The following is a 1,153,433-nucleotide window of genomic DNA, read 5'->3' on the forward strand; positions in this document are numbered from 1 at the left end:
CGTGATCATGATAAGTGGGTACATTTTTGTCATTGGATGTTGCAAAATGTTCATAATGAAATAATTGATCCATGCTTAATATTTTTCTCTGGCGAAGCATGGTTCCATTTAAACGGGTATGTTTCAATGCAGAATAACAGATATCGGAGGCTAGAAAACCCCCATCGCATATACGAAATTCCCCTACGTGATGAACAGATCGGAGTATGGTGCGCAGTGAATGGATACAGAATTATAGGAACTATCTTTTTTCAGGGCACAATTAATGCACAAAGATACAGGGATAATATACTCAAACCAATTTTTGATGAATTGATTGACGAAATGGATATTTTCAGCAAGACTCTGCCACCGCGTTATTAGTATGGACTTCCCCAGATGTAACTGTTTGTGGCTTTTATTTATTGGGGGGGGGGGGGTTTAAAAAATTAAGTGTATGCAAGAAACCCTCACATGTTTGACAAGCTGAAAGAACATATCTGGAGAGAAATAACCTCAATTACAGAAGACGAACTTACGCGTGTGAATTGGAATTCCCTAAGACGATGCCAGAAATGAGTGGGTCCAGGAGGAGAACATTTCCAACATCTGCTGTGATAAGGTACGAGCTTATTTTCTTAATTATTAATTATTAATTTTTAAATTTTTATTTATTAATTTTAATTGTTATCTCATGTCTTGCACGGATAAAGTAAATTAAGTGCTGTCTTTGTTGCTATGTCACGGAGCGGGGAGGGATGAGTCAACGGGAGGCAGATAAGTTGGGCACACTGCCAGCCAACCGATGAGAGAAAATCACTGTAGCTACCAAGATAGACAATAATGATCATCACTTTCCTTTTATTCTCAGTTTCGAATTTTATCAAGACTATGAAAAAACAATGCATGTTTAAAAAAAAAACATTTTAATGTGGCAACACTAAACTTTTCCATCAATCATGTGTTTTATACCACATATTTCACTTTGAAAATTTTAAGATGCCTTTAATCCATGTAGCATGTAGCCAGTAGCCAGCTACCGCACGACAATCAAAGCGAAGAAACATACAGAATGCTTGAAGACAAAATCACAAAAGGAATGACCCGACAAATACAATCAATAATGGAAAATATCACACAAAATATCAAGAAGATCATAAGAGAGGAGATAAGATGTACAAATCAACAGAATTTGACACCTCAGCTAGATAATTCGAAAACAAACCCTGAAATACTATACCGCCTGTAGGAAGAAATGAGGATTACAATTTAGAGGAAGATAAATTTCCAGCAATAAGACATGACTCACCACAAGGCCACAAACAGGCAAAACAGCCGAGGAGAAGTGGACAGATGTAATCAGCAAAAGGAAGAGACAATCAATCCGAACACAAGCTTCCATAACTGGAACAGGATCAGAAGACAAAAACCTATAAGCAGTAGAAAAGATGGCCTGGATATTCATAGGAAGACTACAACAGCAAACAACAGCAGAGGACTGGATGACACACTTTACCAATGTACTCAACAAGGAAGGAATAACAAACATCCCAGAAAATAATCAAAGTACCAATACACTAGCGCCAACAGAATGGACTCCCCTGACAACAAATGAAGTCCAAAATATCATCTCAAGCACAAAGAAAAACAAAGCTGCAGGACCAGAAGGAAATTAAAGAAAATGTAATCTGCAAAGAATTATCAACAAGTATAACATGAAATGTTTCAAAGTGGGAATCCCATTTATATACCTTGAAAGAGAAAATAAATCAGACTTCTGGCCAACAAACATCACCGTCTGTCCTTTTAAGTTATTTCAGAAGAACACAGGGATGCAACTCGAATAAAACACAGAATGGACTTTGGAGTAATACAAAATACAGAGGAAATGAGAATAGAGGAAACATACAAATAATGTTATGGAACATTGAAGGCTTAAAAAAACGCATTAAGCATGTTGCCAACGGACTGCCTAAAAGGATATGACATAATAATATTAACAGAAACATTCCTCACAGATCATTGGCAACATGCAGAATATTATTGCATACATCTACAAGCAAAACAAGGAGAAAGAGGAAGACCCATAGGAGGAGTAACCATTCTCTTAAAGCCTTGGCTGACCCCAATAAAAATGATAATGCATCTGGATCACTCTCTACTAACAGAAACAAAACACATCACTATTATAGCCGCTTATTTTCAACCACATGCAACGGGCTTGGAAATAATAGATGAATTAGGACAACTAATTACTCAGAGCAAACAAGAAAAAATGCCTAATCATAGCAGGAGACTTAAACTGTAGCTTACGAAGCAAAACTAATAATGGAAAAATTACAAGAACATGGCTTTCTCCTATTAAATAACAGCAATATACCAACCTATATATCTCACAATGGAACAAGTGTGATAGGTGTTGCACTTGTAAAAGGACAAATAAAAAGAGAAATAACCCCTATCTGGTCAGAAAATCACACACCAATAAGAAAACATATACCCATGAAAATAAAAATTCATGGAGATTGGCGAGCACTCAAAAAACCAAACAAAATGCCTATTATCAAGAAAATTGAAGTCAGAAAAATAGAAGGATGAGTCAACCACATAAGGAAAATAGAAACGCTAACTGAAGATTCAAGACTAGAAGAAGTGAGACAAACACTTGAGGAATTGCTAATACAAGCCGCAACCCCAAGACAGGACTGCAAGGCGAAGCAAAGGTTCAACCAGGGATGCTACCTGCTAAGAAAAGAATTACTGAAGGCCCTGCATGAACTAAAAACAAACAAGAAGAATCTTACACTCTGTCAGGTATACAACAGAAAAAGAAGTTTCTATAAAATGCTCATGCGGGAAAAGAAAAGGATATACTGGAAGGAATAAGGTAAACAAATCGTAGAAAAGGCAAAGAAAGACCCATATATCGCTCTACATCCCAGGAAGCAAGTGCGGATACATTATTTATACATGGAAGAATGGATGACACACTTTACCAATATACTCAACAAGGAAGGAATAACAAACATCCCAGAAAACAATCAAAGTACCAATACACTAGCACCAACAGAATGGACTCCCCAGACAAATGAAGTTCAAAACATCATCTCAAGCACAAAGACAAACAAAGCTGCAGGAACAGACAACATATACAGTGAGTACATAAAACACACTGCTCATCTCCTACTGCCTACATGGACAAACTTATACAATAAATGCATTGAGACGGCCTCAATACTGGAGGGATGGAGACATTCAACTATTAAAAAAAAAAAAAAAAAATGGCGTATGGCTTTTAGTGCTGGGAGTGTTTGAGGACAAGTTTGGCTCGCCAGATGCAGGTCTTTCGATTTGACATCTGTAGGCGACCTGCGCGTCGTGATGAGGATGAAATGATGATGAAGACGACACATACACCCAGTCCCCGTGTCAGCAAAATTGACCAATTATGGTTAAAATTCCCGACCTCGCTGGGAATCGAACCCGGGACTCCTGTGGCCAAAGGCCAGCACGCTAACCATTTAGCCATGGAGCCGGACTCATTCTACTATGAAAGGCAATGGCGACCCATATGACACAAATACATATAGAGACATCGCTCTGGAGAACATACCGCTCAAGATATTCACAAAAAGAATTGTGGCGAGAGTCAAAGAAGATATAGATGAGTATCTACCAGAAAATCAATTTGGTTTCAGGAAAGGAAGATCAGCTATTAACGCCCTTGAAAGAAGAGAAAAGTTTTACATAGTAAAAAAATGAAATGGCGTATGGCTTTTAGTGCCGAGAGATCCCAGGACGGGTTCGACTTGCCAGGTGCAGGTCTTTTTATTTGACGCCTGTAGGCGACCTGCGCGTTGTGATGGGGATGAAATGATGATTAAGACAACACATACACCCAGCCCCTGTGCCAGGGAAATAAACCAATGATGGTTAAAACTCCTGACCCTGCCGGGAATCGAACTCGGGACCCCTGTGACTAAAGACCAGCGCGCTAACCATTTAGCCATGGAGCCGGACGTTTTGCGTAATGTTTATAGAGTTCACAAAAGCATTCGAGCTCATAAATTGTGAACTTTTGACTCAGAAGCTGGAAGAAACCCTAAACAAAAACAATGTGTGGACCGAAACCATAAAAATGATACTACAATGGAACAAAATAAGAATCTCTGATAATATATCACTCTCAGAACCAATACTTCAAATGAACAGAGTATTACAGGGTGGCCCGTTACTTTTCATCCTGGCAGCAGAAGAAATAGTGAGAGTAACCCATAAGGAAGATGTAGTATCGTACGCCTACGCCGATGATATAGTGATCGGATCAAAGGAAATCACAAAACTACAAAACGTGATAAAAGATATGGAGGAATGGTGCTACAAACACAAGTTTGAAATTAATACATCAAAAACAAAAATGATGGTATTTAGGCAAGGAGCAAAGATCCCAGCAATGGCAGAAATCTTCATAAAGAGGCAGAAAGTAGCCATAGTAAACGAATTCAAGTACGTTGGCATTACTCTGCCGACAAGTGCCAAATGCTTTACAAAGCATGTAATAGAGAAAGCAATACAGGCAGTATGGGCGATGCATGAAATCAACTACATCAGAACACTCAGCCTTGAAACGGCATTGGCACTATTTAGATCAAAGATCATACCTATACTAACATATGGGATAGAAATCATATGGCCAGACCTCACAGAAAATAACCTATCCTCACTAGAAAGAGTAAAAGCTCTATACATAAAAAGAGCGATCGGAATATCCAAGACAACAAGATCAAGACTCGTCTACCTTCTAGCGCGAGAATCCTTCCTCATTGAAGACTTCAGAACACACCTGACCCTACCCATCACCAGGGCATCAGAAAATCTCCTAGCAACACTCAACAAAAAAAGAGAAGACATACCTTCAGAATTCTTTGGAACTGGGGCCATGATAGACCGTACATGGACAACATCCAGCTTCGAGATGAAGCACATGTTCACAAGACTGGCAGTACATGGTTTCCACCATCTAATTTGTACCAACACCTCATACCATGAACAAAAGAACAATTAAAAAATATGCAAACCAAGGTACAAGCGCGCGATTTCTGTGTGTATAAATGTATTATTTCTTCTCTCTTTCTGTACGGCTATTTGGCTGCAATAAATATATTATTATAATTCCATGTATACTAATTGAAGAAAACCTATGAAGGGTTGAAACATATCCTAGCCTTACTAGTTCTTATGGCTGTACATTGCATTTAGTTTTAAGTGTCTTGTATCAGACTTGTATTGAACAGGTGGACCAATATAAATACATTGTTTTAAAGAATTTTACCAGGTGCATTCAATATATAATGTAACACATTTTATTTCTTGGCCAATCCTGGTTTAAAAAATGGAAATTTTGTCTGGGACATCTTTGAATATTCCCGCTTCGTCTCGTGGAGTTTATTAATTTCTGATATGTGGCAGCGCTATAACTAACCTTCATAAATGGTTTCTGTAATGGAGGTGCATACCAAACAGAGAGCAGTCATTGAGCTTCGTTAGGTGGAAAACCAGGGCATCACAGATATTCATAGGCACTTGCAGAATGTCTATGGAGATCTGGCAGTGGAGAAAAGCATAGTGAGTCATTGGGTGAAGTGTGTTTCATCATCACAACAAGGTTGAGCAAACCTGTCTGATCTCCCGTGTGCCGGCCAGCCACACACAGCAGTGACGCCTGCAGAGTTTGAACGTGCAGATACCTTTATTCGAGGTGATCGACGGATCACAGTCAAACACCTCGCTGTTGAACTTGACGTCTCTGTTGGTAGTGTTGACACATTTATCCACCAGTTGGAGTATTCAAATCTTTGTTCCCGCTGGGTTCCTCGACACCTAATGGAAGACCATAAAGAGCAAAGAAGAAACATCTCTGCGGAATTGCTTGCTTATTATGAGGCTGAAGGTGACAATTTTTTGTCAAACATTGTTACAGGTGATAAAACATGGATTCATCACTTCGAACTAGAAACAAAACGGCAATCCTTGGAGTGGCACCACACCATTTCCCCTGCAAAGAAACAGTTCAAAACCATACCATGGCTATGGTCTTCTGGGACTCTGAAGGGGTTATTCTGTTCGATGTCCTCCCTCGTGGTGAAACGATCAACTATGAAGTGTATTTCCTACTCTAAAGGAAATTGAAGAAATGACTTCAGCATGTTCATAGCTACAAAAATGCAAACAAACTTCTCATTCTCCACGAGAACGCAAGACCTCACACAAATCTGCGCACCCGATAGGAGCTCAACAAACTTCAGTGGGACTGTTCTTCCTCATCAACCCTACAGTCCGGATCTCACGCCTTCTGACTTCCATCTGTTTGGTCCAATGAAGGACACACTCCACGGGAAGCACTATGTGGATGATGGGGAAGTTATCTATGCAGCCCAACGTTGGCTCTGACATTGACCAGTTGAGTGATACCATGCAGGCATACAGGCCCTCACATTATGATGGTGTAAGGCTGTAGCATTGACCAGAAATTATATTGAAAAATAGAGTATTGTAGCAAAAGGATTGGGGAATAACATGGTGTATTTGAATCCTCAATAAAACCAACCTGCTTTTAGAAAAAAGATGTTGTATTATATATTGAACTCCCTTCATATTACAGTAAGAGAAATAATTGTTAAGTCAATATGGAATAAAGTATGAAATTCTTCATTTGTAATGAGGATGTCATTACACTGACTATGTAGCACTCCAATATCTGCAGTCCACCTGGCTAGGCAGCAGTTGTCTTGGCAGGTCATGGTCCTAATGGGCTATTGCATCATTATTTCTTGGTTTTGTTTTATCATCCCAATTTTCAGTTTCCATTATGGCTGTGATAGTATAAAAACTACTGAGGTATGAGCAGTGCTGAGTAATGACATTCAGAACATGACTAGTGCATCTAGATGATATGAAAGTGCTACTCAGAGGCCTGGTTAAGCTGTAATAGCACTTTCTGGCCCAGCAAGGAAAACAATGGAAACTACTTCACTCCTCATTGTGCCTTGTATGCCTCATTATGATGCCTATAATATCATAACACTTGGTGGTACTTCTAAAGATCCAATCTGCCTCTGCACTGAAGGCTTACATTAGTAGTTGTAGGGTATGGTACTTGTGATATCTTATCATACCTTGAACACAGAGTTCAACAATCGCTTTTAGGTGTACTTCTGTTTCTCTTATCTCTTTGTCCCACTACAATCTCTCAATATAGGAGTATGATGATGATGATGATGATGATGATGATGATGATGATGATGATGATGATGATGATGATGATGATGATGAAGAATATAGACCCCTTGATTCCAGCATTGTTTCCAGTTACTTGGGCCTGGATTCTCACTTTCACCATTCACACCTGACTTCCCTTGATCAACTCTAGTTCTCTTATGACCCTGATCGTATTACGTTTTTGAAGCTCAGCAACTATTTCAATTTCACGCCTTTGATGGCCCTTCCCTTTCTCTTGCTGGTGTATTCATTCTTTGAAGGGTTGGACCTCTTCCTTTTTTTTTTCCTTCTGATTAGTATTAAAAGAGGGTGATCTTGCTGTAATTCTCCTTGTAACAGTAATCACTACCACCATCAGAAATATGTGCTGTAGAATGTATAAAAGGAATAGGTTTTCACTGAAGTTTTGGACTTAATGATAGGAATATTTGGCATGATAAGTTGATTTGTTTTACTTAAAACAGGTTTAGCTCATCAATATCTCTTTGGTTGTTTTGATATTACATTTATAAATCCAATATCCAATTGACAACTTTTTTACAAATTTTATTTACAAAGCACCATGGGCATGTATTGCTTTTGGATCTTTTGTTACAATTTGAAGGTACTGTATGTTCCTTATGATAATTCAGTTGTAAATTTCTTCAAATAAAAATATTATTTAAAAAAATACAGGAAGGCCAAGTGCAGCAACAGTAGCGATTACTAATCTCACTTTTCCAAAAGATAGTTACTGTAAGCCCCATAATCCATGTACATTTTTGTTTATGCTACTGTATAACATAATCATTAGACAATTCATAAAACAAATTAGAAAGGTCATCTTTTTGTCTGAAACCTTGTTTATGTTTATTTCTTCTATTTATAGTTCATTACCAAGAAGCATGTATATATGTCTTTACTCTTTCATACTGGTATTTGGGGCAGAATTGACAATTATTAAGAATATGACTAATGAGAGCAAAAAACCACTTTAGAAGCTTCTCTTTTCTTGTGTGGCATAGTCTATCAATGTTGTTTCCAAATTCCTCTTTTAAATTTTCTTTTATTATCTGGTGTATACATACGTTAAAAAAAAAAAAAGAAAGAAATAGGTTGAAAAGTTTTTGCCTTCTTTTCTGGATCGATCCATCTCCAACATGTTTCTTATCTCCCCATGGATTTTCATCATGGAGAAAGGAGGAGGAGGAGGAGGAGGAGGAGGAGGAGGAGGAGGAGGAGGAGGAGGAGGAGGAGGAGGAGGAGCATCTGCAGCATATGTCATTGTCATGGGTTGATGTCTGTAAGGTCCTTAACTGAGTCTGGTATTCCTTCCACATACTTGTGCTAGACTCTTTCCTTTCATTTTTCCTATCTGTCCTCTATATGTCTTCCAGTCCCAGCATAGTTCATTTTCGTGCCCTTTGTGACTCTTCTTTTTTATTTTGCAGACACTTTGTTCCTCTCTATTCTGATTAGAGTTAAACCCCCTAGGGGCTCTCAACTAGGAAGTTAGGAGTGGCAGTGGTGCGGCCCTGTGGGGTAGGGGGAAATGAGTCCACCTCTCACCCGGTGGCCTTGGGTTCGAATCCTGGCTGGGTCAGGGGTTTTTAATTGTAAATGATTAATGTCCCTGGCCTGGGGACTGGGTGTTTGTGTTGTCCTTAAGGTTCCTTTCCTCACATTCAACACTCTACACTTCCGCAATTACAATTACACACAGGTTCATATCATATGGTCCAAGTAGTGGCAAAGGATCTACAGAGGTCGACGCCATGAACAAATATCGTTAAAAAAAAAAAAAAAAAGTGGCAGTGGGAGGTACTTGCCTATGACTGACTTTAGGCAGTCTCCTCACTTGTATCTTTCCTCCTTTGGTCAACCTCTTGTCCTTTTCTGAGCTTGATAATATTAGGTTTGCGAAGCCTAGAGAGTATTTCATTTTCACACCCTTCGTTGTCCTTGCCTATCTTTTGTTGATACCATTGTTCTTTGAAGGTTTGATGAACTTTTGTTTCTTCCTTCTGATTAGTGTTGCCGAAATTGTACTTCCTCTTAAAAACAACAATCACCACCACTACCACCACCATCATCATCACCTTGTAATTAGAGAAGGCTGTTAACTTGGAAGTGTGAGGTGCTGACTACAGGTCTCCTAATCAAGTCTAATAAGGTTACCGCTTACTTGTGTCAGAATTGTTGCTTTCACCTTTCTTGTCTGGCCTCCCTTGATCTTTCCTGACACTGTGAGGACTAGAGAGTCTTTGATTTTCTATGAAGTTTCTCTTTCTTTTATTGATGCCTTCATTCTTAGAAGAGTTGGACCTCTATTATTTTCTCCCCTGATTGGTGTTAATTATTATGAATTAAGAAGGGATGGTAATCTAGTTACACATCCCCTTAACTCTTAAATGCACAGCATTGCATATGTGCAAATAAGAATTTACTGTACTTTCTTGCTGTACAGTTGAGTATTGTTATATGAAAATTAAATCCAGAAAATTGTACGTAGGTCAAGTCATAAGTTATGACAACTATTTTTTTTCTCGCGAACAGGAGACAACATGGAAAATCTACAATATGCATTTGGAAACATACAGTATGTACTTGCGTATGATGCCACTAGATGGTGTATGTAAACAACAGTGTGGGTCTAAGCATGCCCCCAAGTTCAGTGTGTGAGTGAGAGAGTCACAAAATGGAAGTCAACAAGCAGGAGCAACGATCGTATATTAATATAGTAATTCTCCGCAGCAGAAATGCACGCCAATGCCATGAAAAGCTGTGGGAAGCATTAGGTGTGCATGCGATGCCCTATAGAACTGTGGCGAGGTGGAGACGTTCAAACGAGGTGGAGTATCAACTGCCGTGTCACACGTTAGCGATACACATGCAGCGAATGGTATTCAGCGCCTGCCCTACTGCTGGCAACGCACAGTGGAAACCTTTGAAGGTCTGTAACCAGTGGAGACCTGTCCTTTGTACATAGTCTTGTGTATTTGCTGTCTATACCATACTAAAACAATGTTTACCAATGGCCTGTGTTCTGTCACTTTCCTATGAGAATCTCCTGAAATCAGAATTTGTCTTCACGCACTATGCACAAGTACATGCCCTGTATTTCCAAATGCATATCTTAGATATTCGTATTGTCTCCTGTTCACAATTAAGTATTTATTTATCTTCCACCTAGTCGAAAATAAATAAATACTTAATTGTTAATCTATTGAAGTGCAATGCGGACCATGAAGCTGATTTGATGTAATTGTCTCCTGTTCGCGAGAAAAAGAATAGTTGCCATGACTTATGACCTGACCCTCGTATTTTTTATTATTTTACCATCTGGTTAATTTAGCAGTGATAAATTCTTGGATTTTGCAAAAAAACAGTAAATAACTCTAAATATGCAAAGACCTTTAATTAGAAAAAGAAAATCATGCTGATCATGCACAAATCCTGTGCCAGATTGGAAAATGGCAGCATTCCAAGTAAGTTTGGATGACACTTGAGAAAAGAAGAATTAAGTTTCAAGGTTCAGCAATCCCTTCAGCAAGGGACCACTGGGTACTGTGGAATGAAAACAAGACAGCGTGCAATTTGCCCTAATCACATGTGAGAAATATAAAGTGAACCTCTGTCTGAACAGAGAAAAAAAAGAAATGGTTTGAGGTTTATCGTGCTAATTATCTGGAGTGAAGCATACATTTTAAACAGTGAGGATGAAATCAACATTGAAGTATTGTTTATCTCAGAGCATTCATGAGCATATACATTTCCTAAGACTAAAGTATGGTAGTATCCTCTGAAGTCAAATGCACAGCTTGCACATTTGCAAGATATTCAAAAGTCGTTATATTTTGACTTTGGATTCACACGTATTTAAAAAGTGTGATGATTATGCATTACTTTGAAATGAAAAATATTATTTTGAAAGAAATAATAAATTGCTTGTTTAATGATTAAAACAGCAATCACCTCTTCCATCAAAAACAGGAAGGTTATTACCAGTTTCATACCAAATAATTATTTCCTTCAAACAAACTTGCACACTCTCAACTTTATCCTATGCTGTTGGCGGGTTATAAGGTAAATCACATGTGCTATCATCCACATCAGACATAAACTCCCTCTCGAAACACTACAATGAAGTATTGCTGTCCTGTGAGGCAGTTACTGGAAAATGAAGGTTTTGGGCTCTAATTCTTATTTAATTTATTAGGTTCATATAGCTTAATTTTTTCAGCAAGAATTTATGAATTCTATTTTGCTATCAATACAGGGTGTAAGGAAAAGTTATACTGAAAATGTGAGGGGTGTGTGGGAAATGTATTTGCTACGGTATGGTGCACCTGTCAACGTTATGTTATTGTCGAGAAGGACATAAGTAAATGTTTTATGTTACCCGTGTGGCGTGTGTTTTCAAAAATATATTTGCACTCTTTGCACATGGGTGACCATCAGACAAATAACCATGGCACTGATGGCTGTGTCTGATGCACAATTAGTGTTTTTAACATTAAGTTACACACTGTGGATATCGAACTTTGCACTGACAACATGGCACATGATGGTGGAAAATGTTGGGACACTTCTGAATGGACACCAAGGACGCCCAAGCTTCTAGAGGACTACAATGGGAGACAGTGATGAACAATAGACTGTGGGGAAAAAAGAGAAGATTGGAAGAGGCTCTGTGAATGACCTGCATGAGCAAAAACTTTTCAGAAAGGAGAAGAATAAGAAGAAGAAGGAGGATAATAATAATAATAATAATAATAATAATAATAATAATAATAATAATAATAATAATAATAATAATAATAATAAGGTACGTGGACAAAAGGGCCCAATTAGGCAATCATACCAGCCTGCACATCCTCTGCCAAATTGTATGTGTTTTAAGGACAGTCCAGGCATGGATAATATGAAAATTTAACCTCCTCATTCTTTGTGAAACAGGCTTTGTCTGTTGTAGGCTATTGGAAGAGGAACAGTGGCTGCTGTGCCATTTTTTATAGGAACCACATACAGAAGTTCTGCCCTTTGTGGAATATCCTTGTCATGCAGACACTGTACACTTTTGCATATGTCACAAGACACAATGCACTGTCCACTGGAACAACCAACATTGCATGCAACACTTCGTGTGTCATTAAATTCTGGTCAGAATGTCGGATTCTGCTGCTAACATTTGCTGCGATCTTTGGTTACTGCAGTCACAATAGGCTGGTTGAACACTACCCTTGTCATGTACTTGCTAGTATGCAGCAACAGATGACCTATTGGGTATGCAGAGAACAGGAAATTCTTCTCTGTACAATCAGATGGCAGCATCTGAATCATGATGTACTTCGCTGTTAATAAAAAGCAAACTTGTTTGTAGAAAACTCCATTCTTTCAGCAAGAACACACTGCAGTTTTACTGTACTTGTAGTCCACAGACTGACCACATCTGTTATCAGTCTAGCAATAACCAGTTTGTGTGCTTGTTGTGATTCATTCTATTGTACTACTCTGATCTTCATCCAAGTATGTTGCATTTGTCATGTTGGTCGCTTGACCTTGCGAACGGCATACAGAAACAAGCACTTGTTCATACCTATTGTATTCCCTTAAAAAAAGGTATTGTGTTTTACAAGTCATGCTTGTAACCATCACAGTACCTCCAGTATAAACGCAAAATTAAAAAAAAAATGGTTTTCCCATATGCCTTGCAAATATCATTCTCTGCTATCCCGTATTATCACGGCACAACATTCTCTTTCTCCCTGTAAATACAGTAGCAGTGATTAGGGGGACTGTGGGGGGGGGGGGGGAACTGCCCTCCCCCCATTTGTGGAGAAAAAAAATATTTTTACTCCATTTTAGTTGCCTGAAACCGGGAATTATTTTAAAAAACATTTTTTTATGAACCCCATTTTCTTTTCATTTAATTCTTTCCTTTCATTTATTCAATTATTAAGAAAAATACTTAGCAGAAACACGCACAAAATGCAATATGTCATTCGTCGTGGCTAACCGAATTCTACAGTGCCACAGCAAATAGCAGAGGTCCGTGGAGCAATGTGTAGCATGTTCTGGGATGAAGGGTAGCAGGGGTATATTTTTGTAAAGGTCGCATGCTTGCTGTGCGCATTTGTCAATCTGGCAATCTCATTCAATGTGTCTGTGTAGTTCTATCTAGTGTCTGTTACCTTCTTAGTGTGTAGTCGAATACTAAATTACCTTTTAATTGTATAATCACGCCGTACTTGTATTTAATTGTAATACATGCATAACTATTGTTCCTTTGGTGAAAGTTTTATTCTATAGTACGATTATTACCACACTTAAGTTGGTAGACTGTCAACCTTTACATCTGAACTGAATTGAAGAAGATTCTTCAAGTACTAGTATTTTAAGTGTTTCACCTGGTATTTTGTGAAGTGCATTCTTCAAATTGGAAGAAAACTTTGAGAACTTACACAAGACATGAGATCGTGATGAGTGTTTAACGTTCAACTCTTTACTTGTCTTGCACCGAGTATCAACAACACATGCTTGCTTCATAAATTTGATCTATCTATAATTCACATCTTGCCTTAACTTTAATGATTTTGACTGATGATGGTCTAAAGCAATTTCAAAACTAGTTTCATCAAATACCTAAATGTCACTTTTTTTAGGTTACAATAAATAGTATTAAATAGGTGGAAACCTTTTAGCTTTTGTTTTATATTTGCAAAATATTCTCGAGAACTATACCAAGATTTATGTAACAGCTATCATGTACAAAATCGTATCAAAAATATGCTACAACCTATAAGGGTTGTTTATATCCAAACAGAAGATTTTATGTATGTCCTTATGAGCTGAGAGTATAGGGTATAGGGTAGCTGCATTGTTGATTGTAAAGAATGAGCAGAGTCTTGAATGTAAAATAAGTAGTCATATTCTTTTAGGAACTCTTTTGTTACAAATAGGAAAAAGTTAGACTGCCATACATTACCAGTCCAGAAAGAACGACACAACCACAACAGTTTTAATTAAAACATTAATTTTATATTGCTTAAACATAGAGTTTATCCTGACTGAGGTGTATAATGGTTTATTCCACCTTCAGTTTCATTTTTGTCTGATTGTCTGTATATCTGTTTGTGGAAATATCATGCTAAATCTATATGAGCGATTGGCATCAAAGTTAGCTTTTGAGTAGAAGGCATACTGGAAAGAAAATTAGGTTACTCATTATTACAATATTCATAACTAAAGGGGATGGTAAATTTTTTTTGTGTGTGCATATTTCCACAGTGGTTAATTTTTCAAAGAAAAATGTGTAGGAAAAAAACATTTTTGAACAATTTTTGTGCATTTTCTGGTAGATCAAGCAATTACTGACATCTGCTGATAAAGATATCTATATTTTTCACATTGAAGAGCACAAGTTATAATTCTGTTTACTCTTAGCAAGTCAAAGAATTTCGGTTGGTTTCATAACTCTACTTGTATGTAGAGTAAGTGGCAGCCAGCTGTGAACTTCCCCATCCCACTCCTCCTGCATACTACTTCATCGTAAAATAAATTTGCCAAGCTAAGCAGCACTGGCCTGTGTCCAGGGACCTACTGCCGTGCGTGTAATGTTATCAGACAGGCACACATTCGGCGTGGTTCGCGCACTGCTCATCAGCCCTCTCCCACTGCTTCACTCCCAAGGCCAAGTGCACATGTAGCTGCTGATACAGTATCTGTATTTTCCTGGAAACATATAGGTATATTGCTTTCTATTCTTAAGGCTAAATTTTTTAAATACCAATAGTAATCTCAAACTGTCTAAATGCTCAAAATGCAGAATATATAGCTATGCTGCTATTCATTTTTACTCTTTGTCCCCTTGTGGTTGGGGATGGTAGAATACATTGACAGTATCCCCTAGCTGTTGTATGAGGTGACTAAGAGGGGAAACCCCACGGGCTGTCAACTTGGGAGTGTGAAGTGGTGACTACTTGTCCCCAGTTGAGTCTGGCACTGTTTCTATTTATTTGTATTAGCTTCTTTTTTATATTTTTTACCTAACCTCCCTTGGACAACTTTTGTTCTCTTCTGACCTGAATGGTACGAGGGGGTACCAAAAAATAACCAGAATAACATTGCCGTGGGGGGAGCTTATGTAGTACACATTTCTGCTGCTGGGCATGTATAGCGCAACTCATTGCCAGTTCAGTGCCACCTGTGATGTCAACCTGGCTTGTTCTGTTCATCTGCAATTATTTTTTTTGGTAGCACTGTTATCGTCTTGTTTCATTTTTTTATGATGGCAAGTTTTAATGAACAACGTGCAAACCATTTATTGGGACGTTTTAAGAAGATTGTGCAACAGTGTTAATCAAAAAAGACCCAATTTGTGGCAGACAGGAGACTGGTTCGTCCACCACGACAACGCATCTGCACACACAGCACAGTTTTTGGCTAAAAATGGCATGGTTCTGCTGCACCACGCCTGACCTGGCTCCGTGCGACTTTTTCTTATTTCCACACATGAAAAGGGGCATGAAAGGACACTGATTTGCAACATTGAAGAGGTCGAGAAAAAAACGAGGGAGGAGCTATCAGCCATTTCTAAAGATGACTACAATAATGTTTCCAGCAGTGGAAGCACCAGCGGGACAAACGTATTTATTTTAATGGAGAGTATTTTGAAGGGCATAAGGTTGTTTTGTAAAAAAATTGCAAATATGTAGTTTTTAAAAAAGAATTCTGCTTTTTTGGGTACCCCCACTTATTAGGTTTCCAGAGGCCAATTGTGGCCCTCACCTTTCTTTTGCTGATACATTCATACTTCAAGGGTTTGGAACTCATCCATTTTTCCACTAATTAGTGTTAAGAGAAAATGGTTGCTCAATTGTACTACCTTTTAAAATGATAATCACCACCACCACCACCACCACCACCACCACCACCACCACCACCACCACCACCACCACCACTTTACTATCTGTATAACTTGTCTCAATGAAAACACCTTGATAATGGCCTAGTTTCAATTCTCTTTGCCTTTGTTTTGTCTTTTATTACCCTCATGACAGTATCTGGTAGATTTCTGAGTGTGTGGCTAGATGAAGTTTTTCGTTCAGTGGCTCCTCATCTTGAAAGAAACCAAGAACTGCTACTTTATAGACATGATATTGCCGAAGAGTTGTTAACAATTTCAATACTACCTACTGCTAACATGTATCAGGGGAAGTTCCAATATACAACCCCAATATCATGATGTTGGAACGTATCTAACATTCAAGCATGAAGGGTTAATGATGTGGCTATACCGAGTGTGATTTTCTTCTGAGGTATTCCACACTTTTCAGGAAAATGTTGAGATAGATCACTTAGGTTTGGTTCTAGGGCACCTTAGCCCTGATAATTACATTTAACTGCAAACTTGCTTCTACAGCATCCACAATAACACTACACCTCAGGCACTTTTTGACAGCCTCAAAATAAATACATGGGGGTGATGTTCTACAATGTTCTAAGCCCCTAAAACTAATCAGTAAATAACATTATACTGACTGACCATTGTTTACTGACATGTAGTTCATCTTGTCCACTGTCACCCATCCCCACTAGATGGCAATACTGCTGCAACTATACAACAACTAATCTGTCAATGATTAGTATAACAGCTAGTGCTCAATAAACATAAAGACAAATCCTAGTAATTGAAAAGTAACATCTGTAAATATAGTACCATTTTAATCTTACAAAACTTTCTCTGTTCTTATTTGCTGAAAGACATAATATGAGACAATGGTTCCGAGAGACATCTGTAAAAATTATAATAAGCCATTCAAGATTTTTGTAAACTTATCGGAATTTTTCCATTTACTTTTCTGATTAGTACTAGTTGTACTTTCCCTCAAAACATTCACCTCCACCACCACTTTTCAAGTCCCGTCTTTGTAGTGTAACGGTTATCACTATTAGCTCTCATCCTCAGAGGCCTGGGTTTGATTCTTGGTACTACCAGATACAGTATTTAAGAATGGCAGGCGGGCTGGTATGTGGTTAAAATGGAACATACAGCTCATCTCCATTGGGGATGTGCCTGAAAAGTGCTTCATCACCTTGGGACGAGGACAAGAGTCTACTCTACCACTTTTTCAACATCCCCCTGTGGGTGAGAGTGGCATAATACATCCACAGTATCCTCTGCTTGTTGTAAAGGAAAAGTTAAAGGCCAGTGACCATGGGGCTCCTAGCTGAGCCTAACATTGCTACCATTTACTTGTGCTAGTCTCCTCAACTTCATCTTCCCTATTCAACCTTCTGACCCCGATGGTTTTAGGTTTACTAAACCTAGGGAGTCTTTCATTTTCATGCCCTTTGTGGTCCTTGCTTTTCTTTTGCTGATGCCTTCATTCTTTAAAGGATGGGATCTCGTTCTTTTTCTCTTCTGATGAGTGTTATGAGATAATGGTTGTTTAGTTGTATTCTGTCTTAAAAAAATAATCACCACCACCTCCACTAATTCCAAGAGTCATCTGTGAGAATTATAATAAGCCATTCTATATTTTTTTGGGAAGCTTATCAAATGTATAAACTACAGCATGCACATAATGTATTGAAATAAATCTAGTATTAAGTGTAAAATAATTATAATCTGAAATTCGCATTGGGCTGTGTAATTATTTCATGGGATTACCTTAAAGTTAGAAATAAGCGTGAACTCTTGAATTAGGTAGCTATACGAAGCCAGCTGACTTATGGTCAGCATTAAGTGTACCTGTATTATAATCTAGTCCAATATAAAGAAGAATGCTCTCTAAATATGATCATATTTCAGGGAGTATAATTTAAGACTTCTTAGCGGAGTACCGAGGAATAGCAGCATAGGGAAGTAGAGACAGTGAGCACAGTGCCTGTAATGGTGAGCGGACTTAATCGTCTCAAAGATGCGGCATGATTACATCTATAGAAAAAAAAAAAAACTGAACTCACCAGTTATACACAAAGGACAAATAAATCAATAAACAAATAAATAAAAATAAAGTTTGGATCCACAATACTGTTGTGAACACTATTCATTAATCAATTACAAAATCGTAATCTTGCAAATGAAATCTGTAGGCATTATGTTATCGACTGAATGCGACCAGTAAGATCATAAATGTAATAATTTTGTTGCATTATGTGTTGACGAATGTGAAATACCAGTTTCCTGAGCTACTCTTCAAAGCGAATTATGTAGACTGACTTGCAGTCTTGCCCTTGTATCTTCTAACCTCTCCTATGTGAGAGTTTTTCTCTTTCGCTGTTTTTTTCTTATTAGTTATGGGACCAGTACTACACCACGTATGAACGAGTTGTTTCCCATAATGTTTTGATAGTACTGTCAAGCCAGGAAACTGTCTATGGAAATTTTGAAGGCAACTTTTCACTGGTTTCTTTTTCCTTGTGCAAATAACACTCGACCAAAAATATTCTCTGTGCTGTAATGTACTTGATCATCATGATAATAACCTTATAACACACCTTAAAATTTCCAATAGTTACTAGCGAACTGAGCAAGAGAGCCAAGTATCTGCTGCGTCAGCTGTCAACACTTCTTCGTGACAAACCATACACCACATTGTCAGAGAGTGTGAAATGCGGGCATATACAAGCAGCAAAGTAGATTTTCTGATGGCAACTCCAGAAGCAATACAGTGGATCGATGATCTTGACATTCAATTGTAAGGAGTATTTTCTTGTCCATTGTTTTCCTGTTATGTAAATATGTATATAATATATTTCTGTATTCAGCTTGATTGTATGGGCCATACACTAAATAAACTTATCAGGCCAAGTTTGACACAAGCCAAATGGCACTGGCATAGGGATTCCCGCAGTCTGTAACCAGTAGTGCGAATTCTTAAATTATACTCCCTGTATTATAAAATTAGATGAAGTAGTCTGAATCCATCCTTACAAGTAATGTGTTTCAGGCATAATTTGGTTGAATGAAACTCCTTTCATAAATGTATATATTTACAAGAATGATTTTCTGTACATAGTTTATCATTAGAATTTATTAGGTAAAAATGATAATAATAACCTTCATACCATGCCATGATTTGTGGTAGTAGCACTTCTTTTAAAAAATACATTATCTAATGTGCCATAAATCTTGCATGGGATTATTTGATTTATTATTTGATTTATGGATGCTCTAATGGTAAAAATCTTCCCCGTTAATTTAGTTACAGGTAATTTTCCCAAACTACACCATTATAAAACAAAATAGTAGTCAAATTTTTGTGTTAATTGTTTCACACTGTTTTACCCAATTAATCAAACCTAGAGCAAAGGAATACACAGGCTAAAATAGGTATGAGTACTCCCACTTAAACAGGATATTCTTCAAGATAGAAGAAACATGAGTTAAATGCTGTGTTGGCCACAATGGTTTAGTTTTGGTAATAAAATAATAATAAATATCTGTTATTTGACCTTCAAGTATTTTGGAAAGGCTTAGACAGTTGAAACAAAATAATGTGTGTCATTATGTCTTATGTTCATAAAGTGAAATTGAAGAGAAAATACTATTAGCTTTATAATTAATTACTCCAAAAATAATTATGTACAGTGAAACTTCTTAATAATGGACAAGCCTGGGGGAAAAAATAAACATCAGTTATTAAGGAGTGTCCGCTAATTAGAAGAAAAAGTTTTCTTTTTCACTCTGATACAATGTTTTCGTCAACTGGACATGATTTGCTGCAGATGTTTTAAAAAGAGATGTTGTGCCTAATCCTGAACTTGTCAAGCTAGCCCACAGACATTTTGAATTCATGATACCATAATTATTTAGCAATTTTGAGTGCTCACAGACTTGTTGTTGCTACAACTATGACAAAACCATTCAAATGCTAAGTTGTTAATTTTCAAGCCTGGTGTTTTGGGTAATAAGTGTTTGTAATTGATGAATATCAAATAAACATATTCATTCATTTTCTGAAGAAGGTTTCACAGACTGGAACATGTACTAACATATGTATTTATATCTATAAATATTGAATAGTGGAAATATAAAACATTCTATTTAAAGGCATAATTATTTTAAATGAGTCTTTAGCAGAAAGATTTTTAATTTCCAATCCACAATTTAAGGATGTCACTTTTGTTTCTTAAAACGTCCCTGATCTGTGTTTTTCCAACAGCAAACAGCCAAGTCTCAAACACTTTCTTTTTCTTGTAGATATTGATAACTTCAACTTTTTCCTTTAAAGTTAGTTGTTTTGCATTTCTGTGACATCATTGCATACATGAAACATACCCCTCAAGATAACCAGAAAGAGTACTGTCTACTGTCTGCACTTTTAAAAAGAAAAACTTTCGGTAGTAACATGAAACGTATGCTAATTCAAAATGCTGCCTATTTTAGTTTTAAATTCCAGGAATTGCAATTTTTGTTTGTTTCAGGCTGTCCATTATTCAGAAGTACTATAGAGAGATAGTTTTCGGTGTCTGGATCCATTATTGAGAATTACGTTTTCTTACATACATCGATGATACGAGTAAAGAAGTGGAATCAGAGATGAGGCTTTTTGCAGATGATGTTATTCTGTACAGAGTAATAAATAAGTTACAAGATTGTGAGCAACTGCAAAATGACCTTGATAATGTCGTGAGATGGACAGTAGGCATTGGTATGATGATAAACGAGGTTAAAAGTCAGGTTGTGAGTTTCGCTAATAGGAAAAGTCCTCTCAGTTTTAATTACTGCATTGACGGGGTGAAAGTTCCTTTTGGGGATTATTGTAAGTACCGAAGTGTTAATATAAGGAAAGATCTTCATTGGGGTAATCACATAAATATGATTGTAAATAAAGGGTACAGATCTCTGCACATGGATATGAGGGTATTTAGGGGTTGTAGTAAGGATGTAAAGGAGAGGGCATATAAGTCTCTCATAAGACCGCAACTAGAGTATGGTTCCAGTGTATGGGACCCTCACCAGCATTACTTGATTCAGAAACTGGAAAAAAAATCCAAAGAACAGCTGAATTTTTTCCGGGTGATTTCCAACAAAAGAGTAGCGTTACAAAAATGTTGCAGAGTTTGGGCTGGGAAGACTTGGGAGAAAGGAGACGAGCTGCTCAACTAAGTGGTATGTTCTGAGCTGTCAGTGGATAGATGGCATGGAATGACATCAGTAGACGAATAAGTTTGAGTAGTGTCTTTAAAAGTAGGAAAGATCACAATATGAAGATAAAGTTGGAATTCAAGAGGACAAGTTGGGGAAAATATTCGTTTATAGAAATGGGAGTTAGGGATTGGAATAATTTTCCAAGGGAGATGTTCAATAAATTTCCACTTTCTTTTCAATCATTTAAGAAAATGTTAGGAAAACAACAGATAGGGAATCTGCCATCTGGCCAACTGCCCTAAATGCAGATCAGTAGTGATTGATTGATTGATTGATTGATTGATTGATTGAAGTAATATTGCCATTAAATCCCATGCATTTCTGCCGGGAAATTAAAAAATGCCTGTAATATAGAGGTGTCCACTATTCAGAGGTGTCCGTTAGTTTCAACTATAGTGGAAGTTTCATATAGTTCCACTACGGTATATGAAAAAGTTACCATGTACCACAAATATATTTCGAGTATGTGTATGTTGGTTTTTACATATATATTAAATGTATATCCTTTTCTTCTTCTGTGTTTGTCTTGTGCTCCCCTTTGTGTTTATCTTCTTCTTGTTTTACTCTTCCTATGCCAAGGATGAAGATCTCTCAGAATGAGCCCTCCTGGAGCATGGGTTAGAAGGATAAAGTAGAATTGATAAGGTGAGAGGCTCTTCTTTGAAGATGGCAGTAAGTGAAGATGGAAAAAATTGTCTTTGTCCTTTGTGTTACTCTGACATCTTGTTTCTCCTTTGTATGTGTTCCTATCATTTTCATAGCTTCCCATCATTGATTCTTTTTGAGAGTATTCAAGTTACTTTAGCTGCTAATAGTTTTGACAGACTACTGGTAACAGTTCTAGTTTTTTGTGTGGAGTTAACACCTAAAGGAACATTATATTGGAAGATCTATTTTCTTTGGGAAAGACATGGAAGATTCATACATCATATATTATCTCTTCTGTTGATTGACAATGCAATATTTCTTTCTTTGTGTTGTCCTACTCTGTTTTTATTTTATTTTATTTGCATTGCACTACTTTAATGCCTAGCCAGGGCAGTAAAGGTGAGCTTAGTTAACCTGGAAGGTCATGGGTTTGATTCCATGTCAGCAAATTGAAAAATTTAGGAACAAGTTTTCCACTTCTGTAATGTACTGATACTGAGCTAATTTGTGGGGGCAAAGGCAACCAGGCATAGATTTAATCACTCTATTTCAATTAGTAATTAGGTTACAGATAATGGAAGCCTTTATCTTCTACTCTTCCAAAGGCTTTTGTTCCCTGTATGGAGATGGCTTTCTTAGTCCTCTTTTATGATGTGCATGTCTTTTACATTCTTGACTACGAAAATCATAAATTATTCTTCCTTTATTTGTCCTTTTTTTTTTTAGCTTGACTAAGCTGTATAGTGAATGGTTTCATTTTATGAGTAGTTTCAAAATAAATTAAATAAAGAAATTTCCAGACTTCAAGGAATTTTTCATTTTCAAAGATTTGGCCAAGCCAAAGCAAGCCACAGCGACCAAAGTGGCATTTAGCAGTTTTATATCTGCTATGTTGAGAAATATCCAGTTTTTAAACTTTTACCTCTTCCATTCTCTGCAAGGTTACTAGGATTTAGAAACATCAATGTCATGATCTGATAAAGCAAGATTGAGTAGGGGTATGAATTGGGAAATAAAATAATGGCCCTAAAGGGGGTTATAGTATGAAGAAATCAACCTTTTCATCTCAGTTGCAAGTTTCTTTCACATGCAGCTTCATTCAGAAATGTTTATCTGGAACAAGGCTGTTTGGAATATGCCATGGGTTACACAAAATGTTGTGACTCTCTAACTTGAGGAGATATTAAAGGGTATTACAATAATCTATGTTATATTTTCAACTGTATAGGTCAAATGTCTACACAGGAAATTGTATGAACTTGTTCTCAATTAAAATTACGACATGTTTATAAATTCTGTCTGTCACTAAATTTCCAAACTACTTTTACTAAGCTTCTGAAAGAAGATAGACATTCCTAAAATTGTAAAGGTTGCAGGAGCATCCATTTAAAAACATTTAATAGTAATTTAAGATTAATAGTTTTTTTTTACACTGTATTGTTTTCTGTTCATTTATTTATAGTAACCTTGAAAATCAGTGACTGATGTCAGTACCCTGTTAAATATTATTACATTATTGATTTTAAATCAATACTATATGATTCTTTAAAGTAATTTTGTAACAATTTCAATCAAGTTATTTCCCCTGTATGTTCACTATATTCACATTCACTGTTAATACAAAAGATCAGTAATTCGTAATGCAAGCATTTACTAGTTCCTGAGTTGAAGATTCCTTATTATGGTGATTAACAACAATGAGATATGAAGGCCATATCATGCACACACATCCTCCTCCTCTTCATCACAACAATTTGCAGCAACCTGCAAAGTCACATTTGAAACAGCCAAGTTGGTGAGATAGATATATACTCATACATTAACCATAACTTTTGTTATTAAAATCATACTTATCATTTTTACAGATATAATTTTTAGGTAGAGTGAAGTGATGCTGGAGTAAACAAGATCTATCTCATGCACTGCAAGTCTTTTCTCTTTGGAAGACATACGAGTGTTACTGATCGATGTAAGGTTTGAAGACATTTCGTTGAAATGTGTTGTGTTTTGTAGGTCCAATGCATCTTTGCCTAACTATAAGAAGAATGTCTCTTTTTTTTATCATATACATATAAACAATAACAAAAGTGAAATAGATGTCATAATCTAGTTATTTCCTTACTGAAATGTTGAATTTTCTTTATTGAATCTATAGTACCAAAAATACTGGCAAGAATGTTTGAAATTTGACACATAATTCAAGTTAAAAATTCATTGGCCTTTTATCTTATTCAGTTTTAATTTATATTTTATTGAATCACAGTTGTATGTGTATGGCTTATAATTATTATGCTTTGTATAAGAATTTAATGTCTTTAATATGAACCAAGTTATTTATTTTTTCAGACTACGTAGAATTTTGAGTCAAAGCTGTGCTTTTCTCTTCAGGATTTCAGAATATATAATGAGTCTTTTTTATCTCAAAGACATACCAAGAGTAAATCATAGCCCATTTTTTGGCAAATTTAATCATTTATGTTCTTTACTTCAACATATGTAGAAGTGAAAGGGGAAAGTATCAAAAAGTTATTTTTCAATCAATGATGTATTGAGAAAAAATCACCGAAGAAAAATAGTCTTCGTGAAATTATTTTTATACATACACTTTGTGTATATGCTACAAAATTTTACAAGTCCATAGGATATTTTTCTGGATGTTCATTTGTTTTAAACTGAGCACGAGTCAGGTGTGTTTGCGTGTTCATTACATTATTATTCGAATTTTCCATCTAGCTTTGTACCTGTGAGTTACATTTCAAAGGTGTTTAATTTCGTTAGGAGATTTTTTGTTTGTTTGGCAAATACAAAGCAACTACAATGCCTATCACGGTGTTATCTATTACTTCTAGAACGTGCACTCACAATGATATGAAATAAAAATAAAATGGTTTTGCCTGGCCTTCTAAACACACTTGAACATTCATTTCTTTTAAGTAGTTACAGCTCGTAGAGAAGGTGCCATCTGTATTGTTAATACAGTATTCAGAGTCTTAAAAAGAAGGCATGTTTGTTTTTTTGTTTGTTTGTAGACTTCTTCAGTAAGTTACTTGGATTGTTCAAATGTACTTTTTATTTTACATAGTTTTATATTGAGCACTCATTTTTATTTTCAGTAAATACATTCCTGATCTGTCCTTTAACACATTTCTTCCAAAAGCTGCCACAAAACACTCTTCCATTTATGTGTTTTTGTTTGGTTTAAAAAAACTGATTTTTTAAAAACTAGGACCAAAACACCTCTTAGGCCTATTCTTGTGTCTATTCACAGTTAACATACTCTATTGCCACTAAGTAACAAAGAAAAAACAATGGGTTAGAGTTGTCAGTTTCATATCGTTGGTTTTATGTAATAATATATTATTATTTTCACGCTAACAATTAAATATGATCAGTGACTGTAATGGTTTGATTGTGATTGTTTTACTTGTTGCTTTTAAACATAGTTCACTATTAACAATTGGATATCACTCAATTGCTCACAGAGCATTGTAATTTCTATCTGATTTGTTCTTTATGGAGCAATATCGCTGTTCATGTGGAACATCTATAAAGATGTATGCTGCTCAGAAGTCTATCATAGTACTGCAGCAATAGAGCACTATACAGGCAAGAAGAACAAGCTGCAGAGCAGAAGTTACGGTGCCCTCACTTGCCACGGTATATTTCGATGATGCGATCTTGGTCAACATATTCAAATATGTGTGGCGCATCCATTAAGATACCAATGGTGCCTGCTGTTGTTACCAGAAAGAAGATGTACAGCTGCAGTCGATCGATGACCATGGCAACATACTTCCAGTCCTCCCGGATCTGAAAATAGAAGTACATTGAAAGAAATAATGATAATATGTATAATAATAGCTAGTAAAAAAAAAAAAAAAAAAGCATTTTCTAAGTCATAGACAGATACGTAAAAAGGTAAAGGTAGACAAGAAGTAGATTGACCGGATGTCTTAGTATTAAACTGATATACCTTGGGAAGAAAAATCTCAATGACAAAAAATATTTTGGTTTTATTAGTAAATTATTTGTGTACAAAGGTGCGTATTCAGTTTTATGGATTATATTAAGTGAAAGGCTTTAGCTCATCACCTTTGCCTATTTCCTTAAGTAGTATCTCCCTCATTCAGTATAAAGTAGTAACCTCAGAACCCATCATGGAGGCATCTATGCCATGCTTCTTTCCAGATGGTGGCATCTTCTTCATAGGATGCAATAGCTTGTTTTTGACTTATGAACTAGTAGCTTTCCTTTCAGAGTTGAAAAACAGTTATAAGGAACCATATCTGGATTGTACAGGTTGATAGTTAAACAGCTGTCCTTCTGATTCTTACAGAAATTCTGTTGTTTTCAGAGCTGTGTATGTAGTGATGTTGTCACGGTAAGATACTTTTTTTTAATTTTAACATTTGGCTTTATGTTGCACCAACACAGCTAGGTCTTATGATGAAGATGGGATAGGAAAGGGCTAGGAGTGGGAAGGAAGCCTCCATTAAGTGGCCTTATTTAAGGTACAACCCCAGCATTTGCCTGGTGTAAAAATGGGAAACCACAAAAAACCAGCTCACAGCTGTGCACATCTAACCATTAAAAAAAAGTAGTTAGTGGGACGTAAAGCCAATACATTAATTACTTATTAAAACTATAAATAATTATAGCTTAAAATTACTCTATAGCCATTTCCAAGTTAAAACAACCGTTAGTAATGGTATTACAACTAACAACAATGAAACCACATAAGGCCTACACTATGTAGCCAAAAGTCTCCAGACACCCCACTGTGTGATGTTGAGCTATGTATCAGAGGGTATATAAGTGCAGGCACAATGTGTTGATGTCATAGATGTGTTTTCTGTCAGAATGAGTCAATGTAGAGAATTCAATGAGCTCGAATGGGGCATGATTGTAGAGGTAGACAAGTTCGGACATTGCACTGCATTGATTTCACAGTAGTTCCATGTGCCCAGGTCCACTAGTAGTGATGTTATTGTGAAGTAGAAACGTCAGAGAGGCACTGAATGCCATCATCGCTCTGGTAGGCCTAAGAAGTTAACTAATAGGGGATGCCAAACTCTAAAGTGCACTGTATGAACCAATCAACAGACCTCATCAACTATTACAGACGACTTCCACTGAACGTCAAAGACAGAGGTCAGTGACAGAACAATTTGTTGAGAGGTGATAGGACTCAGATTTCAGGGTTGTGTAACTACCTGAAGGCCACTGATCACGTGAACACATGCACGACATTGCTTAGAGTGGTGTAAACAATGTTGTCATTGGTTTCTCGTCTGTGGAGAGGTGGAAGAAGGTTATATGGAGTGGGAAGACAATATCTACTGTGGCACTATGATAGGCATGTATGGACCTAGCAGATGCCTGGCAAACGGTATTTACCTGAGTGTGTTGTGGCGACAATGAAATTCAGTGGAGGTGGTGAGATGGCCTGGGACTGTTTTTCCTCATTTGAGCTCGGACCTTTAGTTCTGGTCAATGGCACAATGAATGCAGGTATTCATGAAGACATTTTAGACAATAGCATGCTTCCCACATTGTGGCAACAGTTTGGAAACACAAATTTTTCTATATCAGTATGCTAATGCTCCTGTCCACAAAGCAGGGACCATTGCATCGTGGTTTGAAAGAAAGCAAGTGAATGTGCTGTACTGAACTGATTGAAGCTCTGACTGAAAAATCCATCAAACATCTTTGGGATGAATTAGAGCATCAGATGCTTGTTAGATCAATTTGCCTGACAACCTGGCAACAATTATTCAGAGTGTTTTCGGAAGAATGGAAAGAAATTCCACCTTTAGTGTATCAGAACTTAGTGGAAAGCCTTCTGTAAAGAGTAAATGCAGTAATGGCAGCAAAAGGAGGTCGTATATGCTGTTAGTTACATGGCTGGTATCTTTGGAATGAACAACAAAGGGTATCCCAAGGCTTTTGGCCACATAGGATACCTTCCTCTATTCTAATTTTTACCAGTTAAAACCCACTCTTTATCTTGGCAGGAAAATGTTTGTATTCCTCATAACTTTTCCAGGAAATTTAAATAATCACACTCGGAACTTAAAATTGTAGTATTATCAATAAAAAATTTCCGTAAAACACAAGTGTCCAATATTTATATGTACATTTCTGATCAAAAATTTAATGTGGAGATGGTGATGATGATGACGATGATGATACAGTGAAATGCTATCATGACAAAAAAGTATTATAAATTTCTAATTAAGAAATGAAAGTGTAGATGATGCTGATACATACAAATGCCATCATAACAAACGTAGTTGTAAGTCAGATTTTAATGGATCTGATATTTATTCTTATCAAACACTTAGAGTTAATAAATCTATACTAATAAAAAGAAACCGATGTGTAGTAGTCTAAAAAGTTTGGTTTAAAAATGGAAATAGACATGAATCAATGACATGTCACTCTAGAACAGGGATGGCGAACCTATGCCACGCGTGTCATTAGGTGACACGCGAACACGATTTCGGTGGCACACCACATGGACATATTAACATTTTTATGTACGTTTTGTACTACAGACTATACATATCTAGTTCATCGTATAGTCATAGTGTTTTAGGTTTAAGAAATAAATACCGAAAATCTAAATTCTAGTTCCATTCGAACGTGCATTATGTCCGGAAGTCGCCGACGAGCCGTTCGCTCACCCACATCAGTGAATTGTGTGTGGTTGCCAGCATCGCGTAGTTATTCTTAGTGAGTAACTGTTTATTGTGAACTTTGTAAGACAAATAGTTGCCAAGAAATTATCCCAATTTTGAAATTTGGAGAAACTATCGCACTTTATTTCAAAACCTCATACTGCACAAATGAGGTTTTTTTTGAGTGGTTAGATATTGAAAGTTTAGAAATGGAGTTGACTGAATTTTAAGAAAGCATGTATGGGTGAAAAAGTTTGTACAACTTGATCAAGCATTAGTGAAAATCGAGTGTGCTGTTGATGGTGGATACTCTCTCCAGAAGCCAGAGAACAGTTGAACAGCCTCCCACAAAAGTTTCGGCCATGAAGAAACTTGCTACAGCGCTACTTACTTTGTTTGGGTCATCATACGCCTGCAAGCAACTTTTTTCTAGAATGAACGTTGTGAAGACGTTATGAACCTAACATAAATGACATAGCTACTAAGTATTTTTGCGGTATTGGCAAAATACCACCATGAAACATGCAATCACATGTATCTGGTATTTTACAATATAACATATTATGAAACATAGTTTGGAATTAGGGATGGAAGTCAGTGGTAGCGGTGGCGAGTGGGGGCGGGGGTTGTATCCATTACAAATGAAAATAACAAGTGGCACAGTAGACAGTTGGGAATAATAATCCAGATCTATAATGGCACATTAGTTGGAAAAGGTTCGCCATCCCTGCTCTAGAACAAGTAACTTAAAATTTGGTGCCAGGGAACCTCATACAATATTTGTAGAAGAATAGAAATTTCCCATAACTTCTTAATGGGGCCAAGCTGGAGAATTTTGAAATTTGGGCTCAGAAGGAAAACAGTATAGGTATACATATGTAAACATATTTCTTACCCATTTGGGAATCTTTTAAAGATATAAGTTACCTGTATTTGTCATGGGCTCCAGAGTTTCCTGGAAGTCCTAATTCATCTTTAATACTAACCCCCAAAAATGTGCTGAGGGAAAGTTTTGAGATATTAAGGAGTTAAAGAGACATAATCTACTGGTAAATATAAGTCAAAATATAGTAATATACATAATCTACTGGTAAATATAAGTCAAAATATAGTAATATACCATGTGATTCAGCTGCCCCTTCCAATGTAGTTTTATTCAACCCAACTAATTCTGAATCCTACCAACATGTATATAATCCGCTTGCAAAACAAGACGCCTTGAAATCATGTAGTGATGTCCTTTGACCATGTAACTATGTTAATGTGTCGTGCCACGCGACCAGATGTAGTGAAGAGGGGAATCAATGCTTGAAACTAGGTAACAGTGCAGTAATTAATGTCTTAAACACCAAACTGGATGGCGAATGTACTCTTCTCTCATTGTACTACCAGCATGCTCCCAGCAGGTATGCATAGCAGATGTGGTTAGGCGTTAGCCTACCAACCGACGGAATGTGCCATCGGCGGTTCGAATCGTGCATCGTTCAAATATTTTTGCATTGGTATGATGTTTGAATACATAAACATAGGCCCACGTTCGCCACCTTCAAACAGTACAAAGACACTGTTATTTTCTTGTGCCCTACGCTTACTCTGTTGTTTAGGACCTGAATGTAATCTTTGCTGTCATTCGGCATGATTTCCACAGAAGATTACATGGATATGCTCCTCACATATGGGGAAGCAAGAGAAAACACATGCGAGGCACTATGTCTGTACCAGGAATGATATCCTGACAGGCGACACCTGGCTGCTATGACATTCTGCAGTGTTGAAAGATGCCTAAGAACAACAGCTGTGATTTTCAAGCAGCCACCAGTCTGCGATAGGCCTGTTACATCGTGTGAAACAGTAGAGGCCATTCTGGAGGCAGCTCATAATAATCTACACATCAGTACAAGTATGATTGCACAACAGGTGAACGCCAGTCAGCCATCCGTCTGGCGAACACTGCATGAACATAAATTTCACCCATACCATCTTGAGCAACACCAAGAGCTCCACGAGCGGGATTTCGAAGCTCGAATGGAGTTCTGTCAGTGGCTATTTGGCAGGCTGGACAATGATGCAGCATTTGTATCGCACATCTTGTTCTCGGACAAATCACGCTTCCAAAATAATGGGAACTTCACTTGCCACAACATGCACTAGTGGAATCCGGACAATTCTCACTGAGTGCGACAGGTGGCCCATCAAGTATGATGGGGAGTGTATGTGTGGTGTGGAATCTTGGGGCATCGCCTGATTGGACCCTTATTTCTTTGAGGGCCATTAGACGGGCCCATGCTACCTGCACTTTCTGCGTCAGGAACTCCCACTGCTGCTGGAGGATGTGCCCTTGCACAGTCGTTTGATGATGTGGTTGCAACAGGATGGAGCTCCGCCACATTCGACTTTACCCATTTGTAACCATATGAACGAGGAACTGACAGGGAAATGAATAGGATGAGGAGGCCCTGTTTCTTGGCCCACCAGATCATTGGATTTAATGCTGTTAGACTTCTTGTGGGGGAATTCGAAGAACGTCGTTTACACCCAAGCATTGAAAAACCCTGACCAGCTCAGGCAACTCATTATGGATGTCTGCTGAGCAATTACACCTGTAATGCTTCAGTGTGCAAGATGATCTATTGGACCGAGCATTTGCTGCAATAAAATATTTTCAGGGCAGTTGTGTTACTATTATTTCTGGTCCATATGTGTCCAGTCTGCTAACTAATTGACCCTTCTTATGTCCACAAACACATTAATTCACATACAATTTGCATGAAAGTGGGTATCGAACTTACATTACATGTGGTATGTATTAAACAATTATTTCAAAAATAAGAAATCTTTGCCCCAGACTCAAACCTCTCACCTCACACGTAAGCCCTCTCCGCCGTGCCTTTACCAACTACGCTGTGGTTCTATACAGCACACTGTGCAGCTTATAGCATGTATTAGGTTTACTGCAGTCACAATATCATTTTAGTGTTTTACCGGCATGTCAGGTTCATATGATCTAGAAGGCACATGCATGCCTTCCAGTGCTTAATAAGAGTGTAATATTACAGTTCCTATCATGGTGAGGGGGGTAAATACCAAGATATTCAGTTGTGTCGTCCGAGCATACTGGCAGGGCAAATGTTTTCAGGATGGAATTAATATTGCGGGTTGCATTGGAAGGGGTGGCTGAATCACACGGTATAAAAGCAGGTAACAAATAAAATTAATGAAGCTTTTCCAGGTATCTTAGAATCATAAAAAATGGAGCCAGATCCCTAGAAATGTTAAAAATTCCCAAAAATCCCTAAAGGAGCTGAGCAGGGAGGTCTGAAATTGGGGCTCAGATGCAAAACAACATAAACACACAGGCATAAGCATTTCTTCACCTGGTGGTAAACCTTTCTTTAAAGGTTGAAATCACATGCTTAAGAACAAGACACATGGGTTGACACTGAAAGAAATACTGTACATTTGTTAAATAGATCTATAGGAAATACATACTGTGTATGCATATATTATTGATTATAATTTTGACCCTTTATATGGTTCATCTGTTCAGCAAGCATCATGACACTTGTGGAGCAAAACTGGTCTTGTGAAGTCCAGGGGACTGCACATGTTTAAGGCTGAATAAGGTTTTCAATTTCTGAAAAACGTCATTACAGCAACAATGCTGTGTTTAGTTATTATTAATTCTAATCATGTGTCCTAATTTTACAAAGAAATAACTCTAAAGGGCAGTTATTAATAGGTTTTTGAAATATGATGTAACTAATGTCTACTTGAATCAAGTATGTCAAAAATATTCAAATTAAATGATTAAAGACATACAAGAATTTCCTAACTGTGTAATTGCAATATCAATAAAGGTACCAATAACAAAATCATGAAATGGCTTATTCAAAAAACAAAGTTATATGGAAACCAGCAGATTTTACATTTTAGGTACTTCCAAAACGTATTTCACAGTCATTCATGCAAAAACTTGAAAAATTAAAATATATCCTACTCATAACATCAAGATGAAATGTGTACATATGTTCATTCCCCATTTGCCTCAATCAAAAGCTAAAATTACCTTTAATTTGAAGATTATTTGTAAGTCTGAACTTGAGCCAAGGTCACTTTGTGTGTAATCAGTATTATTATTGTCAGAATCCTCTATGCCAATGGTGCATTCAGCCAATATCATTAACACATCTTCAAAAGATGCACTGCAAATACAGAACCTTGGTGGTCCTGGTTTAGCCATAGTTATAACTTCAAAATGATTTTCGTACAACAATGAAGAAAGTCACACTATAACAGAAAACATACATAACCGACAATGTGAGGTCCAGCGAACCACTCGAATTATGTAGTTAGTACAACAGAACACATTTCGATGTTATCGCAACAGCTGCCTGAACTTAATTGAGTAGTTTGAAGGTACTGGGACTGCCAGGGTTATAGTGTGAAAGGAACGGCATAGAGCAAACAAACTAAAGTGCAGGAGGTCTTAGGGACCGCACATTGCTTGATGGGGGTTAATATTGTTATGTAACCCAGTCCATTTCATATGTAATATGCATTTATTTTTGAATGTCCTTCAAGTTTCATCTTGATTTATAGTGTAGCAAAACACATGGTTACCACTAGTTTAATAAAAATCCATTGTTTAAGAGTACTCAAATATAACGCAAAAGCTGCATTTAAGATTTTTTTTTGCTGGTTGCTTTACGTCGCACTGACACAGATAGGTCTTAAGGCAATGATGGGATAGGAAAAGGCTAGGAGTTGGAAGGAAGTGGCCATGGCCTTAAGTTAGGTACCATCCAACCATTTGCCTAGAGGAGAAGTGGGAAACCAAGGAAAACCACTTCAAGGATGGCTGAGGAGGGAATCGAATCGACTTCTATTGAGGTGACCTCCCGAGTCTGAGTGTTTAAACATTTGATCTATATGTTGGGGGGAAATATCACTATATTTCTGACAATAATAATAATAATAATAATAATAATAATAATAATAATAATAATAATAATAATAATAATAGGCCAAGTGTCCTTTAAGGTTTGGGAATTTATATAAAGACTTCAGTACCGAAAGTCGCGCGCAGCTGTGAGCTCGCATCCGGGAGATAGTGGGTTCGAACCCTCGAACCCCACTGTCGGCAGCCCTGAAGATGGTTTTCCGTGGTTTCCCATTTTCACACCAGGCAAATGCTGGTGTACCTTAATTAAAGCCACGGCCACTTCCTTCCAATTCCTAGACCTTTCCTGTCCCATCGTCGCCATAAGACATATCTGTGTCGGTGCGACGTAAAGCAAAAAAAAAAAAGCGACAGCAATTCCCTCTTCGGTCGCTTAAACGAGGTCTTGAAATGTACGTTGGGCAGGCATAGTTGCCAATTTTACATGTGTTTAATACCTTACTTACCTCACTTAAACCCATCATTGCCCTCTTCAAAATCCTATTTCTTTCCAACCCTAAAGGCTCCTCTTTAGATCTAGAGAGTACAGCAGCCTGGATGGAGAGTCATTGCCCCCTCAGTTACGGTAAAGGTTGAGTGTGCCGAGCTCCGGGAAACTGCCTGACTGTGGCACTGACACGGGAACCTCCCCTGAGTCCGCGGGGACTGGTCGAACCCCAAGGGTAAATACTGTATATTACACCTACCTGTTTAACATTCCTTCAATCGCTGTGGATTTTAAGGAGCAGAGTTGCGGAGCATTGCAGGTGAACATATAACCTGTTACGCTTATAGCCGATCAGTAGGAAATAATAATAATAATAATAATAATAATAATAATAATAATAATAATAATAATAATAATAATAATAATAAATATTTAACGGCGCTTGAATGGATGAATTTATCGTAATTTTCTTCCATAGGAACTCTTCAGTGTACTAGAAGACAAGGAAATGGAGGTGTCATATTTAGACACTTGCAAGTGCTACCGACCTCTGTCAGGATCGAACCCGCTAACGTAGGAAAAGGGCAACGATAAACCGACTGCATCATTGAGATCGTATGTAAGAAATTGTAAGTTATATTTGTTGAAAGGAGGCTCGAGAGACAAAAGCACGTGACACTCCCGATCACGATGAATGGATGTTGGAAGGAGTGGCAGGTGAGGATGCACATTCGCTTGAGAACACTGTACCACGCAGGCTGACCCGGCCGGGCCGGGAGGGTGCGGTCGGGCTTGGCGGATAGCGCACGAGTCTGCGCGCACACCAGGATCAATGAGATACTGCCCCGAGCCCATCCAAACACAAACTATTGCTGTGGTCCCCTCACTTATACTAAACCTTTCTCTAAGATCAGGATGCTCAAACAGCTCCACTATCCTTCCTTACACCATGTTGTTCTAAATTTAGAAAAATGTATCCTTAAAAATTGGTCAGAATACTCAATTTTACATTCTTTTTTTTTTTTCTAGTGGCTTTACGTCGCACCGACACAGATAGGTCTCGTGGCGACTATGGAATAGGAAAGGCCTAGGAGTTAGAAGGAAGCGACCATGGCCTTAATTAAGGTAAGCTACAGCCTGATGTGAAAATGAGAAACCACGGAAAACCATCTTCAGGGCTGCCGACAGTGGGATTCGAACCCACTATCTCTCGGATGCAAGCTCACAGCCGCGCGCCTCTAACCGCACGGCCAACTCGCCTGGTATTTCACATTCTAGAAAGCATCTTGTTCATAAGTGAAATAAGGATTCTTCAATAGCTCACTACTAGTGATTCCGTAAATAATAGCCACGAGCTAGGTATTGCTTTCAGATTATTACTCTCAGTATAATCTAGTTTACTCCCGATTCAAATGGCGGGCGTGATTAATCCTCAAAGAGAAAAGTCACGACCTAGGAAGAAAGTACTAGTAATCTTGATTTATTTTGCTTGTTTATCGCTGGTAATATTTACGATATTATTAATGCTATCTTATAAATAATATTAATAATAATAATAATAATAATAATAATAATAATAATAATAATAATAATAATAAAATGTCCGCCTCTATGGTGTAGTGGTTAGTGTGATTAGCTGCCATCCCCGGAGGCCCGGGTTCGATTCCTGGCTCTGCCACGAAATTTGAAAAGTGGTACGAAGGCTGGAACGGGGTCCACTCAGCCTCGGGAGGTCAACTGAGTAGAGGTGGGTTCGATTCCTACCTTAGCATCCTGGAAATGGTTTTCCGTGGTTTCCCACTTCTGTCCCAGGCAAATGCCGCGATGGTACCTAACTTAAGGCCACGGCCGCTTCCTTCTCTCTTCCTTGTCTGTCCCCTACAATCTTCCCATCCCCCACCAAGGCCCCTGTTCAGGCACTGGTCATCCTCCCCAGTTGTATCCCCGACCCAATGTGTGAAGCTCTAAGACACTGCCCTTACGGCGGTAGAGGTGGGATCCTCGCTGAGTCCGAGGGAAAAACCGACACTGGAGCGTAAACAGATTAAGAAATAATAATAATAATAATAATAATAATAATAATAATAATAATAATAATAATAATAATAATAATAATAATAATGCCCACCTGGTAGCCACGATCGTTAAGGCGTTGAAGTCTATATGGTCTGACACCGTGGTTAGCCGGTTCAAATCCCGTTGGTCGAAACAATATTCACCATGAGAATGTTGGCCGGCAGGGTAGGGAAGGTGGTGGTATACAATTTCTAATCACTAGATTGCGTGCCAAAAGCCTGGATTAAATTGCAAACCTCCCCGCAGTGCTCATATGGAGCAAGGACATATGACGCTGTTGATGCTGATTCGTCTGCCGTTCGGGGACGTACAGCTTTAAACAGACCCCTTGGTGTTATTCGACAGGAGTAGGCTACATTTCGGTTCGGCCCCGCGGTGTAGGGGGCCACGCGTCCGCCTGTCACCCGGTGGCCCCGGGTTCGATTCCCGGGCGGGTCAGGGGTCTTTAATTGTAAATGATTAATATTCCTGGCCTGGGGACTGGGTGTTTGTGTTGTCCTTAACGTTCCTTTCCTCACATTCAACACTCTACGCTTCCAATTATACGCAGGTTCATATCATGGTGCAAGTAGGGGCAAAAGATCTCTATAGGTCGACGCCCCGAACAAATAGCATTTTTTAAAAACTGAAAAAGAGAAGGCTACATGCCGAAACCGGATTTCATGCTCTCCCTACATCATCATTATCATCATCATCATCATCATCCCACATACAGACGCGCAGGTTGCCTATGGGATCTATGGAAAAGACCTGCACCAGGTGAGCCGAGCATGTCCTTGGACACCCGCGGCATGCAATGCAGATGATTTTCGGTGGTTTTCCATTTTCACTCCAGGTCAGTTCTTGGGATCTACCCTAATTAAGACCATGGTCACTTCCTTCTCAGTTCTAGCCCGTTCCCATTATAGCGTCGTCGAAAACCTTGGATATGTTTGGTGGGCTGCGTGGTTCAGGCAGTTAAGGCGCTTGGAGGTTCGATCCTGACTCAGTCCAGTGGTATTTGAAGGTGTTCGATTACCTCAGCCCCCTGTCGGTAGATTTACCGGCACGCAAAAGAACTCCTGCGGAAGAAAATTCCTCCAAAAACCGTTAAAGTAGTTAGTGGTACGTAAAACTAATAACAAACATTATTTGGAAGTGTTAGTGCGACATCAAAGCAAAAAAATAATAATAGTAATTCTTTAGGTTATCCGACTTATGTTTTTGGTCCCTGGAGCCTCCTTCCTTGGCTCATTTTGGTTTTCGTCGGAGGTTTGAGGCTTGATACCCTTCCTGACGTTACGTGATTTTTCAGGTGAGGATTCAAACCAATAATAATAATAATAATAATAATAATAATAATAATAATAATAATAATAATAATAATACAAATACCGGGCGAGTTGGCCATGCGGCTAGGGCCGCGCAGCTATGAGCTTGCATCCGGGATATAGTGGGTTCGAACCACACTGTCGGCAGTCGTGAAGATGGTTTTCCCTGGTTTCCCATTTTCACACCAGGCAAGGTCACGGCCGCTTCCTTCCCACTCCTAGGCCTTTCCTATCCCGTCGTCGCCATGAGACTTATCTGTGTCGGAGTGACGTAAAGCAAATTGTAAAATAATAATAATAATAATAATAATAATAATAATAATAATAATAATAATAATAATAATAATAATAATAATAATAATAATAATCCATAACAGTACAGCTCTGATGGGTCTTGGCCTACCAAGCGACCGCTGATCGCGTAGAAAGCCCCACTATCAGGTGACGCGTGGTCAACGTGACGAATACTCTCGGCCGTTATTCTTGGCTTTCTAGACCGGGTTTGCTATCTCATCGTCAGATAGCTCCTCAATTATAGTTCTCAAGTAGCCTAGGCTGAGTGGACCTCGAACTAGCCCTCAGATCCAGGTTAAAATACCTGACCTAGCCTAGAATTGAAGCCGCAGCTTCCGGGTAAGAGGCAGGCTCACTACAAATAATAATAATAATAATAATAATAATAATAATAATAATAATAATAATAATAATAATAATAATAATAATAATACTAATAATAATCTGAGCGAGTTGGTGCGGTTAAGGGCGCGCAGCTGTGAGCTTGTATTCGGGAGATAGCGGAGTCACACCCCACTGTCGGTAGCCCCGAGGATGGATTTTTGTGGTTTCCCATTTTTACACCAGGAAAATGCTGGGGATGTATCTTAATTAAGGCCATATCCGCTTTCTTCCCAGCCAGGCTGAGTGGTTCAGACTGTTGAGGTGCTGGCCTTCTGACCCTAACGTGGCAGATTCTATACTGGCTGATTCCGGTGGTACTTGAAGGTGCTCAAATACGTCAGTCTCGTGTCAGTAGATTTATTGGCACGTTAAGGAACTCCTGTGGGACTAAATTCCGGCATCTCGGTGACTCCGAAAACCGTAAAAGTAGTTAGTGGAACGTAAAGCCAATAGCATTATTATTTATTGTTTCCTTCCCACTCCTAGCCTATCGTCGCCAAGAGTGGAGTGGACCTCAAACCAGCCTTCAGATCTAATTAAAAATCCTGACCTGGCCGGGAATCGAACGCGGGGCCTCGAGGTAAAAGGCTCATTCAGCTAGATCGCATAATTTATTTTTAAGGCAGTACCTTGTATCAATAGATTTAAAGATACTGAATCGTTATTTATTTAGAACAGGATCTGTTAATTCTATCCATACAAGCTCGTTTTTAGGTGTTAAAGTAATTTCCGCATTCAGAATTAGATTTCGGAACCATCTTACATAACCTGTGGCTTCTAAAATTGGATTTTGCTTTTCGATTATCATGGGTTATTTTACCAGCATATTAAAATCGGGTTTCGAGTGTTATACAGGTCAGTATAGGTTATTTCATTTCTCGTACTATCACAGTAGTCACATTACAAATGATAATTTATAATTTACAGATTTCACTGTTTTTTGTTCTCTGATTAAACAAGGGACACCGTTGAAACATTCTCTAATGAGGCATGTATAATTCTTGTCATTAACTGTATCATGTGGAGATCGTGTATGTTTTAATTTCAATGCTGTCAGATCCAGGTGACGCATGTTCGTAAACTGAGTTTATTATTTTAGTTACTGGACATTTAGCATTAGATAAAATTACATGAATTGCTTTCGGGAGGCTATGACACGCTGTACTCATTTGACTTGATCCATTTAAATATTACACCGCTCTTTTGTTTTTATATTTCATTTTTTAACTGATATTCAGACGGGTTGATTTGTATCTGCTAGTGAGTTTTATTACGATGCCATTCAATAGCATAAGACAAAGTGAGGAATTTGAAAGGAAAGGTTATTTTTAAACACTGCTTTAAGGAAGAGAAATGATGACCTCGACCTGCCTCTACTTACAGTGGAACTTCTTATGGAGAACACTCCGGTATTTATTTGGACGACTGGTTGTGTTGACCAAGAGAAGCCTATATGAGATCAAATCAAATATATTCCACACACCACCCAGTGCAGCTCTCCATCTTCCCAAGATTTTGTGTAATCGGCTGAGCAAAATGTCTTAGCATGGACCCCATGTGGCTGGGAGACCCATATGAAGAATACACTCACAGTATCCCCTGCCCTTCGTAAGAGGCGTCTAAAAGGGGCCCCAGTGGTTCTACACTTGGAAGAGTGGGTTGGCGACCAAGGCGTCCTTAGATAAGTCCTGGCATTGTTTCCACTTACTTGTGCCAGGCTCCTCACTTTCATCTATCTTGTCTGACTTCCTTTGATCAACTCTTGTTCTTTTCCACCCCGACGGTGTTAGAGCATTCCAGGCCTAGGGGGTCTTTCATTTTCACGCCCTTCGTGGCCTTTGTCTTTCTTTGTCCGGTAGGCCCTACTTCATTTTTCGAAGTGTCGGATCCCTTCCTTTTTCTCTCCCTCCGACACCCTGTGGTTGGGGGACACAGATGAAAAATAGACCCACAGTATCCCCTGAATGTCGTAAGAGGCGACTAAAAGGGGCGACAAAGGAATAATTGAATTAGAACCATGAGACAACTTGTGATTAGTACCGTCACACGAGGAACACCATGGGTCGACTTTACTTGCGAGTAGTGCCTCTGTGTAAGGTACACAATAGGTTTGTGATTAGTAGCAGCAGAGAGGGGTTCACTGTGGGTTTCCAGTATCCGTGATTAGTACCACTATATGCGGAATACCACAGGCTTACGTTCCCTGTGATTAGTACCATTATACGAGGAACACCATGGGTCGACTTTACTTGCGAGTAGTATCACTGTGTGAGGTACACAATAGGTTTTTGATTAGTAGCAGCAGAGAGTGGTTCACTGTGGGTTTACAGTACCCGTGATTATTACAACTATATTCGGAACACTATGGACTTACGTTGCCTGTGATTAGTACCCAGTATGTGAGGAACACCACGGCATAGCACGGGTCTCTGCGATAGGTATCACTATGTGAGGAAAACCATGGGCTTGCGTTGCCTATGAGTGGCACCATTATGTTAGAAACACTATAGGTCTGTGTTACCTGTGAGTAGTACCACAATGTGTGGAACACCGTGAGTCTACATTACTTGTGATTAGTACCGCTACACGAGAAATACCGTGGTTCTACTTTACTAGCGATAAGTAGGCCTACCATTACGAGGAGTTCTTGACCTGGATTTTGGACCCCTTTAGACAATAAACATCATCGATTCAGGATTGTACTTTGGAAGCAGCCCCTTGGTCACTATATACTATTGGGAAGGTGGGATATTGCGGATCTGATCCATTGGTACTAATGGTACTAAATCATTGTTCATCGTCGTCTTTTTGAATTGTAGTCAGTGGATTGATTTTGGAATTACTTTTAACTTGCGGTATTGTGAGTTGGATTCGCGATTATTTTAAATTCATATTCATCCATTCATTCTTCATCATAATGTTTTGAATTCTGGTCAGTGGATTAATTTTGGAATTTTAAATTGTTATTATATTTCGTCTCATTTGGTACCATTAGGGGCCGATGACCTAGATGTTAGGCTCCTTTAAACAAAAATCATCATCATCATCATCATCATCATCACCTTAGCTGGGGTTTAAGGTGGTGGTGGTGGTGATTATTGTTTTAAGAAGAAGTACAACTAAGTCTTGCTGACAAGGGAGCATCAATCAATGTTAAGAAAATGCAGTATGCAGTATGTTGTTATTTTTTCATCTTCTTATTCTTTTCGTGTGACAAACTGCGTAATTTTTCGTGATGCTATGTGAAAATGCTGCTTGAAATTCCATACCCATGTTGCACTTGCTGACGGAGGTCAATCAAGTGATTTGGCTTCTTAATGGGACCATTTTTGTAAGTTCATATTGTGCACTATCAAGCTGTTTGCGCGAGCTTCCGTAAATTTCGTAAACACCAACTCATACGACTGCTTATATTTATCGGTGACTGTTAAACTAGGAGATGACTTGCCAATAAAATCCGATTCTGCAATATCCTCCTTAAAAAAGGTACAACTGTGTCTCGTGCTTCAATCGAGGATATATGTTTTTCATAGAGTTCCATGATAAGTGGGAAAATGTTTGCTTTGGCTTCCACTTCTTTGCACTCAACCATGTGCTTATAATCTTTATTTATTCTTCCAATGACCATTCTGCTGTATGTTTGTCCCGAGCTCTGTGGACCTTCTGATGTTGATTCCTGTTTTGATGAAGGTGAAGTAGTTTCTTCTGATGGCGATTCGTATTCGTCGGGCACTAACACTGTTTCAGATAATGATTTGTATTCATTAATATCTAAAGTCTGCGTATATATTATTTCTGTATCAGGCTCTATTATATATACTAAATACCGAAACAATGTCTCATCTTCTTTGGTTAAAAAAGAGCTGAAAATTATTTTTCTTTGTAGTGATTATTTAACGCATTCATTAAGTTAAAAGAGTTATTTTTATAAGTAGAACCTTACTTCTGTACGACCCGTACACAATTCCGATGCCTCACTGCACTCACAGTGCTCTCTCTCTCTCTCTCTCTCTCTCTCCCTCCCTCCCTCCCTCTCGCCCGCAGTTCAAAATAGCTTCACTCCGATTGGACACTGACGATCCTCACCCGCACATATTTACCGTCCTGAGCAACTTCTGGCTCGGCGAGGAATGCAACGGGAAACTACCTCACTCCTCATTTCCCTAGTACGCTTCGTCAGTGATGCCTAGGCCATCTATGACAGCTGGTGGCGGAGCTGTTGAGGATCCAACCAGCCTTCGGGCTGAGGACTAAACATACATACATACTGTATCGACCGGTACACCTCCACGCCGCTAGTTCAAATATTGCGCCAATTGAAACTCCTCTACAGGAGAAAGCCTGAACTTTAAAAAACTGTATTAACTCAACAGTTTCTCAGAAGATGGCTCTGTGTGAATTTTGATGTGTTTTTGTTTGTCATTGATCAAGAAGTGTGGACGTTCTCTACCAGATGTCTCTACAAAAAAACTATGATCATGCACTCTGGTGCAAAGGAATGAACCTTTTTCAAGAAATTTTGTATTCAAAAGTTGTTGCCTTTACTAAATTTGGTTCTTTTTTTTTGGGTTGGCAATATTAATCTTTCTTTCCGCCAGTTTTGAACTTAGTCAATCCCGAATTTCTTTAACTAATTCTCAGCCAATCATGTACGTCTTCTTCGATATGGATATGTAGCTCTAAGCTATCCAATAAAGTTAAGAGGGCGGGTCTTAATTACCCCTGAAAGGTCGCGAATTTTCCGCGAGGGTATAAAACTGCTGATTTTCTTGTCTCGGTGCCACTTCACCAACATCTTACTTAGAGCGCGGTTTAGCAGCAGGAGGCGGGAAGCGCCTCTTTCTTCAGGCAGCAGATCTTCAACAAGGTAATGGCCGTTTAACATCTTTCTTTTCCTTGCTAGCTCAGCAGTTTAACCCGCGGGGCAGGTTCGAAACCTGTAACCTGTAACCTGTAACCGATAACTTAAAAACATGTAAACCTTCCCTGTCCTTGTAAAACTTCATACAACTTTAACTTTAAATCGGGGATAGAGAGTGATTTACCCTCTCGAGCTCCCCTTCATTTTGAATTTGAGGTGACTACGTTTTAGTAACTGTTCTTCTATTCCGTCTTAATGTGTTAAATTCAAATTGTATACGAGTCACCTCCATAGTTTGGGATTAGCCCCTGTGTAATAGGCCTAGTACCCCTTAGGTTTTATAACGTTTCATGTATGAACGCAAGCAACGCCTCCATTCATATTGGTATTTTTTTTCCTTTAAGGCCCCGTAGGCTGGGTACGAGGTACCCCTGTTTAATTCTTGTAGATTGCGCCTCAATGGCAAGTAATTGTAAAGCATTGTGTTGCCTTTAATAGGCTTGAATGATTGAGAGCGGGTCAGCTCTTTCGGGTATTTGAATAGTGCCTCTGAGAGACTTGGGATTTAAAGGTGGGAGCAAGTGCTCCTTGTATGAAGGGGTTTTCCACCCCTGGGATGAAATGTGTGACTTGGCAAAGTTGAGCTTGTAGCTCGAGGAATGTAAAACGGGGCTCGAAGCCCAAATCTTGTAATTTGTAATTTCTTAATTTGTTGATCTGATACTTGGTACCTGTTATACTCTGTTATTTGTTGATTTTGAAAAGAAAATATAACCTTTGTTAAAGTTTTAAATTAACTTTAATTTTGCAGTTGAGACCTATTCCAGCCCGCACCTTCTTTCACCTCTGCCTACCACGGATATCTCCGTAACACACACAACTCGTAGATACATGCACGATAGGACGTAATATTCGAGGGTTGTATACATTTCAGTGTGCTCTTCCGGATGGTGTATAAATCTGTTTTAAGTTTTCTTAACATTGATTGATGGTTTCTTGTGAGTGCCAGGTCAGGGCTGTAGGGAGGATGGTCCCGTATCTTTCACCGGAAGCGCCTTAATAATTCACGCGATATGTTGGCGCGTGTGTCGTAACGTGACATTTACACCGTACAACTCAACAGGTTGCCGATGAATTTCTGCTGACGAAGTGCAATTCAGACGCAAAAGTCAGATTACACTACGCACTTCCACGTTTGACCATGTTTTTGTTTGCGCATCCATCTTTCAACTGACATTGGAGGGTCTAATGCAACATAGGCTGCATAATAAAGCTGTCATCTCCTGCTTCGGCCCTGCGGGTAAATTCGAACTCTAAGGGGAGTAAGTCAGCCGAGAGCGTTCTTGTTATAATTCTCTCAATTTTCTCGTAAACGACTGGCGACTCAAATGTTAAGCAGTGCCACCCCCTGAAAGTAACCAGATTTATGACTGTTTACACTCACCTCTGTTGTGACCAATAGCAGATGGCTCTTGACCAATAACATGCTTGCTTTGTCAGTGACATTCTACGTGGAGTACTTCGAAAGCGTGCCAGTCCTGAAGCCGGCTCGCTTGTCAGGTCTCCAATGTTGCACAGCTGCACGTAGTTCTGTCCAGTCTCGCTGCTCGCTCTCAGAGGTTAAGTAGTTAAAACGGAGAGATGATAATGCTTTGTCTTGAGTTGGAGAAATCCTGGCACCCCGCGGACAAGGAATGTAAACACAGCCGGCCAGTTAGGCTTCAAAAGCATGCCGGTTGTTAATGAGGAAATTGCAAGAACAATACCTTATATTTTGAAGCGCGTTTAGTATATACCTCCTTTGCTGTAATATCGTTCTTCCGTTGTCTTCAATAATTCATTCTGATGAAGATGACAGCCGAAGTACTTGTGGATTGGCCAAAGAGGTTAAATGAAAAAATAAAATATATTCCTGTTCAAAGATTTTTCTGTAGGTCTATATGTTATGAATACTTATATATTTGATTTATTTTGTATTTATGCATTATTATTATTATTATTATTATTATTATTATTATTATTATTATTATTATTATTATTATTATTATTTAATATTGTATTTTTTCGTTAAATAGTCACAATAAATACAACTCGAGCTCAAGATCGAGATTATCACCAAAATTATCGATGAAATCTGGAGCTCTCGTTATATTACTGTACCTATGATAATATTTACTCATAGCGAAATCTTCTAAATATTAAGTTCTAGGCATATGTACAGTTATTCACTAATACACAAACACATGTTACTAACAATGATGTTATTTGCTTTACGTCCCATGAACTACTTTTACGGTTTTCGGAGACGCCGAGGTGCCGGAATTTAGTCCCGCAAGAGTTCTTTTACGTGCCAGCAAATCTGCCGAAACGAGGATGACGTATTTGAGCACCTTCAAATACCACCGGACTGAGCCATGATCGAACCTGCTAAGTTGGGGTCAGAAGGTCAGCGCCTCAACGGTCTGAGCCACACAGCCCGGCATAAACAAATGTTAATGCTGGCTATGACTAGTATCATAAAACCCCCAACCCCATGGCACTACAGCCCTTGAAGGGCCTTGGCCTACCAAGCGACCGCTGCTCAGCCCGAAGGCCTGCAGATTACGAGGTGTCGTTTGGTCAGCACGACGAATCCTCTCGGCCGTTATATTTGGCTTTCCATACCGGGGCCGCTATCTCACCGTAAGATAGCTCCTCAATTCTAATCACGTAGGCTGAGTGGACCTCGAACCAGCCCTCAGGTCCAGGTAAAAATCCCTGACCTGGCCTGGAATTGAAGCAGGGGGCTCCGGGTGAGAGGTAGATACGCTATCACTACACCACGGGGCCGGCATGACTAGTATCATACTCAATCAATATAAAACAACTGAGCAATTGACTGCCTGGTTTGGGTCACGTAGTTGTCAGCTTGCATTCGGGAGATAATTGTTTCGAATCCCATTGTCGGCATCCCTGAAGATGGTTTTCCGTCGTTTCCCATTTTCACACTAGGAAAATACTGGGTCTGTACCTTAATTAAGACCACGGTCGCTTCCTTCCCACTCCTACTCCTTTCCTACCCCATCGTTGACATAAGACCTACTGAACCTGTGTCGGTGCGATGTAAAGCAAATTGAGAAAAAGGAAAGAAAATTTGCATTAGAAGTATTTGTACAGTTTTTACCTGATGGTATCTTATAAAAGACTTGTTCTGGGGTTATGAAGTTTTATTCGGTGGTAGAGCGAGGGAAATACTAATTGCCATATTAATCTAAAAATAATTAAAATAAGACTCATACACTTTTACCCGAATACCACAGAAGTATCTTCAACGATTCTTCTGTACTGAAAATAATAATTAAATAAACCAACTACGTGTACCGTTGACACAATTTGACATTAGTTCTTCTGCTCGCGAAATAGTTTCAAAAGAAAAGGATAAGGTCGCAATAAACGTAAAACATCTCTCGTGCACCAGCCCCTGTATATAGGCCAGCCACTTTACTCTCCCGTCCGATAAGTTGCTGAGAGTACTACGTCACGGGGAGCACGGTTAGTCTCTTGCAGCGGAGAGGAAAGAGGGAGAGACATAAAAAGTGACGCGAGCCAAGTTTTCTCGGAGACTAGCCCAGGTTTGACCACCTCATGTTTCTGATAATATCCAGGAAGTTTCTCATAATTACTTGACTCTGAAATAAATTATATGATTTGCAGCTTTTAAGAAGATACCCGTATTATTGGCAGCGGATGTAGGTACACCATTTAGGAAATATGAGGTGGTCTAAGTGCGGTTGAGCATTTATTATCTCTATCGTAATTGCTGCCGCTACAATCTTTCACGAGTTATTAAATATATTAAGAGAAAAACTCCTTCACTTAGTCTAATTGAACTTGCTCAATAAAAGTTCAGTCGGATTACGGGTAATTGCTTCAAGTTCTTTTCCTCATCAGCTATTATGATGAAGATACAAGATGATTTTCAGACAGCTGCTTGTATCTAACAGTTCGTAATTGCTCTCGTGTAATAATAATAATAATAATAATAATAATAATAATAATAATAATAATAATAATAATAATAATAATAATAATAATAATAATAATAATAATAATAATAAAATAATAATAATAATAATAATAATAATAATAATAATAATAATAATAATAATAATAATAATAATAATAATAATAACGGTTTATGGTGTGAGTCAATGTAGTCACGTCCTAGTTCGTGAAACAAGGGCAACGGCTGAATGGCTTAGTAAGTGGTCCCGAGAGTCGGGATACCAGTTGCTATGGGATAGTAGTGGGTATCGCGGACATATTGTTAGTCATGGCCACTCAGGTGGCTAGGACTGTACATTCCATCGGTTTTCCTTAACCCGTTGGAGGAGAGATCCTCACTGGGACTATGTGTAAGTAGGGTAGCATCCTGCTTCACAGAATTTATCGATCTCAGAAGATTTTAAGCAAGCCTCGGACCTATGGGGATAATGGAGTCCAACTTTCATTTGACAGGCGAGGGCCTCCTTGGAAACAACTTGGAAAAATAAATTGAATTCGATGGAGAGCTACCAATATTAACGGGGCCTATGGAAGAAACGAAATAGAACTAGCCGAGTCAGCGAAGATGATGGGTCTGGATGTGTTAGGAGTTAATGATATTCGGGTAAGGGGAGACAACGAGGAAGAGATGGGAGATTATAAAGTATTATTAACAGGCGATAAGAAAAGAAAGGGCAAATTGTGGGGTGGGACTGCTCATCAGGAATACCTTCCTTCTTACTTGCTTATCGTCGCGCTAACACATCGAATGTTTTCAGTGACGGAGGGATGGAAAGGTAGCGACCGTGACCTTGATTAACGTACAGTCCCAGCATTTTCACGGTGTAAACATGGGGAACCATGGAAAACAACCTTAAAGGCTGACAACGGTGGGATTCGAACCATCAGGAATATTATTACACACAACATAGTTTCTGTTAGGCACGCAAATAAGCGAATGATGTAGGCAGATTTAGTTAGTTGGATTAATTAGGACTAGAATTCTCTCAGTTTATTCACCATGTGAGATTTGAGATGACGATGAAGACGAGTCTTATGAAGCACTGAATGAAATCATAGTTGGGATAGGATAGTGCTAATATACGATTTCAATGCGAGAAATGGAAATGGAACTGAAGGATACAAAAAAGTGGTGGGTAAACGTGGGGAAGATATAGAAGCTAATAGGTATGGGAAGATTTTACTGGACTTTTGTGCTAGTACCGGATTAGCAGTTACCAATACGTTTTTCAAGCATAAGCGGATTTCCTTTATGATGCAGGCTGCTATCTAATCTGTAGTGAACTAAGTACCTCTAAGCCTACGATAGAGAAAATGAAATCTCTCTGCAGATGAATAAAGGTATAAAATCTTCAGAACGAGGACATTAGACAGAAGTAGATGGATGTCATTAGTAAAAAGTTCCAAATAATAGACAGTAAGTAGGTTGAGGATATAGCAAGAGGATAGGTGGTATACAGGGATGCTGAAATAGAAACAGACAGGGAATGCCTAGGAACAACTGTGTACAAAGATGAGAAACAAAGCTAACGTCTTGTTGTAATGTTGAAGTGAGGGCAGCTTGTAAACGTAAAAGGAAGGCGTTTCAGAACAAGGACTGATGCAGACAAAGTATTGTTCGTAGATAAAAAACAAAGCGAAACAAATGATTGTCGAATCCAAGAATAAATCGTGGGAATATTTCGGCAATAACTTAGAAAGCCTAGGTCAACTGGCAGGGAAACATTTGTGGACAGTAATAATAATGCATCTTAGAAAGGGAGGGGAAGAAGGAAATGGATGGTGTTTTGAGTAAATTAGATGAAATCATAATAGAGCCCAAGCTTGTGTGTAGCTCCATGGATAAATGGCCAGTATACTGGCCTTCGGTTCAGAGCACTCCGGGTTCGATTCATGGCCATACCGAGGATTTTAATAATTAATAATTGATTTATTCACTTATCCACAATACATTTGAAAACGTTCAGGAAGATATTATACATAATATTTACAGTTATTTAAACCTGCAAATCATTGATGTGCTTATCTTGCTGGTGAATATTATTGTACATTGTTGTAAAACTTCTTAATTGCAACGTTATTAATCTTTCTACAATTACATTAGCATAATATTTCGTATATGGTCTTTACTTCTTATGTTGTGGGATGTTGTCACTTTGATTTAATACGTTCCTCAAATGTATAATTCAATATAGAGAAATTTCTTTATGATAAATTTTCCATTTATGAGCAAATATACACCATGTATTCTTATTATCTATGATCCCAAGTTTCACTGTTTTTCTTAAATTGATATTTTGTTCTTAAGTGTTTCATTTCTGATACACTACCCCTTCAAGTGCCGAAGTTACGGATAGTGGAAGCATTAAATTTCACCCCTCTAAGGACTTACGTGGCCTGTACGGAGATGACGTTGCTCTTGTCGTTTCATTTCTGAGGGCAAATTGTTCAAAAATGTAGTACTACTACATTTACTTTAACACGTGTTGCTGGTACGGTAATAACCTCTATATCTCATTCCTGTTCCATGTGTAATGAAAATCCACAGCCTGTTTCCAGTCATTCGACCGGGTCAGGAATGGAATGAATGAAGACTCCATCTAGCGGCGAGGATAGAAATAGTGCAGGCTGCCGAAGCCTGTCGCACTCCTCTGGGGCAATGATTAATGAATGGCAGATGAAATGAAGTGATATTGGAGAGTGTTGCTGGTATTAATTATGACAGGGAAAACCGGAGTGTCCGGAGAAAAACCGCCTCAGCTGTGTCAAGCACAAATCGCACATTGGGTGACCGGGATTTGAACCACGGAACCCAGTGGTAAGAGGCCGGCGCGCTGCCGGCTGAGCCACGGAGGCTCTCCATGTGTAATAATATTCTTTATTTATGTTGTGCATAAAGCTGTACCTCCTGGTACACCTTCTACGGCTATTTAAACTGCGCGCCTTCTCTATGGCCATCTATGTCAGTGAATACGAACTTTTAAAAAGTTTCAAAATGTTTCTTCTTCGATGGTTAGATGGCTCTGCCATCTAGTTTCTAATGACATCTGGTGGACTAAAACAAACCAAAATCTAAGGAAATTTTGTTTTTGTTATTGGTACAATTTTCTTCTGAGGATTTGTTTTCATGTCCCGAAGTTATCAACACTTCAGTTGGTTCCTCCTCTACTGTAATCTACCTATCTTACGCTTGTAACTATGTTCTCTAGCCAATAAAACCCGGGTGTGTGTATGAAAATTCAGCCTATCAGCGTATGGCATTATAATTTAGTTTGGAACCTTCCACTACGGAACTATTTAAGGAAAGCACGTTGGGGCCGTCTTCTCTGTATTGCTCCAGTTCTTGAGAGTGTGACTTGATGGTGGCCGGAGAGGGCTAGGGGCCAGGGCGCGGCCGGCTTAATGAAGATTCAGCGCTACAAGGTAATGGCAGAATTTACCCAAACATGTGATCGTGCCTGTGGGTATTTCGAGGGGAAGGCTTCAGCTGTTTTCTTAATATCTTTCTGGCGGTTGAAATGTAGGACTTTCTGTGCAGTCTTCGGACTCTATTTCTATTCCCTACTAGAAAAATATTTAATGTAAGGGAGCACGAGTGGTGACCCTCAGTTGCTCCCTTTCAACTTTGAGTTTGGTGACTAAAATTTTCAATATCTAAATTATGGAAATCTTGTCTCGGCTTTTAAAAGTTCCTCGTTTAGTCACTCTTTTTAGTATGGGATCAGCCTCGATGTCAAGGATCCTTAAGCTCATATAGGTTCTAGTCTTTTCCCAGAATGTTCTTTAAGGAGTGCTGGTGTTTCGCCTCCATGGCTTTTGTTAATGGCCTGTTGTGTGTAACCTTTTCTTTTTTCTTAAGGCCTTGTAGTATGGGTAATTATGCACCTGCCAATTCTTTATAGTCTTAGGGTAACTGTGTCTACGTTTAAACTAATTGTGGAACCTTATAATAGATCTCAACCGTGTATGAACACTTTGAAGTGGGGTCACCCTAGGGGTTGCCGGCGTAACTAATTATGTCAAAAACCACTGATTGTCTGTTCGAGGCTAGCCTCTTATATCTTGAGAGCTGAGGCTACTATAAATTGTACCTGTCAGGAGCCTTTATGCTCTTTCGTATGTAAGTTGACTACTGGGAGTTTTTCGCAAGATATCTTGTATCTGGTTTAGGACTTCTAAGACCAATGCAGCGTTGGAGCTGACTATCTCGTCGTTAATATTTTTCAACTGTTCTTTGTTCTACCATCAAATTTCTATCTCTGAATTTTAAGAAAGGAAAGACATAAAATATCCAAATTTGTTAAAATAAAAGTTGCTCTAAGTAATCCTCTGTCCAGGCATTCAACCCAGGTGCTTCCTATTCTTCTGTGAGTCACGGAACCTCCGTAATAATAATAATAAAACACAACTTGCTTTACGTCGCACCGACACAGATAGGTCTTATGGTGACGATGGGATAGGAAAGGCCTAGGAGTAGGAAGGAATCGGCCGTGGCCTTAATTAAGGTACAGCCCCAGCATTTGCCTGGTGTGAAAATGGGAAACGACAGAAAACCATCTTTAGGGCTGCCGACAGTGGGGCTCGAACCCATTATCTTCCGGATGCAACCTCACAGGTGCGCGCCCCTAACCGCACGGCCAACTCGCCCAGTGTCTAATAATAATAATAATAATAATAATAATAATAATAATAATAATAATAATAATAATAATAATAATAATAAAATAATAATAATAAGAATCGTCTTCATCTATAAACTGTATTGCTGTAAGTATATAGTTTTGATCATAGTTACTACTAGTTCCTAAACCAGTCTACCATATAAATATTCATGACGTAGATATCTTGTACGTGAGACAGAAGTACAACGAGGGCTTCTGGTCTTTCTCTATCCGCATGTCCACAGACAGAGTGTCTGTGAGGCTTTGGATGAAAGAAATGGAGAAGAGCGGGGAAGATGAACGTTATATTGGAATGTGATTAAATTTTGATTGGAAAACTTTCTTGTAACTTTTTATCTTCCTTTCCACATCTTTTACGCAGGCTCATCATGTTTCGACATTTCATTTTCTCTGAAGGCGGGCGAAGAAAAGACCAGACAGGATAGAAAAATACGGATCGAGTAACATCTGAAGACTAAGTTTACCTCACACTTGATCGTCATTATATTACATTTCAAATAGAGTGACTACACGGAAGGAAGGATTTTATTAATGTGTAATACGCGTTACGTAACTACGTATTTTTATTCCCATATATGCACAGTTAACTCATTTCGTTATTCTTCGTACCTTTCTTGCCAATCCTTCTTTGCGTAGAGTAGAAATTTTATACATTTATCTTTTAATTTTTTTTTACAAACCACTTTTACGTCGCACCGACACAGACAACTCTTATGGCGCCGATGGGAGAGGAAAGTGCTAGGAATGGGAAGGAAAATGGGAAACCATGGAAAACCACCTTCGGGGATGCCGATAGCGGGGTTCCAACCCAGTATCTCCCGAAATCAAGTTGATAGCTACGTGCCTCAAAACCGAACAGCCACTTGCTCGGTATATATTTCTGTAATAATAATAATAATAATAATAATAATAATAATAATAATAATAATAATAATAATAATAATAATAATAATAATAATAATAATAATAACAACAACATTCTGTATGTCCAACCCTTGTCCCGTTTCTTTTAGGGCCCGGGTGTAAAGTGAGATGAATCTTTGTAGCGAGATTTTACAACGGGATAACCGGATGCCCTTCCTGATGTCAACCTCATCAGAGGAGCTATTAAGATGAAATGAATGACGTGATATATGATATTAGGAAGGGAGAGGGTTGAAACCCGGTGCCGGCACATAGCCTACTCCTGTCGAATGATACCAAGGGGTCTGCTCAAGGCCTTATGTTGCCATCCGACGGACAAATCATGATCAACAGCGTCAGATGCCCTCACTCCATATGAGAACTGTGACGTAACATTTTAGAATAAACGCATGCATAGCCTCTATTGAGAAAATTGTGAGAGTCGAGGTATTGTAAGTACACTCCATAATGAATTGTCAATCAATAGCAGCCGACCAAAAGCAAGAGGGTGCTGGAATCATATATGGCTCAGTAACCATCCACGTCCTGGAAATTCTGCGCTCCTCAAGGTAAAGGAAAATGATTTGAAAGTATGACTAGTCGCGTGAAAAATACCTTCGAACTACACTCAGAGATCACTTTCAGAGTCTCAGAATTAAATACATATTACGTTCAAAATTCCTGGAGGAACGACAGAAACAACAATGTTATAACTAGAGTCCGGACTTTCATGCATTAATAGGTTAGAATGCAAAGTTACTGAAGCGAGCACCAAGTATAGTCTACCTTTACAACGATCATGCTATGTGAATTGCATAAACATTAGGGATACGGCCCATCAGAACCCCTATAATTTATGTTACCCTTGCTACATTGTGAAAGAGCGGGTGGTCGACACTTTCTACTAATCAAATAAGTTTGCAATCTAACCTGTTACTGCATAAAAATCCGGGCTTTAGTTATAACCTACCCTGAAAAGATATTCTGCAATTAACAATTATAATCCAACGAATTGTTTTAAATATATTTACATAATTAATTACATTTTGCTAAATTAAATTGGAAGGGCATTTTAATGCAGAAAAATACCACAAGATTTTATACAAAAAACGAAATAAAAAGTGAATATATAAATAGGGATATCGGATGACATATGCTTGAATTCCAATTTAATGAATGTTAATTCGATTTAATCCACCATGCAGCGATTATTTACTGAGGGCTATTATACAGTTACAGATGTGATGAACATTGTGAACCGTGTATTTTAAATGCAGTAAGTTAACAAAATTAGTGTATTACTGTGTTACTCATGTTCATTGTTCTGAAAAGAATCCCAAGAACATCCCCTTTTGGATGTGTCATATTCAGCTTGAGTTCTCGGTGAAATCGTAATCTAATTGTCTAAAGTACTCAAGTAAAGCTTCTTCATATATATGAAAATAGTACCGCAGAAGTCACGATAACAGGTAAAATTTGACTTACGTCTCGTGTCAACAATGTTGAAAATTGCTCCTAGACGATGGTAAAAAAAAAAAAAAAAAGAAGTCGAAGCTAAGAAATAAACTTGAAGTTGAGTCAGACTTATTATTGAAATTATCAGACATTAAACTCAACATAGCAAGTTAATTATTGTTAATTAATAATGGCGTATGGCCTCATGAAAGGCCTAGTTTAGATCTTTCGAGTTGACACCCAACAGGCGACCTCTGTGTATTGGGTCCCTACCAAATATGAATTCTAATGTTGGATACGGCACGAACACCCAGCCTTCGAACCAGGGGAATCAGCCACTGAAATTTAAAATCCCGGCAGGCCCGTAATCGAACCCAAGACCCATTAAACTAAAGGTCAGGGTATTAACCACTTATCCATGGAGCCAGGCAAGCTACTTGTTCATTGTTAATATCAGACTGCGTGTTTTTACGAACCACTAACTACCTTTGGCGGTTTTCGGAGACGTCGAGGTGCCAGAATGTTGTCTTGCAGGAGTTCTTTTACATGCCAGTAAATCTACCAACACGAGGCTGGCGTATTTGAGCATTTTCAAATACCACCGTGGTTCACCACGATCGAACCTGCCAAGTTGGGGTCAGAAGGCCAGCGCCTCAATCGTCTGAGCCACACAGCCCGGCTAGACTGTGTTTACTGTCACTGATATTATAATTTAGCCTTTGATTTTAATACATTCTAAAACATTTGAAATAAAATACAAGAATTGGTAACGTATAGCAGTTGAAACTGTTTATTGCGACAGCGCTTATTACGACATATCGTATATAACGACACATTTTTATCGCATTTTCGGAGAAATGTATCTGCTATAACGCCCAATGTGTATATTTGTTCTTTACGTATTTGGGGGTTGCTGACAACAATGTAAAGCTTATTACTGTAGATTTAGGGTCAGTCTGTTGAATAATCAAGGTAAGCATCGCTGTGAAAATGTCGCAAAAGAGAAGGAAAGTGTTGAATATTGAAGAAAGTCACACATAGTATGGTGAATAGAAAATGGGGAAACAAACGTCAGTATTACACTGAACGATTTCTATAATTTGGAAGGGCAGAGAGAAAATACGGTTTGTTCTCGAAGAAAATTCTTTAAAACTCAAGCGGGCCAGATTATCTGAGTACAAAGATATTGAAGAATCTTTACATAGATGGTTTAAGCAGCAAAAAATCAAATACTTTGCCGGTCAGTGGACCTATTCTTCAAGCGAAAGCCAATGAAATTCCTTTCGGTCGCACTCCACAAATATTGTATTGTAAATACAGTAATTCTTCAGTTACCTTTTTTGAAGCTTTAACTTCTTTCTGTTAATTAATCATGAAAGTTTGAAGCCTACAGCTAACCAGATATTCCGGACGAGTTGGCCGTGCGGTTAGGGGCGCGCAGCTGTGAGCTTGCATCCGGGAGATAGTGGGTTCGAGCCTCACTGTCGGCAGCCATGAAGATGGTTTTCCGTAGTTTAACGTTTTTCACACCAGGGAAATGCTGGGGCTGTACCTTAATTCAGGCCACGGTCGCTTCCTTCCCACTCCTAGGCCTTTCCTTTCCCATCGTCGCCATAAGGCCTATCTGTGTCGGTGCGACATGAAACAAACTGTAAAAACGCCCTTAAAGGTATGAATTTTTAAAATAAAAAACAAACAAAAAACAACAAACAACAAACAAAATAAAAACCAGTTTGTGCGACTATCACTTATAACGACTCTTGATTGGCAGCCCCTTCTGTGTCGTCGGATTTCGATTGTATTTAATTTTGGATTTATTTCAAAACTCAGAGGGGGTCCGTGAAATTTTACATTTATTCAAGAGGTCAGCGGACTGGAAGATTGGGAACGTTTGGAGTAGAGAATTTCAGGTACGTCGGTGAGTTTGTCCAAATTAAAACTAGTGTAAATGAACCAGTCCGCCTCTGTGGTGTAGTGGTTAGCTGCCACATCCGGAGGCCCGGGTTCGATTCCCGGCTCCGTCACGAAATTTGAAAAATGGTACGAGGGCTGGAACGGGATCCACTCAGCCTCGGGAGGTCAAATGAGTACAGGTGGGTTCGATTCCCATCTCAGCCATCCTGTGAAGTGGTATTCCGTGGTTTCTCACTTCTCCTCCGGGAAATGCCGGGATGGTACCTAACTTAAGGCCACGGCCGGTTCCTTGTCTATCCCTTCCAATCTTCTCCTCCCCCACACGACTCCTGTTCAGCATAGCAGGTGAGGCCACCTGGGTGAGGTACTGGTCATTCTCCCCAGTTGTATCTCCTGACCCAATGCCTCATGCTCCAGGACACTGCCCTTGAGGCGGTAGAGGTGGGATCCCTCGCTGTGTCCGAGGGAAAAACCAACCCTGGACAGATTAAGAAGAAGAAAAAGAAGAAGAAGAAGAAGAAAGTGAACCAACATCAGTAGGAGAGAAATGATGCTCGCTGCTTTTCGTCGAACACACAGCTGCTCAAGAAGAAGGCAATTTCAAAGCAAGACAAGCTCAGACACTACAACGCAGTGTCTAAAACCGAATGTTTATATGCAGGTGAGTGCCACCATACAGTATGACCGGGAAAAGTGGACTAAGAGAAGCCGAGACGTTTGAAAGAAACATTTTTCGCAACATAAAGGGATGTAAGATCGTGGATGGACCGTATAGATAAAGAAGAAGCAGAATATAATAACAAACGAGCGACTGATGGAATCGATAAGAAATCGAAGATTTGAATTCTATTGTCATCTGTTCAAAATGGATGTAAAGCGGCACTCGTTTGCACTCGTACATTTTCACCGCTACACGGAGACATGTTTTACTTAGTGGCTTTACGTCGCACCGACACAGATATGGCGACGATGGGATAGGAAAGGGCTAGGAGTTGGAAGGAAGCGGCCGTGGCCTAATTAAAGCCCAGCATTTGCCTGGTGTGCAAATAGGAAACCACGGAAAACCATCTTCAGGGCTGCCGACAGTGGGATTCGAACCCACTATCTCCCGGATGCAAGCTCACAGCTGCGCGCCCCTAACTGCATGGCCAACTTGCCCGATGAGAGATGTTTTTGGGCCAAGAAGACAAGAGTAGAGGTTCTTTGGTTGTTCCCCCTTTCAGTAGCCTCTTACGACATGCAGGGGACACGACCTTTGACTTCACCCACATTTCCGATAAATTGCAAGAAAAATGAGTGTAACTACGAAATAACGGCAAGGCTCATGGATTGTGGAAAAATTAAATACCCTCTAGATCTCGTAAATATATAATAATAATAATAATAATAATAATAATAATAATAATAATAATAATAATAATAATAATAATAATAATAATAATAATTGTACCGGGCGGTACACCTCTACACCGTTTATTTAAAAGTTGCGCCAGTTGAAACTCCTCTTCTGGAGGAAGGTTGAACTTTATCTATTCTATTAATTCTCTACTTTCTCAGAAGATGTCACCACGTGGAAAATTTTGAGTTTTTGAACTGTGTCACTTTTGATGTGTTTTTGTTTCGCTTGAAGTAAGAAGTGTGAACTTTCTCTTCTAGAGGACACTACTGAAGATCAACAATAGTGCGACCTAGTGCGGAGTCAAAGAACTATTTTGTTGGAGAAATTTTTATTTCAAGAGTTTGTTCTTTGTTAAATTTCCTTCTGTCATTGTTTAAGTTGGCTGTATACCCCTCTTTTTCCCCTTAGTTTGGATCTAGCCAATCCCGAATTTCTTTAATTAATTTTCCACCAATAATGTGTTTCTTTTTCCTCTATGTAGGGGTTTCTTTTCCCGAACCAATAAAGATTTTGTGGGAGGGTGTTTTCTTTCCCCTAACGCCTAGAATCTTCCGCGAGAGGATATAAACTGCTGATTTTGGGGTCTCCGGGCCACTTCTGTTCCATCTTTCAGTGTATTAAGTACATAGCAGGAGGCGGGAAGCGCCTCTTTCTTCTTCTGCCGTTCAACACCAGGTAATGGCCTATTAATAACTTCTTTTCTTGCTAGGTCGGCAGTTTAACACTCGCGGCGGGTTCGAAGCATTTCCATCATGTAACCTTTTCCTAAAATGTAATTACTCTTTTCATCTTTTTCTTGTAAAGCTACATATTGGGATAGAGAGTGCTAACCCTCTCGAGCTCCCACTCACATTTGTTTTGAGGTGAACTTATTTTCTCAAACTATTCTTCGTTTATGTAATGTAAAGTGTTCTTCTCTAAGTCACCTCTGTAGTATGGGATTAGCCCTTGCGTTAGTGGCCCCAGAGCCAGATTAGGTTTTAAAAACAAAGTGTATTAGGAGTGCAAGTTCGCCTCCTCTCAAATTGTTATTTTAGAGGTCATGTAATCAACCTTCTTTTCATGTAATAGACCTCCGTAGTTTGGGTATTTTACCCCTGTAAATACGTCCTTAGAGGACAGCTTGAAGGTAGAGTTTGGTGTGGCCTTGTGATAGGCTTACAATTTTGAGAGCGGATCGCTCTTTGAAATTTGTTTCTGTATGCCTCGTGCAGGCTTTATGTGTAATGTTTGGAGCCAGTGCTCCTGGGCAGGAATGGGGTTTTCTGCCCCTTGGCTAAAATTTTCTTTGGGAGTAAGGCGGGGCTGATTGCCCAAGAGTTATGAAGTAAGGGCACTGAGCCCGAACCCAGTAATATTGTACCTACTTTTTTGCTACTCTGTACCTGTTATGATTGTTATCTCTTGTTTTTGAAAAGAAAATATAACCTAGTTAAATTTTAAATTAATTTTACCTTGCACGTTAATTTCGTAGCTTGAAACCCATTCACACCCGCACCTTCTTTCACCTCTACCTACCACGGATATATCTCCGTAACAAGTGGTAGCAGAGCGTGGTTGAATGGGTCTCAATTTAGCCCCTTTTGACGGCTAAACATTGCTTTGATTCGAACTCTAACAATTTTCTCAGTTGCTGGAATTTTTTGAGTTTTTCAAAATTGTTCTGTCATCATGCCCGGCCCTCGCGATGTTCTCCTCCTTAACTACTTGCGCAAAGAGGAGTTGATATATGAGTTAACTATCAGAAACGTTCAATCTGGAGGCACGGTTGCAATAGACACTAACAAGCTTAGAGAGTCCCTTGATTTGCCCATTTCCATCCCCAATTTGGGAGAGAAAGAAATTGATGACTCTCTTTCCACGATTGTCGAGAATATTACTGGGCTAGCATCGGTAGTCAGCTTTTTTGATGAAAACGATCCATCTCCTAATCAAATTAAGCGTGTGCAAGGCAGGCTGTATCACTTTGCAAATAGAGTTAATGATCTGTTGTCTCTAAAGGTGAATGACGTTCAGAGGAAGCAAGCTAATACGCTCCTTGAAACTATTTCTGAATTGTCTAATAAGGTCACTCAATTGCTAACCGACGAAGCTCCTCCCAAAACTGATCAACCCGCCACGGTGAATGTAGGTAACGAGGAAGAGCCTCCTCAGGGAGAAGTCAATAGGATAACCGTTGCTGCTCAAACTATCTCTGCCCCATCGAACAACGAATCTGAACGCCGTGCGTCATTGAGTAACATCCGCTCTGAATTAACTTCTTTGCCATTGAAACCTTTAACGACTATGTCACCTGGGTTCAGCAGCTTGCCTCATCCATTGGCAATGTTGCTTAGAGGTATCTCTAAGTTTTCCGTCAACACCACCAGTGACGTAATTTCATTTTTAAGATTTCTAGTGGAATTTCAGGATCATGCCCTTGTGTTTTCTCTTTCCCCATGTCAAATTTTGCAAATTATCTATCCTTATGCTATTGGTGTTCTATCTGACAAAATAGTTAGAGCCATCGCTGAGCAATCTTCTATTGAGGATTTCCATGCCCATTTGCTAGCTAACTTCATCCCGGCTAGGGCCAGGTCCTCCCTTATTCAGAAATACTATTATCGGGTACAGCGCTTGGATGAAAACCTGGCAGACTTCATCCAAGATATTAAGTTTTATACTAGGGTGTTTGCTCTTCACTTCCCTGAGGATCAAATTGTACAAGCTATTGTGGAAGGTATTTCACCATCCTATAGGTCATATTTGTGTTTCGCGGCGTGCCCGCAAACGTTCTCGGAACTTGAAGCATTGGCAGTCTCAGCGGAAGGAGTTAGATACGCCGATTCTTTGCGTGTCGCGAAAGAACCCCCGCCTTCCTTTAGTAACACTCGGCCTCCACCTCGCCGACCAGTCAATCCCCGTAAATGTTATGCTTGCGGGTCGCCTGACCATCTGCGGAATAAGTGTCCTCTGATCAAGTCAAGTGGGACAAGGAATGGAGCAGGGTCATCACAAGGCTGTTTTAAGTGTGGGGCCTTCTCACATATCGCCAAGAATTGCCCAAACTCAAATAGCACCCCCTCCTGCTCAACTTCTGGTGCAAATTCCAGCTATGCCAATAATAAAAAGTGACTAGTGGCGTCGGCTGAGCCGACTAATCCATCTTCCCGAGACTCAGCCCCTAGTAAACAGGTTGTAAATGCAGAGAACGACCAGCCTTCAAATTCATCTTTTGAATGCCCTAAAGAGTGTCTTAGGATTGCGGCGGATACCCCCGCACCTGTTCCTTTTCTTAAGATTGAGTTAAATAACGAGCCTATAACAGCTCTCTTAGATTCAGGCAGTGTTTGTTCCATTATTTCGGCTGATTGGTATTCTAAATTGAAATCTGTTTGTAAACTCCCTGACTATGTCTCTTCTCCTGTTCAATACGTTTCGGCTAATTCATCTCCATTAGAAATTCTAGGTTCCTTACTGGTCAAAATTCGTGTTTTTAAGTTTACATGGAAAGTTAAATTGTTTGTGGCCAAGCAATTGTCTTGCCCCATTATATTGGGAGCTGACTTTATTTCTCACACTGGTCTTGTGCTCGATCTCCGGTCTAGGTCGTGCACATTCAAATTTGCTTCTAGTTATAAAATCCCACTATTAAAGTGTAATTCTGTATCATGTTCATCTATTTCGCCTACCCAGGATGAGATGTTGTTAGACCTTAGACATCTACCTGAGGAGCAGGCTGATAGTATTCGCAAACTGTGTCAGTCGTTTCCCGAGGTGTTCTCTGATACTCTTGGTGTTACTGACCTTATTGAATACAAAATTGAGGTTACGGATTCGATTCCTGTCCGTTTTCCACCGTATAGGCTATCTCCACCTAAAATGAAGGCTCTGAAAGAAATCATCGATCAGATGTTGAAGGATGGTATTATTAGGCCCTCTAAGTCAGCGTATTCTTCGCCTATTTTTCTAGTCCCGAAACCCCAAGGATGCTTCAGGCCTGTCATTGATTACAGGGCTCTCAATCGGAAGGTGGTGTTGCAATCTGTGCCCCTTCCCGACCTTCATTCTTGCTTTTCATGGTTTCGAAAGGCCAAGTTCTTCACTATCTTGGACTTGAATCAGGCCTATAATCAAATTCCCCTTGCCGAGGAGTCTAAACATCTTACAGCGTTTGCCACGGACTGGAATTTATACGAATACAACCGCGTGCCTTTCGGGCTCCCCACGGGGGCAGCTGTGCTCACTAGACTACTAGATAGGGTCTTTTCCGACATCAAATTTGAGTACTTATATCACTACTTGGATGATGTCGTCGTATTTTCCGAGACTTTTGAAGAACATCTAGATCATCTGCGAGAAGTTCTCGATCGCCTTCGTAAGGCTGGGTTAACTGTTAAGTTGTCCAAGGTTGCCTTTGCTAAGCCCTCAATGTCATTCCTGGGGCATATTGTGTCACCCGATGGGGTAGCTGTCGATCATTCTAGAACACAGGCCATCCGTGATTTTAAACCTCCTAAGGACATCAAAGGTATCGCTAGATTCATTGGTATGGTGAATTTCTTCAGGAAGTTTATTCCTAACTTCGCTAATAGAGCGGCGCCCTTAAACCTTCTTCGTAGGAAAGGCATCAAATTCGAGTGGGGACCTTCTCAACAAGCCGCTTTCGAAGATCTTAAATTAGCTCTCTGTAATGCCCCTGTACTTGCTATGCCTGATTTCTCGAAGAAATTCATCGTCCAAACGGACGCGTCGTCGTCAGCTGTAGCTGCAGTCCTTCTTCAAGAGACTGAACTAGGGAGGCGTCCCATCGCCTATGCATCTAGGACTCTATCGGTTCAAGAAGCCAAGTATTCCATCTATGAGCTCGAAGTTTTGGCAGTCTTATTCGCCTTAGAAAAGTTCCGTCTCTATCTGGAACATGTCAAATTCGACCTGGAGACAGATAATCAAGCCTTAAGCTGGGTCTTAGGTAGGCCGCGTCGTACTGGTCGTATAGCCCGTTGGGCCATCCGTATTTCTGCCTTCCAATTTGATGTACGACATATCAGAGGTACCGAAAATGTTGTTGCTGATGGACTCAGCCGTATGTTTCATAACGACGTCGAAATCCACGAACCGGTCGACAGTTCATCACCTTCCGAGTCCATACTATCCGAGGTTAATGCCATCCTAACAGATGCTCCCATGCTTTTTAGGGATATTGAGAAATACCAACGTGAAGATCCGACGCTGGCTCCTATAATGGAAACCCTTTCTTCTGGGGAACATGCTGTCCCTTATGTTCTGAGGAATGGTGTTCTATGTTGCCCTTCGAGGCATGATAAGTTGATGAAAGTTGTTGTTCCAGCGGTTCTTGTACCTATGATCTTCAAGTATTATCATGAGACCCCATTAGGAGGGCATCTGGGTATCTTTAAAACTCGTGAAAAGATTCGTGAAATGTTCATCTGGAAAGGTATGGACGGTGAAATCCGTGAACTTGTAAAAGCTTGTAAATCTTGTTTGCTCAGTAAACCAACCATGTCAACCAAGGTAGGCCTCTTGTCTTCGCATCAAGCATCGCGCCCCATGGAACGCCTGTATATTGATTATGTAGGACCCTTCCCCCAGTCAAAGGGGAATGCCAACAAATTCATCTTTGTATGTGTAGATGGTTTTACAAGATTTTCGTGGTTATTCCCGACTAAGCTGGCTACCGCTCAGTCTACAATTACTTGCTTAAATTCTATTTTTGCTTCTTTTGGTCCGTGTCAATATATTGTATCTGATAATGCTAAGGCTTTTACATCTAATTTATTTCGTAAATTCTGTTTTGACTTGTCCATCTCTCATGTAACTACATCTGCTTATTATCCTCAACCATCTCTGGCTGAACGGGTTAACCGTAATCTCAGGTCCGCACTCATTGCCTATCATCATGAAGATCCTTCCAGGTGGGACACGTCCCTGCATTGGATAGCTTTTGCTTTGAATTCGGCGGTTCATGAATCTCACAAGTTTACTCCAGCTTCCTTGATGTTCAAGTTTGTTCCCAACTCGCCGCTCTCTAACCTCTGGTCTTTGAATGACATTCTACCCGAGACAATAGATCCGGATAACATTAAAGATCTTTGGAAGAAGGCTAAAGCCAATCTTAAAGTGTCTCATGAAAAGGTTAGGGAAAGGTATGATCGTGGACGGAGACCCACCACTTTGAAGGTAGGTGACCAGGTTATGGTCAAAAATTTTGTTCCCGCGGGCAAGCTTGCCCCCAGATTTCATGGACCTTGTATCATTCTCGATTTTCTTACGCCGGTTACCTTATTGCTAAGTAATCCAGCCACCGAGAGGATATTTAGAGTTCACCTGTCCCAGGTGAAACCGGTGTAATTTCTGTGTTAACTTGCTTCATGTTATTTTGAAAGGATATGAAGGTTATATTTTTTTTGAGTTTCACTTTTAAGGCATTCTGCCCCTTCTGTAATATTTTGGTTTTAGATGTAAGCCTTGTGTAAAACCTGCCCCGAAACGTTAAACTGCCATCCTGTTCTTGCCACGGCCATTACCACGCTCCCGTCTCCTGCTCCACCTTACACTGTGGCTTCATAATAGTAAATGCCATGGATATCTACACGCCGCTGGCCCCTCAACCTCTCCACAAGCCTGTACCCTCAAAGAAGATGATAGTCCAACACAATTCTGCCGCCTAGCTTTAATGTTTCAGCGCCCCCGCAGCCGCGCAGCACCGTGCAGCGACTGGGGAGGGGGATGGGCCCCCTCCTCTCCAGCGAGGACGACATGTGCACGGCGAGCCGGAGCTCTCCTCCCGGCCAAGGCTGATGTGCGGCGCACGACCTACTACATGCCCGCAGCCTGTATCTGTTCACCGCGGGCGCGGCGTACTTCAACACCTCTGCTCCCCTCATAGTGCGGGCGAGCGGTATCTCAGGGTACTTGAGGGGTCCGAGCGGCCTCCGTTGGACGCAAGCTGCAACGGCCGGTCTGGCCATCCGACTCAATCTACATCAACTACATGGACAGTCACCATAAGCAATAATTACACTTGGGAATTCAACAACAATATTTGGTGGACATTGCAAAACTTTTCTTCACTTTTAAGCATTAAAGGTTTATCTTCAGAAATTCAACTACTACAACAGAAAAACTTTACTGCACCGGCAACAACAAAATTTTGAAATTGCAACCAACCAAATTACTAAAATCTTATAAATGCTTCCGCAATTAATCTTAATATCAACATCAAAACTTGGACCTTATTTTGGAAACAAAGCTTATGTTCTTCTGTGTTACCCCTTGGAGGAACTTTTGGGGGGGGAGGTCTGTACCGGGCGGTACACCTCTACACCGTTTATTTAAAAGTTGCGCCAGTTGAAACTCCTCTTCTGGAGGAAGGTTGAACTTTATCTATTCTATTAATTCTCTACTTTCTCAGAAGATGTCACCACGTGGAAAATTTTGAGTTTTTGAACTGTGTCACTTTTGATGTGTTTTTGTTTCGCTTGAAGTAAGAAGTGTGAACTTTCTCTTCTAGAGGACACTACTGAAGATCAACAATAGTGCGACCTAGTGCGGAGTCAAAGAACTATTTTGTTGGAGAAATTTTTATTTCAAGAGTTTGTTCTTTGTTAAATTTCCTTCTGTCATTGTTTAAGTTGGCTGTATACCCCTCTTTTTCCCCTTAGTTTGGATCTAGCCAATCCCGAATTTCTTTAATTAATTTTCCACCAATAATGTGTTTCTTTTTCCTCTATGTAGGGGTTTCTTTTCCCGAACCAATAAAGATTTTGTGGGAGGGTGTTTTCTTTCCCCTAACGCCTAGAATCTTCCGCGAGAGGATATAAACTGCTGATTTTGGGGTCTCCGGGCCACTTCTGTTCCATCTTTCAGTGTATTAAGTACATAGCAGGAGGCGGGAAGCGCCTCTTTCTTCTTCTGCCGTTCAACACCAGGTAATGGCCTATTAATAACTTCTTTTCTTGCTAGGTCGGCAGTTTAACACTCGCGGCGGGTTCGAAGCATTTCCATCATGTAACCTTTTCCTAAAATGTAATTACTCTTTTCATCTTTTTCTTGTAAAGCTACATATTGGGATAGAGAGTGCTAACCCTCTCGAGCTCCCACTCACATTTGTTTTGAGGTGAACTTATTTTCTCAAACTATTCTTCGTTTATGTAATGTAAAGTGTTCTTCTCTAAGTCACCTCTGTAGTATGGGATTAGCCCTTGCGTTAGTGGCCCCAGAGCCAGATTAGGTTTTAAAAACAAAGTGTATTAGGAGTGCAAGTTCGCCTCCTCTCAAATTGTTATTTTAGAGGTCATGTAATCAACCTTCTTTTCATGTAATAGACCTCCGTAGTTTGGGTATTTTACCCCTGTAAATACGTCCTTAGAGGACAGCTTGAAGGTAGAGTTTGGTGTGGCCTTGTGATAGGCTTACAATTTTGAGAGCGGATCGCTCTTTGAAATTTGTTTCTGTATGCCTCGTGCAGGCTTTATGTGTAATGTTTGGAGCCAGTGCTCCTGGGCAGGAATGGGGTTTTCTGCCCCTTGGCTAAAATTTTCTTTGGGAGTAAGGCGGGGCTGATTGCCCAAGAGTTATGAAGTAAGGGCACTGAGCCCGAACCCAGTAATATTGTACCTACTTTTTTGCTACTCTGTACCTGTTATGATTGTTATCTCTTGTTTTTGAAAAGAAAATATAACCTAGTTAAATTTTAAATTAATTTTACCTTGCACGTTAATTTCGTAGCTTGAAACCCATTCACACCCGCACCTTCTTTCACCTCTACCTACCACGGATATATCTCCGTAACAATAATAATAATAATAATAATAATAATAATAATAATAATAATAATAATAATAAACACTAAACGCTAAGCCTTGTCGCTGCACCATTCTCCTCTCAATCCTGCTGTTCTCTTCACTTCCTTGTAGTCTTTACATCCCACAAAGATCCTCACATCATCGAAGTATGTTTTCCTCGGTCTTCCTCTTCCTTCCTTCCTTCCTTCCTTCCTTCTTTTCTTTCTTTCTTTCTTTCTTTCTTTCTTTCTTTCTTTCTTAGTATTTTTCCTTAAAAGATGTTTACTTGAAAGTCATTTTGTCTCAGCATATGACCTACAAGTTTTATCTTCCTTATTTCCATATCTCATCAGTCTCCTGTCCGTCTCCATGGCTAAATGGTTTACGTGTTGGCCTTCGGCTACAGGGGTCCCGGGTTCGATTCCCGGCAGGGTCTAAAATTTTAACCATCATTGGTTAATTTCGCTGGCACGGGGGATGGGTGTTTGTGTCGTCTTCATCATCATTTCATTCTCATCACGATGCGGAGGTCGCCTACGGGAGTCAAATCAAAGGACAAGCACCTGGCGAGCCGAACATGTTCTCGGACACTCCCGGCACTAAAAGCCACACGCCATTTCATTTTCATCAGTCTCCTCTGCTCATTGACTTCCTTTACAAGATCTCTACTCTTCTTTTCCTGAGTCGAGCATGTCCTCGTCATTTTCCTCCCAATCCACATTCCAGTTGCTTCCAATCAATCTCTTTCCTTTTTTCCAATAGTCCAGCTCTCACAACCATAAAGGCCTTTTTGGTTTCTAAACTTATATGGGTATTTCTTAAAAAGATTTCTTTTATTTTGAAAGGCCTGTTTAGCAGAACTATTCTTCTTTTAATTTCTTTGGTGTAGCTATTGTCTTGGACGTGAAGGACATTCGAATCATCAGCAATATTTATTGATGATGATGATGCTTGTTGTTTACAGGGGCTAACATCCAGGTCATCGGCCCCTAGTGGAACGAAATGAGACGAAATGTAATGACAATTTACATGTCCAAAATCATCCACTGACCATAATTCAAAACGTGATAATGAAGAATGCATGGATGAATACGAATGTAAGACAATCAGTGGATCTGACCCGCAACTATTTTAAAACAATAGTATTACTAGAGGCGGGAAACTGTTGATAGTGCTATCGATAGTTATCGATAGCGACCACTATCGTCTGCCATCGATAGTCAGTTGCCTACTATCGATAGTCAACGATGTTATTTTTTTCTCGTTATTGGCTTACTTTTAGCACTAACAGAAATTGTACAGATATTTCACTGTTTGGTAGTAACTTTAATATACTGGTTTAAAATTGTGAACTTCATATACAAATGCCCAAAAGGAAGGTACCTGAAGTTTGGAAGTGATTTAGGCGTAGTGAGTATGAAAAGTTAGCTAAGTGCATTGGGCGTGGAATACTGTAATAGAACCCCTACCCCAGAATATCCGTAAATGGAATGATATTAGATCGTTCAGTATTTACAATATTACATTTTTTTCCACACGAATGTATGTGCTAAATCACCATTGTTTCCGACAAAATATCTTCCTCACATTCATTAGAAATACCAGGTCATCATGAGAAAAATCATTATTACTACTATCAGAATTACTAATATCATTTAGAGATTCATCTTTGATGTAGGCGAGTCACTTATTTTGTCATCAGACAAACATTTCTTCCTTTTCGCGCTCGCCATTTCTGTTTACCTTGTCAGCTGGTGAGTCAAGAGATTGTATAACTTATAGGCGAGAGAAGATAAGGCAAATTTTAGGCCAAAGGCTTCACGAAAGCAACTGAAAACTCTCCTGCCATCCGTTCAGAATTCTGTAAAACATTTTTCCAAACATATTACTATACCCGAGAAAATGTCGGGCGATCTCAAAATGAACACTGCAGCTGAACGAGAATTTCTCGGGCGGTCAAGTTATGGGCAAGCGCGTGCAGCTCGAGAATGTCTCGAACGTGCCACTAAAGAGATTTATAAGTGATTCCGATTTGATTTTCTGAGATTACATAGCATGAAATAGTTGTAATTTCTACTGAATTTTTTTGTGGATTGTGTTCAGTGAATGTCCTGTTTTCATGCATAATTATATGATTCGTTCCACTTTTTGAAAACTATCGATTGCTATCGATAGTAGAGCTCATACTATCGGAAAATATCGATGGCGATTACTATCGATAGTTTGCCGCCTTTAAGTATTACTGACTAAGGGACTGCTTCTAAAGCACATTCTTGAAACGATAATGCTTGATGTCTGAAGGGGGCCAAAATCCAGGTCAACGGCCCTTCATAATGCTGCTTGACGCTAGCAAAGTAGAATCACGGTATTTGTCATGCTGCGGTACTAATCAAAAGTAGTGTAGACTCACGGTTTTGAACACATTAAGGTACTACTCACAAGTATTGGACGTCGTTCAGGTAACGCAGACCTATTGTGTTTCTCACATAATGGCGCCACTCATAGGTAAAGCAAACCCAGGTTGTTTCTCACATAGCGGGTACTAATCACGGGCAACGCAGACCCACGGTGTCGCTCATATAGTGGTACTAATCGCAGGTATTGTAAACCCACAGTGAAATCACTCTCTGCTGCTACTAATCTCAGACCTGTTGAGTACCTAACATGGTGGTACTACTCGCAAGTAAAGGCGACCCATGGTTTTCCCCGTGGGATGGTACTAATCACAAGTAGTTTCATGGTTCTAATACAATCATCCCTTGGTCGCCCCTTTTAAGTCGCCTCTTACGACAGGCAGGGGATACCGTGGGTGTATTCTTCGCAATATGTATTACAATCAGACTGCTGTCATAAAGTAAGGTAGGGAGTTCTCTAAATAGCTGGCAATAAAACGTAGAGTTACATAGGGTTGTGTCCTGTTTCCTATGATGTTTAACCAATACTCAGAGGAAATGATACAAACAGTTTTGGCGGGAGAAACAGCAAGAATTAAAGTTAATGGAAAAACGATCAACAACATCAAATTTGTAGATGGCACATTGCTGCTGGCTACAAGATTTACAGTGACTCACCAACCGAGTTATGGTGGCAAGTGACCAATGGGGCTTAACACATAATGTGAGACACGTTTTATAGTATTATCCCGAATACAAAACCAAGAGAGCTTAATAATAAGTTGAGAGACATTACAGCAAGTGACAAAATACAAGTATTTAGGAACAAATATGAACTACAATATTGACTGTACTGAGGAGATAAAGTCCAGGATCGGTCATGCTATAAATGCATTCAATAAAATGAGGAGAGTGTTCTGTAGCGGACTAAAGGATTAAAACAATTTATTTTGCTCTTACCAAAAATGAAGGTATATCATTGGTGTATTCGAATACTCCTTCCACTGGGAGACAGAGGGAAGGAGGAAATATACACACTTCTAAAATAATAAGGATGTTACGAGAGTTGGGGGCAAAAGTCATGGCAACTACAGTACTTTTTTCGTACGAATGCGGGATCTACCGAACAGATTAATAAATACAGATGGAAGTAGGCAGCGTGAGATGCTGTGGACTGTATGTATAATGCCGAGGAAATTTACCAGGTGTAGGATATAAAACGTCCGCCTCTGTGGTGTAGTGGTTAGTGTGATTAGCTGCCACCCCCGGAGGCCCGGGTTCGATTCCCGGCTCTGACACGAAATTTGAAAAGTGGTACGTGAGCTGGAACGGGGTCCACTCAGCCTCGGGAGGTCAACTGAGTAGAGGGGGTTCGATTCCCTCCTCAGCCTTTCTGTGGTTTCCCACTTCTCCTCCAGGCAAATGCCGGGATGGTACCTAACTTAAGACCACGGCCGCTTCCTTCCCTCTTCCTTGTCTATCCATTCCAATCTTCCCATCCCACACAAGGCCCCTGTTCAGCATAGCAGGTGAGGCCGCCTGGGCGAGACACTTGTCATCCTTCTCAGTTGTATCCACCGAGCTCGATAGCTGCAGTCGCTTAAGTGCGGCCAGTATCCAGTAATCGGGAGATCGTGGGTTCGAGCCCCACTGTCGGCAGCCCTGAAGATGGTTTTCCGTGGTTTCCCATTTTCACACCAGGCAAATGCCGGGGCTGTACCTTAATTAACGCCACGGCCGCTTCCTCCCACTTCCTAGGCCTTTCCCATCCCATCGTCGCCATAAGACATATCTGTGTCGGTGCGACGTAAAGCAAATGGCAAAAAAAAAAAAAAAAAGGCAGTTGTATCCCCCGACCCAGAGTCTGAAGCTCCAGGACACTGCCCTTGAGGCGGTAGAGGTGGGATCCCTCGCTGAGTCCGAGGAAAAAGCCAAACCTGGAGGGTAAGCAGATTAAGAAAGAAAGAAAGAAAGAAAGAAAGAAAGAAAGAAAGAAAGAAAGAAAGAAAGAAAGAAAGAAAGAAAGAAAGAAAGAGAAAATATATAAAGCGAGGAAATTGTCAGTCATGGAATCCCTCTGCTACATAATATTTATTCTCAGCGAGTAAAGTAACCTTTACGGTAAACTTTCAAGGCGGTCCCCTAGATTGTCCATAATACGTTGCCAACCATATGGGATATTAGTCGCCTCACAATGTGTGAACTTTTTAGTCTTATGTTTCACAGCGTGACAATTTCCTCTCGGGTCCTAAACCGTCTCCCACGAAATGGTTCCTTCACGTTGGTAATGAGGTCACAATCACACGGAGACAGGTCCGATGAGTATGGGGGGTGGTCCAGTACTTTCCTCGTCACACCCATTCTGCACGGAGCCTGACTCACCACTGCAGTTCCATCGCCCTGTACGTGCCACCTGTCAAACGATTCGCCATCCCATGTTGTGTCCTTGTACTAATGTACTGTGAATGTCATACTTTCCAGGACTTACGGCCGTTGTACTGCAGCACCGTGCAAGTGAGAAGAAAGAATATAATTGCCATTACTTACGTCAAAACCCTCGTAGATCCCAAAAGAGAAATTAACTATAGCTTAAGTCCAAAGAGTACAAGAGTTGATCAAAGCGAGACCAGAGAAGAATAATAAAATATTATATCTCAACGTGTAGCTGTGGAAGGAATGCAGTACTCAGCTCGTATAATAGGTCGTGAGCTGCTGAGGGAGGTGTAAGACTTAGAAGGAGAAGCAGTAGTGAAAGGTACATCCGGCGTCGGATACCTTTCGACCCACGAGCTTGAGAGAGATCAAGGGTTGGTCAAGTAAGAACTTTTCTTTACTAGCGGTTTAAGGTCACACCAATACATTGAAGGTTTTCGGCGACTCAAGGATGGGAGAGGGCTAGAATTAGGAAGGAACAGACCGTGGCCTGAATTAAGGTACAGCCCCAGCATTTTCCTGGTATGAATGTGAGAAGCCACGGAAAAACCGTCCATAGAGCTACCGACGGTGGGATTCGAATCCACCATATCCCGAATGCAAGCTCACAGCTAAACGATCCTAACCGCACGGCCAACTCGCTCGGTAGAAGGACATTTTAAGGAAGAGACTTGAAGAGATGAGGAGAAACTTTGCAGGCCTCAGACTGAGGTTGAAAGACGGCCACCTACCTTTTACCAGTTGTGGGCACATGAGCCAGAGGAGCGCCCGCCTTCATTCTCCTTCTCGCGTTTTAATCTTCGAACTACGTACAATAGATCCTCGATATCTCGATATATCGAAATTTCGAGATTGGGTAGAGAATATCGTTTTCGGGCATATATAGCACATAATCGAATCATATGTATATACGGGATTATACTGAATACATTATTTTTAACATTACCGGTACTTAAAAGTATACAAAAACTCTATTTTACGCATCACTTTAATTATAACCCTTATTATAGTAAATTTTTAGAAGACAGGATATAATACACGAAACAAGAAACATACCTAGGTTAACACCTTTGAGAAACAGAAATCGTTGGTCTCTTCTGTATGTTATGGTTAAACTTTCCTTCCGTTGCCATGTTGACACACCGGATCCCGTGAGATATCCGAAGTTAAGCAACATTGGGCGTAGTCAAGATCTGGATGGGTTGCCACGCGCTGTTGGTGGGGGGTAAGGGAATGGAGGAGCGGAAAGAAACTGGCCACCCTACCGTACGTAAACTCCGGCTCAGGCAAACCTGTGCGGAGGTTCGGACCTGCCTTTGGGCAGAATACACCCTTACCTTACCTTACCTTACATTGAAACTTCTCGTCAATACCACGCAGCCGAGACGCAGCTTGTCATCCGCGACTTCTGGGGTTGCTTTCTTACGTGACCGGTAATTCATTCACGCCCAGCGAGGCTTCGCCGATTTTCCGATCATTAGAAGTTTTGGTTTTATACGGTTCCCGTCATATTAGCTCCCAACATCGCTGTAAACCTCTCTTTACTTGTTAACTGTTCCACACAAACCACAAAAACCGTATTGCACAGTTAATGGTGCACAAAGTTCGAGTCATAGAGTATTTTCTGTTTCAAGGGAGGAAACGTTTGCTTCGAGAAATCGAGAAATTCGTGTAACCGAATTTCTAGTAATAAAAGCAAAGCAAAGTCATCTCTGTACAGGCCATGAAGATCGTTGGAGTGGTGGAAGGTAAAGGCTTACACTATTCGTAACCTCGGCACTTGATGGGGTAGAGTGGTTAGCTCTACGCCCAGCCGCCTTTTCCCTCAGGAATTAACCTGGTACTTATTTTTGGTGTAGGCTGAGTGAACCTCAGGGCCATGTGCACCTCCGGAAATGGGAAATCTCGTTTCTTAAATTTTACGACTTCCTGACGGGGATTCGAACCCACGTCCCACCGCCTCGTCCAGGCAGCCCCTAAATTTCTAGTAATAGAGAAATAAATACACGTGAACAATAGGAAAAACGACCGGACAATTGAGGTTACTTCGAGAAACTGTATATAAGATGGTAGTGGAGATAAGATGCAGGACCTGACATTGCAACTGCGCTGCGACTTTTGCCAGCATCACCTCATTAATATTTTTATCTGCTACTCGTCTTTGATGCCAGGTGTCTATCACATTACCGGAGAGTGTATATATTGATCGCTTAAGGGGAGGACGGTAAAGTGGCTTGTGTGAAACTTCAAAGACGAGACGACAGCGAATTTCTCCCCCAGTTGACGCACACACACACATTCTGTTATGACTGGAATGGGGTAATGAAGCTTTAACGTGTGATTAGTACCCACCACTGGTACACGCTTCCTAATTTCAGTTACATCACCTACACTACATCACAAAGTCGATCACTCACTTTCGTAGCCATTCAGCGCCTTGGGAGGATTGCGATCTCGCACAAGGGTGGTCTTCCCCGTTCCTACACTTACTTTAAGAAAATACTAGGACAGTAATGTAGTAAACCTTTGTCACCGTGCCATTGTTATTTAGGATAAATTAAATGATTCTTACATTTTATCCAGGGCCATAAATTTCCGCCCGAAGCAAGAATTAGTAAAAGCAGCTGTCACAAGCAACGTTCATCTCATATGTAAGAAAACAGTGCCGAAATTTTGATAACAGGCTCTTTTATACTGCGTCTAGTTGAAGGATAATAATAATAATAATAATAATAATAATAATAATAATAATAATAATAATAATAATAATAATAATAATAATAATAATAATAATAATAATATTATTCATAATAATAATAATTTTGAATCGAAATATATATAGAAAGAAAATTGACAATTGGGAAGTTACTCCAGAGAATGAAGTACCAAAAAGAGCAGGTACCCAGTGGACGGAAGAAAGGAAAAGGATCTTTAGTCAACAGATGAAAGCATCCTGGATCCTCCGCAAACGAAATCATAAATAAAGCTTCGTGTGTTCCGAAAGGGACCATTCACACATAATAATAATAATAATAATAATAATAATAATAATAATAATAATAATAATAATAATAATAATAATAATAATAATTGTACCGGGAGGTACACCTCAAACCCGTGCATTTAAATGAAGAACCTTGAAGAACGCCATCTAACACAAAGTTTGCAACAACTATTTCAAGAAATTTGGACTTTTCCCCATAGATGCCTCTATTAAAAAACTGATATCATGCACTCTGGTGTAAAGTGGAACTACTAAAAATTTAAAGAAATTTTGTATTTATAGGTTTTCTAAACTGAATAAATTATTCTTTGTTTTTGATATTTCAAAGTTTGCAACACTTGTAACTCATCCCGCCAGCTGTGGAGTCTGGCCAATCAAAAATGTTGTGTATTTAATTTTCAGCCAATCACATGCTTCTTCTAAGTTTTCGATTGTCCAATAACATGTGGAGGGTGTGCCTGGACTTAGTCCAGAGCCTTCTCGAACCTTCCTATCGGTATAAAAGCTGACACCTTTTCGAGCTAACCTGTCTTATTGATCGTCTGGTTACTGTGTGTATGTTAAGAGAGGAGGCAGAGGCCTCATCCATGGGCAAGCAGAACATCAACTAAGGTAATGGCCACCATTTTTTCTAATTCTGTAGGTATCTCTGCCGGCTAATTCAAGGGGAAGATATCCAATCTTTAATAATGTAACTGTAAAATTCCGAAACTGTAAATTTTTCTTTCTTCTCATATAAAAGTTCAACTAGTCTATAGCACTTAACTAAAAACCGGGGATAGAGAGTGCGTTACCCTCTGGAATTCCCCTTCAATTTAATCTTGAGGTGACTACGATTTTGTAACTGTTCTCACTATTGTAAATTGTAACCTATCTTGTCCATCAAGCCACCTCAGAAATGTGGGATTAGCCTCTGTGTCGACGGGCCACAAGCCCAAGTAGGGTTTTAAGTCTTTGATTTTAAGGAGCGCATATTCCGCCTCCATAAATTTTTTAAAGTTTTTGGCCAGTAATTGAACCTGTTTTCCACAAAGGCCCGGTAGAACGGGTACTCGATATCCGTATTAATTCTTCTATGTAAACTTAAAAAACAACTGATGCGGTCTTGTTAAATGTAGGTTGTGCCTAGAGAGGCCAGAAAGTGTAAATTTTATTGAGAAAAGACGCTCTAATCACAAATGAAAAAGTTAAAGGCTGTTAGGTTTTGGGAGCGCAGTCTCCTTGGTAGAGTTATAGAGCATAAGGCTCTTTCGTGTAATGTAAAAGATATTTATGTAAATATTGAATGGTGCCTTTGGAAGGCCGAAACTTGTAACCTTTGGCGCAAAATGTGCTCGTGAAAATTATGTGATTTAAATTGGGAGATTCGTCTCCTTGAGTATCAAGCTAAGCGCAAATGTAGTGACGTAGGCACTTTTGTAAATTGGGAATATGAAGCTCATATTTTGTAACTAACCTTACTAGGTTTTTCTGTTTTTTACTACTTTGTTCTAAACTAGCTCTGTATCTGAAATATTATTCTTTCCCCAAGCGAATAGTTTTGTTAAAATTTAATATATGAAAATAAATATAACCTTTATTTTTAAAGTTTTAAATTAATGTTTGGCTGTCGTAGATAGACCGTTTCAAGCCAACACCTTATTTCACCTTTCCGTTCCACGCAAACACGGTAATAATAATTGTACCGGGCGGTACACCTCCACGCCGCTAATTCAAACATTGCGCCAGTTGAAACTCCTCTACTGGAGGAAGCTTGAACTTTAACAACCATGTTAATTCAAAAGTTTCTCGGAAGATGTCTCTACTGTAAATTTTGAAGTGTTTTGAACTATGTCTATTTCGATTTGTATTTGTTTGCTCTGTAGCAAGTAGTGTGGACATTCTCTTCTAGATGGCACTACTTAAGAACGATAATTGTGCACCCTAGTGCGAAGTGAAGGAACTGTTTTTTGAAGAAATTAGGTATTCATAAGTTTGTTCTTTGTTAAATTTCTTTCATTCATTTTTTGGGTTGGAAGTATAACCCTTCTCTTTCCGCCAGTTTTGAATTTGACCAATGAGTAATTTCTGTAATTAATTTTCCACCAATCCTAGATGTCTTCTTCAGTTTTGACTTGTAATCTTTAGCCGACCAATAAAAATTTATGGGCGGGTTGTTATCATTCATGAAAGGTTTCGAATGTTCCACGAGGGTATATAAACTGCTGATTTTCTTGTCTCGGGGCCACTTCAGTAACATCTATCCTAGTGTGATTATGTATCAGGGGGCGGGAAGCGCCTCTTTCTTCGGGCAGCAGTTCATCCATCAGGTAATGGCCTTTTAATAACTTCTTTGCTCGCTAGCTCAGCAGTTTAACCCTCGGGGCAGGTTCGAAACTTTTATCATGTAACTTTCCTTTAAAATGTAAAAGACACTTGATATAAATTCTGTCTCTTTAACTACAAATTGGGATAGAGAGTGCCTAACCCTCTCGAGCTCCCACTCATATTGTTTTGAGTTGACTAAGTTTTCATAACAGTTTCCCTTCTCTTCGTAATGTAATAAAGTTTTCCTGTCGTGTCACCTCCGTAGTATGGGATTAGCCCTTGCATAAGCGGCCTAGTGCCAAATAGGTTTTAAAAAGGTGTATTAGGAGTGCAAGTTACGCCTCCACTCAAGTTCGTACGTTGGGGCCACGTAATTGTCCTGTTTCTTTACTGAATAGGCCTCAGTAGGTTGGGTATTTTACCCCTGTTCTTGTGTGCCTGGAAGGCTGCTTGAAGGTTGAGTTTGGTGTGGCCTTTGAATAGGCTTGAACTTTGTGAGCAGGTTGCTCTTTCTTAAATTTGGTTTCTGTGTGCCTCGAGCAGGCTTAACTGGGTAATTGGGAGCTAGTGCTCCTTGGCATGATTGGGGTTTTCTTCCCCTTTGTTGAACTTTGTTCATATGTAAAGTTGGGCTCATTGCTCAAGGATTGCGTGTCTGGGGGCTCGAAGCCCAAATCCATTAACAAATTGCAATTGTACATTCTTAATTTGTTGATATGCTACTGAGTACCTGTCATACTTGTTATTTCTTGATCTTGAAAAGAAAATATAACCTTTGTTAAATTTTAAATTAACTTTAATTTCGTAAGTTGAGACCTATTCATCCCAGCACCTTCTTTCACCTCTGCTGTTCCACAGATACCTCGGAACAACAACAACAACAATAATAATAATAATAATAATAATAATAATAATAATAATAATAATACCTGGGTGAGATCATCATGAAAAATGGACTGGACAAAGAAGCACTTCAGGAGCGAGTACGCAAACTGGAAATAGCCTACCAAACATCCCGCACAATCTACAACAAAAAATGCCTTTTCCAAAACACCAAGATACGTCACTATGAAACAGTTCTGAAGCCAGTAGTTCTATATGCAGCCGAAACCCTGTCTCTAAATGCCAACAAAGGACTCCTTGAAGAACTGGAGAAAAGAGAACGCAAAATTGTGAGAGGAATCTTGGGATCAAAGTACAGAAATGGAATCCATCAAAAGAGATCCAACAAGGAAGTCTACAGCAAAATAGAGAAAATTACCGACACAATCAGAAAAAGACGGGCACGATTTTACGGTCATCTGAAAAGAATGGACGGAAGAATGTTAACTAAAGAAATCTTTCACTTTCTTGATTCAAACCCCAAAACCACAATTCCCTGGTTTAGAAATACCAAAGAAGACCTGCAAATGCTACATATCTCAGCTGAAGACGCCCTTAACAGAGATCTCTTCCGCACGAAAATATTGACGAACGGGCTAAATCGAGACGAGCAACCGAAGAGAAGACACGGTGCCCCTTGGACAGAGGAGCGTAACAGGCCCACTCACAAAGAATGAGGGAAATTTGGGCTCTAAAGAAGGCCAAGTTCAGTGTCAAATGCAACAAGACTTAACCTGGTCCTTGATGGCCCCAGCGAATTATATATATATAATAATATCTCGGAGAATGGGTTACTTGGAATGCTGTGGAATGAAAAGCAATGGAATCCAGGAAAAATAAACTTGAACTGGCCTTCCACCTAACAAAAAGTACACACAAACAAGAAATTCCTTTCAGGGGGCTCCAAAATTAAACATCATAAAACAGCGATTAAACCAGAAACACTATACGCAGCAGAAACACTAAACATACATTTCAAAGGCCAGATGAAGAAACTAGAGCTAAAAGAAATGAAAATTTTAAGACAGATCATAGGACCAAAATTTTAGGATGATGCCTGCTGTCATTTCTTGATGGATACAGTACTTTTGCATCCATCTCTTGGCACAGGCCAGAGTAAAGTGTAGCTTCCACCGAAGTCCCAGTCAACATCCATGGCTGTGACAATATGGAAGTTGCTGGGGGTATGGGTAGTGCTGAGTAATGGCATTCGGAGCATGACTAGTGCATCTGAGTGTTATGAAAGGTCCTGCTCATAGGGTCAGTCGTGCTGCAATAGTACTTTCTGACCCAGTGAGGAAAGCAATGGCAAACTACCTCACTCCTCATCTTGCCTAGTACGCCTCATTTTTGTGCTGCCATTGGTTTTTGGGGTTTACTTATAACAGCATAACCTTTGGTGGTGCTATTTGAGGTTCCAACCAGCCTCTGGGCTGATGACCTAACAGACAGACAGACAGACAGACAGACAGACAGACAGACAGACAGACAGACAGACAGACAGACAGACAGACAGACAGACAGACAGACAGAATGAATCACACTACAAGAAAATTGAACAATTCTCAGATACTATGCGAAAAAGAATGATGAATGTTTATGGTCAAATGAACTTCAGTAGATTAAACAAATAAATCTTTGATTCCTTCCGTAAACGCAAAACAAAAGCCAACTGGTTTAAAGAAACTGAAAAAGACCAAATAGAATTCAACATTACAGAAAATTCACTGTTCGATCGAACAGCTAAAGCAATAACTAAAAATGAAAATATAAGGTTCCGAGACAAATCTACATTAAAATCCAAACCTATTATCACGGTAAACGAGAGGAAACTGAGATCAGAAAGAATGAAGAAATACTGGGCACTAAGAAAAGAACAACTCACAGGGAAATGATTGATTCAACGTACCCCAAAGACAGTGAAACGAAGGAAGAAGGAACCATATGCTGATGAAATGGCGTATGGCTTTTCTTTTGCTAGTTGTTTTACGTCGCACCGACACAGATAGGTCTTACGGCGACGATGGGACAGGAAAGGGCTAGGAGTGTGAAGGAAGCGGCCGTGGCCTTAAGTAAGGTACAGCCCCAGCATTTGCCTGGTGTGAAAATGGGAAACCACGGAAAACCATTTTCAGGGCTGCCGACAGTGGGGTTCGAACCTACTATCTCCCGAATACTGGATACTGGCCGCAGTTAAGCGACTGCAGCTATCGAGCTCGGTCGTATGGCTTTTAGTGCCGAGAGTGTCCGAGGACAAGTTCGGCTCGCCAGGTGCAGGTCTTTTGATTTGACACCCGTGGGCGACCTGCGCGTCGTGATGAGGATGAAATGATGATGAAGACGACACATACACCCATCCCCCGTGCCAGTGAAATTAACCAATTCTGGTTAAAATTCCTGACCCTGCCGGGAATCGAACCCGGGACCCCAGTGACCAAACGCTAACCATTTAGCCATGGAGCCGGACCACCATATGCTGATATTTTGTTTTGATACCATGTAAGTTGTCTGCCTGCAGATGTTGCTGTTCTCTTTTACTCTAATACATGGCAAAGAAACATCGAGGTCATCAGCCCTTACTGTATACGATATTATGTAGCGACTGTATGCTGTAAAGAAAGTTGTGGAATTTTAGTGGTTATTTGGCTTTGGATTAAGTCTTGAAAAGAAGGTACTAATGAAGCTATCAAGGCAAGTTTCAGGAATGAATATGGAAATACATTCATTTCGTCGCTGGCACTGCTAGGATTTGAACGGTGGATTATCGGACAGGGTAGATATCCTGTGCTATTTGGGAGAGGACTTCAATTTTTGGTTAAAAATTGCAAATGTGATGTTTTCTGTCATGTTAAGAGATGTTCAACTAAATTAGGTTTGAGGTTTGAGATTTTGATTAATTTTAATTCAGTCTCACATTCTTCTTCTTGTTCTTGTTCATTTTCTTCTTAATCTGTTTACCCTCCAGGGTTGGTTTTTCCTTCCGACTCAGTGACGGATCCCACCTCTACCGCCTCAAGGGCAGTGTCCTGGAGCTTCAGATTCTGGGTCGGGGGATACAACTGGGGAGGATGAGAAGTACCTCGCCCAGGCGGCTTCACTTGCTATGCTGAACAGGGGCCTTGTGGGGGAATGGGAAGATTAGAAGGGATAGACAAGGAAGAGGGAAGGAAGTGGCCGTGGCCTTATGCTAGGTACCATCCCGGCATTTGCCTGGAGGAGAAGTGGGAAACCACGGAAAACCACTTCGAGGGTGGCTGATGTGGGAATCGAAACTCCCTCTACTCATTTCACCTCCCGAGACTGAGTGGACCCCGTTCCAGCTCTCGTACCACTTTTCAAATTCCATGACTGACCCGGGAATCGAACCCGGGCCTCCGGGGGTGGCAGCTAATCACACTAACCACTACACCACAGAGGCGGACAAGTCTCACATTACGAAATTAAAACAATGCTCATTGTTCAACTTTGCAAATTAATTTTAACAGACGCGGGAATATTGCAACGTCTAGGAAGCCAACATCACGGAGATGTCACATTTAAACACGTTCGATTGACACCGACCTTACTTAGGATCAAATCTGCTATCTCAAAACGAGGAGGACAAAGAATAACTGACTGAACCACTGAGGGCGGACTCAAAACACTACCCGGTGTGCCAATTCACATGTGTAGAGAAGAAAACATTTAAAAATATATCAGCTGTAAAATGAAGAGAAAGTTGGAAATCAAGAGAACAAATTAAGACAAATATTCATTTACAGGAAGAGGAGTTAGGGATTGGATTACTAGTCTAGTAAAATCGTCCTGAATATAGGGGTTGTTGTTCAAAATGTCGGGTAGTTTTCATTTTTTGGTATGTTGTTGGTGTTGAGCCTGTAATATAAAATCCAGATTCTCGACCTTGGGGCGCTACCACGCGCCCTTGATATTGGATAAACAAATTGTTGACGTTTTCTGTGTGTTTTCGAAGTATTTCCTAAACGGGAATCGAACCCGAGGACGGCAGCTAACAGTGCTAATCGTTACTCTACGGAGGTGGACACTAATTCCAAATAAAAACATTACAATGAACACATGTATCATCAGGGAAGTATAAACCGGAATGATTACGATGAGGCTTCGAGATGACAATTACCTCTTCCGAATGGACGTGGTCGTCTTGTCGATGTGTCAGCCATATTGTTTAAAAGTATCTACTCTATTTCTGTTACGTTCCTATTGCGCTGTGTTTATTTTGTTTTTTTGCTTGTGGCTTTACGTCGCACCGACACAGACTGGTCTTATGGCGACGATGGGACAGGAAAGGGTTAGGAGTTGGAAGGAAGCGGCCGTGGACTTAATGAAAGCACAGCCCCAGCATTTTCTTGGTGAGAAAATGGGAAACCACGGAAAACGATTTTCAGGGCTGCTGACAGTGGGATTCGAACCCACTATCTCCCGGATGCAAGCTCACAGCTGCGCGTCCCTAACTGCACGGTCAGCTCACCTGGTGCTGTGTTTATTATTCTTCATAAACACCACCTTCTCGAGTTTGTACCCGGTCAGCAGATTACATAGGCTTAATTTAGGAGTTGACTCGGATAATTAAAAAAAAAGTCTTTCTAAGTCACAGGGATTCTTTCTCCTCTTGCAAGCTGTTTAACATCCATGCAACACAAGTTTCCGCCATCACCAAGGAAGGAAAAGTCTAGGATCTCCAGAGGCCTTAATCACGCTATAGCCCAGGTATTTTAAAGAAAACTAAACCCTGCACTATACAACTTACTGAGGGGCCCTTCTGTACGCCAGGACAGCTATTCTACAGCCAGATACGCTATGGAAATGTAATGAGGTTTGCGTGATGACTTCCTCAGTTGTATTTCTTGACTTTCTATATGATAAACAGTAGACTCGATTATGAAAGTTCTTCAGTGAACTCACGAGAGAGAACCTAATCCGTTCCAGCTCCCAGTCCCTGACTGAAATTTTTACACGAGTTGGGAATCGAACCCGATCTTTCTAGGTACGAAGCAGACCTGCTACTTTTCTCTACATCACGGGGATTACCATTCTCAGCTTTTATGGATACTTGATGCGAAAATGAGAAATCATAGATAAACATCTGAAGATTTGCTGACGTCTGCCATCTCACAAATTGAAGCTTTTTTTTTTTTTTTTTTTTTTTTTGCTAGCGGCTTTACGTCGCACCGACACAGATAGGTCTTATGGCGACGAGGATTGAATTGAAGCTTACAGCAGCACAACTCTTGCCTCTTAACCAATTCGCTTGGTTTGCAGTGATTGGCATTTGGGAAACAGCACTAGAGCATATCCCCATATTGCTTTATCATCATAAACCAGTAACAGCCATGATTGCTAGACTCCTAATGAAATGAAATAGCGTATGGCTTTTAGTGCCGGGAGTGTCCGAGGACATATTCGGCTCGCCAGGTGCAGGTCTTTTGACTTGACTCCCGTAGGCGACCTGCGCGTCGTGATGACGATGAAATGAAGATGAAGACGACACATACACCCAGCCCCCGTGACAGAGAAATTAACCAATGATGGTTAAAATTCCCGACCCTGCCGGGAATCGAACCCAGGACTCCTATGGCCAAAGACCAGCACGCTAACCATTTAGCCATGTAGCCGGACACTCCTAATGGTCTCTCTCAAATACGACTGCAATTCGAATCCCCCGACCGATGCCTATGGTTTGGATTCTACGCAAACCTGTAAACTTGCTTGAAGAAATAGAAATCATCCCTTGACTTCAAGAGTTTAATTTATAATATAGAACTACTCTGGAACACCAACTGTAATGCAATGATGGTAGCCGAACAGTCTTTGATGTATATTCTGTTCACACTACGTATACATCAGAAAGAAAGCTTGCAATAATTCCTCCTTCCCCAGGGCAGCCAATCGTTAAGATTGAACGCCTTTGCTTTCCTAAAGAATTTCAGGAAACGTGACCATAAACAGGGTGAAATGTTACCTTAGAAACAGAAGCTGTCTGTTCGTGTAAAATTTAACACACAACGATGCTGTCACATTCTCATTCATTCTTCCCAGGAAGCTAATTCTTAGGAAGCGATACTCCAGGTAAATTATTATTATGTTTATTATTATTATTATTATTATTATTACACATCAAGGATTACATTTCTTTCTCTTAAAATATTATTTCTATAAATTACAGTACTTATCACGATAATTATCTGCTAAATATTGTACGTAATTCAAGATAAATATTGCACGAAGTTTGAGGATAGATAGTATTACAGCTGTCTCTCGCTTAGCACTAAACATTAAAATAGTAGTTACCAGATTAAATTATAAGAGACTAAAGCAGATAATCCTCTCTATACAGACGGAGACATGGTTTTCTAAAGGAAAAATTGAAACAAATAATAGTAATAACACACTCATAAAACAGTTAGGCATATTTAGAGTTTACCCACCAATGAATAATATTTATGTTTGGATTTTTAGCCAGCTAGGAGGGGCATTAGACTCACGATTGGTTTGAGTTAAGCCTAATCCCAAAGCCTCAAGCATTTCCTTCCGAGATTTATTAGAATTATGATGAGTATAGCCTGGGAGGTAATTGAAAGTATTAACATGCATGTATGGTTAAAGCCACACATTTGTTTCACTCTAATTTTCGTGTTATTTATCATTTGAGTCATCGTGCACGTTTCCACATTCTACCCACACATGGCTTGTATTTTGGTTTCAATGATTTCAAAGCTTCGGATATCATGCTAATGAGGAATACTATGAAACTGTTAACGTACCGTAGGCTACATGCTTTGTTAAAATTACATTTTTTGAATCACACTCTCATTTTCGTATTATTTATCTTTCTAGTTATCGTACACGTTTCTACCTTCTACAGTACTGTACATTGCTTATAATTTGTTTTAAACGGACTCTTGTGCGTCGGAAGAGAATATTCCCCCGAAATGTTATTGGCGGAATATTTGCCATTGCTACGAGCAAAATACAACTTGATGTGCATGCAGACGGTACGGATATCAAATCTCAGTAGTTGAGGTTACCGGTATGTATGATGACAATCTTACGCAATCTTACATTGAAGGAGAACCGTCTTATTCTTACCAAATGAAGTACATACTACTTGGGCTGCGAATATACTCCTACTAAGTGCTCATACTCATGAGTATATACTTTGAGTAAGAACTCACGTTTTATTCATACCACCCAATGTTCGGCTGCCGTACACCACTGGTCCACATCCAAGGACACATGGCGGCCACGGTGTACGAACACAGCATTCTTCGACTTACAGTAAGTGGTTTTTCAGAGATTGTACGAGATAGGTTTACTCTATAGGACGATAACCCTCATCCACATTGTGCAGAAGCTGTTAATGAATACCTGGATAGACGTGGGATCTACAGAATGGATTGGCCGGCGTATTCCCCGGATATGAACTCCATAGAGTGTGCGTGGACCTTTCTTAAAAGAGAAATTCACAACTTTTACATCCACCATTGAAAAAATGAAATGTCGTATGGCTTTCAGTGCCGGGATATCCCAGGACGGGTTCGGCTCGCCAGGTGCAGGTCTTTTTATTTGACTCCCGTAGGCGACCTGCGCGTCGTGACGAGGATGAAATGATGATGATGACAACCCATACACCCAACCTTCGTGCCGTAGGAATTAACCAATTAAGTTTAAAATCCCCGACCCGGCCAGGAATCGAACCTGGGACCCTCTGAATCGAAGGCCAGTACGCTGACCGTTCAGCCAAACATCCACAATTACCGATTCAGGTCATAAAATGTGCTGCCATCAAGGAGAGGGACAGTTTACCTCAAGAAATGCTCTATGATTTGGTAATGAGCATGCCCCATCGTATTCAAAAGTGCCTCACGGCTCGTAGAGCACCAACACGTTATTGATTCGTGTGACTGCATCGAGAACTGTCTTTAATTTGTGATGTTCTGCAGGCTTTCGGGGGTGAGCAGCGGTCGCTTGGTAGGCCAAGGCCCTTCAAGGGCTGTAGTGCCATGGGGTTTGGTTTGGTTTTTTCTAACTGAAGAGGTGTTTTGTAAATTTTCGTTATGTTTACCATTCTAACTTTCACATTAAATAGTATGATATCGTTCTCACGCCAACACAGCAGAATCTGATATATGCTTAACTTTTCTTGATGAGTGTAATAATAATGGTAATAATAGGCTGATTATTTTTGTTTATTCAAGAGGTAATAGACACTAAATTTCTAATGTTTAACTCCAGTAATTTACTACTGAAATAGTAAAATTGGAAGGTAAATTTATCCAAGAAACTTTTCACAGACTAACTTCGAAGGAAAAATAAAATATGAAAAATAAGATTTTCTCAATAATCTTTGATGCACGCCACGTTGATGCGAAGAAGAACCAGTGCTACCGGGGTTGCACGTAGTTTCACACATTATCGTGCTTAGTGTACGGCAACCTTGGAGATGTTCTGCCATCAACATCCCACATTTTTTCTAGTTACATACCATTGTGATAAATATGTAAATCAACGTTAAAAGTTTCGTGGATTTTTTAATTTAAAATTTGCTTTACGTCGCACCGACACAGATAGGTCTTATGGCGACGATGGGATAGGAAAGGGCTAGGAGTGGGAAGGAATCATCCATGGACTTAATGAAGGTACAGCGCCGGCATTTGCCTGGTGTAAAAATGGGAAACCACGGAAAACCATCTTCAGTGCTGCCGACAGTGGGGTTCGAACCCACTATCTCCCGAATACTGGATACTGGCCGCACTTAAGCGACTGCAGCTATCGAGCTCGGTATACCGGTAATTCAAAAGAGGTTGGAGCCTCTCCCAGTTTGAATGGCATGCAATACTACGAACAAAGGAAACTGATTATCCTCCGAATTAGGATTTTTCTCTTACGTTAACTGCTGTATCTTAATTCCTTCCAGTGGTTTTGTGAGACTGTGATTTCAGGTTATTTTGTCTTGTTACTAAAGTACACTTACTGTAAGCTGAACCAAATCGAACGATCGAATTCATTTTTGAAACAACATATTATTGGCTCATTATAGGCACATTGATGTTAGGATGGCTGTGCTATCTTTTTTGAGATAGTCGATAATTTGCACAGCAGTCGCACCTGTATGATCTATACTTACTGTAGTTCCGTACATTGGATGGAGGGCGATACTGGAGATTGCAGAAATGTGATCATTCTTAATATTTCTCTGTCCATTAATTTCTTATCATAAACCATCAACTGCAGCAGAGCACGAAGGTTTACTCTATTAACCTTTAACATGTCCGCCTCTGTGGTGTAGTGGTTAGCGTGATTAGCTGCCACCCCCGGAGGCCCGGGTTCGATTCCCGGCTCTGCCACGAAATTTGAAAAGTGGTACGAGGGCTGGAACGGGGTCCACTCAAGCCTCGGGAGGTCAACTGAGTAGAGGTGGGCTCGATTCCCACCTCAGCCATCCTGGAAGTGGTTTTCCGTGGTTTCCCACTTCTCCTCCAGGCGAATGCCGGGATGGTACCTAACTTAAGGCCACGGCCGCTTCCTTCCCTCTTCCTTGCCTGTCCCATCCAATCTTCCCATCCCTCCACAAGGCCCCTGTTCAGCATAGCAGGTGAGGCCGCCTGGGCGAGGTACTGGTCATTCTCCCCAGTTGTATCCCCCGACCAAGAGTCTGAAGCTCCAGGACACTGCCCTTGAGGCGGTAGAGGTGGGATCCCTCGCTAAGTCCGAGGGAAAAACCGAACCTGGAGGGTAAACAGATGATGATGAACCTTTAACATACTGAGGACGAACAACATGATATATGCAAGCAATTCAATTTTCATTTACGTCTTAAGTAAAGAGGTTAAAAAAAGTAGGAGAAATAGGCTTTAAATTTAAGGATTACATTAACGGAATTAAGAAAACTTACCTGAATGTACTGATCTTCATTTCTAAGGTGCTCAGCTATGAACTCCACTGCTTCTGTTGCTTTTGAGGCTTCTGGGGTGAGAAGTAAAGAGTCTGAGCTTTCGCTTTCCCGTCTTCCTCCACCCCCACCTCCACCCCCTCCCCCTCCCCCACCTCCCCCACCACCAACACCACCTAACTCGGAACTGGACTTGCGGTTGATTTTGCAATTGGGATGATGGAGGTCCGTTAGCTCCATAATCTCCATTTTACTTCTATTTGGCGCTGTGGAAGGGATGTGTTTTGGCAGCTCCGCCGGTGAGCCGTAGGAAGGGTGAGGCGGTGCACTCATACCCGGCATTTCCATCATCCATCTGAGTCGCGTCTTCTTGGGTCGCCGCATTAGTAGCATGATGGGCAGGTAGTGCAGGAAGACTGCGCGGATCCACGGCGGCATACGATGCGTACGTGGACCTCGAAAATTCCAATTAATAATGATAACAGTCACCAGAATACTGACCGTGTTCATGATGAATGTGAAGAGTAAATATTTTGCGATTAGTGGTAACACAAGTGACGTTGGGGGAAGGATTTTGGACACGAGCAAGAGGAACACGACGAGTGACAGCAGAATGCTGATTCCCAGTGTCACCTTTTCGCCCGCTTCGGCTGGCAAATAGAACACAAGCACGCACAGAAACGAGATGAGTACGGTGGGAAGAATTAAGTTGACAGTGTAGAAGAGCGTCTTGCGTCGGATGATGATGTAGAAGGTGATATCCGTTTCGGTGGGCGGGGTGTCGTCGTAGATGTTGAGGTAGGCCGGCACCTCGATGATGTCCCACGTTCCCGACTTCCAGTAATCTGACAGATCCACAAAGTTTTTGTTATTGTAGAGTGCTAAGGACACTTGGTCTCCATTGAAAGTCCACGAACCAAACTTCATAATACACGTCTGCTGATCGAACGGGAAGTACGTAACGTCGATAGTGCACGAACTCTGGAAACAAGAGAACAAAAATTCCGCAAATCAGAGCCCATTTAACAGAAAAATTATTTTAAGACAATATACACTCCTTAGCAGCAAGACTATGAAGACATAAAAGTAAACACTGCAATTTACAATCTTATTTTGTAAGATTAGAGGATACTGAAAAACAATGCAGAAGAAAAAATGAAAGTACACTTCCTAAAAAACAAACAAAACTCCACCAAACTTTATATTGCTAAGGTTTTGCAACAAACATGTCAAAAACATTGACACATAATATGTCTTAAATGCCTATTGCTCACGGTAAAATGTTTCGTAAAATTTGTTGTACAATTAATTTTATAAAAATTTGGTGAAAACAAGTTGTGTTGCTCACGGTAAAATTTATTTATAAAATCCGTGGAAACATCAGGATCTCCATCTATGAACTTACTTCTGTTGAACTTACAATGTGTTTGAGAGTGTGGCTCCAACAAACAAAGCAAAACTTGCTGCTTTAGCTGCAATTATATGTTGTACAGTGGTAAAAAGGAAGAAAAGAAATGCCAGGAAATTCTGGACTCGGGATTGGATCAAAAGAAGAGAAGAAGGTAGAGGATTGCTGTCCTTGGTCGAAAATTAGTTGGTTAGAAGACCAGTATTCATATAGGAATTCGGCGATTGTGTTTTTTGCCTCTCTTCTTGCATTTCTGGTGTGGTAAAGTGGCGTTTTAACTTCGTACAAACAAGGATATTTCTGGTATTCGTCAGTAAAACACTAACAGCTTCCTTAGTCCACCCGGATTCTGCCATTTTAGAAAGAAGTGTTTGTTTACAATCAGCTTCGCAATCTTCTCACGACGTAGCGCCAGCATCATCGTGATGTCAGCTTCGCTGATTGGTTCGTTTCGTAAAATTAATTTTACCGAATAGAACGTGTCGTATTTTGTGAAAAGTTTTATCAAAGGTTTTATAAAACGTTAATTTGACCGTGAGCAACATAAATTTTATAACATTAAATTATTATACAATAAATTTGACAGAAAATTTTACCGTGAGCAACAGGTGTAACAGCTTCCTTAGTCCATCCGGATTCTGCAATTTCAGAAAGAAGTGTTTGTTTACAATCGAGCTTCGCAATCTTCTCACGACGTAGCGCCAGCATCATCGTGATGTCAGCTTCGCTGATTGGTTCGTTTCGTAAAATAAATTTTACGGAATAGAACATGTCCTATTTTGTGAAAAGTTTTATCAAAGGTTTTATAAAACTTGAATTTGACCGTGAGCAACAGAAATTTTATAAAATTAAATTAATGTAAAATGAATTTGACAGAAAATTTTACCGTGAGCAACAGGCATTAGAGGTGGGGCATCCGAAAATTTGTGATCGATGGCCAGACGATGTTACCTAGCAACCGATCAGGCTATGTCTTATGGCTGACGATAATCTGAGATAACCAACCCTTGACGGATGGCCATGACAGAGAGACATATTTCTGAAATTTGATTTTCCCATAGGAAAATTTGACAGTATTTTTTATTTGTCTTAATCTTTAATATACAATAAGCGGACCTGCCACAGTGCGCGGATACCGCTCTTTAATATGCAATGACCCAATAAGCACTTTGTGAATGATATTGCGAAGTTCAATTATGTTCCTGGCCCATCAGTCTAGGGGTGCGAGCCTGTCTCTTATCCGAAGGTCCATGAACCTACTACGCTGGCGTAGCAGGGGGAAAGGTGATACTCCCACGTGGCGCGTTCCAGGTGGCGAAAAGTGGGGTCCTAACCGGCTTGCCGGCGGACTTGAGGGAGATAAAATACCTCTCGCGGACCAAACACGCAACCCTCTGTGAGTGGGGGACGCGGACGAAGAATCCACCCACGGTATCCCCTGCCTGTCGTAAGAGGCGACTCAATGGGGCGACCTAGGGTTGATTGTATTAGAACCATGAAACTATTTGTGATTAGTACCACCACGCGGGGAATATCATGGGTCGCTTTTATTTGCGTAGTACCACTATGTTAGGTACGAAATAGGTTTGTGATTAGTAGCAACAGAGTGCGTTGCCGGCTTTTACAGTACCTGTGATTAGTACTACTTTAGGAGTGACCCTATGGTTCTAGCTTGCCTACGATTAGTACCCACTATATGAGGAACACCACGGGATAGTGCGAGTCCCTGTGGTTAGTACGCGTATGTGATGAACATCGCAGGTTTGCTTTGCCTGTAAATGGCGCCGCAATTTGCGAAACACCGTAGGTCTGAATTCCATGTGAGAATTTAATTACCTGTGAGTAGTACCATACTGTATGGAATACCGCGAGTCCACGCTACTTTTGATCAGTACCGCAACATGACAAATACCATGGTTCTACTTTCCTAGCGATAAATATCATTATGAGGGGCCGATGACTTGGATTTTGGACCCCTTTAAACTACAAGTATCATCGATTCAGTATTGTGCTATAGAAACAGTCCTTTGGTCAGTAATACTATTGTTTTACATCAGTTTATGTGAATGTGAGGCATTGCGGGTCAGATCCACTGATTGTTTTAAATTCATACCCATCCATTCATTTTTCGTCCTCACGTTTTGAATTCTGGTCAGTGGAGGATTTTGGACCATTAGGGGCCGATGAACTAGGTGTTAGGTCCATTTAAACAACAAGAATTATTATTATTATCATAATCATCATCATCATCATCATCATCAGCAGCAGCAGCAGCAGCAGCAACATCAGAAGGTCCCGGGTTCGATTCCCGACCAGGCTAGGGATTTTTTTACTTGGACCAGAAGTTTGGTTCGGGGTCCACTCAGCGTGTGTGAATACAATAATTCAGGGACTATCTGACGGTGAGATGGTGACCTCGGTCTAGAAAACCAAGAATAACGGCCGACAGGATTTTTCGCATTGACCTCGTGAACTGCAGACCTTCGGTCTGAGCATCGGTCACTTGGTAGGCCAAGGCCCATTAGGGCTGTATCGCCATGGCTCTTTTAGTTGTATTATGTCAGGAAAGTGACAGGCACTGTTTAGGGTACTTTGAAGCGAATGTTTTCATTTAAGCTCAATCGTTCTGAAAGCATATAAGATCAGCCTATTACAGGCAACGTGCCGATACATTTCCGCGTATTATCTAGTCTATATAAATAAAGTTGTAGGGGGTTCGCTGTTTGTAATTTCTTTTGTTTTGCCAATTTTTCTGATATTTATCCGTTTTAGGTCAACTCAAGACCGAATCGGTGGTTTTTACTTTTCGTGTCTGTTTGTTTGTCTGTTTGTCCGTTCCACCATCACGTCGAAACGGCTGGATAGATCTCAACCAAACTTCACATTTAGAGTATATTCATCCCGGGGAAGGTTTCGATATGCATATCATTTTAAAATCTTTGAATAGACGGGGGGTTTATAGGAAAACCAGAATGGTTTTACTCCTTTTTCTCTTATACTATTGATTTTCTGTAAACTCCGTGGACCGTACGTGAAACGTCTCTTCATTATAAACAACTTTCGTTATGTTCATAATTTACCTTACTCTTCACATGACGGAGAAATTTACAATTTTCTGCTGGTATCATGCTCTGCATTGAGTGACCGACAGACCGACAACGAACCTACAGGTTACCGTGGCAACGTCTCTGACTGCTTGCCAGCAGGGAAGTAACGTACTGCCATTTTCCTCATCATGGTTTTAAATTCGTGGTTGTTCCTTGAGTAGAAGACAAGAGAGGCGTCAATCGGCCTATCTGCGGGATATTGGCGGAATATCATTGGAGGTTATAACCGCCCTAGAATAGATTAAGTAATAACATCATTAGTCATCTTCTTATTTGTTTCCCTAAGAATCACTGCATCTAATTTTCTCCTCTGTTACCGCTTTATCATATACATAACTCACACCAGCATAATTTATTGAGGGGCATTTGATTTTCCAATACATTCACTTGGCATTTACATATTTGTCGTTATCCGGCTGTCCTCAGTTATAATCCAATTTTTATATTAATTTCAACTTTCTTAACTGTATTATTTTCTTCCCTAATTACGCCGTATGTACGCGAGGGCTAGAAACTACTGGATGTATTTCCACCAAGCTTCATATTTAGAATCCACCTGTCCTTGTTAGGTTTTAGGGCAAATATTGTTTCTAAATCCCTGAATTGACTGGGGGTTTATACGAAACCGAAACAGTGATTTTGCACTCCCACAAAATATACACAACCAAACTTAGTGGAAATCTACTACCTTGATGGAAATTAATTTCTTAACTTTTTTTCTCATGTGCATAATTTCGATACGAGGATTGATAAGAGAGATATCATTAACGGACCGTTTTGCGGTACAAGTCCCATCGGAGTTAACTCACGAGCGGGTGCGTGTAAAGCGTATTCCTTACAACTTGAAGACTACTGAAGATATTCGAACCAAAATTTATATTTAGCATCCGCCTGTCCAAAGGTAGGTTTTAAAGGTCAATAAAATTTCATGTTCCAGAATGGACTGGCGGTTTATAGGGAAACGAAATGGTGATTTTACTCTTCCACAGTATACACAGAACAAGACCAAGCTGACTGGAAATCGACCAAACGTGATGGAATTCCACCTCTAAAACTTTTTAAATGTGCATTTTTTCGTCAGGAGGATTAGTAAGGGAGATATCACGAATGGTCAGTTTTGCAGGTTAAGTCCAGCGGACATAGCCCAAAAGGTGTTGTACATGGAGCAGATTCCTTATCTATATAAATTAAATCGTAACGACTGTGTGTCTCTACATTGGCTATTTTGGCGAAATTTTCGTACAGCTTTCCGTTTAAGGGGTAATAATGACCATCTGCATAATTTTTGGTTTAGTTTCCTGAAAGTCCTAATTTTTACCCTCCTCGCCCAAAATCCAGATTGCGGCATAATCTGCCAGAAGAAAAAAAATTGAAATTTGACAAAAATTATACGTTTTAGCCTGCAACGGACGGAAAACTTCCAAGATCTTTAAATTTTTCACTTTTTATTCCCGAAGGATATCGAAATATGGAGGCAATTTTAATGATGGTGCAGACCTTCGGAAAGTCCTATCACATAACGAATTGCACAACCTCCGTTCAATTTGGAGTGATCTACAAGCTTGGTCTTATGACTTTTTGCCGTATCTGTATCCCTTTTACGTTTGATTTTTCTCTATTAATCGATGTTAAGTAAATTTGGACTTTTCACATACATAATTCATACTTTCAATTACTTATATGAAATACAGAATCATCAAACTCTTCACGAAAATTGGCCCACCCAGTAGCCATATGTGAGCCAAGTGCTATGTATGTAGCTGTCACATAATTATCCGAAAAGTAATGCAATGTGAGATAATCTTACAAACACTTTACCATGTTCAACGTTTCTAACTCAATCTGACCCAAGAATAGGTGAGATATCATAGGACCAGCCATTTAGGCCACTAAATCCGGCGTCTTATTGTATAATCCTTTGGCGATATGACGTACGTTTAGCAGCAGTTAATTTGTAAATGAAGGTCTGGAATATTGTAAACACGCATATACTTTCTTATGTCGATCTATACATATTCACTGATGTCGATTTGTAGCGATCGAGGAAGGGTGTGTCTGCCGACTTTGACTGGCAGTAGGAATGAGGTCCTTCTCCAACTCCTGTGTAACTGTCATTAGTAAGGAAGGCCTACCATTGTAATGATTAGTTCACTTCTCGATTTGAATGGCAGAAGGCAAGGGAGCATGCAGTTTTGTTTAAAACTCCTCTACCCGATTGTGTTTGGCAGTAGGCAAGAGTGCCCGCAATTATAAACAAATGTCCTCATCTAAAATGTGACTGGCATTAGGCATAGTGGCCTGCTATTTTGATGCAAACTCACCAACTTGGTGTGACTGGCAGTAAGCTAGCTGGCAGTAGGAAAATGGGCCTGACATTATAATGATAACTGCACAACTCAATTTCGACTGATAGTAGGGTAAGTGCCGGCCATTATAATAAAAACTCCTCAACTGTAATCTGTCTGGAAGTAGGAAATGGGGCTACCATTTTAACGAAAACTCCCCAAATCGATTGTGTCCGCGCAGTAGGCAATGGGGCCTGCAATTATAATGTAAACTTCCCAACTCGATTGTGAATGGCAGTAGGCAAGTGAGCCTGTCGTTATATCACAAATCCGTAACAAACACTTTACATTGGAAACAACGTATGGGGACCTTCCCATGCTCTTTCTCGGATAACGCTAAGAGACATGCAATTTTAAAACAATCTTATTTACTGCATGCACAGTATTTACTTCGATATTCGAATACAATGTAGAATACCGTAGCGAAGCACGGGTACATTTGCTAGTCAATAATATATATGATAATGTGCTCCTTCGTTTCGGTCAAGCTTCTACTCGGGGACTGTGGAAAAATCCCAGCCAATCACTTTTTTGTCAGGAATACATCAGAGGGGCTCAAACATCTTAAAATGATAATTAAAGATTCTAGTCTGAAGGATCCAAATATTGGTGTTATTAAAAACTACAATAATTAGATTTCCGTTTTGCATATAAATCACAATGTATATATAACAAACAAGATCTACAGTATAAATTGTACAAATATCTGTTTCTGCGGTTCTGAAAGTTCTATTCTTTTCAATATTTCAAAGAAGAAATCTTCATACTTTGTTGTATTGTTTTACGAAGTAACTTAATTGGAAAAATTCTAATGCTCATGTAAATATTAAAGAAAAGCCGGGCTAAGTGGCTCAGACGGTTGAGGCGCTGGCCTTCTGACCCCAACGTGGCAAGTTCGATCCTGGCTCACTCCGGTGGTATTTGGAGGTGTTCAAATACGTCAGCCTCGTGTTGGTAGATTTACTGGCTCTTAAAAGAACTCCTGCGGGACTAAATCCCGACACCTGGGCGTCTCTAGAAATCGTAAGAGTAAGTGATGGGATGGAAAACCAATAACAGTATTAATATTAAAGATAAGATGGGTTATGTCTTATTGTATTTAGTCTTCACAGGCTATGTGTATATTATAGAGAGACCACTTAACAAACTCGCCTGAAATAGAAAATGTGAAGAGAGAGAGAGAGAGAGAGAGAGAGAGAGAGAAGGAACAAAACACATATCTGACAACAGTGTGTTCAGTTTCCAAGAAAGGGAATTCATTAAAAAGGAAAGAAATGTATCAAATGAGTATGAACGTAACAGCAGCCTTGGTTTTGAATTACACTGTACTACAAGAAGGCCAAACCATTGCGAATACTTTTGGCGCTGCAATGAATCTACCTAAATTCCTGTAAAGTCAACACTGAAAGCAAATGGATCTTATAATCTGCTAAGAGCCTTGCAAAATAAATAAAAATGACGGGACAAGTAAAGAAGCCAGGCAGTGAAACGGTGGTGACAGTAATACTGTATTGTGATGGACAAAGATGGAACTTAGTAAAAACTGGCTCACAGTTCAAAGCAGGAGGCTTCATCACCTGAAGCTGGAAATAATGCTAAATTCTGAAACATTTAGAAAATATTGATTTTTTTAAATGATGAGACCAGTAAAATTATGCTACGAAGTATGGCGAAACTAATGATGGATTGTAAACTGAAGGAGCGATACGTTATTTCAAGATATTTTTTTTTCTATGTGCTTTACGTCGCACCGACACAGATAGGTCTGATGGCGACGATGGGATAGGAAAGGCCTAGGAGTTGAAGGAAGCGGCCGTGGCCTTAATTAAGGTACAGCCCCAGCATTTGCCTGGTGTGAAAATGGGAAACCACGGAAAACCATTTTAAGGGCTGCCGATAGTGGGATTCGAACCTACTATCTTCCGGATGCAAGCTCACAGCCACGCGCCTCTACGCGCACGGCCAACTCGCCCGGTATTTCAAGAGATTTAAAGAGATTTGTGTGGTTAAATCTATAAAGTATTTAGGTGATAGGTATAATTCGATTTAAATTAAATTCCTCATTTGTAAGACGTATGCCATTGACAACCAAGTAGATGTATTGAGCACACACAAATTAACCAATGAGGAAAGTTTCCTTTTGCTTTTGGTTTAACTCTCAGAAAAACACAAACGTTTGTTGGCGATGCAAAGCTGGGAAAGAGAAGGTAGCGATCGTGGACTTCATAAAGACACAGCTACAGCATTGTCCTGGTGTGGAAATGAGAAACTACGGAAAGACGTTTGTAGAGCTGCCAACGGTAGGGCTTGAACCCACGATCTCTCGAAACGCGTAACAGACTCGCTCAATACGAGGAAAATTCTGAAAGAAAAGGACACATGCGATTGTAAGAGTATAGAGGATATAAAGAAATTGACAAACTGACAAAACAGAAAATTATTGTGGCATAGGAATGGTATTTAAACCTGTGATATATGACGTGAAGTGTGGACTACTCAATTTCCATGAACCATCAAGTGGCAACCTCAACGCTGGCTCAGTTCTAAAGATGCACTTCGTGATGTACAAAAGAAGGAAGCCAAATTAAATTCGCATCATATTATTACATGTTTTGTTCAATAAAATTTGTTCCATATACAATATAAAGATCTGACATATCTAAAAATATTCAATAATGTTCTGTGGTATAGAATACCTAACAGAATGATTATTACGAGGGACATTCTAATAATTTAAACTTTAAGATCTGATAATAACAATTATATATCATACGTGACAGAGAATCAGTGCATCAGAAGTTAGTTATAGCCCAGTGAACAAGTACATTTTACCCGATAAAAGGTCACGTAGTTTTGGATTTTGGATACGTTGTTTGTACCTAGGCCCTAACTAAAGATACAGGTTTACTAATTTGGTGCACGTGTCGCGTCACGTTTTTCGGTTTACTAGTGCGTCCACTCTTATCATTCATTTGCTACAATTTACTCCCATAACAAGTTTTTCTAAATCTCATTGTTACCGAAATACAGAGCTTTAAAGCACAAAATGTTTCCAAACATGTCCGGCGTTTAAACGGTTTATTGGTTCAATTTAAAGGTAAAATGAATGAACATTTGTAGCGATATATTAGATATGTGAATAAAAATGTTACAAATAAGACCACAATACATGGAATTAGAAGACTTGGATTTTTAATAAGGGCTTAGGTATAAACAACATATCCAAAATCCAAATCTTCATGACCTTTCGTCAGGTAACCCCCACCCCCCGGCATATTCACGACCTGGCCACTGGCCTATTATATAATGCTGATGTTTAACATAGCTAGAAACCTGATATGGTTGCGTATTATGTATCAGTGAAGTTATTGTGGTGGTTCAAGAAATGGCTGAGAATGCTATTTGCTTTACGTCGCACCGACACAGATAGGTCTTATGGCGACGATGAGACAAGAAAGGCCTAGGAATGAGAAGGATGCGGCCGTGGCCTTAATTAAGGTACAGCCCCGGCATTTGCCTGGTGTGAAAATGGAAAACCACGGAAAACCATCTTCAGGGCTGCCGACAGTGGGGCTCGAACCCACTATCTCCCGATTACTGGATACTGGCCGCACTTAAGCGACTGCAGCTATCGAGCTCGGTGGCTGAGAATGCCCCAGAGTTGAGGGTATGAATTTCTTTTTCAGTTTCACATTCTTTCGAATTTCGATGCATATTTCTTCTTCTTCTCCCTTGCCTTTTCCAAACTACCTGGGTCGGCATTATGTGAGGATTTAGTCCAGCCGGATGCTCTTCCTGACGCCAATCCTTTGTAGAGGGATATATTCACCTTTGCGTGTTTCTGTGATGGTGTGTAGTGTGATGTGTTGTGTGTAAATAACGTTGTGTATTAAGACGAACACATACACGTAGCCCCCGAGCTAGAGGAATTAATCAAATACTATTAAAATCACCATCCAGGACGGGAATCGAACCCGGGGATGTCTGAACTGTAGACCAGTACGCTGACCATTAAGCCAAAGAGCCGGACGTAGTGCGTATTTCTTGATTAAAATTTAATCTCAAGCCTTGGAAGCTTTCTTTAAGACATAAAAAAAGGAAGATACTTCTTTTTTTACAAACATGCAGGTTGTACAGGCATTTACAGCTAAAATATATCGCGTATCTTTACCACAATATTAGATTAAATATTATAAAATTTAGTGTGGTAGAGAGCTTACCTTTTACCCAGAGGCCAGGTTTCGATTCCCGGCTACGTTACGGATTTTTATCTGGATCTGAGGGCTGCTTCAAAGTTCACTCAGCCTATGTGAAAACAATTTAGGAGTTATCGGTCCCGGTATAGAAAATCAAGAGCAACTGCGTCAAGAAGCAGCGGTCGCTTGATAGGCCAATGTCTATCAAGGCTATAGGATTTTTTTAGTTGTATGAATATAGCTTTGTTTGTAAATCGAGAGGTAATCTAGAGGCTATCTATACAATCAAAAGTTATTTATTTATTTATTTATTTATTTATTTATTTATTTATTTATTTATTTATTTATTTAGTTAGTTAGTTTGTTATACAGTTCTACACGCCTCCACTGATCAGTACCAAAATTTTCACCAAGTTTCATGAGGCACTCGTCCGACTTGTTATCTGAATGGTCAGCGTACTGGCCTTCGGTTCAGAGGGTCCCGGGTTCGATTGCCGGCCGGGTCGGGGGATTTAATTGCTTCTGATTAAACCTTCCGGCTCGGGGACTGGGTGTATGTGTTCCTCTCAACACTTTCCTCATCATATTCAGACAACGTACCGCACTACCTACCACCACAGAAACACGCAATAGTGATTACATCCCTCCATATAGGGTTGGCCTAAGGAAGGGCATCCGGCCGTAAAACAGGGCAAAATCCACATGTGCGACGCGGTTCGCACCCGCGACCGTACAGGTGTGGGGAAAAAGCGGTAGGAAAAGAAGTAGTTCGTGAGGCACTCGGACGGGTCGTCAAAGAATTAATTAAATAAAATTGGTCTTAGCATGTGATATACGGATAAAGACTTTATGTTTTGACGCCATTTATGATGCCAAAACTCTTAAGGAATGGGCTGGACACACGAAAAGTATGGAACTTATAATAGCAAGGAATAAGGTCAATTCACATACAGAGGTACAAAAATAAACTCTTCGGTGGCACTTCGCTGCATTTTGCTCTATGAAACAATCTGGCAATTTATTCTCTGGAAAATTAACCTCAATCCCATAAATGAGTCAGACGGGTCGTAGAGGTCAAAGATTTCATAAAACTGGTCATAATATATGATATGCATCGGGCGATTTGGCCGTGTGGTTAGGGGCGCGCGGCTGTGAGTTTGCATCCGGGAGATAGTGGGTTTGAATCCCACTTTCGGCAGCCCTGAAGATGGTTTTCCGTGGTTTCCCATTTTCACACCAGGCAAATGCTGGGGCTGTACCTTAATTCAGGCCACGGCCTATTTCTTCCAACTCCTAGGCCTTTCCTATCCCATCGTCGCCATAAGACCTATCTGAGTCGGTGCGACGTAAAGCCACTAGCAAAAAAATATGATATGCGGGTAGAATATTTTATATATTGACGCCATTTTTGATACCAAAACTCTTAACGGGTTGACTGGACCAAGACCAATTACGATAGTCAGACCACAACACAAAAAATGTACATGGCTTTCGTCCCGGGCCAAGTAACCTAACAATGATTGTGAGAATTTTGTAGAACGAAAATGTTTACCTTTGGTTATCAAACAAATTAATATTTGATAAGGAAAAGAGCAATGGTAATTTTACATGCACTTTAACTAGGACAGTAGGATGCATAGAGCGGATTTTAAAAGCAGTAAACCAATCATCAAATTCCCAATACCTAACAAACTTCACTAAAGGACTAATGAAAAAAATCCGATAACAGCAACAAAAATAAATACACAAACAAAATAATCAATTTTCCTGTTATTAACACTGTGACAGCATGCCCATTAGCCCATTATATACTGAAGTTGACCGAATCTAACACTGCCCACATCCAACAAACAATTTAAAATAAGTGTTGTCACCAGAAAATAAACATTAGAAAATGAAACAAGATAGTTAAGTTGTTACCTTGACAATGAGGTTACATGCTGCTGAGCTTCAACTCTTTCGTAATATGTTGTTTCTGCCCACGACTTTTTTCATCGGTCTTCCTCTTGATTCCCTGGTTTTAAATTTCTTGACAATTTCTTTGGAGGTTTTCTTTTGAGACATTCGTATAATTGTTGGTAAAAATATTACCCAGAATTTTTAAACACTTCTTTATAATTTTTGTCATAGGAACACCTCGCACACATCACTTGAATTATTAACGCTATTTCTTTTTAGAATTCCACAAAATGAAGAATACGTCAGTCAGTTCAACACTGTCCGGCTTCATGACTAAATGGTTAGCTTGCTGGCCTTTGGTCACAGGGGTCTCGTGTTCAATTCCCGGCAGGGTCGGGAATTTTAATTTTAATTGGTTAATTTCCCTGGCACGGGGGCTGGGTGTATATGTCGTCTTCATAACCATTTCATCCTCATCACGATGCGCAGGTCGCTTACGGGTGTCAAATCAAAAGACCTGCACCCGGCGAGCCGAACTTGTCCTCGGGCACTCCCGGCACTAAAAGCCATACGCCATTTCATTTCAGTACAATACTTCTACACTCTACTATTACTCCTCTCTTCATAACTACTAAGATAACTTACTACCGTTTCAGTTAACCTACAGGCATTTTAAGCTTCCACGTAAAAGCACCTAGCGACGCAAATACGGCTTTATCAGTATTGAAAATCACGAAGTACGACCAGAAGCTGACTCGAAATAATTGTTTCACAATTATTACTTTAAACTCGTAAACACGATCACATACAACCTGTGCTGGGCTGTGTTCACGGCCATATTGTCGCTAATTGAAACCTGCCTTAGAATCTTCAGTATTTTAGTTGGGCAAACGAATGACTTGGAAATAGCAAGGCATATCTATGACTCAATGTAGCGATTTTCTCCCTGGAAAATTGAGCACAATTCCATAAATGAGTATTAGATGATTACTCACAGGTGGTGGATTTTGCTCTGTGATACAGCACAGCAATTTATTGTCCGGAATGAGTATTGAGAGATTGCTTTCAGACGAATTTGTTGATCTGTTTATTCCAACCTATACATAATTCGTTTTAGTCATAGACTGGATTTCTGCATTTACTTGAAACGCATGTACCATACTTTTGCATTCCTCTACGTTTACTAACTTCAATTATGTACATGAGTATCAAATGATTGGTTTTAGGTGGCGGATTTTGCTCTATGTTATAACATAGTAATTTATTGTACGAAATGAGTATTGAGAGATTGCTTTCAGACGAATCTGTTGACTCTATTTAATCCAACCTATACAGACTTCGTATTAGTCTAGACTGGATTAATTTATTTGCTTGAATCAGATGACCTCGTGTGGGTGGGGGCGGTAGAGTAATATCCACAGTATTCCCTGCCTGTCGTAAGAGGCGACTGAAAGAGGCTCCAGTGGCTCTCAAGTTGGTTGCGGGGGTTGGCGACCACGGGACTGACAGCTGAGTTCTGGAATTGATTCCACTTTGCGAATTCTAGGGAGTCTTTCATTTTCACACCGTTCGTGGCCCTTGTCTTTCTTTGACCGGCCGATACCTTCATTTTTCGAAGTGTCTGGCCACTTCCATTATTTCCCCCCCTGATTAGTGTTAATAGAGGATTTTTGCCTAGTTGTTCTTCCTCTTAAAAGAAAAACAACAACCACCACCACTACCACCACTTTGAATCAGATATACCATAGTTTAACATTGTTCTACGTGATATAATGTTGCATTCTATTATCCGAAGAGTTCGTGTGTATTATTTCATTATCTCGAAACTTTGTAAGCACATCCGTGTGGATAAGGATTAACAACGCGGAGCCCGCAGGAAACTGATAGTTCTAAATATATGCTATGTACCTGGTATAGTAGTTAAAATATGAATGCTGAAGTAGAAGGCAGAAAATAAAGCATGTTCTGGGGATAATTACATCTGTTTCAGATGGCAGAGTATTGCGACGTAGTATTCTTATCCAAAAGTAAAACAGTAGAGATCTACACTTCACTATGGTATTAAAAAAAATATATAAGATATTAAAATATGAAGGACAGATTTCAATAATACTTAATTTCAATAAAATAAAATAATATAATAATTCATACATGTATGTCTTAAAATTCCACACTGTAGAATTTTGACAGATCATTTCTAAAGAAAATAACGACAAGATAAGTATATAAACGTGTTTAGGGTCAGTGTCACTGAACAATGGCGATGCTTAGAAATTCTGAATAGTCTAAATACCAAACCCATCAGCTGTAAGTTCTTCTGATCGTACTGCTGCAGAGGGCTACTTCTTTGACCGTCTTTGACAAAGGACAGAGGCTACCGTAGACGTATTCCGTATCCTCAATCCCTAGTACTAGCTTATAATACAGAAGGGTCAAAAAATTTGATAAGTGAATCGACCTAGGTTGAACGAGCACAAGAATTGACTAAGGAAGATCGAATAGAATAGATGAAGGAGGCAAGACAAGTACGGGCAAAGGAAAATATCGCTGGAATCTTGTTCATTAAGCAAGTTCCCTTAAAGCTACTCTTAGATAAATAAATAAATAAATAATTAAATAAATAAATAAATAAATAAATAAATAAATAAATAAATAAATAAATAAATAAATAAATAAATAAATAAATAAATAAATAAATAAATAAATAAATAAATAAATAAATAAATAAATAACTTGGCAGGTTCGATCCTGGCTCAGTCCGGTGGTATTTGAAGGTGCTCAAATACGACAGCTCAAATACGACAGCCCCGTGTCGGTAGATTTACTGGCACGTAAAAGAACTCCTGCGGGAGTAAATTCCGGCACCTCGGCGTCTCCGAAGACCTTAAAATGTAGTTAGTGGGACGTAAAGCAAATAACATTATTATTTAATAAATAAATAAATAAATAAATAAATAAATAAATAAATAAATAAATAAATAAATAAATAAATAAATAAATAAATTCAGTAATCCGGGTTACAACGTCATCACAGATTGACGCAATGTGTTATGTCTGGCTTGATTAAGTAAGAAGTTAAACATGTGTAACACATCACCTCTAGTAGATGCTAAGCGAACTCACTCAACTGTGCTGGTGTGGAGTCGCTTTGTTGCTCTGGTTAGTGAGGGTGCATGGGTGCGGTTAATTTGGGGTAGTGGTCGTTCGCGCCGTCGCTTACTGCCGTCATACTTCATTGCAGGACACAATCCTCGGCCTACGGTGGATTGTTAAAACACGCCCAGGCCCTGTTATATTCTACTTGTCACTCATGGATCACTGCATAGGGGATGGGGATTAAATAGGCGTGGGAATGAAAGTTTAGAATATAATTTTTCAGACGCAGGAGTACTTCCTAGAGTGGAATTGGGGCTTCGAACTTTCACGTTGATCATTCATAGGAAACGCAGACACCGTTGTGATCTAGGCGTTAGTGAATAGGAGTTTTCCGCCCTGTTATTATGTAATAGTAATTCGACGGACCATGTAAGCTTTCATCCTAAAATAATATCCCTCTGTGGGTGAGGGATGGAGAATAACACCCACATCCCGTGCCTGTCGTAAGAGGCGACTAAAAGAAGCCTGAGGGGCTCTTAACTTGGGAGCATGGGTTGTCGACATCAGGGCCCTCAGCTGAATCCTGGCATTGCTTACTTGTGCCAGACTCCTCACTTTCATCTATTCTATCCGACCTCCCTTGGTGAACTCTTGTTCTTTTCCGGGCCCGACGGAAATAGAGCACTCGAGGCCTAGGCAGTCTTCCGTTTTCATGCCCTTCGTGGCCCTTGTCTTCCTTTGGTCGATACCTTCATTTTTCGAAGTGTTGGACCCTTTCCATTTTTTCTCTCTGATTAGTGTTGTGCCCGTTCGCATCTCGAAGACCAATAACAAAATGGCGGCGTAGGAAGGTATGGCCCATGTGATCTACTAAGGCAATGAACTTCACATCAATGCAGCATATAGGAGGCTATGTACGTCACGGAAAGGATAAATTTCGAAGACACTGCAGAACAGTAGAGGTTCATTTTGAATTGTTTAAAAAAAAATATAGCAGCGGGAGGATTGTTTAACGAGATTCTCTAAAAAATTTACTTTCGGAAGCAAGACGCAAATACGAGCGGAGCTACAAGTTGAAGGATATTCTGAATAATTGAGAAGAATATTAATAACCATATATAACGGAGTCAACGTGAGAATAAGTTATTCACCGGCGTATGCTACTGAAGAGGCGAGAGAAATATATATAATAATTAATTTTTGGTGATATACGACGGACTTGGTTTATCCAACAGCAACTCAGCGACTGAAAGAATCGGAATTCACCATTTTATGATAATAAATAACTTCATACGTGAAGATAAGAACTACAGTAGCAGTAAACCGAATAATTATTTACGGGGAAATATTTTCACAGAAAGGAAAACTTCGACGATTGCCTAAGATAAAAAGAAATATGCATAATATCATGATTAATTACTGCGCATATGGAATTCTTTTCGTTGTCTTCAGATACAAGATGATGACTGTCTGCTAATTTAACAAGATGGACTGAACTGGGGATATGTACTGTCGAGCCAGATGACCAGCTGTGGAGGATTGGACCGGCCAACCAGTGGACGTGATGACGTGGATGAGCACCCGCCAGCCAATAGACCGGACGAGAAGGAGAGGTCCAACGAGCTATGTGACCAGCTGATGACCATGAGCGTCCAACCCAACCAGAGATCCAGATCCGATCTAAGGGTCTAGCCGCAGCCGAAGGATGGAACAACAACCAGATCAGGCGTAGCAACTGACGAGCTAAGTCCATACATTTCTTTAGTAGAGTAGTTTCTTATAATCTGCACCCTCAATCTATTTTGGCATGTGCTGAACATATGGTGATTTTATGAAGTAATTAAGAACGTGTGTGTAATATAAGTAAAGTGTGAAATACTTAAGGATTAAGATTAGATGGAAGTGTGGAATTAGAATGCTTATATGACATATACAGGTTACCGCACTAGCATATCAACAGTGAAACTAGTATCGGATAAGAGAAATGTGTGTTACTTGTGTAGACTTAGAAGCAATGAGTCTAATTTACTAGTAAGATTTCGATTAATCTCGCTTACCTGAATATAGATTACGTCACGAAATACCTGCGCGATACGATAATGATTGTCAAAATTAAGTATTCCTTTCATCCGTGAAAGAGGGCATTGAACTCGTACTACAGTTGTTAAGATGAAGGTTATTGACTATGTATTTTTACAAGGCAATTCTAGAATATTTAGCATATAGTTTTGGAGTTATGGCTACGTGCGTTCGGCTATATGAAAGCCGATATTATGTTGAAGTGTCTATGGAATAGTGTTGAGATGTGATTATTTAATGAAGCATATTGATGAATGATTATAGTAAAAGTGATTAGTTTATGTTCTACGGAAAGTGTAAGAATTGCTATACGACGTGTTAATGTTATATTGGTAATACGAGGTGAGTTTCTGTGCCAAGTTTGAGAATATATGACAAGGAGAGATTGTCGCGCAGATGACCATCTCAAGGTAAGATGAATATGTATTATGTAGAATTGTGTGTCGTGACAGTTATATTTATGTCTGACTTTGGTGAATAACAGGTACTGCGTATGAGAGAGTGTACTAATATACGATTCGTTAGACTCATGACTGAGTATACATTTAATATTTCATGATGCGGTGACGTAACACGATAAGGCGAAATAACTTCATTCTATGCTATCCATACAAGTCCGGTAGCACATATATATACGAAATATTGAGACAGTGCGGATTAAAAGAGTACATTGAGCCAATTATAGAGGAGTGTGCGGATTAGAAACTACTTGAAATATTAGTTAGATGTTTATTTTTATTCATGCAAATATGATTTTAACTCAAGTAATTTGAATATGAAGTATATTACAATGGTTAGTTAGGAGCCATATGTCCTAGGCACGAGGGTGGTATTGCTTTAGCTCGAAAGTGGTTACCTGTGCGTACTTGAAATATGTGACCAATGATTCAGAGTTCAAACTTATGAAAGACTAACTTATGAATGGAAACTTGGAGGACACTTTTACAATTTTATACTTACAAGAGAGTATATTTGGGAAATAATTATGTAAAGATAATAGCTGATTTGAGTTTATAATTTAACCTTTTTCCCATGTAATTTCATTACGTTTTCAAGTTAACAAATCATTCATTTTTTTGCTCGGTGATCTCGAATATTATGAGAAAAATGTAAGATTTTCGGAACATGGTTACGAACATTCAGTTATGTATTAATTACAATTCAAACATTGGTTATGAGAATATGTTAACAGTTATGAGCTTTAATTATTTTATTTTTGTTTGAGACAGCGCTGACTCAAGTCTTTTAATGATTAAATATCAGACAATTGAAACTACCCAGATTTCACTATATCCAACATCGACATTATTTTAATCAATAAATATTCTTACATTTATTTTCTTAGTAAGTGACTGTGTTTTAATCTTTACTCGAGTAAAGTCTAGTTGTAAGTTAGTTGATAAGTTTTCTTGATGCATGTGATTAATAAGTTTTCAAACGAAATGCGAGATTTCTTTGAAGTTATCGGTCATAGGTCTCTACTTTGGCGAATAGCTACTCCCATGAAGCGTATCCCAGCGACCAATTTCTCTTCGAATCCACGTAAAATAATTACATATAAAATCTCAGATTTTATGGGCGGAAAATGGACACCCTGAGAAGAAACCAAGAGCTACCGGGAAAACTTGGCACTGACCGCTGCATGAGCGGGTGCAATGTTATATAGAGGATGGTTGCCTATTGCACTTCCTCTTAAAACAATAATCATCACCACCACCACCACCACCCAAAATAATAATAATAATAATAATAATAATAATAATAATAATAATAATAATAATAATAATAATAATAATAATAATATGATGATGATGATGATGATGATGATGATGCTTGATGCTTGTTGTTTTAAGGGGCCTAACATCGAAGGTCATCGGCCCCATTAATAATATAGTCCGTCTCTTGGCTGAATGGCCAGTGTAGTGGCCTTCACAGATCAGAGGGCCCCGGGTTTAATCCCCGGCCGGGTCTGGGATTTAAAGGAGATTTTAAGGGAAATCCTTTACAGAAGAAGTACGATAGGAGAAAGGATGATGATGAGGTCATGGGCCCCTAATGGTACGAAATGAAATAACAAAAAGTTCAAATTCATCCACTGACCAAAATAAAATTAAAATGTTATGAAGAATGAATGGATGGACATGAACCACAAAAACAAAACAAAAAACAAACAAACAAAAAACAGTGGATCAGACTCAAAAAGAAGGTAGTTAAAAGCACAATGATGCTTGATGCCTGAAGGGGTGCTAAATCCACGTCTAAGACCCCACATAATGGTACATGTCGCGAGTAAAGTAGAACCATGGTATTTGTCATTTTGGGGCACTAATCAAAAGTAGCGAAGACTCACGGTGTTCCACACAAGATGGTACTACTCACAAGTATTGCACTTCGTACAGGGAACGCAGACCTATGGTGTTTCTCACACAATGGCGCCACTCATAGCCAACGCAAACCGGTAAGGTTCCTCACCTAGGTGTACTAGTCACGGGCGTCGGTATTCCCGTGGTGTTCCTCACATAGTGGGTACCAATCACAGGCAACGCTGACCCACGGTGTCGCTCATACAGCGGTACAACTCACAGGCTACGCCCAGACCCGCGGTGTTGCCCACATGGGTACAACGCACGGGTACTGGAATCCACCAGGCCAGGCTTTTTACTGCAACTTATCACAAACCTATTTCGTACCCAATGTAGTGGTACTACTCGCAAGTACATGCAACCCATGGTGTTTCCCGCATAATGGTACGAATCAAAAGTAGTTTCATTGTTCTAATTTAATCATCCCTTGGTCGCCCCTTTTAGTCGCCTCTTACGACAGGCAGGGGATACTGTGTGTGTATTCTACATGTGCGTCCCCCACCCGCAGGGGGTGTAGGAGAAAGGACGAACTCCAACCTTATCTTCATATTGTGATCTTCATTACTTTTTAAAACATCACTCAGCGTCCTTCGTCTACTAACGTAATTTCACGCTATCTCGCCTCTGACATCTCGAAACATATCGCTTAGTCGAGCAGCTCGTCCCCTTACTCCCAAGTATTCTCAGCCCAAAGTTTAAAACTTTTTTGTAACACTACTCACTTGTCGGAAATCACGCAAAACAAATCATGCCGCTTTTCTTTGCTTTTCTATTTCAGTTCTCGAAACAAGTGATCCTGGTGAGGGTCCTATACATTGGAACTATAGAATCATACTCTAATTTTGGTCTCACAGTGACCTACGTGTCCTCTCATTTACCCTCATATTCAAATGTAACCTTTATTTTCATTCCTCTTTATGTGACTACCCCAATGAAGATCTTTCTGGGCCGATGACCTGGATACTGGACCCATTCAAACAACAGTTATCATCAAATATTTCCTTATGTTAACACTTGGGACTTACAGAGATCCCAAGGAGGCACTTCCACTTCAGTATAGCGGTCATTAAAATCGAGAGGTCTTTTCCTCTTCTTTTTTTTTTAAAAGACAAACTATTTGCTTTACGTCACACCTACACAGATAGGTCTTATGGCGACGATGGGATAGGAAAGGGCTAGGAGCGGGAAGGAAGCGGCCATGGCGTTAATTAAGGTACGGCCCCAGCATTTTCCTGGTGTGAAAATAGGAAACCACGGAAACCATCTTCAGGGTTGCCGACAGTGGGGTTCGAATCCACTCTCTCCGAATGGTAGCTTAGAGCTGCGCGCCCCTAATCGCTCGGCCAATTCGATTGGCACTTTTACTCTTCGTGAAAATCATCTATACCCTCAACCGTATTGTTTGAGGTCAATTGAATTTCGTATCAGGCACTTCCTCAATTAAGGTCGCGAGGCTGAGTGATTAAAATTCTTGCACTTGGCGGGAATTGAAGTCGGTCCTTCCAGGTAAGAGGCAGACACGCTACCCCTAAACCGCACCAGAGGGCTGTTACTTTCTTCTTTTTCAGTACTATTTCCCCACACCCTGGTGGGGTTGTCGGTGGGATGTGTGTCACATACGAGGATTTGGTCTAGTTTTACGTCTGCATGCCCTCCTTGACGCTAACCCTATGGTGAGGGATGTTTCTGTGGTGGCTGGTAGTGTAGTGTGTAGGAATTAAGAGGTTTTTAGTACGATATACACAAATACCCAGCCGCCAGCTAGAACAGTATTAATCTGACGTGGCTCAAGTTCCCGACCCGGCCGGGAATCGAATGCGGAACTGAAGGCTGGCACTTTAAACAAATAACATTATCTATTACATTTTTTCTGTAATTTATCCTACAAGGGAAACAAAACCTAAGATAACTGGAAGGTGGGATTTAATCCAACAATGCCAATGCTCTATATTTCGGCAGTTCCGACCGCTTTGTATAGCCAGTGTCGAAAAACTTGACCTTTTTTATGATTGTCAGAGAAACCATTGATATACGATGGCGTTTTTCTGAATTACGTCCCTAGGATAAGATCTCGAGATATACTAGTTTTTTTTCCCCTAGTCTATCCGAGTTCTCATTTCGATGTACGTCAGTGATCAGGTTCGCGTTGTTCTTCCTGAAGACGAATGAACTTTGAAACTTAGATAGCCACCAAGAAGCAAAACATAACTTAGAACCGTAAATACATAATTTAAAATGCACCATTTATTAAGTCTTTATTGAGTTTCATTTTGAGAGACATTTCAATTTAAATTAATTTTCAGGCATTTACTGCATGTATTCTTATTTTAATCTATGCATCAAATACCTATATTAATTAAAAATCAGTGAAAATAATAATAGCATTGATTAAATTATACCGCTCAATGTCACCACAGAGGAGTTGCCCATTGCTGACCGTTCAGTTTTGGGCTTCTTCTATAAACTTCACTCCAAGGAATTGCAAGGTTTTCTTGGTCCAGCGGAATGTATACAATGCATATATTTGTTATTATTGGGGAACAGCGTGGTCTAGCGGCTTGGATGCTTGCCTGTCATCTCGCCGACAGTGGTTTGATTCCTGGTGTTGCTGGGGTGGGATGTGGTGTCAGGAAGGACAAGAGACCCCTTAAACCCGCGACCACAACTCTTTCATGTTTCGATGCGTGCAGGGCAGTAACGTAGCCAAGAACGGCCAATTGGTGGGGAGGGAGGTTATAGTGAGGAAATGCTGATAGAACATAATGAAGGTGCCTGTGTGGTGCGTGCATGCATGGCTTGTTATTATAAGGACACTGATAGAAGTGACTTACGTTAATATTCACATTGCAGTACGCTACAAAATAATATTACATTAAACTAGAAAACAAGAACAATACGATCAAGATAAACCGTTTTACAGCGAACTTTATGTTTAGTTTACAACCCTACCGGGTAAGTTGGCCGTGCGGTGGAGAGGCGCGCAGCTGTGAGCTTGCATCCGGGAGATAGTGGGTTCGAACCCCACTGTCAGCAGCCCTGAAGATGGTTTTCCGTGGTTTCCCATTTTCACACCAGGCAAATGCTGGGCGCTGTACCTTAATTATGGCCACGTCCGCTTTCTTCCCATTCCTAAGCCTTTCCTATCCCATCGTCGCCATAACACCTATCAGTGTCGGTGCGACGTAAATCAAATAGCAAAAAATAAAATAAAATAAAATAAAATAAAATAAAATAAAATAAAATAAAATAAAATAAAATAAAATAAAATAAAATAAAATAAAATCGAAGTTTACAATCTAAATCCAATTTTTGAGGATTCTTAGAAAATAGATTCAACAGATCTCTTGGTTTTACAATATTATGTCTCTGAATGTTTAGTTTATTGTTTATTGCCAATTTATGTTTATTTCCTGTTTGAAAATTTCCATGGGGAGGTTTCTAACTCTCAGTAACCCCCCTGGCTACGCCCCTGGTGCAGGGACCCTTAGCAAGTAGGATATGCTGCGGAAGATAATGATAGTGATAATGGCGATGATGATTATAGTTAAAATTATTTGGCATCTAGCAACAATCTTTGTTATTTCTAGTGTAATCACTAGAGCCCGGATTAATAGGTTAGAATGCAAAGTTTCTGAAGCGAGTGGCAAGTACAGGCTACCTTCACAAAGAGTTTGCTATGGGGTTTGCATAAACATTAGGGGTACGGCCCATCAGAACTCCTATACTTTATGTTACACTTGCTACATTATGGAAGAGCGGTTGGCCGACACTCCCTATTAACCAAAATTAGTTTGCAATCTAACCTGGTATGGCATGAAAATCCGGGCTTTAATAATCACAATATACTCGGACTTCGGGGGTACGAAGGCGAAACAACTGGATTTTGGGGGTGCGCCAACCAGAAAGGTTTGAATACCACTGCTCTAGATGACAAGTTGAATAGCGTAAATTACTCAGCTTCTGTGATTGTAGTATCATTGCACTTAGAAAAGTATCGATGTGCTTCAATCGTAACTCTGGTTGTTAATAGGGAGTCGGTCATTAGTAGGTTTCACTCTGCGCTGTGGATCTGATGTCGACATGTAACTCTATACACTTTACCCTTTTGAAGCTCAGTCCTGGGAGACTGCCCTCTGGAAAACAGCTTCAGCAATGGAGTTATAAAACGAGGGAAGTTACCAAGTTGGGGCTTACACATTTCAAAGGGTTGCTGCAAATTATAATCTATTTAAAAAAATACAGAATCACGCAGAAATCTTCAAAGGGTTCTGCATCCAATTTTCTCTGCCTACAGTCACCGCTCTTCTGAACGAACACACACACACACACACACACACACACACACACACACACACACACACACACACACACACACACACACACACACACACAGAGTCATCAGTCAGTCGTCAATGATCTGTATTTAAAGCCTTCAATTCCAATATTATCTTAATAGTATGATCTTTCCTACTTTTAAAACCTTCACTCAAGCTTATTCTTCTACTAATGTCATTCACAAATTCTCCATTGACAGCTCGAAACATACCGCATGGTCGAGCATCTCGTCTCCTTACTCCCAAGTCTTCCCAACCCAATGTTTGTAATATTTTCATGAACGACTTCTTTGTCAGAAATCACCCACAACAAATCGCGCTGCTTTCCCTTGAACTTTTTCCAGTTCTCATATCAAGTAGTTCTGGTGAGGGTCCTATACACCAGAGACTTACACGCCCTCTAATTTACATCCTTACTACAACCCCTAAGATTCATGATGTTTGCTCCCGTTTGTGGAGTGTCGGCAATTCAGTCCCAAGATTGCGAATTCAAATTCAGCAGACGTAGTCGGATTATTGAAGGGCGGAAAATTGCCTATTCGGCATTCCGTATGGTATGGTTAATAATGTTAGTAGCTTTTCGTCCCACTAACTACTTTTACGGTTTTCGGAGTCGCTGAGGTGCCGGAATTTAGTCCCGCAGGAGTACTTTCACGTACCAGTAAATCTATCAATACGAGGCTGACTTATTTCAGCACCGTCAAACACCACTGGACGGAGCCAGGATTGAACCTGCCAAGTTGGGGGTCAGAAGGCCAGCGCCTTAACCGTCTAAGCCACTCAGTTCGGCTGTATCGTATGATAGCGGCATGTAAAATAACTCTGGTAATAGATTCGGTGTCCTCCCGACGCGGTTAATTAAAACTCAGCAACTGGTATCCCCATTGAATTGCATTTTCTGCAAAATGGTACAAACAAACAAACAAACAAACAAACAAACAAACAAACAAACAAACAAACAAACAAACAAACAAACAAACAAACAAACAAACAAACAAACAAACAAACAAACAAACAAACAAACAAACAAACAAACAAACAAACAAACAAACAAACAAACAAACAAACAAACAAACAAACAAACAACCTGAACGTCAAAATTGACACGCAGGCAACTTAAATGGCATCAAACTAAAATACCTGCACACTGTAGCTGTGACTATATTATTATTATTATTATTATTATTATTATTATTATTATTATTATTATTATTATTATTATTGAGGTTTCGGGCATTATTTTTTTTTGCTGGTAGTTTTACGTCGCACTAAAATATCGGAGAGTTTCGGCAGCGCAAGGTCAAGAAAGGCTACGACCGGGAAGGTAGCGGCCGTGGCCTTAATTAAGAAATAGTCCCATCATTTGTCTGGTGTGAACATGGGAAACCATGGAAAACCGTGGAAAACCATTTCCAATGTTGCCGGCGGTCGGTTTCGAATCCACCACCTCTCAAATGGAAGTTCATAGCTACATGACCTTAACTGTGTGGTCAACTTATTCGGTTTTTTGTTAAAAATCGCACTAACATTTGAAAAGTGTTAGCGACCATGGAAAAGGAGACGGCGAATATCAGGAAGAAAGAGACCGAAGTTATAAATAAGATATGTCGCCGGTATTTGTCTGGTGTTTAATGAGGAAATCACGGTAAACTTTCTTCAGAGGTACCAATTGCTGGGTTCGAAACCAATTTCTGCCAAATTCAACCTTATTACACAACCTGTACCACGTAGTAAGTCAGTCAGCAGAGGGTGAGACAGAGAAATAATAATAATAATAATAATAATAATAATAATAATAATAATAATAATAATAATAATAATAATAATAATAATAATAATAATAATAATAATAATAATAATAATAAATTGCCTATCAACTGATCAAAGACGGCTACAAGAAAGTCCATATCCTTGAACGCGAAACTCAGACCTTATTGCACTGCCATAAGGTTTGAGCCTTTATATGCGGTTGAATGCTTTGCTGTGAACAAGAAAGCCCTGATAGAAAAAATGAAATTGAAGAAATATCTTAGGGGAATTCTTGGCTAAATTAAAGACAGAGATGAATATATACGTCAGCATAATCATAGGCTGTATACTCATGTCGAGAAGATCTCTGATGTCATGAGGAGGAGAATTGCTTTATATGGTCACTTACTAAAAATAAAATCAACACGATTATCGAACCAGACCTTTACCTATTTTAAAGACAAGAAGACCCAGTCAACTTGGTTCAACGATGTGGAAAGGAACCTACAGTAGATGGGAATCACTTATGAAGATATACAAGAACGCAACCCACTCAGCAGGAAACTAAAAGACCACCAGGGTTTTCAAGAAAGACCGAAGTTGAAGACGGGAAAGAGGGGGACGGAGGAAAGAAGAAAAGCAACACCGGTAATGAATGAAGGAGCACTGGGCAAAGATCAAAGCCCGGAGAAGACAGCGGAAATAACGTGGTCCATACTAGGCCGTTGAAAATGAAATGGCGTATGGCTTTTGGTGCCGGGAGTGTCCGAGGACATGTTCGGCTCGCCAGGTGCAGGTCTTTTGATTTGATACCCGTAGGCAACCTGCGCGTCGTGATGAAGACGAAATGATGATGAAGACGACACATACACCCAGCCCTTGTGCGAGCAAAATTAACCAATGATGATTAAAATTCCCGACCCTACCGGGAATCGAACCCGGAACCCCTGTCTCCAAAGGCCAGCACGCTGACCATTTAGCCGTAGAGACTACGCCGATACGAATAAATAATACACTGGCGGAAACATATATCCAAACACCGTGCAATAAGGAATATAGAATACGGAAATTTTGGCAATATATTTGTCGAGGTAACATATTTAATTGATTAAAGGTACAAGACTACAGTTTAATATCCGCGTGAGCAAATCCATCGGAAATGTGCCATGCTGGTTCATTAATAAATGGTGTAATCGCCTGACTGTTGAATACAGGCATGCAAACGTGCATGCATTGTGTCGTACAGGTGCCGGATGTCAGCTTGTGGGATGGAGTTTAATGCCTGTTGCACTTGGTCGGTCAGCACAGGGATGGTTAATGCTGGTTATGGATGACGCTGGAGTTATCGTCCAATGATGTCCCATACGTGCTCGATTGGGGACAGATCGGGGGATCGAGCAGGCCAAGGCAACATGTCGACACTCTGTAGAGCACGTTGGGTTATAACAGCGGCATGGAGGCGTGCATTATCCTGCAGGAAAACACCCTCTGGAATGCTGTACATGAATAGTAGCACAGCAGGTCGAATCACCAGACAGACGTACACATCTGCAGTCAGGGTGTGTGGGATAACCATGAGTGTGCTCCTGCTGTCATGGGAAATTGCTCCCCAGACCAGAACTCCCGGTGTAGGTCCAGTGTGTCGACGCCGCAGACAGATGTAATGCTGGCGCTCGTCTGGCTTCCTCGTAACCAACACACGGCCATCACTGGCACCAAGGCAGAACCAAATTTCATCGCAAAACACAACGGATCTCCGCTCAATCCTCCAATGAGCTCTCGCTCGACATCACTGAAGTTTGGAGTAAGTGGAATGAACGCTGCAGGGCTCTGGCTCGGAGCTGTCTTCAAGTAGCGGATTTCGAACAGTTCGTTGCAACAGTGTGGTGCCAACTGCTGCTCGAACTGCCGCTGCAGATGCAGTCCGCTAAGCCACCGTCATACGCCGAATACGGCGGTCCTCCCTCTCGGTGGTGCCACGGGGACGTCTGGAACCCGGTCTTCTTGCTTTCTTGTGACCGCTGCTGCCAGCACGCATGCACAGTGGAGACATTTCTGCCAAGTCGTTCTGCAATAGCGTGGAAGAAAAAAAACGACCTTCACGTAGCACTATTATACGGCCTCGTTCAACCGCAGTGAACTGCTGATAGTGACCTCTTCGTCGTCGTAAAGGTATTCTTGACTCACTCACAGTTACCGACACGAGGATGACTTAATTGATCACCTTCAAATACCACCGGACTGAGACAGAATAGAACGGCCAAGTTGGGTTCAGAAGGCCAGCGCCTCAACTCTCTGAACCACTTAGCCCGGAATAATAATAATAATAATAATAATAATAATAATAATAATAATAATAATAATAAAATCGACCGGGTCTCGTACTTTAAATACCTCGGAGAATTCATCGAACCGACAGGCCTTGAGAAGATCTCACAGCAAAACCGTCTCCAAAAAGTCAAGAAGGCATTAGGGTTAGTTCAAGACATCTACAACAAAAAATGCATGTCAAGACAGACAAAAATTCGGCATTACAACACAGTCATAAAACCAACAGTCCTTTACGCAAGTGAAACATTGTCACTTAACAGTAAACAAGAATTAGAAGAAATAAAAAAGCAAGAGAGGAAGATCATCAGGAAAATCCTAGGAGCAAGATATACCCAAGATGGTTACAGGCTACAATCAATCAAAACAACAGAAAAAGTTTCAAACATTGAAATTGACATTAAGAAAAGACGAATGAAATTCTTTGGACACCTCACAAGATTACCAGAAAATCGACTGTCAAAAAGAATATTAAATTATGTTAGCTCACTTAAGAATTCAACACCTTGGCTGGATGAACTTCGAAAGGACCTCAAAAATGCAAACATATGTGCAACAGACATTTTAGAAAGAGACACATTCAGACACAAAGTCAACAAGTGGGAAGTTACATCAGAGCAACCAAAGCAAAAACAGTGCAGACCGAAATGGTCGGAAGAACGTAAACAAGCCTTCTCAGAGAGAATGAAAGCCTATTGGAAGAACAAGAAGAACCCAAAGAAAGCTTGATTGAGTTGTTTGCTTAACGTCTTCCATTATTGGGAGAATACGCTAATAATAATAATAATAATAATAATAATAATAATAATAAATTATTTTACGTTTCATTAACTACTTTTGTGGTGTTCAGGGACGCCGAGGTGCACAAGTTTGTCTCGCTGAATTTTAGTCTACGTTCTGGTAAAGCCTCCGATACGAGGCATCTTGAATACCTCCGGGCTGAGCCTAGGATCGAACCCGCCACGTAAGACTCAGTTGACCAGCGTTCTACCGTCTGAACCATTCAGGCTGACTAAAATTTCTCTTGTTTACTGGGTGACAATGTAGGTGTGTATATTCTCGCCCTAGGGTCTTTTAACTTGGCAAACACGGGGTGAGTCCTGGCACTGCCTCCACTTATCTTGCGCCAGCTCCTCATTTTCATCTATCCTACCCCTTCCTTGGCCTACTGTTGTTCTTTTCCAACCCTTTCACTATTAGGTTGCGAGGGTAGGGACTCTTTAATTTTCACCCCCCTCGTGGTCCTTGGCTTCTTTTGGCCGATACCTCATTTTTCGAAGTGTCTTATTCCTTCCATTTTTCTCTCTCATTAGTGTTATACTAGGTATATAGCGGATGTTTTCCTAGTCGCAATTCCTCTTGAAACAATAATTAGCACCAATATTCTTCACCATTAGGCCTATGTTCATTCCGACACAGAGAAATTGAATTGCTTCTTAAAATCGAGATTTGTGGCGACATTGATGCTCTCTTCATGGAAGTTCTTGAGTTCCTCGAGCTGACGACAACTCTGCACCAATTGCCAAGACGTCTCTGCAGGGGAATCAATAAGAGGCTTTGGCATTTACATTCTGTAGAGGCAAGCCGCACCCGCTCGCTCTCTGGCACTGGCCATGCTGCTGTATCCGAACAGACCTTACACACCCTTGACTGTTGAGGAGCCAGCAGTACATTTACCATCTACTCCTTGGAGTGACTAGAAGTACTTAAGAGTACTGAGTGGTAAAAGACACGGCTCCAGCAAACCAATCCAAGAAATATTAGTGAGTTTCGTTTCCCTTTATCAATCGATAACCACTGATCTGATTTAGGGCTGCTGCCCTGGTGGTAGATAATTTTCCTCGTTTTTCCCCTTGAATTCCAACTTTATCTCCATATTATGATCTTTCCTACTTATAAAAAAACAGTTCAAGCTTATTCATCTACCAATGTCGTTCTACACTATCTTTCCACTGATAGCTCGGAACATACCGCTTAGTTGAGCAGCTCACCTCCTTACTCCCAAGTCTTCCCAGCCCAAAGTTTGCAACATTTTCGGAACACTACTCTTTTGTCGGCGGTCATCAAGAACAAATCGTGTTGCTTTCTTTTTTATCTTTTCCAGTCCACGTATTATGTACTTCTAGTGTGGATCCTATACACTGCGACCACACTCTAATTGGGATCTTACCAGAGATTCCTCTATGGGTGGGGGCGGTAGAATAACAACCACGGTATCCCCTGCCTGTCGTAAGAATCGACTAAAATGGCCCCAAGGGGCTCTTAACTCGGAAGCGTAGGTTGGGGACTACGGGGCCGCTAGCCGAGTACTGGCATTGCTTCCACTTACTTGTGCCATACGATACTACTTTCATCTTTCCTATCCAACCTCCCTTGGTCAACTCTTGTTCTATTCCGACTCCGACGGCATTACGTTTACGACGCCTAGGGAGTCTTTCATTTCCACGCCTTCGTAGCCCTTATCCTTCTTTGGATGGTACCTTCATTTTTAGAAGTGTCATACGCCTACCATTTTTTTTGCTTCTGATTAATGTTAAGAGACCGGGAGAGTTGGCCGTGTGGTTAGGGGCGCGCGGCTGTTAGCTTGCATTCGGAAGATATTGGGTTCGAATCCCACCGTCGGCAGCCCTGAAGATGGTTTTCCGTGGTTTCCCATTTTCACACCAGGCAAATGCTGGGGCTGTCTCTTAATTAAGGCCACGGCCACTTCCTTTCAATTCTTAGGTCTTTCCTATCCCATCGTCGCCATAAGACCTATCCGTGTCGGTGCGACGTAAAACCACTATCAAAAAAGACCTATCTGTGTCGGTGCGGCGTAAAGCCACGAGCAAAAAAAAAAAGTTAATAGAGGATAGTTGCCTAGTTGTACTTCTTCTTAAAACAGTAATCACCACAACTACCACCACCACCAACACTCTTACCAGAGATTTACACGTCCACACTTTTACATCCTTACTATAACCCCTAAAATACCGTCATAACCACATGAAGAGATCCCTAACCTTAATTTGCATCCCCGTTAATGTGATTAACCCAATGGAGATTTTTGCTTATATGAATAGCTCTCAGGGTCTCTTGACCTGGGAGCGTGGATTGGCAACCATTTGGCCCTTTACTGGACCCTCCCCCGCGCTGTGGGCGGAGGCGATAGAATAACACTCACGTGTCACCTGCCTATCGTAAGAGGTGACTGAAAAGGGCCTTAGGGGCTCTTAACTTGGGAGTGTGGAATGGCGACTATGGGGTCCTTAGTTAAGTCCTGGCATTGCTTTTACTTACTTGTGTCAGGCTCTTCACTTTCATCTATCCTATTCGACCTCCCTTGGTCAACTCTTGTTCTTTTCCAACCCCGACGACACTACTTACGGAAGGCTAGGGAGTCTTTCATTTTCACGCCCTTCATTGCCGTTGTTTTTTTCTGGCCGATACCTTCTTTTTCGAACTGTCGGATCCCTTCAATTTTCTGTCTCTGATTAGTGTTATACCAGGCGGCTCGCGAGCGCCGTACTTTATACTTACAGTTGTCTCGCATGCACTAATGTTGCATGGGATGCCTGATCACTTGTTTTCGAAGGAGTGCTACAACGTGCTGTATTGTTGATGTTGTGAAACAAATATCAGTCATTTTACTGCACACGTTCCATATCACGTAGAGTTGTTTGTATGATACATAAACTAATATTGTTCGGTGAAATACGCGTGTAGAAGACAGACGTATGTTTGGAACTTCGGCTGCATTCACACCAGATTCTCCACAGATTAAAATGATGTCTGTGTATTCGTCATTGCTGAACACACCAGCATTACCGATATGCAGACAGCAAATATAGTGCTGATGTACACTAGTACATACTCCAGCCTAGTACTACTATGCGGTCGTAAACGAGCTTTACTAATCCAAGGGGTTGCATTAGACGGGTAGTGCTGAGGAACATGCTGCGAGCGACCGTCCGGTTGTTATTTCTTCATATTCTGACGTAACCTGCTTCCTGTTAGTAGTGTCCCTGTGAAAACCAGTAAGTAGACATCCCATTCATCACTTGTGCATGCGGGACATTTATAAGTAGAAAGTACGGCGATCGCGAGCCGCCTGGCATAGAGGATGGTTGCCGAATCGTACTTCATCTTAGATCAATAATCACCAGCACTCACTGCCTGAAAGAATCGAGGTCGCTATGCACTGTTTTGTTATTCGACATTATATTCCAGCTCCAATGAGGTGTTACAACTGCCAGAAATTTGGCCACACCTCATTGCGTGGCCAAGGTTCGTCGACCTGTGGGCGGTGTGGAAAGCGTTAACATGATAGTGTTGAGTGTACACCACCATCACCTGTGTGCATTAACTGTCAAGTGTTTATGTTCCAATATCCAAGGGCTGTTCCACATTCAGGGAGGAGAAACGGATCCAGGAGATCAAAACCTGGATAAACTCTCCTATCTAGATGCCTGGAGAAAGTATAAATCTACGGTTGCGCGGAACTTCTCCGTCACCTTCGCTAAAAGTATCGTGAGTGTACGGATCTCATAACAAAGCTATATACCCGCAGCAAATACATAAATTTGAAACATCGATCAGTAGCCCCCTCAATGGTAGATCGCTATGAAGAGTTGTAACGGTCCGAAGAAGGTACTGAACCTTCTGGGAAACCATCTAGTTGGTCATTGCCGACGTCGTCTGGAAAGAACTCTTCTACTGCACGTTCGGCTGGGAAGTCTCCCCTATCAAGACGGAGGGGAAAGACTTCCACAAACAGGGCTGGAATTCCAATGCCAAAAATAAACAGGAGGAGAAGCGAATCCCCAGCGCTTCCGTAGACGTTTGGCGAAGAAGTCTTCTCCAAAACGATTAGGGACACGTGCATTCCCAAAGAAATCTGGCAAACCATCCGCCGGATCTCCTCGAAAGCGTACGGAAACGGTGACTAAGAACAAGAGGCCTCGATGCTCGAGCCCATTTCTGGGGAACCCAGTTTTTCCACAAGGAAGGACAATCGTTCTAAATCAGAGAGTTCACCATCTAGGGAGTGCTCACCGCCAAGTCACCCTATACTAGGGATAGAATTGAGACTGAAGCACTCATTATCGTAGATTGTGACAACGACAATGACATGCAAGAAAGGCTGATAGCTGGAAGGAGGAAGGACAAGCAATATTCCCAATTTCATCACGCTACTCATACACACAATGGCACTATTGTAGTGGAACTGCAATATTTATATTTGTCACCTGGCTGAGTTGTGTCAACTGATATCAGTTTTTGCGGCCAACAAAATAAATCTACAGGAATCTCGTTTAAAACATAGACTGTGAGAAGGTATCGTCTTTATTCTAAGGACAGAGTTGCTGTGGGTGGCGGAACGGTTGGGGCGTTCAGTTCACACTCATTTGCCAGAAATGACTACGTTATGCAACGTGTATATTCTATCATATTACGGTATTAAAATGTCCGAACTCCGAGTTCTGATCGCTCAATCGCTCCTCCTTTCCCCTTGCTGGGAACGTGAACGCCCGTAACACCCTCTGGAGATCTCTTTGTTTCTGTACTAATGGGAGGATTTTTGAGCGATTGATTGACCAGTTCGAAATTTTGTGCCGAACACAAGGGAACCTACTCACTTCAGTAATAATCAACACCACCAGCACCACCACTATCGCACACGGCGTATTATCCCACATGGATATCACATTGTGCGCCGTGAGCTCGTTCCCCTGTTATCGTGGCAAGTACACGATGATCTCTGTGATAGTGATCCTTTCCTGGTACTTCCCACACCCTTGAATCAAATTGAGTCTGATGTACCAAAGCGCTAGCTAATTTGACCAGCAAATTGGAAATTGGAGGTTTCAAACAGTGCACTCTTGGCCGATATAATTCTGAGTCTATTAACCAATATTGTTCGTTTACAACTAAAATTCTGGATGCTGCAGAAGAAACAATACCTTCCACATACGGCATCCCTCACCGAAAGCAGGTCACATGGTAAACCGACGAAATTGCAGCAACCATGCGTGATTGCAACGGGCTTTCAAGCATTATCGTCGGAATCCTACTTTGGCCAATCACATATTTAAGGGTCTGCGCGCTAAGGCCCATTTTGATTCGAGAGAGTAAGGACACTACTTCGGAAAATATGTGTTTTTCACGACAGTACATATTTTGCCATCACAACTGTGGACAAAACTCCGCCGTATTGTTGTAGTGCAGAAACATACCTTCTGCACCAGGAGCATTCATTAATGGAGATATAGTTTTGATTCATATGGTCATTATAGATCACATCGCGTCACTTTCTTGGCGGAAACAAATTGTACGGCAGTGCGGATAATTTTGCTGATAATTTCTAAATAATGACGTTTATTGATTTTCACTCAGGTATACTCTTGTTTTTGCTTGTGGTTAGGTGACCCTTGACATTGGTATGGGAGAATGGTGATATATAAAGTGCCTTGAGACCATAAATCCGTAAATCTGACCTAAGCTTAACTGGCTCCTGCCCACAATTAGTGGAAGGGCGGAACAAAGGTCAATATGTCGGTAGGCTACTTGTTGCAAGAGAAAATCCCTCAGAGACCGTTGACTGTAGGGGTTTTGGTGCCAGGTGTCAGGCCTATTGTATTATGTCAACAGATCTATCTGTTTCAATACCTTGTAGTTAAATATTTAAATTATCCGCGGATAACTATTTTGCGGATGCGGATACCCATTCATCGATGCGGGAGCGGATGCGGATATTATTTTGTATATCCGCGCAGGCCTCTACCTATAACGTGCCTTTCATGGAATGGGAATTGCGGGGAGCACTCGCGCTATGCACGGATATGTCTTCTTGGACGGACAAAATACATACTCAAATGCTCAAGTATTCGAGTGACTGATGTCTTATTGATATCCTTAACGTATTCATCATAATATGGTGCGAGAGAGAGTTTTCATCTCAGTGGTATGACCAAACCAAACCAAACCAAACCCCATGGCACTACAGCCCTTGAAGGGCCATGGCCTACCAAGCGACCGCTGCTCAGCCCGAAGGCCTGCAGATTACGAGGTGTCGTGGGGTCAGCACGACGAATCCTCTCGGCCGTTATTCTTGGTTTTCTAGACCGGGGCCGCTATCTCACCGTCAGATAGCTCCTCAATTCTAACCACGTAGGCTGAGTGGACCTCGAACCAGCCCTCAGGTCCAGGTAAAAATCCCTGACCTGGCCGGGAATCGAACCCGGGGCCTCCGGGTGAGAGGCAGGCACGCTACCCCTACACCACGGGGCCGGCTATTTAGTGGTATGAGGGGATTGTAATACCACTTCCAAACACAAGTAAATATCCAAAACAATTGGATAGCTGTAAGCCAATGTGCCTAATAAATGGCCTCTGTAGGCTGTTTGAGAGGATGGTAAACCGATAACTTGTGTGGGGGTTGGAATACCAGTGTGGTTTCCACTCTCATCGGTCTGCCACCGATCATCTGGCTAGACTGGAGAGCGCCATTTAGGGGATCTTTATTCGGAAGCAAGACCTAGTCGCCGTAGTCTTTGACCTGGAAATGATTTATGATGCTACCTGGCGGTATGAGATTGAATGGATCCTTCCAGGGGGATTTCGGGGAAATATGCCAACTTTTATTGGCAATTTCATGTCCGTCCGAATCTTTAGAGTCCGTTCAGGGGAGGCATATTCTCAGTTCAAGGAAATGAAACACCGGAGGGATGTGTACTGAGTATCACACTGTTCGTAATCCCCATTAACGGCATAGTTGCCGCTGCTGATCCCGCAGTCATTCCATTCCTTTATCTAAACTATTTTACTCTACATTACCGTTCCGAAAAGATGGCGGTTGCTGAGACACAGAAGCAAGCTATTAACCCAGTCAAGGGATGGGCCGAACAACATGGTTTTAGATTTTCAGCGGCGAAAACCTCGGTTGTACACTTCTGTCGACATCGGCTTGTACATCCTGAACCAGATCTGCGCTTGAGAAACAGTGTATAACAGTGATATGCACCTGGAGGTTTCAGGGTTTCCATATTGATGAGACTACCGTGGCAGCCCCACATCCGTCAGCTGAAGGTTGCCTGCATGAAGAGAATATGCGTAAGTTTCTCAGCGGCACTTCCTGGGGCCTGACCGTGCGGTGCTGCTACGTTTCTGTGCGGTAACAGTCCTCTCCCAAATAGAATATGGTAGTGCGGCTTATACTATGGCATCCAGATCTACCCTGAACCTTTTAGACAGTGTTAGGCAACGGGAGGTTTCCGTACCTACTCGCTGAAGCGGGAGTTCCGCCTTTACCAATAAGGAGGAAGCAGTTTCTCCTCACGTAAGTTGCCAAAATTCGTGAAATGCCGCTACTTCCAGCTATCAATGCATCTCTAGTACCCAATAACACCAGAGGTACCAAAACAGGCTGAAAGCAACATGGCTGATGGGGTTTCGAATTGATCGCTTGTGTCGTGAGTTAGATGTGGCTATCGATGGTTGTTTTGAGCGGATTTCGAGCGTGATAACTGCGTGGTTAGTTCCACGACCGAATATAGGCTAGATCTACAACGTGGACCTAAGGTGAACACGCATGCCTCTGTTAATCGGAGGTATTTCCAGGACTTCGTTCACCAGTATCCGGCCGCGAGACAGGTCTTCAAAGATGGTTCTAAGATCGGAGAATGTGCGGGTTGCTCTTTCGTCACCGATAATGTAAGCATGAAGATCTCGCTTCCTAGTGAATATAGCGTGTATACTGCGGAGCTTCACGCAATCTTAGAAGCCGTGCCGTGTACACTGGTTGGAGAAAACAACCACTTTCTCCTGTAGACAATCTCGTTAAGTTCTCCGCAGTCTATTGACAACTGTTTCTCGCAACACCCAATGGGGGAGCAGATTCGTAACCTTCTACGCAGATTGGGTGATGCTGGTAGCAGAATCACATATGGTGGCTTCCGAGCCACGTTGGGATTGTGGTAAGTGAGCTTGTGGATGAAGCTGCAAAAGAAGTGGTACTTTTACCCCCCTAGAACTGTGAATGTACGTGGTAGGGATATTTGTTCTCAGCTACGTTGAATCATTTTGGCGTCCTGAAAATCGGGTTGGCTAGCTATCCAAACTCCTAACAAAGTGAGAGTAGTTACGAAGACAACAACAATGTGGCGGTCCTCCTTCGGTCCTTCACGGAGTGAGGCTGTAGTTTTGTGTACGCCGAGGATAGGTCATGGAAGATCTACGTACTCTTACCTCCTAAAGAGGGAAGACCTCCATTATGTTCTTGTGGTACCGACTTCATCGCGACCCACATCCTCACAGAGTGCGCAGATCGCGCTCTCTGGCCTAAGACGTAACTCGAACTTCTACTAGCCGGTGACGCGGCTACTGCTGATCTCGTCATTCGCATTATGTGTGAGGGTGTATTAATCAAGGTTAAGCAAATTTCAAATGTTCTGTTATTCAGGGAACTTATGTTCAGTTTTGATTTGTATGTGACCTTTTCGGCTTAATGCAATATTTGTTGTTTTATATTAACATTAATTTTGAAATTCCTTCGTTGAATAAGTAATTTCAGTTTATTTTAAATTTATTTTCCACTTAATTTGTTCAGAGATGATGATTACCTAGTTGTACTTCCTCTTAAAATGTTTTTATGCGGCTACCGTTCTTTTCTGAATAGACAATAGTACTGTAATGCGGCTAATGGTTCAGCATCAAGATCTGCACTGAACCCTTTAGACAATGTACACCATTGTAGAGTTAGGTTGGAAATCGGAGCTTTCCATACTATCCCGATTCCCAGTCTACTCGCTGAATCTGGAGTTCCATGTTTCACTTAAGCTGCCAAAATTCGTGAAATGCCGCAGCAACAAAAGTTATCGGTGTCTTTTTAATTTCCTCGTTGAATAAATACTTTTATTTTATTTTCATTTTTGTCTGCACTTAATTTGTTCAGAGAGGATGGTGACCTAGTTGTATTTCCCCTTACAACAACAATCGCCACCACCACCTCCAATTGTACTTTGCAAATAAATAAATAAATAAATAAATAAATAAATAAATAAATAAATAAATAAATAAATAAATAAATAAATAAATAAATAAATAAATAGTCACTGGATCTTCAGGTTTATATGGTATCCATACAACATGGACGTCGCTTTTCATTAAAAAAAATCACGTACACTGATTGGGATTGGAACCACGGCAGTCTTGGTCAGAAGCCAGTGACTGTAGTAGTGATGATGACGATCCCTGTGCGTGGGGGCGGTTGAATAACATCCACGGCATCCCCTGCCTGTCGTAAGAGGCAACTAAAAGGGCCCGAAGGGCTCTTAATTTGGGAACGTGGGTTGGCGACCACGGAGGTCTTAGCTGGGTCCTGGCATTGCTTCCACTTACCTGTGTCAGGCTTTTCATTTTCATCTATGCCATCCGACCTCCCATGGTCACACTTGTTCTTTTCCGACCCCGACGACATTACATATGGAGGTCTAGGGAGTCTTTCATTGTCACACCCTTCGTGGTCATTGTCTTTCTTTGGCCGATATCTTCATTTTTCAAAGTGTCACACCTCTTCCATGCTTTTTCTCTGATTAGTGATAATAGAGGATGGGTGCCTAGTTGAATTTCCTCTTAAAACAGTAATCACCACCACCATTATTATTATTATTATTATTATTATTATTATTATTCATGTCAGGATATAACCAACGTGTTCCATGTTGCAAGGCTTTCCACAATGTATTCCGTCTTCTCCCTACATCGTTAGATGTTAGGTTCTTCTGAACATCCCCGATCACCTATGACATTCAGCTCGAAGATATCGAGGAGTAGGCTACAGTGCGGTACGTACTGAATTGCTGTCAGGTGTGACAAAGTCGTTTCCGAGTTTACGGTGCAGTGTGTATGGCGATGAGTGGTTGCGGCTCGCTGTGTATGACACAGGTGGCGTACTTTTAGCAAACATCTCCTCCGATGCTCATACTGTGTGGGAGTTTTATAGTGCAGTGTCGGCTGCAATGCGTGGGAGTTCTGTGGCAATAAACATACTCTTGCCTGGGTCAGAGGTCACAGCAGTCGTTTAGCTAAAACAAGGCTCTCTAAAGACAAGTAAGGTTCATTTAACAAGCCATAGGTTAGGTCGCGCAAAGCAATCGCAAATGTCCATTCTATCGTCGTCGTTTTGGCGTCATGGAAATAGCTCGGAGATCGTCGTCTTTACTGTATATACAGCAGGTACCCTACTGGGATCTGCTTGAGTAGGAGCGGTAAGCCACAGAAACTCACGTCACAACGATCGAAGCTTCGTATTTAAACCATGCGTTCAAGAACCTAAAAACAGACTAAAATTACTGGTAGAACCCAGGTTCGAGCTGATACATCCTTTTATTTTAACAGGCACTTTCACCATTATCAGCCAACGGCCGTAGTCGTGTTGAAACATCGGATCGCGTAAGATCTCCGAAGTTAAGCAACATTGGGTGTGGTCAAGATTTGGATGGGTTGCCATGGGCTGTTGGTGGGGGGTAAGGGGATGGAGGAGCGGAAAGGGACTGGCCACCTTATCGTATGTAAACTCCGGCTCAGGCACATCTCTGCGGAGTTTTGGACCTGCCTTTGGGCAGAATACACCCTTACCTTCACCATTATCAAATGGGTAGCTACAAATTTGATACTTACAAGGAGAGGCCAGACCCTGCGTCCAACCAATCTCAATGAGTTTCAATGTACCAGTTGAGGGGCACTCAACAGTAACTCGTGTGTAAGGGTATAGGTCAATACGCTTTCGTTTTCGAAAAAAAAAAATGAGGTCAAGTGTCACGACGCATGATGCGCTTCGGACCAAGTGGAGGCGACGGAACACTAAAAGGTGAACACATTTTACTTAAACCTGACAATTTTCGAAAAATTGATGAATCCCCGATACTTGGAGAGTTACACCACAGTGGACTGGAGCGGTGGCCGAGTGGTCAGACCACGTGAGAATAGGGCCACAACCAGTCAATTGCTCATTCTCTGAATGTTATGTACTGTAAGTCAGAACGCGTGGACTGTTGCATGGTGTTGTCGCATTCAACTTAGGAGTGCGTCAACATCTGAATGACTGATATGGTGAGAAATTTGTTAAAAGTTATGGCCCAGTACAATGGACGGCGAGTTCTCCATATTAAAATCCATTGGATTTCTTTCAGTGGGGCTATTTTAGAGGACTGAAATATCATGATCAACAGCTCCGTAAGCGGGTGTAAAGCATGTCTAATAACCTACAGTAGCAACAGAAAGTATTCTTACACCAACATTTTAACTTATAGCTCGTATATTAAGCAGCATGAACTAATATAAACACATCCAGCGAGACATATGTATAAAGAAAAGACACGTCGCTTTGCATTTGCTATCAGATGTACAACACTCAACATAATAAACAAATAAACCCGTCTTCAACGAAAAGTATTCGTACACTACTAGATAATTCAAACACTCGCCGAAGTCTTTGGTCAAACACAGTCTTAATACTTTGTATGCATGCGTTTAGCTTTGGTGACCTCTTCCAGACGTCTTGACATCGAGTTAACTAAATGTTTGGTGTACCCTTCAGATATGTTGGACCGTGCATCTGAGAGTATCTCTTTAAGATGTTCTTTATTAGTAGGATGGCGTTTTTGCACTTCTGTGCCTAAATGATCCCACAAGTTCTCTCTGGGATTGAGATCTGGACTCTGCGGTGGAGTGAGGAGTCTTCTTCGGGCATTGTACAACCACCATTCACGGCTTATCATTGCACGGTGCTTAGTATCATTGTCCTGTTGGAAGGGGAAGACTCCTTCCAGATGAAGCTTGTGAGCACTTCCGTGTAAATTATGATGCAACACATCTATGTACTTCCTGGCATCCATAATACTCGTACCATCAATAAATGCCAGATTTCTCACTCTATTCGCAACCATGCAGCCCCAAACCATCACATTCGCTCCTCCGTGTTTTACCGTGGGGATTACGTATTGAGGTGCAAGGTCGATGTTTGGCTTGCGCCATACCTTGCTGCTCCTACTAGTTCCAAACTGTGTAAACTTCACTTGATCAGAAGAAATAATGGTGTTCCAAAAGTCCATTGTCTTTCCACAATACTCTTTCGCGAACTGTAGGAGCTTCTGCTTATTTATTTCACTTATACGTGGCTTCTTTCGTGGACAACCACTACGCCTGTTTGCACTGTGAAATACGTTCCTTATAGTTTGCACACTCACCGTTTTGTTGGACCTTGAAGTGAGGTCTGTAGCGATGGATGCAGCACTTCGGAACGGTTCCTTTCGTGCCGATCGCACAATAATGCGTCGCTCCCATACTGTCAGCTCTTCTGGAGGACCAGATCTGGGTTTGTTTTCTGTTTGTCTGCTGTGCTTGTATTTATTAACTATTGAACTCACCGTAGTAAAGCTAATGCGAGCTGTTTTCTTATTTGACGACCACTTTTACCTTGTTTATACAGTAACATTATATTCTCTTTCGCCCCCATACCAAAATAACCTTGCGGCAACGACAGCACAGTGAAGACTGAAAAGAGAACAACCCCTCCTGCAGGCACAGCGGCGTAAACCTGTGGCAACAACTGATTTAAGCAATCACAAAGGCAGTACATCCGCACTGTACGAATACTTTCTTGGCGGTACGATGTGCAGTTTGTATACAGTATCGCGCCGATCATGGTACATTTTAAACGATCTGCATATTCAGCGTGTATATCTGATGCATTTCGTTATGCTGTTTATAAATCTAACTTCACCTCGTAAGTCGTAATGATGTTTCATCGCTTTCCATAGGTGTACGAATACTTTCTGTGGCCACTGTATATGGCAGTACTATCTGTATTGTTATGTGTAAATGCAGTTACATGCAAAGACAGCAGCCATAACCTGAAGCTGGAGAGAGAAACCATTATGCCATAACGCAATTCCCTTTTCACATATGTTTCCCCCGTGGATGGGGGCGGTACAATAACACTCACGATATTCCCTGCCTGTCGTAAAAACAACTAAAAGGGGCCCCAGGGACTATTAACTTGGGAGTGGTGACCACGAGCACTTAGCTGAGTCTTAACATTTCTTCCACTTACTTGCGTCAGGCTCTTCACTTTCATCTTTCATATCCGATCCCTTGGTCAACTCTTGTTCTTTTGACGGTATTAAGTTTGTAAATCGAAGGGTGTTTTCACTTTCATGCCTTTGTCTTTCTTCGGCAGATACGTTCATTTTTCGAAGTGTCGCAGATCCCCTTCCAATTTTTTCTCTCAGAATAAAGTTATATAGTCCCAATGTAGGTGGGGGCAGTAGATTAACTTCCACGGTATCTCTTGTCTGTCGTAAAAGGAGACTAAAAGGGGCCTCAGGGGCTCCTAATTAGGGAGCGTGGGTTGGCGACCAGAGGGAGCTGAGTCCTGGCGTTGCCTCCACTTACTTGTACCAGGATGCTTAGTTTTATCTATCTTATCCGACCTCCGTTGATCCACTCTTGTTCTTTTCCGACCCCGACGGTATTACATATGAAGGACTAGGGAGTCTTTCACTTTCACGCCCTTCGTGGCCCTTGTCTTTCTTTGACCGATACCTTCATTTTTTGAAATGGCGGATCTCTTCTATTTTTCCCCTCAGATTCGTGTTAATATAGGATGGTTGCACAGTTGTACTTCCTCTCAAAATAATAAGCACCACCACTAACTACTTTTACGGTTTTTCGGAGATGCAAATGGGCTGGAATTTTGTCCCGCCGGAGTTCTTTTTTGTGCCAATAAATCTACCGACACGACACTGACGTATTCGAACACCTTCAAATACCACCGAACTGAGCCACGATCGAACCTGCCACAGTGGGCTGAGAAGGCCAGCGCTCTACCGTTCGAGCTACTCAGCCTGGCAATCTAAAGCGTACCAGTTATTGAAGGAAGGAAGGAAGGAAGGAAGGAAGGAAGGAAGGAAGGAAGGAAGGAAGGAAGGAAGGAAAGATAAAGAAAAAGAAAAAGGCAGGAGGAAGAGTAGAGAAATGAACAGACGAAAGAAAGAAAGAAAAAGGAAGAAAGAGAAAGGAAGAAAGAGAAAGGAAGAAAGAAGGAAAAAGGAAGGTCGTTGAAGGAGAAATGATTCTTTTTTTGCTAGTGGCTTTACGTCGCACCGACACAGATAGGTCTTACGGCGACGATGGGCTAGGAAAGGCCTAGGAGTTGGAAGGAAGCTGCCGTGGCCTTAATCAAGGCACAGACCCAGCATTTGCCTGGTATGAAAATGGGAAACCACGGAAAAACAGGGCTGCGGACAGTGGGATTCGAACCCACTATCTCCCGGATGCAAGCTCACCGCTGCGCGCCCCTAACCGCACGGTCAACTCGCCCAGTAGGGAGAAATGAAAGAAGAACGGAAAGGACAGGTGAGGAAGGAAGGAAGGAAGGAAGGAAGGAAGGAAGGAAGGACGGAAGGGAAGATAAAGCAAAAGCAGGAGGAAGAATAGAGAAATCAACAGATGAAAGGAAGAAAGACAGAGAAAGGAAGGCGGGAGAAGAAGATATGAAAAATGAAAGAAAAGGACAGGTGAGGAAGGAAAATGGAAATTAATGAAGGAAGGAAGGAAGGAAGGAAGGAAGGAAGGAAGGAAGGAAAGAAGGGGGAGCTGAATGTATGAATAAATGCTTGAAGAAAGGGAGAGACAGGGCGAGGAACAGGGAAAGGAATGAATGAATGAATGAATGAATGAATGAATGAATGAATGAATGAATGAATGAATGAATGAATGGACTTGAGAAGTAGAGAAATGAACAGAGGAGGAGAGGAAGGATGGTAGGAATGGAGGGACGACGAAATGTCATATTTAACAATTCATAAAAGAAGTGGAGTCTGTGATGTGAAGGGATTGAGTAGAGATAAAAATAGATGGTACTAGAAGCAGCAAAGCGTTGTCTTCATGAAAGAAAAGGAGTTATGGGTATGAGAGAGCCTTAAAATGGGATGATATTCTCCTGCGAGACAGTTCTCCATGCATTATGGAGGGTAGATAGCACAGAGCGAGGCAACGGTCAATCGAAACAAAAGTCCATCCGACGAGTCTTCTTCGATTGATGGTGAAAGATGAGCTATAGCCGAACAGAAACAAATCCGCCGGATCAGTACGAGACCACGGAAGATATTTCTTAGTTTATCTTCTCCGGGAGTAGATGTTAAAATGAATTTATGAAGACAGAAATTTTCTAATATCGCAAAAGTATTTGTATAATCGACACTCGATAATGGTTCCAAAAAGAACGAAAATAGATAAAACACAATGGCAGAATCATTCATATTCTTGAGGACAAATAAGGCGGTCACTGTCGATATGTTGACTGGATGAGAGTTATGACTGAGTCCAGCTCCTTGGATGAATGGTCAACGTCGAGGCCTTCGGTTCAGAGGGTCCCGGGTTCGAGTGTCCTTGTGGGTGGGGGTGGTAGAATACACCAACGGTATCCCCTGCCTGTTACAAAAGGTGACTAGAAGGGGCTCCAGAGGCTCTTAACTTGCAGAGCGTGGGTTGGTGACCATGAGGCTCTTAGCTGAGTCCTGGAATTGCCTCTTCTTCCTGTGGGTGGGGCCAGTAGAATAACACTCACGGTATCCTATGCATGCCATAAAAGGCGACTAAGAGAGACCGCAGGGACTCTCACCTTGGGGGAGCATGGGTTAGCGACCACGGGGCCCTTAGCTGAGTCCTGGCATTGATTACACTAACTTTTGACAGGCTTTGCTTGTTCTTTTCCCTAGGGTGTCTTTCGTTTTCACGTCCTTCGAGGCCCTTGTCGTTCTTTGACCGGTACCTTCATTTTTCGAAGCGCGGGATCCCTTCCATTTTGTTTCTCTGAGGATGGTTCCTCAGTTGTAGTTGTAGTTTGTATTAGAGCAGTAACCACCACCACCACCACCACCACCACCACCACTACTCCCGATTTCGATTCCCAGCCGGATTAGAGTTAAATTTCCGACTCGGGGACTGGGTGTTTGTGTTTGTCCCTACACTTCTCTTCATATTCACACAAAACATCACATCACTAACCATCAAAGAAATACGCGATAGTGAATACATCTCTCCACATACAGTTGACGTCAGGACGGGCATCCCGCTGTCAAACCCACGAACCTGCTACGCAGGCGTAGCAGGGGGAGAGGTGATACTCCCAGGTGGCGGATAGGGGGGTCCTAACCGGCTTGCCGGCGGACTTGAGGGAAATAAAATACCTCTCGCGGACCAAACACACTACCCCCTGCGGGTGGGGGACGCACATGTAGAATACACCCTCGGTATCCCCTACCTGTCGTAAGAGGCGACTAAAAGGGGCGACCAAGGGCTGACTGAATTAGAACCATGAAACTAATTTTGAATCGTACCATCACGCGGGGAACACCATAGGTTGCATGTACTTGCGAGTAGTATCACTACATTGGTACGAAATAGGTTTGTGATTAGTTGCAGTAAAAGCCTGGCCTGGTGGATTCCAGTACCCGTGCGTCGTACCCATGTGTGCAACACCGCGGGTCTGGGCGTAGCCTGTGAGTTGTACCACTATATGAGCAGCACCGTGGGTCTGCGTTGCCTGTGATTAGTACCCACTATGTGAGGAACACCACGGGAATACCGGCGCCCGTGTTTAGTACACCTAGGTGGGGAACCTTCTCGGTTTGCTTTGACTCTGAGTTGGGCCATTGTGTGAGATACACCATAGGTCTGCGTTACTTGTACGTATTGCAATACTTGTGAGTAGTACCATCTTTTGTGGAACACCGTGAGTCTTCGCTACTTCTGATTAATACCCCAACATGACACATACCATGGTTCTATTTTACTCGCGACATGTACCATTCTGTGGGTCCTTAGACGTGGATTTTGCACCCCCTTTAGACACCAAGCATCATTGTGCTTTATAAGTGGTTCCTTGGTCGGTAATAATGTTATTTTCGATCTGTATTGAGTCCGATCCACTGGTTTTTGTTTGTTTGTTTTGTGTTTTGTTGAGTTCCTGTCCATCCATTCTTCATGCCATATTTTTATTTTGGTCAGTGGATGCCTTTGCAATTTTTGTTCTTTCATTTCGTACCATTAGGGGCCGATGACCTTTGATGTTAGGCCCCTTAAAACAACAAGCATCATCATCATCAGCACCGCTGTCAAACAGAGTCAGGTCCATATGCGTAACAAAATAATAATAATAATAATAATAATAATAATAATAATAATAATAATAATAATAATAATAATAATAATAATAATAATAATATAGTTGTGAGTGCCAATTTTCATTCTATATTATTATTATTATTATTATTATTATACACCAGTCATCTCCGACATGTCATGAAGGCCCTTGGAAGAATAGAATATATTTTCTATTTGCTTTACGTCGCACCGGCACAAATAGGTCTTATGGCGACGATGGATAGGAAAGGCCTAGGAATGGGAAGTAAGTTGCCGTAGCCTTCTTTAAGGTACAGCACCAGCATTTGTCTGGTGTGAAAATGGGAAACCACGGAAAACAATCTTGAGGGCTGCCGACAGTGGGATTCGAACCCACTATCTCCCGGATATCTGACAGCTGCGCGCTCCCAACCGCACGGCCAACTCGTCCGGTAGAATAGAAACGAAACTCTTATCAGTGACCTCGACATTATCAGGAATAGAGATGCTTGGCCCCCAAACCCCCTTGGGTATGGGTGGTATAATAACACCCACGGTATCATAGCCATCATAATGGGCAACTAAATGTGATCCCACTGGATCTTAACTTGGGAGCGCGTTATGGCGACTACAGGGTCCTTAGCCGAGTCCTGACATTACTTCCACTTACTTTTGCCAGGCTCCCCGTTTTCATCTCTCCTATCCGACCTCCCTTGGTCAGCACTTGTTCTTTTCGACCCCGCCGGTATTACGTAGATTGTGAATCCTTGGGAGTCTTTTATATTCACGCCCTTCGTGGCCCTTGTCTTCCTTTGGCCGATACCTTCATTTTTCGAATTGTTGGGCACCTTCAATTCTTTTCTCTCCTCTCTGATTAGTGTTAATAGAGGATGTTTGCCTAGTTTTACTTCCTCTTAAACAATGATCATCATCACCACCACAATTCTAGGGTGTCTTTTATTTCACGCCCTTCGTGGCCCTTGTCTTTCTTTTGCCGATGCCTTAATTCGTCGGACTCTCGTGCCTCTTCTATCTTCCTTCTGATCAGTGTTAAGAGAGGATGGTTGTCTAGTTGTTCTTCCACGTAAAATAATAACCAACTCCACCACACGCTATTTGCCACTGAAATTAATCTGGTGCTTCCCTCTAGTGCAGCGTATCCAGGACCTGCTGGCCAGGTGTTGGGATGCTGGCACCAGAATCACATTCATCTGGGTTACAAGTCAGATGGCTGTATAGGGAAACGAACTAGCTGATAGCGTTGCCAAGGAGGCGTTCACATTTGCTCCCGTTACCTTACAAGGTTCCAGCCAGTGATATTCGCTCTCAGCTGAGACATTTGGTTTTGTCCCATTGGGAGATGGAGTGGCAGGCCGCCCCTGTCCCAAATAAGCTGAGAGCGATAAAAGGAACCATGAAGGTATTGAAGGCTTCCTTTCGGGCTCCTCGGAGGAAAGTAGTGGTATTATGTCTTCTTCGGATCGGCCACGGCATAGCACCGCACTCCTACTTACTGAAGGGTGAACGCCCCCCGGTGTGTACTTACGGCGATTATCTTACCGTGGTACACATCCTTACGGAGTGCGTGGAATTGGCCGGTATGCACCGTAGTTTAGTACCATCTCTCTCATTCTACGAGATGACGGGCAGCCAGCAGACCTCGTCATGCGTCTTATGAGCGATAGCGGCCAGTTTTATCGTGCATAAAAGTGTATTCTATATTAATTTTTATTTTATTGTCATACATAAATACAGTACATTATCATTATAGACTGTTATGCCTTTCAGCGTTCAGTCTGCAAGCCTCTCTGAATTTACTAAACGTCGCCACAATCCTCGATTTGCAGCTAGTGTTGTGGCCTCATTTACTTCTATAACTCTTATCTTTAAATCGTTAGAAACCGAGTCTAACCATCGTCGTCTTATTCTACCTCTACTTCTCTTACCCTCCATAACAGAGTCCATTATTCCCCTAGGTAACCTATCCTCCTCCGTTCACCTCACTCGACCCCACCACCGAAGCCGGTTTATGCGTAAAGCTTCATCCATCGAGTTCAATCCTAAATTAGCCTTTATCTCCTCATTCCGAGTACCCTCCTGCCATTGTTCCCACCTGTTTTTACCAGCAATCATTCTTGCTACTTTCATGTCTGTTACTTCTAACTTATGAATAAGATATCCTGAGTCCACCCAGCTTTCGCTCCCGTAAAGCAAAGTTGGTCTGAAAACAGACCGATGTAAAGATAGTTTCGTCTGGGAGATGATTTCCTTCTTACAGAATACTGTTGATCGCAACTGCGAGTTTGCTGCATTAGCTTTACGACACCTTGATTCAATCTCACTTACTATATTACCATCCTGGGAGTACACACAACCCAAATACTTGAAATTATCGACCTGTTCTAGCTTTGCATTACCAATCTGACATTCAATTCTGTTGAATTTCTTACCTACTGACATCAATTTAGTCTTCGAGTGGCTAATTTTCATACCATACTCATTGCACCTCTTTTCAAGTTTCAAGATATTAGACTGCAGGCTTTCGGCAAAATCTGACATTAAGATTAAGTCGTCAGCATAGGCCAGACTGCTTACTATATTTCCACCTAAGCGAATCCCCCCCTGCCATTTTTTATCTTTCAGCAGATTTTAATTTATTGTCAACTACGTTTTATTCCATTGGCCACGAACCTGCTAGGGAGGCTTAGCAGGGGGAGAGGTGATACTCCCACGTGGCGCGTCCCAGGTGGCGGATAGGGGGGTCCTAACCTGCTTGCCGGCGGACTTGAGGGAAATAAAATACCTCTCGCGGACCAAACACGCACTCCCTGTGGGTGGGGGAGGCAGACGAATAATACACCACGGTATCCCCTGCCTGTCGTGAGAGTCGACTAAAAGGGGCGGCCAAGGGCTGATTGTATTAGAACTATGAAACTACTTTTGATTAGTACCAATACGCGCGGAACACCATGGGTCGGTTTTACTTGCGAGTAGTACCACTCTGTTAGGTACTGAATAGTTTTGTGATTCGTAGCACTCACGCGGGGTTCAGTGTGGGTTTCCAGTACCCGTGAGTCGTACCCATGTGAGCAACACTACGGGTCTGGCCTTTGCCTGTGTGTTGTACCACTATATGAGCGACACCGTGGGTCTGCGTTGCCAGTGATTAGTACCCACTATGTGAGGAACACCACGGGAATGCCGGCGCCCGTGATTAGTACACCTAGGTGAGGAACCTCATCGGTTTGCATTGGCTATGAGTGGCGCCACTGTGTGAGAAACACCATAGGTCTGCGTTACCTTTACGACGTACTATACTTGTGAGTAGTACCTTAATGTTTGGAGCACCGTGAGTTTACGCTACCTTTGATTAGTACCGCAGCTTGAGAAATATCATAGTTCTACTTTACTCGCGACATGTACTATCCTGAGGGGCCTTAGACCTGGTTTTTGGACCCCTTTAGACATCAAGCATACTCGATTCAGGATTGTGCTTTATGAGTCAGTAATAAAAATATTTATGACCGTTTTTGAGTCGGATCCAATGTTTTTTGGCTTCATGTCCATCCATTCATTTTTCATGACATTTTAATTTATTTTGGTCAGTGGATTTTTTGAACTTTTTGTTGTCATTTAATTTCGTACCATTAGGGGCCGATCACCTCGATGTTAGGCCCCTTTAAATAACAAGTATCAAAATCATCATCATCATCATCATCATCATCATCATCATATTCTTATTCCATTGGCTCTGTTTTAGTTTGTGATTGTGTATTTTAATGTGTTATTTTAACTTCCAACTTGAATTATAGATATAACTGTACTTCAGGGTGTAACGGACTCGTCACTTCACCGGCATCTACTGCAACGAAATTTCCCATGTACTTCTAATATGGACTCACCCTCATCTTGATAATACACAGTATTTTACTCTGCAACTGGGACTTCAATACTTCAGTGAATATTTATTTGGACATCACATACTTTGCACGGACTTCAGCTGTATCCATCTCTACTGACTACCTTCTTGCCTGCTGACGTCTTACGACACTGTTTGGTTTGTTGCGCATGCTCCCGTAACATCTGGAATCTTCCAGACGTATTTCTCCTCATTATTTCCCCTCTACTCTACCGTATATACCTGGCCTTTCTCCTGTGTGGAGGGTACAACACCAAACGTCGTCTCCGTCCTTAGGGACTTGTGCCCATGAGTGTCGTTTTTGCGGCTGTACTACGAATATCAAGATGAGGTATGACAAACTAATAATTTATTTTCTGTTAAATTTCTAGCTTCACCAGGAACTATTTTCTTTTAAAATTTTAATAGGGAGCATGGCATTTCCAGACCAAGATTCCACCCACTTTCAAACTATTTAATGTTTCCATTGAAGAACTTGGTTGCAACTCTCTTTCGAGCTGTGCGTGTGCGGTATCTGGAACTTGGCGAGTCCTATACGCGCTCATGCGTAAACAGTGCTTCGCCATTCATGTTTACAGTTGGTTAGCTTTGAATGTGACTGTCTTGCAAGAGCTTTATCGAATAGTATTGTGATTTCGGCCTGCATAATAAGTTGTGCGGTGACTGACTGGTAACTGATGGTAACTGATGCAGTTCTGATTTATATATTTGGAATTTACTTCGAAGATTTTTCGCTGTTGTATCCTGATCTTGTAATTGTGTATATCTTTTTCTTTATATTTCTTGTTACTCTTGATTTCTCAACAGATAGGCGTATTTTTCCTTCTTCCTGTTTGTTCCTTTCCGTTCCTGCTTTGTTCTTCCTCATTTGCTCTCTTTCCTTTTGGTAGATTTTATTTTGTATAAAAATCCGAATTTTAGTATTACTGGTTGGGAAAGTACCACACTTGTATATTCTTCTTCTTTTGTGAAAATTTGTAAGAGGTTTGGTTTGTTTGTTTCAATACATCTGTCTCCAAAGTTTATTATGCTTTCTTTTCTATTCTTCACCCGCCATGTTCCTCATTTCACTTGACATTTCCGGATTTTTCTAATGCTCTTACGCACGGTATCCACTGCGCTATTTGTTAGTTCGTCGTGAATACAATTATCTTGGTACTAGGAAATCACCATTATTACCACGCCCTCTATTTTTAATCTGGCATCACTGGATGGCGTGAATACCTTAACCTACCGATTCAGAAACTACTCGGTGTTGTCGATATATTGGGATCTTGCCTTAGCCTAATTATTATTATCATCATCATTTTTGTATTATGTATACCCTATTGGGTTACAAGGGCAATGACTTATTCCACTGTAATCTATATTTTCTATCATTTTATCAGAAAGTAGCCTCTGTGACTGAGACGGCAGCGCGTCGGTCTCTCACCGCTGGGTTCCGTGGTTCAAATCCCGGTCACTCTATGTGAGATTTGTGCTGGACAAAACGCAGGCGGGACCGGTTTTCCTCCGGGTACTCCGGTTTTCCGTGTCATCTTTCATTCCAGCAACACTCTCCACTATCATTTCATTTCATTTCATGTGTCAGTCATTAATCATTGCCTCAGAGGAGTGCGACAGGCTTCGGCAGCCGGCACAATTCCTATCCTCCCCGCAAGATAGGAGCTTCATTCATTCCATTCCCGATCCGGTCATGACCGGAAAACAGTTTGTAGGTTTTCATTTTTCATTTATCAGAAATTAAGGCATTGCGAATTAGATCCACTGATTATTTTAAATTCATAATCATGTTTCTTCATTTGTTTTAAATTCTAGTCAGTGAATACATTTTAAAATTTTAATTTTCATGTAATTTGTTCCATCTTGGGGTCGATGACCTAGATGTTAGGCCCCTTTAAAAACAAGCATTATCATCATCATGATAATCTGGTGCTTATTTGAGTTGCAGACCGAGTGAGCCCCATGGCTATACTATTCTTCAGAAGTGTCAGAATCGTTTCTTAAAAGTAATTAGTGGGACATAAAGGGCTGAAATACGTGAGAGCTCACTGAAATAATGCTGAAACTTACCATAACACTTCTCACAATATCTATTATAAAATGTAAGATAGAAATGCACCAATTTTACTATGTCAAGTCAAATCCCTTCTGTTTCTAATGGATTGCAATTTGTAGTATTTAGACTTCTAGTTTCTTGTAATCAATTTTTTGAATATGAAAAATTTTTCATTTTCTTATTGAAACATGTCATGTTGGTACACATTGCTCCTAAACTATTCTAACTAGAGATATGAAATTTTACACACTCATGTATGACTGTACTGCGATACTAAAACTCTAGAATTTTTAATGTTGCTTCTAAATGGTGTTTTTTATAAACCTTTCTTTGTTACTAAAAGTTACAATATTTTAAAATAAAATTGTAATTTATAACTGAAGACATAAATATTTATCAAATATTAAAATTCTAGAGTTTCAAGACTTTCATGCATCTATGAATCTCTTGTGATAATTTGGAAGCATGGTACCAGTACTTCAGTAGTAATGCGTACCAACATGACGACATGTTTCAATAAGACCTTGAAAAATTTCTTATATTCAAAAAATTCCTTACAAGAAACTACAGTCTAAATGCTATAAATTGCAATCCATTACAATCAGAAGGACTTTGACTTGACATGGTAAAATTGGTGCATTTCTATCTTTCATGTTATAATAGATATTGTGGGAAATGTTATGCTAAGTTTCAGCATTATTTCAGTGGGCGCTCACGTAATTCTGCCCTTAGCCAATAACATTATTATTATTAGTCATTTCTAAATTGTACGACTTTCTGAAGGGGAATGAAACTCATACTTCCGGGTAAACCAAACACGGCTTTATTACCCCCCCACTACGCAGTCTATGATAATAATAATAATAATAATAATAATAATAATAATAATAATAATAATAATAATAACCTGTCAGCTTTAAGTCGTCAATTAAGGCCACGTTCCCACTCCTAATATTTTCCCAACCCCTTCATCGCCATAAGATCTGTCTGCGTTGTTGTAACGTAAAACAAATTGTAAAAAAAAGAAACACAAATTAATAGCAGCTTTCCGAGTGTTACGATATGACGATTTATGTGCCGATATCCATCTTGTTTCCACTGCTTTTGGCAGCGAAAATAAAGCATCAACCTGACTGTAAGGGTGAATGCCGAAAATAACTACTCAGAATGGCCATCCAGGATGTCACCAAAGTTCTTACTTATACGGCCTCGAGTCTAGTAAATATTCTCTTTCTTACAAAGAACAAAGTTGCAGTCATGGAAATATAAGGTCAATTCTGTTACTTTTTACCCCTTTTGAGTGGGGGACGCAGACGAAGAATACACCCATGATACCACCTGCCTGTCGTAGGAGGCACTAAAAGGTACGACCAAGGGATGATGACATTAGAACTATGAGTTTGCCTGTGATTAGTACCATCACAGAAGAACACCATGAGTCGACGTTTCTTGCGATTAATGCCACTATATGAGGAATACAATGGGTCAGTGGGTGGGTCACTCTGACAGAGCCTCCCGTCATAGTGGCGGGTACTATAGGCGGGTACAGTAAAGTCTTTTTTATTTTTATTAATGGCACTACAGCCCTTGAAGGGCCTTGCCCTACCAAGCGACCGCTGCTCAGCCCGAAGGCCTGCAGATTACGAGGTGTCGTGTGGTCAGCACGACGGATCCTCTCGGCCGTTATTCTTGGCTTTCTAGACCGGGACCGCTATCTCACCGTCAGATAGCTCCGCAATTCTAATCACGTAGGCTGAGTGGACCTCGAACCAGCCCTCAGGTCCAGGTAAAAATCCCTGACTTGGCCGGGAATCGAACCCGGGGCCTCCGGGTGAGAGGCAAGCACGCTACCCCTACACCACGGGGCTGGCACAGTAAAGTATAGTGATCCAAAAAATGAATAAATGCTATTACTGTAACTGAGAACAAAACTGCAGTCATGGAAATGTAAGGTCAATTCTGTTACTTTGTACCATCGTAGTTGTTAAAATTAAGTGAATTGAAACCATTTATTTTGCTTCCCGATTGTCACTGAGTTGGCACACTCTTAAGGGAAGAGACAGACAGGAATAGTGCTTGGTTAAGTAGAACTATAATATAAATCTCTCCTTCTAAACCAAGAAGCCTGTCTCTCTCTAATTGCCGCTGTGATGTCAGAAATTCACAAACAGTTCGTTACGCCGAGAATGGGAACGAGCCTCCTGATTTAACAGAAGCCATTATGCACAGGCCGTGAAATTTTCCACTTCAACTCTTTCGGAAATTCATTAGCGTCTGCTGTAGAACGTGTACTTAGGAAACTTCTTCAACTTCCTTCTTCATCCAACAACCGATTTTCTAATACAACCCATGTTTGCGTAAAGAATAGCGATTAGGGTGAGACTACAGTAAGTTCAAAGCGTCTTGACCTCTGTGCATTTGTTTCAAATAGGAAAAATATACAGTCCGAATTGCAGAAATTATGTAGGTGAAATAGAAGGTTTCTTTGTCTGGAAGATATAACGTATTTCATTGTTCACTTCTCTTTACCTCCCAGGAATTGTGCAGGAGAAACTGGTGTGTAAACTTAAAACTGAACAGCTAATTTTATAACTGATCATCGGCGTACGTATTTGCATTACTTAATTACTGCCGGAAGATGATCTAGAGAACGAGACAAAATCCACCAAATCTGTCACAAAATTAACAAATAACGACATAAGAATACGAAGAAAAGTATTTATCGATTAAGAACGGTTTATTTATTTATTTATTTATTTACTTATTTATTTATTTATTTATTTATTCATTCATTCATTCGAGTCAGAAATATCATAAAATACTGTTTTTCAGCGTTCTTTTTCACCTGTCCGCTTTTTAAATAAAACTTTCGTAGATTTCTTTTATATAGTAATGCAAATATTTGTTGACATTTTAATACCCTTTTCAAAAATTTTGATTATTTCTGTAATTGGTTTTCGAGTATATTAGACTTGATGTCTTTTACCCCAAAGTAGCTAGGTCGCTTGCGTTGGGGATAGGGTTTTCCACCCCGGAATTTGTGCAGAAATAGTACGCATATAGGCTATCAAAACCTCAGTATCAAAAAAAAAATGGACATAATACCTTATACCTCCGGTGCTCAGATATATTTAAAGCAAATGATGTAGATTATAAATATGGTGAAATATCTCCTCCAGTGGGTGGGGGTGGTAGAATAACACCCACAGTTTTCCCTGCCTGCCGTAAGAGGCAACTAATCGATGTCCCAGGGTCTCTGAACATGGGAGCGTGGGTTGGCGACATCGTATCCCATAGCTGAGTCCTGGTATTGCTTCCAATTACTTGTGCCAGGCTCCTCACTTCCATCTCTCCTATCCGACCTCACTTGGTCAACTCTTGTTCTTTTCCGACCCCGACGGTATCAAGTTTACTAGGCCTATGTCTTCTTACATTTTCACGCCCTTCGTGGTCGTTGTCTTTCTTTAGATGAAACCTTCATTTCTTCCATTTTTCCCCTCTGATTAATATTAGTAGGGAATGGTTGGTTAGTTGTACTTCTTCTTAACAATTATCACCACCACCATCTGGTGAAATATTCTTTGCTCAGAAGCTGGGGCTGTACCTTAATTAAGGCCGCGGCTGCTTCCTTCCCACTTCTAGGCCTTTCCAATCCCATCGTCACCATAAGACCTATGTGTGTTGGTGCGATGTAAAGAAAATTCTAAAAACAAATAAAAATAAAATTATGTGATCTCCCGATCACTGACTGCGATGAGGGTCACGCTGCGTGGCGGTATTAAATCATTCTTTTGCCTGGTGCTCTACAGTTAAGTCAGAAGTAAGCGAAGCTGAAGAAATATGAATTAAATGCAAATTTTAGTAAGTGGATCATAGAAATTCGTGAGGATGTCTTCTCGACGGATGGAGAAGTGGTATTGTATACAGTATATGGCAATGGGATAAGCCATTTCGAGTCAGCTCTCGGCTCCTTTAAATAAGGAATTCACCTCTTCTGTAACTTAAAACAGTATTGCATTGTATGTAATTAATTATTTGGATACTAAATTCACATTTATATGAAAATATGAGTTTTATTCTTTCATTAAAATGATTGATTTGATGTGGTTAGAACTTCGATACATTTCTTACCTCTCTACTTAGCGTTTTGTGGTATGGAAAACGCCTTTGATTCTGTCCCGTGACCTGCTCTGTGGGCAGTGTTAAGACACATTTGTTGCCCTGAACGCTTAACTGGCATGGTTCGAGCAATCTATGATGATATGTCTGGTGTTTCAAGTGAAACCACAAGCTCTCAGCCTCTCAGTGTGTTTGCGGTGCAGTGTACAAAATACGACTTCGCTAGGTTGACCATAGTGCAGACACTCACTCGTCGATTTTACCGAGCTCGATTGCTGGAGTCGCTTAAGTGCGGCCAGTATCCAGTATTCGGGAGATAGTGGGTTCGGACCCCACTGTCGGCAGCCCTGACGATGGTTTTCCGTGGTTTCCCAATTTCACACCAGGCAAATGCTGGGGCTGTACCTTAATTAAGGCCACGGCTGGTTCCTTCCAACTCCTAGCCCTTTCCTGTCCCATAGTCGCCATAAGACCTATCTGTGTCGGTGCGACGTAAAGCAACTTGCAAAAAAAAAAAAAAAACTCGATTTTGAGCAATAGCGCTGTCTCCATCTTTTCCTACGCCTGCCCCACTCGCTTCGCCGATCTCCCTCTTCCTCACTTGCTCATCAGCGCTCCAGCATCCGAGCAGACGTGAGCCGAGCTTAGCCGAGTTGCCCCGTGACAAAACTCTGGTCCGAAACGAGCCGAGTTGGACCGATGCACAGAACCTCTGCACTTCGGTTTGCACGCGTGAGATTTTAGGAGTTTGAGAAGCCTTGCTTTATGGCAATGCCGGTCCACCAAAATCTACCAAAGCTTTTTGTCCTTGTACAACCTGTCCGTCATTTCCTCTCTGATTTTCTCGTTCTTTTCTGTAACTCTTTTTGTGAAACTCGTGGATTCATTGCTGTTGCTCAGAATGTCGACGACCGTCGTGTACAATATCTCACCACATCAGCCGATCAAATGCCACATTATCTAAGTTACAGACATCAATTTGGCGCTTCTTCAGAACTTTAGAACGTTCTTGCATAGTTTTTATTGATCTCCCTGATGGCGTTGTCCACGATTCAACTGAGAATACATCATTTGCTTCGGAATGCTTGTGTTAGGTATGTGAGTGACGTGAGTCTGTTCCCTATTTTTACAACAGGGTTTCTATACAGAGTGACACCGCTCCTTTACTTCCTTTGAATGTAGGTACAGTAACATCACTAACATTGACACTCATACAAAACATATACTCAAATACAATAAAATAAAGTTCACGACAAATACAAGAAAAGAAATACTGAAATAAAATAAATAAGAAGACATAGAACACACTGAAATAACACTAAATGAATGTTTACGGAGAGAAAAGAACGATAACTACTAATAATTACTGAAATAAAGAACAACAACCATAAAGATAGAGCGTCCTGTGTGTGGAAACACGTGTTATCACTGTTGATCCGCAGAGTAATAACTCATACTACCACTGTAAGAGGGGATGAGGGAAGCGCGGCGAATATGTGTTGGCTATTACCTTCATTGTGCTCCTCTCATTTGTCATTAATTATGAAATAGCCTCTGTAAAACAACTTGTTAGGCAACTCCAGTCAGGTAAATATTTCATTTCCTTTTCATCATAAGTATGAAGTAGATTATATTATCCCTCAAGAAAACGAAATGGGTTATACACGAGAAGGCGTGTGTTAAGTGTTTGTAGATCCATAAAGCCAATAATAGTTTTTTCTTTAACAGAAGAACGAATGCACAGAATAGTTTTATAAACTGTGAATTCATCTCAAATATCTTAAAACTCAGACCCGTTAAAGTTACCGATATTCTCTTTTCACATTATTAAATTGTATTAAGAGACTCATAAAATAACCTGTTCCCCTTTTCAGTAGGTTTATAGATATCAACTTTGGGTCTTTAAATAGAACTATACAGATTTCATCCACCAGCAAAGCAGTGTTAAATTAGACAAATTCAGCAGTGTACTTGTTTATCGTATTACATTTTATAATCAGTTGCTTCGTTTGGCTGTTTTTATTAATGTTACATTCTACTTTCAGAAGAATAAGTTTATTTATATTTATTTTTTTGAAGGAAGTGTGATTAATGTTAAAATGTATAAGTATAGTTAAGATTTCGATTCCTCTTCAGGTCAATATGTAATATACTTAATGTTCCTTTCTGGGTGTCCTTAAGTGGTGATTACTGTATTTAAGATAGCGCCACTCTAAACTATGCTCCTCCAAATGTGGCGCGTACTTGAGTTGTTACACAGAAGCAGTAGGTTGGGAGGGCGGGTATGAGTTACGATGTATTGGTAATCATGTAATTTTTTATCCACTTGGAGACGACTGTAGTCAGATTCATAATACCACTGGATTTAAACCATGTACAATACATTACACTATCATAACAAGTTCATTGTGACGGTGGCTAATTGGAAAAAGGAGAAAGTTATAAAATGTATGCAGTATTTGTATGCGCGGAACATTAATTCAAACAAGAACATTATTTGTTCTGTTGTGGTTCAATGACAGCATAGAGACATTTAGAGCTTTCGATAAGACCTGCATAGAAAGAGTATATAAACTATGTAACATAGTGAAGTTCAAGGTGTCCCCCGCTGTGGATGGTGGCGGTAGAATAACACCCATGGTATCCTCTGCCTGTCGTAAGAGGGGATTAAAAGTGGTCCCAGGGGCTCTGAACTTTGAGAGCATGGGTTAGAAACCACGGGGCCCTTAGCCGGGACCTGTCATTACTTGTGTCAGGCTCCCCACTTTCATCAATCCTACCCTACCTCCCTTGGTAAACGCTTGTTCTTTTCCGACTCCGACACTATTAGAGAATTTGAGGGCTATTGAGTCTTTCATTTTCACTCCCTTTGCGGTCCTTGTCTTTCTTTATCCGATATCTTCATTTCTCGAAGTGTTGGAAACCCCTCCCAACCTTTATCTCTGATTAGTGTTGTATATAGGATGGTTGCCTAGTTTTATTTCCTCTTAAAACAGAAATAACAATCACAACCACCACTACCACCTGTCACCTCTTCTTAGTAACATCCAACATATGTTTGAAGTAGCATAGTTTGGAATGCTGACTTACTTCGAAGGGAATAGTCATAGTTGAAAGGAATTAAACTGCTTAATATGTGTAATTAACAATGCTGCACTGGTAAATCAAACCTATTTAAAATGAGAAGAATTGATACCAATTTATACGTTATTAATAATCCCACAGAAATAGGAGTAAAGGTGTTTCCACGATCCCCTTAAATATAGTTTAGGAAAATTAAAACAGGGCGTCGATATCTTTAATAGATCTAGAGAAACTGAGGTGGATGTTCTTTTCGTCACACCCTGTATACTGTACAGAAAAAGGTAACAGTAACCACTATACACTGGAAGCTACAGGTATCAAATAAACCGGATAGTACTTCATGGCTGTTTAGTTAAAATTTGGATAGCCTTTGTGTCAGTTAATCATTGAGAGTGTGCTTCGTCATTATTGGTATAATTTTCTAGGACATTGTTAAGTCGATATGTTTTAAGAAGGTAGGCACTGTTTAAGGTGAGAAATATTTTTAAGGCAGACTGATTTTATTCATTATTAAGGTTTTACGCGAATGTAAGTGGGGAAATGGAAATTATATATTAGTTTGAAATATTTTTTTTTTATTTAGACAAAAAATATTACTTTACCTGGTAGATAGCGGGCGGTACCCACAACACCTCCCCGTTAGGGTAGATCAACACGTTGGACTTATATCTCACTTCGTAGTTGCCGTCCGCGCTGTAACAAAAATATTTTTATTATTATAATTTATTTTATTATAAATAAGAGATTATTTAAGGAAAACAAAATAATTCTTCTATATCATGAACTATTTATGTTATTTATTCACTCATAGAAGATGTATGGTAATAATTTTAATTTATTGCGAATAGTGTCGCGTGGATTAAATAGTCATATGGAAGGCTAATGAAATTACGCTTCATAATAGGTTTATTAATTGGTAGTTTCATGGTTATTACGTTACTGGTCATTATATTCATTTAAATATAACTCTAACCGTTTATTTAAGGCTTTTGATTATGACCATATAATATATAATCTGATAGTTTTGCTTAAAATTTGAATATTATAGCTGTTGGTCTTAAAATTATCCAGTTAAAACACCAGTGATTATGGATATGTATAGAGCAGTTATTTAAATAATATAGTAACAATAATAATTAAGTTTATGGACTACGAGGAACTTAGAGAAATCATTATATTATCTGTTATTGCATTATTAGATCAGACTTATTTTTATATACTAATTTTACAAATAATTATGTTCGAAAGTAAAATTCCTTAATCTTCGGATGAACCTGTCACTAAATAAAAATGTAATGATAGAATCATGTTGAGTTTTCTCTAACACAGCAAAAAACACGAGACCATCTTTCAGGAAGCAACAAAGTACTTTCACTTAGTAGCATCAGAAGAATGGTCAAGGACAGACAGTAAAAACAGTTAGAATCAGCAAGTTTAATTCAAGGAACTTTCTAAAATCGTCTCGACGGGAAAGGTATATATGACTGGAGATTTAAGGACAATATGTAATTGGAACATATTAACAGAGAAAGGGCACATATAAGGTTCTAGTGATTCCAGTGTCCTCATCTGTCTTCAGAGACTTAACAGTAACAGAATTTTGTAATAGTAATGAATAGTGAGCGTAACTACTCTTCCTGGGACAAGAACGTAGGTTACAATGTTAAGCAATTCATCTATATAATTAATGCGATATCAAACCGGTTAAAGTGAAAATGGCATAGTGGTTCCCCTCTCACAGTAACAGCAAGGAATCGTTGTTTAAAAAATGTTAACTCCTAAGAGGTGGTGATAAGGTGGACAAAATGGCCAGTGCTTCAAAGTGAAATATTACTGGCTGCTATTGTAGTTAATTGTTATGCCACTAGATTAGGAAACACCGGACACATCCTAATCGTGATTTCTTAAAACTTTTTCTTATATGCAAGTATTTCTGTTATTCAAATAATAATGAATAATGAGAAGAAACTGAAGTATTCAATAACTCCTTTTCCTGGAATAAGAGCGTAGGGTGAGAGAACGTTTTTCAAATATATCTTTAATGCGAATACCGATCACTCGCTCACTTACTCGCACACTAATCACGTTATGAATCATATTGGAATTATGAAATAACTCATTGCTTTAATTATAGGGTCATTTCGTTCTGTCACCGAAAAAACAGTAACATTATGAATTAGGCAAAAATTAAGGCATACATTTCTATCCCGGATGATTAAAGTACAAGTATGCAATGGAATTGGCAAGCTACAGTGCATATAATTCTGTGCTTAACTTTTTGTCTCTGCAACTAGTGTCAGTCATACTGAGCCGGATTTTGATTTATTTTGTCTTTTACAGGTATATTTTCAATATTAAGCAAAATTCACACAATTACAAATTAATTGTAAGACAACACGTTATTCTTTCAAACAAGAGGCGGACTTTTATGAACAGTATCAATATATTAGATTGCAATTTTCGCTGTAGCCACTACAACGAGTTTGGAGGAGAATGTGCATAATATTCAGGGGTTTTGAAGTGTTCTTCCCTTGTCCTTCCATGTATTTTATTATACTGATACGCTGTGCATGCCACGGAACCCCAAGAGCTCTTTAAGCAAGGTTACAATATCTAACATGCGTGAATAAAATAAGTTCCGTACACAACAAACATGGTAGAAATAGCTTACCCTCTTCATCGGATGCTCCTGAAGTAAGATTTACTTTCAGCTGTAAGACATACAGTAAGATAAAACGTGCTTGGAGAAAAGACATCCTTCTTGTAGACGCCAGCCCGGTTAGAAAATGCGACATATACAGATGAAAGGACGAGGTGGGAACTACACGTGTGAACATTGAAAAACACGCCAGCATTGTAGCTCACGTTTTCGTTACGGTGGTGTACAGGGCAATACTGGTTTTATGGTGCAAAATACTTTTGCCCCAAACCTCGTATGTTTCCTTCTACTTGTTTACCCAGCAGTCGATTTAAATAAAGTTTACTTTGTTAGATTATCCATAATTCCAATTGCATTGATGCTCCTGCTCTACTAAACTACATCCTTCTACCCTATTAACACTGGGAAAACCTAAAATTAAACGCAGGTGTCGTTCCACTGGATTGGCTAGGAGTTACGACGGCAACTTGTTCGTCCACCCCGTTAGGTGGGCATGCATACCTTACAGGCGTCCTACATGGCGCTACGAACGGACTTCTATCCCCACCACATAGAAGTTTAACAAATGGTCTATTATTAATTAAACTAATTTCTAGATGGTAGGTTGACTGTCATGTATTACATTACATTAAGAAAGTATATTTTAAAAATAAATACACTACTGAACAGTTCATTTAAAGATAATGAATTTAAAAGCCTGCCGAACAATGACGAAGGCTTACAATGGTTTATCGGCACTTAATTCATTAAAACACTTCCGTAAATGTTACTTGCTTCTCTTTGTTGTATTCTTAATCAAACTCGAGAAAGAGAATTCGAAGTATTTCTATAAAATCGAGTTAGGACATGCTGCTGTAAAAATTGCCCAGATGCACATGTGTGACAACCGTAACCGCATCCCCACTAAGGTAGAGGGAAGGTGGAAGAGAAGTAAAGATAATCAGGAATAAAGAACCAGAAAAAGGCCTAACAAGCGGGGCAGTAATTAACATTGCACTGAACGTCTGAGAGTAATGGTGGTAATTGAAGTGCTTATTGTTTTACGAGAAAGTACAAGTAGTACAACTACGCAACCAGCCACTCTTAACACTAATCAGAAGGGAAAATATAGAGCATTTATTCGTCGCAGAATGAATAAAGGAAAGAGAATGACCACGAAGTGCTTGAAAATGGAAGACTCCTTAGGTCACACATACGTGATACCATCGGTTCAAAAAAGAACAAGAGCTTAGCAAGTGTGGTCAGTCGAGGAACGAAACCCATCGCACATCCTCTTACCTGTTACCTACGACAATACAAACTATGTTAACTGATACATTTTATTATAGTATATTTATGCCCACAGTAGAATGGGTACCTTGGTGAAGGAACTTTGAATATCAACAGCTAGGTCATGTTCCATACGTAGCGCTAATCGAGCTGACAAATGAAGCAAGTTTTAATACACTTCACTTTTCTTGGGAATACTTGTTCGAATTTCAAAATAATCACAACGCTGTATTTGTAATGTCCGTAAATTTATGACTAGGTAAAAAATGGTGTAGTTCAGAAAGTGCAGAAATTCAAATATCTGGGAGAGTGGATAGACAATAACTTGTCAGAAATAGAGGCACTGTTATCGAGAATCAACAAGATGAACTTGGTATATATACTAAAAATAAACCTTGGTGTATACACTAACAATGAACACTTACAACAAGAATAATATCTGGATCAATGCAAAACTGAGACACTACCAGACACATGGAGCCTTTATATACAGCTGAACGTTTGAACCTTATGAAAAAAGAATTGGTCAAGAAGTTGGAACTGGTGGAGAGAAAGATTCTGACGAAGATACTGGGACCGAAAGGAACAGAGGATGGATAATACAAAAAGAAAGGAAACTATCCTCTAAATATTGGAAATATCTCAGATACCATCCGGAAGAGGAGAGCCAAGTTCTTCAAACATATCTTTGGAATGAATTCGGGAAGACTGACCAATAAGATAAGATTTTTAGAGATCAGGAAAACTACAGCGCGCTGGTATCAGGAGGTGAAGAAGGACCTGGAATAAGTGGGATTATAAGGAACGGAAGTCAGAAACAGGGATGCTTACAAGTCGAGGATTATGTCCATGAAGATTTTTCAAAAAACAGTCAAATCCCGTACCCAAGCGTCATTGTCAGAAGAAGAGAGGAGGTAGCAGATTGAAAGGATGAAGGAGTAGTGGACGAGGATAGAGCACAGTAATAGATGAGGCTGAATTCGAATTAACGTAGGCCAAAACTAAAGAAGAAATATCCACCGTTCTATCCCTTCAGACAAGTAACTCAATGTTGAAAACATCTTAGGAATATGAGCTGCGAATTTTAGGTAAATAAAATGTAATACAGTATAGGAATATATTGCCAACTTGGTAGGTTCGATCCTGGCTCAGTCTAATGGTATTTGAAGGTGCTCAAATACGACAGCCTCGTGTCGGTAGATTTACTGGCACGTAAAAGAACTCCCGAGGGACTAAATTCCGGCACCACGGAGTCTCCGAAAACCGTAAAAGTAGTTAGTGGGACATAAAGCTAATAACATTATTATTAAGAATATCTTCCTAAGTTATTCCTAAAAAAGTTCTTAATCATCATTATCCGGTCGATTAGATTAGCAGTTTGCCTTTTTCTACCACTACGAGCGCTAATGTGAGTCAATGCAGAGCTCTTATAACTACATCCGGTGTGTACATTTTTCAAAAAACAAAAATCTCCTGACTGTATTGAATCAGGGAACACATTACAGAAATAATTGTGTAAATAAGTTAATTTGGCTAAGATTGGAATAAAAAAGAATATGAGTGAAGAAACGAACTATTTTAGGCTGTTTTCCGGAACTGCATTTAGGCCGGAAGGGAATTTCGAAATTTATTATTTTTACTTTGATAGAGCTATCCACGATTTATAATTTGAAACATTTCCGGGTCCTTTGGCCCTTCAATTACTTAATTTTACGTTATTCGTAGTTTGAGATTCCTACGTTGCCTGCTAAGAAAATGGTTTCAACATAAAAAAAGCAAAGTTAGTACCGTTATCTCAGCAATTATTGACACCCAAGAAAAGTATTGCACGTCTGATTATGAGACCCTCGGTACCATGACGGAAAGCGAAAGTGAAATGTCGATATATTAAACGTTTCTTAAGTAATTTGAAATGGATGCCTGAGTGAAATAATTCTGCGTGTAGTATTTCAACCTCCCTCAGTATATGACTGACCTCCACCTCTTCACAGATTAGCCTTCATGACACTACAATGATCCATGGCGAAAAGGAAGATTATGACTGCCTCGATGGAATTCACTCGCACTACAGCTAAGGCTTCCCACGGACAACATAATTACGGTGTATGAAAACGAAGATGTTGGAAGGCTAATGGAATCTAACTCACCTGATGATTTAATTTCTAGAGAAACGAAGGCGAAATTCAGTTAATTATTTTGGAGCCAGTCTCTTTTTACAAAAGGAAGTTTCTTTATTCTGTTCTATTGTTTTCAGCAGGAGGTTTAATGGTAATGCGGATTTGTAATTACATTTTCTGAGAGCACTTCTGATTCACTTTCTCGAGTTTGATTAAGAGCACAACGAACAGAAGCAAGTAACATTTTCGGAAGTGTTTTAATAAATTACAAGTGTCGATACACCATTATACGCCTTCGTCATTGTTCGACAGGCTTTTCAATTCAATATTTTTAATTGAATCTTTAAACTTTTCAGTAGTGTATTTATCTTTAAAATATACTTTTTGAATGGAATATAATACACGACAGTCAACCTACCATCTAGAAATTAGTTTAATTAATAATAATAATAATAATAATAATAATAATAATAATAATAATAATCTATTTGTCAAATTTCTATGTGGTGGGGATAGAAGTCCGTTCGTAGCGCCAGTTAGGACGCCTGCAGGTTATGCATGCCCACCTAACGGGGTGGACGGGCAAGTTGCCAATCCAGTGGAACGAGACCTGTGTTTAATTTTAGGTTTCCCCAATGTTAATAGGGTAGAAGGATGTAGTTTAGTAGAGCAGGAGCATCAACGCAATGGGAAATATGGATAACCTAACAAAGTAAACTTTATTTACATCGACTGCTGGGGAAGCATGTAGAGGAAACATACAAGGATTGGGGCAAAAGTCATTACGACTTTTTTCCTTCTTGCAGATACCAGCCCGGTTAGAAAATGCGACATACAGTATACAGATGAAAGGACGAGGTGGGAACTACACGTGTGAACATTGAAAAACACGCCAACATTCTACCTCACGTATTTGTTACGGTGGTGTACAGGGCAATACTGATTTTATGGTGCAAAATAATTACAGCCAAGAATACGTCCTACATTACAGCACAGCGCACATACAGTTGACGTGAGAAAACAGAGTCTAAGGGTTATCAATGTAGTCCCATGCAACGATCACCACACGCTGCCAACGGCGTGGGAGGCACTGAATACCACCTGAGTCACCATTTGCCGCACCAACAACTGTGAATCGGGTCATCTCGTGTCGCAAACCGCCTACCACGTAGGCAGACATAGTGTGTATTCATAACAACGGATGGCTCTGTGATTGCTGGTCCTTTACCTTTCGTATGAGATGAAAGTCACAGGGCGAAAGATCAGGAGAGTACGGTGCGTGTTCTAATTCTTCTCATCCCCAGCGTCGCAGTTGCCGTCGTTCACCTTCTGCTTTATGTAGTTTTGCGTCGTCGTCAGTTGTATTGCACTGACCACAAGATCCTGTTCGCACACTGACAGATTGTCTTGAGCGTTGCTGATCACCGGTTGCTACAGGTCCTTGCTGAAACTTTCCTACCCACCACGCTACTGTACGGTATGGGAGGGAGTTATTCCAAGGGCTTCCACAATTCACTGTGACATTCTCTCGCATTTATCCCCCGAAAACGGCTATTTTTATGTATATGCACTGCTCAGCACAGGTTACTTCAATCTCGCATACAACTGATTTCACAGCGCTCTCTGTGCTATTACTAGCAATCACAGAGCCATCCGTTGTTATGAATACACACTATGTCTGCATAGCTTCAACGCGACAAATAACAGTTTGTGAACCGTTCACATATCTGTTAAAAAAATAGTTGCATTGACTTTTGATCCAACCCTCGTAAATATATTTATTCAAATATACATCAGCAGTACGCCCTTGCTGGCGAGTTGTAGTGTTTACAGTGCACTATGTCTCCTGGTATGGGCTATATCAAATTTGTTACTTTCATTGACCTGTCTCAGTCTCATCCTTGGCTTTGACAATATGAAAGTGACTGAGGTATGAGTGATGCTAGTAATACCATTCCATATGCAGCCAGTCCCTGTTATGAATGGTGTGAAAATATCGCTCATAGTGTTGGCTGGTTCATGCGTTTCAGTGGGACTGATATGTAATAGCAACGGCTGGCTCGGCGAGGAAAGCAACGGGAAACTACCTCACTCCTCATTTCCCTAGTATGCCTCTTCAGTGACGCCTAGGCTATTTATGACAGCTGTTGGCGAAGCTGCAGAGAATCAAACCAGCCTTCGGGCTGAATACCCAACATACAACATACATCAGCAGTAGATGCAAGCGAGGTCACCGACAGTCAGATACACACTAATAATAATTTCGTATGGCTATTACTAGCCGAGTGCAGTCCTTGTAAGGCAGACCCTCCGATGAGGGTGGGCGGCATCTGCCATGTGTAGGTAACTGCGTGTTATTGTGGTGGAGGATAGTTTTATGTGTGGTGAGTTGCAGGGATGTTGGGGACAGCACAAACATCCAGCCCCCAGGCCATTGGAATTAACCAATGAAGGTTAAAATCCCCGACCCGGCTGGGAATCGAACCCGGGACCCTCTGAACCGAAGACCAGTATGCTGACCATTCAGCCAACGAGTCGGACAGATACACACTGAACAGTTGATTCAATCTTCGTTGCCTACGTGAATGTGACGCGGCAACTACTCTATCGCTGCTGTAGAGCGGGTTGTAGACTCCCCAGGCTGATCAATCCTACTGTGTGTATTTCAATGTGAAAGGACTTATGTCACCATCATATATTTATATAAATCCAATCCAAACCAAACCCCATGGTGCAACAGCCCCGAAGGGCCATGGCTTACCAAGCGACCGCTGCTCAGCCCGAGGGCCTGCAGATTACGAGGTGTCATGTAGTCAGCACCACAAATCCTCTCGGCCGTTATTCTTGGCTTTCTAGACGGGGGCCGCCATCTCACGTCAGATAGCTCCTCAATTGTAATCACGTCGGCTGAGTGGACCTAGTACCAGCCCTCAGATCCAAGTAAAAATCCCTGGCCTGGCCGGGAATCGAACTCGGCCCCCCGGGTATGAGGCAGGCACACTAACCCTACACCGCGGGGCCGGCTTATATATTTATATAGTGATGTGAAATTTCTATCAATACATGTTAGAGCTAGGTTATGTGATACTGGCACAGAATTTCCTTGAAATGGCTTCCTATTCTCAAGGAATTAGCAGGGAACGGTAAGGGGACCTCGGACACATTTCTTTCGGTAATTGGATGAAATTGTCGAAATTTGAATTATGGTATAAATAAATTATATCAACCTTCCTCGACATAACAAAAGTAGTTTTGTGCCGCTGTGACTCTTTTTGAAGTAGTTACGGCCGTTTTTAAATGGCTCTGCATGGTCATTTAATTCTCCACCACACCTCCTTTCCTCTGTATGCTCAGCTATCCGCGTCCCTTCTGTTCCCTCTTTACAGTACCATTGAGATGACATTATTTTTGAATATTGCAACATATACTGCCATCTGTTGGCTATGTTATGAACTACTTGAACCTACAATTTAGTCAACATAAAACTTTATATTTTAGAACATGTTTATAATTATATCCATTCTAGTGGACATGTTTGACTTGAAAAAATTCTGTGTGTTTTTAGTAGTAGTATTATAATATGTTTGAGAGTTGTAATCAAATGCATATATTTAATAAGTTAGTGGACAGCCTGACATCGGCCTATGCACTTCCTTGTTTACTATTGGGTTTGTTTTGGTCAGTTTCGTGAATTACAAGCAAATTCGTGGGAAATTTTTAGTGAATATTATATCAAAATGGATAGAATTTACCGGAGTTGGAGGAAACCGAAACGAAGAATGAATAAGAATACAGTGAAGTGTGTTTCTATGAGTGAAAATCGATGGAGAAATAAATAGAAGCCATAAAATCTCAGCCCGGAACTTACAATGTATGTTCAACTAAGGAAGATATTCTAATTCCTCACAAATCTGGTGATGAAGATGTAATCAACAGAGTTTCTTCAGACCCAGTTTTCACACCTCAAGATACTTCTGAAGCAGAAATTATCACTGTGTTGCCCTCTAAAAGTGAAAGTAAGTTAACCCCTTTTAACTCTTAACCCCAGTTTTCAACAACTATGGTTGATAATAAAAATATATTGGTTCATTCAGCAGTGTTCGGAGAGTTGCTTTGCAGTGTCATTTGTGATGAGTGTGGAGAAAAACGTTTAGTCATTGGGATAGGCAGTAATCAAGGGCTGGCCCATAAATTATCTGTAGTTTGTAAGAACTGTAATGCTAATTTCAATGAAACTTTCTCAAGCCCTAAGTCAATACCACATATAGAGATCAGAGACGGCCATTTGATGTAAATAGGAGAGCTGTTGAGGCATTTTTAAGCATTGGGGGAGGTCAGACAACAATGGAGAAGTTTTGTATAGATATGACATTAGATTTCATGGACTCCAGAACTTTTACAAAGCATATGAACAATTTGGCAGCAGAAACAGCAAACGTTAAAGGGAAATTGTCTCTGCAGCAAGACAGGTTATGCGCAAAACTCATGAGGAAGTAGAACCATCCAATGTAGGTAAACAAGTGCTTGACATTGCTGTATCATTTGATGGAACATGGCACAAGCATGACCATACATCCCGCTATGGCATTGGCATAGTGATTGACATTCTGAGTGGATTAGTTATAGATTATCATGTGTTATCTAAATATTGTCACATGTGTGTTGTAACTGCTCATGAACTGGGTGATGATTCTACAGAATATATGGCTGGAAGGTCATAAAGCATGTGGGAAATGCTCTAGGAATTATGAGGGATCATCTGTAGGAATGGAAGTATTTCAGCTGATATTTTATGGAAAAGATCAGTGGAAGAATGTGTCATTCGCTACACACCTGTGCTTTCTGATGGGGATGCCAAAACATTTCTCCACCTTTCAAATGAAGCAGTGTATGGACCTGATGTACAATTGAAGAAAGAAGAATGCATTAACCATGTTGTAAAAAGGATGGGGATTGGTTTGAGGAATTTGGTGAAAGAGTGCAAAGTAAAAGGAACTACACAACTACACTTGGTGGAAGGGGACCTGGGAGTTTGAAAGAAGCAACTATTGTGAAGCTTACAAATTATTATAGGCAGGAAATATGTGCAACCAGTAGATAATATGAAATCAGTAATATATGCCGCACTATACCATTACTCCTCCACATATGAAGATCCTAAGCATAAGAAGTGCCCCCAAGGACCCGAATCATGGTACTTCTACAACAAGAGTATTGTAACTGGACAAAACCCACAAAAAATGTCAGTTCAGTTCACAACAGCAATGCTGCTGAAAATTGTGCCTGTATACCAAACGCTGGCATCAACAGAACTTCTGTCTAAATGTTGTAGAGGGGATACTCAAAATGCCAATGAAAGTCTTCATGCATGTATATGGAAAAGGTGCCCAAAAGAGACCTTTGTGTCCTCAAAAAGACTTGGAATAACTGTTTCTAATGCAGTTGCAGAATACAACATGGGATGTAATGCAACACAAGAAATGAAAATGGCTGTAAGGAATTATAAACTTTCACCAATACCCAACAAACTTGCCACACAAAGAGATGAAAGAAGAAAATTTGACTGTCAGTGGTCATTCACCCAACAAAAGGAAACAGCCAGGAAAAAACTGAAAATCCTCAAGGTACACAGGGAGGAAGCCAAGAAGAAGCTGGAGGGTAGGAGTTATAGTGCTGGTGAATTTTAAGAGATTTGGAAAGGCCATTACGAAACTTTTTAATGGTTTTAGAACTAAAATTCATTTAACTCAAAACAACATTTTTTTGTAACCTTCAGTGTTCCATGCGGGTCAAATTTAAACCTACAGTATATTTACCAATGTTGGTACGTAGCTTCTGTGTGATCTAACAAAGAAATTGTAGGATGGATTTTGCATTCTTCTTCAATATACACATTTTATGAGGCAGAATGAACCTCACATGGTCCTATCACCGAAGTCGTATGCACATATGTAAAACTTTGTCCAAGGTTATTATTTTAAAATTGATAATTACAAATTATTTCCTCTTATTCTTCGAATAACTTGATGCAAGTGACAATTCTTGCTACATTAATGTCCATCACCTGTAGCTTATGGTCAAGAAACCAGTATCTACACAACTACTAATCCCGTCCAACCGCCATTACAAGATAACCTATGTACTCATATCCAATGCATGAATACATAATGTAAGTACGTATTTCATTTCTGTTTATTCTGCATTGATTCAGTCTTCTTAGGACTATTCCTTATCAATTTCGCTATAGACTTTGACGTGCCGGATTTTATACTATACCCTCTGTCAATTTTTAAGATATTAGACTGTAAAATATTGATAGCCTGTTACTAGTACAACTGTTTAGTTTAAAATACAGCGAGTATCAAGTATCAACGATGAAATGTCATAACCTCTGCTTTAATGCAACTCCTACAACACAGCCGTATATGGAATTACTGTGGAACTCATTTCTATTAAATGCAGAGTATACCCCAGGGCCATTTTTCTCTCCTGAAGCGGAAGTCACGTTTCTAAGTTCTTGAATGGGAAAGGAACAGGAACCCACGTCCTTCCAAATGAACAGATTACTCCTCATTCGCCTCCACATGGTGGGCCTCTGATTAGCTGTAAGAGAGGGTCATTGTTATTGCAATACACCTACATGATCGAGATGTCTTTCAGCGTTCAAACCTCTGTGAATTACACGCCTCCACAATCCTTTGTTTGCAATTAGCTCGGTGGCATCGCTTATTTACACACCTATTATGTTGAAATCAATCTGCTTCTCTTACCCTCCAAGGTTGATCCGTTATTATGGTAGGCAACCTATCCCCTTCCATTTGCCTCACAACATACACCACCGAAGCCAGTTTTTATGCACGGGTTCTTCCTCGAGTTCATTTGAAACTTAATCTTCTTATTCTGAGTACCATCCTCCGATTGTTTCTTTATTCTTACCTGGTCGCACTGGCAAACATTCCCGCTACTTTCATATCTGTTTCTGTCACTTCCATCTTATGAATAAGTTATACTGAATAAACCCAATTCTCACTTCTGTTCCCCTATTGGTGGGGGCGGTAGAATAAAACCCACGATATCCCCCGCCTGTCGTAAGAGGCGACTAAAAGGGGCTCTCAACTTGGGAGCGTGGGTTGGTGAACACGGGGCCTTTAGCTGAGTCCCGGCATTTCTTCCACTTACTTGTGCCAGGCTCCTCACTTTCACCTATCAATCCGACATCCCTTAGTCAACTCTTGTTCTTTTCTGAACCCGACGGTATTAGAGCACTCGATGCCTAGGAAGTCTTTCATTTTCACGCCCTTCCTGGCCCTTGCCTGCCTCTGGCCGATATCTTCATTTTTTGAAGTGTCGGATCCCTTCCATTTTTCTCTCTGATTAGTTATATAGAGGATAGTTGCCTCGTTGTACGTCCTCTTAAAACAATAATCACCAACACCACCTCTCACTTCTGTACAGTAAAGTCGCTCTGGAACTAGACTGATGTAAATATAATTTCTTCCGAGACCTCACTTGTTTGTTACAGAATTCCGTTGATAACATCTTTGCTATTATTATTATTATTATTATTATTATTATTATTATTATTATTATTATTAGAGAGAAAATCAACTAGGAATAGCTGCCCTAAAACAAGGAATACCGTACGATAACTGCATCGAAGTGCATCCAATGTCATTCCAATTTTCGCACTATTATCTTAGGATAGAATGAGCCTACATATTTTTTAATTGTGAATTTGCCCTGTTGTACAGCTATCTCCGACGAGAAATACTTTTTCTTTACATATACCGCATAAATGATGATTTACTATGGGCAATGAATTACGTAAAACATCTAAGCAAATATCTTTTAAAAACGAAACAGGAATACAAAACCGAGGGAAGGTATTAACTGATTTTGATCTTGTACATCCTTGCGCATCGAAGAGCATCCCAATAACCTCCCAGCAACTGGCTTGAATGTGATAATTTTCTTCAAAGTACTTCGAACAACGTTCGTAGTCTCCCTTCTTTTCAGAATCTTTGGTCTGTGAACAGTTACTCTCAAACCTTATTGTTGGATCAGTAACCACGCCGTTGTTTCTCTTCCTGTCAATCTCAACGATATCTGCACGTTTACCGGATCTATCAGTAGAGATGTACAGTGCACTTCTTCAAAGACTTCTATTATTTCACTGGCAGAGCATGTAAGTGCTTTGAAGATGTACTTAAAGGTTACACATAATACGGTACTGAACGTTTGCAAGTGATTAAATTTTAAGTGTATAAGTTAGTTCAATAAAATCAAATTACACCAATATTATTATTTATATTTCTTTGTTTATTTTAAATAACATTTTTATAATGCTGACATGATTATTATTCCTCGTAAACATTCATCCCCATCTCTCTTCATGCATTTCTGCTTCTCTCTTGTCAGTTTCATTGCGTTGTTGTTCCTGTTGATCGCCCATACAGTGCGATTCATAAAGTGGTCATGAAAGCGTAATCAAGGAAGCTTTTAGCTTCCACAGCTGGCAGCGGTCGGACAATCTTGTTTGTAACAGAGTAGCAATTTCACAAATCCACAGCGGGAACATTATATGAGGTCCGCTGGTGCGGTTACCCTTCCTCAATTTAAAATCTCTACAGTTTAAATCAACTATCCGCCCGCACACTTCATTTCGTACGGATCGTAATATTAATTCACGAAACGTGTTTTACCATTCCAATGAATCGAAAACGATTTACTGCCGAATGTTTGACCTGACTTCGGAATTAGAAATGGACGGGAATTTGAAATTCAGTGCGATGAAAAGGCAGAAAAAAATATATGTTATCCTTGCTTAAGTATATTTGTTGAAAATCTCAACCACTTTTCAGACATTCTGGATTGCCACTATTACAAAGTTTAACGACATAAAAAATAACGAAATAAAATTTGAATAATTAATAACATAATATATAATCTATAGCATTAAACATTGAGAAACAGAAACAAAATAAATAACAAGACATGTAGGGCATTAAGGCGAACTAATGTGAATACATATGTAATTTTAAAATTGATAAAGATCCTCGTACAGTGGCGATTACCAAAATATTGATTCTGGACTTCTGTAAGAAGAATCTGTTGCAGAAATTCATTAAAAACCTGCTTATAATGCCACGTGACCTTACCATTAAACCCAGTACTTCCATCTCTTCTAAATAGTACAGTCCACTGTAAAATTCGATGGTAGGTACGTAGATGTTCCTCTTTTCAGCGTTAATCTCTTCAATGTTCATCATAAAATTTAAAGATTACGTTCTTCTCAAAAGATGTTTGGAATATTAAGGATGCAATGCAATAATAAAATTACAGAATGAGACACACAGCCTGTAAATGTAAACTTTGACAAATTCAAGTGGTTTTCTTCGAATATTTAGCGAAAATAAGCAGTAATGATGAAAAGGTTACAATTTGTACTTTTTAGTGAAGATTGTCCCTTCTTCACTCTGATTCAGTACCCTATGTGGTCGCCTCTGGCACTGTTCAGGTCTTTGAGACCCAGTGGCATGCCTGTGATCAGTACATTAGCGTCATCTTGAGGAAGGAGATCCCATTCTTTCTAGGTAACTCTAAAGGGGTCCGAGAGTGTCTGATGAGGTTGAGGACGATCAAAAAACAGCCGTTTTCAACCTGTCCCATGCAGTTCATGTCCGGTGAGTATTAGCTTGCCAATTGCTCACTGATGCACCTTGTTGAAGGCGATCGGTGTCGTCGAAGGAAATGAATTTGGCACCATATTCGTCCCGAAAGGGTTGTACAAATTGTCGAAGAATGTCACCCATATACTGCTGGGAAGTTAACGTGAGACGAATTGGTATCAAAGGTGTACGACGGGCCACGCACAATTGCAGCCCAAAACATTACGCTAGCACCTTCACACGCATGAACCTCTTGAACATGCTGATACTTTCCTTTACGTATTTACAACGTTTGTCGTCGTGTGTCTGGCCGAAGCGATATCCGTATTTCATCTGCAATGATGACAATACGACATTCATCCAGTCCTTAATGAAGATGTTGAATTGTTCACCTTATCCTCTCAATGCTATGGCGATTCTCTAGTAAAACACGTAAAATTGATCGAAATGGCCTTAAATGAGCATTACGCAGCCGAATGTGTATAGTTTATGCTGATACACGAACCCCACATACCCTCAAGATGTCATCTCGTAATTGTTGAGCAGTCGAAATTGGTCTTCCCCCTGCAGGTGGGGTGGGTTCAATAACACCCACGATATCACCTACCTGTCGGAAGAAGCGACTAAAAGGAGCCGCAGGATCTCTCAACTTGGGACCGTGAACTGGTGACCATGGGGCCCTTAATTGAGTCGTGGCGTTGCTTCCATTTTCTTGTGCCAGACTCCTCACTTTCATCTAACCTATCCAACCTCCCTTGGTCAACTCTTGTTATTTTTCGACCCCGACGCTATTAGAGCATTCGAAGCCTAGGGAGTCTTTCATTCTCACGTCCTTTAAGGTCCTTGTCTTTCCTTTGCCGATTTCTTCATTTTTGAAGTGTCGGATCCCTTCCAGTTTTTATCTCTGATTAGTGTTATATACAGTAGAGGATGGTTGCCTTGTTGTACTTCCTCTTAAAGCAATAATCACCACCACCACCACCACTCAAAGTTGGTCTCCTCAGCGCTGTTACGTGGATATACCGATCTTAGCGTGGCGTTGTCACCGTCGGTCTGTCAGTCTCATCCTTCGTCTCACGGTCCATTTTCCAAGTTTTTGACTCTGCACTTTTGGGTAACCTGTACGATGCGTGAATGCACTGGTGTATGTCGACTCTAAATCAGTGCCACCATTCTGGCTCGGTCAAACTAGAAAATACTCATTGAATATGAGACGTTAACACTAGCTGAAGCTCGTACTATACTGTATACACAACTACCAGTCTTCATCTGAAATAGCATTTCACCTCAGGCTCAACACAGACCATAGGCAGCGACATCTACTGTATTGTAAAAAATACAGTTGAATTACTTGTGTGTAGGTTCTTTACCTTGGCAGGCTGATTTTTCACTACGGACGATATATATTTTTTAAATTTGGGCGCGCCTTGACGATGATTACGTCAAAAAGCAGGGACAAACTGAATCACCACTACTCGGAAGAACAATAAGAGACAATGAAGGATGTTTGGAATAAGAAGCTCACACAGTAGTCACACAACTTCAGCATTTGAAATCTGATAAACAACACAACATATGCGAACTTTCAGATGATATTTATATGATAAGGATCATAACACAACGTGAATGTTTATTCGTGTTTGCATTTTTAATGTATTTTTAACTGGAGATTATTTGTGGACAGTTTTATGTTAGACTAGCTGTAGTACCCGGCGTTTCCCGGATAGTTTCTGAATATTTACCTTTAAGATTTGCATTACCAGTGGTTTAGGAGGAGATGTGTCATTTACACACACACTTCCATTTTTATATATAGTAAAATTTTTATACTCGTACTTCACCCCCTTTCCATCCCCGCCCAAAGGAGTCCTATGAGTGCCTTACACAACAGTATATTTTTTCCAGATATTAAGTCTTATTTGTACCAATTTTGGTTGGCAGCTATGCCCAACGTACATACATAATCTCACTGCTCTAGGATCCTGGAGCTGGCGTTGCCATGGTTACGGCAGTTCATTTCTTTATCCGATTCCTAGAGCAGGGGTAGTGTGGTGCCAATATCTCCGTAACGGTTTGTTTTAGGGCCTTGAAACATGGTTTTTCGGGCCCGTAGGGCTCACCGAGTTTTGTTCTTTGCGTCAAGAGGATTTAATTGAGCTTTGTCTCGTCCTTATACGACAAATTCGATATTTTGCCTATAATAGTATAACACCGTTGTGGTTTTCCTATAAAACCCCTGTCTTTTCAAAGATTTTAAAATGATATGCATATTGAAACCTTCCCAGGGGTGAGTATACTCTAAATATGAAGTTTGGTTGAGATCTATCCAGCCGTTTCGACGTGATGGTGGAGCAAACAAACAGACAAACAGACAAACAGACACGAACAACTTTATTTATAAGACTGTAAAATGTTTAACAGATGTAATGTACTTAAGTGATTTTAACCAGAAGCTGGAGAAGAGATATTCTTGAAACATGTACTTGTATATCTATATGTGTTAGATAATAAATCCCCCTGTGGGTGGGGGTATGCCTGCCTGTCGTAAGAGGCGACTAAAATGGGTCCCAGGGGATCTGAACTTTGGAGCGTGGGTTGGTGACTTTGGGGGCACTTAGCTAAGTCCTGGAATTGCTTCCTACCGCGCGAGTTGCTCGTGCTGTTAGGGGCGCGCTGCTGTGAGCTTACATTCGGGAGATAGTGGGTTCGAATCCCACTGTCGACAGCCCCGAAGATGGTTTTCCGTGCTTTCCCATTTTCACACAAGGCTAATGCTGGGGCTGAACCTTCGTTAAGGCCACGGCTGCTTCCTTCCCATTCCTAAGCCTTTTCTATCCCATCGTCGCCCTAAGACCTATCTGTGCCGGTGCGACGTAAAACAATTAGCAAAAAGAGGAATTGCTTCCACTTACTTGTGCCAGGCTCCTCACTTTCATCTATCCTATCCGAGCTTTCTTGGTCAACTTGGCCCAGAGAGTCTTTCATTTTCACGCCCTTCGTGGCCCTTGTATTTCTTTGGCCGATATCTTCATTTTTCGAAGTGTCGGATCCCTTCCATTCTTCCCCTCTGATTAGTGTTATATAGAGGATGATTGTCCTGATGTACTTCCTCTTAGAACAATAATCACTGCCACCACCACCACCACCACCACCACCACCACCCTTAGATAATAAGCTAGGTATTGTATTGACAAGGCGGATCGTTAAAACATAATATTGTTTTTTTTTTGCTAGGGGCTTTACGTCGCACCGACACAGATAGGTCTTATGGCGACGATGGGATAGGAAAGGCCTAGGAGCTGGAAGGAAGCGGCCGTGGCCTTAATTAAGGTACAGCCCCAGCATTTGCCTGGTGTGAAAATGGGAAACCACGGAAAACCATCTTCAGCGCTGCTGATAGTGGGATTCAAACCTACTATCTCCCGGATGCAAGCTCACAGCCGCGCGCCTCTACGCGCACGGGCAACTCGCCCGGTCATAATATTGTTACTTGTGTGTATACAGTTCTCTCTACCACTTACAACAGGGCTACACATGCCCTGCCATATACGGTGCCTAATCCCACAATATTCCAAACATTTCTGAGGTGTAATAAAGTAGTAAGATTTATTAAAAACAATCATTCATTCGCCAGTGAGGATGACCATAAAGGTCCCGAATGCATATCTTACAGTATGTAATTATAATAATGAAATAATACCTTTTCTGGAAAATTCATTGTAAGAAGATTACGATTTTAAGTATAAATGAAACTGTATAATTTCTTATGATTTGTAATAAGATTTTCCCTCTGTCGTAAAAAGGAATTTTTTATATTTTGAAGGACAGTAGCTGTGTTCTTCGGCAGCGTACCTCTGGATCCAAACAGGAGGCCTCTGACATCTCATTGACCAAGAGGAATATTATATTTAGCTGGTGGATAAGGAAGACAAGGTGTATAAATCGTCTTGATTTTCCAAATTAACATTATGAGCTTGTTGCAGGTCCTTCTCGAAGCAAATGGTAGGATCTAACACCATCGCTTTATTCTCTTTATTACTGATGGCTATGATGTCCACTCTTCTCGTTGAGTCGTCAGTAGAGACGCAGTGAACTTCTTCGTGCACCTCCCATCCACGTTGCCTCAGGCGTTTAGCAACTCATTGGTGACGGTTGTTACGCTCCTGCAGAATCCCAGCACATGTCCCAGCGTTTCGGTCTCGTTGTAACCGTTTCGGCGGCAACGGTCTTACAAGGCTCCATAATATACAATATACTTGTATTACAAAGATGTGAGAATATGGAAAATCCTCAAATTCGTTGTGTTGATTTTTTAAAAATAAAGAAATGGATGAAATTAAAGATCATAAGAATAAAATACGTGGTCTGTGTCGAAGCCACGGACCCTGGTATTTCGGATGCAGAATACATCCGTGGATATTGGATGGGTCTTAGAGAGTGGTGGGTTCGTAGAGTTAAGAGTCAGAGAGACTTGCGATTGTGGTAAAACAACACTATATCCACTCTTCATTGAATCGATTACATCATTCGGGTGTTTTCGTGTTTATCTATCTCCAGAGGCTAGATAAGAGCAGCAAGTTAAGACTTACTCGGTTACGGCTCGTTAACTCGGCCGTCACGGCTTTCTTACATTGTGCATGGGCTCTATCATGCCCAGGCGCGGATATTTTGAGCTTGTTCCATTATTTTAGATTCTTCTTCTTCTTTTTCGTGCGTTAGGGCCTACTAGGGACCACGTTCCAATTTCAGTTCTTCATCCTTTGTTGTTGTTCCTTCCTTTTCTTCCAATATTCCTTCATTGTTTCACTATGTTTCTTTTTCCTTTCTTCAGACCACTTTGTGCCGGTTTTCTTTCCTCCCTCCCTTGGAATCCTTCCATCTTTAGAACTTTCTTCCTGAACATTTCTCTTTCCATTACCTCTTCTTCTTCTTCTCTGATGTTGTTTCTTTCCAAGTCTTTTTTTTTATCTCTTGAATCCAAGTGGTTGTTCACTTTTTCTTCCATAGACACGTGAAGATCTTTTTGGTTAGTCTATTGTCGTCCATTCTGTAAATATGTCCAAATATAGCAGTCTCCTCTTCCGTACTCTTATAGATACGTTTCCTATGTTGTGATCAATTTCGTTATTACTTATTAATTTCCAAAATTCTGTAGTTTTTAGAGGGCCTAATATTTTTCTTATTTCTTCTAGTACTTCCAGTCTTTCAAGTTTATGATTGAATACTAAGCATTTACTGGCATATCTGGCATATAAACATTCTGGTTTCACAACATTGTTGTAGTGTTTTATTTTAACATTTTTAGATAAACATTTTTTGTCGTATGTATTTTTTCTTATACCATATGCTCTTTCCATTTTGTGTATCCTTGCCTCTATAGCAGATTTTTTCAAACTATTTTCCCCCAAATATTTGAATTGCTTTACCCTTTCGATTGAACCAACATCTGTTCCTAGAAATTTTGGAGCATATTTTATATTTGTCATGAATTTTGTTTTCTCTGCCGAAATTCTTAAGCCTGCCATGTTGGATGTCTTTTCTAGAACATTTACTTGTATTGCTGAATTAGTCAGGCTTTCAGAGAATATCTCAAAATCATCTGCAAATGCTAGGTAATTTATTGCAACACCTTTGTTCTTTCTCTCCAGCATACGGTAGCCTTTGATCTTCTTTAAAATAAGGTATTGTGGCATTTCAGAAATGTTAAAAGAAATCTCAATTATTTTCCACTCACCTAGTCAAGTTTTCTTTCACAAATATTATTATAGATATCTACAGTGAGATTCCCTCATTGGTCGGCAGGCGGGTGCGCGGTGCCTGCCTGCCGTTGACTCATCACGCCTCACTCCGTGGCATTGCAAGAAACACGGCACTTCCCCGACTTTATCCGTGCATGACATGACGTAACAATTAAAATTATGAAAACAAAGACGTATATTAATGACATGTGATGCTGGAAATGTTCTTCTCCTACATCCACACATTTTTGGCATCACGTTAGGAAATTCCGATTCACACGCATTTGTTCGCCTTTTGTTTATCTGCTTTACGCCGCACCGTCAGATAGGTCTTAATGGCGACATTGGTATACAGAAGGGCTAGGAGTGGGAAGGATGCTACCGAGGCCTCAACTAAGGTAAATCCCCAGCATTTGCCTTGTGTAAAAATTGTAAAAACGGGAAACCATCTTCAGGACTGCCGACAATGGTGTTCGAACCTACTATCCCCCGAATGCAAGGTGATAACCATGTGACCCAAACCGCATAGCCACTTGCTCGGTGCATTTGTTCGTCTTCTGTAATTTAGACTCTTTCTCTCGTGATATACTGTATATCGTAGTTTGCCGTGCTGATTTACAAAAAGAAGAAACTGAGAACATAAACCTATTTAATACAAAATCGTCATATGTTCAGTGAGTCGCAATCTATTATCTATGATGTTAAAGACTAAGAGGAGGTAGTATGATTTTACTTTTTCTGAAACAATTCCAAAATATTAGCTAAGTGTAATCAGTGTAATTCACTATTAATCATCGTTCGAAATACAGAGAACATTAACAGAAAATCCTGTTGATATGTCTTCTATGATGGATTTTGTATCTATATCTGTACTGCACTTTGACGGTTTCACTTATTACAGTCCAGCACGAAAACTGTATTACGAAGTTCATTTTATTCCGTCCTTATAATAAGATTGATCCCCTTTACTATTCTCTCTATACGATTCATTCCCCTGCTTCAAAAGTGGCACTTGACATAAAAAGAACCCTTCTTCAAAATATAATAACGTTGAAAAGGTTGTCAGAACTCTTCACTACAGCACACTAGGGATGTAATAATGGACATGTTTAGTTCTTCACTTCTAGTATAATCCACACATAACGAGGGAGCACTTTCCCCTCAGGCTTTCCACGCATTACAATGGCTAAGTCAGCCACGACCAAGACTTGACGTTTCATAATACTGGTATACTTAATAATAATAATAATAATAATAATAATAATAATAATAATAATAATAATAATAATAATAATAATACCGAGCTCGATAGCTTCAGTCGCTTAAGTGCGGTCAGTATCCAGTAATCGGGAGATAGTGGGTTCGAGCCCCACTGTCGGCAGCCCTAAGATGGTTTTCCGTGGTTTCCCATTTTCACACCAGGCAAATGCCGGGGCTGTACCTTAATTAAGGCCACGGCCGCTTCCTTCCAATTCCTAGGCCTTTCCTATCCCATCGTCGCCGTAAGACATATCTGTGTCGGTGCGACGTAAAGCAAATAGGAAATAATAATAATAATAATAATAATAATAATAATAATAATAATAATAATAATAATAATAATAATAATATTTGAATTCTGGGTTAGTGATCTACTGAAGTGGTGATATTTTGGCAGCTTGCATACCAGTTTCGACGTCGATATTCTATGCCTCTGAGGTTGGAGGCTGTATAATAACACCCACGGTATCCCCTGCCTGTCGTAAGAGGCGACTAGAAGGGGATCGAGGAGCTCTCAATTTGGGAGCGTGGGATGTGACCACGGGGATTCCTTAGTTGAGTCCTGGCACTGCCTACACTTACTTGTGAGAGGCTCCTCACTTTCATCTCACTTCGTGGCCCTTGTCTTTCTGTGACCGAAATCATTTTTCGAAGTGTCGGATCCCTTAAATTTTTTCTCTCTGATTAGTGTTATGTAGAGGACGGTTGCCTAGTTGTACTTCCTCTTAAAACAATAACCACCACCACCACCATCACTCGTTGATATTCTACTTTCATATAGGAGAGCAAGTGATATTCCTCTAGACAATTTATAGCCAAAGGCTTAACAGTTAATTTTTCCGCCTGGACGCCAAATGTGCCATCAGAGATGTTTTACGTCCTAACAATTATGACATAGCGTGCCAAGATTTCTGTCCTCCACCTACGTCGGCTAGCATCGTAGCCCGGATTCTCCGAGCTTGCTAATCAACTGGGGTGAATACGTTAACTTCGGCTTTGGAAAATTTAAGATACGGTAAATACAACCGGTATTATACACTGAGAGGCCAAAAGTAACGGGAAGGGGTGTCCGATTAGAAAATGTGCCGTGTATGACCTCTGAGCGTTTCGGCTAGCCACGGCGTAGCTGAGCAGTCTGCCACAGATACCAGTGTCGTCAATATGGCAACATGTCGCGAGTTAATAGAATTTGAACGTGAGATTATCATCGGCGCACGACGCATGGGCCATAGCATTGCGGAGTCGCGAATTCGAATTTCCGAGGTCAAGAGTGTCGACGGTAGATCTTCAATATCGCAGAGAGAATGTTACCATCCGCGTAAACCACCGCACGGGAAGACCACAGGTGTTTAACGAACGGACTCACGTCACCTCCGCAGAACCATACTGGGCGCTCGACAGGCTTCTGTGAGTCACATCACCACCCAGTTGAATGTTGGGAGTCAGGACCCCATTTCGACCAGAGCCGTTGCGTATATTTGAGTTTATGAGTGGTTTAAAACATATTTCAATATTATAAAAGAGTGCTAAGTCTAAGAAGCATGTGTACTGAGATATTAGTACTGATGTTATCCCATTTACATAATATTTAATTACCAATAAAATTTAATAACATTATCTATACAAATAAAATAAGAATTCTATCTGTACGACGGTATCGGAAAAATGCGTATTTAAAATTTCCATCCTGTCTGTGTTTCAATATGTATGCACGCGAATCTTGAGAAAGAATTGAACAGAATTGAATGACAATCATTATTTAAGGTCAGAGGAAATGGTACTACAATCTAGGCTGTAAATCATTTTATTTACATTAGGTGAATTAGTAGTTTACGCGAGGCATCAAAATTAATTCTCAAATATCAACATTCAGATTTTTTTTTGATAAAGTACAATTTCCGATGTTATGAGAAAAACTAATTGATCCTACGAGGAACAATTTCGGAAATATTTACAATAATTTTTTTATTATTTATTGCCTGCCTCCTAACTTTGTTAATGTTACTTACTTTTCGAAGATTTCTTTTTAACAACGAGAGAAGGAATACTAAATCCTAATCTTGCATGCTTCATATATTTTTACGTTAGTAGAAACGTTACTGCTTCCGATTTTTCAATGTATTGTCTGTTCTGAAGCGAGCCATGTGCGGATGTCTCCATAACGTGCGATTTAGGTGTTACCACCTTATCAAGTGGAACGTCTGTTTGAATATTAGTGGGGAGAAGCAGGGGAGTTGAATAACTTTATTTTGTCGTTTTCCCTTTCCTCTGTATGATACATGCTCTGATAACTACTGGAAGCTGACACGAATATACTTTATGGCATTCGCCATTGACAATCGCTCCCAGCTCAAAATGTGAGACAATCACTCCCAGTCCATTAAGTGTTTACACATGCGCGTGATTCACTCTCTGGTTTCCTCTCCTGAGGGAACTGGAACACTTGCACGGAGTGACAGTTGCACGGAGTGACACTAGCATGGAACCCTTCACTCTGTTTAACAGTACTTGGCGAGTCAGAAGTAGGATGGTGACAGTTGCACGGGGTGACACTTGCAATGAGCCTCGATATTCTTATACTCCTATATTAATAGACATGTACAGTACCTCTCATAGCCTCGATTGAAGAGCTGGCCTACCTCTTCGGTGTAAATTGTTGAAATCATACTCTGTTTTCCCCGCACATTTTTTTTGCTACACATTTTCTCACTTCATTCCCCGCTCCATCCGCATTATAAACATTACTTGCCTCGCCTAAAACTGTATTAATTTTTCTTGTTATTCTTACTTTACAGCCGGGCTAAGTGGCTAAGGCGGTTAAGGCGCTGGCTTTCTGAGCCCAAGTTGGTAGGTCCGATCCTGGCTCAGTCCGCTGGTATTTAAAGGTGCTCAAATACGTCAGCCCCATGTAGGTAGATTTACCGGCACTTAAAAAATCCTTCGGGACAAAATTTCGGAACCTCGGCGTTCCCGAAAACCGTAAAAGCAGTTGGTGGGACGTAAACCATTAATATTATTATTCTTTACATTTACTTTTCTTGAAATCTATGCGGTAATAAGTCAGTTCATATTTATTGGTATAGTTCACAATGCACCGATGTCTTTGTGTTCTCCATTATTGTAAAACCATTATCACCAATTATATATGCAACATTAGTTGTCACTAGGTACCAACCGTAGCAATGAAATCTAAAGGTGTCTATCTATCTATCTATCTATCTATCTATCTGTCTATCGCGTGACATTACCCTCCCCTGCTTCTGCTTTGCAACTCTCCTTGCGCCTCCGTACAAGTGTCACTGTTTGACATACACATGCTTAGGAATTTCCAGGAGTGTTTGGGATTCCGAGCAAATGTCAACACATTCCATCTCCGTGCATGTGTCACTGTTTGACATACACATGCTTAGGAATTTCCAGGAGTGTTTGGGATTGCGAGCAAATGTCAACACATTCCATCTCCGTGCAAGTGTCACTGTTTGACATACACATGCCTAGGGATTTCCAGGAATGTTTGGCATTCCGAGCAAATGTCAACACATTCTATCTCCGTGCATGTGTCACTGTTTGACATACAGATGCCTAGGAATTTCCAGGAATGTTTGGCATTCCGAGCAAATGTCAACACTTTCCATCTCCGTGCAAGTGTCACTGTTTGACATACACATGCCTAGGAATTTCCAGGAATGTTTGGCATTCCGAGCAAATGTCAACACATTCCATCTCCGTGCAAGTGTCACTGTTTGACATACACATGCCTAGGAATTTCCAGGAATGTTTGGCATTCCGAGCAAATGTCAACACATTCCATCTCCGTGCAAGTGTCACTGTTTGACATACACATGCCTAGGAATTTTCAGGAATGTTTGGCATTCCGAGCAAATGTCAACACATTCCATCTCCGTGCATGTGTCACTGTTTGACATACAGATGCCTAGGAATTTCCAGGAATGTTTGGCATTCCGAGCAAATGTCAACACATTCCATCTCCGTGCAAGTGTCACTGTTTGACATACACATGCCTAGGAATTTCCAGGAATGTTTGGCATTCCGAGCAAATGTCAACACATTCCATCTCCGTGCAAGTGTCACTATTTGACATACACATGCCTAGGAATTTCCAGGAATGTTTGGCATTCCGAGCAAATGTCAACACATTCCATCTCCGTGCAAGTGTCACTGTTTGACATACACATGCCTAGGGATTTCCAGGAATGTTTGGCATTCCGAGCAAATGTCAACACATTCCATCTCCGTGCATGTGTCACTATTTGACATACGCATGCCTAGGAATTTCCAGGAATGTTTGGCATTCCGAGCAAATGTCAACACATTCCATCTCCGTGCATGTGTCACTGTTTGACATACAGATGCCTAGGAATTTCCAGGAATGTTTGGCATTCCGAGCAAATGTCAACACATTCCATCTCCGTGCATGTGTCACTGTTTGACATACACAGGCTTAGGAATATCCAGGAATGTTTGGCATTCCGAGCAAATGTCAACACATTCCATCTCCGTGCAAGTGTCACTGTTTGACATACACGTGCTTAGGAATTTCCAGGAATGTTTGGCATTCCGAGCAAATGTCAACACATTCCATCTCCGTGCATGTGTCACTGTTTGACATACAGATGCCTAGGAATTTCCAGGAATGTTTGGCATTCCGAGCAAATGTCAACACATTCCATCTCCGTGCAAGTGTCACTATTTGACATACACATGCCTAGGAATTTCCAGGAATGCTTGGCATTCCGAGCAAATGTCAACACTTTCCATCTCCGTGCAAGTGTCACTGTTTGACATACACATGCCTAGGAATTTCCAGGAATGTTTGGCATTCCGAGCAAATGTCAACACATTCCATCTCCGTGCAAGTGTCACTGTTTGACATACACATGCCTAGGAATTTCCAGGAATGTTTGGCATTCCGAGCAAATGTCAACACATTCCATCTCCGTGCAAGTGTCAGTGTTTGACATACACAGGCTTAGGAATATCCAGGAATGTTTGGCATTCCGAGCAAATGTCAACACTTTCCATCTCCGTGCAAGTGTCACTGTTTGACATACACATGCCTAGGAATTTCCAGGAATGTTTGGCATTCCGAGCAAATGTCAACTCATTCCATCTCCGTGCAAGTGTCACTGTTTGACATACACATGCTTAGGAATTTCCAGGAATGCTTGGCATTCCGCGCAAATGTCAACACTTTCCATCTCCGTACAAGTGTCACTGTTTGACTTACACATGCTTAGGAAGGAATGTTTGGGATTCCGAGCAAATGTCAACACATTCTATCTCCGTGCAAGTGTCACTGTTTGACATACAGATGCCTAGGAATTTCCAGGAATGTTTGGCATTCCGAGCAAATGTCAACACATTCCATCTCCGTGCAATTGTCACTGTTTGACATACACATGCCTAGGAATTTCCAGGAATGCTTGGCATTCCGAGCAAATGTCAACACTTTCCATCTCCGTACAAGTGTCACTGTTTGACATACACATGCTTAGGAATTTCCAGGAATGTTTGGCATTCCGAGCAAATGTAAACGCTTTCCATCTCCGTGCAAGTGTCACAACTTCCCTCTGAGACAGTAACCGCTGGAATAACCACGGAACATTCCACAGAAGTATCTTCACTCCAAAAAATGCACTTGTCTACTAGCCCCACTTCCTTCCATTTTCACTCCGAGTGTCATAGTGTTTAGCCATAATTATTTAGTGCATTCTAGTTGTGCTTGGTATGAAAGTTTCAACGAACAGTCACGGGAAGTGCTAACGCAACCTAATCTGAACACATCTGATGGACTCGCAGAGTCAGTGTAACACTACTGGATTTACATAGTAAAGAGAGGTGGTGGGAAAACTCTCATCATACTCTTTAATGAGAATGGCCTCTTCTGGGGGCGACTGTCCATGGTGAACAGCTGGACTGGACTAATGGACTGGGAGCGACTGCCACACATTTTAAACTGGGAGCAATTGACACTATACTCCGGACCAGCTTTTTAACAGACTAAAACAGAAGTAACGTCACTGCTCGTCACACTTGCCTTGGTTGCCAAATTAACCGACTCGCGATTGAAAGTTGTACTCCAACAGTGCAACACAACACAGCTCACCGGTTGCATACCATCACTGCTGTGTTAAACGGACTATGGTAGTAACTGCACCCACGTGGTCAAGACATCTAGTGAATAAGTATGGCAGCTCTGCATTGGGTACACTATTGCCGTACCTCTTTGCTGACAGAAGGCTTGAAACGCGCGCCTCCTTGCCCCTCTCCTACCATGTGACAACACCGTACAGTAGGGGCAGACCATCTCACCCGCGTCTTCCCCTCTTCTATACTCTCTCTTGGCAGGACACCGTTGACACACCGGGCCATTAGAGTATTCGAGTTTTCCGATCCGTGCTGTGGAGCACCTGATAGGAATGGGGAGTTCTCACACGCAAGGGAGCACAGCATAGCAGTCTGTAACGAGGTCATTCCCGCACTGAAGCTTGGCAGTGAGTGGAACCCAAACCACTGTTTATACCGAGGCTGTCCTTTAGATAGCCATAGAACGAATATCTTAAAGTTACTCAGTAGCGCCTACAACGTAGTTCACGTCTTCTACGTTACTCTTAGGTTTAGCACAATAATTTACTGTCCGTTTACAGGCAGACAACCATACTCAAACTTCTGCTTCAGCCGGGAATCCGACCACTCACCTGAACCACCTATACGACCGACCTATCGATGACATGCACGACAGCTAGTTTTAAATATTTTCAATTTCTGAAAATAAAAATAACGATTACTGTGAAAATTGAGAACGTCAATTTCTCTGGCGCAGGGTGAGTAGTTCAGATGGTAGAGCGCTAGCCTTCTGAGTTTAAGTGGATGGGTTCGATCCTAGCTCAGTCCGGTGGTATTTAAGATGCTTAAACACGTCAGCCTTATATCGATAGATTTACTGGTACGCAAAAGAAATCCAGCGGGTCAGAATTTCAGTATCTCGGAATCTCGGGGCGTAAAACCACCTCTGGATCGGAGACTGAGTATTTGTTTTCGTCTCAATACACACTTTCTTCAAAACAGTACACACAAAACGCCACGCTGCCAAACCCCGCAGAAACATGTAACTGTGAACACATCCTTTAAAGAGGGTTGGCTTCAGAGACGCCATACTGTAGAAAACTGGACTTAATAGACATCTAGTGCTAAACGCGTGTAATTGGGTAAAGCATAGGAAGATGAAGTAGATACTGAGAAATTTAATACTGACATACACTCGACATACTTTAAACAAAACTACGGATGTAGCAAGGAAGCAGTTCTATCATGGTTTCGATATTCACGCCAGTTCAAAGCTTAGAAGTAATCAGTTTCAATTCTTAATGTTAGAGAATTTCTGGATAACATCAAGTATAAGATGACCTGAAACGTACAATACATATAGAATTCTTAAAAAAATACATTTTGAAGAAAAACTGTCATTCCAAAATATTATGATTAAAAAATTGAAGTGTGAGTTTGTACATACAATTCTTCATAAGTAGTTTAGAAACACATAGATACTACTGAAATAACATTAAAGTTAGCAGCATATTAACATCACTTCCCGAAACTATAATACAATAAATAATTTGGAATTAGGATTCATACCTGAAGAACTTACTTTTGTATTTGATTGATAGTTAGACTTGTGTGTATAAAGCCTTCCACTAACAGTTTACTGAAACAGTAGTTTTACATGTAGTACAAGGCTAGGCACTACGAATGGAGGGAGAATAATCAGAAGTAATGTGAGCAGGAACGTGAAGTTCATGGGGAATATACAAATAAAATAAAAAAGTGAGTGATTTGGGTAAGTGAGCGCATGTTTATAGGACATAGTATCAAGATACTGAAACATGCACTGTGCGAACAGTAGATATAAAGAGAATCAGCGCGAGAAGTTGAAAATTTATTCTCACAACTATTGGTTCTACTAAAGGAGTCTACAGCTGAGAAACAACATTCCATTAAAGGTTACAGCTAATGTAGACAGAGAAGCTAGAAGGCATATACAATGGAACATGGGAAGAAACTATAATCTCTCTAAATCTTTAAGTTTTTATACTGCTTGCTTGATGTTGCTTGTTGTTTTAAGGGGCCTAACATCGAGGTCATCGGCCCCTGATGGTACGAAATGAGAAGAAATGCAATGACAAAATAAAAATACAAAATCCTCCACTGACCAGAATTCAAAACGTGATGACGAAAAATGAACGGATGGATATGAAGTTAAAACAATCAGTCGAGACGACCCGCAATACCTCATTCTCAGAAACTGACGGAAAACAATAGTAATACTGACCAAGGGACTGCTTCTATAGCTCAATACTAAATCGATGATGCTTACAAGCTAAAGGGGTCCAAATTATAGGTCATCGCACTCTCATAATGGTACTTATCGCTTGGAAAGCAGAACCATGGTATTTGACATGGTGCGGTACTAATCAACAGTATCGTAGACTCGCGGTATTCCACACATTATGGTACTAGTCACAGGTAATGAAATTCGCACATGTAATACAGACCTATGGTGTTTCACCCATAGCGGCGCCATTTACAGGCAACGCAAACCTATGGTTTTCATCACGTAACTGTACTAACCACAGGGACTCGTACTATCCCGTGGTGTTCCTTACATAGTGGGTACTAATCATAGGCAAGCCAGAACCCTGGTGTCGCTCATATAGTGATACTAATCATGGGTACCGTAAAAGCCTGACCGCACGGTGCACCTGATTGCTACTAATCACAAACCTATTGGGTACCTAACACAGTGGTACTACGCGCAAGTAATAACGACCCAGGGTGTTCCCCGCGTGGTGGTACTAATCACAAGTAGTTTCATGGTTCGAATACAATCATCCCTTGGTCGCCCCTTTTAGTCGCCTCTCACGACAGGCAGGGGATACCGTGGGTGTATTATTCGTCTGCCTCCCCAACCCACAGGGGGGTGTGTTTGGTCCGCGAGAGGTACTTTATTTCCCTCAAGTCCGCCGGCAAGCCGGTTAGGACCCCCCTATCCGCCACCTGGGACGCGCCACGCGGGAGTATCATCTCTCCCCCTGCTACGTCTGCGTAGCAGGTTCGTGGTTTTTATACTGTAACCTATGCCAATCCCTTTATACCCGATAAAAGGCATTTTATCGTAGCCTCCTTGGCTCAGGTAGCAGCGCACCGACCTCTCACCGCCGGGTTCCGTGGTTCAAATCCCGCTCACTCCATGTGATATTTGGGCTGGACAAAGCGGAGGTGGATCAGGCTTTTTCTCCGGGTACTCCGGTTTTCCCTGTCATCTTTCGTTCCATTAACACTCTCAAATATCATTTCATCTGTCAGTCATTAATCATTGCTTCATAGGAGTCCGACATGCTTCGGCAGCCGCCACAATTTCTATCTTCGCCGCTAGTTTGGAGCTTCATTTATTCCGCGCCTGACCTGGCTGAAACTGTAAACAGGCTGTGGATTTTCAAAAGGCGTCTTAACATTGCCTCAATTAGACACCTCTGTACAAGGTTTCTGTTTCTTATTTCCAATGATCGTAGATTTCTACTTTTTACTCAAGCACGTACTTCATTTTGCTCGTAAATTCGCTTCGCTTCCCTTTTATTTATTTATTTATTTATTTATTTATTTATTTATTTATTTATTTATTTATTTATTTATTTATTTATTTATTTATTTGCCAAAGGGTATACGGTATTTATAAGTGGACTTTTTAAAAGACTAGTTTTATATAACGAGAATCCTCTAAATAAATGTGAAGCATAGAAATTTAAAATGTTTGCATTTCGCTTTATCTGGAATGGGATATCGTACCGATCCTTTTTCCGAATTGAAGAATAAATATGTCCAACTCTGTGGTGTAGTGGTTAATGTGATTAACTGCCACCCTCGGAGGCCTGAGTTCGATTCCCGGCTCTGCCACGAAATTAGAAAAAGTGGTACGAGGACTGGAACGGGGTCTACTCAGCCTCGGGAGGTCAACCGAATAAAGGGGGGTTCGATTCCCTCCTCAGTCATCCTCGAAGTGTTTTACCGTGGTTTTTCCTTTCTCCTCCAGGCAAATGCCGGGATGCTACCTGACTTAAGGCTACGGCCGCTTCCTTCCCTCTTCTTTGTTTATCCCTTCCGATAGGCCCCTATTCAGCATAGCAGGTGAGGCCACCTGGGCAAGGTACTGGCCATTCTCCCCAGTTGTATCCCCCGACCCAATGTCTCACGCTCCAGGACACTGCCCTTAAGGCGGCACAGGTGGAATCCCTCGCTGAGTGCGAGGGAAAAATCAACCCTGGAGGGTAAACAGGTTAAGAATAATAATAATGATAAATATACTTAATTTAATAATAAAATTAATTCTAAAATGTGTTTGGTGAAATTGATATTTACGTTATATTTAAAGTGATAGTTACCGGTAAATATGTCAGTTCGCGTTACGCCAATGACGGTCCAACGCACCGTATTGCACTCCTAGTTGGACTAGTAAGTAGAGAGGAAGCACTAAGGGAGTACTTCATTGATTTAAGTTCTAACATTTCAACATTTTTATGATCAGAAGGGTGCGCACAGAATATAATGCTTTGTACTTCTTAATAATATTCAGAAATTAATAATAATTGATGGTGCAGATATAAAAGGCTAACTCCGACTGGCTGTAATCAACGCCCAGCCAAAACTACGCGATATAAATACATGAAATTTTGGGCATGCTTTTATATTACAGTGTAAGTGCACATTAAGGGAGCATTTTGTATATTCCCTCGCTAAGGGAGTTAAAAAGGGGGTGAAATCTTTAAATGAATACATCTGTATCTCAAAAACTTAACAGTTTACAGACGTAAAAATTGGTATTTGGAATATACTTTGAAAATAAAGAAACACATTGAATACCTTTTATGAAAGTACTTATCTCAAAAACTGACGATGTTACAGACATGAAAATTGGTATTTGGAATCTCCTCTAAAAATAAAGAAACAAGAATGTCTTGTTTTCGGAAAATCCACTTATTGGGGGTGGGGGTGGACAGGAGTGAATCAAGAGTAGGGCCTATATCTAAAAAATATAACATTCTACAGGCATAAAAAATGGTATACGGAACCTCCTGTCAAAGTACAGAAACACGCATAATTTGTTTTCGCAAAATCCACTTAAGGGGAAGTGAAAAGTGGGGAAATTTTTAAAATGAGCATATCTACAGTGTACATCAAAACGTTAACATGTTACAGGCGTGAAAATGGGTACTATTACTCTCTTTTAAAAATAAAGAAACACGTTTTCGGAAAAAACAATTAAGGGGGGTAAAACTCTGAAAATGGGGTTAAATTATTTTCATTAGGATAGTGATGTATAAAAAACAGAAAATGTTACAGACGTGAAAATTGGTATTTGGAATCTTCATTAAAAATAAAGAAACATGTATTTTTTGTTTCCAGAAGATCCACTTAAGGGGGCTTGAAAAGAAGTGATGTAAGGGTTGAAGTATTTTTATTATGATACTTATCCACATAAATAAAATCGTACGACCGTGTGTGTACAATGACTATTTTGGCGAAATTATCGTACAGTTATACGTTTCAGGTGTAATAATGTCCATCGGCAAATTTTTTTGCTTTCGTTTCCTGAAAGGCCGCATTTTTCCCCTCTTCCCAAAATCAATATGGTGGCACAATCTGTTAGACGAGCTAGAAAATGGACATTTGGCAAAATGTAACCGACGGAAAAATTCCAAGATGTTCCAATTTTTCAATTTTACCCCCGGATAATATCGAAATATGAAGGCAATTTTAATGACAGTGCAGACCTTTGATTCGATGTACGATATTTCATGGATAAACGGTAAGTCGTATCACAAAACGGATCACACAATATCCAATTTGGAGTGATCTATAACTTTGGTCCCATGCTTTTTGTCGTATCCTTATCCCTTATGCGTTAGATTTGGCTGTGTTTCTCGATTGTACCTTAATTTTGCAGTTTTTACACGTATAATTCATAGTTTGACACACTTATAGGAAAAACAGGATCATCAAATTCGGCACTAACATTGGCCCTTACAGTAGCCATATATGAGGCAAATTCCTATCATATAAGTATCCGTTAAGTAATGCAGTGTGTGAAAACCTCACCCACAATTCTCTCCATTCAAAGTTCTAACTCAATCTAACCCATAAATAGAGGAGGCACGATTAGCCTAAATGTCATAGTATCAACCATTTCGAACGCGTCTTATGGTGCAATCCGTTTTTCGATATAACGTACCGTTTAGCATTAGCTAATCTGTAAATGAAGGTCTGCAGTATGTATACATGCATAAACAGTCGTATGTCGATCTATATATATATTCATTGGCGTCAATTGTAGCGACCTATCAGGGGTGTGTCCGCCATTTTAATGATTTACAAATCGATTGTGATTGTCATTGTAATCTGTGACATGAATATGGCAAAAAGTATTTACTTGGGCATATTTGCTTGCGTACTGGGATTTTATTTCCTCCCTAATTGTCCATTATTTGGAACTACTGTTGATTGGAGTGATCAACTATGTCTGTATATTTAAATCTTCAATCTGCTATTATTACGTTCCGCTGCGATTATTCTATTCGTTCGATAAGTGAATCAATACTAACGCGCATGCGCGTAGCTCATTTCTGAACTGTGAGCTTCCGGCTAGCCGCTGACATGTGCTCCATGATGGACGGCCCGTGGCGTGTTTGTTGGAAGACATATTGGAGTATCTGGGGACTGGAGTTATATACTCCAGGTTAAAGTGCTTCAAGACTAAGGCTATGCCTTAACCTTTTTTTTATTATGTTTCCAGTTATTATAATAATATTTATTTTATATTAAAACCATGTGAGCACTAAATTGCCGTGTGTGTGTGTGTGTGTGTGTGTGTGTGTGTGTGTGTGTGTGTGTGTGTGTACCTTTGAAGGAGATCAGTATACGTGAGTTTTGGATTACACTAATTTGGATATGGAACCACCAATATGTAAGTAAATATTATTTAAAATCCTTTTTTGGAAGCTCTGGATACCACAAATAGAGGAGACACGATTGATTAAATGTCATTGGATCAACCATTTAGAACGCTAAAAGTGGCGCCTTATGGTGCAATCCGTTTGTCGATATAACGTACCGTTTAGCAGTAGATAATCTGTAAATGAAGGTCTGCAATATGTGACTGCTATTGTAATCAGTACACCCCACATCGATTTTGAGTGGCAGTAGGAATGGGGTCCTTCTCCAACTCCTGTGTGAGTAGCATTAGTAAGGAGGGCCTACCATTGTAATGAATAATTCTCTTCTCGATTTGACTGGCAGGAGGCAAGGGAGCATGCAATTTTCTTCAAACCCGATAATGTCTAGATGTGAGAAACGGGGCTGCCATTGTAACGAAAACTCCATAAATCGATTGCGACCGCAGAGTGGACAAGGGGGCCTTCTATTATAATGAAACCTTCCCGACTCGATTGTGAATGGCAGTAGGTAAGTGAGCCTGCCGTTATCATCACAACTCCCTAACTCGCACTTTACATTGGAAACAACGTATGGGGCCTCCCCACGCTGTTTCTTGGATAACGCTAAGAGACATGCAATTAAAAAAAAGTCTTATTCAGTGCGTGTACAGTAATTTACTTCGATATCCGTATACAATGTAGAATACCGTAGGGAAGCAGGGATATATTTTCTGGTATATATTTAGAATTTACGCCGCACCGAAACAGATAGGTCTTACGATGAAGATGGGATAGGAAAGGGCTAGAAGTTGGAAGGAAGCGACCGCGACCTTAATTATGGTACAGCACGTACCTCACTTTGTTCGTAAATTCCCTTCCCTTCCCTTCCCTTCTCTATTATTTATTTATTTATTTATATATGTATTTATTTACTTGTCAATGGCTGTATTCCAAAACATAAAGTACTCCTCTTGTGCTTCCTCTCTTCTCACAAGTCAAGTTAGAAGAGCAAAGTGGTACACTGCACAGTCATTTACCTGGTGCACGGAAAACCATCTTTAGGGCTCCCGACATTTGGGTTCGAACCCACCATCTTTCGAAAGTCATGATGTTCTTTCAAAGACGTCATATGCCATTCTGCTTTCACAAATGCAACCTTTTTCAGACAAAATCTGTTATTAAATGTTTTAATTTACTGATATTCTTTGAATTTATTTTATACTGAATTGGTTTCATCGAACTAAATAACCGCATAGCTTTAGAGAAACTGAAAATATCTACTTTTCTTGGGTAATGACTTGTTCTAGCCTTATTTACATTCTACGAACACCTTGATAGTGAGTACCAAGTACTTGTGTGTTTGAAACCTGCTCACAGCTTGTTTATGTGATAAATGTAGTATCACAATGTATTATTGGAATGACTGTGGGAAAGTCCCTGGAAGAACATTCAGCGTAGACTCTGCATATCCTAGTCTTTCAGGATATATATTTCTAACATGTGTTCCCATGGTATGGTAATCTCAGGCAGTAGAATTGTATGTACCAAGTTGTCAGGCTTTTAATAGAAGTGAAGCACTTGGGTAGCTACCACGTTCGACGGTTGTGGACCCAAACGAGGAATTTGTGAAATAAGCTGCGAAAGTAAACTCGTGGTCAAGCTCGTGCTCCTGTAAGTTCTAGCCATCTCGAGAGTATGGTTAAATTGTTAACACATCGAGCTGTTGTACATAACTGTGCTTGAGGTTGAGAGGATGGTATGGGGGAAGTGTTCTATTATGTGTCGCTCTTGTGTTTACAATCCATTTAAGTTCTTTCGAACTAACGATTGATTGATAGATGTAGTTACCATCCAGAGTAAAGATTTCGAATCAATAGAGAATACCTTTATTAATACCCTTGAAGATCTCTCCAGATACTACAGTATCAACAAGCATAAACCAAACCAATTTTCATTTTAGAAACAGGGAGATCACTCGCGAGTTGAAGATAGTAAGGTAAGGGGTCGAAGTGGAACACTGCAACACACCAAAATATCTAGGAGTGACGCTTGACAGATCTCTTACTTTCAAGAAGGACTGTATGAACTGCAAGTCAGGTACAATACTCTCTAGAAATTGGTCGGATCACAGTGGAGAAGTCATCCTAATACCATCCGAATTTCTGCAATGGCGCTATGTCTTTCCGTAGCTGAGTATGTCTGTCCTGTTTGGTATAATTCCACGCATGCCAAAAAGGTGGATGTAGCTCTCAATGAAACTTGTAGAATTATAAGAGGCTGCTTGAAATCCACTCCTGATGAATGGCCTTACCACCTCGCAGGATTAGCACCACCTCCTATTCGAAGATAAATAGCTGCCAATAAGGAAAGGAAGAAAGTGGAGCCAGAAAGAGCCCATCTTTTGCATGGGTACGAACCACATCCGCAACGGTTGAAATCAAGGAAGAACTTCCTTAGAATCAAAGGAACTCAGAACCACCGCTGAGAAACCTAGGCTACAACTATGGAAGACTATGACCTACCCTCCCACTGGTTGGAGAAGAATTTCAGAAACTTTGCCTCCTGGCCATGACGAGGGAATGCTGACTTGGAAGTCCCTGAATAGATTGAGATCTGGAGTGGGGAGATCAAAGGTTAATAAGAATGATATTCATTGTGAATCTGAAGTCCAGACTGTACAATACTTTGGGAATCAAGCATTTTCTTACTTTTCTGGGGGGTGGGGGTTGTGGCTGAAACGAAAGAAGAGAAGAAGAAGAAAAAAGTAAAAATAATTTCAAATGCATATTTTAGTTGTACTTACTTGTTGAAGAGCACTATATCGGGTTTCCACACTTTATCAGGAGGTAGCCGCAACACGCTGATCCCACCGTAGTCCGCTTCGTCCCACTGCAGTTGGTAGTCGCTCCACACCTGCGAACAAACAACGCGGTTAATACAGCGCAGCAGCTGGCGATATATCAGCAACATCCGAGATATTACAGCAAGAAGTACTTCCTCGTGTTCATCCACTCTCGATTACAGTCAAGGTTTTGTTTAGAAATCTGGTTAGAGTTCCGAATGACTGCAGATTTTGATAAATCAATAATTCGGAAGATCTATTTCTAAGGGTGGGTTAAATAATCTAAATACCAGTTACCGGCATGAAGAACCATAAATAACAAAAAACACCAAATCACATAAATCAAACTCCGTTCTAAAGGTAGGGTCTATTTGGCCCTGAGCACAGAAATATCATATATCATGTCATGTCATGTCATATCATAATTGACGATTTCCCCTGACTTTCATAAGAGGCGGCTAATAGGGGCCCCAGGGTCTATGAACTAAGGAGCGTGGGTTGGCGACCATGACGCCCTTCGTTGAATACTGACATTGCTTCCACCTACTTGTGCCAGGCTCCTCACCTCCATCTATTCTATCCGACCTCTCCCAACTCTTGTTCTGTTGCGACCCTGACGGTATTACGCATCGAGACCTAGGGAGTCTTTCATTTCCACGCCCTTCGTGGCCCTTGCATTTCTTTGGCCGATATCTTCAGTTTTCGAAGTTTCGGATCTCTTTCATTTTTCTTCTGTGATTAGTGTTATATAGAGGATGGTTGCCTAGTTATACTTCCTCTTAAAACAATAATCACAATCACCACCACCATATGAGGGTGAGATCGCGGCCCTGACTTAGAAAGTCAAGAATAACGACCGAGAAGATATGTCGCACATGTCAGCTCATAATCTGCAGGCCTTTGGACTGATCAGTGATAGACGATACGCACTTCGAGACTTGTAGCACAAGATTTTTTTGAGACTTTGTGAAGTATTTGCTAGACTTATAAGTCATAGAGTCAAGAATATCTCCTCATACATAACCTCATTACTAGCTTTTCTTTCGATTTCTCTTTCTACATACATCTATTGCTTTTCTTTTGGTTTCTTCCGTTGTATGTTTAGAGCACAGAAGTAAATAAGGCGATCACTGACGTAGAGAGTGAATGAGAGAGAGAGAGAGAGAGACACAGACAGACAGACAGACAGACAGACAGACAGACAGACAGACAGACAGACAGACAGACAGACAGACAGACAGACAGACAGACAGACAGACAGACAGACAGACAGACAGACAGACAGACAGACAGACAGACAGACAGACAGACAGACAGACAGACAGACAGACAGACAGACAGACAGACAGACAGACAGACAGACAGACAGAGAGAGAGAGAGAGAGAGAAATGCAAGCAATGATAGATTCAGTCCCCTGTGGGTGGGGGCGCGGTAGAATAGCACCCATGGTATCCCCTGGTTGTCGTAGTAGATGATTAAACGTAACCCCAGGGGCTTAACTTGGGAGCGTGGGTTGACGACTATGGAGACCTTAGCTTAGCCCTAGCATTTCTTCTACTTACTTGTGCAAGGTTCCTCACTTTTATCTGTCGTCTCCAAACTGCCTTGGTCAATTCTTGTTCTCACGATGCCCACAGTTTTAGCTTGCGAATCCCAGGGAGTCTTTCATTTTTACACCCTTCGCTGCCCTTGTATTCCTTTGGCTGATATATTCATTTTTTCTTTTATTAGTGTTGTATAGAGGATGGTTGCCCAGTTGTACTTCCTCTTAAAACAATAATCACCACCACCACTGACAAATTCAGATTCCAAAGTCACGTTTGTGTTTGCTAGCCAGTTATCGTCATACTAACGCAGACTGGCTTTTGAGGAACAATGGGATAAAGAAGCGCTAGAACTGAGAAGGGAGTGACCGTCGCTTTAATGAAAGTCTGGTTTAGAAATAGAAAACCATCAAATATTGTTGCCACCGGTGATGAGCGAACCCATAGTCCCCGAGTGTTCATACGCTGTGAATACCTGGAAGGCGAAGAGAAGATTTCTTGCCAGGAATTCCAAAAAATTAGAAGCGGAAATTTTCTTCTAAAAAGCACATGGGCCTGGAGTTCACTCAGCCTACAACAAAATGAGTGCCAAATCAATTTCTGGGGATAATTGCTATCGGATAAAAAAGCTACCTCCCCTATTCTACTGAGATTCTAGATTAAGAATTGTGCAAGCTTTTACCTGCACTTCTCCAGAAATTCATACATGGTTGTATTGGTTTTATATGTTTACAAATTAAATGGTAATTTTCAGATTATCGTAGGAAGCCAGGGTCTTCCGATGAAAATCCTTACATGCCCAAATCAATAGGGGGTTGAACAAAGGAAAACATCAGAAAAGCAGAAAATATGACAGTCACCAAGGATCTCCACTACAATCTAATGAGAACGTATGGCGAGCCAGTCCAGGAATTAACCGATTTAAAATACTCCAAAGCAAGCTGGCCGTGCGGTTAGGATCATGGAGCTGTGAGCTTGTATTGTATTCGGGAGATAGTGGGTACGAACCCCACTTTTTTCACAAACCTAGAACACCGTATTCTAGCTTCACCCTGAAAGATACTAGAACATCACCGGGTATGTGAAATTAGGCTAGCCTCTGGTGGTTTTGTGCTGTTGTGGTGAGTGTAGATTAGTCAGTTACGAGTCGTGAGCTGAGAGTTCAGTGTGTGAAATGGTCACGTGAGTGCTAGCTATTGGCCTTGTACAAGCGTATAGCAGTCGTGCGTTGTGATAGCCAACGTACGTGTGTTCGAACCTGACTACATTGAACTCCTGTGTAAAGCGACTGTAGTGCGTGCGAAGAGAAGTTAATGTTGAAATCTGTTAATCAATGACCCGTTGTGAGGACAAGAGTTTTGAAAATAGCCAGTAATTAGTGAAGTGTTGTCATTCATTGTCAAGTATAATTATGTGTGTATGCTAATTTGGGTCATCCTCGATTAAATTAGATCAATAAAACGGTCAGAGTTCTATTCGTAAAAGGATGGTGTCAGAAGTGGGGTTAGATCCCATTTGTGACAAATCATTGTAATCAACGCTAATCAGCAGACCGGGCACTGCAGGTTTTGACCACTGTAGGGAGTATTCCAGAACATTTGTGTTATAAATCTTTAGGTTTCCTCTTCTGGTTATTTACTGCATATCAATTAAGATCAGAAGTCACACGAAAATGGAGGGTCGGTTAAATGCGCTCTTGGAGATGAAGAAGATGGAATAAGGCGAGAAGGCAATGGAGAAGAAGATGGAAGAAGGCCAGAAGAAGATGGAGGAAGATGATTGAAGAAGATCAGAAAAACGTAGAAGACTGGCAGGGAAGGATCGAAGAGGGTCACCATAAGATAAAGCATATTCTGCATAACGAAAATGAAAGATGATCTTGAAGAAAAAATTAGCTCGGTACAATGTAATATTGACGAGAAAAGTGATGAAAAAGGCACAGGGTTTACCGAATATTTACGCTATTTTTCAGGACCTGCAGAAGTCACACATTTGCGCGTTGACGTATGAGACGGGACCTATGAGGTAGGGCCAACGCCTACAGTACCCAGTTCGATCAAGGCGAAGCCACCACCGTTTGACGGCAAGATGCCATGGAGTACGTGTTTACGATAGTTCGAGGTGGCCTGTTCACGCCCTTCGTGGCCTCTTCTTTACGAAATACCTGCATTTTTCGAAAAGTCGAACCTCTTCTATACTTTCCGTCTGATTAGTTTATTAGTGGTTGGTTGTCCAGTTGTACTTCCTCTTAAAAGAGTAATTGCCACCACTAGTACTACCAACCTCAACGGAAACATGCAATAGGGAATACATCTCTCCATGAGGGCTAGCGTCAGGAAGGGCTTCAGGTCCTTAAACCGTACCACGTTCACATGTGCGACACATGGAGCAGCTGAAATCCGGGATGTGAGGATAATGATGGTAGAAATAAGTAACAACAATAATAATACATACTTCTGAGCATTAATGACACTAAATTATGCGATAGTTAAGTATTATCTTGTATTCAGTACATTTTAATGAAGAGAAATACCTCATGTCTTGTGCAGTTAAGTCAAGAAGGGAATTGAATTTCCTAACAACGTGCTTGTTGGCGGAGTTGAGAACGTAAAAGCGTGAATTTAATTTGTAACGTAGAGAAGATACTCGGTATAAAGTAACAGGCAAATTTGTAACAAAATGCGGTTGTATGTTTGTAATAGGGATTCGGATCATTCTTGTCAGCCTCCTCTACTTGGAAATGTTCTAGCAATACGGGGGAATTCTAAGAAACTGGCACAGGATAAACACTGCCAAATTCTAATTAAAACTATGAATTGCTAAGTGAGAGAGGGCCCCATTTGAAAGTTCTTGAGCGAATCTCATTTAAAAATAATACGAGGGCTATAAATAAAGTAGTGGCACGTGGTCCGGAAGCCAACTCACGGTCTGTAGCTATTGAAATGATTTTAGATCTAATACTATTATTATTATTATTATTATTATTATTATTATTATTATTATTATTATTATTATTATTATTATTATTATTATTATTATTATTATTATTATTATTATTACAACAAACAATCGATATCGTTCCAGACAAAAATCAGGCACTACACAACTGTAATTAAACAAGATGTATTATATGGACCAGAATATTTAACGTAAAACAAAAGAGATGAACAAGGGGAACTAGAAGAGAAAGACAGGAACATACAGTACTTAGGAACATTTTTGTAGAGTGTTATCGAAGGAACAAAGGCAGGCGATCAGCCAAGGTATGTCCGACTCGTTGGCTGAATAGTCAGCCTACTGGCCTTCGGTTCAGAGGGTCCCGGGTTCGATTCCCGGCCTGGTCGGTGATTTTAACCTTCATTGGTTAATTCCAATGGCCCGGGGCTGGGTGTTTGTGCTGTTCCCAACATCCCTGCAACTCACACACCACACATAACAATATTCTCCACCACAATAACACGCAGTTACCTACACATGGCAGATGCCGCCAACCCTCATCGGAGGGTCTGCCTTACAAGGGCTGCACTCAGCTACAAATAGCCACACGAAATTAAAAAAGCCTATGTATGAAATTCTTGGAAGAAAATCATAATACTGTACCATAGTTTTAAGCACCGAGCGGTCCGACTCGTTGGCTGAACGGTCAGCGTACTGGCCTTCGGTTCAGAGGGTCCCGGGTTCGATTACCGGCCGGGTGGGGGATTTTAACCTTAATTGGTTAAGTCCAATGGCACGGGGGCAGGGTGTTTGTGTTGTCTTCATCATCATTTCATCCTCATCACGACGTGCAGGTCACCTACAGGAGTCAAATAGAAAGACCTGCACCTGGCGAGCCGAACCCGTCCTGGGATATCCTGGCACTAAAAGCCATACGACATTTCATTTCAGCACCAAGCGGTCTATAATGGACTGAATTCTTTAATAAACAGTTATTATAATTAAAATCATAATTAATAATAATATCATAATCATCATTATTATCATCATAATTTGGCTTCCTTGTTGAATGGTCAGAACTGCACTTGGAATCTAAACTACACAGATGCGAATTCTAATTTTAAAAATTCCATGTGAATTGTTTGGGATTCAAACTGCAGTCGCCTGGATGTGAAGGCAGTAACAGAATCACTCGAGTATCACACCGGTGAGTGACTGTGGGATCTAATGAATTGCGAATAACACTTCTCATCGTCCTGCTTGAATAATAACAAGCAAACTTTCAGCTATACGCGACAGTTGATACAGTGATCAAAGCCACCGGACCTCGTTTCTTGTGTGGAATCCGATCAACAAGGATGAAACTTTCCAGCTGAAAATCGCACTGGCGTGCGTTGAGCGGGATTTGAAACACGGCTACAAAGGGGTTAATATAAGGAAGGATCTCCATTGGGATTATCACATTAACGAGGTTCTGAAGAAAGGTTACATATTTCTTTGCATGGCTATGGGGATATTCAGGGTTTTTTAGTAAGGATGTAAAGGAGAAAGCGTACAAGTCTTTGGTAAGACTGCAATTAGAGTATGGTTCCGGTGTATGGGCCTACACTAGGATTACTTGACACGAAAACTGGCAAAGATCCAAAGGAAAGCATTACGCTTTGTTCTTGGTGGTTTCCGACAAAAGAATAGTGTTAAAAATGCTGCAAACTTTGGGCTGGGGAAATTGGGAGTAAGGAGAGGAGATGCTGGCTAAGTGGTATGTTCCGAGCTGTCAGTGGAGAGATGACGTGGACTGACTTTAGTAGACGAATAAGCTTGAGTGAAGCTTTTAAATGTAGGAACAATCGTATTCTGAAGATAATGTTGAAATTTTTTTTTTTGCTAGGGGCTTTACGTCGCACCGACTCAGATAGGTCTTATGGCGACGATGGGATAGGAAAAGCCTAGGAGTTGGAAGGAAGCGGCCCTGGCCTTAATTAAGGTACAGCCCCAGCATTTGCCTGGTGTGAAAATGGGAAACCACGGAAAACCATCTTCAGGGCTTTCCCGTGGTTTCCCATTTTCACGTTGAAATTTAAGAGGACAAACTGGGGCAAATATTCCTTTATGGAGCGAGGAATTAGGGATGGGAATAATTTATCAGGAGAAAATTTTCGATGAATTTTCATGTTCCTTGAAGATATTTAAGAAAATGATGATGATGATGATGATGATGATGATGATGATGATGCTTGCTGTTTAATGATCTAGGTCATCGGCCCCTAATTAGACGAAATGCAATGACAACTTGAAGAATGAATGGATGGATGGATATGAATTTAAAACAACCAGTCGATCCGACCCGCAATGCCTCACATTCACTGAAACTGACGTAAAACAATAGTATTACTGACCAAGGGACTGCTTCTATAGCATGATACAGAATCGATGATACTTGTAGTCTAAAGAGGTCCAAAATACAAGTCATCGGCCCCTAATAATGGTACTAATCGCTAGGAAAGTAGAACCATGGTATTTATCTCGTTGCGGTACTAATCAAAAGTAGCGTAGACTCACGGTATTCCACACATTATGCAACTACTCACAGGTAATGAAATTCGCACATGTAATGTAGACCTATGGTGTTTTTCACATTGCGGCACCATTTACAGGCAACGCAAGCCTATGGTGTTCATTACATAAGTATACTAAACACAGCGACTCGTACTATTCCGTGGTGTTCCTCACATAATGGCTACTAATCATAGGCAGGCCAGAACCGTGGTGACGCTCATATAGTGGTTCTAATCACAGGTACTGTAAAATTCGGTAGCGCACTTTGTTGCTACTAATCGTAAACTTATTTTGTTCCTAATATAGTGGTACTACCCGCAAGTAAAAGCGACCCATAGTGTTTCCCCGCGTGGTGGTACTAAATAAACTAGTCACATGGTTCTAATTCGATCATCCCTTGGTCGCCCCTTTTAGTCGCCTCTTACGACAGGCAGGTGATACCGTAGGTGTATTCTTCGTCTAAGTCCCCCGCCCACAGGGGATATATTTAAGAAAAGGCTAGGTAAACAACTGATAGCGAATCTGCCACTCGGTTGACCGCCCTAAATGCAGATCAATGATCGATCGATTGATTGATTGATTGATAATTGATTGATTAATGAGAGGCCAGTGATGGTACCACGCAGCTATCACATCCCTTCCTGGACAGTAACGATGTTGTATCCTATATCAGGGGAAAATCAATATATAAAAACTAATGATGAGAATAATGGCATAGGATGAAATTCAGTGTTATTCGTTATCCTAAGAACGTAATATCTTACCTGTTCGCTATTGTTCGAGTCTATTCACAATAGTCTCTATTGAAAATGGTTAGTGGTATATTTCTCTTATCGCCCACGCAGCCGTCCAGTCTTATCAGGAAGTAATTCCCAACGTGACTGATCACTCAATCAAGGGAGAACAGTGGTACACGGGCTCGCCTACGCAACGCCCAAGTAACCATTGATGAGATCCCCCCTATCACAGCTGCATAGCCCACCTATCAAGCGGAGTGAGACACGTGGGCAATCTGGGAAGTGCTGTTGCTGTAATGAACGCGTGTGTTTGGGAGGATACTGCCAGAGGAAACATGACCGTAAAAATTACACGGTAAAAATAAGTTATTGATGTTTCATTGTAGGAGTTCGATACAAACCACTAATCAACTCGGAGTGTTGCTAAATTTGTTTGGAGAAACGTTTGTTGTGCTTCCTTTGGGACTGGTCAAAGAGTTAGGGACTTTTTTTTTGTTAGTTGCTTTACGTCGCAACGACACCTATATGTCTTATGGCGACGATGGGATGGGAAAGGCCTAGGAATGGGAAGGAAGCGGCCGTGGCCTTAATTAAGGTACAGCCCCAGGATTTGCCTGGTGTGAAAATGGGAAACCAAGGAAAACCATCTTCACGGCTGCCGACAGTGGGGTTCGAACCCACTATCTCCCGATTACAGGATACTGGCCGCACTTAAGCGACTGCAGCTATCGAGCTCGGTAGTTAGGAACTTTTGGTAGCGTGTTCATATACTAACTCTTATAGGGGATCAGTAATAATAATAATAATAATAATAATAATAATAATAATAATAATAATAATAATAATAATAATAATAATAATAATAATAATAATAATAAAATAAAAGCAGCAGAAACACTAAACATGACCAAAATTTCAGGATAATAATATACATTAAGAATGAAACAATCTAGAAGAAAATTGAAAAACTCTCGGATACTATGCGAGAAAGAGGGATAAATTTTTGCGGTCATCTTCTCAGAATGAACTCTAATATATTAACCAAACATATCTTTGCTTTCGTAACCGCAAAACGAAACCCATCGGGTTTAAAGAAACTGAAAAAGACCTAGTAGAATTAAAAATGACAGAAATTTCACTATCCGATCGAACAGCAAAGGTAGGCCTAATATCTAAAGACGAAAATATAAGGTTCGAGACAAATCTACATCAAAAGCCAAACCTATTATCTCGGAAGTCGAGAGGAAACGAAGATCAGAAAGAATGAAAAATACTGGGTACTAAGAAAAGAACAACTCACAGAGAAATGATTGATGCAATCTACCCCAAGGAGGTTGAAACGATAAAAGAAGAAGGAACTGAAGACGGATACAGACTGAAATCTCGTGAAGCAACAGAGAAATTAGAAAACGAATATAAAAATTTTATGGACACGTTAAAAGGCTCCCAACAACTAGGCTTACGCACAAAATCAGGACATACAGCAGAAAATTGAAGAGTCTACCATGGATCCAAAAAGTCAAAAAGGACCTGGAGAAAGCCAAGATAGATATATTAGACAGTAATATGTTCCGTAGAAAAGTAAACAGATGGGTAGTACAGCCCGAGAATGAAGTTTCGAGACCAGGAACCAAGTAGACTGAAGAAAGGAAGAGAACCCACTGAGAAAAAATGAAAGACATATGGTGGACAAGAAAGGCGAATCATAAAAGCACTGCGTGATCCAACAGGCTCCATACGCAAATAATAATAATAATAATAATAATAATAATAATAATAATAATAATAATAATAATAATAATAATAATAATAATAATAATAATAATAATAAATCAGCTACCGTGTACAGAACACCATTTAGGCTGCCTGCGCGTCAATTCCAACGTCCCACTTTACTATACCAGATGGTACAGAAACAGTTATCTGATGATGATGATGATGATGATGATGATGATGATGATGATGATGATGATGATGATGATGATGATTGCTATTTAAAGTGGCCTAAAAGCCAGGTCATCGGACCCTAATGGTACGAGGTGCAACGAAATGAAACGATAATTAAAAATTCAAAATGTATCCACTGACTAAAATATAAGACGAATGATGATGAAAAAAAAATGACCATGAATCCAAAACAATCAGCGCATCTAATTTACAACGCCTTCTTTTCTGAGATGATTCTTGTTATAAAAAAGGGGTCCAAAATCTAAGTCATTGGTCCCTCATAATCGTGCTAATCACGGGTAAAGCAGAACCATGTTGTTCCTCCTATAGTGGTACTAATCACAGGTTATGTACACCCATGATATGACACACATAATGGCAGCTCTCGCAGTCAACACAGACCCATGGTGTTCCTCTCATAAGGACACCACTCGCAAACAACGCAGACCCTTAGTGTTCCTCACATAGTGGGACTAATCACCAGCTCCGGTATTCTCATAGTGTTCCTCACTTAGTAGAACTAATCACAGGTCGCGTATGATCTAGGTGCCGCTAACCTAGTGGTATTGATCATAGATAATGTAAACCCATGGCGTATCACACATTATGGTACCACCCACATGCAACATAGACCCATGGTGTTCCTCACATAATGGTGTTACTATCATGCAACGCAGACCCAGGGTTTTCCTCACATAATGGTAACTGAAATGAAATGTCGTATGGCTTTTAGTGCCGGGATATGCCAGGACGGGTTCGGTTCGCCAGGTGCAGGTCTTTATATTTGACTCCCGTAGGCGACCTGCGCGTCGAGATGAGGATGAAATGATGATGAAGACAACACATACACCCAGCCCCCGTACCATTGGAATTAATCAATTAAGGTTAAAATCCCCGACGCGGCCGGGAATCGAACCCGGGACCCTCTGAACCGAAGGCCAGTACCCTGACCGTTCAGCCAACGAGTCGAACATAGTGGTAACTAATCACGGGCAACAGCCAAACCCGTGATATTCCTTACATAGTGGTTCTAATGAGAGGCAACGTAGACCCCTGATATTCCTCACATAGTGGTACTAATGAGAGGCAACGCAGACCCGTGATATTCCTCACATAGTGGTACTAATGAGAGGCAATGTAGACCCGTGATATTCCTCACATAGTGGTAACTAATCACGGGCAACAGCCAAACCCGTGATATTCCTCACATAGTGGTACTAATGAGAGGCAATGTAGACCCGTGATATTCCTCACATAGTGGTACTAATGAGAGGCAATGTAGACCCGTGATATTCCTCGCATAGTGGTACTAATGAGAGGCAATGTAGACCCGTGATATTCCTCACATAGTGGTACTAATGAGAGGCAATGTAGACCCGTGATATTCCTCGCATAGTGGTACTAATGAGAGGCAATGTAGACCCGTGATATTCCTCACATAGTGGTACTAATGAGAGGCAATATAGACCCGTGATATTCCTCACATAGTGGTACTAATGAGAGGCAATGTAGACCCGTGATATTCCTCACATAGTGGTACTAATGAGAGGCAATGTAGACCCGTGATATTCCTCGCATAGTGGTACTAATGAGAGGCAATGTAGACCCGTGATATTCCTCACATAGTGGTACTAATGAGAGGCAACGCAAACCTGTGATATTCCTCGCATAGTGGTACTAATGAGAGGCAATGTAGACCCGTGATATTCCTCACATAGTGGTACTAATGAGAGGCAATGTAGACCCGTGATATTCCTCACATAGTGGTACTAATGAGAGGCAATATAGACCCGTGATATTCCTCACATAGTGGTACTAATGAGAGGCAACGCAAACCTGTGATATTCCTCGCATAGTGGTACTAATGAGAGGCAATGTAGACCCGTGATATTCCTCACATAGTGGTACTAATGAGAGGCAATGTAGACCCGTGATATTCCTCACATAGTGGTACTAATGAGAGGCAATATAGACCCGTGATATTCCTCACATAGTGGTACTAATGAGAGGCAACGCAGACCCGTGATATTCCTCGCATAGTGGTACTAATGAGAGGCAATGTAGACCCGTGATATTCCTCACATAGTGGTACTAATGAGAGGCAACGCAAACCTGTGATATTCCTCGCATAGTGGTACTAATGAGAGGCAATGTAGACCCGTGATATTCCTCACATAGTGGTACTAATGAGAGGCAATGTAGACCCGTGATATTCCTCACATAGTGGTACTAATGAGAGGCAATATAGACCCGTGATATTCCTCACATAGTGGTACTAATGAGAGGCAATGTAGACCCGTGATATTCCTCACATAGTGGTACTAATGAGAGGCAATATAGACCCGTGATATTCCTCACATAGTGGTACTAATGAGAGGCAATGTAGACCCGTGATATTCCTCACATAGTGGTACTAATGAGAGGCAACGCAAACCCGTGATATTCCTCGCATAGTGGTACTAATGAGAGGCAATGTAGACCCGTGATATTCCTCACATAGTGGTACTAATGAGAGGCAATATAGACCCGTGATATTCCTCACATAGTGGTACTAATGAGAGGCAATGTAGACCCGTGATATTCCTCACATAGTGGTACTAATGAGAGGCAACGCAAACCCGTGATATTCCTCGCATAGTGGTACTAATGAGAGGCAATGTAGACCCGTGATATTCCTCACATAGTGGTACTAATGAGAGGCAATGTAGACCCGTGATATTCCTCACATAGTGGTACTAATGAGAGGCAACGCAAACCCGTGATATTCCTCGCATAGTGGTACTAATGAGAGGCAACGTAGACCCGTGATATTCCTCACATAGTGGTACTAATGAGAGGCAATATAGACCCGTGATATTCCTCACATAGTGGTACTAATGAGAGGCAACGCAGACCCGTGGTGTTCTTCATGTAATGATACTGCTCATAGGTAACGCAGACCCATACTGGACACAGTGGAACCGACAAATTCCAGCGCAGCGTACGGCACCTTTTCCCGCATGGAAATTAGTCTGAGCAGCCGAGTGTCCGCCTCCCCCGCCTCGGTGGGATACACACGACGGTACTAACCACAGGTAACGTCCAGACCCATTGTGTTCCTCACGTAATGGTACTAATCACAAGCAGTCTCATGGTTCTAATTTCATCATCACTTGGTCGCTCCTTTCAGTCGCCTCTTACGACAGGCTGGGCATGCCGTGGGTGTATTCTTCGTCTGTATCTCCCACCCACAGGAGATCTCTTAAACGATTTCAAAGAAGTGGGAAATATATCAAACATCTCCCTTGATAAATTGTTGCAATCTCTAATTCCTCTTCCTATAAAGGAATGCGTTGATCCCGATGCGGCGGCGGGTTCATGCTAACGGAAGACTTTTGGACATTTACTGTAAGATTTTCATGTGATATGCAGGTACGTTCTGTTCATGAGTGTTTCCCATGATTCATTTTCTGTCTAGAGTTGTAGAAAATGAGTTCTAACATGAAAGCAAAGGGTTTTCCTACCCATGTCCATATAACGTATTTTCTTCTTCTTCATGTGAGGAATACTTCCTGAAAGTTCGGCCTACCTTACTGTATAACTATGTACAGGGTGTCACAAATAAACACCGACAAGGCTTAGTATGTTATGCGGGATGGCAGACTGATCGGTTTTCAAGCAGGAGGCCCTGTCCGGAAATGAATGATTTGAGCGCTGGGGAGGTCGAAGTCTGAGAACGGTTGTGACAATTAGTTCCGATTTGGTGTCTTAGTACGGAAGGTATGCAAATTTTAACCATCTGTGTACTGCGGATGGACGATTTCAGCCTAATAACATTCCTGCGTATACGCTACATTCCTCCACACAGTTCTTGATGCGCATCCTACTGCGTTACTTGTGTACTGTAGTCTGCCATTGCAGTAACGTTGTTAACAGCAGTGCAACATTTACCAGTACACAGCTGCCGAAATGACCGACATGGTGCTTGCATACGGCAAAGTGGATTGCAATGTTAGAACTGCTGCAAAATTGTATGCGGAACGTTTACCAAACAGACATACCCCATTTCATTCCACGTTCGCGGCCATCGAGAGACAACTAAGAGAAGCCGGATGGTTCCACGTGGGTAGTATGAAGAGTATGGTGTATGGCACTCGTGTAAAGTCAGAGGAGGACCTTATTGCTCGAGTCCACGGAGCGATTGAAGTTCTTCCAAGACAACTGCACGTATTGGGTCATGTGCGTGAGGCTCAGTACAGCCGACGTAGGCTCTGCAATGACGTAGGAGGTACACAGTTCGAACCTCATTTGTAATGACCCCGATGTGCTACTCATGTTGGGTTTATTGACGACATGCGGAACCCACACCCATCTCACAATTCGATGCGCTACAGCGTCCGAGCCATGCGTTTCTGGATATGGGTTCCTTCTTGAAAACGTATCAGTCTGCCTTCCCGCACAACATACTAAGCGTTGTCGGTGTTTTTTGGGACATCCTGTATAACTTGTCTGTAGATTTACCCCAGCATGAGGAGAAAACCTTTTCGGCTTATTGCGTCCTCTAAGCATATTGTGCTCTGATGGTAAATCTTGTAAATTGTGCAGTGGATCCTTTTGGTGACAGCATGATGAAATTTTAGTACTCATCCTGTTTACTGTGTTAGAAAGAGAGATTTATTTAAGGCGAACACTTCTACAGTACCTGATACTACTTTCAAGCAATATTATTTACATTATTATTGGCCATGAATTCACGGTCTACGCATATGTATATTAGAACAGTGTGATTTTTAGCATTAAGATGTGTAAACAAGATGACTTCTTATAGTAACGCTATACATTTCATAGGACATTTAACACATAATCATCACTTCATGTATCATCATTTTTAGAGCTTTTCGTTGCATTTAAGAACGTCTTAGTGAAAAAGAAAAATCACTAGCTACTTGAAGATGGTATAAAGAATACTGAAACATGTAGTGGTGACAAATAATGTTTTCATTATTGTAATTCTTCTTCTTAATCTACTTGCACTCTAGGGTTGGTTTTTCCCTCCGACTCAGCGAGGGATCCTACCTCTACCGCCTCAAGGGCAGTGTCCTGGAGCGTGAGACTTTGGGTCGGGGGATACAGCTGGAGAGGACGACCAGTACCTCGCCCAGGCGCCTCACCTGCTATGCTGAACAGGGGCCTTGTGGTGGTGGGGATGGGAAGAATGGAAGGGATAGACACGGAAGAGGGAAGTAAATGGCCGTGGCCTTAAGTTAGTCACCATTCCGGCAGTTGCCTGGAGGAGAAGTAGGAAACCACGGAAAACCACTTCGAAGGTGGCTGAGGTAGGAATCGCACCCACCTCTACTCAGTTGACCTCCCGAGGCTGAGTGGACAAAGTTAAAATATCGTGGCAGATCCGGGAATCGAACCCGGGCCTCCGGGGGTGGCAGTTAATTACACTAACCACTACACTACAGAGGCAGCCATTATTGTTAGTATAGTGTAAATGTTTCAACATTGCATTGTATTGTATTGAAAGGTGGATACAATATAATAATTTTCTCGTAAGATTCACTTTTTTAAATAGATTTGTACGATATGACCATTTGGATTACACTTATATTCATAACATTAGGCCTACATTTTCCTTTTTTTTCAGACATACTACCAATTAAAATATCGTATTTTTTATCCACCTTATACAATACGCAATGTTTTTAACTCTTAAAATTAACACATATATAGTTTAAAGCATGGACATGTTTCGATCCTTTGGATCATCATCAGTACGCAAAAATGTTATAAAACAATTACTATATAAAGACAATTTGTGTGAAAAATTTCTTTTAAGTGTTATGTTCTCTTATTGCGATCTTCTTTTGTGGAAAAGATCTTGCGTGTTCTCGTCATTATATGTAAACATTGCTATAAAGCTCTTAGTTTTTTGTAGATAAATAATAGAATTTCGTTGAATCTTATGTGCCTGTTGGTTTTAGTACAGCTAAATTGGACCAAGTTTGATGTTGTGGATGTTAATCTTCTATGAGGTATAAAATCGTGGTTGCGTGGAATCGAACCTTATGATCCGCGGAGTGATGTGTTGTGACGCGGCTGGTAGGAAGAGGTTTAACACATGCAATGACATACTGTCATCCATCATCTAAATTTGAAATAAATATCTTGTATAAACATAATCATTTGAGTTGTATTTTATTCTTTATAACTACTTTTCAACAATTTTGTATTTTCCTTCCGTGTACGATATTAAGCATACTTCCCTTCCGCTGGCCAGGATCGATCACGTCACCTAGATGAGAAGTCAGTGTGTCCGTCACTTAGGTACGAGTCCTTCCTCACCTCTCCTCCTGTGTAGATCACTTCATCCCAATTGAGTCTGGCAAAGCTTTCAGTTATCTGTGCCAAGTTACTCTCCAACTTTCACCGATTCAACTCATGTTCCTTTAAAATCAGTCAATAAGAGGTTTGCCAGATTCATGAAATCATTTTCCTGCTTTCCGTAACTTTCCTCTCCATACCCATAACTTGATTCTTAGTAAATTCAGGACTATTTTGTTCATAGAACCCTTAATTAATTTTAAAAGTTCACACGGGATCTTCTTTTTTGTTTGTTTCACGTCTCATGGACACAGGCAGGCTTTATTGCGATGATGGGACAGGACAGGGATAGGAAGGAAGCGATTGTGGCCTTAGCTAAGATAAAGCCAGGTGTGAGAATGGGAAGCTACCTGAAACCATCTTCAGGGCTGTCGAAAGTTGGGTTTCAACGCACCACCTCGCGAACGCAAGCCCCTAACTGCGTGACACAACCTGTTTGGGGGTGACTGAAGATGTCACTGGCTTTAGAAGAGCACGAGGGAATATTTTGATAAGAGCAACAGCTTTCGAGAAAGAAGAAACGAAAATGTGGTAATGTAATATTACGAAAATGGTTGGCTCAACATTCTTTCATATTTTCCGTGTTGATACAGGGAAGAAACGGCAAATTGACGATCGTCTGTTAAAAAAAAGAAAATAATGGTGTCACGTTTGCCTTTGGGTCAGTCCAATGATCCTAAGTATGTCCTTCAATAAATGAAGCGCAGATTTATAGCGATTTATTTATTTGGATCTAGTGAATTGTTTCCGAGAGATATTTGTATAGCATTTGGAATCGACAAGTGTAGGATTCAGCGAAATGGTTTTCCGTGGTTTCCCACTTCTCTTCCAGGCAAATGCCGGGGTGGTACCTAACTTAAGGCCACGGCCGCTTCCTTCTCTCTTCCTTGTCTATCCCTTTCAATCTTCCCATCCCCCCCACCACAAGGCCCCTGTTCAGCATAGCAGGTGAGCCCACCTGGGCGAGGTACTTGTCCTCCTAATCACTTGTATCCCCCTGCGCAACGCCTGGCGCTCTAGGATAATGCCCTTGAGGCGGTACAGGTGGGATCCTTTGCTGAGTCCGAGGGAAAAATCGAACCTGGTAGGTAAACAAAGTAAGAAGAAGAAGAAGGCCAGCGCCTCAACCGTCTGAGCTACTCAGCCCGGCCAGAAGGAGAAGAAGAAGAAGCTTGACACAGATACATATTTTGCTAAAACATATCCTTAGACAAGTATGAGGAAAGGTACCTTATCCAAACCTGAACCTTGATGATCTAGTACACACTTTCGTAACGTTTTTCACCAAGACCTAAGTAAACTAGGTAATCAATTTGCGTGACCCATGGGTCTGTTCTGAACTTAAACAAGAAAAAGTAATAATGCCGTATAAATATATGTAATATATTAAAAAATAAATCAAAGTTATATTTCATTCGGCTTCCTTGAACTGGGGTCTAGGTAGTATATTTTTTATTTTTACAATTTACTTAATTTCGCACCGACAGGTCTTATGGGGTAAGAAAGGCCTATGAGTGGGAAGAAAGCGGCCGTGGCCATAATTAAGGTGCCTGGTGTAAAAATGGGAAACAACGGAACATCATCTTCAGGGTTGCCGACATTGGGGTTCGAATCCACTATCTCCCGGATGCAAGCTAACAGCTAACCGCACGGTCAACTTGCCCGGTAAAAAGATTCATAAATGTCTGTATAATCGAGATGGCGTGAGAGTAATATGTTCTAGTATAGAAAGGTCAGCTGTTCCACACGCCACTCATAATTTTTATACGAGGGTTGATTCAGAAATCATTGTAACGGGTTTTCCTCTCTCTCGAAAATTCTCGTCACAGGAAATGCTCTAAGTACATTTGAAAGTGTACGCCAAGGCCTTTCTAGATGTGACACCACTTAAGGTAGTGATGCAGGAATCTCTGGTTAGGTAAACGGAAGTCTTTTGGATGCGGTGTTTCATTACGGTTATAATGTTTACAGACGTATCATAATAAAGAAGGAAGCGCAGAAGTCAGAAGAATGTGAGACAATTGCAATGGATTTTGGAACAAACCTTCCTCTTCCTAATTGAAGTACCAATAATGTTTATTGCCGTTTTCAGTTTTCCTTTCATGCATTTTATTGATAAATAATATTTTTTTAGTACTCAGAGTACGTAATACCTTGAAGTGTCACTAATTTTGAAATACAAGTTGATGATGATGATGATGATGTTGTTTAAAGGGACCTAACATCGAGGTCATCGGCCCCTAATGGTACGAAATGAAATGACAAAAAGAAATTCAAAATCATCCACTGACCAAAAGAAAAAAATCGTCATGAAGAAGGAATGGATGGACATGAAGCAAAAGAAACAAAACAAAAAACGAGCAAACAAAAAAAAGTGGATTCAACTCAAAAAACAAGGATCATATATAATTTATTACTGACCAAGGGACCACTCATATAGCAGAGTCCTGAATCGAGGATGCTTGATTTCTAAAGGGGTGCAAAATCCTCGTCTAAGGCCCCACAGAATGGTACATGTAGCGAATAAAGTAGAACCATGGTATTTGTCATGTTGGGGTACTAATCAAACGTAGCGAAGACTCACGGTGGTCCACACATGATGGTACTACTCACAAGTATTGTACTTCGTACAGGTAACGCAGACCTATGGTGTTTCTCACACAATGGCGCCACTCATAGCCAACGCAAACCGATGAGTTTCCTCACTTAGGTGTACTAGGCACGGGTGCCGATCCCACGGGCCCCGTGGTGTTCCTCACACAGTGGGTACTAATCACCGGCAACGCAGACCCACGGTGTCGCTCATATAGTGGTACAACTGACAGGCAACGCCCAGACCAGTGGTGTTTCTCACAATGGTACTAATCACGGGTACTGGAAACCCACAGGGGAACCACTCTCTGCTGCTACTAATCACAAACCTATTGTGTACCAAATATAGTGGTACTACTCGTAAGTAAAGGCGACCCATGGTGTTCCCCGCGTGATGGTACTAATCAATAGTAGTTTCATGGTTCAGCATCCCTTGGTCGCCCCTTTTAGTCGCCTCTTACGACAGGCAGGGGATACGGCGGGTGTATTCTACATGTGCGTCCCCCACCTGCAAGGGGCAGTGTGTTTGGTCCGCGAGAGGTATTTTATTTCCCTCAAGTCCGCCGGCAAGCCGGTCAGGAACCCCCTATCCGCCACCTGGGGCTCGCCACATGGGAGTATCACCTCTCCCCCTGCTACGCCAGCGTAGTAGGTTCGTGGTGAAATACAAGAAAGAAACAAACTACTATTATAAGTGAAAAGTAAAAAAGACACTTAGGCTATAGTAATTAGTGCTCATTTTTATTGTTAACTAAGCATTTTTTCTTGATGTATGATGAAAACAATATGCCTGCATTACAAACTGTTGTATTTAGGTCCCGGAATAATAACAACAATACATTTTTGTGTTTAATTCTTCTTTCTTAACCCGTTTACCCTCCAGGGTTGGTTTCTCCCTCGAACTCAGAGAGGTATCCCACCTATACGGCCTCAAGTGCAGTGTCCTGGAGCATGAGACATTGGGTCGGGGGATACAACTGGGGAGGAGGACCAGTACCCTGTCCAGCTAGCCACATCTGCTATGCCAAACATGGGCCTTGTGGAAGAAGAGGATGGAGAGATTTTAAGGGAAAGACAAGGAAGAGGGAAGGAAGCGCAAGGAAGTGGCCCTGGCCTTAAGTTAGGTACCATCCCGCCATTTTCCTGGAGGAGAATTGGGAAACCATGGAAAACCACTTCGAGGGTTGCTGAGATGGGAATCGAACCCACCTCTATTCACCTCACGAGGCTGAGTGGAACCCGTTCCAACCCTCGTACCACTTTTCAAATTTCGTGGCAGAGCCGGAAATCGAACCCGGACCTCTGGGGTAGCAACTAATCACGCTAACCACTACACCACAGAGGCGGACATTTTATTTAATTTCAGGGAAAAACGATCAGGGTCCATTACGAGATGCAATTGCTAACTCATTTATGATCATAATTACTGCAAAAGTGCCCGGCTCCCTGGCTAAATGGTTAGCAGGAGTCCCGGGTTCGATTCCCGGCAGGGTCGGGAATTTTAACCGTCACTGGTTAATTTCGCTGGCACGGCGGATGGGTGTATGTGTCGTCCTCGTCATCATTTCATTCTCATCACGACGCGCAGGTCAAATCAAAAGACCTGCACCTGGCGAGCCGAACATGTCCTCGGATACTCCCGGCACTAAAATCCATACGCCATTTCATTTTTTCTGCAAAAGTGATAAAAGTGACATAACACATAGTTCTTTGATATTATCAAGACATGAAGTTTCTAGTTCTCAAACTTTGTTCGATGTGAGTCTTCAAAACTTTCAGTTTGCTCTCTTGAAAAATTTGGTTTATGTGACCCTGATATCCCCCCCTACCCCCCATACCTTTCAATTATACGCAAAAGGAACCCGTAGCAAGTTCCTTAAATGTTTGTGCATATAGAGATTTGTTGTTACCTTGTTTATAACTCTTTCTCCTCTGAATACCGACGAGTGGTACAGACTATACTGTTTGTCTGCACTCATTCGTATGGCAGATTACGCTTCACTTCACTAATCCCTCTCTTTTAACTTTGATTTCCGGTCATCGCTCTTAAAACTCCCCTTGCATGCTATGATTATTTAGTGCAAACACGGCTCATTCCATCTCAACAACTCTGCGCAAACCATCCCAACGATTCGACGCGACCGACAGACACTATGTGTTTACTATTTATAGAAATTACCTAAATATATCTCAGCGTGTGAAGGTCACTATGAAGCTAAAAATCTTTTTAAACATTTTTTGACGTAGAACGGACGGGTCTAATATGGATTGTCCTCAGTCGAGTCACTATCGATCACATCGTCATGCGCAGATTGCAAGGTCAGGACACTTCTGAGCTAACCAGTGATGCTGATATATCAATAATTTGTTGAGTGGGATGGGATGGGCTCATGTTCTGGTAGTCGTTTTATTTTTTAATGCCTGTCATCGGTTATATTCACGTAAGGTGTATGATACATCCTAGTAGTTAACTACAGTATACAAGCCTGTAAAATTGAGGTCATTAAAATTTGTTCCAATATTTATACGGAACATGGTGTGCTAATTTTAAATGAGACTACTATTTTCCTCTCTCACGTAGGGATTTTTTTTATAAAGATGACGTGAAAATATTGAAAATATATTCAAAAGTGGAGAAATGGACTTGCATAAATAGAGTCGCAATTCTCGAAATTCCTCATGACAAACAACGATTTCTTCAATTCGGATCAGCATATCAAAATATCTTCCATTAAGCTAATGGCTCCATATTAAAATCTTCAGAAATTACAGAAATACACGAGTGTTCAACAACAATAAAGGTGTTTTAATTTAATCCACCTATTCAATACTTTTATTTCCACTTATAGTGGTTACATAAATAGACTCATAGTTAAATGGGACATGTTTCGCCCTCAATTAAGGGCATCTTCAGCTTAAAAACAATCAAGAGTACAACTAATATTAAAAGTGGAAGCTAAAAGTTTAGCCAGTTATTAAAATTCGGGACGTAAAAATGTGAAAAATGATACAATATATAAAGATGCTAATGTAAACACTGTCAATGATTAAACTAAAATCTTGTCGGAGACTAAAACTTCTTCCGTTAAAAATCTCAATTAAGACAACATCTAGGTTATCGGCTTCTAATGGTACGAAATGTAGTGACAATTTAAAAGTCCAAAACTCATCCACTGACCTGAATTCAAAACGTAAAGGTGAAGAATGAAAGGATGAATATGAATTAAAAATAATCAGTGGATCCAACTCACAATATTAAAAGCCCGTGATGGTCCGCATATAGTGGTACTAATCACGGGTACTGTAAAACCCATACCGATTCATCCTCTGTTGCTACTAATCACAAACCTACGGTATTGTATGCCTTACATAGTGGTACTATTCGCAAGTAAAGGCGACCCATCCTCGCGTGATGGTACTAATTACAAGTAGTCCCATGGTTCTAAATCAATCATACCTTTGTAGCCCCTTTTAGTCACATCTTAGGAAAGGCAGGACATACCGTGGGTGTATTCTTCATCTGCGTCCCCCATCCACAAGGGGATGTGTGTTTGGTTCGCGCGAGCTATTTTATTTCGCTCAAGTCCGCCAAGTCCACTGGGACGCGCCACGTGGGAGTATCACGTCTTTCCCCACTACAAGAGCGTAGTAGTTTCGTGCCTACCAACTGTGGCTGCTGTATGGACACAAAAATGACGTCATCTTCTCGCTGAATTCGGGAATATTTGAGTCATCCGTCTTGAAAACTGACATGACTAATATGTAGGCATCTGATGCCGAGAGATCCGGGGTGTAGAAAGGATACGGGAATGGAGTTCCACGAGAAATGAGATGATCTACAAAGTTTCGTTGCAGAAGGGTAAGTGACCCCCCATCACCTGTGTCCACGAACCTGCTACGCAGGCGTAGCAGGGGGAGAGGTGATACTCCCACGTGGCGCGTCCCAGGTGGCGGATAGGGGAGTCCTAACCGGCTTGCCGGCGGGCTTGAGGGAAATAAAATACCTCTCGCGCACCAAACACACTACCCCCTGCGGGTGGGGGACGCACATGTAGAATACACCCGCGGTATCCCCGGCCTGTCGTAAGAGGCGACTACAAGGGGCGACCAAGGTATGATTGAATTAGAACCGTGAAACTACTCTTGATTCGTACCATCATGCGGGGAACACCTTGGGTTGCATGTACTTGCGAGTAGTATCACTACATTGGTACGAAATAGGTTTGTGATTAGTTGCAGTAAAAAGCCTGGCCTGGTGGATTCCAGTACCCGTGCGTTGTACCCATGTGGGCAACACCGCGGGTCTGGGCGTAGCCTGTGAGTTGTACCGCTATATGAGCGGCAGCGTGGGTCGGCGTTGCCTGTGATAGCTACCCACTATGTGAGGAACACCACGGGAATACCGGCGCCCGTGACTTGTACACCTAGGTGAGGAACCTTACCGGTTTGCGTTGGCTATGAGTGGCGCCACTGTGTGAGAAACACCATAGGTCTGCGTTACCTATACGAATTGCAATACTTGTGTGAGTAGTACCATCTTGTGTGGAACACCGTGAGTCTTCGCTACTTTTGATCATTACCCCAAAATGACAAATACCATGGTTCTACTATACTTGCGACATGTACCATTCTGTGGGGCCTTAGACGTGAATTTAGCACCCCTTCAGACATCAAGCATCATTGTGCTTTATAAATGGTCCCTTGGTCAGTAATACTCTAATTAACTACCTTCTTTTTGAGTCTGATCCACAGTTTTTTTTGTAGGGTTCATGTCCATCCATTCATTCTACATGACATTTTTTATTTTATTTTGGTCAGTGGATGAATTTGAATTTTTTGTTATTTCATTTTGTACCGTTAGGGGCCGATGACCTCGATGTTAGGCCCCTTTAAACAACAAGCATCATCATCATCATCATCATCATCACCTGAGTTGGAGGCAGTAGTTCTATCCTTCTGCATCTACTGCAGTTGGAGAGGCAAGTTTATGGCGCGACAAAAACGGCGCAAATCCTGTACGAATGGGATAATAATGAGGTCTATATAAGCTACCTGGTCCGCGGATTTCAGCAACTACATGAAAACTGCTCATTGTTTGGTTCTTGAATCTACACACTAGTCTAATGGGGCTCCTCATGTCACTTTGTGCTAAGTCTTTCATTTCTATGTACGAAATGTTCTCTATTATAAAGAAGGCAACATAGTTACATACAATTTTCTATTGGCATCCGATACAGAAAAGTCGGAGCTAATTTTCGAAATAATCACCACCAGAATTGAGACAATTGTCATATCGTGGAATCAACATTTGTATGGCGGTGTCGTAGAAGTTTGCCGCCTGGCAATGGAACCAGTGGGTGATATTCGTCTTCAGCTCTTCGTCGGTGTGAAAATGCTGACACCGGGCGAGTTGGCCATGCGGTTAAGGCCACGGCCGCTTCCTTCCCACTCCTAGGCCTTTCCTATCCCATATTCGCCACATGAAGCAAACTTCCCATGTAAATACGAACACTCTGATTATTCACAATTTCTTTATCTCCAAGTTCAATTGCGTCTGAGAAAAGTGTAGGCTACCTGCGAGGAATTTGTTCAGTATTATGCGCTCATTATTTTTTTTGCTATACGTATCCATGTTTAATGAGAGCAAATTAATTTTCTCAAGAAAGGCCTTCATTGCATTTACTAGTCTCCATTTTACGTCCTGCTTACTCCTGACATCGTTTTTAAAAAATGCTATTTATTCGGGGCGTCGACCTAAGAAGATCTTTTGCCGCTACTTTGTACCATATGTTATGAACCTGCGTGTATTTGGAAATTGCGGAAGTGCAAAGTGTTGAATGTGAGGAAAGGAACATTAAGGGAGACATAAACACCCAGTCCCCAGGCCAGGTATATTAATCATGTACAATTAAAAACCCCTGACCCGGCCGGGAATCGAACCCAGGGCCGCCGGGTGGTAGCGGACGCGTTGCCCCCTGCACCGCGGGGCCGGACCCTTCCATCGTTAATTATTTTATTACCGAAGTAATAATATAATATTAATTTACTTCTTTTAAGACTTCATTTTCAAATGTAATATTTTCTGTGTCAGCTTACTTTATCCGACTGCATTTCATTATTTCAGATATAAAATATTTTGATTGTGTCTAATTTGATTTATTTAATAATAATTATGGTATTATTATTTATGATTCTAATTTATAATCATTGCTTTAGTGCAAGAGAACGCCCAATAGCCTTAACTACGCCAATAAAGACAATTATATATCATCACTAGACCGCGGATTTTTAGGTGGAAAAAATGAAATGGCGTGTGGCTTTTAGTGCCGGGAGTGTCCGAGGACATGTTCGGCTCGCCAGATGCAGGTCTTTTATATTTATTATTATTATTATTGCATACTAATGTACATAGATGAATTAAAAGGACAATTCGCATCTATATAGTTACTCTTTGCTATAGTCCACGATCGATCTTTCTCGTTTAGGACACATGGTTATATGGTATCTGTCACAGTGGTTATTACACAATGCACATACACATTCATTGTTTGGTTCATGAAACTTTTTGTTTTTACAAATTTTATGGTGAAAACCATGCACTGCCAATCTTGTAATTACATTTCTAAGTTCTTGATTTTCTTTTACCCATCTCCTGTCGATCATTGCATCTGTGCTATAGAAGTCCAGAGGGATTTCTTCGCGCTTCTTCTCTCTTGTCTGCATCAGTTTTGTCGCTTGCTCAGTAGATGGCAGGGATAGTTTGTAACGTAAGTCCTCGATGTAGAATGTTTCTCTTGCCAATTCGTAAACAAGCCTGGAAGGTGTTGTTCTTGCCACTCCAAGTGCTCTTTTCAGATATCGGGCTTTTACTTTCTCCATTGAGTTTAGGTCTGAAAAAGATAGGTTTTCCTATATCAATTCTAATCCGTAGGTCAGCATTGGCGATATTTTAGCATTAAATAAGATCATAGCCGTCTGGAGGGATAGACTGGTTATGTTCTTTATGTCATATATTCCTCTTATAGCAGCTGTTATTCTTTCCTTTACGTGTATCCTGAATGAATTGCGTGTTGTTTGTAGGGTGATTCCTAGATATTTATAGTAGTTTACTGTCTGCAGTTCCTTCCCTCCTAAAGTCATTTTATCCTCTGTTGCTAATCTTCCACCTTTCCGGAACACCATGTATTTTGTTTTGTTACTATTTATACTGAAGTCATTTTCTTCTGCCCAGTTATGTAAGTCATTTAGTGCTTCTTGTAATTCAAGTCTGTTTGAGGAACCTATGACCATGTCGTCTGCATACATATATAAAGATAATGAATTCGATTTTTTTAAGATCTTCACGATATCTGCGGTGGCGATGTTGAATAGGGTGGGGCTGATGGGATCCCCCTGTAGAACCCCATTTGTCTGCAGGATCTCTCTTGAAGTTGTTATTCCGTCCTTTATTTGTATTCTGTTGTAGGTCAGTATATTTCTTATGGCTGTTGTAACTACATTTCCTCCGTTTGTCATGGATTCCATTTTTGCTACGAGTTTTGTCCTATTCAACAAATCAAAGGCTTTTGTGTAGTCGATAAAGACGGTTCTGAATTTGCCTTTTGGATGTCTCAGCGCTTGGTCAATGTCATTAAGAAGATTACATACGGCCTGTAAGGTGGACCTTCCTTCTCTAAAGCCAAATTGTTGGTCTGGAATCAATGGATCTATTGTCTCCGTGAGACGTTTGTTGAGTAACTTTGTATAGATTTTAAATATGTTATTTTCAAGTGCTATACCACGGTAAGAATTCGGATTATTTGTATCCCCTGATCCCTTGTATAGGACTTTGATTGTCGACTTTCTCCAGCTATCTGGAATTTCTCCTGAGCTGAGGCATTTATTGAATAACTCTGTCCATATTTCAATTAACACTCCTGTTGATTCCTTTAACATCTCATTATAAATACCGTCTGGTCCTGCTGCCTTTTTGTTTTTTGTGTTTTTGATTATTGTTTCAACCTCTTCTGTTGTAATTTGGGAGGTCTTTTCCTCCTCATTCGGTGTCCTACTATCATGTGATTTGTTTGTCTGTCTTTTATTTAAAATTCGAGAGAAGTGGCATTCCCAACTTTCCATTTGGATTTCATCTGATGTTCTGGTGACCTTTCTTCTAAGTGCTATGTAGGGGTCCTTGCGTGCTTCATCTGCTTCTCTTAGTGCTTCTTTTTCTATAAATTGTGATTTCTTGCTTTTCAAGAGCATCTTGTATTCCTTTCTCTTCCTAGCATATTCCTCTAGGTCATCTTTTACATTTTTGAGTCTTGCTTTGTGTAGGGCATCTAACGTTTTTCTTCGGTGTTGGTAGCACTCAGTGTCAAACCATGGTTTCGATTTCCTTATTTTGGCTGGTACCGTTGCTGCAATTATAGCATCTTGAATGGTAGTCATGGTGAGATTGATATCATTGTCTTTTAGGTGTCGCTTCGCGCTTTCTATAGCTTGTGTATTGTTTTGTAGTATTTCTAAGTTTATTTTCCTTGTTGTTTTATGTGAGTCAGGAAGTGTCTTTTCATCTATGTTTCTTACTAGTAGAAATCTGGTATGTATGGGGATATGTTTAGTGAGAGGTGTGTTTAAGGTATTCCATTTCCTTTTTTGGTTTTTAACTATGATCTTCTTTCCTCTATAAAAAACTAAGTCTAATGTGCTTGTTCCATTGTACGCTATATAGGTTATATCTTCGGCCTTATTGATGAGTTTAAAACCTTCCTCCTGTAGAATATTCAGTATAGTTGTTGTTTTGTTATTTGGTTTGTCAATTCTGCAGTTGAAATCTCCTGCAATAATTACGTTTTCTTCTGTTCTCACTTGTGATATAGCCCCTAATACCTGCTCCGCTGTATCTTCTATTGACGTGCCATATGTAATATACATCCCCACTACTGTAATGTACGTGGATTTTACGATTGTCATGTTTTCTTCCTTTACTATCTCTTTAATTTTTCCTATGGTGTGTTTGAACATAAGGGATACACCTCCCTCCGGTCTGCCTAAAGCTTTTGGTTTAGCATAAGAGTGTGCTGTGTAGTATCCTGTGATGCCAAAAGGCTCCGTCAAAAAAGTTTCTGTAGCTATTATTACATCTTGTCCTATCCAAATATAATCTGGTGCTGTATTTACAATACTCTTTAACCCTTCCACATTCCAAAGTAGTATATCCAATGTCTTGCCTGTCGTCTTCTGGAATTCTCTCGGAGTCTCGTCTTTATTGCTTACGAAATCGATAAGTGCGGTAGGTTACTCCATTTGGCCAGAATTCTGGGTCAAAGACTATTTCCCGTTCTTCCATAGGTATGCCTATTTTAAACGCTTTGTTTGATCCTCGTGTGGGTAATTGTTCGCATTCGATTACTTTAGAGATGCCGTTGTTTGAGAGATGTTCTTTCAGATCTTCTTCTGTGATGTCATCCTTCAGTCTTCCCACGTACACCCATGCTGTCCTGGGTGCTGCTCTTAGTTTTCCTTTTTCTTTGCCTCCTGTGCCTTGTTGGGGGAGTCTTCTTGGTGATTCATATTGTCTTGTATCTCTTCTAGGAGAGGATAACCTGTGTTGGGCTGTTGCTGTAGGTTTTCCGAACTCAATCATACTCCTAGCATTTTCCGTGTTGTTGTTGGTATTCTTATGTTTTGTCCATTCTTCCTCCTTGTTGGTAATAGATGTTCTTTGCTTTAATCCCTCTGGGTCCTGTACTGGTTTATTCGAGACTTTTCCTAGTCCTGAAGCTAATATTTCTGCTTGTTGAAGTTGTGTTTCCAAGATAAGTGTCATTTTTTTCATCAACTCTTCACTCACTACTTCTAGTTTCTTTTTGATGTCGTCACATGTTTGTTTGTTTTCGAGTGTGGCTTGCCTGGCTTCATTGTTCTCTTGTATAGCAGAACTGAGCCCGTAGTTTTTTAGACGATGCCTACACGACCCGCACATCCACATAAGGGATCCATTATTTGATGATAGGGCCTTGAATTCCGTTACATTGACTGACGTGCATTTTCTGTGAAACCAGAGATTACATACTCCGTCGCAGCCAATAACACTATCTTCATTTGAGAATGCTGTATCGCATTTTGCACATTTGTTTTCTCTTTGATTGTCTCCCATTGTCTGCTTGATCTTTACAAACTCAAGAGGGCTGTGTCTTTGAAGCCTAACCCAATATAAGGAGCGCACCCAGTTCTCGTCACAAAGTAAGATGGCTTCCCTTTCAAAACTGAACTGTGTGATGTTAATATTCAACTAATATTTACTATACCACACTTTTATTCTTGTGAATAACACTTCCTCGAATTAAAATTCACTCTAGGAATTGAACTGGACACTAATAACTTCACCAAAACACTACAGCACTGAGTTTATAAGGTTTCAACACGCACCAATTGACAACCACCGCCGTCTCGATCCTCTTATGTTACTCCCGTAGGCGACCTGCGTGTCGTGGTGACGATGAAATGATGATGGAGAGACACATACACCCAGCCCCCGTGCCAGCGAAATTAACCAATTAAGGTTAAAATTCCCAACCCTGCCGGGAATCGAACCCGGGACCCCTGTGACCAAAGGCCAGCACGCTAACCATTTAGCCATGGAGCCGGACTTTAGGTGGCAATAGGATAGAATGCAAAGTGATTTGGTTTGTAGGAAGTGTCATGCAACCAGTTGTACCATAGTGTAGCAAGAGTAACATAAATTCAAGGCGTTATATAAGTCGTCCCCCTAATATCCATGCAAATCTCATAGCACAACCACTGTATGGGGTAGTATATAGTTGTTTGCTTAAAGTAAATTTGCATTTTAACCTATCAGTACTAAAAAATCCGGACTCTGATCATTACGTTTGTTTTCGACTTCTTCCTTTCTTATTTCATTTCTTTCTTGTTCTCCTACCTTCTACATGACTGAGTCAACACCATTCAGCAATTACTCCACGTTTTCTCCACACTCACACTCAGATAAAAAAACACTATCTGAAAATCTGAGATTTTTTATTTTCTCTGTTTCATTTTCCAAATTCCCCTTTATTTTATCATCTGTTCTAAATGAACATTAACATTTGGGGGGAGGAGGGTAGGGAAGGGGAAAACTGCAGTCCTGTCATTTCTTTCTGCATAGTTGCTTCTTTATCATAGCTTTGGATAATTATCACTGCATCCATTCCAAAACGCTACACTGAATCTTCCTATCAAATTCTTGGAATATGTTGATCAACTAGTTAGAACTCTGGCTCCTAGGTGGTATGGTCAGCGTAATGGACTTTGGTTCATACGGCCCCGGGTTTGATTCCTAGCCGGATCGGATTTTTATCTTAAATGGTTAATTATGTTGGTTCCGGGACAGTGCTGTCCCCAGCACCCTCGTACACAACACACAGCACTATTCTCTACCACAACTGCAACTCACACACGATACATAAATTTTTTTTTTTTTTTTTGCTAGGGGCTTTACGTCGCACCGACACAGATAGGTCTTATGGCGACGATGGGATAGGAAAGGCCTAGGAATTGGAAGGAAGCGGCCGTGGCCTTCATTAAGGTACAGCCCCAGCATTTGCCTGTTGTGAAAATGGGAAACCACGGAAAACCATTTTCAGGGCTGCCGATAGTGGGATTCGAACCTACTATCTCCCGGATGCAAGCTCACAGCCGCGCGCCTCTACGCGCACGGCCAACTCGCCCGGTGATACATAAAATTATCCTCCACCACAATTGCACTCAGTTACCTACACACGGCAAACGCCGTCCACCCCCGTCGTAGTGTCTAACTAGGGCTTCACCAGGCTAGCAATAGCCAGGCGACATTTTATTATTATACTGTATTTCATTAGAAATACCGTTGAGAAATTTCTACGCCTTCCAAAATGACACACCTGATCCTAAGTTCACAGCAAGAAAATATGAAGACCTAGGTCTATTTCATTCAACATGGGAAGTATATTTTCACAATAATAATAATAATAATAATAATAATAATAATAATAATAATAATAATAATAATAATAATAATAATAATAATAATAATAACCAGATAGTACTCAAGACATGAAATCATCATGTAATTGCTACAAAATCTCTCAAAAACTACGTGTACTATTGCCTGCAAGTGATGGATGAACCCTAATATTTTAGAGTTCAAATATCTCGGCCGGCCCCGTGGTGTAGGGGTAGCGTGCCTGCCTCTTACCCGGAGGCCCCGGGTTCGATTCCCGGCCAGGTCAGGGATTTTTACCTGGACCTGAGGGCTGGTTCGAGGTCCACTCAGCCTACGTGATTAGAATTGAGGAGCTATCTGACGGTGAGATGGCGGCCCCGGTCTAGAAAGCCAAGAATAACGGCCGAGAGGATTCGCCGTGCTGACCACACGACACCTCGTAATCTGCAGGCCTTCGGGCTGAGCAGCGGTCGCTTGGTAGGCCAAGGCCCTTCAAGGGCTGTAGTGCCATGGGGTTTGTTTTTGTTTGTTCAAATATCTCGTGAAGAAGTGAGAAATTTTAAACACAAGAAAGAATGGAACTTCCCTAAGGAGGAAATTAAATTGTACTTTGTTAAGAACATACTCCTGACAATCGATAGCTATTTCACAACGGAAGCCTAACTACTTCTGTGTGAGAGATATGAGGATGCCAGCAAATGTTGTACCTGTACGAGTTCTCCCTGGTACAGTAGATCTCCGGATGCATCCCGTTTCAGACACTGCAACGAGTTCGATTTTGTAATGGTGGAAAACTTCTAAGAAACATTCGTAGTCATTCAGTTTGGAAGTTAATAGCAAATGTTCTGAAGGAATCTGGTTCCAAGGTTCATGAGGAAGTTCGTTATCTTAATGTTGGGGAACGAGTTCGTCGACTGGACATCATTGAAATTGATGGAAGAAAGGTGTATGAGGTAGTATTTGACCCAGCTATTAGTTATGAGGAGGATCCTGACCAACCACACAGAATAATCTGGAAAATAATATTTATGAACCAGCAGTTCCTTACCTCTAGTAAATTACAGTATCAGTGGGAATATTGAACTTACGGGGAGTATGATAGGCTCCAGGGGAATACTTGCAAAATTTTCGGTAGAAACTTTCGCAAAGTACAAAATTAACCTTAGATTAATATGTTATTCTGAAGAACGGAATTTGAATAAAAATGCCATCATTTCCTTCTACCAAGCTTCAATGTATGGAATAATGGAGTCTGCATTAAACTCGAAAAGAAGCAACTATCCACACACATGTGCAACTACCAACTTGTTTGTTTGAACTCAAAAGTACATTTTTGGAGGAAGAAAGGAAATAACGAGAGATGAAAAAGGTATGAAGGAAGGAAGAAAGGCAGGAATAAAGGAAGAGAACGAGGAGGGAAGGAAGGAAGAAAGGAAAGGAAAATAAGGTGGAAGGTGTGAAGAAAGAAAAGCAAAGGAAAGGAAAGGGAAGGGAAGGAAGGAAGGAAAGAAAAAGAAAGAAACGAAGGATGAAAGAAAAGGCGGAACGCAGGAAAGGAAGGAAAGAAACAAATGCGGAAGGAAGGAAGGAAGGAAGGAAGGAAGGAAGGAAGGAAGGAAGGAAGGAAGGAGGGAAGGAGAATTCACTAACGTGCTGAATATTACTACTCGTAGTTTCTTTTAAGAATATTCTTGCTATTTCTTTACAAGATACTGTAGCATTATTTGTGAAATTATCCCTTACGCGATTATCTTTAATAAATTACATTCTAGACTACGCGTCTGATCTTTATTCGGTAATTCAATCTTGATTTTAAGGCCGCTCTTCTTTGAATCTCATAAGTATGAATTCACTTTGATATACGATACTACCTGAAGTTATTTTCTCAAATTAAAATCTTTGCAGTAAGCATTATTTTATTTTAAATAAAAGAAATGCTTTTATCCTTGGCTGACACTGCAGGCTGATCTCTTACAAAGGCGTCATATAAGCGAGACAAGCCCATCTTATTTGTTCCAAGACTGCTGCACTCAAAAAGAGGAAGGGAGCAGTGTCTTGTCTACATTCCAGCGTGTGGTATAAGCAAGGCTGGAATTGCTCACATATTACATCCTTTGCAATTCCCTCTTACCCTCCCGTGTCTCGCCTACGACGAGAAAAACACCAATTCTGTTCCCTTTGCAAATATCGATTTCGTTCCGTCAATTCTGAAACTCAACAGCGTGGCTAATATGACTCACGAATGATCTCCTCATCTGTTACAGCGAAAAACAGACATGTTGGATTGAACTCTACAATAAGGAGGAACCTAGTAAAGCTTCTTTAAATATTAATACGCTTGTTTTCATGTTTTTCTTCCTAAAATAAAAACCTTGTTAACTGTGCTGATGTTTTTAAAAGGGAAATCCAGAAATACGACAACGTCATTATTTTGCTTTCCTCTTTGAAAACCAAGCCACTTTATTTGCAGCTGTCATTGAATAAACAGATGTATAAAATAAATATAATTATCTGGATGCAAGTCACTTATTTATTACCAAACAAAACCCTCAGAGGGTCATCGCGTCTATAAAAGATTTCTATGTTCGACTTGTGAGGGAAGCCACAGGAAATAGAGCTGCGTCCAAATAACTTCAACAGGGAAGACGGCTTCAAATTATCAAATACATGGAGACCTGTTCTCCATAAATGCATGCATAACACTACCATCGAACAGCGCAACGCAATCCAGGAACTGTCGACAGAGGGCGGTGAATCAGTAACTTAAAAAGCCCACGCACGCCTCAAGACGTTCATACTCATCCAGTAACATTAAGAGGCACTCAGTTACAAATCAACGACACAGTTAAAAACTTAGGGATAATAATAGACACAAACCTTAGTTGGAACGATCATGTAATAGGTATATGTCTGCGAGTGTTTTATTCCTTACATTTCTTTAAGAAACTCAGAGATTTACTCTCCTAAAATGTAACAAAATTCTTTATCCAAAGTATGGTAATGCCAATATTTGACTACTGTGACGCAGTATACAGTAACCTGAACGCCTAACTTTCCATCAAGCTCCAAAAGGCACATACCGCATGCGTTCGATTTATTTCAGATACACCAAGGTTTAACCATACTTCTCCCGCATTTGATAGACTTTCATGGCTTTGCTTAAGAGAGCGACGAAATTTACACACTGTTTTTCTGTTACATCGTATACTGAACCTCAGCACTCCTGAATGCCTTGCCACACAATACCATTACCTAGCATAACCTCTAGTATTCCTACCAGATCATCATCCACCTCAGTACTGAGCATTCCTATTCACCGCTCAACTAGCTACAGTAGATCATTTTTAACCGCCGCCAGCCGAATTTGGAATTCCATACCTGCTGAAATTAGGAGCGTATCAAACCACCTCCACTTTTAAGAAACTCTGTCAAACCTGGTTAATAAATAATAATTATTCATAACATACGTAGGATTAGATCATAGCCAAGTTATTAGGTTAATTAAAACATTTAAGTGATGCCTTAAGATATTAAATTGTAAATAACTTATTTAATGTATATTTAACTCTTCATGTAGGTGAATGTATGGTCTGACAGAATAGAAGACTTCATAGCAAGAGTCCCGCCATATAACACAAGACAATAAATAATAATAATAATAATAATAATAATAATAATAATAATAATAATAATAATAATAATAATAATAATAATAATAATAATAATAACCACAGCACAGCGCGATGATAGCTGAGTCCGGTTAGTGGGGAGGCCGTGGATAGTATGGCCGTGACTTCCACGTTCTTTCAAAAATTTCTATGATCACTGTCAGAAGCAGAACTTCAAATGCCCTAATGACGGCCATTGTATTTTGGCGGCAATCTCGGCCTTGTTTTAATAATAAATTGGCTTTGTTTTAGTAATAAATAAGTGGCTTTAATCCAGGTAATTGTATTTATTTATTTTAATATAATGAGCTACAAAAACTTGCGTTCATCAACAGATGTATACTTTGTTCCTGTAACTCGATCGTCAGAATTGCCAAATTTCTTGATTTCAGACCCCACATTAGTGGGTTCGATCCCCAACTAAGTCTGGTGGTATTTATTTATTTATTTATTTATTTATTTAGTGTATACAAATATACAAGCGTTAGCCCTATTACAATATTTACTCATAACTTCTAATCTTATAAAAAAATTAGAAAAATACAAGAAATAAAATAATCAAAAAATAGAGTATGAAATAGTTACCTAACTACAGTATAACAGCAGTGATAAAGAATACAATAAAAATAAGAATAAAAACAAAACAAAAACAGGAAATATGGCATCATTCATCTATCTAGTTATATGTAATAAATGCTTACAAGATTTCAAAAATTCGGATTTCTTATGTTGAAAAAAGTCTATATTCAAAGGATGTAATTTATTATACAGTGACATCATTCTGTATAGGGGTGAATTTACATGTTTGTTTGTGTTAACTCTTGACCGATCTGCTACGGTGGCTGTTAATAACGGATTGGCAACGTATTCCAGACACACGCACGAGATCAGGCATGCGAAAATAGGATATGGGAGCTGTCAGGTGGCTCTGTTGTTGAAGTGTAGTGTGAATTTGACGGGCATCCAATTGGGAGTGTTGTTGCTGGGTGGCGTTGAAGTGAAGAGTGTCAATTTCACCGCTCTAAAGCAGGTTTTCAAAAACTGATCAGTGGATTAAAGTCGAGGTTGCCAGTGGCAAAAGTGCATCAGAATGCTGTTGAGGATTACATTAAGCCTGTTGCGAGGATGCATTACCGTATTGGATGGTTGTACGATGGTGTAGGTTATAATAAGACTGCGGATTTGCACCGCACAGATCGACCGACCATTCCTTTAAGATCAGATTGCCATCGTTGAGTGGTAGATTGACGTTTCGAGAATTATCCGTAGAGGTTAGTTTTAGTCATCAACCGGTATGGCACATATTGACAAAATGTCTTAACATGAGAAAAATTGAGTTCCGTTCGGTTCCACACTGACGCACCGACGTACAACGCACGTTGGCATGTCGCAAACAATGTCAAGCTCGTATTGCAACGGTGGCATTGGCAAGTCTTTGAACACCCTCCGTACTTCCCAGGCATGAGTTCTTGTGACTTCGACCTGTTTCCGAAGCTGAAGGAACTCCTCCGAGGCCGCTGATTTCCTGACGTGGCATCTGTACTCCACATAGTAGGGCGCTCCGTCGCTGTCATAAACATAGAACACCTTGTCAACGGTCTCCAACGGATTGCCGACAATTTGGAAAACGGTAATAGACTTTGCAGGTGACTGTATTGAAGGAATGAAATATGCAATTGAACTTGTTAGTTCATTAAATATTGTGTTCTATCAATTTTGCCACTACTTTATTTACAGCCCTCGTAGAACATGTTAGAACATGTAGCCAGCTCTGTACGTTTCCTAATGGTAAGGTCAAGGGGCCCATTCACAGTCGAGCCGTTTGGCGAGCCGGTCCATGTATAAAATCCCCACCCCGAACCCGACTGGTTCGACCGTGATCATACACTGCCGAACCCGTTGGCGGACCAGTCCGCCAGTCTGTATCGCAGATAGTAAGTGCATTGCTTAGTTTTCGTTATGGCCCAACGAAAACCTTCCAAAGTGGCTGTAGCTGTTGCAGCATTATTGTGTGTTAACGAAGAAAGAAGGAGAAACGTGTGCGGATGAAGGAATGGTTGAGAGATAAACCACGATTTTCACACGTCAGCGTATTAAGAACTCTGTGCGTACAAGATCCTGCAGATTATAAGAACTTTCTGCGTATGGACAGCGACATTTTTTTGCGAATTGTTGGAGTTGATTCGGCCAAACGTAGAGAAACAGGAGACACACAGGAGAGATACCATCAGTGTTGAAGAAAGGTTAATTGTAACATTGCGATTTCTAGCGACAGGGAGAAGTTATGAAGTCCTGAAATTTAGCAGTGTAATATATCCTCAGCTACTTGGGAAAATCATTCCTGAGACGTTGCAGTCGGAATATTTGCACGTAAGTAGGCCTACACAATTTTGATTGTGATTAGTTTGAGAAATGTTATATCACTACTAATTATGAAATACAGAAAATTTCGCTACTGTAGTAATGTATGATACATACTTACAGTATTAACAACTTAAGTTCAGAGGCGCGAGAGACATATATGTCATAGCAGAATGATCTATAGGCTAATAATATTTGAAGGAGAGTATCGGGAGACCATGGATTCTTCTTCTTCATATTATTATTATTATTATTATTATTATTATTATTATTATTATTATTATTATTATTAGTGTTTTAATATCGCACTAGCACATGGAAGGTATTGCGTGACGCAAGGATGGGAAAAGCTTCAGGACTCGCCCGATACATTTCAATAAATTCTTCCCAGAACTGCTTGTTCTCCTCAAAAGTCAGTGTTATTCGAGGTAGGCCTAATTAACTCACACAGAAACAAAATTAACCTAGAGACGAAACCACAGCGAGCCGGTCAGGTAGTGGCCATACACACACTGACGGGTTGCCGAACGCTCAACCACCCCCCATACACCCTCGAGCCGGTCAGTGTGACCAAAGTCACGAAACCGGCTCGCCAACCGACTCGAATGTGAATGGGCCCCTTAAGGGTGTATTCTACGCGAAGGCAGGTCCGAACCTCCGCAGAGGTGTGCCTGAGCCGGAGTTTACGTACGGTAGGGTGGCCACTTCCTTTCCGCTCCTCCATTTCCTTACCCCTATCAACCTTGAGTGGCAACCCATCCACTTGTTGACCACGTCAAATTTTGCTTAACTTCGGAGATCTCACAGGATCCGGTGTGTCAACACGGCTACGGCCGTTGGTAATTTCCTAACTATATATTAATTGTGAAATGACAGGATTATATGAACTTAAACACATGAGACGAACGCAAACTCCAAGTCCCTGTGTCAGAGAAATTAATCATAAACTGTTAAAATGCGTGGCCCGGCTGGGAATCGAACCCGAGATCCTCTAAACCGATGATCGGTACGCATAGCCGGAGATGTGTGAATTTAGGATTGTGTTTTATTCCACAACAAATATCTCACTCTAGTACGATGTCGAGAAAGTGTTATCAAACTGTTCGCTGTTACATTCACAACTTATGAATGGCCATAGGAGGGATGACAAAATTGATTTTATTACTCGTGTGTGTATTTTCTGAGTCTAATTACACGTCTCCGTTGATTTTCTGTATTATGTATGAGCATTAGGGTGTTATAACATGCTCCCTCCTGTAATCGTGTCTAAATATATCGCTGTAGATGCTATTAAGGTACCAGGGGGTAGTTAATCTGATTTACGTTTAATTCATTTGTGAAGGGAAGGCGAGCAATGACCAAGCACGCGATAGGTTAGGGAGCCTGAGCAAATTTGGTGATCAGATTTGCTATTTGGTCTGGAGGCCTGTTGTTTGTACTTGTCATTTCCTGCCATTCTCAACGCTAGTTTACAGGGATAACGATAGTTCTCCTATTATCTCCAAATTTTGGCAATTAAGGCAAATTTCTTTCTTTCTTTGTTTCTTTCTTTCTTTCTTACCGAGCTCGATAGCTGCAGTCGCTTAAGTGGGGCCAGTATCCAGTAATCGGGAGATAGTGGGTTCGAGCCCCACTGTCGGCAGCCCTGAAGATGGTTTTCCGTGGTTTCTAATTTTCACACCAAGCAAATGCCGGGGCTGTACCTTGATTAAGGCCACGGCCGCTTCCTTCCAATTCCTAGGCCTTTCCTATCCCATCGTCGCCGAAAAACATATCTGTGTCGGTGCGACGTAAAGCAAATAGCAAAAAAGAAAAAAAAAGCTTTCTTTCTTAATCTGTTTACCCTCCAGGGTTGGTTTTCCCATGGACTCTGCGGGGGATCCAACTTCTACCGCCTCAAGGACAGTGTCCTGGAGCGTGAGACTTTGGTGATACAATCGGGAAGTAGGACCAGTAACTCACGAAGGCGTGATCACCTGCTATGATGAACAGGAGCCTTGTGGGAGGATGTGAAGACTGGAAGGGATAGCCAAGGAAGATGGAAGGAAGGGGCCGTGGCCTTAAGTTAGGTACCAGCGCGGCATTTGCCTGGGGGAGTAGTGGGAAAGCACGGAAAACCACTTCTAGGATGGCTGAGGAGGGAATCAAAACCTCCCGTCTATTCAGTTGACCAACCGAGGATGAGTGGACCCTGTTCCAGCCCTCGTACTATTTTCCAAATTCGTGGTAGAGCCGGAAATCGAACCCGGGCCTCCAGGGGTGGCAGCTAATCACACTAACCACTACACCACAGAGGCGGACAGGTTAGATAACACAAATAATATTTTCATTTTTCTGGACAATGCTAAATAGAAAAGTAGAGCCAAGCAATTAGCGGTGAAATAGTATAATATACGGTTCTCTCAGAAATCACCGAGTTTAAAGAGGTATTTTTTATTCATGTCCTTTCGGCCAACTAGGGACCACGTCATTTCAACTGTCTTCTTCCCCGGGCTTTAACATTTGCCCAGTACTCCCGCATTCGTTGCCGGTGTTGTTCCTTCCTTCCTTTCTTTCTTTCTTTCTTTCTTTCTTTCTTTCTTTCTTTCTTTCTTCAGTCCATGCCTTCCCTGGTTTCAGCTTTAGCTTTCCTTGGAAACTCCTGTGGTCTTGAAGTTTCTTCGTAAGTGGGTTGCGCTCCAGAATATCATCATGTGTGATGCCCACCTCTTATAGAACTTTCTCTACCTCAATGAACCAGCCCCCTTTGTCTTCTTACTTTGGAAGTAGGGAAAGATTCCCTACGTTGACCTTGCATGACTCATTCTTGTCACGTGACAACAGAAAGCAACCCTTCTCTTCCGCATCGTATCGGTTATCATTTCTACGTGGAAATAGAGCTTGTGGTTGTGCCGTTTTTCTATATTCATCTTTGTATTTGATGTGGGCCGAGATTTTCCTCAAAATCCTTCTGAATATGGTCTTTTTAGTTCATTGCAAGGCACTCCGCTGAATAGAGGTCCTCCGGACGAATGGCTGTGTGATACTGTCTTAACTTGGTGTTCAAGGATATTGATCTTTTGTTATAATAATAATAATAATAATAATAATAATAATAATAATAATAAGAAGAAGAAGAAGAAGAAGAAGAGGAAGAATAAGAAGGTAAGGGTTATTCTGCCCGAAGGCAGGTCCGAACCTCCGCAGAGGTGTTCCTGAGCCGGAGTTTACGTGCGGTAGGGTGGCGAGTTCCTTTCCGCTTCTCCTTCCCCTTATCCCCAACCAACAGCGCGTGGCAACCCATCCAACTCCTGACCACGCCCAATGTTGCTTAACTTCGGAGATCTCACGGGATCCGGTGTTTCAACACAGCTACGGCCGTTGGCATAATAATAATAATAATAATAATAATAATAATAATAATAATAATAATAATAATAATAATAATAATAATAATAATAATAATAATAATAATAATAATAATAATAATAAAAATGTAATTGTGACTTGTAACCTCTCTGTTCCCTTTAAATAAGTGCAGTCGGTATACGTGCTATATACTTTTTTATCCTGTTAGTTACTCAGTTTATCGTCCAGGTTTGTGTTCTCCCCCGGACTCAGTGAGGGATCCCACCTTTACCGACTCAGGGGCAGTGTCCTGGAGAGTGAGACATTTAGTCGTAGATAAAACTGGGTAGGGGGACCTGTACCTTACTCAAGTGACCTCACGTGTTATGCTGAACAGAGGCCTTGGGGGGGGGGGGGGGGGATGGAAAGTTTGGAAGGGATAGGCAAGGAAGAGGGAAGGAAGGAGCCATGGCCTTAAGTAACATCCCGTCATTTACCTGGAGAAGAAGTGAGAATCCACAGAAAGTCATTTCGAGGATGGGTGAGGTGGAGATCGAGCCCTCTCTACTCAGTTGACCTCCTGAGGCTAAGTGGACCCCGTTCCAGTCCTCATACCACTTTTCGTGACAGACTCGGGAACTGAACCCGGGCCTCCGGGGGTGGCAGCTAATCACACTAACCACTACACCACAGAGGCGGACCAGTGCTATATCGTGCAGACATAAATTAGACGTTATTGACATCTGAACAAGATAAACCGGACTTGCGATTAAATACTTCACTTCTGCGATGTTCTCAGTCAGCTATCGGTCGAGAAGCTATTACATCGTGGTAACTCACCTGCCCATAAGCTGGGTTAGCCACAGAAACCGGACATGATTTCGCGAAGTGATACTGGTCTAAACGGTCTTGCTGGATATCAACGTCGCGAGCAGAGGGTGACTACCGGAAAAAATGGAGCAGTTTTTTAAGTCCTCTACAGTTTCTCCCCGTTTTGGGAGATACTGTTTCTACTGTAAGTTTTACTATACAAACTTTATTCAACCTTTATATTTTTTAAAAATTATTAAACTTGCCATGCTATTTTCAATTCTTTATCCTTCTTCTGCTGCTTCTTCTTCTTTTCTAGTCTATTTCAATCCACTGCTGGATATAGGCCTCTTCCATATGCTTCCATCGTCTTCGGTCTTGAGCCGCTTGGAACCAGCGTGTTCCAGCCAACAGATTTATGTCGTCGAGCCATCTCTTCTGGGGTCTTCCAATGCCTCTCTTGTGTTCCCATGGTCGCCAGTGGCCATCTAGATTTCGAATGGGGTCACTGTACTAGAGTCAAACTATTACGCCTAAGTCAACTCACTCCGTCTTTTAGTGCCTATGTTTAATTTGGGATGTATTTATAGTGTGGATGTTCTAGTATAGTTCCCTAAATATCCAATTATTCAAAAAATTTAGTGACATTTTGTAAACATTTCGTAAGTTGTTTTTCTAAATTTATTTCTTTGGTCGCATTGCAGTATGTGACTGTCCGCTGTGTACATGGGCATTTAAACCCCAGTGATTTTTTATCTAGAACAGTTTCTCAACTCCCACCTCTACTTTAAATTTATTTTCTTGTTAAATTTTTAATTGAGGGTCTGCAATCCTCCAGGTAGGTTTTTCCCGGGACCTAGGCCTGTGAGATTCATCCCTGTTGCTATCCTGTTTGTTGTTATTGTTTGCAAGATATGTTTGTTCCTTTCCAGCAGGGACTCTCAAACGAACAAAATCTCACACGTGCAAACCGAGGTGCAGAGGTTCTGTGCACCGTGCATAGGTCCGACTTGGCTCTGTCGCAAACAAATGAAACTCCCACAGTCAATGGAGTGGGCGCCCCAAGCGACACTATTAGACCAACTGGAGTCGTTACCTCACCATTTGCCATTCAACTCATCCAGCGTGTGCACATGTTTGAGACCACAGTGAAGGCTGAGGCTTCTAGTGGTCAGTTTCTGTACAGGTACATGCTTTCTTTTACGACGAACGTTTGGTAAACATGTTTTCTCTGGTATACCAGGGATATCTTAAAAAAGCCAAAACATGTCTCGAGATCTCTGCAGTGATATCTTTCTCTGACACTTCTCTTTAAGTTTATCAATACTTTTTGTGTGCATTTGTCCGCAAGGTTGACTTTTATTGTGTATTCTTCACGAGAATGCGTCGTGAAGCACCACTACATTTTTGAAGGGTGGATGTCAACCACCGATGCTAGACGAAAAAAGGCGGAAATTCTGAAGGATATTTTTAGTGCTTAAAATCTTGAAAACTGCACAGAAGTTCACGTAACATTAGTGAATTACACAAGAACCTCCTTTATCCGGATTAAGTGGGACCGGAACTGATCCGGATCATCGAAAATCCGGATAGTCCGGAAAACTAAAAAGCAAATACAGCACTGGTTATATAATATATTAACATAAGTTGTACAGTAATATCTTTTTCCAATTGTACAAAAAATATAAGAACACTTTTCTTACATTTTCGACTCTGCTTTATGCACTAAAGTAATGAAATGAAATGCGTATGGCTTTTAGTGCCGGGAGTGTCCGAGGACATGTTCGGCTCGCCAGATGCAGGTCTTTTGACTTGACACCCGTAAGTGACCTGCACGTCGTGATGAGGATGAAATGATGATGAAGAAATGATGATGAAGACGACACATACACCCAGCCCCCGTGCCAACGAAATTAACCAATTAAGGTTAAAATTCCAGACCCTGACGGGAATCGAACCCGCGACCCCTGTGACCAAAGGCCAGCACGCTAACCATTTAGCCATGGAGCCGGACCACTAAAGTAATGTGTGAGCTTTTTGTGTTTTACATTTGTATAGCGTTTGCGCGCAACACGATCACGAAGAAGTTTTACTAACATCAGTTATGCCGGTGTGGTTTCAGTCTGGAATTTTAATAGGCCATCGGTTTGTCCAGCTGCATTGTTGCATCTGCATGAGTCATTGTTTCTTCTGCTGGAGCGCCGGTTTCACCATCACTCTGGTCATTACCTGCTGAGGAACCAGATGCAATAATTTATTCATCTGTCACTATGCCGTAGCCTGAATTACAGTCGTTTTTCAACCAGTCATTTGCGTGGTTCACATCTACGTCCGAGCATCCGGAAATGCGTGCAAATGTGTCAAGGAACTCAGAAGAGTCAACGGTTTCCCATTCTCAGTTCCAGGAGAATGCCGGGTAGTACCTTTGATAGACCACGGCCTACTTACTTCCAATTCCTGTCCTTAACTATCCTTGACGGAAAGACATTCAAGAAGATTCGACCCCGTAAAAGAAACACTGTGCAAGTAAAAATAAAGTTGTATTATTTTCGATCCGTATAAACCGGAGATGCCGCCTCTGTGGTGTAGTGGTTAGCGTGATTAGCTGCCACCCCCGGAGGTCCGGGTTCGATTCCCGGCTCTGCCACGAAATTTGAAAAGTGGTACGAGGGCTGGAACGGGGTCCACTCAGCCTCGGTAGGTCAACTGAGTAGAGGTGGGTTCGATTCCCACCTCAGCCATCCTCGAAGTGGTTTTCCGTGGTTTCCCACTTCACCTCCAGGCGAATGCCGGGATGGTACCTAACTTCAGGCCACGGCCGCTTCCTTCCCTCATCCTTGCCTATCCCTTCCAGTCTTCCCATCCTCCTACAAGGGCCCTGTTCTCCATAGCAGGTGAGGCCGCCTGGGCGAGGTACTGGTCATACTCCCCAGTTGTTTCCCCCGACCAAGAGTCTGCAACTCTAGGACACTGCCCATGAGGCGGTAGAGGTGGGATCCCTCGCTGAGTCCGAGGGAAAAGCCGAACCTGGAGGGTAAACAGATGATGATGATGATGATGATAAACCGGAGATCCGGATTATTGAGGGCCGGATAAGTGAGGTTCTTGTGTACTGCAAATAACATTGAGCAAAAAATTACGGATGTCTCACAGGATTTGGTCAGTGTTTCTAGCTAAACATGCAGAGTGGCTCGATCGTTCGTGTACACTCCCCGGAGTTTGTAACAACAATGATAACTGCTCACTGCCAGAGTAAAATTATGACCGATGGAGCTTTTTCTGCTTGCGGTAGGCCCTGCAAACAGTTCGAGAACTGTTCTCTAAAAACAATGAAAAAGCGTGTAGAACTTCTTTTAGCTACTAACTCTGCAGATAAGTTTTCCTTTAGTGCTCAACAGGCTGCAGAGAAAGAAAACACACCAAGAAATACGGAACAGTCTAAATGCCTATCCCTTATGCAAGCCTTATCCTTATTTGTAGATCTCAATATTTACGAAAAGCAATACCGGTACACCACTTTGAGGTCGGTCGTCAACAGCATTCATGCTGATTGTTTCCGTAGCCTATACAGTGTAAGGCAAGCAAAGAAAGAACGTTCGCCACAATGTCAGTGACCGAAACATCTGCATATGTATACCTACAAGAACTTTTGTATAAAACTGTTGAATGCATTTCCAAATCGTTGAACGCACACGAAGATGTAACAGCCAAATTGATCTGTAAATGGGGATTTGACAGCAGTGGAGGTCACAATATTTACAAACAGAAATTCAATGATTCGGATTTGGAATGTACGGATTGCCTTTGTCCCTATTCAATTGACTGATGTAATATCAGGAACAGTTCTGTGGTGCAGCGATCGTCCAGGATCAAAATCGTACTGTATACCTATTAGATTCATGTTCTCGAAAGAATCGCCGAAGTTGGTTTTACGAAAAGAATCTGACATGAAGACTCGCATAGAGAATCTTGTGAACTGTACTTTGGTCCTTGGTGATTGTACATTAGATACCACCTTTGATATGCGTTTAAGCATGATATATGTCAGCGTGCATAACATTCTAAGTGGAACCAACACAACTCAAATTGTTTCATTTGTGCTTCGAAACGAACGGAAATGAATTCTACTAAACCTTGTGATAAGCCTACAAACAAAGCCCTCTTTTCATTGTGTCTATCTCCCCTTCATCATGCCATGATCAGAACATTTGAATCTTTGTTACATATTGAGTATCGTCTACCCTTCAAATCCTGGCAGGTTCGAAAGAGAAAAGAGAATCCAAACTGCGTTTAAAGAGAAAATGGACTTCATTGTTGATAAATCCAAACAAGGCTTTCGGTCCTCCAACGATGGTAATACGGCCAGAAGGTTCTTTGCTGCTCCTAAGAAGGCTTCTGAAATAACTTATTAGGAACCTATCTGTGATTCTACGGTTAGTTGCAAGTGGCAGGGTCATTGATGTAGACAGGATTAAGAGACATATTTTAGATCCCAAAGATTTGTACCTAAGGTTATACAAGCGGTATTACATGCCAAGCAGATTGCACAGGTTGCTAGACCATGGAGTTGATATATTACCGTCTTCTGAGTTACCCGTAGGACAGCTTTCGGAGGAGCCTTTAGAAGCCCTAGATGTTTTCCGTCTCGATCCAATACGTGTTAAGACCTGATGACAGACATGCTTCTAGTATCGGACCCTACTGTGTCCTCACAGATAAAGAAGTACGCAAAGAAAAGGACGATAGATACAGATATGGGCATTTATTTTAGAAATTATACTGGCCAGCTCCATACCTCTATGGACAACTATGCTTTCCAGACTGTGGTGGTGATGACTGATAAGAGGAAAATCTAGACTCGGCTTATTTCGGCTCAACTCTGCTCGGGTGGTAGAGCGCTGCAGAGCAAGTGAGGAAGTGGGGGGGGGGGGGGGAGAGCAGAGACAGGTGGAGTGAGCGAGACAGACATAGGGAAAGAGAGGGACAGCGCTATTGCTCGAAATCGAGGAGTGGGGGTCTGTACTCTGGTCAACCTAGCGAGGTCGTCGTTTGCACCTTGCGCCGCGCATTGCACCGGTGCATGTACTCTGAGAGGCCCTGCTTTACAGCAGTATACTACCTCATTGCTTAATTTATATGCTGTTATTGTGACTTATATTATTTTTATTTTGTGTTCATTTTCTGAAGTGATCGTTATTTTGTTGAAAAGTGATCTCTCTTTTATTTATTAGCATTTGAATTGTCTACTTGACTTCACTTTATTTTTGTGGACTTTAATATCCTTTATCTTCGCTTGTTTATAATTTAATATATCTCACCTGACCTTGTTCCGGAGTATCTGTGGTACGCAGAGAGGTGAAAGAAGGTACGGGCTTGAATGGGCCTAACTACAATATCAAGAATTGAATTAAAACTTTAAGAGGTTATAATTCTTTTAGAATATCAAACTTAACAAATTTCTTCACTGAGTGAACATAACAACATGACAGGTACAATTAGCAATCTTGAAACAAGACTTAGAAAATCCCAGATTAGTGGATTTTTACTGCTTTGGGGCTTCAAGCCCTTTGTTTACAAATTCAGAGATACCGGATCCAGTTTACAAAACATACAAAACCTCAAAGGTTAGACAGGGATGGAAATATCCCGATTTAAGAGCACTTGCTCCAGAAGTTACAATATTTAGCCTTCCAGAGGCACCCCTCACTATTACAAAACTTTTGAAAAGAGCTTACATGCTCTCGATTTCTTACAGCCCACTCAAGGCAACATTACATCAAAATCTTACACTCTATGGCCTCAGAATGCACGATTTACAAATGGAAATAGTTTTACACAGGGGTATCTAGTACCCAACCTACTGGGCCTTTGCGGAAAAGAACAGGTTAAATAAATGGCCCGAACACAAACTCAATGGAGGCGTACACTTGCACTCCAAGATAATGAAATATTAAAAACCTAACTGGGCTCTCGGCCCGATGAAACAGGGGCTAGTCCCAAGCTACTGAGGTGACTCGCATGGAAATACATTTAATACATTACAGGAAAGAAAACACTTACGAAATCGTAGTCACCTCAAACCAAGATGAAGAGGAGCTCGAGAGGGTAACTCAATCTCTATCCCCGATTTACAGTTAAAGACTTTATGAAATTTTACATTAGCCGAAAGAAAATTTACATTTTAGAAAAGTTTTGTTACATAGTTAAAAATTCGGACCTTCCCCTCGGATAAGTCTGCGGAGGAACTACAGAAAAAGGAGAATTTACGTGGCCATTACCTGGCTGATGTACTGCCTACCGAAGAGTGAGGTGTTCTGCCTCGTGCCTTAACACACACACTCAGAAGGACGACGATCAAGTGAGACATGGAAACTTGAAAACACCGCAGTTTATATACCCTCAGGGAAGGTTAGAGAGGATTCTGGACTAATCCGGACACACCCTCTCACTGTTATTGGCTGAACCCAAAAGTTACACTCAAAACCGAACAAGAAGTCTGTGAAAGGCTGAAAATTAATTACAGAAAATTTTCATTGGCCAGATTCAAAACTGGCGGAATGAGACAGAAGTGTTGCATACCTAGAATTACATAAAAAAGAATGAAGGTTGAGTGAGAAAACCTATAAACACAAAATTTCATTCAATAACAACTTCCTGTACCTTTCACCAGAGTGCATGACTATAGTTTTTTGGTAGTGACATCTGTGAAAAAACGTCCAAACTTCTTGATGTACATAAAAAACAAAACCAAGAGAAATCCAATCAGTTTAGGAAACTTTACAATAACACAATTAATTAATATTTCAGTAGCGACATTTTCTGATTAAAGTCTAAACTTTATGTAGTAGCAATTTCACATTTTGGTCGATAGAGGAGTTCATTAAGGCGCTTATTTTGAAAGTGCGGAGTTGAGGTGTACCTCCCGGTATAATAATAATAATAATAATAATAATAATAATAATAATAATAATAATAATAATAATAATAATAATAATAATAATAATAATAATAATAATAATAATATAACAACTAGAAAATAAAAGAACGCAGGATATTAAGAAGGATACAAGGTAACAGACAAGTCGATGGGCAGGTACAACTGAGATCTAATCAAGATATGTACAGCAGGATAGTACCAATCATAGAATCGATAAAGAAGAAATGACTGCTATTGAACGGACATTTTCAGGACGTTAGATGACTGACTAACAAAAAAAAAATAAAATGGAATTTTATCAAACCAAAGTCAGTAAGGCCGAGGTGGTTCCAGGAATGTGAAAAGGTTCTGAAACAGATCGCTATCTCAGAAGGAAAATTTAATGATATGGTCACATTTGTACAGGTGGTAACGTGGTACCAGTACCAGGGCTGGAATCAAAACCCAAAAGACGGAAAGGGCTTCATTCCGAACAGCACAAGAAGGCTATGGCTGATGGGTTTAAGAAATACTGGGAGGATGTCAAAGCCGGAAGAAAAACAAGGTTGCAGTTTGCTTTACGTCGCACTGACACAGGCAGATCTTATGGCGACGATGGGATAGGAAAGGCTAGGAGTGGGAAGAAAGTGACCGTCGCCTTAATTAAGGCACATCAACTGCCACAGCATTGGCTTAGTGTGAAAATGAGAAACCACGGACGGAATACCCTCCTCAGAGCTGCCTACAGTGAGGTTCGAAACCACTGTCTCCTGAATGCAAGCTGACAGCTACGTGACCAAAACCGCTAGGCCACTTGCTCGGTGAAGAACAAGATCTGGACACCGAAATGCAATTGTTATCACGCAGTCGATCCACGCTATACTCGATAAAAATAAATAAATAGTAATACAAATAATTTTTCCGGATCTTTGGTTGGATAGCCATCATAGCGGTCTTCGGTTCAAAGGGCCGTGAGTTAGATTTCCGGCCGGGCTGGGGATTTTTGACACATCTGATTGATTACTTTGGTTCGGGGACTGAGTTTTTGTGTTCATATTAATACACATCTTTTCATCTACATACAACTCATCACACTAAAAATCACCAGAGAAACCAAAGAAAAGAAGAACTTGAAGAAATTCTTGGGTCTGGTAAAAAAAGATGGGCATAGAAAAAGACACGAGCTATATCCACATATGGTTGGTGTCAATAAAGGCATCCGGTCGTAAATCTGAAGTTAATCCACATGAAACGCCGACACCAAGGAATTGAGAAAAGTCGAAAGTAATAATAATAATAATAATAATAATAATAATAATAATAATAATAATAATAATAATAATTTCAACCGGTTTAACGTCACGATATATGTCAGATTTTCAGTGATGATGTTGTAGGGAAACGCTAAATGGTGTCATTTACAAATCGTAGTAAAGGTAAAATCCTAAAATTTGGCTGGTGTAAAAATAGGAAACCAAAGACAACCATCTTCAGGCCTGCTGGTGAAGTTTGCACACAGCAACACAGCCCGTACTGCGCAGCCAAATCGCTCGATAATAGTAATCATTGAATACCTAGGCGAGTGGATAGGGCATAACATGTCTGGAGAAGAAACATTTGTACCCAGGATCAACAAGATGGAAATGGCATACCAACTAACCAGGCATCTACAATAAACGATCAGTGTCTTTGAACGCCCAGACGCTACAGTACAGAAGTCATTCGACTAGACGCCCTATCGGCAGCAGAATGCCTCGCGATGAATAAGAAAGGTTTGGTAAAGAAGCTAGAAACCAAAGAAAAGAAGAACTTGAAGAAATTCTTGGGTCTGGTAAAAAAAGGTGGGTATAGAAAAAGACACGAGCTATATTCACATATTAGAAAATACGTAGTAGAATCATTAAATTCGTGGACTGGCCATCTATTGTCACTGTGGGGCATTACAGCGGAGAGTTTGCATCACAGGATGTTGTCGTGACAGTTCTTCGCTAGTCCCAGCAAGAGGCAGTTGCGCGCTTGCAGTATAAGCAGAACTACGGTCTCTGTTCTGAAAGGTAGTTGAATCTCAACGGCGGAACTTGAGAATGTCGTAGTTTGAGCAACGGGGATATTTCAAGTTCTTCCAAAAAATAGGCAAATCCACTAGCAGAATGTTTGAGATGATCAAGTCGAAATCGCCTGGATGATCACGACGGAAAGAAGATGAGAAAAGGGAGGTAAAAGACTATGTGATCCTGAACTGTCAGCGGCAGTCCACGAACATATTGACTGTAGTACGTACCAAGGTGTACATTGTGTTGCATAAATTGTAGGCGCCATGCTTACACTGTAACCGCCAGTACACCATCTTACTGACTGTAGAAGTGTAACGAACACCATTCAATAAAAGGAGGATCGCTTTCTGAAGTCACCTGGCACGAGTGAATTCAGACAGACTATGCAATCGGATCTTTGCTTCCTTTCTGGATATCGAAGACCAAAGGATCTTGGTTCGTTGAGGTGGAAAATGATCTGCAAGATGTAAGGATCGCACGCAATGATACCCAGAAATGTAATTCTCTTCGAAAGAAACTTGCGAGGCAAGAAGTGGACTGAAGAGAGAGAAAAAGCTCATCGAAAAGGAGTGCAGGAATACTGGACACACGTTAAAGACCATGGAAGAAAAAAGTTGAAATGACCTGGTCCCTAGATGGGCGAAACGAAATTTAAAATAAATTTAAAAGCTAATAAAAATATGCTAGGGGTTGAGTAACTAAATACACTTTTTTATACAGAACACCGTTGATCACGAATATCAGTTCACTGCATTAGCGTTGCTACATCTTGATTTGATTTAACCTACTCTACTACCGTCCTGGGAGACAACTCATCCTAAGTAAAGAAAATGATACGTTTGTTCCAGTTTTGTATTCCCTACCAGATGTTTAATCTTCTTACCAACAAACATAATTTTAGTCTTGCAAATCGCAAGTTTCGTATCATAACCGCTGTGTTCGTTTCCAAATTCCAAGAAAATAGATTGCAACTCTTGCATTAATATCCAGTCATCGGCATAGGCTAAAATGCTGTCTACATTCTCCATGCACCTCCCCAACCGAACCCCTGCCATTTTATGCCTTTCGGTATATGCACCATACAAACTATGAACAACTGGATGACCACTGTAACTACTTTGAATAAAGAACTCATTAACTCATCAATTTTCACTGCAACTTGATTGGCAACATGATGAATATGGCATTGGTAGCCTGTAATATCCTACACTTTATCTCATAATCCCTGAGTATGGCAAACGTCTGATCCCTTGACACATTTTCCACAGATCTATGAAAAATAGGCATAAATGTCTCTGTCGTAACATTTTACAATTACGTAACGCATACTGAGTACCTGATCTTGAAACCACTCTGGATTTTGTCCAACTTCCTTATTTTTCGGAATGAATCTGTACACCCTGAATGTTATGCTTATGAGAAAAACAGATCGATAATTGTTGCAATCCTTCCTGTTCTAGAACTGATCAGAGAGTTCCTTCCACAAATTCAATGTTAATCCAAATACTCTATGAAGTAATTTCATTCCTGCATTGCCCGACTCGTTGGCTGAACGGTCAGCGTACTGGCCTTCGGTCCAGAGGGTCCTGGGTTCGATTCCCGGCCGGGTCGGGGATTTTAACCTTAATTGGTTAATTCCAATGGCAAGGGCGCTGGGTGTATGTGTTGTCTTCATCATCATGTCATCCTCATCACGACGCGCAGCTCGCCTACGGCCGTCAAATCAAAAGATCTGCACCTGGCGAGCCGAATCCGTCCTGGGATTTCCCGGCACTAAAAGCCATACGACATTTCATTTCATTCCTGCATTCCCATTATATTTCAATATTTCAGATTTAATTTAATATATTAATCTGCTTTATGACACACTAGGTTGTTGGGCATCTCCTTCGCTTCTTCAAGAGTAATTTCATTGCCATCAGTCTTCTCTTACCTATGAAGCCGGTGGCTCGAGTGTTCAATAGAAAGATTTCCCTTTACACTGAGGAAATTTTCGAAATGATTCTTCAACAGCCAACTCTAGGATCTAAAGTAAACTGACCTGATTTGCCCAGAACGCCATCATTTCTTCCTTGCATCCCATTTTAACATTATTTCATTTCTGAATTCCTCCACCCCCCGACGGGGAGTGGAACCCAATCCACTGCGCATGAACTGAACACTTATTATTATTATTATTATTATTATTATTATTATTATTATTATTATTATTATTAATATTATTATTATTATTATTATTATTACTATTAATATTTTTTGCTATTTTGCTTTACGTCGCACCGACACAGATATGTCTTATGGCGACGATGGGATAGGAATGGCCTAGGAATTGGAAGGAAGCGGCCGTGGCCTTAATTAAGGTACAGCCCCGGCATTTGCCTGGTGTGCAAATGGGAAACCACGGAAAACCATTTTCAGGGCTGCCGACAGTGGGGCTCGAACCCACTATCTCCCGATTACTGGATACTGGCCGCACTTAAGCGACTGCAGCTATCGAGCTCATTATTATTATTATTATTATTATTATTATTATTATTATTATTACGATTGTTTCACTGGCTTACAGAGGAATAGAAAGCGCCTGGGTTGACTGGCTGGACAAGGGATACTTAGAGCAACTTCTAGTATAACAAATTTGGAAATTTTACTTCTTTCTTTTCTTAAAATTGAGAGATAGAAAATTTAACAGAATAACAAAGAACAATACAGGTTAACAAGTTGCTCGTTAGCTCTAACAATGCATCGGACTTAGAAGTCCTAAATCAGGCAGAAACTGACTTGGTATAAACACCCAGTCGTTAAATTACACATGAAAAGCATACTTGCTCCTGACAATTACAATATTGTGAAAGAGCAAGGTTTGCTCTTAGCAGATGCACTTCATAGGAGTCTCAGCTCCAAAATACAAGAGTATAGCCTCGAACAGGCAATCGGTTTATTTTGATACACTTAAATTACACTAGGCAACACATCGGGTGACCCCACTTAGAAGTGTTCATACACTGTTGCCCCATGGTAGGCTTATCAATTGCAATGCTCTACAGTAAGTTCAATTACTCTCCCGAAAGGGAACCAAAATAAAACACAGTCACCCTTAAGAATATATAAGGATATAATTACCCATACTACTGGGCCTTAAGAATGAAAAGACAAGGTTACACATAACAGGCCATCAACAAAATGAAAGGAGGCGAAATTTCTTTGAGGAACAAGAACCTAAGTGGCCTTAAGGTCCGATGACACAGAGGATAATCCCATACTAAAAAGAGTGACTAAAGGCGGAACGTTTAAAGCCAAGACAATATTTTCAAAATTTAGAGGTAGAAAACTTTAGTCACCCAATTCAAAAGTTGAACGGGAGACGACTGAGGGTCACCACTCGCGTTCCCTTGCATTACATATTTCCCAGTAGGGTATGGAACTAGAGTCCGAAGACTTCGCAGAAGGTCCTACATTAAAACCACCAAAATACAAAATTACTTTAAGAGACAGCTGAAACCTTCCTCTCAAACTACCCGCAGACACTATCACATGTTTAGGGAAATTCTGCCATTACCTTGTATCGCTGAATCTTCTAGCAGGCCGCGCCCCGGCCTCCCTAGTTCTTTACGGCCTTCGTCAAGTCGCACTCTCAAACTCTTGAGCAATTCAGACAAGACGGCCCTAAAGTGCCCTCCTTATATAGTTCCGGAGGGGATAGTTCCAGATTAAATTAAACTACAGTACGCTGATAGGCTAAATTTCCATACACATCCGCGGGGTTGATTGGCTAGAGAATATATTTACAAGCATATGATAGATAGATTACAATAAAGGAGAAACCAGCTGAAGTGTCGACAACTTCGGTAGGTATATTAAAAAAGCGATCCTGGAAAAAGATTTACCAATTCCCAAAATAAACATTTATCTGTTAAGTAGGTTGTGTCTAGTCATAAGGGTGCGCTAACAAATCGATGGTACAGCCATCTAACCGTCGAAGAAGAAAGCTGTTTGGGAGTGTAAAAGTTCATGTCCGTGGGCATAGATGTGACCGTAGAGAAGGTGCGCAGTTTAAATAGCTGGAGAAGGTATACTCCTGGTACAATTATTATTATTATTATTATTATTATTATTATTATTTGCTTTACGTCACACCGACAGAGGTCTTATGGTGACGATAGGACAGGAAAGGGCTAGGAGTGGAAAGGAAGCGACCTTGGCCTCCATTAAGGAACAGCGCCAGCAATTGCATGGTGTGAAAGTGGGAAACCACGAAAAACTATTTTCAGGGCTGCCGGCAGTGGGGTTCGAATCCAGTATCTCCCGAATGCAAGCTGACATCCACGTAACCCAAACCACACAGCCACTCGTTCGGTAGCACCTATTAAGCACTGGACGAATGTAATTAAAGTATTTTGATCGTGTCTTGACAACGCTAAGAGCTGATGCGTTTCCATATATTGGTCTAGTCTATCAACTAAGAGTTGGTTCTGTTTATCAGCACATAGAAAATTCTGCCCTCTTGGTGGGCTGTAAATCACTGTTATACAATGTCTTTATACTCACTATATATAGTTCGATTTGTTTAGGGAGGAAGAAGCTACGTAAAACTCGTTTTAAAAGATCCCATCTTATACTACAATGTCGTGGATATATAATGCTCCTCTTTCTTTCCCGCTCCCGGAGGATATTAACCACATCAGCTTCTTCGATTTTACTATGCTTTGCCGATAAATACGCACTCGTATGTGGCCCGGCTAACCTTCGAAAACGGCTCTGTAAAATGTACCGTGGGGTCCACTGATACAACTGTTTGTCTATTTCAACATTAAAGGAGTTTACTAAAACAGCTTTGGCAAATCCGTCCGTCCTTTCTACTAGACAGCTTCTCGAACCTTTCTGCGGTCATTGCCTCCGTATATTGCTTCAGTGAGTACCCGGTGCTATTGACCATAATTTCCCAAGACCCTTACTTAAACAACTACAATAAGAGTAAAAACAACATCCAATTCAATATTTTTAATAAATGCTCTCTAAATTATATGAAAATATTTTATTTAGCACGTACGGAAAGAACTTTATAGAGGAGTCACAGGCCGAGACCCTCGTTTTGAGGTGAAAAACAAATCCTCAAAGATAGTGACTATTTGTGGTAGGAGGAAGCCATACGGAGCAATCCAGGAAATTTTGATGACTTTTTCTGTTTTCTATCTTGCACATAAATAACAATTTTGATGACAATTTTTTTGTTTTCTATCTTGCACATAAATAACATTTTTGATGACAATTCTCTGTTTTCTATCTTGCACATAAATAACAATTTTGATGATTTTTTCTGTTTTCTATCTTGCACATAAATAAAAATTTTGATGACCATTTTCTGTTTTCTATCTTGCACATAAATAACAATTTTGATTACAATTTCTTGAACTAACATCTTAAATTTCGATCTTAAACGGCATAAGATGATTTTTACTCACCAAGACGTTGGTACTGATGTTGAAGTGACTAGTGGCCCTTCAAACTTAGTACCCCAGGTTTGAATCCAGGCTATTTCAAGCGCTCAAATTTCCAATTAAAACATGGCATGGTAGCTTGAAAGCCATCCAGCCTTATGTCGCCGGCCTGTTGTGCGACTAAGTTATGTTACATATAGAGAACATAATAAATATCACCACGTACTCATCGGCTGCGGACAAACGCGTTGTGTAAGTCATTCTGCTAGTTGCTTTACGTCGCACCGACACAGATAGGTCTTATGGCGACGATGGGACAGGAAAGGGCTAGGAGTGGGAAGGAAGCGGCCGTGGCCTTAATTAAGGTACAGCCCCAGCATTTGCCTGGTGTGAAAATGGGAAACCACGGAAAACCATTTTCAGGGCTGCCGACAGTGGGGTTCGAACCTACTATAAGTCATTCTGAACATTATACCAACTCATTCAACCAGGTAAGGACTTAACTGTGGTACAAACAGCAAACAAACCTGTCTACACATTCAAGTCGTAGTTCTCATACAGAGTAGAATAGAGTACTCCCATCCCAAAGTTCCGGAACACATGAAACTGGGGAGAGATTATTTATTTATTGCAATCAATTTATTAGATACGTGCATTAAATTCCCCTGTTACAACTATTGCAACATTAAGTAATATCTTCTTTCTTAATCTGTTTACCTTCCAAGTTTGGCTTTTCCCACGGACTCAGCGAGGGATCCCACTTCTAACGCCTCATGAGCAGTGTCCTGGAGTGTGAGACTCTGGGTCGGGGGATAAAACTGGGGAGGAGGACCAGTACCTCGCCCAGGCTGCCTCACCTGCTATGCTGAACAGGGGCCTTGCGCGGGAATGGGAAGATTGGAAGAAATACACAAGGACGAGGGAAGGAAGCGGCCGTGGCCTTAAGTTAGGTACCATCCCGGCATTTGCCTGGAGGAGAAGTGGAAAACCACGGAAAATCACTTCCAGGATGGCTGAGGAGGGAATCGAACTCCCTTCTACTGAGTTGACCTCACAAGGCTGCGTGAACCCCGTTCCTGCCCTCGAACCACTTTTCAAATTTCGTGGCAGAGCCGGGAATCGAACTCGGGCCTCTGGGGGTAATCACACTAACTACCACACCATAGAGGCGGACTAAATAACATCTACATATTAAAAGAGTTTACTAAAACAGCTTCTGCAAATCCGTCCGTCTGTTGTACTGGACCGATCTGCTTCTTCTTTTTTTTTTCTCTCCGGGAAGTATCTGACGGTGAATCATAAGACACTGATAGGTCACTAAGTTCAGCCAACTTGGAGTAATCATAAAATCAAATCATAAAAATGATCACTCCAATAACTGCAGGCGAAGGCTTACCCTAACCCGCAATACATTCCATACTTAGCAGGTTGCTAAGCGACTAACACTCTCATTAATAAATTCTAATATATTATGTGATTTTCATCCTTAGTAATGTAATTGCATGCATGGCGTAAGTATAATGGTGAACCGGATCGCTAACTCAATTGCGTTCCGTCTTGTTAAACTACACTCCAGTGAACAGTAAAATTTAAAACGAAATGCCATTCCGACTGAAAATCCGCTGATTTAGACAAGAAAATCAGCTGGCTAAATAATATAAATGCGTTAATAACGTCCATGAGAGTTGGCTGAACATTTGTTGAAACATGACAAGTAAGCTGTATTGCAGTAAAATATTCGTTAAATTATTTCTCATTAAAGCTGAAACATTGGAATAGGCCTACACGCATTTTCAGACTCTAAATTTATATAATTTTAGAACTGAATAGACAAATCAGATATTATTTATGAGTGGAGATTATGATTTTATCTCGTGTATGCTCTCTTCGTCCGCCTCTGTGGTGTAGTGGTTAGCGTGATTAGCTGCCACCCCCGGAGGTCCGGGTTCGATTCCCGGCTCTGCCACGAAATTTGAAAAGTGGTACGAGGGCTGGAACGGGGTCCACTCAGCCTCGGGAGGTCAACTGAGTAGAGGTGGGTTCGATTCCCACCTCAGCCATCCTGGAAGTGGTTTTCCGTGGTTTCCCACTTCTCCTCCAGGCAAATGCCGGGATGGTACCTCACTTAAGGCCACGGCCGCTTCCTTCCCTCTTCCTAGTCTATCCCTTCCAATCTTCCCATCCCTCCACAAGGCCCCTGTTCAGCATAGCAGGTGCGGCCGCCTGGGCGAGGTACTGGTCATTCTCCCCAGTTGTACCCGACCCAAAAGTCTGAAACTCCAGGACACTGCCCTTGAGGCGGTAGAGGTGGGATCCCTCGCCGAGTCCGAGGGAAAAGCCAACCCTGGAGGGTAAACAGATTAAGATAGATAGTATGCTCTCTTCACTTCACTGAAGACAGCTTTGAAATTCCACTACAACAGCAAAATATTTATTGTTAAACTACACTCCAGTGAACAGTAAAATTTAAAACGAAATGCCATTCCGACTGAAAATCCGCTGATTTAGACAAGAAAATCAGTTAGCTATATAATGTAAATGAGTTAATAACGTCCATGAGAGTTGGCCGACATAAAATCTTACTTCTATTTCAGAAAGGAATTCTACTAAGCAAAATGTCTCTGTTTAACCTGTTCAAATATTTAAAGTCAATATAATACAACTTATCGTCTAAATCAAGATATTTTAGTGAAACTTTTCTCATATATTAGAGGAATGGGAAGCTCCAAAGATCACCCCTCTCCTCTGGACATTAACTATAGATTGAGATGGTACAATTTGGGCAAGCACTCGGCTTCAGTTTTTACTGCATACAGGGGATATCGATTAAAAGTGTCCGATTAAACCAATGCTAGCCGGGCTGAGTGGCTCAGACGGTTGAGGCGCTGGCCTTCTGACCCCAACTTAGCAGGTTTGATCGTGGCTCAGTCCGGTGGTATTTGAAGGTGCTGAAATACGTCAGCCTCGTTCCGGTAGATTTGGTGGCACGTAAAGTAACTCCTGTAGGACTACATTCCGTAAAATGTAGTTAGTGGAACGTAAAGCCAATATTATTATTAAACGAATGAAAACAGAAACAGACGCCTTTTTTTACAAAGACTGCGTTAGTAAATGTTGCCCAACATATTCCTGATATCTTGGATGCTCCTAGCGAAGAAAAACTAGTTTCTAGTTTATTTATTGAACTAAATTACGAAACTGTGTAAATGGGCATGAATGGTTATGTGTTATATGTTGGATGAATTTGAACTTGCAGATTTTAAAGATGGAATGAACCACGATGGTTTAAAATACATTACAGGGTGTTTAGCACACAGATTCAAGGACAAATTAAAAAAATTGGAACAATATCTCAAAAAGTTGAACCCATTAATGATGGTCCATATTGGCTCCAGTTTATTTCCAATTCATTATATATTTATTACTGTAATGAACTTACGGAAGTTGCAACAAGAATGGACGCTTAATATTATAAATTTCATGGGAATTCGCTATCAAGTGATATGTTTATAATCAATGAATTAATCAGAAACCCAAAGGAAAAATTGCCTCGTATTATTAATATTGCATATGAGGTTATTAACTTTTTATCTCGAACCTGAACATATATCCAGTATACGGTTGCGTGAACACAAAAATTAGCTCAAGCAAATCACAGAGAAAAATGGGTCGCAAAATGTCAAAATTTTCCATTGTAGGAAAGTAATACTGTATATCTCGAATGATAATGAATTTTTTTTATCGTGAAACAAAAACAATCAGTGGATGAAATTCACACTGCCTTAATTACTGGGAATGATGCTTATTATCTAAAGGGGTCCAAAATGTAGGTCACCGGCACCTCACAATGGTACTAATCACTAGTAAAGCAGAACCATGGTGTTCCTCCTATAGTGGTACTAATCACAGGTAACTCATGGTGTTTCTCGCATAGTGGTACTCGGTGCTCAACACGTAATGGTGGTACTAGCCGCAAGTAACCTCTACCCATGGTGTTCCACACGTAATTGTACTAATCACAAGTAGTCTCACGGTTCTAATGGCATCACTTGACCGTCCCCTTTAGTCCCCTCTTACGAAAGGCAGGGGTTATCGTGGATGAATTCTTAAACTGCGACCCCCACTCACAGGATGGTGAATCTCTTTAACCCAACAGTCTCCCATTACTATTGTGTCTAGCACCATTTACACTTTCATTAGCCAGTAAAAATCATGTCATTTGTTCATCTGGTGTTGGTATGCTAAATTCAATATTACCACCTCGTTTCCCCTTCTTAACCATAACCGCTATTTTATTAGCTTTCTAATTAGCCAGTATCTGCTGTACACTTACATCTTCACATGCTAGCATTCTCTAAGATTTCATTCTTCCCCTGATGGGGGAGGCGGGCCACCTAGTAGGGAACACCTACTCTCTCGCCAAGAGAGTTGTGGGGGTTAACCTAACCCATCGTCGCTAAAAGACCTATCTGTGTCGGTGCGACGTAAAGCAAAATAAAGGAACAAAACATTCTTACTCCATTTTTGGCTGTACATTATGGTAAACCTATTATTATTATTTTGCGAAATTGATTACATATAGTTATTTACTATGTACTTAAATGCCCCATGCAATGCTTTGGATTTTACAAGAGCATTGAAAATATATTTTTGCAGCTTATATTCAACATTTGTTACCTTCCAATCCAAACATCTCGTGATAGAGTGACCATCCCTTTTACATTTGCTCGTCTTATCTGTTCATTCCACTTCCCATTAGATGCTAGTATAATTCCTATATATTCTAATTTATTGATTAGCCTACGTGTACTTATACACCTTCTAACCACCACATTTTCTTTATTTTGTTTTACGTAGAATTATTTTTGTTGTCTTAATGTTAATTTCCCAATCACATTTTCTGCAATATTCATGCTGCTTTGCGTACAGACTGTTGTTAGTGGATGTATGTCACCTGCGAAAACCAAGCCAGGAATTTTTTTCTTTGTTAATACATGGGGTTGTTCTATTCTCCTTCCCTTCATTATTCAAAATGTCATTAATAAAATTTATGAGCAATATTGGTGATAGTTCGTAACATTCTGCTAAAAGTCTACATGCTACTTCATTTACCTTTGTCGTCGAATTCTGCATCGCTGCCATACTACCAACACCTCGCACCGCTGCTTGTCATATTACTGAACGCCAGATGCTTCTGACTCTTCGCTCACCACGTCATCATTACGTCACGAATACGTCATCTTCTGCCGACTTTCTCGAATATTTTCCTACGTCTCCTGAACCTTCAACATGCTCTCTATATACTGAGACTTTCCTTCCTTTCCTCAGCCCAGTCTTGCTTGTAGTGTGTGTGTGGAGGGCTCAACATCTTGCCATGTCGCGTGTTGGTCACGCCTTATTATCATCCTGGGTGCAGTTAGCACCCCTTAGTGATGCGTTGCGACCGAAATCGCGAAGAGTCTGTTCCATATGCCTGGAGAATTGGGTATCCGATTCCGGAATCGATTCCGAGGAACTAGTAGCAACAGCCTTGATGCAGATGCGTAAATACCTGCAGCACCGACTGTTTTCTGTAATGTGAGCTTGTTTGGTTTATAACCAGGTCACGCTAAAAGCCATGCCTGCTCTCATTATGGAGTTATATACTCTAATACGACTGTAATTTGATCAGAATGTATGATTCTTTGTTTGAAAGTAATCAAATTGTATGGATTGACAATGAATCAAAACTTGTACGGGGATTATGACATTTCAACAAAATACAATCGTACTAAGGAACCAACCTTAGCTAGTGTTTAAGCAGTGACGAATCCAAAAATTATATGTCTAACAGTTTCTCATAATATTATTCAGGAGTAGTATGAAATGTTAACTGCAAATCAAATGTAACGGAACATATGTACGCTACCAAACAAGTTGTATAAACGTGACTCAATTACCCACAATTTATACGTTTATACTAGCGATATTTGAAAACCACGTTAAAAGCAGAATACATAATAATCATAAATAACAACGTCCATTGCTACACCCAGTGTCGAAAGGTGTAATATTATTTCCAGACTACCAGATTAAATCGTTATTTCATTATTATGTGGCATAATTCATTAATAACAACCAATAAGACATTTTATTTAAATGGATGTTATATCATACTATTCTGTATACAAAAGGAATAGTAAATATTGCACGTTCGAATTTGCCCCACTTATATACGGACGACTCACTCTAGTGAGTGCGCCCAGCACACTCTGGTGACGTCATCACGAAACCGATTCCTCGCATGCGGCATTGAGTGCAGCCTCGGAGTCGTAGGAACCGATTCTCGCGATCGCACATCACTAGCACCCCTGCTTTAGTCCAATATTTCAATGAATCTCTTCTACCGTTAACTCTTCTTTTATTTTAGTCGTGCATATCACCTCTGTATACAGCTGTTCCATTGCATTAATAATTTTATTTGATGGACCTATTCTAGCCAGCTTCACTGGTTCTCGTACTGACAACCCCTAAGTGTTGAAGTGATGAGTACGTGAATACGAGCAGCAAGACGCTCACACCCAGAACGATATCCCGAACGAAGACTACCAACTGCGGATCCCAGCATCATCTGTGAGGTTCATGGTCCAAGTATAACAGAAATAAAGAAAACTATATTGAGGGAACAATGCTTATCATTAAGTCAATTTATAAAGATCTTGCCCAGTTTGATTTGCCGAAAAAACGCTTCCATGGAAAACCTCTAAATTTTAATTAAATTTTCCGCAGTGTAATTTGGAACTATGTGCCTGAAATGTTATTGTGGGATATAAAACCCTGAAGCTGTGACCCTATAATTGTTTGGTAAAATTTAGTATGAGAAATGCAGGAAAAATTAGAGTACTTGTACATCTAGAGATCTAATCAGGGCGCAATCCAGTCAGTCATCGACGCATTTACATTGGAAGATAAGAAAAAGTGTTTACGGAGGCTAATGAAGAAAACAGAAGCAAAGCAGCCAAAATAACTCTAGAGGGCGAGGGAGGTGAGTAATATGCAACCGGAGGATTCTTAAGTTTTGGTCAAGCAAGGCAAGATATTTTTGGTCAGTTTTTTATGTTTTATATTTAGTTACGCTCAGTTAAACTGATATAAAGGATAGAAGGTTGAAATACTTACACGTAGTACTTATAAATATGCTGTATGTAAAGCTACCGTATGTTTTTCATTATATCAACAAATGCAATCGGGAAAAGTAAAACTTTTGCTTAGCCATAGGTTTTGACGAATAAAAACGAAGTTCATAAATGTTAATTTCAGAGAAAAATCAAATGCAATTTTTAAGTATCATGCTTATTCTTAAAATTAACAAATTTATGAGTGTATAGGTTTAAGTACTTTGAATCTGAGCATACCTAAAAATGAAGAAATTAACTTTGTCACGATAGACAGTATGTGAGGGCCTTAAGGGATATCTAACATGAGGACATAGTAGAGCGCATTGGATATGATAGGGGATCATAGTTACTATTGGTGGCCGGCTCCGCGGTGTAGGGGTAGCATGCATGCCTCGTACCAGGAGGACCTGGGCTCGATCCCGGCCAGGTCAGTGATTTTTACATGCATCTGAGATCTGGTTCGAGGTCCACTCAACCTACGTGATTGCAATTGAGGAGCTATCTGACTGTGAGGTGGCGGCCCCGGTCTAGAAAGCCAAGAAAAACGGCCGAAAGGATTTGTCGTGCTGGCTAAACGACACCTCATAATTTGCAGGCCTTCGGGTTACTTGGTAGGCCAAGGCCCTTCGGGGCTGTTAAGCTATAGGGGTTAATTACTATTGGTAATCATTTTATGGGAGCCTCTGTTGCTCACGTGGCAGCGCGCCGGCCTCTCACCGCTGCGTTCCGTGGTTCAAATCCCGGTCATTCCATGTGATACTTGTGCTGGACAAAGCGGAGAGTGACAGGTACTTCTCCGCATACTCCTATATTCCCCGTCGTCTTTCATTCCAGCAACACTCTCCAATATCATTTCACTTCATCTGTCAGTCATTAATCATTGCCCCAGAGGTGTGTGACAGGCTTCAGCAGCCGGCACAATTCCTATCCACGCCACTAGACGGGGCTTCATTCACTTAATTTCTGACCCAGTCACATGACAGGAAAAGGCTGTGGTTTATTATTATTATTATTATTATTATTATTATTATTATTATTATTATTATTCTAATATTATTACTTTTTATAATCTTTTATAGGTAATGATGGAGGGTAAAAGCTTTCAATTTGTTCATTCGTTTGAACTGATGAATGCTTCATTCTAGATTCTTTTTTTTCAAATTCTCGCCGATCAGATACACCTTTAATATCACTGATTATCATGAATCACTCAGCAGTAGCCTTCATTGTGTTACAGCCATAAATAAGAATGAGACTTGGTTTCCGCCAAGAGACAGATGAAACATCCATCAACAAAATGAAACACGATGCGTGTACAATATTGTTGAATGTACAGCCATAACGGGTGTTTTGCGGTGATTTAGGTGCGAAGGAGAGTAGAAAGTGTGCCGTGGCCTGTAAAAGTAACTGTCCAGGCATTCGTCTTAGTGAGGGAAAATCCACGGAAAATCATTTCCAGGACAGCCGACTATGAGACCAGTCCACCAACTGCCGAATGCAGAGTTGTAGAGCCGAATCTATGGTTAAACCGAAATCATTCTGCTTGGTGGAAGTATAATAAACAGGCAAGGTGGAAACAGAAGACCCTATGCACCGAAGATGAGGAAACTCAATCTCTTCAACCTCTTATAGAGGATTCCGTCTGGCCCAGGTGCTTTTTTTGTTCTTGAGCTTTCGAAACCAGGAAAATTGCAAACTGTTAGCAAACCATTTTCAGAAACCTTCAAACTGTGAATATTCTGAAGAACAACTCTCCTTTGAAAAAACCCACACCAAATCCATATTCAGAACCACCTACATTAGAAGAAATCAAACAAATTATCAGTGAACTGAAAAATAACAAGGCTCCAGGTGAGGGCGGTATAATTTGTCGAAATGTAGAAAATTTGTGGCGACAGTCTTGCCTCGAAACTTCATGCTATTCTGAACGATATCTGGATCACGGAAAATATTCCTGATGACTAGAAATGGCCACTAATTCACCCACTGCACAATAAGGTGATAAAACTGACATCAACAACTAATGAGGTACCTTCTTGGTATCAGTTACCTACAAAATTTTCTCCAAAGTTCTACTGAGAAGACTTGAAAGGCAAACAGATCACCTCATTGAAGATTACCAGGCAGGTTTCAGGAAGGGCAGATCATGTATTGAACAAATACTCAATCTCAAAACTATCGCACAAATGCGCAAAACTAGACAAACAGTGATCACCTTCGTAGACTTTAGAAAAGCATGACTTCATAAACCGACAGACACTTTTCAAAGTACTCGAATAATTTAAAGTAGACAGAGAATTGATCAAACAAACATTACTTCCAAAGTTAAATTGATAGGAGAAATGTCTGAGGCTTTTGATGTCAACACAAGGGTTCGACAAGGAGATGGATTGTCACCTCTCTTGTTTAATCTTGTTCTAGAATAAGTGGCCAGACCCTGCGAGAAAGAATTTAAAGGAATAACTTATGGCAGACAACTGAAAAACAGAATTCATGCGGTGTCTAGCTTTTGCAGACGACCTGGCAATTCTTTCTAATAATAGGCAAGTAGCAATCCACTCCCTCAAAAACCTACATAAAATTGCAGCCAAAACAGGACTTCAAATATCATATGAAAAAACCCAGTACATGGAAGTAGCCTCTCGGCATCTAGATGAGCGAGCTAAGATGACTAAATTTGGACAAATTTCCCAAGTAAATAAATTCAAATACCTTGGGGAAATCGTTCATCCTTCTTGATTAAAACGTGAAGCAAATAAGAAGAGAATTACTAAATTACAGAAAGCATATTGAATCACTTGGAACACATATAAAAAAATCATTATCTCGCAAAACAAAACTATGACATTGTAATACAGTAATAAAACCTGAAGCATTATAAGCATCGGAAACCTTAATCATTGGCGGTAGATCACTCATAAAAGATGTAGGAAAGCAAGGAAGAAAAATTTTACGGTAAATTTCGGCCCGGAATGCACAGAGGGTGTATGGATGAAAAGGAAATCTCATGAAATGTATTGCCATACTGAAAGATGTTGATGATGATGATTGTTGTTTGGAGGGGCCTAACATCTAGGTCATCAACCACTATGGTACTAAATGAGACAAAATGCGATTACAGTTTAAAAATAATAAAAATCCATCCACTGACCAGAATTCAAAACGTGATGATAAGGAATGAACTGATGAATATGAATTTAAAACAATCAGTGGATAAGACGCGCAATGCCTCACATTCCCAGAAACAATATTGCTGACCATGGGACTGCTTCCAAAGCCCAATCCTGAATCGATGATGCTTGTCTACATGGGCCAATATCTATGTCAACGATCCCGCATAATGGGACTTATTGGTAGTAAAGGAGAACCATGGTATTTCTCAAGTTGCGCTACTAATCAAAGGTAGCGTAAACTCACAGTGTTCAAAACATTATAGTGCTACTCAAAAGTATTGTACCTCGTACAGGTAACGCAGACCTATGGTGTTTCTCACACAATGGCGCCACTCATAGCCAACACAAACCGATAAGGTTCCTCACCTAGGTGTACTAATCATGGGCGCCGGTATTCCGGTGGTGTTCCTCACATACTGGGTACTAATCACAGGCAACGCAGACCCACGGTGTCGCTCATATAGTGGTACAACTCACAGGCTACGCCAAGACCCGCGGTGTTGCTCACATGGGTACGACTCACGGGTACTGGAAACCCACAGTCCACACCCACTGCTGCTACGAATCACAAACCTATATCGTACCTAATATAGTGGCACTACTCGCAAGTAAAGGCGACCCATGGTGTTCGCCGCGTGATGGTACTAATCAAAAGTAGTTTCATGGTTCTAAGACAATCATCCGTTGGTCGCCCCTATTAGTCGCCTATCACGACAGGCAGGGGATACCGTGGGTGTACTTTTCGCCTGCGTCCCCACCCACAGGGAGTAGAGAGAGAGAGAAAGAAGAAGAAAGGAGGGATCCGTCACTTTGAAAAATGAAGTAACGGACGAAGAAAGGCAAGGGCCACGAAGGGCGTGAAAATGAAAGACTCCCCGGGCCTCGAATGCTCTAATACCGTCGGGGTCGGAAAAGAACAAGAGTTGACCAAGGGAGGTCGGACAGGATAGAAGTGAGGAGTCGTGCAGAAGTAAGTGGAAGCAATGCCAAGACTCAGCTAAGGGCCCCTTTGAGTCGCCTCTTACGACAGGCAGGGGATACCGCGGGTGTATTCTACATGTGCGTCTCCCACCCACAGGGGGTCATACTGAAAGAATCTCAGATACTATCAGGAAAAGGAGGTGGAAATTCTATGGTCACATTCTCAGAATGAACAATGATAGACTGACCAAAATAATTCTAAATCTTTCCCTCACACTGAAAGTCAAGAACAACTGGGTAAATGAAATATAGTCAGATCTTCAGGAAATCAACATCAACCAGGAAACTGTGAAGAACCGATCTACTTTTAAGTACACTGATTAATAATCATTGTTTCACGGAGCCAAAAGCTAGAACTAATAAAACCTGGACAGAAGAACGTAAGAGGAATTTCAGTGAGAGGATGAAGAGATTTTGGGAAGAGAAGAAAGCAAAATCATCAACTAAATAAGATCAATAATAATAATAATTTCTTCAGCATTTCATTTTCTATTTTATCCTTCGTTGGTAGGGACCTGAAAAATTAGCTTCTATTCGTTTCAAAATTAGCATCTATTTCTCCAAAATTAGCATTTATTTACAAAGTTAAAATACTCGCATGGTATTATTAATTTTAACGATTCCAAGTTTATGAAATGCAGTTATTGTCCTTGGTTCACACACAATACAAATTCATTGTTCAAACGAAAGCATCGTCAGTACTTCGGCATTGCTTTTTTCAAATTGCACCGTCTGTCTCTAATCACTGTATTGTAATGAGACAACACACGCTCGCTATCTATATTGTTTGTAGGGGTACACAACAACTCAAGACAGTATTTAGCAAATATGCTGAATTCTGTCCGACCTGCAGTTAATGCAAGCATGACATCGCATTTTTCACTCTCTTTCATCTGGGTTTGAATTGCATGTTTCAGAGAACAGTAACCAGACCGGATATCGTTTCGTGAGAGATCTTTTACTCCAAACAATTTCTCAAGCTCATCGAATTTATCAGTGTTATTCTAAATTATATTTTTTTGGATACAAAGCTTGAGAAATTGACAAAAAATGCTTATGGTTGGGGTCTTTTGCTTTCAATATGGCTATCTTGCACTGTGAAGAATGAGCAGCTTTGGCATATGTGTCTCTACATGCAGCCTGCTGTAGAGGAGTGAACTTAATCAAAATATCATTCGTTGCCGCAGAAAAATTTCCCTCACAAATGAAGGAAAAAGTGCGTAAAGTTTGGGGTGAAGGAGATGAGAGGTAGGATATAGAGACCCTTCAAGTTCAGTAACGAGGTCAACCAATCCAGCTGAGATATGTGACAGAAACCATATGGGAGTGAAACCCATTCACTTCTCGGTCACTCAGATCAGTCAGGTACTAAACACCACAGTTGTTGATGTCTTTCATGTCGGACGTCTTGAAAAATGTAACAACATCAGTAAAGTAAGCACTCAAATAGAAGACAGCCTGAAACCAGCTATTCCATCGGGTTATGACAGGTGCAGGAAAAAACTTTGCTTCCTTTGAAGCACCTACTTTGTTGTTAAGAATTGTAAATCATTATACTTTCGCTCTCTTGTGTTCAAAAATGCAGACTTTACCATCGCAACCACATGATTTAAATCTGTCATTACTGCGACCCAACTATTGCCAACCAAGCTGATGTTATGTGCCCAGCACTGTACATGCATTAGATGATCCCCCATGATCACACTTCATGTTTCATGACACCGGGTCATATACGGGGCACTATCACTAACAAACACTTTAAATGCTTCATATGGTACACTGTAACTGCGCAGAGCTTCTAAAACTACACGAGAGCAGTTTGTAGCACTTCCTGCATCAAGATCACAGGAACAACGTACAGCTCTCTTTTCGATCCGCCTGGGACTATCTGTAGTTTCATCACAGAGATGTTGATGTTCTTCCCATCTAGAGCCTCTACTGCTCTTTTCTGGCGGTCAGATGCAACTTCTAGAAAGGAAGAAAGACTTCAAATTATAACAAAATAATTTAAAATTACTGGATCAGTTGGGTTCGTGTAAGATAGTTCGATATGGAAATCGCACTCAAATTTGGTATCCTTCAATTTTGCGCGCGGTTTTGATGTCTTAATACCTAAACCGTACCCGATCAATGAAATAGAAACTTACCCGATAAATATACTTCACGTAGAGTTCTCACACATGGCAGCGCTTCATTTGAAAACTCAGTAATCCAGACTCTTTGCTTTCCAGATTTTCCAGAGGTATATTTGCTTTGGCAAATAATTCAACTGTGCGTATCGAGAAGTTATCTCTGGAAATCTTTCGTCGTTTACAACTATCTAACTGTATAAGCACAGAAGATTGGTTTCTTTGAGACGTACTAGCAGCAGGGGTTGAACTTTCATTATCGCGAAGCTTACCCACGGTGTTTTCAGATTTGACATGTTTTACAATGCTATATATTTTTCCCACCCAACTCGACAATTAAAATACTTGCAAAATACTGTCGCTGAATCTGTAGCATATAAACCATCCTTTGCATATTGCTGAGCCCTTTCGTGGTCAGTTTTTGTCGTGCGCCCCATAACCTAAACGATCGCTCGACTTTCTACTCTTCACTAGTTTCAATTTTGAACAACAGGAAAACAACGCTGCGTCTATCTCGTTATTTCCGTGACACTTGAGTTACATTTTGATAATAATCGATACAGATCTTATTCCTTTTGCTATTCCCATTGTAAATATCGATTAAAGTCAGCAAGCAGCAATCGATCGGCTACTTTTCTTCATTGATCGGAACGGTTGAAAGATTTAGGCCCCATTCACAATGCAAACGTAACCGTAAACTTAACGACGTAACGTAACTGTAAAATTAACGTAAAATTTAATGGAGGAGAGTAAAGAGTACACAGTAGCCAATCAAAACACTGGCATGCAATTTAGCACGGAAGTCGGGTATCTCGCAGTTTTATATTTCAATACCTCGATGAAATCAAATAACGTGGTAGCGGAATTCATTGCTTTGCTCCTGGGAGCTGTGTACCTGAAAAGCCGATCTAAACAACGGTGCAGAAAATGGGTTCATCCCTTGAATCAAAGAACGTTATCTCAGGGCGATTTCGGTAATCTACTGTAAGAAATGACTGTCATCAGTTCGTTTTGTACATGCGGATGAAACCTGACATGTTTGCTTCCCCTATTCTAATAAAAAGAAATGTTAGGTCTCCTTTACCGACATCTATGCCTCTATCTATCACACCCCGATGAGATGTTTGGATCTATTTGTTTGGATGATGTCGTTTTCGTAAACTAGTAGTCCGTCATAATGTTAACAAATATACAGGGACACTGTTTTTTCTGGTTTTATTAATGACAGGGATTGTCACTCGCCCTGTCGCCAGTGCTTCGAACTCGTCTCCCGCCATTTAGCGTCAGATTTCATTGCTACAGCTTATTTATTTCCACATATTCTCTTTCGGTACAGCGTCTTTGTAATTCTTTTTCCTTTTGTCATACATGCGCACAAATATTATTTTGAAAGAGAATTACAAGTGTTTCGCCGAAAGAAGTCATTATATCGCACACAAAATACAGTGTTACATCTGCTCTGATTGGCTGGTTCTTAAACGTAACGTAAAATTAACCGCAAGAACTCGGAATTTGCAATGTCTTAATTTTACGGACTCGCAGTTAACTTTACATCGGCGCATTGTGAATGGTGATAACATGGTCGAAAAGTTCTAAGTTAACGGTAATTTTAAGTTTACGTTGCGTTATGTTTGCATTGTGAATGTGGCTTTATGCATCATATTTTGAGTACCGTATATCTGATGATTTTTCCGAAATACGTTGTTTTCGCCAGTAAAATAGCACATTTTCGCAGAATTCGCACCGAAATCGCATATTCATACTAATTTTGCATTTTGGGACACAACTCGCATTTTGTCGCACTTCTATTTATGTGTAAACATGATTTTACTCCACATTAGAATTACCGTAGGCTTGGATTCAGTACAAGATTCAAAAATTCGCATTTAGCGCAAATGCGATTTCTTCAGGTCCCTATTCATTGGTTATACCGAGCGAGTTGGCTGCACTGTTGGGTTACGCAGCTGTGAGCTTTCATTCGGGAGATAGTGGGTTCGAACTCCACTGTTGGCAGCACAGAAGATGTTTTTCCGTGGTCGCTTTCTTTCCACTACTAACCCTTTCCTATCCTATCGTCGCCGTAAGATCTCGCCGTAAAGCAGATTGAAAAAGAAACAGAAGAAGAACGACTCTGTCACTGATGTTGGCGAATAATCAGTTTCTTCAGCATTTCATTCTGCATCGACGTACTAGAGAAAAAAGAAAATTCCAATGAACCTAATTTAAACCTCAATATGTTGGAAATCGTTTAACATGCCCTGTTATATGTCAAAGTTGCATGTAAAAGCTTAGCGCTTGATTATCAGGTGTGCTATTTAAAAGTAAACATAATGTAATCCCCATATGTGAACTAATGAGCTTTTTAATTCATTAACATGATTACTTATCTCATTACAGACGATTTGCGTGCTTGTAGCCAGTCCCGTGCATGTTCCGTCACGTCTCTGAGTCAGCACGAATTGCGTGTAGCATTTTTTCGATGAATCTCAACTCCACTTAATGAATACCGCGTAACCTCATTACAGATCACATATTTTGTAGTGTTACTTTTTTGTCTTTTTCTTTTAACTGTTATATTATTCAGTCTGCTGAAACTAATTTTGATAAAATAAACTTATAAACTATCGGAAAAAGAAAACATACGGTAACAGAATTACAGTCAAAACCGCTTGCTTTTGTTTCGAGTCGATTTTCCTGAATCGTTTCACCAAGATACATAAATTGTGTTACTCGTTTAAGTATGCCATATTTTGTCTCCGTGAATTTTGTTGTTTGTTTGTTGCAGGTCGTGTATTCTGTCTTTTCAAAAGATATCTGCAGGCTGACATTTTCTGCAATTTCCTTCAGGAGTTCAATCTGATTCTGGAGTGCTGAAATGTCCTGAGTTAATACCACTACTACTAGGTCACCCGCAGATGCTAGGCAATTTATCGCTTATTATTTCTTTCTTTCTTGCGAACCGGCCAAACTTAGAACCACGCCAATACCACTTCACTTCCTTCTAATCATCCCTTCTTCCTTCCTCTTTCTCCACAGTGCCTTCATTCTTTCAGAATGTTGCGCTCTTCTCTCTTCAGTCCATCTTCCCCCTCTGCGCTCTTTCTTTTCTTCAGCCAGAACTTTTATGTTGGAAAGTCTTTTCCTGAATTTGTCTCTATCACAACATTCTTCATCTGCAATTCCTAACCTCTTGAGTTCTTCCTTCATCTGCTTGGCATATCCCCCCTGGCTCTTCAAGTAGTATATTTTATTAAAAATTTGTTTATTTAACCTTGTTGGATCCATTCTGACCATGTGTCCATAGAATCGCAGCCGTCTTTTCCTTATTGTTGTTTCCAGGTCTTCTGTTCTTTTGTATATCTCGTTATTTGAGCGTAATCTGTAGTTTCCCTCTACCACCCTTGGGCCGTAAATCATCCTCAATATTCTCCTTTCAATCTTTAGTAGTTTTTCCAGGTTCGTTAGTGTTGCTGTTTCCACCCCGTACAGAATCACTGGTTTTACCACAGCATCATAATGTCTTAGTTTTGCATTGATGGAAAGATTCTTTTTGTTTTTATTATTATTATTATTATTATTATTATTATTCCAACCGTTATACAAATAGAAGTTAAGGTCTCCAAGGATTCTTTTATGAATGGGAAATTGGAGCATCAGTGTCCCATAGCGTCTGAAACTCGCCCAAATAAGGTGAACGCAGGGAGGAAGAAATTGTGGTTTACTTGGTCTTAATTTTAACATCCTCTAAATCTGGAACCGTTATTTGGATGTGATCACGATCCATAACACACTCAGCCACGTTTACAGAGATAGCTAAATTCAGAAAGACCCAAAGCATGTGCTTAATGAGCAGCTTTATGCAGTGAGAGTGTGGTGTTGCTAAAAGTGTAATGACATTAGCCGGCACCGTGTTATCGCAATAATTGAGTCGGCCAAGAAGAGCGGAGAGCCCGTATTAGCAAGCGCCGCGGCGCTGCCTGTCCGCCTGCCTCCCTGCCATATTAATTGGGTCGCCATCACACCCTGCCTTGTTGAATATGCAACTGGAATCTCGATCCAGACTGCGCGGAGACTTACCACAGTCTTTGTACATCAATCCCTCTCTTTCCTTCTTTCACGAGAGGATTATACAGCCTCGCCATCCCACTACATCACGTGTCTTTACTGCTGTAACGCAAGAGTTCTGGATCTCATTTCAAATAATAATGATAATAACAAAGGTGTAGGGGTAGCGTGCCTGCCTTTTGCCCGGAGGCCCAGGGTTCGATTACCGGTCAGGTCAGGGATTTTTCTCTCGACCTGAGGGCTGGTTCGAGGTCCACTCAGCCTCCATGATTAGAATTGAGGAGCTATCTGACGGTGAGATGGCGGACCCGGTCTCGAAAGCCCAGATTAACGGCCGAGAGGATGCGTCGTGCTGACCACACGACCCTTCGTAATCTTCAGGCCTTCGGGCTGAGAAGCGGTCCCTGGGCAGGCCAAGGCCCTTTCAAGGGCGTTAAGTGCCGTAGGGGGGGAATGATAATAACAATTGTCATCATCATCTGTCCTCTCAGTAGGTTTCGAGTTTGAAATATATTAATGCATCTCAGAAAAAAATAAGAATAAGAATAAGAAGAAAGTCCGCCTGGTGACCATGATTGTTAAGGCGTTGAAGTTTAAATAGTCCAAAACCGTTGTTAGCCGGTTCGAGTCCCGTTGGTCGAAAAAATGTTCACCATCAGAATGTTGGCTGGCAGGGTAGGGGAAGTGGTGATATACTATTTCTAATCACTAGATTGCGTGCCAAAAGCCTTGATTAAATTCCAAACCTCTCCGCAGTGAGTGAGGGCATATGACGCTGTTTATTCCCCTGTGGGTGGGGGCAGTAGAATAACACCCACGGTATCCCCTGCCTGTCGTAAAAGAAGACTAAAAGGGGCCCCAGAAGCTCCTAACATGGGAGCATGGATTGGTGACCACGTGGGCCTGAGCTGAGTCCTGGCATTTCTTCCACATACTTGTGCCACGCTCCTCACTTTCACCTATCCTATCCGAGCTCCCTTGGTCAATTCCTGTTCTTTTCCGACTCCGACGGTATTAGAGCACTCGAGGCCTCGGGAGTCTTTCATTTTCACGTTCTTCGTGGCCCTTGTCCTTCTTTGTCCGATATCTTCATTTTTGGAAGTGTCGAAACCCTTCCATTTTTTCTCTCTGATTACCATTACACAGAGGATGGTTGCCTAGTTGTACTTCCTCTTATAAAACAATAATCACCACCAATCACCTGAAGCTGTTGATGGTAATTCCTCCGTCCGATGAAGACGTTAAGCCTTGAACAGACCCCTTGCTGCTATTCAACAGGAGTAGAACTACTTAGGTTATACTGAATCTGATGCAACAGCTATAATCCAAAGCAGAGATTTTAGGTGGTTCCGGAATAACCTACGCAATAAAATGTCACTTGATGAAGCTCTAATTGGACAACCCAGTGCAAAAGTAGTTCTGTGCGGACTCTTGACATCACTGGAGCGATATACGTGAGAATCTCCAGGGCGTCTATGAAGACGTTTATTGTAGGCGAAGATAAGCGACTCCTAGATTAAATATGGGTGTGGTTATAGGGGTAATATTGTAATATACTGTACCATGAAAACTGGATTTTCAAGAGCATGAGGTTTTTCTAAGGGGTGCTTAGTCCTTAGGAGAAGGTACAGAGAGGGAGGATCGCAAGGCGAAATAATAGATATTATATCTTTATTTCCTTTATTCAATCTCTGGAAAGTCACCCTATTATACCGCCGAATCATAGATATTTACTAGAAAATAAATCCCAATTTCAACAACAGAATATCGAAAAATCAAGTTGATCAATTAAAATTCAACTGAATAATGTCTTTCTCAATCCGTCATGTCGATCATAACTTTCATGGCATAAATTATGAATAAAGCATGCTGTAAGTAAATAAGAAATCCTAGTCTTTTCTATTGGCACATGGGATTTCAGATTACGCTTTCTACATAAATAAAGTAAAATCTGTAATTCCTTCTTGTAAACACGTAAAACTCAAATATAAAGCACTTGAAATTAAATCTGATCTTCTGGTATAAAGTTCTGAGTATTGTCCTATTTTTATTTTTTTATTTTTTGTAATTTATTATTCACTTGGCGTAAATATCGTAAATCAAGAGTTTATGATACACTTTCACTATGAATGAAACACTCAGTTGAAATCCTAAAGTTACAATAATTGAGAAAATACGACATTACGAGAGCACAGTGTTATTTGAAAGTCTGTCTTTACTTTTGAGTAGCATAAAGCGTTAATTTTTCAAGTTTATGAAATATTATATGTGAGCTTTCGATGTTCTTTGCCATTAATTACACTGTTTATATAATAGTTCTGTTCAAAGTTAGATTTATGTTTTGAGTGCAAAAAAGCAAAGCTATCATCTGACATATGCCTTCTTGTTGAGCTCGAACAGTTGAATACTGCTCGGCCGGCAGCAATCTGGAACTCAGCTAACAGCCAACACCACGATGTTCCGTAGTACCACGTTCCTAGCTGTCCCTCGTAGTACCAAGTCCACGTTGATCTGCATCAAATCTCCGTTGATCTACGTCGTTCTTCGTCGATCTCCGTCGTTCTCCGTCGATCACCGTCGTCTCGAGTCAGGATTTCTCATGTTAATAAAAGAGGGGCTTTAACACGAGAAAGTCCAACTGACCAGGTTGAAATGTGCACCATTTGATTTGCACTGTTAGAACTGATTATGGTTGTCTCATAAATAATCACCATTCACTGGATGAGAAATATGTCGAAGCACTGTCTATTATTATAAATTACGATGATTGAAAAATAAGAAAGCTCACTTCCACGCATAGTTTATCTTGACACTTACTGTACACTCTTCGTATTGTCAAGAACAACTTTCATTCGAAGCACAGTTTATCAAGGCTCACTTTCATAACAAAGGCATAAATAGGTCTCTCTCGTAATATCTCATAATGTTCCTTCTCACTATCACAGTTCTACAAGTATTCGTGCATGAATGTTATACTTCACAATATCACGGAATTACGAAGTTCATTATACAGTCTATCCACACGGGCTGTTTCAAATGGTACAGTCTGTTACGATGATACGCGAACAGTATTTCGGCGCAAATTAAAGTGTTTTAGGCTCTGATAATACACAAAATAGTCAATGTGTTGCGACCTATACTCGCGATAAACAGTTCAAGATCATTAAAATTTAAAGTAGCCGTGCTAACTTCAAGTTTGTTCAAGTCATTCACACAAAAATTTTGGCGAAATGTTACAAGTCTTATGACTTTGATGTTATACACACGTTAATTTCCTAAGTTTGAACGTCTGGCGAATTGCAAGTCCAACAATTTATAAGTTACTAACAGGTATTCACAGGAAATTGTATAAGTATGACGATGTTCCGGCCGGATGAATACTGAGTTCGCCTCGTCGCGTGCAGCATGACATGCGAGCCAGCTGTGAAGAATACGAACTGAATTGCTACGGTCTGGTCTGCTGCTTATATTCCGTACAACCTAAGGTTGCTTGCCATGTCACTGGGGGGAAGTGTGATTCCTTTCTCGCTTATATCTTTTGAATCCCGTGATGGAGTTTATTCAAATTAACATATGTTTACGTTCAGAATGAGCTACACGATTATGCATGTCTCATTTCTGTATCTTTATCGGCTGAAGAGTTAGAAAATTTCCTTCCAGTACATTCAAGAGAAAGGCGTGCAACGACGTCACCTGCAGATTCATTGCTCGCACAAGATGTCGGGCATACGAGCATATATTTCCGCCGTCCCTTTTCCATATATTCCGGCAATTTTAAAATAATGTACCGGGCTGGAACAGTTCCTGGTACAATACTAATAATAATAATAATTTTGTCATGGTCATTCTCTCGCTGGCGACTATAATGACTGCGTTCCGAGTCCAACATGTTTCCGATTATGTGTTTTTAAATGTATGAAGAGACCAATTCTAAAACTAAAAGCTCTGCCGCGGTGTTGGTGCATCATATCTTCCGAGGCTCTTCGTTTTGCAGGAATTGACGGTCGTTCCTTCTCCGTTGTTCTTGTTCATTTCAACGAACTATTGTATCAAACTCGTGTCATCACTAGAATTCCTCAAAAACCTATTAAAACAATTATGTGAACTTTAAGAAGTTGAAGTAGCCGTTTCTAGAGTTCCATCCGGACGTATGAATCAAAGCCTAGGAGACTGGTAATTTGATATCTCTTCTCTGAAAGTTCTGTAAAGTTTCGTGTGTTATTATTTTGTGAATTCCAGTTTAATTTTTGCCACTCTTCTGTGATGATATTTGCGTTTCTCACATCTGATGATTTTTGAAGTTTGTTTGAGGATTTTAATGAATTCCTGCCAAGTTTTTCCAGTTTTATGGGAATTCAAATCTCTCTAGGCTCTCGTTTGAAGTTCTATGGCCTTCATTCCGCCATCTGTGTTTGCGTTTCCTGGGAGGGATGTCTATAATTTTGGAAGCTTCTGCAAAGGCTTCTTTGAGTTCTAACCAATTGGATTGATTCTGGTTGGAGATATTTGCAATAAAGGATTGGGTCGATTCGCAGTTTCCTGTTTGCTTTTATTTTGGATCTGGAGGACCTGAAGAAAGACATTCGGGGACATAGTTTCTCATCGGACAACGATGTGTGTGGCTGGGTCCAGAAGCCAATTTGTCAGCTACCGGGCAGGTTTCCAAGAACGGGATTGACAGTCTCACAGTCTCATCATCCACGGGAGGGGGCGATAAATGTCTGTGAAATGGTGGTGATGTGAACAAAATAAACAAAATTTTGAATGCAGAAATTTTCCACTCTCACGTTAGTAACACTGACAAAGTTTTCTATACTTTACTTAAAACTGCTAACAGTCCGTTAATTCCAACGGCTACGTTTGGGCTGAAGACAGTTCCCTGGCTCCTGTGGAGGTTTTGCTATGTAGAGGGCGAGGGGAAGGTGGTGGCAAGGACTCTGATCAGCGGAGAGGGGAGGAGGAGTTCTACATTCTGTGTTATTTGTATTAGCGAGTAAATTCATGATAAGGAGTTTGAATTTTAAAAACGAAAACACACTTACCTGTGCGAAAATCAAATGATCTGTCGATTACCTTTGATGTACGAAATGTTCTACTATACTTTCTGGCAAGTGTACCGTTTTCATTGGACCATCCCTTATTCGCTAAATCTGTTTCCTTCTCTTTTTCCCTAATCCATGTATTCTTCACAGGGTGTGGTGGCAAGTTATGCTTGCAGAGTTTTCACCATGATCTGGTATCCTGCGCTAGATACGTCACTTGATGTAGAGACCTGGCAACCAACTCCTTCATCTGATCAATCCACCTTGCTGGAGCTCTTCCTCGGGTCATTGTTCTTTGCACTTTGCCCTCTACGATCAGCTTTTCCATACCTCCGGTCTTCCTTCTTACGTGGCCACAGTATATCAAATAGGCCTGGCTAATCATGCTGAGATCCCCTAGAGTCGCCAATGTGCACGAATGCTGATGTCTGCATTTTACTCGCTGTTTCTAATAATCCTACACATTTCCCATGGGAATAAGATGGGGGATTTAGTGGCTCAGTCGAGGTGTGACTCGGTGTCGGTGTGTTCGTCAAACAAGCCACGTATGCATGCAAACTTGTAAATGCGGCCGTGCTCATCATGAAGGTGCCTTGCATAACTTGAAAAAGGGCAAAATCATAACGACATTACACGCTGTAATCAGCTGCTGTCCACGTTTGATTTTGTTGTTTGGACCGTCGAAGTCGTTCACCTTTATGTGCCACTGTGAGAAATGGCCTCTTAGGAGGTACCTGTTTCCAAATAGTTATTACATCCAGTCTCCTTCGCAATGTTCCCTCAGAACATAGCTGGTATGAGCAACCATTCACTGACTGACAGCAGCAATCCTTGTCAGTTGTGAAACCGATCTTCATTGATAAGGCGTGATGCTAGTCTTCGATTCCTATCGGTTAGAATTGTTTACGATAATATTTCCGGTGAACACTTGGAAAAGTTCACGTTGATACACCAGAAAATCGAGCAAAATAATTCACCGTGTGGTTATGGGACCTTCCAAACACGATAGCCCCCTCTTGCCAGTCTGTCACGTCTTTTTGATGCGCTGTTTCGATGCAGCTAGCTGGCAGACACACATCACTTCACTGCCATCGTCATATGTCATCGGTGACTATTTGGTACCAATACAACACCATCTATATCGCTCCAAATTGACCAGGGTGCTCTTTTCAGTGGGTGACTTTTTTATCCGTTGTGCTTATCGCATCAATTTGATACAAACATTATAATATTTTGTTCCAAAACCCAACATATGATTGTTTCTACCGTTCGCGAACATATAATTTCCACGAATGTTCGTAATTATATAGAGTGAATTGAGCGAAACATATATCATGAAAACGTTTTGGTAGCTTAGGATTTGTCTTTTTGTTTTTGCTTTACGTCGCACCGACACAGATATGTCTTACGGCAACGATGGGATAGGAAAGGACTAGGAATTAGAAGGAAGCGGCCGTGACCTTTATTAAGGTACAGCCCCGGCAGTTGCCTGGTTTGAAAATGGGAAACCACGGGAAACCATCCTCAGGGCTGTCGACAGTTGGGCTCGAACCCACTATCTCCCGATTACTGGATACTGGCCGCACTTAAGCGACTGCAGGTATCGAGCTCGGTAGGATTTATCTTACCTCTTGTGTGATAAATGTTGTTTTTGATCTGAGTAGCGTCATATGATGACAATAGGTATGTCTGCTTGCACCAGCTCCCTATGTACAATGTTAATGGGATGCTCAAACGAATGATCGTAGGCTTTCCTATACACTCAGTTTATTTACTTTTACTAGTTCAACTTACTTTCACTGTCTTTCCCATGACTGTGTCATGTGGAAATCTCCATCGCGGCCTTTCCCTTTCCCTTTTTTTTTTACGAGTTGCTTTACGTCGTACAGATACAGATAGGTATGGCGACGATGGGATAGGAAAGGGTTAGCAGTGGGATGGAAGCAGCCATGGTATTAAGTAAGATACAACCCCAGCATTTGCCTGGTGTGAAAATGAGAAACAACACACTTTTTAAACAATGCATTTAACCCTACAGCAAGTCCACCTTTCGTTTCTATCTACTGAACAATTTTGGAATCTGAAATTGATGCCTGATGTTACGTAAAGGTGTTTACCATGTTCTCTAAGCGTTATACTTTGAATCGCCACAAGGTTAATTCTTTTGTTGATAGAACACGTTAACTCATTCGGAATGACTTCTATAGATTGTGTGGTGGCGTAACTCAAGCAAATCAACAATTTTACTGCGGGAGAGAGTTTATGTATCCTAATATAGATACACAAGTTCCTCACGAGGGAATTTTATACAACTTTTCTCCCTTACTATTCCTCAATGAAACCTAATTCGTTAGAAGCCGTAAGTTGTCAGCCCTGGCTTTCGAACCTCGGAACTCTCATCATTGCAACTTTAGTCTTAACAAGTAAATCAAATTGATTTTCTTAGCTACGATGATACTCGTAATTATCAGCTGTGAGGTTGAATAATTGTTGGTCCAACTCTTTAGCTGATTGGTCAGCGTTGAGATCTTCGGCTCAGAGGGTCCCGGGTTCGATTTCTGGCTGGGTCGGGGATTTTAATAACCTTTGATTAATTCTTCTGCCCCCCGGACTGGGTGTTTGTGTTTCTCCCAACACTTTTCTATTCATATTCAGAAACACAGTTCACTACCAAACACCACATAAATACGCAATAGTGATTACATTCCTCCATATAGGGTTGGAGTCAGGAAGGGCATCCGGACGTAAAACAGGGCCAAATACACATGTACGAAACAGTTCGCACCCGCGACCCCACGGGTGTGGGAAAAGCGGTAGAAAAAGAAGGAAAGAAAGAAAGTTTGAATAATTGTGTCTTCATCTGTTACTCTTTTCCAGATCTACATGAGTTGGTTTATAAGTTTTGGCAATCATGCTCTACCACAGACTTGAAAATGTACCGGGCTCTGTTGTTCTTTCCAAAGTTTGTTGGCCTGCGTCTCCTTTTATAGAGCACATGACCTAACCCTTCCCCTTCCACGTCCGTGTACAGTGGCTAGGTGAAGGTGAGCATTGTGAGCGAGCCCTCGCCAAAGACAGTCGCCATGTTTTCCAAGCATGAACAGAGAAGCTGGTTAAAAATCCAGTGTGCAAGAGGGCGCATGGCACAACAGAGTCACCAAGCACGGTGAACATGTGTCTCGATATGGTCACCCATCAGTAAGTGACGAACATGTACAGACTGTGTCCGCAGTAGTGGAGATGCTATCTTAACGCATACCGATCCTTCACGGCAGGCCGTTAATGCGACGTACTAATGTTTATTTTTGCAAAACAATCTGCAAGATTTCTGAGAAGAAAATGGCGACATTTCATGGATAACCCACCCATCGTTCTGCATGACAATGCTACGACACACAAAGCAGGAGTTGTGTCTGAATTCTTCAATCGCTCGGGGTGCTCTATCAATCCCCACACTTTCCAGATTTAAGTCCATGTCACTTCGATCTAATCCCTACGATGAAGGAGTCACTAAGCAAGAAGCGCTTCCGTACAATTTAAGATGTTTTGGAGGCCACCGGCCGTTCTCTTCGCACCATCGACAGACTGGGCAGTGCCAACGGGTCCAACTGCTTTCGTATCGCTGGAAACACGTTGTACGCAACGCTGCTGACTATATCGAAAGCCTGCGGAACTTAAAACCATGTATGTGTGCTATGTATCAATAAATAAAATAGTCGACAAAACCTGAAAACCACGAACCTACTACGCTGGCGTAATAGGGGGAGAGGTGATACTCCCACGGGGTGCGTCCAAGGTGGCGAATAGCGGGGTCCTGATCGGCTTGCCGGCGGACTTGAGCGAAATAAAATAGCTCTCGCGGACCAAACACACATACCCCTGTGGGTGGGGGACGCAGGCGAAGAATACACCCACGGTATCCACTGCCTGTCGTAAGAGGCGACTAAAAGGTGGGACCAAGGGATGATCGGATTAGAACCATGGGACTACTTGTAGTTAGAACCACCACGCGGGGAACACCATGGGTCGCCTTTACTTGCGCCTAGTACCACTATGTTAGGTACACAATAGGTTTGTGATTAGTAGCGACAGAGTGTGAATTGGGGTGGGATTTACAGTACCTGTGATTAGTATCACTATATGAGCGACACCATGGGTCTACCTTGCCTATGATTAGTACCCACTATGTGAGGAACACCACGGAATTGTACGAGTCCCCATGATTTGTACACCTAGGTGAGGAACACCGTAGGTTTGCGCTTGCCTGTAAATGGCGCTGCAGTATGAGAAACACAATAGGTCTGCATTACATGTGCGCAGTACACCACCTGTGAGTAGTACCATACTGTAATGTGTGGAATACCGCGTGTCTACGCTACATTTGATTAGTACCGCAACATGACAAATACCATGGTTCTACTTTCCTAGTGATAAGTACCATTATGAGGGGCCGATGACCTGGATTTTGGACTCCTTTACACTAAAAGCATCATCCATTCAGGATTGTGCTTTAGAAGCAGTCTCTTGGTCAGTAATACTATTGTTTAACGCTAGTTTCTAGGAATGTGGGGCATTGCGGATTCACTGATTGTTTTAAATTCATATCCATGCATTCATTATTCGTCATCACGTTTTAAATTCTGGTCAGTGGATGATTTTGGACTTTTAAATTGTCATTACATTTTGTCTCATTTCGTACCATTTGGGGCCGATGACCTAGATGTTAGTTCCCTTTAAACAACAACAAGCATCATAATCTTCATCAAACTTTAACCAACCCTTGTATCTTGATTATACTTCATAATACAGTCAATATTATGGTCATACATTCGATTCATAAATTAACTGAAATAAATAATTATGTACCAAATATTTAAGATTGATAAACATACTGTGAAAGTCCTCTAGTTTTGAACATTTGAGTAAATGATAATAGGATAAAAAAGAAAAATCAACTCGATGTTCATCTATGATGAAGCAAGCATTTAATATTTTAAAAAATATGAATACTACTGATTCCATTAACATTTGCAGTTTATAAACTTTCCAGGATATGAAACAAACGTTTAACATTAAATTAAGAAATCATAAATTTAAGGGTTAAAAGCATCTCTAACAATATCTGACTGATTGTATTTAGCGTTCAGAAGTTTTGACTTGCAGTAAACTTGTTACGATGAAAAGGCTAAATTAAGTCTTGGAGATTATTAAATAGTAAGTGAAAGGTTAACAAGCTCAAGTTACCTTCTTGATTAGTGCTTTCGCAGAAATAAAGATGGGAGGCAGGTTATGTACTTACCTACAACAAGGATCTCCATTATTTACCCAAAGGGTTGCGTTTCATCTTATAGATGTCTGCAGTTGATGATGCTCGATTTGATCTACTGGCTGTCTGGCCTGAGAATGTGGAAACCAAACAAATGTGCAAGCTCTGTATGAGGTGCTACTCGCGGGTGAAATGCAGAAAAGAAAATGCGATGAATCTTTGTGCTTGAATAAGAATAACAGTTGTTTTGAACGTTTCCCTGTAAAATGGTGATGTAACACGAGTAGCCGCTTAGACTGTTCTAGGTATCTAGCATGGAAGGTGGGCAATGGAGCAATGAACCTCCAGTTTATATCAAATTGTACTGAACTACGTAATTTTCATAACTCCCTTGTCAATCTTGAAGCTCTTGCTAAGTCTCTCTATCCATAATATACTCGTACTGGCTTTCAATTCATGTGAGCTGCGCAAGGTCCGTGGCTGGATACTCGTCTGGAATGAACCCCCTTGCAAGGCGATCTCTCCATCCGTACATTGGCGAAGTAAGTGGCGAAGTACGGGGGGGGGGGGCGTCGGCTAGAACTAAGGCAAGACCAGGATATCACAGAAACGGATATCTGTGCTTTACGCATGCGCAATGTGCCATTCTCTCTCAAGTCTCTCGCAAGTCGTGTTGTTGGGGTATGTGTCTGCCATCTGTTGCCCTTACGGGAATGTAACTAGGCAACAGAGAATAGTGCACGTAACTAGCGCTAGTGTTGAAAAGCATCATTACTACAAAAAGTCACATTAAACTGCCAAATTCCAATTGATATCTTGTCTCAAATATATTAATACTTACCAAACATCTATTCATTTGTCTTCTTTGGAATAATTACTTTTTGTGGAGAAACTTAAAATTCATTGAGGGCAAAGAATAGCGGCAAGATAATATCAATGAACACTTTTAAATATAGTTATTACTATTCCCATGTCGACATCAGAAGCAGAAATGTGCTTTTCTACCCTGAAGGGAATAAAGACTTTCTAGCGCAGCACAATGGCCGAGGATAGACTATGTTGTCAATTGAGAGGGACTTCGTTCGAGACTCTGCGGGCTTCCATGAAGCAGTTATAGATAGGTTTGCGTCCTCCGAGGAGCGCAGGATGGATTTTTTTGTATTAGCTGTCTGTATACGGTAAATTGATTGTGAAACATTTCTTATTTTCCATGTGGTAAATTTCGGCCTGTAGGCCTACCGTACTGTCTGCTTCTCTCGTATTTGATCAGATTTCTAAAACGTCTGTCATTTTATTTTAGGAGGTTACGACCCACGATGGAAGAGGTGCTGGGAGAGAGGGGGAGAAGAGTGGTTGTGGAGGAGAGGGGGAATTGTTTCTTATTTTGAACCCCCAGTGATGAAAGTCACGCGCCGCCACTGAAATTGAGGATGAATAGTTTGACCGAAATTTTATTGTGGTATTTTCCATGATATTTTTATGAATTTTGTGAAATTAATTTTGTTTTTCGGTAAGGAAAAGTAAGCTGTGAACCTATCTCTCAGAAGCTAAAAGAATAATATATTTTAATACTCAGAGACGCATGATTTGTATATGTCAACTAGTCATCTCATACCAATGATGCCATTTCGAACCTTCCAATATTTTAAATGGTCAAAAATAGAGACGATAATTTCGTTTCTTAGACACCCTACTTAGAAGGAAAACCGCTGTGATGATTTTTTTCCGTCCATGTTTTAATAATACGGGGTTGAAAAGATTAAGAAAGGCATCATCCGACCCGATTTAGTCCGACTCACTGGCTGAATGTTCAGTGTTGAGGACTTCTGTTCAGAAGGTCCCGGTTTCGATTCCCGGCAAGGTCGGGGATTTTAATCGCATCCGATTAATTCTTCTAGCTCGGGGACTGGATATTTGTGTGTGTCCCAAAACCTTCATTTCCGTATTCAGACAACACAGTACAGTACCAACCACGACGGAAACGCGCAATAGTGATTACATCCCTCCATGTAGAGTTGACGTCAATAAGGGCATCCGACCACAAAACAGGGCCAAATCCAAATGTGTGACAGAGTTAGCACACATGACTCCATAGACGTGCGAAAAGCGGTAGAAGTAGACCATCCAAACGGATTTAGCTAGGATCGAAGGGGAAAAATTTAAGGGAGTGAATTTGTTCTTAGGATATTTTTTGTCTGCGCCCAATAGTTTCGTACGTGTAGAAAAGGCTTGATATTTCTAACTTTGTTGTCATGAAAGCAAAGCAAGAGACTATCTCTGCGCACACCACAAAGCCAAAGGAGTGAAAGGTACGGGTTTTCACTATCCGTAACTTCACCACTATGCCTTATTTCGGGCAACCTTCACCTCTAGGATTTAAGCTCATATCGGACTAAGAGGCTCATATAGTAGAAAGCTGACTTTCGGAGTCAAAGATAGCGGGTTGAAGCCCTGTTCAAAATCATCTGAACTTCCGGCACCTGTTAGTCTCCGTAACCGCAATAATGGTTAATAGGACGAAAAACGCAGGACGTAAATAGGACGTAAATCCGTATTATTATCCTTTAACATTATTTATTTCTGGTGTAGGACGAATGAGCCCCAAAGTCGTGTGCCTATCCAAATGTGGATATATCGTCCAATTTCTCGGTGGGGAATCGAAGCCTTTTTTTGTGTGTGTGAACCAGCACGCCTTTGTCGTCTCTTATAGAATGCCTCCTAGGATCTATAGTAGGGTATATAGTTATTTGACCCCAATATTTATATAGGTCCTTGAATTAGATGTAAGGTTATCATCTCAGCATTTATTTAAATAGGCGCGTGTGACACCGCCAGTCGCTTATTTCGAAACTTCGCCCTCCAAATAGTGTAGCTTCCTGATACTCGCTATGACTTACTTGATTTATATTCTGTGTCCCCTTTCGGAGCAAAGGGCTGCACCAAACGTCCTCCATTGGTTTCGTCTCCTGGCAATCAGCTGTAAGCCTGCCCAGGATTTGCCGTCCTCCCTCATCTCTTCCTCCACACTTCTCCTCCAGGTCATCCTTGGTCTTCCTCTTATTCCAACATCCAATTTTCGTGACCTGTTTCATGCCAAAAATCATCTGTTTTACCATCCGGTTTCTCATTGTTGCAGTTTCAATATTAACGTTTTCTCGGAGATGTGGGTTATTGGCCCACAGTCCCCAAAACACAGTGGCGAGGGCTGCCCCCTTAGCGTCTGTGCCAGCCCTCTAATTACTTCACGATTTGGTGTTCGTCGCTACTCCCTGCTCATACTGTTGTCAATTTAGATATCTACAGGCTTTAACCAGAGTCCCTCCTCTTTCTCAACCGGGCTTGGGACTAGCTATGGCAGAGTTGGTTCTCTCTATGAATGCATATTAATGACTACGAACAAGGTCCTTGTTTGATCAATGACGATAGCTGATTTTCGAAGAAGGCGAACCTACTACATAATTCACTACACACCACGTGACAGCTACACTACATCTACAAATTATATTGTCTACAGAGCGGATTTCCATGCAGAATAGGTTAGATTTAAATGAGCCGAAGGCATCCCCTTCCCGGAGATAAGTTCAGAAGGAAAAGTTGCATAAACATTAGGAGTTTTCAGGTCCTTGCACCTAGTGTTTATGCAACTCTTTAAACGGAAGCGTTGTGTGGCCTATAATAAGTGTCGCACCGACACAGATAGGTCTTACGGCAACGGTGGGATAGGAAAAGGCTAGGAGCGGAAATAAAGCGACCGTGGCCTTAATTAAGGTACTGTACAATCCCAGCATTTACTTGGTATGAAAATGGGCAACTACGGAAAACCATCTTCAGGGCTGCCGACGGCCAGGTTCGAGCCCACTATCTCCCGAATTCAAGCTGACAGCTACGTGATCCAAACAATGCAGCAAATTATTATTATTATTATTATTATTATTATTATTATTATTCTTATTATTATTATTATTATTACCGGGCTGGGTGACTTAGACGATAGAGCACTGGCCTTCTAGGTTCAATATGGTGGATTCGATCCTAGTTCATTTCGGAGGTATTTGAAGGTACTCCTCGTTAGCCGACAAGTAAATAAATTAACGTAGGCAACTCGGTGTCTCCAAAGATCGCAAAAGTAGTTAGTGCTACGAGAAACAAATAACGCTATTATTATTTTATTGAAAAAACCTTCAATCTGTTTTCCAATCATTGACCGGGTCAGGGATGTAATGAATGAAGCAGATATAGGCTATTAGTACGATGGGGTCGCCACTCCCAAAGTGATTTATTAATGACTGAGAGATGCTATGAAATGAGAATGGAGAGTGTTGCTGGAATGAAGGATGACAGGGAAAACTGGAGTATCCGGAGAAAAACCTGTGCCGCCTCCGCTTTGTCCAGCACAAATCTCACATGGAGTGACCGGGATTTGAACCACGGTATCCAGCGGTTAGAGGCCGACGCGCTGCTGTCTGAGCCACGGAGGCTCCTATTATTTTATTATAAATGATAATTATAATTAATAATTAATTAATAACTAGCAAATGTACACGTGCTTCGCTACGGTATTTAACCTTGTATATGGAGTTCTATGTAAGTTACGGTACATGCTGTGAGTAAGATTATATTAAATTGCATGTCTCTTTGTGCTATGCGAGAAACAAAACGGGGAAGACCCCATACGTTGTTTCTGATGTAAGGTGCACCTTCTGGAAACTTTGATGGTAATGGCAGGTCACAATTCCTACAGCCATTCACAATCGAGTTCGGAAGTTTCTAAAATAAAGGCAGGCTCACTTGTCAAGTGCCATTCGCAGTAGAGATGGATAGTTTTTATAATAATGACAGGTGCCATTTCCTAATGCCAGTCACAGTCGAGCTGGAGAGATTTGATCGTAATCGAGAAATGCTGCGCTATCTAAAGTATAGAGAATCGAGATACGACAATAAGGCATAGGACCAAATTTGAAGATCTCTCCAAATTGAGCAGCGAATGTGTAATCGCCTTTGTGAAATGACTTACCGTTTATAAAGTAGTTACCACGAAACGAAGGATGGCAAATCATTGAAATCGCCTCCAAATATCGACATTTTTCGCGGCCTAACAGTAATACATTTGAACAGCCTGGAAATTTCCCTCAAACGAAAGAGTGTCCAATGACCAAGCGAAATTATGTACATAACAAAAGTCGTTTAATACGAAGCGACTTTTCACATCTAGTGCACGGATTTAACAGAAACTCAATAGTATAAGAGAAAATGGAAGAAACATGTTGTGGTTTCTCTATACATTCCCATTCTATTGAGTGATGATTAAATCATATGCATATCTAAATCTCCCCCTGGATGAGTATACCCTATATATGAAGTTTGGTAGAGATCTATCCAGCCGTTTCACCATGATGATGGAACAGACGGACAAACAGACAGACGGACAGACACAAAACCTAAAAACCGGTCTTGAGTTGACCTAAATCGGATAAATATTTGAAAAATTGGCAAAATAAACGAAATTACGTACAGCGGACTCCCTACAACTTTATAAGTATGGGCACGTTAATAAATGCAGACCTGCATTCTTATAAACAGTACGTCATATCAACAAACGGATTTCGCTATCAGACACTACTTTTAGTGTTCTACATGGTTTGGTCCTATGAAATTATCTCGTATCTCCTATATTTATGGGTTAGATTGTGTTAGAGACATTAAAAAGTGTGAAATTTGGGTACATCTTTCACACATTATTTTTCGGATACTTGTGTGGCAACTGGAATAATAAAATTTGGCTAACATATGACCACTGGTCGTGTTAATGTGCATACCGACTTTGATGATTCTCTATTTCCTATACGTGTGCCAAACTATAAGATATACGTGTACAAAATACAAAATTAACTTAAAATTGAGATGTGAAACTCTATCTAACGTGTAAGAGATCGAGATACGATAATATGTAATATAATCAAATATGTATATCACCTCAAATTGAAAGGCAATTGTGCTATCTGTTTTGTATACGACTTACCGCTTAGCCACCAATTGCCCCGAAACGAAGGTCTGTACCGTCATTAAAATTGCCTCCATATTTCGATACGTTCCGGGGCCAAATATTATATGTTTGAACAGCTTGGAAATTTTCTTCAAAGGAAAGAGTGTCCAGGTTTCTGGATTAGCACTCCCATACATACCACGTATTTAAGGAAGAAAGTATTACAGTAAAGAAAGTTAAAATTAATAGAAATTAGCATTATAACTGAGGACAGCCGAATAGGACAAATACAGTATATAACTACCAAGTGGATGTATTGTAAAATGAAATGTCTCTCACTAAATTGTGATGATATGAGTTTCGGATATAAGAAGGCAGTAACAGAGGAGAAATCTAGGCGTAGGTATTTTTAGGTGAACAGATAATAAGATGACTTGCGGTGTTGTTACTTAAGCCTAAAGAGGCAAGGCAGAGGCAAGAAATTGAAGCGGAAAACGGAAGTAGAAGAGAAATGCAGTAAAATGTATAGCAAATGCCAGAAAACACTTTACGGTGTGATATCTTGGGCTACACTCCGCTGAACCGTTCAAGTATTAACAGCCCCTTTAGAGCTATTCGATGGCGATTGTAACCTTCAAGGGTATTCCGCAAATTTCCCGCCTTCTACGCAATGAACAACCACGAGTTGACAGGAATGTTGACGAAAATGACATTATGTCACTTCCCCGCTGGCAGGCAGCCAAAGACGTTGCCATGGTAACCGGTAGGTTCGTTGTCGGTCTGTCGGCCACTCAATGCAGAGCATGAAACCCGCAGAAAGTAGTAATTTTCTCCGCCATTTGAAAAGTACGCGAATTTATGCTCAAACAAAAGTGAAGCGACGTTTCACATTTAGTCCACAGATTTTACAGAAGATCAATAGTATAAGAGAAAATGGAAGAAAACTGTTGTAGTCTCCCTATAAACCCCCATTCTATTCAGTGATTTTTAAATCATACGCCTAAACATTTCCCTTGAAGAGTATACCCTATATATGAAGTTTGTTTGAGATCTATCCAGTCGTTTCACAATGCTGATGGAACAGACGGACAAACAGACAAAATGAAAAGAAAGCTAAAAACCACTGATGCGGTCTTAAGTTGCCCTAAATCGGATAAATATCTGAAGAATTTGCAAAACTAACGAAATTACAGACAGCGGCACCCTACAACTTTATTTATATAGATGTGCAGTACTGTACGCCGGGTATTCAGACCGGAGGCTGGTTTAATCATTAAAAGATCCACCATCAGCTGTCACAGATTTCCTAGGCGTCACTAAAGAGGTGTAGTAGGGAAATAAGGAGTGAGGTAATTTCTCGTTGCTTTCTTCACCGAGACAGATGCTATTATATATCAGTCTGCCAAGATCACTGAAATCCACACACTAAATGACCGTACAAGTGACATTTGGATACCACTGTAATAGGGACTGCCTTCATTATGCACATAATCTCCCCCTTTACGTGACATACGATCCACAAGGACTTTATTTATCATTTTATAGGTTCTATAAATATTGCCAAGGTTTCGAAACATGACTGCATTGATAAGACTTTGGGAATGTGAATTCGGCTCTCTTCCATAAGAGAGAATTATGAGAAAACTTGTCGATCATCGATAACTGCGTTATGGCCAGTAATTAGGGCCACGTCTCAACTTCAGCAATATCATTAGGTCAGACGAACTCTCCTTTGAAGCCCATTTGTAAATTACAAACTATTAAATTGAGTGAGTTAGACTACAATTGTCCCTCTATTCGGTTGCTTGAAAGGGGGAGTCTTTCATGTAAAGGATCACTTTATATATAATTTTATTATATATCAGGAAAACGGGCGGGTTGGCCGTGCGGTTAGGAGCGTGCAGCTGTGAGCTTGCATCCAGGAGATAGTGGGTTCGAATCCCACCGTCGGCAGCCCTGAAGGTGGTTTTCTATGGTTTCCCCATTTTCTCACCAGGCAAATGCTGGGGTTGTACCTTAATTAAGGTCACGACCGCTTCCTTCCCATTGCTAGGCATTTCCTATCCCATCGTCGTCGTAAGACCTATCTGTGTCGGTGTGACGTAAAGCAAATAGCAAATATATATATATAACGGGAACTTATAATTTATATTCTGACGTTGAATGGTAGGGATAGTGATATTTCATCTTAAATTTCGAATCCTTACTTAAAACATTGTGTTATAAGGACGGATGGACATGAGTCTTTTAGTCGTAATGCTTGAATTTCTTGAAAGGGGACGCAGCTTCGCATATCAGAAAGTTGTTTAGTTGACATGAGGCCAAGTGGAAACCGTACCAATCGTCAGATCAAGAGTAAAAAAAATTCCAGGGCGCACCAACAATCGAAATCATGTCTCCGATTATGAAGGAGACACGCTACCCATAGCCTTATATACCGGGCTGGAAGGAATAGGCTATCTGTATATTATAAATAAATGAATAGTGGTAATGCAACCAGACATGTTATTATCTGTTGTTGACTTAGTAGCAACGGAACGACGACAAGGAAAAGAATGACAGTGCACAAGCAAAATAATAATCTCAGATAGAATGAAATACGGATTACAGATCAACAACTTTAAGGGCTTCCATGAAGAAGCGAAGCTGATCAGAGAATGAACGGAAGAAAGAAGATGGCTACCAATGAAAGAAAGCAGAAATTCTGGGCTGTAAAGAAAGATTTCCATCAATGTATACATTAGTTAAAGTGGACTTCAAATGCCCTAAATGAATAATAATAATAATAATAATAATAATAATAATAATAATAATAATAATAATAATAATAATGCCGCGCAGCTGTGAGCTTGCATTCCGGAGATAATGGGTTCGAAGCCCACTGTCGGCAGCACTGAAGACAGTTTCCCGTGGTTTCCCGTCTTCACACCAGGCAAATGCTGGGGCCGTACCTTAATTAAGGCCACGGCCACATCCTTCCCACTCCTGGGCCTTTCCTATCCTATCGTCGCCATAAGAACTATCTGTGTCTGACATAATTTCGGCACCTTGACCTGTCCGAAAACCGTAAACGTAGTTAGTGGTATGTAAAGGCATTATTATTATTATTATTATTATTATTATTATTATTATTATTATTATTATTATTATTATTCCTTTGCTGGAAGGATGTAGTGTTTACAGTGCACTATGTTTTCTGGTATGGGCTAGAATAAATTTGTTACTTTCATTGACCTGTCTCAGTCACATCCTTGGCTTTGAAACTATGAAAGTGACTGAGGTATGAGCGATGCTAGTAATACCATTCCTTATGCAGCCAGTCCCTGTTATGAATGGTGTGAAAATATCACTCATAGGTTCGATTGGTGCATGCATTTCAGCGGGCTTGGTAGACTGATATGCAATAGCAACTTCTGGCTCAGTGAGGAAAGCAACGGGAAACTACCTCACTGCTCACTTCCCTAGTATGCCTCTTCAGTGACACTTAGGCTATTTGTGACAGCTGTTGATGGAGGTGTAGAGGATCAAACCAGCCTTCGGGCTGAATACGCAACATACACATTATTATTATTATTATTATTATTATTATTATTATTATTATTATTATTATTATTATTATTATTATTATTATTCCTGTTTCGCTCGGAAAAATGAAACTATAAAATTCATCTTCAAGTATGGTGCAATTTCAAGCAATAGCAGGCTCCGCTGTCAGTCACAGAGTATCAGTTCACTTTAGGATAGCGATCGGTAGAAGATGATCCACTGACCGTGGTTCAACACGGCAACGTGGCTAATGGATGAATATTTGATTCACCATTCTCGGCTGAGCTGTGCTGAATGTTTAAACGCGGCGTACATGCGACAGGCAACGTCCCAAATTTTGTTAAGCGTACAATATTTAGCTCCTGTCCCATGCGGCAATGCATTAGCGAGGTGACGGTTAAAGCTTCGAAGAAGAGAGTCACTCCATTTACGACGAGGCTGAAGAGTAGCATTAGAGAGACAGTAATGTGGTGGAGAGAACTTGCCACTTCCTTCGTAGTGAGAGTAACGACCTCACCTGTCTTGAGGGAGAAAACGAAGAAGAGGAGGAGGAAAAGTCACTTCGTTAATTTCTCTAACTAATCCAAACTATAGCTGCCCTGCAGTATAGGGGTAGAAAGCCTGACTTTGTCCGGAAGCTCCAGGTTCGATTCCCAGACAGGCCAGTAAAATTACCTGGATATGAGTGCTGGTAATCCGCCTCTGTGGTGTCGTGGTTAATGTAATTAGATGCCACCCCTGGAGGCCCGGGTTCGATTCCTGGCTCTTCCACGAAATTTGAAAGTAGTTCGAGGACTGGAACGGGGTCCACTCAGCCTCGGGAGGTCAACTTAGAAAAGGGGTTTCGATTCCCGCCTCAGCCATCCTCGAAGTGGCTTTCCGTGGTTTCCTCACTTTTTCTCTCGGCAAATGCCGGGATGGTACCTAACTTAAAGCCACGGCTGCTTTCTTCCATTTTCCTTGTCTATCACTTCCAATCTTCCAGTCCCCTACAAGGTTCTTGTTCAGTATAACAGGTGAGGCCTCCTGGGCGAGGTACTGTTCCTCTACCCTAGTTTCATCCACGAACAAATGTCTCACGCTTCAGGACACTGCCCTTAAGGCAGTAGAGGTGGGATCCTTAGCCGAGGGAAAACCGAACCTGGATGGTAAACGGATTTAATAATAATAATAATAATAATAATAATAATAATAATAATAATAATAATAATAATAATAATAATAATCATCATCATCATCATCATCATCATTGAGGGCTAATTCGAGGTCCAATTAGCCTAATTTCTATGGTCTAGAAAGCCAAGAACAACGCCTGGTTTTAGTGAGTTGAGAAGCCGTTCAAATTTCTTGAACAAGTAACTAGGAGCAGGCAACTTGAACAATTTAAACAGGCAATCAGGTTAAAGGTCATGCCCTTGAACCAGCAGCCAATACAGTCAAATGAACTGAATGACACTGAACTTACTTGTCCCATTATGGTAGTTCCTAATGACATGCAGCCAGGACACCATACTTGACTCGTGTAAACACCTCCTCCGATTCAACATCTGAAATCGCGGCCTTCGATACACGGTTGAGGACTTCTGTAGCTATAACTTGTAGCCAAGAAGACACGTTACTTTCAAATTTACTTTCGCTAGCAGGCATATAGCGTCCCTCATAAAGGTTTATGGACGCTGTACAGTATATGGATAATCATGTCCATTAAAGCTTCGAAGAAGGGAGTCATTCCATTCACGACGAGGTTGAAGAGTAACAATAAGGAAGGACTTTCTTAGGAATTATAAAGACTTTTTGAAGTCTTTCGTCTTGAGCTGGCATTATATGGAATTGGACGATAACTAGCTCAGAAGGAAAGAAAATAGAAGCTTTTGAATACTGAAGGTGAGATGGGTAGATCAAATCACAAATAACAGTTGAAAATCCACAGCCTGTTTCCACTCATTCAACCGGGTCAAGAATGCGGCGAGGATAGGAATTGTGCCGTCTGCCGAAGACTGTCGCACTCCTCTGGGGCAATGTTTAATGACTGACAGATGAAATGAAATGATATTGGAGCGTGTTGCTGGAATGAAAGATGACATGGAAAATCGGAGTATTCGGAGAAAAATCTGTCCCGCCTTCGTTGTGTCCAGCACAAATCCCACATGGAGTGACCGGGATTTGAACCACGGATCTCAGCTGTGAGAGGCCAGCATGCTGTCGCCTTAGCAACGGAGGTTACTGAATAGAATTGGTGGGGGGAGAACAATTTGGTGAATTTTGGCGAGAAGAAGTGACAGAATGATAGTACACATCTTAAGACGCCCAGAGATTGTTCACTTAGTTTTTGGTGGAAGTGTAGACAGTAAAAACGGCAAGGGTGGGCCAAAGTATGAATAAGACAGATTAGATGCAGTATTAATTAATTAATTAATTAATTTGTTTATTCATTGAGTCTTTACAGAGTATTCCTCACTTTTTTACTCTAAGCTATAATGAATGTATGAATCAAAACCAGGTACGTATATGAAACGTAGGGCCATGAACTTGGTCCTAAACACAAATAAATAGAGGCTCTTAATTATGGCAATTGGCAAAGTTGGCAAATGAGACGTGACCTGTCATCTAGGTCACGTAACAAAAATAACTTAAACTAAGGCAATCGGCATTTGCAAGCGACACCTGGCATTGACCCACAACTTCACTGCATGAGTAGGCTAGTCTGGTATTACGACATACCACTACCAACCAAATCTGAGAACACAAAACTTTCCGCTGAGTGTACTGTCTTTTCTGCTGGCTCTAAACCGTCCTCATTACCCTTTAGACTCCTGTCCACTTGTGCGCTTACATTATTATTTCTTACCTCACCACCACATGCTAATCGCACTTTCCTTTCGCACAGTTTCTTCACAGCACTTAGGAATATATTCAAGTTACCCTTGATGTTCCATTCTTTCGAGATCCACGCAAAAACGTTTGGTTCATCACCGATTTCACACATTTCTTGCTGCTTGTCACTTGGGAACTTTTTTTTTTTTTGCTAATTGCTTTACGTCGCACCAACACAGATAGGTCTTATGGTGACGATGGGATAGGAAAGGCTTAGGAGGTGGAAAAAAGCGGCCGTGGCCTTAATTACGGTATAGCCCCGGCATTTGCCTAGTGTGAAAATGGGAAACCACGGAAAACCATCTTCAGGGCTGCCGACAGTGGGGCTCAAACCCACTATCTCCTGATTACTGGACACTGGCCGCATTTAAGCGACTGCAGCTACCGAGCTCGGTGGGGTACTTTTTCCTCAGCTTCCCTGTTTCCACACAATCCCCTACTAAATGTAAGTAATACGCCTTGATCCTACATAAAATGCATAGTGAATTATCTTTCCTCCTGATCCAACCCTTATTCTTGTGCAACCCCAAGAGCCACCAAATTAAACCCCCTCTCCACTTCCTTTCTCCTAACCTTATGTTAATTTTGGAGACTTGGAGAAGCTCTTCTCCTGCATTCTACTAACAGACTTTGCCTTTGTATATCCTTAATTCTGGTATCAGAGCTCTCTGGCTACTACTTTGCTTTCTATTTCCATGTCTCGAACCAGATATAACCCATTCCTACACTATAAACATAGTTTTTAATTTTTGACAACCAACTCTCTATATACATATCTTTTGCTTGCTGTTTGTAAGCCTCCTGTAACACTCGGCCAACTCCGCCGCCCCGTTTCAGTCGCATCCAGTAGTTCAAAACTCTTCTGATGCAGTCTACTTCTATATATTCTCCGCATAATAGTAGCGCCCCCACATTCGCTGTGCACTGAGGCAGTTCCAAAATATCCTTGCTAAATTTATAAATAATATGGTTGATTGTATCATGTAGGATACAGTAGTTACTTAGAATTAAAGAGGTTAGCACAGTATAGGGTGTCAAGGAGAGCTGCATCAAACCAGTCTATTGACTGATGTCCCAACACGCACATACAGCCATCATATCCAATAAAATGCCAGAATTGTCGGATGTCATCACAATCAAGCCTTACACTAGTTTCGATCCCTTAAAGCGAGCTCAGAAAGAAGTAAAGATGAAACTCCCTATGTTCCAACCATTCTTTAGTCCAAAGCACTGATTTTCTCCTCAACTCCTCTTCAGTTATTTTCTCCAACGCATTAAATATAATTCTTGCAACAGTTAGCACAGATATAAAAACAACTAAAAAAAGTGTAAATAACTTTCAATACTTGAACACTTGATTCCTCCTACTTGTTCAACGGCTACTCAACACATGAAAACCAAAGGCAACAGCTGAGAGTATTTACCGCGCTGACCACTCGTCACCTCGTAATATGAATGCTTTCGGGGTGAACAGCGTCTTTTATCAGGGCTGTAGTGCCATGAGGTTTAAGTCAAACTATACTACTGCATATATTTGGACACATTAATTCCGCTACTCCGCTAGGCAATAGAATATGGTCTCCATTTAATATGACTCCGTGGCTGAACGGGTGGTGTTTTCCTTTTCGGGCAGCTTCGATCCGTGTTCGAATTCTGAAACAATTGTGGGAATTTAATTCGCAGCAGACGTCCCCTACCCTCATCAAAATTTCTGACTCTCAAGGACCGCACAAGGCTGTTATTATTATTATTATTATTATTATTATTATTATTATTATTATTATTATTATTATTATTATTATTATTATTATTATTATTATTATAAACTCATGGGTGAAATAGCGTAATTAGGGCACTGTCCAGCCAAGACTACTGGAGCCTAGGCAGATGAACTTCAGATTCCAGAGTGCTACGTAGCCAGCTTAACGACGTCCTCAGTCATGCTGCTTGACTTCTGCGACCGAGTCCGCTACCTCTTATATCAAAGAGCTCTTCGGTTGCTCTCACGGGGTCTCAGAACTTTTAACCGCTTACGTAAACCAGAAGTGAAATCTTTGGATTGAGCAGAAATTTAACCCTTCTTCTTCTTCTCCTTCTTCTAATATATAATAATAATAATAATAATAATAATAATAATAATAATAATAATAATAATAATAATAATAATAATAATAATAATAATAATAATAATAATAATGGTTTACTATCACTAACTACGCATTGACGGTTGCCGAGGTGCCAGAATTTTGTCCCACGGGAGTTCTTTTACATGCCAGTAAATCTATTGACACGAGGCTACGTATCTGAGTACCTTCAAAAACCAGCGGACTAACCAGAATCGAACCTGCAAACTTGGGTTCAGAGGGCCAGCGCCTCAACCGTCTGAGCCAATCACTCTGGCATTACACTTTCTTTCTTTTTTTTTTTTTTACAATTTGTTTTACGTAGCACCGACACAGATAGGTCTTATGTCGACGATGGGATAGGAAAGGCCTAGGAGTGAGGGGGGAAGAAGCTGTGGCCTTACTTAAGTTACAGCCACAGCATTTGCGTGGTGCGAAAACGGGAAACCACGGAAAACCATCTTCAGGGCTGCCGACAGTGGGGTTCGAACCTACTATCTTCAGAATGCAAACTGATAGCTACGTGGTCCGAACCGCATACCCATTTTATCGGTAATCATTAAAGAGTACATGTCTATATTATAAATGAACGAATTCCTAAGCCTTAAAAAAATTCAATGCCATCCTTATGCAGCCAGTCCCTGCTGTGAATGGTGTGAAAATGAGGGTCAGTTGGTGCATGCATTTCAGTGGGCTTGGCCGAATGATATGTAATAGCAATTCTGGCTCGGTGAGAAAAGCAACGGGAAACTTTACGTCAACCCTCATTTCCCTAGTACGCCTCTTCAATGATGCCTAGGCCATCTATGACAGCTGCTGGTGGAGATGTTGAGGATCCAACCAGCCTTTGGGCTGAGGACTAAACACACACAAATACAAAGAAGTAGGTATATTATAAGCTATTTAAGTATTCGATTTCATATTAAGCACACGCAGAGAAGAAACACTCTTGTGCTTGTGTTTTAAGTTTACAGGCCAACGCGTAATGAGTGTAAAATGATTTATATACTATGGACTGACGGAATATGGGCCCAGCGATATCAAGAGCACTTTAAAGCAATACAATATAAACAGCATTCAGCATACGCCGAACACATTTACAACGATAACCAGAGCTTTCAAGATACTGAAAAGGATATGAAACTAATCTGTGAAGGTAATTACAGGTACAGCGAGAATATCGGAATATTTACAGCGCGGGGAAAGGAACCGGACAAAACCTTAAATGAAACAGCCGCACACAATATGTTATTCACAATCTTGAAATGTCGCAAGGGTCCCCTGTACTGCTCTCACTAGCACCACCCGAACAAGATCTGAAAAAATAGTCTATTCAATACTGTCACAACAAGGCATGTTGTAATTTTAACAGTATCTTTGGATTTAGACATTTTAACTTCTTTTATTATCTCTGCTTTTGGCAGCGTAATTGTCCTCGGAAGCATTTACATTTTTTTATGACGCACCAACGTGGATTTTAGCATTTTATAAACATTTTACATTCGTAATTAGATCCACTGAAATAGAAATGTATATTCCGAAAGCCGGGTCTGGACTAAATGAGTTAGAGATATTGTGCTGATATAGTTTGTATTTTAATTCAATAAATTTTATCATAGCCATCAGCACTATATAAGAAAATCGCGTTGATGTTTATGGTGTTGTACGTTCCCATTATACTTTCCACAAGAAATATCATAAATAAAAATGTAGATAATTAATTTTTCTGAAGTTCTAAAAACAATACAAATTTTAATGTTCATAAGAATGATGCCAAACTTACCTACAAACATAATCTAATAATTTCAAGTCGATTGCAAGAGTAATGTTTGAGATAATTTACCATATTGTTAATAAAATATAAGTGGTGGAAAAAGGCCATCGTAAAAGACAATCGACTACGCAGTCTGTAACACTAGGTGCAGCCGCTAGAGTTATTCACGCGAAACGTCTCCTGGTTATTTTAATGAGAAATAATAAACAACTGTACATTTTCACATAGTTCCATTTATTCGTTTAAATAGTCATTTTCACTATTTGTTTGCAATCATAATTTTATTATTGAAGTGGTGAATGATATGAGAAGTAATTTTATAATTTTCCTGCTTTCTGATAGACCTCATTAAGATGAATCAAATAAAATTTCACTAATCTTTGTACAATGCATACACGCCAAGCTACCCTACACGGCATAGGACTTTTTGACTGCCACAAAAAACCTTAAATGGCGGCCATCATGTGATGACGTCATGATAAAGGATTTACATCAAGTTTGCAACGCTCCCGCAGCCGACTTATTCGTTCTGTAGGTGTAGGTTTAGTCTTATTTGGTCCTTTACTGAGTCTAGTATACTCCTGCATATAATTTCTATACGCTTTTATCCGCTGTGTAAAAATTCGTCAATTTGCAGTCACAAATATTTGTAAAATTTACAGTCCATTTCAGTTTTTGTTGGTGTTTTCTGATATAGCTCATCAATATTAAACTGACTTAAATGGTCTCTGTACAACATACGCACGGCAAGCTACACCGTACGGTATGAGACTTTTGACTGCCACAGAATACCTTGATTGGCGGCCATCTTGTGATGACGTCACACGAATAACGTAAGCTACCACACGGACTCGTCTTCTGCATTCATACTTCTATTTTAAAATAATACTAGCATAACTCATTCCTTTTTGAGCTACCATCAAGTTTTGCATAACATGATAAGCGCCTCATCGATATTGAGCCGGGGACACCTGATCCCAATCTGACGGTCGTTTCACATGACCTTTTAACAACAATTTTGATAGATAAAGCGCGTTTCACGAAAATATTGTTATTAGTATGAATCCGTGACATACTGTGAACTGTGACATTTTTTCTCAAACTGAAGTTATCGATGCCTCAACGGGACGTGTTGAGAATCTTATACACTTTCCTCATTTTAATATTTGTTTTCTTATTTACCCCAGTCTGCCAACACTATCGGTGACATTTCAAGCAGCACTCGTCTTGAAAGCAACCGGCGCCGGCTCTCATCCGTCATTTCCATTACGCCCTCGTGAACGTGAGTCTGAATATTTTTTTCCTGCCTGGATAATATAAGTTTGTTTTGCCAGAACATAAACTGTTCGTGAGATTTTTTTTCCACGCGTTGGTGTGGGAGATTGCTAGCGATTCCAAGTAGTCTATTCCAACTCCATTTCCACACCAACACTCTACCCACACCCCACCACCCACATTATCGTCTGTTTAATGGATTCTGGTCGCAATATTGATCAGTCAATGATATATTTGAGGGATTTGTTGATGATGAAAATGATAATGTACGGTATACCTTGCCTGTCATATGGAGCCCGAAGGATCTCTCATCTTGGGAGCGCGCACATAACTGAGTCGGGTATTGCATCCACTTTACTTGTGGCTTTTTCTATCCGACCTCTCATAGTCAATTCTCTTCCGACCCCGATAATGTAAGTTTTGCGAGGTCTAGGGTAGTCTTTCAGTTTCGCGCCCTTGGTTGACCTTTACTTAGTTTTACCGATACCCTCAGTCTTCGAAGGCTCTGACCTCATCCACTTCTTCCTCCAATTCGTGGTAAAGAGAATCTCCCAGAAGATCAACTTCACATCCATGTCGGGAAACGTCATGAAGCAGGGATTGCTTGTAGGTTTGCAGTACAGTGGGGACCGCTATAGTAGCTGTAAGGACCTTACAGGAGCCACGAAAGATAATGGCTAACGGAGCTCTGTTGAAGATGCCGCTGCCTTGAAGTATAAGGAGTTGGCTCTCCAAAGACTAGGTGAAGAAAACTCTGATGAAAATATTACCTGTGACTCTAGGTTGGGGCTAGGCGCAGGGCCAAAAACTCTTAAACCAGAACCCGAAAACAAAACCCCATGGCAAAAGAGACACGAAGGGCCATGCCTACCAAGCGACCGCTGCTCAGCCCGTAGGCCTGCAGATTATGAGGTATCGTGTGGTCAGCACGAAGAATCTTCTCGGCAGTTATTTTTGGCTTTCTAGACCGGAGCCACCATCCCACCGTCAGATAGCTCCTCAATTGTAAACACGTAGGCTGAGTGATCCTTGAACTAGCCCTCAAATCCACGTACAAATCCCTCACCTGTCTGGCAAACAAACACGGGGACTCCGGGTAAGAGGCAGGCACAATACCACTACACCACGGGGCCGATGGGCCAATACTTCTACCCCGGAAAATAAATACTCGTTACGCAACAAAGAGACAATAAAATCTGTACGGGAGAAGTCTTGGCAGAAGTCGTCAAGGAGGCTAATTCTCTACAAGGGCTTGTAGTACCAAGAGTATATACATAAGTATTAAGAGAGGATGGTTACCTGATAATCTTTCGGCATGAAGGACAGAGGAATGAAAATCATATAACGCGTAGGCTATATATATATTACACTAAGAGCGCATTAAACCCCATATGTCATTGGGTGGTAAGGTTATAAAGCTGAGACTAGCTTACTTTGGCCACGTTATGCGATCAAATGCATTGGAAAAAGCAATCATGCGAGGAATGATCAGCGGTACAAGAAGATTAGTTCACCGGAGGACCCGTTGGTTAGACACCATTACAACGGACACAACCTTCACCTTTTTCTCCGGGTACTCCGGTTTTTCCTGTCATATGTCATTGCAGCAACACTCTCCAATATCATTTCATCTGTCAGTTATTAATCATTGCCCCAGAAGAGTGCGACAGTCTTCGGCTGCCGGCACTTTTCCTATCCTCGCCGCTAGATGGCGTTTTCATTCATTCCATTCCTGACCCGTTCGAATGACTGGAAACAGGCTGTGGATTTTGATTTTCACAACCCTCACCCTGGAACAACTAAAGGAGGCAGTGTGGAGCAGGACAACTTGGAGAGCGCTAATTCATAGATTCGTCATTGGTCGGATTCGACTGAACGGATGACATCATAATCAATGGGATATTAATAATTTAATTTCTTGGGGCTATTTCTAGCCGAGTGCAGCCCTTGTAAGGCAGACCCTCCGATGAGGATGGGCGGCATCTGCCATTTGTAGGTAACTGCGTGTTATTGTGGTGGAAGATAGTGTTATGTGTGGTGTGTGAGTTCAGGGATGTTGGGGACAGCACAAACACCCAGCCCCGGGCTACTGGAATTAACCAATTAAGGTTAAAATCCCCGACCCGGCCGAGAATCGAACCCGGGACCCTCTGAACCGAAGGCCAGTACGCTGAGCATTCAGCCAACGAGTCGGACAATGGGATATTAGAGTCACTTATCAAATCTTTCCTAGAAGAAAGCAAACTTACTCTTCCCCAAACCGTACCCCAACCCATTAAGAAGTTCGGCCTAACAAGAAAACTGCTTCCCATCACATATACAGCATATATTGGGGAGCCACGTGGTAGTGTGGTCAGCCGTATTGCTTAGCTTTTCATGACTGGGTTCGCTGTCTATCTCATATCAGAGAGTTCCTCATTTGGTCACACAATGCTGCCGAGGCTTAAAATCTTTGGACGAGCCTGGAATCGAACACAAAACGTTTGGGTAAGAGTCCGGGATTCTAGCCCTACACCACAAGGCTCGAAATTGGAATAATTAAGCCAGGTAAAGAAAACTCAGAAGATGTAAGCAAACGTGTAAGCTATTTATACCTGAATTAATTGCATTTTCAGTAATTCTGTAATTTTTTTGTTTAACAAAATGATATTTTTTCGTGGCGTTGTCCTCAACAGATCTTTTGCCACTACTTTCACCATTTGAGAGGAACCTGCGTGTAAGTGGAATTGCGGAAGTTTAAAGTGTTGAATGTGAGGAAAGGAACGTTTAGGGTGACACAAACACCTAGTCCCCAGGCCAGGGATATTCATCATTTGCAATTAAAAACCCCTGACCCGGCCGGGAATCGAACCCGGGGCCGAACCCGGGGCCGCCAGTTGACAGGCGGACGCGTTTCCCCTACACTGCGGGGCCAGACAATTCTGTAATTTTACATTAATTTCATTTCATGATATGAACTAAGAAACCAACACTGAATTTTATACAGAATGTGGAATGACGGATGTTTCGTATATATAGTCGGTATCATCTAGCATTGTCCACAAGGTAGAAACTTTAACCATTTCTTTCCCATTATTGTGGAAGCTAGTGATTTACCAGGACCAATCAAAAGGTTTCCGAACTATTTCTGTTGACGAAAAATTACTTTACGTATCTAAGTTTGAACATCGTCTCCTTCGAAATAGTCACCTTGAGCAGCAATGCGCTGGTTCCACCCTTTCTACCACGGCAGGAATGCATCTTGGACGTCATTTTGTGTCAGGGTGTCTAGAACTTCATGAAATTCGCGCTTCATCTTCGGGAAAAGGAAGAGTCAAATCTGGAGAGTAGGGTGGGTGCTGAAGCGACAGCATGTTGCGTTTAGAGGGAAATCCCCGAACAAGAGTGCTCGGTGACAGGGTTGTTTATTGTAGAGGAGAACTTCGTTCTTTGCGCACACAGATCCCATTTTCGCCGAATGTTTTTCCCCAAACGCTGCAGAACGTTGACATTCTAGCCCTGGAGGATGAATTCGTGATGAACAATGTCATGGATGTCGAGAAATACGATGGGCATCATCTTTGTTTAGCTGCGGCTCATTCTCGACTTCTTCATTTGTGATGATGAAGGGCTTTTCCATTGCAACGACCGCCACTTTGTCTCAAAGTCGTACCCATAGACACAAGACTCGTCACAGTCTCCAGAAGAGGATGGGTATTGCTACATATTTTCACAAAAGTACACTTGTATATAACTGCACTGTACAACAAGTGCCTAAAAACAGGAATATTTCCTAATAATTGGAAGAAAAGCCGAAATAATCCCAATAATTAAGCCAGGTAAAGAAAACTCAGAAGACGTAAGCAAATATCCACTAGTCGGCTTATTAAATATAATGGCGAAGGTGTTAGAGAAACTGTTTGTAAATAGATTAATGCATCACGTGTATTCCAATAATATGCTACACGATAGTCAGTTCGGCTTCATGCCTCAGTTCAGCACAATGGACGCAGTTATGGCCGACAGGGACTACTGCAAGGACAGTGTCGCTATGATCAGCTTGGACGCGGAAAGCGCCTTTGATAGTGCCTGGTGGCCTGGGATTCTTAACTCCTTAAAGCAATTTCGTTGTCCTAAAAACCTCTGCTGCTTGATCAGAAGTTGCTTAAGTGAGAGATGATGTACATTAACTATTAATAGCTTAGAGATAGAAAATATTGTAAGCAGAGGGTGCCCGCAAGGATCTTGCTGCAGACCTGGTCTATGGAATGTTCAGACCGACTCATTATTAAAACTAAACTACAAGAAGCACACTGAAGAGATTGATTTTTCAGATGATGTCTTGGTCCTGATTAAGGGCGAAAACGTACTGCAAATTGAAAACAAAACCAATATTGAAGTGTTGAAAATCTCTAATTGGGCCAAAAGAAGTAATCTTTCAACATAAATAAATCTCAAGTAATGCTAGTGTCTAGGAAAAATCCCACAGATTTTAAGCATGTATCTCAACAATGACAAGATAAATCAGACTAATTTAATGAAATATTTGTGGATATTAATCGACAGCAGGTTCAGTTTTAATAGTTATATCATATACAACATATAGCTGAAAAGTCTACGAAAATTATACACGTCTTGTCAAAATCAGGTAAAATTAATTGGGGATTGGGTTCGAAGTAATGAGTATCATTTACAAAGGAACAATATTTCCATTACTCTCGTCTGGAGTTCCGTTTGCGTAGATGGCTTAAATACATTCAGCACAAAAATTAGGGGAACAAATGTTTGACATGTTGTAAAAGTTATGTCGTGGATCATGAAATATGTACAGGTTGATACGAATTGCTACACACCACAATAACGCAGTCACGGTGATGTAATTGCGTAAAGGTTACTCTATTTAACATAAACATGCTTCCAGTCCCGCTGGGTCTCAATACAAAGTAATCCGCAGTACACGATGATGATGATGATGATGATGCTTGTTGTTTTAAGGGGCCTAACATCGAAGGTCATCGGCCCCTAATGGTACGGAATGAAAGAACAAAAATTGCAAAGGCATCCACTGACCAAAATAAAAATAAAATATGGCATGAAGAATGAATGGATGGACAGGAACTCAACAAAACATAAAACATACAAACAAACAAAAACCAGTGGATCGGACTCAATACAGATCGAAAATAACATTATTACCGACCAAGGAACCACATATAAAGCACAATGATGCTTGGTGTCTAAAGGGGGTGCAAAATCCACGTCTAAGGTCCCACAGAATGGTACATGTCGCGAGTAAAATAGAACCATGGTATGTGTCATGTTGGGGTATTAATCAGAAGTAGCGAAGACTCACGGTGTTCCACAAAAGATGGTACTACTCACAAGTATTGCAATACGTACAAGTAACGCAGACCTATGGTGTGTCTCACACAATGGCCCAACTCAGAGTCAACGCAAACCGAGAAGGTTCCCCACCTAGGTGTACTAAACACGGGCGCCGGTATTCCCGTGGTGTTCCTCACATAGTGGGTACTATTCACAGGCAACGCAGACCCACGGTGGTACAACTCATAGGCTACGCCCAGACCCGCGGTGTTGCCCACATGGGTACAACGCACGGGTCCTGGAATCCACCAGGCCAGGCTTTTTACTGCAACGAATCACAAACATATTTCGTACCATGTTAGTGATACTACTCGCAAGTACATGCAACCGATGGTGTTCCCCGCATGATGGTACGAATCAAGAGTAGGTGCATGGTTCTAATTCATTCATCCCTTGGTCGCCCCTTTTAGTCGCCTCTTACGACAGGCAGGGGATACCGTGGGTGTATTATTCGTCAGCCTCCCCCACCCACAGGGGGTAGTGTGTTTGGTCCGCGAGAGGTATTTTATTTCCCTCAAGTCCGCCGGCAAGCCGGATAGGACCCCACTATCCACCACCTGGGACGCGCCACGTGGGAGTATCACCTCTCCCCCTGCTACGCCAGCGTAGTAGGTTCGTGGCGCAGTACACGAACCACTCTCGCCTCATTATTGGTGACGTTAATACGCATTATTCGAGTAGGAGACAGTCAGAAGCGGACGTGTTCCGAGCTGTTGCTCTACGTCAAGAAAGGAGAACAATTCGGTATGCGGTGTTGTGCACAGGCTCTGGCATCGTTATGCGGTGTGTTAGATGCCGTGGACAATGTCATAAACGGAAAAGCACTGCTCAACAAGGCAGATTCCTACGGTTATCAGCACTACGCCGGCCCTCCAGCAGTGCCAGGGAAATGCGAAGTGACCTTACAAGAGCCTCTGGCGTTCAGCTGTGTGTTCAGACCGTACGCAATCGATTAGAGAGGATAGCATACGGTGTAGAAAACCTGTTAGTGTAACTTCCCTCACTAGGGAACACCGCAGAGTTCGTCTTGCATTTGCCAGAGAACATCGTCACTGGCAACTGAGACACTGGTGTCAAGGTAATGTTTACAGATGAGTCAAGGTTTACCTTAAATGGACCGGAAGTCCGTCAACGCGTGTGGAGACGAAGAGGACAGCGATTCGTTGAAGGTCTTATGCAGGAAGTGGACAGACATAGTGGTGGATCGGGCATGGTGTGGGGAGGGTTCATGATGGATAATCGTACGGATCTTGTGGTGGTACCTGGCCGTCTGAATGCTGCGGTGTATGTCAGGGACATCGTGAACGACCATACTGTTCCTGCTGCTCTTGGTGTAGGGCCTGATTTCTTGCTGATGCATGACAATGCGAGACACCAGAGATCATCTCTAGCGATTGCACATCTCAGTATTGGATTGGCCTGCAAGGATCTCCGACTTAAATCCACTGGAGCACTTATGGGATGTATTGCAGAGACGGATTTAGCAGCGCGAAAATGCTCCACAAGCAATACACGACCTCAGTGAAGCACTGGTCGAGGAGTGGAACGCCACTCCACAGGCAGTCATCCGACGTTACATACGCAGCATGCCACGCAGATAGTGCAGCTATAATTGAAGCTAGGGGAGGTGCAACGCGGTAAATGAAATGGCGTATGGCTTTTCGTGCCGGGAGTGTCCGAAGACATGTTCGGCCCGCCAGGTGCAGGTCTTTTCATTTTATGCCCGTAGGCGACATGTGCGTCGTGATGAGGATGAAATGATGATGAAGACAACACACACACACCCAGCCCCTATGTCAGCGAAATTCCTGTCGGGAATCGAACCCGGGACCCCTTTGACCAAAGCCCAGCACTCTAATCATTTAGCCAAGGAGGCGGACTGCAACACGGTATTCGACAACTATCGTTCGGGTATGCAGACTGTTCAGCAAGAACTTTTATATTGGGATTGTGGTAGTTCATCTGTTGTGTTGCGAATTGTGGTGAATGTTTAAATGCAATGGTGATGGTTTTGTTGTTGCTAGTTAAACAATGCATGCAGTTCCTTCACCAACATGTGTTTCTTTTCACAACTACATATGCCGAGATTCTACAGGGCATTAAAAACCTGTTCCCCTAATTTTTGTGCTGAGTGTATAATCTATAATGTCAACCAACCAAAACGAGGATAGGGGCCAGTAAATATTAACATTACGAAAGCCTTCAGAATGACGTCACATTAAGCATTATGCATACTAACTGGAATGCCTCCAATTAATATTAAACATTTCGAAATTGAAAATTATGACAATATAATTAACGGAAGAATTAAAGAGTAAAATTGACTCCACAAAGAATTACAAAAATTGTTGTATTATTTTTTCACCTGGGTGAGGCCATGACAAAAAGGAGGAAGTGCAGTACACAGTTCAGATGTACACTGAAGGCAGCAAAACCGAGTCGGATGTCGGGTCTGTGAAGTAAATCACCAACTTAGGTTCAGATTGTATAATAAATGCTCAAACAATCAGGCTGAGCAAGTCGCGGTATTGAAGGCCCTTGAGAAGTTGCAAAACATACATGGAAAATCTACTGTAATACACACTGACAGTAAAATAACCTTGGATCTTTCACTAAACAACCGCAAGCATAATACATTGATAGAAGAAATACAAAGTATATTTTAGGATATCTTCAGCAAGAAAACTGGATCGTACATGTTACATGGATCAAGGATCATGCTGGCAATGAAGGAAACTAACTTGCAGACCGTTTGGCCAAACAAGCTGAAAACAACCTGGACTTAGAAATGGTTTACAATAGAACACCTATCTGTGCAATCAAACAATATCTGAGGGAGGAAACCATTCGAATGTGGGAGAGCGAGTGGGAAAACACTACACGCGGAAGGATAACAAAATAATACTTTCCTAATGTACGAAGTACACTGAAAATGAAACTAAACCTAAGTTATAATATGACAGTTATGACAACAGGCCACGGAAAATTTGGTGAATACTTCTTTAGGATAAAAAACAAATGACCCGACACGTGTATGCGGTGAAACAAATCATCAGACACTTGACCATATTCTTTGGGAGTGTAAATTACTCAACTCCGAGCGAGATGAAATTTGTAGAAGTATTACGAAGTAAGTAGGCCACTGGCTGGTACAGAAATACGAACACGTGGACCAACACCTAAAGGATTTTCATAAATTTGTAAACAAAATACTTTCTGACATCTTACAACGAGATAGCAGTGAAGTGTAATATTGACAAAAGTCATATGTAAATAATAAAAAAGTATATGGTATTAATTGATGATGATGATGATGATGATGATGATGCTTGTTGTTTAAAGGGGCCTAACATCTAGCTCACCGGCCCCTAATGAGACGAAATGTAATGACAATTTAAAAGTTCACAATCATCCACTGACCAGAATAAACAATGTGATGAAGAATGAATGGATGGATATGAATTTAAAACAATCAGTGGTTCCGACCCAGAAACTATTATAAACAATAGTATTACTGACCAAGGGACTGTTTCTAAAGCACCATCCTGATTTGGGGATGCTTGTTATCTAAAGGGGTCCAAAATCAAGGTCAACGGCCCCTAATAATGGTACTTATCGCTAGTAGAGTAAACCCATGCTATTTGTCATTTTGCGGTACTAATCAATAGCGGAGACTCACAGTGTTCCACACATCATGGTACTACTCACAAGTACCGTACGTCGCACAGGTAACGCAGACCTATGGCGTTTCTGAGATAATGGCGCCAATCATAGGCAACGTAAACCCATGGATTTCTTCACCTAGGTGTACCAAAAATGGGCGCCGGTATTCCCGTGGTATTCCTCATTTAGTAGACACAAATCACAGGCAACGCAGACCCACGGTGTCGCTCATATTGTGGTACTAATCACATGAAACGACCATACCAGTAGTGTTTCTCACAATGGTACTAATCACGGGTACTGGAAACCCACAGTGAACCACTCCCTGCTGTTGTTATTCTGTTAGGTCATCAGCCCAGAGGCTGGTTGCATCATCACATAGCACCACCAAAGGTTATGCGGTTATAAGGAAACCGCAAAAACCTATGGCAGCACCAAAATGAGGTGTACTAGGCAAGACGATGAGTGAAGTAGTTTGCCATTGCTTTCCTCACTGGGTCAGAAAGTGCTATTGCAGCATGACTGACCCTATGAGCAACACCTTTCATACCACTCAGATGCACTAGTCGTGCTCAGAATGTCATAACTCTCCCTGCTGCTACTGATCATAAACCTATTGTGAACCCAACATAGTGGTAAAGGCAACCCATGGCGTTCCCCGTGTGATGGTACTAATCACAAGTAATTTCATGGTTCTAATACAATCATCCCTTAGTCAACCCTTTTAGTCGCCTCTTAAGACAGGCAGGAGATACCGTGGGTGTATTCTTCGTTTGCGTCCCCCACGCACAGAATGTAGGGTATTAATTAGTACTGTCATTATGTATTTACAAGCATGTAGTATTACTTTCTGTAATGGAGCATGCTGTTAATAAATGTTTTTTAAAAACTTAAATATCTTCTCCCTCCGTCTCGTTTCTCGCTAGCTCTTTGCTATCTATATAATCAACATTTCTGTACACTATTAATACGTAGTTAGAATTTTCTTCAAATAATTACTCACGGCAGCAATATTTTACAAAGAATTAAGGTACTAGTAAGTGTTTAGGAAGGGAACGCCTATTCTACAACTTGACTGTTTGAAGGAAATAACCTAAACCAGCAAGGAGGGAGCTACTGTAGGATTAATCTGATAACACAAGGAGTGTCTGGCAGACTGCGCTAAGCTTGATACAGCAGTAGACAATCTTCTTTCATAACTAATTACTTGTCGAGATAGCACTCATTGTCCGCAAGAACTGTTTTGATTTCTCCAAGAACAGGCTGCAATTAACGTCAAGGGAACTGTCATGTTTTCAGCTCTCTAATTAAACAGTACGTCGTTCCTAGCTCCTCTGCTGCCGCTTATGTCTCTGCCGCTGTCAAGTGAAGGTGAAGTAACTTCATCCTCGATTATTTCACCATCACTATTGAACTGATTTCTAACATTTAACGTCATAAGGTATTGCATTTTCTAGGTGTAATCAAACTGAAACACATTCGAGTGTTATTTTGAACAGAAGAAAACAGCAGCTCACGAACCTACTACGCTGCGTACCAGGGGAAGAGGTGATAATCCCACGTGGCGCGTCCCAGGTGGTGGATAGGGAGGTGCTAACCGGCTTGCCGGCGGACTTGAGCGAAATAAAATAGCTTTCGCCGACCAAACACACAACACCCTGTGAATGGGGGAAGCAACGAAAAATACACCCAGAGTATCCACTGTCTGTCGTAAGAGGCGACTAAAAGGGGGGACCAAGGGGTGATGAATTTTGAACCATGAGATTACCTGTGATCAGTACCGTCACGCGAAGAACACCGTAAGTAAACTTTTCTTGCGATTTGTAACACTACGTGAGGAATACCACGGGTATGTGGGATCACTGTGGGTTTACAGTACCCGTGTGTAGTATCCGCTACCATGACGGAGGCTCCCCTACGTCCAGGTTCGGTAACACCATCTGATTGTGGACATCTTGTATGTATGTATGTATGTATGTATGTATGTATGTATGTATGTATGTATGTTGGATATTCAACCCGAAGGCTGGTTTAATCCTCCACAGTTCCGCCAACAGCTGTCATAAATAGCCTAGGCGTCACTGAAGAGGCATACTAGGGAAATGAGGAGTGAGGGAGTTGCTCTCCGCACCGAGCCAGAAGTTGCTATCACATATCAGTCTGCCAAGCCCACTGAAATGTATGCACCAACCGACCCTATGAGTGATATTTTCACACCATTCATAACAGGGACTGGTTGCATAAGGAATGGTATTACTAGCATCACTCATACCTCGGTCACTTTCCTATTGTCAAAGCAAAGTATGAGAATGAGACAGGACAAGAAAGTAACAAATTTAATCTAGCCCATACCAGAATACATAGTGCACTGTAAACACTATATCTTGCCAGCAAATACATTAATCTTAGCAGTCATTTATAAGTCCTCTTCTTCACAACCTTACTAGAACCCATAAATACCCTCATGAACATATGAAGAGAACTGTAACCTTTATTCCTTCCCTTTGTTTTGGCGATACCTTCATTTTCAAAGTGTCAGACATCTTCCGTTTTCCCTTCCGATTAATCTTAATAGAGGATGGTTGCCTATTTGTACTTCCTCCTAAAACAGTAATTACCACCACCACCAGACTTCCTGACAGAAATTAAGTAGATCTAATATAAGATGTAACAACGTGCGCTCTACAGGTTTGGTAGAAGTGCTGGGCTGTACGTCCTCCACTTTCCTACGCTGCCGGTACTCTCTGGCAAGTTCTGCTGTAGACTTCTTGGGCGTATTCTATTCCACAGATGTCCCTTTAGTCTTCTGAACGCATTTAAGGTAGTTTCTGATCCATTTCGATACTTGGCACAATTGTCAACTTTTTATGAAGTTACGGAAGTTGTGGTGACCAATGGTAGCTAGTATAATGGATTTCTACGAGACACATACAACGATACCACCTGAAACTCTCTGACATCATTAACACCCAATAAAATTGAATCAGTCGGTGGAGAAAGAAGCCAAGTCACATTTTATCATTTTTCAGGAGAAGGAAGAAACTGTTTTCCCATCAAAGTACAATAATTGTGTCGTCCTAATTTTGTTTGCGGCAACTACCTTCTTGTTTTAATATAATAAACAGTTTTAAATAAATATATATTACAACACATTTGAAAAATAACGTTTTGAAGAAAATGGACTTAGTTCCTTTCTCCACTCGCGGCCAGTTTTCAAGCAAGAATTCAATTTGTTTGCTTTTAAATAATACAAAAATACGTAAGTTACCGTACTATTAGTTTCAACACGAGTCCTATTGACTAATCCCAGTATATAAGACACAAAATAGTCAGAACAATAACACTAAGAGCTCCGTTTGAGAGGTCGCTATTTTACGACTTGCCATTGAAAGTATCTTAGTAACTATTTTGGGCTAGAAATAAAAACAAAATAACATCTTGTTTCAGCATATTAACAACCCTACATTAATAAAACATAGATACTGAAAGATTAATGAAAATCCAACGTAACATTCAAGGTTTATTTCAGCAATGGTTATGCAAAGAGTCAAGAGTTTCTTGATCAACTACAGTTTACCAGTCATCCCTCCTGATACTCTTCGTAACTGGTCTCAGCACTGCAGCAGATAGTAGGCCACTTCATCATTTTATCATAAAATAATCTTGCTTCCTCATCTTGTATGTATTTTAAAAAGTTTCTTTATATCCTCCATTTTCTAGTTGTTAATGTGTACCTTTCCAGCAGGTTATGAGTTTTCGAGGTTCATGGAGAGGATTATGTGTTTTTTAGCTGAGGGAAATGTGTGGCTAACAAACTGCTAACGTACGGAGTGAAGCTCTCTCCAGTTTAACCCATAAGGAGCAGGTGAACACAGTTCCTTTCACCTCTGTAAGGTGAGTCTTGCCCAGAACAACACATTTCCGTAAAAAATAATAATAAACAAAAATGGTTACAGATCTCTTCTCCACCGACCGATTCAATTTTACTGCGTCGCGACAATCTCAACACAAACTAGTGGACACCCACACCACTTGTCATGACGTCACTAATTATTGCAACTAATTTAAGGAACATTTTCATCCTTCACCGTTTTGACCGAGTATTAACCATTTACTTGTCATTATATTTGCCATGTTATGACGCTCGAAATTCTACGCGGGGCATAGTACATAAATTAAGCGAAAGACGTATCTTATATCAACAAATGTCATGGCTGTGTAGTTCGGAAATCTTCGGCTATAACTAGTCACGTAAACCTTCCTTGCCCATCCTATTGATTGGTGTTGTGTACAAAAACAAACACGAACTTAATTTTTTGATTCACCAGTTTACAAGTATTCATTCATTTTAATTTTCACTGAAACTAAAAGTTGTTCTCGCTGCTCAACATGAAAATTAACTGTGTATGTACATTATTTACAAAATGATGCTTATTAGGGGGAATGACTGTTGTCAGTTCCTGTGTGCTCTTTAAGTCACAATAATATTCTCGTTGGCAGAACACAAATATTAAGCGAAGCCCGATCTTAAAGCACGTGCAATCAAAAGTAAATTCCATCTGCACAATAGAATATGTCACAAGTATGCTGGAGGCAAAGAAGACTACAGTGAGAGATAGAAAAGGAATGGCTGATTGCGTGTGCAGAGGTGAAACCTCACGACCTGTGTCAGTCCACGCCATTATCCAGCGCTGCACTCTGGCGTGTTGACTGCAGACATGAGCACACGGCGCACTGTTCAATAAGTGCACCATAACAATTGGGATGACGGGAATTTCGTTCATGAAAAGGGAGTTCGTTGGTTGCTCGTAAAAATCAGCTATAACGTGTACATCAGAGAGAAGGCATTGTTCCTTTTGGTCTTCTTAAGGATCTAATGATGTCCAGGTGTGTAAACACTAAAAGGATTATTGAGGTTGTAAATAAAGGTTACAGATCTGTTCATATGGTTATGAGAGCATTTAGAGGCTGTAGAAAGAATGTAAAAGAAAGGGCGTAGAAGTTTCTGGTAAGATTTCAGTTAGAGTATGGTTCCTGTGTAGGCACCACAGGAGGATTCTTTGATACGAGGACTGGAAAAGCGTGAAACGATATTAATAATAATAATAATAATAATAATAATAATAATAATAATGCTATTTGTTTTACGTCCCACTAACTACTCTTTTACGGTTTTCGGAGACGCCGAGGTACCGGAATTTAGTCCCGCAGGAGTTCTTTTACGTGCCAGTAAATCTACCGATACGAGGCTGACGTATTTGAGCACCTTCAAATACCACCGGACTGAGCCAGCATCGAACCTGCCAAGTTGGGGTCAGAAGGCCAGCGCCTTAACCGTCTGAGCCACTCAGCCCGGCGGAAACGATATTAGTAGATTATTAAGCTTGAGGGGAGCTTTGAAAGGTAGGAAATATCATAATATGAAGAGAAAGTTGGAATTCAAGAAGACAGATTCAGGCAAATAACTCATTTATAGGACGAGGAATTAGGAAATGGAAAATAATTTATAAAGGGAAACGTTCGATAAATTTCCATGTTCTTTGAAACCATTTAAGAAAAGACTAGGTAAACAACTGACGGGGAATCTGCCACCTGAGCGACAATCCAAAATGCATATCAAGGATGACTGACTGAATGAGGATTGTGCAACATACAGCCCGCAACCTTGATCTGCCATGTGTCATTTGCCTGCCGCACTGGGTCAAACAACCTACATCGACGATGTTATGTGAGCGTGGAAAATGTGACAGTTCGAGGTAGGTCACGTTCACTCGATGATGTCTCATGCTCTGAACGTCCCTAAGTGTGTCATTCCTCCTAAAGGGCTTCCAACAATGTGAGACGACCCTCCATAAGTAGATGTCCAAGATGACCTGCTAGGATACGCTGTCAGAGTATAGCAGCCAGTCTTTCATGGGAAAGGGTATAGCAACCACAAGGACTCATTCAAGTGTTCTTTGGGCAGACTCTTGTATGAAATGCGTCTACAAAATAACCGACGAGCCTTTAAAATGCGTGGTTTCTCAAGCATCAGGTAACTTCGCTCCGATTTCTAAAATTCGATGCGATTTTTCACACGAGTGAGATTCAGTTTTGCAAGTGCTACTGAAGAATCAGCGTGGATACATGTTGTACTCAGCATGGTTCTGTGTTAGATTATCCATAAGTTGAAATGATCCCTTTGAACACAACCGATCAGTGATCATAGAGGTATGGATCGTGTCTGATGTCACGTGGTGTATCATCAAATGGCGTAGGGGACAGAGTCCATAGGTTGCTGTTGAACTATACTGTCACAGTTCGTTTTTATTTTAGTTCTTCTGTATATGCACTAACCAATATTACATTTAATTGTTGGACATAGATTTAAATATCAATTTGCAATTTCGTGGAATCCACTGCTAGCCAAAGGTCGTTAGCCGTGGTGTATTGTGAGTCTGTCCGAGATGTCTCATAATCTGTCTTATACTGCCGTGCACCTGTTATTGTTCTGATCAAGGGTAGGTGGCTCGGACTTGAGCTAACATAGAAGTTTATTTAGCATATATATTTTTTGATATATTCTGAAAAAACATAATGACATTCAACACCATATTATAAACAAAAGTCTAGTTCTTGTATGTATCTTATGGAATTCGGGGTTGCCATTTGGATTTCCTCATACTCTGCTCCGTAAGCTGCATTTCTGCAGTCTTCCCTAATATGTTGAATGGTCTACCGTGGTACGCCGCATCTTCCATGCCCTGTTCTCAACGACTGAGTGTTGTCCATACCTTGCGAAGTAGATCAAACCCAGAGACCGTGTCAGAGATGCAAGGTAGCAGCCGTCATGTTTCTGGACCATTTTAAAGCCATTTTCTTCTCCAGGAATCAATTATGTTAAATATGGTGAGATTATTTTCAAGTGTGAGAGGCGGATGTCTTGAATGAAGTCTGTTGATTCTGAGGTCAGGAGTATCAGAATGCAGTGGTAGTCTAAGGTTTGCTAAGATATTATAGTGTTGCCTAATCTATGCTTATATCCGTACGTTTAACCTTAAAGTCCCCTACACTTGTTCCTCGGGTGGTAATAACAAAGCAATATAACTGGATGCCAGACAATCTTTTTGGATATCCTGACTATACAATACGTAAGCCTACATATCAAGTTTACAAGGAACGACTTAACACTATTCAAAAAGCCCCTTTCAGGGCCACATCTAGATAGCAGTGAAGTACATTATTCGAAACTAAATTTTGATGACCCTGACATACCTAGATAAGCAAAGGCTCCACTGACAAGACATCTTGAGCTGAATTTGACTTGCTGTGGGGTGATTAGTGCAGTTCCGAGCCTCCTCTATCTAACAGCATGTACTCGAAAATCGCACAGAATCTGACATTTCAACCTGGATACGCCCTTCATATCAACTTAGATACCTGCACTGTAATTTATAGCATCTTATTTGAATTGTGAAAGTGGAAAGACTACCTCATTGTGGTGGTAAGGGTGTACGTGACTCAGAAAAGATTAAAAAGGTTGGATTTCTCCGAGTAATTTACAAACAATACTTCAGCTTCTGGTGAGGCATGTATACCCAGATTCACTCAGCCTATAACAGAGGTACAGCTAGGAAAGTATCCCCTCGTAGCTCCAATCAGAAGAGAAGAAAGAAGAGGTACAGCAATTCGAAGGAGGAAGGCATCGGAGAAAGGGAAGGAAGGGAAAGGGCCTGAAGGACGTGAAGATGAAAAAGTTTCAAGAGTTCACAAGAAGGAGTAGGAGGAGGAGGAGGAGGAGGAGGTGGAGGAGAATAAGAGTTGACCAAGGGTGGTCAGATAGGAAATATCAAAGTGAGGAGTCTACCACAAGTGAGCAGAACCAATGACAGAGTCAGGCAGAAACACCATTGCCACCGAGCCGCACTCCCAAGTTGAGCCAGGGAGGAACACCGTTTATGCTCACGATAAAAAAGGACATAGTTTCATTTCGTGTTAGGAAATCTATAATTTGAATCTGCCATTTGTTCTTCTAGAGAGATACATGACTTTGAGATTTACTTTGCCTACAACAATTTATTCTTGAGGTCAAAAACGGCCAGACATCCTAAATAGTTTTGAGATTCTTCTTCACTTAGAATCACCCATCTTTGGGGTACGTCAGATCAATCACTTCTTAGATGCTTGTGCTATCTTTTTCTCCCAATAGTTCTTCATTCTGCCTGATCTCCTTATTTCCTCCTCTGATATCTGAATCGGTTTTCTGGTGTTAACCTGGAAACTCTTACTTTTGTCTTTGGTCACGGTCTTGGCTGTACCATTGTTTAACATGACCTCGGTAATCTTAAGATCTCTAATATCCTTTTCCACTTCCTTAAACCAATTGGGTTCAGCATCTTTTTGTAAAAGAAGTCACAGGTCTGTTTAGTTAATCTGCCAGGATTCATTCGGAATATGTGTTCACAGAAATCAATCCTCCTTTTCCTCGTGGTATCCGAGAGTCTCCGCCTTTACGTAGAGGGCTTTGTTTCTATAGAGAACTTGTTTGTAATTTTGGAATTTGGGACCTATGATCAACCTCAACATTTTCCTCTCCTTGATATCCAATTTCTCCATTTGCCCTTTCCTCCGCATGCGTAGTGTCTCTGCTGTATAGAGTGCTTCTGGCTTAATTAATACGTTATAATGCCTTATTTTGTGTTCCATGAGAGGGCTTTCTTGCTGTATGTGTTTTTGGTTTTCTGGAAAGCTAGGTCCATTTTGGTTCTTCTCGCTCCCATTGCTTTCCCTTCAAGGTTGTTCTATTCAATCCATTCCCCTAGGTACTTGAAACTCTTCACCACGTCTATTTTTTAAGCTCCTGCTTTAAATCTCTTAGGAGTGTCAAGTATATTCGTCATGATTAGAGCCCGGATTTTTATGCATGAATAGGTTAGAATGCAAACTTACTGAAGCGAGTAGCAAGTATAGTCTACCTTCACAACGACTATGCTATGGGGTTTGCATAAACATTAGGGGTACGGCCCATTAAACCCCTATTATTTATGTTTCTCTTACTACATTATGTAAGAGCGGGTGGCCGACCCTTCCTGCTAACCAAATTAGTTTGCAGTCTAACTTGTTACTGCATAAAAATCCGGGTTTTAGTCATGATCTTCATCTTTTCTAAAGAAATCTTAAGTCCTATCTTCCCCGTCTACTCTTGTAATTCGGATATTTGTTCTTTTGCTTCTTCCTACGTTTATACAGTGATCTTAAACTATATGAAATACAGCAAAGTAGTGTCGGAACTCAGAGGAATATCTTAAATACCGCTACCTTTCCACTTATTAAGCCATGTAAATGAATTTTCACCAAATTAATTAAATAGTACGAAATATAATAATCTCCTAGGTATATTTTAGATGCTCACTTTTATTCTTAATTCATTCTCGGCATTAAATTCTTAGGTTTCTCTTATGTCTTCTCTTCCTTGTTAGTATAGTCAATGTTTATGAAAGGGTAAACATATTATTGTAATCTCTTAGATGTTTAATTTTTAATCTTATTCTTATATCCTCAGTAGGAAAATGTATCTACAATTAACATTGTGGATATAAATTGGTAAATTTAAGTTAAAGTGGCAGTTAGTTACAGCCAAAGGGACCTCTGGTCCTAATTGTAATTAACTTTAAATATATTTCTATTTCTGCGAGCAATGCCAAGTCGTCAGCAAATACCAAACACTTAATCGTCATTCCTTTGTTTTTTGTTCCAAGTCTTATTCTCCCTCTAGTTCTTGCATTCCATTCCCTCACAACTTTTTCAAGTTGAAATTATAAATATAACATATCTTTCATTTCCAGTCTTCGTGGGGCCTAAATAGTCTGTAATGGAAATTGCTTTAGATTTTGTCGTTTGATGCTTCGAAACCTTTGATCTTTCCGTTACAAAGCAAGCATAGATTCAAAATGTAGTTTTGATCAACGTGTACGAGCCAAACACGAAAGACTTATGCTTTCAACTTTTCAATATATTCTTCTTAAGTGCTTCGTATCAAAGACGTCTCCTTTGAAAGGAGCTTACTCTAATGAATCAAGTTAATGCTATTGCTAAGCTAAACAACGCGTAGTCATAAAGGAGTTGAACATGAAATGGTGCTTTATAGGGCGGCAGCTGGAGAGTAAACATGCGGCCTCTGGCAACACGTATTATCTTATTGCACCATAATTCTTGTGCAGAGAGGCTAGCTGCGGCGAAATGGGATATATGAGTCCATACCGTGGGACGGATTATATGAGAGGAGTTCTCTGCAAAAACCCATTTCAAAAGTATTGGATGTATTACAACATTTTCTACTAATATATAAAAGCATGGTCAAGGAGTCAGTGGAACATTTACACTGATTTATCAATCTCTTATTGGGTCTAGAGGCTGATGTAGTATCTCCCTGAACGTTGGGCAAGGTTCATTTCCTAGGCTTTCCAGGATATTTGAGAGAATGCTAAGGGGTGCATTCTGGTTCAGGTAATATATCTGAGGAGAGAGAAAAGTAAAGTCATGTCTGTACATGCCATGAAGTGAACCTGAGTTGCGGAAGAAAAACGCTTCCACTATTTTTAACCTCCGCAGTTAGTGAGATAGAACAGCCTGCCTTCGCTGAGTGGACCTCAGGGCCACGTGTTTCCAGAACTAATTCCTTAATTTCTTAACTTCGTGGCAGGCGAATCGAACCGAAGTTATTCTCTGTTAAACGAGCATGCCTCTACAGCCTCAGCTATATAGCCCTGTAACTGAGTTGAGAAGTGAGTACAAATCCCAAACATTCATTGAACTTATTTTACGAGGGGGTATCAAATATAAACGGGAATTTACTCTTCGCTTAAATTTATTTATTGAAAAACACAAGGCAATTACAATGTATTTTTTCACATAGTTTCCTGCTTTGGACATCCATTTGTTCTTGCGTATGGGCAGCTTTTAGATGCCCTCATAGTAAAAAGAACAGGGTCGTGTCACCAGCCAGTTGCGCACGAAGTCTTCCACACCCTCGTCATCTTCAATTCGTTGCCCTCCTAGAGCTTCTTTAAGCAAATGGAAATCGCAGGGCGACAAGTCTGGGCTGCAAGGAGGATGATCAAGTGTAGTCCAGTGCATTTCCTATACCTTGGAGACGGTTAGAGCTGCAGTATGGGGCCGCGCATTGTCATGGAGGAGGATGAGATGTCGAAACGGTTGGTCTCGTCTTTTGCGGCGATATGCAACCCTCGCCTTGTTCAACAGCTTGCAGTAGTAAGCAGTATTGATTGTGCGTCGACGTCGATTGTGGTCAGTAATGTCTTTAACCGCACGAATGTTTTCGCGTGTAATGCTGGTCCGAAGACGGCGATCGTGTTGCTGATTTTCCACACGTTCTCGTCCTTCCTTGAACTCTTTATGCCAGGCAAACACACGCGTCCTTGACAATGCTTGATCACCGAACTGTGCAGTCAATCTCTGGCAAATTTCCGCCGCATGTAACTCCTTAACGAGCATGAAATTTTATAATTATGCGTTGTGCAGGGGGTGGGGGTTTATCTAACAGCACGTTCTCCCCACTCCTAACGGTCCCGCCTAAACACAGGAGAAGCGCGGTGCCAGTCCTACCAAATGTTGATGTTCAGGAACAAAAACCCGTTTATATTTGATCGACCTTCGTACGAAGTTTTATGATTTCATCTACAGTAGATTGTGGAGAAGTTATCTGAAATGTCCAGTAGAGAGGGGAAGTAGATATTTGGGAAACAAAATATCACTTTCATTAATGACTTCCAATGACTGCTTCCACTCTAAAGATAACCGCAGTTAATAGAACAACAAGAAGAGCAACAATTACTACTACTACTACTACTACGAATAAAAATATATGACCTTCGCCACCACGTGCAAGGACTTTGATGTGACAGCATTATTATAATTTTTTTTTTTTGCTATTTGCTTTACGTCGCACCGACACAGATATGTCTTATGGCGACGATGGGATAGGAAAGGCCTAGGAATGGGAAGGAAGCGGTCGTGGCCTTAATTAAGGTACAGCACTAGCATTTGCCTGGTGTGAAAATGGGAAACTACGGAAAACCATCTTCAGGGCTGCCGACAGTGGGGTTCGAACTCACTATCTCCCGATTACTTGGATACTGGCAGCACTTAAGCGACTTTAGCTATCGAGCTCGGTGACAGCATTTGGGTTGCCTGCGTGTCAATTTCGACGTTTCAAGGATAGGAATTGTGCCGGCTGCCGAGGCCTGTCGCAATCCTCTGGGGCGATGATTAATGACTGACAGATGAAATGAAATGATAGTGGAGAGTGTTACTGGAATGAAAGACGACAGGGAAAACCCGAGTACCCGGAGAAAAACCTGTCTCGCCTCCACTTTGTCCAGCACAAATCTCACACGGAGTGACCGGGATTTGAACCACAGTATCCAGCGGTGAGAGGCCGGGGCAATGCCGCCTGAGCCACGGAGGCTATTTATTTATTTATTTATTTATTTATTTATTTATTTATTTATTTATTTGATTTGGGAAACCAAAACAGCGAAATGCAGAATTACACAGTCTGAAATATTTACAATGGAGTAGCATAATGCAAACATATAAATGAAAGAGCAATGAGAGACAAAAAATCGACTAATAGGAAAAATAGCGGGCGAAAATGAAAAACTAACATGATAAACGTAGGGAAATATAAATTAAAATTAAAAAAATGGAAGGCCATAGCCGATAACTTCCCAAACCTAGCCCTTTTCCAACCTGGCGTCACCGAAAACCTTTGATATGTTAGAGCGTCGTTAAATCACTAGGAAAAAATAAAAGGCAAATGAGAATAATAAGGAAATTTAAAGATTGAACGTAAAACAAAGGGAAGAACTTACAGCTAGGTACAGTAAGATTGTTATCTGTTACCCGAACACTCTCTAGCTGCTGGCGATCTGCAAGTTCTTAAAGAGGCATAGGGACAGACGTATCTCTAAGGTGAACTTAACAAAAGTCGCTCTTTTCAACAAACACGGACTTCTGTGACTGCAGCGAGCCATAGGCAGCACAACATCTACATTGCTTTTCTTTGTTCCCATCCGCATGCTCAATGAAGAATTCGGTGTTAGCAGACGCAAATGTGACTAGATATTGGGCACTTCTGTATTCCAGTGTTATGACTTGTATTTTTAATTGCAATTTACTTTGGGCATGAACATATACACTGGCTGAGCATATGTCATAGGATAGCGAAGCACTGATGCGCACGTGTGTTGTCTGCGCACCACACGCCCCCTGTGCCAGCGGCAATTGTATAGGAGACCTTGTGAGCAGTGGCTGTGCATGTGACAGGTGTAATATGGAACGTCGTCGTGAGGTGACACCCTTCGAACGGGGTATGGTGGTCGGTGCCCGACGGATGGGAAGTGCGATTTCGGAAGTGGTGCGGGAATTTGGCTTCACACTACCAACCGTCTCCAGGGTGTATGTGAATGGTTGAATGCGGGTGTCACCGTCCACAACAGACGAACGACCGGCCGTCCAGCCACCCTCGATGACCGTGACCGGCGACATCTAAGACGGATTGTCAATAGTTGACAGACGGGTAACCGTGCAACAAATCACGGCTCAATTCAACACAGGCCGTGCTAGACACGCCTGCCAGTGGACAATCCGTAGGAACATGGGTTCTATGGGGTATGGGAGCCAGCGCAGCACACGGGTGCTACTGTTAACCCAACGTCATCGGGCACAACGACGTGCATTTATCGTCAGTCACCAGGGATGGATACTGGAACAATGGTGTAACGTGATATGGTCGGATGAATCACGATTTCAACTGCACCATGCCGATGGGAGGCACCGTGTATGGCGCAGACCACTTGAAGCGATGGATCCCACCTGCCTCGAAGGTGTGGTCCAGGGCGCTGGTGTCTCTGTTATGGTCTGGGGTGCATTTTCCTGGTATGGAAAGGACCCCCTAGTTGTTCTGAAAGAGACTTTGAATGGTACGCGGTATTTTGAGCTGCTTGGAGACCATCTCCATCCATTTTTGGCCTTCCAGCGCCCAGACAGTTCTGCGGTGTTCCAAGATGATAACACGCCGCCACATCACCCGGGAATGGTTCCAGGGACATGCAGCGGAGGTCCAACGACTGCCATGGCCACCCAGGAGCCCCAATATGAACCCTATCGTGCATATCTGGGATGTCCTGGAACGCAGGCTCCGTACCTGCACCCACGAACAGACCAGCATTGGCGGCCCTTCTGCAAACGATTTAGTGTCAACTGCGTGCAAAGGACTACCAGGGACATGTCGACTCACTTCCACGGCGTCTCACTGCAGTTCGCAGGGCAAGAGGAGGCCCCACACGCTATTAGGTGGCTATCCCATGACATTTGCTAAGTCAATGTATATGTATAATGTATTTTCGTATCAGCATATTACGAATCCTCAGCGGCACATAGGCTCCCAGTGTCAGCTGAATGTGAATCTGTTGAGGATCCAATCAACATACAATTAACGACTCAGCATGCACACATGTAAAAGCAATGCAAAGCAAAGCAATGCAAAGCAAAGCAATGCAAAGCAAAGTCATCTTCGTACAGGCCATGAAGGCCCTTGGAGGGCTGGAAGATAAAGGCTTCCACCATCCTTAACCTCGGCACATGATGGGGTAGAGTGGTTAGCTCTACGCCCGGCCGCCTTTTCCCCCAGGAATTAACCTGGTACTCATTTTTGGTGTAGGCTGAGTGAACCTCAGGACATATGCACCTTCGGGCGTGGAAATCTCGTTTCTTAGATTTTACGACTTCCTGATGGAGATTCGAACCTACGTCCTTCCGAGCGAACCGAGCACGCCTTTAACCCCTCGGCCAGGCAGCCCCCATGCACACATGTACTAAGTTAAATAGTCTCATGTCCATTCTCGGGATATCTGACCTTCAGTGAGGTCATCGACGAAGAGCTTAATGACGATCGAATCATTACCGCGCTTCTCCAAGCTGATGTTAATGAAGACACTACTCAGCGCAGAACAAGGAAACGGAAAGATTAGTTAATGTGTGGCCGACGAAGTTTTCGAAGTCGCGCTGAAATACTTTGAACAGGATCCACCGTCAAAACCTGTAGACGTGCTCTGGGTAAATACATTGAGAAATGCACCGAAAAATTAAGAATTTTTCTCAACTTACAATCGGGTGATATTTGGTTTGAACCCCACTGTCAACAGGCCCCTGAATACGGTTTTCCGTGGTTTCCCTTTTTCACACCAGGCAAATGTTCGATCTATAAATTAATCAAGGTCATAGTCGATTCATACCAACTCCTAGCCCTTGGCTGTCCCATCATAGTCGCTAAAGGCATATCTGTGTCGGCGCAACATAAAGCAAACTGTTAAAAAACAATTAAGAAAATCTTGAAGAGAATTTTTAATTTGAACAAAAGAATATTATAGATCTAATTTCTGTAAAATAATGCATATACCGCACTGTACGTTTCAACATGTTCTCGAATGTAGAATAATGACCAGTAGGCCTACAGAACTGTGCTCTTTATACATGCTTATTTCCTTAAATACACGATATAATTTCATAGTCTTCTTCTTCTTCTTTTCCTACCGCTTTTCCCACACGTGTGGGGTCGCGGTTGCGAACTGCGACGCACATGTGGATTTGGCTTTGTTTTACGGCCGACTGGCCTACCTGCCGCCAACCTTATATGGAGGGATGTATTCACTATTGCGTGTTTCTGTGGCGGTTGTTAGTGTGTTGTGTGAATATGAAGAGGAGAGTGTTGGGACGGGCACAGCCCTCAGTCTCCGGGCCAGGAGAATTAATGAGTAGCGATTAAAATCCCCGGACTGGCCGGGAATCGAACCCGGGACCCTCTGAACCGAAGGCCATTACGCTGACCATTCAGCCAACGAATCGAACGAAAGAATAATTTTATAGTATGCAACTCTATTATCACAGCCACAGCGTTATGGAAGTTGTGTTTAAAAAAATTGCAATTATGCTACACTCCTTTCTGTTACAATAACGATTTTTATTTGTCCCTCGGTTTAGTTGACCTTTATTTGTGTACCGACTGTGTTCCAATCCAGCAAGTGACGGATATGAGTGGTTCTGCTTTACTTCATATCTTCATACTAGCTGCTAGCCTGAGTGACTCAAATGGCAGAGTGGTGATTTTCACTGGCTAAGGTAGCACGTTCGAATCTGGCTCAGTCCGATGGTGTATGTGGATGAAGTATGCCAGCCTCATAGCGGTTAGTTTACTGGGAAAAATCCGGCACTTCGGATTCTCCGAAAACCGAATAAGTACGTATTCATAGTTAGACGTAAAATAATAATAATAATAATAATAATAATAATAATAATAATCAGTATACAGTATTCGGGAGATAGTGGGTTGGAACCCCACTGTCGGCAGCCCTGAATATGGTTTTCCGTGGTTTCCCATTTTCACACCAGGCAAATGTTGGGGCTATACCTAATTAAAGCCACGGCCGCTTCCTTCCCACTCCTAGCTCCTTCCTGTCCCATCGTCGCCATAAGGCCTGCCTGTGTCGGTGCGGCGTAAAGCAAGTTGAAATAATAATAATAATAATAATAATAATAATAATAATAATAATAATAATAATTTGCACCACGAGGGTACACCCGCCCCGCGCATTCCAATCAAGCGCCTTGTGAACTGACACCTTACTCTTAAAACTTGAAACAAGTAGGAATTTGTTATGTTAAGGTTTCCTAAACTGAGTTGATTTTTTTTGTGTAGTTGTCAACCCTTCGATCTTTTCCCGCCAACTTCAGAATTAATCAATCGGAAATTTTAGGTAATTAATTTTCAACCAATCAGGGTTTTCTCGTACATATGTAATTATCCAATAACATTTGGGGGTGTGTCGGGCATTAGTCCAGATCTCTCTCGAACCTTCCTCTCGGGTATAAAAGCTGGTAATTTTTCGAGCTACCTTGTCTTCTTGATCGTCCAGTGTACTGAGTGTGTGCTGATAGTGGAGGCGGGGGTGTTTCGCCTTTCATCGAGCAGTCCAGCGCAATAAGGTAATGGCAGCCATGTACTAACTAGGTGATAGCCTCTGAAAGCTAAGCCGAGGGGAAGGTTTCCTGTCTTTTTTTGCAAGTTACTTTACGTCGCACCGACACAGATAGGTCTTATGGCGTCGATGGGATAGGAAGGGGCTAGGAGTGGGAAGGAAGCGGCCGTGGCCTTAATTAAGGTACAGTCCCAGCATTTGCCTGGTGTGAAAATGGGAAACCACGGAAAACCATTTTCAGGGCTGCCGACAGTGGGGTTCGAACCTACTATCTCCCGAATACTGGATACTGACCGCACTTAAGCGACTGCAGCTATCGAACTCGGTGTTTCCTGTCTTTAATAATGAAGCCTTTAGTTTCTAACTTTCAATAATGTAAACTTCATCTTCAAATGTAATTCTCAAACTAGCCTAAAAAAGCCGAAATTCGGAATAGAGAGTGCAACACCCTCTCGATTTCCCTGTCAACTTGTATTTGAGGTGATATATTTTTGTAACCTTTTGCTCTCTGTAGCCTTGCAGCTTAAATTTTCTCCTTCTAGTTACCTCAGCAGAATAGGACTAGCCTCCGTAACTTTGAGCCAGAAGCCCAAATAGGGTTTTAATCGTGTGTGCACATTCTCAGGAGAGCAAATGTCTGCCTCGGCATCATTTTGATTTTTGGGCCACTAACTTTAACCTGTTTTTTAATTCCCATCAAGGCCCGGTAGAATGAGTATTCTATGCCCCGGTAAAACTTTTCTGCTAATTGGTTAAACAGTTGAGTGTTGAAGGCAGTGAAATCTGTTTGGACTATTAAATGTAAGTTGTACCTCGAGAGGCCTGGAAACTGTAAATTTTAGGCGAGCAAAAGATGCTCGGGTTGTAATCGTACTACGTTTGGAGTTCATTCTCCTCTACTATTCATAGAGCATAAATGCTCTTTCTCTTCTTGTAGATCCGTCTCCTTCACTTTTAGGTGTATGGAACAATAGTGCTCAAATAACACTTGTAAAATTGTAATAAACTACTGTACCTGAAATCTTGTACTGTCACTGAGCGACTGGTTTTGTTAATATCTTTCATTTAAAAAAAGAAACAAGATTTAAAAGAAATATAACCTTGATTTTTAAAGCTTTTAATTAATCTTACGATTGTAGTAGATAGACCCGTTCAAGCCTGCACCTTCTTTCACCTCTGTCCACTACAAAAACACCGTAAATAATAATAATGTTATTGGCTTTATGTCCTAATAATTACTTTTACGGTTTTAGGAGACGCCGAGATGCCGGAATTCAGCCCCGCAGGAGTTCTCTTACGTGCCAGTAAGTTTAGCGATAAGAGGCTAACGTACTTGAAAATCTTCAAATACCGCCGGATTGGGCCAGGATCGAACCTACCAAGTTGGGTTCAGAAAGCCAGCGCCTCGACCGTCTGAGTCACTCGGCTCGGCAAGGAGAAAATAAATTACACTGATAACAATTACAGTGTTTTGAGCCAATAAAGTAGTAGTGAGAAGGTAGCTAACCAGGTGAATCGCAAAGTTCGAGAGAAATTTAAGAATTATAAGAAATGAAAGGCAAAGGATAAGAGAAAGCGTCGGGAAGAGAGAGACGCTTTATATTTTGAATATATTCGGCTCCATTTATTCCTCATGCCAGCTATAGTTAATTACTCACGTAGGCACACATACACCAGGACAAAGACTACATCGATTCAGGTTATCTCACGAAAATACACACGCATCAGGCACAAAGGGCTAATGATCAAGATGACCAAGGGTCCTCACATAAAGTAACAGCAACAATATTGAAGAGAAGAGTATGCAAGAAAGCTAGCTCCACGAAACTGCTACGCAGGCGTAGCAGGGGGAGAGGTGATACTCCTACGTGGCTCGTCCCAGGTGGCGGATAGGGGGTCTTAACCGGCTTGCCGGCGGACTTGAGGGAAATAAAATACCTCTCGCGGACCAAGCACACTACCCCCTGCGAGTGGGGGACGCACATGTAGAATACACCCGCGGTATCCCCTGCCTGTCGTAAGAGGCGACTACGAGGGGCGACCAAGGGATGATTGAATTAGAACCATGAAACTACTCTTGATTCGTACCATCATGCGGGGTTGCATGTACTTGCGAGTAGTATCACTAAATTGGTACGAAATAGGTTTGCGATTAGTTGCAGTAAAAAGCCTGGCCTGGTGGATTCCAGTACCCGTGCGTTGTACCCATGTGGGCAACACCACGGGTCTGGGCGTAGCCTGGGAGTTATACCGCTATATGAGCGGCACCGTGGGTCAGCGTTGCCTGTGATTGGTACCCACTATGTGAGGAACACCACGGAAATACCGGCGCCCGTGACTAGTACACCTAGGTGAGGAACCTTACCGGTTTGCGTTGGCTATGAGTGGCGCCATTGTGTGAGAAACACCATAGGTCTGCGTTCCCTGTACGAATTGCAATACTTGTGAGTAGTACCATCTTGTGTGGACCACCGTGAGTCCTCGCTACTTTTGATCAGTACCCCAAAATGACAAATACCATGGTTCTAATTTACTCGCGACATGTACCATTCTGTGGGGCCTTAGACGTGAATTTAGCACCCCTTCAGACATCAAGCATCATTGTGCTTTATAAATGGTCCCTTGGTCAGTAATACTCTAATTAACTACCTTCTTTTTGAGTCTGATCCACTGTTTTTGTTTGTTTGTTTGATTGTTTGTTTGTGTTTTCTTGTAGGGTTCGTGTCCATACATTCATTTTTCATGACTTTTTTTTTTAAATTTTGGTCAGTGGATGAATTTGAATTTTTTGTTATTTCATTTCGTACCATTAGGGGCCGATGACCTCGATGTTAGGCCCCTTTCAACAACAGCAAAAAGAAAGCTAGCTTGTAGTTTTACGTCTGATGATCTTGTGATCATCGACCAAGAAAAATTACAGCAGAGTGCAAAAAGTTTTGAATAAATAAATGTTCACGATTAAGTAACTAATGTTTTGGTATACGTGCAATTAGTGAAAGAAAATATAGGCTTGAATGTCATGTGATATGAGAATAACATGCATCCTCACTGGCGTTCAGTAAGTATTACATTATACACTTCCCCTGCATGCTCGCTCAGCTGCTCTCGGTCTTCAACAGCGGGAAGCAAACTGTCTCCGAAGTTGTTTCGCTCTATCTTGATCCCTAGCTGTTCTAGATTACATCAGCGTGATATCCGAAATACCGTAATGTGCCATTTAATTTCAAAAATTATACGTACATCGGCCAGAATTCCATCCACGACCACCTTGGAAAGAAAACAGTGATAACGGCACTCGGCTATCACACCCTGAGAGAAGTTTCTCCTTCTAGAACAGTAGTTGCTCCAGGGAGCAGCCGCTACTTGCTCCGTTCGGGACGGCTGGCTGCCGCGTGAGGAGAGGGCAGCTGACACGCGGGTTGCATACCGTGGCGGTATTTGCAGTAACCGCACGGAGATCATGTTACCATTATGAACAACAACGACAATAATAGTTTGGATCATGGATCATGCGGAACAAACAGGACACAGATAATAGCGTATAACAAGGCAGTGTCTTGAATAAATGCCTTTTCACGATTAAGTAACTAAGGTTTAGGTATGCGAGCATTTAGTGAAAGAAAATATAGGCTTGAACGTTGTGTGGTGTGAGAATAACGTATATCCCCCACTTCACCTCCATGCTCTCTCAGCTGCTCTCGTTCCTCAAAAGCGGGGAGCAAACTGGATTCGAAGTTGGTTCATTCTGAGTTGACTCTAGCTTTTATAGACTACACCAGCGTCTTAAAGTGCAACCAGTATTACTGTATTCCATTGGACTCCAATGCCAGAATTTCATCGTCAGTTGCACGTTTCAGGTTTACGTAAATACTACCTTCCTTTTCTGATGAGACCTAGTACTGTTAGTGCATTATGTTTTCTGGTAAGGGCACAAAAATTGTTACGTTCATTGATCTGTCTCGGCTTCGCCCTTAGCTTTGATGGTATAAAAGAGACTGATGGAAAAGCTGTTAGTAATATCATTTCTAATGCAGCCAGTCGCTGTTATGAATGGTGTGAAAATATCACTCATAGGGTCAGTTAGTACTGCATTTCAGTGAGCTTAGTAGACTTCTGGATCGGTGAGAAAAGCAACGGCAAACTATATCACTCCTTATTTAACTCGAACACTTCTTCAGTGACTCTTAGGCCACATATCACTGCCGATGGTGGATCTGATGAGGCTCAAACCAACCTTCGAGCTGAGGAATATGAATACTAGGTCAATATGTAGCATATCTCACGATCATCAACCTCATACCCTCAGATAATTAAGAATCGAAACAGACATTTCGCTGAGAATGACCACCGCATAAGAAAAACATGTAAAACTGATGGTTTAATTGTGACTTAACTACGCAAACGTCTTTAAATAATAAAGGAACGACGTGACTACGGATTTCTTTGGGTACTAAGACATTATTATTATTATTATTATTAATATTATTATTATTGTGACTTTATTGTGGCGAAGTTAGGACTCCTCACTCTTTCTTGTACTTACTTATGTGTATAAATGAGTACTAATTTACAATATACTTTTTACAATTTCACAATGTAAGAATTTCAACAATTTACATTTTAACATATACCAACTATATAAAAGCTGAAATGACCTAATTTATACTTATTAAATATTTACAAACTAAAGTATAAACTAAGTAAAGTACCACTAAACTAAAGTATCACTAACTAAAGTAAGTCAAGTACAACTAAAGTATTAATTATAAACTATAACACGTTACAATAAACAACCACATTCACTCTCATTCATGCATGCAATTCACATTCAAGGAAGACTGGAAGTTTTTTTTTTTTGCTAGGGGCTTTACGTCGCTCCGACACAGATAGGTCTTATGGCGACGATGGGATAGGAAAGGCCTAGGAGTTGGAAGGAAGCGGCCGTGGCCTTAATTAAGGTACAGCCCCAGCATTTGCCTGGTGTGAAAATGGGAAACCACGGAAAACCATCTTCAGGGCTGCCGATAGTGGGATTCGAACCTACTATCTCCCGGATGCAAGCTCACAGCCGCGCGCCTCAACGCGCACGGCCAACTCGCCCGGTAAGACTGGAAGTACTTATAAAGATACGTTGTCAGAGGATTTTAAACTTTGTCCTAGATTTAGCTTGCTTGATGTAATTGGGGAGTTTATTCCACCATCTCGTGGTGGTGATCGTGGACGATCTATTGTACGTTGTGGTTCAATGTAGAGGAATTTCTGACGTTCAGCCTTCAAACTATCGCCCGAACCCTCTATTTATACAGCGGAATATGTGTTGCATTTCGTTGTTGTCAAAACAAGGGATTCCATTTCACTCTCATCATTACGGACTTCCAAAGTGTTATGAAGAAATTTCAAAATCTCCAGCGGAATCTCCAAACGCATGGTTATGTGTATGACATCGCGGAGCGTACTTTTAACATCTACTCTTTAGGTTCATTCGTAGCTTTTACTTGGGTCAGAGGACACAGTGGAATTTTTGGCAATGAAAAGGTTAACGTAAAAGCCAAACGTGGTGCATCGGAAGGTCTACTTACAGCGCTGAAACTCCATTCCTACTATTCGACAACAAATTCGACACAAATGGTCTGCGGAATGGGAAACATCTCAACTGCACAAACTGCACTACAAGTTCCATCTGTCGCGATGTCTAACGATTTCAGTAGTCCGAATGAGGCTAAATCATGGATTCACATCTACATCGTATAAGAGTTTTGGATTCACCGCGCTGTCGATGTCTGTATGCGGAGGATGGAGATCTCAACAACATTTTGTTTACGCCACTCTCTATCTGAACAATGTTATCTACAAGTTCCGTTCCCGACCATCGTTGCATTGATGTTGCAAGGTGAAAACAATTCTGTTCTCAATGCTGTGATGGACTTTCTGGGAACCGTGGATATAATAATTGGACTTTGTGCTCATCGCATTGTTGCCAGTGTTTTGTTTTTCTCCCCCTGTCCTCTCTGAAGAGGGATTCAGTGTGGTTTTATGTACTTGAAGAATGTGCACGATTTGATTTTTATTTCTTATATGTACTCTGCGCTCACAATTCATATTTTAGTAAGTGTGCTGTCAGTGTACATTGTACATGGAGAATGACCAAATGCTGTTAAAACAGAGGTCAATTAAGAAAAAGCGTACAGCCTGACCGGGTGTTGAATAGGTGTAGTGAACTAAGGTAGCGAAATCTGGTGGATAGGTAAGGAGGAGTGTTTTCAGAAAGCACTTGATACACCAAAATATTGCATGGAGCCTACGTCTGTCATTCAGTCGTAAACAAGATAATTACTTCATTAAAGTATGGGGATACTTGTGCATATGGAGCTATGACGAATGCATACCTGATGCATGCATTTTGGGCACGTTGCTGCCTCATGCCTTGCTCATTATCGATATCAGAAATCTACTGACATTGTTCATAGATTACGTTCTACATTGCGGATTACATTCTGCACTAAGCTTGCGGTTTCTTCTCACAGTTTGAGCAGCACATGCCACCCTCAGTTTTCACTAAATACCTTACCCTGTGTAATATGCTAACCTCACAGTCACTAAAGTTACATTTCTTCTCAGTTGTACTCAACAAAATGCCTCTCCCTTAGTTCTGGCCGCAGCTTAATACCTTGCAAGAGCAACACTTCTACTAATTGTAGCCTTGTTGCGAACGGTAAGGCTAGCTGTAATCCGGCGTGGTGGACCCTGTATTTATACCGCCCTGGGACACACGCCCTTTACGACAAGATTAGCAGAACCACAGCAGTACAACGTGATCCTTGTTCCTGAAAGATTTCGACTGAGTTACGACTTTGGTATAATTCATAAAGGATGCACAGATGTACTCCCTTGAATATATGGAAGAATTCTTTTTCTAGTAACTTAATCCGTGGATCGTTCAAATGACAAATACCAAAAAAGGCTTGCCGAAGTGACTGCTACCCAGCCAGATGGCATGCAGATATTCGTAGTCAGCTTGACGATGACTCCAGTCATGTTCTATCGATCTTTCTGCCTTTTCTCTCAATAAGATCATTGATTGTGTGGGGAGTGGGTGTATACCTATAAAATCCTCGGACAAGAATTCTGGTATATGTCGGAAATTGAATCTTGGACCTTCTGATAAAGAACATATGTGCCCATATCAGGTGGTTGTGATCATTTTCGTTTCAATGGACAAAGCCACTTTATTATCATTTCCATAAAACCTACGAGGGCGAATCAAAAAGTAAGTTACACTTCCAAGTTATGGCCATTTATGAAACCACGTACACATAGGCACCACAGCTATGACAACATACAACGAAAGTTCACTTTTCCACATAGTCCCCAAGAAACTGTAAACATTTCTCGGAACGGTCAACTAAATTTTCGATTCCGGATGCGTAGAAATCACCTTCAGCAAGATGTAACCACCTGGAGACAGCTGCTTTCACCTCCTCATCGTTTCGGAATCGTCGTCCACCAATATCCTTTTTCAGCTTACTGAACATATAATAATCGCATGGTGCTAAGTCAGGACTGTATGGAGGATGTTGCCACGCTTCCCACTTGAATCGCTGCAGCAGTTCGGGCGTTGGTGGGCCGCGCGATGTGTTGCGTTATCGTGCAACAAAATCACACTGGCGCTCAATTTTTCCCCACCGCTTTCCTTTAATTTCCTTTCGCAACCGGTTCAACGCTTGACAATACGAATTTTGGTATAAATTCCACGTGCACCACACCCTCCATGTCAAAGAACGCTGTGGCCATTACCTTTCCTGCTGAAGGTTGGACCTTCGGCCTTGGCCTTTTTTCGGGGTGGTGATGCAGTGTGCACCCATTCCATAAATGTTCTATTTGTTTCGTGGGGGAGGGGTGTGATGTGGTGGACCCATGTTTCATCCCCTGTGATTATTCGCCACAGAAACTCGTTGCCCTTCACAGAATACCGTTGCAAAAATGCCAGTGACGATTGGAAACGTTGTCCCTTCTGAACATCGGTGAACAGGCGTGGGATCCATCCTTGACACAGGTGCGGGTGAACACTGAGGACACACTTCCATTCGAAGTGTTCAGCATGTTGGCAATTTCCTGCATTGTTATGCGCCGATTCTCTCTAATTATCCCATCCACATGGTCGACATTTGCAACGGTACTGGACGATGCGGGCCTTCCTCCGCGATATTCGTCTGCGAGATTCGTGCGTCAGGCGTCAAATGTCTTATACCACTTTACAATACCTGGGCGGGAAAAAGCACGCTCACCATATACAGCAGTGGTTTCACGATGAATGTCCGTGCTATTGAGTCGCTTAGTCCAAGAAATCTGATCATTGCACGCACCTCCAATTTGAAGTGAACATCCAGTTGACGCGCCATAGAGTCTAGCCCGCTCTGCACACACAACGCGACGGGATACCACATCGACCTTCCTATCGGACGTGTCAGCAGTTACTGTAGCTTGCTTCGCATTGGCTACGGTCATGACGCACAGCGTGCTCTCACGGCGACCTAGTGTAACTTACTTTTTGATCGTATTTTCCTTCCACTGCTTCTTCCCACATCCTAGTGGGGTCATGGGTGTGAACTGTATAAAACACAGAAATCGTCTTGACCCTGTTTTACGGCCGGATGCCCTTCCTGACGCCAACCCTTTGTGAAGAGACGTATTCACTATTGCCTGTTTCACTAGTCGATGGTAGTGTAATAAGCTGTGTGTGTATGCAAAAGAGAGTTATGGGACAAACATAAACACCCAGTCCCCGAGACAGATGGATTAAACTTACAAATTGCAGAGGATGCTGAGAAGAAGGGTGATATGAAACAACTCTATAATATTACAAGGAAGTTATCAAGAAGAGGTTGTAGGAAGAGTAAACCAGTGAGAGGTAAGCAAGGAAATATGTTGTTATTATAAGAACAAGTGAGATATTTGGAAGAGTATTTTTCAGAAATTTAAAACAAGGATGATGGAAATGAGCAGGAAATGCAACAAGAAGTAAATGAAATCTTAGACAGTGAAGACTCAAGAATAAAGCTAGATCCCCCAATAAGGCATGACGTTAGGTTAGCATTGATGATGATGATGATGATGATGCTTGTTGTTTAGAGGGGCCTAAATCGAGGTCATCGGCCCCTAATGGTACGAAATGAGATAACAACAAAAAATAAAAAGCATCCACTGACCAAAATAAAAAAATGTCATGAAGAATGAATGGATGGACATGAATACAACAAAAACAAAAAACAAAAAAAACCCAGTGGATCAGACTCAAAAAAGATTGTAAATAATAGTATTAGTGACCAAGGGACCACTTATAAGGCACAATTATGCTAATGGCACTCATCGGTAGTAAAAGAGAACCATGCTATTTCTCAAGCTGCGGTACTAATTAAAGGTAGCGTAAACTCACGGTGTTCCAAACATTAAGGTACTACTCACAAGTATTGTACGTCGTAAAGGTAACGCAGACCTATGGTGTTTCTCACACAATGGCGCCACTCATAGCCAACGCAAACCGATGAGGTTCCTCACCTAGGTGTACTAATCACGGGCGCCGGTATTCCCGTGGTGTTCCTACAGAGTGAGTACTAATCACTGGCAACGCAGACCTACGGTGTCGCTCGTATAGTGGTACAACTCACAGGCTACGCCCAGACGCGTGGTGTCGCTCACACGGGTACAACTCACAGGCAACGCCCAGACCTGCGGTGTTGCACACATGGGCACGACTCACGGGTACTGGAAACCCACACTGAACCCCACTCGAGTGCAACGAATCACAAAACTATAGAGTACCTAACAGAGTGGTATTACTCGCAAGTAAAAGCGACCGATGGTGTTCCGCGCGTGATGGTACTAATCAAAAGTAGTTTCCTGGTTCTAATACAATCATTCCTTGGTCGCCCCTTTTAGTCGCCTCTCAGGACAGGCAGGGGATACCGTGTGTGTATTATTCGTCAGCCTCCCCCACCCACAGGGGGTGTGTGTTTGGTCCTCGAGAGGTATTTTATTTCCCTCAAGTCCGCCGGCAAGCCGGTTAGGACCCCCCTATCCGCCACCTGGGACGCGCCACTTGGGAGTATCATCTCTCCCCCTGCTACGCCTGCGTAGCAGTAGGTTAGCATTAATCCAATTAAGGAATGGTGAAGCAGCAGGTATAGATGATATAGATCCAGAAATACTAGATGTGGGTGAAGAGGCTACTATTAATTTTCTCCTACCATTATTAGGGAAAATATGGAAAGAAGAGAGAATTCCATCTGATTGGAAGGAGGGCTTGATTGTGAGCTTCCCAAAAAAGGTGACACCACAGTGTGTAATAATTGGAGAGGAATCATACTACTGAGCATATCAAGTAAAATTCCATCCAGAATAATTCTAAACAGAGTAAAGGACTCAATTGAGCAGCGTCTTAGGAAAGAACAAGCTGGTTTCCGTAGACAGCGCAGCTGTGTTGATCTCTTAAATAAACCAAGAATAAATCTAGAGCAAAGTAATGAATGGCAGGTCACATTATACTTGACATTTATAGACTTCGAAAGAGCATTTGATTCAGTAAATAGGACTGTAATGTGGAAGACCCTGGTGAAACATGGAGTACCGAATAATATCTTGAATCTCATGTGTGAAGGGTACAGATGCAAAGTAGTACATGAGGGGAAGCTCACACATTATATTAGTGTCACAAGTGAACTTCGCCTGGGATGCATTCTTTCATCTACAATCTTTTTAGTGGTGCTCTTTAATGTCATGAGAGAAAATTGAGAGAAGGAAACGAGGAATACAATGGGGAATGGGGAAAATATTGGAAGATTTAGAATTTGCAGATGCTAATTGTCTTTTGTCTTCAAGAATTACTGATATGAAACACAAGTTAGAAAGGTATTACGGAAGGAAGCAGAGGCTGCAGGACTCAATATAAATGTTGTTAAGAACAAAGAAATGAGAGTAAATACTAAAATTCGTGAAATATTATTTCTGGCAGGAGAAGAGATTGAAGACGTTAAAATATTTACCTACTTGTGAAGTGTAGTGACAAAAGGAGGGGTGGAAGAGAATGCGAGAGCCAGAACAAGGAAAGCAAATGGAGCCTTTGTGCAGCTGTGCGTAGTGTGGAAGAACAAGAACATTTCAAGGAAGAAGAAAATAAACATTTTCAATACAAATGTTAAATCAGTCCTTCTATATGCTTGTGGAACTTAGAAGGTTACACGACCTACCACTAATCTCTTGTAGACATTTATAAACACTTCGAAAAATGAACGTATCGGTCAAAGGAAGACAAGGGCCACGAAGGGCGTGAAAATGAAAGACTCCCTAGGATTCGCAAACTAATACCGTCGGGGTCGAAGAGGACAAGAGTTGACCAAGGCAGGTCGGATAAGATAGATCAAAGCGAGGAGCCTGACACAACTAAGTGGAAGCAATGCCAGGACTCAGCTAGGGGTTTCGTGGTCGCCAACCCACGCTCCGGCGTTCAGAGCCCCTGGGGCCAAAAAGACCTGGAGGAGGACTGTAGAGGAGGAGGCCCTTGATGTAAGGAAGACTTGGAAGGTAGTTAGAGCACTGGCAAGTCGGTTACCACAATGGAGACGTTTCACGGACGCCCTATGTTCCGGTGGGAACGAGAGGAATTAAGTCAAGTAAGGTTATAATACGCGACCAGGCCCGGATTGGAACCTGGGATCCTCTGAACTGAAGGTCTCGAGCAGTCCCCACAAGTACACGAAAGAAATTTATTTTTCATTCATAATTATTTATTCTTCACTTAAAACTTCAACACGTACATCTCCACAATGCTTACATTCAAAACAAATATTATTTATTATTTCCTTAGTTCCTGTAACTGCTTAATAAGTGTAGTCTCAACTTTGATGATAAGCAACTCAATTAGACATACTTGGCATTTACGCATTTTTTTCACGTCTCCCGACACAGATAAATTCTAGTCAGTATATACATTTTAAAATTGTAATTATCATATCATATCGTCCACCTTGTACTATTAGGGGCCGATAACTTATATGTGATGATGATGCTTGTTGTTTTAAGGGGCCTAACATCGAGGTCATCGGCCCCAACTTAGATGTTAGGCTCCTTTAAACGACAAGCATCATCATCATCATCATCATCATCATCATCATCATCATTGTGACGATGGTATAGGAAAGGAGTTGGAAGGACGAAGTCGTGGACTTATTTGAGGTACAGCCTCAGCATTTGCCTGGTGTGAAAATAGGAAACCACGGAAAACCATCTTCAGGGCTTCCGACAGTGGGATTCGAACCTACTATCTCCCGGATGCAAGCTCACAGCCGCGCGCCTCTACGCGCACGGCCAACCCGCCCGGTATTATTATTATTATTGTTATTATTATTATTATTATTATTATTATTATTATTATTATTATTATTATTATTATTATTATTATTATTATTATTATTGAGGAATATCAGGGCTCCCAGATACTTCGTGTTTAAATAAGAATGTAGGTCACTCAGCGAGTGCTAAAGATATAATTTTCGTTTAGTGAAAAATCACACTTGCTATACCTGTTGAGTACTGTATACATTTTAGAAACAGAATATCATTAATAACCATTGTTAACTACTTATCTATAAAAGATACAGATATATTGGTAATATTTCCAGAACTGGATGAAATATTTTGAGTTATTGGACGGTAGAGCACATGGTTTACCTCGTGCGCTCATTGCAGTGATCTTGGACATTTGCCATTTGATTATTAAGACCGTATAGTTTGAACGTCTTAGGGAACAAACAAATTTAGTTAGGTATTTAAAACATTGCTTTATAGCATATCAAAGCTTCGTACGTCCAAAGCTCTTACATGGCCGTGTGTTTAGTTTAGAATAATAATAATGTTGGATACGATCAGAATAGAAAGGGTTAGGTTCTTCGACCACACGGTGATGAGGATGGAAAACAGCACACTTAGAAAGCGAATTTTCAACCATCTCCACAAGAATAAGAATTGCAATCAGTGGATCGAAGGAGTACAGAATGATATAGAAAGTTAGGGGTAACGAAACATAAGATACTGGATGGAACTACCTGTAGAACACTGATACAACATTTCAGAATTTCTATGAGAAAGAAAAGAAGAAAAATGATAACACCTGGCTGGACTAAAGGAGGATAAAGCGAAGTAAAACAGCGAAGAGCTATAGAGAAGCAAGAAAGGAAGCGAGAAACAAGAAAACAAACATAATTGCAGATAATTATTTTAAGTGTTTCTTAGAGCGAAAATAATAATAATAATAATAATAATAATAATAATAATAATAATAATAATAATAATAATAATAATAATAATAATAATAATAATAATAATAATAATAATATCTTGAAGTTGTTATCCATACAAACTTGTAATTCAGTTAATTCTTTGAAGGAACCGTGTGCGAAAATGGCATTGATTTGCAACTCTAAAATTCGCGGGATCCATTGTCCGTGGTGAATCGAATTTTAAGTACGAAAGCTTGATATTCACGTAGATTTTAAATGAATATGCGGGAGCAATTTTTCAACTAAATTTGTATTTGTAATATATCGGTTCATTATACTGTAACCGCTTTGAATTCATCAGGAAAAATCATGCAATAACCTTGACTTTCTTAAATTTCTGAGGGCATGAAAAGACTGATTTTTACTGTTAAACAAGCAGAAAGCGTGTAGTTTTACGTTACTGTTGATCTTGTGATCATACCCACAATACCGCTTGTTTTACCTGCAATACAAACTACAGAGATGTGAATTTTCATTTCAGAAACCTTGCATCGATTGTCTGGTATTAGAACAGCAGTCACCTTGATGAGAAGTTAACGATGATATCACTACGCCTCTATTTTTCCTGTTATTTAAAATATTATCTGTCGATAAGAAGGGTCTACTTACCAGGTAAGGAGTGGTTCAGGTTACAAACAGAATGAAAACTACCTTTTACTTCTCTTCAAATTTGCATTGTGAGAGTCTGAATACGCAAGGCTGGTAATGAAACCTGAGATGATCTTCGGTGCTTGCAGCCTAATATGGTAATCGTACAATCTAGGAAGGTCTGCGATAGTTGTTAAAGTTGTAGTGAATGTGAAGGGCCAAGTGGAGATTGCCCGCCTGAATATATCACGGTCTATATGTGTGGATGGTTGCCTACACGGAAGGGGTGTGTAACTCAAGCCATTCATTGCTGTCTGCGATTTGGTTTTCAACTGGCCTCGCAAGGGTTGTCAACCACCTGAAATCGTATCGCTTATTCTATCAGTCTTAGAGATGAAGATTTAATATATCTCCGTTATTATTCATTGTGCGGTAAAAACGCACAGAACGTTTAAGATGGTAAATAATATATTGCATAACATTTATCATTGAAGATTTTTGATACAGTTAATACTAGCGGTGAAATTTGATATGTCATGGTTTCTTTCTTAATATTGATACGCCACTGTATGCTAATCTATATAAATAAAATCGTAACGACCACGTTTCTTAGCTTTGATCTGTCGGTTTGTCTGTTTGTCTGAATTCTTAAAACAGGAAAACTACTGATATATTTCTATAGAAATTCATATTTAGTTTCTACCTGTCGTTGGGTAGGTTTAAGAGCGAGTATTGTTTCTAAATGCTTGAATGACTCGGGGTTCATACTAAGATCGAAACAGGGATTAAACACTCCCACAAAATACGCATGGTCAACATTAATAGAAATCAATCAACCTTATTGGAAATCAACTTCTAAAACTTTTTTCTCATGTGCACCTTTTCGACAGGAGGATTAATAAGGGAGATATAATTAACGGACGGTTTGCTCTAAGTCCCATGGGACTTCGTATAGAAGCATGTGCGTGTAAAGCATATTTCTTATAACTGGAGAACTACTGGCAATATTTTTTACCAAACTTCATATTTAGCATCCACAAATCCAAAGCTAGTTTTTAAGGTCCATACTGTGACATTTTAGGTCTATTGTAATTGGCAGTGAATTTTATGTGACAGGGCTGTACGCCATGTGCTCCGCGCAGAGCGTTTGCGGCGGAACCCAAAGGGATGACTTTCTTTTTTTTCTTCCGTATAACCTGTTGAGAGGTGAAGAGCAGCCTAATCACCGCAAGAGAAGACGGGAATTTTTTTTAATACTGCTGAACTCTCCATCCACGAGAAATATTACATTCAAAACCTTTCGTAATATCAGAACTTCAGATTCGACTTCTTAATAAACATTCTCCAACAAGTGTGCAAAAAAGCTTTGATACTGCATTTTTAGGAAGGCATAAATAATAATATTAGGAAATTAAATTAATTGTGGAATTAATTAATTAATAAGAAATTCGGAGACATGTTAATTACAACGTAGAGGAATTCAGGACGTCAATCGAATCACGAGAACAGTGTAATTTCTTGGTAGTTTAACAGACCATCTACAGTCATAGCAGACGTCAATAGTGTCTAGGAAGAAAGTACGTATCATTACATATCAACTGTGAAACCACGAGTGGGGAATTTATACTAATATTTTCGTGAAAGTTTCAGTGCACATCAAACAGTACCAGTTCGATACCGGCCAAGGCAATGAAGACCTACAGTAGGAAATTCGTGTGCCCCGGAGACATCGCCCAGATCAAGATGCATCACTAAAAGGCAGGACTGTTTCCGACAGCGTCCTAATGCCACGAATCCAGCCTAGAAGGAGATCAGGGTCATCAAGACATCCGAGTTAATTCGACAATTCATTTTTACTGGGTATTATCTATTCTATGTAGCTGTAATTAGCTAACTTTCTTCTTGAAGGGATTATTGATTGAACAGTAGTTTGAGTAGATTTCTAGTATCTTTACCATGTCATTTTTTGTGTTAAACGACGTTGAATCTATATTTTCTCCTACTGTACGATTTTTAAGGTGCGTGATGACGGTATGTCAACATCACCGACCACGCGGGTTTCAATAAGTCATGTCATTGGACAAGTATCTGGTTTAAATATCAGCGATCGGCTAACCTTTAAGAAATATTACGTTTTCATTCAATTACTGTAATATTGAGGAATGTGTACGTGTAATATTTTTATTCTTCGGAATTTATTTCTCCTATATTTTACCAAAAGTGTTTGCTTCATTGCTCATCTGACATATTAATGCTACGCTAACGATACGGATAGCTTTCTTTTGAATCCGATTTCATACTTTTAAGGGAGGATATCGTCTGATTATTATATTTATGTGTGGTTCCATTCATTTATGAAAATTTTTTCGTGATATTTTGGACGGATGTTGCGAATTATTTTTGATATTTTACCTCTAACATCGTGCCATGTTGCATTGGATTATAGATTATGGTGATTTTATACGCTATTTCGGGGCGAATCTTCGCGTCTCTATGATCAAAAGCACATGTAATCTATTTTCTGCGATGTTGTGTGCAATGATGAATGGATATTTAGGAATAATTTATCATCATTTGATGTATCTTCGAGGAGTTGTTTTCATGAGAGAACCATAGGCGATAGCGTCTTCAAAAAATATTATTGAACCACGAGTTAAACCACATGTCTTCCTATAAAATAAAATTGAGAGTATGCGATTGTTAGAGCCTTTTGTCATACTGGATGAGCGTCATCGCAATAATATAAAAATCGTAACTGTATAATACTATTCAATTCCTCGATATTTGATAAATTTTGGTAACGTCCTGAGTTCGATGTAGATATTGATGATAATATCAGTCACCATTACCCAGACTATTTGTACCGGATTGATTACTGTGTGCAGGCCATCAATTATGGGAATCTTCCATCTGCATAGAATGGATGAATAACGTGTGGACATGTGTGTATATTTGTAAAATAGTATCCTTAGTTGTAGTTGTTTACAATTCTTTCCTTCGTGGATGATGGTAACGGGAAATTTATTACGTGCATTTTATTTTATTGATGATGATGCTTGTTGTTTTAAGGGGCCTAACATCGAAGGTCATCGGCTCCTAATGGTACGAAATGAAAGAACAAAAATTACAAAGGCATCCACTGACCAAAATAAAAATAAAAAATGTCATGAAGAATGAATGGATGGACAGGAACCCAACAAAACTCAAAACAAACAAACAAAACAAAAAACCAGTGGATCGGATTCAATAGAGAACGAAAATAACATTATTACCGACAAAGGAACCACTTATAAAGCACAATGATGCTTGGTGTCTAAAGGGGGTGCAAAATCCACGTCTAAGGCCCCACAGAATGGTACATGTCGCGAGTAAAATACAACCATGGTATGTGTGATGTTGGGGTATCAATCAGAAGTAGCGAAGACTCACGGTGTTCCACAAAAGATGGTACTACTCACAAGTATTGTACTTCGTACAGGTAACGCAGACCTATGGTGTTTCGCACACAATGGCGTCACTTACAGCCAACGAAAACCGATGAGTTTCCTCACCTAGGGTACTAGTAACGGGTGCCGGTCCCAAGGGCCCCGTGGTGTTCCGCACATAGTGAGTACTAATCACAGGCAACGCAGACCCACGGTGTCGCTCATATAGTGGTACAACTCACAGGCTACGCCCAGACCCGCGGTGTTGCCCACATGGGTACAACGCACGGGTACTGGAATCCACCCGGCCAGGCTTTTTACTGCAACGAATCACAAACCTATTTCGTACCATGTTAGTGATACTACTCGCAAGTACATGCAACCCATGGTGTTCCCCGCATGATGGTACGAATCAAGAGTAGTTTCATGGTTCTAATTCATTCATCCCTTGGTCGCCCCTTTTAGTCGCCTCGCACGACAGGCAGGGGATACCGTGGGTGTATTATTCGTCAGCCTCCCTCACCCACGGGGGGTGTGTGTTTGGTCCGCGAGAGGTATTTTATTTCCCTCAAGTCCGCCGGCAAGCCGGTTAGGACCCCCCTATCCGCCACCTGGGACGCGCCACGTGGGAGTATCACCTCTCCCCCTGCTACGCCTGCGTAGCAGGTTCGTGGTTTTATTTCCACAGGTTGAGTGATTTTATTTTTATTGTATTATTTTATTTTATTATTTTATGAAACATTTTGTCAGAATTAGTAGGAATTTATTAACATGTACCATCCCATTTGCTTTAAATTTTGGATGTACAGCAAGATTAAACGTAAAATTTGAAATTTTAGTGATTATCTCACACAATCATAATTTTCAGAAGGACGGAATTATTTTGTAATAAATCATCCACCATTAATTTGTATTTCGATGGTTCATTATGTAGGACTATTACATGATTAAAGATGTCTGCCATTACCTTGAGCTGGTGACCTTTCGGAGATAGACGAGGCAATCCCTCCCCTGCCTCCTCTACGAACACACTGGACTGCTGGACTGGAGTTATCTGTTCATTATTTACTGATATGTACATATCTCCTAGATCCACGCCATTTTTTATGGAACATGCCAATCCCTTACTGATCACCCCTGAGGGTGTCTTCTGTCTCTAATGGTTAGTCGTGGCTTAAACTGGCAGAGTACCATGTGGCACCATATTACAATTCTGGAACTGACTAGGGGTTTATAGGGAACATAAACAGTGATTTTACTCTCCCACCAAAACATAGAAAGCCAATCTGAATGAAAATCTACCAACCTTAACGAAAACCTATTTCTATACTTTTTATGATGTACACCTTTTCGATAGGATGATTAATAACGGGCGGTTTTACAGGCTATATACCAGCGGACAGAGTCCAAAGGTATTAAAAGTGTGGCATATTTGTTATGTGTAAAAATAAAATCGTAACGACCGTGTTGTCTGTACATTGAATATTTGGGCGAAATTTTAGTACAGTTATCCGTTTCAAGTGTAAAGATGGCCATCTGGACAAAATTTAGGGTTTCCGTTAACCTACTACGCTGGCATAGCAGGGGGAGAGGTGATATTCCCACGTGGCGCGTCCCAGGTGGCGGATAGGGGGGTTCAAACCGGCTTACCGGCGGACTTGTGGGAAATAAAATACCTCTCGCGGACCAAACATACTACCCCCTGCGGGGGGGACGCACTTGTAGAATACACCCGCGGTATCCCCTGCCTATCGTAAGAGGGGACTAAAAGAGGCGACCTAGGCGCGGACACGGATTGCGGTTTGGTATAATGTGTTGGATCTCCTGTGGATGGGAGGGGTTGAATACATACACAGGTAATCTCTGCCTGTCGTAGAAGGCGACTAAAAGGTCACGTGGCCATGGTCTCCTCTTTATTTTTTATTGTTTTTCCGAGGGTCAATTGTAGACAACTTCCAAATTTTGATGTGCGTGCTGCTCGGCGATGGAGCTCCTATGTGTGCGACTACGCTCGAAAGCCCGTGCCAGCAACCACCCAGGACGCGGCGGGTGGGAGTGTCATGTACCCGGGCAGTAATATCCGCCTGACAACACAGGTCCCCGCACAGCCGAATGCCAGAAGGACACATTCTTATTAACTATTTTTATTTATTTTTACTTATATTTAGTGCTCTGTACACGCTATGGGGTACATGCTATTGCGGGTGACTGGAGGAAGGGAGTCCTCGTGCTCATTGCCTCAGGCATAGTCCAACATCGGACCCCGGGTAATACCGGCTATGACCAAGTTGGCATTGCCTTGGCTGCTTGGTTCGGCAACAGAGACCCCTGATCGGAGTGGGTGGCATTCGGGGAGGATGATTTCGGGCATGGCGTTTAAACCACTTCCGCTTGCCGCCTCGGGTAGTTCGCTACCCAAGTCTTTAACATATGATTCCCTAAGGGGGGCAACTCCTTGGGAACAAGCGCAGCGTATTATTCTGGGTTCCCTATATCCCTATATTTCGGGTTGCTACCAGAACCGATGTGCACGATTTCAAGCTGGTGAAATCGGTTCTATTTAGTCGCCACATTGAAGGTGTCTACGATGAACTTGAGGACCTGAAGAACATACGCAATGGTGGTTTGCTTTTAAAGACGAGCACTGCGCTCCAAGCAGATCGGTTGCTTAAGTGCGACCACTTTGGCGACATCCCCGTCAAAGTGGAAGAGCACAAAACCTTGAATGTGGTTCGTGGAGTTATTTTCCACCGTGATCTCGTCCTGAACACTGACGATGAATTGATGGAAGACATGAAGCACCGTGGCGTGACCCACGTCCGGCGTATCACACGCAAAGTCAACAGTGAAGACGTTGCCACGGGTGCGTTCATAGTCTCCATCAAATTGTCAGTGTTGCCAGAGAGAGTCAAGGTAACAACCTATCGTTGCGATGTGAGGCCGTACATCCCGCCTCCTATGCGGTGCTATCAATGCCAGAGATTCGGACGCATGGTATCCCGTTGTTCGAATCAGTCTGTGTGTGGTACATGTGGGAAAGTAGCTCGCGGCGCGGAGGAGTGCACACCTCCGTACAAGTGCACTAACTGCTCTGGTCTTCATTCTCCTCGGAATCGGAACTGTCCGACCTATCTGAGTGAGAAGAAGATCCAGGAGGGCAAGACCCTGAGGGCCATACCGAAAAATAAGCATCAAACACTAACACACCGTGGGTTTCAGCCATTGTCACCGTAGTGGTGTTGCTAGGGGCCGAGCCTATTAGAAGTCAGGTCCTTGTTCAGGTCCTGCCCTGGAGAAGTTTATTTCTTCTATTGGCACTCTCAAGCGGTTCATAAGCCACTAGCAGATTTAGCACCAAACCCGCCAAATGAAAACCTTCCCTGGGACGCCGCCTGGCAAAGTCTATCTGAAGTCCCCCGCGAAGCGATCTGATTGGCTAACTACAACAGCTGATAAAATGAGAACGGCGAGAGATCCAATCATTTATCAGTATGACCACCCTTCTAACGCTCATATGTTTGGTTAACGTTGTTACCGATCACCCTGTGTTAACACAGGTGTTCCGACCGATGTAGGTCGGTTACATACATTTCATTTCGCTACACGTTAACGATGTATTTCATGTGTGATCGTTTTCATGGCCACGATGTTAAAAAAGAAACTTGTCGGTGGCTGCGAAATCCTGAGGGAACTCATGTTCATTGCCATTCTTTATAGTGCTTATAGAAACACATACGTGACTACGACGATGTCAGATTTCCACGTGGTTACATGAGAATGTCCTCTCTATTCCCATGGGAGGACCATGCGTCCCGTCCGTCCTTTACACGTCTTCTTACCCTAGCGAGAGCCGACACACTTAATATTTGATGCGCCTTGCGACTCAAGGGTTGCATGGCTCCCGCAACGCCCCGTTCTCTTCATTGCCGACTGTGCCTCCAGGGATATGTACGATCTCCAGCAGAATATATGGGTCCTTATCTAATTTTCGATTTTATCATGTCACTCACATTTCTCCGAACACCGTAAAGGAAGCAATACGTGCCCAAAGACATATTTTACTTCTACAGACATCTTGCAACGAACGGGTAAGCAAGTTCGAAAAATAGTTGCTTTACGCTAAAATCCTAATTTCTTACATATCAGCACAGATGAGAGGACAAGGTAGCCTTTTTCTGCCCTTCACTTGTACCTTTACTTTCCAGAAGAGATTTTATTGGTGCTTCGCAAAGCTATGGAACTTGCTTTCAGTGGATGCCTTTTCCAAAATTCCAATTCTACATAAATAACATTATTTACAGGAACTGTTGTATTTATCTGTGAGTGAGGGAATGATTGAATGAACTTGTAGCAGTGTAAATGGAAGTCTGAGAGTACAGGAATGAGTGGTGATGATGGTGATGATGCTTATCCTTTAAAGGGACCTAACATACAGGTCATCGGCCCCTAATGGTAGAAATGAGACGAAACGCAATGAACATTTAAAAATCCAAAATTCATCCACTGACTAGAATGTAAAACGTGATGGTGAAGAATGAAAGGATAAATATGAATTTAAAATAATCAGCGGAGCCAACTGACAATACTGAAAGTTACAAATAATTCCAAAATTGATCCACTGGCTAGAATTCAAAAAGATGACGATGGGCAATGATTATGAACTTAATCAGTGGATCTGACCCGCAATGCCTCATCTTCCCAGAAACTATATTGAATAATTAACTTAGTATTAATGACCATGGGACTGCTTAAAAAGCACAACTCTGAATCGTTTAGTGCAAATGACTCCAAAATCCAGGTCAACGGCTGCTCATAATGGTACTTACCGCTAGTATAGTAGAACCATGGTATTTCTCAATTTGTGGTACTAATCAAGAGTAGCGTAGACTCACGGTGTTCCAAACGTTATGGTACGTATTGTACGTCGCACAGGTAATAATAATAATTTCATGTGGCTATTTCTAGCCGAGTGCAGCCCTTGTAAGGCAGACCCTCCGATGAGGGTGGGCGGCATCTGCCATGTGTAGGTAACTGCGTGTTATTGTGGTGGAGGATAGTGTTATGTGTTGTGTGTGAGTTGCAGGGATGTTGGGGACAACACAAACACCCATCCCCCGGGCTATTGGAATTAACCAATTAAGGTTAAAATCCCCGACCTGGCCGGGAATCGAACCCGGGACCCTCTGAACCGAAGGCCAGAACGCTGACCATTCAGCCAACGAGTCGACGTCGCACAGGTAATGCAGACCTATGGTGTTGCTCACATAGGTGTATTAATCACAGGGACTCGTACTATCCCGTAGTATTCCTGACATAGTGGGTACTAATCACAGGCAACGCAGACCCTCAGTGTCGCTCATATGGTGCTACTAAACACAAGCAACGCAGACCCACAGTGTTGCTCATATGGTGCTACTAAACACAGGCAACGCAGACCCTCAGTGTCGCTCATATGGTGCTACTAAACACAGGCAACGCAGACCCACAGTGTCGCTCATATGGTGCTACTAAACACAGGCAACGCAGACCCGCAGTGTTGCTCATATGGTGCTACTAAACACAGGCAACGCAGACCCACAGTGTCGCTCATATGGTGCTACTAAACACTGGCAACGCAGACCCACAGTGTCGCTCATATGGTGCTAATCATAAGCAACGCAGACCCACAGTGTCGCTCATATGGTGCTACTAAACGCAGGCAACGCAGACCCACAGTGTCGCTCATATGGTGCTACTAAACACTGGCAACGCAGACCCACAGTGTCGCTCATATGGTGCTAATCATAAGCAACGCAGACCCACAGTGTCGCTCATATGGTGCTACTAAACACTGGCAACGCAGACCCACAGTGTCGCTCATATGGTGCTAATCATAAGCAACGCAGACCCACAGTGTCGTTCATATGGTGCTACTAAACACTGGCAACGCAGACCCACAGTGTCGCTCATATGGTGCTAATCATAAGCAACGCAGACCCACAGTGTCGCTCATATGGTGCTACTAAACACTGGCAACGCAGACCCACAGTGTCGCTCATATGGTGCTAATCATAAGCAACGCAGACCCACAGTGTCGCTCATATGGTGCTAATCATAAGCAACGCAGACCCACAGTGTCGCTCATATGGTGCTAATCATAAGCAACGCAGACCCACAGTGTCGCTCATATGGTGCTACTAAACACTGGCAACGCAGACCCACAGTGTCGCTCGTATGGTGCTAATCATAAGCAACGCAGACCCACAGTGTCGCTCATATGGTGCTACTAAACACTGGCAACGCAGACCCACAGTGTCGCTCATATGGTGCTACTAAACACTGGCAACGCAGACCCACAGTGTCGCTCATATGGTGCTACTAAACGCAGGCAACGCAGACCCACAGTGTCGCTCATATGATGCTACTAAACACAGGCAACGCACAGACTCGTCGCGTTTCTCATAATGGTACTAATCACAGGCAACGTTGGGTTCCACATTGTTCTTTCTGTCGATTTTCATACCGAAGTTCTTACAGATCTGCTAATTTTTTCCAGCATGATAGTCATCATTTCTCAGTTTCTACTATGACCATAGTGTAGTCAGCAAGTCTGATGTACTCAATTTTCTTCCCTCCCACATTAACACCTTGCTGACCTTAATAACAACTTCGAGTAATATTTTTTAAAACCATGGAAGAAGTGAATTGTTTAAATATGAAACAAAGGGCGTCCCGTATGCTGTTAAAACGGGACAGAACTTCAGACCTTGAAATAGAGGAATACGGGACACCTGGCCAAACACTACTAAGTAACGTACTGTACAGTGTGTGAGTTGTCACCATGCCCCTGCTTAGTGCAGGTTTATGGGTACGTTAAGTACATCTGTATATGCTCCATGGTGATGAAAACACAATCTAAGGCAACTTTATGTTCTGCGTGACATTTGTCGTAGCATTTGCGCGGTAATGGTGACGAAGGCCTCTTTCACGGCTTTACGTAACTCGTCACTGCTGTTGACACATGTTCCTAATTCTCGCGTCGTTAGTCACAGCGTACGGACGTGCTTTGACAGCTTTTCAGTGTGAGTCGTGTCAACAAGTGAGGCGCTTCATATCAGTGTATTCGTATAATCGGACCATTATTTAATAGTGAACTAAGTGTTTAATTTTAATTTTAATTAGTATTTATTTGAACCAATACAGGGCAACTTATCAACATCGCATTATAGACACGTTATCAACTTCCGGAACAATCTACTCCGCCAGGACTGAGCGCAGACTCACTAATGGAACTCCAGCAACATTCAATCACAACCCAACACCATCAACAAGTTAATACTCAACCTCAGTTACGTGACTCGTCTTCAGACATAGAACTAGACGAAAGGAGTACTAAACGTTTACGTAGCATAACCAATATCATGGACGTAGAACAGGAGCCTAAGGAAACCGATTCACCTCCCCTTTTAAACGTCATCACGTACCCCGGGGGCTCTGAACTTTGGAGCGTGGGTTGGCGATCACGGGGCCGTTATCTGAGTCCTGGCATGCCTTCCACTTACTTGTGCCAGGATCCTCACTTTCATCCATCCTATCCGACCTCTCTTGGTCAACTCTTTTTCTTTCCCGACCCCGAGAACTAGGGAGTCTTTCATTTTCACGCCCTTTGTGGCCCTTGTCTTTCTTTGGCAGATACCTTCATTTTTCGAAGTGTAGGATGCCTTCCATTGTTTCTCTCCGCTTAGTGTTATATAGAGGATGGTAGTCTAGTTGTACTTCCTCTTAAAACAGTAATAACCACCACCACCACTTTTAAACATCTTGAGCAACAGTAACAATGCCGCACATCAAAGTCAGCTGTCTGCCGAGTTGCAAAATCCAGTCAGTCAACCGGATGCTCCTACCAATCGTTTACTAGTACAGGATCGCAGTAAAAATAGCAGATATAGTCGCACAGATCAAGGACCATTTTACGTATTTGTTGAAAGCCTCAACAAGAACATAGGCGGACTCCACCCTATGGCAATAGGTAAAATGTTATATTCCACTAATCAGGCCTATAAACATGATACAGTTGACATAATACCTTCTGGACGTAATAGGATAAAAGTAGATACCACGACAGGTGGTGCAGCTAACAGTTATAACTCCAGTGTTTAAAAAGAATCACGAAATGCAGAAATCCCCTATGTCCATTCGAATGTTTTTTTTCAGGAAGAACGAAAAAATAATTATGTTGTATTATGCAGCAGGACACTAAACGTTTGCAGGTTGATAGTGTTTTCATACAAGAGTATTACTACAAAGTTTCAAGTTGATATTTTTAGCACGTATTGAGAAAAGTATTAAATAATGTCGTGGACATACGGGGTTTCTGCAATGCATGAAGCAACCTCAGTTATTAAGGACGATAAATGCCAAATATACTGTTTATTGTGCCAAACTATATTATACCAGGAATACAGTGAATATTATTTGACTATATACTAACTGCATTTACCTTCTGATGATGGGCTTAAGTACAAAACAACCAAATGATTAATATTCATTGTCAATCACATTCACGTTGATAGTTCTCTTCCCCGCTGTGGGTAGGCCATGTCATGATGTCATCTTAAAATTCTTGAATGTAGGAACTGTGAGGTAGATATGGAAGGAAACATTGCAGGTCAGTACGTTTGGTGTAAAGATAGGAAGCTGCCGGTGGTGGAGGAATGATGTTTGTGGACGCCAACCTGAATGTATGTTGCAGCAGTCCACCAATCAAGTCTCTAACCACTACTGATCCTATGTGCTCCCGGGAGCAGTGGAATTCCTTAAATTGCGAGAAAAATATGGCAGTCCTCTTCCAATTAACATATTGAGCATTCTTTACTCGTTTTTTCCCGTCACTATTTCTCTCTTATACAATTTGCCTTTAACTCATTTTATCTTCTTTTTAACTGTATCAAGATCCATTAAATTACCCTCGGATTCACACATGTTGCTTTGTCAGACATAAACTCAGATTAAATAACAGGAAACAATAATGAATGAATCAATCAGGTCATAGAAACAAGATGGCTGACAATGCGTGTTGTGTGCTCTGCAGAAAACCCCTATGTCCAGGACATAAGGGGTTTCTGCACTTCATTGTTCGATATTTCGGCTAAGGGAGTCTGGACATACGGCACTTCTGCACAGTTTGTGCGCCTTGGTATAACAAGCTCATAACGGCCACAAACTCATTTTGGCCAAAAAGTGGACACAGGGGTTTTCTGCATTTCGTGATTAATATTGGAGGCGTATATTCCCAATTTTCTGATACATTAGCAAGGGATAATAAGAGATGTCGACACAACATTAACTGAGGAGGAAATTAAAATCTACATACAGTGTGACGTTCCGATTGTCAAAGTGAAACGCTTCACGCGATCCAATACTGAACATCCTAATGAACGCACACCATTACCAGTACGTTCAATAACATTTCGATCTCAGTGACTTCCATCCCATGTGGCACTGTTTGGAACACGATGCCCTGTAGAACGATTAATTCCATGAGTTCTGGTATGTGGAAATTGTTTACGATTCGGACATCGTCACTTGCAATGTCGTAGTGCCACGCGCTGCAGCAAATGCGGAGGTCCTCACTGCATGACGTAATGCCCGAGCACAACTGAGTCACAACGTGTACACTGCATGGGTCTGAATCTCGCCAAGGACCGGACCTGCCCTGCTTACAAACAACAGGAAGCCAAACAAACATTCGCCAAGCACAACATGCGATATATGGCGAGCGGCTGGTACAATACCTAACTACTAATATCCAGTATCGTTCCCTCTCTTACAGACAGTGGTTTTACAACCAGCTGAACGGAATCCTACACTGACTAACAGTTATACCATGCCAACTGGTTATTAGCAAGTCAATTCAAGTAGAAACAAGTACTCGAAACACCTCTCAGCGAGGGTTAACATTATTACTTTAAGACCAAAAGTACCGAAAAGGAACCCAACAATACAAACACCTAACTACCACCTATTCAACAGATAATATATGTTCCTCATCATATCCCGAATACGCCGATTATTCATAACCGATATCCCCCTAACCCCACAACATCCAGTCTCCCCCACAATCGCCTTCTTCCCTAGTAGTTGAACAAATAATACAGCTTATAGTGCGTATAATATCTGAAGTCCGAACATCCCCTTCTAGTGACATTCAACTAGATCCCCTTCGTCGATTGTTACTTACTTTGGCAGAAACCAAATCATCGTTAAGCAATCAACTTAATAAAAATTAATGAAATGGGAAAAATTCTTCAATGGAATTTACACTCTCTCAATGCAAATCTAGCCTCACTTCTACACGAAATCGCTCAACGAAACATCTATACTGCTGTACTTTCTGAAACAAGGTTGAAACAAGATAGTGATATATCGATTTCCGGCCATTTAATATACCGTAACGACCGAAAAGATGGTTACGGTGGAGTAGCCATTACAATTAAAAGCAATTTACCCCATTCTGTAACCTATATCGACCTCAGTGACATAGAAAGTTTTCAAGGCATAGCACTCCAATTCGCCTTATGTCGCCAAGAAATTACCATAGTAACTATGTATTGTCCACCTAGGACTTCACGAAAATGGCATGCTCAGACAACGCATTTTCTTGTGCGAAGACTTAAACGCTCGCAATACCACCTGGGGTTGTGAATATAGGAAGCAAGCGGTAGAGCTCCCTTAATACACATAGAAGATTCGGAACTGTTCATATTAAATGACGGCTCCCCAACTTTAATTCCCGTTCCCCAACAACGTAAATCAGCTGTTGATCTTACGCTGTGCTCTTCATCTATTTCAACAGAATTGATCTGGACAGTTCGTCCTTACCCCATGGGATCCAATCATTATCACATTGAAATAAATCCCACTAGCAGAGTCACTGCTGACACTTATTATCCTACAACAAAATGGAACGTGAAGAAAGCGAACTGGGTAACTTACAGCCACACAGTGGAAAATCTGTTAGATAATATTCCACTCTTTCTTTCTGTCTTGGAAAAATACAATCAATTCACTGAACGCACAAATGTAGCCGTTTTGATAGCTACCCCGAAGAAAAGAAACATCTGAAAACCTCAGGGATATACGGTACCTTGGTGGAACCATGAATGTTCAAGAATGAAAACTAAGCGAAAATTCTGCTTTAGTACTTACGGGAGATCTTCTACTTGGGACAATTTCATAGCCTTCAAGGAACAAGATGCTGAAACAAAACGGTTTCTGAAAAAACGGAAGAAGAATAGCTGGAAAGAATTTTGTGAAACTCTCTCCTAGGAGACTCCCCTCTCGAAAGTTTGGACCGTGATAACTAAACTCAAAAATCAACCACCACCGCCTCGAACAGCCCACTCGTGCATGGAAGAATTTGCGAACATCATTGCTGCTCCTACTACTGCTCGTCAATATTATATAACACCATCTGCTTGCACCGGGAAAACACAAGATATTCTGATGGCGCCATTACTGTATGAACTCTAGACTGCTTTAAAAAGTCTTCAAATACAGTACCGGGCCATGACTACATACACTACAGCATGATCTCTTATCTCCCAATGAACGCAAAGAAGTTGCTCCTGAATCTCTTCAATGAAATTTGGGTTAATGGAACATTTCCAGAAGACTGGATCACACAAATTGTCCTTCCTATTATGAAGCCAGAAAAAGGACCCTAGCCGTCCATCGTCTTATCGGGCCATAGCACTGTCATCGTGCGTCGCTAAAACTTTCGAGCGTCTCGTAAAACTAGAACTAGAATGGTGGTTAGAGCATAACAAAATGATGCTAAAAACCCAATTTGTATTTAGAAAGTCCCGTAGCGTCATAACTACTGACATCGAGAGAACCTTTATGGAGAAAGGATACCTTACAGCAATTTTTCTTGACATTTCTGGAGCCTATGACAGCGTTCTTATCGACGTCCTCATTGACAAACTTCAGAACATAGGGGTTCCTGCTCGATACTATCTTGGCATTTGTTATCTACTCCGCCATCGAATCATTTATGTTCGAGAGCAAGACAATACTCTGTTTGGACCACGCTATGTAATAAGGGGCCTCCCTCAAGGGGCCATTTTGAGTCCGTTATTGTATTCTTTGTACACTTCAGACTTTGAAAACATTTTCCAATCAAATATTAAAGTACTCCAATACGTCGATGATATTTGCATCTACGCTAAATCTTCATGCTTCTGGGAAAGAAGACTTTGGCTAAATGATGCTGCGATAGCTCTTTCTTCGTGGTCCTCAGGCACCGTGGCCTGACACTTTCCCCATCAAAGTCCGCGGTCATTGTTTTCACCAGGAAATCGTGTACATATGAGGCAACAAATATTCGATTGGGTCCATATACCTCTCCTCTTGTCTCATCAGCAAAAATGCTTGGATTATATTTCGATAGTCGACTAACATGGAAACGACATATCGAAAATATAATAACGAAGATTTCCAAAACAGAGAATGCTGTAACACGTACGTGGTGGGGAGCCCATCCCGCGACATTATTAAATCTTTACAGGAGTCTGATTCGCCCAATATTTGGTTATGGTTGTTATTTCTTCGGAAACGCACCAAAGCACACTTTGCAGAAATTGGACGTAGCCCATCACCGATCCATCAGGCTATGTGTAGGTGCAATGATGTCAACTCCTACAAACGCTTTGCTGATTGAGGCCACAGAAATGCCTCTAGTTCTACGTCGTCAGGTTCTTACGGATGTCTTCATACTTCGTACGGCTTCCGTGTCATAACACCCATTACAGAACAAATTGCAGAGCCTGACACAGGCCATCGCTGACGGACGATTGTCCCAACCAAGCCGGCTTTCATTGCTGCTCATCAGCTACAGTGAAGACAAAATGAGGATACCTTTGATTTATAAAAGTCCCATCAACATTGCCTTCCAATATGACTATAACGTTACCCTTATGAAGCCTTTCACAATATATGCAGGAGTTTAAAAGCCTCAACAATGCAGTTTCACATTTTGTCAACAATACCTGGTCCAACTATGTCCAGATTTACACCGATGGCTCAAAACCGTCTGAAGGAATAGGGTGTGAATTTTATTGCTAACTCGCGGAAGAATATAGCCAGCTCAAACTTCCTACAGAAACATCTATTTATACCGCCGAAACACTAGCCATCACTGCTGACGTAAAATATGGTTTCTCTTACCATTTTCAGTACGTACTCATACTCACCGACGCGAGAAGTATCTTGAAAAAACTGCAACATCCATCTCAAAACAGTACTACAAATCCTTATATTTATGATCTACTTCAAGAGTTTCAAGAAGCTAAAACATCCGGTAGTCAAATACACTTTCTGTGAATAAAAGGACACAGTAGAATAAGATTCAGTGCTTCCATATACTGACTTTATTCCACTAGTCAAAAGAAGAGCCTATACTCAGTGGGAAGGTGAATGGGCAAGAACTGGCCACCACCGGGGAACAGATAACACAACACTGCAAGCAACAATACCGCAAAAACTTTGATTCTGGAAATACAATATTGCAAGGAGTCATCTAACAACCGTCATCAGGATGAGACTTGGACACGGATGCTACCCTCACCACCTCCACCGCATCGGAGTGATTACCTCGACAGTTTGCCCACATGACGATTACAATGATGCGGATCTGAATCATATACAGTAGTATTTTTTTGTTCCAGGTATGAGCAACAACAAACCAAGTTACTTGTACAGCTTCGGGCACTACATATCCCATTCCCCAAAAGTGTTAACATTCTTCTTCAAGACCACGATAGAAAAATCTACAGAGCACTGATACAGTTTCTACAAGACAACAGTCTAACTCTATAAACCCTAATGCAGAAGCCACCAACTTCAATAGTTAATAAAGATAATCTCTTAACTGTTACACCCCATTAACTACTCCCTTCGTGCCATGGCCTTCCCACCCTGTAGCAATGCCATGACTGTAGCACCATCATTATCCTTATCATTACCAGCTGGCCAAATGGTGTCTAACCAAAGGCCATTATTGAAAAATATAATGAAACCCTACAGCAGGGGTATCAAAAATTATTCAACCCCGAGGGCCGCATATCAAACTTTGGTAATGGAATGGAGTATGGCTTTTAGTGCTGGGAGATCCCAGGACGGGTTCGGCTCGCCAGGTGCAGGTTTTTGATTTGACTTCCGTAGGCGACCTGCGTGTCGTGATGAGGATGAAATGATGATGAAGACAACACATAAACCCAGCCCCCGTGCCAGGGAAATTAACCAATTATGGTTAAAATTCCCGACCCTGCCGGGAATTGAACCCGAGACCCCTGTGACCAAAGGGCAGCACGCTAACCATTTAGTCATGGGCCGGACATCAAACTTTGGTTATCAGAGGGGACCGGATCGGGACATTTTTTCTCTATATATAAAATTGGATGTTGGTATATTTGACGTTAATACTCTCAAAAACTACTGGATCGATTTCGCTGACATTTTCACAATTTGTTCTTATTTCATCTAAAAGGGATTATGAAGTGGTTTGAACGAAATCGGTAAAGTAGTTGTATTATCATGAGTAATTTTATGTAATTTTATTAAATTGCAAAGCCGCACCAAGATTGGACCGACTTGATGGACAGATTGTCGCTAGGCGACAGCAGCTTACGTTATACCATGATAGTCCGCTAAATGAAATGGCGTATGGTTTTTAGTGCTGGGAGTGCCCGAGGACATGTTCGGCTCGCCACGTTCAGGTCTTGTGACTTGACTCCCGTAGGCGACCTGCACGTCGTGATGAGGATAATATTTGCTGTATATAGGAGGATGAAAACACGCCGCATTGACTTACAAAGTACCTTCCTTGATAGGAGGTGCATTCTTATGCCTATTATTTTGAAATAGCAATCCAACATGCCGTGATCGAGATGTACTTTCATGTCATAGTACCAACATTGATAGGTCTGCCCATTTTGAAGAATGTAGCTGTGTATCAGACGTGTAAAATATTTAAGAAACTTTTAAAAATATAGAATATCAACAATAGAATGACAAGAGTTATCACCCCCCCCCCCGCCTCCTAACGAAGAGCAACTGGGGGTTCCCAACGAGCAAAGGCGAGTCTATGTAATCTATAGGTCTATAGGTGGGTATGTAGGTATGTATTGCATCTCCTCCTATACCATTCGAGCGATTTCAACCAAACTTGGTACACTTATGACTTAGTATCAGGAGAAACAACTCGTGGGGCAAAGACACCACAAGCACCCTTAAAGGGGGAGCCTTGGGGGACGAGTTAAAAAAATAATCGAAAATAGTGTTGAATTCATAGTTTTCGTGGTCGCTGAGATAAATAGTGACACTTCGTATTTTAAAGTCCAATTTCAGTCCCCTTCGGGGCGGTAGCGAGGAGGAGTGAGAAATAATAATAATAATAATAATAAGAAAATAGAAAATAGAGCCGAATTCATCATTTTTAGGATGGCTGAGATGAATAGTGATACTCCGGAATTTTTTCAGATATGTCGTTTAAATTGAAATTAGGGTTGAAGTATTGGTCAAGGTGAATACAACGATTTTCAGTAGTGTTTAGAAGGGGGCGTTTGTTAATGATTTTAAGTGTTTTTATGTCTTTTTCAATATTGGTGAAATTGTGTTTTGGAGTTTCGTATGTGTTGTCCTATAACAGAGAATCTGTTGTATTTAATGGCGTTGATATGTACGGAGTATCTGATATTAAAGTTGTGTCCAGTTTGACTGATGTACGAGGAGCTGCAGTTGTTACATTTGAATCTGTATACTCCAGATTTAGAATAAGCAATAGATTTATTTTGTGATTTAGATTTGTGTAATATATCAAAAGGCCCCCTGGTCGCCAACCCACGCTTCCAAGTTAAGAGCCCTGGGGCTTTCATGTTCTTGTATAAGCTTCACAGAAATTGTGAAAGTATGTGATGGAGAGTTAAAAAAGGTTAACTGTTATATTAATGTGAGATGTAGCTCGTAGGGGAAGATTTTATATAGCAATGTAAGGTAGTATTTATAATTTATGGGACATGCATGTGGACTCATGGGTGGATGAAAGGCTCGATACGGCCTGTATATCACGAAGGAAGTTCTCCGAATAACTGGAAATGTTATTACGGTTCAGATTTTGGAAGCTTGACATGTCGGATTTGTTTCTAAGGAAACGTATAATCTCATTATTGTCACAAAAACGTTAGTGGCAGCTTCTCATACATGCGACACATAGTAATCACTGATCATTGAGCGTGATGCACCATCTCCAGGACTGAGGTAGAAACATTACTACAGTATTTGATATCCTTAAAGGAAAAAGTGTCCAGAACGGAATGCGAGGGCAGAAATTTCACAGCCCAATTCAACAATCCTCCGGAAGGAAACAATATAATATACGAGAGAAACTGAGTTCTATTTTCTTACGACCTTATTCCTTAGTGTAATATACCTATAATTTTAAGTTCTGGTAGGAAATAATGGAATTGGGAGAAGCCTTTATTCTGCTCCATAATCGCAACACATTCGGTGCGCAGTCAACAATAAGACACAACAGAAACATACTATTGTTGAACAGGTCGCTTACTGTGCAGTCCGCATTCAGTTCATATAAGAAGGACAAGAAAAGTTGTCACTATTCCCCGTTCACCCAGCACGCGTCCGTAAGGATTCCGGGGGCGATCAAGCGTGCTGACTCTCTGGATGGTTGCCACGGGTGATGGCGGGGAGGGGCCATCACTACGGGGAAGCCTGCTGCGATCGCAGTTGGTACTACCCCACTGTACTTGTTAATATCGACGGGGTGACAGTCGAACTCGACACGAGGTACTGCTCCTCAGAACAGGGGTTTTCTCTGTTTGGGGATTCAGTCCCGAGTGTCGGAAACGACTGAGACTTCGGAGATATTAACAAATACGTGGGATGAGGTGCGCGTCCGAAAGGATTCCGGGGGCGACAAAGCGCATCGACTTACTGGATGGTCGCCACGGGTGATGGCGGGGAGGAGCCATCACCTCTACGAAAGCTTCCTGCGTTAGGTCAAGGAGGTATGGTGGAGAAGTTCTACCCACTATCTGACAAGAAAGAAGAAACGTGCGGTGAATCGACAAAATGACGCATGTTCAGTTGATGTGAAGAGTTTCAATTGTAAAATGTTGGTATCAATGGATGGTAATAAAATCTATGTATGGATAATTTTGTATATCCCTATGATATTCGCTAAATAAAATTCATCATCACTGTTCTTAACTGCAGTATTTTTTAATATTCAAGCAAATAAAGAAGGCTAAAAGTATTTACACTGATAGGTTATTGAAAAGCTCACGAGAGATTTAAGATCAGATAATACACACCTCCCATAATTTCGGAAATCATAGAGCCGGGAGATGGTATTGATTATTTTAATCTTAATTTTCGATACATGCAGTTTACAAAAATGATTGTAGTAAAATTAAAAAACGTGCACTAAAAGCACAAATAAAGAATAACCTGTCGGGAAATATGATGAATAAAAATTTAATACAAGTATGAACAGAAAAAAGAATGGCCTGAAAAGTGTGTTAGAAATATTATTGTAAGAAATGGAATTTCTCGGACATGCTATCGAGGAAACATGGCACCCGGCCCAAAGAGGTCAGCACAGTAGTTATCCTCGGCCCCTCCATATGTCCGAATCCTGAAATGAATATTAATATTGACTCTCGAAAGAAAAAAGAAAACGTGCAGACTAATAGAACTATTACGATAAAATTATTATATGCTATATCTATAATCTACGTACCTAACTGCTCTACTCTTCAACGGAGTTATATTTTCTAGTCAGATATAAAATATAATGTGTTATACAATGATTCCAGTGTACATTTTAAAATTCGAGTGCATTCTTAAGGAAGGCATGACTTGATTATTTTAAATCCAGATTTTTTTTGTTTTGATAGTGGCTTTACGTCGCACCGACACAGATAGGTCTTATGGCGCCGATTGGATAGGAAAGGCCTAGGAGTTGAAAGGAAGCGGCCATTGCCTTAATTAAGGTACAGCCCCAGCATTTGCCTGATGTAAAAATGGGAAACCACGGAAAACCATCTTCAGGGCTGCCGACAGTGGGATTAGAACCCACTATCTCCCGGATGCAAGCCCACAGCCGCACACCCCTAACCGCACGGTCAACTCGCCCGGTAAATCCAGAATTTTGTCAAACCGTGGCTCTAATTTAGTCTCTTGAATAAACAAAATATCTTTCAAATATTGACACCCAAGTTACCTATGTACTTTGATTTTATGAACTTTAAGACAGAAAGTCAGACAGTGTACCTCAGACGATAGATCTCAGTAGAGCGCTAGCCTTCTTAGCCCAACTTGGCAGGTTTGATCCTGGCTCAGTCCGGTAGAACAGTACGTGAATGCGCTCAAATACGTCAACCTCGTGTCGGTAGACTTACTGGCACTTAAAAGAACTCCAGCCGGACAAAATACTGGCACTTCGACGTCTCCGGAAACCGAAAAAGTAGTTAATGGGAGGTAAAGCAAATAACATTATTATTAAAGTTCTCTTCAGTGATGAGTGTGACAGGTTGAGTGGCTCAGACGGTTGAGGGCGCTGGCCTTCTGACCTTAACTTGGCAGGTTCGATCCTGAATTAGTCCGGTGCTCAGATACGTCAGACTCGTGTCGGTAGCATTACTGGCACGCAAGGGAACTCCTGTGGGACTCCTTTCTGGCACCTCGGCGTCTCCGAAAACCGTAAAAGTAGTTTTTGGGGCGTCAAGCCAATATTATTATTTGTAAGTGTGCCGTATACCGTAGTTTGCGTAACAAGAACGTGGCACAATTTACGACTGAGTTGGAGCATAAACTACTGTATTGAAAAATGCCCCAGAACTCTCAATGTCATATGAATTTATCGGGTGAATTTTCTCTCATGACACATTAGGTGTCTACTCGAGAACAAAACATGTAAAATTTTAATTTCTATAATCCCAAGTATACTGGCTGGGATTCGAACCATGGCCACTGTAGTGTTGAGGCAGCGATGATGACACTCGGCTATCACGCCCTCAGAATTGCTAAACAGCTCACATGATTGTATTGTGGTCATTTATATTGTGAGTACGTCCTTTGTTAACATTCTCTTTGAAGAATGAAAGCGCAGGACAGGTACGAAGCGAAATTGGCGAGTAATATGAAGCCATCCATCGAAGTGAGCACGTGTCTCCGAGACCATCTTCCCCATTACCTTCAGTACAGTCAAACAAATGCACGCTGCGATTCCACGTCCTCCTCACCTGCCAGCCCGCTGTGGGGGGCGAGGAGGGGAAGGAGTGATGGAGGGAGTTGAAAGAGAAAAGTATTAGCTCCATTCGTTTGCAAGTCTCAGTGGAAGTATGTGAACTATTTTAATTCTACTCGACTGAGAAAGTAAGAATTTGTCCAATACTATTCTATTTTTACGAGAAGGAGTAGGTACGGAATAATTGTTAAAGAATTAAAATAATGCAAAAGAATCATTGAAACTTTGTTGGTATGCGAGGAAATGAAACTCTGGTTAAATCTCCAGTTCGTTTTAATATTTCCATTTTTTAAGTAGGCTTCAGTGGCACACTTCGTAAGCTGTTCCCGAGATGAAGGATTCGATCTCAGTTGAGGTCAGTGACATTTGAGGGTGTTTTTGGTAGCCTAGCGAGGCTCGACCGATAGTGGGGGGAGGGGGGGTATAGTTACTATGATAGAAAATAATGAAGTTGCTTGTGCGTGTGTCGTGCACGCATGTATGAGTGTCATAAGGACAGTGATACAAGTAAATTATGTTTCAGATTACAGTACCTGTACATTAAAAAATCTTACATTAACATGCAGAACAAGAGCCAGTGGCGGAGATTGGGAATTAGAAGTGGAAGGGGGGGGGGGGAATATATATCAAAACTCAAAACAAAAGAAAGAAAAGCTACAAACTGGTAAGATCCTCTCTGAGCGAATTTCGACAAAGAGGTAAAGGTTGACAGTTTAGAAAGTTACGTGCGGTAATGATAGTTTTTGAGATTTTTATTCAATAGTAGACAGTGAAACCTCTCTAAAGAACCAGAGAAAATGCCATTTGGTCCTTGTTTCAATGACGGTGAAATCCTGACATTCACCTCCCCGCGTTAGAGAGGGGGCAACGACTGCATATAAAAATAATATTTTATATGCAGGCGGCTAACGAATGAAGGGACCGATTATCTCCCGGTATGAGGAGATCCCCTATACCAAGTGCCAACAGTCTCTTTGAGAGTGGATGAGCGGGTATGGGTAAGGGCACTCTACTGTCCTGGGGACAAGAAATTGTTCCCAAAGGCGGAGGAACCAGTTTGGTCAACGGCATTAGGATGCAGAAGGCAACGGGAAACCACTGCATTAAAGATCCTGAGAGATATTCTAATAAATCCACATGGCATGGCTGCAACGTCAAGATCGGAGCTGGCCGTGTGGATCGTCTACCTCCGTTTGGAGACGACGGCTTAAGAAGAAAAAGACAGTGAAACTCTCGCCAAATACAGCTGTATTATAACTAAATAGAAGTACGGCGTGGTTGTACAATATTAAAAATCATTTAGTATCTGAGTACACACTAAGAAACTAACAGATACTAGAACTGCTTATCCTCCAGAAACACAATATCTATCACATCAGTATTATTCAGAAAACATATGAACTCCAAAGACGCTGTTCCCGAACTTCGTCTGGGTCCCAGCCCATATGGGGATACCACATATTGCCTTAGCGGAGGAAATATCAGTGGGCAGGTGTCATGAATACTCCCAGCAACTTGATGGATTATACAGTAATTATATACAAAAGAGCCTATAGTCAGTGGACAAAGGAGTGGAAGGAAATGTCGTATGGCTTTTAGTGCCGGGATATCCCAGGACGGGTTCGGCTCGCCAGGTCCAGGTCTTTCAAGTTGACGCCAGTAGGCGACCTGCGCGTCGTGATGAGAATGAAATGATGATGAAGACAACACATACACCCAGCCCCCGTGCCGTAGGAATTAACCGATTAAGGTTAAAATCCCCGACCCGGCCGGGAATCGAACCCGGGACCCCTCTGAACCGAAGGCCAGTACGCTGACCGTTCAGCCAACGAGTCGGACTGGAGTAGGAGGAAACAAAGAGCAATAAAGGTAAATATTACTCAATGATCGATAGAATCCCCCGCGACGTCCTTAGTTCGCACAATAGAACACTCAACGACGATTCATCTCGACAATCACACGAATGGGATTCAATCACGGAAGTTTTAGAAGTCACCTTTATCGTATCAACGTAGTGGGCACACCATACTGTTCATGTGATGGCCAGTCGATTCAGGACCTAAACCATCCCTTTATTGTATTTGCTCATTACCACCAACAGCAAAATATACTGATTACATCTCTGCTTCACGTTAAGCGGCAGTTACCAACCTGTGTAAGTTAAGTGCACTACTGGCGGAAAAAAGTCGGTATACTATTATTAGGAACTACGGAACAAAACCTTGTCTACAAATTGTCCTATCCAGATTGCTATTTGGTCTGATACTGATCTAAAGCAGAAAAATAGCAGACACTAAAGAGATTGCCTGATTGACGAATGTTCGCGGCAAGCGGGTGAATCAAACTTCACCGAGCTCGATAGCTGCAGTCGCTTAAGTGCGGTCAGTATCCAGTATTCGGGAGATAGTAGGTTCGAACCCCACTGTCGGCAGCCCTGAAAATGGTTTTCCGTGGTTTCCCATTTTCAAAACAGGCAAATGCTGGGGCTGTACCTTAATTAAAGCCACGGCCGCTTCCTTCCCACTCCTAGCCCTTCCCTGTCCCATCGTCGCCACAAGACCTATCTGTGTCGGTGCGACGTAAAGCAACTAGCAATTCAATCAAACCTCAGCCTCCATGAACTTCGTAAAAAAAAAAAAAGTACCCCTGCTACCCTTCCTCACAGCACATGCCCAGTCTTCACTACGTGCTGCGGCGCTATACAAATCGGTTAGCCGCAAAGAAAGACATTTTGTGCGTATTTCCACGAATAATTTTGTTAGGAATTAGCTGATAAGTAGACAGCGGAAGTTTAGGCTCCAAAAGTCAGTGTTTTAGTCGCCTAAAATAGGCTCCTTAACTGCTATATTTAGGCACTAAAATGAATAATAGGCAGATATCAGTAAAACATTAAAACAGTGACGTAAACGTCCTTAACTTAATTTTAATGTGCAATATCGGTATTAAAATAAACCAAATACATTTCACAATCGGCACATATAGGCCTAACTCACAATTATAGCCTAAGGTTAAACATCACGTCCGTACTTGGCTTCATAGTAAATAATCACTTTCCCTAAATTTTCCACGGAAGAGTTATGGCGTTTGTCACTAAATATGAATTTGTACGCTGAGAAAAAGCGTTCAACGTCATCTGAAGACACAGGGCTATATTTTAAGCTTTTGACGTGCTGATAACTTTCACTTTAGATGATTTTATTTTCGGCATTACCTTTCCTTCAAGTGAACACGTTGAGCTCTGAAGACCAACATGTACCAGATGTGCAGCTGTTGTTCTAGTGAAATATAAAATTCCAAAATTTGACAAGGTTTTATTTACACTGACTGACAGAGCAAATGCAACACCAAGAAGGAGTGGTCAGAACTTTATGCCAATTGCAGGGTAGACTGACGTCACTGAGGTATGCTCATGATGTGAAATGTGCTGCTGTGCTGCGCACGTAGCGAACGATAAATGGGACACGGCGTTGGCGAATGGCCCACTTCGTACCGTGATTTCTCAGCCGACAGTCATTGTAGAACGTGTTGTCGTGTGCCACAGGACACGTGTATAGCTAAGAATGCCGGCCGCAGTCAACGGAGGCATTTCCAGCAGACAGACGACTTTACGAGGGGTATGGTGATCGGGCTGAGAAGGGCAGGTTGGTCGCTTCGTCAAATCGCAGCCGATACCTATAGGAATGTGTCCACGGTGCAGCGCCTGTGGCGAAGATGGTTGGCACAGGGACATGTGGCACGTGCGAGGGGTCCAGGCGCAGCCCGAGTGACGTCAGCACGCGAGGATCGGTGCATCCGCCGCCAAGCGGTGGCAGGCCCACACGCCACGTCAACCGCCATTCTTCAGCATGTGCAAGACACCCTGGCTGTTCCAATATCGACCATAACAATTTCCCGTCGATTGGTTGAAGGAGGCCTGCACTCGCGGCGTCCGCTCAGAAGACTACCATTGACTCCACAGCATAGACGTGCACGCCTGGCATGGTGCCGGGCTAGAGCGACTTGGATGAGGGAATGGCGGAACGTCGTGTTCTCCGATGAGTCACGCTTCTGTTCTGTCAGTGATAGTCACCGCAGACGAGTGTGGCGTCGGCGTGGAGAAAGGTCAAATCCGGCAGTAACTGTGGAGCGCCCTACCGCTAGACAACGCGGCATCATGGTTCGGGGCGCTATTGCGTATGATTCCACGTCACCTCTAGTGCGTATTCAAGGCACGTTAAATGCCCACCGCTACGTGCAGCATGTGCTGCGGCCGGTGGCACTCCCGTACCTTCAGGGGCTGCCCAATGCTCTGTTTCAGCAGGATAATGCCCGCCCACACACTGCTCGCATCTCCCAACAGGCTCTACGAGGTGTACAGATGCTTCCGTGGCCAGCGTACTCTCCGGATCTCTCACCAATCGAACACGTGTGGGATCTCATTGGACGCCGTTTGCAAACTCTGCCCCAGCCTCGTACGCACGACCAACTGTGGCAAATGGTTGACAGAGAATGGAGAACCATCCCTCAGGACACCATCCGCACTCTTATTGACTCTGTACCTCGACGTGTTTCTGCGTGCATCGCCGCTCGCGGTGGTCCTACATCCTACTGAGTCGATACCGTGCGCACTGTGTAACCTGCATATCGGTTTGAAATAAACATCAATTATTCGTCCATGCCGTCTCTGTTTTTCCCCAACTTTCATCCCTTTCGAACCACTCCTTCTTGGTGTTGCATTTGCTCTGTCAGTCAGTGTATAAAGGTAAAGAGACTGGGGACGTTCGTATTGTGTCACTAATTGTTGGGCTTACCAAAGCTGGGAAGGAGGAAGTGGGGTTGCTATCCGTCCTTGCAGTGTTTAACGATACAGACTCATAAGAATAGTTGACCTTTGAGTTACAGGCTTTTTAAAAATAATGGTACAGTAAGCCATTATTATGAATAGTGTAACATATCAAAATTAAAAACGAAATTCATATCTAACAAAGAAAAAACTAGTCAATCTGGAAAATTGGCACTAAAAATAGACTTAGAATGGAAAATAGGCGCTAGCGTCAAAATGGGCATTTTTAGGCACTACAAAGCTGCTTTATATAGACGTAAATGTTCATGAAACATGTATTTAAAAGGTGACGCATGTAGATGTTGCCAACAACCGCAGACGTGTTGAGACAGCGGTTCCTGTGAGATCTCCGTAGTTAAGCAACATTGGGCGTGGTCAAGATATGGTGGGGGGTGAGGGAATGGAGGAGCGGAAAGGAAATGGCCACTCTACCGTACGTAAACTACGACTCAGGCGCACCTCTGCGGAAGCTCGTACCTGCTTTCGGACAGAATACACCCTTGCCTTACCATGTAGATGTTAAGGGCAAAATAGGCTTTTGCCTAAAATCCGCTGTCTATTGGTAAGTCAACAGGGCGTGCGCAAATTGCTTTATTTGACAAGTAATTTCTATAATTCCTAGTTTCAGGAATACAAATGTAATGTTTTCTTTGCAATGTGTGTGGCGGGGGCGGAGGGGCACTGTCCCCCTCACTACCCCCTAATCGCTGCAACTGACAAGAACAATGTGATCAAATTGAACAGTTTTACGGCGAATGGAATGTTCAGATTACAACCTGAAACTAAGCTTTCGAGGCTTCTTAGAAAATAGATTCATGTAATCTGTTGGATTTACTATTATATCTCTGTGAATGTTCAAAAGAGCCAACACATTGGTCCTCTTTCACTTGTTTGTTGCCAGTTTCCATTTATTTTCTTTTGTAAAAATTCCATGAGGGAGGGGGGTTGGATTCTGATCATCTGTAACTCTCCGTTGGCAAGGGTGTTTATGTTGGCTTCCGGCAAGTTAAGGAACTCCTGCGGGACAAAATTTCGACACGTCGGCGTCTCTCAAAATTTATAGCAACTGAAAGGGTGCTTTTAAAAACAATTACGTCGCACCGACACAGATCGGTCTTGATAATGTTATTTGCTTTACGTACCACTAACTACTGTCTTACGGTTTTTGGAGACGCCGACGTGACGGAATTTAGTCCCGCAGGATTACTTTGACGTGCCAGTAAATCTACCGACACGAGTCTGACGTATTTGAGCACCTTCAAATACCACCGGACCGAGCCAGGATCTAACCTGCCAAGTTGGGAACGGAAAGCTAGCGCCTCGACCGTCTGAGCCACTCAGCCCTTCAGTACTTATGGAAACGATGGGACAGGAAAGGGCGAGGCGTGGGAAGGAAGTGACCGTGGCCCCAGCATGTATGTGGCCTGAAAACGGAATGTAGGTCAAAATGACAGGGGCGTACGCAGAGATGGATATTGGGGGGGGGGGATAAATACCCCTCCCCAAAATTTTGAAGTTTAGAACTAGTGATTAATTGTGACAACTATTGGCCCAAGGGTTCACTATGTCAATGAAGATTTTAGGTAGCTCATTGTTTTGCTGCTGGCTCCATGGCTAAATGGTTAGCGTGCTGGTCTTTGGTTGCAGGGTTCCCAGGTTCGATTTCCGGCCGGGTCGGAGATTTTAACCTTGAATGGTTAATTCCTTTGGCTTGGGAACTGAGTGATTGTACTGCCCTCAACATACTTGCAACCTGACACACCACACACAACACTATGCTACACCACAATAACACGCAGTTACCTACACATGGCAGATGCCGCCCTCCCTCATCGGAGGGTCTGCCTTACAAGGGCTGCACCCGGCTAGAAATAGCCGCACGAAATAATAATAATTGTTCTGCTTTTAATTTTAACTACATATTTGCCAACAATATGTTGATGCTTCCATTAATAAATATATATATAAGATTTTCTTCTGAAAGCAATCATCTTAAACCAATACACTTCATTTCCGCACTTGACACTTTGCGACAGTGGTATTTTTCCAACAATACATCGAGTACTAAAACTGTTTGTTGTCGTACTAGTAACCGGTGCCACACCAGAACGCTCATTTTCATCCCTGAAATAATTGAAAGCTTATTTGCAGATTATGACTGCACAGGAAAGATTGAATGTGTTAAATCTTTTGTATATACACAAAGAAAAACATGTGACCGTGGAAAATGTAATCCATGAGCTGGCTCAAAAGAAATCGCAGGAGATGTCTGCTATTGTAAAAAACATTAATTTAAACGTGTTTTAATTAAATAACTAGCTGATGTACCATGCTTCGCTACGGAATTCTACATTGTATACAGAATTCTAGGTTAGGTAATGTACACGTTGTGAGCAAGATTATATTAAATTGTATAGCTGTTGAGGTTACCCTAGAAACGCGACGGCGAAGTCACAAAACGTCTCTAAACTAATAATCACGTGATTCGGGTAGTGGATTGATGTCCATGTTTATGATTTTATTTCTTCTGAGCAAATGCCTCCCATTCTGTATCTATTTTACCGGAATATGCCTGTTTGAATCAATCAATCAATCAATCAATCAATCAATCAATCAATCAATCAATCAATCAATCAATCAATCAATCAATCAATCAATCAATCAATCAATCAATCAATCAATCAATCAATCAATCAATCAATCAATCAATCAATCAATCAATCAATCAATCAATCAATCAATCAATCAATCAATCAATCAATCCTGATCTGCATTTACGGTAGTCACCCAGGTGCTTTCCTAGCCTTTTCTTAAATGATTTCAAAGAAATTGGACATTTATTGAACATCTCCTTTGGTAAGTTATTCCAACATCTCCTTTGGTAAGTTATTCCAATCCCTAACTCCCCTTCCTATAAATGAATATGTGCCCCAATTTGTCCTCTTGAATTCCAACTTGATCTTCATATTGTGATCTTTCCTACTTTTAAAGACGCCACTTAAACTTATTCGTCTACTAATGTCATTCCCACCATCTCTCCGCTGACAGCTCGGAACATACCACTTAGTCGAGCAGCTCGTCTTCTTTCTCCCAATTCTTCCCAGACCAAACTTTGCAACATTTTTGTAACGCTACTCTTTTGTCGGAAATCACCTAGAACAAATTGAGCTGCTTTACTTTGGATTTTTTCCAGTTCTTGAATCAGGTAATCTTGGTGAGGGGTCCCATACACTGGAACCATACTCTAGTTGGGGTCTTACCAGAGACTTATATGCCCTCTCCTTTACATCCTTACTACAACCCCCTAAACTCCTTCACAACCATGTGCAGAATCTGCACCCTTTATTTACAATCCCAATTATGTGATTACCCCAATGAAGATCTTTCCTTATATTAACATCCAGCTACTTACAATGATCCGCAAAAGAAACTTTCACCCCATCAACGCAGTAATTAAAACTGAGAGGACTTTTCCTATTTGTGAAACACACAACCTGACTTTTAACCCCGTTTATCCACATACCATGGCCTGCTGCCCATCACACAACATTATCGAGGTCACGTTGCAGTCGCTCACAATCTTATAACTTATTTATTACTCTATACAGAATAACATCATCTGCAGAAAGCCTTACCTCTGATTCCACTTCTTTACTCATATCATTTATATATATATAAGAAAACATAAAGGTCCAACAATACTGCCCTGAGGAATTCCCCTCTTAATTATTACAGGGTCAGATAAAGCTTCGCCTACTCTAATCCTCTGAGAAATATTTTTTAGAAATATAGCTACCCATTCAGTCAGGCTTTTGTCTAGTCCAATTGCACTTATTTTTACCCGTAGTCTCCCATGATCCACCCTATCAAATGCTCTAGACAGGTCAATCGCAATACAGTACATTCGACCTCCAGAATCCAAGATATCTGCTATACCTTGCTGGAATCCTACAAGTTGACCTTCAGTAGAATAACCTTTCCTAAAACCGAACTGCCTTCTATCGAACCAGTTATTAATTTCACAAACATGTCTAATATAATCAGACAGAATGCATTCCCAAAGCTTACATGCAATGCATGTCAAACTTACTGGCCTGTAATTTTCAGCTTTATGTATATCACCCTTTCCTTTATACACAGGGGCTACTATAGCAACTCGCCGTTCATTTGGTATAGCTTCTTCAAGCAAACAATAATCAAATAAGTACTTCAGGCATCGTACTATATCCCAACCCATTGTCTTTAGTATATCCCCAGAAATCTATATCAATTCCAACCGCTTTTCTATTTTCAACTTTTGTATCTTATTGTAAATGCCATTTTTATTATATGTAAATGTTAATACTTCTTTAGCATTAGTCTCCTCCTCTATCTGAACATTACCCTTGTAACCAACAATCTTTACATACTGCTGACTGAATATTTCTGCCTTTTAGAGATCCTCACATACACACTCCCCTTGTTCATTAATGATTCCTGGAATGTCCTTCTTGGAACCTGTTTCTGCCTTAAAATACCTATACATACCCTTCGATTTATCACTAAAATTTGTATGACTGCCAATTATGCTTGCCATCATGTTCTTTGCTAGATTGAATTTCCTAGTAAGTTCCTTCAATTTCTCCTTACTTCCACAGCCATTTCTGACTCTATTTATTTCCAATCTGCACCTCCTTCTTAGTCTCTTTGTTTCTGTATTATAATAAGGTGGGTCTTTACCATCTCTTACCACTTTTGAAGGTACAAACCTGTTATCACATTCATCAACAATTACTTTAAACCCATCCCAGAGTCTGTTTACATTCTTATTTACCGTTTTCCACCGATCATATTTACTTTTTAGAAACTGCCTCATGCCTACTTTATCTGCCATATGGTACTGCCTAATAGTCCTACTATTAATACCTTCCTTTCTAACACATTTATTTTTAACTACGACAAAAACAGCTTCATGATCACTAATGCCATCTATTACTTCGGTTTCTCTATAGAGCTCATCTGGTTTTACCAGCACCACGTCCAGGATATATGCAATTGACTATGTCACTGAATAGTTTGTCTCCTCCTAACATATGTAAAAAATAATCTATTTCTCGTAAATTCTTTCCAAATTACGGACAGTTTCAACATCATCCATGTAATCATTCAGAGTAACGAAACGAAATGTTTGTGTTACATGAATTGCCGCGGCATCGCAATCAGGTCCGATTTCTCGATATCTATTTTCACATATATCACTGTTATCACTAAAATTATCTTAGTTTATATGTTATTCATTCACTATAAATTCACCTCCACCCCTACTGAACGATTCTGTGACACTTTCCTCGCCTATATTCATCTCAGTTTCAATACCCGAAGTATTCATCGCCATGTTTACGAACGAAACAGCTGACCCGCGCTGGCGCAAGTTCAAGGCCGTTGCCTAGGCAACGCCAAGAATATTATCTCTCTTCTTCCTTGTAGATTGTACTGCGTGTTCATAAATGCCTTATAAACACTTCACTGCCTAAAAAAAAGCACAAGACCATCGCATAGATCGCAGACGTGTGCAGATAATGCAGTCGGGCGCTAGGGGCGGGAAATTAAACCACGCCATAGGGCAGCTCGTGATAGGTGCGCAACAAGTCATACCCCATCACATCAGGGACACTGGAAGCGTACGCCGATTTCTGATGAGGTCTACATGAGCTTGAACTCATACAGCAGACGATCCGATGAGAGATGGCCATTCATCCTGGAGAACCATCAGCAGCAAAGGGGTTCCGTCATGGTAATAATGGCGTGTGGCCTCCGCAGAGGCCTAGTGCAGGTCTTTTGATTTGACTCCCGTAGGTGACCTAAGCGTCGTCATGAGGAGGATGATGATGAAGACGGCACATACACCCAGTCCCCGTGCCAGGGGAATTAACCAATTATGGTTAAAATTCCCGATCCTGCCGGGAATAGAACCGGGGACCCTTGTGACCAAAGGCCAGCACGCTAACCATTTAGCCATGGAGCCGGACTCCATCATAGTTTCGGGTGGGATCATGTTTGGTCGAAGCACGCTCCCAATTCCTGTCCAGCGTAACACAACTGGGCTGGCATACAGAGACAACAACCTCCAACCTGTAGTTACAATACATGCTGTCACTGAGAGTGAGGAGTTTAATCTGGTGGATGATAATGCTTGTGCTCCTCGAACCTGAGTGGCCAATCAGTTCTTTGAGACGCATGACATACAGCGAATGGTGTGACCGGCACGTTCTACAGACCTGAACTATGTTGGAACATGCATGGCGTGAACCAAAGTGAGCTATTTGCCGACCGTCCTAATCCTCCTGATAACATTGACTGAAGCTGCTATCCAAGTGTGAGATAATATGCACTAAAAGACGTTCGATTCTTTGATAGTGAGTGTGCCTCGTTCTTGTTAAAACTTGTCTGAAGGCCACGGTATTTGTCTGCCACACAATGATTGAAAATTTTGTGTTGAAAATCCCACATCACATACTTTTTGTTTTTGTCACGTTTCTGTTGCATTTTCATAGCTGCCTACATGTTGATTTTCTTTGTATATGCCCTTTGTAATGTATCATATGTACATGTACAAATAAAAGTAAACAAGTGCACTAAACCAGAATATGCAAAAGGTTATGAGCATTATATTAATAGTGCTTTCATATGGTTTTTTTTTTTCTGGGTTAAGTACTGTTCAAAGACATTTTCTGAAGAAAGAAATGTCCATTAGAGTTTCAGACTTGTGAACGTAGTAAGTTTTTAAAGTGTCATTCAAAATAATCTTTCTTGTTTTCTTAAACCATTTACCCTCCGGAGTTGGTTTTTTCCTCGGACTCTGCAAGGGATCCCACCTCTACCGCCTAAAGGGCAGTGCCTTGGAGCGTGTGACTGTGGGTCGGGGGATGAAAAATGCGGAGGAGGACCAGTACCTTGCCTAGGCGGCTTCACCTGCTGTGCTGAACAGGGGCCACTTCTCAAATTTTGTGGTAGAGCCGGGAATTGAACCTGGGCCTGCGGGGGATGGCAGCTAATAATACTAACCACTACACCACAGAGGTGGACTCATTCAAAATTGTCATTTTTAAAAATACAAACTGAATTATAGGTTGTTAACATTGTTCTCTTGAATTAGCAATAAACCAGTTTCTATTGTAGTGACCATATGAGAAGGCAATGTATAACGTTAATGTTTTATACTTCCTAAACGCGAAGATTCATTCTTGATATACAGTACTTTCTATCATTCAGTGATTCTCGAATATGTTGATGTCTAACACATGAAGTTGTTTGGAGGTCTTCAAATGTATAGATGTGTTTGACCTTCAATTCCACAGAGGTCCGAGAAGAGGAACTGAAATTCTCTCGGGACACTCGACGTTTCTCTACATCCTTTGTTCAGCAAAGAGAGGCTCACTTGAGTGCATTTGACATTCTGGAAAGTTATTTATCCACAGTTTCACTCAATGTTTTATGGATTGGGTTCGGGTTAGATGCAAGAAAATGTAAGGTAATTAATGTAATAGCATTAATTTTTTTTAGTCTTCTTATAGGCTGATATTGCTCACACGTAAAGAAATTAAAAAAAGCGAAGTATACGAGTTATTAGATGAAGGCTTCGGCGGCAACAGAGATTGCACAGCTTTTCTGAATTTTCACACTCATCCTTCTCCTACTCCTAAATATAATAAATTCATCAGAATGGTTTTGCCATTCCTTTTTCTAATTCGATGTGCACGAAACTTGCATAATCGAGGAGTAGGAAATACTAGACATTTTTGCCATTGTTCGAACGTCGCACCTCCACAAAAGATACACGGTTTCAGTAGTGGCGGGATGGTAAATAGAAAGCCAACGGGCTCCGGCATTTGTCTGGCATAAAATCCATGTTGATGGTGTTAATAATTATTTTTTTAAAGCAAGAAAACTGGGCAACCATCCTCCTTTAGCACTAATGAGAAGGAACTGAGATTATATAATTTGTATAATATTCCACTATAAAAAACCCCAACAGTATTAGTTTATCTTCTTTTTACAAGTTGCTTTACGTCGCGCAGACACAGATAGGTCTTATGGTGACGATGGGATAGGCCTAGGAGTGGGAAAAGGAAGCGGCTGTGGTCTTAATTAAGGTACAGACCCATCATTTGCCTGGTGTGAAAATGAGAAACAGCGGAAAACCATAGTCAGGGCTGCCGACAGTGGGGCTCGAACTCACTCTCTCCCGGATGCAAGCACACAGCTGCGCGCCTCTAACCGCACGGCCAAATCGCCTGGTAGTGATGGGTTTATAAGGCCTAATTAACCTTTCATTTTCTCATCGTTCGTGGCTCTTTCTTCTCCTTAATCGATGCCTTAATTCTTAGAGGGGTTGGAATTCTTCCATTTTTTCTCTCCGACTAGTGTTGAGAGGGGAGGAATGCCAGTTTCTCATAATACGAGGGTTGTAAATAAAGTACTGGCAATATTGATAGAACACAATATTTAATGTAGTAACAAGTACAATTGCAATGCATTCCTTCAATGTAGTGACTCGCAAAGTCTGTTACATTTTGCCAAATGTCGGGAAGCCGTGGGGACTGCTGGCAAGGCGTTCTCTGTTGATGACAGCGACGGACCGCTCTACTACGCGGAGTAAACGTGCCACTGTCGTGTACCAACCTCCCCAAGGGTCGAACCGGTGGACTGTCAGATAAACGGCAGCCGAGACTCGATCCCAGGGTATCAAAGAGGAATATTAGTAATACGGGACATCTTGTAATGGCATTGTAATTGTATGTTAATTATATTATATTTTAGTAGTTGGAATGAAGGATAAATATTTGAGTAAGTCAAGAATTAAGAAGGAGCCTTAGTCAAGACGGAGAGCTTGCCTCACGCGCCTGCAACAACATGTTTACGAGAGCGGATGTTTGTTATTGACAAACCAGTGGCTAATCAGTCCGAACAGATGTACTAGGTCTAACCGACAAAGGGATCAAAGCTTGCATCCCCGGTGCAGTTGTCCTCTAGCCTAAGACAGAGAGACAAAAGTGCAGAGAAGGAGATAGATATATTAGTATCCAGGGGGAAGCACTTACTAGGACAAATAGCTCATAATAGTAACCAGAGGGCAACACCTACTAGGGCGAATAGCTAGGTCACGCCCATAGTTCAGCCCCTAAGGTAGTAGGAAGGGACTGACCTTTATTTGACTGAGGGTAGATAAAACCCGAAACCAAGATGGCAGAAAAGCTCTCTCGATCAGTCACTCCTGCTCACTTGACAGTGAACTAGACGCAGTTGTACGTAAAGTGCGGGAAGGCAGAGTTCGATCTTAGCGCATAGCACTAGGCTAGTGAGCAAGCTCCCGTCAGACCAGCGAAGTGAGAACTTGTATATATCTTGTATATAGTAGTTGTCGTCGTCTTGATTAATAAAGGACAGTAACTCTTACTTGAACTTTTTATTTCAGGAGTTCCGGACCAAGTACGCACCTACTAATTACCTCCCTATAAGACCGCTCGGCAGGAAAAGTAGTACGCCAACATCAATGGCCGGTGACCAACCACTAGAACGTCTCGCAGGACAGGTAGGTCACGACACCACGTCAGGAAATCGGCGGCGTCGGAGGGGTTCTTTCAACTTCGGAAACAGGTCGAAGTCATAAGGACTCATGTCTGGTGACTACGAAGGGTGTTCCACAACCTACCATGCTACCGTTGCAACAAGGGCTACTGGGCGAGTTGGCCATCGGTTAGGGCCGCGCAGCTGTGAGCTTGCATCCAGGTGATAGTGGGTTCCAACCCCACTGTCAGCAGCCCTGAATATGGTTTTTTGTGGTTTACCATCTTCACACCAGGCAAATGCTGGGGCTGTACGTTACTAAAGGCCACGGTCTGTTTCTTCCTGCTCCTAGCCCTTTCCTGTCCCACTGACGCTGTGTCGCTTTGACGTAAAGCCAATTGTAAAAAAAAATAACAGCTTGATATTGTTTACGACATGACAATGTGCAACATGATGGGGTGATTGTCTCGCAATAAAATGGACGCTTGCGTCGCATAGCCGGACGTAGATGTCGGTCCAGAAATCGGCAATAGTAGTCACTGTTGATGGTTCTTCAGGCACAGCATGCGTAAAAATAACACCCTCCTAGTCGTATGCCACAATTAGCATAAGCTTCACTTGACTGGGTTCCTGTCGAAATTTCTATAGACGTGAAAAGCCTAAAATTCAGGCTCATAGTTTCGTGCTCACGTCTTATCAATGGCAGCAATACGCTGCAGGTATTCGTCTCATTCGTTGCGGTATATGTCCAGGTGGATGCCAGCCATTGGATACCGATGCCATTTCTGTACGTCGGTGAGTTGACGTGGAACCGAACGGATGCAATTTTCCTCATGATAAGACATTTCGTCGGTATGTGCCACACCGTCTGATGACTGAGACTATCCTCACAAATAATTCGCGGCCTGTCCATCGATGGTGTAAGGAAACGAGACCACTCACGATGTCAATATCTTTTTGAGAAATGGACGGCTGACCTGTGCAGTGCAAATCCGCAGTCTCATTCCGACGCGCATAAAACGCCTTGACCAATCCTGCAACCGTCCTCTATGGTAATGTACTCTCGCCACAGGCTTGTCGTAATCCTCGATAACATTGTGATGCATTTCTGCCCCGGACAACCTCGATTTTACTCAACGAACGATGATCACCTTTTGAAAACATGGTTTCGAGCGGTGAAATCGACACTCTTCACTTCAACGCCACACAGCAACAACAGCGCCATCTGACCGCTCCCATATTCTATTCACGTGTGCCCAATCTCCTGCGAGTGTCTGGACTACTAATATCAGTGGCACAGTCGGTTAGTTGTTGTCCATGTATTCGTAAGATAGCGAGTAAGATACCAACACTGCTAAAACTCGCTAGTTCGGCTCGATGGCTAAATGATCTGCATAGCTGCTTTCTGTTCAGAGGGCCCTACGTCCCATTCCCGGCCAGACCAGGGATTTTAACCACGTTTATTTAATTCCTCTGGCTCCGAGTCTTGGTGTTTGTGTTTGTATAATACACATCTTCATTTACATAGAACACACTACAGACCAGCACAGAAACGCACAATGCATCCCTCACACACAGTTGGCCTCAGGAAAGGCAAAACTAGGCTTAATCCACGTGTGATGCCGACCCCAATTACTTGAGAAAATGCCAGGAAGGAGAAGAATCACTAAAACTCGATGTCTTTCTCCGGCACATCAAAGTACACTTTCACGTCAAAATTGTGCAATTAAGGGGCATTGAACACATATAAATAATATTTGTACCGAGCTCGATAGCTGCAGTCGTTGAAGTGCGGCCAGTATCCAGTAATCGGGAGATAGTGGGTTCGAGCCCCACTGTCGGCAGCCCTGAAGATGGTTTTCCGTGGTTTCCCATTTTCACACCAGGCATATGCCGGAGCTGTACCTTAATTAAGGCCACGGCCGCTTTCTTCCAATTCCTAGGCCTTTCCTGTCCCATCGTCGCCATAAGACATATCTGCGTCGGTGCGACGTAAAGCAAAAAAAAAAAAAAAACGTTTTACGTCCGTTCGTGTTGTTAAAAGCCTAAGAAAACGTTGGTCTGTCGATATGACATGACTGGATGATCAAAAACATTTCGAAATACGGTACACGTAATAAAATTTAACATTATCTGGTCTGAAATAATGAAGCGCTACGGAAATTATAGGATATTTCATAATTTTAAACACAAGACTTGATTTTAGAATCGTATCCCTTCTCCTACATGTTATTTATCCTACAAGTTCTGTTTTTTCCTTCAAAAAATGATATTTGTTCTTGGCGTCGACCTCTGTAGGTCTTTTACCACTACTTTCACCATATGATAGGAAGTGTAGAGTGTTGAATGTGAGGAAAGGAATGTTAAGGACGACACAAACACCCATTCCCCTGTTCCCAGGCCGGGGATATTAATCATTTACAATTAAAATCCCCTAACCCGGCCGGGAAACGAACCCGAAGCTGCCGGGTGGCCGGGTGACAGACGGACGCAGTGCCCCCTACAGCGCGGGGGCGGACATAAGTTCTGTTTAGTTTTAATCGTTTCTCCTTCCCCAAAATGGGGTATCATTAGAAATTAATTATCGACCTTCCAAGTGCATCGTTATAAGGTGGCTGAAGCATATATATTTTGGAAATTTTGCCAGCAGCGGTTTGAGAAATAATAATTTGCACACAGAAATACTCTTACGATAGCGCAAATATCTGAAATATACAGACACAGTTATTGGATATTTCTTGGAAGTATTTGTAACTAGCAATATAATCGATGTCACTATTACTACTGTTTTTCAATTTTTCGTGGAGGTAAATAAACATTCTCTACCTAGGCTGTTGGAAAACCGGATCCCGTGAGATCTCCGAAGTTATCAATGTTGGGCGTGGTCAAATTTTGGATGGGTTGCCGCGCGCTGTTGGCGGGTGTAAGGGAATGGAGGAGCGGAAAGGTACTAGCCACCCTACCGTACGTAAACTCCGGCTCAGGCACACCTCTGTGGAGGTTCGGACCTGCCTCCGGACAATACATCCTTTTTAGCTTACCTAGGCTGATGGCTACGACTCTACGTAGTGATCCGCATGTGTATACATGGTGTCTCAGGATGAATGGCAGTATTCAGGGTTATGACAGGAATGATCATTTGAAGCATAAAACTTCGTATAGACATATGCCCTATGCCGAATGGTTTCGAAGATAGAATACATGTAACCTCTTTCACGTTTAAAAATGGGTACAAGTTTTCCGCATGCAATATTTGCCATACACGTGTTCGCGGGACATTGATATCACCGTATGCACGTTGTAGGACTGCGCTGAATAATTTCGACAATGTGTTGCTGTTCTTGCACAGGTTGTTCAGCAACACGTTCAGAAGAAAATTGGGACATTGGAAAAATACCTGTTTCACGAAATATACTGAAAACGAAGTTGTGACACTTGAAGGGAGAGACACTTGCACAGATATGGAATGTGTTGACATTTGCACGGAACGCCGAACATTCGTGGAAATTACTAACCATGGGTATGTCAAACAGTGACAATTGCACGGAGGCCCAAGGAGATTTGCAAAGCAGAAGCTGGGGAGGAGAATACCCACGTGTTAGGTAGGTAGATAGATAGACAGAAAACTTAAGATTTCATTGCTACAGTTGATACTGGTGATAACTAGTGCTCCGTGTTGAACTGGTGATGATTGTTCTACAGCTATGGACTTCAGTAAGACCACCAAGGAGAAGCCTTTGTTGATTTACAATGGGCACCAGCACAATGTGGATTATAATAATAATAATAATAATAATAATATTTTAAGTCCCAGTAATTACTTTTACGGTTTTCGAGGATACTGAGGTGTCGAAATTTAGTCCCGCAAGAGTTCTTTTACGTGCCGTTAATCTACCAACACGGGGCTGACGTAATTGAGTACCTTCAAATAACAAGAAGAAGTTATTTAGTTTTAGGCGAGGAAAGTTATGTTTACAATCCGGATGAAGCGGGGAATGAAGTGAGAGAAAGTGTAGCCAAAACAAAAGTGCGAGGAAAACAGATAATATGATTTCAGCAATTAACATCAAGAAGGTTGACCAGCTCTTCAGTTGAGGCTATGAGAAGTACTGAACATGTCTATTAATACCGGAGTTCTTGAAAATCGAGGCTACGTGCAAGTGTTACTCCGTGGAAATGTCACCATTTTACTTCTGACTCACCAAGTACTGTTGGATAGAGTGAAGGACCCCGTGTATATGTCACTCCGTGCAAATGTCACCATCCTACTTCTGACTCACCAAGTACTGTTGGATAGAGTGGAGGACCCCGTGCATATGTCACTCCGTGCAAATGTCACCATCCTACTTCTGACTCACCAAGTACTGTTGGATAGAGTGAAGGACTCCGTGCAAATGTCACTCCGTGCAAGTGTCACTCCGTGGAAATGTCACCATCCTACTTCTGACTCAGCAAGTACTATTGGATAGAGTGAAGAACTCCGTGCATGTGTTCCAACCCCCTGAAAACTCTGGTAAACACTCTACGATCAGGAATTCGACGTGTCGGAAAGCACCGACGTTATTCCCCGACAGCAGCAGGCGCATTATCATCGCAAAAGCGGTAAACATACACTATATCTGCATATTCTTCATTAGTGGAGATGTGTGGCATTTTAGCAGCGCATGTACAAACACAGTTAACAGATGATTCCCTCTGATACATTCTCAGTCCCTCGCCCTACTTCACACACAACACACCATGGATAACTGTACGCTCAACGGAATAGTTTAATGGCAGAAAGAAGACATGCCGAGTAAAGAGGTTGAATGCAACGAGTTAGTTTGAGCTAGAATAAAACGTCAAAGAGGTTGAGTGGGTAGGAAACGTACGTGCGGGCCACTAGCCTAAAAACAAGCGTGCCTACGTTAAATGTGTTCTATCTTGCAAACCATTCGGAATAGGCCATATGTCCATATGAAGTGTTTTGCTTCAAATAATAATTCCTGTCATATCCCTGAATATTATTCATTTCACCAGCTCTATTGGCTGCTGTCGATGCAGTACGATCCACCACAGCCATGCGACAAGAAAGGCGGTCTTCGCCCTCCGTAGTGGTCCGTGTGCGCCCGGACTCCGGTCTTGTTGCCAGCACTTAATTAATGTCGTGTGGCTATTTGTAGCCTAGTGCATCCCTTGTCAGACACACCCCCCTACGAGGGTGGTCGTTATCTGCCGTGTTTAGGATCCTGCGTGTTATTGTAGTGGAGGGTAGTATTTTATGTGGTGTGTGAGTTGCAGGGATGTTGGGGACTGTACAAACACCGAACCCCCGAGCCAGGTGAATTAAGAATTTAAGGTTGTAATCTCCGATCCTACCGCAAATCGAACCCGGAGCCCTCTGTACCGGAGAGCACTACACTGACCATTCAGACAAGGAGCCGAACGTTGCCAACACTGATGCACTGTGGATACATCCCTGCCAAGTCTTTCTACAATATCGGGGAAAGAACACCCACCTTCTCGTTGCCCTATTACACGGCCCCGGTCAAACTGAATAAGCTACTAATATTGCCCTCTTCGCCGCCTTAAAGGCATGTTTGACTCATACCTACCTAGCGCTTGAGTAGCGCTCTCATTTGAACAGGCATCATCTTTCAGATATGCCTTCTGAATTTCGTTTACCTAGCACAACTCCTTTTTAGTGTTGACATTTCATTTTCCACCATTGTATTTGTGTACGCTCCATTACATACAACAAGACTTCTAGTGGTAAGTGTGACAATGTGTTAGCTCTGTAAACACTTCAGGTACGAGCAGAATCCTCAGGTGATGTGCCTAATGTCATTGGTGACTCACGGCTAATGTGGGTGGGGCATTTTGATCCTGAGTGGATCATGCTTGGAAATTAATTCATCGATGATAACTCTTTCACATGAAACATCCCATACAAGTGGAGTTGTATTTGTACCAGCCTCCTACGCATTTTCCTTTTCTTCTGATCTCTACTTGTCAGCTGGTCATATCGTCCAATTCCGGATAAATTAAAGTAATATGAGTTGTAAATTCAGAGCAGAGTACCTTGAAAACAATAAGATCAATCTCATATTGGTGGAAGTGTGACTGTCCTAACTTCTTTACAGGTGCCGGAGTCACAAATCTGAACCTATTAAACAGCAGCGTCAGACGGTATCTGACCTGTTCTCTTGGAAATACAAGGTGAATAACTGAATAACTGAAAGATTGAACTAGTCGAATTCGTTTTTGTTACTGAAGTTTTCAGTTCATCGTCGTAATCAGATCACTATGATACTTTCAAAGTTCATTCGGCAGACAACTCGCTTAAGTTGGAATGTTGAATTGTCTCTTGGATCTGTGACCAAAATCCCGATCTTGTAAACAGTTACAGTGGAATGGTAGCTTTCTCCCGCAAACACCAACCTTGAATGAATGTGTATGTACCGATCAGTAAGTGTTTGCGACAACGGGAAGAAGAAAGTAGAGGGCGATTCGCTGTCAAGCCACAGCCAGTTAAAAGACTTTTCAAAGATCTGAGGTTCGTAGACTCTTCTGAAAACGATTTGTCGTCAAGTTGCGATGATCATCTCTCAGCCATTTACTTTAGACATTTGCATATGCTTCAATCAGTGTATGTTCCAAAGAAACTTGTTTTAAATTTGCCTGCAATCTGCGAACCCAATACAGTATCACCCCTTCCTTCATTTGCAAATCAGATGTGTGTAATGGCTAGAGAAAATGAGACGATGAGCAAAGAAAGTGATGGTTCACGAAAGAGAAATTCTAACATAAAATCTGAGTGAAGGACTGGGAAAATGAATCAGTAATACGAACATATATTATAGAATATATTATAATAGCTGATGTACTAGTGTTCCGCTACAGAATTCTACACTGTATAGAGAATTTTAGGTGGAGTAATGTACATGTTGTAAGATTTTATTAAATTGCATAGCTCTTTGTATTACTCGAGAAACACGATGGGGAGGACGCCATACCTCGTTTCTCATGTGAAGACCTGGTTAGGGAGTTTTCAAAGTAACGGCAGGTTCTCTTGCCTACTGCCAGTCACAATCGATGTGGGCACGTACTTATTTTCCAACTACCTTTTTATATCCTCAGAAATGCTGTTTCTTGTAGTTTTTCCAAAGTCTTAAACGATCTACCAATGGACGTAAAACCAACATGACAGCAATATTAACGCAATCAAGCGGTTTTTAAATAGTTACTTGCCTAAGTACAAATTCAAAGAAAAACATTAATTATTAACATTTTAATATTGATATATGTGGGATAATATACTTGCGTATAGATATCGTGTAAGAAGGTTCCCTAAATAACTGTATGTTTCCAAGATGTATCGCTAAAATTTGTCGTAACAATCTAGAGAATGTTAAGAATCAGGAAGACTGTGACTGAGTGAAAGGTAAAACGATCTCCGTTATATTTTATTAGTGCAGTGTCTTGCAATGAACCTCCATGTCATGATAGATAACTGAGTGTGTTTTAAGTTTTGTTTTGCCATTTGTTCAATCTATTCATGCTTCTTACCAATCAGAGGTATTTAGAATACGCTAGACTCATACGCGGAAATATTGCACGATCCTCAACTTGAAGCAATGTCAGTTGTGTGTGGTTTGTACTAGGTTACTGCGAAAAGTAAAGAAAAGATGGGAGCATGAGTGAGCGCCGTGAATCACAACCAAATGTGTGTAATTGTCCTCAAATTAAACGGAGCAGATTCCACCATTTTGTGGCTTATTTCATTCCTTTAGAGTAAGGACATCATATTCCAACCCCCCCAATATATACGGCTAAACATAGGAAAGCATTACTTTTTCGAAAATTATTTGAGTTACGAAGAAAATTCATATATATTTTTTCTGGAAAATGGCATTTTGAGTAAACCTGCTTCTGATATAGTGTTTGATCGAACTAACCATTCAGGCAGCTTATTCATTTGTAAGGATTCCAGACGTACGTTTTCCTTTGATATTTTATTTCACTACACCAACCGCGTAAAGGATAGCGTGATAATAAGTATCCTATGTCTTAAATAAAGGTATAATCTTTCTAAATTTTAGCTTAATAAATGAAATATTTTTTACGTGAAAAAACACAGACAGACAAACAAACATACACACTTTGAGGTTTAGTTTTGTTGTAATATTTTTTAAAGATTGTTCTCGCGTGAATCCTTATTCCAGAAGATACGCAGTCGATGTTACCCAGAATGATATTATCTTTTAAACGGTGAAAGAAACTCCACTATCGGTCCAGAAGTTCCTGTGATTACTCTTTACATACACACAAGCTCACAGTCTCTCATGATGTCGTTGTTGCGGCTGCGAAAACCGCAATATGAATTATTATTTCAGCTTATGACTTTGGCAGACAAGGTTCTGTCATCTAAGGCTCGGTATTGTGCGAGTATTTTGACGAATTCCCGTTCTCGACGTTGTGCTGCGGGTCAGTATTCCTCCCAACATATTACAGCGATTTTATCTCAATTATTTGTTTTATTCTGTTTTATTATTCTCTTTATCTTTCGATAGCGTGTGTTTTATCAAGATTTCTTAAATCTTTTAAAAGAATAGAGTTCAACTAGTACGATATTCTAAAATAATACACTCACCCTACAAACACACCGCCCCAACAATACCGCCGATGTAAAACTTTCCGCCTAAATTCTCAATCAATCACAGTGACTCCGACACTACCTACCCTGACTTTTTTGTTAATCGTTGATTAGTACACATCTCCACTTATATTGTTTTCAGTATTTTTCTCACCTAACACGTTCCTTGCATTTCGGGTCACCATCTGTCCCGAAACATGTCGGCGTGAACTTCCCAAATTGCTAACGAAATAACTACGCCCTAGTTACATATTTCTGATAACTAATGGCAACTCCTGTTCATATTGAAGTAAAGGATTGAAGCATGATGCTAGTTTCGATCGCCCCACCGGTGACTCGAAGGAATTTTTTTGCATATTGCTTCGGGTCATCCTGTGTTCAGATTGTTCTCTAACTTACCTTTTAGCGTGATTACGACGAATGAAGTCAACAATTTTTCTGCCTTCAGATGACAGAATATTGTTTAATTCAAAGAGTACCACCCTTTAAGTATTTCGTGTAACATATCCTTTTTTACATTGCTCTAGGTAAGCGAATGTAAGTTCCCAGATTTTTATTTTTGGGAGTAGTTATCCGCATATATATTGTCTTCCTTAGATCAAATTTGAAGGTGCTCAAATACGTCAGCCTCGTGTCGGTAGATTTACTGGAACGTAAAAGAACTTCTACGGGAGAAAATTCCAGCACCTCGGCATCTATAAAAACCGAGAAAAGTAGTTACTGGGACGTAAAACCAATAATATTATTATTAGATCAAATTTACAAGCAAGTTCACGTCCATTTTTTAGGCATCGAGCCTTCACATCAATGAAGACAGCATCGGACCGATACAATGTAAAATCAAGTCATCAAAATTCACTGCAGCAGGGAACGTGTTAAAAATATCAATTTTTGGATTCATGAAAGTGTGTCAATGTATGCAGCAATACATCACATGTCTGCACATAAGATATTGACATGCTATTTTTCTCAGCAGTTACGGTTTGGAGTTGTAAGATGGTTGAAGGTGAGGTGAAATGTAAAATAAATGAAGTCGCAACCACCGACGTAACTTTCTATTCTCTTCCCAACAATACACACCTGCTGACCAGAGCTGTAATCAGTCATGCAACTCAGAAAATCAAATTATCCCTCTGCGAAGGTAACCTGTGGTTCGGGAACAAAGGGAATACACATCTATAGTTTCTGAATCCTATATTAGAAGGAATACCCGGAGTCCCCGTTCTCTATTCCCGGCCAGGTCAGGAAATTTCACCTGGGTCTGAGGGCTGGTTCGAGGTCCACTCAGCCTACGTGATTAGAATTGAGGAGCTATCTGACGGTGAGATAGCGGGCTCGGTCTAGAAAGCCAAGAATAACGGCCGAGAGGATTCGTCGTGCTGACCACACGACATCTCGTAATCTGCAGGCCTTCGGGCTGAGCAGCGGTCGCTTGGTAGGCCAAGGCCCTTCGAGGGCTGTAGTGCCATGGGGTTTGGTTTTTTTTATTAGAAGGAAGTATGTTTCAGTCGGAGGATCTGGATTTGATCTATTACGAAATGTGTTAGTCTATTTTGCCATAAGGGAAATTAAAAATATTTTGAACTGTTAGAAGGATATTGTTGAAAACTGAATAATTAACCCATGCTACGTTGGTATCTGCACTTCAGGGAGGTTCTATATTAGCTTGTCGGTTAACTTATGGTATCTTCTGCGAATGAACTGCTCGGTATGACTCTCCCTCGTTTGCATGCCGGGCAACGAAAATACTTCTGGAAGACTGATAGTATATTGAAATGTCGCATCTGCAGAGAATATTATTGATAAGTAAACATTGTTACAGCTGCCAATTACGAAATTCTTGGGTACAGATAAGAAATCGCATCAGTAGAATCTTGTGGGTTATTAGGCGTGGGTGCGTGCAGTGTTTAGCCCACAGAACCCACAAAGACATCTTGTCTGTCTGTTAGGTCATCAGCCCAGAGGCTGGTTGGATCCTCAAATAGCACCACCAAAGGTTATGCGGTTATAAGGAAACTGCAAAAACCAATGGTAGCACCAAAATGAGGCCTACTAGGCAATACGAGGAGTGAGGTAGTTTGCCACTGCTTTCCTTACTGGGTCAGAAAATGCTATTGCAGCACGACTGACCCTATGAGCAACACCTTTCATAACACTCAGATGCACTAGTCGTGTTCTGAATGTCATTACTCAGCACTACCCATACCCCAGCAGCATCCATGTTGTCACAGCCATGGATGAGACTGGGACTTCGGTGGAAGCTACACTTTACTCTGGCCTGTGCCAAGAGATGGATACAAAAGTACTGTATCCATCAAGAAATGGCAGCAGGCAACAAAGACATCTTAATAACCCAAAAATTTATATTGATCTGATTTATTGTCAAAGCTATCCATACGTACTTCATTTGACATAAGATATATTGTACATTGTATAAGATATATTATATACGTATGTATGAATAATAATAATAGTAATAATAATAATAATAATAATAATAATAATAATAATAATAATAATAATAATAATAGTAGTAGTAGTGTGTCGTCCCTTCATCTACTACCGGTTTTGAAGTGTCATTAGAACGGTGAAATTTTGCACTGCTAAGGAGTTCTTTAAAGTGTCAATAAATCTACATTCGTGGCTTGTCTCACATTAATCACACATTAAATGACAAGTAACTTCACCGAAAATCAGTCCTGTAATATTGAACATATTGGGAAAGCACGTATGAACGGTTCAAAGGCATAGTTGGAAGGAATAACAATGAGTGAACTTCTCGAACACCTCAATGATTTCAAAATGAAATTGTCTTTCGATATGATCATTATAATCAGGCATTTATAAAAGTTGATGAAGTGCCCAGATCGGAAATTCATTTTGGTTTCTCAGGTGAGCAACTACGCAGATTTATTTATCTTATAGGAGTAGAGAAGAATTGGTCATGATCTTCCTGGACTTGGGAAAGCCTCCTTTCCTTTCTGATTATTAGCGCTTAGTAAGTGCTAAAAATTTACACAAAATTTAAAGTAAATCAATTTAGTCATTAGTAAATCTTCGGGCTTCTGATAGCCGAGAATTAGCGCTATTTTTAGCGTTTCTGTAAAACTAAGGCATTGGTCCCTCATGTATAAACATCCTTGAATGAATATTGACTGCACTGATACTTCATTTGATGCCAAAAATTACAGCTTAGCAGATAAAAGTTCAGCCAATGGCAAAAACAATCGCCATCACACACCCGAAATGTGTTTTCAGCGTTTATACAACGTAATTCCAAGGAAAGATGTATTTTACTAGGCTGATTTTAAATCTAGTGGATGACGTATTTTTGAAAAGCGCTTCAGCTTGTCTCTCCGCGCATGATAAAAAGGATGACAAACAATTTATTAGCCAGTGTATTTTACGCAGCAATCATTTGGATTATAATATTTTTCAAAGAAGTAGCAAGATCCTGTAGTTGTAGAAACAACTGGCGGGCAGTCTTCCTGAACTCCTGATCTTTATGCAAATCTCTCTAAGAAACGTAGTGGGGTATGGAAGACACTCAGAACTAGATAAATGAAGTTGCAAACTGAATTAAGAGTACGTGCAAATGTATAATAATAATAATAATAATAATAATAATAATAATAATAATAATAATAATAATAATAATAATAATAATAATAATAATAATAATAATAATAATAATAATAATAATAATAATAATAATAATAATAATAATCGGTTCTCTGCCTATCAGCAGGTTTTCGAATGCATTTTCCAAGCCGATCTGTCTTCTGCCATCTTTTTAGTCTTACAGTATCTTTCATTAATTTTCACACTGCCCATCATCCGGTACCTCTTTCTTCCTTTCAACCTTCTCCCTGCAGTTTTTCCTTCCATTGCCTGTGTTAATGAACATTAACTTCGTAAACAGTGACCTAACAAATTCTTCTTTCTCTTTTGAATGATTTCCAGTACTGTCGTCCTTTCTTCACCTACTCTTTCCAAAACTAATCCATACCTTAATTCGTCTTATCAGTTGATCTTCTCCATTTTTTCTCCATACCCACATTTCAAAAGATTTCAATCTTCTTTCTTCCTCTCGTCTCAAACTCCAAGTCTCAGACTCATAAAGAGCTATGCTGCATAGATAGCACTTCATTCACCTATTCAGTGGCTTTACATCCCACTAACTACTTTCATGGTTTTCGGAGGCTCTGAGGTGCCGGAATTTAGCCCTTAAAGAGTTCTTTTACGTGTCAGTAAATCTATCGACACGAGGCTGACTTATCTGAGCACCTGCCGAGCTGGCAGTGCCTCAACCGTCTGAGCCACTCAGCCAGGCAATTAAAAATATCCTTTATAGTGTATAATAGAAAGTTAATTTACTGCTGAAAGGTGTCATTCAATACTTGAACACTGCTGGGAGGGAATAAATGTTCCTTGCACTTTTCATCAGATAACGAACTTTCTTCACACGTTGTTTGCTTTTTATAAAGCTAAGGTAAACATTTATTAACGAAATTGACTCGATATATCACGCTGAATATCAAATTAATCGGGCCAAGTTAGGATACGACGTTATAGCTTTATCGGTAGGTTTATCTCTAATACTCTAAATGAAAATTGATGGTGGAGGCGTTATAAAGGTAGTGGGAACTGTTGGGGAAGATGTGCCTAATGACTGAAGTACACACGCACCCTGCGGCCCCAGGACCTCAATCTTGCTCGTGCACAGTCCGGAGACAGAACAATCAATCAACCGGTTTGTCCCTCCTCGCTGTCCCATCTATTGGCCGTCAGCTGACTTAGGCGGATCAATGCCCAGGAGCTAATTGCTTTAAAATAGGACAGCAAGCGCGATTGACAGCGGACCTTTCGAACAAAAGAATATTTATTAGAATTTAAATGACATTTGGAATTGCTTTTAAAGTGAATTTCGTAATCAAAAATATATATATTCTGCATGCTTTGGAAATGGCCGTACTCTATGTACTAACTGGTATAAAGATATTCGTATTTTCCAAATGGTATATATGTAAATGCTATACAATGTTTAGTACTGTTTCAATTCCAACATATTTTAGAGATACAGGGCTGCAAGAATTTTTACTCACAGAGTTTTTTACTGTGCTGGTAACCATAGACAAGGGGATGATTTTAACACATTTAAATGCCTCCAACTTTAATTAGGATTTGGAAAATACTAATATCTTTATACCAGTTAGTAAATACAAAGTAGAGTACGACCATTTCCAAAGAATGCAGAATATAGATATCAGTAATCGACATCGCCACTGAGGTCAGTTATAAGTAACCTTGGAGTCTTATAAAACTGTTGATTCTGTGAATACAAGGGTTTGCTTTCTAAGTGATGTAAACAATACTGTAGGCAACTATAAGTCTCTAGAGTTCAAATATATAAGATCTAAAGTTAAAATACAAATTTATGTGTTATAGACATTAAAAACAGAGCGTTGCGTATCCGCTCAAATGCTAGAGTATTTAACTCCGCAGTCCCTCGGTTCTGAGACCCTAAGGTACCTCCCGTATAGCCGCCATCTTGTGTAGTTAGGTTAAGTCTGTTAGCTTAAGCTTGCACTCTTGGATCTTGAACTTGGTTTCTGTAAATTTAAGTCTGGGAAGGGTATCGAACCCAGGGCCTGAAAAGTTACACCTGCACAAATAAGTGTTAGATTATAACGTCATGTAAAAATAAGCATGCACTCTTAGCCAGCAGTTCACATTTCAAACCGTTCGCGCTGTGACATCACAGCTCCGTCAGGAGTAGGCCTGGCATTCTTAGCCAGTAGTCTGCATTTTAAATCGCCCGCGTTGTGACGTCAGAGTTCGGACACCCATACAAGGGGAGACGCTGAAGAGCGCGTGTGAGGTTAGGTTAGCGTTCGTGGGCAAGCTTATGTTAACATGTCATGCTAAAGTCCTAATCTCACCTGCAGATCACCTGACCGAATCGACTCCTCCAAAAGGGCCGGTGAGGTTAGCATTGTCTTCGTACGTAAGGTTATGACGTCTTAACCTCACATAGGTGTCAAAAAGATTCCAGGTCATTGCCCTAACCGATTGGACTCTTCCAAGGGAGCCTGCGCGGTTAGGATTGCTCTCGTACGTAAGGTCATGGCGTTATTTCACGATTTAATCTCACATATAGGTCATTGAGCCCTTCATTGTCTTACTACTAGGGCACTGAACCCAATTACTTATTATCGCTACTAGAAATTAGAAGTGCTGACTCGGCGTGGGAAAATGCTAATTCAGCATCCATTGTTTCAGAACATACTTTGCTCAAGCCACAACGACAACCAGGGTCACGGGGGAAGTGTTCCGCCGGAACTTTTCTTTCTTCGTAGTGATCCTGCATGTCGCCATTCTGCAGACTGGTGTTCGACATTTGGTCCATACGCGATGGCCAAAACTTAATGCGTGGTATCTGTCCAACGCACTGCCGCACAGTGTGTTAGTTTGGCAAGCTAGGTAGAAGAAAAGATCAATTTTCCAACAATGCACAACTTATAACCTGAAAACAAAATGAGTGTGCCTGAGAAAAGAGGTCTATTGCCAATAAAGAGGTTGCGAAACTGAACGTCCGAACTTGCTACAACTAATGAACGTTATCTACACAGTTTTTACTTACCTGTAGGGTGTTTGATGTTTAAAAATTATCTTCTGTCGATACGTTGAGTCTTTTGAAAGGGTAAATAATTTTCATTCAGCTTCTTAGTCACTCTTCAAGTTCATCTAATGTTTCAAAATAGTGTTGAACCTCATTTAACGTTGCAATTATATTGTAGATACTAAAGTCAGTATCTTTCAGTTTCCAAATCAAAAGAAGAAGTATCGCGCAAAGTTGCACACAATTTTCTTTTACGGTTTTAGGGCACTGCGTCTTCAATTTCTCGTAATGCCATTTTTGAGGTAAGGCTCGAATGTCATAGTTGACTGTGTGTCTTTATTTTGTTTTTGACTACTGCTATTTTATTCTTTTCCAAAAATGTACGTAAATGCACTACATATCTCGTTTATATTTTTGTCATTCGCTATCTGCAGTTTTTTTTTTCATACTGTAGCTAAGAATGCAGCTTAATGCTTTATGTGCAATATATATTGTATATTTACACAAAAATGTGTTTTATTATTGCAACATCTCATGAAATAACAAAATTAAAGGTTATTCTAGGTTTTAGAAATTTCTCCCCTATATTTCTAAAATACCACATTGTGCGCCGTCTCGTGCTGTGCCCATGCTTCGCAGGATATGTGACCATTCTATGGTAGCACCGTGCAAAAGGTAGTTGTGAGATTTTTCGCTCAACCCTTGGATTCATGTATTTGGAAAATTTTTACTATAATTGCAAATTCCTACTTCACGTCGTCAATTTTCAGATTCTTTTTATTTGTCAGCATTGATATCTATAGCCATCTGTGTGAACCATTTCATGTTTATAAACAGTTTTCAAGAAGGTTGTCGTATTTCTTCTTCTTTCTTAATCTGCTTACCCTCCAGGGTTGGTTTCTCCCTCAGACTCAGCGAGGGATCCCAATTCTACCGCCTCAAGGGCAGTGTCCTGGAGCGTGAGAAATTGGGTCGGGACATAAAACTGGGGAGGATGACCAGTACCTCGCCCAGGCAGCCTCAGCTGCTATGCTGAACAGGGGCCTTGGTGGGGGATGGGAAGATTGGAAGGGATACACAAGGAAGAGGGGAGGAAGCGGCCGTGGCCTTAAGTTAGGTACCATCCCGGCATTTATCTGGAGGAGAAGTGGGAATTGAACCCACCTCTACTCAGTTGACCTCCCGAGGCTGATTGGATCCCGTTCCAGCCCTCGTACTTTCCAAATTTCGTGGCAGAGACGGGAGTCGAACCCGGGCCTTCGGGGTTGGCAGCTAATCACACACTAACCACTACACCACAGAGGCGGACAAGAAGGTTGTCTGCATGACTACAATTGGCACCTTTTCTCTGTCTCTCTCTCTCTCTTTAAAAACAATGCTTCTCGTCACTCGGACCCAGATAGGTCTAATGACGACGATGGGAAAGGAAGAAACCGTGGCCTCAATTAAGGTACAGCCCCAGCATTTGGCTGGTGTGAAAATGGGATCCTACGGAAAACCATCTTCAGGGCTGCCGACAGTGGGATTGGAACCCACTATATCCTCGATGCAAGCTCACAGCTGCGCGGCCCTAACCGCACGGCCAACTAGCTCGGTGGCACCCTCTCTGGATCAGTGTTAAAGTGTCAGCCTCCGGATCCCAAAATTACGCGTTCAAACCCAGCTGAGGTAATCGGATGTTTGATTAACGGAAGAAAGTGCATTCGACATTCCATGTCTTATGATGTCGGCATATAAATGTTCTCTGGTGAAATATTTGGTGTCCACCTTACAAAATTACTCAAAAACGCAGACATAGGTCGCCCAACAGAGATCCACGTCACTATAAACCACAATAAGGAACACTGACACAATTTTAGAAGCTTTCTTTGCAGCCCAGTATCATTGCACTCTCTCTCTGACAGCCTGTCTCCTTTCAGCTGTCCACCCGTTGTTTTGCTGTTCTTCACGGAAGCCCTTGAAGTTGGTGTCGGTACTTGTTTCTGTTAACGTCTTCACGATTTAGTCCAGTTTTCTTCAGATCCTTCTTAACCTCCCCGAACCACTTGTGACATCTGTTAGGTCTACTATCAAATACGGTAAACATTTTCTTAGTCAACCGCTTGTCTTCCATTCTAAATAAGTGGCCACAGAACTTGAGTCGTCGCTTCTTGATAGATTCCATCAGCCGTTCGGTTTTCTGATATAGTTCCTCTCGTCCTGGCAACCTGTATTATCCAACCAAGACCTTTGGGTCCATTATCTTTTGAGGATATTCCACTCGAACTTCTCGGCTTTTCTCAGACCAACCTTTCCAGTAACTCGGTGCCATTCACTTCCATAGAGACATTCGAGTTTAATCATCGTGTTGAAATGTCTGCGTTTAGCTTCCACTGAAATTGCCTTTTTTTTTTTGTACAGGTCGTGTGTTCTGCCAAACTCTGCGCTCATCCTATCTCACATACGTTGTTAACTTTTCTTTCAGCAGATCCCATATGCACAATCTCACCGAGATATTTGAAGCTGTTAACTCTTTCAATATTACCATACATTGTCTTTAGTTGTTTGATAGCTGTAAGGATATTAGATAAGTAATTTGTTTTTTCAAAGGAGATCCTAAGTCTAGCTAGACTTTTCAGCTGTAGGGATATTAGACAAGTCATTTGTTTTCTCAAAGGAGATCCTAAGTCTAGCTAGACTTTTCAGCTTGTTCTTTCAAAAGATTTACCTGTTCTACAGCTGTATCTGTGTTTTTAGAAAGGATCGATAAATCATCAGCAAAAGCTAGACAGTTGTTCTTGACACCATTCTTTGAACTTCTAATGTATACTTGGTTCAGTAAACCTTTATGGTTAAGTTATTTTTCCCATTCACGGAGAACCTTCTCCAATACGCAATTAAAGATAGTTGGTGATAGTCCATAGCCCTATTATTATTATTATTATTATTATTATTATTATTATTATTATTATTATACCTCCGTAGTGTGACTGTTAGTGCTATTAGCACTACTCCACAGAAGCGCGGGTATGATTTCTGGTACTGCCAGAAATGTAAGAGTATTAGGAGGGCTGGGACTGTATGCCGTTAAAAAGGTACTTACAGATTACCACCTGCATTGGGAGTATGCCTGAAAAGAACCTTGGGAATAAAACAAAAAATATTATTATACTGGCTATTTTTATGACTATGGTGTAATAATAATAAAGGGGTGTGGCCTCCGAAGAGGCCGAGTGCAGGTCTTTCGAGTTGACGCCGTATAGGCGACCTGCGCCTTAATGAGAATGGGGCCCTACTTATGATGAATTCTAATGCTGAAAACGACACACACACCCAGCCCCCGCGCCATTGGAATTAACCAATGAAGGTTAAAATCGCCGACCCGGCCGGGAATCGAATCCGGGACCCTCTGAACGGAAGGTCAGTACGCTGACAATTCAGCCAACGAGTCGGACACTATAGTGTAACAGAATACAATGCTTGTCTACTATTATGATGTGCATGCTTAAAAACCAACCGCAGCTTATTTGACAAATATAACATTGCTATAATAATTTATTTGTAATTGTTAACATATTTGTAAAATTGTTAAAAATATTTTATAAGGAGTTATTTTGAGTGAATTAAAATATTTAAATCTTAAATTACTTGTGGCGATTTATTGATAAGATCCACCGTCTTTTCAAATGCATTTCGTGAGTTCGCGAGTGAAAGCTCTGTATTATTACCTATTTCTGCAGCCAATAACAAAGCCGGAACGTTATGACATTTAGGAAAACTGAATATATCACTATAAAATGGCTGCCTAATTACATGTAAGAATCACACGTTCTCCAGCTTTTTACGACCAGTTATTCATGAACAGGCCTTAAGAAGTTCGCGTAATATCCATCCGCAGCGGCACAATGCTACACGCACGGAGCATCTACACCAGGGCCTCTCAGGGTGCATGCGCGTGGTGCATGCACTGTGCACGGTGCAAAAGACGACTTGGCTTGGTTGACCAGAGTGCAGACCCCCCACTCCTCGATTTGGAGCAATAGCGCTAACTCTCTCTTTCCTCACGCCTCTCTCGCTCGCTCCGCCTGTCTCCCTCTCCCCCACTTGCGCCGTAACGCTCCAAATCCGGGCTGAGTTGAGCCGAGTATAGCCGAGTAGAGCCGAGAATAGCCGAGTAGCCCAGAGACGAAGCGTTGATCCGAGCCATACCGAGCAGCACCGAGCAACACCGATGCACAGTGCACGGAGCTCTTGCGCCTCGCTCTGCACGCGTGAGATTTTGGGCGTTTGAGAGGCCCTGATCTACACTAACATACGCTTTACCATTAGCTGTGTAAATCATGACAAAGAACTTCCTGTTCTTACACCTCTAGAAAAGGTTTCTGTGAGCTCAGATGAATCAATTGAAAGTGAACAGCCATCCACTTCAAGAGATGGAGACTTCTCTCCATGCAAATCTTCTTCGATTCAAAATATGACACAAGGGGAGCTCAGTAACCTTATCAGGGATCTACAACTTCCTAATAATTAGGCAGAACTTTGGTATCACTGTTAAAACAGTGGAATTATCTTCACGACTCCGTGAAAGTGTCGACATTTCGTACAAGAAATAAATAATTATAGCATTTGTTTAAAACTGAGATTGACTTCACATACTGTATTTTTATTTTATTTTTAGAATTTGCTTGACATCGCATGGATACAGATATATCTTGGGATAGGAAAGGACGAGGAGTGGTAAGGAAGCGGCCATGGCCTTAATTGAGGTACATCCCCAGCATTTGTCTGATGCGAAAATGGGAAACCACGGAAAATCATCTTCAGGGCTGCCGATAGTAGGGTTCGAACTCACTATCTCCCGCATGCAAGCTTACAGCTGCGCGCCCCTAACCGCACGCCCAACTCGCCCGGTCACATCCTGTAAAGACATAGATGGTCTGATGGATGCAGTGAATATAATGCACAGTCTTGGAGAATGGTGACTCATACACAAAGGTAACGACTTCCTTTCTATTGCTGTGGTGTATGCCAGTTGTATTCAGTGGTGTGCATACCACTAGGGGTAGGCGAGTTCGTCTCAAGGGGTAGACAAATTTATCGTAGCTCCTTACTGTTTTCGGCGAGGAGTTCAGAAGAGAGTTGAGCCAGCTTATTTCCAATAAAATATTGTTTTGAATTAGTGTTTTCGTCTACCATTACACAGAACCCCCTTTCTGAACTATTCATTCTAAAATATGTATCAGTTTGTACTCCTCTTAAGTTCTTCACGAACTTGTAAATGATAGGATGTGGAGACTCATATGACCCATCTTTATACAGGAATTTCCGCATTCTTAAGTCAACTCTCTTGTTACTCAAGTTCGTGCTTGGGGATTGACTGACACTTACCCAACCCTTCCTCCCAGTCAAGAGTGTTGTTCAATTCGAGCTTCAAAGCAATAAGGCCACAGTAAAATAGTAAATGTTGCATTGATAATAACACTCGTATATACAACCTGTGACAATTAAGTTCGGTGAATAGTCCTGTACTATCAACATAGATGAACAATGCACGACAGTGACCTTACTGTCCTTCGAAATAGTCCCCTCCCATAACTATGCACTGCTGAGATCGGCGATGCATGTGCTGGAAACTTTGCAAGAAGGCTTCCTTTGGGATGGTGTTCAAAAGCCTCGTCACGTTTCGTTGATGTCAGGAATATCGTCAAATCTCTTTCCTTTCAAGGCGAGTTTGATGCGTGACTTTTAGGCTCTGAACTTTTTCCGACGAGGGGATTCCGGAGAACGCCATTCCATGCTTTGCCGTTTCATTTCAGGGTCGTACCCGAGACACCAGGTTTCATCCTCAGTGACAATACAGTTTAAGAAATTTGGTGACGCATCCGCCGTTTCGACAAAATCCTGTGAATCCTTCAAACGTGCCTGCTTCTGATCGTCAGTCAAGTGATGAGGCACAAGACGAGAACACGTTTCCCTGTTCCCTAACTTCCGGGTAACGATTTGTCGCACGGATTCACGGTTAATCTACAGTTCATCCGCTATCATGCGCACAGTTAATCGCCGATCTTTAGTGATTAATGTCCTCACTTTCTCAATGTTTTCGTCACTGACGTCGGTCGCCGGTCTTTCGCTACAGGAGTTGTCAGAAACACTTTCCCGGCCTCTTCGAAAACGGGCGAACCACTCGCACACACACTTCAAGGACAGTGCTTGATCTTCATAAACACGTACCAGCATCGCATGCGTTTCTTTCGGTGTCTTCCAAGCTTAAAATAAAACTGTACATTGATATTTTGATCGTTCATGTTTCTGTTCGCAGTTCAGAATCAACGCACTTAACACACACTGTGTCAAATAAATCTTACACGGCACACACACGATGCTCAACTGAACAATGTTGGGAGCAGGTGGTCAAAACCTGCTGCTATGCAGGTGCAGCGTTGTGTGTTGCCAGTGTTGTCGGATCGACCGTTATAACTTAATTCACCGAACTTTATTGTCACAGGTTGTATATCGTTGCTAGGCATCCACTCAGGAGAAAACCACGTTTCTCCACCTGCCTTGTGAAGGCTTGCTGCGTTGCTTGAGAAAGGAGCAGAAGACTCCAATGGACGAATAATTCGGCTATGATTAAGCACTGAAAATGTCACGAACAGTTCTTTGACCATTGCTCACCGCTCAATTTTGGGCTTCTACTATAAGTTTACTTCGAAAGAGTTACGAGGTTTCGTTTGCCCAGCGACGATTTACGGTATTGTTATTATTGGGGAACAGGGTGGTGTAGCAACTTATCCCGGCGACTATGGTTTGTTTCCCGGTGTTGCTGAGGTGGGATTTTCAGTTGAAAATCCCGTGGTGTTAGGAAGGACAAGCGAACTTAAAATCCCGGCCGCAACTCTTTCATGCTACAGTGTGTACAGGGACCCTGAGCAAGCCGGATAAGAAGGTGATAAATGAAATGGCGTATGGCTTTCAGTGTCGGGAGTGTCCGAGGATAATTTGGCTCGCCAGATGCATGTCTTTTGATTTGACTCCCGTAGGCGACCTGCGCGTTGTGATGGGGATGAAATGATGATGAAGACGACATATACACCCACCCCCCGCGCCAGCGAAATTAACCAATTATGGTTAAAATTCCCGACCTTGCCGGGAATCGAACCCCGGACCCCCAGTGACCAAAGGCCAACACGCTAACCATTTAGCCATGGAGCCGTACAAGAAGATGATGATTATAGTTAATTTTATTTGGCATCCAGCAACAATAATAATTTATTTCTGGTATAATCCCATTATAGCCGGCCCCCTAGTGTAGGGGTAGCGTGTCTGCCTCTTACCCGGAGGCCCCGGGTTCGATTCCCGGCCAGGTCAGGGATTTTAACCTGGACCTGGAGGCTGGATCGAGGTCCACTCAGCCTACGTGATTAGAATTGAGGAGCTAACTGACTGTGAGATAGTGGCCACGGTCTAGAAAGCCAAGAATAACGGCCATGAGGATTCGTCGCGCTGACCACACGACACCTCGTAATCTGCAGGCCTCGGTAGGCTAAGACCCTTCAAGGGCTGTAGTGCCATGGGGGGAGGGGATAATCCCATTATGATCGTTTTTCGGGGTTACGCAGGTAAAACAATTCGATTTTGGGGGTACGCCAACAAAAACATTTGGAGACCACTGGTGTATGCTACCAGTACGGAATATATTCAGATATGAGAAACATCCTGATAGGAATAGACTATATGGGAAAGCATTGAGAAGTCTGTGGAGGATTTTATAGTTACTGCCATCTTATAATGACTGTAATCCGGCTACACCAAGTACTGTTGTTTCATGTGCGAGTAGGATATCAGCACTAGAGGCAAACGCTCTTCGCAGAAATGTTGTCTCAAGAGACAGTCATTAATTCCTGGAACGAAGAACGTTGTACATAATCCTTTGATGAAGTCAAGCAAAGTTTTGGTTCCGACACTACATATAAAACTGGGGCTTACAAAGAATTTTTATACAAGCTTTAGATTTAACTGGCTCTGCATTCACTTACTTACGTCAAACGTTCCCCAGGCTCAGTTTGGAAAAAGTGAAAGCAGGTGAGTTTATCAGTCCACAGATCAGAGAACTGTTTAAGCACACTCAGTTTAAATTAATGCTAAAGGGCAAAAAGCAAACAGCACGGCAATCCTTCAAAAATATTTCAAATGGTTTTACGTGAAACTTCAAAGCCGAAAAACTTAAAGTACTTGTGGGTGATCTGATGCGCTCTCATGAATAGCTGCAATGTAATATGTAAAATGCACTTTTTGCAATAATACCAGGATTTCTTCGCACCAAATTGTGGTGCTGTACACATTGAACATGGCGAATACTTTCACCAGGATATTTCAGTAATGGAGCAAAGGTACAATGAGAAATGGAGTGCTGCCGTGTTAAGTGATTATTGCAGGCGGGAACGCTCCTGAAACGCAGTACCACAGACAAGATAGAAAGAGACGCTATTAAGGTAATTGATATTTTTCTTTCATTTTTCATATTTTTCTTTTAATGTACGTAAAATAAATATCGTTATCTCAAAAATGAAAGGCGATCAATTAATTTATATTTAAGTTCCGTGACCCACATACATAAAGAAATCATATTCTTTTCACCGTAATATTAAACATTTCAAAATTTATGTAACAATGATACAAGTATATTGTTTATGAGACGCAGTATAATGCATCAACTCATCACAAAATTGCCAGCTTCCATGGTCATCGACCCGTATGATGTATTCTTAGATACACGTTGTACTATATTTGCAACATTGACAAAGCATTCATTTGTGGCTTTTTGGAGGGAACTTCGTGAAATAATGCTCTTATCATATATTCCACATGATTTTTATACAATTTTTTTACAGTGTATGGCTGCACTGAAAATCGAAAGAAAGATAGTTTATTTATTTGAGTAAAGATATTTTCTCTTTCAGATAGTTTATATATTTGAGTAAATATTTTTTCTTTCAGATAGTTTATAATTTTTGAGTAAATAAATTTTCTCTTTCAGATAGTTTATAAATTTGAATAAATAAATTTTCCCTTTCAGGTAGTTCATAAAATTGAGTAAATAAATTTTCTCTTCGAGGTAGTTTATAATTTTGAGTAAATAGATTTTCTCCTTCAGATAGTTCATAAATTTGAGTAAATAAATTTTCTCTTTCACGTAGTTTATAAATTTGAGTAAATACAATTTCTCTTTCAGATAGTTTATAAATTTGAGTACATAAATTTTCTCTTTCAGGTAGTTTATAAATTTGAGAAAATAAATTTTCTCTTTCAGGTGTTTATAAATTTGAGAAAATAAATTTTCTCTTTCAAATAGTTTATAAATTTGAGTAAATAAATTTTCTCTTTCAGATAGTTTATAAATTTGAATAATAAAGTTTCTCTTTCAGATAGTTTATAAATTTGAGTAAAGAAATTTTCTCTTTCAGATAGTTTATAAATTTCAGTAAAGAAATTTTCTCTTTCAGATAGTTTATATATTTGAGTAAATAATTTTTTCTTTCAGATAATTTATAAATTTGAGTAAATAAATTTTCCCTTTCATATAGTTTATAAATTTGAATAAATAATTTTTCTCTTTCAGGTAGTTCATAAATTTGAATAAATAAATTTTCTCTTTGAGGTAGTTTATAATTTCGAGTAAATAGATTTCCTCCTTCAGATAGTTCATAAATTTGAGAAAATAAATTTTCTCTTGCAGGTAGTTTATAGATTTGAGTAAATACAATTTCTCTTTCAGATAGTTTATAAATTTGAGTAAATAAATTTTCTCTTTCACGAAGTTTATACATTTATTTACTCAATTTTGGCAGACTGAAGAACCTAACAGTTATAAATAAACGGAATCTAAAGTGAAAAGAGATGGCTTAAAATATTACAAAAGAAAACCTCTACTTTTAAGTAATTGTGATAATTCCCTATTAAAATACCATAAAATCAGGAAGAAGATTACAGTTTACGCCACGGACTTCCACTCTCCTAATAGTCGAGTCTCAATTCTTTCCTTCCAAAGCATGAGCATCGTGAACATACATGCATCGATCAACGAGGCAAACAAGAAAGTCAAGTTGTTGATGAGTATTAATGAAAGCCGTGGGCTTGGGCAACTTCGAATTACACGGAATTTGAAAATGTACGACTGAACTGTTATATCTTAAAATGACAACTTATATGAAAAATTGCTTCAAATTCGTATACGAATATTACAATTAATCCATAAACTGGTACAAAGGCATATTTCGGCCTAGAAAAACCGCTGTGTGATAACATTTCAACTTAGAACTGTGACCACAAAGGTTCTATCATCTAAGGATCAGTATAGCATGAACTATATAAACGAATTTTCTAGATGATACATGTGCTGCGGTTCAGTATTTATCCCCTCAGCATTAACACATAGCGGTATTTCGAGGCGCAATGACAATATGTAAGGCTCATAGGTGAATTCTAAAAATTCTTAAATCTTTGTGGGCTACGTGGCCTATGCATGTTAAAAATACAGAGCGTCTACCGGAGGGTTAAACTGTCCAATAAACTAGTCTTTATAAATACAAATCTGATTATTCAGGACATTTCATAAAGGAAGGATGTTACTGTAAATCTGTAATACATCCAGCCATTGGGTAACTATTGTCAAACAGACTATTACGAATTTTAGCGCATATGAAACACGCACTTGTTTGCTAAATTATCCCTCGGGACGTGGAAATCAATTTTTAATCTGTATCAGGTATACTGAAGCTTGAATCTAAGAAGAAATGAACTGTACTCTTATGGGAAATATTTATTTAATTATTTATTATTTGTTTCTCTTTCTTTCTTAATCCGCTTACCCTCCACGGTTGGTTTCTTCCCCGGATTCAGCGGGGGATCCCATCTCTACCACTTCAAGGGCAGTGTTCTGGAGCGTGAGACTTAGGGCAATCCAACTGGGAAAGAGGACCAGTACTTTCCTCAGGAGGCCTCACCTGCTATGCTGAACTGGGGGATGGGAAGTTTGGAAGGGATAGACAAGGAAGAGGGAAGGAAGCGGCCGTGGCCTTGAGTTAGGTACCATCCCAGCGTTTGCCTCGATGAGAAGTGAGAAACCACAGAAAAACATTTCTAGGATGGTTGAGGAGAGAATCGAACCCCCCTCTACTCAGTTGACCTCCCGAGGCTGAATGGCCCCCGATCAAGCCCTCGAACCCCTTTTCAAATTTCGTGGCAGCGCCGGGAATTGAACCCGGGCCTCCGGGGATGGCAGCTGATCACACTAACAACCACACCACAGAGGCGGATTATTTATTTTTATTCATTTAATTTATTTAACAACTACTCAGAATCAAGAAATTGGGAACCGCTGAATATATTCTACATTTTAATGTGATTTTCAATTATAGCACTTCTATAGCCTGATGTTGGATTGTTGAGGCGAAGCTATCCATAACACTGAAGTGAAAGGTGAAGGAGAGATGAAAGTCCTTCAGGTATCGCCTGAAGGTCTCTCAGGTTCCAAAAGCGCAAGGGAGAGGAGGAGAGAATGAGGAGTTCAAAGCTATTCAGAAGTCTCATTTAAAATACCTCTGTGGCTAGAATGAGAAGAATAAATATATCCGGCCGCGAGGTTCACATAATCAGGCGGCAGTGCGGCTCAGGTGAGATTATGGTGACCAAATATGCTCTTTTGAAAGAGTTCATGAGGGCGGTGCAATATGAAAAGAATCTTCCTCTCTTATTATCATCGTCTTAGCAAGACTCTGAGCGTACCGCGTTGCATATTCATTTCCGAGGAATATGGTTACGATGCCGTATCAGATTGAGTGTTCTAATAAGGGCACATGAGGTGAAATTAGTAAAGTATAATTAAATAGAGAGATAATCGTGGAAATCTAGATAATCGAGAGTGGCATTGTATGGAAGTGAAACATGACGATAACTAGTTCAGAAAGGAAGAGAATATAAGCTTTTGAAATGTGGTGTTACAGAAGAATGCTGAAAATGGATAGATCGAATCACGAATGAAGAGATACTGAAACAAAATGGTGAGAGGAGATCGATTTAACTAGCGACGAGAAGAAGAGATAGGACGGTAGGTCATATCTTAAGACACCCAGGACTGATCCAGTTGGTTTCTGAGGGAAGTGTAAGGAGTAGGAACTGTAGGGGTACACAAAGGTATGAATATGACAAGCAGATTAGTGGATGTCAGATGTAGAATGCAGCAGTTACGGAGACATAGTACAGGATAGGATAGCATAGAGAGCCGCATCAAACTAGTCTGTGGACTGATGAGTCAAACAACAATCGAGGAAACTAGACATTCATCTTTTTTTAACTATATGCTTTACGTCACACCGACCAAATAGGTCTTATGGCAATAATGTGAAAAGAAAATGCTAGAAGTGGGAAGGAAGTGGCCGTGGGCTCATAGAGAGTAAGGGCATATGAAGCTGTTGATGGTCATTCGCCTGTCCGATGGAGACATTAAGCCTTGAGCAGTCCCCTTGGTGCTATTTGACAGGAGTAGGCTATGTGCCGGTTCCGAGTTTCACTCCTCTCCGATCCTTATTTTCCTTCTTTATCTATTTACCCTCCAGGGTCGATTTTCCTTCGGACTCAGGGAGGGATCCCACCTCTACCGCCTCAAGGGCAGTGTCCTGGAGCTTCAGACCCTGGGTTCGGGGATACAACTGGGGAAGATGACCAGTACCCCGCCCAGGCGGCCTCACCTGCTATGCTGAACAGGGGCCTTGCGGGGGGATAGAAGAGGGCAGGAAGCGGCCGTGGCCTTAGGTTAGGTACCATCCCGGCATTTGTCTGGAGGAGAAGTGGGAAACCACGGAAAACCACTTTCAGGATGGCTGAGGTGGGAATCGAAACCACCTCTGCTCAGCTGACCTCCCGAGGCTGAGTGGACCCCTTTCCAGCCCTCGTACCACTTTTCAAATTTCGTGGCAGAGCCGGGAATCGAACTCGGGGCTCCGGGGGTGGCAGCTAGTCACACTAAGCACTACACCATAGACCTTACCCTTCCTATACTATCATGTATCACATCGTCCATTCCATCTCATTAACTCCTCTGATGAGGATGACGTTAGGAAGGGCATCCGGTCATAAAAACTCGCTACAGATACTCATCTCACTTCCTTCCTGACTCCGTAAGGAAACGGGACAATGGTTGCACATACATACAGGTTATAGCTTTTTTTATTTGGAAATGTTAAATGCAATCTTGAATTTGGGCGCAGCACATGGACATTCAGGAGGGAAAGGAACGCAGGATTATGAATTAACGAGTTTATTATTTTATAAGTGAACTTTACCGCATCTTTTTGTTTTCCATCTTCTAAACTGTCCATTTATAAATTTAACAAAAGCTCGTTGTACGAAACCATTTGTGGATATTGAGATGTTTTTTTAAAATGTAAATATTTCAATTATTTCTTTTGCACCTTTTCAAGTTGATACACATGCGTTTTACACCTAGGACTCCACACCACGCTCGAGTATTCCAGTTTTGGCTTGACAATGTATTGTACAACTTAATACATATTTTTATGTATTTTTAAATGACTTCATATTTCTTATCACAAATCCTACAGTTCTACAAGCTTCAGCGACCACCTTCTGTACCTGAGGAGTGAAGGTCAGCTTCCGGTCTAATAATAGTCCGAGGTCTTTCCATACTTTTACGGCTCTCAGGTCATGGCACCGTAACTTGTAAGTGTACAGGGTGGGTGCTTCACCAAATACTTTAATATGGCAATACCGGACAGCTTGCGGTTTTCAGCGAGAAAGTCGATAGTGCTGCTACCTACATGGTTTGGTGTGACCAAATCTTCAATAACATATTGCCGCCTGTATGATTCTTGGCGCACTGCCGTGTTGTTTATAATGTATCGGTGTTTGTGACTAAATAATCTTACATTGCAGTTATATTCCAACAAAAGTGTTATGCGCTGAACAAATTACCCAGCAAGATAATGGGCATGGGAACTGATAAGGACCGCAAGTATTAAAAAAAAGTAATGACTTCGCATCTGTGTTGAGGTTTCATTCTATGCCCCTTATATTAAGAAAATCAATCAAATACTCTACTGAAAGGTTAGTGGGACGTAAAAACCAATAATATTAACAAATATGGAACTCTAGTATACTCAAACTTGAGGGTCTACATTGTTAAACAGTACCATGAATTTCACAATCGAAAACGTGTGGGCCTGTAGCGTAATAGTTATCGAGGTAGTCTTGAAATTGAAAATTGAAGGCCATGAGTTTCGAATCCAGTCATTTTTATTGTAGGATAATAATAATAATAATAATAATAATAATAATAATAATAATACTAATATTAATAATAATAATAATAATAATAATTTTCATTACGTCCCCCTCAGTACTTTTATGGTTTTCGGAAACGCCAAGGTGCCGGAATATAGTCCCGCAGGAATTCTTTTACATGTCAGTAAATCTACCTACACGAGGCTGCCGTGTTTGAGCACCTTCAAATACGAACAAACTGAGCCAAGATCGAACCTGACAAATTTGGATCAGAAGGTCATCGCATGTACAGATCGGGAAAGGGTAGCACTGATGCGGATTCGGAATTATTTGATAGGATAGTCAGCTATGTGGGAAACGACATGGAAAGAAGGTATGAGGCAGTTTCTAAAAAGTAAATATGATCGGTGGAAAACGGTAAATAAAAATGTAAACGGACTCTGGGATGGGTTTAAAGAAATAGTTGAGGAATGCGAAAACAGGTCTGTACCTTTAAGGGTGGTAAGGAATGGTAAAGACCCACGTTATTATAATAGAGAAATAAAGAGACTGAGAAGGAGGTGCAGACTGGAAAGAAATAGAGTTAGAAAAGGCTGTTGAAGTAAGGAGAAATTGAAGGAACTTACTAGAAAATTGAATCTAGCAAAGAAGGCAGCTAAGGATAACATGATGGCAAGCATAATTGGCAGTCATACAAATTTTAGTGAAAAATGGAAGGGTATGTATAGGTATTTTAAGGCAGAAACAGGTTCCAAGAAGGACATTCCAGGAGTCATTAATGAACAAGGGGAGTGTGTATGTGAGGATCTTCAAAAGGCAGAAGTATTCAGTCAGCAGTATGTAAAGATTGTTGGTTACAAGGATAATGTCGAGATAGAGGAAGAGACTAAGGCCAAAGAAGTAATAAAATTTACATATGATAACAATGACATTTACAATAAGATACAAAAGTTGAAAACTAGAAAAGCGGCTGGAATTGATCAGATTTCTGGGGATATACTAAAGACAATGGGTTGGAATATAGTACCATATCTGAAGTACTTATTTGATTATTGTTTGGTCGAAGGAGCTATACCAGATGAATGGAGAGTTGCTATAGTAGCCCCTGTGTATCAAGGAAAGGGTGATAGACATAAAGCTGAAAATTACAGGCCAGTAAGTTTGACATGCATTGTATGTAAGCTTTGGGAAGGCATTCTTTCTGATTATATTAGACATGTTTGTGAAATTAATAACTGGTTCGATAGAAGGCAATTCGGTTTTAGGAAAGCTCAACTTGTAGGATTCCAGCAAGATATAGCAGATATCTTGGATTCTGGAGGTCAAATGGACTGTATCGCGATTGACATGTCTAATGCATTTGATAGGGTGGATCATGGGAGACTACTGGCAAAAATGAGTGCAATTGGACTAGACAAAAGAGTGACTGAATGGGTTGCTATATTTCTAGAAAATAGATCTCAGAGAATTAGAGTAGGTGAAGCTTTATCTGACCCTGTAATAGTTGAGAGGGGAGTTCCTCAGGGCAGTGTTATCGGACCTTTATGTTTTCTTATATATATAAATGATATGAGTAAAGGAGTGAAATCAGAGGTAAGGCTTTTTGCGGATGATGTTATTCTCTATAGAGTGATAAATAAGTTACAAGATTGTGAGCAACTGCAACGTGACCTCGAAAATGTTGTGAGATGGACAGCAGGCAATGGTATGTTGATAAACGAGGCTAAAAGTCAGGTTGTGAGTTTCACAAATAGGAAAAGTCCTCTCAGTTTTAATTACTGCATTGATGGGGTGAAAGTTCCTTTTGAGGATCATTGTAAGTATCTAGGTGTTAATATAAGGAAAGATCTTCACTGGGGTAATCACATAAATGGGATTGTAAATAAAGGGTACCGATCTCTGCACATGGTTATGAGGGTGTTCAGGGGTTGTAGTAAGGATGTAAAGGAGAGTGCATGTAAGTCTCTGGTAAGACCCCAACTAGAGTATGGTTCCAGTGTATGGGACCCTCACCAGGATTACCTGATTCAAGAACTGGAAAAAATCCAAAGAAAAGCAGCTCGATTTGTTCTGGGTGATTTCCGACAAAAGAGTAGCGTTACAAAAATGTTGCAATGTTTGGGTTGGGAAGAACTGAGAGAAAGAAGAAGAGCTGCTCGACTAAGTGTTATGTTCGGAGCTGTCAGCGGAGAGATGGCGTGGAATGACATTAGTAGACGAATAGGTTTGAATGGCGTTTATAAAAGTAGGAAAGATCACAATATGAAGATAAAGTTGGAATTCAAGAGGATAAACTGGGGCAAATATTCATTTATAGGAAGGGGAGTTAGGGATTGGAATAACTTACCAAGGGAGATGTTCAATAAATTTCCAATTTCTTTGAAATCATTTCGGAAAAGGCTAGGCAAGCAACAGATAGGGAATCTGCCACCTGGGCGACTGCCCTAAATGCAGATCAGTATTGATTGATTGAACCGTCTGAGCCACTCAGCCCGGCGTAAGAAAATTATTTCAGTGTATTATTGGTATAGGCTTGAGCACCAGTCCAACTAATTTAATACGTGTGTATGGTAATTCTTCTTACATAAATTTGTGAAAGAGACTTTAAAATTCTGAACACTTCTTCCTTGTCAGGAACATCGTAGTTCACTCACGTAACCCCAATATGTGTTATATATATTATGTATTTCTGTCTTCAGAGGTAAAACAGAAAATTCAAAGTACAGCAAAAGCGAGATAGCAGCATGAGGTGAGTTCCCCTGTAGAGTTTGGGAAGATCGGCCGTATCTAAGAAGAAGAAGAAGGAGAAGAAGAAGAAGAAGAAGAAGACCAAATAATGGACCAAAACTCCTGTTCATTAATTGCAGCTTCTCTTTCCCAAAATCTTAATAAATCATGGATGTTGTTAAGTTATCTTCGTGTCCCTCCTTCCCTTCGTTCTTCGGAGTGTTGGACCTTTACCATTTCCCTTCTGATTAGTGTTAATAGAGGATGGCTGGTCAGTAGTACTTCCTTTTACGATAATCACCGCCAAGGAATCTTCAGCGTACTGGCCTTCGGTTCATAGGGCCCTAGTATGATTCCCGGCTGAGTAGGAGATTTTAATCGCGTCTGTTAATTCCTGTAGATCGAGGGCTATGGGTTTGTGTTCGTATTCATACGCATCTTCAGGTATATACAACACATCATACGGAAAACATCCACAGAAACACACAATAGTGAGTACGGTATATATATCCCTCCACATATAATTGCTGTTATGAAAGGCATCCGGCCGGCAAACTAGGCTAATTCCATACAAAATCCTGCGCTAGGTAATTGATAAAAGGCTAGAAAGATGAGGAGAGAGTAATTGTTAAATATTTCCCCGAGAGGCTGGGTGGACCCTCAAACAAATTCTGCTTTATAATTTTTAAGACATAGCGAAAGGCACGGTAACATAATGCTCGTTTGGAGGTTTATGAAGGAGGCATTTCATATTTTAAAATTTCATTCGTAAGTATTATGATTTTTAACAAAAATGTTTTCTATGAGTGTAGTGCATTCCTCTCAACTGTAGCATAGACAAGTATGCAGTTCACACCAACACGCTAGATGTCACCACCGTCGCCGTTCGCACTCCACTCAATGCTATTGAGATAGAGCTGCCCGGTATCGGTGTATTAAAGTATTTAGCTTTATTTCGGGTGAACGACACGAACACCCATTTTGGAATCTTTTTCATTTTCTCTCATCCAATCCGTTATGCTATTCGGTATAACTGAAGATGTTCATAGTCACTAATGGTTGAAAGAGCTTTAAATACTTTGAAGTCATCAGCATGATTATAGTGGGCAATCAGAATAATTCACTTGATCAGATAGATTATGGATAAATGTGAGAAATATTAACGGGCCCAAATTAGACCGCTGAATTACTCCTGATTTCATCACGTATTCTATAGAATTATATCTTCAATACGACATATATTGTTTCCTTCCACTCAGGTGATCTTATGACCATGTCTTACTTTTTGAAAGAAAAGATTTAATATTTAAAAAATGTACTAAATAGCCCATTTAAGGTTTGTACGTGATAAACGAAAATTATAATGCCTGCCGCGGACATCTACTGAATAATACAGATCTCTGGTCAATTCAGGGTTGAGGGGATACTGTTATGAGTCTTAGAAAAACTGCTATAATCCATTTGGGAGGTAGAGGCAGCTTATTTTTATTTCTTCATGTAACAAGCCAAACTGGATTCTTCCTGCTCTATTCCTCACATCACAAGTATTCAGAAAGCAAATGTTACTCCTTTGGAAATATTTCCGGAGGTCTGGATGTGTTTTACTGCCGCACCTGGTACCCTTTCATCGTTCTGCACCGCCAAGTAGCCTAGCTCCTGGGGGAACGGCCTGCATACCAAGAAGGAAGCACATATTGCAGTCCCCTGACGGATCGAGCCTATTATGAAGAAAGTACACAGCGGAGAAGGAAGGAATGGAGGAACGAAGCAGGGAAAGAAGAGAAGGTAATGAACTTCGAAGCTTGTTGACACAAAGTTTTCAAATAGAATCAAAACAGCGCTGGAGGTCAGTATGAAGTACAGGATGTTTCAAAATATGCACGCCCCTAAATACGTGACGAACGGATCGGAAGTAAAACGGTAAAAATGACTTTTTAAAATATTATGTATGTGTACCGACTGAAATAAGGAGCACGGCAGCCTATACATAACAAGTAGACAAGTTACAGTTTATTTTGTTTCCGTTGATATATTTGGAGAATCTAATAGTACATTTTGGATTCTTCATGGAACTTCATTTTTGGGTATAATAAGTTATAGAATTTTATGTTAGTTTAAAAGTGTGAAAGAAATAGAAATGTACAATATCACATTCTGAATGTGGTTGCTTCTAATGCTAATATTAATAATGTTATTGTATTTAATCCCTCTAACTACTTTTGGCGATTATCGGAAACGCCGAGGTACCGGAAATTTGTCCCGCAAGGGTTCTTTTACGTGCCAGCAAATCTACCGACACCAGGCTGACGTATTTGAGTACCTTCAAATACCACCGGACTGAGCCAGGGTGGAACCTGCCATGCTGGGTTCAGAAGGCCGGCGCCAAAACTGTCTGAGCCATTCAGCCCGGCGCCTCTAATGACGATACTGATAATAATAATAGGCCTAATAATAATAATAATAATAATAATAATAATAATAATAATAATAATAATAATAATAATAATAATAATAATAATAACCTATGCCCATAATGCCCCTTAAAGAAGTTTTTTAAAGATATACCGCAATTTATTCTTGAACGTTCTTGTAGTTTAATATCGTACTGACACATTTAAGATTTTCAGCGACGCAAGGATGTTAAAGGGCTAGGACTGGGAAGGAAGTAGCCGTAGCCTTAATTAAGGCACGGTTTCAGCATTTTCCTGGCATGGAAATTGTAAACCACCGAAAACCATCTTCAGAGCTGGCGACGGAGACTTTTTAAAATCTATATAGTATAAATAAAATCGTACGGACCGTGCATTTGTACATTGACTATTTTGGCGACATTTTCATTCATTTATTCGTTTCAGGTATAATAATGAAAGCCGGCCCCGCGGTGTAGGGGTAGCGTGCCTGCCTCTTACCCGGAGCTTCAGGTTCGATTCCCGGCCAGGTTAGGGATGTTTACCTGCATCTAAGGACTTGTTCGAGGTCCATTCAGCCTACGTGGTTAAAATTGAGGAGCTATCTGACGGTGATATGGAGGCCTCGGTCTCGAAAGCCAAGATTAACAACGGAGAGGGTCCGTCGTGCTGACCACACGACACCTGGCTATCCTCAGGCCTTCGAGCTGAGCAGGGGTCGCTTGGTAGGCCATGGCCCTTCAGGGCTGTTGCGCCATGGGGTTTGGATTTGTTATAATAATGAACATCTGCATATATTTTAGCTTTGGTGTCTGTCTGTTTGTCCGAGTTCTTATAACTTCATATTTAGAATCGACCTGTCCTTGGGTACGTTTTAGGGCCAATATTGTTTCTAAAACCCTGAACTGACTGGGTGTTTATACGAAACAACCGAAACTGTGATTTTGCACTCCCACGATATATACACAATCGAACTTAAGGGAAATCTACCTGCCTTAATGGAAATTAAGGAAATTCATTTCTAAACTTTTTTTCATGTACATCGTTTAGATACGATGATTATAAGGGAGATATCAGTAACGGAAGGTTTTTCAGTGCAATTCCCATCGGACTTATATCAAAAGTGGGTGCGTATAAAGCGTATTTCTTATAACTTGAAAACTACTGAAGGTATTTCAATCAATCTTCATATTTAATATCCACCTGCCCAAAAGTTGGTTTCCACTTCCATACCATGTCAAATTCCCGGAATGGACAGGGGATTTATAGGGAACCGAAACAGTGGTTTTTCTCTCCAATTATACACACAAGACCAACCTGACTGGAAATCGACCAACCTTGATGGAAATCCATTTCTAAAACTTTTTTTTGTCATTTACATTTTTTCGATAGGAGAATTAATAAGGGAGATATCATGAACGGTATGTTTTGGAGGCTAAATGCAGCAGATATAGCCCAAAAGATGTTGTACGAGTAGCAGATTCCTTATCTATATAAATATATTAACGACCATCTGTCTGTACATTGACTATTTTGGCGAAATTTTCGTACGGTTATCCGTTTCAGGTATAATAATGACCATCTGCATACTTGTTAGGTTAAGTTTCCTGAAAGTTCTCACTTTTACTTCCCCCCTTTCCCTAATGCAAGATTGCGGAACAATCTGCCAGACGAGCTAGAATATTGTAATTTGGCAAAATTGTATGTCTTAGCCTGTAACCGATGGAAAGCTTCCAAGATCTTTATATGTTTCACATTTTACCCCCGGAAAATATCGAAACAGAGAGGTAATTTTAATGTTGGTGCAGACCTTCGTTTCGAGGTATTTCGTGGCTAAACGGTAAGTCGTATCACAAACCGGATGACACTATATCCGTTCAATTTGGAGTGATCTACAGCTTTGGTTATATGGCGTTTTGTCGTATCTCTATTCCTTACACGTTTGCATTGTCTATTTGTCGACTGTACGTACATTTTGCACTTTGTACATGAATAATTCACAGCTTGAATCACTTGTACGAAAGATAGAATCATCTAATTGTACACGAACATTGGCGCACCTGGTATCCATATGTGAGCCAAATTCTATGCTTGTAGCTGTCACATAAGTATCCAAAATTAATGCACTGGGAGAAAACCTTACCCAAATTTCACCCTATTCAACGTTTCTAACTCAATCCTACCCACAAATAGATGAGATAGGAGAAAATATAATAAAACCAGCCATTTATACCGCTAAATGAGGTGTCTTATGGTACACCCGTTTGTCGATATGGCGTATTTTTTAGCAGCAGTTAATCTGTAAATGAAGTTTTGCAATATTGTAAACATGCATATACGTCGTATGTCAATCTAAATATATTCACTGGAGTCGATTTGCAGCGTTGTGGAAGGGGTGTGTCTGCCATTATACTTAATATTCTACAAATCGATGTTGTCTTTCAGCAGGAGAGCGTCTGCTATTGTTATCAATACTCTCCACATCGACTTTGACTGGCAATAGGAATGGGATGCTTCTCCAACTCCTTTGTAACTGGCATTAGTAAGGAGGGACTACCATTGTCATGAATAATTCCATTCTCGATTTGACTGGCAGAACCCAAAGAGCATGCAATTTTTGTTCAAAACTCCCCTAACCGATTGTGTTTGGGAGTAGGCTAGAGTGCCCGCCATTTTAAACAAATTTATCCATCTAAAATGTGACTGGCATTAGGCATAGTGGCCTGCTATTATAATGGAAAGTCACCAACTCGGTGTGACTGACATTAAGAAAAGGGGCTTGTCATTATAATGGTAACAGTACAACTCAATTTTGACTGGCAGTAGGGAAGATGCCTGCTATTATAATAAAATCTCCTCAACTGTAATCTGTAATCTGTCTAACATTGTAACGAAAACTCCCAAAATCGATTGTGACCACGCAGTAGGTATTCGGGTCTGCCATTATAATGAATACTTCCCTACTGAATTGTGAATGGCAGTAGGCAAGTGAGCCTTCCGTTATCATCACAATTTCACAACTCGCACTTTATATTGGAAACTGTGCATGGGAACCTACCCCTGCTGTTTCTGGATAACGCTAAGCGCCATGCAATTTAGAAAAAAAACATCTTATTCACTGGATGTACACAAATTTACTTCGATACCCGTATACAATGAATGTAGAATACCGTAGCGAAGCACGGGTAAATTTGCTAGTTTACTAATAAATCTGCAGGCTATTCCTTTCGGACTTTGGAAAAACCATAGAGACAATCTTCCTTTAGAAATATCTCTTTAAAAACTAGGCGCAAAGCACAGAAAATAGAGGTAGGCCTATAAGCTTTGTTTTGTTTTCTTTCTACAATAACAATATAATCATAAACAACTGAACATGCTAGTGAAAGTGAGAAACGTACAGTATTTGCATTCGAATAATATGGTCACTTGCTTTTGTGTGTTCAGTACTATTGAATGCGAAATGGATACATGTAGTAAAAGTTATTAAATGCAAGCATTTGAAATATATTTTTAAGGTAAGACTGTGTGTGGGTTAGGAAGTCAAAGTTGAAGATCCTGTATAAATTAAATAAAACAAAGATATTCGTAAATCATATTCAGGGCTTAATAAAGTTTTCGAGGAGGTGTACTGAGAATATGAAACGGTGCTGGAAGAGGACTTAAATGAAAAACGATCATCTTGAATTATTCATGAATCAAACTGCAAACAACTGTAACGTGGGCACAATTTATGATACATTCTGAGCATTAAAATTATTTACCGTGACTTAATACTCCCCAAAATAAGTTTTGTTAGCATTTGGTTTTAAACTACATATACAACTTGTGCTTGTTTTACCCTGATAGAAGAAAGCTCATTAGTTTTGTTCTAGCGAGCTTTAGTTTCGGCTCATCAATTTTGATAAGCTCGAGGGTAACCACACAGGGGGCTTGGTGAGTTCATTGTTAAAGGCTTAGAACCCCGGCTTATATGTGATCTTTGTGTGAGGAGACGAAAACGTCATTTGGAGCATGGCGTAGAGATGTAGTTAACGGATTATATTTCTGGATCATAATCTTACATTCGTAGACCATTATCTCATTACCTAACACATAGCGATACAAGTAAATTTTGATTAATTATAAGAAGGTTGATAGAAATACAGTACATATGTGTATTAAATGTATATAATTTCTAGGTGATATAAGAAAATCGTTATTTTTGTAGAAACTTACTGTCAAAAGGAGAATATCGTCCTCGGGATCTCAACATGGAGAAACCTTTGTTCGGTAACTACTCACGCTGACACATTCTATGTTTAGGTAACAATATTAATTAAACCTTATCAGTACGTCATCCTAAAGATTATCGATTACCCTGTATGTGGAAGAATAGATTAGAACATAGCGACTGGCAATCACAGAGCATAAATGGCATCACATAAAGAGTATTTCATTATGATTTTTAACAATAATAATAACAACAATAATAATAATCATAATAATAATTTTAATTTAATTTCGTGTGGCTACTTCTAGCCGAGTGCAGCCCTTGTAAGCCCTCCGATGAGGGTGGGCGGCATCTGCCATGTGTAGGTAACTGCCTGTTATTGTGGTGGAGGATAGTGTTACAGTATGTGTGGTGTGTGAGTTGCAGGGATGTTGCGGACAGCACAAACACCCAGCCCCCGGGCCACTGGAATTAACCAATGAAGGTTAAAATCCCCGACCCGGCCGGGAATCGAACCCGGGACCCTCTGAACCGAAGGCCAGTACGCTGACCATTCAGCCAACGAGTCGGATAATAATAATAATAATTATTACTTTCGGCCCTTCGATGAATAGTCAGTTTATTAGCATTCGGTTCAGAGGGCCCCGGGTTCAATTCCTTTTCGGGCCGAGGATTTTAACTGCATAAGAATAAATCCTCTAGCTTGGGAATGCAGTGTTGACGTTCGTCTTAATACAAATACGAATACAAGTACAATGCACCACACTACCAAACACAACAGAAACACGCAATAATGAATAGATCAGGAAGGACAACTGGCCGTAAAAGCGTGGAAATCGACATCAAGTACCGTCTTCAATAATTTGGGAAAACACAGGAAGACTACTATAACTAAAACAACTCCCCTTGTAGTTAATCTACCCTTCTTGCTATTATTTTGCGCCCCATCTAGCTCCACTACTTGAAACCTTATGCAGCAATGATAAATTTAGTCTTCGCGATTGGCACCCCATTCTGAACAATTAAATTGGTACTAACTGTGTCCAATCAGCTCCCAGCTACTGCCTATAAGAAGGCTATCCAGTTAAATAGTGGCCATCTTCTGCTCTATCCTCTCTTCGCGTGGTACAGAATAATTGGGGCGCACGGTTCCAAAATCCGCCTTATCCATTTTTTTAAAACGAAAATTGAGTTCTTAGCTTATCTCTATAACTCATGTGATTTAGCATGTTTTTCAACAAGAAAACTGTTCCTAAACCCGCTTTGTCCCCTGTACCTGGCGGTAAACCTCCACGACGCAAGTTCAAATATTGCGCCAATTGAAACTCCTCTACAGGAGAAACTCTGAACTTTAAAAAACGGAATCAACTCAACTGTTTATCAGAAGATGTCTCTGGGTGTTTTGATTTGCTTTCGTTGATCAAGAAGTGTGGACATTCTCTAACAGATGTCTCTACTAAAAACTATGATTATGCACTCAGGTGCGAAGGAATGAACTTTCTTGGAGAAATTTTGTATTCATAAGTTTTGTCTTTACTAAATTCTGTTCTTGCATTTGAGGGTTGGCAATATTAAGCTTCCTTTCCGCCTGTTTTGAATTTAACCAATCCTAAATTTCTGTAATTAATTTCCCACCAATAAGGTGTTTCTTCATCGATTTGTGTATAACTTTTTGCTGTTAGCCAATAAACTTTTGTGGGCGGGTCTTAATCATTCATGAAAGGTCTCGAATTTTCCGCGAGGGTATAAAACTGCTGATTTTCTTGTCTCCGGGCCACTTCAACAACATCTTGCTTAGTGTATAGAAGCATAGCAGGGGGCGGGTAGCGCCTCTTTCTTCGGGCAGCAGCTCTTCAACAAGGTAATGGCCGATTAACATCTTTCTTTCCTCTTTGCTAGCTCAGCAGTTTAACTCGCGGGGAAGGTTCGAAACCTTTAATATGTAACCTATCTCTTTAAAATGTAAATCCCTTTTCAGTCTATGTAAAAACTACAAATTTCTTCAACTGTAAATCGGGGATAGAGAGTGCTTTACCCTCTCGAGCTCCCCTTCATTTCGAAGTTGAGGTGACTCCATTTTCATAACCATTTCTTCCCTTCCTTAATGTGTTAAAGTTTTCTCATACGAATCACCTCCCTAGCTTGGGATTAGCCCCGGTGTAATCGGCCGAGAGCCACTTAGGTTTAAAATGTGTATTTAGGAGTGCAAGTTCACGCCTCCAGTCCTCACTGTACTTTGGGCCAGTAACTTACCCTGTTGTTTTTCCTTCATTGTGAAGGCCCTGTAGGTTGGGTACAAGTTACCCCTGTTTCTTTATAAGTTATGCCTTGATGGCAGCTTAGTGTAATAGTCTGTTATGGCCTTTATAGGCTCGAAGGATCGAGAGCGGGTCAGCTCTTTATGGCGTTGTGGTAAAAGTGCCTCAGAGAGGCTTGAGATGTGAAGTTGGGAGCAAGTGCTCCATGTAATGAGGGGTTTACTGCCCTTTGGTAATTTGTGGTTGTGAGCTGAGAGCTCAGAATTTGGAGCTCGTAGCCCAGAATTTGTAATATCCTCTTATCGTGTGCTGTCGTTTGTAAAGTTGCATTGTACCTGATTTTTCTTTGTTATTTCACCTAGTGAAAATTGTTAAATCTTGTTATCAGCTGAAAATGTAACCTTTATTTAAATTTTAAAATTCATCTTCCGGACTTGTAGTTAGACCCATTCCAGCCCGCACCTTCTTTCACCTCTGCCTTCCACGGATAACTTCGTAACATCCCCAAGAAAATGTAACACAAATTCAGATGACGTTTCCAAAACCCGCTTTATCCTAAGACATTGTTTCCAAAATCCGCCTTATCCAAACATGGGGCACCTTAACTGGAACGTATCTCAAATAATAATCTATGAAGCAAGCAATAATATTCGCGATAATTTCACGTTAGTTTACTAATAATACCGAGCTCGATAGCTGCAGTCGCTTAAGTGCAGCCAGTATCCAGTAATCGGGAGATAGTGGGTTCGAGCCCCACTGTCGGCAGCCCTGAAGATGGTTTTCCGTGGTTTTCCATTTTCACACCAGGCAAATGCCGGGGCTGTACCATCACTGGCTTTCGTATTTATGATTATTTCAAAGAGCATAAATAATAAAAGAATGTCGATTATAATGTCAATTAATGACAAAAATTATCAATATAACGTTTAATCTACGTGTGCTAACCCTGCCCTTATCACGATGACGGTTCTAAAACTATCCTTATCCAACGTTGAGTTTCCAAAACGCGCCTTATCCCTTCTTAATTTGTAAACATCTTCATTATATGTCACGAATTGTATGTAGCTCTTCAATTATATCAATACATGTAAGTACGTTGATATAATAAACATGAATAAATACTTTTATTCTACTGAAGATGAGCATGAAACGTTATTTTTAACTCCTGAAAAATTTGCTAAAATTCATAAGGCTGGTTGCTTGCAAGGCAAGGGCTATCGGGTTATCTTCAACCTATAAAATCATGAACTATCGTCTACACTCCTCTCTGGCTGAGAGAGATATTTTATTAATTTTTAAATTGTAATTGTACTATTGCTAGAGGGTTTCCTTAACTCGATTATGTAGGGAATTTAGCGAATAATGGGCCTAGTAGCAATCCACTTTATGCGATCTCACAATTTTGGGATAATGTAGAGATCTTTTATAAATTAGGACATTGGAATTATTTACCCTCTGTATTCCTCCTCCTTTTTCTCTTTCTCTTACTGCGGCTAGGTATTTACTAAATGTATTCCATTATTAACCGTTTCGGATTTTAAATTCCTTTCTGCTAGTCACAGGGTGGGTCAGGTTTATCCCCTATTTTAATTGGGAACTTGTACCCTAGTGGAATGTTTTCTTGTGCCAATATTTAGGAAACCCTCGCCTGTTGTTATTCTTGGCCTTTTCTAAATTTAGCCTTCTTTTTGGAATTTGGTGTGTTCACCTTGAGGCCACTTGAGTAGTATGGATTCGATCCCCTGTATTTTATAATTACAGTTGAACCCCGTTTATCCGAAATCAAGGGGGCGGAGCCACTTCGGTTGACGCGTGTTTTCAAATGGCATATGGTGAATATTTTCGAAAGTTAAATGTTGAAATAAAAGTGCATAAACTTTGTGAAGCAAAGGTGCATACTCTATATTAACATTAGAATGTTTACATAATGTAACTCATTGTATAAAATCAGTGATTTTCTTCTGAATTTTCTTGGTGCAGCTATGTCGCACCACTGTTTAATCAACAATACATCAGCTGCTGTAGATTCATTGCTTTGTTCAATAAAGCGCAAAGCATTCTGAAGTAATTAAACATTTTTTTACTACTGAACTGAATACTGTATACAGTAATTTTATTACAGTACTGCAAATAAAGCGTGTCGTACTGTATTTTAATAAAAAATCAAAATCAATCTTACCTCCAATGCATTAAATCTGTTGTATGTCCGGCGCTCCCTTCTCGCTCCGCCAGCCAGCTACACGCGCGCCAAGTGTCATTCTTCTAGCCTCGACGCGCAGCCCTCAGTGCGCGTGCCTGAACCATCGTGTGTGTACTATAAAGAGGAACTCCCAGCCTGTCCAGATGCCCACTTGCCCCGGTGTCCAGCTCCAGAATACACCCTACGTCGAGCACGGAGGCTACTCCTCTTGAAAATGTGCTTCGGCCAGGTGGACTGAATTTCTGGCAGTACGAGGTCTCACCTCTGGTCACCGCTCCTCTTATTCCGCTGCCCATATCCAGTCATACTATTACATACCGTCATATTTCCTTAATTAATGCAAGTTCCCTTAGTTTCGCTAAGTAAGAATTCTTCCAACATTGAACTTGCTTTTATGAACTCAGCAAGGAAGGACTTTCCAAAACATTTATGTCAGTACTTCTGATAGTTTTCGACTATCAACTTTTCATATCACAAGGACTATCTTTTCGAGATAGAAGTGGATGTAAATACTGTAAACTTGTATATAGTGTACAGAAGATAGACTCTTTCTCAAGATTCCTAATTCATTTTGCTTCAAGTTAAATTTCAGTTTTATTTGTGTAAATAGTGTATTTTGCATTTGAAGTGAATAATAAAGTTGTGTTTTGTAAATCTCAACCTTGGTTACAACAAAATCCATCATCTAATGTAACTCGATTCTCAGAACTGCTATTGTCAAAGTCGGAGTCATCTGCATAATCTTCATGAATAATAATAATAATCATAATAATAATAATAATAATAATAATAATAATAATAATAATAATAATAATAATAATACGTTCCACTAGCTACTTTTGTCGGTTTTCGGAGAATCCAAGGTGCCGGAAGTTTGTTCCTCAGGATTTATTTAACGTGCCAATAAATCTACCGACACTAGGCTGTCGTATTTGAGCACCTTCAAATACCACCGGACTGAGCCAGGTTCGAACCTGCCAAGTTGGGGTCAGAAGGCCAGCTCCTTAACAGCCTGAACCACTCAGCCTCCTGTATTGCGTGCCCAATCTTGTTTCAGGCTATGTAATACTCGTACCCTCTGTGAGGTAGGCCTAAGTGAAAGATTAATCTAACTTGCGAAAAGGAAATGGAACCGCAATTCTGCGCGCACTCATTCACCTTAGAAATCTGAGTGTTCTGAGAGAAAAAGTCTTGATAATTACTTCTTAAAATCTATTAAGAATTAATAGATTTTCTAGCATTGTTAATTGTCGAGTTCTTTTTATGCATTTGTTAATAACTTAATAACTTAATAACTTTTCAAACAAAATGAAAGTGGAAAAAGGGTCATAAAATTATTTCGAAACTTGAGGAGTTTCTTCTCTTAAATCCTGAAGACTTTGATGAAATCCCTGCTGGGAAGTATGTAACTTAGGGAATAAGGAGTGTTCACCGTCTATTAATTTCCTTTCAACTCGGCATGGGGGTGACAATGATTTTCTAAAATTATTCTAAAATATTTTGGTACTTAATATGTCGCCCTCTAGTCACCCCTCTGTAGTATAGGCTTAGCCTCTGTAACTTCGGGCCGTAAGAACATGGAGGATTTTAAGTGTATTTCAAAAGGAATGTCAGTGTTTCGACCCCTAGCATTTTGTTAAGGCCGTCCCAAAACCTTTTCTTTTGTACTTCTAGGCCATTTAGAATGGGCATTCAGTGCTCTTGCTGGAATGACAGTAAACACAGTTTTTGAAGTCTACCTGGTGTGAATTTGGAAAAAATAATTGGTGCCTCAAAGAAGTTGGATGGCATTAATGTTCGAATCTCAAAGTACTGTACCATGTAAGTGACTGAAGCAAATATGCTCTTAAATAATGTACCTTTAGAGATGAAATAAAATGGCGTATGGCTTTTAGTGCCAGGAGTGTCCGAGGACAAGTTTGGCTCGCCAGGTGTATATCTTTTGATTTGACTCCCGTAGACGTCGTGATGAGGATGAAATGGTGATGAAGACGACACATACATCCAGCCCTCGTGCCAGCGAAATTAACCAATTATGGTTAAAATTCCAGACCCTGCCGGTAATCGAACCCGGTACGCCTGTGACCAAAGGCCAGCACGCTAACCATTTTGCCATGGAGCCGGACACCTTCAGAGCTAGCATGTTCATTCATTTGTAAAATAGTGTATTGAAAATCTTCTCAATTGTACCTGATTTTTGACTTTTAAGTCATTCTTGTTATCAGAGTTGTCGAGCTCATCGTTATTTCATTTAACTGTTGTTTGTTGTTGTTCATTCAGATTCTTCTTCTTCCTCTTATTCTTCTTCTTCTTAATCTGTTTACCCTCGAGGGTCGGTTTTTCTCTCGGACTCAGCGAGGGATTCCAACTCTACCGCCTCAAGGGCAGTGTCCTGGAGTTTCAGACTTTTGGGTCGGGGGATACAACTGGGGAGAATGACCAGTACCTCGCCCAGACAGCCTCACCTGCTATGCTGAAGAGGGGCCTTGTGGAGGGATGAGAAGATTGGATGGGATAGGCCAGGAAGAGGGAAGGAAGCGGCCGTGGCCTTAAGTGAGGTACCATCCCGGCATTTGCCTGGAGGAGAAGTAGGAAACCACGGAAAACCACTTCCAGGATGGATGAGGTGGGAATCGAACCCACCTCTACTCATTTGATCTCCCGAGGCTGAGTGGACCCCGTTCCAGCCCTCACACCACTTTTCAAATTTCGTAGCAGAGCCGGGAATCGAACCCGGGCCTCCGGGGGTGGCAGCTAATCACGCTAACCACTACACCACAGAGGCGGACTGTTCATTCAGATTATCTTATAAAATTTTAAAATGAAAAAAGGAAAGAAGTAAAATTTCAAAATTTAGTGCTTTAATTTATACTTTGAACGTTTCTCAGTCCAGCCATTCAATCCATCACCTTCGTACACCTCTGTAAACCACGGAAATCCCATAATAATAATAATGAAAATGAAAATTTTCATTTATATAAGCATTACGGCATCATAGTAAATGCTTGATTTATTACCGAACAAATATTTGCTACTAATATCACCTAAAAACTTCTTGTGTGTTTATTTGTAACATCACATATTTTAATCGAAAGCGACTTTCAACCTATTAGGTCGTGTTACGTACATTTAGTACGTGTTGAAGAGATGTTAAGTACAGAACAAACAGAACATCTCTTCAACAGTACTAAATGTACGTAACACGACCTCATAGGTTGAAAGTCGCTTTTGATTACAATGTCGTCGTGAAAATTCGATATTCAATCACATATTTTCATTTGTTTATGATTTCCGTTCATTTTAGTAACATCTCAGAGGAATCTTAGAAGAGTAGCAGAAATTTCACGTTTATACCGACGTATTAGTTTCTATTTGCCGCACGATTTTATAGCCTTTACCTAAATCATCACAAGAACGTTAATTTATTTCTGGAGAATTTTTATCACAGGGATCCCGGGTTCGATTTCCGGTAGTGTCGGGAATTTTACTACTCATTGGTTAATTTCATTGGCACGGGGCTAGGTGTATGCGTCGTCTTTATCATAATTTCATCCTCATCACGACGCGCAGGTCGCCTACGGGAGTCAAATCAAAAGACCTGCACCTGAAGAGCCGAACATGTCCTCGGACACTCGCGGCACTAAAAGCCATGCGCCATTTTAGTTAATTCTGATTCGTTAATGTTTCATGTTCCATTAATTTAAAAAAATGCTGAACGGCAACTTGTAATGTCCCTGAGCCGTATTTTATTTAAAAAACTATGTATTGTTTGCCTTTTAATTTTAAGAAGTCGTACAAAAAGAAAGAACACTTTATATTATACAAGTTCTTCGCAGGTGGACTTTTCTATAGATATGATGATGATGATGATGATGATAATAATAATAATAATAATAATAATAATAATAATAATCCCGTGTGGGGATTTTGCCCGTTACCTCCATCGGGCGCGTCCCATTGGAATTGGGGAAGCTCGCTGGCTCTGCCGCCAGCAGAGTCAGAGGGTAGTAGGGAAATAAACTACCACCGTGAAAAAGAAACTGGTCCCTTGCCAGGGTTACGGCGAAGACTGGTAAATGACCAGAAGCCAGAAAACATCTTGAGGCAACCTCTAGGGCTAACAACCCTAGTTGTAAAAGGATGGGTACCCGTCCAAAGCAAAGTCAAGCCAAAAAGCTTGATGGCACAACATTTCAAGAAACATACCCCAGGGGGTAAATCTTCGGATAAATCCCTCGTCGTGAACGCCACGGCGACGAGTCTCGTTCGGATTCTGGGGGAGACTCGACATCATGCAAGAGACGAGTCGGAGCGTCTCGGTGTACCCGAAGAATCAAAAAGATCCTTAATCGGTTGCAAATTTCGAACCTGTGAATGACAGATTGTCTATACTCACAATTAAATGCGCGAACAAGAACTACGCCCTAGTTAACGCACATGCTCCTACAAACGATAAGAACAAGTCTGATCCAGACCAAGTTGATAATTTCTGGGACCTACTGGATGAAAAATTGAACAAAATCCCTAAACAACATGTCAATCTTCTTTTGGGTGACTTCAATGCCCAACTAGGTCGTGAGCAGAAGTACAAGAAAGTTATAGGAAATTACCCTGCTCACAAAAGAACCAATCCCAACGGCAAAAGACTGGTGACCATTTGCGAAAATCGCAACCTGCAGGTCATGTCGACCCACTTTCGCCATCTACCCAGAAAGCAAATGACTTGGCGTTCTGCCGTCCAAGCTCTCGGAGAGTTCCAAATTGATCATGTTGCGATCTCCAGGAGAAACAGCCCTGAGATTATGAATGTCAAGGTAAAGAAAGGCATCAATGTGGCCTCAGATCATTATATGTCTCTTATCAAATTCAAACCAATTCCCGCAAACACAAGGAAGACAACCAAACAGATCACACGCTTCGACAATGATAAACTTCGGGAAAGGGTCGAGGAGTTCCAGGAGAAGGCTAGACCAAATGACTGTTACTTTAACAACGCCAAAAGTCTCCTTGTTGAGGCCGCCAAAGACGTTGCAGAAATCAAGAGAAGCAAAAAGCATGCCTGGTGGAATGGTACCTGCGAATCAGTCCTCCTTGAAAGACTCAATGCGTGGAAACAGTACAACTCTACGAAATCAGAAAATGATTGGGAAACCTACAAAACCCTACGTGCCCAAGCAGCTAGGGTGTTCAGAACTGAGAAACGTAAATACGAAAAATCTCTCACTGAAAAGATAGAACAAAACTTTAGGAAGAATGAAAGCAGAGAGTACTACAGAGCCTTCAAACGCAAACTCACTGGCTATAAACCACCATCTCTATGCTTTGAGCGAAAGGACGGCACACTGGCGACGTCAAATGAAGAAAATTGCAGCATTCTGGCAGATTACTTCAAGAATTTACTTAATTGCTCTAAACCGCAAAGCGCCATTGAGACCAAGAAACCCTTACTCAGGTACCCAGATTCCAGACCACCCGACAGAGATGAAATCAAGCGCCACATTGCCCGTCTCAAAAATAACAAAGCGCCGGGGGAAGACTCAGTAGTAGCAGAACTATGGAAATATGCCCCAGAAGAATCACTTGATATTTTGAAAAGGCAAATAGAAGAAATTTGGAACAAGGAGACCCTACCCGAAGATTGGAAAATAGCTTTGATCCATCCATTACACAAAAAAGGCAGCATAAAGAACATCAACAACTACAGAGGAATATCTTTGCTACCCGTGACTTACAAAATTCTATCACTTGCCATCCTGGAGCGTTTGGAAGCACAAGTAGAACATCAAATAGGTGAATACCATGGAGGGTTCAGAAAAGGTCGCTCAACAGCTGAACAGATCCAAAATCTCAAAACGATCATCAGATATTGTACACTAAGGTCCAAGCAGTATGTGTCTGTCTTTGTGGACTTTAAGAAAGCGTACGACTCCAATGACCGGGAAGTCCTGCTAAACATCTTAAATGAATTTGGAGTTGATTTGAAACTGCCGGCATTAATTAGAGCCACCCTGACCGATACAAAATCCAAGGTGAAGTTCCACGGATGTCTCTCACATTCCTTTGACATCAAAACAGGAGTCCGACAAGGTGATGGGCTATCCCGGCTGCTCTTCAACTGTGTTCTTGAAAAGATCATCAGAACCTGGCGGGTGAGATTACAGGAAACCAACCTCAGTCCATTGAGAATAGGAACCAAATCCACGGGGATCGCAACAGACTGCTTAGCATTTGCCGATGATATTGCTGTTCTCTCAACCGACATAGAAACCGCTAGAGCTCAAGTTGAAATTTTAAAGGAAATTGCCGAACAAACTGGTTTGCAGATATCGTTTGAGAAAAAAGAAGTAATGACTAACATCAAAGAGGCTCCACCAAAACTCCATACAAAATACGGGGACATCACCCTAGTGGACAAATTCAAATACCTGGGTGAGATCATCATGAAAAATGGACTGGACAATGAAACACTTCAGGAGCGAGTACGCAAACTGGAAATAGCCTACCAAACATCCCGCACAATCTACAACAAAAAATGCCTTTCCCAAAACACCAAGATACGTCACTATGAAACAGTTCTGAAGCCAGTAGTTCTGTATGCAGCCGAAACCCTGTCTCTAAATGCCAACAAAGGACTCCTTGAAGAACTGGAGAAAAGAGAACGCAAAATTGTGAGAGGAGTCTTGGGATCAAAGTACAGAAATGGAATCCATCAAAAGAGATCCAACAAGGAAGTCTACAGAAAAATAGAGAAAATTACCGACACAATCAGAAAAAGACGGGCATGATTTTACGGTCATCTGAAAAGAATGGACAGAAAAAAGTTAACTAAAGAAATCTTTCACTTTTTTGATTCAAATCCCAAAACCACAATTCCCTGGTTTAGAAATACCAAAGAAGACCTGCAAATGCTACATATCTCAGCTGAAGACGCCTTTAACAGAGATCTCTTCCGCAAGAAAATATTGACGAACGGGCTAAACCGAGACGAGCAACCGAAGAGAATACACGGTGCCCCTTGGACAGAGGAGCGTAAGCAGGCCCACTCACAAAAAATGAGGGAAATTTGGGTTCTAAAGAAGGCCAAGTTCAGTGTCAAATGCAACAAGACTTAACGTGGTCCTTGATGGCCCCATCGAATTATATAATAATAATAATAATAATAATAATAATAATAATAGTAATAATAATAATAATAATAGACTATTCTGAGTGGTCATTTATCTCCAAATGTCACTGAGGCTAATAATGGTAAAGATCTCGATTTTTTCTTTCGCTATGTATGTAACGTTCAATTCATACATACAGGTTCTCAGCGTCGATGGTATAGAAAAGGGACAGGACTCTTGAAGTATTGGCTTTAGTTTTAATTAACATAAAGTCTTGGCATTTAGTGTGAAAAGGGCACAACAGGAAACTATCTTCTCGTCTGCCTATAGTGGGCTTCGAACCCATCATCTCCCGGATGCTTGCATGTACACGATCCACACTGCATAGTCAACTCGCTCGGTCATAATTCCAACGCTAGGCCAGTAACAATGAATTAGAGACAGTCTCCTGGAGGCTTCAACTTCTCAAAATAATCCTTCATCATATACGGTCTCGACTCAGCATATTTCATAACAAATTTTTAGAAAAGGAAATGGAAACAAAATGAGTTCTGGTTGAAAATTAATTTAATAATTAAATGATGGAATTGGTTCACACGGGTCCGTTTTCAGTGCCCAGCTGTGTCTGGTTAACTCTTTGAACTCAGGGAGTGAATGTTGTGTTCGTCTTAAACATGCGTAACTTCATTACACTGTGTGAAACTAAAATCATTACATATGGTAGTAAACAAGACGACATCATACACAATGAGTTTCATTTACATTTGTTAAAATACAAATTGACGCTGGCTGTATGGTCGAACAAGACCGATAGTCAAAAATTAATAAAATACTGCAGATAGGAAGTGGCGACGGGACTTCCTGTCTTCGGGCTACATTAGAGGATATAAGGGAACTCACAAGGTTACTAAAACATTTTGTTTGTATAACGCGGAGAAGATCATGTGTCATATTTCGTGCATTGGCTGTTGGAATGTAAGGACTCTATGTAGAAACCCTGCCAAGCAAACAGCAAAGAAATTATTTTCCAACAGCTGATATTATAAATTATGTGCTAGAGCTACTACAAATGGACATTTATTTTCAATAGTGGCATTCTTGACGGGAAGGATTAAATTTTCTTCGGCTGTTCTTTAGTAAATATTATCAGGCTGGTTAAAATGTAAAATGTTTACTTGCTAACAAAGAGCACTCGTGCTGGGATATTGGCGGATTCACCTACTTCAGGAGGGTCCAAACACGGCAAGGAGAGAGTAAGTGTACTTCGACCGATAAAGGATGAAGTATTGTTCTAATGTTGAATGTTTTTGACAATCGACAATAGTGCACATCAGGCTTGTTTTTAAAAAGGGAAATTTCCTTTATCCCTCACTTTGGTATAACATATAAAAATATACAAATAATAAAAGCATATTGCGAAGAAAAGAAAGAAGGATAGAGGGATGACATAGAACAATACAAATATGTGAGTTACGAATTTTATAAAATTAGCGGATCGAGGATCAAGCCAGGACCAACCACGTGAAATACCATTTGCGCTAATCCTTAGAATACGGCAGATAACGTAATGTTGACCACCTGTCAGAACCACTCAAACATGTTTATATGCAGAGCCAGTAATTAATATGAATGATTTGGCTGCGGACTACGTGTATCATATAGATTTTTAAATGATATAAAATATAATATTTTACAGAATACCAAAATCGCAAAAGAGATTTCAACGACTTCGTTTAAATTAATTCAAATATATGTTTGGTATATTAACCAGTTTTGAAAAAAAATGGTGCTGCAGATTTAAAAGCGCATGTGAAATATCTTACCTAATGAGAAGCGAGAAGCTAGTGTTTGGAACTTAATAAGTTACTGACATCTGGTGGCGAGATTTACAATGCAAAAGTAAGGTGACTAAATCGTGGTCAAAAGTTATCATTTTTTTTTAATCTGCAAATTTTTACAGTAGTTACGAGTGTGAATAGTTAGCACACTCCACCTGGTTATCATACCTGGCATTTCAAACTGACATGACCAATATTTGAACGACTTGAACCTGGTAATACGAGGCAGGGAGAAAGTTATTAATCATACATTCATGGCAACTAAATCAGTTCCACTGAATATGAACAACTAAAAACAAGCCTCAAAATTGCATTATAGAAAAAAATCTGTTCAGATGGGTCACAGACAATGCTTAGGCGGGATGGACATGGCCTCCAGGCCGTAATTTGGATGGTCGTGAACTAAGCCGTCAGAATTAACATTACTTGATATGTCTCTTCTGGCAGGACCTAGTGTTTACAGTGCACTGCGTCCTCTGGTATAGGCTAGAGCAATTTTGTTACTTTCATTGATCTGCCTCTGCCTTATCCTTGGCTTTGACAATATGAAAGTCACTGAGGTATGAGCGATGCTAGTAATGCCTTTCCTTATGCAGCCAGTCCCTGCTATGAATGGTGTGAAAATGTTGCTCATAGGGTCTGTTGGTGCATGCATTTCAGTGGGCTTGGCAGACTGATCTGTAATTGCAATTCCTGGCTCGGTGAGGAAAGCAACGGGAAACTACCTCACTCCTCATTTCTCTAGTACGCCTCTTCAGTGATACCTAGGCCATTTATGACAGCTGATGGTGGAGCCTTAGGGCTGTGGACTGAACATACATACAGTTGTAGGATGTCCGTAAATTTATTTAAAATTGTGATTCTGTATGGAACTGGACGCAAATTTATATAATAGGAAATTTAAATTTTTTAATTTGTACTAGGAAGAATGTGCAGTGGAGGAAGCCTCCTGAAAATATTGCAAGTTAATTGCTTTCAGAAATCAAACTAAACAATACAATTAATCTTACGAACTTATTAACTAAGCATTGATAGAAGTGGAATCTACTTACCAATCGAAGCCAAACGTTCGACTTCATGATCTGGTTCTTCTCATTCTGCAAAGAAAGAAACAAGAAATGAGTTTTATGTTCATTATTATTGGCTAATGCCTCACAGATATACTACAATGTATGGTTCGGTTCTCACGGTATCCAGTTGGCACTGCTCAGTTAAATATATATATCTATTATTCATTTTAGTGCCTAAATATAGCAGTTACGGAGCCTATTTTAGGTGCCTAAAAATTACCTTTTAGAGCCTAAACTTCCGCTGTCTACTTGTCAGATTTACCTGATAATTTCAGATACTGTTTCAGTATGTTCAGGAATTAAAAGTAGTCCTCCATTTTATTACAGCTGTATATTACTTTCATATTTCAGCTCTTAAAATACCACCAAACTAGATTTTTGCCTATTGAGTGAATACTGAAGAATTGAAAAAAAATTCTCCAATAGTTTACACATAAGTGGAAACCTCAGAGTTATTATTAAGTATACGAGTATTTTTGACAAGTCTGCCAAATTATAGCGCAACAAAATGAAAACTGTGCCGCAAAGAGCATTATTTTCCGTGCAACATATAAAAAATGAATATTATTTTGTTAATAACTTTGCAAACAAATTCATTAATCAGCTCTACATTGTGGGTAGTGCTGTATCTTATTAATATACGCTGGTGTTTTAAATTTGGCTCTGATAGTTCCAAATTTCATACCGGGCGAGTTAGCCGTGCGCTTAGGGGAGCGCAGCTGTGAGCTTGCATTTGGGAGATAGTGGGTTCGTACCCCACTGTCGGCAACCCTGAAGATGGTTTTCCGTGGTTTTCCCACGTTCGCACCAGGCGAATGCCGGAGCTGTACCTTAATCAAGGACACGGTCCCTTCCTTCCCACTCCTAGGTCTTTCCTATCCCACCGTCGCCATAAGACTTATCTATATCGGTGAGACGTTAAATAAAATGTTTAAAAAACAGTCATGACTCCCCTTAACCGCGCATACAACACTGCCCATTTCATCTCCATCAAATACCTAGAAAACGGTAGTAACTTCGATTTATTAAATGAGGCTATACTCATTTCACTCAATAGAACAACTAGGAATCGTGTGACAAGTTCAGTGATGTGCTTGTTCTCCAAATCGGATAACTACTTTCGGAAATATTGAAGGGCTTCATACGTGTAAGCATTAGATAGAAATCGATGCGCTACTCGCTGTGATGCTTCGTGAAATCTTAAGTGAGGTTGGTGTCAGAAAGAGCATCCGGCCATAAAACTACGCAATATAATTCCATCTGACCTCATTCCAGACCCCATATCAGGAAACGGGTAGACTCGCGGTGTTCGACTCCCGGCCGGATCAGGGGTTTTTAATTGTAAATAATTAATATCCCTGGGGACTGTATGTTTGTGTCGTCCTTAATGTTCCTTTCCTCACATTCAACATTTCACACTTCCGCCATTTACATAATACACGCAGATTCCTCACATATGATGCAAGTATGGGCAAAAGATCTCCATAGGTCGTCCCACGTGGCGGATAGGGGGGTCCTAACCGGCTTGCCAGCGGACTTTAGGGAAATAAAATACCTCTCGCGGACCAAACACACTACCCCCTGCAGGTGGGGGACGCACATGTAGAGTACACCCGCGGTATCCCCTGCCTGTCGTAAGAGGCGAAAAAAAGGGGTCCAAGGGGCTCTCAACTTGGGAGTGTGGATTGGCATCCACGGGCCCTTAGCTGAGTCTTGGCATTTCTTCCACTTACTTGTGCCAGGCTCCTCACTTTCGTCTATCCTGTCCGACCTCCCTTGGTCAACTCTTGTTCTTTTCCGATCCCGACGGTATTAGAGCATTCGAGGTCTAGGGAGTCTTTCACTTTCACGCCCTTCGTGGCCCTTGCCTTTCTTCGTCCGTTACTTCATTTTTCGAAGTGAGGGATGCCTTCTTTCTTCTTTCTTCTTTCTTTCTCTCTCTACTCCCTGTGAGTGGGGGACGCAGACGAAAAATACACCCTTGGTATTTTAGGTGCCTAAAAATTACCTTTTAGAGCCTAAACTTCCGCTGTCTACTTGTCAGATTTACCTGATAATTTCAGATACTGTTTCAGTATGTTCAGGAATTAAAAGTAGTCCTCCATTTTATTACAGCTGTATATTACTTTCATATTTCAGCTCTTAAAATACCACCAAACTAGATTTTTGCCTATTGAGTGCCTGTCGTGAGAGGCGACTAAAAGGGGCGACCAAGGGATGATTTTCTTAGAACCATGACACTACTTTTGATTATTACCATCACGCGGGGAACACCATGAGTCGCCTTTACTTGCGAGTTGTACCACTCTATTACGTACGAAATAGGTTTGTGTTTAGTAGCAACAGGGGTGTGAATCAGTATGGGTTTTCCAGTACCCGTGAGTCGTACCCATGTGAGCAACACCGCGGGTCTGGGCGTTGCCTGTAAGTTGTACCACTATATGAGCGACACCGTGGGTCTGCGTTGTCTGTGATTAGTGCCCACTTTGCGAGGAACACCACGGGATAGTACGAGTCCCTGTGGTTAGTAGCCTACACGTAGCTGAGGAACCTCATCGGTTTGCGTTGGCTATGAGTGGCGCCATTGTGTGAGAAACACCATACGTCTGCGTTACCTGTACGAAGTACAATACTTGTGAGTAGTACCATCTTGTGTGGAACACCGTGAGTCTTCGCTACTTTTGATTAGTACCCCAACATGACAAATACCATTATTCTACTTTACTCGCGATGTGTACCATTCATTCTAAGGGGCCCTAGACCTGGATTTTGGACCCCTTTGGATATCAAGCATCCTCGATTGAGGATTGAGCTTTATAAGTGGTTCCTTGGGCAGTAACACTATTATTTATGACCTTTTTCGGGTCGGATCCACTGTTTTTTTGTTTGTTTGTCTTTTGCTTTCTTGTTTTTTGGGTTCATATCCCTCGATTTATTCTTCATGACATTTTTTATTTTGGTCAGTGGATGATTTTGAACTTTTTGTTGTCATTTGATTTCGTACCACTAGGGGCTGATGACCTCGATGTTAGGCCACTTTAAACAACAATCATCATCATCATCATCATCATCATCATCATCATCATCATCATCATCATCATCATCGTGTGGTTTAGAAATTATAGGCGTGAGTAAATCTTCTTGAAAAATGTGTCGATCGACCTTATCACTCTCCGAGATAGCCTACTCTGGTTTTAAAATTTAATTTGTTTAGATATTTGTCTATTCCAAAAATTCCCACTCGTAGATATTATGGCTGTCTTTATTTGTCTTACTCTTCATGATATATTCTGATCATACTAGCCAGTTTTGTCCATCACTGATCCCTGGTGATTAAATGCATCAACATTTCTCATCCAGCCAGATGATTTAGTTTATCATTTTGAAGGTAAAATAAAGGGTAGAGACCTGAAAGAATATCAGATCACATTCATACAGAATGAGTTGATTAACTCGTAGCTGTCATGGTTTAAAACAAACATACAGCTGAGCAGTTTACAAAAGAAGGTGCTTCGTTTGTCCTGATGTGTGGAGAGGCAGCCATTCGATTAGCAAGTCTGATGTGGATGAGTGTGGCTTGCCAGCTTCCCCGTGAGCTAACTGACCTTTTATTCTAGCAGGTTCGTTACCCCACCAAATATTACTTTCAGATGCTTCTTGCTTTTAACAGCCAGTGGTGAGCTTACTGTTTCTCTCTTAATACATTTTGTATTTAGCCAAAAGCTACGTGAACTTCAACCATGTTCTTCTTTTTCAACCACAGTTTATCTCTCATACTCGTCGAGCAGCTTTCTCTTTGTGGATGATTCATTGTATTCTGCTCTCATAGGAGCCATCATTGGTGACCTCTAGCTACAAGCATATCGGCAAGGAATTAATTCTCTTGGGTACAATCGCGAACAAAGTAAAAACCTACCGTAGTTCCTCCGCCGCAGAATGGCGATTTCTTATTTTGTTAAATAAGGACTTTCAAGAATGAAATTTAATCACGGTTGTTTCCCTCAGCACTTCCACTAAATTCGAGTACTACGATCTCCTTTCTGTTCATGTTCATCAGATACAGCGCAGATCTTTATCGCATATTCTTTGGATGTCCACACGACTTTGCTCTCACTACTTGTCTACTACAAAAATGAATATCATTGGTGCTCCGGGGTTTTCGTGGTTCACAGAGGCATAAGAAGCATCTAGGCTGAATTGCTGGACAAAGAATTAACTAGAGCAGAACTTAAAACAACAAATTTGGAAATTTTATTTAATTCCTTTTGTTAAAATTCACAGATAGAAAATCTGAATGAATATCCAACAAATATAACAGGTTATTAATGAGCTCGTCAGCTCTAACAATATCAGGGACTTAGAAGTCCTAAAATTAGGTACAAAGACTTGTGATAATACCAGGTAGTTAATTTTCATAGAAAATAGGCTTTTTGTTCTTGACAGGTATAATATTTTACAAGAGCAAGATTTGCCCCCAAAAGGTACACTACTCAGGAGTCTGATCTCCAGAAACACCATACTCTAGTCTCGCAGAGGCATCATTTTTTTTCTTACGGCGCACTAAAGTTCCATCCGACAACCTATCGGTTGGCCTCACTTTAAAGAATTCATACACAGTTGCCTCGATGTGGGATTATCTCTTGATCAACAGTTACACTAGTCACTGTTTCAAAGGGAACTAATACGAGGAAAAATTTTCACTCAGGAATAAATAAACAGGGGCATGATTGCCCATACTACGTGGCCTTAATGGTAAAAAGAAAAGCTTGCACATAACCGGCCATAAACTAAAGGCAAGGAGGCGAAACACCAGCACTCCTTATAGAAATTCTTAAAACCCTAAATGGGCTTTTAAGGCTCGAAGGTACAGAAGCTAATCCTATACTACATGGGGGTGACTAAAGTGGAAACATTAAGACCAAAACAAGATTTACAGAATTTAGAGGTTGAAAGCGTCTCCAAGAAGAAGTCGTTAGCACTATTAGTTCCGTCCTCGGAGGCCCAGGTTCGATTCTTGGTACTGCCAAAAATATAAGGTTGACAGGTATATTGGTATGTGCTTCAAAAGAAAGGTACACGCGGCTCACCTCTACTGACAGTGTACCTGAAAAGAGCCGCACCACCTCGGAACGTGAACATGAGTTTACTTTTTCACTCCGAAATCACTCTTTTACTCTCAATCGAGCGAAATGGTTGCATCATTCAGGTCGTGTAGCTTTTAGCTTGAATTCGAGAGGTTGTTCGGTTCGAATCTCCCTATCAATAGCTCTGAAATTGGTGCTTCGCTATTTCCCACTTCCATACCAGGCTGTACCCTAATTAAAGACACACCGAACGATTTGCTGTGCGGTTAGGGGCGCGTAGTTATGAGCTTGCATTCGGGAGAGAATGTATTCTACCCCACTGTCGGCAGCCCGGAAGATGTTTTTCAGTGGTTTCCCATTTTTACACCAGGCGGATAGTGGGGCTGTACCTTAATTATGGCCACGACCGTTTCCTTCCCATTCCTAGCCCTTTCCTATCGCATCGTCACAAAACCCTGAGTGTGACGTTAAACATCGAGCAAAAGAAATCTCTTTTATTCCGGTTACAAAAAGCTGGGATTGCATCCATGACCTTCACCGTCAAGGCAATTGTTCAAACAGCTCGCCTATCGCAAGCAAATTTAGTTTAATGGACCGTTTCCCGGAACAGAGTGCTCGCGCATTCAGTTTACATTTTGCTCAGTGTTACGGAGATATGGTATTCGATTTTTTCGATTCCCATTCAGGCCAGGGATTTTTACATGGATCTGAGGGCTGATTCGACGTCAACTCAGACTAGATGATTACAATTATGGAGCTAAGCGACGGTGAGATAGCGGTCCCAATCTAGAAAGCCAGAGTAACGGCCGAGAGGATTCATCCTGCCGACCACACGAAAACGCGTAATATGCAGGTCTTCGTCCTGAACAGCGGTCACTTGGCCGTGGCCCCTCGGACATCTTGTGCCATGGGGTTCAGTTATATTATAACGCGTTTTACGTCTCCTTAACTATTAACGGTTTAGTGAAATGCTTTTGTTCTCAAATTTCATTCTAAAAGATATTCTTTGTCTTGGCTGTGAATGACTGTTAGGTTCTGTTTTCCCTTGCATTTAAATATTCTTAAACACCAACCAATGACAACAGGATTATATCTCAGCCGGCCATTTCTCACTTCATCATCATCATCATCATCATCTGTTTACCCTCCAGGTTAGGTTTTTCCCTCGGACTGAGCGAGGGATCCCACCTCTACCGCCTCAAGGGCAGTGTCCTGGAGCTTCAGACTCTTGGTCGGGGGATACAACTGGGGAGTATGACCAGTACCTCGCCCAGGCGGCCTCACCTGCTATGCTGAACAGGGGCCTTGTGGAGGGATGGGAAGATTGGAAGGGATAGGCAAGGAAGAGGGAAGGAAGCGGCCGTGGCCTTAAGTTAGGTACCATCCCGGCATTCGCCTGGAGGAGAAGTGGGAAACCACGGAAAACCACTTCCAGGATGGCTGAGGTGGGAATCGAACCCACCTCTACTCAGTTGACCTCCCGAGGCTGAGTGGACCCCGTTCCAGCCCTCGTACCGCTTTTCAAATTTCGTGGCAGAGCCGGGAATCGAACCCGGGCCTCCGGGGGGTGGCAGCTAATCACGCTAACCACTACACCACAGAGGCGGACCATTTCTCACTTCAATATCTTAAAGGTGAGAGCTTTTTGCTATTCATTTTAAAATCTGTGTTGCATGAGGCTGGTAAGCTAGCAACCGCCATCCATCCAAGAATCCTCCTTCCTGTTCGATGCATTTGAACCTTAAGGGACAATGGGGCTGAAATTTCGAATTCCTGTAAATATTAAGTTACCAGCCTAATATTTTGTTGACTCAAAGTACGTGGTAGTATGAGTGTATGTACCAAAGTTAAACAATACAGCTTTAGTAGTTTCTTATATATTATGTTCCAATATTTATTCGCAAAATATTCAAATATTCTAAATGTCAATCGTGCCAAACCAATCCAGACAGCACAGTTTTTCTGTAATTAGCTAGTAACTTGAGACTGTATTATTATTTAATACGAAGTTTTTCTCATCGAAGTTTATTTTTTTGTAACATTCTTGAAATTTTAAGTTTTAAATTTTTTTTACAGGTGAACCAGAAATTCGTTCCTAAAAGTAATATATAGGCCTGTGTTTCTGGATAAAGGAGCAACCGCGTGAACTTAAAAGATAAAAGCATCAGATCTTTATCACGTATTACATTTTATACGTGTGAAAGTATGAAACTGAGAAAATGACATTGTTCTAAAATCATACATATTTTTTTGATATTGCCACTTTTCCTTATTTTCTTTTTGCTTTTGCATTTCGGCTTATGCCCGTGGAAAGAGACTGAACACATTTTGTAATCACTAAGTGATACACTCACAAAAAAGCAATACAGTTTGCAAGAAACTTCACAATCATAATAAATTACGAAAGAAGAAAGATACAACATTCTCTCGAATACTTATTTGTAAACAGAAGCTGCCTCTGTGGATCCGTGGTAGAGTGTCGGCCTCCGAATCCCAAGATAGCGGGTTCAAACCCGGCTGAGAAGAAGAAAGATACAACATTCTCTCGAATACTTATTTGTAAACAGAAGCTGCCTCTGTGGATCCGTGGTAGAGTGTCGGCCTCCGAATCCCAAGATAGCGGGTTCAAACCCGGCTGAGGTAGTCGGATTTTTGAAGTGCGGAAAAAAGTCCATTCGACACTCCATGTCGTACGATGTCGGCAAGTAAATGATCTCTGGTGATACATTTGGTATTTACCCGACAAAATTAATTAAATCTCAGCCATAGACGCCCAAGAGAGATCTGGTTTACTCTGTCTGCCATCTAGCGGACCTAGAGTAAAACGGAACGTCGAAATTGACGAGCAGACAGCCAGATGGCGCCAAATCGAAATGTCTGCACACGGTAGCTGAGGCCATACGATTATTATTATTATTATTATTATTATTATTATTATTATTATTATTATTATTATTATTATTATTGTAAACAGAAGTAACCATGCAGTACGGTAATTTGTAGTCAACACAAATATTACGGAAATAGAATGAGTTCACCTACTGGAATTTTATAGGCAACTAGAATGACCCATGAAATGAAAAAATAGAATCTAAATGCAATATTTATTTTTCAAACATTTGAAGTATTTGTAAATTTTACTTAGTAATAGTGCCTATATCGAACGCTAGATAGTAGCACAATGCAGGGTCAGTAGTACAGAGGGTATTTCAAATCCATGTCTCATAATTACCCGATGAAAAAAGCATAAATGCTTGTACAGGATAAAGTTCTGTGTGGAACGACAGAAAGGGACGTTTAAATGGCTGTGCGGCAGGCATTTAAATGTCTCACTACGCCTTTAAAAATGACGGAACATGGAAAATCATACCACCTATTCATCCGCGATGGTCAGTGTACAGTAACATGTCGAAATCAAAAATCTAAATATTCGTTAAAATATGCCTAAAACTCGGTCCTTAAGCTAAATATGTAGGCGTTGAATGGATACACTTGCCTCTACTCACAGCCTGTATAATGGAATTCCAGAAGAAACATTCTCCTAATTAGTCTTCCAGTTTGAGACTTTGACATGGTGCACAAGTTTCCACTGCTACTGCAGCAGATTTAATGAGCCAATTCCATGAAGTGCCGCTCACACAAATTGTTTAGGTTCATCTCATTACGTCTAAACCACCTGCTCCGTTGTACGAAAGCGTTCATGTTAACACATTACAAACAAAGGTAACCAAGTGAGTCCTTGGACAATTAGCTCAATACTGATCAGTGGTTGACATTCATGAAGAGCTATGGAATGGCAAAAATTGAATGGTTTTAATTTAATGCACCAGTGCTTTTGAAAATTTTAACGCTCTTTTTCAGTTCACTTTATTAAAACTCAAAATATTTATCTGTTTATTGTTATGATCACTTTTTTCTGTTTGCCGGGCTAGTTGGCCATGCGGTTAAGGGCGGCACAAAGCTGTGGGATAGTGGGTTTGAACTTCATTGTCGGCAGCACTGAAGATGGTCTTCCGTGGTATCCAATTTTCACACCAGGCAAACGTTGCGGCTGTACCTTAATTAAGGTCACAGCTGCTTCCTTCCCACTTCTAGGCCTTTCCTATCCTATCCTCGCCATAAATCTATATGTTTCGGTGCGAAGTAACACAGCAAAATGTGAAAGAAAAGCTTCTTATGCCCCTCACCATTCCTTTTGTTAATATCTTTATTCTTCGAAAGATTTTCTTACCTTTTCCTCCTTTTGCTATGATTGGAGGTAAGAGGGCTTGGTTATCTCACTACACTTCGCCTGCAACGATAGTCACTACAATGAGCTTGCACGAACTCGAAAATTTAGAAATTCAATATGATACGACTCACACGACGTCATAACGCGGTTCATGAGGCTGCCAGCTTAGAAACTTAGGCTCGGCTAGTGACAAGATCACTGTCTTTATTGGTTTGGTCCGGCTAGTGACAACAGCATTGGTCTGTATTGGTGAGGTCCGGCTGGTAACAAGAGACCATCGAGTTGGAATGATATTGTCTCCTAGCTGCACTGTGATTGCTCAACTCGTCTCAGAGAACCGGCCGTAGATGATCACAACCGCTTGCATCCTATACCTAAAGAGAAAATAATAATAATAATGCTATTTGTTTTTATATTCCAGTAACTACTTGTACGGTTTCCGGAGACGCCTTAGTGGCGGAATTTAGTCCCGTAGAAATTATTTTACGTGCCAGTAATTCTTTCGACACGGGGCTGACGTATTTGAGCACCTTCAAATATCACCGGACTGAGCCAAGTTCGAACCTGTCAAGTTGGGGTCAGAAGGCCAGTGCCTCAACCGTCTGAGCCACTCAACCCGGCCTAAAGAAATACTTATCGAGTTCGTGCTTGGGATTAATCCACTCTTTTCTCCAAACTTGTATTTTGCTACATACAATAGCCGATTTCGAGTCTGCTCACCACCACCACCACCACTACTACCATCTAAATAAGCGTTTGTTATTACTATCAACAATGTGTGGACCTAGACAATTACGTCGTCGTACAGTCTCCTTACGACATAGGTAAGTTTCAAGAATAACCAACCCTCGTACTTTTTAATTTAATTGAGAATTGGGCTATACCTAGTTTACATACATTTCAAATAATAATAATAATAATAATAATAATAATAATAATAATAATAATAATAATAATAATAATAATAATAATAATAATAATAATATGGCCTTCGCTTATTACTTAGCAGTGTTGTCCAATAACAGACAGGAAGCGATTGTATCCATTGAAAAAACTCCATGAAATTGGATCCAGAACAGGACTCCAGGTTTCATAACAGAAAACTTACTACATGAAAGGATCTCTTCGGTATCTAGATGGACAACAAATGATAACCCAATATGTCAAAATATTTCAAGTGTCTAAATTTAAATATCTGGGAGAAGTAATGCAACCTTCGGGACTGAATCGTGAAACAAATAAAGAACGGATCTCTAAACTACAAAGAGCATACAGACTTACTTGGAAATACTGATCATTGGGGGCAGATCTCTAATTAAATTTGTAGAAAAGCAAGAAAGAAAAAACCTTAAGGAAATTTTAGATCAGTCTGTACAGGGACACTCTGGACGACCGGGAAATCTCATGACCTGTACCAACACTCAGAGAAAATCTCAGTTACTTTTAGGAAAAGACGTTTGGAATTTTATGGACACATTCGCAGAATGAGTAATCAGAGATTGACCTAAATAATTCTGGACCTTGCCCTATCAATGAAAGTAAAAAAAAAAAATCGCTGCTCGAAGTTGGAAAAGATCTTCAGAAAATAGGCATCATAGATGGAATTGCGTTGGACAGGTCTAAGTTCAGAAAATTAGTCGACCATCACCGCTTTACACACAACCCAAGCACTACCACCAACAAAACCTGGTCAGAAGATAGTAAGAAAAGCCACAGCGAGAAGATGAAGAGATTTTAGGAGAAGAGAAAGGCAACAACATTGCTCCTTAGTCGGGTATAATGAAGAAATAATAATAATAATAATAATAATAATAATAATAATAATAATAATAATAATAATAATAATAATAATAATAATAATAATAATAATAATAATACTTACTTCCTCTTCATGGATTAGCCTAATAGCCTGTTCCGACCTCAGATTTCATTCCATCTCTTCATAGGACGACCAATATCTCTTCTTCCTGTAGGATGGTATTCCAGGGCAAGTTTTTTGGGATTCTGTCGTTATCCATCCTCAGAACGTGGTTTTTCCAATTTATCCTGTTTTGGAATATTCTTTCATTCATTGAGAATATATTTAATTTTTGTCTTATCTCTTCATTTCGTATTTTATATTTTAGGGAGTATCCTTTCACTGATCTTAGGAATCTCATTTCAGATGATTGTATTTTATTCCTATAGCTTATTTTATCTACCCATGTCTCACTTCCATATAGCAAAGTTGGTACAGCCATAGTCTTATAGAATTTAAGTTGAGTATCTTCTCTTACTTCTCCTTTCAGTGTTCGGCGAATTGTCCCACACATATATTGAAATCGATGAAGCTTCTTCTTCACCTCGTCATCATCGTTAAAAGATATTTCACAACCAAGGTACTTAAAATTTGTGACTTGTTCTACTGTTTGATTGTCGATTACTATCTTCGCTCTGATAGGATATTTCCCTTGCCACGCCATAACTTTGGTTTTTGTTCTGGATAGCCCAAGATTATAACTTTTACAAATGGTGTTTAACTGATGTATTGATTTCTGGAGTTATCTTCATCATCCTGCAGGATAAATTGATAATCTGCAAAGGGCATACTATTTATGTATGTGTTTGTGTTCAATTTTATTCCAGAGTGCACAATTCGTTTCCAATTTCTGATTACTTCATCTATATATATATTGAATAGTGTTGGAGAGAGGCTGCATCCCTGACCTACACCTTGATTAATAATAATAATAATAATAATAATAATAATAATAATAATAATAATAATAATAATAATAATTTGATGTGATGCCATTTAGACTGGTTGAGTGTAAATTTCGTCATTCCGTTTTACTCTACCAGAAAGCAGAGAAACAGGAGTTTCTAATGGTCGACCTATTCCTGAGTATTAATCAATTTCGCCGGTTGAACACCGAATGTGTCCTTTATATTTCGACCTTCTACTACATGGAGTGCCGAGTGGATGATATCCTGCCCTTCGAATATTTGACTCCCTTTGCCGGGTTTGAACCCACGAAGGGCCGACAATATGTCATTGACCCGCAGTCCTGAAATGCGTACACAAGTGAAGAAGATTGCGTACGGCAGAAGAAGTAATGACAAATTTGAAAATAAGCGAGACGTAAGTGCATAAGTTAATTCATCTTGTCGACACGATGAAGAATTCCCCATTAAAAAAGAAAGATTCTGACACAAAATCAAGCAATCATCCTTAATTATCCACTGTAGTAATCTGTTATTCTGAAAGCAAATGCCAGTTTAATGAAAACACGAAGAAACTCTTGATTTGATTGCCCTCATCCGGAATGAATTACCCTCCTTGCATCACTTTCTTTTACCCCCTTGCCACCCAGCCGTCGAGGGAGTTTAGACGAGCACGACGATGCTTCATGATGAAATATTTGACAGTTGGCAACACCTGATGGGCTTCCGCAGCGGAGCACGGAACATATGCTTCACCAGGATAAACTTTACTCCATAACAGATGCATACCTGACTCCTTTAATCCTAGCGTGTTGGTAAATGTTACGTCGAAGACAGAGAAGGAGGAGGGAGTTTTTATGCAATTAAGCAAGACAGAGAGAGAGAGAGAGAGAGAGAGAGAGAGAGGAAGGGGAAGAGGGAGTAGGAATGAATGTAGATAATTTAGAACAAAATGAAATTTTTACTAACTTGCTCTATTTTTGAATATAAGAGGATGACATTTCCTTCCAGAGACAAATCTCATTTATTATATTCAGCAGTTGATTAAAACTTAGAAATTCAAGTTTTAGCTATTGATTAGTTTCTCTCAGTAATAAAAAAATTCCTGGCCTTCCTTTCACGGATGACAACCTTTCGCTCCTTTGTCTCATGTATCAGGTGGTAAGAAAGGCAGTAGCATGTTATAAGAACTGATTAATGATTTAATTTGATTTATTCAGGAGGCGTGATTTTACTGTTACGTAGTTGTAATAATAATAATAATAATAATAATAATAATAATAATAATAATAATAATCTTCATCTGCGTCTTTGAAAAATTTATATAAGAATGGCGCAAACTGAAACTGGTCCTCAGAATCCACCAACCAACCACTTTAGGCAGGGGAAAACAGCGATAGATTGCCAAACATTTGCTGACGACCTAGTAGTACATTAACCCGAGACATTTCAACAGCCCAAAATCAGATTGAACTCCTGAAAGAAATTGGTGAAAAAGTCGGCCTTCAGATATCTTTTGAAAAGACAGCAAACATGGCCTGCAAAGAACAAACACCAAAATTCATGGAGTCAAAATATGGCAAAATTAAACGAGTATCAAAATTTAAGTACCTTGGTGAAACAATTCCGGAAAATGGACTCGAAACAAATCTAAACCTGTCTGTCTAGCCTTTGCATATTTTATCGCGAACTTTTTAGATTTACAAGAAACAACTACAAAACAAATTAATCAACTTAAGGCACAAACATAAAAAGCGGGACTCCATATCTCCTTTCAGAAAACGAATATCAATTCGACATCCAGAGAGCTAATGATGGCACAAGTAATATTCAAGTGAGCAGAAAAGTTTAAGGACCTTGGAGAATGAATATAACAACTCGGAGTAAGGAGGCTTTGTGTCAGCAGGAACAAAATGGAAATAACGTACCAGCTAACTACGCGTATATACAAAAAAAAAAAAAAATAGTCAATATCCTTCATCGCAAAGCTGAGGGACTAGTCAGTCCCATCGGACCAGATGTATCACAGTGGTTGACAAACTAGAGGACTGTTGAAGAAAGAAAGAAAGAAAGAAAGAAAGAAAGAAAAGAAATAAGAATGGAAAGTACTTTGAGAATAATCTTAGGCACTGTTAAATAAAATTGAGAATACATAAGACGACACAGCCACGAACTCTACACCCACGTGGTGAATATAATCGACACCATCCGAAAAAGAATTACAGTAGAATTCCATTAGTCCGGCATCCAACAGTCCGGAACGCCCGATGGACCGGCACCATTCCAGGATTCTTTTAAATGTTATCTCTTAATAATGATCTCTCGTGAACAATTTGATGCATTATTTGTCGAAACCAATCGAAGTGTATTTTTTACTATTTCAAAGTTAATAGTGCAAATGTATCTGATACAATACCTCTGTTATGCATTAGCTTACTTAAATATCACTACAGTATCTCTGGAAATATTCAGCCTAGAAGGCTGTGTGCTATACTGAGTACTGGAAAGCCAACCATATGTAAAAAAAAAAACAGATTTCAAAAATTGAATGTAGGGCCACGTTCAAAAACGGATGGAAACATGCCTTCAAAAATTGAAGCGGACAGAAGGAAAAGAGAAGTTGTAGATGGAAAGACTCTAAATGGTAAAGGAAGATTTACAGATAAAAACATCGATGAACTCCGGCATTGTTATGGAATGACAATAAGAAACAACACGTTTGAAAAGAGGAGTGTGTTATTAAACTAATGATTCTGCTGATCAACATTTTACTGCAAAACGCCGTGTTTCAGCTCTTTTCGCTGTTCGCCTTAACCTATATCATAGTAAGAGGTACCGCCCGATAGTCCGGCATTTTCGGTAATCCGGCACCGGGCCGGTCCCGAACGTGTCAGACTATCGGACTTCTACTGTAGCATCTTTTATGGACGTGTGCCAACTAAGACTGGCCGTTCGAATAATTAATTACTTTCAGGGGAAGGAAACCAAAGAGGCCTGGTTCACTAAGGTAGGAAGATATGTCGAAGATCTGGGGATGGTTTATTTTTATTTTTATTTTTTTACAATTTGCTTTACGTGGCACCGACGCAGAAAGTTCGTAAGGAGACGATGGGGTAGGAAAGGACTAGAAGTGGGAAGGAAACGGCCATGACCTTTGTACCGGGCGGTACACCTCTACTCTGTTTATTTAAAAGTTGCGCCAGTTGAAACTCCTCTTCTGGAGGAAGTCTGAACTTTATCTACACTATTAATCTACTAATTTCTCGGAAGATGTCACTACCTGGAAATTTTTGAGTTTGTGAACTGTGTCATTTTTGATGTGTTTTTGTTTCGCTTGAAGTAAGAAGTGTGAACTTTCTCTTCTAGAGGACACTACTGAAGATCAACAATAGTGCGACCTAGTGCGGAGTCAAAGAACTATTTTGTTGGAGAAATTTTTATTTCAAGAGTTTGTTCTTTGTTAAATTTCTTTCTGTCATTGTTTAAGTTGGCTGTATACCCCTCTTTTTCCCCTTATTTTGGATCTAGCCAATCCCGAATTTCTTTAATTAATTTTCCACCAATAATGTGTTTCTTCTTCCTCTATGTAGGGGTTTCTTTTCCCTAGCCAATAAAAATTTTGTGGGAGGGTGTTTTCTTTCCCCTAACGCCTAGAATCTTCCGCGAGAGGATATAAACTGCTGATTTTAGGGTCTCGGGGCCACTTCTGTTCCATCTTTCAGTGTATTAAGTACATAGCAGGAGGCGGGAAGCGCCTCTTTCTTCGGCGGCGTCTACAACAAGGTAATGGCCAAGTAATAACTTCTTTCTTTGCTTGCTCAGCAGTTTAACCTTCGGGGCGGGTTCTAGGCCTTCCACCATGTAACCTTCCTTTAAAATGTAAAGACTACTGGTACCTATCCTATCTTCTAAACTACATACTGGGATAGAGAGTGCTAACCCTCTCGAGTTCCCACTCATATTGTTTTGAGGTGAACTTATTTTCTCAAACCCATTCTTCCGTGATGTAATGTAAATTGTTATTTTCTTAAGTCACCTCTGTAGTATGGGATTAGCCCTTGTATTAACGGCCTAGTGCCAAGTAGGTCTTAAACAAAGTGTATCAGGAGTGCGGTTAGCCTCCTCTCAAATTGTTATTTTAGAGGTCATGTAATCAACCTTCTTTTCATGTAATAGACCTCAGTAGGTTGGGTATTTTACCCCTGCGAATACGTCCTTAGAGGACAGCTTGAAGGTAGAGTTTGGTGTGGCCTTTGAGAGGCTTAAATTTTGAGAGCGGATCGCTCTTTTGAAAATGGAGTGTCATATGCCTCGTGGAGGCTTTTCTGTGTAATTCGGAGCCAGGGGCTCCTAGGGATGAATGGGGTTTTCTGCCCCTCTGTTAAAACTTGTGTTTGTGGTAAAACTGAGCTGATCGCTGAAGTCAGGGCGTGAAGCCCAAAACCTGTAAATATTGTAACTCCCCTTGTTTTGCTACATTGTACCTGCCATGTCTGTTATTGCTTTGTTTTTGAAAAGAAAATATAACCTTGTTAAATTTTAAATTAATTTTACATGCACTATAATTTCGTAGCTTGAAACCCATTCACACCCGCACCTTCTTTTACGCATAACTACCGCTAAAACACGGTAACAAGTGGTAGCAGAGCGTGGTTGAATGGGTCTCAATTTAGCCCCTTTTGACGGCTAAACATTGCTTTGATTCGAACTCTAACAATTTTCTCAGTTGCTGGAATTTTTTGAGTTTTTCAAAATTGTTCTGTCATCATGCCCGGCCCTCGCGATGTTCTCCTCCTTAACTATTTGCGCAAAGAGGAGTTGATATACGAGTTAACTATCAGAAATGTGCAATCTGGAGGCACGGTTGCAATCGACACCAACAAGCTTAGAGAGTCCCTTGATTTGCCCATTTCCATCCCCAATTTGGGAGAGAAAGAAATTGATGATTCTCTTTCCACGATCGTCGAGAATATTACTGGGCTAGCATCTGTAGTCAGCTTTTTTGATGAAAACGATCCGTCTCCTAATCAAATTAAGCGTGTGCAAGGCAGGCTGTATCACTTTGCAAATAGAGTTAATGATCTGTTGTCTCTAAAGGTGAATGACGTTCAGAGGAAGGACGCTAATACGCTCCTTGAAACTATTTCTGAATTGTCTAATAAGGTCACTCAATTGCTAACCGGCGAAGTTCCTCCCAAAACTGATCAACCCGCCACAGTGAATGTAGGTAGTGATGAAGAGCCTCCTCAGGGAGAAGTCAATAGGATAACCGTTGCTGCTCAAACTATCTCTGCTCCATCGAACAACGAATCTGAACGCCGTGCGTCATTGGGTAACATCCGCTCTGAATTAACTTCTTTGCCATTGAAACCTTTAACGACTATGTCACCTGGGTTCAGTAGCTTGCCTCATCCATTGGCAATGTTGCTTAGAGGTATCTCTAAGTTTTCCGTCAACACCACCAGTGATGTAATTTCATTTTTAAGATTTCTAGTGGAATTTCAGGATCATGCTCTTGTTTTTTCTCTTTCGCCATGTCAAATTTTGCAAATTATCTATCCGTATGCTATTGGTATTCTCTCTGATAAAATCGTAAGAGCCATTGCCGAGCAATCATCTATTGAGGATTTCCATGCCCATTTGCTAGCTAACTTCATCCCGGCTAGGGCCAGGTCCTCCCTGATTCAGAAGTACTATTACCGTGTACAGCGCTTGGATGAAAACTTGGTTGATTTCATACAAGATATCAAATTCTACACTAGGGTGTTTGCTCTGCACTTTCCTGAAGATCAGATTGTGCAGGCTATTGTAGAAGGTATTTCGCCATCCTACAGGTCATATTTGTGTTTCGCGGCGTGTCCGCAAACCTTCTCTGAACTTGAAGCATTGGCCGTCTCAGCGGAAGGAGTTAGATACGCCGATTCTTTGCGTGTCGCGAAAGAACCCCCGCCTTCCTTTAGTAACACTCGGCCTCCACCTCGCCGACCAGTCAATCCCCGTAAATGTTATGCTTGCGGGTCGCCTGACCATCTGCGCAACAAGTGTCCACTGATCAAGCCAAGTGGGACTAGGAATGGAGCTGGTTCATCACAAGGCTGCTTTAAATGTGGGGCTTTCTCACATATCGCCAAGAATTGCCCAAACTCAAATAGCACCCCCTCCTGCTCAACTTCTGGTGCAAATTCCACCTATGCCAATAATAAAAAGTGACTAGCGGCTTCGGCTGAGTCGACTAATTCTGCTTTCCAAGGCTCAGCCCCGGGCAAAAAGGTCGAGAATTCAGGGAATGAGCAATCTTCAAATTCTTTTTTTGAATGCCCTAGAGAGTGTCTTAAGATTGCGGCGGATACCCCCGCACCTGTTCCTTTTCTTAAGATTGAGTTAAATAACGAGCCTATAACAGCTCTCTTAGATTCAGGCAGTGTTTGTTCCATTATTTCGGCTGATTGGTATTCTAAATTGAAATCTGTTTGTAAACTCCCTGACTATGACTCATCTCCTGTTAAATATGTTTCGGCTAATTCATCTCCATTAGAAATTCTAGGTTCCTTACATGTCAAAATTCGTGTTTTTAAATTTACATGGAAAATCAAATTGTTTGTGGCCAAGCATTTGTCTTGCCCCATCATACTGGGAGCGGACTTCATGTCTCACACTGGTCTTGTGCTCGATCTCAAGTCTAGGTCGTGCACATTCAAATTTGCTTCTAGTTGTAAAATCCCACTATTAAAGTGTAATTCTGTGTCATGCTCTTCTATTTCGCCTACCCAGGATGAGATGTTGTTAGACCTTAGACATCTACCTGAGGAGCAGGCTGATAGTATTCGCAAATTGTGTCAGTCGTTTCCCGAGGTGTTTTCTGATACTCTTGGTGTTACTGACCTTATTGAATACAAAATTGAGGTCACGGATTCGATTCCTGTTCGCTTTCCACCTTATAGGCTGTCTCCTCCTAAAATGAAAGCTCTGAAAGAAATCATCGATCAGATGTTGAAGGATGGTATTATTAGGCCCTCTAAGTCAGCGTATTCTTCGCCTATTTTTCTAGTCCCGAAACCCCAAGGAGGCTTCAGGCCTGTCATTGATTACAGGGCTCTCAATCGGAAGGTGGTGTTGCAATCTGTGCCCCTTCCCGACCTTCATTCTTGTTTTTCATGGTTTCGTAAGGCCAAGTTCTTCACCATCTTGGACTTAAATCAGGCCTATAATCAAATTCCCCTTGCCGAAGAGTCTAAACATCTTACAGCGTTTGCCACGGACTGGAATTTATATGAATACAACCGCGTGCCTTTCGGGCTCCCTACGGGAGCAGCTGTACTCACTAGGCTGCTAGATAGGGTCTTCTCCGACATCAAATTCGAGTACTTATATCACTACTTAGATGATGTCGTCGTATTTTCAGAGACTTTTGAAGAACATCTAGATCATCTGCGAGAAGTTCTCGATCGCCTTCGTAAGGCTGGGTTAACTGTTAAGTTGTCCAAGGTTGCCTTTGCTAAGCCCTCTATGTCATTCCTAGGGCATATTGTGTCACCCGATGGAGTAGCAGTCGATCATTCTAGAACACAGGCCATCCGTGATTTTAAACCTCCCAAGGACATTAAAGGTATCGCCAGGTTCATCGGTATGGTGAATTTCTTCAGGAAGTTCATTCCTAATTTTGCTAATAGAGCGGCGCCCTTAAACCTTCTACGTAGGAAAGGCATCAAATTTGAGTGGGGACCTTCTCAACAAGCCGCTTTTGAAGACCTTAAATTAGCTCTCTGTAATGCCCCTGTACTTGCTATGCCTGATTTCTCGAAGAAATTCATCGTCCAAACCGACGCGTCGTCGTCGGCGGTAGCTGCAGTCCTTCTTCAAGAGACTGAACGAGGGAGGCGACCCATCGCCTATGCGTCTAGGACATTGTCAGCTCAAGAAGCAAAGTACTCCATATATGAGCTTGAAGGTTTGGCAGTCTTATTCCCCTTAGAAAAGTTCCGTCTCTATCTGGAACACGTCAAATTCGATCTGGAGACAGATAATCAAGCCTTAAGCTGGGTCTTAGGTAGGCCGCGTCGTACAGGTCGTATAGCCCGTTGGGCCATCCGTATTTCTGCCTTCCAATTCGATGTACGGCATATCAGAGGTACTGAAAATGTTGTGGCTGATGGACTCAGCCATATGTTTTCTAACGACGTCGAGACCCAGGAACCGGCCGACAGTTCATCACCTCCCGAGTCCATACTATCTGAGGTTAATGCCATCTTAACAGATGCTCCCATGCTCTTTAGGGATATTGAGAAATATCAACGTGAAGATCCGACGCTGGGTCCGATAATGGAAACCCTTTCTTCTGGGGAACATGTCGTCCCTTATGTTCTGAGGAATGGTGTTTTATGTTGCCCATCGAGGCATGATAAGATGATGAAGGTTGTCGTTCCAGCGGTTCTGGTGCCTATGATCTTCAAATACTATCATGAGACCCCATTGGGGGGGCACCTGGGTATCTTTAAAACTCGTGAAAAGATTCGTGAAATGTTCATCTGGAAAGGTATGGACGGTGAAATCCGTGAACTTGTAAAAGCTTGTAAATCTTGTTTGCTTAGTAAACCCACCATGTCCACCAAGGTAGGCCTTTTGTCTTCGCATCAAGCGTCGCGCCCCATGGAACGCCTGTATATCGATTATGTAGGACCCTTCCCCCAGTCAAAGGGTCATGCTAATAAGTTCATCTTTGTATGTGTAGATGGTTTTACAAGATTTTCTTGGTTATTTCCGACTAAACTGGCTACCGCTCAGTCTACCATTACCTGCTTAAATTCTATTTTTGCTTCTTTTGGTCCGTGTCAATATATTGTATCTGATAATGCTAAGGCGTTCACATCAAATTTATTTCGTAAATTCTGTTTTGACTTGTCCATCTCTCATGTAACTACTTCTGCTTATTACCCTCAACCATCTCTGGCTGAACGGGTTAACCGTAATCTCAGGTCCGCACTCATTGCCTATCATCATGAAGATCCTTCCAGGTGGGACACGTCCCTGCATTGGATAGCTTTTGCTTTGAATTCGGCGGTTCATGAATCTCACAAGTTTACTCCAGCTTCTTTGATGTTTAAGTTTGTTCCCAACTCGCCGCTCTCTAACCTCTGGTCTCTGAATGACATTCTACCCGAGACAATAGATCCGGACAGCATTAAAAATCTTTGGAAGAAGGCTAAAGCCAATCTTAAAGTGTCTCATGAAAAGGTTAGGGAAAGGTATGATCGTGGACGGAGACCCACCCCTTTGAAGGTAGGCGACCAAGTAATGGTCAAGAATTTTGTTCCCGCGGGCAAGCTTGCCCCCAGATTTCATGGGCCTTGTATCATTCTCGATTTTCTTACGCCAGTTACGTTGTTAGTTAGCAATCCAGCCACCGAGAGGATATTTAGGGTTCACCTGTCACAGGTGAAACCGGTGTAATTTACGTGTTAACTTGCTTCATATTATTTTGAAAGGAATATGAAGGTTATATATATTTTTTTTTTTTGAGTTTCCAAATTCTAGGCATTCTGCCCCTTCTATAGGATTTTGTTTCTTATGTAAGCATGTTTGTGAAACCTGCCCCGACCCATTAAACTGCCATCCTGTCTTTGCCACGGCCATTACCACGCTCCCGTCTCCTGCTCCACTCTACACAGTGGCTTAATGAATACCATGAATATCTGCACGCCGCTGGCCCCTCAATCTCTCTACAAGCCTGTGCCCTCAAAGAAACATGATGGTCCAACACAATTATGCCGCCTAGCTTTAATGTTTCAGTGCCCCCGCAGCCACGCAGCGCTGTGCAGCAACTGGGGAGGGGGATGGGCCCCCTCCTCTCCAGCGAAGACGACATGTGCCCGGCGAGCCGGAGCTCTCCTCCCGGCCAAGGCTGATGTGCGGCGCACGACCTGCTACTTGCCCGCAGCCTGTATATGTTCACCGCGGGCGCGGCGTGTTTCAACTCCTCTGCTCCCCTCATAGTGCGGGCGAGCGGTATCTCAGGGTACTTGAGGGGTCCGAGCGGCCTCCTTTGGACGCAAGCTGCAACGGCCGGTCTGGCCACCTCACTTCATCAACATCAACTACATGAACAGTTACTATAAGTAATGATTACACTTGGGAATTCAACAACAATATTTGGTGGACATTGCCAAATTTTTCATCACTTTCAAGTATTAAAAGTTTATCTTCAAAAATTCAACTTCTACAAACTGAAAGACTTTGCTTCACCTGCAACAACAAATTGTGAAACTGAATCACACAACATTCTGAAAATCTTGTAATCTATTTTCATATTCACCTTATAACTTGGAACTTGTTTCAAACTGATTTCATGTGTCACCCCTGGAGGAACTTTTGGGGGGGGGAGGTCTGTACCGGGCGGTACACCTCTACTCTGTTTATTTAAAAGTTGCGCCAGTTGAAACTCCTCTTCTGGAGGAAGTCTGAACTTTATCTACACTATTAATCTACTAATTTCTCGGAAGATGTCACTACCTGGAAATTTTTGAGTTTGTGAACTGTGTCATTTTTGATGTGTTTTTGTTTCGCTTGAAGTAAGAAGTGTGAACTTTCTCTTCTAGAGGACACTACTGAAGATCAACAATAGTGCGACCTAGTGCGGAGTCAAAGAACTATTTTGTTGGAGAAATTTTTATTTCAAGAGTTTGTTCTTTGTTAAATTTCTTTCTGTCATTGTTTAAGTTGGCTGTATACCCCTCTTTTTCCCCTTATTTTGGATCTAGCCAATCCCGAATTTCTTTAATTAATTTTCCACCAATAATGTGTTTCTTCTTCCTCTATGTAGGGGTTTCTTTTCCCTAGCCAATAAAAATTTTGTGGGAGGGTGTTTTCTTTCCCCTAACGCCTAGAATCTTCCGCGAGAGGATATAAACTGCTGATTTTAGGGTCTCGGGGCCACTTCTGTTCCATCTTTCAGTGTATTAAGTACATAGCAGGAGGCGGGAAGCGCCTCTTTCTTCGGCGGCGTCTACAACAAGGTAATGGCCAAGTAATAACTTCTTTCTTTGCTTGCTCAGCAGTTTAACCTTCGGGGCGGGTTCTAGGCCTTCCACCATGTAACCTTCCTTTAAAATGTAAAGACTACTGGTACCTATCCTATCTTCTAAACTACATACTGGGATAGAGAGTGCTAACCCTCTCGAGTTCCCACTCATATTGTTTTGAGGTGAACTTATTTTCTCAAACCCATTCTTCCGTGATGTAATGTAAATTGTTATTTTCTTAAGTCACCTCTGTAGTATGGGATTAGCCCTTGTATTAACGGCCTAGTGCCAAGTAGGTCTTAAACAAAGTGTATCAGGAGTGCGGTTAGCCTCCTCTCAAATTGTTATTTTAGAGGTCATGTAATCAACCTTCTTTTCATGTAATAGACCTCAGTAGGTTGGGTATTTTACCCCTGCGAATACGTCCTTAGAGGACAGCTTGAAGGTAGAGTTTGGTGTGGCCTTTGAGAGGCTTAAATTTTGAGAGCGGATCGCTCTTTTGAAAATGGAGTGTCATATGCCTCGTGGAGGCTTTTCTGTGTAATTCGGAGCCAGGGGCTCCTAGGGATGAATGGGGTTTTCTGCCCCTCTGTTAAAACTTGTGTTTGTGGTAAAACTGAGCTGATCGCTGAAGTCAGGGCGTGAAGCCCAAAACCTGTAAATATTGTAACTCCCCTTGTTTTGCTACATTGTACCTGCCATGTCTGTTATTGCTTTGTTTTTGAAAAGAAAATATAACCTTGTTAAATTTTAAATTAATTTTACATGCACTATAATTTCGTAGCTTGAAACCCATTCACACCCGCACCTTCTTTTACGCATAACTACCGCTAAAACACGGTAACAACCTTAATTAAGGTACAGTCCAGGAATTTGCCTGGTGTGAAAATGGGAAACCACGGAAAACCATCTTCAGGGCTGCAGAGATTGGGTTTGGAATCCACTAGCTCACAGCCGCGCGCCCCTGATCGCATGGCCAACTCGCCCGGTCTTCAATTGTCTCGTGCAATCATTTTACTTTGACGCTATTTAAGCTGCCTGCGTGTCAATTTCGACATTCCGTTTCACTCCGCCTGAGGCTGAGAATGGACCTCTGTTGAGTAATCCATGGTAGATTTTAATTTTGTCTTATAAACACCAAATATGCCACCAGAGATCCTTTATGTGACGACATCATACGATATGTAGTGCCGAATGGATATTCCTTTTGCACTTCAAAAATCCGACTACTCTGCCGGACTTGCAACCGTGATCTTCGGATCAGAAGGCGAGCGCTCTAGCACTGATCAACAAATATATTATTTTTAAATTTTTTAAAAATGTTATTGGCTTAACGACCTAGTAACTGCTTTAACGGTATTTTTGAGATGCACTGGTGGTGCAGAAATTTCGCTCTTCAGGAACTGGACAGACATTAGTAGAAAGGTTCCAAGTGCTAAACATTAAGTTATTGGTAAGAAATTGTTTCTGACAAATAATTTATGGAATTTATTTTTGAGAATTAAGTCTTTTTTCTTAATCCGATTACCCTCCACGCTTGGTTTTTCCCTCGGACTCGGAGAGAGATCCCACCTCTACCGCCTCAAGGACAATGTCCTGGAGCGTGAGACTTCGGCGGTACAACTGGGGAGAAGGATCAGAAGGATCAGTACCTCGCTCAGGCGGTTTCACCTTGTGGGGGGGGGGGGGGGGATGGGAAGTTTGGAAGAGATAGACAAGGAAGAGGGAAGGAAGCGACCGTGACCCTAAGTTAGGTACCATCACGGTTTTTACGTCGAGGAGAAGTGGGAAAACACGTAAAACCACTTCGAGGATGGCTGAGGAGGGACTTGAACCCATCTCTACTCAGCTGACCTCCCGGGGCTGAGTGGACCCCGTTCCAGCCCTCATACCACTTTTCAAATTTCGTGGCAGAGCCGCGAATCGAACCCGGGCCTCCGGGGATGGCAGTTAATCACACTAACCACTACACCACAGAGTCGGTGAGAATTAAGTCAACAGGTTGGTGATCAATAAAAAATAATACCCTAAAAAAGACAAAACGCACATTTTACGAAAGATGGATTTAATATGTAAATCATATTCTTTATGTTCGTCCTAGGCTTCGTATCTTGTTAATATGTTTACCTTTAGGGCCAGTCTCAATCTCATTGTGTGGTTCTTTCAGATGGACATAAGCTAATTCAAATGATTCACAGCCAACCCTGGCAACCTTCGAAATATTCAGTGTACAATTTTACTTTACTTCACACCGACACAGATCGGTCTTATGGCGACGATGGGGTAGGAAAGGCCTAGGAGTTGGAAGGAAGCGGCCATGACCTTAATTAAAGTAGGCCTATACCTCCAGCATTTGCCTGTTGTGAAAATGTGAAACCCCGGAAAACCATCTTCAGGGCTGCCGACAGTGTGATTTGAACCCACTATCTCCCGCATGCAAGCTCATAGCTACGCGCTCCTAACCAGACGGCCAACTCGTTTGGTGGAAATGTTCGAAGTCTTTGTATTGACAATAATATTTGCCACAGTTTGAGTATCAAAGACATTTGCACTGCTCGTAGCAACTACTTTGAACTGATTTACCAGCTTAGGTTCTTCGTGTATTTCATGGATATCACTGGATCATGTCCGACTCGTTGGCTGAATGTTCGGCGTACTGGCCTTCGGTTCAGAGGGTCCCGGGTTCGATTCCCGGCCGGGTCGGGGATTTTAACCTTCATTGGTTAATTCCAATGGCCCGGCGCTGGGTGTTTGTGCTGTCCCCAACACCCCTGCAACTCACACACCACACACAACACTATCCTCCACCACAATAACACGCAGTTACCTACACATGGCAGATGCCGCCCACCCTCATTGGAGGGTCTGCCTTACAAGAGCTGCAGTCGGCTATAAATAGCCTCCGAGACTACTTTCTTTTTTCTAAATAAGAGTAAAGTCAAAATCGACTGTGTTCACTAACACTTTCAAATGACCCATTTTCTACCGAAAAGGGGAAAATCAATCAAAATAAATAAATAGCACATTGCATCTTTCATACGGGATAACTTGGGGACTTGTCACTACTGCCGTATTTTGGCGGTCTTCTCTGGACCTAGCCCTGAAGGATAAAAGTTTCTTTTTAATTTGACACTTTGCACCTTTCTACCGATAAGTATCCAATTCTTTTATCTGCAGGTGAATCTACCGACATTTTGCTGTCATATTTGGGCTCTGATGTGGGGTCTAAGCTGCTAAGTTGATTTCAGAAGGCCTGATCCACTCAGCCCGTTAATGTTAGAGGACATTTTTTCCGTATTTTCCTTATCATTTCCAGTGCACCCAGTTCGAACAATGCTTTAAAATTGAAGATAACACAGCGATAGGGAGGGTGTTGGTGATCCCAGGTAATCGCTATCAAAACTCTCGATTATACCTCACTCTCATGATAGCAGAGGTAAAAATCGATTACCCATATCTCCGTAACACTTAGCAAAATGTAAACTGAACGCGCGAGCACTCTGTTCCGGGAGACGGTCCATTAAACTAAATTTGCTTGCGATAGGCGAGCTGTTTGAACAATTGCCTCTGACGGTGAAGGTCATGGATGCAATCCCAGCTTTTTGTGATGATGATGATGATGATGCTTGTTATTTTAAGGGGCCTAACATCGAAGGTCATCGGCCCCTAATGGAACGAAATGAATGACATGAGACATGAAGTTAAAATTTTAAAACGTATCCACTGACTAGAGTTAAAAAAGAGTGGTGATGAACAAAAATGAGGGTGAGATTAAAACAATCAGTGGATCTAATACGCAATGCCTTATGTTCTCTTAAAAGAAGAGGAAGTACAGGAAAACGAAGGAATAAGGCATTGCCCAGTAGTACAGATATTAACACATAATTTACGTTAGAGGTTAAAATAACACATTAAAATGCGCAACACAAACTAAAATGAAGTCAATGAGATAAAAGCGCAACTGACATAAACAACACTAGGACAAAGGACATCATCACACACGATAAAACAGACCGCTATCCCTCACAAAGCGGATGACGAGGTCTGCTGACTGCTCGTCATCACGCAAGATAAGGGAGATAGTACTCGGAAGGTTAAGACTACGGCGCAGATCGACCAGGTCCACACACTCCGTAAGGATGTGTACCACGGTACCAGCTTTTTGTAACCGGAATAAAAGAGAATTCTTTTGCTCGATGTTTAACGTCACACACACTCAGGGTTTTGTGACGATGGGATAGGAAAGGGCTAGGAGTGGGAAGGAAACGTCCGTGGCCATAATTAAGGTACAGCCCCACTATTCGCCTGATGTAAAAATGTGAAACCACTGAAAAACATCTTCCGGGCTGCCGACAGTGGGGTAGAATACATTATCTCCCGAATGCAAGCTCACAGCTACGCGCCTCCAACCGCACGGCCAAATCGTTCGGTGTGTCTTTAATTAGGGTACAGCCTGGTATGAAAGTGGGAAACTGCGAAGCACCAACTTCAGAGCTATTGATAGGGAGATTGGAACCGAACCACCTCCCGAATTCAAGCTGAAAGCTACACGACCCGAACGATGCAACCATTTCGCTCGATTGAGAGTAAAAGAGTGATTTCGGAGTGAAAAAGCAAACTCGTATTCTCGTTCCGAGGTGGTGCGGCTCTTTTCAGGTACACCATCAGTAGAGGTGAGCCGAGTGTACCTTTTTTTGAAATCACATACTAATCCACCTGTCATCCTTACATTTTTGGCAGTTTTTTTTTGCTAGGGGCTTTACGTCGCACCGACACAGATAGGTCTTATGGCGACGATGGGATAGGAAAGGCCTAGGAGTTGGAAGGAAGCGGCCGTGGCCTTAATTAAGGTACAGCCCCAGCATTTGCCTGGTGTGAAAATGGGAAACCACGGAAAACCATCTTCAGGGCTGCCGATAGTGGGATTCGAACCTACTATCTCCCGGATGCAAGCTCACAGCCGCGCGCCTCTACGCGCACGGCCAACTCGCCCGGTATTGGCAGTACAGTACCAGGAATCGAGCCTTGGCCTCTGAGGACGCAAGATAACCGTCACACTACGAAGGTGGACGAACGAAAAATGAAGAAAGGAGTCGTAATTTTTTTCGGGAACACTGATTTCGTAAGGTGTAGAATGTGTAGGTGATTTACACCATGTACGAAACATATTATCTAACAAATAACCGGCAGGCTGAGTAAGAGGCACAGCCGCAAGGTTTATGGCCTAGAATACGTCTTTCTGATGATAATGTAGTAGATGGAATTAGATCTACTATGCTCACTACGCTGGTCGTTACGACTAATTATGATTAAAATTTCGTAGTTAGAAGATACCATCACATTTAATATTAACTGCTATTGATGATGATGATGATGATGATGTTTGCTGTTTAAATGGACCTAATCGTAAAGTCGTCGCCTCCTATTGGTAGGACGTGAACGAAAATTAAAATTATTATAACTTCAAAACGTATCCACTGACTAGAATCAAAACGAATGGTGGTGAAAAAATTATCGTGAAAGAAAAACAATCAGTGGATCCAGTTCCCAATACCTTAATTACTGGGATGATACGTATTATCTAAAACGGTCCAAAATACAGGTCATAATGTTACTAATAACTGGTAAAGCAGCACCATGGTGTCCCTTCTAAAGAGATTCTAATCACAGGTAATATTGACTCATGGTGTTTCTCTCGCATGTTGGTACAAATCACAGGTAATGAAGACCCATGATATGTCACATATAATGACACTTCTCATAGGTAACACAAACCCAATGTGTTTCGCACATAAGGACACCCTTCGCAAGCAACCCATGGTGCTCCTCACATAGCGAAACAAATCACGGGCACCGGTATTCTTGTGGTGCTCCTCACATAATGGAACTAATCACAGGCCACGTATACTCTGGATGCTGCTCAGCTGGTGGTACTAATCATAGGCAATGAAAACCCAAAGCGTATCACACATTATGGTACCACCCACAGGCAACACAGACCCATGGTTTTCCTCACGTGTCGGTACTACTCTCAGGCAAGGCAGAGCCATGGTGTTCCTCATATAGTCGCACTAATCACTGGAGATAGCTAAACCCGTGGTGTTCCACACATAGTGGTACTAATCAGAGGCAACATAGACCCGTGGTATTCTTCATGTAGTGGTACTACTCATAGGTAACGCAGACCCATTCTGAACACAGGGGAACCGACACAATCCAGCGCAGCGTAGGGCACTTTCTCTCGCATGGACATTAGTCCGCGCAGTCGAGTGCCCGCAACCCCCGCTTCTTCCTAACCACAGGCAACGCCCAGACCCGTGGTGTCCCTCGCATAAGGGTACTACTCCAAGGTAATGTAGATCCAAAGTTTTCCTCACGTGGTGGTACTAATCGCAAGTAAGGTCAACCCTTGGTGTTTCTTACGTAATGGTACTAATCACAACTAGTCTCAAGGTTATAATTTCATCACCCCTTGGCCGCCCCTTTTAGTCGCCTCTTACGGCAGGCAGGGGATACCGCGAGTGTATTCTTCGTCTGCGTCCCACACCCACTGGGGGTGTACTGGTATGGAAGCAAGCGTGTCTTTAAGTATTTTTTTTACAAGTTGCTTTATGTCCCATCGACACAGACAGGTCTTATTGCGACGATGGGACAGAAATGGGCTAGGAGTGGGAGGGAAGCAGCCGTGGTCATAATTAAGGTACAGCCCCAGGATTTGCCTGGTGTGAAAATTGGAAACCACGGAAAACCATCTTCAGGGCTGCCGACAGTACGTTCGAACCCACTATCTCCCGAATACTGGATACTGGCCGCACTTAACCGACTGCAGCTATCGAGCTTGGTGTCTTTAATTAGGGTACAGCCTAGTATGAAAATGGGAAACTGCGAAGCAACAACTTCAGATCTACTGATAAGGAGATTCGAACCGAACCACCACCCGTATTCAAGCTAAACTGCCCGAAAGACGCAACCAATTTGCTCGATTGGGTGTAAACGAGTGATGTTGAACTAGAAATATAAATTCCTGTTCTCGTTCCGATGAGGTACAGCTCCTTTGAGGTACACCGTCAGTGGAGGTGAGCCGCGTGTACCTTTCTTTGAAGCACATACCAATCTACCTATCAACCTTATATTTTTGGCAGTACCAGGAATTGAACCTGGGCCTCCGAGGACGGAACTAATAGTGCTAACGATTTCTTCGCCGAGACGATGAACCATGTTACAGATTCGTCTTCGTTGACTCTAGCAGAAGAATGAAAGGTCAACATGAAAAAGATATCACGTTTTAAAAACGCTAAATTTGGGACTGCTTTCAGACACCCTTGTGTTCGGATCGTGCCACGTAACTCGATGTTGGAATTATTTGTCCTTGGAGACATCTGCTTTGTAGCGACTGGATTAACACTTGATGGTATCCAGGGCGGTCTCCCTTGGCCAATTCCAGAGACCGAATATTTGTTTTACGTCCCACTAACTACTTGTACGGTTTTCGAAAGTAGTCTGTCTTTAACTTGTCACTATTCAAAAGCCAAAGAACCGAGCGAGTTGGCCGTGCGCTTAGGGGCTGTCAACTTGCATTCGGGATATAGTGGGTTTAAATCTCACTGTCGGAGCCCTGAAGATGGATCTCCGTGGGTTTTCATTTTCAAACCAGGCAAATGAAGGGGCTGTACCTTAATTAAGGCCGCTTTCTTCCCACTCCTAGCTCTTTCCTGTACCATCATCGCGATAAAACATAAAGCCAATTGTAAACAACAAAAGGCCAAAGAAAATGTAAATGCAACCTACTTGGAACTTGAACCTGAATATTTAGCTGTCTGGAGGGAGTATTAATATCATAACATACGAGAAAGACTCACTTGGCCTCTATCATTTGCTAATCCTTTGATTGCGATGCGATCTTAAAGATTCCCCTATATGAATTGCCATGAATTTTTAAGTCTATACTACAGTATGTGATATTTTGATAAATTTTGAAATCGTTGATGCAGCCACCTGCTCTTTTCCTAGCATGAAGGAGAAGGTTCATTTTACAGATACATTAACGCTTTAGATGCAGGCCTCTTACCGTTGGATACCGTGGTTCAAATCCCGGTCACTTCATGGGAGATTTGTGCTGGACAAAGCGGAGGCGGGACAGGTTTTCCTCAGGGTACTCCGTTTTCCCTGTCATCTTTCATTCCAGCAACACTCTCCATTGACATTTCATCTGTCATTCATTAATCATCGCCCCAGAGGAGTATGACAGGCTTCGGCAGCCGGCACATTTTCTATCCTCGCCGCTAGATGGGGCTTCATTAATTCCATTCCTGACTCAACCGAATGACTGGAAACAGCCTGTGGATTTTCATTAACGCTTTAGAACATTTCTAAAGTAGGTTATTCTAAAAGAAACACAAATTGTCGGAAACTGTCAGTTAATTTGGGATTTTTACACCTTTTATACACAAAAGTATGCACTGTGCATATTTTTATTATTCAGTATTTTTTCCTTACTTTAATCACCACCCCGCTGTTGGTGGGGAACGCAGACGAAGCAGACAAACACAGTATCCCCTGCCTGTCGTAGGAGGTGACTAAAAGGGGTCCCAGGAGCTCTCAACTTGGGAGCCTGTGTTGGCCACCACGGAGCCCTTAGCTTGAACTCTGGTATTGTTTCCACTTACTTGTGTCAGGCTCCTCACTTTCATCTATTCTGTCCGGCCTCCCTTGTTCAACTCTTGTTCTTTTCCGCCCCTGACGCTATTAGAGCATTCGAGGTCTAGGGAGTCTTTCATTTTCACGTCCTTCGTGGTCCTTGTCTTTCTCTGTCCGGTACTTCATTTTTCGAAGTGTCGGATCACTTCCATTTCCCCCCTCTGAATACAGTGGGTAGGGGACGCAGATGAAAAACACAACCACGGAATCCCCTGCCTGTCATAAAAGGCGATTAAAGGGAGCGACCAAAGGATTGTGGAATTAGAACCATGATACTACTGTACTTGTGATTAGTACCATAACGTGACGAACACTATGGGTCGACGTTACTTGTGATTAGTACCACCATGTGAGCAATACCATGTATCTACGTTACGTAGGAGCAGTAACATTATGTGAGGAAAGCCACGGGTCTGGACGTTGCCTGTGCATCGTGTGTAATAGATGCCGCGCGCTACGCTCGAATGGGTTGGTTTCACTGTCTTCAGAATGGATCTGCGTTGCCTATGAGTAGTACCATTATGCGAGGAACACCACGGATCTAGCTGGCGCTCGTGATTAGTCCCACTACTGTATGCGGGGAGCACCATGGGTCTGCGTTGCTTGTGAGTCGTACCCAGGTGTGAGGAACACCATGGGTTTGGGTAACCTGTGAGTAGTGCCATTATGCGTGACATACCATTTGTCTATATTATCTGTGATTAGTACCACCATTCGAGTAACACCACGAATCTACGTTACCAGTGATTAGGGGCCGGTGACCTGGATTCTGGATCCTCTATGGAAAACGAATATCATCTCAGAAAATAATGCATTGTGAATTAGATCCACTGACTGTTTTGGATTCATGGTCATTTTCAATCATTTTTAAAACTCTAGTCATTGGATACCTTTTGAAGTTTATATATCGTTTCATTTCGTTGCCGATGACCTAGCTGTTGGCGCCTGTAAAAATAATCGTCATCACTATCATCACCATCATAATCATCATCATTTATCACCTGATATTTCCTGCTCCATAGCTAATGGTTAGCGTGCTGGCCTTTGGTCACAAGGGTCCCGGGTTCGATCCCGATCCCGATAGGGTCGGGAATTTTAACCATAACTGGTTAATTCCCCTGACACGGGGACTGGGTGTATGTGTCGTCTTCATCATCGTTTAATCTTCGTCATGACGCGCAGGTCGCCTACGGGAGTCAACTAAAAAGACCTGCACCTGGCGAGCCGAAGTCCTCGGATACCTCCCGGCACTAAAAGCCATACGCCATTTCATTTCACCAGAGAATATTTATTTAATTAGTTAGATGCTATACAAAACAATCCATGTTGTCCGGAAAAGGCGCTTGAACCTTATAGTTGGCCATGAAATAGTTATGATATTCTGTGCCATGAAACTAGAGCGAGATATTAGGGATCATCATTCATATTATATCGTATTCTTCACATTAAATGTTAAGAGTTAAAAGGAATTAAATCTACAAATGAAGGCGTGAAGATGGATTACAAACTTTCCCTTGAACTTGAGACTCGATCTGAACTGTGATAAGGCGCTCTCTTCGTCGTTTACGATTGGTACAGAAGATAAATGTAAGAAGTCTGTCGCGAGCAGTAAGTATGGTGTCTCATGTAATGAAGACTGATCTCTGCTCGACAGAAGAAGAGCAGCTCATCTCTCTAGCTCTCGCTGCTTGAAAAATCAACGCTATATCTGAGCATTCCCACGTCTCAGAGTATTAGAGTAGGGTTGAATACATACATACTGCAGAGCATTTATGCGATAGGATAATAATGCTTCAAGTTATTATACTGTACGTACGATTAATAATTTTCTGGAATATTCATAGACGTTCAAATAGTATAAGAAATGGTGCAAAATACAAATCCTCACAAGTATTAAGTAGATGTATTTCACCGAGCTAGTTCGTTTCGTGATGTAAGATTGCACCCGGGAAACGGTTCGAGCCTCACTATCGACAGCCCTGAAGTGATTTTCCATCATAGCATATCCCACTTTTACTCCAAAGAAATGCCGGGTCACTGCCTGGCCACTACGTGGCCTCTGTTAGCCGTAAACATCTGTTAGTTAGGGTATCGTTAGAACACTAGCAAACTATTGGATTGTCTTATCATATACATACGCCATTCAGTAATTCCACTTGCTGTGTTATTAATTTAAATTTCCAGGAGCCTCCGTGGCTCAGGCGGCAGCGCGTCGGCCTCTTACCGCTGCATTCCGTGGTTCAAATCCCGGTCACTCCATGTGAGATATGTGCTGGACAAATCGGAGGTGGGACAGGATTTTCTCCGGGTACTCCGCTTTTCCCTGTCATCTTCAATTGCAGCAACACTCTCCAATATCATTTCATTTCATCTGTCAGTCATTAATCATTGCCTCAGAGGAGTGCGACAGGCCTCGGCAGCCGGCACAATTCCTATCCTCGCCGCAAGATGGGAGCTCCATTCATTCCATCCCTACCCGGTCAATGACTGGAAAACAGGTTGTAGATTTTCATTTTCATTAATTGAAATTTCCAACCCTAAAAGCAAAGCAAACCCACATCGGTACCGGTGACATTTTACCTCGGCACTAAGCAGGACTGAATGATTAGCCCTGCATTAGACCAGTTTTGGAAAATGAAAACCTATAACCTGTTTTCCAGTCAGTTACGGGGCCAGGGATGGAATGAATAAAGCCTCCATTTTGCGGCGAGGATAGGAATTGTATCGGCTGCCGAAGCCTGTCTTACTCCTCTGGGGCAATGATTAATGACTGACAGATGAAGTGAAATGAAATGATAGTGGAGAGTGTTCCTGGAATAAAAGATGGCAGGGAAAACCGGAGTACACGGAGAAAAATCTCTCCCGCCTCCAATTTGTCCAACACAAATCTCACATGGAGCGACCGGGATTTGAACCACGGAACCCAGCGGTAAGAGATCAATGCGCTGCCGCCTGAGCTACGGAGGATGTATTAGACCAGTTTTGTCACGAGAAACTAATCTGCTGCTAAAGTAAATTCGTGTCTTCATCTCGAGGTGTTGCAACTCTTTTCATGCACACCCCAGATGGAGGTGAGCTGCATGTACCATTTCAACCACATACCAGTCCTTCTGCCATTCTTAAATGTCGGGTGGTACCGGGAAAGGAATCCGGGACTCCAAGGACGGCAACTAACAACACTAACTGTTACGCTACGGAGGCGGACAATCTGCTGCTGAGCGTATCCTAGGGCCATGCACCTTTCTAGAAGTTGAAGTGTCATTTGTTAACATTTGGACCCTCTAACCAAGAATTAAACACACTGCTACACTGACATGACGTAAGTCATGGGATAAGGGTTTATAGTCGTGATACTGGAAGATGCGTTCTGACAGTTTTTAGAGGGAGGTCCGCTTACTGGGTGGGGAGAAGTGAGTACAAGAAGTATGGTTGCCATGCAAACGAGGACGGACCCACCGCAGTTGCAATGCAGATCAGCTTGCTGGCCGGCTCGTGTTGCTTGGGGTTGCCAAACTTCTGAGTTACGTACAATAGAACACAGCAGTGTGAACGTGCGAATACGTGGGCCGCAAGCGAAGGGAAGGAGAAAGGAATGCAGGAATATGGCAACAAGTGCAATATTTTCTTGTTACATTCTTACGTCCCACTACCTACTATTTGACGGTTTTCGGAGACGCCTAAATGCCTAAATTTTGTCTCACAGGATTTCTTTTACGCGGCAGTAAATCCATCGACACGAGGCTTGAGCACCTTCATATACCACCGGACTGAGCCACTCAGCCCGGCAAACAATGGCACGTGCAATGTTTCTACCTTCACCCCTATCTGTCAAAACTCTTCTTTTAATATTACTGTTATAGTATCATGTAGGCTCTCATAGCTCAGGCAAGTGCAGTAACACATCGTGGCACCGATTCCATACGTGGAAAAAGAAAAACAGCATACCGTTTGGATAGTTACCCAAAGCTTCCTGCTATTTGTAGGTGCAGTTTTTAGGGTATTTATGGACCTCACCACCACGTCTCATAAATGTTCGACAGGGTTCATACCAGAAGAACGAGGTGGTATCAGCAGTTTTTGAAACTCTCAAGAATGCTTCTCAAATCAATTCTGGACAACTTGGGCCCTATGACAATGTGCATTATCATGCTGGTATAGCTCAATGTGCTTTGGGATACGTGAAGTTCATGAAGGGCTGCAGGTGGTCACCGAGCATTTCGGCGTAGCAGCTACTAGTCAACGACCTGTTCAGGTGGATCAGCGGATCCAGCATATGCCGCGTGAACACACCCCCACACCATTATGGAGCTACCATCAGCCTGTATGGTATCTTGCTGACAAGACGGGTCTATGGTTTCACGGGGCCTGCGCCATATTCGAACCCTACTATCAGCTCGAAACAACTGGAACAGTGGTTCATCACACCAAGCTACATGACGTCAGTCCTCCTGGTCTCAATTAGCAACATACTGCTACTCCTCAAATGTTTCCATTACATCCCTGAAGGGGACGGCGGGCCTTCTACACTGTAACGCCGCCTCTCAGACCAGTGAGGTGTGTTACGGTGAAGGAGCTGTTCGGAGAAGATGAGGGGGTTGGCGGCCGTGGCCTATACTAAGAACTGTCCCGGCATTCGCCTTAGTGCAGGAGAATGGAAAACCAAGGAAAACCATTCTCAGGACAGCTTACGGTGGAGACCAGGCCCTCTCCGTCTGCTGAATGCAGAGATTTAGAGTCACGGCAGAACCGCTGCCACCCGTCCTCTCTTCGGTTGGTCGGTCGGAGTGCAGAGCTGTCGGACCACAGAGCAGCCGTGGCCACTTGTCGGCCGAAGCCCACTCTGCATGTCACGCACCCAGGTGAGGCTGTGCCCAGTGTCGTGGTGTTAAAAAGGGTACTCTGGTAGGTCTTATGCTCCCATCTCCCACCGACGTTTAAAAACGCTGCACTGACCTGCTGGAGATGAGTCTAGAACCTCGTGCACTGAATGTGAGTGTGATCCGAGACAGTGTGAGTTGTGTGTTCCCAGTGAAAATTCTAGCCAGACGCCGCTAATCGCGATCATTAAGCATACGTGGTCAGCCACTGCCCCGTTCACTGTGGGGGGTGTAATGCCTTCCATGAGGTGTTCTCGATACACACGTGACACCAACGATCGAATAATGATAAATTACTTCAGAACTTCGACAATGGGATGTTCCATTCATCTTGTGCCCCTTATCATACCCCGTTTGAAATTTAAAAAATTATGGCGTCTTGCCATGTCCATCGTCAGTCTCGAGATGTTACATCATACCGAATACAGGTCTGGGCACTTCAAGGACGCCATGGTACAGTGGCGACACCGTATTACCTTTAAATACTACTATCCCATGACTTTCGGCACGTCAGTGTAAACAGCCTCGGCCAGATAAGCCACTTCCTTATAATTCTGGACTAAATTTATTACAAATAGTCTACATACACATTTATGATTTATTTATCGTATGGCTAAACATTACAATTAGGCATGTAAATTCTTTATATTATAAATACTAGACTAAGATACCTAATTGGTTACATATTTTATGACATCATCAGTTGCCATCAGAAAGTCGGTGAAGTCCTCATTATAGGCCCTGGTCTTTTGCAATCCTGTATGATGTAGGCTGTCAGCTCCACAGTGACATTTTGGAGATTGTAATTTCTCCCACTTATGGAGAGCATCTGCACATCTGCCCTGGTTGGTTCGTATTCTATTTAAGGCAGACCAAATTCTGCGAGGCTGTTCAAATGCAGGATGTTTCCTCGCGATGCAGGGTAGAGTTTAACAGCTTGTAGGGCAGTTTTCTTGCCAGCTTTGCTTCCAGAAACTAGCAAGTTTGATGTTTATCATAGTCAATTACCAGTGATAATTGGTGGATACCTAGATACTAGTCGGTGTCTTTGCAAATCCTCCATAATAAAACATGATGCCTTTGCTGGCGAGATGTAGTGTTTACAGTGCACTGTGTCTTCTGGCATAGGCTAGAATAAATTTGCTACTTTTATTGACCTGTCACAGTCTCCTCGTTGGCTCTGACTATTTGAAAGTGATTGAGGTATGAGCGATGCTAGTAATACCATTCACGGGGCGAGTTGGCCGTGCGGTTAGAGGCGCGCGGCTATGATCTTGCATCTGGTGCATGCATTTCAGTGGGCTTGGCAGACTGATATATAACAGCAACTTCTGGCTCAGTGAGGAAAGCAACGGGAAACTACCTCACTCCTCATTTCCCTAGTTTGCTTTTTTTTTTTGCAAGTTGCTTTACGTCGCACCGATACAGATAGGTCTTATGGCGATGATGGGACAGGAAAGGGCTAGGAGTGGGAAGGAAGCGTCCGTGGCCTTAATTAAGGTACAGCCCCAGCATTTGCCTGGTGTGAAAATGGGAAACCACGGAAAACCATCTTCAGGGCTGCCGACAGTGGGGTTCGAACCTACTACCTCCCGAATACTGGATACTGGCCGCACTTAAGCGAATGCAGCTATCAAGCTCGGTAGTTTGCTTTTTTTTTTTAATAGTGAAACCTAGGCTATCTTTGACAGCTGTTGGTGGAACTGTGAAGGATCAAACCAGACTTCGGGGTGAATACCCAACATATATACACAATGAAACAGGCTATCAGACAAAAGCATGACATTACCTAGTGAGGTGGCTACATGGTTCTCGTCGTGCAGCCATAAATTTACATTCAGGAAACGATGGGTTCAAACCTCCCTACCGACAGACGTAATATATTTTTCTGAGGTTTCTCTTTTTTTTTTTCGCTATTTGTTTTACGTCGCACCGACACAGATAGGTCTTACGGCGACGATAGGATAAGAAAGGCCTAGGAAGTGGTAGGAAGCGGCCGTGGCCTTAATTAAGGTACAGGCCAGGCATTTGCCTAATGTGAAAATGGGAAACCACGGAAAACCATCTTCAGGGCTGCCGACAGTGAGATTCGAACCCACTATCTCCCGGATGCAAGCTCACAGCTGCGCGCTCCTAACCGAATGGCCAACTCGCCCGATGAGTAAGTCTTTCTCGTATGCTATGATATTAACGCTCCCACCAGACTGCTAAATATCTTCGGAAGAAGAAATTATCGTTGACAATGAAATTAACTGTGTAGGGCTAAAACGACAAGGCAATTCGGAAGGTTGGAAACGGAATTTTGCTAACAAGCTTCGAAATTGGAAAATATGGTACGCAGGTAAAGAGCGTTCCTACTGAATATGTGAAAATGATGGAAGATTTTAGAGGGTCCCCTAAACCATTCAATGTGCTTCCTTAATAAAAGACTGGTCAAAGGCTCTTGCTCCAATGTTTTTTAAGGCACCACGTGCCAAAATATTCAGAAATATTGTCGTCTACACTACTCTCCAAAGGGTGTGGTATCAGGATCAAATACACATACTGCAGCATATCAACCATTTACTTTTATCAATCGTAGCTCCCATTTTCTAAGTTTTACAGTCCTTAATTTGAGTAATGAGCCAAAACCAGGAGTAAATCCCGCTAAAAAACAGACTGATTATCATTATGTAAATTTTTGAAACCACAAAATGCTGAGTGGCTTACTTGTGTCCTGAACACGGAATATGTGAATAATGAAGCTCCAAATAACATGTCATATGTTGAATTAGAATCCGAGGACTAAAGATCGTGCTGTTAGCCTTAATGTATTAGAAATAAAACATTTTATAACAGGAAGGCTGACCAGTACATATTCTATGCAATAACAGCGGTAATGGAGTTTCTATAAATGTCAGTATTCACATTTGTATCATTACATATGACTGATGTTATGCCAAAACATTAGACATTTGCATATTATTGATTGGCCGCCTCTGTGGTGTAGTGGTTAGCGTGATTAGCTGCCACCCCCGGAGGTCCGGGTTCGATTCCCGGCTCTGCCACGAAATTTTTGAAAAGTGGTACGAGGGCTGGAACGGGGTCCACTCAGCCTCGGGAGGTCAACTGAGTAGAGGTGGGTTCGATTCCCACCTCAGCCATCCTGGAAGTGGTTTTCCGTGGTTTCCCACTTCTCCTCCAGGCAAATGCCGGGATGGTGCCTACCTTAAGGCCACGGCCGCTTCCTTCCCTCTTCCTTGCCTATCCCTTCCAATCTTCCCATCCCTCCACAAGGCCCCTGTTCAGCATAGCAGGTGAGGCCGCCTGGGCGAGGTACTGGTCATACTCCCCAGTTGTATCCCCCGACCAAGAGTCTGAAGCTCCAGGACACTGCCCTTGAGGCGGTAGAGGTGGGATCCCTCGCTAAGTCCGAGGGAAAAGCCGAACCTGGAGGGTAAACAGATGATGATGATGATGATGATGATGATATTATTGATAAAAATTCTGTCTCTCAGTGCATTATTGTTTTATTAAATGATTCCTACACTTTCAAAACTTTGAAGCCTTTTATCTCCACATGCCATTTTTCCACTAACGCTCTTGTTGCACCCAGGTACTCAATTATTAGAATGCCTGTCTTTTATTCAAAGGCTCTGCGTTCCTTTTCGCGCCAGAACAAGTATTTTAATTCTGGAATAAGAAGTAGAATGGGGTTCACTTGCTTCTAGTTACAGGAAGAAAGCGTACAGTGAGAAGACTACACTACTGACCTACTGCAGAATACACATACGAACAACTGTTACCATGGTTACAGTGGTGTCGGGGAAACTAGTGAAGTTAATTCCAGATAGAATCCCAGCGCCCTCCGCCCACCAAACAAAACAATGATGATGATGATGATGATGATGATGATGCTTGTTGTTTAAAGGGGCCTAACATCTAGGTCATCGGCCCCTATGGTACGAAATGAGACGAAATGGGATTAAAATTTAAAAGTACAAAATTCATTCACTGACCCGAATTCAAAACGTGATGATGAGGCATGAATTGATGAATATGCATTTAAAACAGGCAGTGGATAAGACGCGCAATGCCTCACATTCCCAGAAAAAATATTACTGAATAAGGGACTGCTTTCTAAGCCTAATCCTGAATCGATGATGCTTGTCTGAATGGATCAATATCTATGTCAACGATCCCGCATAATGGCACTTACCGGTAGTAAAGGAGAACTATGATATTGCGGTACTAATCAAAGGTAGCGTAAACTCACGGCGTTCCAAACATTAAGATACTACTCACAAGTATTGTACTTCGTACAGGTAACGCAGACCTATGGTGTTTCTCACACAATGGAGCCACTCATAGCCAACGCAAACCGATGAGGTTCCTCACCTTGGTGTACTAATCACGGGCGCCGGTATTCCCGTGGTGTTCATCTCATAGTGGATACTAATCACTGGCAACGCAGATCCACGGTATCGCTCATATAGTGGTACAACTCACAGGCAACGCCCAGACCCGTGGTGTTGCTCACATGGGTACGACTCACGGGTACTGGAAACCCACACTGAACCCCGCTTGAGTGTTACGAATCACAAAACTATTCAGTACCTAACAGAGTGGTACTACTCGCAAGTAAAAGCGACCCATGGTGTTCCGCGCGTGATGGTACTAATCAAAAGCAATTTCATAGTTCTAATACAATCAGCCCTTGGTCGCCCCTTTTAGTCGCCTCTCACGACAGGCAGGGGATACCCTGGGTGTATTATTCGTCTGTCTCCCTCACCCACAGAGGGTGTGTGTTTGGTCCGCGAGAGGTATTTTATTTCCCTCAAGTCCGTCGGCAAGCCGGTTAGGACCCCCTATCCGCCACCTGGGACGCGCCACGTGGGAGTATCACCTCTCCCCCTGCTTCGCCAGCGTAGTAGGTTCGTGGCAAACAAAACAAAAACATAAAGCAAAAACAAATAAAACCAAAAAACGAAAAACTCAACATATCTTTAACATTAATCTGAGGATAAATGAAGTAACCGAACAAGTGGCTGCGCGATTTGAGTCACGTAGCTATTATCTTGCATTCGGGAGATAGTGGGTTCGATCCCCTGAAGATGGTTTTCTCTGGTTTCCCATTTGAACACCAGGCAAATGTTGGAGCTGTACCATTATTAAGTCCACGGTTGCTTCCTTCCCACTCCTAGTCCCCTAAGGCCAGATTTAAATAGAAAAGAGGTATAACATTTCGTAGATTGAATGTATCGGCGAAAGGAAGAGCCGTGAAGGGTGTAATAATGAAAGATTCCCTAGGCCTCGCAAACCTAGTACCTTCGAGTTTGGAAAGGAACAGGGGTTGCCCAAGGGAGGTCCGATAGGAAATATGAAGGTGAGAAACCTGGCACACGTAAATGGCTGCAATGCCAGACTCAGCTAGGGCTCCGTAATCACCAAGCCAAGCTCACAAGTTGAGAGCCCCTTAGGGCCCCCTTTCAGTTATCTCTTAACTGTGAAAGAGGGGGATAAATACTCGAAGCTGATGATCATTATGTCCTACCTCCTTAAATGAAGCAACAACAATAATATCAACACGAAAAATTGCTGTAATATTATTGTAAATGGCAGAGGGTCTTTGTTTCACAAAGGGATTCACGCACACATTAAACACAGAATTGGAGATGTTTTATAAATGTTGTACATGCATTAACTGAATGTTTAAGGGGGCTTGTGATATTCCGAATCCTCGAAATAATGTTTTGGAGCTTACAGTTTCTGCACGGAGATGAAAGGACACGCCCTGTCTTTCAGCAAGCACACACCAAGTATTATTATCGATCTCGACACAGTTACAGGGAGTCTCCAGTGTGGATTAACGGCTATGTGTGATATCCTCTCCCTAAATATAATGTACGTGAAAAACATGCCTACGAGTTGAAATAAATTAATAAAAACATTTTGGGTCCGCCTCTGTGGTGTAGTGGTTGGTGTGATTAGCGGACGCTCGGGTTCAGCTTCCGGCTTTGCCACGAAATTTGAAAAAAATGGTACGAGGATTAGAACGGAATCTACTCAGTCTCAGAAGATCAATTGGGTAGAGAGTGTTCGATTCCTAACTCAGCCATCCTTGAAGTGGTTTTCCGTGTTTTCCCACTTCTCCTCCCGGCAAATGTCGGGATGGTACCTAACTTAAGGCCACGGCCGCTTTCTTCCTCCCTTCCTTCCTTCCTTTCTTCCTTCTTTTCCTATCCTTTACAACTCACCCATCCCACCACAAGGTCCCTGTTTAGCATAGCATGTGAAGCACCCTGGGTAAGGTACTGGTCCTCCTTCACAATTATAGCCCCGACTAAATATCTCACGCTCTAGGACACTGCCCTTGAAGTGGGATCACTCACTGAGCCCGGGGAAGAAACAACCCTGGAGGGTGAACGGATTAAATAAATTACTAAATAAAAAACTTTTTGGTTGTTGTCGAATGGGCGATAGGTGGTGAGAAAACGTAGACTTAGCAGCTCATCGTTCCAAGGTGGTGGATAACGTAGACAACTGTGCAATTCAAGTGAGATGTAGATGATTAGTACATATTTACCTCAGTGTACAAATCTTTGTCCTCATAAATGAAAAATTAAGTCTACAGAGATTTGAGATAATAACAACATCCGCTGCGAGTTTACTGCGTGCTGGATCGTGTAGCTCTTAACATGCATTCAAGTGGTGGTGGGTTCGAATCCCACGGTCAGCAGCACTGAAAATGGTATTTTGGAGTTTACCCATTTTCACACCGGGCAAGGTTGCCTTTTTTCCAGGACAAGCCCTGCTCTATCCGTTCGTAAGATCTCTTTGAGTCAGTGCGAAGTAAAACCAACAGCAAAAGTTACAAATTATTATTATTATTATTATTATTATTATTATTATTATTATTATTATTATTATTATTATTATTATTGACGGCTGTAAGTCCCTCAAACTACTTCAACTAATGTCTTGGGAGACGCCGAGGAGCCACAGTTTGGTCGTATTGGATTAGTATTTTGGTGCCAGTCAGTCTACCGTAACATTACGGGAAAATGCTACATTAGTAAATTAATTTTACATTCTGTCTCAAACTTTGCCTTTGAAAATACTTTTTCTTCCTCTTTCAATGTAATAATTACGAATAGTTTATTAGGTCAAATTTGTGTGCAGTTTCTATAAACGTCAATATTCATATTTGTATCATTACATATGACTGGATGTTATGCCAAAACATTAGACATTTGCCTATTATTGATAATAAATCTGTCACTACCAAGGCGTAGTGTGGTCTTCCAAAAATAGATGATAATTCTGACTGAATAATTATAATTGTAACTTGAATTTACGTGACAAAAATATATCTGAAATTTTTATTGATCATATAATACTATATTAACATGATGATGCAAATGTAAGGCCTAGTAAACTAGAGCACTGAATAAACAATTAGCATAATGCAAAAATTGGTTATTGTCAACATTTTCATACAGAAATGACATCTTGGAGTAATTTTCCGCCGTTTTGGAAATTTCCATATTCAGAAATCACACTTGAAAATCGTCGCAATTATCATCTTCAGCGCAGCATATTCCCCGGGAACACATTTTAAAAGCTGAAGAATCAGCCTTCACTTCTGGCTAGCCTCATGTATACTTTCTAACAGGAAATGCGTTCCACATTGCCATTATCATCACAAATTCCTCTTTTCGCAGCTAATTTCTCTATTAAAAGCGAACACGTCTTTATTTTCCCGTAGTTTCAGTTTCGATGTGATAAGGCCTGTTTCTCAAAATATTCCTCTATATTTCCTTTAAGGTGCTCGTTGTTGTTCTGTGCTTCTTCTATGGCTATGGGACCAGTTTATCCGAGCGCTCTATTTTTGTGAAGAAACAGGTGCGGGAAGATCACCATTTTCTGCAGTTTGTATAATTAATTAAAGTACTTACTTTAAAAGGGGGTCTTAAGAGCACAGTCCCTACATGTACTGGGTGCATCTGAACATCTGTAGCCGAGCTGAGTGGCTCAGATGGTTGAAGCGCTGGCCTTCTGATCCCAAATTGGCAGGTTCGATCCTGGCTCAGTCCGGTGGTATTTGAGGGTGCTCAAATACGTCAGCCTCGTGTCTTTAGATTTATTGGCAGAATCTCTGCTGGGCAAAATTCCGGCATTTCGGTGTCACCAAAACCGTCAAAGATAGTGGTTGGTGGGACGTAAAAACAATAACATTATTATTATTATTAGCAAAGCAAAGCAAACTCGTATCCTCATCCCGAGGTGGTGCAGCTCTTTTCAGGCGCACCCCCAATGTAGGTGAGCTGCATGTACCATATCAACCACATACCAGCCATCCTGCCATTCGGCAGTACCGGGAATCGAACCCGGGCCCCCAAGGACGGCAGCTAATAATACTAACCGTTACGTTACGAAGGCGGACATTATTATTGTTATTGATCTATAACAAACCTCGTGGAGTGATTCCTGGAATCAAAACAGAACAAATGTTCTTACGAACATATGTCCTGCAATGTGTTACTATGAAGGTGCAGGCGTTTCACTTGCCCACAAACATACTGACATTTTAGTCGTCTGGTGTTCGTTTTGTTCATCGACGAGGTCATATTTGGAAGAGATGGCATCATAAACACATATGAGGGCACTTAAAAATCCCCATGGTGCGGTTGTCGCCAATCAACGGCGTTTTGGACGCAATGTAATGATCAGCTGATCGGCCGACGATTGAATGAACCAGCGTATCTGACCTACTTCATCATCATCATCATCATCATCACCATCATCATCTGTTTACCCTCCAGGTTCGCTTTTTCCCTCGGACTTAGCGAGGGATCCCACCTCTACCGCCTCAAGGGCAGTGTCCTGGAGCTTCAGACTCTTGGTCGGGGGATACAACTGGGGAGTATGACCAGTACCTCGCCCAGGCGGCCTCACCTGCTATGCTGAACAGGGGCCTTGTGGAGGATGCGAAGATTGGAAGGGATAGGCAAGGAAGAGGGAAGGAAGCGGCCGTGGCCTTAAGTTAGGTACCATCCCGGCATTCGCCTGGAGGAGAAGTGGGAAACCACGGAAAACCACTTCGAGGATGGCTGAGGTGGGAATCGAACCCACCTCTACTCAGTTGACCTCCCGAGGCTGAGTGGACCCCGTTCCAGCCCTCATACCACTTTTCAAATTTCGTGGCAGAGCCGGGAATCGAACCCGGGCCTCCGGGGGTGGCAGCTAATCACGCTAACCACTACACCACATCTGACATCTGACCTACTTGACACATTGAATCTCGGATGCTGATGTACCCTGGCGACGGCGGATTTATGCTTGTATCAATTTCGAGCATTTCATGTAAGAAATAGTTGAATAGTTCTGTTCTCGTGTGTTTCCCATGGTTAGTGTACTATGTACAATTGTAGGTAGCGAGTTCTAACGTGGAAATATTGCGTTTCCGGAACCAAGTCAATAAAATATATTTTCATCTATACGTGAGGAATATGTCTTGAAAGTTAGGTCGTACCTTATTATTAATTCTTCTTCTTCTACCGTTTTTCCCACACCTGTTGGGTCGCGAACTGTGTCGCACATGTGCATTTAGCTCTGTTTCATGGCCGGATGCCCTTCCTGACGTCAACCTTATATGAAAGGATTTTTTCCTAGTGGTTTTACGTCGCACCGATACGGATAGGTCTTATGGCGACCACTAAAGACTGGCCTCCTCTATTATTATTAGTAGTAGTAGGGTAGTAGTAGTGGTAGTACTAGTGGTAGTATCACCGTACGTGTCTCTGTGTTTGAATATCGGCTTTCGGATTTCAAAATCGAGGATTGAAACCTGGACCCGGGGGCGGTTTGGAGGACGTCCATAATAACATAGGATGACATACTTTTGGACTTCTCTCCGCTGATACTGATGGTTCCGTCAGCTTCCGCTTCGAACGCAAACGCTGTACCGCGTCCGGTGAGCCATCTGGTGACGAACGAACGTACCACTTCCACTTCTATTATCACGTCTAAATTCAAACCTCGTTGTTTGAGAAGCCTTTCTCGTGAAGAGTCGTGTTTTTCTTCTGACGACCCAGAGCAAAGTTCTCTGCGAAACGTAAAGAATTTCACCTTATTTTCTTGACACGATATAAGCCCAAAAGCCTACATAATGTCTATAAGTACGGGCCGTGAAAGCATCAATGGCATTACTATAATACCTGTTTTGATTCCATTCAAATGTCGTATAAAAGCTGGCAAATGTAACTCTTATTCAACTTCTTCTTCTTAATCTGTTTACCCTCCAGGGTTGGCTTTTCCCTCGGACTCAGTGAGGGATCCCACCTCTACCGCCTCAATGGCAATGTCCTGGAGCGTGAGGCATTAGGTCGGGAGATACAACTGGGGAGAATGACCAGTACCTCGTGGCGTCACCTTCTATGTTAAATAGGGGCCTTGCGGGCGATGGGAAGATTGGAAGGGATAGACAAGGAAGAGGGAAGGAAGCGGCCGTGGCCTTAAGTTGGGTACCATCCTGGCATTTGCCTGGAGGAGAAGTGGGAAACCACGGAAAACCACTTCCAGGATGGCTGAGGTGGGAATCGAACCCACCTGTACTCATTTGACCTCCCGAGGCTGAGTGGACCCCGTTCCAGCCCTCGTACCGCTTTTCAAATTTCGTGGCAGAGCCGGGAATCGAACTCGGGCCTCCAGGGATGGCAGCTAATCACACTAACCACTAAACAACAGAGGCGGACAACTCTTATCTATATATATATATAAAATAACTTGTCCTGACTGACTGACTGACTGACTGACTGATTCATCATCGCCGAGCCAAAACTACTGGACATAAAGAAATGAAATTTTGGGGATATATTCATATTAAGATGTAGGTGCTCGCTAAGAGAGGATTTTTTGATATTCCGTCGCTAAGGGGGTGAAAAGGGGGGTGAAATTTTAAAAAGAGTGTATCTATATCTCAAAACTTTTAAAGTTTACAGATGTAAAAATTGGTATTTAGAATCTTCTTTTAAAATAAGGATACACGTATTTTTTTGTTTTCTGAAAACCCCAATAGGAGGGGTGAAAAAGGGTGAAAATGGGGAAAAATGGGTTGAATGCCTTCAATCAGGATACCGATACTTATATCTCAGAAACTGAAGATATTACAGACGTGAAAATTGGTACTTTTGATCTCTTTTAAAAATAAAGAAACACGTATTTTTTTGTTTTTGGAAAATCCAGTTAATGGGAGGGTGAAAAGGGGGTGAATTTTTAAAATGAGTGAATCTCTATCTCCAAACTTTTAAAGTTTGCAGATGTAAAAACTGGTATTTAGAATCTTCATTAAAAATAAAGAAACACGTATTTTTTTGTTTTCGGAAAATCGCAATAGGAGGAATGAAAAGGGGTGGAAAAAGGGTTGAATGCCTTTAATGTGGCTACTTATATCTGAGAAACTGAAGATATTACAGACCTGAAAATCGGTGTTTGGGATCTCCTTTAAAAATAAAGAAACACGTATTTTTTTGTTTCTGGAAAATCCAATTAAGGGAGGGGGTGAAAGGGGGGTAATATTTTAAAATGAGTGTATCTATATCTCAAAACTTTTAAAGGTTATAGATGTGAAAATTGGTATTTAGAATCTCCTTTAAAAATAAAGAAACACGTATATTTTGTTTTCGGAAAATCCAATTAATGGCGGTTAAACAGGAGTGACAAATTGGGGTCAATTTTTGAAAGACTATATCTACAGAATATGTTGGAAACGTAAAATGTTACAGACGTAAAAAGTGGGTGTTTGGAATCTCCTGTAAATGTAAAGAAACATAGGTGATTTGTTTTTGGAAACTCCTCTTAAGGGGAACTCAAAAGGGGTGAAATTTTGAAATGAGAATTTTTACAGTATATCTAAAAAAACTTAACATGTTACAGAAGTGAAAAATGGTATTTTTTATCTCTATTAAACATAAAGAAACGTGTATTTTTAGTTTTCAGAAATATCACCTGGGTGGAGGAGGGGGGGGGTAAAAGTGACTGAAAATGGTGTTGAATTCTTTTAATTAGGCTACTGATATATCAAAAATGAAGATTTTACAGACGTGAAATTTGATATTTTCAATCTGCTTTAAAAGTAAAAATACACGTATTGTCTTAAAATCCAATGAAGCGTGGGGGGGGGGGGGAGGGGAAGAATTGAAAAATTAATTGGCTTAATTGTATGAAAATACATACATCTAATAAAAACTAAAGTTATTACAGATGTGAACATTCGTATTTGGATCTCCTTTAAAAACAAAGAAAAACGCGTTTTGGGCGGGAAACCATCTTGGAGGGCGGGAGTGTAAAGGAGTCGAATTCCTTTCATGAGGACACATAAATCAAAAACTGACGAAGTTAGAGTCGTGATAATTGGTATTTAGAAGATCCTTTACTATTAAAGAAACAAGTATTTTTTTCGGGAAAGTTCACTTAGGCGGGGGGGGAGTAGTGTGAAATGAAGAGAAAAAAGTTAATTACTTTTATGGGGATACTTATATCTCAAAACTGAAGGTAATAGACGTGAACATTGGTGTTTGGAATCTCCCTTAAACATAAAGAAACAAGCCTTCTTTTAATTTTTTTGCGGGGTGGGGTGGGGGGGGGGGGGTGGCGGTAAATAAACTTAACGGCGGTGGGGTGTAGAAGGAGGTGAGACCAATTGATTTTACTGTTATTAATGTACTTATAAGGATCCTCCGTTGCTCAGGCGGCACCGCGCCGGCCTCTCAAAGCTGGGTTCCGTGGTTCAAATCCCGGTCACTCCATGTGACATTCGTGCTGGACAAAACGGAGGCGGGACAGGTTTTTCTCCGGATACTCCGGTTTTCCCTGTCATCAGCCATTCCAGCAACACATAATAATAATAATAATAATAATAATAATAATAATAATAATAATAATAATAATAATAATAATAATAATAATAATAATAATGTTTCGGAGCGTCGTCAAATGTGCGGACCGCGCTGGCAGCGGCTCCTGGACGGGTAATGACTAAGAATGCAGTCCGGCCGCGGGTTCAGTGCCGCCAAATCACCCAATATGACACCACGCCGGATCTCCTGAAGGATTTTATCCATATTAAAAATGATTAAAGGAAAAGATGGCAAAGATTTATGGACTCAACTGACCAGGAGGAATACCTGAGCCTAGCCCGGGAAGTACGAAATCGATTGCTGGAAAGGAATATTGAAAAATGGGAGGAAACGTGCTGTAAAATAATAGAAAACGAGTCAGATCGGGAATTTTGGAGGATTCTCGCAAAAAACGAGTCAGATCGCGAATTTCGGCGGATTATATATCTAAAACAATATGCATTCAATTATAAATTTCAGTATAATACCGTAGCGAAGCACGGGTATCTTGCTAGTTCATAATATAAATTAATAGTCCAATTAGAATTGCCAATTACTTTAAAGATAGTAATTCCGAATGTCGAAGACAGACTTATGTACTAGTCGTTTAAATTTGAAACGCTATTGCATCCGGGAGATAGGGGGTTCGAATCCCACTGCCGGCAGCCCTGAAGATGGTTTTCCGTGGTTTCCCATTTTCACACCAGGCAAATGCTGGGGCTGTGCCTTAATTAAGGCCACGGCCGCTTCCTTCCAACTCCTAGGCCATTCCTATCCCATCGTCGCCATAAGACCTATCTGTGTCAGTGCGACGTAAAGCCCCTAGTAAAAAAAAAAATTGAAACGCTAAAGTGTTACTAGCTGATAACAGGAATGAAAGATACGGGCATATTGATAAAAATAAATAAATAAATAAATAAATAAATAAATTCGTAAATTGCACTATAATGTCAATACAACAATATATTTCCTCGACCGCACATGTGTCCCGTATTTTGTTTTCAGAAATCTAGCACCCCTGTCGGTCAGGAATGAATCCGCGAACATGGAAAGCATGATTCAGACGGCAGTACGTAATCGGGATGAAATCAGAATCCTTTATAATGAAACAGCAAGCGGCAGGTCTCCCTCAAACATCATGGTTAATTCCCCTTTAGTGCGAGTTCGATATAACTGCTGACCTGGGCAAGGGGACGAGTATTCTGTAACTGAGTAATGCTCAGTTCATTAGGCAAGGCCAATTAGGTATCCTGCTCATGCTCCAATATTGCTGCAGGCTCCTAGTATTGTCCTCTTATAGCGGCGCACATTCCATCGCTCGAAATTCGAGACATGATAACGCCTAGAGCCCAGTAGCTATATTGACGAGCCATTGCGCATTTTGCATCTCGAGTCTGCCTGGTTCAAACACAAAGCTCTGCCAACTTCTCCATGCTCTTGTGTTTTACTTGCATGTTTTGTGGCTTAGCTGGCAGACATTCACTACTGTTAGCCCGTCCTAAGGGCAGGAGAGAGATTGCAAACAAATCTGTTTGTTGTGTGGCATACGTAACGTGATTTTTCTGCGACAAACAGCATACTATGTGTGAATATAAAGAGACACACAGTTTGAAAATTATCCACTACAATTTGATATAAAATCATGCTAAGAATTATTTCAAATCTTACATAATAAACTTGTCTTTGATTTAAAAATCATAAAATGTCTCTTTTTACTGCCACGTATTGTGTTTAGAAGTCGGGGATACATGCGCCTGGCAATGCAAAGGTAGCGTAGCGTAGGTAACTTTGACAACTTCCGATTTTGTGTTGGCACATTTTATTAGTTACGTTGTCTCTCACGTTGTACCATTTTAGGAATTATCATTTTGGAGCTTCTTCTTGAATAATAATAATAATAATAATAATAATAATAATAATAATAATAATAATAATAATCTATATATATATAAAATAACTTGTCCTGACTGACTGACTGACTGACTGACTGATTCATCATCGCCGAGCCAAAACTACTGGACATAAAGAAATGAAATTTTGGGGATATATTCATATTAAGATGTAGGTGCTCGCTAAGAGAGGATTTTTTGATATTCCGTCGCTAAGGGGGTGAAAAGGGGGGTGAAATTTTAAAAAGAGTGTATCTATATCTCAAAACTTTTAAAGTTTACAGATGTAAAAATTGGTATTTAGAATCTTCTTTTAAAATAAGGATACACGTATTTTTTTGTTTTCTGAAAACCCCAATAGGAGGGGTGAAAAAGGGTGAAAATGGGGAAAAATGGGTTGAATGCCTTCAATCAGGATACCGATACTTATATCTCAGAAACTGAAGATATTACAGACGTGAAAATTGGTACTTTTGATCTCTTTTAAAAATAAAGAAACACGTATTTTTTTGTTTTTGGAAAATCCAGTTAATGGGAGGGTGAAAAGGGGGTGAATTTTTAAAATGAGTGAATCTCTATCTCCAAACTTTTAAAGTTTGCAGATGTAAAAACTGGTATTTAGAATCTTCATTAAAAATAAAGAAACACGTATTTTTTTGTTTTCGGAAAATCGCAATAGGAGGAATGAAAAGGGGTGGAAAAAGGGTTGAATGCCTTTAATGTGGCTACTTATATCTGAGAAACTGAAGATATTACAGACCTGAAAATCGGTGTTTGGGATCTCCTTTAAAAATAAAGAAACACGTATTTTTTTGTTTCTGGAAAATCCAATTAAGGGAGGGGGTGAAAGGGGGGTAATATTTTAAAATGAGTGTATCTATATCTCAAAACTTTTAAAGGTTATAGATGTGAAAATTGGTATTTAGAATCTCCTTTAAAAATAAAGAAACACGTATATTTTGTTTTCGGAAAATCCAATTAATGGCGGTTAAACAGGAGTGACAAATTGGGGTCAATTTTTGAAAGACTATATCTACAGAATATGTTGGAAACGTAAAATGTTACAGACGTAAAAAGTGGGTGTTTGGAATCTCCTGTAAATGTAAAGAAACATAGGTGATTTGTTTTTGGAAACTCCTCTTAAGGGGAACTCAAAAGGGGTGAAATTTTGAAATGAGAATTTTTACAGTATATCTAAAAAAACTTAACATGTTACAGAAGTGAAAAATGGTATTTTTTATCTCTATTAAACATAAAGAAACGTGTATTTTTAGTTTTCAGAAATATCACCTGGGTGGAGGAGGGGGGGGTAAAAGTGACTGAAAATGGTGTTGAATTCTTTTAATTAGGCTACTGATATATCAAAAATGATTTTACAGACGTGAAATTTGATATTTTCAATCTGCTTTAAAAGTAAAAATACACGTATTGTCTTAAAATCCAATGAAGCGTGGGGGGGGGGGGGGAGGGGAAGAATTGAAAAATTAATTGGCTTAATTGTATGAAAATACATACATCTAATAAAAACTAAAGTTATTACAGATGTGAACATTCGTATTTGGATCTCCTTTAAAAAACAAAGAAAAACGCGTTTTGGGCGGGAAACCATCTTGGAGGGCGGAAGTGTAAAGGAGTCGAATTCCTTTCATGAGGACACATAAATCAAAAACTGAAGAAGTTAGAGTCGTGATAATTGGTATTTAGAAGATCCTTTACTATTAAAGAAACAAGTATTTTTTTCGGGAAAGTTCACTTAGGGGGGGGGGGGAGTAGTGTGAAATGAAGAGAAAAAAGTTAATTACTTTTATGGGGATACTTATATCTCAAAACTGAAGGTAATAGACGTGAACATTGGTGTTTGGAATCTCCCTTAAACATAAAGAAACAAGCCTTCTTTTAATTTTTTTGCGGGGTGGGGTGGGGGGGGGGGTGGCGGTAAATAAACTTAACGGCGGTGGGGTGTAGAAGGAGGTGAGACCAATTGATTTTACTGTTATTAATGTACTTATAAGGATCCTCCGTTGCTCAGGCGGCACCGCGCCGGCCTCTCAAAGCTGGGTTCCGTGGTTCAAATCCCGGTCACTCCATGTGACATTCGTGCTGGACAAAACGGAGGCGGGACAGGTTTTTCTCCGGATACTCCGGTTTTCGCTGTCATCAGCCATTCCAGCAACACATAATAATAATAATAATAATAATAATAATAATAATAATAATAATAATGTTTCGGAGCGTCGTCAAATGTGCGGACCGCGCTGGCAGCGGCTCCTGGACGGGTAATGACTAAGAATGCAGTCCGGCCGCGGGTTCAGTGCCGCCAAATCACCCAATATGACACCACGCCGGATCTCCTGAAGGATTTTATCCATATTAAAAATGATTAAAGGAAAAGATGGCAAAGATTTATGGACTCAACTGACCAGGAGGAATACCTGAGCCTAGCCCGGGAAGTACGAAATCGATTGCTGGAAAGGAATATTGAAAAATGGGAGGAAACGTGCTGTAAAATAATAGAAAACGAGTCAGATCGGGAATTTTGGAGGATTCTCGCAGAAAACGAGTCAGATCGCGAATTTCGGCGGATTATATATCTAAAACAATATGCATTCAATTATAAATTTCAGTATAATACCGTAGCGAAGCACGGGTATCTTGCTAGTAATAATAATAATTGTACCGGGCGGTACACCTCCGCGCCGCTAATTCAAACATTGCGCCAGTTTAAACTCCTCTACTGGAGGAAGCTTGAACTTTAACTTCCACATTAATGCTAAGATTTCTCAGAAGATGTCATTACTATAAATTTTGAAGAGTTCTGAACTGTGTCTTTTTCGATTTATTTTTGTTTTCTCTGTAGTAAGAAGTGTGAACATTCTCTTCTAGATGGCACTACTTAAGAACTACAATTGTGCACCCTAGAGCGAAGTGAAGGAACTTTTTTTTTGAAGAAATTTAGTATGTATAAGTTTGCTCTTTGTTAAATTTCTTTCAGTCATTGTTTGAGTTGGCAATGTTAATCCTTTCGTTCCGCCAGTTTTGAATTTAGCCAATCCCGAATTTCTTTAATTTATTTTTGACCAATCAGGTGTATCTTCTCCAACATGGATATGTTGCTTGACCCTAGCCAATAAAGCGAGGGGGGTGTGGGTTCTCATTCTTGAAAGGTCTCGAATGTTCCACGAGGGTATATAACTGCTGGTTTGCTGGTCTCCGGGCTACTTCAGTAACATCTTTCCTAGTGTGATTATATAGCAGGGGGCGGGAAGCGCCCTTTTCTTCAGGCGGCAGTTCATCCATCAGGTAATGGCCTTTTAATAACTTCTTTGCTTGCTAGCTCAGCAGTTTAACCCTCGGGGCGGGTTCGAAACTTTCCTTATGTAACCTATATTTAAAATGTAAAAGACACTTGGTATAAATTCTGTCTCTCTAACTATAAATTGGGATAGAGAGTGCCTAACCCTCTCGAGCTCACATTCATTTTGTTTTGAGGGGACTACGTTTTTATAACAGTTTCCCTTCTACTCGTAATGTCATAACATTTTTCAATCGTGTCACCTCCGTAATATGGGATTAGCCCTTGCTTAAGCGGCCTAGTGCCAAGTAGGTTTTAAAGAAGTGTATTAGGAGTGCAGTTACGCCTCCTCTCAAGTTGGTACTTTGGGGAACATGTAATTGCCTTGTTTCTTTATGGAATAGGCCTTAGTAGGCTGGGTATCATTACCCTTGTTCTTGTGTGCCCGTAGGGCAGCTTGAAAGTGGAGTTTGGAGTAGCCTTTGAATTGGCTTGAACTTTGAGAGCGGGTTGCTCTTTCTTTAATGGTATTTTCTGTGTGCCTCAAGTAGGCTTAACTGGGTAATTGGGAGCAAATGCTCCTTGGTATGATTGGGGTTTTCTGCCCCTTTGTTGAACCTGGTGTATAAGTAAAGTGGGGCTAATTGCTCAAGAATTGGGAATCTGGGGCTCGAAGCCCAAAATCCATTAATAAACTGTAATTGTACTTTCTTAACTTGTTGATATACAAATGAGTTCCTGTTATACTTGTTATTTCTTGATCTTGAAAAGAAAATATAACCTTTGTAAAATTTTAAATTAACTTTAATTTCGTAAGTTAAGACCTGTTCATCCCAGCACCTTCTTTCATCCCTGCACATCCACAATACACCGTAACAATAATAATAATTGTAGGCCTATTTTCTCTAGCCAATTAAAATTGGGGGTGTGTACAGGCATCCAGCCTATCATTAAAGAGTTCTGGAAACTTCACCTCGAAATGCTATGAAAGCTGGGCACGTTAGGGCCGTGTCGTCATCATCTTTGCTCCAGTTTAGTGAGTGCGGCGTGTTCATGCTTTTCATTTAATCACCCTGGCATAGAACAGGCTTAGCCTCTGTGTCTTTGGACCATAAGCCCACTTAGGGCATTCGGAAGGCCCAGCAACTCAAGGTAATGTCAGAATTTCCTTAACATGTTATAGCTGTGGCAGGTAGTTTGAGGAGAAGGTTTCAAACTTATTTTATTCATGTACGAGTAAAGTTCTAAATTTCATGGTTTAAATGTAGATTTTCCACTCTGTTCAAATCTCTGCTGGGAAATTTGTAATGTAAGGGAACAAAGACTGATTTCCATTCAACTGTGTTTTTTTTTTTTTTTTTTTTTTTTTTGCTATTTGCTTTACGTCGCACCGACACAGATATGTCTTATGGCGACGATGGGATGGGAAAGGCCTAGGAAGTGGAAGGAAGCGGCCGTGGCCGTAAGTAAGGTACAGCCCCGGTATTTGCCTGGTGTGAAAATGGGAAACCACGGAAAACCATCTTCGGGGCTGCCGACAGTGGGGCTCGAACCCACGATCTCCCGATTACTGGATACTGGCCGCACTTAAGCGACTGCAGCTATCGAGCTCGGTCCCATTCAAGTTGGTATGGGGTGACTATAGTTTATTAGGGCCTATGCTCTAAAATTTTTAACACTTCTTTTCATTTAATAACCCCGACGTAGAATAGGCTTAGCCTCTGTGTCTTTGGGCCTAAACCCGCTTAGGGCTTTAAAAAGTTCTGGAAGGAGTGCAAATGTTTCGTCTCCTAGCGTTTTGTTAATGGGCAATCATGTTCAACCTTTTTCTTTGTACATTAAGTCCATCTCGTATGGGCACTCATTGCCCCTGTTTATTCGGCAATTGTTTCTGGAACAGTGTGTAACAAACTGTTGAGCGATAAATAAGCCTACACCAGGGCAACGATGTAAAAATACACTGACTGACAGAGCAAATGCAACACCAAGGAGGAGTGGTTCGAAAGGGATGAAAGTTGGAGAAAAAACAGAGACGGCACGGACGAATAATTGATATTTATTTCAAACCGATATGCAGGTTACACAATGCGCACGGCATCGACTCAGTAGGATGTAGGACCACCGCGAGCGGCGATGCACGCAGAAATACGTCGAGGTACAGAGTCAATAAGAGTGCGGATGGTGTCCTGAGGGATGGTTCTCCATTCTCTGTCAACCATTTGCCACAGTTGGTTGTCCGTACGAGGCTGGGGCAGAGTTTGCAAACGGCGTCCAATGAGATCCCACACGTGTTCGATTGGTGAGAGATCCAGAGAGTACGCTGGCCACGGAAGCATCTGTACACCTCGTAGAGCCTGTTGGGAGATGCGAGCAGTGTGTGGGCGGGCATTATCCTGCTGAAACAGAGCATTGGGCAGCCCCTGAAGGTACGGGAGTGCCACCGGCCGCAGCACATGCTGCACGTAGCGGTGGGCATTTAACGTGCCTTGAATACGCACTAGAGGTGACGTGGAATCATACGCAATAGCGCCCCAAACCATGATGCCGCGTTGTCTAGCGGTAGGGCGCTCCACAGTTACTGCCGGATTTGACCTTTCTCCACGCCGACGCCACACTCGTCTGCGGTGACTATCACTGACAGAACAGAAGCGTGACTCATCGGAGAACACGACGTTCCGCCATTCCCTCATCCAAGTCGCTCTAGCCCGGCACCATGCCAGGCGTGCACGTCTATGCTGTGGAGTCAATGGTAGTCTTCTGAGCGGACGCCGGGAGTGCAGGCCTCCTTCAACCAATCGACGGGAAATTGTTCTGGTCGATATTGGAACAGCCAGGGTGTCTTGCACATGCTGAAGAATGGCGGTTGACGTGGCGTGCGGGGCTGCAACCGCTTGGCGGCGGATGCGCCGATCCTCGCGTGCTGACGTCACTCGGGCTGCGCCTGGACCCCTCGCACGTGCCATATGTCCCTGCGCCAACCATCTTCGCCACAGGCGCTGCACCGTGGACACATCCCTATGGGTATCGGCTGCGATTTGACGAAGCGACCAACCTGCCCTTCTCAGCCCGATCACCATACCCCTCGTAAAGTCGTCTGTCTGCTGGAAATGCCTCCGTTGACGGCGGCCTGGCATTCTTAGCTATACACGTGTCCTGTGGCACACGACAACACGTTCTACAATGACTGTCGGCTGAGAAATCACGGTACGAAGTGGGCCATTCGCCAACGCCGTGTCCCATTTATTGCTCGCTACGTGCGCAGCACAGCGGCGTATTTCACATCATGAGCATACCTCAGTGACGTCAGTCTACCCTGCAATTGGCATAAAGTTCTGACCACTCCTTCTTGGTGTTGCATTTGCTCTGTCAGTCAGTGTACTTTAATTAAGAACAACCGACAGGTTGCAAGTGCGCTATTAAAAACAATGTATCTGTGAGGCTGGACTATGATATAGTTAGAGACCAGACTCCCTTGTAGTGTGAAGGATAGGAGCAAATAGCGCTCTTGTAAATTTTGTACCTGCCAAGAGCAATCCAGCTCTTTTCTGCGAAAATTAGTATTTGTAATTCTCGCAAGTTTTGTACCTGATGTTTGGACTTTAAGTTATTGTTTCTGGAGCTGACGAGCTCTGATCTTCTAATTGTCAAATTTTAAAATAATAAAGGAAAGAAGTAAAAGTTCAAAATTTAGTATGTTAAGTTGTGCTCTAGTTAATACCTTGTCCACCTATTCACTCCAGCAGCTTCTTGCACCTCTGCAAACCACGGAATCACCAAAATAATAATAATAATAATAATAATAATAATAATAATAATAATAATAATAATAATAATAATAATAATAATAATAATTGTACCGGGTGGTACACCTCCACGCCGCTAATTCTAACTTTGGGCAAGTTAAAACTCCTCTACTGGAGGAAGCCTGAACTTTAACTTCCATATTAATTCAACGATTTCTCAGAAGATGTCATTACTATAAATTTTGAAGTGTTCTGAACTATGTCAGTTTCGATTCATTTTTGTTTTATCTGTAGCAAGAAGTGTGAACATTCTCTTCTAGAGGACACTACTTAAGAACTACAATTGTGCACCCTAGTGCGAAGTGAAGGAACCTTTTTTTGAAGAAATTTAGTACTTATAAGTTTATTCTTTATTAAATTTCTTTCTGCCATTGTTTAAGTTGGCAATGTTAACCATTTCTTTCCGCCAGTTTTGAATTTGACCAATAAGGAATTTCTGTAATTAATTTTCCACCAATAAGGTGTTTCTTCTTCATCTGGTGTAGTAGTTTTTGCCATTAACCAATAAAATGCTTGTGGGCGGGTGTTATCATTCACGAAACGCCTCGAACTTTCCACGAGGGTATATAAACTGCTGATTTTCGGGTCTCCGGGCCACTTCAGTAACATCTATCTCTGTGTAAATTATGTAGCAGGGGGCGGGAAGCGCCTCTTTCTTCGGGCAGCAGTTCAACCACCAGGTAATGGCCTTTTAATAACTTCTTTTCTTGCTAGCTCAGCAGTTTAACTCTCGGGGCAGGTCCGAAGCCTTTTACCTTGTAACTTTCCTCTAAAATGTAAAGACACTTGGTATCAATTCTATCTTTTTAAACTACAAATTGGGATAGAGAGTGCTTAACCCTCTCGAGCTCCCACTCATATTGCTTTGAGGTGAACTTATTTTCACAACCGTTTCTTCCCTTCTAATGTAATGTAAATCGTTTTCTTATATAAGTCACCTCTTTAGTATGGGATTAGCCCTTGCATTAGCGGCCTAGTGCCAAGTAGGTTTTAGTAAAGTATATTAGGAGTGCAGTTTCGTCTCCTCTCAAGTTGGTATTTTGGAGGCCATGTAATTGTCCTGTTTCTTCACTGAATAGGCCTCAGTAGGTTGGGTATTTTTACCCCTGTGTTATTTGTGTTTGGAGGTCAACTTGAAAGTGGAGTTTGGTGTGGCCTTTGATAGGCTTGAACTTTAAGAGCGGGTTGCTCTTTCTTAAAATTTGTTTCTGCGTGCCTCGAGGAGGCTTTACTGTGTAATTGGGAGCAAGAGCTCCTGGGCATGATTGGGGTATTCTGCCCCTTTGTTGAATCTTGTATATCGTAAGGGTGGGCTTATAGCTCAAGAAATGTGTGTCTGGTTCTCGGAGTCCAAATCCTGTAACACTGTAATTGTACACTCTCGATTTGTTGTTAAGCAACTGAGTACCTGTTATATTTGTTATTTCTTGATCTTGAAAAGAAAATATAACCTTGTTAAATTAACTTTAATTTCGTATTTTGAGACCTGTTCACCGCAGCACCTTCTTTCACCTCTGCACATCCACAATACTCCGTAATAATAATAATAATAATAATAATAATAATAATAATAATAATAATAATAATAATAATAATAATAATAATAATCATCATCATCATCATCATCATCATCATCATCATCATCATCAAACGTTTGGAGTATCCACTTGCCATAGTCGGAGTCACCCGCAAAAGCTAAATAATTCACTACATTTTTCTGGACTCTGAAGCTCACATTGGCCTTCTGAGCTCATGTTGGAAGGTTCGATTCAGACTCACTCCGGTGCTATTTGGAGGTGGTCAAATACTTCACCCTGGTGATGATGGATTTAATAGCTCGTAGGAGAACTACTGCGGGAAAAACGTTCGGAAATATGGTGTCGTCAATAACCGTAAAATTAATTCGTGGGACGTGAAAGCATTATTATTATTATTATTATTATTATTATTATTATTATTATTATTATTATTATTATTATTATTATTATTATTATTATTATTACAAGGGAGTTAGCCATGCGTTTAGAGTGGGGCGGCTGTGAGATTGCATTCGCGAGATAGTGGATTCGAACCCTACCGTCGGCAGTCCTGAAGATGGTTTTCCGTGGTTTCCCATTTTCACACCAGGCAAATGCTGGGTTATACATTAATTAAAACCACGGCTGCTAACTTCCTGCTCCTAGCCCTTTCCTGTCCCATCGTCGCCAAAAGACCTATTCGAGTCGGTTCGACGTAAAGCATATTGTAAGAAAAAAGTATTATTTATGGCTCTTCTATATTTTACTGAATTCAGTGGCTGATCTTACTGTTGATGTTTAAGAAAGTTTGGTCATAAGCAGAGCTGGGAAGTAATTGAGTAAAAGTAACGGAATTACCTGTAAAGAATAGTTTTTAAGTAATTTTTATTTGTATTCGTTACTTTGAACGAAATGTAAATTTTACTCGTAATTTACTTCTTGAAATAATATGTCATTCGGTATAAATTAGAGAAGGCTCATAAATAACGTAACAGTTACTTTGTCACAATTACATGTCTGTCACTGTTACAAATGTAATGAGGACAAAAATAACAGGTTACCCGGTAACGACAACAAAATAACGTACTAGTGAAAACAGTAACTAGAAAGTGAAAACTGTCACTAGTAGCAGTTTACAGACACAGAATGTGACGTTCAGAGTTTAGATAGTACGCAGGTAATCGTTGACTCAGACATCGCGCACATTATAATATTATTATAAGTTTGACCCGTATAATTTTTCTTGTACCATAAATAAATTAGTATGCTAACTTTCCATATTGATATTACAGATAACATAAGATTACTTCATTTTACTTAATCGATCCTCTTGTAATGGGTTGTGTCGAGGTTTGACAGACATTATCATCATGTTTTCTTGTCTTCTATCCTTGATCGAGGCATTGTCAAACTCACTCCTCTAGATTTCAGAAAAGACGCTATGTTGTTTTCTCATTTCATCCGTTGTCTGTCTCTCGTTAACTTTATAGCAAATAGGAATGCGTGTTTTGCTGCACCGACTTTCAACAGTGTGTGTAGTGATGCGTGCGAGCATGTGTGAGTGAATGAATGGGACTTAGCGACACAGCCATAAGGAGACCAGCTTGATCCCATGACCATGCTGTGGCCATTAAAAGGTGAGTAACGTTATACGTTATTTTTAACTGTTACACTTCACAGTTCATTTCTGTTGAATTTCTTACCTACTGACATCAATTGAATTGCTTGTTTTAAATTATGTTAATCTAAAAATAAATAATATCTCAAAGAAGAAGTAATTTTGCAATGTTGCATATCAACATAATTTTGGGTAGTATTTTTACGTCCTTTTGCGAATTTTGGGTCATTTTCTGGATATTTTTAGGTTTTACTTATAAGTCCTTTCTAGACAGTTTATAAGCAATTTCCGAGCCCTACTCATCACTCACTATACCAACTCTGCCTAAAATGTACTCTCCCTTCTTCTGTAAATAATACGTGTTAAAATTTTTTAAGCATGAGATAGTAAGCTAAAGATACATTTCTCAGAACATTCTTTCTTAAGAATACGTACAATAACATTACTTTTATCCTCGTAAATGAGAAGTTAGTGCTAAAAAATGAACATTCATAGCTGGGAATATACTATTATGACCGAAAACCAGATCGGCAGGTGTGCGCCCTTCTCAACTCCCGCTGAGGATAGATCGTTAGGTCTACTTTACCAGTAAATACAGGTAGAAGAAGTTGTGAATATTTACGTTAGATGACAGCATTCATCAGGCATGTTTTTTCCTTGGAATGTGGAATGTTTCGGTGTTCAATACATCCATTTATGTGTGATATCTTTGAAACAAATCAAGGTCGCAATTCGTACAGTTTGAAACATGTGTTGATCTTGTTGTGACTTGCTTTCATTGTTTACTGTGTGTTATGCACACACGATGGCTACATTTTCGGATTTAAATGACGAAGATATTTTAATAGAATTAAATGGTTCTGTAAATTCAAGCTTACTGCAGCATAATGGATAAGTGTTGTGCCACTTGAAGTAGGTTATGAACACCCACCGGTTAGAACTCTATCGAGTAATGTACTTTTTATTGAATAATTCTTAAAGTATTAACACTATTCACTAAACATTTGCACGGTTATCATCAGAATTAATGTCTCTACGAAATGTATATTTTAAAAAGTTTCAGGAAAACGGACTAGCATTTATATTTGATGTGTAAGTAAGGAATAGCTTTGATTTTTTTGAGGGTTCATTTAAAGGGGCGGAAAATTTAAAAAATACTACATTGAGGGTAAATGGAAACCACTTTTCAAATAGTCCAGTTCATGCTGAATGTTTCGGTGTATTATATGTGCATATTCTGTGAATAATACATCTGTCAGAGTGACATACATCAGCTACTGCAAATGTGTGGTGCACACCCACCGGTTGGAGCTATTTCAGCTACCAGTTCGAGGGTTAATTCATCACGCCTAATACTTTGATACTGTAGGCGAAGTAACTGGTCTCGCCCATTATGTGCGCATGTGTACATCGTTTGCGACTTAACTAATTCTTCCCGTTTTTGATTTAAATTTCATGATTGAAACCATAATTCAATATTTTATTAGACTTATTTGTAGTGTATCGCAAATGGAGTAACTATGACTATGCGATTATATTCCCACTGTTTATGTATGGATGTGAGAGCTAGACGCTCAAACAGGCAGACAAAAAGAAGATCGATGCTTTTGAGTTCTCGTGTTGGCAAAGAATCTTACGAATACCACGGACTGAAAAAATCACAAATAATTCAGTTTTAGACCGCATAAAGCCCGTATGTCATTGGTTGCTAAGATTATGAAGCTGAGTACTTTGGCCACGTTATGCGATCAGGTGCATTGGAAGAAACAATCATGCTAGGAATGATCAGCGGTACAAGAAGACAAGGTCACTAGAGGACTGGTTGGTTAGACACCATTAAAACAGACACAGCCCTCACCCTGGAACAACGAAAGGAGGCAATGTGGAACAGGACAACTTGGAGGGCGCTAATTCATAGAATCACCGATGGTCGGATTCGACTGAACGGATGACATCATCATATCATGACACTAAGAAACCATCACTACCGAGCTCGATAGCTGCAGTCACTTAGGTGCGGCCAGTATCCAGTATTCGGGAGATAGTAGGTTCGAACCCCACTGTCGGCAGCCCTGAAAATGGTTTTCCGTGGTTTTCCATTTTCACACCAGGAAAATGCTGGGGCTGTACCTTAATTAAGGCCACGGCCGCTTCCTTCCCACTCCTAGCCCTTCCCTATCCAATCGTCGCCATAAGACCTATCTGTGTCGGTGCGACGTAAAGAAAAAAATCACTAAAGTGGCGGTTTTGTCCTATTGTCATTACATTATTTAAATGTTCCTTATGTCAAACTGTAAACATATCATAAGAAAGGAACTACTTAAAGGTCTACACTAAAATTCTTAAGTTTACAGTACAGGGACACACTTTTCAACGAGTTTCTATTTACAATTGCAAATCTTGAAGCATGGAGACATTACGAACTGAAGTACAGCAAGTGCAATAGACGTGTAAAAGAGGAATATTGCCACACAGTCCACCTCCGTAGCGTAACGGTAAGAGATAGCTGCCGTCATCGCAGGCCTGGGTTCGATTGCAGGTACTGCCAGAGATGTAAGGATGGCTGGCTTGTGGTAAAACTGGTATATGCAGCTCACCTCTATTTGGGGCGTGCTTGAAAAGAGCTGCTAGATGGCTCTTGGTTGAATTATTGTCAGATAGTGTTCTTCCATTCAGAGGGCCCCGAGTTCCATTCCCGGCGGGAATCAAGAGACTATAATCCACTACAATAACACGCAGTATCCTATACACGGCAGATGCAACCCACCCTCACCGGAGGGTCTGTCTTACAAGGGCTCCATCTGGCTATAAATAATAATGTTATTGTTTTTACGTCGAGCCTCCGTGGCTGAGGCGGCAGTGCGCCGACCTCTCACCGCTGGATACCGTGGTTCAAATCCAGGTCACTCCCTGTGACATTTGTGCTGGACATAGCGGAGGCAGGACATGTTTTTTCTTCGGGTACTCCGGTTTTCCCTGTCATCTTTCATTCCAGCAACACTCCATTAACATTTCGTTTCATCTGTCAGTCATTTATCATTGCCCCAGAGGAGTGGAATAGGCTTCGGCAGCCGGCACATTTCCTATCCTCGCCGCTAGATGAGGGCTTCATTCATTCCATTCCTGACCCGGTCGAATGACTGAAAACAGGCTGTAGATTTTCATTTTCATTGTCTTTAGATCACACTATCTACTTCGACTTTTTTACGGAGACTCCGATGTGCCGAAAAGTTTGCCCAGCACGAGTTCTTTTACGTGTCAGTAAATCTACTGGCACGGGGCTGACATATTTGAGCACTTTGAAATACCACCGGACTGAGCCAGGATCGAACCTGCCAAAGTGGGATCAGAGGGCCAGCGCCTCAACCGCCTGAGCCACTTAGCCCTGTGCAGGCTGAAAAAAGACAAACGAAATTATTTTACCACACAGACTTGGGCATCAACCCGGAAACTAATGCCATCTGTAGAACAATCAGTGAATTACTTTCGACAATACAATGGGAAGTGTTAGCTCGTTTTTGAAGGCACTCGTTATTAAGCGAACAAGTAACGACTACTGTTCGTTACACCCGGCTAAGTGGTTAACATTAGTGAACACTTTATTTATTTCATGTATATCTATCTACAGTTAATAATAATAATAATTATTAACTATAATTGTACCGTAGGTAAACCTTCTCCGTGCATTTGAACTGAGCGCCTTTTAGAAGGCTATCTGTGATGTAAATCTTAAACTGTGTATTGGAAGAAATTTGGAACTTTAACCTTCAGATGACTCTACTGTCGACTTATGTGACCCCTCTGGTGGTAGGACGGACAATTAATTTTCAAAGAAATGTTGCAGTTTCGAAGTTCATTATCCTAAAGTGTTTGAAAATTGTTTTCTATGTGCTGAAGTTGTCAGCACTACATAGCCTCTGTTGTGTGTGTCCTCCGCGCTCAAGCTCCGCGCCTACAAGCTCCGCAACTCGCCGCATCACCGATGTTTCCAGAGCCTACGAGAGGACTGTACTGCACCTGGCATGCTCGTCTGTGACGTCAGCCAGCGCTATATAAGGAGCGACGTTTCTTGCCTTACCGAGGACTACCCCAGTGTCCAACGACCAGACCACACCGGAAGTCAAACACGGAGGCATTCCTCTTAAAAATGTGTCTTAAACAGGTGGACAGATTGCTGGTTGTAAGGTCTCACCTCCGGACATTGCCTCATCTTCCCTGATCCCTGTAGCCACGTCGAGCTACACTCTCAAATCCTCACCAGTGCTCCGACGACTATTTTAGCATTCTGCGAATTAAGATATTGATGCAAGTTCCTTGCAAGCCTAAGTCAAATACTAGCATTCTACTAACGCGACTCTCCCTACAAGTTACACTTGTTATCCCACAGCAGATAGTTTTCGACTATCCAAGGACATTTCTCAGTGGAATAGACTATCTCCTCAAGATAGGTGTGAATGTGTATATAGGACTCTCTCTTTGTAAATATATATTTGTGCCACAGACTTTCAGTCTATCATTTAATAACAGCATTAACTGCGTGCAATCAATCAAGCTTCAAGACAAGTTTCATTATAATTCTTGTAAATACTGTATAAAACTATTGAAGCAATAAACTTTATGTTGTGTTATTGTATATCAAGTTCCTTGTATACAACAGCCTCCATCCTCATGAAATTATTAGCCAATCAGAAATTTTAGTACTTATTTTGTTAGCCAATCAAAATTGAGGGTGTGTACAGGCCATCGGCCTAGGAAGTTCTGGAACTTCCCCCTCTGCTATAAAAGCTGGGAGCATTTGAGCCACGTTGTTTTCTTCATCGCTCCAGTCTAGAGTACATACGTTAGCGGAGGCAGGGGAGAAACCTTGTTCGTCCTCGGATGACCCACCAGCTCAAGGTAATGGCAGACATCTTTTGAATATGTGATAGCTTCAGAAAGCTGACTTGAGAGGAAGGTTTCAAAATTCTTTCTTAATGTAAATTTCTCAAGTTTAATATCATTTATTAAATGTACATTTTCAAGCAAGTCTAAGGACTCTAATCAAATCCCTGCTGGGAAAGATGCAACTTAGGTAATAACGAGTGTTCACCTTCTTTTAATTCCTGTTCAACTTGGTGGGGTGACTGTGATTTTCTAAAACTTTAAATCTTAACCTTACTTTGGAACTTAATATTTTCACCATCTAGTCACCCTCTGTAGCCTCTGTAACTTCGGGCCGTAAGCCCAGATAGGATCTTAAGTGTTTCAAAGTGTATTTCAAATTGAGTGCAAGTGTTTCGCCTCCCAGCATTTTGTTTAGGACCGATTTCTTAAACCTTTCCTTTTGACCACTAAGGCCATTTAGAATGGGCACTTATTGCCTCTGTTTAATTTCCACTTATTCGTAGGCTATTGTGGATCTGACTGTCGAGTAGAAAAGACAGTGAACTCTGTTTTCTAGTCTAGGGTTTGGATAAGAAAATTGTGCCTTGGAGAGGCTAGATCTTAGTATGTTTTGGAGCTCAATTTCCTAGAGTGTAAATTGAGTTGAGTAAAGGTGCTCTTTGAAATAGTGTAATTTTTTAAAATGAAAAATGCTATTTTTTCGAGGCGTCGACCTAGAAAAATCTTTTGCCCCTAATGCATCATTGGTTATGAACCTGCGTGTATTTGGAAATTGCGGAAGTGTAAAGTTTTGAATGTGAGGAAAGGAACGTTACGGACAACACAAACACCCAGTCCCCAGGCCAGGGATATTAATTATTTACTATTAAAAATCCCCTGACCCGGCCGGGAATCGAACCCAGGGCTACCGGGTGACAGGCGGACGCGTTACCCCCTACACAGCGGGGCTGAACTGGAATAGTGTAACTCTGGAACTACAAGCTCATTCTGCAAATTATTGTGTACCTGAAATTTGATCATTCCTGTTATCTGAACCGACGAGCTCCTGAATTGTTGTTGTTGTTGTTGTTGTTGTTTATTAAAGTTTAAAGTCGAAAAAGAAAATGAAAGAGAAAGGAGAGGAATACAATTTCCAATTTTAGTGTTTTGAATTATGTTCTCATCTTTTCCCTGTCAAACCATTCAAGTCCGCACCTCCTTACACCTCTGCAACCTACGATATCCCCGTAATAATAATAATAATAATAATAATAATAATAATAATAATAATAGTAATAATAATAATAGTAATACGAATGAGCCCCGAAAGATTGTCCACTCGAATTTCAGCACATGTTCTGAATAAGAAAACTAAAGGGATCTGGTTCACCGAGGTGGAGAAAGATTTACAAGAATTGGGGATCTTACGTAATGATATGTTGCAACGTCACTCTTTAAAGAAGAAAATTGAAGGTCTACAGAGTTTCCGAACAAAATTTAAAATGAGGACAGGTAAGACGTGACCGAAGAACGGTAGCAAATTCATCAAGGAAGGATGTGGGAATACTGGGCGAGTGTTATTTTGCTCAAGACAGAAAACTGTCGAAATAGCATGGTCCATAGCTGGCCGAAACGAAATAATAATAATAATAATAATAATAATAATAATAATAATAATAATAATAATAATAATAATAATAATAGTACCGGGAGGTATACCTCTACGCCGCACATTTAAATCTTGCGCCTTAAAGAACTCCTCTACAGGAGAAACAGTGAACTTGAAACTGGACCAACTTATAAATTTTCTCTGAAGATGGCACCACTAAAATTTTGTTATTGTAAAGTTTCCAGTACTGTGTGAATTTGAACTTGCTTTGTTTTCCATTTATCAAGAAGTTTGGACATTCTCTCATAGATGTCACCGCTAAAAAAACTATGATCATGCACCCTGGTGCGAAGTGAAAGAACTTCTGAAGACATTTTGTATTCATAAGTTTTTTTCCTTACTAAATTTTGTTCATTCATCTTTAGGTTGGCAATATTTATCTTTTCTTTCCGCCAGTTTTGAATGTAGCCAATCATGAATTTCTGGAATTTATTTTCAACCAATCCTGTATTTCTCCTTCGATATTGAGTGTAAAAATTTCATCCACCAATAAAATTGTGAGGGTGTGGCTGTTTCATTCGTGAAAGGTCTCGAACTTTCTCCGAGGGTTTATAAACTGCAGACTTTCTCGTCTCTCGGCCATTTGATCGTCGTCTAACTTAGTGTGTATGTCAAGCAGAGGGCGGGAGGCGCCTCTTTCATCCGGCAGCAGTTCTTCAGTAAGGTAATGGCTAATTAACATCTTTATTTCTCTGTCCCGCAGTTTAACCTGAGGGAAAGGTCCGAAACCTTAAATATGTAACTAACTCCTCTAAAATGTAAATCTCCTGTCGGCTCATGTAAAATTTCATAAATCTTTAACTCCAAACCGGGGATAGAGAGTGATATACCCTCTCGAGCTCCCCTTCATCTTGGTTTGAGGTACCGCATTTGTTTCTGCTATGTATTGAAGTTATCTCCATGTGCGCTACCTCAGTAATTTGGGATTAGCCCCTGTTTCGTTGGCCAAGTGCCCTATAGGTTTTTAATTTTTTTGGGAGCTCAATCTTTGATTCCATTCCAGTTGTACTCGGGCCGTTTATTGAACCTGTTCTTTTTCACGAAGGCCCCATAGGTTGGGTACTAGATACCTCTGTGTAATAAGATGGCTAATTGTAAATAGTGCCTTGTAAGGCCAGTGATTATTAGATTCTTATATTGTGTTGCCTGGAATAGGCTTAAGAACTGAGAGCGTGTGAGCTCTTTTTCAAGTGTTGTAAAATTGCCCCTGGGAGGCCTGATATTGCAATTTTGGGAGGAAGTGCTTCAGGTATTAGGGGATTTCTGCCCTTTGGGTAAATGTATATTCTTTGTAAAATCGAGCCACTAGGGGCTTGTAGCCCAAGAATGTTCAAGTTCGGAAATCTTGGATTCTTCTAAATCTTGTTTCTAATTTGCCATGTCATTCTTATTTCTCTAAGTGAAAAGTTGTTAAAGTTTTGCTATTTCTCGAAAAAAAAAAAAAAAAATCTTTCTTAAAATTTTAAATTAACTTTGACTTTGTAGTTAGACCCATTCACCCCGGCACCTTTCACCTCTGCTGATCCACGGGTAACCCCGTAATAATAATAATAATAATAATAATAATAATAAAATCGAAGCAGACTACTATGTACTATTGTTTAACGTTTTCTGATATGATGTAATATAGAATATGGGCATTTTATTTCTCTTTTATGAAACTGGGAAGCAGTCAAAATCGATTTCAATGAGAACAGCAACATGGAGCTATTGAAGGAATTATTTACCGAGCTCCGTGTGCTCCCTGAGGTGAGGAGAGGTGAGGTGAGGTGAGGTGACGTAGTTTTATGGACCACGTCATCCCCTCGAGACAAGTGACCCGATCGCTGGCTTTATGAGGAGAGCCCACCCACGCATTACCCGACATCCTGTTGGCTACTACTAACGAGATGAATTCGACAATATCTAATTTTTTTTGAGGGCCAGAACAGCCCACCACGGGAATCGGTACGTGCGATGCTTGCACAGACTGTTTATGAAAGACGCTGGGATCCGCCGCAGATCATCATCATGTTCTTCTTCTTCCTTGTATTGAAACATGTTTAAGCCGTTAGCAAGAAGTTCGGTGCCTTAGTCTCTTTCGACTTTAGTTTTTGTATGCTGTAAGAAAAAAAAAAAAACGAAATTCGGAACAGTTTGATTGCAATTTTCTTTCTTTCTTTCCTTTCTTGTAAATTTTAATTTATCTTGGGGAATTTTTATTTGGGTTGAGTTGGTTTACTTTCAATTCTATTGCGGGCGTTTAGTGTGATCTTCACTATGTTATTTGTGTAAACCAGCATTAATATTAACTTTTTTCAACAATGTACTGGTAACGTTGATTTTAATTGAGGGTTTGGACAGCTCTAGTGTGGAGCGATGTTAGCTTGGGTCTTATCTATTCTTCTGATTGTTATTTGCTTATCTTATCTTAGCGTGGTGTGGCAGTTACGCTACTGAAAATATTCATTATTGTCTCATCTGGAATAGCGTCCGCTTGTGTGTGCCGTTGTGAATATAATATTATGGATTGTTTGGTGGTCTTGAGGCGAGATCGGGTGTTTTCTTTCTTGTGGTTGCGTGTTCTGCCTCATTCTATTATTTATATCGGGTTGTGTATTTGTTAATTTCGATGCGTACTATGGTTGTGTGAATTAATTCATAATTTGAGTTGATATTATTTTAATTTCCCTGCGGTTTGATGTTTAACATATTGGTCCGTTTTTTGTGTGGGTTTCAATTTATGGTGAGGCGTTGATGGACCTACGTTATGTGGGTTTTACGGGGAATGATCCTTCTACTGGGGCCTGTCGGAAGCCCTCTATTAAGCAACTTATTTGTCATTCTAATTAAAATTTTAAATTTTATTTAAGTTAGTTACTATTAACTGGTGGGGTTTGAAGTGATCTGGTGCACCAGGATTTTCTTTTAAATTGAATAAATGATATTATTTTAAAGAATATTCTTTTTATTTATATCTAACTTATTTATTTACAAACTCTTAAGTGTGCTATTCAGATTTCCATTCATTCAAGTTCCTTTTATTTTATCAGGGCCTAAAAGATTTATTTTATGGCATGTAAATATTATTTACTCACGTATATACTTATTTTACAATTTTTAAAAGTTGGTGTCTTTTTTGGGTGAGTTTTTTCGTATTTCCTTGGGATCCCCACCTCTTCTTTTATTTTATGAGTAGGTTCCAGCCCGCTTCCTTGCTTCCTAATATGTTTGATGTGTAATTTCCTGAAATTTTGGATCTGTTTGCTCTTTTTTTACTTGTTTTATGTGCGCACTCCACAATGACGCTACTCTAGCCTAGCGTCATTTATTATGATTATTTGGGGGTGTTGCACACATTAGCGCTCGTAGTGGTAGAAAAAGTCAAACTGCTAATGTAATCGACTGGATAACGACGATTAAGAAACGTATTGTAATTTTAGGAACAAATAAAGGATATATTCTTTTATTTTATTTACCTATAAAATTCGTAGCTCATGTCTCTAGGATGTTTTCAACATTGAGTCGCTTGCATAAAGGACTAGAACGGTGTATTTTGTCTCCTTTATTGACTTTCTGTCTCTCTAATAATTTTTCATCCTTTCACTGTGTTCGTTTCAAATTTAAACCGTCCAGACAGTTGCACGCTTCCTGCGTCTTTCCTGAAAACCTCCGAACTTTCGTGTGCCGTTTGTCCACAAAAATGTCACCATCTAAATGTTGGCCGGCAGGGTAGGACAGGGGGTGGTGTACAATTTCTAATTACTAGATTCTCCGCAGTGCTCATATGGAGTCAGGGCACATGACGCTGCTCCTTTACTAGACCTGAGTGAATAAAGTTCCCGTAAAACCAGCACAAGTAACAGATCTTCTGGAACTTAACGGATTTTTGCACAGTGATCACCCAGCAGTGGCTAGCGGATGATAACACACAAGAAGAACATTTCTAGTAATGCACTGAATTTTCTTTAGTTTAGTTAGCTAGAATTTCTACTTTCGTCTTTTTTTATTTAGGCTAAATCCTTTGTCATTTCGTTGAACCACCTAATTTGTGTTTTGAAATTTTTGTCAGAACAGTCAAGTATCTTTTTTTAGTCAGTCTATCCGCATTCACGTGGACCAAGAGACCATAAAATGAAATTCTTCTTCTTCTTTTATATTATTATTATTATGTTAACTCTAAGAGTATTTTTGAAACTATTTTTTTTTTGCTAGGGGCTTTACGTCGCACCGACACAGATAGGTTTTATGGCGACGATGGGATAGGAAAGGTCTAGGAGTTGGAAGGAAGCGGCCGTGGCCTTAATTAAGGTACAGCCCCAGCATTTGCCTGGTGTGAAAATGGGAAACCATGGAAAACCATCTTCAGGGCTGCCGATAGTGGGATTCGAACCTACTATCTCCCGGATGCAAGCTCACAGCCGCGCGCCTCTACGCACACGGCCAACTCGCCCGGTGAAACTATGTTAGCACAGGTATAGTTTTGTCTTAAAAGGCCATCAGTTTGTTCACAGAGCAGCGCGTATTAAGGATGAGAACACAGAGGTGTTTGTTCAGTCACTCACTGATGGTAGCTCTTAGTGCGTGCTGTTAGCAGGGGTCAAGAAAGTAAACACTTTTGAGATTTTGGACTTCAAAGAGTTGTGGATAATGTACTGCAAAAGAAATAGCTCATTCTTGTGTCAGCAGGAACACAGGGAGACAAGAAAGGGTAATGTTGAGCAACAGTAACTTATATCATTATATTTTTAACTGCCTTGCCGCATTTTAACGGTCTTGTGTTACACACATTTTTTGCAGGCCTTCAAAGGGAACCTGCTCCTTTACTAGAGCGGAGTGGTAAAGTTCCCATAAAACCAGTAAAACTAAGATCATCTGAAAATGGATATTAGCCCAGTGATAACCGAGCAGTGGCTAGCGGATGATAATACACGAGAAGAAAATTTCTAGTATTGCACTGAATTACGTTTAGTTTGGTTAGCTTCATAACAACATCTATAAAATAACCAACGATTCTCTATTCATTTTTGTAAAATTGTAAGCTGTAATGTTAAGCACTGGAAATACTTAAGTGAATTTGTATATAATGATGCTGGATTTAACATGTTAAACTGGTAGTATTTCTTGTAATATTTTCTTTCCATGAAATTTCTTGTTGTACTCATGTTGTTGTTGTTGGGTAATTATGTTTTAACTTCGTTATCACTGTCACCGGGAGATTTTCCAGTTGCAATGTGTTTGTTAATAATAATAATAATAATAATAATAATAATAATAATAATAATAATAATAATAATAATAATAATAATAATAATACTTGACGTTCCTCAACAACAGGTACATGGAAATAAACATTTTAAGACGCTTTTAGTGTTGGTTGACCGTTCCGAGAAATGTTTGCAGTCTCTTGGGGACTATCTGGAAAAGTGAACTTACGTTGTATGTTGTCATAGCCGTGTTGCCTATGTGTAGGTGGTTTCAGAAATGGCCATAACTTTTGAAGTGTAACTTACTTTTTAATTCGCCCTCGTACATTCATATCACTTAATCCCCGACCCCGTAACCAGAAACGCGGATAAGGGGTACGCATACAATATTGAAACTTTGTACAGCTATCAATATAAGCTTCACATATTGATGATGCTTGTTGTTTAAACGGGCCTAACATGTCGGCCATCGGCCCCTAATGGTACGAGATATAATGAAATGAAATGATAATCAAGATTTTAAAATGTGTCCTCTGACTAGAATTTAAAACAAATGATGATGAAAACTGATTATGAAATTAAAATAATTAGTGAATCTAATTCTCAATGATTTATTTTCTGATAAAAAGACAGCAAATCCAGATTACAATGAAATAAGACATTGCCTTGAAGTACTGTGATATATACCATTCAAGTTCGAAGTTAAAATAACACATTAAAAATACACACACAATGGAATAAAACGTTGTTAGATGATGTTGATGATGATGATGATGATGATTATGTTTGTTCTTCAAAGGGGCCTAACATCTAGGTCATCAGCCCCTAATGGCACGAAATGAGACGAAATGTTATGACAACTTAAAAATCCATACTCCTCCACTGACCAGAATTCGAAAATGTGAGGACGACGAGTGAATGGATGGATAGGAATTGGATCCGACCCGCATTGCACCACATTCCAGAAACAAGCGTTAAACAATAGTATTACTGACCAAGGGACTGTTCCTGAAGGACAATACTGAATCGATGATGCTTGAGGTCGAAACGGGTCCAAAATCCAGGTCATCGGCCCCTCATAATGCTACTTATCGCGAGTAAAGTAGAACCATGCTATTTGTCATGTTGCGGTACTAATCAAAAGTAGCGTAGACTCGCGGTATTCCACACATTATAGTACTATTCACAGGTAATGTAATGCACATATGTAACACACACCTATGGTGTTTCGCACATTGCGGCGCAATTTACAGGCAACGCAAACCTGTGGCGTTCCTCACATTAGTGGACTAACCACAGGGACTCGCACTATCCCGTGGTGTTCCTCGCATAGTGGGTACTAAGCATAGGTAAGGCAGAACCATGGTGTCGCTCATGTACGGGTACGAATCACAGGTACTGTAAAATGCATCCTGAGCACACACTGTCGCTACTAATCACAAACCTATTTTGTACCTTACATAGTGGTACTACGCGCAATTAAAAGAGATCCATGGTGTTCCCTGCGTGATGGTACTAATTACAAGTAGTCTCATGGTTCTAATTTGATCATCCCTTGGTTGCCCCTTTTAGTTACCTCTTACGACAGGCAGGGGATACCGCTTGTGCATTCTTCGTCTGCGTCCCCACCCACAGGCGGTTGTGTGTTTGGACCGCGAGAGGTATTTTATTTCCCTCAAGTCCGCCGGCAAGCCGTTTATGACCCCTATCCGCCACCTGGGACGCGCCACGTGGGAGTATCACTTTTCCCCCTGCTACGCCAGCGTAAGTAGGTTCGTGGAAAAGCGTTGTTAAACAATAAATACCATTATAAAATATACTTTTATACACTGTCCCTTATAAAATGGATGACGAAATCTGCTGACTACTCTTCATCTCGTAGGATGGAGGAGATGGTACTCGGAAGTTTTAGACTACGGTGCAGAACGGCCAGGACCACGCACTCCGTAAGGATGTGTACCACGGTGAAATGATCGCCGCTAGTACACACCGGAGAGGGGTGGGGGTGGGGGGGAGCCTTCGTCCTTCAGTCAGTAGGAGTGCTTTGCTATACCATGACCGATCCGAAGACGACATGATACCACTGCTTCTCTCCGAGAATCCCGAAGGGAAGTATTCCATACCTGCGCAGTTCCTTTTATCGTTCTCAGCTTATTTGGGAGAGGGGTGCCCTCCTACTCCATCTCCCAATGGTACATAACCAAATGTCTCTGCTGAGAATGAATATCACTTGCTGGAACCTTGTAGGGCAACGGGGGGCAATGTGACAGCCTCCTCGGTAGCATTATCAACTAACTCTCTTCCCCTCTACACCAATGTGACTTGTGAACCACATAAATGTGATTCTGGTGCCAGCATCCGAACACTCGGCTTCACATATTATATGATACGGTAAGGTCACCCCAGTTGAGAAAAAATGGTAGCAGTTCCCCAATGAGGAAATGTTCACTCAATGACGTGGATTAAACTGCCTACAAAAATATGTTATGCGCTGGGGAGGAGTGGTTGAAAGTGAATGAAACTACATATGCTGAAATACTATGTGCGTTTATTGAACTAATTATAATACGGGATGAAAGACACAAGGCCGTTGGCAGTTACAGGTGGAATGCTGGCGCCAGGTCAGTAGGGTGTCACACCATCAACCCCTGTACTCTACGCTTGGTCGCAATGCATGCCCTTATGCGGTTCGGGATGGTGTCAAACAGTCTTTGGATCCTCTCCTGGTGCAAGTTCGTCCACAGTAGTTGCAGCTGTCCCTCCAGATCCCGCAGGTTGGTACTGGTACGGAGTCCCCTTCCAATGTCATCCCACACGTGTTCAATGATGGAGAGGTCCGGGGATCTTGCTGGCCACGGGATGACCTCAACATGTTCTAGGCAGTCCAGAGGCACACGTATTATCTTGCTGGAGCACTGTCCCAGAGTGCTGTGCCATAAAGGGTAGGACGCACGAACGCAGAATGTCTGTGACGTATCGCTGTGCCGTCAAAGTCTGCCGAAGCATTATTACAGGTGACCTGAACCCATATTTTATGGCTCCTCACACCATGATGCCAGAGATTACGTCTGTATATTTCCACAATATGGGCAGGGACTTCCCTCTGCCCTTGACGCTGCCAAACCCGCACACAATGGTCATCGGAGGTTACAGAGAAGCGGGACTTATCCCTGAACATGACGCGACACCAGTCGTCCTGTGTCCATGCCTCCCGGGCAAGGCACCACTCCAGGCGCAGGCGTTGGTGTTATGCTGTCAATGTCAACCGACGCATGGACCGGTTGAACCAAAATCGGGCGGATGCAAGTCGTCAAGGTACTGTGCGGGAAATTACAAGATGTTGTAGAGTCTCCAGTATATATTCGCGGGTGGTGAGTGCCGAAGTTATGGGATCCCGCAATGCTTGGCGCACCGTACGACGGTCCTCCCTCGGGGTGGTGTTTCTTGGTCGACTCGAACTTGCACGACGTGATTGGGTGCCCTCGTGTATCCATTGAGTCCAACATCGGGCCACTGTGACATCTGAATGGTCCACATGCCTGATAATTGCACGATACGACCAACCAGGTGCATGCAGTCCCACTGCCTAAAATAGCTCGTTTCTTTACTCGTTTTCTTTTTTATTCAAATCCTAGTCAAATTAACTTATTTACATAATTCTTTCTGTAATGTGTTCCTTGGTTCAATACCCTCAGGCATTTTTTTTTTTTTTGAAAATGCCCACAGCGGATGTAGTTTTAAGGGCTTAAGTGAAACTCTGCTTTGACTCATATTAGCGCTCGTAGTGGTGCTTATGTGAAACAATGCACTGACTCACATTAGCGCTCGTAATGGTGCTTAAGTGAAACAATGCACTGACTCACATTAGCGCTCGTAATGGTGCTTAATTGAAACAATGCACTTACTCACATTAATGCTCGTAGTGGTGCTTAAGTGAAACTTTGCATTGACTCAAATTAGCGCTCGTAATGGTGCTTAAGTGAAGCAATGCACTGACTCACATTAGCGCTCGTAGTGGTGCTCAGGTGAAACAATGAACTTACATTAATGCTCGTAATGGTGCTTAAGTGAAACTTTGCACTGACTCACATTAGCGCTCGTAATGGTGCTTAAGCGAAACAATGCACTGACTCACATTAGCGCTCGTAGTGGTGCTTAAGTTAAACTCTGCATTAACTCGCTTTAACGCTCGTTGTGGTGCTTAAGTGAAACAATGCACTGACTCACGTTAGCGCTCGCAATGGTGCTTAAGTGAAACAATGCACTGACTCACATTAGCGCTCGTAATGGTGCTTAATTGAAACAATGCACTTACTCACATTAATGCTCGTAGTGGTGCTTAAGTGAAACTCTGCATTGACTCAAATTAGCGCTTGCAGTGGTGCTTAAGTGAAACTCTCATTGACTCACATTAGCGCTCGTATTGGTTCTTAAGTGAAACAATGCACTGACTCACATTAGCGCTCCTAATGGTGCTTAAGTGAAACAATGCACTGACTCACATTAGCGCTCGTAATGGTGCTTATGTGAAACAATGCACTGACTCACATTAGCGCTCCTAATGGTGCTTAAGTGAAACAATGCACTGACTCACATTAGCGCTCGTAATGGTGCTTAAGTGAAACAATGCACTTACTCACATTAGCGCTCGTAGTGGTGTTTAAGTGAAACTCTGCACTGACTCAAATTAGCGCTTGCAGTTGTGCTTAAGTGAAACTCTGCATTGACTCACATTAGCGCTCGTAGTGGTAGAAAAAAGACAAACTGCTAATCTAATCGATCGGATAATGATGATTAAGAAAAGGATTGTAACTTTTAGGATTAAATAAAGAATATATTATCATATTTCATTATATTTTATTCACCTAAAATTCATATTCCTAGGATGTTTTCAACAATGAGTTGCTCGACTGAAGGGCTCGAAATGTGGATTGTTTTAATGGTAGGTTGTGATGCTGAAAAAAATCAATACATTGAATTTTTACATAGACGTAGATCATTTTGTCCTCCACTATTCAAGGCGGATTTTATAACGTCATAACCTAATGTAATTACGGTGGAGCAAGGAGAATAGAGCGGAGGAGAATGACGTCTGCTAGGGACACTATCTCACACCTAGCCAGTGGACGAGACAGCTACCCCATTGTCTTACTCTGGCTCTGATATGCTTATCAAACTTCCGACACCGAGTTCTGCGTTCCACATTAGTTCTTCAAAGCAGACCTATGTAGAGTAAGCAGTGATGTCACTCAGCGAGCCTAAAGCTTTCCAGCAAAGAGAATTAATCTCCTAAGTAACTTTAAGTCACAAGCGGACAACTTCGTCTTAATGGCAGATTGTACTGAAAGCCTGCAGGCTAATATCTTCGTACTTGAAAATAGGTACAATTAGTATGATATGAAAATTGAGCTTCCCAAGACTAAAGTGATGTCAGTATGTAAGAAACCTAAGATAATTGAATGTCAGGTTGGGAAAACAAAGCTGACATTTCGGAAATATCATAAAGAAGAAGAAGTACATGTTGAAAACGGGGATATACTACTTCTTATTACGGAAGATTGAAGAACAAGAAGAGAAAAGACACAGGATGGACTTCAAATTCTCCTTCCTCCTCTTTTCATCCTTCTTCTTCTTCTTATTATTATTCTTCCTCCTCTTCTCGTTTAGATACAGGAGGGTCTTGAAATTATCATTGTTCCTCTTCTTCTTGTTTAGAAATTCGCTGACGGAAGAATGCAGTCAATTTTCTTTTTAAAATTTAAACTATGCTATTGATAATTCTGAATGACTCTCTCTCTCTTAAATTTCCATGTACCTCGCTTCAATTCAAGGAATATCATAACATTTTTAAATTAAAGAAAGGGGCTTCCTGGCCGAGGCGGTAAAGACATGCTCGGTTCACCCTGAAGGACGTGGGTTCGATTCCCCGTCAGGAAGTCGTGACATTTAAGAAACGAGATTTCCACTTTCGGAATTGCACATGGCCCTGCGCTAAATTCAGGTTAATTCTCGGGGGCAAAGACGGCCGGCCGTAGAGCTAACCACGCTACCCCACCACGAACGGAGGTTACGGATAGTGGAAGCCTTTACCTTCCAACCCTCCAGGGGCCTTCAAGGCCTGTACGGAGATGACTCTGCTTTGACTTTGCTTTGCTTTCAAATAAATAAATAAACAGGACGTGTTCGCATAATAACTCGCCGGTGAACAGGCTCTGTAGTATCTTCGACAGTGCCATTCAGAAAAATAATGCCTTTGAATTCAGTCTGCCAAAGCGCGAGTTTCTAACTGAACTTCATCGCGCAATTGTATAAAGTCATAAAAATAGTACTGTTTTTTTCTTACAATTTGCTTTACGTCGCAGCGACACAGATTGGTCTTATAACGACGATGGGACAGGAAAGGCCTTGGAGTGGGAAGGAAGCGGCCGTGGCCTTAATTAAGGTACAGCTCCACAATTTACCTGGAGTGAAAATGGGAAACTACCGAAAACAATCTTCATGGCTTCTGACAGTGGGGTTCGAACCCACTATCTGCCGGAAGCAAGTTCATAACAGGGGAAATCTAAAATCTATGTATAAGGTGAAGTTCTATAATATTATGCTTCTACGTGAATTTCTTCATTCGTTTTGTCCTTTTTACTTGTGTGCTCTTTTTCACCATATTAATATAAGGCTTTCTGGTTTTTAGGAAAAGGCGGGCTGAGATGCTCATACGGTTAAGGCGCTGGCCTTCTGATCACAACTTGGCAAGTTCGATTCTGGCTCAGTCCGGTGATACTTGAAGGTGCTCAAATACGTCAGCGTCGTATCGGTAGATTTACTGGCATGTAAAAAGAAGTCCTGCTGGACTAAATTTCGGCACTTTGGCGTCTCCGAAAACCATTAAAGTATTAAGTGGGACGTAAATACACTATTATTAATAGTTTCTAGAAAATGCTTTGACATTTTTATAGCCTATGGGAGATTAGGCTAGATAAAATTAGAATATAGTTTAGATATAAGTACTGCCGTGTTAAGTATAATTTATGTAACGTAGTTGCCCTGCAATCGGGACACTAGGTCCTGTAGTGTGAAATAAATAAATAAATAAATAAATAAATAAATAAATAAATAAATAAATAAATAAATAAATAAATAAATAAATAAATAAATAAATAAGATATGCACTATTCTTTATATTCTCGGCGTTACCTAGGTCACACAGCCGGCCACTATTGTCAGCCGTCTTTAAGACCAGCAATACGACACTTCTGTACTGGACAGCATAGTACATTGTTACTATTTACGTGGGGCTTTAGTTCCGAACTAAGTACGAGCTAAGTATAACCCTGCCTGAGACACTGGGATGGGGCTCTCAACCACGACACGGCGTGTCCCAATGGCTAATAGGGGAAATTTCCTGTAGATATACAGGACAGGTGCGAATAAGACCTATTCAAATAAGCACTCAAGGATCAACTGAGGTGAATAGAACTATGGCCAATGGCGTCGATGGCAGAAGAGGACGTATGTCTCAATGGCAGAGAGGGCGGAAGAACCAAAAATGAAATCCACTTCGCGTCTGACTTGGACCGAGTGGCAAAGTGGTCAGCGTGTGTTTACCTAGTGGGTACGGCTGTACAAATTACGTTCCAGGAACTAGCAATCCCTGGTCCTAAACTCTCACAATCAGTGAAAACACTGGACTAATCTTGGATTACAAACAATTATGATTCGTGAAAGAAATTACAGAATTATCCCAGGTGGTAACCAATCCACCCGTCCATGGACGTCAACCAGGTTTTCGGATTCTGGGGGACCTGGGCTATCACGATCACAGAGAGTGTCGGAGTTCTCTGGCAAACTGCGATTAAAGAAACCCACATACATAGGGACCTTCAACATTAACACATTACTACACACCTTTACATCGGAACTAGATCGACAAGGGATGCAGATACTAGGTCTTCAGGAAACACGCCTTACAGATGAACACACACTAGACTATGGTAATTACCGTCTTATCAAAAGTAAGTCAGACAAACGAATGGCACCCCTCTTTTGGGTATGGCTTTTGTAGTTCACAAAAGCATAGTTGATTCGATAAAATAAGTCACTCCCATAAGTAATAGAGTAATGACGATGCGCGTACAATGTGCGAACAAGAATACATACTAATTAATGTACATGCCCCCACGAACATCGAAAATAAGAAGGACTTGAAGAAGGTAGAACAATTCAGGTCTAAACTCGAAAAAATCTTGGCAGCTGTCCCCAGAGAAGACACAAAGATATTGATAGGTGATTTCAATGCACAGATTGGTAGGGAAAAAGAATACAAAAAGACCGTATGCAAATAACCAGCTCATAAATTCACCAACAAGAATGGCATGAGACTTATTGAACCGTGTCGACAGAACAACCTGAGGAAGCACCCTCGAAAACAGAAAACCTGGAGATCACCTTTACAATCTCTTGGAGAATATGAGATCGACCATGTGGCCATCAGACATCCTTTATAGAAAGAAATTCATGATGTGCAAGTTCGAAGAGGAGCTAATATTGATTCTGACCACTCTTTAGTGCGTATCAAAGTGAAATTTACCCCGAAAAGAATCCACTACATGAAATCTCATCTTCCGAAGTTTGACACGATAAAGATAAAGGAAACTAACATAAAAGAAGAATGGGAAAAGGAAAAGGCGGACATCTGGAAACATTTCCATGACAAGACCATTACGAGAGCTAAAGAGACGATTCCATTGAAAAAGAATACGAAAAACCCTTGATGGGACTCTGCGTGTGAAGAAGCACTGGAAAAGCAAAAGGGAGCTTTTCAGAAATATAACTGTAAGAAGTCACTCGACACTCAACAACACTATCTTCAGACAAGGAAGGAAGTGTCAAAAGTGATCAGGCAGACGAAGAGGAGATACATGAAGGACGAATTGGAACTTATAGAAAAAGATTTCCGAGATCACAATATGCGAGACTTCTGCAGGACATTCACAGGAAGAATCCGAGGACACACCCCACATAATTTATGCTTCAGAAAACAAGACGAAAAAACCAGGATAATTGTAAGGAGCTGGCTCTATATTTCTCCGAATTACGCGATTGCCAGGAGCCAACATTACGGTGGCCAAAAAAAAAAACTCCCGTACATGTAAACCCTGAATACCCACCACCTACCAAAGAAGAAATCCAGAGACACATCTTCAGACTCAAAAATAACAGGGCATCTGGAAAAAGATGGCATAGTTGCAGAACTCTCAAAGAAGGAGCTCACACTAATAATCAAGGGCATCTGAAAAAAAGGAAAGCTACCTGAAAAATGGAAATGTGCACTTATCCATCCGTTACACAAGAAAGTACAAACAAATAACTACAAGGGGATTTCTCTCGTTCAAGTCACCTACAAGATTCTTTCCGCGTGTCTTCTTAGAAGTGTACAAGAACAGATTGAACAAAAATTTGGAGAATATCAAGCCGGTTTTCGACCTGGGCGGTCTTGTGTTCAATAAATTTTTAACTTGAAGACGATAATGAAATATAGAGCAACCCGAAGCTCTCCTATTATGTGTAGTTTCGTCGACTTAAAGAAAGCGTACGATTCGGTCGATCGACAGTCCCTCTTTAACATCTTTGAAGAACACGGACTTGATACAAAGACATTGAAACTCATCAAGGAAACACTGACGGACACGAAGTCAAAAGTGAAATTCATGGGTGTAGTATCGGAGCCCTTTGCGATTAAGACCGGCGTGCGACAGGGTGACGAATTGTCGCCACTGCTTTTCAATCTTGTTGTAGACAAAGTCATGCGAGAATGGAAGAAGGAATTAAAAACTCAGAAGCACTGGAAACCCATTCAACTTGGACGAAAGAACGATGACATAAAGGTCAGTTGTTTAGATTTTGCAGACGACCTAGCGATATTAACAGACAGTGATATTTCAGCGATCAAACGGGTTGAAGTCCTCAAGGAATGCGCCGAGAAAACTGGACTACAAATCCCATTCGAGAAGACCAAGTTTATTTGCACTAAATTCAACATTCAGGAATTACAAACAAAATATGGGCAGAACAAACAAGTTCCATACTTTAAATATCTCGGTGAGATCCTAGAACCAACAGGGTTGGAAAAGGAAGCACAGAAAAGCCGATTAAAAAACTCAAAAGTGCATATTGGAGAACCTGTGACATCAGCAACATGAAATGCATGTCCATTCATACAAAAATCAAACATAATACGGTGATTAAACCTGAAGTTCTGTATGCAAGTGAAATCTGGGTACTTAATAATAAAGGTGAGCTGGAAAACATCTTGAAGGAGGAAAGGAATATCTTGGGGAAAATTCTGGTCCCAGAGAAAAAAAGAAGTGTACAGACTCAAATCACGCAAAGCTATGGAAAGACTGTCCAACCTTGCCGGATACATCAGGAAACGAAGACTGAAATTCTATGGACACGTTTACAGACTATCGTGTTCAAGGCTAACCCACAAGATTTTGACATATACTGAAGAACGTACCAATGCCCAGATAGAAACATCAGAAGTACTGGACAAAAAGTTATACCGTCAGGAGATACGTAGGTGGGTAGTAAAGCCAGAGAATAAAGTCCCTAAAAGATCAGGGACTAAGTGGTCAGAGGAAAGAAAACAGGCACACAGTGTAGGAATGAAAGCAATATGGTCTGTTAAAAAGCCGAATCACAAATGTAATACGTGATCCAACAGGGTCCATACGCAAATAAATAAATAAATAAATAAATAAATAAATAAATAAATAAATAAATAAATAAATAAATAAATAAATAAATAAATAAATAAATAAATAAATAAATAAATAAATAAATAAATAAATAAATAAATAAATAAATAAATAAATAAATAAATAAATAAATAAATAAATAAATAAATAAATAAATAAATAAATAAATAAATAAATAAATGAATCAAGGTGTAGTAAAGCTAATGCAGTGAGTTCGCAGTTGCGATCAACAGTATTCTGTAAGAAAGAAGTAAGTTTCCATACGAAACTATCTATACACCGGTCTGTTTTCAGACCAACTTTGCTTTACGGGAGTGAAAGGTGGGTGGTCTCAGGACACCTTATTCATCATAAGTTAGAAGTATCAGACATTAACGCACCGAGAACGATCACTGGTATGAACAGGTGGGAACAATGGAAAGAGGGTACTCCGAACGAGGAGACAAGGAATGAGTTAGGAATGAACTCCGTTGATAAAGCTGTATGCATAAACCGTGTTCGGTGGTGGGGTCATGTGAGACGAAAGGAGGAGCATAGGTTACCTAGGAGAATAATGGACTCGGTTATGAAGGGTAAGAGAAGTAGAAAGAGACCAAGAAAACGATGGTTAGACTCAGTTTCTAATGATTTAAAGATAAGACGCTTAGAACAAAACTACTTGCAAATAGAGGATTGCGGCGACAATTAGTAAATTCACAGTTGCTTGCAGACTGAACGCTGAAGGGTATAATTATATAATTAATATATGTATGAATCTAAGTATGTATATATGCATTCAATAATTTCGACAGATTGAAAAATTCAAGTTTCATAATATTTAAAAAACAAGAAAATCTATGTGTGGAACATAAATCGCACCGACGGCGCCACCAGGGTGTGGGAAAGTGACAGAAGAAGATGATGAAGAAAGAAAATCCAACAGTCAAGAACCTGAACTTTCATTAATTCGTTTTCGAGCACATTGATAAATGGTATCGGAGACAGACCCCCATGCCTACCTTAAAAGGCTCTTGCAAAAAAGGATTCAGTTTTTCCACCTTAGCGTCATGTGTTTTTAAGGCTGAGGAGCCACAAGTTGTTTTTGACCTTCTCAAAACCCGCAAGAGAGGTTAGAGTTCATTCGTCCGCCATCCTTTGCTGTAGATGTATTCAAACATTTTTCAGGTGCTAATCACTTGAAATTCCGATCATAATCAATTTTAGCTTTGGTTATGGTTTCCTCTACTTACTTGTTTGAGAAACTGTACTCACAAATAAACTATGCCAAGTCAAAATTTGAAATTGATATCAGATACAGATTATCATCTCCCATCTACAATCCAGCCTAAACAAAATGAACCTCTCAACACCACGATTTTGAACATTTAATATTGAAAATACATTTCCTTCGGCTTTGTCATCTGCGCCACAGCCCCATCTATCGGCATGAGCACGAACTATGTCCATCCCTGAGTTTCGTGCCTTCCACAGCGAAAATGAAAGGAAGAAGGCTGAAACTGACCCCGGATATAGTTTAAAAGAACAATTACTGTTATGATCATCATATCTGGACTTTTTTATTGAAAATGTGGCGACCCTATCGCCCAGTGTCTACGACACTGCTGTCAGCCAGCCGAATGACTCCCGGGATAAGGCGTTCTCCTGTACCAAGTGCCAAAGGTCTCTTGTAGGCTGGATGAGCGGGTAGACGTTTAGGGCACTCTCTTGCCCTTGGGGTGAGAAATCACCCCAGAAGGTTGATGAATCACTTGTTAATCAACGGCATAGAATGCATGCAGAAGGCAACGGTATACCACTGCATTAACGATCCTTTTGGATTTCCCAAGGAAAACCTATCATGGCTGGTTTCAGAGTAAAGTGTTCCGGAGTTTCAATTCTCTCGTTAGGATCTCTGCGAGAGAATGTGTTGGAAAAAGTTATGAGAAACACATCAATGAATATACGTACGTGGAATGTGAAATCATTATATGTCAGAAAAGTTGCAGAATGTGATCCATGAAGTGTGATGATGATGATGATGCTTGTTGTTTTAAGGGGCCTAACATCAAAGGTCATCGGCCCCTAATGGTACGAAATGAAAGAACAAAAATTGCAAAGGCATCCACTGACCAAAATAAAAATAAAATATGGCATGAAGAATGAATGGATGGACAGGAACTCAACAAAACACAAAACAAACAAACAAAAACCAGTGGATTGGACTCAATACAGATCGAAAATAACATTATTGCCGACCAAGGAACCACTTATAAAGCACAATGATGCTTGATGTCTAAAGGGGGTGCAAAATCCACGTCTAAAGCCCCACAGAATGGTACATGTCGCGAGTAAAATAGAACCATGGTATGTGTCATGTTGGGGTATTAATCAGAAGTAGCGAAGACTCACGGTGTTCCACAAAAGATGGTACTACTCACAGTATTGCAATACGTACAAGTAACGCAGACCTATGGTGTGTCTCACACAATGGCCCAACTCAGAGTCAACGCAAACCGAGAAGGTTCCCCACCTAGGTGTACTAAACACGGGCGCCGGTATTCCCGTGGTGTTCCTCACATAGTGGGTACTAATCACAGGCAACGCAGACCCACGGTGCTGCTCATATAGTGGTACAACTCACAGGCTACGCCCAGACCCGCGGTGTTGCACACATGGGTACGACGCACGGGTACTGGAATCCACCAGGCCAGGCTTTTACTGCTACTAATCACAAACCGATTTCGTACCGAATTTAGTGGTACTACTCGCAAGTACAGGCAACCTATGGTGTTCCCCGCGTGATGGTACGATTCAAAATTAGTTTCATGGTTCTAATTCAGTCAGCCCTTGGTCGCCCCTTTTAGTCGCCTCTTACGACAGGCAGGGATCCATGAAGTGTAGCGACTCAAGATAAACCTAGTGGGACTATATTAAGCAAGATGGCCTAGCTCAGGTGAAATGTACAGTAACCAAATGAAGATATACTACTCTGGTAATGATGATAATTATCACTGGAAAGTAATTGCTATAATTGTCGACAAAAGCACGAGACAGTGTGAGACCAGCTTTATGCCAATCTCAGACAACTACAAAAAAAAGGTAACATCATTCAAGTCTATGCTCCAACTGCTGACAAGAGTAAAGCAGAATTACAGCAGTTCTACAGAGAAATTGAGCAAGTATTGCGTGCCACAAAATATAGAGACATCACGGCCATCATGGGAGATTTCAACGCAAAAACCGGCAAGGGGCGTGATGGTGACTTTATAGGAGATTTTGGAATGGGATCACAGTACCGTGAGGAAAATGAGCTAATTGTTACTAACGCTTTCCATAAGCTGCCAGAAAGAAGACTGTGTACGTGAAAAGCACCCGGAGATATCGTTAACAACATTATTCGGAATGAAATCGATTTCATCATAATCAACAAACGCTATCGGTATGCAATCAAGGCAGTGTAAACGTATTCTGGAGCAGATGTGGCATCGGACTACAATCCACTTGTGGATAGATTCGAAATGAAGCTTAAGAAAGTAGTACCAAAACAAAATAAAGACATCTCTCAACTTCAAGATCCTATAGTGAGAGAACAGATTGCAGAACGAATTAATGAAGAACTTTGTAAAGTCGAGAAAGATTTCCCCTGTGATGTAAATGGTAAATGGAAATCGTTCAAGGTCTTCAACATAAAATTCAAGAGATACCGAAAGATTGTAAAAAATATAAAGCTTCACAAACAGACGTGGGTGACTAATGAAATAATGCAATTGATGGTAAATAGAAGGCTTTATAAAAACCGGGATGGATATCTATACAGGAGCACGCACGCCGAAATAAGAAGATACGGTTAGCAAAGGAGAAATGGTTCACAGAAAGATGCACAGAGATTGAAGAATTAACATAGAAAAATTACATTTTCAGTATCCATAAGAAAGTCATAGAACTATCTGGAGTCAATAAGATGAGAAAAGGAAATATATTGCTTGACAGTGACGACATCGTTCCTGAGAATAAAGAAAAACTTGAGAGATGGAAAGAATATATAGAACAACTCTTTCAAGATGATAGGAGAGAACTTTATGCTAGTGAAGATATGGATGTCGAAAATGGACCAGATATAACAAAAGGAGAAGTAGTACATGCTACAAAATTGTCAAAAATAATAAAGCACCCGGTCCTGATATCATACCAGCTTATTAATGAAGAACAATAATATTTTCTAGTAGACTTGTATAATTGAATCTACAACACAGGAGTTATCACTCGTGAATGGATACAGCGAGTTCTCGTCAATGCAGCGATCATCGAATAATCAGTCTCATGAGCCATAGTTTTAAATTATACCTAAAAATTAACTACCGAAAGATCTTCAGAAAATTAGAACAGGATATCAGTGAAATACAAGTTGGTTTCAGAAATGCATTAGGAACACGAGAAGTCTTGTTTACAGACAATATGCTGGCATGGAGATGTTTACTTGACAATAAACCAATGTGTGTATGTTTTTTGGATCATAATAAAGCTTTCGACAAATTTCGTCACGATTGTCTCATCCAAACGCTCAGGAAGAACAACTTGGACGTGAAGGACATTCGTGTCATCAGCAATATTTATTACAATCAGACTGCTATCATAAAGGGTTGTGTCCTGTCTCCTATGCTGTTTAGCCAATACGCAGAGGAAATAACAGCTTTAGTGGGAGAAACAGCAGGAATTAAAGTTTGGAAAAACAACTGAAGATTTTCAGTTAGCACATTGCTGTTGGGAGAAATGGTACAAGATTTACAGCGACTGACCAACTGAGTCGTGAAGGCAAGTGACCAATGAGGCTTAACACTTAATGTATGTAAGACACGGTTTATGGTAGTATCCCGAATGTTATACCAAGAGAGCTTTATGATCAATGGAGAGACAGTACAGCACGTGACAAAATACAAGTATTCAGGAACAAACGTAAACTACAATATTGACTGCACTGAGGAAATTAAGTCCAGGATTGGCCAAGCCAGAAATGCATTCAATAAAATGAGGAGAGTCTTGTGTAGCAGAGACCTTACTTTACATCTAAAAATTAGACTTCTGAAATGTTAAGTCTTATCCACATCGGTCTATGGAGTTGAGACCTGGACAATAAAGAAAAGAGAAATGGGAAGATTAGAGGAATTTGAGTAATGGACGTACAGAAGGATAGTGCAGTTGAGTTGGACAGATAAGTTCACAAACGATGAGGAAAGGAGGCGAATGGGAATGAGAAAGGAAATATTAAATACTGTCAAAATTATATCTCGGGGATAAAAGAAGACCAGGAATAAGACGCATTTCTTGGAATGATAATCTGAAAACTTGGTTCAACTGTTCCACTACTAAGCTGCTTCGCGCTGCATCATCTAAAGCAAGAATCTCTATGATAGTGGCCGACCTTCTAAGTGGGGATGGCACCAAAATAATAATAATAATAATAATAATAATAATAATAATAATAATAATAATAATAATAATAATAATAATAATAATAATAATAATAATAATATTTAACTTGCTTGGTAATCCTTTCCACATTTTAACTTATAAATATAACTTTAAATTTTACACATTTCTTTGAAGTCGTCTCGCGTACGCACTAAAAGTCTCACGGGTACTCGTAGGGGTAAGAGTACCCAAGTATGATCACCACTGGATTACACCATGCATGAAGCAAAACCCAAATCACATGATAAGCAATCTGCAAAGCGAGCAAAACAGCCGTAGCAAACACCACGTAGTTCAGAATGAATGGAGTCACAAACGAAATACGAGTAATTTACTGGGGTGACTGGCATTTGACCAAATGAGGGAAAAGGGATATACTTCGTTTGAACAATAATTGGATTGTATTTTAAGCAAATAGGATAGGTATGCATGGGTTTTCATTCTTGGTGTACCAAAAGGACAAAAAATGTACGGTACTACAGTAAGCTAAATTTGGAGTACCACACATCAGAAAACTGGGTCATGCCATGCAGGCACATCCGTTCCACTGAAACTGTCTTGGCCATAGAGAGGGTGTTACCTTCCAGGTGGCCCGCCTCACCGCAACAGGGTAGGGAATGAAAACTTGTTAAGTATAAGTAAGTTGACCGGGCGAGTTAGGTTGGCGTGCGGTTGGGAGCGTGCAGCTGTGAGCTCGCATCCGGGAGACAGTGGGTTCGAACCTCACTGTCGGCAGCCCTGAAGATGGTTTTCCGTGGTTTCCCATTTTCACACCAGGCAAATGCTGGGGCTGTACCTTAATTAAGGCCACGTCCGCTTCCTTCCCATTCCCAGGCCTTTCCTGTCCCCTCGTCGCCATTAGACCTATCTGTGTCGGTGCGACGTAAAGCATCTGGCAGAATATAAGTAAGTTGAAGTTTCGTCAGCGGTTGCAGAGTAGGCTTCGGCGTAGAAGTGGCCACGGCTGGTCCGTGGTCCAGCAACTCGGCATTCTGACCGACCAACCGAACAGAGAATGGATAGCCACGGCTGTACCGTCGCCGTACACCTGTCTATTCAGGAGACGGAGAGGGGCCCGTCCCCACCGTCGGCTGTCCTGTGAATGGTATTTTCAGTGGTTTTCCATTCTTCTGCACTAATGCGAATGATGAGAGAGTTCCTAGTTTAGGCCATGGCTACCAACCCTCTCACTTTCTCCACACATTGCCATCACCACCTAAAATCTCCCGACCTGGGCGTCTCCGTCTAAGAGGCCCTTCAGGGGAGGAAAGAAGACAATTTAGTAGCAGTAGTTGAAATTTTGGTGGTTCGTAAACTCTGAATTCCAGAATTAAAATAACAATTATTCATTCTTAATTATTTTCATACTGAGGCTAACTTATAGGGAAAGTTGTATTGTTGTATTATCATTACATAATACTTGATGCCAGCCCCGTGCTGTAGGGATAGCGTGCCTACCTCTTACCCGGAGGTTCTGGCAATGTCGGGGATTTTACCTGGATCTGAGGGCTAGTTCGAGGTCCACTCAGCCTACGTGATTAGAATTGAGGAGCTATCTGACGATCAGATAGCGGTTCCGGTCTAGAGACACAAGAATAACGGCCAAGAGGATTCGTCGTGCTGACCACAAGACACCTCGTAATTTGCAGGCTTTCGGGCTGAGCAGCGGTCGCTTTGTAGGCCAAGGCCCTTCAGGCCTGTAGTGCCATGGAGATAGGGGGGATAATACTTAAAGCGGACAAAAACTGTTAAATTTCTAGTGAGGCGTTATAAAAAGTGTATTTCATTTCACAATCTTGTATTATTTTACGAGAACGATTTCTAATCAATTAAAATTGCCTTAATAATTAGCCAAGTGCTCATATATTTTAATGCTATCACTTCGGGATTTTGTCGGTGGGGTACATTGAACTTTTAGTCATGAGTGAGGGCTCTAAGATAAAGATTCTATGTAGTCAAAATGAACCTGGAAAACAAATAAAAAGTCCTTCAGACAAACAACTCAGTGTTGAAAACATCCTACGGGCATGAGAGCCGAATGTTAGATAAATAAAATATAATAAAGTATGAAAATATATTATTTATTTATTCCTAAAAATTGCAATCCTTTTATTAATCATCGTTATCCGGTAGAATAGATCACGACCGACTGGATCCCTCGCTGCGCCCCTTTAGGAGCTAGAGCTAGCTAGAGCGACGCATCAAGTCGGCCGTGATAAGTTTAGCAGTTTGTCTTTTTCTACCACTACGAGCGCTAATGTGAGTCAATGTATTGTTTCACTTAAGCACCACTACGAGCGCTAATGTGAGCCAATGTATTGTTTCACTTAAGCACCACTACAAGCGCTAATGTGAGTCAATATATTGTTTTACTTCCACACCACTACGAGCGCTAATGTGAGTCAATGTATTGTTTCACTTCAACACCACTACGAGCGCTAATGTGAGTCAATGTAGTGGTTCACTTCAACACCACTACGAGCGCTAATGTGAGTCAATTTATTGTTTCACTTAAGCACCACTACGAGCGCTAATGTGAATCAATACAGAGTTTAACTTAAGCCGTTATAGCTACATTCAGTGTGGACATATTTCAGAAATCAAAAAACGCGTAGAGGGTATTGAACCAAAGAACATGTTATTTTACATACTAGTTAATTTGACTAGGATTTGAATAAAAAAGAAAAGGAGCAAGGAAAACAGCGATTTTAGGCTGTTTTTCCAAAACTGCATTTAGGCCGGAAGTGATTTTCAAAATTTGTTTTTCCATTTTGATGGAGCAATCCAACACTCACAATTTGACACCTTTTCAGGCCTTTTAGCCTTTCAACTTTCGGCACAATGGAGAAAATTGCTTAATTTTACGTTTTTTGTTGTATGGGGAAACCTACTATGTCTGCTAAGAAATGTTTTCAGCATCAAAACACTTTTTTTGGTGGGGTTCATTGAATATTTGTACCACTAATTACTAAAGTTGTGATCTGACAGTTCTTAGAGGGAGGTCCGTTTACTGCCTACCGGGGTGGGATAAAGGGAGTGGGGGTATGGTTGTCATGGAAATGAGGGTGGGACGACTGCGCTTGCCATGGAGATAAATCTTCTGGCCAGCTCGTCTTGCTTGCAGTTGCCAAACCTCTCACTTCTGAGTTAGATCTTGTCGCAAGCAGTTCAGATAACGGAACATTAGACCAAGTCAGTTACAGTCTGGCCAGGTAGTCTAAACAGATCGTAGCGGTCCGAATAAACGAGGGAACAAGTGAGTCGGAAGCGAGGGGTAAGAGAAAGAAATGCTGGAATGTGACAACGTCGTGAAATGGCAAGTGCAATGCTTCTCCCTCCAGCCCTAGCTGTCAGAATTTATCTTTAGTTAGAGGTTTGGCAACTGAAAGCAAGACGAGCTGGCCAGAAGCTTTATCTCCATGGCAACCGCAGTTGTCCCACCCTCATTTCCATGACATCCATACCCCCCACTCCCTTTATCACGCCCCGGCTGGCAGTAAACGGACCTCCTTTTAAGAACTGTCAGAGCTCAACTTTAGTTATTAGTGGTACAAATATGAGTGAGAGGTATAAGATAAAGACTCTCTCTAGTGGAAATGAACCTGAAAAACACAAATAAATACTTCTGTCGGAATGAGTGTGGTGAACTGTTAAGTGTACATTGTGGATACAAGTTTGACATCGTGTAGATTGGAGCACGGAAGGTAAATAGTTCTATGTGTAATATGCTTGTTACTTAATCCTCCGCTGATACTGTTGAGCACGAGCCTGCTACCGTTACCAGTAAATATTTGTCAATACCGTAGAGCACAAAACACAGCCCGAGAATGAGACCGCATTGAAACGTGAGAGCCTCAGGCCTGCTGCATAGGTCACTAGCAATATAGTGCGCTGTAGCTCTCTCTACTGAATGGGGCGGGCCGTTACTGCGGGGTAAAGAACGACATGTCAAGTTCTCTCAAAAGATCTATAGGGGAGATAGGGAATAAGAGGGAGCAGGAAAAATTGATCTCACGCCAGTAATAAGGAGAGTTCTAGTTTTATTGAAGATTTCTCTTCGAAGACTGTTGATGATAATGATGATTCTCTAAGGGCAAGGCGCCATGTTCTCAAGGTTTGATTACTACCAGTCTCGGATTTCATTTTCAGACGGCAAGATTTAACAGGAGTGCAATAATAATAATAATAATAATAATAATAATAATAATAATAATAATAATAATAATAATAATAATAATAATAATAATAATAATAATCTATATATTAACATTTTGATGAAAAATAAAGTCAGACAGTCCGGCCATTCTATCCGGTTGATTTCCTTCATTTTTTCTTTAACTGAAAGGTATTCATGCACAGATTTGTCATCAGATACTATAAATCACTTAACTTCCGCCTTCCTCAAATTATTTGATTTTTCAATTTTTTGTCTCTTTGAAGCAATCATATATTTGGTTCTAATAGAGGTACGGAGTTCGTTTTGGCCTAAGAACACTCAGTGGAGCAAGCTCTTTCATTTCAGATCTTAACTATTTAAAATGGTTGATTCTGAGGAAAGTTATGAGTGCACATTCAATATGACGTCTCATTTCTTCAACATTTTCCTCATTGAAGCAATCATATCTTTCGTTCTAATTGAGGTACACAGTTCGTTTTAGTTTAAAAACACTAAGTGGATCAAGCGATTTCTTTTGAAGTAATAACTACTTAAATTGGTAGATTCTGAGAAAAGTTATAAGTACATTTGTCTCCGTGACGAAGATCTTTGAAGGCTTTTTTAACAGTTCGGCACGTAGTGTTGTTTCAAGGAACGTTTAATTAAATTTCTTTGTGTGACGTATTTTCAAGTGTTTTATTGACATATTACATTGTATTACCACAGCAGATCATGTGCTTTATTCCATTAACTCAAAACTTTGCAAATACATTCGTGAGGATAGTAACGAACAACACCATACTTTGTACATTGCGGGCGGAGCCAGCGGGAAACTGCTAATAATAATAATAATAATAATAATAATAATAATAATAATAATAATAATAATAATAATAATAATAATAATAATAATAATAATAATAATAATAATAATAATAATCATCATCATTATCACAATTAGCCCTGGTCTGAACAATTACCGAGTAAATAAATATAAATAAATAAATATCCTTGAACGCAAAACTCAGGTATTATTGTACTGTCATAAGACCAGAGGCTTTGTATGCAGCGGAATGCCTTGCTGTGAACAAGAAAAGCCTGATAGAAAAATTGGAAATTAAAGAGAGAATGATCTTAAGGAAAATTCTTGGCACAATTAAAGGCAAAGGTGAATATAGACGTCAGCATAACTATGAGCTCTATACTCACGTCCAGAAGATCTATGATGTCATGCGGGGTAGGAGAATTGCATTTTATGGACACTTGCTAAGACTGAAACCCACACGATTATCGAAACAGATCTTTACCTATTTTAAATATAAGACGACCCAGCCAACTTGGTTCAAGGAGGTGGGAAGGGACCTACAGGAGATGGCGATCACTTATTAAGATATACAAGAAAGCAACCCACTCAGGGGGAAACTAAAATTTCACCAGGGTTTTCAAGAAAGGCCGAAGACGAGAAAGAGGGGGACTGAGGAAAGAAAAGAGTAACACCGCCAATGAATGAAGGAGTAATAATAATAATAATAATAATAATAATAATAATAATAATAATAATAATAATAATAATAATAATAATAATAATAATAATAATAATATAATAGAGAAAATCACGGACAGAGTTCGCAAACGCAAGGCTTGCTTATGCGGTCACTTATGACGGATGGACCACTCTCGATGAACAAAACAAAGTTTCAACAATTTTGACTCAAAACCTTCAACAACAATTTCCTGGTACGTTAAGGTCAAGAAAGACCTCTGAGCCTATGACCAGATGACGCGCACAAACGAGACCTTTTCAGAACAAACATTATGAATTTTGGGACTTTCCGGGATGTGAAGTGGAGAACTGGTGCAAAGTGGTCGGATGAACGCCTTGCTCGACACAGCAAGCCAATGAAAACCTACTGGACCGTCCGAAAACTTATCGTGGTCCCTAGTTGGAGGATTACTGAGTAAATAAATAAATAAATAAATAAATAAATAAATAAATAAATAAATAAATAAATAAATAAATAAATAAATAAATAAATAAATAAAAACAAACAAATAAATAAATAAATAAATAAATAAATAAATAAATAAATAAATAAATAAATAAATAAATAAATAATCACCGACCGAATGAGTTGGCTGCGTGATACTGGCCGTGTAGTTGTAATCTTGCATTTGGGAGATAGTAGGTTCGAATCCCACCATCTTCAGCCTTGACGTTAGTTCTCCGTGTTTTTCTCATTTCCACACCAGTCAAATAAAGTTATTGGTTTTACGTATCCCTTACTACTTTTAGGGTTTTAGGAGACTCCAGGATGCCAAAATTTTGTCCCGCAGGAGTTCTTTTACATTCCAGTAAATCTACCGATACGAAGCTGATGTGTATTTGCTACTGGATTTACGTAGCACCGACACAGATAGGTCTTATTGCGACGATGGGATAGGAAAGTCCTAGGAATTGGAAGGAAGCGGCCGTGGCCTTAATTAAGGTATAGCCCAAGCATTCGAGTGGTGTGAAAATGGGAAACCACGGAAAACCATCTTCAGGGCTACCGACAGTGGGATTCGAACCCACTATCTCCCAGATGCAAGCTCACAGCCTAACCGCACGGCCAACTCGCCCGGTGACGTGTATTGGAGCACGTTGAATAATCACCGGCCTGAGCCAGGATCGAGCGCTCTAGCGCCTGAGTTATTCAATATCAATATTAATATTATTAAATAAGGCATGTCGGGGGCTAAAGGCATACTCGGTTCACCCGAAAGGACTTGGGTTCGATTCCTCAACAGGAAGTGGGAAAATTTAAGAAACGAAATTTCCACTTCCGCAAGTGCATCTGGCCTAGAGGTTCACTCAGCCTACACCAGAAATTATTACCATATTGATTCCTGGGGCAAAGGCGTCCGGGCGTAGAGCTAACCACTCTACCCCAGGAAGTGCCGAGGAAGCCTTTACCTTTCAGCTCTCCAAGGCTTTCATAGCCTGTAAGGAGATGACATTGCTTTGCTTTATTATTATTATACAATAACAACGGACTGTCGTTCCATAAGAAAGGTGCTTTCCGGTAATGAGGTCATTGACAATTGTGTTCCCCCTGTGTTATTAGGACCTTTACGACTATCAGAGACCGTACAATTAGTATTGGAAGAGGGAGTATCATTCACCCGGGAAACATCCATTTCTGATGATCGACACTTCACTTTTGAGTAGGCATGTGGTATGGTGTAGGACAACATCAAACGACAGAGTGAAGACGGTTTAGTAACGGCACTCTGAGATTTCGTGAGGGATGATTGCTCATTCTTTCCGCTGCATTTGATTTTATTCTTCATAGTCTGGTCTCCTGAAGAGTTACAGTCCGGTAATTTAACGATTTGTACAATCGCACTTTCCCCAAGTAGTTGCGCTGTAATAGCCGAGTGGAAGACGATATCTTGTTCAGGGATCAGCAGGAAGATCATTTAATTTCGTTCGAGTATTTGACATACACACTAGTGTCATGCAAATCACGCTCAATGCTCGGTTCATATTTGTCGAGTATCACCATGACCGAAGTTTGCTTCTATAAGGCGGAGCGAGCTATGTTTTTTCGAACTTGCCCCTTGATAACTCTCCTTCACGCACTATGTCAGTCACAGGTACAAGTGCACACCTCCCTCGTCCTAGTTTCTGGTAATGGTGGAAGGATGTTGTAACACATCAATAATATCTACTTTGCTAAAATTACCACCTATATTAATCAGTTCTAGCCCTAATTCTCTTATACCTTTTATATCTCCGAATTCCCAGCCTTTGCTCTTTGTAAAAAAGGGATTTAAAGGTCAGATCCACCCACGATATCATCTTGCATGATCTTGCACAGCAGCCCATGTCTCAGTTCCCGAAAGTTAGGCTGGTAAAACTAATAGGTCGTAGGTTACAAATTGTGAGCCCCTGAGGCAGGTCTGTAGAGTTGGCCTATAAGAACAATGTATCACCATTAGCTCCTGGTCCATCTCCTTAAGGGACACTGACACTGAGTTTTGGGCATATTTGATGAAATATTTCGATTTTGCGATTTTCACATAATGCTCTACCCCTGACCATTGCGGATAAATTAGCGATATAATTTTCCACGTTCCGCCATTTTTAAAGGCACAGAGAGACATTTCAATGCCTACTGCGCAGCCATTTAAACGCCCCTTCCTCTTGGCTTCTCACAGAACATTATCCTGCACACGCATTTAGGCGTTTTTCATCACATAATTTTGAAATGTGGTGTACGGCACCAACACAGTACTGAAGGAGGGGTGTGTAAACCACATTGCTAAGAGAATGGGAACAGGTTTGAGACAGATGCTACAAACTTGGTAAGTGAAGGGTGTGCAGTTAGTTGGCCGTTCAGGTGGTCTTACTAACGCTACAATTACCAAGCTCACCAGCTATTATAGAAATTATATTGTACAAGTCACACTTAATGTTGCAAACATGAAAAATGCTATCTCTGCCACACTCTACTATTACATATCCACCAACAGTAAGCCCCAACATAAGATGATTGGTGCTTCTATAACAAAAGCATAGCAGAAGGTATGGTACCTCAGAGTCATGATAAAATGTCGGTCAAGCTTTCTGAGCCATTAGTGTGTAAGATTATGCCTGTGTATCAGAGGCTGGCCTCTTATGAAGTACTATCCCGATGTGTCCGTGGTGCCACGCAGAATCAGAACGAAAGTCTACATTCTAGCATCTGGAGAAAGTGTCCAAAGGAAACTTCTATGTCATGAAAGAGACTTGAAATTGGTGAATGCAGTGCAGTGGCAGAGTTCAATATGGGGTGCAGTGCAACAATAGACTTTAAGTCGGATATCAAAAGAACTTCAGTCCCTTATGTGACAGAAAAATCAGTCCTTAGGCTGACGCTCGCAGGAAGTACGAAATACAGTGATCGTCCTCTGAGAAGAAAACATTAACACGACGGAAGGCGAAGAACACAAACATGAAGAAAGAGGATGAAAAACGGAAGACGGAGGGTGTGACTTATGCTGCAGGACAGTTCCAATGACTAAGTAAAGTGACAATATTAAAAAAAAAGATTTTAGAAAAAAGCTATTTTCTCAGTTTCACATTTTCAGATGTATAAAATATCCTACGCATTACAGATATGATGCTATTACCTTGAAAATTCACACGAATGTTCCTTAGTACATTATCCATAAACGTGTGCATTACTTTTACGATTGAAATTCTGGTTTTCCTGTAAAAACATTTCAAACCTTAAAATTTTAATAATTTTACAAAAAATTAACTTCAACAGGGGAAAAATTCCTATCTCCACAGTAAATAATACAATCTCAAAAATGATGCACTGTTTCATTTATATAAGAATAAGGTACTAGATCACTACTTTAAAAATGTGCTGTCTGGATCGCTTTGATACGCTTAACATTTAGAATATTTGAATAATTTGTATATGAATATTGGAAAATAATTAATATCTATGAAACTAGTAAAGCACTGATCAAATTTAGTACAGATATCCATAATAGTGCATAACTTGAGCCAACCAAATATTAAGGTGATAACTTAATTTTTACAGGAATTAGAAATTTCAGTCCCAGTGTCCCGAATGTATAGCAACCATCTTGCCTCGGTGGCCCTAAGCACTAGGAAGTTGCACACGGCCGCCATATTGCCCATTAGTCTCTAGCCCAGCTCTGTCCATTTGTACCTACAAAGGATATGTATGAACACATTTTTTCTGTGTGTAGGCGGATAGGGGAAGACAAGTATGACATTCAGTCTTGTCTACATAACCAAAAGTCCAAATTGTGGGAAATTACTCGACCTGAAGAGGTTAATGGTCGGTAGGGTCTAATCATTGATTAAATATCCAGACTATCTGCTCTCTCTCCGTGTCTCTCTCCACTGTCTCTCTCCACTCCACTAGACTCGAAGACCTCCTCCACACTCGTCACACTCTTCACACAATACTTCAACGACACTTTCAAATCCGTCTCCCAATCTCTTTAACAATATAAACAACAAGTGCCACGAGCTTGAAATATCTTCATGCAAAGGTACACTCCATCATTTAGTGTTCTACTTAACGGTAAGTTTCCATTGATCGCGTTCCATTCTCCTCTATCTTCTGCTTTCCTATTAATTCTCTCATAGCTGGGGCTGTACCTCAATTAAGGCCACGGCCGCTTCCTTCCAACTCCTAGGCCTTTCCTATTCCATCGTCGCCATAAGACCTATCTGTGTCGGTGCGACGTAAAGCTCCTAGCAAAAAAAATTCTCTCATAACCTCCTTCCGTTCTACTTATATAGTCTAGTATCTGTATCTTCTTCATCCTCTAACTCCCTTCCCGGTACTAATCCTTAGGCCTACATTCTCTAGCAAGCACCCCCTTATTAATTTGTGTCCTATCCAGTTCCTTTTTTTCTGTTCTTCACTATATGGAGCAGGCTTCTTTTCCCTCCAACTTTCCCTCTATCCATCCACTTGATGCTTTCCATTTTCCGCCGCATCCACATCTCAAGTGCTCGAATTCTTCCCTTATCCTGTTTTCTAATCGTCCAAGCTTCTTCCCCATACAAGAGACACTCCATACCAATCATTTCGCCAGACGTTTCCTCTTGTTCTTTATTCAGGCTGCTACAAAGTAGTTTCATATTATTATACTGTACGTCCCTCTAGCCATTGCTGTCCTGACTCCGATTTCTTGTCAACATTGCATGTCCTCGCTTATCCAGTGTCCCAGACAATGTTCTATTTCCTGATGTCGTATCATGTACTTCACTCTTCATGAAAACTTTGTATTCGAACAGTCGCCCCTTTTATTTTCCCTTCATTTATTTTCATTCCATATTCCTAATATGCCTCACTTAGATCACTTAGCATTCCATTCCAAGTCCTTAAACTTTCTGTTAACAGCGCCATGTCGTCAGAATATCTGATGCATTCAATCATTCATCCAACAATACTGCTGTCCCTTTTTCCATCCAAGCTCAATCCTACTATCTCTTCGTAATATATATACTGAGTAGTGTTGGAGAGAGGCGGTAGCCTTATCTAACACATCTCCCTATCTTGATGTCTTGTGACGTCTCATTCCTATCCACACTCTTTTTCGTTCATGTACACATTCTTGATCAGCCCTCTTTATTTCTAGTCCACTCCTTTTCCCTTCAAAATCTCAAAATATACCAGAGCAGGATAAACAATCTCCTAAAAATAAGTTAATATTCTCTACCGTTATTTAAACCTACGACGACTTGACTATGAATGTGTACACTTAAAAATTTCCTTCACGCCGCACTGACACAGACAGGCCTTATGACGACGTTGAGATAGAAAAGGGCTAAGTGTAGGAAAGAACGACCGGGGCTTTATTTAAGGTACAGGCCCAGCAATTGCCTCGTGTCAAAATGGGAAATCATGGAAAACCATATCCAGGGCTGCCGACAGCGAGGTTCGAACCTATTATTTCCCGAATGCAAACTGACAACTATGTGAGCGTAAATTTTAAAGTAATTTCTACCAGACTTTTGAGTACCTTTGAATCTTTCAGTTTTTTTGAAGTTGCCCAGTTAGAAATCTGAATTAGGAAAGATAATTTTCTAATGAAGGATGCCTATGGGTCTGAACACTCGAAAACAAATGAAACTCGGCTCATTGCACCAATCCGAGGGGAATGTGTTCATACAGATATTTTTGGAGAATACTATCCTCCCCTTCCCACATGTTTGGGAACACCTGTTTACTTGTAGTTCCTTTGCAGTCCTCAGAGAAAAATTTGAGGTACAGTAGAAACCATGATAAAAAAGTTCTAGGATTTTCGGTTCATTCTCAATCGAATCATTTTCCCAGAGTTTGTTCGATAGGTTGTCACTGTTGAATAGACTAACTTTTACGCCATGCACACCTCATACAACAAAAAAAAATGACTTGTTTGCACTCAGGATATCATTTCACGGTTCGTCATTTCCACCTAGCTGCACTTCATATACAAGAGTGGATGTGTCCGTAGTATCGCGGGATTGCATATGTTCTACATCGGAAGGATGAAATGAATAGCCAGACTGTTTTTACCCTGATTTGTTCAGTGGAATGTTTGTGTATTCCTTCTTTTACGTTGCGATAATGACTACGATGACGTCCGCACATCCCACAGTGACGTAGGCATTCCATTGTACTCACTTATCGGTGCATAGTTTAGAGCCGGGAAGTTCTAATTAAATCTGTTTCATGAATCAGACGAGTTCGTTATTATGAAAGGGAGTGAGTGCGTTCATCAAATAATTTGATTTCGTTCAGATTAGATTATTTCAAATACCGTAATATCTTTGGTGTAAATTGCTGATGATAAGTACACACCTACAGCATGGCGACGTGGTAATATCAGTCTCTACTATTGTATACCTCCCCCACCGCGGTTATAATCTTGTGAACATATTATTAAGAATTTTGAGAAAACGTTAGAATAATTCCTGATAATCAAATGTACGTAATTGTCCGACTACTTGACTGGATGGTTTGAGTCTGGGCCTTTAGTCTCAGGTTCGATTCCTGGCCGGGTAGGGGGATTTTAATCGCGTCTAGCTAATTCCTCTGACTCAGCAGCTGTGTATGTGTATTTATTTCAATACAATATACCTGATGTACAACACTCGACACTACCAACCGCGATAGCAGCACGCAGTAGTGAATTCATTTCTCTATACATGGCTAGCGTCAGGAAGGGTATCGGAACGTAAATAGGGCCAAGACGCACATTTGTGACTCAGTACGCATCCGCTACCCCACCAGGGTGTGGGGAAAGTAGAAGAAAAACTCAAAAGTAATAATTGAAAATGGCAAAATATATTTACAACTGACCCCTCGATGGCAGTCAGATGATTGCCTTATGTCCCCTAGATAGTTTCGATACTCAAAAATCCACAGAAATAGAAAGGACGCTAAACAAGTATTCCTTTTCTTCTTCTTTTCTGCTTCGTATCGGCCGGCTGTGGACCACGTTATTTCAACAGTTTGCATTGATGAGCTTAATTCTTTCCCAGTATTCCCACATTCGCTTTCTGTCGTCCTTTCTTTCATCAGTCTTACTTTTTCAACTTCGGTGAAGCGGGATCCCTTGGTTTTCTTGTTTACAAAGTAGGAAAAGATCCGGTTGGCCAATCTCTGCAAGCTCATACGTGTTATGTGGGCATAGAAATTAATTTATCAGGCGAGTTGACCTTGCGGTTAGGGGCGCGCAGCTGTGAGCTTGCATTCGGCAGATATTGGGTTCGAACCCCACTGTCGGCAGCCCTGAAAATGGTTTTCCGTGGTTTCTCATTTTCACACCAGGAAAATGTTGGGGCTATACCTTAATTAAGGCCACGGCCGCTTCCCTCCCAATCCTACCAATTTCCTCCAATAAAACTTAAACAGAAATTAATCGAAGCTCTTGTAATGCCACATTTTGACTATTGCGATGTTCTGTTCAATGATGTGAGGCCACTATTGTCCCTAATGCTACAACGCGCTCAAAATTCATGTGTGAGAACTAGAGTGGTCGTGACTCCATGTTCGTCGTAATCATCATACTCTGTCTCTCCTCCAACGAATCCTTACTACATCTTCCCCCATCTTACCATTATTCGCGTTTCCATTACTTCTCAAGTGTGCATAACAGAGAAACAAGGGCTAAAACATCAAACCTGCTCGTCATTTCTCACCATCGAACTGCCGCATATAATAACTCATTTTCTGTGTTTGCCGCACGAGAATGGAACCGTTTACCGGATGGCGTCAGAGGAATACCAACCACAGGGTCATTTAAAAGAGCCTTAAGAAGTACAGCAGGATACGAATGAACTGTGCATTTCTGGTCTTTAATGGTCGTGCTAGTACATTATTATTATTATTATTATTATTATTATTATTATTATTATTATTATTATTATTATTATTATTATTATTATTATTATTATTGTAAGCATGCATATCTCACTAAGGTGGAATTTCATTTCTGTTATAAAATATTCCGATTGTGTTTAGCTGTGCTATATTCACAACAGAAAATTATTTAGAAGCCGAGTGGACAGCATCAAAACATTCCAGGAGAAACCATCAAAATGTAGACCCAAACTGATAATATCTGAGAAAGGAAGATCAGAAGTGAAAGGATGAAGAGGTTCTGGGAGGAGGAGAAGAAGAAGAAGAAGAAGAAGAAGAAGAAGAAGAAGAAGAAGAAGAAGAAGAGAAAGCCTTAAGTTCAATGCGATCCACAGGCGGCCAAATTCGGAAACAAGAACAAGATGTATTAATTACAGTAGTGTTAACTTTGATTCTATTTACCATCATTGGTTTAGTGTAAGAGAAGGCCTATCGGCCTTAACTACGCCAATAAAGACATTAATCTATCTACTCCATCGTCACCATAAGACCTCTTTGTGTCAGTGCGACGTAAAGCAAATTGTTAAGAAAAGAGGAAATTAATTCGTAAATACATGCTTGACTCTAAACTTAATTCTTAACATGAATTATTATTATTATTATTATTATTATTATTATTATTATTATTATTATTATTATTATTTTGAGAATAAGGTACTACAGCGAATCTATGGTTCTGAATTCATTGACAGAGTCTGGAGACGCCGAAGCAATGCAGACATTCACGCTCGTTACGAAGACCAAATATCAAGCGAAGAGGAGTTCAGTGGATTGGGTTTCGTCGAGCGCATGTCGGATGATAAAGCAGTTAGGAAGATCTGGGAAAGAAGCCTGGTGAAGGAACACCCTCTGTTGAGACCCAGAAGGCATTGGAGAGATCATCTGATTGAAGACCTGACAGCTAGAGGATTAACGGGCGATTGACGCCTACTGACACAAGATCGTAACGGCTGGTGAGGGTTTTTGAGTACGACTGAAAGTCACCGTGACTGATAGCACCAGGATAAGAAAGCAAGCAATTAAGTAAAGTAAGTAAGTATTATCATAATCATTTATTAGGACAGTCGCAGTAGTGGTACGTCAAGTATCTCTTCTGAGGATGTGGAGAGAAGTCTTTGCGAAAGGTTAACGATTTCCTGCAATTCGGTTCTTATTACTATATTATTATTATTATTATTATTATTATTATTATTATTATTCTACCGGGGGTATACCTTCTCCGTCCCGTTGAACCGCGCACCTTCTAAAAGGTCATCTGTGTGGTGAATCCGGAACTAATGTAAATCAAGTTACTTGGACCTTTAACCTTTAGATGTCTCTACTATCGGCCTATCTGCCCCCTCTAGTGGGATTACGGACAATTACCTTTTAAGGGATTTTTCAGTTTTCATTGTTAGTAAACCTTAAGTTTTTGTAGATTGTTCTTTTCAGGTGTTAAGTTTGTCAACACTCCTATGGTTTCCCTCTTCCTAAGTTATTAACCAATCAGGAATTTTGTGTATATTTCTCTAGCCAATTAAAATTGGGGGTGTGTAAAGGCATTCTGCGTAGCTCAAGAGAGTTTTGGAACTTCCCCTCTGAGATGCTATAAAAGCTTGGCGCTTTAGGGCCGTATTGCCATCTTCATTTCTCCGGTCTAGTATGTGTACGGCGTTATAGGAGGCAGAGGCAGCCTTGCCGTTGTCGGAAGGCCCAACAACTCAAGGTAATGGCAGACATCTCTTAACATGCAATAGCTCTAGGCAGTTACCTTGAGGGGAAGGTTTCAGACTTGATTCCTTAATGTAAAATTCTAAGGCCTAAATATAATTTTTTGGCAAGTCTAAGGACTCTGTTCAAATCTCTGCTGGGAAATACGTAAATTTAGGGAATAAAGGGTGTTCACCCTCCGTTAATTCCCATTCAAATTGGTATGGGGTTACTAAGATTTTCTAAACCTCTCAATTCGTCACACTGCTTTGATACTTAATATTTCGCACCTAGTCACCACTTTGTAGTATAGGCTTCGCCTCTGCAACTTGGGGCCATAAGCCCATTTAGGATTTGAAGTGTCTTTCGAAAAAAGGGTGCAAGTGTTTCCCCTCCTAGCCTTCTGTTCAAGGCCGATCATCTTAAACAATTCATTTTGTACATTAAGGCCATTTAATCGTCGCCATAACACCTATCTGTGTCGGTGCGATGTAAAACCACTAGCAAAAAAAAGGGCCATTTAAAATGGCACTCACTGCCCCTATTTAAATTGTCATTATTTATAGACGAGTGTGTAACAGACTGTCGAGCATAAATGATAGTAAATGCATATTCTGAAGTTTGTCAAGCATGATTGTGGAAAACGTGCCTCTAAGGGGCTGGATTATATTAACTTTTGAAGCTCAAACTACTAGACAATGTAAGTGAGTGGAGCAAGTAAAATAGTGTACCTTCAGTGCTATACTGCTCATCCCTTGTGAATTATTGCGTCGATAATTTTCTCTATTGTACCTGATTTCTGGACTTATCCTTGTTATCCGAGCTGACGACCTCTTTAACTGTTATTTTTGTGGTTTATTCAGATTGTCTATCAAATTTTAAAACTCAGGGAAAAAAGGAAAGACATAAAATATCAAAATTTAGTGCTTTAACTTATGCTCTGGTCATTTCTCTGTCCACCCATTCACCCCGGCACCTTCGTATACCTCTGTGTTCCTCAATAATACGGTACACAATTATTATTATTAATAATAATAATATTACACTCTGCTATGGAGGGTAAGAGACGTAGAGGGAGACCAAGACGACGATGGTTAGACTCGGTTTCTAACGATTTAAAAATAAGAGGTATAGAACTAAATGAGGCTACAACACTAGTTGCAAATCGAGGATTGTGGCGACGTTTAATAAATTCACAGAGGCTTGCAGACTGAACGCTGAAAGGCATAACAGTCTATAATGATAATGTATATATTTATTATTATTATTATTATTATTATTATTATTATTATTATTATTATTATTATTATTATTATTATTATTATTATTATTATTTTAAGTGAGATTGAATCAAGGTGCAGTAAAGCTAATGCAGTGAACTCGCAGTTGCAATGAACAGTATTCTCTAAGAAGGGAATCAGCTCCCGGACGAAACTATCATTACATCGGTCTGTTTTCAGACGAACTTTGCTTTGCGGTAGCGAAAGCTGGGTGGACTCAGAATATCTTATTCATGCATTAGAATTAATAGACATAAAAGTAGCCAGAATGATTGATGGTCAAACGGGTGGGACCAATGGCAGTAGGGTACTCGCCTGTCCGGACCCGCGGTGTAAGGGGAAATGCGTCCGCCTGTCAACCGGCGGCCCCGGGTTCGATTCCCGGCCGGGTCAGGGGTTTTTAATTGTAATGATGGGGTCTGGGTGTTTTGTGTCATCCTTAACATTTCTTTCCTTACATTCAACACATTACACTTCCGCCATTACATAATACACGCAGTTTCCTCACATATGGTGCCAGTAGGGGCAAAAGATCTACATAGGTCGACGCCCCGAACAAATAGCATTACAGAAAAAGGGTACTCGGCTTCGGTGGTGGGGTCATGTCAGGCGATGGAGGAGGATAAGTTACCTAGGAGAATAATGGACTCTGTTATGGAGGGTAAGAGAAGTAGAGGGAGACCAAGACGACGATGGTTAGACATAGTTTTTAACGATTTAAAGATAAGGGGTATAGAACTGAACGAGGCCACAGCGTTACTTGCAAACAGAGGATTGTGGCAACATTTAGTAAATTCACAGAGGCTTGCAGACTGAACGCTGAAAGGCATAACGGTCTATGATGATGTATGCATGTTATTATTATTATTATTATTATTATTATTATTATTATTATTATTATTATTATTATTATTATTCATACACTCCTCCACAAGAAATATGGGTAGTAACGGGGGGAACGGGATGCACCAAGTGCCTTACAATAATTGAACTATTTATACATTATAACACAAATATTGATGTACAGGTATATACGAAACTGTAGATCACGGGATCTTCATTCTTGCGAGAGGAACGATCCCACAATGTTGCATGTTGACAGGAGGACAGAATATTGCATAATTTTGTAGATGTTCGGTGGAAGACCCAGTTCTCTTGTGAAGTGTGTGTGGAATGAGGCCGTTGAATGACAGAATCACAGGGACTATCCGTGCCAGTTTCATCTTCCAGATACTCTTGATCTGTTCTGATGATGATGCTTGTTGTTTTAAGGGGCCTAACATCGAAGGTCATCGGCCCCTAATGGAACGAAATGAATGACATGAGACATGAAGTTAAAATTTTAAAACGTATCCACTGACTAGAGTTAAAAAAGAGTGGTGATGAAGAAAAATGAGGGTGAGATTAAAACAATCAGTGGATCTAATACGCAATGCCTTATGTTCTATTAAAAGAAGAGGAAGTACAGGAAATCGAAGGAATAAGGCATTGCCCAGTAGTACAGATATTAACACATAATTTACGTTAGAGGTTAAAATAACACATTAAAATGCGCAACACAAACTAAAATGGAGTCAATGAGATAAAAGTGCAACTGACATAAACAACACTAGGACAAAGGACATCATCACACACGATAAAACAGACCGCTATCCCTCATAAAGCGGATGACGAGGTCTGCTGACTGCTCGTCATCGCGCAAGATAAGGGAGATTGTACTCGGAAGGTTAAGACGACGGCGCAGATCGACCAGGTCCACGCACTCCGTAAGTATGTGTACCACGGTAAGATGGTCGCCGCAGGTACACACCGGAGGGGGTTCTCCTTTCAGTAGATGGGAGTGCGTCAAGATACCGTGGCCGATCCGAAGACGACATAATACCACGGCTTACCTCCGCGAAGCCCGAAGGGAAGTCCTCCATACTTTCGTTGTTCCTTTTATCGCTCTCAGCTTATTGGGAAGTGGGATGGCCTGCCACTCCATCTCCCAATGAGACATAACCAGATGTCTCAGCTGAGAGCGAATATCACTTGCTGGAACCTTGAAAGGCAACGGGGGCAGTGTAACTGCCTCCTTGGCAGACTGATCTGCTAACTCGTTTCCCTCTATGCCCATGTGGCATGGGAGCCACACAAACGTAATTCTGGTGCCGGCATCCGAACACCCGTCCTGGATCCGCTGCACCAGAGGGTGCCGAGGGAAACAGGTATCAATAGACTGGAGCGAGCTCAAGGAGTCAGTACACACGAGAAAGTGTCGGCGCTCATTGTACAGTGCGTACCGCAGAGCTCCACAGATAGCATAAAGCTCCGCTGTGTACACACTACAGGTTTCCGGGAGAGCAAAAAGAAACCGATCATTTCCGACAACGAACGCACAGCCCACCTTCGTATCTGACCTTGAACCATCCGTGTAAACGACGACTGAACCTGGATAGCGGCCAACAACGGACAGGTAGAGCCTCCGATAAATCGAAGGGTCCGTGTTCTCCTTTCGGACCAGTGTGTAAATCCAGGATGATTTCAGGTCGTCGTACAACCCACGGAGGTACCCCACTTGGTTGTCTGACAAGGCAAGGAATCGAAGGTACGTCAAACAATTCATAACTGCTATCCAAGCGTATCCCAACCGGCCGCGTCGCACGAGGATGAGCAGCGTACAACAAACGGTTGCCATTGTTGAACACGCAGGGATAGCTCGGATGAAGTGGCATCTGTCGCAAATTTGCAGCATACAAAAGAAGCATTTGCTGGCGCCTCAGGTGTAAAGGCGGCACACCAGACTCAGCAGCAGGCTAGCGATGGGGCTAGTACGAAAAGCTCCCGTCGCCAACCTAACCCGCTGTGGTGGATACTGTTCAGCTTCGCAAGAACGCTTGGTCTTGCGGAGCCATATGCTGCACTGCCGTAGTCTAACCGGGATAAAATGTGTGCCCGATAGAATCGCAGGAGCACCACGCGGTCAGCTCCCCAGTTAGTGCTGCTAAGAAACTTCAAGAGGTTAAGCCTCTTGGTGCATTGCACTTTTAGCTCCCGCACGTGTGGCTTCCACGATAATTTACTGTCAAAAAGGAGCCCAAGAAATCGGTAGGTGTCAACAACTGGAAGAACGACATTTCTTAGATAAAGCTCAGGATGAGGGTGAAGAGTACGTTGACGACAAAAGTGGACAACGGAGGTCTTTGCGGCAGAAAACCGAAAGCCATGTTCTAAGGTCCACTTCTCCACCCTCCTAATAGCTTGCTGTAACTGTCGCTCTGCGACTGCCATACTGCACGAGCTATAGTGCAGAGCAAAGTCATCCACATATAGGGACGGTATTACGGCTGGACCAGCAGCAGCGACAATACCGTTTATGGCAATCGCGAACAGAGTGACACTAAGAACCGATCCCTGTGGGACTCCATTTTCTTGAACGTGGTATTGCGAATATGTCCTCCCTACTCGGACACGGAATAGACGGAGGGACAAAAAATTCGCAATAAATACCGGCAAGTTACCTCGGAATCTCCATTGATGCAGGACTGAAAGGATGCCATATCGCCAGGTGGTGTCGTAGGCCTTCTCCAAGTCAAAGAAGACAGCTACCAAGTGCTGTTTGCGGAGAAACGCATCCTGGATAGAGCTCTCCAGGCGTACCAAGTGGTCTGTGGTGGATCGAGCGGCTCGAAATCCACATTGGTACTTGGACAAGAGTCCTTGTTTCTCCAGACACCACACGAGTCTGCAATTTACCATCCTCTCAAATAGCTTACACAGGCAATTTGTAAGACAAATCGGTCTGTAACTTCCTGCATACTTAGGATCTTTGTCAGGCTTGAGGACAGGGATAACTATGCCCTCTCGCCACTGAGATGGAAAATCACCCTCTGTCCAGATTCGGTTGAACACACGAAGGAGATATAGGAGACTATCATCACTAAGGTGTTTCAACATCTGGTTGTGGATGTTGTCCGGTCCAGGAGACGTGTCCTTGCAAAGCGCTAGGGCGCTGCGGAGTTCCCACTCCGTAAAGGGCACGTTGTAGTCCTCTGAAGCTTGAGAGGCAAGACTAAGGTGATGCCGTTCTGCCTCTCGCTTCAGAGCGAGGAAATCAGGATGGTAATTCCCGGAGCCAGATACATCCGCGAAATGACTGGCTAGATGGTCAGCAATCAGGAGGGATTCAGTGACAATATTGCCTGCAATGGAAATTCCCGGTACAGAAGATGATCCATGGATACCCGAAATACGTCGAAGCTTAGTCCACACTTGAGATGATGGAGTATGTCACGTCATAGACGACACATATCTCTCCCATGAAGCCTTCTTACTTTGACGAATAAGAACTCGCGCCTTAGCGCGGAGTTTCTTGAATGTAATCAAGTTGGCCGCAGTAGGCTGTCGACGGTAACGTTTGTGAGCGCGACGGCGTTCTTTGATAGCTGCTGCTATTTCTTCGTTCCACCAAGGAACGAGCTTTCGGCGAGGAGTCCCCGAATAGAACGGAATGGACTCCGCAGCAGCAGCAAGAATAACTCGGGTGATATAAGTTATTTCCTCGCCGACGGTCTGCCTGATATCATCGTTAAAGGCAGCTAATGATGTGTACTTTGGCCAATCAGCATGTTTCAAAATCCATCGAGGGGGAGCCTCGACGGATTTTTGGTTCATCAAAGTAAGAATGATGGGAAAATGGTCACTGTCACAGAGATCATCGTGTGTATGCCACCGAAACAGTGGAACCAACGTTCGGCTGCATAGACTTACGTCTATGCGAGAATATGTGCCGTAACGCACACTAAAGTGAGTTGGTTCCCCCGTGTTCAAAATAGATAAATCCAGCTCGGTAACTAATGCTTCCAGCTCTCTCCCCCTGGGGCAAGGCGTCTCAGAGCCCCAGACAGGGTGATGGGCGTTAAAATCGCCCAACAAGAGGAAGGGAGGTGGAAGCTGATCTATAAGATCAGTGACATCAGTTATGTTAAGAGCGTGACCTGGTGGAAAATAAACATTACACACTGTTGATAGGACAGGCAGCGGAACGCGAACAGCTACAGCCTCGAGGGGAGTTCTTAATGGAACCTCTTCGCTGTAGGTATCAGAACGTACAAAAATCCCAACACCACCGGACGCCCGGTGAGCATAGTACCGTTCTGTCGAGTATAGTCTGAAATTTCTCAAGACCGTATGATGACCAGGTCTGAAGTTGGTCTCCTGAATACAGACTATACTCGCTGCGTACTCACTAATGAGCTGACGTAACTCAGCAAGATGCCTGTCATAACCATTACAATTCCACTGTAACAGTGCCATAGTGTGGACTATAAAAGGAGTGTTAGGTTAGGAGCGAAAAAATGCTCGTTAGCCTAAACACTATCTAATTCTACATCCGTAGATGTAGAGGACAGTGCGACATCCATCCCGTCATCAAAAGATGGCAGGGGTGCCGCCCAGAACTTCGACACTTTTCGGGCGCGAGGGGGTCCCCTACGAGGAGAGCGCGCAGGTTTGGGAGCAGGAGTGCCTCCTGGCGCAGACTCATACCCCCCAGATGGGGGGCATGACTTCTCCTTCGCAGGGGAAGTCCGAGAGCGCTCAGAACGGGCGCTCTTCTTTCCCTTCTTTTTTCAGGTTTAGACGGGCTGGGAGATGGTTTCCCAGCCCTGGTCGACGATGCCGCCTCCGCCGGCTGGGGCACGACTTTCGTCGACCTCCTAGGGGAGGGAGACTTGGTCTTCCCCCCTTGCTGTGCCGGCTGGCAACTGCCAGCCTGCACAGACTTCTGGTTGGTCGAAGGTGGGGTGGTCCCCCCCTTCGAGCTTTGACTATTTGCGACGTTGCTGGGAGCAGCAACAGTCGCCTTGGGCGCAGCGGTCTGGACAGGTGTCTTGGTCGTAAATGACGAACCTGGAAGACTCTGAGCTATCAAGCTATAGTCGAGTGTACGGGCAGGTGTATTCGTAGAATGAAACTTACGGCGCGCTTCCTGGTAGGAAAGACCATCCAGGGTCTTGATCTCCTGGATCTTCTTCTCACTCAGGTATATCGGACAGTTCCGATCCCGAGGAGAATGAAAACCGGAGCAGTTAGTGCACTTGTACGGAGTTGTGCACTCCTCCGCGCCGTGAGCTACTCGTCCACATGTACCACATACAGCCTGATTCGAACAGCGAGGTACCATATGTCCGAATCGCTGGCATTGATAGCATCGCATAGGAGGCGGGATGTACGGCCTCACATCGCAACGATAAGTTGTTACCTTGACTTTCTCTGGTAACACTGACAACTTGAAAGAGACAATGAAGGCACCAGTGGCAACGTCTTCACCGTTGACCTTGCGCGTAATGCGCCGGACGTGTGTCACGCCACGGTTCTTCATGTCTTCCATCAACTCGTCGTCAGTGTTCAAAACAAGGTCGCGGTGAAAGATGACTCCGCGAACCAGGTTCAAGGACTTATGCTCCTCCACTTTGACGGGGATTTCGCCAAAGTGCTCGCACTTAAGCAACTAATCAGCTTGCAGTGCTGTACGAGTCTTCATAAGCAAACTACCGTTGCGCATTTTCTTAAGTTCCTCCAGTTCGCCATAGACGCCTTCGATGTGCCGACTAAAAAGGATCGACTTCACCAGCTTAAAATCGTGCCCATCGGTTCTGGTAGCGACCAGAAACCTAGGGAAGCTGGATCCCATTCCTTCACGCTGCGCATGTTCCCAGGGAGTTGAACCTCTCAGGGAAGCAAAAGTTAAAGACTTAGGTGGGGGACCACCTTGAGAGAGCAGACTTCGTTTGGAAGCCATGCCCGATAGCATCCTCCCCGAATGCCACCCACTCCGATCAGGGGTCTCTGTAGCCGAACCAAGCAGCCAAGGCAATACCCACCTGGTCATAGCAGGTACTGCCCGGGGTCCGATGTTGAACGATACCTAATACGGGATGACTGAGGCAATGAGCACTAAGACTTCCTTCCTCCAGTCACCCGCAATAGCATGTACCCCATAGCGTTTACAGAGCACTAAATATAGAGAAAAAAATAAAAATAATTAATAATAATATGTCCTTCTGGCATTCGGCTGTGCGGGGACCTGTGTTGTCAGGCGGATACCACTGCCAAGGTACATGGCGCTCCCACCACGCAATGGTCCTGGGTGGACAGTTGCGGGCTTTTGGGCGTAATCGCACACGTAAGAGGCCCATCTCCTGGCAGCACGCACATCAAAATTTAGAATGGTCTACATCTGACCCTCGGAAAAATAATAATAAAATAAAGAGGGGACCATGGCCACATGACCCTTTAAGTCGCCTTCTACGACAGGCAGGGATTACCTATGGATGTATTCAGCCTCTCCCATCCACAGGAGGTCCAACACATTATACCAAACCGCAATCCATGTCCGCGCCTAGGTCGCCCCTTTTTTCGCCTCTTACGACAGGCAGGGGATACCGCGGGTGTATTCTGCATGCGCGTCCCCCACCCGCAGGGGGTAGTGTGTTTGGTCCGCGAGAGGTATTTTATTTCCCTCAAGTCCGCCGGCAAGCCGGTTAGGACCCCCCTATCCGCCACCTGGGACGCGCCACGTGGGAGTATCACCTCTCCCCCTGCTACGCCATCGTAGTAGGTTCGTGGGATCTGTTCTGCAAGTTCTTCGTACTTGTAGATTTTGTCATGGTACTTCCTGTCAATGTTGGTGTCATTGGGGATAGCGATGTCAATAACGAAAGTTATCCCAGTTTTCTTGTTTACCAGTATGATGTCCGGTCTGTTATGGTTGACTGTTTTGTCTGTCACTACAGCAGTGTCCCAAAAAAGCTTAATCGACTCTTTCTCCAGGAGTGGTGTTGGATGGTACCTTTAATAAGGGATACGCTCCTGAATTAATTGGTTTTCCTCAGCAAGTGCCTGGTGTATAATTCCCGAGACATGATTGTGTTGTCTCGTCTACGGGGGCAACTACTGGGCATTCCGCAGTGATATGGTGGACGGTCTCGAGATGAACGGAGCATCGTCTGCATTTGTCGGAGAGTACGCTGATGTTTTTGATGATGTACTTTTTGTAATCGTCTGTGGCTGTTACTTGGTCTTGCATAGCAACTGCAAATTCCTCTGTCTCCCCAAATAAGCGCCCACATTGTAACCACGTGCACGACGCATTCTTGTCTATGTTCTGTTGGTTTAGATTGCTGTAGTGTTTTCCGTGGAGGGTCTTCTCTCGCTAGGTCCTTTCTTTCTCCTGCAAGGATACTTGATGATTTGTATGAGGGTCAGAGGCATTGTATGGATACAGAACAGTGTACTTGTCAGCAAGTATTACAGCTTTGTGGAGAAGCCTATTTTCTTGCTTTTTACGGAAGTATTTCCTTAGGTTCTTTATCTGATTCAAGAGCATGACTTGAAGAATCAGTACACCTCGGCCTCCCGATTTTCGTAGAAGAGAGACCCTTTCCACGCATGAATTTGGATGATGTAATCTATAGGTGGTGAGCAAAGTTCTCGTTTTTCTTTGTATGTTGTCTATTTATGTATCAGACAATTTCAGAATTCCGAATGAATAAACAAGAGTTGAAATAGCGTACATGCTTATTGCTTTAATTTTGTTCTTGACATTTAGACAGCTGCACAAAAATTGATTGATGCAACCTCGACGTGTATTTGTCAGTGAGTTCCTGTTTGATTTTCTTGTGCTCCAGAGTTGCATTCAGAGCAAATCCAAGGTACTTGTATGTCTCTGTTTGTGTCATTCCCTCAACTAAAGATCCGGTGACCGGGTGAGTTGGCCGTGCGGTTAGGAGCGCGCAGCTGTGAGCTCGCATCCGGGAGATACTGGGTTCGAACCCCACTGTCGTCAGCCCTGAAGATGATTTTCCGTGGTTTCCCATTTTTGCACCAGGCAAATGCTGGGGCTGTACCTTAATTAAGGCCACGGCCGCGTCCTTCCCATTCCTAGGCCTTTCCTGTCCCATCGTCACCATAAGACCTATCTGTGTCGGTGCGACGTAAAGCAACTTGCAAAAAAAAACGATCCGGTATGAAGTTCATATAGTTGGGAGTTTGTGTACCGACCACGTTCAATTGTTAGCAGCTTACATTTCTTTACTCCCAACGTCATTCCCACATCAGATGAGTAAGAGTCTATTATATTCATCAGGGCGTTCATCTGTGTTTCGTTGTGGGCATACATTTTCAGATCATTCATATAAAACAAATGAGATATTTTGTGTTTCCTATTGCTATATTTAAGATCAAATCCAAAACCAGTAGCTTTTAGAAGATGGGATAGAGGATTAATTGCAGGGCAAAACCACAGAGGACTTAATGAATCTCTTTGAAATATACCAGGTCAATTTTAATTGTGTCAGATATGATACATTTATTTTCTGTCTTAGTGCAGAGCACTGTCTTCCAATTATTCATAGTAACCTCAAGAAAGTGAATTATGGCAGGATTGGTCTTGTACAAATGAAGTACTTCTTTTAACCATGAGTGGGGAACTGAGTCAAATGCTTTCTGATAATCTATATACGCTGTGTACAGGTTCCTTTGTGAGTGTATTGCCTGTTGTGTTACAACGGAGTCTATGATTATCTGTTCTTTGCATCCTAGTGATGACTTTTTGCATCCTTTCTGCTCCTCAGTCAGGATGTTATGGTTGATGATATATTTATACATTTCTTCTGTGAGTATGGATGTAAAAAGTTTGTAGATCGTTTTTAGACAAGTGACTGGCCTATAAGCTGATGGATCCTTAGCATTTCCAACTTCCTTAGGTAGGAGGTATGTAATTCCTGATGTAAGAAATTCAAGACACTCTTGAGGATGATGCACGAGGTAAGTGAATTGTTGGGCTATTTTCTTGTGGACGCAAATGAAATGTTTGTACCAAATATTTTGTATTTTGTCTGTACCTGGTGATTTCCACCAACTTTGAGTTCTCCTGGCAGCATTACTCACATGGCTTTCTTCTATGGTATCAAAACTCATTTCTGCATAACCATTGTTGTTTTTCTCTTCCTTAATCCATATTTTGTTTGTAATCTGGACTGTGTTGGTACACCAAATACGTTTCCAAATGTCTTCCGTGTCCTACATACTTGGAAGTTCTTCTGCCATAGTTTGCCGGTTTTGTTTGAGCGTTCTGTAGAATTGGCCCGCATTCCTGGAGAAAAGTATGTTTTGCAATTTCCTAGCTCGAAACTCTTTGTACCTCCCGAGCCTTGCTGCTTTTGCAGTGTATTGACATATGTTTACCGCAATACCCACTGGTGCGGCGGATTCATGAGCTCCTAGCCTTGTTGTGTGATGCTGGCGCCAGAATCACTTTCGCGTGGCTCCCAAGCCACGTTGGAATTGTGGGAAATGAACTATCGGATGAAGCTACAAAAGAAACGCCATTTTTACCACCTGCAACTATGAACGTTCCTGCTAAGGATATTTGTTCTCAGCTACGTAGAACCATCTGAGTGTCCTTGGAATCGGAGTGGATAGCTACCCGAATTCCCAACCAGCCGACAATAATTAAGAAGACAACTACCGTGTTGTGGTCCTCATTCCGGACTTCACGGAGAGAAGCCATTGTTTTATGTAGGCTGAAGATAGGTCATGGCAGATCTAGGCACTCTTATCTCCTGAAGAGGGAAGACCCATGTTCTTGTGGTGCCGAATTCACCGTGCCTACAACCTCACAGAGAGTGCCGATCACTCTGGCCTAAGATGGCACCTCGGTCTGCAGGAAACACTCGAACTTATACTAGGGGATGACGGGTATACTGCTGCTAGCCATTTGTTTTACGTGTGAGAGCAAGAGGTTCTAAATTTCAGTGGCCGTTTCGGCTTAATAAAATCACATTTTAAATTCATTTTTAAATTCCTCCGTTCAATAAATTGTTTTAATTTTCTTTTCTTTTTTTGTTTCTACGTAATTTGTTCAGAGAGGATGCTTACCTAGTTGTACTTTCTTTTGAAACAACAATCACCACCACAAAATCCAATCGCCCTATGCATGGTACCTGTCCAACGCACCGTCATATCGTGCTGTGTCTATGTACTGTACGTGTCATGCTTTCCATAATATGTGATCATTGTATTGTAGCACCGTGCAAATGTGAGGAATAAAATAGTTATCATTACTTCCGCGCCAACCCTCGTAGACATAAAAACTGCATAAATTATGCTAATTTATATATTTTAATTTCTCACTGTTGTGTAATCCACTTTATTTCACTTTTACTGCAATTTATTATGTAACAGGCGGGATAATTTCAAATTCCCAAGTTCAAGGTTACAGCTACACGACCAGTTCTGCTTGCTACGTCGCTTGGAACTTCCTAGTCTTATCGTTTAGCGTGCATTACAGCTCAGTTAAGATAAAGTTATAGGTCTAAAAAGTAAGTCACAGAATACGGTGTCCTCAATGTAGAGCGTGGAAAGGGCAAGCTTTGGGCGTTGTGGTATTGCATCGCCTCCTCCCGCATGCCCCGCATCTTTAATTCCAGAGTTTTGCGGTAGAGATATGCTCCCCCTTCTAGGCAGACATGCAGTCAGTCAGTCAGTCAGTCAGTCAGTCAGTCAGTGAGACAGGCAAGCAGAGAGGCAGGCAGGCAAGCTAATGGAAATCGATACCCCCGTTTGAATAGAGTGGGCGGGACAGAGATGGAGAGACGTAAATCGCTGATGGGACTCGTGACGCAATAAAGCGTGCACCACTTGCTGTTATCTCCTGCTATTGCCGCTAGAAACCAAGAATATCTTCACTTGGCGACTACCATCAGTCACTCTTTACATACAACATGTTTCGAACGGGTACGCTAAATTCATTTTAAGAATAATGGAGTGAGGAGATTCGACAGAGAATTGTGTTTCCACTAGAACGTTTTTCCTACACAGAGAGAATTAAATTATACAGTCCGCGTCTTTTTGGCTGAATGGTCAGTGTTGAGGCTTTCGGTTCAGAGAGTCCCGTGTTTGATCCCGGCCAGGTCAGGGATTTTAATCACGTCTAATTAATCCTTCTCGTTCGGGGGCTGGGTGCTTGTGTTTTTCCCAACACTTTCCTCTTCAAATTCAGACAACACACTACACTACCAACCACCATATAAATACACAATAGTGATAACATCCCTCCATAGAGGGTTGGCGTCAGGAAGGGCATCCATCCGCAAAACAGGGACAAATTTCCATGTGCGACACAGTTTGCACCTGCGACCCCATATACCTAGGTATAGGGGAGAAACGGTAGAAGAGGAAGAAGATAATTACACAGATTAATCATTATTGTTATTTGGAAAAAGTATTACAAGTGCAACTCTTGACACAAAGTAGAACTGGGGGTAAATTACACCATCCTCAGAACAGTAATAAAAAAACATTGTGCACAATCGTTAATGGATATATAGGCCCTAATTAAGGAAGAATACATTTCACGAAGAATAAACCAGCCAACTTCCTGTTATCCTAAATTCTGAATCGCTTTGTTATTCTGAAGAGGTAAAATGTATAATAATAATAATAATAATAATAATAATAATAATAATAATAATAATAATAATAATAATAATAATGATAATAATAATAATAATCGTCCGTCTCTGTGGTGTAGTGGTTAGTGTGATTTGCTGCCATCCCCGGAGGCCCGGGTTCGATCCCTGGATCTGACACGAAATTTGAAAAGTGGTACGAGGGCTGGAACGGGGTCCACTCCAGGCACGGGAGGTCAACTGAGTAGAGAGGGTTCGATTCCTGCCTCAGCCATCCTCGAAGTGGTTTTACGTAGTTTCCCACCTCTTAAGGCCACGGCCGCTTCCTTCCCTCTTCCTTGACTATCATTTCTGAACCTCCCCCCCCCCCACAAGACCCCTGTTCAGCATAGCTGGTGAGTTCGCCTGGGCGAGGCACTGGTCCTCCTTCCCAGTTGTATCCCGCGACCCAAAGTCTCACGCTGCAGGACACTGCGCTTGAGGCGGTAGAGGTGGGATCCCTCGCTGAGTTTGAGGGAAAAACCAACCCTGCACGGTAAACAGATTAAGAAAGAAAGAAAGAAATGATGAAAGAAAGAAGGAAGAAAAGTAATAATGGTAGGGTTGGGTGGCACTGGCCTTCTGAGACAAACCTAGTGAGTTACATCTCAGCTCAGTCCAATGATATTTGAAGGAGTTAAGAAACGTCAGCCTGAGACCCAAACTTCTAGCACATTATAGTCACCAAAAACACGAGAAATTGTTTGTAGGACGTAAAACAATTAATGTTTATTATTACTTGTGCGTCATGTACAACATGTTCTTATCAACAGGTCGGGTCCCTGCTGTCTACATTCGGCGCTCCTCGCAGTAAGGGTGTATTCTTCCCGGAGGCAGGTGCGAACCTCCGCAGAGGTGTGACTGAGCCGGAGTTTTACGCACGATAGGGTGGCCAATACCTTTCCGCTCCTCCATTTCCTTATTCCCCCCCCCCCACAACAGTGCGTGGCAACCCATCCAAATCTTGACCACGCTCAATGTTGCTTAACTTCGAAGATCTCACGGGATCCGGTGTTTCAACACGGCTACGGCCGTTGGGAGTGAAACCAAGAAATAAAAATAGAGACCGATTAGAATGCCTTAAGAAATGTTTCGAACAATTATTAAGCCCTAAATTGAGCATGGGAGCTCTCATTGCACATAAACGTGAATAAATGGCATATAATAATAATAATAATAATAATAATAATAATAATAATAATAATAATAATCATAATAATCATAATAATAATAATAACATGGACACATGGCCCGAATGAATTCAACACGTTTAACCAACCGCATTTTCACTTTCCTCCAAGAGAAAAAGGCAAAGGGGGCATGGTTCAGTGAGGTACAGAAAGATATGCAGGAGATTGGGATCTCATTTGAAGATATCCAGGAGCGTGTCCCACTTAAGAAAAAACTCCAAGAACATCAGAGTTTCCTACCAAAGCCGAAGATGAAAACTGGAAAGGCATGGACGGAAGAACGAAAGGAGCAACATCGTATACGAATGAAGGAATACTGGACCAACATTAAAGCTCAAGGAAAACAGTTGAAATGATGTGGTCCTTAGTTGGCCGAAACGAAATAATAATAATAATAATAATAATAATAATAATAATAATAATAATAATGCCTGCACATTAGTCTCGTTTACTGATAGGGGGTCTGGGAAAAGGCAAAACAAGTATGCAACTACTAAACTTTAAAATAATTTTGTTATGTCAATGTATCTTTTTAATAGCCCAGCGGAGGTTGAAAAAAGAGCAGCCTTCGTAAATACCCTTCATTGCGATTTGTTATATAATTCAATCAGATATTGTTATCCTTAACAGTTATTTTACTCGTAGTGGCTATCTAATTACTTTACCTTTAATTATAATATGCACCTATGACAGTACAGTTAATTTTAATTGCTCCTGTCCATTGTCCGCATGGCATACCTCTCTACCTCGCTTAAGAACACGTTGTATCATCTGAGGTGACGTATGTAGACGTCACCCAATCGTTGAACTGGTACAGTACATAGAATACGGTAAATTTCCCTGTTCATAAATGTGAGTGGCGAATTAAGGCCGTTGCTTCAATGTGAAGTGAGGCCCAGCGGGTTATCAAGGAATATTTGCTGTGTTTTAAGCCATTGATTTGTTAACGTTCATGAGATAGATTTTTATATTTGTGCAGTATAGTCCATATTTATAGACTGAGGCCAGTATTAAATCATATTAGAGATGGCTCAAAGTAACGTAGCAGTTACTTCGTTACTATTACAAATGTAACGAGGACAAAAATAACAGGTTACCCAGTAACGACAACGAAATAACGTACTAGTGAAAACAGTAACTGGGAAGTGGGAACTGTCACTAGTAGCAGTTTACAGACACAGAATGTGACCTTCAGAGTTCACATAGTACGCAGGTAATCGTTGACTCAGATATCGCGCACATTAAATTATTATTATAAGTTTCACCCGTATAATTTTTCTTGTACCATAAATAAATTAGTATGCTAACTTTTCATATTGATATTACATATGACATAACGTTACTTCATTTTACTTAATCGATCCTCTTGTACCGATTTGTGTCGAGGTTTGGCAGACATTATCATCATGTTTTCTTGTCTTCTATCCTTGATCGAGGCATTGTCAAACTCACTCCTCTAGATTTCAGAAAAGACGCTATGTGGTCTTCTCATTTCATGCGTTGTCTGCCTCTCGTTAACTTTATAGCAAAGAGGAATGCGTATTTGCTGCACCGACTTTCAACAGTGTAGTGATGCGTGCGCGCATGTGCGAGTGTATGAATGTGACTTCACAACACAGCTGTAAGGAGACAAGCTTGAAGCCGTGACCAGGCTGTGACCAATAAAAGGTTAGTAACGTAGTACGGTATTTTTAACTGTTACTCTTCACAATTACTATATTGTAGCTGTGACATATGTAGTAGTTACACAAAAATAACCGTTTGTCACACCTCTACTAATTGATGCATTGTCATAGTGATGGGAATATCGAATTTTTTAAACTATCGGTAGACTACCGATTGTAATGCGTGACTATTGAATGAAAACATTCGATAGTTTTCAATCGGTTTGAAATCGGTTATAAACACTGATCTCTATACATGGATCGCTGATGGTAGCTCTCCGCTGGAGGAGAAAGTACGCCAAGTTGAGCGTGCGGTCCGCCATGTTGGTATACCCATCCTAGAGCTCTCCTTATGGGGAAGCAATGATAATATAATCAATTTTAAATCGCAATTAATGGCGCATTGGAATAATTAAAAATATAGGGAGATGTTCATTCAAAGTATAAGGATATTGGGAACAATGACACGTCATTCCGAGGGCAGTACATCTCCGGGATAGCAATAAAAATGAGTGTATAATAACGGCCGAGAAATATTAATTTAGGTGCTGTATACATGCAATTAGCGATCGTACGTGTGAAAAACAGTTTCTGGAATCATTGCTGTAAATTGTATACATGTATGCCACGAAATTATGCATTCTTAAGGGGTGGTATGACTGAATTTTTCGTATTTTGAACCAAAAACCCTGTTTTTCTTTTTATTCATATAAAATAGCCCAATTCCTCTTCCTTCAGAAAATGTTTTTTTAGCCATTCCGGCTTGTTTAAAGCTTGTAGAAGCCATTTAATATGAGGCCGCAGGGCATTTAAAAGCCCAGAACCACACCCTCTTCTCCTGTAATGGCATAATGATAGTTTACTGTGTGTTTTTCGCTGGATATTCAAGTATTTCGCTGCGTATTTGCCGTAGAAGTACACCTGGGCATGCTGACAGTCACTTGTTTACTACGTAATCAATACAATTACGTTATGTTAGGAATTATTTTAATTTAATTTTTTTTGCTAGTTGCTTTACGTCGCACCGACACAGATAGGTCTTATGGCGACGATGGGACAGGAAGGCCTGGGAATGGGAAGGAACCGGCCGTGGCCTTAATTAAGGTACAGCCCCAGCATTTGCTAGGTGTGAAAATGGAGAAACCACGGAAAGCCATCTTCACGGCTGCCGACAGTGGGTTTCGAACCCACTATCTCCCGGATGCGAGCTCACAGTTGCGCGCTCCTAACCTATTTTAATTTGAACTGAGGGAGAGAACGTTGTACTTCTTCCAAATAGCAGACACTCAATTTATATATGGCACACATGTATACTTTGATAGTTTAAATATATTATGCACCGTATTTGTATTATTTATTTACATTTAAGAATTCGTATTTGTGTTAATCGTAGTAGTACAAGCATGGCTCCCTTGTTTGTTTATGTTTTACTAACATGCAGAAGTAACATGTGGTTTCAATTCAGCAAGTGAAATATCTAAACTAGTGATTTTTTATTGACGTGTTTCATTTTAATTCCTTTGTAAAAGTGTGATTTATAGCGTAGAGTTCATAGTGCGTCGTTTTAGTGTATAGAAAAGTGGTAATTATAGTGTTAACCATGTAAGGCCTAATCACGCCACCGTAATGCTTAACTGATACGTAAACACATGCAAATGTTACACATATATAGTGATACTTAACATTTTTCATAATAAAAGGAAAGGAAATATTCCAAGGGAATAGCATTTATCACCATCTTGAATAGTTTAAATCAATTAATCATAAGGAGCACGTTTAAATAGGGATTTAAAAGCACTCCGTAATGCTCTTCTTATGGGAGACCGCCTTGTTTTGCCCTACATCAGCTGATCGCCCAGAGCTTGATGTTGGTGCCACGCTTGGCCGGTAGAAACATAGGGATCGACCTTTCCATCTCTTTGTATGCTCGAAGGAACTAAGCATAAACAAAGCAAGCGCGCTCCTCGTGGTCTGCTGCACCGTGCGCTCGCTGCCATCTTACTACGCCAGTCATCTTCTATTCGGCTTACTGCTACCCAAGCCACCAGCCGTCCATGTATAGAGATCAATGGTTATAAAGCAGTAATATACGTTTTGTACTGCGGTAGTACTAGTAACTAGTAATAAGCCACTTGCTAGTAACTACCGAAATGTGGATTGTTGTATTGTACTACCGATTTTTATAGCGTGTTTCTGTTTTTGGAAGTGATATACGCGGAAATGAAATGGCGTATGGCTTTTAGTGCCGGGAGTGTCCGAGGACATGTTCGGCTCGCCACGTGCAGTTCCTTCAATTTGACTCCCGTAGGCGAACTGCGCGTCGTGATGAGGATGAAATGATGATGAAGACAACACATACACCCAGCCACCGAGCCAGCGGAATTAACCAATGATGGTTAAAATTCCCGTCCCTGCCGGGAATCGAACCCGGGACCCCTGTGACCAAAGGCCAGCACGCTAACCATTTAGCCATAGAGCCAGACATAAGCGGAAATATTGAGACTAGTAACAAACGTTCCACAATGTTCGAGTTAAGTGATTGGAAACTGAAATGCCTTGGTCTATAAAATAAGATAAAATGTCCTGATTAGAGTAATTGTGGTCATTATGTTTCATTTTAAATAAAATGTATTTTTATGTCCCCAAGCACACGTTAACGAATGTAAGATCGTCTGTTCATAAAATAACAAATTTTACGTAATTTCAGACGAAGGTCAGGTTTACATTTTATTATAATGACATCACATGTTAAAGTAATGTGAATACAGCAACCTAAACTAAACGAAAAGACAACATATTTTCCTAGGACCAAGTAACAGTGCATATATTCATTTAAAAATAATTCCATTCATTTAAGGTTAAGGTTCAATTATTAGAGGTTCATAGTTAGTGTATGGAAAGTATTTAGAAAAATTATAACATGATTATCTATTGAAAAAGTACACAATAATAAATTTGCATTTATCATTATACAGCTTTGAGTCCAATATCTATTCATTTATAATAAATGACTCTGGCCTCACTCCATAACGAATGAGGAGGCCGATTTCAGTGCTGACTAGGGGAAACAATTGGAATTTGCGATCCGAATGAAAAACCGAGAGCAAACGGAAACAATCAGTTGGAACGGTAGTTGACGACTATCGAATAATTCGGTAGTATTCATTCGACAGTCCCGTCACTACATCAAGTACCTCAGACCTTAACCGACCTATCGAAAACTGTCCATAATGGCGGCAGCTGGAGTGCTAGCATGCGTTTGTTTTGATTTGTGTAAGTCGTGTTGTTTCCAAATATTTACGGAAATTTGAATATTATTAATCGTACATACTTTTTGTGTGTAGTTTTAAGAAGGTTAGAGTTCCTCTTTCAGTGCCGTAAGAAGCTCTTTGTTCTCAAAGAGCACAAAGAGCTTATTTATTCCAACAATATCAGTGGTGATTAGGTTAATGTTGATTCTCGTGTTCTTTTTTGAAAGTACTTTCTTTGTTTTTAGTTACGTATGTAATATGTTTATAGTTTAATGTGCTGTGTGCCTGGATGTAAGTAAGAGCTTCAGTGTTCCCGTTTCCAAAAGACCTAGTATTAAGGCAAAATTGGGTTAAGAGCATTCGTACGGAAAACTTCGAACCGAATGATAAGCCTAATAATGTTGTGTGTATTAATCATTTTGTCAATTTTTAAATCAAATGTAATGTTAGGGAAGATATTATACACCCATAGAAGGTGGTGATAAAATTGGAGTGCCGCGCAAACTTTTGAAGTTGAAACTAACGATGCCTATCCTAGCATTTGCCCTATCAGGCAACGTACCTTACTACAAAGAAAATTAAATCAGTACCTGAATGATCCGGAAAATTATGACCAATATTTATGATTTAGTGACTAAATTAATCTTAAACGGTGGTGCAAACGTTTTGCGATGAACGTGCGTAAACTAAACCTAACCCAAATTACCGTGAGTGAACGTGAAGATTATGTTCTTTTTTATATAAGATACAATTGTGCCATAAATTCTGGTGAGTTTTAAGGTGACGAGTGCTTTAGATGATCAAGTGTATCATTCAAATATCGCTTGAACCTACTCAGCAATACAGGTGGATTTTGGAAAGTTGAGATTTTGTTGGAGAAATTTGTTTGCATGTTTTATATAATGGGCTGTGGTTAATAGTGGTGTTGCATAGTAGTCTATTTCATGTAAGGTTAATAATGTTCTTTGTTGACATCTATATTCCGGTATCTTATTTGCTGACCGGAGTTTCATAAGTGAAATACTTTTATATACTCTATGTGTTTCAACCTAACGATACAAAAATTTTCCCTTCGTTATTTTCCCCTCAGAAATTACAATTAGACTTAAAGTAGTACGCGATAACGCTACTTGTGGTGTTTAATTTTTTTTAAATTTCGTGTGGCTATTTCTAGCCGAGTGCAGCCCTTGTAAGGCAGACCCTCCGATGAGAGTGGATGGCATCTGCCATGTGTAGGTAACTGCGTGTTATTGTGGTGGAGGATAGTGTTATGTGTGAGTTGCAGGGATGTTGGGGACAGCACAAACACCCCGCCCCCGGGCCATTGGAATTAACCAATGAAGGTTAAAATCCCCGACCCGGCCGAGAATCGAACCCGGGACGCTCTGAACCGGAGGCCAGTACGTTGACCATTCAGCCAACGATTCGGAGGTTTAATTAATTATTCATATTTTGAGTTAGTGAGTTGCATTTCATGGCGTTAGACTTGTGATCTTTTCTTTAGGTGACTCGAAATAAACATGCATAACCTTCCCCTCAACCTTTCATATCGCCCACCGATGTCCACCATGCTTTATCTGGGTTACGGTCTGATGTAATTGTAGTTGGTCTTGACTACATTGTCGCTATGGAATGTTGAAGCGAGACTTGTGACACGGTGACGTACACCAACAAGCTAGTGTTGGCATGTGCCATGCCCCAATCTCAAACGGAGTAACCGGAGACCGGTTCCGATGAGGATTTTAGCCCGCCGACCGAATTATTAGGTCTTGAGTGCTACTTCCTCAGATGAACGGTTGTGAAGAACAGAACGGAATTGGGTGGAGGGGATCCTGTGTGGAGGGATCTGAGCTGGTCAGAATATGACCTGCGCCCCTTTAGAGGAGGGGGCGACGCACTTAGGGGGCCCTGGGTTTGACCCGGGGGTTCAGAATTCGATGCAGATGGTAATTTGCTCGTGAATAAGCTGATGTGACGTGGGTCACCCATCCAGGTGGACGCCACGCCCAATGTTGCTTAACAATTAGTAACAATAATGTTAGAAGAAGATGGAGAGGAAGGAAGTCTATATCTGGGTCTTGGGGGGGGCGGGTTTGGCTGGTGAGGGCTACTTGGTAGGGGATAACCACGGAAACTTGGTGGGAGATGGTTGAACTAGGCTAATATACTATTAGTTGTCTGCTTGGCATGGAGGGTAGTACTGGGGGAGCTTGGGGGGAGAGTAAATTGATCAAGAGACGGAGGAGATGGTACCATGGTAGGAGGCAGGGATGGTACTATGGTAGGAGGGAGGGAGGTTTGAGTGAGGTGGGGGTTTGGTAATGTGTAAGTGTCGGGAGTGCTTGTAGTGTTCTTTAACTGCCTGCTTGATGTAGGGGCAACCAGGATAAGAGGCGGCGTGACTGCCTTCGCAGTTCGCGCACCTCGCCTGGTCCCTCGGTATTGTGCAACTGGTATGGCGGTGAGGACCACCACACCTATTGCAGCGAGTGCCTTCCGTGCAGGATGCAGCGGTGTGGTGTAGCTTTAGGCAGTTAAAGCATTGTGTGACAAGAGAAGGAGAAGGTGTAATGAGTGTCTTGGTTAGAGTATGTGTGTTGGTGTGTGTAGTGAGCCTGGGAGCAGGTTTTTAACGCCTCCTCCCAGTCTGCGTGTTTTTGTCTAGTGAGTTTGGGATTGGGTTGTTAGGCCCAGAACCCGTGTCTGTTAGAGTAGGTGGAGGGTTGGTTTGGGCTTCAGTGGACTGGGTAGATGGGGGAGTAGAAGGCTGGGTGAAGGTTTCGGAGTGAGTGCAGGTTTCACAGGTGGGCTGAACTGGAGAGTAGGGTTGAGATGAAGAGTTGTAGGTTGGGTTGATGATGATAGGTGGTGGGATATTGGCGTGTTTGAGTTTGTTTTGGAGGCATGTGCTAGTTTCCTTTGAAAATACCCACTTAATAAAACTACGGATTTTCTTTTCAGCGATTTTAAAGTGACATATTTCTCCTATCTGATTCACCGATCCTCAGCTCTTATATAAAATTAGCTATAGTACCCATAGCTGACGGGCAATCAAATACCATGTGCAAAATTATCTAACTCCCCAGCTACTTTTCGTCATTATCCAGGCAAGCTGTTTTACTCTAGACGCAGCAGTAGTACCATCTATCGGAGACGAATAGCAGCAGAAGAGACAAAGACAAATCACATCACAACAATGATCAATGTAATCTTATTGTTGATCAGTTTTATGAGCATTCGATATTGTAGGCATTCGCATTTAGGTTTCTTCAGATTCTGTGATAGAGGTGTGACAAACGTTTATTTTGGTGTAACTGCTACATCTGCCACTGCTACAATAAAAGTGACAGTTACTACTTCCCAGTTACTGTTTTCACTAGTACGTTATTCTGTTGTCGTTACTCGGTAACCTGTTATTTTTTGTCCTCGTTACATTTGTAACAATGACGGGCATGTAACTGTGACAAAAAATAACTGCTACGTTATTTTTCAGTCATCTCTACCCTGTGATATTATGGCATCTAACGTAAAGAGTGACCTTCTTTAATGATTCCCTCTTGTTTTATTCTTCAAGCGATCGTTCCTTTTCAGGTTTCTTCTAATTTTTATAATTATCTTGACAATTTTGCTTGTCGATATGAACCGAAGTTCACTCGGTTTTATTCCTTAAGACAATCATGACAAAAACCATCGCCAGATAACAAGACTGAACAATATCTCCATGTTAGCAATACTCAGCGTTGATATGGACTAAGCAACAAAAGCGTAATTTCTGTAAGTCTTAAATGATCGGAAATTGTATACTTTATAACTTTTGTTATGTTTGCTTCGATGTTTTTAATGTTATGTTATATTATGTACTGTTTGTTTCGATAGGATCAATAAAATACGTATTAAAAATCGAAATTTAGTCGCCTTCCCCTAAACTACCATCTCATCCAGCGTGAATGAAATTATTTACAGCCTATGGTGCAGTACCTTTACATACCGATTTTCATTGCATTCTGTTCACCCATCTTCCCGTGCTTGGGCGTTGATATGGACTTGGCAATAAACATCGAAGTTAAATATCTCTGTTATCATAGCCGGTAGAGTAAACATTCATAAAACATAAATGATCGGAAATTTATCGAGAGAGTCGGCCGTGCAGTTAGGGGTGCGCAGCTGTGAGCTAGTATTCGAGATATAGTGGGTTCGAAACTCAATGTCGGCATGCCTGAAGATGGTTTTCCGTGGTTTCCCATTTTCATACCAGGCAAATGCTGGGGCTGTACGTTAATTAAGGCCACGGCTACTTCCTTCCTACTCCTAGGCCTTCCCTATCCCATCGTCGCCATAAGGCCTGTCTGTGTCGGTGCGACGTAAAGCAAATAGCAAATATATATACCGTATATATAATAACTTGGTATGTAGTATTTATCGAGAGAACCATTAATAACATAGGTATTTAAGAATTACATGTTAGGTATTCCCCTAAGCTACCACTTAACTCAGCGTGAATAAAATTATTTATAGCCTAGATTGTAGTGCCTCGTTCCCCGATTAATTTTTTTTAAATCTTCTTTACGTCGCACCGACACGGATAGTTCTTACGGCAACGATCGGTTAGGAAAGGCCTAGGAGTTCGAAGGAAGGATCCGTGATATTAATTAAGCCACAGCTCTAGCATTTGCCTGGTGTGAAAATCGGAAGCCACGGAATAACATCTTCAGTGCTGCCGACAGTGGGATTCGAACTCACTGTCTCCCGAATAAGAGATACTGGCCGCACTTAAACGAATGCAGCCCCCGACTTTACATACTGATTTTCATTAAATTCTCTTCTCACCATGTTCTCGTGATGCACGGACAGACAGACAGACAGACAGACAGACAGACAGACAGACAGACAGACAGACAGACAGACAGACAGGCAGACAGAGAATACCCAATATTCGATAAGTGCATTTCCTTGTTACTGATTGAAAAATACTATCCTTTTTACATTCCGAGAAATGCACAGTTGTCAAACTCTTATTTTATATGTAGATATGTTAACGATCCACTCAGTGGCAGTCCAATGTTTTATGGTGCAGATATATTTCAAATCTTAAATCCTTGAGGAGAATACTGATTATATTCATATCTAGAAGGTGGCATTTCATATCTCATCAACTGCTAGACAGTGGGTATCAAGGATAAAATTTTCATGTCATTGATCTGAGATCAGTTAATTTGGTTAGGTTTTTCTTTCCCATTGTGTTAGCTGAGACTAGAGAGAACCTTTGTAAATAGTTGATTCTTATAGATTGACAGACTAGTTGGTTGAGTCCTTGAGTGTACTGATAATAATAAACAGACCGCGCGAGTTAGCCGTGCGGTTGGATCGCGCAACTATGAGCTTGCATCCGGGAGATAGTGGGTTCGAACCCCACTGTCGACAGCCCTCAAGATGGTTTTCTGTGGTTCCCCAGTTTCACACCAGGCTAATTCTGAGGGTGTACGTTAATTAAGGCCACGGCTACTTCCTTCCAATTCCTAGGCAATTCCTGTTCTATCGTCCTGTGTCGGTGCGACGTAATGCAAACTGCAAGAAAAAACAGTGCTTAGAGCCTAGAGCTCAGTAAATTATTTTTTAAAATAGTTTTTGGTCACAGGGTTTATACTGTGGAAAAATATGACAGCTGAATGCCAGCTTGACTAGTATTCAGGATTTTGAAATGTGGTATTGAAGGCTTACTACAAGACATAATGCAAGGAAGACTAGAGGGAAAGAAACAAAGAGGAAGGCCACGGGACACTTTGACTGACTAACTGATGCTAGAAATGGGAGTTCGCACTTTTGGGCAATTAAAAGAGAAGGTCCACTGCCGCGAGAAGCGGAGAGCTGTTTTTACAGGAGCAAATCAGCCACATGGCTGATACGCTATGAATGAATGAATGAATAGTCATTGATCACAAAATCATTCTAGGGTTAACATACGATAATTAATGCGTGGAATCGTGGATTTGCAGTTTTAGTGTTCCTACTGTGAGAACATGATAGGTTGTGAACGTGCGGTTTCAGGTTGTTAGAGATCATCTAGGATGTTGGCATTAAACGCTGTGGATCAATGTTATTACTTGTCGTTTTAGTGGAAGGTTCACGCGTGATGATCGTTTACATTATTATATTCATCATGCGAATGGTGCATGACAAACAACTCGTAAGAAAGGAGAATATACTTACGCGTTATAAGGTACAAAATGTAATAGGGACAAGAAATTATACCTGAAGGTGCTACTGATGATGATGATGATGATGATGATGATGATGATGATGATGATGATGATGATGCTTATTCTTTTAAGGGGCCTAACATCGAAGGTCATCGGCCCCTAATGGTACGAAATGAGACGAAATGAAATGACAAATTAAAATTCCAAAGTCCTCCACTGACCAGAATTCAAAGCATGAGGACGAAGAAAGAATGGATGGACGGATATGAATTTAAAATGATCAGTGGATCTGACCCACAGTGCCTCACATGTACAGAAGCTGGCACAAAACAATAGTAGTACTGACCGAGGGACTGCTTCTATAGCACGATGCTGAATCGATTATGCGTATACTCGAAACGGGTCAAAAATCCAGGTCATCAGCACCTCATAATGGTATTTATCGCTACGAAAGTAGAATCATGCTGCGTAATATTGCGGTACTAATCAAAAGTAGCGGAGACTCGCGGTATTCCACACAGTATGGTACTATCCACAAGTAGTGTAATGCGCATATGTAACACAGACCTATAGTGTCTCGCACACTGCGGCGCCACTTACAGGCAACGCAAACTTATAACGGCAACGCAAACCTAAGGCGCTCCTCACATAGGTGGACTAACCACAGGGACTCGTACTATCCCGTGGAAATACTCACATAGTGGGAACGGAGCATAGGTAAGACAGAACCATGGTGTCGCTAATCCCATGGTGTCGCTCATATAGGGGTACGAATCACAGGTACTGTAGGATCCCCATCCTGATTCACACACTGTCGCTACAAATAACAAACCTATTGCGTACCTAACATAGTGGTACTACGCAAGTAAAGGCAACTCATGGTGTTCCCTGCGTGATGGTACTAATTACAAGTAGTTTCATGGTTCTAATTCGATCGTTCCTTGGTCGCCCCTTTTAGTAGCCTCTTACAACAGGCAGGGGATACCGTGGGTGTATTCTTCGTCTGCCTCCCCCACCCACAGGGGCTGTGTGTTTGGTCCGCGAGAGGTATTTTATTTCCCTCAAGTCCGCCGGCAAGCCGGTTAAGACCCCCCTATCCGCCACCTGGGACGCGCCAGGTGGGTGTATCACCTCTCCCCCTGCTACGACTGCGTAGCAGGTTCGTGGGAAGATGCTACTGAATTCTTTATTTTTTTATTGTCAGATATGAAAAATTCAGGAAGATTTGGCTTCTATTACATGGAACCTAGCTTCAGATTTAATGCGATGCAACAAAATAGATATTCTCTTATTTTGTTGTTTTGTCAATGAGTGAGGTAGAATTAGTTTAGTTTGATCAATTTATGCAGTAAATGAACATCGCATTTTTCGTTTAACTTTTACTCTCGTTTGGACACAAATATGTTATGAGTGGATGATGATGATGATGTTCGTTGTTTAAAGGGGCCGAACAACTAGCTCGTCGGCACCTAATGATTCGAGGTGCAACGAAATGACACGTTCATTAAAACTTCTAAATGTATCCACTGACTAGAATCTAAAACGAATGATGAAAAAATGGCCATGAATCCAAAAGGATCAGTGGATCCAATTCACAGTTCCTTATTTACAGAGATGATGCTTGTTGTCCAAAGGCGTCCAAAATCCAGGTCACCGGCCGCTCATAGTAGAAATCACTGGTAAAGCAGAGCCATGGTGTTCCTCCTATAGTTCTCGCATGGTGGTACTAGTCACAGGTAAAGTAGACCCAAGCTATGTACACACCATTGCACCACTCACAGGTAACTCAAACCCGTGGTGTTTCGCACATAAGGGCACTACTCACAAGCAACACAGATCCACGGTGTATCACACATTAAAGCAACATCGACAGGCAATAAAAATCCATGGTTTTCCTCGCATAATGGTACCTCTCTCAGGCAACGCAGACCCATGGTTTTCCTCACATAGTGGAACCACGTGTACTGATGGCATTGCTCACATAGTGGTACTAATCACGGGCACCATCCAAACCCATGGTTTTGCTCACATAGTGGTACTAATCACATGCAATGAGAGCCGTGGTGTTTCTCATAAAGTGGGACTACTCATAGGTAACGCAGACCCATTCTGAACACAGTGGAACCGACCGGTGGAATGTAAACGATGACACTTATCACAAGGTACGCTCAGTGTTCCTCGCATAATGTTACTGCCCCTATATAACGTAGACCCATGGTCTTCCTCGCAATGTGGTACTAGTCGCAAGTAACAACGACCCATGGTGTTCCGCACGTGATTGTACTAATCACAAGTAGTCTCATGGTTCTACTGTCATCATCCCTTGGTCAACTCTTTCAGTCGCCTCTTGCGACAGGCAGGGGATACCGTGGGTGTATTTTTTGTCTGCGTCCCTCATGCACAGCGTGTAGAGAGGGAGAGCGAAAGAAGAAAAGAGAAGGAATCCGACACTTCGAAAATTGAAGAATCGGACAAAGGAAGACCTGGGCCACGATGGGCGTGAACATGAAAGACTCCTTTGGTCTTGAATGCTCTAATACCGTTGTGGTCGGAAAAGAACAAGAGTTGGTCAAGGGAGGTCGGACAGGATAGATGAAAGGGAGGAGCCTGGCACAAGTAAGTGGAAGCAATTGCCAGGACTCAACTAGGGGCCCCGTTATTGCAATCCAATTCCCAAGTTGAGAGCCTCCTCCTCTGGCAGGCAGCGGATACCGTGGGTGTAACCTTCGTCCACCCAAAGGGAGTTCTTATGAATGGGGGTTATCTGAAAATTTGCCTCAAGGAATTAGCGATACACAGTGTGTGACGCTATGTTACGTAACAATCATGAATACTGTGATGTGAAATACTGCTGAATGGCCACAATTGAGAGACATATAACAGTTCAATTAGAGGGCCATAAGGCGGATTATTGACATGTTTAAATATGATGTTACTCGGACATATACGTGCTTAGATGAAGGCCATTATTCACATTAACCATTTATAACGTATGCATCTAGACGTCTAGTTAAGTCTACGTCCTAATAATACCGCTCCAGTAATAAATAGCCAAATAAGTGCATTGTATGTGATGAGGCGTTTTGTTAACAGCATTCTAATAAAGGCATCAAGAAATAATTCTTATTTTACGTCCATTTCAAATAAGTATACTAGTGATATGAACAATAATCAAAATGCTTAGTATCTTTTAGTACGTGATAACCGGGTGACATAGTAGCCTGCTTGCGTCTATGTGCTTTTAACGAGATTCGAACCGCGGTCTCCTTGGTGAGAAGCCAGTGACGATGTCACTCGATAACTTCGACACCGTCTTGCGAAATAGTATACAATTTTCCTCTTGACTCGAAATGAAAAAATTCAACTGTCTTCTAATTTGAAGGAAAAGATATACCTTTCTGCATAGAATCGAGCACGGAATTATCTAGAACGATTCCGTTCATCAGAACTTGGCCCTGTGTTCTAGATGAAATCTCAATGAAGATAAATGAGATTTGCGGTGAATACAATGGCAAGTGTATCTGTGGAATATCAGTTTATTTACCTAATGAATTGATTAACGGGGATCGTTTTTCCTCTCCAAGAATTCCCATAGAAGTTACCCAATCTTCTTCTTGTTCTCCCTAGTGTTTATCCCGTGTAATTATAGGTTCTGCTTATAGGAGTTACCCAATATTCACCAAAATTCAGACAGTGATTCATTACCCCCACTCAATGGGCAAACATAGGGCCTACGTTTCGTTCGGATCCGATCTCAGAAAGGGGTCCGCCGGGGCCTCAAATGGCCACACAACTGTTAGCACATTACGACAGACTTCATGACGTTGCGGATAGAAAGCGCTTGTGACGAGAATTCTCCCAGTGAAACACTGCCGCCACTGGATGTGAACAAAAGTTTCGTCCGGATCCAATCTCAGAAAGGAGTTCTTTGGGACCACAAATGGCCAAGCAACTCTTAGCCTACACGGGAATCGCGGCCAGTCTCATGCCTGACGGGTGGACTATTCACTATCTTTTTGGTGTAGCTGTCGAAATGAATGAGGTTCAAGTAACTGGCCATGAACCACACAACGACACTAGGCAGCGCCCAAATACTGGATAGTCACAAGAGATAAAGGATGGAACAGTCAATCATTTGGCTGGTCTAATCTACCTGACATACTTCCTTTTCCTTCCTCAAGGACACAAATTGATTATGATGATGATGGTGCTTGTTTAAAGGGGCCTAACATCTAGGTCATTGGCCCCTGATGGTACGAAATTAGGTGAAATATAGTGAAAGTTTAAAAGTTCAAAACTCATCAACTGATCAGAATTTAAGACGTGGTGATGAAGAATGGATGAATCTGAATTTAAAATAATCAGCGGATTCACCTTGCAATATTGAAAGTTAAAAATAATTCCGAAATTAATCCACTGATTAGAATTCAACGTAAGAGATAATGAACACTGATTATGAACTTAAAGCAATCAGTGGATTCCACCCGTAATGCCCCACCTTCCCGGAGACTGTCTTAAAACAATAGCATATACTGACGTATCTCGAACTTCCCTATTTCAAATTAAGCATTTCAACATTACTACTAGTTCCCTGAATTCTCAACAGATGTCTCTCCACTTATTCTGGCCTTCATCACACTCTAACGGACACATGATACTCATTCAAATATTTACCAGAACTTACCTTTGTCACGAACATACAGCAAGTTTCCGCATTATTTGATAAGAAAGAATGTTAAGAGTAAAATACTACGTAATTATTTGGGAAAGGAATCCGAAACCTTCTTCTTCTTCTTCTTCTTCTTCTTCTTCTTCCTATGCTTTTCTTACACCTGGTGTGGCCAAGCGTGCGAACTGCTTTCTTTTATGGTCAGATGCGTAGTGTTCGAGGTAGGGGGAGGAATACTAAATATTTAGTACAAATTATATTACTGACAAACGATTTGCTTCCTTGGAGAGATTAGATATTGCATATAACATAGCCTATTTAGCTTCGTTTCACCACATCTAGATCCACGAATTCTAGGCCTGAGAAGTGCTGGTCAAACACAGCAACAGATACAATAATGACACGCTCAGCAAGACACGTAAAATGATTGCAGTCCGGGTTGACGCGGCAAAAGCAACCCGTTAGCACATCACATTCTTTTAAAACGAACTCACACAACCGTAAGGGTCACGTAGGAAGTAGATAGAAGACGAATAGGATGTTAACTAGGAAATACTGAACACCTGATTTGTTCCATTCGAGAGTAAAGTTTGTGATCTGAGAATTCTTCAAGATTGATCTTTGTAATGCTAGAACAAAGACGAAGTTCTGTGGTGACAGAGCTAGTAACATGCAGATAAAGCGCCCTGGGAATAGCGTCTCCTCTTTATGCTATTGTTGCGAGAGGAAGCAAGACAGTCATATTGAAATCCTCTCAGGAGGAGGAAGGACAGGCACTGAATGGGAGAGCTGATAAGGGAATCTAACTGTCTTCCCCATGGAAAATGATTTTCCAAATTGAGTACGAAGACTCGGTTAGTACGACAATAACATCCTGCTGTACCATGCAGATAGAATTTCTGATAAGTAATTTAGACTTCTACTTTATTATTAAGTGAATAACTTTAAGAAAATAGTAAACTCGTGTTGTACGTCCCGAATAGATGACTGAGGTGTGAACTCAGTAAATATTCCGGCTGCAATCCTATTTCACCTGAAAAGTGCCCTAAGCCTTAAAATGCTAGATACCACTCCAAGATAGTGAACAGGCTTGCTATAACCCTTCCCTACCTGTAAATACATTTTACACTTATTTATTAAAAATGTTAAAATTCGCTTTGACTCGATAGAAATATCGCTACTTAGGTACGAGGGCAGATCAGAAAATAAGTTGCACTTCCCAGTTATGGCCATTTATTACACCACCTATGCAACAGCAACACGACTATAACGACATACACTGTAATATCACTTTTCCACATAGTTTCCAAGAGACTCCAAACATTTCTGCGAACGCACAACCAACTTGTCGATGCCGGATGCATAGAAATTTCCTCCAGCGTTCTGAAACCACTCAGAGACAGCGGCCTTCACCTCCTCATCGGTCTGGAAACGTCGACCACCGAGCTCCGTTTTGAGCTTACCGAACAGATGAAAGTCACGTGGCGCTAGGTCGGCACTGTAGGGTGGATGTTGCCAGACCTCCCACTTGAAACGCTGCAGCAGTTCTCTCGTTTGGCGGGCCTTTTGAGGTGTTGCATTATCGTGCAACAAAATCACACCGGCGCTCAATTTTCCCCGGCGCTTCTCTTTAATCGCTTTACGCAACCGGTGCAACGTTTGACAATACGACGCCGCGTTGATTGTCGTCATGTCAAAGAACACTGTCGCCATAACCTTATCGGCTGAAGGTTGAACCTTGGCCTTCTTTCGTTGTGGCGATGAGGGGTGCACCCATTCCAATGGTGTTCGCTTCGTTTCGGGGCTAAAGTGTTGGACCCACGTTTCGTCGCCTGTGACGATTCGCCGCAGAAACCCGTTGCCGTCTGCGGCATAGCGTTGCAAAAATGCCAGGGAGTATTGGAAACGTTGTCCCTTGTGCTCATCGGTGAGAAGAGGTAGGATACATATTTGACATAGCTTATGATATCCAAGGTCCTTGTGAACAATGGCGAACACACTGCCATACGACATGTTCAGCTGCGTCCCGATTTCTCTCAGTTTAATGCGCCGGTTCTGTCTATGATCGCATTCACACTGTTGACCTTTGCACGGGTCCTGGACGTTGCGGGCCTGCATTCGCGATGGATGTCCTTGATATCCGTGCGTCCGGCTTTGAATTGCTGACACCACTTTACGATAGCTCGCCGGGAAATGGCCCGCTCGCCATACACAGCACTAATTTCACGATGAATGTCCGTGCAATTCTTACTTTTGGCCCGTAGGAATCGGATTGTCGCACGCACCTCATATTTGGAGTGAACGTCCAGTTGACGCGCCATTGCATTTGGCCGCTATTCACACAATACTAGACGAGACACCACAGCGACCTGCCTAACAGACGTATGGGGGGGGGGGGGTCTTTCCCTTTCTCCGCTGTGCCCACGTTTGCGACAAACAGCGCGCTGCTGCGGCGCGTTAGTGAAACTAACCTTTTGATCCACCTACTTATTAATATCTACCTAGGAGGTATCCCTTATCAAGCTAACGGCTTTCCCATGTTAAAACATCGGATGCTGTCAGATCTTCCAAGTTTGGCAACATTGGTCATGGTCTCCACTTGGATGGGAAGTCCACGTGAAGCCGGATCAGTGAGCTGAGGATATTTCCTAAATTTTAGGCCAAATTCAAACGAATGTAAGTTGTCAGTAACTTTATGGAAGCAGGTCGAACTGTAAAAGACATTATTAACAACATAAAAGTCAAATTGTAAATAATGTTACATAATCTATTTTAATTTTATAATTATTTGTAATATGAACTGCCAAACACTAACAATTACAATTCCATCGGTTTTAATTACACTGTGTTTTGGGTGTCTTGAAAAAGGCAACCAAAGAAAAAACACTCTTTTTACCACAAGATAAAGGGAGGTATATTCGTGGTACAGGTAGGTTTGTGATACATCTTTGGATAAGGATAATGAACTTCCCTATTGCAAACCAAGCATTGCAACATTACTACTAGTTCCCTGAATTCTACAGAAGCTTATTTTGACGATTAGCGGCTATTTTGCGATAAATGCATATTTACGTGCTTAAATTTTTCTTTTATTTGTTCTACTATATGAGGCATAAATTTATATCAGAAAAACCTGAAAGAAACTCAGTAGTCAAGTGTAAAGTAGCTGGAGTGTAAGTTACTTCAGTACTTTCCATACAGATTCATTCCGCCTCATAGAATTGAGTTTAATAACAAACTGGCACTTCTAAAAACATTTCCCAATTCTTGTGCTTGTACCCCCCAATTTTTACAACCTAGAGGTTGAATTTCTAGAGAAGTTTACTGGATTAGTAGTAGTAGTTGGAGTAGTTTACGACCTAGGACAAAACTTTGACACATTTTACTCTTATGGACAAGGATTTTAACTGCATGAGGTTAATTCCTCGGGCTCGGGGAAGGAGTATTTTTGTTCCTATTAGGGAAACATAGGTAAAAACATGAAAAATCCCTTTTTTGTTTTTTTTGAAGGGAAGTTTGAAGGAAAATGACAATGCAAAGCCTGTTGCTCGGTTTTCTCCAACTTTGATAGTGAAAACTTACAACCTGTTTTACAGTCATTGACCGGGTAAGGGATGGAATGAATGAAGCCCCATCTTGCGGTCAGAATAGGAATTCTGCCGGCTGCCGAGGCCTGTCTCACTCTTCTGGGGCAATAGTAAATGCAGATGAAATTAAATGATAATGGAGAGCGTTGCTGGAATGAAAATGACAGGGAAAGTCGGAGTACCCGGGATTTGAACCATGGAACCCAGCGGTGAGAGACCGACGCACTGCCGCCTGAACCACGGAGGATGCAACTTTGAAAAACTGTTATTTATTAACAAAAAGCAGTAGAGTAATGCACCATATGTTTTGATTTACTATCATTCTTATCATCGTCCCAGTCGTGCTATTGATGATAAGAGTATAGCCTATTACACACACGTTACTTTTCTGTCTTGAACACTTCACCAACTTCTGTGGTGCTGGCGATGGTTTAAAAAATATTTTAGGGAAAATTATAACTAACCAACTCTCTTAACATTAATGAGAGGAAAAATGCAGAGCTCGGACACTTTGACTAATGAGACTATCGGCAAAAGAAAGAAAAATCCAGGGCAACACAAGGCGTCGAGGCTGGGAAAGAACAAGAACTGACTGAAGGAGCTGGGTAGGAAAGATGAAGGCGATGAATCTGGGATAAATAAGAGGGAGCATTATCAGACCAATGTTCGCCACCTCATTTTCTCAGTTCGGGAGCCTCAGTAGGTTACCCGTTTAGTAGTCTCTTATGACATACACGGTACACTGTAGATGTATTCTACGCCTCAACTCACACAGGAACACCGATTCCTGCCAAGGGTGTGGCCTGGTGTAGTAACTAATATCGTACTACGGCAGTGTGATTCCAGTATAGTATAGATGTCGTTCTAGAAATAATATAACTCCGCCAAAACAGAAACTAACTCCTCAGCTGTTTAACGGTACAACATTATTTTGAATGTTCTGATGAATTACCAGTCTCCCCAAAGAAATCTTGAAAAAGAACGAGCAAACAAAGAAAATCGTGTCACAGTACCGCAAACATACCAAAAATATATGTCAGAAGTTTCTTCCTTCGCTTTATCCATTGAAAAAAACAATGACATCTTACCACCAGGCATGGGGCAAAGACTAGTCTTGACGTTAATTCTTCCTATCTTTGACTACTGTGACGTAATCATTGGGACGCAATTAACGAAGAAACGATGAATCTGCAACGGGCTTTACACTGCTGCTGCTAATGATGATGATGCTGCTTTTTGTTTAAAGGGGCCTAACATCTAGGTCATCGGCCCCTAATAGCACGAAAGATAATGACATTTCCGAAGTCCAAAACTCATGCACTGACCAGAATTCAAAACGTGATGATGAGTGAATGGATGTATACGAATTTAAAATAATCAGCGGATCCAGCTCATAATACTGAAAGTTCAAAAATTCGATATTAATTTACTGACTAGAATTTAAAAAAAGAGACAAAAAACAATGAGCATACACTAAAAACAATCAGAGGATTAGATCCGCGATGCCCCACCTTTCCAGAAACTATTTTGAAACAATAGTTTATACTGACCAAGAGACTGCTTCCAAAGCACAATCCTGAATCGATGATGCTTGTTGTTTAAAAGGGTCCAAAATACAGGTCAAGGACCCCTCATAATGGTACTTATCCGCAGGAGAGTAAGAACTATGGTATTTTTAATGTAGCGGTACTAATCATGCGTAACGTAGACTTACGGTGTTCCACACATTGCGGTACTACTCACAGGTAATGCAATACGTACAGGTAACGCAGAGTTAAGGTGTTTCTCACATTACGGCGCCACTCACAGACAACGCAAACCCATGGTGTTCCTCACACAATGGGTACCAATCACAGGCAACTCCCAGACCCGTGGCGTTTCTCACAGTGGTACTAATCACAGGCAACGTAAGCCTGTGTGGTTCCATATATAGTGGTACTAATCACGGGTACTGTAAAACTCATACTGGTTCACCCCGTGTTGCTACTATTCACAAACCTATTGTGTAGCTAACGCAGTGGCAATACTCGCTAGTAATGGCGACCCATTGTGTTCCTCGCGTGATGGTAGTAATTACAAATAGTGTCATGGTTAATTCAATCATCCCTTGATCGCCCCTTTTAGTCGCCTCTTACGACAGGCAGGGAATATCTTGGTAGTATTCTTCGTCTGCGCCCCCACCCACAGGGGGTTGTGTGTTTGGTCAGCAGTAGTATAATTGGATGGTTCGGGCGCCTCCTCCTCCACCCGCCTCCTCCTCCTCCTCCCGCGGGAAATTTGAATTTTGGCGGGAAATTTGAATTTTGGCGCGAGATTTGAATTTGTAAACAAAGCCACGTGCTTTTTGACAGCTGGCATCGACAACAACGCATCGCTAACCTCACTGCTGCCATCTTGACGGGCCTAAACCTCAGTAGTGCCAACTTAACATAACTAGCGCGAGGTAAACAAAGCCACGTGCTTTTTGACAGCCACATGCTTTTTGACAGATTTGTAAACAAAGCCACGTGCTTTTTGACAGCTGTCATCGACAACAACGCATCGCTAACCTCACTGCCGCCATCTTGACGGGCCTAAACCTCACTAGTGCCAACTTAACCTAACTAGCATGAGGTAAACAAAGCCACGTGCTTTTGACAGCCACGTGCTTTTTGACAGACAACAACGCATCGCTAACCTCAGTACTGCCATCTTGACGGGCCTAAACCTCAGTAGTGCCAACTTAACCTAACTAGCGCGAGGTAAACAAAGCCACGTGCTTTTTGACAGCCACGTGCAGCTGTCATCCGCCATCTTTAAGCGCTGTGCTGCCCTCTTTATCGTAGTAGATGTAAAATTCGTCACCTGTCATCCGCAGTGCTGCCATCTTGGCGGGCCTAAACTTTAGTGCTACCAACTTAATCTCACTAGCGCGAGATTTGAATCGGTAAACAAACCCATGTGCTTTCCTGACAGCTGTCATCCGCCATCTTTAATCAACAGAACACCATGCTGCCCTCTATATCTTTGAAATGTGGTGGCGGATAATTTGAAAAATGCTTTTTGATAGCAGCCATCTTTGAGCACCGTGCTGCACTCTATGTGGTAGCGGCAATTTGAAAACTTCTAAGTGCCCCTGTTTGGAAACAAACCACGTGCTTTTTTGACAGCTACATCCGCCATCTTTAATCAAGGGAGCACCGTGCCGCACTCTTTAGTTGAAATGTGGTGGCAGCAATTTGAAAAATTCCACGTGCTCTTGTTTGGAAACAATGCTACATGCTTATTTGACAGCTACCGTCCGCCATCTTTAATCTATAGAGCACAGTGCTGTCCTCTTTAGCTACTTACCTTTGAAATGTGGTGGCGGATAATTTGAAAAATGCTTTTTGACAGCAGCCATCTTTGAGCACCGTGCTGCCCTCTATGTGGCGGCAGGCAATTCCACATGACAGCAGCCATCTTTAATCAAGAGAGCACCGTGCTGCCCTCTATATGGTGGCGGCAATTTGAAAAATTCTACATGCTCTTGTTTGGAAACAAACCCACGCGCTTTTTTGACAGCCGTCATCCGCCATCTTTAATCAACAGAGCACAGTGCTGCCCTCTTTAGCTAGATACCTTTAAAATGTGGTGGCGGAAATTCCACGTGCTCTTGTTTGGAAACAAAGCCACGTGCAGCTGTCATCCGCCATCTTTAATCAATAGAGCACTGTGCTGCTATCATGCGGGCAATTTCGTCAGCTGTCATCCGCCATCTTTAATCCACAGAGCACAGTGCTGCTCTCTGTAGTAGCGGGTAATTTGAAAAGTTCTGTTAGCTGTCATCCGTCATCTTTGAGCACCGTGCTGCCATCTTTAGCTAGATACCTTTGAAACGTGGTGGCGGAAAATTCCCACGTGCTCTTGTTTGGAAACAAACTCGCGTGCTTTTTGACAGCTGTCACCCGCCATCTTACATCGCAAACCTCAGTGCTACACTCTTTAGTTGAAATATGGTGGCGGATAATTTAAAAAGAAAAATTCTACAGCAGCCATCTCTCGACGCTAATTGCACAAGATGGTGGCTATACATGACTCCTTAAAGGTGCTTATGCAAGATGGCCGCTATACATAGACTCCCTTGGGATGCTTGCGTAAGATGGCGGTTATACAAGGCTCCTTATGAGACACCCTAGGGATGCTTGTGCAAGATGGCGGTTGCTCTTATGAGGTGGCTTAAGGGTCCTTGCACAAGATGACTAGAGACGCCCTAAGGATACTTGCGCAAGATGGCGGACGCAAGATGGCGGCTATACACGACTCCTTATGAGACGCCTTAAGGGTGCTTGCGCAAGATGGCTGCTGCTCTTAGCTTAGAGGCTAACGTGTCATGCTAGTTCGATTCATTAAATTTGGGGCTTAAATGCAAAATGTTAAATATCTCGAAAACGGTACATCGTAGAGCAAAACGGACAAAATTTTTCTACCCAATACCTCGGTTCGCAGTACGAGGAACATGATAGCATAAGTCTAATGATGAGATCGACGGTTCGGTTCCTACTTAGGCCCTTTGGCATTCACTCTGTTTTAGCTTGTATTGAAGCAAGTCTTCGTAACATGATCAGGTCTAGCTATGGTAGAGAGTATAACGTGCCGTGCAGTTTCGATTCATTAAATTTAGGGCTTAAATGCAAAATGTTAAATATCTCGAAAACGGTGCATCGTGGAGCAAAACGGATAAAATGTTTCCACCTGATACCTAGGTTTTCAGTATCAGGAACATGATAGCATAAGAAAAACATAGTCTAATGATGAGATCGACGGTTCGATCCCTACTTAGGCCCTTTGGCATTGGCAGCTATCTAATTCTACAAGATGGCGGCTATACATAGCTTCTTATGAGACAGCTTAAGAGCGCTTGCACAAGATGGCTGCTGCTCTTATGAGACGTCCTAGGGGTGCTTGCGCAAGGTAGCAGCGACAAGACGGTGACTATACACAGCTGCTTATGATACGGCCTAGAGGTGCTCACACAAGATGGTGGCTGCTCTGATGAAGAAAGCTAGCTTTGCATCGTGCAGGTATCTTTACAGCACTAAACCTCATACCTTTGAAATGTGGTGGCGGGTAATTTGAAAAATTCGACGTGCTTTTTCATAAGCTGTTAAGGTCTCCTCTTATGTCAAGGCATAGCTCTATCGAACAAGTTTAAACCTGCATCGGGATAGCTAGAGTAAGCGCGTGCTGCAGTGATGACGTCATTATGCATGTTTAGACTTGCAAATCTCAGAAGAAACGTAACAAGGCTGGAATCGAAAACTGCACTCTATGCTGTTAACTTTATCATGTGATTGAAACATTGATTGAAGTATTTAGAACACGCAATAAGTAGAACCAAACACTGTACTCGATACAACATGTGTTTAGAACATGTCAGGGATATCTTTGTTCTAAGAAGATTAGTTTACCGCACATTCCTTGGCTAAAGGGCTAATGGGCTAAAGGGCTAAAGGGCAAAAGGGCTAAAGGGCTAAAGGTGCAACAACCTCATCGATCGCTATCAGCAAGAACGCTTGTACTTTGTTAAGTGTAGAAAATTAATCTTTATTTGTAAATGGTTTCATGTTCAGAACAAGGAATGGAACCTAGGGGTTACGTCTTACCTAATAAAATCCCCGAGGTGCGATGAGTTACGTTTTTCGAACTAGTGTTTGGAACACTGAACTTTTCAAGATGATAGCAGAGAGTTTAGCAATGTTCTGTTGTTGGATTATAAATTCCGCGCTACAACATGCATAAGGTGGCAGCCTTGAGGTTTACCGCCGTAAAGATGGCAAGAGTGAGGTTAGCAATGTTCCATTGTTGGATTTTAAATTCCGCGCTATAACATGCATAAGGTGGCAGCCTTGAGGTTTACCGCCGTAAAGATGGCAGCAGTGAGGTTAGCGACGCTCTATTGTCCTTCAAAGTGAGGTTAGGGTTCGTCAAGAAGACAGCTGTCAAAAACGCACGTGGCTATGTTTACCAAACAAGAGCACATGGCTGTGACGTCACGGTCATGTAATCAATCCTTAGCTCGACGTCGTTAAGAGCAGCATTAGGATTAGCTATGCTTAAAAGTCTTGGGAACAGAGCAGCAGTATGAATTGCCATGTTTCAAAGCGTGTACACATCACCTATCGATTTTACATGCATCGACCATCGTACTAAACTTCTTCCGCTAGATCGTGCTGCTATCTTAGCATAACCTATACCCATGAACTTAAAGTACAAAGAATAGCCATGTTTCAAAGCGTGTACACATCACCTATCGATTTTGCATGCATCGACTCTCGTACTTAACTTCTTCCGCTAGATTGTGCTGCTATCTTAGCATGACCTTAAAGTACAAAGAATAGCCATGTTTCAAAGCGTGTACACATTACCTATCGATTTTGCATGCAACAAATATCGTACTAAACTTCTCCCGCTAGATTGTGCTGCTCTCTTAGCATAATTTTATACACATGAACTTACAGTGCAAAGAATAGCCATGTTTCAAAGCCTGTACACATCACCTATCGATTTTGCATGCAACAAATATCGTACTAAACTTCTTCCGCTAGATTGAGCTGCTATCTTAGCATAACCTATACCCATGAACTTAAAGTACAATGAATAGTCATGTTTCAAAGCGTGTACACATCAACTATCGATTTTGCATGCATCGACTCTCGTACTAAACTTCTTCCGCTAGATCGTGCTACTATCTTAGCATAAGCTATACGTATTAACTTACAGTACAAAGAATAGCCATGTTTCAAAGCGTGTACACATTACCTATCGACTTTGCATGCAACAAATATCGTACTAAACTTCTTCCGCTAGGTTGTGCTGCTCTCTTAGCATAACTTATACACATGAACTTAAAGTACGAAGAATAGCCATGTTTCAAGGCGTGTACACATTACTTATTGATTTTGCATGCATCAAATATCGCACTAAATTTCTTCCACTAGATTGTGCTGCTATCTTAGCATAACCTATACCCATGAACTTAAAGTACAATGAATAGTCATGTTTCAAAGCGTGTACACATCAACTATCGATATTGCATGCATCGACTCTCGTACTAAACTTCTTCCGCTAGATCGTGCTACTATCTTAGCATAAGCTATACGTATTAACTTACAGTACAAAGAATAGCCATGTTTCAAAGCGTGCACACATTACCTATCGATTTTGCAAGCATCGACTCTCGTACTAAACTTCTTCCTCTAGATTGTGCTGCTACCTTAGCATAACCTATACGCATGACCTTAAAGTACAAAGAATAGCCATGTTTTAAAGCATGTGCATATTACTTATTGATATGACATGCATCGACCCCCGTACTAAACTTCTTCCACTAGATTGTACTGCTATCTTAGCATAACTTATACACATGAACTTAAAGTATAAAGAATAGGTATGTTTCAAAGCGTGCACATATTACTTATCGATTTTGCAAGCATCGACTCTCGTACTAAACTTCCTCCTCTAGATTGTGCTGCTACCTTAGCATAACCTATACGCATAACCTTAAAGTACAAAGAACAGCCATGTTTCAAAGCGTGTGCATATTACTTATTGATATTACATGCATCGACTCCCGTACTAAACTTCTTCCGCTAGATTATGCTGCTATCTTAGTATAACTTATACACATGAACTTAAAGTATAAAGAATAGCCATGTTTCAAAGCGTGTACATATTACTTATCGATTTTGCAAGCATCGACTCTCGTACTTAATTTCTTCCTCTAGATTGTGCTGCTACCTTAGCATAACCTATACGCATGACCTTAAAGTACAAAGAATAGCCATGTTTCAAAGCGTGTGCATATTCCTTATTGATTTTGCATGCATCGAATCTCTTACTAAACTTCTCCCGCTAGATTGTGCTGCTATCTTAGCATAACCTATACCCATAAACTTAAAGTACAAAGAATAGCCATGTTTCAAGGCGTGTACACATTACCTATCGATTTTGCAAGCAAAAAATATCGTACTAAACTTCTTGCGCTAGATTGTGCTGCTATCTTAGCATAACCTGTACGCATGAACTTAAAGTACAAAGAATAGCCTTGTTTCAAAGCGCGTACTCATTACCTAATGATTTTGCATGAAACGACTCTCATACTAAACTTTTCCTATTAGATTGTGCTAAAATCGTGTACGTGTGCTGTTATCTTAGCATAACCTATCGATTTTACATGCATCGAGTATCGTACTAGGCTTCTTCCGCTAGAGTATGTAGCAATCGCTTTTGTGTATCCCTAACCTATGTGCATGAACTTAAAGCACAAAGAAGAGCTATGTTCTAAAGCGTGTACACATCACCTATCGATAATGTATGTATCGACTATCGTACTAAACTTTTTCTGCTAGAGCGTAAGACTATCGCTTGTGTGCGCACGAACTTAAAGCATAAAGAATAGCAATGTATAAAAATCTTGTAAACATGACAGCAGCATTAAGTATAGCCATGTTTAAATGCACGTACACATCATGTATCTATAATGCACGCAGTGCTAAACTTATTCCACTAGAATGTACAAAGTTCGCATGTGTTTGTGATGCTATCTTAGCATAGCCTATGTGCATGAACTTAAAGTACAAAGAATAGCGATGTTTAAAAATCTTGTGAACAAGGCAGCGGTAAGAATAGCAATGTTTAAAAGCGTTTTGATAATGCATGCATCTTCTACTAGAGCGTGTGACCATCGCTTGTATCTGGTGCTATCTTAACATAACCTATGTACACGAACGTAAAGCATAAAGAATACTTATGTGTAAAAAATCTTGTGAACATAGCAGAGTGTTAACTACGTAGGTGTAGACATTGATCGTTTCATGCTGACGCAGCATACCACGTGACCGTGACGTCACAGCCATGTGCTCTTGTTTGGTGAACATAGCCACGTGCGTTTTTGACAGCTGTCTTCTTGACGAACCCTAACCTCACTTTGAAGGACAATAGAGCGTCGCTAACCTCACTGCTGCCATCTTTACGGCGGTAAACCTCAAGGCTGCCACCTTATGCATGTTATAGAGCGGAATTTAAAATCCAACAACGGAACATTGCTAACCTCACTCTTGCCATCTTTACGGCGGTAAACCTCAAGGCTGCCACCTTATGCATGTTGTAGCGCGGAATTTATAATCCAACAACAGAACATTGCTAAACTCTCTGCTATCATCTTGAAAAGTTCAGTGTTCCAAACACTAGTTCGAAAAACGTAACTCATCGCACCTCGGGGATTTTATTAGGTGAGACGTAACCCCTAGGTTCCATTCCTTGTTCTGAACATGAAACCATTTACAAATAAAGATTAATTTTCTACACTTAACAAAGTACAAGCGTTCTTGCTGATAGCGATCGATGAGGTTGTTGCATCTTTAGCCCTTTAGCCCTTTTGCCCTTTAGCCCTTTAGCCAAGGAATGTGCGGTAAACTAATCTTCTTAGAACAAAGATATCCCTGACATGTTCTAAACACATGTTGTATCGAGTACAGTGTTTGGTTCTACTTATTGCGTGTTCTAAATACTTCAATCAATGTTTCAATCACATGATAAAGTTAACAGCATAGAGTGCAGTTTTCGATTCCAGCCTTGTTACGTTTCTTCTGTGATTTGCAAGTCTAAACATGCATAATGATATCATCACTGCAGCACGCGCTTACTCTAGCTATCCCGATGCAGGTTTAAACTTGTTCGATAGAGCTATGCCTTGACATAAGAGGAGGCCTTAACAGCTTATGAAAAAGCACGTCGAATTTTTCAAATTACCCGCCACCACATTTCAGAGGTATGAGGTTTAGTGCTGTAAAGATACCTGCACGATGCAAAGCTAGCTTTCTTCATCAGAGCAGCCACCATCTTGTGTGAGCACCTCTAGGCCGTATCATAAGCAGCTGTGTATAGTCACGTCTTGTCGCTGCTACCTTGCGCAAGCACCCCTAGGGCGTCTCATAAGAGCAGCAGCCATCTTGTGCAAGCGCTCTTAAGCTGTCTCATAAGAAGCTATGTATAGCCGCCATCTTGTAGAATTAGATAGCTGTCAATGCCAAAGGGCCTAAGTAGGGATCGAACCGTCGATCTCATCATTAGACTATGTTTTTCTTATGCTATCATGTTCCTGATACTGAAAACCTGGGTATCAGGTGGAAACATTTTATTCGTTTTGCTCCACGATGCACCGTTTTCGAGATATTTAACATTTTGCATTTAAGCCCTAAATTTAATGAATCGAAACTGCACGGCACGTTATACTCTCTACCATAGCTAGACCTGATCATGTTACGAAGACTTGCTTCAATACAAGCTAAAACAGAGTGAATGCCAAAGGGCCTAAGTAGGAACCGAACCGTCGATCTCATCATTAGACTTATGCTATCATGTTCCTCGTACTGCGAACCGAGGTATTGGGTAGAAAAATTTTGTCCGTTTTGCTCTACGATGTACCGTTTTCGAGATATTTAACATTTTGCATTTAAGCCCAAAATTTAATGAATCGAACTAGCATGACACGTTAGCCTCTAAGCTAAGAGCAGCAGCCATCTTGCGCAAGCACCCTTAAGGCGTCTCATAAGGAGTCGTGTATAGCCGCCATCTTGCGTCCGCCATCTTGCGCAAGCATCCTTAGGGCGTCTCTAGTCATCTTGTGCAAGGACCCTTAAGCCACCTCATAAGAGCAACCGCCATCTTGCACAAGCATCCCTAGGGTGTCTCATAAGGAGCCTTGTATAACCGCCATCTTACGCAAGCATCCCAAGGGAGTCTATGTATAGCGGCCATCTTGCATAAGCACCTTTAAGGAGTCATGTATAGCCACCATCTTGTGCAATTAGCGTCGAGAGATGGCTGCTGTAGAATTTTTCTTTTTAAATTATCCGCCACCATATTTCAACTAAAGAGTGTAGCACTGAGGTTTGCGATGTAAGATGGCGGGTGACAGCTGTCAAAAAGCACGCGAGTTTGTTTCCAAACAAGAGCACGTGGGAATTTTCCGCCACCACGTTTCAAAGGTATCTAGCTAAAGATGGCAGCACGGTGCTCAAAGATGGCGGATGACAGCTAACAGAACTTTTCAAATTACCCGCTACTACAGAGAGCAGCACTGTGCTCTGTGGATTAAAGATGGCGGATGACAGCTGACGAAATTGCCCGCATGATAGCAGCACAGTGCTCTATTGATTAAAGATGGCGGATGACAGCTGCACGTGGCTTTGTTTCCAAACAAGAGCACGTGGAATTTCCGCCACCACATTTTAAAGGTATCTAGCTAAAGAGGGCAGCACTGTGCTCTGTTGATTAAAGATGGCGGATGACGGCTGTCAAAAAAGCGCGTGGGTTTGTTTCCAAACAAGAGCATGTAGAATTTTTCAAATTGCCGCCACCATATAGAGGGCAGCACGGTGCTCTCTTGATTAAAGATGGCTGCTGTCATGTGGAATTGCCTGCCGCCACATAGAGGGCAGCACGGTGCTCAAAGATGGCTGCTGTCAAAAAGCATTTTTCAAATTATCCGCCACCACATTTCAAAGGTAAGTAGCTAAAGAGGACAGCACTGTGCTCTATAGATTAAAGATGGCGGACGGTAGCTGTCAAATAAGCATGTAGCATTGTTTCCAAACAAGAGCACGTGGAATTTTTCAAATTGCTGCCACCACATTTCAACTAAAGAGTGCGGCACGGTGCTCCCTTGATTAAAGATGGCGGATGTAGCTGTCAAAAAAGCACGTGGTTTGTTTCCAAACAGGGGCACTTAGAAGTTTTCAAATTGCCGCTACCACATAGAGTGCAGCACGGTGCTCAAAGATGGCTGCTATCAAAAAGCATTTTTCAAATTATCCGCCACCACATTTCAAAGATATAGAGGGCAGCATGTTGTTCTGTTGATTAAAGATGGCGGATGACAGCTGTCAGGAAAGCACATGGGTTTGTTTACCGATTCAAATCTCGCGCTAGTGAGATTAAGTTGGTAGCACTAAGGTTTAGGCCCGCCAAGATGGCAGCACTGCGGATGACAGGTGACGAATTTTACATCTACTACGATAAAGAGGGCAGCACAGCGCTTAAAGATGGCGGATGACAGCTGCACGTGGCTGTCAAAAAGCACGTGGCTTTGTTTACCTCGCGCTAGTTAGGTTAAGTTGGCACTACTGAGGTTTAGGCCCGTCAAGATGGCAGTACTGAGGTTAGCGATGCGTTGTTGTCTGTCAAAAAGCACGTGGCTGTCAAAAAACACGTGGCTTTGTTTACCTCATGCTAGTTAGGTTAAGTTGGCACTAGTGAGGTTTAGGCCCGTCAAGATGGCGGCAGTGAGGTTAGCGATGCGTTGTTGTCGATGACAGCTGTCAAAAAGCACGTGGCTTTGTTTACAAATCTGTCAAAAAGCACGTGGCTTTGTTTACCTCGCGCTAGTTAGGTTAAGTTGGCACTACTGAGGTTTAGGCCCGTCAAGATGGCAGCAGTGAGGTTAGCGATGCGTTGTTGTCGATGCCAGCTGTCAAAAAGCACGTGGCTTTGTTTACAAATTCAAATCTCGCGCCAAAATTCAAATTTCCCGCCAAAATTCAAATTTCCCGCGGGAGGAGGAGGAGGGGGAGGAGGAGTAGGAGGAAGAGGAGGAGGAGGAGGCGGGCGGAGGAGGAGGCGCCCGAACCATCCAATTATACTACTGTCAGCGAGAGCTATTTTATTTCGCTCAAGTCAGCCGGCATTCCGCTTTGGACTCCCCTATCTGCCACCTGGGACGCACCACGTGGGAGTATCACCTCTCCCCCCTACTACTAGCAGGTTCTTGGCTTTACATTGTTGCTTCACATTCATTTATACTTTGAGATATGGTACACAGTTATATGGCCTACATATACTGAAATGCTATGTGATCAGCGAAAAGATCTCCCCAGCGGTAATGTTTAACCTTCTTGACTGGATTCGCTGCCTGCCGTATCTAAAAGCCCTGAATTCCTCTCATGAGGCTGAATTAACTCCATTGTCCGACTCATTGGCTGAACGGTCAGCGTACTGGTCTTCGGTTCAGAGAGTCCCGGGTTCGATTCCCGGCCGGGTCGGGGATTTTAACCTTAATTGGTTAATTCCAATGGCACGGGGGCTGGGTGTATGTGTTGTCTTCATCATCATTTCATTCTCATCACGACGCGCAGGTCACCTACGGGTGTGAAATAGAAAGACCTGCACCTGGCGAGCCGAACCCGTCCTGGGATATCCCGGCACTAAAAGCCATACGACATTTCATTTCAACTCCATTCAAGCTCTTAGTCCAGAATTAAAATCCTTGGACTAACCTGGAATAGAACCCAGATCCTCAGGGTAATAGGTGGTGGCGGTGGTGGCGGTGGTGGTAGTGGTGATCATTTTAAGAGGAAGTACAACTGAGCAATTATCCTCTATTACCATTAATCATTGGGAAAACAGCGGAATTCCGACACTTCAAAAATGAAGGTGTCGGCAAAAGAAAGAGAGAGTCACAAAGGACGTGAAAAATGAAAGACTCCCTAGGTCTCACAAACTGAATACCGTCGGGGTCGGAAACGAACAAGCATTCAAAAAGGGAGGTCAGATAGGGTATATGAAAGTGAGGAGACAGACACAAGTGAAAACAATACGAGACTCAGCTAGGGGAGTCGTGATCACCAATTCACGCTCTAAAGTTAGAGCGCCTGGGGTTAAGACGCAGTGACGATACCGCTTCGCTACCATACCCCCAATAGTTGATCCCGGGTGGCAACCTAAGTGACACAGTCGTTTAAAAACTTGTCCTTCTGTTTGAAAGTTATAGGTTTAGACCTAGGCTGTGGTCGGGGTCATTTCTGGGTGATCGAATGTGACAATTCTATTTTATTTCTGGCTTGTTAATGAATTTATGTGGGACAAAGTTCCGAAAACTGGCGTTTCTTGATTTTAAAACACAAGAAGTGACATGAAACAAATTTCTCATATGAGATTAATTCAGTCCCTTAAAACAACTCATCATCGTTTGATGGATTCACTCTGAGAATTCCTTTTGCTTGACTTTGCGTCGCACTGGTACAGATAGATCTTACGGAGACGATGGGATAGGAAAGGGCTAGGAGTGGAGAGGAAGTGGCCGTGCCCTTAATTTAAGGTGCAGCTCCTGCATTTGCGTGGTGAAAAAATGGGGAACAACGGAAAAACTTCTTCAGGGCTGCCGGCAGTGGGGTTCGAATTCACTATTTCTCTAATGCTAGCTCACAGCTGCGCGCCCCTAACTGCACCGCCAACTCGCTCGGTGTTTTTTTTTTTTTTTTTTTGCTAGTGGCTAAACATCACACCATTGCAGGTTGTTTGGAAGACAGGATAGGAAAATCCTAGCACTGAGAAGTTAGTAACCGTGGCCTTAAATATGGTACAGCCCCGGCAATTGCTGGTGTGTAAATGCGAACCACGGAAAACCACCTTCAGTGTTGCTCTCGAATGCAACCAGCTGGTCGGCACGACCCGCGGAAGCAGTTCGCTTAGTTTCAGAGAATACAAATGTTTCCATTTCGTCATTAACAGTGCCCTATAAGGCTACCGCAACTGACCATCTTGAATGTCAGATCTAGTCCAAGGTAACTAGATCAACAAACCCTGTTTATGACAGCCTGTTTCGCACTGCAACAATAAAATTCTGGGTTTTCACTTGGAACGTATCGATTAATTATATCTCTGAGTTTGTCAGGCTTGAGGTTCGGGCTTGATAATGTCTGCACAGTTTGTGCGCGAGATAGATAGAAAGAGAGAGATAGAATTATTACTGTGGAATATCTATCGTAGCTTTGATGTATTCATGTCAAGAGATCTACCATCTGCATTTGAGGTAGTGATGAATGCAAAATGTAGGTAAAACTGAATGAAATGTAGACGTCTCTGTTGTTAATTATTTTACTACAGAAGAGTTCTCGGAACAAATTAAATGGAGAAACTTTTCAAATTAAACGTTAGTAAACATGATAAACAGTGTTGTGTACATACTGTAAGCTCAAACATATTGGGCTTCACAGTAAATATACGAGGGTCGACTCATAAGTCGTGGCAACTATTTTTTTTTCTCGCGAAAGGGAGACAAAACGGAAAAAAATTAGATATGCATTTGGAAATATGGAGCATGTACTTATGCATAGTGCCTGAAGACAAATTCTGACTTCAGGAGATTCTCGTACGAAAGTGAAAAAACACAGGCCATTAGTAAACATTGTTTTATTATGGTATAGGCAGCAAATACAGAAGACTACGTACAAAGGACATGTATCCACTGGTTACAGATCTTCGAAATAATCACCCAAGATTTCCACTGTGCGTTGCCAGCGGTGGGGCAGGCGCTGAATACCATTTGCTGCATGTGTATCGCTAACGTGTGACACCTCTCTCCGAAATGCTGTTACGATGTCCTCTTTGTTAGCAAACCGTTGTCCACGTAATGGTTTCTTGACTGTAGGGATTAGATTATAGTCACACACCTAATGCTTCCCGCAGCTCTGCATGTCATTGGGGTGCATTTCCGCTGCGGAGAACTGCTATTTTAATATACGATCGTTGCAACCGCTTGTTGATTTCCATTTTGCGACGCTCTCACTCACACACTGAAATTGGGGGCGTCCTTAGACCCACACTGTTGTTTACATACACCATCTAGTGGCATCATACGCAAGTATATACCGTACGTTTCCAAATGCATTCTTTGATTTTCGGTGTTGTCTCCTTTTCGCGAGAAAAAAAAAACAGTTGCCATGACTTATGACTCGACCTCCGTATCAACATCCCACTCTACCAACAACCACAGAACACGTAATGGTGATTACATCCCTCCATATAGGGTTGGTGTCAGGAAGGGCATCCGGCCATGAAACCTCGCTACGAAGATTCATCTCACTGCATACCCGAGCCCGTACAGAAACGGAACGAGTCCAAGACACACACACACACATTATTGGCGGGGTGAATCAGGTGGCACAGATGTTCCTCCAAAAAAGATTGACTTCTCCTTTCTTCCTCGACTACTAGGCGACGAAATGACCACACGGATGCCTTTGCCATCTTTCCCCTATTTGACGCTGATACCCAAAATTTCCATGCACGTCTGCCCATTAGTCTCGTTTCATGATAGGGGTCTGGGGTTGCGTGAGACGATTTTTTTTTTTCTTTTACAATCTGCTTTACGTCGTATTGGCACAGGGAGGCCTTACGGAGACGATGGGGGTAGGAAAGGACTAGGAGTAGGAAGGAAGCGACGCTGGCCTTAATCAAGGTACAACCCCAACATTTACCTGATATGAAAGTGGGAAACCACGGAAAACCATTTTTAGGACTTCGAACCCACTACCTTCCGAATGTTAGCTTACAGCAACGTGACGCATACCGCGCAGGGACTTGCTCGGTGAGACGAAATGAATGGCAAGTTTTACGGCCAGGTGCCCTTCCTGACGCTAACCTCAGCTGAGGAATCAATGCATATGGAAAGAATGATGGTGAATGCAACTGGGTTCAGTAGGTAGAAAGAAGTAGCTAAAATGAATGCATGTAGAAACAGTGGAAAAAATGATTGGAAGACATTCTCGTTTATGTGAACGAATCCGATCCACTAAATGACACTGAAATATTTGCCCCAAATGCAAGATAATAGTTGCTTTCACTCCAATAAAGTGTAAAATCTGTGGTAAATTAACAAGTACCGTTGTTACTAGAGAAATATCTAGAGAAATGTGTATACATACTGACGGGCTGTAGACAGGACTCCCTTATGTTGCATTTCGCTGCTCGTGCCATCTTTTGTTTTTTTCTTGAGGTCCAGGGCTAGCACCAACGAATGGGGGTGCTATGTCTGTGAATTCTCATTGTCTTCGTCCATATGACTAGCGTGGGCAGTTCAAACAGCAAAATAGCATGATCCCTGGACCAATAAATATATTACTGTTTTGTTGAAAGGAAAACAGCATGGTCCCCGGATCAATAATGATGAATGAGTTAGGGCACAAAACGAATGAGCAACATGAAGAAAACGACACCTAATTAATTCAAACAACTTCAGTGAGCAAAGACATCACACACGAAAGTGTTAGACAAACAAAACACATACGGAAGTGCTGCGACGTAGCGGGAAAAAAAAATAGTTGTAAGGTAGTAAAGTATGTATCCATATTATTCTCTACAAGTAAAATATTTCGTACTTTTTCTTAATTTGCCGCAGATTTTACACTTTCTTTGAGTAAAAGCAACTGTTACCTTCCATTTGGGACAAATAATACAGTGACATTTCGCGGATCGAATTCGTTTACGTAAACGACATTCTTAATGCACTGAATAATCATGAATCATTTCGATGCGTGAAGGTGTGCGTGTGAATTACTTTCAGGGGTGGGGTCGTGTGAGGCGAGGAGGGAAGGATGAGTTGGAAATTGGTGAGTTCAGCCATGGATCTCAAGGGAAATGAAAATGGACCTAGATGCAGTTTTTTATGATCTAACTGTAAAAGGTACAGAATCAGACGAGAAAGTAGTGTTTTGGCAAATAAGGGGTTGTGGGGTTAGACAATTCTCTCGCAGAGGCTCGCTAGGTGAACACAGAAAGTCTTTGAACTCTATAATGAAGATGTATGGATGTAATGATGATGATAATGATGATGATGACGATTCTTCCACCGCTTTTCCCATACATGTGGGGTCGCGGGTGCGAATTGTATCATACATTTTGACTTGGCCCTGTTTTACGTCCGGATGCCCTTCATGGCGCCAATCCATTATGAAGACAAAAGTTTGGAAACAAACACAAACACCCAGTCCCCGAGCCAGAATAATCAGACGCGATTAAAATCTCCGACCCGGCCAGAAATCGGACCCGTGACCCTATAAACCGAAGGCCCCAACGCTTACCATTCAGCTGAGAGTCGGACAATGATGATGATCATAATTATTTTTTATTATTATTATTAGAGGTTTGTGATTAGCTCAGTGGCTCAGCTGCTGCATTCCCCCTTGGAAGGCTAAGTTCGAATCCCTATCGACCCCGGGTGAAGATTTCAATCTTAAAAATCACTTGACATCAGACAGGGCATTCAAATCTAAACCCCCAGTCAAAATACAAATGAGACTGGGTGGCTACAGTGACCCCAGAAATACCTGAGGTAAGCTGAAGAGACCGAGCGAATTGGCTGTGCGGTTAGATCGTACTGCTGTGAGTTTGCATTCGGGAGATGGTGTGTTCGATCCTCACTGTGGTATTTCGTGGTTTCCTATTTTCGCACCAGGCAAATTCTCGGGCTGTATCATAATTAAGGCCTCCTTCATTCCTTCACAGTCCCTGCTGATCTATCTCTATCGGTGCGACATAAAGCAAATTGTAAAAATGCTGGACAAACTTATTATTATTATTATTATTATTATTATTATTATTATTATTATTATTATTATTATTATTATTATTATTATTATTATTATGGCGAGACTCCGTGACTCAGGCGGCAGTGCGCTGACCTCTCACTCAATGTGAGATTTGTGCTGGTACTCGGAATACTCTGGTTTTCCCTGTTTTCTTTCATTCCAGCAACACTCCACTATCATTTCATTTCTTCTGTCAGTCATTACTCATTGCCCCAGAGGAGTGAGACAAGCTTCCATTCCTGACTGGAAACAGGCTGTGGATTTTCATTTTCATTATTTTTATTGTTATCATCAATGTTAAATGCTTAAGTTCACAGGATTATTTAGATACATGGACCGTTCCTAATGTTTAGGCAGTAATTTGTGTTGACCGTCGAATGGTGACAACTTCATAATTCCTTTTTATTTCCATTGCTTAAATTAAGCCCGCTTCCTTTCATTTGTAATATGGTCCCATGAACTTTCAAGAATATTTCCAGTAGACGTGCTAAGAGTGTAAACCAGCTCAGGGAACAACAAGTAGTTAGTGTCGCTTTACAGTCTGGCACTCCGCGGAGAGATTAGCTACTCGTGGTAATTGCTTACTATTGTGTCCCGGCGTTACGGACCCTTCGCCACACTGATTGATTCGCTCGATTGCTGGCCTGCCTGCGTTAATCCCTGCTATGCTACAGCAACGCCATGCAGGCACAAAGCACTCGCTACTCCCCAGTTACTGCATGTTGGAAGCACAAATTACACACTGACTTTCTTCTATTTTATGTATTCCTATCGCTGATACCGCCTTACCGTAAGGCTTAAAACACCGCCCTGATACAAATACCACATCACAAGTGAGGTGGGTAAGTTACCTACACTTCATTTAAATCGAAAGAACGAGGGTGATTCAATAATTAAGAAAAAGTGACTTTTCTTTGCATACATTCATAGAAATCAATTTTATTCAAGTTGCTTGACGTAACAGCGATACAGATAGGGTTCGAACCAACTATTTCCTGAATGCAAGCTTACAGCTGCGCACCCATATCCGCATAGCCATCCCGCTCGGTTTCATAGAAATCGTGCGCAAATGTACGTAAACAATTTGTACCGAAAACGTGAGGGGTGTACAGGAGGTCCCAAAATAGTGTTTGGTGACAAGGGACTTCGCATATGCAGTCTATATAAGTACAGAAGATTTTTCATTCTGTTAATTCTTGTAAATTAATTATTTGTCAAGACTTCACATTATCACCTAACTCTCTCTCATTGACAAGTGTTCGCAACGTAAACAATAGTGCACATATATACGCATGTTTTAAGTGATTTGGTAGAATCTGAGGATGCTCTTGTACAACGAAACATGTCATTCTTTATATCATAGTGTGTATTTTTTTTACAGGTAAGTTTATAGTGGTGCCGCCTCTGTGGTGTAGTGGTTAGCGTGATTAGCTGCCACCCCCGGAGGTCCGGGTTCGATTCCCGGCTCTGCCACGAAATTTGAAAAGTGGTACGAGGGCTGGAACGGGGTCCACTCAGCCTCGGGTGGTCAACTGAGTAGAGGCGGGTTCGATTCCCACCTCAGCCATCCTCGAAGTGGTTTTCCGTGGTTTCCCACTTCACCTCTAGGCAAATGCCGGGATGGTACCTATCTTAAGGCCACGGCCGCTTCCTTCCCTCATCCTTGCCTATCCCTTCCAATCTTCCCATCCCCCTACTAGGCCCCTGTTCACTATAGCAGGTGAGGCCGCCTGGGCGAGGTACTGGTCATACTCCCCAGTTGTATCCCCCGACCAAGAGTCTGAAGCTCCAGGACACTGCCCTTGAGGCGGTAGAGGTGGGATCCCTCGCTCAGTCCGAGGGAAAAGCCGAACCTGGAGGGTAAACAGATGATGATGATGATGATGAAGTTTATCGTGTTATAATTTATATTGAAATTGTTGTGTGTTTGACAGACTGGAATTTTTTTTTTTTGTTACAAGTATATTTCCTTCAATATAGTATAGCTGTTACCGTCCTGTTAGTGTTGAGAGGGATAAAAGCCAATGTTTTTCGTTTTGTTTTACGTCACATGCCTGGCAAATATTAGTACGCACGTAAGTACTCACTGCACATGGGTGACTGTAAAACAACCATGGCACTGATGTCTGTAACCAGGACACAAAAATGTGTTGTGTATGTCGCAACGGTCGTTTGACCTTGTGACTGGAGTGACTCACAGGGTACAGAAAAAAGCAACTATACTGTGACGTAACTATTGTATTACCTTATATAAAAGTATTATGTTTTACGTCCGCCTGTATCATTATATTATCTACAGTAACGCCCAAAAATAAAAATGGTTTTCACGTATGTCTTGCAAATATCTTTCTTTGCCATCTCGTTTGATCGTGGTGCAACATTCCGTTCCACTCTGTAGTAGAAGGTGGAGTGATACAAGTCGTATGGTGAGCTCACCAAGTGAAACCATGATAGCGGAGTTGTCTGCACGAGTCTGTAGCTGATGAACTCAATAGCATTTAATCGCAGGAAAACGCAGAAAACCGGAGGAAGAAATAAACACTGGTCTCTACAGGTGGATGCAGAGAACCTGCTATTCGTTTCGGACAGAACTGAGCTCAGCTTAGGAGAGCAAGAAGAGAGAAAAAATAACTAATTAAGACGGACAGACGGGTCGTAAAAATCTTGAAGGAACTCGATGGATGTGAGGATCACAGAGAAATGTCGTAAGAATCTGACTTAGGCCCAGAAACTACAATAACAATGGAAGAAGAAATAATAATAATTTCGCCCTTTATGTGGCAGACTCTCCAGTGAGGGCGGAAGGCATCTACTGTGTATGGGAAAATGAGTGCTTTGTGTTTTAGTGTTGTCTGCGTGGTATATGCATTGCAGGGATGTGGTGACAGCACAAACACCCATCCTACGAGCAAAGGGAATTAAACATTTCAGATTAAAATCCGAGGCCAAACCGGGAGTCGAACATGCGTCACTCTGAATCGAAGGCCACCGGGCTGACTATTCAGCCAAGGAGCCAGTTATGGGATATGTAGAAAAAAAGAGGTAAAATGGCGATGAAATGAACGTAAATACACAAACCACATTACATAAGATTATCTTGTAGAACGAATGACAAAAATTAGGAATTTTTCTGGAATAAAACACAATATAACAAATAAAATTCACAGAAGAAGGAGAAAGAAAACGGGTTGACTAAGAGGCCATCTCCCCGCAGTGTACTCTGAAAACGACATCGCCGACGGAGAATCTCTCGAAATTACTTTAAAAAGGTGAAGGCACAATGAATAAAGTTTTAAAAATCAGTCAACTAAAAATAAATCAGAGTTTAGCAAACGTTCACCTCGGCGTGATGTGTCCTGCTTTTTTTACACTTTAGTGTCATTGAAGTACGCTGTTGCTCATTCATTTTATTGGCGTATCTAACCGGGATGATTACTGTAGTTGTGTGCGTATCTGTACTTAGGGTATCTTCATCATCATTTCATCCCCATCATGACGCGCAGGTCACCTACGGGTATCAAATGAAAAGACCTGCACCCGGCGAGCCGAACATGTCCTCGGACACTAAAAGCCATACGCCATTTCATTTACCGTTACTTGGAATGGAAACGCTGTTGTGGTATGAGTGACCACATGAATTAGGAGACGGTGTTTTCACTGGTGTTCTGGCCCATGCTCTTAAATGCTGATACGTTTGCCTTGCGCTCAAATGCATCACAGTGCGCGTAGAGGCGCGCGGCTGTGAGCTTGCATCCGGGAGATAGTAGGTTCGAATCCCACTATCGGCAGCCCTGAAGATGGTTTTCCGTGGTTTCCCATTTTCACACCAGGCAAATGCTGGGGCTGTACCTTAATTAAGGCCACGGCCGCTTCCTTCCAACTCCTAGGCCTTTCCTATCCCATCGTCGCCATAAGACCTATCTGTGTCGGTGCGACGTAAAGCCCATAGCAAAAAAAAAAAAAAAAAAAAAAAAAAAAAAAAAAAATGCATCACACTCATATGCAACTTTATGCCGGCCGCTGAGTTGGGTGATGTGATATTAATATGTGAGACTGATATTTGAAAAATCTTACTGACTTCGACAAGAGTTTATAACCTTTTATAGAACTTTCTTTATTGTTACCATCGCACTACTACAGGGTCTTTCAATGTGTATGAATGAAAATTTCCTTAGATGAAGCCAGAAATTATTAGCTACCAGGAAACTTAAAAGGCACATTAGTAAAACATTTACCCTCTGTGGATGGGGGACGCAAACGGAGAATACGCCCACTGGTATCCCCTGCCTGTTGTACGAGGTGACTAAAAGGGGCGACTAACGGATGATGAAATTACAATCATGAAACAACTTGTGATTGTCATTACGTGAGAAACACCATGGGGCTACGTTACCTAGGAGCAGTAACATTATGTGCGGCAAACCACGGATCTGGGCGTTGCCTGTGATTAGTACCATCGTGTGCATTCCACCGTGGCAGGGGAGTGGGTGCTCGGTTGCACAGACTGAGCACTGCACTCGAATGGGTTAGTTCCACTTTGTTCACAATGGGTCTACATTATCTACGAGTAGCACCACTATATGAGGAGCATCATGGGTCTACTTTACCTGTGATTAGTACCGCAATGTGTGGAACACCACGGGTTCCTACAAAGGTAGTGAATTAAAATCAACTAATTTTGTCACATGTGGTTTCAAAGGCACGAGCAAGTTATCAAAAGAAATATACGTACGATGATTGTAAATTTTAATGACGGTGACGAAGAAAACTTTAAAACTCAACATTCAGACACACACTTTGATGTTCTAAGCCCGAAATAATTGTGCTTCAGTACAAGGCAATGGAATGAATTGCATTAACTAAAAGGAAATGTACATGTCGCAGACAGTCTACTATATTTAAACTGGAATGGAAAATTACTTCATTGAATGCAGGTTCATTAAGATAAAAATCATTGGAGTATTCATTAAGATCAATATCACTCCTCTACATTATACGTCGTGTTCCACCAGTGTAATGAAAAATTGTTAAATGGCCTCTTAAAATGATGCAAAGAATGAATGCAATTACTGGTGCTAATGTCAGGGGCTCGGAAAAGGCATTGCCTATACGGGGTGAATGAACTAAAACTTACACCACAAATATTTCTGAAATGGAACGTGCTATTGATGCGCTGTTTTCACAGAAATGAAGTGTAACCAGTGGCTCATAATTGTAGCCCATACACAGATTTTAGTAATTGTTGGAGTGTACTGTATATTACTTTAGAAAGTTACATTTTCAAATTGAAAAATGCATACCGTCATTAAAAAGACAAAACTAGAGTAAATTAAAATGTCAATTTCTAGCTCCTGTATCAGCATTAGAGATGAGCAAATTTATTTTCTTAAGAAAGTCCTTTCTTGCTGGTGCCAGTTTGCATTTTAAGTTTTTTTATCTTGTGAAGGATAAACTATTTTTCGCAACCAAACTTCAGTCATTATTACATTGGTTTCGTAAATGACTGTCACAACCAGGGCCGTACTTAATTAAGGCCTCAGTCACAACCGTCCCAGTCCTAGTCATTTCTGTATTTCATCATTGCCGGAAACCTACATGGGATAATTAGACATTAACGAAATGATAAAATAAAATAATATTCTAATACAACAAGACAAAAAGGCAGCAACATTGTCCCGGCTGGGGATTATTAAAATTCTAACGGTCTCCGTGCATTTATTGGACTTAAAAGTCACAATACCTTGTATGCAAAACTGGTGATAAATGACATTCCACATCCTGGATAGATTATTATTAAAGATAGCAAGTAAACTATTCGATACTACTACTACTACTACTACTACTAAGGAGACGACCGATACATAAATACCATCATTTTTTAATTCTGAGCAATGTACAGATAAAATTCTTATTTTATATATTATATAGATTACATGCATTTGCTGGCGAGATGTAGTGTTTACAGTGCACTATGTCTTCTGGTATGGGCTACATCAAATTTGTTACTTCCATTGACCTGTCTGAGTCACATCCTTGGCTTTGACAATATGAAAGTGACTGAGGTATGAGTGATGCTAGTAACACCATTGCTTATGCAGCCAGTCCCTGTTATGAATGGTATGAAAATATCGCTCATAGGGTCGGTTGGTGCATGCATTTCAGTGGGCTTGGCAGAGTGATATGTAATAGCAGCGGCTGGCTCGGTGAGGAAAGCAACGGGAAACTACCTCACTCCTCATTTCCCTATTACGCCTCTTCATTGACGCCTAGGCTACGTATTTATGACAGCTGTTGGTGGAGATGCAGAGGATCAAACCAGCCTTCGGGCTGAATACCCAACATACATACACATACAAGCAGATGCAGTCGTTTCCTGAAAGATCCTGGACCTGTTTCTTGCGATTTTGGAGGGCCTGACACTATCTTCTGGTCATTTGGTCGTACACTGATTGACAAAGTCAAAATGAATTCTGGCTACTCAACCAAAGCAAAGCAAAGTCACCCCCGTACAAGCCATGAAGGATCTTGGAGGAGTGGAAGGTAAAGGCTTCCACCATTGTTAACCTCGGCACGTGATGGGGTAGAGTGGTTAGCTCTACGCCCGGCCGCCTTTTCCCTAGGAATTAACCTGGTTATCATTTCTGGTGTAGGCTGATTGAACCTCAGAGCCATATTCACCTCCGGAAGTGGAAATCTCGTTTCTTAAATTTTACGACTTCCTGACGGGGATTCGAACCCACGTCCTTACGGGCGAACCGAGCACACCTTTACCGCCTCGGCCAGACAGCCCCTGGCTACTCAACGAACTTCTATATAAACCCATGGTGATGACATTGAAGAGATAAGAAATATCGCATCTCGTTCTAATGTGTTATTTTATACTAGTTCTTAATTAATTGGTGATCTATTTCATATGTGTTAAATGAATTATGCATATTTTAAACCTTCATAATACATAGCGGTTAATTATGGCTTCTAAAAAATCCTTGTATTGTACTCACAGTTTACCATACACAATTGAGTTTTTCTTACTGGTGTAGAGCATCCAATCACAAGGAAATTTAGCAGAGAAAGTGTTCTAGTCCTTCAAGTAATAATAATAATAATAATAATAATAATAATAATAATGTTAGTAGAGGAGCCGTAGTGCTCCTCAGCGTTCGTTGTAAGTAGACCAGATAACTTGTCTGGATATGCCTGTCGTAGGCATATTGTTCACCTGCGCTTTTCAATGGTTTCATGAGCATTTAATAAGACGCGCGTTATGGTATGCCGCAGTTCGTAGTCAGAATTCATACCTTCTGACGTCATCATGCTGTCTGTTTGATAAAAATCCATGCATATATTTACTTAATTGACCAGCAGTTTGTGATGTAAGCTTGGTATTGTGTCGTAGAAGGCAATGGTATTTTTAGTCGCAGTTCTTCTATATAGAATGCTTGTCTTATGAGCTCATAGGTTAGTCTCGAAGGAGCGTTTTTTTGTCCACGCAGAGATTTTTTTTACTTGGCCTTCACTCTTTCTAGTCTAGCTTCGATAGGTGTTCCCAGATAATGTCTACAACGTAACTTATGTCATGATGAGGTCTGTTTGTACGAAGACGTTTTTCTCTTAGCAGCATGTAAGTTATTAGGAAAGCTCTGTCATCTGTTGAATATATTTGGAAGCTGGGGAAGGTTAGAGAATCAAAGAGTATCTAGCAGGGAATACTATTCTTCCTTGATCAGAGGAACATGGCTGCATGCTATGATATTACTAAAGATGAAAATCACACACTTAGATCCGAATATTACTGAAAGTGTTAGTCGCTTAGCAACCTGCTAAGTACAGAATGAATTGCAGGTTAGGGTAAGCCTTCGCCTGCAATTACTGGAGTGATCATATAATGATTTGATTTTATGATTACTCAAAGTTGGCTTAGAGACCTTTCAATGTCTACTAATTCACCGATAGGTAATTCCGGAGATAATAATATAAAAATGAAGGAGAACGGACGGACGGATTTGCCAAAGCTGTGTTTAGTAAACTCTTTTAATATACAGATGGATTTACTCGTATGTCCCACTAACTACTTTTCATTTCGGAGACGATGAGGTGCCGGAATTTATTCCCGCAAAAGTTTTTTTAAGTACCAGTTAATCTGCCGACACGAGGCTGTTGTATTTGAGCACCTTCAAATACCACTGACCTGTGCCAGGATCGAACCTGTCATGTTGGGGTCAGAAGACCAGCGCTTCAACTGTCTGAGCTACTCACCCCGCAGAGTCCTTCAAAGAGTAAGGACCTCATGTTAAACACCTAATTGTTGACGTACACTTGTACGGAAACAAACAGTACACCACAGTAACAATCTATATGTGATACATCGTCCAGGTCCAAGGGTGTGGAAGGTGCACTGGTTCATACAGATCCTCCTACTACTTCGGTGTCAGAAGAGAACATGAATTGGTTAAGGGAAGATAAATATGATAAGAGGGAACATTATCAATGCATGACTCCTTATGTTGAGCCTAGTTACTGTTAGAGAGATCACTTGATAGATAGAGTAACTCCTAGTTTACCTACTGCACTGTCAGTTTGATTTGCACCACGCTGTGATAATGATCAACAGTTCATTGCTTATCACAGCATGAGGAAGTTTCACTTAGTTTAATATGTGTGTGTAGTCGAAGGAGTTGCTTCAGCTCCATAATGGTAATTAGAATTACAGCAGAATCCTGCTGCAGTGTGTGTTGAACCACTAGGACCCACAAATATTTCAGCAAAAAAAAAAAAAAAAAAAAAAAAAAAAAACATACCAAAGATCCAGTTTGAAATTTAGTGACACTTTCTCAGAGAAAGTGCCGGGTGTTCACATGTACAGGACGAAGCGAAATTCGCGCACTCGGGCGTTGCAGCGCGACTCCTCACATGCCAGCAATAAAAAACTATCTCTCACAAAAGTTCGTCCTGCGAGTATATCTGGCAGAAAAAGAACGTTGAAGAGTGGCAATCTGGCAACACTGAAACCACATGTAGGGTAACTACCTCTGTCAGCACGTATTAGCCGTGCTGTACAGTTGGTGCAGTGGATAGAATTTTGATGCTTGATGATGCTTGTTGTTTTAAGGGGCCTAACAGCGAAGGTCATCGGCCCCTAATGGTACGAAATGAAAGAACAAAAATTACAAAGGCATCCACTGACCAAAATAAAAATAAAAAATGTCATGAAGAATGAATGGATGGACATGAACCCAACAAAACACAAAACAAACAAAAACAAAAACCAGTGGATCGGATTCAATAGAGAACGAAAATAACAGTATTACCGACCAAGGTACCACTTATAAAGCACAATGATGCTTGGTGTCTAAAGGGGGTGCAAAATCCACGTCTAAGGCCCCACAGAATGGTACATGTCGCGAGTAAAATAGAACCATGGTATGTGTCATGTTGGGGTATTAATCAGAAGTAGCGAAGACTCACGGTGTTCCACAAAAGATAGTACTACTCACAAGTATTGTACTTCGTACAGGTAACGCAGACCTATGGTGTTTCGCACACAATGGCGTCACTTACAGCCAACGCAAACCGATGAGTTTCCTCACCTAGGGTACTAGTCACGGGTGCCGGTCCCAAGGGCCCCGTGGTGTTCCGCACATAGTGAGTACTAATCACAGGCAACGCAGACCCACGGTGTCGCTCATATAGTGGTACAACTCACAGGCCACGCCCAGACCCGCGGTGTTGCCCACATGGGTACAACGCACGGGTACTGGAATCCACCAGGCCAGGCTTTTTACTGCAACGAATCACAAACATATTTAGTACCATATTAGTGATACTACTCGCAAGTACATGCAACCCATGGTGTTCCCCGCATGATGGTACGAATCAAAAGTAGTTGCATGGTTCTAATTCATTCATCCCTTGGTCGCCCCTTTTAGTCGCCTCGCACGACAGGCAGGGGATACCGTGGGTGTATTATTCGTCAGCCTCCCCCACCCACAGGGGGTGTGTGTTTGGTCCGCGAGAGGTATTTTATTTCCCTCAAGTCCGCCGGCAAGCCGGTTAGGACCCCCCTATCCGCCACCTGGGACGCGCCACGTGGGAGTATCACCTCTCCCCCTGCTACGCCTGCGTAGCAGGTTCGTGGGGATAGAATTTTAGGTTGTCATGCAGGAGTTCGAGGGTTCGATCCTGGGTTGAGGCGTACTTTTTTATTTGCTTTTCTTCAGCGGACATTACATACTGTAATACAGTAAGACACCGTTTCTTAGGTCACATGTATCCTACATTTACACAATTTAGTAACGCTGAACACGTTTTAACGTACCTAGTAAACGAAATGGTGCGAATAAATTCACGCCCACGACGTGGAAAGGGCGTTTTTTCAAAGCTGACCCATGAAAACGAATGTTTGTACCCTTCTAGGATCGTAGTATGTAAGTGCAAATGGTTTCTAGAGGACCCGCTGCAATCGCTGTTGACGATTAAGATGCCAGATACCATACCACCTGGACTACATTTACGAAATAAAAAACATACGCCTCAAACCAGGATCAACCCCTCGACCTCCTGCATGCTAACCCAAAACTCTATCCACTGTACCAACTGAACAGCACGACTAATGTGTGCTGACAGAGGTAGTTACCTACATGTGGTTACAATGTTGCCAGATTGCCACTCTTCAACGTCCTTTTTCTCCCGGATATACTCGCAGGACGAACTTTTGTGAGAGACATTTTTTTATTGCTGGCATGTGAGGAGTCGCACTGCAACGCCCGAGTGCGCGAATTTCGATTCAGCCTGTATACTGTTTGTTGTAGCAGGGAGTGCTTTAGTTCAAATTCAAGGAAAACATCTAACGTAATGTCTACGAGAGAAAAATAAATTCTGATGGATCTGCTATGAATACTTCCGTGCATAAATACATTTTTGGATACCATTGGTAGATATCCATACAGTTATTCCGTAATCATAAATTAAAGCTAAAATATAAAACTCACTGCTATATATCGACTTTCAATTACGGAAATTCTAAGATTAATTCACGAAAGCAAAGGTCTACGAAAGTGCACCCTGAACAAAAGATACAATAGAACACGGAAGATAAGGTATTCATTAGTTTGTAATAACTTGCTACAAGAGAGATAATAAAACAAGGAAACAGGCCATTTTGAACTTCTTGATAAAACACCTATCATCTGTCGTGTGATTATTACTGCCTTATTCTAACACCTACAAAAATCATCGCCTAAATTTTCCAACATAAGGCTTGCATATCTCGTGAGGTATTAGAATATGTACGAAGGCATGTTGAGTTAAATCGATGTAGAATTCAACAAAGAATACGTCCTTAAAGGAAGATAAATTCACACATTCTCTTTGTGCAATACCCCCATCCATAGGAGGGTCAAAGTTTTTGTGTGCGTGGGAGAGTTGATGATTTTTTATGTGATTCCGACTGTGTGAGAGAGTGCGTGGATATGAATGAGTCCTATCTGGAGTTTATGTGAGGATCCGCGTGTATGTAAATAGAATTCATTGATAATATATAACATATCCTGTCAAAGGCAGCATGTGAAAATGTAAATAATACTTCTATGCATTTATTTATTTATTTAGCGTTTGGCAGTACAATCACAAATAACTATAAAATTAGATGAGTATATTCTATTATTTACATTATTTACAATTTGACTTTTAAGTTGTTAATAATGTTATTTACAATTTGACTTTTAAGTTGTTAATAATGTTTATTACAGTTGGACCTGCTTCCATAAAGTCACTGAAATTGCCTTTATATGAATGTGCACTCTGGTGAGGGAACTTATCCCCACTTCCGGAGAAGATCAGGACATCAGCCATGGTTTGTCCAAATCCTGTTTAGTGTTAACCAAGTTTTCCTGGGCAGATGGAAACCACTAGATTTTGTTGTAGTGTTTATCATCATCATCATCATCATCATCTGTTTCGGCTTTTCCCTCGGACTCAGCGAGGGATCCCACCTCTACCGCCTCAAGGGCAGTGTCCTAGAGTTTCAGACTCTTGGTCGGCGGATACAGCTGGGGAGAATGACCAGTACCTCGCCCAGGCGGCCTTACCTGCTATGCTGAACAGGGGCCTTGTGGAGGGATGGGAAGATTGGATGGGAGAGGCAAGGAAGAGGGAAGGAAGCGGCCGTGGCCTTAAGTTAGGTACCATCCCGGCATTCGCCTGGAGGAGAAGTGGGAAACCACGGAAAACCACTTCCAGGATGGCTGAGGTGGGAATCGAACCCACCTCTACTCAGTTGACCTCCCGAGGCTGAGTGGACCCCGTTCCAGCCCTCGTACCACTTTTCAAATTTCGTGGCAGAGCCGGGAATCGAACCCGGGCCCCCGAGGACGGCAGCTAATAACACTAACCGTTACGCTACGGAGGTGGACGTTATTTGGGAAAATAAGATGACTGTATATAATCACATTCTGTAGCCAATAATTGTTATTATTTAATATTGTCCATTTAGTATTGGGTCCATGCACTTTCTTCATCCCCAAATTGTATCAAAAAGCTATGAAAAATAAATGAGTAAATAATGATAGTTTATGAGGTTCAAGTCACGTCTCATCACGATCTTTGTGGTTTTGAAATCATATCATAAAAAAACCATGGCACTACAGCCCTTGAAGGGCCTTGGCGTACGAAGCGACTGCTGATCAGCCCGAAAGTCTGCAGATTACGAGGTGTCGTGTGGTCAGCAGGACGAATGCTCTCCGCCGTTATTCTTGACTTTCTAGACCAGGGCCGCTATCTCAGGGTCAGATAGCTCCTCAATTCTAATCACGTATGCTGGAGTCCACCTCGAACCAGCCCTCAGGTCCAGGTAAAAATCCATGACCTGGCCAGGAATCGAACCCGGGGCCTCCGGGTTAGAGGCAGGTACGCTACCCCTGCACCACAGGCCGGCGGCTATCATGTCATAGTGGTAGAAAATATTATTTACCAAATCCCTAAATTGTCCCAAAATGTATGTAAAATAAATAAATAAATAAATAAATAAATAAATAAATAAATAAATAAATAATAATAAATAAATAAATAAATAAATAAATTTATAAACAGATAAAACAATGTATTTGCACAAATATCATGACAATTAAATAAAATCATACAGTAAAACAGCAAACAAAATAACAACCATAAATAATATATCTTGTCACAATATAATATTCTTCAGACCTGTAATGTCTTCATTCCCCTGTTTAACACAATATTTCACCAAAAACATTTATTTCACATGAGAAGGGAAAAACAATAAGAGAAAGGAAGAGAAGCACTGACTCAACAAGAAAAAATAATTGTCTAAATTACTGCACTTTGTTCTGCTCTAAAACTGTTTTTGCTTTCCTCTCGCATTCCTATTACTTCATCTATGAGAACGACAAAACAAAACGAACAACGTAGTGGCCACATTTAACAGTCAAAGCATTTCTTAGACTTCCTATAATGTATAAAATTTCTTGCGAAACACTGACTGAAGTGGAGGCTCATTCACCTTTTCCACTTTTCATTACGAAGAAGCTCTAAGAAAACTGCAAAGCTGTGATCCCATAAGGTATGTGCACATATGTTAAAATGAAAGGCTCCAGCTGTGAGCCACAGACCAGAATTGAGTTTCTCAGGTGACACTTGCTTGACTTCAAAGTAGTGGAGCCTCCTGCTCTATTTATTGTCTCATTCAACTTCACTAAACCTACTAATTGCATTTGGTGTCCATCTGCGTAACACTACTGCATTGAGCATATTGTTATTTGATGCTCCAGAGTATCCAGTTGACCATAGGATTGAGAGTCATCATCCAAACTCTGACTGTGCATTTTCAGTTTTTCGACTGTAGGCACGAACTCATTTATGACCTCATGCATGGTCGTACGTCATTCACTTGGAAGCGATCTATTTTCAAACTTCTTTCATATGTTTGTCCAATACCTCATTAGATATTTCACCTACTGTAAATGTACAATGTAAATGACCGTTACTGTGTTAGGAAAAGGTAGATCGCTTTGGATATATAGGCTGTGTGGGCAGCTGTTGCTTTGATTGTTATTCTGTCAATTATAGCTCTGTTAGAAATGCTCGTGTTTTCATTAGTCGATAAGGGCCTTGTGCACAGAAGTTCGTGTAGCCACTGTCTAATAGATCACCTTGTTCTAGCTGAAAAATCTGGAAATTTTTTTTCAGCAAGGCAGCATATTTATTTTCTACACATACAAGTTTCAGGCCACCACGACATTCTGATGATGATGATGATGATGGTGATGATGATGATGCTTGTTGTTTAGAGGGGCCTAACATCGAGATCATCGGCCCCTTATGGTACGAAATGGGATAACAAAAAATGAAAAGCATGCACTGACCAAAATAAAAAATAAATAAAAAATGTCATGAGGAATGAATGGATGGACATGGACACAACAAAAACAGAAAAACACACAGAGGATCAGACTCAAAAAAGATTGTAAATAGTAGTATTAGTGACCAAGGGACCACTTACAAAGCACAATGATGCTAATGACACTTATCGGTAGTAAAGGAGAACCATGATATTTCTCAAGCTGCGGTACTAATCAAAGGTAGCGTAAACTCACGGTGTTCCAAACATTAAGGTACTACTCACAAGTACTGTATGTCGTAAAGGTAACGCAGACCTATGGTGTTTCTCACACAATGGCGCCACTCATAGCCAACGCAAACCGATGAGGTTCCTCACCTAGGTGTACTAATCACGGGCGCCGGCATTCCCGTGGTGTTCCTCACATAGTGGGTACTAATCACTGGCAACGCAGACCTACGGTGTCGCTCGTATAGTGGTACAACTCACAGGCAACGCCCAGACGCGTGGTGTCGCTCACACGGGTACAACTCACACGCAACGGGCACGACTCATGGGTACTGGAAACCCACACTGAACCCCACTCGAGTGCTACGAATCACAAAACTATGGAGTACCTAACAGATTGGTACTACTCGCAAGTAAAAGCGACCGATGGTGTTCCGCGCGTGATTATACTAATCAAAAGTAGTTTCAAGGTTCTAATAACATCATTCCTTGGTCGCCCCTTTTAGTCGCCTCCAACGACAGGCAGGGGATACCGTGGGTGTATTATTCGCCAGCCTCCCCCATCCACGGGAGGGGTGTGTTTGGTCCGCGAGAGGTATTTTATTTCCCTCAAGTCCCCCTATCCGCCACCTGGGAGTATCACCTTTCCCCCTGCTACGCCTGCGCAGCAGGTTCGTGAATGATGATGATGATGATGATGATGCTTGTTGTTTAAAGGGGCCAAATATCTAGGTCATCGGCTCCTAATGGTACGAAATGAGACGAAATATATTGACAATTAGAAAGTCCAATATTCATCCACTGACCAGAATTCATAACGTGATGATGAACAATGAATGGATGAACATGAATTTAAAATAATCAACTCATAATACTGAAAGTTTAAAATAATTCCAAAATCGATCCACTGAATAGAATTTAAAAAGACGACTGCTTATATACTGAAATGAATTTCAGATATCTTCTTCACTTCACTTGGAACACGTAGCGTAACGGTTAGTGTTATTAGCTGTCATCCTCAGGGGCCCGCGTTCGATTCCCGATAATGGCAATTTTAAGAATGGCAGGAGGGCTGGTTGAAATGGTGGTTGGAATGACACATACTGCTCAACTCCATTAGAGGGTGTGCCTTAAAAGAGTTGTATCATCTCGGGATGAGGACACGAATTTACTTACTTTGACAACATCTGATATAGAGTATATCTGCAAAGTCCCCCGGCCAGTGTCATATTGGTTATTATTATTAGATGTTAATATGAAAGAAAGGCCAGTTGTATTACGTTACAACTATTCATTCGATGTTTAATAATGCCTTATCAATTCTCGACTTCAACGTTCTTCTGCAGAATGTACATCGTACTTGATGAGGAAATAGCGTGTTCCATATATCCAACCATTTCATGGACTGTGTCAGTAACTGTAGATCAGGACAGAAATTAAAATTTCCAACTTGATCCTGTGAATTCCTCCTCCTCCTCCTCCTCCTCCTCCGGTGTTCCACCCAAAACATGGTTTTCCATGAAATCCGTTCTGATTTCCTAGTGAATATGACAAACTTTTTCCTGCATTATTTGCTTGATATACGATAGTCGTGGTCTGCCTCTGCTATTTCATCCTTGAACACTATCCACCAGTACCGTGCGAAAAATACTATCGTGCCTCAATTCAATTCAATTCAATTCAATTAACTTCAATTCAATTCAATTCAATTCAATTCAATTCAATTCAATTCAATTCAATTCAATTCAATTCAATTCAATTCAATCCAATCCAATCATCTCTTCTATGAGTGGGTTTATTCTTAGTTTATTCCATAAGCATGGCTTCCTTTCAATTCTTGTTTATAATTTTATCCGGCCATGGCATATTCAGTACCCTCATGTTTCATTAGAAAGCATCAATCCGTCTCTTATCATCCAAACAAAGGGCCTAGGTTTTACTTACATACAGCAGGACACTCCACGCACATATATCTTCACCAAAATTTTCTGAATATCATACTGATGTTATTGGATGTAAGGGATTTCCTTGCATGTTGAACGCTGATTTGGCTTGGTTGATGCTGCTGGCTGTGCCTCTGCTCTGCCTGCTGCTCTTCTACCTCTTCTATCAATTGTTAGTTTACTGTCGAGGTAAGTGAACTCTAGTATCCTTTCGAACTGCTGATTATTTGAAGTACAGTGAAACGGTGAGTACCGCCTGCTACTGAGAACTACTTCGGTTTTTCTTTTGTTGATCTTCACGTTGTATGAGCTACAGGCGGATTGCATTTCTGCTAAAGTATCGTTCATGTTCTCTGCTACAACTGCGATATCATCTGCAAAGCGAAGCATAGTGATTCCTTCTACCTGAATGTTGACCCCTCCAGTCACTGGTGAATCATCATTTATTTCACCTATTGCTTTTTGAATGTATGCATTAAAAGGAATCTGCGAGAGTGAACAGCTTTGCCAAACTCCTTGACTGATGTCGGCCTCCGTTTTGCAATATCCACATCGTAGAACAGCTTTCTGATATAACTTCCAAATTGTCCTCCTGTCCTTGTATTTGAGTCTGTTCCAGTATTAGAAGAGATACCGTAATGTGTGGTAAAACTTTGTGTCTGAATAGATGGCTTATTTCATTGTTTATATTTGGAAACCGAAGGGCTGCACACATTTATTATCTGGTGTCATTCAAGGTAGCAGGTAATAATCTTCCTGAAGGATGTATACCTACGTCCGTTATAGACATGCCTTTCCTGTAAATGATTGAAGTACTTCGACTGTCCAACGCGTTGGATGAATGATCAGCGTACTGGCCTTCGTTTCAGAGGGACCCTGGTTCGATTCACGGCCGGGTCGGGGATTTTAGCCTCTTCTGATTAATTGTTCTGGCTCGGAGACTGGGTATTTATATCCGTCCCAACACTCTCCTCTTCATATTCACACACCACACTACACTACCAACCACCACAGAAACACGCAATAGTGATTACATCCCTCCATATAGGGTTGGCGTCGGGAAGGGCATACGGCCGTAAAGCAGGGGGAAAAATCCACATGTGCGACGCCCTTCGCACCCGCAACCCCACAGGTGTGGGAAAAGTGGTTGGAAAAGAAGAAGAATATTGAAGTGCCTCGACTACCTGGTCTTAAACTGATAACGTAGTCATGATGCACAAGGAAGTTTATACTGACGTAATTTACCTGGTGTAGAAGAATAACATCAACATCACATTCGCGGATGAATCGGCCTAACAGAGCTTGAGACCCATCCATTGACATTATTAGTGGCGAATATTAGTAGAGGTATGACTATAAGGAAAATGAGAAATAAATACTTACGAAAACAAAGACAGATGTTATGGCGCATATTAGCCTAAGCGATAAGCAGAAACAAGCAATGCCTTCATGTCTGGTATTATATCTTCGTCACTTGCAGGCACGGATCTCTGCCGCTGTGTTGTGGAACCTGCTAAGAAGTTTCCTTTGTTGGTGGTTTGGACGGCTCACTTCGTTTACTGAAAGCGTATTTTCCCCTTTCTGGAAGTTCAATAATCCTGCAGTAGACTGTAGTATTGTCTGTGGTGTTTTCGAGATGATTTCGTTGTGCTACGTGAATTTCTTCCTTCGTTTGGATTTTGTCTTGATGATTGACGGAATATAATTGCCGTTGAAATTTTTAACATGTTTTAATTCCATGTTCTCTGTCCAAATGGTTCGGCCTTACTTTCCTCAGCGAGTGTGCCGAATGTTCTACTAATGTAGCAAGCTGCATGGCTTGTTTACATCTGTTATCTGTGTTGCTGTCGGCTCCCCTATCATACTCGGACTGAGTAACAATAGCAGACCACAGGGCTGTTAGTTTACTAGCTGAGCTGCACTCCATTTCCCTAGTATAGGACACTGCCATACTACAGTATTACTAGCAGGGGCAGATATATTGCGCCTCTCTAGTGTACGCTTGTGACACGAAGTATAGTCAGGACGCGAGTGACTCGAGGAATTACATGCTAAACAAGTCACAATTTGTCTGTCATAAATTATCTGCTTACGGAAGTCTTCACTTAAAATAAAAGATGGAGACGACCTGCTCGACTAACTGGTATGTTCAGAGCTGTCAGTGGAGAGATGGCGTGGGAGGACATCAGTAGACGAATAAGTTTGGATGGTGAATCTAAAAGTAGGAAAGATCATAATATGAAGATAAAGTTGGAATTCAAGAGGACAAATTGGGAAAAATATTCGTTTATAGGAAGGGGAGTTAGGGATTGGAGTAATTTTCCAAGGGAGATGTTCAATACATTTCCAATGTCTGTGCAATCATTTAAGAAAAGACTAGGTAAACAGCAGATAGGGAATCTGCTACCTGGGCGACTGCCCTAAACGCAGATCAGTTGTGATTGATTGATTGATTGATTGATTGATTGATTGATTGATTGATTGATTGATTGATTGATTGATTGATTGATTGATTTATTGATTGATTGATTGATTGATTCCAAGCGAAAAGCGCGAATGCCATTTTCAACTCTAAAGGGATACTGGGCAGACCAGTCCTGTCCTAAATCCATAACCTTCCATATATTTATTTATGACTGTCTGAATTGATTCAGTTGGCACTTCTGGGCGTAAATTTAACACTCCCACTGTTGTTAGTACCAAATCATCAGTAAAAGTAATCCTGTGAGGCCTGATAGTTGAAACCAGTCTTCTAAAAAGTTGCTGGTGGTTTTTAACCTCGTACTAACACATCGGAGGTTTTCGGCGATGCAAGAATGGGAAAGTACTAGGAATGGGATGGTTGCGACCATGGCTTTAATTAAGGAACAGTCTCAGCATTTGCCTGGCGTGAAAATGGAAAACAATTTTCAGGGCTGCCGACGGTGGGATTCGAACCCGCTTTCTCCCAAATACAGTCTCACAGCTACCCGACCCTAACCGCACGGCCAACTCCCTCGGTCTGCCAAAACTTGCAGATGATACTACCTTTATGTACCCAGCAGCTTTTAGGTTATCTATTGGACCATCTCAACATGGCCTTGTGTCATCTACAGGAATTTTTGTATCCGGATGTGGGTTTCCAGTTTTCTTGTTTTCTCTATCGCAAATATATTGCAGAGTGTTTTTCCGTATATTTTTTGTCGCGATATTTCGAAGATTGTTTTTCTTAAGTTGTCAATATTTAGTGAAAAACACTAGCGCACAGTACAGAATGCCTATGTTTAGTACACTCGCGAATGCCGGGACAGTTCGTAGTATAGGCCAAGGCCGCCTACCCCCTCACCTTCTCCGCACATCTCCTTCACCGTAACAAATCTTCCGGCCTGAGAGACGGCGTCACCGTCTAAGAGGCCCGCCTCCCCCTTCAGGGGAGGAATGAAAACGTTTAGTAGTAGTAGTTAGTACACTCGCGAAGCTATCAGGAGTGAATCGTCTCGATAAGTGTCCGAAGACGAACTTTATTCAGACTCACAAGTCGTGCTCCGAATACACGATATACACTCCAGCAGCTTACATACTGTTTAATGGGACTGAGACTTCGGTGAAAGCTTCACATATTTTACAGTTTGTTTTAAATCTCCACTGATAGATCTCATGGCGACGAAGGGATAGCAAAGGGCTAGGAATGGGAAGGAAGCTGATGATGATGTTGATGCTTGTTGTTTAAAGGGGCCTAATATCTAGGTCATCGGCCCCTAATGGTACGAAATGTTATGACAATTTAAAAATCCATAATCCTCCACTGACCAGAATTCGAAAACGTGAGGACGAAGAATGAATGGATGGATATAAATTTAAAACAATCAGTGGATCCGACCCGCAATGCCCCACATTCCCAGAAACTAGCGGTAAACAATAGTATTACTGACCAAGGGACAGCGTCTAAAGCACAATACCGAATCGATGATGCTTGTTGTCGAAACAGGTTCAAATTCCAGGTCATCGGTCCCTCATAATGGTACTTATCGCTAGGGAAATTGAACCATGCTATTTGTCATGTTGCGGTTCTAAACAAAAGTAGCATAGACTCGCGGTATTCCACACAGTATGGTACTACTCACAGGTAATGAAATTCGCACATGTAACACAGATCTATGGTGTTCTTCACGTAAGTCGACTAACTACAGGGACCCGCACTATTCCGTGGTGTTTCTCACATAGTGGGTACTAAGCATAGTCAAGGCAGAACCATGGTGTCGCTCATCCCATGGTGTTGCTCATATAACGGTACGAATCACAGGAACTGTAAAATGCATCCTGAACCACACACTGCCTATTTTGTACCTAACATAGTGGTACTTCGCGCAAGTAAAAGCAACCCATGGTGTTCCCTGCGTGATAGTACAAATTACAAGTAGTCTCATGGTTCTAATTTGATCATCCCCTGGTCGCCCCTTTTAGTAGCATCTTACGACAGGCAGGGGATGATACCGTGGGCGTATTGTTCTTCTGCGTCCGCCACCTACAGGGGGTTGTGTGTTTGGCCCGCGAGAGCTATTTATTTCTCTCAAGTCCGCCGGCAAGCCGGTTAGGACCCCCCTGTCCGCCACCTGGGCCGCGCCACGTGGGAGTATCACATCTCCTCCTGCTACGCCAGCGTAGTAGGTGTATGGGAGAAGGAAGCGACCGTGGCCTTAATTAAGATACAGTCCCAACATTTGCTCTGTGTGAAAATGAGAATAACGGAACACCATATTCAGGGCTGCGGACAGTGGGATTCGAACCCAGTACAACCAGAATGTAAGCTGATAGGTACGCGGCCCAGACCGCACGGGTGTTTTACGGGTTAATGGATCAGTAATGAAAATATGATCATTACCTCTGTCCTTATTTCTAATTTCATTTTCATCTTCTTTTTTTTAACGGTAAAAGTGTATTATGTCCGCCTCTATGGTGTAGTGGTTAGTGTTATTAGCTACCACCCCCGCAGACCCGGGTTCGATTCCCGGCTCTGCCACGAAATTTGAAAAGTGGTACGAGGGCTGGAATGGGGTCCACTCAGCCTCTGGAGGTCAACTGAATAGAGGTGGGTTCGATTCCAACCTCAGCCATCCTGGAAGTGGTTTTCCGTGGCTTCCCACTTCTCCTCGGGGCAAATGCCGGGATGATACCTAGCTTCAGGCCATGGCCGCTTCCTTCCCTCTTCCTTGTCTATCCCTTCCAATCTTCCCTTCCCTCACAAGGCCCCTGTTCAGCATAGCAGGTAAGGCCGCCTGGGCGAGGTATTGGTCATCCTCCACAGTTGTGTCCCCACCCAGAGTCTGAAGCTCCAGGATACTGCCTTTTAGGCGGGAGGGGTGGGATCCCTCGCTGAGTCCGAGGGAAAAACCGACCCTGGAGGGTAAACATATAAAGAAGAAGAAGAAGAAGAAGAAGAAGAAGAAGAAGAAGAAGAAGAAGCAGAATAAAAGTGTATTATTTTGCCTTGGAAAGTCTCACAGCGACGTCTCTAATGGACACATTTTTTTGAAAAAAGTGGAGTGTGCCAAAAATTATTCAAAAGCTAATTCAGATAACCAGACAAACAGTGAAGCGATGCACACACAAAAATGCTCCACCCCGAATGCAGTGACATCAGTCGACAAATAAGAGTACTCACTGTGTTGGTTGGCGCAACACTAAAAACAGAGTTACAGTATATGTGTCTTGATTTCGGGCGCTTGTTGCAAGGGACGTGGCTGTGTATGCGGCGATTCTCCACTTCTGTGAATTAGAGTGGGTATTCTATATTCGAGCAGTTGCTTATTGTTCGGACGCATTGCGTAAAACTAGACCACCTTGAATAGAAATAGAACCTCAGATAACAACATACTGCACATGAAGCCATTTTAACTAAAAATTGTCCCTATCTATCCATCAAAAGCTTTCATTCCCCCGTCTCCTAAAAGGGAGGGGTGGACCACCTAAAGAGTTACGCCCTATCTCTGGCCAAGAGATGCGGGCGAGTTGGGGAGATGTGAGGTAAGAACGAGGTGGGCAAAGGATGCGAAGAGGTAGGAGATGCGAGGGAATTTCTAGTTTCTTGGCTAAGCAAAGTATAATTTTATTACAATTTGTTCTTTTTTTAAATACATAAATTGTTTTTTGCTTCGTCTAGAGCAGGGCCATCCAAACAGCGCTCCCCGAGCGCTAGCGCTCTGGCCGCGCTCCAAGCCAGTGCTCCGAGCGCTTTGAGGGAAGGTAGTTTCGGTAGTGGTGGGAGGAGCTTGGCTAGCTGAGCGAGCGGTCTGCCCGCCGGGCCGAAGAGAGCAGCCGATTTTTTAGTGTGCCACTGAGATTTTATGTGTTAAAAAACACAATTTGTAACGGCATTACAGTGCCAACCACAGGGATGATTACGGTGATTTGACAGACGCCAGTCGCCAATCGAAGTTGGAAGAACTGAAAGAAAATTTCAAGCAGCACTGCTCTGTATTATTGTTTTAATTTTTAAATACTTGTTTACAAACGGGAATGAATAAATGATTGAATTATCTGAAGAACACTAAAGTTGTGACTTGCCGTATTTTTGTCTGACAGGAGATTGAGGAGAGTGAGGTTGGTGGACCCACTTTACGAACAAGCTACAAATGTTCGTCGCAAATTGCCAAAGCTGGGAAACCCTTTGCGGAAGGGAATGTGATCAAGGAGTACCTAATGGACGCGGTGGCATGTATTTGTCCTATGAAGCTAGTTGAGAAATTCACAAAATCTTTCATTCTCCTCACACTGTGACTCGCAGAATAGACAATATGGCGGTTGATATGGAACAGCAATTAATGGAGAATGCAGCAAATTTTGTATCCTTTTCCATCGCCCTCGATGAATCAACCGACATTGCGGACACAGCTCAGCTCGTTATTTTCATTCGAGGGTGGATGACGATATTCGGGTCACCGAGGATTTCCTAGACTTGGTAGCTCTCAAAAACACCACTACCGGTTTCGATATTTTCAAAGCAGTGGGGGGCGTTTTGAGTCAATGGGATTAAAATGGGAGCGGTTGTCGAGTGTAACGACGGATGGAGCTCCTGCATTACGTAGTCTACGCACGGGGTCCCTCAGCTATGTAAAATTAAAAATGACTGAGAGCGGTACTACCCTAATGGCGGCGATCCAGAGCTTGATACACCAGGAGGGAATCTGTACAAAAGTCGCCAAACTTAAAGGCGTAATCGGAACAGTTGTGCGAGTGGTAAATTTTCTTCGATCCCATGGACTGACGCACCGTCACTTCAAAGAGCATCGGGTGAGTTGGCCGTTCAGTTAGGGGCGCGCAGCTGTGAGCTCGCAATCGGGAGAATCCCACTGTTGGCAGCCCTAAAGATGGTTTTCCGTGGTTTCCTACTTTCACACCAGGCAAATGCTGGGGCTGTACCTTAATTAAGATCACGGCCGCTTCTTTCCCATTCCTGGGCCTTTCTTGTCACATCGTCGCCATAAGACCTACCTGTGTCGGTGCGACGTAAAGCAAAAAAGAAGAAAAGAAATTCAAAGAGTTCTTGGATGACATCGAAGTGGAGTATCCGGATATACCGTACCATGCAGAAGTAAGATGGCTGAGCAAGGCGAAGGTGCTTCATCGAGTTTTTTGCTTGCAGAATGCAAGAGATACCTTTCATGGCATAAAAGGGTGGCCCGAAATTCTTTTGCGTGATCCTAAGTGGATGGCGGACTTGGACTTTTTAAGTGACTTTACTGCCCGTCTGAATACTTGAACACTTCGCTTACCGAGCTCGATAGCTGCAGTCGCTTAAGTGCGGCCAGTATCCAGTCTTCGGGAGATAGTAGATTCGAGCCCCTTTGTCGGCAGCCCTGAAGATGGTTTTCCGTGGTTTCCCATTTTCACACCAGGCAAATGCTGGGGCTGAACCTTAATTAAGGCCACGGCCACTTCCTTCCCAGTCTTATCCCTTCCCTGCCTCATCGTCGCCATAAGACATATCTGCGTCGGTGCGACGTAAAGCCAATAGCAAAAAAAAAAAAAAAAAAAGAAAAAAACTTCGCTTCAGGGCGGAAAGCGGAAAGAAATTCAAGCGTTCAAAAGAAAATTGATTTTGTGGGAAAACCAGTTGCGTGCAAGGAACACAGGACATTTTCCGTTACTTGAAACAGTGAAATAAGGTGTCGACCTTGATGAGTACTTGCAGGTAATTCGCCAATTACAAGAAGAGTTTGAAAAGAGATTTTTCAGAATTATCAGAACTCCAAGCGGTGTTAGATGTATTTGTTCGAACATTTTCACTTAGTGCAGACAGTGCTCCACAGCTATTTCAGTTAGAGTTGCTTGAACTGCAGTGCAATGTTCGTCTTAAAGACCGCTTTCTAATGTTACGAAGTTGGGAAGAATTTTACAGCGGTTTTCCGCAAGAAGAATACCCCCTTTTATATAAATATGCATGTAAGGTTCTATCAATGTTCGGCTCAATGTACATTTGTGAGCGTTTCTGTTTGGTTCTTAAGCTTACCAAAAGTAAACATCGTGCAACGATGAGCGATAGAAACTCGCGTAATTGTTTAAGAATATTGGTAAAATATTGGTAAAATTTTGTTTAATTTTCCTCTCAGATATGTTCAAATTTCAGTTTTGAATAAATCGCATTACTGTATTCTTTACTTAACACTTGATTTCGTTTCCTGCATATTCCATACACCGGAGTACCTTTCGATTTGTATATGCGGTATATGTGTTATGGCAAAACAGCCCTATCAATACGATGTCAACAAACCCACAAAAGCCGTCGGACGCACGACTGTACGTACGTATCTATTCAGCGCGGTCCGAACATGGTCCGTCTCAGGTCTCCTCGCTGCCACACTGTAGGAGTGGTAGGGGAAGGAGCGCTCGTCTGACTGCCCAGTGCTCCCCGAGCGCGGGCGCGCTCTCGGAGCGCAATAGCTGGATGGCCCTGGTCTAGAGTTACATAAATTAATAAGTTTTCTAAACATTCTGATGGGATGCTCCAGCAATACACATGCTATAATCAGGTACATAATGTGATGATGGATTACATGCTGCGATATACTATAAATTCATCTCAAATATGGTGATATAATTAGTTATAATGTTTACAAACTGATAATGTATGTAGTACAATAATGGATAAATGAAACGGGATGATATAATTAGAAGCGTGAACATTGAATGAGGGGGGAGGCCCGCATAGTCTGGCTTTCTGGTATATTAAATTGGCCTAGTTGGATGTAAAATTTCAAGTAAGCTCTAGGTTGTGGGTGGGTTGAATTGGTTGCCCAATCACAGTCCGCTTTATTGGGGTCGCCGATCTGTGGGTTGAGTGAGGATACGATGGAAATGAAGAGGAGAAAGGGTATGCCGCAAGATTTTGAGGGGAAGTGTAAGGAGTTGGGATGTGAGCGGGTTGTTCATACTTTGGGCTTTGTCTAGAAATCTCTGGAAAGGAGGGAAATATGGGTGCATAGTTTGAGAAAGGGAAAGATGTCATAAAGGTGGATTTTTCCAAATGGTGGAGATTTATACTCTAATCCTTATGCACATTTGTTAAGAGTAGTTGTACAGGGTGGGTCCATTGAGCATGACTTTTTCTGTTGTTAGGCATCCCAACGAACGTCACTGGTGATTCTCCTCTGCCGTATACAAAGCAACATTTTCCCTTAACCAGTTACTACACCATTACCTTTGCGAAAATATGTATGGGACACGTATTTACACAATACACCAAACTGTCACATAGTTATGTAGAAAGTACGTGCCAATTATAAGCTTTCAGTAGAATATGAAAAAACCGCTAAAAGCGATGGTATACTGATAGAAAACGTGCGTGCACTTGTGAAGTACCCCTGTAGGTGGGGGACGCAGACGATGAATACAACCACGCTATCCCCTGCCAGTGCCCGGCCCCGCGGCGTAGGGGACAACGCGTCCGCTGTCACCCGGCGGCCCCGAGATCGATTCTCGGCCGGGTCAGGGGATTTGATTGTAACGATTAATTCCCCTGGCCTGGGGACTAGACGTTTGTGTCTTCCTTAATATTCCTTTCCTCACATTCAACATATTACACTCCCGCCATTATATAATACATGCAGTTTCCTCACATACGGTGCATAAGTTCATAGGTCGACGCCCCGAAAAAATAGCATTTAAAAATCCCCTGCCTGTCGTAAGAGGCAACTAAAAGGGGGGACCAAGGGCAGATATGGATTGTGGTATGGTATCATGTGTTGGACCCCCTGTGGATAGAAGGGGCTAAATAAATTTTCAGGTAACCCTTGCATGTCATAGAAGGCGACTAAAAGGACCATGTGGCCATCAGTCCTCTCTTATTATTTTTATTTTTTGAGGGTTAGTTTTAGACCGATTCAAAATTCTTGATGTTCTGCGATGTGATCCAGCTTCCCTAGGTTTCTGGTTGCTACCAGAACTGACGGGCGTGACTTCAAGCTCGTTAATATATTTTGTTTAGTACAATCATAAGAAGGTGCCTACGGCAAGCTGGAAGATCTGAAAAAGTGCGCTAAATGTTGCTAAAGATGGGAACTGCCGTGCAAGCTGATCGTTTGCTCGAGTGCGACCACTTTGGCGATATTCCCTTCAAAGTGGAGGAGCACAAATCCTTGTATCTGGTTCGTGGAGTTGTCTTCCACCACCGATCTTATCTTGAACACTGAAGGTGAGTTGATGGAAGACATGAAGCACCGTGGCGTGACACACATCCGGCGCATTACACGCAAAGTCAACGGCGAAGACGTTGCCATGGGTGCGTTCATTGTCTCCTTCAAATTGTCAGTGTTACCAGAAAATGTCAAGGTAACAACCAATCACTGCGATGTGAAGCCGTACATACCATCTCCCATGAGCTGCTATCAATGCCAGAGGTTCGGGCATATCGTATCTCGCTGCTCGAATCCGTCTCAGTGTGGTACATGTGGCAGAGGAGCTGACGGCGCGGAAGAGTGCACAACTCCTTACAGGTGCACTAACTGCCCTGGTCTTCATTCGCCCCGAGATCGGAACTGCTCGGCTTATCTCGGTGAGAAGAAGGTCCAGGAGATTAAGACCCTGCATGGTCTTTCCCATCAGGAAGCGCGGCGTAAGTTCAATTCTATGAATGCACCCGGCTAAGACGCTAGCCTACCCAAAGATCACTACCTGTTACGATCACTGCGGCCAAGGCGGCTGTTGCTCCTGTGAGCAACGCCGCAAAGCGTACAGACTCGACGGGTGACAACCACCCCGCCTTCGACCACAGAAGAAATCTGTGCCGGATAGGACTCGTAAGTCGGCAGAGCAGGTGGGGAAGGCCAGGTTCCCCCCCCCCCCACAAAGAGGTCGGAAAAAGCCGTGCCCATACCGGCGGAGGCGGCATCGTCGACTCGGGCTGGGAAAATATCTCCCAGCAGGTACGCATGATCCAAAACCTGCGTGCTCCTCTCGTAGGAGGAAATCCAGCCCCCACAACACGTTGAAGGTTTGGGCGTCAGTCCCCTCGTCCGTTTACGACGGGATGGACGTCGAGCTTTCATCCACATCTACGGATGTAGGTTGATGTTAGTGCTTAGGTTTTAAAGCATCTGCCTCTTATAAGCCAACACTCTTCCCTTTTAGTCCACACTATGGCACTTTTACGGTGGAATTGTAACGGCCGTCTGCCTCCGTAGCGTAACGGTTAGTGTTATTAGTTGCCGTCCTCGGAGGCCCGGGTTCGATTCCAGGTAATGCCATAAATTTAAGAATGACAGGAGGGCTGGTTATGTGGTTCAAATGGTACATGCAGCTCACCTAAATTGGAGGTGTGCTTAAAATAGAGCTGCACCACCTAGGGATGAGGACTCGAATTTACTTTTACTTTGTTGTAACGGTTATGATAGACATCTTCCTGAGCTGCGTCAGCTAATTAGTGAGTTTTCGGCGAGTATAGTCTGCATTCAGGGAAATAATCTTACTCCAGGTCCTCATACGTTCTTGAGACATTTTCGACTACACTCGACAGAACGACATTAAGCTAACCGGGTTTCCGGTGGCGTTGGCATTTTTTCAGTTCTGATACCCACAGTGAAGAGGTTCCACCAAGAACCCTACTGGAGGCTGTAGCAGCTCGCTTTCCGCTGCCTGTCATAGCAACAGTGTGTAATGTTTATAATCCACCAGGCCTGCCTCTTAATATAAATGATGTAACTGACCTTATAAGACAGCTTCCTCCTCCATTCTCTTATTGAACGACTTTAACGCCCATCGCCCTATATGGGGCTCTGAAACTTTTTGCCTCAGTTGAAGGGAGTTGGAAATATTAGTAAAACAGCTGGATTTATGTATTTTGAATACAGGTGAACCATCTCATTTCAGTGTACTTTACTGCACATACTCTCGCATAGACGTTAGTCTATGCAGTCGAAATCTGGTTTCCGTTTCGTTGGAATACACACGATGATCTCTGTGACAGTGACCATTTTCCCATTGTTATTACGTTGTTGAAACAGAAATCCGTCAAGGCTCCTCTTCGGTGGATTCTTACACATGCTTATTGGCCAAAGTTCACATCCGTAGCTGTCTTTAACGACGCGACCAGGTGGAGCGTGGACGGTGATATAGTTTACGTAACACAGTTATTCTTGCTGCTGCTGAGGAGTCTATTTCATCGTTTTAAGGGACTCCTCGCCGAAAAATCGTTCCTTGGTGGAACGAAGAAATTGCAGCAGCTATCAAGAACGCCGGCGTGGTCATAAGAGATATCGAAGGCAGCCTACTGTGGCAAAATTGGTAACATTTAAAAAACTCCGCGGCAAGGCTCGTGTTCTTATTCAACAGGGGAAGAAAGCTTCGTGGGAGAGATATGAGTCGTCCATGACGTTACATACTCCGTCATCACATGTGTGCACTAGACTTCGACGTATTTCGGGTATACAAAGATCATATTCAATAGCGATAATTTCTATTGCAAGCAGTGCCGTCACTGACCCGCTCTCGATTGCTAATCATATAGCCAGTCATTTCGCGGATGTTTCTGGCTCCGGGAATTTTCATCGTGATTTCCTCGCTTTGAAGCATGAGGCAGAACGTCATCATCTCATTTATGTCACTCAAGCTTCAGAGGACATAAAGTGCCCTTTTGCGGAGCGAGAACTCCGCAGCGCCTTGGCGTTTTGCAAGGACACATCTCCCGGACCAGACAATGTCTGTAACCAGATGTTGAAACACCTTAGTGTTGGTAGCCTGTTATATCTCCTCCGTATGTTGAACCAAATCGGGATAGAGGGAAAGTTTCCATCTCAGTGGCGAGAAGGCGTAGTCATCATGTCTTACAAAAAACCCACGTAAGCAGGAAGTTACAGACCTATTTGTCTTACTAACGGTTTGTGTAAGCTAAAGCATTTGAGAGGATGGTAAATAGCCGACTTGTGAGGTGTCTGAACATAAAAGGAATTTTCTGAGTACCAATGTGGTTTCCGAGCCGCTCGCTCGACCACTGACCACATGGTACGCCTGGAGAATTCTATCTAGAATGCATTTCTAGGGAAACAGCATTTCTTTGCCGTTTTTTATTTAGAAACGGCCTATGACACCACATGGTGATATGGTATCCTTCCAGTCCTGCATCAGTGGAGATTCCGATGATGATGATGATGCTTGTTGTTTAAAGGGGCCTAACATCGAGGTCATCGGCCCCTAATGGTACGAAATGAAATGACAACAAAAAATCAAAATCATCCACTGACCAAAATAAAAAATCGCCATGAAGAAGGAATGGATGGACATGAACCAAAAACAAAAAGCAACAAAAAACGAGCAAACCAAAAAGGAGTGGATCCAACTAAAAAAAGATCATAGACAATTCATTACTGACCAAGGGCCCACTCATGAAGCACAATCCTGAATCGAGGATGCTTGATGTCTAAAGGCGTCAAAAATCCATATCCAAGGCCCCTCAGAATGGTATATGTCGCGAGTAAAGTAAGTAGAACCATGGTATTTCTCAAGCTAATCAAAGGTAGCGTAAATTCACGGTGTTCCAAACATTAAGGTACTACTCACAAGTATTGTACATCGTAAAGGTAACGCAGACCTATGGTGTTTCTCACACAATGGCGCCACTCATAGCCAACGCAAACCGATGAGGTTCCTCACCTAAGTGTACTAATCACGGGCGCCGGCATTCCCGTGGTGTTCCTCACATAGTGGGTACTAATCACTGGCAACGCAGACCCACGGTGTCGCTCATATAGTGGTACAACTCACAGGCTACGCCCAGACGCGTGGTGTCGCTCACACGGGTACAACTCACAGGCAACGCCCAGACCTGTGGTGTTGCACACACGGGCACGACTCACGGGTACTGGAAACCTACACTGAACCCCACTCGAGTGCTACGAATCACAAAAATATGGAGTACCTAGCAGAGTGGTACTACTCGCAAGTAAAAGCGACCGATGGTGTTCCCCGCGTGATGGTACTAATCTAAAGTAGTTTCATGGTTCTAATCCAATCATCTCTTGGTCCCCCCTTTTAGTCGCCTCTCACGACAAGCAGGGGATACCGTGGGTATATTATTCGTCTTCCTCCCCCACCCACAGGGGATGTGTGTTTGGTCCGCGAGAGGTATTTTATTTCCCTCAAGTCCGCCGGCAAGCCGGTTAGGACCCCCCTATCCGCCACCTGGGACGCGCCACGTGGGAGTATCACCTCTCCCCCTGCTACGCCTGCGTAGCAGGTTCGTGGGTGGAGATTCTTAGGTAACTTACCAGCATTTATTTCAAATTTTGTGTCCCTCCATCTATTCCGCGTCCTAGTAGGGAGGGCGTATTTGCAATACTACGTTCAGAAAGTTGGAGTCTCACAGGGATTGGTTCTTTGTGTCACTTTTTTCGCGACTGCCATAAACGGTATTGCCGCTGCTGCTGATTCAGCAGTAATAACTTCACTATATGTGGACGAATTTGCTCTGCATTTTAGCTCGAAAAATCTGGCAGTCGCAGAGTGACAATTACAGCAAGCTATTAAGAGAGTGGAACAGTGGTCTTTAGAACATGGCTTTCAGTTTTGAACCCGTAAATACCTCTGATGTCCACTTTTTCCGGAAGCGCACTCTTCACTCCCATCCTGAGTATTACTGTATTTAGGGGATGGAGCTCTTCCTGCAGTTGACACCAATTTCTTGGGCTTCTTTTCGATAGAAAATTGTGCGTGTGCCACACGTGCGGCAGTTAAATGTGAAATGCACTAAGAAGCTGAATATTGTGAAGTTTCTTAGCGGCACTACTTAGAGGGCAGACCAAACGGTGCTCCCACGATCTTACAGGACACGTATTTTATCCAGATTAGACTACGGCAGTGCAGAATATGAGTCAGCAACGCAAAGCGTCCCTGGGAAACTGAACAGCATCCACCACAGCGGAGTAAGGTTGGCAACGGGAGCCATTGCTAGCCTACTCGCTGAATCTTGTGTGCCGCCTTTACACTTGAGGCGCCAGCAAATACTTCGGTTCTATGTAGAAAATTTGCGACAGATGCCACTTCACGCAAGCTGTCCTTGGGTATTTCACAATGAAAACCATCGGATTTACGCTGCTTATCCTCGAGCATCGCGGCCGGTTGGAATAGGCTTCGGTAGCAGTCACAGATTGTTTGATGTACCTTCGGTTCCCTGTCTTGTCGGACGATCAAGTGGAGTACCTCCGTGGATAATACGATGACCTGAAATAAGACTGGATTTGCACACTGGCCCGAGGGAAAACACGGACACCTCGATTTATCGGAGGCTCTTCCTGTCCGTTGTTGGCCGGTATCGAGATTCAGTCGTTGTTAAAACGGATGGTTCGAGGGCAGATATGAAGGTGGGCTGTGCGTTCGTTGTCGACAATGATAGGTTTCTTTTTTCTCTCCCGGAAACCTGTAGTGTGTACACAGCAGAGCTCTATGCTAGCTGTGGATCTCTGGGGTACGCACTGTCCGATGAGCGCCGACACTTTCCTCTGTGTACTGATTCCTTGAGCTCGCTACAGTCTATTTATACATGCATTCATCGGCACCCTCTGGTGGAGCGGATCTAGGACCTGCTGGCCGGATGTTCGGATGCCGGCACCATAATCACGTTTATGTGGCTCCCAAGCCACGTGGGTGTAGAAGGAAGCGAGTTAGCTGATAAGGCTGCCAGGAGGCAGTTACATTGCTCATGTTCCCTTTCAAGGTCCCAGAAAGTGATATTCGCTCCCAGCTGAGACATTTGGTTATGTCCCATTGAGAGATGGAGTGGCAGGCCACTGAGAGTAAAATTCCGAGTGCTATACCCCTCATCCTACGAGATGTCAGCAGACCTCGTCATCCGTTTTACGAAGGATAGTGATTTTTAATCTTATATAAACGTATTGTTTCGTATTAGTCTTTATATTCTTGTTTACTACGTTTTATTCTATTGATAATTTTAGTTTGTGTTTGTATATTTTAATGTGTTTTTTAAATATGATTTTGCATACTTATTGCATTTTAAGTCAATGTCTTATTCTAGTATAATCTATCATCTATCATTTTACAGAAAATATGGTATTGTGAATTACATCCACTGATTATTTTAAACCCACAATCATTGTTCATCATGCCTCCGTGGTTCAGGCGGCAGCGCGTCGGCCTCTCACCGCTGGGTTCCATGGTTCAAATCCCGGTCACTCCACGTGAGATTGGTGCTGGACAAAGCGGAGGCGGGATAGGTTTTTCTCCGGGTACTCCGGTTTTCCTTGTCATCTTTCATTCCAACCACAATCTGGACTATCATTTTATTTCATCAGTCAGTCATTAATCATTGCCCCACAGGAGTGCGACAGGCTTCGGCAGCCGGAACTATTCTTATCCTTGCCACAAGATGGGGGCTACATTCATTGCATCCTTGACCCGGTAAGTGACTGGAAAACAGGTTGTAGGTTTTCATTTTTCAGTCATTGTTCATCATCATGTAATTTAAGTTCTAGTTATTGGAAGCATTTTAAAATTTTAATTAACATATCATGTCATCCATCTCGTACCATTAGGGGCCGGTAACCTTAGATGTTAGGCCCTTTAAACAACATGCATCATCATCATCATCATCATCATCATCATCATTTGTGAAGCAGTAGTAGTTGTGCATCTAGTACGCTTTCCGGAAATCTGTTGGCTGGAGTCGCCGTGGTGTCAAATGTGGGTAGGTTTGAATCCCACATGATCCTGATAATTGTATTAGCAATTTTTACTTCGAGAATCATCCACAAATCCAATGTATCCGAATACCCTCACGTGTAGGTTATTTATTTATTGGTTGGTCGGTTGGTCGGTCGGTCGGTCGGTTGTCACCCGTGTGGAGATCTTTCGTAATAGACGCTCTACTTCCTGTGCTTTCTGTCTTGTTGCACCTTAGATGAGGAGAATGTCAACATGCTCATCTATTGAATATATAGCAAAGAAATGACCAGCACTGCTAAGCTACACTTAAGTGTCTGGCCAGTACACAGTGAACATGCATGCTGTGTGCTATTGGTCGAATGTGGCACGAATGGCATTGTATTTGATCCTCAAGGCTTAAAATGTGGGATTTCAGCCCATGCGTCAGACATGCGTCAGCAAGTCTGTGCTTAGTCCATAGCAGCACGCTGGCTATTGCCCTGAGCTTATCAGAAAGCGTACTTGGCGTTGAACTACTTCAGCTTCACAATAGCACACACGTTTTCTATCAGTATACCATCGCTTTTAGCGGCCATTTCATACCCTGGTGAAAGCTCATAACTGGCAAGGTATTTTGAATATAACTGTATGACATTTTGATATATTGTGTAAATACCTGCCGCATACATGTTTTTGCAAAGGATTAACAGTGCAAGAGGGAGGAAGTTAGAATAATGAATTTGAAGGTAGTAAGTGAACATTTCTGAATAGGTACAGCTTTTATATGTTATCTTTGTAGAACCAAGTTTCCTTGTCTTGCTGAGTAGTCGAATTCACGAGAGAAATTTGTGAAGAGTCAGTGAGATTTGGACCTTCATCGGCCGGCACTTCGAAGAGAACTATATCTGATCTTTCATGATTGCAAATAGACTAAACTGGAGTTCAGTTTATGTCTCCCGTGGATATCGTCAAGGCACCGGAATACGTAAGGTGCAAGCTATCTCTTGGTCCGTGAGTCTTCTGTATGCAGATTTTTTCTTGTAGCCACTGAAGGAAACTGCTTATGGTACACATTTTCAGGAAAAGAAACACCGATGTGCAAGCAAATAACAAGCCGAAATAATACAATGATAAAATATATATTTTAGTACATCGTTGAGCACAATACTCAGGTGGACCCTGCAATCTTGCGGGAATAACGCAAGGAAACAGAGTTGAGCACAGTATTTGGTGTGTTCTTCCTCTGATAAGGAAAATAAAGTAGATATTTGTTGCCTGGTAACTGCTTCTGGATTAAAATATTACTTTACTTCCTAGAATAGCTGCAGGAGAAAAAAAGAAAAAGATTTATAACTGCATCTAATATTAACGGAGAAATTCGACGTTTCCCCTTTAGGTCCCTTAATATTGCTACCACAATGTGAACTTGTCAAATATAATATATAGTCTAGTAAGCAACACGCCTATCAATCAATTCAACAAGTTTCGTGAAATTCTGTTTGGCTGTTTTCCGTGACGAAATAAACAAGTAGAAAATAGAGAAAAATTGAACTGAAGTTACGTACGAATTTTCTATAGCCTATATAATTCAAGATGAAACAGAAGATCCAAAACTGAAGGTTAATAATAATAATAATAATAATAATAATAATAATAATTGTACCGGGCGGTACACCTCCACACCGTTTATTTAAAAGTTGCGCCAGTTAATACTCCTCTTCTGGAGGAAATCTGAACTTTATCTACGGTCTTAATTTTCAAATTTCTCAGAAGATGTCACTACCTGGAAAATTTTGAGTTTGTGAACTGTGTCATTTTCGATGTACTTTTGTTTTGCTTGTATTAAGAAGTGTGAACTTTCTCTTCTAGAGGACACTACTGAAGATCAACAATAGTGCAACCTAGTGCAGAGTCAAAGAACTATTTTGTTGGAGAAAATTTAATTTCAGGAGTTTGTTCTTTGTTAAATTTATTTCTATCATTGTTTAAGTTGGCAATATTTACCCCTTTCTTCCCCTTGCTTTGAATGTATCCAATCACGAATTTCTTCAATGAATTTCTGGCCAATCAGGGGTATCTTCCCCCAACTTGTATCTGTTGCGGGGTCCTACCCAATAAAATCTTTGTGGGAGGGTGTTTTCTTTCCCCTAACGCCTAGAATTCTCTGCGAGAGTATTTAAACTGCTGATTTTAGGGTCTCCGGGCCACTTCTGTTCCATCTTTCTGTGTATTAAGTACATAGCAGGAGGCGGGAAGCGCCTCTTTCCTCGGCAGCGTTCTACTACCAGGTAATGGCCTATTAATATCTTTTTTTCTTGCTAGGTCGGCAGTTTAACTCTCGCGGCGGGTTCGAAGCGTTTTCCATCATGTAACCTTTTCCTAAAATGTAACTACTCTTTTCTTCTATTCTCTTGTAAAGCTACATTATGGGATAGAGAGTGCTAACCCTCTCGAGTTCCCACTCACATCGTCTTGAGGTGAACTTATTTTTCTCAACCAATTCTCCCGTAATGTAATGTAAATTGCCATTAAGTCACCTCCGTAGTATGGGATTAGCCCTTGTAGTAACGGCCTAGTGCCAAGTAGGTCTTAAGCAAAGTGTATTAGGAGTGCAAGTTCGCCTCCTCTCAAGTTGTATTTTAGAGGTCATGTATTAATCTTTTCTCTCCTAATAGACCTCAGTAGGTTGGGTATTTTACCCCTGTGTATATGTCCTTTGAGGACAACTTGAAAGTTGAGTTTGGTGTGGCCTGGGAGAGGCTTAACTTTAAGAGCGAGTGGCTCTTTTCTAAAACTGAGAGTTGTATGCCTCGAGGAGGCTTTGCTGTGTAATTTGGAGCAAGGGCTCCAGGGTTTGATTGGGGTCTTCTGCCCCTTTTGTTGAAATTGGTATATCGTAAAGTTGAGCTAGTTGCTCAAGAATTGTGTTTTCAGGGCTCGAAGCCCAAATTCTTTAATCCCTGTAATTGTACATTTCAAGTTGTATTTCGGCTACTAAGTACCTGTCCTATTTGTTGTTACCTAATTTTGAAAAGAAAATATAACCTTGTTAAAATTTTAAATTTAATTTCTCTTTAGTAGCTTGAGACCTATTCACCACCCAGCACCTTCTTTCATGCTTAACTACCACAAAAACACGGTAATAATAATAATAATAATAATAATAATAATAATAATAATAATAATAATAATAATAATAATAATAATAATAATAATAATAATAATAATAATAATGGCATGTGGCTTTACTCGCACCGACAGGGATAGGTCTTACGGCGATGATGGGATTGGGTAGTCCTACGAGTGGGAAGGAAGTGGCCGTGGTCTTAATTAGTGCCCCAGCATTCGCCTGGTGTGGAAATGGGAAACCACATAATATTTTAAATGTACGGAAAATTTTAAAATTGTATTTACACGGATGTTTCTTGATATCCAGATATCGTTGATTGTTCTTGTAACCAGCAGCACGAAGAATTTTCCACCCCCTGCGGGTGGGAGACGCACATGTAGAATACACCCGTGGTATCCCCTGCCTGTCGTAAGAGGCGACTAACAGGGGCCCAAAGGGGCTCTCAACTTGGGAGTTGGATTGGCGACCACGGGGCCCTTAGCTGAGTCTTGGCATTGCTTCCACTTACTTGTGTCAGGCTCCTCACTTTCGTCTATCCCGTCCGACCTCCCTTCGTCAAGTCTTGTTCCTTTCCGACCCCGACGGTATTAGAGCATTCGAGGCCTAGGGAGTCTTTCATTTCCACGCCCTTCGTGACCCTTGCATTTCATCGTCCGTTACTTCATTTTTCGAAGTGACGGATCCATTCTTTCTTATTTTTCTCTCTCTTTACCCCCTGTCGGTGGGGGACGCAGACGAATAATACACCCATGGTATCCCCTGCCTGTCGTGAGAGGCGACTAAAAGGGGCGACCAAGGGACGATTGAATTAGACCCATGAAACTGCTTTTGATTCGTACCATCACGCGGGGAACACCATGGGTTGCCTGAACTTGCGAGTAGTACCATCATATTAAGTACGAAATAGGTTTGTGATTAGTAGCAGCAGAGAGTGGTTCCCCTGTGGTTTTCCAGTACCCGTGCGTCGTACCCATGTGAGCAACACCGCGGGTCTGGGCGTTGCCTGTGAGTTGTGCCACTATATGAGCGACACCGTGGGTCTGCGTTGCCTGTGATTAGTATCCACTATGTGAGGAACACTACGGGGCCCGTGGAACCGGCACCCGTGTCTAGTACACCTAGGTGAGGAAACTCATCGGTTTGCGTTGGCTATGAGTGGCGCCATTGTGTGGGATACACCATAGGTCTGCGTTACCTGTACGAAGTACAATACTTGTGAGTAGTACCAACTTGTGTGGAGCACCGTGAGTCTTCGCTACTTTTGATTAGTACCCCAACATGACAAATACCATGGTTCTACTTTACTAGCGATCAGTACCATTTTGAGGGGCCTTAGACCTGGATGTTGAACCCCTCTAGACATCAAGCATACCCGATTCAAGATTGCGCTTTATAAGTGGTCCCTTGGTCAGTAATACTGCTATATATGATCTTTTTTGCGTTGGATCCACTGTTTTCTTTTTTTTTGTGGTTTTTGGTTTCATGTCCATCCATTCATTCTTCATGGCATTTTTCTTATTTTGGTCAGTGGATGAATCTTAATTTTTTGTTATTTCATTTCGTACCATTAGGCGCCGATGACCTCGATGTTAGGCCCCTTTAAACAACAAGCATCATCATCATCATCATCATCAAGAATTTTCCATGCACGGACTATTAGGCTCTCTTTAACCTTTCTGGGGCCAGACATGGTTTGACGTGACCGGACTATGACATCAGGCTACGTACGTTAGAACATTGGTGTAAAGAAATCAAGTGTTCCAATTCGGGTTTATAGCTCCGAGACTGAAGACCGAAACTAAAAGTTGATAATAATAATAATAATAATAATAATAATAATAATAATAATAATAATAATAATAATAATAATAATAATAATAATGGCGTGTGGCCTCCGGAAAAGCCTGGTGGAAGTCATTCGAGTTAACGTCGTACAGGCGACCTGTGTGTCTGTGAGGATGGGCCCTATCTATGATGAATTTTAATGATGAAAGTAACACACACACTCACTCAGCCCACGAAACATCGGAATTAATCAATGGTGGTTAACATCTCCACCCCAGCCGGGAACAGAACCCGGGACCCCCAGGATCAAAGGCAGGCATGCTAACATTTAGCCATGAAGCCGAACTAAAGATTGATGCACCGTTGGACTGAAGGAAATTGCCATTCGGTCAGTCTCGATTAAAAGTAGTGGACCGGGCGAGTTGGCCGTGCGGTTAGAGGCGCCCGGCTGTGAGCTTGCATCCGGGAGATAGTGGGTTCGAATCCCACTGTTGACAGCCCTGAAGATGGTATTCCGTGGTTTCCCATTTTCACATCAGGCAAATGCTCTGGCTGTACCTTATTTAAGGCCACGGCCACTTCCTTCCAACTCCTAGGCCTTTCCTATCCCACCGTCGCCATAAGACCTATCTGTGTCGGTGCGACGTAAAACCACTAGCAAACAAAGAAGTAGTGGAAATTTTAAGATATACTAGAGGACCCGTACAGCTCCGCAGCATTCGTTATATTTTTTTCTTTTTTTAAATTGGCCTTACGTCGCACCGACACAGAGAGGTCCTATGGCGACGATGGGATTGAAAAGGGCTAGGAGTGCGAAGGAAGCGGTCGTGGCCTTAATTAGTGCCCCAGAATTCGCCTGGTGTGAAAATGGGAAACCACTGAAAATCATCTTCAAGGCTGCCGACAGTGGGGTTCGAACCCACTATCTAGCGAATGTAAGTTCATAGCCACGCGAGTAAACATAATGTAAGATAATCGAAAACATTTGAAGATTTTATTACTAGTCTTATTCTACAATAGGCTTTAACTATAAACACAAAATTGTTCGAGAATTAAAGTGTATCTGGTGCAGAATCAGGAAAGTACTTACAGAAGAACATTCGGAAAGCCTTCTTGATCATGAATGAAAAATCTTGATTTCTGCTTCCTGCACGAAATTGCAGCAAAATGTTATGGTAATGTTATTGGTTTTACGTCCAACTTACTATTTTTACGGTTTTCGTAGATGCTGTGGTGTTGGAATTTAGTCCCGTAGGGGTTCCTTTACGTGCCACTATACATACCGACACGAGACTGACGTATTTGAGATCCTTCTAATACCAGCAGACTAAGCTAGGATCGAAAGTGGCAGCGCCTCAACTGTCTGAACCGCTCAGCCCGTCTTGAGAATTCGAGTGGGAAGAAACTTTGTTCAATGCATGATTGTGTGTCCAACGGGTTTATGATAATTAAGAAAATATTTGTTTGAAAACCAACTATGTCAAATAATCAAATCAACCCTAATCAAAGCCAAATGATTATGTGAGAGTTACTATAGTGATTTTAGGAACAGAAAGCCTGCCTCTGAACCGGAGCCCTCATGTTCGATTTCTGGTTTAGGCAATTTTACCCGGATCTTAATGATTTCTCGAGGTCCACTGACTACGTGAACTACTGAGGAGCTATCAGACGGTGGGATAGCCAGCCCTGACCTAGAAATTGGAGAGTAACTTTCGAGAGTATTCGGTCGTGCTAACCACGCATCACCTCGTAATCTGCAGGCTTCGGTCCATGTAACGGTCGCTTGGTAGGACAAGGGCCATCAGACCTCTAGCGCCATGGGGTTTGGTTTGATTAATGTCCTACACTGGAATTTGCAAGTTTACCTACATTTCTTGGCGAATATATGCTGATTTACAAGTATAGGAAACAGGCTGTTGAGGTTGATAATTCTGGTCGTAGTTATTTGGATATTTTAAATGAAAAAAGTACTCTTTTCCGTTGTTTCGATTGTACATATACATATTCGGGTAAAGATCCAAAGATTAACAGTCACGTAAAACTGAAAGTTGGGTTTTTGCTTCCTTGCTGAGATGTTGAGCCAATATCATAGCATCGAATACCGTACAGTCGGCAACCAATTTTGTGTGTGTGTGTGTGATTTGATGGAGACCGTGTCATTAAATCTGTATCAAGGGCCCCTTTAAAACAAAACGTACAGTTACTTCTTATACAGTCCCGCTATACGCATCTGCTAGAATGGTTGCAAAGATTATTAGATCACGGCGTTTGTAGCTCGGAAGAGGTATCGGAGCTGAATTAAATATACGTTATTCTAAGACAGTACCTCAAAATATGACTTCTCTTGGGATTGGAACCCGAGTACCAACATTCATGTGACCCAGATCCACAAGGATATTGCCTGTACGTCTTTCTTTGGCGACATCTGCCGGCAAGTTCTGTGTTACTTGGAACGACGAGACGAGACCCGGAGTGCTCTCAATTATAATGTCCGAACGTGACTAAAGGGAGAGTGAGTTGGTGTCTATAGAGCCCCTGAGTGAGCCTGTAAATGCTTCCACTTACTTTTCCCAGATTCCTTGTTTTCATCTTTCCAGACGGGCTGAGTGGCTCAGAGAGCATAACGCTCGCTTTCTGTGCCTACGTTGGAGTGTTTGATCCCGGCTCAGCCTAGGGCGCAAATTCTCCAGCCTCGTGTCGGAACCATCACGTAAAGGAATTGTCATAGGATATAACTTAGGCACCTTGGCGCCTCTGACAACCGTAAAATAGTCAGAGAGGCGTAAAACCATTTTCCTTATTCTTCACATTCTTCTTCTTCTTAATTCAAGTGGGCCACGTGGTTTGGGCCATTTTTCTGTGAGTTTGCATTCGAAAGATGGTGGGTTTGAACGCCACTGTTGGACGCTCTGAAGATGGTTTTCAATGGTTTCTCACTTTCACACCACGCAAATACATGCCACTTTCTTCAACATCTTCGCGCCTTCCTACCTCATTGTTGCCATGAGGCTTGTCTGTGTTAGTGTAACTAAAACAAACAGCAAAAATCATCATCTAGCTCATCTATATAGTTCGTCCGGTCTTCGTCTCTTCCAATTTCTACGATATTATGTTTATGAAGCCTTAGTTTTTGAGCTTGTATTAGTCCTTCCATTTTTGTTCCGATACTCTCCTTTCATCGGTCTGACCTCATTTTTCTTTTCCGACTGGAGTTATTTCTTATTAAAAAATCAACACTATTTTCATTCCAGACTTCCTTGCCTTTCAGGATTTAATCTGGAAGTCTATGTGTATGAACTGATCCCAGTCCGGCTCCATGGCTAAATGGTTAGCGTGCTGGCCTTTGGTCACAGATGTCCCGGGTTCAATTCCCGGCAGGTTCGGGAATTGCAACCATCATTGGTTAATTTCGATGGCACGGGGGCTGGGTGTATGCGTCGTCTTCATCATCATTTCATCCTCATGACGCGCAGGTCGTCTACGGGTATCAAATCGAAAGACTTGCACCTGGCGAGCCGAACATGTCCTCGGACACTCACGGCACTAAAAGCTATACGCCATTTCATTTCAACTAATCACATCCATAATTATATATTTGCTCTTGTAACAGCGATGCCTACATTTATCATGTTTCAATCATTCATAGACACTGTGCTCCGTGCTTTCTGCGTTATAATACATTAGTTTCTCAAACATCATCATCATCATCATCATCTGTTTACCCTCCAGGTTCGGTTTTTCCCTCGGACTTAGCGAGGGATCCCACCTCTACCGCCTCAAGGGCAGTGTCCTGGAGCTTCAGACTCTTGGTCGGGGGATACAACTGGGGAGTATGACCAGTACCTCGCCCAGGCGGCCTCACCTGCTATGCTGAACAGGGGCCTTGTGGAGGGATGGGAAGCTTGGACGGGATAGGCAAGGAAGAGGGAAGGAAGCGGCCGTGGCCTTAAGTTAGGTACCATCCCGGCATTCGCCTGGAGGAGAAGTGGGAAACCACGGAAAACCACTTCCAGGATGGCTGAGGTGGGAATCGAACCCACCTCTACTCAGTTGACCTCCCGAGGCTGAGTGGACCCCGTTCCAGCCCTCGTACCACTTTTCAAATTTCGTGGCAGAGCCGGGAATCGAACCCGGGCCTCCGGGGGTGGCAGCTAATCACGCTAACCACTACACCACAGAGGCGGACAGTTTCTCAAACAACCTAGCTTATTTCATCCTTTCCGCAAAGCCCCACCGCAATAAGCTAAAATCAAACTTTTCATGCAAAATTAATTTATAAAAGTAATTTCTTATAAATATTCCATCTATTTTATACTTACAATTGACCTTTAACCATTAAAATGTCTTACGTAAAACTAGAACACGTTTCGGCCTCATGTGGCCATCCTCAGTTATGTTATATTCAAAATTTTAATCACATTAGTGACGCATTAAACCACGATGTACACATTAAAATATTTTTGCACAAATTAAAATAATTTTTTTTTTTGCTAGTTGCTTTACGTCGCACCGACACAGATAGGTCTTGTGGCGACGATAGGACAGGGAAGGGCTAGGAGTGGGAAGGAAGCGGCCGTGGCCTTAATTAAGGTACAACCCCAGCATTTGCCTGGTGTGAAAATGGGAAACCACGGAAAACCATTTTCAGGGCTGCCGACAGTGGGGTTCGAACCTACTATCTCCCGAATACTGGATACTGGCCGCACTTAAGCGACTTCAGCTATCGAGCTCGGTATTAAAATAATTAGCCTCATTATTGTATAAAAGACATGTGATTGTTGCTTGCTTACTTAAAAAGTACTTGGATGATTAAAACTTCGTCAAAAAATCCTTGATTAATACATGATGCACAGATGCTAGGCTATACAGGATATATGGTACGTAGTAAAACATTTTTATACAAATGAGACTTAAGTTGTAATATTTGTTCATCGCTAAATAATTGATGGTTAGTTCATGTCAATGTATCAACTTAACCGCATTAGCAAACATTCTCTATACAATCAAGATTAGGTACCTCGAATTTATGTACTCATCATCAATGGTCTCTCCATTATGTACTTGGGGTGAGAAATATCGTCCAAGAAACAAAGCCATATAATAATATTGTGGTGTGCAAGCTTACCCCCTTTTTATAGAAAATCATTATCACATCGTCCGGCTCAATGGCTAAATAGTTAGCGTGCTGGCCTTTGGTCACAGCGGTTCCGGGTTCGATTTCGGGCAGGGTCGGGAATTTTAACCATCATTGGTTATTTTCTCTGGCAAGGGGGCTGGGTGTATATATTGTCTTCATCATCATTTCATCCTCATCACCTACGGGCGTCAAATCAAAAGACTTGCACCTGGCGGGCCGAACATGTCCTCGGACACTCCTGGCACTAAACGCCATAAGCCATTTCATTTCATTATCATATCATAACTAAGAATTCACAGTGTTAGCTACGGATATCTTTCTCCAATACTTCTCTACATTGAAATACGCAGCCTGAAAACTCCTCCATGCCGTATTCACTACCTGTTATTCAATCCTTACAGTTTTTCCCAACCGCCATAATTTTCGTCGCGGAAATGTCGATTCTGCACTTTATGAATTTCCTTTCAAGTTTCAAGTTATCATAATCGTTGTATCAAAATTAATATGTTGGCATAAATCAAAGTTGTGAGAAATGTCCATCCTCCTAGCACTATATTCCTTTCAATAAATTATGTACGTAAACTATGATGAATGAGAGTAAAAGATGGCAGTCTACAACAAGTAGTTCAGTCTGAAAAAGAGGCACATTTTTGCGATTGTTGGTATCATGGTGATACCGACGAGACTCATATTTGACGTGGAAACCAAGCCTTAGAGGCATTATATTTCTTTTCTAAAATCCCATGCGCATTCGCTAGGATTGGAATTATGAATGCCTTTATAAGTAAGAAGCCAATGGCAATAGCACTCGGCTACCCTCCAACTCAGTCTACTGTAAACTCATATAGCAGGCTGATCGTCAATATACTGCCTTGGATTTGCTGTAATAACAAACTTTTTCACAGTTGAGTGGTGAACTTATTAAGGATCTCACCATATATATGCTCAAATTTGTGCGATGAAATCATGGCTTGTGTAGGTGTAAGCATGCAATCAGTTGGTAACTTTAAATATGGTTTTCCGTAATCTCCCATTTTCTTTCTACACAAATTCTAAGGATGAGCGCTAATTAAGTCCATGTCAGGTACCTTTCCAGGATTCGTCCTTCGCCATTCTATCGTCGACAAAATTATCTCAGTATTACTTAAATCTACGAAAATAAATTCAATAATTTAGAGTCCTCGAAGTGAAATACCAATATCGTTACATGTTCTGTTATGTTTTGATACCCCATTCCAACGTAAATTTCAACACTGTGACATACAGTACGACATATGTTAATAGAAGGGACGTTGAGCATTAGCACTGATTTTTTTTCTTTGTAAGTTGCTTTACGTCGCACTGACACAGATAGGTCTTATGGCGACGATGGGACAGGGAAGTTCTAGGAGTGGGAAGGAAGCGGCCGTGGCCTTAATTAAGGTACAGCCCCAGCATTTGCCTGGTGTGAAAATGAGAAACCACGGAAAACCATCTTCAGGGCTGCCGACAGTGGGGTTCGAACCTACTATCTCCCGATTACTGGATACCGGACGCACTTAAGCGACTAGCACTGTTACTCGTATTAAAAAGTCACTTCCTGTCACGAGGTTGGAATAACGCAACTGACGAGACTGATGTAATACATTTGAGAGGTGCAGAACAGACCATTCTTTTAACTTCCAATCCTCCAGGATATTTTGTACTAGTAAAAGGATGGGTTATTAAATTTTCTTTAAGGAGTCCCTTAACATATCTAAATATTATCATCTCCATAACTTGAGAACAAGAGGACAACGGCTAGCCGACTGCGTCACTGATTTCTGCTACTTATATATCCAACTGGCAGGGAGATGCAGCTGAGGGACATATCAGCATAAAATATAGTCTCTATGCGTGAACCTGTAGATTATGTTGGATCTCTAAGGTTATTTTAACATTCTTGATCCAAATACACGATATAAAAAGCTACTACCAATCGAAGTAACTTATGTATTGGTTAAGAGAGCACTAGCAAGTTAGAATGCGTCAGGGTGACGAGACAGATGTGATGTGGGGACGCAGGCAGGCCGCTGAATAACTTATTGCTCATATTGATTGGCATGCATTCCGAGCGGAGGTCAAGTTCCCACTACACCGCATGGATTCCTGGCTTCGCACATCAGCGAAATAATCGCAACTGCGCTGCGCTGGGAGAGAGAATCCCAAACCACGGAGTGCGCTCCCCATGGATCACTTAGTCCAACTTCCTGCTAGTGTAACAAGTAATTTAAAGTCACGAATTTTATGTCCTCTTGCCTTTCACGCATACATAAGTCTACTAACAAAAGAGTGTTGAATGACGTAGGCCTATTCTTATGAGCAACCTTGCAATTTTACGTATGTAGTAGTCTTATGATTCTTAGTCCGACTCCTTAGCTGAACTGTCAGCGTTGAGGTCTTCTGTTCAGACTGTCCCGGGTTCAATTCCCTGCTAGCAGCGATTTTAATCGCATCTGGTTTACTCCTCTGGCTCCGGGACTGGGTGGTTTGTGTTCGTCCCAGCAATCTCCTCTTCTTTATAAACCACCACAGAAACACACAATGGTGAACACATCCCTCCGCATAGGGTTGACTCCAGAAAGGGCATCCGGATGTATGTGTGACTGTTCAAATCCACGAACCCACAGGTGTGTGAAGAGCGGCGGCAGAAGAAAAAGTTTCCTAATGATATTAATCTATGAAACACTTTTACTTACCACAGGAATGATATATTTCTAAAATTGCAAGAGTAGTGGTGAGGCCCCTTTCCTACCATATCCTCCGCAGAACATTTTTCAAGCCAACCACACAGAGGTTGGAAATTCCCATGTTCAGTCGTACGATCTTTTAAACAATAAAATATTTAAAAATCGATCTTTCACGTGTTATCTTTATGTTGATATACTGGGATTTTGGAAAACCTGGCTCTATATAAAATACCTCACTAAACTATTGTCTGCGTTACGTTGTGACGCTTCTGACCAAGCTGCACCGCTGTCCAGTGACATATTCATTAGGTTCTCAGCAAGGTGACCGCCTTCGAAGTTGACCGACGCATATGGAATTTTTGAAATGTAAATTCGACACTGTTACATACCTTACGACCTACGGTAGAAGAAGGGACATTGAGCATTAGCACTGTTATTAAAAAGCAATGTCTGAAATTCACTTCCTGTCACGAATTTGGCATAAGAACTAACGCAACTGCCAAAATTGATGCAATACATTTGAGAGGAACAGAACAGACGATTGCTCCGATTCGATAAAACGGGAGGTCTGGTGGGTATGATCACTATATAAGGAGTCATATAAAAAACTGTAACCTTCCTCCTCACACTGCACTACATAAATGTTTGAATTACCGAGCTCGATAGCTGCAGTCGCTTAAGTGCGGCCAGTATCCAGTATTCGGGAGATAGTAGGTTCGAACCCCACTGTCGGCAGCCCTGAAAATGGTTTTCCGTGGTTTCCCATTTTCACACCAGGCAAATGCTGGGGCTGTACCTTAATTAAGGCCACGGCCGCTTCCTTCCACTTCCTAGGCATTTCCTATCCCATCGTCGCCACAAGACCTATCTGTGTCGGTGCGACGTAAAGCAAGTAGCAAAAAAAAATGTTTGAATTTATTTTCACTGTCAGACGTATGTTTATTATTATTATTATTATTTGTTTTTGTTATCAAACTTAGCCTACTATAGATCACGTTAAAAGTAAAATTGTCTAGCGCGTCTTTTTTATTTTTTGCTGAATTGCCTCATACTTTCACTTCATATATTTCTCTACATCTCAGATATCGACTTGGACCTGCTCTATAGGATACTAGACACTGTTCCGTAATGCATATAAGTGATCCTCATTGTCTCGATTTAATTCATTTTTGTCGTACTAATTTTAAAGCATTGGAACATGCTTCCGGAAAAAAAAATCAATTAACATTCCATAGTAAACATGTGAATGGAGCCATGCAATCTATATTAAAAAAACAGTAATTTTCACCTTTCTGCACATTTATTATTTCGGGTAAATTCCATTATAATTATTCGTTTCATACATAATACTGATCATCTGAAGGATGTTTATATTTAGTGTCTGTCTGCGTTCCTAAAATTGAAAATAGCTGGACCTTTGTAAAAGAAACTCTGTAACTGGTAGTTACACATTCAGAGTTGTGCTATATGGCACATATAACTTCAACCTCATCGCATGTAATAGCTGTTTAAAGAAATATAAAAGCAGTTTTTGTTATACAAGGTATAAGTGAACATGAAGGGTTTATAGGAAGTGCATTTTCTAGAGTATGGTAAAGCTTCCAATGTCTCATTACTGTCCAGAAGGACAAAAAGTCAATGTTTTACGTTTTGCTGTACGTCGCACACGTAGCGAGTGTTTGTAGACACATATGTACTCGCTAGGCATGGATGAATATCAAACAACCATGGCACTGATATGTGTCTATGACATACAGTGAATGTTTGTAAACATCAAGTTACATAACCAGTTCGTGTTGTTATTGTGATTCGTTATATTACTCTGACCTTCTTCCAGGTGTGTTGCATTTATCATAGCAGGTAAGTTGACCTTGCGACTGGAGAGACTTGCAAAATACAGCCACTGTACTGAACCGCGCGTTCTAACGTACTGTGTTACCTAAGTGTATTGTATTTTACGACATACAATCACAGTCCCTACAGTATGTCTGAAAAGTAGTTTTCATGTATGCCTTGCAAATATCATTCTCTGCTATCCTGTATGATCGCAGTACAACACTTCCTTCCAGTCTGTATATCTCCGTTAATACTGTGTCTAAAAAATTGTACATACCAATTTTTTTATCAGTTACAATTTATGATCATTATAACGGAAACATTTACGAAAATTTCATTTTTAGTCTGCCTTCCGTGGTACCACTGAGAAACAGACGCAATTTCGCAAAAATTTGTATTTTAAGGTTGTCAGATCGATTCATGAACTCATGTTTGCTGTGGATCAACTCTGCTGAGATTCCCATCACTTCTCCATCTTTTCAATCACACCGTTCACTGCGTGTTTGCGTTTAATATGCTGAAAGATTTTCTGCTTTAGTCAATTCTCACCAAATGTACGTAGAATGTCAACCTTCGTTTAAATTTTGCATCCTTGATATTTTCGGTGTGTCTAGACGTTCATAAAGTATTCACCTGCTTCCAAACTTCATATTTTACGGAAACAAGTGAAATTCTGATGATTGTCGACCATACATGATAATAACTCAGACTACTTTGCCTTGTGGTGGTGGAGGTCAACGCTCACCTAGTAGTTGTCCAACGAGGAGACCTCCTTCATATGTCCATAAACAGAATTGTGATTCATGGTAAACTACAATATTCTGTCATTTCTTCCGTCACTTGCGCCATAAGATGGATCAATGTAGACTGGTAAGTCTGATAATGGTTTATCAACAGTAGACTTTTAAAGAGACGACGAGAAACTTAAGCCACACTGCAGTAAATGGTGACGAAATGATGAGAAAAAATCAGCAGATAACGAGCTACTGTTTGTCAACACTGGCCTAGTGCGTCATATAAACCAGATTGATAATTCACTAATAACACCACGAAAACGAACTTGTCAAGAATATTTTACTGTCGGCCATCCATGATATCCTATCCGCGTGGCACGTCCTTTTTCGAATCATTCTTTGTACATTTGAAGCACTTAACCCGGCGGAGCGTGCAGTTTCCAAGAACGACGAATTACACTCCCTCGTGACAACCTTGAGTCTTATTTCAAACTAACTATACGGTTGTCTTTCTTAACAGACTGGCAGTCATTCTTAAAAACTGAAAGAACCTTTGGTAAATAACTACTGGTAGTTCGACATAAAAATTGCAACGTATTTAACCAATGCAAATTAAGAAATCTTGCTTCGTCTGATAGCACTAGAGTGTTTGTACGTGAACTAATGAGGACGGGTTCTGTGCATTTCACTATTACTACAATGTGCACCTGTCCTGTGAGTCTTAAGACGATTATCACTACTGTTTAATGATACACGATAATCAAAGGTGGAAAAGTTCTAACCTTCCCAAGAAAGATGTAACAGATCATCATTTTTTTAAAAATGAAGGTCTATAAAATTTGTGAAAATGAGGAATACACGGGCCTACTCTCTCAGTCAGAAGGCAATAATTGTCGACCAAAGAAGGTCGATTAGGGAAGGGCTCAAGTAGGAAGAAGCAGAGCTGGACTCAAAGTTCCATAATCACACTCCACATCTTCCAATTTTTGAGCCTCTGAAAGTCGCTAATGCAGATATTAACCAATGCTGGTGTCTCTCGACAGTTCAGTTCATATTATGGTGGCCTTTGATGCAAAACTCTCTTCAGGAATGAGACATGAATCATCGTGCTTTTACTGTAAATTAAAAGTATTATTCTTACTCACGACCATAAAGCACGGTGAAATATTTTCTGATATGCGGTCTGTTAAACACGGAAATGTATTTCACGTGGAAGTAGATGAAATGAGAAGGGCTTTTGGAGTTAGAAGTCCGATCATTTTTACGCAGAGTCTCCATGTAGAGTGGATAATATTTCAAGTCGAGTGGCTTTCACTCTCGTCGTAGTTGTCGGACGTAAATTACATTTCTGCAGCGGATTGATGTTGAGGGACTTTGTATTAATGTGCTCCCTACAACTGTTAATTATTTAATGCATAGTTATGGAAGGTACAGTAAATATAAATCCTTTTTTCTTTGCAAGTTGCTTTACATCGCACCGACACAGATAGGTCTTATGGTGACGATGGGGCAGAAAAGGGTTAGGAGTGGTTAGGAAGCGGCCGTGGCCTTAATTAAGGTACAGCCCCAGCATTTGCCTGGTGTGAAGTTGGGAAACCCCGGAAAACCATCTTCAGAGCTGCCGACAGTGGGGTTCGAACCCGCTATCTCCCGAATACGGGATACTGACCGCACTTAACCGACTTCAGCTATAGAGCTCGATTAAATATAAATTCTAGCCACTGCTATTGCCTATGTGTTCTTCAGGTTACGATTATAGACCACTGAAAATTAAACTCTAGGTATTACTAAACATTTCCGTGCAAGAATGCTAATTTGCCTCGCAGCTGTGAGCTTGCATCCGGGGGATAGTGGGTTCGAACCTCACTGTAGGCAGCCCTGATTTCCCATTTTCACTCCAGGAAAATGATGGGGCTGTGCCTTAATTAAGGCCACGGCCGCTTCCTTCCCATTCCTAGGCCTTTCCTATCCTATCGTCGCCATAAGACTTATCTGTGTCGGTGCGACGTAAAACAAATAGTAGTGGTAAAGAATGCTAATTTATTTAGTTGTGATTTACATGTACAGGGTGTATAAAAGCTCCACGGAGAAACTTCAAGAATGGATTTCTTGTGTCGAGACAAGAAACATGGGCAAGAAGACATGGGTCCAGAAATGCACAATAAAGGTCTGCATTCCCGGAAGGTAGTCGCGCTGTTAACTACTGCTCCGCTAGTAAGCGTGACTTGTCCGACCACTTGGTGCTTGACAGTATGAGCGAACGCACCACATTCGGTCCGACTGATGCATACTCGCAGTCACAACGATATTCGTTGCGAACATGCAACGGAAGTCCTAAGAGAGGGTAAAAGTAAAACCAGAGAGGAAGTAATATGGATTTTTGCTATTTGCTTTACGTCGCACCGACACAGATAGATCTTATGTCGACGATGGGAGACGATAGGCATAGGAGTGGGAAGGAAGTGGCCGTGGCCTTAATTAAGCTACATCCCCAGCATTTGCCTGGTGTGAAAATGGGAAACCACCGAAAACCATCTTTAGGGCTGCCGACAGTAGGGCTCGAACCCACTATCTCCCGGATGCAAGCTCACGGCTGCGCGACTCTAACCGCACGGCCAACTCGCCCGGTGTAATATGGATTACTAAATTAAGAAAGGGTGAAGAGCGAAGTGTGGGAATAATTCTTGTTAGTAACAACAGCGAATGGTCAACCTGCAGGATGTGTGCCATGTACATTTTGTGCATCGTTAATGACGTTTGATTCTACTACCTCACATATGAAAACACACGTGTGTAAAGTGCGCTCTAATACGTCCATCAAATGCAGTATCACATGATATCAAACAAAACATTACACAGAATGGCATCAAAATGTGTACAACAGATCTCCATCCGTTTACGGTTGTTTCGGGAAGAAGTTTCTAGATTTATATCAAAAAGGAGTTAATGTTGCTGCAGACTATGGACGAATAAACGTTACCGATATTCTTACGACAACAATTCATTAATTAAAAAATCGCCTTTCTGATGATGATCCCCTTTCATAGTGGAGAAATAACAACATAAAATATCCAAGACTTTCTCTGCTACAGCTTCTACAAATAGTATTCTTTATTATTTTTCCTCCAGATCTACAGTAACACATGCCCATTTGATCTGTTAAATGAGAAAATTAATAATAACCAGCCTATAAGCCAGAACAAACTCCAATGGAATGAACAACTGATACTGATATATGGCCCCTGAACAACTCCTCCTCGGAGGTCAAATGGCCATGGCATTGCGGCAAACGGCATATGAAGAAACTATCGTCTATTCCAGCCTCCATTGCGGCAAGTGAAAGAAATTTCAGTTCAGCTGGTACCTTTTTTTTTTTTTTTTTTTTTTTTTTGCTACTTGCTTTACGTCGCACCGACGCAGATATGTCTTATGGCGACGATGGGATAGGGAAGGCCTAGGAAGTGGAAGGAAGCGGCCGTGGCCTTAATTAAGGTACAGCCCCGGTATTTGCCTGGTGTGAAAATGGGAAACCAGAGAAAACCATCTTCAGGGCTGCCGACAGTGGGGCTCGAGCCTACTATTTCCCGATTACTGGATACTGACCGCACTTAAGCGACTGCAGCTATCGAGCTCGATAAAGGTACACTTTTTAGTGAAAAAAGTATCTCGTTTAACCAAGATAGAGTAAATGATGCTCTCTTGATTCATTCTGTACTAAATCAAACAACACAATAATGATGAATGTTTGTGTCGATATGAAGGAATATACAAGTTAATGTTGCGTGTCTACTAACGTGACAACTTGATCTCACAGTGTTTATAGTAAGTTTGTAATTACATTACTTCAACGCACATTTCGTTGAAATATTTGTATGGTGTCCAATATTTTTCCGGCCCCGTGGTGTAGGGGTAGCGTGCTTGCCTCTTACCCGGAGGCCCCGGGTTCGATTTCCGGCCAGGTCAGGGATTTTAACATGGACCTGAGCCTACGTGTTTAGAATTGAGGAGCTATCTGACAGTGAGATAGTGGCCCCGGTCTAGAAAGCCAAGAATAACGGCTGAGAGGATTCGTCGTGCTGACCACACGACACCTCGTAATATGCAGGCCTTCGGGGTGAGCAGCGGTTGCTTGGTAGGCCAAGGTCCTTCAAGTGTTCCAGTGTCATGGGGTTTGGTTTAGTTTTAGTCCAATAGTTTATGGTCATCCACTATCCTTTCCTCGCTCCTTTAAAGTCTCTTCATCGTAAAACTTCGTTGATACTGTCCGTAAGCACGCCTGCCATCATACCAGACTACATGCTGCTATCCAACCCGGTCAAGGCCCACAGAGATACGGTGGACCGTATGAGGTTCGAATGAGCTTGAGCGAACGAACTGGATCGTTTGCAGACCTTTAATGCATAACTGAAGAGTGCCATCAGACCTCTCCTTGGCCACCATGCTCTCTCGACTTAGAAACCCTAGATTATTCCCTTTTGGGTCATGTAAAGTCTGTCCTGTATTTGACTGCTGTTGGTGCTGAACAACCTCTCCATGTACGCATTGTGGCAGAATGTCGGAGAGAAAACATTACTGCAAACATTTACAGTTTTTTAGTGAAATGATTTTAACATTTGCGATCTATGAAATTAAATTATAGTTTGCTTCTGAGAACTTCATAGCAGACAAAGTCTTGAATATTTTGTGCTATTATTTCTCCACTATGGAAGCGGATTATCATCAGAAAGGCGATCTTTTAATTAAAAAATTGTCATACGAATATCGGCAACGTTTATTCGTCCATAGTCTACAACAGCAGTAACTCCTATTTGATGAAATTAAATTATAGTTTGCTTCTGGAAACATAATTTTTGATAAATTAGGTATTGTAAGGTGTGAGCGGGGTAGTTAATTTAATGCAAGAACTGGTGGCTCTTAGCTCTAGAAATTGATTAACTATCTACTTAATCTTACAAACTAACATACAGGAACACAGCGCAACACACGCAAGTACACAGCTCGCGGTCTCTCTGCATTATCAAAGTTCAGTCAAACTAATTCACACTCATTCTCACTTACTCTCGCTGCCGCTATCCCAGTCCTCAGTTCATAGGCCACACACGACAGTCTCACTATTCGGGATGACGTACACTGTCCGCTCACTTCGCTTATTGTCCCATGCCGATACCAGTGTCCACTCCCACGCCGCTCCAGAAACCGACGTTTACTACACGAAGGCTCGCCCAAGAAACTCAACTTCGCGGTGACCGACAGGCGGAACGAACACTCAGTTCTACGGACAGAGCACTCCACAGACTGGCTCCTCAACTCAGGCTGTAACCGTCCACAGCAGCACTGACAGCACTCACACTGAAAACAACTTAACTGAACTGGACGTTACTGGCAAGTCTCGCCTGTCTTATATACCTGGGGCCGTCACATCTCGATACATCGAGAAGTGAAACGCTACCAGAGTCTTCCCTAAAGCAAATATTCTCGGCGAACCGTCCAGATCCTTCTCATAACGCCGGAGGCCTCCAATTAGGTAGCAGAGCGGTGGAAACAGCAATGGTGGAAGCGCTGGCCAATGCACACCCGGCTTTCTCCCGATAGGTTCGCTATGCGGTAGTAGCCAGGCCCTAACGCAGTGACGTCACTTCGACCCAGTGCACGATCGGCTGCTTCTCCACATGACGTACAAAAACATAGCCGACGCGGAAGCCTTGCGCGTCACAATATGTTGAGACTCCAGCTTAAAGGCTGGTTGGATCCTCAACAGTCATATACAACATAGGAGTCACTCAAGAGGCTTAATAGGGGCGCGTAGCTGTGAGCTTGCATCCGGGAGATAGTGGGCTCGATCTCCACTGTCGGCAGCCCTGAGGATGATGTTCCGTGGTTTCCTATTTTCACACCAGGAAAATGCTGGGGCTGTACCTTAATTGAGACCACGGCTAATTCCTTCCCACTCCTATCCCTTTCCTATCCCATCATCTCCATAAGACATCTCTGTGTCGATGCAACGTAAAGCAAAGGTCTAAACAAAAAGGAGGCTTAATAGGAAAATGCGGTATGAGCCGATTTCTCGTTGCTTTGCTCACCGAGTCAGAAGGTGCTATTGCAGACCAATCTACCAAGCACATTGAAATGCATATACCAACAAAACCTATGTGTGGCCTCTTTACGCCATTCATCACAGGGACTGATTGGATATGGAATGCAGTTACTAGTGTTGCTCATACCTCACATTCATATGTTTATCAAGCCAAGATTAGACTCAGATTAATGAATATAACAAATATGATGTAATCCGTACCAGAAGGCATAGTGTATCGAACCAATTGGATATATGGAAGGGCCCTACACCCATAAGTTTACATTCGGGAGACGGTAGATTTGAAGACAACAGTTGGCAACCTCGAAGATAAATTTGCGTGTTGTCCCAGTCTCGCACCAGGAAAATGATGGGACAGTATTTTATTTAAAGCCACGGTTACCAACTTCCCAGTCCTGGTTCTCTCTTATCTCGTCGTTACCGAGAAGCTATGTGGGTTAGTGCGACGTTCAAAGCAAAACCAACCGAACTCCGTGGCACAAAAGGCCCGAAGGGCGATAGCCTATAAAGTGACCGCTAATCAGCCCCAAGGCCTGCGGATTTCGAGGTGTCGTATGGTCAGCATGACGAATCTTCTAGGCCGTTATTCTTAGCTTTCTAGACCGGGACCGCTATCTCACCGTCAGATAGTTCCTCAATTGTTATCACGTAGGCTGAGTGGACCTCGAACCAGCCCTCAGAGGTAAATATCTTTAACCTGGCCGGCAATTGAACCCGGGGCTTCCGAGTAAGAGGCAAGCACTGTACCTCTACACCGCAGAGCCGACAGTGCGATGTTAAACCACTAGGAAAGAGAAAAATATGATTTAAAACCTCATGCCATGTAGCAACTCGGAAGTGGAATAGCGGAATGGCATCGTTGTGAATAGTTGAGAGAATGTAAAAAAAATACATTTATCGCCAAGGTTTCAATCACTAAATATTTGGCCTTTGTTGTGGTGGTGTGCGAAATTCTGTTTGCGCAGTCCATTTGTCGATTATTGGAACATACAATCAATGACTAAACTGATACATGTGGTTTCTACAGAGCTCCAGTTACAGAAATAATGTACTTATGGTAAAATACGGTTGAGCCACCGTGATCCATTTTGGGTTTCGGCAAATCCTTAATGAAGGCACATAAATTAAATATGGAGAAAAGAGCACACTGTAATTTCTATATTTCTATATTCTAAGGAATAATAATTTGGTAACACTAGATGATGATTTATCCTTCAAAGGCAGCTGTGAAAATGTTCTTTAACAGAGTGATGGATATACCAAAATTACAGCAGATGGTAGTGAATCTTGATGTTCGGCTCCTTAGCTGAATGGTCAGATTTGAGATCATAGGGTTTTGAGTTCGATTCCAGATGGGGTCCGGTATTTTAATCGCAAGTGGTTAATTGTTTGCATTTGTCTCAAGACACTTCTCTTCATACACATACAACACACTGCACTAACAGCCATCACAGAAACACGAAATAGTGAATAGATTCTTCCATATAGGGTTGGCGTCAGGAAAGGCACCCGGCCGTAAAAATCGGTCAAGCCCACACGTGCACCCAGTGTGTGGAAAAAGTGGAGGAAGACGTATTTAGCGCAAATTAACGTTATAGTACCACGCGAATCTATTGTATCATTAGACCGCTTAGCCTCTTTCTTCAAGCTCATAAAACAGTTCATTTGACGTTTGAATGAGTGTATGTCTGAAGTGTTCATCCCGTAATTAAGGCCACTCCTAGCCCTTTCCGATCCTAAATTGTATTCCACCAGCAGTTGTGTGGAGTGTGGGCGTACTAGGTAGCTCTCCTCGTCGACCCAGAGCATGTGAGTGACGTCGTTACACCATGGACTGCATAAGGAATGATGTTGCATTGTTTATACCTCAGTCACTGTCACTTTCTCAAAAGTAACAGAATTCGTCCGGTGCATATCACAATGTAAAGTGCACTGTGAACACCGTATCTCACTAGAATTTGAACTGGGAAGACATTTTAAATATAAAAAGCTGCGTGGTTTGGGACAACTTGCATTCGAAAGCCCTGAAGGTTTTACGTGGTTTCCCATTTTCACATCAGGCAAATTCTAGGGCTGTATCTTAATTGAGGTCATGGGTGCTTTCTTCACACTCCTAAGCCTTCCCTGTCCAATATTCGCCGTAAGACGTATCTGTGTCGGTGTGACGTAAACAAATATTTTTTAAAACGAAGACATATATTAACGGCATGGCCTTTGCTGAATTGTTGTAATATAAATCTATACAGAATGAAGTAAATTCCTTTCGGAACGCATTAATGACGACTGACGTTTCCTCAAATAAGTGGTGTAGCTAACGAAGAAAGAAATGGCAACATTACGTGCTATTGACGTCTTAAGTCACTCGATAGGTAGAAATGGATCGACTGCTTGGCCCCCAAGCTTTCCTGATCTAATCCCGTCGAATTATTTGTGTGGGGGTATTGAAAGGCGTTGGTGTACGTAAGTGCAGTGGTTTCACCTCGCGATACGTACAACATGGAACGTTTGACCCTGTTTGGAACGAATACTAGGAGCAGAAGCTTACTATACGGCAAATCTTTTTTAGGAAATTTGAACTAATTTTTGGCAAATAACACTCCACTCTTGCCATTATTGATAGTCTGGTATCTCAATAATTAAGAATACCTAAACCCATCATTGTATAACGTGTTTGTCTCGTCTACTTATGATGAATGTAACCCGGAAGTTTTGACGCGTATTTTTGAAACACGCGTACTGGGATCCTTGTACGAAGATGGAGGATGAGCCTAATGGCACAACAGTCCAGTCAATAATAATAATAATAATAATAATAATAATAATAATAATAATAATAATAATAGTAATAATTGTACCGGTTGGTACACCTCTACGCCGCACATTTGAATTTTCCGCCTTAAAGTACCTCTCTACTGGAGAAACCCTGAAATTTAACAACTGAACTAACTCTACTGTTTATCAGAAGATGTCACTGTGTGTTTTTGATTTGCTTTTGTTTTTCATTGAACAAGAAGTGTGGACATTCTCTAACAGATGTCTCTACCAAAAACTATGATAATGTGCTCTGGTGTGAAGGAATGAACTTTCTTGGAGAAATTTTGTATTCATAAGTTTTGTCTTTACTAAATTTTGTTCTGTCATTTGTGGGTTGGAAATATTAATCCTTTCTGTCCGCCTGTTTTGAATGTAGCCAATCAGGAATTTCTGTAATTAATTTTCGACCAATCGGGGCTTTCTTCTTCAATTTTGTGTGTAACTGTGTACTGTAGCCAATAAAAGTTTGAGGGTGGGTTGTTATCATTCAGGAAAGGTCTCGAACTTTCCACGAGGGTATAAAAACTGCTGATTTTCTTGTCTCCGGGCCATTCGTATAATATCTTTCTCAGTGTGTGAATATGTAGCAGGGGGCGGGAAGCGCCTCGTTCCTCAGGCAGCAGCTCTTCAGCAAGGTAATGGCCTTTTAACATCTTTATTTCTTGCTAGCTCAGCAGTTTAACTCGCGGGGAAGGTTCGGAACCTTTAATATGTAACCTATATCTTTAAATATGTAAGCCTTTTCAATCCTTGTAAAAACTTCACATAAATTGAACTGTAATTCGGGGATAGAGAGTGCTTTACCCTCTCGAGCTCCCCTTCATTTTGAAATTGAGGTGACTACGTTTTCGTGACCGTTTCTACTCTTCTTTAATGTGTTAAGGTTTTCTCATACGAGTCACCTCCCTAGCTTGGGATTAGCCCCTGTGTAATCGGTCCAGCGCCACTTAGGTTTTATAGGTGTCTTTAGGAGTGCATGTAAACGTCTCCAGTCCTTACTGTATTTTGAGCCAGTAACTTAACCTGTTGTTTTCCTTCATGCGAAGGCCCTGTAGGTTGGGTACATGATACCCCTGTGCCTTGAGGGCAGTTAGAAGTAAACTTTGCTGTGGCCTTTGATAGGCTTGTAAAATCGAGAGTGGATCTGCTCTTTCTTGTATTTTGATGGGGGCCTCTAGGAGGCTTAACATGGTAATTAGGAGCAAGTGCTCCTTGGTACGATGGGGTTTTCTGTCCTTAAATCAAATGATTTCCTTGGCAAGGTTGGGCTGGTAGCTCAAGGAATGTAAAGTGGGGCTTGGAGCCCAGGGCTTGTAACGAATATTGAACTTGTTCTTTCTTTTGTAAAATTATTCTTGTACCTGATTTTTCCATTGTTATTTCACCCAGTGAAAAATGTTAAATTGCCTCTAAATCTTGTTAAGTTTTGTATTTTAAAAAATATAACCTTTATTGAAATTTTAGGTTAATCTTTTGGCCTTGTAGTTAGACCCATTCCAACCCGCACCTTCTTTCACCTCTGCTGTTCCACAGATATCTCGGAACAACAACAACAACAACAATAATAATAATAATAATAATAATAATAATAATAATAATAATAATAATAATAATAATAATGTTACATGGTTCACATCCGTTCATTTGCTAATGGACGTTCATAGATGCTAACACGTTGGATTTTTTCCATAGGAGTCAAAAACATAACTGTTTTTACATTTTAACACTCCTAAATGCTATCGACCTCAGTCGGAATCGAACACGCTGTTTGGAGGATAGGTGTTGAACCACTAACCGACTCTCGTCCCTGAGGACCACGTTAGCAAAATCAACGTCTATGACATTCAATACGGTATTCAATATTGAATGTCAAGCGGCTGCAAATGTGTGTTGATGGAGTACACAGTAGTAATTTTATTTAAAATAATAAAAACAATAATTTAGAGTGTGATTAGAGATGAAATAAATGTAATCCGACATATTAATGTGCTTGCCATGAGAGGTAAAATAATACGCAAGAGATTTACGATGCATGCATTTGTAATATGATTTCGGGGCCTAGGCTCTTAGCGAATTTTCAAGGGCTGTGGCCTCCGTACAGATGATTTCTACCGACTGCTACTGAAAATTTCATTATTGTTGTCATTTATTTATTTACTTATTTATTTCTGTACATGGCGGAGCTCAGGCTATGAGGCCTGCTATTATGCCAAACCATATAATTATGCACCTGCATAAACATAATATACTGAACATTATAACTACTTAAAATTACAAAAAAAGTTTATTATAATTTTAAGCTTACATATTGAGCATAATTTCAACTGCCGGTCCAAATTGTCGTAAGTGGATTCTGAGTTTAGCAATACCACGTTGATTAGCTGGACAGAAACTATCTGATCTTGAAGTTGTTTATCCAATTTTCATGTTTCCCTCCTGTTGAAAAATTCATTACAAATCGCTCACCTCGGTGCAAGGAATAGGCCTTTTACGGTGTTTCTGCCGATGTTATACGATCTTTGAAAGAAGGGATATACATTTTTCTTATAAACGTCATGTGGAAATTTTCCAATCCGAGCGATTTCGAGAAAATCTATCATATTTGAAATTTTCTTCCCGTAAATTGTTCCAAACCAAAACCAAACTCCATGAAGCAATAGCCGACCGAGCGACTGATTCTCAGCCCGAAGGCCTACAGGTTGCCAAGTCAGCACAACGAATCATTTTGGCCGTTATTCTTGGCTACAAAATGGCCATATCAGCTGCTGCTAGACCCCTCCAAGGACACAGTAGGTAGACGATTTATCAAGAATTCAGGAAACCTTTACATAACATCAATAAAACAGCAATCAGCTTCAGAGGATCCCTTAATAAACAAAAATCAAGAGACCCAATTTCACCAAGTTAAATCAAACGACTACACTCATTTCGAAGAAAAGAAGACCAGCTGAAGAGAACAGTGTTTTTAAGTAACACGTAACGTCGACTCAAAAAATTCCGTTTTAACTTTTTTATATGAACAACTAAGGAAAACATATACATCACATATGAGCAGAAGATGTTATATACCAACAAGTTTTTAACATCTATTAAAGTGAACAGGAAATTGTTTTAAATTACTTTAGATCATAAACAGAAACATCTTCACTCCCCACTTCACCGCCCCATTCAACACTCCCCATCTATTTTATCATTGTTATCTTTTCAAATTAGCTTCTTTTTAAGCATAACAAAGGTACTATTTTAAGACGGTATTTTGAGAAGACGATAATTTTACGTAATTTTTCCTAAGCAGTGTTAAGTAGCTGAAGGTGTTCATAAAGGATGAAACATGTCCTACTATTAATTAATTTGCTTACAGGTGGACATTATTTTTACTGATTTAATGCAGATACAGCATCTCCAGACCACCGCTCCAAATTTCCGAAACAATTTCAAATTTCCTCTGTATTGCTTACAGATTGAGCATAATTTCAAGTGCCAGTCCGATTTCCCGTAAGTGGATTCCGAGTTTAGCAATGCTGGAAGAGAAGTGACTTACCACGTTGATGAGCTGGACAAAAGCGAGACCGAAGCGGACGTCCACTTTCTGCGTCATGTTCTGCACGGGCCGGATGAGCTTGTTGTATCCCCTGAAGAGATCCCGGACCAGTCGCTCCTCGTCCTCAGAGCACCAGCCTGTAACAAAACATTCCAGTCACACACGGTCATGAATACGATGATATATTTATATATGAGAATTGCCAATAAGGTCGCTACTATTAATGGCTGTTGTTGTTGCAGGTGCTGTTCATGCACTTGTAGAGTGCTGAGCATAAACTAACTTGGGCTTAACACAACACATATGTACTTAACATAAATATGGTGATGATGATGCTTGTTTAAAAATAAATATCTAACATCTAGGTCAGGGCCTCTCAAACACTCAAAATCTCACGCGTGCATATCGAGGCGCAGAGACTCCGTGCACTGTGCATCGTTCCGTCTCGGCTAAACTCGGCTTGACTCGGATGGTGTAGTGCGCTGAGAGCGACGAAGCGTTCGGTGACAGACGGCTTGTTTATCAGTGAAATAGATAAGCGCAAGACAACAACAAATTAATGGAGCAACCTGTTTCAAAGAAAGCAAAGACTTCCGAAAGTCCATTTCAATCGAACTGAGAACTTTCGTATATCTGTGTCGGTCGGGACGATAAAGCCAAATGCTTAATCCGTGGGACAATAATTATGTGATTTAATCAAAAATTCTACGAGAATTTGTTGAAGGAAGATTTTCCTAAGCTGCATCGAGAAGCAGCTAAGATTATTTCTGTATCTGGTTCCACATGCATATGTGAAAGGTATTTTTTCCTGCTTTGACTTGTACGAAAACTAGATGGCGTGCGAGTAGGCCTATTTCTGATTGTAATTTAAAGAAGGCTCTCAAATTGCTGTCAGCCGGTCCATTGTTCCAGGTATGACTGGTATCATTGCAAAGATAAAGGAAAAGAAGAGCTAGAGAAGGTAAATTGTCCGCTCAAACCAAATTGAAAGAAGAGTGTTTTAACACCGGTAACGTTGTCCCATACAACAGTGTCCCCGCTCACCGCATGTACAGTAAACATTTCGCAGTGAGGGGAGGATCAGCGGGGAAGGTGGAGAAGGCGAAGACAGGCCGAACGGGTTAGACAGGTGTAAGGGAAGTGGAGTGGGAGTTTGCACTCTGGACAACCTAGTGAAGTCGTCTCCTGCACCTTGCGCCCGTGCACTGCACGGCGCATGCACCCTGAGAGGCCCTGATCTAGGTCATCGGCCCCTAATGGTACGAAATGAGACGAAATGTACTGACAATTTAAAAGTCCGAAATTCACCCACAGACCAGAATTCAAAACTTGATAATGAAGTATGAATGGGTGAATATTATTTTAAAATAATCGGCTGATCCAACTCACAATATTCAAAGGATAAAATAATCCAAAATCAATCCACTGACTAGAATCCAAAAATACGACAATTAACAATGATTATGAACTTAAAACAATCAGTGGATCCGACCCGCAATGCCCCAACTTCCCACATACAAACTTAAAACAATGGTATATACTGACCAAGTGGCTGCTTCCAAAGCAAAAGCCTGAATCGATTATGCTTGTTGTCCAGAGGGGTCCAAAATCCAGGTTAACCACCCCTCATAATGGCACTTATCAGTAGTAAAGTAGAACCATAATATTTATCATCTAGCGGTACTAATCACAACTACTCACACATTGTGGTACTACTCACAGGTAACGCAGACCTGTAGTGTTTCTTACATAATGGTGCCATTCATAGGCAACGCAAAACCATGGTATTCCCCACATAGTGGCACTAATCACAGGCAACGCAGGCCCATGGCGTCGCTCATACAGTGGTGCTAATCACAGACAACACCCAGACCAGTGGTGTACCTGGAAACGCAGACCCATGATGTCCACAACCACATCCTGAAACACCCCAACAAGGATACCCTGTTTTTATCTCCTCGGGGTGTTCCAACCGTACCTGGACAGAGGCGAGCTTTCGTCGTAGTGGCGAATACTATACACGGGTACTGTAAAGCCATGGTAATCCACCCACAGACGCACGGTATTTCTCACATAGTGGTACTAATCGCAAGAAAAGTCGACTCAAGGTGTTTCTCGCGTGATGATACTAATTACAGCTAAGATCATGGTTCAAAATTTAGCAGCCCTTGGTTGTTCCTTTTAGTTGCCTCTTACGACAGGCAGGGGATTCCGTGGGTGGATTCTTCGTCTGTCTTCACCATCCACAGAAGTTTTAACACAAATCGAACTTTGTTAAGAGATGTCTTTGCCAGTGGCTTTTTGTATGGAGGGTTAACAGTTTGAGATGTCAGAAAACTGAATAACTCCAGAACATAAACCAATGTATTTACGACTTTAGGACTTGGTACACTTACATAAAGTCGGAGGATTGAGTGATTGGCCGCGGGATTTGGGCTACGTACCTGTCAGCCTGCATTCGGGAGATAGGGGGTTCGAACCCCACTATCAGCAGCACTGAAAATGATTTCCCGTGGTTTCCTATTTTCACACCAGGCAATTGCTGGGATTGTGCCTTAATTAAAATCACTGCCATTTCCTTTCTTCTTCTAGCTCTTTCCTTTCCCGCGTCGTAAGAAGACCTATCTGTGTCTGTGTGACGTAAAACAACTTGAAAAGAAGAGAAATACTCATTACTCTACCTACTGCATTAATCTGACTGATAGCCGGGCTGAGTGGCTCAGACGGTTCAGGCGCTGGCTTTCTGACCCCAACTTGGCAGGTTCGATCTTGACTCAGTCAGGTGGTATTTGAAGGTGCTCAAATACACCAGCCTCGTGTTGGTAGATTTACTGGCACGTAAAAGAACTCCAGCGGAACTAAATTCCAGCTACTCGGTGTCTTCAAAAACCGTAAAAGGAGTTAGTGAGACATAAAGCCAATAACATTATTATTATTATTATTATTATTATTATTATTATTATTATTATTATTATTATTATTATTATTATTATTATCAAACGTTGCACTTGCTTGCTTCTGTGTATTTTAACAGTTATATCTGTATCCATCTCTCTGTTCTAGGGACTGTAACTCTAAATGTTTTCTTTCAATAAAACAAAGCCCATAAGCACCTAATTTCAACCTGATAGCTCTCATAGTATACAGAATATCAAGTATCAATACGTTTTTCCAGTAAATGTGTAGTTTCTATTTTGTAATTTGCTTTACGTCACACCGACACAGATAGGTCTTATGGCAACGATGGGGTAGGGAAGGTCTAGGAGAGAGAAGGAAGCAACGTGGCCTTAATTAAGGTACAGCCCCAGCATTTGCCTGGTGTGAAAATAGGAAACCACGGAAAACCATCTTCAGGATTGCCGACTATTGTGTTCGAACCCACTATCTCCCGAATACAAGCTCTAGCTGCGCGACTTTAACCGCACGGTCACTTGCTCGGTAATATGTAAATTATAAAAGATTACGGACTTCTCTAAAAGTTTCGTTATCACTGTGAATACGTTGCCAGGAAATGTGGTGGTGATATTGTGAGGGCATATTCACAATATTAGTCAGTGTGGGAGTTCCGATAAGAACAACAGGATGTAAATCATTCACCCCGTCTCCTTTACCATCCTGGTACTCTGCGGGCGAGGTGCTGTGTTCTATATCGATTTTGTCATATCCTTGTATTGAACAGTGGTTAACCCGTGATGCTACGATAAGCCGGAGAGCGAGTTTAAGGCAAGCAGAGAAGGGTTATCTCCGAAGGAGGAGGCTGGGCTATCGTCAGACATTAGCCATGTCGTCATATTCTAACATAATTACGTTTACATCATGATTGATGGTACACAAGCTCAGCTTTAAATACGATTAACTCTTAGAGGAACACAATATTTCTCAACTCATTACTATTACATTAACGCTATTAGTCATAATCAGTTATTTTCACCCTTAAATGCTTCGTATTCCATACGCACTGCTGGGCATTAAAAGGTGTTAGAATGTCCTATCCCACAGATGCTAAACTTGCCAAATATACCGGATGTTCCCAAATGTGTGGGAGAGAATGGAGGGGAGTATAGTACACGTTTAAATAACACATAAAGTGCAATCAATAAATAACACTGCTCTGTATTAAGGGCAGTCGCCCAGGTGGCAAATGTAATTCTTAAATTATTGCAAAGAATTAGGAAGTTTATTGAACATCTCCCTTGATAAATAATTCCCCTGCCTATAAACGAATATTTGTCCCAATTTATTCTCTTGAATTCCAACTTTATCTTCGTATTGTGATCTTTCTTACTTTTAAAAACACTACTCAAATTTATTCGTCTACTAATGGCATCTCTCTACTGACAACTCGGAAAATACCACTTAGTCGAGCAGCTCGTCTCCTTTCCCCCAAATCTTCCCAGCTCAAACTTTGCAACATTTTCGCAACGCTATTCTTTTGTCGGAAATCACCGAGAACAAAATTGAGCTGCTTTTCTTTGGATTTTTTCCAGTTCTCGAATCAAGTAATCCTGATGAGCGTCCCATACACTGGAACCATAATCTAGCTGGGGTCTTACCAGAGACCAGAACCAACACATTCCATCGCAGCGAACGGCACCTTTTCTTACAAGGACCTTAGTCCTAGTCACAGACAACGCCCAGACCCGTGGTGTTCCTCACATAAGGGTACTGCACCTCGGTAACGTAGAACCATTGTGTTCCTCACATGGTGGTACTAATCGCAAGTAACGTCGACTCGTGGTGTTCTTCACGGAATGATACTAATCACAGGTAGTCTTATGGTTCTAATTTCAACATCCCTTGGTCGCCCCTTTTTGTCGCCTCTTATTACAGGCAGGGGATACCATGGGTGTATCTTTCGTCTGCGCCCCCCACCTACAAGGGTTTTCAAAGTATTTAAGTCTCGTTACTGCAGAATCTTGATAGTGACACAGATCGTTCTATGTACTTAACACGGTGGTGTCTGTTGCATGTATCAGCACAAATAGGCACATACAGTCCGTGTACTTCAAACTTGGTGAGAATTTGCCTCTTCTCTATCTTTCCCACCAAGTGATGTTCGAGTTACACTTCTTCGTACTGTTGAATGTACGGTAGGAGCAAATTTAGGTGCAGATTTTCAGAAAAATTGCTTTGAGCTTTTAATATCCTTCAGGTTTTCTTTTGTGACTTAAGGCAATGTGGTTTCGAATCAATAGGTCATTATCGGTGCGATTTTGGCTTGGAGCAGTTGCATAACTGTTCGAAGACTTATTTTCGTGAGGTTCGTGACTCATTCATAGCGACTTTGGCAGACTATAAAATCCACGCCGAAGATGAGCGAAGATCCTAGTATTTCACTAATGATTTCGTACTCCAGTAGGTTCCTTGTAAGTTCAAAGATTTTATGTCCCAAAAACTAATTTTGGACCGAGCTCGATAGCTGCAGTCGCTTATGTGCGGCCAGTATCCAGTATTCGGGAGATCGTGGGTTCGAACCCCACTGTCGGCAGCCCTGAAGATGGTTTTCCGTGGTTTCCCATTTTCACACCAGGCAAATGCTGAGGCTGTACCTTAATTAAGGCCACGGCCGCTTCCTTACCACTCCTAGCCCCTCCCTTCCCCATCGTCGCCATAAGACCTATCTGTGTCGGTGCGACGTAAAGCAAATAACAACTAATTTTGGGCCCATGATTCTACACAGCAATAAGCTCGATTCTAATCTTATTTACCTGATTCTACTGTAAGTATAGTAACTGCCAATTCGAGGCGGTAATAGTGTGCTCAGTCAACACAATAGGACGGGGATTCCATTTCCTGTCAGAAAGTCACAAATTTAGAAACGAGATTTTCACTTGTAATGAGACATATGGCCTCAGCCTACACCAAAAAATGAACGCGATGATATTACATGGGGCATCCCTCTAGCACTTGTTACGTGATTGGCTAAATTCAACACTGGCGGAAGGAAAGATCAATATTGCCAACCCAAAAATGAATGAACATAATTTAGTAAAAAAAATTAACTTATGAATACAAAACTTCTTGAAAAAAGTTCTTTCACTTCACACCAGGGTGCATGATCCTGAATCAATGGACATCATTTCTGCGCTTGACATTTGCGACAGTGATGTTCCCAACAATACATCGAGTACTGAAACTGTTTGCTGTCTTACTAGTAACCACTGCCAAACCAGTACGCTCGTCTTCATCCCTGAAATATTTAAAAACTTATAATGCAGAATATGACTACACAGGAAAGATTGAACGTGTTAGCTCTTTGGTATATCCACAAAGAAGAACATGTGACCGTAGAAAATATAATCCATGAGCTGGCTAAAAGTCCCAAGAGGCCTCTGCTAATGTAATCATCAACATGTATACAAATGTGTCTTAATTAAATAATTGTGTACCGAGCTCGATAGCTGCAGTCGCTTAAGTGCGGCCAGTATCCAGTAATCGGGAGATAGTGGGTTCGAGCCCCACTGTCGGCAGCTCTGAATATGGTTTTCCGTGGTTTCCCAATTTCACACCAGGCAAATGCCGGCGTTGTACCTTAATTAAGGCCACGGCCGCTTCTTTCCAATCTCTATGCCTTTCCTATCCCATCATCACCGTAAGACATATCTGTGTCGGTGCGACGTAAAGTAAATAGCAAAATAATAATAATAATAATAATAATAATAATAATAATAATTATTATTATTATTATTATTATTGTGTACTGCGGGAGTTCGCCGTGCGGTTAGGGGCGCTCAGTTGTGAGCTCGCATCCGGGAGATAGTGGGTTCGAACCCCAGTCAGCAGCCTTGAAGATGGTTTTCCGTAGTTCCCCATTTTCATACCAGGCTGTACATTAAAATAATAATGGCACGGCTACTTCCTTCCCACTCTTAGGCCTTTCCTGCGCCATAGTCGCGATAAGACCTCTGTGTGTCTGTGCGACATAAAGCAAATTGTAAAAAGGTATTATTTTGAAAGTTTTAATTTAGTGTTTCTAATTTCACAATATGCACCCAACATTATTTTATAGAAGTACTCAAATTTTAATTCTAATTATCCCCCCCTCCAAAAAAAATTCTGCGTACGCCCTCATGGATTGGTTTCCTGAAATTACTTTCTGTGAAGACGTGTGCACACAGCACTTGCCATCTGATGGAATCACTACTAAACAACTGCGAGAAAGAGAAGAAGAAAGGAAGCCAGTTCTCGTTTTCCCTCCTGCTCTCTCAGCAAAGCAAAGCCCCCCTGAGAGCTTCCGCTCAGGCCGTCCCAGTACAAACACGTCTTGTTTGTCGATTGAAGAGTCCAGTTGACAGTAGACTCACTCCTGGCTGATACAATTTGTTTATCGACAAGAGGAGGAGAGTTCTCTGTCTGCAATTGACAGTGGATGTTCTGCTGACGCAACAGATACGTTAGTGAGGTACAGAGTTAACTGGACAGCATTGCCGGACAGTTCCTTTGTTACTTGGTGAATGTGAGTGAGTGCCCATCCAATTGCTGAACTACTGGACACGTTAAGCACAAACTGAACCCTTTAAAATTCTACGGTTCTAGCCCCCCAGGCAAGCAACTCAACGTTGAAAACATCCTAGGGATATGAGCTACGAATTTTAGGTAAATAAAATATATCACAGCATGAGAATATATGCTTTATTTATTCCTAATAATTACAATCATTTACTTAATCATCGTAATCCGGTCGATTAGATTTTCAGTTTGCCTTTTTCTACCACTACGTGCGCTAATGCGAGCCAATGCAGAGTTTCACTTAAGCACCACTACAAGCGCTAATGTGAGCCAATGCAGAGTTTCACTTAAGCACCACTACAAGCGCTAATGTGAGCCAATGCAGAGTTTCAATTAAGCACCACTACAAGCGCTAGTGTGAGACAATGCAGAGTTTCATTTAAGCACCACTACAAGCGCTAGTGTGAGACAATGCAGAGTTTCACTTAAGCACCACTACAAGCGCTAATATGAGCCAATGCAGAGTTTCACTTAAGCACCACTACAAGCGCTAATGCGAGTCAATGCAGAGTTTCACTTAAGCACTACTATAAGCGCTAATGCGAGTCAATGCAGAGTTTCACTTAAGCACTACTATAAGCGCTAATGTGAGCCAATGCAGAGTTTCACTTAAGCACTACTACAAGCGCTAACATGAGTCAATGCAGAGTTTCACCTAAGCCCTTGTAACTACATTCGGTGTGGACATTTAAAAAAAAACCTTTGAAGGTATTGAACCAGGGAATACATTACAGAAATAAGTATGTAAATATGTTAATTAGCTAGGATTTGAATAAAAAGGAAAACGAGGAAAGAATAAGCGATTTTAGGCTCTTTTCCCGGAACTGCATTTAGGCCGAAAGTGGTTTTCAAAATTTGCTTTTTAGTTTGATAGAGCTACCCAGGACTCACAATTTGAAACCTTTCCGGAACCTTTGGCCCTTCAACTTTTAGAAAAATTGAGGAAATTGCTTAGTTTCACATTTTTTGTGGTATGGGGACCCCTACTTTGTCTGTTAAGAAATGTTTTCAACGATGAAACTCATTCATTATTAACGTTCCAACAAACCGAAGTTTCTTTCAATGTAACATTTCATATCTTTTGATCCAGGGATGTGTAATTTCAGTTTATAAATTACGTTTGAACCGAGACTCCGTACCTCCGGTTGCAGTGCGCCCGCCTCTTACCGTTGGGTTCCGTGGTGGTGACCAGCATGGTCACTCTATATGAGATTTGTGCTGGACAAAGCGGAGGTGGGACAGATTTTTCTCCCAGTACTCCCGTTTTCCCTGTCATCTAATTCCAGCGACACTGTCCAGTATCATTTCAGTTATTAATCATTATCCCAGAGGAGTGCGACAGGCTTCGGCAGCTTGCTCAAATTCCTATCCATGACGCTAGATGTGGGCTTCATTCATTACATTCCTGACCCGGTTGATTGAGCGGAAACAGGCTCTGGATTTTAATTTTCAAATGATGTATGACTTTTAAAACAGTTCACATATCCAAAACTCTTTGGAATGAAACCCTGTGATTTCCAGAACAACTGCATGAAGAAGAATACCGCTGAAAATTGAAAATTAACGTAGTTATCAAACTTTTCAAAGTACTATATTAGTGATTCATTTATTTCAGCAACCTTCATTTCAATCCTCCCTCCCAGCGACTTAACATAGACTCCACCTCCTTCCTCAGATTATTACTACACTTATTCTCCCCCCAAGTACCCCTCCTGCCAGCTATGCCAGATAAACAACTTCTCATCCACCAAGTCCCCAAGCCAACCAAGGTCTTAATCAGCCACCTCTCCTTCATCCTCCCTTACTCTTCTGAAGTTCTACTTTCCGCTACAATTACGATGGTTAAGCAACACTGGTCTTGGTCAGTACATGGATGGGTAACCACTCCCAGCCATCAACTCACCTACCAATACTCTTGAAAATATCATGAACTCAATACACACTTCCCCTCACGGGAAACTTCGATACCCTAGAGCCTGAACCTAGGCCATTTTCTCACCCCCCCCCTCCCCCACGGGGTGCAGGTCACACTCTGACCAGTGCGATATCTTACAAGGTACCACCACCTACCAAACCATCTTGTACAGTCACTACCTGTCGAAAGCAGCACTCAAGACCTTCGGGTCGAAGGGCTAAATTGGCACAAAGGATCCGGGCTCCCGCCCGCATATCCCTTGTGATGCGTGGTCTGTTTAGCAAAGAGAAATAGGTCTGAGGTTTAAGTGTTTAAACAATTATTGCCTTCCCATATTGCTGCACTGCGATACATGAACACAAGAGAAGTAGCCTATTGAGCACAATTAAGTTCTGGTAAGTTACAAGCAGCGAGGGGACCGGAAAAGAGCTGAGTATTCAGTCTGGAATAGAGGTGTGACAAACGGTTTTATTTTTTGTGTAACTGCTACATCTGTCACTGCTACAATAAAGTAACAGTTAAAAGTAACGTCCAACGTTACTCAACATTTGCTGGTCACGGCTTCAAGCTTGTCTCCTTACAGCTGTGTTCCGAAGTCACCTTCATACACTCGCACATGCGCGCATGCTTCACTACAATGTTGAAAGTCGGTGCAGCAAAAACGTGCATTTCTATTTGCTATAAAGTAAGAGAGGCAGACAACGGATGAAATGAGAAGACAACATAGCGTCTTTTCTGAAATCCAGAGCAGTGAGTTTGAAAATGCCCAGATCAAGGATAGAAGACAAGAAAACATGATGATCTGTCTGCCAAAGCTCGTCACAAACCGATACAAGAGGATCGATTAAGTAAAATGAAGTAATGTTGTGTTAGCTATAATATCAATAAGGAAAGTTAGCATACTAATTTATTCATGGTACAAGAACAATTGTACGGGTGAAACTTATAATACTGTTATAATGAAGTTAGTCCTGCGCGATGTCTGAGTCAACGATTGCCCCTGAGCAGTTGAATATTTCATAATAGAGTACACTTTAGTTACCAGGTGACAGCAGCAACTTAAACAAATACACTATAGAGTATATCTATAGTCTGGAAGATTCTGCAAAATCTCTCTATCTATTCTCTAGACAAGTACGTGAAATGCATATGAAGCGATTCTAGATAAAGGTGTAAAAAAGAAAAAAAATATGAACAGCATCTTCTCATCAAATAGTATCCTTACATATGTTTGTGCTTTGACAGTTTGCAAAGACACACTAAGTAACCGATAATCACAGACTATGGGATGTATCAGTACGTAGAATATAACGGGAAACATTTAGACGGTGTTGACTTTAAGTTTCAAGTAGAACACCAGTTCCAACATAGATGATGATGATGTTGATGATGATGATGGTGATGATGATGACATCTAGTATATCGGCCCCTAATTGATTCGAAATGAGGCTAAATATAATGAAAATTTAAATTCCAAATTTCCTCCAATGACCAAAATTCAAAAGTTAATGATGAAGAACGAATGAATGAATATGAATGTAAAATAATCAGTGTATGTATGTTGGGTATTCAGCCCGAAAGCTGGTTGGATCCTCAACAAGTTTACCATTAGCTGTCTAGATGGCCTAGGTGTCACTGAAGAGGCGTACTAGGGAAATGAGGAGTGAGGTAGTTTCCCGTTTGCTTTCCTCACTGAGCCAGAAGTTGCTATTACACATCAGTCTGCCAAGCCCACTGAAATACGTGCACCAACCGACCCTATGAGCGACATTTTCACACCATTCATAACAGGGACTGGCTGCATAAGGAATGGCATTACTAGCATCGCTCATACCTCAGCCACTTTCATATTGTCAAAGCCAAGTATAAAACTGAGACAGGTCAATGAAAGTAACAATGTTATTCTAGCCCATATCAGAAGACATAGTGCACTGTAAACACTACATCTTGCCAGCAAAGGCCTAAATAATCAGTATTGCGCAAATATAGATAGGAATCATAGATAGGAATGTGCAATTAGGTCATAGAACTCACTAAAACAGTCTGGACATCGTAATGAGAATGATATGAAAATTTTAAATGCTTTTTTTTTTTTTGCTAGTTGCTTTACGTCGCACCGACACAGATAGGTCTTACGGCGACGATGGGGCACAAAAGAGCTTGGACTGGGAAGGAAGCGGCCATGGCCTTAATTAAGGTACAGCCCCAGCATTTGCCTGGTGTGAAAATGGGAAACCACGGAAAACCATTTTCAGGGCGGCCGACAGTGGGGTTCGAACCTACTATCTCCCGAATACTGGATACTGGCCGCACTTAAGCGACTGCAGCTATCGAGCTCGGTTTTAATGCTTTTATATTTGCATAACACTCAATGTCTACGTAATATCCTAACATCATCATAAAATTGATGTAACGTACAATTGATCCACAATTTTATAAGAAAAGGGTAATAGCCATAGAACTCACAAGAACAACCTGGACATTGTAATCAGAATGCCATAAAATGTCTTTTTTTAATCTTTTCTAATGAATGTTATCACAATGTACGTATAGTTCACTCTATTAGTTTTTATTACTTCATAAGAGGGTAATGTTCCAGGACATCCGATTAAAAAGTGTAATTATTTTAGGCTGATGTTCACCTAAATTGAGGTCGAAACTAGTACTTAGCAACGCATTATGATATAACCATAGGCAATGCAAATAATGTATAGTATTGAACAGGTGGAATAGAATATTTTATAACTAATTATACTTATGATCTCAGTGCAATTCTTCTTCTTCTTTTCCTGCCGCTTTTCCCACACCTGTGGGGTCGCGGGTGCGAACTGCGTCGCACATGTGGATTTGGCCCTGTTTTACGGCCGGATGCCCTTCCTGACGCCAACCCTCTATGGAGGGATGTAAGCACTATTGCGTGTTTCTGTGGTGGTTGGTATGATCTCAGTGCAATACGGAACCGAAAATGAAATTTATAACCCATGATACACACGATGGTATTATCTACAGGCAACACCAAGACTCGTGGTGTTCCTAACTTAAGGGTACTACTCCTAGGTAACGTAGATCCACGGTGTTCCTCACATGGTGAGACTAATCGCAAATACAGTAACGTTGACCCATGACGTTCCTCACGCAATTGTACTAATCATAAGTGGTCTCATGGTTCTAATTTCATCATCCCTGGGTCGCCCCTTCTAGTTTCCTCTTACGACAGGCAGGGGATACCGTGGGTGTATTCTTGGTCTGCGTTCCCCGCCCACAGGGGGTGAACCAGGATATAACCTGCCAAGTTGTGGGGAGAAGGCCAACTCCTCAACCGTCTGAGCCACTCAGCCCGGCGATGTGTTGTCTGAAAATGAAAATGTGTATTAAGACGCAGCCCACGAGTTGGAGGAATGAACCAAAACTGGTTGAAATCCATGGATCTTCCGGGAATCGAACCCAGGGCCTTCTGAACTGAAAGCCAGTACGCTAGTCATTCAGACAAGCATTTAGACTAAACTTTCATTTAGGTTAACATACATACTTCATTATAGACTATTATGCCTTTCAGCGTTCAGTCTGCAAGCCTCTGAAATTTTAAGAAACACGTCCTCTATTTGTAACTTACCTCTGAGGCCTCGTTTAGTTCCACATCTCTCATCTTTAAATAAATAGAAATCTTGTTTAACCGTCACGTCTTGGTCTCCCTGTGTTTCTCTTACCCTTCATGACACAGTCTATAATTCTTCTAGGTAACCTATCTTCCTCCATTCAATTCACATGACCCAACCACTGGAACCAGTTCATGCGTACAGCCTCATCAATCGTGTCCATTCCTAACTTAGCCTTTATCTCCTCATTCCGAGTACCCTCCTGCCATTGTTCCCATTTGTTTGTGCCAAAGATCATTGTAGCTAATTTCATGTCTATTACTTCTAGATTATGATTAAGATATCCTGGGTCCACCTAATTGGTCTCAAAACAGACCAGTGAAAATATAATTTCGTCCGGGAGATGTCTTTCTTTCAGAATTCTGTTGACTACAACTGCAAGCTAACTGCATTAGCTTTGCTTTACTTTCATTCATTCTCTCTTACTGTACTACCATCCTGGGAGAATCAAAATCGAAAAGCAAAGCTCATGGTTCAACAGCCCCGAAGGCTTACCAAGAGACCGCTGCTCAGCCTGAAGGCCTGCAGATTACAGTGTGTCGTGTGGTGGTCAGGACCGTGAATTCTCTAAGCCATTATGCTTGGCTTCCTAGATCGGGAGGAGATAGCTCCTCAATTGTAATCATGTAGGCATAGTAGACCTCGAAACAGCCCTCAGATCCAGGTAAAAATTCCTGACCTGGCCGAGAATAGAACCGGGGGCCCTCGGGTAAGAGGCAGGCACCCTACCCCTTCAAACTGCGGCGGACATCCTGGGAGGAAACACATCAGTAATGTTAAATAATTCCCATGAGCTGTTCTTGAACCGCAATGCTTGGACTTCAAAGTCTTTTCCAATACAAAGGACTAAACAATTCAAATATCAACTTCGGAGAATGGAATGTATTTATTTCCAATAAGAATACTAACACATTTCCCTACAGACCCAATGATTAGATAAGTAACTACAAGTGCATGTGACAGCTTCCACTTGGCTCAAGATATCTTTATCTTCTCCGAGTAAGGCTTTCTCTTGAACCCATATTCTAGTCGGCTGTAACAAATCTCTGTTTCCTGATTCCTTCACAGCTGCCACAATAATGTGCTTATCCTAAGAATATCAGTCTCTTCGGGATCTACTCGAACCTGTTTGCAGATTGTTCCCCAACACTCTAACTTCGCTACCACATTTCCCCACAATGCATCCCCGGAGTGAACTGAAATATCCCCTTCTTCCTCCTCCGGCTCTACACTTTGTTCGCCCCGCCTGGCTTGACGTCATGGCATCAGTTTATCGAACTTGGCAGCTCAACCCAATTTTAGAAACGTACGGTGCGTACCTTGAGATGTACGGAAGAGAAACAACTAGGTATTTATTTTAAGATACATTTATTTCTGCTTCCTCGATTCAGAGGCTGCCAAAATGACAAAGATTACATTATTACAGACTACACATTTCAAATATGATTCGTATTAACGGTTGACATTTTTACAGAATGTCAAATTGTGTTTAAGTATCCTCCTAATCAATATATAATATGCATATAGTTAAGATGGGCTTTCAATTAGACATGTTTCAACCCGAATATACGGTCATCCTCAGTAAAATGCATTCTAATAATCTAAGAACATTACACACACGATTGTATACAGTGGTGTTAAACAAGTTTTTCATTAAAAATTATGATAATGAACTCACATAATATTAGTCTCTGACCAGGGGTGTAGCCAGGGGGGGGGGTATCACTGGGGGTAATAACCACCCCTAGCCCCCTCCCATCGGCTGATCCTGGCTACGCTACTGCCTCTGACTTAACACCATAATTGAGGGGCAACTGTGTACAGATATATTTGAACTGCATCAAGGATCATCGAGAAAGTTTCAACAAAAAGACCCCCAGCACAAATACTTTTATAATGGCCATCACCTCGGATTTTAATTGCATCACTATTTTAATTTAATACATTTTTATTGATGATTATGATGCTTGTTTTGTAACCGTCCAGGCTTCTCCAGACAGACTAATTTAATATACTATCATTTTACGCGATATCATTTGATATCAAGTTTATCCGCCATCGGCAATTATTTATTTATTTATTTATTATACGTCAATAATTTGTAAACAAGGAATCATATTATATAATTATAACATCATTTATTATTTAAATTATTATATTAGGTAGGATTGGAATTCATTATGTACTGTAAATATGGTCAATATGTTGAGACATAGTTGTTGTTATTTCATCTCATACTTGTGTATACGGAAAAGGTTATTCTTATAGCGGGGGAAAATTACATGAGTCATTGGGTTAAACTCATGAGCCAAGGCAGTAAACAGCGACCCACGCGCGAGGCATGCATACCACCAGACTACATCATCGCCACGCCTACTGGTCTTGTCAAGAAGAAAGAAGAGGGAGATGATAATGTGATCTACGAATCAGATGCTTCGTTATATAGAGAATTGAGATTGAGTTGCTACCAAGAGTTGGGAGAGCCCGGTGATATTATCTAATACGGAGTCTCGGATACTGACTCACATCGCTACTTCTGCTAAGAACATAACTACTATTAGAACTTCTACTGTGAACATCTACTTTGAACGACGTTATTGATTTTGAGACAGTGTGTGGTCTCTTCGAGACATAGTTATTTTTGTACAGTGTGTTATCGCTTCGATACAGTACTCAGCTGCGGTAATGTTATCGGATCTACGTGAGACGAAAGAAGCTTAAGGCTTGTGTTATATTCAGTAAATCTTCTGGACGAAGAAATATGTTTAGTTCAAGTCCATGGAATGTTGTACAAGTCTGTACCGTACAAACAGTATAGCTCAGTTGGATTGAAATTTCTGCTAACATGGAAAAATTCATATCTCTGAATTTTCTCCTCATACGATCAACGCTGATCAGTTTTTACAAGTATAGGGCCAATGTCTAATTTAAATACTAGGCAATTAGGGAGTGTTAGTCCAGATAGCCCGTACCACATCAGAGAAGGAAGGATGTCCATGTAGCCAATTCTACATCGAGAAGAAGAGAACGAGTAACCAGATGACTTCAACGGAAACTGCAATTGGTGAGCTTCAATTAGATAAAGCAAGCAATAGTAATTTGAGTAACGTAAATTCTAAATCCCTCCACGCTTTAAGGAACTTTTCCGATTCATCTCATTATTTTTGTATAATAAATTCATTTGTATTTTATATTGCGTTAATTTTCTTTCTTAAGCGATACTTAATGGTTAATTATTTAAAATCCTACCCCTGTGATTTAAGAATAGGTGTCTATGCCAGTAAATATCAATTTTGGTTTACAGTTTTGTTTAAAACTGTAACCCTGGCACCCAAAAACCACATAGGGAAATGGGAAACCATGGAATGTTAATTGTTTCTATTTGCGTGGCAATTTGCGGGCAAGCCATATATAGTTTATTTGATATTCATGTGTCCCAAGGTAATAACTTTCGTCTCCTCAAGTGAGAAGCTTAGGGCCGAACAGTTACAATTTAAAGGGGCCTAACATTTAGATCATCGGCCCCTAATGGTACGAAATGAGACGAAATTTAATGATAATTTCAAAGTTCAAAATCATCCACTGACCAGAATAAAAAAGTGATTATGAAGAATGAATGGATGGGTATGAATTTAAAGCAATCAGTGGATCCGACCCAGCAACTATCATAAATAATGGTATTGCTGACCAAGGGACTGCTTCTGAAGCACAATCCTGAATCGAGGATGTTTGATGTCTAAAGGGGTCCAAAATCCAGGTCAACGGCCCCTCATAATGGTTCTTATCACTAGTAAAGTAGAACCATGGTGTTTGTCATGTTGCGGTACTAATCAAAAGTAGCTTAGACTCACGGTGTTCCACACATTATGGTAATACAAGTATTGTACTTCGTGCAGTTAACACAGACCTATGGTGTTTCTCACATAATGGCGCCACTCATAGGCAACTCAAAACCACGGTGTTCCTCACTTAGGTGTACTAATCACGGGCGTCGGTATTCCCGTGGTGTTCCTCATATAGTGGGTACTAATCGCAGGCAACGCCCAGACCCGTGGTGTTTCTCACAATGGTACTAATCACTGGTAGTAGAAAACCCATACAGACTCATCTTTTGTTGTTACTTATCACAAACCTATTGTGTACCTAACATAGTGGTACTACTCACAAGTAGAGACGACCCACGGTGTTCCCCGCGTGATGGTACTAACCACAAGAAGTTTCATGGTTCTATTTTTTACAATTTGTTTTACGTCGCACCGACACAGATAGGTCTTATGGCGACGACGGGATAGGAAAGGCCTCGGAGTGTGAGGGAAGCGGCCGTGGCCTTAATTAAGGCACAGCCCCAGCATTTTCCTGGTGTGAAAATGGGAAACCACGGAAACCCATATTCAGGGCTGCCGACAGTGGGACTCGAACCCACTATCTCCCGGATGCAAGCTCACAGCCGCGTGCCCCTAACCTCACGGCTAACTTGCCCGGTTTTCATGGTTCTAATACAAACATCCCTTGGTCTCTCCTTTTTGTCGCCTCTTTCGACAGGCAGGGGATACCGTGCGTGTATTTTTCGTCTGCGTTCCCCACCCGCAGAGGGTAAAAAACATTTTTAACAAGCACTGTATAGAATCGTGTGTCTAACGTTCATAGATTACTATAATGTATTTTTCTAAGGTTGACCCAATGTTTGGGTTGAAACATGTCTAGTTGAAAGCTTATTTTAACTAGATATAGAGGGACACTTTTTATCTATTCAGGGAATTGTCGCTCGCGCGGTCGCCTGCACTGCCAGCCTGTCTCCCGCCAAGCACTTTGCCGTAATGCGCTGCTGGGAGCCACGAGTTCCCCTCCTTTGCAGTGTGCTGAGAGCTTTATCAGCGTAAGGTGCAGTTTAGTGAAGTGTTCAGTATATGGTTCTAATGGCATTTTCGTTACGCGATCGAGTGTATATACATAACACCTTCATCAAATACAGGAAATCATGTGCGAAACACCTCTATGACTCGGTGACGGGCTAGTGCTGGCCGCATTACGGCAAAGTGCTTGGCGGGAGACAGACTCGCAGCGCAGGCGACCGGACGAGCGACAATTCCGTGAATAGATAAAATAATGTCCCGGTATATTATATATTGATTAGGAGGATAATTAAACATAATTTGATAATTTGCGAAAAGCTTACATGATAAGTGTTGTTGACTTCTACAAAGGTAGTGTAGAATACATTGACTATAAAGGATGAAAATACCATATTATTCGTAGTATTCAGTAAAAATCGTATCAATCAATATTTTGAAACCCATGAGGAACTCCTTACACTGTACGACAAATAGTTGTGATAGACTACAAGATGTATAAATGATTTCTGGCTATTAATAACGAGCCTTTCAGGGCCGCTAACCAAATGTCTTTAATACATTTGTTATCCAAATTAAATTATTTGCAAAAGTTGTGAAAACATGTGAGTGATGGTGCCCCTTGGTCCTATCATCAATCCTAATACCTCTATCGAGCCCAGATGATATTTTTCAGAGGAATATGGAATTGTAAGTTCATGTATGTCACATTTCTCCTTATAGGCCTATACATCATGTGGTTAAGCAGACGATGCCTCGGTTCTAATTGTGGAGTCTATTATATACCCATTAATTGAGCCTGGGTGTATGGCTATTATGTCAGTCCGTCGGTTTGACCTAGCCTGAGACAGTCCATGCACCTCCTCGTAGACTGCGTGTAGCTTTCCTCTTAGAGCGTCAGCAATAATTCATTTTATACGATGATGTCGTGAATTCCGTAGCATGGGCAGGAAACTAAGACGTGACCAAGTATTTCAGTCTCACTGTGGCAAGAGAAAAGAATATACTAGGGTTGATTATTATTATTATTATTATTATTATTATTATTATTATTATTATTATTATTATTATTATTATTATTTCACGAAGTTGTGCCCAACTAAGGAGCGCGCTTGAACTTATTTAGCACATGAATTTGCTTTCTTCTCTTTCTAGAATCTCTTCATCATCTGACTGTATTTCTTCCTCCGTTCTTACATCCATGCAGTGGTGGGCCTCATCTTGGGGTTTTCATCAAAATGATGTTTCACCCACGTTCTAAAGCTAGGCCTGTCCCATAGAATTTTACCTGTTTTGATACTTTCTTGAATATTTTTTCTACTACGATTATCCAATTACTATTTTACTTTCAGTGAGGAGGCCTAATTAAATATATTTTTATTAAGTCTTTCGTTGTCCATTCTTTGAACATGACCATAAAATTTCAGTCGTCCTTTTCCAATAGTGTCTGATATTTTCTCAACATGCGGGTATAATTCAGATAGTACAGGAAACCTCCTTTTTATCCACACTCCTTCTATGCATACTTCGACCAAGGATTTTCCTAGGGACATTCCTTTCTTGTTTTTGTTAGCGATGTGCGTATAATGCCTCAGATCCGCCTCTGTGTTTTAGTGGTTGGTGTGATTAGCTACCACCCCTCGGAGGCCCGGGTTCGATTTCCGGTCCTCCAACGAAATTTGAAAAGTGGTATGAGGGCTGGAACGGGGTCCACTCAGCCTCGGAATGTTAACTGGGTAGAGGAGGGTTCGAATCCCACCTCAGCCACACTTGAAGTAGTTTTCCGTGGTTTCCCACCTCTCCAGACTAATGCTGGGATGGTACCTAAGTTAACGCCACAGCCTCTTCCTTCCCTCTTCCTCTTCCTTCTCTACCTCTTCCAATATTCCCATCCCCCACAGGACCAATGTTCAGCGAGGTACTGGTCTTCATCCCAAGTTGTATCCCCCGACCCAAAGTCTCACGCTATAGGATACTGCCCTTGAGGCGATAGAGGTGGGATCCCTTGCTGAGCCCGAGGGAAAAACAACCCTGGAGGGTAAACGGATTAAGAAAGAAAAAATTAATAATGCTTCAGACTTAATTACAGCGTACTTTTCGAGATATTGTTTTTTTATTGTACCTGTTCCGTGCGATTATATAGGCTTTTTGTAATTTAGAACTTCTCTTTCTGTTTGCTTCACGATTTATTATTATTATTATCATTATTATTATTATTATTATTATTATTATTATTATTATTATTATTATTACTGTTTGCCTTTGCTGGCGGGACCTAGTGTTTACAGTGCACTATGTCTTCTGGTATGGGCTAGAGCAATTTTGTTACTTTCATTGACCTGTCTCAAGCTTTATTCTTGGCTTTGACAAAATGAAAGTGACTGAGGTATGAGTGACTCTAGTAATGCCATTCCTTCTGCAGCCAGTCCCTGCTATGAATGGTGTGAAAATATTGCTATTAGGGTCAGTTGGTGCATGCATTTCAGTGGGCTTGGCAGACTGATATGTAATAGCAACTTCTGGCTCGGTGAGGAAAGCAACGGGAAACTACCTCACTCCTCATTTCCCTAGTACGCCTCTTCAGTGATGCCTAGGCCATCTATGACAGCTGATGACGGAACTGTTGAGGTTCCTACCAGCCTTCGGGATGAGGACTAAACATACATACATACATACATACATACATACATACATACATTACATACATACATACATGGTGAGCTTGCATCCGGGAGATAGTAGGTTCGAATCCCACTATCGGTAGCCCTGAAAATGGTTTTCCGTGGTTTCCCATTTTCACACCAGGCAAATGCTGGGGCTGTACCTTAATTAAGGCCACGGCCGCTTCCTTTCAACTCCTAGGCCTTTCCTATCCCATCGTCGCCATAAGACCTATCTGTGTCGGTGCGACGTAAAGCCCCTAGCAAAAAAAACCATACATACATATTATTACGGTTTGATCTTCCCTACTACTACTACTAGGCGTACTGCTACTACTACTACTACTACTACTACTATGGACTTTAAGGGACGCTGATATTCTGGAAATTTGCTCTGGAAATTGTGGAAATTATTTAATGTGCCACTAAGTACAGTTACAATGGTCTTTCGCCTTTAACTGATGTTGAATTCTATACGATTATGTAATTCAATTCGGCATTCTTATTTACAGGAGACGAACGCCTAATGACGAACGCTGCTGTCTATCGATATTTTACTGTCACATGATTTATCGATACTTTACGGACCAAAGACTGTTTTAAAAGACAGTTCGTATGGTGATCATAGCTAGGGCACTTGTAATTTCACATGGAATAACAGGGATAGAAATTTTCATTTCAAAAATCACATGTGCTCTGGCTGGGATACTATCTATTAACAATATTCACATCCAGGCATTTAACGTAACGTTGAAAGAGGATGGAAAGCATTTCGGAATCCCCTCCCTTCGGAGGCGCGTAATTTTCATTCCCAGAAATGTAATTTCCCCGCAATCACGCCACTTCCACTTGACGAAGGTGAGCGCAGATTACCCAACTGCAGCAGCACTTGCCGCTTGACGCTTTCTAGTCGTTTGCTGGCCAGGTGACTGGCATCCCCCAGCGTCCTATCCTGTTATAGAAGAGACATTGTTTCCAGTCGACATTTCCTGTTTCCGCACGGCGCAATGCTGTTGACGACAGTTAATTAGCCTAATGATCGATTAGGACTACCAACTGAACTGGTCAACACTAATGAGATCGCGCTGTGACGACCATCTCTTGCTCAAGTGCCCTGGGTGCTTCTCAGTTCAACATCCATATGCCATGCATGATTTCCAACTGCTCTATAAACAACCACGTATCTCCGGTCGTAAATCGTAGGAAGGACCATCATAGACTGAGGTTTAAGGATGAATTTGGAACCACTATCCTCCTCTTTTAGGTAATTAATAATCTGTGAATAAAGATGAAGTGTTTCTAGGCCTGTTTCTATTACATAGTTGTTCTATACATTTCCCAGTTATAACTGGGTTCATGCGGTTAATGCGGTTCATTGATTGACTGATTGATGGATTAATTAAGTTCTTCTACACATCTATATCATGTTGACTTGGATTTCCATTTGAAAAAATAATGTTTTGGACAGGATTCAAACCACAAATACCTCAGTGACAATCCAACAATAGTGATACTGATTTATCGAGCCTTATTTTTATTTATTGATATTATTCACGCTTAATAATAACAAACCCAGCTCCCCTCATTGATATATCCTACAATGGCTGTGTCTGCGAGCCAATTGCCGTTTTATTTAATTAAAAAGAATGGTATCTTGAATCAGTTACTATGTTTGTATTTAAGATAGAAACCAGAGGGACTGTTTCTAAATCTTTACTGAATTTTGTAAATCGTTTGTACTCACGATAATCTTATAGCCACAACTATTCCGTTTATTATATTTAGGAACCATGCTTATGGGGCTTACAGTATTTCATTGATTTATCCCAGATTGAAATACACTACCGAACCAGACCAAACCCCACGGAACTTAAAGCCCTTGAAAAGGGCCTTGGCCTGCCCAGCGACCGCTACTCAGCCCGAACGCCTGCAGATTACGACGGGTAGTTTGATGAGCACGACGCATTCTCTCCGCCGTTATCCTGCGCTTTCGAGACCGGGGCCGCCATCTCACCGTCAGATAGCTCTTCAATTCTAATCACGTAATGATAGAAACCAGAGGGACTCTTTCTAAATATTTACTCGAACCAGCACTCAGGTCGAGGGAAAAATACCTAACCTGGCCGGGAACCGAACCCGGGAACGCTACCCCTACACCACGGGGCCGGATGATTTAAAAACACTGTCTGACAAAAAATGTTAAGCACCCAGAATGAGTGATCCAATATTATCCCATTTCGGTATACATGCCTACCATTCATGTGTGAGTAAATTATTTGATTTACAAGGATCTGCAATGTGTAGAACGCCCACCAGAGTGCATTCGTTATGGCACCGTCCTGTTGTTGATAAGTTGTTACCAGTCAATTGCTGTGAGTCAGACAGTTAACCAAGGCGTGCAGAGAGGACTACGTACAGAACGAAGCACCCGTGACATCTCGCAGGCGCGTTAGACAGCCTCTACGCCTATTGGCAGCATTTGCATGAGGCTGCTTGGTCGTATCGTGTCATTGGAAGGCATGTGGGCCATTCATATGTTACAGTGACCCGATATTTGAATCAATGGGTACATGAGGGCACCCAATCACGTCGTGCAGTTTCGGGTCGACCAAGAAACACCACCCCGAGGGACAACCGTCATATGGTGCACCAAGCATTGCGGGATCCCACAACTTCGGCACCCACCATTCGCGAAAATGTACTGGAGACTCTACAACATCCCGTGAGTTCCCGCACAGTGTCTCGACGACTCGCATCCGCCGGATTAGAGTCCTACCACTCCATTGACACCAGAACACCAACGCCTATGTTTGGAGTGGTGCCTTGCCCGGGAGGCATGGACAGAGGACGACTGGCGTCGCATCATGTTCAGTGATGAGTCTCGCTTCTCCATAACCTCCGATGACCATCGTGTGCGGGTTTGGCGGCGTCGAGGTCAGATGGCAGATCCTACCCATATTGTGGAAAGGCACACACGCGTAATCCCTGGCATCAAGGTGTGGGGAGCCATAGGATATGCGTTCAGGTCACCACTGATAGTGCTTCGGCAGACTTTGACGGCACAGCGCTACGTCACAGACATTCTGCGTCCGCACGTCCTACCCCTTACGGCACAGCACTCTGGGACAGTGTTCCAACAAGATAATGCACGTGTGTCTATGGACTGCCTAGAACATGTTGAGGTCCTCCCGTGGCCAGCAAGATCCCCGGACCTCTCCATCATTGAACAGGTGTGGGTAACATTGGAAGGGCACTCCATCCCAGTACCAACCTGCGGGATCTGGAGGGACAGCTGCAACAACTGCGGTCGAACTTGCCTCAGGAGAGGATTCAAAGACTGTATGACACCATTCGGAATCACATAAGGGCATGCAATGCGGTAATGGCCGGAGGTGGGGCGGGGGGGTTGTCGACACCCTACCGACCTGGTGCCAACATTCAGCCTGTAACTGCCAACGGCCTTGTCTCTTTCATCCCATAGTGTAATCAGTTCAATAAAGACACATGGTCTTCAACATATGTAGTTTCATTCGCTTTTAACCACTCCTTCTGGGTGCTTAAGTTCTTTTTTTTTTTTTAAGGTAGTTTGTCATCACCCTAACCTGCGGAAGATTTTAAAATGAACTTAAGAATCTTGACATAAAATGTAGTTCTAATGAACTTAAAATAAGTTATGCACATAGCAAAATGAGGTAGATAAGTGAGTGATATATTAACGAGGTTGAATCTGTGATGCAGGTAGGTTTCTGAGCATCCTGGAGGAAGAAACAGTGGCCGGGCGAGGGATGTCTTTGTCACTCTTGATGTCCTTTTGATATGCGGATGTAATTTAAAGATTAGGAATTTAGCCACAGAGGAATGAGGAGGGATATGAAATGAAAGTTAAAGATGTGAAGAACTCCGCGGTAAAGATCATTAAAACGTTGGGAGAGTAGAGGTTCAAAAATTGTTACACTCTTGGAATCTAGTAATAAAAGTAGGAATGAATGAAATACTTAGATACGGCTTTGGAAGTTACATGTTGAACTGTTTTGTTTTAAAATAAGGAACACTTCAAACAGAAGCTATCGTGTAAAGCCACTCCTAAGTTTCAAAAATTATAATAATGTTATTTGTCTTTACGTTGCACAAACTACTGTTACGGTTTACGGAGACACCGAGGTGCCGGAATTTAGTTCCCCAGGAGTTCTTTAATGTGCCAGTAAATCTACCGACACAAGGCTAACGTATTTCAGCACCTTCATATACACCCGGAGTAGTATAATTGGATGGTTCTGGCGCCTCCGCCGCATCCTCCGCCGCCCGCCTCCTCCTCCGCCGCCGCCGCCCGCGGGAAATTTGAATTTTGGCGGGAAATTTGAATTTTGGCGCGAGATTTGAATTTGTAAACAAAGCCACGTGCTTTTTGACAGCTGTCATCGACAACAACGCATCGCTAACCTCACTGCTGCCATCTTGACGGGCCTAAACCTCACTAGTACCAACTTAACCTAACTAGCGTGAGGTAAACAAAGCCACGTGTTTTTTGACAGCCACGTGCTTTTTGACAGACAACAACGCATCGATAACCTCAGTACTACCATCTTGACGGGCCTAAACCTCAGTAGTGCCAACTTAACCTCACTAGCGCGAGGTAAACAAAGCCACGTGTTTTTTGACAGCCACGTGCTTTTTGACAGATTTGTAAACAAAGCCACGTGCTTTTTGACAGCTCTCATCAACAACAACGCATCGCAAACCTCAGTACTACCATCTTGACGGGCCTAAACCTTAGTGGTACCAACTTAACCTAACTAGCATGAGGTAAACAAAGCCACGTGTTTTTTTGACAGCCACGTGCTTTTCGACAGATTTGTAAACAAAGCCACGTGCTTTTTGACAGCTGTCATCGACAACAACGCATCGCTAACCCCAGTACTGCCATCCTGACGGGCCTAAACCTCAGTAGTACCAACTTAACCTAACTAGCGCGAGATAAACAAAGCCACGTGCTTTTTGACAGCCACGTGCTTTTTTGACAGCTGTCATCCGCCATCTTTAAACTACAGAGCACCGTGCTGCCCTCTTTCGTCACCTGTCATCGGCAGTGCTGCCATCTTGACGGGCCTAAACCATAGTGCTACCAACTTAACCTCACTAGCTCGAGATAAACAAATCCACGTGCTTTTTGACAGCTACGTGCTTTTTTGATAGCTGTCATCCGCCATCTTTAATCTATAGAGCACAGTGCTGCCCTCTTTAGCTACTTACCTTTGAAATGTGGTGGCGGATAATTTGAAAAATGCTTTTCGACAAGCAGCCATCTTTAATCCAGAGAGAACAGTGCTGCCCTCTATGTGGTGGCGGCAAATTGAAAAATTCCACGTGCTCTTGTTTGGAAACAAACTCACGTGCTTTTTCGACAGCTACCATCCGCCATCTTTAATCAACAGAGCATAGTGCTGCCCTCTTTAGTTTGAAATGTGATGGCGGCAAATTCCACGTGCTCTTGTTTGGTAAACATAGCCATGTGCTTTTTTGACAGCTGTCATCCGCCATCTTTAATACAGAGAGCACCGTGCTGCCCTCTTTATCGTAGTAGATGTAAATTCGTCACCTGTCATCCGCGGTGCTGCCATCTTTAGCTAGATACCTTTGAAAAGTGGTGGCGGATAATTTAAAAAGAAAAATTCTACAGCAGCCCTCTCTCGACGCTAATTGCATAAGATGGTGGCTATACATGACTCCTTAAGGGTGCTTACGCAAGATGGCTGCTATACACAGGTTCTTATGAGACGCCCTTGGGATGCTTGCGCAAGATGGCAGTTATACATGGCTCCTTATGAGATACCCTAGGGATGCTTGCGCAAGATAGCGGCTGATCTTATGGGATGGCTTAAGGGTCCTTGCACAAGATGGCTTGAGACGCCCTAAGGATGCTTGCGCAAGATGGCGGACACAAGATGGCAGCTATACATAACTCCTTATGAGACGCTTTAAGGGTGCTTGCGCAAGGTAGTTGCTACTCTTAGCTTAGAGGCTAACGTGTCGTGATAGTTCGATTCATTAAATTTAGGGCTTAAATGCAAAATGTTAAATATATCGAAAACGGTGCACCGTAGAGCAAAACGGACAAAATTTTTCTGCCTAATACCTAGGTTCGCAGTATGAGGAACAAGAAAATCATAGTCTAATGATGGGATCAACGGTTCGGTTCCTACTTAGGCCCTTTGGCATTTGCTCTGTTTTAGCTTGTATTGAAGCGAGTCTTCGTAACATGATCAGGTCTAGCTATGGTAGAGAGTATAACGTACCGTGCAGGTTCGATTCATTAAATTTGGAGGCTTAAATGCAAAATGTTAAATATCTCGAAAACGATGCATCGTAGAGCAAAACGGACAAAATTTTTCCGCCTAATACGTAGGTTCGTAGTATCAGGAACAAGAAAAAACATAGTCTAATGATGAGATCAACGGTTCGATTCCTACTTAAGCCCTTTGGCATTCGCAGCTATCTATTTCTACAAGATGGTGGCTGCTCTTATGAGAAACAAGATGCCTTGAGACGTCCTAGGGATGCTTACGCAAGATGGCAGACACAAAATGGTGACTATACATAGCTCCTTATGAGACGGCCTAGGGGTGCTCGCACAAGATGGCGGCTACTCTTATGAAGAAAGCTAGCTTAGAGGCTACTGCGCAAGATAACAGCTGCTGTTATGCATGTGGTGGAGGGCAATTTGGAATTCTATGTGCTTAATCAACAGAGCACCCTGCTGCCCTCTTTAGCTGAAATGTGGTGGTGGATAATTTGAAAAATTCTTTTGACAGCTATCATCTTTAAAAACAATGGCGACTATACATAGGCTGTTAAGGTCTTATCATTCTCCTCCTCCTCCCCCTCCTCCTTCTCTACCTCCTCCTCCGCCTCTTATGTCAAGGCATAGCTTTATATCGAACAAGTTTAAACCTGCATCGCGAAGGCAAGCGTGTGCAGCGATAACATTATTGTGCATGTTTAGACTTTCGAAACATAAGAAGAGTAGAATCAAACGCTGTACTCGATACGACATGTGATCAGAACATTGATTGATGCGTTCAGAAAAACAAAATAAGTGATCAAGACTAGAATCGAACAATGTACTCAATACATCATGTGTTTAGAATATGTCAGGGGATACGCTTGTTCTAAGAAGATCAGATTGAAACATAACAAGACTAGAATAGAACACTGTAATCGATGTTGTTAACTTCAACATGTGATCAGAACATTGATTGATGTGTTCAGAACACAAAATAAGTGATCATGACTAGAATCGAACACTGTACTCGATACAACATGTGATCAGAACATTGATCGATGTGTTCAGAACACGAAATAAGTGATCAAGACTAGAATCGAACACTGTACTCAATACAACATGTGTTTAGAACATGTTAGGGGGTACCCTTGTTCTAAGAAGATCAGAATGAAACATAACAAGACTAGAATCGAACACTGTAATCGATGTTGTTAACCTCAACATATGATCAGAACATTGTTTGATGTGTTCAGAGCAAAAGTACAATTTTGATGATTTGCTTAGTGTAAAATCAAAAACTATGGAAACACACTGTGCACATATCGCGTAGCTAACTCGCTCAGTAAGCAATATTGCAAAACTACAACTTCAATGATTTGCATAGTGTAAAAATCAAAAACACACTGTACCCATACTGCGCAGCTAACTCGCTCGGTAAACGATATAGCCAAAGTATAACTTCAAATTATTTACCTTCCATCATTCGTCTTGTGTGTAAAAATCAGTCGAACAAGTTATCGCATAAACATGGCTGAAAAAAAATCGTGATAGGGTATGGAACCCAGGGGTTACATCTTATCAGAAGGGCAAAAAGGATGAAAGGACTCTTCCTCCTCCTTACCGCACATTCCTTGAAGGGCTAATTGGCTGAAGGGCTAATGGGCTAAAGGGCTAAAGGGCTAATGGGCTAAAGGGCTAATGGGCTAAAGGGCTAAAGGAGCAACAACCTCGTCGATCGCTATCAGCAAGAACGCTTGTACTTTGTTAAGTGTAGAAAATTAATCTTTATTTGTAAATGGTTTCATGTTCAGAACAAGGAATGGAAAATCCCCGAGGTGCGATGAGTTACGTTTTTCGAACTAGTGTTTGGAACACTGGACTTTTCAAGATGATAGCAGAGAGTTTAGCAATGTTCTGTTGTTGGATTTTAAATTCCGCGCTACAACATGCATAAGGTGGTAGCCTTGAGGTTTACCGCCGTAAAGATGGCAAGAGTGAGGTTAACAATGTTCTGTTGTTGGATTTTAAATTCCGCGCTACAACATGCATAAGGTGGCAGCCTTGAGGTTTACCGCCGTAAAGATGGCAAGAGTGAGGTTAACAATGTTCTGCTGTTGGATTTTAAATTCCGCGCTATAACATGCATAAGTTGGCAGCCTTGAGGTTTACCGCCGTAAAGATGGCAGCAGTGAGGTTAGCGACGCTCTATTGTCCTTCAAAGTGAGGTTAGGGTTCGTCAAGAAGACAGCTGTCAAAAAAGCACGTGGCTATGTTTACCAAACAAGAGCACGTGGTCGTGACGTCACGGTCACGTAGTATGTTGCCTCAGCATGTAAAGTTCAATGTCTACACCTACGTAGTTAACACTCTGCTATGTTCACAAGATTTTTTACACATAACTATTCTTTATGCTTTAAGTTCATGCACATAGGCTATGCTAAGATAGCAGTACAAACACATGCGAACTTTGTACATTCTAATGGAATAAGTTTAGTACTGTGTGCATCATGGATACATGATGTGTGCACGCATTTAATCTTGACTATACGTAATGCTGCTGCTTTGTTTACAAGATTTTTATACATTGCTATTCTTTATGCTTTAAGTTCGTGCACGCACAAGCGATACTCGTACGCTCTAGCAGGAGAAGTTTAGTACGATATTCGATACATACATTATCGATAGGTGATGTGTACACGCTTTAGAACATAGCTCATCTTTATGCTTTAAGTTCGTGCACAGGGGTTTGGGATACACAAAAGCGATTGCTACATGCTCTAGCGGAAGAAGTCTAGTACGATAGTCGATGCATGTAAAATCGATAGGTTATGCTAAGATAGCAGCACACTTACATGATTTTAGCACAATCTAGTGGAAAAAGTTTAGTATGATAGTCGTTTCGTGCAAAATCATTAGGTAATGTGTAAACGCTTTGAAACAAGGCTATTCTTTGTACTTTAAGTTCATGTGTATGAGTTATGCTAAGATAGCAGCACAACCTAGCGGAAGAAGTTTTGTACGAGAGTCGATACATGCAAAGTCGATAGGTAATGTGTACACGCTTTGAAACATGGCTATTCTTTGTACCTTAAAGTCATACGTATAGGTTATGCTAAGATAGCAGCACAATCTGGCGGAAGAAGTTCAGGGTGATCTGTACACGCTTTGAAACAAGGCTATTCTTTGTACTTTAAGTTCATGCGTCTTAGTTATGCTTGCGATAGTCGATGCATGTAAAATCGATAGGTTATGCTAAGATAGCAGCACACTTACACGATTTTAGCACAATCTAGTGGAAGAAGTTTAGTACGAGAGTCGATGCTTGCAAAATCATTAGGTAATGTGTACACGCTTTGAAACAAGGCTATTCTTTGTTCTTTAAGTTCATGCGTCTTAGTTATGCTGAGATAGCAGCACAATCTACCTGCAGAACTTTAGTACGAGAGTCGATACATGCAAATTCGATAGTTGATGTGTACACGCTTTGAAACATGACTATTCATTATACTTTAAGTTCATGGGTATAGGTTATGCTAAGATAGCAGCACAATCTAGCGGAAGAAATTTAGTACGATATTTGATGCATGCAAAATCAATAAGTAATGTGTACACGCTTTGAAACATGGCTATTCTTTGTACTTTAAGTTCATGTGTATAAGTTATGCTAAGATAGCAGCACAAAAGATAGCTGTCAAAAGAATTTTTCAAATTATCCACCACCACATTTCAGCTAAAGAGGGCAGCAGGGTGCTCTGTTGATTAAGCACATAGAATTTCAAATTGCCCTCCACCACATGCATAACAGCAGCTGTAATCTTGCGCAGTAGCCTCTAAGCTAGCTTTCTTCATAAGAGTAGCCGCCATCTTGTGCGAGCACCCCTAGGCCGTCTCATAAGGAGCTATGTATAGTCACCATTTTGTGTCTGCCATCTTGCGTAAGCATCCCTAGGACGTCTCAAGGCATCTTGTTTCTCATAAGAGCAGCCACCATCTTGTAGAAATAGATAGCTGCGAATGCCAAAGGGCTTAAGTAGGAATCGAACCGTTGATCTCATCATTAGACTATGTTTTTTCTTGTTCCTGATACTACGAACCTACGTATTAGGCGGAAAAATTTTGTCCGTTTTGCTCTACGATGCATCGTTTTCGAGATATTTAACATTTTGCATTTAAGCCTCCAAATTTAATGAATCGAACCTGCACGGTACGTTATACTCTCTACCATAGCTAGACCTGATCATGTTACGAAGACTCGCTTCAATACAAGCTAAAACAGAGCAAATGCCAAAGGGCCTAAGTAGGAACCGAACCGTTGATCCCATCATTAGACTATGATTTTCTTGTTCCTCATACTGCGAACCTAGGTATTAGGCAGAAAAATTTTGTCCGTTTTGCTCTACGGTGCACCGTTTTCGATATATTTAACATTTTGCATTTAAGCCCTAAATTTAATGAATCGAACTATCACGACACGTTAGCCTCTAAGCTAAGAGTAGCAACTATCTTGCGCAAGCACCCTTAAAGCGTCTCATAAGGAGTTATGTATAGCTGCCATCTTGTGTCCGCCATCTTGCGCAAGCATCCTTAGGGCGTCTCAAGCCATCTTGTGCAAGGACCCTTAAGCCATCCCATAAGATCAGCCGCTATCTTGCGCAAGCATCCCTAGGGTATCTCATAAGGAGCCATGTATAACTGCCATCTTGCGCAAGCATCCCAAGGGCGTCTCATAAGAACCTGTGTATAGCAGCCATCTTGCGTAAGCACCCTTAAGGAGTCATGTATAGCCACCATCTTATGCAATTAGCGTCGAGAGAGGGCTGCTGTAGAATTTTTCTTTTTAAATTATCCGCCACCACTTTTCAAAGGTATCTAGCTAAAGATGGCAGCACCGCGGATGACAGGTGACGAATTTACATCTACTACGATAAAGAGGGCAGCACGGTGCTCTCTGTATTAAAGATGGCGGATGACAGCTGTCAAAAAAGCACATGGCTATGTTTACCAAACAAGAGCACGTGGAATTTGCCGCCATCACATTTCAAACTAAAGAGGGCAGCACTATGCTCTGTTGATTAAAGATGGCGGATGGTAGCTGTCGAAAAAGCACGTGAGTTTGTTTCCAAACAAGAGCACGTGGAATTTTTCAATTTGCCGCCACCACATTTCAAAGGTATCTAGCTAAAGATGGCAGCACGGTGCTCTCTTGATTAAAGATGGCGGATGATAGCTAACAGAACTTTTCAAATTGTCCGCTACTACGTGCTTAAGGTAGTAGCCATAAAGAGGGCAGCACGGTGTTCTGTGGATTAAAGATGGCGGATGACAGGTGATGAAATTGCCCGCATGATAGTAGCACAGTGCTCTGTTGATTAAAGATGGCGGATGACAGCTGCACGTGGCTTTGTTTCCAAACAAGAGCACGTGGAATTTACCACCACCACATTTCAAACTAAAGAGGGCAGCACTGTGCTCTATAGATTAAAGATGGCAGATGACAGCTGTCAAAAAAGCACGTGAGTTTGTTTTCAAACAAGAGCACGTGGAATTTTTCAATTTGCCGCCACCACATAGAGGGCAGCACTGTTCTCTCTGGATTAAAGATGGCTGCTTGTCGAAAAGCATTTTTCAAACTATCCGCCACCACATTTCAAAGGTAAGTAGCTAAAGAGGGCAGCACTGTGCTCTATAGATTAAAGATGGCGGATGACAGCTATCAAAAAAGCACGTAGCTGTCAAAAAGCACGTGGATTTGTTTATCTCGAGCTAGTGAGGTTAAGTTGGTAGCACTAAGGTTTAGGCCCGTCAAGATGGCAGCACTGCCGATGACAGGTGACGAAAGAGGGCAGCACGGTGCTCTGTAGTTTAAAGATGGCGGATGACAGCTGTCAAAAAAGCACGTGGCTGTCAAAAAGCACGTGGCTTTGTTTATCTCGCGCTAGTTAGGTTAAGTTGGTACTACTGAGGTTTAGGCCCGTCAAGATGGCAGTACTGGGGTTAGCGATGCGTTGTTGTCGATGACAGCTGTCAAAAAGCACGTGGCTTTGTTTACAAATCTGTCGAAAAGTACGTGGCTGTCAAAAAAACACGTGGCTTTGTTTACCTCATGCTAGTTAGGTTAAGTTGGTACCACTAAGGTTTAGGCCCGTCAAGATGGTAGTACTGAGGTTTGCGATGCGTTGTTGTTGATGAGAGCTGTCAAAAAGCACGTGGCTTTGTTTACAATTCTGTCAAAAAGCACGTGGCTTTGTTTACCTCGCGCTAGTGAGGTTAAGTTGGCACTACTGAGGTTTAGGCCCGTCAAGATGGTAGTACTGAGGTTAGCGATGCGTTGTTGTCTGTCAAAAAGCACGTGGCTGTCAAAAAACACGTGGCTTTGTTTACCTCACGCTAGTTAGGTTAAGTTGGTACTAGTGAGGTTTAGGCCCGTCAAGATGGCAGCAGTGAGGTTAGCGATGCGTTGTTGTCGATGACAGCTGTCAAAAAGCACGTGGCTTTGTTTACAAATTCAAATCTCGCGCCAAAATTCAAATTTCCCGCCAAAATTCAAATTTCCCGCGGGCGGCGGCGGCGGAGGAGGAGGCGGGCGGCGGAGGATGCGGCGGAGGCGCCTGAACCATCCAATTATACTACTACCCGGACTGAAATTATGGTCATGTGATCCCAATAGCCAGTCGCAGCATATAACGGATTAAATGGGAAATGTCATGAAAATGATTTGATTGGTATTTATAACATGCTCATCATCTTCCCCAGCCCCTCTCACCATACCCACAATTTCACATTTTCGCCCCTCTTTTTAAACGTCTCCCTTTGTCATTAGCTCTTCCACAATACTTCAAAAACTCCTGGTTGGAGCGAGGGTGTTCCCCCTTTAGGTGACCCACCCCACTCCTTCTCGGTGGGGATGAGGGAAGAAAACTTTGAATAGGATAGCATAGACGGATATCAGACATCCGGTGGTTCTTGCGAAGTGCAGACGTCTATATTGAAATATATCCTGAAGTAATTGCAAGGTAATCGCAACGTTTCGTAACTTCACTACAGCGCTCCTGGGCAAAATCCTGTGCCACACCTGTTCTGAATCACTGCTGACCCGATCAACGGCAGGAATATAAGACATGGTATCGTAGTGAGAATAAAACTTCAACACGCTACAAAAGACGCGAAAGCCTCGACAACGGTGCGTCGTAACAATACGGGTAATGCATCCCTCCGTAAAACATAAGTCGAGAAATAATCTTTCGGTTCAACAATCAAAACAGCATGTCATCAGCCCCGTATGTATGGGAAAGAGAGAGAAGGGGTACTAGGGGATAGACACGAACCCCGCAATTCAGAAAAGGTCGAGGAAGTTTCGACTAATCCTCTGTCCGAATTTTGCAACAGGTGCGTCCGGCTAGGTTGAACTTGGCGATAGAGAAGAGCATAGTAGCGGTGAATCTAGTGCCGAAAAAATAAAGTGCTCTTTGACGTGTAGGACTGAAGATGGAGAACATTGTAAAAGTAATGTATAGTAAAAGAGGTCAGACACTTCTGCTTTATAAAATCTTTACATTTTATATTTGGATATGTTCTAAGGATAACTGTAATACTAAAATTTTACACCGGGGAGTGATATTTTGTCTAGGTGCGTGGAAAATCTCACTCATGATCCATCTTGAGAAAAGTACAAACAGACTCTTACATTCGGCTGAATAGTGTCGGTCTGGTTTCGTACCAAAAACTGACAGAAACCCAAAGAACGATATCCAGGAGAAAATCGTGCAATGGCAAAATGGTGAAATGGACAGATTGCACTTAAATGTTATTGTTAGTTAAAAATACCTTCCGAAGAAAAGTACCTGCAACTGCAGCTCGTTACTATATACTTTCCTTCCTTTAAACACTTTCGTCATGCTAATGTTATAGTTAACAGGTCCCAAACTTCGCACAGGTGTGCCTAAGCCGGAGTTTACGTACGGTAGGGTGGCCAGTTCCTTTCAGCTCCTCCATTCCCTTACCTCCCACCAATAGCGCATGGCAACCCATCCAGATCTTGACCACGCCATGTTGCTTGACTTCGGAGATATCACGGGATCCAGTGCTTCAACACGGCTACGGACGTTGGCAACTTAACAATATCTTCCAAATAAAGGTACTTGCAACTAAAGCTCGTTACTATATACTTTCTTTCCTTAAATACTTTCGTCATCCTAATGTTAGCTTAAAAATATCTTCCGAATAAAAGTACTTGCAATTGAAACTCGTTACTGATGTGTTGCGGGCAGTGGCTACGAGAAAATCACGGGTCTACTGCTAGTTGCGAAGTTCGTGTACTGACGGTAAGGGCAGTTTTGGGGAAACTACGGAGTTCGTGTACTGCCGGTAAGAGCAATTTTGGGCAAGTTGTGGAGTTCGGATGCTGAGCAGGTAAAAGTAGCGCAGTTCGTGTGAGCCGGTACTAGGCTACGGGCAGCAGCGGATACAAGGGAGTTAGGTTAATATAGAGTGATAAAATGTGTTGAGAATGCAATCGTGGCTTTCCCAGTGTAGGGGCAGCGTCCCTGCCTCTTACCCGGAAGCCCCGGATTGGATTCCCGGCCAGGTCTGTGATTTTACCCTGAATCTAAAAACTGCTTCGAGGTCCAATCCGCCTGCTAACTGAGGAGCTGTCTGACGGTGACGACGCCGGTCTAGAAACCCAAGAATAACGGCTGAGATGATTCGTCATGCCGACCACATGAAACGTGTAATCTGCAGGCTTTCGGGCTGAGCATTGGTCGCTTGGTGGACAATGGCCCTTCGGGACTGTTGCACCATAGGGTTTTGTTTTGTTTTGGGAATACAAGTGTATCACAAAGACGTAGGTCTAGGATATATATCACTGTATATTTGCCTGCGCAAAGATCTGACTTGAATGTTTTTTTGCTATTTGCTTTACGTCGCACCTAGAGAGATATGTCTTACGGCGACGATGGGATAGGAAAAGCCTAGGAATGGGAAGGAAGCGGCTGTGGCCTTAATCAAGGTACAGCCCTGGTGTGAAAAGTGGAAACCACGGAAAACCATCTTCAGGGCTGCCGACAGTGGGATTCGAACCCTTTATCTCCCGGATGCAAGCTCACGGCTGCGCGACTCTTACCGCACGGCCAACTCGCCCCATACAAGTATTTCTCATAGTTGTAATATCATCACCCCTTGGTTGCCCCTTATAGTCGCTTCTTACGACAGGCAGGGATACAATGGGTGTATTCTTCGTCTTGAGAACACAGTCAGAAAGAAATTTTATCTAAACTTTTAAGTTAATTAATACAAAATCATATTATGTTTGGCGGACTGAGTGGCTAATATGGTTAAGGCGGTGGCCTTCTCAGCCCAATTCGGCACGTACGATCGTGGTCGCAAGATTTACCGGGACGCAAAAGATCCGGCACCTTGGAGTCTGAAAACGTCGCAGAAGTAGTTAGTGGGACGTAGTAAAGCCAATAATATTATTAGGTTTTTAGTGAGCTGGTTGAAAACGAATAAGAAAGTATGGCAAATGTATAGATGAAACGAATGATTCAAACGACATACAATATGAAAACAATTCATTTAGAGAATTGACCCGCAGTGTAATAACAGTAAGTGATCGATACACATTATTCTCACTTCATATGATATTTCTGGTCTGCCAGCTTGTGATGTTATCTACAGAATTCTCTTTCAAACCCTGCCCCTTTCATTAGTAAATTAATTAAAACTGGTTAAGTTCAAATAAATCTCAATATTGCTTCACACAACGCTACTGCACCACTTTAATGATCCATAAAATAAATGCATTGCATTATTCCGTGAACGAATCATCGTGGTCTCTCTAGATTCAATTATATCACTATCGCTGAATGTTTACTGTTCATTCCATCTCATCGTGGTCCATTGCTAAGTCACTAATTGTTTCAAAATTTACCCGACTTGTTTTAGCAAACATTAACCCAATTAAGGCTGGACTTGTTACATGCAATATTGATGAAGCAAATTAATAGTCCATGCGATATATCTCATTTTAATATATTGTACAGTAATACCGAAAGGAATATGTTCTAATATTCTCGAACATCCTTTTCAAATATTTGAGTATTATGCAGCTTTTCGGGTTCGGACTGTGGCTTTCCAGCAACTGCCACTCACACTCCGCCTCACCTAAACGTCGTCTTTAACAATACTGTGGTCAATGTGAGGTTTCGTTTCTATTAAATTTTCTGCAATCTAGTAAAGGCCTATTCAGATAGTTAATACAATTTATGTGTTAAGCTTTCTCGGACTGATAAACTGAATAAATACCTTTCGTTTCGGTTGGACCGTGTCGGCTACCGCAGTCGATATCAACTACCAGATTTTGACTATCGATATCAATAGCTCCGTGAGCAGGATGATTATCTAGAGTTATTTAGCGGAATTTGAGTCGCCTTGACAGTAATTACTGAGGTGTATTTGAAATGTGATGATGATGATGATGCTTGTTCTTTAAAGGGGCCTAACTTCTAGGTCATCGGCCCCTAATGATACGAGATGGAATTTTAAAATATATCCACTGACTATAATTAAAAACAAATGGAGATGAAAAATGATAATGAATTTAAAATAATCAGTGGATCTAATTCGCAATGCCTTATTTTCTGATAAAAGGATATAAAATATAGATATGTTGGAATAAAGCACAGCCTTGAACTACAGTTATATATATAATTTAAATTAGAAGTTAAAATAACACATCAAAATACACAAACTATAACGGAGTCAATGGATCAAACGTAGTTAACAATAAAATAAAAATTAATAGAAACTATACTCTTATACACGATAAACAAGGTCACTATCCCTCATAAAACCGATGATGACATCTTTTGATAACTCGTCATATCGTAGCTTGAGGGAGATGTTACTCGGAAGATCGGACAGGTCCACGCACTCCTTAAGGATGAGTACCATGGTAAGACGACTGCCGCAAGTACACACCAGGGGCCCTTTGCCCTTCAGTAAGCAGGAGTGCCGTGGCTGATCCGAAAACGGCATAATACCATTGCTTCCCTCCCGAGAATCCTTCGTGGTTCCTTTTATCACTCTCAGCTTATTTGAGAGAGGGGTGGCCTACCACTCCATCTCCCAATGGGAAAAAGCCAAATGTCCCAGTTTATCAAATGTAGGCGAAGCATAATGCGTATCAGATTTTTAAAAGAACACTGATTATAAACATTCAAACCCCAGCGAGAAACAAACACCTCGTGGGCGGACTTCATTTTTGGATGTTTTATTCCTTAGCTGCAAATCGTTTTCTACGGCACCATTATTTAAATATGTTTCAGACTGTTTGCAACAAAAGGACACGATTTTTACACATTAGGCCCCTGCTATTATTATTATTAACAAATACGTTGCAATTGGGAAATATCCCGGTGGCATTATTTATTTACGACAGACCAACCGAATGTCTGCAGGGTTTGGGTTACGTTGCTGTCAGTTGCATTAGCGATATAGTGGGTTCGAACCCTCTGTTGGCAGCACTGACGATGGTTTTCCGTGGTTTTCCATTTTCACATAAGACAAATGCTTAATCAAGACCACGGTAGCTTCCTTCCCCTCCGAGCCCTTTCCTATACTATCCTCGCTGTAAGAGCTATCTGTATCGGTGCGATGTAAAACAAATTATAGTATTGTATTTACATTAGTATGACAATGAAGAAAAAATACATAAAGTAGATAACGACAACAACAACAACAACAACAATGTAATAAGCAATTCCGTGAAAACCAAATATTACAATACATTGTATCGAAACAAGAAAGCAACCAAAGAAGAATGAATAGGAAGTACATTAAAACAACAAACAAAAACCTGACAATTAAAAAATTCATACAATCAGTGCAACATATAAGAATTAAAAGCAACCACAAAGAAATTAATACGAATTTTTAGGAAAATAACTTTGAATCTTCCCTTACATGTAACGTAATATAACTAAAATGCGACCTCTGAAAAACTGACCCATAAATTACAAAATATTGCAATTCAAGAAGTGTAACACAGTTGTAGTTTATTATGGAACAAACACAACTTACATATTTCCAGTGCCTTAACACTACGACTTACAGCATACTAACTGGTATAGTGATTTACTGTTAGCTTAATCTTGTAAACACACCACAATCCTGTACGTATTATAGAGCATAAGCATGCATAGTTCAATGATTCATGCATATTTCAGCTTTTAGCGCATATCAAAGAATAGCTTGATGATATTTGTTTAACAATCTGGCTTTTAAGAATATGGAAAATCGGAAATTGAATTATAGAAGAAACGGAGACGTTGACACACACTATAGTTTACATTTTTTGCTATCTGTCAACAGTCAGACGGTGAACTGTTGACGGCGGGAATTGTGGGTGATTCCGCGACAATCAAGAAAGTACTCCATATTTAAAAGCATTATTGACTGTGTGTAAATGTATAACATTGCGAATTTATGGTCCATATATGAAAATTGAGATAAATAAATTCAATTAATTAAGAAAAGGCTACTAATCTACTTCGCAAGATATTAATACAGCAACGTGATTGGCGCGGGAATTACTATAGTGTTCATAGAATTCTTTGCGATCGCTTAACAACAATTTCGCAGCCTGTCAATAATAACACAGGCATTCTCGTTTAATTTTACATTTCCTTACTTACCAAAATGGCAAATCAAAATATTACGGTGTATGGTCAGAGAAACATTGATAGTGTGTGTTGAACATGAAGATGCACTCTAGAATAGCTTACCTATTTATACACAACACAATTATTGATTTTGAATAATTACTTTCTTAAAATAAATTTCAGGTTATCGGGCAAATTTCAGTGCTTAAAATATTTTCCCGTAACATAACGTGAATTGCAAGGACATTTTTGTAATTTTAAAACTTTCTCGTGGACAACAGAAAAGGCTTTCTGCCTGAGAACTCATAAAAGATATGCAGTAGGTTATTTCAACTGCAACATACATTTTTAAAAATGATTATGTCTCAATACTTAATGCACCGTATACGAGAAAAACTCCCAAGTGAGTGGCTATGTGGTTTGCGTCTCGTAGCTGTCAGCTTGCATTTCGAAGATGGTGGGTTCGAACCCCAATGTCGACAGCCCTGAAGATCGTTTTCCGTGGTTTCCCAATTTTCAGATCATAATTAAGTTCACGGCCACCTTCTTTCTACTCCTAGCCCTTTCCTATTCCATCGTCGCGTGTGCATGGGACGTAAAAGAAATTGTAATAAAAAGAAGAGAAAACTGCGATGCAATGTAATTACGTAGTCTTTATTTATTTATTTATTTATTTATTTATTTATTTATTTATTTATTTATTTATTTATTTATTTATTTATATTCATTCATGAATAACAGAAAAATGCGTAGCCATGATTGTTAAGGCGCTGAAGTCTAAACGGTCTGACACCGTGGTTATCCGGCTTGAGACCCGTTGCTCGAAAAAGTTTTCGCATCAGAATGTTGGCCGGCACGGTAGTGGAGGTGGTGGTATACAATGTCTAATCACTGGATTGCGTGCCAAGAGCCTGGATTAAATTCCAAACCTCTCCGAAGTGCTCATATGGAGTGGGGGCATATGAGGCTGTTGATGGTGATCCGTCTGTCGGATGGGGACGTTAAGCCTTGAGTAGTCCCCTTGGTGCTATTCGACAGAAGTAGGCTACGTGCCGGCACCGAGTTTTACCCTCTCCCTTCCTACTGTGATTTATCACGTCATTCATTTCATCTCATTAACTCCTCTGATGTGGTTGAGATCAGGAAGGGCATCCGAACATTAAAGATTTCATCTCAGCTCATAACCGATTATGTAGAGAAACGGGACAAGGGTTGGACAATCAAACAAACAAACAAACAAAAATTAACATAAAATTGCTTAATATGAACTTTTTCAGTTTATAACAGCACATATTTGGTTATTTTTAGAACATATATCCTCGTTTTCTTTGCCTCCGTGGCTCAGGCGGTAGCGCGCCGGCCTCTCACCGCTGGATACCGTGGTTCAAATCCCGGTCACTCCATATGAGATTTGTGTTGGACAAAGGGGAGGCGGGTCAGGTTTTTCTCTGGGTACTCCTGTTTACCCTGTCATCTTTCATTCCAGCAACACTCTCCATTAAAATTTCATCTCATGTGCCAGTCATTTATCATTGCCCCAGAAGAGCGCGACAGGCTTCGGCAGCCAGTACATTTCCTATCCTCGCCGCTAGATGGGGGCTTCATTCATTCCATTCCTACCCGGTTGAATGACTGGTTTTTGTGTGCATACTCGAATGCATATTTTGCCGCTTTTTAGTGCATATAAACCCACTTCCTAAGTTTTTGTTCCAATTGTTAAGATTTGTATTTGTGCTGGCGTGGTTTGATTGTCACTTCTCCGCCTCCTACCAAAACGCAATTAAACATATATAAACAAGATGGAACTGCCAGAGTTTACATCGTTCAATATCAACCGTTCTGTTGAGTTTAATCTCCCGCTAACAAAGATCAACCAAAGATGACTTTCGGCGGATATCTCAGTATCCAGCGCGCATTCCATTACAACTGAAACATTTTGATTCAAAGTACGCAAACCATTTTTCTCTATCACTTAACCGATATCAACCATTGTACCATGGATAACAACTCCACAGATAGAAGTTTCACTAGAGCACTGATCACTACGTGGAGAATTAATGAACTTGCCTTTAGCTAAGATTAGTGGAAAACACACCACATTCCACTTACTGGATTGCTTGCTTGTTGTTTTAATGAGCCTAACAACGAGGTCATCGGCCCCTAACGGTACGAAATAGACGAAATGCTATGACAAAATAAAAATACACACAAAATCCTCCACTGACCAGAATTCAAAACGTGAGGACGAAAAATGAACGGATGGATATGAGAGTTAAAACAATCAGTGGAGACGACCCGCAATGCCTCAGTCTCTCAAACTGACGGAAAACAATAGTAATACTGACCAAGGGGCTGCTTCTATAGCTCAATACTAAATCGGTGACGCTTGCAAGCTAAAGTGGTCCAAAATATAAGTCATCGCACTCTCATAATCGCTTGGAAAGTAGAACCATGGTATTTGACATGGTGCGGTACTAATCAACAGTATCGTAGACTCGCGGTATCCCACACATTATGGTACTACTCACAGGTAATGAAATTCGCACAGGTAATACAGACCTATGGTGTTTCACACATAGCGGCGCCATTTACAGGCAACGCAAACCTATGGCTTTCATCACATACGTGTACTAACCACAGGGAGTCGTACTATCCCGTGGTGTTCCTTACATAGTGGGTACTAATCATAGGCAAGCCAGAACCCTGGTGTCGCTCATATAGTGCTACTAATCACAGGTACCGTAAAAGCCTGACCGCACGGTGGTCCTGATTGCTACTAATCACAAACCCATAGTGGTACTACGCGCAAGTAATAACGACCCATGGTGTTCCCCGCGTGGTGGTACTAATCACAAGTAGTTTCATGGTTCTAATCCAATCATCCCTTAGTCGCCCCTTTTAGTCGCCTCTCACGACAGGCAGGGGATACCGTGGGTGTATTATTCGTCTGCCTCCCCCACCCACAGGGGTTGTGTGTTTGGTCGGCGAGAGGTATTTTATTTCCCTCAAGTCCGCCGGCAAGCCGGTTAGGACCCCCCCTATCCGCCACCTGGGACGTGCCACGTGGGAGTATCACCTCTCCCCCTGTTACTCCTGCGTAGCAGGTTCGTGGACTTACTGGATTTGTTTGTTACATAGTAGCATACGTATCAAAACAGAGTTGTTAAATTTATGCATCCTCTGGGCACCATAATGTTCACTGACATTGATAATAAAAAGGAAGTTCAAATGAAAATGTTAGGCTTTGTATGAACAATAACGAAAAACATTGAAAACAATTCTCGAAGAACGCTGTTCCATGAAAAATAAAACTTTGTCAACATCTTCAAAATCTGATGTCATAGAAGAGAGCGGTTTTCAGATTTCAAATTAGCTTGAAAAACTGCACTGGAACCAGTAAACATCATGTCAGTTATCTACCTCTTGTAAATCAGTGTAATCAGGAGACTTTTATAGTAGTTAAATAATTGAAATACTGATTAGAATTATTTGTTAATAATATTAAAAAGCTCATAATAACCTATATTTGTGTGTTCAATATCAGCTCAAGAAACGTCAAAAATAACAGCTGTCGTGTATCATGAGCCCAGTAGCATAGCCAGGATCAGCCGATAAGGGTTGGGGGGGGGGGGTTGTAGTTACAAAATGATGGTAGAACACAATGGGCCGGGCTGAGTGGCTCGATGGTTTGCCTTCTGACCCCAATTTGGCATGTTCGATCCTAGCCCACTCCGGTGGCATTTGAAGGGGCTCAAATGTGTAAGCCTCGTGCCGGTAGATTTACTGGCACGTAAAATAACTCCTAACCCCCAACCCCGTGACACTACAGCCCTGAAGGGCCTTGGCCTACCAAGTGGCCACTGCTCAGCCCGAAGGCCTGTAGATTACGAGGTGTCGCGTGGACGACGAATCCTCTCGGCAGTTATTCTTGGCTTTCTAGATCGGGGCCGCTATCTCACTTTCAGATAGCTCCTCCATTCTAATCACGAGGCTGATACCCCAGTCAGCCCTCACTCCAGAATTAAAATTCCTGGACTGGCCAGGACTCAAAACCACGCTTTTCGAGTGAGAGGCAGGCACGCTACCCTTACACCACAGCGATTATATGAACAAATTTATACAGGAGCGTGACAGTTGAGTTGTTGTGCCATCCCCAAGGTTCGAACTCCAGACTGGCATTATTCCGAGAATGAAATGAAATGTCGTGTGGCTTTTAGTGCCGGGATATCCCAGGACGGGTTCGGCTCGCCACATGCAGGTCTTTCAATTTGACGCCCGCAGGCGACCTGCGCGTCGTGATGATGAAATGGTGATGATGATGATGATGACAACACATGCACCCAGGCCCCGTGCCGTAGGAATGAACCAATTAAGGTTAAAATCCCCGACCCGGCCGGGAATCGAACCCGGGACCCTCTGAACCGAAGGCCAGTACGCTGACCGTTCAGCCAACGAGTCGGACATTCCGAATGGACCCTACGAATAGGGAGTTGAGGAATGGTGGTATCGATTTCAATGTAATTAAGCTATTTATTAATAACTACTAGTGTTTGAAAGAAATATCGCCCAAGAATAAGTTAATAATTTAGATAATTAAGGAATTTGTACAATATGCATTTGGAATATAAGTAAAAACATCCTATGCATTATAGTTTTAAGATTTCCATATCTTGAGAAATATGCGTGGTCAACAAGGGGTCGAGTCACATACGTCTTATGGACACAGTAGAGCAACAAAAAGAGAGATCAGGCCATTTGTAACCATCCATGACGTATCGGAAGAAAACGGTCTTCTGGCTACCGGATTAGCTACTCCGTGGTAGAAATGAAGTGTTCATCTGATGGAAAGTTGAATGATTTCTAGAAGCCCGGGTGTTGCAGGCAGGAGGGCTGTTTAAATCCAGAACGAAACGCTAGAGGGGATGTCATTTTAGAATCGCGAGAGTAGTTGCCGGACGAATCGCTGTCAGTCTGAAAAGGAACTGCGTAATAATAATTGTACCGGGTAGTACACCTCTACGCCGCACATTTGAATTTTCTGCCTTAAAGTACTCCTCTACAGGGGAAATAGTGAACTTAAAATTGGACCTACTTAAACTTCTCCTCTGAAGATGTCACTGTGTGAAATTCGACGTGTTCTGTTTACTATTTATCAAGAAGTTTGGCCATTCTCTCATAGATGTCACTGCCTAAAAACTATGATCATGCACCCTGGTGCGAAGTGAAGGAACTTTCTTGAAGAATTTTTGTACTCATAAATTTTTTATACTAAATTTCGTTCTTTCATTTGTGGGTTGGCAATATTAATCTTTTCTTTCCGCCGGTTTTGAACTTAGCCAATCCAGAATTTCTGTAATTAATTTTTGGCCAATCGTGTCTTTCTTCTTCGATTTTGAGTGTACTTTCAAGACTGACCAATAAAGTATGAGGGTGTGGCTTGATTATGAAAGGCCTCGAACTTTCCCCGAGGGTTTATATACTGCTGATTTTCTTGTCTCTCGGCCACTTGATTAACATCTAACCTAGTGTATGGACGTGTAGCAGGAGGCGGGAAGCGCCTCTTTTATCTGGGAGCAGGTCTTCAATAAGGTAATGGCCTTTTAACATCTTTATTTCTTACTAGCTCAGAAGTTTAACCCGCGGGAAAGGTCCGAAACCTTTACCATGTACCCATCTCTATAAATATGTAAATTTCTACCAGCTTATGTAAAAACTTAAGTAAATTTGTAACTGTAATTAGGGGATAGAGAGTGATTTATCCTCTCGAGCTCCCCTTCATTTTGGTTTGAGGTAACTACGTTTTGGTAACTGAATTTCTTTTCTCCCGTAATGTTCAGATTTCTTTCTTATACGGGTCACCTCCATAGTTTGGGAAAAGCCCCTGTTTCATCGGCCTAGTGCCTTTTAGGTTTTAAGAAGTTTCATGTAGGAGTGCAAATTCACGCCTCCATTCCTTTTGTATGTCGGGCCATTTACTTAACCTGTTCCTTTTCTGCTAAGGCCCAGTAGGTTGAGTACAAGGCGTTACAAAAGTGCCTCTAAGAGGCTTGACATTTGTTAATTACGGAGCTGGTGCTCCTAGTACCAGGGGATTTCTGCCCCTTTGTAAATTTATGCTCCTCTGTAAATTTTGTTCTGGCAGCTCAAAGGTTGTAAAACTAAGGGCTGGTAGCCCAAGTGTGTTAAAGATTTTCGATGGTTTTATGAATATTTAATAAGAAGTGCGTTAGGGTACGCTGCAGTTCGTAGTCAGAATTCATCCTTTTTGGTGCCATAATGCCATCTGTTTGGTAAAAATCCTTATATTCACCTTTTTAGCCTGCAGTTGTTGATGTAAAGCTTGGTATTGTGTCGTAGAAGACAATAGTATCTTTAATTGGAGTTCTTTTCTTAGGAACGGTTGTCTTGTGAGCTCATAGGTTAGTCTCGAAGGTCCGTTTTCTGCCAGGCAGAGAACTTTTCTTAAGATTCATGGCCTTCATTCTTTCTAATGCAGCTAGATTATCCTTCGATAGGTGTTCCCAGATAATGTCTAAGGCGTACGTCATGATGGGTCTGTTTGTTCGTAGATTTTTTCTCTTAGTAGCATGTAATTTATTAGGAAAGCTTTGCCATCTGTTGAATGAATTTGGAAGCTGGTAAAGGTTAGAGAATCAAAGAGTATCTATCCTCCATTCCTTATCAAGGAAACAGTATTGCTCTTATGACAACAGGGTTGCTATATTGAACGGATCAAATCAACACCAGCACGGGTAAACTGCGGCACATACATTTTGAAATTCCGTATTTAAGTTCAAAATAAAAAACGGAAGAAACTAAGCTGAATATTAATTTTATGAAATAAAGGGGACGGGGAATTTACAGGGGCTACTTTTGGTTTGTACAGAATCATAGGTAAACAACGGCACTTAAAGAAACCTCAGCATTGAAGTGTAAAGCAAATAGAGAATAGAAAGATTTTTTATGAGATCGACGGCTGAGGAATGCATTTACTTGCATATTTAATAAATTTCCCCAGGCAACGTGGGGTATTAACGTGCTGTCATATCGCTCACAGAAAAAATAGTAAAAATGAAATGTGGTCGTGAAGACCGTGGTAAAATTAAAATGCGCTATAGAAAGAACAGCTAAATAACAAAACCAAGCACAAATAAAACACACGGATTTTTTTATCATTGCAAGTTATTCCATGACGTATCGCTGCACACCACAACACCAAAATTCTCAGTAACAACTTCTGTATAGTACGAAAATAATAGAACACACTGTAACACTATGCAATATACAACCAGCTCTCACTCAACACAAGACAAGTACGCAGAGATTTGAAGCCTAAATAAATACTGTAGATGACTTCAGTACAGAAGTGAGCTGCCGGCGGTTCACAGAGTGAGGGACTACACGAGGCTTGTACCAGAGCAACACAGAAGAAGGAAAAATGAAGGAAGGCAACAAAGCGACGGCTGTTCCTGCCATTGTGCTTCCTCCCTACGAATATCTATATATATAAAAGCAAGTTGGTCTGGAGCGATGTATATATAAATATTTAAAAATGAAAAAAACGTGAATTAATGAGGCACTTCCGGAAATCTCAGCAATTTGAAACTTGGTATGGGAGAACCTGATGACCCCAGGATCTCTAGAAAAATCGAAAATTCTCAAAATTCCCTGAAGGGAGCACGCTGGGGGGTCTCAAATTTTGGACTCAGCATAAGAACGCAGTCGTATAATTTATCCAAAGCGACAACCTATGGGTTTCATGGGCTTAAACATTTTCAGGAATTTCCTAATTTTTATCCCCCGTCCCCCCAAATCAAGGTGGAGGCACAACCTGCCAGACGAGGTAGAAAAATGAAATTTGGTGAAATTATAGCTTTTAATCTCCAACCGACGGAAAAATTCCAAGATGTTCAAATTTTTCACTTTATACTCCGAAAGTCTCCGAAATATGGAGACAATTTTAATGACTGTGCAGACATTCCTTTTTTGGTATTTGTGGGCTAAACGGTAAGTCGTATCACAAAACGGATGGCACAATCTCAGTTCAATTCGGAGTGATCTACAACTTTGGTCCTATGACTTTTTGTCGTATCTCTCTCCCTTATACGTAAGATTTGGCCGTATTTCTGAATTGTTCGTAAATTTGATGATTTTTACAAGTATATTTCATTGTTTGACACTATTATAACAATGATAGGATCATCAAGTTGTGTGCACACAATGGCACAATCAATGGCCATATGTGGACCAAATTTCATGATTCTAGCTTATACATTACTATACAAAAAGTAATGTAAAACGTTAAAAATGTACTCAAATTTCCGCCTATTCAAATGCTTGAACTCAATTTATCCCATAAATATGGGAGATACGAGGAAATAGTTTAGAAACAAACATGTAGAGCAATAAATAAGGCGTCTGATGACGCAAACCGTTTGTTAATATCATACACCGTTTAGGAGTTATGAGTCTCGAAATGGAGGTCAGCACTATTCAACGTGCTCATGCTTATCCCTCATCTTATAAATAAACTTTTAGGGGGTCCGCTGTCTGTAATTTCGTTTGCTTTGCCAGTTTTTCAGATATTTATCCGTTTTAGGCCAACTAAAGACCGAATCGTGGTTTTTACTTTTCGTGTCTGTTTGTTTGTTTGTTTGTCTGTTCCACCATCACGGCAAAACGGCTAGATAGATTTCAACCAAACTTCACATTTGGAGTATACTCACCACGATGAAGGTTTCTATATGCATTTCATTTTAAAATCTTTGATTAGACGGGGGCTTTATAGGAAAACCAGAACGCTTTTCCTCCATTTTCTCTTATACTATTGATTGGCTGTAAACTCCGTGGACCGTATGCGAAACGCCTCTTCATTATAAACAACTTTCGTTATGTTCATAATTTACCTTACTATTCAAATGACGGAGAAATTTACTATTTTCTGCGAGTATCATGGTCCGCGTGTGTGACCGACAGACCGACAACGAACCTACAGGTTACCATGGCAACGTCTCTGACTGCTTGCCAGCAGGGAAGTAACGTATTGACATTTTCCTCATCATACCTTTAAATGCATGGTTGTTCCTTGGGTAGAAGGCAAGAGAGGGCGTCAATCGGCCATTCTGCGGGATATTGGCGGAATATCGTTGAAGTTTATAACCGTCCTCGAATAGCTTAAGTAATAACACCATTAGTAATCTTAACTGTTGACCTACGATTGCCTGCGCCTAAATTTCTCCTCTGTTACCTCTTTCTCATATCCATAACTCACACCAGCATAATTTATTGAGGGGAATTTGATTTTCCAATACATTCACTTGGTATTTACATACTGTATTTGTCGTCATCCGGCTGTCCTCAGTTTTAATCCATTTTCTAAAAATTTCAAATTTCTTTACTGAATTATTTTCTTCCTTAATTACACCGTATGTATGCGAGTGCTAATCCCGAAAGCTTGACACTCTTTCCTTTGAGGAAATATTCTAAGCTATGCAAATGTATAACTTTCGGTCCCGGAAAATATCGAAATATGGATGCAATTTTAACGATGGTGCACACCTTCGTTTCGGGATAATTGGTGGCTAATCTGTAAGTTTTATCACAAATCAGAAAGCACAATCGCCTTTCATTTTGGAGAGATCTACAACTTTGGTCCTATGACTTTTTATCGTATTTCTATTCCTTATACGTTAAATAGAGCTGTATTTCTCGATTTCAAGTTAATTTTGTACTTTCACACGTACATGTTAACATTAATTTGGCACACTTATAGGAAAGATAGAATCATGACATTCAGCACGCACATTGGCATGACCAGTGGCAATGTGATAGCCAAATTTTATGATTCTATCTGTCACATGAGTATCGCAAATATAAAGTAGTATGCGAAAACTATACAAAATTTTACACCCAATGATTCTTACTCAATCTAACCCATAAATATAAGAGATACGAGAAGATGTCATAGGACCAACCATGTAGAACACTGAAAGAGGCGTCTGATGGTGAGGTCCGTTTGCAGATATGTCGCAGAGTTTCAAAGCAGTAACTCTCGAAATAAAGGTCTGCACTTCTAGAGTGTGTCTGTACATTGACTATTTTGGCGACATTTCTGTACAGTTATCCGTTTCAGGTGTAATAATGACCATCTGCATATTTTTAGCTTTGGTGTCTGTTTTTCTGTTTGTCTGTTTGTCTATACTTAACTTGGAAACTACTGGATATATTTCCAGCAAAATTCATATTTAGAATCCACCAGTCCTTGGGTAGGTTTCAGGGCAAATATTGTTTCTAAATCCATGAAATGACTGGGGGGGTTTATACGAAACCGAAACCGTGATTTTGCACTCCAACAATATATACACAACCAAACTTAATAGAAATCTTCCTGCCTTAGCGGAAATTAATTTTTAAACCTTTTTTCTCATGTGCATCATTTCGGTAAGAGGATTTATAAGGGAGATATCATTAACCGGACTTAACTTAAGAACGGGCGCGCGTTGAGCGTATTCCTTACAACTTGAAAACTACTGAAGATATTTGAACCAAACTTTATGTTTAGCATCCACCTTTCCAAAGGTAGATTTTAAAGGTCAATAACATTTCCTGTTCCTGGAATGGACTGGCGGTTTATAGGGAACCGAAATGGTGAATTTACTCTTCCACAATATATACAGTACATGACCAACCTGACTGGAAATCGACCAAATTTGTTGGAAATCCATTTCTAAAACTTTTTTCATGTGTGTTTTTTCGGCAGAAAGATTAACAAGGGAGATATCATGAATGGTCAGTTTTGCAGGATAAGTCCAGCAGACATAGACCAAAAGGTGTTGTACGTGGAGCAGATTCCTTATCTATCTATATAAGTAAAATCCTAACGAATGTGTGCCTGTACATTGACTATTTTGGCGAAATGTTCGCACAGCTACGCGTTTAAGGGGTAATAATAACAACCATCTGTATAATTTTTTGGTTTAGTTTCCTGAAAGTCCTAATTTTAACCCTCCTCGCCCAAAATCCACATTGCGACATAATCTGCCAGACGAACAAGAAAACAGAAATTTGGCAAAATTATACGTTTTTGCCTGTAACGGACAGAACATTTCCAAGAGCTTTAAAATTTTCACTTTTTCCCCCGAAGAATATCGAAATATGGAGGCAATTTTAATGATGGTGAAGATCTTCGCGAAGTCCTGTCACATAAGGGAAGGCACAATCTCCGTTCAATTTGGAGTGATCTACAACCTTGGTCTTATGACTTTTTGTTGTATCTGTATCCCTTTTACGTTTGAATTTTTTTCTATTTCTCGATGTTAAGTAAATTTGGACTTTCCACATGCATAATTCATACTTTCAATCACTTATAAGAAAGATAGAATCATCAAACCCTATACAAAATTGGCCCACCCAGTAGCCATATGTGAGCCAAATGCTATGTATGTAGCTGTCACATAATTATCTGAAAAGTAATGCAATGTAAGATAATCTTACACAAATTTTATCCTATTCAACGTTTCTAACTCAATCTGACCCATGAATAGATCAGATATCAGATATCATACGACCAGCCATTTAGGCCGCTAAATCTGACGTCTTATGGTACAATGCTTTGTCGATATGACGTACCGTTTCGCAGCAGTTAATCTGTAAATGGAGGTCTGCAATATTTTAAGCATGCATATACTTTCGTATGTCGATCTATATATATTCACTGATGTCGTCTTGTAGCGATCGAGAAAGGGTGTATATGCTATTGTAATCAGTACTCCAAACACCGACTTTGACTGGCAGTAGGAATGGGGTCCTTCTCCAACACCTGTGTAACTGGCATTAATAAGGAAGGCCTACAATTGTAGTGAATAATTCACTTCTCGATTTGACTTGCAGAAGGCAAGGGAGCATGCATTGTTGTTTAAAAGTCCCCTACCCAATTGTGTTTGGCTGTAGGCAATGGTACCCACCCTTATAAACAAATGTATCCATCTAAAATATGACTGGTATTAGGCATAGTGGACTGCTATTTTGATGGAAACTCATCAACTTGGTGTGACTGGTAGTAAGCTGGCTGGCTGTAGGAAAAGGGGCCTGTAATTATAATTATAACTGCACAACTCAATTTCGACTGGTAGTAGGGAAGTTGCCAAACATTCTAATGAAAACTGTAATCTGTCTGGAAGTAGGAAAGGGGGCCTGCCATTGTAACGAAAACTCCCAAATCGATTGTGACCGCGCAGTAGGCGATGGGGCCTGCAATTATAATGAAAACTTCCCAACTCGATTGTGAATGGCAGTAGGCAAGTGAGCCTGCCGTTATCATCACAAATCCGTAACAAGCACTTTACATTGGAAACGCCGTACTGGGAACCTCCCTATGCTGTTTCTCGGATAACGCTAAGAGACATGCCATTTTAAAATAATCTCATTTACTGTGTGTACAGTATTTACTTCGATATTCGAATACAATGTAGAATACCGTAGCAAAACACGGGTACATTTGCTAGTCTGTACTAATATTATAAAGAGGAAAAATGTGTTTGTTTGTAACGAATAGACTAAAAAACTACTGAACCGATTTTAAAAATGTCTTACCTCTAGAAAGCTACATTGCCAGTGAGTAACATGGGCTGTATTTTATATTCGAAACAATTTCGAGGTGGGGGGCACAGGGGGGAGATATAAAAATAATAGGCTAATATAGGCAAAATATGTCATTTGTCTTATAAGGACGAGACAAAGCTCAATTTAAGCCTCTTGACGCAAAGAACAAAACTTGGTAAACCCTACGGGCCCGAAAACCAAGTTTTATGGCCCTAAAACCAACCGTTACGGAGATATTGGCACCACACTGCCCCTGCTCAAGGAATCGGATAAAGAAATGAACCGCCGTAACCATGGCAACGTCAGCTCCAGGATTCTAGATCAGCGAGATTATGCATGTACGTTTGGGCATAGGTGCCAACTAAAATTGGTACAAATAAGACTTAATATCTGGAAAAAATAAACTGTTGGGTAAGGCACTCATAGGACCCTTTGGGCGGGGATGGAAAGGAGGTGATGTATAAAAATCTTACTATATATAAAAATGGAAGTGTGTGTGTGTGTGTGTGTGTGTGTGTGTGTGTGTGTGTGTGTGTGTGTGTGTGTGTGTGTAAATGACACATCTCCTCCTAAACCACTGCAGCAATTTCAACCAAACTTGGTACACTTATCAATTAGTATCAGGAGACAAACCGCGTGTGGTAAGACACCCCTAGCACCCTTATGGGCAGGGGGCGAGGGGGTGCTATAAAAATAATCTAGAATATTATCGAATCCATAGTTTTCGTGGTCGCTGAAATGAATAGTGACACTCCGAATTTTTAAAGTTCATGTTCATGCCCCTTTGGGGTGTGGGTGAGGGGGGACTGCGATATAAATGTAATCGAAAACAGTGTCGAATCTACAGTTTTCTGGGTCACTGAGATGAATGGTGACAATCCAGATTTTTTATCTCTTAGGGGTGGGGGGCGAGAGGGGGACAGTCTCGTTGACAGTTGAAATCCTGTACATCGTATCATTAGTGCGAAGGCTAAATACATATAGTCATCACTTATTAATTTTTGACAGGATCAAATACTTCCCAGTCGATTCGAGCTTCCATAAGAACGAAGTTTTACTCGAAAATTAAATAATCTAAAACTTGAAATCAAACACATCTAAATAATTCTGAAACTGCATAATAGATCGTAACATATCAATCTGCAAGTCAAAAAGAAATTCTATAAAAAATCACATCACAAATAACTAACTGGTAATGCAAATCTTAAAGGTAAATATTCAGACACTATCCGGGCAACGCCGGGTACTACAGCTAGTATTTATGAAAAAGAAAATGTTATGTAGTTATTTTAAGAACTCATGGGCAAAAATGATTCATCCTTTTTATCTGTATTTCATAATACATTACAAGTTACAGTATAATATCCCTTAATCACGAGGAATTATAATACGAGTAATAATAATGGAGAGAAGACTTAAGACTTAGCATACATAAGAAAAAGAGATACTCCGTTGCCTGTACTATTAATGAACCGTACCATTACTAATGTACATAGTACTTGTACACAATTGTACATCAGATAGAAACTGTCCGCTCGAAGCAGAAATGCAATCAACTTATCCTCAGTTCCTATCTCTGTCCGACAGAGTGACATCGTTACTGGCTTCCCACCAATACAGTTACATTGGATTCCAACCCAATTCAAATGAGAAATATAGAATGAGCATTCCAGTTTTTATGATTAGAAATCTATTTAGAACTGGAGGTCCTGCGGCTATAATTACAATATCAATACACAAGTTAAACTACTTGCTTGATGCTTAGATATCTGCCTTTTGCAATATCTCATCAAGTAACCCATTAAGGAATTGTTTATTTTATTCATAGTGAATCCTCCTAATTTCGAAACATGTGAAGACCTTAACATACATTGCTTTAAACATATTCTGTTGATTCTCATAAGCGAGTGCACCCCTGAGGGTTTAGCGTTGTGGTGGTGGTAGTGGTGGTGAAAATTACGTACGCCACGTTGGTCTGTTTGGTTGGATTTAGCCGGTGGTGAAACGGGCAGACGGGGGTAACAATGGCATCCCGCGTGCTCATTAGCTCTGTGCAAGGTAAACAGGCCTGTTTGGCCTGGCCCAAGACGTTCACAATGGGCTTGTTTGAACATATGTACAGCCAGTTAGTCTTCTGACTACTGGACGCCCTAATTTATTCACGCCCACTGTGCTTCTCAGCGTCATGATTCCCAGCTGATGGGATAAAGAGAAGCTTCTCCTAGGATGGAAGAAAAGCCCGTAGTTAAGGCATTAATAATAATAATAATAATAATAATAATAATAATAACAATATTTTCCGTGGTTTTCCAATTACACACCAATAGCCGCTTCCTTCTCACTCCTAGTCCTTTGCTATTCCATCGTCGCTGTAAGACCTATCTGTGTCGGTGTGACGTAAAGCGAATAATAATAATAATAATAATAATAATAATAATAATAATAATAATAATAATAATAATAATAATAATAATATTCCAATTTGCTTTATGTCACAGAGACACGCTGAACGTACAGCCCAAGCATTTGCCTGTTGTGAAGATGAGAAACCAATGAAAACCATCTTCAGGCTTGGCGACAGTAAGGATCGAACCTACTACCTCCCGAATGCAAGATCACAGCTATACTACTCTAACCGCATGGCCAACTCGCTCGGTTTTTTCCGAAATATGGGTTTGATTAATAACAAGGCGGAAAATCAGAATCACCATTGCAAGGGGTGTATTTCGGAAATCAAAACTTCTTACATGCAATCGTGCTACCAGTTCGAAACTTGGCGCTTTATAAAGTGTTAGTTGCTACCGACGTTACTTTTCGGTATCAAAGGCTGGACACTGAACAGTTCATTAAGAATGGACTGCAGGCTCTCGAAGAGTTGACGTATTAAAGAATGTTGAAGATCCGATGGGTGGAGCGCGAAATCGAGGAGGTACTCCGTCGTGCTGGGAAATCATACTACTGTAAGCCTTGAAAATGAAAACCCACAATCTGTTTCCAGTTTCAACCGGTAATGTAATGAATGAAGCCCCATTTGGCGGTGAGGACAGGAATTTTGCCGGCTGTGGAAGCCTGTCGAACTCCTCTTGGGCAACGATTCATGACTCACAGATAAAATAAAATGATATTGGAGAGTGTAGCTGGAATGAAATGTGACAGGGAAATCTAGAGTACACGGAGAAAAACCTATCCCGTCTACGCGTTGTCCAGCACAAATCGCACATGGTGTGACCGGGATTTGAACCACGGTACCCAGCGGTGAGAGGCCTGCCGCCTAGCCAAGGAGGCATACTAAGCCATAAACCTTGTAAAACCGAGGAAAGAAAGCCTATTTCCGTCACATCTTCCAAAACGATATATGCATCCTGATACAACTAAATATGTTTGTTTGTTTGTTTGTTTGTTTGATTGATTGTTTGTTTGTTTGTTTGTTTGTTTGTTTAGTCCTCAGCCCGAAGGCTGGTTGGATCTTCAACAGCTCCGCCATCAGCTGTCATAGATGGCCTAGGCATCACTGAAGAGGTGTACTAGGGAAATGAGGAGTGAGGTAGTTTCCCGTTGCTTTCCTCACCGAGCCAGAAGTTGCTATTACATATATCTGCCAAGCCCACTGAAATGCATGCACCAACCAACCGTATGAACAATATTTTCACACCATTTATAGCAGGGACTGGCTGCAGAAGGAATGGCATTACTAGCATCACTCATACCTCAGTCACTTTCATTTTGTCAAAGCCAACGATAAAGCTGAGACAGATCAATGAAAGTAACAAGATTGATCTAGCCCATAACAGAAGACATAGTGCACTGTAAACACTAGGCCCCGCCAGCAAAGGCATACAACTAAACATACAAGTTTTGATATAAGGGAAACGTGGCTATAAGTGGATAATATTATTCTGAGCACAGAATTTGTGAAAATAGTTAGGTGTCCACGACACAGCAATCCTGATATGGAAAATGCGAAACGAGAGAATATACAGTACTTCATAATGGTCGCCAAACTTCTGTCAGGAAATAACACCAGTAGTATTAGTAGTAGTAGAATTTTTTTGCAAGTCGCTTTATGTCGCACCGACACAGATAGGTCTTATGGCGACGATGGGACAGGAAAGGGCTAGGAATGGGAAGGAATAGGCCGTGGCCTTAAATAAGGTTTAGCCCCAGCATTTGCCTGGTGTGAAAATGGAAAACCACGGAAAACTGTCTTCAGGGCTGCTGACAGTAGGGATACTGGCCGCACTTAAGCGACTGCAGCTATCCAGCTCGGTTGTAGTAGTAGTAGTAGTAGTAGTAGTAGTAGTAGTAGTAGTAGTAGTAGTAGTACCGGTAGTAGTAGTGTAAGAAGAAAGGGGGAGGAGGAGGAGGTAAAAAGAGTAAGAATTTTAAAAATACACATCATCAGAGATACCCTCCCGGTGGGTGGGAGCAGTAGAACCCCAAGGGATCTTAAGTAAGAAGCGTGGGTTGGTGACCAGGTGCCTCCAAGGGTTCAGTATATCCAACCCGGCCTTCCTTGGTTAACACTTAATTTCCGACCTGACGGGATTGGGTTTTTGGGGCCTAGGGAGTCTTTCATTTTCACGACCTTAGTGGCACTTCTCCTTTTGCCGATAGTTTCATTTTTCGAAATGTTAGTCCTCTTCGACATTTCCCTCTGATTAGTGTTAATAGAGGATGGTTGCACAGTTGTTATTCGTCTAAATTAAAATCACCACAATCACCAGATACCACAATAATATATCTTCCCCACGAAATAAATATTTCTTTCTTTCTTTCTTTCTTAATTCGTTTACCTTCCGGGGTTGGCTTTTCCCTCGGACTCAGGGAGGGATATAACTTCTACTGCCTCATGGGTAGTGTTCTGGAGCATGAGACTTTGGGCCGGGGATACAACTGGGGTGGAGGACCGGCGCCGCGCTCAGGTGGCCTCATCATCTATACTGAACAAGGGCCTATTGGCCGGATAGCCATGTTGAAATGGATAGACAAGGAAGAGGGAAGGAAGCGCCCCTAGCCTTAAATTAGGTACCATCCCATTTGCCTGGAAGATAAGTGGGAAACCACGGAAAACCACTTTGAGGATGGTTGAGGTCGTAATCGAATCCTCCTCTACAATTGACCTCTCGAGGCTGAGTGGACCCCTTTCCAGCCCTCGTACCACTTTTGAAATTTCGTGGCAGAGCTGGGTATCGAACCCGGACCTCTGGGGCTGGCAGCTAATCACAGTAACCAGTATACCACAGATGAGGACATAAATGGTTCTAAAGCCTATAATATTTGAAGATAATAACTAAAAGTACAGTAACAACAATTATGATATTTATTGTCGTACATAACTTTCTTCAGAACTGAATTTCGTAACTCTTGAAAGAGTGAAAAAGAAACGAGTGTCGTTTTGTGAATGCAAAGCGCGTTCTTGATGGAGTCATTTCGTAAGAACCCAAATGGCTGTTCCAATCGCGTGCTCATGGTGCCGTTGGGATAAGAATACATCGGGCGTGCAAAAAGAAGCATTCCCAGGTCGTTATCGCGAAGACGATATCACGTTAACTCGGCGAGATTTCGCGGCGTACTTCAAAAAGTCTATACCTGCCTATATGAACCAATGAAGGAAAATATTTTGTTTTAGAATAATAGTTAAGCTGTAAAAATCTGTCGCACCAGTAAATAACATGTATGTTCAGCTCCTAATAATAGGCCAATGGAATTTTTGAAAGTTAAATAAAAATGATAATTAATTTTCTCTAGTATCTTTCTGTAAGTTAAACTAAAATGCTCCGTGTCTCTAACACCTGACCAACTGGTATCTGTTTAGAGGACGCCTAAATATTTTAATTGTTCTCGAGAAAGCAGTTTTTTACCGTACAAGTGAATATATAAAGCACCAGCCTCTCACATTTAACCAACTCAAACGTCAACCATTCACCTCTGCGGGGTGCTGTTGTTGTTGCTGGGATAGGCTACTTAAATGAGGCAAACTGTCGAATGAAAAGCTCCACGTCAGAATAATAATAATAATAATAATAATAATAATAATAATAATAATAATAATAATAATAATGATAATAACAGAAGATGTTACCAGAGGAATCCATGCAATCCTAACAGAAATGTGGAAAACAGAAGAGATCCCACACGATTGGAAGTACCCGTTAATTCATCCTTTGCACATACAAATGGTGAAAAAACAGATCCAAATAACTACAAAGGTTTATCCCTAACGATCCGTTGCTTATAAAGTTATATCTAAAGCCCTCCTAAACCGGCTAGAGGAACAAGCAGATCATTTGGTTGGGGAATATCAAGCGAGTTTTAGGAAAGGACGTTCGTGTGCTGAACAGATAAGGAATCTGAAGATGATTCTGAAGATCCGCAGAAGGAACAACACTACAGTAACCTTCGTCGACCTGAAGAAAGCGTATGGCTCCATGGACAAACAGACCTTGTTCGACGTGCTAGAAGAACGTCTAGTGGACAGAAAGACCAGAGAACTGATACATCAGACCTCAGAAACAAATAATACAATGTGGTAATTTTTTGGATACATTTCTGACCCTTTTGAAGTACATACATACGGGTGTTCGACGATGAGATGGACTTTCTCCCCTTCTGTTTAACTTGGTTTTATGTCAAGTCATCAGAGAATTGGAAAAGGATATCAAAGGCATAACCATCGGGAAATGTTTGGCTTTCGCAGATGACCTAGCTATTGTCACTAAGAACAAGGAGGAAACTAGGTATGCTATCGCGACATTACAGAGAATAGAATCACAGACAGGCTTTCAGATATCATTAGAATAAACCAAGTGTATGCAGAATTTTGAGCAAAAATTCAAGAAAGATAAATTTGAAATGGCATATGGGACAATTTCACAGGTTTCTTGGGAAAATAATTCATCCTTCGGGATTGACTGTTTAGCCAATACAGAAAGGGCCCCAAAATTTCAGAGGGCAATTGCACTAACATGGGATCACTACAATAAACGATTTATGTCACGTAATGCTAAACTGAAATATTACAAAAGAGTTATTCCACATGAAACTCTGTATTCATCAGAAATCATAACTTCAGGAGGTTATTCTAAAATTGCTGATATTGCAGAACGTAAAATTATTAGAAAATGTTTCGGCCCCATAAAAAATGAAATTTTAAAAAAAAGGCAAACTGTAGACAACTACAGTTATACAAATAGTTTCATGATACTGTATAGAGAAGAAGTTTGAAATTTTTTGGACACATTTTTAGAATGGATAATAATAGCCTCAGTGAAAGGCTATTGTAATGTAATAAATTTCCAAAACAGGAGAATAAATGTACTGGAGGAAACAAGAGGGGACCTGAATGGATTGAAATTGAAAATCAGGAAAGATATAATGAACAATCACAAAGTCTTCAGGACCTCAGTAAATAAAACATTTTTCGTCAAAACTAGCAGCAGGACTGGTTCAAAGTGGCCAGAAGAACGGAAAAAGCAACACAGGGAATTCATGAAGAGATTTTGGAAGAATAGGAAGGCGAATGTCATCAATCAGCCAATGAACAAGTTCCGACGCGCTCTATGAATAATAATAATAATAATAATAATAATAATAATAATAATAATAATAATAATAATAATAATAATAATTGTACCGGGCGGTACACCTCCACGCCGCTAATTTAAACTTTGCGCCAGTTGAAACTCCTCTACTGGAGGAAGTCTGAACTTTATCTACTGTGTTAATTTTCAAGTTTCTCAGAAGATGTCTCTACTCGTAAATTTTGAAGTTTCTGAACTGGGTCGTTTTCGATGTATTTTTGTTTTGCCTGTGGTAAGAAGTGTGGACATTCTCTTCCAGATGGCACTACTGAAGGACAACAATTATGCACCCTAGTGCGAAGTGAAAGAACTGTGTTTTTGGAGAAATTTTGAATTCATAAGTTTGTTCTTTGTTAAATTTCTTTCAGTTATTGTTTAAGTTGGCAATATTAACCCTTTCTTTCCGCCAGTTTTGAATTCGACCAATAAGGAATTCCTGTAATTAATTTTCCACCAATAATGTGTTTCTTCTTCATCTAGTGTAGGGGTTTTCGTTGTTAGCCAATAAAATTCTTGTGGGAGGGTGTTCTCATTCCTGAAACGCCTCGAACTTTCCACGAGGGTATATAAACTGCTGATTTTCGGGTCTCCGCGCCACTTCTGTAACATCTATCAGTGTGTAAAGTACGTAGCAGGGGGCGGGTAGCGCCTCTTTCTTCGGGCAGCAGTTCAACCACCAGGTAATGGCCTTTTAATAACTTATTTTCTTGCTAGCTCAGCAGTTTAACTCTCGGGGCAGGTCCGAAGCCTTTTACCATGTAACCTTCCTCTAAAATGTAAAGACACTTGGTATCAATTCTATCTTTTTAAACTACATATTGGGATAGAGAGTGCTTAACCCTCTCGAGCTCCCACTCATATTGTGTTGAGGTGAACTTATTTTCACAACCGTTTCTTCCTTAACGTAATGTAAATTGTTTCTTTCTCTAAGTCACCTCTTTAGTATGGGATTAGCCCTTGCATTAGAGGCCTAGCGCCAAGTAGGTTTTAAATAAAGTGTAGTAGGAGTGCAAGTACGCCTCCTCTCAAGTTGGTATTGGGGAGGCCATGTAATATTTCTGTTTTTTTTTTTTTTACTGAATAGGCCTCAGTAGGTTGGGTATTTTTACCCCTGTGTATATGTCCTTGGAGGACAGCTTGAACGTGGAGTTTGGTGTGGTCTTTGATAGGCTTGAACTTAAGAGCGGGTCGCTCTTTCTTGAAATTTGTTTCTGCGTGCCTCGATGAGGCTTTACTGTGTAATTGGGAGCAAGAGCTCCTGGGCATGATTGGGGTCTTCTGCCCCTTTGTTGAATTTTGTATATAGTAAAGTTGGGCTCATTGCTCAAGAATTATGTGTCTGGCTCTCGGAGCCCAAATCCTGTAACACTGTAATTGTACATTTTCGCTTGGTTGCTTTGCTACTCTGTACCTGCCATTCTTGTTATTTCTTGATTTTGCAAAGAAAATATAACCTTGTTAAATTTTATCTTAACTTTAATTTCGTATTTTGAGACCTGTTCACCCCCACACCTTCTTTCACCTCTGCACATCCACAATACTCGGTAATAATAATAATAATAATAATAATAATAATAATAATAATAATAATAATAATAATAATAATATGACCTAGCAAGTGGATGCACGGTTTGTATCACGCAACTAATCCCACTCGTAGTTTCCCATTTTCACATCAGTCAAATACTGTTGGCTGTACCATAATTAAGGCCACGGAAGCTTCTCTCCCACTACTGGCCCTTTCCTATCCCATCGTCCTCATGAGACCTATCTGGGTCAGTGCGAGTATTTTTAAGTAAAAGTTCACATCCTATCTTTCTGTTGCGTCCGTCGTAGTATGTGTAACTAATAGCACTTTAGTCTAGAACCAGGACAGAATCGTATTCAAGAAAAAGTGAATGAAATAGAATATCACCATTCATTTAGTCTGTAACAAATTTCGATATAATAGGCAATCCAGAATTTGGCAGTTGCAGTGACATATCAGTGTGTTTTGTGTGTTCTTTTTCTCCTAATACCCTCTATTGTACTAAGGGTCATTTGTTATATCGTTCATCTGTCATACACATACAAATGTGGATAGAAACAGCTCTCATTATAGCCTACTTGAGTCATTGGAAATTCATTAATTGCTTTGTCAGAGGAGCCTAACACTGTTGAAAGTGTGATCGTGATGTACAAATAATCCCTCGGGTTGTATTCTCTTTCAAAAAGTTTGATTGTTAGACCTTTTTAGTCGTTTTTAATTCAATTAAAATTCAATTAGGTAATTTTGAATTGTCCAATTAAGCTTCATGTTTTGTTTACGTCATCGTAATTAGTGCTGAAATATTTCAGGTTTTGTGAGCCATTGTTCAATACTACACACTGGCGAACGAGCCGATGAAGAGATGACGGATGGGCGCCAATTGCTTGCCACTCGAGAGGAAACAAATTAATGTGTCATGGTTGTCATGAAGCTCTGTAATGGGGTGACAACATACACAACAAATATATACAACACACTTTCAATAACTATACAACATAACTTTGACGGTCATTCGTAAAGATGCATCATTTTTAAATTCCATATATAATTCTTTCAGAAAAGCTATTTAAGGAATAGTTTACATCGTCAATGTTAAAAATTGTCAACTTCTTGCCCTATAACTATATTTTTATCTCTACGAAACTACTACGCGTAGTAGCAGGGGAAGAGGTGAGACTCCCACGAAGCGCGTCCCAGGTGGCGGATAGGGGGACCCTAACCGGCGAAATAAAATAACTCTCGCGAACCAAACACGCAACCCCTGTGGGTGTGCGATGCACCCGAATAATACACAGTCGTTATCTCCTGGCTGTCCTAAGAGGCGACTAAAAGGGGCGAGCAAGGGATAATTGAATTAGAACTATGAGACTACTTGTAATATTAATACCATCACACGAAGGAACACCACAGGTCGCCTTTACATGAGAGTAGTATCATTATGTTAGGTACACAATAGGTTTGTGATTGGCAGCAACAGAGAGCGAATCACTACAGGTTTTACAGTACCCGTAATTAGTACCACTATATGCGGAACACCACGGCCTTACGTTGCCTGTGATTGGTACCATTGTGAGAAACACCACAGGTCTGGGCGTTGCCTGTGATTAGTACCACTATATGAGCGGTACCGTGGGTCTGCGTTGTTTGTAATTAGTACCCACTATGAGAGGAACACGGCGGGATTGTAAGAGTCCCTGTGATTAGTACACCTATGTGAAGAACACCATGGGTTCGCGTTGCCTATGAGTGGCGCCGTAATGTGAGAAACACCATAGATCTGCGTTATTTGTGCGTATTACATTAGCTGTGAGTAGTAGCCCATTGTGTGGAACAACATAAGTCTACTTTACTCATGATTAGTACCGCTACATGAGAAATAACATGGTTTCTACTTTCCTAGCGATAAGTACCATTATGAGGGGCCGTTGACCTGGAATTTGGAACATTTTAGACAACAAGTATCATCGATTCAGGATTGTGCTTTGGAAGCAGCCCCTTGATCACTAATACTATTGTTGTAAGATAGTTTCTGAGAAGGTAGGCCATTGCAGGTCGGATCCCCCGATTGTTCTCAAGTTCATAATCATTGTTTATCTTCTCTTTTTTGAATTCTGGTCAGTAGATTAATTTTGGAATTATTTTTACCTTTCAGTATTGTCAGCTGGATCCGATGATTATTTTAAACTCTTATTCAACCATTCATTCTTCATCAGCACGTTTTGAATCCCGGTCAGTGGATGAGTTTTGGACTTTTAAATTGCCATTATATTACCTCTCTCTGCTGCTACTAATCAAAACACTATTGTGTACCTAACATAGTGGTACTACACGCAAGTAAAAGTGACCCAGTGTGTTCCCCGCGTGATGGGGAAGTAGTTTCATGGTTTTAATTCAATCATCCCTACATGTGGTTACAGTGTTGCCAGATTACCACTCTTCAACGTCCTATTAGTGCCGTGGGTGTATTCTTCGCCTGTGTCTCCCACCGATACGGGGTAGAGACACATGAAAAAAAACAACAACAAGGGATACAGAACTTCGAAAAATGAAGTAACGGACGAAGAATGGCGAGGGCCACGAAGGGCGTGAAAATGAAAGACTCCCTAGGCCTCGAATGCTCTAACACCATGAGGGTCGGAAAGGAAGAAGAGTTGACCAAGGGAGGTCGGACAGATAGACGAAAGTGAGACAAGTAAGTAGTAGTAGTAGTAGCAGCAGCAGCAGCAGCAGCAGCAGCAGCAATACCAGGACTCAGCTCAGGGCCCCGAGGTCGCCAACCCACTCTCCAACCTTCAGAGCCACTGGGGCCCCAGTTAGTCGCCTCTTACGACAGGCAGGGGATAGTGTGGGTGTTATGTTACTGCCCCCACCCACAGCGGTAGGGCTCTTCTAAGGGCTGTGTTGTCGCCAACCCACGCTCCCAAGTTTAGAGCCCCTGGGGCCAAGAGGATTTGAATATTAAACTATTGTCAAAATTATGAACAGGAAATTGAGAAGGACCAGGGAAACTTTCGAAATTATTGGTAATTTTTAAACACTTGATTGATTGATTGATTGATTGATTGATTGATTGATTGATTGATTGATTGATTGATTGATTGATTGATTGATTGATTGATTGATTGATTGATTGATTGATTGATTGATTGATTGATTGATTGATTGATTGATTGATTGATTGATTGATTGATTGATTGATTGATTGATTGATTGATGTTTTAAGGGGCCTAACATCGAAGGTCATCGGCCCCTAGTTAAGTATTCATTCAGTGAATATATTTATTCTTGTATACTACAAAGACTTGAAAGAATTACGGCAAGTCTTAAAAGTTGAAGAGAGATTTGAAAATTAAATGGTGTCAGAGTGCATTATTATTGTATGTATATGTTTGTGTATACTCTAGGGTCTTAGAATATACGTGAAATCAATCTTTGCCAACCTGATTATACGCTCCAAAGTCCTCAGCCTGCCCTATCCTTAGGATACGACAAATTTTAGTTAATACTATTACAGCGTTAAGAAACTCGCAGGTCCGACAACGAAAAAGCCTTTTAGCAAGACCGTATCTGGTTATCGCTGTTGAATAAGTGTTCGGATTGTGACAATGTTCAGCACTACTTTCAGTGCTGCATCTTTCTTAATACTTGCTACGTTTCAGGCTGGAGATGGAGCACCATCTACCAGTTGCTTTGTGAGGTACTGTTTGCTGGGAGGAGACTGGGGCAACTGCTGGATTATAGGTGCCCATAGCACAGGAGTACCATCAGCCTGCAGACATACTTTCATAACCCTTGAAAGGCTGAACTGGTGTGCAGATCGATAATGATGATGATGCTTGTTGTTTAAAGGGGCCTAACATCGAGGTCATAGGCCCCTAATGGTACGAAATGAAATGACAACAAAAATTTCAAAATCATAAACTGACCAAAAGAAAAAAATCGTCATGGAGAAGGAATCGAAGGACATGTAGCAAAAAAAAAAAAAAAAAAAAACGAGCAAACAAAAAAATTAGTGGATTCAACTCAAAAAAGGATCATATATAATTTATTAGACCAAGGGACCACTCATAAAGCAAAATCCTGAATTGAGGATGTTTGATGTCGAAAGGGGTGCAAAATCCACGTCTAAGGCCCCACAGAATGGTACATGTCGCGAGTAAAGTAGAACCATGCCATTTGTCATGTTGGCGTACTAATCAAAAGTAGCGAAGACTCACAGTGTTCTACAAAAGATGGTACTAAACACAAGTATTGTACTTCGTACAGATAACTCAGACCTATGGTGTTTCTCACACGATGGCGTCACTCATAGCCAACGCAAACGGATGAGTTTCCTCACCTAGGCGTACTAGTCACGGGTGCCGGTCGCACGGGCCCCGTGGTGTTCCTCACATAGTGAGTACTAATTACAGGCTACGCCCAGACCCGCGGTATTGCTCACATGGGTACGACGCACGGGTACTGGAAACCCAATGGGGAACCACTCTCTGCTGCTACTAATCACAAACCTATTGTGTACCAAATATAGTGGTACTACTCGTAAGTAAAGGCGACCCATGGTGTTCCCCGCGTGATTGTACTAATCAATAGTAGTTTCATGGTTCTAATACCAGCATCCCTTGGTGGCCCCTTTTAGTCGCCGCTCAGGACAGGCAGGGGATACCGTGGGTGTATTATTCGTCTGCGTCCTCCACCAACAGGGGGTAAATTTGAAACACTTGTGGGGAAAAATGAAGTGGTGAATAAGGGAATGGTACATGCTGTTGAAGGTGCGATGTGACTTAACCTCGGTATGTAACAAACTAAAAAATGTGGAATCGGCGCGAGTACACATGGTTAAAAAATTATATTATAGGACAGTTCAAGTACAAATACCGAGATGCATGCTAATATTTTAGGATGAACCAAGTCTCGCCTCTCCTGCCTTGGACAACCGAATTTGGAAGAGGGAGACCCCTACTTGATCATTTACCCGTACATTAAATAAGCAGTTTAAAATTTGTCATATTCAGTAGAAAAAATTACGGAAATTATCAATCTCTTAAGTATCATCTCTGTATGGGGATTCTGTAACTACGTATGCACATAACACAAAGTTTGACCTAGAAGTATGGAACAGTATAGAGTCAAAGTCAATAATAAGTAAGGGCAACAATAAGTGTAATTTTAGAATGTTGTTCTGTTTTTTATATTCTGTACGTATTGTATATTTTCTCATTAGTAGTATTTTTGTTCATTGATACGTACTCCGTAGTGTATTCCTTTCTAATTAGGGTGATATGTTTGTTGGTTTGTTAGTTTGTTTGTTTTGGCTGAAATAGGTATATGCCTGATTACCAATACAATTGAATAGCTGGTTACAGAGAAGTTGATTTTGTTTAATATACGACGTGTTTCCCAGTTACTCAGTCGGTATGTACAGTAGTTTTCAAGACAGTGGGTCCGATCCCGGCATATAAAGGCGTTTAAATGTGTGTCGTTGGCTTCCGGACACCCGCGTAACAATATTTCTACATCCTGTCGTATATTTATATCTGTAGCAATTGAAGGAAACGTTAGGTAGACGATAACATCCATGTATGATGAACAACCTTGCCATGGATGAGAGCGGTAGGGGCTTGCTGCAGGGCAGAGGTCTCTCAACTTGGCACGTGGTGGCCTCTGAGTGCTAATTGAACCACACGGGACTAGTTTCATGTTCTCTCTGAACTCATTTGAAAAGGGCACATTTAACGTTTCATTAGAATTAATGGCACACCAGTGGATTTGTAGGAGAATGCGAGGAAAGCCATATTAACATAGGTCCAGTGGTTTTCTGCTGATGCTAGGAATATCTCGATCATCAATACCAAAAAGAAAATTTGCTTACATATCTAGTGGTGTTAATTATTGTTTTAAGGGAATTCAGCAAGTTAGTCGTCCTCTGTCGACGCTTTACGCAAGGAAAAATAAAGAGGAAGAAGCAAGAAGATATAAACAACAGGAAAGAAAAGTGCGTAGATTTTCCACAGCAAGATTTGAGCTATGTTACAGAGGAAATGTCAAAGTGAAGAGGCTGACAAAAGTAAAGGAAAGCGGTTCCATACACAGACCAAGATCTGGTGGCCGACATTTCACTCATCTTCACTTTATCAAATAGTACTTCGATTTTCAAGGTAATAATAAAAGGGTGGGTGATTTCAGTATAATGCTGATTCATGAAATTATATGGAAGATGATGATGACGTTGATTGTTGTTTAAAGTGGACTAACATCAAGATCATCGACCCCTAATAGTACGAAATCAGATGATAATATAAAATTACAAAATTCATCCACTGACCAGAATTCAAAACTTGATGTTGAACAATGAATGCAAAATAATCGGCGGATCCAACTCACAATATTGAAAGTTAAAAATAATTCAAAAATCAATCCACTCACTAGAATTCAAAAAGACGACGATGAACAATGATTATGAACTTAAAACAATCAGTGCATCCGACCCACATTGCCCCACCTTCCTAGAGACTAATTTAAAACAATGGTATTACTGACCAAGGGACTACTTTCAAACCACAATCGTGAATCGATGATGCTTGTCGTCTAAAGGGATGCAAAATCCAGGTCAACGGCACCTCATAATGGTACTTATCGCTAGTAAAGTGGAACCATGGTATTTCCCATGTAGCGGTTCTAACTACAAGTAGCGTAGACTCACGGTGTGCCCCACATTGTTGTACTGATCTTAGGTAATGGATTACGTACAGGTAACGTAGACCTATGGTGTTTCTCTCATAATGGTGCCACTCATAGGCAACGCAAACCCATGGTGTTCCTCACATCGTTGGTACTATTCACAAGCAACCCAGATCCATGGCGTAACTCGCATAGTGTTACTAATCACAGGCGACGCCCAGACCCATGGTGTTCCTCGAAACGCAGACCCACAATGTCCACAAGCAGATGCTGAAACACCCCAGTGAGGATAGCCCCTTTTTATCTCCTTGGGGTATGATGATGATGATGATGATGCTTGTTGTTTTAAGGGGCCTAACATCGAAGGTCATCGGCCCCTAATGGTACGAAATGAAAGAACAAAAATTGCAAAGGCATCCACTGACCAAAATAAAAATAAAATATGGCATGAAGAATGAATGGATGGACAGGAACTCAACAAAACACAAAACAAACAAACAAAAACCAGTGGATCGGACGCAATACAGATCGAAAATGACATTATTACCGACCAAGGAACCACTTATAAAGCACAACGGGGTGCAAAATCCACGTCTAAGGCCCCACAGAATGGTACATGTCGCGAGTAAAATAGAACCATGGTATGTGTCATGTTGGGGTATTAATCAGAAGGAGCGAAGACTCACGGTGTTCCACACAAGATGGTACTACTCACAAGTATTGCAATACGTACAAGTAACGCAGACCTATGGTGTGTCTCACACAATGGCCCAACTCAGAGTCAACGCAAACCCAGAAGGTTCCCCACCTAGGTGTACTAAACACGGGCGCCGGTATTCCCGTGGTGTTCCTCACATAGTGGGTACTAATCACAGGCAACGCAGACCCACGGTGCTGCTCATATAGTGGTACAACTCACAGGCTACGCCCAGACCCGCGGTGTTGCACACATGGGTACGACGCACGGGTACTGGAATCCACCAGGCCAGGCTTTTACTGCTACTAATCACAAACCTATTTCGTACCGAATTTAGTGGTACTACTCGCAAGTACAGGCAACCTATGGTATTCCCCGCGTGATGGTACGATTCAAAATTAGTTTCATGGTTCTAATTCAATCAGCCCTTGGTCGCCCCTTTTAGTCGCCTCTTACGACAGGCAGGGGATACCGCGGGTGTATTCTACATGTGCGTCCCCCACCCGCAGGGGGTAGTGTGTTTGGTCCGCGAGAGGTATTTTATTTCCCTCAAGTCCGCCGGCAAGCCGGTTAGGACCCCCCTATCCGCCACCTGGGACGCGCCACGTGGGAGTATCACCTCTCCCCCTGCTACGCATGCGTAGCAGGTTCGTGGTCCTTGGGGTATTCCAACCGAATCTGGACAAAGGAGAACCTCCGTCATATTGGAGGGTACTATACACGGATGCTGAAAACGCATAGTGATCGATCCACAGACCCATGGTATTCATCACATTGTGGTACTAATAGCAAGAAAAGTCGACTCATGTTGTTCCTCGCGTGATGCACAGGTAATCTCGTGGTTCAATACTCAGCATCCCTTGGTCGCCCCTTTTAGCCACCTCTTACACAGACAGGGGATACCGTGGGTTTAATCCTCGTCTGCGTCCCCCATCCACAGTAGTTCTGTAATTATACAGTAGTTTTCACAACAAACAAGATGGTGTTTATCACGGAACATTATTTCCAGTTATCCGGTTAAAGAACAGTACGAGGAACGTTAATAATGAGGCACGAAATAGCAGGACATTGTTAACTGTCATTAACAAGTACCGTTAAACGGGGCAAGTCAACGAAAGGCGACAACTGGTCGCTCATGAACCATCACTACAAACGAGAATTATGGACTTCTTCTCGAGCAGGGGTTACAGTTCCCTACTGCGGGACATTCACTTACCCTTCCGCAATGGCACTTTGGAGATCGCTTGATTCACAGTGGAACTCCATTCCCGTACCCTTCTTGGTCGTGGGATTTCATGGCCCCCAGATGTCTACATTTAGGGCTTGTTGACAGAATTAGGTTTCGTGAGGGTTCCGGTGAGGAGAAATGGCTACTTGCACAATCATATTCGAGTTCTTAGAAAATTAGAAAAAAAAGGCCGACGTAGAAGAAAACAAAGGGGACGATGAACTGACCCGTCCGAAATCAGAGATGCTTCCTTACATCAGAAAAACTACAGACACGACCGGCAAGATGCTGGGAAACTCTATATATATATATACATAAAATCCCTATTCCGTCTGATATACACAGCGATTATGAAAAAACGAGATGGTTTCAATAGCTGGAATTCGCTCCAGATATATTTTGTTGCCTCTCCTTTACAAGAAAAATATAAAGAAACTCTCACAACCAGGAATTTTCTATTTGTTTAAAGGAAATTACGTGTATGAATCTTCGCTGTAGATGACGACACATACTTCAAAGCATTTGTTCGCTGAGGCCGAGATTTTTTCCCATCGCCATAGTAGCAGCATCGTTTGTGCTAACCAACCAGTATAGAATATGATACGGTAGAATACGTCACCAATGTGTAGCCAGAATTCATGCCAACTCTTACGTGGAATCGCCATATTGTTTGGGCTACAGTATTATAGACCAGTTGCTGTCTGTTATTGATCAAGTTACTAGAATTAAAGTAAATACCAGGATTTATTATTATTATTTATTATTATTTATTATTATTATTTGAGTTTATTGATATTTTTAAAGGAGTTGCAACGAAAATGAAGGTACGGAGTTAGGGAAGAAATCATAAATCTTCATGATATTAGTGTTGGGGCGAATTTGACTGTGGCAAAGATAGACAAAAATATCCTTCATGCAGAAATTTTGATGGGTTCAGCTTCAAAAAGAACGTGTTTTATGCCAAGAACAAAATTGGAAATTTTAACATATCATTAAGCGGAAGCAATTTCCTCTAAACTTTAGCCTTCTCTATCACAGGCAACAAGGCACAGGGACAAGCTTTACAAAACTTTACATAGATTTGAGATGAACATCTCCACTCCAATTTTCATCCACGCATAGCTATAGGCCTATGGAGTAACTTAAGAGTTTGCAGATCCATAAGCGTCAAAGCACAACTCCCATCTGCAACTACATTCAGTGTGGTTCATGAGGAAATTTCATAATTACTGTTACATGTACATAACATGTGAAGTGCAACCTTTGTTCATTTCAAATTTCCAATTACATTTCACATACTAATTTTTAGTGTCAAAGACAGGCTTACATACTAGTAGGACATAGAGATCCTCTATAAACCTCACCGAAAGTTAATCCGTCATCTGCCACCAGTGAAAGGCATAATAGAATTACAGGCTCCTGGAGTCTACCACATTGAATGTAGCTGCGGGACGTGTTACGTTGGCAAAACGAAGCGTCTGATTTCTACCCGACTTAAATAATATATTCGGCATACCAAGGAATAAAACACAGATATTTCAGCTGTAGCCGAGCAGTCTACGAAATAAGACACTAAATTTCATTTGACAGGACCAATATCTTAGCGGCCATCCCCTAGAATCTTCAAAGGAAAATCCGTGAGTCTATTGAAATTATGAAGAAACACCCGAATAATATGAATTTAGAAGAAGGATACAAAATCAGAAATTTTGGATGTCTATTATATTATACATAGATTAAAAGATGCAGGCCACAACATAACAGCACTGGCAATTCCCTACTACTTGGCTGTGGCACATATGTTCCAGAATTCTCGCAAGACCACTAGAGGCTTACGTCAGCTAGAGAGAGAAGGATATTTAAGGTCAAGGACAGTAACTACTCTCGTTGCTGGCTAGAAGAATGATTACCTCGGATCGAGTAGGGGTATTTCAGTCATCTTGACAAAGAATATTGCAATGTGTTCGAAATGTCGGCAAAATGTACAGAATGTACAGAAGAATCCGGAAAATGAACTAAATGAAGTTTAAAATTTCGTTGCGCGGAATCGAATTAATATTTGTTTTCCTTGATAACATTATTAGGAACTACAATCTTCCCTGTAGGGAAACGACACATACGATGATAAAATCCGTCATATCGTTGTTGGTTCTCTCTGGGTTCGTTTAGTCATACGTGCCGTTTACTGAATTCTTTAGTTTTAGATTACAGTTTCAATCAATACATTTCTAAAAATGAATATGTGTATAATATTAGTATTTCAAATTTAAGTAAATGATGTGTCCGTCATAATTCTGGCCTGACACTTGCAATAAAACATGCTTCATCACTAGAATAAACGTTCGTCCAACATTAGCTACTCAGATTTGATATTGACGGACCAGTTTGCAGGTTAGTATTTTGTTGGATTTAGTACTTTTGCTTTTATATATACCACCCAGGTATGCATTCTGTAAAACTTTTGAATTCTATTAACTGCAAAGTAAGTTTTCTTAAATTTTCGTCGTTGCAATTTGAATAACATTATACACATACTTGTTTTTCAACAAACTTCTTATCGAATGGAACTATAATCGAATAAATATTGTTTCAGTCTAGTAATTGATTTGAAAATGAACCCATTCTTATATATAAATGATCCATAAAACAAAATATTTAACATTGTGTCTGCTCTGCATTTACAAGAATTTAAAAGAAAGGTGTCAATTTTAGTAATTTTTAAATTGTATGGAATATTGTCCGTGGTATTAAAAATTTGATAATTTAATAATAATAATAATAATAATAATAATAATAATAATAATAATAATAATAATAATAATAATAATGGCGCACTGGAGGTCTTTAGAGTTGACACCGTATAGGTGACCTGCACGTCTGGATAATTTGATATATTATACATAAACTCTCTTGAATATACAGAAGGTCGTTTGGGATCTCTGGCGACAATGTTTGAAGGGTAATGAGCTTATGAAAAGCTGTATCTGCACCTATGATCATGCTCAATTGGAAAGCCAGCATTTCTAGCTATATCCCGTCAATGTACTTTCCATTCCAACAGACTTGTATATATTATCTCACTCTTCCTCCTGACAGGCTTTCCAGAGGCCAATGATAGTACATGGACGTCTATTTCCTAAGACCCTTTTTAGGAGTCGAAATGCACTCTAATCCACGGATAACCCATCGAATGTGTTCACCGGAATGTTGTCCGGCTCCATGGCTAAATGGTTAGCATGCTGACCTTTGGTAATAGGGGCCCCGGGTTCGATTCCCGGCAAGGTCGGAAATTTAAACCATCATTGGTTAATTTCGTTGGCACGGGGGCTGGGTGTATGTAACGTCTTCATCATCATTTCTTCCTCATCACGACGCGCAGGTCACCTACGGGAGTCAAATCAAAAGACCTGCACCTGGCGAGCCGAACATGTCCTTGGACACTCTCGGTACTAAAAGCCACACGCAATTTCATTTTTACCAGAATGTTAGTAAACATAATTGCACGGATTCCAGTTTCCATCTCTATTCTCTCTAAGAACAGAGGAGTCGAACGAGAGGTGTACCTTGATATACCCACACCTGATACATCGCCCTCCCATAGAGTGCTGTGATATCTGTGTTGTAAATGAATGTTAAAACCTCTTGCTGATAGTATGTAGAGCTCACATTCACACTATCAGCGACACGGCGAATGGTTAACTTGCCATTGTAGCATTATCCAGCGATGATCATGAAACCCTTTGGAAAACTTTCCTGGCATTCTTTATACAATCAAAGATGGTAGTAAATGTTGCGGAGTTTGTTACGGTCACTAAGGTACCCATATGCTTCGTCTAATATCACCACACTTTGCTCGCCTGCCAGATAGCTCTGATAGCTTTCTTGCGCTAGTACGACGATCCGAAATGTGACAAGGCCACATCTTGTGATCTCGGCGCTCATGCCGCTTTTCGAATTTCAGGTCTTAGTTGATTATGGTGTTAACTGTTGAAACAGACATCTCCAACGTACGTGTGATAGTGCTTTGGGGGACAGTGTTACCACCTGAGACAAGGGACTTCACTTTCCTCACCACTTCTGGTGTACGGCTGGTGACTGGTCGTTGATTTGCTTGTTTCCTTCCCCCTAAGAAATTAAGCCCAGTCGACCTTTGTCTTTTTTATTGAATACAGCACTGTTCCCGTTCTCTGATATCAAGAAATCACGCTTCTTTCACATTCTTTGGATTTCAGAATAGATATATATAACATCAGAAAGGGCTATTATGTAGCGCTCCCAGTAAAGGTGAATCCCCTTCGGCATCGTTACAGCTAATGTCACGAAACTCTACACACACATTTTCAGTACTGAGGTGAATCATCACTCCCAGTTTTGCCGTGCTCAAGTTGATACAAACGCCGCCAGTGACCTTCAGACTCGTCACCAGAAATCCCGAACGACCTTCTGTACGATCAATTACCATCTACATATTTGGATCAGGTGTGAGAGCTCATCACCATGCAGTCTTTAGGAACCATGTGTTGTTGTTGGTTTAAGAGAGTATCAGATGTAAAGCTTTCCAGGTGTTTGCTCTATTAACCAGCGTTTTGTCTTAGGTCTGACACTAGACTCATCAGAGTGGGATGTGTCAGACCCTACCCACGGTGAACTTATCAGATGCCCTTATAAGAGGCACAGTCTGATAACTGCATACGGGAGATAAATCTCCACAATGGAATTATTGCTCGCCTAGCAATTCCGAATGGAAAATTCTAAATTCCCATGGAGGGAATTAGATATCATTAGATATCATTAGATGTCATGCTCTATTGGTGAAAAATATCTCATTCCCTCCATGGGAATTTAGAATTTTCCATTACGAGAGTATTTCACTTTATTTATATGTTAAAGAAAATAAATATGATAGAGGTTGGTGTTCAATGAAAAAACATCTGAAATAAGAAACAGTAAATTATTCCAGGTTAGTAAACAAATTGGAACACATAATGGGGTTTTAACTACAATGAAAACTAAACCATGTGATTTTAATGATGAGAATTCTTTTTGTTTCTTCGATATCTGAGTATTATAATGGTGCGTACTTGCCTCAGGGAACAGGGTATGAACTCCTCTTTCCCTTAGGGCACAGTCTGCTAACATTGTAGTGTGCTCGATTGAGAGAGAATGGTGTCTGAAGATTTCACTGTCACCGTAAACAATATCAGTTTTAGGTCAGAAATCTGAAGCCATGGTGGTATTTAAAAACATTGGCAGTTAAAATGACGTTCAACGCATATGCCATAAGTAATAATAATGTCCATAAACTGGAAAGTTTAGATTTTTGACGATTAATTATAAATGTAGAGGTGATGGGCAAAATCCATCAGAGTCACAGGATAAATGTTTCTGATCACCCTTGGGCGTACCACTATCAGTTAATATGATCAATAACCTAAATCTGTCGGTATAATTGAAGAGCGCGTGCGAACCATATCATCAATAAATCTTTCACTGTGAGTGGAAGACGGATGGATGAAGATGTGTTTGTCATTATAACTGGGCTTACGAAACGGACGTTTCATCTTCAAAATGGATGATAGCTGTTACCGTAAACGGTTTTCGTGAATTATCAATGCAATACCTGAAGTATGTAACTTACACCAATTATTATTATTATTATTATTATTATTATTATTATTATTATTATAGTGTTAAAATACAGTGCTCGTTGGCTGAATGGTCAGCGTACTGGCCTTCGTTCAGAGGGTCCCTGGTTCGATTCCCAGCGGGGTCGGCTATTTTAATCGCTTCTGAATAATTCTTCTGGCTCGGGGACTGGGTGTTTCTGTCCATCCCAACACTCTCCCCTTCATATTCACACAGCACACTACACTACTAACCGCCACAGAAAAACGCAATAGTGATTACATCCCTCCATATAAGGTTGGCGCAAGAAGGGCATCCGGCCATAAAACGGGGCCAAATCCACATGTGCGACGCAGTTTGCACCCGCGACCCACACGTGTGGGAAAAGCGGTAAGAAAATTTTAATAAGAAGAAGTGTAAAATACACTGACTGACAGAGCAAATGCAACACCAAGAAGGAGTGGTCAGAACTTTATGCCAATTGCAGGGTAGACTGACGTCACTGAGGTATGCTCATGATGTGAAATGCGCCGCTGTGCTGCGCACGTAGCGAACGATAAATGGGACACGGCGTTGGCGAATGGCCCAATTCGAACCGTGATTTCTCAGACGACAGTCATTGTAGAACGTGTTTTCGTGTGCCACAGGACACGTGTATAGCTAAGAATGCCAGGCCGCCGTCAACGGAGGCATTTCCAGCAGACAGACGACTTTACGAGGGGTATGGTGATCGGGCTGAGAAGGGCAGGTTGGTCGCTTCGTCAAATCGCAGCCGATACCCATAGGGATGTGTCCACGGTGCAGCGCCTGTGGCGAAGATGGTTGGCGCAGGGACATGTGGCACGTGCGAGGGGTCCAGGCGCAGCCCGAGTGACGTCAGCACGCGAGGATCGGCGCATCCGCCGCCAAGCGGTGGCAGCCCCGCACGCCACGTCAACCGCCATTCTTCAGCATGTGCAAGACACCCTGGCTGTTCCAATATCGACCAGAACAATTTCCCGTCGATTGGTTGAAGGAGGCCTGCACTCCTGGCGACCGCTCAGAAGACTACCATTGACTCCACAGCATAGACGTGCACGCCTGGCATGGTGCCGGGCTAGAGCGACTTGGATGAGGGAATGGCGGAACGTCGTGTTCTCCGATGAGTCACGCTTCTATTCTGTCAGTGATAGTCACCGCAGACGCGTGTGGCGTCGGCGTAGAGAAAGGTCAAATCCGGCCGTAACTGTGGAGCGCCCTACCGCTAGACAACGCGGCATCATGGTTTGGGGCGCTATTGCGTATGATTCCACGTCACCTCTAGTGCGTATTCAAGGCACGTTAAATGCCCACCGCTACGTGCAGCATGTGCTGCGGCCGGTGGCACTCCCGTACCTTCAGGGGCTGCCCAATGCTCTGTTTCAGCAGGATAATGCCCGCCCACACACTGCTCGCATCTCCCAACAGGCTCTACGAGGTGTACAGATGCTTCCGTGGCCAGCGTACTCTCCGGATCTCTCACCAATCGAACACGTGTGGGATCTCATTGGACGCCGTTTGCAAACTCTGCCCCAGCCTCGTACGGGCGACCAACTGTGGCAAATGGTTGACAGAGAATGGAGAACCATCCCTCAGGACACCATCCGCACTCTTATTGACTCTGTACCTCGACGTGTTTCTGCGTGCATCGCCGCTCGCGGTGGTCCTACATCCTACTGAGTCGATGCCGTGCGCATTGTGTAACCTGCATATCGGTTTGAAATAAACATCAATTATTCGTCCGTGCCGTCTCTGTTTTTTCCCCAACTTTCATCCATTTCGAACCACTCCTTCTTGGTGTTGCATTTGCTCTGTCAGTCAGTGTATATAGTGCTAAATTGTTGACCATGCTTCAGAATACACGAAAGGATTCTCTATAATGTAATGGATTCTGTTATAAGCGATGTACGTCGATAAAAATAACATTTTGCGAAGTCCGCTATCAGTACATTCCCTTCTTTTGTAATTCTTTTGGGATATTGACCTGTTTCATGACAACTCCGGATAACATTATTAACTTTCATCCCCCGCCTCCATAAGGCCCCTGTTCAGCATAGCAAGTGAGGCTTCCTGGACGAGGTACTGGTTCTCCTTTTCAGATAAAATCAAGAGCAGAAACAATCCAAAACAGATTACCCTGCGAAGAATCACAGAGAGCCAGGGATCGAGTGCGTCACGACAACCCGCTGGCAGCCGCATGTCCACACACGTGTTTCTGAATTTCAGGAACTACTAGATGGGTAGACAAAAAATATAATCATGTACATGACCGGTACAAAACTATTTCTAACCCTCGCATTACCAAGAGGGATATTCTGACTAACCAAGGTTGATTTTCCCCTGTATATTTTGACAATGATGATGATGATGATACTTGTTGTTTTAAGGGGCCTAACATCAAGGTCATCGGCCCCTGATGGTACGAAATGAGACGAAATGCAATGAAAAAATAAAAATTCAAATTCCTCCACTGACCAGAATTCAAAACGTGAGGACGAAAAATGAACGGATGGATATGAAGTTAAAACAATCAGTGGAGACGACCCGCAATGCCTCAGTCTCAGAAACTGACGGAAAACAATAGTAATACTGACCAAGGGGCTGCTTCTATACCTCAATACTATATCGATGATGCTTGCAAGCTAAAGGGGTCCAAAATATAGGTCATCGCACTCTCATAATGGTACCCATCGCTTGGAAGGTAGAACCATGGTATTTGACATGGTGCGGTACTAATCAACAGTATCGTAGACTCGCGGTGTTCCACACATTATGGTACCACTCACAGGTAATGAAATTCGCACAGGTAATACAGACCTATGGTGTTTCACACATAGCGGCGCCATTTACAGGCAACGCAAACCTATGGTTTTCATCACATACATGTACTAACCACAGGGACTCGTACAATCCCGTGGTGTTCCTTATATAGTGGGTACTAATCATAGGCAAGCCAGAACCCTGATGTCGCGCATATAGTGCTACTAATCACAGGTACACCGGGCGAGTTGGCCGTGCGCGTAGGGGCGCGCGGCTGTGAGCTTGCATCCGGGAGATAGTAGGTTCGAATCCCACTATCGGCAGCCCTGCAGATGGTTTTCCGTGGTTTCCCATTTTCACACCAGGCAAATGCTGGGGCTGTACCTTAATTAAGGCCACGGCCGCTTCCTTCCAACTCCTAGGCCTTTCCTATCCCATCGTCGCCATAAGACCTACCTGTGTCGGTGCGACGTAAAGCCCCTAGCAAAAAAAATCACAGGTACCGTAAAAGCCTGACCGCACGGTGCTCCTGAATGCTACTAATCACAAACCTATTTGGTACCTAACATAGTGGTACCACGCGCTAGTAATAACGACCCATGGTGTTCCCCGCGTGGTGGTACTAATCATAAGTAGTTTCATGGTTCTAATCCAATCATCCCTTGGTCGCCCCTTTTAGTCGCCTCTCACGACAGGCAGGGGATACCGTGGGTGTATTATTCGTCTGCCTCCCTCACCCACAGGGAGGGTGTGTTTGGTCGGCGAGAGGTATTTTATTTCCCTCAAGTCCGCTGGCAAGCCGGTTAGGACCCCCCTATCCGCCACCTGGGACGCGCCATGTGGGAGTATCACCTCTCCCCCTTCTCCGCCTGCGTAGCAGGTTCGTGGCCTGTAAATTTTAACTGATGAGCTACATACCAGTGGTTTCATGACTTTATCCGAAATAGACAGACATTTAATTTACAGTCATGACCCATTTTTAGATTTGTAGTTGTTAAATGCCGGGATAAATTGGTGGGGTTGTAAGACTACCGCGCTTGGTATGAAATGTCTTATTTGTCAAAAAAAGATTTTACGAAATATTATTCCCCTTCATCTTCGTTATTTGATTTTTAAATTGTTAAATTTTACTCTACACCCATTATTTATCTCAAATGCATATATTGTTATCTATTATTTCAGTTACTACGGTTGAGTTGAATTAGACGTTTGCTGTTGTGCTCAAATTACACGGTTATAATGTATTTCAACTGCAAGTCAGGATGCCGAAATAATTATATACAGAGGGGATTCATTGAAAATAATAGAAAAACAACAGAATCTAAAACCTGATATTACAGTAAATCACAAAATTGTATTCAGGTAGTCAAAATACACCGCTTGGTAACCCTTTAATGCATGATTTTTTATTTTCCTGTTTAAAAGTTATTTTTGGACTTTCCGTAAGGTCTATAGAACGGAAAAAATATAGGAAAAGTATCAATAATGCTGCATATATTCTACATCATGAATAAACATTCTCTTTGATACGGTTGCCATTCAACTAGTTCCTACATAAAATATATACAAATGGGGAACTAAGGTCAAAGATATTCTATAAACAACTTGGAACTCATGTGGAACATGCACTAGTTCATGAAATGCCCACCAGAGGAGTGCAAATGAATTTGTTAATCTATGTTGCATATATGCTACGTCATGCAACAAAGGGGTGTAGGCTCTCCCATCTCATACCATATGCTACCCTAAGGCCACAGTACAGCCAACCTATGAGTAACTAAGGTTAAATATATTATATAAACATCTTGGAACACATGTCGAACATGCATTGGTTCATGATGTGCCCACCAGAGATGTGCAAAACAGTTTGTTAATCTATGTTGCATATATAGTTGTCGGAAAGCTTGGCAATGGGAGAATTAAAATAAGATACCGTATGAATACTTGCTTAATACTGTTAGAAGCACTGCATCCACGTACTATAGAAAACTATAAGCAGTCATTTCTCAATCTTACTGTCGAATGCCTAACTTTCAAAAAAAAAAAAAAAAAAGAAGGAAAGATACCATCTCTAATGGTTGTGTTTGCCAGAGTCACATTGATAGGATGCGAAAATATCTAAATAATATATTTTTCCTCAAGTGTATAAACAAGTACGAGAATTAGTCGCCTGTAGTCGGTGTGTGCGAACTAGAGTTCCGCTTTAGCCTTAGCACGAGCAACACGTATCTCGAGCAAGTGTGTACAAGTGTGGAGCCGTACAGTGAAGTGGGGAAAGCCCGTTTGGTTTAAGTGTTTTGCGTATTACATGCTTAGGGAACCAAAGACATTACGGAACGATGATAGTTGAAAGGAAAAATACAATCGTCATCACTTTCACAGAACGAGATATACCAAGACCAGACCCCTACGAAATCCACGAGTGGATTTTTGAAAATTTGAAACTTGATGAAGCCGACATCGAAACATTACAGCTCAACGGAATTTCCCGACAAGTCTTCATTAAGTGCAGGAGGCAAGAGACAGTTGATCATCTTCTCAAGCACTATGCAGGTGAGCAATATTTTGTTCATAGCAATGGCTATCGTAGTAAAATAACTGTTGATTCGGCCGGCCTAGGGATTAAACTTGTGAGAGTTTTTAACCTCCCCACCGAAACATCTCATGGACACATTTCAGACGTTTTGCGTCAGTACGGGACTGTACTTTCAGTAAGTGATGAAACGTGGAGTTCCAATTTTCGATATAAGGTGCACGTGCAGTACGCATCATGCTTAAAAAACATATCCCTTCCTACGTAGACATAGCAGGAAATAAGGCTTTAGTAAGTTATGATAACCAACCACCAACCTTTGCCAGCTGCAGTAAGATAGGCCATTACCGTAGTGAGTGCCCAACGCGCCGTTTACCAGTTCAAACACCTGCTACACCCGACAAGGCAACCTGGGTGACCTTGACTTCAGCCTTGGGGAAGCTACCGACGCAACGTATACCTCTCACAACGACACAATTCACCCCAGATTTTCCAGAGGTGGACACACGATCAGCTGATACACCAGACTCACATGTAAACACACCGTCCGCACAACAGGCAGAAATAACCACAGAAGAGGAAGAGACACAAGTAGTGCAGCCAGCACACAACCACCTTGAGGAGACAACAGACCTGTTTGCGATAGAAATTCCCCAGTGGAACAGTCGCTCAGCTTATCAACCTACCAAAATAATACCCAGTTAAATGATGTACCGGTATTATCAGAACCACCCTCACAGCACCAGACACAACTTTGTGAACCTGTCAGCGAACCGTTCCCGACACCTACCAGTGACATGAATGGCTTAAAAAATGACACCACCACACAGTCTGTGCAGACGCATTCCGCACAGTGCACAAACAAAGTAGGCGGTGACGAAGGTAGTTTAATGGAAATGGAAACCACCAATTCAAAATCCAACCAAGCAGTTAGTCACAGGGATCCAAGATTAAAAAGATCGGTTGAGGGGAATGATAGGAAGAAAGTAATAAAATTAAGTAAATGTCTTTCACAAACCTAATCCGAAGAATATTTACGTGCTGTTGGGTAACGCCAAACAAGTATGGAAGCTGCTAATGTATTTTTCTTGGTCATCTTAGCTGTGACGTCAGTAGTTAGCTGCTACGGTACTCTGAATGTGAACTGCCTCCGAAGTCAGAGCAAGCAGGTCTTGCTAAAAGAATTTATTAAAGATTATGATTTAGACGTAGTTTTCTTGCAAGAGGTTAACGTCACGAACTTAGCTTTCCTTGGATCTAAATACAGTTATATAATCAATGCCGGAGAAAATTTAAGAGGAACTGCCATCGTCTATAGAGCTGGGATAAATATCAAACTCAGTGAATGTCACCCGAGTGGAAGAATTTCATGCATACTTACCGAAGATAATACACTGATGATTAATATATATCTACACTCAGGAACACACAGACGCCAAGAACGGGAAGATTTCATTCAGAAGGAACTGCCTTATTTTCTGCGTCACAATTATGATAACATTATTCTCGGAGGTGATTTCAACTGTGTATTAAATGCAAAAGATCAGACAGGTGAATTGCATCCCTCCCTGGCATTAGGGAGAGTATATCGCGAACTTCGGCTTTGTGATGTGTGGGAAGTTCTTCATGGTAACAGAGTCGAATATACTTTCTTCCGAGGTACGGCTGCTTCACGTATCGACCGCTTTTATGTAAATAAAGAATCAGAGAATAATATCCGAGCAGTAACTGTTAATGTTGCACCATTCAGCGATCATCATGCAGTAGTGATGAAGACTGCGGGGCATAGACCAGCGACACAGATGGGAAGGGGTTACTGGAAAATAAACAGCTCCTTACTGTCTGACGACGATATACAAAATGAATTTTTACTCCTGTGGAATGATCTGGAAACTCGAGTGCGAAGAAGTGGACAACTTTCGATCAAATCTTGGCTATACAAGTTTAAGCCAGCTATTCAGAGCTTTTTCAAACGAAAGGGAGTAGAAAAGGCCATCAACAGACGCCGTACGCTGCATTCTTATTACGTGATTCTTCACGATCTTGTCACCCGTCAGCAAGCCGGAAATGACGTATCCAATCATTTGACCGCTGTTAAACGCCGAATCAACTCAATACAGGAAACTATTCTCCGAGGAGCAATCATTCGCTCCCGTGCAACATCAGTCATACACGAAGAGAAAGCACAGTTGTACCACCTTGCCTCCGAAAAGAATAAAGCGAAAAATAAATACATTCACTCGTTAATTACAGATGACAATAGGAGTCTTACCACTACAAGAGACTGCATTACTGAAGCCGAAAAATTCTTCCAGAGAACATGTAGTGAAAGTGAGATATCGATACCCGACCAAAACAAAATACTATCCTACTTAGATCAACGTTTGCCTGAGGAAGGAAAACAGCAGCTGACCCGTGAGATCACCGAGGAGGAAGTTCTAAAGGCCCTGCGCACTGCAAGTGACAGATCAGCTCCTGGCCCAGACGGTCTCAGCTTCACCTTCTACAAAAAGTACTGGCCAGTCATTAAACATACGCTCGTAGAATTGATGAACATTCTATTAAACAACTCCGAAGAATCAACTGGATTCAGCGAAGGCATAATCATTCTTATTCCAAAAGTGTCAATGCCCCGAACTTTATCAGAATATCGTCCTATAACCTTACTAAATACAGACTACAAATTATTTATGAAAATTCTGGCCAACAGGTTACGGCCGTTTCTGGCAACCATCATTCAGCTAGGGCAGACGTGTGGCATTCCGAACAAGAAAATCACTTTTAATCTCCAAGCAATTAGAGATGCTATATTATTATGTGAACACTACCCTCACAATGACGCAGCAATACTTAATCTTGACTTTGAAAAGGCTTTTGATCGAGTTCACCATGGTTATTTGTTTACGATTCTCGATAAGTTTGGTATTCCACAGTCAACATGTAGTATCATTAGATCTCTATACACTCATGCTCATTCCCGAATTCTCCTCAATGGTCATTTCTCCAAACCTATTCCAATACGAAATTCAGTGCGACAAGGATGTCCTCTATCTATGATCCTCTTCGCCTTAAGTATAGAACCCTTCATTCGAGCTGTCCATCACCTCCCAAAGGATGTACCAAATCCGCAAGATGTTTACCGTCCGAGCGTATGCTGACGACGTAACACTTTTATTACGGAACCGAGCCCAAGCGGATCAGCTGATTGGAATAATATCTGTCTACGAAAGAGCCGCCAACGCGAAAGTGAATTATCAGAAATCTGTCTTGTTACCTCTCGGTACCTGGCCAAACCACTTCACAATTGCTGGAATCCCTGTCAAAGAAGAAATAACAATTCTCGGTTTGAAATTTACAGGCAAATTTCAGGAGACAGTCGAAAAGAATTGGACTGCAGTCATCAACACTGTCCGGAACACAATGACGAAGGATCTCAGCAGAAATCTTAATCTAATACAGAAAGTATGGCACATTATCTCCTTCGCTCTGTCCAAGATATGGTACGCGGCTTAGGTCCTCCCGATTTCAGAGAAACATGCACAAAGAGTGGAACTTGGAATGAGTTACTATCTATGGAGAGGATACATCTATCGCATATCAAGAAATCAGCTCAGAAGGCCAATTGATCAAGGGGGCCTAGGCCTCATCGCCGTCTCCGCTAAATGCCAGGCTCTGTTTCTGAGGTCAATTCTACTGGCAAAGAACGGACTCGGGGATATTAATGATATGCATTTTTGGTCATCACCTCGAACCGGAAGCTTTAAACGAGTACTGCATACTATTGAATCTTTCTATCCTCATGTGAATCAACAGTGCATTCCACCCACGCAAATCATCTACCGTCGTCTTTTAAACCGTCAACTTGTTACCCCACAGATCATGGAAAAATTCCCCAACAGAAATTGGAAAAATATCTGGAAGCAGTTCACAACACAAGAGATCCCAACAGACTGGAAAAGTTCAGCATACATAGCCGTCCAAGATGCCATACCAACCGAGGAGAAAAAATTTCGCCACAACTTGGTTCAGTCACCCTTGTGCCACAAATGTGAGATTCCAACTATTGACACACAACTCCACAGACTAACTCGATGTGATGGTATGATGGACGTTTGGCGATGGACACTGACTCTGGTGCAGCAGTTAACATCTTCCAATAACCCTAACGATATATATCGTATCTTGTTAGCTTTGGACACACCCAACAGGAACAACAAGTTTGCCCTAGTATGGCTAGCAATGGGCTTTCTTCATTATGCGCAGACCAACGAGAAATGCTCTGTACAAGGTTTTAGGCAGTTTCTCAAGACAGCGAGACAAAAACTGAAAGTGTATTGTGCTTCTGGAGGGCAGGCGATATTCAATGAACTTTCTGTTCTTAACTTGTGATGATACAGATTGTGTAAATAATACTTTGTTTCTGGTTGCATTTATTTGTTTCTCTATTTAATAATCTAAATTAACGATGTAATTGTATAGTGTATCGGTCACCGACGAAAGTGGATCGCCTTCCTGTTCCTCATTAAAGTGATGGATCACGTGTGTTAATTATATATTTTTTTAAACAAGATATCTTAATGGTCGTGATAACTCTCAAGATTTGTTTGGTGTTTTTTTTTTGTTGATTTTGTATTTGATGTTTATCTGTAACAGTATGTCTAATTTACGCAGCACTGTAATTAATTATGTATACTTTACTTTGCTCTAGAAAATAAAATAATTATTTGAAAAAAACAACTCTTGTCTGACAGCCTGTGGTGCTGTGAATCTTTACCAGTGAGTGTGAGTACTTGTAAATTATCAAGGCTAGGATTGGGAAGAAATAAGATGTAGCATATTTCAAGCAGCATCTCTTTATTCGTTTTTTGAAGCTGAACTTGGGAGAGCAGAGCACTTAAATCCACATTTAGAATGGTTAGCAGTGATATTTTAACTTGATTCGTTCCTCAAACATATGGCGTCCACGCTTGAGGTATACAAGAATACATTATGTCTCAGAGCCAACAAGGTATATTAAAATTGTGGCGACATCACAACAGCGATAGAGTTCCACAGCCACAAGAGTGCGTCAGTGACAGCACCAAGGAAGGGCAAGGAATCTCCATGACGGTCGCTAGGCGACAGAAAATCAACAGAGAACTTTACTTCTGTGCTAAGACTGAAAACAAGATACAGAAGGGTAAACAAACTTCACATTCCTGCACTCTGAATAATAAAACCGTAAATTTTGTACAAAATTAATGTTGCATTTATTGTATATATGTGTAAAGAGCCATCCACAAACTTGTTTCCCCAAAATTGTACAGATTGAAAAGAAATGCTTATGCACATAGGTACGGTTCTATATGGGCACTATGTATAACTCTACGGATATAAAAACTATGTTCAAGTTTTCACCACGTGTTCAACACAACTGTTTCAGTGATAGGTTGTCTCGAATCAGCCAGAATCACAGTACTTCATGCTGTACTTCAGTAACAGGAATAAGCTACACAAATATTGTACATGCGCAGGATTTTCTCATACAATTTTTGCGCATGCGTGATTTACGATTGGACAATGACATGAATGGCTGACAACTAAATCTTGGGGATATTGTCTATCGATTGAAGATTCACCTAAAAATGTATGATTTTCTCGCATTATATGTTTTTATTTTAGGACACCTCTTGCCCTAACGCTGTGTATATTACCTGAAGCTGAAATTCATTTCACCAAACTAGTTTAAATTTTTTGGTAGAATCAGGAATTGAATCCGGATCAAAAGGCGACAGAACATATTAATTGGTCACTGAAGTTTGTCAACGTACCGGCTTTGTAAGCTAACGCCCAATCCCTGCAATAGTATCCAAAGAACGGTATCAGGTATTACCGCTCGGATGCTGTAATAAAAACAAAGCAAAAAGGCAGGCCATTAATTTTCCATGAGTGCTCATATCGTGATCATAGCAACAAGGCCTCTAGTTTCAGGAAAATTTCGAATCATAATGACGTGCTTCATCTCAAAAAGTCCAGCATGCCTTGGCGGGGATTCGTATCACGAGCGGCTTAGTGAGAAACTACTGACAATGCCACTCGGCTATCATGCTCCCTAATTTACGTAATAAAAGCCTAGGTCATGCAGACTTATTCAGGGGTGAAAGAGAAATTAAATCTTACATTATTTGTATTAATAATAATAATAATAATAATAATAATAATAATAATAATAATAATAATAATAATAATAATAATAATGTTAAAAGTTCAACGTCCCTCTAACTATACTTTTATGGTTTTCGGGGATGGCGAGGTGCCAGACGTTTGTCCCGTAGGAGTTATTTTTCGTGCCCGTGAATCTACTGGTACAAGGTTGACTTATTTGAGCACTTTCAAATACCACCGGACAGAGCCAGAGTTCTGTCATAGCGCTGTAACTTACTTGCCGGCCGGCATCTTGGAAAGGTGTGGTAAGAGCCCGATACGTACACTTGACTGAAATAATATTTTTACGGTTGAATAACTTAATTTCTGGATAGAAATAGAGACGTTAGATCTGTGTCTGATTCCGGATGAATTCATTAGAAACTCATTTCTGGCCTTGGGTGAGTAAATCGCAGAATCTCGTACTGCCATAGAAATGGAAGACTCCTTTGGATGCCTGAACTTCGTGACAGTGAATCGAACTCACGTTTTTGTGGTTGAATCAGAGAGTCCCTTTTTAAACCAAGAAATTCTATGCTTGGTTGGAGACAAAAGATGACTTCATTGAGGTAAGTTACAAATTTCAAGTTCATAGGTATTTAAACAAGAATGTTTGCGCATTTCTAAATATTTGAGTGTGATTTGATAGAATCATTCAAGGACGAGACATTTCATTCTATCTTAACCAAGTTCTTTCTTTTTCAAGTATAATACTGTTGCCATATATGTTTATTTTTTCAGGTAGTTTATCAGTTTATCACTCCAAATTAGTTAAGGCAAACTGAAGAAATTAACAGTTAAAAATTAATAACTGAAAAGAGAAGGCTTCAAATATTACAAACAATAACAATGAACCTAGGAGGTCATCACCGTCTGGCAAACTGCTAATTCAAGTTGCAAACGCTCAATATTTGCCTCGACAGCTCTGAGTTACCGGTAACCATACGTTTACTGAATTAAAACTTCTAAATTCGTACGAAATAACAGTTAAAATAATGCAACTCAAAGAACAGATGCAATTCAAGGTACGGAATAGTGTTGTGCTCATCTGCCACGCCCACCATCCTGACTGGAGTAAACACTAAATACAAATACAACAAACAACCACATGAAGTCTTGCGTCAAAATCGCTACAGAACTGAAGGATGATATTATTAACTATGAGACGAACCTCAAAAGTAAAATGTGAAGAAGGTTTACAGCATAAATCCTCTTAAGAATTTTAGTGTAAATTACAACCTTAAAAAAATTAACAGATTTCTCAAAGTGTCTTCTAGTCATTGCTCAACTATATCAGTACTTTTTGGTGGAAGAATTTTGCAAATATCTGCATTAGTTTTGATGTTAAAAATTAAGAAGTCGCTCACTTCTCGTAAACTGTATTTCTGTATTTCTCAAATCTGTCTCCCTCATTACTTCTAAACTCTGTGGTATTCCTTAACGATTTTTCCTTGTCTTATAAGGCATAATGTCTACAAAGCTGACCAAAATCACGTGCTTAAGTTTGATAGTTGTTTGGACAAAAATAAAAATGCAAAATAATGAGCAATATACAGTATGTTATGTTAAAATAACATCAAATTAAAATAAAGTCATATGTAAATAATAATAATAATAATAATAATAATAATAATAATAATAATAATAATAATAATAATAATAATAATAATAAATACATGCTCCAGCTGTGAAAGATGTGGTGAACATCGACACGTAAACACCAGTCAGTATGAGTAATTAGTGAATTTGATAACGTCTATTTCATTTCTCTAATATATGATTCCAATGTACGTGGAGGTAATTTTTTTTTTAGATATTTTCAAATCACGAACAGGGAATTAAATTTGCTGCGGCTCCTGCAGTATTCGGCAGCTTCTCCGTCCTTGTGTATTGCGGGTAGCCTTATCTTACAGCTCCTACAGCGGACCATGTAAGGCCACCTATTCTACTGCGGAGTATGTATATGAAGCACCCGGTATGTATGGTAGGGGACTAAACTTTTTATTTTTTGGAAATTTGTAGTATGTGCTAATCCTCTTAGGAGGAAAAGATTAAAGAGAGATCCCTATCACTTAAAAGAGTTTGGTCAGTTCTTGAGTGAGTGTCAATAATAATGTCAGTAGCTGGAGGAGGTTGGTGCGACCCGCATTGCCGTGCTGCTGTATAAATACAGGACTGGGCCGGAGCTAGGCTGGGCGTGGCACGATCGATCAGCTGCTCTCAGCCACTGTACCATGTGCCTGACGTGGGAAGAGAACACCAATTGTCGTGGGCTCCAGCTAAAAGGGATAATAGTGTAGCATATCCCTGGGGGAAACACTTCCATGCGTGGAAGGACACGGCTTTGATTTTCTTTCACATACTTGAAATTTTAAGTTTTGCAGTTGCTACGAGACGAGGGGAACACGTGGTCCTATGGTACATGCCTACTTTAACACCAGGGGTATGCGTTCAACCATGAGAAGGTCATAGTAAACAAGAATACCTATTAGAAAAAAGACGAAAATTCTAAAGATACTAGAGCGTCTTAGCGATTATTCTCAAATCAATCATATCTGTTCTACTTCGATAATTTCTTATTAATTTGGCATTTCCAAAATTAAAGCCTTCTGAAAAATGCACTACATATCGATTAAGCCCAGTTTTACAGTCGAATTCCCCTCCTGACGCCAAACCTGTGTGGAAGGATGTATTCAGTATTGCTCGTTCTTACACTCTTGGTAAGGTACATGTTTGTAAATAAAGAAGCTAGAGGAGTTGAGAGGACATGGCTAAAATACTCAGCCTGACTATGAATTGAACTCGGGTCCTATAAAACCCTGGCCATTCAGCCAAAGAACCAGACACTACTATTACTTTTTGCTAGTTGCTTTACGTCGCACCGACACAGATAGGTCTTATGGCGACGATGGGACAGGAAACGGCTAGGAGTGGGTAGGAAGCGACCGTGGCCTTAATGAAGGCACAGCCCCAGCATTTGCCTGGTGTGAAAATAGGAAACCACAGAAAACCATTTTCAGGGCTGCCGACAGTGGGGTTCGAACCTATTAACTACTACTACTACTAATCGGCAAGAAGAGGTGCGGATATTTTGTCTCAGGAGTTATTTTCAATGTACCGGAAACCACGGGACTGAGTGGCCATATAAACACCCTCACATGCCATTGATCTCAGCTAGAATCGAGACTGTTTTCACAGCTACATTAATGAGATAATAGTAAGGAAGTCATTCAGTAAGCATGCCTTTCTATCAAACGAAGACTGCGAGGTCACGAACGTCCAGTGGCATTGGGTGCGGCCAGTAGTTTGAAGAGCAACTGCGCGCTACTGGTGCATGGAGTACAAGAATTAACTTTTACCGGAGCGGTTGCCTCAGATGGTAACAAATTGGTTTTCTGAGCCCAACGTGGTTGGTTCAATGCCGCCTCAGTCCGGTGATATTTGAAGGCGCCGAAATACGACAGTCTCTTGTCGGTAGATTCACTGGGACTTAAAATAATTCCTGCAGAACAACATTCCCGTCACCTCGCATCTCCGAAAACAGTGAAGATAATTAGTGAGACGTGAAAGATGATGATGATGATTATTATTATTATTATTATTATTAATTTTAGTGGGTGGATTTCTACGACAAGTCATATTTTATCCTTAACATTATCTCATGTAGTATACGTTTCCAAGCATGATAATCAAATTATTTAGGATTTTTAAATTATGTGGCTTTTTAAACAAATCTCATTATACCAACATATTTTGGAAATATTCATTTGAATTTCATTTTTAAGAAAGAGTACTATCTAGAAATTATCTTTCAGGATAGACTCGAACATACTTCTACTAAAGAACCATTGATATGGAATGTTTCTAGCAAGCAAGAGCTATTGTTTGCTGGCTGGTCAATTCCTGGAAACCGGGATATTGTTTTCACGGAATCAGAGGCAATTATGCAGTCATTTTTCTACGTTTTTCCGGGAAATTTCTCCAAGTGATTTAACTGTATTCAAGTTCACTCCCGTTACATCATGTGATGTCAAAAGAAGTTTTTTCTCTCTACAAGACATTACTCAGCGACATCAGGAGAGAATTCTCATTCAACAACCTTAAGATGCATATGGTCATAATTTGCAACAATCCTGATAATGGAGACAAGATCAGGTATGAAAGCTTAATTCAAATAGCACATATTTTGTGTACAGTATAACGTAAAACTGATTGAATATTGAACAATTAAAGTAACTACTGTATGGTGTTTATATCTTTCACAGTGTCCATTTTATTTTTTATTTCGTGTGACTATTTCTTTTTTTTTTTTGCTAGGGGCTTTACGTCGCACCGACACAGATAGGTCTTATGGCGACGATGGGATAGGAAAGGCCTAGGAGTTGGAAGGAAGCGGCCGTGGGCTTAATTAAGGTACATCCCCAGCATTTGCCTGGTGTGAAAATGGGAAACCACGGAAAACCATTTTCAGGGATGCCGATAGTGGGATTCGAACCTACTATCTCCCGGATGCAAGCTCACAGTCGCGCGCCTCTACACGCACGGCCAACTCGCCCGGTGTGTGACTATTTCTAGCCGGGTGCAACCCTTGTAAGGCAGATCCTCCGATGAGGGTGGGCGGCATCTGCCATGTGTAGGTAACTGCGTGTTATTGTGGTGGAGGTTAGTGTTATGTGTGGTGTATGAGTTGCAGGGATATTGGGGACAGCACAAACACCCAGCCTCCGAGCCACTGGAATTAACCAATTAAAGTTAAATATCCCCGACACGGCCGGGAATCGAGCCCGGGTCTCTCTGAGCCGAAGGCCAGTACGCTGACCATTCAGCGAACTAGTCACAGTGTCCATAACTGCCTATGAGTATGCAATGTAACCTTAATGAGTTCATGAACTCTTCAGCATTATAGTTGATTTTTAGGATAAGGATTTCGAAGAATTAAAACTATTTATACTGTACATTATATTGCAGCCTGCAGCAATTGTAATAAAAGTGTTTCTGTATGTAATGTACATGCTACTGATTAAGTTATATTCTGAAGTTTATAGGTTATATTTGTACGGGTTTTAAGTTATAAATGCATACATAATACATTTTTAAGTTATAGAAATCCGCCCCTAATTATTATTATTATTATTATTATTATTATTATTATTATTATTATTATTATTATTATTATTATTATTATTGTACCGGGAGGTACACCGCAACGCCGCGCATTCAAAATTAGCGTCTTAATGAACTCCTCTATGGATGAAAAAGTGAATTCATACTATATGTACTTAGAACTTTCCTCAGAAGATGTCGCTGCTGAAAATTTAAATAATTGTGTTATGGTGAAGTTTCCTAAACTGATTGAATTTCTCCTTGTTTTGCTTTGCTATACATCAAGAAGTTTGGACATTTCTCCACAGATGACACTACCAAAAATCTATGATCACGCACTCTGGTGCAAGATGGAAGAACTTGTAACCTAAAGAAGTTTTGTATTCCTAGGTTTTCCATAACTGAATCTATGTTCATTTATTTTTCGGGTGGCAACACTTCTCTTTCCTTCCGCCAGTTATGAATCTGGCCAATGAAAAATTTCTGTAATTAATTTTCAACCTATCCCAGGCGTCTTGTTCGATTTTGAGTGTAACTTTTATGTTTAACCAATAAAATTGAGAGGGTATGTACGGATTAGCCCAGAATCCTCTCGAACCTTCCCTGAGGGTATATGAACTGCGGCTTTTCACGTTTCCTTGTCAATTGATCGCCGTCTTTATAAGTGTTTGCGTTAAGGCAAGCAGAACATCTACAAGGTAATGGCCACGTAAATTCCATCCTTCTTGCTGTATCCGCTAATTAATCCGAGGGGAAGGTTCGAATCTTTAATTATGTAACAAAACTTTTCTAAAATGTAAATCTTCTTTTGGTTAATGTAAAATTTTATAAAGTCTTTAACTGTAAATCGAGGATAGAGAGTGAGTTACCCTCTCGAGCTCCCCTTCGTCTTGGTTTGAGGTGAGTACGATTTAGTAACCTTTTCTGTAACGTATTAAAGTAATTTCCATGCGAGCCACCTCAGTAGTTTGGGAATAGCCCATGTTTCATCGGCCGAAAGCCCTGTAAGTCTTTAAGTTTTCATTATCTGGGAGCGCAGGGTACGCCTCCATTCAGTTTATGTTCGGGCCATTTATTTAACCTGTTCTTTTTCGCAAAGGCCCAGTACGTTGGATACTAGATACCCCTGTGTAAGTATTCCCATTTATATTTTTTTGTGCCTTGTGAGGTTAGATTGTGATGTGATGTTGCCCTGAGTGGGCTGTAAGGAGTCAAGGGCATGTAAGCTCTTTTCAAAGTTTTGTAATAGTGAAGGCTGCGTCTGGAAGGCTAGATATTGTAATTTTGGGGAGCAAGAGCTCTGGAATTAGGGGTTTTCTGCCCTTACCTCAATAATACCACTTCAAATTGTAAATGTGTAACCTAGGGCCTTGCAGCCCAGAATTGTTAAGGTTCTGAATTTGGAATTTTCCAATTTTTGAAATTGTCATTATACCTGTAACCTCATGTTGTTCACTCATTGAAAAGATTGCGATTTAAAGAGAAATATAACCTTTGTTAAATTTTTAAAATTCAATTTTGATATTGTAGATAGACCCATTCACCCCAGCACTTTCTTTAACCTTTTTCTGCTCCACGGCTAACCTCGTAACAATTATTATTATTATTATTATTATTATTATTATTATTGCTCCATTTATAGGCATCATAGTTTATAAAGTCATGTAATTACGCTGTAATTCTAGATCAGTTTCTGGTTTTTACAGTGAACTGTGTCTTCTGATATGGAGTAGAAAAAATTTGTATCTTTCATTGACAATTTAAAATGATAAATAATAATTTCGTGTAGCTATTACTAGCGGGGTGAAGCCATTGTAAGGCAGAACCTCCGACCAGGGTGGGTGTATGTGACGTGTATGAAAATCTGCTGTGTTGTTGTGACTGAGTATACTGATTTATGCGGTGTATGAAATGCAGGGATTGATGGAGGTCAGTACATGCTGTACACCCATTCCCGACCCGACTGAAATCGAACTCGGGTCCCTTTAAACTGAACATGAAATTGACTGACGGATGAGCACTGATACAGCTAATCCCATTGATGAATGGTGTGGAAGTATCAGTCTCTGGGTCGGTTGTCAGGTGCATTATCAGTAGCCTTGACATAAAAATATTTAATACTACCTTCTGGCTCAGTGAGGAAAGCAACGGTAAACTACAACACTCGTCATTTCCCTACTACGCCTTCTCAGTGATGCCTAGGCTTTTTGTGGCAGCTGATGATGGATATGTTCAGGAGCCAACCATCCTTAAATGCCGCCACACACAGAAGCTACGTTAATGTACGCTATGCTAAGCATTGTCAAGCTATGTTGTGCTATGTCTCGAACAGAATGCTAAGCTAAGCTATGCTAGGTAGCGGTTTAAATATGGTGGATTACTTGATGATGAAACTTATTTTTATTGGCTTCTGTCGTGGAAGGCGAAGAACAAAAAGAAACAGAACAAGGAGAACATTCTGTATACGTGAAATTATAAGGAGAATAATTCATAGTGATTTTCATCAATTAATTAAAAATTACTTTCGACCAAATCAAGGGAAGAAGTGTGTAAAAATCAATAAATGGTACGTACCATCATTTTCCAGAATTTCACTTATTCGTTGCCAACAGTTGTCTTTGATGGTTATTTAATAATTTGTCAGACATGTAGACTGTTGCAAACCTTCAATTAGTATTTTATCCATTGGTCAGTCTCCCATGATAGTTAATAGGGAAAGGACGTTAAGGTGGAAAGTATGGGCAGAAAAAGGGGGAAAATGGTTCTGAAAATACAAAAATGTGCAAAAGGAGGTGTTGATGAAATCACGTTATTAAGGTTTAAACCAATTACATGAACTTTCCTTATCCTATTTACTAGGTTCTAATAATTAATAAACTTTTTATATTGGATTACACTCAAAATTTCAATGTTTTGACAGTCACTCGCTGGTGCTTTGACCTCAACAGATCCTTATGTACAGAGAAACTCTGCTCGGCATCTGCAGAAACCAATGGTGCATATCCTGTTAGCATTCACAAAGGGAGTTCAGTCAAAGTTGCAAAGGTTTCCATATCTGGACTGTTCTTCAAAGGTAATTCAGATTTGTCTTTAGCAAATCTATCAAGGTTCTCCCTAACACTCATCAACTTCTTCCAAACTCTGAATCACAACTGCTCCTTCTACTTAACCTTCGGCATGATTTCTTATGTGAAAATTACGTTCAGGGTTGGACTGGTAAAACACTAATACGGCCTAGAAGATGGGTGAAACAGTTAAATCCATGGCAGTACTAAGTGAACTTAGTTTAAACTGTAGCAGTAATTGTTTAAATTTTAATTTGATTTCATAGCTGCAGGTTGGCCATTCTTGCTGGAATATGAATTGGTAGTGGTTTCTGTCAATTATATTTTAATATTTATTTATTGACTGTTGCTGACTTCTGATTAAACAACATTTTTAAAATGTGTTCAAGAAGAGAAAAAAGATTGTATAATATTTTTTAAATGCGGAAAAAATGGGGGGAAGGGACTGAAGTATGAAACACAAGTGAAAAGGTGGCAAAATATAGTAATCCCACAAAAAAGGTGCAACAAATTGTGTTTATTTCGCTTCATTTCATGTCCCTAAGTACATATATTGACCTATCTGTATGAAAATAGCTATATTTTTGGAAAGGTGCTGCACTTTAAAATCATTTTACTAATAATTAACAAACACAGAAACAATTAAGCAATATAATAGTTGCGGTATTGAGGTAATGCACGAAAGACAAACACGCGAAACGACTGTTTGCTAGACGCCGGACAAAAAGTAATTGTTCGCATGCGCTAAGCCAGCTACAGCTATGAAAATCACCTCCGTGGCGACTTGTAAAATTTAGTTTGGCATTGCTGAGGTTAGCGTAGCTTAGCATAGCAGTCTGAGTGTGCTATTCCATGTAACCTAATTGGAGCGATTTTTATCGCTGGGTTGCGTAGTATAGCTTAGCTTAGCTTAGCTTAGCTTAGCTTAGCTTAGCTTAACTTAGCTTCCTGTGTGTGGTCGCCTCAAGAGTGAGGACTGAACATAGACAATTATTCTAATGTTTAAACTGAGTGAGAACTTTTTTTTTACAATTTGCTTTAAGCTGCACCTACATTGATAGGTCTTATGGTGACGACGGGATAGGAAAAAGGTAGGAGTGGAAATGAAGTGACCCTGGATTCAGCATTTACCTGGTATGAAAATGGGACACCACGTAAAACTATCATAAGCGCTGCCAACAGAAATTTTGTTATTGCAATATCTAGAGAGCGAGATATGATTATTATTATTATTATCATCGTTTTAATAGGCCTAACATCTAGCTCGTCGGTCCCTAGAGATGATGATGATGATGATGATGATGATGATGATGATGATGATGATGATGATGCTTGTTGTCAAATGGCGTCCAAAATCCAGGTCAACGGCCCCTCATAATGGTACTAGTCGCTAGTAAAGTACAACCATGGTATTTGTCATGTTGCAGTACTAATCAAAAGTAGCGTACACTCACGGGGTTCCACACATTGTGGTACTACTCACAAGTATTGTACTTCTTACAGGTAACGCAGACCTATGGTGTTTCTCACATAATGGCGAAACTCATAGGCAACGCAGACCCATGGTGTTCTCACCTAAGTGTACTAATCACGGGCGCCGGTATTCCCGTGATGTTCCTCATATGGTGGGTACTAAGCGCAGGCAACGCAGACCCACGGTGTCGCTCATGTAGTGGTAATAATCACAGGCAACTTCCATACCCGTGGTGTTTCTCACAATGGTACTAAATCACGGGTACTTGAAAACCCGTACAGACTCACCTTCTGTTGCTACTAAGCACAAATCAATTGTGTACCTAACATGGTGGTACTACTCGCAAGTAAAGGCGACCCATGGTGTTCTCCGCGTGACGGTACCAATCACATGTAGTTTCATGGTTTTAATAAAATTATCCCTTGGTCGCCTCTTACGACAGACAAGTACCCCAGAGGGAGAGAGAGTAAATGTGGGTATGATTAACTTACGTAATCGCGTTGAAGTACTAAACATTCGTATTTTAAGATGCCTAAAACAAATTTGTGATCCATAGGAATATTTATGAACATCACGTCATATCTCCTCTGAGGAGAAACAGTATCCTTTGTAGTGATAACTGGTGTGTTATGAGCGAGTTCACTACACGGCATGGGAAGTGGAAGTTTCCATTTGTGAGATAGAAGGATAGAACTGCAGAGTTGGTGTCTCTGAATGTGAATGTTCGTGGTTACCCATTATCACATCAGGCATATGCTGTAGTTACAACTTTATTAAAGCACGCTGAGCTGAGTTAAATGGTGTTGGTGGATTCGATCCCGAATCTGTCCGGTGGTATTTGAAGGTATTCAAATGCATCAGTCTAGAGTTATTTACCGCCACGTAAAATAATTCCTTACCGGGCCAAAATCCGGGACCTCAGAGCCTCAAAATGTTGTAAAATTAGATGGTGGCCGTAAAGCAATAACATTTATAAAATTACAGCCACAGTATTTATTTTCTTGGCCCAGTGTCGACGAAAACATTATTTACCACGGCGTTAGAGAAAGCCGTTGGTCTTTAAGGACTAGTCTTGAAATATTAATTATTTTTGGTTTATTCAGGGCGTTAATAGAAAAGACTTAATGTGAGTCACATAATACTGCTTAATACCAACCTGCCAAGACAATTAAATCGACGATTGGCTCGTGCGGTCTTACGAGGATAATAGGAATGCCAGAGGATGTTCGGTTAAGGAGTTGTCGCCGTGAGCACATATTGAGGACAGGCTCAGTTATCAACTGATAGACAGAACCTGTTAAGGAAGAAGCTATAATCTGAACCCGAGCAGATATAATATAATAGCTTAGATATAGAGGACGATGATTCTAAAAGTATACATTCTGTTGATGATTATGATGATGATGATGATGACGACGATGATTGTAGTTTGACGGGGCCTAACGCCTGGGTCATTGGGCCCTAAAGGTACGAAATGAGATGAAATGTAATGAGCACAATTCAAGACTTGATTATGAAAAATGAATGGATGAATATGAATGTAAAATTCAACTCACAATTTTAAAAGTTAAAAATAATTCTAAACTCAATCCACTGGCTACAGTTCAAAAAGACGACGATGAACAATGTTTATGAACATAAGACAATCAGCGGATCCGACCCGCAGTGCCCTCCACCTTCCCAGAAACTAACTTAAATCAATGGTATATACTGGCCAAGGGGCTGCTTCCACAGCACAGTTCTCAATCGATGATGCTTGTTATTTAAAAGGGTCCAAAATCCAGATCAACGGCCCCTCATAATGGTACTTATCGCTAGTAAAGTTAAACCATGATATTTCTCATGTAGCGGTACTAATCATAAGTAACCTAGACTTACGGCGTTCCACACATTTTGGTACTACTCACAGGTAACGCAGACCTATGGTGTTTATCACATAATGACGCCACTCATAGGCAACACATACCCACGGTGTTCCTCACATAGTGAGTACTAATCACAGGCAACGTTCAGACCCGTGGTGTTCCTTGAAATGCAGATCCATGATGTCCACAACCAGCTACTGAAACACCCCAGAGATTATAGCCTCTTTTCTTCTGCTTGGGGTCTTCCATCCGGACCTGGGCAGAGGGGAGCCTCCGTTCTAGTGGCGGGTACTATACACGGGTACTGTAAACCCATAGTAATCCACCCACAGATTCATGGTATTCCTCACATAGTAGTTCTATTCAAAGAAATCGACTCATGCTGTTCCTCGCGCGATGGTACTAATCACAGATAATCTCGTGGTTAAAAATTTATCACTCCTTGGTCGCCCCTAATAGTCGCTTCTTAAGACAGGCAGAGTATACCGTGAGTGTATTCTTCGTCTGCGTCCCATGCTCACAGGGTTTAATGACTCTGTTGATGCTACTACTGACTATACAGAATTACATTTTTTTAACAATTGTAATAATGCAGATATGTTTCTGGAGACGCTGGTACAGGGAAGGGCTAGTATTAATTAAAATGCACTCCTGGAATTGAACCAATGCATCTGACAATTATGTTTAATGCAAAAGTTACTAATTTAAAGACAGGTTTCAACGGTCACGAAATATGTATAACCTATTATTCTTTTCGTCCACCTCTGTGAAGAAAAAAAAATTTGAAAAAAAAAAAAGAAAAAAAAGGAGAACAAGATAAAACAAAAAGTAAAAAAGAACAAACAAAAAAAACGATGAATATAACAACAAAACAAAAAAAACAAAACAACAAAGAAAGTAAAAAAGATAAGAATAAACAAAAAAAAACTAATAAAAAAAAAGGACGTTGTGACTCCATTAGTGCAGGAAGAAGACCTACCATAGTTGCACATATAGAAAATACATACAAACGTCCAATTCATGCAAAGAGTGCCTCAAGCCTGTATGCAATGAGTGATAAATAAATCGCAAAGTATTGCTCTTTTTGAACAAAAAATCCAACGAAAACTGCCATGCAAACAAGATTTTCGTGTGAATTTTCACTTTCAATTGTATTAAATTTGTGTTCCAAATAAAAAATAATTCCATCAGAAGAAGGTCAATAGTTTCATTGATAATGGACCATTAAAAAGCAATTGTGGTACCTTTTATCCATCTAAACTTGTCTTATATTGGGAATCTGAGTACCATGGTGCTCTATGAACATTATGGAGTTCCTGTTAAGGTCAGGAAGTTCCAGCTTTGTTTGTAAAAAAAAAAAAAAATAAAAAAAAATAAAAAAAAAACGGTTATCTTCAAACACCTCACTATGATGTTGAAAAGAATTCACACTTTTTGGTCTCAGGACATCCTGCCTTGAACGATGAGCGCTTGCAAATAACCATCTGTAATAATACACATACCTGCTTCAAATACAATGACGGGTCTCGGATAATTGACTCAGACCTCAAAACGATCTATGTAGGATGCTAATTCGTTTTTTATATTCATAATTCAGAATTTTTGAATAAGGGATACAGGATAGCGCCTTATGCCACCATTTTTCAAGCAGAATTCTTTCCTATAAAATAGGCAGCAAGATGGTACTTACAAAATAATTACAGTGCTCAAATATCCAGTTATTCTCAATCTTCAATCGCTGCCATAAGAAACAAATATAATCTACACCCATTGGCCTCTAATTTAGGAATTTAATCTCTTCCATCAGCTTGCATATCTGTTTTATTTGGGTAAAAGGTCATGCTAAAACCGTTGGAAATGAGAGGATGAACATGTTAGCAAGATCCTCAGCTCGAAGGAATGTAGATTTCAGCTTCTCGACGTGTCCCGTATCTGATGTAAATTTAGAAATGAAATGGAAGAGAGTTGGAACTCTGTATGGACAAAAAGTATGAAGCGACATGTCGCGCGAAAGTTGATATTTCCAAACGTTCATCAACGTTTAACTTCAAAATTCTTCTACTGTTTAAAGTATCATCACCAGAAGGATACATTTGTAAGTGCCAATCAGAACAAACAGAGCTAATTTAATTGTCCACTACACGCGATCCAAAGGAACAATTTGTTATTGCAATGTAAAATTCCCCCCCCCCCCCAGTTTCTGATATATATTTTATCTGTTCCTTAGAAAACGTTTTTAACTCATTGTAATATTCTTTGCAGTATTTTCTTCTACTACGAAATGTACTAATTAACATTTAATATTTTATAAACGTTAGCTCTCACATACTTTTAGGTAAAATAGGGCTACTTTCCTTGGAGAATAAATAATAATAATAATAATAATAATAATAATAATAATAATAATAATAATAGAGAGAAAGTATATATCTGAAGCTTGTCAAGGAATACTATGCCCCTTGGTAAGGTTGTGGGAGAATATAATACACTATTGCTGCTGTATACAATACTGTATTTGTCATTTACGGGAATGCATATGAGAGGACTCGGCTTGTACCAGGTATAGCAGGCATGTTAATTTCTACACAAACATTGCCCTGTAACAATTTCCAGGGAATACAGTTCCCTTTTTAGAATCAGACTCTCTTTCCACCTTCGTTAATTTCTTGCAGAGAAACAGACGTGTGGTCGAAGCGGAAGCCTTCACTTAGGGAAGAAAGTTAATGCTTTGCTGAAGAACTTAAACTGTTGTGTTACCCGAGCTCTTGAATTAAGATCAAACAGTCACAGAATCTCACTTCAGCTCGCCTTCCGATAAAGTTTGGACAACTTTCTGCATATTTAATATAACGTACTTTTCATGCCATTCCTTTCCAGAGATTTTATTCTACAATACAATTCTTGTTAAGAAGAAAGTTTACTAAACGCTTACAAAAGAATGCTTACAAAATTAATTTTGGCCTTTGATCTATTCTCTATCGAAGGGAAAACTGTTGCATTGGTACACATTCTGTTTCTATAGCCTTTATATATAAAGGTAAAAGCTATTTCATTCTCTCTTTAACCTAGCCTTATAGGATGATGTATTAAATCTTGAACATACGTCCGCCAAATACTGTAATTCTCTTTATTATGTTTTTGGTATCTTTATACATCTTGGAAATCATGAAAATCCATGGCCTGTTTCCAGTCATTCGACCGGGTCAGGAACGAAATGAATGAAACCGTACGAGTCATAAACAATATTAGAAACTGCCAAAAAATAAACTTAATTGACAATGTATGCTTCCAAGCGAGGCCCCCGGTGATGATCACAAACGTAAAATAAATATAGCCATGGAATATCGAAATGGATATGGACTTATGTTTACGTCCGTGTATTAGGCCTCGTATTTCGTCACTTGCGAAATATTTCTCTAGTTTGTTTCATATCATGTCAAATATCTTATTCTAAAGTCAAAATAAATAAATAAATAAATAAATAAATAAATAAATAAATAAATAAATAAATAAATAAATAAATATATTGTATTGTATTCTTCCAAAATCAATGACATTTTCTTAAGCATTCTTATTATTCTTCTACCGATTTTCCCACATCTGTAGGTTCGTGGGTGCGAACTGTGTCGCACATGTGGATTTGAGCCTGTTTTATGGCCGGATGCCCTTCCTGTCGCCAACATTATATGGAGGAATGTAATCACTATTGCGTGTTTCTCTGGTGGTTGGTGGTTGTAGTGTGTTAGGAAAGTGTTGGGACAAACACAAAAACAAACACAAACACCCAGTCCGTAGGTCAGAAGAATTAATCAGATGTGATTCAAATCACCAACCTGGACGGGAATCGAACCTCAGACACTCTGAACCTAAGACCTCAACGCTGACATTCAGCTAATGATTCGGACAAGCTTCTTAAGCGGTATGTTATTAATTTTCTGTTTTATAAACCATTTTTCCCACATTGACGTTAAAATTTATGTAGAAATTTGGCAGTAACGTCCATTATTACCGCCAAAGTAGAGGATGAGACAGAGAGAAATCAGTGAAAGCAACAATTATTCTTTTCTTGCCCATAGTATTAGACATGGTCCATTGTCAATACTATATCTAACCAAAAATATTCTTAAACGAACACATAAAATACCAATGTTCGATCCCCTAACTTTAAGCACAGAATGTGAGTGGTGTCTCACTACGCTACGCAGCAAGCCTGAACAAAGAATGTCTAACAGCCTATTATTATTTCTTTGAGTTTCAGTGCAAGGACTGCATTCAAGAGAACGAGAACACTTCTCTGTAACAGGGACTTAAAGATCAATCTCCGTCTCCGTTTACTTCGATGTTATGTATTTTCTGTCTAATTTTACGGTGAAGAGACTTGGAAGCTAACAGAGAACACCACCAAGAAACTTCGATCGTTTGAGATGTGGTGCTACCGAAGCCAGCTCAGTATGTCATGGGTTGACAGAATACGTAACACCGAAGCACTCCAACGCCTGAACAAAGAGCTGGAGGTAATGAAAAACATAAAAAAGAATAAACTTGAGTACTTTGGCCATTTGGCTAGTTGGCCGTGTGGTTAGAGGCGCACAGCTGTGAGCTTGCATCCGGGAGATAGTGGGCTCGAACCCCACTGTCGGCAGCCCTGAGGATGGTTTTCTGTGTTCTCCCATTTTCACACCAGGCAAATGATGGGGCTGTATCTTAATTAAGGCCAAGGCCACTTCTTTCCCACTCTTAGACCTTTCCCATCCCATCGCCACAATAAGACCTACTGTATCGGTGTCGGTGTAACGTAAAGGATTTTTTAAAAAAATATGTAGAAATGATAAATACAGAGTTCTTCAGCTTATCTCACAAGGTAAAATTGAAGGGAGGAGAATTAGGGGAAGAAGGAGAATATCTTGGCTACAGAATCTACAAGAATGCTACGGGCTCAGTACCCACAACCTTTTCAGAGTTGCTGAGAACAAGAACCACCGGGCGAGTTGGCCGTGCGGTTAGGAGCTGTGAGCTTGCATCCGGGAGATAGTGGGTTCGAACCCCACTGTCGGCAGCCCTGATGGTTTCCCGTGGTTTCCCATTTTCACTCCAGGCTAATACTGGGGCTGTAACTTAATTAAGACCACGGCCGCTTCCTTCCCATTCCTAAGCCTTTCCTATCCCATCGTCGCCATAAGACGTATCTGTGTCGGTGTGACGTAAAGAAAACAGCAAAAAAAAGGAACAAGAACCTGATCACCCTGATGACAGCCGACATCCAATGAGGATATATTACAAGAAGAAGGAGGAGGAGAAGAAGAAGAAGAATATGATGTGGATATCTGGTAGAACATAAGATCACTTATAACGCGCATTCCAAATATTTCCGAAATGGAAGATGCTATTGATGTGCTGTTTTCACAGAAATGAAATGTAAGCAGGGTCTCATAATTGTGGTCCATACACAGATTTTAATAATTATTAGAATGTGTACGGTATTCATTTTAGAACGTTATATTTTCTAAATGTAACAGTGCCTATTTACATTAATATACCACAGTTCTAGTCCTTCAATCAAGCAACTCAGTGTTGAAAACATCCCAGGGATATGAGTTACGAATTTTAGGTAAATAAAATATAACAAAATGTGGGAATACATTCTTCATTTATTCCTAAAAATTACAATCCATTTCTTGATCATCGATTACATTAGCAGTTTGCCTTTTTTTCTACCACTACGAGCGGGAATGTAGGTCAATGCAGAGTTTCATTTAAGCCCTTATAACTACATTCGCTGTGGACGTAAAGGAAAGCCTGCTGGTATTGAACCAAGGAACACATTGCAGAAAGATTTGTGTTAATAAGTTAATCTGTCTGGCATTTGAGTAAAAGGGAAGATTCGTACAGAAACAAGCGATTTTAGGCTGTTTTTTTCGGAACTGCATTTAGGCTGGACGTGATTTTTGAAATACTTTTTTAGTTTGATAGAGCTATCAAAGATTCATAATTTGAAACTTTTTCCGGGATCATTAGTCCTTGAAATTTCGGCGCAATTCAGCAAATTGCTTAATTTTACGTTTTTCGTAGTATGGGGGCACTTACTTTGTATGCTAAGAATTTTTCAACATTAAAAATTAAAACTAGGTTAAATTAGTATTTGGGAGATAGTGGGCTCGAATCGCACTGTCGGCAGGCCTGATGATGGTTTTTTCAGGATTATTACAGTACTGTACACTACAAATTTTTGCCTCAAACTACGTTTTAATATGAGATAAGGTACAGAAAAGTCGAAAGTAGGTCCAGTTCAATTTTTATTCAATCTGTATCCCTTTTTTTTCTTACATCATAACGGGAAAGCAGCTGTACACAATTTCTTTAAATACGGTATTGCAGACGAGTGCACTAGACTATGCATTGATTAGTGTACAGTAGCGTACCAATATTAAGAGGACCACAATAAGAAGTACGAAATTTACCCATCTATATTATCTGGATCAAAAACTGTACAAAATGAACATAATTCGAAATATGATGTCCAATCTTTTATGTTACATGCACACGACCGATAGAGGTACACCTTCACCGTTCAATGGACTGCGCGCCTTCTAGAAGGCCATCTGTGATGTAAACCATGAACAGTATGTCTAAAGAAGTTTGGACCTTTAGTCTTTAGATGTCTCTAATATCGAATTATGTGCCCCTCTAGCCGGAGGACGGAAAATTTTTTTTCTGAATTTTCCATTGTATAAGTTGATAAACCTTAAATGTTTGTAGATTGTTCTTTATGTGCTGATGTTGTCAGCACTACTTCGTCTTCCTTTTCCTTATGTTATTAACCAATCAGAAATTTTTGTAGCCAGATAAAATTCGGGGTGTGTAGAGACATTCTGCCTAGGTCAAGGGAGTTACAGAACCTTCCCCCTGAGTTGCTATATAAGTTGGACGCTTTTGGGTCATTTTGTCATCTTTGTCGCTCCGGTCTTAGAGTGCAGACGGTGTAGGAGTAGGCAGGGGCAGCCTTGCCCGTCGTCGGAAGGCCCTCCAGCTCTAGGTAATGGCAGACATCTTTTAAATATGTGATAGTTCCAGGAAGTTAACTTAAGGGGAAGGTTTAAAAATTCTTTCTTAATATACATTTCTAAAGTTTAATATCACCTTTTAGATTTTCAGGCAAGTCTAAGGACACTATTCAAATCCCTGCTGGTAAAAATGTAACTTAGGGAATAAAAAGTGTTCACCCTCTATTAATTCCCATTCAACTTGTTATGGGGGTGACTATGGTTTTGTAAAACTGTAACTTTTTCAAACCATTTTAGAACTTAATATTTTACCATTAGTCACCCTCGGTAGTATAGGCTTAGCCTCTGTAACTTCGGGTCATACGCCCATGTAGGATTTTAAGTGTATTTGAAAAAAAGTGCAAGTTTTTCGCCTCCTAGAATTTTGTTCATGGCCGATTTCTTAAACCTCTTCGTTTTAGAATGGACACTTACTGCCTCTGTTTAAAGTGTCATTAGTAGAGCCCGGAATTTTATGCAGTAATACGTTAGAATGCAAACTTACTGAAGCGAGCAACAAGTATAGTCTAATCTGCACAGCGGTTATGCTATGAGTTTTGCATAAATTTAGGGGTTTGGCCCATCAGAACCCCTACAACTTAGGTTGCTCTCACTATATTACAGAAGAGCGGCCCAGACGACAGCTGCTAATAACCAAATTAGTTTGCATTTTAACCTATTACTGCATAAAAATCCGAGCTCTAGTCATTAGTTATGGACGAGTGTGGATCAGACTGTTGAGTAGAAATGACAGCAAACACGGTTTTCAAAGTTTAGATAGTGTAAAACTTGGATACGATACTTGTGCCTTTAAGAGGTAGGATTGTAGTAAATTTTGGGGCTCAATCTCCTAAGTGTAATTGAGTGGAGCAATTATGGTCTTTGAAATAGTGCTACAACTACAACGCTCTTTCTTTGCAAATTGTTGTGGCAATAATTGTTTTCTCTATCGTGCATGAATTTGGACTTATAGTCCAACGTTGTTATACGAGCTAACAAGCTCTTGAACTGCTATTTGTTGTTACTTAATCAGATGATCTATCAAATTTTAAAATAAAATAAAAAGGAAAGAAATAAAATTTCAGAATATAGTGTTTCAAATTATGCTTTAATCTTTTCTCTGTCCATCCATTCAGCCTGGCACCTTCTTACACCTCTGGGTTCCACGACATTCCCGGAACAATAATAATAATAATAATAATAATAATTGCAATTATGACATTTCTGCAAAGTTCCAAATATCTTCAAAACTACTGGATCTATCATAAAAGTGTATATAACAAACGATATAGAAAATATAATCACAAACTATTACAGCGGATGTGTGATCCTGAGAGCCCCGTTGTGGTATAAAACCACACGGGTTTTCATCCATCATTCTCTCAACCACTGACTGCACACTCCATTTCACAATGCTGTCAACACCTTACCATGTATACTGCTTCAATGAAATACTTCCACAACTGTTACAATTCCTCTTGTTCTCTTGCTTAGAGATAAGTGCAATGACTGTTTTTGACCAATCAGAAGGTACATTACTAATATTCCATGCTAATCTTATTATTATGTAGAGCCATTTCATTCCAGCTTCCCAACATATTTCACAATTTAAGGTCTAATTTCATTTGTTCCTGTCGCTTTATGAAAAATGGAGTTAATTTCCAATATTTCACGTGTAATATCACTGACATAATTGTTCTCCTCCGTGAGAGTTGTAATAATGAAGATATTCATGACTACATTTGTATTGCTTTCAATGAAAAACGAGTAACACTGACTTGGGAAATACTGCTCAGTCCTTATATTAACGAACTAACTGGCAATAGTAGTGTTTGTCATAGTGATTGTTTTATCACCTTTTAAATCGCATGATCATTAGCTACTGTTGATGCGGAATATAATAATGTCTATCGAATTGAGAATAAGAAGGTGAAGAAACGAGCGCTAAAGGAATGTGAGAAAAGCGGAATCATAAAAATGAGCCTGGACATCGCTAATACAGAAGGTCGTTCGGGATCTCTGGGTAATTAGCTTATGAAAAGTCATGTCGCCACAAACGATCATGCTCAATTGGAAAGCTAGCATTTCTAGCTAAGGTAAATCCGGGACAGATGCCGCCCCGGTAGAGATGCCGCATACACTGTAGCTAAAGGTTCCCATCGTTACAGCTAGATGGCAATATGTGTGTTTTTCAGTTTTTAAGGAAGAACTACTGTCTGCGAGTGTGACGAAATTTGCTCGTATATTACGCCAATTATAGCCGATATCATGAGGCGAGTACATGTTTCCTCCTGACAAAGTTTTTGCGTGTGTTAATTTATTGTATATTAAGTTGGCTTCAAATGCTTAAATCAGACGTTTTTAGTACAGTACACGTCAGAAACATAACTGTAGTTGAGAGTAAGCTAATTTTGGGCCATGATAGCCTTGAGGTATGAAAACAGGAAGGTGCGGCGTCTCTCCCTGATAGTTGGCCTTCGGGCTGAGCAGCGGTCGCTGTGCAGGCCAGAGCCATTTCAAGGGTGTTAAGTGCCGTGGGGTTTTATATAACACAGTGAAGAATCCATTGCACATGCATATTTATAGTAAATCGAAATTAAAATATGATTTTAATGTTGTAAATTATCAGATAGATTTTTCCATTGAATGATTATATTATGTGGATATAATTGTCTTGTAGTACGTTCTAGTGTTCGGTTATATTAAAGTTGAAGAAATTGGCTTAAATTTGATTTTGTCATTAATTATTTTACTCGCGGCATCTCTCCCGAGCAAAGTCGGCATCTATACCGGGATCCAGGGAGAGACGCCGCAGATGCAACAATTCCTTTGTTCACTCCTTTCTCCCATTTACTTTCAATTGCCAATATTTTGTTCATCCCTGATCAAATGTACATGTTTTCAAATTATGCTCGATGAATTTGCAACAATTTTTAAAGTAAATATACCGAGATATAACAAAAGACATAAAAAGTGCGGCAACTCTCCCGGAATTACCCTATAGCCCGATAACGCAATTTACACTGCAGCAGACTTTCCCGCAGAGCTAGCATGTCGTATCTTATCCCACTCCTCCATTCATAGTACGTGGACGTCTCTTTCCTAAGGCCCCTTTTCATGAATCCAAATGCACATAAGTCCATGAGTGACCCATCGGGTGCCTTCACTGGAATGTTAGTCAAAGGAATTGTGAACATTATCAGCTATCACTTACTTAAGGTCATCACTGTTCGTTTCTTCCGTCTCCAGCCTTATGTACATACATTGAAATGCCTCACCAGTTGACCGATTTAATTCTGAGAAACATATGAAGACGTGGCTGCAAAACCACCAAAACCAGCAAATACACCAATTTCAGTGTAAGTGTGATCGCAAATCAAAATGGACACTTTGGATTATTTTTTAATAAATAGCTGAAAACTACTGTTTAAGAAAATTAAGATTTTCAAACTAGTGCATTAAAATATGGATTTCTCCTTTGCCATCATAAAATGTCTTCTATATGTCTGATTCATGCCAAATTGAAAGAATTTTGTTGTAACTAGCAGGAACTCTGAAAAGTGGTTGGAAAAGGGGCTCTGGTTAAGACGCAGGAGGTCGTTATGCTACTTAGGTTCCAAAATTGGTAAAATATATATATATGTAAATAAGAGCAATGTTAATTTTAATACTAGTTGTATAGTATTATTAGAAGTAATTTCACACACTGTATATGAGTTGACCATGTTCGTAAGTACAGGAGATATTATAAGTAGAATTTTGTGAACAATATAAATGTATTAAGGATGATGTGTGTGTTTAATAGAAAAAATTATTGGCGTAAATTGTATAATATTGTATTCTAACTCAGTAATTTTAAACATGAAGTTCGTCGTAAATTCTGGATTTGTCATGCCTTGTCTTAGAATATACCCCGTGAGAATTTTGGGTTATAGCGCTGCCAATCAGTCAGTCTACAAACAAGGTATACAAAATCATAAAAATATTCCAACATAACAATCTTTTCTGGTATGACTATCATACTTAAAGGAATTACTCGTTGGAAACTAGTGTCGTTGTCGTCCGAAGAAATTACGATCTTGTAAAGGGTGAAATAAAACTAGTCATCATCAGTTCGCCATTATTAATTCATAGCAAGTTTGACGACAACGTTGGAGTGAATAACGAAGGCGGGAATTGAAAGCTCCTATCCTATTCTCCCTTCTCTCTCACACATACACACCCACATTCCGACTCAATTTGACTGCTACGGAGACTGACCATGTCATGGATGAAACATCGGACGTAATAGCTGCAGAGGCAGAGCGCCCCATGTCTCTCCCGGGACTCCTAAAACTGGCACTTTCATCTCCACTGACCACACGCTTTTGTCGTGTACCAAACCCGTATCGCTCTCTTCGTCTAATTTGTCCGTAATTTCATGCCCTGTGTTCTGTGATGGTTCGTCAGACAAATAGAGAACTACTATAAGCAATAAACACAGCTTAATTTTCACCTGCAAACTTTGTAACTTTACACCGTCTCATCAAGAACTCGTGCAAAAGACGAAGGGAATCAGTTTACCTTTAATGGAAGTGTTTTAAGCGTAAAACAAATAAATTAAATGACTATTATTGATTTCATGTCACAGGCTTCATTGACTGAACGTTCAGCGTAATGGCCTTGGGCTCAGAGAGCTTCGGGTTCGCTTCCCGAATGGGTGGAGGATTTTAACCCTATTTATCTCATTTTTATCTCGTATTGGCATCAACTCAACTAAGATTTTGGTTGAAGGATTAATCCCACCTTCCGATATTAATTTGCTTTTTTATGGCTAGTTTATGTAATTACAAACATATTCCAGCTTAAAGTCTACTTAAAAGACTAAACACTCCTTAAGAAAAAACGAAGTAGAAATTAAATCTTGATATAAAGTTTTGAGGTGTTGAAGTCTCCCAGCCGGTCCTGCTATGTTTGCTTCCCTTACGTCGTCAGCTGACGAAGAGTAAGTGTCACGTTCTAGGATTCCTTACACACGCAGATTTTTACAAAATTTGAACATTGACTCAATATGAAGGAATATTTTATCTCATCATAAGTTTTTTTTATTTCATATGTGCCAATTTTTGTACATTTAATTTGTTTAAACTGAAGATGTTCCAAATGAGAGGAACGCAAAATATACTTGCTTGGTCATTTAACTAGACTTAAAGCTAGAATATGTTTGAAATTACATAAACTAGCCATGAAAAGCAAACAAATATTGGAAGGTGGTATTCTTCCTTCAACCAAAACCTTAATTTTTCGGGCAATTCATCTAGATCGGGGTAATGTGTTTGTGTTTCTTCTCAATACAGACTAATATTTACAATCCATACAACACATCACACTGCAAACCACCACAGAAACACTCCGGTTTGGGTCACGTCGCTGTAAGCTAGCATTCGGGGGATAGTGTCTTCGAACCCCACCCCCGGCAGCGCTGATGATAGTTTCCCGTCGTTCCCCATTTTCATACAAGGCAACTCCAATCCTGTACCATAATTAAGGCAACGATCGCTTCCTACCCACTGCTAGCCCTTCCTATGCCATCGTCGCCGTAAGACCTATCTGTGTCAGTGTGATATAAAATAAAGAGAGAAAGAAATAACCAATAAGGAACTAATGCCTCCACACAGTGTTGGTGTCAGAAAAGGCACCCAGCCGTAAAACTGGACTAAATGGACGTAAGATACAGAACAATAATAATATGATGCTTGCTTTGCCTGGTGTGAAAATGGGAAACCACACGGAAAAACATCTTCAGGGCTGCCGACAATCGGGTTCGAACACATTATCTCCCGGATGCTAGCTCACAGCTGCGCAATATACAAAACCTAGGTAATATAGAAAAGGCCAGGAATAATAATAATAATAATAATAATAATAATAATAATAATAATAATAATAATTTCAAGCCCCACTAAACTACTGTTTCGGTGCTGGAAATTAGGTTCTGCATGAGTTTATTTACGTACTGTCAAATCTACTGATACGAATAATAATTTTTTATGTCCTCCTGAATAATTAGTGTGCTTTTCGGAGACGCCAAGTTGCCGGAGTTTGTCCCGCAGGAATTATTTTACGTGCCAGTAAATCTACTGACACAAAGATGACGTATTTGAGCACCTTCAAATACCACCGGACTAAGCCAAGTTCGAACCTGCCAAGCTGGGGTGAGAAGGCCAGCGCCTCAACCGCCTGAGCCACTTAGCCCGACCTACTGATACGATGTTGGTATTTTCAGCACCTTCAAATACCAGCGGAGATCGCACACGCCACTTTCGATTCGCCATAAAACCTATCTGTGTCGGTGCGACGTAAAATAAATTGTAAAAACATAAAAATAACAAAAATGGATCTGGAACAATAGCCATTTGTATAACCCCACCTTATTTAATATTCATAAATTATTCATTATTCCTTTAATGTTTACGTAACTACAATCTGTAGCCCAACCTTCTGACTGGAACGAAGAAACTTCAAGCTCAAAACATGAGTTGATCTGATTACTTTCATTCATCATAGGAATTAAAATAATAAAGTAATTTCTTACAATAAGCCAACCTACACATTTTGAAAACCTATGCGAAGGTATAATCTTTCCTTCGAACATTCGCATACTTCAAAAACATAAAAAGAAATATTTCAGATTGTTATGGAATTTCTGATTTCTTACTGGCAAATGTCAAACACATTTTTTGATTCTTCCACTTGGTGACGTACGGGAAAGAATCCATGGTAGATATTTTAATTATTGTAATATTCACCCACCAGAAACCGCATTTCCTCTCTTCTCCCCGACCCTATACAAATCACCAATTTACCATCCTCTCAACTGTCCACAGTAGATGCGGCAGTGGACTTGCACCTCTTTTACAATTAACATCTATCTATATAATAAAAAATGAATGTTTTTATGTTTGTATGTAAATGACACATTACCTCCTAAACCACTAGAGCAAAATCAACTAAACTTGGTACACTTATAATTTGCTATCTGTAGACGAACACTGGGGGATAAGCCATCCCTAGCACCCTTAGGGGTGGGGGTCATGGAGGTTATACATAAAATAAATTGAAAATAGTGTCGAATACATAGTTTACGCGTTCGCTGAGATGATTAGTGACACTCCGGATTTTTTAAAGTCCATGTTCACCCCTCTCCGTGATGGGGGTGGGGGAGTGAGGGGGCGTGATACATAAAAATAATCGAAAATAATGTCGAATCCACAGATTTCTTGGTCGCTGAGACGAATAGTGACACTCCGGAATTTTTTAAGTCCAACTTCAGCCCTCTTTGGGCTGGGAGGCGAGGGGTGAGTGATAGGTAAATATATTCGAAAATAGTGTCGAATCCATACATTTCGGGGTTGCTGAGAACAATAGTGACACGCCGGATATTTTTAAAGTACAAGATTGGCCCCCTGTGGGGTGGGGAGCGTATAATTATTACCTACTATCTGGAAAAAAATACTGGGGGCAAGATGCGCCTAGAAACCCTATGGAAAAGTGTAAAATAAAATATGTATGAATAAAATGGAAGTCTGTTTGGAACGATCTATATATACTGCACTGTATATATGTATATTAAGGTATAAAAATGAAAATAGACATAAATTTTTGAGTAACTTTCAGGCATCTTAGAAACTTAAACCTTGGTACCAGAGAAGCTGATGACCTCAGGATCCCTAGAAAAAAAATCGAAAATTCTCAAAATACTCTGAGGGAGCCTCACTGGGAGTCGCAAATTTGGGGCACAACATAAGAATGAAGTCGTAAGTATATTTATCCAAAACGACAACCTATAGGTTTCGATGGCTTAAAAGTTTCCTGAAAGTCTTAATTGTTAACCCCCCCCCCCACCAATCACACAAATCAAGATGGAGACACAATCTGCCAGACGAGCTACAAAATTGAAATTTGTCAAAATGATAGTTTTTAGCCTGCAACCGACGGAATAATTACGAGATGTTTTAAATTTTAATTTTTACGCCCCGAAAAGTATCGAAATATGGAGGCAACTTTAATGACTGTTTAGATCTTCCTTTAGAGGTATTTGGCGGTTAAACGGTAAGTCGTATCACAAAATGGATGGCAAAATCTCGGTTCAATTTGGGGTGAGGTACAGTTTTGGTCCTATTACATTTTGACGTATCTCTATCCGTTATACGTTAAATTTGGAACTATTTCCAGATTATAGACAAATTTTGCATTTTTACACGTATAATTGATGGTTTGCATAACTTATAGGAATAGGATCATCAAATTCTACACGAACATTGGCCCATCCAGTAGCTACCAATGTGAACCAAATTCTACATTCGTAGCAGTCACATAAGTATCCGAAAAGTGAAAAGCCTTACTCATATTTCACCCTATTCAACATTTTTAACTCAATCTTACTTCGTAGATGAGATACGAGGAAATATCATTGCAATCTTACTTCGTAGATGAGATACGAGGAAATATCATTGGACCTGCCATTTAGACTCTTATATGTGGCGTATTATTTTACAATCTGGTTGTCGATATGATGTAACGTTTAGCAGCAGTTGAATTTTAAATGGAGGTAGACATGCATGTACTTTATTATGTCCATCTATATTTATTCATTTATCGGTTTGTAGCTATCTAGAAAGGGTGAGTGTACCATTGTAATTAATACTTTACAAATAGATAATGACGGTCAGCAGGAGGGCGTCTGCTATCGTAATCACATCGACTTTGACTGGCAGGGGGAATGGGGTCCTTCTCCAACACCTGTGTACCATTGTAATTAATAATTTCCTCCTGAGTTTGACTACCAGAACGGTAGGGAGCATAGAAATTTTCAAAAACTCCTTTACCCGATCGTGTTTGGGTATCCGCCATTATAAACAGATTCACCCATCCAAAATGTGACTGACGTTAGGTATAGTGGCCTGCTATTATAATGGAAACTCACCAACTTGGCGTGACTGGCAGTAAGCTGACTGGACTTAGGAAAAGAGCCTTGATTATAATGATAATAGCACAACTCAATTTTGCCTGGCAGTAGGGAACGTGCCTGCTATTATGATACATTTCCTCAACGGTTTTCTGTCTGGAAGTAGGAAAAGGCGCCTTCCATTGCAACGAAAACTCCCCATATCGATTATGACCGAGCAGTAGGCAATGGGGCCTGCCATTATAATGAAAATTCCCAATTCGGTTGAGAATGGTAGTAGGCAAGTGGACCTGCCGTTATCATCACAACTCCACGTTGGAAACAACGAATGTGGTCCTCCCTATTCTGTTTCTCGGATAACGCTATGAGACATGGAATTTTGAAAAAAATCTTATTCACCGCATGTACAGTAATTTACTTCGATATCCGTATACAATGTAGAATACCGTAGCGAAGCACGAGTACATTTGCTAGTCAGTTTATAAAATCAAGAATATATTCACTCCCTGCTAGGTATACTACAAATCAAGAAAATTAGCTTCATATAACTGGACCGTATCTCCTAAGCTGGTTTACATAAGTCTACTATCAGGGGTAGTCACTAGATCTAGTAGATAGCCCATTCACTGCACTGTTCCCACAAAACCGATAGCAGCTGTTTACATACATCAAGTTTACAGAGGCATCATGTAAAAAAGATATTCCAGTGACGAATGCGAAGTCATTTGTGTGTCACCATATTAATATTTCACGAAAACAGCATAAGGAGTGGGGAGTGGGGAAGACGAGAGATGGAACCAGCTTTATTTGAAGTCATATTCATTAAATTTAAATTTTAAAAGGGCATTATAGATAATATACCTGTACCGACCAATTCTGGAGAATTTTTTTTTATTCATATTAGTCACAGAGAAGTGTCCCTTTCTTCATTAATGTTCTTATAATTTCTCTCTTAATCTGTTTACCCTCCAGGGAGCCCACCTCTACCGCCTCAAGGGCAGTGTCCTGGAGCGTGAGACCGTAAACGCCGCATCCCTCATCAGACAGCTCTCCGGTGTGTCTCAAAGGGCTTAGTGAACCACTTTCTAGCTCTTCGACCAGAATTGACGATGATTATGATGTCTGTTGTTTAAAGCGGCCTGATAACTAGATCATCGGCACCTAATGGCACCTGGTGCAACGAAACGGAACGGTAATTAAAACATGAAAATATTTCCACTGCCTAAAATATAAAACGAAATTTGTTGAGAAAATGACCATGAATCCAAAAGAATCAGTGGACCCAACTCAAAATGACTTCTTTCTGAGATGATGCTTGTTATAAAAAGTGGTCGAAAATCCAGGTTATTGGCCCCTCATAACAGAACTAATCGCTGGTAAAGCAGGACTATGGTGTTCCTCCTATACTGGTACTAATCACACGTGACGTAGAATCGTGATGTTGCTCGCATGGTAGTACTAATCACAGGTAATGCAGACCCATCGTATGTTACACATAATGACGCCACTCAAAGGCAAAGCAGACCCATGATGTTCCTCACATAGTGGAACTAATCACGGGCGCCGGTATTCCCGTGATGTTCCTCACACAGTGAAACTAATTACAGGCCACGTATACTCTTGCTGCCGCTCACCTGTTGGTACTAATAATATGCAATGGAAATCCACGGCGTATCACACATTATGGTACCGCCCACAGGCAACACAGACCCATGGTGTTCGTCACACAAAGGTACTACTCTCAGGCAAAGCAGACCGATGGTTTTCCTCACACAGTGGTACTAATCCCCTGCAACAGTCAAATCCGTGGTGTTCATCTGGTACTAACCAGAGGTAACGCAGACCCATTTTGAACATAGGGGAACTGACACACTCCAGCGCAGCGCTCCGTACGTTTTCTCGCATAGACATTTGTCCGCGCAGCCGAGAACCGAGAGGCCGCACCCCTCCCTCCTCCCCCACTTCGGTGGGATAGACACGATGGTACTAACCACAGACTACGCCCACACCCGTGGCGTTCCTCATATAAGAGTACTACTCCTAGGTAACGTAGATCCATGGTGTTCCTCGCACGATGGTACTAATCGCAAGTAACGTCGACCCATGGTATTCCTCACGTAATGGTACTAATCACAAGTAGTCTCATGGTTCTAATGTCATCATCCCTTGGTGGCTCCTTTTAGTCGCCTCTTACGACAGGCAGGGGATACTGAGGGTGTATTCATCGTCTGCGTCCCCCACCCAAAGGTGATTCTTTGTCCAGAATGAAAATCACTACATTGACGGGTAATCGAACACGAACGCTTGCTGGTAATAGGCAGGCACGCTATCGGTACATCACGTGACTAGTTTTCGGTGTGTGTATGAAAATTACAACGATTTTAACACGAGAATCATAGTATAACCTGAAAATTGTGATATTTTGCTACTATAGCATCTAACTTTCTATAAAGGTATAATATAGAACATATTATAGAGGCAGTTTCTTTTACTAGGCTTCGGATTCTACTTTGTGTGTTATACATCTCTTTTAGTGTAATGTTTTATTTCTCAGAAGTTTTTCCGCTTTCTCGGATAATCTCCTAATTCATCTCCCGCCATGCGTGGAATACATAAAATCCCGTCCATTCTAGCAGTTGATAGTCTTGACTGCTTGCTTGAAGCTCTCCCTTGCAGTATGTTACTTGATCTTGTTTGCCTGACTTTGTCGTGAATACAAAAACACTGTCGTAACTCAAACAGCGGAGACTAGCAGCAGTTTTCTATGGGCTTTGAATACTTGATACAGAGAGAACTCTGATGTCTGGGAGGGAAATTGGCTAATATAACATGGAGAGGGGAGCAAAGTTTTAAAACGCTCCAACATCCCCAGCAGTTATACGAACTGAAATTTTCTCGACTGCATTTACCATTTACCGAGGGAATCTTCTTTTGTAGAGGTTACTCTCCATTTCAGGATTATATGGAGCAGAGAAGTACGAGGGAGGGATAAAGTAAATACATGGCGTAAAGGAGATTACGATAGTCATTACAAAGAATCAAAACTTTCAGGACTACATTGCAAATTGACAAGAAAAGATAACATCTCCCAAGTTTGTGATCTGTAATAAGTTAACAACTTCCTTTGTGCCAAGCAAGTGCTGCTTTTTGTGTAGTCACACATTCTCCGTCCCCTGTCGCTTCTCCAATTTCGCCCAGTTTTACGATCCCAAGTTTTCGGGTTCGAACCCCACTGTCGGCAGCCCTGAAGATGGTTTTTCGTGTTTTCCCCTTTTCACACCAGCCAAATGCTGGGGTGTACCTTAATTAAGGCCACGGCCGCTTCCTTCCCATTCCAAGGCCTTTCCTATCCCATCGTCGCCATAAGACCTATCTGTGTCGGTGCGACAGAAAGCAAATATATTAAAAAAAATCTTATTCTGGTTCTCCTTAGATTAAGACAGCAATGAAACGTCACTATTCCTTTCGTTCCGTATCCTAACAGAAGTCCCATTACCATAATCAAATGGCATATCCTTCCACTTTTAATCATTATCTCCCCCTGCCCTAGTATAATTGCTTCTCGTTCAGCACCGTACTTCTCTACCTTTCATGAACACCATTACCCGCAGTTCAAGTTTCATCCAGTTCCCTTATTATTACACAACTCCTTCAAACACAGAATTTTCTCTTACCCCTTCTTTTCAACTAATTCCCTTATACACCTATTGGCTTTCTTTATATGTTAATTATAATACCCACCTAGTCTTCTTTCGTTGTCGTGTTTGCTCTTAAAACTATACTCTTATAATTAACATATTTTCATCTTCCCGCGGCCCATGGCTAAATGGTTAATGTGCTGGCCTTTCGTGCTAGTGAAAGGTAAGGTAAGGGTTATTCTGCCCGAAGGCAGGTCCGAACCTCCGCAGAGGTGTTCCTGAGCCGGAGTTTACGTGCGGTAGGGAGGCCAGTTCCTTTCCGCTCCTCCATTCCCTTACCCCTCACCAACAGCGCGTGGCAACCCATCCAACTCCTGACCACGCCCAATGTTGCTTAACTTCGGAGATCTCACGGGAACCGGTGTTTCAACACGGCTACGGCCGTTGGCTGCTAGTGAAAAGTAAAAGCAAAAACAGTGTTAATTATTGAATTGATACGCTGTTGTGGGGAAACATTACAACTGAGGTATTCCCCAAAATGAATGCTTCAATAATAATAATAATAATAATAATAATAATAATAATAATAATAATAATAATAATAATAATAATAATAATTTATGAAATATTTTCCGTATTAAAATAAACCAGCAGGCTTCGTCTAATGAGATCTAAATTATCCACTATTTTCAATGAAAATAGCATGTTAGATACGGAACTTGTATTCGTAGGCAAAATACGGTTATTCTTGAAGTGAGGTGAGATTGTTTAATTCTCAGTCAGCTTTATACTCTCCAGTGTTCCTTTGGCCCGGAAAGAGGACACTTCCCTTCGTCCGCAAATCGTTCGTTCTCTTGACTACCAAGGAGCAGGCCGTGATCATGAATTTCGGATCTCGTTCTATAATAATTATCGCAAGTATAACGAATGATAAAGACGGAGGAGAAGAAATATGGTCTAGTAAGCCCATCCCAAATACCGTATACTGAGAAATGTTATATCCATTTTCTATCACATTACAACAAAGCACCATTCCCGTAGGTGCTTGTACTTCGTATTTTGATCCGAACTAATGATGAATATGTAAACAGTATAGCAGAAATATATATGTTCTCTCCTTTATTATCCTTCATTTCCTCAATCGCTGGCTGTGTGGCATAATGACGCGATCGTCATCTGTGCTTTAAGGTTGTAGGTGTTGTAGGATCTAATTCTCGCTGATGTACCCGTGCTTCGCTACGGAATTCTACACTGTACACAGAATTCTTGTAAGTACGTAGTATATACGTTGGGAGTAAGATTGCATTAAATTGCATAGCTCTTACCGTTACCCCAGAAACGCGACGGGGAGTCACCATACGTCTTTTCTCATGTGAAGAATGGGTTAGGGAATTTTCAGTGTAATGGAAGGCTTTCTTGCCTACTATCAGTCACAATCAAGTTGGGGAGTTTTCATTATGATGGTAGGCCTACTTATCTACTGCCAGTCAGAATCGAGTTGGGATTTTTCATTACAATGTCAGACGCTCATTCTCCACCTGCCTTTTTACATCCTCAGAAAGACTATCTTTGTGGTTTTCCCAAATGAAGTCACCAAAGGTCATCACAATGACGTCAGTAGGAAGGTCACGATTAAAAGCAATGCTACCATATAAATAATCAATCAAATGAATAACCGCACATTTTCTCACTTTTAACGGTCTAACAGTCTTAAGTTCCAGAGCTTGAATTAACAGGCCGCAGACAGCCGTGAACACTCCTCTCCCATTATTTCGTTAAGTGTGCGCACTGGCACTGCCCTCGTGATATACAGGCCATACTGTAGCTCTGATGACGTCACGCTTTGGGTGGGACTTGGAGGCGATAAGCTTCCGCTCCGCTTGAATAATTCACTCCTTTAAATTACTTAAACTGTGAACACCTTATAAAACCAAAAAATATTCATAAATATTTGTTACTTCTGACATACTGACATACTGTATCTATTTATCGCGTATATCCGTTCGTTTCCATGAGCTCAGACTAACACTTTGACACATATTGTTGCGATTTCTACGCACTTTCTAGTCAACTGGAACATTCACATCATACACACTGATAGAAAATAAGCAACCAATTACCAATACAATACACTTCATATATAAATTACTTCTGTACCACCAATTCAGTACCTACAAGAAAGATTACGACTAACCTAACCTCCAACTTTAACAAAACATTCACTGTCACTGTCATGAAATTCAGTTATTGTTTAAAAAGTGTAGATTTTTAAACAGCAAATAATGCCTATACAGTTATTTTCATATTCAATTTTCATGGAATAACCCTGTTCCATTGCCTGCCTTATGTTATGAAATTTGTTACGAAAAATCTCAGCAGTGTTATTTTACAATACATTTCTACCTAAAATGGCAAATGCACAAATTGGACTTGAATTTTCAGATACACCGACAAATTCAAATAAGCCGTAATTCTGATTACATAAAAATATATCTTATGTTACCCATGTTTCTGACATACCGGTAATAAGAAATTTTAACTCATCATCTGGACGAGACACTCTTATTTTCCTCAGGATTTAGTCTTCATAAAATTGGTTGATACAACTCTGCGGTGATTAACTACTAATTTCTCCCTAGGAATAGCTTTCTTCCCTAACCTAACTCTTTCTTCATCAGAAGGAAACACAAATACTGCAGTGTACTCTCTTCGTTTATCCTTGGCTTTGCAGCCAGGCACACAGCAACTCTTAGGATGGTCATTTCCATTACTGGTAACCTTAATTCAATTCAGTGTGCATATACACGTCGTGATTGATAATATAACGCTGAGTGCACTAACTCAATTCATTTTACACTATGAATATAACATTACACAAATAAACTAAAAAATTAAAACCCTGCAGAACGATATTCTTAACCTACAGCCTCTCATGAATACACGCTCACACTAAGTTTTCTTCACTAATTGAGGACTTTTCACTTAATAATGCAGTTGATAACGACTCAGTCCGATATATATATATCTGAGTAAACATGCGGCCAATGTTAAAAATTTCAATAAAACAGCAAAGAATTCACATGTAACTCAACTAACTCGCGTGCTAAACTTCCCTCCTAACGATCAGCTAATTGCTTTCCAGGGCTTGCTACAGTACGGCCTGTACTTCACGAAGGCAGTGGCACTGCTCATTACAATCAGTGCCTCAGTGTAGGGATCGAATTGCTGGAATAGTATGATGAAACAGTTTGTTACGTACTATTAATTATCAGCAAATTTATCAACCAGAGGAATGTTATACTAAAGAAGAGAGTAATCTAACTCCTCAGCTACTTCCCACCAATATTCAAGCAGGAGGTTATACTCGGTACGCAGCAGTAACCCCATCCATCGGAGATGAGAGGCAGCAGAAGACACAAAGCACATCACAACAAACAATGCTCAATGTAATGTTACTGTCGACAAATTTTATGAAATTCCGATATTGTAGGCCTTCATATTTAGTTTTCTTCCTACTCTGCGATATTAGGGCATCAAATGTAAAGTGAGTCCTTTCTTTGGAAGTGTCAGACCCCTTCCATTTTTCCTCTCTGATTAGTGTTATATAGGGGATAGTTGCCTACATGTATTTCCTCTGAAAACAATAATCACCACCCCCACCAATCTTACCATAGTCGGTAAGGTAAAACAGAATAAGACATAAATGATGGTAAATTTTATTCTCTATGATTTATTTATTGTAGTACTTTTCGCCAGGACCAATAGGTAATTAAAAATTAAAATTTTAGGAGCCTCCCCTAAACTACCATTTCATCAGGGTTTATAACATTTACAGCGTAGACTGTAGTTTCTTGTTTCCCGACTTTATATACTGATTTTCATTAAATTCTGTTCATCCATTTTTCATGGCTCGAGGTTGATATGGACTTCGCAACAAAAATCCAAAGCCATGAATGTCTCTGTTGTCATAGCCGGTACGTTAAAAATGTATAAGGCATAAATGATCGAAAATTTAATTCTGTATAACCTTAGTTATGTGGTATTTATCGATAGGACTACTAATAACATAAATATTTTAGAATTAAATTTTGGGCCATCCCCTAAACTACCATTTCATTCAGCATGAATAAAATTATTTATGGCCTAGACCAGGGCCTCTCAGGGTGCATGCGCGTGGTGCATGCACTGTGCACGGTGCAAAGGACGACTTGGCTTGGTTGACCAGAGTGCAGACTCCTCGATTTGGAGCAACAGCGCTTACTCTCTCTTTCCTCACGCCTCTCTCGCTCGCTCCGCCTGTCTCCCTCTGCCCCACTTGCGCCGTAGCGCTCCAAATCCAGGCTGACTTGAGCCGAGCAGAGGCGAGTTGAGCCGAGCTTAGCCGAGTAGCCCAGAGACGAAGCGTTGATCCGAGCCATGCCGAGCGGCAGCGATGCACAGTGCACGGAGCTCTTGCGCCTCTATCTGCACGCGTGAGATTTTGGGCGTTTGAGAGGCCCTGGCCTAGACTGTAGCGACCTATTCCCCGATTTGAACTAAATTCCCCTCAGACGTTTTCTCTTGATGCACGTTCATACATACAGACAGATAGAGAGACAGAAATTACAGAAAATTATAAAGACCACTTTTTTTTAAATTCTGAGCAATGTACAGACAAAACTCTTACTATATATATAAAGTATATAGATTTAGGAGTGTTTTAAAGTGAGAGGCTCGCACCGGTTTTTCTTCTGGCATATTTAACATTACAGGCCAACATCATCTACAATCATCGGTGTAGCCTTAAACCTTGATGTTGATGTTGTCCTTGACGTTGCGTTTTGTTATTTCCTTTTACTTCTCGCTGTTGGATTACAGTCATGATATTTCCTGCATTTAATAAGAGGTCACTGAAGGAACAGATTATAAACAGCACATCGATTATTGTAGATTTTGAGGCATCCCGAAATTATGTAATATTGTTACGCAGTTTACAATAGTGGTGATGGTGAATATTATTTAAGGGGAATTACAACGAGTTAGTCATTCAATTTTAACAATAATCTGAAGAATTAGATATGATATTTCTAAGAATTAATGTATCGGCGAGGGAAATGGTAGAGCCATGGAAGGCTGGAAGGGAACAAGATTTGAACAAGGAAAGTCGGATATGAGAGGTGAAATTCAGGGAACTGACAGAAGTAAGTCAATGTCATGTCATTCTCAGATGGGGTACATGCTGTTAGGTCACCCCTTTGAAGTACAGTGGGAAACAGGGCTCGTGGATGGTGATTAAATGTATTTAAGATGAGAAACCAGTTATCTGTAACAGATAATGGAATTTCGGGTGTCAGACACGGGTATGTTCGTTAAGCGCTGTTTAGTGGACTGTACTAGTAATCGAATCCATGATCTTGAACATAGAAGACCTTAACTGACTAAACAACACTACTAGTCCGACGATCAAGCAGCAGGCCTACAGAAATGGTCTGAATACTGGAGAATGTCACAACTTGCAAGAGGAAAGCACTATGCTATAATTCAGCACACCATCCCAAAGCAAGTCTGGTTCAAGGACTTGAAATTAACACAAAGACACCTTTCATGCTTAATATGAATTCGTCTGGATCATTGATGCTGTCCGAGTCAGCTCCACAAGATCAAGGTATTGGACACTCCTCACTGCCCAGAAGACCCTGGATAAAAAGCCGACTTGAATCAGATCCCACTGTCATGTAAGAAGTACCCCCCCCCCCCCCCACAAACAGCAGAACGATCTGTACTCCTCTCTGGTGAAGTTAAATACACCGCTGCTAACCTCGTATCAAACCTAACTCCAGAATTATGAACTGTAATTTCGCAATATTTATCAGACTGCAGTATTAAGTTATATATTACTGGCTGTATTACCCTACGCTGCCCGGGCACTTGTTTGATTGTTTACTTCTAGGTATTTTATTACCTGTTAATTATGTGTGAAGCGATTTTTTGTAGATTTCGTTATTGTGTCACTGACTGATACTTCACCCCCTTTCCACCCGCGCCCAGAGGGGTGCAAACACATAAATCCATAATCTGGGCCATTTTGGACATTTTTCACACCTTCTCATCTTCTCTCCCCATGCCGATTGTATAGGGGGGGGGGGGTACTTGGACTTAAACGACATGCGGAGTGCCACTGTTCATCTCAGCGACCCCGAAACCTATGGATTCGACAATATCTGATTATTATTATTATATGCCACCTCCTCCCCACCCCCACTAACAGGGGTGGCTTACTTCCACAGTGCTTTTTTTTAAGACAGTCATATGTGAGCAGAATCTCTCCCTGGTCTAGCCTACATCTACGCACGTGCCTACTTCGAACCACAGGCCTGTATTCAACTGTAGAGTGTTTGAGCTGACGTTGCCATGGTTACAGCTGGTCATTTCTTCATCCGAATCCTAGAGTGGGGTAGTACGATGGTTGGTTTTAAGCCCTTAAAATGATTTTCGGGCTCCGCAGGGCCTTGCCGAGTTTTTATTCGCGTCGTGAGGCTTAAAATGAGATTTGTCTCGTGTTCTGTGCGACAAATTCGATATTTTGTCTATATTGGCCTATAATTACATTTATTATTGGGTTACACTATTTCAATTTTCGTAGGGATCTCTAATTGTTTTGAAAATAAAATTACGCCCATGTTACTCACGGTTAATGCGACTTTCTATTGGTGAAATAATGTTTAAAATCGGTTCAGTAGATTTTGAGTTATCCATTACAAACAGCCAACGGCCGTAGCCATGTTGAAACATCGGATCCCGTGAGATCTCCGAAGTTAAGCAACATTGGACGTGGTCAAGGCTTGGATGGGTTGCCACGTGCTGTTGGTGGGACTTAAGGGAAAGGAGGAGCGGAGATGTACTGGCCACCCTACCGTATATAAACTCCGGCTGAGGCACACCTCTGCGTAGGTTCGGGCCTGCCTTCGGGCAGAATACACACTTACCTTACCATTAAAAACATACAAATTTTTTCTCTTTATAATATTAGTAGCCTATATGCCTTTGCCGGCGAGATACAATGTTTACAGTTTGCTATGTCTTCTGGTACGGGCTAGAATAAATTTGTTACTTTCATTGATCTGTCTCAGTCACATTCTTGTCTTTGACAATATGAAAGTGACCGACGTATGAGCGATGCTAGTAATACCATTGCTGGGGCTGTACATTAATTGAGGAGTTGGATGCAATAACAGCGTAAGTAGACTTACGTTATTTTGAGAAACAGAAGCTTGAAGTTTATAAATGTTCTGAGCTAAAAGTAATAATAGGAATCAACCTGAATTTCCTTTAACGACATTTAAAAGAGCCAGGAAATTAATTTATCAAAGAATCTTATTGATCTGTTACCTAATAAGAAAGACAGAGTTATTTAAAATTTAATTTTATACGCTGTTATTGCATGAAGACCAGGAATATTATATTTTGCCATACACCAGTATGATCAGCTAGTTAGGAAAGCATGATCGCTCACTATAGAGGAACAAAAGTGGCAGTTTATCCCACCTCAGTTCTCCAAAATGTCTAAATTTACTTAAATTAAGAACAAATTACTTTTAAAAAAATTGTCAAATAAGAAAGGTAAAACCATTAAATTTTTTCTTTATTTAATATTCACCTTTTTCGTTCTTTTCTCGTAAAGGGTCGAGAGAATTTTGTTAGAGTGCTCTCTCCAACTATGGTATTAGGCTACGGTTATTCCCCCCCCCCCCTAACAAATAGTTGAAATGTTATAAAATTAGTAACATTCCTTTCTAAACAACTTTTATTCCTATTTTCATTTACAAAATGATTCTCTAAACCTAAAAGAAAAGAAACAAAAAAACCAGATTGCAAAATATATAATTGGGATTTAGACATTGTGTATCTTACTTGTTTGAAATACTCAAATGCATCATTGATCAAAATCGGGATGATTCATCTTCATATGCTGCATTAGCAGACTCTAAGGAATCATTACACACAGACATGACTTTCACATACCACTCAACATTTTCAGTTTTTAAGTATTTCATTAGTGAAATAACATCAACCCTTTTGTCTGCTTTTACACCACACATCGTGTAGCCTGAAATCATTAAAACTGAGAAAGCTATCATTCCTCTTTAAGAAGGTAAATGGCACGTAGGAGTGTAGGACTGTGACTCTGATTCAACACCATTATGGTAATAATGTCACACAAACTTCTGTATCATGAATCTGTTGCTTTTAGCAGAAGGCATTCTTAGAAACATAGGTCAAAGTGCTGTTAACTAGTCTTTTATTAAATGTGATGCCACAAAACCTTCTATTCCACTCGCTAACATCTTCTCCAGCCAGAGAACTGGCGGCAACTGAACGTGCCACTCGTGAAGCATGCCTCATGCAATAACAGCGTAGCGCATGGTACCAGTTTTAGTGAGCTCCTGACCTCTAGCGGCATCCTAGCGAACTAAGACCTGGACTGGGTTGTAGTGAAGGGACCACGATATCTGAAAACAGCATTCATGCAATAACAGCGTAAGTCGCTAACAGCGTAAGTAGACTTTCGCTGTTACTGCATCTAGCTCCTCAATTAAGACCACGACCGCTTCCTTCCCATTCCTAGGCCTTTCCTGTCCCATCGTCGCCATAAGACCTACCTATGTCGGTGCGATGTAAAGCAACTAGAAACAAAAAAGTAATACCATTCATTATGCAGCCAGACCCTGTTATGAATGGTGTGAAAGTATCGCTCATGGGGTCAGTTGGTGCATTCATTACAGTGGGCTTGGCAGAACGATATGTAATGGCAACTTCTGGCTCGGTGGGGAAAGCAACGGGAAACTACCGTACCTCACTACTAATTTCCCTAGTATGCCTCGTCAGTGATGCCTAGGCTATCATTACAGCTGTTGGCAGAGCTGTGAGGATCAAACCAGCCTTCGGGCTGAATACCCAACATACACACACAATACACCTTTCCAGCCATGAAGATCTATAAATGTATACTATTTCACTGCGTAAATACTGGCCGCATAGTCCGGGGGCAACGCATCCGCCTACCACCCGGCGGCCCCGGGTTCGATTCCCGGCCGGGTCAGTGGTATTTAATTGTAAATGATTAATATCCCTGGCCGGGGGACTGGGTGTTTGTGTCGTCCTTAATGTTCCTTTCCTCACATTCAACACTTTATATTTCCGCCATTTCCAAATACACGCAGGTTCACAACATATGGTGCCAATTAGGGGCAAAAGATCTTCTTAGGTCGACGCCGCGAATAAATAGCATTAAAAAATACTGGCCGCATGGTTTTCCGAGGCAGAAAGCCATTAGTGTTATAATAAAAAATAAAATAAAAACCACTACCACTCAAACAGGTGGTGAAATAGGTACCTTCGGAGGTAAATGATTCCTGAATAGGTAAATAAGGTGCTAAGGCTAAAGTTTCTATCTTCCGAGTTCTAGTGCTCGTTTAACCTATAATCACCGAACACGGGGCGCGCCACCGCGTCAGCTGAACTTGCTACGAGCTGATAGGCCCGTAACGCACGTAAGAAACTTTGACCGTCATTTTCTCAGGAACGGTCGAGTGTGTACGGGTAAGTCGAAACATGTGTTCGCATTCTTTTCGGCCCCTCTTTCGTTGAGCGAAATTTCTGGGAAATCGCGTTGTTACACTTGGCGGGTTCCCCTCCTAAGTCATGTCCGTATGTTTCGGATTTTACGTTATACTGTAGGTCCCGTTGCTATGATCACGATAACAACAGCTATGTAAAAGTATAAGCTTGCCTATTTATCTCTACAAAGTGCGTAACACGTATGTATGTTGGGTGAGAGCGTTGTTTCCAGAACTGTTCAAACAAGAACTCCATTACTTACAAGTGTATCTGTTTTATTTTCTCCGTTCCGTCACAGTGCATATTAACTTTACACTAACGGACTTTCTAGGAAACGGACCGAGCAAGTTGGCCGTGATGTTAGGGTTGCACAGCTATGTGCTTGCATTCAAGGGGTAGTGGGTTCGAAGCCCACTGTCGGTATCCCTGAAGATGGTTTTCCGTGGTTTCCTATTTTCACACCAGGAACATGCTGGAGCTGTGCCTTAATTAATGCCATGGCTGCTTCCTTCCCACTCCTGGCCTTTTCTGATCCCATCGTCGCCGTAAAAACTACAGTGTGCACAGTCCGTTTCTCGTTGGATTTTTTATTTTTTTATTCTTAGAGTTTGCTTTTCGCCGCACAGACACAGCTATGCCTCATGCCAACAATGGGATAGGAAAGGCCTAGGAGTCGGAGGGAAGTGTCTGTGGCCTTAATTCAGGTACAGTCTCAAAATTTACCTGGTGTGGAAATGGGGAACCACGGAAAACCATCTTCAGTGCTGCCGAGAGTGGGGCTCGAACCCATTATCTCCCGGATGCAAGCTTACAGCTGGACGCTCCTAACCGCACGGGCAACTCGCCTGGCCGTTGGAATTTTATTGCCTTGACAGAAGGTTCCATTCCGCACGAGATCTGTGGTTGTCTGAAAATATTTATATAGGAAATATCCACTATCGTTCGTTTCTAGCACGTTGAAATACGCTGAGGGGCAATGTTCTGTTTTCCCGGTGCCTATTGAGGTCATTAGCTGTACGACCGCTGTTAAGCAATTTATTTATTTATTTATTTATTTATTTATTTATTTATTTATTTATTTATTTATTTATTTATTTATTTATTTATTTATTTATTTATTTATTTATTTATTTATTATTTGTGTTGGTGTGATGTAATGCAACACGTACAAAAAGTAAAATATTTCCCCTTCGTATCTTGACACGGCAAAGCCCAAAAACCTATTATCATGCCCACAATTACAGGCTGTGAAAGCATCAATCTAAACAATATTTTCTCGTTTCTGATACGAAATGAGTACAAGAACCAGCCAAGCTCACAGAGACTGAGTACACTCATTTTTTTCTTTCTTTTTCCTTTCTTCCTTTTCTCTCGATCTCAGCTAGGGATACAACCTCTACCGCCTCAAGGGAAGTTTCCTGGAGCGCGGGACTTTGGGTCTGGGTATACAACTGGGGAGGATGACCAATACCTCACCCAGGCGACTTTATCTGCTATGCTGAACAGGGACCCTGTGGGGGATGGGTAGGTTGGAAGGGATAGATAAGGGAGACAGAAGGAAGCGGCCGTGGACTTAAGTTAGGTACCATCTTGGCATTTGCCTGGAGGAGAAGAGGGAAATCACAGTAAACCACTTCGAGGATGGCTGAGGTGGGAATCGAATCCCTTCCTACTCAGTTGACCTCCCGAGGCTGAGTGGACCCCGTTCCAGCCCTCGTACCACTTCTCAAATTTCGTGGCAGAGCGGGGAGTCGAACCCGGGCCTCCAACCCCTACACCCCAGAGGTGGACTCCCTCATTTGTACTTTAAAAACCCTAAATTTTATGCATATGTTTTTGTAACCAACTATCTGTTGCCTTTTCCTTTTTTTCTGTAAAATGTTCAGGGTTTTGCCTGGTGTATGGGTTCATGATAACCAAAATAAAATTTTAAGGAAGCAGACCAGAAATTAGATGTGAGGAAAGCAACGGGAAACTACCTCATTCCCTGATACGCCTCTTCAGTGATGCCTAGGCCATCTATGACAGCTGAACATACATACAGAAATTAGAACTTGGGTGAAGAAGCCGTGGCTTATTTTCAGGGCACCGCCCCGAGATTGAGTGTACTTTTAGCTGAAAATGACGGAGAGCTACTCTTAAAATGGCTGACAGACGGAATTTAATCCAATTCTCTCTTCAATGACGTCATCTTCAGGACTATAACTTTGTTCTCTTTGCCACTAAATCCTTCCTGTTGTTGAGAAGAATACAAATAATTCTCGTTATGAGACAGCCCTTGGAGTTGACAAATAACAACTGCCCTTGTAAAATCCTTTATTGATAAATCTCCACCCACTTTTATTTTTCTGTTCTTTCAGCAGAACTCGCTATGAGGCTACCATTCAGTTTTCTCTCTGTTAGAAAGCATGTCACGAGGAAGTAGGCTCAGTATGTGGACGTTTAATCTGCTGGTCTCCCCGGGGCTGAATGGTTCAGTCTGTCGAGAGAGAGTACGCACACTGTGACGTCATGAGGGCAACACCACAAAGCGACGCGTCGATACTGTATGGTCTCCGCGCATCGAACTCTGGCTAATGAATGAGGTGAGTTTAGAGGACACGCTTCTGGTGTTGCTTGATAACATGTATCTTTATTTGATGTATATAAATATAATTATCTACAATTACTGTACCTGGCCTTCACGGGTTAGATTGTTACAATTGCTGCAGTATTGTGATACTGCCCATTTTTATTGAGGCACAATGTGATTTGGTGAAACTGATCAGTTTTAGGGGGGTCATAATGAGAAAAAAACATTTTGTCGTCTTTTAATTATCACGAGATGTGGGGCGTAAGTAGAGGGATGATTTTTCATTAATGATAAAAGCGACAAAAAGCATCTTGAAGCGAGATTTTGAGATACAATATCTTAATGACTCACATTATTCTGATTAAGGAAATAAAGATTTTTACGAATTAAAGCAGTAAGGGCAGTTTAAAGTGAAATGTACTTATCTTGCGATAACTGCGACACTGTAGTGAAATTCATGAAAACTCCGTGCTTGAAACTGTATTTCAGTATTACGAGTCTGAAGAGAAACGGAAGACAGAATAAGGATTTGTCATTTGGGATGAAATACCTGTTAATTTCATTCTAGTAAATCGCTTAAGGATATGGCCATATACACTGGCTGACAGTGACAATGCAACACCAAGGAGGAGTGGTTCGAAAGGGATGAAAGTTGGGGAAAAAACAGAGACGGCACGGATGAATAATTGATGTTTATTTCAAACCGATATGCAGGTTACACAATGCGCACAGCATCGACTCAGTAGGATGTAGGACAACCGCGAGCGGCGATGCACGCAGAAACACGTCGAGGTACAGAGTCAATAAGAGTGCGGATGGTGTCCTGAGGGATGGTTCTCCATTCTCTGTCAACCATTTGCCACAGTTGGTCGTCCGTACGAGGCTGGGGCAGAGTTTGCAAACGGCGTCCAATGAGATCCCACACGTGTTCGATTGGTGAGAGATCCGGAGAGTACGCTGGCCACGGAAGCATCTGTACACATCGTAGAGCCTGTTGGGAGATGCGAGCAGTGTGTGGGCGGGCATTATCCTGCTGAAACAGAGCATTGGGCAGCCCCTGAAGGTACGGGAGTGCCACCGGCCGCAGCACATGCTGCACGTAGCGGTGGGCATTTAACGTGCCTTGAATACGCACTAGAGGTGACGTGGAATCATACGCAATAGCGCCCCAAACCATGATGCCGCGTTGTCTAGCGGTAGGGCGCTCCACAGTTACTGCCGGATTTGACCTTTCTCCACGCCGACGCCACACTCGTCTGCGGTGACTATCACTGACAGAACAGAAGCGTGACTCATCGGAGAACACGACGTTCCGCCATTCCCTCATCCAAGTCGCTCTAGCCCGGCACCATGCCAGGCGTGCACGTCTATGCTGTTGAGTCAATGGTAGTCTTCTGAGCGGACGCCGGGAGTGCAGGCCTCCTTCAGCCAATCGACGGGAAATTGTTCTGGTCGATATTGGAACAGCCAGGGTGTCTTGCACATGCTGAAGAATGGCGGTTGACGTGGCGTGCGGGGCTGCCACCGCTTGGCGGCGGATGCGCCGATCCTCGCGTGCTGACGTCACTCGGGCTGCGCCTGGACCCCTCGCACGTGCCACATGTCCCTGCGCCAACTATCTTCGCCACAGGCGCTGCACCGTGGACACATCCCTATGGGTATCGGCTGCGATTTGACGAAGCGACCAACCTGCCCTTCTCAGCCCGATCACCATACCCCTCGTAAAGTCGTCTGTCTGCTGGAAATGCCTCCGTTGACGGCGGCCTGACATTCTTAGCTATACACGTGTCCTGTGGCACACGACAACACGTTCTACAATGACTGTCGGCTGAGAAATCACGGTACGAAGTGGTCCATTCGCCAACGCCTTGTCCCATTTATCGTTCGCTACGTGCGCAGCACAGCGGCGCATTTCACATCATGAGCATACCTCAGTGACGTCAGTCTACCCTGCAATTGGCATAAAGTTCTGACCACTCCTTCTTGGTGTTGCATTTGCTCTGTCAGTCAGTGTACGGTCAAAGGGTAATTATTATGTGATATTAGGACTTAATAAAGGAATCTACCTTAAGAAGCGATATATTGCAATCACTTTCGACCTGATCTTGAATGATTTCATACTTATTTATTAATATTATTTCTATTTACATATCAATCACATATATCGACCTAGAAAGCCAAGAAAAACGGCCGAGAGGATTCGTGCTGCTGACCACACGACACCTCATAAACTGCAGGCCTTCTGGCTGAGCAACGGTCGCTTGGTAGGCTATGAACCATCGCGGACGTTGCGCTATGGGGTTTGGTTTTTCACATAAATAATTCATAAACTAAATTAATGAAACTTTTTATGACTGATTTTAGAAAATTATTAAAGCGAAATTCAAGCGATAAAGTCATTGCAATTATTTTAACGTAGATTTACGCTCCTCAGCAATGAGTATGTGGAAAGAAAAATAATACGCTTTTAGTGTTTGGTTAGAATGCGTATATCGCCGAGAATATTTAACATATGGTTGTGTGTAATGTCTAATTTGACAGATGAAAGACGAGGCTATCTGCTGCACACACACACAAAAAAAAACATAACATTAGAAGCGTAGTTTTCATACGTGACGTCACCGGAATACTCTGTTCTAAGATGGCGATGTGCTGACTCGTGCGCTCAGTTGGAGGTTAGCTATCGTTATGAATACTGTGCACCGTGGTCAGTTGTATAGAATAAGAAATTTAATAATGGGAAAGAAAGATTTGATTAGGTTTTGGAAAAAAAACGTGCAAAAGAAACGAGAAAAAGTGAATGAAGAAGGATACAAGAAATGAAGCGAAAAGAGTAACAGACGTTACTGTGAGAAATTTAAACAGCGAAAACATTTTATAATAAGTAACTACTTTGAAGTAAATGAAGGTGCATCTACATCAAGTACGATTTTGTTAGAAGAGAAGAAAAGAGTGAGCCAGTGGATTTGAAAATTCGACAGTTGGACGTGATTGTAGAAACTGCTCGTGAACAACGTTTTATTTCTAAGTCTACAAAACCCTCAAAAACCTGTGGCTGTTACAATTTTTTCCCGCACGGATGCGCCATCTACCAGGCATATCGAAATATACAGATGGGAGTGGGGAGCGTTAACACGTGTAGGATATACAGCACGGAAACTGTCAGCCATGAAACACTGCGACTCTATGAAAGACAGACCACGATGGTAGATATTGGGGGAAGTATCTAGACAGCAAGAACCAGGAAAGGTGTAAGGCAGGGTTGCTTTCTCTCATCATACCTTTTAATATATTCATTGAAGAAGCCATAAATAAAGTTTAAGGCAAACACGAAAGGCATAAACGTAAATGGGCATCATACCCAATGCATTCGATTTTCAGATGACATAGCAATTGCAGCAGACTCCGAGAAATAGTAGTCTAAGATGCTGAATGTATTGCCATCAGCATTGTCAGATTCACGCTTAAACATTAATGTCAAGAAGAACAACATATTAGTTGTGAGTAAACAACCTGAACGAATTCACACCAACATCAAGCTTACTGACAAGATAGTGGAACAAGTCACCACTTTCCCTGATCTAGGAAGCCTGATCACCAATAACGACAGGTGCAGCGAAAAGGTCAAAAGGCGAATAGCACTTGCCAAGCAAGCGTTTAGTAATAAGATACATCTTTTAATAAGTGCAAATTTATATTTTGGAAGTAGGAAGAAATTTTTCATATCTTTTGTATGGGGTGTGCTATTGTATGGCTGTGAATCTTGGACAATCAATGATCAGGATTAGAAACGACTGGATGCGTTTGAAATGTGGGTCTGGAGACGAATGCTAACGATTAAATGGGTTGAAAATAGAACAAACAAAAGTGTTCAAGAACAAATTCAAGGGAAGAGAATATTTATGCTAACGATACAAAAAAGAAGGGCTAAATTCACTGGCCACGTCTTGTGACACAATGCCTTTCTTACCAATCCTCTGGAATGAAAAATCACGAGGAAGAAAGGCCGAGGACGACCGAGGAAAAAATTCCTTCAAGACTCGGCACAGAATTTCCATTATGGTTCTTACTATTAAACGGAGAAAGGAGCTGAGGACAGGATAGGATGGTTACATGCCTTTAGACACTGATTATTATTATTATTATTATTATTATTATTATTATTATTATTATTGCTAGTGGTTTAACGTCCCACTAAGACATCGAAGGTTTTCGGCAACACAAGGATGGAAAGGGGTTGTGAGATTGCGGCCGTGGACTTAATAAAGATATCTGGTGTAAAAATGGGAAACCATGGAGAACCATCTTCATGGTTGCCAATGGTGTGATCCTAACCGCACGGCTAGTTCGCTCAGTTATTTTTATTTCCAGAAATTTATTTTCTAATTAGCAATCGATATCGCTATTTGAATGCATATTACGTGTAATTTATCAGCAGGATTAGTATTTTTATTCCGGGCTGAGTGGCTTAGACGGTTGAGGCGCTGGCCTTCTGACCTCAGTTTGGCAGGTTCGATCCTAGCTCAGTTCGGTGGTATTTGGAGGTGCTCAAATACTTCAGCCGCGTGTCGGTAGATTTACTGGCACGTAAAAGAACTCCTGTGGGACTAAATTCCGGCACCCCGGCGTCTTCGAAAATCGTAAAAGTAGTTAGTGGGTCGTAAAGCCAATATCATTAATATTATTTATTACTATTTTTATTACTTTTTGTATATTGATATATTTTTTAGGATGGTGTCCTATACTCAACCTACAGAACTTTTTCACCCGTGGACAACATTGGGTATTGAAGGATTTAGAGTGAAATTCTCTTTGAAAAGTACCTTTGTTTCCTTGCAGAAGCCAATTTATAGTTTAATTAATATACCAAAAGAAGTTAGCTTCTTTAAATGTAGGCATTACTTAGCTCATTGTCATATCCTTACGCTCTTTGCAGTGGTCAGAATCTAATTCTTTCTTCTGTAATCTCTAGAGCTGGAAAGATGAAGTACGATCTAATTGGTCCAGCGCTTTGAAGCCTTCTGTTTAAGTCTTTGTTCTCTCGAACAATGGAGAAATGACCTTCCTACTGTCATAACCCTTTGAGCTACCTCTTTCTTTCGACGAAACAGGAAACGATTTTCGAAGGATGAAACCATCTTTTTCATCATACTCCAATGGGAATAAGGGAGGAGGCTATAGTGGCGGTTCCATTAAGAAACAGAATGAATACACATCAAGAGAGCAAATACGTATAGCAATCACTATTTTCTGCTTCAAGTAGCGTTCTTCTACAAAGTAACAGATAGCGAGTTCGTATACTACAATAGATATTTGAAGAAGTTCCTCTCCGGTAATTTGATTACAGCTGAATATTCTGTTGCGATTTTCTTTCTGAGCTCTCACATCTAATCTAATCTATATATATAAAATAAGAGTTTTGTCTGTACATTGCTCAGAATTTGAAAAGAATGGTATTTCTGTATCGGTCATGTCCACAGTAGCAAGGAAATGCACTTTTTAATTTTCTGTAATGTCTGTCTGTCTGTCTGTCTGTCTGTCTGTCTGTCTGTCTGTCTGTCTGTCTGTCTGTCTGTCTGTCTGTCTGTCTGTCTGTCTGTCTGTCTGTCTGTCTGTCTGTCTGTCTGTCTGTCTGTCTGTCTGTCTGTCTGTCTGTCTGTACACGCATCACGAGCAAACGGCTGAGGAAAGTTTAATGACAATCGGTATGTAGTGTCCGGGAATATGTCGCTACAATCTAGGCTGAGTAATCTTATTCACGCTGAGAGAAATGGTACTTTAGGGGAAGGTCAAAAATGTTTGTGGATTACTGTAGTCACGTCCTAGTTCGTGAACCATGGGCAACGGCTGAGTGGCCTAGTAAGTGGTCCTGAGAGTCGGGATACCAGTTGCTATGGAATGGGAGTGGGCATCTCGGACATATTCTGAGTCGTGGCCCTCCTTGTGCTCAGGCGGCTAGGACTATACAATTCACCGGTGGTCCATAACCCGTTAGAGGAGAGATCCTCACTTGGACTATGTGCAAGTAGGGCAGCATCCTGCTTCATGAATTTACCGAGCTCAGAACACTTTAAGCAAGCCTCGGCCCTATGGAAGTAATGGAGTCCCACTCCCATTTGACAGGCGAGGGACTCCTTGGAAACAACTTCGCGAACGAAATGGAATTCGATGGGGAGCTATCAATATTAATGGGGCTTATGGAAGAAAGAAGGTAGAACTGGCTGAGTCAGCAAAGAGGATGCATCTGGATGTGCTAGGAGTAAGTGATATTCGGGTAAGGGGAGATAATGAGGAAGAGATAGGAGATTATAAAGTGTACTTGACGGGTGTTAGAAAGGGAAGGGCAGAGTCTAGGGTAGGGCTCTTTATCAGGAATACCACTGCACGCAACATAGTTTCTGTTAGGCACGTAAATGAGCGAATGATGTGGGTAGATTTGTCAGTGGGAGGAATTAAGACAACAATTGTGTCCGTGTATTCAACATGTGAGGGTGCAGATGAGGATGAAGTTGACAAGTTTTATGAAGCATTGAGTGACATCGTGGTCAGGGTCAACAGCAAGGACAGAATAGTGCTAATGGGAGATTTCAATGCGAAAGTTGGGAATAGAACTGAAGGATACGAAAGGGTGATTAGTAAATGTGGGGAAGATATGGAAGCTAATGGTAATGGGAAGCGTTTGCTGGACTTCTGTGCTAGTATGGGTTTAGCTGTTACGAATACATTCCTCAAGCATAAGGCTACACATGGGAGGCTAGGGGTACCAGATCCATAATAGACTATATCTTAACAGACTTTGAATTCAGGAAATCTGTTAGGAATATACGAGTTTTTCGCGGATTTTTCGATGATACAGACCACTATCTGATCTGTAGTGAACTAAGTATCTCTAGGCCTAGGGTAGAGAAAGTGAAATCTGTCTGCAAACGAATAAGGGTAGAAAGTCTCCAGGACGAGGAAATTAGACAGAAGTACATGGATATGATTAGTGAGAGGTTTCGAACAGTAGACAGTAAGCAGGTTCAGGATATAGAAAGTGAATGGGTGGCATGCAGGGATGCTGTAATAGAAACAGTAAGGGAATGCCTAGGAACAACTGTGTGTAAAGATGGGAAAAGGCGAACATCTTGGTGGAATGATGAAGTGAGAGCAGCTTGTAAACGTAAAAAGTAGGCTTATCAGAAATGGCTCCAAACAAGGGCCAAGGCAGACAGGGATTGGTACGTAGATGAAAGAAACAGAGCGAAACAAATAGTTGTTGAATCCAAAAAGAAGTCGTGGGAAGATTTTGGTAATAACCTGGAAAGGCTAGGTCAAGCAGCAGGGAAACCTTTCTGGACAGTAACAAAGAATCTTAGGAAGGGAGGAAAAAAGGAAATGAACAGTGTTTTGAGTAATTCAGGTGAACTCATAATAGATCCCAGGGAATCACTGGAGAGGTGGAGGGAATATTTTGAACTTCTTCTCAATGTAAAAGGAAATCATCCTGGTGGTGTTGCAAACAGCCAACCTCATGGGGAGGAGGAAAAGGATCTTGGTGAAATTATGCTTGAGGAAGTGGAAAGGATAGTAAATAAACTTCATTGTCATAAGGCAGCAGGAATAGATGAAATTAGACCTTAAATGGTGAAGTACAGTGGGAAGGCAGGGATGAAATGGCTTCATAGAGTAGTAAAATTAGCGTGGAGTGTTGGTAAGGTACCTTCAGATTGGACAAAAGCAGTAATTGCACCTATCTATAAGCAAGGGAACAAGAAGGATTGCAACAACTATCGAGGTATCTCATTGATTAGTATACCAGGCAAAGTATTCACTGTCCTGGATGGGAGGGTGCGATCAGTCGTTGAGAGGAAGTTGGATGAAAACCAGTGTGGTTTCAGACTACAGAGAGGCTGTCAGGATCAGATTTTCAGTATGCGCCAGGTAATTGAAAAATGCTACGAGAGGAATAAGCAGTTGTGTTTATGTTTCGTAGATATAGAGAAAGCATATGACAGGGTACTGAGGGAAAAGATGTTTGCCATACTGGGGGACTATGGAATTAAAGGTAGATTATTAAAATCAATCAAAGGCATTTATGTTGACAATTGGACTTCAGTGAGAATTGATGGCAGAATGAGTTCTTGGTTCAGGGTTCTTACAGTAGTTAGACAAGGCTGTAATCTTTCACCTTTGCTGTTCGTAGTTTACATGGATCATCTGCTGAAAGGTATAAAATGGCAGGGAGGGATTCAGTGAGGTGGAAATGTAGTAAGCAGTTTGGCCTATGCTGACGACTTAGTCTTAATGGCAGACTGTGCCGAAAGCCTGCAGTCTAAAATCTTGGAACTTGAAAATAGGTTCAATGAGTATGGTATGAAAATTAGCCTCTCGAAGACTAAATTGATGTCAGTAGGTAAGAAATTCAACAGAATCGAATGTCAGATTGGTGATACAAAGCTAGAACAGGTCGATAATTTCAAGTATTTAGGTTGTGTGTTCTCCCAGGATGGTAATATAGTAAGTGAGATTGAATCAAGGTGTAGTAAAGCTAATGTAGTGAGCTCGCAGTTACGATCAGCAGTATTCTGTAAGAAGGAAGTCAGCTTCCAGACGAAACTATCTTTACATCGGTCTGTTTTCAGACCAACTTTGCTTTACGGGAGCGAAAGCTGGGTGGACTCAGGATATCTCATTCATAAGTTAGAAGTAACAGACATGAAAGTAGCGAGAATGATTGCTGATACAAACAGGTGGGAACAATGGCAGGATGGTACTCGGAATGAGGAGATAAAGGCTAATTTAGGAATGAACTCGATGGATGAAGCTGTACGCATAAACCGGCTTCGGTGGTGGGTTCATGTGAGGCGAATGGAGAAGGATAGGTTACCTAGGAGAATAATGGACTCTGTTATGGAGAGTAAGAGAAGTAGAGGGAGACCAAGACGACGATGGTTAGACTCGGTTTCTTACGATTTAAAGATAAGAGGTATAGAACTAAATGAGGCCACAACACTAGTTGCAAATCGAGGATTGTGGCGACGTTTAGTACATTCTCAGGGGCTTGCAGACTGAACGCTGAAAGGCATAACAGTCTATAATGATAATGTATGTATGTATGTATGTATGTATGTATGTATGTATGTATGTATGTATGTATGTATGTATGTCGGTATGTAGTGTCCGGGAATATGTCGCTACAATCTGGGCTATGAGTAATCTTATTCACGCTGAGAGAAATGGTACTTTAGGGGAAGGTCAAAAATGTTATTCTCAAATATTTATGTTATTAGCGGTCCTATCTTAATAAAAATCGGTATGCAAAGTCAAGAAATAAGTCGCTACAATCTAGGTCATAAATAATCTTATTCACGTTGAAAGAAATGGTAGTTTAGGGGAAGGCCTCAACTTAAATTCTCAATTGTTTATGTCATTAGTAGTTCTCTGCCTGTTGTCATTTCTTGATGGATGCAGTACTTTTGCATCCATCTCTTGGCACAGACCAGAGTAAAGTGTAGCTTCCACCGAAGTCCCAGTCAACATCCATGGCTGTGACAATATGGAAGCTGCTGGGGTATGGGTAGTGCTGAGTAATGACATTCAGAGCACGACTAGTGCATCTGAGTGTTATGAAAGGTGCTGCTCATAGGGTCAGTCGTGCTGCAATAGTACTTTCTGACCCAGTGAGGAAAGCAATGGCAAACTACCTCACTCCTCATCTTGCCTAGTACGCCTCATTTTGGTGCTGCCATTGGTTTTTGGGGTTTCCTGATAACCGCATAACCTTTGGTGGTGCTATTTGAGGATCCAACCAGCCTCTGGGCTGATGACCTAACAGACAGACATTAGTGGCCCTATCTTAATGAAAATCGGAAAATAAGTCGCTAAAATCTAGGCCATAAATAATTTTATTCACGCTGAGTGGAATGGTAGTTTAGGGGAAGCCCTAAAATTTAATTCTCAAATATTTGTGTTATTAGTGGTCCTATCGACAAATACGACACTAATTATGTTATACAGCATTACATTTCCGATCATTTATGTCTCATACATTTTACCGTACCGGCTACGATAACAGAGATATTCATGAATTTGGATTTATGTTGCTAAGTCCATGTCAGCGCCAAGTCACGAGAAAATGGGTAAACGGAATTTAATGAAAATCGTTATGTAAAGTCGGTGAATATGGAACTACAGCCTAAGCTATAAATAATTTCCGAAGACGCCCTAATATCACAAAGTCGAAAGAAAAATATGAAGGCCTACAATACACAAAGCTCATAACATTGAACAACAATAACATTACATTGATCATTGTTTGTTGTGGGGTGTTTTGTGTCTTCTGTTGCCAGTCATGTCCGATAGATGGGGTTACTGCTGTATACCGAGTATGTTTTTAGTTTGCTTTACGTCGCATCGACACAGATAGGTAGGCCTACTATGGCGACGATGGGATAGGAAAGTGCTAGGAGTGGAAAGGAAGCTGTCCTGGCATCAAGTACAGTAGAGTCCCAGCATTTGCCTGGTGTGAAAATAGGAGACCACGGAAAACCATCTTCAGGACTGCCGACAGTGTTTTTCGAACCCACTACCTCCCGGATGCAAACACAGCTACGCGTCCCTAACCGCACGGCCAACTCGCCCGGTCGTACCGAGGATAACAGCCTGCCTGAATATTGGCGAGAAGCATCTGGGGAGTTAGAAAACTTTCTTCTTTAGCATGCCATTCCTCTGGTTCATAAATTTTCTGATACTTCTGGTACGTAACAAACTGGTTCATCATAGCATTCGAGCTATTCAATCCCTACTCTGAGGCACTGATTGGAATGAGCAGTGTGTATATTTAAGCGAACAATGGCAGAGGAGTGTTCACGGCTGTCTGCGGCCTGGTCATTCCAGCACTGGAACTTTGGACTGTTAGATCGGCATCGTAGTACTGTTCATTAAAAGTGAGGAAAAGTGCGGTTTTTTATTTGCGCGAGTATTTTATATGATAACATTGCTTTTAATCCTTACATTCCTACTGACGTTTTTGTAATGGCTTAAGTTAACTGTAGTTAGGAAAACCACAAACACAGCCTTTCTGAGAATCCCGTAGCGAAGCACGGGTACAACAGCTAATAGGATATATGTCGCGTGATTTCATTGAGTTAATCCATAGAAGTTATACATTTTCAATTCTTGGAAAGTCACACCAACAAATTAAACACATTTATAATATAATGTACTATATACTCTAATTGGTTGCAATTATCACCACCAAGATTTGCTTGTAGACTTACCAATAGTTGGGGGCCATTTTAGTAGAAATATAAAAAATCCGAAGATATTCGGCACCAATAATTATTTTGTGTGTTTTATTTTTTTCGAAGTAGCGCCAGGATGGTTGGTTTTTTTTGTCCTTGTCGTGTACGGCGCAAAGTATCAGGGCGATCTATCGGCATCAGATTTATCTGCCCTGATAGTTTCATTTGCACTCTGCACATGGCATCCAAGAACACGTTTCTGATGCCGATAGATCACACTGAGACCTATGAGAAGAACAAGAGAAAACTGACCAGCTAAGCGCTGGTTTGGAAAAGAAATAAGCGCACAAAAATCGGTGCCGACTTTTTAAAAGTATGTTTATATTTATACTCAAATGAGCCCCGCCTATTGCTAAAATCTTGGTAATGTTACTTGAAAACAATTGGAGTTTAAAGTACATAATATATTTTTAAATTGACTTTATCATGTGATCTTCCAACAGCTAAAAAATAATAATAATAAATACAGATGTCTAGTAGCACAAGTTTAGGTTCTAGATGACATTTCATGATATTTTATGTGGTCCTAAATTTTTGACCGGTACTGTAAATCAAGAACTAACCGAGCAAGTCCTGGCTGTCTTAGGATGCATCTTACCCATCTATCGTATTTTCTGGTCAAATTTTGCCAAAATAGTTCTTGTCTCACCAAATCCATTCAGCATCCCTCTAACTATGATGCGTTCGACCCATTTCATATTCAGCAATCTTCTGTAACACCACATTTCTAAAGCTGTCCGACTCGTTGGCTGAATGATTAGCGTATGGATTTCGGGTCAGAGGATCCCAGATTTGATTCCTAGCCGGGTCGGAGTTTTTAACCTTAAATGGTTAATTTTCTTGGGTAGGAGACTGGTTATTTGTACGGTCTCCAACATACCTGCATCTCATACTCCACACTCTACCTCAATTACTCGCAGTTTCATACACACGGCAAACGCCGCCCACCCTCATCCGAAGAACGACTTTGTCAAGACTACACCAGCAGCAATAGCGCACAAAATACTTATTATTTGATTAATTTTCTACTACGGTCGATTACAGGACAGTTTGATTCGCGGCTGATTTGGGGATTTTAATCGCGTCTGATTAATTCTTCTGGCTCTACGGCTGGGTATTTGTGTTTGGTCAGAGTTCGCTGACTACCCACTCCAGCGGAATTAAAACAGAGCAAGCCTTTCATTTACAGACCATTCATGTCCCTATGAACGGATACTATATCTTTCAAAACTTACAGTACATCGTACTTGTTGTTAGATGTGAGTAAAAGTACAGTATCCTGTAATCGATTTCCTCCTCCTCCTCCTTCTTCTTCTTCTTCTTCTTCTTCTTGTACAAATACTACTACTTATGCTACGGCTTTCCCCACATCTGTGGAGTCGCGGATGCGAACAATGTCGCACATGTGGATTTGGCCCTTCATGACACCAACCCTATGTGGAGGGATTTATCCACTATTGCGTGTTTATGTGGTTATTGGTAGTGTTGTGTGTTGTCTGAATGTGAAGAGAAAAGAATTGGGACAAACACACACCCAGTCCCCGAGCCATAAAGTTCATCAGACGCGATTAAAATCATCGACCCAGCCGGGAATCCAACCATGGACCCTTTTTACTGAAGACGTTTTAGGATTATACTGATGTATGTTGAACGTCCCTTCAGTTAGTAAAACGAGAACATTTTTGGTAGATTTGTAAACACAAGTATGTGTCCTTCCATTTCAAGAATCCCTCTTGCATTGTCTAAGATTCGAGCCGCTAGTAATGATATAGCTCAGCTATCACGCCCGGCTTCAGTCTATATTTTGAGGAGATCTGCAACCGTACTGTGTGTAATCACAAGGAACCTGAACTTTAAAGAAACGTCCGTAGACATCATGTTACAATTTTTTAAAAATCACACATTAGTATACACAAAATAATGAAGACCAACATGGACACGTTTAAAACAGGAACTGTGTGAACAGAGATAGGGTTCCACGCACAGTTATGCACGGAGGTCAAATTTACCAGGTTCTTGAAAATGTTCCAGTAAGTATAATGGAGCTCAGTTAACAACACTTGCAGGCCAACTGAGTGTACCAAGTTTCGATATTACAACAAGAGCTGACAGCATAACAAACAACGCTAATTAACCAGGCATTAAAATCTTGATCTTCATTTCAAAATCAAAGTACACACTTTGCTCCATTTTTTGTTTAATACTTTTCTTATATAGTTAATTTATAATTTGGTTTTATTTCTGTGGGGTTAGAAGAGTTGACTGTTCGCATTTCCTCTACCTTCGAGAATCTAATCTGTATTCAATGAACCAGTCAAGTTTCTGGGAGCTGGCTGATTAAGAAATATAATTTCTGTTAAAACTTACAATGGAATTTAATTGGGAACGCTCAAGGGATCCCACTTCAGCTTCATATTCATACACTACGCATTAACTTGTGTTAAGCTGAATACGTCCTGACGAATGAGGCATGAAGGTTTCAACTAATTTACATATCCAAAACGGAACTTTGTCGAAGAAAGAAGTTCTTAAGTATGTTACTATATGTATTACAAGAAGCTTGTGGAACCTAATTACAGTACAATATCCTTGGAGACGAGATGCACTTAGGAAAAGTTTAGGTAAAAAATTGATAGGGAATTTACTGCCTGAGTATTAGTCCTACATGCAGATCTGTGCTAAGAGATTTTAAGGCTTTCTGATTTAGTAAGTAAAAAAGTTTCCGGTTCCTTTCTACAATTATAGCAGCCAACAACACGCAGTCATTTATCCAAGAAGCGATCAGTCAGGTTATGAAAAACTGTGGAAATACTGTGTTATATAATTTCTACGCGTTACCTCAAAGATAACTATTCAATAAAATTAGAAAATTGATTGATGATGTAAAATTACATTTGATTCACTCAACAGAACACAATAAGTCTTTTCTACGTATTATGGTGGTAGTTGGAGTACTTCAGGGATCAGTTCTTGATCCAACATTCTTTAATATACTCATAAGCCACTTGGATGCGGAGATGGGACACGTTTCTCTCCTGATACTCCTGCTTTCGCTGGCATCTTTCATTGCAACATTTCACTATCATTAGAGCCCTGCACGCATGCGGATATTCGCGAAGTTAGTGTCTTAGCGGATACAAACGGTATGGCAGTGCGGATAATTTTTCTGGTAACATAAATAATGATCTTTATTGATATTTACCCAGTTATACTATGGTTTTTGTATGCGGTTAGGCGACCCTCGACACTGGTATTGGGGAATAGTGATATATAAAGAGCCCTGAAACCATAAAACAGTAAATTTGGCCTAACCCTAACTGGCTCCTGCCCGCAGTTAATGGAAGGAAGGAACAAAGGTCAATATGTCGGTAGTTGTCGTAAGAGAAAATTCCCAATAAACCTGTGACTGTAGAGGTTCTGGTGCCAGGTGTCAGGCCTATTGTATTGTGTTAACAGCTCTATACGTTTCAGTACCTTGGATGTAATATACTGTACTTAAATATTTACAATATCCGCGAATAACCATTTTGCGTATGTGGATAACCATTTGCGGATGCGGGTGCGGATATTATTTTGTATATCCGCGCAGGGCTCTAACTATCAATTCGTTTCATCTGCCAATCATTAATAATTGCCCCCAGAGGAGTGTGACAGGCTTCAGCAGCCGGCACAATCCTGCCCTCGCCGTTAGATAGAGATTTCATTCATTCTATTCCTGACCCGATAGAATGACTGGAAACAGACTATGGATTTTCATTTTCATTTTCAAATTCACATATCTTGGGGCCCATGAAGATCAAAGGAAAAATATACAGCACTTCAGAGAGACCCACAATGACTTAAGGCTCAGAATACTGGCAACTCAAAAGGAAACAAGCAGAAAAGCTGTATGTTGTAGAAATGAAGACGTTGCAAAGGGCTCGGGGTTACTAGGAAAGACCACATGAAGAATGAACATGTGTGGGAGAGTTTTAAAGTAAGAACAAACCAATAAAAACGGATCCCTTATGAGAAGGAGCCTCAAAATATGCTTTATTCTCTGCCTGCGTGGGAGCCTCCGTGGCTCAGGCGGCAGCGCACGGGCCTCTCACCGCTGAGTTCCGTGGTTCAAATCCCGGTCACTCCATGTGAGATTTGTGCTGGACAAAGCGGAGACGGGACAGCTTTTCCTCCGCGTACTCCGGTTTTCCCTGCCATTTTGCATTCCAGCAACACTCTCCATTATTTTATTTCATCTGTCAGTCATTAATCATTACCCCAGAGGAGTGTGACAGGCTTCGGCAGCCGGCACAATTCATATCCTCGCCGCTAGATGGGGCTTCATTCATTCCATTCCTGACCCGGTCGAATGACTAGAAACAGGCTGTAGATTTCCATTTTCTCTGTTTGCGTGGTAACTCATGAGGAGAGAGACGTGAGCGTCCTCAGATTACGTGGAGAACGGCGATCAGATGGATCCAATGTGAGACAATCTAACTCCTGACATGAGTATGGATAGAAGATCCTGGAGAAATGGTATAAGGTGTTACAAAAATGTTGCAAACTTTGGGCTGGGAAGAATTGGGAGCGAGGAACCAATTTGCTCGACTAAGTCGTATGTTCCGATCTGTCAGTGGAGAGATAGCGTGGAATGACATTAGTAGACGAATAAGCTTGAGTCAAGCCTTTAAAAGTAGAATTCCAGAGAATAACTGGGGCAAATATTCATTTGTAGGCTGAGGAGTAAGGGATTATTGGAATAATTTATCAAGGGAAATGTTCGATAAATTGTAAGGCTGACCCTTCTATGAGGGTGGCATCTGCCATTTGTAGGTTACTGCGTAACATTGTGGTGGGGGATAGTGTTATGTGTGGTGTGTTAGTTGCAGGGATATTGGGGACAGCACAAATGCCCAGCCCCCGGGCCACTAGAATTAACCAATGAAGGTTAAAATCCCCGACCCAGCCGGGAATTGAACCCCGGGCCCTCTGAACCGAAGGCCAGTACGCTGACCATTCGGCCAACGAGTCGGACTATGGTGGTGGTGATTATTGTTTTAAGGGAAAATGTACCATGATAATCATCTGTCCTTTACACCATGCATAAGAGGTAAAGGAAGAGAGTTGATACTATGAAGAATGAAGGTGTCAGAAAACGAAAGGGAAAGGCTATGAGGCATGCTAGTCCTTAGGCTTCGATAATCTGAAGACGATGGAAGATTCGATTGGGAGATGAAGTGAGGGGCTACCACTGATTACCAAATTCAGTTATGGGCTTCGTGGTCATCATCCCAAGCTTTAAATTTCATAGCTCCTAAATGGTCACCTCTTAAAACAATAAAGGAATACCAATGATTAATAATAATAATAATAATAATAATAATAATAATAATAATAATAATAATAATAATAATAATGAGTCTAATAAGTCTAATAATAATAATAATAATAATAATAATAATAATAATCTTCCTTGTCGTTTTATGAGGTATTTTGGGTCGACAACATTGTGGATTAATAATAATGTCATTTGCTTTACGTCCCATTAACTACTTTGACGGTTTTCGAGGAAGCCGAGGTGCCGGAATTTAGTCCCACAGGAGTTTTCATACGTGCCAGTAAATCTACCGACACGAGGCTGACGTATTTGAGCACCTTAAAACACCACCGGACTGAGCCATGATCGAACCTGCCAAGTCGGCGTCAGAAGGCCAGCGCCTCAGCCGTCTGAGCCACTAAGTCCGGCAACATTGTGGATTAAGCCCACTTTTACTGCCGGATGGCCTTCTTGAGGCCAACTCTATGTACAGGAATACTATCATTATCACATATTTTATGCGATGAATGGTAGTGTAATGTGTGTGTTGTATGTAAATGAAGATGTGTATTAAGATGAACATAACACTCAGTCCCAGAGCTGGAAGAATTAACTAGTGGCAAATAAATTCCTTGGACAAGCCGGGAATCGAACCCGGGGCCATACGAAGAGAATGCAACAAGCGAGACCATTCAAACAAGGAACCAGACAATAATAATAATAATAATAATAATAATAATAATAATAATAATGATAATAATAATAACGTCCCACTAATTACTTTCTTATGGACCGAGCAAGTGGCTAAGTGGTTTGGGTCACGCAGCTATCACTTTGCATCAGGAGATAGTGGGTTGGAACACCACTGTAGGCAGCCCTGATGATGGTTTCCTTTGGTTTGCCATTTGCACACCAGGCAAATGCTGGGGCTGTACCTTAATTAAGGCCATGGCCGCTTCCTTCCCACTTCTAGCTCTTTCCTATCGTTGACATGAGACTTGTCTGTGTTCAGTGCGACGTACAGCAGATTGTAAAAATAAAAAAATAAAAAACATTCCTATGGTTTTCCAAGACGCAGCGTGGATTTGTTCTATCCTCACTCCACAGACGTAACTACCGTATAATGACGATCACATCGGCAGACGAGACTGTGGTAACTTAATGAGATCATTAAAAATATTGTGCGAACGTTCAATGCGCCACTAACTTTCAAAATTGAAGACAAAATGTTATACGTAACTGTAGTTCCTAACCTTAAAACCTCAACTTTGAAAATCATGTAAAACCGCGCATCAGTATCGGTAGGCTACCTAGTCGAAGTGGTAAAGATGTGCTCTGTTCAGCAGGAAGGACGTGGATTCAAATCCCCGCCAGGAAGTAGAAAAATTTAGGATCACGTTTCCGACTTCCCTCCGAGAACCATGTATAGTTTACTTAACCTACACCATATTAATTCCTATGGAGGGGAAAGACGATCTGTCATAGAGCCACTCACTCTATGCCAGGGGTATTCAAAGTGTGGTTCGCGTACCACTAGGGGTACACAGGATCTGCTCAAGGGCTACGGAGGTTTACCATAGCTTGTAACCGTTTTCGGTGAGTAGTTCAGGAAAGAGTTGAGTCTGCTCATTTTCAATAACATATTGTTGTGATTTAGTGTTTTTGTCTACCACTACAGAGGGTCTCCTTTCCGAACTATACATTCTAAAATATGTATCAGTTTGTACCTCTCATTGATTAGGTATGTAAAAGTGTTTATCGTCGCTGCTGGGACAAAACCTCCTATGTGATTTTTTTTTGCTAGTGGCTTTACGTCGCACCGACACAGAGGAGTCTTATGGCGACGATGGGATAGGAAAGGCCTAGGAGTGGGAAGGAAATGGCTGGGGCCTTAATTAAGGTACAGCCCCAGCATATGCCTGGTGTGAGAAAAGGGAAACCAAGGAAAACCATCTTCAGGGCTGCCGACAGTGGGGTTCAAACCCAGTATCTCCCGGATGTAAGCTCACAGCTGCGCGCCCCTAACCGCACGGCCAACTCGCCCGGTGTGAAATATTTTAGCTTAGAACTTTGGCCGGTAACGTTCTGTCATCTTAGGTGCAATATTGTGTGAATATTGTCAAGGCATTCTCGCTCTTCATAATGTATGTGCTGCGTGTCAGTACATCTAAAATAAATTATCACATAGGAGGCTTTGTCCTGGCAACGACATTATGCTGCACTGCTCTTTAAAAAAAGTTTGTTTCGAAATCCACTCATACACTTCAATGATGATGATGATGATGCTTGTTGTTTTAAGGGGCCTAACATCGAAGGTCATCGGCCCCTAATGGAACGAAATGAATGACATGAGACATGAAGTTAAAATTTTAAAAAGTATCCACTGACTAGAGTTAAAAAAGAATGGTGATGAAGAAAAATGAGGGTGAGATTAAAACAGTCAGTGGATCTAATACGCAATGCCTTATGTTCTATTAAAATAAGAGAAAGGACAGGAAATTGAAGGAATAAGGCATTGCCCAGTAATACAGATATTAACACATAATTTACGTTAGACGTTCAAATAACACATTAAAATGCGCAACACAAAATAAAATGAAGTCAATGAAATAAAAGCGCAACTGACATAAACAACACTAGGACGAAGGACAACATCACACACGATAAAACAGACCGCTATCCCTCATAAAGCGGATGACGAGGTCTGCTGACTGCTCGTCATCGCGCAAGATAAGGGAGATAGTACTCGGAAGGTTAATACTACGGCGCAGATCGACCAGGTCCACGCACTCCGTAAGGATGTGTACCACGGTAAGATGGTCGCCGCAGGTACACACCGGAGGGGGTTCTCCTTTCAGTAGATGGGAGTGCGTCAAGATACCGTGGCCGATCCGAAGGCGACATAATACCACGGCTTCCCTCCGCGAAGCCCGCAGGGAAGTCCTCCATACCTTCGTTGTTCCTTTTATCGCTCTCAGCTTATTGGGAAGTGGGATGGCCTGCCACTCCATCTCCCAATGAGACATAACCAGATGTCTCAGCTGAGAGCGAATATCACTTGCTGGAACCTTGAAAGGCAACGGGGGCAGTGTAACTGCCTCCTTGGCAGCCTGATCTGCTAACTCGTTTCCCTCTATGCCCATGTGGCTGGGGAGCCACACAAACGTAATTCTGGTGCCGGCATCCGAACACCCGGCCAGCAGGTCTTGGATCCGCTGCACCAGAGGGTGTCGAGGGAAACAGGTATCAATAGACTGAAGCGAACTCAAGGAGTCAGTACACACAAGAAAGTGTCGGCGCTCATTGTCTAATGCGTACCGCAGAGCCTCACAGATAGCATAGAGCTCTGCCGTGTACACACTACAGGTATCCGGGAGAGCAAAAAGAAACCGATCATTGTCGACAACGAACGCACAGCCCACCTTCGTATCTGTCCGTGAACCATCCGTGTAAACGACGACTGAACCTGGATAGCGGCCAAGAACGGACAGGTAGATCCTCCGATAAATCGAAGGGTCCGTGTCTCCTTTCGGGCCAGTGTGCAAGTCCAGGATGATTTCAGGTCGTCGCACAACCCACGGAGGTACCCCACTTGGTTGTCTGACAAGGCAAGGAATCGAAGGTACGTCAAACAATTCATAACTGCTATCCAAGCGTATCCCAACCGGCCGCGTCGCACGTGGATGAGCAACGTACAACAAGCGGTTGCCATTGTTGAACACGCAGGGATAGCTCGGATGAAGTGGCATCTGTCGCAAATTTGCAGCATATGTAAGTAGTAGTTGCTGGCGCCTCAGGTGTAGAGGCAGCACACCAGACTCAGCGAGCAGGCTAGCGATGGGGCTAGTACGAAAAGCTCCCGTCGCCAACCTAACCCCGCTGTGGTGGATACTGTTCAGCTTCGCAAGAACGCTTGGTCTTGCGGAGCCATATGCTGCACTGCCGTAGTCTAACCGGGATAAAATGTGTGCCCGATAGAATCGCAGGAGCACCACGCGGTCAGCCCCCCAATTAGTGCTGCTAAGAAACTTCAAGAGGTTAAGCCTCTTGGTGCATTGCACTTTTAGCTCCCGCACGTGTGGCTCCCACGATAATTTACTGTCAAAAAGGAGCCCAAGAAATCGGTAGGTGTCAACAACTGGAAGAACGACATTTCCTAGATAAAGCTCAGGATGAGGGTGAAGTGTACGTTGACGACAAAAGTGGACAACGGAGGTCTTTGCGGCAGAAAACCGAAAGCCATGTTCTAAGGTCCACTTCTCCACCCTCCTAATAGCTTGCTGTAACTGTCGCTCTGCGACTGCCATACTGCACGAGCTATAGTGCAGAGCAAAATCATCCACATATAGGGACGGTATTACGGCTGGACCAGCAGCAGCGACAATACCGTTTATGGCAATCGCGAACAGAGTGACACTAAGAACCGATCCCTGTGGGACTCCGTTTTCTTGAACGTGGTATTGCGAATATGTCCTCCCTACTCGGACACGGAATAGACGGAGGGACAAAAAATTCGCAATAAATACCGGCAAGTTACCTCGGAATCTCCATTGATGCAGGACTGAAAGGATGCCATATCGCCAGGTGGTGTCGTAGGCCTTCTCCAAGTCAAAGAAGACAGCTACCAAGTGCTGTTTGCGGAGAAACGCATCCTGGATAGAGCTCTCCAGGCGTACCAAGTGGTCTGTAGTGGATCGAGCGGCTCGAAATCCACATTGGTACTCGGACAAAAGTCCTTGTTTCTCCAGACACCACACGAGTCTGCGATTTACCATCCTCTCAAATAGCTTACACAGGCAATTTGTAAGACAAATCGGTCTGTAACTTCCTGCATACTTAGGATCTTTGTCAGGCTTGAGGACAGGGATGACTATGCCCTCTCGCCACTGAGACGGAAAATCACCCTCTGTCCAGATTCGGTTGAACACACGAAGGAGATATAGTAAACTATCATCACTAAGGTGTTTCAACATCTGGTTATGGATGTTGTCCGGTCCAGGAGACGTGTCCTTGCAAAGCGCTAAGGCGCTGCGGAGTTCCCACTCCGTAAAGGGCACGTTGTAGTCCTCTGAATCATGGGTGGCAAAACTAAGGTGATGACGTTCTGCCTCACGCTTCAGAGGCAGGAAATCAGGATTGTAATTCCCGGAGCCAGAGACATCCGCGAAATGACTAGCGAGATGATTAGCAATCGCAAGGGGATCAGTGGCGACACTGCCTGCAATGGAAATTCCCGGTACAGCAGATGATCCTTGAATACCCGAAATTCGTCGAAGTTTCGTCCACACTTGAGATGATGGAGTATGTGACGTCATGGACGACACATATCTCTCCCATGAAGCCTTCTTACTTTGTCGAATAAGAACTCGCGCCTTAGCGCGGAGTTTCTTAAATGTTACCAAGTTGGCCACAGTAGGCTGTCGACGGTAACGTTTATGAGCGCGACGGCGTTCTTTGATGGCTGCTGCTATTTCATCGTTCCACCAAGGAACGAGTTTTCGGCGAGGAGCCCCCGAGAAAAACGGAATGGACTCCTCAGCAGCAGCAAGAATAACTTGGGTGACGTAAGTTATTTCCTCGCCGACGGTCCGCCTGACATCATCGTGAAAGACAGCTAGTGATGTGTACTTTGGCCAATCAGCATGTTTAAGAATCCATCGAGGGGGAGCCTCGACGGGTTTATGTTTCAACAAAGTAAGAATAATGGGAAAATGGTCACTGTCACAGAGATCATCGTGTGCATTCCACCGAAACAGTGGAACCAACGTTCGGCTGCATAGACTTACGTCTATGCGAGAGTATGTGCCGTAATGGACACTAAAGTGAGTTGGTTCCCCTGTGTTCAAAATACATAAATCCAGATCTGTTATAAGTGTTTCCAACTCTCTTCCTCGGGGACAAGGCGTCTCAGAGCCCCATATGGGGTGATGGGCGTTAAAATCGCCCAATAAGAGGAAGGGTGGTGGAAGCTGATCTATAAGATCAGCGACATCATTGATGTTCAGATGCTGGCCGGGTGGAAGATAAACATTACACACTGTTGCTATGACAGGCAGCGAGACGCGAACAGCTACAGCCTCTAGAGGGGTTCGTAATGGAACCTCTTCGCTGTAGCTATCAGAACGTACAAAAATGCCAACGCCTCCGGAAGCCCGGTGAGCATAGTATCGTTCTGTCGAGTATAGTTTGAAATGCCTCAAGACCGTGTGATGACCAGGTCTGAAATTGGTCTCCTGAAGACAGACTATACTCGCTGCGTACTCACTAATAAGCTGACGTAACTCAGCAAGATGCCTGTCATAACCGTTACAATTCCACTGTAACAGTGCCATAGTGTGGACTATAAAAGGAGTGTTAGGTTATGAGCGAAAAAATGCTCGTAAGCCTAAACACTATCTAGTTCTACATCCGTAGATGTAGAGGACAGTGCGACATCCATTCCGTCATCGAAAGATGGCAGGGGTGTCGCCCAGAACTTCGACGCTTTTCGGGCGCGAGGGGGTCCCCTACGAGGAGAGCGCGCCGGTTTTGGAGCAGGAGTGCCTCCTGGCGCAGACTCATATCCCCCAGATGGGGGGCATGACTTCTCCTTCGCAGGGGAAGTCCGAGAGCGCTCAGGACGGGCGCTCTTCTTCCCCTTCTTTTTTTCGAGTTTAGACGGGCTGGGAGATGGTTTCCCAGCCCTGGTCGACGATGCCGCCTCCGCCGGCTGGGGCACGACTTTCGTCGACCTCCTAGGGGGGGGAGACTTAGTCTTCCCCCCTTGCTGTGCCGGCTGGGAACTGCCAGCCGGCACAGACTTCTGGTTGGTCGAAGGTGGGGTGGTCCCCCCCTTCGAGCTTTGACTATTCGCGATGTTGCTGGGAGCAGCAACAGTCGCCTTGGGCGCAGCGGTCTGGACAGGTGTCTTGGTCGTAAATGACGAACCTGGAAGACTCTGAGCTATCAAGCTATAGTCGAGTGTACGGGCAGGTGTATTCATAGAATGAAACTTACGGCGCGCTTCCTGGTAGGAAAGTCCATCCAGGGTCTTGATCTCCTGGATCTTCTTCTCACTCAGGTATGTCGGACAATTCCGATCCCGAGGAGAATGAAAACCGGAGCAGTTAGTGCACTTGTATGGAGTTGTGCACTCCTCCGCGCCGTGAGCTACTCGTCCACATGTACCACATACAGCCTGATTCGAACAGCGAGATACCATATGTCCGAATCGCTGGCATTGATAGCATCGCATAGGAGGCGGGATGTACGGCCTCACATCGCAACGATAAGTTGTTACCTTGACTTTCTCTGGTAACACTGACAACTTGAAAGAGACAATGAAGGCACCAGTGGCAACGTCTTCACCGTTGACCTTGCGCGTAATGCGCCGGACGTGTGTCACGCCACGGTTCTTCATGTCTTCCATCAACTCGTCGTCAGTGTTCAAAATAAGGTCGCGGTGAAAGATGACTCCGCGAACCAGGTTCAAGGACTTATGCTCCTCCACTTTGACGGGGATTTCGCCAAAGTGCTCGCACTTAAGCAACTGATCAGCTTGCAGTGCTGTACGAGTCTTTAGAAGCAAACTACCGTTGCGCATTTTCTTAAGTTCCTCCAGTTCGCCATAGACGCCTTCGATGTGTCTACTAAACAGGATCGACTTCACCAGCTTAAAATCCTGCCCATCGGTTCTGGTAGCGACCAGAAACCTAGGGAAGCTGGATCCCATTCCTTCACGCTGCGCATGTTCCCAGGGAGTTGAACCTCTCAGGGAAGCAAAAGTTAAAGACTTAGGTGGGCGACCACCTTGTGAGAGCCGACTTCGTTTGGAAGCCATGCCCGATAGCATCCTCCCCGAATGCCACCCACTCCGATCAGGGGTCTCTGTAGCCGAACCAAGCAGCCAAGGCAATACCCACCTGGTCGTAGCAGGTATTGCCCGGGGTCCGATGTTGAACGATGCCTAATACGGGATGACCGAGGCAATGAGCACTAGGACTCCCTTCCTCCGGTCACCCGCAATAGCATGTACCCCATAGCGTGTACAGAGCACTAACAATAGAAAAAATAAATAAAAATAATTAATAATAATATGTCCTTCTGGCATTCGGCTGTGCGGGGACCTGCGTTGTCAGGCGGATACCACTGCCCGGGTACATGATACTCCCACCCGCTGCGTCCTGGGTGGTTGCTGGCACGGGCTTTCGAGCGTAGTCGCACACATAGGAGCTCCATCGCCGGGCAGCACGCACATCAAATTTTGAATGGTCTACATCTGACCCTCGGAAAAATAATAAAAAATAAAGAGGGGACCATGGCCACATGACCCTTTAAGTCGCCTTCTACGACAGGCAGGGATTACCTATGGATGTATTCAGCCTCTCCCATCCACAGGAGGTCCATCACATTATTCCAAACCGCAATCCATGTCCACGCCAAGGTCGCCCCTTTTTGTCGCCTCTTACGACAGGCAGGGGATACCGCGGGTGTATTCTACATGTGCGTCCCCCACCCGCAGGGGGTCATACACTTCAATGTTTTCAGTAGTACTGTAATATAGTACAATAGTAACTGATGATTTACGTTTCTCGATCTGTCTTGTGAAGGCTTGCTGTGTTGTCTGAGAAGGGAACAAAAGACTCTAATGGACAAATAACTGGGCTATCTTTAAGCACTGAAAATTCCAGGAACAGGTCTCCGGCCATAGCTGACCTCTCAGTTTTGGATTTCTCTTTTAACTTTACTGCGAAGGAGTTACGAGGTTTGTTTTGTTCAACGATGATTATATCCTTTTCCTGGCCAGTGGGTGATATAATTCCCACTAACTTTTTTCCGCTACTGGGCCACTGGGTAACCTGATTCCCACATTTGATTTGTGCTGCTGTCTGGTGTGGACATCAGAAAATCTAGAAAACATTTCTGCTCTGGTATATTTGCAGTTTCTAGGTTGGTGGACGTGTTTGTTCACATGTGTGTAGTGTAGTGGCTGCCAGGAGTGTGCATTTTTAGGCAGTGAAGTGATTTTCTGCACCAGAAAGATGGATCTAAGTAATTATAAGCTTTTTACGTTATCATAAATTTATTCTATAGTGCTTCAGACATAGATTGAGCATTGTTTTTCTCAGCATGGGTAAATAAATAGTATTTAGGTAAAGGTGAAGCACAGGAACATAAGTTCTTCATCTTGCCATGATTATTCATCACCAGAATTTTTTCTTATTTTTTTTATTTTATTATGGTACTGAGTTTCAGAAATTCCATGAAAAGTAAAATGTAACGTATTAGTAGCTTGTATCATGACAAATACATCAGTTCAGATTATCTTTCCAATATGTGGATGTATTATTAGTTTGGCTTTCGCTTTGTACACCCCTTATTCTACCTGTAGTGATAGTTACAGCTGTATTCAGTGTAAATTATTATTATACTTCTGTGTGGTATAAGATGAATGCACATATTCACATTATGATTTGTGTGTGCTAGCGTTTGATAATTGGGAAGTATAGTTCCCACAATTTTTTCACAGCTCCAGTGTTTGAATTTTTTTTTAAAAGCCACTCATTCCTTGACATTCCATAACTACAAAAATATGTTTAGTTCCCAAAAACTCATTTCTTAAATAATTTGGCCGGGAAAGGGATATACAATGCAGTATTGTTATTACTAGGGAACAAATTGGTGTACTGGCCTAGCTACTTGCCAGTTATCTCGGTGACCATGGTTTGATTGCAGGTGTTGCAGGGGTGGGATTTTCAGTTAAAAATCACTTGCTGTCAGGGAGGGTATGCGACCTTACACCCCGGCCACAACTCGTTCATGCTCAGTGCGTACAGGGACCCTGAGCAAGCAGAACAAGCTGGGGAAGATGATGATTATAGTTAATATTATTTGGCATCCAGAAAAATTATTTGTTATTTCTGGTATAACCGCAATAAACTCTTATTTACGGGGTGCGAAGGTAAAACAGTTTGAGTTTGGGATATATATGTTTGGTATTCAGCACGAAGGCTGGTTTGATCCTCCACAGTTCCACCAAAAGCCATCATAGACAGCCTAGGCGTCTCCTAAGAGACATACTAGGGAAATGAAGCATGAGGTTAGTTTCCCGTTGCTTTCCTCACCGAGCCAGAAGTTACTATCGCATATCGGTCTATCAAGCCCACTGGAATACATGCGCCAACCGACCCTATGAGCGATATTTTCATACCATTCATAACAGAGACTGCCTGCGTAAGGAATGGTATTACTAGCATCGCTCATAACTCGGTCACTTTCATATTGTCAAAGCCAAGGATGAGACTGAGACAATCAATGAAAGTAACAAATTGCTCTAGCGCACACCAGAAGACATAGCGCATTGTAAACACTACATCTTGCCAGATCTTGCCAACAAAAAAGCTTGAATACCACTGCTCTATGCTACTTAGTGGTCTTTCTTTATTCTTTATTCGTGTCAGAAGTATCAACTTTACTGACAGATATTATACAATCACAGATAGAGCAACAATATTCGAGAGCTAGATGATGCTTGCCCAGTATTGGGCGACGTCAGTAGCGTTGGGGGAGGCTGCAATCAAGTCTTTCATAGTGCACATTGAAGGACATAAAACACACTGACATAGATGTTGGATCGTCTGCTGCTCTCCGCAATCACAAAGTGATGAATCACTTGAGAAGCCCCACTTCCGCAAGTTTTCTTTGGTTCTGCCGACTTCTGTACGGAGTCTGTTAAGGGCTTTCCATACTGTCCACTTCTCCTGGTGTCCACATGGAAGACTTTACTTCGGCTCTATCCAGTTGGAAAGGTGGTGGATTCTTTCTTTCCACATTGTGACTCTAGCATTCTCTGCTTTCCCCTCAAGGTTAACTGATGTGCGGAGAAAACTTTTCCTAGATTTTAGCCTCCGTGTGGCTGGGTGGTATCCATAGAGAGGATGTGCTTCTGAAGAAGATGCCTGGAGCCTTTCTTTGTTAGCTGCTACCTCCCTACGAATCTCACCGGGAGCAATACCTGCTAAAAGTTGGACCTTCTCAATGGGTGTAGGTTTCAGACATCCAGTAATGATGTAAAACCTGTGCTGTGCGACTCTTTCCTGGGCGGAAGCCACATTGCTGAGGGATTAGGACTTGGTCTACTACTCCCATTAAGCGATTGAGCAACATTCTTTCCATTATTTTGTATAGGTGGCAGAGTAAGGAGTTTGGTCTGAAATTTTTGGGGTTCGAAGTATCCTTTCCAGGTTTCAGAAATGCGATCACCTTGGATTTTCTCCATATTTTTGGAATTTTTAGGGAAGTAAAGCAGTTGTTGAAGAATTTTAAAAGCCATGCCTGTGTGGTTGAACTGAAGTGTTTTATTTGTTCTATTCCTTCAAGTGGCTTCATGCCCTGTACGGAGATAGCTCTTTCCTTTAGACATGCATTTACTTTCCAGACAGCCTGTACAAAATGAGTGCTGTGCTACGACAATTTCAACAACGCTGTTTTTGAAGGACTTGAGCATTATCATGCTTCGTGTAGAACATCAGGTGCCTTTGGCTGTATATTATGTGCTTCGACAATGGACGCATTATGTTGTCCTTGGCTTCATTATGAGCCGTATTTTGTAACACGTGTGTGCTTGCGCAATGCAGGTGACACGTGCACATCGCGTCTCACTCCTCATTATATGTACGTAGTCAAATAGACTGTTCTTTCCCATTCTCTTACAGCATTTAATTCTGTGCGTCTCATAACACTAATCGGAGGAACAAACTGAAAAGACTCGAATGAAGGAATGGGCAAAAGAAAGGTAAAACATGGCAATTACACACCATAAGCCTCACAAATCCAATTACGTCGGGGTCAAAAGAGAACAAAAGTCCAGCGAGAGAGGTCGGAGTGTCAATTCTTCAGCTAATGAACTAAAATTTCATTTTCTTATAATTCAGTTTTCATCTTGTCTCTTCTTTATATCATCACGAAGAGCATGTAAATGTGGACCATAGTTCGAATCCCTGTACTTGCAGGTGATATATTAGAAACTAAAAGTCGCGTGTCTGGGATTCGTATTCTATGCCAACCACAGGAACCATCAAATATGGTAAGAACATGTTTAAGTCCCAAGTTTGGTTCTTTGAGGCCTTGATTTCGTGAAGTGGTATAAATAGTTGCTTATGGTCCATGGTAACGTAATAATTATTACATTGCCGGACTGAGTGGCTCAGACGGTTAAGGCGCTGGCCTTCTAACCCCAACTTGACAGGTTCGATTCTCGCTCAGTCCTGTGGTATTTGAAGGTGCTCAAATATGACAGCCCCGTGTCGGTAGATTTACTGGCACGTAAAAGAACTCCTGCGGGACTAAATTCCGGCACATCGGCGTCTCCGAAGACCTTAAAAAAGTAGTTAGTGGGGCGTAAAACAAATAACATTATTATTATTTATTAATTATTACATTATATTTAGTTTTATGTTAGAAGATTTTCGATGATGGGAGGTTACTACTAACACTAACATGTTTTCATTCCTTCCCTGAAGGGTGAGGCGGGCCTCTTAGGCGCTGACGGTGTCTCTCAGGCCGGAAGATTTGTTAAGGTGAAGAAGATGCTCGGAGAAGGTGAGGGGTTGGCAGCCGTGGCCTATACTAGGAACTGTTCTGGCATTCGCCTTAGTGCAGGAGAATGGAAAACCACGGAAAACCATTCTCAGGGCAGCCGACGGTTGGGGCCAACCGTGAGGTCAAGCCCAGTTCCGTCTCCCCTAATGCAGAGGCGTAGAGCCACGGTAGAGCCGTGGCCACTCTTCCTTTGCTCGGTTGACCGGTCAGAGTGCAGAGCTGTTGGACCACGGACCAGCCGTGGCCACTTGTGGGCCGAGATCTACTCTGCATCTACCGACCCAGAAGGTTGAGAAAGGGCTAGAATTCAGAATGTAGTGACCGTGGATTTAATTAAGGTACAACTGCAACATTTGCCTAGTGCGACAATGAGGAACCTCGGAAAACTATATTCAGGGTTACCGACGCGACAGGAGGATTCAAACCCACCATCTCTCGAATGCAACGACCAACTCGCTCAGTGTTATGAGATTTGCAGAATGGCCATGTCTTAATCGTCCGTCGTTTTCGGAAATCTGGTTTTCGAATTCAAGCGCTGACGCAGCTATCCTTCTTGTAAACTTTCCTTCACTCTCTCCAATCACAAATAGGGGCAGTGCATTTTTGTTAAGTCCCGAAGCACCAATATTAGTTGTGTGAGAAACAGAGTGGTTGTCGTTTAACAAGTTATCAAGTTAACACGTTGTTCAAGTCTCAAGATCCATTAATCCTCTGATAAAAAATAGTTAAAATAACAGCATTAATTATGAGGTTATTTCAGTCGTCATGGTAAGAATCAATCAATGGTAAATTTTAAGTTCATAATTTGTTATCAATTATGTCTAGTCATTTCGAGACAGATGGCGTTCCAACCGTGTGGGTATGTGAGCATTAACTGGAGACTAATCGAGGAATAGAAAGGAAGTGGCTGATCTCTAGCTAAGGAATCTTGTTTATTCTTAATATTGTTTAGCCGGGCTGAGTGGCTCAGACGGTTGAAGCGCTGGCCATCTGACCTCAACTTTGCAGGTTCGATCCTGGCTCAGTCCGGTGGTATTTGAAGGTGCTCAAATACGTCAGTCTGCTGTCGGTGGATTTACTGGCACGTAAAAGAACTCCTACGGGACTCAGCTCCAGCACGTCGGCGTGTCCAAAAATCGGAATAGTAGTTAGTGGGACGTAAAGTTAATAAGATTATTGTTATCTTAATATTTAGGACTGAATAGAAAACAATTCAGAAGCTTCCTCATTCATATTCTTACAGTATAACAACTTCCAAGAAGGAATTTGAAATATGCCTAGAATTAAAAAATACGATATGTTAATAACTCGACCACCCATAAAGTATTTTATGGTAAATAAATAAAAAAATAGTCCGCCTCTGTGGTGTAGTGGTTAGCGTGATTAGCTGCCACCCCCGGAGGTCCGGGTTCGATTCCCGGCTCTGCCACGAAATTTGAAAAGTGGTACGAGGGCTGGAACGGGGTCCACTCAGCCTCGGGAGGTCAACTGAGTAGAGGTGGGTTCGATTCCCACCTCAGCCATCCTGGAAGTGGTTTTCCGTGGTTTCCCATTTCTCCTCCAGGCGAATGCCGGGATGGTACCTAACTTAAGGCCACGGCCGCTTCCTTCCCTCTTCCTTGCCTATCCCATCCGATCTTCCCAAGGCCCCTGTTCAGCATAGCAGGTGAGGCCGCCTGGGCGAGGTACTGGTCATTCTCCCCAGTTGTATCCCACGACCAAGAGTCTGAAGCTCCAGGGCACTGCCCTTGAGGCGATAGAGGTGGGATCCCTCGCTGAGTCCGAGGGAAAAACCGAACCTGGAGGGTAAACAGATGATGATGATGATGAAATAAAATAAATAAATAAATAAATAAATAAATAAATAAATAAATAATACAGATCTTTAGAGAAATGCTCTTCATGAAATATTTTAACTCAAACTTAAAAATTAATTGGCCTGTTTGTACAGACGATAATATATTGAAGACTGGCCTGAACAATTACTGACTCCTCGACTGACAGCACCACGATATTGAAATATAATCGAACTGTAGCTATAAACACAAAATTGGAATTGAACATCAATGTTAATATTACTTTACAAGCCATATGACCTATAGTTTTACATAGGATCCAAACTGATAGGACGATCTTATCTTGATTAAGTTTTGAATCACGATCACCAAGGTGAGAATCCACTAACGATGTCATTTACCTATCGAAACCACGAACAATATGAAAAAAATCCATGATTTTGGTATACAAAATGCCAGTAAGACTTCAGTCTATTGTCAAACAACAGACAGGATAGCGAATATTGACTCAGAATTGATATTTTCGTTTTATGTGGATAAATCATTAATATGTTTAAATCATTGAGTAGTAATTTACCTACACATCCTTTGTTTCTGATAACAGATCTGTTGGGTTATTTTTTCCGATGCCCTTTTCACAGAATCGTGCTATCGACACAGATATAAAAAGGCGCGCATTGATGCCACTTCATAACAACTGTTGGATGTTAGTTATTCAGCGGCACTATATCCATAGAGTCATGTTGACTGGGTAACCTAACATAATATGTATCTATTAGTCATAGAGATGGAACGACACAACGGTTGAGGAACAAAACTGAGGGGAAGTGATTACTTCCTATGTGTGTACAATTTACGCAGGATTCAAATAACGTAATGACAAATATCTTCAACTTCACTCAAAGTTAATATTACTATGATTGTATGTAAAATTTATGCTATGGATTTAGCAAAGAAAGGTCAGGTTTCTCCCCCTGGCACCACACTGCCCTCTGTTTCGTTCATTCTAGTGCCGCTTCCTAATCAGAAACCTGTCCGACTCCATGGCTAAATGGTTAGCGTGCTGGCCTTTGTACACAAGGGTTCCAGGTTCGATTCCAGGCAGGGTCGGGAATTTTAACCTTAATTGGTTAATTTCGCTGGCACGGGGGGTGGGTGTAAGTGTCGTCTTCACCATCGTTTCATCCTCATCACGACGCGTAGGTCGCCTACGGGTGTCAAATTAAAAGACCTGCATCTGGCGAGCCGAACATGTCCTCAGACACTCCCGGCACTAAAAGCCGTACGCCATTTCATTTCATTATCAGAAGCCTCATCATCTGACTCCTTCGCACATATTATTCGATGGCATCTTAAATCACATATAAAGGCTCCACGTGCTTAAAATAAGTGCATTTCTGTTAGAAATAAATCAATATACTGTGCATATCTATATAAATAAAATTGTTTCTGTTTGTCTGTTTGTCTGTCTGTTTGTCTGTTCCACCATCACGTCGAAACGGCTGGATAGATCTCAACCAAACTTCATATTTAGAGTATACTGACCCCGGGGAAGGTTTCGATATGCATATCATTATAAAATCTTTGAAAAGACGGGGGTTTTATAGGAAAAACGGTTTTCCTCCATTTTCTCTTATACTATTATAGGCAAAATATCGAATTTGTCGTATAAGGACGAGACAAAGCTCAATTTAATCCTCTTGACGCAAAGAACAAAACTCGGTAAGCCCTACGGGCCCGAAAACCATGTTTTAAGGCCCTAAAACCAACCGTTACGGAGATATTGGCACCACACTACCCCTGCTCTAGGAATCGGATAAAGAAATGAACTGCCGTAACCATGGCAACGTCAGCTCCAGGATTCTAGAGCAGTGAGATTATGCATGTACGTTTGGGCATAGCTGTCAACCAAAATAGGTACAAATAAGACTTAATATCTGGGAAAAAAATATACTGTTGTGTAAGGCACTCATAGGACTCCTTTGGGCGGGGATGGAAAGGGGGTGAAGAACGAGTGTAAAAATCTATATAAATAAAATTGTTTCTGTTTGTCTGTCTGTTTGTCTGTTCCACCATCACGTCGAAACGGCTGGATAGATCTCAACCAAACTTCATATTTAGGGTATACTCATCCCGGAGAAGGTTTTGATATGCATATAATTTTAAAATCCTTGAATAGACAGGGGGTTTATAGGAAAACCAGAATGGTTTTTCCACCATCACGTCGAAACGGCTGGATAGATCTCAACCAAACTTCATATTTAGAGGATACTCATCGCGGGGAAGTTTTCCATATGCATATCATTTTAAAATATTTGAATATATGGGGGGTTTATAGGAAAATCAGAATGGTTTTTCCACCATCACGTCGAAACGGCTGGATGGATCTCAACCAAACATTGTATTTAGAGTATACTAATCCCGGGGAAGGTTTAGATATGCATATCATTTTAAAATCCTTGAATAGACGGGGGGTTTATAGGAAAACCAGAGTGGTTTTCCCACCATCACGTCGAAACGGCTGGATAGATCTCAGCCAAACTTCATATTTAGAGTATACTCATCCCAGGAAAGGTTCCGATATGCATATAATTTTAAAATCTTTGAATAGACGGGGTGTTTATAGGAAAACCACAGTGGTTTTCCTCTATTTTCTCTTATACTATTGATTTTCTGTAAACTTCGTTTACCGTACGTGAAACGTCTCTTCATTATAAACAACTTTCGTTATGTTCATAATTTACCTTACTCTTCACATGACGGAGAAATTTACAATTTTCTGCTGGTATCATGCTCTGCATTTAGTGACCGACAGACCGACAACGAACCTACAGGTTACCATGGCAACGTCTCTGACTGCATGCCAGTAGGGAAGTAACGTATTGCCATTTTCCTCATCATGCTTTTAAATTCGTGGTTGTTCCTTGGGTAGATGGCAAGAGAGGCATCAATCGGCTCATCTGCGGGATATTGGCGGAATATCGTTGGAGGTTATAACCGCCCTCGAATAGATTAAGTAATAACACCATTAGTCATCTTCATATTTGTTTACCTAAGAATCACTGAACCTAAATTTCTCCTCTGTTAGCGCTTTATTATATCCATAACTCACGGCATTTATTTATTTGTCGTTATCCGGCTGTCCTCAGTTATAATCCATTTTCTATTAGTTTCAACATTCTTAACTGTATTATTTTCTTCCTTAATTACGCCGTATGTACGTGAATGCTAGAAACTACTGGATGCATTTCCACCAAGATTCGTATTTAGAATACACCTGTCCTTGATAGGTTTCAGGGCAAATATTGTTTCTAAATCCCTGAACTAACTGGGGGTTTATACGAAACCGAAACAGTGATTTTGCACTTCCAAAAAATATACACAACAAAAGTTTATGGAAGTCTACCTACCTTGGTAGAAATTAATGTCTAAACCTTTTTTTCTCATGTGCATCATTTCGATACGAGGATCAATAAGGGAGATATCATTAAAGGACCGTTTTTCTGTACAAGTCCCATCGGACTTAACTCACGAGCGGGTGCGTGTAAAGCGTATTCCTTACAACTTGAAAACTACTGAAGACATTCGAAACAAAATTTATATTTAGCATCCACCTGTCCAAAGGTAGGTTTTAAACGTAAATAACATTTCATGTTCCGGAATGGACTGGCGGTTTATAAGGAACCGAAATGGTGATTTTACTCTTCCACAATATATACAGAACAAGACCAACCTGACTGGAAATCGACCAAACCTGATGGAATTCCACCTCTAAACCTTTTTTTTCATGTGCATTTTTTCGTCAGGAGGATTAATAAGGGAGATATCATGAATGGTCACTTTTGCAGGTTAAGTCCAGCGGACATAGCCCAAAAGGTGTTTTACATGGAGCAGATTCCTTATCTATATAAATCAAATCGTAACGACTGTGTACCTCTACACTGACTATTTTGGCGAAATTTTCGTACAGCTTTCCGTTTAAGGGGTAATAATAACAATCTCCATAATTTTTGATTTCCTGAAAGTCCTAATTTTTACCCGCCTCGCCCAAAATCCACATTGTGGCATAATCTGCCAGAAGAATAAGAAGATAATTGAAATTTGACAAAATTATACGTTTTAGCCTGTAACGAATGAAAAATCCTATATCATTAAATTTTTCATTTTTTATCCCCGAAGAATATCGAAATATGCAGGCAATTTTAATGATGGTGCAGACCTTCGGAAATTCCTATCACGTAACGGATTGCACAATCTCCGTTCAATTTGGAATGATCTACAACCTTGGTCTTATGACTTTATGCCGTATCTGTATCCCTTTTACGTTTGATTTTTCTCTATTAATCGATGTTAAGTCAATTTGGAATTTTCACATGCATTATTCATACTTTCAATTACTTATATGAAATACAGAATCATCAAACTCTTCACGAAAATTGGCCCACTCAGTAGCCATATGTGAGCCAAATGCTACGTATGTAGCTGTCACATTATTATCCGAAAAGTAATGTAATGTGAGATGATCTTACAAAACCTTTACCCTGTTCCACGTTTCTAAATCTGACCCAAGAATAGATGACATATCATTGGACCAGCCATTTAGGCCACTAAATCCGGCGTGTCTTATGGTATAATCCTTTGTCGATATGACGTACGTTTAGTAGCAGTTAATCTGTAAATGAAGGTCTTCAATATTGTAAACACGCATATACTTTCGTATGTCGATCTATATATATTCACTGATGTCGATTTAGCGATCGAGAAAGGGTCGGTCTGCTATTGTAATCAGTACTCCCCACACCGACTTTGACTGGCAGTAGGAAAGGGTTCCTTCTCCAACTCCTGTGTAACTGTCATTAGTAAGGAAGGCCTACAATTGTAATGAATAGTTCCCTTCTCGATTTGACTTGCAGAAGGTAAGTGAGCATGCAGTTTTGTTTAAAACTCCCCTACCCGATTGTGTTTGGCAGTAGGCACGGGTGCCCGCCATTATAAAGAAATGTACTCATCTAAAATGTGACTGGCATTAGGCATAGTGGCCTGCTATTTTGATGGAAACTCACCAACTTGGTGTGACTGGCAGTACGCTGGCTGGCAGTAGGAAAAGGGGCCTGTCATTATAATGATAACTGCACAACTCAATTTCGAGTGATAGTAGGGTAATTGCCTGCCATTATAATAAAAACTGTAATCTGTCTGGAGGTAGGAAAGGGGGGCTGCCATTTTTACGAAAACTCCCCAAATCGATTCTGTCCGCATAGTAGGCAATGGGGCCTGCAATTATAATGTAAACTTCCCAACCTGATTGTGAATGCCAGTAGGCAAGTGAGCCTGCCGTTATATCACAAATCGATAACAAACACTTTACATTGGAAACGTACGGGGACCTCCCCATGCTCTTTCTCGGATAACGCTAAGAGACATGCAATTTTAAAACTATCTTATTTACTGCATGTACACTATTTACTTCGATATTCGAATACAATGTAGAATACCGTAGCGAAGCACGGGTACATTCGCTAGTCTATATAAATAAAATTGTTTCTGTTTGTCTGTTTGTCTGTCTGTTTGTCTGTTCCACCATCACGTCGAAACGGCTGGATAGATCTCAACCAAACTTCATATTTAGAGTATACTGACCCCGGGGAAGGTTTCGATATGCATATCATTTTAAAATCTTTGAAAAGACGGGGGTTTTATAGGAAAAACGGTTTTCCTCCATTTTCTCTTATACTATTATAGGCAAAATATCGAATTTGTCGTATAAGGACGAGACAAAGCTCAATTTAATCCTCTTGACGCAAAGAACAAAACTCGGTAAGCCCTACGGGCCCGAAAACCATGTTTTAAGGCCCTAAAACCAACCGTTACGGAGATATTGGCACCACACTACCCCTGCTCTAGGAATCGGATAAAGAAATGAACTGCCGTAACCATGGCAACGTCAGCTCCAGGATTCTAGAGCAGTGAGATTATGCATGTACGTTTGGGCATAGCTGTCAACCAAAATAGGTACAAATAAGACTTAATATCTGGGAAAAAAATATACTGTTGTGTAAGGCACTCATAGGACTCCTTTGGGCGGGGATGGAAAGGGGGTGAAGAACGAGTGTAAAAATCTTACTATATATAGAAATGGAAGTGTGTGTGTAAATGACACATCTCCAACTAAACCACTGGAGCAATTTCAACCAAACTTGGTACACGAATCACTTACTATCGGGAGACGATCACTGTGGGGGGTAAGCCATCCCTAGCGCCCTTAAGGGAGAGGGTCAGGGGGGTGGTAGTTACAATAATAATCGAGAATAGTGTCGAATTCATAGTTTTCGGGGTCGCTGAGTTGAAAAGTGATACTCTAGAATTTTCTTAAAATCCAGCCCCCTTTTAGGTTGGGAGCAAAGGGTGGGGGGGTGGGGTGAGATATAGAAATAATTAAAAACAGTTTCGAATCCATAGATTTCAGGGTCTCTGAGATGAATAGTATTACTCCGGATTTTTTGCAAATCCAAGTGGGGAGCGAAGAGGGTGAGATATAAAATTAATCGAAAAACTACATATAAAAATATTATCTTCTTCTTCTTACTATATATAAAAATTGATGTATGTGTGTGCGTGGGTGTGTGGGTGTGGGTGTGTATATGACACATCTCCTCCTAAACCACTGGAGCAATTTCACCATACGTGGTACACTTATCAATTAGTATCAGGAGACAAACCGCGTGAGGGTAAGACACCCCTAGCACCCTTTTGGCAGGGGGCGAGGGGAGTGGTATAAAAATAATCTTATAAATAAAGTTGTTCGTTTCTGTTTGTCTGTTTGTTTGTTTGTTTGTTTGTTTGTTTGTTTGTTTGTTTGTTTGTTTGGCTTAAGTGCGGCCAATATCCAGTATTCGGGAGATAGTAGGTTCGAACCCCACTGTCGGCAGCTCTGAAAATGGTTTTCCGTGGTTTCCCATTTTCACACCAGGCAAATGCTGGGGCTGTACCTTAATTAAGGCCACGGCCGATTCCTTCCAACTCCTATCCCTTCCCTGTCCCATCGTCGCCATAAGACCTATCTGTGTCGGTGCGACGTAAAGCAACTAGCAAAATAAAAAGAATAAAAATGTTTGTTTGTTCCACCATCACGTCGAAAGGGCTGGATAGATCTCAACCAAACTTCATATTTAGAGTATACTCACCCCGGGGAAGGTTTCGATATGCATATCATTTTAAAATCTTTGAAAAGACGGGGGTCTATAGGAAAACCACAACGGTCTTCCTCCATTTTCTCTTATACTATTGATTTTCTGCAAACTCTGTGGACCGTATGTGAAAGGTCTCTTCATCACAAACAACTTTCGTTGTGTTCATAATTTACCTTACTCTTCAAATGACGGAGAAATTTACTATTTTCTGCCGATACCATGCTCGGCATTGAGGGACCGACAGAGCGATAACGAATATATGGGTTACCATGGCAACGTCTCTGACTGCTTGCCAGCAGGGAAGTAACGTATTGTCATTTTCCTCATCATTCCTTTAAATTCGTGGTTGTTCCTTGGGTAGAAAGCAAGAGAGTCGTCAATCGGCCATTCTGCGGGATATTGGCGGAATATCATTGGAGGTTATAACCGTCCTCGAATAGCATAAGTAATAACACAAATATTCATCTTCTTATCTGATTACCTAAGAATCCCTGCGCCTAAATTTCTCTCCGATTACCGCTTTCTTATATCCATAACTCACTCCGGCATAATTTATTGAGGAGCATTTGATTTTCCAATACATTCACTTGGTATTTATATATTTGTCGTCATCCGGATGTCCTCTGTTATAATCTATTTTCTATTAATTTCAACTTACTAAACTGTATTACTTTCTTCCTTAATTACCACGTATGTATGCGAATGCTAATCCCGAATGCTGTACACTCTTTCCTTTGAGGAAATATTCTAAGCTATGCAAATGTATAACTTCTGGCCCAGGAAAATTCCGAAATATGGATGCAATTTTAACGGCGGTGCAGACCTTCGTTTCGGGGTAATTGGTGGCTAATCAGTAAGTCGTATCAAAAGTCACAAAGCAAATTGCGTTTCATTTTGGAGAGATCTACAACTTTTGTCCTGTGACTTTTCGTCGTATTTCTATCCCTAATACATTAAACACAAGTTGATTTTGTACTTTTACACGTATATGTTATCATTTGGCACACTTATAGGAAAGGTAGAATCATGATATTCGGCGCGCACATTGACATGACCATTGGCAATGTTATAGCCAAATTTTATGATTCTAGCTGTCACATGAGAATCAAAAATATAAAGTAGCATTCAAAAACTGTACAAGATTTCACCCCATTCAATGACTCTAACTCAATCTAACCCATAAATAAAGGAGATACGAGAAGATGTCATAGGACCAACCATGTAGAGCACTGAAAGGGGCGTCTGATGGTGAAGTCCGTTTGTAGATACGTCGTACAGTTGCAAAGCAGTAACCATCGAAATAAAGGTCTACACTTCTAGAGTATGTCTGTACATTGACAATTTTGGCGAAATTTCCGTACAGTTATCCGTTTCAGGTGTAATAATGACCATCTGCATATATTCTGTTTTGGTGTCTGTCTGTTTGTTTGTTTGTCTGTTTGTCTAAAACTTGGAAACTACTGGATATATTTCCACCAAACTTGATATTTAGAATCCATCTGTCCTTTGGTAGGTTTTAGGGCAAGTATTGTTTCTGAATCCCTGAATTGACTGGGGGATTATACGAAACCGAAACCGTCATTTTGCAACCAAACTTAATGTAAATTTAGCTGCCGTAATGGAAATTCATTTCTAGGCCTTTTTCCTCATGTGCATCATTTCAATACGAGGATTAATAAGGGAGATATCATTAACGGACCGTTTTCCGGTACAAGTCCCACCGGACTTAACTCAAGAGCGGGTGCGTGTAAAGCGTATGTTTTACAACTTGAAAACTACTGAAGATATTTGAGTCAAACTTTATATTAACATCCACCTGTCCAACGGTAGGTGTTAATCGTCAATAACATTTCATGTTCCCGGAATGGACTGGCGGTTTATAGGGAACCGAAATGGTGATTTTACTCTTCCAGAATATATACAGTACAAGACCAACCTGACTGGAAATCGACCAAACATGATGGAATTCCATCTCTAAAACTTTTTTTCATGTGCATTTTTTCGACAGGAGGATTAATAAGGGAGATATCATAAACGGTCCGTTTTTCCGGTTAAGTCCAGCGGATATAGCCCAAAAGGTGTTGTACGTGGAGCAGGTTCCTTATTTATCTATGTAAATAAAATCGTAACTACTGTGTGCCTGTACATAGACTATTTTGTCGAAATTTTCGAACAGCTACACGCTTAAGGGGTAATAATGATCATCTGCATATTTTTTGGTTTAGTATCTTGAAAGTTCTACTTTTTACACTTCTCACTGAAAACCCAGTATTGCGGCATAATCTGCCAGTCGAGAAAGAAAACTGAAATTTGGCAAAATTTTACGACTTAGCCTGTAACGGGCGGAAAACTTCCAAGAGCTTTAAATTTTTCCCTTTCTATCCCGAAGAATATCGAAATATGGAGGCAATTTTAATGATGGTGCAGACCTTCGGGAAGTATCATCACATAACGGATGGCACAATCCCCGTTCAATTTGGAGTGATCTACAACCTTGGTCGTACGACTTTTTGTCGTATTTATATCCATTTTACGTTTGACTTTTCTCTATTTCTCGATCTTAAGTAAAGTAGTACTTTTCACATACATAATTCATACCTTCCATCACTTAGAGGAAAGATAGAATCATCATACTCTGCACGAAAATTGGTCCACCCAGTAGCCATATGTGAGCCAAATGCTATGTATGTAGCTGTCACTTAATTATCCGAAAAGCAATGCAATGTGAGATAATCTTACACAAATTTTACCCAAGTTTCTAACTCAATCTGACCCATGAATAGATGAGATATCATATGACCAGCAATTTAGGCCGCTAAATCCGGCGTCTTATGGTACAATCTTTTCTCGATATGATGTACCGTTTAGAAGCAGTTAATCTGTAAATGAAGGTCTGCAATATTGTAAACAAGCACATACTTTCGTATGTCGAACTATATATATTCACTGATGTCGATTTTGTAGCGATCGAGAAAGGGTGTGTCTGCTATTGTAATCAGTACTCCGCACACCGACTATGACTGGCAGTAGGAATGGAGTCCTTCTCCAATTCCTGTGTAACTGGCATTAATGAGGCAGGCCTACCATTGTAATGAATAATTCACTTCTCGATTTGACTTTCAGAAGGCAAGGGAGCATGCAGCATACAGTCTTTGGCTGTAGGCAAGCGTTCCCGCAGTTATAAACAGATGTACCCATCTAAAATGTGACTGGCATTAGGCATACTGGCCTGCTATTTTGATGGAAACTCATCAACTTGGTGTGACTGGCAGGAAGCTGGCTGGCAATTGGAAAAGGGGCCTATCATTATAATGATAACTGCACAACTCAATTTTGACTGGTTGTAGGGAAGTTTCCTGCCATTATAATAAAAACTCTTCAATTTGTAATATGTCTGGAGGTAGGAAAGGGGGCCTGCAATTGTAACGGAAACTCCCCAAATAGATTGTGACCGCGCAGTAGGCAATGGGGCCTGCAATTATAATGTAAACTTCCCAACTCGATTGTGAATCGCAGTAGGGAAGTGAGCCTGTCGTTATCATCACAAATCCGTAACAAGCACTTTACACTGGAAACAACGTATGGGGACCTCTGCATATTGTTTCTCGGATAACGCTAAGAGACATGCTATTTTAAAACAATCTTATTTACTGCATGTACAGTATTTACTTCAATATTCGTATACAATGCAGAATACCGTAGCGAAGCACGGGTACATTTGCTAGTATGCAATATTTTTGGCTGTGGGTATGGCAGGTATCAGCTCCGTGCTCTTAATGAATAGTGACTTTTATTGCGGTAACGGTACTAACACGTGTAACTGGATTTAATTGTTTTCTGAGGACTCCATCTAAGAAAAATTCTTAGAAGTTATATTGGAGTGACTGGGGTATTTCTGTAAGGAAAACTCGCAACATAGTTTTCGTAAATTGATCGAAATCCTGCCATAAAATTTTCGTCTTAGCCTTCATTTGGTAATCGCAATTTCATATATGTATGGGCATAGGAGATTTTAAAATATGGGGCTAGGTACACGTTGATCTTCGACCCGTTGTTTGTGTGTGAAGTTTCTCCTATATTGAACTACATCTTAAGCTCTCTTGCACATGCTATATTCGTCATTGCGGTAAGATGCCGAGGAACTATTTCAGCCATCAAGACTTTTATCTCAATAGATTTATCAGGTTTGGCATACGCTTGTACATCGGGAAGGCAGAGTAGTTGGAGTCATGCCAAAGTGACTAACATCCAAGTCAATGGCGAGTACCTACTGAAGACAAGTGTGCTTCAGATACTTGTGGTCTCGTCTACGGCGTGATACCGATATCAGTGAGGAAGTGAGAACAAGGGTCAATGTTGGAAGGATGCGCTGCAGAGAAGTCACTGGTGAACTTTGTGATGGACGAATGCCGATACGCCTAAAATAAAAAAAAATAAAAATGAACCGGCCAATATTTCTCCATGGAACTGAGTATTGGCCAGTAACCAAAAACGTCGAGCACTAATTCTGTGGTACTAAGACAGACCCAGATATGTTAAAGAACTTGATTTTTCAGGAGGCACTTCTAGAACTTGGAGAGCTCGCTGAAAATTCACATTGTATTCCAACGACCTATATACTGAAGTGGCATATAATTTTGAATGTAATAAAAAGAAATAATACGTTTCCTTCTTATTTATTCAGCAAGTTAGGAAACAAAACACTCGGTTGCCTCAATATCTATACTGAACATATCGACATTTTTATTTTGGGAACAGCGTATTCTATGTGCTTAAATGATGATGATTTGGTTTTCTAAAGAGGCACAACAGCTAGGTCATCGGCCTCTAATGGTACGGGTTGAAGGAAATGAAATCTAAAACTTCAAAATGTATCCACTGACTTGAATCTAAAACGAATGATGATGAAAAAATGATCGTGAAACAAAAACAATCAATGGATCCAATTCACAATGTCTTAATTACTGGGATGAAACTTATTATCTTTTTTTTTGGTAGCTGCTTTACGGCGCACCGACACAGATACGTCTTATGGCGACGATGGGACAGGAACGGCCTAGGAATGGGAAAGAATCGGCCGTGGCCTTAATTAAGGTACAGCCCTAGCATTTGCCTGGTGTGAAAATGTGAAACCACGGAAAACCATTTTCAGGGCTGCCGACAGTGGGGTTCTTTTTTCTTTCTCTAGTTGCTTTACGTCGCACCGACACAGATAGGTCTTAAGGCGACGTTGGGACAGGAAAGGGCTAGGAGTGGGAAGGAAGCGGCCGTGGCCTTAATTAAGGTACAGCCCCAGCATTTGCCTGCTGTGAAAATGAGAAACCACCGGGCGAGTTGGCCGTGCGTGTAGAGGCGCGCGGCTGTGAGCTTGCATCCGGGAGATAGTAGGTTCGAATCCCACTATCGGCAGCCCTGAAAATGGTTTTCCATGGTTTCCCATTTTCACACCAGGCAAATGCTGGGGCTGTACATTAATTAAGGCCACGGCCGCTTCCTTCCAACTACTAGGCCTTTCCTATCCCATCGTCGCCATAAGACCTATCTGTGTCGGTGCGACGTAAAGCCCCTAGCAAAAAAATGAGAAACCACGGAAAACCATATTCAGGGCTGCCGACAGTGGGGTTCGAACCCACTATCTCCCAGATGCGAGCTCACAGCTGCGCGCTCCTAACCGCACGGCCAACTCGCCCGGTAACTTATTATCTAAAGGGGTCCAAAATCTAGGTAATCGGCCCGTCCTAATGATACTAATTACTGGTAAAGCAGAACCTTGGTGCTCCTCCTATAGTGGTATTAATCACAGGTAATGTAGACCCATGATATGTCGCACACAATGGCACCATACACAGGTAACACAAACCCATAGTGTTTCGCATATAAGGGCAACACTCATAAGCAACGCAGACCCATGGTGCTCCTTACATAGTGAAACTAATCACAGGCGACGTATACTCATGATATCGCTCACATAGTGGTACTAATCATAGGCAATGTAGACCCACGGTGTATCACACGCTATGGTAACGGCCACAGGCAACACAATCCCATGGCGTTCCTCACATAATAGTACTACCCTCAGGCAACGCATACCCATGGTTTTCCTCACATAGTGGCACTAATCATGGGTGCCAGCCAAACCCGTGGTGTTTCTCATATAGTGGTGCTAATCACATGCAACCTAGACCCATGATGTTTCTCATAAAGTGGTTCTACTTATACATTCTCCTTTCCTACTATCATATATCACGTGATTCATTTCATCTCATTAACTCCTCTGATGAAGTTGACGCCAGGAAAAGTATCCGATCAAAAAAACCCGCCACGACAGATTCATCTCACCTCATATCCGACCACGTGGAAAAACGGGACAAGATTCGGACAAACAAAACACATCCTGCTTGTAGAGACTCCGTGGATCAGACGGAAGCGCGCCGGCCTCTCCCTGCTGTGTTCCGTCGTTCAAATCCCGGTCACTCCCTATGAGATTTGTGCTGGACAAAGCGAAGGCGGGACAGGTTTTTCTCCGGGTACTCCAGTTTTCCCTGCCATCTTTGATTCCAGCAACACTCTCCAATATCATTCAATTTCATCTGTGAGTCATTAATCATTTGCCACATTGGAGTGCGTCAGGCTTCGGCAGCCGGCACAGTTCCGATCCTCGCCACTAGATGGAGGCTTCATTCACTCCATTCCTGACCCAGTCGAATGAATGAAAACAGGCTGTGGATTTCCATTTTAAAATCTTGTATGAAAATGTATATTAAGACGAATACAATCACCCAAACCCTGAGGTATACCAATTAACCAGACAACGTTAAAATCCCCAACTCGGCCAGGAATCAAACCCAGAGCCCTCTAAACCGAAGGCCAGCACGCTGATCATTTAGCCAAGAAGACGAGCAGAAACGAACCACAACATGAATAACTTAATACTGAAACGAAACTAATGGAAAATCCTTTTAAAAAATTACACGGATAAAATATGACAATTCTTCCCCCACCCCCACTCCTCCCCAAATCCTTAAGAATGACCCTCTGAGGCCCGGTTCCATCAACGTGGATTAAATATACTCTAACCCTGGGTTTGTTAACTTAGGGTTAATATTTTAACTCATTCTTAAGATTCACGCATTTCAAGAAGGTATTGCGGTTAAATAACACCGCATTAACCCTCCCCGAAAACCACTGCCGTGCCGATAAAGGAGGCAGTTACTAAAAATCAGAGATTATGAACACACTTCTTGCGTGGTTCTCTTGTTTATTTCTTGCGGCTTATTCCGTTTTCTTCCTCATTTCCGTGGTAGATATTCTTTCGTGATCGTGATAGAACTGTTTGAAATGATCGAAAAATGGAAAAAAGTTCAGAAGAAAAATAGGGGCAAGATTTTTCTGTTTAGAAAAAACATTACTTAATGAATTAGCCACCAAGTACCAAAGTATTATAGAAAGGAAGAAGACGGACGGTGTAAAATTAAAAGAAAGGACACATGGGAAAAAGTAGCGGGAATTTTATAGCATTGCCCACGTTACGGGCCACCTTGCAACTATATAGCGAATTTTGAGTTTGGAATCAGTGATTACTTGACAATTGACAGAAAAATAACCCTTGTTGTCTCCGACCATTATATGAAATGACCCTGTGATGTAAAACCTTAATGCAATCAATACCTTTAGAATAGGAGAATTTGAATTTGAATTTATTGATCATGATTTACATGCCACTGAGGCTGAAAAGCCCCTTTATGTAGCGTCTTCTTATAATACAATACAGATTTATGATCACAGTATGATCACAGAGAGAGAGAGAGTGAGAGAGAGAGAGAGAGAGAGAGGGGGGGGGGCGGGAGCTGTCTCGGTCAGCTGTTTATTCTAACCTCTCTTGAATTTCATCGACGACTTTGCTGACGATGAAACTGTTCCTCAGATATATTTTTAAAGTCGTTCCTTCTTATGTTAGACCTATTTCTGTTAGGAACACCATTGAACAAATATAAATAAAGCAAACCTGCATCAAACGCATGATTTATGGCTGACATTTTGCCTTTAACCTCGAGTTTACAATTTAACACAGGTGAATGGAGGGATTAACTTAACTCCGGCTTTAACCTACAGTTAAAATTAACCGTCCTTGACGAAGCAGAATGAATAGTCAAATTCACAGTTAAAACTGTATAACTCGGGGTTCCCACGTTGATGAAACAGTCCCTGAGCGAGATAGCTAGGCGGAAGGGGTCGTAGAGCAGTATGCTTGCACTAGGGAGATAGTGGGTTCGAATCCTAACATCGGCAGCCCTTAGGACGCTTTCCATTCTTTCCCATTCTGAAATCAGGCAAATACCAGGGTTGTACTTAATTAAAGCCACTTTTACTACCTTCCCACTCCTAGCCTTCTTCCACCTCACCGTCGCGTTGTCGAAAACCCATAAAAGTTCGCAAAACTGTAAACCACATGCTAGAATAGCTATGGATGACCTCTACGTGAAGATTGCTCCACACTGATAGAATAAAGTGATCGTGTTAACCTTTAGGTATGTGTGAAGTGAATTCACTCCCTATGCACCAGATTTTTGATTCAGTTATATGTAGAAATCGAAGATGTTACGACCTAATATTTTCCCGCAATAGAGTGTGGGACATGTCAGGCCTGCCTGGCTGCCTGCGTGCGGAAATCAGCTCTGCTGGAGCAATTCACCTCCCTAGTTATCGCGTCAGAGGGAGCTAATGTGCCTTCCGCCACATGAGCGAGCCAACTTCCTCTTTACTGGTTGACCAACACAACCATTACCAAGATGCAAAATGACTGGCATTTCATTTTATTCCTATGGGAAGTATTAATTTTTACGACCAATTCCAAGATCTCCCTTTCAGTTGTTTGTTTTACGAACTAAAGCATTCTTCTCTGCCGATAATTGTTATGGTGACTGTTATTACAATCATTATTTTTACGTAAAGTGAGAGTTTCAAGTATTCGTTTTCTCTGAATATTGCTTGGATCGGTAGTAGAGCGTCCTCCTCATGATCCTAAGTTTTCGGGCTGGTTCCCAGCACAGGTATTATGGCTTTTAAGAGCGGTCAAAACTCTTCTCAGTTCTTGACATTGTTTTTAATATGCTTAAATTTCCTTCTTCCACACTCATCAGTGTTACCGGACAAAATTACATTAAATCAGCACAGGAACCGTCCAGTAGAATTTCGCATTCATTGCTAGAATTTGGCAAACATGCCCTTGTTATCATCGATTACAAACTACTTCTTCCTTACATCTGATGATTACACATGTGCTTTCCAGTAGTGCGTTCTGGATTCGCATCCCAACCTGCAGGTATAATTTAAAATATTTGGTAATCTAAATGCTACAATCTCTTTAAACGCTTTTCAAATTTGAATTTGTTTCATTAATATTAATGTGATTCTGGCTGTGGTAGCCCTGGGCAACGTGTTAATAGACAACTGTACAATTGTTACAGCGCTTTACCTTCAATAATAATAATAATAATAATAATAATAATAATAATAATAATAATAATCCCGTGGGGGTTTTGCCTGTTCCCCTATCGGGCGCGTCCCAGGTGGCGGATCGGGGGGCTCGCCGGACTTGTCCGGAGGGCTTGAGGGAAATAAAATACCTCTCGCGGACCAAAAACAGGCACAGCCAGAAAACATCTTGAGGCAACCTCTGAGGCTCAATACCTTAGTTGTAACTATGAGATTGACAAAGATCAATCTCCCCATTATCTTCAACTTACTAGCATGATGGCAACGTCAGTTAATGATACTACTACCCCAGGCCCTAGTATTCATACTAGGTTTTCTCGGTCATCGGATTCTGGGGGACCGAGAACATCATGCGGGAATGTATCGGAGCTTCCCAAATCTCTTCGCCCAAAGGAAAAACATTTTATTGGCACTTTAAACATCAACACGCTTCGCAAAATTGGAAAGTTGAAGCACTTAACAGACACATTAGACCAACTCAACATCCAAATTCTGGCACTCCAAGAAACTAGGTACAGTGACGAAAATCATTTTGAATCAGGAAACTATAGAATTTATAAAGGTAAACCAGCTACCCTCCTCCCTAACAAAATATTACAGTTTGGCACTGGTTTTGCAGTGAGAAAAAATATCACAAATTCGGTATTATACTTTGCATCTCCTTCTGAAAGAATTTCGCTAATGACAATCAAATCAGGAAACAAAGCTTATACACTAATCAATGCACATGCACCTACAAACAATTACAATCAAAAAGACCCACAGAAGGTAGATGACTTCTGGGAATTACTAGAAGAAACTACAGCCAAAGTTCCAAAACATCATGTCAAAATTCTGCTGGGGGACTTCAATGCACAAATTGGCAAAGAGAAGAAATTTAGGACCACTGTAGGACTTTACCCTGCTCACAAAAGAACCAATAAAAATGGAGAACGTTTAATTGGCTTCTGCGAGAATTTCGATCTGAAATTGATGTCAACCCATTTCCTGGCACTTCCACAAAAGAAAATGACATGGAGATCCCCGAACATGCATTTAGGAGAATTTCAACTAGACCATGTGGCTATTTCCAAGAAAAACCAAAAAGAAATTATGAACGTTAAAGTCAAAAAGGGAATTATTGACTCCGACCACCACCTATCTCTTGTTAAAGTAAAGTTTCAACCCAACAGGAAGAAAACCAAAACAATCAGAAACCCAAGAATCGACCCTGAATTTCTGAGACAGAACTCAGACAATTTCCTTGCGAATATCTGCAACGATGCTCCTTCAAACTGGCTAGAACTCAAGGACACACTCTTGAAAGCTTCACAAAACATCAGCAATCCCCCAAGGAAACGCAAACACAGGTGGTGGAATGACACCTGTGACAAGGCCATAGAAGTCAGAATTAGGTCCTGGCTAAACTGGAGTTCCCATAAAACTGATCAAAATCGTGATGAATTCTTCAAAACACAGAAACAAACCTCAAAAATCATCAGATCTGAAAAACGAAAATATGATCAAAACAGACTGGTAGAATTAGAAGAAGATTTCAAGAAAAACAATACACGGAACTTCTACAGAACATTCAGAGAAGAATTATCCAATTACCAGGCACCTAGTCTCTGTTTCAAACGTACAGATGGGACTTTAGAAACAAGTAATAAGGGAAATTGTGAACTCCTAGCAAACCATTTCATGGACCTTTTAAACTGTGAATCTCCAAAGGAACAATTCACCTATGAAAAACCAACACCTAATCCAGATTCAGAACCCCCCACATTACAAGAAGTCAAACAAATAATCAGAGATTTAAAAGACAACAAAGCACCAGGAGAAGATGGAATAATCGCTGAAATGTTGAAAATTGGTGGTGACAAACTGGCCCAGAGTATTCAAAAAATCTTACAGGACATTTGGTTTTCTGAAGAAATTCCGGAGGATTGGAAATGTGCATTGATTCACCCACTTCACAAGAAAGGAGACAAATCAGATATTAATAACTACAGAGGAATTTCTCTCCTCTCACTCGTATATAAAATCTTCTCTAAAGCTCTACTTAATAGATTAGAGAAACAAACAGACCACCTGATCGGAGATTATCAGGCTGGATTCCGAAAAGGGAGATCCTGCGCAGAACAAATCCTAAACCTAAAAACCATACTACAGATTCGCAAAACCAAACAAACAGTAATCACCTTTGTTGACTTCAAAAAAGCGTATGATTCCATAGATCGGCAGACCCTGTTCAACATACTAGAGGAATTTCAAGTCGACAGGAAAACGAGGGAATTGATTAAACAAACTCTGACCAACACAACATCAAAAGTTAAGTTCTTGGGAGAAATTTCTGAACCGTTCGAAATCAGAACTGGCGTCCGACAGGGAGATGGACTATCCCCACTACTATTCAATTTAGTTTTGGAAAAAGTGATTCGTGAATGGAGAAAAGAAACTAAAGGTATAAACATTGGCAGACTTCTTAAAGACAAAATTCACCTTGACTGCTTAGCTTTCGCAGATGACCTTGCGATCCTTTCGAACAACAGACAAGAAGCAATCCAATCCATAGAAAAATTGAATGAAATAGCCGCAAAAACCGGACTTCAAATTTCATTTGAAAAGACGCAGTTTATGGAAGGAACTAAATCAAGATTCGACAATCAACCATTAATCACCAATTGTGGAATAATTTCCCAAGTAGACAAATTCAAGTATCTAGGTGAAATTATTCAGCCAGCAGGGTTAAATCAGGAAGCTAACAAAGAAAGAACTGCTAAACTGCAAAGGGCTTACAAAATCACATGGAACAGATACAACAAAAGATGTATATCAAAAAATGCAAAATTACGACACTACAATACAGTCATCAAACCAGAGGCACTTTATGCATCTGAAACACTGATCATTGGCGGCAGGTCACAAATGAAAAGCATTGAGAAACAAGAGAGGAAAATTCTCAGAAAAATCCTAGGACCAAAGTTCGAAAATGGAATTTGGATGAAAAAGAAACCACACGAAATTTTTCAATTCACAGAAAAAATCACAGATACCATCAGAAAGAGACGACTAAAATTCTACGGACACCTACACAGAATGGATAACAACAGGCTGACAAAGAAAATTCTAAATCTAGCTCTAACCCTGAAAATCCGCAACAATTGGTTAGCAGAAATACATGAAGATCTACAAGAAATGGGTATCGAGGACGAAACCATTCAAGATAGAATGAAATTTAGAAGCTTAGTAAACAAACATAAATTTGCAGAGAAACCAACAAGAAAAAATACAGGCTGGACAGAAACACGCAGAAAGGAACACAGTGAAAAAATGAAGAGATATTGGGAAGAAAAGAAGAAGAAACATTGTGCAAAATAAGTTCAAACGCGCTCCACAGCTGGGCACAACGAATCAAAAAATAATAATAATAATAATAATAATAATAATAATAATAATAATAATAATAATAATAATAATAATAATAATGACGAGTGCAGAAGGCGACCAAACCAGGAGCTATACAGATATACTGAAAAAGTCACAGGCGTAGCCAGGAAGAGACGTCTGACCTTCTATGGACATGTCACGAGGATGAGTCCAGCTAGGATGACCTACCGGCTCCTCAACTACTGGACAAACAGAAAGATAGGGACACCATGGCTTACTGAAGTGAAGAAAGACATGCAGGAACTGGGAGTAACTGAAAACGACATCAGAAACCGAGCAGTTCTCAGAAGAATAATCAAACAAAAGTGGTTTCAAGACAGACCATCATGTAAGAAAAGAGGCGCCTTTTGGACAAACGAAAGTAGACAGAAGCATAGCCAGAGAATGCGCGAGTATTGGGCAAATATCAAGTCCCTCTCCAAGCATAAAAGGTGAACATCGTGGACCTTAGTTGGCCCATTCCAAGAAAATATAATAATAATAATAATAATAATAATAATAATAATAATAATAATAATAATAATAATAATAATAATACGAAGGAACAGTAGGATCATATGAAGCAATGGTAGACAGGGCTTGTGTTTGATTTGTAGTGTATATATAGAAATAGCATTGTGGCAAAACTATTTTGTTTGATTATTCTTCTGAGAACTGCTCGGTTTCTGATTGATTGATTGATTGATTGATTGATTGATTGATTGATTGATTGATTGATTGATTGATTGATTGATTGAGTTCGTCACATAACCTGTGTGACTGAAGTGTATACACAGGCTTAAGTTTCCATAAGTTACTGGGGATAGAATTGCGAAGCAAGAGGTCAATGTTTTATGTAAAATGACTTTCCGTTGTTCGTTCATTTAGAGATGAAGAGGAAGAACCACGATAAAATAGTATAGGATAGTTCAAAGTGAGATTCAAACTGTGCTCTTCACTAGGCTGAGCACATCACATCCCAATCTTAATTTAGCGTGTAAGTAACACGTACGCTGTGTCTCAAAGGACTCCTTGGCGTCTCACACTTAATACCGTCGGAGTCAGAAGAGAACAAGAGTTGGCCAAGGGAAGTCGGATAGGATAGTCGAAAGTGAGAAGCCTGACAAAGAACTGGAAACAATTCCAGACTCAGCTATGAGATTCGTGGTCAACAACCCATGCTCCCAGTTTGAAAGGTCCTGGGGGCTGCGCGATTCGAACTGTGCAGTTGTTTGCTTGCGTTCGTAAGATGGCGGATTCGAACGTCACTGACTGAAGCCCTGAACACAATTCTCTGTGGTTTCCTATTATCACACAAGAAAAATACTGAGGCACTATTTTAATTAAATCCACATTCACTCCCTTTCCACTCCTGTCCTCTCCCATCGTGACCATAAGAAAAGACTGAGTTGCTGTGACGTAAGACCAATAATATTACTAATAATAATAATAATAATTCATTACCTGTTGATAATATTTAAATATTATTTCTAGGTTCCCTAGGAAGCTTATAGGAGGAAAATATTATGAAAAATGGTATGTCGATGCCAACGGCCGTAGCCGTGTTGAAACACCGGATCCCGTGAGATCTCCGAAGTTAAGCAACATTGGGCGTGGTCAGGAGTTGGATGGGTTGCCACGCGCTGTTGGTGGGGGGTAAGGGAATGGAGGAGCGGAAAGGAACTGGCCACCCTACCGCACGTAAACTCCGGCTCAGGAACACCTCTGCGGAGGTTCGGACCTGCCTTCGGGCAGAACAACCCTTATGCCGGCCCCCGTGGTGTAGGGGTAGCGTGCCTGCCTCTTACCTGGAGGCCCCGGGTTCGATTCCCGGCCAGGTCAGGGATTTTTACCTGGACCTGAGGGCTGGTTCGAGGTCTACTCAGCCTACGTGATTAGAATTGAGGAGCTATCTGACGGTGAGATAGCGGCCCCGGTCTAGAAAGCCAAGAATAACGGCCGAGAGGATTCGTCGTGCTGACCACACGACACCTCGTAATCTGCAGGCTTTCGGGCTGAGCAGCGGTCGCTTGGTAGGCCAAGGCCCTTCAAGGGCTGTAGTGCCATGGGGTTTGGTTTGGTTTGGTATGTCGATCGATGACTGTTGTTTAAAGGGGCCTGATATCTAGGTCATTTCTTTAAGATCGGGTAGGATTGTTGTCTAGATTTGTGCTGGACAACGCGAAGGTGGGACAGGTTTTTCTTCGGGCACTCCGGTTTTCCATTTCATATTTCGTTCCAACAACACTCTCCAATATCATTTCATTCCATCTGTCATTCATTAATCATTGCCCCAGAGGAGTGCGACAGGCTTCGGCAGCTGGCACAATTCCTATCCTCGCCGCTAGATGAGGGCTTCATTCATTTTATTCCTGACCCGGTGGAATGACTGGAAACAGACTGTGGATTTTCATTCATGGTACTAGCCGCAAATAACGTCCACACATGGTGTTCCGCTTGTAATTGTACAAATCACAAGTTGTAATACCATCATCCTTTGGTCGTCCCTTTTAGTCGTTTCCTACGACAGGCTCTTCATCTGCGTCCCCCACCCACGTGGGTAGAGAGAAAGGAAGAAAAGAAGAAGGATCCGACACTTCGAGAAATGAAGTACCGGTACTGGACAAAGAAAGACAAAGTCAACAAAGGGAATTAAAATGAAAAACTCCCTAGGTCTCAAATACTCCAACACCGCCGGGGTCGGAAAAGAACAGGAGTTAACAAAGGGAGGTCGGACAGGATATATGGAAGTGAGGAGCCTGGCACAAGTAACAGGACACAATGTCAGGTTTCAGCTAAGGGCCCCGTGGTCACCAAACCCTGCTCCCAAGATGAGAGACCCCGGGGGCCCCTTTAAGTCGCCTCTAACGACAGGCAGGGGGTACCGTGTGTATTTTTTTCATATGCCTCCCCCATCCACAGGGGGCGAAAGGGAGAGATAAATATTTCGTTGCCAAATTCACATACTTGGAGAGCAAATAACAGTTTTCTGGAATAAGGTTATGGCATGCCATCAGAGCAAGTACTTGCATGTCTACCCACTCGGAAGAGGTAACTCTCGGGAGAACGCTCTAGCTGTTATCACTCCCTTAAGAGCTGTATCTCAGTTCCTTCTCTTTCTTCTTCCCGTACACAAATACAAAGCGGCGCTATCAAAGGATTTCATATTCTTATTTCCAACAGAACGTGTTTGTCGGGTTTACCAGTGCCATTCGTTTCTCTACCATTTTGCAATTCTAATGGAATTGCCAATAGAGCGCTTGTTTTCCTCTACCTACCCCCTCGCTCTGCCATTCTAAACATTCAGTTTGGAAATATACTCCCCACCCCCACCCGTCTAACCATCACACTACCACCACCACCCCTCAGTCGGGTGTTACTGAATAAATTAAAAAGTAAAACATGATTTTATATATTCTCGTGGCAAAAAAATGTTGCGACACCAATGCAATTCTGCGTCTCGCTGTATAAAAAAAAAAAAATAGCTCATCATTGTTTACGATCCACAACCAGCTTCCTACCACCGCAATACTCCTCAATATTAATCTGCAGCATCAACCAATAAATTGTATTTAGTGAAGTATAACGTTAGAGAATTAAAACATTGTATGGTTTTACTGTTGATTTCGAAGTCGGGTCATTGCACTTACCTAATAAAGATTCTCATACTTCGTTGCAAGTAACATATACTCTGACTGTTATAGGTTCAACGAAATACGCGCATCATTAATATATTATGATGATGATGATGATGATGATGATGTCGATGATGACGATGCTTGTTGTTTAAAGGGACCTAACATCTCGAAATATAAGTCCAAAATGCATCCACTGACCAGAACTCGAAACGTGATGAAGAAGAATGGATGGATGAATCTGAATTTGAAATAATCAGCGGATCCAATTCACAATACTGAAAGTCAAAAATAATTCCAAAATAATTCTACTGACTAGAATTCAAAATGACAACCATGAAAGTATGAACAATTAATATGAACTTAAAACTATCAGTGGATCCCACCCACAACACCCCACCTTCCCAGAAACTATCTTAAAACAATACTATTACTGGCCAAGCAATTGCTTCCAGAGCACAGTCCTGAATCGATTATGATTATTGTCTAAAGGGGTCCAAAATCCAAGTCAACGGCCCCTTCTAATGGTACTTATCGCTAGTAAAGTAAAACCATGGTATTTCTCACGTTGCGGTACTAACCAAAGTAGCGTTAGACTCACGGTGTTCCACACATTGTGCTATTACTCACACGTATTGTACGTCGCACAGGTAACGCAGGCCTATGGTGCTTCTCACATAATAACGCCACTCCAACGCAACGCAAAAACCATACTGTTCCTCACATAGGTGTGCTACTCACAGGGTCTCGTACTACCCCGCGGTGTTCCCCTCATACTGGGTGCTAATCACAGGCAACGCGCAGTCCCGTGGCGCTTCTTATATAATGTTACTAATCATAGAGAACGCAAGCCCGTGGTGTTCCGCATATAGGGGTACTAATCACAGGTACTGTAAACCCACAGTGAACCACTCTCTGCTGCTACTAATCACAAACCTATTGTGTACCTAACATAGTGGTACTACTCGCAAGTAAAGGCATCCGATGAAGTTGCCCGCGTGATGGCACTAATCACAAGTAGTTTCATGGTTCTAATTCAATCATCCCTCGGTCGCCCCTCTTAGTCGCCTCTTACGGACAGGCAGGGTATACCGTGAGTGTATCCTTCGCCTGCGTCCCCTCTCTTCACATGTGGTATCATTAATACCAACGACTGTTACAAAATAATGTCAATGAAGAAGCCAGCTAGTTCCATAACGTTCTTCAAATGAAAGGACCAAAACACATTCGGTAAGATGTGGGTATACCTGATTTTTTCTATAGATTTTGACATTATTTTTGTTTGCCAATACATGTGTTTTGTTTGGAAACATAAGATTTTAACATACCTCATGTCTTAACCAATGGGTAAAATTACATACGTACGTTTGCATATTTTTTGTCTCTAATGTGAATTTCGAACCTCCCTCCCCTCTCAATTACTTCTCCCCACAGCTTGGACCCCTACGGTAGTTCTAGGGGCATTCGATAATTATAGGGACCTCGGATGCATCAGGTATTCGGGTACCAAGCATTAAGTTTTTAGGATGCCTAGAGATTACTCACTCATTCGTGTACCAGTTGGCCCTCCAACTTATACTTTATACTTGTAAGTGTCCTGCATGCACTATGGGATGCCTAATCGCTGGTTTACTAAGGAGCGCTATAACGTGCTATATTTCGGATGTGATACAAATAACACTCATTTTACTTGACACGTTCTGTTACAGGGTGCATCTGTAAATACGCCAAAGATGCAGAAATTAAAATTCAATAATTAATTTAGTCACACACGTATAGAAAATCCGCTTTATTGAAACGTTGTTTGTATTTGGTATGTACTTCGAACGATCCACTAGCTCTTAATAATTGCAACTCTGTTCGAAGTACGTGTACAGAAGTCAGGCGGCTATTTAGAAACTCCTGCGCATACCGTCTGCTAGCTTAGGCTGCATTCCGAGCAGATTCTCCATAGATTAAAACTATGCCCGTGTATTCGCCGTTGCTGAACGCATCAGTCATTGTCTACTGTATATGTTGACATGTGCAATTGTACCAAATACCAGCCTACAACTGTACGTTCGGAAACGAGATTTACTAACGCAAGGGAGCGCATTAGACAGGAAGTGCTGAGGAACAAGCAGCGAGCGGCCGTCCGGTTGTTATCTCTTCGTATTCTGACGTAACTTACGTACAGACAGTAATACCCATGTGAAAATCAGTATTAGGCATCCCACTCATCACTAGTGTATGCGGGATACTTATAAGTAGAAAGTACGGCGCTGGCGGGCCACCTGGTATATTTTCATTTTCATGCCTACATTTATTCAGTGCTGTCGGGCTCCCTTGACTGAATGGTCAGCCTAGTCGCCTTCGGGTCCCTGGTTCGATTCCCGGCTGGGTCGGAGTTTTTAACCTTAAATGGTTCATTTGCTTGGCTCGGGGACTGAGGGTTCGTAATATCCCCAACATGTATGCAACTCTCACACCACATTCAACACTATCGTATACTAAAATAACACGCAGTTTTCCATTCACGGAAGATACCGCCCACCCTCGTTGAAGGGTTTGCCTTACAAGGGTTGTGCCAGGCTAAAAATTGATACACAAAATTAAATTAATGAACTGCTACACTCAGACTCCAGAGGGTTCTTGGAGAAAATGACCGTACATATACTGACTGACAAAAAACGTTTAACACCTTGAAATAATGGTCCGATGTCATCGTAATTTCATACACGGCATACAATTGGCAAGTATGTACTGTAAGTGGTTGGAGTTGCAATGAACTTTGAGGGTTCGACCGACCACCAGAGTACGTTACTGTCTTGGTTGGGCGGGTGGGTAAAAGTTTTCCTTACGTTCCCGGTCAGGGTACGGCAGACATCCTAAACGTTAATGGCGTCTCTCAGGCCAGGTGGTTTGTGGCAGTGGTGTAAGATGGGGGCGGCCGTGACAAAAATAGTAACTATACCGGCATTCACCTTACTGCAGGGGAATGCAAAACCACGGAAAACCATTCTCAGGACACCCGGCGGTGCGGATCAGCCTCTCCGCCTCCCGAATGTAGAGCTGCAACTGTAACTGTTAAGCCGAAGCGTACCCTACCAGGTCTAGAGGTATCATCACCTCACCGTGTTATTAGGCATGCCAGGGTATATAACGGACGTGTACAGCGTCAGATGGTTAATGAACACCGTGAAAGACCACGAGGAATGCCGCGTGCTGGTGAACGAAGTTACCAGCATTTGACATATTTTGAAAGAGGCCTCATTGTGGGTTGCATGTGGCTGGCTTGTGGAATCGCGCAAAATCCAGAGTCATTTGAATGTGACAGTAGCCCGATGTTGAATTGAATGGGATCGTGAGTAAAACCACATGCATCGTTAAGGTTTCGTTCGACCAAGTCTGACCACACCAAGGAAGGATGACCGTATTGTGCGCGAAGCACATCGTCTGCCATCCGTGTGCAAGTAATGGACTCACTACAACACCCCGTGTCATCCCGCAGCTGTACTAGTGAATCGACGTCCCATGCCTAGGCTGCCGTTAACACCAGAACACATACGACTGCGTTTGGATTGGTGTCGTACCCGGGAAGCATTGACTGCTGATGAGTGTCGTCGCATAATTTTCAGTGAAGAATGTTGATTCTGCGCTACCTACAGTAGTACGACCATCGTATGCGAGTACAGCGGTGCCAAGAGGAGAGGACATATTCTGCAATGTTTCGGAGTGATACCCCGTTATTACTCCAGGAGTCATGGGGTGGGAAACCATTGACTATGATTTCAGGTCACCTCTAGTAGTGATTCAGAGAACTCTGACGGCACAGTGGTACGCCACGGAAATCCCGTGTCTTCACGTGTTATATGAGACAGTATCCCGGTACCATCTTTCAACAGGACACGGCACGTGTATCTCTGTGAAGTGCCCGCATGATGCTGAGGAGCTTCTTTGGCCACCAAGATATTCAATCTCTCTCAGACAGGACATGAGTGGAACCACTTCGTCCCAATGCCAATGCCCAGGATTATCGAGGGCTAGTTACAATAGTTGTAGGCCCCTTACCTCAAAAGAGTATACGCTGCGTGCGCAACAATCTAGCGGCCATTGGATGAATTAAAAGTGGACGTACCGCTCCATGTAGTTAAATGAAATCATGAATGTAGCGTGTAAGAAAATGCAGAAAGGAAAAGGAAGGGGAAATTCCTTACTGTGTTGTGTTGTAACGTGTTCCAACAGGTATAGAAATACTTCGTTCTTCCTCTTCTTCTTTTTCTAACGCTTGTCCCACACCTGTGGGGTCGCGGCTGCGAACTATGTCGCACATGTGGATTTGGCCCTGTTTTACGACCGGATGCCCTTCCTGACGCCAACCCTATCTAGGGGGTGTAATCACTATTGCGTGTTTCTGTGGTGGATGGTAGTGTAGTGTGTTGTATGAATATGAAGGGGGAAAGTGTAGGGACAAACTCAAATACCAAGTCCCCGGGCCAGAAGAATTAATCAGAGGCGATGAAAATCCTCGACCCGGCCGAGAATCGAACCCGGAACACTCTGAACTGTAGGTCTCAACGCTTACCATTCAGCCAATGAGTTGGAGAGGTATATAAATAGCTTACATTTTATGTGATATTCTATTCTTTTCCTAAGAGGATAACTGAGGCAAAATTGCGACGAAAATAGATTCAAACAGTGAATCGCAAAAAAAAACAAGTATTAACCTTTTTCAGAGCCTCCGTGGCTCAGGCGGCAGCGCGCCGGCCTTTCAGCGCTGGGTTCCGTGGTTCAAATCCCGGTCACTCCATGTGATATTTGTGCTGGGCAAAGCGGAGGCGGGACAGGTTTTTCTCCGGGTACTCCGGTTTTCGCTGTCATACTCGTTCCAGAAACACTCTCCAATATAATTTCATTTCATCTGTCATTCATTGATCATTGCCCCAGAGGAGTGCGACAGGCTTCGGCAGCCGGCACAGTTCCTATCCTCGGCGCTAGATGGGAGCTTCATTCATTTCATCCCTGGCCGAGTCGAATGACTGGAAACAGGCTGTGGATTTTCATATCTTTTTTCGCTCATTGACAGTAATTATAGATCTACACAAAAATATATTTTCTTCTTTCTATTGGCCCAGAGAGTTCATGTGGGGAACTAATACTACACTCAAGAATTTGCGGTGTACATTTCATTGGTAACATGTGATCTGGTCATTCTGAAAAACCTGCACACGTCCCTTCGATCTTTCAGACAGGGAAAATTTCAAATGATTTGGCTGATGAGAGTTTCAAAAGGGCGTTAAGTAGAACCGAAAGAGAAGTAAGAGAATGAGATCCTAGATGTAGATGGTAACAGTAGGAGAAAATTCGTCGATGCATTTACGGAAACTGATATAATTATTTGGCATAAGAGTTTGTTTTAAACTGCATGGTTGATGGTAATGATATTGCTACCTAGGCATGTACTCCCGTCAGCTTTGGTCTAGGTAGGGGTATCGTATAAAAAGATAATAATGATGATGAATTAATTGAATGAATAGGCTTTGAAGGTTACTCGACTATTAAAGAAGATTCTGAACGCAGAGACTTGACGTATGTAAATATATATGTTTTCGATTTACTTTTAAAGAAGTTGCCAGATCAGAAACAAGAGAAAGTTACTAAATCAAATCGTTATTTATTTTTCTTCATGAAGATGAAAAATGGTTTGTCTTATTCAGCATTTAGAGTTTTGTTTGGTATTCATTACACTACACTATCTAGAATTTTTACTGCGACAGTTATGACTCTTGCAGCGACTATGGCGAACTTTGTTTTCTGGCCTAGTAGAGAAAGTGTCAAAGAAACTAAGCCCTCGGAATTTCTAAATAAATATTCCCAATGCAGAGTAATAGTAGACTGCACAGAAATAAGACTTGAACAACCAATCAGAATTTGGCTATACAATATATCTCTACTCACATTAGTAGTGATGTTACACAGAGACATTTCTCATAGGTGCTACGGCGGAAGGGCCATCTAATAACTAATAACGATAGCGGACTGCTATTATCGTTATGGTTATAGAGGTAATACCTGACGAAGTGTTCCCTGGAATAAAAATAAGACTGGAAGGTCGCAGCATAGTTGTTGTAATGCCCTCCTTTCTACATGATGGGAGACTGAGAGTTGAGGAAACAAATAAGATTCTCAGTATTGCTAGTGACAGAATTCACATCGAAAGATGTATTCAATGTATTAAAATATTTCACATTTTGACTAAATTTCCTATCAAGCTTGTCCCATATGCACATAATATAATTCACTAATGCTGTGTGTTAAATAATATAAAAAAACAAATAATTAAGGAATAACACTGTTTACTTAAGAATGTACCTGGAATTTAAGAACAAGTCGCAAGTAACAATGCAAATATTAGAACTTGGTAGCACTAGGTATCCCGCAACCTTTTGGCAAATTAGTATTGGTGGAGGAGCATTCATTGTTGACATAATGAAATACAATCGCAATGTATTTACATGATCCTCCCCCTCCTCCTTCTCCTTCTTCAGGCCAGGGATATTCTCCACTTAGGACAATGCACTCCGAATCAATCTAAACAAATTCCAATAAAAATGAAAAGTTTCATATTTACTTAGTGCAAGTGGAGAGCAGATGGGATGGATAACAAAAATATACCCAAGTATACAGTTACCTTGAGTTTGTTGTGTACGGTGATAGTGTCACAGATGTTTACCGTTATCACATTTGCAGAAATAACTGATAGACCTACATCATATCTTCTCATTTCCTTCACTTCACTCACATGTCCATTTACGTACAAAGTTTCACCCTTACAAAATGATGCGAAGCCAAATTTTATACTTTTGATAGGTAGAAATCCGCATTCTATGCTCAGATCCATAATTTCTTAATGCCACTTAGGAACTCCTCAGTAGATGCATTCAATTTGCCTCAGTAACACTGTGCGGCACCACTAGGACATCTCGCACAGTGCCTCTAGTCTACTACCGCATTTTAATAAGTTTGTGGAATGGCACCTACAGTGTAGACAACACGGCGTACACTCATGCACTACAGTCAATAACTTCTTAGACTGACGCTTACAGTGTGGGCAACACATTGTACACCTTTGTACGTACCTTTCCCACATCACGGCTGCAGATATTTGAAAATGTAATCGGAATTGTGCGGAAAGGTCCATTGTTAGCACCAGTCGGAACTGTGTGGTTCATCTCTCATCATAGTATAAATATTTAAAATAGCACTAAATTTCATCAATATATAGTACACAAGAACTTTATATTTATATATATATATATAAAATTATTTTAATGAACAGACATACTGGTATCCAGCTAACCTCTGATAGAGAGAGCGACATTGAATGACATATCACAAGCAAAACGTAAATATATGGTTTTATCGGTTCCTTGTTTGAAGAAAGTCTCAATATAATTACCGAACTAAGATCTAAGAATGTAGTCATTTCTTAATCTGTAATGAACTCCAACTAGGAAGAGGCTACAACCAGAGGAGATAGGAAAATTACGTGTAAAGTAAGAACAGATTGAGCTTCAGGGATCATCACTTCCTAAATGTCCAATCTCTTAATCCCTGAAAGAAACGTGAAAAACGTCGGAAAGAGAATTTCCACTTGACAGTAGTCCCGCCATCTCTGACACGAAAGGCAAGTAATGCAGTTGAGGGTATCGTCAACCTAACAAGTTCACCTTTTTTTCTAGTTACGTACAGGTTTTCTTGGATTTCAGAGTAGTGTTTGACTAGAGAAAGTGTGTGTAGAGACAACCTGAGAAAATTACGCTCAACCTAACACTGAGCTTCAGAGGCAGCCTGGTCGAGGTATTAAAGGCATGCTCGGTTCACCAGGAATGACGTGGGTTCGATTCCCCTTCAGGAAGTCGAAAAATTTAATAAACGAGATTTCTACTTCTGGAGGTGCACCTGGTCCTGAGATTCACTCAGCGTGCGCCAGAAATGAGTGCCAGGTTCATTCCTGGTGGGGAAAAGGCGGCCGGGAGTACACCTAAGAACTTTACCCCACTATGATGATGATGATGATGATGATGCCTGTTGTTTAAAGGGGCCTAACATCTAGGTCATCAGCCCTTAATGGTACGAATTGGAACGAAATGACATGATAATTAAAATGTCAAAATGTATCCACTGACTAGAATTTAAAAATAATAATGATGAAACATGATTGTGAATTTAAAATAATCAGTGGATCTAATTGGTGACGCTTTATTTTCTGATAAAATGATGTAAAATGTAGATTACGGTAGAATAAGGCATAGCCTTGAAGTGCAGTCATATATATTATTCAAATTAGAAGTTAAAATAACACGTTAATACGCACAAATACAAAGTAAAGCAGAGTCAATAGAATAAAACCTAGTAAACAATTAAATAAAAAAGAATATAACATACTTTTGTACACGATGAAACAGGCCACTAACCCTCATAAAACGGATGGTCGTCATCTCGTAAGATGAGGGAGATTGTATTCGGAAGTTTTAAACTACGGCGCAGATCGGCGAGGCCCACGTACTCCGTAAGTATGTCTACCACGGTGAGAAGACTGCCGCAAGTACTGTACACACCGAGGGGCCTTCACCCTTCAATAAGTAGGAGTGCGTCATTATACCGTGGCCGATCCGAAGACGACATAATACCACCAGTTCCCACCGTAAAGCACGCAGAGAAGTCTTCCATACCTTCGTAGTTTTCATCGCTCTCAGCTTATTTACCACTCCACCTCCCAATGGGAAATAACCAAATGTCTCTGCTGTAAGCGAATATCACTGGCTGGAACCTTGTAAGGCAACGGGAGGCAATGTGACAGCCTCCTTGGCAGCCTTATCAGCTAACTCGTTTCTCTCTACACCCATATGACTTGGGAGCCACATGAACATGGAACTGGCGCCGGCATCCGAACACCCGACCATCAGGTTCTGGATCCGCTACACCAGGGGGTGCTGATCTATTCCACTAAGTACCAAGGTTATGGATAGTGGAAGCCGTTACCTTCCACCACTCCCTGGGTCTTCACGACCTGTACGGACAGGACTTGGCATTTTTTTTTTGCTAACGCTGAGGTTCGAACAATGTCTCCAGATTCTAATGACTGTATGTAACAACATGTGTTCGCCCATTTCTCTCCTTTGTTAAAGGACACACGAACTGGCAGGTGACAAATACTATACATTGTCAGAAAGTTCTGTTATTCCCAGAACTGATGGAAATGTGACGTATGATAATATCACGATGTTCCTGCAAATGGTTCATTTGCTTCCCAGTAATCACAATTTATCATCAGCAGTGTCGAACGCTCCCTTTCCGAGAACACATTCGCACATGAGCGGACTGAAGCAGCGCTACCTCGCTGACGAAATGCAGATACGAATAATGCTTTCGGCGCTCTGGAGTTCATAAAATGGTGATTATGAAGACGTACACACACAGTGCTTTCAAATAATCACATATTCGTTGATAATGTTTCCGAATCAATGTGAAGAATAGCCAATGTATTTTTTTTGCAGTAAATTCATAAAAGAGGCAAATCCATAAAAGTTAACGTTTTGAATGTCAGCTTAACTTGTAGATTTCGCAAGATAAAGTACCAAACTAACTTACCGGAAATTGCATACCTTTTGAACTTTTCTATACACATCAACTGAAGGTTTGTTATTAAAAATTAATTACCGCTTTTGGACATGTTCTGAGAAGCAAATCTTCCTAAGAAACATAATATTTTTTTAAAAAAATTATAAGTTATCAGTACAACTATACATTCTGATACAATTAAAATATCTGAGAATGGAATCTTCATATTGCTTACCAGTGTGCGCCATTGCTTGCTAACATCGAAGCGCTATATAAAACTATTAATGTTAAAATTTCGTCGTATAAAGAACTCCTCGTATGGTTAAGATTGTGTGCTTGAATCTGCTAGTTCGTGTTGATACGGATATAATATTTTCTGATTTATAATATTAGAACAGTATTAAAGAAAAGAATGATACGATTAGGTCTATTTTACATTTAAAGTCTTGTTAAAAAGATAATTGCTCACATTAGGTAAAACAACTAACTTGTGATGTTAGGTTAAGTTTACAAACTCTATACGAGTATATGTGGAAGGTAATTATGTGTTTAGTTTTGAAAATATACATTCCAAAATCTATGTCAACTTTAATCCGTTCCAAGACAATCTGAAAATACCTTCTAGACTAGTTACGTAATCCAGCTGATTGTTCAAGATTACAGGACTGAATCCACTCGTAATCGCATGGCATTTATGAGCCCACGTTAAAGTGATACGAAACATGTAGTCAAGTCGCTAAGTCGTTAAATATTTTATTTAATCAATGATGACGAATGTTTGTCGACATGGGTCCTAGGTGCTCAAATACCCCAGGTATCGTGTCGGTAGATTTAGGGCATGTAAATGAACATCCATGGGAAAAACGTCCAGCATTCTGACGTCTGCGAAAACAGTAAACATAGGCTAGTTATTGGGATGCAAAATTCAATTACATTAAACAATTTTAAACTCTGAATATTGAACTGTATCATGCGGCTACAATAAGAAAACTGCTAGTGGAATGGAAGAAATTTCCTTAATCCTCAAAGAAAGAGATCCTTGTGGTTTAAAGAAAATGAGTCCAAGATGGTCAAAGGAAAGGAGGTATAATTTTAAGACTGATGATTTGAAAATATATGGAAGTGAAGGAATTCACACCATTTTATCTCAAATGTAAAGCCAATCACTTGCGTATCACTAAGCTTTATACTGTTGAATACAGGGCGAGGTATTTTCGACTACTAAAGGATAATGGCATTTTCCTGCTTTTCTAGAAGTTAATTTTCAAGCTATCTGTAGCGTACTTTCTGGATGATAGAAGTTACTTCCCGATCTCCAGTCAAACTGGATGAGAAAGGTTGAAATATTCGGAATTAAGAATCCATGAATCCTAAAGTTAACAGAAGAACAGTCATCTACACGATGCCTTTTTAAATTTCAGAAGATCTTAATCAATGCTGTATGTTCAAGAGACTAATGGACTTAAGTCTGCTGAATCCATACTTCTTTAAGGTTTTCTCCCATTTCAGTTATTTTATAAGACTGCAGGCTCCCTCCTTCCTGTGCACTACGCAGTTCAATACAGGTCCACACGCTATGTTTAAGAAGGGAAGCCGAGAGAGCCCATTAACTCAACAAACGGCCTAAGGAAATTATACCACAACAATACAGGTTTACGGAAACACAGGGTGCTTGGAAATTCCTACTGTCAACTCCTAAGGTTTGTTTAATAGGAACTAGAGCCCTGCATGACCCAGCATGAAAATCATAAATGTTGAATGAAGTAGTCTGACGCCTGGTTATATCGGCAAACCACCAAACGTTTCTATGAAGCAATATTATAGTCTACAACCATGTCTGTTTTTATCCGTTCTGTCTGCGTCGAATCTGTTCCTTCAGATAATGCTTGTATGTACCAAAGAATAGTACCACTACCACCACCGCAATCTGTTTTAATTCGTTACGAATGAGAAAATAATTTTGTTTAGTTATTAATTAATATAATTAATTTTGTTAACACAGTCAGAATAGAGTAGAATGTCAGACTCCTTCGCTGAATTAGTCAGCGTTGAGACTTTCGGTTCAGAAGGATGATGATGATGATGATGCTTGTTGTTTAAAGGGGCCTAACATCGAAGGTCATCGGCCCCTAATGGAACGAGGTAAACGACATGAGAGATGATGTTAAAATTTTAAAACATATCCACTGACTAAGGTTTAAAAAAATGATGATGGAGAAAAATGTGGGTGAGATTAAAACAATCAGTGGATCTAATACGCAATGCCTAATTTTCTAATAAAATAAGAGAATATACAGGAAAACAAAAGAATAAGGCATTGCCTGGTAGTACATAATTTACGAGAGACGTTAAAATAACACATTAAAATACGCAACACAAACTAAAATGAAGTCAATGGGATAAAAGCGAAAGTGACACAAAACACACTAGGACAAAGGACAGCATCACACAAGATAAAACAGTCCACTATCCCTCATAAAGCGGACGACGAGGTCTGCTGACTGCTCGTCATCACGCAAGATCAGGGAGATAGTACTCGGAAGGTTAAGACTACGGCGCAGATCGACCAGGTCCACACACTCCGTAAGGATGTGCACCACGGTAAGATGGTCGCCGCTGGTACACACCGGAGGGGGTTCTCCTTTCAAAAGATGCGAGTGAGTCAAGATACCGTGGCCGATCCGAAGACGACATAATACCACGGCTTCCCTCCGCGAAGCCCGAAGGGAAATCCTCCATACCTTCGTTGTTCCTTTTATCGCTCTCAGCTTATTGGGAAGTGGAATGGCCTGCCACTTCATCTCCCAATGGGACATAACAAGATGTCGCAGCTGGGAGCGAATATCACTTGCTGGAACCTTGAAAGGCAACGGGGGCAGTGTAACTGCCTCCTTGGCAGCCCGATCTACTAACTCGTTTCCCTCTATGCCCATGTGGCTTGGGAGCCACAGAAACGTGATTCTGGTGCCGGCATCCGAACACCCGGCCAGCAGGTCCTGGATCCGCTGCACCAGAGGGTGTCGAGGGAAACAGGTATCAATAGACTGAAGCGAACTCAAGGAGTCAGTACACAGAAGGAAGTGGCGGCGATTATTGTACAGTGCGTACCGCAGAGCCTCACAGATAGCATAGAGCTCTGCTGTGTACACACTACAGGTTGTCGGAAGAGCAAAAAGGAACTTATCATTACCAACAACGAACGCACAGCCCACCTTCGTATCTGTCCTTGAACCATCCGTGTAGACGACGACTGAACCTGGATAGCGGCCAACAACGGACAGGAAGAGCCTCCGATAAATCGAAGGGTCCGTGTTTTCCTTTGGGCCAGTGTGCAGATCCAGGATTGTTTCAGGTCGTCGTACGACCCACGGAGGTACCCCACTTGGTTGTCTGACAAGGCAAGGAACCGAAGGTACGTCAAACAATTCGGAAATGCTATCCAAGCGTATCCCAACCGGCCGCGTCGCTCGAGGACGAGCAGCGTACAGCAAACGGTTGCCATTGTTGAACACGCAAGGATAGCTTGGATGAAGTGGCATCTGTCGCAAATTTGCAGCATATGTAAGTAGAAGGTGCTGGCGCCTCAGGTGTAAAGGCGGCACACCAGACTCAGCGAGCAGGCTAGCGATGGGGCTTGTACGAAAAGCTCCCGTCGCCAACCTAACCCCGCTGTGGTGGATACTGTTCAGCTTCGCAAGAACGCTTGGTCTTGCGGAGCCATATGCTGCACTGCCGTAGTCTAACCGGGATAAAATGTGTGCCCGATAGAATCGCAGGAGCACCGTGCGGTCAGCCCCCCAAGAAGTGCTGCTAAGAAACTTAAGGATATTAAGCCTCCTAGTGCATTGCACTTTTAACTGCCGCACGTGTGGCTCCCACGATTGTTTACTGTCAAAAAGGAGCCCAAGAAATCGGTAAGTGTCAACAACTGGAAGAACGACGTTGTCTAAATAAAGCTCAGGATGGGGGTGAAGAGTACGTTGACGACAAAAGTGGACAACAGATGTCTTTACGGCAGAAAACCGAAAGCCATGTTCTAAGGTCCACTGCTCCACCCTCCTAATAGCATGTTGTAATTGTCGCTCTGCGACTGCCATATTACGCGAGCTATAGTGCAGAGCAAAATCGTCCACATATAGCGACGGTATAACTGCTGGACCAGCAGCAGCAACAATGCCGTTGATGGCAATTGCGAACAGAGTGACACTAAGGACCGATCCCTGTGGGACTCCATTTTCTTGTACGTGGTATTGCGAATATGTCCTCCCTACTCGGACACGGAATAGACGGAGGGACAAGAAATTCGCAATAAACGCCGGCAAGTTACCTCGGAATCTCCATTGATGCAGGGCTGAAAGGATACCATATCGCCATGTGGTGTCATAAGCCTTCTCTAAGTCAAAGAAAACACCTACCAAGTGCTGTTTGCGGAGAAACGCATCCTGGATAGAGCTCTCCAGGCGTACCAAGTGGTCAGTGGTGGATCGAGCGGCTCTAAATCCACATTGGTACTCGGACAAGAGTCCTTGTTTCTCCAGACACCACACGAGGCGCCGATTAACCATCCTCTCAAACAGCTTACACAGGCAGTTTGTAAGGCAAATCGGTCTGTAACTTCCTGCATACTTAGGATCTTTGTCAGGCTTGAGGACAGGAATGACTATGCCCTCGCGCCACTGAGACGGAAAATCACCCTCCATCCAGATTCGGTTGAACACACGAAGGAGATATAATAAACTATCATCACTAAGGTGTTGCAACATCTGGTTATGGATGTTGTCCGGTCCAGGAGATGTGTCCTTGCAAAGCGCTAGGGCGCTGCGGAGTTCCCACTCCGTAAAGGGCACGTTGTAGTCCTCTGAAGCTTGAGAGGCAAAACTAAGGTGATGACGTTCCGCCTCCCGCTTCAGAGCGAGGAAATCAGGATGGTAATTCCCGGAACCAGATACATCCGCGAAATGACTAGCGAGATGGTCAGCAATCAGGAGGGGTTCAGTGACGATGTTGCCTGCAATGGAAATTCCAGGTACAGAAGATGATCCTTGGATACCCGAAATACGTCGCAGCTTAGTCCACACTTGAGATGATGGAGTATGTGACGTCATAGACGACACATATCTCTCCCATGAAGCCTTCTTACTTTGGCGAATAAGAACTCGCGCCTTAGCGCGGAGTTTCTTAAATGTTACCAAGTTGGCCGCAGTGGGCTGTCTACGGTAATGTTTGTGAGCACGACGGCGTTCTTTGATAGCTGCTGCGATGTCTTCGTTCCACCAAGAAACGAGCTTTCGGCGAGGAGTCCCCGAGAAGAACGGAATGGACTCCTCAGCAGCAGCAAGAATAACTTGGGTGATGTAAGTTATTTCCTCGCCGACGTTCCGTCTGATTTTGTCGTGAAAGACAGCTAGAGATGTGTACTTTGGCCAATCAGCATGTTTAAAAATCCATCGAGGGGGAGCCTCGACGGATTTGTAGTTCAGCAAAGTAAGAATTATGGGAAAATGGTCACTGTCACAAAGATCGTCGTGTGTGTTCCACCGAAACAGCGGAACCAACGTTCGGCTGCATAGACTTACGTCTATGCGAGAATATGTGCCGTAACGTACACTGAAGTGTGTTGGTTCCCCTGTGTTCAAAATACATAAATCCAGCTCTGTTACTAATGTTTCCAGCTCTCTTCCCCGGGGGCAAGGTGACTCAGAGCCCCAGATGGGGTGATGGGCGTTGAAATCGCCCAACAAGAGGAAGGGAGGTGGAAGCTGATCGAGAAGATCAGTGACATCATTGATGTTAAGAGCCTCACCTGGTGGAAAATAAACATTACACACTGTAGTTATGACAGGCAGCGGTACGCGAACAGCTACAGCCTCCAGCGGGGTTCGTATTGGAACCTCCTCGCTGTAGGTATCAGAACGGACAAAAATGCCAACGCCACCGGAAGCCCGGTGAGCATAATGTCGTTCTGTCGAGTATAGTCGAAAATTTCGCAATACCGTATGATGATCTGGTCGGAAATTTGTTTCCTGAATACAGACTATACTCGCCGAATACTCGCTAATGAGCTGGCGCAACTCGGCAAGATGCCTATCATAACCGTTACAATTCCATTGTAACAGTGCCATATTGTAAATGTGGACTTCTGAGGATTAGGATAGGAGCAACGAAATGCTACCTAACCTAACCTACACTCACATCCCCATCCGAAGATGGAGATTCGTGTTCCATGTGCAGCTCCTCGTCGTCAGACGAGGTGATGCAGGCCTTCAACTTCTTCGACGTAGTCCGGGTGCGGGGTTTCTGCCCACGAGGGGAGCGCGCAGGTTTCCCCGAAGGAAGACCTGCTGACGCAGAATCAGGCCCTCCAGGTGGAGGGCGTGACACCCCATTTGTAGGAGATTTGGAAGAGCGCCTATTAAGGGCGTTCTTCTTCCCCGCCGTCGATTCTTGTTTAGACGGGCTGGGAGGGGAGTTCCCAGCCCTGGTCGACGATGCCGCCTCCGCCGGCTTAGGCGCGGCTTTCGCCGACCGTGTAGGGGAAGGAGACGTTGTCTTCTTCCCCTTCTGTGCCGGCGTAGGTTTCTTAGCCGGCACAGGCAGATTGGTGGTCGAAGGCCGGGATGGACCAGCCTTCGAGCTTGTTCTCTTTGCGGCGTTGCTCGCAGGAGCAACCGCCGCCTTGGGCGCAGCGATCTTCTGGACAGGTGTTGCAGAGGAAAATGAGGAACCTGGCAGGGACTGAGCTATCAAGCTGAAGTCTAGTGTCTTGGCCGGTGCATTTAGGGAATTAAACTTACGGCGCGCTTCCTGGTAGGAAAGACCATCCAGGGTCTTGATCTCCTGGATCTTCTTCTCACTCAGATAGGTCGGACAGTTCCGATCCCGAGGAGAATGAAGGCCAGAGCAGTTAGTGCACTTGTACGGAGGTGTGCATTCCTCCGCGCCGTGAGCTACTTTCCCACATGTACCACACACTGACTGATTTGAACAACGAGATACCATGTGTCCGAATCTCTGGCATTGATAGCACCGCATAGGAGGCGGGATGTACGGCCTCACATCGCAACGATAGGTTGTCACCTTGACTTTCTCTGGTAACACTGACAATTTGAAGACTATAAACGCACCCGTGGCAAAGTCTTCACCGTTGACTTTGCGTGTGATACGCCGGACGTGGGTCACGCCGCGGTGCTTCATGTCTTCCATCAATTCATCGTCAGTGTTCAGGAAGAGATCGCGGTGGAAAATCACTCCACGAACCAGATTCAAGGTTTTGTGCTCTTCCACTTTGACGGGGATATCGCCAAAGTGGTCGCACTTAAGCAACCGATCTGCTTGGAGCGCAGTGCTCGTCTTTAAAAGCAAACCACCATTGCGCATTTTCTTCAGGTCCTCCAATTCACCGTAGACACCTTCAATGTGGCGACTAAAGAGAACCGATTTCACCAGCTTGAAGTCTTGCCCATCGGTCCTGGTAGCAACCAGGAACCTAGGGAAGCTGGAACCCAGACTAAGTCGCTGCGCTTGTTCCCAAGGGGTTGCCCCCCTTAGGGAATCAAAAGTTAAAGACTTGGGTAGCGAACTACCCGAGGTGGCAGGCGGAAGTTGTTTCGACGCCATGCCCGAAATCATCCTCTCCGAATGTCACCCACTCCGATCAGGGGTCTCTGTAGCCGAACCAAGCAGCCAAGGCAATACCCACCTGGTCGTAGCAGGTATTGCCCGGGGTCCGATGTTGAACGATGCCTAATACGGGATGACTGAGGCAATGAGCACTAGGACTCCCTTCCTCCAGTCACCCGCAATAGCATGTACCCCATAGCGTGTACAGAGCACTAACAATAGGAAAAATAAATAAAAATAATTAATAATAATATGTCCTTCTGGCATTCGGCTGTGCGGGGACCTGCGTTGTCAGGCGGATACCACTGCCCGGGTACATGACACTCCCACCCGCCGCGTCCTGGATGGTTGCTGGCAAGGGCTTTCGAGCGTAGTCGCACACATAGGAGCTCCATCGCCGGGCAGCACGCACATCAAATTTTGAATGGTCTACATCTGACCCTCGGAAAAATAATAAAAAATAAAGAGGGGACCATGGCCACATGGCCCTTTAAGTCGCCTTCTACGACAGGCAGGGATTACCTATGGATGTATTCAGCCTCTCCCATCCACAGGAGGTCCATCACATTATACCAAACTGCAATCCATGTCCGCGCCAAGGTCGCCCCTTTTTGTCGCCTCTTACGACAGGCAGGGGATACCGCGGGTGTATTCTGCATGTGTGTCCCCCACCCGCAGGGGGTAGTGTGTTTGGTCCGCGAGAGGTATTTTATTTCCCTCAAGTCCGCCGGCAAGCCGGTTAGGACCCCCCTATCAGCCACCTGGGACGCGCCACGTGGGAGTATCACCTCTCCCCCTGCTACGCCATCGTAGTAGGTTCGTGGCGGTTCAGAAGGTCCCGGCTTCGATCCCGGACCGGGTCGGGGATTTTAATCACGTGTAATCAATTCTTCTGTGTCGGGGACTGATTGTGTTTGCCCCAAAACTATCCTATTCATATTCAGAAAAATGCACCACCCTACCAACAGCCACAGAAACACGCAATAGTGATTATATCCATCCATATAGGGTTGGCGTAAGGAAGGACATGCATTCTTAAAACAGGACCTAATCCACATGTGTGCTGTACTTCGCACCGGCGACTTTACAAGGTGTGGGGAAAAAGCGGTACAAGACGAAGGCGTGAGAAAACAGTAGAATACAAGGAGTGTATTATATACAACCTGTGACAATAAAGTTCGGTGAATAGTCCTATACTATCAACATGGATGAACAATGAACGACAGTGACCTTACTGTCCTCCGAAATAGTCCCCTCCCATATCTATGCACTGCTGAGATCGACGATACGCATGCGCCGGAAACTTTTCAAGAAGACTTCCTATGGGATTGTGTTCAAAAGCCTCGTCACGTTTCGTTGGATGTCAGGAATATCGTTAAATCTCTTTCCTTTCAAAGCGAGTTTGATGCGTGACTTTCGGGCTCTGATCTTTCTCCGACGTGCGGATCTCGGAGAACGTCATTCCACGCTTTGCCGTTTCGTTTCAGGGTCTTACCTGAGACACCAGGTTTCATCCTCAGTGACAATACAGTTCAAGAAATTTGGTGTCGCATTCGCCGTTTCGACAATATCCTGCGAAGCCTCTAAACGACCCTGCTTCTGCGCGTCAGTCAAATGATCTGGCACAAGACGAGAACACGTTTTCCTCTACCCTAACTTCTGGGTAATGATTTGTCGCGTGGATTTACGGTTATTCTGCAGTTCATCCGCTATCATGCGCACAGTTAATAACCGATCGTTCGTGATTAATGTCCTCACCTTCTCAATGTTTTCGTCACTGACGGTGGTTGCCGGTCTTCCGCTACGGGGATTGTCAGAAACACTTCCCCAGCCTCCTCGAAAATGGTCGAACTACTCGTACACACACTTCAAGGACAGTGCTTGATCTTCATAAACACAGTTACCAGCATCGCATGCGTTTCTTTTGGTGTCTTGCCAAGCTTAAAACAAAACTGTACATTGATCTTTTGGTCGTTCATGTTCGCGGTTCAGAACCAACGCACTAAACACGCACTGTGTCAAATAGGTCTTACACGGCACACACACGATGCTCATCTGAACAACGTTGCGAGCAGGTGGCCAAAACCTGCTGCTACGCAGGTGCAGCGTTGTGTGTCGCCAGTGTTGCCGGATCGAACGTTCTGACTTCATTCACCGAACTTTATTTTCACTGGTTGTAAATCATTTGGTGTTCAGGCTGGATGCCCTATTGCATCTCAGATGATTCTTCAGGTGAAAATACTATTCCAGGATTAAGTAAGTTTCAAACCTCGATCAACTGAGTGGAAAACCCGAAGCTATCCTACTGTACAACCACGCACTCTAATATATAGCACCACACTCATGGCTGAATAGATACACGTAGCTCACCTCCACTGGGGTTGTGCCTGAAATGAACTGCACCACCTTGTCCGGCTCCATGGCTAAATGGTCAGTATGCTGGCCTTTGGTCCAGTGGAACCCAGGTTAGATTCACGGACGTGTCGGGGATTTTAGCCTTAATTGGTTAATTCCGATGCTTCGAGTGGGGGTAATATGAGCCGTCTTCATTATTACAAATCATCATAGGTACGACCCTATCCTCACAGATGCGCAGGTCGCCTTTAGGAGTCAACTCGGAAGACCTGCACCAGGCCTCATCGGAGGTCGCAGGCCCTTACTATTATTATTATTATTATTATTACGGCTGAATAAAAAGAGAAAGCACGTATATACAGAGTGAAGCGTAATTCGCGCACTCGGGCATCGCAGCGCGACTCCTCACATGCCAGCAATAAAAAAATGTCTGTTACAAAATTTCGTCTTGCGAGTATATCCGGTAGAAAACGGATGTTAAAGAGTAGCAATCTGGCAACACTGTAACCATACGTAGGGTAACTACCGCTGTCAGCACCTTAACGTCGTGCTGTACAGTTGGTGCAATGGGTAGAGTTTTTGGTTGGCATGCAAGAGGTCGATGGTTCGATCCTGGGTTGAGGCGCATTTTTTATTTGCTAATTTCCATCTGACATTACCTACTGTAATACAGTAAGACACCGTTTCTGAGGTCACATGTATCCTACATTTACAAAATAATAATAATAATAATAATAATAATAATAATAATAATAATAATAATAATAATAATGCAGTCCGCCTCTGTGGTGTAGTAGTTAGCGTGATTAGCTGCCACCCCCGGAGGCCCGGGTTCGATTCCCGGCTCTGCCACGAAATGTGAAAAGTGGTATGAGGGCTGGAACGGGGTCCACTCAGCCTCGGGAGGTCAACTGAGTAGAGGTGGGTTCGATTCCCACCTCAGCCACCCTGGAAGTGGTTTTCCGTGGTTTCCCACTTCTCCTCCAGGCTAATGCCGGGATGGTACCTAACATAAGACCATGGCCGCTTCCTTCCCTCTTCCTTGCCTATCCCTTCCAATCTTCCCATCCCTCCACAAGGCCCCTGTTCATCATAGCAGGTGAGGCCGCCTGGGCGATGTACTGGTCATTCTCCCCAGTTGTATCCCCGACCAAGAGTCTGAAGCTCCAGGACACTGCCCTTGAGGCGGTAGAGGTGGGATCCCTCGCTAAGTCCGAGGGAAAAACCGAACCTGGAGGGTAAACAGATGATGATGATGATGAACGTAAGGCCCTAACGAAATGTAATGGACCTGAACGAGGCAAGAATAATAGTTGGTACTAATCTATGGGACCATTGGAGGAGGGTACAAAGAAAACAGGTTTCACATCTAGTAGATGAAGTGGTGCGAATAAATTCACGCCCACGACGTGGAAAGGGCGCCTTTCAAAGCTGACTAATGAAAACGATTGTTCGTCCATTTCTAGGATCGTAGTATGTAGGCCTAAGTGCAAATGGTTTCTCGAGGACCCACTGCAATCGCTGTTGACGATTAAGATGCCAGATACCATACCACCTGGACTATATTTACGAAATAAAAAACATACGCCTTAACCCAGGATCGACCACGCGACCTCCTGCATGCTAACCCAAAACTCTACCCATTGCACCAACTGTACAGCACAACTAACTTCTGCTGACAGAGGTAGTTACCGTACATGTGGTTACAGTGTTGCCAGATTGCTACTCTTCAACGTCGTTTTTCTGCCGGATATACTCGCAAGATTAAATTTTGTAAGAGACATTTTTTTATTGCTGGCAGGTGAGGAGTCGCGCTGCGACTCCCGAGTGCGCGAATTACGCTTCACCCTGTATATGCCAGAAAGATACCATACACTAAAACAAAACTGTAAAAAAAATCTAAGATTTAGTACACCAACTTACTGCCACGTTTGAGAAGTATGAAAGACTCCGGAAGTTACATAATCAAGTTTGGGGACGTGATAGCTGGATAGCATCATCACTGGCTTCTCACCAAGGTGGTCGCGGGTCGAATTACGGTCGCATGTCGGTGGAAATTCGAAGATGAAACGCACATTATTGTGGTTAGAATTCCACGTAAAGCAGCAGCTTATGTGTCTACGATCACGAAGAACTACAGGCTTACTTTATCTGTACTCAGAACGAAATTGAAGTGAATTTGATAGGATAATATGGACAAACTTGGGCCAGTGAGTGGAACCCGATGATTGTCATGCACGTGTCTGATCTGATCTGAGACGCCGTTTTCTAGGATTTACGGAGCGTGTTGGCCGTGCGGTTAAGGGTGCGGGGCTGTGAGCTTACATTCGGGGCACAGTGGGTTCAAACCCCACTGTCGGCAACTCTGAAGTTGGCTTTCCGTGGTTTCCCATTTTTACACCAGAAAAATGCTGGGGTTGTACCTTAATTAAAGCCACGGCCGCTTCCTTCCAACTTCTAGCCCTTTTCTCTCCCATCGTCGCCAAAAGACCTATCAATGTCGGTGCAACATAAAAACATCTAAGATTTAGTACACCAACTTACTGCCACGTTTGAACCCAAGCTCTGCCGTGGAGTATTAAAATCCTGGTGAAAATAAACTAAATTAAAGAAAAATTAGTACACAACCTACAAAATCCCTACGACGACTTGGATAAGGAACCGGGGTTTTGGAGGGCTCAGCACGGCAAGCTACGAAACATCAGGAAATAAGTAGAAGAACTAATGCACGTGAATCTGAGTTTCCTAACATGATGACAAAAATGTGTTTATGTAGGAGAATATTTCGAAAATCTCGTGTAATAAGGTACGCGCTTATATTCATAATATAAATTGTTATTTCATGTCAAGCATGGGCAACATGAGGGAAGTGCCCTGGTAGTGGCTATGTCACGTAGTGGGGAGTGATGTGTCAAGGCAGGCAGCCAGGTACCACGCACTCGCCGGCCGACCGATTAGAGAAACTCATTGTACACGCATACACAGAAATGGTGTCCCGACATAAACAATCAACAATGCCCCACTCCTGTACTGAAAAACGAGGGGAAGGGAGTCAACGGGTGGTGCTGAAGGCACAGTGTGTGCATTGCTGTGACCATTTCAATTACAACAGTCTTGTAGCGAGATGTCTACTTGCAGCAATGCAGGTGGGGGGAACGCCATGCTTTGTTTATATCGCGACACCACTTCTTTGCATGTGTGTACAAGACTGACTGCTGTAACCCATCGTGACGTGTTATTTATTACAGCACTTCCGTCGAGTTCAGTGGCTGTAGAAGAGACAGAGCATACATCAATTAACAATAGTAAGTCATTGTAATGTTTTTGTTAACTAGTTCCAGGGGTTCCGTCTCGGGACATCGTGGTAATGCCTTCACCTCCAGATCAGGTTCAAAACCGACAGCGGTGCAATTTCCCAGATAATTCACAAATATGCCAGTGATGGTTGTGTCCATCAACAATAGCTGTCATGACATCAAAACGTTTAACATTAAATTAAAAATAAGTTTCCATTGAAATATTTCTAAAAATGTTGACGCCCTTTGCCCTCCTCTTGCCCCATTTCCTCCTTTGAATAGTATAATGTCAATTAGCCCAGCATGTAAGTTAATACTATTGTAAAATATAAATAAAATAAAATCAAAATATGCTCTGCTATTTTCAGGCGATGGTCGTACATAGACTACATATACAGAGTGGTCGGAAACAACGTGACCAGGGTATATGAGTGTAATACTGATAAATAATTAGAAATAAATAATTCTACATCTCGCACCCTTGCCATTTTATCAGCTTCTGAAATTAGCGAGTCAGATCGCTTCGCGGCTGAATTCAAATGAGCTTTGTGAGACGGTGTTGTTGAATCTGCACGTTGCTTAAGACCAGCTTGAGAGCACCAGCCGAAGAAATAACCTTTCGCCAGGCGAGGGAAATGAACACGGACCTCCGAGCTGACAGGATCGTGCCATAGCAGGTACGCTACGGTGACACGGCTGAACTCTCAAGTCGGTCCCAACCCACGTGCAGATTTAGCCGGGAAGCGATCTGATCCGCTAAATTTAGCCGCTGCTAAAATGTTAATGACACGAGATATCGAATTATTTCCTTCTTCTTTCTTTTTTTCTTTCTTAATCCATTTACCCTCCAGGGTTGGTTTCTCCCTCTGACTCGGCGAGGGATCCCACCTCTGCTGCCTCAAGGGCAATGGGTCGGGGCAAATCAACTGGGGAGGAGAACCAGTGAGATATCGACTTACAGTATTTATTTCAAATTATTTATCAGTACGACCAACCTTCTTACACTCATATGTCCGGTTTATCTTGTTCCCGTCTACCCTCTATGAAAAGAGACAGACAGACAGACTGAAACTGAATCGACAGTCTCTAAGGTGTTTATATGACATGGGAAGTTATTTTAGTCAACTAAATTCCCTGTAGTTGGGCGTTGTATAATACACCAACTAGGGGAGCAACAAATGTGGTACGGGCCCGCCAGCAAAAATAAAAATTCGGGCCCCCTCAAATATAATGTAAAACCTAAGGATAACTACCATAAATTTAATTACAGTAGTAAATTGTCAAATTATATAAAAAAAGGTACTTCTTTTATTTTTGCTAGGGGCTTTACGTCGCACCAACACAGATAAACAAAAGGTACTATTCACTATCTTTAGGTTATTAAAAATTCGGGAGATAGTGGGTTCGAATCCCACTGTCGGCAGCCCTGAAGATGATTTTCCGTAGTTTCCCATTTTCACACCACGCAAACGCTGGGGCTGTACCTTAATTAAGGCCACGGCTGCTTCCTTCCCATTAGTAGGCCTTTCCTGTACCATCGTCGCTATAAGACCTATCTGTGTCAGTGTGACGTAAAGGCAAAGAGCAAAGAAAGAAAGAAAGAGATTATTAAAAATTAATGTTATTATATTTTATTTGGCTGTCTCCGTGGTTTAACGGTTAAGTTTCTGAACAATAGACCACTTAGTTGTTCCTACTTGAAATTGGTTTTATTTTTCAGTAACTTCGGATCGATACTCTAACTGATACCGAAAATGAAATAAAATAGCCTATGGCTTTTAGTGCCGGGAGTGTCTGGGATACGTTCGGCTCGCCAGGTGCAGGTTTTTGATTTGACGCCCGTAGGTGACCAGCGCGTCGTGATGAGGGTGAAATGATGATTAAGACGACACATACACCCAGCCCCCGTGCCAGCGAAATTAACCAATGCTGGATAAATTTCCCAATCCTTCCGGGAATCGAACTCGGGACCCCTGTGACCAAAGGCCAGCACGATAACCATTTAGCCATGGGGCCGGTCAACTGATACCGAAGTTTCATTTACAATAATTTATTCGATTACAATACAGAAAGATATATGAAAACCAAAACAGAACCCAATGGCGCAACAGTCCCAATGGGCCATGGCCTACCAAGCGACCGCTGCTCAGCACGACGGATCCTCACGGCCGTTATTCTTGGCTTTCTAGACCGTGGCCGTCATCTCACCGTCAGATAGCTCCTCAATTGTGATCACATAGGCTGAGTGGACCTCGAACCAGCCCTCGGATGCAGGTAGAAGTCCCTGACCTGGCCGCGAATCGAACTTGGGGCCTTCGAGTAAGAGGCAGGCACACTACCCCTACACCACGGGGTCGGCAAAAGATATATGAACAAAATTAAATTAAAAACTGTTCAAATAAAGTGTGAAAAATATGAACCAGCACAACTGATTAGCCTTCGCACAAAGAGAGCTCATTCGAAATTGAACTGAGTCTTTCTACACCTACTTCTTAGTGCCACTGTATAAATGTGTGATAAAACTTAAATGTTCAGCAAAATTTGTGCATAATACGATGTTAGATGCACTACCATATCAGGAAAGTAATATTTTAAAAAACTAAAATATGATATTTTGGTATCAGTTTTCATCGCTGGAATAATTTTTATATAATTTGGGGTGTCATGGTGCTGTGGAAGACGGCAGGGGTAAGAATTGTTTACAACTGCTGCTAGATGCAACGAAATGGCAATTCCTCTACGTACAAATTGTAAAACAAACTATTTAGACCCATAGTACAAAACTGTCCTGAACGGTTCCGTGCAGGTGACATTAGGCTAGATTATATACTCTCTTGTTCATTAAAAACAGAACACCTTGATAAACTAGAGAAAAAAAGTTCATATTGACAGGACATGTTTATTAGTACGTTCTGCAGAAACGATTAGCATTTCAGTCGCCTATGTTCAGCATGTGTCTTGTTGCCTAGTAGGCACTGAGTCCTCAATGGATACTGATAACTTGTTCCATGCGTGATGGTATCGACGCGTATAAGGCGCAAATGGCGTCCTGGGGTCCATCCATCCATACTGCATTTACCTGGTTCAACAGTTCATCTTTGGTGGTTGGCATTGGGTCACAGAGCCTACGCGTCTTTTCGCCATATCCCACACATTTTCGATTAGCGACAAGTCCGGTGATCGGGCGGGCCAGGGCAACAGTCTGACATCCTGTAACAACAAGAAGGCACGTGTTCGTGCAGTAACAGGTGGTAGCGCATTGTCTTGCGGTAATATGGCGTTTGGGGTGTCGTGCAGAAAGGGTACGCCTACGGGTCGCAGGATGTCATTCACATAGGTCAAACTGGTCACAATGCCCTGGACAAGCACCAACTGTGATTTGTGGTTGTATCCAATAGCACCCAACTACGTCACACTGACACGAGCAGGTTTTATGGTGACTATGGGATAGGACTGGGAAGGAATCGAACTATAAGGCCTTGAGTTGGCCCTGTATGTCTTGTGCGAATGCAGTCAGCGTGATGCCACTCCCTCTGTCTGCGGCGAACCAAAATGCAGCTATCATTTTCAAACAAACAGAACCTAGATTCGTCCGAAAACACTATCTGCTGCCATTCCTGTCCTTAGTGACGTCGTTCCCTACACCATTGCACTCTGGCATGTTCATGAACATTAGTCAAAGGTAGGCGAAGAAGTGGATGACGTGCCGGTAACTCAGACCGTAATAAACGGCGACGGACTATCACTCCTGATAGTGTACGATGTGTTACACTGTTCCACTGTTGCACTGTTACACCAGAGCCGAGGAGGACGCAGATATGTCCTTCAATGCCATTCGGATGAGGTGTCGATCTTCTCGGGAGGTGGTCTGGGTGGTGTAACCAGCCCCATCTCGCCGTGTTCTACGGCCTTCTATGGACCATTCTGTACACACCCGTTGCACTGCCGATACACTTCGTCCCCTACGAGCAGCAATTTCCCGGAGGATGCATCACGTTCTCTCATGCCAGTAATGCGCCTCCTTTCAAACTCACTCATTTGACAGTACGGTTCTCGCATATGTCTGCGAGGCATCCTGAACGTCTGCTCAAGTCTTACTGATCCATAACCTTCGGTTTATAGGACAATGAGAGCCGCAGGCACATTTTACCAATCGGTGGTGGTACGCCGAGATATCGATGTAGACCTTGAACCTGAGGGCCGACATGGTTCAAATTCTAATCATTTCTTTAGAACATACTAGTGCACATATCCTGAGAATATGAACTTCCTATTTCTAGTATTTCAAGGTGTTCAGGTTGTTGTGAACATGAGTGTATTTATTTTTGCGATGAGTCTGCGGGCCCCTTAAAGTTCCGGTGCCCGCCTGCATTAGAGGCTTTGCAGGCCCTAACGTTACGCCCCTACTCCCACCGTATCCACTGCTTGTCGTAAGAGAGAGCCAAAGGCTTTCACTCACTCACTTGTGCTAGAGCCCCTGTTTTCCCCTTTCCTACCTGGCCTCTCTTGGTCATCCCTTGCTTGTTTCTAACCCTCTCTACGTCACACTGACACGAGCAGGTTTTATGGTGACTATGGGATAGGACTAGGAAGGAATCGAACGTGGCCTTATTTGAGATAGAGCCCCAAAATGTGCCTGGCAAATAGAAAACGGCGGAAAACCATTTTCAGGGCTGCCAAATTTGTGGTCCGTACGCTCTATCTCCAAAATGGAAAGTAACAGCTTAGTGACCAAACTCAGCATCCAACTCGCTCAGTAACACTTGATCACTTCTGATTCCGACGGGATTAAATTTAAGAGGCCCAGGAAGTTTTTTTCATGTCCTCCATGGCCCTTAGTTTTCTTTTGCCGATATCTTCATTTATCGGAGGACAGGACTGCCTCCTGTTTTCCTCTGTGATAATAGTTAACAGAGGATGGTTGCCCAATTGTACTTCCTCTTAAAACAATAATCGCAGTCCTAGCAAGTGGCTGTGCGGTTCGCGTCACGTAGCTTGCAATCGGGAGATAGTGGGTTCGAACCCCACCGTCGGTAGCCCTGAAGTGGTCTCCCGTCGTTTCCCCTTTACACACCACGCATATGCTGCGGCTGTACCTTGATTAAGGCCACGGTCGTTTCCTTCACAGCCCTTGACTTTTCCTATCCCATCGTCGCCATAAGACCTATCTGTGTCGGTGCGACGTAAAGCAGATTGTGAAAAAAAAAGCCACAAAGACAAAATAATCACCACTACCACTATTAGTCAAGCAAAATTATAATTTTTATAATTTTTAAAACTTGCTTTACGTCACACCGAAACAGATAGGTCTTGCGGCGATAATGGGACAGGAAAGGGCTAGGAGTGGGAAGGAAGCTGCCGTGGTTTTAATTAAGGTACAGCCCCAGCATTTTCCTCGTGTGAAAATGGGAAACCACGGAGAAACATCTTCAGAGCTGCCGACAGTTGTGTTTGAACCAACCATCTCCTGTAAGCTCACAGCTGGGCGAATGTACACGACTTCACGGCATAGCCTATCGCCGCAATACAATGATCAGTAACCATACTCCGCAATCATTTATACAGCATTTGACGGACTTGACATCATGTTATATTTCCAAATTTATTTCTGAGCCTTGTGACCTTCGCTCTTTCTATCTGGCAAATTCTAGCAAATTCGGCAATGACAATTCACATGGACAATATTTTGTAATCGATATTCTTTGTCCTTGTTACAACCTCCTCATGGGGTAAGTTGTATAAATAATATAAAATTAATTTATATAGAACGTAGTCTACAGCAAAGAGAGAAATATATTTTGTGAGGGACTGCTAAACTGCTGTTTAGCTAAAAGTTATGGCTGTTGTATTTCTTTCACTGCTTAATTATTCTATTAAGTGGAATAACAAAGAAAATAGGACATTTAACGCTGAGTAACCAGACTCTCACGTTGACCATTAAAATGTGCATGTTGACGATTTAACTGAAACGGAAATGCATTTAATTATTTTTTAACTTGTACAATGAAATTGTTGATGTCTCGCAAGGTCTCGAAGGTCATAAACCACCACATAAGAGGCATTTCTTTTCATATATACCTATATTTTACTGACTTATATTTCATCTTGCAAGTTTGAGTGGCCCCTCGTGTGGGTGTCTGCATCACGATAAAGGGTGAGTGGCTCCTTGAAACAGGCGGGTGGGGTGTGACGGGGCAGGACGCAACGAAAGCTGGATGGCAAGTGGCCCTGCACTAGCGTATTGATCGCGAGGCGCGGCGGGGTGGGGTAGGGTGGGGAGACCAGCCGGGCAGAGCAGGGACATACCGTACTGGGCGGGAGTCGTCCGCTAAGATTCCGGCCATCATCACGCTAATAACTGACATCATGTCATATGACGAGTGGAACATTCGTTAGAACCTAGATTTTGAATGAGTGGCGAGCATTCACTCTTCCTGTGCATTTGGTTGTCGAATGGTCGTCTGCAAATAACCTCTTGGTAAGAATATAAATAAGCAAATAAATACATACATAAATAATAATAATAATAATAATAATAATAATAATAATAATAATAATAATAATAATAATAATAATAATAATAATTTGGCCTCAGTTTTCTATTACCTAATATTTTTCAAATATCTATGCACTTATGCCGTAAAATACCAAAATATGACACAAAAACTTGGAATATGACGCATGACCAAAATTCGCTTAGAATATCAGCAGAAAATTGGCAGCATTCCTCATTTTTTTTTTTTTGGTTCTGTCTATTTTAATAATTTACTCCTCACGAAATTCGTTACCTTCGAATTTACTTTCACCACAAAATATTTCCAAAATAACCAAATGCAAACAAAATCACATGTCATTAAACCTGTGAAAACATATTTGGAAAATGGCTGTTAGATTCTTCTTTTTACTACCACTTTTCCCACACCTGTGGGGTAGCGGATGTGAACTGTCTCACATGTGAATTTAGCCTTGTTTTACGGCCGGATGCTCTTCCTGACATCGACCCTATACGGAGAGATGTAATCACTGTTGCGTGCTTTTTTGGTGGTTGGTAGTGTTGTCTGAATATAAAGAGGAAAGTGTTTGGACAAATACAAACAACCGGATGAATCAATTAGACGCTATTATAATCCACATCTCAGCTGAAAATTGAACGCGGGACCCTCTGAACCGAAGGCCTCAACGCTGGCCATTCAGCCAAGGAGTCAGGCATGGTGCAGGTCTTTCGAGTTGGCGCCCCTGGAGGATGTGACCCTACTTACGATGAATTCTAAAGCTGAAGGTGGTGGCATACACGCCCGGTCTCCGAACCATCGAAATTAACCATTCAAGGTTAAAAACATCAATCCGGCGAGGGATCGAATCTGGGACACCTTGGACTGAAGATCAGCGCGCTGACCGTCTAGCTATGTTGCCGGACGATATGTGCTGCGGTGTCGAGTTAGCAAAAGCATGAAATTTGCTAAATTAAGGATAAAAGTATTACATATAGAAATCTGAGTAATAATAATAATAATACACTTTTCTACGGTCATCTTACATTGCGCGCCTTTAAGCTAATCGCCCATTCTCCTCTGTCTGCCACTCTCCTTCTCCAAAACCACACTTTTCAATTGTCATTATTCCTGCCACCTCATTTATCTATTATTATCAATCGGCACTTTGTGAGGCGAGAGTGTTAGCCACATGCGCAAGCTCCCAACTTAGAGGACCAGGGACTCTTTTTTTACGGTTATCGTACCTTAGCCAATATTTTAAGGTGCTGGGAACTCGTGTCTGTCTTATTATTATTATTGTACTGGAGGTATACCAACTTCGTACATTCAAACTAAGCGCCTTTTAGAAAGCCATTTATAATACGAACAGTGAAACTCATTCCTGAAGAAGTTTCTAACTTAATCTCCAGATGACCCTACTGCCGATTTAGGTGCTCCCTCAGGTGGGAGGATAGACAATTAATTTTCAAGAGAATCGTGGTATTCATTAGTTTCCTAAACTGAATTGTTTGTAGATTGTTTTTTGGTATTCTAACGTTGCTAGCAATTCTGTCTCTTCCCGCCTGCTTAAAATATTAGCCAATCAAGAATTTTTGATATGTATTTAATCAACCAATCAAAATTGTGGGTGTGTGCAGGGCTTCGGCCCAGAGAATTCTGGAACCTTCCTCTCCGATATAAAAGCTGGGATGTTTGGGCCATGTTGTCTTTCGATCGCTCCAGTCAAGAGGTTTAAATTTTCGGGGCTTGCCTCGTCCATCTCCGGAAGGCCTACCAGCTCAAGGTAATGGCAGACATCTTTTAATCATGTAATATTCTCGGAAAGCTAACTCGAGGGGAAGGTTTTAAAATACTTCTTTGATGTAATCTTTCATTGTAAATTTACAATCAGGTCTAAGACCTTGGTCTTAGGGAATAAAGCGTGTGAACCCTCTTGCATTCCCCTTCAACTTCGTAAACTTTAAAATTTTCCTTTTGTAATTCAAAACTTTCACTCCATCTACTCACCTCAGTAGTATAGGTTTAGCCTTTGTAACTTCGGGCCGTAAGACCACATAGTGTCTTAAGTGTTTGCCAGTGAATTTCAAAAGGAGTGCAGATGTTCGGCTCTTAACATTTTGATTTTTGGCCAATAATTTTAATATTTTCCTTTCCCACTAAGGCCAGGTTGAATGGGCATTTATTGACCCTGTTAAAGTTTAACTTTCATTGAAATGCAACTTAGACTGTCGAGCAGGTTAAACAGTGGAACCTATTTGTATTGTGCTTCTTCTTCTTTTCTTCATGGGGCCTCTAAATATTAGTTCCTAATTAGCGTTGACCTCTAAGATCTTTTGCTACCATGTTTTTCCTTCATTCCCATCTAGATATACCTGCTCCCTTCACAAAGCTGCAGTTTGTTTTTATTGGGTCTTCTTGAATATTTTTCTCTGTCTTCACCTGGTAGTCCTAGAGTGGAAAGTCTGATTCTACCCAGCGCCTCACATTCGAAAAGTATGTGCTCACCTGATTCCTCTGCTTCATTTCATTTCCTACATATGTTGTCTCTTCTTGCTACAATTCTATGTAGGTGTTTTTTCAGATGGTAGTGTCCTGTCAACAGTCCTACTACCCATCTTATATTTTATCTGCTGAATTTCAACAGTTCTTTGGTATGTTTCTTGTTTGGTCCTCTTATCAGTTCCCTTGCAAGCCTGCATCCTGGAGTATTTTTCCAGTTTTCCATTTGTATCTTTTGTACCCATTTTCCTATGTAGTGTCAGGCTTGTCCATAGGAAATCCTGCATACAGGTTCTGGGCCTACAAAATGTGTTTCTGCCCCTTTCCTGGCAAGTTTATCTGCCTTTTCATTTCCTTTTATAACTGCATGCCCTGGTACCCATAACCTGTTTCTATTAATCTAGTGTTAAAATGTAGATTGTGCCTTGGAGAGGCTTGATTGCAATACGTTGGGAGAGTGGTCTCCTAGAGAGTAATTGTGTGGAGCAAAGACGGTCTTTTTAAATGTAGTAAATTTTGGAGCTACTAAGTCTCTTAGTGGCGCACGGCTGTGAACTTGCATCCGGGAGATAGTGGGTTCGAATCCCACTGTCGGCAGCCCTGAAGATGGTTTTCCGTGGTTTCCCATTTTCATACCAGGCAAATGCTGGGGCTGTACCTTAATTAAGGCCAAGGCCGCTTCCTTCCAACTCCTATGCCTTCCCTATCCCATCGTCGCCATAAGATCTATCTGTGTCGGTGCGACGTAAAGCCCCTAGCAAAAAAAAAAAGTCTCTTAGTGGATTAATTTAATGGAGCAGTGGTGCGCTTGTAAAAGTTGGTAACTTGGGAGCTTCAAGCTCATTGTCTTAAATCGTTGTCTGATCATTATAGGCTTTTCTAAGTTTATTACTCGAGCTCAACAGCTAACCTTATCTATCCAATTCTTATTTTTTATTGTTTAACAAAGTTTGAGACCTGAAACGAAACAAAAACAAGGAAAAAATAAAATTTAGAATTTTAGAGTTTTAAATTATACGTTGGTCTTTTCTCTGTCCACCCATTCATGCGCGCACCTTCTTATACCTCTGCGTTCCACACAATACCCGGAGTAATAATAATAATAATAATAATAATAATAATAATAATAATAATAATGAAATGAAATGGCATATGGCTTTTAGTGCCGGGAGTGTCCGAGGACATGTTCGGCTCGCCAGGTGCAGGTCTTTCGATTTGACTCCAGTAGGCGACCTACACGTCATGATGAGGATGAAATGATGAAGACAACACATACACCCAGCCCCCGTGCCAGAGAAATTAACCAATGATGGTTAAAATTCCCGACCCTGCCGGGAATCGAACCCGGGACCCCTGGGGCCAAAGGCCAGCACGCTAACCATTTAGACATGGAGCCGGACACAACAACAACAACAATAATAATAATAATAATAATAATAATAATAATAATAATCATCTTACATCCCGATAACTACATGGTTTACGGTGATGCAATGATGATTAATGTTTAAAGTGGCCAACATTTAGGTCTTCGACCAGTAGTGGTACGAGATGAAAATAAATGCATGTTTAATAATAATTACAAATGTACCCACTGACTAAAATATAAAATATAAAAAATGATGAAAAAATGATTATGAAATTAAATAATCAGTAGAACTAATTCGCATTGCCATATTTTCTTATAAAATGATTTTAAAATAGATTAAAATGTGTTAAAATGGAATAAGGTTTTTCCTTTGAAATGAAATCATATATTTCATTCAAATGAAAATTTTCAAAAACGCATTAACATACACAGACTGAACAGAAGTAAAGGAATAAAAAGGTTTAAAATAAAAATTAAAAACAAACAGAAAATTGACTCCTAAACATGATTGAATAGGCCACTCTCCCTCATAAAACGGACGACAAGTTCTGCCTACTGCTCGTCATCTCGTAGGGTGTGGTAGATGGTACTCGAAAGTTTTAGATTACGACGCAGTTCGGTCAGGTCCGCGCACTCCGTAAGGATAATGTACTACTGTCAGATGACCGCCGCAAGTACACATCGGAGGGGCTTCTCCCTTCATTTGAGTAGGAGTGCGTTGCTATACCATGACCGATCCGAAGACGACATAATACTACTGCTTCTCTCTGACAAACCCATAGCTTAGTAATTCCTTTAATGATACTCAGCTTATTTGAAGGATGGGTGACCTGCCACTCCATCTCCCAATCAGACATCACCAAATGTATCCGATGAGAACGAATATCACTGGCTGGCACCTTGTAAGGGTACGGGGGGAGGGATGTGACAGCCTCCTTGGCAGCCCAGCAGGAGTTCTTTTACTTGCCGGTAAATCAACGGCTGTCGTAATAAAACTCCCTCAAATACCACCGGAGTGAGCTGGGATCGAACCCTCCAAATTTGGCTAAGACGGCCAGCAATACTACCTCCTGAACCAGCCAACTCGACATGATAAAAGAAGACTTCCGAGGGAAAATCCCACTTCGAGGTCGGGAAAAGTACTGTTGTTGGTGTAATTGATAGTACCGCGCAACGTCTGTAGTACGCATGCGCATAATTAACTGGTAGTGTAAAAGCTATCTGCTGAAGAACGAAGAAAAATCACATTTAGGTAGTGCGATAATCACCCGCTTTTTATTAATAGGTGTCTGAAAGGAGATCGGAAGTAGATGTTTACAACGTTTTCATAGCCAGAGTTCACAAAATGATCAAAGTAAGTTTCCACCATCAGTATGAAATGAAGTACAAGTAACTGATTGATAACAAACGTTCACTCAATCTAAATCGAAAGTGAAAAATCCTTCGTTGTGACAGTGTAGATCGATTAGATGTGTAAATCAATCTTGAGGAACGTATATTCAGTCGATTAAAGGACATTTTGCTTTTAAAAAATGCATCCGAAATGATTTCGCAAACAGGCATTTCGTCTAAAGACACTTTGTCCTATTCTCTTCGTCCGAAATCTATATAGCGAAAAGGTAAAGCGTCAAATATAATACAAGGAAAGGTTCATGGATGCTTGTAGGTTATTTTTGTATAAAAGTGCTTTCATCCAATGTATACGCATCAATCACTCTAGCTTCCAAAAATGATTTCGGCACATTACCATTCGGAAATTCTTAATAAAATATACAGAAGGACCAACGAAAAGATGAATTATTACTCAACTAGCAGGCGGACAGCGAGACGTGAAGTGACCTACTAAAAAGAGCCATCATAAACAAATAAATATATAAATAATAAATAATAAATAAATACATAAATTATGGCTCATATAAAGCAATACGCAAACGAAGGGTTAAATTCTTTGGACATATTTCAAGAATGCCCGACAACAGACTCACTGAGAAATTGTCTAACCATTTCAACAATTTCAGTACGAAAGGAGACTCGTTATGATAAATGGCTTGCTAACACCAAGAAGGACCTTCAATGAAAGAACATCATGGATCTAGGCATCCACAACAGAACCAATTTCAGGAACAAGATACACACACTTGAGGGGTTCCTAGAGCCAGACAAAGCGACCAAGAAGAAACAACAGTGGACGGCTGAAAAGAAAGAAGCTGTAAGCATGATCTGTCTACAGACAGAATTTACTTCCTCTGCCTTTTTTCACTTCAAATCAGATACTGGCCACTATCGTCGAAAAATTCCTCTGTACATCCGTACATTCCTAACACATTCCTTGAATTCATAGTAGGTATGAAATGGCGTGAGGCTTTTAGTACTGGGAGTATCCGAGGACAAGTTCGGCTCGCCAGATGCAGGTCTTTCGATTTGACTCCTGTAGGTGACCTACGTGTCGTGATGAGGATAAAATCGTGGTGAAGACGACACATAGACCCAGTCCCAGTGCCTGCGAAATTAACCAATTATGGTTAAAATTCCCGACCCTGCCGGAAATCGAACCCAAGACCCCTGTGACCAAAGGCCAGTACGCTAACCATTTAGCCATGGAGCGGGCCTCAAAGTAGGTAATGATATATAACATATATTCCGCACGAAATGTTGCAACACTGTTGTTACGTATCGATACTGCCATGCTAAGTAGTGATGGGACATTCGATTCATTTTACTGAATCGATTCATTTAATTCCGTTCACATTAGTGAATCGATACAGTAATCCTATTCACGACACATTAGAGTCACCACTCCTACTGCATCTGTTAGTATGTACTGGTAAGACGGCAGCAACAGCATTCAGTGCTCGCTGCTGCCATCTGGTCTTCTTACTATGAACTCCTTTCTTAGAAAAAAATGCTTCTCATCTAATACATCGAAGATTTCCGGCGAAGCAGGATGCGAAAGGTTTGGGATTAGGAAGGTAGCAGCCATAGCCTTAATTAAGGCACAGTCCTAGCATTTCCTCGTGTGAAAATGGGGAAACTACGAAAAAACATCTTAATGGCTGCCGACGGTGTGATTCGAACCCACCATCCACCGAATGCAAGCGCATAGCTACGCGATACTAACCGCACGTTCAACTCGCTCAGTCATTTTTGAAAATATGTATTTTTCTATCAGTAGAGGATTTTTTTAAATCGTCATGTTTTGTATAGGCTACCGAGATCTACAGTAGCCCACTGGTTTTCTGATCCAACATACTGTTGGTTAAGTTATTGCGTCAATCGGCTCACTTACTGTCCACATATGATTGAAGTCTTGTGCAACGATGTGACATACGAACTGAGAGAATACTGAGCCGTTCTTCCCAATATAAAACAGGTACTTTTCAGTGGTCATGAGCATGACTTGTAGTCATACGGCAGGCTAGAGTTGAGATTAATTAATTGTCAAATGTCAACTAAGTTATAATACTAAGACTCATTAAACTAATAAATAGTACAACCTAATAGCCTACCTACTTACTAGCTAATTTAGAATTATGTTTTGACTACCTTTTTAACACTGCAAATAAATCCATCTATTATTTAAACCTCCCTGTAAGAAGAGGCCAGTGAATGCGAGTCGGTATTATTTTCAAATGAGCTGAGCTCGAGAGTCCATTATAGCATACGATTCCTTCAGTGTACTATGGCTCTGTGTGTATTGCTTCAGAGGAAGTTCGCCTCCCCACCAATGTCCAGTGTACCGATAATGAACTCTGTGTGTGTGTGTGTGTGTGTGTGTGTGTGTGTGTGTGTGTGTGTGTGTGTGTGTGTGTGTGTGTGTGTGTGTGTGTGTGTGTGTGTGTGTGTGTTGTGTCTCACTGATCCGTGACTGCGTACGATTCTTTCGGTGTGCCATGGCTCACTGTACAAAGTATGTCTCGCTGCAACGGAAGGTCGGCTCTCCGCCAGAGTCCAGTGTGCCAATAAGGAGTCGTGTGTATCTTGTGTGAGCCGTGCTTGCGCACGATTCTTTCGGTGTGCCATAATTCACTGTCTCTCTGCAGCGGAAGCTCGGCTCCCCGCCAACGTCCAGTGTCCCGCTAGTGAGCCGTGAGTGCGCCACTCAGCACTGCCCGCTGGGAGTAAGCTGAATCGTGTGCCGTGAGCTCGCCGTTCCTGTGAATCGATTCACTCGGACACTTGAATGAATCGATACACTGCTTCGAATCATGCATTCAGTAGCCAGCACTACGGCCATCGCTGTGGTAAGAGAACTGCATAGTGACAACTAACCGGCGAACGCTTTTGTTAAGTTACTTGTTTTTTGTTTTTTTGTTGTTGTTTTATTTTGTGAGGACTGGTCTAGTGTGTTCATTCAGCTGTAGAAATGGAGGCAGGCAAAGAAGAGCAGAGAAGTGTGGTCCGTTGTCTGGTGGCGCGGGCTATGAAGACACTTTGCAGAAACTGCTATTAAGTCAAACACCCTGGAATGCTGTCGGACGGAGTCATCCTGTTGCATGATAATGCTCGCCCCCTTACTTCCTATCAGGCGAAGGCAATTTGGTTGGAAGACACTTCAACATCCTCCATACAGCCCGGATCTTTCACCTTGAGATTTTCACATTTTCTTTTTCTTTTTCTTTTTTTTTTTTTTTTTTGTCGAGCTGAAGCAATACGTTCATGGATGTCAGTTTTATTCGGACGAGGAAGTGCGAGATTGGGTGTGGTTGTGGATCCGTCAGCGATCTACCTCGTAATTACTTTTGAATAAAACCATTCCATGGACACGTTGTAGCCGGTGTTCGGTTTTCATTTGACTGTCCCATATAGTTTATTATGAATCGGGTGGATTATTATTATTATTATTATTATTATTATTATTATTATTATTATTATTATTATTATTACAGATAGTGAGAGCTACGAAACACCAGCCTATACAATATAGGATGTGTAAAGGTTGACCTTGTCTTATAACGGGTGGTGAAATCTTTTTGTTTAAAATGACGAATGACGGCCAGTATTGTGCCTCCCTGTGATAAATGAGAGTCTTCATGCTCCTCGAACGCAGACGGGTTGACTTCCGTCGAGCTGTTTTGCCAAGGAGTTTATTTGCCCCGTGCAGGACCATTCACGGGCTATAGCCCTCTTTCGCTGGTAAGAGCTGTCTCCAGCAGTGACAAGCACGGACTGTCAATATACGTGTCTACTTCAGCAGGCGACAGTTTCCGAGGGCAGTAAAGATGTTTTGAAGGAGTGGCAGTGAGCAAGACAAGCGCTGTGCACGGTTGTTCAAACTTTCTGTTTACCTCACAGAAGCCGAAGTCCAATATGAAATCTGTTTCTTCTCAGGTGCACAGTCAGTAAAAAACCGCCAGCCTTATTTTTTTATTTTAAAATATCCATACATTCCGAACTCATTTCCTGAATTCAGAGTCAGTAATGATATACAGGGTGTATCATGATTGTAGTTGTTTGAGTCATCAGTCGATGGGCTGGTTTGATGCAGGCCTGCATGCCATCCTAAACTGTGCACAACTTTAAATTTCTACGTAACTGCTGCATGCCACATCCGCTCAAATCTGCTTGTCATATTCATACCTTGGTCCACCCCTACCATTCTTGCCACCTACACTTCCTTCAGAAACCATCTGCACAAGTCCTACGTATCTTTAGATGTGTCCTATCACTCTATCTCTTTTCTAAACAAATCTAGCCAAATCAGTCTCCTCTCACCAATTCGATTCAATATCTCTTCATTCGTGATTCGATCTATCTCACCTTCAGCAATCTTCTGTAACACCACATTTCAAAAGCTTCTAATCTCTGTATTTCTGAGCTAGTTACCGTTCATGTTTCACTTCCATTCATTGCCACGCTCCAGACGAAAGTCTTCAAAAACAACTTTCTAATTCGTATATAAATATCCGAATTGAGCAAATTTCTTATTTACTTGTGCTGGCCTGCATTTTATGTCCTCCTTACTTTTGCCATTGTTAGTTAATTTACTACCCAGGTACCAATATTAATTTACTTCCTTTAAGACCATTATCTAATATTTCCTGGATCACCTTGCATTCGTTCGACTGCACTCCATTATCTTTGTTTTGGACTTATTTATTTTCATCTTGTACTCCTTGCCCAGGACTCTGTTATTACCATTCAGCAATTTCTGCAGACTCAGATAAAATAACAATATCACCGGCAAATCTCAAGGTTTTCACTTCCTCTCCTAGGATTGTGATTGCCCTCCCGAATTCCTCTTTACTTTTCTTCACTGCTTGCTCTATATAAACATTGAAAAGAAGGGGATATAAAGTGCAACCTTGCCTAATACTTTTTTGGATTGCTGCTTGTTTGTCAAAGCCCTTGATTCTTATCACTGCCGACTGATTTTTATACACATTGTAGATAATTCCTCGTTGTGGGTATCTGATCCCGATCTGCGCCAATCAATATAATAAAATGCCTTTTCAATATCTAAGGACGCCGTGTATGTAGGCTTGTCTTTAATTCGATCCTCTAAGACCAGACGTAAATTCAGGGTTGCTTCGCGTGTTCCTACATTTCTTCTGAAGCCAAATTGATCTCCGAACTCAGTATTAACTTGTCTTTCCATTATTCTGTATATAATACGTGTTAACATTTCTCGGGCGAAAGACATTATTAATGATGCGGCAGTTTTCACACTTGTCAGAACTGGCTTTCTTGGATATAGGTATAACAACGTTGTGCCGAAAATCGAATGGCGTTTTTTTGTCTCATACGTCTTATACACTAAACGGAGTCCGGGAAGATGATACCGCAGTAACCGAAGGTAATTCCATCCACTGAAAATGTACGGCCCAATAAGACCATCACCTAGTACTCCTAACTAAACATTCGACGAAGTGACTCATGCATGCTTGTCAAGAATTTCAAATTGATCCAGGCCTGTTTGAAAGAACTTTGAACTCAATACGAGGACGTGTACAGGCCTACATCTGGGTACAAGGACGACCCTTTTGAACACTTACTTTAACTACGAGTAAGTACACGGCACAGTAATTGTAGCATGTTACTGTAACATACTGAGTAAGACTTTCTTGTTCATTAAAAACAACTGCACTTCTACAAATATATATATGGCTTGGTTCTAAAAGGACCAATGTCAAAAAAACCTGTTTCTGAGCTAAGAGCATTTGAAGTTTTGCTTATAGTTTTCCAATTAGTTTTTTCAACGACTAACTTTAAATAACTTTATACTTTCTTTGTGGAAGTCACCTTATTAAACGCTAATTTTTTCTGTCGTATTCTTTAAAAATTGCCAGATCTCTAATCTTTATTGGTAATTATAATTTCGTGTGGCTATTTCTAGCCGAGTGCAGCCCTTGTAAGGCAGACCTTCCGATGAGGGTGGGCGGCAACTGCCATGTGTAGGTAACTGCGTGTTATTGTGGTGGAGGATAGCGTTATGTGTGGTGCGTGAGTTACAGGGATGTTGGGGACAGCACAAACGCCCAGCCCCCGGGCCACTGGAATTAACCAATGAAGGTTAAAATCCCCGACCCGGCCGCGAATCGAACCCGGGACCCTCTAAATCGAAGACCAATACGCTGACCGTTCAGCCAACGAGTCGAACATACTTATTGGTAATCTAACATTATTGGCAAGGGCTTATTTAATTAAACGTTAACTATTCGTTTAGTACTTAACAGAGACATTGGCTCTTTTAATATGTTGCAAGCCAGGATAAAACGTGTTTGTATCAGTTAATATATCAATTTCGATAAAAAATGACATTGGCCCTTTTTTTGCTAGTTGTTTTACGTCGCACCGACACAGATAGGTCTTACGGCGACGATGGGACAGGAAAGGGCTAGGAGTGGGAAGCAAGCGGCCGTGGCCTTAATTAAGGTACAGCCTCAGCATTTGCCCGGTGTGAAAATGGGAAACCACGGAAAACCATTTTCAGGGCTGCCGACAGTGGGGTTCGAACCTACTATCTCCCGAATACTGGATACTGGCCGCACTTAAGCGACTGTAGCTATCGAGCTCGGTATAGGCCATTTTAGAACTAAGCCAGAGATATCTAGTAAGTTTTCTTAGTGTTGTATTGGTACCTTTTCCTAACTAAGATACCCCCTGTGGATGAGGGACGCAGACGAATAATACACGCACAGTATCCCCTTCCTCTTGTAAGAGGTGAGTAAAAGGGGCGACCAAGGGATGATTATATTAGAACCACGAAACTACCTGTGATCAGTACCATCACTCGTGGAGCACCAATGGTCGCCTTTACATGCGAGTAGTACGACTGTGTCAGGTACACAACATGTTTGTGATTGGTGAGAGCAGAGAGTGTCTTCACTGTGGGTTTACAGTACCTGTGATCAGTACCACTATATGAGCGACACCGTGGGTCTGCGTTGCCTGTGATTAGTACACCTATGTGAAGAACACCATTGGTTTGCGTTGCCTATGATTAGCGTCATTATCTGAGAAACACCATAGGCGTGCGTTACCTGTGTGACGTACGATACTTGTGAGTAGTACCATAATGTGTGGAACACCGTGAGTCTACGCTAATTTTGATTAGTGCCGCAACATAACAACTATCATGGTTCTACTTTGCTAGCAATAAGAACCATTATGAGTGGCCGTTGACCTGGATTTTGGACCCCTTTAGACATCAAGCATCATCGTTTCAAGAATGTGTTTTAGAAGCAGTCCTTTGATCAGTAATACTATTATTGTTTTCAGATAGTTTATAGGAAGGTGGGGCATTTCGGGTCGGGTCCACTGATTGTCTTAAATTCATATTCATCCATGCATTATTCATTATCACGTTTTGAATTCTGGTCACCGGGCGAGTTGGTTGTGCGGTTAGGAGCGCGCAGTTGTGGGCTCGCATCCGGGAGATAGTGGGTTCGAGCCTCACTGTCGTCAGCCCTCAAGATGGTTTTCCGTGGTTTCCCATTTTCACACCAGGCAAATGTTGGAGCTGTGCCTTAATTAAGGCCACGGCCGATTCCTTCCCATTCCTAGGCCTTTCCTGTCCCATCGTCGCCATAAGACTTATCTGTGTCGGTGCGACGTAAAACAAATGGCAAAAAAAAGAAATTCTCCTCAGTGGATGATTTTGGACTTTTAAAATGTCATTATATTTAGTCTCATTTAATTCCATTAAGAGCCAATGACATAGATTTTAAGCCCCTTTAAACAGCTATCATCATAATTTTCCTAACTAAGGTGACGTTCACACACAGTGGTGGCTGGTAACCACGAATTCAAAATTATCGCATAAACGGCTCGTTTGCTGACCCATGTTCACTAAGATTTTTTGCTCCTAGTATCGTGTTTCAATTTGGGTTATTAATTATGATACACCCTGTAGTGTATTATGGATCGCGCCGAAGTAACTACGCTACGGTGACACTGGCTGAAAACAACAGTGTGTTTGTGTTTGTTGCTGATTTCTCGGCATCACTCTCAAGCCATTCTTAAGTCACGTGCAGATTGAACAATACCGCCGTGCAAAGCTCTTATGAATTCGCCCGCAAAGCGTTCTTATTGGCGAACTTGAGCAGCTGATAAAGCGACAACGGTGACAGATGTCGAATTATTTCTTTCGGATTATTTATCAGCATGACCAACCCTCTAACGCTCATATACCAGGTTCACGCAGTTTCCGACCACCCTGTATAGGCATGACGGTAAGTTGTGATTTTGATATTATTTTTTCTATATTTTAAGGGGTGAGACCCAGCTTAACACAGGGAAAATAGCCTAATATTCATTCGATTGTTATATATGCTACAAACGTTGTTGACAAATGCTGCACATATCCCAGTATTGGCATGTTTCCCAGCAATCAGAAGCAACTTCAATGATGTCAAAATTCTAATTATAACAATTTTAAATAAATGTTCAAATTTCCTGTACGTGGGTGCTGGGGCTGAACGTTAATTAAGGTCACGGCCGCCTCGCTCTCATCCTAGCCCTTACCTATCCCACCGTCCCCATAAGATCTATCTGTGTTGGTGCGACGTAAAGCCAATAATTGTAAAAAAAGATCAATTAGGATATTTTTCGTAGAGAATTGGTATTATTTTGGGTGATGTATTGTTACGTCGCCCAACTATCATCATTTATGTATGAGTAGCAAGCGCTACAATATTTTTCGCACATCCCGTTCACAGATGCTTCGACGGACTCTTGCACTGGCTGAAACTTGTTGTCAAGCAACGATATTAGACTGTCGAGTGTTGGAACAAATTCTGTTTCAGTAAGTTATCTGGCAGGCGGAGAGTGAGTGAGTAGCCGCTAATCCAGGATTTGAGGGGCTGCATTCTGCACGATAGCAGGACCAATACACGCACCAGCTACTTTCAATTTATCGCCAATCCTCACATACAATAAACTGACTGCTGCTAAAAAAAAAAACTAAAAAAAAAGACTCGGCTATGGAATGGAACATTGAGAAGAAGTTATTAGTAACATACGACCAGCCATGCTTATGGCTTTATAGCCAGTTCGGAAATGGAAGAGTGACCTCCTTATCCTATTTCTAGTCCAATTCTCCTGGTGAATAATAACGAATAATAATAATAATAATAATAATAATAATAATAATAATAATAATAATAATAATAATAATAATAATCACAGAATCAGATCTCCTGAGTTTGCTATAAGCCAGTAGAATGAAAGAAATGTGCTGCTAAATATAGATACGGTTTCTTACTCACAAGGCACATTCGCGAAATATCTGGTGGGTATTTATCTCTTCTTTCTTTTTACAAGTTGCTTTACGTCGCACCGACACAGATAGGTCTTATGGAGACGGTGGGATAGGAAATGGCTAGGAGCGGGAAGGAAGTGGCCGTGGCCTTAATTAAGGTACAGCCCCAGCATTTGCCTGGTGTGAAAATGGGGAAACCACGGAAAACCATCTTCAGGGCTGCCGACAGTGGGATTCGAACCCACTATCTCCCGAATACTGGATACTGGCCGCACTTAAGTGACTGCAGCTATCGAGCTCGGTATATCTCTTCTTTTGTGAATAGGCATAAGTGATCCACTAGTTGGCATACCGGGTGAGTTGGCCGTGCGATTAGGGGCGCGCAGCCGTGAGCTTGCCTCTTCATATTGCCCCATTGTATGCAGCCGTGAAGATGGTTTTCCTACTTTCACAATTTCACACCAGACAAATGCTGGGGCTGTGTCTTAATTATGGCCACGGCCGCTTCCTTCCCACTCCTAGCCTGTCACTATCCTATCGTCACCAAAACACCTCTCTGTGTCGGTGCGACGTAAAGCCCCTAGCAAAAAAAGAAATCTACGTCATCGGGCCCTAATTGTACAAAATGAGACGAAATGAAATGAAAAAGTAAAAGCCCAAAAAACATCCACTGACCACAATTCAAAACGTGAGGACGAAGAATGAATAAATGGATATGAATTGAAAACGATCAGTGGATCCGACCCACAGTGCCTCACATGCATAGAAGCTGGCGTAGAACAATGGTATTACTGACCAAGGGACTGCCTCTATAGCACGATACTGAATCGATGTAGTCAAAAGCAGTCCGAAATCCAAGTCAGCGGCCCCTCATAACGGTACTTATCGCTAGGAAAGTAGAACAATGGTATTTGTCATGTTGCGGTACTAATCAAGAGTAGCGTAGACTCGCGGTACTCCACACATTATGGTACTACTCACAGGTAACGAATTTCGTACATGGATACAGACCTAAGCTGTTTCGCACATTGCGGCGCCATTTACAGGCAACGCAAACCTATGGTGTTCATCACATAAGGGTACTAACCACAGGGACTCGCGCTATCCCGTGGTGTTCCTCATATAGTGCTACTAATCACAGGTACTGTAAAAGCAGTCGCGCTCTCGTTTGCTACTAATCATAAACCTATTTGGTACCCAACATAGTGGTACTACGCGCAAGTAAAAGCGACCCATGGTGTTCCCCGCGTGGTGGTACTAATCACAAGTATTTTCATGGTTCTATTTTGATCATCCCTTGGTCGCCCCTTTTAGTTGCCTCTTACGACAGGCAGGGGATACCGTGGGTGAATTCTTCGTCTGCGTCCCCTACCCACAGGGGAAGCTCCACTATTAGCGTGTTAGATGTTCTAGGCATCACTGAAGAAGCGTACTAATGAAATGAGGAGTGAGATAGATTCCCATTGCTTTCTTCATTGAGCCAGAAGTTGCTATTACACATCAGTCTGTCAAGCTCACTCGTACAGCAGCATATCTCTGTCCAAGTGCATTAAGTCGCTATTCTGACTGACTCCAAAGTGGTTATTTACGCCTTGAGAGTGTGCAGTTTTGTTTGTGTCCTGCACAATGAGCACTGACGTAAACAAGGTGTTACAGGTTTTACTCGAAATTGAGTCACCTTCATCACGTGAAATACACGAGCCTTAAACCTCGCAAGCACTGTTTCAACTTTGATCAAGAAACAGAAAGACATCATTATCACATTAAATCCCGGAAGAAGAACTGGTTCAAATGCCTTCCGAGGAAACTACTGACGCCGAGCCGGTATAAGAGCCCTTGTAATGATGATGTAGCTAAAGACTATGTTCCTTCCGATATTGTCAGTAGCGTAATTAAAGCGAAAAACAAAGAGAGTGAAGGACAGTAGCTATCTATCTCGATATCAGAAATATTATGAACAAGTACTGAACGTGAGAGTCTGAAGGTGGTCTGATTTTCAAGTGGCAAGGGCTAATATGACGGCTGTGCATGGTGTAGGTATGAGGCGGTAGGCATGTACGAAATCTGTTGCAAATGGGGAGTTTGATTTCAAAGCTGGACTGACGTAGGTTTCGATTTTTCCAGGAAGTCCACAAGATTTTTAATCGCTAAGTTACGCAGTCTCCAACTTACAAAATGCTCCGTCGCAAGAAGTGATTGAGAATTCTGCCGCTGCATTCGGTATTGAATTCATAGACAAAATAGTTCTTAATTTTCTTCTGCTGAAATTCAGAATACCGATTAATCTGGATTTAATATTATGAAGTTCACAAAGACCAAACATTATCTAGCATCGGTGGAAGAGAAACGATTATCGGAGCTCCTAGAATATCACATTCATATACAACTCAGCCCACTGTATCCATGGAAGGTAAACTTCTCATTCCACTTCATATTGTCTTACGTAAACCAAGTCCTGCTCCATGGCTAAATGGTTAGCGTACTGCCCTTTGGTCACAGGGGTACCGGTTCCGATTTCCGGCATGGTCGGGAATTTTGAGCATAATTGGTTAATTCCTCTGGCACGGGGACTGCGAATACGTGTCGCCTTCATCATCATTTCATCCTCATCACGACGCGAAGGTCGCCCACGGGAGACAAATCAAAAGATCCGCACATGGCAAGCCGAAGTCTTCAGACACATACCGGCACTAAAAGCCATTTCATTTCATTACGTGAATCAAGCGACACATTTGGTCCCCTTGTGCAACAGAAGATGATCCGACCTCCTTATTCAACTTGTTAAAAACCGCACAAAGTGGACAAGAGTATTGTTGAACATTAGCGGGATAACTGTCTCTCTTCCACTGTTAAAACAAAATTTTGTCCCTAATTCCGGTGGGTAAATACATACATGTAACAATCATTCCACCTGGTGCACCTGCCCTTTTTAAATTTTGGATGCATCATTTTTCTCCATGAACGAAGTGCGCCAAACGTACTTCACGAGAGAGTTTTCCTTCTGTTTTTCTTTCTTAATCCGTTTACCCTCCATAGTTGGCTTTTCCCTCGGACTCACCGAGGGACCCCACCTCTACCGCCTCAAGGGAAGTGTCCTAGAGCGTGAGACTTTGACTCGGGGATAAAACTGTGGAGGAGGGCGAGTACATCACGCAGACGGCCTCACCTGCTATGCTGAACAGGGCGTGAGCGGGAGATGGGGAAGATTGGACGGGATAGGAAAGGAAGACGGAAGGAAGCGGGAATGAACTTTAGTTACCATCCCAGCATTTGCCTGGAGGAGAAGTGATAAACCAAGGAAAACCACATCGGAAATCGAACCTTCTCTACTCAGCTGACCTCCCGAGGCTGAATGAACCCGTTCCAGCCCTCGTACCACGTTTCAAATTTCGCGCCTCCGGAGGGTGGCAACTAATCAGACTAACCACTACACCATACAGGCGGACACTAGCAGACCTTACTCATTAAATATACGAACTTCACTGGTATGTAATGAGATTGTCACTCCAATATATTTGCTTTGTAAACGTTTTAATTTAACTGCTAATGGCTAAAGTGTCAATCAACTTACCCAGGAACGTGTGTACATACATTTTACAAATTAGGAAAATCGGCAAAAATGGAAGACTTTTATAAATTTTCTCTTGCATTATGGTTTCCGGCGACACGACTTTGTGGAATTAATTTATACTCCGGTGAATCAAAACGTTATTTCCCTCTAGTTATACTTTATCCAGGGAACGTGAGCGTAACGAACTGGGAAGTTAACACCAGTGGAGGTTAAATTTAAAACTCTAAAGTACAAACTACGAAGTATGCACTCTGGTTTATGCAGTTCACCATGTTTGGTCGGCTGGGTAGTACAATCATCATATAATCCTTTACTTTCTGTGCTGACGGCTGTGGTATCTATTCCGCGCACAGTGGGTTGGCAATTTAGTGGTTTTAAATGTGAGAGAGCCGTCACTGCATTTAGTGCTACTGTACTATGAATGAACTGGCCCCTTGGTCTACGGTTAGTGAATTTACCTCATACTTGGTGGTTCCGAATTCGATTCTCGGTCAAGTCAGGGACTTAGCCTGGATTTATGAGATGGTTCAAGTTCCATTGCACCTATGTGAGAAAAACTAAAGAGACAGTGGTTCCGACAAGAAAACCAAGAATAATGACCGAAAGGATTCGTCACGTTGACCACGCATCACCTCGAAATCTGCAGGCCTTCCAGCTAAGCAGCTATTGCATAAATGTTTATCGAAAAGTTTTCAGCTTAATACTTGTGTATCTCATGCACTGTTATAATTATTTTCAAGGTATGTTGGGTTAAAACGACGTACAATGTGACGAAGAATATGTCTTTAAATTGATTAACAATAAGTTTTGGCCACACTATATATATTTATTAACATTAAATAATGGGATATACTAGTATAAAACATACAGGAAAGAACACCTTCAATAGACGCAGGAAACAAAATTTCAAAGATGGTATTGAATGATAAACCTGAAGAGAAGAGAGGCTTGAATCGACGATTATAGAGAGAGAATTGAAGTCAGAGCAGGTCAAAATAAGTCGTAAACTGAGGAGGTATAAGAATAAAAATAATAAGAAGAATAAGGATAAGAAGTCTTTGAAATATAAATTTTACACTGTTTACGTTTGTAAGTTGGAAAATGTATTTCTGCATATAGCCTAGCTGTTTGTTGGATGAGTAAATAAACACCTATATGAAAGGAATTTCTTCAGTTTATCCCAGGTATTTTTTGTGGATCGATGCAGCCACCTGGGTATTTTTCAGTTTGGTCGGTGGTTTTAATTCAGATACCCTTGCTAACACCACGTGATTTTTCAGGTGAAAGTACAAACCGAGGATCGAACAGGTCCAACTGCGACCCTCCTGGTGGAAGGTCATCAGCTAAGCTACCAAATGAATCACCGCAACCAAAGAAAGAAAGAAAGAAAGAAAGAAAGAACAAATGCGAATAACAACAGATATAAAAACATACATACACATTCACCAGGCACTGTTATGCCTTTCAGCGTTCAGTCTGAAAGCCACTGTAAATTACTAAGCGCATCCACAAACCTGTACTTGCAACTTTTTCTGTGGCCTCGTTTAGTTCAACACCGCTTACCATTAAATAATTTGAAATGGAGTCCACCGGGAACATCATGGGTGAAGAAATAATGACAATAACATGGGCTGTACACACTTAACTTGTTTAGAAAATCTATGAACAAGAAGCAAATCATGCTACCAGAGTAAGAAGAGGAAGAAAACGAAATTTGGAAGATTTTCAGTATAATGAACAAAGTATGTGGAATTCATAATAGTCAGAAGAAATATTAGAATACTTCACTCGTACGATGCTGAACAGTAAATACTATCTGCTTCAAGTTATATTCTAAGGAAAGATAAATGCAAAGCGCGGTTCTGGTCGTCCAAGATTACCATGGGTAAAGAAATTATGGCAGTGATTTGTACTAATCGTGTTTCAGTTGGGTAGAAAGGCATTGGACATGAAGCAGTCCTTACACGGTTTAAGATCCTTCGCTCACGTCGGGGGCGATTAGTATATGAGATGTTGATTAGATGAAGAGTCACTAATATAGAATTAACAAAGAGTAAATAATGCTACTGATCTACAACATACTGAAGGAAAAGGCATCTAAGGAAGAAGAAAGGGAAGAAGAAGATATGGTGCAACGATTAAACCGTTGATCCATTCACTGAACAATCTCTCTGTTTGTTGTTTCTTTCCTTCTCTCTCTCTCTCTCTCTCTCTCTCGATACTGTACACATGTGTGCAGTGATTTGGTTATTCTTCTCTATAAAAAAGTCTGATTCCGAGAATGTAACTTTCAGTTATTAGCGTACTGTATAATCACTGCCGAAAAATACACAAAAATTATAATCATATGTCATCTTGCTAATCATTGCAAAATATAGGCAAATAATGCATTTTCAAATAGTTCGGTTGAATACAAGACGTTCAAGCACACAACTTTTCGATATGCTTAGAACTTCCCGGACAACCAAACCAAATACCAACAGTAAGCAGATATATATAACAAAACTTTTGATCAATATTATTCCGTGTAGGAACCTTAACAAGGAATGTAGGACAGTGCTTCATGATTAATTTATCACTAGCAAAAATTGAATACGTACAATAGTACGTATCTGTTATGGAATTGTGGTACACTTATAGGAATACTGATCGTATACAGATATTATTTCAAAGATTTTGCACTGCTTGCAGCCTGCTTGAGATAAATAAATCGTTATTTTGTTTAGAGATTATTATTATTATTATTATTATTATTATTATTAATAATAATAATAATAATTCTCTGTGGTCATAGAGGACCACTGTAAATCTTGTTACATTTGGCAGTGAACTTTGCTTTCTTTTGAGCCCAGAATTCCCTCGCTCTTTCTGAGTGGGCCTACTTGCATTCCTCTGTCCAAGGGACACCCTGCCTTCCTTTCGGTTGTTCGTCTCGGTTTATCCCGTTCATCACTAACATTTTTCGGAAAATACCTCCGTCTGCGGATTTGATCTGTAGCACTTGAAGGTCTTCTTTGATGTTTCTAAACCAGGGCCTCTCAGGGTGCATATACAGTAACTTGCAGACTCACCGTCAGAGTGTACATCAAGCTGATGTACATGCGCACTAGCTATTCCCCTGTTAATGTCTGTAGCGGGATCTAATAATCATTTGTTTACAGTAACTCACGAAGTCACAGCGACAGTGCACTGTTATGTCTCTAACGGGATCTGATAGTTTTTTAATTACAGTACTCACGAAGTCGCCGCGAGAGTACACTGTTATGTCTCTTGCGGGATCTGATAGTCATTTTTCACGTAGTGACGTCACAGTGCTGTCAGGGGAAGGCCTGCGCATTCAGCTATGTAAAGATGAGCATGCATTATAAATCGCCCGCGCTTATTACATCACAGCTCCCTCACTACTCCAAGGGGGAGACGACAAAGAGCGTGTGTGAGGTTAGGTTACTGTTCATGGCCAAGGTTAGGTTAACACAAGTGTTAGCCACACCTACAAGTCACCTCACCAGTTCGGCTCCTCCAAGGGGAACCCGTCTAAGACTAGGTTGACGTTCCTCGAAGCGAGGTTAGGTTAACACTCTTAACCTCAGCTACCAATCACCTAACTGATTGGACTCCTCGAAGGGGAGCCTATGTGTGAGGTTAGGTTAGCGTTCGTGCGCAAGGTTAGGTTAACACGTCATAATGATGTCTTAACCTCATATGCAGGTTACCTAACCGATTTGTGACTCCTTCACGCGCACCAGATCGATTCGGATCCTCCAAAGGGGTCTGTGACCTTTCCGACTCGGCTCCTCCAAGGGGGGGCCGTCTGATTCAGCTCCTCCAAAGAGGCCCGTGAGGTTAGCATTGCCCTCGTACGTAAGGGTATGACGTCATAACATCACCTAGCGTCAAAAACACTCCAGGTTATTCAGCGAGGTTAGCATTGCCCTCGTACGTATATGTATGACGTCATAACCTCACCTAGGGTGTCAAAAGCACCCCAGATCATTCCCTGACTAATTAGGCCCCTCCAATTGAGACTGTTTGGTTAGGCTTGCTCTCGTACGCAAGGTTATGACGTTACTCCGCGTTCAATGGTCTGGAACCTACATAGCCTTACTACCCAACTATGGGGCAAAGACCTCATTCCAGAATCTACATAGCCTTAGTCGTCAACTGGGGGTAAATGACCTTGTTGGAAAATGCTGACTCAGCATCCATTGTTTTAGAACATACATAGCTCATACTATTCATAGTGGTACTCATCACGGGCATTAGACAAAACCGTGTTTTTTCTCACAGAGTGGTACTAACCGCAGACAACGCAGACTTGTGGTGTTTCTCATGAAGTTGTGCTACTCATTTGTAACGCAGACCCATTTCGAACACGGTTTAACCGACTAGTGGATTGTACACGGTGATGCTTATCACAAGCAACGCCCAAACCAGTAGTGTTCCTCACATAATGGAACTGTTCCTCTGTAACGTAACCCACGTTTTTTCGCAACGTGGTATACTAGTCGCAAGTAACGTCGACCCATGTTGTTCCGTACGTAATTGTACTAATCATAAGTAATCTCATGGTTCTAATGTCATCATCCCTTGGTCGCTCCTTTTAGTCACCTCTTCCGAAAGACAGGGGATACCGTGGATGTAGTCTGCGTCTGCGTCCTCCACCCACAATGGGTTAAGAAGGAATTAAATTTTATATTGGCAAATGTAAATTTTACAATAAGAAACCAAATATGAAGCAATTAGCATTGGAGTATGAGCCTGAGCTTCCCTTTACCACTGCTGACACAGTGTGTCAGCGTTTGAAATGCTGACTGATTTAGTCTTACATTTTACTTCAATATCAGACCGCTTTCTTACCTTCCCTAGCCCATCTACACCCCACCGTCGTCGTAAGATTTATCTGCGTCGGTGCGTCGTAATAATAATAATAATAATAATAATAATAATAATAATAATAATAATAATAATAATAGTACCGAGCTCGATAGCTGCAGTCGCTTAAGTGCGGCCAGTGTCCAGTATTCGGTAGATAGTAGGTTCGAACCCCACTGTCGGCAGCCCTGAAAATGGTTTCCCGTGGTTTCCTATTTTCACACCAGGCAAATGCTGGGGCTGTACCTTAATTAAGGCCACGGACGCTTCCTTCCCACTCCTAGCCCTTTCCTGTCCCATCGTCGCCATAAGACCTATCTGTGTCGGTGCGAAGTAAAGCAACTAACTAGCAAAAAAATTATAATAATAAATATTTAATATTTATATAATCTCTAATTATTATTATTTTAAAAACTGCTTTATGAGTATTATTATCATTAAGTGTTATTCTCGTAGTGAAACGCTTCGTTTTTTGGTTTTGTTGAATGGTTTCTGGCTTTATTTTGAATATCCAATTTACTTGATATCGAAACCAAACCAAACCCCATGGCACTACAGCCTTTGAAGGACCTTGGCCTACCAAGTGACCGCTGCTCAGCCCGAAGGCCTGCAGATTACGAGGCGTCGTGTGGTCAGCACGACGAATCCTCTCGGCCGTTATTCTTGGCTTTCTAGACCGGGACCTCTATCTCACCGTCAGATAGTTCCCCAATTCTAATCACGTATGCTGAGTTGACCTCGAACCAGCCCTCAGGTCCAGGTAAAAATCCCTGACCTGGCCGGGAATCGAACCCGGGGTCTTCGGATAAGAGGCAGGCACGCTACCCCTACATTACGGAGCCTTCGACTTGATATCCAGGTGTGTTAAATAGGGTTCAAGATAGAAGTTTGTGTACGTATGTACATGTCTCTTTACTTGCAGATACAGGCTACTTATTTACATGGTAAGTTCTATACTAAGGTTTATTTACATATTACATACACTATGTTAGTCAATGTACTATTCTACTGGGGTAATTATGTGATATGTACATGTCCACTGAAGTGGATTGGGCCTGGGGGTATCTATGCAAATATAATTAAGCTACTTCGATATATTTACAATGTTAGAATAATCCTATTCTACTGTACATGTACTGTACGAGAGAGGTGTTAGGGGCTAGTTAGGCAATCCGTTGGGTATGTAATGCAGCCCGCTCAACTTACTAAATATTTTCATTTACCCAAGGACTACTTCGCGGAGCTGAGTTCATGTTCTTCTTTAGCCACTCATTTTGACTGCTATTCATTAATAAGTGTCTTAAGGTGATTGTATTGGTAGTACACATCAGCGTCCATGTTCTGTCTATTTTTTATGATTTCGATGGTGTGTTCCTAGTTTTGACCGTAGAAATGCTTTGAAGCCCAAATATACATTTTCCTATATCCCTAGCTGTTTTTTTTTTCAGGATGGTAAGGGTTGTTGACTATGGTTCGTATAATTCTATTTTGATACTTCCGCAACATTTTGATAAAATATTCCTTAGCCATTCCGCATACAGCTGAGGCATAAATCAGCCTCCAGTAAACTGGAGACCTGTTCGGTTATTATTATTATTATTATTATTATTATTATTATTATTATTATTATTATTATTATTATTATTATTATTATGCTAGCACTGGAGTATGGTCGGAGTGTGTTGCTCATCTTGTCGTTAACTGGATAAGTTACGTATGTAACTTCAGATGTTCAGTGCGGTGGTATTTAAAGGTGCTCAAATACGTCAGTCTCGTGGAGGTGGATTTCCAGCATACAATTTCATTCCGATACGTGAGCAGCTGTGTGGAAGAATGTTCTAGTACCTACCACACTTCACGAGCAAGTCAAGCAAGGTCAAGTGACGTCACCGCCGCTTACAGCTTACTTCCCCTACAGATATTTCTAGACGGTTTTTCATTAACATTTTAACGCCTGGACCAATTAAAATGAGACCAACACTAAATTATAGCTAACACTATGGAAGTAATGCCCTGCAAATTTCAAGTCAATCTATCCAGTAGTTTTCGAAATATAACGATTTAAAATTTTGGAAGAATGAACACCCCTTCTTCAGCTGATTCATAGCGCCGCCCACCTGGCGTGTATATATATGCCACTGGGACAAGGCCAGGGAGAGAGTAGTCTGACCCGTGGGGCGAGTACAGTCTGTCAGTGCAGTCTCGTCAGTGAAGAAAGTATGCTCCGTCGCGATTCGCGAGGACGTGGTTATGGCCATGATCGAACGCCGTTGAACTAGTACCGTACGTGAAGTTCCAACACGCCGCGATGACGGTAAAATTCTAGACATTTCCGTAATATAACATTTGTGAAACTATCAACTTAATAAGACCATAATTTGGAGTGAGAATTCAAGTATCTGATATTTTACGGACTGGTACACTTCACTAATTTCGTGTAATTGTGAACTCTGACGATATCTTAAATTATCGTGTGTGGAAAAAACGGCAATCATAATTTACGACATTAATCATTCTAGAACACACTCCTTTAAGACAGTATAACAGTGAACTCTGTGTAACCTTATTTTCTTAACATTTTTCCATAACAGGACAAGACTTTGCTATTTTTCCCAGTGAACTTTCTCGATCTTTCGATCAACACTATGAAATGAAATGGCGTATGGCTTTTAGTGCCGGGAGTGTCCGTGGACAAGTTCGGCTCGCCAGATGCAGGTCTTTTGATTTGAATCCCGTAGGCGACCTGCGCGTCATGATGAGGATGAAATGATGATGAAGATGACACATACACCCAGCCCCCGTGCCGGCGAGATTAACCAATTAAGGTTAAAATTCCCGACCCTGCCGGGAATCGAACCCGGGATCCCTGTGGCCAAAGGCCAGCACGCTAACCATTCAGCCATGGAGCCGGACGATCAACACTATAATAAACGCAGAGAACATTAAGAACTTTTTATGGATATATAAAATAATTCAGACTAGTGTTATATAAACACGACCATAAAATCACCTTAATCTGCCAACAACAATTGTTCAGAGACTGTGTTAAAAACTATAGCAAATTACATTTTCAAGTGTTTGAACTGTGCTTATTACTTCGTAATCATAATTTCAGACGTAATCAGTGACGATTATGAACTGTGTTTTGTGCCAAAAAGACTGTAAATATTAATTTAATATCGTAAAATTAGTGTTAAAACAGAACTGTGTATCACGACAGTGAGTGGCAATAATCTCCGTGATTACTGAATTAAATAGTGCCAATTGAACTTTCCGTGTGCTAATATCACCTCCAAGAGTGATGGAAACCTTGGCGAGATACTACATCCTGCTACATCGACATCATTTCTTCACCTATGGTACCCATCGAGGTACGTCGACGTGGTCTCTTCACGGAACATCACCGAGTTCGAGTCTTCTTCCGCACTCCGCGGAATGTTCCCGACGCCGTGTCTCCAACTTCAACATTCGTAAGCAGATATTTCAGTTCTGAGTGAGTTATTACAAACTGACTGACTTTTACCAAACAGTTAATCCAATACAGTGATAATATCAGTGCCTCGTGTGAAAAGTATTCCATAATTTTCTCGTCGTATCAAAGAAGTTCACATTCTGTGATAAATTTATTTCAAAGTTAATAAGTAATTCAAATTCACGTTACCTAGATAAACTTTAGGGTAGTAATAATAATAATAATAATAATAATAATCGTATGGCCTCAGCTGCCGTGTGCAGATATTTCAATTTGACGCCATCTGGCTGTCTGCTCGTCAATTTCGACGTTCCGTTTTTCTCTAGGCCCCTACTAGGTGGCAGACCGAGTAAACCGAAACTCTCTTGGGCGTCTATGGCTGAGATTTAATGACTTTTGTCGGGTAAACACCAAATGTGTCACCAGAGATCTTTTACATGCCGATATCGTACGACATGGAGTGTCGAATGGACTTTTTTCCGCCCTTCAAAAATCCGACTACCTCTGCCGGGTTTGAACCCGCTATCTTGGGATCCGGAGGCCGACACTCTACCGCTGATCCACAGAGGCAGCTACCTTTAGGGTTATCAAGTGTTTTGTTATCATTTCTTACAATCCAAACTGAGAGACACTCCACAAGTGATGATGATGATGATGATGATGCTTGTTGTTTAAAGGGGCCTAACATCGAATATCATCAGCCCCTAATGGAACGAGATAAACGACATGAGAGATGATCTTAAAATTTTAAAAACATATCCACTGTAAGAGTTTAAAAAAATGGTGATGGAGAAAAATGAGGGTGAGATTGAAACAATCAGTGGATCTAATACGCAATGCCTTATTTTCTAATAAAATAAAATAAGAGAAGAGAATATACAGGAAAACTAAAGAATAAGGCATTGCCTGGTAGTACATAATTTACGTGAGACGTTAAAATAACACGTTAACATACACAACAAAAACTAAAATGAAGTCAGTGGGATAAAAGCGCAAGTGACACAAAACACACTAGGTAAAAGGACAGCATCATACACGATAAAACAGTCCACTATCCCTCATAAAGAGGACGACGAGGTCTGCTGACTGCTCGTCATCACGCAAGATAAGGGAGATAGTACTCGGAAGGTTAAGACTACGGCGCAGATCGACCAGGTCCACACACTCCGTAAGGATGTGCACCACGGTAAGATGGTCGCCGCTGGTACACACCGGAGGGGGTTCCCCTTTCAAAAGATGCGAGTGAGTCCAGATGCTGTGGCCGATCCGAAGACGACATAATACCACGGCTTCCCTCCACGAAGCCCGAAGGGAAGTCCTCCATACCTTCGTTGTTCCTTTTATCGCTCTCAGCTTATTGGGAAGTGGAATGGCCTGCCACTCCATCTCCCAATAGGACATAACAAGATTTCTCAGCTGGGAGCGAATATCACTTGCTGGAACCTTGAAAGGCAACGGGGGCAGTGTAACTGCCTCCTTGGAAGCCTGATCTACTAACTCGTTTTCCTCTATGCCCATGTGGCTTGGGAGCCACAGAAACGTGATCCTGGGGCCAGCATCCCAACACCCGGCCAGCAGGTCCTGGATCCGCTGCACCAGAAGGTGCCGAAAGAAACAGGTATCTATAGACAGGAGCGAACTCAAGGAGTCAGTACACAGAAGAAAGTGTCGGCGCTCATTGTACAGTGCGTACCGCAGAGCCTCACAGGTAGCATAGAACTCTGCTGTGTACACACTACAGGTTGCCGAAAGAGCAAAAAGGAACCTACCATTGTCAACAACGAACGCACAGTCCACCTTCGTATCTGTCCTTGAACCATCCGTGTAGACGACGACTGAACCTGGATAGCGGCCAACAACGGACGGAAGAGCCTCCGATAAATCGAAGGGTCCGTGTTTTCCTTTGGGTCAGTGTGCAGATCCAGGATTATTTCAGGTCGTCGTAGGACCCACGGAGGTACCCCACCTGGTTGTCTGACAAGGCAAGGAACCGAATGTACGTCAAACAATTCGGAACTGCATTACAAGCGTATCCCAACCGGCCGCGTCGCTCGAGGACGAGCAGCGTACAGCAAACGGTTGCCATTGTTGAACACGCAAGGATAGCTTGGATGAAGTGGGATCTGTCGCAAATTTGCAGCGTACGAAAAAAGCATTTGCTGGCGCCTCAGGTGTAAAGGTGGCACACCAGACTCAGCGAGTAGGCTGGCAATGGGGCTTGTACGAAAAGCTCCCGTCGCCAACCTAACCCCGCCGTGATGGATGCTGTTAAGCTTCGCAAGAATGCTTGGTCCTGCTGAGCCATATGCTGCACTGCCGTAGTCTAGCCGAGATTAAATATGTGCCCTATAGAATCGTAGGAGCACCGTGCGGTCAGCCCCCCAAGAAGTGCTGGTAAGAAACTTCATGATGTTAAGCTTCTTAGTGCATTGCACTTTTAACTGCCGCACGTGTGGCTCCCACGATAATTTACTGTCAAAAAGGAGCCCAAGAAATCGGTAAGTGTCAACAACTGGAAGAACGACATTTCTTAGGTAAAGCTCAGGATGTGGGTGAAGAGTACGTTGACGACAGAAATGGACAACAGAGGTCTTTGTGGCAGAAAACTGAAAGCCATGTTCTAAGGTCCACTGCTCCACCCTCCTAATAGCTTGCTGTAATTGTTGCTCTGCGATTGCCATACTGCACGAGCTATAGTGCAGATCAAAATCGTCCACATATAGTGACGGTATTACTGCTGGACCAGCAGCAGCGACAATACCGTTTATGGCAATCGCGAACAGAGTGACACTAAGGACCGATCCCTGTGGGACTCCATTTTCTTGAACGTGGTATTGCGAAAATGACCTCCCTACTCGGACACGGAATAGGCGGAGGGACAAAAAATTCGCACGGCAAGTTACCTAGGAATCTCCATTGATGCAGGACAGAAAGGATGCCATATCGCCATGTGGTGTCGTAGGCTTTCTCCAGGTCAAAGAAAACAGCTACCAAGTTCTGTTTGGGGAGAAACGCATCCTGAATAGAGCTCTCCAGGCGTACCAAGTGGTCAGTGGTGGATCGAGCGGCTCGAAAACCACATTGGTATTCGGACAAGAGTCCTTGTTTCTCCAGACACCACACGAGTCGGCGATTTACCATCCTCTCAAATATCTTACACAGGCAGTTTGTAAGACAAATTGGTCTGTAACTTTCCTGCATACTTAGGATCTTTGTCAGGCTTGAGGACAGGAATGACTATGCCCTCTTGCCACTGAGACGGAAAATCACCCTCTATCCAGATCCGGTTGAACACACGAAGGAGATATAGTAGACTATCATCACTAAGGTGTTTCAACATCTGCTTATGGATGTTGTCCGGTCCAGGAGACGTGTCCTTGCAAGGCGCTAAGGTGCTGCGGAGTTCCCACTCCGTAAAGGGCACGTTGTAGTCGTCTAAAGCTTGGGTGGCAAAACTAAGGTGATGACGTTCTGCCTCCCGCTTCAGAGCGAGGAAATCAGGATGGTAAGTCCTGGAGCCAGATACATCCGCGAAATGACTCGCTAGATGGTTAGCAATCGCGAGAGGGTCAGTGGCGACACTACCTGCAATGGAAATTCCCGGTACAGGGGATTATCCGTGGATACCCGAAATCCGTCGAAGCTTAGTCCACACTTGAGGTGATGGAGTATGCGACGTCATAGACGACACATATCTCTCCCATGAAACCTTCTTACTTTGGCGAATAAGAACTCGCGCCTTAGCGCGCAGTTTCTTAAAAGATAGCAGGTTGGCCACAGTAGGCTGTCTACGGTAGCGCTTATGAGCGCGACGGCGTTCTTTGATGGCTGCTGCTATTTCTTCGTTCCACCAAGGAACGAGTTTTCGGCGAGGATTCCCCGAGAAGAGCGGAATGGACTCCTCAGCTGCCGCAAGAATAACTTGGGTGACGTAAGTTATCTCCTCGCCGACGGTCCGCCTGATATCGTCAGTAAAGACAGCTAGTGATGTGTACTTTGGCCAATCAGCATGTTTAAGAATCCATCGAGGGGGAGCCTCGACGGTTTTATGTTTCAACAAACTAAGGGTACGAACATACCAAAGATGCATCGCAGCTCGCGGTCGCGGTTTACATCGCGGTCGATGCCTCGATATCACCTCCTGGTAACACAAACACACAGTTTTAAATGGAACAGTTCATGTCAAAGATGCTCGCTTCCATTCACCATCGCGATTTACCAGGAGGTCTAGCGCGATGACAAGAAAGTTTGTGTTCTCATTGCTGTAGAACGGGAGGCATCGCTGTAGCTTGCTCCTAATTGGCTTATCCGGATTGAGATCACGTGATATATCACCCCCGTTCTACGGTGCCGTCCATCCGGGTGTTCACAGAGCCCGCGTGTGCATTCGTGGGATAGTTATTGTACTTGACAGTATCAATTTTTGATTCCACATTGTTGAATATATATTGGAACGTCTCAAGGGACATTCTCATATATGAATGGAATCTGTCCGCGTGGTGTTTCAGTTCTTCAAATAAGTTGTGATATTCCCCCAGCCTGTCTTCTTTTATTTATAGGATGAGCATTCCACTGGCGGGTTTACTGATTTGAAAGTAGCCACCATCGTGTGCTTATGCACAATGAATCACTATCTCCACTGTCACTTGAATATGTACTCTATACTTGTAAAAGCTCAGTAGTAGAGGATAAATTATCTTGAACTTGAACGCCGAGATCTAAACATAACGTCCACTCACTGTAAACACATCTCAGAACACTGAAAGGTAAACCTCCCCGGTATGTTCACCCTCCATCGACCGCGACGTAAACCGCGACCGTGACGTAAACGTCGACCGCGACCGCGAGCTGTGATGCATCTTCGGTATGTTCGTACCCTAAGGATGATGAGAAAATGGTCACTGCCACAGAGATCATCGTGTGTATTCCACCGAAACAGTGGAACCAACGTTCGGCTGCATAGACTTACGTCTATGCGAGAATATGTGCCGTAACGTACACTAAAGTGAGTTGGTTCCCCCGTGTTCAAAAACATAAATCCAGCTCTGTCACTAATGTTTCCAGCTCTCGTCCCCGGGGGCAAGGCGTCTCAGAGCCCCATATGGGATGATGGGCGTCAAAATCGCCCAATAAGAGGAAGGGAGGTGGAAGCTGATCTAACATCAGCGACATCATTTATGTCAAGATGCTGCCCTGGTGGAAAATAAACATTACACACTGTTGCTATGACAGGCAGCGAGACGCGAACAGCTACAGCCTCAAGAGGGGTTCTTAATGGAACCTCTTCGCTGTAGCTATCAGAACATACAAAAAAGCCAACGCCACCGGAAGGCCGGTGAGCATAGTATCGTTTTGTCGAGTATAGTTTGAAATTCCTCAAGACCGTATGATGACCAGGTCTGAAATTGGTCTCCTGAATACAGACTATACTCGCTGCGTACTCAGTAATAAGCTGACGTAACTCAGCAAGATGCCTATCATAACCGTTACAATTCCACTGTAACAGTGCCATAGTGTGGACTATAAAAGGAGTGTTAGGTTATGAGCTACAAAATGCTCGCAAGCCTAAACACTATCTACATCTACATCCGTGTAGATGTAGAGGACAGCGCGACATCCATCTCGTCATCAACATACGGCGGGGATGCCGCCCAGAACTTCGACATTTTTCGGGGGCGAAGAGGTCCTCTACGAGGAGAGCGCGCCGGTTTGGGATCAGGAGTACCTCCCGGCGCAGACCCATACCCCTCAGGAGGGGACATGACTTCTCCTTCGTAGGGTAAGTGCGAGAGCGCTCAGCAAGGGCGCCCTTCTTCGCCGCCTTCTTTTTTTCTAGTTTAGACGGGCTGGGAGGTGGTTTCCCAGCCCTGATCGACGATGCTGCGTCCACCGGCTTGGGCTCGGCATTCGCCGACCTCTTGGAGAGGAGAGACTTAAGCTTCCTCCCCCCTGCTGTGCCAGCTGGGTACTGCTAGCCGGCACAGACTTCTTGTTGGTCGAAGGTGGGGTGGACCCCCCCTTCTAGCTTTTACTCTTTGTGCCGTTGTTCGGAGGAGCAACAGTCGCCTTGGGCGCAGCGATCAGCACAGGTGGCGATGTCGAAAATGACGAACCAGGAAGACTCTGAGCTATCATGCTGTAGTCGTGTGGTCGGGCAGGTGGATTCGTGGAATTAAACTTACGGCGCGCTTCCTGGTAGGAAAGACCATCCAGGGTCTTGATCTCCTGGATCTTCTTCTCACTCAGGTATATCGGACAAGTCCGATCCCGAGGAGAATGAAAACCGGAGCAGTTAGTGCACTTGTATGGAGTTGTGCACTCCTCCACGCCGTGAGCTACTCGTCCACATGTACCACATACAGCCTGATTCGAACAGCGAGATACCATATGTCCGATTCGCTGGCATTGATAGCATCGCATAGGAGGCGGGATATACGGCCTCACATTGCAACGATAAGTTGTTACCTTGACTTTCTCTGGTAACACTGACAACTTGAAACGGACAATGAAGGCACCAGTGGCAACGTCTTCACCGTTGACCTTGCGACACTCCACAAGTGTTTAAATATTTTACTCAACTTTTTCATGATAAATGTGTGTGTTCATTTTTGTGTGATTAAAACTTAGAAAGACTCTAGGTGAAAATTGATATCTTGTGTTTTCACGAGATTTAGAAAGACTGTAGGTTAATAATGTCCCATGAAGGAGTGATTTTTATTTTCAAACTGACTTCGAGAAGGTCACGATATAAAATTTTGATTTTGACAAATATTTGTGACAGATTTGAATTCTACAGTAAGATTGCAGGGTGATATATCTTTTGGTATTATTAATAAATTCTATAGAAAACAGTATAACCGTCTATTATTCGCCCTGCGATTCTATCCTTCTCTGTATCGGCTCCAAAAACACCGCACACTACCTGAGATCCTTCTCATGCCCAAAACCCACAATCATTTCCTGGTACAATACATAGGGTGAGCCCGGTTAAGTGCAGTGCGATTCACCCCGGATTCGGATTGAACGTGGCACAAAGTATGTCTCCGAAAAAGTCATCAATAACATTCTTATACACAGTTAAAACTAATCCGGGGAACATGTTTTGTAACATCTGATAATCTGATATGTGAACGCTAATTTGGTAGATTGAGGGGGGGGGGAGGGTTCCAATAGTCGTATAGCATACCTTGAGACCTTAGCTACTCAGGGTATGTCAAATCGAAGTAGCCATGCATTAAACTGTCAGGTGACCCCTCAAAACAAAGTGAATAGCGATGCGTCCGTGTGTCGTTTTAAGGGATACAGACTACAGCGGTCATTTGAGCACGTTGTACGTAAACCAGCACATCCCATGAAATGAAATGTCGTATGGCTTTTAGTGTCGGTATATCCCAGGACGGGTTCGGCTCGCCTGGTGCAGGTCTTTCTATTTGACTCCGGTAGGCGACCTGCGCGTCATGATGAGGATGAAATGATGATGAAGACAACACATACACCCAGCCCCCGTGCCATTGGAATTAACCAATTAAGATTACAATCCCCGACCCGGCCGGGAATCGAACCCGGGACCACCATAATCGAAGGTCCGTCCGCTGACCGTTCAGCCAATGAGTCGGACAGCACTTCCCATGAGACATCTTAACGAGATTCAAGTCACAAGGGCCGTCACTTTGATGCAGGAAGGATGGAGTTTTCGTCGTGTTGCTGTGGATCTCAATGTCTCTCCGTCAGTTATTCAACGCTTGTGGAATCGCTACAATGAACCATGTCATTTCACAAGGAGGGTTGTACAAGGTCGTGGATGCATGACAGCCCCACAGGATTACCGATATCTGACCATCTGTGCGTTGCGGCGTCGTTCAGCAACTGCCATGGAACTGCACCAAGACATCAGGTGGGTCACTGGAGTCCGGTGTCTGACCAGACAGTAAGGAACAGGTTAAGATACTTGTGCTTACGACCCAGACGTTCTGTTCGAGGGCCCTGTTCAACGCAGCAAAATCGCGCAACTCGCCTTCTGTTTGTTCGTACCCACGTCAACTGGCAACTTCGAAATGGATACCTGTGTTGTTCACAGAAGAGTCCAGATTTCCCCTGACACAGCGTGATGGGCATCAACGTTTATGTAGACGCCCTGGTGAATAGTACATGCCAATTGTTGTCCAAGAAGGAGACCAATTGGGATAAGGTCTGTGATGGCGTGGGGTGGCATCAGTATTGACGGCCGTGCGGATCTTGTCGCCGTCCGTGGTAATCTTACCGCTGCGGGATACATCGAGCAGATACTTCTACAGCATGTGTTGGTTGCTGCATACGGTATCGGCCCAGAATTCCTACTTATGCACGACAATGCCAGGGCTCATGTACGCGAATCACCAGATCTGTTTTGCGAGAACTAGACGTTCAGGAAATGTAATGGCCAGCAAAGAGTTCCGACATTAATCCCATCGAGCATGTGTGGGATAGACTTGACAGAAGTGTTCGTGGACGCCTCGTTCCACAACAGACTCTCCAAGACCGCATTGAAGAATGGAATCTGACACCGCAACGTGACATTCGTCGACTTATACGGAGCATGCCACGTAGGTGCCAAGGTGTGATAAATGCACGTGGAGGACGTACACCATCCTGAAGCTCTCCAACAATGATAAAAATTCACCCTGGAGGACTGTTCTCAGTTTGTTTTCGCCCCTATTTGGACATTTCCGTTTGTGTTCTGAAAACGACCGCGAATCAATCGATGTTCTTTTGTATACTTCAACGGTAAAGAATAAAGGTTTAGTTGGTACTAGCAAATGTACCCGTGCTTCGCTACGGTATTCTACATTGTATCCGAATATCGAAGTAAATACTGTACACACAGTAAATGAGATTGTTTTAAAATAGCATGTCTCTTAGCCTTATCCGAGAAACAGCATCGGGAGGTTCCCAATACGGTGTTTTCAATGTAAAGCGCTTGTTACGGATTTGTGATGATAACAGCAGCCTCACTTGCCTACTACCATTCACAATCGAGTGTGGAAGTTTTCATTATAATTGCAGGCCCCATCGTCTACTGCGCTGTCACAATCGATTTGGGAGTTTTCGTTACAATGGCAAGCCCCCTTTCCTACTTCCAGGCAGATTACAGTTTTCATTAGAATGTTTGGCAACTTCCCTACTACCAGTCGAAATTGAGTTGTGCTGTTATAATTATAACGACAGGCCCCTTTTCCTACAGCCAGCCAGCTTACTACCAGTCACACCAAGTTGGTGAGTTTCCATCAAAATAGCAGGCCACTATGCCTAATACTAATCACATTTTAGATGGAAAAATTTGTTTACAAGGGCAGGTACCCTTGCCTACAGACAAACACAATCGGGTAGGGGACTTTTAAACAACAATGCATGCTCCCTTGCCTTCTGCAAGTCATATCGAGAAGTGAATTATTCACTACAATTGTAGGCCTTCCTTACTAATGCCAGTTACACAGGTTTGGAGAAGGACCGCATTCCTACTGTCAGTCAAAGTCGGTGTGGGGAGTACTGATTACAATAGCAGACACACCCTTTCTCGATCGCTACAACACGACATCAGTGAATATATATAGGTCGACATACGAAAGTATATGCATGCTTAAAATATTGCAGACCTTCATTTACAGATTGACTGCTGCAAAACGGTACGTCATATCGACAAAGGATTGTACCATAAGACGTCGATTTAGCGGCCTAAATGGCTGGTCGTATGATATCTGATCTATTCATGGGTCAGATTGAGTTAGAAACTTGGAATAGGGTAAACCTTTTGTAAGATTATCTCACATTGCATTACTTTTCAGATAATTATGTGACAGCTACATACATAGCATTTGGCTCACATATGGCTACTGGGTGGGCCAATTTTCGTGTAGGGTTTGATGATTCTATCTTTCTTATAAGTGATTGAAAGTATGAATTATGCATGTGAAAAGTCCAAATTTACTTAACATCGAGAAATATACAAAAATCAAACGTAAAAGGAATACAGATACAACAAAAAGTCATAAGGACAAGGTTGTAGATCACTCCAAATTGAACGGAGATTGTGCCTTCCCTTATGTGATAGGGCTTCGCGAAGATCTGCACCATCATTAAAATTGCCTCCATATTTCGATATTCTTCGGGGGAAAATGTGAAAAATTTAAAGCTCTTGGAAATGTTCTGTCCGTTACAGGCTAAAACGTATAATTTTGCCAAATTTCTGTTTTCTTGTTCGTCTGGCAGATCATTCCGCAATGTGGATTTTGGGCGAGGGGGGTTAAAATGAGGACTTTCAGGAAACTAAACCAAAAAATTATACAGATGGTTGTTATTATTACCCCTTAAACGCGTAGCTGTGCGAACATTTCGCCAAAATATTCAATCTACAGACACACAGTCGTTAGGATTTTACGTATATAGATAAATAAGGAATCTGCTCCACGTACAACACCTTTTAGTCTATGTCTGCTGGACTTACCCTGCAAAACCGACCATTCATGATATCTCCCTTATTAATATTTCTGTCCAGAAAAAACACATGAGAAAAGTTTTAGAAATGGATTTCCAACAAATTTGGTCGATTTCCAGTCAGGTTGGTCATGTACTGTTTATATTGTGGAAGATTAAATTCACCATTTCGGTTCCCTATAAACCGCCAGTCCATTCCAGGAACAGAAAAAGTTATTGACCTTTAAAATATACCTTTGGAAAGGTGAATGCTAAATATAAAGTTTGGTTCAAATATCTTCAATAGTTTTCAAGTTGTAAGAAATACGCTCAACACGCGCCCGTTCTTAAGTGAAGTCCGGTTAATGATATCTCCCTTATAAATCCTCTTACCGAAATGATGCACATGAGAAAAATGTTTAAAAAATAATTTTCATTAAGGCAGGTAGATTTCTAATAAGTTTGGTTGTGTACAGTTTGTGGGATTGCAAAATCACGGTTTCGGTTTCGTATAAACCCCCCAGTCATTTCATGGATTTAGAAACAATATTTGCCCTGAAACCTACCCAAGGACAGGTGGATTCTAAATATGAATTTTGGTGGAAATATATCCAGTAGTTTCCAAGTTATAGACACACAGAAAAAACAGACACCAAAGATAAAAGTATGCAGATGGTCATTATTACACCTGAAACGGATAACTGTACAGAAATGTCGCCAAAATAGTAAATGTACAGACACACTCTAGAAGTGCAGACCTTTATTTCGAGAGTTACTGCTTTGCAAATCTGCGACATATCTGCAAATGGACCTCACCATCAGACGCCTCTTTCAGTGTTCTACATGGTTGGTCCCATGACATCTTCTCGTATCTCCTATATTTATGGGTTAGATTGAGTTAGAATCAATGGGTGTGAAATTTTGTACAGTTTTCGCATACTACTTTATATTTGTGATACTCATGTGTCAGATAGAATCATAAAATTTGGCTACCACATTGCCACTGGTCATGCCAATGTGCGTGCCGAATGTCATGATTCTATCTTTCCTATAAGTGTGCCAAATTAATGTTAACATATACGTGTGAAAGTACAAAATTAACTTGAAATCGAGAAATACATCTCTATTTAACGTATAAGGAATAGAAATAAGATAAAAAGTCATAGGACCAAAGTTGTAGATCTCTCCAAAATGAAAGGCGATTGTGCTTTCTGATTTCTGATAAGACTTACAGATTAGCCACCAATTATCCAGAAACGAAGGCGTGCACCATCGTTAAAATTGCATCCATATTTCGATATTTTCCGGGGCCGAAAGTTATACATTTGCATAGCCTAGAATATTTCCTCAAAGGAAAGATTGTTAAGCATTCGGGATGAGCACTTGCACACATACGGTGTAATCAAGGAAGAAAATAATTCAGTAAAGAATGTTGAAATTAATAGAAAATGAATTAAAACTGAGGACAGCCGGATGACGACAAATATATAAATACCAAGTGAATGTATTGGAAAATCAAATGCCCCTCACTAAAATATGCTGGTGTGAGTTATGGATATAAGAAAGAGGTAACAGAGGAGAAATTTAGGCGCAGGCATTTTTAGGTCAACAGATAAGATGACTAATGGTGTTATTACTTAAGCCATTCGAGGACGGTTATAAACTCCAACGATATTCCGCTACTATCCCGCAGAATGGCCGATTGACGCCCTCTCTTGCCTTATACCCAAGGAACAACCATGAATTTAAAGGTATGATGAGGAAAATGGCAATACGTTATTTCCCTGCTGGCAAGCCATGGCAACTTGTACGTTCGTTGTCGGTCTGTCGGTCACACACGCAGACCATGATACCCGCAGAAAATAGTAAATTTCTCCGTCATTTGAATAGTAAGGTAAATTATGAACATAACGAAAGTTGTTTATAATGAAGAGACGTTTCACATACGGTCCACGGAGTTTACAGGATATCAATAGTATATGGAGGAAAACCGTTCTGGTTTTCCTATAAATCCCCGTCTAATCAAATATTCTAAAATAAAATGCATATAGAAACCTTCCTCGGGGTGAGTATACTCCAAATATGAAGTTTGGTTGAAATCTATCCAGCCGTTTTGCCGTGATGGTGGAACAAACAAACAAACAAACAGACAAACAGACACGAAAAGTAAAAACCACCAATTCGGTCTTGAGTTGACCTAAAACGGATAAATATCTGAAAAAATGGCAAAACAAACGAAATTACAAACAGTGGACTCCCTACAACTTTATTTATAAGATTATACTTGGGTGTGAGGTATTGTTTTGTGGAGCATGACATACGTTCAAAAACATGTTCGCCTAATTATTTGTACTGTGTATTTTAATGCAGTAGTGAACTGCACAGGGGAGATTCTTCCTTATAATCTTTAACGGTTACTGAATCCGGGCTAAGCAGAATTTCAATGGATAACTGGATGGGGTTTCAGAACCTGCGTGCCTGTCCTTTCACAAAAATAACAGGACTTGAACAGTCGAACAAATTGTGTACCCTGTTAAGATGATATTTCTCCATCCCCCTCACCATTTAAACTCGTTTACATGCACACACACTTAAAAACAAGAGACTGTGTTGGTTTTTAGCTTTTGCAAGACAATCTCCTAGTTAGGTCTTCAGTTAGTGCCTGGATGTCACACAAAAGAGAGCACTTTTTGAACGATAAATTGAACATAATCGATCGTGTGAAGAGTGAAATACCGAATATGTGTATAAAATTGTGTTATCTTGTAGCCTTCTGTCACGCTATAGATAATTTTATGTTTACCACCAAGCTATAATGCGGGATATATCGTGTCCTACGATGACCGTGTTTAATCGAGCTTCTACTGTATTGACATTTATAGTCCAATGATTCACGGGGTGCAATAGGTGAGTGAATTCTTCACTGGATCGCTGATGATGATAATGACGTATGTTCCTTACAGGGGCCTAACAACTATGATGTCGGCTCCTAATGGTACAAGGTGAAACGAAATTAAAATTAAAACTTCAGTATGGATCCACTGACCAAAAAATGATCGTGAGACAAAAACGATCAGTGGATCCAGTTCACAATGCATTAATTACTGGGCTGATGCATATTATCTCAAGGGGTCCAAAATCCAGGTCACCGGCCCCTCATAACGTACATGGAAGAAAGTATAACTGGCTGACTTAGCAAAGGGGATGCATCTGGATGTGTTAGGAGTTAATGATATTCGGGTAAGGGGGAATAACGAGGAAGAGAGAGGAGATTATAATTGTTAACAGTAATTAAAAGGGGAAGGGCAGAGTTCGGGGCAGGACTTTTTATCAAGAATACTATTGCATACAGCGTAGTTTCCTTCAGGCACGTAAGTTAGCAAATGATGTTGATAGTTTTGGCAGTTGGAAGAATTAGGAGAAAAATCGTCTCAGTTTATTCACTTATTCACGATGTGTGGGTGTAGTGACGATGAAGTTGACAAGTATTATGAAGAATTGAGTGATATCATAATTAGTGTCAACAGCAAGGATAGGATAGTGCTGTTGTGTGATTTCAATGCGAGAGTTGGCTGAAGGATAGGAAAGGGTGATTGGTAAATGTGGGGAAGCTATGGAAGCTAATAGTAGTGGGAAGTGTTTGTTGAACTTCTGTCCTAGTATGCGATTTACAGGTACGGATAAATTAATCAAGAATTAAGCTATTCACGGCTATACATGGGGAGGGTAGGGGCACTAGATCCGTAAGAGACTAAAACGACATTGAATTCAGGAATTCTGTTAGGGATGTGAGGGTTTTTCAGGAATATTTTTGCTGACACGGACCATGTGCTAATCACTGGTAAAGCAGAACCATGGTGTTCCTCCTATAGTGGACAAATCAAGTTAAAGTGGACTCATGGTGTTACTCGCATGGTGGTCCTAATCACAGGTAACGTAGACTCATTGTGTTCTTCGCATGGTGGTCGTAATTACAGGTAACGTAGACTCATTGTGTTCCTCGCATGGTGGTACTAATGACAATACACAAGGTATGCTACACACAATGGCACCACTCGTAGTCAACACAGGCCCATGGTGTTCCTCACATTGTGGTGCTAATCATGGGTGCCGGTACTCCCGTGGTGTTCCTCATATAGTGTAACTAATCTCGGGTCACGTATACTCCTGGTGCCACTCACCTGGTGGTGCTAATTATAGGCAATGCAAACCAACTGCATATCATACATTATGGTACCACCCACAGGCAACACGGACCCATGGTGTTCCTCACATAATGGTACTACTCTCAGGCAAAGCAGACCCATGGTACTAATCAGGCGCAACGTATAACCGTGGTGTTCTTCATACTGTGATACTACTAATAGGTAACACAAGCCTGTTCTGAACACAAGGGAACCGACACATTTCAGCGAAGCGTACGACACCTTTTCTTGCGTGTACATTAGTCTGCGCAGCCGAGTGCCCGCCTTCCACCGCCTAAGTGAGATACACACGATGGTACTAACCACATGCTACGCCCAGACCCGTAGTGTTCGTCGCATAAGAGTACTACTCCTAGGTAACATGAATCCATGGTGTTCCTCACACGGCTGTACTAATCGCAAGTATCGTCGACCCATGGTGTTCATCACGTAATAGTACTAATCACAATTAGTCTCATGGTTCTAATTTCATCATCCCTTTGTCGCCCTTTCACTCGCCACTTGCGACAGCCAGGGGATACCGTAGGTGTATTCTTCTTCTGAGTCCCCCACCCATAGTGGTTCGCTGGCTTTCCACCAAGGAAACCCTATTCGAATATCGGCCGAAGCAAAAAGGATTTTTGAAATAAATTGTCACAAAGCCTATGGTTCGGTTAACCCGTAAAACTGGATGTTCAGTCAATATGGTCCCGAAATTAACAGTCTTGCAATACGACGTATAATGTATAATAAAATAAAGATTAGTGTCTGGAGACGTAATAATCATTGGGGGTTTCGTTCTACAAGTAGAGAAACTCAAGATGTTTCTTTACATACCTAATACATATGCACACCATTAGCGTGCGAGAGACGCCGAATCTATATTGAACTCTCCCCCCACTGTCAGCGAGCTTGGTCCTGTGGCACGATATCGAAAGCAATCTGCCAGTCTCCTGAAGGCGTCTGTGCCATTTTCTGTTTCATATGTACGGGTGGAACATCGTTACTTAGCTGTAGTTGATACTCCAGCTGAAAACGACGTTGTACAAGCCTAACAGACAGCTAGCGGTACGCGTGCTGTTTTGCGCAGCCGTCTAAGCTGCATAATTTTCAAAGAAAAGAGACAAATGGGATACTTATTTCGCAGGCTAAATGAATGTTGAGATGCTTACTTAATTAAAAATTCACATGTTAAATGCAGTTTCATATTTAAATGCAGCATTCGAGCAGTTGTCGCAAATACTACTTGTGCATTGCAACAAAATACAATACCGGGTGAGCTGGCCGTGCGGTTAAGGGCGAACAGCTGTGAACTTGCATCCGGGGCATAGTGGGTTCGAACCCCACCGTTGGCAGCCCTTAAGGTGCTTTTCCGTGGTTTCTCATTTCCACACAAGGCCACTTCCTTGCCACACCCAGCCCTTTCCTATCCCATCGTCACCATAAGAGCTATCTGTATCGGTACGACGTGAAGGAATAGAAGCACATGGAGAGAGTTGGAATACAGTTTCGACGTCTGCCGCGCCATTAATGGTGAATATATATGATGTATTAGGCACGTAAAATTACACTTTGATTTTCTCTATTTGTAGAGACAATTTCCCTATTACTGCTCAAGATATTCGTTTTTATTTTATTACACATTCAAGCCGGACACCCTGTACTACAAGCTTGCTTGCTTTCTCCTACCTAATTATTGAATCTTTATGTTATAATGGTGTACAGGTAAGAATCATCACTCTTTAATGCAAATCAGGTTCTATCTCGAATGTCGAACAGCAATCAATCTGCATTAAAATCACTTCAAAATGCTACATGCATGGAACAATCAGTGGCAGAGCCAAAACTCCCTGACACATCATTACTTAATTAAAACTCCTTGGGAGCAGCCCGCAGGTTTTCATTGACCTCGACGACAGTAGTGTGTACTGAATAGGATAAGGACTGGCCAGGGGTGATGCGGAGCAATACTTAACAAGTGGGGATGGAAGTCCTCTCCTCACTGAGACTGCGGTCAAGAACAGCAAACCATGGATCACATAGTGCTCAGAGCGTTTAGACCTCCACAACCTAACACAAGAAGCCGTTGAGTGGATTAACCATCTGGACATAGTATTGTGAATATTTTTATGAACTTGAGTGTGTGTGTGTGTGTGTATGTGTGTATTTTTGTACATATTTTGTAAATAGCTAATATTACTTCTTTTATCATACGATAAATAAATAAATCTCGAATGACAAGGAGCGCTGGACCATTATACAGGCAATTGTATAACTCAGTCCTTGTCCAGAAGATAGATTGATTGATTGATTGATTGATTGATTGATTGGCTGATTGATTGATTGATTCATTGATTGATTGATTGATTGGCTGATTGATTGATTCATTGATTGATTGATTGATTGATTGATTGATTGATTGATTGATTGATTTATTGATTGATTGATTGATTGATTGATTTATGTTTGTTGTTTAAAGGGGCCTAACATCGAGGTCATCGACCCCTAACGGTACGAAATGAGACAAAATGAGATGACAAATTAAAAGTCCAAAATCCTCCACTGACCAGAATTCAAAGCGTGAGGACGAAGAATGAATGGATGGATGGATATGAATTTAAAACGATCAGTGGATCCGACTCACAGTGCCTCACATGCACAGAAGCTGGCACAAAACAATAGTATTACTGACCAAGGGACTGCTTCTTTAACATGATGCTGAATCGATTATGCTTGTTGTCGAAACGGGTCCAAATTCCAGGTCATCGGCCCCTCGTAATGGTATTTATGGGTAGAAATGTAGAACCATGGTATTTGTCATGTTGCGGTACTAATTAAGAGTACCGCAGACTCGCGGTATTCCACACATTATGGTACTACTCACAGGTAATTAAATTCGCACATGTATTACAGACCTACTGTGTTTCACACATTGCGGCGTCATTGACAGGCAACGAGAACCTATGCTGTTCATCACAGAAGTGTACTGTAAACATGTTCGTGACTCACTTACTATCTTTTGAAACATATAAAACTGCTTTTATATTGAAAAATCTGAATATCTGCATTTAACGTGAAAATTATAAAAATTAACATTCATTAAATAAAATACACAACCGTCGAACCCTGGACTCACACTTACTTCTTACCTGCTTACTTACACATACGTTATTTGAAGGGCGCCACCTACCACTCAGTGCAGCAATAATAGAATGAGAATCTTGACTATCTCTAGGGTGTGGGGTAATAAGCTTACTTTTGACAACATACCATACAAGTTCTGGGAAAAGGAGATTGGCGTTCGGTTTCTCCATTAATTTTGAGGTTAAGATATTTTACTGTCATTGAAATAAAACTATGAATTCGTTTGATAGAACAAAATATATTCTTTAAATAATATAAAAAAATAGTGAGTCTTGTTGCGATAAAACAGATGAGAATATGAAATTATGAAATTGCAACTGAAAGAAACTAGGCATGAATTTGAATTCTTCTTAACCGGACATTTAACAATTTATACGAAATATTTCCCTCACTGATTCACTTGACTTACTTGGCTGTACCATCAACACTTTGAGTGTAATTACGACGTATTCCTTTGATCTGGTGTTTACTGTAGATGTGTCACGCCTAACTTGGTGATACATCCTTGTGACTGCTTCTTCTCCATATCATCTGACTTCTTTGTAAGTTAATATGGTATTACCTCATGGCAGGTGGTATCGCTCTCTGACTCCATGGTAAGCCCTTGCGTCCGTGTCTTCAACTAAGTGACCGACTAACTTTGGCCTCACTCTCTCAATGACCTATAATTAATGGCTCACTGAGTCTTCTCCATCTCTCGTTCACACTCGTTGACTGACCGACTGAGGCCTCTTCATCTCGTAGACTTCTTCACTGTTCAGCTTCCGTTTAACTAATGACTGACGCTACAATATGCAGCCACCTTATATAGACGTTGGTTGACGCATCTACGTAATCTCCAGAAATAAGTATGATGTACTCCTACCGCGCGGCAAATATTGCATACAGTTGTGAAACCGCCGCCGGCTCGCTGGGCTTCTCAAAGAAAGTAAGTGCTAACTAAATACGATGACGTAGCCATGACGTGGCGATGACTTGACAGAAATGTCAACAGTATTGCACAATATAGCAATGTCATATTCAACATCTGATACATCAAAACTCTCACTGTACAGGTATTTAATGGTAATCTACATATACGTATATATGCATACACTCAATTTACAAATACGCAAGCAACAAGCATTGCATAATGGAATTGAATAATAATTAGAACAAAATAATAGTAATCTCACAGATAAAATAATAATAATAATAATAATAATAATAATAATACAATAATAATAATTTAAAAAATACAGATATTACCTTGTAACGGGATTTGAACCGTTACAGTACTAACCACAGGGACTCGTACTATCCCGTGGTGTTCCTCATATAGTGGGTACTAAACATAGGCAAGCAAGAACCATGTGTTCCCTCATCCCATGGTGTCGCTCATACAGTGCTCCTAATCACAAACCTATTTGGTATCCAACATGCTTGTTGTCGAAACGGGTCCAAAATCCACGTCATCGGCCCCTCATAATGGTATTTATCGCTAGAAATGTAGAACCATGGTATTTGTCATATTGCGGTACTAATTAAGAGCAGCGTAATCTCGCGGTATTCCACACATTATGGTAATACTCACTTGCTACGCGCAAGTAAAAGCGACCCATGGTGTTCCCCGCGTGGTGGTACTAATCACAAGTAGTTTCCTGGTTCTAATTTGATCATCCCTTGGTCGCCCCTTTTAGTCGCCTCTGACGACAGGCAGAGGATACCGTGGGTGAATTCTTCGCCTTTACCCCCCACCCACGGGGGGTAGACAGAGATAAAAAGAAGATAAAAGGGATCCGTCACTTCGAAAAGTGAAATAACGGCGAAGAAAGGCAAGGGCCACGAAGGGCGTGAAAATGAACGACTCCCTAGGCCTCGAATGGTCTAATACCGTCGGGGTCGGAAAAGAACAACAGTTGACCAAGGGAGGTCGGACAGGATAGATGAATTCGAGGAGCCTGGCACAAGTAAGTGGAAGCAATGCCAGGACTCAGCTAAGGGCCCCGTGGTTGCCACCTCACGCTCCCAAGTTGAGAGCCCCTTATGCCACTTTTAATCTCCTCTTACGGCAGGCAGAGGACACCGTGGGTGTATTCTTCATCTGCATCCCCCACCCACAGGGGGTCAGAAGATTGTTTTTCAGTATATGTACAGGTCAAAAAATGTTTCTCTGTCGTAATTGGGTTAAAAATCTTTTTACCCTTACTATTGATTTTACGTCACACCGACGCAGACAGCTCTTACAGAGGCGATGGTGTAAGACAGGACTAGGAATGGATAGGAAAATCTTAATTAAGGTACAGCCTGAACATTTTCCTGGTGTGAAAAGTAAAGCCTCTGAAAACTTCGGGAAACCACATTCAGGACTGCCCCCAGTGGGGTTCAAACCCATAATCTCGTGAATGCGAGATTACTGCTACACGGCACGTATCACGTAGCCAGCTTAATCCGTAGGCTTACAAATACGTGCACAGAGTGGTAAATTAGGGTTGCAGACCAGATGGAGATAATATTTTCTGTAATTTCTCCTCAACCATCAGAGTGCCAAACACGGCGTAGTAGTATCATTAGTTCCCCAGCCATTAATCTCTTGTTACAAATCGGAGAATGTTGTAACTATGTCATGACAAACTTTGAGATTCAAGAACCTCTTCTCTACCGTATAATTTGTTATATAAAACATGGAAGTAGAAAATAAATATTCTTTCAAGCACTATCCATGTCAAATACAATACGGAATTCTCGTATTTAAATCTGAGATGTTGAATGCAGGTGCAACAAGAATGAAGGTATGAACTTGGGATAGATCTTAGAAATGTACATACAAATGGCTGAAAATTATAGTTAAATTAGCTGCAGACGTTCTGAATCACTTCTAAAGACTTTCAATGTCAGCGGCAGAAGGATTTTGTATCACCATTGTTCCCGACCCCTGTCCAGTCAATTTTAAATCACTCTACTCTACTCTACTCTACTCTACTGTATGGTCCAACATGAAGATTTTTAAACCAAAAAGGATTGAAAATGCTGTAGAGCCCAGCTATGGTGAATGGCTTCTAAAACTCAGCAATGGGGAACTAAACCAAAAAATATTCTACAACATTTAACTGCTTTCTTTGCATCCAAATGAGAATACAATTTCTTTTCCGATAGTAGCAGGACAAATTAACAACATCAGCCAATAGTTTCTGAACATGCTGAAAAGTGACAAAATAACGTAACGTACATTAGAACTGTCTGTGCAGGATGTGATTACGTTTATGAAGCAGTACATCTAGTTTTCTCAACTCTTTTTCTTCCTCCAGGCATGCCACTTCACAAGATGGATATAAGAGTAAAATGCGTTCTGATATTCTTCGCAATCTAGATGCTACTGCTGGTTTGAGCAAAGGAACGAGTTTGATTGTAGTAAAGCTAGACAAAAATATTCTTTATGCAGAAATTCTGATGGGCTCAGCTTCAGGAAGAACGTGTTTTAACCCAATAGATTTGGAAATCCTGACATAATATTAAACGGAGAAAGATTCCTCTAAATTTAGCCTTCTCTGTCAAAGGCACAGGGACAAAATTTGCATAGATTTGAGACGCACCTCTCCACTCCAGTGCGTACCCATGGATAACTATAATGTACTGTAGCTTCCTTAAGAGTTTAGAGGTCCATAAAAGTGAAAGTATAATTCCCATCTACAACTACATTCAATGTGATTCATAAAGTAATGTCATAATACCTTTTACTATTCTATACCAGGCATATGCATTTTTTCCGGTTTTTATAGGAAAGAAAACAAGTCATTTTCAAGCGAAATTCATTTTTTGCTTATTCAAAATATTGCCCATCGGCTTCTACACACTTCGCCCATATTTCAGGTAATTTGCGAATACCATGGTATAAAAACTGCTTATCTTTTGCGGCAAACCATTCTATGAGCCATTTTCCAACTTTCTTGAAATTGCTGACTGCTCTGCGAGCACTTGCCCCATTGATGCGAAGAGTTGATAGTCAGATGGCGCCAGTTTAGGCCAGTATTTGCGGGTGCGGAAGGATGTCCCATCCAAGCGATTTCAAGGTGTCCTTCACTGGTTTTTGCTGTGCGAGACGCATTGTCGTGTAGCAATATCACTTTCCCATGTCTTCTGGCCCATTCAGATCGTATTTTGATCAATGCGTGATTTAAATTAATCACTAGTTGGCGATAGCGTTGTGCGTTAACGGTTTCGCCGGGGTTCAAGAGTTCATAATACACGCCTTCTTGCCACGTTTAAATTGTCGAAACCATGTCTCACATGTTCTATTCGATGGACCGTGTACACCATATGTTTCTATCAGCAAACTATGACTTTCCACAGCCTTTTTCTTTTGAGTAAATAATAAGAGCAATGCATGCCGTAAATGTTCTTTTTCAGGAACAAACATCGACATGATTCACTGAACGAAACAACAGACTCACTAGTGTTCAGTGGACTCAACTTGTGTGTGTTGGTAGGTTTATATGGTCAGAAGAACAAACTGAAGTGTGTGTCAAATTCATACGCTGTGTACTTTTCGTGGCGCCATCTCTTCGTGAAGCTCGAAAAGGCTTATGCAGACACCTGGTGCAATTTACATGTATGTAACTTGGGAAGTGTAACGATTATTTCTAATTTCAAATTTCTAATTAAATTTTACATACTAACCTTGACGGTCAAAGACAGGCTCCTCATAGAGGATTTAAGGACAATGTACCCCCTACCTAACACAACGGCATCGGAGAACCTACTAAGGATACTAATAAGGAAGAGAGAAGAAGTACCCACGGAATTCTATGGAACTGGGGCCATGATCGATCATACATGGACAGCAGCAAATTTTGAGACAAGGCACATGTTTACAAGACTTGCAGTACATGGATTCCACCATGTCATCTGCGAAAACACAACATACCACGAACGGTCAAACTCATGCAAGTGTACATTATGTGGACAGTTATGTGAACGATATCACTTAGAACTCTGCAACAAGAGGACTAGATCAATCAGAAACTATGCGTCCAATGGTGCAAGTGTTAAACTGTTATAACACCTTTCACTAATGTATGGCTATTTTGCTGCAATAAATGTGTTATTTTATAGACGTATATTTCTAGGGATGGGTTGGTGAGTACCAGACATTCATAACACGAGGCAAAATTTGTATCATTTTCTCTTCACTGTAATATTTATGACTGCTTCCCTTCTACCAGACAGGTAATCTTTAAATGACGACAGGTATTTACGAGGCGTACAGATAAGAATTCGAAAATCTCTTTATTTTAATTTAACATGTAGTTCACTGTTCTATATAGAAAATAGTTTTGATGTTACGACACGACAGTTGTAGACACTTGAGGAGAAGGAACTTGCAATTCTTTCTACAGATTAACGTAGGAATGCATACACACCAACAAAATATTAAGTGAGGTACTATGCATTGTGACCTGCCTGGCCTTTGTAAGTCTGACGAAAGGATCAATTGTTCATTCCTAACCAGAAGGTGACGTTGTTAGACAAGGAGGTTAGTGGTGGGTTTGTTGTAGAGGCTTCATGAAAAGAGACGCTAGAATAATTAGGCAAAGCAAAGCAAACCCCTACTGTGCTTTGATCGCAGATTTCAATGGACCACACGAAGCGTGACCATTGACCTTCAGAAGCTTGCTTACATTAGACGGCGGCTTTCCAAAGTGAAACGAGATCCTAACGCGTGGCGATTGTAATAGCTTCCTCCTCTCTCCCGGATAGTCCTTAGTTTACCGAATACAAACACCATTAATGAACTCTTAAGACTTTCACCCAAACATGATATATATGTTTCTCTATACGATAACAGATGACAAATTACGACTAATGTATCCTGTGAGTTGATAGACGCAATGGTCCGATGGCTGTAAGCTTGCATTCGACGGTGGGTTTAGCCTCTCCCAATGGTAGCCCTAATGAACTCCAAAGTTATCCATCTTTACACAAGGAAAAAACGAGTCTCTAAAGTCTATGGTGACTATCTTCTCAGTCCTAGCTCTTTACCGTCCTCAAATGGCCGGAACCCTTCGCTGAAAAACCACGGAAAACCATCTTCAGGGCTGTCAATAGTGGGATTCGAACCCACCATATACCGAATGCAAGCTCACAGCTATGCGACCCTAACCACACGGCCAATTCACCCAGTATTATTATTATTATTATTATTATTATTATTATTATTATTATTATTATTATTATTATTATTATTATTAAACATAACAATCAATCATCACTGAACTTCATTTAGGCCAGTCGCCCAGGTGGCAGATTTCCTATCTGCTTTTCACTTAGTCTTTCCTATAATTGCAAAGACTTTCCAAATTTATTGAACATCTCCCTTGGTAAATTATTTCAATCCCCGACTCCTCTTCCTATAAATGAATATTAGCTCAAGATAGACCTCTTGAATTCCAACTTTATCTTCATATTGTTATCTTTCCTAATTCTAAAAACACAATACAAACTTCTTCGTCTACTAATGTCATTCCACGATATCTCTCCACTGACAGCTCGGAAAATACCTCTTAGTCTTCTATCTCCTAAATCTTCCCCCCCCAAACTTTGCAACATTTTTCGTACCGCTACTCTCTTGTCAGAAATCGCCCACAACAAATAGAGCTGCTTTTCTTCGGATTTTTTCCAGTTCTCGAATCAATTAATCTTGGTGAGGGTCCCATAAAATGGAGCCATACTCTAGTTGAGGTCTTACTGGAGACTTACAGTATATGCCCTTTCCTTTAAATCCTTACTACAACCTCTAAATACCCACTTAACCATGTGCAGAGATGTGTACCCTTTATTTACAATTATATTTACGTGATTACCCCAATGAAGATCTTTCCTTATATTAACAGCTAGGTACTTACAGTCATCCCCATAAGGAACATTCACCCTATCAACACAGTATTTAAACCTGAGAGGATTTTTCCTATTACTGATACATCCTGACTTTTAACCCCGTTTATCGTCATACCATTGCCTGCTGTCCATCTCTCAACATTGTCGAGGGTTTTTTGCAGTTGCTTACAATCTTGTATTTATTGCTCTGTACAGTATAACATTATCCGCAGAAAGTCATACCTCTGTTTCCAGTCCTTCACTCATATCATTTGTATGTATAAGAAAACATAAAGGTCCAATAACACTGCCTTGAGGAATTCCCCTCTTAAGCGTTTCAGGATCACTTACAATCATCATCATCATATAAAGATTCAAAATTGCAGGTAATGCATACTATCTGTACATCTGTATTACAGTAAAGCGGGTACTAGTGCTAGTGACTATACGGACATAATGTCCGATCCCGAGGTATAGCGGGTAATGCGTGGGCCCGAGTTCGATTCCCGGCTGCGTAAGGGGCTTTTAATTATAAATGATTAATATCCCTGGCCTGGGGAATGGGTGTTTGTGTCGTCCTTAACGTTCCTTTCCTAACTTCCAACACTCTACACTTCCTCCATTCCAATTACACGCAGGTTAATATTATATGGTGCAAGTAGGGGCAAAATATCTCTATAGATCGACGCCCAGAACAAATAGCAATTTATTCTAAAAAATACGAACATTATTTAAAAAATCCGAATATGAAAATACTGATTTTCAGCTATTGAAAATCCACAGCCTGTATCCAGTCATTTGATGGGGTCATGAATGGAATGAATGAAGCCCCCATCTAGTGGCTAGGAAAGGAATTGTGCCGGGTGCCGAAGCCTGTCGCACTCCTCTGGGGCAATGATTAATGACTGACAGATGAAATTATATTGGAGAGTGTTGCTGGAATGAAATATGACAGGGAAAACCGGAGTACCCGGAGAAAAACCTGTCTCAACTGCGCTTTGTCCAGCACAAATCTCACATGGAGTGGCCGGGATTTGAGCCACGGAACCCAGCGGTGAGTGGCCGGCGCGCTGCCGCTTGAGGCACGGAGACTTTTTTCCGCTATTAATAAAACAAATTATTTGTGTGTGAGAAGAACCTCGAAACTCTTACAAGCTCCATGTGACAAAAATAAATACTTTAATAACTACAAATCCACTGTATCTTGTGTGAAATTTCCCGTGATCTTCCTGCTGGAGAAATGTATGAGTCATTATTTTCTTCCCTGTCACTGACCAAAAAGATTTCATTAAATCCATGAGCAGTGTTGAAGATAACAATCCGCTAGCGGTGAGTGAATGAAGAACAACCTTAAGAAAGTGAAAAGAGATGACCACGTGTATTGAATTTTCACGACTGCATTGTAATCGAAATCGACTTTCAATCTGTTAGGTCGTGTTACGTACATATAGTACGAGTTGAGAAGATAATAATAATAATAATAATAATAATAATAATAATAATAATAATAATAATAATAATAATAATAATAATAATTGTACCGGTTGGTACACCTATACGCCGCACATTTGAATTTTCCGCCTTAAATTACTCTTCTACAGCTGAAACTCTGATCTTTATAAAACTGAATTAATTCAACCGTTTATCTGAAGATGTCACTGTGTTAATTTCAAATTGTTTTTGTTTACTAATTATCAAGAGGTCTGGACATTCTCTCACAGATGTCTCTACCAAAAACTATGATCATGCACCCTGGTGCAAAGTGAAGGAACTTTCTTGAAGATATTTTGTATTCATAAGTTTTGGTCTTTACTAAATTTTGTTCTTTCATCTATGGGTTGGCAATATTAATTTTCTTTCCGCCAGTTTTTAACTTAGCCAATCCCGAATTTCTTTAATTAATTTTGGACCAATAGTGTCCTTCTTCTCCAATTTTAGTGTGTAAATTTTGGGCAACCAATAAACGCCTGTGGGTGTGTCTTAATTATTCATGAAAGGTCTCGAATCTTCCATGAGGGTTTAAAAACTGCTGATTTTCATGGTTCGACGCCACTTCAACAACATCTAGCTTAGTGTATGGAAGTATAGCAGGGGGCGGGTTGCGCCTCTTCCTTCGAGCAGCAGCTCTTCAGCAAAGGTAATGGCCTTTTAACATCTTTATTTCTTTCTTGCCCAGCAGTTTAACCCCCGGGGAAGGTTCGAAGCCTTTTCAGAGTATCCTACCTGTTTAAAAATGTAACTTAGTGCCGGCTGATGTAAACATTTTCTTATTACTTTAACTGTAAATCTGGGATAGAGAGTGCTTTACCCTCTCGAGCTCCATTTCAATTTGGATTTGAGGTGACTACGTTTTCATAACCGATGTTCTTCTCTTCATTAATGTGTTAAATTATTTTTCTTATACGAGTCACCTCCCTAGTGTGGGAATAGCCCCTGTGTAATCGGCCTAGTGCCGCTTAGGTTTTAACAAGTTGCATGTAGGAGTGCAAGCAACGCCTCCATTCTTATTGGTATTTTGGGCCATTTCATTAACCTATTATTTTTTCTTTTAAGGCCCAATAGATTGGGTACGAGATACCCCTGTTCCATTATAAGTTGTGCCTTGATGGCAGTTAAGTGTAATAATCTGTTAGTGCCTTTAATGGGCTTGGACGATTGAGAGCGGGTCAGCTCTTTCTGGTATTTTGAAAGGTGCCTCTAGGAGGCTTGACATTACGAGGTGGGAGCAAGTGCTCCATGTAATTAGGGGTTTTCTGCCCTTTGGTAATTTGTGGTTGTGAGCCGAGAGCTCAAGGATTGTCAAATTGGGGCTCGAAGCCCAGGATTTGTAAAGACACCTTAACTTGTGTTTTCGCTTGTAAAATTATTATTGTACCAGAATTTTCATTGTTATTTCAGCTAGTGAAAAATTGTTAAATCGTATCTGTTGAAAATATAACCTTTATTTACATTTTATTTTCATCTTTCGGACTTGTAGTTAGACCCATTCCAGCCCGCACCTTCTTTCACCTCTGCTGATCCACCAAAACACGGCAATGATAATAATAATAATAATAATAATAATAATAATAATAATAATAATAATAATAATAATAATAATAACTCACGTGTGGCCTCCGGAGTGGCCTAGTGCAGATCTTCGGAGTTGACGCCGTATAGGCAACCTCCGCGTCTGTGAGGATGGGGCCCTATCTAAGAAGATATTTAATGCTGAAGACATCACAAACACCCAGTCCCCGAGTCACAGGAATTAACTAATGAAAGTTAAAATCCCCGACCTGATCGGGAATCGAACCCAGGACCCATTGAACCAAAGGCCAGCAAGCTAACAATTTAGCCATGGAGCTGGACTGTTGAAGAGATGCTAAGTGCAGAACCAAAATGGCAAATTTCGATAACAATGCGATCGTGAAAATTCAATACCCATTGACTTCGCCCACAACGTCGACATGTACGCACTGTATAGTGTGATGGTAGTAGTGTTAGACCTGTAGCTTAGATTCTTTTCAACAGAATGAATATGACTTACACCACCATAGCTCAATGGAGAGTAATTGAAGCGAAATCAGGAGGTTGTGGGCTCGGATTTCACTGGTGTTCGGTTGGTCATTTTTGTTCCGTATTTAACATCTCTTCATCACGTGCTATATGTGCGTAACACGACCTAATAGGTTCACAGTCGATTTGGAGCCAGGACCATGTTTGCAGGTGACACGTGCATTGGGCAGCACATGAGACGATCAAGAGTGCAACACTTTGGAAGATTCAGCAATCAAACACTTTTCGTCCAATACTTAAGACGAATTATAAGAGTGAAGTTCCTGCATGGGAGTACCTTGTAATTTTCCACACAATACTGTTGAACATGAGCTTTGATATTAGGATATTGTGCAATGAACGACGTGTTGGCGAGGTACTATAGTGGGTCTCCATAAGACCAAACAGCAATTGGTCAAAAATATATGCTTGTAGCTTTTTGTATGTGAATTTTGATATTGTGATCATAGTCATTTCAGAAATCCCCACTGGTACTGAACGAGCTCTAATGAATTTTGTCGGGTGAACACCAAATTTGTCACCAGCAGGCTCACATTTAGGGGTGGACCACATGAGCCCAGGCCCATACATACATCTCAATCTCAGAAGCTCTTGAATCATCTGGCTACATTATAAGAGAAAATACCTTTTTTTTTTTTTTTTTTGAAAACATGATTGGTGTGTTGCTGCAGTGATAAATTGGACTTGGGATCTTCGTAAAAATAATGTTGCGTATTCTTTGTACATATAGTAGTTTGTTTCTGAAGAGCCTTTAAATATTTTTCTGTATCATATTTTTGTACTATGCTTACTGAAAACACATGTGAAACCATGCAGCAACAATTGGGGGCGTAAAATATTCTCGGGCCCAGGGGTAGAAAATACTTAAATACGGGTCTGATCACCAGCGATCTGTTATATGTGGACATAGTACGACATGGATTATCGAATGGAGTGTTGTCCGTTCTTCAAGAATCCGATTGTCTGTGTAGGATTTGAACCCGCGATATTGGAATACGAAGGCCAAAACTCTACCACTGACGCATAGCGGCAATAATAATAATAATAATAATAATAATAATAATAATAATAATAATAATAATGATAATAATAATCAGGGGTAAACCTTCCCCGGCTACTTAAACTGCGCGCCTTCTCTACGGCTATCTATGCCAGCGGACATGAATTTTTAAAAACTTTCAAGAACTTTCTTCTTCTACGATTAGATGGTTCTGCTATCTGTTTACTAGCGACATCTCATGGCTAGACACAAACTAATTGCTGAAGAAATGTTGTTTTTATTATTGTTAAACCTTTTTATTCTGAGTCCTGCTTTTTTTTAATGTACCCAAGTTTTCAACACTTCAGCTGGTTCCTCCTCTAATGTAATCTGCCTATCAAATGCCTGTAACTATGTTCTCTAGCCAATCAAACCCGGGGGTGTGTACGGAAAGGGTGTGTAGGAAATTCAGCCTATAAGCGCTTTGTATTTTAATTTAGTCTGGAACTTTCCCCTACGGAACTATTTAAGGAGCGCACTTTAGGGCCGTCTTTTCCGAATTGCTCCAGTTCTTGAGAGAGCTAAAATGCAGGGCGCGGCCGCCTTGAAGAAGATCCAACGCTACAAGGTAATGGCAGAATTTACTTAAATTTGTGATCGTGCCTGCGGGTAGTTGGAGTGGAAGTTTTCAGTAGTATTCGTAATATCTAGCATGTAATCTTTTCTTTCTTGGGTTGAAATGTAGGACCTTCTGCGAAGTCCTCGAACTCTATTTGTATTCCCTACTGCTATTAAGTATGTAATTTAACGGCTGGGAGTTTCTCCCACTTCATTTTGTACAAGGGCATTGTTGGAGCTGACGATCTCGTTGTTAATATTCTCTGATATTCTTTGTTATACTATTAAATTTCTCTCTCTGAATTTTAAGAAAGTAAAGAAATAAAATTTCCAAATTTGTTAAAGTAAAAGTTGCTCTAAGTAATCCCCTGTCCAGGCACTCAACCCAGGTGCTTCCTATTCCTCTGTGAGCCACGGAAAATCCATAATAACAACAACAACAATAATAATAATAATAATAATAATAATATATTCACAGAGCATTTAACTATAATTATTAACTATTTCACTGAAGTAGTAGGCTGCACACTGCGAATCACTCGGCTGAAAGCTTCGAATCCTATTGTCGGCAGCCTTGAATATTGTTTTTCCGCGGTTTGCCATTTTCATACCAGTAAAATCTCGGATATCTAACTCAATTATGGCCATGATCGTTTCATTCTCAGTCCTAGCTGTTTCCTATCCCATTGAAGCCAAAAGACTGATCCAAGTCACGTGTAATCAAGAGAAAATGAAATTAAGTATTTGGCTTCTTATTGACCCAGGCGGCTATTTCTCGTTCTTTAAAGGGTACTGATTCCTGATTCATTTGAAGGGTTTAATCCCAAATAATGAAGCCTTGTTATCAACCTAAAAGACTAATAACCGGTAGTTGATATGCTATAAAATCAAGGCCATGCTGGAGGCAATGATGACAACGCTAAGATTATGTTAATAATAATAATAATAATAATAATAATAATAATAATAATAATAATAATAATAAATAGTCTGCATGTAGGGCTTTGGAATCTACGTTATTCAATTTGAGAGTGATTGTCGGATTCACACCTAAACTGAAAACTTTAGAAATAACAAACAGATTTGAAAAAAGTTCATGAGAACTGGTTAACTCCCGCGTGCACTTAGGCTGTTGTGTTCTATAAGAGGACAGTCCAACAAAAATAGTTCAGACGTCCCAAATTATTGGGCTACGAAGAGAAAACGAATGAAGTAAAAGTTTAGGGACGAGGATCCAGAATCGAGTGAGAAATATTGGAATCCGATTAAGATCTCAGGCATGTCAAACAAATCATAGGCTATGTTTTTTAAGCCCCTAATGTTTCGGTGTGTCCTCTTCTACTGTAATATCAATTTTCATAAGTCTATGATGGCAATCAGTATCATGTACATTCCATTTCATCTAACCTAAACCCATGGAACTACAGCCCTGAGGGGCCTTGGCCTACCAAGCGATCGCTGCTCGACCCGAAGGCCTGCAGATTACGAGGCGTCGTGTGGTCAGAACGACGAATCTTCTCGGCCGTTATTCATGGCTTAAAGACTGAGGCTCTATTTCATCTGGTCGGCAAAATTTCAAATCTTGGCTCTTCTGTCAAGATAACACGGAATTGTAGGCCCAGAATGTTGAGAACTCACCCTAACGAATAAATTATGAGGGCTGAATTCCCACTATCACCTATCTCAAAAGCAAATTTCAGGGTAAATGCTGGGATGGCTCCTAGAATAAGGGTCACATCATTCTTCCAATTTGTATATTTCTGAAAGTATACACAGAGATACAGCCAGCTAAATCGAACAAACGATCAGAGCAACTTCACGTGCTCTAAATTTATTGGGCTCCTGGCCTCTAATTGAACCAAGCAACTTACGTTTTATTCGTCCAGTTACGGAACTTTAAAATCATTTTGAACGTACTCTGCATTCCGTTATTCTGGATTAGACAATGCAGCGTTCGAGGACCATATCGTACCAATCTCCAGGGGTGCTTAACGACGTCCACACAGGCGCACTAAGCTGTAAGTGAGATGTTGACACACCAATACTCCGTGATGTTCTATACGCAGCATCGCGCCATGCAGTAACGAGGGAGGAATCCCACATGTTCTCTCATGACAGCGTACATTGGCCGTATTACAAAATATGAAAGTAACACCGACTAGAACTCCTCATCAATACAATCTGTTTTATAATAATAATAATAATAATAATAATAATAATAATAATAATAATAATAATAATAATAATAATAATAATAATAATAATAATAATGACAGAGAACCAAACTACATCAGGCGAGAGAAGATGGCCGCTGCTTTTCGTAGGACACAAGCTCTATACAAGAGGAAAGCCATCTCAAGGCGAGCTAAACTAATACATTAAAATACAGTAACCAGAACAGAGTGTCTGTATGCTAGTGCATACGTCATCACGTAGCTGCTCTAGGGAGCCGGTGTTACTTGCTCCGCTCGGGACGGCTGGTAGTCACGTGACAAGAGAGCAGCGGGCAGGTGGGTTGCATAGCGTGGCGGTACTGTACTTGCCGCTCGGAAATGTCCCCATCTGAACAGCAGCAATGAAATACATACCGGTACATAAATAAATCACCTCTGAGGAATTATGAAACATTATATATTATAAATATAGAGCTGAGTAGGGTAATATGAGATGTATGTACATCCTCACATGTGGTATTTTTAAGTTTTTCCAGTAACCCCATCCTTTCTCGGCCTTCTTATTTATCATACTTGTTGGCATGGCATAAGGAACAATGGCGCTGCAAATTCATTTTTTAATGTGATTCAATATTTTATTGCATATTAAACAGGAGGAACAACGGCGCTGCAGATTAAATTTTTTAATGTGATTCAATATTTTATTGCATATTTAACAGTTTGTTTGTTATTTCCTTGAAGTATCAAATACCCTTCTTCCCAAGAAGGTTTGAAACTTGTTGGCATTGATGGCCTACGGTGTGCTGAAATATCTTCCATAGTAAATACGACATTTACCGACTAAGCTTTAACGTCGTGTGGTGTGAGGATAAAGGCGGGAACACACTACTGTCACCTCACGTGAGTTCACGCGTATCGTGTCGCAATTTAACCTGTCCAGAAAGATGTGATATACCTATGCGCCACTGATCTTCAGGGCGTACTAGGTCATGCACTTCCCCTACTTGCTCGCTAAGCTGCTCTCGTTCCTCAAGAGCGGGCAGCAAACTGGCTCCGAAGGCATTTCGCTCTCGATTGACGATGCCTGTGCTAGTGAATGCCTCCGAATGACACGAATGTTGAGACTAAGAGAAGCCGAGAAATTTAAGAGGACGATACTCTGCAAGATAATGGGTCCAACATTCGTGGATGGTCAGTATACCAAGAAGGTGAAGGACTGATTGAGTCAATGAAGAAAAGAAGACTCAAACTTTATGGACATCTTTTTTTTTAATGGACAAGAAGAGGCTGACGAAGCAGATTTTTAAAACACTTAACAGTAGACCTAAAGTTTCCGACAATTGGTTCATGGAGGTAAGAAAGGTTCTTGAGCAGTCTGGATTAAATCGGGAAGATATCCCAAACAGAACAAAGTATAGATCAGTGATCGACAGCTTCAGAGGCTTCCTTGCCAGACAAATAATGCGAAGATTTTGGGCCGCAAAGAAGTCTTCCAGTAATGTGTGATTGTTGCTTAACGTGGTCTCAAATGGCCCTAACTATAATAATACCCTTCTTTATCTGTTTACCCTCCAGGGTCGGGTTTTCCCTCGGACACCGCGAAGGTTCCCACCTGTACCGCCTCAAGGGCAGTGTCCTGGAGCTTCAGACTCTGGGTCGGGGATACAACTGGGGAGCATGACCAGTACCTTGCTCAGGTAGCCTCACCTGCTATGCTGAACAGGGGCCTTGGGGGAGGATGGGAAGATTGGAACGGATAGGCAAGGGAGAGAGAAGGAAGCGACCGTGGCCTTAAGTTAGGTACCATCCCGGCATTTCCCTGGAGGAGAAGTTGGAAACCACGGAAAACCACTTCCAGGATGGCTGAGGTGGGAAAAGAACCCACCTCTACTCAGTTGACCTCCCGAGGCTGAGTGGAGCCCGTTCTAGCCCTTGTACCACTTTTCAAATTTCGTGGCAGAGCCGGGAATCGAACCTCGGCCTCCGGGGGTGCATCTATTCACACTAACCACTACACCACAGAGGCGGAAATAATAATAATTATTATTATTATTACCGAGCTCGATAGCTGCAGTCGCTAAGTGCGGCCAATATCTAGTATTCGGGAGATAGTAGGTTCGAACCCCACTGTCGGCAGCCCTGAAGATGGTTTTCCTTGGTTTCCCATTTTCACACCAGACAAATGCTGGGCCTGTACCTTAATTAAGGCCACGGCCGCGTCCTTCCCAGTCCTAGCTCTTTCCTATCCCATCGTCGCCATAAGACCTATCTGTGTCGGTGCGACGTAAAGCCAATAGCAAATAATAATAATAATAATAATAATAATAATAATAATAATAATAATAATAATAATAATAATAATAATAATAATAATGTTTCTACCTCTGTTGAGCTGAGTAGCTCAGATGATAGAGCGCTGACCTTATGACTCCAAGTTGACGGGTTCGATCCTGGCTCAGTCCGATCGAGGGCGAGTTGGCCGTGCGCGTAGAGGCGCGCGGCTGTGAGCTTGCATCCGGGAGATAGTAGGTTCGAATCCCACTATCGGCAGCCCTGAAGATGGTTTTTCGTGGTTTCCCATTTTCACACCAGGCAAATGCTGGGGCTGTACCTTAATTAAGGCCACGGCCGCTTCCTTCCAACTCCTAGGTCTTTCCTATCCCATCGTCGCCATAAGACCTATCTGCGTCGGTGCGACGTAAAGCCGCTAGCAAAAAAAGAAAAAGTCCGGTCGTATTTGAAGGTGCTCAAATACGTCAGCTTCTTGTCGGTAGATTTATTGGCACATAAAATAACTCTTCCGGAAAAAAATTCCGTCACCTCGGCACCCCCAAACCCATAGAAGTAGTTAGTGGGTCGTAAGGTGGTGGTGGTGATTACTGTTTTAAGAGGAAGTCCAACTAGGCAACCATCCTCTATATCACTAATCAGAGAGAAAAAATGGAACGGATGACCAAAGGATGACAGCGCCATGAAGGGCATGAGAATGAAAGACTCCCTAGGCCTCGACTGTTCTAATACCGACGGGGTCGGAAAATAACAAGAGTTGACCAAGGGAGGTTGGATAGGATACATGAAAGTGAGAAGCCTGGCACAAGTAAGTGGAAGTAATGCCGGGCCTCAGCTAAGGGTCCCGTGGTCGCCAGCCCACGCTCCACAGTACAGAGCCCATGGGGCCCCTTTTACCAGCCTCTTACGACAGGCAGGGGATACTGTGTGTGTATATTCTACCGCCACCACCCACAGAGGGATAGTGGGACGTGAAGCTAATAACATCATTACTAATCTACGTCCCACGTTATGTCCCATTTTCTCCGGTTTTTAAAGACGCCAAGGTGTCGGAATTGGTTTTGAAGCTAGCGTAGTTGATCAACTTTAAATACCACCGAAGCCACTAATTTGGTGTCACAATGTCAGCGCCCTACCTTCTGAACCACTCAACGCGACAAAAAGGGAATCGAAAAGAAAAAGTAACTGTGGTGTAGTGGTTAGTGTGATTAGCTGCCATCCTCCGAGGCTCGGTTCGATTCTAGACTTGGCCACGAAATTTGAAAAGTGGTACGAGGGCTGGAACGGGGTCCATTCAGCCTCGGGAGGTCAACTGATTAGAAGTCGGGGTTCGATTCCCACCTCAACCATCTTCGAAGTGGTTTTCCGTGGTTTCCCCATTTGTTCCCCAGGAAAATGGTACCTAAATAGTGCCTAACTTCCTGAAAGGCCACAGCCACTTCCTTCCCTCTTTCTTGTCTATCTCTTCCAGTCTTCCTATTCCCCACAAGGGCCCTGTTCAGCATAGCAGGTGAGGCCTCCTGGTCGAGTGACAGGTACTGGCCCTCCTCTTCAGTTTTATAACAAGACCCAAAGTCTTACGCTCCAGGACACTGCCCTTGAGGCGGTAGAGGTGGGATCCCTCGCGAGTCCGAGGGAAAAATCAACCCTGGAGGGTAAACGGATTAAGAAAGGGAGAATGAAGGGAAGAAATTCAAGGTTTTAATACGGATATATCACCTTTGAGAGGTCTGGCTCCATGGCTAAATGGATAGCGTGCTAGCCTTTGGCCACAGGGGTCCCGGGTTCGATTCCCGACAGGGTCGGTAATTTTAACCTTAATTGGTTAATTTCGCTGGACCTGGGGTTGGGTGTATGTGTCGTCTTCATCATCATTTCATCCTAATCACGACGCGCAGGTCGCCTACGGGAGTCAAATCAAAAGACCTGCATCTGGCAAGCCCAACTTGTCCTCGGACATTCCCGGCACTAAAAGCCATACGCCATTTCATTCACCTTTGAGAGATCAGCGGGAAAGCGCTCTCTTGTTGTTTGGAAATGCAGACGTATGCTGGTCGCTGGATTACGTAGAGGCTGCAGTCAGAACGCGTATCTGAAGACCAGTAGCGGCCCTTGCCATGCCATTAACGCTCACGATTGGCAAAAGTGTGCTTTCAACATTTTTAACGTGACCTGCGTACCATACAGATTTATTGACTAGTTAATACATAAAAGATGGGCTCCCTGGTCGAGGTGGTAAAGGCGTGCTTGCTTCACCCGGAGGGACGAGGGTTCGATTCCCCGTCAGGAAGTCGAAAACTTAAGAACCGAAAATTGCAGTTCTGAAGGCGCATATGGCCCTGAGGTTCCCTCAGCTTACACCATAAATGAGTACCAGGTTAATTCCTGGGGGAATAGGAGGCCGAGTGTAGAGTTAAAAACTCGAAACCAACAAGTGGCGAAGTTACGGATAGTCGAACCTTTACCTTCCACCTCTTCAAGGGCCTCCATGGCCTGTATGGAGATGACTGCTGGTTTTTTTTTTTTTTCAGAACGAATTTAAAGAGGATTCGCTGAACATTGCTGTTGTGGTGCCACCTCACCTGTTTGAAGTTAGCGCGCTACACGGCGAGCCTTACATTAACTCCTAGGTACTTCCAGTGATCTGTATAAGGAACTTTCACCCCATCAACGCAATAATTAACACTGAGAGGACTTTTCCTATTTGTGAAACTCACAATCTGACTTTTAACCCCGTTTATCATCATACAATTGCCTGCTGTCCATCACACAACATTGCCGAGGTCAATTTTTTTTTTCAGTTCCTCACGATCATTTAACTTATTTATGACTCTAGAATAACATCATCCGCAAAACGCCTTATCTCTCATTTCCGTTCTTACTCATACTATTTATATGTAAGGAAACATAAGGGTCCAGTAAGAACAACAAGGAGAGTTAAAGAACTATTTGAAGACTTGAGTAGAGAAGGCAAAGTGATTGGACTTAAGATCAATGAACAAAAGACGAAGGTATTAATTCAGGCTCGGAGAAGGTAGTATACAGATGACCAACTTGTCCGTGAAGGATCAAAATTTGAGGTGATGGATGAGTTTAAATATCTTGGCGTACATCTAACCAACAACAATAAGGAAATGGTAAAAATACAGGCAAGAATTCAAGCTGCCAATAGAGCATACTTCGCAGTACTACCTCTTTTTAGAAGTAGAGATATAAACCAGAGCCTAAAAGTTATGCTATACAAAACCCTCATTCGCAGTATAATGATGTATGGAAGTGATACGTGGACCCTGTAACTGTTCCCTCTTGTCATCAAAACTTGGGGAGATGAAAGTTATTATCTTGGGACACATGAATATTAAATAAACTATTTGTGGCTTGCCCGCAAATTGCCACGCAAATAGAAACAATTAACATTCCATGGTTCCCCATTTCTATATGTAATGTTTGGGCGCCATGGTTACAGTTTTAAACAAACAAAAACTGTAAACCAAAATTTATATTTACTAGCATAGAGACTTATACTTAAATCACAGGGGTAGGATTTTAAATAATCAACCATTAAGTATCGCTTAAGAAAGAAAATTAACGCAATATAAAATACAAATGAATTTATTATACAAAAAAATGAGATGAATCGGAAAAGTTTCCTTAAAGCGTTGAGGAATTTATAATTTACTGAATTTACTATTGCTTGCTTTATCTAATTGAAGCTCACCAATTGCAGCTTCCGTTGATGTCATCTGGTTTCCGTGGTTACTCGTTCTCTTCTTCTCGATGTAGAATTTGCTCCATGGACATCCTTCCTTCCTTCTCTGATATGGTACGGGCTATCTGGACTAACACTCCCTACTTGCCTAGTCTTTAAATTAGACATTGGCCCTATCCTTGTAAAAACTGATCAGCGTTGATCGTATGAGGAGAAAATTCAGAGATATGAATTTTTCCGTATTAGTAGAAATCTCAATTCAACTGAGCTATACTATTTATACGGTACAGACTTGTACCAAAATTCCGTAGACTTGAACTAAACATAGTTCTTCGTCCACAATATTTACTGAAAATAACACAAGCCGTGAGCTTGTTTCTTGTCACGCAGATCCGATAACATAACCGCAAGTAAGTACTGTATCGAAGTGATAACACATTGTACAAAAATAACGATGTCGCGGAGCGACCACACACTGTTTCAAAAATCACGTCACGTCGTTCAAAGTAGATGTTCACAGTAGAAGTACTAGTGATGGAGTTCACGTAGTTAGGTTGAAAGGTTGTCAGGTCGTAAGGTCGCGTTCTCGTGTTGAGAATCAATATATATCCGGGCTCACCCCCACTCTTGGTAACAGTTCAATCTCAAAACTCATATACAACGAGGTATCTGATTCGATAGATCGAAGCATCAACTCCCCTCCTCTTCATCTCGACAAGTCCAGAAGGCGTGGCGATGATATAGCTGACCAGCTTGCAAGCCTCGCGCACGGGTCGCTGTTTACTAGCCTCAGTCATAAAATAAACCCATGACTCACGCAAAATCCCAAGCTTCAAGAATAACCCTCCGTATACACAAACATGAGATGAAATGAAAACAACTATGTCTCAACATATTGACCGTATTTACAACATAATGAATTCTTATCCTACATAATATAATAATTTAAATAATAAAACGATGTTATCATATATACAATATGATTCCAAAAAGCCTTGATTACAAATGATTGACGTTGAGTAAATATGTTATTACAAATAATTGCCGATGGCGGATAAACTTGATATCAAATAATATTGCGTAAAATGATATTATATTTAGTAGGGCTGGAGAAGCCTGGACGGTTACAACCCTCCCAAAGAAAGCCGTGGAGAAGATATATTCCTTCGAAAGGAAAATCCTGACGAGAATTTATGGACCCAAATGCGTACAAGGGGAATGGAGAATTAGATATAACAATGAACTATATTCCCTGTGTGGGGAGGCAGCCCTGTCTCACGCCATTCGAATTGAGGGACTTAAATGGGCAGGTCGTCTAATTAGGATGGAAGAACACCGAATCGCAAAGAAGGTATTTCTTAGGAGACTTTGGAGAAGGAAGGCCTGTAGGGGAGGCCACGTAACAGGTGGGAAGATGGTGTACATCAGGACGCAGAACACATCCTCAAGTACCGGAATTGGAGAGTTGCTGCACGAGAAAGAAACTGGGGAGGCTATGACCCGAAAACAAGCCGTCGTGCCATAGGTAAGGTAATACTGCCTTGAGGAATTCCCCTCTTAATGAGTACAGGGTCAGATAAAGGTTAACCTACTCTAATTCTCTGAGTTCTATGTTCTAGATTTATAGCCACCCATTCAGTCACTCTTTTGTCTAGTCTAATAGCCTTCATTTTCGCCAGTAGTCAAATCTACGCTATCAAATGCCTTACATAGGCCAGTGGCGATACAGTCCATTTGATCTCCTGAATCCAAGATACCTGCTATATGCTGCTGTAATCCCACGAGTTTAGGGTAGGAAAGGGCTAGGAGTAGAAAGGAAGCAGCCGTGGCCTTGATTAAGATACAGCTCCAGCAATTGCATGGTGTGAAATTGGGAAAAAGCAGAAAACCATCTTCAGGGCTGCCGAGAGAGGGGTTCGAACTCACTATCTCCCGAATGCAAGCTCACAGCTCACCGCACGGCCACTTGCTCGGTAAACCTGATTCTAATTTGTGGTGAAGGCTAAGTGTATCTCTCCAGGGGTGAATGTCGCGTTTCTTCGAAGTCTTGATGGTGAATAGAACTCGCGTCCATTCTAGGGAACAGAGCGCGATTTTACAGCCTAGGCAGGAGGCTTGAATATTTAAAAAAAAAAAATTTAACTTGCTTTACGTCGCGCTGACACAGGTAGGTCTTATGGCGACGATGGGATAGGAACGTAATAGGAGTGGAAATGAAGCGGCCGTGTCCTTAATTAAGGTACAGCCTCAGCATTTTCCTGGTGTGAAAATGGGGAACCACGGAAAACCATCTTCAGAGAGAAAATAATCGAACGGATCCGACACCTAGAAATATGAAGGTATCCGCCAAAGGATGACAACGGCCACGAAGGGCGTGGCAATGAAAGTCTCCCTAAATCTCGAATGCTCTAAAACCGTCGGAGGTCGGACAGGATAGACTGAAATGAGGAGCCTGGCACAAGTAACTGGAAGCCAATCTAGGACTCAGTAAGGGCCCCGTGGTCGCCAACCCACGCTCCAAAGTTGATTTCCCCCGGGCTCCTTTTAGTCGCCTCGTACGACAGACAGGGGATACCGTTGTTGTATTCTACGTCAGCGTCCCCTACCCACAGGGGGTCGTCTATTATGTTCGTTCACCATTTATGTGGTAAGACTAACAGGGACTAATACAGGTGAGTGGGTGGGATACTGAAGCACAGTTTACCAAGTTCGACGAAGAACTCGAAAACTATCAAGAAACAACGAACAGATTTGTTGTCAAGGAGAATGTATCATTACCCTGCGCGTTGGAAGCATATTACGGGTCGTGTAGTTGTGATCTTTCATTCGGAGGCAAACTTCCATATCTTCTTCAGACTTGAATAAATACAATAAGGGGATAAATACAATTTTATCACTTTCTGGAGTTTCAGTACTGCTGGTATGACCATCTATAGTACAGCAGTTGCTCCATTTTCTTCAACCAGAGTTCACAGGTATAATTTCTCCACATATGTGGTTCCTAGTTCCTAGGTTTGTGCCATTTCTGGTCCACTTATATGAACAAACTAATAATCACACCCAGAATTATATTCGGAAAATATATTACTCATCTTCATTATCAACAGGTTCTGGATCTGACCTTATCTATGAGAATAAGAGACCCACAAAAGTGACGTTTATCAGTTTTGATCTTAACAATGAATGTGAGTTTTCTTAACGTTTAGTACAAAGAAATACCTATAATGGACTAACCAAAGTAGTAATATATTGCAGTATGTAGCAGCGACATCCTTTTTATTACATACAGGAAGTAGTCTCTTCCAGGAATTGTTCCGGAGATTGTCGAACGTCAGCCAAGTCAAAAGGATAGAAAATGATTGCAGAAAGATAATAGTACGATTATAAAATCATCTTTGAGAAAACACCCTAAGTAAAATTGTTTGGAAATTCAAATTAGATCGATATTCACAGATTAAAATATATTTGTCTACCCATATGGACATTGGGTCTAAAGAGGATATTATTCCATTTCATATTAAACAAATGTCGGGACTGTATATTTGTTATCGTAGTTATTTCTCATCCTATCAGTACTTCAAACTTGTATGTATTAGTATGATGTTAAACCTCCAGGAAATATAAAGGACACTACTGTCCAGTTCCCCACATCTCAGGTGGCTTTCGGCAGGTCATCTCCCGACAATGATTCAAGTTAATGCCGTGAAGGGAAGAAAGAATTCGCAAAAATCCTATTTGAAAACAAAAGGTACGTGCTAGAGTGATATACGTTTCGAGATGAAATGCTAAGAAGTGACTTTGGTCTGCAGCACTTCCTAACAACACAACTGAAGAAATGGAAGCTGGTCAAATACCAAACCTTACATAAGCGGTACGCGCCAAATGGTCATCGGAAATTGATCTTCACAAATGAGGAAATGCTTATAGCCGAAGATAATTTTAACCATCAAAATGATCCTCTCTGTGCCCTAGATGCAGCCAGAGAATAAATATATGCATCACCCTGAGTCTCATTGAATCCCAGATGCTAACGGAATGCATTTTGAACCATTTCTTGTAAGAAAGTATTACATGTGTAACGCAAAACCTGGCCGGGAATCGAATCCGAGCATTGCAGGTAAGAGGCAGTCACGCTACCCCTATACCGCGGGGCCGACAACAGGGAATTGAGCTAACGGCATGGGGTGTTCCCAAGCGGTCATTCCAAGTACTGACCACGCCCAATGTTGCTTAACTGCGGTAATTGGACGAGAACCGGTGTATTCAACATGATATGGTCGTTGGCTCCCATGATTAATGTGCTACGTAAAGTTGTAGAAAATTAGTTCCAACATGGAAATAAAGCATTTCCGGATCCATGTTCGTATAACAAATTTTCTTCTTCCACGTATACGGAATGCGTCTTGAAAGTTTGGCCGTACATTGTTATTAAACTCTGTATATACCATGGTATCAGTGTGTCACATGTTACTCTCTTCACTTCAGGCAAGCTAAATGTTCCCGGGTCACGGTGGTCATTATGCAAAGGCTCATCAGTGTATTAGAATCAACTGATTTTCACCATAATCGACCCACCTGTACGGAGCTTGACGGATGAATGCTCTAATGCGTGCTTCAACATGTAAAAGCGTAATTTCCTGTAAAAACAGAGGTACGAAGAAAATGCAAATTATCTTCCTTGCAGATTTTTTTTTTTTTTTTTTTACAATTTGTTTTACGTCACACCGAAATAGATAGGTCTTATAGTAACGATGGGATGGGAAAGGCCTAGGAGTGTGAAGGAAGCGGCCGTGGCCTTATGTAAGGTACAGCCGCAGTATTTGCCTGGTGTGAAAATGGGAAACCACGGAAAATCAATTCAGGGCTGCCGATAGTGGGGTTCGAATACACTATCTCCCGGTTGTAAGCTCACAGCTGCGCGCCCCTAACCGCACGGCCAACTCGCTCGGTCTTCCTTGTAGAAAACCGATTGTCAGCTCCATAGGCTGATCTTTAATTTGTGATAGGAATAATCGCTTTCCTATTAATTTGGTAGTTACTGAATAAAACATACGTTAGTTCAGTAAATATGTACATATTAATAGCAACAGAACAGCATGGTACTTACTATGAAAGAAACTGACTCATACCCAACCCTATCAAGACTCAGGTATGTGCCTTTCACCTGAAACATATGCAAGATAATAGGAAACTTGAAGTATTCTGGAATCGTACGTTATTGGTTCACTGCTTCCATCCTAGATATCTAGGATTCATCTTGGACCGTACACTTACATACAAGGAGATGTGCCTTAAGCTGAAGAAGATCTCTTCGAGGAATTACCTCCTCCGTAAAATGGCAGGGACTAACTGGGACACCCATCGCCAAACGTTAATAACGACAGCAGTGGCCTTCTGCTATTCAGGAGGAGAATATGGCTATCTTGCGAAGTATAAGTCAGCTTATGCAAAACAGATTGATATTGCCTTAAACGAGAGCTGAAGGATTATTTCAGGTTGTTCGAGGCCAACTCACATCAATAAAGTGAACTATATGGCTGGAATTCCTCCATCCGATATCAGAAGAGAAGTGGCTGCCAATAATGAAAGGAGAAAATCATCTACTATGACCTCACACCCACGCCACGGATATCAACCTGCTGAAAGGAGATTGAAATCGAGAAAGAACATCGTAACAACTACTCAGCCGTTACAAGGAACAGTTGGAAAACCACAAGTTGCCATGTGGAAAGAGATAACAAGAAATTTGTCTGAATGGATAGAATTCAAGTAATCTTTAGCTCCTGGCCACACAGAGAACTGGCCAATCTGGGAGTCCCTGAACAGACTCCGAGAAGAAGTTGCAAGAACAAGGGACAACTTACATAAGTGGCATTTTTCGACCAAGACAGTTCTGTGTGATCGTGGCGAATTTCAAACAACACAACATCTGTTATGTTTTCCGTTGAGCCCAACCAGATGTACAATGAGTGATTTTACTCAAGCTAATTCAAGTGCTCTTGAAGTGGCTAAGTTTTGAGCGGGAACTATTTGAACTCACTTGATGAACATATATTTCTGTACTTGTGCCCATTTCATACTTCTTTTTTATATTTTCATGTTTCATATTTTGTACTTCTGACATGAAGAAATAAATTGAAAATAAGCAACCAATTTGAATAGGTTAATTATTGAAAATCAAAATAGGCTTGTATTTTAACTAAATATATTAGACAATACTAAATTTCAGCTCATTTGTTTCAGAAGATTTGGCATGATAAAACGAGGAACGAAACAGGCACCATCTCATTTTAAGTCATTATACGATTGTTCAAATAATGTCGTAAACGTTAATGATTGGAAATAAAACATCGAGAGACATGAGACAGTTTCCTCTTAGAATGCTTGCGTAAAGTGGTAGGACATTCCACCGAGCGATTAAGACTTGTTGTTCCCGAAGTCAGACAGACGTAATTTAAGTTTTATATAGGCCTACAGATTCGAAATCAGAGCAGAAAGCCCCAGTGTGATAACAACAGTAAATGATTATTATGATGCTTGTTGTTTAAAAGGGGCTGACTGGCCGAGGCGGTAAAGGCGTGCTCGGTTTGCCCGGAAGGACCTGGGTTCGAATCCCCGTCAGGAAATCGTAAAATTTAAGAAACGATTTTTCCACTTCCGCAGGCGCATATGGCACTGAGGTTCACCCAGCCTACACCTAAAATGAGTACCAGGTTAATTCCTGGGGGCAAAAGCGGCCGGGCGTAGAGCTAACCACTCTACTCCATCACGTGCCGAGGTTAACAATGGTGGAAGCCTTTACCTTCCACTCCTCCAAGGGCCTTGATGGCCTGTACGGAGGTGACTTTGCTTTTTTTGTTGTTGTTTAAAGGGACCTGACATCTAGGTCATCGGCCCCTAATGGTACGAAAGGAATGACAATTTAAAATTCCAAAATCCATTCTCTTCATGATGAAGAATGAATGGATGAATATGAATGAAAAATAATCAGCGGGTCCAACATACAATATTGAAAGATTAAAATAATTCCAAAGCCAATCCACTGACTAAAATTCAAAAAGACGACGCTGAACAACGATTATGAACCTAAAACCATCAGTGGATCCGACCCGCACTGCCCCACTTTCCCAGAAACTAACGTAAAACAATGGCATATACTAACCAAAGGCCTGCTTCTCTAGCACAATCCTGAATTGATAATGCTTATTGTATAAAGGGATCCAAAATCCAGGTCAATGGCCCCTCATAATGGTACTTATCGCTAGTAAAGTATAACCATGATATTTCTCATGTAGCGGTACTAATCATGAGTAACGTAGACTCACGGCGCTACTCATATTATCCTACTACTTACAGGTAATGTACTACGCACATGTAACACAGACCCATGATGTTCCTCACACATGGGCAACGCAGATCCACGGCGTCGCCCATGTAGTGATACTAATCACAGGCAACGCCCAGACCAGTGGTGTTTCTCGAAATGCACACTCATAATGTCCACAACTATATGCTGGAACACCCCAGCGAGTGCAGTCTCATTTTTTCTCCTTAGGGTTTTCCAACCGAACCTGGACAGAGGAGAGCCTCCGTCATTGTTCCGTATACTATACACGAGTACTGTAAACCCATAGTAATACACACACACACACACATGGTTTTCCGCACATAGTGGTACTAATTGCAAGAAAAGTTGTCTCCTGTTATTCCCCGCGTGATGGTACTAATCACAGGCAAACTCATGGTTCAAAATTCAGCAACCCTTAGTCGTCCCTTTTAGTCGCCCTTTACGATATGAAGGGGATACTGTGGGTTTATTCTTCGTTTGTGTCCCCCACCCACAGGGAGTAAGAACACTAAATTAATTTACGGTAATTTAATAAACAGTCACTCAAAATAGAAATCAGCGCATAGTATTGTCTAAGTACCTTTTATCAGAAATAACTGAATCTATAGAACCGAGCTCGATAGCTGCAGTCGCTTAAGTGCGGCCAGTATCCAGTATTCGGGAGATAGTGGGTTCGAACCCCACTGCCGGCAGCCCTGAGGATGGTTTTCCGTAGTTTCCCATTTTCACACCAGGCGATTGCTGGGGCTGTACCTCAATTAAGGCCACAGCCGCTTCCTTCTCAGTTCTAGCTCTTTCCTGCCCCATCGTCGCCATAAGACCTATCTGTGTCGGTGCGACGTAAAGCCAATAGCAAAAAACAAAATAATAATAATGTTTCTACCTCTGTTGAGCTGAGTAGCTCAGATGATAGAGCGCTGACCTTATGACTCCAAGTTGACGGGTTCGATCCTGGCTCAGTCCGGTCGAGGGCGAGTTGGCCGTGCGCGTAGAGGCGCGCGGCTGTGAGCTTGCATCCGGGAGATAGTAGGTTCGAATCCCACTATCGGCAGCCCTAAAGATGGTTTTCCGTAGTTTCTCATTTTCACACCAGGCGATTGCTGGGGCTGTACCTCAATTAAGGCCACAGCCGCTTCCTTCTCAGTTCTAGCCCTTTCCTGTCCCATCGTCCCCATAAGACATATTTGTGTAGGTGCGACGTAAAGCCAATAGCAAAGAAAGAAAAAAGAATCTATAGATATAATGTATCTTGAGGATATTTACACCGTTGTATATACATGAGAAGTGAAATTAATTTTAATAATTATACTTATGTCTGATGAAATATTAAACGCGAGGAACAATGAATACGATGCGATCATTCCTTTTTTGTAGTTAGTAGCCGACCCAGTGGTTACTCCGAGGCCCCGGGTTCGATTACCGGCCAGATCAAGAATTTTTCCCTGCATCTGAAGACTGGTTTAAGACCGACGCAGCCTACGCAGTGGCGTGGATAAGGGGGCTATAAGAGGGATATAACCCCATGATGCGCTTGTACGCACTGTTGTAAATAGATACAATAATAAAAAGTAACAAAAACATCCATTTTTAAAATGTGTTTATTATTATTATTATTATTATTATTATTATTATTATTATTATTATTATTATTATTATTATTATTATTATTATTCACAATGAAATTTCGCATTTACGCCACTGAGCCTATGTGATTATAATTGGGGAGCTATCTGACTGTGAGATAGCGGTCTCCGTCTAGAAAGCCAGGAACAACGGCCGAGAGGCTTCGTCGTGCCGACCAAACAACACCTCGTAATCTGCAGGCCTTCGGGATGAGCAGCGGTCGATTGGTAAACCAAGGCCCTTCGGGACTGTTGCGCCATTAGGGTTTGGTTTGGCTACGCAGTCAATAGACCTTCAACGCATTTTCGAGATATAGAATTACACTCTTGATCTTTTCGAATAAGTTCCTTCTGAACGTTTTAAATTTTCATTATTCAAGACAACCGTACCTGAGACATCCAAGACCTGTCCTCGATCATCTGCCTTGAGAGAAATATATGTATGACCTAATAAAAGTGAATTATGGCCCTTAATAATTTAAATAGGGGTCTGTGTGTATTTTTACAGCTCCGAGCGGCATAGAGTAGATCTCGGTCGATGCACGGCGTGCGCCCAATCGCGGCTGTACTTGAAATGCTACGGACTTTTGACCCTAGATGGAGCTACGCGTATTCATGTGTTCCAACCCTTAACTTATATCTCGTCATGAAACATCAGTTAAATTATACATTTATCAGTCAGTGCCATGAATTTAAGACACATTCCATCCGGCAAGACACTGTATAAGCATCCTTAGACGTAGCTTTTCACAGAAGAAAAATCGGAATGTAATAGTGGTGTTCGTCTTGTGTACATTTTGGTAACTGGACTAGGACTTATTCATACCTACAGGTATGATCTCAGTATTTTTTGAATCTTGTAGGCTAGTAAAATAGTCCTTATTTAATGAACTATTAAGGGAGGCTGGGACTGAGTTTTTGGTGGAAAAAGTAAAAATCATCGATTTTTCAATTTGTGCATATTATTGTACGCCGGACACCTGCGAATCATTTGGCGGTGGTATTTTTCGGGTTCCGCCATATTTAAAGTACTAGCGTGACATTTAAATGTCCGGTTGAGTCTCCATCCACTAGCTTTTACTCACGAAAATGTTTGTTTTTCATATATACATTTTCAGGTATTTAAAATGTTCCATTGAACCAATTTGGTTTCAAATTCCATGAGAATTTCATGGGTTGTTGACACCTGTGTTGTCTTGATATTAACACAAGGAATTTTTATAATGTTGATACTTTAAAAGAGTAGCCTTCAAAGGGGTATATTTTAGCATAATTTGAGAAAACATAAACACACAAAGCACATTTTTCCTCACATTCATGGACTACATATGCAGACTTTTTCTCTGTTAAAATTCTTTCCATACCCTGAAGTGCCTGTACACCAGTTTTCAATGTGATATTTGAAGTAACTGTTCAGCTGGAGCATTTTTTATGCTTACCGATTTTTAAAAATTTTTAATTATGTTAATTTCTCAGAAAGTTATGTTGCTATTTTCCTGAAAATTGGAAAATGGCCTTATTTCACCATTAGGAGACCACAAATCAAATTTCATTCAGTTCTATCAATAATTACTATTTTTTTATAAATTCAGTCCTAACTTCCCTTAAAGAGGGAGGTGAATACAGAATTAGACATACCAACGAGCTTTACCAGCATTTAGAGAGCATAACGACGGCCATGACAAAAGGTAGGCTTATCGTCCACGGTCACATAGTCAGAATGGACAACAAGAGAATGAGCTCAATAATCTTCAACATCATTTCTAGAGGAAAGGGGAGGTTCGAAAAGACCTAGAATTGATCCCAAGGATATATTCAACAGTGATAAATTTACAATGCTGATCATAACATCCGACACTCTCCAGTCACTGACAGCAAAAACGTTGCGTCCTGGAGAGGGAGTGTAGTGGACTCAGGAAAGGAAAGCAACCCGCACTGCAAAGATGAAAGAATACTGGGCAGGTGAAGGAATACTGGGCCAAGAAGAAAGCTCTCCAGAGTTAGGAACCACGTCATCCAAGGACGTGGCAATGTTTATTTTGTTTAGTTTCAAATAAAGTTATTTGATTAAAATTCCTTTAATTGCTGTCAATTTTAAAAGATATCAGGCATTGGGATTTTTCAGACACACCATATTAACCACATACCAGTCCTCTTGCCAACCTTAAATCTCTGACAGTACCGGGATTTTGCGGATGGCAACTAAAAGTGCTAAGCGTTGTACTACAGAAGAGGACAATGGGCAATGATTAATGAGAGCCAACGCTTTGGCCAAACGCGCCCGGGGTGGAGTTCAGTAAGGTACCCTCCCCCGTTAGAAAAAAGATAATCAGTTATCTTCACGATTTAACGTAAAGGAACGTAAAATAGGTAATATTTAATTATCGGTATATCATGGTACAGTAAACGACTTGAACATTCTTTTAGTAAGAAAATGATGTATCTCTACTAATTTTCTGTAACAAGGACACTGAATGATTAATAACTTCTTCTTCTTAATCTGTTTATCCTCCAGGGTCGGTTTTTACCTCGGACTCAGCGAGGGATCCCACCTCTACCGCCTCAAGGGCAGTGTCCTGGAGCTTCAGGCTTTGGGTCGGGTATACAACTGGGGAGAATGACCAGTACCTCGCCCAGGCGGCCCTATCTTGCTACGCTGAACAGGGGCCTGGGTGGGGGATGGGAAGACTGGAAGGCGTAGACAAGGAAGAGGGAAGGAAGTGGCCGTGGGCTTAAGTTAGGTACCATCCCGGCATTTGCCTGGAGGAGAAGTGGGAAACCCCGGAAAACCACTTCCAGGATGGCTGAGGTGGGAATCGAACCCTCTTCTACTCAGTTGACCTCCCGAGGCTGAGTGGAGCCCGTTCTAGTCCTCGTACCACTTTTCAAATTTCGTGGCAGAACCGGGAATCGAAGCCGGACCTCCGGGGGTGGCAGCAAATCACGCTAACCACTACACCACAGAGGCGGACCATTAATAACTTCCACACTCAAAACTCGATAAGCGGTAAGTAGTTGCTTGTGATTTAACGTCTCATTAGCACATGGAAATTTCTCGGCGACGTGAAGTTGGGAAAGGGCTGGTATTGGGAAGGAAGCGACCGAGTGCTTAATTAAGGCACAGCCCCACCATTTGCATGGTGTGAAATGATAAACCGCGGAAAACTTACTTCAGGGCTGCCGATGATGGAATTCGAACCCAGCTTCCCCCGAATGTAAACTCAGAAAAGCGGTAAGAAGTATACACGATCCATAGAAAAACTGCACAGGCCTATACATTGTGTCTACCGCTTACTGATTAAAGCTTACCAAATAGTATGTACAGCAAACGAAATTACTCAACTTTAAGGTTACCTGTCACCAAATGCAAATGATAATTATTATGCAAGCGTTTAATTATAATGTGTCCTGTTTTTGTTCTCTATGAAAAATAATACAGTACCAATATTTAAATATACATAAAACGTAATAATTGTCCTCAGAATTGATAAGCATTGAATGTTTCATATTTCGTAACGCTATTAATTAGTTAAATCAATGTAAACTGACATTTACGGCCACGATTTGAATTAGGTCTTCAAAAATATTAGTTAGGAGGCCTTATTAATTTAAAAAATAAGTTTTCAAAATGATCTATAAGAGGGGTGCGTAACGGCGGCCCCTAGCTTGAGGCGCCTAGGGCGATCTCCCGCTCTCCACGTCTTGCCGACTACCCTGTGATTACCAATAATAAGAGTCCGAATCGTTGGCTGAATGGTCAGCGTACTGGCCTTCGGTTCAGAGGGTCCTGGGTTCGATTCCTGGCCGGATCGGGGATTTTAACCTTCATTGGTTAATTCCAATGGCCCGGGGGCTGGGTGTTTGTGCTGTCCCCAACATCCCTGCAACTCACATACCACACATAACACTATCCTCCACCACAATAACACGCAGTTACCTACAAATGGCAGATGCCGCCCACCCTCATCGGAGGGTCTGCCTCACAAGGGCTGCACTCGGCTAGAAATAGCCACACGAAATTATTATACCAATAATAAGGATGTTATTTTGTAGACTCTACTCCCTCGAGACATCAACATCTGTCTCTGGTTAGATATAGTGTTAACAGTGCATCATTTCTTCTGGTATAGGCCTAAATAATTTTTGAATCTGATCTATCTTTGGCAATCTTAATGTGATTTGTTATAGTGGAAGCTATTTATTTTCAGTATGGACTCAGTTATTTAGAATTTAGAAATTTGAATTTAGAAATTAAATTAGAATTCTTATTTAGAAATTACAACTTAGACATTTAGATTTTAGAAATCCACCTCTGTGGTTTAGTGTTTATTGTGATTAACTGCCAACCCCGGAGGCTCGGGTTTGATTCCCGGCTTTGCCACGAAATTTGAAAATTATTACGAGGGGTGGAAAGGGGATCACTCAATCTCGGGACGTCAACTGATTAGAGGGGTGTTCGATTCCGACCTCAGCCATCCTCAAAGTGGTTTTCCGTGGCTTCCCACTTGTCCTCCAGGCAAACCCCGAGATGGTACCTAACTTACTGTAAGGCTACGACTGGTACCTTCGCTTCTCCTTGTCTATCCGTTCCAATATTCTCATCCCCCCACAAGACCCCTTTTCAGCATAGCAGGTGAGGCTGCCTGGTCCTCCTTCCAGTTGTATCCCCTACCGAACCAATTTCTCACTCTCCAGGTCACTGCCCTTGAGGCAGTACAGATAGGATCCCTCGCAGAGTCTGGGGAAAAAATCAACCCTGAACGATAAATGAATTAGGAAAGAAAGAAAGAAAGAAAGAAAGAAAGAAAGAAAGAAAGAAAGAAAGAAAATAATTTAGGAATTACAATTCTCATTTGATTAAGTTGTGTCTTTTTCAGGCACAATCAGTTATTATGTTTATTCTCTTTCAAATATTTTGTAAATTGCATGTATTCATAAATTAGCCCCAACACCTCCTAGGTCCGTGGAGAAAGTTTTTTCTTTCTAATGCCTTTACGTCCCACGGACACAGATAGGTCTTATGACAACGATGGGATAGGAAAGGCCTAGGAGTTGAGAGGAAACGGCCGTGGCCTTAATTTGCCTGATGTGAAAATGGGAAATCACGGAAAACCATCTTCAGGGCTGCCAACAGTGGGATTCGAACCCACTATCTCCCGGATGCAAGCTCACAGCCGCGCGCCTCTAACCGCATGGCCAACTCGCCCGGTCGTGGAGAAAGCAACGAGGAACTGCCTCTAACTTCAGTTTCCTACTACCCATCTTCAGCATGTGATGGTGGAATTGCTGGGGATCCAACCATCTTTTAGGATGGCAACTCAACATGCACGCACGAGAGAAGACGAGAATTTACATCTTTTTCAGCGCTATGCCAGTACCTCTCTCCCTTCCGCAAAGATAAGGAATTCGATCTCAGGGGATTTATTGAAATTTAAAATACTGAATTAACGTCGTTGCTAAGGATTTCTGCTGTCTTCCACCTTGCCACTTCGACGCTTGGCTCTTAGATAGCGTACTTGGAGTGCGTAGCCATCTATCTCGCAATGTAATATCATATCTCCGATTTATGTTTCATGGAAATCATTTTGAATTTTCCCACAACAGATCACTTTCCAAAGCCTACTTACTAGTTTGTACTATAAAGGCACGCAGTAAATAGCAATTTTGTGGAGTGGTACTTTTCAATTGGCGCAAAGGTAGCATAATGTCCCCTCTTCTGTGCAAGTGTGCCTCGTTTCGCGTTGCTGGCATACTGGTAGTAAGCAGACATTCATCATCCTTAAGGACTATCAGTGTTAGATGGGTTGCGTATCTTCATTTTGAATTTTCCCACAACAGATCACTTTCCAAAGCCTACTTACTAGTTTGTACTATAAAGGCACGCAGTAAATAGCAATTTTGTGGAGTGGTACTTTTCAATTGGCGCAAAGGTAGCATAATGTCCCCTCTTCTGTGCAAGTGTGCCTCGTTTCGCGTTGCTGGCATACTGGTAGTAAGCAGACATTCATCATCCTTAAGGACTATCAGTGTTAGATGGGTTGCGTATCTTCATGAACTATAAGGAGCTGGTGAACGAACCGGTGTAATAGTATTTATGATTTCTCGTCAATTTTTATTTTATTATTATTTACTAGCAAATGTATATAATAATAATAATAATAATAATAATAATAATAATAATAATAATAATAATAATAATAATAATAATAATAATAATAATAATAATAATAATAATAATACCGTCATATATTCATTTTACATTCCACTAACTATACTAGGCCTACTACAATTTTTGGAGACGCCGAAGTAGCAGAATGTTGTCGTGCAGGAATTCTTGTTCGTGGCTCTAAATCTACCGACATGAGGCTGGTGTATCTGAACACCGCCAGAATAATCAAGGACCAAACCTGCTAACATGGGTTCAGAAAGCCATCATTATACCTTCTGAGTCAGTAAACCTGTCTGTTAACTTTCTAACGTCACAAAATTCTGGCGGCACTGCGAGAGGAAATCACTAGGAATTGATATGCTATTAGCCATGCCCTTAATTAGGTGCAGCTGTAGCATTTAACGGCTGGAGACCATCTGCAGCTCTGCCGGCGAATGCAGTCTCACAGGTACACAACCCATACCATCTAACAAAGTAGTCTGATATTTCGATATCCAACTGTAAATATGTGAATAGTTCTGTAACTCATACTGTTAGGTAATTATCAATGCCTCTACTTGCGAAGAAAGGTACTGTCAACACGAACCAGAATTATTCCAGCGTACAAAAATTAAAAGACAAAACTGCCATATAATGTAAAGAAACTTGACGGAGAAAGGAAAGCAACGACTCGTTTATTTTGAAACAAAAAATCTGAGGTTTCAGGAAACTCTCGATAGACTAGCATTAAATGCACATGTTGTGGGTTTATGCATCCTAGGTTGTGCCAAGTTTTAGTTTATGTCTTAGAAGTAAGAATCTCTCAATTCTGTAGTCTTACTGCTGGACTTTTCCCCAAGGAGCACAGAAGTGGATATAAACAAAGCACTAGATTTGAGGCTAAAAGGCAATCAGATATTCAGTACATAAAGAATTTGAAACCTGTTGAATGCCACTACTCAAGGGACTATGTCTTCTCTGTCAGCTTGATGTAAAGAATGGGCAGTGGAAGTATAATGGAGAGTATCAACGCCATAGCCAAAACTCCTACAAAAGTATTTCTCTGAAAGTGCAATACAAATATTTAGATATCACCGATGATTGACGACTTGACTCATGTCTTCAATGAAAAAAATATTTATCTTTCTTCTTACAATGTTTTTGTCGCACCTACACAGATAGGTCTTATGGCATCGATGGGATAGGAAAGGCCTAGGAGCGGGAAGGAAGCAGCCATGGCCTTAATTAAGGTACAGCCCCAGCATTTTCCTGGAGTGAAAATGAGAAACAACGGAAAACCATCTTCAGGACTGCCGGCAGTAGGACTTGAACCCACTATCTCCGCTGCGCGTCCCTATCGGGACGGACAACTCGCCCGATAAAACAATTGATCAAATCTACTGAGTCTACCGAGGGCTCATGATTTAATAGCCACAAGATTTCAAAATCAAGCAAGTTACATGATAAATAAGTTCATATTTCCTCCAGAATACGAGTAACAGTACCGTATTAGAATGAATGCACCACGCTTTAATTATAATAGGAAATTACGCTACTGTTGTATTATTTTCTGTACTGAGTACCTACCGAGGAGTAAATTAGAACACAGTCATCATTTATGCATACAGGAAGTGGGTCATAAATGTTTGCTAGAAATAACTCAGGTAACAAATTATATAGTGTGATTCAGCAGCCCCTTCCAATATCGTTTGCTGTAGCCCAACTAACGTGCACATGGTTAAGGGGGTGCTATTCCCTTGCAGGCGTACTGCATGGTACTAATGTTCAGTGAGCACATTTTGCACACGATTCTGAACTCTATCATCATCATCATCATCATCTGTTTACCCTCCAGGTTCGGCTTTTCCCTCGGACTCAGCGAGGGATCCCACCTCTACCGCCTCAAGAGCAGTGTCCTGGAGCTTCAGACGCTTGGTCGGGTGATACAACTGGGGAGAATGACCAGTACCTCGCCCAGGCGGCCTCACCTGCTATGCTGAACAGGGGCCTTGTGGAAGGATGGGAAGATTGGAAGGGATAGGCAAGGAAGAGGGAAGGAAGCGGCCGTGGCCTTAAGTTAGGTACCATCCCGGCATTCGCCTGGAGGAGAAGTGGGAAACCACGGAGAACCACTTCCAGGATGGCTGAGGTGGGAATCGAACCCACCTCTATTCAGTTGACCTCCCGATGCTGAGTGGACCCCGTTCCAGCCATCGTACCACTTTTCAAATTTCGTGGCAGAGCCGGGAATCGAACCCGGACCTCCGGGGGTTGCAGCTAATCACGCTAACCACTACACCACTTCTGAACTCTAGCGGAATGTTATATCATCCGTACGCAAAACGTGACGCCTTGAAATCATGTATAATGTCCTTTTACCATGTAACTACGTATGTTAATATGTCGTGCCTCGTGACCGGGTGTAACGAAGAGGGAAATCAATGCATAAAACTAGGTAAAAGTGCAGTAATTGATGTCTTAAACACCGAACCAGATGACGTATGTACTCGGCTCTCGTCGTACTACCAGCATGTTTCCAGCAGTGTAGCGTAGCGGATGTGGTTAGGCGTTCGTCTAGTAATCGACGGAATGTGCCACTGGCGCTCCGAATCCTGCATCGTTTAAATATTTTTGCATTATTATGTTTGAATACGTAAACACAGGCCCACGTTTGCCAAATTCAAACAGTAGAATGACGTTGTTATTCAACTTATGCCCTGCGTACACACCGCTAGTTAGGGCCTGAATGTACTGTAATTTCTGCTCTCATTCGGCAAGTCTTCCACAGAGGAATACGTTGACATGCTCCTCAAAAATGCGTGCGAAGCACTACGTCTTTACCAGGAACGGTATCCTGACAGGTGACACCCGGCTGCTACGATATTCCGCCGTGGTTTCTAACTAGCCAACAGTCCGTGATAGGCCCGTTACATCGGGTAAAACAGAACAGGCCGTTCTGTAGGCAGCTCGTAATAACCCACACATCAATACAAGGGCGATTGCACGACAGGTGAATACCAGCCAGCCGTCCATCTGGCGAATACTGCATGAACATAAATTTCAACCATACCATCTTCAGCTAAACCAAGAGCTCCATGGGTGGGATTTTCAAGCTCGAATGGATTCTGTCGGTGGCTATTAAGCAGGCTGGACAATGATGTAGCATTCGTATCGCATATCTTGTTCTCGGACGAATCCCGCTTCCACAGTAATTGGAACGTCAATCGCCACAAAATGCACTATTGGAGTCCGGACAATCCTCACTGGGTGAGACAGGCGGCCCATCAAGTACGATGGGGAGTGAATGTTTGGTGTGAAATCTTGGAGGATCACCTGACTGGACCTTATTTCTTTGAGGGTCATTGGACGGACCCATACTACCTGCATTTTCTGCGTCAGGAGCTCGCACTGCTGCTGGAGGATATGCCACCGCACGACCTTTTTGATGATGTAGCTGCAACAGGATGGAGCTCCACGACATTCGACATTTCCCGTTCGCAACCATCTGAACGAGGAACTGTATGGGAAATGGATAGGACGAGAAGGCGCTGTTCCTTGGCCCGCCAGATCATCGGATTTAACGCCGTTAGACTTCTTCTTGTGAGGACATTTGAAGAACACTGTTTACACTCAAGCGTCGGAAAACCCCGACCAGCTCCGGCAACTCATCACGGACGCCTGCCGAGCAATTACACCTAGAATGCTTCAGTGCACAAAACGATCTATAGGACACCGGGCCCGAATGTGCATAAACCAAAACAGCCATCACATCGAGCAATTGCTGCGATAAAACATTGTCAGGTCAGTTGTGTTCCTATTATTTCCGGTCTGTATTGCACCCATAAGGCGACCTTGAAAAGGGCACAGCATATGTCCTGCCTGCCAACTAATCGCCCCTTCTTAGGGCCACAAACACATTCATTCACACACAATCTGCATGGAAGCGGGTACTGAACTTACATTGCGTGCGGTACATATTAAACAAATACTTCAAAAATTTGTAAAATTTGCCACGGGCTCGAACCTCCCACCTGACACGCAACCCCGCGCCGCCACACCTTTACCAACTACACTACCGTTCCGTACGGCACAGTCAGCAGCTAATAGCAAGTATTAAGTTTAATGCGGTCACAAAATCTATTTAGTGTTTCACCGGCGTGTCAGATTCATATGATCTAGAAGACACACGCATGTCTTCCAATGTTTAATACAAGTATAACATTACGGCGCCCCATTATGGTGGGGCGATAAAAAATACCAAGATATCCGATTGTGTTGTCTGAGCATACCGGCAGGGCAGATGTTTTCAGGACAGTGTGAATATTGTGCGTTGCATAAAACTACATTGGAAGGGGCGGCTGAATCACGCTGTATACTTGGAAAAAATGTATATAGAATATAGTGTAGCATTTTTATCTAAACAGAGGGTTAAAAGAGCTATATTTGCCGGGGTGAGTGGCTCAAGACGGTACAGGCGCTGGCCTTCTGACACCAATTTCAGTCTGGCGGTATTTGGAGGTGTCGGTATATATGCTGGCATATAAAAGAACTCCTTCGGGACAAAATTCCGACACCTCAGCGTCTCCGAAGACCGTCAAAAGTGGTTAGTTGGACTTAAAATAATTCTGCTGCTAGCTGTGACCACAAATGTGTGTTTATTTGCCGAGGTCTTGAATAGTTTGCGGTTTTTCATGATGTCTTCCCTGATGCTCAATTCATTCAGGTTCCCTCTTAATTCCTCCAGCCAATTCAGTCTCCTGTTTTGGGAATGTATTGCAATGAATAACCTTTTTGTGAGTCTATTATTATCCATCCTAAAAATGTGTCCAAAAATGTCAAACGTGTCCACCATACAATATTGACGAAACGATCTGTGTAACTATAGACTTCTGCACTTCGCCTTTTGATCGAAATTCCATTCTCTTGTATGGGGCTGAAAATGTTCCTAAGAATTTCACGTTCTTGTTTTTGCAATATCTGCAATTTTAGAAGGTCCTTCTAAAGTTAAGGTTTCTGATGAGTATAGAGCTTCCGATAGAATAACTCTTTCGTAATATTTCAATTTAGCATTTATTGTAGTGATCCCATATTAGTCTAAATTCACTCTGAAGTTTGATGATGATGATGATGATGATGATGATGATTATGTTTGTTGTTTAAAGGGGCCTAACATCGAGGTCATCGGCCCCTAATGGTACGAAATGAAATGACAAACAAAAAGTTCAAAAAATCCACTGACCAAAATAAAATATGTCAAGAAGAATGAATGGATGGACATGAACCCAAAAAACCAGTGGTTCCGACTCAAAAAAAGAAGATCATAAATAATAGTTTTACTGACCAAGGGACCACTTATAAAGCACAATCCTGAATCGAGGATGCTTGATGTTTAAAGGGGTCCAAAATGCAGGTCAACGGCCCCTCAGAATGGTACTTATCGCTAGTAAAGTAGAACCATGGTATTGTCATGTTGGGGTACTAATCAAAAGTAGCGAAGACTCACGGTGTTCCACAAGTGATGGTACCACTCGCAAGTATTGTAGGTTGTACAGGTAACGCAGACCTATGGTGTTCCTCACACAATGGCGCCACTCATAGCCGAAGCAAACCGATGAGGTTCCTCACCTAGGTGTACTAGTCACGAGTGCCGGTACTCCCGTGGTGTTCCTCACATAGTGGGTACTAATCACAGGCAACGCAGACCCACGGTGTCGCTCATATAGTGGTACAACTCACAGGCAACGCACAGACCCACGGTGTTGCTCACATGGGTATGACTCACGGGTACTGGAAACTCTGAAGTTTTTAGGCCCTTTCTGCATTGGCCAAACTGTCTAATTCAGAAGGAAGAATTATTTCTCCAAGGTATTTAAACAAAGATACCTGTGAAATTTTCCCATATTCCGTTTTAATTGTATCCTTCTTCCACTTTTGCTGAATTGGCTTTATCGAATGATATATCACCATCGTCATCCCAGTATGTCAGAACCACAATTAAGGTGACACCTGACGACGTCTTGGTACAAGTTAGTCATGATCAATAGAAGTTGGATGTTGTTATGGAGTTTCAAGAAGATACAACCAAACGTATTGATTGTTAGCAGTAAAATATTGTCTGGTTAAAATTTAAGAGTGCTCTTTTAGGACCTAATATACAATGAAATAATCAATTCGGACGTGGGTGTCGGAGGAATTACATCAAGCCTTCATCAGAAGGTGCCATAACTAGAATGAAAGGGTGATATTGTGTTCTTTTCACAAACAGAAGACTACACAAGGTAGATTGGAATAGCTTTCCACGAAAATTTGTATTAAGAATTCACCATTTCATTACGCCATCCGATTTACACTCTTTCTGCTTTCTGTATAATGAACGGAAACCAATTAAATGATGATTTCAACACAGTAATAAGACACTCTTGAATTCTGTGTCCAATTCAGCATAGTTATATTTGAATAGAACTGTTATTTCTTAATTAAGAAATATTTATTTCCCTTTATGCACAAACTGCTTCATTTCCTTATTTGAACGCATTTGTGGTCCTTAAACTCTACCCGCCTGCTGTTTTTGCCCACATTCTCCTCCATGATTATTTTTTTAATGTTATCCTACACATTACCAACTTTCCCATCCCTACGTAGTTTTTCTAGTTGTTGCAATGGGATTGTGGTATTTTGTTCATCAGCCCTGTTTGTGTGTGTGAGTGGCTGGGTAGACCTGGGTTTTGTGCTACAGTACGCATTTGTTTTAATCTGGAAAGATTGGTAGGGAAACTACCATGTCCCCTACGTTGTGTGTTATGTGAGCAAGTTAGTGGCTGTCTGTCTTCACTTACCCTTAAATTAGTAATAGTACCCATCACCAATACCAATACCAATACCACAGCTAAATGGTTAGTGTGCTGGCCTTTGGACACATGGGTCCCGGGTTCGATTCCCGGCAGGGTCGGGAAGTTTTACCATCATGGGTTAATTTCGCTGGCATGTGTTGTCTTCTTCATTTCATTCTCATCATGACGCGCGGGTCGCCTACGGGAGTCGTATCAACAGACCTGCACCTGGCGAGCCGAGCATATCCTCGGACACCCCCAGCACTAAAAGCCATACGCCATTCCATTTCATTTACCACAGCGTATTCCTACTTGGAGAGAACGTTCTCTTTCTAAGTTAGTGGTAAGACTAGTTCGCGCACTCGCGTTCTCTTTCTAAGTTAGTGGCAAGACTAGTTCGCGCACTCGCGTTCTCTTTCTAAGTTAGTGGTAAGACTAGTTCGCGCACTCGCGTTCTCTTTCTAAGTTAGTGGTAAGACTAGTTCGCGCACTCGCGTTCTCTTTCTAAGTTAGTGGTAAGACTAGTTCGCGCACTCGCGTTCTCTTTCTAAGTTAGTGGTAAGACTAGTTGGCCCACTCGCGTTCCTTTCTAAGTTAGTGGTAAGACTAGTTCGCGCACTCGCGTTCTCTTTCTAAGTTAGTGGTAAGACTAGTTCGCGCACTCGCGTTCTCTTTCTAAGTTAGTGGTAAGACTAGTTCGCGCACTCGCGTTCTCTTTCTAAGTTAGTGGTAAGACTAGTTCGCGCACTCGCGTTCTCTTTCTAAGTTAGTGGTAAGACTAGTTCGCGCACTCGCGTTCTCTTTCTAAGTTAGTGGTAAGACTAGTTCGCGCACTCGCGTTCCTTTCTAAGTTAGTGGTAAGACTAGTTCGCGCACTCGCGTTCTCTTTCTAAGTTAATGGTAAGACTAGTTCGCGCACTCGCGTTCACTTTCTAAGTTGGTGGTAAGACTAGTTCACGCACTCGCGTTCACTTTCTAAGTTAGTGGTAAGACTAGTTCGCGCACTCGCGTTCTCTTTCTAAGTTAGTGGTAAGACTAGTTCGCGCACTCGCGTTCTCTTTCTAAGTTAATGGTAAGACTAGTTCGCGCACTCGCGTTCACTTTCTAAGTTGGTGGTAAGACTAGTTCACGCACTCGCGTTCACTTTCTAAGTTAGTGGTAAGACTAGTTCGCGCACTCGCGTTCACTTTCTAAGTTGGTGATAAGACTAGTTCGCGCACTCGCGTTCTCTTTCTAAGTTAGTGGTAAGACTAGTTCGCCCACTCGCGTTCCTTTCTAAGTTAATGGTAAGTCTAGTTCACGCACTCGCGTTCACTTTCTAAGTTAGTGGTAAGACTAGTTCGCGCACTCGCGTTCACTTTCTAAGTTAGTGGTAAGACTACTTCACGCACTCGCGTTCTCTTTCTAAGTTAGTGGTAAGACTAGTTCGCGCACTCGCGTTCTCTTTCTAAGTTAGTGGTAAGACTAGTTCGCGCACTCGCGTTCACTTTCTAAGTTGGTGATAAGACTAGTTCGCGCACTCGCGTTCACTTTCTAAGTTAGTGGTAAGACTACTTCACGCACTCGCGTTCTCTTTCTAAGTTAGTGGTAAGACTAGTTCGCGCACTCGCGTTCTCTTTCTAAGTGGTAAGACTAATTCGCGCACTCGCCTTCTCTTTCTAAGTTAATGGTAAGACTAGTTCGCGCACTCGCGTTCACTTTCTAAGTTAATGGTAAGACTAGTTCGCGCACTCGCGTTCACTTTCTAAGTTAATGGTAAGACTAGTTCGCGCACTCGCCTTCTCTTTCTAAGTTAATGGTAAGACTAGTTCGCGCACTCGCGTTCACTTTCTAAGTTAGTGGTAAGACCAGTTCGCGCACTAGCGTTCACTTTCTAAGTTAATGGTAAGTCTAGTTCACGCATTCGCGTTCCCTTTCTATGCGGTGTGATGGCGGGATTGTTAACAGATCAGACAGGAACGAATAAAAATGGAGTGTGGCCTACGGAGAGGCCTAGTGCAGGTCATACGACTAGACGCCGTATAGATGACCTCCGCGTCTGTGAAGATGGGGCTCTGCCTAAGATGAATTCTAACGCCAAAGACGGTGCAAGCACCCAGAGGAATTAACCAATGAAAGTTACAATTCAAACCGACCGAGAATCAAACCCGGGACCCCTTGTACCAAAATCCAACATGTTAACCATTTATCTTAATTTTTTACAAACTGCTTTATGTCGAACCGATACAGATAGATGTTATGGCGACGATAGGATAGGGAAGGGCAAGGAGTGGGAAAGAAGCGATCGTAGCCTTAATCAAGATACAGCCCCAGCATTTACCTGGTGTTAAAATGGGAAACCTAGGAAGACCATTTTCGGGGCTGCCAACAGTGGGGTTCGAACACACTATCTCCCGAATAACCATTTATCCATGGATCCGGACATCAGATAGAAAGGAAAAATATGCTTTTGAGATGTGGTTTCGGAAAAGAACGCTTTGTATTTCATCAAGAGAATATAAAACCAACAGCTCAGTTTTAAAACTAAACCAAACCAAACCCCATGGCACAAGAGCCCTGAAGGGCCATGGCCTACCAAGCGACCGCTGCTCAGCCCGAAGGCCTACAGATTACGAGGTGTCGTGTGGTTAGCACAACGGATCCTCTCGGCCGTTATTCTCGGCTTTCTAGACTAGGACCGCTATGCCACCTTCAGATAGCTCCTCAATTGTAATCACTTAGGCTGAATGGACCTCGAACCAGCCCTCAGATGCAGGTAAAAATCCCTCACATGACCGAGAATCGAACCTGGGGCCTCCGGGTAAGAGGCAGGCACGCTACCCCTACATCGTGAGGCCGGCAGAACTCAGTTTTAAACGAACTAAAAACTGACAAGAAATTGTCCACTTTCTATCTCCAACGGAAACTGAAGTTCTTTGGCAACACTATACAGAGAAGAGTATTTGGTAGTGGTGTTCGGCCAGATCATGTGAGAGAGCACCGCTACGATGACCTTCTAGAATTAAAAGTAGTGTTGGTCATACAGTTGTTGCCACTCCAAGACAAGTTAGGGACTTCTTATTCTTATTCACGTGTCATGTCCTCGTATAACGTTGGCGGTCAGTAGTATGATCTGCTGTTTGTTCATAGCTATTCTAGACCGAGTAAGTTATGTCAACCCAAACCACTGTCTCAAGCTGCCAAGCTACGATGTTCTACTTCGTCCAGGACCACGTTTTCCATTAACTTTTCCTTGGAGTATTACTTCTAGAAGGTATTCACTGTTCCCCATATTATGACCAAAGTACTGTATTCTAGCTTCCTTCCCTTGATAGTAGTTGGAATGTCTGGTTTTTGTTCATACGGTGCAAAACTTCTTCATTGGTCATTTTAGCCGTCCGAGGTATCTTCAGCATCCTTCGGTACGTCCTCCTTTCCAATGCTTGGTATCTCTAGTCCATGATCACAGTTAGAGTCCATGCTTCAACACCGTACAGTAGGATGATGAAAACGTGTAATCGTGTCCATGGTGTAATAGAAAGATCACGGCTTAAAGATGGGGAATACTCACCGTACATATCACGGCCCTCGGCAATGAGGAAACAACTGAGAGAAATATCAAACAACCACTACTACCAACACCCCCACAACGGCCATCCCAGTTATTTGCCTAGGGTTAAAGAAGGTTGACACGGAAATCCTATTCATTTATGATACCTGAGTCTGCGAGAATCTAGTTTCCAGTTTCAGACTTTTTAAAATACGCGGAATAGCCTGGATTAAGCAGTCAGGCGCTGTATCTTAGATCAAATCAGAGTGTAACTATTGCTACATTTGTCTTGCTATCTTGTATTTTAAAGAATATTTTTCCATCCCCACGTACATGTGACATTAATGTCAATCACAGATACATTGACAGGCCACTTCACATTCTATCCTACACTGACATGGACCATTTCGATTTGCGGATAGGCTCCATACGGTGTATCGATCCGTTATGCTACAGTATACGCGAGACCGGTGTGTGTGATGCACGAGGCTTGTTCAGGGAATAGCTTGTCGCTTCATTACAGTTACGTGTTTGGAATAATGGATCTAGTACGTGGGGGTGGGGGGGGAGAGGTATTCACTACAAAGCTGACAGCACTTTTATATTCCAAGTATTGCCATTTTAGACTGTGCTAAATTAAAACAAAGAATTTTCCATTGCAAGTTTAGAAAAAATTACACATACTGTGTAGTAAGATGACGTATGTAACGATTACGATAATCAATCAATCAATCAATCAATCAATCAATCAATCAATCAATCAATCAATCACCACTGATCTGCATTTAGGACAGTCACCCAGGTGGCAGATTCCCAATCTGTTGTTTACCTAATCTTCTCTTAAATAATTGCAAAGAACTTGGAAATCTATCTAACATCTCCCTTGGTAAATTATTCCAATCACTAACACTCCTTCCTATACACAAATATTTGCCCTAGTTTGTCCTCTTGAATTCCAACTTTATCTTGATATAGTGATCTTTCCTATTTTTAAAAGCACCGCTCAAACTTATTTGTCTACTAATGTCATTCCACGCTATCTCTCCACTGAAAGTTTTGAATATACCACTTAGTCGAGCAGCTCGTCTCCTTTCTCCCAAGTCTCCTCATCCCAAACTTTGCAACGTGCGTAACGCTACTATTTTGTCGGAAATCACCCGGAACAAATCGAACTATTTTTCTTTGGAATTTTCCTGTTCTCAATTAGACTATATAGGGTAAAGGTCTATAAATAATAACTCTATTAGTTTTACGACCCTCTAACTACGGTTATCAGAAACGCCGAGGTTCCGGAATGTTGTCTCGTAGCATTTATTTTAAGTGTGGGTAAATCTACCGACAAGAAAGTGACGTAGGTCATTTGAACACCTTAAAATACTAAGGGACTGAACTGGGTGAATGGCAGAAAGAAACGTTTAGTTTGTACTCCTGATATTAAAACCCTGTTGTAAATCAGCAGGTACTGAAATAACTTCAAACACTGAAATGGCACTGTCGATCGTTACGTCGTAACTGTTGAGAACCGCTTCATGGTGTTAATCTTCACTCTTGGCAGCCATCCTGAGTCTTTTGAGATGAGGATCGCGAAAGAAGGTACAGTATCCTGTAGGTCGTACATTCTCCAAAATTGTTGCAATACCAGTAGTTTTTTGTTTTTTGATCCTGACAAATTTTGCGATAGGCCCTATGCTCCTTCTAGTACTTGCAATGCTGCAGATTTCAGACATCTTGTATAGATGGCGTTGATCATAAATGTTTTAAAGGAGGTACATGGAAATAATAGTTTTTTTCTCAACACAAATAATGGGGAAAAAATGGAAGTAGTCCGACCATTCAGAGAATGAAGGTGTCTACTAAAGGAGGTTAAAGACCAGAAAGAAAATGAAAATGGAATATTCCCTAGATCTCGAAAAATTATTGCCGTCGTGGCCAGAGTAACATACAAATTCAGTTCTAGCGAGAATAGTTCGCAATTAAATCAATCCTAATTCGGTTCCAATAGCTTTACTAACTCGGCCCTGTATATTTTGACATAATATTGGGGATTTCCTTACCTAGTACATACACAAACACCCACTGTAACTTCAATTTGGAGTAGTTTGTGTTATAAGTAAATTAAACTCGTGTCCTTATCCTGAAGTGGTACAGCACTCTTCAGGTACACTCCCAATGCATGTACCATTTCAACCACATGACAGCACTCCTGCCAGTCTTAAATTTCTGACAGTGCCGGGAAAAGAACCCGGACCTCCAAGGACGACAGCTAATGACACTAACCTTTACGTTACGGAGGTGGACAGTTTGTATTACACCGAAAGAAAAGTAAAAGGTGTCAATTAGACCGTTGGCCATGAGGTAGCTGGCGTAAGTCCCTTTCATGGCCAGATGTCAGTGAAAACACTATGTGCGCCATAAACAACTGCGAATCCTTTTATTCAGAACTCAACGGAATATTTTGCTGTCCTCATATTTTACCCATATCACGACTAACATACAGCGAGTTAAAGTAAAATTTGCACAATGCTTCGTCTTCAAGGGTATATTATGGTTGAAGACTATGCTTTTAAAATATTTCTGGTCCCCGAAAAATATGATAAATATAGTAAAACGTGTTCAAAGCGGAACTTGAATAAAGAAGAAACTTGTCCACTACGGAATTTTTTATTGGTCTCGGCGAAGCTTACGGCATTATAATGTTCTTACTTTTGTATAATGCGGAATCTCCTCAACGCGGAAGGAAAATAAAAATGAAAGAATTCTTTAAGATCTACTTATACCGGTGAGTTGGCCGTGCGGTTAGGAGCGCGCGGCTGTGAGCTTGCATCCGGGTGATAGTGGGCTCGAATCCCACTGTTGGCAGCCCTAAAGATGGATTACCGTGGGTTTCCATTTTCACACCAGGCAAATGATGGGGCTGTACCTTAATTAAGGCCACGGCCGCTTCCTTCATATTCCTAGGCCTTTCCTATCCTATCGTCGCCATAAGACCTATCTGTGTCGGTGCGACGTAAAGCCACTAGCAAAAAATGAGGAAAATACGTATTAGGAACTGATTTATTTCTACGTACAATATGTGTGCATTTCTGATGCTGGAATGATCGATGTCATTGTTGCGACAAACTGCCTGCTCGTATTTGGGGAGTGTGATAATACGAATGGTGAAGAACGAAGTGATTGAAAACGCATCGACAATATCCAATTTGTGTCAAGCAAGCAACGTTCACTGCGAGGCAGACAATTTTATTGGGAATGGTGAACAACTTAGGACACGCCACAGTTTCGAATCAGCTACAGCCCTTCTAGCAGTGAGAAAGGCTGACAATGAGGAAGAGATGGCAGAGAAGAAGAAGAAGAAGAGAACGGGCATGAAGATCAAGACCACAACAAAATTCGAACCCACCAACAGGCCAGTTGTGGCATAAATAAATAAGGAAAGTGTTGTGAAATAGTGTAATGTAGTGGTAAGATAGTGCCAAAACGATATATTGTGTATCATACTGTGTATAATGACAAATCGCAGGTATAATAATTAACAAATTAGTGTTCTACAGTACTAAGTACATCAATCTAGATAGCCGAGCATCATGCGTAGGCAGATACAGGTTAAGTTATAAATAATATTTAAAAATACTGTATACTGTATAATGGTTTGTGTAACGGTGGTGGTGAATGGTGTTTAAGGCATAAAAACCCGATGTTTTGTGTAATACGGAAACTTATCCAATTCGGAAAAGTAATTTGGTTCCTTGCGATTCCCCTTTGAGCAAGTTTTACTATTGCTTACAAGCTTTGAAAATCAAGTAGAGCATGTCTACAGAACGAATAGGCATACACAAAGTGGTAGATCAAAGATTTATTTGCACAGGAACACTCATAAAGGATCATTCAAATTTCTATTGGTTATTCTTCTATCCATTGAGGCACATTAGTACTGTAGGGGAAGTTTAATAACATAGGGCGTGGTTTATGAGTGACAGGACATCAGAGAATAACATGGGGCCGAAAACATAGGAGTTTCCGCAATCCGTGCAGAGCAGGATATTTTCTCAACATTTCTAGATGAGAGCTATCTTCTGACTGAAATAGGCCCCCATTCCTCTAAAGTACCGGCAAACATGTCAGTGTCCAAACCATCCGAAATGTATATCACAACGCTACTCTCCGTAGCCAAACTCCAAGGAATAACGCCTACATAAGCCAGCCTAATACGAAGAAACTCTTTGAGTATGTCAAACCCTATAAAGAGGAACCCACGAGATCTTTGAACAAAGTTGTGTTTTCTGATGTCAGAAAGCATAATATATTTGGCTATGATGGACAGATGTTCGTGGGATGGAAACCAAGCCAAGAGTCCATAAAATAAGAACTCACTGTCACAGTGACTCGTGGGAGCAAGCAGATCATCTGGGACTGCATGGTTGCATTTCGGGGGGGGGAAAGGTGTCACTTCTCATGCAACAATGATTGCCAGGAAGTAAATCGAGATGTTGCAACTTAGTTTGTGATCCAGCTCTGAGAAACTGGGTATTAGTAGCAATTACTGCTTCTAATACGACAACGATCCAAAGCATACTACGTGGGTTACATATTTAGATTTGTGGTTGCTTCATAACATCCAAAAAGACTTACGACTCGATCCAAATAACCAGATATCAATCTAATTAAGAATTTGTATCATCCATTGGGCAAAGAAGTCTAGTAAAATGTCATATCAACCCACGTGTACTTTGAGAATGCCCCTATGGTATAATAATCGGAAATATCTCTTGAAACGACAAGGAAGTTAGTAGACTCCATGCATCGAAGCCTACAAGCTGTTATTCCGGCAAAGGGAATTCATACGAATTCTTCGTATTTTACTCAATGAGCGTGAAAATACACTTTTACATGAAGAAAGCGAAGTTGGATTTTTTCCTGTTATATGAAAGCAGGTAGGGACTGCTTTTAAGTTTGGAAAATACTGTTGGCTAATGGGGCCGAATTAGAAATGTCCTCACTACTAAATTAGTTAACAGGCTGGAGGCAAATTACTGCAGGTGTAATTAGCAAAGGTCGAGACCGAATTAATCGACTCCGAAGGACAGTAGAGGGCAGACCTTGAACAAGTATGGTTGGATGAACGATAACAATAATGAAAATGAGACTTTTTGAATGGAAGGAATGTCGGTCTCAGCTACGGCCCTCGCATTCTATGGGCCTCTTTCTCAAGGTGAGGTTCTTAGGATGGGACATGGTGCATAGAGGACTCATCAATTTGAAAATATGAAAGTGACAGTATGTTGCTGGACACAGTGATTCGTTTTGCTGCTGCTGCTGATGATGATGCTGATGATGACGATGATTGTTGTTTAAAGGGGCCTAACAGCTAGGTCATCGGTCCCCAATGGCACGAGGTGAAGGAAGTGAAAATTATAACTTCATAATATATCCATTGACCAGAATCTAAAATGAACGATGATGAAAAATGATCGTGAAACAAAAACAATCAGTAGATTCAATTCACAATGCCTTAGTTACTGGGGTGATTCTTATTATCTACAGGGGTCTAAAATCCAGGTCACTAGTCCATCATAATGGTACTAATCACTAGTAAAGCAGAAGCATGGTGTTCTTCCTATAGTGGTTACCTATTTGTACTTCATCTTAAAACAGTAATCACCACCGCCACCACCACCACCACCACCACCTACTATAGTGCTACTAATCAAGTTAACTTAGACTCACGGTGTTTCTTGCATGGTGGCACTAATCGCAGGTAATGTAGACCCATGGTATGGCACACTCAATGGCACCTCTCACAGGTAACATAAACCCATGGTGTTTCGCATATAAGGATACTACTCACAAGCAACGCAGACCCATGGTGTTCTGCACATAGTGGAAAAATCACGGGTGCCGGTATTCCCGTGTTGTTCCTAACTTAGTGAAACTAATCACAGGCCACGTATATTCATGGTGTTGCTCATAAAGTGGTACTGCTCATAGGTAACGAAGACCCATTCTCAACACAGTGGAACCGGACTGGTGGAAAATACACGATGGCACCTATCACAAACAACGCCCAGACTCGTAGTGTTCCTTGCATAATGGCACTGTTCCTATGTACCGTAGACCAATGGTGTTCCTCGTAAGGTGGTACTAGTCACAAGCAACGTCGACCCATGGCGTTCGACACGTAATGGTACTAATCACAACTAGTCACCTGGTTCTAAATTCATCATCCCTCGCCCTTTTAGTCACCTCTAATGACAGACAGGGTAAACCGTGAGTGTATTCTTCGTCTGCGTCCCCCACCCACAAGGGGTGAATCGTTTTGCAGCCCGTCCCAGTGATGTGAATGCGTCATATGTAGGGTTAATTGATATATGAATTTTAGTGCGCATAGCAGATTGATAGTTTTGAACCACCGTGTGTGTCATTTAACTGTATTGTTAGCTCGGCCTGTCCTATGCAGACCACAAAAACGACCCTTAGTAAGTTTGTAAACATTCGTACTCACAACTGCACGTACACCAACGCACACACAGAACCCCACATTCGAAAAGGACGTGACATTTCATTTGGAGTGTTAGCTCTAATGTGGAAGCATTAGAGGTGTGGGCCATAACAAAAATGTGTTTGTACATGGAAGCGGAACAGGGAGGCAAGTACTGTTGGTGATTTGCCTCGCACAGATCATCCAAGGACTACGATTGAAGTTGATGGTCGCCGCCTTCGAATTTCAGCTCGGAGGTATCCTGAACCCAATGCCGCCATGATGAATAATGATTTTCTTCTACTTAAACTGTAAAAAAACAGGTCGCACGACGCACAAATGATTTTTTTACTCATTATTTGTTTTACTTCCCACCGCCACACATAGTTCTCATGGGATAGGAAAGAGCCAGAACTGGGAAGGGAAAGCCCCAGGCACAGCCCCAGCATATTCCAGATGATAAAATGGAAAACCACGAAAAACCATCTTCAGGGCTACCAACAATAGGGTTCGAACCCACTGCAATCCCGAATGCAAGCTGACAGCACGCTGCAGCCACTCGCTCGGTGCACAACTTCACTCCTCACGCCTAAGGCAAGGTCCAGCTCTCAGATCTAGTCATCACGAGGCGTGGTACAAAAGAGCCCAATATTACTCTGAATGGTATTTTCAGAATTGGCATAAAGTCCTTTTCACCGATGAGTGTCACATAAGCTTTGTTCCTGACGATGGTCGGCAAGGTGTTTGGTGGCAAGCTAGTCAATCGTCACGTCTCAGACACAGTGCCTAGCAGGTGTAGCAAGATGGTGTTTTCCTGATGTTTAGGGATGGCATTTATGGGACCACCGTACGCCACTCCTAGTCATGCAGGGCTATGTGTTAGAGGGAGTACATCCTCCGACCCATAATGATACCGCATCACCAACGATTTGGAAGAGAAAGTGTTTTAATGGACAATAACGATGCGTATCCCTTCTCTTTAATGACTCCCTTCGTGATTACGATATCGATTGACTGGAGTGGCCATCGTACTTTCCGGTGATGAGCTCTGTCAAACATGCCTGGGATGAATTCATAAAGTATTTTTATGGACCCACCAATCAGTCGGCGAGATCTATGCCGAATCATAAACTGGGACAATTGGGATCAACATTAACTTACCAAGACGAATTCAGGTATGCATCAGGGCAATGGGATGCGTTACCCCGGTATTAAAGGTACTGATACATGCTGTATTCAGTTACTTAAATTGAGAAATCAAAGCTGTATTTTTGTAGGGGCTTTCATTTGTCGCTTTGTTGAGCAATACATAATACTGATATGGTACCTGTGCATGTCTTTCAATTTTTGTAAAGAGTCAGAAACTATTTGGTCCGGGCGATGTGAAACATGTTTAGATATATGTGTGTGTTTATTATATTTCACCCTCTACCTTGTTGAGATGTACACTCCTTATTTCGGTAGCATCTCTCTCTCTCTCTCTCTCTCTTCTGCCCAAATTTACTTGACACACAAAAAAGAAAATTCTTACAAATTCGGTTCAGAAAGGTATGAATAATGTTTCTGTGCAGAAATCAATTTTAGTAAAAATAAAGAAAATGGAGAAAATTGGAATAGTGGTTCCAAAAGCTTGAGATCTGACCAGCCATTGGCCCATGGACTCGAAAAATACAAATAAAACAGGAAGAAAGGACAATAATTATCTGAGTATCAGGATCTCTGAAATATGCAGAACTAATAGAAGCAAATAGACACACAAGTAAATGTATCACCTTCCGATGGTACTTAAAGAGGTCCTCTCTCTGACATTACATATACGTAATTCCCTTCACTGTCTTTTTCCTTTATACTCTCTGATTATCTTCTTTTGCTTATCTTATCGAATTATCATGTGGTATTCATCTGTATCAGGATGTCCTCACTGGTTATTTTTTTCTTTCCATGGTATCTTCAACATCCGGTGACAGTTCCACGATTCAAAGACCTCAATCTTACTTTTTAATTTTCAACATTCTGCACCATGGAGGAGACGTAACACTTAACAAATCGTCATTGAAGACTCAGTTCTTAAGTGTGATGAGTGCATTACGAGCTTTCTCTATTTAACATTTTATCTCCTTGCATGACGTCCAATTTTTGCTGAATAAGGTGTCAAAGCATTGGAATTTCTTTACATGGTCAGTTCGTGGAACAGCGTCAGAAGAGGCGTCTTTTCATGTATGTAATCTTCGTGTTAACGTTCCAGCGTAGAACCTGCTGAATGTCACAACTCTCTAGAACTCTTAATGGCCGTTCATCATCCTAGTACACATATAGGGCGTTGGTGGAGAAGATTATCCTGCACGGGGAACCTCCGAAAGTGGTTCTACATGCACGACACTGCAACTCAGATACGGAAAGTTCAAAATAGGAAAATTAATTCCATAATGGTCGCCGACCTTTCGTGAGTGGGTGGCACTGAAGAAGGAGAAATCCTAGTGTGATGATCACTAATTTATTATTGGTTATATTGACAATCAATCCCATTATTCCGCTTTATTCTCTTATTCTGGTAATAATGGCGTGTGGCCCCCGGAGAAGCCGGTTGCAGGTCGTTCGAGTTGACATCGTGTAGGCGACCTGCGCGTCTGAGAGAATGAGGTCCTATATAAGATGAAATCTAGTGCTGAGGATGTCACAATCACCCAGCCCACGAGCAATAGGAATTAACTAATGTAAGTTAAATTCCACAGCCGGCCAGCCACCGAAACGGGACCGAATTAATAAAACGCCAGCATGCTAATCATTTAGCCATGGAGCCGGCCTCCTATTCTGGTAATAATGTAGGTACTGAAACTTATTTACGTTATTTACTTCATTATTTTAGTGTTAGCTCAGATGTTATAAATTTGATCAAATACGAACGGGATAAAAACACACTGAAGAATTAGATTTTCAATAAAGGTCATAAATAACAAAGTACGGTATATAATTTATTCGAAATCAATCCATTCGATAACTTCAATAAGGTCTGAGAAAATTTTCCTTATGTGTTGCATGGTTTAATGCTGTGAGCATACGATATTTCATTCCTCCTTAAGGTCGCAGGATATATCTAAAAATACACAGAAAGGTGCCTGGAGTTTAATCTACTGACAAATATGTTTACTACTTTTCATTATCTATAACTACTCCAGAGAATCAAAATTCACATTTTGATGGGTTAATATTAGTTTTAGATACTGAAGCGAGGTTCACTCAGCTTAATGTAGAAGAGAAGAGAAGAGAAGAGAAGAGAAGAGAAGAGAAGAGAAGAGAAGAGAAGAGAAGAGAAGAGAAAGAAGAAGGGATAGGAAAGAGAAGCGAGAGGGAGAGAGAGAAAAGATTAGACAAGAGAAAGGTGTGAGAAGAAAAGAAGAGAAGGAGGGAAGAAAAAGAAGAGAGAGAAGGAGAGTAAGAGCTGAGGAAAAGTAAAGAGAAGGAGAGAGAAGATAGGAAACAGAAGAGAGAAGTACCTTCTTGTTCATCCGGTTCTCGTGGTGTTTGTACAAGTGTTGGTGGTATTAGTTCCTCGCAAGTGGTGGTGGTGGTGATTACTGTTTTAAGAGGAAGTACAACTGGGTAATCATCCTCAATATAACACTATTCAGAGAGAAAAATGGAAGGGATCCGACACTTCGAAAAATGAAGATATCGGCCAAAGGAAGACAATGGCCACGAAGAGCGTGAAAATGAAGGACTCCCTAGCCTTTGCAAACCTAATAGTGTCGCGGTCGGCAAAGAACAAGGGTTAACCAAGAGAGGTCGCACAGGATAGATGAAAGTGAGGAGCCTGTCACAAGTAAGTGGAAGCAATGCCAGGACTCATCTAAGGGCCCGTGGTCGCCAAACCACGCTCCAAAGTTCAGAGCCCCTGCGGCTCTTTTCGTCGCCCCTTACGACAGGCAGGGGATACCGTGGGTATTATTCTACCGCCCCTACCCACAGCAGGATGTTTGCTGTGGTTATCCACACAGTTTGTATCTAAGCAAGAAGTGGATTACATTTTTAATAATTATAATTGTGTCATAAAATATTAAAAACCGAGCTCGATAGCTGCAATCGCTACCAGTATCCAGTATTCGGGAGGTAGTAGGTTCGAACCCCACTGTCGGCAGCCCTGAAAAAGGTTTTCCGTGGTTTCCCATTTTCACACCAGGCAAATGCTGGGGCTGTACCTTAATTAAGGCCACGGCCGCTTCCTTCCCACTCGTAGTCCTTCCCTGTCCCAACGTCGCCATAAGACCTCTCTGTGTCGGTGAGACGTAAAGCAAGTAGCGAAAAAAAAAGAATGCGATGAACATAAAATACCAAGAGCTTATTCGTTTTTTGAGTGACTATACAACTGTGCAACCATCCTCTCTTTGCTTTTTTTTTTTTTTTTTTTGCTTTACGTCGCATTGACACAGATAGGTCTTATGGCGACGATGGGACAGGGAAGGACTAGGAGTGGGAAGGAAGCGGTCGTGGCCTTAATTAAGGTACAGGCCCAGCATTTGCCTAATGTGAAAATGGGAAACCACGGAAAACTATTTTCAGAGCTGCCGATAGTGGGGTTCGAACCAACTATCTCCCGAATACTGGATACTGGCCGCACTTAAGCAACTGCAGCTATCGAGCTTGCAGTAGCAAGTGGAGATAGGGAAGATATCCGATTCTTCGAATACTGAAGGTATCAGCAAAAGAAATGGAAGACTCCCTTGGACTCATAAACCTAATACCATTTGGGGTGGGAAGAGAAGTGTTGGCCAAGGGATGTCGAGAAAGAAAGATCAAACTGAGAAGTCTGACACAACAAGTGGAAACTATGCTAGATTCGAGTAGGGACCCGTGGTCACCATCCCTCGCTCCCAAGGTGAAAGCCCTGGGGTCCCATTTCAGTTGCCTCCAACGACAGACAGGGTATAGCATGGATGTAGTCTACCGGTCCTACCTACTGGAGGTGTTTGTGGAAGTGCTTCGAATTTTGACTCCGTTTTACTAATTGATTCGGAGGCAGATTGATTGATTGATTGATTGATTGATTGATTGATTGATTGATTGATTGATTGATTGATTGATTGATTGATTGATTGATTGATTGATTGATTGATTGATTGATTGATTGATTGATTGATTGATTGATTGATTGATTGATTGATTGATTGATTGATTGATTGATTGATTGATTGATTGATTGATTGATTGATTGATTGATTGATTGATTGATTGATTGTGTTATTCTTGCAGTTGAATACAAGCTCGCCAATGTGGACCCTCCCGCCATAAAATGAACGTGTACAGCGGGCTTGCATCCCAGCCGCGTGACGACTCTGCGCAAGAGTACTGAAGGCAGCTCATAAAACTATTCTTTGCAATCTTACTTTATCCACAGATTATTAAAAAAAATATTTACAAACAACCTGTACCGTGCCATAAGTATGACAATGTCTTCTGACACTTCTTTCCCTTGAAAATATTTGTGGTAGGCTACTTAAGACACTGTGTTCTTATTGGGAACACACTAAAGCCAGGAAATACCTATTCAAAAAAGTCATCTCCGTACAAGCCATGAAAGCCCCTGGAGGCGTGGAAGGTAAAGGCTTCCACTATCCGTAACCTCGGCACTTGATGGGTAGACGGGTTAGCTTTACGCCCGACCGCCTTTACCACCAGGAATTAAACTGGTACTCATTTTTGGTGTAGGCTGCGTGAACCTCAGGGCCATGTGCACCTCCGGAAGTTGAAATCTCATTTCTTAAATTTTACGACTTCCTGACGGGTATTCAAACCAACCACGCCTTTACCGCCTCGGCCAGGCAGCCCCATACCTACCCATCTAATTATTGTAGTAGTTAGGCACTTGCCTTCGGTGCTCGTGATTATAGGCTTGAATCCCAGCGAAATCGGTTGCTATTTAAAATACTTACACCGAGCAAGTTGGTCGTGCCATTAGGATCGCGCAGCTGTGAGCCTGCATTCGGGAGGAAGTGGGTTCGAATGTTGTTTCCAATCTGTTTTACTTCGCACTGACACAGATAGGACATATGGGGACGATAGTATAGAAAAGGCTAGGAATAGAAAGGAAGCAACCGTGACCTTAATTCACGTACAGCGTGGTGTGAAAATGGGAAACCACGGAAAACCATATTCAGGGGGCTGCTGACCGTGGGGTTCGAATCCACTATCTCTCGGATGTAACCGCCCCCGATCAACTCGCCCTCTGAACAAGCTTCATCAAGACTGTAGCTGACAGCCACTAACGAAGATGGAACCCAAAGGACAAGACTGTTCGAAGGCATTGTAAGAAGAAATTTGTGAAACTCTGACAAGTAATTAAAGAAGTACAAATACGTGATTTTTTTATTTGTACTTAGTACCGGTCACGTTGTGTAGCGTTCTTGCCTCTTACCTGGAGGCACTGGACTCGATTCTTGGCTAGTCCAAGGATTTATATTCTGCTAGTACTCAGCATATCTCAACTGGGAATCTATTGTTTATGAGAAACAGGAAACTCGGTAAGGAATCCCAAAACTATTCAGTTTAGGATATTGTCACGCTCATCACGTGACACATCAACGGTTATTTTATCTGTTCTATTAAGGAGATTTGCACATAGTGCTGATCAGGAAAGGATTCTCGATTGCAGATGAGGATTCTGTATGGCAACATGTGTTATTGTCGTGTTTGAACTGCAGTGCATTTGAAATTATTAGAATTAGAATTTTGAATAGACAAGCATAGCTTACAAATATCATCACAGTCTTCGCTTCAAGGATGAAATTTGACACCGGCCAGAGTGTCTTTAGGAGAATTTTCACCCACCTGATTCCAGATATAATGCACACTCGCGAATTTTATTAGTTATGGTCCATCTAGCTTTCTAATTTACAGAGTAGTCCCAGAGTAAATCATCGTATAAGGAAAACGGCTATTTTATATTCGAGATGAAGGAAATCTCGCGGGGGTAGGGGGTAAATTTTATAAAATTCCTGGAGAATTTTAAGAGCAGTTACTCACGCAAAATATAAAAATGGCACACTATACTTTATTGTACTTGATACGTCTTTTTGAATCTTCCAATTTACGCATATCCTTATAGAAAACGCACTTGGACTACTCTGAACGTGTGTGAGGAGATAACCTGTAGGCCTAAAGAATGTGAAGCTAACCACTAATTTTCTATGAAATGATTTATATTAATTTATTCCGTAATAGCTACCAAAGAACTATCACGAAATTAAAGAAATATGCACCTTTTTATCTTTATACAACTCTCACTATGAATGTTGTGCAATTCAAATGGTACTACTTCATTTAATTGTTCTATAGGTAAATAAACTGTGTTTCCATCCACTTACAAATCAATATATTATTATTATTATTATTATTAATGATTCGTTTTTAAACCCTTCGTTGTAGTGGTATTTGCCACGCCGAAACAGTGTATACGCATAAATAATCATTTGTAAATTATAAAAACAGTGCCACTGATATTGTAGTTTATATCACGCAAATTTTAAATCATTTTCATTAATTACAATCAAATAGGAATAAACTGTGTAAAATTACATGTAATATCATGTTACGTCAGTGAGGTACGTTTTAATTTACAAAAATAATAATACTTATAATTACTCTCCTCTAAAGGAAAAAAAAAAGAATTGTAGCTAATATTATACTGAGCAACTGTTAGAATTGGCTTAATTAATTCAAAAATTAATTCCGATTCTAGTTCCTCGTTTCTTCTTATCATATAAGCCGACGAAGTAGCTCATCACCACAGAAATATTGAAATGATATAATTCACATAGGCTACGATCGATTTTTCCACTTTTTTCTGTGAATTATAACGGAACAACAAGTTTCATAACACTTACTGGCATCCCTTCGGTGAAGAGACAAACAATTTTTAATTTTTGCCATTTCGCTTAACGTCGCATCGACACAGGTACGTCTTATGGCTACGATGGGATAGGAAAAGGCTATGACTGGGAAGGAAGCGATCATGGCCTTAATTAATTTACGGCCACATTATTACCCTGGTGTGAATGGGAAACCACAAAAACCATCTTCAAGGCTGCCGACAGTGGGGTTCTAACCCACTACCACCCGAATGCAAGCTCACAGCTACCCGACTCTAACCGCTCGGCCAACTCGCTCGGTTGAAGAGGCAAGGCTGATGACAACAATATTCTTAAGCTCGGGTAGACAACAACTAACATGTTACTTAAGACGTTACTCTAAATAGTGAATAATAATAATAATAATAATAATAATAATAATAATAATAATAATAATAATAATAATAATAATAATAATAATAATAATAATAATAATAATATCCGGCTCCATGCTTGAATGGTCAGCGTCGATGCTCTCGGTTCGGATTGCCCCGGGTTCGATTCTTGGTCGTGTCAGGGATTAACTACATATTTTTAATTCCTCTAACTCGGGGAATGTGTTTTTGTGTTTGTTCCAGTACACTCCTCTTCCTATACACACACCACACACTACACAGCCAACCACCACAGAAACAGGCAATAATGAAAACATCCCTCCATATACGTTTGGCGCCAGGAAGGGCATCCAGCCGTTAAAAAGGGCCACATCCACATATCACATATAGTTCTCACTCACAGCCCTACCAGAGTACGAAAAGAGCGGATGAATAATAATAATAATAATAATAATAATAATAATAATAATAATAATAATAATAATAATAATAATAATTTTACTTCCCACTAACTACGTTTACGGTTTTCAGAAACATCGAAGTGCCGGATTCTGTCCCGCAGGAGCTCTTTACCGTGCCAACAATCCTACAGACACGAGGTTGACGTATTAACGCGCCTTGGAATACCATTGGACTGAGCCAGAATCGAACCCAACACCCTAAGCCCAAATGGCCAGCGCTCTAATTTTTAAACTACTCATCCGGATTGAAATATTGCATCCAGGCCTGAACAATGTATTTAAGATATTATCTACAGCAGTTGACTAAAACATAGCCTAAAAATCAATTATCTGTCATGTAATCAAAGAATTGAACATAAATTTTATTTAAAGAATTTAGATCCCCATCATTATTCGTTTTTAGAATTAGACATAACTGTCAATTTGAAAAGTTATTTTCTGGGATGTATAATTTGAGATGAGATCATAGAATAATAACTAAAGCCCGGATTTTTATGCAGTAACAGGTTAGATTGCAAACTAATTTGGTTTGTAGGAAGTGTCAGCCACCTGCTCTTCCATAATGTAGCAAGAGTGGCATAAATTATAGGGGTTCTAATGGGCCGTACCCCTCATGTTTATGCAAGCCCCATAGCATAATCGTCGTGAAGGAAGACTATACTTGCTACTCGCTTCAGTAAGTTTGCATTCTAACCTATTAACGCATAAAAATCCGGACTTTAATAATAACAATAGTGACAACCATATAAGGCATATGATTAACTGATCACGATTATATGTGTTAGTAGATCTACCCACTTGCCACACAGTACATAAATATTGATAGGCTACTCGTGGTAAACGTAAAACACTAATTGGACGTTCGGTCTAACCAAATCTTTGAAACGCAATAACATTTTTCTTTAAATAAAGCAGTGTAGAGCCTCACTAATTAGGAACAGAAAGATGATGATTGTTTGTATAAGGCACCAAACATAAAGGTCATCGGCCGACAAGTAGGAAGGTTAGACTTAATATATAGTATATACGGGAACAAACGTCAGAAGTCGATGCGGTTCAACTTGGTTTATTCGACCACACCTCACAAGTTGATAAATAATATTTCTGATGTTAGGTTCCACCGGCGATTTTCGCGGTCTTTGGAGACATAGAGACGCCAAAATTTCGTCCCATAGGAATTCTATTTCGTGTAAAAGAAATATACCAACACGAGCTTGGCGTATTTGAACATCTGCAAACTCCACCGGACTCAGCCCGGGATTGAACCCTTAAACTCGGACTCAGAAAGGCAGCGCTCTATCTTGGGCACCTTTCACTAGTTTACGGATGAGATTGTTGCAGGTTCACTGAGATTTCATCAACTACCATACCACATAATTTTGTTTAATATTACGACTTCGTTCATACGAAATGTTCTTCATTAGATATTATGGTTTGGTCGTCTTCGACTGAATATGAACAGTTCAGTTGCTATTGCATCATGTTAGGGGCTTAAGATAAGTATTAAATATTCTCAAAGTAAATTAAAACTGTTGCTATCCCAACATTATGTTCAAGTATGTGCCATCATAATTGACGATACCTTTTTAGTGTGAGTTGCTAGAAAGTAAGTTATTGAAGAGAACCAAGTTCATTTATCAATTCGTGTTAAGTGAGAGATACTGGTGCGTTCAAACAAATGCGCAGCAACCCACAGTAATCGTATGAAATGATTTAGATCACTTCGTTCAATAGTAGGTTTCAAAGGATTATTTTATCAGGGGTGTTTAGAAATATACCCATATTTCATCGTTGCATTCCATATTACAATATGTCAGATATAGAATATATTGTAGTTAGCATGACTTTAGACCATTGGAATGGTTCTAGAATACGTTCACCAATTTAGAAAGTAAGTTATTATTATTATTATTATTATTATTATTATTATTATTATTATTATTATTATTATTATTATTATTATTATTATTATTATTAACAACAGCACCCCATAACAACAGAGAGGGCACATAATGGAGTTTTCAGTTACTTGTTTACAGAACTGTAAATGAATTTGACAAAACATTGCTATACTACTGCTAAGAGGAGGTTAAGGCCACTTACCAGGCAGCACCAGCATGCAGAGGCACAGCGACAGGGCGGTAACAAGGCGGGCCCCCGCGACCATCGTGGCCGATCTCGCTGGTTAGCTGCGGCGGACTCTCATGACGACGGTAACCACCGCTTTCAGACTCCGTGGTGCCTGATAGCGGTGTTGTTCATGATTTTTAAAAAATTACCAAACCTACGGTCCAACCGTCACTCGTTATTATCACGCACAGACATTAAGGAGAAGTACTACAACACTGCACTGCATAGTGGAGACGAACGAATTTCTCTAATACTTTTATATGTATATATCTTCCAACTATATATAATAACAGTAATAATTCCTCCTATTCGATTTTATGGTTATTAAATAAATTCTACATAAAAATTTGTTGTTGATGTTCTTTCGCCGAAAAAGACAAGTATGAACTAGAACAACGATTGGTTGATTTCTTCTTGAGCACTTTTACTTCTGTCCCACGCTTGTACCACTCTGCAGCCTTCACACTTTTCTTCCAGTGTTCCATTGCGGGTGTGTATGTTTATTGTAGCACTGCTAAACTAGGAGTTTGTGTCCCGGCGGACTGGTGATGTAGATGACTTCCTTGGCCCCAGAAGCGGTACGAGGTCTTGAGATGTTGTGCACTAGCAAGGCAGTCCATCGAGAGTTCAGTTCAGGGTTTACACGGGCAGTCTTGTTCTGATCTGTTCTGTTCTGTCCTGTCCTGTCTATCCTCGTTCCGCCTCACAGCAAGCTGGCAGGCAAAGCGGGTCGAGCGCTCCAAACCGGGCCTCGCCGGTTAATAATGTACAAACGCGCAGCAGCAACCCAAAACCTAGGCGACCAATCGTAGAGGACGTATCTTTAGGGCTAGGCAAATACCAGCCGGAGGGGAAGAGATAGAGAAAGACAAAGTTAGAAAGAGACAGAACGAGGGCGCGCACATAGCCCGGTAATACAGCCCCTGCTGCTATCGACCAAAAGAACGGAGCGAACGGCGGAGGGTTGGAAAGGGGTAAGAGGGAGGAAAAAGGAAGGAAAGGGGGTTGTACTATTCTATCAAAAACACTCAACTGATCATCGCTTTCCAGAAGACGGCCGATAACATTCTTTTACTAAATACATGGGTGCAGAAACGAAAAATTACAATTGAAATAAATCAATGAAACATTACTACAAATATTTATCAAGAATGAAATGTTGTATTACGGCTCAATATACCTGAAACGTAGTGTAGTCATGGAGCCAAAGGATGCTGCCAAGAGTTAAGATGAGATCTTGCAGCCTCTTCTTACAAACACATTCCAAGTTAAACGGAAAGAAGAGTAGATAAAATTTGGCGAGATTTACATGGATAGATGGCGGAGGACTTGCCCAGTAGAGATCGAGAGATCTAACTACACTTTGTAGCGATCAAGAAGATGAGAATTTCTGAGAAATCAGAAGTCCACCGAAGGATATGATTCCTAGAGAGTGTGCAAACCAGTAAATGCCCAGATTATTTAACAGTATATTCCTCAAAGAAATTAAATTAGCTGGTTGTGACATTTTTAAGTCGCCGGATGTCAATCACAAAGTCGAATCGTCATTATCCCTCTACCTCCCAGATGGAAGGTTCGAGCCCAACTGATATCAGTGGCAACTGAGGGTGCTGAAAATCAAAATCCCCGTATCAGTAGTTTACAGTAGTTTAAAGAACACCTGCAGGACAATTGAAGGAACACTAAACAATTACTATTATTATTATTCTTATTATTATTGCCCACCTCTGTGGTTTAGTGGTTTGTGTGGTTAGCTGCCACCTTGGGAGAGTCGGGCTCGATTCCCGGCTCTGCCACGAAATTTGAGAAGTTGCACGAGGACTGGAACGGGTCCACTCAGCCCCGGAAGATTAACTGAGTAGAGACGTAGGGGAAGATTAACTGAGTAGAGAGGTAGGGGTTGGGGGGTTAGATTCCCAACTGAGCCATCCTCGAACTGGTTTACCGTGGTCTTCCAATTCTCCTCCAGGCAAATGCTGGGATGATACCTGACTAATGTCACGGCTGCTTCCTTGCCTCTTCCTTGTATTTCCTTTCCGACCTCTCCTCCCCTCCCCCCCCCCCCACAATGCCTATGTTCAGCATAGCAGGTGCTGCCGCCTGGGTGAGGTACTGGTCATCTGCCTCAATTGTATCCCCCGACCGAAAATTTCACGCTCCAGGACACTGCCCTTGATGCGGTAGAGGTGGCATCCCTCACTGAGTCCGAGGGAAAAAAGCAACCTTGGAGGGTAAACGGATTATAAGAAGAAAAAAACAAAAATGTTATTTGTTTTTACGTCCCACTAACTACTTTTACGATTTTCTAGGTGACGGAATTTAGTCCCGCAGGAGTTCTTTCACTTGCCAGTATATATACGGACGCGAGGCTGACATACTTGAGCACCTTCATATACCACCGGACTGAGCCAGGATCGAACCTGCCAACTTATGGTTAGAAGGCCAGCGCCTCAACGGTCAGAGCCACTCAACCGCGCTAAGAAAGAATTATTATTATTATTATTATTATTATTATTATTATTATTATTATTATTATTATTATTGTCCGCCTCTGTGGTGTAGTGGTTAGTGTGATAAGCTGCCAACCCCGGAGGCCCGGCTTTGATTCCCGGCTCTGCCACGAAATTTGAAAAGTAGTACGAGGGCTGGAACGGGATCTATTCGGTCTCGGGAGGTCAACTAAGTAGAGGTGGGTTCGATACCCACCTCAGCCATCCTGGAAGTGCTTTTCTGCAGTTTCTCACTTCTTCAGGCAAAAGCCGGGATGGTACCTACCTTAAGGCCACGGCCACTTCCTTCCCTCTTCCTTGGCTATCCCTCCCAATCTTCCCATCCCCAACCAAGCCCCTGTTCAGCTAAGCAGGTGAGGCCGCCTGGGGGAGGCACTGGTCATCCTCCCCAGTTGTATCCCACGACCCAATGTCTCACGCTCCAGGACATTGCCCTTGAGGCGGTAGAAGAGGGATCCCTCGCTGAGTCCGAGGGAAAATCCCACCCTGGAGGGTAAGCAGATTATGAAAGAAAGAAATTATTATTATTATTATTATTATTATTATTATTATTATTATTATTATTATTATTATTATTTCCTTTAAGGGATAAGAAGAGGATAATTACCTATCGTATGATTAACTGACAGCTTAGAAAAAATACCATTTAAAGACTCGCAGATTACGAGCTGTCGTGTACTCGGCACGAAGAATACTCTACGCTGGCTTTCTAGACCGGGGCCGCTACCTCACCGTCAGATAGCTCCTCAATTGTAATCGCATAGCTGGAGTGGACATCAAAATAGTCCTTGGATCCAGTTAAAAATCCCTGACCTGGCCGGAAATCGGATCCGCCGCCTTCTGGTAAGGGGCAGGCACGCTAACCCTAAATTGCACTTCATAATCCTATCACCGCCATAGTAAGCAAAGCATGAGCTAACCGAGGAAAGGTGAACAAATACATTCTGGAGGGTAGTCCATCACAGATAAGTGGAATCAGTTCCAGGCACCGATTCTCGCACAGTTTGATCATTTTAGAGGAAGGGTAAGGTAAGGGTTATACTGCACCTCCGCAGAGGTGTTCCTGAGCCGGAGTTTACGTGCGGTAGGGTGGTCAGTTCCTTTCCGCTCCTCCATTCCCTTACCCCCACCAACAGCGCGTGGCAACCCATCCAATTCCTGACCACGCCCAATGTTGCTTAACTTCGGAGATCTCACGGGATCCGGTGTTTCAACACGGCTACGGTCGTTTTTTAGAGGAAGGAACTGATTAAATAAAACCAAGTATGATTTAAATGGGAGTAATCCCGCTATAGTCTGTGCCAAATGGGAAGTTGTTTCCACTGTCGTCGTCTTTATGAATTAAAGTTATTTTAGCCTAGAGTAAGTGATATTTAACGCACTGAAATATTCCCCGGAGCACAACGCACTGAGTGGGTGGGATAACAGAACAACTTAGCACCCGCTTGGCTGGACAACTTTGAGCAGTTTTCGAGGCCAAAACGCTCCCCTTTTGACGCAGACTACAGTTAGCAATATGGCACTGGTCATGTAGCTGTAATTTTGCGATCGGGAGATGGTGCAACTCCGACTGTCGCACCCATGAAGATTTCCGGTGGTTACTCATTTTTTACCAGGCAAATACAGCTGTGCGCATTCATTAAGGTAATGACGACTTTTTTTCCTAGTAGGCTACTAGCACTGCCTATTCTTCGGGTCACTGGAAACCTATACGCCTTGGTGGGATGTCAAACAAACAGACAGCCGGGCTGAGTGGGTCAGACGGTTGAGGCAAAGTCCTTCTAGCCCCAACTTGGCAGTCCGGTGGTATTTAATAATAATGTTATTGGCTTTACGTCCTACTAATTACTTCCATTTCGAGCCCCACTTTTGGCAGCCCTGAAGATGGTTTTCCGTGTGGATTCCCATTTTACTCCAGGAAAATACTGGGGCTGTACCTTAATTAAGGCCACGGTCGATTCCTTCGAACTCCTAGCCTTTTCCTATTCAATCGTCACCATAAGACCTATCTGTGTCGGTGCGCGACGTAAAACCAATAGAAAAATACTTTTACAGTTTTCGGAGACGCCGAGGTGCGGGAATATTGTCCACAAGGAGTTCTTTTAAGTGCCAGTAAATCCACCGACACGACGCTAACGTATATGAGCACCTTCAAAAATACCACCAAACTGAGCCAGGATTGAACCTGCCAAGTTGGGGTCAGAAGGCCAGCGTCTGAGCCACTCAGCCCGGCCCGGTGGTATTTGAAGGTCCTGCGAGATATAATGGCACGTAAAAACTGCTGCAGGTCGAGATCGCGCCACCTCGACGTCTCCGAAAACCGTGGAGCAGTACAGTAGTTAGTAGAACGTAAAACCAGTAATATTACATGATATTATTGATGCCTGTATCGATGTGGTTTCCGTGCTAGTGTGTGTAATTGTGCCATCCTCGTAGTTTAAGGGTAGCGTGCCCGACCTTAACCCGCAAGCTTCGGGTTTGACACCCGGCTAGTCCAGTGATCTTAATTCTGTATTGAGCGCTGAAATGGGAGTCTGAAGTGAGGTTTCATTCAGACTGGATCAACTGACGAGCTGTCTGACACTGGAGGGATCGGACCTGGTTACGAAAGCCAAGCAATACGATTGAGGATGTCCTTATGCTGACCACGTGTCATGTGGATGGGCAGCAGTTATCATGGCAGGTCACCCAAACTGTGATGCATGTGCCACGGAGTTGTGTTATAATATTTAATATTAATGACGTAAACGTTCCTTCATTAGCAATGGAATTTAAGAGACGCAGAACTGAAAAATGTCTTCGTAATGCTGTGCATTGTGTGACGCCATACTTGAGCTGAAGGAAGACGTTTGTGGACATCGGTTTTCTTCGGATGATTATGAGTGTGACTCGGTACAGATATGGTTCCATCGACAGCCCTCCAAATTTTAACGTAAACTTACGTTCCTCGACAACGAGTACCGGTACTTGGAAGGAAACATTTTAAGACGCTTTCAGTGTTTGGTTTGTGTTGGAGTTATCAGTCCATAGACTGGTTTGATGCAGACCTCCATGCCACCCTATTATGTGCTAACCTTTTCATTTCTACGTAACTATTGCATCCTACATCTGCTCTAATCTGTCATATTCATACATTGGTCTACCCTTACCGTTCTTACCACCTACACTTCCTTCAAAAACCAACTGAACAAGACCTGAGTGCCTTAAGATGTGTCCTATCATTCTATCTCTTCTTCTCGTCAAATTTACCCAAATCGATCTCCTCTCACCAATTCGATTCAGTATCTATTCATCTGTGATTCGATCTATCCATCTCACCTTCAGCATTCTTCTGTAACACCACAGTTCAAAAGCTTCTATTCTCTTTCTTTCTGAGCTAGTTATCTTCCATGTTTCACTTCCATACAACGCCACGCTCCACACGAAAGTCTTCAAAAACATCCTTCTAATTCCGATATCAATGTCTGAAGTGAGCAAATTTCTTTCCTTAAGAAAGTTCTTCCTTGCTTGTGCTAGTCTGCATTTTATGTCCTCCTTACTTCTGCCATCGTTAGTTATTTTACTACCCAAGTAACAATATTCATCTACTTCCTTTAAGACTTCATTTCCTAATCTAATATTTCCTACATCACCTGCCTTCGTTCGACTGTACTCCATTACTTTTGTTTTGGACTTATTTATTTTCATCTTGTACTCCTTACCCAAGACTTCATCCATACCATTCAGCAATTTCTGGAGATCTTCTTCAGTCTCAGATAAAATAACAATATCATCGTCAAATCTCAAGGTCTTGATTTCCCCTCCTTGGACTGTGATTCCCTTTCCAAATTTCTCTTTGATTTCCTTTACTGCCTGTTCCATGCAGATATTGAAAACGAGAGGGGACAAACTGCGGCCTTGCCTCACTCCTTTCTGGATTGCTGCTTCTTTTTCAAAGCCCTCGATTCTTATCACTGCAGACTGATTTTTATACAGATTGTAGATAGTTCTTCGTTCTCGGTATCTTATCCCTATCATCTTCAGAATCATAAATAGCTTGGTCCAATCGACATTATCGAATGCCTTTTCTGGATGTACGTGGGCTCGTCCTTCTTGATTCGATCCTCTAAGATCAGACGTAAAGTAAGGATTGCTTCACGTGTTCCTACATTTCTTCTGAAGCCAAATTAATCTTCTCCCAACTGAGCTTCAACTTGTTTTTCCATTCTTCTGTAAATAATACGTGTTAAAATTTTTCAAGCATGAGATACTAAACTAATGGTGCAGTAGTTTTCACACCTGTCAGCACCGGCTTTCTTGGGAATAGGTATAACAACATTCTGCCGAAAATCGGATGGGACTTCTTCTATCTCATACACCTTGCACACTAAATGAAACAACCTTGCCATGCTGGTTGCTCCTAAGGCAGTCAGTAATTCAGAGGGAATGTCATCAATTCCAGGTGCCTTGTTACTATTTAGGTCACTCACAGCTCTGTCAAACTCTGACCTCAAAATTGGGTCTCCCATTTCATCAGCATCAACAGCCTCTTCATGTTCCAGAATCAAATTATCTACATCTTTACCTTGATACAACTGTTGGATATGCTCCTGCCATCTTTCTGCTTTGTCTTCTTTCCATAGAAGTGGCTTTCCATCTGAGCTCTTAATATTCATACACCTACATTTCTTTTCTCCAAAGGTTTCCTTGATTTTCCTGTATGCAGCATCTACCTTTCCCAGGACCATACAGCTTTCGACATCCCTGCACTTCTCCTTCAGCCATTCTTCCTTGGCTACCTTTCACTTTCTATCCTCTTGATTCTTTAATCGCCTGTATTCTTTTCTGCCCTCTTCATTTCTAGCATTATTGTATTTTCGTCGTTCAACAACCAGATCTAGTATCTCCTGAGTTATCCACTGATTCTTAGTTGATCTTTTCTTCCTTCCTAACATTTCTTCAGCAGCTCTACTGACTTCATTTTTCATGACTCTCCACTCTTCCTCTATAGTGTTTCCTTCAGCCTTTTCATTTAGTCCTTGTGCAACATGTTCCTTGAAACAATCCCTCACACTCTTTTCTTTCAACTTGTCTAGATCCCATCTTTTTGCATTCTTTCCTTTCTTCAATTTCTTCAACTTCAGATGGCATTTCATGACCAACAAGTTATGGTCAGAGTCCACGTCTGCTCCTGGGAAAGTTTTGCAATCCAACACCTGGTTTCTGATTCTCTGCCTAATCATAACAAAGTCTATTTGATACCTTCCAGTGTCTTCAGGTCTCGTCCACGTATACATCCGTCGTTTGTGGTGTTTAAACCAAGTATAGGCAAGGAGTAAATTATGATCAGTGCAGAATTCAACCAGCCGACTTCCTCTTTCTTTCCTTTGTCCCAATCCATATTTTCCTACTGTACTTCCTTCTCTTCCTTGGCCTACCACTACATTCCAGTCTCCCATCACAATTAGATTCTCGTCACCTTTTACATATTGTATTAAATATTCTATCTCTTCATATATTCTTTCGATTTCTTCAACATCCGCTGAACTAGTAGGCATATAGACCTGCATTATTATGGTGGGCATTGGTTTGGTGTCTATCTTGACGACAATAATTCTTTCACTATGCTGGTCGTAGTAGCTTACCCGCTGCCCTATTTTCTTATTCATTATTAAACCAACTCCTGCATTTCCCCTGTTTGATTTTGTGTTGATAATTCGGTAGTCGGCTGACCAAAAATATTGTTCTTCCTGCCAACGTACTTCATTTATACCAACTACATCTAACTTTAGCCTATCCATCTCCCTTTTCAGATTCTCTAACCTACCACAACGATTCAAACTTATAACATTCCACGCTCCGACTCGCAGAATGTCAGTATCCATCTTCCTGATGATCGCCCCCTCTCGTGTAGTCCCCACCCGGAGATCCGAATGGGGGACTAGTTTACCTCCGGAATATTTTACCCGGGAGGAAGCCATCATCAGTATATCATTCATACAGAGAGAGCTGCATGTCCTCGGGAGGTAGTTACGGCTGTAGTTTTCCGTTGCTTTCAGCCGTGTAGCAGTATCAACACAGCTAAGCCATGTTGAGTATTATTACAAGGCCGTATCAGTCAATCATCTAGACTGCCGCCCTTGCAACTACCGAAAGGCTGCTACCCACCTTTCGATAAAGCATTCGTTAGTCTGATCTCTCAACAGATACCCATCCGATATGGTTGCACCTGCGGCTCGGCTATCTGCATCATTGGGACACGCAAGCCTCCCCACCACGGCAAGGTCACATGGTTAGCAGAGGAAAGAGTGCTTGGGTAGAACGTGTTTCGCCGAGAGTATTTTGTCTTATTCTTCTTATTCTTCATCTGTTTACCCTCCAGGGTCGGATTTTCCCTTGGACTCAGCGAGGGATCCCACCTCTACCGCCCCAAGGGCACTGTGCGGGAGATACATCTGGGGAGGATGACCTCACCTGTTATGCTGAACAGGGGCCTTGTGGGGGGGGGGGAGTTTGGAAGGGATAGACAAGGAAGAGGGAAGGAGCGGTCGTGGTCTTAACTTAGGTACCATCCCGGCATTTGCCTGGAGGAGCAGTGGGAAACCACACGGAAAACCACTTCCGACCCCATTCCAGCCCTCGTACCACTTTTTCAATCTCGTGGCAGAGCCGGAAATTGAACCCGGGCCTCCGGGGGTGGCAGCTAATCACACTAACCACTACAACACAGAGGTGGACGCTGAGAGTATTTAACGTAGGAAGCTACCTGTTGCAAAAAAAAAAAAAAAATCTAAACCGTAGTTTGAACGAAATAGAGCTTCAAAGTAAGACAAAATAGGTGTTAAATATGTGACGACACACGCACACTATGTTATAAGATGGCGCTGTGTTGACTTACACGCTCAGCTGGAGGTTAGCTGTCACATCGTGGTCAGTTGTATAGAATAACAAATTTAATAATGGAAAAGAAAGGTTTGATTAGGATTTTGATAGACATCCAAAGAAATGAAAAGGCATTTGATTTTCTCAAACATCACTTTAATTTTAATGTTCTTCCGAACAACTATACCAGCACATTGGACAGTTCATTTATTGATCTTACTTTTACTCGCAACATAACTCCCGAACTCTTAAATTATCTCTCTTATTTCTTATATCACAGACTAATATTATACCGAGTTACAACTCACATTCCAAGTGCACTGCGTTTTATTTAACACAATTTATTTTCCACATAAAATTTGTCTTTTATTTCTAATAAGGAAAGTCTATAAAACCCTCAAAACCCTGCGGACGTTACAATAGGGACCGCCTTCCGCCAATTTTTTCAAGAGTGAGACTAACCGTCTCGACACCCAGTGGCATAAATATTTTAGCAGATCTGGTGATTAATTTAGAGGTACGAAATGTTTCATTACACATTTTGTCTAGTGAGCTGTTTTCATTTGACTTCTTCTTACATTTCAATTAAGGTTAAAATCCCACACCCAGCCGTGGATTGAACCCAGGACCGTATCCTATTCACAAAGACGCACACGCGAGATGCTGTCAATTGTGTACACTGTTTTATTTACAAATTATATACATATCCGAACACAAACAAATACGTGCTACTTTTATTTTTAAAAGAGATTAAACATACCAATTTTCACGTCTGTAACAGGTTTAGTTTTTGATGTGTACTCTATAGATGCTCATTTTAAAAATAAACCCCCTTTAACACTTCCCCTTACGTGGACTTTCAAAAAAAAATGCGTGTTCCTTTACTTTTACAGGAGATTCCAAATACAAAGTTTTACGTCTGTCACATGTTACGTTTTTGAAATATAATGTAGATATTCCCATTTTAAAAATTCACCTCCTTCGTCACTCCTGTTCACCAGCCCTTATGTTGATTTTCCAAAAACAAAAAATACGTGTTTCTTTATTTTTAAAGGAGATTCCAAATGCCAATTTTCATGACTGTAACATCTTCAGTTTTTGAGATATAAGTATCCACATAAAATGTATTCAACCACTTTTTCACTTTTTTCACCCCCCTTTGCACGATTTTCCGATAGCAAAAATATACGTGTTTCTTCATTTTTAAAGGAGATTCCAAATACCAATTTTCATGTCTTTAAACAGTTCAGTTCTCGAGATATATATACTGGTACACTCATTTTAGAAATTCACCCCCCTTTACGACGGAATATCCAAAAGTTTCCCTTAGTGAGCAGCTATATTGTAATATGAATGTATCCCCTAAATTTCATTTCTTTATGTCCAGTAGTTTTGGCGATGATGAATCAGTCAGGACATATTATATCTATAAGGGAAGTACGAGTTATTTCGACCACTTAAATTTAAACGTCCATAACTGTATTGATCGTAGCGAAAATTTCTCAAATTTTATACATGATATTCAGTTCAATGTATAAAATGATTTGGTGAAAAGAAATGTTAATATTATATTTAGGATTTGTTTAAAAGTAATATTTATTCAAAAATTTGTTATCGTGTAATTTGGACCGGTATAGTGTAAGTTGGACCAGGTGATTGTGTAATTTGGACTGGAATTATTAACAATTATAAGTTATTTAATGAATGTATTGTGAAATACTAAGCTACAAAACACCACACTATGAATTGTGGTCGTCACTTATGCATTATGAATTTTGGCGCAGTTTTCATGAGCCATATTTTTTGGAACTGTTGCACTGAATCCTATCGTCATCATAATACTTGTCACATACAATACCGTCAGATAGCTCCTCAAATGTAATCACGTTAGCTGAGTGAACTTCGAACCAACCCTTCATTCCCAGGTAAAAATACATGACCTAGCCGGGAATCAAACGTGGGGCCTCCGAGTAAGGGGAAAGTATGTTACCTCTACACCGTGGAGCCGGCCTCAAATTATAAAACAAGTTTTCTTAGGATCACCAGTAAAACTACAAAGAAACGTAATTATTACAATTGTTTCCACTGTCCAAATTACACACTTTCGGAAGTCCAAATTACACGACTTGCAAAGATTTAATCGAAAATTAAATAATATGCAAAGTATTTAAAATTTATGAATGAAACTATGTTAAAACTTACCTAGATATTTCATCAGCACTTATAAAAGCTAAACCCCCTCCTGGCTGAAATAACTACAAGGAATGTGAGTATTTAAGATCATTTTCCTCTTTCCCCTTCAACTTGAATTCCATTAGCAAAACAACTTCCAGAAAGAAAGCAACCCACGACTGTCTTGCTGACCTTGACTCAGACAGAGTGCGACCAAACTTGCAAATACGGAAAATATTATCGGTCCAAATTACACGCAGGTCAAACTTACACGAACTTCCCCTCCTTACGTATATATTCGTAGCTGTGTATGGATTTGTTGTCAAGATATACCAGGGGATCTACCTTGTCACGGAAGAAATGGAGGTGAAGCGTCTGATGGCAGGACAAAAAACATAGTAAAATTTACCTACAGTTTCTTATCCCCTTCCACGTAGGTGCTTCTTCAACTGTCAAAAAATCTGTATGCGAGGTCAAGACAGTATCGTCCAGTATCTCTCAATGGCAGATAGTTTGCAGAATGTGGCCTGGTGTTATTATTCAACCATAAGATACCTGTTCACTACTACTCAAGTCGTGTCCTTCGACTGTGTGTCCTTTCGATACATGAATCGGTTCTACCTACACACCTCAGTACCTGAATTATTCTACCATTCCCATCACATCACATCTGACTTTGCAACAGAACGACCGTTAGGGTAATGTTTGCTGTACCTACTCTGGCTCGGCGAGAAATTGGAACAAAGTAGGGAATGACAGAAACACGTGCGAGAGGACTTGTTACCTTACTTATTATACCACCTAATTACATATTTAAATATGTAGAGCCAATTAAAGGAATGACCAATGCAAATTTGACCATATTGCTGGCTCATGTTGGGAGTGTGTCCGCGGTTAATTTTACTTATTGTGTGCATGTACTTCCACTAAATTGTGTTATCATAATGGAGATGAGTAGTGGAGCATAGATAAGTTCAAAGCCATAGTGTCAGCATTTCTTTTTTGCTGAGTCAGCACCCGAGATCTAGTAGAGTAGGTAAGCGGGTTCTGAAACGAGGTCATTGACCCAAGTAGGGTAGATGTACAATGCCGATTTTGCGGACTTGCATAAGAGGGCAAGCCTAACCTTACAGACACTATTTTAGAGGGGCCTAACCTCAGTTTTACGGTTAGATGCCCATCCCGACGCATAAGAGAGTGAGCCTGACCTCACAACCGCTATCTTGCATATGCTTAACCTCTGTTTTACGGCGAGATGCCCTTCCTGACTTGGACAGGGGCGTAACCTTAGTCTTATGGCTAGATGCCCTTCCTGACGTGAATCGCACAGGCTCTTATGAGACTAACTCCCAGAACTAGGGTCAGGGGTTACTGTGCAAGATGGAGGCTATACATGTACTCTTATAGAGAAAGCTGGTTTGGAGGATACATAGGACATAAGGAGACGGCCTAGGGGTGCTTGCAAAAGATTGCGGCTGTACACAGGCTCTTATGGAGAATGCTAGCTTAGAGGCTACTGTGCAAGATGGCGGCTATACATAGGCTCTTATAACTTCCTCTTCCTACGGGGCGTAAGAGGTCAGCTGATAGCTTTATATCTCTATCCGACAAGTCTAAACATGTACAACTATAACGACGCGATCTTATGCTTAAGACTTTACGCATTACAGGAGTAAGCACGTGCTATTATTCTGCTTTTAACTTGCAGTGATGATTTTATTACGGTTATGCATGTTTAGACTTGTTCGTTATCAAGGTTACTAACTCAAACCTTCACAGATGGAATGAGTAGGTGTAAGGAGGCTGATGAATACAATAAGTACAACATTTTAAATTTAATGAAATATTTAATTACAAAATTAAACAGTCTACTACAACAGTCTTGTTTTTTCTGCCGACAAGGTTGCTATGCTCCTTAACAGTTTTCTGCGAAGAAGTCGCATGCTTCCGAAATTGTAGTGCCTCCTGCAACATTCAAATTAAACAAAATATTTAGTGTTTATTAAATATATTATACTATGTATGTTATGCTTTACAAAGAAAGTTCTTACGTTGTTGTTATTCATGTCGTTTGTTTTCTGAATCATCGTCATCATGTACTGAAATGAATGGAAAAAGTCAATCCATACACTGTGTGCAGTGTTCAGTCCTCTAATTTGGTCCATCCCAACCATCATCACCATTTTTAACTCCATGCTTGTAGTGACGTTGACAGGTTCTGCATAAAGCTACATCGTGGCATCTTACTGTGGAGAGGAAGGATGTCTCAAACAGCATTTACGAAAGGCGCATCGTACGTAGATATAAATCCTGGTGGTAAAAATTGAATCAGATGTTTTGGCATCTTATATAAGGTTCTAAGTTTATAGAATATCTTAATAGCCTTACTTACTTGTGTGAGATAAATAAGGCGTTGGGTATTAGCACGCGAACAGCCTGCACATTGACAGACTTTTTGTTATCAAGACGATTGTCTGTGACCGTGTAGTCTTTTTCTTCTTTCTGATCCATAGCGTACGATGTCGAAGCACACACTAATGTTGATGATAAAGGGCTATCCTTATTAATAGTCTTGTTAGCGGATGGACGTCTTATTAGAAGGGCAAAAGGACTCTTCCTCCTCCTCCTCCTCCTCCTTATACCGCCCTCCTCCTCCACCTCCTCTTAGGGCTAAACAGCTAATGGCCATGAGGTTATCGGGTCAAAATCATGCCGTTAGCATTTTTCTGCCGCGTCAGCACCCGAGGTCATTAACCCCGCCGATGGACTCGGTTACGTGACGATGACGTCATGACCACGTGCTCTTGTTTGTAAACAAAGCCAAGTGCTTTGCCACCTGCTTTTTAACAGTTGTAGAGGTCAGCATGCTAACCATTTAGCCATGGGGCCGGACATGCGGGGTTTATAGTAAGGATGTAAAGGAGTCCGACTCCTTGGCTGAATGGTCAGCGTTGAGGTATTCAGTTCAGATGTTCCCGGGTTCGATTCCCGGCTGAATCGGGAATTTTAATCGTGTATGATTAATTATTCTGGCTCGAGTACTGGGTATTTATGTTTGTCTCAACACTCTCCTCTTCATATTGACACAACACATTACGCTAACAACCGCCTCAGAAACACGCAACATAGGGTTGACGTCAGGAAGGGCACCTGGCAGTAAAACAGGACCAAATCCGTATGTGCGACCCCACAGGTGTGGGAAAAGCGGTAGGAGAAGAAGGAGAAGAAGAAGAGTAAATATGTAAAGGATAGTGCGTATAAGTCATAGTAAGACCGCAATTACAGTATGACTATAGAGAATGGAATCTTCACCAGGATTACTCGATCCGAGTACTGTAACAGATCAAAAGGAAAGCAGCACTATTTGTTTTCGGTGATTTCCGAGCAGTGTTAGGAATAAGGAGACGCGCTGCTGGATTATGCGGTGTGGTTCGGGCTGTCAGTGCAGTTAATTAAATTAGTTGGCAAATAAGCTTGAATGATATTTTTACACTCAGAGGGATCATGATCTGAAGATAAAGTTGAAATTGGGGAGGATAAATTGGGGCAGATACCGGTTTATATTAGTATCCTCCGTGCCTCAGACGGCAGCGCGTCGGCCTCTCACCGCCGAGTTCTGTGGTTCAAACCCCGGTCACCCCATGTGAGATTTGTGCTGGATAAAGTGGAGGCGGGACAGGTTTTTCTGCGGGTACTCGGGTTTTCCCTGTCATCTTTCATTTCCAGCAACACTCTCCACTATCATTTCCTTTCATCTGTCAGTCATTAATCATTGCACCAGGGGAGTGCGACAGGCTTCGGCAGCCGGCACAATTCCTATCCTAGCCGCAAGATGGGGCTTCATTCATTCCAACCTTGACCCGGTTATTGACTGGAAAAAAGGTTGTAGGTTCTATTTTCACTGGTTTATGTGAAGTGGAATTAGGGATTGGATTAACTTACCAAGTTAGACATATTTCCAAGTTCTTTAAAATCATTTCAGAAAAAATTAGGTAAATTGTTGAGAGGAAATCTGCGATTTGGGCGACAGAATTTTACATAGCAGTAAATCTACCGATAGGATGCAGGCGTATCTGAGCACTTTCAAACATCGCCCCCTTCTTTAGTCGCTTTTTTTCGTTGTCCGAATCATCAGAACTTCACCGTTTTCTCCTAAGAATATTTCTGAGAAGGGCCTACGACTGTAGTTTTACCAAGCAATATCTCCACCTTCACTACACTTACAAAGCAGCTTTTTGTCTGGCTTACGGACTGGGTGTTTATATTCAGTTTAATACACATCTTAATTTACATGCTACCAACCTCCAAAGAAACACGCAATAGCGAATACCTCCATTCTTGTACGATTGACGTCAGGAAGGACATCCGACTCTAAGACTGGGCTTAACTGTAACTATCGTCGACCCCAAGAAATTGGGAAAAGAGCAGGGGAAATAAAGAAACATATTTCAGTTTGAGCATTTGATTCAGTTGGTGTATTGTGAAAGCATCCATGAACTTTATCCATTAATTGTAACAGTATTTAATGGAATGAGAGTTGCTTGGACAGTACGCTTAAAATATTATGTTCTATTGTGTATTTGTCACACTCATTTGCCGAGAGGAAACAATCACACAATTCATGTCAAAATTATGGACATGTTGTCAATCATACACTATGCAGTTTATGAAATATGTATGGCGATACAGGTAGTAGGTCCCAAAATGTGATCCAAGTGAGAATTTGTAATCAACTTAACGAATGAACTTCATTAACTGCTGTACGTTACCTTTCAAACTGGAACATTTACATATATTCAGTCCAATATTTTCCCTTTACCTTTGCTATTTAAGAATATACATTCTCTTGGAATTTCATGTGCATTTGACTACCTCACGACAATTCTTAAAATGAACCTTCTTAGTTCAAAAAGTAATGTTGATGTATCAAGTCTTTCGTTCTGGACCGTATCAACTTTTTACGAGTATCCACAGTGTCATACAAGGGTGTGGTATTTTCAGTTACAGGCAGTGGTTCTGAAACTGTGTGTCGCTGCTCGCAGGTGCACCGCCGATCTTCGACAAGGGCGTCGCGCCAAGGACATGTCGTATGCCGACTCACAAGGGAAGTATTTGTGTTTGAACGCTCTGAATTACATGGGTATTGGTAGGAAAGCCCAAATTTGATCGCTGAAAACGGTTATAGAGTTCCTTCCTTACAAAATTACGCATTTGATTAAAAGAGTTTCAGTTAGTGACATTACGCTGCGAAGTTTGGTCACGACGTTAAAAATGCCCGGAAAGCATCCTATATTTTTTTGCTATTTGTTTAACGTCGCACTAACACATCGAACGTGTTCAGTGATGGAGGTATGGGAAAGAGTTAGGATTTGGAAGGTTTCATCCAAGGCCATAATTAACATACAATCCCAGCACTTGCCTGGTGTGAATATGGGATATCATGGAAAACCATCTTCAGGGTTGGCGACGGTGGAATTCGAACCCATTCTTCCGAACGCAAGCTCAAAGCTGCACGATACTGACCATACGGACAACTCGCTCGGTAAAATTACATTATCAATACGAATATAATAGATAAAAGGTGATTACTTACCTAGTGTACTGTTACTCAAGTGTTGTTATAGACGACACGTGTCTCCGTATATCTTCAGTGAATATCAAAATGAAGATGGCGATTTTCAATGAAATGTTCGATGCAACAATTCAGCTTAACAATGAGCATATCTGATAAAAGCCACGTCACTGAAGATATCGTCTTCAGCGTCATGGCATAATGTTACCAATCTCAACTAATTAACGTTACTCGTTAGATCAAACGCGTAATTTTACACGGAAAAGAACCCTACATCTGATTTCAGCGACCACATTTGAGCTTTTATACAAATTTTAATGGTTCCAGGAGGGGTATGCGTATGGGAAAAATGTCCACTTTTCACACAGTCCCCTTGGAATTATGTCCATAAAAATACAGATCAATACTACACATGTGTCCATTACTTTAATAATGTCAATCTTTTTACGTCGCACCAACACAGGTAGGGCTTTTGATGGCTATGAGATAGGAAAGACCTAGGAGTGGGAAGGAAGCGGGAAGGTACAGCCCCAGTAATTGCCTGGTGTGGAAATGGAAAAATACGGAAAACCATCCTTCAGGGCTGCAGAAACTATCTCCCGAATGCAAACTCACAGCTGCGAATCCTATTTAAAAATATACATATACTTTAAACGAGACTAGTTGAGGAAATGGCTCGAAATTGTGTATCCGATGGAGAAAGAGATTAATATCCAGGACATCTGAGATATCTGAGAGACTTATCTTACCACCTAATATTTTATCCTGAGGAGGCTGCCAATGAAAATATTTTGATAATTTGTTGCTATAACTGGGAACTAATTCACAATTTTACTTAACTTTGAACTTTGTTCAAGTTATATTATGTTATTAAAATAATAATTACAATAAACTCTCTTTGAAAAATACTGGATATTAATCAACTAAAACGTTCATAATTTCAAAGACATAATTTATTGAACGTATTTCGGTAGATTTGGTTCTCTGGGCATATATTAAGTGGACCTGCATGATCTCGGAAATTATAAATGTGGACGTACTGCACCAGTAAAAGATAGCCCGTACTAATTTGATATTTCAAAAGAGCATGAATTAAAGTTCTCAAGGCGCTTCCGAGGTAAAAATAGCTAGGGCTTATTACAGGAGGGTAGGTTCTATGTACAATAAGTGAAGATGTACTTTGAGCTCTTGGTTTATTCAACATTTTCGCAAGTTTTAAATTCATGTCACTTTTATCCAGAGAGCCGCCATCTCCCGAAACGTCTTCCAGAATGGTTGTCCAGGTAACTCGTACTCCAGGGTCCTCTCATCACCATGGAATAGGACTCGTGCTCCTAAGTCCACTGAACGCCAAGGAATCGAACCCGTACCTCGTGTCTGAAGGTCTCGAATTTCTCGGAGGTCTACGGAGAGCTTGATGCGGGATTATCACTCGTGGTTTAGCTTTATACGAGTGTCCACAGTCCTACAGACCACCGACACGTTCACAATCACTTGTCACCAAAATTATTCCTTCTCCGAAACTGCACTCCATTACTTTTGTTTTGAATGTATTTACTTTCATCTCGTACTCCTTCTTCAAAACTTTTTCAGTACCAATCATCAATTTCTCCAGAAATTCGGCAGACTCAGATAAAATAACACTTAGTTTGGAAGCCCCATGGTCGATATCCATTGCTCAGTACACTAGAGTAGCACTTTCAAGATATTAAAATACTTGCGAAGAATGAAAGATGATGATGATGTTGATTGTTGTTTAAAGGGGCCTAACATCTAGGTCATCGGCCGAAGAAGGAAAGATTTGTTATATACAGGCTGAAGCCGAACTCCAACAACAAACTTTCTGAGGTTGTTCAGGGATACCTTCTGAGTATATTGGTAGCAGGGACCCGTGGTCTCCGGTGGCTTCTTACAGACTAATTGCATTTCGTTCGGTTTGTTGCCCCAATTAACTGTGTGCATGTAATGCAGTGAAAATAGTAAATGCTAATTCTTGACAAACGCTGAGGTGTTGGATTTTTCCTCCGCAGGAGTTCTTTAATGTGCTGGAAGCCAGCGATGCCATGATCAGGGTGGTCGATATTTTGAACAATACCTTAAGGGAACAGTTCTGAATTTGTTACCTACTGCCTTGTACAGCACACTGACAGAACAGACCGAACACACTGTGACAGATGTGTGCGTGTTTTGTCTGAGGGTTGTTACATTACTCTGTGTTTTGTGTTGAACGTTTGATTATTGAATACTTATTTAATTATTTATTTATTTATTTATTTATTTATTTATTTATGTATTTACTATTTATTTGTTTGTTTGTTTGTTTGTTTGTTTGTTTGTTTGTTTGTTTGTTTCTTCCTTTCTTTCTTTATTTCTTTCTTTCGTTTTGGCCAACTGTGGACCACGTTAATTCGATTACAGCTGCTTCTAGGCTTTGATCTGCTCCCAGAAATCCTGAATTCTTCCACTCTTCCGTCCGTGGTGTTTGGGTTCGCAAACTAAATTTTTCTTGGAAACTCTTTGTGTTCTATATTTTCGACTTGTAAGTTCCCTGTTGCTTATTTCCGATCCTTGGATTCCCATTTCTGTCAGGTCCTTCTTCACTTCCTGATGCCAGCGTACCACATTCTTCCTGGTCTCAAAATATCTTGCTATCTGGTTGGTCAGTCTTCCCGGGTCAATTCTCTACATGTGTCCAAAGAACATGGCTCTCCTCTTCAGGATGGTGTCTGAGATCTTTTCTATCTTGCGGTACAGTACTTGGTTTGCTTTCTTTCTGTATGATCTATCCTCTGTTCTTTGAGCTCCCAGTATCTTCCTTAGAATTTTTCGCTTCATCAGTTCTAACTTCTTGACCAATCCAACCTTCATCAGGTTCAAACATTCAGCTGCATATAAGGCTTCTGGACAGATCACTGCCTGGTAATGTCTGAGTTTTGCATTGATTGAGATCATCTTCTTCTTATAGGTGTTCATACTTAGCTTGTATGGCAAGTTCATTTTGTTGATTCTCGTTATCAGTCCCTCTTTCTCTGACAGGTTGTCATGTATCCACTCTTCCAGATATTTAAATTTCTCTACTTTCCGAATCCTCCCTCCCTCCACTGTCATCCCTCTGGGCGCTGTTTCGATGTTGGTCATGTACTGTGTCTTCTCGAAGGAGATCCGTAAGCCTGCCTTACTTGCTTGTTCCTGGAGCTGGGCAATCTGGTTCCGTGCCTCCTCTATTGACTCTGACAGAATCATAATATCATTTATTTACTTATTTATTTATTTATTTATTTATTTATTTATTTATTTATTTATTTATTTATTTATTTATTTTAAAGATCCCATGAGCTAATGCTCATATTGGGACAGTGCATAAAAAAGCTGGCACAGTAACAATATTAAAGGGAAATTGAATTATTGATAATACGGAGGTGATAATTTTTATAATAATTTAAATCTTAATGAAACATTTTTCAAAGACTAAATTGTGTGTTTAATAGTTTATATAAACAGAACTTTATAGCTCAAAATAAAACCTGGTAATAAGTTCATCTAAACAGGCTAAATCCAAGAGCATTAAATCTGTTCATAAATGTTTCTTAATGTTTCTTTTGTATTTATTGAAATTCTGACGAGCTTTTATCGAGTCAGGAAAGGAATTAAATGCTATTATAGTCCTATATAAAACACCATTAGCTCCATACTTAATTGTATTCTTTCCCTTTTTTTCTCTTTGTTTTACGTCGCACCGACACAGATAGGTCTTATGGCGACGATGGGATAAGAAAGGCTTAGGAATGGGAAGAAATCGGCCGTGGCCTTAATTAAGGTACAACCAAAGCATTTGCCTGGTATAAAAAAAGGGAATCCACGGAAAACCATCCTCAGGGCTGCCGACAGTGCGATTCGAGCCCACTATCTCCCGAATACTGGATACTGGCCGCACTTAAGTGACTGCAGCTATCGAGCTCGGTGATAAACATCACATATAGGCTATCAGAGTATTAATGAAAGTGTTAGTCGCTTAGCAACTTGCTATGCATGGAATGTATTGCGGGTTAGAATAAGACTTCGACTGCAATTATTAGAGTGATCATTTAATTATTTGATTTTATGATTACTCAAAGTTGGCTGAACTTAGAGGCCTGTCAACGTCTCTGATTCACTGGCAGGTAATTCCGAAGAGAATAAAATAAAAATGAAGCACGTCGGTCCAGTAGAACAGAAGTATATATATATATTTTTTTTGCTAGTTGTTTTAAGTCGCACCGACACAGATAGGTCTTACGGCGACGATGGGACAGGAAAGGGCTAGGAGTGGGAAGGAAGCGGCCGTGGCCTTAATTAAGGTACAGCCCCAGCATTTGCCTGGTGTGAAAATGGGAAACCACGGAAAACCATTTTCAGGGCTGCCGACAGTGGGGTTCGAACCTACTATCTCCCGAATACTAGATACTGGCCGCACTTAAGCGACTGCAGCTATCGAGCTCGGTAACAGAAGTTGTTTTAGTACACTTTTAATATCTAGATTTCGTACTTTATTTTGTGATATGCTAGGTCGATACTTCCTGCAGACGATCTCAGCGTTAGGGACCTTAAAATGCATTCATCAATTTCAATACCTTCTTATAGTGAATTTTCTTGAATTATTCTACAGTGATTTGAGCTATCCTTAAAGTAGCAAGAACACTCTCACTGAGTGCAGTGGCAGAGAGTTAATATGGCATCTGTTTACTAAGTTTCCCTTAACACAGCGGCGTTCTTTACCACGCCCATTCACGAAGGAAAGGAGACGACTAGTTTTGCGAGCCTCTAGGCTGAGTTACGAGATGAATGTGCTAATCGTGTCCACTTGGTATGTATCCTGAGATCTCCTCTTAACGGAGAAGGTTCTTCTCTCGCCCCAAAAACCATGCATGTAAATTTTGTAGAACGTTCCTAACATCAGAGAGCAAGTGCACCACAGGATATTGCAGGATGTTCTATATTTGAAGGAAAATTTATCACTGACTAGGGGAGACTATAGTGAGGTGTACACTGATTTTGTCGAGCTCTCGCAAGGTTAATCTACATGGGTAAAAATCGATACCTATTGGGCCTTAATTTTCGAGATTAAAACGTTTCAATTTTCCAACTAGTTAAAATCTTATATAAAAGACAGCACTCAAAGAAAGATTACAGTGGTCAAGGCGATGGATAACAGATGTAAGATGCATAATATCCGCCAAACCACAGAGTCCCCTTGTACGTGTACTGCAGAATTTTCAGGGTGAGTCTCACCTCTTTTTTCTTTGTTTTACAAGTTGCTTTTCGTCTCACCGACAAAGGTCCTACGGCGGCAATGGGACATAAAGGCCTAGGAGTGTGAAGAAAGCGGCCGTGGCCTTAAGTAAGGTACAGCTCCAGTATTTGTCTGGTGTGAAAATGGGAAACAACAATCTCACCTCTATGTTAAAACATAGGGAATTGACTGGGGCGATGGTAATGAGTGGGGCTAGGATTATAATGACCTAAAAACTGTTAAAATGCGAAAACCGGGCGAGTTGGCCGTGCGCGTAGAGGCGCGCGGCTGTGAGCTTGCATCCGGCAGATAGTAAGTTCGAATCCCACTATCGGCAGCCCTGAAGATGGTTTTCCGTGGTTTCCCATTTTCACACCAGGCGAATGCTGGCGCTGTACCTTAATTAAGGCCACGGCCGCTTCCTTCCAACTCCCAGGCCTTTCCTATCTCATCGTCGCCATAAGACCTATCTGTGTCGGTGGGACGTAAAGCCCCTACCCAAAAAATGCAAAAAAAATGCATTTATGACCTAAAATATACCAAAAATGACCCTTGGTTTTCTATGTTTTCTGTATTATTTTGTTCTTGTGTGGTAACAAAATGAATTCAATCTATTAATATTGGCAAAGCAGACATTTTGTAATATATTTTCGAGTTATGAATTTTGAAAATAATACCTACATGTTTACAAAACACACATTTCTCAGTCATAAAAGTCCCAATTGTTGATTCCAAAATGTGTGACTTGCAAAGAACAACGAATACATGGTGTAGTTTTTCAAATAAAAATGATTGTCTATTATCAGCCAACAAAGCTTTATACATAGAAAAGCTACTTTCTACCTTCACCGAAACAACAGGAGCATACTTAAAGGAAACAATGTCACTTGAATTTAATTCACTGTCGTCAACGCTGTAAAGAGAAAATGTTTCACCTGACAAAATTTTAGGAGTTGAACATATGGACTGATACCCTTTAATTTTCTCCAAAACCTTCTTCACATTCTTAGACACAGATTGCGCCACTTTGCCACACGCGCGATCCAATTCATTCACCACTTTCAGCACAAGTTGTAACTGGTGCACTAGCGGCACTTCCCACTTTGCCAGAGCGCTTTTATGTAAGCAAGCTTCCCTGCATTTTCACTATCTGCCACAAGTTTTTGCGCTGCTTTGATTGATGCGGCTTCAGTGCTGTCGAATGAATCCACGATTTGTTTCACCACTTGTAAGTTCTCGCTATAACACATGCAGGCTTCAATCCAGGTTCCCCACCTTGTGAAAACGGGAGAAGGAGGAAGTGAAACGTCTGAAGCTTCTGACTTGAAAGTTGAGACTCGAGAGGGTGCCTTCAAGAATACCTTTTCCACACATGCTATCAATTGGTCAACTTATGGAAAATGACCGCGAACCTCCTCCGCGACTCGGTGTAACGCTTGGGCCAAACAAGTTAAATGCACCGTTTTAGAGTAGAGAGCACGAAGCGAATTAGCAGCCTTGTCTATGTAGGGGGCTACATCCGTTACTAAGAGCAACCCATTGTCATGCCGAATGCCATCCGGCCACAACAATGTCAAGGAATTATCAAGAACTTTGCTGATTGTTGAGTAGTTCACTTTTGTGCTCACGATAAAGCAGAAAGTATTCCCCAGGAACATCCCCGTCCAGTGTTCGTAAAAGCACGTTAGCTACATATTTATCGTCCTGAAGAGTTTGTCGTCTCATCCACCGATACCCATTTTTTTAATTACCAACTCTTTTCCTGATCTCTTCCAGTTTTTTTCATAGCATAGATAACATAGATTTTCCTTATTGCAGAAGAATGGATATGTCCGTGTGCTTCTCTAAGAAAATGTGCAATTTAGGGTGGTTTAACTCAGGCGTCGTCACGTAGTTACTCTAGGGAGCCGGTGTTACTTGATCCGTTCGGGACGGCTTTTTGTCACGTGACAAGAGAGCAGCGGACAGGCGGGATGCATACCGTGGCTGTACTGGACTTGCCGCTCGAAAATGTTACCATATGAACAACAGCTATAATAATATTAATAATAATAATAATAATACCCGTGTGGGGATTTACCGGTTACCTCCATCGGACGCGTCCCATTGGAATAGGGGAAGCTCGCTGGCTCTGCCGCCAGCAGAGTAAGAGGATAGTAGGGAAATAAAATACCACCGTGAAAAAAAAACTGGTCCCTTGCCAGGGTTACGGCGAAGACTGGTAAATGACCAGAAGCCAGAAAACATCTTGAGGCAACCTCTAGGGCTAACAACCCTAGTTGTAAAAGGATGGGTACCCGTCCAAAGCAAAGTCAAGTCAAAAAGCATGATGGCACAACATTTCAAGAAACATACCCCAGGGGGTAAATCTTCGGATAAATCCCTCGTCGTGAACGCCACGGCGCACGAGTCTCGTTCGGATTCTGGGGGAGACTCGACATCATGCAAGAGACGAGTCGGAGCGTCTCGGTGTACCCTGAAGAGCCAAAAACTCAGACCAAAATCTAAAACCTTTCTAGCAACTTTCAACATAAATTCACTTACACAAACTGGCAAACTGAAAACCCTCACCAAAGCTCTTCACGAAAATCAGATATCCATAGTGGCCCTACAGGAAACAAGGTACCCAGATGAAGAGATTTTTGATTCTGAAGGCTACCGATTTTTCAAGAGCAAAGTGCAAAGAAGAATCCTCAATGGAGCTGTGATGCTTGGAACCGCGTTTGCTGTTAGAACCAAGATCCTTAAATCGGTTGCAAATTTCGAACCTGTGAATGACAGATTGTCTATACTCACAATTAAATGCGCGAACAAAACCTACGCCCTACTTAAGGCACATGCTCCTACAAACGATAAGAACAAGTCTGATCCAGACGAGGTTGATAATTTCTGGGACCTACTGGATGAAAAATTGAACAAAATCCCCAAACACCATGTCAAGCTTCTTTTGGGCGACTTCAATGCCCAACTAGGTCGTGAGCAGAAGTACAAGAAAGTTATAGGAAATTACCCTGCTCACAAAAGAACCAATCCAAACGGCAAAAGACTGGTGACCATTTGCGAAAATCACAACCTGCAGGTCATGTCGACCCACTTTCGCCATATACCCAGAAAGCAAATGACTTGGCGTTCTCCCGTCCAAGCTCTCGGAGTGTTCCAAATTGATCATGTTGCGATCTCCAGGAGAAACAGCCCTGAGATTATGAATGTCAAGGTAAAGAAATGCATCAATGTGGCCTCAGACAATTATATGTCTCTTATCAAATTCAAACCAATTCCCGCAAACACAAGGAAGACAACCAAACAGATCACACGCTTCGACAATGATAAACTTCGGCAAAGGTTCGAGGAGTTCCAGGAGAAGGCTAGACCAAATGACTGTGACTTTAACAACGCCAAAAGTCTCCTTGTTGAGGCCGCTAAAGACGTTGCAGAAATCAAGAGAAGCAAAAAGCATGCCTGGTGGAATAGTACCTGCGAATCAGTCCTCCAAGAAAGACTCAATGCGTGGAAACAGTACAACTCTACGAAATCAGAAAATGATTGGGAAACCTACAAAACCCAACGTGCCCAAGCAGCTAGGGTGTTCAGAACTGAGAAACGTAAATACGAAAAATCTCTCATTGAAAAGATAGAACAAAACTTTAGGAAGAATGAAAGCAGAGAGTACTACAGAGCCTTCAAACGCAAACTCACTGGCTATAAACCACCATCTCTATGCTTTGAGCGAACGGACGGCACACTGACGACGTCAAATGAAGAAAATTGCAGCATTCTGGCAGATTACTTCAAGAATTTACTTAATTGCTCTAAACCGCTAAGCGCCATTGAGACCAAGGAACCCTTACTCAGGTACCCAGATTCCAGACCACCCGACGGAGATGAAATCAAGCACCACATTGCCCGTCTCAAAAATAACAAAGCGCCGGGGGAAGACTCAGTAATAGCAGAACTATGGAAATTTACCCCAGAAGAATCACTTGATATCTTGCAAAAGCAAACAGAAGTAATTTGGAACAAGGAGACCCTACCCGAAGATTGGAAAATAGCTTTGATCCATCCATTACAAAAAAAGGCAGCATGAAGAACATCAACAACTACAGAGGAATATCTTTGCTACCCGTGACTTACAAAAGTCTATCACTTGCCATCCTGGAGCGTTTGGAAGCACAAGTCGAACATCAAATAGGTGAATACCAAGGAGGGTTCAGAAAAGGTCGCTCAACAGCTGAACAGATCCAAAATCTCAAAACGATCATCAGATATTGTACACTAAGGTCCAAGCAGTATGTGTCTGTCTTTGTGGACTTTAAGAAAGCGTACGACCCCATTGACCGGGAAGTCCTGCTAAACATCTTAAATGAATTTGGAGTTGATTTGAAACTGCTGGCATTAATTAGAGCCACCCTGACCGATACACAATCCAAGGTGAAGTTCCACGGATGTTTCTCGCATTCCTTTGACATCAAAACAGGAGTCCGACAAGGTGATGGGCTATCCCCGATACTCTTCAACTGTGTTCTTGAAAAGATCATCAGAACCTGGCGGGTGAGATTACAGGAAACCAACTACAGTCCATTGAGCATAGGAACCAAATCCAAGGGGATCGCAACAGACTGCTTAGCATTTGCCGATGATATTGCTGTTCTCTCAACCGACATAGAAACCGCTAGAGCTCAAGTTGAAATTTTAAAGGAAATTGCCGAACAAACTGGTTTGCAGATATCGTTTGAGAAAACAGAAGTAATGACTAACATCAAAGAGGCTCCACCAAAACTCCATACAAAATACGGGGACATCCCCCGAGTAGACAAATTAAAATACCTGGGTGAGATCATCATGAAAAATGGACTGGACAAAGAAGCACTTCAGAAGCGAGTACGCAAACTGGAAATAGCCTACCAAACATCCCGCACAATCTACAACAAAAAATGCCTTTCCCAAAACACCAAGATACGTCACTATGAAACAGTTCTGAAGCCAGTGGTTCTATATGCAGCCGAAACCCTGTCTCTAAATGCCAACAAAAGACTCCTTGAAGAACTGGAGAAAAGAGAACGCAAAATTGTGAGAGGAATCTTGGGATCGAAGTACAGAAATGGAATCCATCAAAAGAGATCCAACAAGGAAGTCTACAGCAAAATAGAGAAAATTACCGACACAATCAGAAAAAGGAACGCCCGTACTTCAGTTTAGCGGAGAGCATGAGAAACGACAAGGCGTGTACGGCCCATGCTAAGAGAGTGAGAGAGAGAAGGGTTGTGAAAAAAAAAGTCATGATTAAGTGGATCCTTCAGTTTATTCAATAGATATGCAAAGAATTGTCACCTATTTTACAGCTGAATCGTGGAGTTGTCCCTGAAGGCGTGGAGAGGACGTCGTCCTGCGGCGGCTGCGTCGTCTTGCGGTCGGCGTCGGCGTTGTCTTCCGTCGTTGGTGTTTTCTCTGTATTAGTGTTGATGACTCGAACCTGAGGCAAGAACGGGGAAATGTGGAGCTTCCACATCGGACGTCATGGGACTCTGGTGTGACACCTCTCTAAGGCGAAGCACGCCGAAATAGTTCCCACAGTCAATGATGTTGAACGCACTTTAGCAGCAAGGATAAAGTCAGAATCACAGTTCCACGAGGTTAAGATGGAAGGAATTATCGTATTTGGAATAATAAACAAACGAAAACAATCTAGGACCTTCCGAGGTGCAGTGATTAAGCACTTCATAAAGAAAATTAAATTCACCGGGTACAGTCTCTGCACTGTACTCCATGAGCACAATATTCACACACTTGTTGAAATAAATGACAGTCCAAGTTCTGTTACGTCGTAATTTTCAGAAGATTTTCATTGGCACTTAAGATCATACGTGATTCTGAACAGGTTATGATGGGAATTGGCATGGTTCCTCGGAAAGAAATCACGATACTGTATTCCACAAGTTAATACTGTCTTTAAGAGGGAATGTTGGCACAGTTTATTACGAACACAGTTCAACGGATAGACACAGTCTTTAAACGAAATGAAGGTCGGCACAGTTTTATTACGAACACAGTTCCGAAAAATGGATAAACACAGTCTTTAAATGAAATGCAGGCTGGCACAGTCTATGCTAGAAACACTATCGCTGTTTTCACACAGTCTTTAAATGAAATCAGGGTTGGCTAGAAACACTATCGCTGTTTTCACACAGTCTTTAAATGGAATCAAGGCTGGCACAGTTTATGCTAGAAAGACAGTCTTTAAATGAAATCAAGGCTGGCACAGTTTATGCTAGAAACACAGTCTTTAAATGAAATCAAGGCTGGCACAGTTTATGCTAGAAACACAGTCTTTAAATGAAATCAAGGCTGGCTAGAAACACTATCGCTGTTTTCACACAGTCTTTAAATGAAATCAAGGCTGGCACAGTTTATGCTAGAAAGACAGTCTTTAAATGAAATCAAGGCTGGCACAGTTTAAGCTACAAACACAGTCTTTAAATGAAATCAAGCCCACGGAGAAAGCTTCTAACACTAATGTTTCTGAACTCAAGTATACAGCCGGACCGAGTGACGAATTAGATTGCGACGTGCTTACTTGCACACACACTGAACTCACGGCTTACTGCCGACTCCCCTCACTCTCTGCCTACGGCACACTGCAGCTGCACACTGCATACTCTCTGCTTTACCCCAGGCTGGCGACTCGCTTATATTGCCGAAGGCCTGTGGGCGTGGCTACACATGTGGGCCCCAAGAAAATTTTATATCTTGGCCATCTTTACACCGATTGACACGAAATTTCGGCTAGCAGCGTTCATTATTCCTGCCTGCAAGGTGACGTTATTGAAATATTGATATTACATTTCGTTCATGCAGCAATGCTATGGAACACGAAAGAACCTTCTGCGTGACGTCGCTTGTCCTTGGCCGGTCTTCTAGAACATCGCGAGCTTGCTTGCAGTTCCCTCTATGCCTGTGCGCTCGGCGCAAGTTTTAAATGCTTACGGCCGGGTGTTAGCGAGCTCCTCTTAACAAAAGAATGAAACGTGAATGCTCGTAGGGCGTTCCCGTTTCATCTCCCCCCCCTGCTCGGGAAAAAGAAAATTGCTGAGCGATTTTCTTTTCGCTCATCTTCTAGTAAAGTAGTTCAAAAACTTGAACAGTCTTCTCACTATAGCCAGAGGATTAATGTAAGGTGTGACGCATTTTGATATGATTCCATCATTCTCCATCTGTTTAATGATGACCCGAGCTTCTTCCAAGTACTTCATGGGTATCGGATAAGGCCGTTTCTTATAAGGTGAAGTGTCAGTAACATCTAAGTGGTGCTTGAAACCCTTAATGACTCCAGGTTTCTCGGAAAATACATCTGGAAACTTCTTGAAAAGCTCTTGGATTGCCTTTGTTACTTCATCATCATCGTAATCTGGGCTTTCAGCTACATTGGCGTAAAGCGTGAAGTTGTAGTGGTCCTCGTTCAACTCATCATCGATGATGGACGCCATCTGGTCCTCTACGGGTCCCACTTCCTCGGGTCTCCCCTCTCCGTGGACGCTTTCTTCGACAGGCGGAGCCTCGCTCATCTTGCCTTCTACTATGTCCACCGGGGTCTCACATTCCGGATTCTTCACGTCATTATAAGTAACCAACTGTAGCCCTACAGATTCGACGTGGAAAAATTTAATTACATTAGCGGGATAATCAATGATTCCCCCATGTTGAATGAGAAAGTCTGATCCAAGGATTAAGTCAAATTTCATTTGAGTCAAAATCAAAAATAGATGTTGGAACTTAACACCATCAATTTCTAACTCAAGAAACGCTTGAAATTTGCATTTAATAGCTTTGTCAGGAACTATGCTTTTAACCTTAACTTGAGCAACCGGCAAGATGGAGATGTAGGTCGTCTCCTGCGCCACATCTATTAATTTCTGCGAAATTAGTGAGGCTTGCGATCCTGAGTCTACTAAAGAGTGGACAATCATATTGCTTAACTTAATGATAATGATCGGTAAGCCGCGTTGTATCTGAGGCTGCCGTGGGGTTGAATCCTCATATAGTAAATCTGCATCCTCTAAATACCAATGGTTAATGAGTGCGCTACATACTACTTCTCCTCCCTCCGGGTTTTCAGGCAATCTCTTTATTGCTTCGTCAAAGTTTTTTTTTGTACCCGTAGCTCTTGGATCCATTTCCGTTCTCTCATTTCTTCTCTGCATCTCTGCCTGGTATTCCAAAGAAGCTGCTCCAGGTAAGCCCTCTTCCCTGTTCTTATTCCTTACATATTCCGTAGTCTCTCTCCAACGTTTCTCTAATTCTTCCCGCTGGGAGTTCCTATTATCATTAGGTTGGTTAGCTGCCTGTCTCCATGAAGGTTCAGGTTGAAACTTAGCCCTCCCTTCGTAGGGACGATTCCTAGATCTTCTGTACCGAAACGGAATATCTCGGCGAGTTTCTCTTTCTTCTCGCGGTTCTGGATTTACTTGAACCGGAGTCTTCATTTCCGTAAAGTTGGTCGTAGTTTCTTTGGTTCGACCTGCTTTTGCTGCGCTCTGAGTGTGCGCAGTATCGAGTCTCCTCAGGACATCATCGAGCTGCTCCAAGTCCTGGACGTTTGCTGCCACCAATATTTCCTGAACATTTGGTGGAAATTGCAGCGTTATGACCTGAATAAGTTCTTGCTCCGGCAAAGGAGGGTCGAAAAACTGCATCTTTTTAAGCTGAGATATGAGATAATCTGAATATCGCGAGGAATTAACGGAAGTGTTATACTTTCTGGAGTATAATTGAAGTTTTATCAGGTGCTGAGCCTCAGCACTCCAAAATCATCTAAGTAAGGCTTCCTTAAACTCTTCGTAAGTGTTAATACTGAATTTAAAAGCGGTAAACCACATTAACGCCCTGCCTTCTAACAATCGAGACGCTATTCGTAATCGGCGATCGGTCTTAACGTGATTTTTTTGAAAGAATTCTTCGAGGTTGAGGAGAAACTCCTTAGCAGTATACTCCTCCTTCCCCGAAAATTTGGCTGGTTTTTCCTCAGTTATTTTAAAAACTGTGGAAACATTCATGGATTCTCCACTAGTGTTGTGAAGGCTAGATGATGAAACATCCTGTTCGATTTGCGATACTTTGCTGTTGAGAGCTTCTATACCTCCTTGGAGTTCAAGTTTTAGGGTTTTAATTTTCCCCTGTACGGAATTCTCAATTTCCTTGACCTCCTTTTCTATGTCGGTCTTGACTTCTGCTACATCGCGACAGATACGAGTAATCTGCGTGTGAGCATTATCTAACTGAGTCTTAACACGTTTATCGGCCTCCTCTTGCTGACTTTTCAGAAGAGTAATTTCGTTTCCCAACTTCATGAAATTATTTTTAACAGATTCATGAAGTTTGTCTTGAATAGAAGCGATTTTAGTTTGCGCAAGAGATAAATGAGCATGGGACTCTTGAAATTCTTCCTTTAAGCTTTCTACGTCTTTAAGGACTTCCTGAGAAGAAGACGGGAAAGCAAGTTTTAAGTCCTCCGCCACTTGTGATTTTATATCTTGCTTAATGGTTTCTAAGTCACGTGTTAATCTTTCATTTATTTCCGTAAACTTAGAATCCATTCTTTTGTTAGATTCTTTAAATCGTTTTTCAATTTCGGCACCTGCACTATTGAGCCTACGTTCCAAATTATTATTAACTTCTGCAAACTTTTGATCAACAGATTCTGTCAATTTTACAATGTTGGCATCATTAGCCTCCCTTAGTTGAGTGATATTACGATTAGTTACTTCACTAGCCTCCCTTAGTTGAGTGATATTAAAATTAGTTACTTCATTAGCCTCCCTAAGTTGACCTATACTAGCCTTAGTGGCTTCCAAGGCCGCGTTAGATTCTTTAAGTTGAGCTCCTAAAGTATTATTAGATTCTTTAAGTTGAGCTCCTAAAGTATTATTAGATTCAGCAATCCTACGCCCGAGATTAGTGTTACTTTCCGTAATCCTGTCATTTAGACTGATTTTTAAAGCCTCAATGGCAGCTAGTATATTTTCCATATTAATGTCGTTATTTTCACAAAATGCAGAAAATACAATCATTCACTTCATACGTAAAATCACCATTATTGTCCAATGGTAAAGTTCAATATTTCACCAACACAAAATATCAAACACTTGTGCATAAAATTAAATATCACCATTATTGTCCAATGGTAAAGGTCAATGTTTCACTGACATAAATATCAAAAATTTATATGAGACTGTGCATAAATATTGTGCCTGAAATGTTTTACATAACAAGAGAAAGAGAAAGAGAGAAAAAAAATAATCACTTGTGCCATAAACTTAATCAGAGTTCTGTGCCAAAAGCTTAAAATTTCGTCAAAGTCATTGAATTGATCTTCGTTAAATTTTAACACATTCACTGAACTGGAATTAACGTATGTCCTATGCACTTTTATTTGAATTGGTAAGTTAAGATATCACTGATTTCAAAGTTAATTTTTATCACTTTACTCTCTTTAATCTGGCCCCAACGTCACGGGTGCCACTATTCACTCTCTTTAATCGGGCACAACGTCATGGGTGCCACTATTCACTCCCTTTAATCGGGCCCCAACGTCATGGGTGCCACTATTCACTACCTTCTCTCTGAAACAGGAACGCCCGTACTTCAGTTTATCGGAGAGCATGAGAAACGACAAGGCGTGTACGGCCCATGCTAAGAGAGTGAGAGAGAGAAGGGTAGTGAAAAAAAAATTCATGATTAAGTGGATCCTTCAGTTTATTCAATAGATATGCAAAGAATTATGTCACCTTTTACAGCTGAATCGTGGAGTTGTCCCTGAAGGCGTGGAGAGGACGTCGTCCTGCGGCGGCTGCGTCGTCTTGCGGTCGGCGTCGGCGTTGTCTTCCGTCGTTGGTGTTTTCTCTGTATTAGTGTTGATGACTCGAACCTGAGGCAGGAACGGGGAAATGTGGAGCTTCCACATCGGACGTCATGGGACTTTGGTATGACACCTCTCTAAGGCGAAGCACGCCGAAATAGTTCCCACAGTCAATGATGTTGAACGCACTTTAGCAGCAAGGATAAAGTCAGAGTCACAGTTCCACGAGGATAAGATGGAAGGAATTATCGTATTTGGAATAATAAACAAACGAAAACTATCTAGGACCTTCCGAGGTGCAGTGATTAAGCACTTCATAAAGAAAATTAAATTCACCGGGTACAGTCTCTGCACTGTACTCCATGAGCACAATATTCACACACTTGTTGAAATAAATGACGGTCCAAGTTCTGTTACGTCGTAATTTTCAGAAGATTATCATTGGCACTTAAGATCATACGTGATTCTGAACAGGTTATGATGGGAATTGGCATGGTTCCTCGGAAAGAAATCACGATACTGTATTCCACAAGTTAATACTGTCTTTTAGAGGGAATGTTGGCACAGTTTATTACGAACACAGTTCAACGGATAGACACAGTCTTTAAACGAAATGAAGGTCGGCACAGTTTTATTACGAACACAGTTCCGAAAAATGGATAAACACAGTCTTTAAATGAAATGCAGGCTGGCACAGTCTATGCTAGAAACTCTATCGCTGTTTTCACACAGTCTTTAAATGAAATCAGGGTTGGCTAGAAACACTATCGCTGTTTTCACACAGTCTTTAAATGAAATCGAGGTTGGCACAGTTTATGCTAGAAACACAGTCTTTAAATGAAATCAAGCCTGGCACAGTTTATGCTAGAAACACAGTCTTTAAATGAAATCAAGGCTGGCACAGTTTATGCTAGAAACACAGTCTTTAAATGAAATCAAGGCTGGCACAGTTTATGCTAGAAAGACAGTCTTTAAATGAAATCAAGGCTGGCACAGTTTATGCTAGAAACACAGTCTTTAAATGAAATCAAGGCTGGCACAGTTTATGCTAAAACACAGTCTTTAAATGAAATCAAGGCTGGCTAGAAACACTATCGCTGTTTTCACACAGTCTTTAAATGAAATCAAGGCTGGCACAGTTTATGCTAGAAAGACAGTCTTTAAATGAAATCAAGGCTGGCACAGTTTATGCTACAAACACAGTCTTTAAATGAAATCAAGCCCACGGAGAAAGCTTCTAACACTAATGTTTCTGAACTCAAGTATACAGCCGGACCGAGTGACGAATTAGATTGCGACGTGCTTACTTGCACACACACTGAACTCACGGCTTACTGCCGACTCCCCTCACTCTGCCTACGGCACACTGCAGCTGCACACTGCACACTCTCTGCTTTACCCCAGGCTGGCGACTCGCTTATATTGCCGAAAGCCGGTGGGCGTGGCTACACATGTGGGCCCCAAGAAAATTTTATATCTTGGCCATCTTTACACCGATTGACACGAAATTTCGGCTAGCAGCGTTCATTATTCCTGCCTGCAAGGTGACGTTATTGAAATATTGATATTACATTTCGTTCATGCAGCAATGCTATGGAACACGAAAGAACCTTCTGCGTGACGTCGCTTGTCCTTGGCCGGTGTTCTAGAACATCGCGAGCTTGCTTGCAGTTCCCTCTATGCCTGTGCGCTCGGCGCAAGTTTTAAATGCTTACGGCCGGGTGTTAGCGAGCTCCTCTTAACAAAAGAATGAAACGTGAATGCTCGTAGGGCGTTCCCGTTTCAATATGCAGCCGAAACCCTGTCTCTAAATGCCAACAAAAGACTCCTTGAAGAACTGGAGAAAAGAGAACGCAAAATTGTGAGAGGAATCTTGGGATAGAAGTACAGAAATGGAATCCATCAAAAGAGATCCAACAAGGAAGTCTACAGCAAAATAGAGAAAATTACCGACACAATCAGAAAAAGACGGGCACGATTTTACCGTCATCTGAAAAGAATGGACGGAAGAAAGTTATTTTAAGAAATCTTTCACTTTTTTTGATTCAAACCCCAAAACCACAATTGCCTGGTTTAGAAATACCAAAGAAGACCTGCAAATGCTACATATCTCAGCTGAAGACGCCCTTAACAGAGATCTCTTCCGCATGAAAATATTGACGAACGGGCTAAACCGAGACGAGCAACCGAAGAGAAGACACGGTGCCCCTTGGACAGAGGAGCGTAAGCAGGCCCACTCACAAAGAATGGGGGAAATTTGGGCTCTAAAGAAGGCCAAGTTCAGTGTCAAATGCAACAAGACTTAACGTGGTCGTTGATGGCCCCAGAAAATTATATATATAATAATAATAATTTGGAGCAGGGATCATGTGAGACGAACAGGACACAGATTACAGAGTATAACAGGACAATAAAATTATTCATTGACGAAGGAAATATACAGCAACGTGTAAAATTTCATGAATAAAAAAATTTCTCGATGAATTGAAGCTTTGAGTCACGTACATTTACCGAAAGAAAATACAATTTATGTGATTTGTACACATTCTTTGCACCCTCATTAACAAACATTTCAATATGTGTATGGAATTTACGACTATGACAACAAATTAAACACGCGAACTGAAACATATCACTGGTGTACTCCTCCTGCACGGGGCCTTTGGGCTCGTTTAGATAGTTTTGTGTCAATGCTTGGTGATGATGATGATGATGCTTGTTGTTTAAAGGGGCCTAACATCGAGGTCATCGGCCCCTAATGGTACGAAATGAAAGAACAAAAATTTCAAATACATCCACTGACCAAAATAAAAAAAAATAAAAAATGTTATGAAGAATGAATGGATAGAACTGACCAAACAAACAAACAAAAAACAAACAATCAAACAAAATACAGTGGGTCAGACTCAAACAAAGATCATAAATAATTGATTACTTACCAAGGGACCATTCAGAAAGCACAATGATGCTTGATATTTATATAGGTGTGCAAAATCCATGTCTAAGGCCCCACAGAATGGTACATGTTGCGAGTAAAGTAGAACCATGGTATTTGTCATGTTGGGGTACTAATCAAAAGTCCACGCAAGATGGTACTACTCACAAGTATTGTACTTCGTACAGGTAACGCAGACCTATGGTGTTTCTCACGCAATGGCGCCACTCATAGCCAACGCAAACCAATGAGCTTCCTCACCTAGGTATACAAGGCACGGGTGCCGGTCCCACGGGCCCCGCGGTGTTCCTCACATACTGAATACTAAGCAAAGGCAACGCAGACCCACGGTGTCGTTCATATAGTGGTACAACTCACAGGCTACGCCCAGGCCCGCGGTGTTGCTCACATGGGTACGACGCACGGGTACTGGAAACCCACAGGGGAACCAACTCTCTGCTGCTACTAATCACAAACCCATTTCGTACCGAATATTCTGGTACAACTCGCAAGTACAGGCAACCCACGGTGTTCCCCGCGTGATGGCACGAATGAAAAGCAGTTTCATGGTTCGAATTTAAACATCCCTTCGTAGCCCCTTTTAGTCGCCTCTCACGACAGGCAGGGGGTACCGCGGGTGTATTCTACATGTCCGTCCCCCATCCGCAGGGGGTAGTGTGTTTGGTCCGCGAGAGGTATTTTATTTCCCTCAAGTCCGCCGGCAAGCCGGTTAGGACCCCACTATCCGCCACCTGGGACGCGCCACGTGGGAGTATCACCTACGCAGGCGTAGCAGGTTCGTGGTCAATGCTTGGTACTACCGTTTGCGTACTGGCAAGTCGCAAAGCAGATTTCAAGTTTTCATCGGTGAGCCTACTTCTGTGTCTACATTTACAACGCTTCATTAATGAAAGCATCTGTTCACATAAATAAGTGTCCGGCTCCATGGCTAAATGGTTAGCGTGTTGGCCTTTGGTCACAGGGGACCCGGGTTCGATTCCTGGCAGGGTCGGGAATTTTAACCTTAATTGGTTAATTTTGCTGGCACGGGGGCTGGGTGTATGTGTCGTCTTCATCACCATTTCACCCTCATCACGACGCGCAGGTCGCCTAAGGGGGTCAAATCAAAAGACCTGCATCTGGCGAGCCGAACTTGTCTTCGGGCACTCCCGGCGCTAAAAGCCATACGCCATTTCATTTCATTTTTACATAAATAAGTTGATCCGAATATACTTACAATATGAGCATTAAATGCGTACAATCTAGGAAATCTCTCCCGTGGAAAACGATGATGATGATGATGATGATGATGATGATGATGATGATGCTTGTTGTTTAAAGGGGCCTAACATCGAGGTCATCGGCCCCTAATGGTACGAAATGAGATAACAAAAAATAAAAATAAAAAAAATGTCATGAAGAATGAACGGATGGACATGAACACAACAAAAACAAAGAAAACAACAGTGGATCAGACTGAAAAAAGATTGTAAATAATAGTATTAGTGACCAAGGGACCACTTATAAAGAACAATGATGCTAATGGCACTTATCGGAAGTAAAGGATAACCATGGTATTTATCAAGCTGCGGTACTAATCAAAGGTAGCGTAAACTCACGGTGTTCCAGACATTAAGGTACTACTCAGAAGTATTGTACGTCGTAAAGGTAACGCAGACCTATGGTGTTTCCCACACAATGGCGCCACTCATAGCCAACGCAAACCGATGAGGTTCCTCACCTAGGTGTACTAATCACGGGCGCCGGCATTCCCGTGGTGTTCCTCACATAGTGGGTACTAATCACTGGCAACGCAGACCTACGGTGTCGCTCGTACAGTGGTACAACTCACAGGCTACGCCCAGACGCGTGGTGTAGCTCACACGGGTACAACTCACAGGCACCACCACACCTGTGGTGATGCACACACGGGCACGACTCACGGGTACTGGAAACCCACACTGAACCCCACTCGAGTGCTACGAATCACAAAAATATGGAGTACCTAACAGAGTGGTACTACTCGCAAGTAAAAGCGACCCCTGGTGTTCCGCGCGTGATGGTACCAATCAAAAGTAGTTTCATGGTTCTAATCCCAGCATCCCTTGGTCACCCCTTTTAGTCGCCTCTCACGACAGGCAGGGGATACCGTGGGTGTATTATTCGTCTGCCTCCCCCACCCACGGGGGTTGTGTGTTTGGTCCGCGAGGGGTATTTTATTTCCCTCAAGTCCGCCGGCAAGCCGGTTAGGACCCCCCTATCCGCCACATGGGACGCGCCACGTGGGAGTATCACGTCTCCCCCTGCTACGCCAGCGTAGTAGGTTCGCGGCCGTGGAAAACGAATATGAAATTCAGTCATACTGTTTGTGTTAGAAAACCTATTTTTAATTTGAGTATCGCACTGTAAGTCAATCAGTTCTAGCTGTAGGTCTGTCTAACAGTTTGGACATCCACTGAGAAGAGCGTAGCGAATACCTGCAGATACTTTTCTAATACCTGAATATTGTGAAACTGACTCCCAAAATTGTCATAAGTGACCTTGAAACCTCTTTATATCCTTCTAATGTTTTTCATGTGATTCAATATTTTATTACATATTAAATATTTTGCAGTTTTATTTCCTTGAAATATTAAATTCTCTTCTTCCCAGGAAGGTATGAAATTTGTTTCGTCGTTGGCCTGCGCTCTACTGATTTCTCTTCCATAGTAAATGCAACATTTACTGACTTAGATTTGAACACCGTGGGGTGTGAGGATAAAGCCGGAAACGCACTACTGTCAACTGACATGAGTTCACGCGTATCGTGTCGAAAACTAATGTCCAGAAAGTTGTGCTATGCCTTTGAGCCATTGGCCTCCAGTACATACTACGTCATACACTTCTCCTACTTGCTCTCTAAGCTGCTCTCGTTCCTTGAGCCTGGCTTCTGAAGGAATGCACGCTGTCGTTTCAAGTTCATTCAACTTTTCTTGTGGAAAGGTGGTGGAATGAGTCCGACACGCAATGGGGTTAGTTTTACACTGTGAGAAATCACGCTTTTCGTGTGAAAGTTACACTTGTCACGGTGGCAACAGTACGCTGATGATGATGATGTTTGTTGTTTTAAGGGGCTAACATCGAAGGTCATCGACCCCTCATGGAACGAGATGGACGACATGATATATGATTGTTAAAATTTTGAAATGTATCTACTGACTTGAGTTTAAAAAAAGGTGATGAAGAAAAATGAGTATGAGATTAAAACTATCAGTGGATGTAATTCGCAATGCCTTATTTTCAAATAAAATAACAGAGAATACAGGAAAGAAAAGAATAAGGCATTGCCCAGTAATACAGATATTAACACATAATTTACGTTAGACGTTCAAAACACATTAAAATGCGCAACACAAACTAAAATGAAGTCAATGAGATAAAAGCGCAACTGACATAAACAACACTAGGACAAAGGACATCATCACACACGATAAAACAGACCGCTATCCCTCACAAAGCGGATGACGAGGTCTGATGATTGCTCGTCATCTCGCAAGATTAGGGAGATTGTACTCGGGAGGTTACTACGGCGCAGATCGACCAGCTCCACACCCTCCGTAAGGATGTGTGCCACTATAAGATGATCGCCGCAAGTACACACCAGAGGGGGTTCTCCTTTCAATAGATGGGAGTGAGTCAGGATACCGTGGCCGATCCGAAGACGACATAATACCACTGCTTCCCTCCGCGAAGCCCGAAGAGAAGTTCTCCAAACCACTCCATCTCCCAATGGGACATAACCAGACGTCTCAGCAGAGTTCGAATATCACTTGTTGGAACCTTGTAAGGCAACGGGGGCAGTGTAACTGCCTCCTTGGCAGCCTGATCTGCTAACTCGTTTCTACACCCATGTGGCTTGGGAGCCAGAAAAACGTAATTCTGGTGCCGGCATCCGAACACGCGGCCAGCAGGTCCTGGAACGGCTTCACCAGAGTGTGCTGAGGGAAACAGGTATCAACAGACTGTAGCGACCACAAGGAGTCAGTACACAAAAGAAAGTGTCGGCGCTCATCGGAGAGTGCGTAACGCAGAGCTTCACAGATGGCATAGAGTTCCGCTATGCACACACTACAGGCTTCCGGAAGACCAAAAGAAACTTATCATTGTCGACAACGAACGCACAACCCATTTTCGTGTCTGTTCTCGAGCCATCTGTGTAAACGACGACTGAACCTGGATACCGGCCAACAACCGACAGGAAGAGCCTCCGATAAATCGAAGGGTCTTTGTTTTCCTTCGGGCCAGTGTGCAGATCCAGGAGTATTTCAGTTCGTCGCACTACCCACGGAGGTATCCCAGTTGGTTGTCTGACAAGGTAAGGACCCGAAGGTACATGAAACAATCAGTGACTGCTGTCCAAGCGTATTCCAACCGGCCCCGTTGATCGAGGACAAGCAGCGTACAGCCGACTGTTTCCATTGTTGAACATGCAAGGATAGCTTGGATGAAGTGGCATCTGTCGCAAATTTGCAGCATACTATAGAAGCAGTTGTTCGCATCTCAGGTGTAAAGGCAGAACACCAGATTCACCGAGCAGGCTAGCAATGGGGCTTGTACGACGAGCTCTGTGCGTGCATGAGCAGCTACTCGTCGCTCTTCCCGGCAACTCTTAGAGAACATTCCATCTCTACAGCCTTCTAGTATCATGAGTCAACAGGCACCGCCGTCACCGAAACGCCAACGGTCTGCGCTCGAGAGGAGGAAGAAAGCCCTGCTGTTTCTCCACCACTAGAACTTTCCTCCGGCTCAACGTACACTAGGTCCAGCTCTCTTCAAAGCGCATCTCTTCCCCAGTCCAACAACCATCTGGTCTGAGATTTCATCCACTGGGAACCACGGCGCCTTCTTACAAACAGCCTGGTACGTCGTCTGCTCCGCCATACGTGCCAACTCACATCAAAAGATATGCTCAAGCTGCTCAAAACCCTGCCCTACCTCTCTATATCCGAAATCGCAGTCTTCTTCCAGCTACTTCGTCTGCTCTTCCCCCTCCCCCTCCCCCCACCATTTTACATCGTCAAACTCACCAACGTCGACATTACCAAAGCTAACACCCGAACTATCTACCAACTCATCGCCAGCTTCACTCCAAACCTACAAGAGTACAACTTGGAGATACAGAAAACTCGAGAGGGATTCAACCTAGAAACTTTCAAATCATTCTACGGTCACTTCCATGCTAATATTGGGGCTCACCGACTTGGTCCTCAGTGCCACGCTAAAAACGTCTCCCTGCAACGGCCGGCTCAACGTCCTGGGCTTCCTACCAGATCAAGGCCTATCCTTTCTGTCATCGCCTACGGCGTCGACATGGACTATACCGTTGACGAGGTGTTTGCACAGCTTCAGCAGGGAAACCCCTCGATTTTCAAAGTCATCCGGATCCAGAACGCCCAAGGTCCCACTAGCCTGATAAGGATCTTATCTTCGGGCAACGCCACGCTGGACTCCGTGCTTCGGGACGGCGCTCTCATCTATGGACGTCGCCATCGTGTGGAACCGTCGCGCAGATCCCCTCCCCCCCACAGAAGATCCGGTGCGAGAGGTATAATCGCTACGATCATCCTCCTGGAACGCCTTGCGTGCAGCAGGAGGTATGTGCTAGCTTGGAGCACCCTACCACTCATTGGTCTAATAAAGCTAAACCCAAATGTATCAATTGTGGTCAAGCCCATCCAGCCTTTAGCTACAAATGTGGAGCAAAACCTCTCCCCGACACATCCCACCCAGAAACGGTCGTTCCTGTCACGTATCAAGACCTTCCCTCTCCCATTCCCTCTTCCCCCCTCCCCCAGCTCTGTCCTGAGAATCTTATTCGGTTTATTACCATGATCCTCCAGAATTTTCTGCCTTTCCACCGTCCTCACATCCTTAACCAAGTGCAACTAGCGGCTCGGTTGGTTCTCAATACACATGTTGATGCAGCATATTCCGCGAATAGAATGCATTTTGCATTCGTTCCCTTGCATGCTTCCCCTTTTATCCAATAGTACTATGAAAATCTACTATACTAATATACGCTCTCTTACTGCCAACCGACCGCTATTTGACACCTCTCTCTCTCAGTATACCCCGGATATCTGTGTACTCAATGAGACCTTTCTGACTTCTCATCACACTCCAACATTCAGACTTTTCAAGCCCTTTCGCGGCGACCGCCCCCATGCCTCGCGGGGCGGCGTTGCGATCGGTGTCAGGAAGGATCATACAGTCATTGAACACAGTTTCCCACCATTCCACAATAAGTTTTATGAATATCTCATCCTCGAAATGCTCACCCCTCGTAAAACGCTTACAATTGCTATTCTTTATCTACCATCAGGTAACTTAGTTCCTGTCGATTTTGTTAAGTACATCGACCATCGTTTCACCGATTATGTCATAGTAGCTGATATCAATATTGACTCTTATACTCTTGCCCAACGTGATGAATTTAATCTACTCTGTACTCATATCCGGGGAATGCACTTCCCTTTCCCGTCCCATACTTTATCTTTATACCAGACCACTCCCGATGTTCTTTTCTCTCTCTTTCTTTAGCCCCCTCCGTCACCATTCGTAAACTTCAATTTGTTGGTAGTGATCATGCTCCCGCCCTTATCACCCTCCCAGACCTTCTTCCACCTCCCCACCACACTTCTTCCCGCCCTCCCCCTACCCGACGTTTCGAACATACTAATTGGCATGCTTACCGCCTTACCATTGCTAACCGACTCCAAAAAATTCCTCCCCCTACCTCAATCCCAAACATTCAAACCATCATTACCCAACTCGTACAGGCTCTCACTACTGCTGACGCTCTCCATATACCTCGCCACTCCTATCACCCCTTAACCACTTTAAACCCCCTATTCCCCCTAAGGCCCTACAACTATTACGTTTAGCCCACGAGTTATACCATCACTATACTCGAACTCGAGACCCTACTACCTTACAACAACACCGACGAACATTACGCCACGCTCGATCTTACATTAAAGCTATCAAACGTAAACTATGGACAGATAAATGTACCGAACTTGCTGACTACCACGACCCCCGACAATTCTGCACACTTACGGACGTCTCACGAAAACAAACAAGCCTCTTCCTACATATCCTATAATTATTTCCCCACCCCGCACCATGCCACTCAAGACCATCTTTTCATATTTCTGCTTCCCCCCACGCTTACCTTCGCCCTAGACGCACTGCAGCTTTGGTTTGTCGTGATGTCAACAAAGCCTTCGACTCTGTATGGCATCCAGGCTTACTCTAAAATCTCCGCCATCTTCCGCTTCCCATTACCATCTGCCAGATGCTACAATTTGTTCCTTTACGTATGTACTACACATACTTATTTACAGTCCGGTTTTCCTACATACATATCCCTTGCTATTGGCCAAAGAGCTGCTTAGTTCAGCTGGTGGCCCACCTCCCTTCTCCGGCTGTGGTGGATGCTGTTCAGCTTCGCAAGGACGCTTGGTCTAGCCGTGATAAAATATGTGCCCTATAGAATTGTAGGAGCACCGTGCGGTCAGCCCCCCAATTAGTGCTGCTAATAAACTTCATGATATTCAGCTTCTTGGTGCATTGCACTTTTAACTGCCGCACATGTCGCTCTCACGATAATTTGCTTTCGAAAAGGAGCCCAAGAAATCGGTATGTGTCAACTACAGGAATAGCTACATTTCCTAAATAAAGTTCAGGAGGAGGGTGAAGAGAACGTTGGCGACAAAACTGAACAACACAGGTATTTGTGGTGGAAAACCGAAAGCCATGTTCGAAGATCCCCTGCTCCACTCTCCTGATAGCTTGCTGTAATTGTCGCTCTGCGACTGCCATATTACGCGAGCTATAGTGCAGAGCAAAATCGTCCACATATAGCGACGGTATGACTGCTGAACCAGCAGCAGCGACAATTCCGTTTATGGCAATCGCAAACGGAGTGACACTAAGAATCGATCCCTGTGGTACTCCATTTTCCTGAACGTGGTATTGCGAATATGTCTTCCCCACTCGGACACGGAATAGACGAAGGGACAAGAAATTCTCAATAAATATCAGCAAATGACCTCGGAAACTCCATTGATGGAGGACTGAAAGGATACCATATCGCCATGTGGTGTCATAGGCCTTTTCTAAGTCGAAGAAAATAGCTTCCAAATGCTGTTTGCAGAGAAACGCATCCTGGATAGAGCTCTCCAGGCATACCAAGTGGTCAGTGGTCGAGCGAGCAGCTCGAAAGCCACACTGGTACTCGGACAAGAGTTCTTATTTCTCCAGACAACACACAAGTCGGCAATTTACCATCCTCTCAAATAGCTTACAAAGGGAGTTTGTAAGACAAATCGGTCTGTAACTTCCTGCATACTTAGGATCTTTGTCAGGCTTCAGGACTTGAATAACTATGCCCTCTTGCCAATGAGACGGAAAATCACCCTCCATCCAAATTCGGTTGAACACACGAAGGAGATATAATAGACTATCCTCACTAAGGTGTTTCAACATCTGGTTATGGATATTGTCTGGTCCAGGGGACGTGTCCTTGCAAAGCGCTAAGGCGCTGCGGAGTTCCCACTCCGTAAAGGGCACGTTATAGTCCTTTGAAGCTTGAGTGGCAAAACTGAGGTGATGACGTTCTGCCTCCCGCTTCGGAACGAGGAAATCACGATTGAAATTCTCGGAGCCAGACACATCCGCGAAATGGCGAGCTAGATGGTTAGCAATCGAGTGCGGTTCAGTGAGGATATTGCCTGCAATGGAAATTTCCGGTACAGAAGATGATCCTTGGATACCCGAAATACGTCGAAGTTTAGTGCACACTTGAGGTAATGGAGTATGTGACGTCATGGACGACACATATCTCTACTACGAAGCCTTCTTACTTTGTCGAATAAGAACTCGCACCTTAGCGCGGAGTTCCTTAAATGTTACCGAGTTGGCCACAGTAGGCTGTCTGCGGTAACGTTTATGAGCGCGACGAAGTTCTTTGATAGCTGCTGATATTTCTTCTTTCCACCAAGGAACGAGTTTTCGGCGAGGAGTCTCCGAGAAGAACGGAATTGACTTCTCAGCAGCAGCAAGAATAACTTGGGTAATGTTATTTCCTCGCCGACGGTCCGCCTGATATCGTCGTTAATGACAGCTAGTGATGTGTACTTTGGCCAATCAGCATGTTTAAGAATCCATCGAGGCGGAGTTTTTTTTTCAAAAAAGTAAGGATGATGAGGAAATGGTTACTTTCACAGAGATCATCGTGTGTATTCCACGGAAAGAGCGGAGCCAACGTTCGGCTGCATAGACTTACATCTATGCGAGAATATGTGCCGAAATGTACACTGAAGTGACTTGGTTCCCCTGTGTTCTAAATACACAAATCCAGCTCTGTTACTAATGTTTACAGCTCTCGTCCCCGGTGGCAAGGCTTCTCAGAGCCCCACATGGGGTGATGGGCTTTGAAATCTCCCAATAAGAGGAAGGGAGGTGGAAGCTGATCTATACGATCAGTGACATCATTTATGTTAAGAGGCTGGCCTGGTGGAATGTAACCGTTACACACTGTTGCTATGACAGGTAGAGGTACCCGCAACGCAATTGCTTCCAGTGGGTTTCTTAGAGGGACCTCTTTGCTATAAGTATCAGAACAGACAAAAATACCCACCCCACCAGACGCCCGGTGGGCATAATATCGTTCTGTTGAATATAGTCTGAAATTTCTCAAGACCGTATGAATACCTGCTCTGAAGTTTGTCTCCTGAATATAAACTATACTCGCTGCGTGCTCACTAATGAGCTGACGTAGCTCAGCAAGATGCCTGTCTTAACCGTTACAATTCCACTGTAACAGTGCCATAGTGTGGCTGTGGACTTCTGAGGTTTAGGTTAGACACAGCGTAATGCTACCTAACCTACAGTCACATCCCCATCCGAAGATGGAGATAAATGCTCCATGTGTATCACCTCGTCACCAGACGAGGTGATGCAGGCCTTGAATTTATTCGACTTAGTACGGGGCGGGGTTTCTTCCTACGAGGGGAGCGCGCAGGTTCTCCCGCAGGAAGACCCGCTGGCGCAAGATCAGGCCCTCCAGGTGGAGGGCGTGAGGCCCCATTTGTAGGAGATGTTGAAGAACGCCTGGTAAGGGTGCTCTTCTTCCCCGCCGTCGATTCTTGTTTAGACGGGCTGAGAGGTGATTTCCCAGCCCTGGTCGACGATGCCGCCTCCGCCGGCTTAGGCGCAGCTTTCGCCGACCTCGTGGGGGAAAGAGACGTTGTCTTCTTCCCCTTCTGTGCCAGTGTAGGTTTCTTAGCCGCCACAGGCTTATTGGTGGTCGAAGGTCGGGACGGACCCGCCTTCGAACTCGTTCTCTTTGCGGCGTTGCTCACAGGAGCAACTGCCACCATGGGCGCAGCGACCTTCTCGGAAGGTGTTTCATTAGAAAATGACGAACCTTGGAGATACTGTGCTATCATGCTGAAGTCTAGTGTCTTGTCCGGTGCATTCAGAGAATTAAACTTACGGCGCGCTTCCCGGTAGGAAAGACCATACAGGGTCTTGATCTCGTGGATCTTCCTCTCACTCAGATAGGTCGGACAGTTCCGATCTCGAGGAGAATGAAGGCCAGAGCATTTAGTGCACTTGTACGGAGGTGTTAACTCCTCCGCGCCGTGAGCTACTTTCCCACATGTACCACACACAGACTGATTCGAACAACGAGATACCATGTGTCCGAATCTCTGGCATTGATAGCACCGCATAGGAGGCGGGATTTACGGCCTCATATCGCAACGATAAGTTGTTACCTTGACTTTCTCTGGCAACACTGACAATTTGAAGGAGACAATGAAGGCACCAGTGGCAACGTCTTCACCGTGGACTTTGCGCGTAATGTGCCGGACGTGTGTCACGCCACGGTGCTTCATGTCTTCCATCAATTCATCGTCCGTGTTCAGGACTAGATCACGGTGGAAAATAACCCCACGAACCAGATTCAAGGTTTCGTGCTCTTCCACTTTGACGAGAATGTCGCCGAAGTGGTCGAACTTAAGCAACTGATCGGCTTGGAGCGTAGTGCTCGTCTTCAGAAGCAAACCACCATTGCGAATTTTCTTAAGATCCTCTAGTTCTCCGTATACACCTTCGATGTGTCGACTGAAAAGTATCGATTAAACCGCCTTGAAATCTTGCCCATCGGTTCTGGTAACAACCAGGGACCCAGGGAAACTGGAAACCAGACTAATACGCTGCGCTTGTTCCCAAGCGTTTGCCCCACTTAGGGAATCAAAGGTTAAAGACTTGGGTAGCGAACTACCCGAGGAGGCAGGCGGAAATTGTTTTGACGCCATGCCCGAAATCATCCTCCCCGAATGCCACCCAATCCAATCAGGGGTCTCTGTAGCCAAACCAATTAGCCAAGGCAATACCCACCTGGTCATAGCCGGTACTGCCCGGGGTCCGATGTTGGACGATGCCTAATACGGGAGGACTGAGGCAATGAGCACTAGGAATCCCTTCCTCCAGTCTCCCGCAATAACATGTACCCCATAACGTGTACAGAGCACTAAATACAGCTAAAAGTAAATAAAATAATTATTAAGAATATGTTCTTCTGGCATTCGGCTGTGCGGGGACCTGTATTGTCAGGCGGATACTACTGCCCGGGTACATGATACTCCCACCCGCCGCTTCCTGGGTGGTTACTGACAGGGGCTTTCGAGCGTAGTCGCACACGTAGGAGCTTCATCGCCGAGCAGCACGCACATCAAAAATTTTGAAATATTCTACAACTAACCCTCAAAAACAATAAGAAATTAAGAGGGGACCATGGCCACAAGACCCTTTCAGTCGCCTTCTATGACAGGCAGGGATTACCTGTGAATGTATTCAGCCCCTCCCATCCTCAGGAGGTAAAATACATTATACCAAACCACAATCCATGTCCGCGCCTAGGTCACCCCTTTCAGTCACCCCTTACGACAAGCAGGGATACCACAGTTGTATTCTATAGGCATCGGTACGTTTCAAACAAAAGTGAGATCATCTGCTATTTCTTTTAGGCGAAGATATCTGAGATTCAGGGATGGTCTTGGTGTTTTTAAGAGGTAAGGAGGTACGGCAAGTTTTAAATCATAAAGCATGTCCTGGGTCACAACAGCGACATCAAATGGAGATGGTCTACTACGGCAAGTACTTATTATTTAATCCCATTCATTTGGTTCGTCTGGTGAAGTAGCTTCATTTTTCTTCTCAATCAATGCAAAGTCAGAAACAACTGATAGTCCAAACGCAAGATGACTGAAAATTTTAAGATTTTCAAGCAAAAAAGAAATCTCATTTGACTTTGGATATTCTTCCTGGAAAGCCAAATGACATTGGTCATTTTTACAGAAGTACCAATATTCCACGCCCCCGTTACTCGGTGACTATGGCTGATCTTGCAGAATATGTAATGTACCTAGAGACCCAAGCATCCTGTTATTCCCTTTCTAGTAATATCCCATTTTTGCTATGTTTTGGCATTTATTCCTTTTTCCAGAAACTCTCCAATTGTAAGATCATAAATACTTCAAATGATTAAGACTATAATTTATCTCCTGAAAAACCAAGGTATAGCCTCAAGAAGGCAACGATGAACAAAGGCGCTTGAACATGATAAATGCGGTAGTTTACCTGTTTCTGTTCCTTTTTAAAACAATATATTTGCATTTGTCTCTTGGTATATGCCAGGATAAACTGCAGTCACAGTGTTGTTGTTATTATTAATATTATTGTTACCGCGATTCCGTGGTTCGCAGAGAAATAGGAATCATCTAGGTTGAATGGTTGGACAGGGGCATTTAGAGCAAACATTAACAACATTTGTAAATTTTACTTCTTTCCTTTCTTAAAATTCAGAAAATAATTCAACGTCATAACAAGGAACAGTTGAAATATTAACAACGAGCTCGTCAGCTCAAATAATGCATTGGACTTTGAAGTCCTCAATCAGGGTATAAAATAATTGGGGGGGGGGGGACTTCCAGTCGTCAACTTACATACGATGGAGCATAATTGCTCCTGAAAATGAAATATTATGAAAGAGCATAATTGCTTGGAACAGGTACAATTTATAGGAGTCTCAGCTCCAAGATAAAAGAGTCTAGCCTCAATCAGGCAATCAGTTGCTCTAAACAATCTTAATTATACTCGGCAACCCCTAGGGTGATCCCACTTCATTGTGTTCATACACTTGTTGCTTCATGGTTGGCGTATCTGTTACCAAGTTCCACAATTAGTTTAAGTACTGTTCCTAAAGGGAACCAAAACGTAGATACGGTTACCCTAAGAACTATAAAGAATATACAGGGGCATAATTACCTATACTACAAGGCTTTAAGAATAATGAGAGAAAGTTACACACAACAGGCCATTAAAAAAAGGCAAGGAGGTGAAACACCAGAACTCCCTAGAGAGCATTCAGGAAGATAGCAGAACCTACATGGGGTTAAAACCCAATCATGCAGGGGCTAATCCTGTACTTAAAAGGGTGACTAAAGGGGTTAAATTTAAAAGCCATGACAAGATTTCCAAAATTTGGAGGTTGAGAATTTTAGTCACCCAGCTCAAAAGTTAAAGGGAAGAGATCTGAGGGTCACCACTCGCGCTCCCTTACACTAAATATTTTCCCAGTAGGGAATATAAATAGTCCGCATACTGCGCAGGAAGTCTTACATTTCAGCCCAAAAAGAAAAGATTACATGTTAGATATCTAAGAAAAATGCTTAAATCTTCCTCTCAAATTACCCACAGGCACAATCACGTGTTTAGATCAATTCTGCTGATAACTCGTAGCGCTGGATCTTCTTCAAGACGGCCGCACCCCTGCCTCCTGCCCTCTTTAACATTCGTCAAGTCTCACTCTCAAAATCCGGAGCAAATAGGACGCCCCTGAAATGCTCTCCTTAAATAGTTCCGTAGGGGAAAGTTTCAGATTAAATTAAAATACAAAGCGCTGATAGGCTAAATTCCCATACGCACTCCCGGGTTTTCTTGGCTGGAGAACATAGTTACAGGCATGTAATAGGCAGATTACATAAGAGGAAGAACCAAGAGAAGTGTTGATAACTTCGGTACAAAAACAACAATCATCAGAAGAAGAGGTTTTTACCAAGTACGAAAACAAAAATGCCTTCAGCAATTAGTTTGTGTTTAGTCTATCAGATATCCCTAGAAAATAGATGGCAGAGCCATCTCACCATCAGAGAAGAAAGTTTTAGAAAGTGTTCACTGAATTTGATGGCCATAGAGGATGCGCACAGTTTAAGTAACGGCGGAAGGTGTACCTCTGGTGCAATTAATATTATTATTATTATTATTAATAAATACTATTCATTTTACGTACCAATAACTACTCTTACGATTTGAGACACTGAGATGCCGGAATGTTGTCCCTCAGGAGTCCTTTAACATGTCACTAAATCTACTGACACGAGGCTGACGTATGTGAGCATCTTCACTGCACTGAGCCAGGATCGTACCTGCCAAGTTGGGGCTAGAATGCCAGCGCTGCAACGTCTGAGCTACTCAGCCCGATTTTATTTTTTTTTTAATCCTGCGTTTCTATTAACAAGACATACTCCAGACTGTCACCTGAATGAAATTGTAACAATGTATTTATAAAATCTCCCTAACGTTTGTTGAGGAAACTGGGTTGTTATAAGAAGTTTCTAACATTCATTCACCACATGTTCAACAAGCTTTCATCATATTATCGCTTGACCGAAAGCATCTTGAAAACCTCGGATCTAAGTTGAGATCACGTAATACTATTCTATTTAAACTGTGTGGAACTACATGGGGTGCTTCAGCGGACACATTACGACGTACAGCGCTTGGCCTCGTGTATTCTGCAGCTGAATACTGCTCTTCAATATGGCTTAACAGTTGCCACGTGAAGAAAGTCGATGTACAACTTAAAACCACCATGCGTATCATCTCTGGTACTCTGAAGCCTACTGCAACGCACTGGCTGCCAGTCCTGTCCCACATTGCTCCACCAAGCCTTCTTACTTTGACGAATAAGAACTCGCACCTTAGCGCGGAGTTTCTTAAATGTTACCAAGTTGGGCACAGTAGGCTGTCTGCGGTAACGTTTATGAGCGCGACGGCGTTCTTTGATAGCTGCTGCTATTTCTTCGTTCCACCAAGGAACGAATTTTCGGCAAGGAATTTCCGAGAAGAACGGAATTGACTTCTCAGCAGCAGCAAGGATAACTTGGGTGATGTAAGTTATTTCCTTGCCGACGGTCCGCCTGATATCATCGTTAATGACAGCTCATGATGTGTACTTTGGCCAATCAGCATGTTTAAGAATCCATCGAGGCGGAGTTTTGTTTCAAAAAAGTAAGGATGATGGGAAAATGGTCACTGTCAAAGAGATCATCGTGTGTATTCCACCGAAAGAGCGGAACCAACGCACGGCCAACTCGCCCGGTGGGACTCACTGAGACGTGTACTCAGTCTCTTAAAATCTAACCCGTCAACAAAGGGTATAACAGTCTGTTTTAAAGGTAAACGTTCATAAAATCATTAAATTAGCTTTCTGAATATCATTAAAGTAATTCTAGACTAAGGCTACGTTGTATATATCCGACAGGGCTACATCGATTTTCTAGCCTTTATCTGTCTCTTTCCATGTTCTTAGCTGTAAATGGATTCTGAGAAACGTTTCTTATGTGCATGCTAACTTCTTCGAGGAAGGAGATATAAAGTTTGACCTCACACTTGTTGGGTGAGAACAGAGATATACAACATACAATCATTTTGAATCATAATATTCCAGGAAGAGTGATGCAGATGACAATGTACACGATAACACTACTACATTCAAGCAGTAACACATGCGATTAATCCTAACTAATGACGTACGATTCCAGGGACCACGCTTAAGTGTTAGCTAGCAAAACAGTGATGTTTTAGGACTTAAAATTCATTACAATTCCTTTGATCCTGGAATATCTGAAGTTGAAAATGTATTTTCATTTACGCTTGCGCCTTAATGAACAAATTTAAGAAGATTAAGACAACAAGATTTCATGAACATGTAAAGTATTATATATATATCTTTTCACAGAAGCGACTTTCTACACTTTCTTAACTTTCTAGACCAGGGCCGCTATCTCACCGTCAGACAGCTCCTCAATTAGTGATCACGCGAAGGCTGAGTGATGTCGGGCCGGCGTTAACAATAGTCAGTGTAATGTTATTGTTGATAAGCTTTAGGGGCTGAAGATGATGTAGGCCATCGCATATTCTTGTTTTTCCTTTACATTTGGCTTTACGTCGCAACGACACAGATAGGTCTTATGGTGACAATGGAACAGGGAAGAGGTAGGGGTGGGAAGGAAGAGGCCTTGGCCTTAATTAAGGTACAGCATTGGCTTGGTGTGAAAATGGGAAATTACGGAAAACCATCTTCAGGGTTGCCTAAAATGGGGTTTGAACCCACTACCTCCCGAATGCAAGGTGATAGCTAAGTGACCGAAACCGCACAGCCACTTGCTCAGTGTGTGTCTGACTCCTTACTCCATCTTTCCTATCAGACTTCTCTAGGTTAACTCTTTTTCCCTTCCGTTCCGGGCAGTGTTTAATTTTTGGAGGCGCAGGGCGTCACTTTCGCGCCCTTTGTGGTCCAGCCTTTCTAACTGGTGAATCAACTTGTATTACTTCTTCTTTGGTGGCGGGAGTTCCATCCAATTCATATTTCTTTCTGAATTAACTAGGGGTAGAATGCCTGCCTATTACCCGGAGGCGCGGGGTTTGGTTCGCGGACAGATCAGGGATTTTACCTGAATCTGAGGGCTGGTTCAAGGTCCTCTCAACCTACGAGAAAGCGGCCAGATCAAGAAAGCCAAGAACAACGGACGAGAGGATTCGTCGTGCTGACCACACGACACCTAGCAATCTACAGTCCTTCGGGGTGAGCAGCGGTTGCATGATAGACTCAGGTTCTTCGGGCTGTTGCACCATTCGGTTTGGTTTAGGTTTGTTCTACCTACAGCCTTAATTGTTATTTTCTTCACTTCAGGCTCTTATATAATAGGTCAATGAAATGGTCGCCTTCTACGACTTTCATGTTTAGTCAATGAACACCGAAGAAAATGTTCAGTAAGAGTTCATTGACTGTTGCACTAAAATCACATCGCTGGGAATTCTAACTGCACACCTTCAAATAGATATTTTGGCAGCCAGAGATATACCTTATTCCCAGCAAAAGAAATGCACCTCCTTTATCTCGCTACTAGATCTACAGGAAACACTTCCTACCTTCTTGTTTGGTCTGATGTACGATTTAGAACGCAGCAATTCGCCGTCCTCAGAATATAATATTAAGTCACTAAATTAGTTCTTCGTTAGCTAACATCTAGTGGTGTGATTGTGGACTCCATGAGGCAGATGTTTGACGTGCAAACGTTTTTAGGTTCCTTACTGGACCGATGACAATCTCGCAAAGTCGATCGTAACGAGGTTACGCCTCAGAAATTCGGTGTAGTACAGTAATCGCCGCACTGCGTTTGGGATGATACGCATTATTTAAAGGAGCCAAAAATCCAGGTCGCCGGACCCTCATAATGGTACTAATCACTGGTGAAGCAGAACAATAGTGTTCTTCTTATAGTGGTAATAATCACAGGTAACCTAGACTCATGGTTTTTCTTGCATGGACACCACTCGCAGGTAACACAAACCTATGGTGTTTCGCACATAAGGGTACAACTCACAAGTAGCGCAGAATAGTAGTGTTCCTCACAGTGGGACTAATCATGGGCGCCGGTATTCCCGTGGTGTTCCTCACTTCGTGGAACTAATCACAGTCCACGTATACCCGTACCACTCATACCACGTATACTACATAGTGGTAACTTACTAATGGTACGAATACAAAGTAGTTTCATGGTTCTAATTCAATCATCCCTTGGTCGCCCCTTTTTTGTCGCCTCTCACGACAGGCAGGGGATACCGTGGGTGTGTTATTCGTCTGCGTCCCCCACCCACAGGGGGTAAAGAGAGAGAAAAAGGAAGAAAGAAGTGTTCCGTCACTTCGAAAAATGAACGGACGAAGAAAGGCAAGGGCCACGAAGGGGGTGAAAATGACAGACACCCTAGGCCTGGAATGTTCTAATACCGTCGGGGTCGGAAAAGAACAAGAGTTGACCAAGGAAGGTTGGATAGGATATACGAAAGTGAGGTGCCTGGCACAAGTAAGTGGAAGCAATGCCAAGACTCATCTAAGGGCCCCGTGGTCGCCAATCCACACTCCCAAGTTGAGAGCCCTTTGGGCCCCTTTTAGTCGCCTCTTACGACAGGCAGGGGATACCACGGGTGTATTCTACATGAGCGTCTCCCACCCGCAGGGGAGGTGTGTTTGGTCCGCGAGAGGTATTTTATTACCATCAAGTCCGCCGGCAAGCCGGTTAGAACCCCCCTATCCGCCACCTGGGACACGCCACGTGGGAGTATCACCTCTCCCCCTGCTACTTCAGCGTAGTAGGGTCGTGGCCATATGATATTAACCTGCGTGTAATTCGAATAGCGGAAGTATACTGTAGAGTGTTGAATGTGAGGAAAGGAACATTAAGGACGACACAAACACCCAGTCCTTAGGCAAGGGATATCAATCATTTACAATTAAAAACCACTGACCAACCGGAAATCGAACTCGCGGCCGCCGGGTGACTGGCGAACGCGTTGACCCCTACATCGCGGGGCCAGACAAGTTTTAAATTAATCTTTCCTCTTTTTTTACATCCACCCTTTCACGCCCGCACCTTTTCTCATCTCTGCGTTAGACGATATCCCCAGAACAACCCCGATAATATATCAAAATAGTTTACTAAAAAAGCTTTGTCCAGCTTTGGCTGTTCTACTGGGCGCATTTGCTCCATGTTTATTCCCTTCGGAATTACCTGCCGGTGAATCATCAGACATTGATTGGTCTCTAATTTCAGTTAAATTTGAGTCATCCAAAAACCAAAACACTAAATAACCACTCCTTTAATAGCAGGCGAAGGCTTATCCTAACCCGCAATATATTCTGTACTTAACGGTTGCTAAGCAACTAACACTTTCAATAACATTCTGATATGTGTGATTTTCATCTTTTGCAATGTGATTGTATGCAACCATGTTTGATCACTGCTAGTCAAGCCAGAGAGCATTCATTTCCTGTGATCATGGAAGAATACTATTCTCTGCTAGATACTCTGATTCTCTGACCTTCCCCAGCTTCTAAATATACTCAATAGATGGCAGAACGTTCCTGATAACTTACATGCTGCCAGAGAAAACAGACGACATACGCACAAACGGGAAGGTATCAAGTCGATGATGATGATGATAATGATGATGATGATGATGATGATGATGATGCTTGTTGTTTAAAGGCGCCTAACATCTAGGTCATCGGCCCCAATGGTACGAAATGTAATAACAAATTAAAAGTCCAAAAATCATCCACTGACCAGAATTAAATACGTGAAGGCGAAGAATGAATGGATGGATATGAATTTAAAACAATTAGTGGATCCGACCCGCAGTGCCGCACATTCACAGAAACTGACGTAAAACAATAGTATTACTGACCAAGAGACTGCTTCTAAAGCACAATACTGAATCGATGATACTTGCAGTCTAATGCAGTCCAAAATCCAAGTCATCGGCCCCTCATAATGGTACTTATCGCTATGAAAGTAGAACCACAGTATTTGTCATGGTGCGGTACTAATCGAAAGTAGCGTAGACTCGCGGTATTCCCCACATTATGGTACTACTCACAGGTAATGAAATTCGCACATGTAATACAGACCTATGGTGTCTCGTACATTGCGGCGCCATTTACAGGCAACGCAAACCTATGGTGCTCATCACATAGTGGTTACTAATCATAGGCAAGCCAGAACCATGGTGTCGCTCACCCATGGTATCGCTCATATAGTGGTACTAATCACAGGTACTGTAAAAGCCGACAGTGCACTCTAAGTGGGGAGCTGATCGCACGGTGCTGTTGCGTGATATTAGTCACAAACCTATTCGGTACCTAACATAGTGGTACTACGCGCAAGTAAAAGCGACTCATGGTGTTCCCCCCGTGGTGCTACTAATCACAAGTAGTTTCGTGGTTCTAATACAATCATGCCTTGGTCTCCCCTATTAGTCGCCTCTTACGACAGGCAGGGCATACCGTGTGTGTATTCTTCGTCTGCATCCCCCAACCACAGGGGGTTGGGTGTCTGGTCTGCGAGAGGTATTTCACTCTAAGTCCGCCGGCAAGGCGGTTAGGACCCACTATCCACCATCTGGGACGCGCTACATGGGAGTATCACCTCTCCCCGTGCTACGCCAGCGTAGTAGGTTCGTGCGTATCAAGTTGATTAGCCTTCCGTCTGACAATTAACAAAATGCAGGGACAAACTCTTGAAAAGTGGGTGTCTACTTACCCGACCCAGTATTCAGTGACGGCCAATTTTATGTTGCACCATGTCGGGCAAGACCGTTTGAAAATATTAAGGTCCAGATACGCCCGAATGATCGAAGCACGGTGAATTTTGTATGGAAAAAAGTGTTATAAATTACCGGTACATTACGAATGAATCAATTATTATGTAACGGAATTAAACTTTCATAAGACTATTGGAAAGGTCAGGCATAATTATAAGACTACGAAGTCATATCAGGACGAGTTATCTAAACTATTTGTAATGAATACTGCGGAGTAACACAGGTCCATTGGTAATAATAGACCTAGTAATGTATTATTGTTGTGGCATAGTGTTATTATTTATCGAAGCATTTCGTCCTCATTTCAGTTCATTGACGTGAATAAAATACCGTATGTAATTGAAAATGAAAAAAAAACTGCAACCTGTTTTTCCAGTCATTGACGGATCAGGGTTGTAATGAACTCCCAAAGTGATTTACAAATGAATGATAAATGCTATGAAATGAGAATGGAGAGTGTTGCTGGAATGAAAGATGACAGGGAAAACCGGAGTATCTGGAGAAAAACCTATCCCGCCTCCGCTTTGTCCAGTACAAATCGCACATGGAGTGACCGGGATTTGAACCACGGTATCCAGCGGTGAGAGGCCGACGCGCTGCCGTCTGAGCCACTGAGGCTCACCGTATGTAACTGACAAATATAAATATTATTTTAAGTTCTTCAGGTTCAGGTATTTTAATGTGTAGGAAGATTGGACAAATGTATTTAAAGCAGTTCATATTATGGTGAAACTTTACATTTTGTTATTTTTCATAGGATGCAAGGCAAACTTATGAATTTATAATTATACAGCAGTATCCCTTTATTACAAGAGGAGTAGAAATATTGGACCTAGAAAAATGTATTTTAGTAATCCGTAATATCTGTTTGAAGATCTCCTGCTGTGTGTAGCATACATGGTTGGCGGTTTTGTTTCGCTGGCTGTCTTAGGGCTAACGATGAAATATGGCGCTTGTCGAGTGGAGAATAAAACTCCTTGCATATTTCATGGAGAGAGCTTGTGGAAGTCTTGCATACCTACCACCGTCCTCAACAAAGTTCAAAGGTTGGCAGGCGGGCCGCTGGTATTCGGGTACACCGCCTCAGGGGGGTGATGGCAGGAATTCTGCTGCTTACTGCTTGTGATAGTCTAGCAATGTCCTACCTACAGCGTTCTGTTATGAAATTACCTGCATACCGCACTGAAACGCATCGAACATGCTATATATGATCAACGACTTTAAATGTACTGAACTGTGTCATCCACATAAGGAGGTGGGTTGTTAGACTTAAAGAGTTCGAAAGATCATCTGGAATTCTTGAAGAAATCACCTCCAAATGTGAATTAGTATGTTTCCGAATCTCTATCTGCTAGATCCGAATACAGAAAATGTCAACAGGAAAAGGTTTTTTATTTCGACACATACTCGACAACAGTCAACAACAAGCAATAGAAATAAAGTTACTCAGATCGAGTATACGGAAGACCAGAACGAAACGGATAAGTCCATCTCCAGCTAGATTACAACACAATTTGTGCTTGATATTTTAAAAGAATCACGACTGAAATTGTTTGACCACCTTATGAGAATGGAATCATTACGAAAGTCCAATGCCGACATTGAAAGAAAGTTTAATGTAAATATACTGCAAGGCAAACCTAGAGATCGCTGGATGGATCAGGCTGAAGACTTCCTGGTTAGGATGAAACCAATATGGGAGAAGATACTGGAAGAGGTGAGAAGATTTAAGTTTAAAGTGGAGGCTTGTTCAATTATCTCACCCAGCCGGCTGGAGTCGAGAATCGGTGATGATGACGATGATAATGAATATCTGCGTTAAATGAAATTACTAATACTTAAAAATATTATATTATTTCGTTATAATAATTAATTAATATTAATTTAATTAAATTGAATATTTGAATAATTTTCCGGATGGTGAATATCTTCCTGTTATGTAAGCCCCTAAATTGGGTGTATCCCTGTGCAAGTATTTTTCTTTTTTTCACATTTTGTTACATTTTCAGGTTTCGAGCTCATTTAGAATGTACTGAAATGCAATGAGTAATGTTATAGGCCATAAGAAAGACAATGAGGTGGATGACGATATATGTTTACTCATTGAACTTTAAGGCTGAAGTTCAAAAAGGTTGGGCAACAAAACATCTGCCTGGAATGCAAGCTATTAACTACAACCGCCTCTACGAGCAAAGCCGAGCGACGAACTGTTTTAAGTGTTTGGTGTTAGTCTGTTACACAGAAATAAGCCATACGAAGTTTCTACAGAATGTTCACGTTTATTTTTCTCCCAGTTAGCTTTTAGAAGCCCAACTAGCTCCCTTTTTGAGTAATTGTCCTATATAGTTTGCTACTGTATACTTATATATAAAAATTGTTAGCAGTTTTTATTTTAAGCGAGAAATAATTTAGTTAAAAATAACCTATGTCCTCATGTACCGTGTGCAGACATTTCATGTTGACGCCATCTGGCTGTCTGCTCGTCAGTTTCGACGTTCCGTTTTACTCTAGGTCCACTAGATGGCAGACCGTGTAAACCAAAACTCTCTTGGGCGTCTATAGCTGAGATTTAATTAATTTTGTCGGGTAAACACCAAATTTGTCACTAGAGATCTTTTAAATGCCGACATCGTACGACATGGAGTGTCGAATGGACTTTCTTTCCACCCTTCAAAAATCCGCTGCATCTGCCATGTTTGAACCCGCCACCTTGGGATTCGGAGGCTGACACTCTATCACTGATCCACAGAGGCAGCTATAATTTAGCGAGAGCATAATCGACGGTGGATTGGGAACTCGTTTTCGAGTGTGGCTCCAGAGTTTCTTATAGGGATGGCTCCAAGATATTCAACAACTTTGAACTTACAGATTTGTGGCATTTTAATTCTTTTTTTTTTTTTTTTTTTTTTTTTTTGCTATTTGCTTTACGTCGCATCGACACAGATATGTCTTATGGCGACGATGGGAAACGAAAGGCCTAGGAATGGGAAGGAAGCGGCCATAATTAAGGTACAGCCCCAGCATTTGCCTGGTGTTAAAATTTGGAAACCATGGAAAACCATCTTCAGGACTGCCGACAGTGGGGTTCGAACCCACTATCTCCCGATTACTGGATACTGGCCGCACTTAAGCGACTGAAGCTATCGAGCTCGGTTTTATCATTTAAAACTCGTTTAACATCTTAGTTGAATGGGCCCTAAATTAAATTAGTAAATACATTATGTCCGCTCTGTGGTGTAGTGGTTAGTGTAATTAGCTGCCACCCCAGGGAGCCCGGATTCGATTCCCGGCTTTGCCACGAAATTTGAAAACGGGGACAAGGACTGGAACGGGGTCCACTCCGCCTCGGGAGGAAAACTGAGTAGAGGGGGTTCGAGTCCCATCTCAGCCATCCACGAAGTGGTTTTCTGTGGTTCTCTGCTTCTTCTCCAGGCAAATGCTGGTATGCTACATAACTTAAAGCCACGGCCACTTTCTTCCCTCTTCCTTGCATATTCCTTCCGATCTTCCTAACCGCCCACAAGGCCGCTGCTCAGCATAACAGGTGAGGACACCTGGACGAGGTACTGGTCCTCCATCCCATTTGTATCCCCCTATCCAATGTCTCACGCTCTAGGACACTGCGCCTGAGGTGTTAGAATCCGAGGAAGAAACCAACCCTGGACGACAAACGGATTGTATGTATGTACGTTCAGTCTTCAGCCCTAAGGCTGGTTGGATCCTCAACAGCTCTGCCATCAGCTGTCATAGATGGTCTAGGCATCACTGAAGAGGCGTACTAGGGAAATGAGTGATGTAGTTTCCCGTTGCTTTCCTCACCGAGCAAGAAGATGCTATTACATATCAGTCTGCCAAGCCCACTGAAATGCACCAACCGACCCTATGAGCAACGTTTTCACACCCTAGACAGCTTGGCTCGCAGAGTCTTTTTTTTTTTTTTTTTTCTGCTGAGGTGTGCATGTCTCCACATTTACTGTAGCCAGTACTCAGTCATCGTGAGCACATTTCAATCAAAGTAAGGATACTTGAATTGCACATAAGCTCTTTTGTTTTGTGTTTATGTCAACTCCACGTTAAAATCCTTAGAAGTAACATTTACTCTGCTCCGCTACGGCTGAAGTGCCCTCCTACAAGAGTTGGTCAGTGAGGTTAGATAGACAACAGTTTAGCACACAACATGCCTAGACTCATTTAAAGACCCCGTAATTTCGTCAATACAGGCACAACAACAGCACAGGTTGCTCGGCTCCTACCTAAGGCAAGTGTGCCCCTGGAAAAGCTTTACTCTGCTCGACCTCACCACCTCGGAATAAAGTGTCCTACGAGCCAACGAGGTTACATACATAGAATGCCTAGACTCAGCTAAATACTTCTCGAGTTCACCAATGCAGACACAACAACAGCAAAAGTTGCTCGGCTACTACCTAAGGCAGGGTGCCCCTGGAGGAGCTTTACTCTGCTAGAAACCTATCACATCAGAATAAAGTGTCCTACAAGAGTTAGCCAAGGTGGTTAAATAGACGACAGCTTAGCACACATCATGCCTAGACTCAGCTAAAGACCCCGCTTTGCTAACCCATGCTCTCGCAAGTCAGGTACCCCTTTTATTCGCCTCTTACAACAGTGTTCCATAAGATGACGACATCCTATTTTCTGAAGGTGTCCGAGGATGTAGCGCGTGGCTAGAGTTGGAATGCGTGTGGCGGCCATCTTGAGCATTAGCCCCTGGCCCAGAGTCCCCTTTTTATCCCGCATTAGCCCCTGGCCCAGAGTCCCCTTTTTATCCCGCATTAGCCCCTGGCCCAGAGTCCCCTTTTTATCCCTACTACTAGGGTTTGATTTATAATGACCCGAAGGCTTTTCACAGACTTTTCCGAAGGTATTACCACTCCGTAGATCATGAGTGGGGCAAAGGTCTTAATTTTAGTATAGCTGTAGTTCTTGCCTGTCCTATAATAATAATGATGATAATGATGACGATGGTGATAATGATGCTTGTTGTTTAAAATAACTAATAGTACGATATAAGACGAAATTTAATGACATTTTAAAGCCCAAAGTCTAATTCACTGACCAGAATTCAAAACGTGATGATGAAGAGTCAATGGATGAACATGCATTTAAAATAATCAGCGGATCCAACTCGCAATATTGAAAGTTAAAAATAATTCAAAAATTAATCCACTGACTAGAATTAAAAAAGAGACGATGAATAATGATTGTGAACTTAATACAATCAGTGCAAAATCCCACCTTCCCGGAAACTATCTTAAAACAATAGAGCCTAGTATATACTGATCAAGGGGCTGCTCCCAAAGCACAATCCCGAATCGATGATGCTTGTTGTCTAAAGAGGTCCAAAATACAGATCTACGACCCCTCATAATAGTACTTATCGCCAGGAAAGTAAGAACCATGGTATTTCTCATTTAGCGGTACTAATCATGATTCATGAGTAACGTAAACTTACGGTGTTCCACACACTGTGGTACTACTCACAGGTAACGCATTACGCACAGGTGTTTCTCACATTACGGCGCCACTCATGGGCAACGCAAACCCATGGTATTTCTCACATAGGTGTACACAGGGACTCGTACTATCCCGTGGTGTTCTTCACATAGTGGGTACTAATCACAGGCAACGCCCAGACCCATGATGTTTCTCACAATGGTACAAATCACAGGCAATGTAAGCCCGTGATGTCCCGCATATAGTGGTACTAATCATGGGTACTGTAGGACCCATACTGATTCACACTCTATTACTACTAATCACAAACCTGTTGTGTACTTAAAATACTGGTTTTACTCGCAAGTAAATGCGACTCATAGCGTTTCTCATGTGATGGTACTAATTACAAGTAGTATCATGGTTCTAAGTCAATCATGCATTGATTACCCCTTTTAGTCGCCTCTTTAGACTGGCAGGGGATATCGTGGGTGTGTTTTTCGTCTGCTTCCCTCCACCCACAGAGGATTCCTATAATTAAAGCTTGTGTCTTAACTGGATTAATAAAGAGAACATTTTCGCTGGCAGAGTAGTTGGTTTTGTAACATAATATCAATGAACTTAGGAATATGAACATCGTTAGTAGCTTTTTCGAATGTTCCCGGAAGGAAATTAAGTATTACGCTTTCCTTACAGATCTTTCTACATTATTACCGCAGATAACTTTATAACTGTAGTAACAATTTTTTATTGTATACTCTTTAGATTTTCTTAATACAAGGAGCTTGCAGAATTATTGGTCACCAGCTCCTTCTACATTACCGCCTTAGAGGGAATAACTGAAATTATTTGAGACTATGGATCATAACTGCGCTCCTGTACGTGAAACGTGGTCCTATCCTAACATTTACGGGAATGTGACTGGAGAAGAACACGTTACTCTCGACGCAGGTGATGTGAAAACTAGAATTCATGCATATTTTCTAGTGAGTAGTCGTTAGAGAAATGGAAAGGACGTCCTCTAGATATAAATATTAGAAATTCCTCGAGGAAATTTTTGATAGGTTACTTGCAGGAACATAAGCATGTTTTTAATAGGGAATGCTAGAAAAAATATAAATAATTCATTAGTGACATTAAAATAACGGTGATGAATCCGTAATAAGTTGAAACTAATTAATACATCCTGTAGCAAGTGTATCTGCCTGCTGTCATTTATTGATGGATACAGTACTTTTGCATCCATCTCTTGGCACAGGCCAGAGTAAAGTGTAGCTTCCACCCAAGTCCCAGTCAACATCCATGGCTGTGACAATATGGAAGCTGCTGGGGTATGGGTAGTGCTGAGTAATGACATTCGGAGCATGACTAGTGCATCTGGGTGTTATGAAAGGTGTTGCTCATAGGATCAGTCGTACTGGAATAGTACTTTCTGACCCAGTGAGGAAAGCAATGGCAAACTACCTCACTCCTCATCTTGCCTGGTACGCCTCATTTTGGTGCTGCCATTGGTTTTTGGGGTTTCCATATAACCGCATAACCTTTGGTGGTGCTATTTGAGGATCCAACCAGCCTCTGGGCTGATGACCTAACAGACAGAACAAGTGTATAATTTTGAAAAAAAAAATTAAAATAGTATGCGATCGCTCATTACTGTAAATATTGTTGATGATAATAATAGTTTAGTATGGATGTAAGAGCTGGACGCTGAAACAGGCAGACAAAAGGAAGATCGAAGCTTACGAGCTCTGGTGTTGGCGAAGACTCTTACTAATACCATGGATTCGAAAATTACCAATAAGGCAGTTTTAGAGCGCATCAATCCCCGTATGTCATTGATTGGTAAGATTGTGATGCTGAAACTAGCATACTTTGGCCACGTTATGCAATCAGATGAATTGGAAAAAGCAATCATGCTAGAAATGATCAGTGGTACAAAAAGACCAGATCGCCAACAGATTCGTTAGAAACCATTAAAGCAGACACCACTCTCATCCTGAAAGAAATAAAGGAGGTATTGTGGAACAGGAGAACTTGGAGAGCGCTAATTCATAGAATCGCCGATGCCGGCTCCGACTGAACGGATGACATCATGTCACCCAATGCTCACGAGTTTTTGAAACGAAAATTCCAGGTCCCTGTAGATCGTATTCCACGTAAAACTGAATTAAAACATCAACAGTAATGCAAATTTGCAAGCTTGCTTGATTTTTACATTTCAGCTACTTCCAGGTGTGATGCGGGAACAATTAGGATTTTGTGAAGATTAGATTTTACTTAGTAGGTAATGTAATGTAAGTAAAGTAAAATGTTTATTAAACATAACAGGCTTTCGTGCAATTATAATGTGCCCTTATTCCAATTTCAAAATAGCTACAGAAGTGAACATTTATAAACAAATAAAATCATACTAAATCTACAATGTGCCTCTCACATGGGCGGATAGCCAGTCCACATGCAAGACGCCACTCCTATATACAGAATATTTTTTAGCTAAGCACTAACTACTTACTACTTAACTACCCCTAAATCTACTACATATCATCTCACACATGGGCGGATAGCCAGCTGCACATGCAACACGCTACCTCCACATCTAACTATACTAACTACTGTAACGGTTCAAATCCCGTTACAAGATGATATCTGTATTATTATTATTATTATTATTATTATTATTATTATTATTATTATTATGTCCATAGTATTATTATTTTATCTGTGAGATTACTATTATTGTATTATAATTAGTATTCACTTCAATTCTGCAATGCTTGTCGCTTGCGTGATTGTAGTTAAATGTATGCATGTATGCGTGTGTGTAGATTAACACTAAAAAGATGTACAGTAAGAATTGCTGTATATCAGATGTGGATGTGACATTGCTACATTGTGCAATACTGTTGGCATTACTGCCAAGTCATCGCTACGTCATCGTGCTTATTTAGCGATGAGCTCACTTTCTTGGAGATACCTACTGGGTGCCGCGGGCGATTTCGCCATAGTGTGAAACATTTGTCGCGAGGTGGGAGTAGATCATAGTTATTTCTGGAGATTGCGTAGGTGCGTCAACCAACGTCTATAAAAGGTGGCTGTATCTTGTAGCGTCAGTCATTAGTTAAACGGAAGCTGAACAGTGAAGAAGCCAAATGGATAAGTGAACAGTCATTGAGTGAACGAGATGGAAAGGCCTCAGTCGGTCATTAAGTCAACGGGAGTCTACGGCAAGGAGAGGACTCAGTGAGTCATTAGTCATTGAGAGAGTGAGGCCACTGTTGGTCGGTCACTTAGTTGAAGATACGGACGGGATGGCTTACCACGAAGTCATACAGGACAGACTTACAAAGAAGTCCTCTCGATGGAGAAGAAGCAATCACATGGATACCTAGTTGTCAGTGAAACAAAAAGGATACATCACCAAATTAGGCTTGATACATCTACAGTAAACACCATATCAAAGGAATACGTCGTAATAACACTCAAAGTGTAGAAGGTACAGTCAAGTGAACCAGTGAGGGATAAATTTCGTGTATAATTGTTTAATGTCCTGTCAAGAAGAATTCAAATTCATGCCTAGTTTCTTTCAGTTGCAATGTCATAATTTCATATTCTCATGTGTTTTAATCACAGCAGTTCTCACTATTTTTATTGAAATTATCTCAAGAATATACTTCGTTCTATAGAATGAATTTATAGTATTATTTCAATGACAACATTTCTTAACCTCAAATCTAATGGGGAATCCGAACGCCAGTCTCCTTTTCCCAGAACTTATATGGTATGTTGTCACAAGTAAGCTTATTACCCCCACACCCTAGAGATATTCAAGAATCTCATTCATTCTCTTATTGCTGCACTGAATTGTAGATGGCGCCCTTCAGATAACGTATGTGTAAGGAATCAGGTAAGAATTAAATGTGAGTAAAAGATCCGTCGATTGTGTATTTCATTTAATGAATATTAATTTTCATAATTTTCAATTTAAATGCAGTTTTAAATATTTTAATTTAGTAAAGGAGTTAGGAACCTAGTATACTACTTAACTACATTAAATCTATACTCATTTTCTCCTAAATCTGTCTAGTCGCTACATCACCCCCATTATATGAAATGTAAATCTGTGACCTAAATTTACTTGTGTTATTACTTTCTTCTTCTTCTTCTTCTTCTTCTTCGGCTTGAAAGAACAAATCGGAGAAAATAAACTTCTTCAAGGGAGGGGTTTGAATACGAACCTCTGTACTGACAGAATAGCACCATAGCAGGTACGCTAGTGGCAAAATATCTACAGAGGTCGACGCCACGAATAAATATCATTAAAGAAAAAGGTACGCTACGATCACATCGGCTGAAACCCAGAGTGTGTTTGTGTTCGATGCTGATATCTGGGCGTGGATCTCATGCAGGTCTTAAACCACGGGCAGATTTAGTAACACCGAAACGCAAAGTCCATTTGAATTCGCGCGCGAAGCGCTCTGATTGGCTAACTTGAGCAGCTGATAAAATGACAACGGCGCGAGATCTCGACAGTATTACCAACACTGTAACGTTGTTTTCGACCATCCTGTATAGCACCTGAGAACTCACACCTTCGCATACCATCAACCAGCCATCGTTGGTTCCTTCTGTCCAGTTCTTCAATTACTTATTATGTGTAGGTCTTGCAGATAGTATGGACTGTTATCCTAAGGTCTGCAGTAACTATCACCACTTACAGTTATTTTAATATTGTTGAATATTGTGTGTATTAATAAGGGGTTGGCTTAGTTCTGATCTTTGTGAAACTGGTCGAAAACATTTGGTAACCACAGCCCTATGATACCACTGATCCCCCATCGTGCTGCAGTTGTACACCGTGTATGTTTGAAACGTACAGCGATGCCGAAATATCTAAACATGTTGTCAGCTATTGTCGGAACACGACAACACCACATTGATCGATAAAGTACCTTGTGCTAATGGTGCAGTCTATTCTGTATATTACCCTGCCCCCATGAAGTAGAGGTATTATGGCTGGCACGTGAACGAACAGTGCAAAATACGTCCTCAAAAATACCTGTATGCATGTAAAAGAGTTATATATCACATGTTTTGTTATTTCGCTCATTGATAGTCCTTCTTGATGTAAACTAAGTTTGTGAGCATGATCAAACATTCCCCTTCTCATAATTTACTAATTTTTACACGACATTTTGGCGGTGCTTCCTTCCATGACGGTGCGACTCGTATGATTTCCGTCATTTCACATAGATTTCGTTTTAACAAGTAGGTCTATATAAAGTCAGTTTAAAGGTTTCTTTCTATGGATGAATGATTCATGGGAAACTTCGAGATGTGATGCGGGAACTATTAAGAGTTTGCGAAGCTTAAAGTTTACTTAGTAGGTATATTTATTATGTGAAATGTAAATCTGTCGCCTACATTTATATTATCTTCTCTTCTTCTTCTCCTCCTCCTCCTCTTACTACCACTACTACGTGTTCAACACCAATTTCCAGTGATTCTTTTTGTCCAGGGCTGATTAGGTAACCAGGACCAATTTAAGATGTGGTGAATGCTTTAAGGCCTGGTACTCCTCATGTCCCCACGCGATGGTCCTAGAGAAAATGTCACTGACAGTCTCTGGGATTCCAAACCAGGAGTTGAGTTGAGTGGCTAGCCAGTCCCCAACCCCCGACATGAGTTTCAAAGTATATATTATACCAAAAATCTGATCGATCAGCAATTTACATATTCCCTAGTTAATTTTTAATGTGTCTGGATATCATTAAGCTTCTTATTGTTATTATTATTATCATTATTTTTATCATTATTATTATTACAAGTTGCTTTACGTCGCACCGACACAGATAGGTCTTATGGCGACAATGGGACAGGAAAGGTCTAGGAGTGGGAAGGAAGCGGCCGTGGCCTTCATTAAGGTACATCCCCAGCATTTGCCTGGTGTGAAAATGGGAAATCACGGAACACCATCTTCAGGTCTGCTCACAGTGGGGTTCGAACCATTTATCTCCCGAATACTGGGTACTGGACGTAATTAAGCGACTGCAGCTATCGAGCTCCGTTATTATTATTATTATTATTATTATTATTATTATTATTATTACTATTGCCCTGTCATAAACAAACAATTGGGTGTGTTCCCGTTGCTCCGGCCATGTACGTATATAGCAGGTGGTCTTCCTCACGTCTTCCTGGAACCCTGTGTGATTATTCTCATTGCATCTCGGTCCTGTAGATTTGAGTGCCCTAATTCTTAAAGTCCTATTTCTGTTTCCTTGTACCAATTCGGTTTAGTAGTTTTGTTTTTTAGAATGTATGGTTTTTTAACATCTGTTCTTAATTAGTTCGATTAGAGATGTGTTCTCAACCCTTTCGTAATACCTCGATGCTCTCAATATTTCGACGTATCGATATAGAATTACTATTGATGAACCCGATATAATTTCGATACCGGTACCGAAATGTTAAATTTTGTCTACTATAATTTGTACCCGTTCTCCGCATGAAAATTTGCAATGGCTTACATACTTCCTTCAGGAATTCATGTGGAGTTACATGCCTCTATTTAATACGGCATGTTAAAATGATACTCTTCTCCGATAACACGTGGCAGCAATGTGCAGTACGATAAAGCTAAACAATACTGAGACAAGATGAGGACGATTTCCGCAATTATAGTACGGTACAGTTCCTGATTTCGGAGTAGCGCGAAATTATCCCTGCCTCTAAGTTACATATTGTTGTTTGTCTGACCACTGGCGTGGAGCTGTGACTGAAGACTTACCAAACCTATTGTTACTTATACCTTCCTTTTCTTTCTTTCTTTCTTTCTTTCTTTCTTTCGAACCGGTCAAAATTAGGACCACCCTAATACCACTTCACTTCCTTCTTATCATCCCTTCTTCCTTCCTCTTTCTCCACAGTGCCCTCATTCTTTCAGAATGTTGCGCTCTTCTCTCTACAGTCTACTTTCCCCTATGCGCTCTTTTTTTTCTTCAACAAGAACTTTTATGTTGGAAAGTCTTTTCCTGAATTGGTCTCTATCACGACATTCTTCATCTGCAATTCCTAACCTCTTGAGTTCTTCCTTCATCTGCTTGGCATATGCCCCCTGGCTCTTCAAGTAGTATATTTTATTTAAAAAAAATTATTTAACTTTGCTGGATCCATTCTGACCATGTGTCCATAGAATCGCAGCCGTCGTTTCCTTATTGTTGTTTCCAGGTCTTCTTGTATATCTCTTTATTTGATCGTAATCTGTAGTTTCCCTCTACCACCCTTGGGCCGTAAATCCTCCTTAATATTCTCCTCTCAATCTTTAGTAGTTTTCCAGGTTTTTTTTTTTTTGCTAGTTGCTTTACCGACACAGATAGGTCTTATGGCGACGATGGGACAGGAAAGGGCTAGGAGTGGGAAGGAAGCGGCCGTGGCCTTAATTAAGGTACAGCCCCAGCATTTACCTGGTGTGAAAATGGGAAACCACGGAAAACCATTTTCAGGGCTGCCGACAGTGGGGTTCGAACCTACTATCTCCCGAATACTGGACACTGGCCGCACTTAAGCGACTACATCTACCGAGCTCGGTTTTCCCAGGTTCGTTTCTGTTGCTGTTTCCACCCCATACAGAATCACTGGTTTTACCACAGCGTCAAAATGTCTTAATTTGGCATTAATGAAAAGATTATTTTTGTTGTAAATGGCTTTGGTAGCAGTGTTTAGCCTTTCCAACTTAAGTCTTCTATTTTCCATGGCCTTTCTATCAATTCCGTTGCTGCTGATAATCTCTCCCAGGTATTTAAACTTCTTTGCGACCTTAACTTCGCCATGTTTCGTCTTCATTGTTCTCTTCATTTAATTCCTGTCCGTGCTCATAATCTGTTTTTGTGAAGGAGATTTTTAAACCTGTTTTCTCAGGTATGTCCTGTAGTTCATTTATCTGTGTTATTGCTTACTGTTCTGTCTCAGCGAAGAGTGCCAAATCATCAGCAAAGGCCAAACACTTGGGTCTGACATGTTTATTTTTACTACCTATTATAGCTCCCGAGTCTTTATGTTTCCGCAGTGTTTTCATGACCTCATCTAGAACCATGTGGAAGAGTGTTGGGAAAAGGAAAAGGAATCCAAATTCCTACAATGGTGGGAGAAGGGGGTGAACACTATTTAACAGAGACTGAGAAAGCAAACCTCTTTAGTAGGTAATTCAGAGATTCAGTAGATGATTGTCAGGAGTTGGAAACCGAAACAAAAGATAGAGAGGGAGAGACACAGAGGGAAACAAGAAGCTTCTCATTCACAAATGAAGATATTTTCAGAGAAATCCAACTGCTCCAGCAAGGAAAAGCAGCAAGAAGTGATCAAATTACTGGGGAGGTGTTAAAGGCAATGGGGTGGTACATAGTGCCTTATTTAAAATTTCTCTTTGACTATGTCATAAATAATAATGTAATACCAAAGGAATGGAAGGAATTTATAATAATACCAATTTATAAAGGAAAGGGTGATAAAAGGAAACCAGATAACTACAGACCAATCAGCCTGACCAGTATAGTTTGTAAAATACTGGAGAGTTTAATATCAAAGTACATCAGAGGGATATGTGATGATAAAAATTGGTTCATGAGGAGCCAGTATAGATTTAGATAGAAATTTTCTTGTGAGGCACAACTGGTGGGATTTCAGCAGGACATATCAGACCAATTGGATTCAGGAGGCCAGTTAGATTGCATAGCCGTAGATCTTTCCAAAGCCTTTGATAGAGTGGAACATGGAATATTATTAAAGAAATTGGAGGGAATAGGATTGGACGTAAGGGTTACACGTTGGGTAAAAATATTTCTAAATTCAAGGGTTCAGAAAGTCAAAGTAGAAAATAACGTATCGCAGGAAGATAAAGTTTGGAAGGGAATTGCACAGGGTAGTATAATCGGTCCGTTACTTTTCTTAATATACGTAAATGATTTAGGGAACAATATAACATCAAAAATAAGATTGTATGCAGATGACATAATTGTTTATAGGGAAATAAATACCATTGAGGATTGTTCAGAATTACAAAGGGACCTTGAGAGTATCCAACAATGGGTTGAATAGAATAATATGAAGGTTAATGGAGGCAAGTCAACTGTTACAACATTTACAAACAGGAGTTTTAAAACTGAATTTGAATATACTTTGGATGGGGTAGTTATCCCAAAAAATGGCAAGTGCAAATAAGGTGTGAGATTTGAAAGTAATTTGCACTGGAAGGGTCATGTGGATGACATTGTTGGGAAAGCATACAGATCGTTACATGTCATAATGAGGCTACTTAGGTATGTATTCACGTTTCGGACCAAAATCTGTACTATTTTATCAATGTTTTTGAAATTTATACAATGAAATACTTGCATTTACGGAAGATATTTACACTATAAAAATTTCACACTTAAGGTACCGTTTCCTAAATAATTGACAAAAACTCCAAAATTTTGCATAAATTTCCAAAAATCATAGCTTTCTGGAAAATAGTTCAATTCCAATTATTTTTGCGCATAATTCATCGTAATAATGCATATAATGTTATGAACTAAACAGAATTTAAGAATTTATTGATATCATATTTTTATAATATACTAGCAAGATACCCGTGCTTCGCTACGGTATTATACTGAAATTTATAATTGAATGCTTATTGTTTTAGATATATAATCCGCCGAAATTCGCGATATGACTCGTTTTCAGAGAGAATCCACCAAAATTCCCGATCTGACTCGTTTTCTATTAGATTACGGCATGTTTCCTCCCATTTTTCAATCTTCCTTTCCAGCAATCGATTTCGTACTTCCCGGGCTAGTCTCAGGTATTCCTCCCGGTCAGTTGGGTCGGTAAATCTTTGCCATCTTTTCCTATAATCATTTTAATATGTATAAATTCCTTCAGGAGATCCGGCGTGGTGTCATATTGGGTGCTTTGGCGGCACTGAACCCGCAGCCGGACTGCATTCTTTGTCATTACCCGTCCAGCAGCCTTTTCCAGCGCGGTCCGCACATTTGACGATGGTCCGGAACATTATTATTATTATTATTATTATTATTATTATTATTATTATTATTATTATTATTATTATTATTATTATTATGTGTTGCTGGAATGGCTGATGACAGGGAAAACCGGAGTATCCGGAGAAAAACCTGTCCCGCCTCCGTTTTTTCCAGCACGAATGTCACATGGAGTGACCGGGATTTGAACCACGGAACCCAGCTGTGAGAGGCCGGCGCGCTGCCGCCTGAGCAACGGAGGATACTTATAAGTACATTAAGAACAGTAAAATCAATTGGTCTCACCTCCTTCTACACCCCACCGCCGTCAAGTTTATTTACCCCCCCCCCCCCCACACACAGAAAATTAAAAGAAGGCATGTTTCTTTATGGTTAAAGGAGATTCCAAACACCAATGTTCACGTCTATTGACTTCAGTTTTGAGATATAAGTATCCCCATAAAAATAATTTATTTTTTTCACTTCATTTCACACTACTCTTCCCCCCCCCCCCCCCCCAAGTGAATTTTCCCGCAAGAAATACTTGTTTCTTTAATAGTAAAAGATCTTCTAAATACCAATTATCACGACTCTAACTTCTTCAGTTTTTTATTTATGTGTCCCCATGAAAGAAATTCAATTCCTTTACACTCCCACCCTCCAAGATGGTTTCCCCACCGAAACGCGTTTATCTTTGTTTTTAAAGGAGATCTAAATACGAATTTTCACGTCAGTAACAACTTTAGTTTTTATTAGATGTATGCATTCTCATACAATTAAGTCAATTAAATTTTCAATTCTTTCACCCCCCCCCCCCCCTTCATTGGATTTTCCGAGAATACGTCTTTCTTTACTTTTAAAGCAGATTGCAAATATCAAATTTCACGTCTGTAACATCTTCATTCTTGAGATATCAGTAGCCTAATTAAATGAATTCAACACCATTTTCAGTCACTTTTACCCACCCCCCACCACCCAAGTGGTATTTCCGAAAACTAAAAATACACGATTCGTTATGTATAATAGAGATAAAAAAAATACCACTTTCACTTCTGTAACATGTTAAGTTTTTTTAGATATACTGTAAAAATTCTCATTTTAAAATTTCACCTCTTTTGAGTTCCCCTTAAGAGGAGTTTCCAAAAACAAATCACCTATGTTTCTTTACATTTACAGGAGATTCCAAACACCCACTGTTTACGTCTGTAACATTTTACGCTTCCAAGATATTCTGTAGATATAGCCTTTCAAAAAATTCACCCCAATTTGTCACTCCTGTTTAACCGCCATTAATTGGATTTTCCAAAAACTAAAAAATACGTGTTTCTTTATTTTTAAAGGAGGTCACATATACAAATTTTCAGTTCTGTATTATCTTAAGGTTCTGAAATATAAGTATCCTCATTAATGGCATTCAACCCATTTTTCACCCTTTTACACCCCTCCTATTGGGATTTACAGGAAACAAAAAAATACGTGTTCCTTTATTTTTAGAGGAGATTCTAACTACCAAATTTTACATCTGTAAATTTTAAAGTTTTAAGATGTAGACACTCTCATTTTTAAAAAGTCACCCCCCTTTTCACCCCCCAATATTTGAATTTTCCAAAAACGAAAAAATACGTGTTTCTTTACTTTTAAAGTAGATCCCAAATACCAATTTTCAGGTCTGTAATATCTTCAGCTTCTGAAATATAAGTAGCCTCATTAAAGGCATTCAACCCATTATTCACCCTTTTACACCCTTCCTATTGGGATTTTCCGAAAACAAAAGAATACGTGGCATTCAACCCATTATTCACCCTTTTACACCCTTCCTATTGGGATTTTCCGAAAACAAAAGAATACGTGTTTCTTTATATTTAAAGGAGATTCTAAATACCAATTTTTATATCAATACACTTTAAAAGTTTTGAGATATAGATATACTCATTTTAAAAAATCACCCCCTTTTCACCCCCCCCCCCCCCGTTAATTGGATTTTCCAAAAACAAAAAATACGTGTTTCTTTATTTTTAAAAGAGATCCCAAACACCAATTTTCAGGTCTGTAATATTTTCAGGTTCTGAGATATAAGTAGTCTCATTAAAGGCATTCAACCACTATTTCACCCGTTTCACGATTCCTATTGCGATTTTCCGAAAACAAAAAAATGCGTGTTTCTTTATTTTTAATGAAGATTCTAAATACCAATTTTTACATCTGCAAACTTTAAAAGTTTGGAGATATAGATTCACTCATTTTTTTAAATTCACCCCCTTTTCACCCTCCCATTAATTGGATTTTCCAAAAACAAAAAAATACGTGTTTCTTTATTTTTAAAAGAGATCAAAAGTACCAATTTTCAGGTCTGTAATATCTTCAGTTTCTGAGATATAAGCACCGGTATCCTGATTAGGCATTCAACCCTTTTTTCACCCTTTTTCACCCCTCCTATTGGGATTGTCTGAAAACAAAAAAATACGTGTTTCCTTATTTTTAAAGAAGATTCTAAATACCAATTTTCACATCTCTAAACTTTTAAAGTTTTGAGATATAAACACACTCATTTTAAAATTTCACCCCCCTTTTCACCCCCTTAGCGACGGAATATCCGAAAATCCTCTCTTAGCGAGCACCTACATCTTAATATGAATATATCCCCAAAATTTCATTTCTTTATGTCCAGTAGTTTTGGCTCGGCGATGATGAATCAGTCAGTCAGTCAGTCAGTCAGTCAGGACAAGCTACTTTATATATATAGATTTTTCATGGCGGTCAAAATTTTAGAATATTTAGATTTGTTTTTTTCATTTGGTACCTTTTAATTATAGTGTTGTTTATTATTATGTTTAGTTCAAAACATTCTACATTTAATAAGCTTCAATTTGACATATCAATGTATTCAAGAACTTAAAATTTGATGACGTTATGATTTTTTGAAATATGAAAACTCTGGAGAAATTCACTGTGTGGAAAATTGAACTTGAATCTTGGAAGTTTATTTCGGGATTGAAATTACTTACTTTGGCTAATTAAAACCCTTCTGGCGCATAAGGGCCGGCCCAGTCGTGTGGGGGTAGTGTGCCTACCTCTTACCTGGCGGCCCCGAGTTCGATTCCCGGCCAGATCAGGGATTTTTACCTGGACCTGAGGGCTGGCTCGAGGTCCACTCAGCCTACGCGATTAGAATTGAGGAGCTATCTGACGGTGAGATAGCGGTCCTGGTCCAGAAAGCCAAGAATAACGGTAGAGAGGATGCTTCATGCTAACCACACGACACCTCGAAATCCGCAGGTCTTCGGGCTGAGCAGCGGTCGCTTGGTAGGCCAACGCCCTTCAAGGGCCGTAGTGCCAATGGGTTTGGTTTAGTTTGATGCATAAGTAGGTCCCTCTTATTGTAGTATTTTCTCCTCTTTGAATCGTTTCCTTCCTCAGATACTTTCAGTGGTAACTTCAGCCAGAATCTTGACATGTTCAGTATACAGGGTGTTAGGGGTATACGTGCAGATATTAAGCTAGTCGGCAAAGAAAAATACATCTCACAATATATGCTATATACTTTTTACCTTGTCCTATTAGTTTGCCCATAACAGAGCCAAATATTTCAGGACCTAATGTGTTTTGAACGGCCGTAGCAGGATGCGCCGGTTACGTCATTCTGTCCACGCGTAATGGAAGTACAGTAGCAGAGTATAGGGCTTGTTGAACCTGTTTCTTATCGCAGGCCAACACATGTTGTTGTGCACTTCCCCTAAAGGCTTGGCAAGTAGGAGAGGTTGACTCACGTGCCTGGCCACTTGCTGTACTCGAAAACCGGTCTAGGGTAGTCTGTTTGAAAAGTACACGGAATTCTTACAGTGACGTCGAAGATCCGTACCAGCACATGCATGCGAATCAAGTGTTGTGTAGTTGTGTGTGATTTATAAGACGTCATTGGCATTACTCAGTGATCCAAGCTGACAAAATTAAAGGAAATAGTTAATAAGTAATGAAAAATGGGCGCAACATTTCTGTGCTGTTATTGCAACAGTCTACGATGAACTTCTGACAATAGACAATGCGAGTTGTCTATGCTTATTCATAAACTTTTCAGATCAATGAAAGGACGGTGGACACTGAAAGAAAAGGCTATAAGTATTCAGTGAAATTGTTATTAATGAGACAAATTTCAAAAACCGTAGTTTCATCCATCGTGAACATTGCTCGAAGGAAAAAGAGCTACCGGTACTGTGGAATTGCCGCCGGGCATTTGTAATATAAGGCTTATTCTTCCTAATATTTTTACCCTCCAGGGTTGGTTTTCGCTGGGACTCAGCAAGGGATCCCACCTCTACCGCCTCAAGGGCAGTGTCCTCGAGCGTGAGACATTGGGTCGGGGATACAACTGGGGAGAATGACCAGTACATCGCCCAAGCGGCCCCACCTGCTAGGATGAACAGGGGCCTTGCGGGGGGATGGGAAGGGATAGAAAAGGAAGAGGGAAGGAAGCGGCCGTGGCCTTAAGCTAGGTACCATCGCGGCATTTGCCTGGAGAAGTGGAAAACTACGGGAAACCACTTTCAGGATGGCTGAGGTGCGAATCAAACCACCTCTACTCATTTGACCTCCTGAGGCATAATGGGCCCCGTTCCAACTTTCGTACCCCTTTTCAAATTTCGTGTCAGAGCTCGAAATCGAACCCGGGCCTTCGGGGGGTGGCAGCTAATCACACTAACCACTATACCACAGAGGCGGACAGAAGGCTTATTACTGGACAGTAAGTGCCGATAGGTAAAGTGATGACTGTAATGGACCCGCTTAATTAGAACTTCCGTAATCATAATAATATTACTACTACTGCTAATAATAATAATAATAATAATAATAATAATAATAATAATAATAATAATAATAATAATAATAATAATAATAATAATAATAATAATGTCTTTACGTTCCACTAACTAATTTTCACGGTTTTCGGAGACGCTGAAATGCCAGAATTTTTTACCGCAGTGTTTTTTAATGCGAGTAAATCTACAGACACAAGACTGGCTTATTTGAGCACCTTAAAATACCACCGAACTGAGCCGCCATCGAACCTGCCAAGGTGGGATCAGAAGACCAGCGCTCTATCATCCGAGCTACTCAGTCCGGCATTAGAGGTTGGAATAAGTTGGTCGTGTGGTTAGGGGCGCGCAGCTGTGAGCTTGCATTTTGGTGATAGTGGATTCGAACTCCGCTGTCGGCAGCCGGGAAGATGGTTTTCCGTAATTTCCCATTTTCACATCAGGGAAATACTGGGACTGTACCTTTATTAAGGCCTCGAACGCTTCCTTCCCACTTGTATCCCTTTTCTCTCCCATCGTCGCCGTAAGACCTACTTGTGCCGGTGCGACGTAAAAACAATTTGTAAGTACATATTTCGGTAATTCCGGAGACATGTCCGCAATTATAAGATTAATAATAATTCGGACTTGTTAAAAGTTCACTATTTTCTTTAGTGTTTTCTGACAGATTACCAGCTACGAAGTTTGAGTGGAGCGTTTAACTTTTATTTTCGTAATAGTTAGTAATAATGGACTAACACAGTTTTTATTATAATATTGGTAGGTGGTTTTACGACGAATGCAAGCTGACAGCCGCGCGCTCCTAATCACATGGCCAACTCGCTCAGTAATAATAATAATAATAATAATAAAAATAAATGTTTACGTGCCAATGGAGACGCGCGGTTTCGGAATTTTGCCCACGGGTATTCTTTAACGTGCCTGTAATTCTACCGATCAGAAGCGGACGTATTTGAGCACCTTCAAATACCAGCGGACTGAGCCAGGATCGAGCCTGCTAAGTTCATGAAACCAGAGCTTGAACCGTCTGAGCCACTCAGCCTGGCAACGTTTATTTGGATACGTTTAATAGGCACTGCAAAAGCAGAATGCTTTAATTTACCATTAAACAAGTTCTTTTCGTTTGGAAGCACGAAAAGGAAGTACGTTTAATTTATTTATTTTTATAACATGTCCCTTATTGATATGAAGCAAAACGTTCGATGTGCTTTGACAATTCAGTTCTGATACTACTCACTTGGAAATCCTATCCCACGCATTCTTTCGTTGACGTAAGAAACTTTATTTACGTACACGTCAACACGGAGTGTTTCTGCATACGGCGAGTTGGTCTCCCAAGAATCCATGGTATTGAAATCACACTGTGGGAGAATATTTCACGTAAGCAGTTTGACAAATTCACTAGACCTGTCACGGGCCGGTCGGTCGTCTGCTGTTTCTAGCGACGGGGGTGTGGTGGGACGGGTTCCCGCCCCTACATGAAACCACCGGACTAGAGGTATGAGCTGTCTGTCTGACCTTGACCTGAATAACAGCTGTCAGAGAGGCGAATTATCGTCCGTTTAGTACGCGAGTTACTTCGTAGTAGCAGTATTTGAATAATGCCAGTGTATGAATACCACGAATACCATGATATGCTGCTAGTGTATCGAGTGGCAGAACAGAACACGGGTCGCCCTCAATGAATCTATCGGAAAAGGCTTTCCAACAGACGGGTGCCGAACCCAGCAACGATACTTGCTGTACTGCAGCGTATTCGCGATGCAGGTTGTGTTACATCACGCTTTCAGAAGCGATGGCCTAAACGGCCATGTGTAATTCTAGACGCGGAAGAAGACATCCTGACAATGGAAATGAAATGGCGTATGGATATTAGTGACGGGAGATCCCAGGACGGGTTCGGCTCGCTAGGTGCATGTCTTTTGGTTTGACTCCCGTAGGTGACCTGCGCATCTTGATGATAATCAAATGAGGATGAAGACAACACATACACCCAGCCCCATGCCAGGGAAAATAACCATGATGGTTCAAATACCGACCCTGCCGGGAATCGAACCCGGGACCCCTGTAACCAAAGGCCAGCACGCTAACCGTTTTGCCATGGAGCCGGGCATCCTAACAATAGTAAACGATGATCCCGGGCGCCGTACGCGTAGTATAACACGTGCCGTTGGTGTACCAACTTGGACCATACGTAGGGCACTGCATGAAGAACGAGTGCATCCTGACCATATTCAACGGGTGCAGTGTCTTTGACAGCTGATTACCATTTTCTTACGAGCTGATGTACGTCGCCACGACACAGATAGATATTACGGCGACGACGGTACAGGAAAGGGCTAGGATCGTGAAGAAGCAACCGTGGCCTTAATTAAGGAACAGCACCAGCATTTGCCTGGTGTGAACATGGCAAACCACGGAAAACCGTCTTTAGGGCTGCCGACAGAGGAGTTCGAACCCACTATATCCCACTCATGGGCTGTGGAACGTCCCCATTCAGTAGGAGAAGGCAATTTCCAGCACCGGTTATGAATTAATACCTGGATGGGTGTAGTAGGAAGTCGGTTACGTGGACTAATCATCTTTTTTATTAATGTTACCTTGCTCCTGTAGATACAGTACGTTACTTGAGCTTTCAGAGGACGTGTCGCTTCGACTACGCAGAACCACGTGGATTTTACACGATGGTGCAGACATTTCCTCAACGGTGGACAGGACGATATGGAACTATCAATTGGCCAGCCAGATCTCCAGACGTTATTCCAATGGACTTTAATGTCTGGGGGAACATGAAACACAAAGTATATCGAACTGAAGTAACCACTTCGGACGACTTCCGTGAACGTACTGTTTAAGCAGCAGAGGATATTCTGAACAACCCTGGTGAAATGAAATGAAATGAAATGTCGTATGGCTTTTAGTGCCGGGATATTCCAGGACGAGTTCGGCTCGCCAGGTGCAGGTCTTTCCATTTGACTCTCGTAGGCGACCTGCGCGTCGTGATGAGGATGAAATGATGATGAAGACAACACATACACTCAGCCCCCGTGCCATTGGAATTAACCAGTTGAGGTTAAAATCCCCGACCCGGCCGGGAATCGAACCCGGGACCCTCTGAACGGAAGGCCAGTACGCTGACCGTTCAGCCAACGAGTCGGACACAACCCTGGTGTCTTGGCTCGAATGCGTCGCAATTGGATTCGGAGAAGTGAAGCCTGCAGGGAAGCCCAGGGTGATCACTTTGAACAATTGCTACGAGTTTTACTTTGGTATGTCAGATGTTACGCCATTTCTGCAACGTAATGGCTTGGGAGTACAGTACAGTATTGCCTTAGTATTTTGAGTCTCGATAGGTCGATATTCTCATAAATCCGAGCAGGGAAATTGATGTACCGGTAACAAAAATTATAAATCGAGAGTTTCAGTGCGCGAGTGCGGAAGACGTGCTTGTTAAAACGCTAGACATTGACCTTGAACGCATTTCGGCAGTTGCTCAATCCTACACTGCATGTTTTTTTTTGCTACTTGCTTTACGTCGCACCGACATAGATACGTCTTATGGCGACGATGGGACAGGAAAGGGCTAGGTGTGGGAAGGAAGCGGCCATGCCTTAATTAAGGTACAGCCCCACCATTTGCCTTGTGTGAAAATGGGAATCCACGGAAAACCATATTCAGGGCTGCCGACAGTGGGGTTCGAACCTACTATCTCCCGAATACTGGATACTGGCTGCACTTAAGTGACTGCAGCTATCGAGCTCGGTTTTTTGGTTCTTTACGTGTGTTCGAGAAATTTATATTTTGTTTCTTATTCACTACGAGTTAAAACAGAAGACATTTTGCGTTTTTAAGGGCCGATGACCTTAAAACAGCAATCATCATCATTAACACGTATAAAAATTCAAAAATGCTTGTTTTATATTCATCAATACTGAAATATGAAAACAATTCAATCAAATTAGTTATTTCATTCCCACACTCGTAGAGGGGTGGGTGGGCCGTCAGCTATACGTGTAGCTCTTGGGCCATGGAGTAAGGAAGTAGAGTTGTGAGGATGAAATAATTCAAGTTGGACGTATGTCTTGTACATACAATAAATTGAATTGAACATGTTAGTAAATACCTGAACGCGCAGAGAGATAACCGCAGCAACAACACGGACCCCAGAGGAGGCCCGCAGAAAACACCACCCAGGACAGAGACCCCCCAAACACCCCGTTTATTGAGTACGTTTTCGTGGTACGATGTTGACATAGTACAATGTTGACATACATACCTGGGTAAATAAATAAATAAACAAACAAACAGATAGAAGTGGTTGGCCTTGAACTTGCTGTGCCGAGTGAGACAAGTTCTTAGTCCAGATATGTGAACAAAACAAGCACTGAGGTCATTGACCATGCTACACTTTTAAAGGCTGCAGAGCAGATTAAAGGCGATGTATCACAAGGCCAAACTTAAACATGTAACAGAACGTAAGATGTAACTCTGTCACATGAGAAACGAAACACCCCCGGGCTGGGGAAACAAACACGAATCTTGCAGCACTGTCTTGAAGCACAAGACAGAAGTACACCGGCACACGACACAAAAGGTGAATTAAAGACGGAAAAAGTATTGTGTCACATGAAGCTAAAGAGATGTTATAAATAAACGAAATAAACTAAATAATAAAAATAATAATTATATAAAAATAACAATAATATTAATAACAAAACATCAAATATGAATAACAAGTATACGACTTAAAAGGAGAGTAAAAAGAGGAATAAGACGAAAGTATGAACAGGTGAATAATAATAATAATAATAATAATAATAATAATGATAATAATAATAATACCGGTAATGTTATTTGCTTTACGTCCCACTAACTACTCATACTGTTTCTGGAGGCGCTGTAATTTAGTCCCGAAGGAGTTATTTTTACGTGCCAGTAAATCTGCCGACACGAGGCTGACGAGCACCTTCGAATGCCACCGGACGGACCCAAGATCGAGCCTGCTAAGTTGGAAACAAGAAACCAGTGCTTTAAACGTCTGAGCAACTCAGACTGGCCACTTTTATTTTGCTTTATTTTACCATTACACATATGCTTTTCGTTTGCAAGCACGAAATAATAATGTAATTTTTTACGTCCCAATAACTACTTTGTCGGGTTTTGGAGACGCCGAGGTGCTGGAATGTTGTACCGCAGGACCTTTTTTAATGCAAGTAAATCTACAGACACGAAACTAGCGTATTTCAGCACCTTCAAATACCCCCGAATTGAGCCTCCATCGAACCTGCCAAGATGGGATCAGAATACCAGCGCTCAATCGTCCGAGGTACTCAACCCGGCATTAGAGCTTGGAATACGTTGGTCGTGCGGTTAGGGGCGCGAAATTGTGAACTTTCAGTGGGGAGATACTGGGTTCGAACTCCACTGTCGACAGCCCTGAAGATGGTTCTCCGTGGTTTCCCACTTTCACATCAGGAAAATGCTGGAGTTGAACCTCATTTAGGTCACGAAGGCTTCTTTCTCACTTCTACACCTTTTCTGTCCCATCGTCGCCATAAGACATATCTGTGTAGGTGCGACTTAAAGCCAATTTTGAAAATCATCATAATTAGGACATTATACAACTGTCGAGATCCATAGTTATAAACGATGAGAAGTATTTTCTAGGCAGACATTATTGGCGAGTAGTCAATAATAATAATAATAATAATAATAATAATAATAATAATAATAATGGTATTTGCGTTACGTTTACGGTTATCGGAGAGGATGAGGTGCCGGAATTTAGTCCCGCAGGGGTTCTATTTACGTGCCACTAAATCTACCAGCACGAGTGTGACGTATTTGAGCACATTCAAAAACTACCGGACTGGGCCAAGTTCGAACCTGCGAGGTTCGAGTCAAAGGACCAGCACCTCAACCTTCTGAGCCACACAGCCCGGCAGGAGGCAGGAAATGTAGGTACGTTTAATTTATTTATTTGTATAACATGTCCATTATTCGTTTGAAGTAAAACGTTGGCTGTGCTTGCCTAATTCAATTCAATCCCATGCTTACTTTCGTTGGCGTAAAGACATAGGTTTTCAGGTCATTTCCATACTCACTAGACCATGGGGCTGATGACCACAGATACCCCAATCCCCTAAATGACGTAACAGCAAATGAACCAGTATTAACGCTGACAATTCGATACAGCTCCAGGGTCCGAAACCGATAACTAGGGTTGTCTGACGGAAACTAAATACTAACAACAAAACCAGTCTGGCGAGAATGTAACGTAACATTGTGAACACCGGTAGCAGCCTTCAGCTGTTATCGTAGTTCAGTTGCTCGTAAACATAAAACCAGTTTGGCAAGTATATTACGTAACATCTCGTGGCGTTCAGCTGTTACAGTAGTATATCTGCTCTGAAACATAAACAGAAACCAGTTTGGTACGGATGGCGCGTGACTTGCCTGTTATCAACGGAAAGCTATTCATTCGAAGAACGAGGCATACTACCTATTCTAAAAACATCATATCACTTTGCTCTCGGAAATAACTTCCGCGGATTACTAAAAGTTAGATATATAGTGGTTCGTCACATCGTTCTCTATTGCTACAAGAAATATCTGCACGTATACACCTAACACCCTGTATACTGCAGGTGCGGGCGGTGAAGGTAAATTCAAAATATACGAAAATTTTCTTGCTTCACTTCTCCCACAACCATTGAAGCGCCTCCCGTACACAATTCTTCTATTAGTTTCAGGAATGTGACCAATTCTCCTTGATGTACACTGAGGTTGAGATTGAAAATCACTACTACTACACACCAAACTAACAAAAAAAGCCCAATTTGTTTACAGAAGTTTTTCAGCGATATTGATCCACGTTTCATACAGACAGGACATACCAGCAAAGATAACATTTTTGCTACACATTCCACACTAAATATAATGTTAAAACTACCTTAAGAATCACCACAATTACTGTCATAATGCGAAGTAGAAAGTTTTAGACTGAGAAGCACTACTGTCATTGGGAAGTTTATTTTTATTGTTCTCATTTTGGACTACTGTCTCAGTAATATTTCGTTTATTCATTGTATACTTATTTCCATAGCAACGGCGCTTTCTTTTATAGCCACTATGTCTATTACTACCCATTATTCACTTAGCAGAAGTTAGTTACTGGATATAACCACAAATAACACAGCACATGGCATTCATAGTTGGATTGCACAGCATTTATGCGAGATTCAACATTCCTTCTCCAGAGATATATCATATGACAACCAATGCTACCTTTTGGTTCACAAAGGTACTACATGGGGAAACACCAGTGCAATGTATTGAAATGTAATTATGTAGAAAAATCTGCTTGAGTATGGAAAGCTAGTGAATGTTAGCACCTGACCACGCCCCCAGAGCAGAAGTCATGAACGCAGTGGTCCATTTAAATGCAATTTACGGCCTTTCTGTATGTCTCAGGTCAATGATACTTACATATTTGGAAACTAGAAATTCCAGGCTTTCATTTGACATCAAAAGCCAAATATTGATTATTTTGACCTAAATCGCAGTTTCAAACGTGAATACATACCTTAAAGGATGCAACAAAGAATTAAAAGAGAAAAGTTACCTAAGTATGGTTCGTCCATTATTGGAATATGCAAACAGTGTTTGGGATCCTCACCAAGAATACCTAATAAAAGAAATAGATAGCGTGCAGAGGAAAGCAGCAAGATTTGTAACAGGGGATTTCAGGAGAAAGAGTAGTGTATCAGAAATGTTAAAGGAACTAGGGTGGGAAACTTTAAGTAAGAGAAGGAACAAAACTAGACTTATAGGATTATATAGAGCCTATACAGGAGAAGCAGCATGGGGAGATATCCGTGAGAGGCTTCAGTTGGAAAATAATTATATCGGCAGGACTGACCACAAATATAAAATTAGAAGGAATTTTAACAGAAGCGATTGGGGTAAATTTTCATTCATTGGGAAGGGTGTGAAGGAGTGGAACAGTTTACCAGGGGTAGTGTTTGATCCTTTTCCAAAATCTGTACAGATATTCAAGAAGAGAATAATCAGCAACAGAGAAAATAAATGAAATGTTAGAGGGCATTCGACCAGTGCAGGTTAATATAAACAAAAAATGTGTGTGAATAAATTAATTCCATCCCCTGGTATAAGGAGTTGGACAGCCAAAGTAGGGGACTGCCTGTAGGGGTGAAGTACAGTGGGGACTTCGAGGGCCCTGGGACCGCTACGGTAGCTGTGAATGCCCTTCAGGAACTCTGAAAAGTGGTGGCAAAAGGGGCTCTGGTTAAGACGCAGCAGGCCGTTATGCTACTTAGGTGCCAGATGGGTAAAGAATTTTTAAAAAAGTGAATAAATGCAATGTAAATTTTAATCGTATACCAGTTGTACAGTATCATTTGAAGTAATTCCACATACTGTGTATCAGTTGACTATATTTGTAAGTAGTACAGGAGATATTATAAGTAGAATTTTGTAAACAATATACATTTATTAAGGATGAGCTGTGTGTTTAATAGAAAAAATTGTTAGCGTAAATTGTATAATATTGTATTAGGTATAGGAAAATTTTCTTCTCTTGTTAATTTAATATTTAGTGCTTGACAATAATGTATTTTAGTGTACAATTTGCCACCGAGGTAGACATCTCATTTGCAAATAAAGAGATTTTGATTTGATTTTGAAGTTGTCACCCTGTCTCAGACCTGTTTTTATCTGGAAGGGTTTGCTGATCTCTCCTCAAAATTTCACTTTGGATATGGTGTTAACCTTCCTTATTATCATCTCTGTCGAAAAAAATGTGTCTTTAGTTCTTTCCTTTAACGAACCTTGAAGTGACATGCATCAAGTGTACCACGGGACTTGAACTAAACATTCAACTTTTCGTAAGCAACTCTTTTATTATCTGTTGCAGGATTAATACGTATATTGCATAAATGAACGGAAATGAACTTATACTCTGGTATTCCAATAAACTCCCCGTCTATTCAGTGATTTTTAAATGATATGCATATCGAAACCTGCTCCTCTAAATATGAACTTTGGTCGAGATATAATCAATAGTGTAAGAGAAAATTGAATAAACTCCTTCTATAAAACCCAAATCTATTCAGTGATTTTTAAATAGTATGCATATCGCAACCTGATTCTGAATAAGTAGACTCTAAATATGAAATTTGGTCGAGATCTATTGAACTGTTTACTCGTGATGGTGGAACAAACAAACGGGCCGATGACCTTCGATGTTAGGCCCCTTAAAACAACAAGCAAGAAACAAACAAGAACAAACAAACAAGCAAGCAAACAAACAAACAAACAAACACGAAAGCTAAAAACTTCTGGTACGGTCCTAAGTTGACCTAAAACGGATCAACATATCAAAATAGGGCTAAATAAATGAAATTACAGGCAGCGGACACCATACCGTTTTATTTATGAAATTTGTCAGAAGCAGCAGATATTAAAGTGGTCGAAAGAAGCGCATTTCACAACTCATATGTTTCAAAGTAGCAGGTTTAGCAACAAATTGGGCGCGTTTATAGCGTCTTCCATTATACTATCTTAGCTCATAGTCTTGGATAACGATAATCCATACCACTACGCCGTCGAAGGAGTCCTTATAAATGAGTTACACACATCTCTATTTTGTAAGAGAGTCAACCTGATCGTTATGTCAATTTTAAGTTGAATTAGATCTGAAGTTGTATCCACAAACGCTCTGCCGTATTTAATTACCTATAGCTCATAATTTCTATAAATACTTCTCAAACAACAGTAGTATACATAATAATCTCTTCTTCAGTAACAGTTCCTTTTTATACGATCACGGTAGAACAGGCCAACATAAATAATGTTTCAAAATTCCACAAGCAAATTAACTTCGTTACTGAGCCAATTGTTTGCTTAGTATCAATTTACGGAAGTCCTCTCAATAGTCGAGGACTTAATAACTGCTATAATTCTCTTCAAGAATTCTTTCCAGTTCTCTAATTCTTTCTTGAACGGAATCACTAATTGAGTATCGATATCTACTCGATCGAGAGCGTCTGGGCAATTACAGAAACTCATTCTGTTTTTCCAACGTTTCTGTTTTGAAATTCTAATACAACATTCAATACATGTTTCCTAATGTTAACATATCGTCACGAAAATGAGTCTTATTAAGAGAGTACAATCCACAGGTTAATAAGGTATTCACACACGTTTGAAATGGCGTATGTGGACGGAATTTTCACTTTTTCATTTTTGTTTCCTAATGAAATCTTAATTCTTCTACTTTAAGAAAATGTGTAGTTCTTACATATTTCGTGCATAAATATGCTCAGAAAATTGATTTGAAGGGAACAGTGCACCCGTATCTCGGTCTGAGTTGGACGTGACATCGCTGCACGGAGAATTTCATGGTTCCTTTCGATGTTTTAATTCAAGTTTGGCGCTCGTTGTTGCGGAATAGCTCTCCATAGATGGCTCCATGTGCGTTCTCTTTGTATGCAGCAGCAATACTCTTTGGTAATGGCAGCTTCTATGGTTTCCATAACTGAGTGTTTTGAGTGAAAATATAGTCACGTTGCCTGTTTACCTGTGTGCATTTGGATGTATATTCGTTATTGAGATAATGTCCAGAAACGGTATTGGATGTAAGAAGCATTCAAATGATGATAGGCATTCCCCATCCTATTTAGGTTGGAAGACTGATCATGCTGCAGTCTGTGCCAAAATTTACAGTGGGTCTTCACCCAATATGGAACAGTAAAAATATTTTTTCGCTCAAGTGAGAGTAGAGGTCTGGAGCATGTAGATTTCTATGGGGATGGGTATTCCAAAAGTTACAAGGTAGTGTGTGATTCCAATCCATACAATAGTAAAGAAGTCAATAAACTGTAATGTGTGGGCCACTACCAAAAGCGTTTAGGAACAGCTCTTAAAAATATTGTATAACATAACAAAAAAATGGGTGGTAGAGGCAAATTAACTGAAACACTGATAGACAAGTGTCAGAATTATTTTGGAATTGCTTTGCGTTCCAACTAAAGTTTCATAAAAGATATGACAAATGGTATATGGGCAACATTGTACCATTTGACTGCCCATAAAGACAGCCCTCCCCATCACAGGTGCCCTATAGGAACAGACAGTTGGTGTTCATGCCAGCAATCCAAAGCTGGCAATCTACTCGACAATTATAAGCATAAAGCAGGAATACCACTAGAAGTCCTACATGCAATGAAGCCTGTGTATGAAAGGCTCTGTGATCCAAAAATGTTATCAAAATGTCATCATGGTTTGACTCAAAATACCAATGAGTTATTCAACGGTACGGTATGGAAGAGGTGTAGAAATACATATGTGGGGGCTGTCCACCCTCAAACTGGATGTCATAGATGCAGTTTTACAATTTAATTGTGGAAACAAGGTTGAAATAGAGCTTTTAAGAAGAATGAAGATTGTGCCTGGTATGTACTCAGCATCAGGAGTGTCGCAAGCTGAGGAGCACGTGTACGCAGAAGTCAGCTTCAGAGCACTGCTGAACAAAGACAGCGAAGGAGGTACCTCAGGGGAAGAAGAAAGCTGAACGTGGACAAGAAACTTGAAGAGGAAGGTCGCACCTATGCAGCGGAAGAATTCTGATACTTTCAGGTAAAAAGAATGAGGTCTAATCATAATAAAAAATTTTAAACTTAATTTACTCAAAACTAAAAATTATGTTTTCCTTTCAGGGTCGAACAACAATAAGTCGAGTTCTAATTCAGATATCTACCTCAAAAAGGTCTCAAATTGAAGATAATTAATTTAGGAATGTCCTGTAATAGAACTGAGAAAAAAATATCCTCGTTCAAGAACTGAGTACGAAGAAATAAAAAAAATTTTTTTGAAATTTTGCGTTTTTGAAAAAATGTGTTATAATTTTTTGTGTAATCGTGATAAACTAATACCTTTAGTAGGGTACATCAAGAATACTAATGAAAATAGTTAGGCGAAAGAAATATTAAAATAGATGCATTTTGTAGTTGCTAGTTAGTCTCAAAAAAGTACCATTTTTGTTAACAAAAAATTCTTGCTCAGCCCTTAAATTATACATTGGGCAATCTTATAGCATAACAGTCTTCATTTACCTTCTTGTTAACTACTAACAAAATTTTAAAATTTTTGGTATAAAATTATGGATCTTTTAATGAAACGTTTCACAAACGAGCAATGACTTGTTGTGTATTTTTTGGCAATCATCGTGAAAGGGACTACTTACTCAAGGCATATTTTATTGACGTTATTTTCAATGTTGCTCACAGACCGAGTGATCAAAACGTGGGCTTCTATTTAGACAACTTTTTTTTGTTAGTGGCTTTACGTCGCACCGACACAGATAGATCTTATGGCGACGATGGGATAGGAAAGGCCTACGAGTTGGAAGGAAGCGGCCGTGGCCTTAATTAAGGTACAACCCCAGCATTTGCCTGGTATGAAAATGAGAAACCACAGAAAACCATCTTCATGCTTCATATTATGCTTCTGTTCCCCCCCTCCTCCTACCTTTCCTACTCCACCTCCCTCTTCTTCTCCCTCTCCTTCTCCTCCTCCTCCACCCGCTTCCACTCTCTCTTGTTTTCGCTGTCATGGCCGAGGTCACATCGCTCGCTATTGTTCGACTCCACGTTCGGGAAACGCTCCCTCCCGCCGTATGTAGGTAGCATTCAGTCTTTTGGGCAAAATCTGCCACCTGCTGTTCCGTGCTCAACTCCATCTGCTTACATTCTTGCCCTACTTCAGAATGTTCCTTCTCTCGCCTTGTTAGATTCTGGGGCTTCTATTTCACTTCTCAGTTCTTCTTTTTTCCAACAGCTACTGCAATTATATCCCCATTTTCAATTACGTTTTTCGGATTTATTACCTCTATCTCACGTCACCCCTTAAATATTTTTGGTCAGCTTATTCTTACAGTAAAGATTTCTAAATTTTCTTGGTCTTTTCCCTTTTATGTCGCTCAGGATCTCCCTCTTCCCCTTACAGTTGGTTATGATTTTTTTTCACATACTGGTCTCATTCTCCACACTTACACTTCTTCCATTTCTTTTCATTTTGATTCTGTGACTACTATTCCTTTGATCAATCCTTCTGATTACCCTACTTCATTTCGTCTCTCTAACTCGCATATTTACGTTACCCAGCCTCAGCAGGACGTCTTAACCTCACTTCTTGATAAATTTTCTGACGTCGTTACGGAGCAGCTTGGTACTGTCCGCAATTATGAGGCTCATATCGATCTTTTGGACCACTCTCCCGTCAGATCATCCCCTTATCATCTTAGTCCACCTCGTATGCAACTTTTGGAACAGCACACATCTCATATGCTAGCTGATGGCACCATTATCCCTTCTACTTCAAATTATGCTTCCCCTGCCTTTCTGGTAAATAAGCCCGATAATTCTACGCGTTTTGTGGTAGATTACCGTCATCTCAACAGTAAGATTCAGTATGATGCTTATCCTCTCCCTAAGTTGCAAAACGCCTTTCAGTTTTTTGCTAATGCCAAATATTTTTCTATCTTTGATTGTAATTCCGCACCAAATTCCCTCAGATGCGGCTAGTTCCAAACTTACTGCCTTTTTTACACCTGATGGCCTCTATCAATTTACTAAGCTGCCTTTCGGTCTTAATGTTGGATCCCAAGTCATGCAACGCCTTGTAGACTCTCTTTTTTCGGACATTAAATATAAATATCTTTATCCGTATGTCGACGATTTGTTGATCTTTTCTCCTGATTTTGATTCTCATATACTTCATCTTACTGAAGTCCTCTCTCGTCTTCGTACCGCTGGTCTCACTATTAACCCTTCCAAGCTCTCTCTTGCCCAAACTTCTGTAAAATTTTTAGGTCATATCATTTCCTCTCAAGGCGTTTCTGTTGATCCTGATCGTATTGCTGCTATTACTCAACTTTCTCCTCCTAAAAACATCAAACACCTACGTACTTTTCTTGGCATGGTTTCTTTTTATAATCGTTTTATTCCCAACTTCTCTCATATTGCCTAACCATTGCACTATCTCAAACGTAAGGCTGTTAAATTTCTTTGGACTCCCACTCAACAACATGCTTTTTCTACCCTTAAATCTCTTCTTGTTAAAGCTCCCATTCTGCAGTTCCCCGATTTTTCTTTACCCTTCGAAGTTCACACTGATGCCTCTGATCATGCTATTTCTGGTGTTCTTCATCAAATTGTTCAGGGTACCCCTCTGCCTATTGCTTATTTAAAGTAAATTGCTTTCGCCTACCGAACGCAATTACTCTATTTATGAGCAAGAAGCATTGGCTTTAGTCACTACACTTGAACATTTTCCGGACTACCTTGATCATAAGGAATTTCTTGTCAAAACCGATAACCAAGTCCTTTCATGGCTTCTCTCTAATGCCCCTAAAATTGGCAAAACTGACCGCTGGTTGCTTCGTCTTTCCCGTTTTAAATTTTCTCTTAAATTTGTCTCTAGTACCCAGAATTGCGTTGCAGATGCTCTATCTCGTCTTTTCGATCCTTCCCCCTCTGACGCTTCTCTTTCTTTTCCTACTTCTCAGTCTCTTCCCACCTCTGACTCACCGCCTTTGGATACTTTAATTTGTTCATTGGCTGATTTTCCATTATCCTTTTCCTCATGTCAGTCTCATCAACTTCAGGATGACTTTTGTGTTAGAACGAAGGCTTTGCTTTCCGACCCTTCCTATCGTGGTCCCTTTGTTTTCTCCCAAGGTTTACTTCTTTTCAAACCAACCCCTAAATCTTCTCCCAGAATTGTTGTCCCTCCTATTCTACAGCCCATGATACTTTCCTATTATCATTCTTCCCCTGTAGGCGGGCATTTTGGATTTGCTAAAACTTACGCTCGCATTGCCTCTCTTTATTTCTGGCCTAATTTGCGTAAAAGTGTTCGTCACTATGTTTCCACTTGCCAACCTTGTCAGTTAGCTAAACCTCTTAATTCTAGATCTGCTGGTCTTCATTCTGCTCTTCCCCCCACCTACCTAGCTCAAACTTTTTTTATTGATCTGGTCGGACCTCTTGTTCGTTCATCACGCGGTAACACCTATATTTTTACTTTACTGGACGGTTTTTCTAAGTATTTGGTACTCCACCCTTTACGCAAAATTTCCTCTTCCATTGTTATCAATCTTCTTTCCAATGTCATATTTCTTCTTATTGGTTTGCCTTCAAATTTAGTTTCTGACAATGCCTCCATCTTTACTTCCAAAGCTTTTTTTCAAATGTGTTTCCAACTGGGAATTAAGAAGATCAATACCTCTCCTTATTATCCTCAGGCTAACAACGTTGAACGCTATCACTGAAACCTTAAAATTGCTCTTTCTATTTTTCACAGCTCCTATCATAAGGACTGGGATCGCAATCTTTCTGCTTTAGTTCTTGCTTTCAATTCCAGTATAAATTCTTCTACCCGATTCACTCCTGCTAAATTGTTTTTGGGTCGCGATCTTCACACCCCCTTGTCACTTACTTGGGATCTTCACCCCCTTTTAGATTCAGCCGATTCTCAATCTCTTCCATCTCTTTGGACCGAAGCTCTTTCTCATCTTCGAGCTGCTCAACTCCTCTCCAAGAAAATTCATGATTCCCGTCATCGACCCTCCACCTTTAAACTTGGTGACTTGGTTCTTTTACGCAATCACCCCCAAAGTTCTGCTAGTGATCAGTTTTCTGCTAAATTAGCTTCCCGGTGGATAGGCCCATTTCGCATTATTTCTCTGCCTACCCCTGCTAATGCCCTTTTACAATCTACTTCTGATCCTGTTGATGTCAAACGTGTCCATATTTCTCAGCTCAAAAGATTTTATGCTTCCACTTCTCATACTTAACATATTTTTTTTCCTTTTTTTCGCCCACCTTTCCCCTTTCCTTTTTTTGGGGAAAAGATTTTCTTCCCGTACTGGTTGTTTCCTTTCTATTACCCCTCTGTTGGGGCTTCTTTCATCCTAGCGCTGTTCGGTTATTTAATGTTTTAATTGCCTTTTCTTTTTGGGTCCTTCGATTTTTGACCTTTATTTTGAGAGTTCTTATTCTTGCTCATCAGATGCTGGGGTCCATCACTCCGTTTCGTCCCGAACTCCCCATGAGAGGCTAAATAAACTTTTTTTCTCTCACTTTGCCCTCATGGAATTCTTTTGTCTACTCATGTATTGTCAATTATATTTTATATTACTTTCTTTTGTGCCACATACATATTCTTCTCTATCTTTTATATTGTACTACTTTTGTAACATGTGTATTTATATCTATTTTCACTTTAACTTCTGAACCCCTGTTCTTACTTTTATTCCCTCATTTTCTTCTTGGACCGGTCCATCTTCCTCGCCATCTTCATCTCCATCCTCATCTCTATCCTCATTTTTTGTTCTCATCTCCCTTGTCATTCCCAGCTCTTTCCTTTGCCCCTTTTCTTCATTTGGGTACACTGTCTTTCGCCGTCTGCTTTCTACTTCTAGCGTACGAACTTCGCTCTTCCGAGTTGGCGCCACTCGAGAAGACCGCCACGCTATCGTCGCTACATCACTTGGATGCTCCGCTATCCTTGCTGCATCACCTGCACGCTGCTACATCACCTGAATGCTCCGCTATCCTCGCTACTTCACCTGCACGCTACTACATCATCTGGACGCTTCGCTTTCGCCGGCACGTGGGGAATATATTACGATCGCCGAATCTACTCTACATATTCCTACCTTGTTTACTGCTGCTCGCTTCTACTTCCTTCTCGCCGCACCATGCACCTCACTCACCTGTCGTCTACTTGACTGATTACGTCATCTTCGCTGCACTTCGCTGTGCCTGTGCGCTCTGTAACCACGTGACATTATGTTTCTAGACCTCACTGGCTTGTAGCCTGCGTTGTTTTTCTGGAATCTTCCTTTCTACTATATACTGCTCTCTCCGCCTTTCCACCGTTGAGTCGGGCTTCGTGGCGGAGTGGTGGACCACACACTAAAACTGTGCTTATTGTAATCATGTCAATTTCATCTGGAATCTATCTACAGCGACTCGGTGAGCAAGACTTATAATATTTATCTGCATTTGGACTCTAAACTTTCATTCGGGCTATTGCCTGCTGTAATACTTTCTTCTGTCGAGTGGTTATGCTTTCCTTTAAAAACTCATAACATAGACTGCTTCTATTCACGCACTGCGCTACGGACGATTGTAAATTATTTTCAGACGTCATCCTAGATCTATGCTATTACTAAACTTCAGCAATACCCGGTGAAGAAAATCCTTTCCCCGTCCTAATACTCATCCTACTTCCCTCCCCCCTCCCTTTCATGCTTTTTCTCTTTCAGGGTTCTGTTTCGATGTATATTGTACACTTTCAATTTGTTCAACAGGCTTTCCTTTTATGTACCATTGGATAATTATTTGTAAATGTGGCACACCTTTTGGTATTTTTCTTCTACTTGCAATTATTTATCTTGTTGTTAAATTATGGTTGTTAAATATATATTCTATTTCGCATTGTTATTGGCCTAGCTTCTTCCTTACTGCGCGATTTTCCTTGATTTATACTACTCCTCATCATCATTTATTATTATTATTATTCTAGTACGCTGAGCTCTCTACTGTATCGCCATATATCTTTGCATATTCCTCTGCGTACTTCTGATTATTTATCGTTACTTGTACTTTTGTCTAAACACGCTACCACCCCGACTGTTATGGTAGCGCTATATTATAGTATGATAGCAGAGGTCCTCCTTCCATTACAAAACTGGCAATCATCTAATTAAAATATATTATTTTTACTTGTTGGTACCGGTACCGGAATATTATTTACACGATGGTTTATTGCTGTGTGCGATATTGAAAAAGCCAGAGCGGGAAGAGTAAAGGCATTTCGATTCATGAATTCCCATGCGATGCAGACCTAAGTAAAAATGGCTGAAAAGCGTGTCACTGGATATTTGTGATCCAAATTTTAAATTCAGAACATCCTTTGCGTGTAGTCTGCATTTTTATGAAGCAGATTACCGTCCCGGAATAAAATAACGAAATTGAAGGACAGTGTTGCTCCGTCCGTATAAATTCAAAATCAACACTAGAATGGTGACAAATAAAAACATATCAACTAGTGCAAAACACTGGAAAGAAAAGGAAGAGAGGAGAGAATTTCGATTATGAATCAGCTGTTTACTATAACTACGCTTAAGCCAGTCAGCTAGCAGATAGTGCCTATAAATATATTGGAGAGCAGACAAACAATAAGTGTTTTGAGGCCAACAAAGGAAAAAACCTTTTGAGGCTGAAATTGTGGCGCGCCGATCAGAAAATAAAGACGGTCGAAACTGATGTGGAAATAGAGAAAACGAAGATGGATGATTTCAGCAATCATTATCATAATTATTTTTTTAAATGGACACCAATGAACTCAATGCTGAAGACTCGAAGACCTCATTCATACTGGACCAAATTCTAAATTACTAGCTGTCATTACGTTGGTCAGAAAACTACAAACTGGCAATTTCTTTCTCCAAAGGGTTTTGCTTACGCACGAAACCATTTAATATTGAGTTGTACACATTGTGCCAAACGGGAGTGACTGATCTCATCAAAGGAAGACTTATCATAGAAAATGAAAAATTAAATGAGGCCAAAAAGGTGTGATCCCTCAATATTGATGAAATAACAATAAAACAGCAATTGTTAGATGACAAGAAGTTGGACTCAGTTTTAGGTCATGAGGGTACATCAATACATGTCGAGGTTAGTCGAAATGTAAACAGTTGTAGCGTCCATTTCAATAGAGAGCCAATAGTTTATTTTGCTTCCTTACATATCGCATATCAACCTTTTACAAACTTCCCGTTGCCTATTTCTTTTCGAAGAGGCTGTCTGGTGTTGAAGTTTACTGTGACACTGTCAGTCATCAAACAGGTTGAAACTATTGGTTTCTTAATTTTCAGATTACTTACAGATAACCACACGACAAATGTGAATCTGATGAGACGACTATCCAAAGGAAAAATATTGAAGTCTCAGATTCCTATCCCTACCAATCAAGAGGGACCCCTAGTACTAGCATTTGACCAGTATCACATTCCTAAAAACGTCAGGCCATCACTTTTAGTAAAGACCATACACAATGGGGAAGAAGATATTACTGCCTGCAAGCGCGCGGGCCGTTCGACATCCTAGTAGCGCTGAGAGGTGGTTAGTGGAGAAATTGTACACTTCTTCACTGTTCGCGCTCTCAGCCGGGGTGGAAAGGCGCGTAGTGCATAGCAGAAGGTGATGGCTCAGTGAATTAGATACTGCCTTCCCACCCGGAAGGCTGAGGTTCGAATCCCGTTCATCCTGGTTTCAGATTTTCATTTCAAAAATCCAATGGTGCCAGGAAGGGCATCCGTCCTTAAACTCCGAGACATAGAAAATATGAGCCTGGGTACCTCCAGTGACCATAGAAATAGCTGAAGGAAATATATTATTATTATTATTATTATTATTATTATTATTATTATTATTATTATTATTATTATTATTTCATATATATATAATTCGCTGGGGCCATCAAGGACCACGTTAAGTCTTGTTGCATTTGACACTGAACTTGGCCTTCTTTAGAGCCCAAATTTCCCTCATTCTTTGTGAGTGAGCCTGCTTACGCTCCTCTGTCCAAGGGGCACCGTGTCTTCTCTTCGGTTGCTCGTCTCGGTTTAGCCCGTTCGTCAATATTTTCTTGCGGAAGAGATCTCTGTTAGGGGCGTCTTCAGCTGAGATATGTAGCATTTGCAGGTCTTCTTTGGTATTTCTAAACCAGGGAATTGTGGTTTTGGGGTTTGAATCAAAAAAGTGAAAGATTTCTAAAGTTAACTTTCTTCCTCCATTATTTTCAGATGACCGTAAAATCGTGTCCGTCTTTTCATGATTGTGTCGGTAATTTTCTCTATTTTGCTGTAGACTTCCTTGTTGGATCTCTTTTGATGGATTCCATTTCTGTACTTTGATCCCAAGATTCCTCTCACAATTTTGCGTTCGCTTTTCTCCAGTTCTTCAAGGAGTCCTTTGTTGGCATTTAGAGACAGGGTTTCAGCTGCATATAGAACTACTGGCTTCAGAACTGTTTCATAGTGACGTATCTTGGTGTTTTGGGAAAGGCATTTTTTGTTGTAGATTGTGCGGGGTGTTTGGTAGGCTATTTCCAGTTTGCGTACTCGCTCCTGAAGTGCTTCTTTGTCCAGTCCATTTTTCATGATGATCTCACCCAGGTATTTCAATTTGTCTACTCGGGTGATGTCCCCGTATTTTGTATGGAGTTTTGGTGGAGCCTCTTTGATGTTAGTCATTACTTCTGTTTTCTCAAACGATATCTGCAAACCAGTTTGTTCGGCAATTTCCTTTGAAGTTTCAACTTGAGCTCTAGCGGTTTATGTCGTTTGAGAGAACAGCAATATCATCGCTAAATGCTAAGCAGTCCGTTGCTATCCCCTTGGATTTGGTTCCTATTCTCAATGGACTGTACTTGGTTTCCTGTAATCTCACCCGCCAGGTTCTGATGATCTTTTCAAGAACACAGTTGAAGAGTATCAGGGGTAGCCCATCACCTTGCCGGACTCCTGTTTTGATGTCAAAGGAATGCGAGAGACATCCGTGGAACTTCACCTTGGATTTTGTATCGGTCAGGGTGGCTCTAATTAATGCCAGCAGTTTCAAATCAACTCCAAATTCATTTAAGATGTTTAGCAGGACTTCCCGGTCAATGGAGTCGTCCACAAAGACATACACATACTGCTTGGACCTTAGTGTACAATATCTGATGATTGTTTTGAGATTTTGGATCTGTTCAGCTGTTGAGCGACCTTTTCTGAACCCTCCTTGGTATTCACCTACTTGATGTTCGACTTGTGCTTCCAAACGCTCCAGGATGGCAAGTGATAGTCACGGGTAGCAAAGATATTCCTCTGTAGTTGTTGATGTTCTTCATGTTGCCTTTTTTGTGTAATGGATGGATCAAAGCTATTTTCCAATCCGCGGGTAGCGTCTCCTTGTTCCAAATTTCTTCTATTTGCTTTTGCAAGATATCAAGTGATTCCTCTGGGGCATATTTCCATAGTTCTGCTACTACTGAGTCTTCCCCCGGCGCTTTGTTATTTTTGAGACGGGCAATGTGGCACTTGATTTCACCTCTGTCGGGTGGTCTGGAATCTGGGTACTTGAGTAATAGTTCCTTGGTCTCAATGGCGCTTTGCTGTTTAGAACAATTAAGTAAATTCTTGAAGTAGTCTGCCAGAATGCTGCCATTTTCTTCATTTGACGTCGCCAGTGTGCCGTCCTTTCGCTCAAAGCATAGAGATGGTGGTTTATAGCCAGTGTAGTACTCGGTAGTACTCTCTGCTTTCATTCTTCCTAAAGTTTTGTTCTATCTTTTCAATGAGAGATTTTTCGTATTTACATTTCTCAGTTCTGAACACCCTAGCTGCTTGGGCACGTTGGGTTTTGTAGGTTTCCCAATCATTTTCTGATTTCGTAGAGTAGTACTGTTTCCACGCATTGAGTCTTTCTTGGAGGACTGATTCGCAGGTACCATTCCACCAGGCATGCTTTTTGCTTCTCTTGATTTCTGCAACGTCTTTGGCGGCCTCAACAAGGAGACTTTTGGCGTTGTTAAAGTCACAGTCATTTGGTCTAGCCTTCTCCTGGAACTCCTCGACTCTTTGCCGAAGTTTATCATTGTCGAAGCGTGTGATATGTTTGGTTGTCTTCCTTGTGTTTGCGGGAATTGGTTTGAATTTGATAAGAGACATATAATGATCTGAGGCCACATTGATGCCTTTCTTTACCTTCACATTCGTAATCTCAGGGCTGTTTCTCCTGGAGATTGCAACATGATCAATTTGGAACTCTCCGAGAGTTTGGACGGGAGAACGCCAAGTTATTTGCTTTCTGGGTAGATGGCGAAAGTGGGTCGACATGACCTGCAGGTTGTGATTTTCGCAAATGGACACTAGTCTTTTGCCGTTGGGATTGGTTCCTTTGTGAGCAGGGTAATTTCCTATAACTTTCTTGTACTTCTGTTCACGACCTAGTTTGGCATTGAAGTCACCCAAAAGAAGCTTGACATGGTGTCTGGGGATTTTGTTTAATTTTTCATCCAGTAGGTCCCAGAAATTATCAACTTCGTCTGGATCAGACTTGTTCTTATCGTTTGTAGGAGCATATGCGTTAAGTAGGGCGCAGGTTTTGTTCGCGCATTTAATTGTGAGTATAGACAATCTGTCATTCACAGGTTCGAAATTTGCAACCGATTTAAGGATCTTGGTTATAACAGACAACGCGGTTCCAAGCATCACAGCTCCATTGAGGATTCCTCTTTGCGCTTTGCTCTTGAAAAATCGGTAGCCTTCGGATTCAAAAATCTCTTCATCTGGGTACCTTGTTTCCTGTAGGGGCCACTATGGATATCTGATTTTCGTGAAGAGCTTTGGTGAGGGTTTTCAGCTTGCCAGTTTGTGTAAGTGAATTTGTGTTGAAAGTTGCTAGAAAGGTTTTAGATTTTGGCCTGAGTTTCTGACTCTTCGGGGTATACCGAGACGCTCCGACTCGTCTCTTGCATGATGTCGAGTCTCCCCCAGAATCCGAACGAGACTCGTGCGCCGTGGCGTTCACGACGAGGGATTTATCCGAAGATTTACCCCCTGGGGTATGTTTCTTGAAATGTTGTGCCATCATGCTTTTTGACTTGACTTTGCTTTTGACGGGTACCCATCCTTTTACAACTAAGGTTGTTAGCCCTAGAGGTTGCCTCAAGATGTTTTCTGACTTCTGGTCATTCACCAGTCTTCGCCGTAACCCTGGCAAGGGACCAGTTTCTTTTCACGGTAGTATTTTATTTCCCTACTACCCTCTGACTCTGCTGGCGGCAGAGCCAGCGAGCTTCCCCAATTCCAATGGGACGCGCCCGATGGAGGTAACCGGTAAATCCCCACACGGGTATTATTATTATTATTATTATTATTATTATTATTATTATTATTATTATTATTATTATTATTATTATTATACCCAGAAAAATTTCATGAGCCTGCCAGAAACCGACCTCCCAGGCATCGTTCAGACCTCAAAACAAAGGTGACAATTGACAACGATTGTTGTTTAAGGGGGCCTAACATTTAGGTTATCGGTTGCTAATGGTACGAAATGAGACGAAATGTAATGACAATTTAAAGAATCCCAAAATTCATCCACTGACCAGAATTCAAAACTTGATGATGAAGAATGAATATATGAATACAAATTTAAAATAATCAACGGATCCAACTGACAATATCGAAAGTTAAAAATAATTCCTAAATAAATCCACTGACTAGAATTCAAAAAGACGACTAGCAAACAATCAGTGAATCCGACCCAGAAACTATCTTAAAGCAATACTACAAAATACTGACCAATGGGCTGCTTCCAAAGCACAGATCTGAGTCGATGATGCTTGTTGTCTAAAGGGGATCCAAAATCCAGGTACTTGTCACTAGTAAAGTAGAACCATGGCATTTCTCATGTAGCGGTACCAAGCACAAGGAACGTAGACTCACAGTGTTCCTCACATTGTGGTAGTACTCACAGGTAACGTACTACGCACAGGTAACATACACTCATGGTGTTCCTCACATAGTAGATACTAATCACAGGCAATGCCCAGACCCGTGGTGTTTCTCACTTAATGGTACTAATCTCAGGCAACGTAAGCCCATGGTGTTCCGCATATAGTTGTACTAATCGCGGGTAATGTAAACCCATAGTGATCAACCACTTTGCTACTAATCACAAACCTATTGTGTACCTAACATAGTGGTACTACTCACAAGTAAAGTCGACCACTGTTGTTCCTTGCGTGATGGTACTCATCACAAGTAGTCTTATGGTTCTAATTCAATACTTCCTTTCGTCCCTTTTAGTCGCCTCTTACGACATACCGTGGGTGGATTTTTCAGCTACAGGGGGTCAGAGAGAGAAAAAGTAGGAACGGACACGACACTTCGAAAAATGAAGTACTGGACAAAGAAAGGCAAGGGCCACGGAGGGTGTGAAAATGAAAGACTCCCTAGGCGTCGAATGCTCTAATACCATCGGGGTAGGAAAAGAACAAGAGTTGACCAAGGCAGGTCGGACAGGGTAGATGAAAGTGAGGAGCTTGGCACAAGTAAGTGAAAGCAATGCCAGGACTCAGCTAAGGGCTCCGTGGTTGCCAACCCACGCTCCCAAGTGTAAATCCCTTTGGGTAGTGGTGGTGGCGGTGGTGATCATTGTTTTAAGAAGAAGTATAATTATGTAACCGTCGTCTATATAACACTAATCAGAGGGAAGAATTGGAAGGGATAACGAAACTTCAAAAATGAAGGGATCAACCAAAGAAAGACAAGGGCCACGAAGGGCGTGAAAGTGAAAGACTCCCTAGGCCTCTAGTGCTCTAATACCGCCGGGGTTGAGAAAGAAAAAGAGTTGACTAAGGGAGGTCGGACAGGGTAGAAGAAAGTGAGGAGCCTGGCACAAGTAAGTGGAAGCAATACTAAGACTCAACTTATAGCCCCGGAGTGGCAACCAACGCTCCCAAGTTAAGAGCACTTGTGCCCCTTTCAGTCACCTCTTACGACAAGCAGGGGATACCGTGGGTGTTACTCTAACGCCCCCCATCCATAAGGGGAAAGGGGAGCCCCTGGGGCTCTTTTCAGTAGCCTCTTACGATGGGCAGGAGATACCGTGTGTGTATTTTTCGTCTGCGTCCCCGGCCCACGGTGGGTACGGCGACATTTACCTTTGTGGTGGTGGAGGAGAATGTTGAGAGGAGCAACATCTCAATGATACATCCCTTTATCATAAATTCAATCCGAAAGCGTGTTCTGTTCCCATTTACTTGAATTATCTTTCGTCTTATGGTTTCATAGACTGACATATTTCACGCTGACCTCTTAATATGTTAAAATTCGGGCATGCAGTATATTGCAGAGTAATACTCTGTTATCTCACGATATTGAACCGAGATATACGGAATGGATCGAACCAAGGAAGCCGAGCCGTAATCGCATGCATCATGAATATTTATCTCTGAAAGGAAGCACAGCCTACATCTATTTTTAAAATTCCCAGTCTGCATTAGATGGTGTCTGGAAGCTTTCTATTCCGATATGTCGATCTAGTACAAGCTTAATGTTTCAACGTACCCTGAGAGGGGCTTTAGGTGGTCGACAGGCACACGTGACAGGCTCTGAGAAGCTTAGCAAATGGAGGCTTTTGGAAATGAAACATCAAGTCCTTTTAGATTTTTAGAATCAAGAAGGGTGAACAGTAGCATTGGAATACCGTCCCTAGAACCCAGCTCTGAGCATGAAATTAATAATAATAATAATAATAATAATAATAATAATAATAATAATAATAATAATAATAATAATAATAATAACAATAATAATAATGATGATGATCTTACCGGTAGAGTTGGCCGTGCGGTTAGGGGCGCGCAGCTGTGGGCTCGCATCCGGGAGATAGTGGGTTCGAACCCCACTGAAGATCGTTTCCCGTGGTTTCCTATTTTCACACTAGTTGCCTCTTACGATAGGCAGGGGTGAGGGGAATACCGTGGGTGTATTTTCCTCTGCGGAACCCACCTACATGGGGTACGTGTCTCCACATTCATCTCTTTCTAACTAGCTCTGTAGACACGCTAAGTTCTGTGATGATGCTTGTTGTTTTAAGGGGCCTAACATCAAGGTCATCGGCCCCTGATGCTACGAAACGAAATTACAAATTAAAAGTTTTAAATCATCCACTGACCAAAATAAAAAAATGGCATGAAGAATGAATGGATGGATATAAATTTAAAACAACCAGTGGATCCTATCCAAAAATTACCTTAAAAAATAGTATTACTGACCAAGAGACCACTTCTAAAGCACAATCCTGAATTGAGGATGCTTGTTGTCTAAAGGGGTCCAAAATACAGGTGAACGGCCCCGCATAATGGTACTTACCGCTAGTAAAGGAGAACCATGGTATTTGTCTTATTGGGGTAGGTACTAATCAAAAGTAGCGTAGACTAACGGTGTTCCACACATGATGGTACTACTCACGCGTATTGGACGTCGTAGAAGTTGATGATGATGATGATGTTGTTTTAAGGGGCCTAACATCGAAGGTCATCGGCCCCTAATGGTACGAAATGAAAGAACAAAAATTACAAAGGCATCCACTGACCAAAATAAAAATAAAAAATGTCATGAAGAATGAATGGATGGACAGGAACCCAAGAAAACACAAAACAAACAAACAAAAACCAGTGGATCGGATTCAATAGAGAACGAAAAGAACATTATTACCGACCAAGGAACCACTTATAAAGCACAAAGATGCTTGGTGTCTAAAGGGGGTACAAAATCCATGTCTAAGGCCCCACAGAATGGTACATGTCGCGAGTAAAATAGAACCATGGTATGTGTCACGTTGGGGTATTAATCAGAAGTAGCGAGGACTCACGGTGTTCCACAAAAGATGGTACTACTCACAAGTATTGTACTTCGTACAGGTAACGCAGACCTATGGTGTTTCGCACACAATGGCGCCACCCACAGCCAACGCAAACCGATGAGTTTCCTCACCTAGGGTACTAGTCACGGGTGCCGGTCCCAAGGGCCCCGTGGTGTTCCGCACATAGTGAGTACTAATCACAGGCAAGGCAGACCCACGATGTCGCTCATATAGTGGTACAACTCACAGGCTACGCCCAGACCCGCGGTGTTGCCCACATGGGAACAACGCACGGGTACTGGGATCCACCAGGCCAGGCTTTTTACTGCAACGAATCACAAACATACTTCGTACCATGTTGGTGATACTACTCGCAAGTACATGCAACCCATGGTGTTCCCCGCATGATGGTACGAATCAAGAGTCGTTTCATGGTTCTAATTCATTCATCCCTTGGTCGCCCCTTTTAGTCGCCTCGCACGACAGGCAGGGGATACCGTGGGTGTATTATTCGTCAGCCTCCCCCACCCACAGGGGGTGTGTGTTTGGTCCGCGAGAGGTATTTTATTTCCCTCAAGTCCGCCGGCAAGCCGGTTAGGACCCCCTATCCGCCACCTGGGACGCGCCACGTGGGAGTATCACCTCTCCCCCTGCTACGCCTGCGTAGCAGGTTCGTGGCGTCGTAGAAGTAACACAGACCTATGGTGTTTCTCGCATAATGGCGCCACACATAGGCAACGCAAACAGATGGTATTTCTCACCTAGGTGTACTAATCACGGGCGCCGGTATTCCCGTGGTGTTCCTCACATAGTGGGCGTGTCGTGCTATTTCGTCCAAGTACCATTCCGTCCAAATTCGACGAACATAGGCAGGTAGTTAACTCTCTATTGGCCCACTAGTGCTATTTCGTCCAAACACCTATGATTGACAGTTTGACAGGTCTACAATAACGGTTTTATTTCATTGCGTTCCTTGTTAGAAATAGGTAATTTTTTGATGTTTGTAATAATGGACGTTACTCGCTCCGCTCGTTTGCCACCAGTCAACTATATTTTACAATGAACTGCTTATAATGTAAACAACATAGTGAGAATAAAAACAAATATTTTCACAAATCAGGTGATAATTAAAATATATGCAAAGTTGCATTACTAAAACATCTGTTTAAATAAATATCTTAAGCGACTCTGAAGATTTTATTGAAGTATGTTAATACGATTCTACGTCACGTTTTAAGAAGTGTGTTAAATTAAGCTAATGTTTCTTCAAGACTATTTTATTTTTAAGTTGTTGTTCTTTTAAATCCACGTTAATTTATTAGTGAGCAAACCGGTTTACATATGTTTTCACCAACATTTAAGACTCGCAAGTCTCGGACTTGTAGAAAATACGGACTTTGAGACAGTGTAATGGTAACACAGTTTTAGGTTGTTAATATACTTTTAAATTGTGTTCAATTTGACGTAGATAAACTTATGTGATTGACAGTTTTTTCAAGAACCTATATCAGCTGATGATGACGCAAAAAGGGCGTCGAAATTAGTTCTGATTGAAATATATGTTGTAATTTCATATAAACAACAGTTTTTATGTATTGAATAAGGTGGATCCAAATTATAATAAAAGTTGTAATCATGGTTCAATACGGACAAACAATGAAATTTCTTAATTTAAATAAAAATTGGTGTCAACACATAAAATCTTCTATCTGTATAACACATATTACGACCAGTTTTATTAAATCTTTGATGACAATATTGGACACATCTGTATTCTCCCGTACTAAACTGAGAGACATGTTGACAGTGGCCCACCTGGCGTCCCGACCCCCATCAGGCGGCAAAATTGAGACTACAAAAGTTGCACGTTAATATGGTCAGAAATAATGAAACAAAATAATAATGTGTTTTGCTTTGTACTACTACAAAAGTTTAATGTTAATACTGATAGAAATAATAAAACTGAATAAAGATTTCGTTTTTTACGAATTCTTGGATGAATGATCAGCGTTGAGGCCTTCTGTTCAGAAGGTCCCGGATTCGATTCCCAGCTGGATCGGGGATTTTAATTGCTTCTAATTAATTCTTTTGGCTCGACACACTAAAGGTTTTCGGGAGAGCAAAAAAATATGTCATTGTTGACAACGAACGCACAGCCCACTTTAGTTTCTGCCCTCGAACCATCGTGTAAACGACGACTGAATCTGGATACTGGCCTACAACGGACAGGAAGAGCCTGTGATAAATCGAGGGGCCCGTGTTTTCCTTCGGGCTAGTGTGCAGATCCAGGATAATTTCAGGTCGTCGTATTGATGATGATGCTTGTTGTTTGAAGGGGCCTAACATCGAGGTCATCGGCCCCTAATGGTACGAAATGAAATGACAACAAAAAATTGCAAATCATCCACAGACCAAAATAAAATAAAAATGTCATGAAGAATGAATGGATGGACATGAACCCCCCACAAAAACAGTGGATCCGACTCAAAGAAAGATCATAAATAATAGTATTACTGATCAAGGAACCACTTCTAAAGCACAATCGTGAATCGAGGATGCTTAGTGTCTAAAGGGGTCCAAAATACAGGTCAAAGGCCCCTCAGGATGGTACTTATCGGTAGTAAAGGAGAACCATGATATATCTCAAACTGCAGTACTAATCAAAGGTAGCGTAAACTCACGGTGTTCCAAACATTAAGGTACTACTCACAAGTAATGTACGTCGTAAAGCTAACGCAGACGTATGGTGTTTCTCACACAATGGCGCCACTCATAGCCAACGCAAACCGATTAGGTTCCTCACCTAGGTGTACTAACCACGGGCACCGGCATTCCCGTGGTGTTCCTCACATAGTGGGTACTAATCACTGGCAACGCAGACCCACGGTGTCGCTCATATAGTGGTACAACTCACAGGCAACGCTCAGACCCGTGGTGTTGTTCACATGGTACGACTCACGGGTGCTGGAAACCCACACTGAACCCCGCTGGAGTATTACGAATCACAAAACTATTTAGTACCTAACATAGTGGAACTACTCGCAAGTAAAAGCGACTCATGGTGTTCCGCGCGTGATGGTACTAATCAAAGTAGTTTCATAGTTCTAATACAATCAGCCCTTGGTCGTCCATTTTAGTTGACTCTTACGATAGGCAGGGGATACCGTGGGTGTATTATTCGTCTGCCTCCCCCACCCACAGGGGGTGTGTGTTTGGTCCGCGAGAGGTATTTTATTTCCCTCAAGTCCGCCGGCAAGCCGGTTAGGACCCCCCTATCCGCCACCTGGGACGTGCCACGTGGGAGTATCACCTCTCCCTCTGCTACGCCAGCGTAGCAGGTTCGTGGGGTCGTCGTATTATCCGCGGAGGTACCCCGGTTGGATGTCTAACAAGACAGGGAACCGAAGGTACATCAAACAATCTGTGACTACTATCTAAGCGTCCTCCATCCGGCCGCGTTGCTCGAGGATAAGCAGCGTACACATGACGTTTTCCATTGTGGAATTCTCAAGGATAGCTTGGGTGAAGTGGCATCTGTCGCAAATTTGCAGCACAGGACAGAAGCATTTGCTAACGTCTCAGCTTTAAAGGCGGTACACCCCGCCTAAGATGAAAGGATTTACTAAGGAGACAGCTGAAGCACTCCTTTTCACCGTAACATCTACTGTTGACTGTACTGTTCACCTTCTTGAGAATGGATTTTTCTACGTCCTCACGAGAAAATTTTCTGGAGATCCTGATGAAGCTCTTTTTAATTGTGTATGAAGTGGGGCGGGGGAGTGGGAAGCAATGCCATTATTGATGCAAGAACTGCAGCGTGTGCTATCAAATTGACAGTGAAGTCGAGACTCATACTTCATTCCAAAGCTGCCAATTTAAGTGACGGTAATGAATTTTGCAGCGAAATTTTACCAAACAAATGAGCGGATATCTATACAGAGAGTCAAAGTGGCGAAATTGTTCTCCCAGATCACGTCTTGATTCTTTGGACAGCCTCAAATATCCAAACGATAATTTTGCAATCAATCTACGAGAAACAGGAACTCAAGCTCTAGTTGTCGTGTACTTGGTTTGTGTTGTTGAAGAGAGGATAGAGGGTGACCTTTGCGGCAGCAAAAGCTCACTGCTTAAAGCTTTGCCACCACTAATGGAACTGATTATGGGCCAGGACAGAGGACTTCGATACCCACAATCTTGTTTTGTTGCTCTGATTAAGCATATGTTCGAGGTTGCTGAAGCTGCTGTGCCCTGTCGTAAGTCCTCCAGACTTACGTGTGCAATACCGGGACAGCTACTTCTTCCCTTTCAGAATGTGCTCTGTTAAATCGTGACGTAAACAACATCAACATACTGTTAGTGATATTATCTTATTCAAGTTTGCAACGCCTCTATAACTGATTTGCGATGGCATGAACACAGAGAATTAGCCTTCCCTTAGGAATCTCTTTAAATTGTGAAATAACGGTGCCAACTACCGCTTTATACAAGTAATATTACTTACGTAAATTACGAGCTTAAATGAACATATGACTGTATTGCATAAGGTTCAGTAGACTGTTGTTAAGAACACTGTCCGTCTAAGCCTGCCATCTAGCGGATAATTTTTGAAGCAGCCTATTCATAAAACCCTCGCAAAGTGCAGGCAGTATAATAGGTTCGAGACGGCGTTGGTGAGAAAACATACTGTGAACAAACCTCCATATTCCGCAAAAACGTCACTCCTGAAAATTGTGTCCGTTACATCCTTATTAGAGGGAGCTTTTTAATCAATTATGTTACGAATACATTTACTTTTATCACTAAATGAAGGACTGAGTAAGAACGTGGTACAAGCGAAATAACGAAGAAGTACTTTGCGGTATATATCATTTCGGATGATATCTGATATAAATGTTATAATAATATGGTACAAAAATATGTACGGAAACAACTGGAATAAATATATTATTTATGTTATTTATTTATTATTATTTATATTAGAGTATCATACTAAGCATATATTGGTTTTAAATACATTTCTTTACAAATGTTTGCAAATGTAACTTGTACAATTCTTTATTTAGCCCTTTTGTTATAATTGCCATTTCCCACTAACGTCTTTGATCCTACAGTCAACTTGGTAGAAGATCATTGAAACAAGCTCACTATTCAAAATACTCCTTTACAATGATCACGAAAATAAAAACACAAACTATCTGAATATAAATGGGCATATTTAGTCTTAAACTTAAAAATAGGACGCCTTGGGTAACAGACGCATTTTAAGAACCATAAAATCCCTACCAAACTTTATAAGGAACGTGAATATATTTAGTTAATTTTAGTTTAACCTTTTAGTCTGGCAATGACGATTATGATGATGATGATGATGATGATGATGATGATGATGATGATGATGATTGGTTTTAAAGGGTCTTAACATCGAGGTCATAGGCCCCTAAGGGTACGAAATGAGACGAAATGATATGCAATTTAAAAGTCAAAAACTCATACTCTGACCACAATTCCAAACGTGATGATGTAAAATGAGGGAATTTAAAATAATCACAGAGGATCCAACTCGCAATATTGAAAGTTAAAAATAATTCCAAAAATTATCCACTGACTAGAATTCGAAAACAAAAAAGGAGACGATGAACAATGATTATTGAAAAACAATCAGTGGTTTCGAACCGCTATGCCCCACCTTCCCAGAAAATAACATAAAACAATGGTGTATACTGACCAAGGGACTGCTTCTGAAGCGCAGTCCTGAATCGATGACGCTTGTCGTCTAAAGGGGTCCAAAATGAAGGTCAACGGTCCCTCATAATGATGATGATGATGATGCTTGTTGTTTAAAGGGGCCTAACATCGAAGGTCATCGGCCCCTAATGGAACGAGATAAACGATATGAGAGATGATGTTAAAATTTTAAAAACATATCCACTGACTAGAGTTTAAAAAGAAAAAAATGGTGATGGAGAAATATGAGGGTGAGATTAAAACAATCAGTGGATCTAATACGCAATGCCTTATTTTCTAATAAAATAAGAGAATATACAGGAAAACTAAAGAATAAGGCATTGCCTGGTAGTACATAATTTACGTGAGATGTTAAAATAACACATTAAAATATGCAACACAAACTAAAATGAGGTCAATGGGATAAAAACGCAAGTGACACAAAACACACTAGGACAAAGGACATCATCACACACGATAAAACAGTCCACTATCCCTCATAAAGCGGACGACGAGGTCTGCAGACTGCTCGTCATCACGCAAGATAAGGGAGATAGTACTCGGAAGGTTAAGACTACGGCGCAGATCGACCAGGTCCACAAACTCCGTCAGGAGGTGCACGACGGTAAGATGGTCGCCGCAGCTACACACCGGAGGGGGTTCTCCTTTCAAAAGATGCGAGTGAGTCAAAATACCGTGGCCGACCCGAAGACGACATAATACCACCGCTTCCCTCCGGGAAGCCCGAAGGGAAGTCTTCCATACCTTTGTGGTTCCTTTTATCGCTCTCAGCTTATTGGGAAGTGGAATGGCCTGCCACTCCATCTCCCAATGGGTCCCTCATAATGGCACTTATCGTTAGGAAAGTAAGAACCATAGAATTTCTTATGTAGCGTTACTAATCATGAGTAATGTAGAATTACGGTGTTCCACACATTGTGATACTACTCACAGGTAATATACGCACAGGTAACGCAGACCTATGGTGTTTCTCAAATTATGGCGCCACTCGTAGCCAACGCAAACCCATGGTGTTCCTCACATATTAGTACTAATCACAGGAACCCCGACTATCCCATGGTGTTCCTCACATAGCCTAAAGTGTACTAATCTCAGGCAACGTAGACCCGCGATGTCACTCATATAGTGGTACTAATCACAGGAAACGCCCAGATCCATTGCGTTTCTCACACGGGTACTAATCAAAGGCAACGTAAACCCGTGGTGTTCCGCATATAGTGGTACTAATCACGGGTACTGTAAAACCCATACTGATTCACCCTCTGTTGCTACTAATCGCAAACCTATTGTGTACGAAACATAGTGTACTACGCATAAGTATAGGCGACCCATGGTGTTTCTCGCGTGATTGTACTAATTACAAGTAATCTCATGGTTCTAAGTCGATCATCCATTGCTCGCCCCTTTTAGTCGCCTCTTTCGACAGGCGGGGGATACCGTCGGTGTATTCTTCGTCTGCGGCCCCGCAGTCATAGGGTACCTTTTAGTCTAAAATCCCTCGTCCAATAATTATTACATAATAACTGTCATGGAGGGAATTGTTGGTATAAGACAACCGTGCTCATCCTTGTTACTGCGTATATTCAAGGTGAATTATGTCAGCAATCTGTTTATAAAGGAGAGCAGAGCAGATGTTGAGACAGTTCTACCATGACATGCTCACTTGATGCATCTGTCGGTCAGGACCTCTTTGCCTGAGAATTAGTATGCAGAGAAGGTTATCTGTAGGAGAAGCGACTTGATGGATGTCGGAAGAAGAAATGGGATCATGTGTGGTCTGGTCTGGGAGTGACGCTATTAGCCGGATGGAACGTTCCCAGCGTGCAGATACATCACAATAGCAGCCTTTGCTTATATTTGTCACACTTCGTGATCTCCCTTTTATATCAAGTGACACAGAAAATTAGCTAATCTAACGCGAAAGACAAATACGTGTGAGGAATACTACAACGACAGAAGATGCGTGGTTGGTCTAAAAAAAATTCCACACTATCATTTTGATTTTTCCTGGGTTTGGTTTAGTTTAGATGGTATGAATGTCGTCAGTCTGAATGCATTTTGTGTATTTACATGCTGTCTTTACTAGTGTATATAACTATAATTATTTCTATTTTATCGTATGACGGAGTTAAATTATTGGAATAAGAGTTGAAAAATCTATGAAAAATGATATACAATATATAGCAACTACCAGTTGAAGTATTTGATGGCTTCGCCTAAACGCACTAAAGTCCTTTCACAAAATACCAAACACTTCATAGCAACTGAGAATTTTATTTTAGCTTCTTTCTTCCTACTACAACAGAAGTATTCCAAACTACAATAACAACTTACCGACCACAGTTATCACGTTTGAGACCCCTTCACTGTTTTCACATCCGCGAGTGGAATCGAATTCAGGATAATATCAGGGCTATACAGAACATAAACACATTTAAATCAGCTATGTGAGCGTTCTTATATGACTGAATTGGAGTAAAATTACGATTTTTAGACGTTAAAGCATTTAATTTATAAGGCACAATGTTACTAGTTGACACAAAAAATTCACACATACAAATTTATACTACACATATATATTTTATTGTACACATGCATCTTAATTATTTTCTTAATGATTGTTAATTGTTTACTTGTAATCCATTACAGAATCTATGTATAAAAATTCCTATTGCGTATGTCATTCACAGCGATTATGAGACGAGACTTTCAACTGTTCAAGTTCGCACCAGACACATGTTGTTGACTCTCCTTTACAAGAAAAATACAATGGTAATAATAATGTTATTTGCTTTACGTCCCACTAACTAACTTTAAGGGCTTCGGAGACGCCGAGGTGCCGGAATTTAGTCCCGCAGGAGATCCTTTTACGTGCCAGTAAATCTACCGACACGAGGCTGTCGTATTTGAGCACCTTCAAATACCACCGGACTGAGCCAGGATCGAACCTGCCAAGTTGGGATTAGAAGGCCAGCGCCTCAACCGTCTGAGCCACTCAGCCCGGCAAAAAGGAAAATACAATGAAAGCCTCACAACCACGAATTTGGTACTATCCGCGAAACTTTTAGTGATACTTCGTTTTACGAGGGTAAGGAGCAAGAAGACAGTTCCAATGTTCCAGTAGGCCAACGCAATAAAGTTGAAATCCGAATTGTATCGATAGTATAATCGATATAAAAATTTTAAACCTGTATCTTAAGCCCACGATTGCTTCACACAACGTCTCGAGAATATTTTCTTCCGTAATAATATCAAACATAATGAAATAATTAGCCTGGCCTATCTATCTCTTCTTCTCAGGGTTGCCTGGAGATTTTTTTAGATCAGAGGCAGAAAATGTTTTAATCCATTTAATCGTGGAAAAGTTTCCCGTATATGCGGCAGTTCAAACGACTTAGTGAGGGGGAAAATCAATGGTTTATTTTCATTTTCTCTATTACAGCAACCTGCTATTTTTGCTTTTATTTTTCTGTGATGTTTGAAAGTAGGAGTTCTTAGGTGTTTCTGTGATGTAATTGGATTTTCCTCCATTATAATAGGTTTCTAAAGTTCAGTTTTCAGCTAAATTATACTTTGCTTTACTGCATAAATAACAATAATACTCGAAGTTTTATGATTACACCGCCAGATATCTTACCGGCGACATATAATGGATTCAATTTTTATATCATAGGTTGTCAATACGAAAACCTAGGTCTACCGATTCAGCACTGGAGAACCGAATTGTCACTAAAAGTTTCGCGGATAGTACTTTTTAAAGAAAATTATTTGTCTGAAGCTGCGCTGTAGGTGATTGACAACAAGTACAGAATAACATAGAGATGGCGACACATACTGAAATCCATTCGCTCCCTGAGGCCAAGTTATGTACCCGTCGCCATATTAGCAACATCGTCTGTGCCAGCCTACAGGCATAATATAAGATACGATAGAGCACCTCACCAACGTGCGGCCAGAATTGAAGCCAACGGACACGCGTGACCGCCATATTGTTTGGGGTACAATATTATAGATACGTTGCTGTCTGTCATTGATTAGGTTACTGTACTTAAAGTAAATACAAGGATTCAGTATTATTACTTGAGTTTATTGAGATGTTGTAAAGAGTTGCGACAAAAATGAATTTACGGACTTGGCGAAAAAAATCAGAAATCTGCATATAAATGGCGGGAAATTGAACATGACAGTCAAATTAGCTGCAGAAGTTTTGAAATACTTCTAACGACTTCAAATATCAGTCCCAAACCATTTTCAATCAATTTTAAATTACTCTACTCTTTGGCCCAAAATTAAGATTGTTTAAACAATAAAAAGATTATAAATGTTTTAGAGCCTAACTATAATGAATGGCTTCTAATTCTCACAATGGAGAACTAGGCCAAAATTGCATTGAGATTTAATAAAACTAGATTCCAAAATATATTGTACAATATTTAATTGTTCATTTATCGCATCCAAATGAGAATTCTTTTTCAAAAGTGGAGGAGCAGTTAAAATAATCAATCAGCAGGTTCTGAACATTCTGGATGGTAACAAAGTAACCTACATTAGAGCTGACTTCGCAGAATGCGATGTTTATGAAGTAGTAAATTTAGTTTTCTTAACACTCTTCAATCTCCAGGCACGGCACCTCACAAGATAGACATAAATGTTAGATACGTTCTAATATTTTTCTTCACAATCTAAATGCGCAGGCTTGCACAATGGAACGAGTTTGACTGTGGTAAAGCGGGATTAAAATATTGTTCCTTTCAGAAATTTTGATGGGCTTAGCTTTTAAGAAGGACGTTTTATATTTCAAGAATAGATTTGCAAATTCTGACACACCATTGATTCTTATGTGGAGGCAATTTTCTCTAAATTTAGCCTTCTCTGTCACAGGCAACAAGGCACAGGAACAAGCTTTATCAAACTATACATAGATTTGGGATGAATTTCCACTCCAGTGTTTACCCATGGATAAATGTAGGCCTATGTACTGTAGATTTCTCAAGAGTTCGCAGATACATAAACGCGGAAGTACACTTCCACCTAGAACATTACATTCAATATGGTTCATAAGGAAATTTAAAATTTCCTGTTACGATTCTGTACAATTGGCATATATGTAATGTGTAACTCTCATTCCTAATATATATTATCATGTTCATTTCAAATTTCCCATTGCACTGTACGTACGAATTTTGACTGTCGAAGACAGGCTTAATAATTCGTAACATTGGTACGCTTTTAAACGTACTGAATTTAATATCTGTCTCAGTTTATATGCAGAGTTGGGGAGTAATTAAAAAAAGTAATTAAATTTCTTTGTAACGATTACTTATTTAGTGATTTTTTACTCGTAATGGTTATTTTTGACAAAATGTAATTTTTATTCGTAATTTGCTTCTGAAAATAAAATTTTAATCGTTATATTTTAGTAATCTTGACATTCTGGTAATCGATTTCAACGCGTTGAGTGTTTGGAACTTCGGAGACCCAAACAGACCTTAACCAACCTATCGAAACTGCCAATATTGGCTGCAATTGGAGTGCTAGCTTGTGTTGGTTTTGGTTAGTGGAATTCGTGTTGTTACCAAATATGTACGAAAATGTTAATACTATTAACCCAAAATTATACTTATTTATAATCTTCAGCGTCGTAATAATCTGTTTGTACTTAAAAAGCGTATGTATTCGAATAATTCTGGTGTAAGGTTATTATCCTCATGTTCTTCTCAGAACCTGATGTCATTATATTTTCAGTTGCCTGTGCAGTATGTTTAAAGTTTAATAAGATAGGTGGTATGTACTGCGTGCCTGGATGAGAGTCCAATTATAGGAGCAGAGCAAAAGCTTCAGTGCTCAGATTTCCAAAAGACCTAATATTAGGGTAAATTGGTTAGGTGAATTCATAGGGAAAACATCAAACCAAGTGATACTAGTGTTGTGTGCATTCATCATTTTGACTTAAAGTTTTTAGGGAAGATATTAAACCCCTAAAATGTGTTGATCCAGTTCTGGTGCTGCGCAAACTTACGAAGTTGCCTAATTATGCCAATTCTAGCATTTTCCCAAATAAGCCAACGTATCTAACTACAAAATGAAATCATTCCCGGAAAAATCCGAAAAATCGTGACCCAGAGTTACGACTGAGGTTTGAAGATCACTTCAAACGGGTACAAGAATGATGCAATTGAATAATTTTCAGTGTTTTACAACGGATGTACGTAAATGAATATTAACCCCATTACTCGTGAGTTGAAATGTGAATTACCTCTTTTTCTATAAACTACGAGAATATGGTATGCCAACGATTCCGGTGAGTTTTAAGGTGACTAGTGCTTTGAATGTTCAAGAGTATCCTACAAATTAGTATCACTGTACCTAATCAACAATTCAGGTGGACTTTTGGAGAGTTGTTCGAGAAATGTGTACATAATGGGCTGTGGTTAATAATTATGTTTTATGGTATTTCATGTAAGGTTAATAATGTCATTCGTTAACGTCTATTTAGCTTATTAGCTGTCCGGAGTTTCGTATGTGAAATTTTTTTATTGTGTATGTTTTTCAACCTGGTGTAGATAGTACAATTCTCCCCTCTTTATTATCCTACCGAAATTACAATTAGATTTATAACTGAATTGTGTGATAACGTTGCTTTTGGTGCATAATGATTCATATTTTGAGTTAATGAGTTGCATTTCATGACGTTCGACTTGTGATGTGTTCTTTAGGTGACAGGATAAGCACGTTCAATCTTCCCCTTAGCCTCTCATATCGCCCACCGATGTCCGCCATGTTTTATCTGGGTTACGGTCTGACGTAACTGTAGTTGGTCTTTACCCAATACTCGCAAGGCGTCGTGCAAGGTTATAATTCCAGAATACGACGCGCTCTCGCTCACTTAGTCGCAGGTTGCTGTGGTCACTGGTTGAGATTTAGACAATCGTGCACTACGTGGACAAGATGGTGGTGATGGAGATTATTGTTTTAAGAGGAAGTAAACTGAGCAACCATTTTCTATTGTCACTAATCAGAAGGTCCGACACTTCGAAAAGTGAAGGTATTGACAAAAGAAACGAAAGGGCCACGAAGGGCGTGGAAATGAAAGACTCGCTAGGCCTCGAAAACCTAATAGCGTCGATGTCGCGAAAGAACAATAACTGACCGAGGACACTGACACAAGTAAGAGGAAGCAATGCTAGAATCACTTCGCTGAACTGCAGTCACCAGCCCTCCCCACCAAGTTGAGAATCCTTGGTCTCCCATTTAGTTGCCTCTTATGACAGGCAGGGAATATCGTAGATTTTATTCTATCGCCGCCACCCTCAGAGGTTACATGGTAGAGATAAACACGTGATAGTACGAGTCCCTGCGATTAGTACACCTACGTGAGGAACACCATTGGTTTGCGTTGCCTATTAGTGGCGCCGAAATAAACATATGACGGTGAAGGAGTTAAAGCATTTCCATTCCCGTATTTTAATAAGTATGTTCAATCAGTTATCCTGAAAATAATGAAAACACGAAAGTGACATGCAAATTACGCTTGGGATTAATTATTTTGAAAGTCTGATTACTTTCACCTAGTCATAAATATCCACATAATATCTCCCTGCTAGAATAAACAAAATGGAGTAATATATTTTTCCTTGCAAACTTTGGTATCATGCCATCCTCCTTGTAAACAAATGTCAATGATTCCCTAAAAATTCGAGTTCTGTGAAGTAATTGCCAATTTTAATTTCACTGATTACTTTGTGAAAAGTAATTAGAAATTGTAATTATTTTTATTTTGTACTTTTTCAGTCACTGTAATTATATGTTTTCTAAGTTCTACTCTATTTATAAATTGATGATGATGATGATGATGATGATGATGGTTGTTGTTTAAAGGGACCTAGCAACATCTAGGCCATCTGCCCCTAATGGTACGAAATGAGACGAAATATAATGAAAATTTAAAAGTCCAAAACTCATCCACTGATCAGAATTCAAAACATGAAGATAAAGAATGAATGGATGAATATGAATAAAAAATAATCAGCGGATCCAGCTCACAATATTGAAAGATGAATGTAATTCTATTATTAATCCGCTGACTAGAATTCAGAAAAAGATATGATGATCAATGATTATGAACTTAAAACAATCAGTGGATTTGAACCGCTATACCCCACCTTCCCAGAAACTATCTTAAAACATGGGGCTGCTTCCAAAGCACAATTTTGAACCGATGATGCTTGTTGTCTAAAGGGATTCAAAATACAGGTCAACGGCGACTCTGGCTAGGTTACTGATTGTCCACAACACGTCCTCTCGTGTTCCAAACCATCTCCCAGGCAATGGTTCTTTCACTTTGTGGATGAGATCAAAATCGCAGTGAGACAAATCCGGTAAGCATGATAGGTGTTTCAGCACTTCCCACCCCTAGCGCTGAAGTTACCCCCACGGCATTGTTTCGGATTGTAACTCAAGTAGCTTCTATCCTTTGTCCACCTCCTTTTAGCGGGTATTTACTGCACGTGACACATCCGTCTGACACTAAAGATTTTCCGGACCGTTGTTTATCGCTGCTTGTGATGATGATGATGATGATGATGCTTGTTGTTTAAAGGGGCCTAACATCGAGGTCATCGGCCCCTAATGGTACGAAATGAAACGACAAAGTAAAAGTTCAAAATTATCCACTGACCAAAATAAAAAATGCCATGAAGAATGAATGAACATGAATTTAAAACAATCAGTGGATCCGACTCAAAAAACTATCATAGTTAATAGTATTACTGACCAAGGGACCACTTCCAAGGCAAATCGAGGATGCTTGGTGTCTAAATGGGTCCAAAATACAAGTCAAAGGCCCCTCAGAATGGTACTTATCGCTAGTAATGTAGAACCATGGTATCTGTCCTGTTGCGGTACTAATCAATGGTAGCAGAGACTTGCGGTATTCCACACATTATTGTACTACTCAAAGCTTATGAAATTCGACATTAATACAGACCTATGTTTTTCTCACGCTGCGGCGCCATTCACAGGCAACGCAAACCTATGATGTTCATCACATAAGAGTACTAACCACAGGGACCTCTCCCTATCCCGTGGTGTTCCTCATATAGTGGGTACTAATCACAGGTAAGGCAGGTCCATGGTAGCTATCATCCCATGGTCCCGCTCATATGGTGGTACTAATCACAGGTACTGCAAAAGCCGACCGCGCGGTGCTCCTGTGTGCTACTAATCACAAACCTATTTCGTACCTAATATAGTGGTACTACGCACAAGTAAAAGCGACCCTTGGTGTTCTCCGCGTGGTGGTACTAATCACATGTAGTTGCATGGTTCGAATACAACCATCCCTTGGTCGCCCCTTTTAGTCGGCTCTCACGACAGGCAGGGGATACCGTGGGTGTATTATTCGTCTGCCTCCCCCACCCACAGGGGGTGTGTGTTTGGTCCGCGAGAGGTATTTTATTTCCCTCAAGTCCGCCGGCAAGCCGGTTAGGACCCCCCTATCCGCCACCTGGGACGCGCCACGTGGGAGTATCACCTCTCCCCCTGCTACGCCTGCGTAGCAGGTTCGTGGTATCGCTGCTTGTTTCACGTCCGTGCTGAAGTTCTGCTGCCCATCTCGCAATGGTTCGGTACGGAAGGGCTTTATTCCCCACAGCTTCCACAAACTCTCTGTGACATTCTTTGGCATAGAGACCACGGCGAACCGCCAGTTTGATGTGGGCACGCTGTTCTTGCCTCATCACATCCATTCTACAGTACACGGAGCCGTACTCACTATTGCAGTCCCATCGCCCTGCGCGTGGTAACGTACTGCTATCTTGTGCTGTGTCCATGTGCTAAGAGTGTCATGCTTTATAGGTATAGGTAACTATTTGTGCTGAAATTTCGGAATATTTTTCGCTATTTTTATTTTATGTCCTCAAAAATTTAGCTTATTTTATTACCACCTTTCTGCAAAATATAATTAATAGCTTATTTACAGAGAAACATATTTTATTTTAACATAGGTACATGAAACGTGCGAGTTATACTTCTGATGAAAACACATATCACATATAACAGAGCATGGATATTTGGACAAATTTTATCCTGTTTACCTACAAAATTTGTACACCAGTCTGAAAAAGACAAGAGATACCATGAATTCCATATTACTGGGAGTAAGAGCTGTTCTCCTACCAGATATTATAATACAATACGTTGAAAATGTCCGCTTGCTATCAACATACCTTCTGGGACCCATAAATCCTTCCCTGTAGCTTTCACAAAATGCCCATATTCTGATGTTTGATGATGATTATGCTTGTTGTTTAAAGGGGCTTAACATCGAAGGTCATCGGCCCTATTCTGATGTTAGGCAAATAAGAATGGTAATCGCATCGATATCTTAACCTCATCTATATGAACTACCAACTAGATCCCTAAACACTGTGTATGGTTCTAGATATTCTGATGTTGAAAATTATCGTAGGATGGGAATTTGATTTGTTAGATGAGAGATTTCATCGTTTTTAAATCACCTTTCATTATGCTTCTTGGACTAAAGAGTAAACCCACATAATTTCGTGAGTTGTTCCGCAATTTTGCTCAAAGATAAATAATTTCGCATTTTGAGCCAAATTTGTAATATTTCGCAAAACTTTCGCGATTTTGTGCTTTGCGAAAAACAGGTGGCTCTATTTATACGACATAATTATGACCATTGTTGGGTAGAACCGTGGTAATGTGAGGAGAAGGATCCTCGTATTAAAGAGTCTTGTGTGATTAGATGTAAGAGAAAACCATCTGGGCTTAATCTTCTTATTATTCTTATTCTTCTTGTTCTTCTTATTAATTAAGTGCCATGTCCGGTCTCCCAGACGCTGGCAATCACCCTGGAGAATTTGAGTTGTTCGGTGTTGCGATGCAAGTCCAGTCTTTGATGTGTTGGAGCCATGACATGGGTGGTCTACCAACTCATTGCTTGCCTTTTATTTTGTAATATCAATTATAGAATCCCATATTTTCTCCTTCGTAGATCTTGGCCCAAATAAGCTATTTCCATGGCTTTGATGTTTGCGAGCTCACGCTCATCTCTAGCTCCCCTTAACACTTTATTCATTATTACAAAATCTGTACAGAGTATTCTGAGCATTATCCTATATAAACACATTTCAAAGGTCTCTAATCTGTTCATGGAGGAAGCTTTGACAGTCCAGGTCTCTACTCCATAAAGAAGTGTTGACCAGACGTAACATTTCAACACAATTTGCCTGAGTTTGTGGTTCAGATCATCATCACAAAATAATGGCCGCATCTTTTGGAAAGATGATCTGGAAATCTCAGTACGGCGTTTGATCTCTTTTTCGGGTTCCAGATTGTCTGTTATAGTGCTCCTAAGTTATGTGAACCGACTTAATCGTTCAATGTATTGATTGTATGTGTATGTTCAGTCTTCAACCCTAAGGCTGGTGGGATCCTCAACAGCTCTGCCATCAGCTGTCATACATGGCCTAGGCATCACTGAAGAGGCGTACTAGTCAAATGAGGAGTGAGGTAGTTTCCCGTTGCTTTCCTCACCGAGCCAGAAGTTGCTATTACATATCAGTCTGCCAAGCCCACTGAAATGCACGCACCAACCGACCCTATGAGCAACATTTTTACACCATCCATAGCAGGGACGGGCTGCGGAAGGAATGGCATTACTAGCATCGCTCATACCTCAGTCACTTTCATATTGTCAAAGCCAAAGATAAGACAGAGACAGATCAATGAAAGTAACAAAATTGCTCTAGCCCATACCAGAAGACATAGTGCGCTGTAAACACTAGGTCCTGCCAGCAAGGGCATATGTACTGTTTATTTAATGAAATGAAGGCACCTTCATGTTTGCCATTCCTAAATACCATTTACTTGATGTTTGTGTCACTGATGTTTAGACCACAGACCGTAGAAAGAGTGAAAGAGATGTACAATGGGAATGTCAGTTGTGTGAAAATAGGAGGAGAGAGAACAGGCTGGTCTGAGCAAAAAGGTGGATTAAAACAAGGAATTGATCTGTCACATTTGCTCTTCGTAGTAACAATGGACAAGATAATGACACAAGTGGGAAGGATAATTGGAGAAGGAAAAATGAAAGTGATGATGTTTGCAGATGACCTGTTAGTCTGGGGAGAAAAGGAAGAGGATATCCAGGAACAGTTAGATGCTTGGGTAGAGTAGGTGGAACAATATGGAATGAAAAGTAATGCCCAAAAGAGCGAGATAGTGACCACAACCAGAAAGGAGAGACTTACGAGAGGGATAATGTTTGGAGGGGAACAGCTTAGGAAGGTAGAGAGTTTCAAGTACTTGGAAAGTATCATAGAGGAAAGTGGAAGAAATGAGAAGGAAATAATCGAGCGTGGAAGACAAGCAGGAGCATTCCTGAAAAGTGTCAGAAGCCTGGTTTGGAGCAAGGATGTCCCTCAGAGAAGCGAAAGGATGATATAAAGGATGTACTATATATCTATTCTGACGTATGCAGCTGAGAGAGCCGTGAATAGCATGCAGGCAAGTGAAATGAAATTTCTGAGAAACAGGGTGGGAGTGACAAGATTGAATAAGATGAGAAATGAGAAGGTTCGAGATATAGTAAAAGAAGAGCCACCACAGAATAGGATAGAAGCATGTAGACTTCGATGGTATGGACACATGAAGAGAATGACAGAGGAAATGATACCGAGGAGGATGCACGAAATGGATATAACAGGTAAACGACCAAGAGGAAGACTAAGAGACAGGTAGATAAAAGGAGTGGAAGAGTGTGTACAGAGAAGAGGAGAGGACTGGGCAAGAGTAATTAGGGAGAAGTGGTAGGAAGACAAGAGGAGATGGAGGTTAATGTTCCAAGCAGACCCGGCCAACAGCTGGAAACTGCAGATGATGATGATGATGTTTAGACCTTTTCTTAATACAGTGAGATGTATTCTACTGAGCAGTCCTTGATGACCTTCAGTAGTGACACATACAATTAGGTCGTCAACTGCATATTTAATATTCTTTATGGGTAGAAATTCAGTGAAAACACAATTTACTTCCTCACCTAGCTCAGAATCATGCAAGGCTTCTTTGAATATGTGATCAGCCTAGAGGTTGAATAGGAGTGGTGAAAGTATGCAGCCTTGGCGTAGTCCTCTTTTGGTACGTACTTATCTCTGAAGTTCTTGTTTGTCCAACCTTTACTGTGACTCGCTGGTTCCAGTAAAGATTTTGTATGATGCGGATATCTTTTACCTCTTGCAAGAGCAATAACATCATCAAACAGTCATCAACTTTACAGGTGACAATCTGCAGCTGTGTCGCTCAAAGACGTAAAACAAAATCTTCTATCAACAATGGTCTTCGGCATCTTTGAAGAACGTATGATGGCAGCCGCGTTCGCAAATTTAAGGTGTAACCGTCCAAGCTTCTCCAGCCAGACGAATTTAATATACTATCATTTTACGCGATATCACTCGATATCAAGTTTATCTGCCATCGGCAATTATTCGTAATATCATATTTTAATTTCAATCATTTGTAAACAAGGAATCATATGATATAGTTATAACATCATTTATTATTTAAATTATTATATTAGGTAGGATAGGAATTCATTAGTTACTGTAAATATGGTCAATATGTTGAGACATAGTTGTTGTCATTTCATCTCATACTTGTGTATACGGAAAAGGTTATTCTTATAGCGGGGGTAAATTACATGAGTCATTGGGTTAAACTCATGAGCCAAGGCAGTAAACAGCGACCCGCGCGTGAGGCTTGCATACCAGCAGACTACATCATCGCCACGCCTACTGGTCTTGTCAAGAAGAAAGAAGAGGGAGATGATAATGCGATCTACGAATCAGATGCTTCGTTACATAGAGAATTGAGATTAAGCTGTTACCAAGAGTGGAGAGAGCCCGGGTATATTATCAAGTGCGGAGCAACCCTCGCGATACAATACGGAGTTACGGACTTACGGAGTCTCGGATACTCACTCACATCGCTACTTCTACTGTGAACAACTACTTTGAACGACGCTATTGATTTTGAGACAGTGTGTGGTCTCTCCGAGACATAGTTATTTTTGTACAGTGTGTTGTCGCTTCCACACAGTACTCAGCAGCGGTAATGTTATCGGATCTGCGTGAGACGAAACAAGCTTACGGCTTGTGTTATATTCAGTAAATCTTCTGGACGAAGAACTATGTTTAGTTCAAGTCCATGGAATTTGGTACAAGTCTGTACCGTATAAATAGTATAGCTCAGTTGGATTGAGATTTCTACTAACATGGAAAAATTCATATCTCAGAATTTTCTCCTCATACGATCAACGCTGATCAGTTTTTACAAGTATAGGGCCAATGTCCAATTTAAAGACTAGGCAATTAGGGAGTACTAGTCCAGATAGCCCGTACCACATCAGAGAAGGAAGGATGTCCATGGAGTCAATTCTACATCGAGAAGAAGAGAACGAGTAACCACGGAAACCAGATGACTTCAACGGAAACTGCAATTGGTGAGCTTCTATTAGATAAAGCAAGCAACAGTAATTTGAGTAACGTAAATTCTAAATCCCTCCACGCTTTAAGGAACTTTTCCGATTCATCTCATATTTTTTTTGTATAATTAATTCATTTGTATTTTATATTGCGTTAATTTTCTTTCTCAAACGATACTTAATGGTTAATTATTTAAAATCCTACCCCTGTGATTTAAGTATAAGTCTCTATGCTAGTAAATATAAATTTTAGTTTACAACTGTAACCCTGGCGCCCAAACATCACATAGAGAAATGGGAAACCATGGAATGTTAATTGTTTCTATTTGCGTGGCAATTTGCGGGCAAGCCACATATAGTTTATTTGATATTCATGTGTCCCAAGGTAATAACTTTCGTCTCCTCAAGTGTGAAGCTTAGGGTCGAACAGTTACAAAGGATGGGTGTAAAAGTAAATGGAAAGATATGATACAAAGTGAAGTCGTGTGACCTATGAATAGGCCTGGTGTAGGTCTTCTTAGTTGACCCCCATGGGCGAACTGTGTGTCAGAGTGTTTTTTTTTTATCTACATGTGTGAAAATGGCAAAACACGGAAAACCTTCAGGGCTGCCGACTGTGTGATTCGAACCCACCATCTCCCGAATTCAAGCTCACAGCTACGATAGTCAGCTCGCTTCTTGCGTCTGGGTGTTTGATGATGAGAGTGAGGTAAGAAGAGGGTGAAACCCGGTGTCAGCACATAGCATACTCATACCGAAAATCACCAAGAGGTCTGCTCAAGCATTATCGTTCCCATCCGACGGACGAATCATCAACAACAGCGTCATATGCTTTCACCGCGCAGAGGTTTCGAATTGAATTCTGGTTTTTGGCACGCAATCTAGTGATTGGGATTTGTATACCACCATTTCTCCCAACTTTAAGGATTGTAGTAAGGATGTAAAGGAGAGGGCATATAAGTCTCTGATAAGACCCCAACTACAGTATACTTCCAATGTATGGGACCCTCACTAGGATTACGTGATTCGAGCACTGGAGAAAGTCAACAACAAGAACAGCACGGTTCGTTCTGAGTGATTTCCGAGAAAAGTGTAGCGTTACGAAAATGTTGTGAGTTTGAGTTGGGAATACTTGAGAGAACGGAGACGAACTGATGGACTAAATGGTATGTTCCGAGCTGTCAGTGGAGATGTAGCATGGAATGACATTAGTAGACTAATTTGTGTAAGTGGTGTTTTTAAAAGTAGGAAAGATAAAAAAAAAAAATCCCACTATCGGCAGCCCTGAAGATGGTTTTCTGTGGTTTCCCATTTTCACACCAGGCAAATGCTGGGGCAGTACCTTAATTAAGGCCACGGCCGCTTCCTTCCAACTCCTAGGCCTTCCCTGTCCCATCGTCGCCATAAGACCTATCTGTGTCGGTGCGACGTAAAGCCCCTAGCAAAAAAAAAAAATATCAAAATATGAAGATGAAGTTGGAATTCAAGAGGAAAAATTGGCAATAGAATAGAATATGTTTATTTAGAACCTACAAAATGTCTCAATTACAGATGATGTGATGTGTATGTATGTTTAGTCCTCAGCCCGAAGGCTGGGTGGATCCTCAACAGCTCCGCCATCAGCTGTCATAGATGGCTTAGGCATCACTGAAGAGGCGTACTAGGGCAATGAGGAGTGAGGTAGTTTCCCGTTGCTTTCCTCACCGAGCCAGAAGTTGCTATTACATATCAGTCTGCCAAGCCCACTGAAATGCATGCACCAACCGACCCTATGAGCAATATTTTCACACCATTCATAGCAGGGACTGGCTGAAGAAGGAATGGCATTACTAGCATCACTCATACTTCAGTCACTTTCATTTTGTCAAAGCCAAGGATCAAGCTGAGACAGATCAATGAAAGTAACAAAATTGCTCTAGCCCAAACCAGAAAACATGGTGCCCTGAAATACTAAGTCCTGCCAGCAAAGGCACGATGATGTGATACAAAATGAAATAAAAATTAAATAATATGTTACAAATATACATACGTGTTTTTACAGACTATTCACATAATAATTCACATAATTAAAAAAATTATCACGTTCCACCCTTGAGAAGAGCTTTCCGAATTGCAGTGGAAGGATGGTGACGACGAGGATTCGTTTCTAGGAAGAGATATAAGAAGAAAAAATAACAGAGAATCTGCCACCTGGGCGACTGCCCTAAATGCAGATCAGGATTGATTGATTGATTGATTGATTGATTGATTGATTGATTGATTGATTGATTGATTGATTGATTGATTGATTGATTGATTGATTGATTGATTGATTGATTGATTGATTGATTGATTGATTGATTGATTGATTGATTGATTGATTGATTGATTGATTGATTGATTGATTGATTTTCGACGAACATAGTGATGGTGACAATGTTTCCACCAACTGGACTCTATCCAGATCACCACGGTGACAGGCTATAAAGACTTTATGGTAGACGGGTAATGGAAAGATGATCGTTTCCGGCCGACAGTAATTGCTGCAGCCAGTGAATGGAGGTCCATCCCAACCTGTTAGCGAGAGAACATTGCGACGGGAACTGCATGCAATGGACTAGAAATCATCGAACGTGGACAGTAGCTGACTGGAGGAACGTAATGTGGGCCTAACGAATCACGTGTTTGTATTCAAATGACGGACGTCTTCGAGTGCACCGAAGGCCAAATGAAGCATTTCATCCTGGATGTGTGCTTGAAGTTACTGGATTTGTTGGTGTTTCGTAGCGGCCTGTTCAACGTGTCAACACGTCAGAAATGTGGTCGGAAAAAGATCCTGACCGAGAGGGACCGGAAATACGTTTCACGGTTTATGAAACAAATTCGCTTCCCAACTCGACGAAAACTGCTGCAGTCAGTGAATGGAGGTCTATCCCAACCTGTTAGCTAGAGAACATTGCGACGTAAATTGCATGCAATGAAGACTTGGAGTCGGTCATCTCACAGAAGACCATAAAGCTGCGCGTATTCAATGGGGTAGAGATCATCGAGCGTGAACAGTAGCTGACTGAAGGAACGTAATATAATCTGACAAATCGCTTTTCTCTCTCTATTCCAATGATGCACGTCGTCAAATGCACCAAAGGCCAAATGAAGCATTTAATCCTAGATGTGTACAAGGTCAGGTTCAAGCCGGAGGTGGGTCTGTGATGTTTTCGGGGTGTTTTTCGTACCACGAATTGGGCCTGCTCACTGAGGTGACCTTTAATATGAACCAGCATGTTTATTTTGAACATTGTGGATGGTCAGGCGTTGCCTATTAGTCAACATCTGCATGATGAATATGTTATAGATACCCCGATTTTTCAAGAGGACAACAACAAAGTTATTTGGGCTGGGCGTATATATGACTGGATTTTTTTATAAAATCCCCCACCCTATTACATATCAATTGGCCTGCAAAATCACCTGAATTTTTTTTTTGCTATTTTCTCTACGTCGCACCGACACAGATATGTCCTATGGTGACGATGGGAGAGGAAAGGCCTAGGAATTGGAAGGAAGCGGCCGTGGCCTTAATTAAGGTACAGCCCCGGCATTTGCCTGGTGTGCAAATGGGAAACCACGGAAAACCATCTTGAGGGCTGCCGACAGTGGAGCTCGAACCCACTATCTCCCGATTACTGGATACTGGTGGCACTTAAGCGACTGCAGCTATCGAGCTCGGTAAATCAACTGATTTGAACCCCATTGAAAATTTGTGGGACATATTAGAACAGCGAGTAAAACGCTGACATCTGTCCCCGCATTTTGCTTTAATTACACGATCAAATCCTCAGCGAGTGGCTTAACCTGAATGCCACGTACCTGCACAATCTTGTGGACTCACTTCCTAACCGAATCCAGGCGGTTATCAAGCCCACAGGCGGGTTTACACGATATTAAATTATACTTGTAATGATTTCTCCAGGGGTGACTAATTTGTGTCCGTTGAGCTTATATTTCTATACACCGATATGTTTTTACGAAGATTCTAGAGCATTTTTCCTTCGAGATTCTCTTCTCCTTGATTGACTGTGATATTTGTTCTATTTTTATATTACATTTTATAATGAAATCGTTTTCTCTGTCCCACAGTATACTCTTGGACATTTATATTCTATTATTAATAGCTGTTCAGTGAATTTTTGACTGTATTTCTGTGTGTCTTATCCTCAAAATCCCCTTCTTGATTGATCGCGACCTTTGGTTGAATTGTGGCAGGTTACTTTTCTCAATTCTTTCGTTGGCTTCAAAGTAATCTATATAAATAAAGTTGTAGGGGGTCCGCTGTCTGTAATTTCGTTTGTTTTGCCAAATTTTCAGATATTTATCCGTTTTAGGCCAACTCAAGACCGATTCCGCTGTTTTTATTTTTCGTGTCTGTTTGTCTGTTTGTCTGTTCCACCATCATGGCAAAACGGCTGGATAGATTTCAACCAAACTTCATATTTAGAGTATACTCACCCCGACGAGTAAGATCTCGATATGCATATCATTTTAAAATCTTTGATTAGACAGGGGGTTTATAGGAAAACCAGAACGGTTTCTCTTATACTATTGATTTCCTGTAAACTCCGTGGAGCGTATGTGAAACGTGTCTTCATTATAAACAACTTTCGTTATGTTCATAATTTACCTTACTATTCAAATGACGGAGAAATTTACTATTTGCTGCGGGTATCATGGTCTGCGTGTGTGACCGACAGACCGACAACGAACCTAAAGGTAACCATGGCAACGTGTCTGACTGCTTGCCAGCAGGGAAGGGTCGTATTGCCATTTTCCTGATCATTCCTTTAAATTCGTAGTAGAAGGCAAGAGAGGCGTCAATCGGACATTCTGCGGGATATTGGCGGAATATCGTTGCAGTTTATAATTGTCCTCGAATAGCTTATGTAATAACACCATTAGTCATCTTCTTATCTGTTGACCTAAGAATGACCGCGCCTAAATTTCTCCTCTGTTACCGCTTTATTATATCCATAACTCACACCAGCATAATTTATTGATGGGCATTTGATTTTTTTTTCTATTTGTTTTACGTCGCACAGACACAGACAGGTCTTATGGCGACGATGGGACAGGAAAGGCCTAGGAATAGGAAGGAAGCGGCCGTGCCCTTAATTAAGGTACAGCCCCAGCATTCGCCTGGTGTGAAAATGAGAAACTACGGAAAACCATTTTCAGGGCTGCCGACAGTGGGGTTCGAACCCACTATCTCCCGGATGAGAGCTCACACCTGCGCGCTCCTAACCGCACGGCCAACTCGCCCGGTCATTTGATTTTCCAATACATTCACTTGGTATTTACACATTTGTCGTCATCCGGCTGTCCTCAGTTTTAATCCAATTTCTATTAATTTCAACTTTCCTTACTGAATTACTTTCTCCCTTAATTACTCCGTATGTATGCGCGTGCCAATCCCGAAAGCTTGACACACTTTCCTTTGAGGAAATATTCTAATAATAATAATAATGTTATTTGCTTTACGTCCCACTAACTACTTTCTAAGGTCTTCGGAGACGCCGAGGTGCCGGAATTTAGTCCCGCAGGAGTTCTTTTACGTGCCAGTAAATCTACCAACACGGGGCTGTCGTATTTGAGCACCTTCAAATACCACCGGACTGAGCCAGGATCGAACCTGCCAAGTTGGGGTTAGAAGGCTAGCGCCTTAACCGTCTGAGCCACTCAGCCCGGCAAGGAAAATATTCTAAGGTATGCAAATATATAACTTTTGGCCGCGGAAAACATCGAAATATGGATGCAGTTTAACGACGGTGCAGAGCTTCGTTTCGGGATAATTGGTGGCTAATGGGTAAGTCTTATCACAAATCAGAAAGTACAATCGCCTTTCATTTTGAAGAGATTTACAACTTTGGTCCTATGACTTTTTTTATCGTATTTCTATTCCTTAAATAGAGCTGTATTTTTCGATTTCGAGTTAATTTTGTACTTTCACACGTATATGTTAACATTTGGCACACTTATAGGAAGGATAGAATCATGACATTCGGCACGCACGTTGACATGACCAGTGGTCATGTGATAACCAAATTTTATGATTCTAGCTGTCACATGAGTATCACAAATATGAAGTAGTATGCGGAAACTGTACAAAATTTCAGACCATTCAATGATTCTAACTCAATCCAACCCATAAATATAGGAGATACGAGAGGAGTCTGATGGTGAAGTTCGTTTGCAGATATGTCCCAGAGATTCAAAGCAGTAACTCTCGAAATAAAGGTCTGCACTTCTATAGTGTGTCTGTACATTGACTATTTTGACGACATTTCTGTACAGTTCTCCGTTTCAGGAGTCATAATGACCATCTGCATATTTTTAGCTTTGGTGTCTGTTTGTCTGTTTGTCTGTCTGTTTATAACTTGGAAACTACTGGATATATTTCCACAAAACTTCATATTTAGAATCCACCTGTCGTTGGGTAGGTTTTAGGGCAAATATTATTTCTAAATCCATGAACTGACGGGGGGTTTATACGAAACCGAAACCGTGATTTTGCACTCCCACAAATTATACACAATCAAACTTAATAGAAATCTACCTGCCTTAATGGAAATTAATTTCTAAACCTTTTTTCTCATGTGCATCATTTCGATAAGAGGATTTATAAGGGAGAAATCATTAACAGACCGTTTTTCGGTACATGTCCCACCGGACTTAAGAACGGGTGCGTGTTGAGCGTATTTCTAACAACTTCAAAACTATTGAAGATATCTGAACCAAACTTTATATTTAGCATCCACCTTTCTAAAGGTTGATTTTAAAGGTCAATAACATTTCCTGTTCCCGGAATGGACTGGCGGTTTATAGGGAACCGAAATGGTGAATTTACTCCGGAAATCGACCAAATTTGTTGGAAATCCATTTCTAAAACGTTTTTATGTGCATTTTTTCGACAGGAAAATTAATAAGGGAGATATCGTGAATGGTCTGTTTTTCAGGTTTATTCCAGCACACATAGGCCAAAAGCTGTTGTACGTGGAGCAGATTTCTTATCTATCTATATAAATTAAATCGTAACGACTGTGTGCCTGTACATTGACTGTTTTGGCGAAATTTTCGTACAGCTACGGGTTTAAGGGGTGATAATGACCATCTGCATATTTTCTTTGGTTTAGTTTCCTGAAAGTCCTAATTTTAACCCTCCTCGCTCAAAATCCACATTGCGGCATAATCTTCCAGACGAACAGGAAAACTGAAATTTGGCAAAATTATACGTTTTAGGCTGTAACGGACAGAACATTTCCAAGATCTTTAAATTTTTCACTTTTCATCCCCGAAGAATATCGAAATATGGAGGTAATTTTAATGATGGTGCAGACTTTCGGGAGTCCTATCACATAACGGATGGCACAATCTCCGTTCAATTTGGAGTGATCTACAAACTTGGTCTTATGACTTTTTGTCGTATCTGTATCCCTTTTACGTTTGATTTTTGTCTATTTCTCGACGTTAAGTAAATTTGGACTTTTCACATGCATAATTCATACTTTTAATCACTTATTAGAAAGATAGAATCATCAAACTCTACACGAAAATTGGCCCACCCAGTAGCCATGTGTGAGCCAAATGCTATGTATATAGCTGTCACATGATTATCTGAAAAGTAATGCAATGCGAGATAATCTTACAAAAAATTTACCCTATTCAACGTTTCTAACTCAATCTGACCCATGAATAGATGAGATATCATAGGACCAGCCATTTAAGCCGCTAAATCCGGCGTCTTATGGTACAATCCTTTGTCGATATGACGTACCGTTTAGCTGCAGTTAATGGCCTGCTCTTATGATGGAAACTCACCAACTTGGTGTGACTGGTAAGCTGGCTGGCTGTAGGAAAAGGGGCCTGTCATTATAATGATAACTGCACAACTCAATTTCGACTGGTAGTAGGGAAAATGCCTGCCATTCTAATGAAAACTCCCTAACTGTAATCTGTCTGGAAGTAGGAAAGGGGGCCTGCCGTTGGAACGAAAACTCCCCAAATCGATTGTGACCGCGCAGTAGGCGATGGGGCCTGTAATTATAATGAAAACTTCCCAACTCGTTTGTGAATGGCAGTAGGCAAGTGAGCCTGCCGTTATCATCACAAATCCGTAACAAGCACTTTACATTGGAAACAACGTATGGGGACCTCTCCATGCTGTTTCTCGGATAACGCTAAGAGACATGCCATTTTAAAACAATCTTCTTTACTGCATGTACAGTATTTATTTTGATATTCGAATACAATGTAGAATACCATAGCGAAGCACGGGTACATTTGCTATTATGTAATAAGTTCCTGTAAAACTGCGTTTTTGGCCCCCAGTAGGTTTAATTATTTCTGTGAAGTTCTACCCTCCTTCCTTTTTGTACTCACCAAGTTAGTCTGTCTAACTACAATCTTCCATCCCTAAAGCAGATTTCCTTCCTTCTTCATCTTCTTCCTCTGCTGTGATCAGTATTTTAATCATGTGTAAATCAAATTTTGTAAAATTATCCTTTCTATGTTTATCAAATGTGCTATTTTTGTTTCTTTAATTGTATGTTCCAGCCTTTAAGGGAGAATATTTTCTGACTGCTCCGTGCTTAACTGGTTCTATGCTGATATGTATTTATTTTGTGTTCATAATTCCAAGGGATATTTAACCCTTTTTAAGAAGATCTTTCTTTTGTTAATTTGCATTAAAATGGTGATCTAATAACAATATTAATAATAATAATATAACAAATAATGGCGTATGGTCTCCGGAAATGCCAGATGCAGGTCTTTTCCTAGTAGACGGCCTAAAGGCGACCTGCATGTAACCGAGGGTGGGGCACTACCTAAGTTGATTTCTAATGATGAAGACGGCACACGTTCAGTATTATCGTTCCGTATTATCCCCTGTGTTTCGGTAGTATGACACTGAAGGCATTATGATCCACCAGGGACGGTACAGTGGTCAACTACGGTTACTTAATGAGAAGTACTTCGGCCTACCACTTGTTGAAAATAAACTAATACTCACCAGATGAATTAACCAATTAAGGGCAACATCCCGACCCAGCCGGGAATCGAATCCGGGACCTCCCCCTGGACCAAAGGCCAGAACGCTAACCATTTAGCCATGGAGCCGGAAAATTGTGAGCTGATCTCATAATATTTTAGGAAATATAATACCCTTTGTCTTCCCTTGTTTGTCAGTAAAGTACCTCATCCAGATCTAAGGCCCACACTTCTTTTCCAAATGCATATATCATAATAATAATAATAATAATAATAATAATAATAATAATAATAATAATTTATCACTGTCACATTTACGTATTCGAATTGTAAATAATATGAAACACCATTGTATATTGGCATATTACGACCCAGAAAAAAAATTTTCACGCACCGAAAAACGTACATTTCTAGTAATTCACCAACATATCTGAAGTTATATGGCTTTTAAACGTCTAAACCTACATTAATTGTGAGGAAGAGATCCTGACATTCATGCTGATCATCAGCCAGAAGCTGAAGGGAAAGTGGCGAGAGGTAACCGAATTGAACGGAACATAATAATAAGTTCTAAATTAATAGAACTTGAAATTTCTGGAGTTAAGGAGGCATTCCGTATTATCATTCGTGTTGTCCCCTGTGTTTCGGTCAGATGTCACTGAAGACATTACAACCCATCAGGAACGTTACAGTGGTCAACTACGGCGACATAATGAGAAATACTTACCACTTGTTGAAAATAAACTAATACTCACCATTCTTCCTTAAGTGCTGCCATCTTGATTTCACACTGCAATCTGTTTTCTATCAAAGTACAACTTAATAGATTTCATTGGGAATTCCGTGGCTTTAAGAAAATTGGTCTTTTGGTCAATCCAGCAAACATCACTCTTCAAATAAGGCAGGAGCTTGAGATGTGTATGTTTGGTGACTTCACTCTTTTACTGGTATGTGCGGAGGTAATAATATTTACCAGAGTACAAATGAATGCCAGTATTTTACTAGGGTATACTTCTGATGGGATTTTAAGTGGTTTTGTCAACAGTTAGAACATATTTTATTAAAATAATCTTGATTTACAGAAACTCACACCAGTAATTCACACAATATATTAGTATATATTGTAACTCACATACAGGCGTTAAAGCTTTAAGTGCAGTCGATGTATTATAAATAAATAAGTATATAAATCAAATCTGGGAACCCGTATATTCATATCACCTGCCTATACATATACGGAAATGAAATAACCGATAATATTATTTAATTACATTAATTTTCTGACCATTTAATGGAAATGAACGAAAATGAAGTTTCGATTTCACATACCCTTCTAAATTTTCAATATAAGTTATAACAAATGTAGAATTTATGTGACAAGTCACACAAATTACAGTAAAATCTTCATCATGTGGAGCCACATACTTAACTATCACCGGTTCAACTAAGAGATGAAGGTTTTAAGCGCAATCTTTTCTGTATTTATATGATTTTACAAATTATAGAACCTAATTGTAAACTTGAAGGAAATTCTTCCATAATGTTTTTGGAAAAACCCAAATATAGACCATTTTCTGAGAGCAAGGGGTCTGTTCTCAGCGTCGACGTTAGGAATCGTGTCATACCTGGCCATATGTATCCATCGGTACCTATAGATATAAAAACCTCATTAGTCTTAATATCTTATTTTCAAAATGTTATAATAAATACATAAAGTATTGTGTTGCATTTGTAGTAAGTTTATTAGGACGCGGAGCACAAAATGAGTGAAAGGAATATGTTTACTATAACTACGTATAGGTATGAAAGATTAGATTATAGTACAAAATAAATAATTTTGAACCTAAACCTAGCTCAGATGGTTGAACGTTGGATTTTCACCCTGCGAATTACAGGTGCTTACCTCAGTTGATCCAAATAAATTTTTAGTAGATAAAATAGAAGAGGAGATTCAATTTTCATCAAGGACCTTCAAAATTCTCTGTCATAATCATTACAATCTGGCAATATAACAATCCATATTAATTTGGCATGAAGGAATTATAAATTTAAAATGTTATCAACTACCCCAATAAACAAACAAAAAAGCGTATGTTCACAAAAAAGAATATATATACAGTACGCGTCTTAGTTCTTGCAATATAAATTTAAGGAAGTCGACAAATTTAAAAACGAACAACGATGAACAGTGTATATATAATACACTGACACATCACGCAAAATTATGATGATGATGATGCTTGTTGTTTAAAGGGGCCTAACATCGAGGTCATCGGCCCCTAATGATACGAAAATGAAATGACAAAGTAAAAGTTCAAAATCGTCCACTGACCAAAATAAAAAATGTCATGAAGAATGAATGAATGAATGAATGAATGAAGGAAGGAATGAATGAATGAATGAAGGAAGGAAGGAAGGAACATGAATTTCAAACAATCAGTGGATCCGACTCAAAAAACTATCATAGTTAATAACTGACCAAGGGACCACTTCCAAAGCACAATCCTGAATCGAGGATGCTTGGTGTCTAAATGGGTCCAAAATACAAGTCAAAGGCCCCTCAGCATGATACTGATCGCTAGAAATGTAGAACCATGGTATCTGTCCTGTTGCGGTACTAATCAAAAGTAGCAGAGACTTGCGGTATTTCACACATTATTGTACTACTCAGAGGTTATGAAATTCGACGTATAATACAGACCTATGTTTTTCCCAATTTGCGGCGCCATTTACAGGCAACGCAAACCTATGGTGTTCATCACATAAGAGTACTAACCACAGAGACCTTCCCCTATCCCGTGGTGTTCCTCATATGGTGGTACTAATCACAGGTACTGCAAAAGCCGACCGCACGGTGCTCCTGTGTGCTACTAATCATAAACCTATTTCGTACCTAATATAGTGGTACTACGCACAAGTAAAAGCGACCCATAGTGTTCTCCGCGTGGTGGTACTAATCACATGTAGTTTCATGGTTCGAATGCAATCATCCCTTGGTCGCCCCTTTTAGTCGCCTCTCACGACAGGCAGGGGATACCTTGGGTGTATTATTCGTCTGCCTCCCCCACCCACAGGGGGTGTGTGTTTGGTCCGTGAGAGTTATTTTATTTCCCTCAAGTCCGCCGGCAAGCCGGTTAGGACCCCCCATCCGCCACCTGGGACGCACCACGTGGGAGTATCATCTCTCCCCCTGCTACGCCTGCGTAGCAGGTTCGTGGCACGCAAAATTAAATTTTTCTATTTTCGTCTTTCAAAAACTTTTATTACGTCAACACGGTCCATACTCAAAGCAAATTGTTATCTGCCTATTCTGTGTCTCATATAACATTAATCCTGTCACCGACCCTTACCGAGGATGCTGATAGTCCAACTGAGGAGGAAATTCTCCTTTTGATATTTGTAACATAATTAATAAAATATATTATTTCAACACCAAAATTAAATGTGTCTACAGTTGCTCGTCAGTATTAGAATAATATTTCTAGGACGATGAAGCAACGATTATCGGAACCGACGTACTTCGAACATTGGCACAGTAAAGTGGGAAACTTTGTATTATTCTGAGTATTTAGTGAAACTTTCTCGCAAAGCTTGGTTTTGGTAATAAATTCAGCTATGTGAAATTCGTCTCTCCATTTAATTCCTTGATTTCATCTCCATTTCTTTCATTTCGAATCATGAGGTCTGCCTTCCTACAGAACACGAAATTTTATCATATTTATCATTATATTTTTGCTTCACTTATGACTTTCTTGCTTGTAATACAATACTCGTTATGTTTTTGTGCAACTTACTTAAAGTGAACCAAGATTCCTATTCAATATAATTACTCAAAATCTATATAATTTATTTACGTGCATAGGAAGTTGATGAGTGTATGACTGTTTGTAGTTTTTGAGCGTATTCATTCCCAAGCAATTATCTCCATGTGCATAAGTCCAGAATTTGTGGCCTTCTTTTCAGCGCAGATATCTAGGGAGACTTTTCTCCGTCGACGTAATCGTGCAGTGCACAAGGCTGCCAGCTTTCGAGCTGGGTGCGGCAGCGCAACTGTAGAACTTAGGAATAAACGGGCGGCGAGTGGGAGTTTTTGAAGCGGATTGGTTAGGTTCGGTTAGTGACAACATCCTTGGACTCTTACCAAGCAAAGATGAGGGTCACGGCTTTTAGGCCTCTAGCATTCCGTAAGGCGATAACAGCGCATTCTATGTAGGACAGTGGCGAAAAGCTGAAGCCATTGGTTACGTGCAGCTAATGACAAACGAACAATTTGTTCCGGATAGGTACAGTCTCGGGATTGAGAGTGTGGTGCATTTGATGTGATATGTGCCCGCCCATGACTGACGATTGTTTTATCATCACCTCTGTTGGTTATTGATATGACTTCATTCGGTGGGTGTGTTATTAACGTTTGCGGTTTTGTATTTAATTAGAACACGGAATTGATTAATTTAGTGCAGTTCTATCAGCAACACGACATGCTTTCAAGAGGATGTGTGAAAATGTTGCTCGTGACGTAAAATTAACTGTGTATTCAATAGTAATCGCATAGCTTTTGCGTGTCGTCGAAAAGGACAAGGGAGGTGACCATTGCCAATGGTGTGTGAGTGTGCGGAAAAATATCTTTGTTAGTTCAAAATTATCCTTGTTTGAAATAGGTTACTTTTCGATTCTGTAGCATATTTTACCCAAACCGATGGGCCCTATTATCAAGCTGGAGTTGCTTTTTTTCAAGGAACTTTTGTTGATTGGTGTAACTTTTGTCGGGTAATTTGCGTTGGTCAACACCAATAAGTAAAAAATAGATGATCCTGACAAAGTAAGTTTGGAAGGCGTACGGAAGGAGAGTGGAAGTTAGGAGGGGTAGAGAGGGACAACAGCAAATTCGTTTTGTTATCCCTGTGATGAAAACGGATAAGGAGACGTTACTTGCAGTTATTAAAGAGTGGGTGTTGCGAGGAGCACTTATTATTTCTGATTGGCGGAAGGCGTGCGACTGCCTGGAACAGGAAGGATTCGTGCACCTTCGTGTGAACCACTCGATTCAATTCATTGACAGTAGGAAGAATGGTCATGTAAACAGGGGAAATAGGATAGATATGCCGATGTATACTCAAAATATTGATTATTTGAAGCACGGCACTTAGTACCATTTCGGGATTTGGCAAGAAGAAAGCACATTTCATTGGGTACTTGGCGTTATTCCTGTTCAAGACATCCTTCCCCGCCGACACGAGCTGCACGAATTCTTCAAGGCTGCGGGTGTGCTATATCCTCCGCTGTATTAAGGTAACTTCAATATAAAATTATTGTTGTTCTGTACTGCACATTGTTTCGTTACAGATTGCATTTCATTTGTGTTTTTTATTGTGCACGGTTTGGAAACTGAATACATTTTACTTGATTGGTGAGAATGACGTCATATCCGATTGTATCTCAGCGAATGGAAATGCTAGTTCATGCTTGAGTAATGGAGAATGGCGCGTGGTAAATTATATTAGGGTATGCAAGTAAATGTACCTCTGAGGGCTGGCAGGTTGGTTCCTGGCTGTCGCGGTATTCCGCAGAAGATTTGTACTATTTTAACTCCATCTTAATGCTATAGGCAGCGGTTACTGAATTCCTAGCCCTCCGTGCGCCATTTATTGAATGTGTTCATTATTGTGAGTAAATTATGTTGGGAGCCAGCTGTGACAAGATGGATGCGTTTTGTCATAGGTTTTACTTTGCGATTATGACAAATTTCTATGGCCGTGATGAAGATGATGTTTGTTGTTTAAAGGGGCCTAACAGCTAGGTCATCGGCTCCCAATAGTACGAGGTGCAACGAAATGAAACGATAATTAAAACTTAAAAATGTATCCACTGACTAATGTATAAAATAAACGAAGATGAAAAATGACCATGAATCCATAACAATCAGTGGATCCAATACACAATGCCTTCTTTTCTGAGATGATGCATGTTATAAAAAGGGTTCCTAAGTCCAGGTCACCGGCCCTTCATAATAGTACTAATCACTGGTAAAGCAGAACCATGGTGTTCCTAATATAGTGATACTAATCACAGGTAACGTAGACTCGTGGTGTTCGTCGCCTAGTGCTACTAATCCCAGGTAATGCAGACCCATGGTATGTCACACATAAGGACTCCACTCACAGGCAACACATACTCATGGGGTTCCACAAATAAGGGCACTACTCGCAAGCAACGCAGACCCACGGTGTTCCTCATACAGTGGTACTACTCCTAGGTAACACAGACCCAGTAGCGGCGATTAGGGGGCACAGGGGGGGGGGTAGACAGTCTCCCCCGCACTTTGAGGAGAAAAATATTTGTTATTCCATTTTAGCCACCTGACATTTTTCTAAGCTCAACAGACTGAAGAACCTAAGAGTTATACAAACGATTAGAAATTAGAAACTGGAAATTTGTACATTCCCTATTGCTTTTTCAGCTAATTCCTTCCTTTAATTCCTTTAATTATTAAGACAAATATTAGCGGAAATACAAAATGTCGTTCGTTGCGGCTAACCGATTCATACAGCGTACACTTAAGGTAATGTGTGAGCTGAGCCCCTCTTCACACCTTATGTGAGTTATGTTTGAACTTGAGAACCTACTGTACTCAAAATGCCCATGAATATTGAATTAAATTGAGGAATGTGGTCTCGTCAATAATTGTCACTTGGAGCTATGACACTCTCAAAGTTAAAAAAAAATCCTAATCAACCCGATAAAAGCAGTATGATGTTATCATTGATTATTTCCGGTGGTATTTCATTGAATTTCAAAAATATATTTCCTTTTTTTTTCGAGGGCCCCACAGTGCACCACGTGAAACAATTGATTTCTGGTTAGTCTTTCCTTGTCCTTTCAGAATTTATTCATTCTTTCACTCAGGTTCCTCCTTTTCTCTGACCAAATGCTATTGGTTCTTGAACTTGGTTTTTTCCTGGGACCCCTTAAATTTGTCAGTCTTCAATCTAAACACCTCCCTATTCCAGACCTTGGAATGATTCCAACGTCATCCACATATTTTCCGGTTTCTTCAACCCACCCTTCTTCTTCTTTTACCAAGTTTATTGGGGTACGCACTTGTTATGAATTATGGCCGGATGACCTTCCTGACGCCATTCTTATGTGCAGGGATGTGTTTATCAGTTGTGTGTTTCTGTGGCGGTTGGTACTGCGGTGTGTTGTCTATAGATGACAAAATGTGTAGTAAGAGGAGCATGAAATCCCAGTCCGCGAGCCAGAGGAATTAATCAACTTGTAGCACGTGCTGTGACGACGGGTAGCAGGGGTATATTTTATGCCAAGGTCATGGACACAGGTATGATTCACCCCCTTGCTGCGCGCATTCGTCATTCTGGCAGTCTCACTCTGTATATACACTGACTGACAGAGCAAATGCAACACCAAGAAGGAGTGGTTCGAAAGGCATGAAAGTTGGGGAAAAAACAGAGACGGCACGGACGAATAATTGATGTTTATTTCAAACCGATATGCAGGTTACACAATGCGCACGGCATCGACTCAGTAGGATGTAGGACCACCGCGAGCGGCGATGCACGCAGAAACACGTCGAGGTACAGAGTCAATAAGAGTGCGGATGGTGTCCTGAGGGATGGTTCTCCATTCTCTGTCAACCATTTGCCACAGTTGGTCGTCCGTACGAGGCTGGGGCAGAGTTTGCAAACGGCGTCCAATGAGATCCCACACGTGTTCGATTGGTGAGAGATCCGGAGAGTACGCTGGCCACGGAAGCATCTGTACACCTCGTAGAGCCTGTTGGGAGATGCGAGCAGTGTGTGGGCGGGCATTATCCTGCTGAAACAGAGCATTGGGCAGCCCCTGAAGGTACGGGAGTGCCACAGGCCGCAGCACATGCTGCACGTAGCGGTGGGCATTTAACGTGCCTTGAATACGCACTAGAGGTGACGTGGAATCATACGCAATAGCGCCCCAAACCATGATGCCGCGTTGTCTAACGGTAGGGCGCTCCACAGTTACTGCCGGATTTGACCTTTCTCCACGCCGACGCCACACGCGTCTGCGGTGACTATCACTGACAGAACAGAAGCGTGACTCATCGGAGAACACGACGTTCCGCCATTCCCTCATCCAAGTCGCTCTAGCCCGGCACCATGCCAGGCGTGCACGTCTATGCTGTGGAGTCAATGGTAGTCTTCTGAGCGGACGCCGGGAGTGCAGGCCTCCTTCAACCAATCGACGGGAAATTGTTCTGGTCGATATTGGAACAGCCAGGGTGTCTTGCACATGCTGAAGAATGGCGGTTGACGTGGCGTGCGGGGCTGCCACCGCTTGGCGGCGGATGCGCCGATCCTCGCGTGCTGACGTCACTCGGGCTGCGCCTGGACCCCTCGCACGTGCCACATGTCCCTGCGCCAACCATCTTCGCCACAGGCGCTGCACCGTGGACACATCCCTATGGATATCGGCTGCGATTTGACGAAGCGACCAACCTGCCCTTCTCAGCCCGATCACCATACCCCTCGTAAAGTCGTCTGTCTGCTGGAAATGCCTCCGTTGACGGCGGCCTGGCATTCTTAGCTATACACGTGTACTGTGGCACACGACAACACGTTCTACAATGACTGTCGGCTGAGAAATCTCGGTACGAAGTGGGCCATTCGCCAACGCCGTGTCCCATTTATCGTTCGCTACGTGCGCAGCACAGCGGCGCATTTCACATCATGAGCATACCTCAGTGACGTCAGTCTACCCTGCAATTGACATAAAGTTCTGACCACTCCTTCTTGGTGTTGCATTTGCTCTGTCAGTCAGTGTATGTCTGTGTAATTCTATATAGTGTCTGTTACTTTGTTAGTATGTAGTCAAATACTAAATGAGATTGTAATTGTATAATCATGCCGAACTTCTATTTAATTGTAACACGTGTGTAATGATTGCCCCTTTGGTGAAAGTTTCGTTGTACAGTAGTATTTTTACCGCACTAAAGTTGGTAGACTCAACCTTTACGTCTCTGTTACTGAAATTCGCTCAGAGAGCATTAAAAAACTTACCATTTTGTAGCTGTATATTTTCCAATTTTTATATCCCCCTCCCCTTTATACCAGCATATATTTTGCTATCTATGTGCTTTTGTGCCCCCCACCTCTACTTCCAACTCTCATTCGCCGCAGACTCATTCTAAACACAGGAGAACCGACGTGTTCCAACGCAGCGTACGGCACCTTTTCCTGTCATGGACATTAGTCCGCGCATCCAAGTACGCCCCTGCTCCCTCACCTGGGTGAGATACACACGATGGTACTAGCCACAAGCAATGCACAGACCCGTGGTGTTCCTCACATGAGTGTACTACACCTAAGTAACTTAGATCCATGGTGTTTCTCACGGGGTGGTACTTATCGCAAGTAACGTCGACCCACGGGGTTCCTCGCGTAATGGTACAAATCACAAGTACTGTTCTAATTTCATCATCCCTTTGTCGCCCCTTTTAGTCACCTCTTACGACAGGCAGGGGATACCTTGGGTGTATTCTTCGACTTCGTATCCCACCAACAGGGGGTAAATTACTATTATTTCTGCTATGAGGTACCAGCAGTTATAACCAGCGAGTTGTTCTACTCGCTATGGTATTCCTATAGATATTTGTGCTCGTATCACATATAGCCCAGACACGTTCATCGTGCGAATTGTGAACTCATTATCTAACGAGTGAACAGCTCAGTTCGGACCATGTCACTGTTAGCTTGAACTCGGGAGATAGTGGGTTCAAACCCCGCTATCGCCACTACAGTTTCCCATTTTCACACCAGGTAAACGCTGGGTATGTTCATTAATTAAAGCCAGGGTTGCTTCCTTCCCAGTCCTAGCCATCTCCTGTTCGATAGCTGCCACAACATCTTTATTTTTATTTTTATTTTTTGCTAGTGGCTTTACATCGCACCGACACAGATAGGTTTTATGGCGACGATGGGAAAGGAAAGGCCTAGTAGTTGGAAGGAAGCGGCCGTGGCCTTAATTAAGGCACAGCCCCAGCATTTGCCTGGTGTGAAAATGGGAAACCACGAAAAACCATCTTCAAGGCTGCTGACAGTAGGATTCGAACTCACTATCTCCCGGATGCAAGCTCACAGCCGCGCGCCTCTAACCGCACGGCCAACTCGCCCGGTCATAACATCTTCTGAGGCGGTGCTAATTAACCAGTAACAAAACATTGTGAACTCCTTACTGTAAACATTCTGTTCTTCCGGGTTACTCTGCCACTATTTATCTCATCATTTGGTTGAGTTAATTAAATTTTCCTTTCACATCGGAATATATGTACTGTATATTACGGTACATTCTTGTGCATCTGACATAGTCTATAGCATTACCTCTTTGAATATTCAGCTCTTGTGATTTACCACCATAACACCGCTTCATACGGAAGTCCAGACGTTATTTTCTTTAGTAACTGCGTATTCGTGTGAACATATTGTACATTGTGAACTTCCTTGTTCTCTTCCAGTGTTAGCTCTGCAAAATTATCATCGCACTTGCTGCTTTTGCTATTGAGTATTAAGTTTAAAAATGTACGTTTAGAAATTATTAGTGGTAATCACTGCATTCGACGTACATAGTAGATAACAAGTATTCATTAGGAAACAATCCAGTGGCTGTGTGGTTTGGGTCACGTAGCTATTAGCTTGCATTCGGGAGAAAGTGGGTTCGGGCCGCACTGTCGGTAGCCCTGAAGATGGTTTTCCGTGGTTTCTCATTTTCACACCAGGCAAATGCTGGATCTGTACCGTATTTAATGCCACGGTCGCTTTCTTACCACTCCTATCCCATCGTCGACCTATCTGTTTCAGTGCGATGTAAAGGCTGTCGAGATTAAAACCCGGGCAAGTAATGTGGGATTTTCGTAATGTTACGTTCCTGTGGTTCAGATTCCATGAAAAAGAAATGCTCTTCCGACTATGATGACGGTATGAACGGTGACGTAAAGTTACAAGTTTGCCTTTTAAGAATAATAGAATTAATAGCAGTGCTGCTTGTAGTAAACAGTGTCTTAACCTTGTGGTGGAGAAGCTGAAACACTGGAAGTTAGCTCGGGAGAGGGCTCTCTAAAGTACCTAACGTAAGGTATACTGCTTTAGACTTAATCATCCTTGAATGCCATTTGTCAGCGCTAAGTTTCCAGCACACAACAGCAGACAAGCAAACTGCACGACATGTAATGCGTGTAATTGAAATAAGATCCGTCATTTGAAATGGTGGTGGAAGGGGGTATTCTAAGCAAACACCTTCGAAAACGTTACTCCTATCTTAATTAGTGTGGGAGAAATAAAATGAGAACACATTGGTAAATGTTTTTGAGAAGTCAATTAACAGTGGTTACTACCCTCTGCTAAACAGAACGTCAACACATTTGGGATTTTCCCAGGTCGCCCTCCCCTCTAAGGCTGTGCCGTGTTCTAGTTCAATGTATCTAGAAGTCAGAGCATTGTGACTTGCTTAAGGATGCGTTATCGGTCCACATCGTACAATTATTTTGGTCGTTTATTTTTCGTCACAGTCAGAAGATTTTTTATTTCACCCTTTAACCCTCACCACAGTGAAGAGGCTTTACTTTATTTTACTTCATCCCTTAACCTTCAGCATAGTGAAGAGCTTTATTTAATTTTATTTCATCTCTCAGTCCTCAGCATAGTGAAGAGCTTTATTTTATTCTATTTCATCTTTTAACCCTCAGCGCAGTGAAGAGCTTTATTTTATTTCATAAACCTCAGCATTGTGAAGGGCTTATTTTATTTTGTTTCATCTCTTAACCCTCAGCACAGTGAAAATATTTATTTTATTTCATCTCTTAACCCTCCGCATAGTGAAGAGCTTTCTTTTCTTTCATTTTTTAACCATAAGCACAGTAATTAGCTTTATTTTCTTTCATTTCATCCCTTAACCATCAGTACAGTGGATAGCTTTATTTTCTTTTATTTCATCTCTTAACCCTCATCACAGTGAGCAGCTTTATTTTCTTTTTTTCTCATCCCTTCACCCTACACATAGTGAAAATATATTTTGTCAATCCCAATCATTCTCCATTGAACCCTCAGGTGTGATATGAATCGCCCAGGTTTCGTCACACGTGACAATCGAGTCCAAAACGTTGTCCTTTTCGTCTGCATAAAGGCGAAGACCAAACAACAATCACGCGAGTGGCGGCATCCCACTTCGCCCAAGCAGCGAAAATCCAAACAAACACCGATGACGAGGTAAAAGATGAGGTTCAACGCTTCCTCAACGATATAGTGGCGAGCTGGTATGACATGGGCACACAGAAACTTTAAAATGATGTACATATAGAAATAAACGGTTCTTTGAATTTATAAAAAATTAAGAAACTTTATTTTTGGGATTACTCACACGTGACCATGAATATGACAAAATTAGAAAGATGGTGCCATATGTGTGTCCTTTTTGATGACTAATTATAGTAGTATCATTTATTCCTTTACCTGCGAAACAAATTCTGAGCTGTACAGTAGATTAACATTCTAGTGGATATTCATGAACATACTTGTTTATTACGGTCTTCTAAACAATAATTTCATCATTATTCACACGTTTATTATGTCACTGAATACTTACCTCCTATTCGAGGCTTTTCTCACCTGCTCGAAATATTGATGTACAGTATATTCTTCTTACTGTGCATTTTATTAGATTACAGACTCCTCATTTGGACTACTCCATTTATTTCATAGCAATTAGAAACTTCAGGGTGGGTTTTTAGAGCATCTTCTAAACTAAAATTCTAAATCCCTCCATGGATCAAAGGGCTACTAACCATGTGCTATCCATTACTAGAACATAGCTAACAATTTTCCTCAGTTAGCTCCTGAATTGTTCTCATGGATACCAAGTTAGATTCTTTGATCCTCCTGATATCGAGCTAATCCTTTGACTAGGAAATTGTAAGCCCATAATCATTAAAAAACCATAATTAATTCTGAAATTAATAATAATAATAATAATAATAATAATAATAATAATAATAATAATAATATTTTACGCCCAACTACTTTAACGATTTTATGATACACCATGGTATCAGAATTTAGTCCTGCAGGTGTTTCTTTGAATACTGGTGAATTTATCGACACGAAAGTGGGATGAAATAGTATTGCACTCAGCCGAGATCAACCTGCGAAACTGAGCTCAAAGTACTTCCTCACTTTAATATTGGTATCCAATGGAAAGTTGCCCTAATCATCTAATATTTAACATTAGTAATTGTTCCACATGTAGCTTCAATTTCCTGTCGTCGGGGCCATCGGAGTTTGATTAGTTTTCTCTCTGAAATTTCTGATTCTTTTGATATCAAAAATATGGAATGAAACACACTAGGTGTACATTAGTAAATATAAAATGGCATAGGCCTATATGGTTCAATTTGATTTAGACTAAGAACCAGCCTAAGAGATTGCTATATTGGCAGTCTCCTTGAACACCGGAGACTGCAGATGAGACGTAGAGAAGCTATGGAAAATAAGATGATGATGATGATGATGATGATGATGATGCTTGTTGTTTTAAGGGGCCTAACATCGAAGGTCATCGGCCCCTATGGAAAATATATTTAGATGTACGTTCCAAAGCAAGAATCACTGTAATCTGAATTATGAATAGCAAAAAGCAATTTTTAAAAATCTTTAAAGTCCAACTCAGACGATGCATTTTAAAGTTAGTCAATGCGTAAGTTGAACACTAACAGTAGGAGTTATTAGAACCACTCAATAGTAATAATAATAATAATAACAATAATAATAATAATAATAAATTATAATAATAGGTGGAATTTCGTTCTATCAGAGGACTTTTTCTGAGAAAAATCCATTACCTTGGTTTAAGCAATTTTAAAATCCAACTCGTTGCATTTAAGAACTGTTTTAAAAACGTGTTGCATGAGCCACTGGAATGTCATCATTCTCACTACCCGCAGGAGCACATATCTTATGAGACATGTCCTCTCTCACGAAGTCATCGTTGAATCGGCATCGCTTCTACTTATGTATCAGGCCCGTACAAGCAACATTTCTTTCCAATCTCCCTTGGTCAATTATTATTCTTTTCCTTGTCTCAACGGCACCAGATTTTTGAGGTTCAGAAAATCCCATTTTCTTCGCTTGCTTTGTCATTATTTTAGCCTATACTTGAAGGGTCTGAGCTAATCTTTAATTTATTTTCATAATGGATATTGGAAAAGAATTTAGCAGCGGGAAATTCTAAAGGAAAAATCTGAGAAGCCAAGGAAAATAAACTCATACAGCGTTAATTTAAATGTTATTAAATGACTGTAATTCACAAATTACTATTATACATGAAAGAACATGAAATCACAGCCTCCCCCACTAGTTACGGAACACTCACGAAAATTTCCCATCTGACCGCCGGGCAAGGGCCACATTTGACATGCTCCAAAGGTGTCCTCGGGATTCGTATGATCTTCGGAAAAAAAAAAAGAAAGAACATAAGATGAGGCGGAGAGGAACCAGGTTTCATTGTCAATTTAAGCTGCCAGGGGAGGCTGAGTACCTCGAATCGATAACTAATGCTGTAGTCGGAAGGATCGAGAATACTGTAACCCTCTGTTTACAGCTCATTCCGTACTAAAATTATTGTTAGCGTGAACTTAAAAATTATGTGAAGCAAGCTGCTGAGCTTACTTACTTACTTACTTACTTACTTACTTACTTACTTACTTACTTACTTACTTACTTACTTACTTACTTACTTACTTACTTACACATAGTTCCAATGAGAACGTTCAGTCTAATGGTTTAGGGACCACCGGTACATTGGGTCGTCGCAGCCACCGAAGCGCGAGGAATGCCGCGAATCAGAATACGAAGACTACGATAAGGCAACACATTACGCTCACCCGTTTGTCCCGTTCGTGCTCCGAGGTGCCTTTTCACAGTAGCTGGTATGTCTATGTATGTATGTATGAATGTATGAAAATGAGCCATTCTCAAACATGTGCCCTTTAGGGATGGCATTTGATGAGGGATAGGATCCTTTTTTTTTTAATGTTGGCTTTCGATCTTAACGACCATTTAGCCAGCTACAGTTTTGTATGTTTCTGATTATTAATTATGAATTGACAATTTTGTATGTTTCTGATTATTAATTATGAACTGACTTTGATGAATTTTGAATTTTTACATTTCAGAAAAACACATAATCACCCAGCCCCCGAGCCGGATAAGGTAACCAGTTAAGTTAAAATCCCTGACCCGGCCGGAAATCGAACCCGTGACCCCAGCACGCTAACCGTTTAGTCATGGAGCCGGACATAGGATCCTTCATTTTTAACATGCCCATGTTTGTACTTAAGATAAACTATATAAAGCATGTATCATTTCATTTCAAAACATTCCGTATTGTACCGGTAACGGCGGTACCAAACTAAGTCCCCGTAATGAAAATTTAAAACCTACGCGTTACGCTCCGGCCCAGCAGCGGAAGACTGACTAAACAGCAAGCAACAACTGTCTGTGTGACGTAGAGCGGAGTGACGTCACAGCCTGCCTCACCGCAACACAGAGAGCCTAGACTAGTGTGGAAAGTTCCTTGAGTTTCTTCGGATAATAACTTTCCCCACAATAATAATTAGACAAAATTAACCACATCATCGTGTAGCCCAATCCTTTATCTACGTTCCTGCAAGGTTTCATATAACTCCGACATGAGACGACGAAGTTATGGAATAAGATGTGAAGGCATGGATCGGATATAAATGTAGTACTGCTTCGCTTAGCAGACCAGTGTGTATGAGCATGCATTACAGTGGAGTTCGTGCAGTCAGCTCGCGAGGACCGCGAGACAACGTGAAGCGACTGTCATACTTCGTCGAGTCCGTGGACTTTAACTCAATAGCGTCGAGTGTGAACTTATACTAGTTTTTTTAAATCGTGAGTGATAAACTTCTGCTCCAACGGGGAGTGATATAAATTGTGCTCCATCAAACTCTGAACATTATCAGATGACTGTTTATTCTGCACGAGTATCTAAGACTTGCGATTATTTTTCCAAGTGCTCGTAATTTTAAGTTTAATGTTATGGACAGGATTTGGAACAGTTTGCTCCGTACAAAGTGACTGAATATTTCGAGTTAACGAGACTGTGCTTTAACTTAGAATTACTCAAATTACAAGCATTAACAAGTGATTGAGTACAGAGTGACTACGTCACTAATTTACAATTTCGTGTGGAGATAATTCTCTAAACTGTGTGAATATTTGTAGGTGATGAACTGTAGACTGTGTATTAGATCTGTGTATTTCAATTCGACGAACATTCGAACTAAGAGCTGTGCATTTTCAATTCTACGAACAGTCAAACTAAGGACTGTTGATAAATGATTAATTTCGCTTTATTTTCATTTCATTTCATTAACATGCGTGAACAAGATTGACTTCACGAGTGAAACATTCTTACTTCATTTCAATCCAATTGATTACATTGAACGGTGTTCAAACTAAGAAATGTGTCGTGTGGCATAACTTCACATTATGCCAAGTGTCACAAACTTTAGGTGACTATTTATTAGTGGACTTTAATGAAATTCGACGACAAGTTTCGAGTGGATTTTCATTTTATGAGTGTTAAACTTATATACATATTCGAGTTTAGTAACATTCCTTTTCATTTCAAATAATTACTGACTTAACACGGGATAGATTTCAGTGACATTCTACCGTGTGATAAACATTCAATCGTACAATTCTTACGTGTTATGAACCTTGTTAAAACAATTGCTCTACCTTTTTCTCATCTGTGCAGAAGCAGTTTTTGCATTAATACGCCCCAAGGCTTAACGGTGTTCGTTCACGTTCATCATTTACGTGGTCTATCCCAACGCCCTCTACTTAAACACCGTATAGATCTTCTAGACATCGCATGGATCTTCTAGAACTTCCATCGAGGGAGGAATGGTGGTCCAATGGTGCGGAAAGGAGAGGAGCAGCCGGAATTCTAGGACATCGCCAACCCTAGGACGAGGAAAGAACACTTCATACTGTTTCTTCTGTACAGAGGTGATATGATTTTGTATTAATTAACTCAGAGAAAAAAATTATTTAAAAAAAACCCTCTCCCTCTTTATGCACTTCAACAGATTGGTACACGCCCTGCGTTTCTCGTGCTCACCAAAGTACCACATTTACTGTTACAGTATCGACATGTCGTTTGCTATGAGACATAATCAACGCTCCAGTTGGCATGCCATTCTTCCAATAGGTGACGGTTTTCTGTGGTTTATTCCTGACCTCTCTCACATACTTCAATAATCCCGTTAGTGACCGTGGCTAGAACGTAGGCGGTCACCCACATTTCACTTCACAACTGAAGTACGTGTATAGCTTCGTAATCAATTCAATGGATGCCGGATAGGAAGAGGATTGACTAGATTTGAACCCACAAACTTTTCGGGCCACTGATGAGATGTTATTCACTCGACTTCCCTAGCAACACAAGAAGAACTGTGGGGAAGAGTACAGGAAGTGAAAAGGATCAGAGCTTGAAACCCCTGCAATATTAGAACGAGTGATAACTAACATTTGTTCATTTCTAATAAGGATTAAGGCCGTTCGTGTTATTTATTGCTTTGTGTAGTTTGATTTATTTTGCTTCGTCTTTCTAAGCCTTTCTTTAAAATGTGCATTTGTCTGTATGCTACGTCCACCAAGTAGGAGGGTAACATATAATTCTATTGTCATATCGTCATATTTATGTAAAAACCAGGACCAGTAGCCATATTCAGTTTTGTGAAGATGCATACTATCATTTTGTCCTTCTCAACACCAGGGCAATGTAACCTGAGCAAATACTTTTGTCGTTAACCCCATGTTATAAGATTATATATCTTTAAAGAAACACCGTTGACTACGTTGATTTATTTATATTTTAGGCTGTGAATGTTGCAACCAACAACATTGGATTTACATTGTAGATTCCTGTCCTAGACTGAATTCATTTTTAATTTTTCTTTTGTTATGCTTTTAATCCGTACCCTGATATGATGCAGTGGGCCATCTAGAGAGCGACTTCCTCTTCAAGGCCAGGATATGTGTTGCGATAATAATAATGGCGTATGGCCTCTAGTAGACGGCCTATTAGGCGACCTGCATGTCTGTGAAGATGAGGGTCCTACCTAGGATGATTTCTAATGTTGAATGCCACACACACCCAGCCCCGAGCCATTGGAATTAACCAATTAAGGTTAAAATCCCCGACCCGGTCGTGGATCGAACTCTAACCCTCTGAACCGAAGGCCAGTACGCTGACCACTCAGCCAGCGAGTTGGACATGTGTTGCGGTGATTTGAGGTGCGAAGAAGGCTGAGAGAGGAGTGGCTTTCGACTATAAGGGGAACTCTTCCGGCATTTGCCTTAGTGAGGAGGACGGCAAACCACGGAAGACCGGACGAAAATGCAGAGCTGAAAAGACGTAGTCACTCTTTGCTCGGTCATGCATTTCTACTACTATCATATAAGTTTCCATTCCATCCCTGAAAGTGATGGCGAACCTCCTACACTGTAACACCATCTCTCAGGCCAGGAAGATTTGATTCGGTGAAGCAAATGTTCGGAGAAAGTGAGAGGTTTGGCTGTCGTGGCCTATACTGGGAACTGTTCCGGCATTTGCTGTACGGTCGGTGGGAGTGCAAAGCTCTCGGGCCACGGTCCAGTGATGGCCACATGTAGGCGGAATCCTACTCTGCACCCGCCGACGTCATGCATTATGTTCGTTGACGATCCTAAAGGGTGAGAACGCCGAGAGGCCTGCGTCTTTAATCCCTTTTGTTATATAAACAGAATCATCTGAGTTGCCTCTGAATCGTGAAACAAGACGAAGAAACGGCTTAAATGAACTAGATGACAATCTTAGCAGACGAACGGCCTTCGGATAATAATGAAGCCCTTGAGTACGTTAGTGTTATCTATGAACAAAATATTAACCTGTAAAATCATACTTAAAATAAATCAAAAATGGTGAATTTACGATTTAAATATTGATGAAATTATTTTGTATCTGTCACCCTTGGAATTTTCACCTACCCTTCCTCTCTCAATCCAAAATTGTGTAGGATGCATTCAGTCCTGGTAGACTGGTAGACTCACCACAAAATGTACATAAACAAAGTTTATTAGCGAGGTTGCACCTAATATGGAGTACACCAATGACATCGTGTTGATACATCGGATATCTTAGATCTTCACGGATAAGCAACTCGGTTGCATGGCAGCCGAAGTAAACCACGTGATGTTGGCGGGGGAAAGGTAATGAACACTCTGTTCCTACTAATTTTCTCAGAACACTTGTCGGAGCTTCCTAATTTTGAGATGGACATCAGTACACAGTTGGGAATATGAAGGGTAGGTAGGGGCACCAAATTCATAACAGAGTTCCTATTCAGAATTTTTGCAAGGATTCTAAGGGAATTTCGCTGATTTTTCAGTGCTACAGACTATTATCTCACTTACAGTGTACTAAGAATCATCCAGCTAAGTATCTTCAGACATAAATGGTCAAAAATTTTCAGGAAAAAGGAATTGCACCGAAGTACATGGGTATGATTAGCAAAAAGTTCCAATGAAGGGACAAGAAACAGTTTCAGAATAGGCCTATGGATATAGAATGGGTGGTATGCAGGAATGGTGTTTTGTAAACGGTACAGGAGTGTTGTAGAACACATGGTAAATGTACGAAAAGGGGCCCGTGAAATGATTCTGTCAAGGCAGCTTGTGTGTCAAAAATGACACCAAACAATAACTGGAGTAGATATTTAAAAGTACGTAGTAAAAGTGGAGCAAAATTGAGCCGTAGAGTCCAAGAGGGATCGTGGAAGGATTTTGTGAAATAACATGGAAAAACTACGTCAGTTGGCAGGGAAATGTTTCTGGAGTCTAATAAGGAAACTCGGGCCAGCCCCGCGGTGTAGGACTAGCGTGCCTGTCTCTTACCCGGAGGCCTCGGGTTTGATTCCCGGCCAGGTCAGAGATTTTTACCTGCATCTGAGGGCTGGTTTGAGGTCCACTCAGCCTACGTGATTACGATTGAGGAGCTATCTCACGCTGAGTGGCGGCCTTGGTCTACAAAGCCAACAGTAACGGCCGAGGGGATCCGTCGTGCTGACAACACGACAACTCGTAATCTGAAGGCCTTCGAGCTGAGCAGCGGTCGCTTGGTAGGCCATGGTCCGTCGGGGCAGTTGCGCCATGGGGTTTAGTTTGGTTTGGTATTTTTTTTAATAAGGAAACCCGGAAAGAAGGGAAAATCCCCTGGGTTTAACAGGATATTTTTCTAACACACAACGGAGTTCGTTGCAAGTAGAACAACGAAACCATCACATCACACTAGAGGAAGTGGACCTCGTGGTAAATAAATGACGGTGACACAAAGTAGGAGGAATATATGAAATTAAACCCAATGTGGTGAAAGCTGGAAGGCAGGCATGCAATGGCTTAACAGATTAATAGGATTAGCAAGGAATTTGAGTAAGGTATATTCTGACTCGACTAAAGTCGAAATTGTACGAACTTACAATCTAAGAAGCAAGAAGGTTTGTGAATAGGTAATAAACAGGTAGCTGTATAGCAACTCCGTAGTTCACATTATAAATAGAGACCACCTTACCGAAGAGATCAGAATACATTGCATAATCTGAAACTTCCTTTCAAATTGCCCGTGATTAAGTTAAGAATTAAGATCAACGGGACTGAGCGAGTTGGCCATGTGGTTATGATGGCGCAGCTGTGAGCTTGCATTCGGGGGTAGTGGGTTCGAATCCCACGGTCGGCAAACATGAAGATGGCTTTCTGTAGTTTCCCATTTTCACATCACCCAAATGCTGGAGCTGTACCTTAGTTAAGGATATGGCCACTCAATCCTATCTCTTTCCCGTCTTCCCGTCGTCGAAAAGTATTAGTGCGATGTTAAAGCAAATAGTAAAAAAGTTAGAATTCAACGGGAAGCGAATAAACACCTTCCGCTATGAAATTAACATCGTGATGCTTTACAAAGGTCTTCAGATCTTTTTGAATGGCATAAACCAAGTAAATAAGGACATTGGCCTTAAACTAATAATTCAAGAAACAAATGTCATAGTTAAAACATTTAAGCCCTTTAGGTTTCTTCAGTCGTGAAATTACCAGCATTTCGCCCCAGTGTAGCAGTGGGCTCATCATTTGGAATGCCACACCATTTCAAGACGCTGGCGACTAGTGCGCCCTTGAGACACCACTTCAAGCCTCTTATGTAGAACATTGCAGTGACGGTGCACTAGGGGAAGCATGTGACCCCACTTATTAAAATGCCTGCCTTTGGTATACCTTATTTATGAAATTAATACATGATGCGTGCAACCGATTGTATACTCATTGGCGTGTCGTGAAGGGTTACGCTATGGCTGCTTCTTTACAAAGTCGAAGGGTGGGCATTAAAGGCTACGTCAATGAACCTCCTGTAGTCATCTGGAATGTACATGTACTGAATAATGCTCAACATGCCACGGGTAAACCACGTAACCGAGATAAGTGGCTGCACAGTTCGGGCCGTGTTGCTGTTAGCTCGCATTAGGGAGAATGTGGGTTCGATTCTCAACAATCGGTATCTTTGAAGATGATTTTGCGTGGTTTTCCACTTTCAACCAGGTAAAGGCTGAGGCTTTATCTTTAAATTAACGTAGCAGTCGCGTCCTTCTCAGTCCTGAAACGTTTTCCAGAGTTTCACTAGGAATATTTTTATTTAAACCAAATACCACTTATGGTAAAGCACAAAAACTGTTCTAAATTTGAAATTCTGATTTAAATTATTATTATTATTATTATTATTATTATTATTATTATTATTATTATTATTATTATTATTGCATATATTGCATATAGTCCGCATGCAATCAAATCATGAGGAAATATCTACGTGTTAGTGATCCTCCTGTGGGTGGGATAGGTGCGGTTGAGTACGTCTACGGTGTTTTCTGCTTGTTGTAAGAGGCGACTGAAAGGGTAACCCCCAGGGAAACATGAGTTGGTAAGCACGAGGTTCCTATCTGAGTCTGGAACCGGTTCCACTTAATTATGCCTGTCTGCTCTCTAATATTTCCTACTCGACATATATTGGTTAACTCTAGTTCCTTTTCACGCCCTTCGTGGCCATTCCCCTGTTTTTGGCCATATACTTTCATTCTTTGAAAGAACGAAACCCTTCCCTTTTTCAGTCTAATTAGTTGTTAACCAATTCTACTGTTTCTTAATCCAATAACCACCACCACCACTTCATATACAGAGTGAGAAGGAAAGTTATAATTCGGAAAACGAGAGGGGTGTGTATGAAATATACAACCTGAGACAATAAAGTTCGGTGAATAGTCCTGTACTATCAACATAGATAAACAATGCACGACAGTGACCTTACTGTCCTTCGAAATAGTCCCCTCTCATAATTATGCACTACGGAGATCGGCGATACATCTACTGGAAACTTTGCAAGAAGGCTTATTTTGGGATGGTGTTCAAAATCCTCGTCACGTTTCGTTGGATGTCAGGAATATCGTCAAATCTCTTTTCTTTCAAAGCGAGTTTGATGCTTTTCGGCTCTGACGTTTTCACGACGAGGGGATCCCGGAGAACGCCATTCCATGCTTTGCCGTTTCGTTTTATGGTGGTACCTAAGACACCAGGTTTCATCCTCAGTGACAATACAGTTCAAGAAATTTGGTGTCGCATCCACCGTTTCGACAAAATCCTGTGAAGCCTCTAAACGTGCCTGCTTCTGATTGTCAGTCAAGTGATGTGGCACAAGACGGGAACACGTTTTCCTCTTCTGGGTAACGATCTGTCGCACGGATTCACGGTTAATCGGCAGTTCATCCGCTATCATGCGCACAGTTAATCGCCGATCGTTCATGTTTAATGTCCTCACCTTCTCAATGTTTTCGTCACTGACGGTGGTCGCCGGTCTTCCGCTACGGGGGTTGTCAGAAATACTTTCCCGGCCTCCTCGAAAACGGGCGAACCACTCGTACACACACTTCAAGGACAGTGTTTGATCTTCACAAACCAGCATCGAATGCGTTTCTCTCGGTGTCTTGTCAAGCTTAAAACAAAACTGTACATTGATCTTTTGGTCGTTCATGTACCTGTTCGCAGTTCATAACCAACGCACTAAACACGCACTGTGTCAAACAGGTCTTACACGGCACACACACGATGCTCAACTGAACAACGTTGGGAGCAGGTGGTCAAAACCTTCTGCTATGCAGGTGCAGCGTTGTGTGTCGCCAGTGTTGCCGGATCGACATTTATAACTTCATTCGCCTAACTTTATTGTCACAGGTTGTATTTGCTTCAATACGGTACAGCTGTCAACGTCCTGTTATTGTCCACAAGTACAAAAGTCAATGTCCTGCGCCTTGCTTAACACCAAATACACGGCAAATCACAATCTGTACTCACTGCACACCAGTGATCGCCGGACAACCATAGCGCTGTTGTCTATGTCTATGACACACAGTGAGTGTATCAGGTTACATAATATGAATATAAAGATCAAGTGGCATTCGTAAAATGTAGACTAGGCCTATACTTTAAAAATGGTTGGATACAGGAAAGCAGAAAAGCCATTTCGTACGACCATCTATGTAAGAAAAGACAAGAATGTAGCATGCCAAGAAATATGATCAGACTGTAATTTTGTAAAGAGAATCAAAAATGAAACTTCCATTCCAAAACTTGCTAAATATATTTGAGGAAATGTTCAGGAAACACGAAAAACTGTTCAGGCTACTATGACATTGACCAGCAGCACAAATGGCCTGGGCGTATTAAGAAGGCATTGCAGGTGAGTCTGTAGTGATCTATATAAATAAAGTTGTAGGGAGACCGCTGTCTGTAATTTCGTTTCTTTTATCAATTTTGCAGATTTTTATCCGTTTTAAATCAACTCAAGACAGTATCAGTGCTTTTTAACGTTTGTGTTTGTTTGTCCGGCTGTTCCACCATCATAGCGAATCGGCTAGATAGATCTCGACCAAACTTCATATTTAGAGTATACTCATCCAGGATCAGGTTTAGATATGCATATAATTTTAAAATCATTGCGTGGACTGGGGGTTATACGAAAACCAGAACAGCTTTCTCCAATTTTCTCTCATACTATTGATTTGAGACTTTAAAAAGCATGAATTTAATACAACAGAGACAATTGCACAGTTCTGCCCCTGGTATGACGTACTGATAACGAGCGACATTGACGAGAAAGTGAAAATATTTAATTCTTATATACATGAATTGTACAATAAACACGCGCCAAAGCGTAATGTGAGACTAACACGTCCGCCCTGTCCTTGACTGACTACTGATGTACCGTGTTCTTCGAAACCGAATTAAGCTTGTAATTCGTAATAAGAAATTTAATTATTTCCAGCATTAAAAATAAAAATGTTAACACTGATTCCACATGGCGACAACTTCAGTCACTGCGTATTGGCAAACCACTTACCAAGCATACTGATCCCGAGGTTTCCCTTGATGAACTAAATACATATTTCTCCACGGGAGGTCTCACTCCTGACACACCGACAGTACAAAACACCATTGACAATACATTAATGCAACAATCTCCAGTCCGTCCCGTATTTGAATCTGATAATGTTTCAGAGCATGAAGTAAGAAGGGAAGTTATGTCAATTTATTAAATCTCATGCAACAGGAGCTGATAAAATTCCCATTTCATTCTTGATCTACATAATCGGCATAATATTGCCCCATTATTACGCATTTAATTAATACCTGCCTTACTTCAGGCAATATCCCTATTAAATGGAAAGATGCACACATCGTCGCAGTCCCAAAAAACTCTCCTGCAGGCTATACATCTGACTACCGAACTTTCTGCATTCTCACAGCACGCTCTAAGGTTCTGGAGAAGATAACGTAGAAAAAAATAGTTAAATATTTGAAAAAACATTCTGTACTTTATCCCTTACAGTCTGGTTTTAAGAAAGGACAAAGTACTGCAACAACACCCATCAAAATCACGGATGACATTAGACGGGCTATGGACGAACGAAAACTAACTATACTTATCCTTCTAGTCTTCAGCAGTGCATTTGACACTGTAAATATAGACATATTGTTAGCCAAGTTACAAAAACACATGGCTTTCATTCTGCTATTCAGCTCTTGGGCTCATACCTCAAAAATAGACGACAGCGAGTTGTAACAAACATGACGACTACAGAATGGACAACTAAGCAATCTGGCGTTCACCAAGGACCTCTTTTATTCTTAATCTATATTAATAACTTTTCTTCTCGCCTGAAAAACTGCAACTATCACCTTTATATTGCTGATCATCAGATATACTCACACTTCAAAGTCTCCGACATTGACAAAGCAATCCACCAAATGAACTCGACTTTAAATTCAAATAGCTCATATGCAAAAGAGTACTGCCTACTCATTAACACGAATAAAACGCAAGTAATCATAATAGGAAAATCCAGGCTTTTAAATACGCTAAAAATCACACAACAGCCTACTCTCACACTCGGTGGTGACGCTGTACCCTTTCAGAAGTCTGTAAAAAGCCTAGGCGTTGTCATGAATGACACATTAAACTGGAATGACCATATAACAAGTGTCTTCAGAAAGGTTTATACATCTTTCCACACCCTAAAACTGAAGCAATTCATTCTTCTACATAGCATGAAAATAAAATTCAAACTCCCATTTTTCCAATAATTTATTACTGTGATATCGTATTAAGTGACGCAACTGTAGAAGAAACTATGAAACTTTAAAGGGAATGAACTCTTGCATACGATTTATGTTTTCTTTGAACTTTAGGACACATATTTCCTCTTGTTATGAGAAGCTATCCTGGCTGAAAATCGATCAATTAAGAAATCTACATTCTGCGACACTAATTTTTCGACTTCTGAACGAATCTACACCTCAGTACCTATCCTCAGATTTTAACTTCCTCTCATATATCCATGGACATAATACCAGATCGACTTCTACCCTTATAACACCGGTTAATCATTCATCTGAATGGCTATGGAACACTTTCCCCGTCAGTATACGTAATAGCACTTCAATAGTCTCATTTAAACGGTCTTGTCGAGATTTCCTCTTAAATACGCGATCACCTTGTTTAAATGTTAGTGTGTATGAGTGAAAGTATGATTTAGAGCTAGGTGATGTAGATATATAATATTAATCATGAAAAAATAACAATTCTAATGAGTTATAATGTTACTCCATTAATTTAGGTAATTTCTAGAGACTGTTAACAATGTTAATTTTCCTAATCATGTGACTACGTACTATATACTGTGGTGTTAAGTGTAAGAGAGGGCCGTGAGCCCTAAGTTCGCCACATACAAAGGCATAAAATAAATTAATTAATTAATACATAAATAATTTTGTGTATAATCCGAAGATCGTATGTGAAACACCTCCTCTTGACTTTAAACCACTTTTGTTATGTATACAATTTCGCTTACTCTTCAACACCAACCGACAGTGTAAGTAACATCTTCACGGCATTTATCACTTGCACTGGCTGCGTTCATTGTTCAAAACTCAGTCACTTTCATATTGTCAAAGCCAAGGGTGATACGACCTATGAAAACAAGCAAACTTGCTCTAGAACATACCAAAAAGACAGTCACTGTAAATATAGTATTTTATCAGAGATGGATCTGGTCTGCTTTTAACGAAATCGTCGTCTTAAGCATAAGGTTACGCCTTGTCGCTGCGACCTTTTTTGACATGAATATGCCTCGTAGCTGGGGGTCACCTGAACATTTGCGTCATGAAATTAGCGATACAAAATGTGTGACACGATGTTATCGAGCAACCGTGCAGGCTGTGATGTGAAGTCTTGATGGATGGCCATGACAGAGACATATAGACAACTCTTTTATCAAGGATGCTTATCTCATTATTTCATTCGTGGCAGTTTCATAGTTTCTCCCTCTCGATGCACACTTGTCGACTTCAAATTCCGTACAGATTTCCTTCGAAAACGATTCGTTAAATAAATTAATTTATTAATTTGAGTTTCATTTACTGAAAGACATATTTATGATCATTTGATTTGCTCCAAGATAAATTTGACACCATTTTTTTACCCCTATTCCCCACCGCGCTCTTCAGTTCTTCGTAATTCTGGAAACCCACTTTGCTCTTTGTGTCATTCATATACCTCTTTCATAGTCTTCCCCCTTTTTTTTCTCCAAGATCTTCCACTCAGGTATCTCTCCCAGGAGCTCTAAACTTTGGAGCGTGGGTTGGCGACCACGGGGCCCTCAGCTGGGTCATGGATTGCTTCCACTTACTTGTGCCAGGCTCCTCACTTTCATCTATCCTATCCGACCTCTCTTGGTCAACTCTTGTTCTTTTCCGACCCCGACGCTATTAGGTTTGCGAGGGCTAGGGAGTCTTTCATTTTCACGCCCTTCGTGGTCCTTGTCTTCCTTTGGCCGATACCTTCATTTTTCGAAGTGTCGGATCCCTTCCATTCTTCCCTCTGATTAGTGTTATATAGAGGATGGTTGCCTAGTTGTACTTCCTCTTAAAACAATAATCACCACCACCACCACCACCACTCAGTTATCTCTACCAAAAACTTGCTGTGTACCATTGTATGGCCTACGAACTTAATTTTCCTCTCCTCCATTTCTTCCAAAAGTTCTCTCTTTTCCGTTACTTGCTTCAAAACTTCTACATTGATTTTCTTCTCTGTTGAAATCGTTTTTTGTTTTTTTTTTTTTTGTTTTTTTCCCCTCCATATCCACACTTCATTTGCCTACTGTCCAAATCCCGCAGCCGTATATTAAACATACTCCAACCAGCCTTCGGGTTAACGATTCGTCATACACACCACGTAAAATGAATTCCTTTTCGTCAAACGTCGAGGTGAAAGTTCGGAGAACACAACAGTTACCAATTGAACTGCCAAACGTTGCGCGAGGTCGCCATCCTCACTCATACACATGGTCCAAGTGTAATTAAATCAACTTAAATGTCGTCTTCTTATTTTTCTGGGCCCAACCACCTAGCTGTTAGGCCCCTTTAAACTACAAACATCTTCTTCTTCTTCTGCTTCCCTTAACTCATCCCAGTTATATCTGGGGTCACTGAACCCACCACGCTCATTTTGGTTTTCATCCCGGGTTTTCACCTTTCCTGATGCCACGTGATTCTAGGGATGAAAATCTCGACCCATTGACGTCTCCACGAGTTTACAGGAATGATGACGAAAATGGCAATACGTTACTTCCCTGCTGGCAAGCAGTCAGAGACGTTGCCATGGTAACCTGTAGGTTCGTTGTCAGTCTGTCGGTCACTAAATGCAGAGCTCAATACTCGCAGAAAATAGTAATTTTCTCCGTCATTTGTAGAGTAAGCTAAATTATGAACATAACAAAAGTTGTTTATAATGAAGAGACATTTCACATACAGTCCACGGATTTCAAAGAAAATCAACAGTATAAGAGAAAATGAAGGGAAACTATTCTGATTTCCCTATAAAAATCCCGTCTATTCAATGATTATTAAATCATATGCATATCAAAACCTTTCCCGGCATCAGTATACTCTAGATGTGACGTTTGGTCGAGATCTATTCAGCAGTTTCGCCGTGATGGTGGAACAAACAGACACGAAAAATAAATCCACCAATTCGGTCTTGAGTTGACCTAAAACGGATAAATATCTGAAAAATTGTCAAAGCGAACTAAATTACAGACAGCGAACCCCCTACAATTTTATTTATATAGATAAGCATGGACACGTCTAGAAGTGCAGACCTTTATTTCAAGAGTTACTGCTTTGAAAATGTACGACATATCTACAAACGTACTTCACCATCAGACGCCTCTTTTAGTGTTCTGCATGGTTGGTCCTTGACATTTTCTCGTATCTCCTTTATTCATCGGTTAGATTGAGTTAGAATAATTTAATCGGGTGAAATTTGGTACCGTTTTCACATATTACTTTATTTTTTGGTACTCATGTGAGAGGTGGAATAAAAAAAATTTGGCCAACATATGACCACTGATCGTTTGAATGTGCGTGCCGAATATCACAATTCTATATTTCCTATAAGTGTGTCAAATTATAACATATACGTGTAAACAATGAAATGGTGTATGGCTTTTAGTGCCGGGAGGGTCCGAGGACAAGTTCGGCTCGCCAGGTGCAGGTCTTCCTATTTGACACCCGTAGGCGACCTGCGCGTCGTGATGAGGATGAAATGAATGATGAAGACGACACATATACCCAGTGCCCGTGCCAGCGAAATTAACCACTGATAGTTAAAATTCCCGACCCTGCCAGGAATCGAGTTCGGGACCCCTGTGGCCAACGGCCAGCATGATAACCACTTAGCCAAGGAGTCGGACACATTCACGTGTAAAAAGTACAACATTAATGTAAACGTATGAGGGATGGAGATACGACAAAATGTAATAGGACCAAAACTGTAGATCTCTCTAAATTGAAACGTGATTGTGCTTTCTGTTTTGTGATACGACTTACCGTTTAGCCACCAATTTCCCTGAGACGAAGGTCTGCACCGTCATTAAAATTGCATCCATATTTCGATACTGTACTTTCCGGGGCCAAAAGTTATACATTTGCATAGTTTGTAATTTTTCCTCAAGAGTGTCCAGGTTTCGGAATTAGCAGTCGCATACACACGGAGTAATTAAGAAGGAAAGTAATACAATTAAGAAAGTTGAAATTAATAGAAAATAGTATTATAACTGATGACAGCCGGATAGGTCAAATATGTAAATACCAAGTGGATGTATTGGAAAATAAGATGTCACTCAATAAATTATGATGGTATGTGTTACGGATATAAAAAAGCTGCAACAGAGGAGAAATTTAGGCGCAGGGATTCTTTGGTAAACAGATAAGAAAATGACACGGTGTTATTACTGAAGCTATTCGAGGACGGTTATAACCTCCAACGATATTCGGCCAATATCCAGCAGAATGGCCTATTGACGTCTCTCTTGCTTTCTACCCAAGGAACAACCATGAGTTTACAGGAATGATGATGATAATGGCAATATGTTGCTTCCCTGCTGGCAAGCAGTCAGAGACGTTGCCATGGTAACCTGTAGGTTCGTTGTCGGTCTGTCGATCACTAAATGCAGAGCATTATACCCGTAGCAAATAGTAAATTTCTCCGTCATTTGAAGAGTAAGCTAAATTATGAACATAATAAAAGTTGTTTATAATGAAGAGACGTTTCACATACAGTCCACGGATTTTAAAGAAAATCAATAGTATAAGAGAAAATGGAAAGAGACTGTTCGGGTTTTCTTATAAGCACCCCGTCTATTCAAAGATTTTTAAATCATATGCATATCACAACCTGCCCCGACATCAGTATACACTACATTTGACGTTTGGTGGAGATCTATTCGGCCGTTTCGCCTTGATGGTAGAACAAACACACAAACAAAAGCGAAAAGTACAAACCATCGATTTGGCCTTGAGTTGACCTAAAACGGATAAATATCTGAAAAATTGGCTAAACAAACAAAATTTCAGACAGCAGACCCTCTGCAACTTTATTTATATACTGTAGATATATTTATTTATTTATTTATTTATTTATTTAATTTATTTATTTATTTATTTATTTATTTATTTATTTATTTATTTACAAGACTCCGCCAAGTTATGGTGCTGTCCTAAAGGACAAAGTGTACTAAACGCCCAAATAACACCAACTGAAGTGTCTTGTGTTAAAATAACATTATGCTTTGCGCTATATCAATCGTTGCATATTTCTCGGCGCACTAAATTGTGTTCAGTGAATCAAAATAAGTCTCGAGTTCTCTCATCGCAGGTGCGATCTGTGTTTCATTTATGGTCTTCACCCAGTTTTCCTGCTAGGTACTTTTCCTGACTCCAGTCGTGTTTGGAGAGATATATTCAACTAATAGCAGGTAAGTCCATTGTGTGCAAAGGAGGAGATGTGTAATACGATTTGTGTACAAATCCAATCATTTACAACGGGCTATAATAATCAATTAGTTAGATTCTCTGAAATCAACATTCGAAATTGTGTACGACCGGTATCAGGTTTAAATGTGCACCGATATATTTAAACAGGGGCTGCCAGGCCGAGGCGGTAAAGGCATGCTCGGTTCGTCCCGAAGGACGTGGGTTCGAATCCCCGTCAGGAAGTCGTAAAATTTAAGAAACAAGATTTCCTCTTCCGGAGGTGCACATGGCCCTGAGGTTCACTCAGCCTACACCAAAAATGAGTACCTGATTAATTCCTGTCGGCAAAGGCGGCTGGGCGTAGAGTTAACCACTCTACCCCAACAAGTGCCGAGGTTACAGATAGTGGAAGCCTTTATTTTCCACCCCTCCAAGGGCCTTCATGACCTGCACGGAGATGACTTTGCATTTTTTATATACATTTAAACGAGTCCCCTTTGGTATCTTTCGACCGAACTCGATAGCTGCAGTCGATTAAGTGCGGCCAGTATCCAGTATTCGGGAGACAGTAGGTTCGAACCTCACTGTCGGTAGCCCTGAAAATGGTTTTCCGTAGTTTCCCATTTTCACACCAGGAAAATGCTGGGGCTGTACCTTAATTAAGGCCACGACCGCTTCCTTCCCACTCCTAGCCCTTTCCTGTGCCATCGTTGCCATAAGACCTATCTGTGTCGATGCGACGTAAAGCAACTAGCAAAAAAAAGTGTACGGTATCTTTCGAAAATATTTATATTTTTACATCGTTTGTAGTTTCAACTCTTAAACAAACCCCATGGAACTACAGCCCTTGAAGGGCCTGGGCGTACCAAGCGACCGCTGCTCAGCCCGAAGGCCTGCCGATTACGAGGTGTCGTGTGGTCAGCATGACGAATCCTCTCGGTCGCCTTCTAGACCGGGGCCGCTATTCTGCTTTAAAATTTTCAAAAATATAAATATAAGGTTCATATTTGTAAGATTCGTCTCTAAATTGAGAAATAACCGGCATATATATAATATTTCTCAAAATATACAAGATACTGATTATGTATCTACACAAATAAATTTGTAGAGGTTCCGCTGTCTGTAATTTCGTTTGTTTGTCTAGTTTGTCAGATATTTATCCGTTTTAGGTCAACTCAAGACCGTATCAGTGGATTTTAGCTTTCGTGTCTGTTTGTCTGTTTGTTTGATTGCTTGTATCACCATCACGGTTAAAATGGCAAAGTCTCTGGCTGCCTGCCAGCAGGGAAAGTATGTAATGCCCTTTTCGTCACCGTTCCTATACTCTTGTGGTTATTCCTTAAGTCGAAGGTGATAAGAGACATGAAGCTGCCATTCTGCAGGATATTTGCGAAATACTGTTGGAGGTTCCGATCGTCTTCGAAGTGCACAAAAGAGGGCTGTTAATATGTGAACAGTACCGCGGATTCTAACCCATTATTTCACACCGTAAGTTGTTTCTGGCATTTGCTGCAATCTTTAATGTATTTCATTTCTACTTCTGTTTTCAGCTTTCAATTTTTACCTCTGCCCCTGTCTTTAGGCTTAAGTAATAATACCATAAGTTATCTTCTTATCTGTTTACCTAAGGTTCCCTGCGCCTAAATATCTCTTCTGTCACAGCTTTCTTAAATCCGTAACTAATATCATCACAGTTTAGTGAGGGACATTTCATGTTTCAATACATCACTTGGTATTTACATATTTGTGCTATCCGGCTGTCCCCAGTTATAATCCTGTATTCTATTAATGACAAATATTTTTGATTGTACTACTTTTCTCCATAATTTCCCCGTATGTAGGCGAGTGCTAATCCTGAAACCTGGACACTTTTCCTTTCATGAAAATATCCACTACGTTCAAATGTATAACTCCTTTACCCCGGAAAATATGGAAATATGGAGGCAATTTTAATAACGGTACAGACTTTCGTTTTGGGGCAACTGCTTGCTAAACAGTACGTCATATCACAAAACAGATTACAAAACAGCCGCTCAATTTGGAGAGATCCTGAACTTCGGTCGTATGAGCTTTCGTCGTATCCCGATTCCTTATACGTTAGATAGAGCTGCATTGCTGGATTATAATCAAATATCTAACTCGATTGTGACTGGCATTTGGAAAGGGGGCCTGTTTTGTAATGAAAACTCCCCATATCTATTGCAAATGGCAGTTGGCAAGTGAGCCAACCGTAATAACAGAAACTCCCGAACTCGATTGTGGCCTGCCATTATCATCAAAACCACACCTTACATCGGAAACAACGTATGGGATCCACTCCGTGTTGTTTCTCGGACTGAGCTAAGAGACATGCAATTTACGTAATATAATCTTACTCTCTGCGTGTGCAGTAATTTACGTAGAAATCCTTATACAAGGTAAAATACCGTAGTGAAGAACGAGTACATTTGCTAGTTTTCAGATAAAATACCTCGGCTATTTATATTGGGGAATCTGCAATATCAGCTGACTCTCAAAAATTTCAGGGCCTCAATAGTAAGAGTTCTGCTAGGTAATGCTCACAGTGGCACAAGACTGCCATTCTTCATTCCTACAGCAGTTGAATATATTGCATGAGCTTCTATATCATAAGCAACAATGTAGTAGAGGTTTCTTAAATTTTGCGGTTGTTGAGTGGAGTGTTCGGTAAAGACAAATACAATTCAGGTTATTAATATGTTGCTTTATTAATATGGCAGTCACACTACGAAGATACGTAGATCTGTAAATGGGACACTACTCTGCGCACAAGACCGAAGGGAGGTTTATCTATACAGATTTTGTTATTTTCACTAGTTTCCTTTAGATAATACCTGCCTTGATACAGAAAACGACACAGCTTTTTAATATTTTATAAAAAGTCATATAAAAATTGCTTGAAATAGGCGTACGCTCTTTAAAATTGACTGCAGACACAAAACATGGCACTCGTTACCATTTTACTACTTACTGTTATGGTATTATTATTCATAAAACAATACAGTACCGGTATTTGTAATTTATTTTCTTTAAAAAATCCCCACGCCATAGGACCAGGTCAGAACTTAAAAGTGGCAGTGTTATAAATGATTTAATTTAACAGAAAAATTTCTTTTTTCACGCCGTGTAACCTCAACTTACCGGAAAATATCAAATATAGAGGATTCATGTTAAATTCTCACTCCTTAGAAGAACTAAAACGCATAAGATTCACGAGACATTCAAGGCTCGGAAAAATTAATTTTGAATACGGTATATTATTATTTCCCTGCAAATGAATTCATATTTCTTTGTAAATCGAGAGTATTTGCTACAAATTGTGCACATTTCAATGCATTAAAATTACGACGAATATAAGTGTTTTTTCCATTCTGGAAAAGAGATGAAACCCGTACTCAAAAGAAACATTTCAGAAAATCAAGGCAGGAGTGCACATAGAAAGATACATATGATCACAGATGAACTGGTGGAAGTCCAATGCAAAGAAAATGCAGCTTTTGGCGGATACTAACAACACTCACACGTTCTTCACGGCGACCAGCCAAACATGGGATGATTCCCTTTCGATCATAGGATGGAACTCGTCTTCTTAGAAATAATGATTCCATTAGGAGTCGCTGGATGATTTAATGCTGACTCGAAGGTTGATAACATACTCGTATGATATCGCTCATGCACACGTTTGGGAACAGCTTGCCCTTCATCCAACTCTTGCTGAATATTACAGAAGGCCATTAAGCAATCTAAGACATATAAAGCAACCGGTCCAGATAGCATACCTTCAGAAATTTTTAACGAAAGTGACGACGCTCTAATCAGCCATTTGTATGACCTTATAATCAAGATCTGGAATACCGAGGAGATCCCACCAAATTTTCGAAACTCACTATTAGATGTGTCATCTTCAAAAGGAGTGACAGAGCGGATTGTGCGAGCTATCGTGGAGTACCGTTTTATCAGCTGCTGGAAAGACGAGTAATGGATTATTTCCTTTAGACGTCTTATACAAGAAAATAAAATTACTTCTATCTGATACATGAACAACAAACCTTCTAGCAATAAGTCAAGTAATTCTGAAATAGACTCTGTTAGAAAATTGGAGATAATTTTCTGCATCTCCTACCCGGCACTTTGCGGCTTGATGGCATCTAATGTCTTGAACGTCTTCCTTTCTGCACTACTCGTAACCGACGTATTTATCATGTCAGTTTTCAATCTTATTTCCATGGTACAAGCATGATCTCACATATATCATGTCATTAAATCCACCTTTCCTTCGTAAATGACTGAATGTCTTACTTCTTAATTTGCTTCATCCCATTTCTGCTTTATCATAATGTTTGTGGCGTAGAATTGAAGCCATATATGGTCCTGTTTCATTCTTTCTTCTTCCTCTATAAAGAACGGTTCTGTACAAAGCTCGCACACTAATCTCGATTACGTGTTCATAGGTAGGCCTACGCATAATATTCGCTTTAGGAATCTTGTCTTTATTTTTTCTGAAGTTCTTAGATCGGCTAAATATAGTTTTTACCAAATAATTTGGATAACGTAGGTAGCAATAGTGTTGATTGCAGTGTGAAATAGTTTTAGTGTTGCTCTTATAGAGAGTCCTTAATTTTATATATAATGATCTGATAGATGCTGCTGCTCTCTCCTTTATGTGTATTGTGGTTTGCACAGAGATCCTAAGGTAATTGAAGGAACTAAATAATGCTAGATCTTTATATTTCAGAATACACGAAAGACACACTAATGCTTAGCTATCTTTACAATGTTAATTCTCGGCAAGGAGAGATCTAAAACCTGCCACCTAGCGGAAGAAAGATGGAACAGTTGTGGCCGCTTTTTTGGCTTGGCTTGAAAAGACATACATTTCACGGCCTTTTGAGTGCATGACGTAGGCAACGGCGCCATTTAATACAGTGCCGTTCTCTTTTCAAACTGTTGTATTTATACACTCTTAAACGTTCAAAATTTTAAGGAGACAAACAAGATGTTACCAAGAGCTTACATTCTATTGTAGCAACATACAGTTGATGTTAGATTGTATTTACCTAGCTCGAGCACTGCACTTTAGTATCATCTTATCAATATTTGTGCATTTGTTTGAGAAATATTTTACTTAGGTATTATTATTATTATTATTATTATTATTATTATTATTATTATTATTATTATTATTATTATTGAAAATCTAGTACAGCATGGAGCCCTATTTCACAAGAGTACATTAGGACTGTAGTTTATAATCTTAAAATATTTTAAAACGAAAGATTAAGAGATCAGTTTCTTAAAGATGAGCAAAATGAATGTTAAAATTGCTTATAACAACAAGGCTTCTTGAAAATATCACGCAATGGTCTAGAAAATACAAGATCACAACTGTTCAGGTGGTACTCAAATATAAGGCTTTTCCTTCCGAACACGGGACAGGAGAAAAGTAGATGATCCACTGTTTGAGCTGAACCAAAAAACACAAATATCCGCCTGTAATTTGGATTTTCAATCGCTCAAGGTAAGATTTAAATCTTCCATGTTACGATAGAAATTGCGTGAGGACAAAGTTAGGCACGAATAGTTTACTCTGAATTCAATCTGTAACTTCCAGGAAGAATAGTTCTCTTGTAACAGAACCTTTCAAGCTAGAAGCCCAGCTATTGTTCCATTGATGTATTTCTTGATTTGTTGCTTAACATAGCACATTGGAGGTTCATCATATTGAAACTGTTCAATACATCGCAATGAGTACGCAATGTGTATTATCGTACTATATTTTGTAGTGTCTGTTGTAATTGGAGTGCAACTCTGTTACAGACATATGTCATAAATAAATAAATAAATAAATAAATAAATAAATAAGATCCTACTAACGCAATATGCCGTTTTCCTCGAGATTCTATGATAACTAATGTCATATTCAGCATGTTTTGCCCAAACCGGGACACTATGTGTTGAGTTTGTAACATATTTGAAATTAAGTTTAATATGATGGGGTTGGCAGTAGAGAGAGATGTCTGGGTTAGAGAGTGTGTGTGGGTGTTGAAAAAAATGTGAATGGCTGACATATAGAAGTGCTTGTTTTTTCTTCTGAATAAATAGTAAAAATATATTATTTCAGCGGGGTGTTTTCTGATTTTTAATTGGTGAACCTAACATTTACTTGGTGACCGTGACAGGACATCATTAATAAAGGAAGACCCCCGTGAAAAAAAAAAAGATGGAAAACCTCACGAAAGCAAGGACCGTAAAGCGGCGGTTATTTACACGAGTATACAACGAGGTTATGTCATCGTTACAAGACGGTGAACCAGACACAGAAGAAATTCAGGTACAACTAGAAATCCTTCAAGAAAGGTATGATACTATCGCTAATTTAGATGGATTGGTATTTCAACAGATGATAGATGATAATTGTGAGGTTGATGAAATACCAGATGAGGAAGAATCAACTGATGAATATAGACGTAAATTCTTGAGCTGTAGGGCTAAAGCAACAATATTTTTGAATACCACTGTGCCGGCTTCCTCTACCCAAAGTGTAGTAAATGAAAATATAGCTGAAAGAAAGAAATACAGGCTTCCAAAAATAGAATTGAAGAAGTTTTCTGTGGAAATAATTGACTGGTTATATTTTTGGAGTCAGTTCCGTAAAACACACGCAGATGAGGACATGGGGGAGGAAGATAAATTCCAGTATCTCATTCAAGCTATGATAGAAGGTTCTAGAGCGTACGAGTTAGTCACAAGTTTCCCCCCGACTGCCGACAATTATCATAAAGCGATAGACAGTCTTCAAGCTCAATTTGGTAGGGAGGAATTACAGGTAGAAGTTTACGTTCGTGAACTACAGAAGCTAGTTTTAACCAATGCAGTAAATTCTACAGAAAAACCAACACTTAGTAGCTTATATGATAAATTAGAATCACATCTCAGGTATCTGGAAAGTTTAGGAGTTACTACAGAAAAGTGCACTGCAATGCTATACCCCTTAATTGAATCATCCTTGCCAGAAGACTTACTAAGGGCCTGGCAAAGGAATACTTCTTTCAGATGTGATTCTGTCTCCAAAAATCGTTTGAAACAGCTCATGGCTTTTCTCCAAAATGAAGTTGTTAGTGAGGAAAGAATTTCATTAGCAATGAAAGGGTTCAACATTAATACATCCCAAGGGCTCAAGATTTCAAGATTAAGGGAGGCAAAAAACCAAGGGAAGCCTCTGAACCAAATGTTCCCACCGCTTCTGCCTTGTTATCTACTGATATTTCTAAAAGACAGGAGTGTGTATTTTGTCTTAAACCTCATTCAAGTTCAGAATGCATTAAAGCTCAACAAATGACTGTGGAGGTAAGAAGGAAAATCTTGAGTAACAAGCAATGTTGTTTTAATTGTTTAAAGAGAGGTCATCAAAGTAAAGCGTGTAAATCCATTATTAGATGTATTGTTTGTGGTGGGAAGCATGTGGTACTAATGTGTTATAAACTTGGTAACAAAGACAAAGAAAGTGTTTCCAAAAATAATTTTGAGGGAGAAAGGAAGTCGATTAGTGAGGATGCCACTCATGTAGATAAGACTATGGCTAGTCTCTTGTTCTCCTGAGGTATATTTGCAAACTCTGGCAGTTGTTGTTATGGGTAAGGGTAAACAAAAAACAGTGCGAGCGATCATTGATACCGGGTCTACTAAATCTTACATTGTGCGTGGCCTAGCTGAACAAATGGGGTACCAGTCAGTCGGAAAGGAAACTCTAATACATTCTTTGTTTGGTGGAGTACGTTCCCAAGAGGTAAGACATGATTGTTAAAACATAAGTTTAAGAAGATTACAGGGAAACTATTCCAAGGAACTGCAAGTTTTGAGCCAAGAAATAATTTGTGAAGATGTCCCATATGTTAGGAATGGTACTTGGAGTGATGAGATAAAGAATATGAAGATTTGTTTAACAGACGTACAAGACCGAGGACCCATACAGATTCTACTGGGGGCAGATGTCGCAGGTGAATTGCTTACTGGGAGGACACATCAACTAAAATGTGGTCTAGTTCTACTTGAGACTGTTCTAGGGTGGACACTAATGGGAAAAATTACAAGTAATAAACCTAGAAGGGATGCAGCGTCACTGTTGGTGACATCATTGTTTTCAAAGCAAACAAAAATTTCTGATCTCTGGGACTTAGAAATTCTTGGAATTACTGATCCTGCAGAAAAGGAATCTACCATCGAGAAGAATGAACGAGTTAGGAAGAATTTCCTTGAGACTGTGAGGCTGAATGAAGACAACAGATATGAAGTGTGTCTACCTTAGAGCGAGCAACATCCACCTCTTCCGGACAATAGCGAAATAGCTCAGCGCAGATTGGAGACAGTCACAATGAAACTACAAGCTGAGCAACATTATGGAGGATACGATGGCGTCTTACGAGATTGGATGTGGCAAGGAATTATTGCAATGGTATCCGAAGAAGAGTTGGCGAATGGCGGACACTATTTACCACATCGACCTGTCTTGAAAGAGAACAGCACCACCAAGATAAGACCTGTATTTGACGCCTCTGCGAAACAGAGGAACGCTCCTTCTCTAAATGATTGTATTGAAAAAGGACCTAACCTTATAGAGTTGATTCCTAATTCATTAGTGAAGTTCAGAGAAAATGATATTGGAGTCATCGCAGACATAGAAAAGACATTTATCCAAATAAGCGTCCATTCTAGAGACCGTGACTTTCTAATATTTTTTTTTTTTTTTTTGGTGGGATAAGGAAAGTAGAGAAAAGATGAAAGTGTTTCGTCATAATAGAGTTGTTTTCGGTCTTGCATGTTCTCCTTTCTTGCTGTCGGCAACAATAGAATTCCATTTGAACGAGATGAAGAGAGAAGCAGTTGATAACAATCCCTACTTGGTTCCGACAATAGAAAGGCTGAGAGAATGTTTCTATGTAGATAATTGTACTACAAATTTTAACAATGAAACTGAGCTCAATTCATTCATGAAAGAGGCAAAAATAATTATGGAGAGGCATCTTTCAACCTGCGAGGGTGGGAGTATTATCACGACAAAACAACTGAAAACCTGTCACAAGTGTTAGGACTCGTTTGGAATAAAGAAAACGATACTATTGAGTTGAATCTGGCACATGTCATTGATATCATACCTGATGTAATAACAAAGAGAACAATACTAAGAGATGCTCATAGAGTATTTGATCCTATTGGTTTTTCATGTCCTGTATCTCTCTGACCTAAATTAATTCTGCAGGAACTTTGGGCTTCTGAGCTGGACTGGGACACTGAGGTAAATGAATCGACAAAGAAAAGGTTTCTGAAATGGTTGGCAGAACTACCTCTCCTGGCTGAGATTAAGATTCACAGATGTATGATTGGAAGGCTGCAATCGGTTGAAGATATCTCTATACATATATTCTGAGATGCTAGTCAAACCGCATATGTAGCAGTTGTATTTTTGCGAGTACAGAGGATTGATAACGTGGATCTACGGCTTGTACAAGCAAAGGCACGAGTGGCACCCAAGAAGAAGATCACCATACCACGCCTGGAATTATTAGCAGCTACTATAGGTGTTAGACTTGCCACATCAGTGTTACCGTCATTAAGGTCAAAAGAAATTATTGTTCATTATTGGAGTGACTCATCGACAGTGTTATCTTGAATAAAATTAGACGAACCTTGGGGAATTTTCGTATGGAATAGAGTTCAAGAAATCAAAAGATTATCCAGAATTGAACAGTGGCGACATGTTCCTGGAAACATGAATTCAGCTGACCTGGCATCAAGAGGATGTGATCCAAAACATTTACTGGAAGAGAGATGGTGGGAGGGTCCGAAATGGCTGAAGCAATCCCCTACTCAATGGCCCTGCTCCGCAGTTACAAGAAACGATGAAGAAGTGTTCGAAGAAAAAAGAAGAAAAGTCAACACTATGACCGCAATAGAAAATAAGTCAAATACGCAAGAGTGGCACCTCGACTATTTCTCGAGTTTTCGGAAAACAGTTCGCATGATGGGGTGGATCTTGAAATTTCTGCATAATTGTCGACAGCAACAATTAACTAGGATATACGCAGAACTATCAGTTGAGGAGACGACCAGAGCGGAGGAAATTGTGATGAAGTTCATACAAAAAGAGTGTTTTGTAGATGTAAAGGGCGAGAGATTTAGCACACTCTGTATTTTCACTGATGACGAGGGAGTGATGAGACTGAAAACAAAGATAATAGTACGTCGGGATGATTACGCTTTCCGCTGTCCTATTATCGTTCCTGCAAAACATGCTTTAGTTCGTGCTCTCATTAGGGAAAAACACAAAGAGTTATGTCATGCTGGTACGCAGATTCTGCTCAGCGGGCTCCGACAGAAATACTGGATCCTCGGTGGAAGAAGAACTGTGAAGAGTGCAATCGCATCATGTGTTGTCTGCCGAAGATACCATGGAAAACATCTTGAAGCGGAACAGGCTCATCTACCCGTTGACAGAGTGAGAGAGGCTTCGGTTTTTGAGATATCAGGGGTACACTTTGCAGGACCTCTGATTTTGAGAGGAGGAGAGAAAGCCTGGGTCTGTTTGTTCACGTGTGCTGTTTTTCGTGCAGTCCATCTGGAGCTTGTGACATCTTTGGCTACCTCAACATTCCTAGAAGCTTTTCGACGCTTTGTATCCAGACGTGGAAGGCCAGCGATAGTCTACAGTGATAATGGGACGAATTTTCATGGCGTCTGTAATGCCTTGGAGACGATTCAGTGGGATGAAATTGTTGAATATAGTTCTGCAAATGAAATTGAATGGAAATTTAATCCTCCCGCTGCACCATGGTGGGGAAGTTGGTGGGAGAGGTTGATTGGTGTTATCAAACAAATGCTCAGGAAAGTTCTGGGAAATTCGTGCTTGTCGTACCAAGAAATGATAACAGTTTTGTGTGACATCGAAGCTGTGATGAATTCTCGGCCGCTTACCTACCTGTCCAATGATGGGAGTGACCTGATGGCAATAACCCCTGCAATGTTTCTGCAAGAGGTCAAAGAGGTTGGAATGCCCGATATCGACATGATAGAAAATGTAAGATTCGACAAAAGATACAGATATGGACAGAAAATAAAAGAAACTTTAAGCTTGAGGTTTAGGAATGAATATCTTGGACAACTAATTCAGAAGAACCATCCTACAAAAAGTCCGTACAAACCCTTCGTGGATGAAGTAGTACTAGTAGACAATGACAAACCCAAGAGACCGTTGGCAAGAGTAATGGAAGTTATCCCTGGCAAAGGTGGTGTTGTGAGACTTGTTCGTCTGAAGACTGAAAGAGGGGTACTCGTGAGACCGGTGCAGAAGGTATACCCACTCGAAGTGACATCTGCAGAAGACCACGCCTTCAGACAATTTAAGCTGTGTGAAAAGAAAGAAAGTGACCGAAGGACAATTAAATCATCGACCGATAGCTCCAAATTGAAAACTAGTAGTGGGAGACTGGTGATTAAACCCAAAAGATTTGAGGATTGAGTGATATTTTTTCACAAGTGTTCATTTATTCTATGTGATATTTAACTCAAGTGTTTTTTTTTATTTTGAGTTCCAAAAGAGACAAGAAAGGGGAGAGGTGATCTTGCTGTTTTGTATTGTGTATAGGAAATTCAGTTTTGTATTGTAATGTGGATAAATGATGCGTTGAGTTGTTCCCACAACTCAAGGTGGGAGGATGTTGAGTTTGTAACATATTTCAAATTAAATTTAATATGATGGGTTTGGCAGTAGAGAGAGATGTCTGGGTTAGAGAGTGTGTGTGGGTGTTGAAAAAAATGTGAATGGCTGACATATAGAAGTGCTTGTTTTTTCTTCTGAATAAATAGTAAAAATATATGATTTCAGCGGGGTGTTTTCTGATTTTTAATTGGTGAACCTAACACTATGTGACACTATGCTGGCTGGGAGAGCTGCAGTCTATTTGCGCGTAACGCGATAAAAGAGAGCTCGCACCAGCGGGTACTTGAAAAGCAATAATTGTTGAAAACAAGTTTCTTAAAATATCTAGAATGGCCAGACTGGAGAAAATGAAACTTTCTTTCAACAATAGTGTTTAAAACTGGTAGAATTGATAATTTGCTTTTCTTATACAGAGTCAATTCAGCCATACCGATTCCATTTAGAAATAATGGCTCAATTCCCGCAATTACCAGAGCAGCTTCGGTAGATGTACGGTAGGCCCGTGAGATTCGAAGAGCAAAACCCATTTGAATCTGTAGCAGTTTAACCTGAGCCCATTTCCTTTCCAAAATACTTCGAAAAGCCGAAATACAGTACACAATTAGTGGAACGTACGCTGTGTAATAAATTAATCGTAGAATCTCCTAGTTAAGACCCCAAGATGGTCTGCAAGCAATCGATAGGCCTTGAAATAATTTACTAGATTTCAGATGCAGTTTGTTCAAGTGTGCTCTAAAAGTTAAGTGTTTGTCTAGTATGACACCCAGGTATGATAGCTGATCTTCCAAATGTATATTATGACTATTCATCATAATGTTTGGTATTTCTAGTCTTCATCTTCTCGTGGAGAGCATAGCTTTGGCTTTAAAGGATTAAACTGCAGTTTATTTTCAGTGCCCCACTGAAATAGAATATCTAAGGCCGAGTTAGCTCGGTTGCCCAAATCCTGTGCTTTACCAGCTTCAGTTAAAAGAAGAGCGTCATCAGCATAAGCTACGAACTTGCAACCAGTCGTAAGAGGCAACTGTAGAAGCTCATCGTAGAGGATATTCCAAAAACCAGGACTGCAGGCAGATCTTTGCGGGCATTCTTTACTGATACTTTTTGAACTGACTGCAGTTCAAATCTGAAGTTTTACTTTCCGATTGTTGAAATAAGCTTGTACTTGCTGAAATAAGTCTTTATGGTATTGTTCTTTCAAGTGCGAAAGAAGTTTTGGCCACAATGGCGTTATCAAAGGCACCGGTTATATCAAGTGAAATAAGTAAATCTATTTTCCTTCCAGAGAATACACCCTAAATCCATTCAACCACTGCAAGAACAGTGTATTTTTGTGGCGTGAAGCTATATTGCTTTGAATTAGATGATGATGGTAATACATGTGGTACATAACACGATCAATCATCAACTTCTCCAAAATCTTCCCTAGCACTGGAAGGAGGCAAATCGGCCGAAAATATTTAACAGTTAATTCTCTAAGGAGACTGTCTTTGGGATTTATTTTGACAATAGCTAGTTTCCATAAGGCAGGGAAAAAATTCAAGGTTAGACATTTGTTAAATAGGGTCACAAATAGGAGTGGCAAACAGAAATAAACATTTTTAATAATGTTAGATAATAGTCCATCCCAAACTGGAGTTTTCTTATCATCTTGTGATAGAATAATGTACTCAACCTCTTCATATGAGAAGGGAAGGTCATCAGCAGTGTCAGGAGGAAACTGGGAGAAGTTCCTAGTAGCTCTTTGTGAGACAGAATCGGGGTACCACCTGGGATAAATAATGTGTTGACCAAGACTTCAGCATATCATTGAATGATTTAGTAAATCCATTTTCAGTCTTGATTGTGCTAAGGTTATTATTCAAATTTTCTGTTTTATTTGATAGTTTGTAAATCTGACCCCAAGGAGTACTATTTATCGGAATAGAGTAAAATTCCTTCCTGACTTCTAGCTTCCTTTTTAACATTAAGCTCTTGTACTCTTGTTTGGTCGCCAAATATATTTCAGCATATCTCTCACGTAACAATGGACAACGACTTAGTACGTATCGTCGGTGATATACTAGTACCCGTTTCCTCATCAGATCCAGCTTCTCATTCCACCAGAAGTTTTTACTAGCTTTCGGAGAGATTCTAGGTAAATTGTCTTCAGCAAGTTTCATTATAATGCCGATTAAATTGTTTACTACTTGATCTAGCTCGTATGTTGTACTGTAGGATACTACGTCTTCCATTATTTTCTGTAGACTTCTTTTAGCCGACAGCTGGAAATATCACCACTTAACATTTTTTGTTTTGTAAATCCTCGTTACATAATTGGTGGAATTTACTGTTGCTATATTTACAGTAGGTTTGAGAGTTATTATCATCATCAATGCATGATCGGAAAGCGTGGGTATATCACTAACTCTCCATTCAAATATAAATGGAAGAAGCGATTGATTACATACACTAACGTCCAAATAACTCTTGGAATTCCTACGTACATATGTATGTTGGGTGTACACCATTATTGGCACCGCAGAAATCATAAAAATGACTTCCTCGGGCATCTTCAACAGGACTGCCCCAGAAGTTGTGTTTAGAGTTGATATCCCCAGTTATTATCAGTGGTTTCCCTCTCAAGTCGTCACAAATACGCTGAAGAACATTTAGATCTTCTGTGGATGTCACGAGTAGAGTCGAGATACACATTGCACAGGTAAAGATTAAAAGAGGTACCAACGACTACTCTGTCAGCAGAGCAATACTGAGATAATAATATACATTTACTTGATTTTGATATAATAGCTGCACGAATTCGCTCTCCAAGCGCATAATTTCTCGTAGTATAAATATGACAGTCTAGTATAAAGCCTACCACTTTGTTCTTTCTAAGATTTGGTTATTGTACACATAAAATTGATCTTCCATTAAGATCTTAATTTAACATAAGTTCCTGCGTGGGCACAATAGACTTATGCAAGTTTTCTTGATAAATGCACAGATTAGCCATAATTAATTTTCGATCTTACAATATCATATATTTTCTTGTATCCGGAAAGGAGTCTCGTAATATTTCTTTGATTTAGTACTTTGCAATTTACGCATTCAATCCTTGTTTTCGGCCACTCACTGATATTATGAGCTTCTGAACACACGGAGCAGCACTGTTGTTTATCACAGCTAGTGGGAAAATGACCAAAACAAAGGCACTTGAAACATCGGATGACAGAAATGTATTCACTGAAGTTACATCTCTTGTAACCTATGTAGAGCTTCTCGCAGTTTTGCAGGGCACGGAAAAAGGCGGCACTTATTTCTACAACTGCGAATTGTGCGCTGCCAATTCGTGTCTTCCGCATGAAGCGATATCTGATATCCTCATTAACTTCATTGACGGCCTGCTTTACCGTTGGATTCTGCTCTGCCAAACAGTCTGTTAATTCATTCTCTGGCAATCTAATCTCAGGAGATGTCAAAACAACATACTTAGTTGTGCTAACTACTGGTTTCCTGGTAATTAAGGCATCGGAGTAACTGGCATGCTGCTTACCGACACTTGTATCAGCACGGGCTGTCATCTTGAGCAACTGTCCTCTGAAGATATCTATCACTGGTTTAATCACATTAACCGAGGATAGCTCTTTTTTCATACCAATTTTTGTCCGAACGTGTATCGGCTTTCAGAATGTCACATATAAAGTTAATCTTTTTCAGCAGAGAGATACAACTCGTTTACATTCACATCCGCCATCTTGATATAACTCTTTACTTAGGTATTATGGCGCACTTACTATCACTGCCTTCGTGATGTACAGGCCGTACTGTAGCTCCGATGACGTTACACAAAGAGGCGAACGGTTTCCTCCCCCCGACCCCTGCAAAGCAAGGACATAATACGTCTGTACCTTGTAATTATGAAATATTCACAAATGTTATATTAATATTACAGGTGAGATCATCAACACCTGTAATCGCATCATAACTTGTAAGTCAGCTCTTTGTAATTTTAGGAGAAGTAGGTTTGAAGTACGATCTACGCGGTATAAGCCTGAGTTGGTCTCTAGCTTTAAATGCTATACAGTCTTACAGCAGGGCGTTTTATTGTTGATACAGAACAAGTATAAAAGCGGACAGTAACCAATTGAACCTACATATGGTTATTTCTTGGGTTAGAAATGTTGAGTTCGCGCTGCCTCTTCTCCCCAAAATTAATGCGAGTAAAAACAATTCCTCGGAAAGTTCCTTGAATGTTGGAAGTAACTAATACGTATAGATCTTGCTGGTCAGTACATTAATATTTGGGGAAACATGGACTATCCCTAAACAAAAAATGATACAAATGTTTGTATGGAAGGGAAGTCTTCGAAGGATAGTGCCAGTAGTGCCAAGAAAAAGAAACCAAGAAAGCCACTGTATTTATGGCCATATAGATGTATGGAAGTAAAGGTTATTATTACTATTATTATCATTGTACGATTGTTGTTTCCATATTTGTATAAATGCATAATATTTACTTGTTGGGTACATTGACGAGAAAGTCAAAATCAGAACTCATCATCAGCTTTGGAAAATGAGTGAAACATACTCTTTTATTATTCGTAAGAGGTATTTTTTCGGTTGGAATTTTCATTTCTCATAAGGGTAACCTGCCCTCATATGAAGAAAATGAAAACATTTCAATTTGAAGCGCATTATATTTCCACAAAAACGTGTTATGCAATAGCCCTTAAATGAATAAATTCCACGAGAAGCATTAAGTCCCTTGAATTCACATTACTGACCACGTGAAGATACCATACCTAACCTAAACTATGAGGTCTCATTATCTTCATAACAGCTGCTTACGTAAATCCGGATGTGATAAATATGACGAAAAAACATGCGATATACTTAAATATAAATTTCTGTCTCAACAGTCACAATTATCCTAAGAATGTCCCCAATCCTTATGGATTACATTCACAAGTACAATTTGTAACGCTCGCATAGCTCGCTTCAAGTACGTCGACCGAGCTCGATAGCTGCAGTCGCTTAAGTGCGGCCAGTATCCAGTAATCGGGAGATAGTGGGTTCGAGCCCCACTGTCGGCAGCCCTGAAGATGGTTTACCGTGGTTTCCCATTTTCACACCAGGCAAATGCTGGGGCTGTACCTTAATTAAGGCCACGGCCGCTTCCTTCCACTTCCTAGACCTATCCCATCGTCGCCATAAGACTTATCTGTGTCGATGCGATGTAAAGCAAATAGCTCAAGTACGTCGACATTAATATTAACGGTTACACCCTTCTGATGTTGTTTCGTGTCCCCTCTACCACACACGGATATTCAAATATTATTTTATTGTATTACTTAAAAGCTAACTTGTAGTTTAACATAATTATTGATATCGTAATCATATCCATGAGACCTCCAGTTTTATGTAGAATATGAACCACAGGAGCGGTTTTCAACACGGAAATATTTTTGGGCTCGCGATCTACCTGGAATTAGCGTAAGCAATTTAGCGTCAATACACACACACACACACACACACACACACACACACACACACACACACACACACAACCACCGTTATCAGACAACCAGTGTACGTAATATACAGACAGTACCACACAATACATACGTCATTTGCTGTACTATCGCGCTTCAGTTGCGTTGTATAATACATTTACGTAACTTTGTTAGTCTGATGAAGCCGATATGTGAAATATTTTTAAACTGCTGGCTAAAGTGTGTTTCAATGCTAACAATTAGTACATTCCCGTCCAGTATACTTTGTTCTCTGTGTAAGTTACGCATAAATATGTGTTTTATTTTTTTATGTTTATACACTTTATTATAATTCTTATTTAATGTTATATTTATTCGCTAAACAGTCACAATTAACAAAACTCGAGTTCCATATTCTCTCTAGATAATTCCTGTTGCAACTACCTTGCTCGTGAAATTATCTTTATAATTTGGAGCTGTCGTTATTTTATCTATGAAGATTCTACGTAGATTAGCAAAATATTGAACGTCAATCCTACGCAGTAATTTTTTTTTCATATAGACGCTATAAAAATATTTGCGTGCTCACAAACTCGTCATAAACTAATTATTCCATCAAAATAACATGAACTAGTATTCGCCGGTACATGTTTCATTTTGATAATTATAATTAGCTAGTACTGTACTGATTCTAAGTAGAGGATATACTTTTTTCTGAAATACTTCTGTAAAAACACACTGACATAAGTAGAACACTATAAAAGCTTGGTAATATATTAAGATATATCTCACTATGTGATTTATTGATTACATATCAGTGAAAGGTAAAAGATAATTACATTCTTATTGGCTGGTGATTATATTTTCTAAACATCCATCGCGTTAAAAAATATAATTCTCGTGTAACTAAATTTGTTGAAAAATAATTCAGCAAACTTTAATTTGGGAAAGGAAATAGTAGGGATTATATCTCCAGAACGTTTAAATTTATGTATATATTTTCATAATGTTATTATTTTACATTATAATTACATAGTAATATATTTTTATTTTTTATGATTAACAACCTTTTGTCAAAAAATTCTTGCTTGGAGCAAGCAGCTCTAGGATAACTGACAGTGGAGATTAGAAGACAGATAATATAAATCATGCAATCGCGAGCGACCTACTTGAGAAGATAGTATACTAGCACTTGAAAAACGAAACGAAGCTAAGAGTTAAAAATTATGGAAGGTCTCGACCGCAAGAGCGATATCAATTCATGTTTTCAAAAACAATAACTTCAAAATAACTTTTATTTTAAAAGAGCCAGTTACCATTATTTTAAAAATTGTGGCAGTATCCTTAATTGTAAAATATTTTCATTGGTGTATTGCAAATTAAATTATAGGCTCTCATTGCTTGTATGAGTTTCAATTTATTTTTTCTAAGTGAACAGTATGTTTTATGCATATGATATATAAGTATATATTTTAAATAAATTTCCATGCAACCGAGTGTTATACAGTACACCATTTTTCCTGTAAATTTATTATTAGTTTATCTATGTAACAAGTTTATTATTTTTAATTATTATCTACTTAAGTAACAATGACAAACATTATGATCATATTTGTGACTTTATGTCTTTAACCTTGATTAAACTTATATTAATTATGACAGCAGATTTAGCGCAATCTGCTGAAGCACCATCAGTGTTCACGTGAAGAAAGTATGTAGATTGTCACAGAGAAATAGGTAGGGTGTTCTTAGGATTTCAAAATCCCATTTTTATATTTTTATTGATTATTAATTATATTTTATAACTTAATTTAATAATTATTTATTATTCTTATCACCTTAATGAAACTTAACACCGTCAGGGTAGTTATCGGCTTCTTGCGGCTACGTTTCATGTATTTCATGACCTCATCAGTTTAGTGTTAGGTTTAGAATATTCTTAAGTTGAGATTGGATCAAATGAAACAAATTATTTCAGTTTAATTGTGTAGAGAAAAATTTATATTACCAATAAAAATATAGAAATAGTCCTGAGTATATAATGAGGATAATTTAAAATGATGTTAGTTTGATAAGGTATACATATTTTTAAAAATGTTAAGGGAGAACTAAAATGAATCTACTTGGAAGCATCTTAGTAAGAGTATAACATTGAGAATTATGAAATAATATGAACATTCGTGAATTTTACAACAATATATTAGTTCAGACATCCAACAAAAGAATACCAGTTATCCGACGAATAATTTTATGCAGAACTTACGATATTAAGTCTATAAGCAGTCAGTCATTATCCATGGATACATTGACAAAATCATACTTTTCATGAAAAATGTAATTTAAAATTAGCTTGATTAAATAGAGGGATTCAGGAAATAAATGATTTCCATCTTTTTACCTTTTGCGTCTTACTACTATCTACTGAAGGTCTCAACTTAAGATTACTTTTTACCTAACTGTATATAAATATATGTCATGCAACACCAAAACACGCCACGGAATTTGTGCAATAGATTATTTATTAATGTACATTTATATAAGAAAACAATGGAAGAACTTCATTGGCTACGACTCCGTGAGCAAATTAAGCCAAGTAAGACAACCCTGACGTGTGTAAGTTATTATAAATTTTAATTCCTTTAATTTGGTTTATTGGCAACCCTGGACCTATCAGTGGAGCAAATAGTTCGCACCGATCAGTTTATTCTTATAAAAACATTGAAGGTACGAAAGAAATGTACCAAATTGTCCGCAATATTCTGTATTGAAGTAACATTTTCACGTCTGGTAAATTTTCAATATAGTCTTTCATAAACCTATGAGCGTAGATTTCCTTCATCTTCAAGAATATTCTTGTAGAACGATTAAATAATCATTTTTATAAGTTCAACAATGTGGAGTCACTATGCACCAAAGATTTCACGTTTATGTTAGACACGTACAGTGTATAGTAGATAGATAGATAGATAGATATATGTATATATGAACTGTATATCGACGTTTATTTTTGTTATTTATTTAAACCATATAAAACAAATTATATTGTCCATTTAAAACAGATACACACACATTTTGTTAACAAATAATAAAATTAGAAGTATAGTAATAATTAATGATAATGGGATACTGGATGCAAGTTGAAGTTGGATGCGGACGGAGCTAAAACACTCCTACAAGGTTGCTTATGCAACTCTACAATTTATGCAACTGCAATTGCATCCATCTATTATGGTGTATATAGACTATTTTACAGTGAAAGTATTAGCAAACACGTAGGTTTAACTAATATTCTGTTAATATAATAAATTAATGATAAGGATTTTCAGGCGAAGTTGAAGCCTTCCCTTCTTATACAGTCTGTGTGATGAATGGGGGTTTATCAAATTGAAATGCTTGGATTTGTAACAGTGTTCATTTTATACACATTTATAAATAGCGAACATCATTCAGGTCTGTGTGGCTTTCTTCATTATGTCTTATTAAATGTTGAAAATATAGCTCTTCAGCTTTCTTGAACCATTAGAGACGTTTCACAAATAATTCTTTGAGTTGATAATATATATACATATTAATTTAAAAGCCATAGTAATTGATTAGGAAAAGCAAAAATCCTGTTTAAGAATTAATATTTTTCTCTGAAATATTATCTCATTTTACTACAATATTCATAAGGAGAGTAGTACGAACGCATATGTATAATACCTAGCGTTTTTCAAATAATTTAATTGAAATATTAAAATGGAAACTTTGTGTTGAGTTATGCCAAAGACATAACACTACAGCATTTATTAAATTACGGAAAGGCTAAACTATCAGACTGCATCTTCGGAATAAACTTATGTTTACAGAAAATTAATAATAGGAACATTAGAAATATATTTATTAAACTTCTATACTGTTAAAATACTAAAATCAAATTATTATTATTAACAGTTCCATGAATTTTTGAAAATATCATCGCTAATTTCTAATTTTAATCAGCTTAATGGAAGAACACCAGGAGGCATGGGTCCTTTACCTCTGCGAATTATAAGTATTAAAAACTGGGATTCCATAATTATTTGATTTAAAAGTCCATACGAAATCAGTCTACTGTATGAAATAATGTTTTACAAGCGACCTCCGTGTCGACGTGGTCTATGATATGTTGAGATGCATATAGAATACGTGATATGACCAAATCCGTAGGTTTCATATTATATAACTTTCCCTATTTATCTGTCCCACTACTATCAAATCCAACCATTGATTTTTAAAAGTTTATGTATTGGATTATGTTTATATAATTATGATAGTGACTCTTATGCTAGTGACCACATCAGAAGTTGTAATTAATAAGATAACAAGGAATAACTTCAGAAGGAGTATTAACTATCACATAATTTATTTATACATCACAGTTAACCAAAATATTTTATACATGTCAATTATGGATAGGTTATTGCTTAGTAACAGTTGAAAAACAGCATGAAAATAATACTGTACATAAGATTATGGTAAAATGTGTTAGTGACACAGTGACTGTGATTGATATTTGTACTTAAGAAATAAGGGCTTAACGAAATCTTAGTGGGAAACCATTCTCAATAAATGAAATGGTTTTATAATTCTACATTTTATTATAGGTAGTATAAACTGATCTACAGTCAACAAAAAGAATTCAGAGCGGAAGTAGAAGGTGATATTGCTTGTACATAGGAGAGATATCCTTTTCCTTACTTTGTAATTATTTTACACGGCTGCTATATTTCGCCGTTTCTCGCTTTTGCAGATACTAGTATAAAGTTGAGGTGAAATTCAGGGAAGATTCAGTCAGAGCCAAGATTCTAGACAGCAGATAGATTACTGGCCAAATAATGAGTCTGAAGTGATGGTTAAGGCATTCAAGTTAAGGAGCTCTAGAGTAGTTTAATGTTACTCTTATAATACTGGATTGTAATTGCACAATATTTGTCATATGTGTGAATAACGCTAATGTAACACCCAGATCCTTATTCCCTAATTATCACTCTGTTTGTTAGTATAATCTCTTCGAATAAATTGAACTGCAGAAACGTATAGAATATACTTTATATTTAAGAAAATAATTCTTCAACAAAAGCCGTTCCTTTATGTACTACTCATTACCAACCCATATAAATATTGCCAGTTAGCTGTTGGTATTGTTCTTCTGTTCCCAACTGCACCCTTTTACGGGTGCGCAATTTAGTATGTTCCATCCTGGCAAAAGTCATACCAATAACTATAAGAAAAACAAGTAAATGATATATGTTCGTCAGCTAACGGAGACCATTAGAAAAATAGGGCGCATTCCACTAAAATGTGTGAAAAATTGTACGTACTAGGTCAAAACATTACTGCAGATGTTCTAAGCACATCATATAAAGAGCAGAAATGTACGAACCGAGGAGGCATTCAGCAATTAAAGGACCATTCTAACCACTGAAATCTATCCAAAGAAGTGAAAAATGTATAAAGAGTTATCTGCAGTGTTGCAATTTATGGCTTAGAAAAGGCAAGATTGGAGGTATTTTAATTATGGTGTTCAGACAAATGGAACGAATTCCCCGGACGGCAAAAAAAATAAAAATAAAAATAAAAAAAATAAGGACGTGCTTTTAGAGCTGAGGAAAAGAGAGCTCTTAGGATGAATATAATTAAAAGGAAAATCACAGTTGATTTTTAGCTTATACAGGCACAATTCGTGGTAAATACTTTGGAGGGGAGAATGGAGGGGAAAATGTGGAAGTTGCAAGCCATGATTGCAGATCATTAACCAAATCAGTGATAATGTGAATACAAAATCTTGTGTAGGAAATATATTGCTAACGAAGGGAAGAGTAGAGAAGAAGAAAACGACTGCTGCTCACCAGTCTTCGGAGTGAGCATCGAAGAAGTTTGTATTGTAGGAGATAATTTTAGAAACGTCTTCAACATTCCTTACAGGCCGATCTTAACACCATTGTTGTCAGGTAGTTGTTGACATTGTTTTTCTTTTCCCAATGGAGGGCAGATTCGGGTGAATCGGACTAGCAAACGAATCTGTCCTATTTCCAAAACAAATCGTTTTAGGTTGTTTAAATGCGTCCGCTACATGTCATTGGCTTCCATCACATTAATGAATTCCTGCGAAATGGACTTCTGACTTCTAATCGTTCGCTCTAGTCCGTCAGCCATTAGAATGGAAGTCTATCTCTAACCTATAGATCTATAACCTATATAAAATCCTTATGTCCGTCAGTTTTCACAGTGATATTGAGACAACGAGAACATATCAGCTGCTTAAAATAGTAGAGATAAAGGACTTTAGCTCATCTTTTCAGAGAAAATGTTTGTAATTGTAAAATAAAAAATCGTTTCTTTCAACGAAGTGAGTGATTGTGTGATATTCAGCGTGTTGACGCTCAAAGCTCCATCTACTGTCATGAGTTAGAACTACCATCCGTAAGTTCTGTTACCTTCCACAGCTATGATGAGAACGCGACAATGTTTGGCAGGCTGAAATTGGTACTATACTATATGTGTTACAAGACCCACGCTGCACTGACCATCATATTTGAACTGTTTAGGGATAACTGTCTTCTTAAAGTGAATCCATAATGTTCACCCTGAGTGCGTAATAGTGTTCAGATCTCATGCAGTAAGTGACAAATATGGGGTGTTTATGTTGGTTTATGGCACATGTGTCATGGCTTTTTCTTCACACAATCATCTGCGAAGAGATATCAAGGTGATGGATGAGGTGAAAGGTATAGACACTTATGTTGGGAGAATTACTTCTTTTTATAGATAGGATTAAAGCTAATACATATTATTATCATTACCCAATGTTGCTTCCAGCACTATTACCTTGAGGTCTGAAAAGAATCCTCGAAACAGTCTCGTAAGATATCCTATCACTGATCAGCAAAAACCGAGCTCGATAGCTGCAGTCGCTTAAGTGCGGCCAGTATCCAGTATTCGGGAGATAGTGGGTTCGAACCCCACTGTCGGCAGCCCTGAAGATGGTTTTCCGTGGTTTCTCATTTTCACACCAAGCAAATTCTGGGGCTGTACCTTAATTAAAGCCATGGTGGCTTCCTTCCTACTCCTAGCCTATCGTCGCCATAAGACCTACCTGTGTCGATGCGACGCAAATCAAAATTGTAATCCCTTTCTTGTAAAATTATTTTGAAAACTTTTGTGTTTATCTCGCTAAGTATTCCAAATAAAGCAAAGGTTAATGGGCGTTGGTATTTTTTATTTCCCACCGAAATTCAGGGCTGCCGACAGCGGGGTTCAAACACACAATCTCCCGAATGCAAGCTCAGAGCTGCGTGACCCTAACTGCACGCCAACTCATTCTATTTGACGAGAAAGCCAAAAGAAAATACATGTATTCACTCGTCAGAAGGTGAATTGAAATCTATTTAAGAACTTTCGAGAAAGATAATACGTAAAATCGATAAGTATATACTTTTATTCAGGAAGGTTTCCTCTGTATACTACCACTAAAACTGAAAAATTACCACGTTGCCACTTTCTGACGTCAGAGATGTCTTCTCAAGTTTAAAACAGCTTGCTAATAAAGTGATAATGATGACTTGGCAAAAATGTGTTTCAAAAGGAGCGCGAGGTAAGAATGAGCCCTCTTATGTAGAGGTGGAGGCTGTCAGTAGTGATTCAAGGCCGTCAATTAACCAGTCCAAGTTAAGACAAAGGAACTAAAATGAACATTATTTGTTGTTTAATTCACAGTATATAAATAGAGTGATATCAGCTTTAAATGGAAACAACAAAGCGCAGTAACATTATCTCTGTACTGAATATTTAGGGGATTTATAATATTCCCGATCTTGGTAGAAGTTCAAACATATTACAAGGGATATTTATAGGGTCAGCATTGAAATACTCTCACTTCAAAATTCATGGACAGTATCTTAAATAAAACCAGAATCGTCATTGCAAACAGTGCGCTTCTGAAATGATAATGTCTTATGTACAGCCTTGCTCTCCGATTCCAATCTCGTTACGATGTCATGAACTGCTTTATATAATGACTCTATTTATGCTTAAAATTACCTCAGTAGTAACGTACGGTATCTGGTTACTATGGCGAAAACTGACTGTCCCCCGAATTTGAGAAAAAAGGGAAAATATAAAGGCTGAATTTCTGAAACGAATCTCATGTATCAAAATCTACAGACATCAGATTTACATACACAACGGCCAATTTTTATACTACCGATTATTGTTGCATCGATCGCTGCGCTATAGGAAAGACGGCAGAAAGCACAGCAAAGACGTCAATAGAACGCATCCTCTCAGTGCATTTGCTAAAGATTGGTGAAAAATTGTGAATGATTTATATGACCCGTCATGTTTCTGGGGATATTACATGTATGTGATACTTGTGTAGATCTTCTCCAATAGATTATCTACGCACATTGTGCTTAATAAATTAGTTATATATTATCAGTGTCGTTTTGTCCGACTCGTTGGCTGAATGGTCAGCGTACTGGCCTTCGGTTCAGAGGGTCCCGGGTTCGATTCCCGGCCGGGTCGGGGATTTTAACCTTCATTGGTTAATTCCAACGGGCCGGGGGCTGGGTGTTTGTGCTGTTCCCAACATCCCTGCAACTCACACACCACACATAACACTATCTTACACCACAATAACACGCAGTTACCTACACATGGCAGATGCCGCCCACCCTCATCGGAAGGTCTACCTTACAAGGGCTGCACTCGGCTAGAAATAGCCACACGGAATTATTATTAGTGTCGCTTTACGGAGTCGGAGGATGGCTTCATTAACGAAACCAACTGAAAAATAGATTTATCGCAGAATGTTTAAGACTCATTGGGTAGACCACTTTGCCAACGAAGTACCCCGACGTGTCGGAAATCATGTGAAGTTTGAAGCTTCGTAAACCACAGTAAATCAGCCTACTTCGTTCACAATCTTCATAAAGACTAATAAGAGCCTGATTCAACTGCTCATAGAAGTGAGGATAGGTGAGAAACTTGAACGTGGATAAAGCAGATTTGACAAAGTAATGCATCTTCAGAATTCAAGTAAGGATTGATCAAGGTAGAATTTACGAAGTGATATACCTAAGGAATTGTAATCTTGCGTTACTGTGTAGGTAATAGACTTTTGGAATTAATCAGCATGTTAAAAACTCTCCAAAATTCAAAATTTCATGACTGTTCTAGACAAATTTCCGATCAATCACATGGTCATAATCAATAAACATCTGTTTCTTTTCATTTGACGTTGAAATGTATGTAGTTTTAATGAACTGGTAGTTTGAATAATATGGGAGTGCTATGAATATTTGCTTTATTTCTTTTTAAAACTTGCAAACCAGTAACACAGAGGCACAAGAAATAACATATTTAATCAGAAACTTGCATATACTCACATTTCCTATCACTCTGATATTCTTGAAAACCATTTTATCAGTAACATGTAAACGGTCCACTTACGGGACCGTGTATTATATTCTCAATGTTATATTCTCAATGTTATTCGACAACTTGTTTGCTAATAAGAAAGAATCACATCTAAATCCACGGGTGTGTCTGGAAAACTGCTTTCAAGGACTGCCCAGACAATCTCCATTCCCCTTGTTTTGTGGCTTTTGGGAGTATTGCTTTTGCCTTCTCCGTAGATTAAAGTCCTTTACCACGAGCAAATTCAGCGTCACTTTTTTAACGTAATGGCACGATATTAGAAATGTAACATACAACGTGCTACTGGTTAAAAAGGCTTTTGACATACTTTTGAGTAACAAGAAACATCTATGGATAAATATTTCTTACTTGTTATACAATTTTGTGTTTGTTTTTTGTTTGAAACTTAAGCTGCTTTTCAAAACAGTACCTAATTTCTTGAACATGTTTTATTACGGTACTATTTCATAAACCCCATTTTAAATAAGAGAAACACTATAATTTAGACTCATCTGGCCCATTTGAAAACAATTGAGAATTTCAATAAGGAACAAAGCTGTAAAATAATATCCTATTATGATTATTTGGCATTAAATTCGGTGAATGAGGTTTCTTTTGGGAAATACAAAGTTTAGATGAAATGAGGCTTGATTATTTAGGCCTAGTTTTCTCACCTATCTACAGCGCATAAGGGAAAGCTCTAGACCCAGACTGATATGAAACGCCGACCATGAACACAAATGAATGGAAGGGATTAATCTTCGAGTTACGGCATATCTTCACAAGAATTTCCTTCATGGTTTCCATTACAGAATCTGCGACAAAAAGGGGTACCATCAACCAGCAGCTCAGTGTACCTGTACGTTGTGGAGAAAGTGCTGCAAGCAGTGTCACATAGTCCTGTGTCCAAAACGGACTAAATCAATTTCCCATAATGTTATTCTCTTACATACACAGTGGGTTTAATATATATTATTAATGAATACCTAGGGCCGCAGGTTTATGTTTGAGCTTGCGTCTCACATTAAAGAGGTAATTCATGAAATTTGTGTTAAACTACATTCAAATGGTTCTCTGTTGGCTGAATTAAAATGAAATGAATGGTCTGCGGATGCAGAGTGTGTCTAGGCCCACAAATGGCCACGGCTGCTCCATGGTCCGACAGTTCCCCACTCCGACCGGCCAACGGCTCTATCATGGCTCTACGCCTCTGCATTCGGGAGACAGGGAGACCCGCCTCCCCCTTCAGGGAAGGAATGAAAACAGTAAGTAGTAGTAGTGGAAGTGAATATCTCAAAACAGTAACCGCTTTCTTTGATGTATACAATTAATTTCAAATGAACGTAGGCTTTGATCTTTTGCTCCAAACTTCACCGATTAAGTGATGAATACGTATTCAACATTAGAAAATATTCTTCATTGGATTGCTTGATTGAAATCGTCCTCTTCTATGTTTTAGTAACGTTCCTTTACACTGACTCTCGACAAAAATTCGTTCTTGGGACAGTCATTCTTTCCTTCAAAGCACTACTAGATTAGATCATCGTTTGGTTAGATATATTTGCATTTCCGATCAGTTAAAAGTCACCCTTGTACATGCGCTCTTGACAGGACAGGGTGCTTAAATTCGTCCTTAGAATCGGTAATCTTGCACTTCAGTTTACTTTGTTCTTCCGAGAGGTGTATCTCCTCAACCGGTCTCAAATATTTATCTATGTCTGCCCGCGTGATTGAATTCCAGCATGTGACAATAATTAACCTCCGTTGGGAATAGTCCTTGAGACGGGTATCATCATCATCTTCTTCTTCTTCTTCTTCTTAGTTTTCCCCGTTTATTGGGGCTGGCAAGTGATGTAGAATAGACCCAGTTTTACGGAGAGATGCCTTTTCGGGCATCAAGTCTATTTGAAGGGATGTATTCTGCGTCTGTTTTATCGGTTGTTTGTATGGTGTGATGTAGAGGAATAAAAGGGTAATTTGAACATTAACACGTAGTCCCTGAGCCAGATGAATTACCCATACTCAGTTAAAAAACCCATTCCTGCTGCCAATCTAATAAGGAACTCTCTCAACTGAAGGCCACAACGCTGATAATTCTTCCAAGGAGTCAGGCTACCCTTGAGATAGGTATCTGTACTTAATAATAATTATTATATTATATATTATTATTATTATTATTATTATTATTATTATTATATTAGTCCCCCTCTGTGGTGTATATGTAGTGGTTAGTGTGATTTCCTGCAACCCCGGAGGCCCAGGTTCGATTCCCGGCTCTGTCAGTAAATTTGAAAAGTGGTACGAAGGCTGGAACGGGGTCTAGTGAACCTCGGGAGGTCAGCCATCCTCAGAGTGGTTTTCCGTGGTTTCCCACTTCCTCCAGGCAAATGTCGACATGGAACCTAACTTAAAGTCACGGCCGCTTCCTTCCCTCTCCCTTGTCTATCCATTCCGAACTCCCCCTCCCCCCCCCCCCCCACGAGGATCTTGTTCAGCTTAGCAGGTGAGGCCGCCTGGGTGAGGTGCTGGTCTTCCTCCCCAGTTGAATCTCCCGACCCAAAGCCTCACGCTCCAGGACACTGCCCTCGAGGCGGTAGAGGTGGGACCCCCCGGTGAATACGCGGGAAAAACAACCAAGCCTGTGTGGAAATCGAATAAAGAAAGGAGGAGTAATATATTATTATTATTATTATTATTATTATTATTATTATTATTTATACTGTACGTCCCACTAACCACTTTTACGGTTTTCTGAGACGCCGAGGTGCCGGAAATTTGTCCCGCAGGAGTTCTTTTACATGCCCGTAAATGTGCCGACACGGGGCTGACTGACGTATTTTAGCACCTTCAAATACCACCGAACTGATCCAGAATCGAACGTGCCAACTTGGGCTCAGAAAACAGTGTCTTAGCCTTCCGAGCCACTCAGCCTGGAATTTAATTTCATATTGACAGCCTTGTATATTAACAATTAATGAAATAAATTTCAGTGCGTGACTCTTCATTTACAGTTCCTTCACTTTGTGCATTGCCATTATCAGTACGTCCTCTGCCAGGTCCGGCTTTTACTTTCCTCTTCTTGAATATTTTCTGAGATCTTGGCATTGTTTTAGCACAGGAAAATAAAACTTCTAGACCCGAGGAAAAGAATTTGGTTGTTTACAAGCCAACAAATGAATGTCGTAAGACGTCTTCCAGTCTTACCAACACACAAAACTCCCCAACAAACCACAAACCTTTGAAATAGAAAGTAACTAGCCCAAGAAACCGAAAATATGCCAGATCTCACGAATAAATCTTAAAAGGGGGGCGTGGCTTTCAGGACACATTGGATTTAAATGACCTACAAATAACGTTCAGCAAACATTTTCAGCAAATAAGGATATGTACACCATAAAATGTACTTCAGGCTATCAAAATAACATAAAATCTAAAATCAACATTTTTTGGACAAAAAGCAGCTTACAACCTCCCGTTTTGGACAGTAGCGAGGAATTACTACGTGCTGTGGCTTGAAGCATAAAATTTATTGTACAGATCAATGTACTCGCATATCTTCCAGGATCCGATTTCCCGGAAACTCGTTTGAGAGAAATTGAGCCCAGAGAGTTTCAGTGCCAATAACTACATCACCGAGCGAGTTGGCCGTGCGGTTTGGATCACGTAGCTATCAGCTTGCATTCGGAGGATATTGAGTCCGAACTCCGCTGTCGGCAGCCATGAATATGGTTTTCCGTGGCTTCCCGTATTCACATCAGGCAAATGCTGGGACTGCTACTTAATTAACGCCACGATCGCTTCCTTTCCACTCTTAGCTCTTTCCTTTCCCATCGTCGCCAAAAGACCTATTTGTGTTGGCACGACGTAAAGCACATTGAAAGAAATGTAATTGTTGACATTTTATTTTTTTATTCCAAACAAATTTACATGTCTTCAAGACATGATTTTCCAGCACTGGGGCAGTATTTTATTTTTCGTCTGCGTTTCCAGCAGCGAGCAACCTCACCTCAGGACACTCGGCTGCCTTATCTTGGAGCGGCTTCTGATTGGAATTCTGACGCTCGACATTGGTGATTTTGAACTTATGGTAATTCTTACAAGCCTCTATATTACATTGAAAGCGTTTTCGATAATTTCGAAACAATTTACTGTCCAAATGTCACGACATTTTTTGAAAATATATATATTTTGTAGTTTTTGGAAATCACAATTTTCTAAAATATTTGATTTATTATTTCCATATACGTGTAGAAACCACTGATTCGAATCAAACGACACCACGCACGGCGTGATACCACCCCGAAGTCCAGAGCTACACTAATTGTTAGCCACGCGGCACGATTATTTTGGTACCTCAAGATGGGAGCGCCATTTATCACCCGAAAACGTCATACAGAGGTCAGGTTGTTGTTCCTCGATCGACCGGTACTTCCTCTTTAAAATGAGATATTGCACCGTCTTCGAATGTGTTGTCTAGAGATTATATTGATTTTAAAAGTTTCATGTTTTGAAAATGCTCTCTGTTCCAAGTACAGGTCTGAAACTATAGACGTATTCTGATAGAAACGTCTCATTTGAGCTCCTTTGAATGGCATGATCTAAACAGTGATTGATGATATTATCATCTAGACTTTCACGGTCCGTTGAACTATTTATGATGCAACATACTTTTTTTTTTTTTTTTTTTTTGATAGTCTAAACACACTCAACGCGCGTTTCGAAAGGTATCTTTCTTCATCAGGAGAAAACAGAAAACGGAAAAACGCCGCATCGATGGTTGCTAAGAGAAAGCAACTAAGAACTTAAAATGGTGCCCCATGATGTAATAGGGACACGATTTTAGCACCATGCTAGGGTTAGTGAATGGCATCAGTAAAGAGTCACTTTCTGATGGTTTTTATAATAGGTAGCCATGAGTCAATGAGAGTGTTGCCTTTGTCGCGGTTGAAATTATCTGGGTGTTTACGTATCTCAACTGCCTCCCTTATGATTCTGGGGCGATATTGTTTTATACGTATAAGAGCAT

General features: G+C 41.3%; 1 protein-coding gene across 1 annotated transcript; it reads right to left on the reverse strand.

The window, feature by feature from the left end:
- Positions 1–24,925: 24,925 nt before the first annotated feature.
- nAChRbeta1 (nicotinic acetylcholine receptor beta1) lies at positions 24,926–958,076 on the reverse strand. The gene is made up of 7 exons (XM_067146256.2): positions 957,932–958,076; positions 636,430–636,566; positions 416,975–417,019; positions 185,915–186,024; positions 147,999–148,089; positions 87,150–88,127; positions 24,926–25,855 (listed from the first exon to the last, which is right to left on the reverse strand). Exons 1-7 carry the CDS (start codon positions 957,993–957,995, stop codon positions 25,691–25,693), a joined length of 1,590 nt encoding a protein of 529 aa, XP_067002357.1. The 5' UTR covers positions 957,996–958,076; the 3' UTR covers positions 24,926–25,690.
- Positions 958,077–1,153,433: the final 195,357 nt, after the last annotated feature.

This window comes from Anabrus simplex, chromosome 4, assembly GCF_040414725.1.
Source record: "Anabrus simplex isolate iqAnaSimp1 chromosome 4, ASM4041472v1, whole genome shotgun sequence".
Classification (NCBI taxonomy): Eukaryota; Metazoa; Arthropoda; class Insecta; order Orthoptera; family Tettigoniidae; genus Anabrus; species Anabrus simplex.

Excerpts from the sequence above, each read along its gene's own strand:
- nAChRbeta1 (XM_067146256.2), bottom strand. The coding sequence starts at position 957,995 with ATGGTCGCGGGGGCCCGCCTTGTTACCGCCCTGTCGCTGTGCCTCTGC. Across the intron at positions 636,567-957,931 it reads CTGCATGCTGGTGCTGCCTG|GCTGGTGCTCTGAGGACGAG; the intron begins GTAAGTGGCCTT and ends GTTTTGTTACAG. Across the intron at positions 417,020-636,429 it reads TTGTCCAGCTCATCAACGTG|AATGAGAAGAACCAGATCAT; the intron begins GTAAGTCACTTC and ends CTTTCTTTGCAG.